General features: G+C 43.5%; 1 protein-coding gene, 2 non-coding genes and 2 pseudogenes across 6 annotated transcripts; 3 read left to right on the top strand and 2 right to left on the bottom strand.

Moving 5' to 3' along the window:
- The first annotated feature begins 193529 nt into the window (after positions 1-193529).
- Trnar-ucg (transfer RNA arginine (anticodon UCG)) lies at positions 193530-193602 on the top strand. The gene has a single exon. It is a non-coding gene; the product is annotated as a tRNA-Arg (tRNA).
- Positions 193603-284994: 91392 nt separating this feature from the next.
- Positions 284995-285112, bottom strand: LOC126459617 (5S ribosomal RNA; annotated as a pseudogene).
- A 130923-nt stretch (positions 285113-416035) lies between these two features.
- On the top strand, positions 416036-890628 carry LOC126456881 (phosphoinositide 3-kinase adapter protein 1). 4 transcript variants are annotated; one of them, XM_050092703.1, is made up of 20 exons: positions 759974-760118; positions 844427-844562; positions 846401-846636; positions 847652-847821; positions 848062-848206; positions 848294-848445; positions 850286-850412; positions 851587-851777; positions 851960-852029; positions 853299-853514; positions 857664-857816; positions 868218-868379; positions 870398-870567; positions 871849-871966; positions 872045-872167; positions 882437-882534; positions 882672-882791; positions 887098-887224; positions 888581-888838; positions 888968-890625. In XM_050092703.1, the coding sequence occupies exons 1-20, from the start codon at positions 760082-760084 to the stop codon at positions 888973-888975; spliced, it is 2817 nt and encodes a 938-aa protein (XP_049948660.1). In that variant the 5' UTR covers positions 759974-760081; the 3' UTR covers positions 888976-890625. The 4 variants fall into 4 exon arrangements, with proteins under 4 accessions (XP_049948662.1, XP_049948661.1, XP_049948660.1 ...); XM_050092705.1 differs by lacking the exon at positions 759974-760118 and adding an exon at positions 416036-416147 and having other exon boundaries at positions 888581-890628; XM_050092704.1 differs by lacking the exon at positions 759974-760118 and adding an exon at positions 743337-743551 and having other exon boundaries at positions 888581-890627.
- On the bottom strand, positions 588138-588209 carry Trnat-cgu (transfer RNA threonine (anticodon CGU)). The gene has a single exon. It is a non-coding gene; the product is annotated as a tRNA-Thr (tRNA).
- On the top strand, positions 627569-627686 carry LOC126459126 (5S ribosomal RNA; annotated as a pseudogene).
- Positions 890629-1153433: the final 262805 nt, after the last annotated feature.

The raw sequence follows: 1153433 nt of genomic DNA, 5'->3' as shown, positions 1-1153433 counted from the left end.
GATAGCTGGAGTCAGCCCAAACAAATACTGCGCATCGTGTCTTTCATGCGAAGTTCGACCTATACTTGAGTATTGCTCATCAGTGTGGGTTCCGTACCAGGTCGGGTTGATAGAGGAGATAGAGAAGATCCAAAGAAGAGCGGCACGTTTCGTCACAGGGTTATTTGGTAACCGTGATAGCGTTACGGAGATGTTTAATAAACTCAACTGGCAGACTCTGCAAGAGAGGCGCTCTGCATCGCGGTGTAGTTTGCTCGCCAGGTTTCGAGAGGGTGCGTTTCTGGATGAGGTATCGAATATATTGCTTCCTCCTACTAATACCTCCCAAGCAGATTACGAATGTAAAATTAGAGAGATTCGAGCGCGCACGGAGGCTTTCCGGCAGTCGTTCTTCCCGCGAACCATATGCGAATGCAACAGGAAAGGGAGGTAATGACAGTGGCACGTAAAGTGCCCTCCGCCACACACCGTTGGGTGGCTTGCGGAGAATAAATGTAGATGTAGATGTAGAAGTCCAGTGTGGATCGAAAAAGTCAGTTTCTTTCCCGTTACAAATAAAATGATTTTTAAAGCGGTCCCAAATTAGCCTAGTGCGATATTCGTTTTATCGATAGGTGTAAACAGGAACAGTAAAACACAAACAGTAACGAATACTCTAGCACTGACTGAACAGCGCGGGCCAGAGCAGTGATGTCGTGCTGAAGTACTGGTTATTCTTTGTGTTTCACTGTTCCTTTCAATACATATCGACGAAACAAATACCGTTAGTATATCTGATACCAGAACAGCATCCCAGCTTTGTAGGTAATGGGGAAATACTGCCTGTGCCTCAGACGTCAGCGATCTATTGGTCTCAAATTCGACAGTACTGGTGATTTAAGAACGCGAATATCAAGCTTGGCTGAGGTGCGAATTGAAGTTTGTATTAGGGAGGGCATGGAACTAGAGTAGTCCATGCAGCTACGTTAGCCAGAATTCCATGTTGGTGTACGGGATAAGACGTCTGCCTCGTAAGCAGGAGACTCAGATTCAAGTCCCAGCCTTGAACAAATTTTACACTACTAACCATTAAAACTGCTGCACCATGAAGAAATTCAGATGATAAAAGGGTATTCACTGGACAAATATACTAGCACTGACATGTGATTACATTTTCACGCCATTTGGGTGCATAGATCCTGAGAAATCAGTATCCAGAACAACCACCTCTGGTCATAATAACGGCCTTGATACGCCTGGGCATTGAGTCAAACAGAGCTTGCATATCGTGTACAGGTACAGCTGCCCATGCACCTTCAACACGATACCACAGTCCATCAAGAGTAGTGACTGGCGTATTGTGACGAGCCAGTTGCTCGGCTACCATTGACCAGACGTTTTCAATTGATGAGAGATCTGGAGAATGTGCTGCCCAGGGCAGCAGTCGAACATTTTCTGTATCGAGAAAGGCCCGTGCAGTACCTGCAACATGTGGTCGTGCATTATCCTGCTAAAATGTAGAGTTTCGCAGGGATCGAATGAAGGGTAGAGCCACAGGTCGTAAAACATCTGAATTGTAAAGTCCACTGTTCAAAGTGCCGTCAATGCGCACAAGAGGTGACCCAAACGTGTAACCAATGGCACCATATACCATCACGCCGGTTGATACGCCAGTATGGCGAACACGAATACATGCTTCGAATGTGCGTTCACCGAGATGTCGCCAAACACGGATGCGACCATAATGATGCTGAAAATAGAACACGGATTCATTTGAAAAAATTACGTTTTACTATTCGTGTACTCAGGTTCGTTGTTGAGTATACCATCGCAGGCGATCCTGTCTGTGATGCAGCGTCAAGGGTAACCGCAGCCATGGTCTCCGAGCTGATAGTCCATGCTGCTGAAAACGTCGTCGAAATGTTAGTGCAGATGGTTGTTGTCTTGTGTACATACCCATCTGTTGACACAGGGATCGAGACGTGGCTGCACGATCCGTTACAGTCATGCGGATAAGACGCCTGTCAGTTCGACTGCTAGTGATACGTGGCCGTTGGGGTCGAGCACGGCATTCCGTATTACCCTCCTGAACCCACCGATTCCATATTCTGCAAACAGTCATTGGATCTCGACCAAGCGCGAGCAGCAATGTCGCGATACGATAAAACGCAATCGCGATAGGCTACAATCCGACCTTTATCAAAGTCGGAAACGTGACGGTACGCATTTCTCCTCCTTACACGAGGCATCACAACAACGTTTCACCAGGCCGCGCCGGTCAACTGCTGTTTGTGTATGAGAAATCGGTTGGAAATTTTCGTCATGTCAGCACGTTGTAGGTGTCGCCACCGGCGCCAACCTTGTGTGAATGCTCTGAAAAGCTAATCATTTGCATATCACAGCATCTTGTTCCTGTCGGGTAAATTTCGCGTCTGCAGCACATCATATTCGTGGTGTAGCAATTTTAATGGCCAGTAGTGTAATTCACTATCTCAGCTTCTATCCTTTTCGAAGATAAAGTTGAGGCTCTAAGAAAATGTAATTCCATCAGATCCATAGAAATTGCAAATCAGAAAATACGCCTGACGACTCTTAGGAGAGACACCCTGTATGTATCAGCTTCGTCGTTATAGCGCAGTCGCCATGTAGATAAGCCGTTGGCACGGTCGTGTGCGCTGCCCACAGACGACAGCAGTGCCGACGCTGTAGCTGCGCCCTCGGGTGCTAAGCCACTAGACGTGACGTCAGAGGAGTTCGCGTTGTGTGATCGAGAGCGCAGCTGCCGCCTGCGACAAGTGTCAGCGCTTCGCCAGATGCGGCGCTATGGCAGCCTCTCCTGCTACATTCTGGGCACGCCAGGTACAGCACGACTCCTCTCGTACTCCCGCTACAAAATGAGTCATTCAGTGCGCTCGAAGCCCTCTGGGAAAGCAACAGTCCCTCGCCCGTGCTCGTCTCGAAGTTAGCGCAGTCGAATCTCTGGATAGCCATAGTGCGCAGTTCGCCGCAAACACCACAGCAGATGCAGGGAGAGGTGAGCAGGGTTGCACTCGCCGTGGGGTTCAGCTGAGCAACTCCCCAGCATCTCAAAAATGGTTCAAATGGCGCTGAGCGCTATGGGACTCAATTGCTGTGGTCATAAGTCCCCTAGAACTTAGAACTACTCAAACCTAACTAACCTAAGGACAGCACACACATCCATGCCAGAGGCAGGATTCGAACCTGCGACCGTAGCGGTCGTGCGGTTCCAGACTGTAGCGCCTTTAACCGCTCGGTCACTCCGGCCGGCCCCCAGCATCTCAGGTGCGGCTCGAAGTCTAACATCTCTCCGCTGAGTGAAGACTCTGCACTGCATCCAATAAATCGAAAATCGGCGTACTTACTCATACTTCCTCATAACAGCAACGAACAACGACATAATGCCGGAATAACACACTTCAGTATACATTCATTAAAGTAAATGTTACAAGCATTGCACCTGGTAATTCTCTAGCTAACTCTTGAGTATTTCACTCTATATTAAAAGTAGTTCAGTCAAATAGTGCAACCCGGTGGAAAAAATAACCTTACATCAGTCTCATATGTACATAAATCAATGACTGGTGTTTTACAGAGATAATTGAAATCTTCAGTAGTTACTGATGTCCTCTGGAAGCTCCATGTCCTTAGACCTGTTATTAAGCCACTGTCACAGCGCGTACTGCTACGGCAAGGCTTGAGAGGTCCCATGCCCTTTTTTTTTTTTCATGTCGCCTCTCATTTTCATCGATTTTATAAATGTTTTATATCATTTCACTTTGGGAACGGGCCAAATAAGGTTATTCTGATGAGACAATTTGTACTGAGAGCTCAAATTACTTTTCACTTGATTGCTATGCATGTTGGGAATTGTATGTGGTCTTACTTTCAGTTTTCTCCGTTACCTCCCTGGGTAGCCTGCTGCGAGGCGAGCACCCGAGGACGTGACACGTGGCCATGCGGTTCTAGGCGCTTCAGTCCAGAACCAAGTGGCTCCTACGGTCGCAAGTTCGAATCCTGCCTCGGGCATTGATGTGTGTGACGCCCTTAGGTTTAAGTAGTTCTGAATCTGGGGGACTGATGACCTCAAATGCTAAGTCCCATAGTGCGTAAAGCCATTTGAACCATTCTGAACGCGACACACTGCGTTTTCGTGCAGGCCTGCACTTCCGCGAATACGGAGAGGATCGTACATCAATGGGCTTGAGTACCTGGCAAGGCGACTGACCCCGGTCGAGTTTCGCCTGCTGTATGGAGGGCGAGACAACCTGCGAGCCGTCTGAGTGACGCCGCAGTTTGTGTGTTTACCGTTCCGGAGCGTCTGGAACGAAGACTGCTGGCGCCAACTGACTGTATTGTCTTCATGATTCTGAGAATACTTGTGGACCGTGCCCTGTTGGGCGCGACTGTCTGGTGCCGGATGGCCGGTGGTGTTGGCATGGTGTTTTCCTAGCTGGTCAAACGGCAAGTTCAGTGCCGCCAGCTAAATAGCAGAGGCATGAATGATCAACTTGATCTGAGGCCAGTTGATGTCATAAAGCCCTGCACGAAATTGGAGGGAACGATCGCTATTTGCGCAGATGATGTTCCGAGATAGTGTGGGGGAATTTTGCAATCAGCACTGAATGCAGATTAGCGGCTTTTCGAGGGTAGTGGGGAGTTGTGTAACGTTGGCTTCGCTCTTGCATTGAGCGGGCGCATGGCATTCGGGATCTGATCTTCGTCAGAACTGGACTTCTTCGGAATCGTTGAGGAGCATGACTTCGGTCATACTCCTGTTTCATTCAGCTACTTAAGACCCAGATTCTTACTTTGCACTTTCGCACCTGTGCCGACGGGGCGAGTTTAGGCGGTTTTGCTGTGTCTCTTCTTACAGATACATCCTCGTGCATCCAGGAGTAGCCCTGCTTCGGTCACGCGAGCAGAACTTAGAATTCTCGGACAGCATTCGAGGCCACAGGTTGAAACAGAGTTGCTGCCTAGCAGGAGTCGGCGCCTACACCATCAGAACGCTGCCTATTCACTGGTAAAGTATTCTGCGGCTCCTGCATTGTAGTACCTATCATTTTTATACTGAAGTCCTCAGCAGCATGCGCGCTCGATTTGCTACAAGTCCACCTTGTTTGTTTCTCCATGTGTTCCCATTTGAGCTCTCACTACTAATGGCGATACTGAATGTAGTCACGGAAGTAATATTTGATGCATTAGGACCTCCAGTCATTTTTGTCAATCTATTGCATCACAGAAAGTATGAGCCACTTGTTCTCGAGCCAACTCTTATTCTCATCAGTATATCGTATCCTTTAGCCTACTGTTTGTATCGACAATGAAGTACCTTTATGTTCTGACTTGTAATAAATCTCACTCTAATATTTAATCCGCGTATAATTTCGTAGATGAATGCAGAATCCATTTCCTGTCGTTTATTATGATAAAATTCCCTTTTTTACTGAGTAGATTATGATTTTTATTAAATTATTGTGAGTATGCACTCTTTATTTTACCAACTAGCAGAGTCCACCATCAATTCATTTCGTTGTGCACGTAATCAATTAGGTCCTGGACAAGGAGGGGGTCGACTTCACGTCTAGTTCTCATGCAAAATTCGCCATACGGTCGCAGCTTCGAATCCTGCCTCGGGCATGGATGTGTGTGATGTCCTTAGGTTAGTTAGGTTTAAGTGATTCTAAGTTCTAGGGGACTGATGACCTCAGATGGTAAGTCCCATAGTGCTCAGAGCCATTTTTTGTGGCTATAATTTCGCACCTTACAAGCACTCATCCACATACATTGCCGTGATCTGCAACCACATTATGTGTTATTTGATAGGTAGTACATCGTGTATATGAATATTTAAAGGAGACTGACATTGTCACTTACTCCTTGTAAATAACTGTTAACGCTTATTGCATGAAAGGTGACGGAGTGACTTTATTATCATACTAGTAGAGGTTGGAACGCCAGTGGAAATGAAACGGCAGACGGAACTCAAGCCCTGGGTGGAAGGCCAACACAGGTGTGTTGGTCCTGCTTAAATATCAAGACGGACGTCGTAGCACCTAAGTGCTGGAGCACAGTAAAGTCGCGTTTGGCCAGTTTTGTGGCCGAACCGGAAGGATTATACTTCGGAAACTACTTAAATCTTGGACTCAGGTGAGATGAACGAAGAAGCGGTACCTCGGAAACCACGCAGGCTTGGATATTTCCAAGGATTTTTACTCAGAAGCATACCATTGTACGAGTATAGGTTTTTCCTTGCAAACTTTCCGCGCTGGACGACAAAAGACTAAAATATGATTGGTCGGCGTTCGGAAGAATCTGTAAAGAGGAAAAATATTTCGTGGTTTTGGGAATATGATTCGTTTCCGGAATTACGATGGTGGGGAGCTGAGCCTTGCTGGAAGGCCGGCGGTGGAGAGACGAGGCCTTGCGTTGTGAGGGCCCGTGTGTGACGGTCGCTCGATATCAGCTTTTGTTGGTACAGATGGACTTGCTGTCTTTGCTCTCAGGAGACTTTATAGTTAGAGCAATTAGGCACTGTACTGTTGCGAACCTATACGATTCTCGACTTCACCTCTGGGTTGGAAGTCGTCGTTGAGTTTGCAGTGGCCGGCCGGAGTGGCCGTGCGGTTCTAGGTGCTACAGTCTGGAACCGAGCGACCGCTACAGTCCCATGTTCGAATCCTGCCTCGGGCATGGATGTGTGTAATGTCCTTAGGTTAGTTAGGTTTAATTAGTTCTAAGTTATAGGCGACTGATGACCTCAGAAGTTAAGTCGCATAGTGCTCAGAGCCATTTGAATCATAGCCAGTGTGCAGTGTTCAGTAATTGAGAGCACTTTCTCCGCCTACACTTACGTTGAGACGTTATCTAAACTCCGTCCTTGTGGCTGGTGTAGTGGAACGAAATTAAGCGTCACCCATCCACCAATGTCAGCCCAGTTTGCAGGTGACTATAAGTTTAATTTAGTTTTGTTTATGTGTTTTCTTATTATTTGTAATAGATGTGAATTATTTAAAAGTTTTGTATTTTTTTTATGTGTTTCATGTACGGAGAGGGCGGCGCAACGAACGGGGACAGCATCTTCGTTGCCGCGACCAGAGAGGAAATTGCTGGCCGCTATACGTCGCGGGTCGACAGCCAAGGAGCAACAGAAGATCTTGGAACCGAGTTGTTGCGTCGTGCTTCTAAAAATTAAAAATGAATTTTTATACTCTTTTTGTACAACAATGACGTCATATAGAGCTTAATCTTATTGAAATGTCAGTCACTAACTCTCAACGCTCAAGTTCACATCTGTATGTGTAGGAAGCTAATAAAATAGTGTATGCTACTAAAGTTGAAACACGTGTCTTGAAGATTTATTTATGAAGAATTATGTGAACGGATTAATAATATATTTGACAAGATTCGTGATTCTTACGGCGTTCACCGAAACTTTGAATCTAAAAAGTTTATTTAATGTGTGATTCTGATATCGATTAGATCAAGATAACGTGTGTCAATATAATTTCTGAGGAGAAACAAACGAAATTTAAATTCGAAAAAGTTACAAAAACCAATTGGCCCAAGTGATGTAATTCTTTGCACACGACTCAACGGATGTTTTACAGTTTCGTTCAAGAACCATTCTATGACAATTTAAAAGAATATGAATCATTTTTGAAGTGGGTTGTAACTGACGTAGGTGACGAAGTCTGCACATGGTCATACATATATCAAACGAAAAACTAATACGTCGTTACACTACACTGGGAGACACATTGAGGAGAAGACAGCAGCAGAGTATATTGGTCAGAGGACCGCCTTCTGCCGTCCTAGTGTTTGAAAGAGTTCATTTGTCGCTGGAGTTCTTCCATCGTAGCCCACGAGTACCAGAATTATCACTTCAACGCACCGGACGCAGTACATACGGTGATATCGCAGATTTCTTCGGCTTATTAGGGCTATAAAGCTAAACAGCTGTCGATGACGTTAATCTATTTCCACTGAGGTTCCACACCACCGTAGTCATCTTTGAAAGTAGTGTCTTGTAGTGTTTGGTACGTAGATGATGCCAGTCATTTAGCGTTATTGATGTTAGACCGCGCACTCATAATAAGGGGCAGAGTTGGGATATTGATTAGTAATTTTACTTAGTAAATGTAAACTTTGTAATATAAAGTTTTTTTAATCTACAGTAAATATATATGCAGGAACAACGTTTATTATTTAGTAGGATTAGTTGTCTTTATCATTCATTTATGTTTAGATTGTAATTTATAGAATTAAGAGATCCTAAGATCTGCTTCAGGGGGTAGTCAGACAGGGCCAAATCTTCATTTTGGCGTCTATTATTTTCCGTTGCGCACATTCATTTTACACTCGCCTGGAGTAGCATTTTGGAGAAGTACAAACTCTTCTCCACCCCGGTACCTCGCAGGCTTATCTCCTACCTGCAGCTCAGCAATATTTTTACGAATTTATTTACAATTTTATTATTTAGTCAGAGTGCAACTCAGCTAGCTCTCTATTATAATGAAGCAATGAGTACTACAAGCAGGGAATCTCAGATTCTCTCCATACTTATAGATTTCCAGAGGCTATTGATACCGTTCCTCACAAGGGAACCTCCCCATCGCACCCCCCCCCCCCCCCCCGCCCCCTTAGATTTAGATATAAGTTGGCGCAGTGGATAGGCCTTGAAAAACTGAACACAGATCAATCGAGAAAACAGGAAGAAGCTGTGTGGAACTACGAAAAAAATAAGCAAAATATACAAACTGAATAGTCCATGCGCAAGATAGGCATCAAGGATAGTATAAGCTCAGGAGCGCCGTGGTCCCGTGATTAGCGTGAGCAGCTGCAGAACGAGAGGTCCTTGATTGAATTCTTCCCTCAAGTGAAAAGTTTAATTTTTTATTTTCAGAGTTCAGGCACTCACACATAATCAGCTTCGCTCTCCAAAATTCCAGGACATCTTCATATTTGCTTGGACATATGAAGGATTTGACGGTCCACACACGGAAAAATTTGAAAACGTTAAAAACATATGTTTTGACAGAGCACAGGGAAAACTGTGCGACTGTGAAACTGTTGCATTCATTTGTTGCAGTTTATGTGACAAACTGTTATGTTTTCATCACTTTTTTGGCAGTGATTATCACATCCACAAGAAAACCTAAATCGGGCAAGGTAGAAGAATCTTTTTACCCATTCGCCAAGTGTACAAGTTAGGTGGGTCGACAACATATTCCAGTCATGTGACGCACATGCCGTCACCAGTGTCGTATAGAATATATCAGACGTGTTTTCCTGTGGAGGAATCGGTTGACCTATGACCTTGCGATCAAATGTTTTCGGTTCCCATTGGAGAGGCACGTCCTTTCGTCTAGTAATCGCACGGTTCTGCGGTGCGCTCGCAAAACACAGACACTAAACTTAAAACAGAGAAACAGAGACGTCAATGAACGAACGGACAGATCATAACTTTGCGAAAATAAAGAAAGTAGACGTTTCACTCGAGGGAAGTCTTGAACCAAGGACCTCTCGTTCCGCAGCTGCTCACGATAACCTCGGGACCCCGGCGCTCCTGAGCTTATACTATCCTTGATGTTGCCTATGTTGCGCATGGACTGTTCAGTTAGTATATTTTGCTTATTTTTTTCTTGGTTCCACACAACTTCTTCCTGTTTTCTCGATTGATCTGTATTCAGTTTTTCAAGGCCTATCCACTGCGCCAACTTATAACTAAATCTGAGGGAGGTGCGATGGGGAGGTTCCCTTGTCAGAAGCGGCTTCTAGTCAAGGTGGATGCTTCTGAAGTATCGCCTCAGCTGTGGGACTACACTGTTGAGCCACGAGGCTATGACCACCGATCTGCTCTCAATATAAGCCCGTCCAGGCTGTAGCAGCTACACCTGGCGAGGAATGACTGCTAGCCAGACGCACACACAGTGCCTTTAGTATCAGCGGGCATGTTGTCAGTGTGTAGAGTGGGGACGGCGCGAGCTATCTCAGTTTGACCGAGGGCACATTGTGATGGCCTGGAGGCTCGGCACGAGCATTTCGGCAACTGCACACCTTGGCAGATGTTCGAAGACTGCTGTGGAGAGTGTCCCCAACACGTCGCGAAACCAAGGTGAAACCACGTCCAACGTCATGGGGTTGGGTGGCCACCCCTCATTACAGATATCGGACGTCGTAGGCTGAGCGAACTGCTAACACAGTATAGGCGGCGAACTGAGGCTGAACTAACATCAGAGTTTAATGCTGGGCGAGTACAAGTGTGTCTGAACACACAGTGCACCGAACACTCCTAACGACAGACCTCCACATGGTCTGATGAATCCCGATACCTCGATCATGCTGAATGTAGGAGAACAGCTCCTTGACACCCGTGCTGTCACAGAGAGGTAAGCTGGTGGCGCCCGTATTACGCTGTGGGGAACATTCACGTGGGCATTCATGAGTCCAGTAGAGATGGTGTAAAGCACCATGATGGCCAAGGAGAATCGTATAATGGTTGGAGACCACTCACACCCCTTCATGACAGTCATGATTCCCGACGGCGGTGCACTTTTCAACAAGATAACGCTCCATGTCACAAGGCCATAAGTGTAATGGAGTGATTCGAGGAACACAGTGGCGAGTGCCAGTTGAGTGGTAATAATGTTGTGGTGTCACCGCCAGACACCACACTTGCTAGGTAGTAGTCTTTAAATCGGCTGCGGTCCGTTAGTATACGTTGGACCCGCGTGTCGCCACTGTCAGTGATTGCAGACCGAGCGCCACTACACGGCAGGTCTAGAGAGACTTACTGGCACTCGCCCCAGTTGTACAGCCGACGTTAATAGCAATGGTTCACTGACAAATACGCTCTCAATTGCCGAGACGATAGTTAGCTTAGCCTTCAGCTACGTCATTTGCTACGACCTAGCAAGGCGCCATTACCAGTGTATATTGATATGGAAAACATGTATCGACAAGAGCGATGTTCTCCAATTGTGGATTAAAGTTAAGTATTCCACGAACTACGTTCTTTTCTTTATAGGATAATTACTTTACCTTGTTCCAGACCTCACGCCAATCTGCGTGAGCTTAACGCGTGCCTTTCGGCTACCTCCGAGTGGCTTGGCTGTCTTGTCACGCCCCTACAAATGTTCTGGCTGATCAGCGTATATTCGTGATTTCCTGCCAGAAGGGTCACAATTCGCAGCAGCTAACGGAAGGTCATCGAGAAAAACACACTTCCTCAAGGAAGTGTTATGCGTCATCTGCTAATCCTAATCTGTATAAAAACGATTTGAGAGACAATCTGAGCAGCCATCTTAGATTGTTTGTAGATGATGCTGTCCCTTACATCCAGTAACGTCATCGGAAAATGACAACGAATTAGAAAATAATTGAGACACGATATCTGTGTGGTACGAAGAGTGGGAATTCATCCTAAACAATGAAAAGTATTAGGTCATCCACATCAGTACTAAAAGGATTCCGCTAAATTTCAGTTACATGATTAACCACGCAAATTTGAAGGTTGTCATTTCAACTAAATACGATCACATTTGTGATGCTGTGAGGAAGGCGAACAAAACACTGAATTTTATTGGCAGAACACTTATAAGATGCGACAAATGTACTAAAGAGACTGCCTGAACTACGCTTGTCCGTTCTCTAGTAGAGTACTGCCGTGCAGTATGGGATCCTTACCAAACAGGATTGATGGAGCAGATGCGATTGACAGAGAACATCGTAAAAGTTCAAAGGAGGGTAGCTCGTTTTGTATCATTGCCAAATAGGGGAGGAAGTGTTATGGATGTGATACGCCGGTGCGGTAGCGTATCAAACACCTTCTGGGAACCCAAAATATGGAAGCCGCCTCTTGCCCTTCATCCCGCAGTATATATTTCGAGAAAAGGAGAGTCCTCCTCCTAGCCACGGTATGTTAAGATGCCTGTATTACGGTAAGTGGGAATAATAACTCATTTTTATTCAAACATTGTGTCATGTCCTTTTATTCTGTGTCACTAAAACCCTTGGTATGCTACTTCTATATTTTATAGTGGCACTGCAGGTGACTATTATTGTATGAACAGAATAGTACCCTAGGGCGTTATTTGCTTAGCCGCCAAGGCAGCCATCTCACGAAGATAACTTCGAATTCTGCTTGTTCAGTTCATGAAGTCCGATTGGTCAGATCGAATAAAATTGACGCATTTAAGATATTAAAAACTTTTACGGTCACGAAAATAAAAAGCCAAGCCAATTATCTTCAAAAGATGAAATCTCGAATCTCATAGGAATTCAGTCTGTAGACTTTTCGTCATCTCAACTCACCCTTTGTAACTAGATAGTTAAACTGATCAGCCTGCACTCCATGACGACATTGGGGACGAGGAGGAGCAGATGGAGGAGGAGGAGGGGGAGGAGGAGGGGGAGGGGGAGGAGGGGGAAGCGATTAGTGTTTAACGTCTCGTCGATAACGATGTCGTTAGAAACGAAGTACACGCGCAGATTGGGCAGGATGGGGGAGGTAATCGGCCGTGCTGGTTTAAAGGAACCTTCCCGACATTTTCCTGACGACATTGAGAAGAAGCACTGATCACGGGTTGCCGAGGGAGGGGACACTACTGTTCATGAACGAAAGTCGCAGAATCATCCGAGTTCATCTCGAGTCGACGCTCATAGAGCTGCTCTTACGGTCACACGTGGCAGATCTAGCTTTCACACCCTGAATTGCAATTTTCATCCTGTATCCTTACGACTGTAGTATACCCTCACAACAAGTAAAATTTCGTAACTTCCAGTACATCTTTATGTAGCGGTTGTATTGACCATCAGCGTATTTCCACTTCTGTTTATTTCCTTTATATCTGAGTCGACGATAGTTGTAACATATTTGACACACAGCACCAGCAAAGAAGAAGGAGTGAAATGACGAAAAATTACGGTTTAACGTCCCGTCAGTAATGAGTTCCTTGAACACGAAGCACATACTCGGATAGGGCAAGGTGAAACGGAAACAGGTCGCATCTTTTTCAAGAGAACCATCCAAGAATTCATCTTAACTGGAGACATAACAGGAAACCCCAGTCAAGATGATGGTTGGCGTATATGAACTCCACTCTTCCAGTGTCTCGATGCAGCTTAGGAGACCTCTGTATGACGTTCCCTCTTATGATATGTCCAAAGACTCATTTTGTTCCTCGCGTGTCGACGTTTTTATTTGCCTAGACTATTGCTACTTGATTGTGATCTAAAAAGCCGAAATTCGGTTTGCAGTAACAAAATATCATTAATATAAAATACATGTTGTACCGGTACGTTATTTACTTCATCCGTTATTATGAAAAGTACTTAAAAGAGTCTTGTTTTCTATGTAAAAGAACACATATATTTTATTAGGGTTTGTTGTTTCTTCACAGAACTTTGTACTGTGACAGTACGTAACATCGAAATTTGTAGAAATATAAAAAATATCAGCCGTAAAAAACTTCGCAGCTGCGTAATAGCGTCACCGAATACGGGAAATATATTCTGGAATACATATCGGAATATTTAATTGTGTTTTAATTTGCGTGGTTAAAATTTAGCTCGTCCATACGGGTCACAGCTTTTGCGGTCACCCTTTTTTGTTTCCGTTTCATCAGAAATTTCCGGCGTAGCGTCGGTCTACAGACGATTTGGCAGAATGCTTTATACAATTCACTGTTGAAATAGAGGTGTTTGAGAAAATCGTATCAAATTTCCTAGCGGGTATTTAAAAACTAATCGAAATCAACAACAAGGTTTATCGTCTCTCTGTCACGAATTAACATGTAAAGTGATCATTTTCAAAAGTAAGAGACACATGTAAAAAATAGAATTAAATCATAGCAAATACATCAATCAGTTGCTGTTTCATGGAAAACAAGTGACAGATCCTGAGATAAGACATCGCGGCAAACAAAATATACACAAAATGCTCGATAGCGCCAAATATTGGGGTAAGGTATCGCGGAATAAAAAACAACTAAAATCCCTTCGATAGTGGAAACGCAATTGAAAAAAATGACATACCTGTGAGATTCTACAGAGAAAGCCAGGTAAAATAAATGCATAAATAAATAAATAAATAAATTATGCGAACGAACTTGTCTCCCTTGTAACACCAGTGTGTTGTAGATCGCTGGAACAACGATTCGGGAGCACAGGTCATTTCCGTGTTCAAGAAGGACACAGTTATGGTCCAGTATTGCTGAAGTAAATCTATTGCAGAATTGTGCAACATCATCGGTGCTCACTGATTATGACGTTCCTGCAGAACGAGAATCTCCTCTATAAAAACCAACAAGGATCTCCGTATACAGAGATAATATAAAACACAGCTTCCTCTGTTCGAGCGTGAAATCCAAAGTGTCGTAGACATAGGTGGCCAGGTTGGTACCGTGTTCCTTGACTTCTGGAAAGCATTTGATAAAATTATGCACTGTTGCTTAGTAAATAAAAACAAATACAAGCTTACCCAGTATCGGATAGCAACTGAGACTGGACTTTGTGTGAGATAGAGGTCAATACGTTAAACAAGATGAAGTGGACAGAAGTAGCGGTATTCCTGCAGTATCCCAAGGCATTGTCATAAGGCCATCACTCTATAGATAAGAGGATAACGTCGGAAGTTCTTGAAAACGATGCAGCTGGCTATACGAAAGTTGCATCACCAGAAAACTATAGCGAAATGCAGAATAACTTGAGGTTCTATGATTGGTACGTGGACTGACAGTTGTCTCTGAACGCAAGCAAATGTAACAAATTGCGCGTAAATCCACGAAGAGGTCGATAGGTAAAAAAATCATGGGAAACAGCAACTAACGTAAAACACCTAGGAGCAAGTGTCCGGACCGACCTATTGAATGACCACGTAAAACAAATTGCAGGAGTAGTAGATACCAATCTGGGATTAATTGGGTGAATCTTATGAACTCTTATTAGACCTATTCCTGAGTACTGTTCATCAGTGTGGGACACTTACTAACAGAAGAGTTACGGGAGATGCAAACAAGAGCTCCACGTTCCGTTCAGTCATGAGATCGTTTAGTATGCGTCAAGGCGTTATATCGTCTCTCTCTCTCTCTCTTTCTCTCTCTCTCTCTCTCCCTCCCTCCCTCCCGTTTTTTTTTCTTTTTTTATGGAACATAACAGTTTGTTAAGTTTGGAGTCGTGGGTGGAAATAGTTAAAAGTCGTGACGTCGCATATATTTCGCACACTGGAAGTAGCGGCATCAGTGTCTCTATGTAGGCAAACAATTCTGAGTAAATGTATTAGTTTGGGTTGTAACAATTTATTCATGTTGTCAACGCACACGGCTCACTCAAAAATACGCGTTGTATGTTTAAAACTGTAGTAGTTAACAACTGACAATTAAATATTGTTGTAGAGCCAGACACGGTACAATCACCTACGTAACTTCCCTGTTGTTCTCAATGTTACGCAAATTCCTTGGTAAGCATTGACCTTTTATGCTGTTAATTATGTTTTGATTAATATTTATGGCAATGAAAACACGCCTTTTTAGCAGTCAGCGATTGACTCATAAAAAAGCTTGAGTCTTGTATTATTATTTGTCACCTTTGGGTTAGTCGGATATATTCAATGAAAACCTTTCTGCAAAAAATATTTTCTTTTCCTGATAGCAAAAACATGTAAAGTATTTTGTCCTGTTATCTTGTGGGTGAATCACGAAAATCATGTGACTAATTATATTTCACTTATCGCACCATTACAACAAACGAATAGCACATGGCCAATTATAAAACTTGAATTCTAGAGATGACTGATTATTTCCACTTACATTCACATGGAAGGAGGGGTACGAAATGAGATTACAACGACAAATAGCTTACTTTTTATTCATTTATTCTGAAAAAAATTCACGAAACTTAACAAAATCGTGCGTTCTTAAGCAGCCTCGTAGAAAAGCGTCTAGTAGGTTTGAGAGCTGATACCAGAGTTATAATTTTACTCATCCAAGACTTAATTCCATGATATTATATACTCATAGTCTTTGTTATTCTTAGCATTTGCTACAAAGAAATATATTCAATAATAAATGAAATGAAGGGATCGTGTGACATTGTTGGCCGAAAGGCCCCAGCCGAGGAAGTTCGGTCGCTGGGCTGCAAGTCCTATTTGGGCGACTCGCACGCCGATCATTATGAAATGATGATTAGGACAACACCAGTCCGCGAGCAGAGAAAATCTCAAACCCAGCTTGGAATCGAATCCGGGCCCGCGGCATGGCAGGAAAACACTTAAGCATTCAGCTAAGTAGGCAGACGTTTATTATTAATATTTTTATATTCAAAACACGTAAATGTGAAGAGTTTTCTTGTTAAGAAACGACTTTCCATCATTGATACACAATTTATATACTGTAATGTTGTTGCATTAACTTGTTCTGAAAGCAGTGCTGATATTCAAGACAATAAAAGCGGGTTAAAGGCTGATCTGGGGAAGCTAACCTTGCATTATTGAGCAACTGTTTCACCAGGTATCCAGTCTAGCTTCCCAACCAGACTAACATTAATTATAAACTTTTAGTAGTCATCTTACGATAACCAGTGATATATATATATATATATATATATATATATATATATATATAAGACAATTTAAATAAAAAGAAATAAATCAGTTTATATTTCGACATTTATTTTAACATTGATCATTGTTCCGTTAAAATTTCAGCATATTAAACTTGATTCATAACTAAACTGGTGCCTTAATTAGGATTGTGAAAATGTGAGTTTGTAATCTTACGGAACACAACAAATATGGAGCCAAGATTGGGAGACTGGATACAACACTGCATTCATTCAATAACATACGAAGAACACTGAATAATATGGAAGAGGAAATTAACCAACCGAATCAATTTTCACCCAAGGAAGTTACGTTCGTAGCACAATCCTGTCTGTCATGAAATTACCACACACTGGTATACTAAATCCATACTAACTCTCTGTGAAATCTTCCAGAAAAGAATAGCTGAGGCCTACTTTGATGATTAGACTTCATGCTTCACGTGGTCCACTTGGTTTACACAAAGAGTGTAACTCCACAATAATTTTGATAGTTAAAATAAATTACATCGAAACACAAATTACAAAAGAAAAACCTCAAACTGGTTACTACCGTCTTACTATTAACCTGATGGGTCAAAAAATTGTATAAGCACGTGGTATTGGCCTCACAAAGTATACCCCACGTGGGTTGAACATAAAGAAAAGTTGCTATATTGAAAAATATTGTCAAGACGAGACATTATAATCTCACGCACATTCGCATTTAAGATTGATGATCTTAGAGTTACGGATCATCTATACGTGGTTCCACTTAACTCACAAATAGTGATAAAGCAACTACTGGAAGATATTCTGAACTTCACACTCGAATTACACTGTGTTGCAATTTAAGATAACATTAGATATTTTAGATCGAAACCTGAAATAAAGGTGATTAAATTTTCAGTTAGGCTGAACTTAAGAAATCCATTGTCCTATAGACTTAGCAGAGACGCGCTTAGCTGGAGATCTTACCACTTCAGACGCTCGCCGTGGACTGATTGACCTGGGCCCCTACCGAGGGTGCTTAACAGATTCAAACGGAAGTGACCAGAGAGGCAGCTTCCTATACCAACACGACAAGGGATGGACAGGACCATACTAAGAATAGAAACCTCCCTGCTTTTAGAAAGCGTAGCCACCAGTTCCGACGTTGGTCCTACCGTTCTCTAGCAGACAGGCTTGTCTGCTACCATCAAGCATGCATCTAGAAATACATTTGCTCATTCATCCTTTCACACAGAAGGGAAGGGGGATGACAGTATCTTATCATATACAGTATATAAAAGAAAGCAGATGTAGGTTCCGCATGAGACTGTGTGACATGAATTACATATAAACTGTGTTTTAAAGCGTAGTAGTTTGACAGATCGTTCTTGACTATGTGTAAAAGTAACACGTTCCACTGCTCAGTCTCCTACCAGATAGTCAGAAACACCACAGTAAATTTAGAAGTGGAATGTATGCCGTAAATGACAACAGTTTTAAGAAATTAACATGAAAGGAATCCAACATAGACCTTTCAATACATAAAAACGCATAGTTTTCTTTGTTATTGACACAGTTCACTTGTAGTTATCGTAACATTTTACTACGGGTTTAAGAAGGCTTCCCAGGAGATGGTATAGCGTTACGACGACGCTCAATAAATTGCAGTGGTAGACGCTACAAGAGAGATGTGCACCAATCGGTTACTGTTGATATTCCGAGACCACATGTACAATTGAGTAAAACATTACTTCCTCCCACATGTCTCATAAAACGACCACGACGGAAACAAAAAAAATGATACACGAAAGTTTTTCGACAGACTTTCTTTCCTCGCACCGGTCGCTAATGCAGCAGAAAAGAGTACTAGAGGAACCCCCAACCAACCGAGGGATGACTCGAGGAGTACGGACGTAGAAGAAAACTAATCTTTTACAAGTATCTTGTTGTTGTGGTGTACAGTCCATAGCCTGGTTTGATGCAGCTCTCCATGCTACTCTATCCTGTGCAAGCTTCTTTATCTCCGAGTAACTACTGCAATCCACATCCTTCTGAATCTGCTTAGTGTATTCATCCCTCGATCTACCTCTACGATTCCCTCCAGTACTAAATTGGTGATGCCTTGGTGCTCAGAACGCGTGCTACCAACCGGTCGGTTGTTTTAGTCAGGTTGTGCCACAATTTCCTCTTCTGCCCAATTCTATTCAGTACCTCTTCATTAGTTACGTGATCTACTCATCTAATCTTCAGCATTCTTCTGTTGCACCACATTTCGAAAGCTTCTATTCTCTTCTTGTCCAAACTATTTATCGTCCATGTTTCACTTCCATACATGGCTACACTCCACACAAATACTTCCTGACACTTAAATCAATACTTGATGTTAACAGATTTCTCTTCTTAAGAAACGCTTTCGTTGCCACAGCCAGTCTACATTTTATATTCAACTTCTATCATCATCAGTTACTTTGCTCCCCAAATAGCAAAACTCATCTACTATCCTGGCCTGAAATCTTCACACCATTTTTAGTCAGATGCATAATGGTGTTTCCAATCATCACTCAATATGGGGTTTTAGATAGTGTCATCCAATCGAATACTTGATATTTACTAAAAGAAATAGCCCATTTCTCTAAGCAGTCAAATGCTACAGCATAGAAAGACATTGTCTCTTTCTCAAATTTTCTTTCTTGACAAAAGACCGCTCTTTCGTGTAATTATCCGAAAAGTAAGACTTTCTCTTTTCATCCTTAGGCATTTTCGTTGTTGTTGTTGTGGTCTTCAGTCCAGAGACTGGTTTAATGCAGCTCTCCACGCGACTTTATCCTGTGCAAGCCTCTTCATCTCCCAGTACCTACTGAAACCTACATCCTTCTGAATCTGTTTAGTGTATTCATGTCTTGGTCTCCCTTTACGATTTTTACCTTCCACGCTGCCCTCCAATACCAAATTGGTGATCATCTGATGCCTCAGAAAATGTCACACCGTGCGATCCCTTCTTCTAGTCAAGCCGTGCCACAAATTTCTCTTCTTTCCAATTCTATTCAGTACCTCCTCATTAGTTATGCGATCTACCTATCTAATCTTCAGCATTCTTCTGTAGCACCACATTTCGAAAGCTTCTATTCTCTTCTTGTCCAAACTATTTATCGTACATGTTTCACTTCCATTCATGGCTGCACTCCATACAAATACTTCCAGAAAAGACTTCCTGACACTTAAATCTATACTCGATGTTAACAAATTTCTCTTCTTCAGAAACGCTTTTGTTGCCGTAGCCAGTCTACATTTTATATCCAACTTCGACCATCATCAGTTACTTTGCTCCCCAAATAGCAAAACTCACCTACTACTTTAAGTGTCTCATTTCCTAATCTAATTCCCTCAGCGTCACCTGACTTCCTTCGGCTACATTCCATTATCCTCCTTTCAAGACACTGTCCATTCCGTTCAACTGCTCTTCCAGCTCCTTTGCTTTGAGAGAATTACAATGTCATCGGCACACCTCCAAGTTTTTATTTCTTCTCCATGGATTTTAATTCCTACTTCGAATTTTTTTTGTTTCCTTTACTGCTTGCTCAATATACAGATTGAATAACATCGGGGATAGGCTACAACTCTGTCTCACTCCCTTCTTAATCACTGCTTCTCTTTCTTACCTCTCTACCATTATAACTGTCATCTGGTTTCTGTGCAAATTGTAAACAGCCTTTCGTTCCCTGTATTTTAACCCTTCCACTTTCAGAATTTTAAAGAGAGTATTCCAGTCAAAATTGTCAAAAGCTTTCTCCAAGCCTACAAATGCTATAAACGTAGGTTTGTCTTTGCTTAATCTGTCTTCTAAGATAAGTCGTAGCGTCAGTATTGCCTCGCGTGTTCCAGCAATTCTACGGAATCCAAACTGATCTTCCCCAAATTCGGCTTCTACCAGTTTTTCCATTCATCTATAAAGAGGTCGTGTTAGTATTTTGCAGTCATGTCTCATTAAACTGATAGTTCGGTAATTTTCACTCTTGTCGCCACCCGTTTTCTTTGGGATTGGAATTATTATATTCTTCTTGAAGTCTAAGGGCATCTCGCCTGTCACTTACATCTTGCCCACCAGATGGTAGAGTTTTGTCATGGCTGGTTCTCCCAAGGCTATCAGTAGCTCTAATTAGAGATGGGGGATGCACTCTTGAACTAATTCATAGAGTTGAATCTTTCAAAGGAGTGAACAATCAGTGATTCAGAAAAAAAGAACGGTAGCTCCAAACGTTTCCCACAGCAGAGAGAGAGAGAGAGAGAGAGAGAGAGAGAGAGAGAGAGACGGAGCATATCAGCGGCGGCTCTGCTGGTCACAGCACAGTGCACGCCACACAACACAGCCAGCGCCGGCCTCTGCCTTGCTTCTACCTTGGCTGCCTCCATTGTGCAGTGCCCCATTGGATTTAGTGTTTCACATATGTTGTGCCGTCTCTGTGCGTCGTCTGCCGCGCGCAGTGTCTGGCGCAGCTTGACTTCGCATCGCACTCTGTCGGCGATCGTTTCAGTCGCACGTCCTGCCCTCTGGGCAGTTGATGCGAGCAACAGGACAGAGAGCCACCTAGCGGATAACATAGGAACTACTTGCAACAACCTGCTCGCAAGAGAACAGATTTGTCTCGGAGCGGGTGAGTTCACCGCTCCCCCCACCCTCGGAACCCGCCCGCTCAACGCTCACCCCACCGTCTCGACTCTAGCCAGAGCGTTGAGCAAAGCGACTCAGGTGTCACTCTGGTCTCTGCGGTCTCGGCTCACGCGGTAATACAGCTCGCGGCTCGACCTGCTCGACTCAGCGGCTCTGCATCGGAGTTCGTCTCTAGTGGATATTGTTCTTCGTAGTAATACCGCTACGTATATTACATTATTATGTTATGTATACATCATTTGTTTTTATTTTATTTTTATTTGTTCAAACTGATTAGATTAGGTTCCTGACGACTCCTCTTACTATAGGATTTTTATTATGGACACTCGAATTTACGCTTTAATTACGAGCGAACCGATAAACGTATCGCAAAATGTGATACACCAATATTTTCCTTGTTTTATTCTGCGTAAGGCTATATGCAGCACTTTCGTTTTACAGTCAAATTTATAGTTTTTTTCTTATTCTGGTACGGATTTTGCGATTTTAGGCGTCTTTGGAAGGAAACGTTCACTTTAAAAATATATGGCTTGCGATGTATTTGTATGAGGTTAATGAAATTTTAATACATTGTAGCCAAATATATTGTTAATGTAAATCTCAAGTTACAACATTTTCCGATCACCCAAAAAACCACGATAGTGCAAAATAAATCAATAATCAAAAACTTTGTCATATCGTGGAAATTTCAATAAGCAATACAAAATTCTTACTCATTATCTGTGTTACTTCAAAATAGGATCAAATAAGATCAAAATACAGGTATAGTACTGGAATAAACCAAGTTTAAAGGGCAATGTGCCTTCCATTTATTTTCTATTGTAAATGAGTGGTGAGTCATGAAAAAGAGCTAATTCATTTCAGGGAATGAACAGTTCTGATCCGATCTCTGAAAAGAACAGTTTTGCCCATCTCTAGCTCTAATGGAATGTTGTGTATTCCTGGAGCCTTTTTTTTTAACTTAGATCTTTCAGTGCTCTGTCAAATTCTTCACGCAGTGTGAAATCTCCCATCATCTTAATTTACGTCGTCTTCCATTTTCATGATATTGCGATCAAGTACATCGTCCTTGTATAGATCCACTATATACTTTTTCCATCTTTCTGCTTTCCCATCTTTGGTTAGAGCTGATTTTCCATCTGAGCTTATGATGTTCATACAGATGGTTGTCTTTTCTCCAAAGGTCTCTTTAATTTGTGGGCAGTATCTATCTTACCCTTGGTGATAAATGCCTCCATGACGTTTGTATTCCTTTTCGCCTGCCTCATTTACTGCATTTTTATATTTTCTCCTTTCATCAATTAAATTCAGTATCTCTACTGTTACCCACGGATTTCTACTAGCCCTCGTCTTTTTACCTACTTGACCATCTGTGGCCTTCACTTTTTCATCTCTCAAAGCTACCCAATCCTCTTCTACTGTATTTCTTTCCCCTGTATTTGTCAGTCGTTCCCTAATGCTTTCTCCGAAGCTCTCTACAGCCTCTGTTTCTTTCAGTTTATCCAGGTCCCATCTCCTTAAATTCCTACCTTTTTGCAGTTTCTTCAGTTTTAATCTACAGTTCACAACCTATAAATTGTGGAAATGTCTTACAATGCCCTACAATTTAAAACCTGGTTCCTAAATATCTGTCTCACCATTATATAATCTATCTGAAATCTTCCAGTGACTCAAGCCCTCTTTCACGTATATAACCTTTTTTCATGATTCTTAAGCCAAGTGTTAACTATGATTAAGTTATGCTCCGCACTAAATTCTACCAGGCGGTTTGTTCCTCCACTCCTTACCCCCAGTCCATGTTCACCTAGTACTTTTCCTTCTATTCCTTTCCCTACTAGCGAATTCCAGTGCCCCATGACTAATAAATTGTTGTCTCCCTTAACTATCTGAATAATTTCTTTTATCGCATCATACATTTTTTCAATCTCTTCATCGTCTGCAGAGCTAGCAGGCATATAAACTTGTACTACTGTGGTAGATGTGGGTTTCGTGTCTATCTTTGCTACAATAACGTGTTCTCTATGCTGTTCGTAGTAGCTTACCTGCACTCCTATTTTTTATTCATTATTAAACCAACTCCTGCATAACCCGTATTTGATTTTGTATTTATAACCCTGTATTCACATGACCAGATGTCTTGTTCCTCCTGTCACCGAACTGCACTAAGTCCCATTATATCTAACTTTAACCTACCCATTTCTCTTTTTAAATTTTCTAACCTACCTGCCCTATTAATGGTACTGACATCCCACGATACGATCCACAGAACGCCAGTTTTGTTTCAGCTGATAACGACATCCTCCTGAGTAGTCCCCACCCGGAGATCCGACTGGGGGACTATTTTACCTATGGAATATTTTACCCAAGAGGACGCCATCATCATTTAACTACACAATAAAGCCTCATGCCCTCGGGAAAAGTTACGGCTCTAGTTTCCCCTTGCTTACAGCCGTTCGCAGTACCAGCACAGCAAGGCCGTTTTGGTTAGTGTTACAAGGCCAGATCAGTCAATCATCCAGACTGTTGCCCCTGCAACCACTGAAAAGGCTGCTGTCCCTCTTCAGGAACCACACGTGTGTCTGTCCTCTCAACAGAAACCCCTCCGTTGTGGATGCACCTACCGCACGGCTATGTGTATCGCTGACGCACGTAAACGTCAAGGTCCATGGTTCATGTAGATATTCAAATTATATTCTACTAGCTGAATCTAGCATGTAAAATATCCATTACAAGAATTAGGATCAGAACACTAGGTCACCAATTTTTTCGACCTAGTGCTGGTCTGGATAAGGTGACAGAGGATTTAGGTTAATTCTGTAAAGACTTCACCAAGGAAGACACTGTAGTTAGTGTGGATGGGTCAGGCAACAGTATTGACTGAGATCCTGGGTACAATATAGAGTTTGACCTGGCAAAGTTTACATCAGCATCGAGACGTACCAACGCGGAGTTTGTATCTGTTATGAGACACTATGACCCATCTCATTTTAACTTTTTTGTCAAGAGAGTTAATTTTTTAGTTTGAATGGCTGCTTGGGTCGGGTGCAGGGTCACGTATTGGTCTGGTTCCTGTTGATTCTCTTAGTAGATGGGATTATACTACACATGGGCTACATCTCAGCAGGACAGAGATGGGTAAACTGGTTGGGCTAATAGCAGCCAATTTAAGGGGGGAGGTTCTCCCATGAGTGGTAAAATACCAGTGGTTACAGGTGTTGGAGCTGCACCCTTTTTAAGATGGTTACGACAGAAAGAAATCTATTTCCAGTAGAGGTCAAGACCGAAACGAACCTTCAGTTTGAGAAAGAAACTAAACAACATAAGGCTGGCAAAATGGATCAACAAACACAGCTGTTGGTTAAAAATTTTCACCGATCAGCTGAAATTTTATTTTGACCAGTTTTACCTCAGTCGATGTGAAATGCCAACCATATTTAGTGCATCGAAATATTCAAAGTCTGAGAAGTTAAATTAATGAAATAGTCATTCAACCCAGTTACCACAGACTGCCTCTCTGAACATCATGTGACCCCTGGTACAGATGTGTTAAGTCTTGCAGGATTTAGGTTAGCTTCTCACTTTTGTAGGACAGGAATGGAGGATGGAGGAATTGCCGCTTTCATCATGAACTACCATAAACTGAATAACATAGACATTTATAAGTTTTGCCTAGAGCAGCATATGGAAGCATGTTCAACAGAAACAGAATTTAATAATAAATCATTCGTAATAATAAATATATAACGAGTACCAACAGGTAATTTTAATCTGTTCATAAATGGCTTTGAAACTTTATTGGCCCACTTACCAACAAACAAAAGAATGTATGGTTGCTGTTGATTTTAATGTATATTTTCTCAAAAACTCTTCCAGTAAGAACCTCATTGCAGGAAGTAGTATTGTCGTTCACTTTAGTGCATATTGATAACTTTCTAACCAGAATAGCAAAGGGCTCAAAGGCGGCCACCCATTAATAATATCTTCATAAAAATGTTTAACGAATAAAATTCCACGATATGTAGTTCCTTTTACTAAATTTTAATAGTGAGCAGGGTATTAAATTTAATGCTATGTTCTAGAAGGTAGTCAGTAACCCAAAAATCGATTATTTTCAGAAGCTCCTCAAAGACATGCATTAGTGATGTATACAATGCTCATAGTATAAATGAGAAATACAAGACTTTTATTAATAATATCCTTACCTTATTTGAAAAATGTTGTCCCCATAACTAACCCATATTTGATCAGTCTATATAAAAGCTATGGATTTCTCAAGGAATAAAGGTACCCTGTAATACAAAAAGGAAACTTTGTCTGGGAGTCAGAAACAGTTCTGATGTAAATGGTATAGATAATTAAAAAACATACTGCAAAATATTGAAGATAGTGATGTGGACAGCAAAGCAAATGCATTATAGAAAAGGATAGTCACATCAGATAACAAAATAAAGACAATATGAGATTTAGTGAAGGAATAGACTAATAGAAGCAGAGATGAAGAGGAGCACGTAGCATGTGTGCAATATTGAACTTTCCAATAAGCACTTTCATAGCTGTTACTGAAAAGATAGGGTTGTCAGGTTCAGTAGATGCTGCCATGGAATATCACAGGCCAATCACTACAAACAACCACAATAATATGAGTAAACCTTCGCAACACCAGGAGATGTAATGTCCGCTATAAAATTCTTAAAATCACACAATTACAGTGGCTATGATAATGTATCAAAAAAGTTGATTAGTGTGCCTCTGAGCTAAGTAACACGTTAAGTTATTTGTGTAAACAATGTTTTGTCAATGGAACATTTTCTGTTGAAATATGTTGAAGATAATCCTTTGTGTAAGAAAGGAGATATTGAAATACCATTAAACTTCTGTCCAGTTTCACTGTTGCCTGCATTCACAAAAATCTTAGAAAAGATAAAATATATAGTCGTATTCTTAACCATTTGATAGCAAATAAAGTGTTCCGATATTGAAACGGCTATCTACACATACAGTGAGAATGTACTTAATTCATTAGAAAAATTTTCCCATTCCATTGTGACAGGCTATTACAGTAAGGATTTAAAAGTGTTTCACAACAAAACCCGTCTCTGTTGCGAACTTATTTAATGTCAAGGGGGCATCATCACATCGTCTACAAAACAAAAAAACCAATCAATTAGACACAAATGGAGGGAAAAGGCATGGTCTTGTTTTGCACGGATTAAGTATATGTAGCTGGATAAGTGACCCCATCAGTCATAAAACTACATATAATGTAAAATAGACACCAAGGCAACCGGATATATAATCCATCGCTAATGAAGCATCTAAACCAGGAAGTGAACCTAGTGAAAGGAAAGAAACAGCCAGAATACCACCGAGTAAGTAAATGTATGTAGCAGAAAAATATTCGACGGTTATCATCTGTTCTTTGAGCACACCACCTGGCCTTGCCATGGCAGAACAAAACACCCCGCTTCCAAAATCACGGTACGAGCCGCGCATGACACAACGTCTGCATTGGCGCGCATACAAACATTACTATGACAGAGATACTGACGCCGTATATAATGCGGAAAGAAGTATCCAGGTGGCTTAAGGCACGTTTTAGAAAAACAGAAGTGCGTAAAACTAGTAGTTATGCATGCATAATACATATAAGCAAAGAACGCAGACACATAAAATCAAAAAATAAAATAAAAGTACCGCCATAAGAAGCACACATAACAGGTAAAATGATTACATGAAAAACAATGCAACAAAATGTGTCATTAGATTGCAGATTATAGTCTAGAAAGGCAGATTCCAAACGAAAAAAGAATAATACAAGAAAAGCAAGAGAGAATGAATTCAATACTTTTACTTTACTTTACATGTGGCAAGGGCTTACCGACCATACGCCTGCTCTATGAGCCTCTTCCACTAGTGCCTGTCCAATGCGCTGTTTTTCCAGTTGCTGCTGCTGTTCATCCTCTTTGTGTCCTCCCGAATGTTATCCCGCCATCTGATTCTAGGTCTCCCTCTTCTTCTCGTTCCTTCTATTGTTCTGCTGAATACCATTCTAGGTAGTCTATTCTCTGTCATTCTTGCTATATGGCCTGCCCAATTCAACCTTCTCCTCTTGAACACTTCGACGATGTTACGGTGTTTGTACAGCCCTCTTAATTCTTCATTTCTTCTTATTCTCCATTCCATGTTATTTTCGTCGTATACAGGTCCAAAAATTTTCCTTAGTACTTTTGTTTCGAATATTAACAGTTTTTCTCCATCTTTCTTTCTAAATATTAATGTTTGACATCCATATAACATCACAGGTATAATGGTCGATTGATATAAGCGGATTTTGAAGTTACTCCTAAGTGATCTTTTTCTTAGAATTTTTATGAAACTAAAAAGTGTCTTGTTTGCTATTTCTATATTTCAATACGGTAATGAAAATTACGCGGGAACTTATTACAGATTAAGAATATTACATTTAAATTAATCAGTTGAATATAAATAAAATGAAAGTCTTATGACTAGATTTAGGAAACAAAAATTTCGCTGGATCTCAGGGGACTCAACCCAGCCAACTTCGATATGACAGGTTCATACGCTAACCATTACGGTACGACACTATACGCCGTCTATTTGTTACATTTATGGCTCTGGTACTCCAACGTGAATTTCAGTAGTTCGGCTTCACTTAATATCGCGAGAAACGTAACAAACGCAAGCCGATCTCTGTGATTATAATAACCTTGTAAGTTAACGCTGAATCGCGTCTAGTATGGAGGGAAGTATGAAGGGATACAGCAGTGTTTGATCAGTGCTGTGCATGAAATGCGTGTATATAATTAGCATTGTTTTGTGCGTGTGTTTTGACGTGGTTTTCTTGTGTGGTGAAATACGAGATAAAAATGCCACATTCATGAGTCGGGATCCAAACACAGCAAGAAAGAAAACCGGACAATGTGAGCTGAGCAATTCCTGTGACAGTTTGGCAACGGTGAACCACCCCGGGCATGACGTTGAGCGATTTTATTGGAAGAAAGCAGCTGAACGCGTGAAGTGTCAACTATCAAGTAATTTTAAACGGTCCATGGTGTCTCCAGAGACTGTGACAGAGAGTGAAGGTGGGAAGGTGAATACAGTGACTAACATGCATGAGACAGCTAAGGAGACACGCCTGCTAACCATTCATTTTAAGGCCACTGTGAACGAAATTAGCCACACTTTTTTCTCTCAAAGCGATCCCAACGATTTCGTTCCTGAATTAAAGATGTAGGAGCAACAGACTGAACTTTTAACTTCTCGATTAAAGGGATAGAATAATCTTTGCGATACAAAAGTCGGTATGTATCGCAACCGCCTTCCCATTGTTTTGAATATTTCTCCAAGGAAGGCGACATTTTTTTTAATGATACCAACTCCGTTATGGAAACGCTAGGCCATGATTTCAATATAACTAAGCGCTGCTTCTTCAGTCTTCATCTTCTTCCATTTTTTGAATCACCTTACACTTATCAACTCTTGTTTTTGATCGACATATTCTGTGATTGCGTTGTGATTTTTCTTTAGTCTTGCTTCCACTAACAACGTCAGAACTGCCTCTCTGGTGCCTGTACCTTTCGATAAAACTGATCGTCATCTAACAGCTCCTCAGTTTTCTTTTTTTAATTCTTCTGTATATTACTTTTATCAGCAACTAGGATGCATGAGCTTTTAAGATGATTATTTGATGGTTTTTGCACCTATGTGTACTTTCTAAATTCGAAATTTTGTGGATTATATTTTTTTGAAAGGCTGACGATAGGCACCAGTCTCATAGACCTGAGCAGTCGTTTGGTTGCCACTTCCCCCAATGATCTTAGAAATTCCGATGGAATGTTGTCTGTCTCTTCTGTCTTATTTGATCTCAGGTCTTCCGGAGCGCCTTTAAATTCTGACTCTAATACTGGAGCCCTATGTCTTCCATGTCGACTCCCGATTCTTCTTCTATCGCACATATGTTCACCATTTTTCATATATTCCAGCAAAGTTAGGCTGAAAGCAGTACTGCTCCGTAACGGGAACAAATTACCTTATGTTCCGATTGGTCATACAGTTAAGTTGAAGGAGACATAACAGAACATTATGCTTCTACTCACACTTGTCCAGTATCAAAACCACAGAAGGCATATTTGTGAAGATTTCGCGGTAATTGCAATTCATCTCGGTATGCAGGACGGGTACACACAGCCTGCTACTTTGTATGCGAGCGGAACGATAAGGACATGAAGAAACACCTACTATGGAGAAAAAATGGCCAGCTCGGAATGTAATACTAACTGGACAGTTTATTGACCCCTAAACTACGTATCTCCTTGCGCTGCTACATTGGATCTTGAATTGCCCCCTCTGTTTATTGATTGGATAGCCACTGAATTGCTATTTATTTATTTATTTAATGGGATAATAATAATTATTAAAAGGTGGCAATTTTATTTAAGCATCGTTTTTTTACTCTTTCGATTGTTGCGAGTCAGCGATAGTGCAATGCTGCTCGCTTTGGAGAACACACATTTTATAAGAATTATTTGGTCCAAGAAACACTTTTGCGATCACGGCTGCGATTTAGACGGTATTCGCGTAATTGTACTGATTAAAAGTTATCGTTTCCGAAAGACGAAGGTTCGATTAAATCTGTGTGCACTTTTGCGCGTATAATGAAAATATTCATAACACGTCGCGTAACAAAAAGAAACATGCGAATCACAACCGTGGTCAAACGAAGAAAATATATGATAACATAAATCCTCTTCAATAAAATTCTTCAGGGTATCAGACCGCATCGTCATAATTTAAAGTGCGCCAACGTTTCGGCCAGCGTTGCAGCTAGCCTTCATCAGGGCCTTACCTTTCACCCCTCCTCCTCCTCCTTTCACAGCCAATCAAGTAACGACACGGTTTTCTCGTGCAGCTATTTAAGGAACCAAGTGTGTTCATTTAGCAGTTAACGTAAGGCCCTGATGAAGGCTAGCTGCAACGCTGGCCGAAACGTTGGCGCACTTTAAATTATGACGATGCGGTCTGATACCCTAAAGAATTTTATTGAAGAAGACAACGGCCACGGAAGCCTACGCTTACAGATAACATAAATGTTCTTCGCTGTTATTCAGGACAGGCTCAGATTAGACCTAGCAATTTTTAGTTATAGGAAATGACAAGACGTTACACTTGGGAGATATTTGCTTTGAATAACTTGTATTTACCTTCTCTCTCTCTCCTTTTTACAGCCTTTCTACCTTCACATCGATTAAGGAACTTTTCCTTCTCTACCGACTAGCACGAGAACTAAATTCAGACTCAACAAAATGTCTTACATCGAATTATTACATGCTTAACCCTTAACAATCATATATAGTTTCGTAGTACAAACAATGCTAATTTATTCCGTGCACTAGAAAGTCTTTGATACACTGAGCACAAAAATGAAAATAATAAAATTATAATTACATTTTTAATGTCATGAATACTTCTTAAAATCATGAAAATAAGGTTTGACATCGTCGTAATATTAATTTTCATCGTTATAGCACTACATTGCCCCCTTTGGATGTACAGTCACACTTGTTTGACTGGACATCCAAGCAGGCTTATTTTCCTTGTCTGTTCTGTTTAAAGTTCACTGTGTTCTTTCACTTGGAACCACGTGTTTTGTTTACTTTTAAGTCTCAGGGATTTTGAGTTACGCTCCCCCATTCGGGCAAAGGCCAATGGGAAAAACCCCGGAAAAAAACCACGGCGGAGTGAGCACTTCTTCCACACCCTCTTTTTTAATTTTCAACATTTGAATATTCACTTCGTGCGACATTTAATAATGGTAAAATTTCATGATAGTGCTGGTGACGACGGCTGGCGACTTGGTGTACTGCAACATCGATGTCTCGCCCCATCAGGTAAGTCTGCGATGGACTGCGATGACGTGGCAGGGTGCGCGCAAGGGATGACGGATGATGTCGCTGCAGTATGCTGCCCTCACCGACACGTGTGCTCAGCATCCCAGCATACAGTCACATGAAATTCAAACAGCAGTATCAGTTCCTTAAATTAAAATCTAAATTACATCATATTTCACGCACTCTTTCACTCAACAAGAAGAAAGTGTTTTTTTTTTTTTTTTTTTTTGTTTTTTTTTGGTTTTTTTTTTTGTGAGGTGTTCGACTGTTTGTGAGTTTCTTATCATGATGCAAGTCCATTCGTCCTTCCGACGTAACTGACTATCTGCAATTAAAGGTTCATGTAATTACGTTCCAACATTGATACAGTTCTGCAACGGGTTTAATGATATAGTCAGTAGCAGTTCCCAACACTGTTACGACTCACCACTGTTGCTGACTGATCGATAAAAATACTTGCTCTTGAGTTTTAGTTTGCCCGGACTGTTACGTCCACGCATGTGGTCCCAATAACACTCTGAATACTTGGCATTACTAAACACTCGTAGCACAAAATTTGAAAACGAAATCATGGTAACACAACGCACTCATTGAGCGTCCACTTCTGTGTTAAATTCCACTCTTTCGCCAGTGAAATAAAGTTCGTACGCGCAGAGGATAATGTTCACAGGAAGTCTATGTTCACAGGTCATCTGTGACATGTTCACTCCACCACGTAGTCACTTGCTCACAGTTAACAAGTCTGACAAGGTAAAGTCCTTGTGATACCCATAAAAATGTCTTTACACAGTCTAGTTATATAATGATGAATAACTGAATGATTGTACATATCAAATGAAGTACATAATTGTAGTCATTTACAATATAAAAGCAAATCCTAAGTCATATATTTTCTCGAAAAGGTGCTCCTGGACTTACAAAGAATTGTGCAGTGATAGACACAAGTCTGTATATGTTTGTCTGTGTAATGATCTTTTCAGTCATGGACAACATCTTGTTCGACCTGGTTTATAGCTCATGCAAATCCGAGCACTAAATTACGGTGGAAAATTTGCTAAACCTATACGTAACTCGCGTAAACTTTACATGTTGTAAGTGTATCCTGTACACAGTCTGAAAGAAAAAAAGGAACATAACCTGCTCACCCTAGTGAGTTCAAAATAGTTAACAATCAACAAAATGAAACGTTCATTTTCTAAAGTCACTATATCCTACTGTTGTGTGAAATATGCGGTTCTGTTCACTGTTCGTAGTTTCACAGGCATAAGTTCCTGAAAATTTACTAAATCTCAACAAGTTTGTATTATGTTTGATTAAGTGTCTTAGGGTGGAATCATCTTGAAGCAATTCTTCTTCTCCTTGCTGCAGCTCGGCGTCCTCTTCTCCGTCGAACTGGAGCTGAAATTTTCTTACAACTAATTGGTATTCTGAGAGTCTTGTTACTGCTTCCCTTTTCGCGCTGGGTATTGAGTACGTTTGATGACAGTAAATTTCATGGGGAAACATTTGCATGTCGTACACGTAACCTTTAATTAGTCCATGTTTTTCAAAAATACTTTACGATAATTAGAAAGTGTATCTAATAATTGCTTTTGTTGCAGACTGTCAAGACCAGAGGATTGTTCTACTTTTTCTACTATTTCCGAGAGGTGGATATTCTCCTCGTCCTTCACATCTTCCATGACCGGGAAGGTACGGCAATTGAAACTATCTTGAAGCCGCCATAAATGTGCGCGAATCGGTTCTATCTTTAAAATTTGACAATATTTGCCATGCAATTCTTTGGTCTTTACAAAGTCTAACCTGACTCTCGTGTCACCGAAACACATGCTGCATTCACCCTTTGCGAGATCGATTATAGTTTCCGTCTCTCGCAAAATATCTATTCCGAGGAGACAGTTCACGGCTAAATTCTTTACAATAAGGAAGGTGCACTCTTTGGCTCCCATTCCAAAACTAATACAAATCCGTGTCTGTTCCCGAACTAGTTGGGCTTTCTGACTAATGACTGCTGTAACTCGACAATTAGTGGCTGGAAAAACCGGAATATTTCTAATCTTCTTTAAGTGAAGAAAGAACGATTCATTCAGCACAGAAACAGATGCTCCAGTATCTAAAATCACCGTAGTTTGAATACCATAAATATCACAAACTATAGCTGCTTGTACAACTTCCCGTTCAAACAAATTACACTTATTCCGAAAATCTTGACATAATTCCTTCTCGTATATCCACTCCGTCATTATATCTTAACATCTGCATATTTGAACTACGTTGTTGAGCAACATCAACAGAATTATTCCGGCACATTGCATTTTTCGCGTCGTTCGACCCGATCGCTGCTGATTCTATGCGACACACATTCTCATTGTTACTACAGCTGGTTGTCTGCACGCTTGGTTGCTCGTTATTACTAACATCATTCATGCAAGTGCCCCCTAGACACACTGCGACTGACACACAGGAGCGGAATGTCGTCGCATCTAGTTAGACTGACTGGTACTGGTTGATGGTTGCGGTTCACTTACCTCAATGATCTTGATATTTTGATTCGGTGGTTGCCATGGCTGCGCATTCATATGCTGCTGCATGTTATTTGACATATTTGTATTGTACGGGGGCTGTACTTGATTGTTGTTGTGATATTGCGGTGGCCCAGGTTGCTGCCATTGCTGTTGTGCATAATTCTGTGTTGACCAGTTATGTGGTGGTTGCATGTTTTGCTGATTATTCGAAAAATTACTGTTATTGTAATTGGCGTTAGCTCTAAAATCTCGTTTCCGTTTCTTTGAAAAGTTTCCGTTATTGTTTTGTCCGCTATTGTTCTGTGGATGATAATTGTGATTCGGTGCATTACTGTACTGTCCATTTGTGTTCGTATTGTGGTTCTGCCCTCCTGAATAATTCGGACTATTCCAATGATTTTGATTCCCATAGTAGGTGTTTCTATTACTATTGTTCTTGTGGTTTCGCCCATTGCCATTCCCATTACCATTACCGTTATTCGACGAATTATTCCCAAAATGGTGTCTGTCCTCTTCGATAACCAAATCTAAAGAGTCCAGTACAGATAGAAAATGTTCCACGTTGTCTTCAGGAATGTGAAACAAGTTCTCCTTTAGATCACGCGGTAACTTCTTCTTTAATATCTTTAAAACATCACACTCAGGAATTGGTGTGGATAAATATTTCACTTTGTCCAGATCCTTTTCGAAATATTTCCGCAAAGTACCGCCTTTTCTATTAAATGGCTCAGGACTATAAACTTCTTTTCTTAATCGTTCTTGTATCCCACGCGACCAATACTAGTTTAGAAAAGCTTGTTCAAATTCATCGAAGGAGCTGCATTGTTCAGCTTTCTGTGTCGCGAACAACGCTGGCTCACCTTGAATACGGGTAATGGTAAAGACAATTTTCTCCCTTTCGTTCCAACTTTTTGGCGTTATTCCGCGGATCCCTTTGATAAACACAATTGGATGGGGTCCGCTCTTATCATTGGTAAACTTCTGAAACTGTGACTTCTTCACTAAAGTGTCCTGAGTCGCCAATGATTGTGTATGGTCCTGATAAACGGATGTTACTCCACGTGTTGGATTGAAATTATTGCCCGTCTGCCCCCTACTTTCAGTTAAAGGCGTTTCATAATGATCAGGGTGTGTTTCTGTGATACTAACACACTCCGGTGAACTGTTATGAGATGTTTGCATACGTGTTTCATGAAGCACTTTCTGCATGTTTTGTAATTCAGTCTGGAGTTCATGAATCTTTGTATTGTTTTCATGTATCAGTTGTGTTCCTGCTCGTTGTAACATCACAGGTAGTTCCTTCTGTATAACAGTACTAATTTGTTTATCTTTGTCTTTTAGCCATGTGTTGAATGTGGTCACAACGCGTTCTTCTTGTTCTTTGCATTTTTGTTCTATTATGTTTTGATTATCAACCGTAAGGTTATCTATACGTGTACTTATGTTGCGTATTTCTGCTTCCAAAGAAGTGTGTGTTTGTTGTAAATTGTCCACATCCTGGGTTACTTGCTTTACATTCTGTGGTAAGTAATGGTATATTTGTTGCATACTTGAAATGTTGCTCTGTAGAGCAGACAACTGGGCATCTATTTGCTGTCGCAGCTGGCGATCCTGTTCTTTTAACCGGTTTTCAAGCTTTTGATCTATCTCTTTTGAGAACTGTGAAAAGCTTAACTGCGTACGCTCGTCTAATTGACTGATGCGTTCAACCAAGGTCCTAATCCGTTAATCTACTCTGCTAATACGTTTATCTAAATTATTATTCATCTCAGTTGCAAGCTGTATCTGTGATTGTTCCTGTATTTTAAACATTTGTTCCATTTTCATCATTAAGAGAGAAAATGGATCCATTACTGTTTGTGTTGGCTCTACCGGTGGTAAATCGACTGTAACTGGTGTTTCTTGTGGTTCTGCTTCAGTATGCACTTAAACTACCGTCTGTATTCTGCCTGAGTGTTCTACAGCAGATGGATCACTGACTTTAATATTAGTGTCCTGTTCTATATCCTCTGTCTGGTCTGAAAAAATATTATCAATTTCTACATCACTAGTTATTCCTTCCTCCTCTGAATGTTCTACAGTTACTTCCTGCTGTGTATCTTTTCTTACACGTCGCACTGTGTTCGCCATGTTTGCTAATGTTTGGGTGCAAGTCTAATCGGGAATAGGTCACACGCAACACATCAGTTATTCCATCACACAAAACATAAAATAATTACTACACTTCACCAGATTGGAATCAGTACTATAAATGTTCACTTTCGTTCGATTAAAATTCAGTTCCAGTCTCGTTCAGTTAACCTCTACTGAAAACACTTGATGCTGTATTTTACTGATCCTTCTCGCAATTATTTAAATACAATTGACCCTTATAGCTTCCTAAGAGGATACACTCACAAAATGTAAATTTGTTTTTGTTTCGTTGTTTTTTTTTTATTTTTAAAAAATTGTGAGATACACAGCATCAGTGCTTCGTTCTGCTGCCTCTGGGATGGAAAGGTACAGCAAAAATATCGTGCTAAGGGTCGTCGTAGATTTCCGCTCGTTACAGCATGAAACAAATAGGAAAGACACACGTTAGCACACACATATATATAAGCTAGTCCTGTCACGGTCGCCACTGAATTGCTCCCTCTGTTTATTGATTGGATAGCCACTGAATTGCTATTTATTTATTTAATGGGATATTATTAAAAGGGTGGCAATTTTATTTAAGCACCGTTTTTTACTCTTTCGATTGTTGCGAGTCAGCGATAGTGCAATCCTGCTCGCTTTGGAGAATACACATTTTATAAGAATTATTTGGTCCAGGAAACACTTCTGCGGTCACGGCTGCGATTTAGACGGTATTCGCGTAATTGACGCAGGTTCGATTAAAGCTGTGTGCACTTTTCCGCGCATAATGAAAATATTCATAAGACGTCGCGTAACAAAAAGAAACATGCGAATCACAACTGTGGTCAAACGAAGAAAATATATGATAACATAAATGTTCTTCACTGTTATTCAGGAGAGGCTCAGATTAGACCTTGCAATTTTTAGTTATAGGAAATAACAAGACGTTACACTTGGGAGATATTTGCTTTGAAACTTGTATTTACCTTCTCTCTCTCTCCTTTTTACAGCCTTTCTACCTTCATATCGATTAAGGAACTTTTCCTTCTCTACCGACCAGTACGAGAACTAAATTCAGACTCAACAAAATGTCTTACATCGAATTATTACATGCTTAACCCTTAACAATCATATATAGTTTCGTAGTACAAACAATGCTAATTTATTCCGTGCACTAGAAAGTCTTTGATACACTGAGCACAAAAATGAAAATAATAAAATTATATTTACATTTTTAATATCATGAATACTTCTTTAAATCATGAAAATAAGGTTTGACATCGTCGTAATATTAATTTTCATTGTTGTAGCACTACAACCTATACCTACATATGAAGTCAGTCAAACGAAAACCGAAAGCCAGCCATAACGGGATCATGGAACGGATCCATTCAAAAGTAATCTCCACACGCATTAAGATGTTTATCCCACTGGGAGCCGAGACAATCAATTTATCTTTCGCAGAAAGCGATCGGCTGCTGACGGATCAACGATCACAACCACACTTTCACTTCACGTCCGACTGAAACCCACACATGTCTTTCTTCAGGTCGCCAAAGATTTGAAATTCACACAGTGAAAGATGGAAGGTATTGCCGTGTTTCCCAACCATATCACTGAATCGTAGCCTTGATCCAACTGGCAACGGTGTAATTCCATCCGACAGCATTCCAACAGGCCGAGAGCAAACTGCAAAGCCAACTGTGGAAACATTCCGCATCTCCCCCGCCACGGCAATCCAAAGCTGTTCACGCAAGTTCGACTGTAAGGGCCCTCTGCTCGTCGAGTTTCACGAGCCTGGAACCACAATCAGTATGCAGTACTATGAAGACACTGCACAGAACGCGACCAGCCATAATGTCAAAACGCCCTGGAATGCTGTCGGACGCAATCATCGTGTTCCGCGAACCGCCCACACCCCTACCCCCACCCCCGCTTAGCCGGCCGAAGTGGCCGTGCGGTTAAAGGCGCTGCAGTCTGGAACCGCAAGACCGCTACGGTCGCAGGTTCGAATCCTGCCTCGGGCATGGATGTTTGTGCTGTCCTTAGGTTGGTTAGGTTTAACTAGTTCTAAGTTCTAGGGGACTAATGACCTCAGCAGTTGAGTCCCATAGTGCTCAGACCCATTTGAACCACCCCCGCTTCCCCATGCCCCACTGTCAATTGGATGAAGGCTACGCTTCAGTGATATGGTTAGGAACCACTGCAACGTCCTCCGTACAGTCCAGATCTTTAACCGTGTGCTTTTCGCACGTTTGGCGACTCGAAGAAAGATATTCGTGGACGTCGGTTTCAGTCTAACGAGGAAGTGGAAGACTGGTAGCAGTTCCGCATCCGTCAGCGGCCGACCGCGTTCTACGAAATAGGAACTCATCGTCTCGTCTCCAGGTGGGATAATTGTCTTAACGCGTGTGGTGACAGCTTTTGAATGGAACCATTCCATGTTCCCGTCGGCGCCGGTTCGCGGTTTTCGTTTGACTACCCCTAGATATACGAGGTGCGTAATGAGACTGATGTGAAAAAAATGTTGCTCACCGTTTTAGTCAAGTTTAGTGTTGTCCCCTTCTAAGTAGTTCCCTTCTGATTGCACACACTTTTTCAAAAATGTTCAAATGTGTGTGAAATCTTATGGGACTTAACTGCTAAGGTCATCAGTCCCTAAGCTTACACACTACTTAACCTAAATTATCCTGAGGACAAACTCACACACCCACGCCCGAGGGAGGACTGCAGCGCCCTAGACCGCTCGGCTAATCCCGCGCGGCCACACTTTTTCCACCTTTAGCAATCAGCGACGACGGTAACCACGTCGCAAAAGCATTGCTGAGGCACGTTAACACACAGTCAAGCTGTGAGTACAGGGCGTGAGTCGTGCTTCGGTAGCTCAGATGGTAGAGCACTTGCCCGCGAAAGGCAAAGGTCCCGAGTTCGAGTCTCGGTCGGGGACACAGTTTTAATCTGCCAGGAAGTTTCAGTCAAGGTAATATTTCTGAAACTCATCTTCTGTAATGTCCTCCAAGACCCTCATCACAGCTTTTTGGACACCTTGTGTTGTTCGAAAATGATGTCCCTTGACCGCCGTTTTGAATCTTGGAAATAGAAAAGTCGTACGGAGCGATATTTCGTGAATAAGGTGGCTATGATAGCACTGAAATTTGTTTTGAGGTTAAAAATTGCAGTACTGACAGAGCAGTATGGGATGGCGCATTATTGTGATGCAGAATCCAATTATCAGCAATGTTGGCACAGACACGAAGAACTCCTTTACAAAGTCTTTCTAAAATTTCTTTGTAGTAATATTGGTTAACTGTTGGTCCAGGAGGCACCGACTCTTTATGAACAATTCCCTTCGAATCAATGAATCACAATAGCATGCATTTCACTTTTGACTTTGACATGCGAGCTTTCTTTGGTCTGGGTGATGCCTTTGAGCTCCATTGCGAACTTTGGCATTTTGTCTCTGGATCGTACTGAAAAAAACCAACTTCCATCACCAGTGACAACACGGCTTAACAATTCTGGATTGATTTCCTTTTGCTCTGACAGATCGGCTGTCACATTTTTCCGTATTTCTCGCTGTTGTGGTGTGAGATTTTGGTTCAAGAATGGTTCAAATGGCTCTGAGCACTATGTGACTTAACTTCTGAGGTCATCAGTCGCCTAGAACTTAGAACTAATTAAACCTTACTAACCTAAAGACATCACACACATCCATGCCCGAGGCAGGATTCGAACCTGCGACCGTAGCGGTCAGGCGGTTCCAGACTGAAGCGCCTAGAACCGCACGGCCACACCGGCCGGCCTGAGATTTTGGGGGACCAGTTTTGCACAAATCTTTCTTACCAAGATCTTCAGTTCAACCATTTCTCGATTGATGTTCAGTTCCTCTGTAATCATTTTCACGGATAACCTTCGATCAGATCGTACGAGTTCACGCACCTTGGCCAAGTTGACATCAGTCCGTGAGGTTGATGGTCGTCCACTGCGGTCTTCATCTTTAACAATCGTTCTGCCTTCGCTAAACATTTTATGCTAACGAAAAACTTGAGCTCTCGACATGGCCTCCTCTCCAAAAGCATTCTGAAGCTTACCGTAAGTTGTCGTCGCGTTTTCTCCCAATTTAACGCAAAAAGAAATGGCATACCGTTGCGCAATATTATGCGGTTTCATTTCTGTGACGAAAGAGATAAATATATGTTAACTTACTACAGCACTACTCACGACGGAGCAGTTGGATCGGTGTGCCGCTTGGACTAGAAGCAGCTTATAGACCAACGGCAAAGATATTGTGCCTACGCAAGCCTGCAGGGCTGCCACATTTTGCAAAGAAAATCAGTCTCATTACTTTATTGTCACACCTCGTACTCCACAAGCCACAGCACGGTTCGCTGCGGATGGTATCTTCTACCAATACTAGTCATTTCCTTTCCTGTTCCACTCACAAATATAGTGAGAGAGAAACGACTGTCAGGATGTCACCGCACGAGGCCTTATTTCTCTCATCTTATCTTCACGGCCCTTACGCGAAATGTAATTTGGCGGCAGTATAATGGTTCTGTAGTCAGCTTCAAATGTCGTTTCTCTAAACTTTTTCAATAATGTTCATTGAAAAGAACGCTGCCTTCGCTCCAGGGATGCCCATTTCAATTTCCGAAGCATCTCTGTAATACTTACGTATTGTTCGAATCCAACAGTACCAAATATAACAGCATGTCTCTGAATTGTTTCGATGTTTTCTTTTAATTCGACGCGGTGCAGATCCCAAACACTCGAGAAACACCCAAGGATGATTCGTACTAATGTCCATGAAATGCCTGGGCTAGCAGGACAGAATGGATTAGGTTGTGTAAAGGGCCCAAAATAAGTTGCTGTCAGTTGCACTCAAGATACAAACTTTATTTATCAACACACAATATTACAACAAGAATACAAAACACTCAAAACTTTAATCGACCTCCCTTGATTAACTTTAGCTCGTTTGAAGGCCACTCTCAAAATCCAAGACACAAGGCCTAAGCAAGGAATTCAAATACAAGGTTCTTCTGGAGGTTTCACAAAAAATATTTTCTAATTGTTCAATCTTAACAGGCTGAAGGTCTTAGCAGTTTAATTTTAATGGAACTTGGCTGGAGGCCACACATTAAGCAATAAGAAGAATTACAATCAAAAGGCAGAAGGTCTTATCTTAAAACATTTCATGCAAAATTCGGGTGAAGGTCCTATACAAAATCATAACAATTTTATGCCTTAAGGGCAAGACAAGAACATTAATTTAAGAGATATTACAACTCGGCTGAAGGCCGCACATCAGTAAATAATTTAATGGCTAAAGCCCTAGAAAGAAGAGTTTCAATTTTAAGAGGCAGAAGGCCATATCACAGATCACGTAAGAAACAGATTGCCCGATCACTTGGTCTAGCAGGCAACCTTTGCCAGGGAACGGCCACCAGGCGGCAACAGCGTCACACCCTTACTTGTGGCACCAACCACTAGATGGCACTCCGTTCTGTGAAATATGTGGCAACATCGCCCGAACGCGTGCAGCTTTCCACTATTTGGCGTCTGTGAAGTACAGCTGTTTCTGACATACCGGTGGTAGTGGATTGAGTCGTCATGCCGAGGGCCTGCGAGTATATCAACTGTGGAAGGAGTAGACAGACAAATCCTGAACTGAAAATGTTCAGATTTCCCGTCAAAGATAAAGAAAGGTTACGGGAGTGGATTTTAAATTCAGGTAAATCAGTAAGTTAGTTACGAGTAAGAATTAATAAAGAGCCCTAAGCATTCGATCCTATCTAAATTTTGTCGATCTTATATTCTGATATAACGTGGCAGCCCTTCCTGTACAAGAATCATATCATACAATTTTTAAATGAAATCTTTGCTGCGATTTGGACTCTTTTAAAACTGTTTATTCACTTCACTATCGTAATTTTGGCTGTAGAGGCATTTTTGTGTGCAATGTGAAAACTGAAAACAATATAAGATATGGATAACAAAATGCAAAGCATAGTGTGGTAACAATTGGTAAACGATTTAAGAAGCATTACCTTACAAGACCTTTCCCTTGGTACTTGAAAATGGCTCTAGAGCTGAAATCGCAACAGTGAAATAAATGAATAATAGCCGTCATCTAACTGCTAGGTCATCGGTCCTTCTAAATCCTGGTATATACTAGAGCGAACGAAGTGAACGAGTGTAAGAACCCCGTTTACACTGCTGCAAACGAATATTCATAGATAATTCGCCAATGTTCACTGCCATTCGTTTATACTTGTGAACAAGCGTCTATACTGGAATGAAGGAAGGAGAATAGAAGAGAACGAGCATAACATGCAAACTATAGACGCTACCTATTTTAATTTTTTTTTATCTGTGCGCTAATAATCCTCACACAGCTCTCACTCGAAAACAACACTACTTATAGTAAGAGGTCTGCGCGAGTGCGGATATCCCCAGTAATAACTGTGTTGCAGATAAAAGCGTACGCCTGTTGCGAATATTTGAGGGTTATCTTTAAACTGTACAAAGTAAATTTTTAGCATAATTATGGTTTGCTGTCTGTGGCTCTTCAGAGTTGACAGCGCCAAAATATACTCGAAAAACACGCTTTCACTTGTATATTACCGCGTTTGCAGCCCCCTTTCAACAACAAACCAAAATTCATCGTTTTGTGCCACTCTTATATCATTTACGATAAGTTACATGCAAAGTAGAAGAATTTAAATTTGAAATGACTGTCACTGAAATATGTCCAGCCTTAATACGCATCATAACCGAGTGCGGATTTTGAAAACTTTCTAGTGTTAACCTGCACGTGGAGATCTTTTTTACCACCGTAATCCGTATCAGAAGAGCTGTATAGCAAAGAGGAAATAGACGGCATGGGAGGCGAGTGTAAAACCTATGCGACTCCAATACAGTCTGCATTTAAACAGTAACTCGCGAGAAATGTTTGTGTGTTACTTTTCGTTTATTTCATTTCGCATATGATTGTGAGAAATAAACTTGGTTTGTAGAATTACTGGAGCTAATCTACATTCTTATAGTGAAAACTCGGGAAAAACCACAGCCGATCATGAGCTACAGTGAGCAGTGTGACGAATGCATTTCGCGCGCAGCGCTCTAGCCGAAAGAAAGTCAGCGTCATTCCCGTCACCGAAGATACAGCGTTGCCAATTCCGCGACATGGACAGGTCAGTTAGCATTGTAGCGTCGCCTGCGACATCTGTTGACCGACGGGAAAACTATTTTTACGGTTGCCTGTTCCGCCGTAAGGACGATCAATCTGTTTCTTGCGTGATCTGGGGCCATATCTTAAAACATTTCATACAAAATTCGGCTGAAGGCCTGTATAAAGAATAACAATCTCATGCCTTAAGGGCAAGACAAGAACATTAATTTAAGAGATACTGATACTCAGCTGAAGGCCACACATCAACCAAATAATTAAAACCCAGACAGGGAAATTGCTATGTAACACACAAGGAACAGCACTCAGAAGTTTCCAAGGCAGCCTGTCTAACAACTTCTTAGTCTGAAGGCAACCCAACCGACAGACAGCCGACCGACCAGTCAACAAAATCAGTTCTGTTCCACGCAACCAGCAAAACGACCACAAGATTTCAATACAATGACACACAGGATACTGGCACCCACAACGACCAACAACACGTGAGCTGTCGAACTATACACCACACTGGACACCAACAGCACTGCGAGGAAAATACACTGTCGACATTAACGTCAATGACCAGGGCAGGTAACCGGAACGTCAACGGCCACAAGGCAGAAGATACGGCTAGTCAACTGGGAATAAATTAAGTTAAACTCGACAGGAAGACGGCTGTTATCTCAGCCAACTTGTTGCTCGCGAGAATGTCCCAAAAGGGACAAAATGGCTCTGAGCACTATGGGACTCAACTGCTGAGGTCATTAGTCCCCTAGAACTTAGAACTAATTAAACCTAACTAACCTAAGGACATCACAAACATCCATGCCCGAGGCAGGATTCGAACCTGCGACCGTAGCGGTCTTGCGGTTCCAGACTGTAGCGCCTTTAACCGCATGGCCACTTCGGCCGGCCCCAAAAGGGACAACCTGGATCAGACGAAGAAATGTAAACAGTTGAGGCTCGATAGTAGGTTAAGTGAGGACTCAGCTTTCATGTCGAAGATTGGTGGGCGCCTAACTTCGTAGCACTCGCAAGCAGCACCTCACACTCCAACCGCGCATACACCGCCAGCGGCCCCGGACAAATTACGCGCGTCAGAGATTTCCTCGCTGCTTCACGCCAAGCGACCGACTGCCCAGTCCTGGAAACGGTGAGACGACCAACCAAACGACCAATGTCGTCCCTCTCCAGTCTCCCTCCGTCGGACAGTTCATGTGTGTCGCCAGCGGTCGGCGACCACTGGCTGTCGGCGCCCCGCCGGCGCTCCGTCCCCGACTTCACGGCTGCTGCGTCCCGACTGCCCTGCTGGTCCGTCTCCAACTGACTGCGAGACACACGACGACTCGGAAATACTATCGGTCGCTCCAGAGATGGTTCAACAGTGCACTTATCGATACGCGCTGCTGCTGCCACTCACGGACAAGTAAGGCAGGAAGTTAGTGGCGCCAGTAAATGGAATAAGAAAACGAGGCGGCAGCACCGTGGTGGAAGATGACGAACAGTAAGGAGCATGAATGCGAGCCGTGCACAGCTTAGTTCCATATGCCATTGTCTTTGCAGGTGAACTGCACTTGCCTAAAAATTCTGCAAATAAACCGAAGTCATCCATTCACCTTCTCTCCCACAGTCCTCACACGCTCGTCCCATTTCATATCGCTTTGCAACATTATGCTTAGATATTTAATCGATTGAGTTTGTCAAGCGGCACTATATTAACGCTGTATTCGAATATTATGAGTTTCTTTTTCCTACTCATCTGCTTTATCCTACATTTCTCTACATTTACAGCAATCTGCCATTCATCATACCAATTACAAATTTTGTCTAAGTCATCTTGTATCCTGCTTCAGTCACTCAACTACGGCACCTTCAGGGACACCGCAACATTATCAGCAAACAGACGCAGATTACTGCTTGTCTTGTCCTCCAGATCATTTATGTATATACGAAGTAATACTGGTCCCATCACACTTAACTGGTGCCCTCCTGGAGACACCCTTGTCTCTGATAAACATTCGCCATGGAGGGGTTCTATTACTTAGGAAATCATCGAGCCAGTCACATACATGGGAAACTATTCCGTATGTTCGTACTTTCGTAACAGTCTTCCGTGTGGCACCGTGTCAGACGCATTTTGTAAATCTAGGAATCCTCAAAAAGTTTGTGATAGCTATACATAAATCTCCACATGGACTCAGGGAAGTTCACAAAGTTCGGTGAAGCAAAAAAGAAAGGAAAGAAGGAAAAATTGTAAAACTGCTAGTTAGGAAATTGATGTCTGATGATCATTTCCTTGATTTATTGAATGATATTGCGAGAGGGACGTGACTGTCTTTCACTAGTGCGTGCAACAATTTTTTAGGCAGACTTAGGCCACAGAGCTATAGGTATATTGCACAAATGCTACTGATGATGTGACACCGTACAGGATGCAACACGTCACTTAAACTACATTTCGTGATTGAGACGATCTGTACCTCTTCCCGGATGACCTAGGTGGGGTTAGTGACGAGCCTAGAGAACAGTTCCACCAGGATGAACTCACATTTAAAAACGTTATCAAGGCAAATGGAATACCGCAGTTTCGTCACACTGCTACTGGACCTCATGAAGCGACGTTCCTCAGGTAATTATCGCAATAAATATCCTTAAGTATGGTTCTTTCCTGTTGTTTACTCTTATGTTAACATCTGTTTGAGCCCTTTGCGTACATATCAGAAGGACGTAATATCAATGTTAGAGATTTCCACCGTTAGAATTAGATTCAGTTTGTTGTAAAAACGTATAATAGAAGTTTTCGTGAAGCTACTTCATTCACTTTTTGAAGTAAGAAGTAAAAAAAAATTTTCTTGTCAAACTGTAAAAATCTTTTGAATTAACTTACCTGAGTAAACAATTGAAACGTCCCCTTTGAACAATTACAAATGACTGTGCTTAACCTAACACACAATATTTTTAGCGCAACGCAATCTGACTTTCAAAAAATCCCTACGAAAGAATGGGCCCTGACTAACAGTAAACTATACCTTTCACAAATCACTTACCTCACAAAAATCTTCGCTACTCAAGCTACTGCAATACAGCGAGCGCCACTACTGCCAGCTAAATAAAAGATTCAAACTACTGAAGGCACTAACTACTGATAGGGATAGTTAGCAAATGAAAGATATTAATAGAGAACAAACAATGTATTTACCTTGATATCATCATATATAAAAATAGCAGTTCATGACAAATTTCAAAAGTCCGCCATCTCTCCCCACATCCATCACTGCTGGCGGCTCACCTCCAACTGCGCAACGCTACGCGCTGTTCACATCCAGCTGCCTAACACTACAATGGCGAGTATTACAACAATGCAAAGCAGCCACAGACTGCACACAGCACAGCCAGTGATTTTCATACAGAGGTGGCGTTACCAATAAAAAAACCTAAACAGCCTACTTACACAATATATGAAGATAAAATGACAGCACTCTATTTGAGCTAAGTAATAATGAAACTGTAACAAATTTCATTAGGATATTATTATTCAATAAAGGTACAGAAACTAGAAAGATACAGTTCAGAGGCCACGATCTATATTTGGTTCCATTACCAAAAAAATTTGGAGCTTAAGTTTTAATAGTTATCGGGATTGGAATTTTATATAGTATGATCAGAGTATAGATTCACGTAGAGAAAAATTGGGATCGCTGTATGTCTTGCACTAACAACGGCGTAAATAATTTTGTAGTCACGAAGGGTGCTGGATAGGCCCTGCTGCCGACGCTGGAAGCAAGGTTAGAGTGAGTGTTTCCTTCGCCGTCCGCACCGCGAGTATATAAACACCTGCGTATCTGCACTTGAAAGGTCATGCGGTCGTCGTCAGTCGTAACGAATGTGCCACGTCCCGCTGCACAATGTGCCGTCATGCTGTCCTCATCTGTGTCCGCTAGCCTCGGATGGCGTTAGTGACGGCTGACATGATCGGTTTTTTATTTCGATCGAATGAGACGTCACGTATATCTTGTGAAAATGTGTAAAAGTGTACGTAATTGGATTAATGATCTATTGGCTAGACCGTTTTCCATTTCAGATGTTCCGTTTCGTCTGTCGCCCACTATATTGTAGATTAAATATTATTTTCCACTTTTAAGGATAGCAATTAACTTTATGCAATTACGAAAAATGAGTAGAAATCGCCTCTGAACTGTGTAGGTCACTGACTTCGATAGGACAAACTTTAATGATTTTCAGAACTAATACTTCGGCGTGTGAAATTTTGTCATTGTATAGTGGTCAGTTAAAGGGTAGTAGGCTTTTATTTATCATGGTGGTTCGTGACCCCCTGCGTTATTCGTGTCGAGAACTTTTTGTTTCAGTTTTGGCGAGTTGAACTGTGAACCCGTGGACTGAAGAATAGGAACAGTACGTTCTCTATCGATTTATGGATGTTCGCACAAACAGTTTTCAGGACCTTGTAAAAGGCTTTGGTATCAAAAAATCGCACATCATTTTTACCTGCTGCCACACGATTAGGGCCGGCCGGTGTGGCCGTGCGGTTCTAAGCGCGTCAGTTTGGAACCGCGTGACCGCTACGGTCGCAGGTTCGAATCCTGCCTCGGGCATGGATGTGTGTGATGTCCTTAGGTTAGTTAGGTTTAAGTTGTTCTAAGTTCTAGGGGACTGATGACCTCAGTAGTTAAGTCCCATAGTGCTCAGAGCCATTTGACCCATTTTGAACACGATTAGGTACGCATTTTAGACCCTATTTTTACTGACATTTTATCTTGTTTTGATCCACACTGCCATCTCTCACAATAACGACTACTTTTTAACATCCTATATCTGCTACAACAATAAATGATATCGTAATGAGAGAGTTTTTCTATACAATAATGATATGAAATGAATTGATTTTATATAGTGAATGATTCTACCCCATGCAGATTTTCGCTTAACCGTAATATTAAAAAGATACAGAGAAAAAGAAATGGTTTTTCGTGCTCCTTTGAAGAAGAGCATCTCAGCAAACTTGTCGAAGTGCATTATCTATGACTGAACAGTCATCTGCACGAGATGTTCAACGAAACAAAAGAAATCTGCTTTAGTCGTAGGACGTTAAAGGAACGAGTAACAAAGAACTATTATTTTAAATTAGAAATTATTGCTCCGAGGACGGTTGTAACAAGTGAAGCAAATCTTCGGAAAGCAGACGTAACATCGCTTTGTGTAACTGATATATGTGTCCGTCAGAATACAGAGAGAAGTATGGATCTTTGTATAGCAGTCTAACACTCGTAATGCAATAACTTCGCGTTTTTCTTCATTTTGACGAGTAAAAATCACAGCGGTGTAATGTACAGGAAGGGATGGAAATGGGAGTGCGAAATTTTCAATTTCCAGCTACCGTTCCAAGCCCCCACCCGTGACTGTGCTCTCTCCATTGTTCTCCATTTTCTGTTTTTTGTCGCCACGCGGTGACATTTCAGTCGCGACCGCCATATTGAACGGGTAATCAGCTTAGCCAGCTGCAGCTTCATTTTAAATGTCAGCGCCGATGGTAATTCAGCGAAGCGCCTAATTGGCCGTTACATTTATTCTGTCGACGAAACACATTTCATGTCATCAGGAGAAAGGTGTTACCAGTTACTGTCATCACGCAACCAGTGAGAGGCGAAATTAACTAGGGGAGTTAGAGCATATTTTCCACATTTTTTAACTTACTTTAGTATAATAATAGTCAAATACATTCTCTTAATCGAAGACTGGAAGAGAAATAAACGTCAAGCTACAGGAGGACCAGGTTGGTTTCAGTAAAAGTGGAGCAATTTTACCCCTGTTGGTAATAACGAATGGCAAATTGAGAAGGAAGCGGAAATACACTACTGGCCACTAAAATTGCTACACTAAGAAGAAATGCAGATGATAAACGGGTTTTCATTGGACAAATATATTATACTAGAACTGACATATGATTACAGTTTTACGCAATTTGGGTGCATAGATTCTGAGAAATCAGTACCCAGAACAACCACCTCTGGCGCAAATAACGGCCTTGTTACGCCTGGGCATTGAGTCAAACAGAGCTTGTATGGCGTGTACAGGTACAGCTGCACATGCAGCTTCAACACGATACCACAGTTCGTCAAGAGTAGTGACTGGCGTAATGTGACGAGCCAGTAGATCGGCCACCATTGACCAGACGTTTTCAATTGGTGAGAGATCTGGAGAATGTGCTGGCCAGGGCAGCAGTCGAACATTTTCTTGATCCAGAAACGCCCGCACAGGACCTGCAACATGCGGTCGTGCTTTATCCTGCTGAAATGTAGGGTTTCGCAGGGATCGAATGAAGGGTAGAGCCACGGGTCGTAACACATCTGAAACGTAACGTACACTGTTCAAAGTGCCGTCAATGCGAACAAGAGGTGACCGAGACGTGTAACCAATGGCACCCTACACCATCACGCCGGGTGATACGCCCGTATGGCGATGAGGAATACACGCTTCCAATGTGCGTTCACGGCGATGTCGCCAAACACGGATGCGGCCATCATGATGCTGTAAACAGAACCTGGGTTCATCCGAGAAAATGACGTTTTGCCATTCGTGCACCCAGGTTCGTCGTTGAGTACACCATCACGGGCACTCCTGTTCAAAAATGGCTCTGAGCACTATGGGACTCAACTTCTGAGGTCATCAATCCCCTATAACTTAGAACTACTTAAACCTAACTAACCTAAGGATATCACACACATCCATGCCCGAGGCAGGATTCGAACCTGCGACCATAGCGGTCTCGCGGCTCCAGACTGTAGCGCCTAGAACCGCACGGCCACTCCGGCCGGCACTCCTGTCTGTGATGCAGCGTTAAGGGTAACCGCAGCCATTATCTCCGAGCTGATAGTCCATCCTGCTGCAAACGTCGTCGAACTGTTCGTGCAGATGGTTGTTGTCTTGCAAACGTCCCCCTCTGTTGACTCAGGGATCGAGACGTGACTGCACTGTCCGTTACAGTCATGCGGATAACATGCCTGTCATCTCGACTGCTAGTGATACGAGGCCGTTGGGTTCCAGCACGGCGTTCCGTATTACCATCCTGAACCCACCGATTCCATACTCTGCTAACAGTTATTGGATCTCGACCAACGCGAGTAGCAATGTCGCGATACGATGTACCGCAATCGCGATAGGCTACAACCCGACCTTTATCAAAGTCGGAAACGTGATGGTTCGCATTTCTCCTCCTTACACGAGGCATCACAACAACGTTTCACCAGACAACGCCGCTCAACTGCTGTTTGTGTATGAGAAATCGGTTTGAAACTTTCCTCATGTCTGCACGTTGTAGGTGTTGCCACCGGCGCCAACCTTGTGTGAATGCTCTGGAAAGCTAATCATTTGCATATCACAGCATGTTCTTCCTGTCGGTTAAATTTCGCGTCTGTAGCACGTCATCTTCGTGGTGTAGCAATTTTAATGGCCAGTAGTGTACATATTGTTGAAGAGTACAGAAGCAGAACGAAACCAGGAACAAACACTTTTAAGAAAGATTCATGTAACTGCCGTAATTGATTCCGGGCTATCAAGCCCACCTTATTGTGGCTACACGTATTTTACTACAGTGTTATAATTGTCAGCAACTTGCCACCTACTCCTGCACTGCGTCAGAATATTTGCATGGTTGGCCACACTGTCTATGCCGTGTCGATGACTTTAATAATGCAGAGTAACATGATAATGAGCTACAATTAGCAACTGCATCAGCTTAGTATATTTTTCTGCTGGTCTAACAACGTTAGCTACGCAATTTGCCTACAAAGAATGATGTACCTTTCTGCGACGTAACCCGGAGTAAGAATAGTGATCCCATCAATACCGGCCGGAAACAAATGTTACGCCTTTGATAATCTGTTTGAGTCCTGACGGGAATAGCTACTATCAGTGAGTACAGTTTCCGAGCAAACACTGGGAGGGGATGTGCATACGATGGACGTATGGAGTGGGCTACCTAGCTAAAGACTGCTTCTGACAGTGACACATGAAGCTGTATTTCTTCGAAAAGGCAAACAATATAGAAACTGGTAAGTAGCTGACTGGAACCGTGTAGTGTGCTCCGGCGAGTAGTGACTTTCCGTCTTTGCAAATTATGCAAGGAGGCGACCGCATTCAACGTCCAGTCAGGTTTATTAACAGATAGTTGGGAGGTGGTTCTACATTTTGCGAGTTACTGTCAACATGGCTGAGCCGTGGTGTCACGTTTTACTTCGTTTGGGTCTCGTCTGGCGCCACTGGCTCGAGTTTTCTACGGACTTACTATTTGTTCAGTAAGCATATTTGGTGGAAGTTGGCCTAGGAGGATGTGCTGGTTGTGTGGTGTGTCTCGAGGTGGGAAGACAGTTGGACTGAGGCAGCGGAGTTGCACGGTTAGAACCGAGTTGTTTGTAACATCGGATTACTATGTGACAGCTAAGTTGGGCCGTTTGAGCCAAGTTGGTCTGCAAAAGCAGTATCCGTCCGACACAGGAAATTGGCTGTTGGACGAGGAGCGTGTGGGGCGTCGGTCCGTTGGGGGGGGGGGGGGGGGCGGGGGGGGGGGGGGGAGGGGGCCTGCCTTCGTCGCTCCGCTAACTAGTGCGGGCCCCCGCCTGTGGAAAGGGGCAACTTTGTGGCCGCCCGATCGTTGGTTAGTGACACTGGCATTCATCGGATTGCATGGAGCGCCGCTTCACGTTCCTCGAAGCCTGGTTTGTCTCCTTCACCCCGGAGCGACCCTGGACCGATCTGCCGGATACGCAAGCCGTCTGTTTGTCTCAAGGCGCCTCTTGCATCCATGCAGCGGCGACACCTTACACAAGATGAGTATTAAGTGTGGTTTTGTTTGACTACAGTAGTCATAAAAGAGTAACCTTGTAGTTATATTTCTCCAAACTGTGGCCTCAAGATTTAAATTGTAAATTTCCCCTGAACTTTTACATAGCTGGCTCTTTTCTTATCGTTATTATTAAAAGCATGTTACATTTCTCCAAACCGTGCCCTTAAGATTTAAATTGCAAATTTCGCTTGAACTTTTGTGTAGCGGGCCCTTTTACTGCTGTTCTTAAACGCATGTTATATTTCCTTTAAGATGTGGCTTTATGGTTTGAATTGAAGTATTTATTTCTTTGATTTTAAGATAAGTATTAACTCATCAATAAATTGTTATTTGCATGAAATAATAACTACACTACTGGCCATTAAAATTGCTACACCACGAAGATGACGTGTTACAGACGCGAAATTTAACCAACAGGAAGAACACGCTGTGATATGCAAATGATTAGCTTTTCAGAGCATTCACACAAGGTGAAACGTTGTTGTGATGCCTCGTGTAAGGAGGAGAAATGCGTACCATCACGTTTCCGACTTTGATAAAGGTCGTATTGTAGCCTATCGCGAATGCAGTTTATCGTATCGCGACATTGCTGCTCGCGTTGTCGAGATCCAATGACTGTTAACAGAATATGGAATCGGTGGGTTCAGGAGAATAATACGGAACGCCGTGCTGGATCCCAACGGCCTCGTATCACTTTTTTGTTGTTGTCATCAGTCTACTGACTGGTTTGATGCGGCCCCCCACGAATTCCTTTCCTGTGCTAACCTCTTCATCACAGTAGCACTTGCAACCTACGTCCTCAATTATTTGCTTGACGTATTCCAATCTCTGTCTTCCTCTACAGTTTTTGCCCTCTACAGCTCCCTCTAGTACCATGGAAGTCATTCCCTCATGTCTTAGCAGATGTCCTATCATCCTGTCCCTTCTCCTTATCAGTGTTTTCCACATATTCCTTTCCTCTCCGATTCTGCGTAGAACCTCCTCATTCCTTACCTTACCAGTCCACCTAATTTTCAACATTCGTCTATAGCACCACATCTCAAATGTTTCGATTCTCTTCTGTTCTGGTTTTCCTACAGTCCATGTTTCACTACCATACAATGCTGTACTCAGACGTACATCCTCAGAAATTTCTTCCTCAATTTAACGCCGGTATTTGATATTAGTAGACTTCTCTTGGCCAGAAATGCCTTTTTTGCCATAGCGAGTCTGCTTTTGATGTCCTCCTTGCACCGTCCGTCATTGGTTATTTTACTCTCTAGGTAACAAAATTCCTTAACTTCATTGACTTCGTGACCATCAATCCTGATGTTAAGTTTCTCGCTGTTTCATTTCTACTACTTCTCATTACCTTCGTCTTTCTCCGATTTACTCTCAAACCATACTGTGTACTCATTAGACTGTTCATTCCGTTCAGCAGATCATTTAATTCTTCTTCACTTTCACTCAGGATAGCAATGTCATCAGCGAATCGTATCATTGATATCCTTTCACCTTGTATTTTAATTCCACTCCTGAACCTTTCCTTTATTTCCATCATTGCTTCCTCGATGTACGGATGGAAGAGTAGGGGCGAAAGGCTACAGCCTTGTCTTACACCCTTCTTAATACGAGCACCTCGTTCTTGATCGTCCACTCTTATTATTCCCTCTTGGTTGTTGTACATATTGTATATGGCCCGTCTCTACCTATAGCTTACCCCTACTTTTTTCAGAATCTCGAACAGCTTGCACCATTTTATATTGTCGAACGCTTTTTCCAGGTCGACAAATCCTATGAAAGTGTCTTGATTTTTCTTTAGCCTTGCTTCCATTATCAGCCGTAACGTCAGAATTGCCTCTCTCGTCCCTTTACTTTTCCTAAAGCCAAACTGATCGTCACCTAGCGCATTCTCAATTTTCTTTTCCATTCTTCTGTATATTATTCTTGTAAGCAGCTTCGATGCATGAGCTGTTAAGCTGATTGTGCGATAATTCTCGCACTTGTCAACTGTGGCCGTCTTCGAAATTGTGTGGATGATGCTTTTCCGAAAGTCAGATGGTATATCGCCAGACTCATATATTCTACACACCAACGTGAATAGTCGTTTTGTTGCCACTTCCCCCAATGATTTTAGAAATTCTGATGGAATGTTATCTATCCCTTCTGCCTTATTTGACCGTAAGTCCTCCAAAGCTCTTAAATTCCGATTCTAATACTGGATCCCCTATCTCTTCTAAATCGACTCCTGTTTCTTCTTCTATCACATCAGACAAATCTTCACCCTCATAGAGGCTTTCAATGTATTCTTTCCATCTATCTGCTCTCTCCTCTGCATTTAACAGTGGAATTCCCGTTGCACTCTTAATGTTACCACCGTTGCTGTTAATGTCAGCAAAGGTTGTTTTGACTTTCCTGTATGCTGAGTCTGTCCTTCCGACAATCATATCTTTTTCGATGTCTTCACATTTTTCCTGCAGCCATTTCGTCTTAGCTTCCCTGCACTTCCTATTTATTTCATTCCTTAGCGACTTATATTTCTGTATTCCTGATTTTCCCGGAACGTGTTTGTACTTCCTCCTTTCATCAATCAACTGAAGTATTTCTTCTGTTACCCATGGTTTCTTCGCAGCTACCTTCTTTGTACCTATGTTTTCCTTCCGAACTTCTGTGATGGCCCGTTTTAGAGATGTCCATTCCTCTTCAACTGTACTGCCTACTGCGCTATTCCTTATTGCTGTATCTATTGCGTTAGAGAACTTCAAACGTATCTCGTCATTCCTTAGTACTTCCGTATCCCACTTCTTTGCGTATTGATTCTTCCTAACTAATATCTTGAACTTCAGCCTACTCTTCATCACTACTATATTGTGATCTGAGTCTATATCTGCTCCTGGGTACGCCTTACAGTCCAGTATCTGATTTCGGAATCTCTGTCTGACCATGATGTAATCTAATTGAAATCATCCCGTATCTACCTCCTCCTCTTGTGATTCTTGAACAGGGTATTCGCTATTACTAGCTGAAACTTGTTACAGAACTCAATTAGTCTTTCTCCTCTTTCATTCCTTGTCCCAAGCCCATATTCCCCTGTAACCTTTTCTTCCACTTCTTCCCCTACAACTGCATTCCAGTCGCCCATGACTATTAGATTTTCGTCCCCCTTTACATACTGCATTACCCTTTCAATATCCTCATACACTTTCTCTATCTGTTCATCTTCAGCTTGCGATGTCGGCATGTATATCTGAACTATCGTTGTCGGTGTTGGTCTGCTGTCGATTCTGATTAGAACAACCCGGTCACTGAACTGTTCACAGTAACACACCCTCTGCCCTACATTCCTATTCATAACGAATCCTGCACCTGTTATACCATTTTCTGCTGCTGTTGATATTACCCGATACTCATCTTACCAGAAATCCTTGTCTTCCTTCCACTTCACTTCACTGACCCCTACTATATCTAGATTGAGCCTTTGCATTTCCCTTTTCAGATTTTCTAGTTTCCCTACCACGTTCAAGCTTCTGACATTCCACGCCCCGACTCATAGAACGTTATCCTTTCGTTGATTATTCAATCTTTTTCTCATGGTAACCTCCCCCTTGGCAGTCCCCTCCCGGAGATCCGAATGGGGGACTATTCCGGAATCTTTTGCCAGTGGAGAGATCATCATGACACTTCTTCAAATACAGGCCACATGTCCTGTGGATACACGTTACGTGTCTTTAATGCAGTGGTTTCCATTGCCTTCTGCATCCTCATGTCGTTGATAGTTGCTGATTCTTCCGCCTTTAGGGGCAATTTCCCACCCCTAGGACAAGAGACTGCCCTGAACCTCTATTCGCTCCTCCGCCCTCTTTGACAAGGCCGTTGGCCTGGTCCTTCCCGTTTTGCTTAATTCCCGATTGTCCGATTCAGTGACCATTAACATGAGCCAGTAATTTTATTTCAACACTTTCAGTGATCCATCTTCTACATCTTCGTGATCATTATGGTGTAGACACTCCCATCATCCAAGATGACAACAGCCGTTTTCACATAGCTGCATGTGCATATTCCTTGTTTGACGAACACTCAGGTACTCTGTTGCACCTCGACTCACCCACTAAACTTCTAATCCTAATCCCATAGAAAAGATCTGGTACTCTTCAGAACACAGGGGGAAACTCAATAATCAACATCCCTAAAGTTTGGTGGCTCTACAGGATCTGATTATCAATTAATGGCCCCAACTAGATACGGCATACTTGAAAAAGCTTGTGGACTCTCTTCTTCATTGAACTGAGGACTTTATTAGGGTTACATGCTGTTAGCATGTTGTCTCCCGAGGTGTGACCATGTTTTTCTTTTTTTTTTGCGTTGCACTTATCAAACATGGTGTGTCTTCAAATTTTCGAAGAGTCTAGCCACGATTTTCGCTGGACGTAATGTAAATGCCTGACAGAACTTCGGTAAATCGCTTAGCCATTTGTATCATGTAGCGTAGCCAGAAGCAAGAAACCAAGTGCAGAGCCAACGTTGGAAGGTGTAGTACTTACAGTTAGTGACTACAATAACAGAAAATTATATTGTACAATGGTGGTGAGCCAAGAGCAGAAATTACACAACCATGAGAGAACATTGACAGAAAATATAAATTGATTTGATTTTTCGTGAAACATATGACTCTCAACTGTATTTCTGATAAGGGTAGGAGTTGAAGTAATGAATTAAAATTTGTGCCACAGCCAGGACTTGCACCTGGGTCTCGTGCTTACTAGGCAGATGTGTAATGGCTAGCACATCTACCTAATAAACAGCAGACCTGGGTTCCAGTCCCAGCTGCATACAAGTTTTAATTCATTGCTTTATCTTCTATCTTTATCGAAGATGAATATAAGACCATGTAGAGTCTGATAACACGCTATGACGTTCTACAATTTCGTGTAATTTTCCAAGTCCATGAGCTGAATCTCCACCTAGTACGGCTGATGCAGAAGAGAGCAAGGCCACGCTGGCGGCATGTCGCCAGGAATAACTTCCGTTGTGCAAGTGAGAGCTGTAGAGGGTAAAAACTGTGGAGGATGACAGAAATTGGAATATATCCAGCAAATAATTGAGATCGTAGGTTGCAAGTGCTACTCTGAGAAGAATCCCGTTGGCGCAAGAGAGGAATTGGTGGAGAGCTGCATCAAGGCAGCCACAAGACTGATGAATCACAAACCTGTCTACATCCAGTGTTGCCCCTGCGAAAGTGGGACGACGCTTCGAAACGTTTCCTAATCGTGTACCTGGGGCAGAACATGGGTACCAGTCGCTCTGTTCATCTAGTCATATGTAGGAAACCGCTTAAAACCGCACGAGCGTGGCCAGCACACCTATTTCTGGTCATTAATCCTCCTGGCGGAATCGATGGGGCCCGTGCGCCTCCCCCTTGTACCGCAGGTGACATGTTAATGCGCGCGCCTACCCCGGAGGATCTCTAATACCTTATACACTCCTGGAAATTGAAATAATAACACCGTGAATTCATTGTCCCAGGAAGGGGAAACTTTATTGACACATTCCTGGGGTCAGATACATCACATGATCACACTGACAGAACCACAGGCACATAGACACAGGCAACAGAGCATGCACAATGTCGGCACTAGTACAGTGTATATCCACCTTTCGCAGCAATGCAGGCTGCTATTCTCCCATGGAGACGATCGTAGAGATGCTGGATGTAGTCCTGTGGAACGGCTTGCCATGCCATTTCCACCTGGCGCCTCAGTTGGACCAGCGTTCGTGCTGGACGTGCAGACCGCGTGAGACGATGCTTCATCCAGTCCCAAACATGCTCAATGGGGGACAGATCCGGAGATCTTGCTGGCCAGGGTAGTTGACTTACACCTTCTAGAGCACGTTGGGTGGCACGGGACACATGCGGACGTGCATTGTCCTGTTGGAACAGCAAGTTCCCTTGCCGGTCTAGGAATGGTAGAACGATGGGTTCGATGACGGTTTGGATGTACCGTGCACTATTCAGTGTCCCCTCGACGATCACCAGTGGTGTACGGCCAGTGTAGGAGATCGCTCCCCACACCATGATGCCGGGTGTTGGCCCTGTGTGCCTCGGTCGTATGCAGTCCTGATTGTGGCGCTCACCTGCACGGCGCCAAACACGCATACGACCATCATTGGCACCAAGGCAGAAGCGACTCTCATCGCTGAAGACGACACGTCTCCATTCGTCCCTCCATTCACGCCTGTCGCGACACCACTGGAGGCGGGCTGCACGATGTTGGGGCGTGAGCGGAAGACGGCCTAACGGTGTGCGGGACCGTAGCCCAGCTTCATGGAGACGGTTGCGAAAGGTCCTCGCCGATACCCCAGGAGCAACAGTGTCCCTAATTTGCTGGGAAGTGGCGGTGCGGTCCCCTACGGCACAGCGTAGGATCCTACGGTCTTGGCGTGCATCCGTGCGTCGCTGCGGTCCGGTCCCAGGTCGACGGGCACGTGCACCTTCCGCCGACCACTGGCGACAACATCGATGTACTGTGGAGACCTCACGCCCCACGTGTTGAGCAATTCGGCGGTACGTCCACCCGGCCTCCCGCATGCCCACTATACGCCCTCGCTCAAAGTCCGTCAACTGCACATACGGTTCATGTCCACGCTGTTGCGGCATGCTACCAGTGTTACAGACTGCGATGGAGCTCCGTATGCCACGGCAAACTGGCTGACACTGACGGCGGCGGTGCACAAATGCTGCGCAGCTAGCGCCATTCGACGGCCAACACCGCGGTTCCTGGTGTGTCCGCTGTGCCGTGCGTGTGATCATTGCTTGTACAGCCCTCTCGCAGTGTCCGGAGCAAGTATGGTGGGTCTGACACACCGGTGTCAATGTGTTCTTTTTTCCATTTCCAGGAGTGTATGGTACGGCTTACAGTATACAGGGTGAAAAGTATTTAAACCGACAAACTCTGGGAGGTTGTAGGGAACATCAAAACAAATATTTTTCCCTAATGTCATTTTTTCCTATGACGAGTATTTAAACCGGTAGAGGAAGATTTCTCTGGCGGCAAATTAATTAAACCAACAAACACTTTTCCATTTTTTTATGACCAAGAGAAAACACATTAACACAGCTCAGTTTCAATGACAGTAGATTTTCAAAACTGCCTCCATTGACACGTAAACAAAGGTTACACCGTCGGGTCATGTTCTGTCTGACACGGGCAAACCCCAGGAGTATCCTGAATTGTTCCTGCTGCTGCTACTATCCGAGCAACCAGATCCTCTTCTGATGCAACAGGAGGTGCGTAAACAAGGTTACGCATCTCTCCCCACTCAAAAAAGTCCAGAGGGGACATATCTGGGGATCGAGCAGGCCATGGTACAGGACCATCTCTGCCAATCCACGTTTCTGGTAACCGTCGTTCCAGGAATCGACGCACACGACGACCGAAATGTGCTGGCGCCCCGTCATATTGGAACCACATCCGTTGTCTTGTAGGGAGCGGGACGTCTTCCAGCAAATTCTGGCAATGCTCTGGCGAGAAAATTGTAATAGTGACTGCCATTTAATGGCCTAGGTAGCAGATACGGCCCAATTAAACAGTCCCCAACAACACCGTGTTACACATTAACGAAGAACCGCACTTGATGAGCGCTAGTAACTGTGGCATGTGGGTTATCCTCACTCCAAACATGCGAATTGTTCATGTTGAAGACTCCATCACTCCCGGACGTTGCTTCATCGGTAAACAACACACAGGATGGAAATGTAGGATGCATTTCACACTGTTCGAGGTACCACTGCGAAAACTGTGCTCTGGGTGGATAATCAACTGGTTCCAGGTTGAGGACACACTGCAACTGAAATGGACGTAACAACTGCTCTCGAAGGACTGTTCTTACATTGGTCTGATTCGTCCCCATGGCATGTGCAATTGCACGAGTGCTGATTGAAGGATCTCACTCCACATGCTGCAAGACAGCTTCCTCAAATTGCAGCGTTCTTACCGTGCGACGGCGTCGCTGTCCAGGTAATCTGCTAAATGACCCGGTCTCACGCAGACGTTGGTACACGGCAGCAAAGGTCGTATGATGCGGGATACGGCGATTAGGGTATCGTTGTTGATAAACCCGCTGTGCAGCTCGTCCGTTATGGTGAGTTAGGTAGTATGCACCATCCATATCAGAGTACTCACTCCAGGTGTATCGCTCCATTAGTAAACAGAGACAATGCACTACTACACTGGTGGACAGCAGTTGACTACAAGTGAAGAGCGTAATGCGGCCTCCATCGGTTTAAATAATCCTTATAGGAGAAAAAGACATTAGGGGAAAATATTTGTTTTGATGTCCCCTACAACCTCCCAGAGTTTGTCGGTTTAAATACTTTTTACCCTGTGTACAGCAGTTGGTTATACTGAGATATTCGTCAACGGAGAAGGAGGTGTTGAACATTCACAGTATTGTGTAGGCTTCTCTCAAATTGAAGTTTATTAATGATAAACTTTTTTATTGCTGCAGTCAGTTCGTTCCTGAATAATGGACTTCTTTCTGGGCTAAAGAAAGTGGTTTTAAATACGTTTGTAGACCATTCTTGTTTCTAATACTGATTCCACGAACAGAGCCACAGGACACCTTTCTGTATATATAAGTCCTGCAATCTAAACTACAGTTTCACGGGCGAGCACTCATCCACTTGGCCTTAGGCTGGCTGTTCATCGCGACGTTAGGGGGAAGCTGCTCCGATCGATGGCAGCTACCCCTCTCCTCCGCGCCTTCCTTGAGACACCAGAGCCCTACGGCCACAGACAGAGAGCGCTGCGGCCGATGAAGATCAAAGGGTCGCCTCGGCGCGCCCTTCAGCAGATTGCGCGCATTGCCAAAGAGCAGACAATGGAACGGCACGCGGAGGGCACCTTCTGCTAACGAGGGTACTTAGCGTAATTTAAGGCAGCGCAGTAATTACTCAGCTCACTGCAACGAGAGGCTCCAATAGACCAATCATGTGTGCTCCTACTCAGTCCGACTAGCATTGTTGCAGGAGAAGGTAAATCTGAATCACGCTGCCCAAGTAACACTTGTCCAAAACAGAACTGTACTTAGTTATCATTTCCTTTTATCGATCTGAGATAAAACTTTATCACCTTTTCAGAAGCTGTGAACTTGTGTTCCAGGAATCCAAGTTGTAAGGCGCAGGATTTTACGTATTACATGATATGACCAGAACAGCACCTGTATTTTAATTGCGGTAGGGTATCAGATACAAGTTACACTACTGGCCATTAAAATTGCTACACCAAGAAGAAATGCAGATGATAAACGGGTATTCATTGGACAAATATATTATACTAGAACTGACATGTGATACATTTTCACGCAATTTGGGTGCATAGATACTGAGAAATTGTAAGTAGGCTGTTTAGGTTTTTATATTGGTAACGCCACGTAACGCTCTATATGAAAATCACTGGCTGTTCTGTATGCAGTCTGTGGCTTGGTGGCATTGTTGCAATAGTCGCTATTGTAGTGTTGGGCAGTTGGCTGTTAACAGCGCGTAGCGTGGCGCAGTTGGTGAGCCGCCAGCAGTGGTGGATGTGGGGAGAGAGATGGCGGAGTTTTCAGAGCAGATGATCTGGATGTGTGTCCATCAGAGACTGTAAATTTGTAAGACTGGATGTCATGAACTGATATATATATATATATATATATATATTTGAACACTATTAAGGTAAATACACTCCTGGAAATTGAAATAAGAACACCGTGAATTCATTGTCCCAGGAAGGGGAAACTTTATTGACACATTCCTGGGGTCAGATACATCACATGATCACACTGACAGAACCACAGGCACATAGACAAAGGCAACAGAGCATGCACAATGTCGGCACTAGTACAGTGTATATCCACCTTTCGCAGCAATGCAGGCTGCTATTCTCCCATGGAGACGATCGTAGAGATGCTGGATGTAGTCCTGTGGAACGGCTTGCCATGCCATTTCCACCTGGCGCCTCAGTTGGACCAGCGTTCGTGCTGGACGTGCAGACCGCGTGAGACGACGCTTCATCCAGTCCCAAACATGCTCAATGGGGGACAGATCCGGAGATCTTGCTGGCCAGGGTAGTTGACTTACACCTTCTAGAGCACGTTGGGTGGCACGGGATACATGCGGACGTGCATTGTCCTGTTGGAACAGCAAGTTCCCTTGCCGGTCTAGGAATGGTAGAACGATGGGTTCGATGACGGTTTGGATGCACCGTGCACTATTCAGTGTCCCCTCGACGATCACCAGTGGTGTACGGCCAGTGTAGGAGATCGCTCCCCACACCATGATGCCGGGTGTTGGCCCTGTGTGCCTCGGTCGTATGCAGTCCTGATTGTGGCGCTCACCTGCACGGCGCCAAACACGCATACGACCATCATTGGCACCAAGGCAGAAGCGACTCTCATCGCTGAAGACGACACGTCTCCATTCGTCCCTCCATTCACGCCTGTCGCGACACCACTGGAGGCGGGCTGCACGATGTTGGGGCGTGAGCGGAAGACGGCCTAACGGTGTGCGGGACCGTAGCCCAGCTTCATGGAGACGGTTGCGAATGGTCCTCGCCGATACCCCAGGAGCAACAGTGTCCCTAATTTGCTGGGAAGTGGCGGTGCGGTCCCCTACGTCACTGCGTAGGATCCTACGGTCTTGGCGTGCATCCGTGCGTCGCTGCGGTCCGGTCCCAGGTCGACGGGCACGTGCACCTTCCGCCGACCACTGGCGACAACATCGATGTACTGTGGAGACCTCACGCCCCACGTGTTGAGCTATTCGGCGGTACGTCCACCCGGTCTCCCGCATGCCCACTATACGCCCTCGCTCAAAGTCCGTCAACTGCACATACGGTTCACGTCCACGCTGTCGCGGCAAGCTACCAGTGTTAAAGACTGCGATGGAGCTCCGTATGCCACGGCAAACTGGCTGACACTGACGGCGGTGGTGCACAAATGCTGCGCAGCTAGCGCCATTCGACGGCCAACACCGCGGTTCCTGGTGTGTCCGCTGTGCCGTGCGTGTGATCATTGCTTGTACAGCCCTCTCGCAGTGTCCGGAGCAAGTATGGTGGGTCTGACACACCGGTGTCAATGTGTTCTTTTTTCCATTTCCAGGAGTGTACATTGTTTGTTCTTTATCAAAATCTTTCATTTGCTAACTATGCCTATCAGTAGTTAGTCTCTTCAGTAGTTAGAATCTTTTATTTAGCTAGCAGTAGTGGCGCTCGCTGTATTGCAGTAGTTCGAGTAACGAAGATTTTTCTGAGGTAAGTGATTCATGAAAGGTATAGGTTATTGTTAGTCAGGGCCATTCTTTCGTAGCGATTTTTGAAAGTCAGATTGTGTTGCGCTAAAAATGTTGTGTGTCTGTTTAGTGTTGATCAGAATAAGTAAAGAGCGAAATGTCTGAGTACGTTCAGTTCTGCTCAGCTGTTTGAAAATCAAATAACGTAAGGGGTTTATCAGCACAGTAATTCATTAATTTTTCTAAGGGGAAGTTTCAAAATCAGTACCCAGAACAACCACCTCTGGCCGTAATAGCGGCCTTGTTACGCCTGGGCATTGAGTCAAACAGAGTTTGGATGGCGTGTAAAGGTACAGCTGCACATGCAGCTTCAACACGATACCACAGTTCATCAAGAATAGTGACTGGCGTATTGTGACTAGCCAGTTGCTCGGCCACCATTGACCAGACGTTTTCAATTGGTCAGAGATCTGGAGAATGAGCTGGTCAGGGCAGCAGTCGAACATTTTCTGTATCCAGAAAGGCCCGTACAGGACCTGTAACATGCGGTCGTGCATTATCCTGCTGAAATGTAGGGTTTCGCAGGGGTCGAATAAAAGGTAGAGCCACGGTTCGTAACAGGAAGGAGGAGGAGATTAGTGTTTAACGTCCCATCGACAACGAGGTCATTAGAGACGGAGCGCAAGCTCGGGCGAGGGAAGGATGGGGAAGGAAATCGGCCGTGCCCTTTCAAAGGAACCATCCCGGCATTTGCCTGAAGCGATTTTAGGGAAATCACGTAAAACCTAAATCAGGATGGCCGGAGACGCGATTGAACCGTCGTCCTCCCGAATGCGAGTCCAGTGTGCTAACCACTGCGCCACCTCGCTCGGTGGGTCGTAACACATCTGAAACGTAACGTCCACTGTTCAAAGTGCCGTCAGTGCGAACAAGAGGTGACCCAGACGTGTAACCAATGGCACTCCATACCTTTACGCCGGGTGATACGCCAGTATGGCGATGACGAATACACGCTTGCAATGTGCGTTCACCGCGATGTCGCCAAACACGGATGCGACCATCATGATGCTGTAAACCGAACCTGGATTCATCCGACAAAATTACGTTTTGCCATTCGTGCACCCAGGTTTGTCGTTGAGTACACCATCAGAGGCGCTCCTGTCTGTGATGCAGCGTCAAGGGTAACTGCAGCCATGGTCTCCGAGCTGATAGTCCATGCAGCTGCAAACGTCGTCGAACTGTTCGTGCAGATGGTCGTTGTCTTGCAAACGTCCCCATCTGTTGACTCAGGGATCGAGACGTGGCTGCACGATCCGTTACAGCCATGCGGATAAGACGCCTGTCATCTCGTCTGCTAGTGATACGAGGCCGTTGGGATGCTGCACGGCGTTCCCTATTACCCTCCTAAACCCACCGATTCCATATTCTGCTAACAGTCATTGGATCTGGACCAACGCGAGCAGCAATGTCGGGATACTATAAACCGCATTCGCGATAGGCTACAGTCCGACCTTTATCAAAGTCGGAAACGTGATGATACGCATTTCCTCTCCTTACACGAGGCATGACAACGTTTCACCAGGCAACGCCGGTCCACTGCTGTTTGAGTATGAGAAATAGGTTGGAAACTTTCCTTATGTCAGCACGTTGTAGGTGTCGCCACTGCCGCCAACCTTGTGTGACTGCTCTGAAAAGCTAATCATTTGCATATCACAGCATCTTCTTCCTGTCGGTTAAATTTCGCGTCTGTAGCACGTCATCTTCTTGGTGTAGCAATTGTAATAGCCAGTAGTGTATTTAGAACATGGAAATATTCGGGAAATGTGGATGACGTTACTATAAGTCAGTATTCCATGCTCAAGGTATAATTGGCAGTCAGAATAAGGCACAAAAAAATCAGAGGAAACGAGGACACACACTGTGAACTAGCAGGTTAATCCGCGTTGCCTGGCAGGGACGGAACAGGGTTTCTGCACGGGCATCCTCAGTGTGGTGTCGTTTGGCGTGGAAGGGGGGGGGGGGGGGGGAAGAGTGAGGGAGGGAGTCAGTGGCACACAAGGGGACGCAGGCCTGCCGGCTGAAAGCCATCTCTTAGCAGTGCACTATTAGACAGGTTCACAGTGTGAATGCTTGCACAAGGTGGAGTGGGAAACGAAGCCAGCTGCAGCGAAACACTTTTAGACCAGCCGCAGTCCAACGGCCACAGCTTAAATCTGAAAACGCTAACAGCCATTGGCTCTTCTGAAAAACTAGGCAGGAGTGGGAGTTTTGCTAGCAATTTCCACTCAACTGTTACGTGGATTAGCAGGGATTGGCCGTAGCTTGGATGACTCGAAGTAGGAACCGGGCATTCGCTTAGAGACGAGCCCTGTGACTGGACAGGAAAAAAAAAAAAAAAAAAAGATATGAAATGGATCTAAACAGAGCCCGCCTCCACGTGGCGGGACACGGGCAACGGTGTGGGTGGGGACGGGAGCCGGTGTGGTGTTACTGCGGACCCCGGACCCAGTCACAGCGGCTAAGTGGCAACATACGACCCACCATAAGAAATTAGACGGTGGGTCATAAAATATAAGCAGCTAGTTAAAAAAGAAGTGTTCTTTTGCAAAAGCGGAGCAGTTAGTTTTGTCTAAAGGGCGGTTTGGGGCGGGGGTGGGGGTGGGGACGGGGGGGGGGGGGCTGTTATGAGCCTCTGATTACCGAATAGGCGTATCAGCGCTTCTCTGTGAGCTGTATATTCGTCACTCATCAAGCAGAGCGGGCAAAATAGGAAGCTCTAAGAGCTGTTGGACATTTTAAGTCATCTTTATTCTTCCGTGCTTGTAGTGAGACTTGTCTGGCCAGTGGCAAGCAGCTGCTCTCACTCGCACACGGTACGACACCAGACCAGTTTACCGAGAGGAATGTTACGGACATCATTAGGCCAAGTGTCCGCCCGCGGTAGCTGAGTGGTCAGCGCGACAGAACGTCGATCCTAAGGGCCCGGGTTCGGTTCCCGGCTGATGCGGAGATTTTCTCCGCTCAGTGACTGGGTGTTGCGTTGTCCTAATCATCATCATTTCATCCCCATCGACGCGCAAGTCGCCGAAGTGGCGTCAAATCGAAAGATTTGCACCCGGCGAACAGCCTACCCGACGGAAGGCCCTAGAGGCCCTAGTCACACGACATTATTATTAGTCCAAGTGAGTGGGCAGGTTTCAGAGCAGCAACAAGCGTCCACCGACGGTGAGGGAGAGGCAATCGGCCAGTCAGGAGCAGTCGCTTTCATTTACGTTTTTAATATTGTGATACCGCAGCTCGACAGAATACAGGGCCTTAATTCAATAAATGCTCTGAGTTCCATGGCATTGTGCCGTGTAGAAAAGCTGTCAGACTAATTTGGGAGCTGTTTACTTTTCCTGGTGTAACTCTAAGACATCTTTTTTGTCAGTATTTAGTCAGATCGCGTTGCGCAACTTATTTAAGAGGATGACCAGTTCAATACGGATTAACACCAGGCCAAACTCAGAGAGGCAGTTAAGGATAGGCGATATTTTTGTTAATCGAAACTTTTAATTGAATAAAAACAATAATTTTGATAATAAATTTTGTGCATGTTTGTATATACAGGGTGGTCTATTTATAGCGACCGGGCCAAATATCTCATGAAATAAGCATCAAACGAAAAAACTACAAAGAACGAAACTCGTCTAGGGCTATGGTTGGCCCGATAGATGGAGCTGCCATAGGTGAAACGGATCTCAACTGCGTTTTTTTTTTTGTTTTTTTTAAATAGGAACTCCCATTTTTAGTACAAATTCGTGTAGTACGTAAAGAAATATGAATATTTTTTGTTGGAGCACTTTTTTTGCTTTGTGATAGATGGCGCTGTAATAGTCACAAACGTATAAGTATGTGGTATCACGTAACATTCCGCCAGTGCGGACGGTATATGCTTCGTGATACATTACCGGTGTTAAAATTGACCGTTTACCAATTGCGGAAAAGGTCGATATCGTGATGATGTATGGCTATTGTGATCAAAATGCCCAACGGGCGTATGCTATGCATGCTGCTCGGTATCATGGACGACATCATCCAAGTCTCCGGACCGTTCGCCGGATAGTTACGTTTTTTAAGGAAACAGGAAGCGTTCAGCCAAATGTGGAACGTCAGCCACGACCTGCAACAAATGATGATGCCCAAGTAGGTGTTTTAGCTGCTGTCTCGGCTAATCCGCACATCAGTAGCAGACAAATTGCGCGAGCTTCGGGAATCTCAAAAATGTCGGTGTTGCAAAAGCTGCATCAACATCGATTGCACCTGTACCATATTTCTATGCACCAGGAATTGCATGGTGACGGCTTTGAACGTCGTTAACAGTTCTCCCACTGGGCGCAAGAGAAATTACGGGACGATGACAGATTTTTTGCACGCATTCTATTTAGCGACGAAGCGTCATTCACCAACAGCGGTAACGTAAACCGGCATAATATGCACTATTGGGTAACGAAAAATCCACTATGGCTGCGACAAGTGGAACATCAGCGACCTTGGCGGGTTAATGTATGGTGCGGCATTGTAGGGGGGAAGGATAATTGGCCCCCATTTTATCAATGGCAATCTAAATGGTGCAATGTATGCTGATTTCCTACGTAATGTTCTACCGATGTTACTACAAGACGTTTCACTGCATGACAGAATGGCGATTTACTTCCGGCATGATGGATGTCCAGCACATAGCTCGCGTGCAATTGAAGCGTTATTGGATAGCGTATTTCATGACACGTGGATTGGTCGTCGAAGCAATGGCCCGGACGTTCACCGGATCTGACGTGCCCGGATTTCTTTCTGTGGGGATATTTGAAGGATATTTGCTATCGTGATCCATCAACAACGCCTGACAACATGCGTCAGCGCATTGTCAATGCATGTGCGAACATTACGGAAGGCGAACTTCTCGCTTTTGAGAGGAATGTCGTTACACGTATTGCCAAATGCATTGAGGTTGAAGGACATCATTCTGAGCATTTATTGCATTGATGTTGTATTTACAGGTAATCACGCTGTAACAGCATGCGTTCTCAGAAATGATAAGTCACAAAGGCACATGTATCACATTGGAACAACCGAAATAAAATGTTCAAACGTACCTACGTTCTGTATTTTAATTTAAAAAACCTACCTGTTACCAACTGTTTGTCTAAAATTGTAAGCGATATTTTTGTGGCTATTACAGCGCCATCTATCACAATGCGAAAAAAGAGGTCCAACAAAAACATTCATATTTCTTTACGTACTACACGAATATGTAATAAAAAATGGATGTTCCTATTTAAAAAAACGCAGTTGATATCCGTTTGACCTATGGCAGCACCATCATAGAACCATCTGGTTTCCCCCTTCAAGCTTGACAAGTTTCGTTCTTTGTAGTTTTTTCGTTTGACGCTTATTTCGTGAGATATTTGGCCCGGTCACGATCAGTGGACCACCCTGTATATATTCCTTTCTCTCTCTATGATTTCTCATCACCCCATCGATGAGCCAAAACATTATGACCCCATGCTCAGTGGCGTGTTGGCGCACCTTTTAAATGCAGCACAGTTGTGATTCTGCGTGATCCAACTTAAGTAAGTCCACGGTAGGTTTCCGGAGCTATGTTGCAACAGATGGCTACACACAATTTACGCAGTTCCCCGTAAATTACTACCGGTGATTTGAGAGCGCGCTGATGCTGTCCTATACCGTCGAAAGTGCGTTCCATCGAGCCCAGATCACGCAAAGTTGGTGGCCAAGAAATTAGCTTGAGTTCACTATCATTCTTCTCAATCCCCTGGACCACGAGGCTGGCCTTGTAACATGAGCAATTATCCTGCTGAAAAACTCCATCGCCATCGGGGAAGACTTCAAGCATGAAGGGCTCATCCATAGTAATGTTCATGTAGCCCACAGCCGTTATGGTGCCGTCGGTTACTACCGCAGATACGTGGAAGCACAGTTAGACATCCCCGTCGCATAGTACTACCTGCTAGGCCTGTCTTTGGCGAAGTATATTTTTCGAACATCCACTCAGATTCCATGTACTGGGCCATAACAATCGCTGAATATGGAAACACGTAAACGCATTACCATGCCTAACACAATTCATGAAAGCTGTTGGCCATCAGTTGGATGACGAGTTATCCCAACGCAACCATCTATTCGCTCCAAAACAATCGAGATTCGTCCGAGCAGATGACAAGTTTCATTTGGTCCATGGTCCAGTCTTGAAGATCCGTGCCCACGGCAATCAGTGTCGGATGTCGTAGTGTCGAAACGGGAAGACACAGGCGTCGCCAGCAGCGGAGAAAGAAGGATCCTTTATTGTATGATTATATGATAGCGGGACAAACACTGGTAGCAGTTACTTCTGTAAAATATCTGGGAGTATGGGTGCGGAACGATTTGAAGTGGAATGATCATATAAAATTAATTGTTGGTAAGTCGGGTGCCAGGCTGAGATTCATTGGGGAGTCCTTAGAAAATGTAGTCCATCAACAAAGGAGGTGGCTTACAAAACACTCGTTCGACCTATACTTGAGAATTGCTGATCAGTGTGCGATCAGTAACAGGTCGGGTTGACAGAGGAGAGAGAGAAGATCCAAAGAAGGGCGCCGCGTTTCGTCACAGGGTTATTTGGTAAGCGTGATAGCGTTACGGAGACGTTTAGCAAACTCAGGTGGCAGACTCTGCAAGAGAGGCGCTCTGCACCGCGGTGTAGCTTGCTGTCCAGGTTCCGAGAGGGTGCGTTTCTGGATGAGGTATCGGATATGTTGCTTCCCCCTACTTATACCTCCCGAGGAGATCACGAATGTAAAATTAGAGAGATTCGAGCTCGCACGGAGGCTTTCCGGCAGTTGTTCTTCCCGTGAACCACACGACAGTGGCACGTTAAGTGCCCTCCGCCATACACCGTTGGGTGGCTTGCGGAGTATAAATGTAGATTGTAGATGTAGTCCCATGTTCGACAATGTGAGCTGAATGGTGTTCTCCGAAACACTTCTACCTGCACCAGCATTGTACTCTGTCCTCTCACCTACTGCAGATCGCTGCTTATCTTTCTTCACAGAGTGGGAAAGCCTCCATGTTCTGTGACGAGCGTGTATGTCCGACGCCTTGTCGCCTACTCTTGGTTTCACAATCCTTCACCCACTTCGTTTCGCTGTTCCTCATTTCCATGCACTGGGCCGTAACAATCGCTTAATATGGAAACACATAAACGCATCATTATGCCTAATACGATGCAGGAAAGCTGCTAGCCATCAAATTATTCTAGTCGTCTTGGAACGGATAAATGAAAATTCTGGTTTTCGAGGGCATCTTATATCATTCTTCCTACAAAATAGTGGCAAGTTCAGGCATGGAGGTGCGTAGCGACCATGCACAGCCTCTCCAAAGTAGACCGCAATGGCTCAAAAACATCGAGATCTGGAGACTGTGGTGGCCACGGGAGATGTGGCAGTTCATCATCGTGCTCACATAGTCAGTTCTGGGCGAGGCGCGTTGTCATCTTGGAACAAATACTTTTCTACGGGACGGACCTTATTAGCCAAATACTCACATAACCCTTGACATTAATGAGACTGATATGTCTGCGTAAGCAGAAGAAACTAACTATCAAAGTCCGAAAACAACTTATTGGACTGTTCAATTTAACCAAAACAAATTCTCCAAGTGTAACACAAAACAGTGACCCATCTTCGAATCACAACTATGTACAAGAATAATATAGAAAACATCTGAAATAATTTCCTACTAGTCTCCGCCAGAGACTTCTCTGCTATACCAAGTCTAATCCACAGATGAGTGAGAAGATCCAAGAGGGGCTGCCGGAGCGGCAGCTATCCACGTCTGCTGGCGATCGATGAACTGCCGGTGTGCGCCCGAGCGCTGGCCTTTATAGCGCTTCAGCGGATGAGTACCTTGGAACTATTTTCCATCACGTGGTTTGGCATGTGAAAATAGTTCTGGGATCTGCAGCGACCTCTTCTTTATGTTTATGTGGGCCGGTAGTGGCCCCTGGTGGCCGCTGGTGTCTTTGCTGTGTTGTTGTTGTTGTTGTTGTGGCCGTTCATCAATATTGCCTGTCGGTTGTGTAGTGCTTCGGCGTGCCTGCGAAGCGGGCAACCCGCGGCTGCAGGCTGTCAGTTTGGTTGCCGATACCGTAGGCGCCGTGATGTCTGGTGGAGAAGGCCGCAGCAGAGGCCTTGCAGTGTTAACCATGGGGCTCTTGTAGTACCACGATATGGTTGCCCGAATCATCACCGAACTTCCGGCAGCAAGCAGTCTGCATCTTAGGCTTGGGAGGGCGTATGCCATACACAAACTTGGCCATAACTTGGCAACAGTGTGGCAGAAGACCCATCCGACCAAATCACTTTCACTGTTGCGTCAGTTCAGGTTTTATGGCTTCGCAATTCCGTTCTAGCCCTTCGTGTTTTGATGCTGACAGGGTTCGTGAGTACGACATTCAGTTCTGTAGTAACGTCTGCAGCTGTCATTGTCTTTCGTTTCGTCACAGTCCTTACAATGGCCGTCTGTCACAATAATTCAGAACGATCTTTCGTCTGCATTGTGACTTTCCCTGTACGCAGTATAAATCTTAGATACGTGTTTCCACTTGGAGCACCAAACACTTATAATGTCTTGGTCACAGAAGCGTCTGTAGTACGAGTAGGAGCACCACCAGTTTTCCCACGTTGTAAGTCACTTAGCTCCGACATAATGCACTTCGATAGAATGATTCGTCATTCGCCTCCGCTCTGATTACATACTTTCCTTGCCGCATCAGGAACCTGCTGTGCCAGCAGTCAGCAATTAGTATTTGCGTTGGGCAGCGGTCAATAATGGTCAAGCCTATCAGTGTACGCTTTAGTCAGCGTTATAATCGAAAAACCATGGTTTAAAAAAGGAAGAGGTATGTATGTTGTTGAGAAATGTGAAATATGATACCATGTCATACGCAGTGCGACGGCTCCGTCATTTAAATGTGGCGCGTTCGCAGTTTCGCCGCTCCCCCTCCCCCCACCACTTTCACCCCCCGCGCCACACGCTCAGGCAGTGTGGCGTGGTGAAGTGGGAAGTGTGAGAAAGCTTGTGACTAATGACACTAGACGCCACTTAGGGTAAGCATTTTTGAAAACAAATAACATTATGTCCCATCTACATCCGTACTATTTATGCTGCCAAACAATGTATGGTGGAGTGTACATGCAGACCTGCACGCCACCATTTTCATCTCACCCTACTGCATTTGCGGAAAAAAAAGACAATCGATAAATCACCGTGTAACTCCAAATTTCACCAATTTTAACCATACGATTGTTACGAGATGTGTACACTTGAGGATGTTATATCCTTCTTCAATTCTTTTGGGCCAAGGAGTCTCAGAATTTCGCCATGGACAACACCATTCTTGTAATGTGCCCCACTGCATTTTTTAAACATCTCCGTGAGACCCATACGGAGACTAAACAATCGTGAAGCACAGCATGCCGGTTTTCTTTGAATATCTTTATCTGTTTTCAGTTAGTTCAACTTCTTAGGTGCCTATTCTTTGTGCATGTGGTGCCCCAGTGGGTGTAAAAACTTTAAGGAAGTCGTGTTTCAGAACGTGTAAGAGCAGCTGATGAAATAAATGTTTATTCCTACCAGTTTCGGTCAGCTGGGTATCCTCAGGTATCAGCTAACGAATAAAAATAATTTATCATATGAAGAGAGGTAATTCTGTCTCACCTAAGTCTTTCAGAATGTCTTGGAATAGCAATGTCGGAAATGAAGGGGGGATGAAAACCAAAGAAAGTAGGTATTGAGATTTATAGATGGTATTATGCTAATGGTTATCACGATTGACGAACCTTAGTGTTTAGTTTTCCGATCTTCCTTCTAAATATGTATAGTGACCATATCTTCGCAACCTTCCATGTCACCTCACATATTCATTAACTGTGTGGTTGAAGAATACTTCAATTCACCCTGATCTCAGTCCCATTTTTGTGTACCAGTTTGATGATAAAAAAACAACAATAAGGGAAGGAACTTGTTTGGAACAGTATTGGTGTAAGGTTGATGCATTAAGTTGTTCTGAAAGCGGTGCTGATATTCAAGATAATAAGAGTGGGTTAAAAGCTGTGAGCTATCTGGGGAAGTTATCCTTGCATTACTGAGCAACTGTTTCACCAGTATCCAGTCTAGTTTACCAAATTGCCAACCAGGCTAACATTAATTATAATCTTTTAATAGTCATCTTACGCATATATATATATATATATATATACATATATATATATATATATATATATATATATATATAAAGAGAATTTAAATAAAAAAATAAATCAGTTTATATTTGGACATTTATTTTAACACTGATCACTGTTCCGTTAAAATTTCAACATATTAAACTTGATTCATAACTAAACTGGTGCCTTATTTAGGATTGTGAAAATGTGAGTTCATAATCTTATGGAACACATCAAATGTGGAGCCAAGATTGGGAGACTGCATACAACAAAAAATGGTTCAAATGGCTCTGAGCACTATGGGACTTAACAGCTGTGGTCATCAGTCCCCTAGAACTTAGAACTACTTAAACCTAACTAACCTAAGGACACCACACACATCCATGCCCGAGGCAGGATTCGAACCTGCGACCGTAGCAGTCGCACGGTTCCGGACCGCACGCCTAGATGCATACAACACTGCATTCATAAAATAACACATGAAGAACGTTGAAACATATGCAAGAGGAAATTAACCACAGCCAACCAATTCAATTTTGACCCTAAGAAGTTACGGTCGTAGTGCAACCCTGTCTGTCATGAAATTACCACACACTGGTATACTAAAATCATACTAATTGTCTGCAAAATCTTCTCGAAAAGAATAGCTGAGGGCTACTTTGATGATTACACTACATGCTTCACGTGGTCAACTTGGTTTACACAAAGAGTGCATCTTCGCAATAATTTTGTTATTTAAAATAAATTACAACGAAACGCAATTTACAAAAGAAAAACCTCGAACTGGTTACTATCGTCACACTATTAACCTGATGGGTCAAACAATTATATAAGCACGTGGTACTGGTCTCACAAAGTACACCCCACGTGGGTTGAACATAAAGAAAAATAGCTATATTGAAAAATATTGTCAAGACAAGCCGTTATAATCTCACGCACATTCACATTTAAGATTGATGATCTTAGAGTTACGGATCATCAACACGTGGTTCCACTTTGGTCACAAAGTAGTGACAAACCAAACTACTGGAAGATATTCTGAACTTCACACGAGAATTACACTGCGTTGCAATTTAAAGTAACATAAGATATTTTAGATCTAAACCTGAAACAAAGGTGATTAAATTTTCAGTTAGGCTGAAATTAAGAAATCCATTGTCCTATGGACCTAGCAGAGACGAGCTTAGCTGGAGATCTTACCACTTCAGACGCTCGCCGCAGACAGACTGGCGTGGGCCCCTACCGAGAGTGCCTCACAGATACAAATGGAAGTGACCAGAGAGGCAGCTTCCTATACCAGCATGACAAGGGATGGACAGAACCATACCAAGAATAGAAACCTCTTTGCTTTTAGAAAGCGTAGCTACTTCCAACGTTGGTCCTACTGTTCTCTAGCAGACTGGCTTGTCTGCTACCATCAAGCATGCAACTAGAAATTCATTTGCTCATTCATCCTTTCACACAGAAGGGAAGGGGGATGACAGTATCTTATCATATGCACTATATAAAAGAAAGCACATGTTGGTTCCATATGAAACTGTGTGACATGAATTACATATAAACTGTGTTTTAAAGTGTAGTAGTGTGACAGATCGTTCTTGTTTATGTGTAAAAGTAACACGTTCCACTGCTCAGTCTCCTCCCAGATAGAGTCAGAAACACCACAGTAAATTTAGAAGTGGAATTTATGCCGTAAATGACAACAGATTTAAGAAATTAACATGAAAGGATTCCAACAGCGACCTTTCATTGGACACTTCAGCAAATCACGTGAAGCCATACGGTGCAATCAGTGACTAGAACAGTGTGGACACGGGCACAGAAAGTGCTGGAGAGGACGCCAATGTAGTGTCACCACAGAGAGCTGGACGTAAGAGAGAACAACGATGAATAATATAGAATATCGAGAAAAAATATCGAGAAAAAAAGTCAAGGGCACCAGATAGTTTGGACTACTGAACAAGTGTTCAACAAAGGGAAAAATATTCTACAATCAATGGTAATATTATACGGTAACTGCTGGCGCCGTAAAAATAGGTGGATATAATAAATTATAACTCAAAAGGATTGACTGTAGGTGTCTTATTTCATTTAAACATTTACTTACTAATCAAGGCAAGAAAAGGTCGACATATTTTAGCAGAGTTCACCACTATATTGGAGGTAACACTGAGCATGTTAACGCAAGTGTAGCAGGACACCTCTTCAGAGTACAAGATACACCAGAACACAATTTCGGAGATCAACATTAAAGTCTGCATGTCACCGATTCTGTCACTGATATTTCGGTGCAGTCAAACTGAATCATCGAATAGGTTTTATTTAATATATTGCGTAAATTAACATTAAAAAGTAACGATTAAAAGTTTAAGAAGCAGAAAAATTCAGCACTTCATAAACTCAAACCGACTGAGATGGCGCAGCAGTTAACACAGTGGACTCCCACTAATGGGATGGCGTTTCAAATACCCGCCTGCACATCCAGATTTAGGTAGTCCTGGTTTCCCTGAATTACTTAAGGCAGATGCTGGGGATGACTCCTCTCAAAAGGCAGACTTCTCCCAATCTCTTTCTTGTGTCCAACTTCTAGTGACCTCACCACATACGCTAACACGTGTATGCAGTTTGTTTGAATGGTCGTACAATCCTGATGTTCTGGTTGCGCTTAGTACGTGGGAATGCATGTGATGGAGCTGCAAACCACCACACTCTGTGTTGATACGCTACTTTTTCTCCTACCAGTTTTCTGAACAAGTTATAGGTAGTCTGCAACCCCTTGTATTTTACCAGAAGTTCAAACAGCGTTTTACAGTCAATACTGTCAAAGCTTTTTCTAAATCTACTAAAGCCATAAATGTAGGTTTGTCATTTTTTAATATTACCTCGCACGTTCTTACATTTCTGTGGAACCCCAGCTGATCTTCCCCAAGATAGACCGCTAAAATTTTTTGCACTCTTCTATAGACAATTAGTGTTTACATTCGGCTCCATAAGTGATATAACTCCGTATGGTATTGTGATACTCCTTCGCCGACACACCCAGCGGACCAGGAGAAAGCCCGCTGGACTGCAGGAGGTGAGCGCCAGAGAAGTAGACGTTGAACGCATTTTACAAGCACATAGGGGATAGTCTTTTCTCGCTTAAGAATGGAAACGTTGCGAAGAGCCTGGCGGGCAATGGGAAATGCGCCGAAAACTGATGGACCACTGCAGCCATTTGCACTCGAGAAACCATGTGAGTTATTGTGGCCCGTCAGGAGTCGTTTTACCTGCACGCCGGCCGAAGTGGCCGTGCGGTTAAAGGCGCTGCAGTCTGGAACCGCAAGACCGCTACGGTCGCAGGTTCGAATCCTGCCTCGGTTATGGATGTTTGTGATGTCCTTAGGTTAGTTAGGTTTAACTAGTTCTAAGTTCTAGGGGACTAATGACCTCAGCAGTTGAGTCCCATAGTGCTCAGAGCCATTTTTTTTTTTTTTACCTGCACATTTGCAGCACTCTACAATCACAGGGAGGAGTGTAGACAAAGTGCGAAGAATTCGGACAAGGAGGTGTGTGGAAGAAGCCAACCTTCTTCACAGGATGTTTTCTGGACAGTAATGGCGTTCGTTACAAATCATTGATGCCGGCAGAGTGAGGCGAAGCCAAAAACATGAGTCTGTCCAGGTCTGACGCAGATATAGCGCTTACAAAGGAGTGCCGTGTAGCCGCTCTCACAACAGTTTCGCGAGGCAGGAAAACATCGTAAAAATGTGAAATCTTGAGAAAAGTGCCATTTCACGATGCACACACCAGCCCACGCAAGACCGGAAATTTCCACATTGCCTGGAGAGGCGATCTATCGTTGGACTGCATTGAAAATTTTGTCCGCCAATGACGAAGCCGAAAGGAATAAAATTTCGAAGAGGAGTTGAGCTGAGAGATTGATGAGGAGCGGAAAAAGGGCAGTCCGCGATACGGCACGGAAGCGAGAGGACATGAGGTCTCTTCTATCCACCGCCAACATCCGCCTTCCGACACGGTGATATCACAGCTTCGGCCACGCAACCGACAACGGGCAGACGGAGATAGTACCTGGGCTCGCCGCAAAGCCGCGATTGCTGATGAGGGCAGCCGACTCGTGCAGCACGCACCGTACGACGCAGCGCCTACCGCCGACAGCGGTACACGACGAATGACCACGAATAATCCAGAATGAGATTTTCACTCTGCAGCGGAGTTTGCACTGATATGAAACATCCTGGCAGATTAAAACTGTGTGCCGGACCGAGCCAAGAACTCGGTATCTCTGCCTACCGCGGGCAAGTGCTCTGCGACTCACACTCCGTCCTCACAGCTTTACTTCTGCCTGTATCTCGTCTCCTACCTTCCAAACTTTACAGAAGCTCTCCTGCGAACCTTGGAGAACTAGCACTCCTGAAAGAAAGGATATTGCGGAGGCATGGCTTAGCCACAGCCTAGGGAATGTTTCCAGAATGAGATTTTCACTCTGCAGCGGAGTGTGCCCTGATATGAAACTTCCTGGCAGATTAAAACTGTGTGCCGGACCGAGACTCGAACTCGGGACCTTTGCCTTTCGCGGGCAAGTGCTCTACCATCTGAGCTACCCAAGCACGAATCGTCTCACCACGAATAATGGTGAGGCGATTCGTTTCCACTCCTTCCCCTTAATGTCTGGGTCGTCTTCACACCCAGTCATATCAGCCCTGAGATTTGTAATTTCGTTTTATTTTGTGTAAACTATACTGAAATAAATATGTTTCTTTTATGTTTTAATCATCTAAACAACCAGGTGCGTTGATACATAAACCTCTTACACTCATAATCTTTTGTGTTGGATTTCATTTAATTATTTATACCAATCAATTGTTGGCTCCCAGTGTGGGGCGATCTCAACGGTAATTTTCATGTTATATGATATTACGAAAACATTTCCCGAGTTCACTACAGTATACCAATGCGAGGAAAGAGGGCAGACACAGCAACAAATCCTCAAGCGCTTATAGCACACATTGGGTGCCACTTACGTGCAACGCTGTTGCTAAGGTTGACGGTACGTCTACCAGGTATTCAGAAAGCTGCAGGCTGGGCCTCCACTTGCGCTGTTCCGCTTCTGACACCAACTGTAATGGGCCATGGATGAAGACGACATACACTACTAAGAGTTGGCGAGCTGATACCAGTGTAGCGTCTTCGCAGGCAGGCTTTGCTGGGTTAGCAGAATGGTGGTGGCCTGCTAAAGGCTCGCGATATTCACGTGATTCCATGGACAGCTCAATGACGTCACACAGACCCCACGGTGAGTACCTGGCGCTGCCTAGCGAAGGCCGTCTGGCCAGTACACAGGTCTGCTGTTGCATAGTTCTTCGCTACTCGTACACCATAGGGGCTATCTATTTATAGCGTGCTTGCGTTGAGTTGTTTAGCTGTCTGGTGGCGAAAGCATGCACGCATGATTGGTGCAATGGTGCGTCGATGCCTAGTTCCAGAAAACTGGACAAACATCGATTCAAGGGGTAGTTAGCTGGAGATGGTTAGCAGCTCGGCTGTATCATCAACTGTGTGCTTTTGGGGATGGTGACATTGCTATCCTCAGTGAAAGTGAAGAAGAAACACATGATGTGCTGAATAGAATGAACAATCTAATGAGTACTGAGTGTGGATTGAGAGCAAGTTGGAGAAAGACGAAAGTAATGAGAAATAGCAGAAATCAGAACTGCGAGAACCTTAACATCAGGATTGATGGTCACGAAGTAGATGAAGTTGGGGAATTCTCTACCTAGGCAGCAAAATAACCAATGACGGATGGAGGAAGGAGGACTTCAAAAGTAGACTAGCACTGGCAAAAAGGGTATTCCTGGTCAAGAGAAGTCTACTAGTATCAAACATAGGCCTTGATTTGAGGAAGAAATTTCTGAGAATGTACATTTGGAACACAGCATCGTATGGTAGTGAGACATGGACTGTGGGAAAACCGGAAGGGAAACGAAGCATTTGAGATGTCGTGCCACAGAGACATCTTGAAAATTAGGTGGACTGATACGGTAAGGAATGAGGAGTTTCCGCGCAGAACCGGAGAGGAAAGGAATATGTGGAAAACATTGACAATGAGAAGGGACAGGAGGATAGGACATCTGTTAAGACGTCCGGGAATGACTTCCATGCTACCAGAGGGAGCTATAGAGGGCAAAAACTGTAGAGGAAGACAGAGATTGGAAGACATACAGCAAATAATTTAGGATGTAGGTTTCCAGTGCTACTCTGAGATGAAGAGGTTGGCACAGGAGTGTAAATCATGGCAGGCTGCATCAAACTGATAACTCAAAAAAAAAAAAAAAAAATTAGAAAGTAGACCACATCGACATTTCTCTGCATCGCATTATTCCGTCCGCGCTGCGACAATAGTTATGTGTTGACAGCTATTAATATCTGTCCTAAAACATTTCTTAAAGTGCATTGTAAGTGTAATTTATTATCTATTGTTGTTACAGGTTGAAATTAAAAAAGAAAAACTAATATTATTGGTTTCAAAACATATATGAATTATTCCACAGTTTCGTACAGGATTACACAGGGTAATTTTTTGAGATATGGAGAAAATCAAATGACATACGGGTAGATCTGGAATGTATGGGGAAGTTGTGTACCGTTATTTACGGAGTCACCACTACTTTTCTGTATTCCACAGGCAACAAGCTGGAAAAAAACACAACTCTAACTAATACACTCATAAAATGATCGAGTTATCAAAATATAAAGGGGCTGTTTAGTCGAAACAAAGTATATCGGTTGCAAAATTTCAGTACTAAAGAAAGTGAATTTGGGAAATACCCTCTTTCGTTCGGGCTTAGCTAGCAGTGCTACTTGCTGAATATAGCACACTTTTTATTGCATGCATTTGTCTGCCTTGTTAACACGAACAAGGAGGGCTCTTCTAAGGGTGCTTATTCTATGAGGGGCTGTCAAATGAAAACGCCCACCGCACTGCGACCATGGAATAGTTCCTTTCAAAAATAATCATTCCATTGGGAGACGAGACGAGCAGATGGTGTTTCGTATAATGTGGTCTGCCGCTGACACGTTCACAATCACACCCGCACTTCCTCGTTCGGCTGAAATCAGTGTCCACACATGTCTTCCTTCAGGTAGCCAAAGATGTGAAAATCACGCAACGAAAGATCGACGCTGTAGGAAGGATGTTGCAGTGTTTCCCAACAAAATTACCTGAAGTGTAGCCTTCGTCCTGTAGTGGCAACTTCTGACACTGCATGTAACAGCAACACCAAAAGTAGCGGGAAGAGGTAGAAGGCACCGTATTAAGACTCGTCTGAGCTTTCCAAGTGATTTATTGTTTCCAACTACAGTGCCAAATTCCCCTGCATTTGCGTCACTGGGTCCCGCAATGCTAAGGACACCACTTCGCTGTCTGCGAAATGGCTTGGTGTGAAATGGCTGCCTCAGCGACCCGTGCCTGCACTGCTGTGTATTGGACTTGTACGGCCACGATGTCAGGATGCACCAGTAACCAACTCAGTGGACTTCGCCCGACAACCCCGGGATGACAAGGCCGCCCAGCAGTGTTAGTGACGTCACACTAAGCGGCCCATAGCCGACGCAGCAGTCCACGGACACCTCCGTACAGACGCGCCTGATGCTAACGATCTTCTGTCCGTCATACAGAAAGGAGCCAACTATAATTCGAACCAAAGACCAAATTATATATATTCTTGTAAACAGCATAAAGGTTCATAACGAAATACCGACTACATATACGGGCAGGAATAAGTTTAATCGATTGAGGAACTTTGCCACTATTTTATAATTGTCAGAACACTATTTAGCTTTAAAACTCGCATACAGGTGGTGACAAATGCCAACTGACAGCAGGACTTAACATTTTCAAACTATTACACTGAAAGTAAATTATCTTAAACACTGTCATACATAGCAAAACCCTCACAGCTTTCGTTTACAATAAGGTAACAAGAGTTCGCTTTATCTCATAAAACCCATGACTATTGTGAATTTACTCATATGTTGATGGTGACAGCTCTTTTCAAGAATTTTCACAAGTGTATCCCCAGTAATAAAAAAAAATGGCTCTGAGCACTATGGGACTCAACTGCTGAGGTCATTAGTCCCCTAGAACTTAGAACTAGTTAAACCTAACTAACCTAAGGACATCACAAACATCCATGCCCGAGGCAGGATTCGAACCTGCGACCGTAGCGGTCTTGCGGTTCCAGACTGCAGCGCCTTTAACCGCACGGCCACTTCGGCCGGCCCCAGTAATAAAGAATGGAAACAAAAGATAGATATCAAATATTCTCCTTTTAACATAGACATCACTGAACACAAGATTCTGTCTTGCACTGTGATACTAAGGGACTGCTCTTTCCTTTAAGAAAAACCTGACAATTTGAAGTTCACTCTGCTATTGAAGATACACTTCTTGAAACAATATTAAAAATGTTATGAAAGGTAAGGAAATGAAAAACAACCAAGTGCATTACATGTAAGAATGTGAGCAAAAGGCTGAAGCTCTCTTTACTTACCATTTTCAATCTCTCTACAGCTTATTTCCTTTTCCACGTAGAAATCACCAACTGCAAGTCTCATTATTGCTGTCTGTTACTAACAAAGTGCTCTTCTATTTAGAAAACCTGACAATTTGATGTTAATTCTGGTACTGAAGATAAACACTTTTCTGAGGAGTTCTAGAACCTATTCCTGCCCGTATATGTAATCGGTATTTCGTTATGAACCTTTATGCTGTTTACAAGAATATATATAATTTGGTCTTTGGTTGGAATTATAGTTCGCTCCTTTCTGTATGACGGACAGAAGATGGTTAGCATCAGGCGCGTCTGTACGGAGGTGTCCGTGGACTGCTGCGTCGGCTATGGGCCACTTAGTGTGACGTCACTAACACTGCTGGGCGGCCTTGTCATCCCGGGGGTGTCGCTTCGCCTCTGCTGCCTCAGCGCCACCCGCTGCAAGGAGATCCGTGGCGCAGTCCCTCGCCGGTGTGGCTAAGAACGCAGCGACAACAAGTGCCTGCGATGCAGCAGATGAATCTGCGGCCCTGGCTCTGGGTGTCTCCGGTGCATGTTGGGACCCAAGACGACTTCCCGCGATAGTGAGTCGTGGAGTGGCCCTCCACTGGCTGGCTATGGACCCCGCATCAGCCTCAGAGGATCGAACCAGCGACCTGCCATGGCTGTAATGCTGGCGCTCCATCTGCTGCTGCGGGTAGCCAATGGTGTGACATGCCCCGCCATCCAGGAGAGCTGTCACACTACAATGCCTCGTTAGTGAACTGGCGCCTATTTATATACGGCTGTGCGCCTCTGTTTTGCTAAATGCGCTGCTCCGCGTCACGTACTTATAACACTTTGAAACGTCCCCTTTGAAAAATTATACATGACTGTGTTTAAACTGACACACAATATTTTTAGCGCAACGCAATCTGACTTTCAAAAATCCCTACAAAAGAATGGCCCTGACTAACACTAACCTATACCTTTCACAAATCACTTACTCCACAAAAATCTTCGTTACTCAAGCTACAGCAATACAGCGAGCGCCACTACTGACAGCTAAATAAAAGATTCAAACTACAGAAGGCACTAACTACTGATATGCATAGTTAGCAAATGAAAGATTTTGATAGAGAACAAACAATTTATTTACCTTACTAGTGTTCAAAAGTCATAATATATATAGCAGTTCATGACAACCAGTCTTACAAATTTCAAAACTCCGCCATCTCTCTCCCCACATCCACCACTGCTGGCGGTTCACCTCCAACTGCGCAAAGCTACGCGCTGTTAACATCCAGCTGCCCAACACTACAATGGCAGACAACAATGCAAACTACCCACAGACTGCGCACAGCACAGCCAGTGATTTTTCATACAGAGCGCTACGTGGCGTTACCAATAAGAAAACCTAAAAGCCTACTTACATAGCCCCCATGCTCCCCACAAAAAATTTTACAAATTGTTTTGGGAAGTGGACAAGTGGTGGTTTATAGACTTACTACATTCTCCGCAAGACTCTTCGATGGTGATTGTGCACCTGCACAGTCGCAACAGATGGCTGTTGGCCGTCTCTACAAGGACTACAGTGGGTCTGCACCTTTGATGTCCCACCAATACCATTATTTCCACAAGGGCTGCAGTGGGTCTGCACCTCTGGTGGCCCACCAATACCGTAATCTGTACCAGGACTACAGTGGGTCTGCTCTGTGATGACCTACCTACCAATATTCTTCAAAACGTCGAATGACTCTGCTGTGGGTTTGCTCTGTTGTGGCCCATTACCTGTCAGCATGTCAAGAGTCAGCACTGTCTTTCCATTGGAAGGACAACACTACTTCTTCAAGACTGCATGGAAATCCACTACTTCCGTGTGCATTTTCTTTTACTGCTCAAACTTTGAGAAAAACACTGCAATTTTACTGTGATGAATAATCAGGACTGTCTTTATGGACTGTGAGAAAATTTTAGCTTTTGACCAACGTTGTATCAATACGTGTGTGCATTTCATTTCTTTTTTATTGTAATTATGAAAAATTTTATCAAATCATTATTGGCCACTGCCCAAAACAATTTGTAAAATTTTTTGTGGGGAGCATGGGGGCTATGTAAGTAGGCTGTCTAAGTTTTCTTATTGGCAACGCCACGTAGCGCTCTGTATGAAAATCACTGGCTGTGCTGTGCGCAGTCTGTGCGTAGTTTGCATTGTTTTCTGCCATTGTAGTGTTGGGCAGCTGGATGTTAACAGCGCATAGCGTTGCGCAGTTGGAGGTGAGCCGCCAGCAGTGGTGGATGTGGGGAGAGAAATGGCGGAGTTTGGAAATTTGTTAGACTGGGTGTTATGAACTGCTATATACATTATGACTTTTGAACACTATTGAGGTAAATACATTGTTTGTTCTCTATCAAAATCTTTCATTTGCTAACTATGCATACCAGTAGTTAGTGCCTTCGGTAGTTTGAATCTTTTATTTAGCTGGCAGTAGTGGCGCTCGCTGTATTGCTGTAGCTTGAGTAACGAAGATTTTTGTGAGGTAAGTGATTTGTGAAAGGTATAGGTTAATGTTAATCAGGGCCATTCTTTTGTAGGGATTTTTGAAAGTCAGATTGCGTTGCGCTAAAAATATTGTGTGTCAGTTTAAACACAGTCATGTATAATTGTTCAAAGGGGACGTTTCAACTTAGGTTGGCCAGTGGGCCCCTTCTGCCTGTGACTTGCGCCATGCGAACCGCTGCGTTTACTCTTTTCAGTGGTTCGACGGCCCTGTGGCCTCCATTCTACTTCGCAACCACTGGTCAGCGTAACTTATTGTCAACAGGCCCACACCTGGCTGTAACTTGTGTGGAGTGTGTAACTTGTGTGGTAGCGTGGAGTGGTGGAGTAGGGGGAGGGGGAGGGGGCAGAGGAGGGGGCCGGTTATGGTGCAACAGGATGATGCGTCCAATGGCATTCCTATGACCCACGGGCAAACGGGAAAAGCGAACAATGGAAACAACCCACATCTCCACCGCCAAATGAATCCAAAGCTGAATGAGATTTTCACTCTGCAGATTAAAACTGTGTGCCGGACCGAGACTCGAACTCGGGACCTTTGCCTTTCGCGGGCAAGTGCTCTACCAGCTGAGCACACTCCGCTGCAGAGTGAAAATATCATTCTGGAAATATCCCCCCGGCTGTGGCTAAGCCATGTCTCTGCAATATCCTTTCTTTCAGGAGTACTAGTTCTGCAAGTTTCGCAGGAGAGCTTCTGTAAAGTTTGGAAGGTAGGAGACGAGGTACTGGCATAAGTAAAGCTGTGAGGACGGGGTGTGAGTCGTGCTTGGGTAGCTCAGTTGGGAGAGCACTTGCCCGCGAAAGGCAAAGGTCCCGAGTTCGAGTCTCGGTCCGGCACACAGTTTTAATCTGCCAGGAAGTTTTGAATCCGAAGCTGTTCGCACAAGTTGCGGTAAGGACACGATGACTTCCTTCTTCGATTGCAGGGGCCCTCCACCAGTCGAGTTCCTCCAGCGTGGAGCTACAATCAATACACATCGCTATGAGGATACTTTGCAGAAACTGCCTCGCGCCATAAAGTCTAAACGCCCAGGAATGCTGATGGACAGCATCGACCTGTTGCACGAAAACGCGTCTCCAAACTGCCAGACGAAGGCTACACTTCAGTGATTTGACTTGGAAACAATGCAACACCCTCCGTTCAGCCCAGATCTTTCACCGTCTGATTTTCAGATTTTCACGTGACCTGAAGGACATGCGTGCACGTCGCCTTCAGTTTGTTGAGGAAGTGCAAGAGTGGGTGCGATCGTAGTTCCGGCAGCGGTCGAGAGCGTTCTGCGGAACAGGAATTGATCGGCTCTTCTCCCAGTGGGATAAATGTCTTAATGCGGGTGTGGTGATTACTTTTTGAATGGAACCATCCCATGGTCCCTCTGTGGCGGGTGTTCGATTTTCATTTGACTGCCCCTTATATCATGGGAACACTGTCTGGCCACCGGCGGTTTCCGGAGGTCGTTTTGATAAATCTAAAACATCGTGCTTCATATCAGCAGTTCGTATTATAGTGGTTAGGCTTGCTGTCTCTAGATCATGGAGCCCCGGGTTCGATTCCCTGATGAGTCGGAGATCTTTTTCCGCTCAGGGACTTGTTTTTGTTTTCATTTCATCATCATCGACGCGCAAGTTGCCGAAGTTGCGTCAACTTGCAGTAGGTGACCAAACTACCCCAGACATGTTGTACATCTACATTTATACTCCGCAAGCCACCCACCCGTGTGTGGAGGAGGGCACTTTACGTGCCACTGTCATTACCTCGCTTTCCTGTTCCAGTCGCGTATGGTTCGCGGGAAGAACGACTGCCGGAAAGTCTCCGTGCGCGCTCGAATCTCTCTAAATTTACATTCGTGATCTCCTCGGGAGGTATAAGTAAGGGGAAGCAATATATTCGATACCTCATCCAGAAAAGCACACTCTCGAAACCTGGCGAGCAAGCTACACCGCGATGCAGAGCGCCTCTCTTGCAGAGTCTGCCACTTGAGTTTGCTAAACATCTCCGTAACGCTATCACGGTTACCAAATAACCCTGTGACGAAACGCGCCGAGCCAGCCGGTGTGGCCGAGCGGTTTTAGGCGCTACAGTCTGGAACCACGCGACCGAAAATTTCTAATATTACTTGATAATACAGCTCTTCGGTTGCACAGGTAAAAAATTTTCAACTTTACCTAGGTTTCAACTGCTATAAGGCAGCCTTCATCAGAAGTAAAAAACATTTACATTACCTATAACAGAGTTTTGGAATCTTATTATATAGGACAGACTGGACGAGCTTTTTCGATTAGATATAAAGAGCATCTATTAGGGAAAAAAGGCACGAACGTACATATTTCGTCATTCGCTGACCACCTTCTTATCACAGGACACAAACCTAAAGATGTTCATGATATTAGTATCTTACATACGGAAAAGAAAGGCTCCAGACTTTATATTCTTGAATAGTTGGAAATTTTTAAACATTTTTCCCGTAGCGACCATTTAATCCTCAATGAGCAATTACAATTACGTGATAAAAATTTCTTTGATGGTCCAAAGCCCTTGCTTAAAATCACTTAACGCGGAATATTGCTATTATGCTTCCGTACTGTAGCCTTAAATATTGTTCTCTCTCTCCCTGTTTTACAGTATAATATTTTGTTCAACTTTCGATCTGTTACATACTATCTGACATAATGTAATCAGCACATTACAGGCACTCCTGTTCCAATGCTTCTGACAGCTGTTGTCACTGTAAATTAGAAGCATTCAATACTAGATGGCGCGATACAAGGTGCCTACTTGCTAACATCGACGGCGCGCTCCTGTCAGTCTGATGCTGCTTACAGTGCCGGCCGCACACGCGACCCTCAGCGTCGCGTCTTAATCAAGTTGTGCATTCCTAGGAAAATTTTATAATGTACAAATACATTTTTATCTTTAACGTGAGCACTGTTGCTCTAAACCATTTCATAACTATTTACTCTATGTAAGTATGCTTTCTTTGTCTACTGTACTGTAGCAGTTAGCTATGATGTAATTTTATTACATATGTTTAATTTAATAATTTTTATATTATTCCAGAACTCTGTTATAGGTAATGTAAAATTTTTTTACTTCTGATGAAGGCTGCCTTAGAGCAGTTGAAACCTAGGTAAAGTTGAAAATTTTTTACCTGTGCAACCGAAGAGCTGTATTTTCAAGTAATATTATACATTTTACAGAAGTAACTGCTGCCAGTGTTTGTTCCGCTATCATATAATCGTACAATAAAGGATCTTTTTTTCGATGTAGGCACCATTTTTCATTCTGTTTAAGTACTGAGTGAACTGTAGACCAAACAAGGACATGTAACACGAATTGTGGACTGCAAAATATCTGTGTTTCCCGCAGTCGACGTTTCTGTGCGCATCAAAAGGTCATCCCATGTACTCTCTATTCAATTCATTCTCCCCGACTTGCCAGGAATATTGAGAGAGTCTCAATTTGCCAGACTGCGTCCGTCAGTGCAGGGCTCATACAGCCGCTGTAGCCGGAGAACGGCCAGTGTCTACGCAGAGCAGGCGACCTGTGCGCAAACTTTGCCCTGCGTTGTCGACAGCCGATGCATTACGGCTGTAGGCTTCACCGGCTATTTCCCGTTCCCCTGTGCGTCAAGACAGGGGGATGTGCGGACGGTGCTCCGTCATCTGTCGTGACACAGCCACTGGACACTGGAGTGAGGTCGGAATCCCCCATCCGCCGTTCACGTGACCTTCCACTAATCTGCATACGAACGTAGCGTCGATCGATTCGGAGTGTGGCGCGTGGGTATTCCCGTAGCGGACTACATTCTGGGGATGCGAGCGAACGTCCTTCATAATCGGCACCCTTGGAGAAATATACAGTTATTCATTACACTTTTTTTCCAAACACGTATCGATAATGCTATAAGAAATGTAGCAACGTTGAAACATGTTATAATTAATATTTTTTGCAGCTGACTGTTGGCGTTCGATAAACCTTTGCAATGGTACCGAAATTGTTAAGAGTTTCGTGGCCTTTTGTTGACAAACTGCCTATTGGCTTCTGTCTCGTGTTCTTCGGCCGACGTTTGTTTCATGATTTCCAGATCTTTAGGCGAATAATTTACAGTTTTCGTGGGTCTTAGGATAATAAGGTTCAGTAGACCGGATGTTCTTTGAAATTGTTTATCGCCGATCTATGTCGGTTTTTCATTTAAAAATGGTTCAAATGGCTCTCAGGACTATGCGACTTAACTTCTGAGTTCATCAGTCCCCTAGAACTTAGAACTACATAAACCGAACTAACCTAAGGACGTCACACACATCCATGCCCGAGGCAGGATTCGAACCTGCGACCGTAGCAGTCGCGAGGTTAAGCAGGTGCTCGTAATGTTTTAGCTCATCAATGTATGTCCTACCAACCTATCATTTCTTTTCGTAAAGTTATCTCATAGAGCTCTTTCCTCCCCTTTCCATTACTTAACTGAGCTGCAGCAATCATCTCTTCTTGTCTGAACCACATATCGTCCATTATAAGAAGTCCATATAAGCCTAAACTCCAAATACTCACCGAGCGAGGTGGCGCAGTGGTTAGCACACTGGACTCGCATTCGGAAGGACGACGGTTCAATCTCGCGTCCGGCCATCCTGATTTAGGTTTTCCGTGATTTCCCTATATCACTTCAGGCGAATGCCGGGATGGTTCCTTTGAAAGGGCACGGCCGTTTTCCTTCCCCATCCTTCCCTAACCCGAGCTTGTGCTCCGTCTCTAATGACCTCGTTGTCGATGGGACGTTAAACACTAATCTCCTCCTCCTCCTCCTCCAAATACTCCCAGGAATGACTTCCTAAAAATTAAATATATTTCTGTTTTACAGAAAAGATTTTCTTCCTGTCGGGCTTGCTGGTGTAGAGGTAAAGTGCGTACCTGCAGAGCGTATGGTCAGAGTATCGAATTCTCGTCAGAGGGCTGGATTTTTTGTGTCCCTTTACATTAGCTTTCACTTCTCAATGAGTAAAGATTTGTGTAAAACAGAAATGCATTTAATTTTTAGAAAGTAATTCCTGGAAGTATTTGGAGTGCAGGTTTATATGGACTTGGGACAGGGACGAAATGAGATTCAGAGGAGAAAAATTGTTGAAAAATGGTGTCACAGATGAGTGCTGTAGATCAGATAACTAATGAAAAGTTACTCAATCAAACCGAATAGGAGAAAAAAGAACTCTATGAGACAGCTTCACAAAAAGAAGTGATAGGTTGGTGAGACATATGTATGAGTGAAACCCTGGTGCGATGTAAGACGGAGCCTGATGTCCCTAATCAGATCAGGTGAAATAAATATCCTGAGCCATCAGAGAGTAGACAGTTTTGTAGTGGAGGGAAATGTGGAAGGTAAAAATTGTAGAGGGCGTCCGGCTAAAAACAGCATGCAGGCTCAAACGCCTGCATGTTTCGGTGGTTGCGGATGGACTAGCGTGAAGAGCTGTATGAGACAAGTCTTCGGACTGAAGAGCAAAACCAACGGCCTCCGAATTGAGCGCCAATCTACAAGTGACCTCGGCTGTTTGTAGAGGCGGTGAACACTTGCAGAAAGGTTTCTAGGTAAGACGACTCAGCCAGCAGTCTGTGAACGTTAGCGACTGCACGTAATGGCAGCTGGACCCCAGAGACAGGGAACTAGGCGGGTGGTTGGTGCTCCACTCCGTCCACTCACGGAGCCGGGGTTTAACTGCCGGCGGCCACACGCACGCGTCTAACTTGGTATGACTTGTTCCTCTGGGCACCGCCAGGCCTTTCATCGGGTAATTCCATTACGTCCGCCTCGCAGAGCACTCAAGTTCTTGCCCCACTGACATAGTGAGTGGACCCGTGCATCAGGTCTATTAATCACCCTTACATGATTAGTGATCCCCCAATGGAGAAAGAGCCGTGGAACTTCTCCTCTAGCTACAGGGTGAATCAGTTCAATGCTTCTGATTCTGGCGCAGTTTAGTTCAACGATATAGGCTGCGAGGTCTGCACGATTGTGTCTTCCGATTCGCCTTTGTCCTCTGCGTGTTAGCAGGTGAGAGAAGGCGAACAGTACAACAGCATGACAAAACAAATAATAATGAAAAAGTCATTAAAAATTGAATTTAAATTATCTAAATTCGTGGGGTATCGCGGGACCACGCGAGCCAAAATTATTTCGCACGAAGGAAATCAATAAATTTGAAAAGAGGTTACCTAAGTTTGGCTCTTCAGCCACCGAACATCTGTTAAAAGATATCACGGTTCAGCTGAGGTTGTCTGCTCTTCAAAATAAAAAAACAAAAAAAGAACAAAAATTCATTGGTCACTATTGCCCAATTTCGACCACATGAACATTACCAACTGTGCTAGTGAACATATAATTTTATTAATGAGCATACCAACGTTGTTATACCTCCCACGACACTTAATAATGATCATGTAGTCGAAATTGGCCATTATCGATGAATGAAACGTTTAGTTTAAGTAATAGACTTCTCTGAAGAACAATTTTAAAACAAAAAAATTAAAAATAGAAAAACAGTCAAATGTTTTCTGAAATGATTTGTCTGTAAGTAAGCAATACAATAGACTAGAGAAAAATTTTACACTCCTTATTTGCTGTACAAGATTTCGAGCTGCATTCAAAGGCACATGTTTCTCTAATCTATTTTATTTCCTACATTTACTTTTTAATTTTTCCTACATTTACTTTTTAATTTATTTTATTCTGAAGTCTTCTTCAGAAAGCATGAAATATGGTGCATTTAAATATCGATGGATATTCTGCTGCTGTTAAGAGTGTACTCTGCAATTTGATATTCATTTTATTTTTTCAACGTGGAAGAATGACTTCTACTGTAAGTGGGCTGCTTCTGTGTTGGCAGCGCTGTGTAGCGCTTTGCATTGGATCTCTGACTGCGCTTTCTTTGTAGGAGACTCTGTGGCTGGTTGGACTCGTTGTTGGAAGTTAATCGCCAGTAGTGTTGGGCAGTTGGAAGTTAGTCCTAGCAGTGATGGAAGTACTGTTGGGCAGTTGGAGGTGAAGAGCCAGCAGTGATGGATGTTGGAGGTGAGAAGTTAGCATTGATGGAGGGTAGAGGTCTGAAGTGTTAGCGTAGGCTAACGATCTGTACATGTTCGACTTGGAGATTGAATATTATTTGTAGAAGATGTCAATGACGATTTATATTCTTGTTTGAACTGCAAGTCACATTATTAAGGCAACAAAATCTTTCCTATTAGTAGTTAGTGGCTTTAGTAGTTAGAATCTTTTATGTGGCTTGCAAAAAAATGGTTCTGAGCACTATGGGACTCAACAGCTGAGGTCACAAGTCCCCTAGGGAGAACTACTTAAACCTAACTAACGTAAGGACATCACACACATCCATGCCCGAGGCAGGATTCGAACCTGCGACCGTAGCAGTCGCGCGGTTCCGGACTGAAGCGCCAAGAACCGCTTTAGCTTGCAGTATTGACGCTCGCTGTATTGCAGTAGTTCGCGTAATGAAGATTTTTGTGAGGTAAGTGCTTAATGAAATGTATAGGTTATTGTTAAGATTTCTTTTCTTTGGAATTAATTATTTGAAGTCAGGTTGTAATTTTTTTGAACAGTCAGATTGCGTTGCGCTAGAATATTGTGCGTCAGTGTTGACATGATAAGAAAAAGTAAAGAGAATGTAGGCTCAGTACGTTCAGCTTTGCTCAGCTGTTTCAGAATCAAATGACGTAGAAGTTTCATCTTCTTAGTCATTCTGCAGTTTAAGTACAGACACAATCATTTGAATAAACAAGTTTCATCTGTCGACCCTGCCAGGATAGCTCACTGGAATCTTCTGACTTTTCTGGTGGTTTGATTAATTAGTGCATGACTAAAAATTATTGCTACTTCTAGCGCGTAATTGTATAGGGAATTTCCTTTGTAATAGTAGTTTTCATTGTTGCACAATATTGTAATGGGCATAGCAGTTGTGGCATGCATGTGGAGTTGCACCAAGTATCTCGCAGTCGCGTTTACAATTAATTAGACATTATTTTCAATGCTTTTTTTAGTGTGTTTTCTTATTTGTGCTCTTCAAATTGTGTTTTTCTGTGTTATCGTGTAAAATTCAGTGATAATCATGGCGTGTGAAAAGCGCAACACTAGGCTCCAAAGTAAATTGAGAAGTGACATTCAAGACGAGAGTAGCAGTTAGCACCACCTAGTAATGAAGTGACAAATGTTCAAAATAACTTGGTAACTGTGCATAGGGAAATGGACCAGGCAGTAAATAACGGTGTAGATACTGAAACAGTTAGTGAAGAGGGAAGTATTGTCGATCGATCGGTCGGCAATAGCTCGCTTCAGGAATACGAAATGACAGAAGAAAATTTTGAAAATACCGTAGATTCAGGTTTTGTGGCCTTACACTTTTCTCAATGAAGTCAAGATTCACATTCTGCTTTTCAAAATGCGAATGTTGCCGTTGCAAATGCACTGCCGAAAAGCACAAAGGAACATGTTTCAGACACTAATATATTGTTATTACAATTAATGCAATAAATGGGAGAAAAGCTTCAAAAGTTAGACATAATGGAACAAAATCAGTAACGAACACAGCAATAGCTACAAAAGTTAGGCACAACACTTGAACAGACACGTGAAGATTTAACTGCTGAGTACTTAAAATCGAATCTAAATGTCAAAAAGTTTGTAAAGACGTAAAAACGCTAATTTGTCAGTATTTTCAGCCTATTTTTTCGCGACATGAAAACACATTACAGATTAATGAAGCCGCCATAAAAGAACTGCAGATTATTGTTCACGAAAATCACGACACCTTGCAGGCTAAAATTGATTCAGTTGCGTCTACCGATACGGTCACGCAGTTTGTACAAAATCAGGAAAACCTAAGGACTCAGTAGATACGATTTCGACACAAATGGACACTCTGAAACTTGGTTCAGAAAAACACATGGAGGAAATCAGTACATTATCGGTAAAAGTAGTCGAACTTTCGGACCAACTAACTAATTTATCTACGAAGGTAGATGATGATCTGAATGATACAAGACCGGTAGTCTTTACTGCCACAGAAGAGTAGGAACAATTTAGGAAATTCAAACAAAATCAGGATCAAATCAGCACACAGTACAAAAGAGAAATGCGGGAAGTACAAGATCAGTTGGCACAGGTAATACATATATTGCTTCCCCCTACTTATACATCCCGAGGAGATCACGAATGTAAAATTAGAGAGATTAGAGCGCGCACGGAGGCAGTCGTTTTTCCCGCGAACCATACGCGACTGGAACAGGAAAGGGAGGTAATGACAGTGGCACGTAAAGTGCCCTCCGCCGCACACCGTTGGGTGGCTTGCGGAGTATAAATGTAGATGTAGATGTAGATGTAATTACATATTTCAGAGGGCACTCGCGCTCCGACATGGGAAGAGGGATTTAGAAATACGAAAAAGCCACAAAGTAATAATACAGGGCATTTCGGAAATTTTGAGAGGAATTGGTAAGGTGCGCCGAAACTTGAGATGAAACCACCGACACGACGTAACAATGACCGATTTGCAACTCACCGACACAATGATTTTGACTATAAGCTATTCATCACAACGCGTAAATTTAAAACATTCAAAAATTCCGGTAATGATATACATCCACAAACTTCGATTCATCAATTTTCTCGTTGTTTTCCTCCAAATTGGTCATTAGAGCACAGATTGGAATTCATATGTGGCTATCTAGAAAATGAACCAGCAGTAAGAATGCGATCGGTCATTCGCGACTGTCACAGTGAAGGAGATTTCTATCATGTCTTCCTTTCTGCATATTGGTCACAGGCTACTCAAGATAGAGTAAAACACAGTATTACAATGATGAAACATTTTGAACAGTCTGAATTCTCCAACCCAGTAAAATATTGTGATGATATGTTGCACAAAAATCATTAATTGTCAAACCCGTACAGGCCCTCAGAACTCATCCGCATTTGCTTAATTAATTGCCTGAACATTTGAGACATGTTATTTTGGCAAGACGTTGCAAAGAAGACATTGAAGCTTTTCAGGGACTTTTACAAGAAATGGAAATCGACACAGACTGTCGCGGGATGCGAAAACAGGAAAACGACAATTACAGGTCACATTCGTCACAAATCCGTGATGGCAGAAATAATAACCGGACATGACAAGACTACTTTTACAACGCAAATCGTTATGACAATAGAGACCACCCGTATGACAACCATCGGCAGAGTAATAATAGTTACAGAGAAAGATCGCATTTCCATAGTAATGACTATGACAGAGACAACCGTAGAAATATGGGAACCAGAACAGCTATTATCAACGGAGACAAAATGACTTCAGACGCAACAACCCACCTCGTAATTACGATTCATGGAGAAATTCTCCACCAGGTGATCGACAAAAAAGAAATTACAGAAATTACCGACATGACGACATACCCTATAATCATGACGACAGACCTGAATTTAATCAGAACTGGCGGGATTCAAACAGGGCAGGGCCCTCTCGACAAGTCGAAATTGTAGAAGTTAGATCTCCAAATGCCAATAACGACACGCGACAACAAAGAGATAGTAGACAATGACTCGCATCGCAGGCAGCCAAGTGCGCCGGCTGGCCTTGAGAAATGCAACAGAGAAGTTAACCTCGAGAAAAATTTCAGTATTCTTTACATTCAAAGAGTAGCTTTTGAAAACTTCATCATTATATCTTTAAAGGACATTGCTTACGAACAAGACAAAGACCCCATTTGGGAAGATATCAATAGTAAAAGTCATGAAAAGACACACACGCAGATTCATCATTATTATCTGACTAGAAACAACATACTCCTCAAACGTTGCACTGTTGATGATAAGTTATGGGTACTTTGTATTCCTGACGATTTTATTAATAAGCTCATCTGGTACATTCATTTCAGCTACGCACACTTTGGTCAACGAAAATGTTATCAACTTGTTATTTTAACAATATGGAAAAGAGAATTTGGAGAGTCTTGTCTATTTATAGACTTTGTCAAAATGCTAAACCATCTACCATCTCACATCGTGCTCCATTGTTTCCTATCATTCTTACTAGATTAAAAGAATTTGCTGCTGTTGATCTTATGGTACCCCTTGTCAAAACATCGGATGAATTTTCGTACGTTCTAGTTGCTGTTGAACTTACTTCAAAATTTGTTTCTTTCACACCATTACGCAAAGCCATTGGATGGTCTGTATCCTACACCTTTGTTAAAAATTTCTTATGTGAAGTTGCTAAGGTTATTTAAGATAACGTATCACAATTCAGATCTGGTGTTTGGTCACGCGTGCTTCGGAATCGTAAATTCAAACTATTTTTATTTCATTGTACTCACCACATTGTAAGTCTTCTGAACGGATTATGAAAGAAATCAGTAAGCTTTGCAGACTTTATTGTCACAGGAAGCATCAGTATTGGGACAGATACTTAAATTTATTTCAAAACGTGCTGAATGAAATGCCTCATGACTCTACTGCTTTACCACCTATTCTTGTATTGAAAAATCGGGAACCACCGAACAGAATAAGAAAGCTTGTACCTTTTCTGAATACACGTAAACTTCGACATGAAGACATAATTGATTTGGCTACTAAAAATATAAACTCTGCTGCAGATAAAAGGATAAAATTACACGATAAGACTCGGGGGCTCAGTACGTTCAATTTTACTCAACTGTTTCAGAATCAAATAACGTAGAAGTTTCATCTTCTCAGTCATTCTGCAATTTAAGTACAGACACTATCATTTAAATAAACAAGTTTCACTACTATCTGTACATCAACGTAAGTTGTAATGCGCAAAATAGCTAGGCTTCGAAGAAATGAAATTTTGGTTACTTCATTTACTTACATTAGCTGTTCGTGATATATATCAGTATTCTCTCTAACCCTTAAGTAATTTTTTCTTAGATATCTTGATTACTTTCGTGCAATTGACTCTTTCATTGCAATGCTAGATCTTATACTGATCAATTTCATATATCATTTGTCCATTTCCCACTCTTCGTTTGGCTATGAAAATTCGGCCAAAAGTTCACTTTGTAATTTCTAGAAAATATTTTATTCCCACCACTCTAACATTCAACTAAAAATGAAAACCATACACATAAAAAATGCCAATTTTTACAACACTCAATACACTAAATAGTGATGACAAGGATCCTCTACGATCAAAGCGGTTGTGTTTTGACTTATTTTATTAATCTTCAAAAGATAGACACGTGTTCTATCTCCACCTCATTCACTTGAAATGATTCACAAATCAAAGTCCGTTTATTTCAGAGAATCCACCGTTTATTCATGTTGATTCAGTACAAATCTCTAATCTGATTATAAATATAGTTAGATCGGCTATATTTCGTGTACATCTGTATCCATATTAGCAGTTGGTACTAACACGACTTGCTTAAGTCTAAAAGGACCCTTGCTCAGCTCCTTTTATGTAATTGTTATCTGGAACATTTAATTCAAATTCAGTTAGTTTAGCAGATTATTCTTCTGCTGTTTTTTGTTTATATAATCCACAACTGGGAGAAGGATTGCTTAGGGAACCATCATTTAGAGATTTTATTTTTTCTGTGTTTCTCATCACGAACCGGTCTTAGCTTCTCTCTCTAATCCCCACTATGAGTAACCTCTACAATGTGTGGATGAGTGATTAATTAGATGTAAGGTTGCACCTGCAGAATCCTGGTAGGTTTGTCTTTTTTAGTAAGGCCGGATAACTTCCAGTTGAATTTTGTTTTCAAACCTGAATGTGACTGTAGGTGGCCAGGGACAATGTGCGTTCCGTTATGTTTTTTTAAAGCACAGCTTGTGATTGGTCATGTAAGGGAAAGCTGTGGAAATTTCCGCTGGTTTCACTGTTCAAACTTTGTCCCGTAAACTTTAGTGGGAACAAGGTAACGACCTTTTTAGCGGTTGACTAACTCCTACTTGATTTCGTAAGTGGTTAGCGGCACATGAGCGTTTTGCTTGTTAGCCACCAAAATCCCCCACTCTGTAAAAATTCCCAAGTCACACAGAGGCTAAGATAGATTACTAAAAAGTTGGAAGACAGCACCTTGGCTGTGTCTTCGTGGTCAGCAGGACGAGCGATTTCGACCTCATCCAGTATAGTTCCTTTCTTGTTAGGAGTGGTTAATTAATTCGTAGTTCACTTTACGTGATCACTGCGTTATTTAAATAACCACCAAGAGAATAAATATCTTTGCTTTCTCTTGAAGTCATGATTTTTCTAAGATCTGTTGCTCTCCTCTTTGTGAAGTATTTGACCTCATCGACCAATCCTCACCCTACCTGCGTGGAAGGTGTATCTGGATCGATATTTACATTTTCGAGTCGCAATTTTTAGCTGTTCAGTACTTCCATCACTGCTAGGACTAACTTCCAACTGCCCAACACTACTGGCGATTAACTTCCAACAACGAGTCCAACCAGCCACAGTGTCTCTTACAAAGAAAGCGCAGCCAGAGATCCAATGTAAAGCGCTACACAGCGCTGCCAACACAGAGGCAGCCCACTTACAGTAGAAGTCATTCTTCCACGTTGAAAAAATAAAATGAATATCAAATTGCAGAGTACATTCTTAACAGCAGCAGAATATCCATCGATATTTAAATGCACCGTATTTCATGCTTTCTGAAGAAGACTTCAGAATAAAATAAATGAAAAAGTAAATGAAGGAAAAATTAAAAAGTAAATGTAGGAAATAAAATATATTAGAGAAACATGTGCTTAAAGTGACGGAACACCTAATATGGTCCCCTATTGTTGTCCTCTACGTAAATTCTTGATCAATATGATTACTTGCAAGTAGAGGTGATAATAGTACTTTGGGATTTGTCAGAACTATCGGCATGGTGAACTTAGTCTCTGGTCGCCCTTTGATCCAATTGTAATGATGGTGCTTTTTGGAGTACGATTCTTGTATACCTACCTCCTGTTGATTCTTGTTAGTCAGTCTAAATGCTTGGATGTTGCACCTGTTGGAGCTTAGTGCATCCGAAAGCGCATCCACGAATTATCTCCTCTGAGTAACGATCCCTTGCTGGTGATGATATTTATTGGAAACCAAACGACTTTGCGGAATCCATAGCAGTAAGTTTGCTCTGTTTACGGTACATGATGAACTAGTCAAGAAAGGAGAGCTTACAAGCTAATAAATGTTCATTTCAAGGAACGTCATTCGATTTTCGTTTACCCTCCATTTCCACTCCGTCGTCTTCCTACATCCCCTGCGAGCTGACTGACCATAGCTCTTCCTGCTCGAGAAATTAATACTGAAGGTTTGATATAATACATTCTCTGGACCACCTTGTTGAAGTAATAAGTTTCCATTGCACACTTGATATAATTTAATGAGCCATATATTTTTAAGCATAAGAAGAGAAATTTGTTAACATCGAGTACAGATTTTAGTGTCAGCAGTCTTTTTTGAAAGTTTTGTACGGAGTGTGCCCATGTATCGAAGTGAAACATGGACGATAAATAGTTTAGATAAGAAGACAATAGAAACTTTTGAAATATGGAGCCAGAGAAGAATGCTGAAGATTAGATTGGGAGATCACCTAACAATAAGGAGGTACTGAATTGATCCGAGGAGAAAAGAAATTTGTGGCACAACCCGACTGGAAGAAGGAATCGGTTGGTAGGACACATTATGAGGCATCAATGAATCACCAAATTAGTGATGGGGGGAAGTGTGGTTGGGGGAGGGGGGGGAGAATCGTAGAGGGAAATCAAGAGATGAATACAATAGACAGATTCAGAAGAATGTAGATTGCAGTAGCTCTACGGAGATGTGAGGCTTGAACAGGATAGAGTAGCATGGAGAGCTGCGTCAAACCAGTCTTCGGATGGAAGACCACATCAACAACATTCTTTTAATAATTTCACACGATTTCGCACAAGTGGAATCAGGCTACAGCAAAGCTTTGCCTTTTCTTAAAAGTTCAAAAAAGAAGAGTTGAATCCTTTTAAATTGTCATCTGTCCCGTATGTCTACTTCTGCTCACCATATAAGGTTCTCCAATTCACATCTTTTATTGACCTTATATATAAATAGTAGCACATTGTTATACCTGCTTAGATAATTCCCATCTTAACTTTCAAGTGTTCATATCACACTCAGTCGACGTCAAGTTGTAACTCCAAAACAGCTATTGGCTCCTCATGCTTGTTCTGTAGGCTATGTCAGCGAGAAAGAAGCCACTAGTCGGCAGGAAAGGTCACCAGGTAGCACATGCTAAGACAAAGAGTGCAAGTATCGAAGACACCGTTCTCTTACACCTCTCTTATAGAATTCTTAACCAAGTACGGCAGTCAGCCTCTCGTTGATTGTAAGTGACTATTTGTAACGTGGTTGTTATTCACTGAAAATGTCTAATAACATATTTTGGAGGATGATATGCACAATATCTCGATCTAGTAGTTGTTCATTTACAATTCTGTGTAGTTGCATATCTGGGTTAACATCGCCATCGGCTGTTTTCGTTTCACTGTTAGTTTTTCTGATTTTCCTATCTAGTTGGCCGAGGTTTCGAAGGCTTGAAAGCCTGCAAGAGGAACTTACCGCATTTTTCCATTCATAGCAAGACGCTTGCTCCCCCCATTAATATGTTTGTTTGAATGGTGTGGAACACATTTGTTTTACTCTTAATTTAAATAAGTCGTTTTCCGTTGCGTGACAGTACCCTTTTTTTTAAATCATTTGGTGTGGTTACTCACTCTGCTGGTGACCAGGGTTTGGCACTGTGCATTGTAGGGGTGTGCGCTTCATCTACAACCGACAGACCACGCATTTCTCTTTCGATAACTTGTAATTATATTTTTATTTGTATTTATAAATCTGTAGCTGCTAGCTGATTCGCTACGGCTGGGGCGTCTAGCACTCAAATTTGGCGTCCAATTATTTGCTTAACCATCGAACAGCGTCGACTGCTTTTGTGCACATTTGCCCTCTCGTACTTTACGCAGTCAGTTGCCTAGCTGGCAGTACATTCTTGAAATATTTACTGGTGTCTACTGCAGGCGATTTCGTTCACCGCCCACAGCTGACCAAACTTTTGGGCTCAAGCAGCCGACCGGAACCAGGTGGCATACTTCGGTTCTCTTTCAGAATACTAGGAAAATGTAATCGTTCTACAATCAGTCACAAAACACCGGTGCAGCCCATCCTAGAATACCGCTCAAGTGTCTCGAGCTCGTACCTGCAATCCGTCTTCCAACGGCTCTGAGCACTATGGGACTTAACTTCTGAGGTCATCAGTCCCCTAGAACTTAGAACTACTTAAACCTAACTAACCTAAGGATCTCACACACATGCATGCCTGAGGCAGGATTCGAACATGCGACCGTAGCGCTCGCGCAGTTCGAGACTGAAGCGCCTAGAGACGGTCGGCCTCACCGGCCGGCAATCTATCTAATATTCCTAATTCAAAGAGAGTCCCAGTAGGAAATAATACACTACTGGCCATTAAAATTGCTACACCAAGAAGAAATGCAGATGATAAACGGGTATTCATTGGACAAATATATTATACTAGAACTGACATGTGATTAAATTTTCACGCAATTTAGGTGCACAGATCCTGAGAAATCAGATCCCAGAACAACCACCTCTGGCCGTAGTAACGGCCTTGATACGCCTGGGCATTGAGTCAAACAGAGCTTGGATGGCGTGTACAGGTACAGCTGCCCATGCAGCTTCCACACGATACCACAGTTCATCCAGAGTAGCGACTGGCGTATTGTGACGAGCCAGTTGCTCGGCCACCATTGACCAGACGTTTTCAATTGGTGAGAGATCTGGAGAATGCGCTGGCCAGGGCAGCACTCAAACATTTTCTGTATCCAAAAAGGCCAGTACAGGACCTACAGCATGCGGTCGTGCATTATCCTGCTAAAATGTAGGGTTTCGCAGGGCGCCAATCTGAAATGTAACGTCCACTGTTCAAAGTGCGAACAAGAGGTGACCGAGACGTGTAACCAATGGCACCCCATACCATCACGCCAGGTGATACGTCAGTACGGCCATGACGAATACACGCTTCCAATGTGCGTTCACTGCGATGTCGCCAAACATGGACGCGACCATAATGGTGCTGTAAACAGAACCTGGATTCATCCGCAAAAAATGACGTTTTGCCATTCGTGCACCCAGGTTCGTCGCCGAGTACAGCATCGCAGGCGCTCCTGTCTGTGATGCAGCGTCAAGGCTAACCGCAGGTCTCCGAGCTGATAGTCCATGCTGCTGCAAACGTCGTCGAACTGTTCGTGTAGATGGTCGTTGTCTTGCAAACGTCCCCATCTGTTGCCTGAGGGATCGAGACGTGGCTGCACGATCCGTTACAGCCTTGCGCATAAGATGCCTGTCATCTCGACTGTTAGTGATACGAGGCCGTTGGGTTCCATATTCTGCTAACAGTCATTGGATCTCGACCAACGCGAGAAGCAATGTCACGATACGATAAACCGCAATTGCGATAGGCTACAATCCGACCTTTACCAAAGTCGGAAACGTGATAGTACGCATTTTTCCTCCTTATACAACAACGTTTCTCCAGGCAATGCCGGTCAACTGCTGTTTGTGTATGAGAAATCGGTTGGAAACTTTCATCATGTCAGCACGTTGTAGGTGTCGCCACCGGCGCCAACCTTGTGTGAGTGCTCTGAAAAGCTAATCATTTGCATACCACAGCATCTCCTTCCTGTGGGTTAAATTTCGCGTCTGTAGCTCGTCATCTTCGTGGTGTAGCCATTTTAATGGCCAGTAGTGTAGTTTCTTTATTGTCATCCGGAAATAGTACTGTTCGTCGCAAATAATAATTTCAAATTAACTCTGCCTCTTCTTCGGTTCCAACCAGAATACCATTCTGTAGATTTGGCTCCAGGTAACTCGCTACAGCCAGAACTCAACTCGACGAGCTGTTTTCCAACGCAGAAGCTTAATTCTCGGTGTTACAGTGTCTCCACCGATGGCACGTCGCCGAGAGTTTAACTGAGAGACTGCAGGCAGTCGGCGCATGAATTTACGAGCTCTCGTCGGCGGGAACTGTCCCCAATGGTCCCTGGATTTCCTTAAATGGCTTCTGTCCAGGAAGAGACGTGCTACCCCTAGTAACTCGTGACCGGATGTAGGCGTGGTCCTACGATGCGGCCAACGGCCTCTAGCTGTTGCCTGGCAAGGTACCTGGCGGTCCCTAGCTGTCGGAGCGCCTCTTGCCTGTCTTGGGGTATACTTGAAAATCCAGTGCGGCTGCGAAGGACCGCGTGAGAGTTGCTTTCCGTGACTTGAGAGTAATAACCGTCACGAGTGTTGCTTCTGGTGCACCTGGGCTACATTTATTTGTATTTTTATTTATTTATTTATGAGTCTTCAGTCACCAGCATTCTGACCGCCACGAATTCCTCTCCTGTGCCAACCTCTTGATCTCTGATAGTACTAGCATCCTACATCCTCAGTTATTTCCTGGATTTATTCCAATATCTGTCTTCCTCTACAACTTTTGCCCTCTGCAGCTCCCTCTAGTAGCATGGGAGTCAGTCCTTGACGTCTTAACGTATGTCCTATTATCCTGCCTCTTCTCCTCGTCAGCGTTCCTTTCCCCTCCGATTGTGCGTAGAACTTCCTCATTCCGTACCTTATCAATCCACCTAATTTTCAACATTTGTCTTATCACCACATCTCAAATGCTTCGATTCTCATCTGTTCCTCCTTTCCCGTAGCCCATGTTACACTACCATACAATGCTGTGTGCCAGTTTTCAGAAATTTATTCCCCAAATGAAGGCTTAGTTTGATGCTAGTAGACTTCTCTTAGCCAGGAATGCCCTTTTTGCCATTGCTAATCTGCTTTTGACATTCTCCTTGTTCCGTCCGTCATTGGTTATTTTGCTACATAGGTTGCAGAATTTCTTAACTCCATCTCCTTCGTGATCATCAATCCTGATGTTAAGTTTCGCGCTGTTCTCATTTCTGCTACTTCTCATTACTTTCGACTTTCTTCGATTTACTCTCAGTCCATATTCTGTACTCATTAGAATGTTCATTCCATTCAGCAGATTATGTAATTCTTCTTCAGTTTCACTCAGGACAGCAATGCCTTTCACCTTGAATTTTGATTCCACGCCTGTACCTTTCTTTTACTTCCATCTTTGCTTCTTCGTTGCACAGATTGAACAGTAGGGGCGAAAGACTACATCCCTGTCTTACACTCTTTTTAATCCGAGCGCTTCGTCCTTGGTCGTCCACTCTTAGTATTCCATCTTGTCTCTTGTGGGTGTTATATATTACCCATTTCTCCCTATAGCTTACCCCTATTTTTCCCAGCATTTCAAATATCTTGCACCATTTTACATTGTCGAACGCTTTTTCCAGTTCGACAAATCCTATGAACGAGTCTTGATTCTCTTTGGTCTTGCTTCCATTCTCACACCCGCAACGTCACAATTGCCTCTTTGGTGCCTTTAACTTTTCTGAAGCCAAACGGATCGTCATCTAACACATCCTAAAATTTCTTTTACATTCTTCTGCTTATTATTCTTCTCAGCAGTTTGGATCCATGAGCTGTTATGTTGATTGTGCGATAATTCTCGCACTTGTCGACTGTTGCAGTCTTCGCAATTGTGTGGATGATATTTTTCCGAAAGTCAGATGGTATGACGTCAGACTCATACATTCTACACACCAGCATGAACAGTCGTTTTGTTGCCATTTCCTCCAATGATAACCGAGCGAGGTGGCGCAGTGGTTAGCACACTGGACTCGCATTCGGGAGGACGACGGTTCAATCGCGTCTCCGGCCATCCTGATTTAGGTTTTCCGTGATTTCCCTAAATCGTTTCAGGCAAATGCCGGGATAGTTCCTTTGAAAGGGCACGGCCGATTTCCTTCCCAATCCTTCCCTAACCCGAGCTTGCGATCCGTCTCTAATGACCTCGTTGTCGACGGGACGTTAAACACTAACCACCACCACCATCCTCCAATGCTTTTAGAAATGCTGACGGAATGTTGTCTATCCCTTCTGCCTTATTTGATTTTAAGTCCTCCAAAACTCTCTTAAATTCTGATTCTAATAATGGATCCCCTATCTCTTCCAAATCAACTCCTGTCCCTTTTATTATCACAGCAGACAAATCTCACCCCTCACAGAGGCCTTCAGTGTATCCTTTCCAACTATCCGCTCTCTCCTCTGCATTTAGTAGTGGAATTCCCATTGCACTCTTAATGTTACCACCTTTGCTTTTAATTTCGCCGAAGGTCGTTTTGACTTTCCTGTATGCTGAGTCAGTCCTTCCGACAATCATTTCGTTTTCGATTTCTTCACATTTCTCATGTAGCCATTTCGCCTTAGCTTCCCTGAACTTCCTATTTATTTCATCCCTAAGCGACTTGTATTTATGTATTCTTCAATTTTTCAATTACAGACCTCATGTCCTGTGAATACACGTTATGTGTCTCTAATGCAATGGTTATCATTGCCTTCTGCATCCTCATGCCGTTTATTATTGTCGATTCTTCCGCCTTTAGGGGCAGTTTCAAACCCCAAGGACAAGAGAGTACTCTAAACCTCTGTCCGCTCCTCCGCCCTCTCTGATAAGGCCATTGGCAGAATGAGGGTGACTCCTTACGCCGCAAGTCTTCGGCCGCCAGTGCACCATAGCTGTACCAAACAGGATGCAGAAGAGAGGCAGCACGAATGGTAACAAGTTTGCATGATCCAGGGGGGGGGGGGGGCGGGGGGGGGGGGGGAGGGCAGTTGGCTGTCACAAAGATAATGTAAGAGCTGAACTGACGGAGAATTCAATATAGAGCCAAACTATCCCGTAAAACGAAACTTCCTGGCAGATTAAAACTGTGTGCCCGACCGAGACTCGAACACGGGACCTTTGCCGATCGTGGGCAAGTGCTCTACCATCTGAGCTACCGAAGCACGACTCACGCCCGGTACTCACAGCTTTACTTCTGCCAGTATCTCGTCTCCTACCTTCCAAACTTTACAGAAGCTCTCCTGCGAACCTTGCAGAACTAGCACTCCTGAAAGAAAGGAGACGAGATACTGGCAGAAGTAAAGCTGTGAGTGTCTCCGCTATATCCTTTCTTTCAGGAGCGATAGTTCTGCAAGGCTTGCAGGAGAGCTTCTGTAAAGTTTGGAAGGTAGGAGGCGAGATACTGGCAGAAGTAAAGCTGTGAGTACCGGGCGTGAGTCGTGCTTCGGTGGCTCAGATGGTAAGTCGGCTCTCAGCCGTGGCAGCGTGCGGACGGCCCCGCGCGCCGGCCAGTGCTCCGCTGCAGGCGTTGTTTACATCCGCGTCGTAGCTTTCAGGCTTGCGTCCGTCCACCGTGAACAACATGTCGAGCGCTTACCGCCGTGCGACCCTTAAAGTTTCCTTCCCAGCTGAACATGCGCGACCTCGTGCACATGAAGTTGAATCGTTCATACGTGAAGAAGTTCGTTTAGATCCTAACCACGTTATCGGAATCCATTTTTCGATCACGAGTAGTCTCGTTCATATTAAAATGACAAACACCGAGGTGTGTGAAGATGTTATTCGCCGCCATGCCAATGGACTTAAGTTCAAATACTCTGATGGTCACGTCGGAGCCGTAACACTTGAACTCGCAGAGTACGGTCAACGCACGATTAGGGTGTTTGAACTACCTTTTGAAGTGCCGAAGGACGAAGTTGTCTCTGCGTTACAACCATACGGTAACGTCATCGGTTACGTAGAGGAAAAATGGCAAACCTTCACGACCTACCATGTCCTTAATGGTGTGCGTCAGATCAAAATTGAACTGAAAAAACATATTCCATCATACCTGACCATTGGCGGGGTGCGAGCCATTGTCATGTACGACGGCCAACCCCGAACATGTGCGGGTTGTGGACAAGAAGGCCACGTCAGATCCGCCTGCATGCGACGCCGCCTGATCCAGACGCCGGTCGGCGAGGAAGCGTCCCCAGCGGTGATGACTCAGATCCCTGTCACATACGCCAAGGTTGCCCAGGAAGGTAGCACGTCTACACAGAGTCTTCCTGCTCCGTTGACGTCGTCTGATCAGGTAGATGCAACCGCTACTGAGATTCCTTCTGAGGTGCCACAGACGCCAGATCCTAACCTGCCGAATCATCGCAGCACTGTGACTGAAAATGCTACTGAGATGGACGTTGATCCGGGAGTGGTACCTACTTCTGCTTTCCTTCAGACTGGTCCGGAGTCAGACGAAAGCCACCCGCAATCGGACTCTGAACGACTTGTTCGAAAACAAGGGTCGACACGAAAGAGGAAGAAACGTAGCCGTACACCCCCTGATGAATCCATTCTACGGATGGATACCGGGGATGCAGACCCGAAGATGGACGACAAACCGATCTTTGATGACCGAAAGGCTGATGCGAAAGACCCGCCACAGGCGACCACTGGCAACGAACACCCCTCCTTACTGACGCCGTCGCCCCCACAGGTCGACGTTGAAGAGAGCCTATCCGATGAGACGAACACTACGTCTCCTCTCCACGTGGATGACGTGCACAGCCGATACCCTACCGCAGCATCAGTCTCCTGGGCGGACGACGTGGAGATCGAAGGGACTGGGGCGGATGCTGCTGATGATGGGGCACCCCCATCGGTTGCGCCCGCGCCCGCAAACTCTCCACAATAGCAGCCTCTTCAGCGGACCGGCAAGATCGACGACCTCTCGCTCCTGAAGAAGAAGTCCCGCCTGTGCCTGTGGGACTCCAACACCAGCATTATCGTGTCGCAACGATTAACCTCGCGACCATTCGTGCGCCCCACAAACTAGCGCTGCTCCGCGATATGATTTATGATGCGGACATAGATATTGCGCTTTTTCAGGAAGTGCATGTCGCCGATTTTTCACCACCACATGGCTTCACGGTGCATCTTTCTCCCGCTTCGGACACCGGTAGTGGTGTTGCCATCATCTTACGCGAAGGTCTTCCTGCCGAAGATGTCCTATACCTCCCCAGCGGCAGAGGTATGGCCCTTACTCTCTTTGGTGTGCGCATCATCAATATTTATGCGCCGTCGGGCTCCAGCTACCGTCGTGAACGCAATGCCTTCTTCGCGAATGAAGTCACACCCCTTTTTATGGGACCACACGATGACTGGATCATGGGTGGAGACTTCAACTGCACCCAGCGCCCTCAGGATCAATTGCCGCGTCACTCACCATGCGCAGCTCTGGAAACAGTCGTCACGCGGCTACAATTTGTCGATACGTGGAGACATGTTCACGGTGATCTTTTGGGCTTTACGTACCACACTGCGCACTCCTCTAGCCGACTGGATGGCATCTACATCTCGCGATCCCTAATTCAACACACTCGACAGGCTGAAATCTGGCCTGTTGCTTTCTCAGACCATGAGGCTTACTTCTGTGATGTTGTTCTCACAAGACAGGCAGTATGGCACGGACGTGGTTTATGGAAACTGAACACGGCACTTCTTAATTCACCTGACTGTCGACTTCTAATAGAAGACACTTGGATCACATGTAATAGACGCCGACCCACGTATCCGTCTACCATATCCTGGTGGATCCAGTGTGCAAAACCTGCTCTTCGAAAAACTTTAATCCGGTATGGCAAAGATGTTGTCGCCTGGAGGAAGAGCACTATGGACTTTTACTACAGGATCCTACGAGAATGCTCCACGATGCCAGCCTCCCCTGAGCGCCATACAAGGATGAACCAAGCTAAGGCCCAAATCTTCAATCTCATGCGACGGCATTTGGAAGGGGCGATAGTACGGTCTCGTACTGCTGATTGCATGCCTCATGAACATCCGTCGATGTACCATATCATCCAAGAACGACAAAATCGACGCCGAAAATTGATTCACGTCCTAACGGATCAAGAAGGGCGTCGCTACGTAACCCAATCTGCCATAGGGAATGTGCTTCACGCCCACTACCGGCAGCTCTACGCCGCAGTTCCACATTCCCCAGAGTTGATCGAGGAAGTCTCACAGCTCAACTTCGGTGGTATCCCAGGAGATGCGGCGATTGACTTGATGTCGGAGGTGACTGATGAGGAAGTCCGCGATGCGATCCGGGCAGGAACCATCAATCGCTCCCCGGGCCCCGACGGTCTTCCCCTCGAATTTTATCACACCTTCCGTGATTTGTTAGAGTCCACCTTCACCTCCATCTGTCGGGAACTGATGTCTCCGGAAGTACCTGTGCCGGACGCTTTCATGGAAGGAATTATTATTCCTGTACATAAACCGCACGGTGGCAACAATATCAGTGATTATCGGCCCCTCACCCTCCTTAACAGTGATATGAAAATCTTCACTCGCCTTTTGGCAGCACGACTTAAAAACGTTGCCCGCTATGTTGTGTCGCCAGACCAAGCATCTTTGGGAGGCGACAACAATATTCGCACGGCTTTATGCCGCTACAGGGATATGATCGCCGTTACCCAGGCACAACGCCTCTCTGGGGCACTTGCGTCTTTGGACTTCAGTCAAGCTTTTGATAGGGTTGACCATTCGTTCCTTACGGCCGTTCTCCACCATATGGGTTTCCCGGTCGCCGTTATCACGGTAGTGATGCGCCTTCTGCGGGGTGCCTCATCCAGGATTCTGTACAATGGCAGACTCACTCCACCGATAATAATAGGTCGATCCGTACGTCAAGGTTGCCCTCTATCAGCAATTTTGTACGCCTTTTCCTTGGAATCCTTGCTATGTGGACTAAGACAACGTTTGGTAGGGTTGTCCATAGATCGCTACCGATTCTGTTGCACGGCCTATGCTGACGATGTCGTCATCTGTTTACGTAATGCCGACGAAGTTCGTGCTGTTTTGACGTGGGTAGCGACTTATGGTGAGGCGTCGGGTAGCTCTTTAAACGTACGTAAGTCACAAGTTATGTTCATTGGCACGGGACTTCCCGTGGAGTGCGTTACACCTCTCACCACCGTTGATACCATTCGTTGTTTGGGAATAGATTTTTCATCTGATCTCCGGCGTTCAGCCACCATCAACTGCCGACGCCTCCTTTTAATGATCAGAGCAGGTCTTATGGACCATCGCCTTCGATCCCTAGATATTCTCCAACGAGCTCGATATGTCAATACATATATCGCATCCCGAGTTCCCCATGTAGCGCAAGTTCTACCTTTCCCGCTTACTGTGGCACGACGCATGTTGGCAGCGATGGCATCTTTCGTCAGCTCTGGGATGTTGTTCAAAGTTAACTATGCGACCCTTACTCTTCCCCGTGAACGAGGTGGGATAGGTCTGTTTCACGTGCCGGATAGAGCTCGCGCCCTATTTGTCAGCTCCCAGATGGCGGTATGGACACGTTGCCCAACGAGCCTCACTGGTCTCCTCCTGTCGGCATACTCGCCGGTCTCACTGTCAGCCCCAGTGATGATCTCGGATGTTCCGGCCCAGTTCCATTATATACGGTACTTCTTTCTGGAACTCAGTTATCTACGCCTCACCTTACCAAGACAGCTTTTGCTCAAGACAAAGGCAGTATACAATGTCCTCCAATTAGGTCGTCCACCTAACCCGATTGAACAAAAGTTCCCCCAGGTTGACTGGCGTCATGTATGGCGCGCGGTGTTCGCCTGTTACCTTGACACGAATGTTCAATCTGTCTGGTACATAACTGTCAATGGTAAGCAAATCAACCAATTTCGCCTTCATCGTATCCACCTCGCCCAATCACCTCTATGCTCCACGTGTGGAGTGCCAGACAATGATGAACATCGGTTTGTTTGCGGACCGGCGGCGGAGGTTTGGCACTTGGTTCGACGTATTGTGGCTTTTCTAACGCGGGACATTCCGGATCGGATTCCTCCCCTTTCATTATTATTTCCGGAACGTGACTATTTTCCTCGGACAAAGACCAATGCTGTGAATTGGATTCGCGGACATGCCATTCACTACTTATTTGGACAAACTGTAGACTCTGCACTCGATTTTTGGACATACCTCAATGACCGTCATTATGTCGTTGTCCGTCACCCAAAATACAGACAATTTTTCTCGAACTTCCTTGGGAGTGCTTTCCACGAGCCGCCTCGCAGCTGGAATGTGTTAAGCCAAGAGAGAAGAAGGTTTCCTGTTTGAACCAATGAACATTTCTGAACAATTGAACGGAACACATCAATTTCGAGAAGACGTGACTCAACATATTACCAGCGGGGCGCAGAAGGCCTCTGATCAATTACACAAAAAAAAATAAAAATAAAAATAAAAACAAAAAAAAAATATAAAACAAAAAAAAAAATTAAAATAAAATTCAGAAAAAGGAAGATTATGTTTTGTTTTTCAGGATACCCCTAACCTTGATTTCATATATTTCCCCTGGTATATAGGCAGCTCTCTGGGGTAGGTTTAGTCAGGAGCAAACGCCTGAAGTGGCCTAGATTTTTTTTTTTTTTTTTTTTTGTTATAGGATGGAAAGTGGCGGTGGCACTTGTTTTTTTAGTTCCATTAAAAAAAAAAAGAAAAAAAGGGGTAAATTAAAAAAAAATAATAAAAAAAGGGGGTATGATTCCTGATTTGGGTGGAAAAAAAAAAATAAAATAAAATAAAAAAAGAAAAATGAATAAAAAAAAAAAAAAAAAAAAAGATGGTAGAGCACTTGCCCGCGAAAGACAAAGGTCCCGAGTTCAAGTCTCGGTCGGGCACACAGTTTTAATCTGCCAGGAAGTTTTATATCAGCGCACACTCCGCTGCAGAGTGAAAATCGCATTCTGGAAACATCCCCCAGGCTGTGGCTAAGCCATGTCTCCGCTATATCCTTTCTTTCAGGAGTGCTAGTTCTGCAAGATTCGCAGGAGAGCTTCTGTAAAGTTTGGAAGGTAGGAGACGAGATGCTGGCAGAAGTAAAGCTGTGAGTACCGGGCGTGAGTCGTGCTTCGGTAGCTCAGGTGGTAGAGCATGTGCCCGCGAAAGGCAAAGGTCCCGAGTTCGAGTCTCGGTCGGGCACAAAGTTTTAATCTGCCAGGAAGTTTCATATTAGCGCACACTCCGCTGCAGAGTGAAAATCATATTCTGGAAATATCTCGTAAAAGTTTCTAGAACAATCTTTATGGAATATACTGCAACCCACATGTATCGCTCCCATAGGGAACGCAAAGGCTTACAGCGTGCACAAAGGCGTTGAAGCAATTATTCTTCCCGCGTTCCATAAAGGGTACAATGGAAATACCCTCAGCTGTGTATTCAAAGTGGTTTGGAAAGTATAAATGTAGAAGTAGATGTTACTCTCAACGTGCAAAAGCGTTGGCTGGGGTCATGATTTACTGCGCGTGCCAAGAAAGTATGTGTCAGATTAGATAAGCGTGGTGTACAGTGGCACACCTCACACTACACAAAAAAGGAAGGAAAAATGCAACGTTTGTTTGTGCGACAAGAAGATAAATCGTTCAAAAATTAGATTTTTGTGCACATTCACATTTACGTTTTGTACAGACTTTTACAATAAATTTAACGTACATTAAAACTGAAAGCTAATATTATGTTATACAGTGTAAAAATATATCATCTACACAACATTTTATCAACTGGCACGTTTCCGTAACAGTATGCCTATAATATTTGGAATAGCACTTGGGCGGACATATCCTGGTCAACTGTTCTGCATGCTGACGCAAATAATATGCGGAAAAAAGGGACGATAGCATTGTGACATGGTTATTTAAAATTTACATTTCCAAGCAGCTACGTCTTCATGTTGATGCCATTTCGGAGCGTTCTGCTCAAATGGTTCGAATGACTATGGGACTTAACATCGGAGTTCTGCACGTGATAAAATAATAAGTACATTTATTTAGCAACTTTACACTGACATACACGTCATCCACAGTATTTGATTTGACCCACGGAGCCAGAACTTCTTAAGCAGTTTCAGAGAATTCCTGTGAGTGTCACTACGGGCATCCATTTCATATTAGCACCACAGGATGGAACTGAATGTGTGTTCAGCTCAATTTTTGTTGATCGATGATTCGCATCTCCCGTCGTCCATGGAAAGCAAACAGTACGAGTCCGTGTCATTCTTAATCTTATCGTTCTACTATATAACTAAGCTGTTTATAAAGTTCCGACGGCTAATCACAGTTCAACTACTTCACTTATTGCGCTTATCTAACCAACACCTACTAAGCACACCCATCATTCATTTTTTTCTGTAAACTGACGCTATGACTAAAACAGTAGGCTTTATAATTAAGAAAAACTATTGTAAAGCAAAACACTCATATTTCAACGAAAACTTTATTATGGCTATACTTCAGCAGTTATTAAGTGGAATGTGTTGTGTCTATCTACCCACATTTTAAGACGCCGCAAGAGAATAACGAACAGTAGCCTTTTCACAGAGAATTTCGTTACAAAAATTTCTTTCCCCTGAGCAACAAAATGTTCAATGTGTGTTGGAAAGCCGGCCTTGGTGGCCGATGCGGTTCTAGACGCTACAGTCGGGAACCGCGCGACCGCTACGGTCGCAGGTTCGGATCCTGCCTCGGGCATGGATGTGTGTGATGTCGTTAGGTTAGTTAGGTTTAAGTAGTTCTAACAAGGGAACCTCCCCATCGCACCCCCCTCAGTTTTAGTTCTAAGTTGGCACAGTGGATAGACCTTGAAAAACTGTACGCAGATCAATCGAGAAAACAGGAAGAAGTTGTGTAGAACTATGAAAAAACTAAGCAAAATATACAAACTGAGTAGTCCATGTGCAAGATAGGCAACAGAACAGCCTATTCTGAGCCGTGGAGCGCCGTGGTCCGTGGTTAGCGTGAGCAAATGCGTTACGAGAGGTCCTTGGTTCAAGTCTTCCTTCGAGTGAAATTTTTTTATTTTCATACAATTATCAAAGTTCAGACACTCACACATAATCAACTTCGCACTCCAAAATTCCAGGACATGTTCAGATTTGCTTGGACATATGCAGGATTTTACGGTCTACGCGCGGAAAAATTTGAAAACGTTAAAAACATATGTTTTGACAGAGCACAGGGAAAATTGTGCGACAGTGAAACTGTTGCATTCATTTGTTCCAGTTTATGTGACAAACTCTTAAGTTTTCATCACTTTTTTGGGAGTGACTATCACATCCACAAGAAAACCTAAATCGGGCAAGGTAGAAGAATCTTTTACCCATTCGCCAAGTGTACAAGTTAGGTGGGTCGACAACATAATCCTGTCATGTGACGCACATGCCGTCACCAGTGTCGTATAGAATATATCAGACGTGTTTTCCTGTGGAGGAATCGTTGACCTATGACCTTGCGATCAAATGTTTTCGGTTCCCATTGGAGAGGCACGTCCTTTCGTCTACTAATCGCACGGTTTTGCGGGCGGTCGCAAAACACAGGCACTAAGCTCATTACAGTGAACAGAGACGTCAATGAACGAACGGACAAATCATAACTTTGCGAAAATAAAGAAAGAAACATATTTCACTCGAGAGGAGATTTGAACCAAAGACCTCTCGTACCGCAGTTGCTCACGCTATCCACGGGACCGCGGAGCTTCTGAGCTCGCCCTCTTCCTGATAATGCTTATCTTGTGCATGGACTACTCAGTTTGTATATTTTGCTTATTTTTTTCATAGTTCTACACAACTTCTTCCTGTTTTCTCGATTGATCTGTGTTCAGTGTTTCAAGGCCTATCCACTGTGCCAACATATAACTAAATCTGAGGGGGGTGCGATGGGGAGGTTCCCTTGTAAGTTCTAGGGGACTGATGACCTCAGATGTTAAGTCCCATAGTGCTCAGAGCCATTTGAACCATTTTGTGTGTGAAATCTTATGGGACTTAACTGCTAAGGTCATCAGTCCCTAAGCTAACACACTACTGAACCTAAATTATCCTAAGGACAAACACACACACCCATGCCCGAGGGAGGACTCGAACCTCCGCCGGGACCAGCCGCACAGTCCATGACTGCAGCGCCTGAGACAGTTTCCCCTCAGCAGTTCTTCCACAATATCATTTTTAGTTTAGGGGAACTTCATCGAGGCTCCGAGACAACAGAGAAATTTTATTTCTCAGCCGAGATCAACTCTGAGAAAAATATCAAAAACCATTAAACAAAAATTTCATGACCGGGGTAGGAAATCAGAACTATTAATTCATTGATGCCACTCCATTTTATGGCAAAGGGAACCAGTTAAATAACAGTATTCAGCACTTCTTATTTTTGTCGGTACACTAGGCGTTATTATTTTTAACACACACACTCTCTCTCTCACACACACATACACACACACACACACACACACACACACACACACACACACACACACACACACAGAGAGAGAGAGAGAGAGAGAGATGTGGTGTCACCGCCAGACACCGCACTTGCTAGGTGGTGGCCTTTAAATCGGCCGCGGTCCGTTAGTATACGTCGGACCCGCGTGTCGCCACTATCAGTGATTGCAGACCGAGCGCCGCCACACGGCAGGTCTAGAGAGACTCCCTAGGACTCGCCCCAGTTAGACAGCCGACTTTGCTAGCGATGGTTCACTGTCTACATACGCTCTCATGTGCCGAGACGACCGTTTAGCATAGCCTTCAGCTACGTCATTTGCTAAGACCTAGCAAGGCGCCATATTCAGTTACTATAATCTGAACAGATAATATTGTGAATTATGTATCGTCAAGAGCGACGTTCATCATAAATGGATTAAAGTTAAGTATCAACTAGCAACGTCAGCTTTCTGAATTCTAATTTCTTGTCATGTTCCAGACCTCACGTCAGTATAGTCCTTCCCTCCTCACGCCAGCCTGCGTGAGCTAAACGCGTGCATTTTGGTCTCCAATAGTAACACGGTTCAAAATGGCTCTGAGCACTAGGGGACTTAACTACTGTGGTCATCAGTCCCCTAGAACTTAGAACTATTTAAACCTAACTAACCTAAGGACATCACACACATCCATGCCCGAGGCAGGATTCGAACCTGCGACCGTAGCAGTTGCGCGGTTCCGGACTGCGCGCCTAGAACCGTTAGACCACCGCGGCCGGCAGTAACACGGTGTTGGCTCTCCTGCCAACACAACAAGAGACAGAGAGAGACAGAAAGAGAGAGAGAGAGAGAGAGAGAGAGAGAGAGAGAGAGAGAGAGAGAGAGGGAAGCCTAACTTACAAGCCTTCCATCGTATCATTTACAGATAAACCGATCGGTTAGTTGTAAGACGAGAGAGAAAAAGTAAGTATTAATTGAGATCTACATAATGGAAAACAAATTAAGAATGCCATACGGATATAAACTACACTCCTGGAAATGGAAAAAAGAACACATTGACACCGGTGTGTCAGACCCACCATACTTGCTCCGGACACTGCGAGAGGGCTGTACAAGCAATGATCACACGCACGGCACAGCGGACACACCAGGAACCGCGGTGTTGGCCGTCGAATGGCGCTAGCTGCGCAGCATTTGTGCACCGCCGCCGTCAGTGTCAGCCAGTTTGCCGTGGCATACGGAGCTCCATCGCAGTCTTTAACACTGGTAGCATGCCGCGACAGCGTGGACGTGAACCGTATGTGCAGTTGACGGACTTTGAGCGAGGGCGTATAGTGGGCATGCGGGAGGCCGGGTGGACGTACCGCCGAATTGCTCAACACGTGGGGCGTGAGGTCTCCACAGTACATCGATGTTGTCGCCAGTGGTCGGCGGAAGGTGCACGTGCCCGTCGACCTGGGACCGGACTGCAGCGACGCACGGATGCACGCCAAGACCGTAGGATCCTACGCAGTGCCGTAGGGGACCGCACCGCCACTTCCCAGCAAATTAGGGACACTGTTGCTCCTGGGGTATCGGCGAGGACCATTCGCAACCGTCTCCATGAAGCTGGGCTACGGTCCCGCACACCGTTAGGCCGTCTTCCGCTCACGCCCCAACATCGTGCAGCCCGCCTCCAGTGGTGTCGCGACAGGCGTGAATGGAGGGACGAATGGAGACGTGTCGTCTTCAGCGATGAGAGTCGCTTCTGCCTTGGTGCCAATGATGGTCGTATGCGTGTTTGGCGCCGTGCAGGTGAGCGCCACAATCAGGACTGCATACGACCTAGGCACACAGGGCCAACACCCGGCATCAAGGTGTGGGGAGCGGTCTCCTACACTGGCCGTACACCACTGGTGATCGTCGAGGGGACACTGAATAGTGCACGGTACATCCAAACCGTCATCGAACCCATTGTTCTACCATTCCTAGACCGGCAAGGGAACTTGCTGTTCCAACAGGACAATGCACGTCCGCATGTATCCCGTGCCACCCAACGTGCTCTAGAAGGTGTAAGTCAACTACCCTGGCCAGCAAGATCTCCGGATCTGTCCCCAGGAATGTGTCAATAAAGTTTCCCCTTCCTGGGACAATGAATTCACGGTGTTCTTATTTCAATTTCCAGGAGTGTATATTTGATGTACTGTAGTGAGTCATGTTAGGATACATCAGAGTTAAGTCAATAAACATTTGGTGCTGGTATTTGGTACAAAAACAACTAAAAAAACCTGCACAAACATATTTCCGAAACTATTCGTTTGTACTAGATAACTCCATATAAAGTAGTCACTGGAATTAACAGCTTTGACACTTAAGCACGCAGAGCAGGGTAGTTAGAACCGACGTGAGAGACCAAAATAGCAAGCGAAGACGAATCGTGTTCCATCTGTTGCATTAATGCAGCCCACACACGCAGGCACGTTATAATTTCCTGTAATGGAATTCGTGATTCGGATGCCTATCGGTGCGCGCACGTTTGTCAATCGAACAGATGAAACGCGTTGCAGCGACGTCATTTCGCGATAAACCAGGTGCGTCACAGCGGCATTCCATGCAGCGGTATCGCCACGTCAGTTCCCATGCATACCTGCATGGCTTTCGAAATGTAACTCCCGCAATGTTCAACCACAAATTAACACAGCACAGATGCAAATTCCTTCCACCCAGCAGCTATTGGGAGTCGTATTAAGATGTATTCAAACCATAAAATGTGTACTCTTCAAATGAAGTACGTGATATTGACTTTCGTAGATTTGTAACCACCGTTTCACATTATTCCTGTTCGTATTTGTGCCAACATGACAAGTTACAGTCTCGAACGACAGATATTGAGGCAATCCTCAGAGGTAAAGTCTTGGGCAGTACCTCAATGCGAGTTCACCACGTGATGAGGACGAAAACAAACATTTTTGCTTTACTGTATTTGTGCTGTTGGCATACTCAGGACAAAACTATTAAATACTGTATCGTATAAATGTTTACTAAAACCATCGTTGAGATTGAATATTATCCACACTTTTGTGAAACAAAATTTTAAAAAACGTTCTTTATTTTTGGTCAAGGCACAGTTAGATATTGGCATGGCTGAGTTAAGATTAAGACTTATCAATTTATTCGTACTGAAAATTTCTTAATAATATTACTGCTGGCTCTGACCATAGGATCCAGAGTTGACAATATGAGTTGTCCAAATTTATATATGTTGTAAGTTGCCCGGTTGTTTGAAGATTTTATAAACTGTTCTTCGGATCTTGACCTTTTTCGATCTGTCAGCTTGATTCGTAGTCCGACTGTTTGTAGATGGCATTATAGTAAAACTTACTCTCGAGGTACTCGTATCTCTGTAACAGTTACCATTGCAGTGTGTCTATGTGACACGTGTCGTACCAAAGTGCTACTGCCACTCTTCAATATGACTGACTCACTGAACGTATGAAAAAATGGTTTGAAATTAAAAACTTTATGATTAACGTTGGTCTATTATGTCTTGTGTACATGAGAAGGTGTCTGCATCGATTTAAAAGTACACTTGTACGAGGGTTGGAACTTTAATAGAACTATTTATTTACAGCTCGTACAAAATAGATAAGTGTTTCAAAGTTTTACTGACCTTCAAAGTAGCCACCAGCACTGCCAGCGATGTGGAAGTCGTAGGATACTGTTAGCAGTGCCAGTTGTGTTGACAGTTCGAGCGGCGCGGTCTATTACCCGACGAATTTGTAGCAGTTCTGAAGCGAATGCCGCGAAGTGTTTCCTTCAGTTTAGAAATCGAGTTGAACTCAAGAGGGCTTAAGTCAGGGGAGTGCAGTAGGTGGTATAGCACTTAGCAGCCCCATTAGTCAAACAAATCAGTAACAGCTGGCACTGTACGTGCTTGAGCATTGTCCTGCAAAATGATGCTCAGGTCCTGCAGAAAGTGTCATCACTTCTGTCTCTATTCTGTTCATTTTCGGAACACAGCCTACGATCAGCTTAGAGACAGAAGTGATGACACTTTCTGCAGGACTTGACCATCATTTTGCAGGACAATGCTCAAGCACGTACTGTACCAGCTGTTACTGATTTGTTTCACTGATGGGGCTGCTAGGTGCTATACACGCACTGCACTCCCCTGACTTAAGGCCTCGTGAGCTCAACTTGATTTCTAAACTGAAGGAAACACTTCGCGGCATTCGCTTCAGAACTGCTACAAATTCGTCGTGCAATAGACCGCGCCGCTCGAACTTTCAACACTACTGGCATTGCTAAGAGTATCCTACGACTTCCACATCACTGGCAACTGGTTATACACATTCCTGGTGACTACTTCGGAGGTCTGTAAAACTTTGAAACCCGTATCTATTTTGTACGAGCTATAAATAAATAGTTGCCACTATTAAAGTTCAATCCCTCGTAGTACATGCATAAGCGCTCTATTTACATTCTTACTTTGCCGTTCCTCTTTCTGATTCCGTTCGACAACCTTAAAGGAAAGTTACTGTTCGGCATTTCCCAATAATAAACATAGAATAAATACTTCGCGCTTCTTTTCGCACCAGAATTTCTGCGCCCCGACTTATTCAGGCCATGGTTCGAAACCTGAGACTGCCTACGCGAGTTTTGCCGCAGGCGCCGAAATGTCGCTCTATATCTTAGCCGAGGGGCATCCCCACGTCACCTGTGATCTTGGGTAAGCGGTATCGATATCTGTACCCTCACAGTATTGCCAGCCTTACAATTCAGCACAGCGTACAACCATTAAAATATTTGAAAAAAACTTTGTCGTAGGTGAATCTTCTCGTAATTTTATAAATTCATATGTTGTGAAAAACCTACTATATCGATTATTGTGTTTTGCATTGCCTGAACTCATTTCGCAGCCACGAAAAATTATAGGAAATACTGGCTAGTCAAATTGTTGTCAAATTCAAAGTGGAAGAGACCGTACTACATCACGTTGAAGAGAACCCGTCTACGAGTACACGAGCAATTCCTTTGGCTGTTAGTGAGTGGAAGAGTAAAAGAAGTGATTTACTGGGTCACTTCTAATTAATTACTTGTAAAAGTGATCGGGTTACCAACATATTTGGAAATAATTGTGGCACGGAAACGGTACGTTTTCAGTCACGGTTTCCAGTTCAAAATATTAAGTACTCATTCCCCTCTACAAGTTCTAGAAGTTTGTAACAAGAATTTCCGAACACCTTATATAGTAGCAATCCCGGTGTAACGCCTACGTCTGAGTTTTAGCGAAAAAGTAGTAAGAAGCAGTAAGTTAGCCACAAGAATGATTGCATTAGCCGCCCTGGGCTGGAAGCCGCCTCTGTGGCGACATACAGAACATTATGAACAGCCAGGCAAATGGGTTGCGTAGCGAGAGCAGCCGACGACAGCAGAAAACAGCATAGTGGAGCAACAGCCGCCGCAGTGGGCGAGGCGATGTCTCTGCTATGAATGACGTGACTAGCCGCGAGTTTTAGGAAAACAGGAGTTCTAGACGGAAGTAATCTATAAAGAGAGCTGTACTTTGAGGCAGGGGAGATACGTCATTGAATCGTCATCCAGCCGTCTTCTTCGTATCGCCACAAATTTCTGCAGAACCACCAAGCACTGAGGCCATGCAGAACCACAGGACAGTGGAGCATTGCCAGCAGCAGCCATGGGTGCGAGTCCAGGCTGCACCTGCCACTTCAGTGCCCCAGTGCCGCCAGCCCGCTGCTGTCGCCTGCCACCACCAGCACAATGTTCCGAGGGCACTCGGTGCCACGGCGCCAGCCTCCGTCCATCTCCTGCCCAGGGGCAGGGGGTCGAGTCCAGAGCAGAGGAGTCTGCACACCTTGCCACAGAAAATGTGCGTCGGCCAGAGGGGGTTTTCCTGAGGGGTCGCCGTCCCACAGTTGGAGACGGGCCAGCAGCGCAGTTGGACCAGCAGGGTGGTCGCGATGCATCACCAGTGCAGTCGGGCATGGAGCCCCAGTGAGGTCAGCACAGCCAGTACCAGTGGGGACGACCGTTGGTTAGTCGATCAGTCGGTCGTCTCGTCGACGACTTATATTTGGCTCGGTTCCTTCCTGTGCAGAGATGTCGGTTGTGTTCCCTCTGCATGGTTGGGTCGGAACCAGTGTCTCCAAGACGTCGTCCATCCGAAGGAAGTGAGTGAGTGGGAGACGCAGTGCAGTCCCGACGGAGCAGTGGTCGCGGACCGACTAGCAGTCAAGTTGCTCGGTTGGCGTGGAGCAGCAAGCCCCTGTCGCGCGGAGTCGGGCTGGAGCCGCTGGCGGCGTGCACGTGCTGTTGGAACGGAGATGCTGCTTGCGAGTGCTACGAAGTTCGTCGCCCACCGATCTTGGACATGAAAGTCGAGTCCTCACTTAACTTACTATCGAGCCTCAACTCTTTACTTTTTTTCCTTTTGATGGTTGTGTCGAGCAGAACTGATTTGGTTGATTGGTCGGTCGGCTGTCTGTCAGTTGGGTTGCCTTCCGATTAAGAGATTGTTGGACAGGCTGCCTGTCTCACCTAAACGGGCGTTAGTGTTACAATTCCAGGCCAAATCTTGGAACTTCTGAGCGCCGTTCGGTGTTACATACTATCTTCCCTGTTTGAATTTTAGTTATTTGGTTGAAGTTTGGCATTCAGCCGAGTTTTATATATCCTGAATTAATGTTCTTGTCTTGCTCTTAAGGTATGAGATTGTTGTTCTTATAGGGGTCTTCAGCCGAATTTTAAGGCCTTAAGCCGTTAAATTATTGTGTTGATGTGTGGCCTTCAGCCCAGTTTTAATATCTCTTGAATAAATGTTCTTCGCTTGCCCTTAAGGCATATGGTTGTGATGTTTTTGTATGGGGCCTTCAGCCGATTTTGGTTCAATTATTTTAAGATAAGGCCTTCTGCCGTTGGATTGAAACACTTCTTATTGCTTTATACGCTGCCTCCAGTCGAGTTCCATTAAAATTAAAGTGCTAAGGCCTTCAGCCTGTTTAGATCGAAGATTTAGAAAGTATTTTTGGGTGACACCTCCAGAAGAACCTTCTATGTCAATTTCTTACTTAGGCCTTGCAGCTTGGATTTTGAGTGTAGCCTTCAGCCAATCTAAAGCTAATCAAAGGAGGTCGATTAAAGTTTTGAGTGTTTTGGATCCTTTTTGTAATACTGTGTGTCGATAAATAAAGTTTGTATGTTGAGTGCAACTGACAGGAACTCATTTTGGCCAATTTCCACACCCTACCCTCTCTGGCCTGTCAGTCCAGTCATTTCACTGTTAGCAGAGCGTGGTTACGATCCACGGACCTCTGGATTACGCGCCCAGCACGCTTCCACATCATGGTCCTGGCCCAGTGGGCTGCTGGCTGTCCACGAGCCTTCCATCAGCTTCGCCGGATAGACCACCAGCCTGTGCCAATGAGAAGAGGATTATTTCCTTCAATGAGCCACAACGCAATCTGCCCTGAATCTGGTAAAGACGTTGTTTGTTGGCATCCACCATTCTGCATCCTTCAGAGTACTTCCAGGCCTGCCAACGTCGCCCCAGCCTACAGTGGATGGTGTCACACCCGTAGTGCACTTTCGGAGCCGCAGTCCGCTGTATAGTCGTTTTTGCGCTTGTGTGACGTCAATAATGTAGTCGAGTTACAGGGGTCGTCATCATGTGGAAGTTATTTTTGTAGAACGAGAAGAACTTGTATATATCGCTATTTAAAGCGAATGCTGGGGATCAATGGGTAGTGCCAGTTCGTTGTATGCAGTGTAATTAGTTTAGGGATTCTGCCCCTTGTGCCGAATCAGTAGCGGTAACTAGTTTCCCTTAACGTTTGGGACATCACCCGGGTGGTGTAGAGACTCGACGTGACTCAAGATTAGACAGACGAAGTAGTGAATTTTGGTGTGTTCTCGCCAATGGACGCAAGTCGAGCTGGCGCACTGAGGCAGTTTCCAACTGGCGCCACAGGCGGCTCCTTGTACTTCGCCGCCAATCACAGGCGCAGCACAATCATCAATTTCCGCGCCGCTGCCAGTGAGATGAGCATCTGCATCTTGGTGAGTGGTGGCTACAAGCAGCAGTGTACAGTTCATGTTCGGCGTTGGCATGCAACAGCTCTAGTACGGATTTCGAGGGTTGCTGTTCATAGCTAAAGTTCGTAGTGGAGATCAGCCTCTGAGACTTAGTTTACAACTCGAGCAACCTATAGCCTTCGCGTAGACACAAGCGTTTACTACAGTGATTGACAGTGTGGCGCCCAGGACGGACATACTCTGTTGACATTGTATTCAGTAATTTATGCCCAGACAGGAGACTGCCTCGCTGTATCCGTCCTCAACCACATCAGTCGATTTGCTGTACAACTTTAGTAAAGTATTGCGGTGCAATAAAAAGAATATCTGCGTGTCGCTAATTTGTTTGCACTGTCACAATTCCTCCATCCACCACAACACCTAATCCTAAAACGACGCGTGTGCGCCATTCTGCCCAGCGACCAGATTCTGCGAGAAGTCTAGCAGCGAGCACTACATGCTTTCGAAGAACTTGGCACCAGAAATGTCGATGATGGTGCGCACTTCGGAAATGATTAGCGAATCAATATCCCTAAATTTACAGCGTCAAGAGGTTGCCGAGGATACCGAATTTCAGTCATTACCTGTTACCACTGTTGACAATGCAGTGGTGACAGCCTTCACTTAACAATTGAGAGCATCGGCGTTTATGTAGAGGCGTCAGTGCTAACAGACAAGCAATATTTCGTGAAATAACTGTAGAAATCGCTGGCCGCGGTGGTCTCGCGGTTCTAGGCGCTCAGTCCGGAACCACGCGACTGCTACGGTCGCAGGTTCGAATACTGCCTCGGGCATGGATGTCTGTGATGTCCTTAGGTTAGTTAGGTTTAATTAGTTCTAAATTCTAGGGGACTGATGACCTCAGATGTTGAGTCCCATAGTGCTCAGAGCCATTTGAACCAACTGTAGAAATCAATATGGTACGTACGACGAACGTATCCTATAGGACAATGTAGGAGAAATTTGACGTTAACTCGCTACGAAAGCAAACGACCGACGCGATCGCCTTTGCTAACAGCTCGACATCGTCTGTAGCGCCTCTCCTGGGCTCGTGACCATATCGATTGGACCCTAGACGACTGGAAAATCGTGACCACGTGAGATGAATCCCAATTTCAGTTGGTAAGAGCTGTGGTAGGGTTCAAATGTGGCGCAGACCCTACGAAGCCAAGGATCCAAGATGTCGACGAGGCACTGAACAAGCTGTTGGTGGCTCCATAATGCTGTGGGCTTTGTTTACGTGGAGTGGAACCGATAATTGACAGGAAATGGTTATGTTCGGCTAGTTGGAGATCATTTTCTGCCATTCATGGACTTCATGCACCCAAACAACGACGCTATGTCACCGGGTCAGAATTGTTCACAATTGATTTGAAGAACATTCTGGACAGTTCGAGTGATTGATTTGGCCACCCAGATCGCCGGACATGGATCCCATCGAAAATTTGTAGCACATAATCGAGAAGTCAGTCTGTACGCAAAATCCGGCAACAGCAACACTTTCACAATTATGGTTGGCTGTAGAGGCAGTATGCCTCAGTATTTCTGCAGGGGACTTCCAACGACTTGTTGACTCCGTGCCAAGTCGAGATGGTGCACTACGCCGGGCTACAGCAGGCCCAGCACGATATTAGGAGTTTCTCCATGACTTTTGTCACATCAGTGTATTTGTACAGCCTGACCGACAATCACCCTCGTAGTTGGGGAGTACTCAAGCTTCTACATTCTGACACGTGCACGATCATTTCCGGAACAATTTGGCCCCAACATGTCCAGGCTGGCTAACTGACTCTGTGCAAGGGTAACTGCACGGTCGACTATTTATTTTTTAATTTTTTTGTCTTTTTCTGAGTTTAAATTGTAGTTCATGTGTTTGTCTGGCCGTGATGTCGTGGGCCTAACCCTACACGGCTCTACACACTCCACTCCCTCGAAGGAACGGCCAGATAAGGTGAAACATGTTGTCTCGCACAAATATATCACAAAAACAATGTAAAAAAATAAAAAAATTGAATATAACTGTGAGTTACCTTCACCCTTGCGAACCCTGTCCAGCCTTTCTCGTCACGACTCAAAATAAGGGAGACGAAACAATTCCATGAACAATGAATACGCGGACCCGCCGATGTTCGAATAGCGTTCGCGCCAGACATTCTTTTCAGTCAAAGCATGAAATTGTATAGAGTTTACACCTCCTTATTGAGGTATCCTGTGTATTTCTTTCTGTTACTCCTACCTTTATTTAAACATTAAGGTGTAACATGACCTTTTTACAGATGTAAACGACCACTTTGTTTCGTCCATGACGCAAATAAAAATGGTTCAAGTGGCTCTGAGCATTATGGAACTTAACATCTGAGGTCATCAGTCCCCTAGAACTTAGAACTACTTAAACCTAACTAGTCTAAGGACATCACACACATCCATGCCCGAGGCAGGACTTGAACCTGCGACCGTAGCGGTCGCGCGGTTCCAGACTGAAGCGCCTAGAACCGCTCGTCCACACTGGCCTGCCATGACGCAAATAAAGCCAATAGAAAATAATAGTAGACCCACTAGCATCGTCTGTATCCAAAGACGTACAAAAACACAAAAGGTAGGCTACACTGATTGGACATTATACTAAGCACAATAATTCCACTCGGTAAGTTTGGCGTACTTATCTTCACAGAGCCAGTACTTGCGCGTACGAGTAACGTCCACTTTAGAGATTTTCAAACCGACAAGTTGCATTTGGAAACACTTCGCTGTTTGCTGGATCAAACTTCGCTGGACCCTACGTAACGCACCTGCATCCACCATTGCCAAAGCGGCATGCACGCGGGACTTTAGGTCGTTACCTCTATAGGTGGAATACTATAAACTCTCCCTTGCGTGGACGCCAGAGCATTTCACTCTACGACCAAGCTATTTCCAAGAAAACGCAGCAGTTACGTAGTTACGCACATTCATGCCTAAGTGTGGCAGTGCATCGTCATGCTGAAACCATGGCTGCTGCCGAACACCAAGTGGAACGTCTTCTAACGCGGCAGGCAAAATATTGCAAAGAAACGAGCAATCCAGGGGCGCATTCAACATGTCTGACAATAGGTAAGGACGCAAAGGCAATCTTCCCACGATTCCAGACCACAGATTTCTACTAAAGTGTGGCTGAAAGCCACATTCACGGCTGACATACGGGTTGATTTCCGACAAATGATGGCCGTAGTGGAGGTTGAAAATACCTTTACTGGTGAAGCTAGATTCGTCATTCCACATCAAGTTATTTATAAAATGTTCGTTATCTTCCATTTGATGCGTAAGTCATTCACAGAACCAGAGAGGACATTATCATCGTTGATAAAGAACGTCCGTCCTCAGAGACCAAAAACAGGAAAAGTTAACGTAATATTGGTAAACTGCAGGAGTACCCAGGGCAAGGTTCCTGAATTAGTATCTCTTATTGAAGGAAATAGTGCGCATATAGTATTAGGAACGGAAAGTTGGTTAAAACCGGAAGTGAACAGTAACGAAATCCTAGACACAGAATGGAATATATACCGCAAGGATAGGATAAACGCCAATGGTGGAGGAGTATTTATAGCAGTAAAGAATTCAATAATATCCAGTGAAGTTATTAGCGAATGCGAATGTGAAATAATCTGGGTTAAGTTAAGTATCAAAGGTGGGTCAGATATGATAGTCGGATGCTTCTATAGACCACCTGCATCAGCAACCGTAGTAGTTGCGCGCCTCAGAGAGAACCTGCAGAACGTCGTGAAGAAGTTTCGTGATCATACTATTGTAATGGGGGAGACTTCAATCTACCAGGTATAGAATGGGATAGTCACACAATCAGAACTGGAGCCAGGGACAGAGACTCTTGTGACATTATCCTGACTGCCTTGTCCGAGAATTACTTCGAGCAGATAGTTAGAGAACCAACTCGTGAAGCTAACGTTTTAGACCTCATAGCAACAAATAGACCGGAACTTTTCGACTCCGTGAATGTAGAAGAGGGTATCAGTGATCATAAGTCAGTGGTTGCATCAATGACTACAAGAGTAATAAGAAATGCCAAGAAAGGAAGGAAAATATATTTGCTTAACAAGAGTGATAGGGCACAAATCGCAGAATATCTGAGTGACCACCATCAAACGTTCATTTCTGAGGAAGAGGATGTGGAACAAAAATGGAAAAAATTCAGAAACATCGTCCAGTACGCCTTAGATAAGTTCGTACCGACTAAGGTCCAAAGCGAGGGGAAAGATCCACCGTGGTATAACAATCATGTACGAAAGGTACTACGGAAACAAAGAAAGCTTCATCATAGGTTTAAGAGTAGTCGAATCATAGCTGATAAGGAAAAGCTGAACGAAGCGAAAAAGAGCGTAAAGAGAGCAATGAGAGAAGCATTCAACGAATTCGAACATAAAACATTGGCAAACAATCTAAACAAGAACCCTAAAAAGTTTTGGTCATATGTAAAATCGGTAAGCGGATCTAAATCCCCTATTCAGTCACTCGTTGACCACGATGGCACCGAAACAGAGGACGACCGAAGAAAGGCAGAAATACTGAATTCAGTGTTCCGAAACTGTTTCACTGCGGAAAATCGTAACACGGTCCCTGACTTCAGCCGTCGCACGGACGCCAAAATGGAAAATATTGAAATAAACGATATCGGAATTGAAAAACAACTGCTATCACTTAGTAGCGGAAAAGCATCCGGACCAGACGAGATACCCTTAAGATTCTACAGTGATTATGCTTAAGAACTTGCCCCCTTTCTATCAGCAATTTATCGTAGATCGCTGGAAGAACGTAAAGTACCTAGCGACTGGAAGAAAGCGCAGGTCGTTCCCATTTTCAAGAAGGGTCATAAATCAGATGCGAATAATTATAGGCCTATTTCGCTTACGTCAATCTGTTGTAGAATAATGGAACATGTTTTGTGTTCTCGTATTATGACGTTCTTAGATAATACAAATCTCCTTCATCATAACCAACATGTATTCCGCAAACAGAGATCATGTGAAACTCAGCTCGCCCTATTTGCCCAAGAAATTCACAGTGCCGTAGACACTGGCGAGCAGATTGATGCCGTATTCCTGGACTTCAGGAAGGCATTTGATACGGTTCCGCACTTACGTTTAGTGAAAAAAATACGAGCTTACGGAATATCGGACCAGGTTTGTGATTGGATTCAGGATTTCCTAGAAGAAAGAACACAACATGTCATTCTTAACGGTTCAAAATCTGCAGATGTAGAGGTAATTTCGGGAGTACCGCAGGGAAGCGTGATAGGACCTTTATTGTTTACAATATACATAAATGACTTACTTGACAACATCGGTAGCTCCGTGAGGCTATTTGCAGATGACACGGTTGTCTACAAGAAAGTAGCAACATCAGAAGACTCGTACGTACTCCAGGAGGACCTGCAGAGGATTAATGCATGGTGCGACAGCTGGCAGCTTTCCCTAAACGTAGATAAATGTAATATAATGCGCATACATAGGGGCAGAAATCCATTCCAGTACGATTATGCCATAGGTGGTAAATCATTGGAAGCGGTAACGACCGTAAAATACTTAGGAGTTACTATCCGGAGCGATCTGAAGTGGAATGATCACATAAAACAAATAGTGGGAAAAGCAGGCGCCAGGTTGAGATTCATAGGAAGAATTCTAAGAAAATGTGACTCATCGACGAAAGAAGTAGCTTACAAAACGCTTGTTCGTCCGATTCTTGAGTATTGCTCATCAGTATGGGACCCTTACCAGGTTGGATTAATAGAAGAGATAGACATGATCCAGCGAAAAGCAGCGCGATTCGTCATGGGGACATTTAGTCAGCGCGAGAGCGTTACGGAGATGCTGAACAAGCTCCAGTGGCGGACACTTCAAGAAAGGCGTTACGCAATACGGAGAGGTTTATTATCGAAATTACGAGAGAGCACATTCCGGGAAGAGATGGGCAACATGTTACTACCGCCCACATATATCTCGCGTAATGATCACAACGAAAAGATCCGAGAAATTAGAGCAAATACGGAGACTTACAAGCAGTCGTTCTTCCCACGCACAATTCGTGAATGGAACAGGGAAGGGGGGATCAGATAGTGGTACAATAAGTACCCTCCGCCACACACCGTAAGGTGGCTCGCGGAGTATAGATGTAGATGTAGATGTACTCGTCGTATGCAGTCTTCTGGCCACTGATGTTGATTTAACCTGTGATGATACGGATGCAGTTCTTTATAATGCAAGACTTCAACAACCAAACACACCTGTGAAACATAACTAGCTCTTTATTCACATGAAGTGCTGAGTGCTATTGACAAGGGATTTCAGATCGATTCCGTATTTCTGGATTTCCGGAAGGCTTTTGACACTGCACCACACAAGCGGCTTGTAGTGAAATTGCGTGCGTATGGAATATCGTCTCAATTATGTGACTGGATTTGTGATTTCTTGTCAGAGAGATCACAGTTCGTAGTAATTGACGGAAAGTCATCGAGTAAAACAGAAGTGATTTCTGGCATTCCCCAAGGTAGTTTTATAGGCCCTTTGCTGTTCCTTATCTATTTAAACGATTTTGGAGACAATCTGAGCAGCCGTCTTCGGCTGCTGGTAGATGACACTGTCGTTTATCGACTAATAAAGGCATCAGAAGATCAAAACAAACTGCAAAACGATTTAGAATAGATATCTAAATGGTGCGAAAAGTGGCAGTTAACCCTAAATAACGAGAAGTGTGCGGTCATCCACATGAGTGCTAAAAGGAATTCGTTAAACTTCGGTTACACGATAAATCAGTCTAATCTAAAAACCGTAAATTCAACTAAATACCTAGGTATTACAATTACTTAAATTGGAAGGAACACATAGAAAATGTTGTGGGGAAGGCTAACCAAAGACTGCGTTTTATTGGCAGGACACTTACAAAATGTAACAGGCCTACTAAGGAGACTGCCTACATTACGCTTGTCCGTCCTCTTTTAGAATACTGCCGCGCGGTGTGGGATCCTTACCAGATAGGAATGACGGAGTACATCGAAAAAGTTCAAAGAAAGGCAGCATGTTTTGTATCATCGTGAAATATTGGAGAGAGTGTCACAGAAATGATACAGGATTCGGGCTGGAAACCATTAAAAGCAAGGAGTTCATCGTTGCGACGGAACCTTCCCACGAAATTCCAATCACCAATTTTCTCCTCCGAATGCGAAAATATTTTGTTGACACCGACCTACATAGGGAGGAACGATCACCACGATAAAATAAGGGAAATCAGAGCTCGTACGGATAGATATAGGTGTTCATTCTTTCCGCGCGCTATACGAGATTGGAATAATAGAGAATTCTGAAGGTGGTTAGATGAGCCCTCTGCCAGGCACTTGAGTGTGATTTGCAGAGTAGCCATGTAGATGTAGATGTAGAACCAGTCTTTGAGATACCTAGAACTGCCTTGCAATATCACGGGTATTTCGCCGTGGTGATTTGTGAACGGTTTCAATACTCGCGTACTTTGTTTGTGGAGTATGTCTATTCCTTGGATGACCTCTCTCCATTACTTGTGGACGAAGACTACCGCTCTCCCGAAGACGTTGCTTCAGACGACGAAAAACATTCTTGTCGGGATGGCGCCTTTGAGGGGTACCGTGCAGCACAAACACGAGCAACAAGTAAGCTGCAGCGGCAGCTTGGTTTTCGGATGCACCTAGCACCAAAAGCATATCGACGTATTCATCGTTTTTGTAGTCCAACAGAAATCCACCCTACATGACCTTGGGAGGACCAGTTATGGGTGTGTGCTGCGTGGTCACTGCAATGGCAGCTACTCAGTGAGGTAGGACGGCTGGACCGGTAGTGCAGAGTGATACACGTTCCTCTGTACATTCCGATGCGCTGCACGATGCGACAGTGTTTCCAATTCCCATACATATGTTTTCGAAATGCACCCGATCTGATTTTGCTAGATAGTGGTTTGTCTTGAATCAGGATAAGGCAATGCATGTCGACCTCCAAGTGTGGCATTTTTGCTTCACCCTGTATATTAAATGTAGTATACAAGGTGATTGCATGATGTTACAACTTTCAGGGATTATAGAGGATACATATGTATCAGATAAGAGACCCTGGTCCGGAAATGACAGATTCGAAAGTTCTAAGCGAAAGTTGTTCAGATACCTCTGACACTCCAAGACCTGTACCCGTACTGTTGTTTCTCCGATTGGAGAGGCGGCAACTTTCAGACTCGTATAGTGGTGCCTCAATGTACTGGTTCTTGTGGCAGGGGTGAGTGGCAGGGGGGGGGGGGGGATTGTACTGAATAATACTGTAGTGAAATATATTCTACAGAAAAAGATAGAATTCCAGTTACAAACGAGGACAATACAGTGAAATCTCCTCTGATTCTTTAACTAAAACAATTTTTGTTTGAAATAACGGCGCACACTCTTGTTACGGATGCGTGGCGTGACGCGCTTTGAAATGTTACACGTAAAATGTTCAGGCGATCTATCGAAAAGCTATACATCTCATGCTATCTTTGATAAAGTTAGGATGAGAAAATAATATTATTCGCGAGCGTCGCGTGGCGAAATATTGACTCTTCGTAAGGAAACGTAAATTATTTTATTGTTCCTTACCTCAAAATATTGTCTTTGAAATTGTAATGGATCGCCGTGAACCGAAATTTTTGAATCACTGAACTGATGGTCCACGAATTACGATAAATACTGCAGCAAATGCTTTAAGGTTACTAATGTATTCATAGATGGCCTGTCAAAGAGAAATTATTTATACGCTCTCAGGCGTTAACGCCTGAGAGAAGCTGTGAAAATATTACGAGGGTAATCTCAAAAGTAAGGTCTCCAATTTTTTTTATAAGTACATAGACTTGTTTATCTCTACAATGGTTTACATCAGTTTACAGCTTGAACATTTAGCTACTTTTCGACATAATCACCATTTCTGTCGATTCATTTTTGTAGACGCTGTGGCAGTTTTTGTATGCCCATGTCATACCAGCTCGCTGCCTTGCTGTTCAGAAAGTTACCGCCGGTAACGGTGGCCAACAGTGACTTTTATTGGCGCGATCTTTCCGCGCTGCTGCAGTCACTGAAAACCAGAAGATTTATTACTGTACTTTCCGCATGGGAAAGGGCTGTCTACTTAAACAGAACAATAATAACTCTTTCTATAATATATTTTAAAAGTTATTAAATTATTACAGACTTACAACGTTCAACTGCCGACCGTTGCGCGCATTCCGGAAGAAGAGAAACCTCGTAGTGAATTCTTTGTCCCTGTACAATGATTAACAAATAAAATCTTTTAACTCCAATTACAACAGAACAAACAGTCTCTTTATTATAATACTCGTAAAATTTCTATACCCATCTTATCGACATTATTCTTAAATTAGTTTTAGTTCCTTTCTTTTATCCACGCCTCCACAAAGCATTTCAGGAAATAAAAATGTTCACTTCATTTAAAATCATCACCATGTATCGGTTCAGCAGAATGGGCCAAAACAAAAAACAAAATAAAAGTCTAGTGAGCATTGGGCTCCAAACCGCTTACCTTAAGAGCCATGAGCACTTGTTCACCTTTGCTAATATGAAACGCGTCTCTCATACTCATAGCCCTTAAGGTACGCTGCTCTCTGAAGTTGCGGCTGCTGTTTTCTTTGCTACTGTGTCCGCCAGATGCCACGTTCGCCGCAGTCCACTACCTCGTAGCCCCATCAATGCAACGAATTGGAACTCCAAACGCTAATTACATGTGGAACAGATGACAAGTATTACAACCCTTCATAACTATAAATATAGATTATAAAGTTTCCCTGTGATTGTCTGTTAGTGAAAACAGTATCAAAATCTCTGCGGTAGTTCTCGAGATTACATACACATACAGAAGGGAAATGTAACAGGGAGGGATGGTGAGGAGGGGTGCATTTTAGTAATATATTTATAAATAGCACAACTTCACTCGCTTTCTCTGCCTGCATAAAACGTCTTGACCGTATCCTGTTGTCATCAGTGGTACAAAGTTTCTGCCAAAGAGGTTATTGGAAGGTCCATATAGCACAGTCCAAATTAAACACCAATGTGAGCAGTCCAAAATACGTATAATCTAGCCACGTTCTAGATTGATGCAGGAAAAAATACCTTTGGTTGTGGCACAGCAGAGAGAAAATCGTTTTTGCTGGACACCGGACTGGGCCCAACTGGTTCATCAACATTTATGCCTGTCCATCGGCTAGTCCTCGTGTTAGCTATAGGCGATCGGTCGAAATACCACCAGTGTAGATGACAGTTGTTGCTAGCTCTGTTGACGCGCATTGCTCAATTCCTTGCAGGCGGGCTGATTATTTCCCCACCGGGACACTAAAGAAACAGTGTTTGTGGACTAATACAATGAGTAAATCTTTTATTTTTAGGAATTTCTTTGTTCATTTATGGACATACGTTTTTTCACGCCTTGTAAGTGCCCTACAAACGAGACTGGTTAGCGATTTGCTATCCTTCCTGGTACCACTGCAATCTGTTCTTTCCCTATTTGGGGTATAAACCTTCGATACGGTGCCTCTTGAAACACCAAACACTTCGACTGCAGTTTGTCCACGTTCTAAATCCGTTAGAGCCAACGTAATGCCCTCACAACTACACAGAACAGTGTTCCGACCACTACTGACCCTTACGATGTACCGAGGACATCGCGCAGGTGCCTTTCGCCGACAAATACAACAAAACAAACTGAAGGCTCGTCTAAAATATGCTTTTACGCTAAAGCATGTATATTATTGTCTAACAGCTGTAGTGCATTTCTTGTTGTACACTACTGGTCGTTAAAATTGCTACACCAAGAAGAAATGCAAATGATAAACGGGTATTCATTGGACAAATGTATTATACTAGAACTGACATGTGATTACATTTTCACGCAATTTGGGTGCATAGATCCTGAGAAATCAGTACCCAGGACAACGACCTCTGGCCGTAATAACGGCCTTGATACGCCTGGGCATTGAGTCAAACAGAGCTTGGATGGCGTGTACAGGTACAGCTGCCCATGCAGCTTCCACACGATACCACAGTTCATCAAGAATAGCGACTGGCGTATTGTGACGAGCCAGTTGCTCGGCCACCATTGACCAGACGTTTTCAATTGGTGAGAGATCTGGAGAATGTGCTTGCCAGGGCAGCACTCAAACATTTTCTGTATCCAAAAAGGCCCGTACAGGACCTACAACATGCGGTCGTGCATTATCCTGCTGAAATGCAGGGTTTTGCAGGGATCGAATGAAGGGTAAAGCCACGGATCGTAACACATCTGAAATGTAACGTCCAGTGTTCAAATTGCCGTCAATGCGAACAAGAGGTGACCGAGACGTGTAACCAATGGCACCCCATACCATCACGCAGGGTGATACGCCAGTATGGCGATGACGAATACACGCTTCCAATGTGCGTTCACCACGATGTCGCCAAACACTGATGCGACCATCATGATGCTGTAAACAGAACCTGGATTCATTCGAAATAATAACGTTTTGCTATTCGTGCACCCAGATTCGTTGTTGAGTACACCATCGCAGGCGCTTCTGTGATGCAGCGTCAAAGGGTAACCGCAGCCATGGTCTCCGAGCTGATAGTCCATGCTACTGCAAACGTCGTCGAACTGTTCGTACAGATGGTTGTTGGCTTGCAAACGTCCCCATCGAGACGTCGCTGCACGTTCCGTTACAGCCATGCAGATAAGATGCCTGTCATCTCGACTGCTAGTGATACGAGGCCGCTGGGATCCAGCACGGCCTTCCGTATTACCTTCCTGAACCCACCGATTCCATATTCTGCTAACAGTCATTGGATCTCGACCAACGCGAGCAGCAATGTCGTGATACTAAAAACCGCAATCGCGATAGGCTACACTCCGACCTTTATCAAAGTCGGAAACGTGATGGTACGCATTTCTCCTCCTTACACGAGGCATCACAACAACGTTTCACCAGGCAACACCGGTCATCTGCTGTTTGTGTATGAGAAATCGTTTGGAAACTTTCTTCATGTCAGCACGTTGTAGGTGTCGGCACCAGCGCCAACCTTGTGTGAATGCTCTGATACGCTAATCATTTGCATATCACAGCATCTTCTTCCTGTCGGTTAAATTTCGTGTCTGTAGCACGTCATCTTCGTGGTGCAGCAATTTTAATGGCCAGTAGTGTATTTCCACATTTTTACCCATCCCTTGTATATTCTTTGTTTCATTCTGGCTGCAAAACCAAAGCGCAAAATAACTGCCTAACTGTTGAACATTTAGTGTCTAGAATAAAACCGTCTTTTTTACCATTTATAGCTAGGTAATTGTCGTCAATTCTCCTGTTGTACAACAGCTTTATTTTCCTGTAATGCAACTAAATATTATTAGTAAAACAATCTGCAATATTCAATGCATCTAATGCCTATTTTTAATACTGAATCCCATTGTCTTCATACTAAAATTGTGGTTTCCTATATCCTCTATGCCCGAAGTGACGGTTTCTGGCGTATGCCAATAATGTTCCCTGTTGTACCAACAACATGGTCGCGAACTGTCTAACATTCTGCGTGGTGTCTGTTCTATATCGTGTCTCCCTACCACTTTCGCGCAACGACGCTCTGAGCGTGTTTTTTGGGGAATTGACTAGTTTGAACTAGGGACCTGTTGCTGGTAAGGAGACGCCAGACCACACATGACATGTAGAGTTCAGAAGAGTTCAGTGAGACAAGCTATGATATAACCAAATACTTAATGATTTCAGCGTCAGCTCCACTGCACTCCCTGTAAACGAATCTTAATACTAACTAAATTTAGTGGAAGGGGTTCAAGGCTTTCCTATTTTTAGTTAGCTGGTAACATAACGTCGAAAAATCAGTTAAGTTTACCATTGGAAATTTTATTCTACTGACAAAACATTGTTTATAAATTGCACTATTGATAAAAGGAAATGTTTTAATACAGGATGGTTAAAACCAACTGCGTTCAACAAAAATGCGAACGAATATTCCCTGAATGGGTTTCCAAGTTCTACAATTGATCGAAGGATGATCTATGCCATATCATTACTATAATCTAGGTTTAAATTAAGTTTCCCAAAAGATAAAACTATCAAAATGGTCTACAGTGACCCTCAACTATCTTTAATTACTTATCTAACTTGTCGTAAATTACAGTGGCTGATGTGGTTTCTCAATAACTATATAACAGAAAAATCATCGCGTTTCAGATTTTTACTTCAATTGGCAAATGTGAACACCATGAGCTTTAATTGACGATCGACACTAGTATTATGCAAAAAAGGGGTGTAACAGATGAGACTTCTGTAGTGCTGAGTGAAGCTTTATGCGCTGTTATGCGGCATCACGTGCGTTCATTACCTTGCCGGTGTTCGTCAGGAGGCGGCGGACAGCACAGCTTCACTCACCTCGCCGTCTCGGAAGCAACTCTCTCCTAACTTCTCCTTACTACAATTTACCGAAGTTGGTTTAAAAAAACTATCTGGCTGTGTTTTCATCTGACCAATCAGGGTCTCAATGCTAACCTTGAGCTCCGCCTACAAAAATTCTGTCCATCCAATTAGAAACGTTATACTTTTCGTGGTGGGGCAATGTTTTTAAAGTTTGCAACGTAACAGAGACGCGAAAAAGTCTCACGCTAAAACTTGCAGCTGGTGTGGTCCTTTTAGTGTTATCGTAAGATCTATACTTTTCTTTTGGAGGGCTCTAGCTTTTAACATGGGCTAGGGGGTGGTCCTAGCAGTTAGCTGGCGACGTGGGTGTCTGTCCCTTATCGTAGGGCCTTCCAGCTTAACACGGTTCTGCTCTCGGCTTCTGTTCTCGTTTCTGACCTCGGAACTGCGTCTGTCTCACGGTGGGAAGGTATGACATGCATTTAGGCATTCTTGTGTTAGTCTGTGGTATTCAATTTGCCCACTCGTTACTCGTATTACTTTGGTTAATTTAATGTCACGATTTATTCCGAACTATGTGACATACTACTGGATTTGCTTATCATGTCAGGGTTTTCATGGAAGGTGTTGGATTTGCCTGACACCTTACAACTGTGGCTGACTGCATCCGTTCTATCATGCCAAAGTCGCAGCAAACATTTTGACGTGAAGTTCGTGAAAAGATGATTATGTTAAATAAGAAACTAATAATTGTTTTGGTTTTTGAGTTATGCATTATTATTAATCATTTAGATTCTCGACAGCAACTGTTAATGTACAAAGTTAGAACCGATCGCGATGGACACTGAACCATGGCGGCTTGTTTCGCCTTCCCCTATTGATGGCTTCTAGCTGGTGTCTCGCTAGGGGCCGCGTATTACTCTCCTGTGCGGTTATCGCCGTCCTGGCTAGGCTTTAAAAGGGGTTGCTGAAGCGGTGTCTGGGGACTTTCGAACAGCGCAGTGCAGGCAGTTCACGTGTTGTCCAAATTACCTTTACTTCACGTCTGTGGTCACAATTTTTTGTCATCGGACTACCGGTTTCGGTCTATAATGGCCATCTTCAGATATTCTTTTATGAAAACATGTCCTAATATACTGGAGTCATAGTGCCATTGTCAAATCATAAACACAAAATCAGCCCAAGCATCGTCAAATATACACATATTTTTTGTATATATTTGACGATGCTGGTGCTGATTTTGTGTTTAACATTTGACGATGCCACTATGGCTCCAGTATATTAGGACAAGTTTTTATAAAACAGATCCGAAGATGGTCATTATAGCCTGAAACCGGTAGCCTGATGACAAAAAAACTGTGACTATACACCTGAAGTAAGTGAGAGTTATTTCATATTCGCGTCACTGTTCGATTCACGACCACGTCGCAGCTTGTGTTACGCATAATCTTTGCGCAGTCTCGAGCTGGGATCCAGCAGCGTTGCTTGCAGCAACGGACACGCGGTGCGGATCGGCATGACGTCTTTTCCGGATCATCGTTTCGTCGTTTACTTTTCTTCGCCAAGACTGGGTAGAAGGCAAAAGATTTGGTCATGCGTATCTGATGGCTCAGCTCTGTGCACAGATCACCCGCTCCGCAAGCTGTTTATGCAGATATTCGTGTTGTTATTCACAGAGTCGACATGTGGCGACAGGAAGGGCATCCGCCCACTCCTTCAAGTGAACCTTGCCAAATCCGATTCTAACCATGCCGCCCTGGCAAAACTGCGGGACAAAGGCACAAGCAAAAGAACAGAAGAAGAATTCACTGAGTCGTTGTGCACACTATTCTTATTTGACTCTGTGTGATTCTAGGACCAATTTGTAGCCCTGTCTGCTCTGTGTATTGTTTTGAAGTGACTTGTGTTAATCCGCTGGCCAGGTTTCTCTCTAAAAATTTGCCGTAGTTATTGTTGTTATGGTATGTTGTTCAAATGTGTGTGAATTTCTAAGGGACCAAACTGCTTGAGTCATCGGTCCCTGGACTTACACACTAAACTAACCTATACTAAGAACGACACACACACCCATGCCCGAGGGAGGACTCGAACCTCCGGCGAAAGGGGCCGCGCAGTCCGTGATATGGCGCCTCTAATCGCGCCGACACTCCGCGCGGCTGTGGTATGTAATTTGCCCAATTTTCACGCATAATTATATCAGGAGCCTAAGAATTACCTAGTTTTTTTCATTATCTTGTGTTTGTTTCTAAACTGTTTTATGCGAGAGAACAAACTCTGAATTTTAATGCCAGAATGAGATTTTCACTCTGCAGCGGAGTGTGCGCTGATATGAAACTTCCTGGCAGATTAAAACTGTGTGCCCGACCGAGACTCGAACTCGGGACCTTTGCCTTTCGCGGGCAAGTGCTCTACCTTCTGAGCTACCGAAGCACGAGTCTCGGTCGGGCACACAGTTTTAACCTGCCAGGAAGTTTCATATCAGCGCACACTCCGCTGCAGAGTGAAAATCTCATTCTGGAAACGCCGGCCGAAGTGGCCGCGCGGTTAAAGGCGCTGCAGTCTGGAACCGCAAGACCGCTACGGTCGCAGGTTCGAATCCTGCCTCGGGCATGAATGTTTGTGATGTCCTTAGGTTAGTTAGGTTTAACTAGTTCAAGATTCTAGGGGACTAATGACCTCAGCAGTTGAGTCCCATAGTGCTCAGAGCCATTTGAACCAGCCATTCATTCTGGAAACATCCCCCAGGCTGTGGCTAAGCCATGTCTCTGCTATATACTTTCCTTCAGGAGTGCTAGTTCTGCAAGGTTCGCAGGAGAGCTTCTGTAAAGTTTGGAAGGTAGGAGACGAGATACTGGCAGAAGCAAAGCTGTGAGTACCGGGCGTGAGTCGTGCTTCGGTAGCTCAGATCGTAGAGCACTTGCCCGCGAAAGGCAAGGGTCCCGAGTTCGAGTCTCGGTCGGGCACACAGCTTTAATCTGCCAGGAAGTTTCTGAATTTTAATATTTGTTTTCACTATGTTTTAGAGGCTAGTGTTCTCTTTGTTATTACTGTTATCTAGCCCTTTAAGTTTTGTGTTTTATGACCTGCGCGTAATGCTAAGACCTTTAGCGAGTTGATCAGACTTGTATAATGTAGGCTTTCACGGCCGGTATTGTCGGCAGTTCGCCGCTTTACCTCGGATGATATCTCCAGCAGTCGGTGACGAAATGTCAGGGAAGAGTTTTATGCACCGACCACGGCCTATCAGCCCAGAAGTCTTAAGTGACGACCTCAGTGAGTTGTTATTTGTATTCCTTTCTGGAAGAATTTGAGTAGTTCTCTTTTACACATTACATTTTTAGCGAAGCATATATCATAGGGCGTATGATCGTATTGGAAAGGTTCTATAAGTGCAATCGCCCTTAAAGAGTAACTTTCACTTTTAGTGTAATTCATTGAAACATTTTTGTTCGGTGTTTGTTAATAGCACCTATCAAGTCCCCGGGAGAGCGTACAGTTTGGGCGGCTTTCAACCGCTTGGGCCTGGCTTGCTTGCGGAAATGCGGTTGGCTCTCGAGTATTTCCCAGCGCGCCTAGCTATCGGATTGCAATCGCGTCCTGACTGTATGGGCTGGATTGCTTTATGTTACTTGACTGGCACTGTAAATGAAATTCTGCTATCGGCCAAGAGGCCTTTGATTAACTGATTTCGTACAGGGAATTTTCCCTTTAATGTTAGTTTCCTGTTTTAGTATATATAGTAAAAAAAATGTTCAAATGTGTGTGAAATCTTATGGGACTTAACTGCTAAGGTCATCAGTCGCTGAGCTTACACACTACTTAACCTAAATTATCCTAAGACAAACACACACACCCATGCCCGAGGGAGGACTCGAACCTCAGCCGGGAACAGCTGCACATATATTGTAACCGTGTTCTAAATTTTATTGCAAATTGATTGGTCTAAACCTTTTGAGTTAGACGTAAAGGCGAATTGCTACGTCTTGTTAACTAGTTAATATTTCAAACAATCCTGTTGGAAGAACATCCGCAACTGAGCATTATAGCAGAGGCTGAAAATACCGCTTCAGTTGTAAATTTCTTTATTTTCACACGACCGGTTTCGGACTGTTAAAAGCCCATCATCAGGTGTGGTGTTGGAAGTAGCAAAAGATGGGAGATAATTTTCACACGCCGCAACACAGATAGAACACAATTTTTTTCCCTAAAAAGTTTTAAAATTTTTTAAAAAACGTTTAGAAACCGCCGGTCGGACTAGGTGCTGTGAAACCTATGTCAATGAGCAAGTGGCACCAAACTGTACTACGGACGACTGCTTGGGTAGGGAATATATATAAATGATATATAAGTCCCACTAAATTTAAAACTTGTTTGCCACTCATGTAAAAGGAAAGTTTTGCGCTTTACGGTTTACATAATAATTTTATATCGCACCTTCCACTCAGTTTTGCCACAGTCTGGACCGACCTTTTCAATACGCTCCTTTACTACGCATAATGCACTTTCAACTTATATCGTGTGTTTTTATGTATTTTTTGTTTTTTCTTCATTTTAAATGTAAACCACTAAATTCAAATTGTGAACGACCGGGCTAGTGGCCCTGCGTTCTTCTCTCCGTCAATAGATGGCAGCACTTTTGCCAATTTGCCTCCTCGTTCGCATCCGCTACTCCCTGCTCTACGCCGCGCCTGGTACACGCGGCCCTCGGGAATTTGTATATATTCCCTACCCAGGCAGTGGTCCGTAGGTTCCACAGCACCTAGCCCAACCGGCGGTTTCTAAAAGTTTTTTAAAAAATTTTAAAACTTTTTAGGGAAATTTTTTTTTTTCTGTTTTATCTGTGTTGCGGCGTGTCAAAATTATCCCCGTCTTTTGCTGTTTCCAGTACGACACCTGAGTACGGGCCTATAACAGTCCGAAACCGGTCGTGTGAAAATGAAGAAATTTACAATGAAGCGGTATTTTCACCCTCTGGTAGTTAATACTTAATTTTTGGGTGTCTGCCTAATGTATTGGATTTGAGCTCGCTTGAAGAAATTTATCTAGAAGTCAGTTTTATTACTTTTATTGACTGGTTTATATAATTTTGTTTTAAATTTAAATTTTTTTAAAGGCCACTATTGTTAAAGTCTTATTTTCATGCGTCTTGGTTGAGGCCATTATTATTGTAATACCATTTTGAGCGTCTTTAAGCCTGTAAATTGAATATATCAAGTTAGCTTGGAAGTTTCCTAGTTGTTTTTCTCAAAGGGAAACAGTTGTTACTTTTAAAAAAAGGATAAATGATGTTAGTTAAAGAGGACTATTCCCCTCATACCGTTTCTTGGATCCTGGTGACACCCGATTTCAGACACTTCTGCGAACACTGACAAGAACACAGAACTTTGCCTGTTATTCACTCGTGAAACTCGTGCGCTTCTTGCACCCTTGAACGTGATTTTTACGTTCGTTAAATTCTGTCAGTTCCGTGCACACACTTCCGGCTGTGGACACAAGCTATTCTCTCTTTCGCCCGTGTGTGACCGTCACCAGCTTCCCATACCTCCTGATTACGACCATCGGAATTGCCAAGCGGGCGTGCCTTTAAAAAGGTATCTCCATATGTGTTCCACACTCCGATCACGTGAATGCCATGAAGGGGTTCACAGTAGCAACACGTTTCTCCGGTGATAGTCTGACAAATAGAATAGTTTATTGACAGCTTTTTTATAGCCAAAGAATTAAATCAAGAGGGATGCTAAGCCAGGGGACAAATCCAGGTATTAATTTACGTATCAATTATTAATAACACATTTGTTAATAAAAATGTGAGGTGACACCTGCGACATTGTCACTTTACAGTGTTTAAAGAGCACTACAATACAGAATGGGACGTAGACTCTACACTCTGCCACGAGCCCCTATCAGCTCAATATCGACGTTGATAATCCACTCTTTAAATATTTCTTGAATGCATAGTGGGTTTTGCAATTGCATAATGCATTTAGTGAGCTTTACAAGACAATGAGTAGTCATTTTTCCCCAAAAGAGTGCAAAACCTGCTATTTTTATGACAAGGGTTAGGGAAAGGCATAGGTCGGCTAATAAACATACCAAACTTCTTGAAAATCATTAGTGCTACCTTAATAGAATATTCTCACTAGCACAACATGCATCATCTATAGGTCATGTACTAAGCACTCCGTCGTCAGGCCACGAGCGGCCTACGGGGACCATCCGACCGCCGTGTCATCCTCAGTGGAGGATGCGGATAGGAGGGGCGTGGGGTCAGCACACCGGTCTCCTGGTCGTTATGATGGTATTCTTGACCGAAGCCGCTACTATTCGGTCGAGTAGCTCCTCAATTGGCATCACGAGGCTGAGTGCATCCCGAAAAATGGCAACAGCGCAAGGCGGCCTGGATGGTCACCCATCCAAGTGCCCACCACTTCCGACAGCGCTTAACTTCGGTGATTTCACGGGAACCGGTGTGTCCACTGCAGCAAGGCCGTTGCCTATAGGTAAGGTACTAGCAGTTCACAAATACTAGTTGGGAACTTAATCAATAGTGCAACATCAAAATATCATAAGTCAAACGTAATTACTTCAGAAAGAGGTTGTTCAGCATTCACTTCGTAGAAACTCATGAATACAGCAAAATATTCTTTTATTCACTAGAAAAATTAGGAAAAACCTAAATGTATCATGTTCGCCAAAAACACTCACCAGTGTGATAAAGTCGAGTGTACATGTAGTAAATCCTCGCTTACGCGAAATCCGTTTCATCCTCTTCCATTATATCAAAATAGCTCCAACTCTCATTTTCTCCATAATCGTCCACACAGCCTTCTTTCAGGGCAACATCAGTAGCAAGGTATGTTTTATAGAACTGAAACTTTCGGTCTGTATCGCGCTTTTCATAAAAGTGGATACATAAAAGTCGCTTGATATCCTTTAGTTCTGCTGCTTTCACTGGAAAACCTTTTTTCAGTGTCTCCAATGCAACTGTTGTGCCTGAAGCTTCTTTCCCTTTTTGAACGTGATTTTATGTTCAATTATGACAATTGTGGGGTCCTATCCACTCGTTTCGTATAGGTTGCCTAAAGGATGCTGCGCTCTCGGAATGCTACACAACAATTCGAGCAAATCACATTAATAATTTTATTACAAAAAAGAAGACTGACAGTACATAATTTGGAATTTACAAACGGTGTCGGAAGCGATGGGCGACAAGCACATAACTCAGAGTCCTTTGTAATATACGATGTACCTGTAGCCAATTGGTATGGATCACACGTCTCACCTAGTACTCTCCTAGTACTGTCAGGCCGAGGCTGGCAGGAGCGGTGGTTATATTTTCTTCCGCTAGATGTCGCTGGTGGTGACGTCCTTGTCAGCGTACTATCGGCTGACGTCGTCTCACCGCCTTCTCTGATCTTGCGATCTTCGTCTTCGTACCGGCGCTTGTCGATACGCCGGAGCAACAATATTGTAAAATGGATACCCTTAAACTAAAGTCACATTTTTCTTGTTATACCTGACTGCACCGTTCTTCTTTTCACTTATGGAACTTGAAATGCCATTGCTTTGTCTCTTTGACGATACCATCAGAGTAGGATTTCCATTTTTTGATTGCACAGCTTTCTCCCAAGTGAATTACCGTAGCAAGCCTTTCTATCAGTTTTGTGTATTCTTCTGAGTTCTCAATCAGTCCCTTTCCATTTTAGTGAAAATATTCTGCTGGTGAAATAAATCAGTGTCCGACAATGTGGAATCACAACAGTTTTAATCCTTTGAGGAGCTTCGAAAAGCAACCAGTGAGACAACATTGCCAACATTCCTTTATTCTTATTCTGACCACCACAACCGTCAGAAAATAATTCTACTGTTGAAAGACCCGCTAAAGCAGAGTTGCACCGTCTGTGAAGTAGTGCTGGAGCAATTTGCTTGCACTCTTGGGGTTCTAATTTTTTCTTCTTGTAAAATTACTGAAAGTTCTGCTTCCATCAAGTCGCTTTCTGATCTAACTCGCAACATCTCTCAAGCAAATATCAGATAAACAGCATTATAAACAGAACAGCAGAATGCCTGCATTTCCAAGAGTGTGTACTGGCTGCCTCTACGGAAAACGAATGAGAACCTGAGAAGCTGTTTCCCTCACTGAGTAAACAAGAAGATCATCCTCGCTCGCTGCCTACTTCCCTTGCTCACTGCGGCGTAAGCATTACTCTTTACTCCCAGAGGGTTCACTTCAGCAAACAGAAAAATTTAGCCGATTTTGTATCTGCAAAAAAAGACGGTGGCCATAACGTCTGCGGTGAATATAACGGCTTCTACACCTCCACAGAAATATTGCTTGGTTTCTCAAGCGCTTGGCTGATGCACATAGCGTACATTGCAACTCAGTGCACTTTTCTTTTCTCGTTTCAGAATATTTGTATCGCATTTTCAAACTCAGATTACAGCCAAATCTGTTGGTCATAAAGCAAAGAGGACTGGGGTTTGAACACCCCGAAATCGAATTTTCTGTCATATAACGGGTTTTGCAAATTGACTGTTCATAACAGCATTAAAACCGTAGAGCTCCAACAAGCTTCTACCCTATTATGTTTTTATACCACTTTTGTTTCAAACAACTGTGGAGGCATTCAGCGCCCAGTTTTGCATTTCTACTTCCATTAATATAAAATAGATGAAATTTTTGTGAAAATGCTGTCTGGCACGACGTAAAAGCGAACGACCACATGAATCAAGCTATAGGAAAAGCAGATGGCAGGCTGACATTCACCGGAAGAAGTCTAAGGAAATGTAGCTCTGTCGTGAAACAAGTCGTTTACAAAACACTTGTTAAACCGCGCTTTGAGTATTGCTCGACCTCTGGACCCTTACCAGGTAGGTTTGACAGATCGTTTGGACAAGAACCAAAGAAAGGCAGTGCTTTTCGCGACAGGTTCGTTTAGTAAGCGAGAGGGCGTTATGGGACGCTCAACAGAATCCACTGGCAGACACTAAAAGTGAGGCGTTGTGCGTTACAGAAAGCTTTACTGCTAAATATCCGCTAGCAGACTTTCATCGATGACTGAGGCAACTGATTACTTCTTCATACGTAGTTATCGTGAAACGACCGAAAATCAGAGAAATTAGGATGCATACAGGAGCTTACCAAGAGTCGTTCTTTCAACACAATATTTGTGAATGGAGCAGTAAAGGAGGAAAAATAATGCTGGTGATGCACGTATCCTTCGCCAGTGGAATATACAAGGGTCACTCCAAAAGAAATGCACACTATTTTTGTAAAAATACAGTTTTCATTCTGCATGTGTGAAAGTTTTACAGTGTGTAGCTACATCTTTCCCGCTTGTTTTAAAACTTAGTTCCACCTGTTCCCGTGAGTGGCGCCATCATAGCATGTCTTCAAGATGGCTGCTACACTTGACGTCCGTCAGAAGCCACGTGCTGTCATAGAATTCCTGTGCTGTGAAAACGAGACAGTGGGAAACATCAAAAAGAGGTTGAAAAAGGTGTATGGAGATGCTGCTGTCGATCGCAGTACAGTTAGTCGGTGGGCAAGCAGGTTACGTGATGAAAGCGGGCACGGCAATATTGAGGATTGTCCTAGCAGCGGCAGGCCTCGTACTGCACACACTCCAGACAATGTGCAGAGAGTCAAGGAATTGAGTGGCATCATGCAAATTCATCCAAGAAAAATAAATTCAAAACCACACCTTCTGCTGGAAAAGTTATGGCTACGGTGTTTTTCGATTCCGAAGAGCTCTTGCTTGTGGACGTCATGCCAAGTGGAACCACCATAAATTCTGATGGATATGTGACGACACTAAAGAAACTTCAAGCTCGACTGAGTCGTGTTCGACCACATCGACAAAAGCAGGATGTTTTGCTGTTACACGACAATGCACGGCCACATGTCAGTCAAAACACCATGGAAGCAATCACAAAAGTCGGATGGACAACAATGAAATACCCGCCTTACAGTCCTGACCTGGCTCCATGTGACTATCATCTCTTTGGTAAACTGAAAGACTCTCTTCGTGGAACAAGGTTTGAAGATGACGACTCCCTTGTGCACGCTGCCGAACAGTGGCTCCAACAGGTTGGTCCAGAATTTTACCGTGCGGGTATACAGGCGCTGGTTCCAAGATGGCGTAAGGCAGTTGAGAGGGATGCAAATTATGTGGAGAAATGAAAATACTGTTTCTAAAGGATGTATCTACACACTGTTCAAACATTTAGAATAAAAGATGAATTTTTAAAAGAATAGTGTGCATTTCTTTTGGAGTGACTCTTGTAGATGGAGACGTGGATATGCGAAAGGTGAACACAACAGTGTGCAGTTTGTAAGAACCTTTACACCACACGACTGTAAATATGTATATGCAAACAGTAAGTGGTAATAACGGATTGCAACATTACATATGCTGAAACTTAGCTCAGATAATCGTGTTAAACTCATTATACAGCGCGCTGGACAGTAATTAATTAACAGTTCCCTACGAATTGTGCGCGAATTGAATACTGCTCACTCATAACCCGCTTTGTGCAACAAGTGCAACCATAGTTGAAACCCTTCTCTATACCAAATGCATACGTACATTGCATGTAATAGTACTGCAGTAGGAACTTTGATTCATACGAATCTTTCTTTACAGGCTTCCGTCCATGGCAGGTCATGTATTAACAACAGACCTGACGATGAACCAAATTCGGCTCTCTCGCTTTGCGTGTACGCCGTGGAGTTACTCATTTGAAGACATACATGCGCCTTTTATTGAAACATGATTTAAAACGAACGCACGATTCGGTTACGATTGTGGACGGGGCCGTAATCAGTTACTATTGGTTGACTTTTTCAGTACACAAATTTATTTTTTAAAACAGTAATTCTAGACTCAATAACAAATAAAAAATACCACGCGTTATTATCGAAGAAATAAATAACTGTGCAAATAATAGTGTTTTCATCGGGATAAAATTTAGCAAGTCACCATAAAATACAGATACAGATGATGTTTTTTTTTAAAAAAAAAAACAAAACAAAACAAGCTACTGTGATCATGGCTGGAGGCCTTACGCGCCAAGAATGGCAATACATTAAGAGTTTTTAAAAACTCGCTGCAAATCAAACTTACAGGTATTGAAATATTAAAAGGTCCGTACGTCACCACAAACACTGCAGAAGATATCAGACGACAGGAATGGCAGTAAATAAGGTTTTAAGGCTTACTCCTAAAACACCAATACAAATTAGAATTTTAAGGCAAATGACCACAATCACGGCTGAAGGCCTTACACGCCAGGAACGGCAACAATATTGAAAAAAAATTTCAAAACTTCTGTAAAATAGCAAATACAATAGCAAAAGTTACTTTAAAAAACAAGCAACTAATCCAGCTAGGAATCGACCTCTGAGAAGGTCCGGCAACAAACACTTTCGGGTGTGATGAGATAGGCAGCCAAGAGTTGCATTCACTTCACAAGATGGTAATTCAGACTAGTGGGAGTCTAACGAATGACTAATGATAACTTGATGAAGCTACCTGACGTCCGACAAACCGAATGCAACAATGGAACACCGTGTTTAGAGCGCCCGGAACGAAAAAGGAATCACTACCACCAGGGTAGAAAAATCACCAACCGGGCTACAATCAAGAAGGCTGTCTAAACTACACGCCTGGACAGCAGCAGCAAGATGAGGAAGAGCACACTGCCGTTACATACACTAACCCCCGGGGCAGGTAACTGGGGTGTTAGCGGCCACCAGGCAAGAAAAATACCGCTGGTTGAACTTAACAAATTGTAACAAGCTGAAAGCAGTAAATAATAATAATAAGTCGAGGAAAGCTAATCAGATCCGCCTTCCCCAAGCACTCCACTCGCTGCTCTTCGCCTCGGCGACACTACGAGCAGCAACACGAACCCAAGTCACTGGAGAATCGCGAGATATCACAATGGTGGAGGTTTCTCTACTTGAATTCAAGTGCACTCATCTTAAAGCTTACAGGATCCGGTTTACGACAAGGTCGTGCACCCTCGTGACCACAGCCCTTCCATCTGGCAGTCGATGCGCGCCGCCAGCGGTCCCGGCGTGTTCTGGCACTGCGCGGACCTGGCACCTCCTCAGTCCCCAGTCGAACTCGCACACTCACACAACTCAGAAAACAACGACGTCGCCCCAAAGACAGGGCAACAGTTACTATATATCGATAACCGCCGCTGCTGCCACTAGCGGACAGGAAATACTTGTGAAACCGAGTGGCGCCAGCCAACACGAGACTAAGAGAAACAACCACAACCATACCAAATAAACGATACGATCTGGCCTTGAACGGGGAACAGAAACCTACCAACAGCATCAACGCGAGCCGCAACATGGCTCATTTATGTTTACCTCCTACATTGTAAGAACCCCGAAATTGCAAACAATTATTCATTTGGTTCATAAGCTTTAAACATATAGTACTGTAACTTCTGTAAACTCTTAATTTTATTTTACTATCCCAACTTAGCTATGTTATTTTAGCTGCAGTTATAACAACAGTGTTCCTCAAACATTTACCTGTGTTACAGATCTAACAGAACTGTGCCTTCATTTTCACTTTTATTAATTTTACAATCTTAATCAACTGAATTACTCCTGTCTGGAATTAAAAAACCACTAATCATCAATATTACTACTACACATTTGAAAGAATTGTGCAGTTCTTATTTATATTTTAAAAACTGTCATCCATTCGGGAATATACCCTGTGTAGGTACATGGTGAAAGACCCCCATGATATCGTAAAGTTAAAATTTATTAAAAACAAAAAAATGAAACAGCGACCGACCATAAGTGTCGGCAAAGACATTAATTATGAATGCGCGGTAAGACGCAGACAAATGAAAAAAAAATATTCATTTTTCTTTGTACATGATTTTGTTTTCTCTCTCTCGTATGTGGAATGATGGTTAAGAGGTATTGCTTAAAGTATGGAGTATTACGAGTGTTATGTACTGTATGTGTGTATGAATAAGAGAAGACATCAACAGTATTAAGTATTTTTATTGAAGTGATTGGAGCCAAGTAAGGAGGATTTTCTTCATATTTGACACGCGCTGGTGTCCTTGAAGTCGGCTGCCTGCATCTACAATTGAAATGTAAGAGAGAAAGTCCGAATAGCCTAAATTTGTGCAAGCAGAACATTTCTGCTTGTATTATCCTTCAAATTCTTTTCCATGTGTATGTATTTTTTTATTATTATAACACAACTGGCGACCTGAGTGCCACGACTTCCGAGCATTGGTTGTAAGTAGGGTTTGTTATCTATTGATAGAGTAAGAAATTTCTGTAACATCGTTATTAGTCATAAAAATTATTTGTTTGTATTTTCTGTTTGCATGAATCACAACGGGGAGCATGTAAAGCAAAAGCCAAAAATTGAGGAGAAAATTTTGGAAAGGAGTTAGAACTGGACGTAAAATTTTCGATTGTAAGCTGTTTTGTTCGGCGCAGAAAAGGTAGGACGGCTACGCAAGTTGCTTGCATGGTTACGCTTGGTAGCGCCTCTTTTGATGTAAATATAAACCTTTTCCTCATTATTCCCTTTCTTGAATTTTATGGTGGAAAATTTACAGGAATTTTTTAGTGTGATACGATTTGTCAGTAAAACATAAAGAATTGGGACACAATAATATGCGCATAATAATAGATGTAAAACAGGCTTTGACATCGCGTAAATTACAATTATCAAGTGCATTAATTAGCATATGAAATTTTAACGTTTTTGTGAATTTTTTATTTTTGAATATTCATACAGCATGGCGGAAAAATATATGTTCATAGTTGACAGCAATAGAGAACACGCAATCAGCCAAGATGGCGTAGAATTGCGCGATCGAACAACTGAAGTTCAGGCGCCATCCTTGCCTACTGCAGAAGTTTTAAGTAGGTCAGAGATGAGTGTCGCATGTGTAACAGATTATAGCGACGCTCCACAGCAGAATAACCTTGACGACACAATGTTTATATTTGACGAGAGAAAGTCACGCATCTTCGAGAGTGATATACCGCTCATGAATGAAACATCGGAGAGCGATACAAATATGAATCTTGACAACACGTTGCAAACACCACTTGTCCACAACACAAACATTAACTTGGAAAGTACAGCTGACAGCAACCACTGTAGTACAACTGAAGCACTGCTATGGCAGGTATTGTCTAACATAAATACGAAATCTGTTAAAAAGAACACCAATCTCAGTGATATGAAACACAATGTGAACACAAATCTCAGTAATATGAAATACAATGTGAACACCAATTTCAGTAATATGAAACAAGATATGAATACCAAAATTGATAATTTGACACACAATCTGAACACCGTCACACAAGATCGAAATATAATGTAAAAGAACAAAAACGGGTATTCAAGTATTGGCAAGACGCAGTCTCACAGAAATTCAGTGACTTAAACAAAAATTTTCGCACTGAAATAGACGAAAAATTAAATGATATGAAAAAACAAGTGAAGCATGAAGTACTTTCTGAAGTTAACAGTAACATTACGGAGTTAAAACAGAAGGTAGATTCTTTTAACGACCATCATGATTTAGTACAGCAACAGATAAAGAAAATCACAAACGCAAACACAAATATTAAAGCCACACAAAACCAGTTGTGTTCTACAGTAAAAAATGTAACCACTGTCGTTAACATACTAAATAACGACTGTGAAGGTGTACTTCTAGCTGTAGAAGAGCTTACTTTAAGGGTAGCAACATTAGAAGTTGACTCAGCATGTGCTAGGAAGGAGAGAGAGAAGATCAATAAAAATCTAAGTGATATCATTAGTCAAGCTGAAGCAGGTACGTTGATAAGGATAATACCATTGCAGAGAAGTTAGTAAAAGATTGCAAGTTATACACAGATGCAGCAGTAGAGGCTATTCAGGGAAAAGAAAATTAAATAGTGAAGAAGGAAAACGTTAACCTACAAGCCGAGGAAAATAGTATCCGCAATCTTTTAGAAGAAAATATTACCGAATCTCGAAATATGCACGTAAATAATACACAGGCTACAGTGAAAAAACCACAAGCTGTTGGTATTTATCCACAAATTGTCACGAGTCCCATAGCAGGTACCAATGACAGTTGTAGACTGCGAAATGTAAACATACCCACAACTCCAATAATTGAGCAATTACTAACCGCAGTTACAGTTTATGTAGATGACATGCTAACAGCTACACCCACTTGGTTAGAGCATATCAGGCTGACTTAATAGGTATTTCAACAATTTGCAGATTACGGAGTAACAGCCAATTAAAAAAGCCTAGTTTTGGTAAGGAGCAAGTCAAATTTTTAGGACATGTTGTGTCAGAACAAGGTATATTACCTGATCCGAAAAAAACTTGATGCTATACGCAATTATCCAGCTCCAAGGAATAAACAACAACTAAAAGCTTCTTTAGGACTAGCATCCTTTTTTCGTAAATTCGTACCACAGCAACTGCTGAACAGTGATGCATTACTCAACTTGTTACGAAAAAATACGTCTTGGTTATGGGATGATAAGTGTCAGGAGGACTTTAATAACATTAAGCAGGCTTTAGTCAATGCAAACAATCTTACCCACAGTGACATGTCCAAGGATTTTTGTCTGTGCACAGCTGCCACATCTCAGGGGCTGGGGGCATGCTTGTTCCAGATGCGAGAAGAAGAAGATAACGAAGTGCACAAGGTCCTCAGTTTTGCTAGTCGCACATTATTAGAAGCATAAAGATCTTACTCTGTGTCAGAATTGGAAAAATTAGCTGTAACGTGCGCATTTAAAAAGTTTGAATATTTTTTGTGGGGGAAGAATACCAAAATTTACTGTGACCATCAGTCACTGTCATTTCTAGTTCGCGTCATGTTGTACACTAATTTAGATGGTGGGTACAGGCAATCCAAAATACGTCCCTCCTCCTTCACATAACAACCTGTAGGTTCCAATACTAGTATTGTAATATACTGTTGTAATAACTGTACTGACACAGTGTAATCCAGATTTGGTTTTCCAGTTTTATTATGAAACTAAATAAAACACAAAGTGGAAAAAAACGTGCCTAGTATATATATAGTCTGTTATTGCTTATAATGTACCACATGACATATTTGTTAATAACTTACTGTTGTTTTATTTTACGTACTGACTGGCATACCTCATTAAAACACCCACCATAATATATCGCAATTCGGACTTTGTGCTGTAATTCCTAATATTAAATTGGCAAGACATGTAATGTATGAATCTGGATCCACTACTTTCAATAAGATAGCACATGTAAGAATAACGAACATAATATGCCAGTAGCTTACTTCATGTTGTCGACCATGCACAGGTAGGATTCTAAACATATTTGATCATACCATAACAGCTGTGCCAATGCTATGACAGCTTTCTGTTTGTCTCGACTGAAGGGCATCATCATATAAACTACTGTATTGTTTTCGTGCCACATTCGCTCAGAAACACAATATTTACCTGTCCACATGAAACGAAGTTTTAGAATATGAAATAAAGCGTGAAGCGTAAAATACGTAAGTAACTTGGCTTAAAATACATAAGTAGCTTGAGTTATAAATTGTATGTCGAGAGCTTGCAGAGAATTGATGCATAATCTAGCTACATCCAGGAAAAAATATCTAGGAAACATGAGCTCTAAAGTGCATACCTTAGGATCTATGAGGTTCTGTTCACCTTCGCTACTGTGAAGTACATCTCTTCTATTGAAGCTCTTACGGTATGAATTTTAGAGTCCATGTTTACAACACAATTTTTTCTGATTTGGATCCATACTACCACACCTCAAAATGTGGAAAGCAATGAGCTTGAAGTAGAAGACATTTGTTTTACAGTATAGGAGATGAACAAGTGCTCTTAGCTCTAAAGATAGAATTTTTTCCTTCAAATTATCGTATCTGTCATATCCCTATCCATCCTGTATAAGGGGACAATGGCCACACAGATCATTTTACATGAAAGTAGTTTTAGTTAGTCGATGAGAAGGCTCATGCCGAGCAGTTGAGAGCTTGTCTCGAACTTTTGGATATGGTACCGAGAATTTCTATCTGTCACCTGAGCAGATACGTATCCCACAGTAGCACAGCTACGTGAATTCGAGGGCAGGGGCATTAAAAATAGGCAACTCGCATTATAAACTAATGCCAGCTGTAGGGACTGGCATAAGGTCGTCAAGATTCTGCAATTTTAATGACCAACATACTCCACACCCTTGGATCTCTCAGCACTCTTATCCCCATTTATCATAAGTATGCTTAGAACAGCAGGAAATTCAAGCAGTAGTTGTAGAGCTAATACAGTTCTAGTGCAGTCTGCTTTGTTGAAAGATTGCCCCCCTCAGGCTATGACATCTTGCACAGTTTCCCCCTCCTTCTCCCTTCACCCACTGTCATAGGCCAATTGTCCCAAGAGTAAAATGGCAAGAAATTGAAAAACTGGTGACAAAAGCTAGGAAATTAAAAAAAATTGCCGAATTGTGCAAGAAGATGTTCCTCACATATATGACATCAAATGTCAGAGCTCATTTGAAGACATGCACAGGAAAATGGGGTAACCCTCAAATGTAAAAGCTTAGAGATAAGTGTTGGCATCTGTTGGTTGGTACAGGAACTATCAAAATCGACGTTGGTCTCACCCCTAAGTGATATTTAGGGGTGGGACCAATGACAGTTTTGATAGTTCCTGTACCCAACAACAGATGGCAACACTTATCTCTAAGTTTTTACATTTGAGGGTTAGCCCATTTTTCCACATATATATCGTCATTTGTCCTAAGTTTAAACTGGTGGGAAATCCGAGATCGTGCATTGTCCTATAGGTCAGATATCCAAGATGGTGGAAGTAGATCACTTGTGCTAAAGTATAAATTCCAAGATGGCTGATCTGCAAATATGAGCACATGGTGCATGATAGTCAAGTGGTAGGTGTGTACATACAAACACAGCCTTATGAAGTCAAATCCGAGGTGGCTGACTTGGAGATAACAGCACAGTCTTTATTATCGCAGGGACGCTTCTAATAAATTTAAAATGGTGGGAAATTTTTTTTAAAAAAATCAAATGTCCCTAGTATAAAATGATAAAAAATGGAAAATCCACTTACCTCAAGTATAAAAAGATGTGAATCCCACTGGTGTGAGAACCAAATAGCATTTATTCTATGTCTAAAATTGTATAGCTCACTGGCGCAATGTGTATGCTTGTCAGACACTTGCCACTTTTGTATACAGTAGGACTGCAGTGAGAGAGTTTTGGACTTGCGTCTTTATTTAAACATTGTGCTGTGCTATGACCGAGGCTTGTGAGCACTGAGCCATACAGTTTATACTCCACAGCTAGTACAGCCTCACATACTTGTCTCTATGCAAGGCCGGTCACCACCCACATAGGCTAACCATATTAATAATTAGTATGTGCTTTCCATTCTGGATCTGCACCAGGACCGCCACCACCACTACCAGAGGGTTTGCTGGGAGGAGCGCCAAACTGCCAACAAGCCTTGGCACCCAACTGCCATAGAGAACACAATGCACATTGCACCACTACAGACAAAATGCTTGAACCTGCACTACGCAGGTGTGGACCTGCCGGCATTACATAAAGCAGTTGAAATGCAGGTAGACGCTGCTGACCCACTGTTCGACACAGTCTGTGTACCGCACTGCACCTGATTACAAGATTCCACACTTAAACTTACTCTAATGTTGGAACTGGGCAACTACTATATAATACAGTTTGCACTCACCAACACTCCACAAAAGAATCCACCAACCTCTGCAAATAAGACTGTCCCATTCCGATATTACTGATATTTTCAGTCAGCAGGATGTGGTAACATAGAAATGCAATAAATCTACACCGCTGTAATGTTTGTGGGAACTATTACAGGTCTCATAGTCGATTATAATGCGACGTTATTAACATACCATGTAGGAAATCTATTTCCAACTCATGAAGTACTTTCACCTAACAATGCTTTTTATTCTATGTGCATGCCATGCTGTTATTACTCATCGATTCTGCGTGACATAAGCTCTTGATATTCTAAAGCCATTATAGACCTAGCAATTCCAAGTAATAGATACCAGGAATACTCTAAATACTATCCTGTATTTGCATTTGACATGCATGCATTCGATCCAATATGTGGGGCGTCTACCTGTATAATATAGGTGGAAACGGGGCTCTATTAATGTTCTAAATTGCAATGATTGTTTTGCATGGTGAAGAGTGATGCGTAGTGTTCAAGTAAATATCATGCAGATATTCATAGGTATTGTAACGGTGGAAATGAATTCCCCCATAAGCCTTGAGGATATCAGTAAATTTGAGAGATACAATACCATACTCCCTGGATCCTACCTACTACTGCACCGCACCAGGGTTTTCATGGTATTCTAAGGCGAAAAAACACATCTCATTATTGAACTCTTGGCCGATGTTGACATGTAGTTTATCTACAAACGAGGGAATTCGCTGGATGCTTTGCCAATGTGTCCACAGGCATGCATGGCAAATAAAACGTGAATGCTTGAACAGTCCAGTGCATTTGTTGATTTAAGTTACAACATCTACTTAGTCGTAAACTCCTTATATGACCATGCTGTGCAACAATCTCTACCTGTTGGAGGGTTTTGATGGCTGTCTGATAAGGAAATATATTACCTGGAATTGCTAGGTCTATAATGGCTTTAGAATATCAAGAGCTTGTGTCACGCAGAATCGATGAGTAATAACAGCATGGAATGCACATAGAATAAAAAGCATTCTTGGGTGAAAGTACTTCACATGCTGGAAATAGATTTCCTATATTGGTATGTCCATAACGTCACATTCAGATGTTCCGGCAGATTATGACATGGGATATATTTTAGAGGTAGATTTAAAATATCGTCTTAGCTTGCATGTCACATATGGCTATTAAAAGCTACGTCTAGCATGCTGAATTCCGTGAAACGGTACCCAACCAAATGGCTGACAATGCTGGAGATAGGAACGAGGTACATACTCTGTTATTATAAAGTTCAGCAGTGTCTCACTTTGGGATTGAAGCTGGATAGAGTCAGCTGTACTATTACCATCATGCAACATCCTTGCTTGAAGGAATACAAAAGTGGTTCAGATGGCTCTACGCACTATGGGACTTACCATCTGACGTCATCAGTCCCCTAGACTTAGAACTACTTAAACCTAACTAACCTAAGGACATCACACACATCCATGCCCGAGGCAGGATTCGAACCTGCGACAGTAGCAGCAGCGGGGTTCCGGACTGAAGCTCCTAGGACCACTCGTCCACAGCGGCCTGCGAAGGAATACATTGATTTAAATGTCGAAAAGAGGGCTGGCATGTCGTGTACATTTGAGAAAGGTTTTTATAAACTTACGAATAATGCAACTTTCAACACAAGTATAGAAAATGTTAGAGAGGATGGCGAAATTCATTTAATTATACGTAGAGAGGCACGTCATGGCACAAGAGATTAACCAAGCCATTTTTTGAATGGACCACAATGTTCAATGAAGAATTCGTCGCTCTGGAGATGACTAAGGTTCTGATAGAGTTCATGAGACTAGTTTATGTGGTTATGTGTTAATTAGACCTATTTAAACTTCACATATGGCAGTTCCATTATCAGCTTGCAAAAATTCATTTTGTGAAGACAAAGTTACTTTTTACGAACGGGGACAGCTTCACCTACCTGGGTAAAGGGTTGTGATGGCATAAAACTGGCTTGCAATAATGTTACCAGATTGATGAAAGATGAGGAAAATGGGTCGTCGATTGTGGAGATTGTTGGTCTGCACTCAAAAATTAGTGCATACGATATAGACACAGGTGCTACTCATGTACAGGCTAAGGGTATGTGGTGTTCGGCCTCAATGGCTCTCACGGTTGGGGACTACTTGAAATATCTGTCTGCTGAGACATGATGACAAGTGGGTAATTGGGTGTGCGCATGTGCGTTGCCCCTTATATTTTCCTGCTGCTGGCCTTACTAAATCAAGGTCGTTCTTACCTTATTTATGTTGTGTCTCACAAGGAAACTGTAAATATACCGTCTCATGTATTCTAAGCTGCTGGACTTGTTTTGGTATTGTAAACATTGGTTAAAGTGTTGAAAAGTTATGAAACTATGTCAACATCAACTGTTTGACACGGTTGGAGTACAGAGATACATAAGCACGTGTCTGTCTGTGTGTGTGTGTGTGTGTGTGTGTGTGTGTGTGTGTGTATGCTGTGCATTCTGTGTGTGCGAATTATCTTGTTTTAACACTATGCATTCCACTTAGCGTAGTAATAAGGGGCGATTAAAAAGTATCTATCTGAAGGCCGTAGAGTCCAGAAACCGTATGCCAGTCAGGCAAAATCACCGTGAGAAATGAGGCGATCATCCCATCAGACGCACCAAGTTGAAGACAACCGCTGTGTCCTGCTATGTGAAGATGTCTGTAACTGTCTGCTGCACATCCTTTGTCCAACAGGAAACATCGACCTTTCAGGGCCTCTTTTTAACAGACCAAAGGCGTGATAATGGCAAGCGAGAGATCGGGACTATAGGATGGGTGCTCGAGTGTATCCCACTTGAGTTGGTCTGTAATTGATAAGGCTGGCCACCCAGATCGACTGGGGACTTGTATCGAATCGCAACCAGCACTGAACTTGGCACACCATTCCACAACCACGGTTTTCAAGAGACATGCTGCCCCAGACACATTCTTCCTTCTCTGACTAATATCTTCCAGTGTTTGTCCTCTGGCGAGCAAGAAAATAAGTCTGTTGGTACTGTTTGGACGCATTTAGTACTAACATGGCCACAGCTCACGTTCCCGCATTTATCTCATACACTTGGGAAGATGCGAATGTCACTCTAATCCCTTCTACATATGTCGGTCATTACACACCCGCATCATTGTCCGCGCTACGTTGCATACACGCTGCTGCAACGCCCTCAAACTGAAACTTCTTGATCGGTCCTTATATTTATAAATGATAGAGCGCAGCAATCAGTCGTCCTTATTTCCAGGTTTTATTACACAAATCCAGATTTCGACTAGTGCCTAGCCATTATCAATGCACTATTTTTTTATCTCAATGCACGTTAGTTGCCTGTTGTCCGGGCGTCAGAGTACGAGGGCAGTTCAATAAGTAATGCAACACTTTTTTTTCTGAAACAGGGGTTGTTTTATTCAGCATTGAAATACACCAGGTTATTCCCCAATCTTTTAGCTACACAACACTATTTTTCAACGTAATCTCCATTCAATGCTACGGCCTTACGCCACCTTGAAATGAGGGCCTGTATGCCTGCACAGTACCATTCCACTGGTCGATGTCGGAGCCAACGTCGTACTGCATCAATAACTTCTTCATCATCCGCGTAGTGCCTCCCACGGATTGCGTCCTTCATTGGGCCAAACATATGGAAATCCGACGGTGCGAGATCGGGGCTGTAGGGTGCATGAGGAAGAACAGTCCACTGAAGTTTTGTGAGCTCCTCTCGGGTGCGAAGACTTGTGTGAGGTCTTGCGTTGTCATGAAGAAGGAGAAGTTCGTTCAGATTTTTGTGCCTACGAACACGCTGAAGTCGTTTCTTCAATTTCTGAAGAGTAGCACAACACACTTCAGAGTTGATCGTTTGACCATGGGGAAGGACATCGAACAGAATAACCCCTTCAGCGTCCCATAAGACTGTAACCATGACTTTACCGGCTGAGGGTATGGCTTTAAACTTTTTCTTGGTAGGGGAGTGGGTGTGGCGCCACTCCATTGATTGCCGTTTTGTTTCAGGTTCGAAGTGATGAACCCATGTTTCATCGCCTGTAACAATCTTTGACAAGAAATTGTCACCCTCAGCCACATGACGAGCAAGCAATTCTGCACAGATGGTTCTCCTTTGTTCTTTATGGTGTTCGGTTAGACAACGAGGGACCTAGCGGGAACAAACCTTTGAATATCCCAACTGGTGAACAATTGTGACAGCACTACCAACAGAGATGTCAAGTTGAGCACTGAGTTGTTTGATGGTGATCCGTCGATCATCTCGAACGAGTGTGTTCGCACGCTCCGCCATTGCAGGAGTCACAGCTGTGCACGGCCGGCCCGCACGCGGGAGATCAGACAGTCTTGCTTGACCTTGCGGCGATGATGACACACGCTTTGCCCAACGACTCACCGTGCTTTTGTCCACTGCCAGATCACCGTAGACATTCTGCAAGCGCCTATGAATATCTGAGATGCCCTGGTTTTCCGCCAAAAGAAACTCGATCACTGCCCGTTGTTTGCAACGCACATCCGTTACAGACGCCATTTTAACAGCTCCGTACAGCGCTGCCACCTGTCGGAAGTCAATGAAACTATACGAGACGAAGCGGGAATGTTTGAAAATATTCCACAAGAAATTTCCGGTTTTTTCAACCAAAATTGGCCGAGAAAAAAATGTGTTGCATTACTTATTGAACTGCCCTTGTAGTATGCAAAGAACTGTGACTGTCGACCGAACAAGAGGGAACTAACATGCATCGAGATTAAAAAATAGTGCATTGATAATGGCTAGGCACTAGCCGAAATCTGGATTTGCGTAATAAAACCTGCAAAAAAAAGGACGACTGATTGCTGCGCTCTATGATTTATAAATTACATAAAAGTCGCTGAGTGCAGCCACTTTCCTAATGGAAGGTAACCTGATGCCCCTTATATTTTCCTGCTGCTGGCCTTACTAAATCAAAGTCGTTCTTACCTCTCACAAGGAAACTGTAAATATACCGTCTCATCTACATCTACATCCATACTCCGCAAGCCACCTGACGGTGTGTGGCGGAGGGTACCTAAGCTGCTGGACTTGTTTTCGTATTGTAAACATTGGTTAAAGTGTTGAAAAGTTATGAAACTATGTCAACATCAACTGTTTGACACGGTTAGAGTACAGAGATACATAAGCACGTCAATCTCAACTACAGTTGTAAGACGTGTATATTTCTATTGTCTATTGTCAAACCACAATTTATGAAAGATGTTTATATTTTATTAATAGGATTAAGTAGGAACAATTAATATTTGATGTTGGAAATAATTGTGGTAGCAGGGAATGTCTGCACCAAAGTATTGTTGGCAAGAGAGACCGCACATTGATATAATTTTAAAAAGGGCAGGAGAGACAGCGTATGGATACATTTTAAGAAAAGAGCGGGAAAGACCGCGCATTGATGCATTTTGTAATGGTAGAAGGGATTGTCTGCATCAGAAAGCATTGTTGGCAGGAGAGATCGCACTTTAGCGTTCGTAGGAATCAGTAGTATGCGAGAAGTGAAGCGAGTCGGTAGCGAGTAGTAAGCGAGAAGTGAGGCGAGCGAGTCGGTAGCAGGTCTGAAGCGAGAGGTTGAGAGGAGCGGTGTGCCTGCCAGCCACCAGCTATGATTTATAAGAGATTATAAACGGATGTACAGAGACATCAGCTAACTATTATCATAACAGGAACTAATATTATTGAATTATTTCTTTGAGAAACTCAAGACTACTGAAGGTATATTTGCGCAATGCTAGTTGTAAGATTATTCTAAAAAGTAAGTCCCATTTGAACATTTGTAAAATCATTTCATTCAGAATATAATTAATTTTTGCCAGCAATATTGCATTTCTGATTATAATCCATCCCAAAAACCATCGACGTAAAACTTTGGAAAATTTTATTGTTGTCAAGAAAAACTTTAACTATGAATTACGTAACTTCAGTCAAATTAATTAAAGAATAATGTCAGCTTTGCTATTAAAGGATGACGTCAGCTTTGGTAATAAATGCAGCCACTTATTATGAAAGCACACCAGCAGCTATTAGAGTATAGTAAACCAGAGTAAGTATATTCACGTCGCAGTTCGATGCAGCAGTCAGATGGCGATCCAGTAACAGTTAAAAAAGATAAGGAACAGTTTTGAGTTTTTGCAGGTAACGACCGAGGGCCACGACGACGACACATTCTATGTCTCAGAAACTAACTTTTAATAAGCAGCATTTAAATTTGTATCCGAAGATTGAGAAAGAGAATTAATTTCAAAGGAAAGATTTCATTTGTTATTACTAAGCAAGAGGTAGAAATCCAAAGGGAAGGTTTCGTAGGTTGTTGTAAAAGGGAAGGTTGCGTAACAAAAGAGATATAGAGGAGACGGGAAGGTTTCACAGTTCAGTTGTGCTCTATGCTGTAAGAAACATATATGTGTTTGACATTGTGATTGAAGTATTGGCAGAACATGTAAGTGCGTTAATGTCAGCTGTTTGGCAATGTAAACTGCTTCATATTATGGTCAGATTGTTGGAGTCATGTAAGTATATCGATGTCAACTGTAAAGTCCAGGGAGCAGGCAAATATAGGGAAATACCACAAACGCAGTGCAACACTTTTTCTGTTAAGGGCATTTGCATCACTAATTAGTGGTTTTGAAATTCCTGCTCGCTCACAATTTACCTGATTCTCGAGCTGCCTTCGTGTTGTTTTGACGCTGTATGGTTCGCAAGTGCAACACTCAGTTCTGCAAGTACACTTGCAGCTGTCGTTCTATTTTTCGTCAGAATCCTCCTGAACAACCGTCCGTCATGGCCACTCGTCACACACTTCCGTCCGCGTTGTGACTATAAACCGCCCTAGGCACGAGTAGCAGTATCTAAATGGTCCCTTTCTCGGACACGTATTAATTAATATCTCTGTTGTTTAACAATTTACAGTCTTTTTAATTTTTTTATAAATACACACATCAAAAAAGGTTTTGCGTCACCAAAGTTCCCAGAACACCTGAGGATAGACGTTGACTGTGGATATTGTATCACCGACACTGACTATTCAGAGATGTCACTAAATCCGCCCATTCATGGACTGTGCGACTGTTCCCGGCGGAGGTTCGCGTCCTCCCTCGGGCATGGGTGTGTGTGTTTGTCCTTAGGATAATTTAGGTTAAGTAGTGTGTAAGCTTTGGGTCTGATGACCTAAGCAGTTAAGTCCCATAAGATTTCACACACATTTGAACATTTGAACAAACCCGCCCAAAGATGTAAAGAACCATGCATGAGCAGCACCTATTAGGCGGAGGGTGTCCGACAGCCGATCTGTCCCAGTCATTCCAGCAGGAAGGAGATACACGGTTCGTGTAGTCTGTAGTTCAACCATGCCTAGACGGTCAATACCGCGTTTCGACCGCGTCCGCATTGTTACTTTGTGGCAGGAAGGGCTCTCAACAAGGGAAGTTCCAATGTGTGTGAAATCTTATGGGACTTAACTTCTAAGGTCATCAGTTCCTAAGCTCACACACTACTTAATCTAAATTATCCTATGGACAAACACACACACCCATGCCCGAGGGAGGACTCGAACCTCCGCCGGGACCAGCCGCACAGTCCTTGACTGCAGCGCCAACAAGGGAAGTGTCCAGGCGTCTCGGTGTGAACCAAACCGATGTTGTTCGGACTTGGAGGAGATACAGAGACAGACAGGAACTGACGATGACATGCCTCGATCAGGCCGCTCAAGGGCTACTACTGCAGTGGATAACCGATACCTACGAATTATGGCTCGGAGGAACCCTGGCAGCAACGCCACCATGTTGAATAATGCTTTCCGTACAGCTACAGGACGTCGTGTTACGGCTCAAACTGTGCGCAATAGGCTGCATGACGCACAACTTCACTCCCGACGTCCATGGCGAGGTCCATCTTCCCAACCACGACACCATGCAGTGTGGTGTCACCGCCAGACACTTGCTAGGTGGTAGCCTTTAAATCGGCCGCGGTCCGTTAGTATACGTCGGACCCGCGTGTCGCCACTATCAGTGATTGTAGACCGAGCGCCGCCACGCGGCAGGTCTAGAGAGACTCCCAAGCACTTGCCCCAGTTGTACAGCCGACTTTGCTAGCGATGGTTCACTGTCTACATACGCTCTCATTTGCAGAGACGACAGAGTAGCATAGCCTTCAGCTACGTCATTTTCTACGACCTAGCAAGGGGCCATATTCAGTTACTAGAATTTTTTTCTGAACAGATAATATTGTGAATCATGTACCGTCAAGAGCGACGTTCATCATTAATGGATTAAAGTTAAGTATCAAACTAATTACGTCCGCTTTCTGAATTCTAATTGCTTGTCATGTTCCAGACCTCACGTCAGCATAGTTCTTCCCTCCTCACGCCAGCCTGCGCGAGCTAAAACGTTTGCCTTTCTGCCTCCACTAGTAACACGGTATTGGCTCTTCTGCCAACACAACATGGAGCACGGCACAGATGGGCCCAACAACATGCTGAATGAACCGCTCAGGACTGACATCACGTTCTCTTTACCGATGAATGTCGCAAATGCGACGTCGGAGACGTGTTTAGAGGCAACCCGATTGCGCTGGACGACTTGGACGCACTGTCCAGCGAGTGCAGCAAAGCGGAGGTTCCCTGCTGTTTCGGGGTGGCATCATGTGGGGCCGACGTACGGCGCTGGTGGTTGTGGAAGGCGCCGTAACGGCTGTACGGTACTTGAATGCCATCCTCCTACCGATAGTGCAACCATATCGGCACCATATTGGCGAGGCATTCGTCTTCATGAATGACAATTCGCGCCCCCATCGTTAATGTCTTGTGAATGACTTCCTTTAAGATAACGACATCGTTCGACTAGAGTGACCAGCATGTTCTCCAGATATGAACCCTATCGAACTAGCCTGGGATAGACTGAAATGGGCTGTTTATGAACGACGTGATCCATCAACCACTCTGAGGGATCTACGCCGAATCGCCGTTGAGGAATGGGACAATCTGGACCAACAATGCCTTGATGAACTTGTGGATAGTATGCCACGATGAATGCGGGCATGCATCAATACAAGAGGACGTGCTACTGGGTATTAGAGGTACCGGTGTGTACAACAGTCCGGACCACCACCTCCGAATGTCTCGCTGTATGATCGTACAACATGCAATGTGTGGTTTTCATGAGCAATAAAAAGGTCGGAAATTATGTTTATGTTGATCTCTATTCCGCCGGCCGGAGTGGCCGTGCGATTATGGGCGCTACAGTCTGGAACCGCGAGACCGCTACGGTTGCAGGTTCGAACCCTGCCTCGGGCATGGATGTTGGTGATGTCCTTAGGTTAGTTAGGTTTAACTAGTTCTAAGTTCTAGGGGACTAATGACCTCAGCAGTTGAGTCCCATAGTGCTCAGAGCCATTTTTTTGAACCTGCCTCGGGCATTGATGTTTGTGATGTCCTTAGGTTAGGTAGGTTTACGTAGTTCTAAGTTCTAGGGGACTGATGACCTCAGAAGTTGAGTCCCATACGGCTCAGAGCCATTTGAAGGATTTGATCTCCATTCCAATTTTCTGTACAGGTTCCGGAATTCTTGGAACCGAGGTGATGCAAAACTTTTTTATGTGTGTAGGATTAAGAATGCTTTAGTTACTGAAAAGAGTTTTAGCTCGACTGCATTTAAACTTTGTCAGCTAGATTTTTTAGAACAGGACCGACAGCAGAACATGCCGTGTGATCTGGCTCTTTAAGCTTCCATAGAACTTCGGATAGCTGTATTATTGCATTATTGTAATCTAGTGCTGTAGTGAGAACTTTCTATTACAAATATAAATGACAATTTATGATGAATAAGGACGGTTTCGATTCAAATTTGAATTGTTTGTAAATAACTTGAAAACTAATTAGAGGTAGTTCGTGTCACATAGTTACTGTTTTTATAACGAACTGGGGCTACATACGAATTTTCATATTTCTGAATCTAATATTTAGCGCCTTCAATTTTTCGTAAAAACACCGATTTTGACCAAAATATTGCTCTGATAAAAATGCGACTTGTAAATATTAATTTTAATATATGTTTGCGCATTCTGACCATTTTTAGCTTTCTAGTTTTATTATGTAGCGCGTCTTATTTTTTCTTACTTTCATATATTTTGCATAACATATTCATCTGATCATTCCTGAGACCTTACAACGTTAAAATTAATATACTGAAGCATACACTGACGAAGTTGGCAAAAGTTATCTTAATTTTTAATTTCACACTTAAACTATGGTCCATTCCTTGTACGTATGTTGAGCACAGGCGCGTTATGATGCGTGACGCTAGCTGTGAACTGGGGTAAGCCGCAGGACACTCGCTCGCCTCTGTACCTCTTACAGAGACACAGCGCTTATTTCGCCTCACTGTGCACGAGGTACTCTGAGAAGACAACATTCCCACAGAATTAATGAGGTCCTCTGATGAGCGAACCATGACAAAGGTGTTGTACCTAGTGCGCAAAATACAGGAGAAAGGCGACATAAGCAGCAAAATAATTCCAGTTTCAAAGAAGACCAGTGATAGTAGGTGTGAATACTATCGAACCCTGAGTTTCATAAGTCATCGTTTTAAAAATACTGATACCAATTATTCACAGAAAAATGAAAACACATCGGGAAAGATCAGTTTAGGTTCCGTAGAAATGTACGAACGAGCGACGCAGCAGTGACGAAGCGACGTGTTTCAGGCAATACATTAAACAAAAGCAAATTTATGTTTACTGCATTTGTAGGTTTAGAGAAAGGTTTTGACGATATTGACTAGAATAAACACTTTGAAATTTTGAAGGTAACAAGGTTAAAACAGTGGGAGCGATAGGTTATTTAGAATTCGCATGGAAACCAGACTGCAGTTCTAAGAATCGGTAGGTGTGAAAGGCAGGTAGTTAAAAAAATGGGGACATTGGTCGAACAACTCGTCTTAAGCTACGCATTTCTGTAGTCAGTACTAAGCGGCGCTCGAGGAGATGCAAAGAGCGATGACACTTCACAGTTGAACACCTGGACAGTGGACGATTGCAAACGAGTAATGTGGAGTGATAAACCACGCTACACCATGTGGCAGTCCGATGGAATGGTTTGGTTTTGCTGTATGCCTAAAGAACGTTACCTGTAATCATGTGTATTGCCAACAGTGACGTGCGGAGAAGACTGAATGGAGATGTGGCAGGGATGTGATCACCTTATTGTAGTTAAGAAAACGCCTAACAGCATTGTGTACCGTGTACAATAATAGAATGTTCTGGAGACGATGATTCAATTTTTACTTTTTTTTTTTTACGAGGACTGACCAACGAAGAATAAGACTGACTTTTTCCTGAAGTGTCCGTGATAGCTTCTGTTTGCACCATTAATATTTGAAAAGAGAGGGTTTTAATGTATAATGTTCAAGGGGGCAGCACTCTCGTACCGGAAGGTTGGTAGTAATGCTCTATTGTGTAGATGCTCTTTGCATTTCGCATGCCAAAGGAGCAGTACGGCGCAATGAAACTCTGTGCTCGTTTAAACAGTACAGCACCTGAAACCTAGGAAACGCTGCAGCCAGCGTACGGACAGATATGCTACCTTAGGTAGTTCAGGGACTTCAAAGAAGGCCGACTTGTTTGCGTTAAGCAAGGTGGGCTGGGTGCTGCGACTGAAGTCCACATCAACATGCTGCTGTGATTGAGGATCGGCGGATAGCATTATGCAACCTCAGTGATGTCTTGAGAATTTCATATGGCAGTGTCTTTACGAATATGTGTGATGGTCTCCATACGACCCGTGTTTGCGTCCGCTGGGTTGCACGTCTGCTGACTCATGTACAAAAGATTGTGCGAATGGAGAAAAGCCGTGGAGTGCTGCGTCTCTTTGGGTCATGTGATTCTGGAATCAATTATCACGGATGATGAATCATGGCTGCATCATTATGATCCTGAAGGGAAACAAGGCGGCATACCGTGGAAATCGCCAGGTTCTAAATCACTAAATAAGGCGAAAGTTGTTTCGTCTGCAGGCAAACTGAAGGTGATCATATTTTTTGACTGTCATGGAATGATCTAACGGCATGAAGTTCCCCCTCACACTTAATGTTACAGCAGAATACTACACATCAATACTGATTAAATTAAGGAAGCACACTGCAAGGAAAGGACCAGAACTTTCTCCGACTGAGTGGCGACTTCATGATAATGTGTGGTCTCACGTCGCAGTTTCTCGTTCATTTCAACATTACCTGTGCACCGCATCTACCTTATACGCCCGATCTTGCACCCTGTGATTTGTTTTTATTCTCATGACTAAGGACAAAGTTTCGGGGCATTCGAATTGATTAATCTGAGGCAGTGCTCCAGAAACGTGAGGTGCTTTTCAAAGGCCCGACACAGAATGGCCTGCACTATGTTTCGAGGACTGGCAGAGACGCTATTAAATGTGCATTCTGGTAAGAGGGGAGTACTTTGAAAAATATCGTGTAAAAATTGAAACGAAGTAATAAAGATCTTCTAATAAAATATCAGTCTCAATCTCTCTTCAGGCTTTCCCGGCGATCTAATGACATCTTGGGTTGTCGGGTGTTCTGCCGGATATCAGCGTCAAGTACGACGCTGATATCCGGCAGAACACCCGACAACCCAAGATGTCAGTCTCAATCTCTGTTGATCAGCCCTCATATCAGCATGACAATGCAACCTGTCCAAAAGAAGCAGCCATGAGGTATTGGTCTGTGAACTACAAATTCCTGAAACATATGGGCCTGCCAAATGTCCCGCCTAAACCGAATGGAACACCTCTGAGAGAAGGTAGAACATTGATTTTTCTTCAGATCCCAGGGTCCAACTTCACTGCCTTCTCTGGTTTCGACTCTTGAGCTACAATGGGCTGCCATTCCTCCACAGGCATTCACACACATCACTGAAAGCTTTCCCAGTAGAGGTCAAGGTGAAAGATGAACACATCCAGTAGTAATGTTCACTAATAGCTGTCCAGACACTTCTGGTAAGGTAGTGTATTTCACTGATGGCGACGACCGGTGCTCGTTTTTCTCCACAGCTCATAAAGTATCTCCAGTTCCATCTTTCTAGCGTGTTTATTTTGCGCATTCACTTGAGATGGAACTTACCTCCTTCCTTTTGTAATGAAATAATAAGCAACCAGTTTCATGAATGAAATGTAATTTGTTTACGATTTCGGGTATTTAGTGCCCTTCTTGAGAAGGCTGTATAGGAAAATACACCACAAGTAAGTAGAAGTCAGATAAGAATATTAAAATTAGGGACAAAGAGTTTAAAAATTTTAAAAATTTAAAGATAAAGACTGGTATCTACTTATACCTATCGGATTATTTGCGAGTGTCAACAGTAAAGTGCATACAGCAAAATGCCACGGTCCTAAAAAATACGCAGGAGCAATAAGTAATACAATACTGAATACATTAATACAATAAGAGGTCTTAGATGCTTGCATGTAGTTCATAGTGTCTGTACAAAATTAGTAAAAAGAAGCGAAACAACAAGTGCAAAAATGTTCAAATGCGTGTGAATTCCTAAGCGACCAAAATGCTGACGTCCCTAGATTTACACACTACTGAAACTAACTTGTGTTAAATACGCACCGATGCCCGAGGGAGGACTCGAACCTCTGGAGGGAGGGGCTGCGCTGCCCGTGACCTGGCGCCTCTAACCGCGCGACCACTCCGCGCGGCCAACAAGTGCAGACATCATGCTAGAACAGGAACTAATCAGCTAATGACATGTGATGTGTTGGTAGATGTGCCAACACCTTGTAGATAGAGGAGGCCGAAATGCACGCTATCTAACGCAGACGGGCGTGAATTCTGGAACAGGATAAGTAGTGAATTCTAATAAGAAAAGTGTGCAGCTCCTCGAATACTTAACTTTTATCTATCCTTGTTGGTTTACAACGTTCTTGATGAGACATTTCATACGATAACTATCAAACTATGTAAGGCTAATGGCGCCTTGCTAGGTCGTAGCCATGGACTTAGCTGAAGGCTATTCTAACTGTCTCTCGGCAAATGAGAGAAAGGCTTCGTCAGTGTAGTCGCTAGCAAAGTCGTCGTACAACTGGGGCGAGTGCTCGTCCGTATCTCGAGACCTGCCATGTGGTGGCGCTCGGTCTGCGATCACACAGTGGCGACACGCGGGTCCGACATGTACTAAAGGACCGCGGCCGATTTAAGCTACCACCTAGCAAGTGTGGTGTCTGGCGGTGACACCACAACATGTATATCTTGGTCTCAGTGTGGGCAGTGTGGGGGTGAAAGTACGATAAAATACGGGGTTGACTGCAGTAAATGTGACAAATATATCCGTCAAACAGGCCGCTCTTTTAAATTAAGGTTTAGAGAACACTCACGGCCACGGAAAACTGCTTTGGGACAGAGTTCATCCGAAACTGGTCATTCTATAAGGAGCATTGAAAATCGTACGCGTGTTCTTCACAGAGTAGAAAAAGGCCGTGCTCTTGATTTGTTAAAGGATCTTGAGATTTATAAAGCAAAAAATGAAGATCCAACAAGACTGCTTAACTGGCAGAGCGACTTTGTGCTCAATGCCTACTTTGCTGTATTGGACAATGTTTTACGATAATCACTGCACGCCTCTGTTATATATAGTTTGTTGATAGTTCACCTAGTATTGAGTTCCTCACATATTTACTTCGTTTTCGTACGTTTTACGCTTGACCCTGGTTTTTTCTTGTTCCTTCTCTGTTCATTTCATAGACTGCATTAACCAGATGACGTTAGAGAATTTTATCTTCTTTTCTTGCATGGAGTGCCGCAGGGTACGAGGGGCCCTCTGGCGGTCACGTTCCTCCAATCGCTTCCCGCCTGTGCTGAATTCTGCCATTAGCGCTAATAGACGGCGCTGATTATGTGCAGCACTATGTTTTCTTTCTTTGTGGCTTCTTTAGCGACTTGTTTTATGGTTGTTTAATACTATCCGGTGTACTATCTTTTTTTTTTTTACTTTATTGTTATTTTAAAACCTGTACAACTCAGGTAGGCTGGCAGCGGCACACTACGCCGTTCTTCAGCCATAGCGTTTTACAAGAGTATAAAACATGGTGAATGACAATGAACAAAGTGACGGGCAAAAGAGAGAGGTCACAGAGACATAAAAAACACGGAGTCGTTCACATGTGACGATAACAACACTGAAAACACGTTGGCACGGCGCACAAAACACTGATGAGTCCGACGGCACAAGTGAACGTAGGAGTGGGACGGCGGACACCAAAAACACTATACGACGTCACACACACGAGACACAAAAGGCGACGATCTCCGGCGCGCGAATGTTCACTATACGTGTGCGAGTCCGGGGACCTGCCAAGAGAGGAGGAGGAGGAAGGGGAGTGGGAGAGCGAGAGGGGAGAGCAGAGATGCCACGGGCAGGGGAGATAGGGGGGAGGGAGGAAGGGGGAGAGGAAGCCCGGGGGAAGAGGGGGAAGGGAGGGGACAGGGAGATGGAAAATGAAGGGAAGAGAAGAGAAGGGAGGGAGGGTGCCGAAAGGAAAGGACACGGGAAGTGGGGGGCGGGGCAGGGTCAAAGTTGATAGGAGGGGTAGATGGAGGGGACGAGGACATCATCAGGGAGAGGGAGCTGGCGGAAGCCACTTTGGGAGAGGGTATGGAGGGTGAAGAGATGGAGACCGGGTGGGACGTGGGAATACAGGCGCGGCAGCGGGCGGGGGTGGGAGAGGATCGGGGAAATGAGCGGGTGAGGAGGATCAAGTTTACGTGAGGTGTACAGGATACGTATCCTCCGGTGTACTATCAAAGGTGTTTATTATTTATGTCATTATCTAGAATATTGGCACTAGAGCACATGTCAACTACGGTATCTTAACTCTTCCTCTGTTTAACAATCTTACTTCTGTCGTGTTCTTTTTCATTGCTTTTTATTATTGGCATGCCTTTTATACGTTATAAGCTCATTACAGGCTTCAACTATTGTATCGCCGTTTATTTTTGCTGTTCAATTACTTATTGAAAACAAGTGTATGCCGACATTAGCGACATCTGGTGAACCTACAACACAAACATCTTGTGGCTACTGTACGGCAGCTTGTTTTGAAAGGTAGTGCTACTGACAACATGACTCGTGCATATGATGTTATTTACATATATTTTACGATGCTGATGCTGATTCTGCATTTAGCATTTGACGATGCCACTGTGGCTGCAGTACATTAGGAATTTCTTTTTACAAAATAGGTATGTCTCCTCATACTTACAGCGCACAAATGCATATATTTGTCAGCATTACTTTTCATTATGCTGTGCGTATTGTTTTGAAACTGTAGACAATCTGCGAGTGTATTTATGTTTTTCCCATTTTTTGCTGCACGTCTCATGATGGTCATTATAGACCGAAACCGGTAATCTGTTCACAAAAATTTTGTGACCAAAGACGTAAATTAAAGCAAACTTAAAGTGTCCATAGTTGTCATTAGGCATGGATGTAAGCAGCGTAGTAAACACGCTACTGACCATTAAAATTGCTACATCACGAAGATGACGTGCTATAGACGCGAAATTTAACCGATAGGAAGAAGATGCTGTGATATGCAAATGATTAGCTTTTCAGAGAATTCACACAAGGTTGAAGCCGGTGGAGACACCTACAACGTGCTGACGTGAAGAAAATTTCCAACCGATTTCTCATACACAAAGAGCAGTTGACCGGCGTTGCCTGGTAAAACGTTGTTGTGATGCCTTGTGTAAGGAGGAGAAACGCGTACCATCACGTTTCCGACTTTGATAAGGGTCGGTATGTAGCCTATAGCGATTGTGGTTTATCGGATCGCGACATTAGTGCTCGCGTTGGTCGACATCCAATGACTGTTAGCAGAATATGGAATCGGTGGGTTCAGGATGGGTTCAGGAGGGTAATAAGGAACGCCGTGCTGGATCCCAAAGGCCTAGTATCACTAGCAGTAGAGATGACAGGCATTTTATCCGCATGGCTGTAACGGATCGTGCAGCCACGTCTCGATCCCTGAGTCAACAGATCGGGACGTTTGCAAGACAACAACCATCTGCACGAAAAGTTCGATGACGTTTGCAGCAGCATGGACTATGTGCTCGGAGCCCATGGCTGCAGTTACCCTTGACGCTAATCACAGACAGGAGCGCCTGCGATGATGTACTCAACGACGAACCTGGGTGCACGAATGGCAAAACGTCATTTTTTCGGGTGAATCCAAGTTCTGTTTACAGCATCATGATGGTCACATCCATGTTTGGCGACCTCGCGGTGAACGCACATTGGAAGCGTGTATTCGTCATCGGCATACTGGCGTATTCGTCATCGGCATACTGGCGTATCACCCGGCGTGATGGTATGGGATGTCATTGGTTACACGTCTCGATCACCTCTTTTTCGCATCGACGGCACTTGAACAGTGGACGTTAAATTTCAGATGTGTTACGACCCATGGCTCTACCTTTCATTAGATCCCTGCGAAAACCTACATTTCAGCAGGATAATGCACGATAGCATGTTGCAGGTCCTGTACGGGCCTTTCTGGATACAGAAAAAGTGCGACTGCTACCCTGGCCAGCACTTTCTCCAGATCTCTCACTAACTGAAAACGTCTGGTCAATGGTGGCCGAGAAACTGGCTCGTCACAAAACACCAGTCACTACTCTTGATGAACTGTGGTATCGTGTTGAAGCAGCATGGGCAGCTGTACCTGTACACGCCATCCAAGCTCTGTTTGACTCAATGCCCAGGCGTATCAAGGCCGTTATTACGGCCATTGGTGGTTGTTCTGGATACTGATTTCTCAGGATCCATGCACCCAAATTGCGTGAAAATGTAATCACATGTCAGTTCTAGTATAATATATTTGTCCAATGAATACCCGTTTATCATCTGCATTTCTTTTTGGTGTAGCAATTTTAATGGCCAATAGTGTATAATCGGTTCAGTAAGGCTCTCTTCTCCTATCTGTCGCAAATACGTTTCATTTATTAACGTCGAGGGTGAAGTGCCAGTTCCATCTCCGTTCCTTCGAACTCAGTAGATATTTCAGCGTTTCGCTGCAGCCATCTCTGTCGCTACCTCAAGTTTTTTGTCCGCTGTAGCCGATACGACAGGCTTCAGAGGACTGCCGCTGTTCGCGTCCAGATGTGACGTATGCCGGTTGACATCCGCCGGACGCCAGGAGCAGGAAGCAGCACCGGAGGGCGCCGGCATGTCATTACGTTAGCGGCGGACCGGTCGGCCGCCTCGCGCCTGACGTCAAGGACGCCGCATTGCCTGATCTGCGGCACAGAATCCGCCGCATGTTTTATTCAGCCGCCCCTCATGTGTTTCCGAGTAAGCATGATTAAACTTGCAGCCAGCCGCGCGCGATGTAACTCAGGCGGTGCCCGACCTCTCCGACCTGACCCACAAACGCATCTCCCAGTCCCCGCACCGTTGCGCAACACTTTCTCACTCGCCGCGCTGTCTTGTCCAATGAATACCCGTTTATCATCTGCATTTCTTCTTGGTGTAGCAATTTTAATTGCCGGTAGTGTAATACACTCCTGGAAATGGAAAAAAGAACACATTGACACCGGTGTGTCAGACCCACCATACTTGCTCCGGACACTGCGAGAGGGCTGTACAAGCAATGATCACACGCACGGCACAGCGGACACACCAGGAACCGCGGTGTTGGCCGTCGAATGGCGCTAGCTGCGCAGCATTTGTGCACCGCCGTGGTCAGTGTCAGCCAGTTTGCCGTGGCATACGGAGCTCCATCGCAGTCTTTAACACTGGTAGCATGCCGCGACAGCGTGGACGTGAACCGTATGTGCAGTTGACGGACTTTGAGCGAGGGCGTATAGTGGGCATGCGGGAGGCCGGGTGGACGTACCGCCGAATTGCTCAACACGTGGGGCGTGAGGTCTCCACAGTACATCGATGTTGTCGCCAGTGGTCGGCGGAAGGTGGACGTGCCCGTCGACCTGGGACCGGACCGCAGCGACGCACGGATGCACGCCAAGACCGTAGGATCCTACGCAGTGCCGTAGGGGACCGCACCGCCACTTCCCAGCAAATTAGGGACACTGTTGCTCCTGGGGTATCGGCGAGGACCATTCGCAACCGTCTCCATGAAGCTGGGCTACGGTCCCGCACATCGTTAGGCCGTCTTCCGCTCACGCCCCAACATCGTGCAGCCCGCCTCCAGTGGTGTCGCGACAGGCGTGAATGGAGGGACGAATGGAGACGTGTCGTCTTCAGCGATGAGAGTCGCTTCTGCCTTGGTGCCAATGATGGTCGTATGCGTGTTTGGCGCCGTGCAGGTGAGCGCCACAATCAGGACTGCATACGACCGAGGCACACAGGGCCAACACCCGGCATCATGGTGTGGGGAGCGATCTCCTACACTGGCCGTACACCACTGGTGATCGTCGAGGGGACACTGAATAGTGCACGGTACATCCAAACCGTCATCGAACCCATCGTTCTACCATTCCTAGACCGGCAAGGGAACTTGCTGTTCCAACAGGACAATGCACGTCCGCATGTATCCCGTGCCACCCAACGTGCTCTAGAAGGTGTAAGTCAACTACCCTGGCCAGCAAGATCTTCGGATCTGTCCCCCATTGAGCATGTTTGGTACTGGATGAAGCGTCGTCTCACGCGGTCTGCACGTCCAGCACGAACGCTGGTCCAACTGAGGCGCCAGGCGGAAATGGCATGGCAAGCCGTTCCACAGGACTACATCCAGCATCTCTACGATCGTCTCCATGGGAGAATAGCAGCCTGCATTGCTGCGAAAGGTGGATATACACTGTACTAGTGCCGACATTGTGCATGCTCTGTTGCCTGTGTCTATGTGCCTGTGGTTCTGTCAGTGTGATCATGTGATGTATCTGACCCCAGAAATGTGTCAATAAAGTTTCCCCTTCCTGGGACAATGAATTCACGGTGTTCTTATTTCAATTTCCAGGAGTGTATAAAAACCTAATGATACGTTAGGTAAGTTAATGTCGACGACAACTGCTTTTCTGTGATCCTCGTTTGGAAACACATCATCACTTCTCGGTTAGGCTACCCATTAGGACACCAGTTTCGCAGATCAATAACAACATACTACGTCACAACATATTATTTCACGGCGCAAGTAGGTGGCTAAGCAAACAGCAACCCGTCACACACGGCAGCCATCGCACCGGTGGCGGCGGCATCACCAGCAGCGGCGGCGGCAGCAGCAGTGGGTAACAAAAGGCGGGCGGAGCGGGGCTGCGGCCGCAATCAATACTGGGCGGCGGCGGTGGTGGCGGCAGCGGCGTAGGCAGAGGCGGAGGAGGCTGAGGGCTGCGGAGCGCCAGCCCGGGAACCACCCGCCGGCCACACCGCTTCATCAGCCGGGTCGCCCGCTACCAGACCGCTGCAGCACTGAGACCGGGGAGGCCTCCCCACACCCACCCACCACGCACCACTGCAACACACAACACTTTCTGAGTCCGACCGCAGCTGCAGCGGCACCACACTGGAGATCACTTCTGCTTCAGCGTCCTCTGACTCACTCCTACCCATATTGTCACTCTTCCTTCTGCAAGTAGTGTACCCATAGTAATCGGACCTATAACCCATGACAGTGTGAAGGAATGATTTTAAAGCAAATCTAATTACACTACGTGTAAAATAATTTTCGATATTACATACACTACTCGCCATTAAAATTGCTACATCAACAAGAAATGCAGATGATAAACGGGTATTCATTGGACAAATATATTATACTAGAACTGACATGTGATTACATTTTCACGCAATTCGGGTGCATAGATCCTGAGAAATCAGTATTCAATGGCCGTAATAACGGCCTTGATGCGCCTGGGCATTGAGCCAAACAGAGCTTGGGTGGCGTGTACAGGTACAGCTGCCCATGCAGCTTCAACATGATACCACAGTTCAATACTGGCGTATTGTGACGAGCCAGTTGCTCGGCCACCATTGAACAGACGTATTCAATTGGTGAGAGATCTGGAGAATGTGCTGGCCAGGGCAGCAGTTGAACATTTTCTGTATCCAGAGAGGCCCGTACAGGACCTGCAACATGCGGTCGTGCATTATCCTGCTGAAATGTAGGGTTTCGCGGGGATCGAGTGAAGCGTAGAGCCACGGGTCGTAACACATCTGGAATGTAACGTCCACTGTTCAAAGCGCCGTCAGTGCGAACAAGAGGTGACCGAGACGTGTAACCAATGGCACCCCATACCATCACGCCGGGTGATACGCCACTATGGCGATGACGAATACACGCTTCGAACGTGTGTCCATCATGATCTGTAAACAGCACCTGGATTCATCCAAAAAAATTACGTTTTGCCATTCGTGCACCCAGGTTCGTCGTTGAGTACACCACCGACCGGGTTGTGTCAGCGGTTCTAGGCGCTACAGTCTGGAACCGTGCGACCGCTACGGCCGCAGGTTCGAATCATACCTCGGGCATGGGTGTGTGTGATGTCCTTAGGTTAGTTAGCTTTAAGTAGTTCTAAGTTCTAGGTCCACAGATTTACTGCAAAAATGTCCAAAACTATGAACTATTGAAAAGCTGGAATCGGTAACGAGAACTGACCTCCTATATAGTCCAATTCTAATTATCGATTCCAGCCAGTCGATGATTCATTAATTATATCGTTTTTTCAACACGTGTGTGTATTAAAATGTAGGCTAATATGATTTCTGCATTTGTAATTGCCCTCTGAACTACTGCAAAAAAGTTACTAATATTGGAATTGGTAACTAGAATTGACCTATATAGAAGGTCAGTTCTAGTTACCTAGTGCAATTTTTTGTTATACACCGCAGTAGTTTCAGAGCGCAAAATGTAGACTGGCAATGACAAGGAAAGCGTTTCTGAAGAAGAGAAATTTGTTAACATCGAGTATAGATTTAAGTGTCAGGAAGTCGTTTCTGAAAGTATTTGTATGGAGTGTAGCCATGTATGGAAGTGAAACGTGGACAATAAATAGTCTGGACAAGAAGAGAATAGAAGCTTTCGAAATGTGGTGCTGCAGAAGAATGTTGAAGATTAGGTGGGTAGATCACATAACTAATGAGGAGGTATTGAACAGGATTGGGGAGAAGAGAATTTTGTGGCACAACTTGACTAGAAGAAGGGATCGGTTGGTAGGACATGTCCTGAGGCATCAAGGGATCACAAATTTAGCATTGGAGGGCAGCGTGGAGGGTAAAAATCGTAGAGGGAGACCAAGAGATGAATACACTAAGCAGATTCAGAAGGATGTAGGTTGCAGTAGGTACTAGGAGATGAAGGAGCTTGCACAGGATAGAGTAGCATGGAGAGCTGCATCAAACCAGTCTCTGGACTGAAGACCACAACAACAACAACATTGTAAGTGTTATTGACAGCCAGTTGTTGCCTAAACGCTTTAATACTCCTCCTGCGTTGTTCAAGTCAAATCCCTGGTACATTACTTGCGAAAGTGCTGTACTGTCTTATATCTTATTAGCAAAATGGCTCTGAGCACTATGCGACTTAACTTCTGAGGTCATCAGTCGCCTAGAACTTAGAACTAAATAAACGTAACTAACCTAAGGACATCACACACATCCATGCCCGAGGCAGGATTCGATCCTGCGACCGGATCTTATTAGCAAAACAGGAGTTCAGTATCGATTAAAGTGAAACCCCTATAGTTAACTTTCTTTATGAACCGTAATAGTACTGTGTGCAACTTTGCCTAATTATGCTGGCGACCATTTCTTTTCACGCAATTACAGTTTACTAGATTTATAACAGAATCTTGATTCGATTCCCGTTCAGCTTGATACTGCTTTCTTTCGATAGAAATCCTCAGGGAAACAAAATTAGTCCGATACCTTACCACCACATACCATCACGGCCACAAAATAAAAATCCTTTCCCACGAATAACATCATCGGCATATTACTATTTTAACAGTAGTCGCGAGTGTTATACTTAGTCATGACCTATTCCCAAATCATCACTTTAATATCTGCGGTGCGAAATACAGGGATTGGTCAAAAACATGGAAAAACCGAAAAGTCAATGCGTTACCATGCCTAATATGGTGTAGAAAACACACTGGAATTGAGACAACTTCCAGTCGGCTCGGAATGCATAAGTATAGGTCATGTTACCTAAATTGGATCCTTCCTGCAAAACAGTGGCAAGTTCAGAAACGATGAAGTAAGTGGATAGGGATATGCACCCTTCTCTATAAAGCAGACCACAACTCAATAATACTGACATTTCGTGACTGTGGTGCCCAGGGGACATGCTGTGTGAACAGGGGCGTCGTCCTCTTGGAACACAGTATCACCACTGGGGAATGAACACTGTACCACTGAATGGACCTGACTAGCCAAGCCGGCCGCTGTGGCCGAGCGGTTCTAGGCGCTTCAGTCTGGAACAGCGCGACCGCTACGGTCGCAGGTTCGAATCCTGCCTCGGGCATGGATGTGTGTGATGTCCTTAGGTTAGTTAGGTTTAAGTAGTTCTAGGGAACTGATGACCTCAGTTGTTAAGTCCCATAGTGCTCAGAGCCATTTGAACCACTTGACCAGCCAAAAACGGTCACATAATCGTTGGCAGTAATGCGACATTGGAGAGAAACCACGAAGCCCTGCAAACCCACAGAATGGCTGCCCAAATCGTCAACGAAACCTTGTGATGTTTCTCTCTTTGGTCGTAAACTCGGCCAGAAGTAGGACGCAGTTCAAGCAACAAGTCATCCGAACAAATGACTTCGTTCCTTGTTTTATGTCTTAGGCTCCGTGTTTTCTTGTTATGGGCTTTTGCGTCACTGATGAGTGGTTTTGGAATTGCAGCTCGCTCTCTAATTCCCAGCTTAGGGAACTTCCTTTAAGTTATTTAAGTGCTGGTGTGATTGGTGAGTACGACATCAGTTCCGCACTGACTTTTGGAGCGGTCTTTCTGCAGCGTCTTCCGAAGAAGAAGGTGCCAAAGCAATGTTGGTACATAGCAACGCAATAACAAGAAAAAATAGTCGCCACAAGCCGCATCGACTAATTAACGACGCTGGAGTAGCCACGTCTACAAACGTTTTACTGTACCACCACAACCCCTGTTCTATCTACTGCCGAGCACAGGACCGCTCACCCAATTCTCAATTTGCCTAAGACGGCAGCATCGTTTTCTAGTAGGCCAGTTGTGTGATCGGTGTGTTAGACAGAACGCTACGTGAAAGTTATTGTTAAATGTACTCTGAATCAGAGACTTGTACTTTGTATCAAGTGATACGTTAATGCCGGCCGGCGAGTCCGAGCGGTTCTAGGCGCTGGGCATGGATGTGTGTGATGTCCTTAGGTTAGTTAGGTTTAAGTAGTTCTAAGTTCTAGGGGACTGATGACCTCAGTTGTTAAGTCCCATAGTGCTCACAGCCATTTGAACCATTTTTTATACGTCAACGTTCAGCGACATTCTTGTGGAAACGGACTGTACAATGTTAAGTAATTTTTCTTATTTGTTTTGTAACAAAGTGAACTAAGATTTTATGTATTATAGTATTTCCGCAGTCCCTTCGTGGAGCTGTCTTTTTTATTTGTAGTTCACTGTTGTCATTTGAGCTTTATCTTTAGGAGATAATGGAAAGAGCTGTGGACGGTAGGAAATTGAGTGCCAAGTGGAGAAATCGGAATGTTTCCGACATATTCTTCTGTATAAGTTCAGGAGAGGGGTGACCGCAGCGGAGGCAGTCAGAAGCGTTTGTGTTGTGTAAGAGAATAATGCCACTGGACAGAGAACGGCAAGAAAATGGTTTTCTTGTTTTAAGGAGTATCGTTCTGACGCTAGTGACTCTCCACGTTCTGGAACACCTTCGGGGTTTGATGAACATCATTTAAACGCATTGCTCCACAATAATCCACATCAGTGTACTCGAAAGCCGACAAATGCGATGAACACTGATGATTCTGTCATCTTGAGAGATTTTCATGCAGTGGGGAAGGTTTATAAGTGAGGTGAATGGGTACCGCAGGCTCCAAGCCAAAATCACAATAATCCGTGGGTGCATCTCTGCTTTCTCGTTATTAATTGCCTCGTGAACAACACTAACCATTCCATGTCCTATACCGTTCCTGGTGACTAGAAATGATGTCTCTATGCTAACATAAGGAAAAGAAAGGAATGACTGAGCCCAGACAAAGTAGCAGTTACCCGTACATCCGCGCACGCATCTACAAAAGATAATATTATGCCTCTGGTGAAAGAGCGAAGGTGTTGTGTACTACGATTTGCTTCCCCGACGTGTAACCAGCACCGCTGACATTTATTGTCAACAACTGAGACGTCTTGCAGACGCAGTCCAGGAACAACGACCAGGAAGACTGCGTGAAACTACGGTACTCCGCGATAACGGCCGCCCACATTCTGCTAGACCGAGAAAAAACGCTACGCAGGAGCTGCGTTGGCAGATCATTCCGAACCCTCCTTATTCAACTGATTCTGCGCCCTCAAATTTTCACCTTTTTCGCTCCCCATCGTACAACATTCAAGGAATTTCCTTTGAGAATGACAATGCCCTCCGAACATATCTCGACGAATTCTTCGCGTCAAAACCACGTGATTTCTACAGTCGCCCCAGCAATGTAAATAGTGAAGAACAACATATTACTGATGACTAAAGTCTCTGTATCAGGCGTCGCAGCTAGGGCGCGATTGCCAATTTGTCTATTAAAGCTTACTTGTATGAATGTACGCGGGCTCCAGTGTAAGCAGTCAGAATCTTATACGATGCGCAACGGGCGAGCTGTGACCTGTAGACGTGCGTCATGACCATATGGCGTGACTGCAGCGTGTGAAAGTAGCGGAGAGGCGCTTACAGAGTAGTTACCTTTTCTGGAACTATAAAAATTAATAACTGACCTAGAAATAGCCTGAGAATCTTCTGTTGTGTAAAGGAACAATCTGTCAAAATCTGAAGTCAATAACGGTCGTAATTTGGAAGTTACAAAAAAAGTCAGTAAAAAACGTAATTATCCGACACTTCAAAAACTAAATCAATATATATATGTTAATAGTTCACCAACTGTGACTATTTGAAAAGATATGATAACACCTTGAGTGTTTAGATTCGAATTTGGAAAGTTCTCGTTTTAGAAAACCTTTCGTAATTTTGCTGTAGTAATAACTTTAAGAATTTCAAGTAAATATTTATGTTTTGTGTTAGGGTGGGTGTGAAAGAGAGTACTGGTGTGAGTGTATGTGGGACATTCGCCAATATTAAATTTTCAGTTTGTAATTCTCTATAAGAACTTGCAAGTGTTCCAGCTTTGTATCGTGGGAACGAATGCACCCTAGTAGTGGATGACGGATGTCCTAGCATGTTAGATTTTGTAAGAGACAGCCAGAACGTTCGCCACTATATAGTTAAATTCCAGACGTAAAGTACAGCTTAAAGTTTATTTCGTTTTATTTGTTTAACAAGAGAGTTTTGAGTTACTTATTTTAATGACGTGAATGAGCTGAGAGCAGTGGTTGATTCTTGCTAGATTTTGGGGCGAGCCGCGCCCTGAAAGTCAGTTCTGATTGGCCGTAATTCTGTACAGCCAATAGGAAGTGAGACGGTTTACCACCTAACGCATGAGATAGAGGGGCTTGTAGAGGCAGAGAGAGAAGAAGGAAGTGGTGGATTAGCTTTCGAAGGAGCCGGTCATGCTGAAAGTGTCCGAATGCATTATGTGCAAAATGAAGTTGTAACCTCCCAACAGAAAAAAATATAATTATATAATTCACATTCAGTGTAACTACCGAACAGTTTACTTCCGTAACCTTGGAATAATAAAATGTGATAATCTCTCGATAAAATTGTGGCTCACTTATAACCTTTCAATAATTGACTGTGAATTTAAACTGGTAAATTTTGGACGTCAGCAGCACTGCGTCATGGCCCTGAAATATCATTCTGAATAAACTGAAAATCCTTACCTCAATAAGGTCGCCAGATAGCGCATATATATCTGCTCCTTCAAGAAATTTTTCTGGCACAGCTCAGTGCAAAGCTGGCCGACAGATTTGTCATGTATAAAAAGAAACAACTGACTTTTCTTTACAATAATCGGGATGAACATGGATTGGAAAAATTAGTAAAATCTTTAAATTGAGATGAATGATGGTCAAAAGTTAATTTTTATAAGAAAGATTATCATTAAGAGATTTTTTTTTAAATATTTACATGGGACTTGATATAACAATAGTATATATGCGCCGGCCGTGGTGGCCGTGCGATTCTAGGCACTTCAGTCCTGAACCGCGCGACTGCTACAGTCTCAGGTTCGAATCCTGCCTCGGGCATGGATGTGTGTGATGTCCTTAGGTTAGTTAGATTTAAGTAGTTCTAAGTTCTAGGGGACTGATGATCTCAGATGTTAAGTCCCATAGTGCTCAGAGCCAGTATATACGCGCGCGGCTGCTTTTACCTTATACTACACCGCTCAGGCACCGCCATCGCTCCCCACGATCGGCCCAGCCAACTCGATACACCAGACTGCTAGCTACTTCCTACTCCTACTGCTGACAACACTGCTCTCTGGTCTGAGATTCTCTTATAGCTTACATATCGCAGGCAGCGTGTGAGCAATCCATCGAAATTACATCTGCTCGAGTGCGCTACCAATAAATTCCTTAGTCATGGACCTCTTACAAAGTGATATTGTGTCTTCCGCGTTTCGGTACAGTGATAAAGGTATCTGATGTTTACCATTAACTATTTGTGAAATTTTAAGAGTCTAGAGTTGTTTGGTTCTGGAGAAAATCGCGTGGGTAAACTCTGAACTAAGAGCGTGGCGGTACTAGGTAAATCTTGTTTACTGAGTGCTTACGGCGAGCAAATCTTCATTTAAAGACAACCACTGAATGGCGAGTGGAAAAGTAAATAGTAGTTTATTGACTGTGTTACTCTCGTAAATGATTTCGGAATTGGATAGGAAAAGTTCTGGCTGTTTGGGTGTGATGAGGACTATGAACAAAAACTTTAATGATTTAAACACATGTGGGCTGATGATCTTGCTTAATAGCAATAAAAAAATCCTAGTGCAAGTTTAAAAGGACCTTTGAACTTAGAAATTTGAACAGCAACCCATTTCTGATTTATTCTTTAGAGTTCACAAGACTGTTTTCAACTTTTTGTACTTACAGCGGCTTCCGACGTGTAGTTATGAAATCTCAGTTTCTTCAACACTGCTTTTCTGAGATCTTCTAAGTAGCTGCAGTCAGGAGTTACGTGTGCAGATCTGCAGCAGTATCGAGGTAGGTGGACAATTTATGTTGCAGAACCGCCGTCGATGTGCGAAAGAGCGCGCTACGTCGCATGTTGTCTGTTTCTCTTCTGTTTATTAAACTTATGCACAACATGATACTTACAAAATAATATCAAAGTAAAAACGCACCAGATGAAAAACTAGTCGCACTCTTGAAACATCACGGCTGTAGGCTTGCCAAAGGCAACAACTCCGCGACGATGAGAACCTGCACCTTTCTTCAGCTGTGCTGTTTGTGTCTTGTGAGATACTGTATACCTCACATGCATCAATTTATTGAAAAACGTACAGAGCTCGGAGAAAAATACGGAAACACCGTGAGAAACGCACGCTTGAACATAAATGCAGATGCTAGCCAATCGTGGATGTTGCCCTGTTGTGTTTCACCACGAACGGCACCTGTGAAATGTCCTCAATACGTTGCAACTGTCAGTCGTGGTGAGAACAGAGTCCTGTGTGGTTGTGAGTGCATTATGGGGGAACTAGGGAATTCTAGAGTGAGAAAATTGTTGGAGGTCATATGGTGGGTGCTTCCGTAACCACGGGAGCCAAAGTGTTTGGTGTTTCAAGAGGCATCGCATGCAGGGAAAACGGAAACACATCTTCCACTAAGTCACAACGCGGATGATAATGTGTGTTGAGTGATCGTGACAGAATGTCACTGAAGAGGATTGTGACGAAGACTAAGAGGACGACACCTGCTAAAGTCTCTGCAGAACTGAATGCGGCACTCGCGTACCACTGGACTCGCATTCGGGAGGACGGCGGTTCAATCCCGTGTCCGGCCATCCCGATTTAGGTTTTCCGTGATTTCCCTAAATCGCTCCAGGCAAATGCCGGGATTGTTCCTTTCAAAGGGCACGGCCGACTTCCTTCCCCGTCCTTCCCTAATCCGATGAGACCGATGACCTCGCTGTCTGGTCTCCTTACCCCAAAACCAACCAACCAACCACTCGCGTACCTTTTCAGCATCGGAACAGTAGGAACGACTCTCCGTAAGCTGGGAACTGCAGGGCGAGCTGCGACTTCAAAACCACTCCTCGGCGACACAAGTGCCCCTAGCAGGCAAACGTGGTACCGAAACCACAAAACCTGGACTAAGGTGCGATGGAAGAAAGTTATTTGGTCGGTTAAGAGCGGTACAAGATTCCCCTGCAAACCATACAGGACCCGTATTTATCTATTCCTTCACGACTGGAGCTGTTCCGAATGCCAATGATAGTGTGTAGTGTTTTCGATGTGTCCCGTATTTTTGTCCGACTCTTTGTAATGATGCGAATGTGAATGGGTTACAGGCAAGCTAGTGGACACTAACGGATAAAGAATTAAACTGTCAATGACCAACGGTTACGACCAGTGAACCACACTTCTAATTATACTCCAATAAAATTTAAAGATTTTAGAATTTACTTGTCTTTACACTGTGGCTGATTAAAATTACCGTTCCTCTTCTCCGATTCAGTACATTAACTTTACGTAACAACAAGGTAATGGGAAACACAGTGTGACAAAGACAAACCTCTACAATTCCGAGGTTCTATAAGCTGAGTTACTGTGACTTTTTTCGGAGTAGGTTACTTGTTTGAAAAAAAAAAACTAGAAGAAACTCTGTCAACTATCTCGATCTAGTATTTAACACTGTTTCAGTACTCTGATCTTAGTGGTACTTTAAATTAAGCGTGTACGTTGTTACTTTAACCATGTGGCTTATATTCTCAAGAGTAAATAATCAGATATGCATTTCACTTAGAGCAAACGTCATGTTTTATAACATTAAATGTCTATAGTATTGCTAGGGTTTTCGCAAAACGCTAGAAAAATTCGATGTCGCTGGCCGTAAAACTTCTGAGATAAATGGGGAACATTACGAAGTTACTATAGGGTGGGGCAAATAACAGTGGCTCAGACCTTGCGGCAGCATTAAGGGAAGATGAAAAGAGCTACAGATACTTCCAACAGCATGGAGCAACTGCCCATGCACCCGTCCGAGCCTTGGAGCACATTTTCACCTCGCCTGACTGGTTAGCAGAGGGTAGTCTGGTCGCGGTGCTAGCTGACCACCAAGGTTACCTGATCTGTCATGGTGCGATTAGTTTGTGTGATGAGCCCTCAAATCTGAGGTGTATCGCAAAACTCTCATAGCCTCCAAGAACTGCAGCAGACCATTTCGGATGAGACTGCGGCAATTCCAGCAGTCCAGATCGATGCGCCTTCAGCAACTTGCTGACCAGGGCCCAAAAGTTCAAGAGATGAATGCTGGTCACTTTCAACATCTGCTATAGTAAGGTTAGTATTGTATTTCCTTCCATCCGCTGTGTTTCTTTGTATGCTGGAACTCTGTTGTCCAAGCCCCTTTCATTTGCCCCATCCTGTAGTAGCCTTCAATAACCAAAGGTGAAAAGCCTAAATTTTTGTTTTATATTCAAAAGCAGCCAAATTCAAATGGAATTTACTTACTATTTTCTCTCTTTTTAATAAAATTTAGAAAACTGTACGAGTGATTCCTTCCTTTTCTTCCCGGATTAACATCTCTCGTAAACAAACTCTCAACTATCGACCCCGTCAGCGATATGGCATTAATTTCCTCAGTAATCATTTGCTCGTGACCTAACTCAATACTTGTTTGTCTTTTGTCTGTTTCATTTGTACGCTTTTCTTATCCTTGCAATTAAACCCGCTAGAGTTGTACCAGTGATTAACGTAAATCTCTGATTATATTGTACATATCATTTGGCTTTAATTTCTTAATGAAGATATAATAGGGGAACTGTCATGACGCCACAAACATGAAGCTGACGTCCGCCGTGTTAGTTGACCCAAACACTAGCTTCTAGTGAAAGTACTTTGATAAAAAATATGCTAGTTTGCATTATTTAACGGTCTAACACTCTTTCTGATTGTAGTCTATGGTGTAAAGGAATCACATTCCATTCGTAAGTCGTACTGTAACATTAGATTTCCTATCGACACAACCCGTAGAGCGCTCTGGTTGAACACTGTGAGAAGGAAATATTGCAAACCGTCCAGCCATAGCTACATATGTTTTCGGGAAGAGGACATAGACGGAACGTCAGTCTCGTCATTCCGTATGAAGGAAAATGGATTACGAAAGCAGCTATTTCAGATCACATACTTCGATTCTTGGTTATTCGATACGTGTAATAAAATGAAACATTAACGAGGCCAAAAGCGTCCTATTATTGGATAAAATATACCTTTAACAGCAGAAAAAGGTCTAAAAATGTATCACTGACAATGTGTTATTCACGAAAGCACTCCAATATTTACTATGTAAGACATCTCTTGCGTGGACATGACAGAAATTAAGAACAAGAAGAAATTACCAAAGTTTTGGAGCAACTAATACGGAGGCAACGGCTTCAAAACAATGCACTGAGTAAGTCTGCTGCTCCATCATCCCTTATTATACCTCCATTAATTTCTTTCTTTGTATTACTGTCGTGGCCATGCGGTTCTAGGCGCTTTAGTCCGGAACCGCGCGACTGCTACGGTCGCAGGTTCGACTCCTACCTCGGGCATGGATGTGTGTGATGTCCTTAGGTTAGTTAGATTTAAGTAGTTCTAAGTTCTAGGGGACTGATGACCTCAGATGTTAAGTCCTGTTGTGCTCAGAGCCATTTGAACCATTTATATTACTGTCTTTCAGCGCTATTTCTAATTGATTTCAACTGCTGTCGCTGAAAGCGAGCTAATTGGTGAATACTAAAGCATTCGGCAGATATTAGTTTTTTCTTTTTTATTGCTTTCTCACTTTTTTCTTCTATTTCAGTTCGATATGGTGTTATTGAAATATTTCTTTATTTTTTGGAACTGAATAACAATTCGGACCCCTAGTTACTCTTTTCAAGCGTCTACAGAGAACGTGGTTTTTTTTTAAAAAAAAAAGAAAGTAGTGACATGCAGACAGTGCCTCCTGTTTACGAGATCCTGTGTTTCCCCAAACCTATCACTCAGCTGGCCTAGTTATCAAGAAAAAAATATAAAAAAAATTCTAGTTTGCCACTGTCACTTTGCCCCTAAATGAGACAGAATTAATCAATGCTGAGCCTCTTCAGACGTTGGTGTCTACTCTTCTTTACTCTCCCCAATTATTACGTTTACATGGACAGTCACCATAGATATTTTGTATGTGGGTACTAACACTATTCGTCACACGAGTAAATGGTTCCTACAGGAACAATATTGTTCCAGTACGACTTACCGAGTCCCTGCCTATCAAATTAAGCACAATGAGTCGTCTTTCGAAATCAGGGTACCACATACTACAATCACCAATAAATTGGAGCAGTTTGTCCCACTAGAGTTTTCGCTAAGGGACACCAGCTTTTAAAACTGGAACAGAATCAGGAACCAGGCCGTCTCCAAATAACTACCAATCAAACTTTCTACGCCACCACAGAAAGCTAGTAATTAAACTGCTTTTTGTCTAAACCCCTTTTGGATAAGAATCGAATAAATACGATGTAGCAGCTATCCAAAGTTGTACAAGATCTAATGTGGATTCGTTCTCTTTACAATGAGTTTCATAGCATATTACCCTGCGGAACAACGGTAAAATTTCACCAAACTCCCTATTTATGGCGACTAAACCACAAATACAACAGTTCAACGTCCAGTATGAAATTCCCGAAACACTATACTTACAACCTGACTCCGAACAGAACAACATGTACTGAAATAACTCTCTGTAGCTATGTGGTCAGCGCGGCGGATTGCTAAGCGAAGGGTCCCGGGTTCAATTCCTCTCCAGGTCAGAGACTTCCTCCGCTCGGGAACTGGGTGTTGTGTTGTCCTTACTTCCGCCTGCGCAGTCGCTACTCCCACTTACACATTTGTCCTAGCGTTGCACTAACTTCCCAATACCCTCGTCATAGAAGGCAGCTGCCTGTGCTTTCCGCCACCTCTCTACGCTGGTCTGCAGCTCGTTGTTTGTGCCAAAATGCTGTCCTCATAGCCAGCGGTTGATGTGAGCGGAGATGAAAATTATAGGGAGCGAAGTCCGACCTGTATGGTGCGTGATCACACTTCCCATTGAAAATGCTGCAGGAGCGTCTTCATTGCATCTGTAGTGTGCAGGCGAGAAATGTTATGAAGAAGGAAATGAATAACAGTTACGTTATGTAGGCTCCATGAAATCGGGTGAACTCTCACATCTGTCACTCATACTTGATGGGAGACGCTGTTTTCTAGGCATTTCTGAGTGCTCAGTGTGCGATCAAATCTGAAAAGAGCGACATGACGCGATCGACGAACATACTAGAGAGACAACTGAGCAAAGCTTCATTGAATTTTCACTGTGATTTCCATATCGCAACCGATCGGACATTAATAAACGAAAAGCCTTCGCAGTTTCGTGCTCATCACTTAACAGAGTTTAACACTTAAATGTCTAGTTAGTTCTTGAAAGGCATCATGTTTGCGCCAGTCACTGTCAAACTATTGCAATTTCGGTCTTAGGCCATTATCAAGTGCAGATGTTTCGGCTTTAAGCCATATCTACTTTATACAAGCTGACAAGTGTGTCAGCTTGCAATAGTGGAAATAAAACGTTTGACAGTGACTGGCGTAAACATGATGTCTTTCAAGAAATTTCACATGACTGTGAATCCCAGTTACAAAAAGTTAATTAACTGTTAGTTAGCTAGAGAGTTGATAAAATCCTCTCGAACTTCCAGCCGCGTCAGGTGGTTTAAAATGTATTGGATTTTAAACCACTTGACGCTGGTGAAAGCTTGAGAGAATTTTATCAATACATATCGCCGCGAAACCATGCATCCGTATAGTTTGTTGTTTACCATTTATAAAATATTATTAGTTAGAAAGGAAACTGTTTTTTGAAAAAATTACTAAATTATGCATACAGTAATATTAACTTGTACACTACTCATTTGTATGACATCACTGGTCACCGGACTCATTCACACTCACAGTTTCTTTCTGATTGACATCAGGATCTTGGCGATACTTCTGTCATTCTGTCGAATTCTTCGCTTCATCCTTATGACCCATCTGAATAAGCAGGGTCAGCACTTCATCGTAAGGAATGAGATTTTGAACTCAAGAAAATGGAAAGAGGTAAGAATTATCGATCACAAATGCTGGACACAGGGTTTTCAATAAAGTTGATTGGACTGTGACTATTTTCAGAAGAATGACAGTTCTTTTCTTTAAAAACGTATATTTTACCATTTTCTATGTAAATAATCATTGTCTTTGTAGTATGAATTATATAAGAGGTACCCTTTAACTGATGTTTTAAATATTTGGATTTCAGTTGTCTCTTTCATCCGTTGGGTAATTTATTGTCCAGCTTTATTCCCTTGTGACAAGTTCTGTTTTCTGATTTTTGTTTGCTTACTGTTGGCAAATGTAAGTTGCTTATACGCAAGCTATTAAAATAGAGGTGGCAGTAACGACCAAGAAATCTGAAACGGATACCTTAAGAGCTGTGAGAACTTGTTCATCCTCACGTCTGTGAAACATCTCTTCCGTTTACTATTACGAATTACCTAGAAAACGCCTAAAAAACCAGGACTCATTCCTCTGTTAACGTCAATAAATAAAGCATGCAATAAACATCTGTTAGTTGTTACTACAAGTTATATCAACAGTTCTGGGTAATTACAGTGCATACTTTCGTTCTAATGGACGCAGTTTGCGTTTTTATTAGTTTGTGAACTGCTTTTGCATTGCAGTTTTTATCTTTCACTTACCAGCATAATTGAAACTGGACTCGATAACTGCCCACGCCGTGTTGTGCCGACTCCACTGTAGCTTGAATGGATTTTTAAGTTCTTTTTATATGCCCGACTTCTAATTTCACCACACAAGTCTCCAGGGTTGAGCAGTTATTGCCCAATGACGACACGCAATACAGTTTGTTAAAGCGGAGTTCGTCGTTATTAATTATGTTTTTCGATTTAATTTTATTACTCGTACAGAGACTCAACGTTCCTTTGTTTAATAGCGCGTCGTCAAAATAAGTATGAAATGCTAATGTCTTTGCAATACATAATGTCGAATATTGAGTTAAATTTCGTACCTATTTTGCCATTTTAGAGAAGAGAAACCTTAAGCGCTTCTGCTTCTATAGTCTCAGTATCAAATGTTCACTAATTTCAACTTACTTCTTATCTCAGTTCAGTATTTAACATAAATTATATATCAATGTCATTTCAGAGATATTACGTCGGTTACACACTAACGGAATAACACGTAATTGTCATTTAACATCACTTTTATTAATAATCCTTTTTCTTATGACGTAGATGCTAAAGAATGATCGCTATCTAGAAGGAAAGAGGGATTGATCCTAATCATGAGATAATAGCTTTTAATGAGCCCACAATCGTTAATTAAATAAAAAGTCACGATCAAGGATGAGATGCGAACAACTTTCGTTACGTCCGTTTTCACGTATCTGTCAAAACTAATCCTGTCGCCCACAATTCAGATTAACACCGACGTGAACCACTTTTGTCGGAACATCGAATCGTAACTATTATGTGAAAGGTTATTCTAGTGCCCGAATTAATTCCTTTCAGATACGCGCACGACCGAACAGCAGAACGGAACACAAACGACTTGTTTTAATAACCGAACAGCGCAATGACGTTACATTACGACAATGTCCGACCAATGAACATCTGTTTGACTTTATCTTTTCTACTCTGCTTAATTAAATTATTCCTAATTACAATTTATTCAGCTTTTTAACGAAAACATCTAACAAAAAATAAAACAAATTTATCCCATCGTAAAACATCCGTTATAGCTCGCATTCGGGAGGACGACGCTTCAAACCCGCGCCCGGCCATCCTGTTCTAGGTTTTCCGTAATTTCCCTAAATCGCTTCAGGCGAAAGCCGGGATGGTCCCTTTGAAAGGGCACGGCCGATTTCCTTCCCCATCCCTCCCGAATCCGAGCTTGTGCTCCGTCTCTAATGACCTCGTTGTCGACGGGACCTTAATCACCAATCCCCTCCTCCTCCTCCTCCCCCTCCGTAATGGAAGCCTTTTATCCCCTCACAGGAAATGGCTCGCAAGTTCAAGTCGAATGCAATAGTAGGCAGATTACATTAGAAGCTCTGCTGTTTCACGCTAATATAATAATGTGTTCTCATTCATTTACTCATTTGTTTACTGCAGTCACCGCTGGAGTACCGGGTGTTCTTCGTGTTTTAAAGTCCCTGTTAATACATGTCGATAAAATGAATATTGCACTAGACTAAATTAAGACTCTCGAATGAGAACGTAAAGTTCCGCTTTAAAAACCGTTTTATTGGTAACGAGAGACAAACCGATACTTTCCATAGACTCTGGGCATCGTATGAAAGACGTGATGTGCAGTATTTGTTAGGACTGACTCCAACTACATATTGCAAATACGAACTTGTAAATACCTGCCGAAACGTCAGAGAAGAAGCGTCAGACGATTTTCAGGAGGGACAGTCGGTATATACCTTGGCGTTGCAATCACTCGTCTCTATTTTGTACTATCGTCTTCATCCCTTGATAATTTTCACACTTTCTTTTCCTCCAGTAGATCTACTACTTTTTTTGCTGATCTGCACATGGTTTTTTATCCCTAAAATTATTACTCGAATAGTTTATTAAAAATTTTATGTATGTTAAAAAATGTCCAAATTGTTTGGTTTTTCATTGGATAGTTTTACACTCCCCGATCTCTTCCAGAACATCTTCATTGGCTTTTTTTCTTATTGCCCAGCTTCCTTGTTAGCTTTCTCCAGAACCACATTTCCATCGCTTCTAAATGCTTTCTGTCAATCTTCAACAAAATTCAGTTTTCACAACCGTATGGAAGCACACACACCACACTAACATCTTCAATGATTGTTCTTTTCTGCACTAAACGACTTGTTGATTACTAGTTTCTTCTTTCACTGGAAGCACGCTTAGCCATTAGAATTCTTTTTCTGATATCCGTGCTGCGTCTGGTTGTCTTCTTAAAACTGAAGTACCTAGCAATACTTACCAAATTTTTCTGTTTCGTTTCTTTCACTTTTGATATCAGGTGACCTTAATTTTGATTTGCTAACAGTCGTAACCTTGTTATTTTTGACTGGTAGTTTTAATTCCAATTTTCCATAACTGGGAAGACTTTATAAAATATATTGCGCATCCTTTTTTTTTCTAGAACCTATTCACGTAACATCAGTTGCAAATCTTGTGCAGTGAATGAGAATTTTGTTCATTTTAATTTTTGATGTGTGTCCTTCGTAGATCCTCACACTTCCGTTGAAAAAGTTAAAGGAAATGATGCACTGATGAACATCGTTGTCTTTCTGATTTGCATTCCTCTCTCTTAATCTCTGTTCTCAGACGTGGTTTTTGTGTACGTTTCAAATCGTTCCCAGCCTGAATATGTCTCATTCGGAATTTTAAAGAGTTTTTTTTTCAGTCAAAGCTGTCAAATGCGTTCTATATCAATAAATTCTAAGGAAATCTCGCAATTTCATTGCAGTATTCCGTCTAGCAATCTTTTGTGTGCTATGATGGATTCTTTGGTCCCTATTTCTAGTCTCAAACCAAATTAAACTGATTCTCTTCAAGCTCTAATTCTACTCCTCATTTTATTCTGTTATTTAGGTGTCAATTTATCATTATCTCTTGTAATTATGTATGAAATTAAATCGTTCCAGCCTCTCCTTCTGGAACAACATTTATAGTACTATCCTTCAGACTACTACGAGTAAACAAATGGAGATGAACAATATTTATGGAAGCCCTGTACATGATTCTTCTACGATGTCTTACATCTTCACAAAGGCAAATAAATTTTGATCTTGTAATACATCTGACTGTAACAGATAAAAACGTTCAGCCGTATTTTGACATTTCCTCTTTCATCGCAAAGGGAAGTCTCTGGACTCATATTCAGGAGACGTAGTGTTCATATCGCTGTCCAGTTACGCAGGTTATATTTCTTTAAACCTTTTAAGGTGAGTGACAGGGTCTTTCCTTTGAGAACAGTATTTCCGATTTGATTATAAATTATTATCCATATTGTCCTCCAGCGTCATCTACAAACACCTCTCGTTATCTGCGGGAGGGCTGTATTTCTACCTTTTCCACTTTATTCGGCCTGTTCTCGCTGAGAGCTGTTCGCTAAGCTACGCCTTGAATTCTGATTAGCTGCAACCACGCACGGCTTTCACGTCGACCGTGTGGCCTAATGGATAAGGCGTCGGACTTCGGATCCGAAGATTGCAGGTTCGAATCCTGTCACGGTCAAAATTTTTTAACTGTGCCTCAGAGTTGACGCTAGGCACATCAGTATGGAAAAGTGAGACAAACTTTTTCAGATGCGACATAATAGAGAAAAGCAGGAGAGGCAGCAGTCTGGTGGTAAAATTAGTTTTCTCTGAGTTCTTTGCCCGTTATTACGCACGTAACTATGGCATGAGTGTCGATACAAGCAATTTTTTGTCAACTGTCGTGAAGACGATTCACAGGTATCAAACACAATTTTGTGCTCCAATTTGTATTCAGATTTATGATGTTTTAATGAAAACCAACGCTACCATAAATGTGGCGATACTGTTCGTCGCAGTGTATATGAAATAGAGCAACACCTGGTTGCTTACACTGGACGCTACACAAAATATACGAACAAAAATATTTGTTTTAAAATTTCAATGAGCATGACGGCACTATACCTCTTCTCGCGTTGTGTTTGCAACTGGTGCAACGTATTTCCCATTAAAACGACATAATTGTGTAATTGCAACAGAGCACACAGAGAGTCCTGGGCCGCAAAGGTAGGATACTGAAAATGGTAATATATACGAAATTCTCACGTTTGCACTGCGGAAATCTCATCAACTAAAATTCAAAGGGCTAGTTGTTACTAAATTTTCTTTCGATTTCTCCACTTGCTGTGAAATCTATGAAGATGTCTTCTTTGGAAGTTGAGAGACCTTTGGGAATATTTTCATGAGGATCCCCAACCCACTAGTGCCATACCACCAAGTATACTCAGCAAGAAAAAAAAACTTTCTAAAATTCTTTTCCAGATTTAAATTATTTTGAATACTTAATTTTGAATGGTTATAAAAACACTTTTTCATTCTTATCTTCAGTCTTGTAAGTTTTAACACTTTCATCAACATTTACGAACTTCTCTAGGTTTTTTTTTCTTTACAGTCCCTGGGCAAATTATTAGAGGCACTGGACATTATTTGTAATAATTACATGCTGAGTACTATATTTAATGCGATTAATCGGAAAATTTTACGACAGTTATTCAGGGCACTTATTACATTGTTGAATTTTGCATCTATTGTTGCTACGTGTTATTGGATTGTTGACTTGTTGTAGGTATTAATGTGTAGAGACAGCGTACAGGAAAGAACCTGTTCAGCGGCGTTCTCCTATGTAACTGGTGTAATACTTTGTTCGCTTTGATTATCAATCGTAATATCGATATCAAAACTGATTTTTTAACAACCAGATCGTACTAATTGTGACCTTTAAAAATGGGTAAAAGAGAGGACATTTCACCACATACAAAGGCTGAGGTCAAAGCCCTCGTTTATGCGAAAAAGTATTCCAATCGGGAAATTTCACGTAAGTTGGAAATGTCAGATCCTATCGTGAAGCATATAGAGAAGAAAATTGATTCGGGTGAAGAACTGAGCCCCAGAAGGAAGAATAAATGTGGAAGAAAACCAATTTTCACCCCAAAGTCAGAAATACACTCCTGGAAATTGAAATAAGAACACCGTGAATTCATTGTCCCAGGAAGGGGAAACTTTATTGACACATTCCTGGTGTCAGATACATCACATGATCACACTGACAGAACCACAGGCACATAGACACAGGCAACAGAGCATGCACAATGTCGGCACTAGTACAGTGTATATCCACCTTTCGCAGCAATGCAGGCTGCTATTCTCCCTTGGAGACGATCGTAGAGATGCTGGATGTAGTCCTGTGGAACGGCTTGCCATGCCATTTCCACCTGGCGCCTCAGTTGGACCAGCGTTCGTGCTGGACGTGCAGACCGCGTGAGACGACGCTTCATCCAGTCCCAAACATGCTCAATGGGGGACAGATCCGGAGATCTTGCTGGCCAGGGTAGTTGACTTACACCTTCTAGAGCACGTTGGGTGGCACGGGATACATGCGGACGTGCATTGTCCTGTTGGAACAGCAAGTTTCCCTTGCCGGTCTAGGAATGGTAGAACGATGGGTTCGATGACGGTTTGGATGTACCGTGCACTATTCAGTGTCCCCTCGACGATCACCAGTGGTGTACGGCCAGTGTAGGAGATCGCTCCCCACACCATGATGCCGGGTGTTGGCCCTGTGTGCCTCGGTCGTATGCAGTCCTGATTGTGGCGCTCACCTGCACGGCGCCAAACACGCATACGACCATCATTGGCACCAAGGCAGAAGCGACTCTCATCGCTGAAGACGACACGTCTCCATTCGTCCCTCCATTCACGCCTGTCGCGACACCACTGGAGGCGGGCTGCACGATGTTGGGGCGTGAGCGGAAGACGGCCTAACGGTGTGCGGGACCGTAGCCCAGCTTCATGGAGACGGTTGCGAATGGTCCTCGCCGATACCCCAGGAGCAACAGTGTCCCTAATTTGCTGGGAAGTGGCGGTGCGGTCCCCTACGGCACTGCGTAGGATCCTACGGTCTTGGCGTGCATCCGTGCGTCGCTGCGGTCCGGTCCCAGATCGACGGGCACGTGCACCTTCCGCCGACCACTGGCGACAACATCGATGTACTGTGGAGACCTCACGCCCCACGTGTTGAGCAATTCGGCGGTACGTCCACCCGGCCTCCCGCATGCCCACTATACGCCCTCGCTCAAAGTCCGTCAACTGCACATGCGGTTCACGTCCACGCTGTCGCGGCATGCTACCAGTGTTAAAGACTGCGATGGAGCTCCGTATGCCACGGCAAACTGGCTGACACTGACGGCGGCGGTGCACAAATGCTGCGCAGCTAGCGCCATTCGACGGCCAACACCGCGGTTCCTGGTGTGTCCGCTGTGCCGTGCGTGTGATCATTGCTTGTACAGCCCTCTCGCAGTGTCCGGAGCAAGTATGGTGGGTCTGACACACCGGTGTCAATGTGTTCTTTTTTCCATTTCCAGGAGTGTATTTCTCAAAAGATTTGCAACAACGAAACAGATAAAATCTCAACTGGAAGAGACTAATGTGAACACATCTGAACGCACTGTTATCAGAAAGTTGAAGGATATTGATTTCAAGGCCTGTCGACCCGTTACAAAACTGAAGTTAATAGTCACAATGAAAGTAAAGTGTCTGAAGTGGGCTAAACAGTGGTGTGATAAGGATGTAGACTTCTGGAGATCGGTAATTTAAAAATTATTATTTACGATATGATATATGTATATTTATTCATAGTATGTTAGTTATGTTTCTTGATTTTTATAGGTATGCTTCAGTGATGAATAGCACGTTCGAAATTTTAACTAACAAATCTCAGTACGTGCACCGTCGAACAGGAGAAAAGTTTTCACACTGTAAAACACGCAACTAAGGTGATGATTTGATGCTCCACTACAGTCTAATGCTCGCTTACTTCCACTTAAAAATTAACCCATGATTGTGAATAAAACTACCGCCGTGAAGATTTAATACCGTGAACTGCAGTTAAGACGCAATTTACAGTATACACTTTCAGGAAAGATTTCATAGTGAAACCTTCCCGTCTCCTGTAGATATCTTTTGTTACGCAACCTTCCCTTCTACAATAACCTTCCCTTAGGATTTCTATCTCTTGCTTAATAATAACAAATGAAATCTTCCCTTTGAAATTAATTATCTTCCTCAATCTTCGCATACAAATTTAAATGCTGCTTATTAAAAGTGATTTTCTGATTATTTCGACGAAACATAGAATGTGTCGTCGTCGTGGCCCTCAGTCGTTACCTGCAATAACCCAAAACTGTTCCTCACCTTTTTTTACTGTTACTGGATCGCCATCTGACTGCTACATCGAACTGCGACGTGAATATACTTACTCTCTTTTTCTATACTCTATTAGCTGCTGGTGGGCTGTCATAATAAGTGGTTGTATTTATTACCAAAGCTGACGTTATTCTTTAATAGCAAATCTGACGTTATTCTTTATTTAATTTGACGGAAGTTACGTAATTCATAGTTAAACTTTTTCTTGACAACAATAAAATTTTGCAAAGTTTTACGTTTATGGTTTTTGGGATGGATTATAATCAGTAATACAATATTGCTGGCAAAAATTAATTATATTCTGAATGAAATGATTTTACAAACGTTCAAATGGGACTTACTTTTTACAATAATCTTACCACTAACATTGCGCAAACATACCTTCAGTAGTCTTGAGTTTCTCAAAAGAATAATTCAATAATATTAGTTCCTCTTATGATAATAGTTAGCTGATGTCTCTGTACATCCGTTTATAATCTCTTGTAAATCATAGCTGGTGGCTGGCAGGCACACCGCTCCTCTCAACCTCTCGCTTCAGACCTGCTACCGACTCGCTTCACTTCTCGCTTACTACTGACTTCCTACGAACGCTTAAGTGCGGTCTCTCCCGCCAACAATGCTTTCTGGTGCAGACAATCCCAGCTATCATTACAAAATGTATCAATGCGCGGTCTTTCCCGCTCTTTTCTTAAAATGTATCCATGCGCGGTCTCTCCCGGCCTTTTTAAAATTATATCAATGTGCGGTCTCTCCTGCCAACAATATTTTGGTGCAGACGTTCCCTACTACCACAACTATTTCCAACATGACAAATATTAATAATTCCTACTTAATCCTATTTATAAATTATAAACATCATTATAAACTTCTTTCATAAATTGTAGTTTGACAATAGACAATAGAAATATATACGTCTTACAATAGCAATAGAAGAATCAACTGGCTGGAATTGAACGAGTAACAGCATCATTGCGCGTTTACTGCGCGATCGTTCAAACGATCTCAGAACGTTCGAAGATAATCGGAACTCTGGCGAAGTTACGACAGTGTTCAGTATGGTGGATGTATAGAATTTCTTTTATTTCTACCGGTAATGATTGTTGGGGAAGGAAAGTTAGCTGTCAGCACCCAATACTGATCGTTACATGTCGGTCCTAATCGGAACACTTCGTGTCGAACATGCTGTTTGTTCCATTGCTACCAACATGTCAGCCATCTAACCGATGTGGCGCTACAGTCACTGTCAACTCCTCGCTGAAAGAGGTTACTTTCGGCTTGCGTTTACTGACACATTAACATCTCGTTCGAGTTAGTAGTTACGAATGTGCATCGCAATATTCTGAAGTAGGGCAGCATACAAATACAGTTGTACAAATTAATGATAATTCCCAGCACCAGTACAAATAAAAAAAAACTTGACACTCGACGGTTCGTGTTCTTCGTTATCAATTTCGCAGGAACTGATGCAGCCTCGAAGGATCAATATCCGCCCTTCGTACACAGTGCAGGGAACCAACATGTACATGAGATTTGCAGTTCTACAAAAAATGAAACAACACAGGGATGTTAGGATCGCGTTGATATTTGTGCCACCCGCAAATTTTATCTGCTAATGCGTTGTGTAAGTGCTTACAGATACGCAGAAGAGCCAGAGAAACTGTTACATCTGCATAATATTGTGTAGGGCCCCCGTGACCAAGCAGAGGCGCCGCAACACGAAGTAGTATGGACTCGTCTAATGTCTGAAGTAGTGCTGGAAGGAACTAACACTATGAATCCTGCAGAGCTGTCCATAAATCCGTAAGAGTACGAGGGGGCGCAGATCTCATCTGAACGCAACGTTGCAAGGCATCCCAAATGGCTCAAATGGCTCTGAGACCTATGCGACTTAACTTCTGAGGTGATCAGTCGCCTACAACTTAGAACTACTTAAACCTAACTAACCTAAGGACATCACACACATCCATGCCCGAGGCAGGATTCGAACCTGCGACCGTAGCGGTCGCTCGGCTCCAAACTGTAGCGCCTAGAACCGCACGGCCACACCAGCCGGCGGCATCCCAGATATGCTCAATAATGTTCATGTCTGGGGAGTGTTTAATCTCAGAAGAGTGTTCCTGGAGCCACTCTGTAGCAATTCTCGACTTGTGGGGTGTCGCATTATCCTGCTGGAATTTCCCAATCCGTCGGAATGCACAAGGGATTTGAATGGACACAGGTGATCACACAGGATGCTTACGTACGCGTCACCTGTCAGAGTCGTATCTACAAGTGCAGGGGTCCCATACCATTCCAACTACACACGCAGTAATCCATCTAACAACTGCGCCAGACACTTGTCTTACATAGGCGTTGCCGACCGCAGCCTGTTTACATATCTCTATATTTGAATACGCATGCCTATACCAGTTTCTTTGGCGCCTCAGTGTAAGTGCCACATTTGAAGATGACTGTCTCTATAATGTGCATTCACGAACCCATGATACTTGAGTCTGTAATTCTTGCCACTGCAAGTGAACAGTACGCAGCATGTGTTCCCGTGGGTTGTCAGCATTGAAAGGCCCGCCCGGCTAGCCGATCCGTCTAACGCACTGCTTCCCGAGCGGGGAGGCGTGCCGGTCCCCAGCACGAATCTGCCCGGCGTATTAGTGTCGAGGTAAGGTGTGCCGGCCTGCCTGAGGATGGTTTTTAAGGCGGTTTTCCATCTGCCTCGGTGAGTGCGGGCTGGTTCCCCTTATCCCGCTTCAGTTACACTATATCGGCGATTGTTGCGCAAACACTGTCTCCACGTACGCGTACGCCATAATTACCCTGCTACGCAAACATTGGGGTTACACTCGTCTGGAAAGAGACGTTCCCGGGTGTTCCACTGGGGACCGAATCGTAAAATAGCCCTGGGGCGGCGGTGGGGTGAGTGGACTGCCGTAGCCTGTTGTGGGGTTGTGTGCCACTGTGGGATACGGCGAGGACGAAGCCTCTCCGTCGTTTCTAGGTCCCCAGTTCCATACATACATACATACAGCACTGAAAGACAAAAAAGAAGATATTCACCCACTGACGTCCTCGAACCCAACAGTAACAAATCGCAGGCAGCTAAACTGGCCACCTACTACAACCCTAATACATGCACTACAGTAACTTTAATCACAAAGTGCACCATCCTTCTCACTCGAACAAGTTATTTGTTGAAGTTATAATACACATCTAAAATTTTCGATAAAGATTTTTTCTATTTGTGATTTCCAATGAAGGTGCTATTTCACTCCATAGCTTTCGAGCTATATCCTTTACGATATTCTTCATCCTCAGGGTGACACCAGCCCCTTCTTTCTCGAACTAAAGTTTCTCACAGCCCGTATTTCGTGTGTGAGAACATCGACTGATTCAACCTCACAAAACTGGTTTGTATTTTTCATCTATTATCTTCCAAAATTTGTATGATCGGGCGATGAAATCGGCTGCTTTCTTACCACGTACGTACTGGCGTACTTATCTCAAAAGAACGGCCGTCTTCGGACAATGACGTCCATCACTAGAAACCACCGATTCTGCTGCCATTGTGACCGCCGCTTTATAGCCTCTCTTTTCGTTCTCAATTTTCTGTCCAACCAAACCACATTAGTTGCCATTAGTGTTGTCAGTTAAATTGATGGCATTAAATAACTTTCAGTTTGTAAATAAAAATTACTACAATGAAAGAAAATTGTCTCTGCTTCGATGATGGGTTTACGACCCTTCTTCGCAGCGGTCAATAAAAAAATGTGAAATGGAATAAGTTCCTTCTCATTTATACCTAAACTAGCTGAGTACGTGGCATTGCCCAGGTAGTATGTACTTATTCCAATCTTCTATTAGCCCATCTCCTCTTTTCCCCTCTCTCCTATCTCTCCATCTCCTCCTTCACCCCCTCGCTGTCCGTCTTCCCTGCTCCACCTCTCTGTCCCCCTCCTCCACTCTGCACTCCTGTCCTTCCCCTCCTCCCACCTTTCTCTGTCCATCTGGTACTTCCTCATTTAATTCTCTCTCCTCCTCCACCTCTATTTGTCCATGTCCTCCACGCCTCTGTCTCTCTCTCCAGCTCCTCTTCCCCCATCTCCCTTCAGCTCTCTATCTCCTCCTCTTCCCTTATTCTGTAGATTTCCTCCTCCCTCTCTGTTCATTCCCGCCCCCTTAAAGTCAATTAAGACAGAATATCATAATATGAAGTAGCGAAGAGTTACCTTGGCAAATACATCTTTGCCGATAAGCTAAAACCAAGAAGTTTTGTTAACAACAGCATTATACATCACTGAGAGTTTTTGTTATGAAAAGAGGAGGAAGAAACCTCAGATTTAATTAATGGACAAATATCCAAGTGATAATTGCAATTAATATCTTGAAATCTAAGTCCAAGGTGATGTTAGTCAGAGATAATTTTATGTGGAAGAGAGTTGTAAGCGCAACGAACAAATTCAATGCGCCTACAATACTCTTTCACAGAAGAAGTCGCTTGCTGGTTCCCGTCCTGTAAAGACGTGCGAGAACAATTCTTGTCTTAGTTATTAAGAGTACCGAACGCGACGAGAATGTTTTGCGTTCAGAAGTGTTTCTTGCGTGACGTGATTCACGAACTTCGGAAACTGATTTTCTAAGTGGAGACAGGAATTGATAGACGCGTTTAACCGTCCATAACGGGTTAACTGAACTTTATTGACGAAACTAGTGGATATTAGACTTGACTTTCAAATAGTTGGAACTAAAAGAAGAGTGGATAGTATATCAAAGGACTACACTCAATTAGTCTCGAGTAGGACACAATTACACGACTTCACGAAGACAATACAATTACGATGAAGAGTCAAGTTGTGGTAATTGTCAAGAAACTTAATTTTAATAAAACTGACTTTACCAACCAACTGCGTGTGCGTGTGGTGCGAAAGTTATAAAGTATTTAGTGGCCAAGGAACAATAAACTGTTCGTTCCAAGTGAAATATCAAGCGTGGACTACATTATTAAGTGATTTAATCAGTCATAGTTAACCAACGACTGTTCAGCAGGGACAATTTAATCTGAATATCAAAATGCCTACTTCATTAATTGAAAAGAGAACTTTTGAACATTTTTTTAACATTACGGCGTAGATTCACTCAGACGTGATCAAAGAGTATCTGTGGATCACGCTTTATACAGGTTCAACAACTCCATAGCAACGCGCCAACAACGTACGAGAAGACTGATAATTACTATGTTTTCTCGCAATTGGTGGTGTGTACGATGCGGATGAGATAAGATTTAACAACTACTGCATATCCGGGCAATGAATCATTCAATCTTAAATCAGAAGAAGCATCCATCGTACGAGTTCGCATTTCAGTCTCCCGTTCACCAACGGGTACCTACGTCATCGCGGGTCTAGTTTAGCAGGGGATACAACCCGTCAGCTTTGACCAATGACGTCAGAATTGGCCAGAGAGCATATATTACAATGATGAAAGAGCTGAGAAGAATGTTCAGAAACAAAGGAACGCAATAGACAACAACTGTACTTCACATATATAAGGGCCAGAAGCATTTTCACGTTAACGATATCGCGTGTTTGTATCTTAGTATTTCTCCGCAAAATACAATGGAAAGAAATGAATGAAATATATTATTAGCAAAGAATACAACACGTTACATGTATGTCAGTTGTATCTCGAAACTCTTTAGAACTGTATTGCTTAAAGAGCAGTACGGGATAAAAGTTCAGTGTACGTCGATTTCTTAGTTTCAACTAGCATTGCTGTCCTGTTGTTAACTTGAACTATGTATCCCCTGCTTCACTAAACCGTAAATGAAACACCGGATACAATTAAAAGCTCATTCGAAGTGTGTTACTTAAGTACAATACGGGATAAGAGTTTGTCGTAAGTCGATTTCTTCGTTTTCACTAGCATTACTGTCCTGTTCTTCACTTGAACGATGTATCCTCCGCTTCAGTAAACCGTAAGTGGAACACGGGATACAAATTGTAGATTTGTTGTTTATTTCGTTTGTGCTATTACTAACAGCCCTCTCTTACGTACATATCAGTACTACTGATGACAGGAGGACCTACGTGTGTAATATATGTATACCAGACTTCCGTTGAGCTCTATATATGTACACTGGTAACGAAAAGGTGGAAATAGACATAAGTTACATTTGCAACCTGTACCACAACTGAACTACACGCAGACAAGAAGACGACACATGTAGAATTTGTATCCCGTACTTCACTATGGGGGTACAGTTTTCTTGTTGCCTTGGACGCTAATGGTATCCCATTCGTTACTTGAGCTATATAGCTATACGCAACATTTGTATCTTGATCGTCAATTGACATATATAGTGTCGGTGTACAGGCGAAGTGAAGGACAGGATACAAATTTCAGTTGTGTCAGGGGTATCGCCTGTGATATAGCAAGTACACATTCGAAAATGTCGTACTGATACTAGTACTGGGAAACGAAAGAAGATAGACAGCTGAGAAATTTCTATTACGTACTTCACAACACGAAAATACACATAACGGTAGAATAAAACAGAGAAATATGTCAAAATAGTGAAATACAGTGAAAGAAGCAAATGGAAAAGTGAACTTACCACACGGAAATATCGAGGAATAACCGAATCTCGCCTAGACAGACAGTAACGAAAATTACATGCCCAGAAACAGACAAATCCATTCCTATTAACGAAAATAAGACAGTGTAAATAGTTCTACAATAACAAATTAATACTCCAAATTACCTCAATATCACTGCGAATAATTTTGATGTACAGTGATAGCGCTTATCCGGAACACAGAACTGTTTTATTATCCACGCCTCGAAGTGAAGACATTACTATATATGACTAATGTATGACGTCATTGGTCAAAGCCGACGGGTTGTATCCCCTGCTTCACTAGACCCGTCATCGCGCATCGTGTCTCAACTCCCCTGCGAGAGCTGTGGCAGTAGCAGCTCTACGGCGTCGACAGTATCAGCACGCGGCTGGAGTGCGGGTACGCCGCAGCTCCCCATGCCAATATCTTCCTTCCCCTGTCTCTGTCATCTCCTCTTCTTTCCTTTCTCTGTCCAGTTCTTCTTCCCTCTCTCTCCCTCTGTCTATTTCCTCCTACCTGCTATCTGTGTCCATCTCCTCATTGCCTTCACTGCCTATCCCGCTCCTCCTAATCTTTCTGACTCCACGTTATCACACTCACGCAATATGAGATTGGTGATTCTCGTCCCCACAGTACGTCTTCGTAGATCGTAAATGATATGTGTACGAAATTGAAATACACTCCTGGAAATGGAAAAAAGAACACATTGACACCGGTGTGTCAGACCCACCATACTTGCTCCGGACACTGCGAGAGGGCTGTACAAGCAATGATCACACGCACGGCACAGCGGACACACCAGGAACCGCGGTGTTGGCCGTCGAATGGCGCTAGCTGCGCAGCATTTGTGCACCGCCGCCGTCAGTGTCAGCCAGTTTGCCGTGGCATACGGAGCTCCATCGCAGTCTTTAACACTGGTAGCATGCCGCGACAGCGTGGACGTGAACCGTATGTGCAGTTGACGGACTTTGAGCGAGGGCGTGTAGTGGGCATGCGGGAGGCCGGGTGGACGTACCGCCGAATTGCTCAACACGTGGGGCGTGAGGTCTCCACAGTACATCGCTGTTGTCGCCAGTGGTCGGCGGAAGGTGCACGTGCCCGTCGACCTGGGACCGGACCGCAGCGACGCACGGATGCACGCCAAGACCGTAGGATCCTACGCAGTGCCGTAGGGGACCGCACCGCCACTTCCCAGCAAATTAGGGACACTGTTGCTCCTGGGGTATCGGCGAGAACCATTCGCAACCGTCTCCATGAAGCTGGGCTACGGTCCCGCACACCGTTAGGCTGTCTTCCGCTCACGCCCCAACATCGTGCAGCCCGCCTCCAGTGGTGTCGCGACAGGCGTGAATGGAGGGACGAATGGAGACGTGTCGTCTTCAGCGATGAGAGTCGCTTCTGCCTTGGTGCCAATGATGGTCGCATGCGTGTTTGGCGCCGTGCAGGTGAGCGCCACAATCAGGACTGCATACGACCGAGGCACACAGGGCCAACACCCGGCATCATGGTGTGGGGAGCGATCTCCTACACTGGCCGTACACCACTGGTGATCGTCGAGGGGACACTGAATAGTGCACGGTACATCCAAACCGTCATCGAACCCATCGTTCTACCATTCCTAGACCGGCAAGGGAACTTGCTGTTCCAACAGGACAATGCACGTCCGCATGTATCCCGTGCCACCCAACGTGCTCTAGAAGGTGTAAGTCAACTACCCTGGCCAGCAAGATCTCCGGATCTGTGCCCCATTGAGCATGTTTGGGACTGGATGAAGCGTCGTCTCACGCGGTCTGCACGTCCAGCACGAACGCTGGTCCAACTGAGGCGCCAGGTGGAAATGGCATGGCAAGCCGTTCCACAGGACTACATCCAGCATCTCTACGATCGTCTCCATGGGAGAATAGCAGCCTGCATTGCTGCGAAAGGTGGATATACACTGTACTAGTGGCGACATTGTGCATGCTCTGTTGCCTGTGTCTATGTGCCTGTGGTTCTGTCAGTGTGATCATGTGATGTATCTGACCCCAGGAATGTGTCAATAAAGTTTCCCCTTCCTGGGACAATGAATTCACGGTGTTCTTATTTCAATTTCCAGGAGTGTATTTCCAGAGGTTTAGGAAGAGGCTTTTACCCCTGGTTTTGCCCGTTTCACATATGCTAAACACATTTCCCATATATTTAACATATTTCACACGTATTTGTACACTTATTTCACCTGAATCTCTAGCGAATTTCGCCCTGCAATTTCATGTTCACCCAGCTCAATGATGTCATATCTCCTGAACTACATGTTGTACAACGATACAATTTTGCATTCTTGTGGTATATGTGGCTACTGTAAGCGAAATGTGTTGTGGAGAGAATTAGCAGCAAATAAGTAATAAATTAAAACGTCAAGCTTCACGTTGCAGTTATACTGCGTGAACAGTGAAAATGTAGTAAGCTAGAAATTTTTTCCTATCATCAGCGAGAAAAAATTTCATAGTGCTTCGAAATTGTGAGTAAAGTTTGTTGCAGCTTTCTAAGTGCTCTCATTCACAGATACTGGATAACTAAACTGTGAGTATTTATGCGTCGTGGGCTACACTGCTATTTCACCCCCACCGCCACCGCTTCGATAGGTAGGTAGTTCTTACCCCCACGGCGGATCTTCCCGGACAGTATGTAATATGTGTACCAGGTTTGGTCGACATCAGTCAAGTGGTTTAGGACGAGATGTGGAACGTACTTACGTACATACATTTCTATAATATGTATGGATAACCTTCAGTGGCGTGATCTTCTTCCTCATTATAGGAAGCAGTTAGTATGAGAGCTTGTTCTTTAAAGAATATTTCCTTTTTTGCTAAAGAAATATATAATATAATATAATATAATGTCTTGAAGTTTGTCCTTTGAGTTTATCCTGTTTGAATCTCATTGAGTTAGTGAGGTAACGCTAGCATCACAGAACGCTTGAAATTTTCGTTATTTCCAGTCTTGTGTTTTGAGGTGCTCCGTAGTGAGGAAGTTCCAGTAGTCAACGAGGCTGATATCGGCTCGTTTATTGATCACGCAATGTCCATTATCCCACTGGTCTACCGCCCCATGCTCTGGAGAATAGCACTCAGCGAGATGAACGAGCCAGCAACAGTTTTCTCTGAGAGCGAAACTCTCATTCTTACAAGCAACTGTGCTGCAAAACTCGTGCCTCCCCGTGAGCGTTGTTGAGTTCTAGAGGTGAGCAGAAGCGCGACCACAAAGCTAGGTCCCAGCACTTGAAAGTAAGACGAGAGGCTGTCTCCGCAAGACGCCCAGACTCCCCAAGGCAGAACAAACTTTGTAAGAGTTGCGCACAAAACTTTTTCACGTAGCGACTTGCTTTCCGTGATTAGTTTACCTGCACAGCTTGAGAGAACTTGGAAACGGTACAGCTTGCTGTCTTGCGCTGTATTCTCACCTGAGTGAGAATCTTGTCATAAGAGGTTTACTTTGTTCCGAGTCCTCAAGTTGCCTCCATGTTATGTTAAAACGTCGTGAAGTACGTGACTCCGTTCTAGCTTCGCTGACTATAAGAAAAGCTGAGAGAATTTTAACAAGTACAATGATCCATTCGCAGTCTTTGTCCCTGCTGCTAAACCAATTATTCTTAGTCAAATCTCTTAATGTAAATTTTAATTCGCTATTTTCAGTTGCTACAGTATTAGCATTAGTGTTTTCGCACACGATCTTCACTACTGGCAGTTACAATACTTGAAAATGCAGTGACTTCTCCAAGCATCCAACAGAAAATCATAGCATACGACAGTGGCTTTTCAGTACGTGCTATACCTATCGTAAGACTCGTACTTCTAGAAATAATATGAATTAAAGACGAAGTTGGGTGAAGACATACCAATTTCTTAAGCTACTTTCTTTATCACACGTACTTTCACATATTTCATTATTAATGTTTACTTTATCTACCGTCAACAGGTTCAGTGAAATAGATAACTAGTTATATATTTCATAGACATTTGAACGCCTTTTTTTAAAAAAAAAAAGAGTTTCATAAAAAAAATTTCTAGTCCTACTCATACCATTACACTTAAAAAACTAGGCTTTATTTTAATGGCTACCGATGTCTAATCGGAAATTCGTTCGTAGAATCGATTTCAGATTAGATTTAAAGCTTGTTTTGCTCTTTGTCAGACATTTTATGGTATTGGGCAAACGATCAAGAATTTTTCTTGCTGCATTTTGACCTCCTTTCTGAGCTACTGACAGCTTCAATAATTGGTAGTGTTATTTTTTTCCTCTATTGTTTTAGGTACAGATATTTCTACTCTTTTTCAACTGTGATCGATTATAGACGAAATTCATTAGGGAATATACGTATTGTGATGTTGCAGTTGAAATCCCCAACACTTTGAAGACGTGGGGGAACACAACATATTATTCTTAAGGGTATTTTTGTTCTGTCCCTGCAACTACGAAAATGGGTGTTTTTCTACCAGACCCTTTTCACTTTATTGAGATAAAGCATCATCAGTGACCTGTAATTAAATTATTTACATTTTGATTTGCTTTTTAGATCGAAAAACAGTTCGTTAAGAATAGGTTGATACGCACTTACAGTGATTTTTAGCCTGATTTCTCGCTTACATCGGAAAATGCCGTATGTTAGCACATCGTTGTTTTTCTGTATTAGACACTGATAATTTTGGTCTAATTTTTAGACGTTCTGCAGCACTATACGTTTCTCACAACACACTGTTTGGTTTTGTACTTCATGTATGTGTTGTTGTTTGTGTTTTGCAGTGTTGCCAACATAACCTTTCCACTACATTCTCTTTGACATACAACATTCTTTTTTTTAAAATTAGATTATTGTATGTGTGTCATTCTGTTTAATTATGTTTCTGTGTATTCATGTAGTGTGTAAGAGTAAAGAAGGAATAGCGAAGGAGAGATGATATTTCAGGGAGGGGAAAGCCATGATGAATGGACATAACTATATTACAGTCTGATGGAGTGTGAGTTAGAGTAGAAGGTGAGACGTGAGAAGTAAAATGAAACTGTGAGTGGAGGAGGGGGGGGGGGGTTGGGAGTGGGTGAAGGCTCGATAAATTCTTTTCTTTTTCGTGTAATTTCATCAATTATTTATATAGCGTCGTTTACAATATTTACCTGGTCATTGAGCAACTGTTTATTTCGTGTTAATGCTTTTTTTTATACGGAAATTTTCTTCGAAAGGGAGGAGGGGACTGTCTTTACTGATTTTTATGATATTCATATCGTTTTCATTATTGCTTGGTCTATGGTGTTCTTCTTTTAGATGATCCACAAATGTTGAATGACTTTTTCCATATTAGAATGCTCTAATGTGTTCTTTATATCTTGTGTCAAATGTCCTGAGAGTCATTCCAATAACTATGTTGTCACAATCTCTGCGACTAAGCTGATCTTTGTTGGTATCTGTCTGGTTTTGATTTTAATTTTGGGATGTTCTTTTGTATGGAATTGTTTGTTTAGTAAGTAATATTTATACCTTTTTTCGAATATGTTTCCTGTTTTATGAGTGAATTTGTTATTGTTGGTCATTGTATGCCACTTTTTTGTTGCAGGTTATATGAGTTAGTATGGTTTGGTTAGTTTATTATTTTTTGTTTAGAATTATTTCTCTGTGTCCTTTTTTTAATGCTATTTGTTTTATAATGGCTAACTGTTTCTGGTAATTTGATGTGTTTAGGGGGATCCTGTTCACCCTGTTTCACATGTATCTGATTGCTGCTTGTTTGTTGTTCTGTGGGTGGTTTGAAGTTTCATTTAAGATAGTGTCACTTGTGGGTTTCTGTATATTTCAAATGTGTGTTTACTATTGTCTTTTCTTATAGTTACGTCTAAAAAGATGAATGTGTTTTCTTGTTCTTCTTCTATTGTGACCTTTATTTCCTTGTGTACAGTACTCATGTCTTTGTGTAGTTGCTGTATTCTGTTTTTAGGTCGATCTACCATGCATACTATGCCATCGACCTATCTGTACCAGTAGATGACGTTGTAGCTTTTCTTTGTTATTATGTCTTCAAATATTAACTTTTCTATGTGATTCATAAAGATGTTTGGTAATGTACCTGAGATATGTGAACCTTCTTCTTGTATGTAGTATTCTTGATTGAATTGAAAATAATTTTGTTGTGTTGTTAACTGTAATAATTTTATGGTTTCATCTGTGTGTTCATGATGTAGTTGGTTGTGTGTTTTCAGGTTTCCTTCAATTATTTGTATGGTGTCATTAACAGGGATGCAACTGTACATACTTTCTACATCAAAGGAGAGCAATATCACTGTGTCACGGATTTTAGTGTGTTTTATATGTTCCACCATTTGAGAGGTAGGCCCTTTTGTTATTCGTGTAACTTCATCAATTATTCTATGGAGAGTCTGGTTTCCAGTATTTATCTCATCATTGAGCAACTGTTTATTTTGTGTTACTGCTTTTTTATGTGGAAATCTTCTTGGAAAGGGAGGAGGGGACTGTCTTTACTAATTTTTATGACATTCACATCGTCTATGGTGTTCTTCTATTAGATGATCCACAAATGTTGAACAATTTGTACCATATTTGAATGCTATGATGTGTTCCTTACATCTGTGTCAAATGTCCTGCCACTCATTCCAATGTATATCTTCTCACAATTTCTGAACTGAGCTGATAGATACCACACTGTTGGTATCTGTCTGGTTTTGATTTCAGTTTTGGAATGTGCTTTTGCATGGCATACAATAACCTACCACAATAAATTCACTCATAAAATAGAAAACATATTCGAAAAAAAGGTATAAACATTGCTTACAAAACAAACAATTCCATACAAAATCACATCCCAAAACTAAAACCAAAGCCAGACAGATACCAATGATGTGGTATCTCTCAGCTCAGTTGCAGAGATTGTGACAATATAGACATTGGAATGACGGGCAGGTCATTTGACACAAGATATAAAGAACACATTAGAGCATTGCAGTATGGTACAAACCATTCAACATTTGCAGAATATCTAATAGAAGCACACCATTGTTGTTGTTGTGGTCTTCAGTCCTGAGACTGGTTTCATGCAGCTCTCCATGCTACTCTATCACCCATCTCTTGGTCTCCCTCTACGAGTTTTACCCTCCACGCTGCCCTCCAATACTAAATTGGTGATCCCTTGATGCCTCAGAACATGTCCTACCAACCGATCCCTTCTTCTGGTCAAGTTGTGCCACAAACTTCTCTTCTCCCCAATCCTATTCAATACTTCCTCATTAGTTATGTGATCCACCCATCCAATCTTCAGCATTCTTCTGTAGCACCACATTTCGAAAGCTTCTATTCTCTTCTTGTCCGAACTATTTATCGTCCATGTTTCACTTCCATACATGGCTACACTCCATACAAATACTTTCAGAAACGACTTCCTGACACTCTATACACATCTATACTCGATGTTAACAAATTTCTCTTCTTCAGAAACGCTTTCCTTGCCATTGCCAGTCTACATTTTATATCCTCTCTACTTCGACCATCATCAGTTATTTTGCTCCCCAAATAGCAAAACTCCTTTACTACTTTAAGTGTCTCATTTCCTAATCAAAATCCCTCAGCATCACCCGATTTAATTAGACTACATTCCATTATCCTTGTTTTGCTTTTGTTGATGTTCATCTTATATCCTCCTTTCAAGACACTGTCCATTCCATTCAACTGCTCTTCCAAGTCCTTTGCTGTCTCTGACAGAATTACAATGTCATCAGCGAACCTCAAAGTTTTTATTTCTTCTCCATTTACTTTAATACCTTCTCCGAATTTTTCTTTTGTTTCCTTTACTGCTTGCTCAATATACAGATTGAACAACATCGGGGAGACACTACAACCCTGTCTTACTCCCTTCCCAACCACAGCTTCCCTTTCATGTCCCTCGACTCTTATAACTGCCACCTGGTTTCTGTACAAATTGTAAATAGCCTTTCGCTCCCTGTATTTTACCCCTGCCACCTTTAGAATTTGAAAGAGAGTATTCCAGTCAACATTGTCAAAAGCTTTCTCTAAGTCTACAAATGCTAGAAACGTAGGTTTGCCGTTCCTTAATCTTTCTTCTAAGATAAGTCGTAAGGTCAGTATTGCCTCACGTGTTCCAGTGTTTCTACGGAATCCAAACTGATCTTCCCCGAAGTTGACTTCTACTAGTTTTTCCATTCGTCTGTAAAGAATTTGTGTTAGTATTTTGCAGCTGTGACTTATTAAACTGATAGTTCGGTAATTTTCACATCTGTCAACACCTGCTTTCTTTGGGATTGGAATTATTATATTCTTCTTGAAATCTGAGGGTATTTCGCCTGTTTCATACATCTTACTCACCAGATGGTAGAGTTTTGTCAGGACTGGCTCTCCCAAGGCCCTCAGTAGTTCCAATGGAATGTTGTCTACTCCGGGGACCTTGTTTCGACTCAGGTCTTTCAGTGCTCTGTCAAACTATTCACGCAGTATCATATCTCCCATTTCATCTTCATCTACATCCTCTTCCATTTCCATAATATTGTCCTCAAGTACATCGCCCTTGTATAGACCCTCTATATACTCCTTCCACCTTTCTGCTTTCCCTTCTTTGCTTAGAACTGGGTTTCCATCTGAGCTCTTGATATTCATACAAGTCGTTCTCTTATCTCCAAAGGTCTCTTTAATTTTCCTGTAGGCAGTATCTATCTTACTCCTAGTGAGATAGGCCACTACATCCTTACATTTGTCCTCTAGCCATCCCTGCTTACCCATTTTGCACTTCCTGTCGATCTCATTTTTGAGACGTTTGTATTCCTTTTTGCCTGCTTCATTTACTGGATTTTTATATTTTCTCCTTTCATCAATTAAATTCAATATTTCTTCTGTTACCCAAGGATTTCTACTAGCCCTCGTCTTTTTACCTACTTGATCCTCTGCTGCCTTCGCTACTTCATCCCTCAAAGCTACCCATTCTTCTTCTACTGTATTTCTTTCCCCCATTCCTGTCAATTGTTCACTGATGCTCTCCCTGAAACTCTGTACAACCTCTGGTTCTTTCAGTTTATCCAGGTCCCATCTCCTTAAATTCCTACCTTTTTGCAGTTTCTTCAGTTTTAATCTACAGTTCATAACCAACAGATTGTGGTCAGAGTCCACATCTGCCCCTGGAAATGTCTTACAATTTAAAACCTGGTTCCTAAATCTCTGTCTTACCATTATATAATCTATCTGATACCTTTTAGTATCACCAGGGTTCTTCCATGTATACAACCTTCTTTCATGATTCTTAAACCAAGTGTTAGCTATGATTATGTTGTGCTTTGTGCAAAATTCTACCAGGCGGCTTCCTCTTTCATTTCTTAGCCCCAATCCATATTCACCTACTATGTTTCCTTCTCTCCCTTTTCCTACACTCGAATTCCAGTCACCCATGACTATTAAATTTTCGTCTCCCTTCACAATCTTAATAATTTCTTTTATTTCATCATACATTTCTTCAATTTCTTCGTCATCTGCAGAGCTAGTTGGCATATAAACTTGTACAACTGTAGTAGGTGTAGGCTTCGTATCTATCTTGGCCACAATAATGCGTTCACTATGATGTTTGTAGTAGCTTACCCGCATTCCTATTTTCCTGTTCATTATTAAACCTACTCCTGCTTTACCCCTATTTGATTTTGTGTTTATAGCCCTGTAGTCACCTGTCCAGAAGTCTTGTTCCTCCTGCCACCGAACTTCACTAATTCCCACTATATCTAGCTTTAACCTATCCATTTCCCGTTATAAATTTTCTAACCTACCTGCCCGATTAAGGGATCTGACATTCCACGCTCCGATCCGTAGAACGCCAGTTTTCTTTCTCCTGATAGCGACATCCTCTTGAGTAGTCCCCGCCCGGAGATCCGAATGGGGGACTATTTTACCTCCGGAATATTTTACCCAAGAGGACGCCATCATCATTTAACCATGCGGTGAAGCTGCTTGCCCTCGGGAAAAATTACGGCTGTAGTTTCCCCTTGCTTTCAGCCGTTCGCAGCACAGCAAGACCGTTTTGGTTAGTGTTAGCAGGCCAGATAAGTCAATCATCCAGACTGTTGCCCCTGCAACTACTGAAAAGGCTGCTGCTCCTCTTCAGGAACCACACGTTTGTCTGGCCTCTCAACAGATGGCCCTCCGTTGTGGTTGCACCTACGGTACGGCCATCTGTATCGCTGAGGCACGCAAGCCTCCCCACCAACGGCAAGGTCCATGGTTCATGGGGGGGAAGCACACCATAGACCACGCAATATTACAAACGATATGACTGTCATAAAAATCAGTAAAGACAGTATCAAGAAAATTTCCACATACAAAAAATATTAACTCAGGATAAACAGTTGCTCAATGACCAGATAAATATTGGAAATTAGACTCTTTATAGAATAATTGATAAAGTTACATGAAAAACAAAAGATCCTTCTCCATCCTTCAGCCACTCCCACAAACCCCTCCCCTCATTTCACTTCTTACGCCTCACATTCTCCTCTAACTCACACTTCATCACACTGCTGTATACTTACGTCCACTCACCATGGTTTCCCCTTCCCCGAAAAAAAAAATTTCTCCATCCCTATTCCTTCTTTATTCTTACACAGTACATAAATAAACAGAAACATAATTGAATAGAATTACACATATACAGTAATCTTATTAAAAAAAGAATGTTGTATCTCAAAGACAAAGTAGTGGAAAGGTCATGTAGGCAACATGTAAACGGAAACAACACCACATACTTGAAGTACAAAAACAACCAGAATACAGCGGTGTGCATAGAAGAGTATTGTGAGAAATGCATAGTGCTGCATAACGTCTAAAAATTAGACCAAAATTATCAGTGTCTAAAACAGTAAAACAACTATATGCTAGAAGACGGCATTTTCCGATGTAAGCGAAAAATCAGCCGAAAAATCACTGAAGTGGAAATCAAACTATTCTTAACGAACTGTTTTTGAATCTAATAAGCAAATCAAAATGTAAATAACTTAATTACAGACCACTTTACCTCAATAAAGTGAAACGCGTCTGTTGCAAAAATCACGCATTTTTGTAGTTACAACGACAGAATAAAAATACCCTCAAGAATTATAAAGCAACTACTGACACTATGGCCACACAAATGAAGAATACAACACATTATTCTTACCGCTCACTTTTGAGCAATCAGCTCTTTGTTACTCCAGAAGATTGTTCCATCAGACGTTGCTGAGTGGAAATACGCAGGATGAGTCAGGATGTTTATTCGTTTCTTTCCAACACTAGCAATTGTACCAAGAGCAAACGTAACTGAACCTATTGTTTGAGGAGCATGGTTATACGCTGCTTCCAGTTCACGTTTTCTTCATTATGTACACCATAAAATTTGGGGCGTTCTGTCCTAGTTACTGACTGTTAATGATGGGCTCTATTTCATTACGCAGTCGACAACATTTAGAAGATCAATCGTCCCATAAGAAAAACTTACCACAAGTCTCATAATGGATTTTAATATTGCGATTTGCTACACATAAACTCAGTGCATGATGGTATATTACTTTTTATGCAGTAGTTGCAGATGCATGATTGGTGCTCCTCAATGTTTATTGTATGAAAATCATACATTTCAACAACTCTGCAAGTCTTAGTTATTGAAGCAATCAATTAAACAGAGGCACGTACGTGGTGGAATTTTGCGCAAAAGCACAGTTTAATCATTTCTGGTGTAAGAATAGTTACAGGTTGTCGCATATGTGTAATAGACCTGGAGATACCAGAAGGCTGCAGATTCAGTACATAATGATATGACAGTTTTCAATACCATAGTTTAAACTGCGAAACATATCCGGGGACAGATGTGGATTCTGACCATGGCTTGTTGGATATTAACCGTGGATTGATAAAATTGCAAGAAGAAGGGAAGATGAGGTGAGACCGGGATAAGAACCAGAGGTTGTCGAGAACCTCTGGCAGCGACTGAAGCAAGAGTGTGGAATAGGGAAGAAGACCAGTGGGTAGCTTTGAGGGAACTGTCCGATAGAAAATCTTGCATTACAAAAGAGATATTTTACTGACAAGAAGAGGAACTATAAAAATACAGCATGTGAAGCAGGTATAAGGAAATAAACATGTCGAAGGAAAATGAGACTGGTAGAAAATGTAAAATGCAAAAGCAAGAATGGCTAGAGGAAAAATCCAAGGCTGTAGAGCAAGTCTGAGTGTGGGTAAGATATATGCTACTTAAAAGAAAATTTAAAGAAGAACCTTTAGAGAAAAGAGATGCAGTTCTAGGAATATCAGGAATGGCTGGAGGAAAAATCCAAGGCTGTACAGCAAGTTTGACTACGGGTAAGATATATGCTACTTAAAAGAGAAAGGGAAATAATGGAAGGTGGGAGGAACATGGGGAGGGGGTGGGGGAGAAATCGCAGAACACGAGGCAGTACAGATCCTACAACATATCTTACAAGATAAGAAGCATGAAGGCAACCAAAGTTTATAGCTTTTGTAGATTTAGAGGAAATTTTTCATAATGTTAACTTGAATAAACTTCTTGAAATTGTGAAGGTAGTCGAGATAAAGTACAACGAGTGAAAAGGTATCTATAAGTTGTACAGAAACCATACTATAGTTATAAATACGAGTCGAAGGATATGAAAGCAAACAGAAATTGAGAAGGGAGTGAGATAGAGGTGCAGCCTGTCTCCGTTATTCTCTATGTACGTAGAACAAACTTTAAAAGAAACAAAGAAAAATTTGAATAATGTGATTGAACGAAAGATGACAAAGGAAATGGGAGACTATTTGATCGATACGAACAGCGTCTTGAAATAACTTAGAAGATGGTTATGGATTAACATATGAGAAGAGTAATTCTATATAGTCACATTAAATGAGAGAATTAGAGAAAGAAATAAGACACTAAATGTCTAGGTGAGTTTTGGTATTTAGATAGCAAAATAACAAAAAATGTAATGAGTAAACAGGATTTAAAATGCAAATTGGTAATAGCGAGAAAAGAATTTGTTTAAATTAGCGTAATACGGAAACGATACGTGGACAATGAACAGACAGTGTAAACAAGAAGAGAAAAAAAACTTTTGGGACATGCTAAGTTAGGCGAACGCTGAAGATTATTGAGGTAGATCCGATAACTAATGAAGAGGTATTGAATCGAATCGCGAAGAAAAGGAATGTAGACCACAACTTGGTTAAAAGAAGGTATCGATACATGGGTACAGTCAAAAGCATCAATGAACAGTCAATTTGGTAGCTGAAGGGGGGAGAGGAGAGAATAAAAAGTATAGATACATTAAGGTGTGACTAAAATAGGCAAGGTCAAATGGATCTGTAGGTTACAGTAGTTAAGCAGAGCTGAAGAAGCTTGCAAGGGATAGACTGGTGTGGCGAGCTGCTTCAAACAAGTCTTCGGACTGAAGACCACAGCAGCAGTAATCCAAGAGGAATCATGCAACGTGTAACCTCCTCAAACATTCATCTCACGAGACGACCATGGCGATAACGTCGGAAACGCCAAAGATACTGATGTCTTCTGTAAAAGTAAGGGAAGAATTACAAGACCTGTTCGATGGGATAAACAGTGTAGTGAATACACAATACTGAATGAAGAAAAGTAATAAGGAACAGAGGACATGACATTAGCGAGAAAATTGCAATCATAATTTTGGCTACGTGGTAGACGATGGAATTTTCTATCTTGGGAAATAAAAACAGAGGACGAGATGATGTAAGAAGCTTAGGCAAATGAAGCATTCCTCACCAAAAGGTCTGTTAATATCAAACACCGATCTTTATTTGAATAAAAAATTGCTGGGAATTTACGTTTGATTGAGAATGTATGTGAGCTGGAAGTGAATGATGGGCTATGAAAAAACCGTAAAAGAAGAGAATCGAAGCGTTCGAGATATGCCATTAGGGAAGGATGCTAAGTAAATTGAGACGATTAGAAATACGGAGGCTCTCCGCAGTAAGAGTGAACAAAGGAATGCATGGATAACGCTACCCTGAAGAAGCGTGAGAATGACAAATTGTGTGAAGGCATCACAGAGTTACATTCGCAGCACTAGAGGCGGCTGTAGAGTGCTGAAACTGTAGCGGAAGACTGAGATTCGAATTTACTGGGGAAATAATTGTGGACGGTGTTTTCAGGTGCTACCCTGGAATGAAGAGGATGGCATAGAAGAGGAAATCATGGCGGGTCTCGAGAAATCTGTTAGAAGACTGACGACCCGAAAAAAAAAAAAATGGAGGCTGAGTTGATCAACCCGCGTATTGCGCGACAGTTCGGGGATGATAGTCGTATAGTCGTGCCCGAAGTAACGTTTTAACTTCCCTGCCCGTTAAACTGAAGTAAAATAATATCTTGTTGTTTGAATGGAAACATTTGAGCGGCAGAAGTCGGTTCCCCAATACTTTAACACTAATATTTCCCACACTCCCAGGTATAAATTTAATTACTAGTTGAATTCTCACGTGTATAAAACAAAACGATCAGCCAGTTGCAGTTCATAACCATACAATGTCGGCCTTTCGATGTCGAAGTTTGCACCTGGAATAAAATTTGTAAAATTTATGTGGCCCTGAAGAATTCTGCCGATCGTCGGCTCTGAAAATTCTTAAAGTAATCAGAGGCGCAATCGTAGGTCGTGGGGAAGCCTTCTTGGGTAATATGATGTACTCACTCTGCAGCATGGGAATCAGGGTCCAAGTTGTGTATTAATTTCGATAAAATTCCAGAAATTAATCTCTCAAAATAGGGCATAAACGACCGTGGTGCAGGCGTTACTCATTTCCCAGGAAACAAAGTTCCCTATGCAGGTACGATACATCAAATATTGTTCCGAGCCACAGACAACAAAGAAGTTAAAATAACCAAAGAATTGAAGTATGTTTTCTCTTCATGAAATTATATTTTTCCATAAATGATCTTCATTGCTACCTTTCAGAATACATCATCTTCTTGTATCTTGTACGAAATTTTACAATAATTATTCGAATTACATTCAGTATTCAAAATAGCAGCTTACAACAGAGCTGCTAATTATAGTTCCGCTGCGATCCTACTCTCTGCAGTTCCACATTCTATCCATAGAGCTTTTATATCTCGAGTCAGAGATAATCTCTTTCTCTACCACACTCATAATTAGTCTTTGAGCCATATAAATCACTTAGGTTTGTAGACCACATAAGTTTGTAGATTGCTGGCACACCTGTAACGCTGCAGGTAGTGTAGATCAATAGGATAAACAAAGTTGCACTCCTGCAATAATAGTTATAGAGGAAGCCAAAATCAACTAGCACTTAGATACAAGTACAAATTGAATAACAGTAGACTAGAGATCCCTGTAGTGGTGAAGCAATAATAGTATCGTACCTGTAGTGTTAGAAATTAAACTGCAGAAATGTAAAATAATATGAAATTAGGACTCACTAATGTACTTAGGTAGCGGGTTGATATGTATAATTATTGTTGTGCACATAGTTCCACGTAGTCAGCGCGTACACAACTTTCCCACTAGAGCGCGCCCCGCTAAGCACAACAGTGCAGGCGCAGCGCTCGTCCGTCTCCGCACTACGAGATGGCGCTGTCTTAGAGACGGATCAAATTCTGTTTCCGCCGATCCGCGTATTAATATGTCACGCAGCCAATGAGATTGCTGCTAACGTAGAACCTTTTCTTCTCGCGGATCACACTTGCGCAGTGAAACCTGAACACGCGAGGTATTATAACAAGTGTACAGACCTCCAATTAGTCAGTCTGCATTACTCTGCATTAGTCTGCGTTTGTCTGTACCAGTCTATAGTCAAGTTTCAGTCTGCACCTAATAAGATTAACACATTCCTGTACATAGCCATGAAGAAAAAGGAATAGACACTTTGTCAAGTATCAGAGATATGTGAGAATAAGATTAACGTACCAAGACCAAAGGAACTTCAGATTGTCAATTGTAAATAGCATCCAGAATCAAGTTAAGTAAGGTTTATGATTGTTATTATTTTAATAAATGTGTGTGAAAATTAATCAAGTACTGTTTAAAGTTGGTCACTGTCAACCTGCTACTCTAAGCGTGCAAGTGGCATTTCTATCGTCTGACCTAACGGCAGGAGATAAACACGCCACGATAAGACCACGAGACATATTGCTGACACTCGCCTACTTCGTTAGAGCGACAAGTCAAATAATCTGATGGTGTGTGTACCGAAGGTCTTACAGTACCCACACCACAATTATACTAATTTGAATAAAGAAATTTAAAGAAAATAAATCACTTGTTTGGTTAGCAGAAACATTTGCTCTACAAGAGAAAAAGTAATAGAAAAAAGCATGCTACTACAACGTCTGTGGAAGCTGGCTTGCGGAGTGTAAGCGTAGGTGGAGAAATCACCAAATATGCACAACGTACAGAAACATTTCCAAGAACATTGTTAGTACAGAAAGCGTAGACGGAGGAAAACCAGAAATGTGTGCCTGTCGCTACAAGCGTCACTGAATCTTTCCGGGAGGGAATGAAATCCGCTCCACGAAATCTGCGTTACCCCGCATCCACGTTAATTACTGCGTGAGAGTGGCTTACGGGTCAGCGCCGTTTCCGCAAACACGATGCAGACACGGGATTAATGGACTTCCCGGATACTACCTCCAAATGCTAGCTGCAAGCAACCACAGCGGAGCGAGGTGACAACGGCCCGCGAGGCAGCGGTGCGTGCGTGGGTAGCGAAATCTACGTTCTGGATGCGGACGCCTCTACGGCTGCCACCCATAACTGAGTGGCCAAAAGTTTGTAGACAGAATTTATGTACAGAGGTTTTTCAGGAGGAATGGTAAATAATTTAGGAGACTAATCGAATAAAACATTCCACATTACATGTGTCTGATTGCTTGAACGCCTTGAAGGGTCCCCCGATTCCTGTCGGAGAAGGATGTGCTGCAGGCAGTCACATACTTCTTCACGCATTATGACACGGCGTTTTACCAAAAGGCTGTCTTCAACGTGGTGTGTCGGTGGAATGATTACCTCAATGTTCACGGCGCTTTTGCCTGTTTGGTATACCAATTCTGTACTGCGAAGCTTACGAACGGAAACTTTTTTCATCGCCACTTATGCTTCTGGAGCTTCAAAGTGCCGCCCACTTGAGTTTAAGCAACTTCGGAGTTACAACATTTGAAATATGGGGACGTGCGGCATCATAAAGCAGCAGCACTCGTTGGCGTACCATTCCAGAACAGTGGTTTTCGGCAGACATGCTCCGCCATACAAATTCTTCATTTCTCCGATGGTTATATATCGGTGTTTGTACGCAGGCGGACCAGAAAAGAATAATAGCACGTCGGTCTTGGACGTCGCCATAGTTCACGTTTACCGCAAGAACATCTGAAAGGCACGAATGCCACACTAATTCCTTGCCACATGTCGGTGCTTCTATACCCGCATAGGAGCAGCGCTACGTTGCATATACGCTTCAGCGACGCCCTCAAACGGGAAACCTTTTGATCATGCCTTATACTTACGAGAAACCCAGTGCTTCCATGACACGAGCCCCCTTCACAGCCGAACACTTGCTCGATTCTTAGTTTCGTTTGCGGCGCTATGTCTTGCGCTTTGCTGTAGTGGCGCTAATACATATACATGACCATCTGGTAATGTGAGAAACAAAGCGGGGAGACGCACATGACTGATTTAATCACTGGAAATACGACTACTAAGAAGTTTATAAAATGTGTATATGTTTAGAAACAGTAAGTACAAACAATTTGAGTGAAGATACGTGACAGTTACGATAGCTACGCTATCGCTCTTAACAAATGCATAGTATACAATTCTTCATTCCACGTATGAGTCTTCAAATTTGACCATTTAATGTGCGTTTTGTTTTTAATGAAACGTTGTTGGTAGCCGAAACTGTGAGGCAAATACGTCATCAAGACTAATGGAAAATGTATTTTTCAAAAATATACTGTACTTTATTAAATGTCTTAATTGTTATTTTGATGAACAGAGCAATACTTTTGATTGCAGCCGGCCGAAGTGGCTGTGCGGTTAAAGGCGCTGCAGTCTGGAACCGCAAGACCGCTACGGTCGCAGGTTCGAATCCTGCCTCGGGCATGGATGTTTGTGATGTCCTTAGGTTAGTTAGGCTTAACTAGTTCTAAGTTCTAGGGGACTAATGACCTCAGCAGTTGAGTCCCATAGTGCTCAGAGCCATTTGAACCATTTTTTGATTGCAGTTCTACCACCATAACAAATTTGATGTTCATAACAGGTTATAATAAAATACTCATGTAGTGACCGGAAAATTTACGTTCTTTTTTTGCGTCCTGACTTTTTGGTCCTTGTCCTACCGATGTTTTAAACCACCAGTCCATAAGTCTCGACCTTCTGCAAATTGTGTCTGTGAACAATATTGACAATCTTCTTCCCGAGACTGCACCGTCGATGCATGTCGTGTAGGCATTCTCGTATGGGCGATGATGCATGAAACGAAATGGGACTCCCAATATGTACGCAGTCGTCTCTCAATTGCATACCATATGCCCAGAGAATATGACACCCTTAAAAATCGTGACACCGCCTGTGACCTATGTGACCAATGCTGCGGGCGGTACCTCGCCGAGGACCTCTGACGTCAGTCGGTCCGCTGTTAGACTCCATGACAGTCTACGGCCGCCCTGTCACCAACACATTGACTATCGCCGGGCGTAGTGGCCGAGCGGTTCTAGGCGCTACAGTCTGGAACCGCGCCACTGCTACGGTCGCAGGTTCGAATCCTGCCTCGGGCATGGATGTGTGTGATGTCCTTAGGTTAGTTAGGTTTAAGTAGTTCTTAGTTCTAGGGGACTGATGACCACAGCAGTCCCATAGTGCTCAGAGCCATTTGAACCATTTTTGACTATCATCACGTGGGCTTGCAAATACTGTTACCTGTAAACCGATTTCTCAGCGTCGTTTCTGTTTGGTCATGCAACCACTTCAACATCAACACTGGAAAAACAAGTTTTCACCCGCATGTATCCGTTATACCATATTTGAGTTTATTAGCATGTTTTTCTGTACAGTTCTGGTAGGAATGGATTCGTAAAATTCCACATCCAAACACGACGGCGATCTGTTTTATTTTAGAGTGTCAATCACCCCGAATGATTCTATAGAAGCGACGTGACTCCCGTTGGTCAGACACTTTGCGGCGGTTTAGCGTTTGGAAACGCTGTCTCTTCGATAACGAGGATCCACGGTACACACTGATGACTTCTGAAATCCGATTTCTCATGTAATTTTCGAAATGGTATCACCCATGCGTCTTGAACCAATTATCGTCCCATGGTCAAAGTTGGTTACCCCGCGGAGTACAGTCATGTTCACTAAACACGAGTCTGTAACAGAATGCTCAGATGTGGTGTTTACACGCCATACGCCACGATGTTCAGGCGTCATATAAGGCCTAATGGGTCAGCCTTCTGAAGTGTTACAGCAGGTAACACGTACTGTCGACGAGGCTACCGTGAATGCACTAACAGAGGAAATCTCACTCAAAGAAGTCGAAGACGCCGTGGACAAAGGTGCGGCCAATGAATCTCCTGGACCTGATGGATTGCCCATCGAATTCTACCGGACTTTCCGTGACATCATGATGCCTCGCTGGGTTATTATGTTCCGCGAACTTATGTCTCCAGACTGTGTTGCGCCGCCAGCGTTTGTAGAAGGTCTTCTCATACCGGTACACAAGCCAGATGGAGGGCTATCGATTAACGACTATCGGCCGCTTACAATGCTGAACGCCGATTACAAGATTTTCACCAGGATTATGGCGAGCCGTATTAAGACGACTTTGACGATGATCCTCGCTCCAGAACAGACGTCGCAAGGGGGAGAAGCCAACATACACATGGCCACCGGTGACTGCAGGGACTTAATAGCGATCGCTTCTGCGTGCCGTCTGAGAGCGGCGATCGTCTCCGTCGATTTCAACCGCGCCTTTGATAGAGTGCACCACAACTTCCTCCTACCCGTGATGGACTGTATGGGATTCCCCCCGGGCCTCATCGACACCCTACGGCGTCTTTGGACCGCAGCCAGCTCACACGTCCAGGTCAATGGAAGGACGGTAAGACCAGTACCCATTAAGAGGTCTCTACGACAGGGTTGTCCCCTTTCTACCTACCTTTATGCAATCGCACTCGAGCCACTCCTAGGGGGCCTTAACCACCGCCTATCTGGCATCACGCTGCGGGACGTCACCTTTCGCTATAGGACATACGCTGACGACCTGCTACTGCTGGTTCGTTCCAATGACGAAGTTCAAAGCGTACTAACCTGGATTGAGCGCTACGGACAGGCCGCAGGCAGTCTTCTGAACATCAACAAGTCGGCGGCGTTGGATATTGGGCGTGGTCTCGGACCGGAAGCCCTCGCTCCCCTCCCACCAGTTTCTGATCTGCGATATTTAGGAATCACGTTCAAGAAAGATGTACGTAAAACAGCTGCAGCAAACTACCGACGGTTATTACAGATCATACGCGCAATGGTGCGACAGAACCTGCTCCGGGACTTGAATCAGCTACAACGTGTTGAATACCTGAACCTCTACGTGGCATCAAAACTCAACCACGTGGCACAGGTCCTCCCACTACCGCTGCAGATAGGTCGCCGGCTTCAGGCGGCCTTCAGTTACTACGTTTCCGCAGGTCATATCTTTAAAGTACGATACGACACTCTTACCCTCCCAGTGCACAAAGGAGGGCTGGGATTGGTCAACGTCAGGGCGAGAGCAGCTGCCCTTTACATGAGCAACATGAGGAAACGATGGAAAAGTCAATATACCTCTCTCACGGGTCGTTTACTACAGGTTCTGATGCCGGCCTCTAACGTCCCGCCGGTGTCGGTGGCGCACGTCGCACCACATCTCTCCCATGTGTCGACCTTCATTCTTGATTACAGATATGTCAGCTCGAACCTCTCCGCCACACGTCCACCAAAGGCGAAAGATTTTTATACCAATCTTCTGCGGGCTGTTCCCCATAACGTGGTGGAAAACAAGTACCCTACGGTTCACTGGCCAAGAGTGTGGAAAACGATACACCACAACTTTCTGTCATCCACGGTGCGTTCGAAGTGGTATCAGATCGCCAACAAAAAATATGCCACACGACAGCGACTTCACACTATTGGACTGGCAGACTCCCCTTACTGCCCAGATTGTCACCTTTTGGATACCGATGAACACCGTTTTACTTGCGCATCGTCGTCCGGAGTTTGGCGACTAACACAGAAGATATTGGCCTGTTACCTACGGGTCACACCTGATGTTATTGACCCTCAGACCCTACTCTGTCCCGATGAAACTTACTTTCCGGCTGCAAAATATCATGCGCTTACATGGTTCAAAGGACTTACCGTCGCCTACATCTTTAGCGACGGAGAGAAAGAGCAGCTTGATTACTGGTGGTTCCTACAAAATGCTCACAATGCCCTCAAACGCACACCGAAACACCGTACGCTCTTCGCAAATTATTTACGCAGCGTTTTCGTTAACCCCCCACTCAGCTGGGGAGTGCCAGGCTGTGGTTAATGTGCTGTGCCGCATCACACTAACGGCTCAACGTTCTGCCTTGTCAGCCATGACCAAAGGAAGAGACAAGCTGCTGCAAGGATACTGTTTTCCTTGAGGCACTAGCGAAGCAGAATGCCTCCGTTGCAGATGCCCTTCAAAGGCGCTATTGGAGATATCAGATAAGGATGGCGAGGCTCCAAATGGAACCAGTTACATTATTGAAGAACCTTTTAGTTGGAATTATATCAGTGATTTATATTTTTATTTTTTTGATTACTCTTTTATGCCATCTTTGTTGTTGTAACACTTACTTGTAACACTTAGTTACTAGAATTCTCATTTGTACACGTTCCCTAAATGTAATCATGTAAAAAAAAAGTGCCAAACGATAGCCCTAACCTTGATTTCCCATATTTGCCCTGGTATACAGGCAGCTCTCTGGGGTGGGTTTACCCAGGAGCCAACGCCTGAAGTGGATCAGATTTTTTGTTATAGGATGAAAAGTGGCGGTGGCACTTAGGTGTTTTTTTTAGTTCCATTTTCCTAAGGGGCTTTTTAAGGGAAAATAATAGTATCTATAAAAAAAAGGGTTAAAAAAAAAGTAAGCAGGAGATCCCGGGTTCAAATCCCAGTGCGGTAAACATTTTTCACTTGTCGCTGCAGATTCCGCGCAATGTCCCGCTGAACATGACAGTAGTGATCCCCTTCAGTTTACGCCTATGTTCAGAACTGCAGTTCTGGCTGACAGAACGGTCACCACAGTGCTTTAGTGCTTTGTTGGTGTTAATGTTGTTTCCACGCCTGGTAGGATGTACAGGGTGTCCCAAAAAGAAGGCCCCGATTTTAAGTAGAATTATTTATTAGGAAGAAGGGCTTAACACTAATCAATTGCATACTAAATTACTCAGAAAAGACGGAAGTTTATAAAAATCCATCATAAATGTGTCATATGTCCTGTACGGACGACATCTAGCCGACTGCCGAATTCATCCCAAACTGAGCGTAAGTTGCCTTCTGTCACCGAAGTTACAGCAGCAGATATTCTGGTTTTTAGTTCATCAATGTCACGAGGTAAGGGAGGATCGTAAACACATTGTTTAACATATCCCCACAGGAAGAAATCACGTGGCGTTAAGTCAGAGGACCTAGGAGGCCAAGAGTGTAAAGCCTGGTCTCGCGGTCCTGTACGCCTTATCCAACGTTGAGGACGAGACTGGCTGCACGCTCCAGGTCTGCGCTCGTAGCGACATCTAGCGGATTTTCTCTGAAACTCTAGACCATGCCGATTACATCCACCGCTGTTTCAGTTACCTACTGACATTTGTCTCAATATTATTACAAGTCATTCTTTTTGGGACACCCGGTATAAGGCAGGTGAACGCCATCAGATGTTGAGTGATCACTGTGGATGAGACGGAAATACTGTGAACTCGAATGGGACATATTCATCAGCATCTAACAGAATTTGAAATGGTCTCATGGTGCGTCTCCATCTGGCCGGCTGGTTGAATAGTGGAATATCCAGATGTGATGGTGGCCCGATGTCGAATTGGATGTCAATGTGGGGGCAAGGCGTGCTCGTCGTCAAGATTCCAATCGATCACGTCCGACCAACGCAAGAGAAGACTGCCGTATTCTGCGTCCAGAACATCGTCACTCCTTCAAATGGCTCTGAGCACTATGGGACTTAACATCTCAGCTCATCAGTCTCCTAGAACTTAGAACTACTTGTTGTTGTTGTGGTCTTCAGTCTTGAGACTGGTTTGATGCAGGTCTCCATGCTACTCTATCCTGTGCAAGTTTCTTCACCTCCCAGTACCTACTGCAACCTACATCCTTCTGAATCTGCTTAGTGTATTCATCTCTTGGTCTCCCTCTACAATTTTTATCCTCCACGCTGACCTCCAATACTAAATTGGTGATCCCTTGATGCCTCAGAACATGTCCTACCAACCGATCCCTTCTTCTATTCAAGTTGTGCCACAACCTTCTCTTCTCCCCAATCCTATTCAATACTTCCTCATTAGTTATGTGATCTACCCATCTCATCTTCAGCATTCTTCTGTAGCACCACATTTCGAAAGCTTCTATTCTCTTCTTCTCCAAACTATTTATCGTCCATGTTTCACTTCCATTCATGGCTACACTCCATACAAATACCTTCAGAAACGACTTCCTGACACTTAAATCTACACTCGATGTTAACAAATTTCTCTTCTTCAGAAATGCTTTCCTTGCCACTGCCAGTCTAAATTTTATATCCTCTCTACTTCGACCATTATCAGTTATTTTGCTCCCCAAATAGCAAAACTCATTTACTACTTTAAGCGTCTCATTTCCTAATCTAATTCCCTCAGCATCACCTGACTTAATTCGACTACATTCCAATATCCTCGTTTTGATTTTGTTGATGTTCATCTTATATCCTCCTTTCAAGACACTGTCCATTCCGTTCAACTGCTCTTCCAAGTCCTTTGCTGTCTCTGACAGAATTACAATGTCATCGGCGAACCTCAAAGTTTTTATTTCCCCTCCACGGATTTTAATACCTACTCCGAATTTTTCTTTTGTTTCCTTTACTGCTTGCTCAATATACAGATTGAATAACATCGGTGAGACTACAACCCTGTCTCACTCCCTTCCCAACCACTGTTTCCCTTTCATGTCCCTCGACTCTTATAACTGCCATCTGGTTTCTGTTGTAAATAGCTTTTCGCTCCCTTTATTTTATCCCTGCCACCTTCAGAATTTGAAACAGTATTCCAGTCAATATTGTTAAAAGCTTTTTCTATGTCTACAAGTGCTAGAAACGGAGGTTTGCCTTTCCTTAATGTAGCTTCTAAGATAAGTCGGTGGGTCAGTATTGCCTGAAGTTTTCCAATATTTCTACGGAATCCAAACTGATCTTCCCCGAGGTTGGCTTCTACTAGTTTTTCCATTCGTCTGTAAAGAATTCGCGTTAGTATTTTGCAGCCGTGACTTATTAAACTGATAGTTCGGTAATTTTCACATCTGTCAACACCTGCTTTCTTTGAGATTGGAATTATTATATTCTTCTTGAAGTCTCAGGGTATTTCGCTTGTCTCATACATCTTGCTCACCAGATGGTAGAGGTTTGTCAGGACTGCTCTCCCAACGCTGTCAGTAGTTCTAATGGTATGTTGTCTACTCCCGGGGCCTTGTTTCGACTCAGGTCTTTCAGTGCTCTATCAAACTCTTCACGCAGTATCATATCGCCCATTTCATCTTCATCTACATCCTCTTCCATTTCCATAATATTGTCCTCAAGTACATCGCCCTTGCATAGACCTTCTATATACTCCTTCCACCTTTCTGCTTTCCATTCTTTGCTTAGAACTGGGTTTCCATCTGAGGTCTTGATATTCATACAAGTGGTTCTCTTTTCTCCAAAGGTCTCTTTAATTTTCCTTTAGGCGGTATCTATCTTACCCCTAGTGAGATAAGCCTCTACATCCTTACATTTGTCCTCTAGCCATCTCTGCTTAGCTGTTTTGCACTTCCTGTCGATCTCATTTTTGAGACGTTTGTACTCCTTTTTGGCTGCTTCATTTACTGGTCCGCGGCTCGTGGTCGTGCTGTAGCGTTCTCGCTTCCCACGCCCGGGTTCCCCGGTTCGATTCCCGGCGGGGTCAGGGATTCTCTCTGCCTCGTGTTGACTGGGTGTTGTGTGATGTCCTTAGGTTAGTTAGGTTTAAATAGTTCTAGGGGACTGATGACCATAGATGTTACGTCCCATAGTGCTCAGAGCCATTTGAACCATTTTCATTTATTGCATTTTTATATTTTCTCCTTTCATCAATTAAATTCAATATTTCTTCTGTTACCCAAGGATTTCTACTAGCCCTCGTCTTTTTACCTACTTGATCCTCTGCAGTCTTCACTACTTCATCCCTCAAAGCTACCCATTCTTCTTCTACTGTATTTCTTTCTCCCATTCCTGTCAATTGTTCCCTTATGCTCTCACTGTAACTCTGTACAACCTTTGGTTTAGTCAGTTTATCCAGATCCCATCTTCTTAAATTGCCACCTTTCCTCAGTTTTAATCGACAGTTCATAACCAATAGATTGTGGTCAGAGTCCACATCTACCCTTGGAAATGTCTTACAATTTAAAACCTGGTTCCTAAATCTCTGTCTTACCATTATATAATCTATCTGAAACCAATCAGTATCTCCAGGCTTCTTCCATGTATACATCCTTCTTTTAGGATTCTTGAACCAAGTGTTAGCTATGATTAAGTTGTTCTCTGTGCAAAATTCTACCAGGCGGCTTCCTCTTTCATTTCGCACACCCAATCCATAGTCACCTACTACGTTTCCTTCTCTCCCTTTTCCTACTACCGAATTCCAGTCACCTATGACTATTAAATTTTCGTCTCCCTTCACTATCTGAATAATTTCTTTTATGTCATCATACATTTCTTCAATTTCTTCGACATCTGCAGAGCTAGTTGGCATATAAACTTGTACTACTGTGGTAGGCGTGGGCTTCGTATCTATCTTGGCCACAATAATGCGTTCACTATGCTGTTTGTAGTAGCTTACCCGCATTCCTATTTTCCTATTCATTATTAAACCTACTCGTGCGTTACCCCTATTTGATTTTGTGTATATAACCCTGCAGTCGCCTGACCAGAAGTCTTGTTCCTCCTGCCACCGAACTTCACTAATTCCCACTATATCTAACTTTAACCTATCCATTTCCCTTTTTAAATTTTCTAACCTACCTGCCCGATTAAGGGATCTGACATTCCACGCTCCGATCCGTGGAACGCCAGTTTTCTTTCTCCTGATAACGACATCCTCTTGAGTAGTCCCCGCCCGGAGATCCGAATGGGGGGACTATTTTACCTCCGGAATATTTTACCCAAGAGGACGCCATCATCATTTAATCATACAGTAAAGCTGCATGCCCTCGGGAAAAATTACGGCCGTAGTTTCCCCTTGCTTTCAGCCGTTCGCAGTACCAGCACAGCAAGGCCGTTTTGGTTAGTGTTACCAGGCCAGATCAGTCAATCATCCAGACTGTTGCCCCTGCAACTACTGAAAAGGCTGCTGCTCCTCTTCAGGAACCACACGTTTGTCTGGCCTCTCAACAGATACCTCTCCGTTGTGGTTGCAGCTACGGTACGGCCATCTGTATCGCTGAGGCATTCAAGCCTCCCCACCAACGGCAAGGTCCATGGTTCATGGGGGGTAGAACTACTTAAGCCTAACTAACCGAAGGACATCATACACATCCATGCCCGAGGCAGGATTCCAACCTGCGACCGTAGCGGTCTCACCGTTCCAGACTGTAGCGCCTAGAACCGCTCGGCCTCTCCTACCGGCGTCACTTCTTCACATCTGCGCCTTCCACGCGAGAGCAAGTAAAGGATTCCCTGAAACATCTTGCATCATTAGTGGAAGGCTAGTAGCTGCTGGACTAGGGATCTGCCGTCCCATGCGCAGGCTGCCGTTAACACAACAACAGAAATGACAGCATCTGTCGTCGCGCCGTGGCAAGGCAGCATGGACTGGTGATGGATGGCCTCTCGCTGTGTTGACCAAAGAACCGCGGTGATGACCATCGTCGGCGAGTATGGCGACGCTCTGGGGAGAGATCCCATCGTTTCAACATTTTGGAAAGGTACAGCGGTGTTACTCTTGGCGTCATGGTGTGGGGAGACATCAGTTATTTCTTGAGTTCACCAATGCTAGTGACAGCACAGCGGTACGTCACTGACATCCTACGTCCTTGTGTGTTATCTCTCATGCGATAGTATTTTGGTGCCATTTTTCTAGAGGACAATGCTCGTCCACACACGGCACGTGACACAGTGAGCCGTCTACGTGATGATCAGGTTCTCTCGTGGCCAGCAAGATGCCCAAATATGTCACCGACAGAACGAGTTCGAGCGTCAAGTCTATCCCACTGTCAGTATCTACGGCCGCGTCACAACCGAACCTTTGCATGCGTCGAGACCAGCGAAGGTGCAGCATCATACTGTTAGATGAGTTATTGCTGCGAAGTTCTTTATAAATTTGACCCGATTTTTCAGTCAAGGGAATAACATCACAGTTCCTCTCAACCTGTGAAATTTCATTTCGTTTCCTCCTCCTCCTGCGCCTAGCTCACTTTTTTTTTTTTTGGTATGGCAGTGTAGATTTAACGAAGGGCCTTGCCGCAGTGGTAATATCGGTTCCCCGTCGGATCACTTAGGTTAAGCGCTGTCTGACTGGGCTACCACTATAATGGGTGACCAGGCGGTCTGCCTAGCGCTGTTGCTAAACGGGGTGCATTCAGTTCTTGTGAGGCAAACTGAGGAGCTACTTGATTGAGAAATAGCGGCTGCGGTCTCGTAAAGTGACATAGGGTCGCGAGAGGTAGCCGCAAGGTCTTGGGCGTCTCGTCACGGTCCGCGCGGCTCCCCTCGTCGGAGGTTCGAGCCCTCCCTCGGGCACGGGTGTGTGTGTGTCGTCCTTAGCGTAAGTTAGTTTAAGTTAGATTAAGTAGTGTGTAAGCTTAGGGACCGATGACCTCAGTAGTATGATCCCATAAGACCTCACCACGAATTTCCTAATTTTTGACATAGGGCCGGGACAGCGGTGTGCTGACCACATGCCCGTCCATATCCACATCCAGTGACGCCTGTGGCGTGAGGATGACACGGCAGTCGGTCGGTACCTTATGGCCTTCATGGTCTGTTCTGGCGGATTTAAGTTATTAGATTAGATTTAGGTTCCAATAATTACGCAGAGATGACGAGACCTGGAGAGGATAGACTGGATCAAACCAGTCTTTGGAAGCAAGACTATAGCAACATCATTCCTTCATAACTGATATTAGCCACCACTGTGCCTAGACTCTACAACTGCACCTAGATACGTATCCCGCAATCCACCTTATGGTGCGTGGCGGAGGGTGCCAAGTACCACTGATAGTCATTTCCTTTCCTGTTCCATTTTAAGATGGAGCGAAGGAAAAACGACAGAGTATATGTTATTTTGTCTAAAAATGACATGGTGAGACCGTGGCTATGTACAATTAATGTAGGTGAATTCTTTCAAAGAAGAAAACAGCAACCAGCCACTATTAATACTGCTATTTATTTAGGTAAATAGCGCCGTTACCGGTTTCGAACTGGCAAGTTCATCATCAGACGGCTCCTCACATGATTTTCAAAAACACTTTACATTATTGTCCGTTTCCGATTTTTATTATTCCACTGTGGCGAAGTACTTTTGGTGTGTTGTTGCCCTACAGTAGAAAACAGTGTTAGAAGCGCCCTATGTGAAAATAACCAACCTCCAAATGATGAAATACAGCGTAAATAAATATGTGAGTTTAAGTGGTTATGGTACTTACGTCAAAAATTCCACGCGATTTTGTTCCGAAGTTGCAGGATTGTATTTTCCGAATATTCCTGTAACTTCGGAACAAAATCGCGCGGAATTTTTGACGTAAGTACCATAACCACTTAACATCACATATTTATTTACGCTGTATTTCATCGTTTGGAGGTTAGTTATTTTCACAAAGGGCGCTTCTGTTTTCTACCGTTGGGCAACAACACACCAAAAATACTTCGCCACAGTGGAATAATAAAAATCGAAAACGGACGATAATGTAAAGTGTATCTTGAAAATCATGTGAACAGCCGTCTGATGATGAACTTGCCAGTTCGAAACCGGTAACGGCGCTATTTACCTAAATAAATAGCAGTATTAATAGTGGCTGGTTGCTGTTTTCTTCTTTGTAAGAATTAACCTACATTGACAGCGTATATGCTTCCGCACAAGCCATAAGTTCTATTATCTTAACAGCGCATTTGAAGCTGGCTGCAGAACGATTCTACTGCCACCATCATACATTTCGCTTAAGAACCAGCTTTCTCAATAGTGTTCCTCGAAAAGAATGTCGCTTTCCCAACAGCGACTCGCATTTGAGTTCCAGCAGCATCTCCGTAATACATGTTGTCCGAACCTGCCGCTAGCGAATCCAGTAGCCCGCCTCTGAACTGCTTCGATGCCTTGTCTCGTGGGATATGGGACCTGATTTGTATGGCACGTCCATTCTGAAGTGGATCTCATTGGACAGCAGTCCGCTGGAAGTTGTGCGAGGTGTGAGGAGAAAGACGAGCGCCTAGGAGTGTGGGAACCAGGCAGGGGGCGGCCGGAAGCGAGGAGGGAGAGGACGTCTGCTACCTGATTCCAGGCCCACGCTCCTAGTGGGAAACGCACCAAACGGCTGGGCACAGGAGAGGCTCCTCGCGAAAACTTAAGACGCGACAGCAGACGGCGGATGCAGACTAAACAGTCATCACGGCTCTCATAGTTAGCCGCAGTAACTCACCTTCCTAAATACAGACTTACGTACGCGAAGTTTCTCAAGTTTCCAATATGTAAAGCTTACGATAATATTTTGACATGAAACTTCGCGTAGAAAAGAAATGTGTATTCTACAAAACTGTCATCTAGAAACAACTCAATGGACAATTTCTTACAGATTTCCGTAAAAACGAATGTGGTGTAACATCATTATTGTAGCAAATAAGCCCTCGGTCACAAATATTAAGTCAAAATTGACCTGGTTTCGATGCTACTATGAGCGTCGTCTTCAGAATTAGACTAACTGACTAGAACATTAGGTATGTAGTACATTAATAAAATTAAAGTTTGTACTGACTCGAAAAGATGCAGTACTTACAAGTCACATATCAAAAAAGATCTCGGCCGGAAAGGCGACGTCATGAACACTTGTGCGATGGCGAGCCGCTAAGGGCTGCTCGTACTGTGAACAAGGGTTGCAACAAGACTGAGGTGTCCACTTAAGAAAGTGTGGGCAAGTAAACGTGGTGTTGCTACGAGCGCCATCTAGTAGCCGCAGAAACAACTAGGCTACTGTACATTCAAAATTAGACACATGAAATTGTGATGCAGCTGATTCAGGCATAACGTAAGCATTAATAATAACAGAATGAAGTTACATATTTATCAGCTTTAAATAGAGATACATTTTGTAACGTAAACTGATTGTTTACATAATTAAAACATAAAAGAAACGTATTTATTTCAGTATTGTTTACACAAAATAAAACGAAATTACACTAATGGCCATTAAAATTGCTACACCACGAGTATGACGTGCTACAGATGCGAAATTTAACCGACAGGAAGAAGATGCTGTGATACGCAAATGATTACCTTTTCAGACCATTCACACAAGGTTGGCGCCGATGGCGACACCTACAACGTGATGACATGAGGGAAGTTTCCAACCGATTTCTCATACACAAACAGCGGTTGACCGGCGTTGCCTGGTGAAACGTTGTTGTGATGACTCGTGTAAGGAGGAGAAATGCGCATCATCACGTTTCCGACTTTCATAAAGGTCGTATTGTAGCCCATCGCGATTGCGGTTTATCGAATCGCGACATTGCTGCTCGCGTTGGTCGAGATCCAGTGACTGTTAGCAGAACACGGAATCGGTGGGTTCACGAGGGTAATACGGAACGCCGTGCTGGATCCCAACGGCCTCGTATCATTAGCAGCCGAGATGGAAGGCATCTTATCTGCATGGCTGTAACAGATCGTGCAGCCACGTCTCGATCCCTGAGTCAACAGATGGGGACGTTTGTAAGACAACATCCATCTGCACGAACAGTTCGACGACGTTTGCAGCAGCATGGACTATCAGCTCGAAGACCTTGGCTGCGGTTAACCTTGACGCTGCATCACAGACGGGAGCGCCTGCGATGGTGTACTCTGCGATGGTGTACTCAACGACGAACCTGGGTGCACGAATGGCAAAACGTCATTTTTTCAGATAAATCTAGGTTCTGTTTACAGCATCATGATGATCGCACCCGTGTTTGGAGACATCGCGGAGAACGCGCATTTGAACCGTGTATTCGTCATCGCCATACTGGCGTATCACCCGGCGTGATAGTATGGGGTGCCATTGGTTACACGTCTCGGTCACCTCTTGTTCGAACTGACGGCACTTTGAACAGTGGACGTTATATTTCAGATGTGTTACGACCCGTGGCTCTACCCTTCATTCGATCACTGCGAAACCCTGCATTTCAGCAGGATAATGCACGACCGCATGTTGCAGGTCCTGTACGGGCCTTTCTGGATACAGAAAATGTTCGACTGCTGCCCTGGCCAGCACATTCTCCAGATCTCTCACCAACTGAAAACGTCAGGTCAATGGTGGCCGAGCAACTGTCTCGTCACAATACGCCAGTCACTACTCGTGATGAACTGTGGTATCATGTTGAAGCTGCATGGGCAGTTGTACCTGTACACACCATCCAAGCTCTGTTTGACTCAATGCCCAGGCGTATCAAGGCCGTTATTACGGCCAGAGGTGGTTGTTCTGGGTACTGATTTCTCAGGATCTATGCACCCAAATTGCATGAAAATGTAATCACATGTCAGGTCTAGTATAATATATTTGTCCAATGAATACCAGTTTATCATCTGCATTTCTTCTTGGTGTAGCAATTTTAATGGCCAGTAGTGTAGTAGTACAGATTTATTATGTCCAAGATCACTTACAAGATTGTAAATTTAAGGCTAGGTAAGAAACACCTTTTTGGAGTGCAGTCTCGAAAGTTAAATTACCGGGTGTCCCAGAATTCTTTCCCCAATTACAAACATCCATAAGGCACAAAATATGACTCATAGACAAACATATTTTTCTTGAACTGTGTGTGACATATTCAAGTTTTTGTGTAGATACATGCTCACCGTTACTTTCTTCGTTATTGGACCGGGTGATGTTGGAGAGACTGCACAATCTGGACTTTGTACGCACGGAAAAGAAGTTGTTTATGTAGGATGCGGTGCACTAACGTCTTCGGAATCTGCAACTCACGTGAGGCTCTGCAGACTAACTTCTCGGAAGTTCTTGTGTCTCTCACTGTCTGAATCGCCTGCGCTCTAGGTTCAGGCCATGCCTGTTCTAAGGAGATCACAGACACTTCTTGTTTTCTTAAACTTCTTGATGCTCTTAACATCTGGCGGCTGTCTATGGTACGCCATCCAGAATTTTCTTTATACTTTTTTTGGTGACTGCCTCGTGACACCACAGGACGCATTAGGGTTTCTCCTGGTTTGAATACTTGTTGTTTTCATATGATGTCCGATTCCGCTGTTGTTACGTCACTGGGCTCTGTAACAAAGAAAGGAACAGTGAGTATGTTCCACAAGAAAACCTGAATGTCTCGCACGCAATTCAAGATAAAAAGTATTTTTCTATTTGTCATACTTTATGTCTTATGAATGTTTGTAATCAGGGAAGGACTTCTGGGACATCCAGTACTTTTCAATTTCACTTTCGATGTTTTGGGATCCAGTAATCACCCATTTGCCGCCCTCGAATGGTACGTAGTTGTCCTCCGTGCACCAAAATGTCCGATTATGGGCATTTACGACGACATTTCACCTAAAGACTTCGCCTTCACTGCGTGTTTGTTTTGTGTGATCACTGTTTCTTGTCTCCACAACTGTCACTGTTTATTTTTCGGTCGACTTTCGTGCGGTGGCGTCTGTATGCATGTTGATACAAGTTTGCAACACTGTATGTGAGGGCAGGTTGTACTGACTGGCACGACCCAAAATCGATCTACAACGACAAGGGATCGTACTGTACCAACGTCTCTATGCCCTTATTGCAGAGTATCCTGTTGCCCAAAGTACTTAGGCCACCAGTCAACCACCACACCTTTAATCAAGTACAGTTTCTTATTCTTAAATAGATGTTAAGACTGCAGAACGCTCTCTAATGGCAGAAGATTCCTGTTGGAGAGGAGTCTCTGATGACGACAAGAATCTAGCCCGCGCCGCAATGAACCAATCGGACACGAAATTAGCCTTAGTACAATTAATATTGCAGCCACCTCAACCGCTGACCATGCAAACAGCCTGCCTGCCAAATAATGGGAACAACACCCTGCCGCGACACGACGCCGAAATCGTACCAAGCCACGACAGAACTGCGAATAATCACTTAACAATATTCACACGCTAACGATTACTGAAGTTAAGCAGTAGTGAATAAATGGGCCTATTTAATGAACCACTTTCGTTGTTTACGATACTAATCTCCACAGAGCAACAAATTACTTTAATTTCAGTACCTGATTATCTTGCGTGATGATAAATGCGACATCCAACTAGCAATTGTTATCTTTCGCAACGAGCTTTTCGCAACGCAGGACGTACTCTCTGACATAAACTCGGAACTATTTTATTACTTGTACTATAATACCAATCTGTCTACCGTCTTGAAATGATTATCCTGTTTATGGACGCTTCCATCACTACTGTTAGGAATTAAAACATTTTTAACTCTCCCTTAAATATTTTTCCAACTCGACGCAGCGATAATATGTAAGTGATGAGACATCGCATGCGTCACAGAATAACGAATCTTTGTTAGTAGCAAAATCTTTGGCCTTTCCGTAAATAATTCAGTTACTTCAATTAAAATTATTCATCACCTAGAAAACTTTTTTCCTTAATCGAAATCTTTTCTTTAATATTGAGAAGATCTACTTTCAGTAGCTTATTTATGATTTCATTTGTTCAAGAACCTTTTACCAAACACATTTAAAAACACCACATTATACGTGATATCGACTCCACTGTATCAATATCTCTAAATTACACTCTTTTATACTTCCGAAAATGAAGTAGATAAATTCACACTAGATACCAACTGAATAGACTGGGAAGTTTCCTTTAACCCCAATAAAATTGGATTTATTTTCCTTGTAGGTATCTCAATACACGTTGGTTATCACCAGTGAACAAGTGCCAGCAAATATATTATGTCCCCACAATACGGAAACAAGTAATAAAAAAAATCAAACAAAAATCCTAAATGTCACCGCAACTTTTCAACTAACCTTAAGTTACAATTTAAAAGCAAATCTTGACCTCTTCAGGCGTTGACCACATGTGACCCGCTAAGTTCCCTAACATTTAAATCGGCCTCTCGACACCTTGACGAATCAAGTTTCGGTTTAGCTTCTTGTAGCTCGTTAAATAGTTCCTTCAATTTACTATCGCTTGTCTACTCAGTGATACGTGCACACCATCACCGTATAGTGAAACAGTTCGTCGTCTATGAGCCAATTCGCTGTCTGCTGCAAGCTAGTGGTCTTGAAAATACAACTACCAACACGTGTTCGAGGCTTCCCTTCTCGATACACACACGCACAATACCCAAACTACCTCCATAAAAACGACAAGCAACCCAGTTACCTCTGGGCGCGTCGCGACCACTCAACATACAATGCAGACGGGACATCGGTCGTACCGATTCCACAAAATTCAGCACCTAACAAAGCCATCTCTCAATTACATCAGGCTCACGCGGTACTCACCCCAGCAAATTTTAAGAACGAAACTGTTCCCACAACTATAATCGATAAAATTCCGTGCACTCTCCCAAGACTTAGGTGTCAACTGAGTAGCCTCACTACACCACGCAGTGAAAAGAGCACAGGTAGTCCCAGTCTTCAAGAAGGGTCGTCGAGCAGATGCGCAAAACTATAGACCTATATCTCTGACGTCGATCTCTTGTTGAATTTTACAACATGTTTTTTGCTCGCGTATCATGTCATTTCTGGAAACCCAGAATCTACTATGTAGGAATCAACATGGATTCCGGAAACAGCGATCGTGTGAGACCCAACTCGCTTTATTTGTTCATGAGACCCAGAAAATATTAGATACAGGCTCCCAGGTAGATGCTATTTTTCTTGACTTCCGGAAGGCGTTCGATACAGTTCCGCACTGTCGCCTGATAAACAAAGTAAGAGCCTACGGAATATCAGACCAGCTGTGTGGCAGGATTGAAGAGTTTTTAGCAAACAGAACACAGCATGTTGTTCTCTATGGAGAGACGTCTACAGACGTTAAAGTAACCTCTGGCGTGCCACAGGGAAGTGTTATGGGACCATTGCTTTTCACAATATATATAAATGAACTAGTACGTAGTGTCGGAAGTTCCATGCGGCTTTTCGCGGATGATGCTGCAGTATACAGAGAAGTTGCAGCATTAGAAAATTGTAGCGAAATGCAGGAAGATCTGCAGCGGATAAGCACTTGGTGCGGGGAGTGGCAACTGACCCTTAACATATACAAATGTAATGTATTGCGAATACATAGAAAGAAGGACCCTTTATTGTATGATTATATGATAGCGGAACAAACACTGGTAGCAGTTACTTCTGTAAAATATCTGGGAGTATGCGTGCGGAACGATTTGAAGTGGAATGATCATATAAAATTAATTGTTGGTAAGGCGGGTACCAGGTTGAGATTCATTGGGAGAGTCCTTAGAAAATGTAGTCCATCAACAAAGGAGGTGGCTTACAAAACACTCGTTCGACCTATACTTGAGTATTGCTCATCAGTGTGGGATCCGTACCAGATCGGTTTGACGGAGGAGATAGAGAAGATCCAAAGAAGAGCGGCGCGTTTCGTCACAGGGTTATTTGGTAACCATGATAGCGTTACGGAGATGTTTAATAAACTCAAGTGGCAGACTCTGCAAGAGAGGCGCTCTGCATCGCGGTGTAGCTTGCTCGCCAGGTTTCGAGAGGGTGCTTTCTGGATGAGGTATCGAATATATTGCTTCCCCCTACTTATACCTCCCGAGGAGATCACGAATGTAAAATTAGAGAGATTAGAGCGCGCACGGAGGCTTTCAGACAGTCGTTCTTCCCGCGAACCATACGCGACTGGAACAGGAAAGGGAGGTAATGGCAGTGGCACGTAAAGTGCCCTCCGCCACACACCGTTGGGTGGCTTGCGGAGTGTAAATGTAGATGTAGATGTAGAAGATCAGTCCTGATATACTCCACTACCACCACTTGGTCGGTGAGAGGTCTATCCGGGAACTAACTAACCCTTTTCGTTGTACAATAGGAACCATTTAAAGCGAACAAACACGCAACGCCACGTCAACTTTTAACAGTTAATGTAATAATCATCGATGCTGTCGATCCTTCGCAACAGCGGCCGGCTGCTGCGTGTCGCTCAGGCAGCATCTCTCGACGCAGCGAGGGCGATATGGTATATCGCTGCAGTCTCGCATGCTCGCATGTGATAGACGCTCTCGTATCATCTAGAACACAATTTGATTTTGGTTTTACCACATCATACACGTATATTATCGTGACCACCAGGTATTACCACTGATTTATCACGCAGAACGCTCAGCACCAATAAGGGCGAACGTGCCCCGTGCGTTTTGACACAGCTCAAGGTTCCTTACACGAAACAAGAAGAACATGCCTAGTAAAGATGGACTCTAAAATACATATCTTAAGAGCTATGGACACTTGTTCATCTTCGCTGCTGTGAAACGAAACACGTCTATTGAAGAAGTGCTTACAGCTCTGAAGGCACGCATTTTAATAGCCCATGTATACTAGACATCTTTTTCTTGTTATCCTGTAAGGAAACTGCTCTCAAAATTTGTAAAAGGGATTAAGTTACACCCTGTATAGGAGCTGTGTTAGTATGTATGGTCGGGGATGCCCTCGCCAAATGGCATTTTTTTCTGAAAGTGTCAGTGGTGGGAAATTGAGGAATTTATTAATACGTTAGGTGGTTACGTTCTACATCTCGGTTTGTTATCGAGGTTAGCATAGTCAGCTGTTACTTATATTAGTTTGATCGTTTATTACTTTCTTATTTATTGTAAGGACTCTTTGTACCTAAAAATTTTGTGGTGGTGTTAGGAGTGTCTGTTGCGATTGTTCATTCTAATAATTTCTGTATCCTGTTCCGAATTAAGTGATTAATTCCTAACCTTTATTAAGTGTTCAGCAAACGTAGAATGGCTATTTTCATACTTCCTGCTCCTTACGTGTTCGTTGTATCCAGTTTTTAAGTGGCATGAAGATAAACAGCCTTTTATTAAGTTGCATAGACAAACCACATCTCCAAGAAGGTATTAATTATAATAAAATTTAAAATTACGTTTATGAACTTTTCCTTTCAGTAAGAGCTTTCTTGTTGCGTTTGTCCGGCACTGGATGCAGCGTTACCGACGAGAGCACTCCGGACGACTAATCTACAGATAAAAGTAAAAATAGTAGCGTTCATTTGGCATAAAGGAGCGAACGGCCTTCAATGCTAAGATTTGTGGCAAACTTTACATGTCACGTGGAACAGCATTTTCTCCGGGAATACTAACTGTGAATGTAATCATGCAACATGTTTTATTTGGAAAATAAGAACGGCCTGTTTCGCTGACTGAGCGTGTGAGTGGCGGGCGGACATCAAATCCAGAGACCTGGGTATTGACCCTCATCGCTCCTGGGACTTCTTTGTCTCGTACCTATCACTTTTTTTTTCTTCCCTGGCAATGACTGGTTAGCTGGAAAACGCCAGATTACTGCGTGGTACGGATTGTAGGCTTGTTATAATGTTGGATGGAAGGGATATTAGTCTGTGTGCGTCAGAATTTGGTCGCCGACGTGTGCTTGCACTGAGGTTGATGCCCATCAGTTCCAGCCGATTTTGTAAGATGGAGTACAAATGGTACGTTCTTTGTGTCCATGGTGGTGTTTACAGTTAACTAACGTAAACAAAAAAAGTGTACATAATGCATTTTATTCCTGTTATCTCCTTAAGCTGGCTTCCCTACCACAAATTGTTCAGTGGAGCATCCTCTATGTCCTGTTAAATTTTTGCACCCTATTACGGTAACGCTGTGTAAAAATGGTTCAAATGGCTCTGAGCACTATGGGACTCAACTGCTGTGGTTATAAGTCCCCTAGAACTTAGAACTACTTAAACCTAACTAACCTAAGGACACCACACACAACCATGCCCGAGGCAGGATTCGAACCTGCGACCGTAGCGGTCGTGCGGTTCCAGACAGTAGCGCCTTTAACCGCTCGGCCACTCCGGCCGGCAACGCTGTGTATATGGAAGTTCAATTCCTTAAGGAGTCTGGAGTTTAATGGTTATAAGTATCTGATGTACTCTACTCCAGGGAGAGCAACTTTAACAGGTGATAACTACCTAGCAATTTTTCCGCGGTACGTAAACAGTACCGTTTGTAAGCTCCTACAAAACACTGCAGGGAAGGAAGTCTGTATTACTTCAATTTTATAAAGTAATTAGAGAGTATAGAAGACTTGTTCGTCGTAAATAGTAAACAAACCTTTTAACAACATAATCACATCTAACATCCAAAGAAGTATGTTAATACCATGTAATACATGGTAGTGCCGGCCGGTGTGACCGAGCGGTTCTAGGCGCTTCAGTCTGGAACCGCGCGACCGCTACGGTCGCAGGTTCGAATCCTGCCTCGGGCATGGATGTGTGTGATGTCCTTAGGTAAGTTAGGTTTGAGTAGTTCTAAGTTCTAGGGGACTGATGACCTCAGATGTTACGTCCCATAGTGCTCAGAGCCATTTGAGCCAATACATGGTATTACGAGGGCAGTTCAATAAGTAATGCAACACATTTTTTTTCTGAAACAGGGGTTGTTTATTCAGCATTGAAATACACCAGGTTATTCCCCAATCTTTTAACTACACAACACTATTTTTCAACGTAATCTCCATTCAATGCTACGGCCTTACGCCACCTTGAAATGAGGGCCTGTATGCCTGCACGGTACCATTCCACTGGTCGATGTCGGAGCCAACGTCGTACTGCATCAATAACTTCTTCATCACCCGCGTAGTGCCTCCCACGGATTGCGTCCTTCATTGGGCCAAACATATGGAAATCCGACGGTGCGAGATCGGGGCTGTAGGGTGCATGAGGAAGAACAGTCCACTGAAGCTTTGTGAGCTCCTCTCGGGTGCGAAGACTTGTGTGAGGTCTTGCGTTGTCATGAAGAAGAAGTTCGTTCAGATTTTTGTGCCTACGAACACGCTGAAGTCGTTTCTTCAATTTCTGAAGAGTAGCACAATACACTTCAGAGTTTATCGTTTGACCAGGAGGAAGGACATCGAACAGAATAACCCCTTCAGCGTCCCAGAAGACTGTAACCATGACTTTACCGGCTGAGGGTATGGCTTTAAACTTTTTCTTGGTAGGGGAGTGGGTGTGGCGCCACTCCATTGATTGCCGTTTTGTTTCAGGTTCGAAGTGATGAACCCATGTTTCATCGCCTGTAACAATCTTTGACAAGAAATTGTCACCCTCAGCCACATGACGAGCGAGCAATTCCGCACAGATGGTTCTCCTTTGCTCTTTATGGTGTTCGGTTAGACAACGAGGGACCCAGCGGGAACAAACCTTTGAATATCCCAACTGGTGAACAATTGTGACAGCACTACCAACAGAGATGTCAAGTTGAGCACTGAGTTGTTTGATGGTGATCCGTCGATCATCTCGAACGAGTGTGTTCGCACGCTCCGCCATTGCAGGAGTCACAGCTGTGCACGGCCGGCCCACACGCGGGAGATCAGACGGTCTTGCTTGACCTTGCGGCGATGATGACACACGCTTTGCCCAACGACTCATCGTGCTTTTGTCCACTGCCAGATCACCGTAGACATTCTGCAAGCGCCTATGAATATCTGAGATGCCCTGGTTTTCCACCAAAAGAAACTCGATCACTGCCCGTTGTTTGCAACGCACATCCGTTACAGACGCCATTTTAACAGCTCCGTACAGCGCTGCCACCTGTCGGAAGTCAATGAAACTATACGAGACGAAGCGGGAATGTTTGAAAATATTCCACAAGAAATTTCCGGTTTTTTGAACCAAAATTGGCTGAGAAAAAAAATGTGTTGCATTACTTCGTGAACTGCCCTCGTACATCTCTTCCTGGTACAGACTTGTTTTATAGAGCTGCTGCGGCGAATAAAGTAATTCTCAGGCAAGACACCTGAAACGAGTGAGCGTTAAAATGTTGTGGGAAGGCAGTGTTTTAACCAGGGTTTTTCAGGTGTCACTTACAGCCTTATAAACTGTATGTATAGAGTCGTAAGTGTAATATCTTAACTGGACAATTATATAGCTTCAAACCAAACTAGGCAGGTGAACTGGACCATAAACATTTTTTCGTACATCAGCAATACTTCCGAATTCAGTATGTACCACGTTACTACAATACTCATAAAGCATGCAGATTGGGTCCCCGAAAATTTCTTAAACATATCTTTAAATTGAGCCTGATTATTGTTTTAGTTATAATTGGCAAGTGGCCTAATGTGTTACGAAATAGTCTACTAAGATAAGTAGTTAGACAAAGCCCTGATTTATTGATGCTAAGCTTCTTATATATATATTCTTGATCCAATAATTAATGTTGTAACCAAAAGTGACTATGAAAATAAGAAAAGGAAACAATCAAAGTAGCAAACAATCACAAGAAACCGCGCAACTACAAAATGGCAAGCATGTCGTCTATAATCAATCATCGAACTGTACGAAAATGACTCCATAAATCCTGTCAAAACTACAATGTGTAGAAGTGGTCATATCGTAGTCAGATTCCTTGTGACAGGATGATTGAATAATCACAATATTTCAGTTTGAAAATGGTTAATTATTGTAAACACTTCACCAAAGCAATGCAGTATGGAGGTGGTCCGAAAACAAACAGCTCATGGCATTAACATCATGCGTTGTGCACATTATTTCGTGGAGACATGAGTTTTACGAATGCGGAAATGAGCAACAGAAAATCTGTATCGATGATTTATATTGTCTTCAGGTTAATCAAACATTGAGTATTTTCCACTTGTGTGTGATAATACACACGAACCGTAAGTCATAATTCTAGCAATTACACTACTGTCCATTAAAATTGCTACACCACGAAGATGACGTGCTACAGACGCGAAATTTAACCGACAGGAAGAAGATGCTGTGATATGTAAATGATTAGCTTTTCAGAGCATTCACACAGGATTGGCGCCGGTGGCGACACCTACAACGTGCTGACATGAGGAAAGTTTCCAACCGATTTCTCATACACAAACACTAGTTGACCGGCGTTGCATGGTGAAACGTTGTTGTGATGCGTCGTGTAAGGAGGAGAAATGCGTACCACCACGTTTCCGACTTTGATAAAGGTCGGACTGTAGCCTAACGCGATTGCGGTTTATCGAATCGCGAAATTGCTGCTCGCGTTGGTCGAGATACAATGACTGGTAGCAGAATATGGAATCGGTTAGTTCAGGATGGTAATACGGAACGCCGTGCTGGATTCCAACGGCCTCGTATCACGAGCAGTCGTGATGACAGGCATCTTATGCGCATGGCTGTAACGGATCGTGCAGCCACGTCTCGGTCCCTGAATCAACAAATGGGGACGTTTGCAAGGCAACAACCATCTGCACGAACAGTTCGACGACGTTTGCAGCAGCATGGACTATCAGCTCGGAGACCATGGCTGCAGTTACCCTTGATGCTGGACCACAGACGGGAGCGCCTGCGATGGTGTACTCAACGACGAACCTGGATGCACGAATCGCAAAACGTCATTTTTTCGGATAAATCCAGGTTCTGTTTACAGCATCATGATGGTTACATCCGTGTTTGGCGACATCGCGGTGGACGCACATTGGAGGCGTGTATTCGTCATCGCCAAACTGGCGTTATCACCCGCCGTAATGGTATGGGGTGCCATTGGTTATACGTCTCGGTCACCTCTTGTTCGCATTGACGGTACTTTGAACAGTGGACGTTACATTTCAGATATGTTACGACCCGTGGCTCTAACTTTCATTCGATCCCTGAGAAACCCTACATTTCCGCAGAATAACGCACGACCGCATGTTGCAGGTCCTGTACGAGCCTTTCTGGATACAGAAAATGTTCGACTGCTGCTCTGGCGTGCACATTCTCCAGATCTCTCACCAATTGAAAACGTCTGGTCACTGGTGGCCGAGCAACTGGCTCGTCGCAATACGCCAGTCACTACTCTTGATGAACTGTGGTATCGTGTTGAAGCTGCATGGGCAGCTGTGCCTGTACACCTCTTCCAAGCTGTGTTTGACTCAATGCCCAGGCGTATCAAGGCCGTTATTACGGTCAGAGGTGGTTGTTCTGAGTACTGATTTCTCAGGATCTATGCACATAAATTGCGTGAAAATGTAATCACATGTTAGTTCTAGTATAATATATTTGTCCAATGAATACCCGTTTATCATCTGCATTTCTTCTTGGTGTAGTAATTTTAAGGGCCAGTTGTGTAAAAGAATATAAGTTTCCTTTACATGACTTCCAGTAATGCATTGCATAACCTAACGAGCAGAAGAGAATGGCAAAACTGAATGCATAACACTTCGGACTGAATAATGATGATCCGATTCTACACGGTCCAAGTCACATTAACGATACCACAGCCTACGTCGGACGTCAACGTACAGTAACCACTCACAGACGGCAGGTATGTTCATTAGCAGTGGTAGTATGTAAAGCGTGTAGGGGGGAAGTGGAAAACAACGCAGTCGTCGTAATGCGGAGAACAACCGATTTAGCTGATGTCCAAAAGGACATGATCATTGGCTTTCGGTTCAAGGGTTGCAGCATTTCTGAAACGGCTAAATTTGTAAACGGCCTGCGTGTCGCCGTGGTTGAAGTATACCGCGCATAGCAAAATGGCGCTATTAAAACCGACAATGTGACAACTAAGGTGCACCATGGGCCATAGTCGACAGGGCTTAACGACGGCTGCGCGGATGAGTACGGGCGAAGAGACGTGCAACTCTTGAGCAGCTGAACACCCAAATGAACCAAGGGCTACCAGCAGTGTCTCTTCAACGACCTTCCAGCGAAAGTTGCTGCGTATGGGCCAGCTCAGCAGGTGCCTAGTTCACATGACCGCTGTTCATCGGAGGCTGGAACTTGCACGCCAATGCCACAACTGGACGCCCACTTGGTGGAGACGGATGGCCTTTTCAGATGAAGCACGGCTCACGCTCCAAGGGACAGATGGCCGTTTCCTGTATGGCCCTCCAAGAATCTTCGAAAGTTTCCAGGCCGCATGAGGGAGCGATATAGACCGGGGAACGTTCTCGTGGCATTCCCTGGATGATCTCGTCATTCTCAAAGGCATCTGTCCTTCGGGCCCATGCCCATCACTTGGCACGATGGCATCTACCAGCAGGGCATTGCAACGTGTAACACAGTTCGCAAGGTACGTGCGTGGTTCTCAGAGCACGAAGATGAGTTTAATGTATTCCCCCGGCCACCAAACACCCGCCGCGTGGGATTAGCCGAGCGGTCTTGGGCACTGCAATCATGGACTGTGCGGCTGGTCCTGGGGGAGGTTCGAGTCCTCCCTCGGACATGGGTGTGTGTGTGTTTGTCCTTAGGATAATTTAGGTTAAGTAGTGTGTACGCTTAGGGACTGATGACCTAAGCAGTTAAGTCCCATAAGACTTCACACACATTTGAACATTTGAACACCCCAAAATCCCGTAATTTAAACGGAATCGGGAATCTGTTCGCGCCATGGTTCATCAACCGGGGAAACCTAGCGGAGCATGCCACGGCACTGGAGTCGCTATGGCTCCGCACCCCAGTCGTCACTTTCCAGAACCTCGTTTACTCTTGCTGCACGTCTCGCAGAGGTCCACGCTGCCGAAGGTTTTTGATAGGTGGTCACATTAATGTGACTAGACAGCGTACAATCAGTTTCTAACTCACAAAAAACCTGCGATCCCTGAGCCACTATTATATCTCATGTCTGACTACCAGAATACGTTTTCAATTCATCCCAAATCAAGCACGCAAATGATTGCAAAATAACTATAAGAATGTGAATATCACACGATAGAAATGACTATAAAGTTTGCCTGTTAAAAAGCACGGCAAATAACTGAAACAATCTCCCCAGATTTCCAACTGTAGTAACCACCTCCGAAGTACAAGATCTCACGCCTAAACGATACCGCAACACAGAGTGCATTCAAAGTCGCTGGCCGGTGTGGCCGAGCGGTTCTAGGCGCTTCAGTCTGGAACCGCGCGACCGCTACGGTCGCAGGTTCGAAACCTGCCTCGGGCATGGATGTTTGTGGTGTCCTCAGGTTAGTTAGATTTAAGTAGTTCTAAGTTCTAGGGGACTGATGACCTCAGAAGATAAGTCCCATAGTGCTCAGAGCCATTTGAACCATTTGAACCATTCAAAGTCACTCGCTAATATGGACCAGTGTCTCCCACTGTTCTCACTGCCTGCAAGCGACCAGAACTCGCTAGAGGTCACTGCATTACCACTGACGTATCCCATACAGATATGAAATCAGCGTCTGCACAGCTTACTGCTACTGATTACAGGACGTCTATGCAAAAAGCTTACAATGATTAGTTTTGCGAGTTAAAAAACTTTGGTAGAATTGATGGTGCCGTTTCAACACGCAACTCTCAAATTCTTATGGCCACATTCAGCTGTTTGAATATTATGGTTATGTTTTTGCAACTGGTCCCCTAAAAAAATCATACCACAGATCAGGTCTGTGAGTATCTTGGGACAGTATAAAAGTGAGGCCCTTTCTGTTATAAGCTGATGACAGGACACTTGGGGCATAACATGATGACATTCTTTTTGTTAGTATCTTTATCTGCTCATTCCATTTCCATTTACGGTCAATATAAGGGGTGTTCAGTAAGTGACGGAGCACTTTTTTTTTCTCTCTCTGTTACTTTCAATTGAAAAGATCTGATATTTACTGCGGGATATTGTGGAATATTCCCGCTTCAGTCCTACAGTTTGTAATGTGTCAGGCAAATCCAACACCTTCCATGAAAACCCTGACATGATAAGCAAATCCAGTAGTATGTCACATAGCTCCGAATAAATCGTGACATTAAATTAACCAAAGTAATACGAGTAACGAGTAGGCAAATGGAATACCACAGACTAACACAAGAATACCTAAATCCATGTCATACCTTCCCACCGTGAGACAGACGCAGTTCCGAGGGGAGAAACGAGAACAGAAGCCGAGAGCAGAACCGTGTTAATCTAGAAGGCCCTACGATAAGGGACGGACACCCATGTCGCCAGCTGACCGCTAGGACCACCCCCCAGCCCATGTTAAAAGCTAGAGCCCACCAGAAGAACAGTATAGATCTTACGATAACACTAAAAGGGCCACCCCAGCCCCAAGTTTTAGCGTGAGACTTTTTCGCGTCTCTGTTACGTTGCAAACTTTAAAAACATTGCCCCTTCACGAAAAGTATAACGTTTCTCATTGGATAGACAGAATTTTTGCAGGCGGAGCTTAAGGTTAACATTGAGACCCTGATTGGTCAGATGAAAACACAGCCAGATAGTTTTTTTTAAACCAACTTCGGTAAATTGTAGTAAGAAGAAGTTAGGGGCGAGTTGCCTCCGAGACGGCGAGGTGAGCGGAGCTGTGCTGCTCGCCGCCCCCTGACGAACACCGGCAAGGTAATGAACGCACGGGATGCCGCATAACAGCGCATAAAGCTTCACTCAGAACTGCGGAAGTCCCATCTGTTACACCCCCTTTTTGCGTAATACTAGTGTCGATCGTCAATTAAAGCTCATGGTGTTCACATTTACCACTTGAAGTAAAAATCTGAAACGCGATGATTTTTCTGTTATATAGTTATTGAGAAGCCACATCAGCCACTGTAATTTACGACAAGTTAGATAAGTAAAGATAATTGAGGTTCACTGTAGACCATTTTGATAGTTTTCTCTTTTGTGAAACTTAATTTAAACCTAGATTATAGATGTGATATGGCATAGGTCATCCTTCGATCCATTGTAGAACTTGGAAACCCATTCAGGGAATATTCGTTCACATTTTTGTTGAACGCAGTTGGTTCTTACCATCCTGTATTAAAACATTTCCTTTTATCAATAGTGCAATTTGTAAACAATGTTTTGTGAGTAGAATAAAATTTCCAATGGTAAACTTAACTGCGTTTTCGACGTTATTTTACCAGCTAACTAAAAATAGGAAAGCCTTGAACCCCTTCCACTAAATTTAGTTCGTATTAAGATTCTTTTACAGGGAGTCCAGTGGAGCTGACGCTGAAATCATTAAGTATTTGGTTATATCATCGCTAGTCTCACAGAACTCTTCTGAACTCTACGTGTCATGTGTGGTCTGGCGTCTCCTTACCAGCAACAGGTCCCAGGTTCAAACTAGTCAATTCCCTAAAAAACACCTCAGAGTGTCGTTGCGCGAAAGTGGTAGGGAGACACGATATAGAACAAACAGACACCACGCAGAATGTTAGAAGTTTCATGAAGTTCCGATGGGTGGCGGAGCTATATGTAGCCTTCATAATGGTGCCTGTGAAGGGGGTGTGTTCCGAGCAGAGAACTGTCATCGAGTTTCTTTTGGCGGAAAACCAGAGCGTGGCAGATATTCCTAGGCGCTTGCACGATGTCTACGAAGACTTGGCAGTGAACGAAAGCACGGTGAGCTGCTGGGCAAGACGTCTGTCACAATTGCAACAAGGTCGAGTAAAACTGTCCGATCTCCCACGTGCCGACTGGCCGCACGCAGCTGAGGTGCCCGGTATGTTGGAACATGGGGACACTCTCATTCGAGGTGATCGACGTATCACGGTCAAACACCTCGCTGCACAATTTGCCGTCTCTGCTTGTGATGCTGACAGTCTCGTACACCAGCTGGGGGGTCCTCCAAGATGTGAGCCTTCTGTGGTCTTTGCCGTATACCAGAAGGCCATTAAGAGCAACGAAGGATGCAGTCGTGGGGAAGCAGTATGTGGCTGATGGGGATGTTGTTGATGCAGCAAGACGTTGGCTCCGACGCCGACGCCGACCAGTAGAGTAGTAGTAGTACCATACGGGCGCGCACACAGGCCCGTCCAGTAAGTAGGCCTAGCACTGTCGCATTGAACAGAGATTAGTTAAAAAATTGGGTTTTGTAACCTAAATACTGGGAAATACACTACTGGCCATTAAAATTGCTACAACACGACGATGACGTGCTGCAGACGCGAAATTTAACCGACAGGAAGAAGATGCTGTGATATACTAATGATTAGCTTTTCAGAGCATTCACACAAGGTTGGCGCCGGTGGCGACACCTACAACGTGCTGACATGAGGAAAGTTTCCAACCGATTTCTCATACACAAACAGCAGTTGACCAGCGTTGTCTGGTGAAACGTTGCTGTGATGCCTCGTGTAAGGAGGAGAAATGCGTACCATCACGTTTCCGACTTTGATAAAGGTCGGATTGTAGCCTATCGCGATTTCGGTTTATCGTATCGCGACATTGCCGCTCGCGTTGGTCTAGATCCAATGTTAGGAGAATATGGAATCGGTGGGTCAAGAGGGTAATACGGAACGCCGTGCTGGATCCCAACGGCCTGGTATCACTAGCAGTCGAGATGACAGGCATGGCTGTAATGGATCGTGCAGCCACGTTTCGATCCCTTAGTCAACAGATGGGGACGTTTGCAAGACAACAACGATCTGCACGAACAATTCGACGACGTTTGCAGCAGCATGGACTATCAGCTCGGAGACCATGGCTGCAGTTACCCTTAACGCTGCATCACAGACAAGAGCACATGCGATGGTGTACTCTACGACGAACCTGGGTGCACGAATGGCAAAACGTCATTTTTTCGGATGAATGCAGGTTCTGTTTGCAGCATCATGATGGGCGCATCCGTGTTTGGCGACATCGCGGTGAACGCACTTTGGAAGTGTGTATTCGTCATCGCCATACTGCCATATCACCCGGCATGATGGTATGGGGTGCCTCTTGTTTGCATTGAGGCACTCTGAACAGTGGACGTTACATTTCAGATGTGTTACGACCCGTGGCTCTACCCTTCATTCGATCCCTGCGAAACCCTACATTTCAGTAGGATAACGCATGACCGCATGTTGCACGTACTGTACGGGCCTTTCTGGATACAGAAAATGTTCGACTGGTGCCCTGGACAGCACATTCTCCAGATCTCTCACCAATTGAAAACGTCTAGTCAATGGTGACCGAGCAACTGGCTCGTCACAATACGCCAGTCATTACTCTTGATGAATTGTGGTATCGTACTGAAGCTGTATGGGCAGCTATACCTGTACACGCCATTTGACTCAATGCCCAGGCGTATCAAGGCCGTTAATACGGCCAGATGTGGTTGTTCTGGGTACTGATTTCTCAGGACCTATGCACCCAAGCTGCGTGAAAATGTAATCGCATGTCAGTTCTAGTATAATATATTTGTCCAATGAATACCCGTTTATCATCTGCATTTCTTCTTGGTGTAGCAATTGTAATGGCCAGTAGTGTAATATTTTGTACTGGAACGCCCCTCGTATTATCCCATTTTTCTGCACAGTCTACGATTGATTCATCAATATGTGCACGTGTGCCAGCTGGGTGTTAGAAGGATGTAGCCTCCATTGTTTGTTAGCTGTGCAGTCTACTGCACATGAGTCAGCTGACAACGTGTCGGGAATCGCACACAGCTGGGACGCGGCACGTGGCCGCAGGACCTGGGAAGGCAAGAGCGATGGCAGGAAGCGCTGCCGAGAGACAACTTGGGCCCGCGACAGCTGCGCCGCCTGGCGACAGAAAGGGAGCGCGGAAGCAAGACAACAACGATCTGCACGAACAATTCGACGACGTTTGCAGCAGCATGGACTATCAGCTCGGAGACCATGGCTGCAGTTACCCTTAACGCTGCATCACAGACAAGAGCACATGCGATGGTGTACTCTACGACGAACCTGGGTGCACGAATGGCAAAACGTCATTTTTTCGGATGAATGCAGGTTCTGTTTGCAGCATCATGATGGGCGCATCCGTGTTTGGCGACATCGCGGTGAACGCACTTTGGAAGTGTGTATTCGTCATCGCCATACTGCCATATCACCCGGCATGATGGTATGGGGTGCCTCTTGTTTGCATTGAGGCACTCTGAACAGTGGACGTTACATTTCAGATGTGTTACGACCCGTGGCTCTACCCTTCATTCGATCCCTGCGAAACCCTACATTTCAGTAGGATAACGCATGACCGCATGTTGCACGTACTGTACGGGCCTTTCTGGATACAGAAAATGTTCGACTGGTGCCCTGGACAGCACATTCTCCAGATCTCTCACCAATTGAAAACGTCTAGTCAATGGTGACCGAGCAACTGGCTCGTCACAATACGCCAGTCATTACTCTTGATGAATTGTGGTATCGTACTGAAGCTGTATGGGCAGCTATACCTGTACACGCCATTTGACTCAATGCCCAGGCGTATCAAGGCCGTTAATACGGCCAGATGTGGTTGTTCTGGGTACTGATTTCTCAGGACCTATGCACCCAAGCTGCGTGAAAATGTAATCGCATGTCAGTTCTAGTATAATATATTTGTCCAATGAATACCCGTTTATCATCTGCATTTCTTCTTGGTGTAGCAATTGTAATGGCCAGTAGTGTAATATTTTGTACTGGAACGCCCCTCGTATTATCCCATTTTTCTGCACAGTCTACGATTGATTCATCAATATGTGCACGTGTGCCAGCTGGGTGTTAGAAGGATGTAGCCTCCATTGTTTGTTAGCTGTGCAGTCTACTGCACATGAGTCAGCTGACAACGTGTCGGGAATCGCACACAGCTGGGACGCGGCACGTGGCCGCAGGACCTGGGAAGGCAAGAGCGATGGCAGGAAGCGCTGCCGAGAGACAACTTGGGCCCGCGACAGCTGCGCCGCCTGGCGACAGAAAGGGAGCGCGGAAGCAGCCTCGGCTGCGCTGACAGCTGGCTTCTGCACTTTTCTTGCCCAACGCGATTCACTGGGTACATGCTGTTGACCAGTGCCCATATTGCAATCAATGGAGACTGGAGAGAAATAAATCATTCCACACGGTTTAATGCTAGGACATTTATTGTATTGTCAGTGAGGCAAGAAGTTCCACGAATGAGACCGAATATATCAGGGGCGTTCGATGAGTGATGTAACCCTTTTTCTCTCTACCAATTTCGGTTAAAAATACAGAATTTCTTGTGTAACAGAGTGGAATATTCCCACTTTAGCCCCTACAGTTTCATGAAACAGGATGTCATGAACTGATATATATACACTCCTGGAAATGGAAAAAAGAACACATTGACACCGGTGTGTCAGACCCACCATACTTGCTCCGGACACTGCGAGAGAGCTGTACAAGCAATGATCACACGCACGGCACAGCGGACACACCAGGAACCGCGGTGTTGGCCGTCGAATGGCGCTAGCTGCGCAGCATTTGTGCACCGCCGCCGTCAGTGTCAGCCAGTTTGCCGTGGCATACGGAGCTCCATCGCAGTCTTTAACACTGGTAGCATGCCGCGACAGCGTGGACGTGAACCGTATGTGCAGTTGACGGACTTTGAGCGAGGGCGTATAGTGGGCATGCGGGAGGCCGGGTGGACGTACCACCGAATTGCTCAACACGTGGGGCGTGAGGTCTCCACAGTACATCGATGTTGTCGCCAGTGGTCGGCGGAAGGTGCACGTGCCCGTCGACCTGGGACCGGACCGCAGCGACGCACGGATGCACGCCAAGACCGTAGGATCCTACGATGTGCCGTAGGGGACCGCACCGCCACTTCCCAGCAAATTAGAGACACTGTTGCTCCTGGGGTATCGGCGAGGACCATTCGCAACCGTCTCCATGAAGCTGGGTTACGGTCCCGCACACCGTTAGGCCGTCTTCCGCTCACGCCCCAACATCGTGCAGCCCGCCTCCAGTGGTGTCGCGACAGGCGTGAATGGAGGGACGAATGGAGACCTGTCGTCTTCAGCGATGAGAGTCGCTACTGCCTTGGTGCCAATGATGGTCGTATGCGTGTTTGGCGCCGTGCAGGTGAGCGCCACAATCAGGACTGCATACGACCGAGGCACACAGGGCCAACACCCGGCATCATGGTGTGGGGAGCGATCTCCTACACTGGCCGTACACCACTGGTGATCGTCGAGGGGACACTGAATAGTGCACGGTACATCCAAACCGTCATCGAACCCATCGTTCTACCATTCCTAGACCGGCAAGGGAGCTTGCTGTTCCAACAGGACAATGCACGTCCGCATGTATCCCGTGCCACCCAACGTGCTCTAGAAGGTGTAAGTCAACTACCCTGGCCAGCAAGATCTCCGGATCTGTCCCCCATTGAGCATGTTTGGGACTGGATGAAGCGTCGTCTCACGCGGTCTGCACGTCCAGCACGAACGCTGGTCCAACTGAGGCGCCAGGTGGAAATGGCATGGCAAGCCGTTCCACACGACTACATCCAGCATCTCTACGATCGTCTCCCTGGGAGAATAGCAGCCTGCATTGCTGCGAAAGGTGGATATACACTGTGCTAGTGCCGACATTGTGCATGCTCTGTTGCCTGTGTCTATGTGCCTGTGGTTCTGTCAGTGTGATCATGTGATGTATCTGACCCCAGGAATGTGTCAATAAAGTTTCCCCTTCCTGGGACAATGAATTCACGGTGTTCTTATTTCAATTTCCAGGAGTGTATTATTACTTTTGAACACAATTAAGGTAAATACATTGTTTGTTCTCTATCAAAATCTTTCAATTGCTAAATATGTCTATCAGTAGTTAGTGCCTTCAGCAGTTAGAATCTTTTGTCTAGTTGGCAGTATTGTCACTCGCTGTATTGCAGTAGTTCGAGTAACGAAGATTTTTGTGAGGTAAGTGATTCATGAAAGGTATAGGTTATTGTTAGTCGGGGCCATTCCTTTGTAGAGATTATTAAAAGTCAGATTGCATTGCGCTAAAAATATTGTGTGTCATTTTAGTGTTGATCAGAATAGGTAAAGAGCGAAATGTCTGAGTACGTTCAGTTCTGCTCAGCTGTTTGAAAATCAAATAACGTAAGGGGTTTGCCAGCACAGTAATTCATAAACTTTTCTAAGGGGACGTTTCAAAGGCATCCCAGATATCCTCAATAATGTTCATGTCAGGAGATTTTGATGGCCAGTGGAAGTGTTTAAACATAGAGGAGTGTTCCTGGAGCCACTATGTAGCAATTCTGGACGTTTGTGGTGTCTCATTGTCTTGCTGGAATTGCCCAAGTCCGTCGGAATACACAATGGACGCCGGCCGGTGTGGCCGTGCGGTTCTAGGCGCTTCAGTCTGGAACCGCGCGACTGCTGCCGTCGCAGGTTCGAATCCTGCCTCGGGCATGGATGTGTGTGATGTCCTTAGGTTAGTTAGGTTTAAATAGTTCTAAGTTCTATGGGACTGATGACCTCAGATGTTAAGTCCCATAGTGCTCAGAGCCATTTGAACCATTTGAAGACAATGGACGTGAGTGGATGCAGTTGATCAGACAGGATGCTTACGTACGTGTCACCTGTCAGAGCCGTATCTAGACATATCAGCGGTCCCAAATCATTCCAACTGCACACGCCACGAACCATTATAGAGCCTGCACCAACATGAACAGTCCCGTGTTAACAGGCAGGGTCCATGGCTTCATCAGGTTGTCTCCATAAGCGTACACGTCCGTCTGCTCGATACAACTTGAAATGAGACTCGTCCGACCAGGCAACATGTTTCCAGTCATCAACAGTCCAATGTCGGTCTTGACGGGCCAAGGCGACGCTTGAAGCTTTGTGTCGTGCAGTCATCAAGGTTACACGAGTAGGCCTTCGGCTCCGGAAGCCCATATCAATGATGTTTCTTTGAATGGTTCGCACGCTGACACTTGTTGATGGCCCAGCACTGATATCTGCAGCAGTTTGCGAAAGCGTTGCATTTTCTGTGACGTTGAACGATTCTCTTCAGTCGTCGTTGGTCCCGTTCTTACAGGATCTTCTTCCGGCCGCAGCGATGTCGAAGATTTGATATTTTACCGGTTTCCTGATAATCACGGTCTCTCTTGACATGGTCGTACGGGAAAATCGCTACTTCATCGCTACCTCGGATATGCCGTGTACGCCGACTATATATAACACCACGTTCAAACTCACATCTTGATATCCTGCCATTGTAGCAGCAGTAATCGATCTAGCAACTGCACCAGACACTTGTTATATATACGCTGCCGACCACAGTGCTGTTCAAATGGTTCAAATGGCTCTGAGCCCTATGGGACTCAACTGCTGAGGTCATTAGTCCCCTAGAACTTAGAACTAGTTAAACCTAACTAACCTAAGGACATCACAAACATCCATGCCCGAGGCAGGATTCGAACCTGCGACCGTAGCGGTCTTGCGGTTCCAGACTGCAGCGCCTTTAACCGCACGGCCACTTCGGCCGGCGCCACAGTGCTGTATTCTGCCGGTTTACATATCTCTGTATTTCAATACGCATGCCTCTACCAGTTTCTTTGGCGCTTCAGTGTATATCTCTTCTAGCGTCAAGTGGCTGTTGCTACTGCACATTTAATTCGATCAGTACCGTGAAACACTCGATTCCTATCAGTGAATTCCGCCTACAAAGTTATAGTAATGGAAAGAATACACTTCCGGAAGAAATTAGAAAACCTGAAAAGTCGAGGTCGGTTTTGATCCGATAACGGCATTTGCCACCTGGGGATACTAGCTGAACTGGTAAAGGTCTCAACGTCGTCCGCCAACAGATAACATAGTGGCATAGCTACCAGACCGCCATCTGCGTCCACCCTTTAATAGGGAACGCTTACAGTCAGAATGCCCAGTGTGGTTCAGACATGGAAGCAAACAGGAGAACACGCCACGTAGACGCTCTCGTGCTTCTTACAGTCAACTGAGAGAGTTTGAAGGTGGTCAAATTGTGGTCTTCCTTGTAGCGGGGTGGTCCTTTCGTGGACTGCCACAAAGTTCGACGTGCTGTGTCAGCTGTACAAAGATGTATCAGTGTTCACGTAAACATTCTCACATCTGTAGACGAGATTCTGATATAGTCCACGCAGCACAGACACCCACCAGGACCGTCGTTTTTGTAAGGGCAACAGTGGCAGATCGTACAGCTACCACTGCACAGATAACACAGCTTGTGAGCCCAAACTTGTCAACACAAACTGTTGCAAACCGGTTATAGCAGTAGCACTACGGGCATGCATACCTCTAGCCCGTCTTTCATAGCATCGACTAGCATGTCTCGACTGATGCCGTCAGAGGATCACGTTTAAGTAGGCATGGCGCGCCGTGGTTTTCAGCGATGAAATCACATTTTGCCTGCACGCTTGTTATGGTCGATAACGCGTAAGACGTAGACCGGGCAACCATTGTCTCGTAGAGTGAATTTGTCCAAGACAAACTGGCCCCACCCCAGGAGGCCATATAGTCTGGGATGCGATAAGCTACAGATGTCGTTCACCTTTGGTGCTCTTGCAGGGGATACTAACCAGTGCTCGGTACGTCCAGTGCAGAATATTGCTAAATCCATTCTTTTGCCATTCTTGCAACAGGAAGTTGATGTGTTGTTCCAACAGGATAATGCTCACTCACAAATTGACCTTGAAATTAAATGTGCTCTTCTAGATGTGAAGCAGCTTCCCTGTCCAGCGCGATCTCCGGACTTGTTCCCAATCGAGCACGTATGGGATATGGGGATATGATGGGACTAGAAGTGACTCGTGGAACTCGTCAACCAATAACTCTTACAGAACTACATGCACAGGTTGAGCAGGCGTGGGAGAGTATTCGCCCTCTGTAAGATCGACTGGATGCCAGTCAGCGCCCATGGAGACTATACCACGTCCTAACATGGGTGTCTCAGCAAGGGTCGACACCTGGTACGTCACAACCGTTTGTGCTATTGACATGTAAATGTAATCATCCCATATACTCCATACGCACTGTTGCAACCATAAACCTCGAGTGAGTTGGAAACCTCCAAAATGGTGTACTAATTTTTTCCGAGGTCTTATAAAGGAGCTCAGACACATTTCAAATGGTTCAAATGGCTCTAAGCACTATGGGACTTAACATCTGAGGTCATCAGTTCCCTAGAATTAGAACTACTTAAACCTAACTAACCTAAGGACATCACACATATCCATACCCGAGGCAGGATTCGAATCTGCGACCGTAGCAGCAGCGCGATTCCGGACTGACGCGCCTAGAACCGCTCGGCCACACCGGCCGGCGTCCATTGTGTATTCCGACGGACTTGGGCAATTCCAGCAAGACAATGAGACACCACAAACGTCCAGAATTGCTACATAGTGGCTCCAGTGGAATCTACTTCCCCAACTCCCACTTCGTGCTGGTCATAGCCTTAACTTACGTAGAGTACGTGCAGCTGAAAGTTGTCATGAAGCTGTTACTTTTTTTGGGTGATTCAACTACTTTACAGTCTGTTCAGTTGTAGGTCACCTACGCTTGGAAATACTCAAACAGTATGTTAGAATTCCTTTATATTCCATGTCTTATACCCAATGGAGCGCTCAGATTGATGCAGTGAGACCAGCTGTGGCTTACCTGGCAATGCTGTTTAAACTCTCAGAAAATTAAATTTACCAGCTGAAAACAGTTTGATATGGGCTGTTCCAGATTTTGTGCCGTCGTGCAAGTGTTCAGTCATGGTTTCAATTTGTGTACAGTTGTTGGTATCATTTGACTATAGAAGCAAACAACTACAAGGTCAAAATACTACCATTGGTGTTGAAGTAAGAAACAATGAGAGTTTATTAAACGACTTAAAATAGCTTCACAAAAATTGAGCCACGTTCTCTCTAAGTCCAAAGCTGTTGCCAGTGCAACTGATATCGATCCTGAATTTCTGAAGGTCTCCACTAAGTAGAGCAAATCATTTCATGACGAAACCAGAAATGAAGTGAGAGATGCGAACTGAGAACATTTATTCAATATCAATGTTTTGCGTCATTACTGACAATCTAGAGTCTAACTTGAAAACATGACGTGAAGCAGAGAAGATTTTAGATGAAACATTTTGGTCTTTCTCGCAATACTGAAAGACGACTGATGATTTTAAAATAATTCATACTTAAATTTTTGAAGACATTATTCTGGAACTATAGAAGCCTCTTCATAGCATGTACCATCTCAAAATTTTAAGCTATTTCCGAACGTATTTGTACGTCTTTTGTACTCTTCTAGCAACTGTAACTGATGCAGGAAGATCATTCAGCATTCTGGCTCCTGTTGAAAACTCTCACATCAACTATACATCAACAACGTCTCACAGGTTTGGAGACCTTGGCAATTTAATCTAATTTCGCAAGGCATCTAGAATTTGATAATGGTAACTCGAACACTTACTGAATGAAACGTTCGCAAAGCGCCATTGAAGATGGTATAGGCAAATAAGTTCCATTATACGACCCTTTCCATGACTCATTGTGGTTTACATAGAGCACGTTGATGTTTGTTTACTGGAATGTGTGGGCAGGCCAGTGTACCAGTGGGAACAGAACACTCAATATCGTAGCGTTACTGACAACATTCTTCAATGTACAAATCAGTATAATACATAGTCCTTTATTTGAAAGTGAAGTGAAAGGAAATTAAACAATGCAAAAAATAAAATTAAATGTAGTGAACATACACTTTGCTATAATTCATTATTGAGTAGCAACTAAAGTCGATATTATAAGTTCATAAGTCGTATTGAAATAAGCCGTATTTCGCTATGTCATCAATAGAATTATAACGCATAAAGCAAAGTTTGTATCTACGCAAAGAATTCATACCTTTTTCCCGCTTTGGATTTTAAGCTGTTTTCATGAATGTGAAGTACGAATAGTCGTGATTTTTACCTTTCTGCCTGGAGCCACTGAACGATCAGGTCATATAATTAGTGTTCTGCTGAGAATTGTTTTGTATAATAAGTAATTATAACTTAATTATGTGTTATATGGAAATATTGTATCTAACCCATTATCCTCTAAATGACGAAATCTTTTTATTTATGCTTCACCCTGTTAAACATTTGGAATTGATCGGTTTGCCGATGCAATTACCGCACGCTGTAAGCGCGCTATCGTTTCCAAATTGCAACATACATCATTCTAGCCTGCAGTTGGTAATTTTAATGAAGTCTGATTATCATTTTTACTATCATGCAAGTCATTTCAGTGCATTGAAAAGTAATATAAAACAGTATTGTTTCACCAAACTCCCCTATTTTCCATATATCACTTCTGAGCCTGATGCTTTAAGTTCATTCAGAGAACAGGTATTTAATTAATTGAAAGTGATACATCCAACAGGAGAATTTTCATTCTTTTCAATTCATTAACCCTAAAATCTCTGAGTTAATTCCTGTTGTCCTGGATGTGATGCTACCTACCTTCGTGAACATTTTATTCTCTTACTTCGAAACATTTAAAAAATCTACATCGGTCGGAAGGAGGTAGCGTTACATTGGTGACTCAGTGACGGGATGTGGTTGTTGCGCATTTGTGTATAACATTTTTTAGCCGTTCCACTGTCACAGATTTCTGCGTTTCATGTACCTTAAAAACAACGAACAAAAATAGGAAGAACCATAGAAGTGTGAGAAGGAAGTAATGTACCGAGAATTAAAATCTATTTGCAAATACTTGCAAATTAAAAAGAAATTGTCGACAGCAGTCTGCTCTATGACGTTACACTAAAGGTAATGGCAATGCTTATTCTCGTTGGCCTATGCTTATAGCAGATTCAGCTGCACAATCATTCACTGCCAAAACATAATTCAGTATTTGATTACTTAAAATTTTTTGTAATAAATGACGAAGTTGGTTGGCATAAGATGGGTAATTTTACGTCACAAGCCAATGGAGTGGCGCAGCGTTTCTTCATTGTTTCAGAATGTTAATGTCGGCTTTCTGGAAAGTTCATATTCAGCCACACTGTTGTCGTAAAATGGGTTTCAAATTTAAAATACGTAACCTTATGCACATAAATGTTATGTTATAGTAAAAACAGGAAAGTCACTCAAATAGGAAACTGAAATGCATGATGAGAAAGAATCGAATCCCGGTGATAGCGAATTCGATGATGTGTCGTTGAGAGAAACGAAACCTCACCTCTTGAATTTGATTTGCACACTACGAGTGAAGTAATCAGTCCAACAGTTCGCGCAATAAAAGATACAGTTACCGCAGTATCTCGTGGTTTAGAAGCCCTGATGAAGACAAATTCTGAACAAATTTTGTCTGCACTAACAAACTTAACATTACAACAAAATGACGTATCATCCTAAACTAATGAACTTAGCATTACAACAAAATGACATTTCGTCCAAGTTGAAAAGTTAAGAAGACTTACACAAGGCGATTAGTCATTCCGAAGGAAGGCGCTAGACATCCCGCATTTTATTTCAATTGTAAATACAATCACGATTCCTATATGGTAAAGATTGAAAGTTAATTTAGTATTAATAGTGAGTAACATTAACAATATAAGCGGGCTTAGAATAATTAAATTTGTTTTGGCACTTCACGGCTTCTAAGTAAACGTTCTGTATGAATTAAGGGTATCTTTGTTCTTTCTATGTGTTTTGCCGACTTTTCACTAATGGCTGTGACTTAAGACTCACACGCATAAGTTTATTTTGTTCTATGAATGGACGATGTTGTCCTTTCCTACATAAATGTAGAGGCACTGAGAATGCCAAGATTTTACGAAATCAGGCCATAGTCATAAAAGGAAACTATGTCATTGATTGTAAACTTAATTCTATAATGGAGTAAGGATGCAATTCTTGCACAAAAATGTACACAATTGTTCTATAAACATTTTACCTGTATTTTACTTCATAAAAGCATTGTTACCAAAGGAAATGATACTAATGCTTGCATCTGCGAATAATGAATGGAGGAAAGTTATGATCCAGTGAACTCAAGTTGTAAAAATAGTTTTGCACTAGTGAATGCGTGGTGAGAGGACAGCGTTAGAATGCGTAGAAATGGACAACCAAAACTAAAATGCCCACATAAGCACTGTGAAGAATTTTGCAATTACCTAAAAGTAACTCAGCGATCTGCTATTCACGTGTAGTGTAGTGGAAAAAATGGTTTTTTCGTAGTGTGAGGTGAGATGATGACTCCCCCCCCTCTCCCCCCGTCTCTCCACCCTCCCCCCCGCCTCTTCCCCCTCTCCCCCCTGTCCCCCCTCTCCCCCCTCTTCCCCCCATCACCCCCCTCTTCACCCCTCTCCCCCACCCCCCTCTCCCACCCCCTCTGCCCCCTGCCCCCTCTCTGCCCCCCCTCTCCCCCCCTCTGCCCCCCTCTGCCCCCCCTCTGCCCCCCTTCTGCCTCCCCTCTGCCCCCCCTCTGCCACCCCTCTGCCTCCCCTCTGCCTCCCCTCTATCCCCCCTCTGACCCCCCCACCCCCCCCCCCCAAGGACTCACATTATCGACGTGTAACGCACACAGGGACTCAGCTGTTCAGTTAACAATTCTGCCTGCCTCGTACATCAATTGACTTTCGACATGAAATACTATATACGCCGACATTAGTGATTTTAACTGTGTATTCAAAGTAATGAAAAGCTGCCCACAGAGACACTTACACAGCGGATGTTGTGAACATTATTTACACCATTGGTCTCAACCATATCAACTGATTCACCACGAACATTAATGATTTTAATCGCCGTGCACTGGACACTGAGTTATGTCTCGTAGATGTAATAGAAACAAGATCCACCAGAGCTAATCACGGATCCTTGTGGTGTATCTGATTCATTGTTATTTTAATCGTGTAACAGATACATGTTAATAAGATTACTCTTTCAGCACAACTGATATAAATCATGCATTACGTAATAGTAATTATGTTGTAGCACAGTTACATGTAATCTGATTACGATAGCTGTCTGTTGACTTCTTGAGGTACAACCGAAGCTGTGCTGATGTATCTTTCCCTGCTGTCCGGCCAGCAACCTCTGTCTGGATCCTGGCTACAAACAAAGGTCCCCAAAACAACTGACAACGTCGCCTACACCTCGTCCTGCGGTCCATCGCAACTTTTTATCGCCTGCAACATCATCCAACCATCACCACCACCCAGAATTTCCTGATTGCTGCCATTTATTGTTACGAAAAGTGAAACTATAGTATTTATCTTACTCCTCCTATCCTAGGTATTATATGTCACTCGTACCGCGCTATCTATGAGAAACAAGGGAAAAAAATGATGTGAACATTAACCGAAAATTTATATTAGGTTGCTGCATAAGTTCGTAGCGTTTCTTTTTTTTTTCATGTTGGTATCCCGATGGCTATACGTTTATTTATCGACTGTCATTTTTTTATTTATTGTTAATTGTCACCTTTTGAGTTTACATATTGTCTTTTTGAGATAGTGAGTGGAGTTGTGGACCCTAGAAACTAGAGTGCCAGGTAGAGAAGTCCATCACATTCTTCTGTTTGAATTCAATACAGCGGCGACAGCAGTGGAAGCAGACAGAAACATCTGTATAGGGTCTGGGAGTAATGCCATTGGACAGAGCATCTCCGTTCTAAGGAGGATTGATTTGACATTAGTGACTCCAACATTCAGAAAGACCTTCGGGGTTTGATGAAGATCATTTAAACGCATTAATCCACAATAGTCCACGTCAGTGTACTCGAGAACTGGCGCTTGTGATAAACTATGATCGTCCAACCATCGTGCGATATTTGCATACAAAGAGAATGATTAAAAAACCGAATGTATGGGTACCGAATGCTCTAAGCCAAAATCACAAAAGTCAACGGGTGGTTATCTATGCTTGATCGTCATCAATTGGCCCGTCAACAACTCCGAGCATTGCTGTCCTGCACCTTTCCTGTTGACGAGGTATAGTGTCTTTATGCTAACATAAGGAAAAGAAATGAATGACTGAGCCTAAACAAAGCAGCAGTTCCCCGTACATCCGCGCGGGCAACAACAAAAGATAATATTATGCCTCTGGTGGAACAGCGACGGCGTGGTTTACTACGAATTGCTTCCCCGAGCTGTGACCATCACTGCTGACATCTATTGTCAACAAATGAGATGTCTTGCAGACGCAATCAAAGAACAGCGACCAGGAAGACTGCGTGAAATGAATCTTCTCCGCGATACCGTCCGCCCACATTCTGCTAGACTGCCATAAAGCACTACAGTATAGTTGGGAAGTCATTCCCTGCCGACCTTATTCACTTGATCCTGTGCCCTCTGATTTTCACCGTTTCCGCTCTCTATCGAACAACCTTCAAGGAACTTCCCTTCCAGATGAAAATGCGCTCTGAACATGGTTCGATGATTCCTTCACCTCAAAATCACGTGACTTCTACACTCGCAAAATCGAAAAGTTACCGCAGCGTTGGGAGACTGTTGTAAACAGTGGAGGAGAATATATTTTCGATAACTGAAGTCTCTGTTATGTGGATCTGTTGTGTTTATTAAACGCTACGAACTTACGCACCAACCTAATGCATCTATGTTAATGTCATGAACTGAAATTTTTTCAGGCAAATTTGAGCTGTATAAGCAGACATTTAAGCACTTCCTGAATGAAAATGTTACTAGATAACGAAATCTAAAGAGTTGTTTATCAAGAACCATATTTAACAGATTTAGCATATGTAATATATTCTGTACCGTTTCCGTTGCATAATTCTTCAAAGCATCTTGAACTCTGCAAAGTGTTAACGTCTGAAGACAAATCTGTGGTAGTCGAATCACTTGTATAAACGTCATGAGAAAAAGATTATTTCATCTTATTTGTCTGTACTGTGTACAGGAAACCATTATCTATCTATGATATTACAACTTTTTAACAAAGCGCCTTCATGTTCTGTTAATCATAACTATGTAATTACAACAATTATGTGTCAAACGATGAGTTGCTCAGTGAAACATTGTTGAATGGCGTTTTCACATTCTGTAATAGACATTGCTTCCGCCACTGAAGGAGAGAGTGAAACAAACCTTTGCATTTCGCTCTGTCACCGATAAAATCATTATGTTGTATGCAGTGTTTGTGTCTATGTAAAGAATTAATATATTTTCCAGTTTTCGCCTGTATGCTGTTTTTAAGTATGTGAGGTACGAGTAGTCGCCTTCTCTACATGTCTGACTGGAGCCATTGGACGGACAGGTAATGTAAGTAGCGTGTTGTTCGGAATTCTTTGGAAGTATTAAGTAATTAAAACTCATTAACGTTTTATTTGGAAATATTGGATACAGCCGTGTGATATTCTAAATGATGAAGTCTTTTTATGTATATTTCAGCACGTTAAATTTGTTCGAAGTACTCGATTCGGTGAAGCAAGGATTGCGCAATATAAGCGAGCTATCCGTTGAAAATCGCAACATATATCATTCCAGACTACAGTTTACAATTTTAACGAAGTCCGATTATCATTACTATTATTGTGCAAATAATTTCTTTGCACTGAAATTCAAAACAAAACTTGGTTTTGTGTCACCAGGTTCCCCCACTTCCCAGCCACGGCTTTTGAGCCTGATGCTGTAATTTCATAAAGAGAATAGATACTTAAGTAATTTAAAGTAATACGCGCAACAGCTGGCTTTTCATTCTTTTCAGTTAATGAGTTCTACAATAGCCATGTTTATATGAACACTATGACAACAACAACAAAAAAAAAAAAAATGGAGGAAGACGCGCTACGAAGGAAATATGCGATTAGTACGGAAATCGGTAGGTGTACTGTACATGTGCGTACAGACAACAGATTACAATATCAGAAGAAATCGATGATTCATTTAAGAGAAAGAGCTGCTCAAATTGAGCGAGTGAATAACGCATTGGTCCGCCTGTGGCCCTTATGCAAGCAGTTATATGGCTTGGAATTGATTGACAGAGCTGTTGGGTGTTCTCCTGAGGGATATGGCGCCAGATTCTAACTGGCGTCTTACAAGGGAACCTCCCCATCGCACTCCCCTCAGATTTAGTTATAAGTTGGCACAGGGATAGGCCTTGAAAAACTGAACACAGATCAATCGAGAAAACAGGAAGAAGTGTGGAACTATGAAAAAAATAAGCAAAATATACTAACTGAGTAGTCCATGCGCAAGGTAGGCAACATCAAGGAGAGTGAAAGCTTACGAGCGCCGTGGTCCCGTGATTAGCGTGAGCAGCTGCGGAACGAGAGGTCCTTCGTTCAAGTCTTCTCTCAAGTGAAAAGTTTAATTTTTTATTTTCAGACAATTATTAAAGTCCAGGCACACACACACACAATCAACTTCGCTCTCCAAAACTCCAGGACATGTTCAGATTTGCTTGGACATATGCAGGATTTGACGGTCCACACGGAAACATTTGAAAAAGTAAAAAACATGTTTTGACAGAGCACAGGGAAAGCCGTGCGACTGTGAAACTGTTGCATTCATTTGTTGCAGTTTATGTGATAAACTCTTATGTTTTCATCACTTTTTTTGGGAGTGATTATCACATCCACAAGAAAACCTAAATCGGGCAAGGTAGAAGAATCTTTTTACCCATTCGCCAGGTGTGCAAGTTAGGTGGGTCGACAACATATTCCTGTCATGTGACGCACATGCCGTCACCAGTGTCGTATAGGACATATCAGACGTGTTTTCCTGTGGAGGAATCGATTCACCTATGACCTTGCGATCAAATGTTTTCGGTTCGTATTGGAGAGGCACGTCCTTTCGTCTACTAATCGCACGGTTTTGCTGTGCGGTCGCAAAACACAGACACTAAACTTATTACAGTGAACAGAGACGTCAATGAATGAACGGACAGATCGTAACTTTGCGAAAATAAAGAAAGTAAAGTTTTCTCTCGTGGGAAGACTTGAACCAAGGACCTCTTGTTCCACAGCTACTCACTCTAACCACGGGACCACAGCATACCTCAGTTTATATTGTCCTTGATGTTGCCTAACTTGCGCGTGGACTACTCAGTTTGTATATTTTGCTTATTTTTTCATAGTTCCACATAACATCTTCCTGTTTTCTCGATTGATCTGTGTTCATTTCAAGGCCTATCCACTGTGTCAATTTAAATCTGAGGGGGGTGCGATGGGGAGGTTCCCTTGTTAGATCATCAAAATCCCAAACTGGTAGGAGAGCCGTGTCCATAATGCTCCAAACTTTTTCAATTGGAGAAACATCCAGCGACGTTGCTCCCCAAGGTAGGGGCGCGAACACAAGCAGTATAAATTCTCGCCGTTTGCTGGTGGGCATTTCCTTGATAAAATGAACGACCAGTAAGGCTTGTCATGGAGAACAACAGCACGAGGCGTATGGTCCGAGCACGGGGCTCACAACCCGAACCACACGCCACTGTTAAGCACTAATGAAGGACTGGGTCCCTTACTTCGATTGCACATAATTCATTAAGTCAATCAAACACATTTATTTCAAATAACATAAATGAAGTTACATCTGAATCTGTCTGACATTAAACAGGAATAAAAATATCAATTTTCAATATCAGCTGATTTAGTGCGTGAAGCGCGAGTTAAGCCAATAACGAGATAAACTAAACAATTCTACGTAATTCAAAAGAGAAAAACAAAATTGAATCAATACACCCCAATGACAAATATCCAACAAACCTTACAATACTACTCAAAACAATACACTCAAGTGGGGAGCAGTCATTCACCCGACAGAACACTTCAAAATGAGTTCAATAACACAGCTGCGTGCCTCAGAAAACTGGAAGACATTAAATACACTTCATTTGACGAATAACAAATACTCATTAACATTACGCCACTCCTGTTTGAACTGCAGTGTCCCAAAGAAACAGGCGCTTATTCTGAAAGAACAATTTTTTTATACGTTTAAATTACAGCATTAAGGAATTCCAAAAGATGTCCAATCGAACCCCCCCCCCCTTTCAGTTGAGGCACAAATCTTTCCCCTTTCTAGGCGGAGGCTGAGCCAGAGACACAGAATGCCACAAAAACACAGTTTTGCTGTGAAATCTTACAGGACACCCGGAAGCAGTTACAAACAAGGGGTCGGCACCCACAAGTAACACAGGCTAAGAGTCAGGCTGGGAGCACATTCTACGAGAACTTGTTCACACTATGCTCAACACAAACTGTAGACATTCCGGCCGAATATCCGCTTGTGGTGGCTGCCGGAAGGACGAAGCAACCAACAGGCCCACGCCGTGCTTCTCACACAGGCACCTCAATTTGTACAAACACCTAGGCCAACACTAACTCCGGACTCCCCTCTCACTGCAAGGCTTGGCACAGTTTATATGAAATGCCTTCCAGGCAACCAGTAACCGCCGCAGGAGTTTCACGATTAGCAAACAGCCCCAGCGCAACAGACATCACACATGTGCTTACGCCCGAGCCACAACTCCGCCAGTCTCACTGGCCGCCCCAAACCGACTGCCTCTCGCCGTCCCGCGCGCCCAAGCCGAAAACGCAAAGATGCTCATGCCCGGGGACGCGCCAAAGATAACAAGCCGATCGCTGATGATCGACCAGCGATCTGGCTCAGCGTAGAATATCGTCGACATACCGCTGTGGTGTAAGGGTGCACAGATGACAACCAAAGAGGTCCTGCTATGAAAAGAAATAGCATTCCAGAACGTCCGAGGCGTCTCCAAATAAGTCCTTTCTGGTCATCGAGACTCAGTTCGAAGCGGGAGTCATCACTGAAGACAATTCTATTCCAGTAAATGAGAGACTAGGCCGAATGTGTCCGACACCACGGCAAGCGGGCTTGTTGGTGTACAGAGATCAATGGTAGTATAATGAATTCTACTCTGCTTTTGTAAATGATGAAAGTCTATGTGAATGCAGCTTGCCGCTAACTTGGTGTAATGTTTTGTCTGTACAGAAGTGTATCTGTCGCCTTTATCGCTCTTTCCCTCTCACACATAAATCGGTACAATAAAGTCAGGGCTTCGTGTTTTCTAGTTAGGCTGAACCGTGAAAAGACAGAGAAACAATTATGCTAATGGAGGATTCTCTCACTCTCTCTCTCTCTCTCTCTCTCTCTCTCTCTCTCTCTCTCTCTGTCCTTTATCTGTGTACAGTTTAAATATATTATTTACGTGAAATCAGCCCAGTAGAATCTCTGGTGGAGCCCTTCGTCTTAATATTCAGCGGCTGGCTTGCTAGAAAAGATCTTTACATTTGATATTATTATTAAGCGCTGCATTCAGTTGGGAAAATCGATCGTTTGAACAATTCGTTCAGTTTACGACAGATCTAAAATTTCAGATGTGGACGAAGCCTTTTTGGACGATTTCAAAAAACTCAGAGATTGCAGGCTCTCTTCGTCACAGCTGAAACTTCCCAATTAATTACAGGGCCCAGACAATCATCAATGGTTCAGACAGAGAACTCATTCGTCATTCACTCTAGAATAAAATGGTCACAAACCTTATTTCTGAGGAAAATTGTATATTGAATCCATTTCGGTACATGTTCCGTTTTCTGTTGGTTCCAAGTCTCATGTAATTTTCTTTTACAGGTTTTTCTTTCTCTTTATCTATCACGCTAGCGGCACAAACTTTCCTAGCTCGCTTTAGCGCGAAGAAGAGTAAATAAATCTCCTTTAGCAATCCGACAATCTTCCAACCGATACTTCCGAAGCTGTTACTCTCTCTCTCTATAATAACCATGGAGCATACATTTCTGTACCTCTGTTGTTCCAAAGAATAAACGTACTAGAAAAATACCTTGGCTTCGACGAGCTGTCGGCGCATATATTACTAGAAAATCTGATTAGATACTTTTCAAACGTAAATACATGTGGATGATTTGGTTGACCATTATTAATTATTGCGTGGTAGAGGGTAATTTTCCGTGGGGAGATTACAGTAGTCGGCGCAAGGGGCACCATAAGCTCAGCCCCCTTTCTGTGAGCCACCTATTGCTGGTCCTTGTGGTCACTGAAGCACCAGTTGCACGTCGGATCGATGATGATGACGAATCCGGGGCTCTAAGCGCCTCCGTAGAGATTACTCGGTCCTCCTGTTCTGTCGTCTCTCTAGGTCGACCGCTTCCTTCTGGACGCTGCGTTCGGCCATGGTTCACCCATCAGCGCTTCTGTTCATATGTCGAGCGATTCGCCCATTACCCCTAACGACTTCTTTGAGCCCAGCTGCACGTCCTCTCTCAAATGTTGATGTCTGTATATATTGTTCACGCGCCTGTCTGCGAAGCTTATTTACCGTCCAGCTGAGTACACGCAAAGAAAATCACAAAGAATCAGTGCGCTGGTATCGATACGTCGTCTGTTTACCATCCTTGCCACTTGCATGGTGAGATTTCGCTGTAGCGTCACACATTCATCGATCGGCGGCCAAGTTTACAGTTTTACATTTTCCGTCGAGACATGTATGAATATCAGTTGGCAACAAATTTGCATAGCTCCTTCGTGGAGCGTCTTTTTATGTCTTGCGGTGTATTTTTATTACTCTTAAGCTGCCTTTAATGTGATGCTACCGTCCTTCTTGTTTTACTTTCTTGCTTTAAAACATTTCACAAATCCACACCGGTCGGAAGGAAGTAACATTACAGTATCAGTCTTCCCTCTTGCCATCTAGGTCTAGGTCGAGCTATCATCCCTAGCTGTGGTGGTCTTGGTTTCCAGATAACTGTCTTCATCATTGCTTCCGAAACCAGTATTTATTGCTATTCTTTCAGTCTTCTACTTCATGAAAACATCATGGCGCTCGTATTCTTTGGCTGATTCAAATGGCTCGGAGCACTATGGGCCTTAACATCTGAGGTCATCAGTCCCCTAGAACTTAGAACTACTTCAACCTAACTCACCTAAGGACATCACACACATCCATGCCCGAGACAGGATTCGAACCTGTGGCCGTAGCGGTCGCGCGGTTCCAGACTGAAGCGCCTAGAACCTCTCGGCCATCGTATTCTTTCTCGATATGTTTAACTTCAGCACACTCAATCATGATTCATCCAACTGGTGTGTCAGTTCTGTCAAAAACGCAGTTGGAAATTGGAGACGTGGTTTACGACTACTTTTCGTTTCACTACATTCCAAATAATTTTGTTTGTATTAAAATATTATACAAGATGTATCGTAATGATTATTTCTAGTTTCATGATATAATGTAGCAATGTCCAGAAAGGCCTCGTTTGGACTTACACTAGGATGAAGGAAACTATATACTGTAATAAAAATACTGGAAGGACTTCATTGCAAAATGAATGTAGAATTTAGAGCACGACCTTGCAATGGCACATAACGCAAGTGTGCTGCAAACTGACGATTCTGTCCAACGCCACTGCGAATGTGTCACACGATGAGAAAGTCGTCACACCCACTCTTACATTCCACACCTTCGTTTGACGTCTGTTTAACGGAGGTCAAAACCGCAATGTCCTCCGTTGGAATCGCGGTGCTTTCTTGTGGGTGGACGAGGAGAACTTTCAGACACACCGCCGTTCAGAATCGACACGAAAAGGCCTCAAGGAGCGGCATAAAGGGCGTCAATGAAACCACCCCTTCCCTTATGGGCTGACTCCCACCCATTATGCGGTAGCAAACGACAGTTCGCTGTGAGATGAGCGACAGAAAGATGTTACTGACAACCGTTGACACTGCCGACACCCTCGCACGTTTCAGCCCTTCTGTAAAGGCATTATGGGGCTACACTTCCATCCAACGTGATCGCAGCCGTTTGGAGCACAGTGAGACCGCATTTGATACTCTCCTGTACAAGTTGAAACCATTCGAAAAATCTGAACGTGATCCGAAGCATCAATGGTACTAATGCTGTTTCAATCCTCCTGCTTTCTATCCTCCTTTGGCGCGATGTCACTGGCGTGCAACAGTAAAATGTGCCTGAATAAAACCGCAAAGGCTCCCTTAAGAGCCCCAGTTAGGCAACATCCTCGGTGCCACCCACGCAGCATTGTTGAGCACTTTGGTAATGAACCTTAGAAAATTCAACACCAAACCAGCTTGGCGGCTGCTCTAGCGCCTGAGGATTACGTGACTCCGACTCGCTTTTGGTTGCGGCTTGCCCATTTTCAGACCCCAAAGCAGCCGCCAGGCTGAACCGGTAGCGAAGTTACTGACAGGTATATTTGTAAAGTGCTCAACAAAGTTGTGTGTGTGGCACTGAGGGCTTTGATGAACTCGTGGTTCTTAGAGACACTCCTTGCCGTTTTATCCACGTAAATACACTGAAGAACGACAAAAACAAACCTGAATAATATCATGTGGGGCCCCAGCGAAGACCCAGAAGTGCCGCAACACAACGTGACATGGACTCGACTAATGTCTGAAGTAGTGCTGGAGGGAATTGAAACCATGAATCCTGCAGGGCTCTCCATAAATCCGTAAGAGTACGAGGGGGGGGGGGGGGGGGTTAGGGGGGCGGAGATGTCTTCTGAACAGCACGTTGCAAGGCATCCCAGATATGCTCAGTAATGTCCCGGAAGTTTGGTGGCCAGCGGAAGTGTTTAAACTCAGAAGAGTGTTCCTGGACCCACTCTCTAGCAATTATGGACGTGTTGGGTGTCGCATTATCCTGTTGGACTTGCCCAAGTCCGTCGGAATGCACAATGGACATGAATGGATGCAATCTCTGTTGGTCCATCAGGGGACATCGGCTGATTAACTAATTGTCAGTGTCAAAAAAATTCACCAACAGCCGTGTAACTTAAGATATTATTTTATTTTATTGTGAAGTCTACCAGTGAAGGCTATCCAAATACACAAACATGTCGTATAGCGCCATAAACCTCTGGATATCGAGAATTCAATCGTTACACTATTAATTGATTCGAAGACGTGATAGCAACTCACATAACGATTGAATTCACAATATCCACAGATTTATGGCGCTACACGACATGTTCGTTTAATTGGATAGATGGGTATGGGGTCTGAAGATGGCATAGTACAATGCTGAAACTGGTAGCCTTCACAACAAAATAAAATAATATTTTAAGTTACACGGCTGTTGGTGAATTTTTTGACATTGACAACGAATGGATGCAGGTGATCAGACAGGACGCATACGTACGTGTCACCTGTCAGAGTCGTATCTAGACGTATCATGGGTCATATATAACTCCAGCTTTATACGCCCCAAATCATTATGGAGTCTCCACCAGTTTCAACAGTCCCCTGCTGACACGCAGGGTCCATGGATTCATGAGGTTGTCTCCATCCGCTCGATACAATTTGGAACAAGACTCGTTCGATCAGGCAACATGTTTTGACGCGCCCAGACGATGCGTAAAGCTTTGTGTCGTGCAGTCATCAAGGGTACACGAGTGGACCTTCGCCGAAAGCCCATATCGATGATGTTTCGTTGAATGGTTCGCTCGCTGACACTTGTTGATGACCCAGCATTGAAATCTGCTACAATTTGCGGAAGGGTGCTCTTCTGTTACGTAGAACGAGTCTCTCCAGTCGTCGTTTGTCCCGTTCTTGCAGAATCTTTTTCCGTCCGCAGCGATGTCAGAGATTTGATGTTTTATCGGATTCCTGATATTGATGGTACCCTCGTCAAATGGTCGTACGGGAAAATCCCCACTTCATCACTACCTCGGAGATGCTGTGTCCCACCGCTTGTGCGCCGACTATAACACCAATTTCCAACTCACTTAAATCTTGATAACCTGCCATTGTAGTAGCGGTAACCAATCTAACATCTGCGCCCGACACTTCTTGTCTTATATAGGCGTTGCCGACCGCAGCGCCGTATTCTGACTGTTTACGTATCTCCGTATTTGAATACGCATGCCTATACCAGTTTCTTTTGGCGCTTCAGTGTATTAAATGCTGCATCCGAAGAGATTATGCCACAGGAGGGCGGAAAACAGGAGGGCTCTAAAAAGCATAACTAGTCTTTCATTTTTCGGTTTTGAATGGCCCCAGTCGGTCCAATGTGCACACGAGAGCATAAATTGCTGTCGCGCTGCTCTCTAAAGAGGCGTGATCACGTGCAGTAGGGATGCTGCCCCATAATGTCCTTAGAGAAGAACTGAGACGTTCAAGGGTATCAGCAGTGAGAGATTGTCAAGAACGTTTTCCTGTTGAACATCGAACAGTGAACTGTCGTTTTCGACCGTGAAATGTTTGGGAATCAAAGTCACGAGGGAAGAGATGGTTTCATTGGCGCTCCTTATGCCACCTCCTGAGCCCTTTTCGCGTCGATTCATAGCAGCGGTGTGTCTGAAATGTCTTCCTTGGCTGCCCATTTCAACGCAGACGTCAAACGAAGTTGTGCAATGTGAGTGAGAGTGGGTGTGACGACCTTCTGAAAGTGCGACACGTTCGCAGTGGAGCTGTCAGAACTGTGGTAAAATTTGGTGCCAGCAGGACATCATCAACCTACTTTACAGCTGACATGACGTTTTGAACTGAGGCTTTTTTTATTTGTCACCTTGCTGTTTCAAGCGTCCCGACACCGAGGATGACGTCAAAGGGCGCCACGTGTCAGCGCTATTACAGAGGACGGCCGTAAGCACCTTTGAGTCACATTTAAAACTTGCGTAGCAATGGGAGGCAATCACAGGATTTCGTAAAAGTTATCCTTTAATTGTGTTGCACAGTGTACAGTGCAATGACATGTCACAGTCTCCACAGTTTCCTGGAATGTTTACAAACTCTGTAACACAGAATAAGACCTGTATCCAACATGCAGCCGAACTTAGTGCAACTGACAGTGTCTCGGCAGTACAAGTGTGCATACTTTCTCTGATTGAACCTACTGTACAACAAACAGTTGTTAGTTCACTCAAATTTCGCCGGCTGTATCTCGTGAAACATATAGTACTACAGTATCGCCTGCATTTGTGAACGCTTGCCCTGTTTAATAACTGTCCGCAGCTCGTGGTCTAGTAGCTAGCGTTGCTGCCTCTGGATCACGGGGTGCCGGGTTCGATTCCTGACCGGGTTGGGGATTTTCTCTGCCCGAGGACTGGGTGTTTGTATTGTCCTCACCACTTCATCATTATCCTCATTATTCGTGACTGTGGCTATATTGGACTGTGAGACAATTGATACTTTGTACGAGAGCTGATGACCGCACAGTTGTGCGCCCTACAATCCAAACATCATCATGCACTGTTTAATAGGAAATTATATTTATTCTACATTTCATACCAGTGAGTAATTTTTGTTTATTTTCAATAATCCCCGAATTATGTGTTTAAACTGTGTCAGACCTAAGATAACAATAAAATTGGATTGCTATGTTTGGGGATGGAACCAAGACAAGTATCCCACACCGGGCCTAGATCTAGCTCCTAGCGACACTGTCTTCTGTGACGGCTCCTTGAAACCCCATAAAAATCAAACTACGCCTGTACCAGACGTGTAAATGTGAAGTGTAAAGGAAGAAGAAAACCGAGTGTATTTCTATCGATAAAAACCGTAGTTAATACGACAGATAACTGTAAAACCTACAACTCATTGATATAGTTGTTGTGTTAAAAAGGTTAATACAATATGTATTTTAGTATCAAAGAGTAACCATGGACATTTTCTCTCATTAAGGTTAAAAAAAGGCTTGGTTCAAAAATGGCATACTACTTTTGTCTCTGCTGTTGAAGAATTAAGTCGCTTAGCTGTACTGACACTCTGAGTATTTGATATACCTATTTCAAAAAGAGGTAAAAAGTAAAATTTCTCCTGGTTTTATTCAAAACCTCTCTATCCCTGTAGAAAAATTTAAGTAAAAAATAATTATTGGAAGTGAGTTGTGCAGAAGATTGCCCATCTGGTTTTCTTTTGTCGTAATGACGCACAAGTGGCCATTATGTGGAATTTAATTAAAAGATTAAATATAAGGCTTTATCCTCAAGTTAATACATTCGTTGAATACTGGGATTAATTTTCAAGTATTATTATTTGCAAAGTCATTTTATAAGAATTTTTACGGAATTGGGTGGATAGATCTAACTGCAGTAGGCAGCAAGGCTTAGCTCACGACATCTTTGAGTACGCTTGACGTAAAATGAAACCAGTCTGATATCAGTGAAACTGTTTACCTTGAATACAAATCTTTACGCCACATAGGTGGTTATATCGTCTCTCTGTTTGCAACAATTAAATTAACAGGCAATAACAAAAATAGTTTCATGCTTTATCTTTGGGCTAGCCGCGAGTTTGGATAACGCAGTTAAACCATTAAAAGCAAAACTGTACCCATATTTACTAATATTTTTCCCTGCGTAGCAACCTTGATTATCGCCGGCGTATATGTAAGGCCCATTTACGAGCGTGCAGAATATACGCGTCGCCAACAGTGTATTAAATATCCTTGACCTCTTCCCCAACAATCTCGACCACATTTTACATTAAAATAAAACACTCTAATACCAAGAACTCCCCCACCTGTGTCATTCGACGCCGTCGCGCATTGTTGTCCATAAAAATGAAGTCAATGCTCAAAGTACCCCTAATGGGATGCCCATGGGCAAGGAGTGTACCGCGTTCAGATTTACAGGTCAATACATTATGTCTCCCACAACTTAACAATGGCACAACCAAAACGATCATGTTGGACAATATTCCTCCCTGCATTACGTGTTGCCACATCTCGCCATATGGGAGAACGTCCATCATTCTCGAACATGATCGTTTTGGGGAGACTCAAGAGTAACGTTGTGGGAGAGACATAATGTTGCATGGCCGTATTGACCTCTAAATCTCTGAACGCGGTACACGGGTCATCGTTTTTGCGACACTGTGCTCCTTGCCCGTGGGCATCCCATGGGGGGTGCTTCCAGCCCTGACTTCATTTTTGTGGACGACAATGCGCGACCGCAACAAACTGCGCAGGTGGAGCAGCTCTTGGAACGAGAAGATATTCGGCGAATGGGCTGGCCTACCCGTTCCCCCGACTTAAACCCCATAGGGCACGTGTGGGATGCGCTGGGGGCACATACTGCAGCACGTCCACAAGCAACAATGACCATCCAACAGTTGTCAACCGTGCTAATAAAAAATTGGTTCGCCCTGCTCCAGTAGCTCCTTGTCAACCTGGTCACCATGTGAGCACGTTGTAGAACGTGTGTTGCTTGCTGTCCATGGTGATCACACGCCCTATTAAGGACGCCTTTTGTAACGCCCAGTGGATGATTGTAAATCGCGCTGACTTCAGTGTAATTGTTGCCTTACAATAAAAGTATCATTGACGTTTGTCTAATTGCGTATTTCTTTCAGTGATCTTCACTACTATAGTATAGTAGTTCTTTCTATGTATGGTTTATGTTTCATCGAGTTACGTTGTTTGCCAGTGACGCATCACCCGAAAGTCATTTTTGACCTTAAGTACTGCACATCAGCGAGTATGACAAATTGGTCTTTTTGTGGTGCTCTCTGAACGTAGTCTCTGTATTTAAGGGGTGTTACAAGATGATCAAAATCAAATGGAACAACAGCTCGTAAACGCGCTATGCGGGAACTCCAGATTTCAGTTAAACTTCCTTCTTGGAACTTGGTTCGAAGTCTTTTAGATTTTTATCAGTTTTGTTTAAGTAGCTTCTCGCCTTCCTCGGTCGCGGCAAGCATTCCAATTTACACTATTGGCCATTAAAATTGCTACACCAAGAAGAAATGCAGATGATAAACGGTTATTCATTGGACAAATATATTATACTAGAATAGACATGTGATTACATTTTCACGCAATTTGGGTGCATAGATCCTGAGAAATCAGTACCCAGAACAACCACCTCTGGCCGTAATAACGGCCTTGGTACGCCTGGGCATTGAGTCAAACAGAGCTTGGATGGCGTGTACAGGTACAGCTGCCCATGCAGCTTCAACACGATACCACAGTTCATCAAGGGTAGTGACTGGCGTATTTTGACGAGTCAGTGGCTCGGCCACCATTGAATGTTCAAATGTGTGTGAAATCAGTCCATAAGCTTACACACTACTTAACCTAAATTATCCTAAGGACAAACACACACACCCATGCCCGAGGGAGGATTCGAACCTCCGCCAGGACCAGCCGCACAGATCACGACTGCAGCGCCTTAAACCGCTCGGCTAATCGCGCGCGGCGGCCACCATTGACCAGACGTTTACAATTGGTGAGAGATCTGGAAAATGTGCTGGCCAGGGCAGCAGTCGAACATTTTCTGTATCCAGAAAGGCCCGTACAGGACCTGCAACATCCGATCGTGCATCATCCTGCTGAAACGTAGGGTTTCGTAGGGATCGAATAAAGGGTAGTACCACGGGTCGTAACACATTTGAAATGTAACGTTCACTCTTCAAAGTGCGATGACGAATACACGCTTCCAATGTGCGTTAACTGCGATGTCGCCAAACACGGATGCGACCATCATGATGCTGTAAACAAAACCTGGATTCATCCGGAAAAATGACGTTTTGCCATTCGTGCACTTATGTTCGTCGTTGAGTACACCATCGCAGGCGCTCCTGTCTGTGATGCTGCGTCGTCAAGGGTAACCGCAGCCATGGTCTCCGAGCTGATAGTCCATGCTGCTGCAAACGTCGTCGAAGTATTCGTGCAGATGGTTGTTGTCTTGCAAACGTCCCCATCTGTTGACTCAGGGATCGAGACGTGGCTGCACGATCCGTTACATCCATGAGGATAAGATGCCTGTCATCTCGACTGCTAGTGATACGAGGCCGTTGGGATCCAGCACGGCGTTCCGTATTACCCTCCTGCACCCACCGATTCCATATTCTACTAACAGTCATTGGACCTCGACCAACGCGAGCAGCAATGTCGCGATAACCGCAATCGCGATAGGCTACAATTCGACCTTTATCGAAGTCGGAAAGGTGATGGTACGCATTTCTCCTCCTTATACGAGGCATCACAACAACGTTTCACCAGGCAACGCCGGTCAACTGCTGTTTGTGTATGAGAAATCGGTTGGAAACTTTCCTCATGTCAGCACGTTGTACGTATCGCCACCGGCGCGAACCTTGTGTGAATGGTCTGAAAAGCTAATCATTTGCATATCACAGCATCTTCTTCCTGTCGGTTAAATTTCGCGTCTGTAGCACGGCATCTTCGTGGTGTAGCAATTTTAATGGCCAGTAGTGTACTTTTCGTAAATAAAGTTTAGATTTTTAGAGAGCCATGCATTTCTCACTGTTGCTTTTTCTTTTGCGATTTCTCATGTAGGTACGGGGGTTGGACAAAAATATGGAAACACCGCGAGGAATGTGTAGTTGAATATAAATGTAGTTACTAGCCAAGCCTGTAGAATGCGCTGTTGTATTGGTCCATGAATGGAGCCCGTGCAATATCCTGAATACGTTTCAAGTGAGAACTGAGTTCAGAACATCGCTCTCTGTAGTAGTGACCGCTTTATATCGTAGCTAATTGAATACGAACGTGGAAAATTGTTGGTGCTAGTATGACAAATGAGCCGTGGCGCCATTTAGTTAATAGACTGCTACGTCTGGCGCCACTGGCTCGGGTGTAATATCGCCTATCCATCCTGCGGCGCCATTCTCAACACCTATGAGGAAGAGTTGGTATCTGTGGATTGTCCTTAGAAGGTCTTTGCTTGGCGATATATACATACAGGGTTCGCAGGCCCGAGAGAGGCACCAAGTTTGGGGAATGGCGGTAACGTCGCCACGAGGTGGTCACGAGGTCCGAGCGGCTGAAGCCGCGAGCTGCGCAAGGAGGGCCTGCGCAGGGCGAAGATACCGGAGTACTTCACCGGGGTCAGCATCGAGTACAAGTAGCAGGCGGCTGGCTGGCAGCATTCGTGTCAGACGACCGCTCATGGCCTGGCTGCCTTCTTCTACCTGGCTTTCATCGGCACCACTCAGTAACCGCTGAGTGGAACTGCTTGATTCTGTAATCCTCGTGGTGATATGTGTCATTGTCTACCTGCCCTCTTCATTATTTTCTGGTTTGTACCCGACCCTCACAGTTTTACTCGGTCGGCTCTTCGGTCGTAGGCCGTAGTTTTGTACTAATACACTAGTTGTCGCTTGAAAATTTGTCCAGCTATTGTATTGCCTTTCCTTTCTGGTTTGTACCCGATGATTAATGTCCTAATGAATCAGCTCTTGGTCGTAAAAATAGCCGGAACAATTTTGCTAAGGCTCAGGTTGCCGTTAAACAAAAGAGGGACCTTGTGGTTCGATTTAGATGTTAACCGATTCAATTCTTTGATTGTACTTGCATTTCTCAGTCATTAGTTATAATGTGAATAACCTGCTGTACTAAGCTGTGCGTTACTGTGTTTGAATGACCTAGTCATTATTGGTGTATTTTAGGTGGATCTTGTGGTTCCGCAGAGTGAGTTCTCTTGTAATAAGTGTACACAAGTAATGTTTAAGACGTTCCTTCAGAGCGATCTGAAAAGCTGACAATCAGTTCAACTCTGAAAATATTAACAGGTGGTTGTACCAGGGCGTTAGTCAAAATAAGATTGTCAAAAGAGACGGGTTGTGATCGAGTCGAATCCTGCCTCGGGCATGGATGTGTGTGATGTCCTTAGGTTAGTTAGGTTTAAGTAGTTCTAAGTTCTAGGGGACTGGTGACCTCAGCAGTTAAGTCCCATAGTGCTCAGAGCCATTTTTTGGGATCCGGTCGTACTTCGGTTGGTGATTGAAATTAAGAAGTAAGCCTTACCTTTGTCATATTGTTTCCTAAGCTACTTAACCTTTAAGCACAGGTGCGCATCTTAACCCTGATGCTTTCGACATACGGCTTTCAATTTAAAAGTCACGTCATCTGTTTTGAGTAACTGAATCACTCTTGTCATCAATGGTGCTTATATACGAGGGTTGGAACTTAAATAGTGGCAACTATTTATTCACAATCGATAAAAAAGAGTTACATGTTTGCCCCTGTTACTGTCCTTCAAAGTAGTCACCAGCGTTGTGTAGAACCCGTTGCCAGCGATGTGGACGGCGTAGTATACCGTTAGCAGAGCTTGTTCGTTGATGGTGCGAATGGAGCGGTCTACTGCCTGTCGAATCTCTTGAACAGTTCTGAAGCGAATGCCACGAAGTGGTTCCTTCATCGTCGGAATCAAATCAAAATCACAAGGACTTAAGTCCGGGGAGTATGGTGGATGGTACGGTACTTCCCAGTCCCATCGACCGAACAGAGCAGCCACAGCTTGCGCTGTGTGCGCCGGCGCATTGTCGTGCAAAATGATTGGACGGTTGCGCAGAAAGTGTCGCCGCTTCTTTCGCAAAGCTGGTCGCAGGCGATGCTCCAAAAACGAACAGTAATACTGTGCATTGACGGACTGCCGTGGAGGAACGTAATGCGTTAGGATAACACCATCACAGTCGTACACGAGGATCACCATAACTTTCACCATACTGGGGCTCTGTGACACTTTCGACTTTCGCGGCGACCCATAATGACGCCATTAATTGGCTTGGCGTTCCAGTCTTGGCTCGTACGATGTGGCCCATATCTCATCCAGTGTTACGATACGGCGTAAGAAAGCCTCTCCCTCCCGCTCATAGCGCTCCAAGTACATCTGAGCAGCGTCGAACCGCATCCATTCCTGCATTTCCGTCAATTCATGCTGAACCCATCGTGATGCAATTTTTTGCATGCCCAGGAATTCCTTCAGGATGCGAAGCACAGTCGTATTCGCTAATGCGGTTTCGTGGACAAGCTCACCAATCGTATGTCGTCGATCACTACGACGACCTGCCCGCTGCATATCTGGCACAGTTTGCCAACCTTCGTTGAAGGCTTTTACCCAACGTGCCACTGTTCTGTACGGCGATGCCGTATCCACGCACGCCTCTTGAAGACCCTGATGACACTGTCGTGCTGTACGACCTCTGGCACACTCACTCTTGGTCCAACTCCGTTGTTCCTGTTTCGAAAACATAGTGACACCGTTAAGTTAGACCGCTCGCTCACGAGTGACTGTGTTTCCCTCAATTAAGCGCACGCCGGCGACGTGGGACGAGCGAGTCCATTTGCTCGGAGGTAAGGTAGGTACGTCAACAACGTGTGCTATCAGCGACAATAGTAGATTCCATTGCATAGTGTCTCCACAGCAGTGTTGCCACTATTTAAGTTCCAACCTACGTAGTTTTCACGTGTCGCAGAAGGACATTTAATAAGACAGACTGTGTCCAGCGCGGTAGTAAACACCGCTATTTCACCCGATATCTGGCGGGCTGCAGGTTCGGCCACCTTGCAATCATTGTCATATTGTTTGCTGCTTTGCTTTCTTTTGCAAAAGCTTATTCATCTTAAGGTTTAAGGTCAAAAGAAGTTCGCAAATTTATTCATTTTGTAAAAATATGGCTATATATATTGTTAAATAAACAGGTTGTGTGAAAAGAATGTTATATTGGTGTGTCCTCCATTCCACGTTTTTCTTAATTCCAGTAAGTAAGACGTATCAACATGTGCTTCCATAACCAAGGTAACCGAATGTTTGGTGTTTCAAGAGACACCATATCGGGGAATTATACTCAGGTAACAAAAGTCATGGGATATCTTCTAATATCGTGTCTGACCTCCTTTTGCTCGGCACAGTGCAGCAACTCGACGTGACATGGACTCAACAAACCGTTGGAAGCCACTGTAGAAATCTGAGCGATGGTGCCTCTATAGCTATCCATAATTGCGAAAGTACTGCCAGTGCAGGATTTTGTGCACGAACTGACCTCTCCATTATGTCCCATAAATGTTCGATATGATTCATGTCGGGCGATCTGGATGGCCAAATGATTCTCTGGAACTGTCTAGAATTTTCTCCAGTCTAGTTGCCGGCCATTGTGGCCGAGCGGTTCTAGGCACTTCAGTCTGGAACCGCGCGACCGCTACGGTCGCAGGTTCGAATCCTGCCTCGGGCATGGATGTGTGTGATGCCCTTAGGTTAGTTAGGTTTAAGTAGTTCTAAGTTCTAGGGGACTGGTGACCTCAGAAGTTAAGTCCCATAGTGCTCAGAGCCATTTGAACCATTTTTTGAACCAGTCTAGTCTCGAACAACAGTGACAATGAATGCAAATGGTCCCCAAGTAGCCAAACATAACCATGTCCAGTCAATTGTCCGTTCAGTTGGACCAGAGGACCCAATCCGTTCCATGGAAACACCGTCCACAGCATTATGGGGCCACCACCAGATTGCACAGAGCCTTGTTGACAGTTTGGGTCCGTGGCTTCGTGAGGTCTGCGCCACACTCTAACCCTAGAAACAGCTCGTACCAATTGAAATCGGAACTCATCTGTCAAGGCCACGACTGTCAGGGGTCTAGGGCCCAACTGACGTTTTCAAGAGTCCAGAAGAGGCGCTGGAGGCGATGTCTTGCTGTTAGCAAAGCTACTCGCGTCGGTCATCTGCTGCCATACCCCATTAACGCCAAATTTCACCGCACTGTCCTTACGGATACTTTCGTCGTACGCCTCGCATTGATTTTTGTGTTTATTTCACGCAGTATTGCCTGTCTGTTAGCTCTGACAACGTAAACGCTACTGCTCTCGATAGTTAAGTGAAGGCCGTCGGCTACTGCTCTGCCAGTGGTGAGAGGTAAAAAGCACTCTGTCTTCAGGCCACGAGTGGCCTACTGGGACCATCCGACCGCCGTGTCATCCTCAGCGGAGGATGCGGATAGGAGGGGCGCGGGGTCAGCGTACCGCTCTCCCGGTTTTTATGATGGTATTCTTGACCGAAGCCGCTACTACTCGGTCGAGTAGCTCCTCAATTGACATCACGAGGCTGAGTGCACCCCGAAAAATGGCAACAGCGCATGGCGGCCTGGATGGTCACCCATCCAAGTGCCGAACACGTCCGACAGCGCTTAACTTCGGTGATCTCACGGGAACCGGTGTATCCACTGCGGCAAGGCCGTTGCCCCCCCCCCCCCCCCCCCCCCGTAGTGAGAAGTAACGCCTGAAAGTTGTTATTCTCGGCACAGTCTTGGCACTGTGGATCTCGGAATATTGAATTCCCTAACGATTTTCGAATTGGAAGGTCCCAAGTGTCTAGCTCCAACTCAGCGTTCAGTGTCTGTTAATTTCCGTGGTGCGGTCCTGCGGTCCTAGTCACGTCGGAAACGTTTTCACCTGATTGTGAGTACAAATGACAGTTCTGCCAATGCACTACCCTTTTATACGTCGTGTACCTAATACGATCGCCATCTGTAAAATTTGCATATTGCTATCCCATGACGTTTGACACTTCAGTGTATACTGTATTTAGGGAAAGCGGCATAACACTATCGGCTAAGCAGCAACACGGACGAAATAGTGTGTTGAGTTATTGCGAGAGACGGTCATTGAAGACGATTGTGATGAAAAATAGTGCGACAGCTGCAGCAGTCACTGGAGAAATTCCGTAAATTTTTCGTATGTTTTCTGCCATTGTAAATGGTTCAAATAGCTCTGAGCACTATGGGACTTAACTGCTGAGATCATCAGTCCCCTAGAACTTAGAACTATTTAAACCTAACTAACCTAAGGGCATCACACACATCCATGCCCGAGCCAGGATTCGAACCTGCGACCGTAGCGGTCGCGCGTTTCCAGACTGTAGCGCCTAGAAACACTCGGCCACACCGGCCGGCTGCCATAGTAAATATTTTATACTTACTGTACTGGGACAAAGATGCATAAGCGCGCTGCACAAGTACTGGGCAAGATCCTCACATTCTTTTCAACGTAATCTGTAATGCGCTTGATCACCAATCAGTTGTGCAGCGCTAGGGCATTGTTATTAGAGGCATAGTAGCTAGCCACTGAGTTTTATAGAATTTTATCTGATATTTGTGAATCTGGGAGAAAAATATCTGTAATACTTTATTATGGAGATTATATTTTGTTTGTAAAGATATTTTCTTGGCTGTATGGATGGAGAAGATTTTTGGAGCAATATTTCAAGGTAAAGATGGCGCAAGAATGAAATGTTGGTTTGTCAGAACTATTAATTGAAGGAAATCTTTCTCCCTTAGATAACTATTAACGTTTATGATCAGTGTTAACGTGATCCTTGTTTTCATTATGTCATAAATAACGGGATTTGTTTAAATGTGTGTAATATTTGCAATGAGTGAATTTCTTAATTGTCAGACGGTTATATTGTACAGCCTTCTTTGACAATAACCAGAGTTTAATTTATCAAGCACTCTTATCTTTAAAGTAAAACACTCTTCCTTCATTCTTGGTAAAGTTTTGTCGCGTGTGCTTGGTGCTTTACGCCACACGCAACCACATATTGTTTCTACCAGCAAAGAAAAATTTAGTAATGAATACCTTATCTTTTTAGCTGCTGGATTTGCTGATTTCAGTTCGTTTTCGAGAACGTTAGTACACCAAACACAATATAGCCTGCTGAGCAAGAGGTAAGTTATTTTTCTTTCAGGGCAGATCTCACTTTGCATACTTGTGAGGAAACAGTGCGTAGTCAGAATTTTCGAGTGTTGTGCTACGTAAGCAGATTAATTTACAGCGAACAGTGTAGGTAATCTTAAACAATTATTTTCTTCCGAGCTGAGCAGTATTTTGTGGATATTTGAAGTCACTCATTGCACTTCATGTTACGTAACTTTCATAACGTACTTCAAAACTGAGTTTCAGTTAAATAGTTTTCACTGAGTATACAGTCAGTTTCTCTTGGGATTTAATTAGTTTCATTTTGATTATTTCAAATTCAGCATTTCAGCAAGATTAAATTTTTATTTCATGGCACTGTTAACAAGCGCAATACAGGGCCAACCAAAGGTCGGTATTGCTCCTCATCTTAAGAACCTGTTTACACGAGGAGAAAGTTTTTGAAAAAATATTCGGTATTTCATATACAGATAAATTACATAGAAAGCTTACAACCAGAAGTCCCACTCGCGAATTCTGTCTGCAATCTTTCCATACACATAACGCTTTCGTTACATTTATATGCGACACGTGTTCGAAAAGACGAAAACCGAATTTTGGAAACCGTTTTTCTTTGTCGTGTTTACATACTAAGGTCTGAAGCGGATTTGCTAGACCAATTAAATATGGCGCCTGGGAAACAGCTGTTACAGTTTCTGATTTAGTCAGTACAATCGCTATTTCTCTCCAGTTAGACGAGGTGTAAACAACTTCAGCCTAATATTTCTACTTATCCTTCACTGTACAGAAAGCCACTCCATCTACATTAGCTGAAAATTTTTAAAAACGAGACGAAACCTGACAGCCCAGGGACGTTTCAAAATCCGTTGCGTTTACATGGGAACGAAAATCGATTGCGGAATTGGAAAACCAGCAAATAGAGGCAGATTTCTAGAACCGATTTTGAAGTGTTTATATGACCACCCAGAAGCGGCATTCGGAAATCGGTTTACTAAATCCGGTTTTGGGAGCCCCATGTAAACTGGGTGATTACGCTATACTTGCCAGGTGTACTACACAGTGAATAGGAGCGGGTGCAGGCGCACCGAATGAGGAATCGATTGGGGAAGAACGGAAATTCAACTGTTTCTACCTACGCTGTTGTCCAGACTGGTGTCTGTGCGGATCGCCACCGCTGGTTTCTACATTTACATCCATAATCGGCAATCACAGTGTAGTGCATCTTACCGGGTACTTGCCTTTGCAGTAAGTGGTACAGATTTTCCGGATTCCATTCGCGAATGGAGAATTGGGAGAACTGTCTCTGTGTGCGCCGTGATTAGCCCACTATGGACTTCCCTGTCCCTGTAACAGCGATACACAAGACGCTGTAGAACATTCCTACACTCTTCGCTTAGTACGGGTTCTCGAAATTTTGTAATTAGGCTTTCGCTGGATAGTTTATCTCTATATTTCCGTGACACTTTCCTATGAGTCAAACAAAGCCGTTGGCATAAATGCCATCCTTCTTTCTAGACGCTCAATACTTGCGCAGTATTCTGGAGTGGATCGGAGGTTTGTAGACTGACTGTATTTCCTCAGTATGTTACCAAACAACCTAAGCCTGCCACCTGGTTTAATTACAGTTGAGTCTATATGACGATTTCGTTTCATATCTTTCATATCTCCACATATGGATTGAAAGATTCCTTTCGTATCGTATCATCGGAGTTTTTTTTTTTTTTTTTTTTTTTTTTTTTTTTTTTTTTTTTTTTTTTTTTTTTTTTTTTTTTTTTTTTTTTTTTTTTTTTTTGCAGCGCGAAGTTATACATTTCTGAACATATAAAGCAACTCGGTAGTCTTTGCACCACTTTGATATGTTGTAGAGATCTAAAATTTCCAATGCGCCCTTTAGCTTCGTTTCAGCACATGATAAGTTCCAAATATAATTCTGTAGCCGTCTGCGTTATGCTAATTTGTGCTGAGTCAGTAGCATCCTTCGATTTAAACACAGTATTTTCATTCATATAGGGTGGACAAAAATACGGAAACACCAAAAAGACGTTACCGTGCTTAATAAGGCTTACGCAACCCGTTGGCATTCCAAACAGCTTCCAATCGTGCCGAAATGGATAAATACAGGTCCTGTACGCTTTTCAAGGGAATCTTAAACCATTCCTCCTGCAAAACAGTCGCAAGTTACGGTAACGATGATGGAGGGGATAGGAGATCGCGTACATTTCTTTCCAAACCGTAGGATTGTACATTAGAGTATCGTGTAAAACTGTGAGGTAAATCGTTCAAGAACTTTTCCAGATGATAACAAACAATAACACATATAAGGTGTTCGTAAATTCCCGTTACAAATTTCTAGGTCTTATAAAGTGAAGTGACTACATACACTGCTGGCCGTTAAAATTGCTACACCACGAAGATGACGTGCTACAGACGCGAAATTTAACCGACAGGAAGAAGATGCTGTGATATGCAAATGATTAGCTTTTCAGACCATTCACACAAGGTTCGCGCCGGTGGCGACACCTACAACGTCCTGACATGAGGAAAGTTTCCAACCAATTTCTCATACACAAATACCAGTTGACCGGTGTTGCCTGGTGAAAGGTTGTTGTGATGCCTCGTGTAAGGAGGAGAAATACGTACCATCACGTTCCCGACTTTGATAAAGGTCAGATTGTAGCCTGTCGCGATTGCTGTTTATCGTATCGCGACATTGCTGCTCGCGTTGGTCGACATCCAATGACTGTTAGCAGAATATGGAATCGGTGGGTGCAAGAGGGTAATACGGAACGCCGTGCTACATCCCAATGGCCTCGTATCACTAGCAGTCGAGATGACAGGCATCTTATCCGCACGGCAGTAACGGATCGTGCAGCAACGTCTCGATCCCTGAGTCAACAGATGGGGACATTTGCAAGACAACAACCGTCTGCACGAACAGTTCGACGACGGTTGCTGGAACATGGACTGTCAGCTAGCAGACCATGTCTGCGGTTACCCTTGACGCTGCATCACAGACAGGAGCGCGTGCGATGGTGTACTCAACGACGAACCTGGGTGCACGAATGGCAAAACGTCATTTCTTCGGATGAATCCAGGTTCTGTTTACAGCATCATGATGGTCGCATTCGTGTTTGGCGACATCGCGCTGAAGGCACATTGGAAGCGTGTATTCGTCATCGCCATAATGGCGTATCACACGGCGTGATGGTCTGGGGTGCGACTGGTTACATGTTTCGGTAACCTCTAGTTTGCATTGAACAGTGGACGTTACATTTCAGATGTGTTACGGCCCGTGGCTCTGCCCTTCTTTCGATCCCTGCGAAACCCTACATTTCAGAAAGATAACGCACGACCGCATGTTGCAAGTCCTGTACGGGCCTTTCTGGATACAAAAAATGTTAAACTGCTGTCCTGGCCACCACATTCTCCATATCTCTCACCAATTGAAAACGTCTGGTCAATGGTGGCCGAGCAACTGGCTCGTCATAATACGCCAGTCACTACTCTTGATGAACTGTGGTATCGTGCTGAAGCTGCATGGGCAGCTGTACCTGTACATGCCATCCAAGTACTGTTTGACTCAATGCCCAGGCTTATCAAGGCCGTCATTACAGGCAGAGGTGGTTGTTCTGGGTTCTGATTTCTCAGGATCTATGCACCCAAATTGAGCGAAAATGTAATCACATGTCAGTTCTAGTATAATATATTTGTACAAAGAATACCCGTTTATCATCTGCATTTCGGCTTGGTGTAGCAATTTTAATGGTCAGTAGTGTATTTTGAAGATGAAATTGGAGACACGATACTGCGTGAAGAGTTTGACAGAGCACTGAAAGACCTGAGTCGAAACAAGGCCCCGGTAGTAGACAACATTCCATTGGAACTATTAACAGCCTTGGGAGAGCCAGTCCTGACAAAACTCTACCATCTGGTGAGCAAGATGTATGAGACAGGCGAAATACCCTCAGACTTCAAGAAGAATATAATAATTCCAATCCCAAAGAATGCAGGTGTTGACAGTTGTGAAAATTACCGAACTATCAGTTTAATAAGTCACAGCTGCAAAATACTAACGCGAATTCTTTACAGACGAGTGGAAAAACAGGTAGAAGCCGACCTCGGCGAAGATGAGTTTGGATTCCGTAGAAATGCTGGAACACGTGATGTAATACTGACCCTACGACTTATCTTAGAAAATAGATTAAGGAAAGACAAACCTACATTTCTAGCATTTGTAGACTTAGAGAAAGCTTTTGACAATGTTGAATGAAATACTCTCTTTCAAATTTTGAAGGTGGCAGGGGTAAAAGACAGGGAGCGAAAGCCTATTTACAATTTGTACAGACACCAGATGGCAGTTATAAGAGTCGAGGGGCATGAAAGGGAAGCAGTGGTTGGGAAGGGAGTGAGACAGGGTTGTAGCCTGTCCCCGATGTTATTCAATCTGTATATTGAGCAAGCAGTAAAGGAAACAAAAGAAAAATTCGGAGTAGGTATTAAAGTAAATGGAGAAGAAATAAAAACGTTGAGGTTCGCTGAAGACATTGTAATTCTGTCAGGGACAGCAAAGGACTTGGAAGAGCAGTTGAACGGAATTGACAGTGTCTTGAAAGGAGGATATAAGATGAACATCAACAAAAGCAAAATGAGGATAATGGAATGTAGTCGAATTAAGTCGGGTGATGGTGAGGGAATTAGATTAGGAAATGAGGCACTTAAAGTAGTAAAGGAGTTTTGTTATTTGTGGAGCGAAATAACTGATGATGGTCGAAGTAGAGAGGATATAAAATGTAGACGGGCAATGGCAAGGAAAGCGTTTCTGAAGAAGGGAAATTTGTTAACATCGAGTATAGATTTAAGTGTCAGAAAGTCGTTTCTGAAAGTATTTGTATGGAGTGTAGCCATGTATGGAAGTGAAACGTGGACGATAAATAGTTTAGACAAGAAGAGAATAGAAGCTTTCGAAATGTGGTGCTACAGAAGAATGCTAAAGATTAGATGGGTAGATCACATAACTAATGAGGAGGCATTGAATAGAATTGGGGAGAAGAGGAGTTTGTGGCACAACTTGACAAGAAGAAGGGACCGGTTGGTAGGATATGTTCTGAAGCATCAAGGGATCACAAATTTAGCATTGGAGGGCAGCGTGGAGGGTAAAAATCGTAGAGGGAGACCAAGAGATGAATACACTAAGCAGATTCAGAAGAATGTTGGTTGCAGTAAGTACTGGGAGATGAAGAAACTTGCACAGGATAGGGTAGCATGGAGAGCTGCATCAAACCAGTCTCAGGACTGAAGACAACAACAACAACAGTGTATTTTGAATTGCAGTCCACGTCCGGTAACGACATCCAGCGACGCTACAGAAAGTCAAAGTTATACGCTCCAGCACCTGTAAGTGTACACATATACAAGATGAATGTGAGATGATGTTACATATTTCCGAGAAAGAGAGAGAGGGTTAAATGTATTAATTTCACGTAAGGGTCCCTCCTTCGGAAACGAACGAGTCGAAAGTTACAAGCGAAAGTGACTGACAGTGGAATAATTGTACCAGTACAATTGTTGCTCAGAATGTAGGGTATGCATCTTTCAGAGGCGGTAGGTAGTAAAAAAGTGAGGGAACATTCACAGACAGCCGGCCGCGGTGGCCAAGCGGTTCTAGTCGCTTCAGTCCGGAACCTAGCGACTGCTACGGTCGCAGGTTCGAATCCTGCCTCGGGCATGGATCTGTGTAATCTCCTTAGGTTAGTTAGGTTTAAGTAGTTCTAAGTTCTAGGGTACTGATGACCTAAGACGTTAAGTCCCATAGTGCTCAGAGTCATTTGATTTTTGAATTCACAGACATGTGTAGTAATTCATGGCCAACGAATAGATATGACAAGATATGCCGATGATATAGCTGTCCTGCCTGAAAGTGAAGAAGATCTTGTAGTCCTACTGAATGGGGGAAGAATATAATATGAGAATTAATAAAGCAAAAACAAAAGTAATGGCATGCGACAAAAAGATCAAGTGGAAGTCCAAGTTCATGTAGGCAATGAACTGCTTGAACAAGTTGATAAATTTACTTATCTGAGCAGTAATATTACCATGGATGGAAGCAGCAAGGCAGAAGTGAGAAGTAGAATTGCTCAAGTAAAGGCTGTTTTCAACAAGAAGAGAAACATCTTAACATCTAAGAGCATCAGCCTTGAAGTCAGGAAAATATTTTTGAAATCATATGTGTGGAGTGTGGCATGCTATGGGTGTGAAAGATGGACCCTCGGGACAGAGGAAGACCAGAAGTTACATTCTTGTGAAATGTGGTGCTATAGACGCATGCTCAAAATAAAATGTATCGACAAGGTCACAAACGAAGAGCAGGTGAGAAGAGAAGCTTCTGGAGTTTCACTGTTAAAAGAAGAGTGCAATTTACAGGCCATCTATTAAAGTATAAAGGAGTCCTGAACACAGTCATAGAGGGATATGTCGAGGGAAAAAGACCAAGAGAAAGACCACGACTGAGGTACATGGATCAAATCGTGAAAGATGTGGGATGTAACACCTATAAAGAAATGAAGAGAAAAGCTGAAAGACGCACAGAATGGAGACAAGCTGCCACTGTAGCTGTTGCAAACCAATCCTTGGATTGACCACTACAGAAGAAGGTAGTACGGACCAAAACAAGAAAAACTGTCAAGCCAGCATGGGCTCTAAAATGCATGCCTTAAGAGCTATGAGCACTTGTTCATCTTCGCTAGTGTGAAACACACTCCTTCACTGAACGAGTGCTCATAGTTCTTAAGGCATGCATTTTAGAGGCCCTGTTTACGAGAGTTTCTTCTTGTTTCAGTCCATGCTACCACTTCTGAAAGTTGCCTACCATACAGTGGTAGGGGAGAGTGCCCGATTATCGGATGTTTTTCAAAATGGTTCAAATGGCTCTGAGCACTATGGGACTTAACATCTATGGTCATCAGTCCCCTAGAACTTAGAACTACTTAAACCTAACTAACCTAAGGACATCACACACATCCATGCCCGAGGCAGGATTCGAACCTGCGACCGTAGCAGTCGCGCGGCTCCGGACTGAGCGCCTAGAATCGCTAGACCACCGCGGCCGGCATGATGTTTTTCTTTATGTTTATATTTCACGTGCTTTATTTCACGCTATGTTAAAATATAATACACTTTCACATGCCACAAGCATCCCAATAAAATATATCTTACCAAGGTTTTCATAGGTGATATTATTTTGGTCACAAATTGTATATTTATGAGCATTTCATTGTTTTTAAATTCGGGTTCCTATTATCGGGTAGTAGTCAGGATTAAGTACAATGCGATGTAAGAAGAAACATACTTTATCTTTTAAGTAGTTTTAATAGATAACATACAAAAGCCTTACTTACACAACATAAAGACGTTATTTATTTGTTTACCGTGCATTACTTGCTTAATGCTGCTGGTCCCGGCGGAAGTTCGAGTCCTCCCTCGGGCATGGGTGTGTGTGTTTGACCTTAGGATAATTTAGGTTAAGTAGTGTGTAAGCTTAGGGACTGATGACCTTAGCAGTTAAGTCCCATAAGATTCCACACACATTTGAACATTTTTGAACTTGCTTAATTTATTACATTGATCACATACAAATTGTAGGGGTTCACCACCCTGCTGGAGCAAATGTAATTTCGATGTATTGGTCACGCGCTGCCTGCGACAGAAAATATCTTTGCTGCAATAGAGTCGCAGGTCAGAGCAGTCCCGGCAGTAGTTGCAGTCGCTCGATGCCTCCGTGCAGTTGTAGTCTCTCGCTGGTGCAGCGCAGTTCATACCCATGTATTGTAAGGTAAATTTTATTATTTTTATTGGCATGCGCCTAGTTAAGTCACTTGCCTGAGATGTTAATATGAATTTATTTCAATCTTTTTGTTATTCGTCAGCACCAGTTGACCCAGATTTGTAATATTCAATTTTTCATATAATGGATTGCAGATCTTTATCAATAATGTAAACGATTTTCAGAATATAAGTTTTACCAGTCTATAAAAAAAGGAAGGAATAATTTTACCTTACGTCATTACCAATCCAGATCCAGTCATTTATTTAAATTTAAATATTTCAGAAATTTTCACAGGTCATAGTGAAAGGTCGCTGTTGGATTCCTTTCATTTTAATTTCTTAAATCTGTTGTCATTTACGGCATACATTCCACTTCTAAATTTACTGTGGTGTTTCTGACTCTATCTGGAAGGAGACTGAGCAGTGGAACGTGTTACTTTTACACATAAACAAGTACGATCTGTCACGCTACTACACTTTAAAACTCAGTTTATATGTAATTAATGTCACACAGTCTCATATGGAACCTACAAGCACTTTCTCTTATATAGTGTATATGATAAGATACTGTCATCCGCCTTCCCTTCTGCGTGAAAGGATGAATGAGAAAAAATATTTCTAGTTGCATACTTGATGGTAGCAGATAAGCCTGTCTGCTAGAGAACAGTAGGACAAATGTCGGAACAGGTAGCTACACTTTCTAAACGCAAAGAGGTTTCTATTCTTGGTATGGTCCTGTCCGTCCCTTGTCGTGTTGGTATAGGAAGCTGCCTCTCTGGTCACTTCCGTTTGTATCTGGGAGGTACCCTCGGTAGGGGCCCAAGCCAGTCTGTCTGCGGTGAGCGTCTGAAGTGGTAAGATCTCCGGCTAAGCACGTCTCCGCTAAGTCTGTAGGACAATGGATTTCTTAAGTTCAGCCTAACTGGAAATTTAATCACCTTTTTTCAGGTTTAGATCTAAAATATCTTATGTTTTCTTAAATTGCAACGCAGTGTAATTCGTGTGTGACGTTCAGAATATCTTCCAGTAGTTGCTTAGTTACTATTTTGTGAGTAAAGTGGAACCACGTGTTGATGATCCATAACTCTAACTAAGATCATCAATCTTAAATGCGAATGTGCGTGAGATTATAACGTCTCGTCTTGACAATATTTTTCAATACAGCAACTCCTCTTTATGTTCAACCCACGTGGAGTGTACTTTGTGAGACCAGTACCATGTGCTTATGTAAGTGTTTGACACATCAGGTTTATAGTATGACGATAGTAACCAGTTCGAGATTTTTCTTTTCGATGTAATTTATTTTAATTCTCAAAATTATTGTGGAGTTACACTCTTTGTGTAAACCAAGTTGACCACGTGGAGCATGTGGTGTAATTATCAAAGTAGCCCTCAGCTATTCTTTTTGAGAAGATTTCACAGACAATTAGTATGAATTTAATATACCAGTGTGTGGTAATTTCATGACGGACAGGATTGCACTATGACTGTAAATTCTTTGGGTGAAAATTGAATTGGTTGGTTGTGGTTAATTTCCTCTTGCATATGTTTCAACGTTCTTCGTGTGTTATTTTATGAATGCAGTGCTGTATGCAGTCTCCCAATCTTGGCTCCATATTTGATGTGTTCCGTAAGATTACAAACTCACATTTTCACAATCCTAAGTGAGGCACCAGTTTAGTTATGAATCAAGTTTAGTATGCTGAAATTTTAACGGTACAATGATCAATGTTAAAATAAATGTCTAAATATAAACTGATTCATTTTTTTTATTGAAATTCTATTTTTATATATATATCACCGGTTGTCATAAGATGACTATTAAAAGATTATAATTAATATTAGTCTGGTTGGCAATTTGGTAAACTAGACTGGATACCTGGTGAAACAGTTGCTCGGTAATGCAAGGATAACTTCCCCAGATAGCTCACAGCTTTTAACCCACTTTTATTATCTTGAATATCAGCACCGCTTTCAGAACAACTCAATGCATCAACATTACAATAGTCGTGTTTTTTTAGATAATCAGGCGACCAGATGTGTAGCTGTGGCAATAAGCAAAGTCAGTTTTTCCAGTAATTCAGATCTCAGACAAATGCTGTCAACTACTAGTAGATAGTCCAGCATTGCACTAAGCTGTGCCATTTACGAGCAGAGATACAGACAGCTTTATCCGGCGACACCATTATGAGATAAGAATTTTTCAGATTGATTTCACAGGGCCGCGGCGTAGCGCTGCTTACGCCAAAATTTATCAGTTTTCATGAGTTAAGATATAAAAAAAAAATTGTTATTTTTTATTTTATACGGGAAGGTTACAAAATGTTCTCCATCCCTTTTTGGCAACGCCAGAACACAATTCACGCGCCCAACGAAGACCTTCTGTGCAGCAGATCCACCGTTCACCACTTGTGTCTAATTTGTAAGCGTGATTGCAATATAGGCACTCCACATCCGCACTGTCTTCCTCATCAGCGGAGAGGAGAAGAACACAATCATCCTCAGATGAGGAGGAAGATGAGTAACGCTTCCTTCTGCTTCCTTTTTTCTGTCTTGTTGCAGGCTTTCTTGATGCTGCAGCTGTTGACCTTTACGAAGATGAACGTTCTGACAGGGCTCTGGCTGATTTTGTGTTTGATGGACCTGGTGCAGGCCTACGCTTATCTGCTGGGCCTTGTAATTGCAACTTTTCTTCAAGCGATTTCTTGAAAGGCGAGCTAGTGATTCTAGCGGCTCTACCAGTGGGACGTGCTGTTGCTTTTGTTTGGCTGACTGTTGGAGGTGGGCGCACATGGAAAGGTGAAACATTTTTTTTTCTTTTGGCTGGGCTCCAGAAGTTCAGGGTCATTGTAAGGATTATTTTCGTGCCCATCGCCCAATTGGATAAAGTCCATTTCTGAAAAAACATTCCTGTTAAAGGAGACTATGCCACATTTTTTGAAACCACTCACCGCGGTTTCAAGATCTGCGCGCTTAGCATACCTTCCCCATCAGTTCCCCGACTTGATATGCTGTGAGTGCCCTAAAGCGATGGTTGGCCATCCAGGACTCTATTTCTTGGCTGTACTATGTTTTGATTGGTCCCATGAAGGCTGCAGCTAATGGCTGGAGTTTGTGCGTTGTGTGTGTTGGTAGGCAGACGTTTATTACACCATGTTCCCGAGCTAGTTCAATCATGTGTATGTTCCTCATGTGGGAGAAATGCCCGTCCAGTATCAAGATAACTGGGCCATTGGTAGATGGTTTTGTAAACTGTCTGAAGTGCTTGCACCATTCTGTAAAAATATGGATTTGAATCCATCCCGAGGGGTTACAACTTGCAACTGTTCTTGGAGGACAACCGTTCAACAATTCCACTTTCATATTTTTATGGGGAAAGATAATCAGCGGCGGAACAAACAAGCCAGCTGCACTCCTGCAAGTTGCCAACGTCATCAGGGATCCTCTTTCTTCTGATGACGAACTTCCTACCTGCTTTTTGCCCATTAACTAATGATTTTTGTACGTCGATTTTGAACAACGGTTATTCCCGTTTCATCTAAGTTAAACATTTTGGCAGGATTGAAACCGATCTTTTCTAGCTCATGTTCCAGAAGGTCGAAAATGGAATCAATATTTGTTTTTGCAAAATCTTTAGTTCTTAAACTAAGACAGGGATGACGCTTTATAAAATATCTGAGCCATTTTTTCCCGCTGCTCCTTTTGAAAGTTCGAACGGATGTTTGATGTCATTTCTCACTGCTAACTGCAAAGCAAGCTGCCTTACGTCACATGACCATAACCCAAAATATCTAGTAACGATATTGCTTTACAATAACCTACGAATTCTTCTTCCAAGTCATTTCCTAACACACAAGATTTTCCTGTTTTTTTTTAACCAAACTTTCAACATTTTCAGTTTTGTTCTTTACATAGCCCTCTATGGTTGATTTGGGAACATGGTAGACTTTTGCTGATTTCAAATACCCACATTACTTCTCTCTAATGGCATTTACTGCTTCTAACATTGCTTGCGGGTCCCATTGTTTCCTTTTCTTGATTGGTTTCGACAATGACATGTGCAAAGGAAATAAAACGTAAGCAAAAAACAAGCTACGCAAACTATCGGATATCCGATAGTTAGAACCCTCCCGCTATCCGATAAAAAGAACCCACGCTTGAAAGGAAAAAACAGCATATAAAAAAACAGTATTTAACAAACACATTATTTCGAACTATTGCGCAGAAGTTGAAACTATAAGCATTTCCAACTATATATAACATTAAACCGTGTACACTCACATTTAGTCGATTTCTGCGCTTATAGTGAACTCTGCAGGATATTTCTAAACTTCGAATTCACTCAGGCAACCACTTTACCAGAAAGCACGTTTCGTACTGCGGCAAAACTCAAAATGACGTCTCAGCGGACCAACACTTAACAGTTCCTGCCACGTCCGACAGCGTGCAGTCGTTACTTGATTAGAAACCGTAATATATGATAAGTGGGAACTATCCGATAGTCGGGCACTCTCCCCTACTGGTACATGTCTTCCATTGACAGAGGTATCAGAATGGTTTTCGCTTATAACGTGCAACTTGTTCGTTTACAGCACTGGGGCTCTTACCGCAAATTGATACATTTATCCTTCTCCATGATTCCTGAAACTTTACAGTATCGTCAAGGAATCACCTTGTGTGCAGGTACATTTACAGAGGCTGGCGGCTATAACTTTGACGTTCTATCGCGTCTAAAGCGTCGTTGGATGAAGTTTCGGGACATGGATTCCCATTCAAACTATTATGTACTCATTCTCCTCTAAAATTTGTAATGGTAATTTCCGAACACCCTGTTTGTATTTGCATATTACATATGTTTAAAAAATCTGTAGGGAATTACCGTAAAAATGTAACAGGACATAGAGAATGCTACACTCAACAATTTGAGGTAGGGAACTTGGGGTCGGAGAAGCCAGCTGAAGGAGATATGGAAGTAAACTTGTCTATAGCTTTGTCTAGCATTACTCTTTTTCCAGCTTATTTGCAACTAAAATGCGTACAAGTTAGCACAGTACTGTGCTATGTATTTACATGTACATTCTTTATCTCCTGCAAGGTAACAAGGAGGACGGCCTGATTACTAGGAAGTCATGATGTAGGTTTTGTTTACTTCACTTGTCCATAAGGGATCGAATGAAGGGTAGAGCCATTGGTCGTAACACATCTGAAATGTAACGTCCACTGTTCAAAGTGCCGTCAATGCGAACAAGAGGTGACCGAGACGTGTAACCAATTGCACCCCATACCATCACGCCGGGTGATACACCAGTATGCGATGACCAATACACGCTTCCAATGTGCGTTCACCGCGATGTCGCCAAACACGGATGCGACCCTCATGATGCTGCAAACAGAACCTGGATTCATCCGAAGAAATGACGTTTTGCCATTCGTGCACCCAGGTTCTTCGTTGAGTACACCATCGCAGGCGCTCCTGTCTGTCATTCAGCGTCAAGGGTAACCGCAGCCATGGTCTCCGAGCTGATAGTCCATGCTGCTGCAAACGTCGGCACACTTGCCGTGCAGATGGTTGTTGTCTTGCAAACGTCCCCATCTGTTGACTCAGGGATCGAGACGTGGCTGCACGATCCGTTACAGCCATGCGGGTAAGATGCCTGTCATCTCGACTGCTAGCACGGCGTTCCGTATTACCCTCCTGAACCCACCGATTCCATATTCTGCTAACAGTCATTGGATGTCGACCAATGCGAGCAGCAATGACGCGATACGATAAACCGCAATCGCGATAGGCTACAATCCGACCTTTATCAAAGTCGGAAACTTGATGGTACGCGTTTCTCCTCCTTACACGAGGCATCACAACAACGTTTCACCAGACAACGCCCGTCATCTGCTGTTTGTGTATGAGAAATCGGTTGGAAACTTTCCTCATGCCAGCACGTAGTAGGTGTCGCCACCGGCGCCAACCTTGTGTGAATGCTCTGGAAAGCTAATCAGTTGGATATCACAGCATCTTCTTCCTGTCGGTTAAATTTCGCGTCTGTAGCACGTCATCTTCGTGGTGTAGCAATTTTAATGGCCAGTAGTGTATATAAAGGCAAGACGTTATTCAACATTGTTACCAAAAAATCTCGAAAAGTTCATGACCGATTTACTTCAAATTTTTAACGATACTCTAATGTATATTCGGAGTCATAGGTTGCACAGAGCGTTTTCGTAAGAGCGTGCAAAAATTCATCAGCGTATAGAGGATGCTCCACTGAACAAGCCAGCTTAAGGAGATAATACTAAAAAGATCACATTACCGTGTACTTTTTATTTATGTTAGTTACAGTTAACTGCAAATACCATCAACGACACAGTGAACGTACAATTTGCACTGTTGAAAGGTGGCTACACTGAGCCACAGCGCCAGAGATTGCGCCAAAGAGTATTATTCAGCCGCCTCCACTGGCAGTGCTTGGGGAGAACTCGTAGTAGTCAGTGCTTATTGAGATGTGCTAGTGAAATGTGCTTGTTGAGAACTCGTGGTAGTAAGTGCTTGCTGAGACGTCGTAGTGAAGAGTGCTTGCTGAGATGTGATACTGAAAAGTTCTTGTTGAGATGTGATAGTAACGAGTCGGTGTGGAAATATTGTAATGATTAGAGTGCTTTTCGTCAATATATGAAGGTAAAAGAAAAAAAAAATTTCCTTTTCTTTTTATTATCTCAATGTCTTAAATAATGTGTCATTACAGGTTCAGTCAACAAAGCATCTGGCTTGTGTTCTTGTATTAGAGTGTAATTCTGCTTTCCTTACGCAATTATAGTATTTCTATTTTTTAATTACTTCAGTATAAATGGTATTTAAAATTTCTTGTCTTGTTGAAGAAGAACCGTGCCAGATGTGTACGTTGAGTCACACTCCCACACACAGAACAATTACACTTGTGCTTTGGTTTCGTAGGTTTTATAGTTGCTGGGGACTTAATTAATTAATTGTGTTAACAGGAAATTTTCATTTCATTCTTTGTTGTTGTTCCATGCAGTCAGATTGAGGACAAAAACTAGTCAGGGCCAACCGATTACGAAACAGCGTAATCGGACATACGGCTAAACTAAAAACTTAAAAATTATTTTAATTGTATTTTAATTAAGCCCCCATGCACTGTGTCTTGCAAAATGTGAAACTGACGGCCATCGACCTCAATGCAAGCATGACATCAGCGGACGGGATACTGTCGCACCCTGACAAATATCCCTGGTGTGTTTCGAATCACATCGCAGGGAGCTACAGTTCTGGCAACTAATTCCATCTCTCTGTCATCAGGGGTGTCATACAGGAGTGCTCCTAGAAAATAATCAAGGGGATTGAGGTCAGGTGACCTCGCAGGCTACAGAATAGGACCTCCCCTTCCAGTCCAGCTACCAGGAAATACAGCAATGAGATGGTTGCGGACATTCACGTTGGAGTGCAATGGTGCAGCGTCATGTTGTATCCATATCCTCTCACGAACAGCGAAGGGTACGTTCTCCAACAACTAAGGTCCTGTGCGGGGCCTTTCTGGATACAGAAAATGTTCGACTGCTGCCCTGGTCAGCACTTTCTTCATATCTCTCACCAACTGAAAACGTCTGGTCAATGGTGGCCGAGCAACTGGCTCCTCACAGTACGCCAGTCTCTACTCTTGATGAACTGTGGTAACGTGTTGAAGCTTCATGGTCAGCTGTACCTGTACACGCCGTCCAAGCTCTGTTTGACTCAATGCCCAGGCGTATCAAGGCCAGAGGTGGTTGTTCTGGGTACTGATTTCTCAGGATCTATGCTCCCAAATTGCGTGAAAACGTAATCACATGTCAGTTCTAGTATAATATATTTGTCCAATGAATACCCGTTTATCATCTGCATTTCTTCTTGGTGTAGCAATTTAGGTCCAAGATCACTTACAAGATTGTAATATTTTAAGCGATCCTGGACCTAATGTATTATTATGCGCAAAATGTAAAAGGTTCCATAGTTACGTCTAACAGTATGCCAAATCCGGCCGTTGTGGCCGAGCTGTTCTAGGCACTTCTGTCTGGAACCGTGCGACCGCTGCGGTCGCAGGTTCGAATCCTGTCTCGGGCATGGATGTGTGTGATGTCCTTAGGTTAGTTAGGTTTAAGTAGTTCTAAGTTCTAGGGGACTGATGACCTCAGATGTTAAGTCCCATAGTGCTGAGAGCCATTTGAACCATTTTTTGAACCAGTACGCCAAATTTAAAAAATTGCGTGGAGGACCTTGAATTTATTTAGATTGGGTTTCGCGACGAAGAAATTAGCGTAAACTAGGCTTACTGCCCAAAATGTTGGCACTGGCTTGTCGAATAACATATGAGAGGCAGCAGTTGTCTTCGAGGTTTCCCTCCTACGCTCTCCACGTTCACAGATTCTTCCCCGCTGCTGCGGGACTAAGCAGGCGCAGCTGCCGCACGGAAGTAAAAGCGAAAACAGAGCGGAGCGGCGGAGTAGGGTGCAAGGCTACGACTAGCTCCAGGAATAGTCGCGCCAGCTGCCTACAGACCCGACCGACCGACCGAGCGGCGTACCGGCTTGCCGCGACGCTTCTGCCGCGGCCGACGGCCTGGCGCGCGCCCGTCCCGACCGGCCGCGCTGGTTGCCCAACTCCCAGGCGCTTCCTCCCCCCTTCCCGCCCCCAACTCCCTCCCCCGAGTGTCGGAGACCCGGCAGAAGCGGCAGCGGCGGGTACAGCACGCCTAGCCGCTCGCTAGACACGCCAGTAGCTGGCCATCTGCTCGCCAGTGAGGCCACGCAGTCCCCACCGCGCATGCGCACCGCTTCCCGCTGCCAGCGTGCCAGACACTTGATGGCCCACATGTGCACGCCCAGCGCCGTTCTGCAGTCTCCTTCTTCCGCACAGTAGCCGAAGAACCGCGACACGAACCGCCGCGATAGCCACGAACGACTGTCATACGCTCGAGTGGATACCATCGAAAGGAAAAGAAAAACAACACACACACTTGTCACTTCGGCGTACCCTGGCGTACCACCAGTTGCGTTGCCGCGGTTGTTGACTTCATCGATAAGAACTACCTCCGAGATTAGTCAGTGAACCTACGGCCGGGGACTGTCGGGGTGTCCAAGTAGGGGAGTGTTAGCAGGCCATTAAGATGCCCTGGCCGCGCTAGCTGCCAACGTCGGTGGATCCCTCCCACCCCTCTCCCCGCTCCTCAGTCCACCTGTCCAAACCCTTGGCGTGTGTGACCAGCATCGTCGTCGGCGCCTTCCCGGCCACCGGATGCGGCTAGCCTGCGCCCGCGACACCAGCAGCGACAGATCTGTCCTCGCTACTTGCTGAACATCCGAGATCGTCTGATCCGGAGCGGCTGCAGCTGCAATGGAGGCCCTCGGTAAGTCTGCTTTGGAATCTATCTCTGCGTGCTCGTATACTCAAACTATGTACTAGTGCCACCTTGCCGCCCCTTCCCAACTTCTGTCACCTCTTCCCGCCTCCTCCCGCCGGTGCTAAGCAACTAACCCCTTCTCCACTCTTATACCTCCACCTGTAGCGGAGACGAGCCACTGAGGTCGCAGCTACTGTCGGATCCTCCCCACCTCCGCCGGAGGGGCCACGCTTTTTTTGTAAATGACTTTTTTGTCTCGGCGGGCTCCTGCGTGCGTTAAACGCTTGTTGTGTATGCGCTGTGAGCTCCCGTCTCCCTGGGGCCCGCTTCCTGTCGGGTGCATTTGACGGTCCGCGCGCGCGCAACACACACACACACACCTCTTCTTTCTCTCCCTGTCTTCTTTTTCTCTTTCTCCGCCTGCTTCTCCTCCTTTCGTCCTCCCCCAATCTTCCAGCATCTCCAGAACCGCTCTCACTGTGCGTACGCATGTGCCCGCGCGTCTTTCTCTGTGTCCCGCCGCCGCAGCCGCGCCAGAGAAACAATCGCTGTCCGACAATGGCAATGTGCCGCCGTGACCATTGTGCCTGCTGACCCCGCCGAGGACTCCCCGAGGCCGCGGACGAACGCCGTTCCATTGACCGGCACGCTACCACGTCGCCTTTCGCGGGACCCACTCCTGGATTCCGTGCTGGCAGGTACAACTTGTCTTCCGCACTTTACATGCGCTTTCCGCGGCCAGCTGTCGCGTTAGCGCCAATGCGCGTGCGCATCTCGTCCAGTGAATGCGTTGTGACACTTGAGTACGAGAATGGAGATGTGCGCATGCCGGCCGACAACAGGTGCTGCCTCACATATTCATGAACGCCGAGCACTTCGCGAGCCAACTCGCTGTTAATCGCGGCCGTGTGTAATTTGAAATCAGACTTTCTTTTGTTATCAATAGACATGTCGTCATGGTCTGTCCGTGATTGTGAACTATAGACTAGCGATATCTTTGCTGTTAATTCGTCATCTTCGGTCGCAGTATTTGTATTTCCTCTTTAAGTGCAAAGCGTTTCGGACATACGATTCCATTTTCAACGACTACGATGACGTTATTGGGCGTTACATCTGCTTCGGCTTGTCACTTAAGGGGGAAAGGACGTCAAACGGGCCGACTTGGTGCAGGAGAGGCATCACAGGACATTTTAATTTCCACTGTCTATACTTTTACAAATAAATTCATAAAACTGTCAGCATCACCACGAAGGATTCAGGATTCACACTCATTGCAGTGAAACTTCGAAAACATGACTTTTTTTTTTTACATGTGAAATTTCATCATTTTTTCACTTACTAATGTCTACATTTGTTGCTATAGGTACACTTTTCTTCATAAGTTAGAGAGATTCTTCGATGAATTTTGCACAGCATACATACCATACTTACAGGTGTATGAAACTCTAGAATTTATTAAAAAACGAATGAGCTATATTTTAGAGTTCATGTTTAGAAAAAACACAAATTTTATAGTTAATTACCTCAATTTTTACCACAGTTTTTAATAGATTTGGAAAATTCTAGAGTTTCATACACCTTTAAGTATGGTTTGTATGCTGTGCAAAATTCATCGAAGAATCTCTCTTACTCTATGAAAAGTACCTAAAGCAACAAATGCTGCCATTAGTAAGAGAAAAAAAATGACGAAATTTCAGATGTAAAAAAAAAATTACTTCGTTATGTTTTCGAACTTCCACTGCTATGAGTGTGAATTCTGAATCCTTCCTGGTCATGCTGACAAAGTTTTATGAATTTATTTGTAAAAGTGTAGACAGTGGAAATTAAAATGTCCTGTGGTGCCTCTCCTGCTCCAAGTCGGCCCGTTTGGCGTCTTACCCTCCTTAACGCTAAATGACGGCTCAGTTGTTTTACGAGAAAATCATCTCAGACGAGATTAACGAACAACTCAAGTATGTCTTTAGTTACCACAGAACTAGATAATATAGACTGTGCCTGACGTAATTTTACTGTAACCAACATTGAAGTCACGTGACTCGGGGGCAGGAAGCCGAGAATGTCATATGGCAATTATAGTGCACATATGTCATTTTTGTTTCAGATCAAATGTTGTGCTTTTTACTAGAAGCAAATTGAAAGACCTTCAAACATGCTCAAATAAATCTTATTTTGCATCCTGCAGATTAGGTAAACTGACGAAAACCTCAGTCGTGAAAGTGAACTACTTTAAAATACTTACAGAGATATTTGCATGAGTTGAATGTTAGACTGTATGCCGATCCTTAGATGTAAAACTCGATGAAACACTAACGTTTTAAAATGACAATGTTAATATCTAACTCACTACAGTAATTCTCTACAATACTTTATTATGTCTACCGTTTTGCTATCTGTACTGGATAAAATAAAGCCGTAAAATATAAACGCTTATTATGGGAAAAAACTGACATTATGGAAACATAAAGATTTCATTTCTTATAAAAGCGTAATAGAACGTTTCGTATGTATTGTTGAGGAATCGTCAGAAAACTAATGCTGCCTACCAAACCGACAGTTCGTCTTTTGCTCCTGTGCTTCGGTGAATTATGTGACAGTGCAACAAAAACAGGCGTTCACCGAATAGCTGTAATTCTGTCGTCTGTGAAAAGAATTGTCAATACTTTTCAAATGGCCACATGTAATAACGATAACCATCGCATTAATATTATGAATTTCGAAAAGATAAGTTAACTTTACTAGTACATGACGTATAATAGCTATACGGTATGTCATTTTATATTTGAAATCATGCTTGATTTCAGGTATAAATAAAAAAAAACTGTCAGCTCCACTTCGCATATCACGTAATGACAGATTCGGGTTGCTGCAAAGAGTTTACCGGCTGCCCGACTCACGTGACAGATATTGGTTCAAACGTCGACACGGAAGAGATTGGTGGGTGCACGACATATGTTATCTATGGTCTATGTTAGTTACCTTCAAAGAGTAGGAATATATGTGGAGTGATTACTCAGAGGCGCAGCACGGAATTTCTATCGCCATCAGGCCAACAGACATCCGATTCCAACAGCCACGTGAGTCTGGATCGGCATAACGTTTGACTGTAAGCGCTGTGCACATTTTGAATGTAATTACATCGTTAGAACAGACAGAGCCCGCTGAAAAGTATCATGTATTTCGTAGGCGTGTTTCATAGGTATCTTAATAATTTGCTTTCGATATTTGGACTGCTTCGGGCTTAAAGCTGCGAAGAGATAAATGCAAGGGCATTTCGCTTGTTTCCGACAAGTGTCACAGCTTACATGTCGTAAATTGCTTTGCCATAGAAAATATAAAAAAGCCATCGCAATGTTTTTAGGTTTTGAATTGCTCTTTATCTTATTTTCGAGTCTCTCTTTTAATAAATTATGCAGTTTTAAAAAACTCTTTCTGCACAAGGTAGGTACTAATACTACCGTTTCCTAATGTGGCTAGTTTAAACAAAAATGGTTTGAAGATCTACATAATTCGAAGGTAGTGACTGGGACTATTGTATCGTATCTGCAGGGTAAAATTGATAGGTAGCACTCTCCCACACTGGCGAGTTGATATGTAGCATTCTCCCAAAAGAGCGAATTTATCTACCACGTATCTCGTAAATATACGGCTACGCAATCGCATAAGTTAGACCTACTATATTAACTCGTTAGTACACTACCAGTATGCCATTATTTTCAACACATAAAGCGCCCCCTTCTGGGGTAATAACTCGACTCTGCTTTTGCTGGTAGTTACCTATGAAAAGTAACTTTTCCTCGTTTGACACATATCGATTTGCACACGTACTGTAGCTTGCAACAATTATCGCCATTTCTATTACTATTAGGTAGGTAAAAACAGAGCAAATAATAGCAACATTAAAGCTTGTCTTAGCGCAAAATTCACATACAGAGCACGGTACATTACTCACGTGATAATTTCCGTGTGATGGTGACATCATTGCATAGATATTCCTGGTGTATGATTACCTTCATCTAGCCACAGCATATTCGTCTTACGCATTGGTGGAATACTTCCACATTTGAACCTACACTTCAAATAATTTAACATGTTCATGACTGTAGTAAATGATTCAAATGAAACATTTCATTTAGTGATTCAGGGATGCATTAAGGGATCCATATGCGAGCGACAGACAGCAGGAATTCGTCGCCAGGTTGTGCGATTTGTCCGTACATCGCATGTATGTGCTCAGATCGCAACAATCGATCGCTGATCGCACGTAAATCGCGAGCAATTTGTTAGATTCACATGGGATCCTTTTGTCTAGCCGTTGAAGCGTGGTTGTGTAGCTTTGTTTCGTTTCGCTGTGTGTACCAGAAGTATTTTAGGTTTACACTTCATGGCTATTCCGGGAGCACGATCCACTCTTGAAAGTGAACTGCAATGTTGCCCCAATTAAATTAGGAAAGAATACAAATGCCAAAACATTGATATATATATATATTGTGGTTTAGGGATAGAAATTCATGGGAAGGTCATACTAATACAATATCCTGGGTTCCCGCTGGTGATTTTGAATTATTTATGAATCAATAAGATGCGTTATTGTTTTTAACTTCTAACGATGTGGGCATTTTAGTTTAAATGTTTAGGCCATAGCTGCTCTAGAGCTATAATTAAGTCATTCTCGTAGAATTTACAACAAGAGTTATGGTAAACAGCAGTGTTGCTTTTGATAACATACTTGTGATCAATGGAAACTGTAACTGTGTATCATTTGCTACAATTACCATAAACGCGGTCCCCATCAAGTTTAATAAACTTCAGTTTCAGTTTTTTTTCTAGTATAAGTCGACAATCGGAGATTGCTGCTAAGCACAGTAAATCTTTGAAACTTTCTGGCAGATTAAAACTGTGTGCCCGACCGAGACTCGAACTCGGGACCTTTGCCTTTCGCGGGCAAGTGCTCTACCAACTGAGCTACCGAAGCACGACACACGCCCGGTACTCACAGCTTTACTTCTGCCAGTACCTCGTCTCCTACCTTCCAAACTCATTCTGGAAGCAGTAAATCTTTATCATGGAAGGAGCAAATTTTGAGGAATAAGTTGAGTCACACACTAATGGTAATAATCGTGCCAAACTCGTGCAGTGTATGCAAAAATGTAAAAAGTAAATTTTAACTATTACTGCCTAGAGTTTTTTATTTCGTCATTTTTGTAAAGGATAATATTGTGACAGTATCTACTTAAACACACTATTGAATCACAATCAGAATTGTTTCACTTGAAACATGTAGTCAAGTCATAAAAATTTTAAGATTTTTCCAACGCAGAAGATGAATAGTTCCTGGCCAAATGAAGGTAACCTCTCATAATACTTCGTTTTTTTCTTAATGTCGTCTGTGACACTATTCTCGTAAAACTAAGAACTGCATTGTTCATTCACTTCGAGGTGATAAAAGAAGCATGTGTTAACGCCCAGAAACGTCAATATAGCGCTTGAAAATGTTGTAGCTCCGAAATGCTTTGGCACCGAATGTGATAATTAAATATTACGACTGAAGACGATGTATTACTAGAAAAAAAATGCATCGTTAAATTATTTTGTGGTCAGGACTGTATTGTGTTTCACGGGAACGATTGGTTACTTGGTCTGTAGATGAGATAGATAGCTCAAGATATTATTACGCTCGATCATCAAAACTTAGTACTGACTGCTTTTCACCAGATTATACTTTCTTGATGCATCTGTAATCTGGTTTGCAAAGCGGGTCTTCTAGGGGTGAAGTATACTGCAATTGCCTTCTGTTTATCTATATTTTGTTTGGCCAAATCGTGTTTCTGCTTGTGTAATCTGTGGCTGAATGATGTCTTCCTATGTTTGCAGTGGCGCCTCTTATGATACATCTCTCGCAAATCACGCTTAGATCATAATATCCTTCAAGTGAATATCGTTCACGCACACAATACCGTGAGGTATGGCAGTTGAATATTGCTACTCTTGTGTCTACGTTGAAGCCAACACGCCTCATTCACATTCTCAGCCCTTCGAAGTAACCAACTTTCAGATTCATATAGCAATTGGGGATAGTGGTGTTTAATTTAATCTTCACGGTGAGGTTTTGTCTCACATTTTATCATAAAGTTTCTTCAGGTCTAGAAATACTGATGCAATGTATTTAGTGTGATTAACGTTCATGTGTAGTGTAAGTGCTCGCTAGCTCTGAGAAGTTGGGATTTTCCTAATAGTCTTCTTTGAAATTCAAGCTCTCTCAGTCGAAATGTCTTGATTGGTGAATACTGATACAGGCGAATTTTGCAGTAAACATTGATTAACCTTTATTGTAGAGTGTTAAATCGTGATTTTTTTTATTATAACGACAAAGTCTTGCGCAGAGTTCGGGTACACAAGAATATTTGTGGAAGAAAGTGAGATTTCATTTCGTGGATCAGGTTGTTCTAAAAGACCAACATTTTTGCTGACATGTGATTCGAGTTCAAGTCACTGAATTACAGGCAGGAGCTAAGGAGTGATTTCGATACCGAGCAGATGCGATTGGTCTCCAAGAGGTTTTATTGGTGTATAAGTGTTACGAATTTCTTGAAAGAGTTGTCATTATTCTGATGCACGGAAGTATTAATTACATTGGTCTTTTCCGTCAATGGTAGGAAATTCTTTTAACGAAAACACGTATTTTCATGTAATGCAAGAGCTGAAAGTTGGAATTTTGCTGGCCATCAGTTCCAGAAATTAATAAATGAAAATAACTGTGATATATTTATTTGCAACACTACAACACTTTCCATAATAATTATTTTTTCAACATATTCCGCACCTTGTCTCAATATTGCTTCAGTAGCCCTATATGTACTTGATTTGACGTAAGTCGTAAATTATAAGAAATGCAGACGCCACGGACATATTGGGCGTTATTTTTGACAGCAAAATAGCAAACAGTTTAAACGTATTTTCGATGAATCGTCTGAAAATGAAAACGTTGTCGATCGGACTGATACGTTGTCTTCTAGTTCTGAGTGAACGATGGTGATGCTTGTAAAGCAGTGTCAGCAAACTTTGTTTGCTCAAGTACCAAAACTGATATTGTGAAGCGACACCTTTTATTGAATGGTAACCTACATGTATTAGTATGCCTTGAGCCCCAAATAGACTAGCTTCAATAAGGGCGCGATAAGTCGGCCACCATTCGCGGTGTAATGACCGTTAAAAGTCGGTACCATTCGGAACACCTCGTGGCGACTGTGGTCTGTTTCAGATTGCTGCCAACCTCAGCGAGCTAACAGTTGTGACAATGTAGTTGTATGGTGAAGTGTGGTTAGCCTTACTACGTGTGCGAATGACTTTGATTAATAAAAGTATTTGTACTTATGTTTAAACGCGCTTCATAATATGAGACATGATGTAAATGCTCGTTTTCTTCTACTCACTGCATTATGTTACTACAGTCTTAAAACGTCCTCGCTACAGATGATTGCCGCATTTGAAGATGGCCGTCATTGTAATGAGAATTCACGGGCCGTGTTACTTCCATATCAAAATTTATATTTATTTATTACTTACGTAGCCTGAGAAGATTAGGGGCTTAGCGCCATTTATTACGTCTGACCTGGAACGACACACACAAAAATACTACGAAAATATTCACAAGAATAATAACAACAATAATATACTATGGCAGCTGATCGGTACGAGTCGCTCATTCCTGGAAGACAAACAATAAAACACTTCCGCTCATAAACACACTAACCACATAGCGCCCTTGTTACTTACCGCACTGACTCCAAAGTAAGCGGTCATCTTTGCTTAGCTCACGGTCGAGTTCGCCAGCGTTAATTACAAACATCTACACGATAAAACATTACTGTTCCTACAAATATTTTTGTTTGTTACTGAATAAGAAAATTACACTCTTAAAAGCTCGTAGCGTTATTTGACTTTTTTGGATTTGTTTTTTTATAGATAAATTTTATTATAAAATACGACTAGAACCGCAGGCCGCACCAATACGTGATTCTAGGCGCATAAGGCCCGCGGGTCTCAGTTTGACGATCAGTGTTCTAAGGCGTTAGAAATGAACTGTTTCAAAGTATACCATACGAGAGATATTACTCTTGTGTGATTGGTTACACGCTAAACCATCATATTTTAATGCGATAGCTTCAAGGATTGACAGCATCAGCTTCACGTTTTTCCCATTATCTAGTTAGCACATCTATGCGAACGGCGTTATTCAGACATTTTGGTGGCGTTCAGTTTCTCGTTGTCTGCACTAAAATGATTAATGAAAACTGTGTTCAGATGTTACGACGATCACACCGCCAGGCCTGAAACCACCGCATCAGCCACGTGGAATGCATATTTAGCGCAGATCGATCCTTCTTCCCTTTAGTATTGCGCACGTGCGTGTGTCGCTATATTAGAACAACTCCATTTCAAAAGACACGCAGACACACACGCCTCTAAACCTGATGCAACAGCCAGTGAGGTACGTTTACATGGGCCATAAAAATCCATATTGAGGTCAATGTTATCCGGCAACATTGCAGCCACACGAATTGCAACCACATATACTACAACATTACCGGCCACTATTGTCCGGCAGTGTTTGCGGCAATATACACTCCTGACCATTAAAATTGCTACACCAAGAAGAAATGCAGATGATAAACGGGTATTCATTGGACAAATATATTATGCTAGAACTGAAATGTGATTACATTTTCGCGCAATTTAGGTGCATAGGTCCTGAGAAATCAGTACCCTGAACAACCACCTCTGGCCGAAATAACGGCCTTGATTCGCCTAGGCATTGAGTCAAACAGAACTTGGGTTGCGTGTACGGGTACAGCTGCCCATGCAGCTTCAACACGATACCACAGATCATCAAGAGTAGTGACTGGCGTATTGTGACAAGCCAGTTGCTCGCCCACCATTGACCAGACGTTTTCAATTGGTGAGAGATCTGGAGAATGTGCTGGTTAGGGCAGCAGTCGAACATTTTCTGTATCCAGAAAGACCCGTACAGGACCTGCAACATGCCGGCGTGCATTATCCTGCTGAAATGTAGGGTTTCGCAGGGATCGAAAGAAGGGTACAGCCACGGGTCGTAACGCATCTGAAATGTAACGTCCACTGTTCAAAGTGCCTTCAATGCGAACAAGAGGTGACCGAGACGTGTAACCGATGGCACCCCATGTAATCACGCCGGGTGATACGCCAGTATGGCAATGACGAATACACGCTTCCTATGTGCGTTCACCGCGATGTCGCCAAACACGGATGCGACCATCATGAACGTTCTGCCATTTGTGCACCCAGGTTCGTCGTTGAGTACACCATCGCAGGTGCTCCTGTCTGTGATGCAGCCTCGACGGTTACAGCCATGCGGATAAGATGCTTGTCATCTCGACTGCTAGTGATACGAGGCCGTTGGGATCCAGCTCGGCGTTCCGTATTACCCTCATTAACCCACCGATTCCATATTCTGGTAACGGTCATTGGATCTCGACCAACGCGAGCAGCAATGTCGCGATACGATAAACTGCAGTCGCAATAGGCTACAATCCGACCTTTATCAAAGTCGGAAACGTGATGGTACGCATTCCTCCTCCTTACAAGAGGCATCACAACAACGTTTCACCAGGCAACGCCGGTCAACTGCTGTTTGTGTATGAGAAATCGGTTGGAAACTTTCCTCATGTCAGCACGTTGTAGGTGTCGCCACCGGCGCCAACCTTGTGTGAATGCTCTGAAAAGTTAATGATTTGCATATCACAGCATCTTCTTCCTGTTTGTTGAATTTAGCGTCTGTAGCACGTGATCTTCGTGGTGTAGTAATTTTAATGGCGAGTAGTGTATTTACCGGCCAGAAGTGTTTGCAGGAGGCCACTCTATTGCCACAAAAATGAACGAACGCGAACTAATGATAGTCAGAAAAGCTGCCTTACTTTTGCATCAAACAAGGAATCAAGCTAGTAAGATTTAACAGAAATACAGATCTCAGCCGCAATTGAGCAATGAATTGGTCACAAGTGAAAATTGTCTGCCAACTTGGGATTCGATCCCCAATTTCCCGCTTTACGCGCCGCGCGGGGTGTGCTCGCGGTCTTAGGAGTACATCCACGGTTTGCACGGCACCGCACGGTCGGAGGTTCGAGTCCACTCTCGAGCATGGGTGTGTGTGTTGTCCTTAGCGTAAGTTAGTTTAAGTTAGATTAAGTAGTGTGTAAGCCTAGAGACCTATGACCTCAGGAGTTTGGTCCGATAGGAACTTACCATCACCCACCTGCCTTACGCGAGCGATCGGCGTAACAACCTCGGCCATCCGGACACGTTTCCCCGTTAACCCAAATTCTCAACTTGTCGCAGATTATACATCCAGCGTCCACCGTCCATTATCCTTGTTGCTCGCAGCTTTACCTGATGTCCGCAAGAGTTCGGTCATTGTGTGCATCAACATTGAAGTTATTACCGTAAAGGCGCATGTATATAAGAGTTCGGTCATTGTGTGCATCAACATTGAAGTTATTACCGTAAAGGCGCATGTATATAATTATGAATGTGGTGTTTGTTGTATCGGACATACTCGGTGTAAGTGAGAAAAAGTACCACTACAGCTGCATCTTGAGAATGTATTCTATTACACGATTAGTTTCGGCGACGTATTAACACCATCCTCAGGCCCCACCACTGTAAAAAGAGTACTTGATTTCCTTCCTTACTGTGGGACCCTTGTTACTAGCACACGTGGGCTAGCTTTCATCAGGAGTCTGTACTCGACGGCGTGTTGTTCCCAGTGCGATTGGAAACAACACGGTGTTGGGTATAGACTCCTGATGAAAGCCGGGCGGGGTGGCGGAGCGGTTCTAGGCGCTACAGTCTGGAACCGCGCGACCGCAGGTTCGAATCCTGCCTCGGGCATGGATGTGTGTGATGTCCATAGGTTAGTTAGGTTTAAGTAGCTTTAGGGGACTGATGGCCTCAGAAGTTAAGTCCCATAGTGCACAGAGCCATTTGAACCATTTTGAACTCCTGATGAAAGCAAGCTCACGTGTGCTAATAACAAGGACCTCACAGTATATACGCTAAAGAAATCAAACACTCTTTTGGCAGTGGTGGGGCCCAAGGATGGCGTAACGAGCCGCCGAAGCTAGGCTTGTGATAGTGTGGTGTCACCGCCAGACACCACACTTGCTAGGTGGTAGCCTTTAAATCGGCCGCGGTCCGTTAGTATACGTCGGACCCGCGTGTCGCCACACGGCAGGTCTAGAAAGACTTCCTAGCACTCGCCCCACTTGTACAGCCGACTTTGCTAGCGATGGTTCACTGACAAATTACGGTCTCATTTGCCGAGACGATAGTTAGCATAGCCTTCAGCTACGTCATTTGCTACGACCTAGCAAAGCGCCATTACCAGTTACTATTTATGCTGTAAAACATGTACCGTCAAGAGCGATGTTCACCATTTGCGGATTAAAGTTAAGTATTCCAACAGCTACGTCCTTTTTTTGCTAAAGTCTAACTTCCTTGTCCTCTTCCAGACCTCACGTCAGCCTGCGTGAGCTAAAACGCGTGCCTTTCGGCTTCCTCTCATAGTGGGTTGGCTCTCTTGCCAATTCTCAACAGATAGAATAACAACATTCTCAAGGTACAGCTGTTTTCTCATATGTATTATCAGCTGAAGTCCCTACTACATGCAATAAGGGGTCCATCTATAAATGTTCCGTATAAACTTAATTACATGCATAGATAGCTCATCCACTGGCAGAATAGAGAATATCGACGATTTTTCCGTGTTATCGATATTGATTTTGGCAAGATATCAACACATGTGATATAACAGGCCGTATCTTTTGATTGCATTGACTTGGAAGCTTAAATATTTACACCACCAAGGGACCGTATACCTTAGTAAGTGACAAATTTCATCTCTATACGTCCACCTTATCCTAGGAAAATTGGTACTGAACAGTCGGACAGACAGACAGATAGGACGACAAAGAGGTTATTGCCGATTTGGGTAGGGAGCGCTAAGAATGTAGGAGCGAGAGGGAAGCATTTACAGACAAGGGCGGGGATAGATACTGCCGTGCAATACGAAATGTTCTCCAGTCTTGTCAGACAACACCGGCATACACTCTTGAAAATGTTGGCAACTGCCTGGAACAGCCTGTGACATCAGCAATATTTCCCTGCTATATAGCAAAATTGTGATGTATTGCAGCAATGCTAATGGCAACGCTATTGCGACCAAATATTGCCGTACAACATGGCCCATATAAACGCACCTTTTAGAAACTCCAAGCGGTGCATTGTCTCGTCAAGTGCTGCCTCAATCCGTATCTAAGTGTTCTGCCAGTAACACGCAGTCTTTGGTTTGCCTTGCCCACAACATTTTCGATGTGTTCTTTCCAAATTAAGTTGTTCGTAGTTGTAATTAATAGCTATTTACTTCAATTCACGGCCTTTAGATTTGACTGATTTATCGTGTAACCGAAGTTTAACGGGTTCCTTTTTGCACTCATGTGGATGACCTCACACTTTTCGTTATTTAGGGTCAAATGCCAATTTTCGCACCATACAGATATCTTTTCTGAGTCGTTTTGCAATTTTTGATCTTCTGATGACTTTACTAGACGATAAACGGCAGCATCATCTCCAAACAACCTAAGACGGTTTCAGAGATTGTCTCGTATATCGTTTATATAAAGGTGATTACAATTAAACTTTCAAACTGCTGTAGTAATAACTCCACTGGTAAGAATGGAGTCAAATTGCAACGGAATATTATCGGAGAAGGGGGAGAACGTATGGCAGAAGAAAAATAAATAGTTACAAAATGTAGCAATAGATGGCGCTGTAAGCATCATGATTTAATAGTGGTCGATTACAAATGACAAATGAATCAAACAACAATGCCTAAGGTGTACGTTTGACGTCATACTAACTGTACTACTCAGTGTACATGGGTGTACAGGTGTATATTGTTAGTTGCGTAAGCCTATCCGCCACGACAAGCTTATATCACATCGGATGGGAAATTCCGGTTTTTACTTGTCCTGAGGCCAAAAACCGCATAAAAAGCATCAGTCAAAATCAAATCAGATTGTTAATTTCCGTGTGACTGGCGCAAAATATGTTCAGTATGCTGTCCACCGTTTTCTGCAACAAGTTCAAATCGAGAAACAGCATGTTCCACAACAGATCGAAGTGTTTCCGGGGTTACGTTCAGAATGCGTGCCTTCAGTGCAGCTAAGTTTGCAATCGGAACACTGAACACATCTTTCAGATAGCCTCACAGCCAGAAGTCACACGGATTAAGATCAGGTGGTCGGGACGGCTAGGCTTTGGGGAAATGGCGGTCGATAATTATAGCATTTCCGAAATGGCGCTTCAGCAGCTGCTTAACTGGATTTGCAATGTGTGGAGGTACGCTATCTTGCACAGAAATGATCCTATCCACACATCAGCGCTGTTGGAGAGCTGGAATGATGTGGTTGCGCAAAAGACACTCATAGCGCTTACCAGTGACGGTACAGGTAACAGGGCCGGAAGCACCTGTCTCTTCGAAAAACTATGGCCCTAAGATAAATGATGCCGTAAACCCGCACTACACAGTGACCTTTTCAGGATGAAGTGGCCCTGATTGATTTGCGTGTGGAGTTTCCGTTGCTCATATTCGACAATTCTGTCTATTGACATCTCCTGTCAGATGGATGTGAGCTTCGTCTGCTCATAAAATCTTCCACGGCCAATCATTGTCCCCTTCCATGGGAGCAAAAAATTCTAAAGCAAAGGTCTCTCTTGCTGGCAGGTGAACAGAAAGGAACTCGTGCACATGGATAATTTTGAATGGATAGCTAAGGAGGATGTTTCGTAGGATTTTACGCACTGTGCTCAAGGGTACGTCCAACGTTCGGGCAATTCTCTGTGCACTACACGTTCGCTCACCACCACTCGTCTCTTCCTGCATAGCTGTGGCCACTGCTTCCACTGACGACGAATCATTGCGTTTACTCCCTCTATCAGGTTGCACACCAAAACACCCGTCTTTTCGAATTTCCGAATCATTTTCTCCAGACCCACGGCAGTCATCGGACCAACGCCTTTTTCTCAAACCCTACAGTTTCCGGAAATTCTGTAGAGCGACGTGTGCACAGTCATCATTTTTGTAATACAGCTTTACAAGCAGAACGCCATCCTGCATTGAGACAGTCATGGCGAACGTCGTAGACGCGAAATGTGGAAAAGCCATGTACCCGGCGTCTTTATACCAACTTCAGTGGGTCGTGCGCATGACAGGTGTTTTCATTAACGTATTCTGAGCCATCTATTGGTCAATTTTTACTGTTTTTTCTTCTGCCATACGTTTTCCCAATTCTCCGATAATATTCCGTTGCAATATGACGTCATTCTGACCAATGGCGTTATTTCTACAGCGTTTTGAAAGTTAAACTTTAATTATAATCGCCCTGTAGATAAGGAACAGCAGAGGGCCTTTAACAATGCCTTGGGGAACGCCAATAAATCACTTGTGCTTTACTTGATGACTTTGTCTATTACCTCGGACAGGAAATTACGAATCCTGTTACATAACTAAGACGATATTCCATACGCAAGCAATTTCACTACAAACTGCTTGTGTTGTACAGTGTCCAAGGCTTTCTGGAAATATAGAAATACGGAATCAATTTGAAATCCCTTCTCAGTAGCACTCAGTACTTCGTGTGAATGGAGAACTGGTTGCGTTTCGCAAGAACGACGTTTTCTAAATCCGTGTTGGCTGTGTGTCAATAGATCGTTCTCTTCGAGGTAATTCATAATATTCGAGCACCATATATGTTCCAAAATTCTGTTGCATATCGACGTTAATGGTATGGGCTTGTAATATAGTGGATTACTCCTACTACCTTTCTCTACTTTACAGTCTTTGGGTACGGATCTTTCGTTGAGCGAGCGGTTGCGTTTGATTGTTAAGTACAGAACTATTGTATCAGCATGCCGTGAAGGGAACCTAAATGGTACACAGTCTGGGCCGGAAGACTTGCTTTCATTAAGTGATTTAAGTTGCTTCACTACTCGGAAGATAACTGCTTCTGAGTTACTCATATTGGCAGCTGTTCTTGATTCGAACTGGAATATTTACTGAGTCTTCTTTGGTGAAGGAATTTCTGATGGCTGTGTTTAGTAACTCTGCTTTAGCAGCACTGCCGTCGGTAGTATTTCCATTGCTATGGCGCAGAGAAAAAATTGAAGGTATCTTGACGCTAGCATACTTTACATATGACCACAATCTCTTTGGATTTTCTGCCAGGTTTCGAGACAAAGTTTCGTTGTGGAAACTATTATAAGCATTTCGCATTGAAGTCTGCGCTACATTTCGAGCTTCTATAAAAGATCGCCAATCTTCGAGATTCTGCGTTCGTTTGAAATTGGCATGCTTCTTTCGTTGATTCTGCCAGCAAAGATAGAAGTTTAGCGACGCCAATTATTCCCATGGCGACGGCGTTGTCGTATCCCCTCCAGCGCAACTGCGACAGCGACTGGGTGTTAAACAAGCATTGGTATGAAGACAGGCATGTAGAAATGCATGTCAGATGTAGCAGATGCTCCTAGATCGTAGTGACCGAAAATACTGCTTGAGTGACGCTATTAGTTGTCATGGAAACGGCGTGGAAATACCGATGTACGCGTTACAACAGCAGACTAGCTGTTACAGAGTATTGGCATGTAAGTATGGCAGCCGTAACCACGTATGTGAGATCCCTCAGATGACAGTGACCAAGTAACCAACATGATAACGGCTGAAATAGGCGTATTTGTGGAAAAGTAAGTTACATCAAAGGAACACTACGACACGATGTATTATGGCCCCATCAAGGTAGCTAAAACATAAACAAAAAGTGTAAGCAATCAAAATTTAAAAGATACTGCGAACATAGTTTGTTTACAGTCATGAATATTCCATGAAATAGGCGTCCATAATGTCAGATGTTCGAAAATATGTTACATCACTACAGTACAATAGATCATGGACCAATTTAGGTAGTCACAAATGCGAAACAAACGCATAAGCAGCCAAAATTTAAAAAATACTGTGAATATAATTATTTAAAATCATGAAATATCCATACAACAGCGACAAACATGAAATCAAAATTGCTATTTGGAATAATAAAAAGAAAAAGAAAAACGAACACAAAACAAATACCGTTCTTTAATTAGTCTACAACAAGTTCAGCAGATTAAATCAAAGGAGGCATGCTACAGTAATTGTCAGGAAACAAACTGGCCTATTAATTCCGGTAAATTGTGCATATCGTTAAGTCCACGTTTGCGTCTCTAAACCACTATCTTTGCTGGCATACGAGTTTTCGGCAAATCCCCACAGATGGCTGTCGGTGTTCTCACAACCGATTATTATTGTTTACTCATCTACATATATATTTACCATATATTGATGGAATGCTGTTTCTGCTATTTTGTGTAATGTATTGTACCTTTTGTGTAACTATCCTGTGTATACCTTATTGCGAGAACTGTTTTACGTCCTGTATGCCTGACTGGCTATCGCTGACGTAATTCGATATGCGGTGGGAGAAGCATCGCGTATTTAAGCAACAACTGCGTTGGTCTTCGTGGTAGTTCCACGTTTGTGAAGCCGCAACCCTTGCACCGGTCATCGCCACCGCCTCCCATCGTGGGGATGTTTCCTTGTTTTAGTTACTCTTATATCTCATGCATTTTGTCTCTTATTACTTTATCAGACTGCCCTCTGAGTCCATTCAGTGTTTATATCTCAGTATAAATGGTCTAAGCGAAACCGGCATATTTTGTTGCAGTCAAGACTGTTTTTAATCCATTTTTAAAATATTTTAGCCAGATAGCTATTTTTCTCCACGAGAAATGTTACTGCAAGTTTTCAGTTCCATTTGTTATTTTCTGAGCAATACCGACACTAATGATAATAAAAATGCATTACAGCAAAAACCAAGGGAGTACTCGGACATATCAGAAGATTTTTCACAATACACTATTGTTACCAAAATGTTCACTATGAAGTGAAATTATGAAGATTAAAAAGGCTAAGTGTGATCATCGCGAATTGATTACAAGACAGGAAATGTATGTTAGGGACGAGTAATCATTGTTAAGTGACAGAGGAAAAATATTGCTTTGCTATACGTACAGTTTGAGTACATCATCTTCGTTCTTGATGTAGAAGCAGCGATTAATTTTAAATTTCTTATCATAATTTCGCTGCATGTATATTCTTTGTGCCGGCCGGGGTGGCCGTGTGGTTCTAGGCTCTACAGTCTGGAGCAGCGTGACCGCTACGGTCGCAGGTTCGAATCCTGCCTCGGGCATGGATGTGTGTGATGTCCTTAGGTTAGTTAGGTTTAAGTAGTTCTAAGTTCTAGGGGACTGATGACCCTAGAAGTTAAGTCCCATAGTGCTCAGAGCCATTTGAACCATATATTCTTTGTGTCTTTCGAGTAGAGACAGAACATCGTCTTTGCGACCTTCTAGCTCATCTGTTTGCTAACTTACATTCGTCTTGCAACTGTCATAGTACTGTGTTCGAGCACGTTTCCGATTAGGACGTTCTTGTGTGTACTATACTCTTTGAATCGCATTGTTGTCAGCCACGTTAGCTGCCGGTCAGCACAGCAGACTGCTGACGAAAGCGGCCTGGTTTCGATTCCCGGCCTGATCGGAGAGTTTCTCTGCTAGGGGACTCGGTGTTGTGTTGTCCTTAACTTCGTATCGTCAAAACTGACTCGAAACTCGCTTAAAACACACTGTCATAGTGTCATTTGACTAGTGAGATGGCTATGTGCACGAACCGGAAGCCAATAAATGAAAAAAATATATTGTAAGTACGTCGCTCGTAGTCTGAGCTCCCATCCGTAGTATTGGTTGGGTAAATGACTTTATATTTGTTTTTGTTTCATATGAAATCATGGCTTCATTCCTCGCTTTGTATTCTGTGGACTGACATCTGTTTTTACTGCTTACGAATCGATGTGAAGTGTCCGGTTTAAATGCATTGTAAATTTGTTACTAGTATTCTACATTATTTTTGTTCCCATCCGTTTTTCGTACTCTCCCAGTTAGTGGAGGCCACCGAAATTTTCACTGACGTTTGCTAAAATGTACGTATTCTGTGGAATACCTATTAATAACGTGTGAAGACGTCTGGGTAAATATAGTCACATTTTTTAATATTTGGAAGGAAGAATGCTCTAGTCACAAAGACTACAAACCATACTCATCTACAAGTACTTCCAAACTCTGCTACCCACTGTGAAATACATGGTACTCAGCGGCAAGAAACAAAGCAGAAGTACATACTCATCTAGTGCAGATGCAATTAAGTTAAATACAGATACTATTAAAACATGCTAACATGGAGTTCTCCATTAAATGCAAGAAGTACGAAAATGGATGTAGACAGACTTAAAGTACCGTGAAATGGGGTTACTTTGTGACAGTTTTTGGGGTTTCGCTCGCATTGGCCGGACAGTGTAAATTATGAAGCTCAATAAGTAATACCAAGAAGTTGCTGAAAGCTTCCACTATGTGGCGATATGTTATACAAATAAATATGTTCAACAGAAAACCATTATACAACTGTTACAAGTTGTCACAAAGTTACCGCACTGGGTGGGGCTACTATGTGACAAGCTTTGTTTTTGCATCGAAATGCATGGAAAATAAACATTGACACAAAGTTACCCCATCAAACGTTTATTTAAAGCAATATACAAAACATTGGTTTATTGTTTGACAACATAAAGAATTTACAAAGGTACGTACTTAATCTAAAAATAAATCTTTTAACATCAAAAATACCTCGGTTTCCCTCTGGAGGTGAAGGTGCTATTTTATACAGAACTTCCTCCGTTGAATAATAAATGCAATCATCTCGTTCTGGCCAGTTCCAGTAAATTTTTGACCTCTCCATGACGCTTACCATCTAGCCTCCTGGCTTGACATCAGTCACTCTTCCGGGGAACACGTCCCCTTCGAAGTTCACTACCACAAAGTCATCAAGTTTGAATGTGTATTCAGGGGTTTTCTTAGTGGCCCTTTTCAAGTGGTGGACGTTTGTTGTGTTCGATGTAAATCATTAATAGTCGAAGGTGTGTCTCTGTCTCATGGTTCATTTGATGAACTTTCACAGAGAGCTTCCGAGTCACTCGGTTCTTCATGGGTCTACTTGATGCTTTCGCTCTCATCTGAGGACTCGACCTTATCAGTGACAGAAAGGTCAAATATTTACACTTTAAAACACAGTGGGGTTACTTTGTGACTCCGCGAAACAGTCACTACGAAACCCCTTAACATGTTGATTTTGTGGTTGTATAATTATACTGCTTACATAAACATTACAATTAACGTCAAGTCAGGCCATAACGTAGCCAACATATTAAAAATCAGGCGTACGTACCTGTTTTCTGCAGTTCTTTCACATGAACGGCTCCAGCACACAAAGTTTACAACAATTCAAACAATGGCTCCAAAGCAGGTGTCAATAGGAACGTACTTCCGACGAACAAAGATGCAAGATGGTGTAGCACTACAGGCAAGCCGCTGGCGCTAATCTTTGGTTTCTAGGCATCTTGGACGCAGCGGGAGATTCGAAATAAGCGAAAATGAACGTATGTCACAAAGTAGCCCCAACAGTCACAAATTAACCCCATTTTACGGTATATTAAGAAGCAATGTACTTGCAATCCATTTTAATCGAGTAGTTCACACACAGATTCGTGAACACCGAGCGAGGTGGCGCAGTGGTTAGCACACTGGACTCGCATATGGGAAGACGACAGTACAAACCCGCATCCAGCTATCGTGATTTAGGTTTTTCGTGATTTCCCTAAATCGCTTCAGGCAAATGACGGGATGCTTCCTTAGAAATGGCACGGTTGATTTCCCTAATCCGATGGGATGGATGACCTCCCTGTTTTTTGTCCCCTCCACCAAATCATCCAACCAAGCAATCACTTCGTGAACAACAACAAATAAAATCAAATGTTCAGATGTGTGTGAAATCTTATGGGCCCTAACTGCTAAGATCATCAGTCCCTACGCTTACACACTACTTAACCTAAATTATCCTAAGGACAAACACACACACCCATGCCCGAGGGAGGACTCGAACCTCCGCCGGGACTAGCTGCACAGTCCAATAACAAATACACAGAACACTATGCATCTAAATCAACTTTAGTTTTATATGAAGCAAAAACAAATATAGAATAATTTACCTCACCCGGTATTAAGGATGCGACCAGAATGCATCAGAATACGAGCACAATATTTACAATGCAATTCAAAGAGTGCAATGCACGCGAGAAAAAGTGATCAGAAGTACAACGTGACGAAACCAACTTCTGTTACCTGCGAAACGAAAACAAACCTGAAAGACCAAAAACCAGCCAATAAGAAAGCGAGATGATGGATTGATAAACTTTGAGCGCTCAAAGTGACTTGGCAGCGAACCAAGTTCGTGTTACGGGAAGTAGCGGATATAACCCCTCTTCAGCCAAAGCTTCTACGTATTTAACAAAAAATAATTAAATAAACTCAGCTGAAATACGTTCTGTTAATAATAATAAAAATAATATCAGACTGGTTTAGTATCTTGTAGGGTGCTGGTCATATGTAGAAACGGCAGTTAATAAACAAATAAATGACTGCTATTTGAAGACGGCTATTGGTACTGTCTCCATGACAGGTCTTTTCGCCGCAATTTATTCTCGTAATTACAGTAGGTTTAATTATTTCCTGGTTTCATGTGAGTGTCACGATATTCTTTTCAAGCTATTTAGAAGCTAGCAACGTTTTTGTTCATTATTCTTACAACCAAATGGAAATAAAATATATTCTTGTGCTGAGCCACGTAATATTTTGGAAGGACCACATTTGCGTGTGACTTTTTGCTTTACATAGAAATCGCTGTGATTTTTTATATATCCATACATAGTACACTATGTGATCAAAAGTATCCTGACACCCCCAAAAATACGTTTTTCATATTAGGTGCATTGTGTTGCCATCTTGTGCCAGGTACTCCATATCAGCGACCTCAGTAGTCATTAGACATCGTGAGAGAGCAGAATGGGGAGCTCCACGAATCTTACGGACTTCGAAAGTAGTCAGGTGATTGGGTGTCACTTGTTTCATACGTCTGTACGCGAGATTTCGCCACTCCTAAACATCCCTAGGTCCACTGTTTCCGATGTGATAGTGAAGTGGAAACGTGAAGAGACACGTGCAGCACAAAGGCGTGCAGGCTGACCTGGTCTGTTGACTGCAGAGACCGCAGCAGTTGAAGAGGGTCGAACTGTGTAATAGGCAGACGTCTATCCAGACCATCACACGCGAATTCCAAACTGCATCAAGATCCACTGCAGTTACTATGACAGTTAGGTGGGAGATGAGAAAACTTGAATTTCATGGTCGACAGGCTGCTCATAAACCACACATCACACCGCTAAATGCCAAACGACGCCTCGCTTGGTGTAAGGAGCGTAAACTTTGGACGATTGAACAGTGAAAAAACCTTGTATGGAGTGACAAATCACTGTACACAATGTGACGATCCGATGGCAGGGTGTGAGTATGGCGAATGACCGTGAACGTCAACTGCCAGCGTGTGTAGTGCCAACAGTAAAATTCGGAGGCGGTGGTGTTATAGTGTGGTCGTGTTTTTCATGGGGTGGGCTTGTATCCCTTGTTTTGCGTGGCACTATCACAGCACATCCCTAAATTGTTTTAAGCACCTTCTTGCTTCCCACTGTTAAAAAGCAATTCGGGGATGGCGATTGCTTCTTTCAACACGATCGAGCACCTGTTCATAACGCACGGCCTGTGGCGGTTACACGACAATAACATCCCTGTAATGGACTGGCCTGCACAGAGTCCTCACCTGAATCCTATAGAACATCTTTGGGATGATTTGGAACGCCGACTTCGTGCCAGGGCTCACCGACCGACATCTATACCTCAGTGCAGCACTCCGTGAAGAATTGACTGCCATTTCCTCTCCTGTGCCAACCTCTCCATGTCAGAGTAGCACTTGCAACCTATGTCCTCAATTATTTGCTGGTTGTATGCCGATCTCTGTCTTCCTCTACAGTTTTTACCGTCTATACTTCCATCTAGTACCTTGGAAGGTACTTCCAGATTCCTTAGTACATGTCCTACTATCTTGTCCCTCCTCCTTGTCAGTTTTTTCCATATACACTCCTGGAAATGGAAAAAAGAACACATTGACACCGGTGTGTCAGACCCACCATACTTGCTCCGGACACTGCGAGAGGGCTGTACAAGCAATGATCACACGCACGGCACAGCGGACACACCAGGAACCGCGGTGTTGGCCGTCGAATGGCGCTAGCTGCGCAGCATTTGTGCACCGCCGCCGTCAGTGTCAGCCAGTTTGCCGTGGCATACGGAGCTCCATCGCAGTCTTTAACACTGGTAGCATGCCGCGACAGCGTGGACGTGAACCGTATGTGCAGTTGACGGACTTTGAGCGAGGGCGTATAGTGGGCATGCGGGAGGCCGGGTGGACGTACCGCCGAATTGCTCAACACGTGGGGCGTGAGGTCTCCACAGTACATCGATGTTGTCGCCAGTGGTCGGCGGAAGGTGCACGTGCCCGTCGACCTGGGACCGGACCGCAGCGACGCACGGATGCACGCCAAGACCGTAGGATCCTACGCAGTGCCGTAGGGGACCGCACCGCCACTTCCCAGCAAATTAGGGACACTGTTGCTCCTGGGGTATCGGCGAGGACCATTCGCAACCGTCTCCATGAAGCTGGGCTACGGTCCCGCACACCGTTAGGCCGTCTTCCGCTCACGCCCCAACATCGTGCAGCCCGCCTCCAGTGGTGTCGCGACAGGCGTGAATGGAGGGACGAATGGAGACGTGTCGTCTTCAGCGATGAGAGTCGCTTCTGCCTTGGTGCCAATGATGGTCGTATGCGTGTTTGGCGCCGTGCAGGTGAGCGCCACAATCAGGACTGCATACGACCGAGGCACACAGGGCCAACACCCGGCATCATGGTGTGGGGAGCGATCTCCTACACTGGCCGTACACCACTGGTGATCGTCGAGGGGACACTGAATAGTGCACGGTACATCCAAACCGTCATCGAACCCATCGTTCTACCATTCCTAGACCGGCAAGGGAACTTGCTGTTCCAACAGGACAATGCACGTCCGCATGTATCCCGTGCCACCCAACGTGCTCTAGAAGGTGTAAGTCAACTACCCTGGCCAGCAAGATCTCCGGATCTGTCCCCCATTGAATATGTTTGGGACTAGATGAAGCGTCGTCTCACGCGGTCTGCACGTCCAGCACGAACGCTGGTCCAACTGAGGCGCCAGGTGGAAATGGCATGGCAAGCCGTTCCACAGGACTACATCCAGCATCTCTACGATCGTCTCCATGGGAAAATAGCAGCCTGCATTGCTGCGAAAGGTGGATATACACTGTACTAGTGCCGACATTGTGCATGCTCTGTTGCCTGTGTCTATGTGCCTGTGGTTCTGTCAGTGTGATCATGTGATGTATCTGACCCCAGGAATGTGTCAATAAAGTTTCCCCTTCCTGGGACAATGAATTCACGGTGTTCTTATTTCAATTTCCAGGAGTGTATTATTTTCCTCGCCTCTTCTCCGGAGAACCTTCTTATTCCTCATCTTCTCATTCCTTACCTTGTCAGTCCATATAATTTTCAACGTTCTTCTGTAGCACCACATCTCAAATGCTTCGATTCCCTTCTTTTCCGGTTTTCTCACAGTCCACTTTTCACTACATACAATGCTGTGCTCCAAACGTACATTCTCGCAAATTTCTTCCTCAGATTAAGGCCTACGTTTGATACTAGTAGACTTCTCAGGAGTTCCTTTTTTGCCAGTGCCAGTCTGCCAGTCTGCGCCCGTCACGTGGTATTTTTCTACCACGGTAGAATAACTCCTTAACTTCCTCTACTTCGTCGTCATCTGTCCTGATATTAAGTTTCTCGTTGTTCCCATTTCTGCTACAATATTTTCGTTTTTCTTCGATTTACTCTCAACCCACATTCTGTGCTCATTAGACTGTTTTAGACTGTTCATTCCATTCAGCAGATCCTGTAACACTTCTTCACTTTCACTGAGGATAGCAATGTCATCAGCGAATCTGAACTTTGACATCTTTTCACCTAGAATTTTAGTTCCCCTCTTGAACTCTTTTCTTACTTCCGTCATTGCTTCTTCGATATACAGATTGAATAGTGGGAGCGAAAGACTATATCTCTGTCTTACACTGTTTTTAATCCTATCACCTCGTTCTTGGTCTTTCACTCTGATTGCTCCTTCTTGATTCTTGTACGTTTTGTGTATTACCCGTATTTTCCTACAGCTTAACCCAATCCTTCTCAGAATTTCGAACATCTTGCACCTTTGACATTGTCGAACGGTTTTTCCGGGTGGACAAATCCTATAGATGTGTCCTGATTTATCTTTACTCTTGCTTCCAAAATCAACCGCAACGTCAGAACTGCCCCTCTGGTCCCTTTACCTTTCGTAAAGCCAAACTGATCTTCAACTAATAGGTCCTCAGTTTTCTTTGCCATTTTTATGAGTATTATTCCTGTCAGCAAATTGGTTGCGTGATATGTTAAGTTGACTGGTGAAATGTTATCTGTCCCCCATGCCTTATTCGATCTTAAGTCTTCGAAAGCTCTTTTAAATTCTAATACAGGATCCACTATCGACTCACTTTTTATTTTATCAGGTAATCAGTCAAGTATTCCCCATCATATAGATCTTCAATGTACTCTTTCCACCTATCCGCTCTATCCTCTGTATTTAACGGTGGAATCCCTTTCTTTTAATATCAAAATACTGGACGGGCGCCGAGATTGTGTGACACACTACAAAGCATGACACTATATCAAACGCTGGTCTAACACTCACGTGACATTCGCCTCTTGCAACGTGAGTACAAGTTATAAGCGATAGCCTACGAACTAGCCGCAACTAGCTGTAGCTCTGCTTAAGGGGCTCCGGAAAGGCTCAAAATCATGAAAAGTTCAATTTTTACTTTTTTGCGTTTTCTGAATTTGCAGACTGTTACCTTTTAATAGATATATAATTTATTCAATTCCGAAGACTACAACCATTTTTAAATTTTTTTTGAATGTGTTCTACATGGGCGTGACCCACTGTGGCGCTGTTAAACTGCTGTCAAATGGTGTTATTATTAACGTCCGTGTTCATCAGGTACATTTTAGTGATGTGAGATAAAGTATGTGTTGTGACTAACCTGTGATGGTTCAATATATATCGCTGGTGTGATTGTCGATTGTTTCATGTTTATTTACTCTGTCGTTATCTCGAAAATATTCGTAATTAATTCTGTTTCTTGAGTCTCTGTTTTGTTGAAGTATAATAATGAGTAAAAGTAAAGTTATTAGAAATCCTCTGCAGGCTTTTAAGAAAAGGAGAAATGTTGGAAAGCTAAAGGTATGAGTTATTACTGTAAACAATAAAGACGATAACCAAGTGAGTGAACCTAACCTCTCAAGTACACCTACCCATAGCAGTCAAAGTGGGAAAGAAAATACTTCACAGAAGAAGCTTGGTTCAATGAGTGAAAACTATGAATGTTTTATGGGCGAATCGGATGTGAATGAAATATTTGATATGTCGGTTCTCAAAGGAATTTTTTCAAACTGTGTAAGATGTATTTATTGTAGTGAAGTTGGTCTGGAACTCTCCATAATAAAGCACGTAGGACTTGCTAGTGAAATACAACTGAAATGTGATAAGTCTTCATACATGACCACCTTTTGGAACAGTGTTGCAGTAACTGCAACTGAAGAAAATGGTAGCAAAATCTACGAACACAACAACGAGCGATGCTTGCTTTAGACAAGGAACGCCTTCGGGCTGCAGACAGGGCTGTAAAGAGTCTAGAAATACAAGCAAGAGTAAACAGGAGGAGGAACAAGAGGAAGCTGGAGGAGGAGTTTGCAGAGGATGAAGATAATCCATCCTATGGACCTGGAATGCACTAAAAAGTTAATCCAATCTTTGTCGCTCGATTCCCAAAACTTTTATTTTCTCATACTAATTACATGTTTTCTAAGGATCTTCCAAACATATTTGTTTCAAACTTTCAGTATATGTTACACAGTACCTTCTGCATAATTTGACAAAGCCTTTTTCCAAAAAACTATATATTTTTGAAAATATAAATAAAAAATGTTGTGAATTTTCATTACAATTGAAAAAAAAGCATCTTTAATAACTGAACTAAAATTTTGTAAAATCCCTGTGTTAAGTTGTAGCCCATATTCCAATAAATAATCTGTAAAAAGTTCAACTTCCTACCTCAAATACTTTGTGAGGAAAGATGTAATTTATAAGCGTTATTTTAACATTACAAGTATAGGGCGTTCCGGAGCCCCTTAAAATTGGACAGATTCGTGTAACACGGGTGCAAATAATTATGTCAAAACGAACGTACACTCCCCGAGCGGAGAAAATGTTCCATCGCGGCGAGAATTGAACCTGGGACACCGCGATCTAGATGCAGCGACACGACCACCACCACCACGAGTTGCGGACTTGTTTGTATGGTGCTGGGATGTAATTCAGCCTGTGCCCATGTTTCACGAAACTGTCAGATTTCAAGCAGAGCAATAACTAGTTTGTAGTTTCTCGCTTATTGCTTGCACTCACATCGCACGAGGCAAATGTCACGTGACTGATAGACTAGCGCTTTATACAGTATGGGAGGTCTGTGGTGTATGGCAAAATCTCGGGCTCGTTCAGTATCGTTTACTAGCTCTAGTCATAGTTGCATTAATGCCGAGCTGAGTGCTAAAGTCGCTTCGTAATTCCACAATAATATTTTCACAACAGAGTTAAGGTAATAATTTCACTTGCCCATCCTCAGCTTTCCCTTCGTCTCTAATGTCTCTTTCTCACTTCCTCTAGTAATTTACTGATAGTAACGCCATTTTTTTTCAGAATTCACTCTCTCTGGACCAAAAATGAAATAACGCTTTGCTGGGTGTTATGAGGATTCTCTTTAGACATGTACGAGGTTACGCATTTTTTAAATGATATCGCTGGTCAACTTCACTGTACAAGTTTTGTAGCACTCCTTTTTGGTCTCTATAAGACAAAATTTTAAAAATCATCTCCCTCATTCTCTCGAATCTGAAGTGTACACTCTTTCCCGTTCTGCAATCATGTCTCCACACTTCGTTTACGCATTTTGGTTGCTGATAATTCTCTCTTTAACATACAATAGCATCACCTTTTAGGTGGTATGTAAAATAATGTAGGCAACAACAAACTTCAACTCACCGCTGTATTGCGAGCGCGTTTTCTGACTTTCACCAACTCGCTACGACTGCTACCAGAATAAGAACGGACGAACATTATTTTTTCCTTTCCTTCTGCCGTCGCCGGCAAATCAGAAGGTGTCGGTAGCAGTGACATATTTGTTCAAGTGCGCACCTAATCGCTATCAAAAGAACTATGAACGAGAAAGCAATATAGTAAACGCTTCATTACAACAACTAAAATAAAGTTTTAGGTCGTTGCAGCGGGTACAGCGTGATATTACATCTTCCTCCGAAATCTTTCGTCATGTAATGGATTCATATTGGTAAAGAATCGGAAAGTATCCTATATTGTTTTTAGTGACGTTTCGTTGTTTGCCTGGCAGCAGCATGGCGGCCACTAAGCACGATGATCTTTGGACGACAAATTCAGAGAACTGCAACCATATTCGTAAAGGAAAAGAGAAAAGTTTTCAAAAATGGTTCTGAGCACTATGCGACTTAACTTCTGAGGTCATCAGTCGCCTAGAACTTAGAACTACTTAAACCTAACTAACCGAAGGACAGCACACACATTCATGCCCGAGACAGGATTCGAACCTGCGACCGTAGCGGTCGCTCAGCTCCAGACTGTAGCGCCTAGAACCGCACGGCCACTCCGGCCGGCGAAAACTTTTCATATTTGACAACACGGTCACATACGGTTACGAAGCTGTTATTTCTGTTAACAGTTCATTGCCCATGCCCCATCAGAGCAAAGAAAACTGTTTCAATTACGAATCACCAAAACATGGGTGGAGGGATGTTATAGCGCCCTGCAACAATCATAGTGCGTTGGCTACTGCTACAGTTCCCAAAAGACCTTATCTTTACAGGCCCTACGTATTCCTAACTTGTTGATTGTAGATATATTCAAACTATTATTTGCGTAAGTAGTGGCACTCAGTGTACAATGCATGTGCAAACGATGAAAATTACTAAATTCATCGTATACACTTTGTGTACAGCGCCTTCAGCCCCGGTGATAAAATAAGTAGAAAACGTATTCATCATTTGTTTTATTGTTGCTGCACAGTTACATTCTAAATTGCATCATTTTTTTATTTTTTGTTCTTTCTAAAATATTTGAAGTACATATATGCGTATTCAAGTCTTAACCAGTAGAAGGAAAAAGATTGTAACACTTAAGAGCTTTTTTCATGGAAATTAAAAAGGCAGTCGTTTTCAAGTACGCACAGATATATAGTCCATCTCATGTACACGATTCTTGTGTGTGAAACACACCCTTCGTAGCTATATGTAAAGGCATTCTTCGCCATTCTGTTGAGTCATATCTGTAAAACGCTGTAAGTGGCACTGCAAGCTGAGTGTGGTGCAATGTAGTAGCAAAAACTAAAACTACACATCCTACACGAATGTGTGATACAAGTCATGATTTGGTAAAAAGCGTTTATTAATTCTGTGATGAGAATTCTGTAAGTCCACATACGTGTGCCCACGAACTGAAGACGTTAATTGTTCTCGTCTTGTACAGATGGCACGAAGATGGTCAGTTTGTGACCGAAATCGATAGCCACATTAAAAATAAGTATAGATGTGTAGTGCATGATGCAGTTCTCAACCTTTCGTGGAAATTGTTCCATAATGCCGACACACAATTAAAAAAAAACCGATAATTTGCAAGTCAGATAAAAAGTCCGTCTTCTGACTTTTAACGACATAATGACATATTTCTCCACCTCGCACCGTATTGCTGTGAAATTCTGCAGAACGCGAAATAACGTAACTTCGTGTTCCAGACCGACAGGAGCCTCAAGGTTCCTTGTCCAAGTTCCATTTTCCTCGTAGTCTTTTGGACGTTTCACCGCCTCTGCAGAACAGAAATTTTGTTCTTACGAAAGAGCGACAGGTGCTAAAGCAGCTTACCGAATAAATACTTCGCAAGTTTCTTGCTGCTTCTTTGCAGACACGGCAACACTCTCTTCGGTGCCCCCGCCCGGTTCTTACTAAATTTTAAGCTTGTCAAGATGATAGGCAAAGTTTCTTAGGAACAGATGTTGCTCTCAGGTGCTCAAACAGGTGTTTCGGAAGCCGATTTCGGAGAAAACATTTCATTAAATCTTTTGTGACTCACCCATTAAACTGTAGAACGTAAGAATGTTGAATGTCCACATTTACTCTTCGTGGTTTTTTTTCCATCCCCTACCTTTAAAATGTTAAGAGAGTACATCTGTTGTCCTATGAAAAAGCGGTTGAGAATACTGAAATTAATAACTTTGTGTCATTTAGTACAGGTTTAAACTACAGCTTCACATATCGTATGGTGAGTTAAAATGTTATTTATTTTATTTGTTTGCACTTAAGCGTGCGACAATGATAAAGTATATTTTGCCATTGTTGTCCTGGCTTGCATAGATAACACAGGCATTTTAAAATAATTAAGATATTAAACTTTGTAATCAAAATCATAAGACGTTAACGTGTAGCCATCAGACCAGAAGTCGTTTTTCAAAACCAAACATGGCTTCCTGTTTCTAATGAGCTGCTCAGAAATCCTTGTACAACTTTAAGACCATTCGTTTGTGTTGTAACTAGTTTAGAGCTGGATACGTCTTTCTTCCGAGCAACTACACATGATTAAACAGTCCACCGAGAATAGTTGCATATGCCGCGCTACGTTTCAAATATTCAGCATCCCGGTATAAGATGGTTTATAGGAGTAAATTGATCTTGGTGAGCTCCATAGAACTGAATTCATTTCTTGGTCTCCCTCTATGATTTTCACCCCCTCACACTTCCCTACAATCCCTTGATGTCTCAGAATGTGTCCTTCCAACCGATCCCTTGTTCGAGTGAGGTTGTCACTGATTTATTTCTTCCCAATTCTGTTCAGTACCTCATCTTCAGTTATCTACTCAACTAATCTTCAGCATTCTTCTGTAACACCACGTTTCAAAAGCATCTTTCTCTTCTTGTCTAAACTGTTTATCATTCATGTTTCACGTCTGCACTACTCTCCTCACAAATACTTCCAGAACATACTTTCTAACAAATCAATATTCGATGTTAACAAATTCCTCTTCTGCACAAACGCTTTTCTTGCCAATCTCAGTCTATATTTTATATCCTCTCTGCTTCCGCCATCATCAGTTACTTTTCTGCCCAAATAACAAAACTCATCTACTATCTTAAGTGCCTCCTTTCCTAATGTAATTCTCTCAAGGTCACCTGGTTTAATTGGACTACATTCCATTACTTTTTTTATTTTGTTTACAAGACATTGTCCATTCCGTTGAACTGCTCTTCCTAGTCCTTTGTCGTCTCTTACAAAATTACAGTGTCATCAGCAAACCTCAAAGTTTTTATTACTTCTCCCTGAACCTTAATTCCTACTCCAAATTTTTCTTTTGTTTTCTTTACTGCTTGCTCAACGGGCGGATTGAAGAACATCGCTGACTGGCTACAACCCTGTCTCACTCCCTATTCAACCACTGGTTCCTTTTCATGCCCTCGACTGTAACAACTGCTGTCTAGTTTCTGTACAAATTGTAAATAGCCCTTCGCTCCCTGCCGGCCAGGGTGGCCGAGCGGTTCTAGGCGCTACAGTCTGAAACCGCGCAACCGCTACGGTCGCAGATTCGGATCCTGCCTCGGGCGTGGATGTGTGTGATGTCGTTAGGTTAGTTAGGTTTAAGTAGTTCTAAGTTCTACGGGACTGATGACCTCAGCAGTTAAGTCCCATGGTGCTCAGAGCCATTTGAACCATTTGAACCTTCGCTCCCTGTTTTTTAACGCTGCTGCCTTTAGAATTTCGAAAAGAGTGTTCCAGTCAATATTGTCAAAAGCTTTCTCCAAGCCTGCAGATTTTATAAACGTAGATTTGGTTTTCCTTAAGCTATTTTCTAAAATTTCTCGTATTGCCTCACCTGCTCCTACATTTCTCCAGAATCCATTGTTAAATAATTTAATGTCATTTGTCGCAGTGGTCTGCAAACGAAGGCTTGATGTTCCGCCCGAAGGGCGCTTCTCATTATGCCGTCGTCATTTAGACTTCGCTCGCGGCTCCGACTCTAATTAAAGGCCTGGCCAAGATTCGACAGTTCTATTCTGGGTATCGACGCTCCTGGCCGACGGGCTATATTTTCGCGCGTCCGTATTTCGAGCGAGACTTGCACGAACAATCAGTCGTTTACGTCGACCAATATAGGTTCTGCAGGGGAACAGAAGCGTAGCAGGGGCAGAAAACGGCACGTCAGCACGTGCGTCAGTCGCGTCCCAGAATGCAAACAACTCGCCGGCGAACGTAGCACGTGCACTACTATGCTCCCGAAATCCGTTTCTCCTTGGCTTGGTTCACGCCTTGGCCATGCCAAGCGGTGAATCGAGGTAATCTTCCCGTAGATGTTGCTAATAAGTACACATCCAGGAGACTTCGCTATAATACTGACTAACATCGTCACTAGCATTGATAACAGCCTTAGCTTGACGAGATACAGTCCACAAGTTTCTCCAGTTGGTTGGTTGGTTGGTTGGTTGACTCGGCGGGAGGGTACCAAACAGCGAGGTCATCGGTCCCTTAAGGCGGGTAGGACGTCAAACGGGCCGACTTGGTGCAGGAGAGGCATCACAGGACCTTTTAATTTCCACTGTCTATACTTTTACAAATAAATTCATAAAACTTTAACAGCATGACAAGGAAGGATTCAGGATTCATACTCATAGCAGTGGAAGCTCAAAAACGTAACAATACACATTTTTTTTACATGTGAAATTTCATCATTTTTTCACTTACTATTGGCTTCATTTGTTGCTATAGATACACTTTTCTTCCTAAGTAAGAGAGATTCTTCGATGACTTTTGCGCAACATACAAACCATAGTTACAGGTGTATGAAACTCTAGAAGTTATTTAATTTATGCAAAAATGAATGAACTATTACACTTTAAACTTCATGTTTAGAAAAAATTGAAGTTTTATAGTTAATTATCTCAATTTTTACCACAGTTTTTTAATAGATTTGGAAAATTCTACAGTTTCATACACCTGTAACTACTGTTTGTATGCTATAAAAAATTCATCGAAGAATCTCTCTTACTTAGGAAGAAAAGTGTACCTATAGCATCAAATGCAGCCAGTAATAAGTGAAAAAATGATGAAATTTCACATGTAAAAAAAAGGTATTTCGCTACGTTTTTGAACTTTCACTGCGATGAGTGTGAGTCCTCAATCCTTCCTGGTCATGGTGACAACGATTTTATGAATTTATTTGTAAAAGTATAGACAGTAGAAATTAAAATGTCCTGTGGCGTCTCTCCTGCTCCAAGTCGGCCCGTTTGACGTCCTACCCCCTTAAGATAAGAGAAGAATGGGGAAAGAAGTCGGCCGTGCCCTTTCAAAGGAACTCCTTGTGAAGCCAATCGTTGTCATCTTGGAAGGCAAGCAACCAAGAATGTTGAAAAAAAAACATCCTGGTTCATCAGAAGTTCCATTCCTGGTTCACTGTCATCTGAATGAGTGAGTCCAAGTAATCGTACGACAAGTACCCCCAACGAATCACAGTCCAGATGGCACTACACCCTCCACAAACTGCGGGATTTAACATCTTACTATGCTGTCGGTGCATTGTACGCCTTCCACCATTAGAAAGGGACACAGTGGTGACTTGTCGCACCACACTGCACTTCTCCAATCAGCTACTGTCCAGCTACAGTTTTGTCTGGCCCTTTAAACACGAACAGCTATAAGTGATGGTGTCACCAATGGCCTTCTCAAGGCCATTCCGTTGGCGGCGGTCGCTCCCGCAACTGGTCAGGACGAACCTGCAATCGCTGACAACAGCAATTGTTAATGGGTCTGAAACCAGTTCTCGGGGACTGATGGCCTTTGTAGTCTGGGCCCTTCAACCCCCACAAACACACCAACCAATTCTCGTTGACTAAGGGTGACACTTGTCCCCTGTCCGTGTCGGTTAGGATCTTAGACTGAAGCGCCAAAGAAACTGGTATAGGCATGAGTATTCAACTACAGAGATATGTAAACAAAATACGGCGCTGCAGTCGGCAACGCCTATATAAGACAGAAAGTGTCTGGCGTAGTTGTTAGATCGGTTACTGCTGTTACAATGGCTGGTTATCAAGATTTAAGTGAATTTGAACGTGGTGTTACAGTCGGCGCACGAGCGATGGGACACAGGATCTCCGAGGTAATGATGAAGTGGGGATTTTCCCGTACGGCCACTTCACGAGTGTACCGTGACTATCAGGAATACGGCTAAACACCAAATCTCCAACATCGCTGCGGCCAGAAAAAGATCCTGCAAGAACGGGATCAACGACGACTGAAGAGAATCGTTCAACGTAATGGAAGTGCAACACTTCCGCATATTGCTACGGATTTCAGTGCTGGGCCGTCGACAAGTGCCAGCGTGCGAACTATTCAAAGAAACATCATCGATATGGGTTTTCGGAGCTGAAGGCCCACTCGTGTACCCTTGATAACTGCACGACGCGAAGTTTTACGCCTCGCCCGGGCCAGTCAACACTGACATTGGACTGTTGATGACTGGAAACATTTTGTCTGCTCGGACGAGTCTCGTTTCAAATTGTATCAACGGATGGACATGTACAGATGTGGAGACAACCTCATTAATCCTTAGACCCTGCATGTCAGCATGAGACTGTTCAAGCTGGTGCAGGCTCTGTAGTGGTGTGTGACATGTGCAGTTCGAGTGATATCGGACCACTGATACGTCTAGATACGACTCTGACAGGTGAGACGTACGTAAGCATCCTGTCTGATCATCTGCATCCATTCATGTCCATTGTACATTCAGACGGATTTGGGCAATTCCAGCACGACAATGCTACACCCCACAAGTCCATAATTACTACAGAATGGTGGCTGATGAAATCGCTGTTGTTATGGCAGAAAACGCTGCGCGCCATTTCCGATCGTCAGGCAGTGTGCGTGCTGTGTCACTGTACGGAAGGTGCTTCGAACCATTCTCAAATGGTATCCGTACAACATCCATATCGTACAGCAGCTTGCTCCACAGGACGCACAACGACTTGTTGATTTTTCTCCCTACTTTCTCGCAAGGATTGAAATTGACGAGGGCTGGCCCTGGACCATCCTATGAACAGACGGAGCTGATTTTTCTCTGATGGGTGAAGTGAACACACAGAATTTCCGAATGTGGGGATCTTCACCCCCAGTCGCTGTGCGTGAAATTCCTCTGCATGGTGAACGTGTAACCGTATGATGTGGCTTCACGGCTATGTCCGTCTCTGGCCCATTCTTTTTTTTTAACAAATAGGCACTCAAGGACCAAAGACTTGCAGTGTGACTGGCCAGCGGTGCTACGATATGCTTCGCCAACATATCATACCGGCCCCACAGGAGAGAGACGAATAGAACTCAACAGTTTTCATGCAAGATGGGGCCCAATGGCACATCGTTCGTGAGGTTCACCTGCTTCTCCAATACACATTTGGAAACGATCGAATTATCAGCCGATGGTTTCCAAATGCTTGGCCGGCACGACCACCTGATCTCACTCCCTGTGATTCCTGGTTTGGGGCTACCTGAAGGACAGGGTTTACCAGGGGAACATTCACACATGTGTTGATCTGAAGCGCAGCGTATCAAGAGAGATAGCCAGGCATAACTACGAACGTATTTCGTTCTGCTGTGCAGAATATAATCCTGCGCTTTCAAACTCTTCTGGACATTGGTGAGCGCAACATTGAGCCCCGTTTGTAGCAGTAATGGTATCGGTTTGTAACGGTTTGACGTACTGTACCAGCACATTAAAAGTGTTTAAGTTGAACTGATTCTGCGATATTTCTCTTCCCCATGCCCTTGATATTAATGCTACCAAGTTTGGTACCCGCTCGGTAATTAGTTGTCGTGTTATACCGTGTTAAATAGTGAAAGTGTAATTATAACTACCCGGTACAAGCTTACTGAATGTCGGACCAGATCTATGAACAGATTCAGAACTTTCTAGAACTGAATGTTATTCTTAAAGGGTCGAAATCGAGAGATGTCAAAACTTTTGGTGAATTCCAAGGGACTGTTACACTGTTTACAATACACATAAATGGTAGAATGGAAAACGTCAGAAACTCCGTCAAGCCGCTTGCGGACGATGCTTTTGTCAAGAAGAAGATTGCATCACCAGAAGACAAGCGAAATGCAAGGAATCCTGCAAAAAGTCGTCAAATGGCGCAGTGAGAGGTAGTTGACGGTTAATGTAAATAAATGTATCGGGATGCTCATAAAATTTTTCTCATTATGAGAGTATTGAAGAGCGATCTGCGTTAGTTGTTAAAACTCATTCAAAAGCCAAGATTGTACAAAATATTTTTTATTCAAGACAACCGGTTTCGACTGTCAACTGACATCTTCAGGACTAATCTGGTTGTCTTCAATAAAAAATATTTCGTCCGATCTTGGATTTTGAACGGTTTTTAACAAGATCCGTTGCTGTACAGTTATAATGTTTGTTACAAGTCACTGGAAACAGTGATATTCCTAAAATACCGAGGATTAACCGTCCAGAAGAACTAAAGCAGAACGACGACATAGGAACAGGAAATATCAGGCTGGGGTTCACGGGGGGAACTCTAAGGAAAAGGAATTCGCCCACGAATTCTTCAGACAAGTTTTGAGTACTGCTCGACAAATGGCTCTGAGCACTATGGGACTCAACTGCTGTGGTCATCAGTCCCCCAGAACTTAGAACTACTTAAACCTAACTAACCTAAGGACATCACACACACCCATGCCCGAAGCAGGATTCGAACCTGCGACCGTAGCAGCAGCGCGGCTCCGGACTGGAGCGCCTAGAAACGCACAGCCACCGCGGCCGGCACTGCTCGACAGTCTGAGAATCTTTGCAGGTAAACAGAAGAGATCAAAGACAAGAAGCGCTTTTCGTAGCGAAAGAAGTGGCTCACAAAACACGCGTCCGCCCGTTTGTGGAGTGTCACTCGTCGGTGTGGTCTCCTCACCAGGTTGGATTAATAGAGGAGAATGGCGGCGGAGAAGGTACAGCGAACAGCGCCGTCTTTCGTCACGGGTTCGCTTAGTAGGCGCGAGAGGTCATCATACTCCAGTGGCAGGCGCTGAAAGAGTGGCGTTCTGCATCATGATGAGCTTTACTGTAAGCAATTCCGAGCTCGTACGTTCTGAGAAGAGTCGAACAACATATTACTTCCTCCCACATACTTCTCTCTGAGTGGGCGCGACGAGGAAAATCTGAGAAATTAGAGCTCATTCCGTGGTTTGCCGACAGCCGTCCTTCACATGCAGAATTCGCGAACAAGGAAGTGGGGGGAATGTGCTGCTATCAGAATTATCCTCCACCACACAACGCAAGGCGGCTTGCGGAGTACAGACAGATAAGTACAAGGATCCTCGCTCCATTCTCACTGTTGTTCACTCCAATGAAGCGTTCAGTGCCGTATGGATCTCTTGGAAGACGATCTCCAACCAAGGTTTGTTTCACTGAAAGGATTGGAATTGTAATGCGGCGATGGTTAGGGTATGATTTGCTTTGCTCGGTTATAATTGTTGGTCAGACTTCCAATTCTATGTGAACACGTTTCCTCTTGAGTACTGGGTGTTATGTCGGGTTTCATTTATAATAAAATATGTAGTTTTCCATGTCTACTATTCAGGCCATGGTTTTTCATATTTTATCGTACACATATGAAAGCTCACGCTGCTATACTTAGCGGCAAACGACCATGAAGCGTGGGAAAGGTATTGTGAGTAGAAGCAGTGTCGTGGTGGAGCGTGTAGAGAGAGCGCTGATTCTCCTGCTTGGTTTGCGACCAAGCGCATAACTTTATTACTTTTACACTCATGTTCAGAAAGAACAGAACACCTTGAACGGCTAGGGGTAGTACGTTCATATTCACAGGACATGTGCATTAGTACGTTCTGCAGAAATGATTAGCATTTGAACCATATCGGCCCGCGGGTTCAAGTCAACATCGATATCGCGGCGTAACACCACTTGTAGGCAATATGTGCCTGCGGCTCTCTTGGTCGGTATAAACCGAAGGTAATGGATCAGTGTCACTTGAGCAGATGTGCAAGATGCCTCGCAGACGTATGAGCGAACCGTACCGTCAAATCAGAGAGGGTAAAAGTGGGCGCATTATTGGCATGAGAGATGTGTTGCATTCATCTGGGAAACTGTTGTTCGTGTGGGGTGTGGGACGAAGTGTTCCGGCAGTGCAACGAGTGTGTGCAGAATGGATCAGGGAAGACCGTAGCACTCAACGACGTGGATCAGGTCGCACCACCCAGACTCCCCCCCGAGAAATTGGACACCTCATCCGAATGGCAGTGCAGAACAGATCTGAGTCCTCCTCGGCTATGGCGTAACAGTGGAACTATGTAACACATTGTACAAGAGGTGACAGTCTGTCGCCGTTTATTACTGCATGGGTTACATGCGCATGGTCCACTTCCCCACCTACCTTTGACGAAAGCGTAGAAAACATGCTAGACGGCAATAGCGCGTGGAACGACGTCATTGGGGACAGGAATTGCATCAGATAGTGTTTTCGGGCGAATCCTGGTTCTGTTTGTTTGAAAATGATGGCTGCATTTTGGGTCGCCGCGAACAGGGGTGTGGCATCAGAGTGACTGTATTCGCAAAAGACATACAGCGCCAACTCAAGGCCTTGTGGTATGGGGTGCTATTGGGTACAGTTGGTGCGTGTCCAGGACACTGTGATACGTGTGACCTACGTGAATGACATCCTGCGACCCGTAGCCGTACCCTTCTTGCACAGTATCCCAGACCCAATTTTTCAGCAAGACAATGCAAGACCACATGTTGCTGCACGAACACGTGCCTTCTTGGTGTCACAGGATGTCAGCCTTTTTCCCTGACCCGCCAGATCACCAGACTTGTCGCCAGTCGAAACTGTGTGGGAATTGGTGAAACGACCGAATGCCAACCACCACAGATGAGCTTTGGAAACAGGTGAATGCAGCATGGATGGCTATACCACAGGATACCGTTCGCACCTTATACGCATAGATGCCATCGCGCATGGAAGATGTTATCACGGTCCATGGCGGGCATTGTGCCTACTAGGCAACAGGACATACTCCGAAACTGAAATGCTAAACATTTCTGCAGAACATACTAATGTATAAGTCCTGTGAATATGAACGTCCTATTTATAGTCGTCCAAGCCGTTCCGAATTTTTTTTCTTAAACATGAGTGCAACTACTGTTTAAACATCTGTGCAGAGTCTTACTTAAGATTTCAAAACACTAAATTCACGCTCAAAGCTTAACTAAAGATTACGTTGGGTTACTGAACCGACCAATCGCAACTTCGCTCTGAGCAGGCAGGCGCGAAACAGTCAGCCTGTCTCATCATCATGGAGTCTAAAAGTAATTTTCACGCCTACACCGTGTACTTATTGCACATTATTATTATGCTGTTCACATTAATTGATAGTTTAAACCAGTCTCGGGAAACGTTTGTAAAGCGTTTTCGACTAGTATTTCGATAGGCGAAACGTGTGTGGCTCGACTGGATCTAAAATTCCAGAAAAAGTTAATTAATTCTTCAATTACCTCGGAAAAAATTTGTGCACGACACGGTACTGTCATCAAAACCGTGTGGAGATACTTTATAACTTTGATGGTGCTCGATAAATTATCATTAGAATCCGCGATCTTTGATAAAAACATTGCTTTTAAATTAGCTCTCGCGTGATTCATTATTGTAACTTTTTCCTAGTTTTGAGATTGAGAACAATAAAAAAAAGTCAGGTGACATCCCTTTATTTTAAGACTTTCACTGCAGTTGGGTTGAGATTTCATCACTTGCTATACTATTATTCACTGCCCATTTTCTATCTTAAAATCAGCGGCTGGGCGAGAAGTAAGCCAATGGGACATCCGAGACAACTTTAGAAGACACGAGGAACGCAGACCTCTCCTTCCTTCCATCTAGGGAAGGGTACTTTCTAGATCTTTTCATTACGAAGTGGTCAACGGAGCTCTCGACATGAAATAATTCGCAAAGGACATCTTGCGTTGTTATCATGTCCGACACAGCAATATATCACGGCAGGAACATTCCACATCTCATCTCAACTATTCTTAGACAGTGGAAACGTTATAGTTCCTTGCTAAAAGAGGTCTGACTATTAGAAAACACAGGCTTTAATTTGAGGAAGAAATTCGTATGTACCTCTGGAAGGCGTACAAATATCGAAGTGAATCACGAGCTGTGGGGAGACGGAAAGAGACGGGCACGTGTTGTTATAGAAGGATGCTGAAAATTAAGCGAACAGTTAGGATAATAATTGAAGTTCTCAGCTGAATCGGGGAGCAAATGAATAGGTACAAAATGACGACAAGCGGTGGCACGATTATAAGACACGTGTCAGGACATCTGGGAGTAATTTGCGTGGCACTAGAGGGAGCCGTGAGGGCAAAAATTCAGGAGAAGACACATACTACAATAAGTCAAACAGATAGTATTGAGGACGTTAGGCTTAACCGCTACACTGGGCCACCAAGTGTCAGCGTTCGAACCGTTCGACGAAACATCATCGATATGGGCTTTCGTAGCCGAAGGCCCACTTGTTTACCCTTGACGACTACACAAAAATTGTTCAAATGGCTCTGAGCACAATGGGACTTAATATCTGAGGTCATCAGTCCCAAAGACTTAGAACTACTTAAACCTAGCTAACCTAAGGACAGCACACACATCCATGCCCGAGGCAGGATTCGAACCTGCGACCGTAGCAGCAGCGCGGTTCCGGTTGAAGCGCCTAGAACCACTCGGCCACAACTGCCGGCCATGACTTCACGACACAAAGATTTACGCCTCGCCTGCGCCCGTCAACATCGACACTGGACTGTTGACGACAGGAAACATGTTGTCTGGTCGGACGAGTCTCGTTTCAAATCGTATCGGGTGGATGGACGTGTACGGGTATCCAGACAACCTGATGAATCCACGGTCCCTGCAAATCAGCAGGGGACTGTTCAAGCTGCTGAAGGCTCTGTAATGGTGTGAGCCGTATGCAGTTGGAGTGATGTGGGACCCCTGATACGTCTAGATACGACTCTGACTGGTGACACGTACATAAACACGCTGTCTGATCACCTGCAACCATTCATGTCCACTGTGCATACGAACGGATTTGGGCAATTCCAACAGGACAATGCGACATTCCACACGTCCAGAATTGCTACAGAGTGGCTCCAGGAGCATTCTTCCGAGTTTAAACACTTCCGCTGGCCACGAAACTCCCAAGACATGAATATTATTAAGCATATCTGGGATGTCTTGTAACGTGGTCTTCAGAAGAGATCTCAACCCCTCGTACTGTTACGTATTCATGGACAGCCTTGCTTGGATTCATGGGGTCAGCTACCTCCAGCACTACTTCAGACATTAGTCGAGACCATGCCACGTCGTGTTGAAGCACTTCTGCGTGCTCGCAGAGGCCCTACACGATACCAGTTTCTTTGGCTCTTCAATGTAAATTGTCGTCGAATGCTTTTTCTAGGTCGGCAATTCCTATGAAGATGTCTTGATGTTTCTTACTTCCATTATCAAGCGTAACACGAGAGGCAACTCTCTGCTGCTTTTACCTTCGCTAAAGCCACACTAATGGGTATCTAACAGATCTTCTGTTTTCTTTTGATACGGAGACGTAAAAGAGGGAGTGTAGTGCACTCGCACAACATCCAGAAGGACGATTTTCTATATTGTAGCGTTCTGCTTTTAGAGCAAATTAAATTTTCTGTAGCGCTTCGCATGGTTTTCGACTTTCCAGTCTTGTGGCGATGCGTACAATGTGGTAACGAGTGCTTCACTTTCTGTGTCCGGTGCCGCCTCGCGCGCGCTAGTGTGTGTGTGTGTGTGTGTACGTGTTTGCAGAGCGGGTACGGTCGGTGGATGTGTATTTCGACGCCACTCGCCGCCCTGCCCGGGTCGCTACAGCGGAGTGGCGTCGTGCGCACTGCGTTGGCGCGTCGTCAAATTTTCAGGTGGCCGCTAGCCGACCAGGCAAGCTGCCCTGCGGTCGCGTTAATTAAACGCGCCGCCATCAGCGCGGCAGCCGCGAATTACGGCTCCATTTGGCGGGCCGCGGCCCGCCGTGCCGCGCAGCGCAGAGATTCCGGCCGGCGCATCCGCCCCTGTTCCCGGTCTCACTTTGTGTCGCCTAACTCGCTCTTGATTAACGCCGCGCTGGCACAAGCGCGCGGCTGCGACGGAAGTCTCCTGCCCTCTCTGCAAACATGGCTTCACAGGGGAGGGCTGGTAAAATTATATTACGCACAGAAATAACTGCTCGAATGCCTTACCTGTTTATGAGAAGCAACTTTTCAAAACTCATAGTGTCACGTTTTCAATTTTTACACGAAACGCTCAGGTAGGACTGGTGATAAAAATGTATTTATCACAAGGTAAAATTTTTGTTCTACTTTCAACGTATGACGACTTCCGTAGTAGGCTAAATTCGGTTTGTTGTGTTCTATTTGACACTGTGCGTTTTGACGTAAGACGTCTTGGACATAATTCTTTTTCATTAATTTTCAGTAACGTAGAACTGGTGAAACCTTCCCGTCTCCTCCATATCTCTTTTGTTCCCTTCTACAATGACCCATGAAACCTTCCCTTAGGATTTCTATCTCTTGCTTAATAATAACAAATGAAATCTTCCCTTTGAAATTTATTCTCTTTCTCAGTCTTCGCATACAAATTTAATTGCTGCTTATTAAAAGTGATTTTCTGATTATTTCGACGAAACATAGAATGTGTCGTCGTCGTGGCCCTCAGTCGTTACCTGCAATAACCCAAAACTGTTAGTTACCTTTTTTACCGTTACTGGATCGCCATCTGACTGCTACATCGAACTGCGACATGAATATACTTACTCTGTTTTACTATACTCTATTAGCTGTTGGTGGGCTGTCATAATAAGTGGCGGTATTTATTACCAAAGCTGACGTTATTCTTTAATAGCAAAGCTGACGTTATTCTTTAATTAATTTGACTGAAGTTACGTAATTCATAGTTACATTTTTTCTTGACAACAATAAAGTTTTTGAAAAGTTTTACGTTGATGGTTTTCGGGATGGATTATAATCAGTAATGCAACATTGCTGGTAAAAATTAATTATATTCTGAAAAAATTTCTTCAAATATTTACTGCTGGTAATAAAATGATTTTACAAACGTTCAAATGAGACTTACTTTTTACAATAATCTTACAACTAGCATTGCGCAAACATACCTTCAGTAGTCTTGAGTTCCGCAAAGAAAATAATTCAATAATATTAGTTCCTCTTATGATAATAGTTAGCTGATGTCTCTGTACATCCGTTTATAATCTCTTGTAAATCATAGCTGATGGCTGGCAGGTACACTGCTCCTCTCAACCTCTCGCTTCAGACCTGCTACCAACTCGCTTCACATCTCGCTTACTACTGACTTCATACGAACGCTAAAGTGCGGTCTCTCCTGCCAACAATGCTTTCTGGTGCAGACAATCCCTACTACCATTACAAAATGTGTCAATGCGCGGTTTTTCCCGCTCTTTTATTAAAATGTATCCATACGTGGTCGCTCCCCCCCTTTTTAAAATTATATCAATGTGCGGTCTCTCTTGCCAACAATGCTTTGGTGCAGACATTCCCTGCTATCACAATTATTTCCAACATCAAAAATATTAATAATTCCTACTTAATCCTATTAATAAAATATAAACATCCTTCATAAATTGGGGTTTGACAATAGACAATAGAAATATACACGTCTTACAATGGTAAACACATTTTATTTTTTTTAAATTTCACTTTTAGTATTCAATGAACGTCTTCAACACCAGGGAGCAACCACATCAGTCCTCCGAGGAGCATCCCTTGCACTAATATACTCTGCAGCGTAGTGAAAGTAGACGTCCAACTGAACTCAATTATGAGAGTAATTAGTGATTCAGTCCGGTCTACACCTACTTCCTGGCTACCAGTGCTTTCAAATATCTGTCCACCAGACCTCCGTCGAAAGGCTGCTCTTTACAACCTTTGTCAGCAAGTTTCTGAAAACAACTCGATCCCTCTTAATGACGATTTGCTATCACTGCCCAGGAAACGCCTCAAATCTAGAAGACCAGCATATGAAATGGGAGTCCAAATGCTATCCACAGGATTCGACCAGGACGCAGAGTGGACGCGTGAGCGGCAAGCTACAAGATCCCGAGACCACGAACTTGTAGACAATCCAACAGTTCCAGTCCCAGGCTTCCACCAAACAATGGAGTTGTAGGTGCAGTTAAACAGATATCGGACCGAAGAGGGTAGGTGCAGATACAACATGCACAGTGTGTGTGTCTGTGGTGACACCCAAAGAATGAGCCACATTGTGAATGACTGTCCAATCAGACGCTTCCATGGTGGCACTGAGAAGCTCCATCAAGCATCCCACGAGGCACTCCGCTGGATCGAGTCCATCAACATCCGAGTGTAGTCTGAGACGTTTTAAGACTTGTGTACTGTATATAATTTCACATGTTCATTTTTATATATATTTATTTGTTTTGCTAAATGTGTATTGCTGTAATTGATGCATACGATAATAATAATAACACCAAAGGCAGAAACAAAAACATAAATATGCTACATTTTTCAACCACAGTGTTCACACTATTTTGCAAACCACAGGCGCCTCTTCTGAACGATCACAGACAATACCTTGGGCATTAAATTCATGACCTGGATGGATGATAATCTCGGTGAAAAACTTCATTGTCTTACCTGGGACACTTATAATCTAGGTGAAACACATCATTTCCCTCCAATTTTTTTTCCAAATCTGATGCTTAGTAGTTTTTCTACAGAGTATCTCTTTCCCCATTTACTATTTTTCAGAGATGGCACTTTTGATATGTTTGCTTCTTTGCTGAAGCTGTATGCGCGTTTGCCTAGCGGCAAAAACCACTTTGAAGGATCATCAAAAGAGTAGTTGGAGTGAGTTTTGGTTTTTCACATCAGTTAGCCTTTCACCTGTTATTTATTTCTTCCAGTGAATCATTTTCGAATTACTGATACCATTTACAGTCTTCAAGTTTTTACATCGTTCCTTTTAATTAAATATTTCTCAGTGTTTCGCCAAAATCCTTGTTTCATCGACTTCGCCACACACTTCCTAGTATGTATTTGGATTCAGTGTTTTTGAAATTTTACGAAGTTTCCTTTCTACGCTACCAAAAACTCTCAGTAGGTAAAAATAGAGTCGGAATGGAAAGCAGAGAAGAAAATCAACGCATCCACTGTAGATTCTCTTCTAAAAAACAAAAGTGAAAATCAATTAAAAGAATCCGTGAAATCAATTAAATAATACGCGTCCACTGTCTGTTACATTCTCCATCTTAACAGAACAATGTTTTTATGTCTGATTTGTATATAACGAACAGTCAGAATGCAAAAATACACAGTAGTGCTGTAATACTGAAAACGAATGCCCATAGGTCATTATTGGTGAGTTAACAGTTATCAGTTCATTCCACCAGCCAACATTGCTTAATAACACAAGATAAAATAAACTGATGGACGATAAGCAGTTAGATTCATTCGTACTAGACGGCAAATTGCTACTTTCGCTCCAGTCGACATAATAATAACAAAGGTCACGTAGAACTGCAATCCTTTTATGCCAACGGCAATAAAAAAGGGGTCTGGGATCAAAATTCAGGTTGACAGGGTATCAACGATAAAATGCCCTGATGTCGTTCCTCCTCTCAGTGAGAGTAATGGCGAGCTACAGGAGCTATTGACTGGAGTGAGCAGTATAATGAGCAAAGAGTGTGGATTGAGAATAAACCAAAGAATATCGAAAGAAATGAGGTATGGCAGAGACTTTAGTAGCGATGAACCTAATATGAGAGTTGTGGTGCGCGTAGTAGACAATGTAAATTGTACATTATATATAACACACGACACACAAATAAAGGAGACGATAACCAGCAGACTGCAACAAGAAAAGAGCGCATTCCTCGCTAAAATAAACCTTTTAGTATCAAACATAGGCCTTAATATGAGGAAGAAATTTCAGAGAATGTATGTCTGGAGCACAACGTTGTATGGTAGTGGATCATGGAGTGTGTGAACACCTGAAAGCAAGAGAATCGGAGAGTTTGGGAAAAGGTGTTAAATTGGATGTTGAAAATAAAGTGGACAGATAACAAATGAGGTCCTGCACAGAATGAGTGAGGAAAAAGAGTCAAGAAGGAGAGGCACAATGATTTGTTAAGACAATTGGCAACAATGGTACTAGAGGGAGTTGTGGAAGACAACAACGGCAGGGGAAGACAGAAATAGGACTGCATGCAACAAATAATTGCGGTTAAAATAATCGAAAAGCCACGATCGCTTCAATATCGTTTACTAGATGACCGGTTTCAGCACTCTGAAGGTGCCATCATCGGATCTGAAACACACCATGTGTTCACTGCAAAATAATTGGGGACTTTGGATATGTTACTCTGAGATACAGTTGGCGCAGAAGAAGTCACGGTAGGTCACGTCTAACAAGACACAAAATGATGATCCCGCAATGCTTATAACTGAAAATAACAGGTACTGGGGAGTAATCGATCACCAAATCGAATTGAAAGAAGACTTCACAATTGCTCTAGCGCTATATTAATACACTACTGGCCATTAAAATTGCTACACCACGAAGATGACGTGATACAGACGCGAATTTTAACCGACAGGAAGAAGATCCTGTGATATGCAAATGATTAGCTTTCAGAGCATTCACACATGGTTGGCGGCGGTGGCGACACCTACAACGTTTCCAGCCGATTTCTCATACACAAACAGCAGCTGGCCGGCGTTGCCTGGTGAAACGTTGTTGTGATGCCTCGTGTAAGGAGGAGAAATGCGTACCATCACGTTACCGACTTTGATAAAGGTCAGATTGTAGCCTATCCCGATTGCGGTTTATCGTATCGCCTCTTTGCTGCTCGCGTTGGTCGGGGTCCAATGACTATCGGTGGGTTCAGGAGGCTAATACGGAACGCCGTGCTGGATGCTGACGGCCTCGTATCACTAGCAGTCGAGATGACAGGCATATTATTCGCATGGCTGTAACGGATCGTGCAGCCACGTCTCGACCGCTGAGTCAACAGATGGGTACGTTTGGAAGACAACAATCATCTGCACGAACAGTTCGACGACGTTTGCAGCAGCATGGACTAGCAGCTCGGAGACGACGGCTGCGGTCACCCTTGACGCTGCATCACAGACAGGAGCGCCTACGATGGTGCACGAATGGCAATACGTCATTTTTCGGATGAATACAGGTTCTTTTACAGCATCATGATGGTCGCATCCGTGTTTGGCGACATCGTGGTGAACGCACATTGGAAGCGTGTTTTCGTCATCGCCATACTGGTGTATCACCCGGCGTGATAGTATGGTGTGCCATTGGTTACACGTCTCGGTCACCTCTTGTTCGCACTGACGGCACTTTGAACAGTGGACGTTACATTTCAGATGTGTTACGACATTGCTCGTCACAATACGCCAGTCTCTACTCTTGATGAACTGTGGTATCGTGTTGAAACTGCATGGGCAGCTGTACCTGTACACGCCATCCAAGCTCTGTTTGACTCAATGCCCAGGCGAATCAAGGCCGTTATTACGGCCAGAGGTGGTTGTTCTGGGTACTGATTTCTCAGGATTTATGCGCCCAAATTGCGTGAAAATGTAATTACATGTCTGTTCTAGTATAATATATATGTCCAATGAATACCCGTTTATCATCTGCATTTCTTCTTGGTGTAGCAATTTTAATGGCCCGCAGTGTATCACTTCGTTCGGCACTGTGTTCCGAGTTTTCAGGTGGTTATCAGTTCGTCATTCGTCCTCTAACAAGTGTAGCTGCCTGTTTATTGGCAAAGTGTCACTCCACATCTCGCAGCCAGTTTTGGGTTGTGTTTAATAGTCGTCTATTGGCTGCATTGGCGGAACAAGTTAGAATGAAGACAATAACACTATCCTTCTGTCCGCGGAATACTTCAGCCACGCAGCGCAAGGTGATCAGAGGGCCGTCCCTCTTCTTCTCCAAATATATCGCGCCACGGAAGACTGACATGGCTAGCTGTCTATCAGAGCAGCGCTTGTTTGTATCTGTCCTCCGCTCCGTGCGGAAGTGCGGAAGTTGCTACAGATCTCAGTCTGAGAGCGAGCCCGTATTCCGAAGCTGAGTTTATTTTCCTTCAAAGCCGAGGCGCGGCGATTACGGAAGATTAAGCAAAACAACAGCGTCTTTTATAGTCTCGGAGTGGCAGACGAACGCTGTTTGTTGTTCCTCTGGCTTTGAAATAACCAGTGGCTTATGCCAGCCAGTTGAAATAGTAACAGAGAGCAGAGGAATTTCTTCCTTTTCGCTTGTGAAACAGACGTAATAGCGGTACTGTACGCCGTCTTTCGAAAACCTGCAGTCATCGTGTTATGCGAACTGAGGAACCAAATTCGTTCCAAATGTATGGTTTTTGTGGTGGTATGTTAATGGAGATGCGAAACTCGAAATTAACATCAGAAGAAATGAAAATCCCTGTAAACAGATGTCTCCATTAACAGAAGAAAATACAAGGTATGACACAAAAGAAACAGCGCCACGGTGGGGTATACTGGAACACATGTCGAGTAAGACGTGGATTCCATTCTATAACACAAACGCAGAGAGAGAGAGAGAGAGAGAGAGAGAGAGAGAGAGATACACACGTGCAAACTAGGTATTCACATTTGTGTCTGGGGCTCACTGTCCGAAAATGAAAATGCTCCAGTGCAGACCAAGATTTTATGGAGATATCCGTTGCTTGTAACGCAGCTGTAGAAGTGGTAATCCCCTCCAAAATATAGTGCCTAATAAAAAATGTGAAGCACCCAGAAGGGGAAGAGGAAACGAAATTAACTTAACAGGTAGACCTGCTACACTATGTGACCAAAAGTATCCGGATACCCCAAAAACATTGTTTGTTGTTGTTGTGGTCTTCAGTCCTGAGACTGGTTTGATGCAGCTCTCCATGCTACTCTATCCTGTGCAAGCTTCTTCATCTCCCAGTACTTACTGCAACCTACATCCTTCTGAATCTGCTCAGTGTACTCATCTCTTGGTCTCCCTCTACAATTTTTACCCTCCACGCTGCCCTCTAATGCTAAATTTGTGATCCCTTGATGTTTCAGAACATGCCCTACCAACCGGTCCCTTCTTCTTGTCAAGTTGTGCCACAAACTCCTATTCTCACCTATTCTATTCAATACCTCATTATTAGTTACGTGCTCTACGCATCTAATCTTCAGCATTCTTCTGTAGGACCACATTTCGAAAGCTTCTATTCTCTTCTTGTCCAAACTATTTATCGTCCATGTTTCACTTCCATACATGGCTACACTCCACACAAATACTTTCAGTAACGACTTCCTGTCACTTAAATCTATACTCGATGTTAACAAATTCCTCTTCTTCAGAAACGCTTTCCTTTCCATTGCCAGTCTACATTTTATATCCACTCTACTTCGACCATCATCAGTTATTTTGCTCCCCAAATAGCAAAACTCCTTTACTACTTTAAGTGTCTCATTTCCTAATCTAATTCCCTCAGAATCACCAAACGTAACTCGACTACATTCCATTATCCTCGTTTTGCTTTTGTTGATGTTCATCTTATATCCTCCTTTCAAGACACTGTCCATTCCTTTCAACTGCTCTTCCAGGTCCTTTGCTGTCTCTGACAGAATTACACTGTCATCGGCGAACCTCAAAGTTTTTATTTCTTCTCCCTGGATTTTAATACCTGCTCCGAATTTTTCTTTTGTTTCCTTTACTGCTTGCTCAATATACAGGTTGAATAACATCGGGGATAGGCTACAACCCTGTCTCACTCCCTTCCCAACCACTGCTTCCCTTTCATGCCCCTCGACTCTTATAACTGCCATCTGGTTTCTGTACAAATTGTAAATAGTCGTCGTATTTTAAGTGAAAGTTTGCACGTCCAAGGAAGTAATCCTTATAGGTAAAGCTATTTTATTGTTTAAAGACGTAAACTTTGTACTACATCTAATTCGTTTTCCCATGTTTTGCTGCAGATCTGAAGATGGTCATTGCTGACCAACGGACCAAAGTTTTCTGGTCGTTGACGGAAATAAAAGGAATTTCATCCGCTCCCGTAAGTGGCCTCCCCTTTCCCCGACGGCTTCGCGACTGAATCGCGTGCGTCACAAGCGCTATGAGACGGCAGCTAGCGCCTTTTTCAGTCGTGCGGAGGGACAGGAAGGACTGAGCTGCGAGAATGCGCGGCGCACGTACGCTGTGCCGGCCGATGCAGCGAGTCGGGTGCACGCATACGCACGCACACGCATGTACATGCTCTATAATAAGCCGTGCCACGAGCCGCCACGTCCCCAGTTCATAGCCGCGTGCGCCACGAGTCTGCGGCCGTGACTCAGCCGTTACGGCGAACGTTCGCTTCTGCGGAACTGCTGTACAAGTCACAGCTACGGGCGCCGACTGCCCTAGCAGGCCCCTCCCCTTGCTAGCCTCTCTCGCGTCCGTTGTGACGCACGCTGGCGCCTGCTTCAAGCCTCCAGTCGTACGCACCCCCACTGTGCTCTAACGCCTTCAGCGTTAAAACAAACACCGAACAGGCCTTGAAGACCGAGTGGCACCGACTGGCCGTCGTGTCTTCCTCAGCAATTAGGAGCTACAGTATCCGAATTCGGAGGGGTAGTTGGTCAGCACATCGCTCTCCAGGCCGTTGTCAGTTTTCGTGACCTGTGCCGCTACTTCTCCAATCAAGTAGCTCCTCAATTGGCCTCATAACGAGGGCGCTCCACTTGCCAACAGTACCCGGCAGTTGAGATGGGCAAACTCGTTCATCCTTGGGAACTAGTTCACTGCAGATCGTTCTTTTTTGGGAACCGTTCATTTTTACTCGTTCACCGTTCATTTGTGCTTGGTATATGGTTCTTATGAAAAACTGAAAACTAGTAGTGTAGGTGACTGAAGGATGGAGTGCACCAAGAGGGGGAACTTGCCTCCCCCCAGGAGTATAGAGTTTTTATTCATTACAGAATTCTTACACACTTTTAGAAGTAATTTCTGTCATTCTGCAGAACCTCTCGTTTAGCCAACTGTAGCGTTGTGTAGCTGATTGCAGGGAAATAATACAGGGTGGCGCACGGAAAACCGGCGCCGAGTACAGACTGCTCGCCAATTACGGACGATGTGTTGCCCGTTACGAGCAGATACAACAAACAGACAAACATGTAATAATTAGGCAGTGAAGAAATAACAAGCTAATGCAACCAACAATGGCGAAACAATCGATGACGATGTGTAGAGAGCTGGAGAATAAAACATGAAAATCTCACCCGACGTGCATGGGCTATAGCACATGTAGTCTTGTAAACCTGTTGGTGGCTGTTTCCCAACTTAATAGACCACAAGTGTCTTGTATAAAATTCTTCGTTTCGACTTCCACTACATAGCTATGCTACGTTGTAAACAATAATCGTTTACACCCTATATATACTTCACGTTGTCTCTGAGTTAGTAGGAGAAGTAGACTTTATGGAAGCATAAAATAAAATGTGGTTGTTTCATTATTAAAGTTAATGCAGCAATAATAATAATAATTCAGTTCGTAGTAGTAAAGTTTTTGGTTTGAAAGCTCCTTCTGAACAAATGTTTTTGAGATAATAAGTAAATACGATTTTATGGCAATCTATGTCTTTTAAAATGGAGGGGCACCGCTTTTGCTACTGAACCAAAATGACCCACAACCAACTTTTTCTTTTTTTTTTTTTTTAAAGAAACCCAACTAGCAGGTAACGCAAATTGGAAACATCCAAACTTAAAAATAATTAGAGCCTTCCTAAATGTAATGTTTTGTAGATGAAAGATACACGAAAATCGTTTTATATGAATTTTCTTACACTAACAATGAAGCAAATTATTGAAAGTTAGTTGCTAAATCAAGTCGATGAAACCGAAAAATATACGAATAACAAAAAAACCTGCTTTGTTATAACTATGTCTTCTGCTGTTCATCGATATAATGAAGTGAGCTGATATGCCCTTGTGTTACCTGAAAAGACGTACCTATTTCATACAACGTGATTTTATGTAATTTACGTAATTATAAAATACGTTTTGATTACCGGTCGTGGACGCTGAATAGCCAGACCCAAGTGGAAGAACAGTTTGGAACACATGTAAAATGAGCGAGCGCAGTGAACGAAACGAACAACTGGATACTGAACCAACTAGGAGCAGTCGGCAGTGGAACTGAGACAGGTGGTCATGCGAAGAACGACCGAAGGGAGACCGAGACTGAGACGAGCACGCGACCGAGGCTGGAACGAGAACTGCCGAAGTGACCGCCGCGACCGAAGTGAACTAGTGAACTATGAACCGATCGTTCCTCGTTCCCGGGAACTACAAGTAGACCGCCGCGACCGAAGTGAACTATGAACCGATCGTTCATCGCTCCCGGGAACTATTAGTAGACCGCCGCGACCGAAGTGAACTATGAACCGATCGTTCCTTGGAATTCGTCCCTCAGTCCTTTCGTTCACCTTGGTGAACTGCTCCTTTGCACCCGTTCGTTCGCGAACTACCCATCTCTACCCGGCAGATCCGGACGGTGACTCATTTAAATGATACTCAGTCCTACAGTCCGGAACCACGCGACTGCGACGGTAGCAGTTTCGAATCCTGCCTCAGGCATGGATGTGTGTGATGTCCTTACGTTAGTTTGGTTTAATTAGTCCTAAGTTCTAGGGGACTGATGACCTCAAAAGTTAAGTCCCATAGTACTCAGAGCCATTTGAACCATTTGATACCCAAGCCCGACAGCGCTTAACTTCGGTGATATGGCAGGAACCGCTGTTACCACTGTGGCGAGGTTGTTGGCACTAGTGCTATTAGGAAAGTACAAAAACGAGTAAGCTTTTCACAGATGTGTTGGGCAGCGTCTCTAGTATGCCTGTCCATCGCGTCAAGTGGTTCTTTTCAGTTCTGAGCCTAGAGCAATAGTGTCTCGTCTCCCGCCAAGTACGGGTGCGCGTGCACGCCCGGTTAGCCGATCGGTCTAACGCACGGCTTTCCGGAGTGGGAAGTGTTTATAGTGGCGCTGGCAGAAACATTCTAGCACTTTCAACGGTTGATAGCACGTACGAACCTGCAGTGAGGATAAAACGGATTAGGGCAGACATAGCAGGAACATTGCCATTTTGGTTACAGTGAAGCGTTGGACTGCAACGTACCGTGCTGTTGTCACTGAAGTGCATTTCAAAATTTGTGACAGTGTGGTAGCCACGTAGCCGAAATTTCGATAACAATTCAACATTGGAAAACATGGAAAAGTGCCAGAACGGCACTCAGCTCCGAAATTGATGGATCAATTCCGTGGTACCGCAAGTGCCATGAATGATATGCCGAGGACAGTGGAGGCGGCAGAAAATGCTGAGTCCTAGGTTCAAAAATGGCTCTAAGCACTATGCGACTTAACTTCTGAGGTCATCAGTCGCCTAGAACTTAGAACTACTTAAACCTAACTAACCTAAAGACATCACACACATCCATGCCCGAGGCAGGATTCGAACCTGCGACCGTAGCGGTCGCTCTGTTCCAGACTGTAGCGCCTAGAACCGCACGGCCACTCCGGCCGGCACTGAGTCCTAGGCTTTCAGTAAACAAACATACTGCAGTTTCGCCCTTATCACACATAAGTGTGCGCCGCATTCACCCATACGAAATGCAGATAACATGCAAGTTATTCGAGCACCATTGTGCCTACTGGAAACAATTCAGTACATACCTAGTCGCTCTATTGGATGAGAATAGCGACATTCTTCCCAAATTTATTATTATTTAAATTGAAGGTAGAGGGGGCATAAAGGAAAGGGATGATGTTACTGATGCCAGCTGCATCTGGACTTCATGAGGAATCAGCGGCGACAAATGTAAATTGTTACCCTACTGGGATTCGAACCCAGAATTTCCTGCTTATTACGCAGTTCCTTTAACCACTGCGCCATCCAGACACAGTGTTGATAGCAGTAGCGTGGACTACCTCGACACGCCTCTCTATCGAGCCACTTTCCTTCTACCGCCACCTATCCCCAGATCCCATCTGTATCATCCATGATACTTAGCGATTCCAGTAGGTGTCAAACGTAATCGTGCATCCTCACTGAAACTGATGGATTCATTACTCATCGAGGCGAATGAATTAAATGAGTGCCACTACGCATTCATGTAACAGATTCCTTATGTCTGGTGAGGCACACCTTGAACTGATAGGCCATGTTAACAAGGAAAACATGCGATACAGGAGCAAGTAATCCGTACTGGAAAGTTCACTGTTTGGTGCAGTGTTTCGGCTTGGACCCTACTTTGTTGAGAATCATCACGGAGAAGCAATCACAGTCAGTTTAGAACATTACAGAGGTCTGCTGAAGATTTTTCTGATTCTTCAGTTACCAGGACAAGGTGCTGATTTGACACCAGTTTATTTCCAGCAAAATGGGGCTACTGTACATAACGCTAGAGACACGACAACGTTACGTAGTACGTTGTTCCCGACCTGAGCCATCCCACGTTTTCGGGGACGTCATGTGACCAGAAAGAGCCCCCAACCTCATAGAGATTTCTTTCTGTGGGGGTACCTCAAGAGCCGACTGTTTACTCATCATCATCATCATTTAAGACTCATTATGCCTTTCAGCGTTCAGTCTGGAGCATAGCCCCCCTTATACAGTTCCTCCATGATCCCCTATTAAGTGCTAACATTGGTGCCTCTTTCGAAATTCTGAGGCGACGCACTAGTGAAAATATCCAGACTATTCCAATTGAAATAATGGACAGTTTCGTTCGTCGGCTCTGTCAGTTCATGAGAACATATGGAATTTTTTTTAAATGGTATTTTTACTAATCAGTTACCACTCTTGTCCTTTACATGCCGTATGTAGAATTACTATAAGACCTATAATAAAATGGTAGATTGTTTCTGTCGGATTCTGTGTTTAGTTTCAACAAGACGAGGATGTTCCGCCTATTATTCAAAAGTGTTGCTTTTGGACTATTTAAGGCCTTTGTCGCTTAGCGATGGTTTGGAATTCTCATCTCTAGAGTATCGACGACGGCCTGCATTCCTCAGGCAAGTGTCCATCACAAGTGAAAAATGTGCAGCGTGTAATGAACATTCTTCGGCTTTCTGCTCTGTGGCACTAAACGCTTGATTGATGCGGCTCCCTTTCGTAGCCACATATGTCGCCCGCTTTGAGTTACGGTGGCATTAAGCGTTTCCGCCCACATGAATCTTTCACCACGATTAATGGCCCCGGCAAAACACACATGCTGCTCCTCAACTAGAGTACCAAATTTATTTCCAGGTTGTGACACTTCGATCTCGACCACTTCCTAAAAAGAAGGACCCCATTTCATTAGACTTTAGTGCGAAACAGTGTAAAAAGGAAGAAGAGATTTTAGACTTTTATTTCTTGTCAACATCTGCATCATTGAAAAGAGTAGGTGAAATATGGCACCCTCGTCGTATAACATCTTTCACGAAATTGTTGAATGTCATTGTCCTTCCTGTATTTCCAACAGTCTTTGAGCTTTCGTGCAGCATTCCTATGGCCTGTATTAATTTGTCAGGATATCCATAACTTCCGCATTATTGACCACAACTGTTCCTATCAATATCGCCATAAACTTTGATGACGTTTGTAAATGTGATGCGTGTTACTAAAGTAAACTCACTTATTTTTCCTAGTAATTTTTTTCTGTTGATATTCCATTTCTAAATATGTTTTATTCTTCTCCACTTAGACGTTCCAAAATTGGTTTGAGCGGTTCTTCCATGTAATTTATGGCGACTTTTATCTTCTATCTATAAATTTTATAAAGTCTGTATGTGAAGGCTAATCTCAGGAACTACTCTAGAGATTTTGATACAGTTTCTGCCGCGTGGTTTGAGTCGCAATGTCACGGATTGCGCGGCCCCTCCCGCCGGAGGTTCGAGTCCTCCCTCGGGCATGGGTGTGTGTGTGTTCTTAGCACAAGTTAGTTTAAGTAGTGTGTAAGTCTAGGGACCGATGACCTCAGCAGTTTGGTCTCATACGAATTCACACAAATTTGAACATTTTGATACAGTTTTCACTAACAGACCGAGGAACGTTATATGTGACGTACTAGTAAATAAATATTACTGTGGAACATTAATACTGTGTATTTAAGTTATTAACATCTCTATATTCCTCCAAGGACCAACGGAATATACCATAGATATTCTCTTTGATATTTACTGCCTTTCCCACCACCTTTTCTTGAAAATTGATATAACTTCATTCCAATTTTCCATGGATCTAACCTTTTCCTAATTTGCCATCATTGATTTATTATACAGTGTACACTACTGCACAGTGCAGCATTTGTCTTCATACTCTAGTTTCATGTATTTACTGCATCGGTTCGAGTCGATTTACTCCTTTTAATTTCTTCTTTTAATGATTCTTAAAGTTTCGTATTGTAATGTGATGGACTTGCAAGAATTCTTCCTTCTCTTTAGTTTTATCTTCCTAACCTTTCGCGTAGTGTCCTTACCGACCCAGGTGGCGCAGTGGTTAGCACACTGGACTCGCATTCGGGAGGACGACGGTTCAAACCCACGTCCGGCCATTCTGATTTAGGTTTTCCATGGTTTCCCTAAATCGCTTTTGGCAAAAGCCGGGATAGTTCGTTTGAGAGGGCACGGCCGACTTCCTTCCACAGTCTTATGGGACCGATGACCTCGCTGTTTGATCCATCTCCCCAAATGAACCAGTCAATCATAAGTGCTTCTGGTGCGAAACAAGAATGAATGTTGGTAAGCCACCATGTAGGGATGAATCTCTATAATGTTCCCTTTACGGACTTTTACCAAGATATACACTATGTGATCAAAAGTATCCGGACACCCCCAAAACATACGTTTTTCATATTAGCTGCATTATGCTGCCACCTGCTGCCAGATACTCCATAACAGCGACCTCAGTAGTTATAAGACATTGTGTGGGAGCAGAATGCGGCGCTCCGCCGTACTCGAACGTGGTAACGTGATTTGGAGTCACTTGTGTCATACGTGTGTACGCGAGATTTCCACACCCCTAAACATCCGTAGGTCCTCTGTTCCCGATGTGATAGTGAAGTGGAAACGTGAAGGGACACGTACAGCAGAAAAGCGCACAGGCCGACCTCGTCTGTTGACAGCCCTCATCTCGTGGTCGTGCGGTAGCGTTCTCGCTTCCCACGCCCGGGTTCCCGGGTTCGATTCCCGGCAGGGTCAGGGATTTTCTCTGCCTCGTGATGGCTGGGTGTTGTGTGCTGTCCTTAGGTTAGTTAGGTTTAAGTAGTTCTAAGTTCTAGAGGACTTATGACCACAGCAGTTGAGTCCCATAGTGCTCAGAGCCATTTGAACCATTCGTCTGTTGACTGACGGAGACCGCCGACAGTTGAAGAGAGTCGTAATGTGTAATAGGCGAACCATCACATAGCAATTCCAAACTGCGTCAGAATCCACTGCAAGTACTTTGACAGTTAGGCGGGAGGTGAGAAAACTTGGATTTCGTGGTGTAGCAGCTGCTCAAAAGCAACACGACGCCTCGCTTGGCGTAAGGAGCATAAACATTGGACGATTCAGCCGTGGAAAAACGTTGTGTGCAGGGACGAATCACGGTGCACAATGTGGCGATCCGATGGCAGGATGTGGGTATGGCGAATGCCCAGTGAACGTCATCTACCAGCGTGTGTAGTGCCAACAGTTAAATTCGGAGGCGGTAGTGTTAAGATGTGGTCGTGTTTTTCATGGAGGGGCTTGCACCCCTTGTTGTTGTGAGTGGCACTATCACAGCAGAGGTCTACATTGATGTTTTAAGCACCTTCTTGCTTCCCACTGTTGAAGAGCAATTCGGGGATGGCGATTGCATCGTTCTACACGATCAAACACCTGTTCATAATGCACGGCTTGTGGCGGAGAGATTACACGACAATAACATCCCTGTAATGGACTGGCCTGCACAGAGTCCTTACGTGAATCCTATAGAACACCATTGGGATGTTTTGGAATGCCGACTTCGTGCCAGGCCTCACCGGCCGACAACGATATCTCTCCTCAGTGCAGCACCCGTGAAGAATGGGCTGCCATTCCCCAAGAAATCTTCCAGCACCTGATTGAACGTATGTCTGCGAGAGTGGAAGCTGTCATCAAGGCTAAAGGTTGACCAACAGCATATTGAATTTCAGCATTACCGTTGGAGGGCGCCACGAACTCGTAAGTCATTTTCAGCCAGGTCACCGGATTCTTTTGATCACACAGTGTATACATAGAAGGAAGCATGTTTCGTATAACAATGCGTTTGCTTTGTAAAAACTTCCAGTTCGGTGTTTTCTCTCAATTTTATGTCTATTTAACTAGTAATACAACAGCGAGATTTAAAGGCTCCATCTCCTACAAGTATCTCGCAAACGTTGTGAGATACACACTACCAGTTCAAAAGTGCAGAGACATCCCTGTTGTAACACCTAGGTTCAGTTTACAGTGATAAAAGCTATAGAAAGAATAATTTAAAATTAAGAATAGAATTTTTAGAGGGGAAAATAGTGTAGAATCAGAGTTCGGTAACTGCAGATCAAAATTATAGTATATCAGCAAGTAGTTTAACGTCTAAGTACAGCAAAGCCACGGAAGCTCCGTCATGGAGAAGGCAGTGACGTTAAACTCTTGTGATGAAAAACCTATAAAAAGGCCTGATCGTCATTATTGCCGCCTTTTTTCCTTGATTGTTTCGTTAAAGGGCGGGGAACCCGTGTCAGTCAGCGAGACAATAATTAGATTGGACTTTATCGTGTTAAGATTCACGATAAATTGTTAGAATATTACGGAGATTAAAAGTGATGTAGTGTACGATCTCTGACTGTTGCTAGCAAGGGAGTATTAAGGGGATTTTAGGACTTTAGTGCTCGATTGCAACTTTACGGACATATAGACGACAGAAACTCAAATTATCTGCTGATACGAGTGAATTCAGAGGTACCGGTATTCAGATATTAACGTGCGGACTTTTGGAAGTGTCGTTTGAAGTTAGTTGCGAATCTGGACATAGAGCGCGTGCATATCGGCATTTGCGGACTATTTAGATTCCTCCAGGCTAGGAACCTTTTAAATAGACCGTCATCCATAGAGGGAAAGTGAAATTTCATTTACCTGGTACTAATCAGTGAAGGTTTTACGGAACCAAAGCTATTCAGCAGTAAGTCAGCACCATCTAGCGGAAAGCGTAGGCATTAACTAACACTCTAACTGAAGTGAACGTTTAGGTGTTTTACAGACTGCTTAATATGAACTTTTGTGACTCTTTGACGTCCCCACTCCCTCCGAAAGGTGGCGCAGGCTGTCTTAATCGTAAAAGGGGAGAGTTTTATCCGGGCAAATTACTAAATAAAGGCGATATTTACAAGTCTCGCAGTAATAGCAACTCATCGGAGAGTCGTCACTGTCACGTCGGGAAGTAAAGCCGGAAAACCTACCGACGATATGTATATATATATATATATATGTATATATATATATATATATATATATATATACCGACTTATTGTCCCGCACTATATTCATAGCGCCCCTGCCCATTATACTAAATACACAGAAGAAAATGATCTATATATATATATATATATATATATATATATATATATATATATATATATATATATAGGGTGAGTCACCTAACATTACCGCTGGATATACTTCGTAAACCACATCAAATTCTGACGAATCGATTCCACAGACCGAACGTGAGGAGAGGGGCTAGTGTAATTGGTTAATACAAACCATAAAAAAATGCACGGAAGTATGTTTTTTAACATAAACCTACGTTTTTTTTAAATGGAACCCCGTTAGTTTTGTTAGCACATCTGAACATATAAACAAATGCGTAATCAGTGCCGTTTGTTGCATTGTAAAATGTTAATTACATCTGGAGATATTGTAACCTAAAGTTGACGCTTGAGTACCACTCCTCCGCTGTTCGATCGTGTGTATCGGAGAGCACCGAATTACGTAGGGATCCAAAGGGAACGGTGTGCTGGAACAGCACATTACGTTCACATGCTAACACCTTTTTATTGGTCTTTTTCACTGACGCACATGTACATTACCATGAGGGGTGAGGTACACGTACACACGTGGTTTCCGTTTTCAATTACGGAGTGGAATAGAGTGTGTCCCGACATGTCAGGCCAATAGATGTTCAATGTGGTGGCCATCATTTGCTGCACACAATTGCAATCTCTGGCGTAATGGATGTCGTACACGCCGCAGTACAACTGGTGTAATGTCGCCGCAGGCTGCCACAATACGTTGTTTCATATCATCTGGGGTTGTAGGCACATCACGGTACACATTCTCCTTTAACGTACCCCACAGAAAGAAGTCCAGAGGTGTAAGATCAGGAGAACGGGCTGGCCAATTTATGCGTCCTCCGCGTCCTATGAAACGCCCGTCGAACATCCTGTCAAGGGTCAGCCTAGTGTTAATTGCGGAATGTGCAGGTGCACCATCATGCTGATACCACATACGTCGACGCGTTTGCAGTGGGACATTTTCGAGCAACGTTGGCAGATCATTCTGTAGAAACGCGATGTATGTTGTAGCTGTTTGGGCCCCTGCAATGAAGTGAGGACCAATGAGGTGGTCGCCAATAATTCCGCACCATACATTTACAGTCCACGGTCGCTGTCGCTCTACCTGTCTGAGCCAGCGAGGATTGTCCACGGACCAGTAATGCATGTTCCGTAGATTCACTGCCCCGCGGTTTGTGAAACCCGCTTCATCGGTAAACAGGTAGAACTGCAACGCATTCTCTGTTAATGCCCATTGACAGAATTGCACTCGAAGATTAAAGTCATCACCATGTAATTGCTGATGTAGCGACACATGAAACGGGTGAAAGCGGTGGCGATGCAGTATGCGCATGACACTACTTTGACTCAGTCCAACGGCTCTCGCAATGTCCCGTGTACTCATGTGTGGGTTCATGGCAACAGCAGCTAACACACGAATTACACCCGCTTCCCCTGTGACGGGCCTGTTACGGACCCGTTTGCGTGCTACGACCATACCTGTTGCATACAGTTGGCGGTAGATGTTTTGCAATGTGCGGCACGTTGGATGCTCTCTGTCCGGGTACCGTTCTGCATAGACCCTGCAGGCTTCAGCCGCATTTCGTCGACACTCGCCATAGATGAGTATCATCTCCGCCTTTTCAGAGTTCGAATACACCATGGTCCCAGTTCCTACAACACTACACTATCACAGACGTCTGGTAACACGGTGTACTACAGTTGGTCTGCGTACGGAGACGAATGCAGCATAACAATAGCAGCAAGCGCTACATGCGGACACTGCTACAGCTAGACCAAACAACAACAGTGCACTACAGCCACACTCGTAAACACGGTCGTCATTGTAAACACGTCCCTGCAGATGCTGCTCGCCGACCGTGGCCCGTGTTTGTTACAACAACCAACTGAACGTCGGAGGTTTCAAGCGTAAACTTTAGGTTACAATATCTCCGGATGTAATTAACATTTTGCAATGCAACAAACGGCACTGATTACGTATTTGTTTATATGTTCAGATGTGCTAACAAAACTAACGGGGTTTCATTTAAAAAAACGTAGGTTTGTGTTAAAAAACATACTTCCGTGCATTTTTCTATGGTTTGTATTAAACAATTACACTAGCCCCTCTCCTCACGTTCGGTCTGTGGATTGCGGCTCACCGGCAATTTGACCAACTTCTTCTGTTCGGATGCACAAACCGTGCCCGAACTCTTACGGCAATCGGCAAAAAGCCGCGAGTATGAATATAGCCGGCCGGAGTGGCCGAGCGGTTCTAGGCGCTACAGTCTGGAGCCGCGCGACTGCTACGGTCGCAGGTTCGAATCCTGCCTCGGACTTGGATGTGTGTGATGTCCTTAGGTTAGTTAGGTTTAAGTAGTTCTAAGTTCTAGGGGACTGATGACCTCAGAAGTTAAATCCCATAGTGCTCAGAGCCATTTGAACCATTTTGAACTATGAATATAGTGCGGGACAATTAGTCGGGAATGTGGGTCTCACGGGAGGCGTGCCAGAGATAAGTCCCTGCTGTCGCACTACCCTCTGTGTCCTTGGTAGCTCAGATGGATAGACCGTCCGCTACGCAAGCAGGAGCTCCCGAGTTCGAGTCCCGGCCGGGGCACACATTTTCAACTGTTCCCGTTGATGTATATCAACGCTTGTAGGCAGCTAGGGGTATTTATTTCATTGTAATTTCACTCTTCCCTTTTACAATATATGTGTGGTGTCTGTTCTGTTCAGACCCTATTGTGCATCTGCACTGGGGATATCAGTGCTTATGTACAATACGGTTGGTTGTTTTGGGGAAGGAGACCAGACAGCGTGGTCATCGGTCTCATCGGATTAGGGAAGGATGGGGAAGGAAGTCGGCGGTGCCCTTTCAGAAGAACCATCCCGGCATTTGCCTGGAGTGATTTAGGGAAATCACGGAAAACCTAAATCAGGATGGCCGGACGCGGGATTGAACCGTCATCCTCCCGAATGGAGGCCAGTGTCTAACCACTGCGCCACCTCGCTCGGTGCACAATAGGGTTCGAATCTCTGGCAGGGATACAAGAAATGCAGCGAGCAAATGTGGTGGGCAGGGACGAGTGTGCGACAGGTTGAGAATGTGGATCGGATGAAAAGCGTGGTCGGATAGCTGAAGCAGTTAAGGCAACCACTCGTGTAAAGCGTAAAATTTTCAACTTTTGCCACTGGCTTATGTCAATGACCTCTTGCCGCTGACGTTGGTACCTACATCGAAATACTTTTATGTTGCAAATTGGTGGGTTTGCCCGACGCAGACTCGTAGCGGTTTCTGTGAGTATTTTCAAAAAGAGGGGTATGGATGCCACTCCAGTGCTATCATTGATGTCCTTCGTTGGTAATCTCTGAGGATGACAGCATTGTTCTGTCCCTTTTGAAGGAAAGATCGTTGCTCTGAGGTCAGTGGTTGAGCACCTTGCATGAAATGTCAGGGATCGCCTTGTCGATCTTGTTACATCACCTTTGAAAATTTGCTCGTGTCCTCGGTGCAGCGGCCGAGTTCGCTGTAATGCTCCGATGAGTACTGCTGTCTACCTCGTCCCGGATGTCTTGATGCACGCTGCCACTGACTCCACAGACATATCCAAAAAATTGCTCATCAGTTCTTGCCAAGTTTGTCCTCGTTGCGTGAAAAATGGTTCAAATACCTCTGAGCAATATGTGACTTAACTTCTGAAGTCATCAGTCCCCTAGAACTTAGAACTACTTAAACCTAACTAACCTAAGGACGTCACACACATCCATGCCCGAGGCAGGATTGGAACCTGCGACGTAGCGGTCTAACGGTTCCAGGCTGTAGTGCCTAGAACCGCTCGGCAAACCCGGCCGGCGTGTGTCCTTCTTTCCTTCGTGAGTGAACTCACGCAACGAGCCGGACGAAGTGACCGAGCGGTTCTAGGCGTTACAGTGTGGAACCGCGCGACCGCTACGGTCGCAGGTTTGAATCCTGTCTCGGGCATGGATGTGTGCGATGTCCTTAGGTTAGTTAGGTTTAAGTAGTTCTAAGTTCTAGGGGACTGATGACCTCAGAAGTTAAGTCCCATAGTGCTCAGAGCCATTTTAACCATTTGAAAGAAGGACACATGCATAAAGGATTTGGACATTTCATTAAGAAGCCGAATAAACTGAAACTTGGCCCAAACGAATCTTTGACTGTGCCGGCTACTCGTACTGGCGAAACGTCAGACAGATCGTTAAACAAACGTGGCTCGAAGATCTCAAGGCAAAAGCCAACAGCCGATACGTCAACAAGTTTTGTGCAGGGTGAACAAAGCACAGCCCTTGCAGCCGTTACGCGGGCAGAGATAGCGGCGTGTGTGGTCCGGTGGCCGGCTGGTGTGTTTACCCCTGGAAGCGCGGCGCCAGACGGTCGGGCCTCGCAGCCTGACGCCAGAAACCCGCTGCTCGCACTGACACGCCTCACGTACGCTGCCGGCCTGCTAGTGTGTACTGGACTCTCGTCTGCACCGTGAGGTCGCCTGGCGCCGGGCAGTCCGGTGCAGTCGGGCGGCACGCCCCGCCGGCTCGCATGCTAAAACACTTCGCGCCTCCGTCTCGGAATGCCGGGCGCCGGCCTTCACCACGTGTGGGGAACTTCCCAGGAGGGCGGTCTTCTGGCTCCCGGCCTCGGGCCTCTGCTCTGGGCATCTGAGGCACTGGGTCACGCCGGCCGGGATGGCCGAGCGGTTCTAGTCGCTACAGTGTGTAACCGTGCGACCGTTACGGTCGCAGGTTCGAATCCAGCCTCGGGCATGGATGTGTGTGATGTCCTTAGGTTAGTTAGGTTTAAGTAGTTCTAAGTCCTAGGGGACTGATGACCTCAGAGGTTAAGTCCCATAGTGCGCAGAGCCATTTGAACCATCACTGGGTCACCACCAGTTCCCTCACATCCTGGCACCCCGCCTCTGTAGCAGTAATCACTAAAGCCCAGTACACACTCGTATACCACCGCAGCATATTGGTTTACCTAATATGTTGTAAAGTTGATGCACTAAGTTGTTCTGAAAGAGGTGCTGATATTCAAGATAATAAAAGCAGGTTAAAAGCTATGAGCTATCTGGGGAAGTTATCCTTGCATTACTGATCAACTGTTTCACCAGGTATCCAGCCTAGTTTACCAAATTGCCAACCAGACTAACATTAATTATAATCTTTTAATAGTCATCTTACGACAACTGGTGATATATATATATATATATATATATATATATATATATATATATATATATATATCGTCGCTAGGCAATGAAAACCTCGTAACTCCATCTGACAATGAAATCCACGTAACTGCATTACCAAATGTAGAAAATTATGCCACATAGGCTGTTGAAACCTTCCATCTTCGAGTTGAACGGTGTTGCCATCTAGCGGCAATAATGAAAACCTCACATCTCCAGCGATATGTAGTTTGTGCTGTAAACCTCGTATCTCCGATAATCGCCACTGTTAGTGTGCAGGGCGAACACATACTCCGAGATTTAAACGTTTTTTGACGTGATAGTAACGTTTTTGACTGACAGACCCAACACTGCTTTATTGCTACAGGTACGTGTTAGTATTTCTAGGTATTTATGTATTGTATTTTAATATACAGAATTAATAATGACCTCGTTAAATACAATGTTGACTTACGAGTTCTTCATCGCGCGTAAAGCAGGATGTGCTCGGTACATAGGAGGTTCTAATTTTAGAACTGAACAGAATCCTATACATTCTACAGTAACTACTTTGTTTTCAGCTATGGGTAAAAAGAGTAAATTCACTCTTCACCTTGTGAAACAAGCCGACGGATCATATCGTATAAAATCACCGGAAGAAGATTCTAGTCAGGTTCCTCCTTGTCCTACACCAAAAGAAAGGGTAGACCTACAAAATGAAGGTAAACCGTAGTTTATATTGTTGTAACTGGAAGTAAGATCCTTGTTTGGAAGTTGGGGTGATTAAATTATTTAAATGTTATTGATGACGTTATGGTTTACACTACAGATAATGCGGAAAAAGAAGCCAATACAGAGGCGAATTCCACTTCTGAGTTTGAAAGTCTTTTCGAACACAGCAGCGAGGATGATATCTCCAGTGGCAGTAGTGATGCGTACGATCCAGATAAAAACGAAAATGACCATAGCAGTAACAAGAGCAAGGAAGACGACGATGACGAAGTTGATGTGGGAGTGAAGAGTACTAAGCAGCGCCGTAAAAGGAAAAGCAATCAATCACTTCAAAGTTTGGAGAAAGAAAAACGTATGAGGGGACAGGATTATTTAGGAATGCAAAAAGATGAGTTTGGCAAAAAGAGACCAACAATGAGCAGGAGCAGGAGGGAAATGAAACCACTATGTACTTGTAAACATTCTTCCTTAAATCGGAACAGGAATTGCAAGGTTATTACAGAAGAGCAGAGACAGCGAATATTTAATCATTTCTGGCAGGATATGTCTTGGGGTGAAAGAAAAATTTTTGTTAGAAGCCATGTCTACTACGTTCCAGTTAAAAGACGCAGAAATAATTCAGAATCTAATAAATCTCACCGTTCTAACACACTATATTACAATTTTGTAGTAGAAGGACAGAGAAAAACTGTCTGCAAGACTATGTTTCTGAATACTTTGTGCTTAGGCGAATGGAGTGTCAGAACATGGGCATCTAGTGCATCAGGAAGAACGCTTGCGGAAGGGCCTCAAATGCAGGAGAGACCAACGAAAGTTTCAGGTGGACGATAATCAGCATCAGAATTTTTTGCAGAGTTGCCGAAACTGGAATCGCATTACTGCCGTCGTTCTTCCACAAAACTCTACTTGGAACCTAACTGGCAGAGTAAATCAGAACTACATAGGGAATATATACAATTTTGCAAGAAAAGAGGACAAATCCCAGCTGCTTACAAACAGTTCTGCGAGGTATTCGATGAAAATAATCTTAACTTATTTTCGCCTAATGAGGACCAGTGCGATCTTTGTTGTTCTCACCAGACAGGCAATCTCTCAGACAATGAATACTCTTTGCATATGGCCCGAAAAACTGAGGCAAGGGAAGCGAAAAACAATGATAAATTAGGATCAGCTAGAGTGTTTACAATGGACCTTCAAGCACTTCTCCTTTCTCCCAGACTAAAAGCATCTGCACTGTACTATAAAAGTAAACTGAAGGTCCACAACTTTACCATCTATGATTTAAAAAGTAACGATGGTTATTGTTACCTTTGGCACGAGAGTGAAGGTGGACTAACAGCTTCGGAATTTGCCAGTATACTCGTGCATTTTATAGAAACGTACGTCCAAAATGATTCAGAAGCTATTTTCTATAGCGACGGATGCACGTACCAGAATCGAAACTCAGTCATGAGTAATGCACTGGCTTATCTCGCCAATCAGAAAGGCATTACAATAGTGCAAAAATTTCTGGAGAAAGGTCACACTCAAATGGAGTGTGATTGTATGCACTCCACCATAGAAAGGAAGTTAAAAAACAGACACATTTATACTCCTGCTGGCTATGTAGAAGTTTGTGCTACCGCAAGACAAAGTCCTAGACCTTATGTTGTCAATTATTTGGACCACACGCTTTTCAAGTCCTATGATAAACTCTCGTTGTATTCATCTATTCGGCCAGGATCCAAAATTGGGGATCCAACAGTGACTGATATCCGCTGTCTCAAGTATGATCCCTCCGGAAAAATGGAATATAAATTGAAATTCAGCGATACATGGGAACCACTTCCAAGAAGGATGTCAAACATATCCAGCTCACTTACAGTGCCCCCTCTCTACAGTTCACCACTAAAGATCAGCGCAGAAAAGTTTACGCATTTGCAACAACTAAAGCTGGTCCTTCCTAAGGACGCGCATTCATTTTATGACACACTGCCTCACATTTGTAATGAGAGAACATGTCCGTGCATAAAAAAATGCAGCCGAAATTAAACTTGTTTACAGCCACCTACGACTGTCAGTGTAGCAGCAATAGTAACAATAATAAATGTTAATAAACTGCACAAATGTTTACAGTAAGAAAAGGTTAATTAAAGCTAACAGCATTGTTTCTATGTTTTTTAAACACTGCAATTTATTAACATCCAGATTCCAATATTTTGATCAACGTGAAATTATTCATTTCACTTTATATCTGTAACAATGTATCGTTACAGACGTTTCATAATACACAATTAATGTAAAATTTAAGTAAGTTTTTTTTTAAAACAAGGTCATTTCAATTCTTAACCGTGCACTCGTTACATGCCTCTTATCTCCATCACTACCAAAAAAATAACTGTGAAAACCTCGTAACTCCAAAAACCAGCAGACAATTTGAAGTGCATAATAAAGTCTTATGTACCAATGACCGGATCCATATGGTGTAGCAGAAACCACTACATTTAACTAATCAGGTCCTCATGTGATTTCTATAATTAGTTTTTTGTTTCTCCTGTAAAATTTGACCAATTTGAGTTACGAGGTTTTCATTGCCTAGCGACGATATATATATATATATATATATATATATATATGTGTGTGTGTGTGTGTGTGTGTGTGTGTGTGTGTGTGTGTGTGTGTGTGTGTGTGTGTGTGCGGTGTGCGTACTGTAAGACCTTCGGTACACACACCATCAGAAGTAGGTGAGTGTCAGCAATATGTCTCGTGGTCTTATTGTGGCGTGTTTATCTTCTGCCGTTAGGTCAGACGATAAAAATGCCACTTGCACGGTTAGAGTAGCAGATTGACAGTGACCAACTTTAAAAAGAACTTGATTAATTTTCACACACATTTATTAAAATAATAAAAATCATAGACATTATGTAACTTGATTCTGCATGCTGTTTACAGTTGACAATCTGAAGTTCCTTTGGTCTTGGTACATTAATCTTATTCTCACATTTCTCTGATACTTGACAAAGTGTCTATACATTTATCTTCATGGCTATGTACAGGAATATGATAATCTTAGGCGCAGACTGAAACTTGACTATAGACTGGTACAAATGCAGACTAATGCAGACTGACTAATCGGAGGTCTGTACACTCATTATAATACCTCACGCGTTCAGGTATCACTGCGCGAGTGCGATCCGCGAAGAGAAAAGGTTCTACGTTAGCAGCAATCTCATTGGCTGCGTTACATATTAATACGCGGATCGGCAGAAGCAGAATTTGGTCCATCTCTAAGTCAGCGCCATCTCGTAGTGCGGAGACGGACGAGCGCTGTGCCTGCGCTGATGTGCTTAGCAGGGCATGCTCTAGTGGGAAAGTTGTGTACGCGCTGACTATGCAGAACTATGTACACAACAATATAAAAAGAGAATTTAAATAAAAAGAAATAAATCAGTTTATATTTGGACATTTATTTTAACATTGATCATTGTTCCATTAAAATTTCAGCATATTAAACTTAATTCGTAACTAAACTGGTGCCTTATTTAGGGTTATGAAAGTGTGAGTTTGTAATCTTACGGAACACATCAAATATGGAGCCAAGATTGGGAGACTGCGTACAACACTGCATTCATAAAATGACACACGAAGCACGTTGAAACATATGCAAGAGGAAATTAACCACAACCAACCGATTCAATTTTCACCCAAAGAAGTTACAGTTGTAGCGCAACCCTGTCTGTCATGAAATTACCACACAGTGGTGTATTACATTCATACTAATTGTCTGTGAAATCTTCTCGAGAAAAATAGCTGAGGGCTACTTTGGTGATTACACCACATGGTTCAAATGGCTCTGAGCACTATGGGACTTAACTTCTGCTCGCATTCGGGAGGACGACGGTTCAATCCCGCATCCGACCATCCTGATTTAGGTTTTCCGTGATTTCCCTAAATCGCTCCAGACAAATGCCGGGATGGTTCCTCTGAAAGGGCACGGCCGACTTCCTTCCCCATCCTTCCCTAATCCGATGAGACCGCTGACCACGCTGTCTGGTCTCCTTCCACAAAACCAACCAACCAACTTAACTTCTGAGATCATCAGTTCCCTATAACTTAGAACTACTTAAACCTAACTAACCTAAGGACATCACACACATCCATGTCCGAGGCGGGATTCGAACCTGCGGCCATACAAGTCACGCAGTTCCAGACTGTAGCGCCTAGAACCGCTCGACCACCCTGGGCGGGACACCACATGCTTCATGTGGTCAACTTGGTTTACACAAAGAGTGTAACTCCACAATAATTTTGATAATTAAAATAAATTACATCGAAATGCAATTTACAAAAGAGAACCTGGAGCTTGTTACTATCGTCATACTATTAACCTGATGGGTCAAACAATAATATAAACATGTAGTACTGGTCTTACAAAGTACACCCCACGTGCGTTGAACATAAAGAAAAGTTGCTATATTGAAAAATATTGTCAAGATGACACATTCTAATCTCACACACATTCGCATTTAAGATTGATGATCTTAGTTAGAGTTACGGATCATCAACACGTGGTTCCCCTTTGCTCACAAAGTACTGAAAAAGCAACTACTGGAAGATACTCTGAACTTCACACTCAAATTACACTGCGTTGCAATTTAAGATAACATAAAATATTTTAGATCTAAACCAGAAACAAAGGTGATTAAATTTTTAGTTAGGCTGAACTTAAGAAATCAATTGTCCTACGGACTTAGCAGAGACGCGCTTAGCCAGAGATCTTACCACTTCAGACGCTCGCCGCGGACAGACTGGCGTGGGCCCCTACCGAGGGTGCCTCACAGATACAAACGGAAGGGACCAGAGAGGCAGCTTCCTATACCAACATGACAAGGACCATACCAAGAATAGAAACCTCTTTGCTTTTAGAAAGCGTAGGTACCTGTTTCGACATTGGTCCTACTGTTCCTAGCAGACAGGCTTCTTTGCTACCATCAAGCATGCAACTAGAAATACATTTGCTCATTCATCCTTTCACACAGAAGGGAAGGGGGATGACAGTATCCTATCATATACACTACATAAAAGAAAGTGTACATAGGTTCCATATGAGACTGTGTGACATGAATTACATATAAACTGTGTTTTAAAGTGTAGAAGTGTGGCAGATAGTTCTTGTTTATGTGTAAAAGTAACACATTCCACTGCTCAGTCCTCCTCCCAGATAGAGTCAGAAACACCACAGCAAATTTAGAAGTGGAATTTATGCCGTAAATGACAACAGATTTAAGAAATTAACATGAAAGGAATCCAACAGAGGCCTTTCAATGTTCCAAAACGCCACACATAAAAATGGGATTTCCTGGTGCTCTCTTCATGATTACGAGGAAGGGCCAAGTGTTTCAGATAGCCCTTGGGATAGGGACTACACTCCTGGAAATGGAAAAAAGAACACATTGACACCGGTGTGTCAGACCCACCATACTTGCTCCGGACACTGCGAGAGGGCTGTACAAGCAATGATCACACGCACGGCACAGCGGACACACCAGGAACCGCGGTGTTGGCCGTCGAATGGCGCTAGCTGCGCAGCATTTGTGCACCGCCGCCGTCAGTGTCAGCCAGTTTGCCGTGGCATACGGAGCTCCATCGCAGTCTTTAACACTGGTAGCATGCCGCGACAGCGTGGACGTGAACCGTATGTGCAGTTGACGGACTTTGAGCGAGGGCGTATAGTGGGCATGCGGGAGGCCGGGTGGACGTACCGCCGAATTGCTCAACACGTGGGGCGTGAGGTCTCCACAGTACATCGATGTTGTCGCCAGTGGTCGGCGGAAGGTGCACGTGCCCGTCGACCTGGGGCCGGACCGCAGCGACGCACGGATGCACGCCAAGACCGTAGGATCCTATGCAGTGCCGTAGGGGACCGCACCGCCACTTCCCAGCAAATTAGGGACACTGTTGCTCCTGGGGTATCGGCGAGGACCATTCGCAACCGTCTCCATGAAGCTGGGCTACGGTCCCGCACACCGTTAGGCCGTCTTCCGCTCACGCCCCAACATCGTGCAGCCCGCCTCCAGTGGTGTCGCGACAGGCGTGAATGGAGGGACGAATGGAGACGTGTCGTCTTCAGCGATGAGAGTCGCTTCTGCCTTGGTGCCAATGATGGTCGTATGCGTGTTTGGCGCCGTGCAAGTGAGCGCCACAATCAGGACTGCATACGACCGAGGCACACAGGGCCAACACCCGGCATCATGGTGTGGGGAGCGATCTCCTACACTGGCCGTACACCACTGGTGATCGTCGAGGGGACACTGAATAGTGCACGGTACATCCAAACCGTCATCGAACCCATCGCGCTACCATTCCTAGACCGGCAAGGGAACTTGCTGTTCCAACAGGACAATGCACGTCTGCATGTATCCCGTGCCACCCAACGTGCTCTAGAAGGTGTAAGTCAACTACCCTGGCCAGCAAGATCTCCGGATCTGTCCCCCATTGAGCATGTTTGGGACTGGATGAAGCGTCGTCTCACGCGGTCTGCACGTCCAGCACGAACGCTGGTCCAACTGAGGCGCCAGGTGGAAATGGCATGGCAAGCCGTTCCACAGGACTACATCCAGCATCTCTACGATCGTCTCCATGGGAGAATAGCAGCCTGCATTGCTGCGAAAGGTGGATATACACTGTACTAGTGCCGACATTGTGCATGCTCTGTTGCCTGTGTCTCTGTGCCTGTGGTTCTGTCATTGTGATCATGTGATGTATCTGATCCCAGGAATGTGTCAATAAAGTTTCCCCTTCCTGGGACAATGAATTCACGGTGTTCTTATTTCAATTTCCAGGAGTGTATTTATATATCCAAGAGAGGGTCGTCTTAGTGTCACTATCCTACAGTATAGTGTCAAAATACGAGCGTCAGTACCCAAGTCATGCCTGGTATTTTTATTCATGGACACTATGGGAGATACATAAATCACAACCGCACAACTGTTGTCATTTTTCCACATAATTATCACCATTCGTCATGCAGTTTTGCCAGCTATGAAGCAGAGCCTGCATGCCACGCTTGTAAAAATCGGAACCAGCTTTTCTACAGCTTTGACAACAGTATCCGAGTCTTCTAAATGTTCGCCACCTAGTCCATCTTTCAGATGCGCAAAGAGGTGAAAGTCTGAAAGCGCTAAATCTGGACTATGCGGTGGATGTGGTTAGACAGTCCAGCCGAATTTTGCAGTGAGTTGCGTGGTCGCAAATTATCATGTTGGAGGTGAAAGCTGGTCTTCCTTTCTGACGTTACCCTGGAAATTCGGGCTTTCGGCGTAGTCAGAGTTGTCTTTAGCGTTCTGAACTGACAGTTTCTCCAGGCTCCAGCACATCCAAAAGAGTCACACGCAGATGACTGTGCACATCACTTTGCCTGCAGACGGCTGTGTCTTGAATTTCTTCTTTGACAGAGAATTAGCATGTCGCCATTCCAAGGACTGTCTTTTGGATTCCGGCTCGTAATGGTGAGACCATGTCTCATCTCCGGTGACGACGCTCCACAAAAAATGGTCACTTTCAGCTTCATATGGTCCAGCAGGTCCCGACAAACTTCCATTCGATGAGTTTTTTGTTCTTCTGTAAGCTTCTGCGGGAAGGACAATGTGATAACCACAGTCAGCACGGATGAGTTGATCAAGACGCTTTTCGCTGCGAGGAATGACAGATGTGCAGGGTCGACCAGGCCGTAGCTTGTCATGCACACCCTTTTCACCACTTTGAAAACGTCGTACCCATCGCCTCACATTGCTCACGTCTATTGTATCGTCTCCATACACCTTTAGCAAGCGTCGACGGATTTCAATGGGCGCAATTTCTTCAGCAGTGAGGGATTCAATCCCGCATAGCTGATTTATACGCGCATCCGTATCAGACTCCATTTTGGAACACTCTTATGCTGGCACAAAGTACCGCAGAACAACGGAACCGCCTGCAAATGAAAGAGGAATGTTCAAGCATTAGCACTACACCAATGACATCTTGCGCGGACATCCTAAGTCACCACAAACAACTAGGAGGCATTACTTTCGGAACCTCCCTCGCATGAATATTACACACTTCCTCCCGCTTAGGCACTTGATGTGGTGTTCGGTGATGAGACTTGTGAATACACCATTCGTTCATCGACGTTTCCTCGGAAAACCAGGCAAAGAATTCTTTTACTACATTTCCGTCGTCACTAGCGGACCAAAGAACAGTCTAAGATTTCAAGACCGAGCGAGGTGGCGCAGTGGTTAGCAAACAGGACTCGCATTCGAGAGGACGACAGTTCAATCCCGCGTCCGGCCATCCTGATTTAGGTTTTCCGTGATTTCCCTAAATCGCACCAGGCAAATGCCGGGGTGGTTCCTTTGAAAGGGCACGGCCGACTTCCTTCCCCGTCCTTCCCTAATCCGATGAGACCGATGACCTCGCAGTTTGATCTCTTCCCCCAAAGAGCCCAGCCCAGATTTGAAGGATGGCTGAATTTTTTACAATATACCCCTAAGATCTCGATCTCGAACAACCTTGACAATTTTTTTCTTGTCTTTATCCCTTTTCGAGACACAGAGGTTCAAAGTTTCCCTACTTGTACCTGTAAAATACGCACCTAAACCCGGTGTGAGACGGAACCGTAGTTTATAAAGTGACGTACCACGGAGAAATACGCTGCAAATTGTCTCCGTTATCATCTGGGAGTCCATGTAAGGACACGCACAATTCTTTGCTCGTAAAATCCTGAGGCGTAATTTTAGTTTTGCGTTATTTCAATTTCACATAAGTAATTATCTAAACTTTACTGAACAATTCACTTTTTTTCACGCGAGTTAATGTTCTGCTGCAGCAGGAAAAAGAACGGAACCAGCGGAAATATGATACCATCAGAGCACAAAAAATACGAATATGCTCCTGTTTATTTAAGAGACTCTGACTGAAAATTGGGGTATCAGGTGCCTCATTCCAGCTTCCTCAGCACCTTTAAAAATTTTCCTAAAATTTTGGTATGTTAACATATTTGCGCTTTTTTAAACATACAACTCATCTCACACTCCCACAATCTCCCCTATCTATAACTGAATCACACCCACTAGTCATCACTGTAAGTCACTCACACCACTGCACTCCCAGCTGCACTTTCTCACTCACTCGTTCAGCCCAACTTACTGTTCCCCTCTCTTTGGATCTCTGTCATTATTAGTATCACACTTTCACTCTGAATTTGTATCTTAGAGGCAATGAAAACGTTTAACTGTTATTTTGTTATTTCAGTATAGGGTTTATTTAGTAGTAGAGCTTCTCTTCTCAGCCTTCAGATTCGTGCGTAGGCTCCTAGGCCATTGGTTCCCCACCGTTCTTAGACCGTTACCCCTGAGAGCGATCAGAGATTAGCTAGAACCCCCGCCGTCCACTCCTCCCGCTGCCATCTATTGCCCCCCTCCCACCCACCCTTGCGTTAACACCAACTTTGGCACCTAATTTAACTGTAGAATTCAAAACTTTTATTGGAACTCTTTTTATTTTCAAAATGATGAAACATGAATGAGATATAGTTTGTGTGTGTGTGTGTGTGTGTGTGTGTGTGTGTGTGTGTGTGTATGTGTGTGTTAGAAAGAATGACTAAGGAATTCGCAGTGCATCGCAAACGCTGCCCAAAAATCCTTCTCAGAAAAGGAAGCTAACTATCCACAGTGACGGCACATACTTGTTACAAAACATGCTTCCCCTTCATTACTCCTCTACATTGCGTTACTTGCTTGACCTGGGCACTGCAATCTCATTCAAAATGAAAAAAATTCAGGTGTGTGCACTATAATTACTGTTCGTAAAACACTTCATTGCTGCACTCCTTACAACTAAACTCGCAGAAATTGGACGACTCCAGGTTGTTAATGCTTTGTGCCTAACCACTCTATTAATAATAATAATAATAATAATAATAACCATATTGTTATTATTATTATTATTATTATTACACTATTGGCCATTAAAACTGCTACACCACGAAGATGACGTGCTACAGACGCGAAATTTAATCGACAGGAAGAAGGTGCTATGATATGCAAATGATTAGCTTTTCAGAGCATTCACACAAGGTTGGCGCCGGTGGCGACGCCTACAACGTGCTGACATGAGGAAAGTTTCCAACCGATTTCTCATACACAAACCGCAGTTGACCGGCGTTGCCTGGTGAAACGTTGTTGTGATTCCTCGTGTAAGGAGGAGAAATGCGTACCATCACGTTTCCGACTTTGATAAAGGTCGGATTGTAGCCTATCGCGATTTCGGTTTATCGTATCGCGACATTGCTGCTCGCGTTGGTCTAGATCCAATGTTAGGAGAATATGGAATCGGTGGGTCAGGAGGGTAATACGGAACGCCGTGCTGGATCCCAACGGCCTGGTATCACTAGCAGTCGAGATGACAGGCATGGCTGTAATGGATCGTGCAGCCACGTTTCGATCCCTGAGTCAACAGATGGGGACGTTTGCAAGACAACAACCATCTGCACGGACAGTTCGACGACGTTTGCAGCAGCATGGACTACAGCTCGGAGACCATGGCTGCGGTTACCCTTGACGCTGCATCTCAGGGGTAACGGTCTAAGAACGGTGGCGAACCAATAGCCTAGGAGCCTACGCACGAATCTGAAGGCTGAGAAGAGAAGCTCTACTACTAAATAAACCCTATACTGAAATAACAAAATAACAGTTAAACGTTTTCATTGCCTCTAAGATACAAATTCAGAGTGAAAGTGTGATACTAATAATGACAGAGATCCAAAGAGAGGGGAACAGTAAGTTGGGCTGAACGAGTGATTGAGACCTGCGATGGTGTACTCAACGACGAACCTGGGTGCACGAATGGAAAAACGTCATTTTTTCGAATGAATCCAGGTTCTGTTTACAGCATAATGATGGTCACAGCCGTGTTTGGCGACATCGCGGTGAACGCACATTGGAAGCGTCTATTCGTCATCGCCATACTGGCGTATAACCTGGCGTGATGGTATTGGGTGCCATTGGTTACACGTCTCTTGTTCGCATTGACGGCACTTTGAACAGTGGACGTTACATTTCAGATGTGTTACGACCCGTGGCTCTACCCTTCATTCGGTCCCTTCGAAACCCTACATTTCAGCAGGATAATGCACGACCGCATGTTGCAGGTTACAGAAAATGTTCGACTGCTGCCCTGGCCAGCACATTGTCCAGATCTCTCACCAATTGAAAACGTCTGGTCAATGGTGGCCAAGCAACTGTCTCGTCACAATACGCCAGTCACTACTCTTGATGAACTGTGGTACCGTGTTGAAGCTACATGGGCAGCTGTACCTGCACACGCCATCCAAGCTCTGACTCAATGCCCAGGCGTATCAAGACCGTTATTACAGCCAGAGGTGGTTGTTCTGGGTACTGATTTCTCAGGATCTATGCACCCAAATTGCGTGGAAATGTAATCACATGTGAGTTCTAGTATAATATATTTGTCCCATGATTACCTATTTGTCGTCTGCATTTCTCCTTGGTGTAGCAATTTTAATGGCCAGTAGTGTAGCTGTCATGCGTTTGGATTTTCTGACAATTCTCTGCCGCACTCTGCAGGGGGAATGAAGATGCTCCTGTAGCGTTTTCGATGGGAAATGTTTGAATTAGCTCCTTCCGAGTTTCATTAATGCTCACATGAACAGCTGGTTATTAAGAAAACATTTCATCACAGACAACGAGATGTGCACCAGCGCAGAGAAGTGGCGGGAAACGCAGCTGGCCCGCTTGTATGGTAGTTACTGCCGTGTCTCAATGCCAAATAATTCATTTATCTGTTTCGGGGAGAGTAATGAAGCAATTCCTGAACTGCTGCAGGAAAATACATTTTCTTGAGATATATAGCATTTGTTACGAATGTATGTTACTTTTATCATCAGCGATGTATGGGACAAATCACAGCACATGTGTAGTGGGTGGAGTATATGAGGAACCTGTAACCTCCACCACACTAATGCTACTAATTGAGAAAAGGTGATTATGGATAAGTTATATAATCAATATTATAGTCTTACATAATTGCGATCTTTTGAGAACAATTTGGTTTTGTGACTGAAATAGAAAAGAATCGTTTAGTTTTACCCCTCTGGGGGTAATTTACCCGCAGGGTGGGAATGACTGCTCTAGCGAAAACTTCATAACGTGCTGGCGTCAAGGACCCATCCGATTGTCTACAGTAGCGCAACGGCTGCAGCCTGATTAAAACCACTTCTTAGTATATACGCTTCACACATAGGAACGTGGTTACTAATGCGCCTCAAGAAAGCATCAGTTTACACAGTGTTCGAGCGCTTATCAGCAATCCGCGATACAGTGCTTTTAACAGCTCATTTTAACTGTCGCCCGCCGCAGAGGGCAAAAACTCTTTCTGCTCGTGTTGGCACGCGGCTCGCTGTTGTCGCAGTCTTGCCAGCAGTGCAGCTGACAGCGCAAGTGGCAAACTCTTTTGCTCGTAGTGCGACGTGACAAATGCCAAATAACAAGGAGCTCCAACCACCAGCGTGTGTGTCGGTGGCAGTGAGCATTGTGGCTCGCCCTCGCCTTCAGGGGAGACGGAACAGCTGGTCGCTGCTGTCGCTTTTTACTGGACGCCAGGCGCCTGGTGCGCGATAGCCGGCCCAAGACGAGTTCCATTGCCCGCGCCTGTCAGCTGGGGCAGCTTCTGGCCAGCTACTGTGCTGCAGACGCAACGGGGACCGCATCCGCGGCGACTGTTGTTATCTCGCTCCTGCACAGAACGTGTTATCCCATGACCTTAGCTGACACACAATTTATTAAAGGCCGTCGGATATTACTTGGTCGAGGTAAGGAGCTGATATACATGTAAACAAGGGAATGCTAAGAGCTGCGACCATCGAATGCTAAGAGCTGCGACCATCGTATGCTTCTGTTCTCTACTACTAAATATAGGGAGAGTGATTCAGCTAGACTCTTCGGCTCACAAGGGGTGGCCACGGTGTTACGACCTCAGATTTACTTCAAACTTTGCACATCTTTAGTAGGCCATTAGTACAAGTAATAAGGTGCACTGTCGGCTGCTGTGGCCGACCGGTTCTAGGCGCTTCAGTCCGGGACCGCGCTGCTGCTACGGTCGCAGTTTCGAATCCTGACTCGGGCATGGATGTGTGTGATGTCCTTAGGTTAGTTAGGTTAAAGTAGTTCTAAGTTACAGGGGACTGATGACATCAGATGTTAAGTCCCATAGTGCTCAGAGCCATTTGAACCAGTAAGGTGCACTGCTCTGGCAATTGCGAGAAAATAGCAAGAGCAATTTTACGCGTCTGTTATGTGGCTTATGTATCTGTGCATGGTGGTCAAGTGACTCTATACATTAGTATGCACTTCAAGCTTTGGCGACGATTCCCGACCAGCCTCATTAGCCTACTATTGGAGGCTCTGGCAACATGTTTCCTTGACCCTCCGGTGGCACTTACCGAGATGCCAGTGCCCTTTTCCTGCTTTGGAAGGTTTTATCTGGAGTATAGCTACATACGGGACGTTCTCCCCGTCTCTCGCTTAGGCCGGTATTACACTATCAAATTTCTATGTCAAAGTTGATATGTCAAATATTTTTGTCAAAGAAATTTGATGATGTAATTGGGCACTTTGTCAAATCTCGTCTGTAGTCAAATATATTTGATCAAATCTAGGGCCTCACTGTAGATTTGATCATAAAAGTCGCTTGTCTTCTGTTCACTGCAGTGTGACATGTTACCATGTGGAGCGCTAGCATCGCTGCAGCGTTCTGTCATCTGTAGTGTGTTAATAAACATGGGCGGTAAATACGATTGGTGTGTACCGACAACTACAAAATTAATAGAGATCTATGAATCTGATGCGCTTTCCAACGTGAGGCACCCTGAATACAAAAATAGTGTAAGAGGTCCATGACTAAGGAATTTTTTGCTAGCGCACTCGAGCAGATGTAATTCCGATGGATTGCTCACGCGCTGCCTGCGATATGTAAGCTATAAGAGAATCTGGACGAGACAGCAGTGTTGGCTGCAGTAGGAACTGTGTGTCAGTAGGAGTAAGTAGTAGCTAGGAGTCTGGTGTATGGAGTTGGCTGTGCCGGTCGTGGGGTGCGATGGCGGTGCCTGAGCGATGTAGTATAAGGTAAAAGCAGCCTCGCGCATATGTACTATTGTTATATCAAATCCCACGTAAACGTTTTAAAAAAAATCTCTTAATAATAATCTTTCTTATAAAAATTACCTTTTATACACGACAAATCTATCGGCCAGCATTGCACTGGGCTGTGCCAGAAAAATTTCTTATGGGAGCAGATATATACGCGTTATCCGGCGACCATATTGAGGTAAGAATTTTCAATTTATTCAGAATGATCTTTCAGGGCCGTGACGCGGCACTGCTGACGTCCAAATTTATTGAAAGGTTATATATGAGCCACAATTTTGTTGAGAGGTTAGTCACATTTTACTATTCCAAGGTTAAGGAAGTAAACTGTTGGTAGGTTACGCTAAATGTGAATGTAATACACATATTTTTACTGTTGGGAAGTTACAATAGATTAACACTCTCCTGTAGCAAGGAATCGGAGAGTTACAGTGAGCATGTCTTCTGCAGATGTAGCAGTTCTTAAGTGAGTATTGTGCTTTGCGATATGAGGATACACTTCACTGAGCAAATACTGAAATGTACGCTCATCCATTCTTAAGTAATTGATGTACGACTCGACGTCCTCCGCTACAAGCTCACGTAACAAGTTTTGTTGAAAGCTTTTATCGTCTCGTCGTAAAATCCACGGCTTCACCCAGGCACCTTTCCTTTTTTTTCCCCCGCTTCTCTTCCACATGTGCACACAGTGCAATTGTGGTACATGCAACTGCTGCGGTTAATAACAAGTTGTTGTTGTCAGCCATCTTGAAGTTTGACGAAAAATATGATGACAGTGTAATACCGCTTTTTAGCGTCACGTCAAAGGTGTTTGTCAAATAAATTTGATGAATATTTCATCATATCTTTGATCAAATCTTTGACAAAGAAATTTGATAGCGTAATACCAGTCTCACCAACGACCAGTGACATCTACTGCACACTAATTCGCCGCCGGTCGCCTGTTATTGTCGAACTGACATATCCTAACTTGCGTTGGAACGCGGTAGCGCTCGATTCAGAAAAATGGTTCAAATGGTTCAAATGGCTCTGAGCACTATGGGACTTAACATCGGAGTTCATCAGTTCCCTAGAACATAGAACTACTTAAACCTAACTAACCTAAGGACGTCACTCACATCCATGTCCGAGGCAGGATTCGAACCTGCGACCGTAGCAGTCGCGCGGTTCCGGACTGAAGCGCCAAGAACCGCTCGGCCACAGCGGCCGGGCTCGATTCAGGTATACGTTCGTCCCGGTACATGACGGTGAACAGAAAACAAATTTCTCGAGAGAGACTCTATAGGATCTATCTTGCAGATTCGCCTTTGTGTGTGAACTGCAACGTCCAGGATACAGACGAACACCGGCTCCATTGTGGGCCGGCGGAAGATACATGGTATTTTGTGCGTCAAATGTTGGCTCTCTTTTTACGAATATCGCCCTCTTACGTCTATTTCCGCACTTTCCTCTACCCGGACGCTGTTTATTACCCGAGGACGAAACACAACTCTGTCACATGGATCAGAGGTCACACGATTCATTATTTATTTGGAGGTGGTGTCGTAGAACTCATGGATTCTTTGAATTATTTAAACGATCGTCATTGTGCTATTGTGAAGAACCCTAAGTACAGTGAATACTTTTCGAACTTCTTGCGGAGCATCTTGCATGATCCGCCCCGTAGCTGGATTATTCATCGCAGAAGATAAATTTGATACATGCACACAAGATGAACAGATAACGCTACCTACACGACATTACAAGAAGACATGCTATGAAAATGCGGCGGTGGCGTCCATGGAGTATCGACGACGCATGTGCGTGTTACAGAAGTGTACCTTTTTGTTTATTTTTCTTTCTTTCTTTCAGAGACACGTCATGGAAGAGGCGGATTTGTTTTTGTCAGTAAATAAATGAATATTCTCATATGGCCATTTACCCCAGCCATATGTTTCTGTTAGGCCACGGAGACATCGTGGCCAGGCCTCGTACAATGACCCCTGCCCACTTTGCCCCAGAGACCATTCCTTCTATTCCTTAAAAAAATCACTGGAAATAATAAAAAAATTAAAAAAGTGGTTAATGTTCGACCTTTGCAAAACTAACATGTATGAGGCGACTGTTCGACTCCCGCTCAAACTTAATTGTTAATCTACAATTTTTTCACATAAACTATCAGAAGAAAGAGAAATTTCCTCAAAACGTCAACGAGATGTATTTCCCTTAGAAACTCTGAACAGTCCCTGTAAATGCGGGAAAACTGCACTCATTCGATGTAACAGATGCCTTTTCAATTTGTTTTCAATGCCTGTATGGCAAATACCATCCTGCAGGGTGTGATGGAGAGCACATCCGACGAGTAATTGTACATGGCACATCGTGATTTGCTTTAATACTTAATAACGTCATTCGCATCATTATTTATCGAGGTTTGATTTGGGTCTTCCAAGGCTGTTCCTCGTTCTTGAAAATACAAGTGAAAATAGTAAATAGTCAAATAACATATGAAATTCACTACAGTCATGAAACCGCACGTGATTTTTTTTTCATTTTATTACCTCCCAAATGCCATACAAATTAAATAATGCGACAAGTGAAGTGTTGGCAGAAGAGCCAACACTGTGTTGCTAGAGGAGGCCGAAATGCACGCGTTTAATTACACGCAGACTGGCGTGAGGTCTGGAACAGTTAAGGGAATTAATAGTAGCAAATAAAGTACGTAGTTGATGTAATACCTAACTTTAATCCACAATTGTAGAACATCTCTCATGACGGTACATGTTATAACCACAATATAAAATAATATCAAATGCTATGGCGCCTTGCTAGGTCGTAGCAAATGACGTAGCTGAAGGCTATGCTAACTATCGTCTCGGCAAATGAGAGCGTAGTTGTCAGTGATCCATCTCTGGCTAAGTCGGCTGTACAACTGGGCCGAGTGCTAGTAAGTCTCTCTAGACCTGCCGTGTGGCGGCGCTCGGTCTGCAATCACTGACAGTGGCGACACGCGGGTCCGGCGTATACTAATGGACCGCGGCCTAGCAAGTGTGGTGTCTGGCGGTGACACCACAACAAGTGACAAAATAATATAGATCAAAAAGTAAGTGTCGGCGGGATCTGAAATGTTGCCTAGTCCCCGATCCTCTTGCTATGCGCGAACGCTAACACATGACCACACTAATTTCCTCCAATCCCCACCTCCGTACAGATACATAAGCGACATAATAGACGCGTAGATTTTCTCTTGTGATTTTCTCAGAGTTGTCAGAGTAGTGCACTTTACTACGTGCACATTCTTAACGAACAGTTGCAATTACGCAACAAAAACTTTTTTCAAGGTATAGAGCCGCTAATTAAAAATGGTCTGAATGGCGATACCCTCCTCGCTGTAGTCTCTTAAGCATTGTTTTCCCTTGCATTTTCATGTTTTCCTTGTCCATTACTTGAACTGTATTCACTTTTGTAAAAAAAAAAAGATCGTTATGTTATGTTGTAACTTTCATACACTAGTTGGTTGGTTGGTTTGTGGGTTTGAAGGGACCAGACTACTAGGGCCATCGGTCCCATGCACTATTTCCTGTGTGTTACCTGTAATTTTTAAAATTGTCTATGCAGTGCCTCATTTGCTCTCGTTTGTAATTCGATCACTTCTTGCTAGATAGCGCGAATCTGTTTTTGTGTCCAACTCGTGGCTGCCCTGGCCTGTTAGCCGTCTAGTGTGACGGTAGCGGCTGTGTGTTGATGCAGTTCTTGGCCCTAAGCGATCTCGCGGCTGCCGTTGTATTTCCATGTAATATTTTATCCAATTGACAAACATGTTAGATTTTTACATTTTAGTTTTTGTCCTTGTGACAATTTCTATTTGACGAGAACACGTTTGCTCAGACGTTTTTCACCCATGGTGTGATTACGTGTAAGTACATTGTTTTTACAATTTATGGAACTAATCCTATTAAGTATATTATATTTCAAGCCATGTCATAATATTTTCTAGGTAGTCCTATGGAATTTTTATTCTGATGAAGACTGCCTTAGTGCTGTCGAAACCATGGTCTATTCGACTACTTTGTGCAACCAAGGTGGCTATACATACATCCTGACATGCATATTGTTGTTTTAATGGCTTAGTTAATGTGTGCAAATTTTGAAGTAAATCCTTGATCTCAACGTCGTGGCCTCCCCTGTCAGATATTTCCTGGACCGTTTAAGTTATCGTAATTCTATCTTCAGTGAAATTAAATGTGAAAAAGTCCTCACTAAAAGACGTATAGTCTCATTTCATAGCGCATTAATTACTGAGGTATCTGTTCCACCGTTGCGTTCTCGACTGTTCAAATGTGTGTGAAATCTTATGGGACTTAACTGCTTAGGTCATCAGCCCCTAAGCGTACACACTACTTAACCTAAATTATTCTAAGGACAAACACACACGCCCATGCCCGAGGGAGGACTCGAACCTCCGCCGGGACCAGCCGCACACTCCATGACTGCAGCGCCTCAGACCGCTCAGCTAATCCCGCGCGGTGTTCTCGCCTGTAACTGTCATAATTGCTCCTGCTAATATCGTAGTTGTACAAGAGAAAAAGTCAACGGCACTTCACTCTTCACTATCCGTTTAGTAGTTACGTAGAAATTACAATATTTAGAACTTAAAATTTATCATATTAACAGAATGTTCCGTCGGTTCTTGATAACTGTCTCTTCTTTTAATTTGTTGTGTATCACTCTCCATGTTTCATACCTCCTAATGAAGCCTTGTCTAGTACAAATTTTATTTAATTTTATTAGTTTTGTTTATTAATAGAATCTGTTATGTAGGCATGCTATTCCTATTTTGTGCTAAAGGTTTTCCTGTCTACTCCATTGTTATTCATGTACAGTTCAGTTTTTACTTTTTCATTGCAAAGATGTTACTTACTGTATGTTTCTACATCAGTCTAGATGTGCTACTTCTCTTCCAATGTTGTCTGCTAGCATTTAACCTCTTTCGTGATAATGCTCAGTAAATGTCTGAAGATGCCCTTGTAAGCCGAAAACCGGTTTACAATAAAACTAATATTGTAGAACAAAAGCAAACTGGTGCTTTTCATTTATCTTAAAATTTATATTTCGAACATGAAACAGACTGCTATCTTACGCGCTGCAACCTGATGCAGCAACGGCAGTGTACTGACTAAAGGATAATTATGGAAAAAAGGTCACATTAAATGTTAAATAACTTCACGTCAAGAGTTTAATGTCTGAATGCATATTTACATTAAAAATTACGTCACCAAAAAAAGGAAATCACAAAAGAATTTGGTCGAAACAGCTTCTTCAAAATTCCATTAATGTCATCAGATTTTTAGAAATGCCCACCGCCAACTTCACTGCACGTTTCGGACAGATAGGAGAGAATTTTTCTACGTCATTTCATACGCTGCCACAATACCATTATTTAAATCATCTCTGAGGCTGTTTTTTTGAGTCGTCAGTCCTCTAACTGGTGTGATGGACTCGCCACGAATTCATCTGCTTCGAGCTTGTAAGTGGGCTGTTTAGGTTTTTATATTGGTAACGCCACGTAGCGCTCTGTATGAAAATCACTGGCTGTGCTGAGTGCAGTCTGTGGCTGGTTGGCTTTGTTGAAATATTCTCTGTTGTAGTGGGCAGTTGGATGTGAACAGCGCATAGCGTTGCGCAGTTGGAGATGAGCCGCCAGCAGTTTGGATGTGGGAGAGAGATTGCGGAGTTTTGAGGGCGGATGATCTGGACGTGTGTCCAATCAGGGCAGTAAAATTGTAAGACTGGATGTCACGAACTGATACATATGTTATGACTTTTGAACACTATTAAGGTAAATACATTGTTTGTTCTTTATCAAAATCTTCCATTTGCTAACAATGCTTATCAGTGGTTAGTGCCTTCAGTAGTTAGTATCTTTTATTTAGCTGGCAGTAGTGGCGCTCGCTGTATTGCAGTAGTTCGAGTAACGAAGATTTTTTTGAGTTAAGTGATTCATGAAAGCTATAGGTTATTGTTAGTCAGGGCCACTCTTTTGTAGGGATTATTGAAAGTCAGATTGCGTTGTGCTAAAAATATTGTGTGTCAGTTTAGTGATGATCAGAATAAGTAAAGAGAGAAATGTCTGAGTACGTCCAGTTTTGTTCAGGTGTTTGAAAATCAAATAACGCAACAGATAGGGACGTTTGCGAGACAACAACCATCTGCACGAACAGTTCGACGACGTTTGCAGCAGCATGGACTATCAGCTCGGAGACCATGGCTGCGGTTACCCTTGACACCGCATCACAGACAGGAGCGCCTGGGATGGTGTACTCAACGACGAACCTGGGTGCACGAATGGCAAAACGTCATTTTTTCGGATGAATCCAGGTTCTGTTTACAGCATCATGATGGTCGCATCCGTGTTTGGCGACATCGCGGTGGACGCACATTGGAAGCGTGTATTCGTCGTCGCCATCTGGCGTATCATCCGGCGTGGTGGTATGGGGTGCCACGTCTCGGTCATCTCTTGTTCGCATTGACGGCACTTTGAACAGAAGACGTTACATTTCAGATGTGTTACGACCCGTGGCTCTACCCTTCATTCGACCCCTGCGAAACCCTACTTTTCAGCAGGATAATGTACGACCGCATGTTGCAGATCCTGTACGGGCCTTTCTGGGTACAGAAAGTATTCGACTGCTTCCCTGGCCAGCACATTCTCCAGATCTCTCACCAATTGAAAACGTCTGGTCAATAGTGGCCGAGCAAGTGGCTTGTCACAATATGCCAGTCACTAGTCTTGATGAACTGTTGTATCATGTTGAAGCTGCATGGGCAGCTGTACCTGTACACGCCATCCAAGCTCTGTTTGACTCAATGCCCAGGCGTATCAAGGCCGTTATTAGGGCCAGAGGTGGTCAGGAACTATGCGCCCAAATTGCGTGAAAAAGTAATCATATGTCAATTCTAGTATTATATATGTGTCCAATGAATACCCGTTTATCATCTGTATTTCTTCTTGGTGTAGCAATTTTAATGGCCAGTAGTGTAGAAAAAGCGAACTACAAATAAAATATGACAATCCATAAATAATCTCATAACAACAGTAATACCTACATAAAAAGCAAAAACGCTACGAAGTTAGGCACCGACCTAATAGAAAGGTATAGTAAATGGGGGCAAGAGGGGGAGGAGTAGTTCATCAGGTAAAATATCGCTTCTCCACCGCAAGCCGCGCAGTGTCTTACGGAGTAAAGACTCATGTGTAGACAAGCTGCAAAGCGTTAGATGCAGCAGCGAGAGTGGCGATCTGCGCCGAGGGCATTAGTCGCTATTTCTGCGTCACAGCTGTGACCGGCGCCGGTATTGGCCGCGCGCCAGATCAGCGCTGAACGCGGAGCACCGAGCAGCTGTAATTAAAAGCAAACACGCGGCCCAGGCTGGAGCAGCAGAGGGCCGGCAAACGCAGGGCTCCGCTGTGTGCTTGCCGCGCCAGCGGTGCGCGTGTGACTGCGGAAAAATAACGACGGTACAAAATTATGTGCACAGTAGAAAATGCTGGGCCTGTGTGTTTGTCGTGTCCTGACATAGGTGGGAGAGACAAAAATGGGTTGCTGGTCAGTCTGTGCTCCGGGCGGTACAGAGCAGAAGGCAGAAGGACAATTCACAGTGAAGGCAACTGACTATTTTCTTCCATCTGAGCCAACACTGGTACAGGCACTTATTAGAAATGTAGGAGGTGAGATTCGGTAAGGAACTCGTTGTGGAGACTCTTGGACAAACAGGGTTTTGAAATCAATTATTCAAAAACAGTCTTAATCGGATTAATTATTATGCCGTTATGTAGACAGGAGTGACACCACCAGCAGTCGACCAATGGTGTAGACGCCCAGAAGATGACCTCTAGGACGAGTTGAATCCGGTTGGCAGTTTAATAATAATAAATGCGACTAAGACTGTTTTTGAATAATTGATTAATCGTCTAATCGCTGCTTCATCCCCACAACCATAGTGTCCAAAAATCTAGGGTTTTGAAATACTTGTTTATTCCAGACACGACTAACTAATACACCGGAAGCTAGTTCTACGCTTAGAAAAAGCATGAATAACACTGTTACGACAGAAGCCAGTGCAGAAGTCCCAGGAGTGGATGCTAACTACAGTAGCAAACACTTGCAGCATCTTAAGGCAGCAACTTAGTTGCAAAACAAAACATAATGAATGTGACACTGTTCACTGAGGCACTCCAAGTGACAGAGCTGGACCGAGGCTGGAGTCGACGGACGCGGATTGGCGCTTAGATCGTCTGACTCAGATCTCTGCCAAAATGCGGAATCTAGGGGTTTTAAAGAGTCGCGTGGGGGCACTGTTTCTCCTACTTAAAGGCACCCAGCCAATACCGCAGGTCTCTTGCAGGTGCCTGCCAATCACGGTTTAGTTAGGTCCCCTCTTCTGCTCCTAAGGCGGGGATGTGTATCAACGTTGTTCAGCTGAAAACTAAACCTAACTGCTTTGCAAATAAGGCTTGCATCATTATTGTTATACATTTAGCCACGTCCCTCGGCCTACCCGGAGTAGGGACTGCTAGGTCAACAGTTTTGTGTGTTTTCGCTCTCTTTCTAACGCTCGTGGGTCTACTGACGTTGCTGTTCTCAGGGCTGTTATCAAGCTGGCTTTATACATTAGTACGTGCCTGTTCGTTACAAAGTTCTACATCGTCTAGACGACATATGAAGTTACATGTTAATTTCTTGAAGAGTAACTAACGCCCTGGGACCGCCTCTGAGGGCGTCTACATTTTCGCAAGGCTCTCCCCTTACTGTTTACTTCATGTAACAAAATCTCTCCTAGTTTCGTCTGCCCTCAGCATCGTCTCCGCTTCCACGCCTTGGAACGCCCGTCCTCCTTTCTCACAGCTTCAAGATAACACTACAGTAGGTAGGAATAATCAATATATTACATGTTGACGACACCAGTATAACGACTGCCCACCACGAAACTCCGTACCGCTTGCTGACATTGTAACCACGTTACGCGGAAGGAAAGTACACTATCTGATCAAAAGTATCCGGATTTTTTTTTGTCGTCAGTCTACTGACTGGTTTGATGCGGCCCGCCACGAATTCCTTTCCTGTGCTAACCTCTTCATCTCAGAGTAGCACTTGCAACCTACGTCCTCAATTATTTGCTTGACGAATTCCAATCTCTGTCTTCCTCTACAGTTTTTGCCCTCTACAGCTCCCTCTAGTACCATGGAAGTCATTCCCTCATGTCTTAGCAAATGGCCTATCATCCTGTCCCTTCTCCTTATCAGTGTTTTCCACATATTTCTTTCCTCTCCGATTCTGCATAGAACCTCCTCATTCCTTACCTTATCAGTCCACCTAATTTTCAACATTCGTCTATAGCATCACATCTCAAATGCTTCGACTCTCTTCTGTTCCGGTGCTCCCACAGTCCATGTTTCACTACCATACAATGCTGTACTCCAGACGTACATCCTCAGAAATTTCTTCCTCAAATTAAGGCCGGTATTTGATATTGCTAGCCTTCTCTTGGCCAGAAATGCCTTTTTTGCCATAGCGAGTCCGCTCCGTCCGTCATTGGTTACTTTACTGCCTTGGTAACAGAATTCCTTAACTTCATTGACTTCGTCACCATCAATCCTGATGTTAAGTTTCTCGCTGTTCTCATTTCTACTACTTCTCATTACCTTCGTCTTTCTCCGATTTACTCTCAAACCATACTGTGTACTCATTAGACTGTTCATTCCGTTCAGCAGATCATTTAATTATTCTTCACTTTCACTCAGGATAGCAATATCATCAGCGAATCGTATCATTGATATCCTTTCACCTTGTATTTTAATCTCACTCCTGAACCTTTCTTATATTTCCATCATTGCTTCCTCGATGTACAGATTGAAGAGTAGAGGCGAAAGGCTACAGTCTTGTCTTACACCCTTCTTAATACGAGCACTTCGTTCTTGATCGTCCACTCTTATTATTCCCTCTTGGTTGTTGTACATATTCTATATGACCCGTCTCTCCCTATAGCTTACCCCTACTTTTTTCAGAATCTCGAACAGCTTGCACCATTTTATATTGTCGAACGCTTTTTCCAGGTCGACAAATCCTATGAAAGTGTCTTGATTTTTCTTTAGCCTTGCTTCCGTTATTAGCCGTAACGTCAGAATTGCCTCTCTCGTCCCTTTACTTTTCCTGAAGCGAAACTGATCGTCACCTAGCTCATTCTCAATTTTCTTTTCCATTCTTCTGTATATTAATCTTGTAAGCAGCTTCGATGCATGAGCTGTTAAGCTGATTGTCCGACAATTCTCGCACTTGTCAGCTCTTGCCGTCTTCGGAATTGTGTGGATGATGCTTTCCCGAAAGTCAGATGGTATGTCGCCAGACTCATATATTCTACACACCAACGTGAATAGTCGTTTTGTTGCCATTTCCCCCAATGATTTTAGAAATTCTGATGGAATGTTATCTATCCCTTCTGCCTTATTTGACCTTCAGTCCTCCAAAGCTCTTTTAAATTACGATTCTAATACTGGATCCCCTATCTCTTCTAAATCGACTACTGTTTCTTCTTCTATCACATCAGACAAATCTTCACCCTCATGGAGGCTTTCAATGTATTCTTTCCACCTATCTGCTCTCTCCTTTGCATTTAACAGTGGAATTCCCGTTGCACTCTTAATGTTACCACCGTTGCTGTTAATGTCACCAAAGGTTGTTTTGACTTTCCTGTATGCTGAGTCTGTCCTTCCGACAATCATATCTTTTTCGATGTCTTCACATTTTTCCCGCAGCCATTTCGTCTTAGCTTCCCTGCACTTCCTATTTATTTCATTCCTCAGCGACTTATATTTCTGTATTCCTGACTTTCCCGGAACATGTTTGTACTTCCTCCTTTCATCAATCAACTGAAGTATTTCTTCTGTTACCCATGGTTTCTTCGCAGCTACCTTCTTTGTACTTATGTTTTCCTTCCCAACTTCTGTGATGGCCCTTTTTAGAGATGTCCATTCCTCTTCCACTGTACTGCCTACTGCGCTATTCCTTATTGCTGTATCTATAGCGTTAGAGAACTTCAAACGTATCTCGTCATTCCTTAGTACTTCCGTATCCCACTTCTTTGCGTATTGATTCTTCCTGACTAATGTCTTGAACTTCAGCCTACTCTTCATCACTACTATATTGTGATCTGAGTGTATATCTGCTCCTGGGTACGCCTTACAACCCAGTATCTGATTTCGGAATCTCTGTCTGACCATGATGTAATCTAATTGAAATCTTCCCGTATCTCCCAGCCTTTTCCAAGTATACCTCCTCCTCTTGTGATTCTTGAACAGGGTATTCGCTATTACTAGCTGAAACTTGTTACAGAACTCAATTAGTCTTTCTCCTCTTTCATTCCTCGTCCCAAGCCCATATTCTCCTGTAACCTTTTCTTCTACTCCTTCCCCTTACAACTGCATTCCAGTCGCCCATGGCTATTAGCTTTTCGTCCCCCTTTACATACTGCATTACCCTTTCAATATCCTCATACACTTTCTCTACCTGTACATCTTCAGCTTGCGACGTCGGCATGTATACCTGAACTATCGTTGTAGGTATTGGTCTCCTGTCGATTCTGATTAGAACAACCCGGTCACTGAACTGTTCACAGTAGCACACCCTCTGCCCTACCTTCCTATTCATAACGAATCCTACACCTGTTATACCATTTTCTGCTGCTGTTGATATTACCCGATACTCATCTGACCAGAAATCCTTGTCTTCCTTCCACTTCACTTCACTGACCCCTACTATACGAGGGCAGTTCAATAAGTAATGCAACACATTTTTTTCTGAAACAGGGGTTGTTTTATTCAGCATTGAAATACACCAGGTATTCCCCAATCTTTTAGCTACACAACACTATTTTTCAACGTAATCTCCATTCAATGCTACGGCCTTACGCCACCTTGAAATGAGGGCCTGTATGCCTGCACGGTACCATTCCACTGGTCGATGTCGGAGCCAACGTCGTACTGCATCAATAACTTCTTCATCATCCGCATAGTGCCTCCCACGGATTACGTCCTTCATTGGGCCAAACATATGGAAATCCGACGGTGCGAGATCGGGGCTGTAGGGTGCATGTGGAAGAACAGTTCACTGAAGTTTTGTGAGCTCCTCTCGGGTGCGAAGACTTGTGTGAGGTCTTGCGTTGTCATGAAGAAGGAGAAGTTCGTTCAGATTTTTGTGCCTGCGAACACGCTGAAGTCGTTTCTTCAATTTCTGAGGAGTAGCACAATACACTTCAGAGTTGATCGTTTGACCATGGGGAAGGACATCGAACAGAATAACCCCTTCAGCGTCCCAGAAGACTGTAACCATGACTTTACCGGCTGAGGGTATGGCTTTAAACTTTTTCTTGGTAGGGGAGTGGGTGTGGCGCCACTCCATTGATTTCCGTTTTGTTTCAGGTTCGAAGTGATGAATCCATGTTTCATCGCCTGTAACAATCTTTGACAAGAAATTGTCACCCTCAGCCACATGACGAGCAAGCAATTCCGCACAGATGGTTCTCCTTTGCTCTTTATGGTGTTCGGTTAGACAACGAGGGACCCAGCGGGAACAAACCTTTGAATATCCCAACTGGTGAACAATTGTGACAGCACTACCAACAGAGATGTCAAGTTGAGCACTGAGTTGTTTGATGGTGATCCGTCGATCATCTCAAACAAGTGTGTTCGCACGCTCCGCCGTTGCAGGAGTCACAGCTGTGCACGGCCGGCCCGCACGCGGGAGATCAGACAGTCTTGCTTGACCTTGCGGCGATGATGACACACGCTTTGCCCAACGACTCACCGTGCTTTTTTCCACTGCCAGATCACCGTAGACATTCTGCAAGCGCCTATGAATATCTGAGACGCCCTGGTTTTCCGCCAAAAGAAACTCGATCACTGCCCGTTGTTTGCAACGCACATCCGTTACAGACGCCATTTTAACAGCTCCGTACAGCGCTGCCACCTGTCGGAAGTCAATGAAACTATACGAGACGAAGCGGGAATGTTTGAAAATATTCCACAAGAAATTTCCGGTTTTTTCAACCAAAATTGGCCGAGAAAAAAAATGTGTTGCATTACTTATTGAACTTCCCTCGTATCTAGATTGAGCCTTTGCATTTCCCTTTTCAGATTTTCTAGTTTCCCTACCACGTTCAAGCTTCTGACGTTCCACGCCCAGACTCGTAGAACGTTATCCTTTCGTTGATTATTCAATCTTTTTCTCAATGTAACCTCCCCCTTGGCAGTCCCCTCCCGGAGATCCGAATTGGGGCTATTCCGGAATCTTTTGCCAATGGAGAGACCATCATGACACTTCTTCAATTACAGGCCACATGTCCTGTAGATACACGTTGCGTGTCTTTAATGCAGTGGTTTCCATTGCCTTCTGCATCCACATGTCGTTGCTCATTGCTGATTCTTCCGCCTTTAGGGGCAATTTCCCACCCCTAGGACAAGAGAGAGCCCTGAACCTCTATCCGCTCCTCCGTCCTCTTTGACAAGGCCGTTGGCAGAATGAGGCTGACTTTTTATGCCGGAAGTCTTGGCCGCCAATGCTGATTATTTATCAAAATTTAGGCAGTGGCGGGGATCGAATCCAGGACCGAAGACGTCATGAATCAAAGACGCTACCCCGGATACCCCTACGTAATGTGGAACTGACCACTAGATGTCACGAGAGGCGGACCAACTAGCCAAAATGAGGCGGGGAATACTGCATTTTGGAAAGAGGAGCAACAACAACAGAATGGGTCGCTCAAAGAGCTCGATGACTTCGAAAGTAGACTTGTCACTGGATGTCAAATGGTTCAATGGTAAGGGTAGTAGCAATTGTCATGGAGAATGTTCCACACGGTCGCCTGGCTTACCCTGTACTGGCGAGCCAACTGCCTGGTACTGACACGGCGGCCGCCAAAGTTTTAATCACATTTTACTCCAAGTCCGGTGTCCGAACATTTTGGGTACGTCCTTCATGATTTCCTGCTTCCTGAAACGACCCTGTTTCAGATAAACGGCGAAACACTGTTGCAAACATTGAATACTGTGGTTGTTATCGACGGGGATAGGTCTCCTGATACAACATTGCTGCCCGCCCCCCGTTGCGATTTGCCTTTCCGTAAGTAAACACCATGTCGGCAAACTCTCGATTCCAATACAGAACTATTGTTGTTCAAATGGCTCTGAGCACTATGGGACATAACATCTGAGGTCATCAGTCCCCTAGAGCTTAGAACTACTTAAATCAAACTAACCTAAGGACATCGCACACGTCCATGCCCGAGGGTAGGATTCGAACCCGTGACCGTAGCGGTCGCGCGGTTCCGGGACTGAAGCAGCTAGAACCGCTCGGTCGCAACGGCCGGCACACTGGATGTCACGTCAATGACATTTCGTTTAGTTTAGTTTCAGTTATGTCATGTTCCGTAGATCATTGTCCCGATTATTTTATCGATATGATGTGGAACAAGTCAGATCACAAGATATATATATATATATATATATATATATATATATATATATATATATATATATATATGTGTGTGTGTGTGTGTGTGTGTGTGTGTGTGTGTGTGTGGTGTCACCGCCAGACACCACACTTGCTAGGTGGTAGCCTTTAAATCGGCCGCGGTCCGTTAGTATACGTCGGACCCGCGTGTCGCCACTATCAGTAATTGCAGACCGAGCGCCGCCCACACGGCAGGTCTAGAGAGACTCCCTAGGACTCGCCCCAGTTGTACAGCCGACTTTGCTAGCGATGGTTCACTGACAAAATACGCTCTCATTTGCCGAGACGATAGTTAGCATAGCCTTCAGCTACGTCATTTGCTACGACCTAGCAAGGCGCCATTACCAGTTACTATTGATGCTGTAAAACATGTACCGTCAAGAGCGATGTTCACCAATTATGGATTAAAGTTAAGTATTCCAGCAGCTACGTACGTTTTTTGTTAGTCTCATTTCCTTGACCTGTTCCAGACCTCACGCCATCCTGCGTGAGCTAAAACGCGTGCCTTTCGGCTTCCTCTCATAGTGGGTTGGCTGTCTTGCCAATCCACAACAATATATATATATATATATATATATATATATATATATATATATATATATATATATATATATATATATATATATGAATAGTGCTAATATTAATATTACAGAAATTTTTAGTTCTACACATGCAAATACATTTAGAGGTACATTTTTTTTGTTTTACCATTTCTGAAACAGAAATTCGTCCATGGAGTAGAAGGAGTTGTCCAAAAGAAATGATTTTAAGCTAGATTTAAAACTTGATCTGCTACCTGCCAGACAATTTATGTTGCTGGGCAAATGATCAAAGATTTTTGTTGCTGAATAATGCACTCCTTTTAGAGCAACTGACAGCTTCAGTAACGGATAGGAAAGGTCATTTTCCCCTCTAGTGTTGTACGTATGAACATCACTGTTCCTCGCGGATTGAGATGGATTATTTGCAACGAATTTCTGGGTGTTGTGTGATGTCCTTAGGTTAGTTAGGTTTAAGTAATTCTAAGTTCTAGGGGACTGATGACCATAGCTGTTAAAGTCCCATAGTACTCAGAGCCGTTTGAACCATTTTGCAACGAATTTCATTTGCGAATATATGCACTCTGATGGCGCAGTTAAAGTACCTAAGTCCTTGAAAAGGTGCCTGCATGACGTCCTTGGGTGAACACCACCAATTATTCTCACTGCTCTCTTTTGTGCAATCAGTACTTTGTCTAAGTAGTGAGTTACCCCAGAAAACTATTCCATAAGACATTATTGAGTGTAAATATGCAAAGTACCTTAGGAGGCTGATCTGTTTATGACCAAGACTAGCGATAATACGAAGAGCCAAAGATGATGAACTTAGCCGGCCGCAGTGGCCGTGCGGTTCTAGGCGCTGCAGTCCGGAACCGTGCGACTGCTACGGTCGCAGGTTCGAATCCTGCCTCGGGCATGGATGTGTGTGATGTCCTTAGGTTAGTTAGGTTTAAGTAGTTCTAAGTTCTAGGGGACTAATGACCTCAGAAGTTGAGTCCCATAGTGCTCAGAGCCATTTTTGATGATGAACTTAGTTGTTTCCATTAGGGAAATTTCAAATCTTCTAAAGCTTACCAAGTGGACCGCTGTGATAATGAAGTGGAAACACGAAGGAATACTCACAACTAAGCAAACACCAGGGAGACGTCTTGTGCAACGAACTGAAAGAAACAAAGCCACTGCCAGTGTCAGAGGTGCTTTATAGTGTTACTGTGTTACTCTGCAGGCTCCCCCCGAATCGGGAGGTGTACGTGATCATCCTCCTTTAAGGAGACCTGCAAGCCTGTATGAAGCGCTGCAAAGTCGGTTAAGCTAATGCAACTATATGGGTCCAGCGACTTTTTTAAATCTCAGTCGTCTATGATGTATACACACACAGACTGAAGTACTAAGGCCGCGAATCGAACCCGGGTCTGCTATTCACTATGCTAACCGCTACCCTATCCTGGCACAATGGCTTTGGACAACTGCATGGAGTCACTAGCACACCATCCAACTTTCGATTCACTCGTCAGCTCAGGGAATGGGGAATACTAATGGCGTGTGACGAGGGCCTCCCGTCGGGGTAGACCGCTCGCCTGGTGCAAGTCTTTCGATTTGACGCCACTTCGACGACCTGTGCGTCGATGGGGATGAAATGATGATGATTAGGACAACGCAACACCCAGTCCCTGAGCGGAGAAAATCTCCGACCCAGCCGGGAATCGAACCCGGGCCCTTAGGACTGACAGTCCGTCGCGCTGACCACTCAGCTACCGGGGGCGGACATGGGAAATACTAAGGAGCTGAGGCGTAAATGGGAACCTGGACTGAGGAGGGAGGCGTGTTAGGGTAGTCCATACAGTTGTGCAAAGACACTGTGCCAGGGTGGCGTAGTGGTTGGCGCATCTGCGTAGCGACAGCAAACCCGGGTTTGAATTTTGGCCTTGGTACAAGGCTTCAGTCTGCGTATATAAATCAAAGTGATGTAAGTACACTCAAACGTAGCACGTTATTCATATTGGCTGCCTCGCATCTAGGTACAACGCGTACACTTTCGACAGTTGGTCTGACTGAGCAGGAGTAGCAGCAGCAGTGACGAAGTTGTTTGTGTGCCGCAGACAACCCGTCGTACTTCTCGCTGGGCCAGGCGGAGGCCGAGCTGCCACTGCCGCCGCCCACGCCGCCCGCCGCGGCAACCGCCAGCCCCTTCTCGTTCCTGCAGCGCTACCGCCGCGCCGTCGCCGCCGCCTCCGCCGCCCCCGCGATGGGCGGCTCGCACTCGGCGCCCGCAGCCGCCGCCGCGGCCGGCCTGGGCCCCCTGCTCGCCGCCCCCGCCCCCGCCCCCGCTCCCGCCGAGGCGTCCGGCGCCTGCCACGCGCTGCTCGCCCCCGCGCAGCTGGCCTCACCGCCGCCCCCGGCCGCCGCCCCCGTCACGGTGCCAGCTACGACGGCCCCGGCGCCGCCGTGCACGCCGACCACGTCTCCCGCCGCGACCCCGTGCAAGAGCGCGGCAGTGCGGCCGAAAGACCTCAACGTATCGGCCAGGTACCAGCGGCCGACGCCGGCCAGGGGCGGCGGCTCGCTGCCGACGCCGCCCACGTCGCCCATCTCGCCTGCGTCGCCGCCCCCGCCGCCCTTTGGAAGCGGCGCCACTTCGACACCGTTCAGCTCCGCAGGCAGCAGCAGCCGCAGGAGCTTCCGGTCGCTGCTCAGGTCGCGCTCGGCCACGCAGGTAAACACTGTGCACCTCGCTGACATAACTTCTATTTAGTAAAAAAACTGACACATACTCATACAAACACTCATGCTCATGAATTAAGGATAATTGCAGAATGTGGTGCCACACCATGTGGCACTACACAAAATTGGCGCTAATAGCATAGGCACATAGGGAACACACACAACAGAGACCTGTAAGTTGGTGGTAAGTTGAGAAAACCGTCCGGAAACACATGTTCTACAAAACGCCACTGTTTCCTGCGCATGTACACTAACATCAGTATGGGATACGATCACCATACACACGTACACAGGCCACAGAACGGGTTGACATACTCTGGATCAGGTCGTCGAGCAGCTGCTGACGTATAGCCTGCCATTCTTGCACCAGTACCTGTCGGAGTTCCTGAAGTGTCGTAGGGGTTTCAAGACGTGCAGCGATACATCGACCGAGAGCATCCCAGACGTGCCCGATGGCCTTTAGGTCTGAAGAACAGGTAGATCACTCCATTCGCCTGATATCTTCGGTTTCAAGGTACTCCTCCACGATGGCAGCTCGGTGGGGCCGTGCATTATCATCCATCAGGAGGAAGGTACGACCCACTGCACCCTTGAAAAGGCGGACATACTGGTGCAAAATGACATGCAGATACACCTGACCTGTTACAGTTCCTCTGTCAAAGACATGCCGGATTGTACGTGCACCAATCATAATCCCACGTCACACCATCAAACCACGACCTCCGAAGAGGTCACTTTCAAGGACATTAAGGGATTGGTATGTGATTTCTGGTTCATGCCAGATGAAAACCCAGCGGGAATCACTTTTCAGACTATACCTGGACACGTCCGTGACCATAACCTGGGACCACTGTTCTAATGACCATGTATTGTGTTCTTGACACCAGGCTTTACGGGCTCTCCTGTGACCAGGGGTCAGTGGAATGCACCTTGCAGGTCTCCGGGCGAATAAACCGTGTCTGTTCAGTCGTCTGTAGACTATGTGTCTGGAGACAACTGTTCCAGGGTTGAGGTAAGGTCCGGAGCAAGATTACCTGCAGTACTCCGTGGCCGTCTGCGGGCGCTGATGGTGAGATATCGGTCTTCTTGTTGTGTTGTACACTGTGGACGTCCCGTACTTTACCGCTTGGACACGTTTCCTGTCTGCTGGAATCGTTGCCATAATCTTTAGATCACACTTTGTGGCACACGGAGGGCCCGTGCTACGACCTGCTGTGTTTGATCAGCCTCCTGTCGCCCTAGTATTCTCCCCCTCATAACGTCATCAATATGTGTTCTTTGAGCCATTTTCAACACAGTCACCATTAGCACGTCTGAAAATGTCTGCACACTTACTCGCTGAGGTGATTTAAACCCGCAAACGCGCACCAGAGCGTTGTTTCACCGTGTATCATCATTATCCTTAATTTATGAGCATGAGTGTATTGTAACACCACCTAAACTACTGATGAAAAAGATGCTGTAATGTTATAAAATTTAAGCTCCCAAGATGACAACATCCCAAGATGATAACATGGCCTTACCGTAACCGGTTACCTACATCTAGAAATGCTTAATCAGTGATCTTCGCAGTTGAATGTTTCTTCAGAGTCCGCATTACTGCAGATCACCCACACGCTGATACAATATCAAGAACACAGAAAAAAATTAATTATGTATTAACACATTGTAGACGGAATCCAAGTAGGTTTCGGGCAGCGGCCGTTTGTCAGGCGGACAGCGCCCGAGTTTTCCGGTTCTTGGACCGTGCAGACTTAGTGGACGACATTTTGCAGAAAATACAGGGTGTCTCCTAAGAGTCGTCAGACGCATTTTCTCCATTGTTTCGGGAGCTATTTGCAATTTTGTTTTTTCGGTGTCTAATTAGGGTTAACCCAAACAGGTAGTGCTCATCACGTCTTTCATGCGATGTCCAGTGTAGACGGAAGGGGCCTGTTTCCCGTTGCAAGCCAAAACTTCTGGGACGAGAGACTTTCACGAGGACCTCGAAGAAAAGAAGGAAGTTACGACAGAAGAGGAGTACACTACGAACTATGTTCGCAGATAGGTTCTCGGACACCATGAGGAAAAGGAGCGTCTCCTTCGGGCTTAACAATAGAATGGCCCAGGTAGAACGGTTTATTGTGAACAAGAAGAGCAGAGTTCGCTGGATCCAAGGCGTACGAAGGCACTTCTAAGGAATTGGGGTAGAGGAAACACATTCTCGACAAGGTGATTTGAAAAAAAAATATAAAAAATTCAGGCCGTCATAGGTTGACATGACAGAATTAGACCCTGCCACTCTGTAGCAATTCTAGACGTGTGGGGTGTCGCATTATCCTGCTGGAGTGCCAAAGTCCGCCGGAATGCACAATGGACACAAATGGATGCACATGATCAGACAGGATGTTTACGTACGTGTCACCTGTCAGAGTCGTGACTTATACGTATCAAGGGTCACATATCACTCCAACTGCACATGCCCCACACCATTACAGAGACTCCACCAGCTTGAACAATTCCCTTGTAACTTCCAGTGTCCATGGATTCATGAGGTTGTTTCCATACCCATACATCTCCATCCTCCGTAAAATCTGAAACGAGACTCGTCCGACCAGGCAACATGTTTCCAGTCATCAACAGTCTAATGTCGGTGTTGACCGGCCCAGACGAGGCGTAAAGCTTTGTATCGTGTAGTCATCAAGGGTACAAGAGTGCGCCTTCGGCTCCGAAAGCCCACATCAATGATGTTTCGCTGAATGGTTCGCACGCTGACACTTGTTGGTGGGCCAGCACTGAAATCTGCAAGGGTTGCACTTCTGTCACGTTGAACGATTCTCTTCGGTCGTCGTTGGTCCCGTTCTTGCAGGATCTTTTTCCGGCCGCAGCAATGTCGAAGATTTGATGTTTTACTAGATTTCTTATATTCACAGTACACTCGTTAAATGGTCGTACGGGAAAATACCTACTTCATAGCTACCTCGGAGCTGTGCCCATCGCTCGTGTTCCGACTGTAACACGATGTTAAAACTCACTTAAAGTTGATAAGCAGCCATTGTAGCAGCTGTAACCGATCTAGCAACTGTGCTAGACGCTTGTTGTCTTGTATAGGCCTGTCCGCTACGCCGTATTCTGCCTGTTTACTTATCTGTGTATTTGAATAGACATGCCTATACCAGTTTCTTTGGCGCTTCAGAGTATATACATCTTATTCATTCTTACTGTTCTTTACATTCAGTTTTTGTTTATCTAATCGATACAATCACAAGGCAACAGAGAGCTGCGGAATACGTCCATCACCTACCACGCTTCAACTAAGAATGCATCAGACTGCGGAGAGGCAAAGACTGTCCCACGAAAGGGCCAGAGATTGTTTGACAGTATCGTAATTTGCTCACTCTCTGACGCGCACATCGATAAGTACGAGGCGTGTTTTTTTAATTAGTATCGTTTTGAAATTAAAAAAAAAGACTTGCTAAGAAATCTCAATAATTTTATTTTTACATGAAAGCCTGTACCTTAATCTACGCACTGAGGCCATTAAAGTCTGATTCTTCCTTGTTTACGTTGTGTACCGAGTGTTTAAGATGCCTCCGATAATCGTGAGTCCCGCCGACTGTGAAGTACGGGCTGTTATAAGATTTTTTATGCTAATGGCCTAAAAGCGATCGATATTCATCGTGAGATCTGTGCAGTTTGCGGAGGAAACATTATGAGTGATGTAATGGTAAGAAAGTGGTTGAGAGCATTTAAAGATGGCCGCACAAATGTGCACGACGAACAACGGAGTGGGCGTCCTTCGGTCGTTAATGAAAGTTTGGTGCGGGAAGTGGACAATAAGGTGAGAGAAAACAGACGCTTTACGATTTCCTCCTTGCGGGATGACTTTCCCAATGTTTCTCGTAGTGTTTTGTATGGCATTGTGACCGGGCACTTGAATTACCGAAAAATGTGCGCATGTTGGGTACCGTTATTGTTGACGGATGTGCACAAAACCAAACGTTTAGAAAGTGCATTGACTTTCCTTGAGCGGTACCACAACGACGGCGATGATTTCTTAAGCCAAATTGTTACGGGCGATGAAACATGGGTGGCCTACGTCACACCAGAATCAAAGCAACAGTCCACTGAAGTTGAGCAAGGGCATCGTTTTGCTGCAAGACAATGCCCGTCCGCATGTTGCGAATCAGACCAAAGATCTCACCACATCTTTTCGATGGGAAACTCCAGATCATCCTCCGTACAGCCCCGATCTTGCGCCCAGTGACTACCATCTGTTCCTGCACTTGAAGAAACACCTGGGCGGTCAGCGTCTTCAAGACGATGACGAAGTCAAAACAGTGGTGATGCAGCGGTTAACAAGTCAGGCGGCAGATTTCTATGAGGAGGGTATTCAAAAACTGGTACAACGTTATGACAAGTGCCTCAATATTGACGGAAATTATGTAGAAAAGTAGATTAAGGTGCAGGATTTCGTGTAAAAATAAAATTATTGAGATATCTTAGCACGTTTTTTTTTTAATTTCAGAATGGTACTTACTTAAAAAACACGCCTCGTACAAAAACGAAAATGACATGATCACCTTACAAGGTCTGAGGACACAAATGACTGAGGAAGCGATGGAGCAATCAGAGCGTTTATTTTACGTCTCGTTGGTATGTTCAACGCGACAGTTTTGTCTCTACTCACATGTGGTGCCCACGCAGTCTCTGGGCTGCTCCAGACCTGCCTCGTACAGACGCGTAGCAGAATTGCAGCCTGCTGGTTACAGTCTGCCTGCCCTGGCGTACAGAGAGAGGTCAGCGGTCCGTTGTGGTCGCGGTTGCAGGCGGTGATGCAGGGCGAGCCGCGGCCGTCGGACGTGGCTCCCGGCGGCGAGCTGCTGTCGGAGGACATGGTGGAGCTGACGGTGGAGGGCGGCGGCGCGCGCTACTACAACCTCACCGTGCCGCCGGCCGGCCGCCGCAGGCACTCCATCGGCGCCTTCCTCGCCAGGGACCGCGACGCCAGGGCGCGCGCCGCCGCGCTCAAGGTAACGCACCACCACTCACTTCTTTACTTATCCTACTATTTCTCAAGCATAAAGCTTTCGAAATGTGGTGCTACAGAAGAATGCTGAAGATTAGATGGGTAGATCACATAACTAATGAGGAGGTATTGAATAGGATTGGGGAGGAGTTTGTGGCACAACTTGACTAGAAGAAGGGGGTTGGTAGGACATGTTCTGAGGCATCGAGAGATCACCAGTTTAGTATTGGAGGGCAGCGTGGAGGGTAAAAATCGCAGAGGGAGTCCAAGAGATGAATACACCAAGCAGATTCAGAAGGATGTAGGCTGCAGTAGATACTGGGAGATGAAGAAGCTTGCACAGGATAGAGCAGCATGGAGAGCTGCATCAAACCAGTCTCTCGACTGAAGACCACAACAACAACAAAGCTTCATTTACAGGTGCCATCAAATAATTGTGGAAACATAAATACAAGGGTCACTCCAAAAGAAATGCACACTATTTTTTTAAATCCATATTTTATTCTACATGGTGATTAAAATTCTTCTGGGTATTATGCCGCGTCATTGCTAAAAACTAACAACAATAATAAACTAAAACCGACGTTTCGGCCGAATTGCAACGGCCTTCCTCAGGGAACGACTGGCTTTGCATGGGGATAGGTGCTTCTATTTATTACAGACTATCATAAGAAAGGTAGCTAAAACCAAAGGGAGCAGAACACGAGAAGGCAAAGAAGAGAAGCTTCCACTGGTACACGTACCATATGTAAAACGCGGCAGTGAACGGCTAGGAAACGTCCTCCGCCGACGAGGCTTCAAACCGATTTTTCGAAGCAGTCACAGGATCAACGAAATGATAGGTTCCACCAAGGATGCAGTCAACAATCTTAACACTGCAGGTGTTTACGAACTACGGTGTGAGTGCGGATCTGCCTACATAGGAGAAACGGGGAGACCTGTCAGCTTACGAGTAGCAGAACACGAACGCTATGTACGATTACAACAACATAATAAATCGGCGATAGCGGAACACAACCGTGACTGTGGACAACCTATCAGGTTCCAGGAAGCCCGAGTACTGGCGAAAGAATCGTGGATGCGAGAACGCAAAATACGGGAGGCGATCGAAATTATTAAGCAGCCTAACAACATCAACAGAGAAGATGGCTACAAACTCCCGGCGTCCTGGCTGCCGGCCATCCCAGTCCAACGGGCCGCGAGCGGTCGCGGTGCAGAAGCTAGACGGGACACGGACGTATCTGCACAAACAGCCGTAGAGCAAGTGTCAGTCCACTTCCGCGCACACCAGGAGGAAAACTTGGCGACCAGAAGCCGAACGCTGATTGGCGGACAGCTACCAATCGTTGACGACATGGACATCCACGAATAGCCTCTTTCCTTCCATCTTCCCTTACGTCGTGACTAGCCAATCATATTAGAGGGCCAATTAAAAGTTTTACAACAGTGACGTCAGACATCGATAGTCTGTAATAAATAGGAGCACCTATCCTCATGCAAAACCAGTCGTGCACTGAGGAAGGCCGTTGCAATTCGGTCGAAACGTCGGTTTTAGTTTATTATTGTTGTTAGTTTTTAGCAATGACGCGGCATAATACCCAGAAGAATTTTAATCACTATGACACCGCCCGCGGATGCTTACGATCTTTTATTCTACATGTTTGAAAGCTTTACAGTGCTTAAATACATCCTTTAAGAGCTAAATTTTCATTTTTCCACACTATTTCCATCCCTCTCAACTGCCTTACACCACCTAGAAACCAGCGCCTGTATACCCGCACGGTAAAATTCTGGACCAACCTGTTGGAGCCACTGTTTGGCAGCGTGCACAAGGGAGCCATCATCTTCAAACCTTGTTTCCCAAGGAGATGATTTCACATGGAGCCAGGTCAGGACTGTAAGGCGGATGCTTCAGTGCTGTCCATCCGAGTTTTGTGATCGCTTCCATGGTTTTTTGACTGACATGTGCCCGCTTTCATCACGTAACTTGCTTTCCCACCAACTAACTGTACTGCGATCGACAACAGCATCTCCATACACCTTTTACAACCTCTTTTGAATGTTTCCCACTGTCTCGTTTTCACAGCACAGGAATCCCATGACAGCACGTTGCTTCTGACGAACGTCAAGTGTTGCAGCCATCTTGAAGACATGCTGTGACGGCGCCACTCACGGGAACAGGTTGAACTAAGTTTGAAAACAAGCGGGAAGGATGTATCTACACACTGTAAAACTTTCACACATGCAGAATGAAAACTGTATTTTTACAAAAATACTGTGCATTTCTTTTCGAGTGACCCTCGCATGCACACTGAAGGCCTCTGTGAAGTAAAAGATGTGTCTGGTGTGACAGAAGAAGAAACTGGAGTCGATTTAGAAGAGACAGGGGATCCAGTATTAGAAACAGAATTTAAGAGAGCTCTGAAGGACTTAAAATCAAGTAAGGCAGAAGGGTTAGATAACATCCCATCACAATTTCTATAACAATTGGGGAAAGTGGCAACAAAACGGCTATTCACTTTGGTGTGTAGAATGTGTGAGTCCGGCGACATATCGTCTGACTTTCGGAAAAATCTCACGCACACAAATTCGAAGACTTCAAGAGCTGATATGGCATCTCAGGTAGATAAGATCATCAAAATAGAAATGCACCGTCTTTCTCGTGCTGGCCAGATGGTATTGTAGTACTTCCATCTTTAATGTTTTGCAGGAAAGCAAAAAATTTCAGGCTCAGTTATTCTCTGGCAATGCCAGTGGCGGCATGGCGCCCTCCACTACGTCAGCACCAACTCTGCTTTCAATAAAAAAAAACAAAAAAAAACTGAAGTATGCCACAGCCTCAATGTCACGAAAATGCTCCGTCTCCCTGGAGAGACTAGCCTCTCGTAATGAGGCTCACTGACTGCCTTATGCCGACAATGGAACCCTGAGACCACACCAGGAGTGTACCTTCCCAGTCTCAAAAAACACAGAGCCTTTCTTCCAGGTCAACACGTTCGGTGCACTCGATAAAATAAACAGCAAACAGTGGCATAAAATGATACAATATCGATCTATTCAATTGTTTGCTTATTGGTACTTGCACGTTAGTTGTTGAAAGTGTGGGAAATGAGCCATGTGGCCATTTTGGATCAATACGAGGATCTTTCTTTTTCAACCTTTGATCGCAAAGCGTATACTGCAGACAAGAGGCAAATGGATGGTGTGCACGGTAGGTGACTGAACATATGCTCCATATGATCTGTCACTGCGGAGTTCATGACGCACGTTTGTGCCGAGCTGCAGTCGAATAAACACGATAAGCTCAGTTGTTGCCGGCCCCGGTAGCTGAGTGGTCAGCGCGACAGAATGTCAATCCAAAGGGCCCGGGTTCGATTCCCGACTGGGTCGGAGATTTTCTCTGCTCAGGGACTGGGTGTTGTGCTGCCCTAATCATCATCATTTCATCCTCATCGACGCACAAGTCACCGAAGTAGCGTCAAATCGAAAGACTTGCATCCGGCAAACCGGAGGCCCCAGTCACACGACGTACCAGCTCAATTGTTTCTCCCGCCATGTTGCGAATTGTGAAGCGATACTAGTTTCCTGCAAGTAGACGGTACCGAAGACAAAAATAATTACAACTGTTTGTTATGACACTTTACGACGTTGAGGACTGTTCAAAAGAAAACAGTAAGTATGCTGACTTCGAGAACTGTTCCGATCCATGACGACGGCCGTCCTCAAATTGCAGGTGCAGCCAAACGGCTCCCTGAGCGACTTCAGTGCCACATTTCCGATCACTCGCCGTACAGCCCCGACCCACTACCGAGTGACTTCCATCTTGTCCCCGATTTGAAGAAGTCGTTAAGAGGGCAGTGCTTCCAAGGTAACGAGGACCTTCAGGACGACGTCAAGACTTCTCAGTTTCAACATTTTGTTGGCGCAGGAGCAGCAACCTTTTTAATATTTCATGAAGAGCTTATTAACAGTCTGTACTGCTGGAATGCCTAAGTTTGACGACTAGTTTCGGACCACCTGGTTCATTCTCAATCCTGGCCTACTGCGCCTGCACTGAAGGCGCCTGATCTTAATAACAAACACAAAAAATGGCTATACAAACTTTATAAAATGTTCGGAGATGACTGTCGGAATCAACATGTGCCATTTTGATGTTTGTTTTTAAGATGAGGCACTTTCAGTACAGCCGCATTATGCCAAACTTGAGACTGAACCAGCTGCTTCGAAACTCATCGCCAAACAAATGTACTGCAACTGCGATAGACGATTAACTAACCCTTCATGAAACACTACGCCAAGACTCGTTTCAATTCATTGTCGGCGACGTTTTATGAAGAGGGTATTGGAAAGATCCTCCACAGGTACGACAACTGCCTCGGTCGTGTCGAATAGTAATCATAAGTGTACGTAACTTCTAGTGATACAACAGATGGGGGAGCAATAGGTGGCAGAGGAGGGGTAGGGGGGGGGGGCTTACTAGCTAATGTCTGATTGCAGTCAGGGGCAACAGTCTAAGAAAAGGTGTAAGGTTTTCTGGACAGAATAAAAACTGCGTAAGCTGTAAATATTTTTGGTTTAATGTTGCAATCTTATCTCAGAAATACACGCATTTACACAGTTTACAGTGTGACAATGTTACGACAGTTTTCAAACGAACGCATCTCGTCCTTAGTACGTGAAATAATTCTAAACACGACAATGGTAAATTTTAACTAGAAGTTTCTTTACAAAATTATTCTTACAACTACGTCATGATGTTCGCCAGTACTACGATAAATCATCCCATTCCGGTTCAAATTTCGGTACTGTTTAGGATGACAATCAAGTCTACAGAGAATGGTTAGTTTTGTGACAAATTGAGCAAAAGATTACCCAAGGTCGCTCGAGTTTACAGTGGACGCAAGCTGGTGAACCAACACGTTTACACTTCTGCTTGCGGTATTTACCTTAGCTGCGATGATTGTCGTCTGCATGGCTGCTCTCGTCCTCTGAAATTACTATAAAAACTAATTACGCCTTTGCTGATTTTTCCAGCAGAAAATCTCCCTATGTTTCTCGTTATGCGAGAAAACATGTACTCATCCCTAGTCTTGGAATATGGCGATATGCACGCGCATGGCTGGAGCCACGTACATATTAAAATGCTCTCTCAGTCCTCGCAAGAACAGTTAACTAATTGGCTGGTTCGTTATGCCACAGTTGGAGCTCAACGACGCTACAGCTAATATCCAGCTGAATGTCAGCCACAGTGAATGCAGTGTTCACACAAATTTCTCCACTGTGTCATACAGAGAGTTATGCGCCCCATTCTGCGCTTGACGCCAGTTCAGAAAAGAGTCACTGAAAATTGCACTCTTCTTCTCTTTCTCGTAGCCGAACTGTCCCCCCACCTGCATTCTTTCAATCGCCACATCACAGCCAATGGAAGCGTTCCTCTTATTTTTGTGGAAACTCTCTCTGCCAATCGCAAGGGCCCTACTATTAAACTGCGTCGAAATCTCGGCACTTTACTCCTTCCTAGTTTGTTTCAGCCAATCGAACTTTTGTGCTCGCTCCAGGTGCCTGAAAGTTACATGCGTACATCACACGTGTACCACTCGGTGTTCACGTGATCAACTGTGTCAGTTCTGTTCACATCCATTTGGTATTCCGAAACGCAGTTTTCTAAAGCTTCTTTCTGTCCTACTTCTGGTGGCCCGTTACTTGCTCTCCAGTATGCGCCACCTGTCCGGCCGCTGACTCCCGCCGCGGGACGCTCCCCAAGAGCTTTTTATGGTGCCTCCCGTGGTTCGTCCTCTGCTTCTGCCCATGCCTGCTTCCACACAAAACGTTCCCTTTCGCTGTTTGTTTCACCTTTTGCTAACTGACATACATTATATAGGAGCAGTGTGTTAATATCGTCGATTGGGTATCATCCCTTTTGCATTACATACTTATCAGCAAATCTGCTCATTACTGCCAAAGTAAGTTAGGTGCCATATTCACCTTCCCGTTACAATGTATAAATCTCTTATGTAAGGTGCAAAATTGACCTTAATTTATTCTGCCATCTTAAAATGGGTAAAACGACCGTTTGTCACGATCACGCAACACACACTTGCATCCGCATCATGACTTAGCAGATATTGTTTTTCCACTTACGAGTTGCCGTCTGACCAGTGATGGGCTTATTATTGCTACGAAGATATGGTATGCAGTATATTTTAGCCGTGCTGCATTCAACTGCACTTGCTGGCGTAACTTGCTTAATAAGTTGTACTGTTTTCATTTGAAGACTACAATGGTCTTTGTCATTGTGGTTCGTACGTTGATGGCAGGTTACGCTTTCGGGGCTGAAGATGACGATTTTTGGCGTCGAAACTGGTAGCATGTTTCGAATAAACGATGTTGGATTACAATAAAGCTGTTGGTTCCAATTATCGCTATTCAGGTGCTTCATGTCCAGCTGCTCTCCCACTGTCCTCGATGGATTACCAGTAATGGAACTAATTCTCTGGTCTGGCTGCAGCTAGTCTCAGAGCAATGGTGCGGGATAACACGGATTGTTGCTTGTTTTCAGAGGGCAGGCGCAGTTGTAGATGAGTTACGATTGTAGTACGGCAAAGGCTACGAGCAGACACAAATAATCTTATATTAATGAATCCGTTCGATATACAAATCGCTTCCCTACGATTCAGATGTATACAGGGTGGTCCATTGATGGTGACCGGGCCAAATTTTTCACGAAATAAGAATCAAACGAAAAAACAACGAAGAACGAAACTCGTCTAGCTTGAAGGGGGAAACCAGATGGCGCTATGGTTGGCCCGCAAGATGGCGCTGCCATAGTTCAAACGGATTTCAACAGCATTTTTTTAAAAACAAGAACCCCCATTTTATTACGTATTGCTGTAGACGTAAAGAAATATGAATGTTTTAGTTGGACCACTTTTTTCGCTTTGTGATAGATGGCGCTGTAATAGTCACAAACGTATAAGTACGTGGTATCATGTAACATTCCGCCAGTGCGGACGGTATTTGCTTCGTGATACATTACCTATGTTTAAATGGGCCGTTTACCAATTGCGGAAAAGATCCATATCGTGTTGATGTATGGCTATTGTGATCAAAATGCCCAACGGGGGAGTGGTATGTATGCTGCTCTGTATCCTGGACGACATCATCCAAGTGTCCGGACCGCTCGCCGGATATATTTGAAGACAGTAACTTGTTTTCGAAAGAACAGTTACTGCTGATGACCGTGCAGCTTTTCCCTGGAATAAATGATGACTAACTGACAACCTCAGCTGCCGACAGGTGTTGTTGTTATACCTCGATGTGGACAGCTGAAAATGCGTGCCCCTACCGGGACTCGAACCCGGGATCTCCTGCTTACATGGCAGACGCTCTATACATCTGAGCCACCGAGGACACAGATGAATAGCGCGACTGCAGGGACTTATCCCTTGCACGCTTCCCGTGAGACTCACATTCACAACTGTCCACAATTCTACATATGTATTGTACCTTATAGACATTTGCCCACCCACTCATTACTCGCGCACGCTTTGGCGATTCCCATAAGAGTTTGGGCAACCTGTGCGCATTCGCACAGACGAAGGTCAATGGCTGGGTAGCCTTTAACTATATGTTTGAAGACAGTAACTTGTTTTCGAAAGAACAGTTACTGCTGGTGACCGTGCAGCTTTTCCCTGGAATAAATGATGACTAACTGACAACCTCAGCTGCCGACAGGTGTTGTTGTTATACCTCGATGTGGACAGCTGAAAATGCGTGCCCCTACCGGGACTCGAACCCGGGATCTCCTGCTTACATGGCAGACGCTCTATACATCTGAGCCACCGAGGACACAGATGAATAGCGCGACTGCAGGGACTTATCCCTTGCACGCTTCCCGTGAGACTCACCGGATAGTTACGCTTTTTAAGGAAACAGGAAGTGTTCAGCCACATGTGACTCGCCGGATAGTTACGCTTTTTAAGTAAACAGGAAGTGTTCAGCCACATGTGAAACGTCAACCACGACCTGCAACAAATGATGATGCCCAAGTAGGTGTTTTAGCTGCTGTCGCGGCTAATCCGCACATCAGTAGCAGACAAATTGCGCGAGAATCGGGAATCTCAAAAACGTCGATGTTGAGAATGCTACATCAACATCGATTGCACCCGTACCATATTACTATGCACCTGGATTTGCATGTCGACGACTTTGAACGTCGTGTACAGTTCTGCCACTGGGCACAAGAGAAATTACGGGACGATGACAGATTTTTTACACGCCTTCTATTTAGCGACCAAGTGTCGTTCACCAACCGGCATAATATGCACTATTGGGCAACGGAAAATGCACGATGGCTGCGACAAGTGGAACATCAGCGACCTTGGCGGGTTAATGTATGGTGAGGCATTATGGCAGCAGGCCGGAGTGGCAGTGCGGTTCTAGGCGCTACAGTCTGGAACCGAGCGACTGCTACGGCCGCAGGTTCGTATCCTGCCTCGGGCGTGGATGTGTGTGATGTCCTTAGGTTAGTTAGGTTTAATTAGTTGTAAGTTCTAGGCGACTGATGCCCTCAGAACTTAAGTCGCACAGTGCTCAGAGCCATTTTTTGCATTATGGCAGGAAGGATAATTGGCCCCCATTTTATCGATGGCAATCTAAATGGTGCAATTATGCTGATTTCCTACGTAATGTTCTGCCGATGTTACTACAAGATGTTTCACTGAATGACAGAATGGCGATGTACTTCCAACCCGATGGATGTCCGGCACATAGCTCGCGTGCGGTTGAAGCAGTATTGAATAGCATATTTCATGACAGGTGGATTGGTCGTAGAAGCACCATACCATGGCCCGCACGTTCACCGGGTCTGACGTTCCCGGATTTCTTTCTGTGGGGAAAGTTGAAGGATATTTGCTGTCGTGATCCACCGACAACGCCTGAGAACATGCGTCAACGCATTGTCAATGCATGTGCGAACATTACGGAAGGCGAACTACTCGCTGTTGAGAGGAATGTCGTTACACGCATTGCCAAATTCATTGAGGTTGACGGACATCATTTTGAGCATTTACTGCATTAATATGGTATTTACAGGTAATCACGCTGTAACAGCATGCGTTCTGAGAAATGATAAGTTCACAAAGGTAAATGTATCACTTTGGAATAACCGAAATAAAATGTTCAAACGTACCTACGTTCTGTATTTTAATTAAAAAAACCTACCTGTTACCAACTGTTGTCTAAAATAGTGAGCCATATGTTTGTGACTATTACAGCGCCATCTGTCGCAAAGTGAAAAAAGTGGTCCAACTAAAACATTCATATTTCTTTACGTACTATACGAATATGTTAAAAATGTGGGTTGCTATTTAAAAAAATGCTGTGGATATCAGTTTGACCTATGGCAGCGCCATCTAGCGGACCAACCATAGCGCCATCTGGTTTCCCCCTTCAAGCTAGACAAGTTTCGTTCTTTGTAGTTTTTTCGTTTGACGCTTATTTCGTGAGATTTTAGGCCCGGCCAGGATCAATGGATCACACTGTATAATAAACTGCATGCAATAGAAACGGTTGAAGAAGATCCCTGACAAATGAGTCGTAGGTGTGGTTCTCGTTGAAGTTAATACTGATACTAGGGATCAAATACTGAAGCTAATGATTGGTACTCTGATCATCGTTTATTACTTTATATAGACACATGACATTTATTATGGACTAGTGGTGATTGGAAGAAACGTCCCTCGTAAAAAAATGGAATAAAATAGTATAGCAGGTTTCGTGTCAAACAATCCTACAAGAAAGCACTGATGTGAGTAAGGATTTCAACTGAAAAGCATCGACTAAAAAGGTATCGAGATGAAAGCACTCGATACCGAAAGTCTCGATACTTTTTGCGTGTTCCCGGGCACACCAGCTTGTATGTGAGAGGTGAGTGAAACCGGCATGTAGTGTATTTTCGCGGGGTAATGGCGAGACACAGGAAGGGCGAGCTGGCAAGTGTCCCAGTGCAACAAAGGTGCAGCGCAGGCCTTCAGCGCCTCGTCGCCCCGTGTAGCAGCCAGGTGACGACGTGGCCGAGGCCGGCGGAAGCGCCCGCTCCCTGCTGCTGGCTGCTCGGCTGCACGTCCAGACCCGCTGAGGCAGCGGCGACGGCTGTTGCAGGTGTCGGCGGCTGCGTCGGCCGTGTCCGCGGACGAGGAGGCCGCCTCCGCCGCCGCCGCCGCCGGCGCCGCCGCCTCCGCCTCCAGCGGGGGCCGCACGCACCGCGCCGGCTCCAGCTCCAGCCAGGGCTCGGGACAACACTGCCGCTCGTCGCACGCCCGCCGCAGATGCCCCAAGTGCTCCGCCGGTGAGTACCCCGCCTACCGTTCCACTAGCAGCGCTGTGCCTCAGCCCGCAACCGCCACTGTCTTACACCTTTCCGTGCTCATTCAGTTCTAATAACTAACGAATGTAAGGCCCGATCAGGCGTGAAATGGAGACCGCAGTGAAAATCCGATGAAGCTTTGAACAGATATGTTGGGCAGTATCTCTTGTATACCCGTCGATCGCATCAAGTCGCTCCTTTCAGTTCTGAGCGCACAGTGAACAAGTAAATATGCCTAGGACAACAGTGTCTCCCGCTAAGTATGAGGGCCTGATGTTATGGAGCCCACATCATATACACTACTGGCCATTAAAATTGCTACACTACGAAGATGACGTGCTACAGCCGCGAAATTTAACCGACAGGAAGAAGATGCTGTGATACGCAAATGATTAGCTTTTCAGAGCATTCACACTAGGTTGGCGCCCTTGGCGACACCTACAACGTGCTGACATGAGGAAAGTTTCCAACCCATTTCTCATACACAAACAGCAGTCGACCGGCGTTGCCTGGTGAAACGTTGTTGTGATGCCTCCTGTAAGGAGGAGAAATGCGTACCATCACGTTTCCGACTTCGAAAAATGTCGGATTGTAGCCTATCGCGATTGCGGTTTATCGTATCGCGAAATTGCTGCTCGCGTTGGTCGAGATCCAATGACTGTTAGAATATGGAATCGGTGGGTTCAGGAGGGTAATACGGAACGGCGTGCTAGATCCCACCGGCCTCGTATCACTAGCAGTCGAGATGACAGGCATCTTATCCGCATGGCTGTAACGGATCATGCAGCCACGTCTCGATCCCTGGGTCAACAGATGGGGACGTTTGCAAGACAACAACCATCTGCACGAACAGTTCGACGACGTTTGCAGTAGCATGGACTATCAGCTCGGAGACCATGACTGCGGTTACCCTTCACGCTGCATCACAGACAGGAGCGCCTGCGATGGTGTACTCAACGACGAACCTGGGTGCACGAATGGCCAAACGTCATTTTTTCGGATGAATCCAGGTTCCGTTTACAGCATCATGATGGTCGCATCCGTGTTTGGCGACATCGCGGTGAACGCGCATTGGAAGCGTGTATTCGTCATCGCATTATTGGCGTATCACACGGCTGCCATTGGTTACACGTCCCGGTCCCCTCTTCTTCACATCGACGGCACTTTGAACAGTGGACGTTACATTTCAGATGTGATACGACCCGTTGCTCTAACATCCATTCGAGCCCTGCGCAACCCTACATTTCATCAGGATAATGCACGACAGCATGTTGCAGGTCCTGTACGGACCTTTCTGGATACAGAAAATGTTCGACTGCTGTCTTGGCCAGCATATTCTCCAGATCTTTCACCAATTGAAAACGTCTGGTCAATGGTGGCCGAGCAATTGGCTGGTCACAATACGCCACTCTTGATGAACTATGGTATCGTGTTGAATCTGCATGGGCAGCTGTACCCGTACACGCCATCCAATCTCTGTTTGACTCAATGCCCAGGCGTATCAAGGCCGTTATTACGGCCAGAATTGGTTGTTCTGGGTACTGATTTCTCAGGATCTATGTACCCAAATTGCGTGAAAATGTAATCACATGTGAGTTCTAGTATAATATATTTGTCCAATGATTACCTATTTATCGTCTGCATTTCTTCTTGGTGTAGCAATTTTAATGGCCAGTAGTGTAGCTGTCATGCGTTTGGATTTTCTGACAATTCTCTGCCGCACTGTGCAGGGGGAATGAAGATGCTCCTGTAGCATTTTCGATGGGAAATGTTTGAATTAGCTCCCTCCGAGTTTCATTAATGCTCACATGAACAGCTGGCTATTTAGAAAACATTTCGACACAGACAACGAGATGTGCACCAGCACAGAGAAGTGGCGGGAAACGCAGTTGGCTCGCTTGTATGACGAGGGTAATGGAAAAATGGTTCAACGCTACGACAAATGTCTAAGTCGGAGCCGTGACTATGTAAAGAAGTAGCTGGAAGGTGTAGCTAACTGTCGCAAATAAAACATTTTTAATTTTCGTAGTAGTTTCCATTTCTCTATCGGTAGGAGCTTATTTTCCGAATAGTCCTCGTAATTTGCCATTGCGAATGTATACCAGGGTCGCATTTTAAGTTTTCACCATTAAGATGTCACGCTGCTATTGTTTCAGAATTTATCATTGTTAATTCTATGGCAGCTCAGACGCTGGCCGAATACATCGTTTACAGCGAACTTCTAAAGAAACTGCTATGCTTACGTCAAGTTTCAGGTTAAGGTTGAAATCCATTTATGCTTAAACCTGAGTGTATGACTGTTATGACTCCGATACTGATTTCCTGAAAATATTCCCCTCCTTGTAAAAATATTTTGACCTCTGACTGAACAACAATGCGATCTCATTTCAAATGGTGAAATATTAGGTAACAAGCACACTTTCAAAGCTAACAATATTGCAAGAAGCTCAAGAAATCCAGCACAAAAATCGGGCCTTCATCCATCCCCTATCCTAGGAATAAATTCCCTAGAATGGTTCTTGATAGTTAATTCACTTCCTAAATTAACAAAAATTCCAGAAAAACATAACAAAAACGTTCATTAGCCTCATTTCGGAACCTTAAGCTCATAGGATCGAGACCTCGCTCTCCCAGTCTTTTAACGTAGCTGTTCTTGCTCCTCGTCGTCGTTACTCGAGGCATGGTATTCCCGTAAAATAGTTGGATGCGATCTGCAGCGTGAGTGTGGGTGTCCTGTTCCTGCGTTAAACGAGAACTATTTTCTCGAGAAAAAGAGAAATCGGACTCTGTGGATGCGTTCTTTTTGCTAAACAAACAAACTGCCTCCGAAACTTTATTGATTTTTCCAGAGCTTCAGCAGAATTATGTCACTCGATTGGTTACTGATCTGGTAACACTAATATCAATATCAGAGACTCTATACCAGTTACAAGTAGTCTCTTTTTGGCTATATGAAGAATTTTGATGACGTGGCTCTTTAAAGCCCCATTGAGTGATGCACGGCAATCACTCGCTAATAATCTGTGTATTGCATATCAAGATTTCATCCTCTGTGTCGCTATAATGAGTACGCCGAAGAGTGCTTGAAATCTATGTCTGCAATAAACAGATTACTAATGACTGATTGCTATACATTTTCTCAACTTCAAATAAACACAATCACTGACTATACTCGTTCCATATGGAATCGAGTCTGATTGTTTAAGGTGCGATTGTCATCAGTACAGCTCTCAATACGAGAAATTTCTAGTTGTTCCTAACAGAGACACAAGGAAATATTTAAGGTAATCTTGGGATTAATAACCGCTTCATCTTCGTTTATTCCTTTATTATTGGATCACTACTTCCTTGCCGTCAGTATGACAGAGCGCCGGCCGCTGTGGCCGAGCAGCTCTAGGCGCTTCAGTCCGGAACCGCGCTGTTGCTACGGTCGCAGGTTCGAATCCTGCCTCGGGCATGGATGTGCGTGATGTCTTTAGGTTGGTTAGGCTGAAGTAGTTCTAAGTCTAGGGGATTGATGACCTCAGATGTTAAGTCACAAAGTGCTTAGGGCCATTTGAACCATATGACAGAGCATGCGGCCGCGTCCCCTGGTCGCAATTCAGTACAGATCGGAGAAGTGAACCCAATCATTATATTGGAATCCGGATGTTTTATTCTATAACATACCGCCTTTTAGCGGTGTTTTATTCTGACGGACAACGAATGTTGGGTAAAAAGCTTCCGAGCTTCTCCGCTGTAATGTTTTAGTCATATGTTCACCTGAATACGTGGTTTTTAGTGCTACGAAACCAGTAGTCATCCAATAATAAATGGCTAAGTACAGCTGAAGCGGTTATTAATACCCAAGATGACTAGTCATAGCTGTGGTTGCCCTACCTACAAGGTCGTTGTTGAGATATAAGAACGCAGGCTTCCTCGGCCGGTGTCATAGTGATTAAAATTCTTCTGGGTATTATGTCGCGTCATTGCTAAAAACTAACAACAATAATAAACTAAAACCGACGTTTCGGCCGAATTGCAGCGGCCTTCCTCAGGGCACGACTGGTTTTGCATGGGGATAGGTGCTTCTATATATTACAGACTATTGATGTCTGACGTCACTGTTGTGAAACTTTTAATTGGCCCTCTAATATGATTGGCTAGTTATGACGTAAGGGAAGATGGAAGGAAAGAGGCTATTCGTGGATGTCCATGTCGTCAACGATTGGTAGCTGTCCGCCAATCAGCGTTCGGCTTCTGGTCGCCAAGTTTTCCTCCTGGTGTGCGCGGAAGTGGACTGACACTTGCTCTACGGCTGTTTGTGCAGATACGTCCGTGTCCCGTCTAGCTTCTGCACCGCGACCGCTCGCGGCCCGTTGGACTGGGGTGGCCGGCAGCCAGGACGCCGGGAGTTTGTAGCCATCTTCTCTGTTGATGTTGTTAGGCTGCTTAATAATTTCGATCGCCTCCCGTATTTTGCGTTCTCGCATCCACGATTCTTTCGCCAGTACTCGGGCTTCCTGGAACCTGATAGGTTGTCCACAGTCACGGTTGTGTTCCGCTATCGCCGATTTATTATGTTGTTGTAATCGTACATAGCGTTCGTGTTCTGCTACTCGTAAGCTGACATGTCTCCCCGATTCTCCTATGTAGGCAGATCCGCACTCACACCGTAGTTCGTAAACACCTGCAGTGTTAAGATTGTTGACTGCATCCTTGGTGGAACCTATCATTCCGGGGACCCTGTGTCTGCTTCGAAAAATCGGTTTGAAACCTCGTCGGCGGAGTACGTTGCCTATCCGTTCACTGACGCCTTTTACATATGGTACGTGTACCAGTGGAAGCTCCTCTTCTTTGCCTTCTCGTGTTCTGCTCCCTTTGGTTTTAGCTACCTTTCTTCTGATAGTCTGTAATAAATAGAAGCACCTATCCCCATGCAAAGCCAGCTGTTCCCTGAGGAAGGCCGTTGCAATTCGGCCGAAACGTCGGTTTTAGTTTATTATTGTTGTTAGTTTTTAGCAATGACGCGGCATAATACCCAGAAGAATTTTAATCACTATGTAGTTGAGATAGTTTGAAACAGTAGTGACGTTGTAGCTTTCCTAAATTTAGTTGAGGTGGAGGTCGAGCAGATACTACGAGACACATACAGCATTATAGTTCACTTTATTAAGACTCTTCAAGTTAGAATAATTAAATTTAGAAGCAGCCCTTGTCTACATAGGTGACATACATTTATTACTGTCGCTGTCGCTTAACAGTTAGCACTTTGTTCTTGTAAGAGTGTTCAGTTGAATATACCGTTGACACACTGTTCTGACTTGTAATACAACTCGCGCTGCTGGATCTAATTAGAGCCGTCGCTGCAAGAGACTAGGCGGTTAACGTTGTCCGGCACAGAGACGGGATGTACTGGGTCGCGGGACGCAGCGGCGTCGGCACACGGCACACCACGGGACGATCTGGTTAACGTGATTTTGCGCCCTCAGCGCTCTACGGCGGCAGTTGTCGCCTTTATTTGGCTCGCAACCCAAACAGTTTCTTCACGAAAATAGACGCACTTAAAATTCCTACGTTAGCTGGATTAAAACGGACATTTCCTCCATTGTCCGCATGCTAGTCACATTGTTCTGTTTGTGGTATGCATATATACAAAGTTCAATATCCGTGAACATGTAACAAGAGAAAAAGGGAAGGTACAGGCCCAGTCAGTAACGACATCAGCTTATAAAAGTTCACAAAATCAAACAAACTGACTCCTGACAGTGGACATATTTATATTTACCCAAAATAAAGCAGTCCACCCTGCTAGCTGAATGGTGCCGGCACGGTAGCTCAGCGTGTTTGGTCAGAGGGTTAGCAGCCCTCTGTAATAAATAAAAAACTGAGTTAATCGATCAACAACGAACGTAAAGGGATGTCTTACGACGTCCGCCCCGAGCAGATGCAACGAACGAAAGCGAACAAAATAAGATTTTGTTAAGAGGTCCATGATTAAGGAATTTGTTGCTAGCGCACTCGAGCAGATGTAATTTCGATGGATTGCTCACGCGCTGCCTGCGATATGTAAGCTGTAAGAGAATCTCAGAATGCAGTGTTGTATGCAGTAGGAACTGTGTGGCAGTAGGAGTAAGTAGTTGCTAGGAGTCGTGTGTGTCGAGTTGGCTGGGCCAGCCGTGGGGAGCGATGGCGGAGCCTGAGCGATGTAGTGTAGGGTAAAAGCAGCCTCGCGCATATGTAGTATTGTTATATCAAGTCCCATGTAAATGTCTTTTTAAAAAAATCTCTTAATAATAATCTTTCTTATAAAAATTAAGTTTTGACAATCATTCATCTCAATTTAAATAATTTACTAATTTTCCAATCCATGGTCATCCCGATTATTGTAAAGAAAAAGTCAGTTGTTTGCTTTTATACATGACAGATCTATCGGCCAGCATTGCACTGAGCTGTGCCAGAAAAATGTCTTATAAGGGCAGATATATGTATACGTTATCCGGCGACCTTATTGAGGTAAGAATTTTCAATTTATTCAGAATGATCTTTCAGGGCCATGACGCAGCACTGCTGACGTCCAAAATTTACCAGTTCAAATTAACAGTCAATTATTGAAAGGTTATAAGTGAGCCACAATTTTATTGAGAAATTAGCCACGTTATTATTGGTAGGTTACGGACTAATAAACTGTTGCTAGGATACACGCAATGTGAATGATCTAAATAATTATATTTTTTACTGTTGGGAGGTATTTTTTACTCTGGGGAGGTTACACTAAATGTAAATGCAATATACATATTTTTATTATGGGGAGGTTACAATTTTTAAAAAAATGGTCAGCGCGGCAGTCTGTCACGCTGAGGGGCCCAGGTTCGATTCCCGGCTGGGCCGGAGATTTTCTTCACTCAGGGACTGGGTGTTGTGTTGTCCTCATTATCATTTCGTCACCATCAGTGGAAGGCAACGGGAAACCTCCACTGGAATCACTTCCCTAGACGCTCATGTGGTGGACCTCTCCGACGAGGCTTCCCCCGTGACAAGACCTGCCTTAAGGAAGGACACAACGTTTTTTAACATAAAGCATTACAGAACTTATTTCGACTAATTTCTTAAGAAAGTCGCTCAACGTTTTAAAAAACGCGAACGTTAAAAAAAATAAAAAAAGAGTTGTATACCGCAGGAGTCTACCGACTTAATCTGTGTTATGCCCCTATCCACTATGCTACATTGTAGCTTCGTGAGGAGAGATTTTGTATTTAATGCCATTGTGTTGTATGGGCTTTAATCCCCGAAAAGTTATTAATTATAACAAATCCTAACAAGAACGACACGTTTTTCATCAAGCCTTAAAACGACTTGTCTCATAGCATAGCGTCGTAATAACTAAATACGAAAATTATTTAACCATCAATATGCGTTTTCCATCATTTTGATGCAAGAAATCGTACCAATAACAATTCGTTCTCGCCACATCCGATGTGCTGGTGCTTGGAAACAGCATACATTCATGGGTGTAAGATATAATGTAAAACCCACCGAATACGGGCTTCTATCGAACACGACAAATACAATATGGCGTCTTGCTTTCTGAGGGCTACAAGCTTTCTGATTGTGACGCAGGCAGCGGTCGTGCTTCCTATTGGTTCTACTTTTCATGACACGTCGCCGAAATTATGCAAAACTATATTGTGTTTAAATTGACGAAATGGTTCCTCAATGTAAAATAGCAGGAAGTGACGTCACAAAACTCGTAGAACGCCATGTCAGCGTCAGCTAACTTGTCCCTTATGCCGATTGCCTTAGAAGACGCTGTCGTAAGCGATGAATGCAGAGTGGCGGATCAGCGCCGAGCTTTGACGTAAGTAATCACCCAGCAGCGGTGGCGTATGGAACTTATTGAGGGTGTTTCTACTCCGACGTATCCCATTCATTGCTGCGTCAAGCAGCAACAGTCCTTACTTGTAGTTCGTCGTGACGTACTAACTTTGACATAGGATCCTGCTCTTCGGAGGATACTCCAGAAATAACAGTCAAATGTTTATGTTAATATTTTGATGTGGTTCACCAGTACAGTGAGAGAACTGCTAATTTCCTAAATGCGATACATCAAAGACCACAGTTATGGGGAGTAGAAAGTTATTTACACGAGGACTGCAATTACAAATTTAAAAAAAGGATTTGTAGCCATTGCGCACGGAAACACAAGTGATGGAGCTGACAAAACGTTCAGAACACTTACAATCCATGTGGAATTCATCTGTGGCCGACTGGTGCCGGTCACCTTCCAATACGGCTGTAGCAACGAGAATGTTCTCTTTTCTAGTCTGTGTCACAATTACTTTCATCTTTCCAAAATTCTGATCGTGAAAGGATAGCATGTGTGAAATTCGTATTTTTCTTGTTTATCAATTTCTTCATTCCTGTAGACACATTGTCCTAAAATTTGATGCCTGTTAAGGGGAAGTTCTGGTCGAGACCGATGAAAACACTGATATTTTTCTATAATTTTCAAAAATGGTTCAAATGGCTCTGAGCACTATGGGACTCAACTGCTGAGGTCATTAGTCCCCTAGAACTTAGAACTAGTTAAACCTAACCAACCCAAGGACATCACAAACATCCATGCCCGAGGCAGGATTCGAACCTGCGACCGTAGCGGTCTTGCGGTTCCAGACTGCAGCGCCTTTAACCGCACGGCCACTTCGGCCGGCTTCTATAATTTTCATCGCTAAAGTATACAGATTATGTTCGCAAAACGATTTTTTGGTTGTGAAAGTTATGTAGAAGTTGCAGCGTACTGAATTTGAAACGTCCCCTTTGAACAATTTATACAAGACTGTGCTCAAACTGACATACAATATTTTTAGCGCAGCGCAATCTGACTTTCAAAAATCCCTGCAAAAGAATGGCCCTGAGTAACATTAAACTATACCTTTCAGAAATCACTTACCTCACAAAAATCTTCATTACTCGAACTACTGCAGTACAGCGAGCGCCACTACTGCCAGCTAAATAAAAGATTCAAACTACGGAAGGCACTAACTACTGATAGGGATAGTTAGCAAATGAAAGATATTAATAGAGAACAAACAATGTATTTACCTTGATAGTCATAATATATATAGCAGTTCGTGACAAATTACAAAACTCCGCCATCTCTCCCCACATCCATCACTGCTGGCGGCTCACCTCCAACTGCGCAACGCTACGCGCTGTTCACATCCAGCTGCCCAACACTACAATGGCAGACAACAATGCAAACTAGCCACAGACTGCACACAGCACAGCCAGTGATTTTCATATTGAGCGCTACGTGGCGTTACCAATAAGAAAACATAAACAGCCTACTTACAAATTGAACACTCGTACCGACCGAAACACAGACAGCTGTAGGTGCTCGGTGAATTAGATCAGGAGAAGATTCGACCGGTAAACGAATTTCTGTCCAGTGAAGATTTACTTAAAAGATGCACCGGTGCGAATACATGAAATGACAACGAGAGCTTCAACGCTTTATTTGGAAACTGATGCCGAAACGTCTTCATCGCGCGACAAAAACTGTTAGATAGTAGGATATATAGCTGCAGAGCTATTCAGCGAAGGTTATCCCTATATTTTGAGAACCATGAGTGTGCCAGGAATCGTCATACGGGGGGGGGGGGGGGGGGGAACAGCAAAAAGCTCGGGACAGGAAACCCGTGACCGCTGCGGGGTAAAGAATGTCTGTTTGTTAAAAGAGCCTGGACTGAAAAAACACAGCACCAAATGCAGAACCACAGCACGTTTGAAGAAGAGTAAGAATGACTTTATATGGTCCTGGGATCTCGAATTAACCCCAAGTGTTTAAACAAGTTTTTTTTGTTTTTTTTCTTTTGTTACTCCAAACTTTAAAAGCGACTGCCTCGAAACATTTTTCAGCGCATGAAGCGCTCTAGAGCTTCGACAAACTAACCGATTCATGTGATATTTTAAATGAAAGATAACTCAATTTAGCGGAACTTAGGGAGCGCTTTTTTTAATTACAATTTTAAATATTTTTTAAACATCTGAACGTGGAAAAACATGCCAAGAATTTTTTTTTCAGACACTTGCCACTCTTTTCCGAGGTACTTTAAAAACCCCATCGTGACGGTCCCTTCAGATTCATTCTTGTTTAAGTATTTTAGATTTTTGTGGGTTTCAGAAGCCAGGAGTCTGTACAACGCTTCGCACAAACCAGGACGCGCCGGGAGGCGCTTATTTTGCCACGGACTGCAGCCGCCATTTTTAATTTGCTAGTAAATAAAAAAATTCATACACGAAAGTGTGCGTAATAATGTGAAAAAACTCTAGTTTAATAAAAAAAATTATTGTATGAAAAAAAATTCTGAACGTCGCCCATTTTTCGTGCCCCTCGACTAGAATCTCCCCTTAACGCATCGTTACGGACATAACAGCGTGCCGTGTGTGTGTGTGTGTGTGTGTGTGTGTGTGTGTGTGTGTGTGTGTGTGTGTGTGAGCAGTCCTCACCTACCGACAATGCGCGCGGCTTCGCTTTTAGTTAAGTGCCTGACCTGTGCACAAGATATCTGGCGGAGACTGAATCTGCTGCTTGCAGTGGTAGGCGCGCCACTGTCCCGATATCTGTGAGTCGGACATTGGCGCGCAAACAGGAAGCAGTCAATATTGTGCCGGAATGATAACTGCCCAAAATATTTACTTTGCCTGGTGCCAGGTTGTGTGGAATGCCGTAACGTGTTGCCACGGGACACAGCGGCGACTGCTAACAGCAGACGCCTTCTCTAGTTGTCATCTAGTAAAAAAAAATGGCTCTGAGCACTATGGGACTCAACATCTTAGGTCATAAGTCCCCTAGAACTTAGAACTACTTAAACCTAAGGACATCACACACACCCATGCCCGAGGCAGGATTCGAACCTGCGACCGTAGCAGCCCCGCGGTTCCGGACTGCAGCGCCAGAACCGCACGGCCACCGCAGCCGGCTGTCATGTAGTAAATCGGGACAATAGTATTTCATACTATGTCGCCAGGATGACAAGTTATACGTCTGTCTTTGAACTCAGCAGAAAAGAATCTGTGGCCGGAAATAATTTGCGAGAGATAGAGTAACATACTGAACGGCCTGTCTGTGGTATATTCTTTTACTAACTTGATTACGTCGCGCCTGTTTAGCGACGCAAATAGCCAGTAATAAGGGTGACTGCTTGATGATACTACAAACTGATTATGGAGAAGGGCAAATGTGTCAGTTTGAGGCAAGGGACCCCGATGAGGAAAAGACAGAGTTGAAAGTTGTAAGTGAAAATCATTCAGATGCCTCTGACACAAGTGTTGTTGCTAACATTGCACCGTAGGACACTTTCAGAGGTGGTAGTAAGGACCAAAGCAAGGAAAAAAGTCTAATAAACACCGGCTATAAAATGCATACCTGAGGCGCTACTATCGCTCGTTCGTCTTCGCTATTCTGAAACACATCTCTATTGAGCAAGTGCTTACAGCATCTAAGATGCGCATTTCAGAGGTGATGTTTTCCGGACTTGTTCTTGTTTTGGTCCATACTGCCACCTCCGTAAGTTGGTTATCGTACAATCGTAAGAAAAACAAGACGGGTACATGTATTTCACTGTCAGAGCTATCAGAAGTAATGAAACGCATGTTGCCTCGCAACCTAAAATCTTAAACTTACACATATTGACACAGACAAATGGTAACTTTTTTCCCAAGTTTTATTTAGTGATGTATTTTGGTCAACGATTCGACTTGTTGTATTACTAAGAGTGTATTACAAATTTCTAATTATATTATTACCATTACGTAATAATGTGGTCGTTTAAACCCAATAGGCCGGCCGCGGTGGTCTAGCGGTTCTAGGCGCTCAGTCCGGAACCGCGGGACTGCTACGGTCGCAGGTTCGAATCCTGCCTCGGGCATGGATGTGTGTGATGTCCTTAGGTTAGTTAGGTTTAAGTAGTTCTAAGTTCTAGGGGACTGATGACCACAGCTGTTAAGTCCCATAGTGCTCAGAGCCATTTTTTAAACCCAATAAGCGACGGATAGCCGGTGTCTGGCACCACTATGTTCTAATATAAACCAAACTAAAATATTAGTGTGTTTAACAAATTAAAACTCCTGAACAGGTAATAGAATTGGCTAAATACCTCTTCGATATATCCCTGCTGTGGTGGTGAACATAATATCCCCGCGCCGGGAGAAGCTGCAGCAGTTTGTAAGCGTGTCAGATAGTGCCAACACTTCAGTCTGAACTACCAACATTGGCGTACTTACGAACATAGATACATACAGACCGAGAAGCGCCTTTCTCTCTGCCGTGTTAAGGTGTGAGACAAACATGGAGAGGAAAAAGCAGAGCTTCTGTCATTATGCTGTATGCGCAGTGGAGCCGAGAATTCGTTTTTTCTCGTGTATAACAAAACTTGAGTACTGATTTAAACAATCGAACCACTTGTATGACTATTATAGATGTAACAGTACAGTTAATGAAATTTCAAATTCGCAATATTAATGCAATGAATTATCGTTTCAAATTTGGCCATTGGTAACACCAGTTAGAAAACATTGTATTCACTGTTTTTTGCTTTTTAGAAACGACAGCTTAGTCCTGTTTTTGTTGCTTTGTCAGTCATTTGGTTCAACACTTCCAAAGGCGTGCAAGACGAAATATCAGATAATTTATGGATTTGTAGTCTTAGCTTGACGATGTCCACTATGGACAAACAGTAGTTACCGTTATTCTGAAGAAGGTTGGGTTATCCCGACTGAAACCTAGGTAAATTCTAGGTAAACGGTGCAACTGAGAGGTTCTTGATTACTAAAATTATAATTAAAGCTGTTTCAGTTGCTCTTTCATTTGACATATCATTTATAACTGCAACTTTAATGTAATAAATATTATAAAGCGTTAAAACCCCGATATTCATTTATAAACACCCTGTATACTGTACCAAAACTACAGAACCGTAGTCTTTATTACCTGTGATCTCAGAGAACAACTATGAGCGCTAATGACCATAGCAGTTTTGCGCCCTAAAACCAAAAACAAAACCAAAAACAACTATGAGACGGCACCGATACTCGTGCTGCGCATATGCGTAGAGGGCACTTTCCTCTTGCCGTACCCCTCTCCCCTCTTACAGCGCCTTGTCGTGGCACGATCGCAATACAGGGGCCGAGGTGTTCCGAGGTGTTCGCAAGGCACCCGCCCGTCGTTGGTTGGCTGGCTGGGGCAGACGCTCAGTCATACACAATGCCGGCGGCACAGCGCGTCCTTTTGTGTGCTAATCCCAGCAAGAGGGATTGGGGGGGGGGGGGCGGGGGCGTGGGAGGGTTGCCGCCGAATTTGGACGGAGCCGCCGGCGCTTAGCCGCGCTTGCCGCGTGCCCCCCGCCGATTCCGCGAGCAAAACCGGCGCCTCTTCATTTCAGACACACGCCGCGCTCCGCGTGCCGGAATGCGCGGACAATGGCTGCCTCGCGGAGGCGACTTATCTGCGCGAAATTGTGAGCAGCGTGCTGCTGTAAGCAACTCGCCGCTAAGCTGCGCCTCAGGATGATATCTCACTTTGCTACCGAAACGTGACCCCGCCGGAAAGTCTCTGATGTGCACGACACAAGCACCAGTTGTGCAACGTTAGTGGCCAGTCGTCGTCGTTTCTAGAGCTGTGTAGTTTTCGTTGCATTTATTGACTGAAGAAAAAAACGAGTCCCTGTAATAAGCGGTACCTCAGCCCGCTGTATTCATCCGGCTGGAGAGTGAGAGGTATGTACACTACTGGCCATTAAAATTGCTACACGATGAAGAAATGCAGATGACAAACGGGTATTCATTGGACAAATATATTATACTAGAACTGACATGTGATTACATTTTCACGCAATTTGGGTGCATAGATCCTGAGAAATCAGTACCCAGAACAACCACCTCTAGCCGTAATAACGGCCTTGATACGCCTGGCCATTGAGTCAAACAGAACTTGGATGGCGTGTACAGGTACAGCTGCCTATGCAGCTTCAACACGATACCACAGTTCATCAAGAGTAGTGACTGGCGTATTGTGACGAGCCAGTTGCTCGGCCACCATTGACCAGACTTTTCAGTTGATGAGAAATCTGGAGAATGTGCTGGCCAGGGCAGCAGTCGAGCATTTTCTGTATCCAGAAAAGCCCGTACATGACCTGCAACATGCGGTGGTGCATTATCCTGCTGAAATGTAGGGTTTCGCAGGGATCGAATGAAGGGTAGAGCCACGGGTCGTAACACATCTGAATTGTAAGGTCCACTGTTCAAAGTGCCGTCAATGCGAACAAGAGGTGGCCGAGACGCATAACCAATGGCACCCCATACTACCACGCCGGGTCATGCGCCAGTACGGCGATGACGAATACACGCTTCCAATGTGCGTTCACCGCGATGTCGCCAAACACGGATGCGACCATCATGATGCCGGAAACAGAACCTGGATTCATCCGAAAAAAATCACGTTTTGCCATTCGTGCACCCGGGTTCGTCGTTGAGTACACCATCGCAGGCGCTCCTGTCTGTGATGCAGCGTGAAGGGTAACCGCAGCCATGGTCTCCGAGCTGATAGTCCGTGCTGCTGCAAACGTCGTCGAACTGTTCGTGCAGATGGTTGTTGTCTTACAAACGTCCCCATCTGTTGACTCAGGGACCGAGACGTGGCTGCACGATCCGTTACAGCCATACGGATAAGATGCCTGTCATCTCGACTGCTAGTGATACGAGGCCGTTGGGATCCAGCACGGCGCTCCGTATTGCCCTCCTGAGCCCACCGATTCCATATTCTGCTAACAGTCATTGGATCTCGAACAACGCGAGCAGCAATGTCGCGATACGATAAACCGCAATCGCGATAAGCAACAATCCGAGCTTTATCAAAGTCGGAAACGTTATGGTACGCACTCCTTACACGAGGCATCACAACAACGTTTCACCAGGCAATGCCGGTCAACTGCTGTTTGTAAATGAGAAATCGGTTGGAATCTTTCCTCGTGTCAGCACGTTGTAGGTGTCACCACCGGCGCCAACCATGTGTGAATGCTCTGAAAGGCTAATCATTTGCATATTACAGCATCTTCTTCCTGGCGGTTAAATTTCGTATCTGTAGCACGTCATCTTCGTGGTGTAGCAATTTTAATGGCCAGTAGTGTAATTGTAAACCCATGATAGAAACATAGAGTGAGGAACAGCGGCCGGTCGAACTGTTCTAGAAGTATATACCATTAGCCGTTATTTTTGAAAACCTTATTTAGGTTAATAGTTTCAGTGCTTCAGTAGGGTCTTCTTCAGGTCCATTTATGGTTACAAAAGCAGTTAAAACAATGAAGTATAAATTAAGTGTAATTATGCAGCAAAACTTTTATATCCAATCGATACAAGTAAGTAATTATGGACTAAAAATAATAAGCACGACAGTGCTTTATAGACAGAAGGTATGAGTACCTCAGGACTGTTAAGTCAATTATTGAACACAACGATGTCATTACAATGAGACGTAGTAAACCTACAAAGCCCAAGACATGTAACACATTTAGTAAAAAGTTAAAAATAAAATCATAGGTTTGCTACATCCTGTTACATGACACTAGTGTGTCCATAGTTGTCTTAACAGCCCTGAGGACCTTATATATTTTGTCTATGAACTGCTGTAGTGCATATTATTTTTAGTTCATAATTATTTACTTGTATCTATTTCATGTAACACTTTTATTCTGTTATTGAACTTGCTTTACTTTTAACTGTTTTAAGTATTTTTTGTAACCATATAAGAGCCTGAAGAAGACCCTAATGAGGCGTTGAAACTAGTGGACCAAATGAAGTCTTCAAAAATAGTGACCGATGGTGTATATTTCTACAACGAAAAGTATGTATGGCGAAACGCTGTCTTCGGAACCTGTGCCTCCGTAGGCAGCAGCCGACCTCCGCTTGGCGCACAGGCCCATTTTTCGGACTCTGTGGTGAGTCTCGTATCGGTATTGACTGAGAATAAAGTACACTGTCGGATCGAAAGAGTACGGACGCCGGTATGGAATGCGGAATTGGTCACTAGACGACACAGATTAAAAGGAGGCGGGGAATGTTGTGCTGTTTTAAAAGAGAAGCAGTAACAACAATCGTTCGGTCAGGAATGCACAGTGTCTTAGAATGTCGGCTAGTCACTGCGTGTCACCTCATTAACAAATCCGTCAGGTACGTTTCAATTCTTCTAAAGCTGCTCGCGTCTACTGTTGGTGATGTGATTCTGAAGTCGGAACGCAAAGCAACAACCGTAGTTGAACTAAGACGTCTCAGAGCAAGCAACTGGGACACAGGAAAACACGGAGAAATCCTTTGTCTTCAAAATGTTACCTATTCTATTTGATGTTTTCCCTATAAAAGGTAATCTGGACCTTTTCTTTTCCAGTTTGCCTGTGTTTTTCATTGGGGGCAGCAGTGACCTGGGTTGCTTCTTCACCTTCTTGCCTAGAATGATATTCGGGTTAATTTCATTATTTATGGCTAGTTTTTATTGTATTAAGTTGCTTCTTCTTGTGACATAGGGATAGAAAGAAAGCTATTATCAGCAAGCAGATGGTCAGGTGGGCTCACCTTTATCCGCCTTACTAGCAGAAATGTTCATGGACAAGTGGGAGATTGATTTTCATAAGGGGGAACCACTTGTGTGTTGGTACAGATACGTAGATATTCTTTGTATGTGGAAAGGTTCCAATAGGCAATTCCACAAATTTGTGGAAAATATGAACCAGTGGCACACTAACATAAAGGTCAGCACCCAGTGGAGGGCGGGGGCGGAGGGGGGGCGGGGGGGGGGGGGAGGGAAGTCCAGCTTAGATTTCCTGGACATTAACTTAAAGGTAGAAAACAGTAACCATAAATTTGAAATTTATCGAAAAAATACTTCACTACACATTCATTCCGGCTTCCCCCCAACATCCTACAGCCTATAAACAAGCAGCATTCCACCACGTGATCCACCGCCTCCTTGCCTTCCCTATGTCCCAAGAGGAGACCAGGAACTTAATGCAATAGAAACAATAGCCACAAATAATGAATTTAACCCCAACATCATTGATAAAATTCTAGGTATAAAGATGAAGAAGCAAGCCAGGGCCCTACTGTCCCCAAAGTAAACACAAAAGAACTGGAAAAGAAATGGTACAGACTACCTTTTGTAGGGAAGACATAAAATAGTGTAAGTAACATTTTGATTGCAAAGAGTTTCCCTATGTTTTTCTGTGTCCCCCAGTTGCTTGTTCAATGCAAATCAATCAGCCATCACAAAAAGTGGGGTTTAATCACATAATGTGTCAGTCTTGCTACACTGGACAGACGGTGAGGTCAATAATTACAATGTTTCACCTAGAACCCACAGCTGATTCAATTAAAACTGCATACTTTTTACATGATTGTCTAAAAGCAAGATGAATATCGAAAATTTTTCTTTCTGTTAGTGTTACTATCCTATTTGACATTCACTAGATGGGTCCAACAGGGAATGTAGTTCAAGCTTAATAGACACGACTCAGTAACAGCAGTTTCTTACTTTAATTGTTATGTTAAATATCGTCCATACTTAGTATCACTCGTACAATAAAATTGGTTATAACTTTGCATGCTTACAACATTCGCCGCCGCGCGGGGTAGCCGCACGGTCTAGGTGCCTTGCCACGGTTCGCGCGGCTCCCCCGCCGGAGGTTCGAGTCCTCCCTCGGGATGGGTTTGTGTGTTGTAATTAGCGAAACTTAGTTTAAGTTAGACTAAGTGGAGTGTAAGCCTATGGATCGATGACCTTAGCAGTTTCGTCCCATAGGAACTTACCACAAATTTAAAAAATATATATATCATTCGATATCTTGAACGGTTCAGGTTATAAAAAGGCTGTTACGTATTACGCGACTCAGCACCGCGTAAACAAGTACAGGGGAAGGACAATACGAGGGAAGTTACGCAAATTTACTATTTTTGTGCTTGGGGCACCAAACCTCCGAAGTTAGAGCAGAAGTTGGAACTAGGGCATTCGGAGAAATACAGCACGAACGAGAACTCCATTGTAATGGTAAAAAAAAATAAAGCTCTAGCTATAAAAAGGGACGGTTTTTACGAGCGACATCAGATTCCTTTAATTCTGGTAGGCAGCGTGCTCTTAAACACAGCTTCCGTTTCTCAGAAACATTCTTTAGTCTCTCCAAGTGCTTGGCGACGATGTAGCACATCTAGTCGCTGGGTGTAAATTCCCAGAAAGGACGCTAAAGATTTTTACGGCGAGAGCGAGCAGGGAATAAGATCCTGCGAGCACCGGCGCCTCTTAGCCAGTCCTCAACGTCATCCGACGGCGGCGGGACGGAGTTTTACGGAAATTGAAGTCTCTCCGACCGTCGCTGCAGCTTTTACTGCACGAGCGGGCGGTTCGTTAAGAACACCGAGCACTGGCGGGAAACAAGGGGGGTGCTGCCGTGAAAGGGGGCACAGCTCGCTAAGGGGAAAAGACGTCATAATCCGAACGAAAGGTCACGTAGCGACGGGTCGACTGAGGAGCAAATGATGTCGCGCTAGAGTCAACACACTCGGTCCGGCCACCTTAATTATGTAAGAAGTCAACGTTCAATAACCACTCACAGACGGCAGGTAGCAGCACTGTGAGTTGTTGTCGTAATGCGGAAACGGAGCGATTGGACTGACGTGATCATTGGCTCTGGAACGAAGAGTGGAAGCATTTCCGAAATAGCTCAATTTGTAAACCGTTCGCATGCAGCCGTGCATGACAAAATGGCGCTATCCAAAACCAGCGATGAGGCAACAGTGGTGCACCACAGGCCGTAGATGACACGGGTAAACGACGGCTCCAACGATTGTAAGCGCGAATACACGTGCAACTGTTGGGCGACTAACTGCCAAGATGAACCAGGGCGCTACCAACAGTGTCTTCTCACCGACCGTTCAGCAAACATTGTTGTGTGAATGCCTTCTCAGCGGGTACTTGGTTCATGCACCCATGCTGACATGGACGAGGGCTGCAGATAACACGTCAGTCTCACAAATGGGCAAACACTGAGTGGCGACAGGTGACCTTTTCAGATGAATGACGTTTTATGCTCCATCGGACATATGGTTCAAATGGCTCTGAGCACTATGGGACTCAACTTCTGAGGTCATCAGTCCCCTAGAAATTAGAACTACTTAAACCTAACTAACCTAAGGACATCACACACATCCATGCCCGAGGCAGGATTCGAACCTGCGACCGTTGCGGTCGCGCGGTTCCAGACTGTAGCGCCTAGAACCGCTCGGCCACTCCTTCGGTTAGTTAGGTTTAAGTAGTTCTAAGATCTAGAGGGGCTGATGACTTCAGATGTTAAGTCCCATAGTGGTTAGAGCCATTTGAACCATAAGTTATGGACGGCTAGAGAGGCACTATGACCCAGTATTCCTGCAGGGACTTCCAATGACAATCCACGCCATGTCGAGCTGCTGCACTATGCTGGGCGGAACATTGGTTGGTTTGGTGACTCGAAGGAGGGAACCAAACAGCAAGGTCTTCGGTCCCATCGGATTATGGAAGGAAACCGGCAGTGCCCTTTCAAAGGAACCATCCCGGTATTTGACTGAAGCGAATTAGGGTAATCACGGAAAACCTAAATCAGGATGGCCGGTCGCGGGTTTGAACCGTCGTCCTCCCGAATGCGAGTTCAGTGTGCTAACCACAGCGCCACCTCGCTCGGTACCTGGGCGAAAGGAGGTCCGCCACTATATTAGGATGTTTCGCATCACATGTCACCTCAGTTTAAAATTTAAAGATTGACAAATGTAAACTTATTACCTCCTTACGCATTTCAACCGAAAATAACGAGACGTCAGTTCTGAATGCCCGGCCTTCTTATTTGACAGTTTTGTGACGATGCCGTATTGAAGGCTCTGGTTTGTGTAGCGTATGGTATGGTACAATCTCGTTAAACAGCCTCTAGTTGTTTTCTGGCGTAGCCAGGGAGAGAGAGAGTGAGGATTCGTCCGGCCGCTCCTTAATTAACACGTAGACTATACTGGGTCGCCTGGAAAATGGCCGAAAAGAAGCAGATCGCCTTCTAGTGGAGTAATAGTGAAAACGTTATTTCCCAAATATGATGAATGGTGTGGGCACATAATGGTATGACTTCTAGTGGAGTAATACATGTGATGTATGCACATTTATCACTTTAATCAAGGAGTTAGGGGAAGTTCGTAAAAAATTACGAAAGTAGATTTATTACAATTTGATGTTTTGAAAAAATCGAAATAGGTGCTGTTTACGTTTAACTAATCATAGGTTACTAATTTTTTTATAGATTGTAAGGATTTCCTTCCATAGTACGCAGTAAACCTGTCTACGAACGATTTCGTCACCACGGTTTACAGAAGGCGTGTTTACACTGAGTTCGAAACATGTTCTGCAGCACTGTTCGCGGCTACTGCTGGACTACCAATGTTCGCAACATGTCTGCAACACAAAAGCAGTGTTCCACGGCTGTGTCGGTACAGATCAAAGGAACGTTGTTGCTGGCCTGCTACCAGTAAATGCCACTCGGCAGCGCTAGTGTTTGTTTTTGCTCTGCCTATAGAGTTGCATGTTGTCTTTACGTATATTCCTTTACGAAACGGAGGGGCAAGACGGAAAATTTACGTACTTGTCACTCACATGAGGCATAGGAATGCCTTTGGAATGTTCGGAGTAATAGTTATGAAAACATTAAAGAGAAATGTGACTCCCTACAAAAAACGAGGCGTCGCCACGCAACAGCAGCTGTGACGTGGATAAAAAGAATTGTCTCATTTCCCAGTATCACAGCTACTACTACTACTACTACTACTACTACTACAGGATACGTTATCTGACTTAGGGAAAATTTCACGTCAGCGAGTTACGTGAGCTGCCGCCATTCAAAAGGGCGGTGGAGAAAGACGCTTTCTGTGAGGTAGATATGAATGTATGTAGGAGGCAACAGTTGGCAGTAAACGTGTATGTGGCTGGGAATCATAAACTGCAGATGGCGCTGTCACATTCATTGGAAGTGTGAGTTATTTTAAGGCTGAAGAAGTTTTCTTTATTGAAATTATAATTTGGACTAACTTTAATATGAAAATAAAAATTAATGTATGATCAGTACATTTATATTCTTTATTTAGGGGCGGAAAATGTCTGCAAAATAGCGTTTAAAGTTCTAAAACAGGTTTTTAATTTTTAAAATTTTCCGGTGGATGAAGGACCGGACATCCTCGATATTTGCCATTAGACTGAAGACAGCCTCTTCTCTAGGTTGGCAGCTAGGTTATTGGGTGTGTCTAACGGGCTCTGGCGAGCTGACAGCTCAACTCTGAGCAGAGGTTACCGCTCGACTGTCACCATAAACCGTTGGGGACTACTGGGAGCTGGACTGAAACTACAAGACGTTTACTGCTGACATCGTACCACACACACCAGAGACTTCTATGGTGTGTTGCCTGAGCCAACTGGGACACTGGGTTGCTTCCGTTTGTGGCGGTCTCAGCGGCGCCAGCGTCTCCATAGACAGCCTGCTGACAGATAATATGAAGCAGAGATTCTCGAGAACTGCACCCATCAATCTTATGTCTGACTACTTTAATAACGGTCCACAAACTGTAGTCCACGTGTGGATCAATGCGCAGAATATGAACGACTGTATGAATATTTTCAGCAAGACGGAGCAACAGCACAGAGCGCCTTGACAACTTCGTCACGCGTGCTTGAGGTGTTTGTTGAAGAGAGGGCAATCAGCAGAGGCAATGAAATTTGCTGGTCACCACGGTTGCCTGATATCTCTCCTTGACATTTTATCTAAGTAGCAATGTACCCTGGAAATGCATATTGTGGGAAATTTGTTGGTAATAGTGATTCCCTGAAGTGAAGAACCACTAATGTAGTAATATATTGAAGACATCCTTGAGGTTGAGTAAAGAGCGATGTTAATGAGAAAGTAGAGCTCTTGATCACGCTATACCCTGCAGCAATCTGATGGATAACACATCTGCATCTGCATCTACATCTACATTTATACTCCGCAAGCCACCCAACGGTGTGCGGCGGAGGGCTCTTTACGTGCCACTGTCATTACCTCCCTTTCCTGTTCCAGTCGCGTATGGTTCGCGGGAAGAACGACTGTCTGAAAGCCTCCGTGCGCGCTCTAATCTCTCTAATTTTACATTTGTGATCTCCTCGGGAGGTATAAGTAGGGGGAAGCAATATATTCGATACCTCATCCAGAAACGCACACTCTCGAAACCTGGCGAGCAAGCTACACCGCGATGCAGAGCGCCTCTCTTGCAGAGTCTGCCACTTGAGTTTATTAAACATCTCCGTAACGCTATCACGGTTACCAAATAACCCTGTGACGAAACGCGCCGCTCTTCTTTGGATCTTCTCTATCTCCTCCGTCAAACCGATCTGGTACGGATCCCACACTGATGAGCAATACTCAAGTATAGGTCGAACGAGTGTTTTGTAAGCCACCTCCTTTGTTGATGGACTACATTTTCTAAGCACTCTCCCAATGAATCTCAACCTGGTATCCGCCTTACCAACAATTAATTTTATATGATCATTCCACTTCAAATCGTTCCGCACGCATACTCCCATATATTTTACAGAAGTAACTGCTACCAGTGTTTGTTCCGCTATCATATAATCATACAATAAAGGATCCTTCTTTCTATGTATTCGCAATACATTACATTTGTCTATGTTAAGGGTCAGTTGCCACTCCCTGCACCAAGTGCCTATCCGCTGCAGATCTTCCTGCATTTCGCTACAATTTTCTAATGCTGCAACTTCTCTGTATACTACAGCATCATCCGCGAAAAGCCGCATGGAACTTCCGACGCTATCTACTAGGTCATTTATATATATTGTGAAAAGCAATGGTCCCATAACACTCCCCTGTGGCACGCCAGAGGTTACTTTAACGTCTGTAGACGTCTCTCCATTGATAACAACATGCTGTGTTCTGTTTGCTAAAAACTCTTCAATCCAGCCACACAGCTGGTCTGATATTCCGTAGGCTCTTACTTTATCAGGCGACAGTGCGTAACTGTATCGAACGCCTTCCGGAAGTCAAGAAAAATAGCATCTACCTGGGAGCCTGTATCTAATATTTTCTGGGTCTCATGAACTGCCCGCCAATGGAGATGTACGGAAAAGGAGGGGTGGTGGGGGGGGGAGGAGGAGGAGGAGGAGGAGGAAGAAGTGGTGTAAAGGTATTAGGACATTCATAGTGGTTAGGCTGTGGTCTCCTCGTTGTACATAGAAAAGCTCTAAACGCATAATGATATGAACACATTTTGCAGCATTGTACACTGCGTATGGACTGGCCTGCACTGAGTCCCGAGCTGAACCCAAAAGAACACTTTTGCGATGAGTTAGAACGCAACTTCCATGCAGATACTTGTGTCCAACATCACTACCTTCTGTAGTTTCTGCTCCTTGGGGAGAATGGACTCCCATTTCTCCGTAGACACCCAGACACCTCACTGAGTGTCCCCAGCAAAGTTAAAGCCGTTGTAAATGCAAAGTGTTGACACATCACGTATCAATGTCCACTATTAGGTGTCCGGGTGTTTTTGATCAGACAGAGTGTGTCAGTTGCGACCACCTTATGGGTCTTGACGTGCGCGTATCTAGGATTGAATTCTGGCGCGGTGGGGTGGGGTGGGGGGGGTAAGGCTTGAGGGGGTATGGTTTTTTATTTTCTCTTCCCCCTCCCCCAAACAGAACATGCTGTCACCATCACTTTTATCATACGTAGGATTTTAATAATAATAATAATAGTAATAATAATTTGTTTATACCAGTAATTAGTAATCTCTTTATCGTAATTTCCCAGAAATACCGGTTCAGACAATTGGGAAAGGATTCGTCTGACAATTTTAGAATCACACAAATCACGCCATTCATTTAACAAATATAACAGCAACAGGCTCTCCGAACCATGACATCGTCGTGGTTTTGACCGACGCCAAACTGGGTGATGGAGCGGGGCCCTCCTGTTAGCTTCGGTGGCCTAAATACTCGCTGTCAAGAGAGCGTTGGCGGCGTGTTGCTCAGCGGTGTGTCTCTGGCCTCTCTCGTGAAAGGCGCGCTTGATCCAGCGCCTGCTAATCGATCTTCGCGCTTCATCTTTGCCGACCTGTGCGCTGGCGACAGCAGATGATGAGGTACGATACACCCCTCATGTCTACTGTAAACTGTTTTTCCATTTAAGACTCTTTTTATATTTTTAAAATTTGGTAAGGTTTCTCCACAAACTTTGGGAGATTCATTGTGACACAAATATAACCGTTACTACACTGCTGGCCATTAAAATTGCTACACCAAGAAGAAATGTAGATGATAAACGGGTATTCATTGGACAAGTGTATTATACTAGAACTGACATGTGATTACATTTTCACGCAATTTCGGTGCGTAGATCCTGAGAAATCAGTACCCAGAACAACCACCTCTGGCCGTTATAACGGCCTTGATACCCTTAGGCATTGAGTCAGACAGAGCTTGGATGGCGTGTACAGGTACAGCTGCCCATGCAGTTTAAACACAGGACCACAGTTCATCAAGAGTGGTGACTGGCGTATTGTGACGAGCCAGACGTTTTCAATTCGTGAGAGACCTGGAGAATGTGCTGGCCAGGGCAGCAGTCGAACATTTTCTGAATCCAGAAAGGCCCGTACAGGACCTGCTGCAACACGCGGTCGTGCATTATCCTGCTGAAATATAGGGTTTCGCAGGGATCGAATGAAGGGTAGAACCACGGTCGTAACACATCTGAAATGTAACATGCACTGTTCAAATTGCCGTCAGTGCGAACAAGAGGTGACCGAGACGTGTAACCAATGGCACCCCGTACCATCACGGTGGGTGATACGCCAGTACGGCGATGACGAATACACGCCACCAATGTGCGTTCACCGCGGTGTCGCAAAACACGGATGCGACCATCACGATGCTGTGAACAGAACCTGGATTCATCCAAAAAATGTGGCTTTGCCATTCGTGCACCAGGTTCGTCGTTAAGTACACAATCGCAGGCACTCCTGTCTGTGATGCAGCGTCAAGTGTAACCGCAGCCATGGTCTCCGAGCTGATAGTCCATTCTGCTGCGAATGTCGTCGAACTGTTCGTGCAGATGGTTTTTGTCTTGCAAACGTCCCCATCTGTTGACTCAGTGATCGAGGCGTGGCTGCACGATCCGTTACAGCCATGCGGATAAGATGCCTGTCATCTCGACTGCTAGTGATATGAGTCGTTGGGATCCAGCACGGCGTTCCGTATTACCCTCCTGAACCCCCCTTTCCATATTCTTCTAACAGTCATTGCATCTCGACCAACGCGATACGATAAAGCGCAATCGCGATACGTTACAATCCGACCTTTATCAAAGTCGGAAACGTGACGGTACGCATTTCTCCTCCTTGCACGAGGCATCACAACAACCCCAGGCAACGCCGGTGAACTGCTGTTTGTGAATGACAAATCGGTTGGAAACTGTCCTCATGTCAGCACGTTGTAGGTGTCGCCACGGGCGCGAACCGTGTGTGATTGGTCTGAAAAGCTAATCATTTGCATATCACAGCATCTTCTTCCTAGCGGCTAAATTTCGCGTCTGTAGCACGTCATCTTCGTGGTGTAGCAATTTTAATGGCCAGTAGTGTATTTATGTTACCGTGTATACACTTCGTTTAGCCTTTCAAAAATGTAAAATTGTAAGCCAATTTTCATAGAATAAAAGATGAAGTTTCGAGCGCAAAAATGGCAACGGTGTCCTATACTGCGTCTTTTCAGAGTATAAAAAACCGCGTTTATTTTTAAGGATTCATTCGTCGTGGCATTTCCCTAATTTTTGCCCAATCCGAGTAGCGAGTTGGCGCAGCCCAGTTGTATCGGCGCCCGGGTCTCTGGAAGGAGGCCTGTAGCCGGTGTTGGGCGGCTGACAGCACAGCACGGGACAGGAGAGGAGGCAGGCAGGAAGCGTCCATCTAGCGGCCCCTGCACCCCGTGGCCGGCGGCACCTGTTGCGCGGAGAGGATGTCGCGATTAGCGGAGGCAGCCGCGCGCCACGCCGGCCGCGGCCACCGGCCCTGCACGGCTTCTCACGCAGTGGTAGGGCCGCCCTGAGAGCGGCGGAAGGAACGGGAGGAAGGGCGTGCCCGCCGTGTGAGAGACCGGCGCCGTGATTGAGGCGCGGTGCCGGGAGATGACACACAACAGCCACATCCTCATTGCCGCTAACTGCCACCTCCTTGCCGCCCGGGCTAACCCCTCCCTCCGACGCCGAGCCGGCTGATGTTGCCCGCGGTCCTCGCCGGAGTTACATCTCTGCACGACCGTCCCCCGCTCACTGTATTCCTAGGATTGCCACTAGCCCGGTTTTTTATTGTATTGTCCGGCCTCACAGGACGTAGACTGCACGACTTCCTCCCTGACATAAGGGACCGGTTGAGAATGAGACATATCGATCCCAGCCGCGGTATGGTACATTTCTTAACCGGACACGGACCTCATCCCACGCACTTAAACCGCGCGAGTCTGAGGCAGACAGCTACATGCACATGCGGGGAAGAAGGTTCCCCAGAACACACTGTCTTTTTCTGCGGGCAATACGCGAACAATAGAAAAACACTACACTTAGATGACACAGACATAGATATACAGGGTGTTACAAAAAGGTACGGCCAAACTTTCAGGAAACATTCCTCACACACAAATAAAGAAAACATGTTATGTGGACATGTGTCCGGAAACGCTTAATTTCCATGTTAGAGCTCATTTTAGTTTCGTCAGTATGTACTGTACTTCCTCGATTCACCGCCAGTTGGCCCAACTGAAGGAAGGTAATGTTGCAATTGTGCAATCACGTCATCAACACAATCTTCGTGGTGTAGCAATTTTAATGGCTATATACACTCCTGGAAATTTAAATAAGAACACCGTGAATTCATTGTCCCAGGAAGGGGAAACTTTATTGACACATTCCTGGGGTCAGATACATCACATGATCACACTGACAGAACCACAGGCACATAGACACAGGCAACAGAGCATGCACAATGTCGGCACTAGTACAGTGTATATCCACCTTTCGCAGCAATGCAGGCTGCTATTCTCCCATGGAGACGATCGTAGAGATGCTGAATGTAGTCCTGTGGAACGGCTTGCCATGCCATTTCCACCTGGCGCCTCAGTTGGACCAGCGTTCGTGCTGGACGTGCAGACCGCGTGAGACGACGCTTCATCCACTCCCAAACATGCTCAATGGGGGACAGATCCGGAGATCTTGCTGGCCAGGGTAGTTGACTTACACCTTCTAGAGCACGTTGGGTGGCACGGGATACATGCGGACGTGCATTGTCCTGTTGGAACAGCAAGTTCCCTTGCCGGTCTAGGAATGGAAGAACGATGGGTTCGATGACGGTTTGGATGTACCGTGCACTATTCAGTGTCCCCTCGACGATCACCAGTGGTGTACGGCCAGTGTAGGAGATCGCTCCCCACACCATGATGCCGGGTGTTGGCCCTGTGTGCCTCGGTCGTATGCAGTCCTGATTGTGGCGCTCACCTGCACGGCGCCAAACACGCATACGACCATCATTGGCACCAAGGCAGAAGCGACTCTCATCGCTGAAGACGACACGTCTCCATTCGTCCCTCCATTCACGCCTGTCGCCACACCACTGGAGGCGGGCTGCACGATGTTGGGGCGTGAGCGGAAGACGGCCTAACGGTGTGCGGGACCGTAGCCCAGCTTCATGGAGACGGTTGCGAATGGTCCTCGCCGATACCCCAGGAGCAACAGTGTCCCTAATTTGCTGGGAAGTGGCGGTGCGGTCCCCTACGGCACTGCGTAGGATCCTACGGTCTTGGCCTGCATCCGTGCGTCGCTGCGGTCCGGTCCCAGGTCGACGGGCACGTGCACCTTCCGCCGACCACTGGCGACAACATCGATGTACTGTGGAGACCTCACGCCCCACGCGTTGAGCAATTCGGCGGTACGTCCACCCGGCCTCCCGCATGCCCACTATACACCCTCGCTCAAAGTCCGTCAACTGCACATACGGTTCACGTCCACGCTGTCGCGGCATGCTACCAGTGTTAAAGATTGCGATGGAGCTCCGTATGCCACGGCAAACTGGCTGACACTGACGGCGGCGGTGCACAAATGCTGCGCAGCTAGCGCCATTCGACGGCCAACACCGCGGTTCCTGGTGTGTCCGCTGTGCCGTGCGTGTGATCATTGCTTGTACAGCCCTCTCGCAGTGTCCGGAGCAAGTATGGTGGGTCTGACACACCGGTGTCAATGTGTTCTTTTTTCCATTTCCAGGAGTGTATATAGGGTGTTACAAAAAGGTACTGCCAAACTTTCAGGAAACATTTCTCACACACACATAAAGAAAAGATGTTATGTGGACATGTGTCCGGAAACGCTTAATTTCCATGTTAGAGCTCATTTTAGTTTCGTCAGTATGTACTGTACTTCCTCGATTCACCGCCAGTTGGCCCAACTGAAGGAAGGTAATGTAGACTTCGGTGCTTGTGTTGACATGCGAATCGTTGCTCTACAGTACTAGCATCAAGCACATCAGTACGTAGCATCAACAGGTTAGTGTTCATCACGAACGTGGTTTGGCAGTCAGTGCAATGTTTACAAATGCGGATTTGGCAGATCCCCATTTGATTTATGGACTAGCACGGGGCAATAGCCGTGGCGCGGTACGTTTGTATCGAGACAGATTTCCAGAACGAGGGTGTCCCGACAGGAAGACGTTCGAAGCAATTGATCGGCGTCTTAGGGAGCACGGAACATTCCAGCCTATGACCACGTCACTGTGTGGAGAGTGCTACGGGAGAACCAGTTATTTCCGTACCATGTACAGCGTGTGCACGCACTATCAGCAGCTGATTGGCCTCCACGGGTACACTTCTGCAAATGGTTCGTCCAACAATGTGTCAATCCTCATTTCAGTGCAAATGTTCTCTTTACGGATGAGGCTTCATTCCAACGTGATCAAATTGTAAATTTTCACAATCAACATCTGTGGGCTGACGAGAATCCGCACGCAGTTGTGCAATCATGTCATCAACACAGATTTTCTGTGAACGTTTGGGCGGGCATTGTTGGTGATGTCTTGATTGGGCCCCATGTTCTTCCACCTACGCTCACTAGAGCACGTGATCATGATTTCATACGGGATACTCTACCTGTGCTGCTAGAACACGTGCCTTTACAAGTACGACACAACATGACATCACAGACATGCGTATGTGCAGCGTAACAGAAATCTCCAGAGGATGGACAGCAATATCCACAGTGACAACGAAAATAGTGACAATGAGGAGGAACAGGAGGAGGAAGCTGAGATGTGACAGTAAATAAGCAAATTGCTGGCAATCGAGCCAAGAAAACACCAAATGCTGTACATGGATGGGCACCTAAAATAGTTAATACATAGGATTAGTAATAAATAGATAAGCAACATTATTTCTCTACTAATAACCATTTGTATGTGTGTGTGTGTGTGTGTGTGTGTGTGTGTGTGTGTGTGTGACTGGCGGTCAAGGGCTCGAAGAAACCATTCCGAGGTATTCATCGTCAGTCACACTCGGTGATGGTACTAATAAATCTCTCATCTATCCTATCTTCTTTTTATATTCTTCTTAAAAAATTTATTTATATTTCAACCTTAAATTATTGTTATTTTGAAAAGTATCATTCTTTGTAAATTCTGTAGATAAAACAAAAGGAAAGAAAAATGTAAAAAGATGAAAAACGAAAATTGTAAGATGTACGACCTGTTTTAAACATCAGGTAACAGGTCTATAATTTGGCAATAAATAAATAAATAACAGATACACTACCGGCCTGCGTACTTTAGCCTTTTTAGCGATGAAATAGACAACGCACAACTAAGGCCGGTTCCAAGGTGATGTTGCAAGTGCAAGGAATAACTACGAGGAGGAGTAAGGAGACCAGCGGAAAAATTTTCCTGTCGGAGCAGACCAAAAGACGAATGCGCTCTTCTTTATTAAAAGACTGTGACTGAAAACTGGGGTACCAGTTGGCTTATTCTACCTTCCTCAGCACCTTTAAAAATTGTTTCCAACAATTTTGGTATGCGATCGTTTTCGCCCGTCTTTAACAGGCAAGTCACCTTGTAATGGTACTTGAATTACGTAACCATTACGGCACCTCACCTGAACCTCTCGATACCAGTAATATTCTACTGTGTTTCTGTTAACTACTTAACGTATTTCTGAGACAACATTCAGATTTGATTTCATTTGTGACACATCGATATGTTTATATTGCAATGATATTATTCTTATGTGTATTCTTTCTTTTGTCACTATGATCTTTCACGTACTTGTAACTCTTGATTTTTGGGCGCGTAAGCGATTATTAGTTGTTAGAGAGTCGTACCTTGAAAAAAATCAAGTCTTGGACGTGATGTTGGAAAGACGTATATTGTAGTCAGCTTATAAAATGTGAACTTTAACAGTGACTATGAGGAAGATGTTCTCAAGTACGTTTTGTATTGTGAAGTGATATTTTGTGTGTTACGTGATATTGCAACAAAAGCAATAAAAAGGAAGTGTAACTTAAATTCGGAGGGCTGATATATATTATTATTATTATTTTTTTTTTTTTTTTTTTTTTTTTTTTTTTTTTTTTTTTTTTTTTTTTACATCACTATTCTGCTAACTTTGAAAGGTTTAATCTTCAAGAATGGTTTGTGAAACACATCTATAAAACTTTTTTAATATAATCCATTATGGAGTCGAGGTAGCAGTTGTCGTTGTACTGGTTATCACTGTTAGCATTCAACCGCGATTCTTATACACATATTTTAACAACGCTTTTCAAGAGACAGTGCTCCCATCATCAGGTTGTAAAGTCTATGTCATGAAACTAAACGGACTAAAAAGACAAAATACCATCACAAACAGTTGGGAAGTCCATATAGTAAAACACAATTAAAAGTATATTGGACTGTGGGTCCTCGTCTTACATTGAAGTTGTTGACACAAGTCGATGGCCGTCCCATAGCTACCAAGTATGTTGTCGCACTGTGCCGGCTCGGGAGCTGTTGTGGACTGACGTGCCTAGGTGTTGTGGCGTGGTTACAGCCGTGTGCTTGACGGTAACGCTATGCTATTGGGCGCCTTATTTCCTTATTGCATTGGTCTGCCTTCGTTAGCCTCTAGCAACTCCGTCAGTGACATGCTACCAACTTAAAGTCGCATACCTACCCTAAAATAATTCTAAAAGCCCGCTAAAAAATCTCGTTTCTTTAAAATTATCTTGTGCATTTAGAATATTGCTTTGTTTCTTTTCATGGATAGCTATCTCTAATTCCTCTAGTAAATCAAGTTTCCTCCCTTTCTTTTCTACATGCAATATTTCCACGTTATCCCCTTAATAGCATAGAAGATGCTATTGAGCCATGATTTTACAACGAGACCAGCGTGGGAAACACGGAAAGATGAGTGCCTAGTTTATTCATTATTACATGAAATGACTTTATTATCTGTGCTGTAATGACACCTGCCACATAAAAACTTTGTTGTTGCCCGAAAGTGCAGTATTTAGCAGCGTGAGCAACACCACAATCATTAAATTTTGACCTTTGTTGTGGTAGGGTTGTTAGAACCTCTCACTGCGACAAATTCCCCTAACTGTAACTCACTCGCACCCACTAGTCCATCGTCGTAAATCCATCATTCTCATCCACTCCCTCTTGCCCAGTCTCACCTATTCAGCCCAACTCATCGTCATGATCCCTTTGTCTCCCACTTTCACTGTTGTAGTATCATTGCCACAGATACTACTATAACGCCGCGCCAACACAAGGTTGGCAGCCCATCGTCTGCCAAGCACAGCGCACTCTAGCGGGCTGTGCAGCTCGACGGAACCGGAGTGTGCCTCGTTCACTTCTTAGCTAGATTTCAAGCTAGGCAGGCGCACTTTCATAATCGGCCCTCAGTCAGTTCTGTAATGTTTGCATTGGTCCTCTGAGGAGGGCCCATCAGGCTTAGTCCCTGAGAACATGTTGTATTAGTTCATGGTATTCCATGTTACGAGATTGTCAGTTCATAGCCGCAGCTGCAATCCTACAAACTACTGAAGGTAAGTAATTTTATTGTGCTGTGTGTTTCTTGAATAATGATCCTTCTCTCTGACAGTGTGCCGTACCGCATATTATTGCAACCTGGACTCCTTCAGCTCCTATCAATTCGGCCTCCTACTTATTTGCATTTAGTAACGAGCTGAAAACACCCACGCGTTTTGTGCCTCTAAACAGTGAGGCACAATAACTGTCTCACTCATTCTGAGCGACTACTACTTCTCACTGTCGCTGTCTCTACTCGTCACTGTCATACATACTCTCTCTTTATCAATGCCTCTACCCACTTCCACTTTCTCCTTTATTCCTCTCCCACTGGCAGTGCCTCTTTCAGTCTTCTAATACTGTTCTGACACTGTCGACTATGTTGCGCTGCCAGTGTGTGCCTCTCTCTCACACTGCCTCTGTCTCCTCCGCTATTTCTATGCCACAACCACTCTCTGCTCTCTTCCAGTATATATTACTTTTCCTTCTCTTTCCCGCTGCCTCTGGCTCCTCCTCTCTCAGCATAAACAAGCGCGAATATGTTAGCACTAGAAAATTTTGGTAACATTTATAAAGGTGCTTGGAGAGAGCTGTATCCAACTTTTCGGTCACTCTTTCAATCAAGAGGAGAATATTCGCCTTTTTTTTTTTTTTTTTGGTACTTCGATAGGAACAGTTTTCTGCTAGTTTCCTTCGTTTTTCTGCTACAGCGCCGGCCGGGGTGGCCGAGCGGTTCTAGGAGCTACAGTCTGGAACCGCGCGACCGCTACGATCGCAGGTTGGAATCCTGCCTCGGGCATGGATGTGTGTGATGTCCTTATGTTAGTTAGGTTTAAGTACTAAGTTCTAGGGGACTGATGACCACAGATGTTAAGTCCCATAGTGCTCAGAGCCAGCCTGCTACAGCTGCGCCTCTTTCTCATATGAAAACAATTTCATGGGTCAGTAAAATTTTCATAGTTTACTTTTGTTGTACTGAAATAACACAGAACTAAAAAGTTTTGTTTCTCAGTCCGGATTTTACGTGATAAAAATTTTGCATGCGCTCCAGTACAACAACAGCATGGGGTTCCCAGAACTCTTCTGATGATAACGGAGACCCTTCACGGCACATTCCCCTGTGCTACGTTTTATAAACAGCCCCAAGGTAACAAGTCTTGTGGAATAATTCCTGAGTCAAAAATCAAGCCTAAAACGTTTTCATATCTATTACAATCACTATCTTAGAGTCAGCAACGTCCTCCTTCGTTCAAGTGTGGATTCCAGCAGATCCTGAGCCACATAGCTTTGGCCTGTCGTTTCCTCCCTCGTCTTGAAGGAGAAGTGAAGCTGATGCGGCAGCAAAGGTACGGCTGCTAAGTAGCCTTGTGAAACCAGTAACCGAGAGGATTAATTTAGGTCTCAGTTGTGGGTCTATTACTACACATGTTATATGTCGCGTAAAGACATGCGCGCGTAAAGACATGCGAAAATATTAGTGCGCGTACAGAGGCTTCAATATGTTCAGTAATTTTTTCTTTGCTCGGTACTAGAATGGCAAAGAACAGATTTTCGCTTACAGTGGTGGGTAGTAGAGGTGCCACAGACCAAGAAGCAGACGTAATACTGGTCAAGGAAAAAGTCGGAGAATGACAGCAACACTTAATTATGTGCCTATAGCCTACAGCAAAGCATTTGACTATGTAATTCATTCAAAAATGTGGGATGTGCTAGGTTTTATGGGAATACCAGAGCACAATATACAGCTAACCAGAAATTTGCACCAAAAACCTGACAGCTACAATAAAAGTATAATAAGGATAGACATAAACTTCCGGGATGGAAAAGGGGTCATACAGGGATATATACTATCATCATTTCTTTTCTATTTGTATGGCAAATAAGTAACGAGAACTGCAGAGTTAACAGATACGGAAGACATGAAAAGGATGCCGAAAAAAATTGGAAAAAGTGAGGAAGTTGGTCTAATGCTGAATTTCAAAAGAATAATAAATCCGAAAATAGGAATGCAGACTGATGTGATAAAGGAAGGACAAATCGTTCAGGGAGTTGATAAATATAATTTTTTAGGATACGTGAATGGAAAAGCAAGTTCTGCACTGAAGAAATACGGAGGGTTCTACTTTGTAAAGCTGCTAAAATTAAATTAAGCAAGATGCTGAAAGAAATCAAACTGTAAAGAGTAATAAAAATAAAAATTTTGATCTTTCCTATATTTCTGTACGGATGTGATTCGTGGACAATTAAAGAAGTGAATAGGAAGAAAATCGATTGTTTGAAATATGGGTTTGGAGAAAGGTTCTTAGCATTTTATAGACTAAAAAGTAATAGGTAAAATAGTCCGGGAGAAAATAAAACCAAACAATCTGTGGGGGCAAAATATCGCGGTTGAAATTTTAGATTCTTTGGGCATATCATGATATCAGAAGCTGTAGTGCTCAGAAGGAAGGAAGATTGGATTTAATACCCCGTCGATCGAGGTCACTGGAGCACAATCTCGGCTTGTGTCAAGGAGAGGGAAAGAAATCGGCCGTGCCCTTTCGCAGGAAGCACCCCGACATTCGCCTGGAGCGATTTACAGAAATCATGGAAAATGTAAATGTCGGTGGCCGGACCCGAGTTTGAACCGGCGTTCTTCTGGATACGAGTCTAATATGCTAGCTGCTGCGACACCTCGCTCGCTGTAGTACTCGGAAGAATGGAAGGACCGTAGAGGAAATCAGAGGTGGGTAGAAGATACCAAAGAAGGCACCAGTATGACCTCGTAAGAACTCAATACCAAAACAACGTTCAAGAGTGCGTGGATGGGCATCGATCATCATGACACGTATTAGATAACGGCTTATGGAGTATGCGGGTAGATGTAGGTGCATGTACCACTGGTATCGACATTATTTGGACAGGCGGTGTAGTTCAAAGGCCCGTTTGTCACAGAGGACACCTGCGGCCTAGCTGAGAGCAGTGCACTCCCGCTGGCCCAGAACAGCCGGCAAGTTTGCCATTAATTCGGGCTCGAGTGGCCGCCCTGTTTGCCGCCTTTGAGGAGTTGGCTCTGTGCTGTCCTCCTGCATCTCGCTGTGCACCTCCCCCCCCCCCCCTCTCGTGACCCCGTGACCTCCCAGGCTTCCGCCGTTTGCGCGTGGCCACCTTCTTGCTCCGCCTGCTGTAAACTTCGATAACGAGCCGAGAAGTTGGCGTCCCTTGTACCCGGCCGGCGGGCCGGGCGTGTATCGGAGCTCTCTGAAGTTTGCGCCGCTCATTAAATTAAATTACTTCGTTAGAGGGGGTCACCGCCGGACGAATACCCACGCGTTTGAGGGCATCCGAACGTATTTCCCATACGTCATCCCTGACCTCTGTGCTCGCCGTCTTTTGCAGGAATGAACAATTCCCGATCTCTCTCAAATTCTTCAGGTTTCACAGCGTTTCCCTGCCTTCTTCTTCTTCTTCTTCTTCCGCCTAGCCTTATCCTGCGTAAACACGGGGTCGGCATGTCGTTTCAGATGTGATATTGTCGGCATTCAGACTTCAAGAACAATGTAATAATTCCAATCCCAAAGAAAGCAGGTGTTGACAGATGTGAAAATTACCGAACTATCAGTTTAATAAGTCACAGCTGCAAAATACCAACGCGAATTCTTTACAGACGAATGGAAGAACTGATAGAAGCCGACCTCGTGGAAGATCAGTTTGGATTCCGTAGAAATGTTGGAACACGTGAGGCAATACTGACCGTACGACTTATCTTAGAAGAAAGATTAAGGAAAGGCAAACCTACTTTTCTAGCATTTGTAGACTTAGAGAAAGCTTTTGACAATGTTGATTGGAATACTCTCTTTCAAATTCTGAAGGTGGCAGGGGTAAAATACAGAGAGCGAAAGGCTATTTACAATTTGTACAGAAAGCAGATGGCAGTTATAAGAGTCGAGAGGTATGAAAGAGAAGCACTGGTTGGGAAGAGAGTGAAACAGGATTGTAGCCTATCCCCGATGTTATTCAATCTGTATATTAGGCAAGCAATAAAGGAAACAAAAGAAAAGTTCGGAGTAGGTATTAAAATCCATGGAGAAGAAATGAAAACTTTGAGGTTCGCTGATGACATTGTAATTCTGTCAGAGACAGCAGAGGACTTGGAAGAGCAGTTGAACGGAATGGACAATGTCTTGAAAGGAGGGTATAAAATGAACATCAACAAAAGCAAAACGAGGATAATGGAATGTAGTCGAATTATGTCGGGTGATGCTGAGGGAATTAGATTAGGAAATGAGACACCTAAAGTAAGTAAAGAAGTTTTGCTCCCCAGAGCAAAATAACTGATGATGGTCGAAGTAGAGAGGATATAAAATGTAGACTGGCAATGGCAAGGAAAGCGTTTCTGAAAAAGAGAAATTTGTTAACATCGAGTACAGACTTAAGTGTCGGGAAGTTGTTTCTGAAATTATTTGTATGGACGATAAACAGTTTGGACAAGAAGAGAGTAGAAGCTTTCGAATTGTGGTGCTAGAGAAGAATGCTGAAGATTAGATGTGCAGATCACATAACTAATGTGGAGGTATTGAATAGAATTGGGGAGAAGAGGAGTTTGTGGCACAACTTGACTAGAAGAAGGGATCGGTTGGTAGGACATGTTCTGAGGCATTAGGGGATCACCAATTTAGTATTGGAGGGCAGCGTGGAGGGTAAAAATCGTAGAGGGAGACCAAGAGATGAATACGCTGAGCAGATTCAGAAGGATTTAGGCTGCAGTAGGTAGTGGGAGATGAAGAGGCTTGCACAGGAATAGTAGCATGGAGAGCTGCATCAAACCAGTCTCAGGACTGAAGACCACAACAACAACAACATTGTCGGCATGTTGTTTCGGATGTGACATACTCGGTACTTTATTTCAAATGTACCATTCTTCCTAGTAGTGGGTGACCGGACGCCCGTCTTGACGCCACCACTCTCACCCATCCCCCCCCCCCCCTCCCAACCACCACGACCCTGGGAAGTGCGTTGAAGAGCAATCTGTGGACCGCCTGCAGAACTGGAAGCGAGAGCCTATCGCGACCCTAGCGTACATCTGCTTAGAATGCAACGGGATTCTCACTGCGTATTTATTGGATACATTTGACTTCAAAATAATGAACTACAGAACATGCCGCGACTTAAGAAGGCGGCTGACCTGCACGCGCAATCGACCGACCGTGTCCAGAAGCTGTTTCACAGTGTGGACACTGGAGCGTGTGTCTCTCTGTTTCATTGCCTATGGGACTTAACTGCTAAGGTCATCAGTCCCTAAGCTTACACACTACTTAACCTAAATTATCCTACGGACAAACACACACACCCATGCCGAGGGAGGACTCGAACCCCCGCCGGGACCAGCCGCACAGTCCGTGACTGCAGCGCCTGAGACCGCTCGGCTAATCCCGCGCGGCGCCTGGATTGCAACACACCACTCTGACCACTCTGGGAAAAAATAGTTCTCCAATGTCTCACCTGCGGTAGTTCACACAAAATGGCTGAGACGAACCCTGACTGTTTACGTTGGTCACTCTGAAGAGACGACAAACCGGTATTCCTGCGAAAAACAACGCCTCCCTACGCGGGAGGGTGTCTGGGAACAGAGTTTGAACGTAACGTTTTGAAGTCTACCTTTTCAACAGATCCACCATCTTGGGACTATGTTACTAATTTGGCGTTGTGATCGTATCTACGATCATGAAGTAATCAGAAAAACGATAATGCAGTTTCTTAATCAATAGCACGCTAGCTGTGACTGCCTCAAGCCACGCGAAACTGCAAGTAATGACTATTCACATTTCAGAATGCAATATCTTATGACAATCGTCGATCCATGATTCTTACGCCAATTGTGATTGATAAAACAGTAAACGAAATCTCAAATTCCAACTTATCGATTGAACAACAACATAACTTTCATTTTATTACATCACACTTGGCGCCCGAACAGGAACAAATTGTCAGGTATCGCCAAACAATTACCTAATGGACCAGGGAGTTCTTAAGGGCGCAAAAACAACTTTAACATCACACAAAAAGGGAATTCAGTATTAAGGCTGGTGCAAGAAGACGATAAAACAGTAAACGAAATCTCAGATTCAAACTTTTCCATCGAATAACAACATCACTTTTATTTTATTACATCACAGCGTCTACAAAACTGAAAATCGTCACCTGTTGGTTCTTTATCTTAAGTATTTGTTGGCCCAGGGAAAATTACTTTCAAGTTTGATATTTGTCTCTCAAATGTATCAGCTCATTACTTATGCATAGCCGGCCGCTTGTGGCTGAGCGGTTCTAGGCGCTTCAGTCTGGAACCGCGCGACCGCTACGGTCGCAGGTTCGAATCCTGCCTCGGGCATGGATGTGTGTGATGTCCTTAGGTTAGTTAGGTTTAAGTAGTTCTAAGTTCTAGGGGACTGATGACCTGAGATGTTAAGTCCCATAGTGCTCAGAGCCATTTGAACCATTTTTGAACTTATGCTGCATACAGTCCATCCATGTTTACAGTAATTTGACTAGTCATCTATCTTTCATTCGAACCTGTACGTGGATTTTAAATTACTTGAATTCTTCAGATTCCTTTCGTTGTAGGGTTTGACGAAATGTTCGTTAACACCTCTCAAAGTTGGTGCATCGGCATGTGCTGGAAAGGCCTCCTACTTACAGTACCTCTCTCTCTGTTACAGAACGGAGCAAAGAGTTTGTGTTAACTGTCTGGTTGGATTCATAGATTGAAGCAGCTTTTGACTGATTTACACCAAAATCCGAGCAACCCTTCTACAATAACAGTTTCACATGTACACATTATTTTAATTTTTCAAAATCTGTTTCGGTGCTGCAGCCCAGACACAAGCGCACCTGTATACAAATAATTAATTTAGTCTTCCCATAAAGGTACGAATTTCAGTTAATGGCGTTAAAATATTACTGTACCACCATAAATTTATGTCTTACGTAACAGGATAATGCATAAAATATTGTTTAGATAGCTGCGTAATCTCCTAAGCAAATGACTCCTCCCTATGAGTAAATGCAGTCATTTGCTTAGCAGATTACGTAGCTACCTAACGCGTATGGTGCGTTTAAAGAATATCACACTCTCAAGAACGAACAATGGTTAAAAACCATTCAATCTAAGGAATATTTCTAATCAATACATGGTGTACAGAATAGACCATACCCTATTTCATGAGCGCCAATCTGATTCAGTCCTAAACAACTGGGCAGGTGCGATTAGGTCTCGCACACTGAAGGTTCCGTACAAACCTAATTACTTATAGAGACAGCTCATGCAATCCGGGAATCAAGAATCTCCACCATTTTTGCCTTTTAACGACATTGATGCCGGCGAGACATTGGTCCCAGAGATTCCAAGACTATGTATTAATTTCAATAATGTAATCGTGCCATAAAGTCAGACAGGAATAATTCGACCATTGTTATAATAATGAGCAGTTCTCCATTCGCGCTGACTGGCTACGGTAAAAGCCAAATAACTGGATATCTGATGGTGGATAAATTCCGAAACGCGTCAGACGACAATAAAGTCATTCCTTGTCTGATGGTTGATTTTTACCACTGCGACCCAGTCAGCCCGAACGCAGAACGACTGATGGTTTTAGTTTCAAGTTTGACGTCGGATAACAAATGACAAAAGAAATATTTTTTCGTGTTATGTAATTACTAATTTACAGTTTTTGGATTTTTTTCCCTTTAGTTGTACCGTGGAACCTTCTTTCTTGTCAAAGTTCATGATTCTAGTCTAACGGGAATTAACCTGTAAGTGAGTGAGTTTGCGAATATTAAAATATGTGAAATAAATGGCCGTATCTTTTGATTGCATACACTTAAAAGCGTCAGTGTTTTACACCGCCAAGGGACCTTACACCTCAGTATGTGACATAAATTTCAAGATGATGCGTCTACCCGCTCCTGTGGAAAAAGTGTTTGTAACAGTAGGACTGACGGAGAGAGAGAGAGAGAGAGAGAGAGACGAAGAGCAAAGCGATCCTATAAAAGTTTTGTTTTTACCGACTGAGTTACGGGACCCTAAAAATCGTAGAACGCATCTTATGCTCACGCTTAACATACCTAGTTATTAAAATTAAGAACAACTTAAATTGGTAAGAACACATAGGAAATGTTCTGGGGAAGGCTAACCAAAGGCTGCGTTTTATTGGCAGGACACTTAGAAAATGTAACAGACCTACTAAGGAGACTGCCTACACTACGCTTGTCCGTCCTCTTTTAGAATACTGCTGCGCGGTGTGTGATCCTTACCAGATAGGACTGACGGAGTACATCGAAAAAATTCGAAGAAATGCAGCACGTTTTGTATTATCGCGAAATATAGGAGAGAGTGTCACAGAAATGATACAGGATTTGGGCTGGAAATCATTAAAAGAAAGACGTTTTTCGTTGCGACGGAATCTTCTCACGAAATACCAATCACCAACTTTCTCCTCCGAATGCGAAAATATTTTGTTGACACCGACCTACATAGGGCGGAATGATCAACACGATAAAATAAGGAAAATCAGAGCTCGTACGGAAAGATATAGGTGTTCATTCTTTCCGCGTGCTGTACGAGATTGGAATAATAGAGAATTGTGAAGGTGGTTGGATAACACTCTACCAGGCAATTAAATGTGATTTGCAGAGTATCCATGTAGATGTAGATGTAGAAGTATAAGACCGAATGGTATGGAACGCATCTTGGTTAGATTTCAGTGAAATTAAATGTCCTCTGAAGAATATATGTTAATTATACAATTTATTTATTTTGTATAGTTTATCATCATTACTGCACTTTCTTCAAACGCATCGTAACTGTTTCGTTCCTTTAGCCAAGCACAGCTATTTGCCTAGCGGATTACGTAGCTTTCTGTTATCTAAAGTGCATTTTATGCGATTAGTGTCATATTATGTATGAGAGACGCTGATGAGACAAAACAATATGATCAGTTACTTAAAACCGTGTTGGTCCATCTTTGGAACACTACACAGTGGCAATTCTGTGAGTTGAATGGATTCAACAAATCACTCTGCAGTAGAGTGTGGGCTGATATGAAACTTCCTGGCAGTTTAAAGCTGTGTGCCGGACCGAGACTCGAAGTCGGTATCTTTGCCTTTTGCGGGTAAGTGCTCTACCAACTGAGCTACCCAAGCGCGACTAACGACCTGTCCTCACAGCTCCAATTCTGACAGTACCTCGTCTCCCACATTCCAAACTTCACAGAAGCTCTTCTGGGAGCCTAGCAGAACTAGATAGGAGACGAGGTACTGGTAGAATTGAAGCTGTGAGGACGGGTCGCGAGTCGTGCTTGGGTAGCTCAGCTGGTAGAGCACTTGCCCGCGAAAGGCAAAGGTCCCGAGTTCGAGTCTCGGTGCGGCACACAGTTTTAAACCGCCAGGAAGTTTCATATCCAGCGCGCACTCCGCTGCAGAGTGAAAATCTCATTCCGGTAGTCCGTGTGGCACTAGACGTCCAAGTGCAGGTCTCTTCAACTATGTGCCAGTGGTTTGTGGACCGTAGCTAACGCCCGGTAAGAGCACCAGACGAGTTACATCGGGTTCAGATCAGGCGAATTTGATGGCCAAGGCATCAACGTTAGTTTATTGTCTTGCTCATCGATCCACTATAGCACGATGCTGGCCTTGTAACACCAGACAGATATCCTGCTCGAAGGTGCCGTCACTGTCGGGAAAAACATATGGCATGAAGGGCTGCAGGTGGCCTTTACCCTGTAAGACGTGTACGTAGTCTCTGTAGTATTCCTCCGGATGTAAAGGAACAAGAGATGCCAACGAGACAGGGACATGGACGCGTTTCCAAATCTCGGATCCTCAGGAAACCAGGTGCGCGGCAGAACAAATGCAACGTGTTCTCCCCCGCTAAGCAGGCGAACGACAGTTCATCTGTATTGAATGGGCGGATGTTGATCAGACATATGTCGTCTGAAGAGCACGTCACAGTAAACTTGGAGTAGATGTGCGAGTTCGTATTCACCGCTGCCTGAGGCGTATCCGCGAAAAACAAACTGCCTGAACGAAGCATTTGTTCGCTACAAGGACTCGCGAAATCGTGAGCAGAATTCATAATCTGTTGCGTCTGTTCAGGAGTGGTATTTTTACTCATCAATCTGTAGAATTCTTTGTGTGTTTACATGAGTCTACAGCCTTGGAGCATTTTAGAAAAGACGACGTTTTGGACATGGACTGTGATTAAATGTATTTATTTCCGTACGCGATATCGTCATTTGTGCCATTCTCAAGTAACAGCTCACTACAAAATGCTTGATTCTTCTTAAGAAGACATCGTCATATCAACCATATTTACATATTTCATGTGATGTGTGTAACAAATTGTGTTCCTCGCCATCAGATTGTTTCGTTATCCACTTTTATCTCCCCTTTGCCAGTCTCCTCAACTCCATGTACAGGTTACGCTACTTACTCAACAAATTACCCGGTATTTCTCATATCTGCCGTCTTCCGACGTTATTCTTCTCTTATTTTACCTAAATTTCCAAATTAATTAGTGTTTGGCGCATTACGAACGTCACACACTACCATCCAAAGTGTCATCACATGCCCGCGAAAGGCAAAGGTCCCGAGTTCGAGTATCGGTTCGGTGCACAGCTTTAAACTGCCAGGAAGTTTCATATCAGCGCACACTCCTCTGCAGAGTGACTTGTTGAATCCATTCAACACAGAATTGCCACGGTATCGTGTTCCAAAGGTATAAGGGGAATGGGAGGCAAAGACAAAGGAAAAGCTGTCAGGAAGGGGACAGGGGTAAAAATGGTTCAATTGGCTCTGAACCCTATGGGACGTAACATCTGAGGTCATCAGTCGCCTAAAATCTAAGGACATCACACACATCCTTGCCCGAGGCCGGATTCGAACCTGCGACCGTAGTGGTCTCGCGGTTCCAGACTGAAGCGCCTAGAACCGCTCGGCCACACCGGCCGGCACGACAGGGGTAAAAATCGCACATCGTACACTTCAGAGCCGATCGAAGGCAGAGAATGGAAAGTAAGGATGTATCAAAAGAAGAGGAAAAAGGACACTGGACAGAGCAATGCAGTTGAGGAATTCAAACGAACGGGAAAAGAAAGAGGAATAAGAGAGAGAAGGCTAAATAAAAATAAAGAAAATCCATTGCATTTGTTTCTTCCCACCCATCTCCTCCCCCCTCATGTCCCTTCCAACCTCAACATTTCCCATTTTGTAATTCTTTAAAGCTTTTTTTTTCTTTTTTTTTTTTGGGGATGGAGGACGTTCATAATGCATCCTGGACTAATGAATTTAGAAATGTAAGTAAAAGTTCTTAATTTCCTCATAACTACTTTATTAGCTACTCTTTTTTTTACTTTTCTTTGTTTCTCTATTTCACTTTCCTTGCTCTCTCTCTCTCTCTCTCTTTCTTTTCACCTTCAGTGCAGATCTTTACGCTGTATTCTGTGTACATTCCTTCTTCCTTCGTACTGTAGTCCATGTTTACGTCTTACATTGTGCCTCTCAGTTCCTTATCTGGCGCACTGTTTTCTGATGGACTACGTTTTATCACTTAAGACACATTTTTCTTCATCTTCGTCATTTCCTCCTCACAAAAGGTGGGTTCCTTTCGATCTAATCGTCTTGCTCCCCCCAATCACCTCCCATCCTGCCCCTCCACCAACTTACATTTTCTTCAACCAAGCCCTCCTTATTCCTTCAACGAAGCTTAGCGTATTATTTTCCATTTCCGACAGCATTCCCATTTGAATTTTCCGTTTGTTATAATGATTCACTTCTCAACACCAGAAGTTTCTTATTTCCGCGATCCTTCACTTCAGTTGCGACCAAAATGCAAATTCGGAAAAAGAAAATCAGCCCAATATTCGATTGCTTTTGAGGGCTCCATGTCCTCCAGGTTCCGACCGTTATTGTTCGTATAAGTTCTTATGATCAACTAAAGACTGGACTTTCAGATGCCAATTCTAATGCAGGTGGCCTGTTGACACTTTCTAGCTTAGTGGAGCGGTCATAAGAAACGCCGCGTCGTCATTCGCCACGCGTACGTAGCAGAAATAGGACTGATCGCCGAAACTTCCGCGAAGACAGGAGAAATACGGAGCCCAGAAATACGGCTGTTGATTCAGATATTTCTGACGTGCCGGCATTTCCTGTGGTCGGTTTCACTGCGGTGAATTTCGCGGCTGCATCTTTCTCGGAACACCTGCGATATTTTCAGCCACGTGCGACCGTGCAGAGCGTAGAAGGGAGGAAGAACGTTCTTAGGTACAATCTGCTCGTAAGCGTCATGTACTCCTCGTTCCGAATCGTGCTCACAGGCGTTAAACGAACAAGCGAACGCACTGCTGAAAAAATTTGATTATTGTTCACGTTTTTATTTCATCTGGCAAAATAAGGACCTATTTCACACCTAACCAGATATTCGTAGAAAATAACGCCGCGTTTTGCATAGTACATTATGATGTTGCAACACTTGTGACTGTTCGGTTTCCTAAAATATTTCTTAAATTAATTTCGTGAAAAATGTTCTCAAGTTTTTGACGAATGCTTTTCAAATGCTATATTACTTTCAACCTCAATTTCTTGGATATTATACTAAAGCACTGTACTAAGTACTGACGTAAACAAATTGTCACTGTGATATTAAAACATTTCACGTATGTTATTAATTATTGAAATTTTAGTCACGATACCACGATAACTCAATAGTTCGCGTGTCTGGCTATTATGCAGAGGACCCGGCTTTGGTTCCCGGTATTGTTAGGGATTTTTCCTTGGATAGAAGGATTGGAAGAGGAAGCACTCAGCCTCATGGTGCCAACTGAGGAGCTACTTGATAGAAAAGCAGCAGCTCCAGGGCACAGAAAGCCGACAACGATCGGGAGAACAGGGTACCCAACCCGTGCCCGTCTGTGCTGCATCCAAACCGCCAAACGACGCCGAGGACAGAGGGTGACACGGAGATCGGTCGTTAGCGATTAGCCTGTCTGGGCCAGGACGCGGATTTTGCTTATTATCATTGTCTTTAAATATAAAAGTCAGTCTGCATATGATTGTACTCGCAGAACTCGGAAAATAGTGGGTCGATTGATTAGAAATTTTGGCATATCATTGCATTCAAATACGAGCCATTAAAATTGCTACACCAAGAAGAAATGCAGATGATAAACGGGTATTCATTGGACAAATATATTATACTAGAACTGACATGTGGTTACATTTTCACGCAATTTGGGTGCATAGATCTTGAGAAATCAGTACCCAGAACAACCAACTCTGGCCGTAATAACGGCCTTGATACGTTTGGGCATTGAGTCAAACAGAGCTTGGATGGAGTGTACAGGTACAACCGCCCATGCAGCTCAACACGATACCACAGTTCATCAAGAGTACTGACTGGCGTATTGTGACGAGACAGTTGCTCGGCCACCATTGACCAGACGTTTTCAGTTGGTGAGAGACCTGGAGAATGTGCTGGCCAGGGCAGCAGTCGAACATTTTCTGTATCCCGCTGATAGTCCAAGCTGCTTCAAAAGTCGTCGTCGTGCAGATGGTTGTTGTCTTGCAAACGTCCCCATCTGTTGACTCAGGGATCGAGATGTGGCTGTACGATCCGTTACAGCCATGCGGATAAGATGCCTGTCATCTCGGCTGCTAGTGATAAGAGGCCGTTGGGATCCAGCAAGGCGTTCCGTATTACCCTCCTAAATCCATATTACCCTCCTGAACCCACCGATTCCATATTCTGCTAGCAGTCATTGGATCTCGACCAACGCGAGCAGCAATGTTGCGATACGATAAACCGCAATCGCGATAGACTACAATCTGACCTTTATCAAACTCGGAAACGTAATGGTACGCATTTCTCCTCCTTACACGAGGCATAACAACAACCTTTCACCAGACAACGCGGTCAACTGATGTTTGTGTATGAAAAATCGGTCGGAAACTTTCCTCATGTCAGCACGTTGTAGGAGTCGCCACCGGCGTCAACCTCGTCTGAATGCTCTGAAAAGCTAATCATTTGCATATCACAGCGTCTTCTTCCTGTCGGTTAAATTTCGTGTCATCTTCGTGGTGTAGCAATTTTAATGGCCAGTAGTGTATACAGGGTGAGTTACGTAAGACGTAACATCCTTTCTATTTCACGAACGATTACATACAACGAAAAGCAGTTTCGGGCGAATGTTAGAGCTCGGAGGAACACGTGTCGTTAGTTAGTTAGTTAGTTGGTTTCGTGTTCCATTGATCAATCGCACGGTACGGTATCCGTTATGATGTGGAACTTGCCAAGTGCACAAGAAATGCAAATAAGTTTTTGTGTGATTAATGTTCTTAACGCTGATATCAGTGGAAATATCGAAGTAAGTTCTTTTCTAAATGGAACCATATACTTTCTATAAGTGCATTCTATAGAGCTTGAGAAGACAATTACAGTTGAAGTGTCGGCAGAAGTGCCAACACCGTGTTGTTTGAGGAAGCCGAAATGCACGCTATAAGCTCACGCAGGCTGGCGCGAGGTCTGAAACAGGATACGTAATGAATGCTATAAAGAAAAGTACGTAGCTGCTGGAATACTTAGCTTTAATCCACAATTGGTGAACATTGGTCTTGTTACTGTACATGCTTCATTAGATACATAGCAAAGGATAAATGGCGCCTTGCTAGGTCGTAGCATTGACTTAGCTGAAGGCTATTCTAACTATCTTCTCTGCAAATAAGCGAGGCTTCGTCAGTGTTGCATCGCTAGCTAAGTCGTCCGTACAACTGGGGCGAGTGCTAGTACGTATCTCGAGACCTGCCGTGTGGTGGCGCTCGGTCTGCGATCACTGACAGTGGCGACACGCGGGTCCGACATGTACTAATGGACCGCGGCCGATTTAAAAGCTACCACCTAGCAAGTGTGGTGTCTGGCGGTGACACCACAACAGTGATATTACGTTTCTTAATGTTGCCGTCGAGCCTTGTGTAACAAAAAACTTCGAAAATGTACGGTATCTGGACACGGCATTTGCGGTGCAAACACTGCCAAGCAGCCGTCACGGACCAGGATGGATAGTTATATACCGTAAGGTAGTCCTGCGCTACGAGGATAAAATTTTGTTTCCACTTGAACCAGCTTACAACCCAGATGTAGGTTCACATACGATTGTTGTATACGGAAGTACGACATAGGCTAGAATCTAGCGTATCACAAACGGCTTAGGAAAGCTATTTCACATATGTATATCCTCCCAGATTTACGTGAGCTGAAACATGGAAATCAATTATTGATTCTTCAAAATAAAAGACGTCTTACACGCTGCAAAAAGCAACTGCTGTATTACACATGCCAAACTTTAATATAAATCTGGAATCGTCATATTCTTCCACATAATATGTGTCATGTCCCAGATTCCTCTCATTCCTCGTTCTAACAAACAAGACTGTCATTACTAATCTGTAACTATTTCTCCCATTGTCAAAACTTGTTCTCCGGTTAACTTCACTAACCCTGCCAGAATCGCCGGATCAGTTATTCCGCGTTTATTCTCCGGTTAGGCGTCATTACGTATTCGCACAAGACATTTTCCGCGCTGTTCCGAGAATAGAACTTAAGCGACTGCTAACCAGCGACTGTACAACTGGCCCTTGTTGGATACATCGAGAAGGTAATACGTGATCTCTCTTACCCGTTATTCCTGTTAGTCGTTTATTTCCACTCTGGTAGTCTGAATCTATGGTTCGAATGGCTCTGAGCACTATGGGACTTAACTTCAGTGGTCATCAGTCCCCTAGAACTTAGAACTACTTAAACGTAACTAACCTAAGGACATCACATACATCCAAGCCCGAGGCAGGATTCGAACCTGCGACCGTAGCGATCGTGCGGTTCCAGACTGCAGCGCCTAGAACCGCTCGACCACACCCTGAATCTGTGGATTTCGCTAGTAATTATAACAACGCTGATCATTGGTACACCCGATCAACCACATACACGAACAGCAATCGGCATTCATTCACTCGTTCAGGTTTATTCGGCTCAGCTTGTATAGCCTCGTCCCCCTTTGTCTGTGGGAAATACCGGGTGATCAAAAAGTCTGTATAAATTTGAAAACTGAATAAATCACGGAAGAATGTAGATAGAGAGGTACAAATTGACACATATGCTTGGAATGTCATGGGGTTTTATTAGAACCAAAAAAATACAAACGTTCAAAAAATGTCCCACAGATGGCGCTTCATCTGATCAGAATAGCAATAATTAGCATAACAAAGTAAGACAAAGCAAAATTGATGTTCTTTACAGGAAATGCTCAAATGGCTACCATCATTCCTCAACAATAGCTGTAGTCGAGGAATAATGTTGTGAACAGCACTGTAAAGCATGTCCGGAGTTATGGTGAGGCATTGGCGTCGGATGTTGTCTTTCAGCATCCCTAGAGATGTCAGTCGATCACGAAACACTTACGACTTCAGGTAACCCCAAAGGCAATAATCGCACGGACTGAGGTCTGTGGACCTGGGAGGCCAAGCATGACGAAAGTGGAGCTGAGCACACGATCATCATCAAACGAAGCGCGCAAGAGATATTTCACGCGTCTAGCAATATGGGGTGGTTCTAATAAAACCCCATGTCATTCGAAGCATGTGTGCTAATTTTTACATCTCCATCTACATTATTCCGTGGTTTATTAAGTTTTCAAATTTATACTGACTTTTTAATGACCCGGTATGTTATTTATAGATGTGACGGGGATTGTCCTGGCGGAGACATCACGTACGCTAATCACGCATTCAAATATCAGCCTATGATTCGTTCGGAAACCAACTCAGAATGTGAAACTTTCTGGCAGATTAAAACTGTGTGCCGGACCGAGACTCGAACTCGGGAGCTTTGCCTTTCGCGGGCAAGTGCTCTACCAACTGAGCTACCCAAGCACGACTCACGCCCCGTCCTCACAGCTTTACTTCTACCAGTACGTCGTCTCCTACCTTCCAAACTTCACAGAAGCTCTCCTGCGAACCTTGCAGGACTAGCACTCCTGAAAGAAAGGATATTGCGGAGACATGGCTTAGCCAAAGCCTGGGGGATGTTTCCGGAATGAGTTTTCACTCTGCAGCGGAGTGTGCGCTGATATGAAACTTCCTGGCAGTAAAGCTGTGAGGACGGGGCGTGAGTCGTGCTTGGGTAGCTCAGTTGGTAGAGCACTTGCCCGCGAAAGGCAAAGGTCCCGAGTTCGAGTCTCAGTCCGGCACACAGTTCTAATCTGCAAGGAAGTTTCATATCAGCGCACACTCCACTGCAGAGTGAAAATCTCATTCTGGAAACTTAGAATGTGTTCAGAAATGATCAAAAACCAGCTGGGATGCGTTCCAAAATCATATGAGTAATCGATAGGCCGACGTGCGCTGGATGCTAGGCGCTTTGTGAAACAAGGTTTTTTCTTCAAAGATTTGGCGCCCCCTGAAATTGCCGACCGGCAGATACTCCATTCCCCCCCCCCCCTCTCCCTTTCCCCAGATGCAGACCTGCGTGACACCCCAGTAGAATAATAATACCACCGCTACCGTTCCCTTCGGACGAGGGAGCTTGACAAGCGGAAAGAGTGTCGAAGACTTCCGGTCCTTTCACGCGGGCGGCACTCTTTTTGTGAGGGAGGTGGCGACAAGAGGAGAGACGCGAATCCTCGGTGGACCGCGAGAGGACATGAAATGTGAGCGGCGGCGGCGGCGTCGTCGTCTGCGTAGCTGTGCGTGTGCGGCGGGCGCTGTGAGCAGGCAGGACAATGGGGCGCGCCAGGGTGGACGTCCGACAGGTGTTTGGCCGTCGGCGCACGTCGCGGCCGCGCTTCCGGCGGACCCTGGCTGGTCCAGAGGCTGCTGTCCGGGCCAGCGCGCGCGACTGTCCCCGCTCTGATACATGGGCCCCGCGGCCACGTGCGCCGCCTTAATTCCGCCCGTCACCTGCCCCAAACTGCGGCCCACTCCACGGTTTCGCCAAATATTTGCTTCCCCTGCGCGTACTCGTGGAGCGTGAGTTTGTCGCCAGCGGGGCAGAATTGCCACGCTGTCCGCGTGATGCACGGCCCGCTGAGAGACCACGTGCGTCCATACATTGAGTCCAAACGACGCACCAGCTGAGTATACATTGCCACCTCGTCGCCCGTTTCCTCAGTGATTTATTTCGAGGACGCGCAGGAATACTGGATTGGGGGGGGGGGGGGGAGGGGGCGGACACTTTAGCCACCATTCTCACAGTTATACAGTTTGTTCACGGACTGTATGGTCCGTTGGGAACTGATTACTCTTTCCTAAAGATAACACTCATTTAGCCTGAATCAGATAACACGAATAGCGTCCTTGGTTTCAGGTTCAGATGATTCAAATGGCTCTGAGCACTATAGGACTTAACATCTGAGGTCATCAGTCCGCTAGAACTTAGAACTACTTAAACCTAACTAACCTAAGGACATCACACACATCCACGCCCGAGGCAGAATTCGAACCTGCGACCGTAGCAGTCGCGCGGCTCCAGACTGAAGCGCGCCGGCCGAAGTGGCCGTGCGGTTAAAGGCGCTGCAGTTTGGAACCGCAAGACCGCTACGGTCGCAGGTTCGAATCCTGCCTCGGTCATGGATGTTTGTGATGTCCTTAGGTTAGTTAGGTTTAACTAGTTCTAAGTTCTAGGGGACTCATGACCTCAGCAGTTGAGTCCCATAGTGCTCAGAGCCATTTGAACCATTTTTGAACCAGACTGAAGCGCCTAGAACTGCTCGGCCACACAGGCCGGCTTTGGTTTCAGGAAAGAAAAGGGTATTGTATGTATGTATTGTATGTTAATCGGGGATCTAGAAACGACGGAGAGGCTCCGTCCCCGCCGCAGCCGCAGTGGTCCACAACCCCACTACGACTACCGCAGTCCACTTCACCCCTCCGCCGCCCCGCACCGAACCCAGGGTTATTGTGCGGTTCGGCCCCCGATGGACCCCCCAGCGAACGACTCACACCAGACGAGTGTAACCCCCACGTTTACGTGGTAGAGTAATGGTGGTGTACGCGTACGCGGAGAACTTGTTTGCGTAGCAATCGCCGATACGGTGTAACTGAGGCGGAATAAGGGGAACCAGCCCGCATTCGCCGAGGCAGATGGAAAACCGCCTAAAAACCATCCACAGACTGGCCGGTTCACTGCACCTCGACACAAATCCGCAGGGCGTATTCGTGCCGGGGACCAGGCGCTCCTTCCCGCCCGGAAAGCCGTGCGTTAGACCGCACGGCCAACCGGGCGGGCATTAAAAGGGTACTAGGGAATCAGTTCGCTTACTGATGATAAGCAGATAAAAGAAAAGTCAGGATCTCTTCCTAGGAGATACAGGCTTCCACAGTGAAACATAGAAGACGTGACGTTCACACAGTCATAGACAATCTAGACTTCAGTTTTAGTTGTCGATGTTTTCATTCCTCCCACTGCTTTGATAAATCAATCAGATCTGAAAGCCGTAAATGCAGCTAAATGCCTAGGAATTACAGTTACGAACAACTTAAATAAGAAAGAGCACATAGAGAATGCTGTGGGGAAGGCAAACCAAAGACAGCGTTTTACTGGCAGAACACTTAGAAAATGTAATAGCTCTACTAAAGAGACTACCTACCCTACACTACCCATCGCCGTCCCCCTTTGGAGTACTGCTGCGCGGTATGGGATCCTTACCAGATAGGATCAAGGAAGTACAGGGTCCGGCATAAAAAACTCCCCGATTACAAAGTAACGTGCAGCGGACAGTAGAAGGAGCAGAGTGGTGGGGGGCGCGTCGTTAAGTAGCTGCCTACGTGCCGTTTTCATTGTACGCCATGGCGTGGTCTGGTGAACATCGTGCCTTCGTAGTGGAAAATTTTATTCAAAATGGCGAATCGCCTATTAATACTCAACGTGCTTTTCGCGTTCGCTTTGCGCTCGGACGACGGGACCCTGTTCCCGATAAGAAAACAATTTATTCTTGGGTTGCTAACTTTCGTGAGACAGGTTCCGCATTAAAAAGGAAACCACCTGGACGACCACGGACTGCAACAGGCCCCGGAAATGTTGATGCAGTTAGAGCTTCAGTTCAACAATCTCCTCGACGATCCGCTAAAAAGCAGGCGGCAGCATTACGGATATCTGATCGAAGTGTGAGAAGAATCTTGCATCGAGATCTTAAAATGCATCCTTACAAACTTGTATCTACGCAGGAACTGAGTGAACGAGACTGTGGTGTCCGTGTAAGTTTGTGCCAAGACCTTCTTCGGAACATTCGTCCCAACGATATTGTGATTTTTTCTGATGAAGCACACTTTCACCTTGCCGGAACAGTGAACAGCCAAAATTGCAGGTACTGGTGTGAACACAATCCCCAAGAACTTCATCAACGACCACTTCATAGCCCTAAAGTAACAGTATGGTGTGCTGTTTACAATTCCGGAGTGATCGGTCCTTACTTTTTCGAAGAAAATGACAGGAATTTAACCGTCAACAGTGAACGCTATTGTGCCATGCTCCGCGACTTTCTCCAACCGCAACTAAGGGAGCTTTTTGGTGAAATAGAGAACGTGTGGTTCCAGCAAGATGGTGCTACAGCCCACACAGCGCGGCAGTCACTGGCATTGGTGAAGGAAATGTTTCCTGGACATGTGATCTCGTTGCGTGGAGACATTGGCTGGCCCCCACGATCGCCGGACTTAACGCCCTGTGATTTCTTTCTTTGGGGCTATTTAAAAGCAAAAGTTTATGAACAACGTCCACAATCTTTACGAGCCCTGAAAGAAGCAATTACACAAGAGGTTGAAGCTAATCCACCTGAAATGACTCAAAGAGTAATGAATAACTTCAGGGAAAGACTCAATCAGTGTGTCGACAGTGCAGGAAGCCATTTAAGGGATGTTTTATTTAAAAAGTAAGACCATAAGAGTATTTTCTAAAATGGCATAATATGTACTTTTATTTAGTATAAATAAAATTGTTCTACCTTATTTGGTTTTGTTTTTATTAGCTTTCCTTAAAGGGGAGGTTTTTCTGCCGGACCTTGTACATAGCGAAAGTTCGAAGAAGGGCAGCACGTTTCGTATTATCTCGAACAAGGGGAGAGACTGTCACTAACAGGACACAATTTGGGGTGGACACCATCAAAAGAAAGGCCTTTTTCGTTGTGGCGGAATCTTCTCACGAAATTTCAATCACCAGTTTCCTTCTCCGAATGCGAAAATGTTTTCTTGACACCGACCTACCTAGGGAGAAATGATCATCATAATAAAAAAGGGAAATCAGAGCTCGGACTGAAAGATATAGGTGTTCGTTTTCACAGCGAGCTGCTCAAGGTAGGAATAATAGGGAGTTATTGTGAAGGTGGTTCGATAAACCCTCTGCCAGGCACTTAAGTGTGACTTGCAGAGTATCCATGGAGATACAGAGCAGATCTAGACCCAACTGTCCACTGTACACTAACCTGAGCAGATCTATTCATCTGTGTATAACTACTAAAACATAAATCAATTTGAATCTGTTTGTATTCGTGCCATGGTCTTCCTTATAATGTTTCACCCGAACCTGACACATACATATACACGGGCTCTCTCTCTCTCTCTCCCCCTGCCGGCCGGGGTGGCCAAGAGGTTCTAGGCGCTACAGACTGCAACCACACGACCGCTATGGTCGCAGGTTCGAATCCTGCCTCGGGCATGGATGTGTGTGATGTCCTTAGGTTAGTTAGGTTTAAGTAGTTCTAAGTTCTAGGGGACTGATGACCTCAGCAGTTACGTCCCATAGTGCTCAGAGCCATTTGAACCATTTCTTTCTCTTCTCTCTCTCTCTCTCTCTCTCTCTCTCTCTCTCTCTCTCCCCCCCCCCCTCTGTCTCTTCCCTCTTCCCTACATTACAAGACGGTCCGTTTGTTGATACCCATGATTGCTTCTGCTTCTTTCGATAAAGTTGTGCCATAAATTTTTCCCCAGTTCGATTCAGTACCTCCTCATTAGTTATTCGATGCACCCATCTAATCTTCAGCATTCTTCTGTATCACCACATGAGCTGCTTACCATCCAGGTTTCATTTCCATACAAGGATACACTCCAGATAAATATCTGCAACAAAGATTTCCTAACATATAAATTTATTGATTTTTTTAACTTTTTATACCTGGGATTCTCAGCCATGTAGAACTTTATAAAAGACATATTTACGCCAGTGACTGTAACACTTTCTTTATTTCACTATTGCAATTTCGGCCTTAGGCCATTATCAAGTGCAACTTTTTCGCTCGTTTTGCTGCCGTGGAGGTAGCTTTAATTTTCACGTTGATGTATTTTGGAAAAACTTCATTATTCTTGCACTGCTTGTTGTCTTTAGTAGTTCTGTCTTCGTAGTAGTAGTAGTTTATATTAAATGTTAAATTCTTCTTCTTCAGGAATGCTTTTCTTGCTATTGCCAAACTGCATTTCACTCGTATATCCTCTCTACTTCGGCCATCCTCTCTACTTTGTTGCTCAGATAGCAAAACTCATCTACTAATTGTAGTGTCTGATTTTCTAACCTGACTCCTTTACCATCACCTGATGTAACTCGACTACATTCCTTTACCCTTGTCAGTCTTTTGCTGATTATCTTATAAACTTTTTTAAAAAGATAGTATCAGCTTCGTTTAACTGCTCTTCCCGTTCCTTTACAGTCTCCGACAAAATTAAAAGTCACAGGGAAACCTCAAAGTTTTTTGCATGTATGGAATTTAATTCCCATAGCAATTTTCTCCTTGGTTTCCTTCACGGCCTCCTCAATAATGCACTCTTCGAATAACATCTGACACTGTCTTACTCCCTTCTCAGCCACTGCTTCCCTTTCATGTTCTTCGACTCATAATTGTAATCTCGTTTCTGTACAAGTTGTACATAACCTTTCGTGCCCTATATTTTGTCTCTCCTGCCTTTAGAATTTGAAAATTGTAGTCCAGTAAATATTGTCAGAACCTTTCTCTAAATCTATAAATAGTTTAAAAGTAGGTTTAAGTTTCGTTACGCTATCTCCTACGCTACGTCATGTGATCAGTACTGCCTTGCGTGTTCCTTCGTTTCTCTGGAATCCAGCTCGGCTTCTACCATTATTCCATCCATCTGAAAATAATTTGTGCCAGTATTTCGCAACCATGATTTATTAAACTGATAATTCTGTAATATTCAAACGTGTCAGCATCTCCCTTTTGTAGAACTGGAATCATAACATTCTTCTTGAAGTGAGGGTATTTCGCCTGTCGCATCTACATACCTATGAACATCTAAACATTTATATAACCAAAATGGGAGCAATAAAAGTGTAAGGTTCAAAAAGACAAGATTTTGATACGGAGCGTGAAAGGCTGAGTTGCACAGCAACGTAACTCTTATTAGCAGGTCGTTTGCTAACTGTCTGAATGCACAATTTTTATACCCAAAAGAGAGTACGTAGGTGAATCATGCTACCCAGTAATTTTCTATTGTTAACACTGTTTAATCATGGTAAGTGTTAAATTTTAACATATCCACAAACCGTAATAAATACATGGAAATATTGAAATTTGGTACGGTAATCTCAGCGTTATTAATCCCACTTGCAGATTTGGAACATAGTAAAGATCGGAAATATGCATAGAAGGACACTGTCTGCTGCTACTCGTTTAGAAATTTACAGTGTCATCATTAGGAGTATTTCTTTGTTACGTCTGTATGCGGCTTAGTGTGAGACTAGCGATGCAGATGCCACTGTCGAAATGCGTAATGGACAACACGCGTACGTATGACTGGCTGCAATATTTACTTTTACGACCTGGCAGAACGGTGCGCTATGAAGTAAGTCATATGTAAAGTAGCCGTAATTATACGCCCCCCCCTAAAACATGAGTATAATTAATGATTAAAAGCACTATTCAAAAAAGTAGCATGGTCTTGCTTTCGGTTTCACATCCACCATGTAACGCTTCACATAGTTGTAAATTTTTACGCTAGAATGGTTTGTTTGTCAAGCTCTATATTCTACTTTTTGCGAAACGACAGCAGATAAAGTTCAAATATACTTCATTTTATGCGCACTGATACACACAGAAAGACAGAAAATGTCTACAATCCGTCAAATAACATCGGTAAAATGTGTAAATGAAAAGATGCATAATATTAACTGTCGTATACTGAAGTCCGAAGTAGTTTTTCGACAAAATTCGACCTACGAAGATGATATTCTCAATTTGTGTGTGTGTGTGTGTGTGTGTGTGTGTGTGTGTGTGTGTGTGCGCCCGCAGGTGTGTTTCTGTCAGCTGTCCAGTCACCGCAAGCCGCATAGGAAGAGGAAAATGAGAGAAGTCTGGACTGCTCAATTAACTGCAGGAAATTACGCCGTAAAATGACCTCTAGTTCGGATGTAGAGTGGTGTCCTGCGAGGTTGGCAGAACTGTTGGGCTCTGCTGCTAGTGGTACGTGGTGCGGCTTGGACGCTAAAGCGCTGGTTCGGTATCAGCCCACTCCTCTCTTGCCTCTGACAATGTTTTTACTTGGTAGCAGTCTGATAATTATTACCACTTCCTTGTCTAATAGCGACCCTGTTTCATTGCGGAGAATGCGCGTCTGAAGCGAAGTGTGATCCAAATGCAGATTGGATTTCTGCCTAGAATTAACGGAGTAAAAGCTGCTAATTCCTGGGAATAAGCTAATACTGTTATCAAGAAATGACAGTAAGGAATATATATATTGTGAGGCCAATGTCGGAATACACAGATTCACCAACAGCGGTCGACAAGAGGTTTATTGCCCAAACCGCTCGTTTCTGAGCCAAAAATATTCTTTGAAAATGGGAAGAGTTACCCCAAAATATAACACCATACGTCATAAGCGAATGAAAGTAAGCAAAGTACATTACTTTTCGTGTCGAACTATCACTTAGTTCAGGCACATTTCGATTAGTAAAAATGGCAGCATTAAATCTTTGAAAAAGATCCTGAACGTGGTCTTTCCACGACAGTTTACTATATATCTGAACACAAAGATACTTGAACTGTTCAGTTTCACTAATCATATGCCCATTCTGTGAAATTAAAACGCCCGGTTTTGTTGAATTGTGTGTTAGAAAATGTAAAAACTGAGGCTTAATGTGATTTATCGTTAATTTATTTTCTACAAGCCATGAACTTACGTCATGAACCGCGCTATTTGAAACAGTTCCAGTGTTGCACACGACATCCTTTACTACCAAGCTAGAGTCATCGGCGAACAGAAATATTTTAGAATCACCTGTAATATCAGAGGGCATTTCATTTATATATATATAAGCATCTACGGCAATGTGCCAAAGTTTTTGAATTCATGACTATAAAAAGGATACTATCCATCTCGGAGTAATTACCATCATCAGATGTGCTTAATCCACTAAGAAGCTTTGAACCGATGTATAAATACATACAGTTAGACGCTTTGAACATCATGAAGTCGTTTAACGATTCATTTAACATTAATCAAATGGTTCCAATGGCTCTGAGCGCTATGGAACTTAACATCTGAGGTCATCAGTCCACTAGAACTTAGACCTACTTAAACCTAACTAACCTAAGGACATCACACACATCCACCCCGGGGCAGGATTCGAACCTGCGACCGTAGCAGTCGCGCTCTTCCGGACTGAAGCGCCTAGAACCGCTCGGCCACGGTGGCCGGCAATATTAATCATGTCGTCACGTGTAATCACACGACACATTTGAATATGGCAGCTACTTGTCGAAATCGGTATTGTGAATATATATAATTTTAAACGATCGTAACATACTGAACGACGATACAAATACTCTAGTGTGTCTGACAATACGACGATCGCAACATAACTTCGAGAGACGTGCAACTTCACTGATTGTTGTTGTTGTGGTCTTCAGTCCTGAGACTGGTTTGATGCAGCCCTCCATGCTACTCTATCCTGTGCAAGCCTTTTCATCTCCCAGTACCTACTGCAACCCACATCCTTCTGAATCTGCTTAGTGTATTCATCTCTTGGTCTCCCTCTACGATTTTTACCCTCCACGCTGCCCTCCAATACTAAATCGGTGATCCCTTGATGCCTCATAACATGTCCTACCAACCGATCCCTTCTTCTGGTCAAGTTGTGCCACAAACTTCTCTTCTCCCCAATCCTATTCAATACTTCCTCATTAGTTATGTGATCTACCCATCTGATCTTCAGCATTCTTCTGTAGCACCACATTTCGAAAGCTTCTATTCTCTTCTTGTCCAAACTATTTATCGTCCATGTTTCACTTCCATACATGGCTACACTCCATACGAATACTTTCAGAAATGACTTCCTGACACTTAAATCAATACTGGATGTTAACAAATTTCTCTTCTTCAGAAACGCTTTCCTTGCCATTGCCAGCCTACATTTTATATCCTCTCTACTTCGACCATCATCAGTTATTTTGCTCCCCAAATAGCAAAACTCCTTTACTACTTTAAGTGTCTCATTTCCTAATCTAATTCCCTCAGCATCACCCGACTTAATTAGACTACATTCCATTATCCTTGTTTTGCTTTTGTTGATGTTCATCTTGTACCCTCCTTTCAAGACACTGTCCATTCCATTCAACTGCTCTTCCAAGTCCTTTGCTGTCTCTGACAGAATTACAATGTCATCGGCGAACCTCAAAGTTTTTATTTCTTCTCCATGAATTTTAATACCTACTCCGAATTTTTCTTTTGTTTGCTTTACTGCTTGCTCAATATTCAGATTGAACAACTTCACTGATAGGACGAACATAAAAGCCTTTCGAACCTCCTTCCTCTCTTTTCTGAGTGACAGAACCTAGTGGCGACCCTTTTGCGTAATATTTCAGCATCACCGTCTGCTTTTTAGCTGCGCCAAATGAACTCAGATTGACAAGTGGTGTGGCAGTATGCAGAGGAAGTTAAGGAGCTCAGAGAGCAAATGTTAATAGACAACACATGGAAACCGGCAATCCCAAACTACTCATTGGAGATTTTTTTGTTTCTTCCAGTACTTGTTACAGAATCTGAACGGTCGCTATTGAAATAGTAACCTGCATTCTTAAATGGTTGGATTCTGTCCTTTTTATAGTCATGAATTCAAAAACTGTCACATTGCTGTAGATGCCACAGAACGAGCTTATGGTTATGAGAGCTCTCTCGCTGCACGTGGAAGCAGTTATTCACATCAACGCTCAATAACACTCATTTATTTTAGCTCATAATTGAGCAGAAGATGGACAGCTGTTATTTTGCTGGAGTTCTTATCGACTCGTCGCGAAGTATCGGATACCCATTAGCACGAACTTTTGAATAACCCAGGAATTCAATAGCGGCCACCTCACTTCTTCTGCTATTGGACAGAAAGAGGTCCTGTTCATTCGTTTCGCCCGACGCTGAAACATTCAGACATTTAGCTGTGGGCTTATAGGGAACCCTGTTGCCGACCTGTCGCTCTTTATAATCTTAGAACTGGGGCAATATTGAAATGCTACAGTCCGTCTCGTTTGCAGCAATAACTGTTTTTCTGTGCAGCATAACAGCAGTTAAAGTAATCCACTGCAAGTATCGATGTATTCAGTTCGTTTACAGACTTTATGATCGACTCGCTTTATGAAAACCATCCAAATCCGAATGGCTGACTACGCGCTCTTATTGCACCATGAAAGGCCACTAACACTGTATCAGAAAGAAGCTGCCTCGGCGATTTCCTCCAGATCAGTGGTTCCCAACAGGTGGTCCGCGGACCCCCAGGGGTCCGCGAGCTATGCCAGAGGGGTCCGTAAGATGCTATTAGAGTAAAAAATATATTAAATATATTTCGTATGATAACAGATTTTTTGTGTTGGCCGCTTCCTGCATGACCAGAGCTTTAGCGAACGCTAACTTCTACGTCTAGCGTCTTCCTAGAGTGTAAAGAGATCGGCAGTAAGCATCAGCAACTTCTTATTCATACGGAAGTAAGAAGGCTTTCTCGAGGTAGGATCTTTTCAAGATTTTTTTGAACTTAGAGACGAGGTTCGTGTCTTCCTTCTTGACACAAAGTACGCAGATTTTCTCACTAACTTCTCTTGGCTTTGCTCAGTTGCGCACTTAGCTGATATGTTTGAACACTTGAATGTGTTAAACTTGAGTTTACAAGGAAAAAATGTAGACATTTTCAAAGTTGAAGATAAGATTAGTGCTATGGTCAAGAAGTGTCAGATCAGGGCGTCAAGGATAGAACACGAGTCACTAACTAACTTTTCTACATTAAAACAATTCTTGGAGTCATCTGAGGAGAGTTTGCATGACCAGATCAAAATCAGTGTAGCCGAGCATCTACGCAGCCTAGCCACCACTTTTAGAGGGTATTTCCCTGAACCTAACCCTGATGACAGCTGTGAAGAAATAGACAAACTCCAAGGCCTCACTGAAGAAAAGCAAGATCAACTTGTGGATTTGTCCAGCTGTGGTACGATGATAAACATTTTCATCGGTGATAAAATTACAGACTTCTGGGCAACAGCACGCAAGGACTACAAGAAACGTCGAGATAAGGCAGTGAAAAAGATCCTTCCATTTGCAACCACATATCGGTGTGAGCAAGCATTTTCTTCCATGTGTTTCATGAAAAACAAATATAGGAATCGGCTCGACATGTGGTCGGGTTTCAGAGTGAAAATTTCAAGTTTGCAACCTAATAGTCCAGAAATAATGGACTCAAAGGTCAGATTGAACTCATCTCATTAAGAACTGAAAATTAAAACTAACTGTATACTGATGGAGTACTCTGTTTTAACTGTATTTTTTCAAATAAATAATACTTTGTATGAAATTAGTGTTTTCTTATTTTTCACACATGTCTACTCACTGCAATCTCAAGTGTAGTACACTTGAAAGACCAATACACTCAGTTTTAAGTTTTTCCTGTCATTTTCAGTCCATACTCAATTTTTATTTTTTTAAAGGAGTTCGTTGTACGAAACACCCAGATTTGAAGACAAAGATTTTCAGCAATAATCAAAAATTTAACAATAACAATGATGGCTAAACTGAAAAAGTTTTAAGCTCAATATTTTTTCAATAATGAATATGTCAATGTTTTTTCTAAGTAGCAAAAACAGAAAACGGATAAAAGACTCTTAATTTAGCTTTTTTACGTACTTGATACTGTGATATGACAAGGTACCAATCACGCTCGATGAGGGGGTCCTCGAGAAAATTTTGTTGGGAACCCCTGCTAGCCGGCCGGGGTGACCGAACGGTTCTAGGCGCTACAGCCTGGAACCGCGCGACCGCTACGGTCGCAGGTTCGAATCCTGCCTCGGACATGGATGTGTGTGATGTCCTTAGGTTAGTTAGGTTTAAGTAGTTCTAAGTTCTGATGACCTCAGAAGTTAAGTCCCATAGTGCTTAGTGCCATTTGAACCATTTTTGAACCCCTGCTCCAGATGAAATATCCTCGGCTTTGGGGACTGGATGTTAGTGTTGTCGTCGTCATTTCATCATCATCATTCGTGACAGTGGCTAGATTTGACTGCGTAAAAATTGGATTGTGTAAAAATTGGGACTTTGTACGGGCACTGATGACCACGCAGTTGAGTGCCCCTCAAACCAAATGTCATCATCCTCGGCTTATCCGTTGGGTAGCTGTTGATGTTCAGGCGACTGTAATGAGTAGGGAAATCAGATGACAGATCAAGTCTGGAAATGTAAATCACCCACGAAAGCTTCAGGTCGCCCGTTCGATTTATTTTAGAGATTTGTCATTTTTTTAAGGACTTCGTCCACTCGGGCAGCCTCTTATACATGATATGTTACAATTTAAAAGGTATTCCAATCTCAACCATCATACACACACACACACATATAACTAAGATTTACATAAAATATTTACAATGTTTTATACAGAACAATTAAATCTTGATGCATTCAGCGTCGCGTTTTTTCACAGGTTCGTTTGTAGTAGCTGTCTACTCGTTTCTTTCAGCGCACGGGAAGAGTCCAAGGGGTTTCGCACACTGCCTAAACTCGCTGCCCTCACCTTGCTGCTACAAAATTGCACTGAACCGAAGCCAAGTCTATATCGGTGCGTGGAAGCGCATTCGATGTTACACGAGTACTGCAGACAGAAGTCGAAGCGTTATCTCACAAGATGTCTACAGCTGCGCACTTCACAGCTCCTGCGGCAAACATACTGTAACGTTGCAGTAAGACGACATGCCCGAGATTCTGAGCCTAAATTACAGATATTATTTAGTGCTTGTTCATTTGCTCTATCGCTAGTAAGAAGGCCTCTGGCAATGTGACCGTTGTCATATCCTTGCATCACTGACAGTCCGGAATTTTCTCCTCTGCATAGCAAAGATTAGTTGTATTTTGTGAAGAACAAATTTAGTTGAGCGTCTTCTATAGCGCAGATTTCGAATGCACCAGGCGGATGCTACTGGGGATCTTTCCGATGGCAGCAGTCTTGCATTGCCGTTCTCATAATGGCAGTAACATGTGATACAATTTCAACAATTTGTTTTTGTACAACTTCGTGCATAATTTTGAAAGCGTGAATTAATGCAATAACTGTCTCAACAAAGTGGTAATTATTTCGTCCATGGTGAGGTAGAATTATAATAGGGATAACTACCGACAGTCGCGTTTCACACACAGCATTAACGCATGGAACTGTGAAATACCTAGCGAGGTGGCGCAGTGGTTAACACACTGGACTCGCATTCGGGAGGACGACGGTTCAAACCTGCGTCCGCCCATCCTGATTAAGGTTTCCCGTGATTTCCCTAAATAGCTTCAGGTTCCTTTGAGAGGATACGGCCGACTTCCGTCTCCATCCTTCCGTAATCCTATGGGACTCATGTCCTTGCCGTTTGGTCCCGTCCCCATACTCAACCAACCAACCTGTTGTGAAAAAGGTAACTGATAGTGCATGTGACACAAGAGCATTGTGGAGTATGCGAGGCATAGGCATATTTTTATTAACACCTCTAAAAAATAAAGGTAGATAATTAATCTTTTTTTGGTTGCATCTACTAATGTACTATACAGTTATAATAATTTATTATGTCAGGACTGTCTAATTACTACAAATATCCACGTTACCGGATTCAGTCTATTATGGTCGTCATGTAACTAATGAGAAGGTATTAAGTAGTGTTGGGGAGTTGTGGCGCAACCCGACTAGAAGAAGGGATTGGTTCGTAGGATAAATTCTGAGACGTCAAGGGGTCACCAGTTTAGCGTTGGAGGCAAGTGGGGAGGGGAAACTGGATAAAAATCGTAGAGGGAGAGTAAGAGATGGGTACAGTAAGCAGATTCAGGAGGATGTAGGTTGCTGTTGTGTACATAGTTCCCCGTAGTCAGCGCGTACACAACTTTCCCACTAGAGCGCGCCCCGCTAAGCACAACAGCGCAGGCGCAGCGCTCGTCCGTCTCCGCACTACGAGATGGCGCTGACTTAGAGACGGACCAAATTCTGCTTCTGCCGATCCGCGTATTAATATGTAACGCAGCCAATGAGATTGCTGCTAACGTAGAAGCTTTTCTCCTCGCAGATCACACTCGCGCAGTGATACCTGTACGCGCGAGGTATTATAACGAGAGTACAGACCTCCGATTAGTGAGTCTGCATTAGTCTGTACGAGTCTGCATTTGTCTGCACCAGTCTGCATTAGTCTGCATTTGTCTGTACCAGTCTATAGTCAAGTTTCAGCCTGCGCCTAATAAGATTATCATATTCCTGTACATAGCCATGAAGAGAAATGTATAGACACTTTGTCAAGTATCAGAGATATGTGAGAATAAGATTAACGTACCAAGACCAAAGGAACTTCATATTGTCAATTGTAAATAGCATCCAGAATCAAGTTGCTTAATGTCTATGCATTTTATTATTTTAATAAATGTGTGTGAAAATTAATCAAATTCTGCTTAAAGTTGGTCACCGTCAATCTGCTACTCTAAGCGTGCAAGTGGCATTTCTATCGTCTGACCTAACGGCAGAAGATAAACACGCCACGATAAGACCACGAGACATATAGCTGAAACTCGCCTACTTCGTTAGATCGACAAGTCAAATAATCTGATGGTGTGTGTACCGAAGGTCTCACAGTACGCACACCACAGATGCCATTAGTTATTCGGAAATGAAGGGGCTTGCGAGGGATAAAGTAACATGGAGAGATGCATGAAACCACAACAACAGCTTTATCATCTCGTTTACGATGTGAAGGGCTTGATGTAAATTTTTTTCGCATAATTTATACCATTTTTATAATATTAACTGGGCATATAACTGAAGTTATACGTGATGACGAAACTGTCAGTTGTCACCTCCGAAGATGACATGCCGGCCGGTGTGGCCGAGCGGTTCTAGTCGCTTCAGTCCAGAACCTCGCGACCGCTACGGTCGCAGGTTCGAATCCTGCCTCGGGCATGGATGTGTGTGATGTCCTTAGGTTAGTTAGGTTTAAGTAGTTCTGAGTTCTAGGGGACTGATGACCTCAGATGTTAAGTCCCATAGTGCTCAGAGCTATTTGAACCATTTGAACCGAACCGTGTTCATCCATCCAGGGACAGCAATGGAATCCTGAGGAAGAGCAGAGGGATCGAAACGTCGAGCACTAAAGAAGTATGAAGAGGAAAGTGATGTCGCCTAAGGCCTCGCAAGATTTCACCATCAGTGACAACGGCCACTTTATTTTTTCGAGACGAGAGTTGAAAGTTCGACTGCTTGTCGTAGATATGAATGCATCATCGGGGAGGCCTAAGCGACATCCTCCGCAGCCCAATAACTAGGTGGCAGAGATCGTTGACGGCCGCCTGTTGCAGTCGGGTGTCGCGGAAATGCTGGACGCGGAAGGTGCAGGTCGGTGGGCGTGTGCGCGGTGTCCAGATATAGCGCGACGCAGAGGAGGGTGGATAACCGGAGGCAGAGTCAAGCACCTCTGGAAGAGGCTTCCTTCCTGCGGAAGCCACGCGCGCCCGCGGCTCAGCCACACGCCACGCCGTACAAGGCGCTCCGCCTCTTCCGGCCGGTCCCTATCTGTCGATGCGTGCCCGGGGTACACGCACGCGCTGCGTACGACTGCGTGTAATAGACGCACTCCTGTCCCGCCCCACTAGCCTACCGTGGGAGCGTCGCTGGACGCAAGGCGAATCCTGCAGACTCTGCAAGCCACAGTACCCAACCTACCACTTTTATTCCCTTTTTCCTGTTCCATTGAGCAATGCTGCATGCGAAAAATGCATGTAAGTCCACGGTTTATCACTGATGTTTTTCACCTGTCTTCTGACTGGTTTGATGCGACCCGCCATGAGTTTCTCTCCTGTGCCAATCTCTTCGTCTCATAGTAAACAGTACTGGCCATTAAAATAGCTACACCACGAAGATGACGTGCCACAGACGCGAAATTTAACCGACAGGAAGACGATGCTGTGAATTGCAAATGATTAGCTTTTCAGGACATTCACACAAGGTTGGCGTCGGTGGTGACACCTACAACGTGCTGACTTGAGGAAAGTTTCCAACCGATTTCTCATACACAAACAGTAGTTGACCGGCGTTGCTGGTGAAACGTTGTTGTGGTGCTTCGTGTAAGGAGGAGAAATGCGTGCCATCACGTTTCCGACTTTGATAAAGGTCGGATTGTAGCCTATCGCGATTGCGGTTTATCGTATCGCGACATTGTTGCTCGCGTTGTTCGAGATCCAATGACTGTTCGCAGAATATGGAATCGGTTGGTTCAGGAGGGTAATACGGAACGCCATGCTGGATGCCAACGGCCTCGTATCACTAGCAGTCGTGATGACAGGCATCTTATCCGCATGGCTGTAACGGATCGTGCAACCACGTCTCGATCCCTCAGGCAACAGATGCGGACGTTTGCAAGACAACAACCATCTGCACGAACAGTTCAACGACGTTTGAAGCAGCATGGACTATCACCTCGGAGACCATGGCTGCGGTTACCCTTGACGGTGCATCACAGACAGGAGCGCCTGCGAAGGTGCGCTCAACGACGAACCTGGGTGCACGAATGGCAAAACGTCATTTTTTTCGGATGAATCCAGGTTTTGTTTATAGCATCATGATGGTCGCATCCGTGTTTGGCGACACCGCGGTGAACGTGCATTGGAAGAGTGCACTCGTCAGTGCCATATTGGCGTATTACCCGGCGTGATGTTATGGGGTGCCATTGGTTACACGTCTCGGTCACCTCTTGTTCGCATTGACGGCATTTTCACAGTGGACGTTACATTTAAGATTTACGACCCGTGGCTTTACCCTTCATTCGATCCCTGCGAAACCCTACATTTCAGCAGGAAAATGCACGACCGCATGTTGCAGGTCCTGTACGGGCCTTTCTGGATACAGAAAATGTTGGACTGCTGCCCTGGCCAGCACATTCTCCAGATCTGTTATCAGTTGAAAACGTCTGGTCAATGGTGGTCGAGCAACTGGCTCGTCACAATACGCGAGTCAGTACTCCTGATGAGCTGTGGTATCGTGTTGAAGCTGCATGAGCAGCTGTACCTGTACACGCCATCCAAGCTATGTTTGACTCAATGCCCAGGCGTATCAAGGCCCTTATTACGGCCAGAGGTGGTTGTTCTGGGTACTGATTTCTCAGGATGTATGCACCCAAAATGCGTAATCACATGTCAGTTCTAGTATAATATATTTGTCCAATGAATGCCCGTTTATCATCAGCATTTCTTCTTGGTGTAGCAATTTTAATGGCCAGTAGTGCATACTGAGCGCTCGTTCGAGTGCTCGTTAGCTTTGACTGGTCCTGCAATTATTCCTCACTTGCACTGAGCACAGGACTGTTATCAGCAAATATGACTACTGATATCCTTTCACTCTGAATTTAAATCACACTCTTGAACCTTTCTTATTTCCGTCATTGGTTCTTGAATGTATTGATTGAACAGCTGGGGCGAAGACTGGATCCTTTGTCATACACCCTTCTTAATCCGAGCTCTCCTTTCTTGACCCTCCATTGTTATTGTTCCCTCCCGTTTGTCGTACAGGCGACGACGTGTGTCGCAAGCAGCTGGGGGCGCCCAGCTAACGTGGAAGACGGGAGAGGATGGGAGAGGAGGGTTGGAGCCATGCCTGAGGTCTGCAGCGCACGTGGCGTACGCACGGCCCTGCTCCCGTGAGCTAGCGCAGGTGCCTGCGGCTAAACGCCGACTATTTTTGACGCGGCGTCATATCGAAGATGGGGGTGAGGTGCAGCCGTGTTTACATCACAAACGATGACCGCGCCGAGGGCATCTTGACAGGCTAGGGGCGCAGAAGGTTTTACGGGGGAATCCTCGGATATTTTCGTCAGAAACAGAGCTCTGGTGTGTGTATGCATGTGTGTATATGTCAACAGAGAGCTGGTCCCCACTCCTATACAACAACGTGTTATCTTGTATAGCTGCAGGAAACCCTGCTGCCAGTGAGCTTAGCGTTACTGATTTACAAATACTGCCATAAACTGTAACGAATATATCGTGCAGCGTATTAATAGACGAACAGACGCTTTACTTTTCGATCACGGCCATTCACCGGAGATAATCGGCTAGTGATAGTCGCTAGCGTAACCGTCAATTTCCGGGAGACGGAGCTCTTGCCCAGCCGGGAGATACTGGGCTGCTCTTCCCTTCACTAGGTTTAAATTGTGGTGATCTGGTCAGACCGGGCTGTTGTTCCCAAACATGCATTCATACGTACATAAACTATGTGATCAAAAGTATCCGCACACGTGGCTGAAAATGATTTACAAGTTCGTGGCGCCCCCCATCGGTAATGCAGGAATTCAATATGTGTTGGCCCACCCTTAGCCTTGATGACAGCTTCCACTCTCGCAGACATAAGTTCAATCAGGCGCTGGAAGGTTCCTTGGGGAATGGCAGCCCATACTTCACGAAGTGCTCCACTGAGAGGTATCGATGTTGGTCGGTGAGGCCTGGCACGAAGTCGGAGTTCCAAAACATTCCAAAGGTGTTCTGTAGGATCCAGGTCAGGACTCTGTGCAGGCCAGTCAATTACAGGTATGTTATTGTCGTGTAACCACTCCGCCACAGGCCGTGCATTACGAACAGATGCTCGATCGTGTTGAAAGATGCAATCGCCATCCCCGAATTGCTCTTCAACAGTGGGAAGCAAGAAGGTGATAAAACATAAAATGTAGGCCTGTGCTGTGATAGTGCCACACAAAACAACTAGGGGTGCAAGTCCTCTCCATGAAAAACATGACCACACGATAACACCACCGCCTCTGGATTTTACTGTTGGCACTACACATGCTGGTAGATGACATTCACCGGGCATTCGCCATACCTACACCCTGCCATCGGATCGCCACATTGTGTACCGTGATTCGTCACTCCACACAACGTTTTTCCGCTCTTCAACCGTCCAATATTTACGCTCCTTCACTAAGCGCGCATTGGTGTGTGCGTTGTCCTTAGCGTAAGTTAGTTTAAGTTAGGTTAAGTAGTGTGTAAGCTTAGGGACTGATGACCTCAGCAGTTTGGTCCCATATAACTTACCACGAATTTCCATTTTCCAAACAAAACTTTTGTGCGAGCCAACTTAGAGTACTACTCAAGCGTGGGGGACCCATACCAACTGGGACTAACTGGGAATATTGAACGTATGTATGAAGTAGGAGCAAAAATGACCCACATGCTTCGTTATCCTATGGAATGGCGGTACAGAAATCTTGAAACACCTGCCTGATGATGGACTTGAAGAATCCCGCGACAGGCTGCTTACAAACTTTCAAGATCAAGTATTATGTAGGAGCCCCTTATGTACCCTCCCTTAGGAGGCGGAGAGATAAATACACAGTGGACAGCTCAATTAAGCAGTCACTGTTCCCGCATTGCATACACAGACAGTGGAAAGTACGCTTTGCCATGCACTTCACAGGGGTCTGCAGGGTATGAAAATTGATGTAGATTATTGAAGCGTTATCAGTTAGGATTAATGGATGAATTATATACGTTATGACTGTTCTTTCAGACGTGTCCACGAGAACATGCATCACGTAATTAAGGTGGTGATGGGCAATTATCCCCTTAGTGTAGATGCACACAAAGTTCGAACTCTGAAGTGAATCGGCGAGGTGCTGCGAGTAATGAGGCTAATCAGCAGTGGAACTACATCAGTAGTGCGTTGTGTAAGTTGAGAATTTCGGTCTGACGGGAGGTGTGCTGGGGTAGTACGTGCAGCTGTGGTGATCGTTGTGTCCAGTAGACCTGGGTTCGAATCCTAGTCTGACGCAAATTTTCAACTTGCTCCATTGATATAAATCAATCCCCATTGGCCGCTAATATCTTTAATTTCTTCGCGCATTAATACACGAGACAAAAAAAAAATGCTCAAATGGGACTTAACATCTGAGGTCATCAGTCCCCTGGGCTTAGAACTACTTCAACCTAACTAACCTAAGGACATCACACACAGCCATGCCCGAGGCAGGGTTCGAACCTGCGACCGTAGCAGCAGCGCGGTTCCGGACTGAAGCGCCTAGACGAGACAGAGAAGATCCAAAGAACAGCAGCTCGTTTCTTGACAAGTCCGTGTAAATATTTTTATTTGCTTCTTATACGTGGTATACATCATCAAGGTTTACTTCAGACGATTATTTTAAACAAAATACCTCCAAACACTTTAAACTTACATTCGATGCGTCACCTTGTACCAGTCTCTCTACTACTGAAAACTGTATCGAAAACCCACTGTGTTTCCTGAGATTAGCTCCGGCGGACTTTAATTTATAATATGTTTACATATAAATATATTTATAGATTCCGGTAACAATAATTTCGCGTGGCTCAGCTGCCGAGCGTTAAGTCTTTAACTTGAACGCCACTTCGGCGACTTGAGTTTCCCTAACGCGACCCAATTAAGCAATTGGGGAAAGGGGACCTACACTTTAACGTGGAATCCGAACGACATGTCGTTCCTGCGACTTCTCACATCGTTGAGATTGTATAGTTTTAAATCCAAGACAGATTGAAAATTTCCGTTGTCCGACAGGGGTTAGACCCCACGACCTCTCGGGATCTAGGCAGACGCTATACAGCTAAATTATCAGGGACGGCATTAGATTGTGCCCTAGCTTTGCTGCTCTCTGGAGTAGCAACGGCTGTTTAATCCTTTTCCCACTAGATGTCACCTCCGCCGTTGCTGACCAGTTCGTAGTTTCCATCGCTGACACTAGACGTCATTCGAAACGCCAATTAAATAACACACTGAAGAGCCAAAGAAACTGGTATACCTGCCTGATATTGTGTAGGGTCCCCGCAGAACTTCCGCAACACTGCGTGGCATGGACTCGACTAATGTCTGAAGTAGTGCTGGAGGGATCTGACACCATGAATCCTGCAGGGCTGTTCATAAATCCGTAAGAGTGCTAGGGGGTGGAGATCTCTTCTGAACAGCACATTCAAGGCATCCCAGATATGCTCAATAATGTTCTTGTCTGCGTAGTTTAGTGGCCAGCGGAAGTGTTTAACCTCAGAAGAGTGTTCCTGGAGCCACTCTGTAACAAATCTGGACATGTGAGGTGTCGCATTGTCCTGCCGGAATTGCCCAAGTTCGTCGGAATGCACAATGGACATGAATGGATGCAGGGGATCAGACAAGATGTTTACTTGCATGTTGCCTGTCACAGTCGTATCTAGACAAATCAGGGGTCCCATATCACTCCACTTGCCCACTGCCCACACCTTTACAGAGCCTCCACGAGCTTGAACAGTCGCCTGTTGACATGCAGGGTCCATAGATTCATGAAGTTGTCTCCATACCCGTATACATCCATCCGCTCGATACAATCTGAAACGAGACTCGTCCGACCAGGCAACATGTTTCCAGCCACAAACAGTCCACTGTCGGTGTTGACGGGCCCAGGCGAGGCGTAAAGCTTTGTGTCGTGCGGTCATAAAGTGTACACAAGTCTTCGGCTCCGAAAGTCCATATGGATGATGTTTCGTTAAATTGTTCGCATTTCTGTCACATTGAACGATTCTCTTCAGTCAACGTTGGTCCCGTTCTTGCAGAATCTTTTTCTGGCCGCGTCGATGTCGGAGATTCGATGTTTTACTGGATTCTTGGTTTCACGGCACACTCGTGAAATGATCGTACGGGAAAATCCCTACTTCATAGCTACCCCGGAGATGCTGTGTCCCATCGCCCGTGCGTCGACTGTAACACTACGTTCAAACACACTTAAATCTTGACAACCTGCCATTGTAGCAACAGTAACCCACTGTGCCAGACACTTGTTGTGTTATACAGGCATTGCCGACCGAGCACCGAGTTCTGCCTGTTTACATACCTCTGTATTTGAACATGCATGCCTGTAGCAGTTTCTTTGGCGTTTCAGTGTATATACACGTTATCATTTGATGGTAATAAATTACAAACACAAACCTTTCTCGTAAATCAGTCTATTAGTGAGAACCGTATCAAAGACTCTACAGTAGTTTCTGGTGTCAGACAGGCAGAAACTACTTTAAATTATATGAGTATAGACTTAAGTTAGATAGAAGAAGATGATGTTGATGAAGATGTACATGCACATAGCTACTCTGCAAATCACACTTAAGTACCCGGCAGAGGGTTCATCGAACCACCTTCACAATAATTCTCTTTGATTCCACTCCCTATGTATATCGGCGTCAACAAAATATCTTTGCATTCTGAGGAGAAAGTTCGTGGTTGAAATTTCCTTAGAAGATCCCGTATCAACGAGAATCATCAACGAGAATCTTCTTTGTTTTTATGATGTCCACCACAAATGTCGTGTCATTTACGTGACACTTTCTCCCCTATCGAGGGGTTGTAACAATGGAAAATTGTACTGAAATGCAGGAGGATCTGCAACGAATTGACGCATGATGCAGGGAATGGCAATTTAATTTCAATGTAGGCAAGTGTAATGTGCTGCGAATACATAGAAAGAAAGACCCTTTCTCATTTAGCTACAATATAGCAGGTCAGCAATTGGAAGCAGTTAATTCCATAAATTATCTGGGAGTAGGCATTAGGAGTGATTTAAAATGGAATGATCATATAAAGTTGATCGTCGGTAAAGCAGATGCCAGACTGAGATTCATTGGAAGAATCCTACGGAAATGCAATCCGAAAACAAAGGAAGTAGGTTACAAAAAAATGGCTCAGAGGACTATGGGACTTAACTACTGAGGTCATCAGTCCCCTAGAACTAAGAACTACTTAAACCTAACTAACCTAAGGACATCACTCACATCCATGCCCGAGGCAGGATTCTAACCTGCGACCGTAGCAGTCTCGCGGTTCCAGACTGTAGCGCCTAGAACCGCACGGCCACTCCGGCCAGCAAAGTAGGTTACAGTACACTTGTTCGCCCACTGCTTGAATATTGCTCACCAGTGGTGTGGGATCCGTACCAGATAGGGTTGATAGAAGAGATAGAGAAGATCCAACGGAGAGCGGCACACTTCGTTACAGGATCATTTAGTAATCGCGAAGGCGTTACGGAGATGATAGATAAACTCCAGTGGAAGACTGCAGGAGAGACGCTGAGTAGCTCGGTATCGGATTTTGTTGAAGTTTCAAGAACATACCTTCACTGAGGAGCCAAGCAGTATATTGCTCCCTCCTACGTATATCTCGTGAAGAGACCATGAGGAGAGAGAGATTAGAGCCCACACAGAGGCATGCCGACAATCTTTCTTTCCACGAACAATACTAGACTAGAATAGAAGGGAGAACCTATAGAGGTACTCAAGGTACCCTGCGCCACACACCATCAGGTGGCTTGTGGAGTTTGGATGTAGATGTAGATGTAGATATTTCTCGATGGATAGATAATGTTTGCTATGCTTTTCTTAAAAAAAATAGCGTTTCTTGGTGGTGGTAGATTATATTTTGTATCTCTGTTGTTTCTGCGTCGTGTGTTATTTTGCACATCGTTTCCACTCAGCGCCATCTGACGTGTTTAGACTGCACTTGCCAAAGGCGTGCGCTCGGCGTCAGCGTCTTTACTTTCTATAAACGTCCAGCTAAGCCGTCAGGAAGCTCACAGCTGGTGCGTGTGTTTAACATCCCAGACGACAGCTGTAATGAGTCATTTGCGCTGTCACCGGCCACGTAAGACGCCAATTGGCGAGGTGCGGACAGGAAGCTACCGGCGTTTATGCGTCGGATATCCTGTGTGCGGCTGCCAGCGAATCCCACGCGGTGGCAGGTGTTTCGAACAGAGACCGGAACGAAGCTGGGGTCTTTCGCCGCGCACACAGCTGCAGCGGCGATTCGTATGCCACGAGGGGGATGCGACTAGCTGGCGGTGGTCTGTGACCTGTGTCCGGCTCATCGATGGACAACAACAATGGTTGCTTGCAGCCTCCTCTATTGCTTAGAAGGTGTCTGCTGCATCTACAGGGTGAACCCCAATCCATCCACAAACCTTCGGAGGCCGTCTTTTTACTGCAGGAGTTTCATATTATTATTACAAGAGAAATTCCCCTCAGATTTAATGGTAAGATGCCCATCAAAAACTGAATCAGATAAAGCATGAAAACAGGAAGGGGTACTGAACAGCGAAAAAAGAAACAAAACAGAAATAGAGAGTGATCGAAGCTCAAGATATGCAACCTCGAGCGAGTTGCATGAACCACATGTCGTGGTTACGTGGTGACGGTGTCTGACTTCAACGTGGAAGATTCGTGCTTAAATCTTCCTTGTCCCCAGTTTTATTTTTATTTTTCTCTCACAAAATTACGAACTGCGCGTTCAGCTATTGCCGTGTCTGTTGTCCTTCTGTAGTCTTGATAACTATTGTACTATACCGAGCGGTCTGAGGCGCTGCAGTCATGGACTGTGCGGCTGGTCCCGGCGGAGGTTCGAGTCCTCCCTCGGGCATGGGTGTGTGTGTGTGTTTGTACTTAGGAGAATTTAGGTTAAGTAGTGTGTAAGCTTAGGGACTGATGACCTTAGCAGTTAAGTCCCATAAGATTTCACACACATTTGAACATTTTTTTGAAGTCGGCGGTGGCTCCATAAAGGTGCGGACTGTGTTGACGTGGAATGGACTGGGTCCTCTGGTCAACTCAACCGATCATTGACTGGAAATGGTAACGTTTGGCTACTTGGGAGCTGGTGCAGATATTCATGGAATTCATGCTCGCAAACGACGATGCGCTACGCCACCCGGCCACGATTGTTCGCGATTGGTTTGAAAAACATTCTGGACAACTGGAGGAATGATTTGGCGATTCCTATCGCCCACCATGAATACCATCGGACATTTATGGTAAGTAATCGAGAGGTCTGTTGGTGTACAAAATCCTGCACTGGCAACACTAAGAATTACGGACGGCTCAGTATTTCCGCAGTTCGTCACCACAGTGCATGACGCCGTGCTTAAGGCGAGCATGGGACGGCTCATGACGCTACTAAAAGTCGGAACATCTCGCAGAAATGGTGACGTCCGGCAACCTACTATGTGACCTCTTTCCTCTCGGCGCCTAGGAGCGGACCTGCCCTATCTCGTATTTCCGATCGTTGTGTTTGTTCTGTTTCCTACACAAATGTAACAATAATATCTAAGTGCGTGCCGGCCGAAGTGGCCGTGCGGTTAAAGGCGCTGCAGTCTGGAACCGCAAGACCGCTACGGTCGCAGGTTCGAATCCTGCCTCGGGCATGGATGTTTGTGATGTCCTTAGGTTAGTTAGGTTTAACTAGTTCTAAGTTCTAGGGGACTAATGACCTCAGCAGTTGAGTCCCATAGTGCTCAGAGCCATTTGAACCATTTTTTTCTAAGTGCGTACAAAACTATGTGTGCCCAAGAATGTTTTATTAGCAAACGAAAAACGTTTATTGCAACCGTGTGTGTAAGTTCTTGATTAAAACAGGAAAGACGATCCGACTACTGACCTCCTTCCGAGCGTTAGAAAGGAACGTGTGCAGAGAACGCGTGATATCCAAACCCGTTTAACCATCCTGACACGTCTCTTCGCCCGCAATGAGGCACTGCAGTGTTTCGTCACGTCTGCCTCGGAAAAACAGTGTATTCTTGAATAGGGGCATTACGGCGAGAGGCAGGCAAGCAGTCGCATGTAAAGAGTTCTCGTTAAAGAATCACGTACTTGGGATTCCTGCGGGTTGTGTCCAAGCGTAGGGGCTACTACCGAAAAACAACTGGAGTGCGGTATCCACATAATGTCCAGTTTCAGTTTTCTGGTTTAATGTAGCAAATATTCAGACGCAGTTAGTCCACCTTCTTAACCCTACACTACTACACCTATCCGCACTATCACTTCATCATCGCCGGCCGGAGTGGCCGAGCGGTTCTAGGCGCTACAGTCTGGAACCGCGCTATCGCTACGGTCGCAGGTTCGAATCCTGCTTCGGGCATGGATGTGTGTGATGTCCCTAGGTTAGTTAGGTTTAAGTAGTTCTAAGTTCTAGGGGACTGATGACCACAGAAGTAAAGTCCCATAGTGCTCAGAGCCATTTGAACCATTTTGAACTTCATCATCGACTATCACATCCTCTTCAACACGCTCATCATCATTGCACCATCATTCTCTATAGGGAATTCCAATGTCTCTATGTACTCCGATGCCTCTAATCCCTCCTCTTTCAGGACCACTTTCGCAGTATCCTTCGTCCTTAACTCTTTTTCTCCTGAGTTTCACCAAATCACTGGTAAAATAAAATAAATCTGTTACTTCTTCGACCTGCGTATTTATAATTACTACACCTATTCTTCTTCATTTTTCTTCGTGATGCCAAGTTCAAGAATGCGTTTGAAGTTGTTAGCTTGGTCTGACAGCTTCTCTTATTTCTTCCCATAATCTCTTCATGAATTCGCTGTGTTGTTTCTTGCGTGTCTCTGTTATTCAAGCAGTCAGTTATTAGACCTAATGGTTCAAATGGCTCTGAGCACTATGGGACTTAACATCTGAGGCCAACAGTCTCCAAGACTTAGAACTACTTAAACCTAACTAACCTAAGGACATCACACACATCCATACCCGAGGCAGGATTCGAACCTGCGACCGTAGCATTCGCGCGGTTCCGGACTGAAGCGCCTAGAACCGCTCGGCCACCACGGCCGGCATTAGACCTAATCTCGTTGCTGTGGAACACTAGCATATTTTTGTATCGTAATAAAAACTTCATGAAAACGGAAATGTGGAAAGAAATACTTACACTGCGGTACATGTCTACATCTAAATCTACATCTATGGTCTGCAAACCACAGTGAGGTTGTGAGTTAACGAGCATTTCGCTCTCATTTAACTATATGGCCGAAAGAGTCAGCCTTCAGGAATTGTGAAACGACCGTTGTCGTCCAGGACCAGGTGTCACAAAGAGCACAGATTCGCCACAACATGGGGAAATTCACAGGCGTCTATTGTGCTGTAGAGTGCGAGTGAGACAGACGAGAACCTATGTCATAGGGAATCCCAGCAGAAGCCATTTGTGGCCAAGAAGCCGTAGCAGTATTAAATATGGCGGACCTAAGATCGACCATAAAGGGAAACATTTATAAAAACTATAATTCTGTAGTAATACAGGAAATTAAGCCACAGTAATTTTAATCTGCCATCCTCCATAAATTTTCATGGTGATCCCAATAAAACTCGAATATTGATCATATCTATAATACTTTAGGATTTACCGTTAAAGTAAAATTAACAAGTTTTGTAACAAAGACCTGAATGCTAAAATATGAACGCTGTGATCGATCTTAACGATCGACATTTCATATAGAAGCGCATCATTTAAATGACAAATGTTGTAAATATCAACTCTGTAACTTTGTTTAAAAGGTACAGTAAATTTAAATTATCAGTATTTTCAGTTAAGCATCAGATCATCATTTCATCCACACAAAACACATTCAACGATGACAGCATGACACCTTATTGAATCATTAGGTAATGGAATATTTGTTGTAAAGTTTAGTGCATAAGACTTACTTTAGTTCTTTATTTATGTATCAGAAAACACATCGGTGCAAGGCTACTGGCCATGACATTCAAAGCTAAGAAGTAATTGTATTGATTTTATGTAAAAGAAGTTAACGTTTGTTATGTAATGGATACTATTGCTACTTTATTTAGAACGTGAAAGTGGTCAAGCTTTGATTATTTAAATGTGTTAAAATGTAAAATAACGTAGAATAAAGCCAGTTGAGCGCGGATATTCGGCGCGCGGGAAACTTGGCTGCGGACGGGCAAAGGGAGAGTGCTGGTGCAGACGCGAAAGCGGACAGTTCGGCTGGAGACACCAAAGGGTACACTTCGGATTGAGACGCGAAAGCGGACAGTCGGTCTTTAGGCAACTAGGAAGTGAAACGACTTACAAAATTTCGCTTTATGTGGTATCGCGGGACTTGGTCTCTGAGCGGTGAGCAGCCGCACGCCTGGTGTGAACTCTTTAACTTTTCGTGTAAATATGGAGGTGAAGTATTGGACTTGTCTTTCGCAATGAGATTGTGATAGATCGAACTGTGTCAAATGGATATACACTTGAGTGTAATCGTAATTCTACATAGATCACTTTCGCTATTAGTTTTCTTTCTGAACAAACATTATTCTAACCAGATCACTACTGTGTGGCCTACATAATTTATGGGGCGCTAATTTAGTTACGATATTATTATTACTGTTAGTATGTGATAAATTAACTTTGTTTCATACAATTTCGCAAACTTGCCATCAGCCAGACCAGTTAACCAAAGGGTCACAAGTGTCTAATTTAGGGCGTGTAAGGCGACACGTGTGGTTCAACCCCTAGAAGAGTTTGAGCCAACACATGCCGATGAAGGGGAACCGCATGTGAGCCCGAACATCTTTGGCATGTTATCTCGCAAAGTGCATGACAGAGGATACGTCCCATTGTACCAGTTACTAGGGTTTCTTCCTGTTCCATTCACACATGGAGCTGGGAAGAATGATTGTTTGAATGTCTCTGTCCGTGCTGTAATTATTCTGATCATGTCCTCACAATCCGTTTGTGAGCGATTCGTAACGGTTGCAGTATATCCCCAGAGTAATCATTTAAAGCCGTTTCTTGAAACTTTGTTAACAAACTTTCTCCAATAATTTACGTCAGTCTTCAAGAGTTTCACTTCCTTCAGTATCTCTGTGACACTCTCCTATGGATTAAACAAATCTGTGCCGCCCTTCTCTGTATACGTTCAATATCCCTCGTTAGCTCTATCTGGTACGGGTCTCACACACTTGAGCAACGATCTAGGATGGGTCGCAAGAATGATTTGTGAGCAATCTCTTTGGTAGACTGGTTGCACTTCCCCAGTGTTCTACCAGTGAACCGAAGTCTGCCATCTGCTTTACCCATGACTGAATCTATGTGATCATTCCATTTCATATTCCTACAAAGCGCTACACCCAGGTAATTGAATGAGTTGGCTGATTCTTACAGTGACTCAGTAATATTATAGTCATAGGATACTACGTTTTTTTTCGTTTTGTGAAGTGCACAATGTTACATTTCTGAACATTTAGAGCAAGATTCCAATCTCTGTACCATGTTGAAATCTTATCAAGATCTGACCGAATATTTACGCAGCTTCTCTCAGATAGTAATTCATTACAGATAACTGCATCATCTGCAAAAAGCATTATTTTACTATTAGTATTGTATGCGAGGTCATTAATATACAACATCAACAACAAGGGTTCCAACACACTTCCCTGGGGCACACCTGAAGTTACTTCAACATCTCACGATAACTCTCCTCCCAAGATAACATTTTGTGTCTTCCCTACTAAAAAGTCCTCAACTGAGTCACAAATTTCACTTGATACCCCATATGGTCGTACTTCTGATAATAAGCTTACGTGCTGTACTAAGTCAAATACTTTTCGGAAATCAGGAAACACTGCATCTACCTGCTTGCCTTGATCCAAAGCTTACAGAATATGTGAGGAAAGTGCCAGTTGGGTTGCACATGATCGATGTTCCCGAAAATCATGCTGACTGGAATTGAGGAGGTCATACTGTTCAAGATACCTCATTATGTTTGAGCTCAGAATATGTTCTACAATTCTACAACAAATCGATGTCAGGGATATTGTACGATAGTTTTGTGGTTCACTTCTACTACCCTTCTTGTAGACTAGTGACCTGCGCGTTTTTGCTAGGACTGGACACAATATTTCGTACGAGGAATCTACGTTAGATTGTAATGAGAAGAGGGGCTAACGCAGCCCCAAATTCAGTATAGAATCTGACAGGAATTCCATCGCGGCCTGGATCTTTGTTCAGTATTAACGATTTCAGTTGTTTCTAAACACCACTCTAACTACTGTTTCATTCATCTTTCCAGTGGTACGAGGATTAAATTGGGACAGTTCTCCTTGGGTTTCCTTAGTAAAGGAGCATTTGGAAACGGAGTTAAGCATCTCAGCTTTTTCTTTGCCTCAATTTTATTTCTTGTCTCATTCCCTAGGGACTGGACACTAACTTTGGTGCCACTAACAGGGAAAGCAGAAAGGTGGAAGGAGTATATAGAGGGTCTATACAAGGGCGATGTACTTGAGGACAATATTATAGAAATGGAAGAGGATGTAGAGGAAGCTGAAATGGGAGATATGATACTGCGTGAAGAGTTTGACAGAGCACTGAAAGACCTGAGTCGAAACAAGACCCCCAGAGTAAACAACATTCCATTAGAACTACTGACATCGTTGGGAGAGCCAGTCCTGACAAAACTCTACCATCTGGTGAGCAAGATGTATGAAACAGGCGAAATGCCCTCAGACTTCAAGAAGAATATAATAATTCCAATCCCAAAGAAAGCAGGTGTTGACAGATGTGAAAATTATCGAACTATCAGTTTAATAAGTCACAGCTGCAAAATACTAACGCGAGTTCTTTGCAGACGAATGGAAAAACTAGTAGAAGCCGACCTTGGGGAAGATCGGCTTGGATTCCGTAGAAATGTTGGAACACGTGAGGCAATACTGACCCTACGACCTATCTTAGAAGCTAGATTAAGGAAGGGCAAACCTATGTTCCTAGCATTTGTAGACTTAGAGAAAGCTTTTGACAATGTTGACTGGAATACTCTCTTTCAAATTATGAAGGTGGCAGGCGTAAAATACAGGGAGCGAAAGGCTATTTACAATTTGTACAGAAACCAGATGGCAGTTATAAGAGTCGAGGGACATGAAAGGGAAGCAGTGGCTGGGAAGGGAGTGAGACAGGGTTGTAGTCTCTCCCCGATGTTATTCAATCTGTATATTGAGCAAGCAGTGAAGGAAACAAGAGAAAAATTCGGAGTAGGTATTAAAATCCATGGAGGGGAAATAAAAACTTTGAGGTTCGCCGATGACATTGTAATTCTGTCAGAGACAGCAAAGGACTTGGAAGAGCAGTTGAACGGAATGGATAGTGTCTTGAAAGGAGGATATAAGATGAACATCAACAAAAGCAAAACGAGGATAATGGAATGTAGTCGAATTAAGGCGGGTGATGCTGAGAGAATTAGATTAGGAAATGAGACACTTAAAGTACTAAAGGAGTTTTGCTATTTGGGGAGCAAAATAACTGATGATGGTCGAAGTAGAGAAGATATAAAATGTAGACTGGCAATGGCAAGGAAAGCGTTTCTGAAGAAGAGAAATTTGTTAACATCGAGTATAGATTTAAGTGTCAGGAAGTCATTTCTGAAAGTATTTGTATGGAGTGTAGCCATGTATGGAAGTGAAACATGGACTATAAATAGTTTGGACAAGAAGAGAATAGAAGCTTTCGAAATGTGGTGCTACAGAAGAATGCTGAAGATGAGATGGGTAGATCACATAACTAATGAGGAAGTATTGAATAGGATTGGGGAGAAGAGAAGTTTGTGGCACAACTTGACCAGAAGAAGGGATCGGTTGGTAGGACATGTTCTTAGGCATCAAGGGATCACCAATTTAGTATTGGAGGGCAGCGTGGAGATAAAAATCGTAGAGGGAGACCAAGAGATGAATATACTAAGCAGATTCAGAAGGATGTAGGTTGCAGTAGGTACTGGGAGATGAAGAAGCTTGCACAGGATAGAGTAGCATGGAGAGCTCCATCAAACAGGTCTCAGGACTGAAGACCACAACAACAACAGCCTTTACATACGACCAGAATCTCTTTGGATTTTTTGAAATGTCATTTGACAATATTCTACTACGGTTGTCATTGGAGACATCACGCATTGTTCTCTTCACAGCCAAACGCGTTTCATTCAGCATGTCTCTGCCTGTAGCCTTAAGCTTTGTTTTACACCTATTATGCAGTAATCTCTGTTTCTTTAGAAGTTTTTTCCAGTTACTGTATGCCACGAGCGTTCCCTCCCATTATGAACTGTTCTACTGGGTACATATCTATCCATGTACATGGTCAACTATTCTTTTAAATTTGAGTCAGAGTTCCTATACATGGTCTTGACCTATGCTGAAAGTTTAAAGTTCCTCACTGAGAAAAGATATCACTGATTTTTTTATCTAGTTTACTGAACATATAAATCTTTCTGCGCGTTTTGTTGTCCTTTATACTTCGGTAATCATTGTTGCCACAATCGCGTTGTGGTCACTGATACCAGTTTCCATGTGGGCATGCTCAAAGAGGTTAGGTCTATTTGTTGCCATTAGATCCAATATATTTCCATCATGAGTGGGGACCCCAACTATCAGTTCCAGGTAGCTTTCAGAGAAGGCATTCAGTAAAGTTTCACAGGATGTCTTATCACGACCTCCACAAACAAAATTGTAATTTTCCCAATTATTTGTCGGATGATTGTAGTCTCCACCGACGATTACAGTGTAACTGGGGAACTTGCGTACAAGTTAACTGAGGTTTTCTGTGAAGTTTTCGGTTACATCAGGAGATCCAACTATCATTTTATGCACTTACCTGATACTGAGTATAGCCCAAACAATCTTACATGCAGCTTCAACTCCTATCTCGGTGGATTTGTCTACTGCGACAAATACACCACCTCCATTTCCGATTTGCATATCCTTTCGATATGCACTTAAATTTTCCCCAGAAATCTCACTGCTACCAATTTCAGGTTTCAACCAGATTTCTGTACCAAATTGTGTCCCAACAATGCTGCTAGTGAAAACACAACCACTTCAAACAAATTTTCACTTGTTACTGAATAGGTCCCTCTCTCTTCCAGGATTCGTATGGCTGGAAAGAATATGAATGTGTTGATTTTTGTAAGGAACAGTCAACTGAAAACGCGGAGATGAAAAAAGTAGATAAACTCTTTGTCACTTCAAAAGTAATTGCTGTAACTATAAATACATTTACGCTGCTAAGAGACAAGACGGTCAATGCCTTCATTGAAAAACGTTTGCGGTCGCCAACGGAAGCACGATAGTATTTAGGCAGGCACCTCTTCACCCGAAGCAAATCGAGGGCTCCAAAAATGTGGAAATCTCACGGGGACAGTTTGAAGGCTATGTAAGCGCTTCCCTACGAAACTTCTGCAGCTGGCCGGAGTGGCCGGGCGGTTCTAGATGCTACAGTCTGAAACCGCTCAACCACTACGGTCGCAGGTTCGAAGCCTGCCTCGGGCATGGATGTGTGTGATGTCCTTAGGTTAGTTAGGTTTAAGTAGTTCTAAGATCTAGGGGACTGATGACCTCAGAAGTTATTTAAAAAAAAATAAAAGGACTTCTACATCTTAGTCGAAACAACCTTGGTAACATGTGGGCGGGCATTATTCTGCAACATCATGATGCCGTCCGTCACCATTCATGAGCGTCTGTACTTGATGGTGCGCTTCTATTTTTGGAAAGTGTCCACGTACCGCTGGAGCGTTAATTGTGGTGACGTGTTCCAGAAAGTCAATGAGCTACAGCGGCCGTCCATTTTCTTCGGACTATGAGGTGCACGTCCGGATACAATCATGGTTCCGCAGGTAACCACAAACACTTTTCCATGAACGCAGTCACAGTCTTGTCTCACAGTGGGATAAATGTGTTAATAGTTATGGCGATTACTTTTGAAATAATAAGCAGTTTGCTTGCTTTTTTCCTTCTGTCTCGTTTTTATTTGACTATCCCTTGTAATTATGAGTCTTCCGCTGTATTACGATGTGAAAGTTAATTTACACTTTTGATTGGTTGATATGTTTCCAGCAAAAAAAAATTAAAAGTAGAACATGCGTAACCTACATTAGAAATAAAAATGACGCCAAGGGACCCAAGACAGAACCTTGTGCTACAACACTGTTTCAAATTAAGAACGTCTATCTCTATGTGTCCGACACGGATTAACAAGACAGTAGTTAGCAAAAAGCTGCGTGTGCAAAGATACAACAAATATTCGCCCTTTAAACTGCCAGTGAGTAAAATGGTGCAGCGATAAGATAATGGACTTGTTTCGGGAATACGACGGTTCAAATCTCCATCCGCTCATTCAGACTTACGTTTCCCGGGGTTTCCGTAAATCATTTTAAACCTTCTTGCAGAGTATTCTGACTTCCGACAAACAATGACTTTGTTGGCGTTAGATGGTAACATAAGATAGCCACTGTGAATGATGAATTGCGTATGTGTGAATTTTTGCGTGCTGAAGAAGGCGCAGCACCCATAAACAGATATACAGGAATATTATCGTATGATAGCTGCGCGGGGTAGCCGAGCGATCTAAAGGGTCTTGTCACGGTCCGCGCAGCTGCCCCCCGTCGGAGGTTCGAGTCCTCCCTCGGGTATGGATGTGTGTGTTGTCCTTTGCGTAAGTTAGTTCGAGTTAGATTAAGTAGTGTGTATGCTTAGGGACCGATAACCGCAGCAGTTTGGTCCCCTCATCACAAACTTCCGAATTTCCATGTGATGTTACCATCTAATCCTGGGATATTTATCGATGGAGAGAGAACGTAGAGAGGAGGGTGCACCGAAAGAGACGCAGAATAACACATCTGCATCTGCGTGATTACTCTGCTATTCACAATAAAGTGCCTGGCAGAGGGTTCAATGAACCACCTTCAAGCTGTCTGTCTACCGTTCCACTCTCGAACGGCACGCGGGAAAAACGAGCACTTAAATTTTTCTGTGCGAGCCCTGATTTCTTTTATTTTATCGTGATGATCATTTCTCCCTATGTAGTTGGGTGCCAACAGAATGTTGGTGCAATCGGAGGAGAAAACTGACGATTGAAATTTCATGGTAAGATCCCGCCGTAACGAAAAACGCCTTTGTTCTAATGGTTGCCATTCCAGTTCACGTATCATGTCTCAGGCACTATCTCCCCTATTTCGCGATAATACAAAACGAGCTGCCCTTCTTTGAACTTTTTCGATGCCATCCGTCAGTCCCACCAGATGCGGATCCAACACCGCACAGCAATACTCCAGAATAGCGCGGACAAGCATGGTGTAAGCAGTCTCTATAATGGACCTGTTGCACCTTCTAAGTGTTCTTCCAATTTACTTCACATTAAAAATTATGTAACCTCCCATAACATTTGAAAATCGGAATAAACTCTTGAATCGCGTTGTGTTATTCGTGAAAAGAAAAAAAGAAAAGAAAGAAAAAGAAAAAAAAAAAAACATAACTGGTACAATAATTTTATTGTTGGAACCATTACCGACACACATTAATGCTTCCTAAGAACATCGTTCATAATGGGCGAAAAGAATAATATCTATTTGCACGACGCGTTTCGAGAAATAATTCCCATTTTCAAGTGCGTTTTTATGATGTGTGTTAAGCCATTTCTTTTGATGTTGTCAGTGTGTGTGAGTCTGCTTCACTTTGTTGACTTTTACTGTAATACATAAGAAACGCGATTTTTAGTTGGGTGTCAATATTTTCTGTGAGGTTAGTGGCTAAAGTTTGAGAACAATTTGTACTTACAATTTTCTAATGGTCCATTTGTGTAGAGAGTCACACACACTTAACATCACACACAACTTGTACATTTTACACATCGAACATATCTGATATAAACAAAACAGTTGCAAAGATCTTCTTATAGGTAGTTCACAGAGATAACATTATAGGTCTTCCACAGATTATGATATGCTTTTGTACAGAGGTTAATTTATCTTTACAATTTTGGCTCATGAATTACTTATACTGATTTTACATTTTTGCTTATTTCTATGTTTTACTATTTTTATTTAAGTATATTATCAAAACATCTGAAGAAATTCACTGATTCATTTTCAAGTTTTTCATTTAATATTTTATCTTCATATTTTCTATAATGTGAATATATCTCCAGTTCTTCAAGCAAATCCATTTTATGTCCTTTATCTAGTCGGTGGAGTACTTTGACATTTTGCTCTATTTTTCCAAATGGGTGTCCTGTATTATGTATGTGTGTTGCTATTGCTGATGTAGCGTGTTTATAATGGATCAAATCAGAATAATATCTGTCTCACACTTATATCTCAGAGGCTAAACATTCTATTTCCTCTTTTATTAATTGTATGTACTTCCAAAAATCGTTACCCAATCTGAGCTTAGTGCCCCGTCAGTAATGGCCTCGTCGCCTTCGGTTAGTTAAATCTTAAAATTTCTTCTTGTTCTTCTTCTAACTGCCTTTCCGATGAGGTCTGGATGTCGTAGGTGTGCCGAGCGGTGAATAACACCCCACCCTTTGCTTATTCCTACCTACCTGCCTGTCTGCGTACCATACAAATATTGACTCACCGCTGGATATGATCTCCCACTCGCCGCCTTCTGTCCGCAAGTTCACACACACACACACACACACACACACACACACACACACAAACAAGCGCGGGCGCGGCTAGCTGCCTCGGCGGCCGCTCGCAAAGAATAATTCGTACGCTCGAGACCATTCAGCCTGAAAGGAGATAAGTTTATACAGACGGCGCCGCAGCAAACCTATTGTTGCTCCGCGGCCGAACAAACAGTTGGGTCTCGCTGTGTCCACACTGGATGTTTCTGCGCCGGTGGCTACGTTGAGCGCTCCGCGACCCAGAAGGGATTTCTGCACGGCACGGGTGGGTGCGTTCGCTTAAGACCCGTTGCCACGTGTGAGCCCTGTACTAATACAGCCGTTTACAGAAAAGCCACGCAGTGCATTTCCAACAGAGATCATTACTCGCGCACTGTCAGGTTTAGAGTTGCCAACCAGTGCGTGCGCAATACAGCTAAATAATCTTCTCTGTAGGCGCTATAAAAGGAAATGTTCTTGCTCGCTGACAGTCATTGTCGCCCAGCGCAAACCGCTAAGGATAGAAACTAGAAGTTTGGCCAGGATGTTGACTTTATGCTGTAGGTATCGTTTAAGAAGGGAATTTTCGAAATTTCACGCCTAAGGGTATGAAAGGTTTTTTGATAATATCTCGTAGTTACAGCAGTTTTGAAGCTAAAACTACCAAAATTGGTATTTGGTTTGCTGGTCACAAAAAAAAGTGTTTCAGCATTTCTGAAAAATTTCTCGCCTCAGAACTTCGCAAGTGCCCGCGAAAGGCAAAGGTCCCTAGTTCGAGCCTCGGTCCGGCACACAGTTTTAATCTGCCAGGAAGTTTCATATCAGCGCACACTCCGCTGCAGAGTGAAAATCTCATTCTGGAAACATCCCCCAGGCTGTGGCTAAGTCATGTCTCCGCAATATCCTTTCTTTCAGGAGTGCTAGTTCTGCTAGGTTCGCAGGAGAACTTCTGTAAAGTTTGGAAGGTAGGAGACGAGGTACTGGCAGAAGTAAAGCTGTGAGGACGGGGCGTGAGTCGTGCTTGGGTAGCTTAGTCGGTAGAGCACTTGCCCGCGAAAGGCAAAGGTCCTGAGTTCGAGTCTCGGTCCGGCACACAGTTTTAATCTGCCAGGGAGTTTCATATCAGCGCACACTCCGCTGCAGAGTGAAAATCTCATTCTGGAAGTTTTGAAAATATTTCATTATGAAGCATTTTTAATGGTAAATCAAGGAAATTTTGTATTTGGGCTCTCGGTTGAAAATAAAATTTTCTGAAAATTCAGTTGTAAGGAGATAAAAGAGGTGTTGAAAGTTTTTCATTACAAATGCATTTTAGGAACTAAATCTCTGAATTTTTTTTCGGCTTTTCGGCTAGAAATTAAAAAAAATACGTGTCTCACTGTTGAGGAGGAGATCAGTGTTTAATGTCCCGTCGACAGCGAGGTCATTAGAGACAGAGCACAAATTCGGACTAGGTAGGGATGGAGAAGAAAATTGACCGTGCTCTTTCAAAGGAGCCAGCCCGGCATTTGCCTGAAGCGGTTCGGGAAAATCATGGAAAAGCTAAATCATGATGGGCTGACGAGGGTTTGAACCGTCGTCCTCCCGAATATGCGAGTGCGGTGTGCTAACCCTTGCGCCACCTCGCTCGGTTGTTTATTTCGAAATTCAACCCCTGAAGGGGTGAAAGAGGGGATGATAATTTTTATAAAATATTTCGTTGTATTAAAACGTTTTGAAAACGGAATCTATGAAAATTGGTTTTTGTCTTCTAGAGAAATATCTGTTAGGGGATGAAAGTTTCAATTGAAAAATCACCGTAAGAACTGAAAAGGCAGGATTAACGAAGACCTCCGACTCCAAATACTAAAAGCGCCTTTTGGTGAGAAGTACATTCGGGAAAGCCCAAGCTTCCATGGTCTTGATTAGCGTTAAAGATTCAAAAAAATGGCTCTGAGTACTATGGGACTTAACTTCTGAGGTCATCAGTCCCCTAGAACTTAGAACTACTTAAACCTAACTAACCTACGGACATCACACACATCCATGCCCTAGGCAGGATTCGAAGCTGCGACCGTAGCGGTCGCGCGGTTCCACACTGAAGCGCCTAGAACCGCGCGGCCACATCGGCCAGCTCGGAACAATGGGTGCAGCCAAAGTAAACAAACCGAGTGCTGTCCAAGGCGTGAAAGACTGCGACAGTGAGGCTGGGGGCCGAGGTTTCCGGAAGCTAGGCGGAGCCAGCAGGCAGCTGCAGAAACAGCGCCAGCTGCGGCTGGCCATTTCCGGGTGCTGGACGCCACCCCTACCCCTCCTCCTTCCCCAGCCCACACTCCTGGGCTGAGACAGAGCGCCCTCGTTTTCCGCAGTCTGAGGGCGTGGCGGCCAATTTGCCAGAGAGCCTCCTCCGCTCCCCCCGCTGGTCGGCTGGACCATTGTGTCCGGCCGCGGCCGTGCGCCCGCACCGCTGGCCTGGATCAGCGCTGCAGACTCCAGCCGCCAGATGGCCAGCGCGTCGGACACTTGACACCGCACCACGCTGAGTCTCCCCAACCCAAGGACAGCGGCCTGCTTTTATACAGCCCGAACCGTAAGGAGGCTTCATTGTTACTCGTGCAGGAACAAAAGGCTTGCAAGTCGGACTTCTTGTAACCTATCTGTCTCGCGTTTACTTGCGCTTACCACGGCCGCATCCAGGGAGTGGTGAGATAGGCCACAAGCAAGATAGCAGGCACCAAGAGTTTTTAAAAACTGATAAAAAAGGAAGATTACATTAACAGAGAAAATTATGCGATTTTAGGTTCCGGTCACACATCTGATATCGATTTGTTGTAGAACCATGGTGTAATGTTACTTTAATTTGTTCTGAAAGCGGTGCTGATATTCAAGACAATAAAAGCGGGTTAAAAGCTGTGAGCTATCTGGGGAAGTTAACCTTGCATTACTGAGCAACTGTTTCACCAGGTATCCAGTCTAGCTTACCAAATTCCCAACCAGACTAACATTAATTATAATCTTTTAGTAGTCATCTTACGATAACCGGCGATATATATATGAAAAGACAATTTATATGAAAAGAAATAAATCAGTTTATATTTGGACATTTATTTTAGCATTGATCATTGTTCCGTTAAAATTTCAGCATATTAAACTTGATTCATAACTAAACTGGTGCTTTATTTAGGATTGTGAAAATGTGAGTTTGTAATCTTACAGAACACATCAAATATGGAGCCAAGATTGGGAGACTGCATACACCACTACATTCATAAAATAACACACGAAGAACGTTGAAACATATGCAAGAGGAAATTAACCACAACCAACCGATTCAATTTTCACCTAAAGAAGTTACGTTCGTAGCACAATCCTGTCTGTCATGAAATTACCACACACTGGTATACTAAATTCATACTAACTCTCTGTGAAATCTTCCCGTAAAGAATAGCTGAGGGCTACTTTGAGGATTACACCACATCCTTCACGTGGACAACTTGGTTTACACAAAGAGCGTAACTCCACAATAACTTTGATAAATAAAGTAAAGTACATCGAAACACAAATTACGAAAGAAAAACCTCAAACTGGTTACTATCGTCTTACTATTAACGTGATGGGTCAAACAATTGTATAAGCACGTGGTAGTGGTCTCACAAAGTACACCCCACGTGGGTTGAACATAAAGAAAAGTTGCTATATTGAAAAATATTGTGAAGACGAGTCGTTATAATCTCACGTACATTCGCATTTAAGATTGATGATCTTAGAGTTACGGATCATCAACACGGGTTCCACTTTGGTCACAAAGTAGTGACAAACCAAACTACTGGAAGATATTCTGAACTTCACACTCGAATTACACTGCGTTGCAATTAAGATAACATTAGATATTTTAGAGCTAAACCTGAAATAAAGGTGATTAAATTTTCAGTTGGGCTGAATTTAAGAAATCCATTGTCCTACGGACTTAGCAGACACGCGCTTAGCCGGAGATCTTACTACTTCAGACTCTCGCCGCGGACAGACTGACCTGGGCCCCTACCGAGCGTGCTTAACAGATACAAACGGAAGTGACCAGAGAGGCAGTTTCCTATACGAACATGACAAGGGACGGACAGGACCATACTAAGAATAGAAACCTCTCTGCTTTTAGAAAGCGTAGCTACCTGTTCCGACGTTGGTCCTACTGCTCTCTAGCAGACAGGCTTGTCTGCTACCATCAAGCATGCAACTAGAAATACATTTGCTCATTCATCCTCTCACACAGAAGGGAAGGGGGATGACAGTATCTTATCATATACAGTATATAAAAGAAAGCGGATGTAGGTTCCGTATGAGACTGTGTGACATGAATTACATACAAACTGTGTTTGAAAGTGTAGTAGTGTGACAGATCGTTCTTGTTTATGTGTAAAAGTAACACGTTCCACTGCTCAGTCTCCTCCCAGATAGTCAGAAAGACCACAGTAAATTTAGAAGTGGAATGTATGCCGTAAATGACAACAGATTTAAGAAATTAACATGAAGGGAATCCAACAGAGACCTTTCAATGGAACATACTTTGTGCTCAGACATAATGGCATTTCTAGATTCTGAGAAGCTCATCTGCAGAAACCAGCACGGTTTTAGGAAACAGCAGTCATGCAAGACACAGCTGGCCCTCTTTGTGCATGATATACAATAGGCTCTAGATACCGGCTCCCAGGTTGATGCCATATTTCTCGACTTTCGAAGGGCGTTCGACTCAGTTCCGCACTGTCGCTTGCTACAAAAAGTGCGCGCTTATGGTCTATCCGATGACATGTGCGGTTGGATAGAAAGCTTTCTGACAGACAGGGAGCAGTATGACGTCCTGAACGGGGTGACTTCAACAGAAACAAGTGTAACGTCAGGTGTGCCCCAGGGCAGCGTAATAGGTCCTCTGCTTTTTACGATTTACATAAACGATCTGGTTGATGGTATTGACAGCGGCCTTAGACTGTTTGCCGATGATGCTGTAGTCTACAGGAAAGTAGTATCACACGAAAGTTGTGAACAAATCAATGAGGATTTGCAGAAAATAAATGCATGGTGTAATGACTGGCAGTTATCTCTCAATATTAGTAAGTGTAACCTACTGGGTATAACAAGGCGAAAATCCCCATTAATGTACGAGTACAAAATAAATGCCCAGTCTTTGGAAGCGGTAACGTCCGTCAAGTATCTGGGTGTGACTAATCGAAATGATCTTAAATGGAATGATCAGATTACACAAGTAACGGGTAAGGCGAACTCTAGATTGCGGTTTATTGGTAGAATCCTGAAGCGATGCAGTCCTTCAACAAAGGAAATAGCTTACAATACGTCAGTTCGTCCAGTCTTGGAGTGTTGTTCGTCTGATGGGACCCTTACCAGTTGGGTCTGATTCAAGAGATTGAGAAGGTCCAAAGAAGAGCGGCATGATTCGTGACTGATACATTCAGCCATCGCAAGAGCGTTACACATCTCATAGAAAGTTGCAGATAGACGGCGCGGTAAACAGAAGGGGCTGCTCACTGAATTCCGAAATCCGATCTTTACCGAGGATGTAGAGCATATATTATTTGGTAAACATTTTTGGAATACAGTGATCAATAGATTATTATATTTTGACAGTTCAACTGTTGACATCGTAGCAGCTGAGGAGAGCTCCGCCTACCATCCTAAGGGAGCCATGGGTCTGATGATGGTTATGTAAAAATAACCGAAACCGGTTACCTATGTCATTGAAACATAAATGGTGTGATCAAGACTGAACTTTAGTCAACATAGCATATATTATTACCACCAACTTTCAAATCGCGCAGTAGGGGAAATAAGAGCTCGTACTGAGGCTTTCAGACAGTCCTTTTCCAACGCGCGATCCACTAGTGGACCAGAGGAGGGGGCGGGGGGGGGGGGATATGACTGGCGCGAATTGTGCCCTCCGCGACACACCGCTTGGTGGCTAGTGGAGTATATATGTAGATGTAGATGTCTGAACCGTGTCAGGACCGTGTCAGGCAGGACCGACCGTCGGACGAGTGACTACCATGCTCCGACCCTTTACTCTAGGAACCACACATAACTAACGCTCTTTCGCGTTCCTGTTGTCCCTTGTACTGACTCGGAAATGGTGGTCTGTGTTCCTGTTTGTGAAAGTTGTAAACATGTTCGATAATTTTCGTAATAGTGAATTAGTACTTATAGCACTTGCTTTAGAGGAAGAAGAAAAAGAATCAAGACAAATAGGAAAGAAAAAGATATATGGACCTACAGTGCCTGGAAAACAAGACCAGTATGGGGCCGGCCGCTGTGGCCGAAAGCTTATAGGCGCTTCAGTCCGGAACCGCGCTGCTGCTACGGCCGCAGGTTCGAATCCTGCCTGGGGTATGGTTGTGTGTCATGTCCTTAGGTTAGTTAGGTTTAAGTAGTTCTACGTCTAGGGGACTGATGACCTCAGATGTTATGTCCCATAGTGCTTGGAGCCATTTGAACCATTTTTTGAATCAGGATGGGGGGGGGGGGGTTCGAACGTTATTTGCTCATCTCATGAATGACGAGACAAAGGTTTATGAATGTTTTAAGACGACGCAGCACGTCTTTGTCAACTTTCATACAAACTAGAACCGAAATTGAGAAAATTGAGACTTCCTGGCGCTTATAAATTTCACCCAAAGAACGCCCGGCTGTTCTCGGTATTCCAGTACTTTTCATTTGTCTGGTTGTAAAGCACATGAAACTAAATGTAAATGTCGAGTGACAAGGGTTTCCCGTCGGGTAGACCGTTCGCCGGGTTCAAGTCTTTCGATTTGACGCCACTTCGACCACTTCGTCGATGAGATGAAATGATGATGATTAGGACAACACAAAACCGAGACCCTGAGCGGAGAAAATCTCCGACCCAGCCGGGAATCGAACCCGCGCCGTTAGGATTGACATTCTGTCGCACTGACCACTTAGCTACCTGGAGCGGACACATGAAACTTACGAACTTCTTTTATTAGTCTTTCCAGATCCATTCTTTCTGAGCAAGACTATCTTGCACAGTTGCACAGCAGCCGCTGTGGCCGAGCCGTTCCAGGCGCTTCAGTCCGGAACCGCGCCACTGCTACGGTCATAGGTTCGAATCCTGCCTGGGGCATGGATGTGTAGGATGTCCTTAGGTTAGTTAGGTTTAAATAGTTCTATGTTATAGGGGAGTGATGACCTCAGATGTTAAGTCCCATAGTGCTCAGAGTCATTTGAGCCAGTTGCACAGCCTACGAAACAATTCTACAGTCGCGTTGTTCGTCATGTGAAAAATTAAACAGAATAGATTCCACCCGGCACGCTCTCGGCTCACTGCCCCTCGAGCGCGGCCCGGTCATATCTGGAGGGCTACATTTATTTTAATGGTATTTTCGTCCTTCGGGTGGCGACATGTTACAGGACGTTCCTCTGCACGGACACGTCTTGGACACGTGTGACCGAACCCTTTTCCTATCCCACTCCGTCCTGTTTTCTGCCTACGAGAAGAAGCCTTACTCCCGTCCCTCGACTGGAAACACACTCTGTTGCCCCAGAATTATTTCTACACTGCCATTTCTAAAACTGTCATCTCGTCCAAGTAGCATTATAAGGAAACGACTGCCACGAGACACACATCTAACATTATCATGGTCGATGTGCGGACAGTGCGCTTCTTTCACACAACTGCCGCCTACACAGGTCGCCCTCGTTCAACAATGGCACCTTGCTACATCACTGTATGTGGTGTGCGTACTGTAAGACCTTCAGTACACACACCTCCAGATTATTTGACTTGTCGCTCTAACGAAGTAGGCGAGTGTCAGCAATATGTCTCGTGGTCTTATCGTGGCGTGTTGATCTTCTGCCGTTAGGTCAGACGATAGAAATGCCACTTGCACGCTTAGAGTAGCAGATTGACGGTGACCAACTTTAAACAGAACTTGATTAATTTTCACACATATTTATTAAAATAATAACAAGCATAAAAATTACTTAACTTGGTTCTGGATTCTATTTACAATTGACAATCTGAAGTTCCGTTTGGTATCGGTTCGTTAATCTTATTCTCACATATATCTCTGATACTTGACAAAAGTGTCTATACATTTATCTTCAAGGCTATGTACAGGAATATGGTACTCTTATTAGGCGCAGACTGAAACTTGACTATAGACTGGTACAGACAAATGTAGAACTCGTACAGACTGATGCAGACTAATGCAGACTGACTAGTCGGAGGTCTGTACACTCGTTATAATACCTCGCGCGTTCATGTATCACTGCGCGAGTGTGATCCGAGAGGAGAAAAGGTTCTACGTTAGCAGCAATCTCATTGGCTGCGTTACATATTAATACGCGGATCGGCGGAAGCAGAATTTGGTCCGTCTTTATGGCAGCGCCATCTCGTAGTTCGGAGACGGACGAGCGCTGCGCCTGCGCTGTTGTGCTTAGCGGGGCGCGCTCTAGTGGGAAACTTGTGTACGCGCTGACTACGGGGAACTATGTACACAACGCTGTAGGATCTCAGAGGTCGGCGAGAGGGTGCTGAAGCTGATATCTTCTGCGACCGAATACTATCGATTTTTGCCGAATTCTGATGTCTCACGGTTGGAAAGAGATATGGCGATGGAGGAAGCAAACCAGAAAGTCTGACGGGATCTGTAATTTGTTGGCCTTCTGCTGTTCCCAGTTTCGGTTGGTACGACCTGATGTGCAAACGAAAAAGAATTCAACAATAATACTCCTCTGGCTGATAGTATTTGTTAGTCGTTGTGCAAGTAAAAATACTATATTCATACAAGCTTAGACTTCTTGTAAACAAACCTTTGCTCATAATGACCTCGGTACGGCACTGTATGAGATCAGAACGGCTGCTGGGAACCTGTGGAGCATCTTCAACGCTAGTAAAACATTATTAAAGTTCAATCATTTCGTAAGGTTGCATTTGACGTCCGTGTAGCCAACTCATCGTCTGTACGCCCTGGTCATGGTGTTGATGGCATGGGATCCGCGGTAGGTTGGCGGTTGGCAGGCAGGGCGGCGCTCAATGCGGTGATCCTGACACCCCGACAAGAAAAGTCTGTCCGTCGGTTGGCCAAAGCGCCTACACACGTCATAATTGTCAGTCGGTCGGTCGGTTGGTGCCTGTGTAGGGGCCACGTACTGCAAGTCCTGCAGCTACTGCTTGTCATCAGCCAACCTCCAGGCGCCTCCATAGCTGGCGCTGGTCGGTGTCGAATTCCCAGAGCCAGCGATTCAGGAAGCTAAATAACACCCTGTATGTCCCAGTGCAGCAAGCAAGGTCTCGTCCGCAGCTAAGCACGGCTCCAGGAGCTGTCTTCAGGTTGTTGCTACTTGCTTCTCGTATGCCACACAGCCGACCCCTGCGCCACAACAGAGCCTGCTGTGGCTCTGCCTCCGCCAACTCGTCGACGTACACGCCCTCTCCGGCGCGATTGGGAGGCCAGATCTGCGCTGGTGCGACGAGTTGGGCGGCCGGGAACTCAACCGCGCCGCGAAGTTGCTATGTCGTGCCACAATGTACCCACGTTTAAAGAGTGTTCTCATGAACTATAGCAAGTCGAAATTTTATCCACGTCGTCAGTCAAACTGTCATGTTGCCTCACTTGTCGTTCAGTGAGAACGGGTCCAAATGCTTCACGGGCACAGCAGTTCATGTCTCCACGTGACCAAACAGGTTGAACTTTTCTGTGTTTTCCCTACATCGCGGCTGCTTTCCTTGCCCAGACCTTCCCTAATCCCAATAAGTCTTCTGTCACTAATGACCGCATGATGCTGAGGTGTTACACTCTAATCTGAATTCTCCCTGCCAGTACTCGCGTCCAACTGCCTCTGTACATGTTACTCTCATATCGAAGGAATCGTCCCATGGTGTCCAGTGGAAAACTGCTGCTAATTGAGGGCCAATCAGTGGATTCGAGAGAATAATTATTAACATACAAGTATATTATTAAACACATTTCTAAATAGAAATCCATAATGGAACAATGGCAATATTATGAAAAAGATAGGGTGCCGCACACCATATAATAGAGGTGTTGACATAGAGACCGACACAAGAAAAAGACCGCCAAACAAGTGAACTTTGGCCAAAAGGCCTTGTCCTAAAGCAGACAAGACACACACACACACACACACACACACACACACACACACACAAACGCGCGCGCGCGCGCGTGTGTGTGTGTGTGTGTGTGTGTGTGTGTGTGTGTGTTTTGTCTGCTTTAGGACAAGGCCTTTTGGCCAAAGCTCACTTGTTTGGCGGTCTTTTTGTTGTGTCTGTTTCTATGTCAACACCTCCACTATATGGTCAGGCACTCAGTCTTTTTCATAATATTGCCATTGTTCCATCCTGGACTTTCTACTGTTTGGTTTAACACATGTCTGTGTTATAATTTTATCAAAATGATACATATACATTCATGCAAGCAGAATTCACACACACACACACACACACACACACACACACACACACACACACACACACACACACACGACCCCTGTCCGTGGCCACTTAGCCCAGCCTGTGAGCAACTGCGGATGATGGGAGAAGCAATCTGGCTAGTGGAGACTGCGGCAGAGATGTGGAGGGGTTAGCAAGGTAGGGATGCCAGACAGTAAAGTGCTGCTTGTGGCAGTATACAGGCACAAGGTGGGGAGAGGTTATGGTAGCTTGATACAATGTTAAACGAAGGTAGGCGCGGCAGGGGGATTATAAGAATTAAGGATATATTGCAGGGAGCGTTTCCACCTGTGCAATTTGCAAAAGTTAGTGTTGGTAGGAAGGATCCAGATGGGGCAGTCGTTGTGTTGGGCAGTGTGCTCAGCAACTGAATTGTCCAGCTGTCTCTTGGCCATTTAGGTAGACAGACTACTTGTCGATTGTCATGCCCATGTAGAACGCAGCACAGTGGGTGTAGCTCAGCTTGTGGCTCACATGCCTGCTTTCAGAGGTAACGTGCCTTTGATGGGATAGTTAATGCTTGTGACTGGACTGGATTAGATGGTGTTGGGAGAACGCATGTAACAGGTCTTGCGTCTAGGCCTATTACAGACATGTGAACCGTGAGACAAGGGATTGAGAGTAGGGATCGATATTATAGATTTGATGGGCAGTGGAAAGCATACTGGGTAGGATATTCCTCACTTCAGGTGGTAGTCAAAACAATGTGATTCAGTTGTTCCTGCCCTAGGTGGGACTGAATCATGAGGAGAATGCTTCTTTGTGGCTGTACAGTGGACTGTGGGAAGTGGTGGATGACTGGAGAGATAGAGCATGGGAGATTCGTTTCTTATAAGGTTGAGAGGATAATTTCGGCGTATGAAGGCCTCAGTGAGACACTTGGTATATTTGGAGAGGGACTTCTTGTCACTGCAGATGTAATGGTGACAGCTGGCTGGGCTGTAGGGAATGGATGGCAGATGTCGAGGTGGAGGTGTTTCTGGTGGCTTGTGGGTTTGATATGGACAGAGGTACTGATGTGCCATCTTTAAGTGCAGGTCAGTGTTGAGGAAGGTGGTTTGTTGGGTTGACAAGGACCAGGTGAGGCAAATGGGGCAGAAGGTGTTGAGGTTCTGGAAGAATGTCGATAGGGTGTCCTGAGCTTCAGTCCAGATCACGAAGATGTGAACAATGAATCTGAATCAGGTTAGAGGTTTTGTATTCTGGGTGGTTAGGAAGGATTCCACTGGACAGTGCATGAATAGCTTAGCATAGGACGGTGCGATTTGCGTACTCACTGCCATAACACGGATTTGTTTGTAGGTGATGCCTTCAGAGGTGAGGTAATTGTGGGTTGGTCATGGTTAGGAAGGAAGTTGTTGGTCTGTAATCCACTGGACGTTGGGAAAGTTGTTTAATAACTGCAAGGCCTTGGACATCAGGGTTGTTAGTGTAAAAGGAGGTGGCCATCATAGTGTTCCACATACACCGCCTGGAATGCATTCTGATACTACCACAATGGTCCTGCAGGGCAGCCAAAGTATCAAGCGATACCAACCCTTTTTACCTCTACCTACATCACTATGGGGACTGGGTGAATCAGACAGACAAGAAAGCGAGTTAATACAACATTGTCATCCAGTTCTGAGCTATGTTTAACATCTCAACTCTCTAGCCCATTCGGAAGTTACTTTAATATTAGTTGCAAAATTTGTGCCGAACAGAGAGCCAGACAGAAAAGCTACCTAACAAAAACGTATTAAAAACTGTCCTCAGCCTCCATCTGGTGTTCACCTGTTGGGCAGTGCGTTTCCCGGGAACGCACCATAGAAACTGGTCGCCCTGTAACACGGGACTAAGAACCTAAGTTGCCCCCGGCGGCATTCGGGCGTGTGTAGTGCTGTGGCTGGGACGGCGTGGTCGGTGTTTGCGGGCAATTAGGCGGCGATTAAGAACCGGCGAGCAGCGTGCGCGTGCCCGGAGCACGGGCAATCAGAGGCAGGCGGCCCGCATGCTCTGCGTCCCTCCCACGGCCGAAGGGGGCACTCGTGCTTGTTGCCCTCTGAAGTGTTTTCCGCGCTGTAAAAGAAGAAAAAAAACCTCCACGCCTTATTTTGTCGTACCGAAATTTGTACTTCATTAATCTCCTTCTTCTTCTTTATCGTCGCCTTGTCCCACGTCACGTCGGCGTTGCTCTTCTGGATCCTTCTCCTCCATAGTACTCTATCCTTTGCCTCTTCCTTCTTCCATCTTTTCTCCCTTAGGTCCCCGGATATCTTATCCTTCCACCTTATCTTCGGTCTTCCTCTCCTTCTCGCTCCTTCAATCTTTATATCTTTGTTTCCGATATGCTCTTCCCCTTTTCTCTGTAAGTGTCCGTACCACCTTAGTCTGCTCTCTTGTATCTTTTCCCCATTGTTGTGTACATGGTTCCGCGTAGTCAGCGCGTACACAACTTTCCCACTAGAGCGCGCCCCGCTAAGCACAACAGCGCAGGCGCAGCGCTCGTCCGTCTCCGCACTACGAGATGGCGCTGCCATAAAGACGGACCAAATTCTGCTTCCACCGATCCGCGTATTAATATGTAACGCAGCCAATGAGATTGCTGCTAACGTAGAACCTTTTCTCCTCGCGGATCGAACTCGCGCAGTGACACCTGAACGCTCGAGTGTACAGACCTCCGATTAGTCAGTCTGCATTAGTCTGCATTTGTCTGTACCAGTCTATAGTCAAGTTTCAGTCTGCGCCTAATAAGATTATCATATTCCTGTACATAGCCACGAAAAGAAATGTATAGACACTTTGTCAAGTATCAGAGATATGTGAGAATAAGATTAACGTACCAAGACCAAAGGAACTTCAGATTCTCAATTGTAAACAGCATCCAGAATCAAGTTTCGTAATATCTATGATTGTTATTATTTTAATAAATGTGTGTGAAAATTAATCAAGCTCTGTTTACAGTTGGTCACCGTCAATCTGCTGCTCTAAGCATGTAAGTGGCATTTCTATCGTCTGACCTAACGGCAGATGATAAACACGCCACGATAAGACCACGAGACATATCGCTGACATTCGCCTGCTTCGTTAGAGCGACAAGTCAAATAATCTGATGGTGTGGGTACCGAAGGTCTTACAGTACGCACACCACACCCATGGATCCCACTTTCACAGCTCCTCTAACAAATTCATTTCTAATCCTGTCCGCCGGCCTGTGTGGCCGTGCGGTTCTAGGCGCTTCAGTCTGGAACCGCTTGACCGCTACGGTCGCAGGTTCGAATCCTGCCTCGGGCATGGATGTGTGTGATGTCCTTAGGTTTGTTAGGTTTAAGTAGTTCTAAGTTCTAGGGGACTGATGACCACAGATGTTAAGTCCCATAGTGGTCAGAGCCATTTGAACCATTTTTTTCTAATCCCGTCCTTCCTTGTTACCCCACACATCCACCTCAGCATCCTCCTTTCCGCCACTTCCACGCTCCTCTCCTGGGCTACTGTGATTGGTCATGTCTCTGCCCCGTATATCATAGCAGGCCTTACCACCGACTTGTACACTTTCCCTTTCAACTCAATGCTCACCTTCTTGTCACACAACACTCGACTCATTTTTCTTCAGTTGTTCCAACCGCAATATATTCGGTGTTGTATCTCGCTTTCCAGTCCTCCGTCCCTCTGTATGTACGACCCCAGGTATTTAAATTTGCAGACCGATTTCAGCTCATCATGCTGGTTTTGCACTTCATTAATATGTTCGTTAATCTAGAAGTATGTAATTACTCGTTTCGTAGGTTCAAACGCCTTTTTTCTAGCTCTAATGAAATATTTAAATTACAGGTACATTTCACCTTTTATACACAGACGGGAAAATAAATTGCAACGCCAAGAACGAGTTGTGAGACATAAACGAAAGTTGGTAGGCATGGTTCTGCATCTGAAAGATGGTATTTATTGAGATTTCGCACTAGTCACTACTACCGCCACTATGAGGATACGCTGACGCTGAAAAGACGAGCCTATCCTTGGCTCGAGATGGTGCAGTTTGGTCAAAATTTGCCATTCCTGCGGTTCCTGTGGGAGAGAGAAAAATATCTGTCGTATCGGCCGCCGCACAGCAGCCGTCAACTCGGCGCGGCGTGCTACAACACGCACGGCACACAGCGAGTACCGCTGGCGCCGCACACGATGTCAACAACTGGCGCAAGCGAACGCGTCGTCGCGGGGTTAGCGGCAGCGTACACACCACTATCGATACAGATTACCCTGGCGGCGCTGCCCTTGCCACCAGAGTGAGCAACCGTATAAGGGCGCCATCTACCAACACTCTGATTGGCCGGACCTGCGGATTTAAGCGAGCTCCCTGAGCCCGTTTAACCAGTCCAATCTTCGCCGATGACTGTGTTACTACCCGGCTGCCGGATTTACGACGACCGAACCGTACTGTGGCCTCCCGGGCTGGAAAGTTGCGACGCGTCGGTATCGACTGGTTGGCAGTGGTTTGGACTTGTATTCTCTACTAGTGACTCTGATTTCTCCTTGGCGCTACAGCCAGCGAGGTATTGTGTAGTCGAACTTAAGTTTTGTTTTGAGTGACAGAAGGTCAAATAAATTTGGTTATCACGGAATATTTGTTGTGTTATAGTGCGGACATAACGATATCTTATCACTCTTGTTGATTTGTCTTTGCTGGTGTAACCTGAAAATGAGAAAGACACACTCTGATGGGAGAGTAGTAAAAACTGAATCCCTCAGCATGTCAGGCCAACGCGTGGTTGGCCTGTGATGAGGCTGTTGGCCCAGTCCACGGATGAGCCGGCTACGGGAGTGTCCCGCTTTCCTAGAGATGGCGCGAAACCTGTCTCTGAGAGGCAGGATCCCGGTGTCCTCGTGGAGTTGGCGCGTCGAGAAGCGCCTCGGAAGATGCATAGCAGTCTTCAGGACGCGGTTCTGTATCTGCTGCAGAGTCACAATATGAGCATCTGCAGCTTTCCCCCAGACCACGGCCCCATACTCTAACAATGTTAGGTATAGCGTGATGCCGTGTTGCGGTGGCAATGACGACTGCGGGTTTAGCAGCGGATACAGGGCGCGAAGACGTCCTATTGCTCTCCCTTTCACATCACGGATGTGTTGCTTCCAGTTGAGCCTCCGGTCTAGGATGACCCGTAGGTATTTCGCCGTCCCACTCCATGGGATAGGTTCTCCCAGGATTTCGACTGGCGTCAGCCCTGGCGGCAGAAGTCTTCTGGTGAGGACAAATGCCTGGCTCTTCGTGGCGTTGAATTTCAGCCGTCATTTTGTTGCCCATGAGCCGAAGGCGCCGCACCCGCGATGGAGGCGGTTTCTTAGCACTTGGGCGTTCATGCTGCGAGTGAACAGGGCTGTATCATCCGCGTACTGCGCCAGTTCGACTCCTGCCACTTTCGGGGGGGGAGGGGGGGCGGCAGTGTACAGGGAGTACAACGGGGGGCCGAGGACCGACCCCTGCGGCACCCTGCACGTATTTGCCGGTCTGTGGACGTACCGTCGTCAGCCCTCACGTGGAAGGTTCGTTCAGACAGGTACGACTGCAGCAGCGTCATGTGGGACGTCGGTATCCCTCGTTCATAAAGTGTGAACTCCGTCGTGCCACACCGAGTCAACGCTCGGGAGACGTTGAGGAACACTGCCCCAAGGCATTCCCTATTGAGAGACCAATAGACCAAGGCCTGATACTGTATGATCAAATGAATGAAGAGGCTTTCGCAGGACAGAATAGCGTGGAGAGCTGCTTCAGACCAGTATTCATACCGAAGACCAACAAGAACAAATTTACAAACACCAGTGTTTTGTATAACAAAGCTGCTCCTTATTGCTGCCATTCGTTAGCAAACTCGCAAGACGAAATTATGTAACGCATTATAAATGACACTGATTACATATTCAGTATTATTGCGTATCCGACTATTACAGGTGCAAACCAAAGGGGCGAGCAGAGGGCTATAAAACAAAATAAACACAAGACCAGCACGATACGACATTTTGCGTCCGACAAGAGAACATTCCCAGGTGTAAATATACGATCTTGATGAGACTGCGCGGTGTACGGAGAGGGTCAAAATAATACAATGCGTGTTTTTTCGTTGTTACCTAATTTCACTTTTAAGGAGTAAAACACGCTTCGAAAGATGGTTTGTCGTATTAGGTTTAGAGGGAATGTCTTCGACACTATGAATTATAAAAAATGTGTTTTACATAAAAGTTGAAATTTAATTAACGCTTTTGAAAACTGTGTAATCGATTTTTGTAATAATCTGAAATTTTGAAAACTACCTCCCCCGCCCACACATTAATTTTCAAAAATGAAAACTTTTGTTGCGATACAAATTAAAGAGGCTTCAACCTTACATCCATCCACGTCCAATAAAGCTGGTTTCCGAAATAACATTTTTGGAAAATAAGTTGTACTCTGCTGTAGCAATATTTTCAACATGTCTAACTAAAATATGTAAATATTCATTACTATTCCAGTAATTTGTTTTACTTATTTTTGTGTTTTAAATTATTTCTCGTTTTAAATTCATGGTTTGTCTATTTTTTCAATTTACCACTTCACTTACGTGTGTTTTGTAATTGAAAATAATAAATAACTCATCATTATGATACAAAATCATTACAGTAATAATAATCTGTAAAGAAATGCTTTAGGCGTAACGCTTTTTTTATACCATGCACGTAGAATGAACGAACAACGCAGTATAGAACAAAATTGCACCGGCTTCTCAAATTATGGTGGGCAATCTTCTAAATATTCTGATTAGTAGCTTGGTTACTTCAGTACATTGGAAGACCTTGGTGAAGAGAATTGTTTTTGTACTGGTAATTGCAGCTTCATTATATTGTTTCTCAAGTGGAGATTGGCATTATAATTTTCAGCATAACTAGATCCGAAAATCTTCTCACAAAATTCTTCCAGCACCGAAAGCCATATACATCCAGTGCCCGTCCTCTAGTACATATCTGCAATTTGGACACTCTGGGACAGTTATAAAGTGTTCATGGACTCAGTCGTAATATTATGTCATATCGGGGAAACCATTTGTTTCTAGAGCTACGTTTGTTAGAATTATTTGCTTATTTAATTGCCCTCTACGAGGCCCTTTTGTTTGTCCGTACGAGAGTCACTTGAAAAGTTCTGCGCACTGTAAGACAGAATTGAAGAAATAATTTATTTTACAAAATACTTTTACACACCTTCAATAGAAATTCCATTGTTGCTTATGTTAGCTTCCCAAACTTTTGGCTACTCCCTGATTTCGGACATGTCACCTTCATTTGGGACACCTCGCTGGAAGTTTCATCAGTTATGTTAAAACATTTTCCATGGAGTTTTTCCTTCAATTTGCGAGACGATTCAAAGTCTGGTAAGCTCACATCACGACTGTATGGTGGGTGGGGAAGTATTTCCCACCAGTATTTTCTGAGCGTTTATCTGACTTGTAGGGCAATATGCGGTCTTACATTGTCGTGCAAAATGAGGACACCAGCTGCAATCATGTCAGGCCTTCTTTGACGAATTTTCGGACGCGAAACGTTTCCCAGAAATAGCTCGTAGTTTGTTCCTGTTACAGTCGCCGCCTGGGGCTCTCTGTAGCTACGACTCCATTCATGTCATACGCGAAGATCATCGTCAGTTCCACCTTTGATTTTTGGAGACGGAATTTTTTCGGGATAACCTGGTATCCAGGTTTCATCAAGTGCAATCATCCCTCCTTTTCGAAAATTGTTCTCCTTCTGCTCGATAACGTCGAATGAATTCTGCTATTCTTTTGCGACCTGCTTTCAGCTCTTCACTGAAATCACGCGAAACCCATCTGGCAGCAACTCTTCTCGTCTTTAACATTTCAGTTATGATCCTGTAAACAGGCATCCTGGCCCCATCTCAAATTTCCTCAGATGTTTTTTGTCGATCCTTTCTCAAAATTTCGTTTACAATAACCTGAGAGGTGTGGTTTGTTGCAATTGATGGCCTTCCACTTCTTGTGTTGTCCTTAGTTCTTACTCGACATTCACGGAAATGGAGCAGAGTACCATCATACTGTGTTCGACCCACTACACTATTGCCACACACCTCTATCGAGCCATTGTAAATTTCCGTTGGGTCATTTCCGCGTAGGGATTAGATTTCAATGTAGGAACGCTGACCATAAAGTGTAATCGGACCTGACTCGGTTTCAGCTCCCATTTTAAAACTGAATTATTCACGACACAACCACGCGGACCAGCAAACACATATACGATCGTCACGCTTAAAGACTCGCTCAAAAATGAAATGACTTTCAACTAGATCACGCCACGGTAACGGTCACGCATGGGCAATTTGCAGGACTTTTGATATGATCCTTGTGTATAGTAAGTCAAAAACCCTATCTATCCATTACTATTATCTACACCTCGCTGGGTGTACGTTGCGGTGTTAACTCTCTAGAGATGTTTAACTAAATGTAAGAGAACACATGGTTTCCCACACATTCACATGTGAAATCCATAAACAATTAGATTGTACTGAAGGTTTTCTTTGGTCTTGGCAAATGAAGTGAGTAATGTTTGTTTTGCACAGTATTAGCGATTGTCCCTAGACGCATCCGGCTTCCTTCTACCAAGAAGTCGACCAGTGCTGTGTTTTGTGGTCGGCCTTCCGGTTACGTAACGCCGTTGTGTACGGCCGTGGGAAGGCGACTGCACTTCGCCCTGTTCAATTCAACCCGTCAGTCTCCTCGTTGGCCGTACCGCCCAGAGGCCGAGGTGCTCGAATGCTGCTGTAGGCATCAATAACTACCCCTTGGAGGCCTACGATACCGGGCGCTTCACTGTCTGTAGAACTGTACACGAGGAGGTAACAAGCAAGAGGTAAGAGCCTTCCGCTGGTCCGCGCAAATAGGAGCAAAGCACCGGTAATTGTTGGTACTGGGTACTTCCATGTCTACCCCGGCACTTCTTTACTCGATGCTTTTCAATTGATTCTTTTATTCATGTCCATACTTACAGCAGATATCGTATGAAACGATCCAAGTGATAGTTTATGCGGTCCGGTCATATTGCTAACAACGCCTGTATTCAACGTTAACGTGCAGTAACCACTCAGACGCCAGGTGGCAACACTAGCATCTCATCTTTAAGAAAGAAAGTTTTCATCGCTCAAAAACGTGCTGTAAGAATAGTACGCGATGCTCACCCACGATCATCTTGCAGACATCTGTTTAAGGGGTTGGTCATTCTGACAACTGCTTCACTGTATATTTGTTCCCTCATGATCTTTGTTGTAAGTAATTCACTGCACTTCAAAAGGGACAATGAAGTACGTAATTATAATACCAGAAGGAAAAAGACTTTCATTACTCCAAATTAAGATTGCCTTTAGCACAAAAAGCGGTGCACAATCCCGTAGCTAAAACGTACCCAGTGACATGAAATGTCTGACAGACAGCAAAGTAACATTTGAAAACAAACTGAAAAAGTATATTCTTGGCAATTCCTTTCATTATATAGAATAATTTCTATTATTGTAATATGTAACAGATGGTGGTGACACTTATTAACTCACATCTGGACATTTATTAACAGTTATAAATTAAAACTTAAAAAAGCCATATGTCGCCATATGTACAAATTAATTTGCAATGTAAACGTAAAATGAGTCGTTTCACATCATTACGATTAATTGTGTAAATGATACATGGAAATGAAACAAATTAACTAAGTTAATTCTCACAGTTTCGCAGTGCTTCCCACACTGTATGGTCCTTTCTGTTCTTCCATTTTCCTTTATTTATTTATTTATTCATTGTAACGGCCTGTGTAGTGCACATATTCTGTTGTTACAATTGTCAATTGTGTCTTATACTCTGTCCCTGTATCACTTTGCATATGTAATACCTCTTCGCCGGCCGGTGTGGCCGTGCGGTTAAAGGCGCTTCTGGAACCGCGTGACGGTCGCAGGTTCGAATCCTGTCTCGGGCATGGATGTGTGTGATGTCCTTAGGTTCGTTAGGTTTAATTAGTTCTAAGTTCTAGGCGACTGATGACCTCAGATGTTAAGTCGCATAGTGCTCAGAGCCATTTGAACCATTTTGTAATACCTCTTCAAACTGTTGTTTACTACTCTTATCAACTACGAGGGTCGGTCAAAAAGTAATGCCTCCCATTTTTTTTCTACTTAAAGAAATTAAGTTAAGTGAAAAATTTGAATTTGGCGCCATTCCTCAAACCTTCTTCTGCAATCCACTGCAGTAGTAACTTTCTGTGTCAACAGGTGGCAGCACAGCAGAAGTTTGTAAGATGGCCGACATCGATGTTCGTTTGAGACAGCGTTGTGTGATTGAATTCTTGAATGCAGAAGGTGAAACGCCCATACGCATTCATGAAAGACTGAAGAAGGTATATGGTGTTGTGACAGTGGATGTCAGCACTGTTAGACGATGGGTTCGTCGTTGTAAGGAAGCTGAAGGGCAAACACCGTTGACTGACGAAAAGCGGAGCGGCAGGCCGGTGAGTGCAGTGACTCCACACAACATTCAGCAAGTTGATGACATCATTCGTGGTGACCGTCGGGTGACTGCAGATGAAGTGTGTCGCATTATTTCTCTTAGTAAAGGCAGTGTGATCACGATTATTAAACAATTGGGGTACTCAAAAGTTTGTGCACGGTGGGTTCCAAGAATGTTAACCGATCAGAATAAAGAGGCAAGGAAAACAATAGCCTCCCAACACTTGCAGCGCTTCCGTTTGGAGGGAGATGAGTTTCTGAAAAAAATTGTGACCTGGGACGAAACATGGGTGCATTTTTTTGAACCCGAATCAAAGAGGCAGTCAATGGAGTGGCGTCACACAAGCTCGCCGAGGAAGAAAAAATTCAAAACTGTGCGATCGGCAGGGAAAGTTATGGCAACAGTTTTCTGGGATACAGAGGGTGTGATTCTGGTTGATTTTTTGGAGCAGGGATGCACAATAAATTCTGTTCAATACGTCACAACCCTCAACAAACTTAAAGCACGTCTTCAGCGAGTTCGCCCAACAAAATCAATGGCAGATGTTCTTCTTTTGCATGACAATGCAAGACCACACACCAGTCGTCACACCTCTGACGAGATTGTCAAAATTGGATGGGAAGTTTTGCCTCATCCCCCATACAGCCCTGACCTGGCACCATCAGACTTCCATCTGTTCGGGCCACTAAAAGAAGCTCATCGTGGGATTCATTTTGAAGATGAGGAGGCCGTCAAAATATCCGTGCGTCAATGGCTTAGGAAGCAGAGCTGTGATTTTTACCGTGCTGGGATACATGCCCTTGTTCAAAGATGGACCAAAACTGTAGAGATGGGCGGAGATTACATTGAAAAATGACAAAATGATCCTCAATGTTGTGGTTTTCAACCTATGTAATTGCATTTAAATTTCCTGACAATTAAACGTAGAAAAAAAAATAGGAGGCATTACTTTTTGACTGACCCTCGTATTAATTGTAATTCGTTACTTTCATTTAAAGATCAGAGGGTCAGTGAGACTCTTAAGTTTTGATTACGGTAGTGAACAGAACGCCTTGTAAATAAAGACTTGTACTATGCGATCTAGACGGTTTTATTCACAAACGATTCACAGTGATTGCGGACACATACAGGTAATTTATTTCTTTGCTAGCTGAGACATCAGGCATTGCCAGATATTTATTTATTCCAGCCTTCTCTTAGTCAATTTCCTCCTCCCTCTTCCATCCGTCCATCTCGTCTTGCTCCCACTCTCTGTCTATCCCCCTTCCCCCTCTTTCTGTCCACCTTCTGCCCCCTCTCTCTACCCATCCCCTGTCTCTTTATCCACTACTTCTCCCTCCTTTCTCTGTCCATCCCCCCCTGTTCCTATACATAACGTCCACCCCTCCCTCTCTGTCCATATCCTCCTGCCCTTCTCTGTCCATTTCCTCTTGCCCCTCTCTGTGCCAACCTGCTGCCCCCCCCCCTAGTAAATCTGTTCCTTCCCCTTCTCTACATCTCCTCTTCCTCCCTTCTTTGTTAGTTTCATCCTTCCATGTCCACGCCCTGCTCCTCCTCCTCTTCCCCTCTCTCCAACTCCTCCTCCTTTTGCATTACCCCCCCCCCTCCCTTTCCGTGTCCATCTCCACCCTCTCTCTGTCCATCTCCGCCTCTACCCCTTTCTCTGACCATTTCGCTCTCCCCTGTCCATCTCCTCCTTGTATCTGTGTCTATCTCCCCCTTACCCTCGCTGTCTGTCCATCTTGTCGTCCTCCCTTCTCTCTCCACATCATCACAGCCACCCCAGTCGGAGGATGGTGATACTTACCCCTACACTACGTCTTTCAAATGGTTCAAATGGCTCTGAGCACTATGGGACGTAAATGCTGTGGTCATCAGTCCCCTAGAACTTAGAACTACTTAAACCTAACTAACCTAAGGACATCACACACATCCATGCCCGAGGCAGGATTCGAACCTGCGAGCATAGCGGTCGCGCGGTTCCAGACTGTAGCGCCTAGAACCGCTCGGCCATCCCGGCCGGCATATGTCTTTTCAGATTGTAAATAATATGTGTACCAAATTTGATTGAAATAGTTCCAGGGGTTTAGGATGGGCTTTTTACCCTGACTTTGAAATATATTTAACATATTCCTAATTGCCTATGGAAGCACACAGCTTAATGTTTATGACATCGTATCTCCTGAGCTAAGTGTCGTAAAATGATATAATTTTTCTGGTACATTCAATGGTATAAGTGAATATGCGTGAAAAATGATACACGAATAGAGTTGGTAGTAAAGATTCATGGGGTAGTTTTACGGCATGAAGAGCGAAAATGGAGTAAGAGACAAACTTTTTTCCTTTCAACATTTTGTGGGGATCGTCAGCGAGCACAAATTTCATAAAGGTTTGAAATTACATGTCAGTTCTGTTGCAAGTCTCTCATTCTTAAATACTGGGTTTCCTCGCGTTGTGGACTACACTGCTTTATCACCCACAGCCCGTTCCATTTCGTTGGGTTGTTGGTTGATTCGGTGGAGGGGACCAAACAGTGAGGTAATCGGTCCCACCAGATTAGGTAAGGATGGGGAAGGAAGTCGGACGTGCCCTTTCAAAGGAACCATCCCGGCATCTGCATGAAGCGATTTAGAGAAATCACGGAAAACCTAAAACAGGATGGCCGGGCGCAGCTTTGAACCGTCGTCCTCCCGAACGCGAGTCCAGAGTGCTAACCACTGCTCCACCTCGCTCGGTCCCGTTTCGTACGTGGCTGGTTCTTACCCACACAGCGATTCTTTGCAGATAGTAAGTGATATGTGTACCAAGCTAGGTTGAAATCGGCCCAGTGGTTTAGGAGGAGATGTGGCACATAGAAACATACATACATACATTTTTATAGTTTCTAATATTCTGCGTGGTGTCTGTTTGTTCTAAGTCGTGTCTCCCTACCACTTTCGCGCAACGACGCTCTGAGCATGTTTTTTAGGGAATTGACTAGTTTGAACCTGGGACCTGTTGCTGGTAAGGAGATGCCAGACCACACATGACATGAAGAGTTCAGAAGAGTGCAGTGAGACTAGCGATGATATAACCAAATACTTAATGATTTCAGCGTCAGCTCCACTGCACTCCCTGTAAAAGAATCTTAAATTAACTAAATTTAGTGGAAGGGGTTCAAGGCTTTCCTATTTTTAGTTAGCTGGTAAAATAACGTCGAAAAAGCAGTTAAGTTTACCATTGGAAATTTTATTCTACTCACAAAACATTGTTTATAAATTGCACTATTGATAAAAGGAAATGTTTTAATACAGGATGGTTAAAACCAACTGTGTTCAACAAAAATGTGAACGAATATTCCCTGAATGGGTTTCCAAGTTCTACATTGGATCGAAGGATGACCTATGCCATATCACATCTATGATCTAGATTTAAGTTAAGTTTCATAAAAGAGAAAACTATCAAAATGGTCTACAGTGACCCTCAATTATCTTTAATTACTTATCTAACTTGTCATAAATTACAGTGGCTGATGTGGCTTCTCAATAATTATATAACAGAAAAATCATCGCGTTTCAAATTTTTACTTGAAGTAGCAAATGTGAACACCATGAGATTTAATTGTCGATCGATACTAGTATTACATGAAAAGGGGATGTAACAGATGAGACTTCTGCAGTTCTGAGTGAAGCTTTATGCGCTGTTATGCGGCATCACGTGCGTTCATTACCTTGTCTGTCGTTGGTTAGGCAGCGTCAGGGGGCGGCGGGCGGCGCAGCTCCATACAGCTCGCTGCCTCGGAAGCAACTCACCCCTAACTTCTCCTTACTACAATTTACCGAAGTTGGTTAAAAAAAAAAACTATCTGGCTGTGTTTTCATCCAACCAGGGTCTCAATGTTAACCTTAAGCTCCGCCTACAAAAATTCTGTCTATCCACTGAGAAACGTTATAGTTTTCGTGGTGGGGCAATGTTTTTAACGTTTGCAACGTAACAGAGACGCGAAAAAGTCTCACGCTAAAACTTGCAGCTGGTGTGGCCCTTTTAGTGTTATCGTAAGATCTATACTGTTCTTCTGGAGGGCTCTATCTTTTAACATGGGCTGGGGGGTGGTCCTGGCGGTTGGCTGGCGACGTGGGTGTCCGTCCCTTATCGTAGGGCCTTCTAGTTTAACACGGTTCTGCTCTCGGCTTCTGTTCTCGTTTCTCCCGTCGGAACTGCGCCTGTCTCTCGGTGGGAAGGTATGACATGCATTGAGGCATTCTGTGGTATTACATTTGCTCACTCGTTAATCGTATTACTTTGGTTAATTTAATGTCACGATTTATTCGGAGCTATGTGACATACTGCTGGATTTGCTTATCATGTCATGCTTATCATGGAAGGTGTTGGATTTGCCTGACACCTTACAAGTTGTATGGATTAATATATCTGAGACTCAAATGCTCGCTGCATTGACTGTTCTACAGGAGCACGCAGAGTGACTCGTATCGATGACATGAGCACATGGCATGCCGCGCACTAACCGTAAATAACGCTCCCCGCCAGGTAACGTGTGTCGATCTGTAGCAATAGTGTGTGACGGAAATTCCTGTGCTGCCAACTACGCCTGCCTTGCACGTAATGCAGTCCGCAAGGGGTTTACGCAGAGACACATTAGCCGGCAGAATTGCCGCCCACAGCGCTGTGACCGGAGAGCAAACCTGCCGCGTCGCCTGTGACGCAGGGCTCCGCCCGCCATTATCCCCGTGTTCGCTCCAGGCAAACACCGAGAAGGCGTCGGCGGCAGCGGGCGGCGCCGTCGTAAATGGGTGAAGCGAGCAGACGGGGCCAGCCGGCGTTTGCCGGCCCGGAGCACAGATCCGCGGGTAGGGGGGGATGCGAGTGGCGCGCGTCATAGTCGATCGAGGTGTGACGTGAGTCGATAAAGCGGCGGATCGACGTGCGGCCCGCTGCCACAGCCGCCCCTGGCTCCAGCTCGCGCATTGTACCATTAACACAGAGTGACGCCCTTTACAAAGCGTGCGTTCTGCTAGTGCGTACGGGTGTAGAAAAGAGGCGTGGTGGTTAGAGACACGACAGACAGTATCCAGCGACTGGAAAAAAGCGCAGGTGACGCCTGTATACAAGAAGGGTAGAAGGACAGATCCTCAAAATTACAGACCAATATCCTTAACATCGGTTTGTTGCAGGATTCTCGAACATATTCTCAGTTCGAATAGAGTGAATTTCCTTGAGACAGAGAAGTTGCTGTCCATGCATCAGCACGGCTTTATAAAGCATCGCTCCTGCGAAACGAAACTCGCCCTTTTTTCACACGATATCTTGCGAACCATGGACGAAGGGTATCAGACGGATGCCATATTCGTTGACTTCCGGAAAGCGTTTGACTCGGTGCCCCACTGCAGTTTCCTAACTAAGGTACGAGCATATGGGATTGGTTCCCAAGTATGTGAGTGGCTCGAAGACTTCTTAAGTAATAGAACCCAGTACGTTGTCCTCGATGGTGAGTGTTCATCGGAGGTGAGGGTATGATCTGGAGTGCCCCAGGGAAGTGTGGTAGGTCCGCTGTTGTTTTCTATCTACATAAATGATCTTTTGGATTGGGTGGATAGCAATGTGCGGTTGTTTGCTGATGATGCTGTGGTGTACGGGAAGATGTCGTCGTTAAGTGACTGTAGGAGGATACAAGATGACTTGGACAGGATTTGTTATTGGTGTAAAGAATGGCAGCTAACTCTAAATATAGATAAATGTAAATTAATGCAGATGAATAGGAAAAAGAATCCTGTAATGTTTGAATACTCCATTAGTAGTGTAGCGCTTGACACAGTCACGTCGATTAAATATTTGGGCGTAACATTGCAGAGCGATATGAAGTGGGACAAGCATGTTATGGCAGTTGTGTGGAAGGCGGATAGTCGTCTTCGGTTCATTGGTAGAATTTTGGGAAGACGTGGTTCATCTGTGAAGGAGACCGCTCATAAAACACTAATACGACCTATTCTTGAGTATTGCTCGAGCGTTTGGGATCCCTATCAGGTCGGATTGAGGGAGGACATAGAAGAAATTCAGAGGCGGGCTGCTAGATTTGTTACTGGTAGGTTTCATCATTACGCGGTTTCATCATTATGCTTCAGGAACTCGGGTGGGAGTCCCTAGAGGAAAGGAGGCCTACATTTCGTGAATCGCTAATGAGGAAATTTAGAGAACCAGCATTTGAGGCTGACTGCAGTACAATTTTACTGCCACCAACTTACATTTCGCGGAAAGACCACAAAGATAACATAAGAGAGATTACGGCTCGTACAGAGGCACATAGGCGGTCATTTTTCCCTCGTTCTGTTTGGGAGTGGAACAGGGAGAGAAGATGCTAGTTGTGGTACGAGGTACCCTCCGCCACGCACCGTATGGTGGATTGCGGAGTATCTATGTAGATGTAGATCCACCCCTTTTTTTCGAGTCAATGAGATATGCAATACTATGGATTCCACGCAGAAACCGACTGAATGAGCGACAGCAACATCTTCTGCACCTAAGTCTACATCAGTACTCCTAAAACCACTGTGAATTGCATGGCAGAGAGTACTTCCACTATATCAGTTATTAAGGCTTCTTTCTGTTCCATGGGAAGAATGATTCCTTCAGCGCCTCCATGTAATTAGTCTTCGTGATCCCTACGGGTGCAATACCTAAAGGCTTGTTGCATATTGCCGGAATCGCTGGAAATGAACTCATGGGACTAAATAGCCTTTCAAAGGATAGTTTGCTTCTATCTTCAAGCGACTGTTCGTTTTGTTTTCGTCATCTCTGTCACGCACCCACTATGGGTCAGACAAACCTGTGGACCAACCAGGCTGCCCTTCTTTATACACATCCTATTCTTCAGAGGTCTCACACACTTAACCAAAATTCTAGGATGGGTGGATGAGTATTTTGTAACCAGGCTCCTTTGTAGTCAGTCTACATTTCCCTATTATTCTACCAGTGACCCGAAGTCTGCCATCTGATCGATCCATTTCGTATCACTACAAACTTTTGCACCCCAGGTATTTAACTTGATCGATTCTAATTGTGATTTCTCTCGGAAAAACAGATGACTGATATAATATATACATGTAAAACATTTACAGTATACTTATGCTTCCTAATACATGAAAAGTAGTTTTCTCGCGTTCGCCATCAAGGGAAGACATAGGCTCTAGATTTCGATCGATGCATCCTTATAAGAAATGTGTCTAAAGATAGAGCTGTTTGGCCCTGAAATTTAACATCAGTGACTGCAGTTGCTGGGAAGAGGAAAAAGTCAATACAGTAATACAAATATTTGTTTTTCTTGTTGAAAGACAATTATCAGCATATCGCACCCTGGAAACAACAGCGACAACTCAAAAATGCAACACTTGAGAAAAATAGGTTTAAAAAATTCCATAAAACTTACGTCGTGGTAGTATAAGCTTCCTGTAAATTTCAAAAAAGTATTTTTGCAGTAAATTCCACTGCAATCGGTACAAGAGTACTATGGACATGTAGCTCTGTTCTCGTCGAAAGTGAGGAATTACCAGGTAGTTGTTAAGTAGTTCTTTGAGTTATGTCACTTTTCTTGGTTTCCTAAAAACATTTTTGTTTTTCTTGTGACCCCTTTGTGATAGTTTTGCCACTTTTCCACCCCAAATAATACTTTTTTCTACTTATTGTAATAAAACACGACATTCGACACTCTATCAGCTAAAATTAGTACTTAAGTTAGAATAGAAAATGAGAAACAAGTTGATATTCTTTCATTAGAAAAATACTAAATGCTACATTATAATTTATAAAAATTAGTTAATCTTACTAGGAAATATCAATTAGGTACAATTTAAGGAAAACAATTTACGAAACGTAGATTCATAAATCGTAGTATATAACTTAGGAATACTTTTCACTGAGGAGAGATTCAGTACGAACATTTTCTTTATAGAAGAAATATCTGTTTTTTCTTGTACGCTGCAACACGCGAAATATCGTAATATTTACAACAGCTGTAATCGTCAATATATGCGTGCATGCATGTGTGAAGGACAGTGTCTTCTAAGAAACACTGTATGAACACAGACATTATATGAATCAACTGTATTATATATTTACATCCAACTTACCTTCTACACGAAGAGTGTCACAACTAAGGATGTGCCGCTCTTCTCGAATGACCCACGGACATCTGCCAGTAGCAAAGCTGAAGCGGCACTCTTCTTGCCGTGGCGAATCATGACGTAGCGTGCAACAAAACTGACACAAGTGCCCTGAAGTGGACAGATTGCGAGATAGACATGTGACGTTTTTTCGTACACGATGGGACACTTCACACGCACTTTTCAGTGACATATACTTAAAACTGCCTTTTCTTGACTTGTGTCGCTTTTCTTGTTGGCTAAAGATCTGCACTACAGTAACATTCCCAATCTACAGTTTCTACATGGTATGAACACCCAGAGATTACATTACATACAGAAAGTCGCCGAGAAAGGAAATGTGACTTGTAGCTCAAGGTAAAAAAAAAATCTTTTAAAATAATGAACGGAGTGTTTCCAATCAGCTACAATGAATTGCATAGGGACTCTTAAGCGACAGTAAACCTACGCCGGTCTAAGGTGAGAGAGCTATTCGGTGCCTTACCATAGATATCGTGGTTAATGGTCATGTTCATAGACTCCTTCACACCGACGTTACGAGGAACGCCTGCCGCTGTAGCAGCGTTACGTAATGCCCGGTGGAGCTTTTCCGTTATCTTCTTTAAACACACGGCTGGTTGTCTGGACCTCTTCGTAACTTTAGTGCGATGTGAAGCCCTCTCGTAGGTTTACAGTTGATCTGGCTGGCGATCCGTCTGACCAGCAAAATGTAAGCAACCCATACAGCGTTAATATCAACACGGCAAAGAGATGCTTTAAATTTTGGCGCTGATCCCGAGATAGGCTGCATGCTCGAAACAGGACAGACAAAGTAAAAATTATCGTTTAGTAGTGACACCATTACCTAATCAAGAAACAGGAGTAGTTGTACCAGTCCACTACGGATAATAATCTAAATCCACCCCTTTCCTCCTTCATGCACGAACCGTATAAAGAAGGCATAGGCACTGAGTGGCTGAAATGCGAAACAGGTACTTCATATTACCGCGACTGACCCACTTGCTATGGATCAGAACATAAGTGCTTTCCTTTCTTCGGATGATATGACTCGCCAGCAGTTAACGTCCTGTTTTTTTAAGTTTTATAACAATGTAGCTGCAAGATGGAACTTGTTAAGTTTCCGAAGATAGCTGAGGAACATTGGAGCTGCAGTTCAGTGGTGAGTGCAATAGCTCCAAGCGCTTCACGCTTGCGTAACAATACAGACACCGACATGTTTTCCCCTTTTGGTTGCTCCATCACCGACAGAATAATCAAATCTGAAAAAACCAAACTTTCCTGTCCTGGCTTTACAGGTGATTCTCATTAACGTTTAACAACGGCGAAGCGACGTAGATAACGCTGGGACGAGCAATTCAAAATATGACACTTGGCATCACAAATGCCGGGAAATACCCCAAAAATGGATAAGAAATGCTGAACATGTGACATCAGCCGATGACGTACCTCGCCACACATGCAGTGGTTTGGTGTGTGCGTGAAGGGATGATTGAAGGTTGCAATACTTGCGTTCGAGCAAACAATGCCAGGAAACGTTGATATTCATAAATAAATGAATCACTTTGGCATAACCGAATATGTACCATCTTATACGAACTATACCTATTGTACGGTGAAGTTAAGACTGTGCGCCGTACTCGTGCGGTAGACCATGCTCTCGTACTGTTAATAGCCAGCTTATAATCAGTGTGAACAAGGTCATTTTACGATGTTTCTTAAATGTTGTTATTGTTGTTGTTGTTGTTGTGGTCTTCAGTCCTGAGATTGTTTGATGCAGCTCTCCATGCTACTCTATCCTGTGCAAGCTTCTTCATCTCCCAGTACTTTACTGCAACCTACATCCTTCTGAATCTGCTTAGTGTATTCATTTCTTGGTCTCCCTCTACGATTTTTGCACTCCACGCTGCCGTCCAATGCTAAATCTGTGATCCCTTGATGCCTCAGAACATGTACTACCAACCGGTCCCTTCTTCTTGTCAAGCTGTACCACAAACTCCTCTTCTCCCCAATTCTATTCAATACCTCCTCATTAGTTATGTGATCTACCCACCTAATCTTCAGCATTCTTCTGTAGCACCACATTTCGAAAGCTTCTATTCTCTTCTTGTCCAAACTATTTATCATCCATGTTTGACTTCCATACTTAGGTACATTCCATACAAATAATTTCAGAAACGACTTCCTAACACTTAAATCCATACTCGATGTTAACAAATTCCTCTTCTTCAGAAACGCTTTCCTTGCCATTCCCAGTCTACATTTTATATCTTCTCTACTTCGACCGTCATCAGTTATTTTGCTCCCCAAATAGCAAAACTCTGTTACTACCTTAAGCGTCTCATTTCCTAATCTAATTCCCTCAGCATCACCCGACTTAATTCGACTACATTCCATTATCCTCGTTTTGCTTTTGTTGATGTTCATCTTATATCCTCCTTTCAAGACACTGTCCATTCCGTTCAACTGCTCTTCCAAGTCCTTTGCAGTCTCTGACAGAATTACAATGTCATCGGCCAACCTCAAAGTTTTTATTTCTTCTCCATGGATTTTAATACCTACTCTGAATTTTTCTTTTGTTTCTTTTGCTGCTTGCTCAATATACAGATTGAATAACATCGGGGAGAGGATACAACCCTGTCTCACTCCCTTGCAAACCACTGCTGCCCTTTCATGCCCCTCGACTCTTATAACTGCCATCTGGTTTCTGTACAAATTGTAAATAGCCTTTCGCTCCCTGTATTTTACCCCTGCAACCTTTAGAGTTTGCAAGAGAGTATTCCAGTCAACATTGTCAAAAGCTTTCTGTCATTCTGCTGCAAAAAAAAGAAAAAATTCTTTCAACTTCATTACATAAAGTATAGTAGTACTGCACTTTCAGAAGAATTCCTACGCGGCGGCGCACCAACTTAACACACTGGCTTAATTATCGCAAAACTCGGGTCGTAAAGCATGGCCAGATGTACTGTACGCCCCTTATACCACAATCTACGAACTCGCAGACTAAACTGAAACATTTGTGGAGGTTTAGTACCAGTAGGGGATTCCTGCATCTTGTGTAAACGACGATCACGCTAACAAGCGAAGGATGTACTGGCCACCCTCTTAAAAGAGCACATCGATCACTTCGGGGCGCTCTGTATAGGGCAGAACAGCCACCAGACGGTCATGTGACCCTACACCGCTGACGTTAAGCCATAGCAATGAAATGGGTGTGTAAGCACCAGTCAGTTTTATGGAAACAGCACATTAAAATGGATCGACGTAGAGACATGACACAGTGGCAGAATATGGCCAATTTGTTGGTGTGGCACTCGCAGACAAGCCAAACGGGATATGTGGACTGTAGTAGAAAGATGGTAACCGACAGGAATCGGAGAAAAGGATCACGGCTTGTCGTCGACAATCGGCTTCAAACCCGGCAGTGTTTGCTGCCGTCACTGAATACAGGTCCATCTCAACCAGTTTACGAGCGACCTGCATATAATGGACGTTAAGAGTCGTGTACCTCACGAAAGGACATGGCCAACAACGACACTTAAGCACAGGTTCTCTCAATCAAATGAGCAAAAAATAGGCAAGTAAGGATTTTTTTGAGACTATGAAAAGGCATACAAAGGACCCGTTAGGGGACTATGATTGATCATAGTTGGAACTTTGGCCGGCCGAAGTGGCCGTGCGGCTAAAGGCGCTGCAGTCTGGAACCGCAAGACCGCTACGGTCGCAGGTTCGAATCCTGCCTCGGGCATGGATGTTTGTGATGTCCTTAGGTTAGTTAGGTTTAATTAGCTCTAAGTTCTAGGGGACTAATGACCTCAGAAGTTGAGTCCCATAGTGCTCAGAGCCATTTAAACCATTTTGAACTTGGAACTTTGTTTTAGATTTTCAGTACAAAAAGATGACGCCTATAGCTATGGTTTGATCGTCAGCCTGCGAGTTTGAAGTACGCCCCTCAGGAGTTACTTGGAATCAGAAGACGATAACATCAGTCGATACTACATTCAATTTACGGGAGCTTATACCTAAGCACAGTGAAATAATCTTAAATTTAACTACATTGTACTAATTAGAACTTTGAGTCTGATTTTTGGGCCGGCCGGAGTGGCCGAGCGGTACTAGGCACTACAGTTTGGAACCCCGCGACCGCTACGGTCGCAGGTTCGAATCCTGCCTCGGGCATGGATGTGTGTGATGTCCTCAGGTTATTTAGGTTTAAGTAGTTCTAATTTCTATGGGACTAATGACCTCAGCAATTAAGTCCCATAGTGCTCAGAGCCATTTGAAACATTTTTTTTTTATTTTTGGTTTTTTTTTTCATCCTTATGTCATTACAAAAAAAATTGTTAATGCTAATTTCATATATTACAGGTATAAGCTCCCAAGAAAAGTGTTTACTTTTAGGGGGTCAAAGATAGAACTTAATAGGTTGGATAGTTTTTATTTTATGCTGCACATAGTTTGAAAAATCGTTTCTCGAGAAAAACGTGTTTAAAGTTTAGGGAAAGCCTTTATATGTATTATTAGTTCAATTTGCAGAAAAACCACATGTTTTTATGTATTTTTGCTGTCACTGAACACAAATCTGAAGTTAGATATTCAAAATGGCTAATCCAATATGGCGGACCAAATATTATGTTTTGACTATTTTTGGCCAAACCTTGACCATAAAAAGGTATTGTCTTTACGTTTAGTCTGCAGTTCCAGGACCGCATATCAGCCCTGCCTCTAACTGGAACTGTTCCTGGAGAGTAATTCCCTCGTTCTTCTTGGCGAGAAAAGCCGAACTGGCTGAGCTGGATATACTGCGTTCGGCAGCCTGCGCACGTTGTTCGTCAGCGTTTTCGGCGAATACGTTTGTACGCATACTGTAGCGTAATTCATTTAGTGAACGTACGACTGGGCACGATAAGTTTTCTACCTGAGCCGAGCGTCTCCGACAGCGAGCGTCCCACAGTAGCCGTGACACTGCTCCGAACAATAGGCTGTGGAAACTTTTGTAAGGCACAGATTAAAAAACTGTTTCTGTCCAACATTCTAGACACAACATACTCTTCAAGAAATGCAATAGAAAATCGAATTTTCGACCATTTTGAATAAGAACCTGGCCTTAATGCGTCGCGTCTTCAGTGGAGAAACACTGGAAGTGAATTCTCAGAGCGTGTAGTCGCGATTAGCTCTTTTTTTTTTTCCAAAGCGTTGAGTGCATCGATCACCAGTGAGGCGTTTAACCAGCAGTGTGTGGAATGTGTAGTGTACGCTGGAGACAGATGGGTCTTGTTTACGGATAGATTGTTTTTTCTTTTTTGGTATCGTGACTTGTACCTACTCATTCAGCATATTGTTGGTTTCAACATTCTCAGTTACGAAATCTTGCCCTTTCATCTACATATATTACATTATCATGATCAGTATGCTGTGGACACTTTCGTTTTCCAAGATGACAACAAATGTTTCACAAGCTGCGACACCGTCGCGAATAAACAGTGACCCGTATATGTAATAAGTTTCCTTTAATTTACGTCTGTAGTCACAAACGTTTTGTTAACATATTACCGGTTTCGGTCATTAATGACCATCATCAGATCTCTTTCATAAAAACAAGTCCTGATGTACTGTAGCCATAGTGACATCGTCAAATCTTAAATGCGGAATCAGCACCAGCATCGTCAAATACGTATAAATCACATCACATGCACGAGTCATGTTGTCAGTAGTACTACTGACTGAACAAAATAAGTTTCCTTTTAATTTACGTCTATGGTCACAAACTTTTTGTTAACAGAGTACCAGTTTCGGTCTTTAATGACCATCATGAGATCTGTTTCATAAACAAATGTGTTGACAGGACTGCACGTAGCTATTCCCGGTCTTACGAACACGCAGACACTCGATCGCACATCGATTGACTCACTAAATAGCCCGATCTTGATGGTACTGAAGATGTATGGGATCGTTTGGAGCGGCTGGTGTAACGTATCATCCTCGCAATTTGGAAGCTCTGTGGAACCTAAATACCGGCGGATAGCTGCAGTTGAATACGGCATAAGTGTAAGCAACTGGGTAACCTTTTCGTCGCTCAGTTGAGACCATTGCCAAGTCTTAGACGTGGGAGATACGGGGTACTGGCTTTCGCCTGCTGGGGAGAGAGTAATATGGGGGCTGGAAAAATATGGAAACATCGCCACAAATGAGAGCTTGAACATAAATGCCAAGCTTGTAGGTTGCGCTGTTGTGTTTAACCACCAACCGCAACTCTGCAATGCCCTCAATACGTTTCAAAGGGTCAATCGTGGTGAAAAGAGTTCTCTGTGTACTTGCAAGTGTACTACTTACAAGGGAACCTCCCCATCGCACCCCCCTCAGATTTAGTTATAAGTTGGCACAGGGGATAGATCTTGAAAAACTGAACACAGATCAATCGAGAAAACAGGAAGAAGTTGTGTGGAACTACCAAAAAAATAGCAAAATATACAAACTGAGTAGTCCATGTATAAGATATGCAACACCAAGGCTAATGTGAGCTTAGGGGCGCCGTGGTCCCGTGGTTAGCGTGAGCAGCTGCGGATTGAGAGGTCTTTGGTTCAAATCTTCCCTCGAGTGAAAATTTTACTTTTTTTATTTTCGCAAAATTATGATCTGTCCGTTCGTTCATTGACGTCTCTGTTCACTGTAATAAGTTTAGTGTCTGTGTTTTGCGACCGCACCGCAAAACCGTGCGATTACTAGACGAAAGGACGTGCCTCTCCAATGGTAACCGAATACATTTGATGGCAAGGTCATAGGTCAACCGATTCCTCCACAGGGGAACACGTCTGATGTATTCTTGTCGACACTGGTGACGGCATGTGCGTCACATGACATGAATATGTTGTCGACCCACCTAACTTGTACACTTGGCGAATGGGTAAAAGATTCTTCTACCTTGCCCGATTTAGGTTTTCTTGTGGATGTGATAACCACTCCCAAAAAAAGTGATCGCATCGGACGGACAGATAGTAATTGTCTGAAAATAAAAAATTAAACTTTTCACTTGAGAGAAGACTTGAACCAAGGACCTCTCGTTCAGCAGCTGCTCACGCTAACCACGGGACCACGGCGCTCCTGTGCTCACATTAGCCTTGATGTTGCCTGTCCTGTGCATGGATTACTCAGTTTGTATATTTTGCTTTTTTTTTTCATAGTTTCACACAACTTCTTCCTGTTTTCTCGATTGATCTGTGTATAGTTTTTCAAGGCCTGTCCACTGTGCCAACTTACAACTAAATCTGAGGGGGGTGAGATGGGGATGTTCCCTTGTTAGCAGCTAAGTCAATTCGAACGTTCGGAAAGTTTTGGTGCTTGTATGGTGAGTCCTCATGTAACCAAGAGAGCCGAAATGTTTGGTATTTCAAGAGGCACCAGATCGAAGATCTATACCGCTTACATGGAAAGCGGAAAAATAGCCGCTAAGCCACAACGAGGTGAAAGTGCGTGTTACGTGATCGAAACAGCGGGCCATGGAAGAAGATTATGATGAAATACGAGAGGACGGCAGCTGCAAAAGTCACTGCAGAACTGGATGTCTCACTCTATAACCCTGTCAGCACCGAAACAACATGAAAACAGTTCCATAAGCAGGGAATTGCAGGGCTAGCTGGAATTTCGAAACAACTCTTCAGTAATGCAAATGCCTGCAACAGGAAAACGTACTGACGAGGCCATGAAACCTACACTACGGAGCAAGGGAACAATGTCATTTGGTCGGATGAGAATTGTTTGACAATGTTTCCAGCTTCTGGTGAAGTTTACTTACCAAGTGTGAAACATGGCGGCAGTTCTTCGGTAATGATTTGAGCGTCCATGGCCTCGTGGTTATTACGTAAGATTGCATTATCACCAAGGAATATGTGACCATTTTGCCTGCTCATGCTCGTCCAGTGGTAAAAATCTTTGTTTCCCAACAGTGATGCTGTGTCTCAAGACAACAGGGTCTGTGTTAACAAAACTCGAATCATCCAGCGCGAGGATGAATTGTCGCATCTTTCCTGCCCACCACAGCCACCAGATTGCAGTATTACTGAACCTTCGTGGACAACTTTGGAGAGAAGTGTGAGTGACGGCTGTCCACCTCCATCACGTTACCTGAAACCACCATTATTTTTCAGAAAGTTTGGTATAATATTCCCTTCTTATAAAAGCATACACGACGTGTAGTTAACCACATGGAGTCGATTTGAAGCTGTTTCCAGTGCTAACGTTTACCTACCCGATATTACGTGTGGTAGCTGCAAAATGCTAACGCGAATTCTTTACAGACGAATGGAAAAACTGATAGAAGCCGAGCTCGGGGAAGATCAGTTTGGATTCCGTAGAAATGTTGGAACACGTGAGGCAATACTGACCCTACGACTTATCTTAGAAGAAAGATTAAGGAAAAGCAAACCTACGTTTCTAGCACTTGTAGACTTAGAGAAAGCTTTTGACAATGTTGATTGGAATACTCTCTTTCAAATTCTGAAGGCGGCAGGGTTAAAATACAGGGAGCGAAAGGCTATTTACAATTTGTACAGAAACCAGATGGCAGTTATTAGAGACGAGGGGTGTGAAAGGGAAGCAGTGGTTGGGAAGGGAGTGAGACAGGGTTGTAGCCTATCCCCGATGTTATTCAATCTGTTTATTGAGCAAGCAATAAAGGAAACAAAAAGAAAAGTTCGGAGTAGGTATTGAAATCCATGGAGAAGAAATAAAAACTTTGAGGTTCGCCAATGACATTGTAATTCTGTCAGAGACAGCAAAGGACTTGGAAGAACTGTTGAACGGAATGGTCAGTGTCTTGAAAGGAGGATATAAGATGAACATCAACAAAAGCAAAATGTGGATAATCGAATGTAGTCGAATTAAGTCGGGTGATGCTGAGGGAATTAGATTAGGAAATGAGACACTTAAAGTAGTAAAGGAGTTTTGCTATTTGGGGAGCGAAATAACTGATGATGGTCGAAGTAGAGAAGACATAAAATGTAGACTGGCAATGGCAAGGAAAGCGTTTATGAAGAAGAAAAATTTGTTAACATTGAGTATAGATTTAAACGTCGGGAAGTCGTTTCTGAAAGTATTTGTATGTAGTGTAGCCGTGTATGGAAGTGAAACGTCGACGATAAATAGTTTAGACAAGAAGAGAATAGAAGCTTTCGAAATGTGGTGCTACAGAAGAATGCTGAAGATTAGATGGCTGGTTCAAATGGCTCTGAGCACTATGGGACTCAACTGCTGAGGTCATTAGTCCCCTAGAACTTAGAACTAGTTAAACCTAACTAACCTAAGGACATCACAAACAACCATGCCCGAGGCAGGATTCGAACGGGCGACCGTAGCGGTCTTGCGGTTCCAGACTGCAGCGCCTTTAACCGCACGGCCACTTCGGCCGGCAAGATTAGATGGGTAGATCACATAACTAATGAGGAGGTATTGAATAGAATTGGGGAGAAGAGGAGCTTGTGGCACAACTTGACTAGAAGAAGGGATCGGTTGGTAGGACATGTTCTGAGACATCGAGGGATCACCAATTTAGTATTGGAGGGCAGCGCGGAGGGTAGAAATCGTAGAGGGAGACCAAGAGATGAATACACTAAGCAGATTCAGAAGGATGTAGGCTGCAGTAGGTACTGGGAGACGAAGAAGCTTGCACAGGATAGAGTAGCATGGAGAGCTGCATCCAACCAGTCTCTGGACTGAAGACCACAACAACAACAACAACAACAACAACAATGTGTTCTCAGTGTTTCCATATTTTTATAAGCCACTAAATTCTGTCCTTTGAGCGTAAGTCCGCTCTGGCAGGGCTCAAAAACGATTTGTAAACAATGTAATTAAATTGGACGGTAACAGTCTTACGACGGAATCTGAAACGGGAACCATACCATTAAAATATGTCTAAACTTAGAACTGGAGAGTACGGCTTCGAGCTGCTACTTAATTATTTGCTGCGTGACTCACTTTCATAACAGCTCTCGATGCCAGTGGCAGGATTCCATGTACAGAAGGCGCCGAGTGGGATTGGAAGTGCGGCGAGGGCTGGCAGAGTGAGTGAGACAGCAGGTGCGGTAACAGTTGAATGCGGCGGGCGAAGACTGGGGCGGCAGAGGCCTCACTCATCTCATGAATGGAAGCGCCGCGCAGGCCCCCATTCAGCCAGACGGCGGCTCTGATGTCGCGGCGGAGCCTGGCAGTGGGAAGGGACGAGGCGTTCTGCCCGGCTGCTGGCGGGTATAAATACACGGCCGCCAACCTTGCCGCAAGGACACGGCCTGCGACGGCTGCCTACGCGCGGCTCGCTCGAGCAGGCTGATGACCCCTTTAGAGTCAAATGTCATATCACTGGATCTGTTGCCAGTCGTATCTAGTCGTTACTTAGTAACGAGAATCCTACGAGACACAAAGTAATTGGTTCGTTTTTGACTATAGCTACGCAGGCTGATTCAGGTGCCCCTACAGCTGTCGTTTCATTCAACCCGCAGTTCTTTCAAAACGACGCGCGAGATTTTCATATTCTCCCGCTCACTAGGCGCGAACTATTAGTCCAAAAGAAAAAAAAAGAATACGAACTCTTTGCAGAAAATTTAATGTAGTTAGTTTTCTGCTCGGATACGTTTTCGCGAGAGGCCGTAATTTTCGAGTCATTCAAGAAAAACGTATAAAAGTTAACTTCGAACTCACTTCCACTTCCACATTCAGTCCGCTGCCGTTCGGGATTTCTAGTATGTTCTTCATGGCACTCCCTCCTACCACTGTACAAAATATTTGCGACTGCACGAATTATTTCCCACATTCTACCTTTTTCGATCTTTATTGATTGACATCACTACACCAGCAGCACTTACAAATTGTGAAACTGACGTTTGTATAAATTTTACCTAGCAATTTTGTGAATTCTAACAGGATAAAATAAAAAAAATTCATCGTTGTATTCGTCAGGCCTTCTCTCCACGAAACTACTGTGCTTGTAATGGTTAAGTCTGGATCGAATTATCAACGTAATTCACTTTAGCGTAACGTTTACAAAAGTCGTTTTTCGTTCATTACCCTCTTGGGCACGTTTAAGTTAAAAATTGATTGGCGACACCTTGAGTGCTGTGTGCACAACGACCATATGATAAATAAAATTAGCCGGCCGGTGTGGCTGAGCGGTTCTAGGCGCTTCAGTCTGGAACCGCGCGACCGCTACGGTCGCAGGTTCGAATCCTGCCTCGGGTATGTATGTGTGTGTTGTCCTTAGGTTAGTTAGGTTTGAGTAGTTCTAAGTTCTAGGGGACTGATGACCTCAGATGTTAAGTCCCATAGTGCTCAGAGCCATTTGAACCATTTTTTTTATAAATAAAATTAGAAGGAAGGTCAGCATTTGCCGTAATTTTAATGAATTATTAACAACAAAGTCGATTTTCGATCACATCATGATCATTTTCAGTGCTTTAGCGCACAAATTAAAGCTCGTAGACACTGGTGTCTAGTTATTAGCAGTAACAGAAGCTATGAAACGATCGTTTCATAGCTTCTGTTACTGCTAATAACTAGACACCAGTGCCTATGAGCTTTAATTTGCTGTTAATAAATCATCAAAATTACGGCCAATGCTGACCTTCCTTCTAATTTTAAATTAATAATGTTCACGAAGTAGCTGGCTATGCTGGTAGCGTTATAGCCCAATCAATAGAGACCAAAAAAGATCGAATATCGGTAATACTTAGTGAAGGCAAGAAGTGCCCTTAAACATCACACTACAAATCCTGATAGATGATGGATGAGTTTTGGGCGTAGGTGCGTTTGAGGGTCGCTTTCGTACGTGTTTCTTGAAAAACGCTAAAACCGTTATCTCCAGCGAAAACTTAGGCCGGTGCAAAATTTAACTACATTATTTTTCGTAAAAAAAAAGTCATGTTCATTTTTTTTCGGTAGAAGTAATAGTTTGCGGGTAGCGAGCGAGAGAATATGAAAATCTCGCGCTTGGCTTATGGAGGACATCTGTGACATTGCGGGTTGCATAAAACGACAGCGGTAGGGGCAGTCAAATCACCAAGTATAATACACACACGGATCGAAAGTATCCGGACATCCCTATGTAATGCGGAATTGAGCACTCGATGTCCTGAGAGGCGGGCTCGTTGATATGCAAGGAGTCGGGGACTATTGGAAGTAGAGAAGCAGTGGGTCTGTCAGGCGAGCTGTAAGGCTTTGAACGTTGGCTAGCCACTAGATGTCTCCTTAGTAACAAATCTATCACGAACATTTCAGCCCTTCTAGAGCTGCCCTACTTGAATGTTGGCTGCAGGTAATCCAAGACCAGCCAGTTGGTTGTAAACCGTCGCATGAAATTGACGGAAGGAATCACTTGCTAGTTTCAAACTACTACCAGAAGCCCAGCTACCACAATGACTGTGAGTAAGGAGTTAAAAAGAATTAGATGCAATTGTCGAACAGTTGGTTATAAGCCGCTAAACACAAAGTGATGTTTGAGCTGGTGTATAGATCGACACCATGGGACAGGTAGATTACTGAAAACGAGTGATTTGGAGTGCATTGAATGCCTGGAAAACGTTCCCTGTCATCGTGTGTGATGCCACCAGTGAAGTACGGAGGAGGTGGAGTTACAGTATTGAGGTGTTTGTCGTGGTTAGGGTAAGGGCCCCTTTTGCAACTAAGAAAACGCTATATGCTGAAGAATATAAATGCATATTACGGAACTGCGTACTGCTTGTTGTAGAGGAACACTTTGACGACGCTGACTTTGTATCAGGATGACAGTGCAGCCTGTCAACATCTACATCTACTTGATTGCCATTCACAATAAAGTGCCTGGCAGAGGGTTCAATGAACCACCTTCAAGCTGTCTGTCCACCGTTCCACTCTCGAACGGCGCGCGGGAAAAACGAGCACTTAAATTTTTCTGTGCGAGCCCTGATTTCTCTTATTTTATCGTGATTATCATTTCTCCTTATGTAGGTGGGTGCCAACAGAATGTTTTCGCAATCTGAGGAGAAAACTGGTGATTGAAATATCATGAGAAGATCCCGTTGCAACGGAAAACGCATTTGCTTTAATGATTGCCACTCCAATTCACCGCCGCGCTTAATTAGTCGAGCGGTCTGGGGCGCTGCAGTCATGGACTGGGCGGCTGGTCCCGGCGGAGGTTCGAGTCCTCCATCGGGCGTGGGTGTGTGTGTTTGTACTTAGGATAATTTAGGTTCAGTAGTGTGTAAGCTTAGGGACTGATGACCTTAGCATTTAAGTCCCATAAGATTTAACACACATTTGAAAATTTTTTCCAATTCACCTATCATGTCTGTGACACCATCTCCCCTATTTCGCGATAATACAAAACGAGCTGCCCTTCTTTGTACTTTTTCGATGTCATCCGCCAGTCGCACCTGATGCGGATCCCATACCGCACAGCAATACTCCAGAAAAGTCAGACAAGCGTGATATAAGCAGTCTCTTTAATAGACCTGTTGCATCTTCTAAGTGTTCTGCCAATGAAACGCAGTCTTTGGTTTGCTCTACCCACAATATTATATATGTGATCGTTCCAGTTTAGGTTATTTGTAATTGTAATTCCTAAATATTTAGCTGAATTTATAGCCTTCAGATTTGTGTGACTTAACGCGTAAACGAAATTTAGCTCATTTCTTTCAGTACTCATGTGAATGACTTCACACTTTTCTTTATTCAGGGTCAATTGCCACTTTTCGCACCATACATATATCTTATCTAAATCATTTTGAAAGTCCTTTTGATCATCAGATGACTTTACAAAACGATAAATGACAGCATCATCTGCAAACAATCTAAGACGGCTACTCAGATTGTCTCCTACGTCGTTAATATAGATCAGGAACAATAGAGGGCTTATAACACTTCCTTGGGGTATCCAGATGAGAAGCATAAAATATTAGAAGACTTCGATTTTGGAATAAATTCGTTTAGTGAGGTGGATATTAACAGTCCCTCGTCTCAAAATATGTCATTTATAGAGGTTTAGATCTGAGGATGCAACTATTGGGGCACCCTTGATTGTGACGTGTGTTTTCTTTTGGTCTGAATTTATATTATACTCCTAAAATGACGAACTACCTGTAACCTCACCTGTCAGTAAAATAATCTTATATTCGCGGCTGTTGCATTTTTATTTTTCGGCAGTGTAGTTTAGCCGTGTCGGTCGGAGCGCCGCTGCAGTTAAGGCAAGCTTTGGCACAGGGAAGCGGACGCCAGCTCTAGCTGCGTAGCCCTGTAACCCTTCCCTGCCCTTCCGCCGCAGATGCTGAGATTCCTGGGTCACGTGACTCGCAAACAGCGGCGCCCTTGTGGCCAGAACCCCGGTACAGGACTGGAACTCACCGCATGTCTTCTCCCGCCGCTGCGTGCGTTACCAGCTCGCAGCCCGAAATCTGATTGTGGCGTGCTGCAGTAAAGAGGGACGCAGCTACATACGATGTTTTGAACTCTGTAGCCACAGCCATAGGAAGGATTTCTCGAGTTCAAGGTGTGCCGTATATGACGCCCGAATTTCGCGGCTAGATGTGACGTCTGACACCCGAATATTCCGAGTGGATGCGCCGTTGCAGACACCTTTATGAGCAGTCTATTTCAGCCGGCCGCGGTGGCCGTGCGGTTCTAGGCGCTCCAGTCCAGAGCCGCGCTGTTGCTACGGTCGCAGGTTCGAATCCTGCCTCGGGCATGGTTGTATGTGATGTCCTTAGGTTAGCTAGGTTTAAGTAGTTCTAAGTTCTAGGGGGCTGATGACCACAGCAGTTGAGACCCATAGTGCTCAGAGCTATTTGAACCAGCCAGTCTATTTCAGAGAGGTCTGTAGACAGCACGCTAGCAAGTAGCAGGATAACCAATTTGGAATGTGGGATGGTCATCGATAGAAGACGCATGGCTCATAAAACTTGGGTTTTCGAGGTGGACTGTGTATCGAGTGGTTGTCCACTACCGCAGAGACAATGTCTCCACGTGCTTAAACCGCGACACAGGACGACCACAAATGAGTGACGAACGGATGTCACATCATCTCCGTAGAACAATACAGGGCATTCGACGGTCCACAATTCTACATCAATGTCTACATCTATACTCTTAAAGTCACTTTATAGTGTATGGTGGAGGGTACTTCGTGTACAAAATCTGTGGAAAACATTCTAGATCGCGATGGATATTTTGTTAAAAATTAAAATGACCGTTTTTGGCCTAAACTTAGGCCCTCTTCGAACAGCACCATCAGCTGAAATTGACGATGCGTACGACAGTTTATCAGTTGACCTCAGTCGCTGAAACTGTGGAGAATTTGAGCGACTGAGGTCAACGGACTGTTCTAAACGTTAAGTTCAGCTGCTGGTGCTGTCTGAAGATGGCCTAAGTCTAGGCCGAAACCGGTCATTTTAATAAAATACTCATCGCGATGTAGACTGTTTTTTGACTGGTTTTATGTACACTAGGGTGGCCATTAAAATTGCTACACCACTAATGCGATTGCAACAATACCAGAGGAAATGTTACAAAGAATTTGGCAAGAAATTGTATATAGACTTGATATTCTTCTTGCTACAAATAGTTCACATGTAGAGGTGTATTGATGATAAATAAATAAATTCTTTGAGATGCTCTACAATGTGGTGTATTTTTCATTGTCGTATCTACTGTGGTTTTTTTCTCGTGGGTCTTTGAAGTCGTGGAGGTTTGAGTGCGACACCCTGCATATAGGAAAGCTGACAGGGCTACTGCCACATATCGTCATATATTATTTAAAATATCTGCTGACCCTTCCCGCTTGACTAACATAAAACTTAGAGCAATTCCCACAGTTAATTTTATTCGTGATGATTAAAAAATCTACATCTACAAAATTTTAGATGTTTAGGTAAAATAAAGAGAAAAACATTTTAATTTGACAAAAATGTCATGGCACTTGGGTGGACAAAAATATGGAATCCCCACAAGCACAACACATTACCATGCCTCTGGTGTAGGAAGACCGTTGTTATTAAAAACAGCTACGAGTCGTCTCGCAGTGCATAAATAACAGGTCCTGTAAGGTTTTCAAGGGAATCTTATACGATTTTTCCTAGAAAACAGTAGCAAGATCAAGTAACCATGATGGAGTGGGATGCTCACGACGTACACTTCTCTCCAAAGTAGAGCACAAAGGTTCAATAATATTAACGTCTGGTGATTGTAGTGGTGAGGGAAGAGGCGACAACTCATTGCCGTGCTCACATAACCCAGTCCTGGACGATGCAAGCTGTGTCTTCTTGAAGCACAGCGTCGCCATTGGAGTGCAGAAATTGTTCCTTTGGCTGGACCTGAGAAGCCAAACTGGTCAGATAATCATTGGCAGTAATGTGGCCTTGCAGAGCAACCATGAGGCCCATGGAATACCAAGATATGACTGATCAATTCATCATCGATCCCCCATCATATCTAGGAAATTTAACTTGGTCAGCAGTGGGAAACTGTGTGAAGCAAGACTCACCCGGCCAAATGAGATTCTTCCATCGCTCCATAGCCCATGTTTTATTGCTTTGGTACCACGTTTACTGTTACGGACATTTGAATAACTGCAGAGTGGTTTTTGAATTGGAGCTCAACCTGCAATTCTCTGCTTATCGAGCTCATTTCGTGATTTTTGGCGCTGATAGGATTCACCAGTGCGACATTCAGTTCTGCAGTGACTTTTCAGCTGCCGTCCAGAATCTTCTGCACTGAGTGTCTGTCAGGTTACTCAGCACCCACTTTCGTCCGCGTTATGACTTCGCGCATAAAGGTTTTCCGCTTTCCGTGCCTGGACTGTAAATTTTCGGTGTGGTGCCTCTTGAAACACCAAGCAATTCAGCTACCTTTGCCCGCATCTCGTGGTCGTGCGGTAGCGTTCTCGCTTCCCACGCCCGGGTTCCCGGGTTCGATTCCCGGCGGGGTCAGGGATTTTCTCTGCCTCGTGATGGCTGGGTGTTGTGTGCTGTCCTTAGGTTAGTTAGGTTTAAGTAGTTCTAAGTTCTAGGGGACTGATGACCTTAGATGTTAAGTCCCATAGTGCTCAGAGCCATTTGAACCATTTCAGCTACCTTGGTTACGGAAGAATTCACCATACGAGCACCAACAAATTTGCTCTCGTGCGAATCTGCATCTAAATCTACATGGATAGTCTGCAGCTGGCCGGAGTGGCCGAGCGGTTCTACGCGCTACAGTGTGGAACCGCGCGACCGCTACGGTCGCAGGCTCGAATCCTGCCTCGGGCATAGATGTGTGTGATGTCCTTAGGTTTGTTAGGTTTAAATAGTTCTAAGTTCTAGGAGACTGATGACCTCAGAAGTTAAGTCCCATAGTGCTCAGAGCCATTTGCACCATTTTGATACTCTGCAAATCACATTTAAGTGCCTGGCAGAGGGTTAATCGAACCACCTTCACAATTCTCTATTATTTCAATCACGTATAGCGCGCGGGAAGAATGAACACCTATATCTGTCCGTACGAGCTCTGATTTCCCTTATTTTATCTTGGTGATCGCTCCTCCCTATGTAAGTCGGTGTCAACAAAACATTTTCGCATTCAGTGGAGAAAGTTGGTGATTGGAATTTCGTGAGAAGATTCCGTTGCAACGAAAAACGCCTTTCTTTTAATGATGTCCAGCCCAAATCCCATATCATTTCTGTGACACTCTCTCCCATATTTCGCGATAATACAGAACGTGCTGCCATTCTTTGAACTTTTTCGATGCACTCAGTCAGTCCTGTCTGGTAAGGATCCCACACCGTGCAACAGTATTCTAAAAATGGACGGACAAGCGTAGCGTAGGCACTCTCGTTAGTGGGTCTGTTACATTTGCTAAGTGTCCTGCCAATAAAACGCAGTCTTTGGTTAGCCTCCCCCACAACATTTTCTGTGTGTTCCTTCCAATTTAAATTGTTTGTAATTGTAATCCCTAGGTATTTAGTTGAATTTACGGCTTTTAGATTAGACTGATTTAGCCGGTCGGGGTGGCCGAGCGGTTCTAGGCGCTACAGTCTGGAACCGAGCGACCGCTACGGTCGCCGGTTGGAATCCTGCCTCAGGCATGGATGTGTGTGATGTCCTTAGGTTAGTTAGGTTTAAGTAGTTCTAAGTTCTAGGGGACTGATGACCTCATAAGTTAAGTCCCATAGTGTTCAGACCTATTAGACTGATTTATCGTGTAATTCGAAGTTTAAGGTGTTCCTTTTACCACTCATGAGGATGACCTCACACTTAGCTCCGACATAATGGACTCACATCTACATCTACATTGATACTCCGCAAGCCACCCATCGGTGTGTGGCGGAGTTACAGAGAACACTGTTTCACGACGACTGACGCTTGGAACGTGCTGACGACATTGTACAGGTGCTGTTCGTGGTTAAATAAAGCAGCACGGCCTGCAGGCTCGGGTAGCATATGCATTTCAGGTTACCTTCCATTCGGAAAGTGGCAGCACTCAGCGACTGTTATGTGACTTATAAATTATAGAATGCAGGAATCAGTCGTCCTTTTTCAGATTTCATTAAATCTAAAAAAAGGACGACTGATTGCTGCAGTCTATAATTTATATGCATTTATGTTCACGCATGCAGTCACGCTGTGTACTCACACTTTTGTCGAACCCCTGTATGTGCTATAAACTACTGTTGTTCCAGTAACTTGTTCTCACGGCTGTATACTTATAGCAGCGAGCTATTTTATCAGCAACAGAAACAAAAATTCGGGCATGCAAGAAGTTTCTTATTCTTCTGGTCGCCTTTATCCCTGGTTAAAATTATTCCTTCTTCTTCGCGATTGGGGAATCTTTTATTGGTCTTCTTTTTCAATAACGCATCGACAATGTCCGCAGGAAAGCTGTGAATAATCGATATTCAAATTGAAAATTGATTCACGCCCGTTACTAGAATGGAGTCTGAAGCATACAAGGCCGCACCACCTCGTTTGATTTCTACTTATTGGAGGAAGTGCAGAGCAGGCGAGGTGTGCCGCCAGAGGTTCACCAGAGGTCGCCTCCGCTTCCCGCTTCCCACTTCCTGTCTCCCCCCCCCCCCCCCCGTTCCCTCCCCTACTTCCCTTCTGCCACTGCCGGAGCGACGCGTGATCCGTGAAAAAGACATCGCGACGGCCCGCCTCAGGATTAGCTCGTCTCCCGCCCCAGAAGAGCTGAGCGCCGCCGCCGACGCCGCCGGAAGCTACAAATGTGTCCCCAGCACCAACAACATCCAATTTGTCGCGCGCAGTCCCGGACCCGGCCTCACCGCGATGGGTCTTGCGGCTGTCTCCGAGATACCGCTGCTGCCGAGGTCGTTGAGTTCTCGAAGGAATTTATAGACTGACGAAGACAGCGCCGATTACTGTGCACTCTATACAAGATGGAGCTCTTCTCTGTCTCGTGTGTGTGTGTGTGTGTGTGTGTGTGTGTGGGTGTGTGTGTGTGTGTGTGTGTGTGTGTGTGTGTGTGTGTGAGACCTCTCGGGTACCTTTCATATACCAGGTCGTCAACCTCGTCACGTTTGTTGCTTGCCCTCGTGCTACTGTCAAGTGAAGAACGAGAAACGCTCATCAAATGGAAAGAAAGTTGCTATAGCTGCTGTAAGGGGTATTGGGAATTTACTACACGATAACTGTCCATCTTAGTTACTCTACATATTTATTGACTCGATCACTTTAGAAATAAAATTTCAACTGTAATGCAAATCAGCCGATGTCTCAGAACAGTAGTAAGGTCAATAAGAAGCCCGCATAAAGAATCAAAAAATGTTTAAATGTGTGTGAAATCTTATGGCACTTAACTGCTAAGGTCAGCAGTCCCTAAGCGTACACACTACCTAACCTAAATTACCCTAAGGACAAACACACAGACCCATGCCCGAGGGAGAACTCGAACCTCCGCCGGGATCAGCCGCACAATCCATGACTGTGGCGCCTCTAGACCGCTCGGCTAATCCCGCGCGGCACAAAAAGAATCAAAAGTTGTATAAAATGCAGGTGAAACAAGAGCAGAAAAAATTTTCGTAAATAAAGCAGTACGACAAGGGTGCCCACCTCAACTCTTTTTAATACTCATATTAATGACATTAGCCTAAACTGAAGGCAAGACATACAAAAAGGTATTAAAATACCAAAGACACCATATTATACATTGTACTGTATTATATTAAACCGGGGACCTAGAAACGACAGGGAGGCTTTGTCCCGCCGTAGCCCTCAGAGGTTCACAAGTCCACAACAGGCCACAGCAGTTCACCCACCCCACCGCCACCCCACACCGAACCCATGGTTGTGGTGCGGTTCGGCCCCCAGTGGACTCCCCCGGGAACGTCTCATACCAGACGTGTCTAGCCCCAAATGTTTGCGTGGTAGAGTAATAATGGTGTACGCGTGCGTGGAAACGGTATTTGCGCAGCAATCGACGACATAGTGTAGCTGAGGCGGAGTAAGGGGAACCAGCCCGCATTCGCCAAGGCAGATGGAAAACCGCCTAAAAACCATCCGCAGACTGGCCGGCACACCGGCTCGGGAAGCAGACCGTTAGACCGCGCGGCCAGCCGGGCGGGCACATATTAAATATAATGTTGCAGTCTTCTGTGGAAAACTTTATTTGCAAAGATTGCGATTACTGTTTCCACCAGTTAAATGGACATTTTTGGATCACATAACATAAAGCAGTGTCTACATTCGTTATTAAACCGAGACACTTTCGCACAATCACGTTTACTATTCGAAAGTAAAAAAAAACTGTAGTTGTAACTGCAATTTTTGAGTTTGCAATTGTAAACGTGATTGTGACAGTGTCTCGCTTTAATAACCGATGTAGACACTGCTTTCTGTTATGTGATCTGAAGGCCGCCATCTCACTGTCGGAAATTAGTAATAGTTGTATCCTTTCTTATGATGACGACAAATACAAAGTTTTCCGAGAGAAGACTGCAGCACTTTATTTAAAGACTGCCTCCGTAACACTGACAATGTCAGGTAAATACAATAACATTAAATGTTTTACTTCATGCAGATGATTCTTCGATATTGGAAGAAAAAGAAGGCGACTTACTGTAATATCACATTTTATTAAGGAGATAACGGTTTCAGATAATGTGCTGTGTGTAGGAACCAAAGACTTGCATCAGAAAATCGGACATTATCACTGCAATATCCCTGATATTTATTATCTCTGTCGTTGAATGTAATGTTAAGGACTCCAATTTTGTTTTTGCTCTGTTAAAGACGAAGGGAACTTAAAATTGTGAATGTTACGTATTACAACTCGATACTAAGATTAAAGTTGTACTCAAGGATGAAATACGAGTGCTCATCTCCGTTAAATAATTAGGTGAGATTTGAACGTGAATGTTATTCTTGCCGGCCGGGGAGGCCGAGCGGTTCTGGGCGCTACAGTCTGGAACCGCGCGACCGCTACGGTCGCAGGTTCGAATCCTGCCTCGGGCATGGATGTGTGTGATGTCCTTAGGTTAGTTAGGTTTAAGTAGTTCTAAATTCTAGGAGACTGATGACCTCAGAAGTTAAGTCCGATAGTGCTCAGAGCCATTTGAACCATTTTGTTATTCTTTCGAGACATTCTAATTACTATGGAAAGTTCCAGCTACACTACGTCAACGTGGAGTTGGAGAGACGCTGGGGGGATTGGCGAACGAACCTGCAAATAAACACGGTGACTTTCAACAGATTAAAAAAAAGAATTCTACTAAAACTCTTTATAAACATGTTACCACGTGGCGAAACACGCAAGGCCAGTTTAGTTTCAATGGTCGACTCAATAGACCATTTGAAAACCAAGAATACGTGCCAATCTTGAATAAAAACATAAAACACAATAAAAAATATTACAACGTACACTGAATCACGTGATCTGGCATTATAAACAATAAGATAATGACATTTCTAAAGCCAAGCATACAGGCGTGATTTTCTGGGGCAAAGATCCGGCCCGACCCAAAATAAGTGTGAATAATTTGATTTTAGTACACGTGTCGCCCTTCACTCATTTGGGATGTCAGACTAGCCTAGACAGTAATGCAGATCTAGATGAAAAATTGGCTATACTTGGACATACATATAGCATCATTCACAATGAGTTTAAAAGTAAGACCAGGTCAGAAACGAGAGTAAAATTTTAGAAAACTATTGCTCTTCCAGCACATCTAAATCGAATTGAATGCTGGGTGCCTTAAAAAAAGAACATCAAGTAAAATAAAAAATGCAGAAATGAAATTTACAGAAAGAACAAAAGGCTACTCAAGAACAGACCACATAAAAAACGATATAGTGCGACGACAACCAAAAGTAGTCAACCAAAAGCAGAATAGCAAAATACTGCAACAGCTGGTAGGAGCACGTACAAAAAATGGACAGTATACCGCTTCCAGAACTAGCCTTTGCTTACAAACCGGCAGGAGGGAGAGATGTTGGAAGACCAAAGAAGCGATCGACAGACAGTTTGTAAACAAAGACAGTTTGTGAACACGGAACAGGCTCAGTAAAGTGTAGAAGAACGACTTCCACACTCACAGATCTTCAGATCAAAAATGTCACTTCAGAATACACCCGTACATTCCAGAGCTTAGTATTTCGTGACATACCTACAAATAAACGCAGATCCAAGGCAATGGTGGGCTGGAAAGATGTCTTGGGGGGGGGGGGGGAGGGTCATAATTCTCTGATTCCCTCACCGCCAAAAATTACAAGAATTGTTTATATTTTTACTTTTATCAGTTTACAAACTTAAGAGATTACTTTCAGAAAATAAAGTAGCATGAAAACTGTCTCGAAGATAGCGAGGAGCTTTAGAAATTACAAGCTACGTTTAACAAAGGATCGGTTCGTGGCGTGACCGGCAACATTCAAATCGGTAAGGGTGCCTACGCACAGCCTAGCCTGACCTAGCAACTGTCGACAGCAAATCCGACACGTTTCGTAAATCCAAAGGTGGAACCGGTAAACTGTAGCAAGGCAGAAGAGTAAAGGTTCCGCACTAAGAAAGAAGGGTAAAACCCCGTTTTGCTTAAGTAGGCGGAAGTTATAGAAAGAAACATAATTTCCATTATTTACATGGTAGTATAGCTATAGTTTGCAGACTAGTGTTCACGGTATTAATGCTTAGTGAAAACTAAGTGGTGTAAGTCAAAAATCCGCCTCAGTTGCGAAATGTTACTGGTCTTTACCCAGGCTTCAGCTAGAGTAATCTAGCCTTCTTCAGAAGCATAAAATAAACTAATACATGCCAGAATAAGGCACGGTCAAACATAAAGAGCTAAAGTACCAAGGTACCATGTCAAGCTACGTTACTTAGCTGAGGAACAGCCCGGCCCCAGTTCGTGGGAAGCCGTCGGTTAGCTGGGGTTGATCCTCAGCTAAGTAACGTTTCGTTGAATGGTTCGCACGCTGACACTTGTTAATGGCCCAGCATTGAAATCTGCAGCAATTTTCAGAAGGGTTGCTCTCCTGTCACGTTTAGCGACTCTCTTCAGTCGTCGTTGGTCCCATTTTTGCAGGATCGTTTTCCGGCCTCAACACTGTGGGAGATTTGATGTTTTCTCGGATTCCCGATATTCACGCTACACGCGTGGAATGGTCGTACGGGATAATCCCCACTTCATCGCTACCTTGGAGATACCGCGTCCCATCGCGACTATAACACCACGCTCAAACTCAGATGTTGACAACGTGCCATTGTAGCAGCAGTAATCGATCTAACAACTACGCCATACACTTGTTGTCTTATACAGGGAGTTACAAAAAGGTACGGCCAAACCTTCAGGAAACATTCCTCACACACAAAGAAAGAAAATATGTTATGTGGACATGTGTCCGGAAACGCTTACTTTCCATGTTAGAGCTCATTTTATTACTTCTCTCCAAATCACATTAATCATGGAATGGAAACATACAGCAACAGAACGAACCAGCGTGACTTCAAACACTTTGTTACAGGGAATGTTCAAAATGTCCTCCATTAGCGAGGATACCTGCATCCACCCTCCGTCGCATGGAATCCCTGATGCGCTGATGCAGCCCTGGAGAATGGCGTATTGTATCACAGCCGTCCACAATACGAGCACGAAGAGCCTCTACATTTGGTACCGGGGTTGCGTAGACAAGAGCTTTCAAATGCCCCCATAAATGAAAGTCAAGAGGGTTGAGGTCAAGAGAGCGTGGATGCCATGGAATTGGTCCGCCTCTACCAATCCATCGGTCACCGAATCTGTTGTTGAGAAGCGTACGAGCACTTCGACTGAAATGTGAAATGAACCACATGTTGTGTCGTACTTGTAAAGGCACATGTCCTAGCAGCACAGGTAGAGTATCCCGTATGAAATCATGATAACGTGCTCCATTGAGCGTAGTTGGAAGAACATGGGGCCCAATCAAGACATCACCAACAGTGCCTGCCTAAACGTTCACAGAAAATCTGTGTTGATGACGTGATTGCACAATTGCGTGCGGATTCTCATCAGCCCACATATTGATTGTGAAAATTTACAATTTGATCACGTTGGAATGAAGCCCCATCCGTAAAGAGAACATTTGCACTGAAATGAGGATTGACACATTGTTGGATGAACCATTCGCAGAAGTGTACCCGTGGAGGCCAATCAGCAGCTGATAGTGCCTGCACACGCAGTACATGGTACGGAAACAACTGGTTCTCCCGTAGCACTCTCCATACAGTGACGTGGTCAACGTTACCTTGTACAGCAGCAACTTCACTGACGCTGACATTAGGGTTATCGTCAACTGCACGAAGAATTGCCTCGTCGTTCTAGGTCTTCCCCAGTCGCGAGTCATAGGCTGGAATGTTCCGTGCTCCCTAAGACGCCAATCAATTGCTTCGAACGTCTTCCTGTCGGGACACCTTCGTTCTGGAAATCTGTCTCGATACAAACGTACCGCGCCACGGCTATTGCCCCGTGCTAATCCATACATCAAATGGGCATCTGCCAACTCCGCATTTGTAAACATTGCACTGACTGCCAAACCACGTTCGTGGTGAACACTAACCTGTTGATGCTACGTACTGATGTGCTTGATGCTAGTACTGTAGAGCAATGAGTCGCATGTCAACACAAGCACCGAAGTCAACATTACCTTCCTTCAGTTGGGCCAACTGGCGGTGAATCGAGGAAGTACAGTACATACTGACGAAACTAAAATGAGCTCTAACATGGAAATTAAGCGTTTCCGGACACATGTCCACATAACATCTTTTCTTTATTTGTGTGTGAGGAATGTTTCATGAAAGTTTGGCCTTTTTGTAACACCCTGTATAGGCGTTGCCGACCGCAGCGCTGTATTTTGCCTCTTTACACATCTCTGCATTTGGATACGCATGCGTACACCAGTTTCTCTGGCGCTTCAGCGTAGATATAGCAAGGGAAGCGGGCAATAAAGAGTTGGATCCCTGGACAGGGGAAGCTGTTAAAGTGGCGGGGGGCGCAATGTGTATGTAGAGCGGACAGGCGGCCCTTGTTAAGCCATTAACACAGTTTCACGCCCGCCCCTTTGTGTTCGCAAATAGACGTGGAGAACGAGCCGTGGGCGAAACGTCGCCGATCAAAAGCGTCGCTTACACGCCCTGGTCTAAGCGGAAGCGCAACGCAGCACTCTCGCCCCCACGCTCGCGTCGCTCAATGGGAGCGGACAAAGCCGCCATTAGGCGAGCTTTCCGCGGCCAAACGGCGCATCCTGGCCGCGCGCCAGCCGCGGTCTGGGGTTCCACCCCCGCGACCGCGCGCCGCCTATTTACAGTACGGAAGTCTGTTTATAGCTGCCTGCACGCTGCTCTGGCCGAGCCAAGGGTGTGCAGAACTGACGTAACGCCGCTAACCTGAGTATCAGTGTTCCTCTGACAATCTCGAGGAAGCATTACAGCTTCTGGACATACAGAAAACATTTATATCTAACGACGTATTATACACTACTGGCCATTAAAATTGCTACACCACGAAGATGACGTGCTACAGACGCGAAATTTAACCGACAGGAAGAGGAAGCTGTGGAATGCATATGATTAGCTTTTCAGAGCATTCTCACAAGTTTGGCGCCGGTGGCGATACCTACAACGTGCTGACATGAGGAACGTTTCCACCCCATTCCTCATACACAAACAGCAGTTGACCGGCGTTGCCTGGTGAAACGTTGTTGTGATGCCTCGTGTAAGGAGGAGAAATGCGTACCATCACGTTTCCGACTTTGATAAAGGTCGGATTGTAGCCTATCGCGATTGTGGTTTATCGTATCGCGACACTGCTGCTCGCATTGGGCGAGATCCAATGATATGGAATCGGTGGTTTCAGGAGGGTAATACGGAACCCCGTGCTGGATCCCAACGGCCTCGTATCACTATCAGTCGAGATGACAGGTATCTTATCCGCATGGTTGTAACGGATCGTGTAGCCACGTCTCGATCCCTGAGTCAGCAGATGGGGACGTTTGCAAGACAACAACCAACTGCACGAACAGTTCGACTACCTTTGCAGCAGCATGGACTATCAACCCGGAGACGCAGATATCTCCTATCCAGAGTTCAGAAGACGTACTTTGTCCTTGTCGACAAAGATGGAACTGTAATGACAAACTGGGCTGGGATCCTGGAGGACGGCAGTTCGAATCCCTGTCAAATCGTCAAGATTTGAGTTTTCCATGATCACCGTAAATCGCTAAAGGTGAGTACTGGGATGGAGCCTTTGAAAGGCACGGCTGATGGCCATCCTTCCCCAATCCGTGTATCTGAATCCTCAGTTTTACTTCTTTACTTTCTGATTGAGTGAGATGCAGTCTTTCTGCCATCTGTCTCAAAATATGGCTTGTCGAAATTTCCTCAGTAGCGTTTCGTGCGAAAAGACCGTCATCTCAGCTCCAAGTAGAAGCATTTTCGCAACTCTCTCGCAGTTACTAATCTACCAGCACGACTCTACATTTCCCCACTGTATCTGCTGAAGCTATATCAAATTAGAGAACTAATCAGAAACGAGTCGATCACATATTTTGATCGTGATTTACAGGTTTGCTAGACTTTGTCCTAACTATCCGGATAAATTACGTAATGGATATGATCAAATACATAGGGAGACAGCCACGCGGACACGTGACGCGTTAACAAATGTATGTAAGCGGAGCAGACACGGAAGGGGGACCACTGTAGCGATGGGCTACAAATGAGGAAACCCGTTGAGATAAGCGACTTTTCACTAGGGCAGACTATTATTACGAAGAGCCTGTAAATAAGTATCTTGAAAACGGCCAAGTTGTTCACTTGCTACTGTCGTGAGCATCAACTGAAAAAGGTAGAATGACAGTGAAACTACCACTACGCGCGAAACGGTTGGACATCCACCATTCTTTACAGAACGTGTGTTTCGGAGGCTTATCTCCTCGGTAAAATAGGATCTCTGCCGAAAGAACAAAACGCTGGTGCACGCACAAGTGTATCGGAGCACAGCGTTCATCGAACCTTTGTTGAATATGGAGCTCCGCAGCAGACCACGCTTACGTGTTCACATGTTGACCCTACGACATCGTCAGTGGGCACGGGACCGTCGGCATTCGACCGTCGGTCAATGGAAACGTAAGGGCTCTTCGGATGAATCACATTTTTGCTACCCTAGGTCGCCGGTTATCTCCACAAACGCCGACATCGAGGTGAACGGTGGCTCGAAAGTGCAGTGCGCCACTGACACAGTCTGGTGGGAGAAGTATCGTGCTATGGGAGACATTTTCCTGCGCTCGGATGGGACCTGTGGTAGTAACCGAAGACACGCTGAACCTGCATCCCATCATGCTTCATGTCTTCCTCGGCGGCGATGTCATCTTTCAGCAATATAACTGTCCCATCTAGGGGCCAGAATCGTACTGCAGTTGGTCGAGGAGCATTACAAAGAACTCACGTTGATGTCTCGGCGACCAAATTCGCCTGATGTAAATACTATGGAACTCACCTTAGTCGCTATCGGGCGCCATCACCGCGTACGCAAATCAGCGGCCCGTTATGTGCGCGCCGGCCGAAGTGGTCGTGCGGTTAAAGGCGCTGCAGTCTGGAACCGCAAGACCGCTACGGTCGCAGGTTCGAATCCTGCCTCGGGCATGGATGTTTGTGATGTCCTTAGGTTAGTTAGGTTTAACTAGTTCTAAGTTCTAGGGGACTAATGACCTCAGCAGTTGAGTCCCATAGTGCTCAGAGCCATTTGAACCAACCCGTTATGTGCGCTTATTTCATGACTTGTGCATAAGCATCTAACAAGCCTACCAACAAACTGTCCGATCCCTGATAGGGATAATCAGTGATGTACTTCGTTCCAAAGACGGATAAACAAGGTATTACACAGCTGGTGGTAATGTTTTAGCTCATCAGTGTATGGCTCGTGAAAAGCACCTGTACCCACGGCACACATCGACATTGAAGGCGAAGTGACGCTTTGGTGGAGCGCACTTGAAACGATGCACAGTAAGCGCAGTGAAGTTGAGAACTGTGGATGAAGTCAGTTCCAAAGTGTGAAGTATCAAATAACAATTATTAATCCGACAATAGGATGCCCTTGTTTAGCTGGTGTAACAATCATACAATCATACCTGTCAAGGCCCTCGTTATTTTGAGATCAAAGCCTCGCAGGGTTGGATCACCTGCGGTTGGGGATGCGGCAAGATCAGTTTCTTTCCGGCCTAACCGGAAGGCAGCTGCGTGCTGTGAAGACACGTGCGTAGCAGGACGTGGCTCCCACGTGTAATCAACTGCCTGCCACGTGCTGCGGCACGTGTTCTCGGTGGTCCCTGCAGTGGAACCGTACCGCCACCCACGCGCGCCCCCTCACAACTTCGTCAGGCTGCCTGCAACCAATCACCTCTCCTTACGACGGGGACTTTCGTCCGAAACGTAACAATACCGACCTCCAGTGGGTCTATCGAAGAAGACTTATATGATCCAGAATACCACTTTTGATTCTGCCTGAAATTTAGCACAGCTCAACAAAAAATAGTTCTTATTATTTTTATCTGTTTATTTATTTGACCTTCAGGTCCTCTCTTACATGGAACCAGGATTTGATACTTAAAGGATTTTTTTTACATCATAGAAACCTAAGAAGCAATAAATAATTTTAATATGACAAATAGTAATAAAATAACGTTAACAGAATCTATAATGTTTTTAATGTACGGAGAGACAATATGATTAAATACTGCTCACTGACAACTGGTGAGCCGGCCGGTGTGGCCGAGCGGTTCTAGGCGCTTCAGTCTGGAACCGCGCGACCGCTGCGGTCGCAGGTTCGAATCCTGCCTCGGGCATGGATGTGTGTGATGTCCTTAGGTTAGTTAGGTTCAAGTAGTTCTAAGTTCTAGGGGACTGATGACCTCAGATGTTAAGTCCCATAGTGTTCAGAGCCATTTGAACCATTTGAACAACTGGTGAAGAGACTGATAACCTTGCAGTTTAGACCTGTTAATCGACAAACTAACCAACCAACTAACTAATGGACTTAATGCTACCAGTACTTCTACTATTGCTAACTCATTAACCGAATCCTGAGACACGTAAAATAATTAAACTTCCACGTTTTCAGCATGTTTGCTACAGTGTAGACATAATGTGAAAACTTTTTATTTCTAAGAGCTTAATAACAACCTCCTTGAACTGAAACCGAGCCTCCATATCACGTACGGTTATTTTTTATGCAAAGTTGAAATCGAAATATCAGATCCAACGAGCACACATTCTTCCAAATTCTTTTCTGGTAGATGAGGAGACTTTTCATAAAGATACTCGAAACATTGTCCATATTTGGTTAAGACTTCCACAAACTTTTTGATTAGGCCGGACTTGAGGAGTAAACGTGATCTTTTTTCGGAAGTACGAGGTTCTTGCAGCAAATGCCGAAGGCAATGAAAATGTCCAACATTAAAATCACTAAAAATGCATTTCTTAAATATTGTAAGGAATGGCACGTTTTACGAAATTTTTGTTATCATATCAGAATCCACGACTTAGAGAACCAGAAGAATAAGCCACTTTCAAAAAAAAAAGTTCGTTTATCGTTGGCCAGCGCAACGATCATTGTGTGTCCAATCGCCACGACAGGTACATTATTTGCCCACTGAACTGATTGGGGAGCACTATTCTAGAAAAATACTAAGCTTCCAGAAGTCGTAAGATAACAATATATAAATAAGCGTCCCTTGGACTATATTTGGTTCCATTATTTCATAATGATAGCGAAAAACTGTGAGGTACTATAGTCGCTCCTTGGATTCATCAACTACCATGGTGCTCGTCTGAGGCATTTGTTGTGTTTATAGGTGACACTGGTTTTACATTTATAACTCAGGACAGACTGCGTACCATCACTGCGTAGCTCAGCCCTCACTCTCGTGAAACTGTGGTCGTTCCGTTCGTCCAAGAGATCTGGAACGCATGCAGACAACGGCATCCAGCATGATGTCGAGTACCTTCATTTCCGGGAAGCATCTGATACAATTCAGCAGTGTCTTTTAGCGAACAAAATGCGAATTTACCGCGTGTCGTCGCGGATTGTGACGGCATTTGGGACTTCCAAGTTTATATAACACTCAAAGTCTTTCGGAATAGGAAAGATGTAAAAGTAATCTCGGGAGTAATCGAAGGGTGCCTTACAGGACCGCTCCCGTTTACAACATGCATATAAGCTTACCGGACAGAAGAATTAGTCACTCCAGTGCGCACGCACAGATGAATCATTAAGCTTTTACAGAACACGCAGCGATAGTCACTTGTTCAACCGCGCGTATACTGACTCTACAAGAGCTACACAATAATCAGTGAGCGGACATTGTACATAAACATGGCTAAAAGCAAGGACGTGGCAGAGTGGCAAAAAGTGGGAATCGTGTTTGGCCCTGACCATGGCCATACGGTGTGTGAAGGTCCTGGGTTTGTAGGTGTTTCGCGGCGAACTGTTTGACGAGTCTGCAGGCAGTGGTGTTTAAGACTTGGCCACGGAACACGACATCGGAATCCTGCCTCGAACATGGATGTGTGTGATGTCCTTAGGTTAGTTAGGTTTAAGTAGTTCTAAGTTCTAGGTCACTGGTGACCTCAGATGTTAAGTCCTATAGTTCTTAGAGCCATTTGGACCATTTTTGAGAGGGACCAGAGACTCGTTTCACACCTTGTGAATCTAAATCGTTTCAAAACTCCACACCAATTTCTGCAAGCAGTGAATGAAGATCCATCCCCATCTGTTATCGAAAAAATATTGCGACGGGAAAGGCATGCAATGAACGTTTCGAGTCTGTCACCTCGCAAGAGGCCATTGCTTACATAGACGCATAAAGACAACAGCAAAGTTCATTAGGCAGGAAGAATATGTGATTGGTTTTCTGAACACTCCTCTACCCTATTACATCTCCACAGGCCTGCAGCCCCATCTGACTCGAACCCCACAGAAAATCTGTGGGACAAGATGGAACAACGGGTAAACCGCCCACATCAGCATCCCCGCATTTGGTGGAAATACGAGATCAGATCCTCAGCGACTGAGTTTAGCTGGATGCGACGTACCTTGAAAACCTTTTTACTCGCTTCTCAACGGAATCCAGGCGGTAATTAAGACCATGGGCGCGATTACATGGTATTAAAGGACGGTTGTAATGATTTCTCTAGGGCGGACTAAGTTTTTTTGTCCGATGAGCTTACATGATTTAGTGGATATCGGAAGCTCCGTAAGGCAGTTCCCGGATGATGTTGTGGCCTTTCTGTAGCAAAATACAGGGAGGCCCGGGGAGGGTGGACGACCTACGCGGGAGCTGCCAGTTGATCCTGAAAATCAGCAAATGTAACTTACCGTACGTAAATAGGCAGACTCTTTCATTACTTTAGATTACTCGGTTTGAGATAAATAACTGGAAATAGCAATAACCATGAAACATCTAGGAGTAAACTAAATGCGAAAAAGACACAAGTAATCTTCATAGCTCACCATAAGTTAGTAAGTTCAGATATCCACGAACGGCTGCCTACTATTCCGCTCGACGGTATTCCAATACAATATCTGAAAACAGTTCAGAACTTGGGTGTAACTTTGGATGAGCATCTCAACTGGGCAGAGAATACAGTTTCAGTGTGCCGGAAGACGTCCGCTTGTCTTTATGCTCCCAAAACGTTTCAGAACGTATTTCCACAGGACGTGAAACGCCAGCTCTTGCAAGCATTCAAATGGTTCAAATGGCTCTGAGCACTATGGGACTCAACATCTTAGGTCATCAATCGCCTAGAACTTAGAACTAATTAATCCTAACTAACCTAAGGACATCGCACACATCCATGCCCGAGGCAGGATTCGAACCTGCGACCGTAGCGGTCACGCGGTTCCAGACTGTAGCGCCTAGAACCGCACGGCAACTCCGGCCGGCATCCTAACTGTGCCCACCCACAAAACAAAAACATTTGCAAACTCCTCCTCTGTTTCTACCGTCCGCTCCTGGAACAAACTGCCCCTTACGTTGAGCAAAATTCAATCCTCTGCTGCTTTTACGAAGAAGTCGAAGCGTTTCCTACTATCATCCTCAAAACGTTTACCACACAATTAATGTACAAGGCCAATCCTCCCCCCTGTCAAATAGTAAAGATAGTGTCTCCTATCTTGCTCCTCTTCATCTATTTCCATTAGCCACGCAATCTTCTTTTCCCTTATATTTCCTTAGCTGTGTTTCATCATGTCCCTATTCTTCTCCTCGCTTCACCATCAGTTCCCGCACACTCATTGTTGCTAAAAGTTTTATTTAAAATCTGTCTCTATCGAAATGTCTAATTATAGCAGTACTTATCATCTACGTATGTAAACTGTATGTTTGCGTATTTCTCCAAGTGTACGTTTGTAATCGTTTATTTCACTTTTTTTACTAGATGTAGCTTAACACGTCCGCTAAAGAAAATACGAAAGCAAAATATGTAGAATACCTGGTTAGATGTAAGAGAGGGCCTGATGACCCTAATCTTGCTAGGTTAAATAAATAAATAAATAATCGTCCGGAGCGACTTGAACGACCGTATACCGGGTCTCGTTCCTAAGAGTCATCAGCCGCAGTTTCTGTGGTGTTTTGGCAGATTTCTGCAACTTCATTTTTGCAATGTGCAGCTGGTGGCAGCTCATCACAGCTTTCTTGAGACGTCCAGCAACGACGGAAAGCGTCGGCTTGTTTCCCGTTACAAACTAAATTATATTTAAACCGGAATTTTGGGTACCCATTCGATACACCGTCCCAAAATTAGTCTAGTGCGATATTTGCTTTATCGATCTGTATTAACAGGGATAGTAAATGCGAAGAATAACTGTACTCCAGTAGCGATTAAGCAGCGCTGCTGCATGGCGGAGCAAACAGGGCTGGACAGGATGGTGCGGCCGCTGCTGGAATACTGGTTATTCTTCGCGTTTTACTGTCCCTCCTAATGTTTATCGATAAACTACGAGGGTCACTCCAAAAGAAATGCACACTATTTTTTTAAATCCATCTTTTATTCTACATGTTTGTAAGTTTTACAGTGTGTAGATACATCCTTTAGGAACAATATTTTCATTTCTCCACATAATTTCCATCCCTCTCAACTGCCTTACGCCATCTTGGAACCAGCGCCTGTACACCCACACGGTAAAATTCTGGACCACCCTGTTGGAGCCACTGTTTGGCAGCGCACAAGGGAGTCAACATCTTCAAACCTTGTTCCACGAAGAGAGTCTTTCAGTTTCCCAAAGAGATGATAGTCACATGGAGCCAGGTCAGGACTGTAAGACGGATGTTTCAGTGTTGTCCATCCGAGTTTTGTGATCGCTTCCATGGTTTTTTGACTGACATGTGGCCGTGCATTATCGTGCAACAGCAAAACATCCTGCTTTTGCCAATGTGGTCGAACACGACTCAGTCGAGCTTGAACTTTCTTCAGTGTCGTCACATATCCATCAGAATTTATGGTGGTTCCACTTGGCATGATATCCACAAGCAAGAGTTCTTCGGAATCGAAAAACACCGTAGCCATAACTTTTCCAGCAGAAGGTGTGGTTTTGAAAATGGTGAAAAATGATGGAGTGATGTTTCATCACCTGTCACAATTCTTCCAAGAAATTCGTCTCCACCGTTCTCGTACTGTTCCAATAGTTCGCTGCATACCGTTCTTCTTGTTACTTTGTGAGCCACTGTCAACATCCTGGGAACCCGCCTGGCACAAACGTTTTTTAACGCCAGCACTTTCAGTATTCTGCAAACATTTCCTTCCCCTATCCCAACGTAGCTTGACAATTCGTTCACTGTGATGCGTCTGTCAGCAGTCACCAATTCGTTAACTCTCTGCACATTGTCTGGAGTGTGTGCAGTACGAGGCCTGCCGTATCGAGGACAATCCTCAATATTGCCGTGCCCGCTTTCATCACGTAACCTGCTTACCCACCGACTAACTGTACTGCGATCGACAGCAGCATCTCCATACACCTTTTTCAACCTCTTGTGGATGTTTCCCACTGTCTCGTTTTCACAGCGTAGGAATTTTATGACAGCACGTTGCTTCTGACGAACGTCAAGTGTAGCAGCCATCTTGAAGGCATGCTATGACGGCGCAACTCATGGGAACGGGTTGAACTAAGTTTTAAAACAAGCGGGAAGGATGTATCTACACACTGTAAAACTTTCACACCTGCAGGATGAAAACTGTATTTTTACGAAAATAGTGTGCGTTTCTTTTGGAGTGACCCTCGTAATATCACACTATACTAATTTGGGCCAATCTATCGGATGGTCAGATAAAATTTCTCTTTAAAAATATTATTGACGGGAAGCAATCTGACGATTTGCGTCGACACTAGGCATTGCGTGAAAAACGTGACGAGCGGTATTTGTGTGACCTGACTCCAGCTACAAACTGCAAAAACGAAACTGCAAATATCTGCTGAAACACCACAGAAACAGCACCTGACGGCTGTTAGAAGGGTCTCCCTGTATAAGTTGCAGGGAGAGCAGATGTAAGCCATTTCAGTGGAAGAATACTAAGTAAATGTGATACGCCCGCGAAAGATGATGATGATGTTTGGTTTGTGGGGCGCTCAAATGCGCGGTTATCAGCGCCCATACTAATTCCCAACCTTTGCTCAGCCCAAACTCGCTACTTTCATGAATGATGATGAAATGACGAGGACAACACAAACACCCAGTCATCTCGAGGCAGGTGAAAATCCCTGACCCCGCTGGGAATTGAACCCGGGACCCCGTGCTCGGGAAGCGAGAACGCGACCGCGAGACCCCCACGAAAGTGGTACCTTACAAAATCCTCTCATTAGTTTTTGTTCAATGTCATGAGTACTTCCATAACACACCAATAGTGTTGGTACAGCAAAAGTATTTGACACATTTAAGATAAATGTTCTGGAAGTTTTACTTCTCATGAAAGATCTGCTTTTGTACTACAAAAACGTGCTAGTAAGTAATTTAAGTAATACTTCATCCTGCTGCCGCTTGTTTCGACATAGCTTCATCATCTGGCAGAATTCTCAGAGTTAAACAGCACGTGTATCACGTACAGTAAACGTCAAATGTGTATATTTAACACTGTGAAAGCAAGTGAGCCTCGAATATGGCACGACGCTGTAATAGGAACTTAAATGGTATAAAAATGCATCCCATACCATTTGTCGAAGCTATGGCGCACACTTTAAAGCTATTCTGCAAATATAACTCAACGTATTCGCTTTGTATTGTTTGTTTTTATCATAACGCAATGTCACAGCCGAAGTATCCCAAGTGCTGAAATAACTTTTATTATTATTATTATTGGCGATTTTCACCGAACGGGGTGTTTACCTACTGAAGTCCGTGGTTTTAATTATTTCCAGCGAAATTTTCAAATTTCACATTTTATTCACTTCATTAACAGCTACTTGAAAATCACTGTCTTCGCTGGAAGTCGGTGTGAGTTTGTTAGGATACACCGGTGTTTTCAATACTTTACGGGAGAGCTTCATTTCTGATTGTAAAGCGTTGTGCAGGAAAGGTTATCAACCCAGCGACAGCTTTATTGTCACAGCACGTTGATGATAACGCTCGCAGCGAACACTGCCATGGACCGGAAGTGCACCTCGGTAACTGTTTACGTCGCGTCGCGGCTTGCAGTTTGTTGACACAGTCGTACGCCATAGCCCCGTTGCCGCCTTTCTCACTCGTTGATCCCGTGCCGTTCACTTTATCCATCGCACGTGTAACATTGTGTGCAATTAAGTTTGTTAATCTGTGAGTTTCTTCGTAAAATTAAGTGAAGATTCCGATGCATCTCTTTATTTGAATCTGAAAAAGTCTCTTATTTGAGTAGTATCGCAATCTCCTTAGCTGATCTTTATTTCTAACAGAAACATTAAGCCTGGCAACTCTAATTAAGCGAAAGTAGGGAGTGAAAGTTGATGTCTCGGCCGTGGTCATGACTCAAAAGCTGTCACCAGGCAGGTTCCCAGGTCAGCAGCACCTGACATAGCACGGCACAGAATATCTGCATCGAAATTCCGCAATTGCCATAGCTTAACCACAATGAGTTGTGTAGATGCCCGTGTTTTTCCTTTACTTGCGTCCGAAACTGATGATCCGAGGCGCTGTGGTGAGACTGGAAGATCACATTTTTTCTGGTATTTGTTGCCATTGTGACTATCAGAAACACTAAGGAGGAACGAAGCACACAATTTTTAATAATAATGTGTTTTTACCCATGCTGTCCTATGCAACCGGACAAAACGAAAAAAGTGGTCCAACTAAAACATTCATATTTCTTTACTTACTACACAAATATAAAATAAAAATGGGGGTCCCTATTTTAAAAAACGCAGTTGATATCCGTGTGACCTATGGCAGCGCCATCTAGCGGGCCAACCATAGCGCCATCTAGTTTCCCCCTTCACCTTGGCGATTTTGCGTCTTTCCGAATGATGCAACGCGGCGAACGCATCGAGGGTTAAACGCCTCTTTGGACGGTCCAATGAGTTTTTTAACACTGTGCACGTGGGCGGTGTTGATCGGGCAGGAGATAGTTTTTCGACGTTTTTGGGGTGTTATTCGTTCCTTGATCCGGGCTCTTTCTCACAAGCTTAGGGGTTTGAGACGGCTTGACATTGTCAGTTACGCGCGAAGCTTGACAAGGCGAGTCAACGATTAACCCAAGTCGTCAGACTAGCTACACAAATAAAAATGGCCAGAATTAACAATACGTAATCCTGCCTCGGGCATGGATGTGTGTGATGTCCTCAGGTTAGTTAGGTGTAAGTAGTTCTAAGTTTCGTTCTTTGTAGTTTTTTCGTTTGACGCTTATTTCGTGAGATATTTGACCCGGTCACGATCAATGGACCACCTTGTAGTTTTAAGGCCCCCCTTTACATTTTTTCATGTATCTATTTGATGAATATAGCTTCTGTGTATTATTTATTCTTCTTCATAGCGCAAACAGCCCGATCGAGGTGGTATCGCAGATTCCAGGAGTTGGGTGGCCAAGGGAGTATGGTAAACTCGTTCTGGTGCTAATCGAACCACGCACGAACATTACGTCCGAGTATAATAACTTTACTGGAGACTAGGAATCTACTCTGTAGGACGGTTCTAGGCGCTCAGTCCGGAGCCGCGCGACTGCTACGGTCGCAGGTTCGAATCCTGCCTCGGGCATGGAGGTGTGTGATGTCCTTAGGTTAGTTAGGTTTAAGTAGTTCTAAGTTTCGTTCTTTGTAGTTTTTTCGTTTGACGCTTATTTCGTGAGATATTTGACCCGGTCACGATCAATGGACCACCCTGTAGTTTTGAGGCCCCCCTTTACTTTTTTCATGTATCTATTTGATGAATATTGCTTCTGCGTATTATTTATTTTTCTTATATGAAAATTTCAACATGTCTTAAGTTTATGTGTCTTGTGTATATTTGTCGTACTTTGGTGACATGATGATCCTATTCAGTGTACGAGGGAACATCAGAAAGTGAGTTATACATCATTATGCCCGGCTAAGTAACTTCCTTTGGCGTGACTGTATCAACGTCACTAAGTCTCTGCAAACGACGGTCGGAACTCTCTGCCAATGGTTCATTTCTCGACGGTATAAATCCGCTCCTTGGACGTGGATCCACTCGACAATCGCTGTGTCAGTTTTTTCGTGGAAAATCTCGCCCCCTCCCCCCTCTCGATTTTGTTTCAGCTTGTCGAAAAGATGAAAGCCGTAAAGTTGCAAGGCCTGGACTTCCCCGTCAGCACCACCCTCATCTGTGCGTTCTTGGTCAAACTGTTGGCACCATTTCAGTACGGATGGATGCGACACTGCCTTTGGTCCACATACCGCCAGAATTTCCCGCTGAATCTTTACGCAATTTGGACGTTCGCCCCACACGAATTGTTCTTGCCCGCATACTCTGGAGTACGTTTCCACTTGCCGTAACAAAACTGTTCTGCAGGAAACCCGGAACATGTACTCTCTCGATGAGCAATAACCTTCGCTTGGGCCGACATGACTATCTTACTTGCTCTTGTCCATACGTAATTTACACTGTCAAGTCACATTAATGTGATCGCCTGTCAAAAGCCTGAATAACAGCCTTTTGCAAAGTAGACGGCAGCGAGACCTGCAGGAGGAGTCGTTGAGACTCTTGTAGGTACCGACAGCGATGTGGAACCGTGCCAACATCAGTACCGCAGCGACATGCACCAGGTCTCTTGGTTGAGGATCCATAGCGCGAACAGACCGATCGAGGTGGTCTCGCAGATTCCAGGAGTTGGGTGGCCAAGGGAGTATGGTAAACTCGTTCTGGTGCTATTCGAACCACGCACGAACATTATGTCCGAGTATAATAACTTTTCTGGAGACTAGAAATCTACTCTGTAGGACGGTTCTAGGCGCTCAGTCCGGAGCCGCGCGACTGCTACGGTCGCAGGTTCGAATCCTGCCTCGGGCATGGATGTGTGTGATGTCCTTAGGTTAGTTAGGTTTAAGTAGTTCTAAGTTCTAGGGGACTGATGACCGTAGATGTTAAGTCCCATAGTGCTCAAGCCATTTGAACCATTTTTTTTACTCTGTAGGAATCAGCAAGGGTTTCGAAAAAGGCGATCGTGTGAAACCCTGCTCGCGCTATTCGTCCACGAGACTCAGAGGGCCAGACACGGGTTCCCTGGTACATGCCGTGTTTCTTGACTTCCCCAAGGCGTTCGATACAGTTCCCCACAGTCGTTTAATGAACAAAGTAAGAGCATAGGGACTATCAGACCAATTGTGTGATTGGATTGAAGAGTTCCTAGATAACAGAACGCAGCATGTCATTCTCAATGGAGAGAAGTCTTCCGAAGTAAGAGTGATTTCAGGTGTGCCGCAGGGGAGTGTCATAGGACCGTTGCTATTCACAATATACATAAATGACCTTGTGGATAACATCGGAAGTTCACTAGGGCTTTTTGCGGATGATGCTGTAGTATACCGAGAGGTTGTAACAATGGAAAATTGTACTGAATTGCAGGAGGATCTGCAACGAATTGACGCATGGTGCAGGGAATGGCAATTAAATCTCAATGTACACAAGTGTAATGTGCTGCGAATGCACAGAAAGAAAGATCCTTTATAATTTAGCTACAATATAGCAGGTCAGCAACTGGAAGCAGTTAATTCCATAAATTATCTGGGAGTACGCATTAAGAGTGATTTAAAATGGAATGACCGTATAAAATCAATCGTCGGTAAAGCTGATGCCAGACTGAGATTCATTGGAAGAATGCAATCCGAAAACAAAGTAAGAAGGTTACAGTACACTTGTTCGCCCACTGCTTGAATTGCTCACCGGTGTGGGATCCGTACCAGATAGGGTTGATAGAAGAGATAGAGAAGATCCAACGGAGACCAGAGCGCTTCGTTACAGGATCATTTAGTAATCGCGAAAGCGTTACGGAGTGATAGATAAACTCCAGTGGAAGACTGTGCAGGAGAGGCGCTCAGTAGCTCGGTACGGGCTTTTGTTGAAGTTTCGAGAACATACCTTCACTCAGGAGTCAAGCAGTATATTGCTCCCTACTACGTATATCACGCGAAGAGACCATGAGGATAAAATCAGAGAGATTAGAGCCCACACAGAGGCATACCGACAATCTTTCTTTCCACGAACAATACCAGACTGGAATAGAAGGGAGAACCGATAGAGGCACTCAAAGTACCCTCCGCCACACACCGTCAGGTGGCTTGCGGAGTATGGATGTAGATGTAGATGTAGATGCGAGCTGTGAGACACAAGGCATTGTCCTGCTGGAGAATACCATCGTGCCGAGCAAAACTAACCCATGGAGGGGTGTATGTGGTCCCCAAGGATTGATGCTTGCTTAAGATAACCCATTGTGCGTACCAGAATGAAAAGATAACCCAGGGAATCCCACGAGAATATTCCCCAGACCATAACGGTCCCTGCTCCATCCTGAACCCCTTGCTTCACGTCGTACACGCCAACGGTCATTGTCCGATAAACCATAAATCGTGATTTATCTGAAAAGACCAATTGTCGCCGCTCAGTGGACGTTCAGTTGCAGTATCGGCGTGAGAATTCCAGCCTTCCTCGCTGATAAACAGCAGTCAGCAAGGGTGCATCAAGCAGGCGTCAGCTGCGGATTGCGATACGCAGCAAGGTTTGCCGAGCGGTCGTTGAAGAGACACTGTTGTAAAGCTCTTGGTTGATCTGGGCGGTCAGTGGTCAACAGCTGCAAGTCTAGTCGCCCGTACACGTCTCCATAGCCGTCGTTCACCCCTATCATCTGTACCCTGTGTTGCACCAGAGTTGCCTCGGCGCCGGTTATGGATAGCACGATTTAGCCATGCACAGACACTTACGCGGTTAGGGAATGCTCCTACCTTGGCCCGAAAGCCAATGATCATACCCTTTTGGGCGTCAGGTAAATCGCTCCGTTTCCTCACTACGACAATGACTGCACTGAAACTTCCCGGCAGATTAAAACTGTGTGCCGGACCGAGACTCGAACTGGGGACCTTTGCCTTTCGCGGGCAAGTGCTCTACCAACTGAGCTACCCAAGCACGACTCACGCCCCATCCTCACAGCTTCAATTCCGTCAGTAACTCGTCTCCTACCTTCCAAACTTCACAGAAGCTCTCCTGCGAACCTTGCAGAACTAGCTCTCCCGGAAGAAGGGATTTGCGGAGACATGGCTTAGCCACAGCAAAGGTCCCGAGTTCGAGTCTCGGTCCGGCACACAGTTTTAATCTGCCAGGAAGTTTCATATCAGCGCACACTCCGCTGTAGGTGAAAATTTCATTCTAATGACTGCACTGTTTTCTGCGTCCCCCGGCACGCTTTATATACCCTCCTCCCGCCTGTCAGAGTTTATGACTCGTTGAACATATGCAGTGGTCACATTACTGTGACTGGAGCGTGTGTATTCTTCGTGTGTTGTTTACGTATTGTTAATTGTGGCCATTTTTATTTGTGTAGCTAGTCTGACGACTTGTGTTAATCGTTGACTCGCCTTGTCTAGCTTCGCGCGCAACTGACAATGTCAAGTCGTCTCAAACCCCTAAGCTTGTGTGAAAGAGCCCGGACCAAGGAACGAATAACACCCCAAAAACGTCGAAAAACTACCTCTTCCCGGATCTACACCGTCCACGTGCAGCGCGTTGAAAACGTCATTAGACCGTCCAATGAGGCGTTTACCCCTCGATGCGCTCGCCACCTTGCATGATTCGGAGAGAGACAAAATCGCTACTCGTCGGACCACTGTGCATGTTTCCAGTCGGGTACTGCCAACTTCGTGTCGTTTGACTCAAAAGCTTTATTTGCTGCTGTTACCTATGGCCTTTTGCGAGTTACGCGACTTCACATGTCCACTACATGCAGTTGTCTACGCAATGTTCGCTCTGAAAGTGGTTGGGATGGATCTGGTAATCACTGACAGCAACAGTTTCCGTCCCTTTGGAAACAGATCGCCACTGGCAGACAGTGAAGTTCTTCTGTTGACCGTGTCGCTTAGGATCTTTTCATAAATAAATCTAATACATTGGGCATACATAGGAAAAGAAACCCACTACTGCAAAACTACACTATTGCTGACAAGTTTCTGGAAACAGTATCTACCATAAAGTATCTAGGAGTAACTGTCCACAGCGACGTTAAGTGGAATGAACAGATAAAATAAAATAGGAAATGCAGATATCAGACAGAGATTCATAGAGAGAATCTTAAGGAAACGTAATTCACTCTCGAAGGAAGCGGCCCTTACGGTACTTGTTCGAACGATGCTTCAGTGTCGTTCATCAGTATGGGATCCTTGCCACCTAGGACTGGTAAAAGGGATAGAGACGATCCAACCAAGAATGGCACGTTTCGCCACCGGTTCTTTTGGTCGCCACGAGAACGTTACAGAGACGATCAACAAATTCCAGCCGGCCGAAGTGGCCGTGCGGTTAAACGCGCTGCAGTCTGGAACCGCAAGACCGCTACGTCGCAGGTTCGAATCCTGCCTCGGGCATTGATGTTTGTGATGTCCTTAGGTTACTTAGGTTTAACTAGTTCTAAGTTCTAGGGGACTAATGACCTCAGCAGTTGAGTCCCATAGTGCTCAGAGCCATTTGAACCATTTGAACCAACAAATTCCAGGGGCAGACGCTACAAAAGAGGCGTTATGCATCACGGAGAGGTTTACTACCAAAATTTCGTGGGAATACGTTCCGAGTAGATCAGGCAACATGTTTCGTGTCACACATATCTCGCGATATGACCGCGACGAGAAAATTCATTTGAGCTAATACAGAAGCGTAGCGACAATCTTCCTTTCCACGCGCCATTCGCGAGCGCAACATGAAACGGGGGGAAGAGTTAGCTGTAGCAGAAATAGCCTCAGGCATACACCGTTAGGTGGCTTACGGAATATGACGCAGATGTAGATGAGTTCTGTCCAGCAATCGGTCAGATGCTTAAACAGAAACAAACGTAGATAGCAAAACCGGGCAAGGGGAGCTTAGTACGTGTAGTTAATAACCGGCAGGATGCAGCAGCCTACGCTGTCAGTTATCTGACCTTTCCCAGCAGTTGCGGTGTAAAACGCTAGTGCACAAGCGAAGCCCGAGTCGCCTTTAATGAAGCCCGACCTGAAACTGCGAAGCTCTTTGCTCCTAACCCGGCCGGGCTATTCAGTAAATATTGATGCTCGCCTGTCTATATTTAGGCGTCTCATTTCGCCAGCGGCTGCAAATACTGTTTGCTCTGTGTGTGTGTGTGTGTGTGTGTGTGTGTGTGGAGTGTCGACCGACCCCGTGTCAGGTCGGATGCGGGGAGATGAGTGGCCAGCAAGTGAAAATGGCCCCTGCAGTTACCAGCCAACCAAGCGCTGCTCGCTCGCTCGCTCGGACGGCGGTTTTGCGTTTCTGCGTCGTGTTTCCCCATGGCCCACGGCCACGTAATCAGCAAGCTGACTCGAAGCGTAATCCGATTATCTGTTTGTTGCCGGTCCGGCCTCTGCGAAATTGACCGGCGCGCTGCGTCCGCCGTATCTGCGCGGTGAGTATGTCGCAGATTTCGTTACGAATGAGGCAGTACTGGTTACAACATGCATTAGTGTATGGCTGATTTCCGGGGATCATTATTTACCAGTGGGACCTCCCTACTTTTTAAGCTTCTGCTCTTCCCACTTTTGTATCCATATTAACGAGTTGTCTGGTTCACTGATGAAATGAGTTTTTACATTCAAAATGTTTAGGATGTAGGTCCTTTCCTAGTCCATATTCATAGTGAACCTCTTTCGCAGCGAATAGTCTGGTGTAGGGGCTCGGAAACGAACGAAAAGCATCGACAATTCCACCATGAATGGTATTCTAACTATCGCACAGTTAAAACTATCGAAAACGTTGAGGTATCAACAGTAGCGGATACTGTATAAGAGCGCAAGGCCACGTTAACACTCGAAGTTTTGACAGCTTGTTGATTTATAGGTTATCTTTCTTTGAGTGACGTTAAACATAATGTACTCGTAGATGCAGTAAGCTGAAATACAGTACACGACACTAAATCTACCGCGCTACGCAACATTGCTACTCCTGTACTCTGCACATCAGGGTCGCGAGCACACCTTCCGTTGTGCGTGTTTTAAGGAGCTTTTGTGCATGCGCAACTCGCGTGACGCAATTGCTTTACGAACCAAATATACTACGGATTTGATCAACTACGTGCTAGCGGCTAGCAGCTAGCCCTTGCCACTCTACTAGAAGTTCACGTCATTGCCGCCAGATAGTAGCACACTGCAGTAGATGTTTATCTCTGTTCGTTTGGTATAAATTCCACTAGAAGGTAGCACATTCCCCCGATGTCAATTCACTCACTATATAATAAAGTTAGATCGGACAACAATATATGTTATAACTATACTTATAGAAAACCAACTTTGTGGGATTTTGAATGAGATGTAGTATATTAAGTTCTGGATTTTATCATACAGTAATCCATTTGCAGTATTCAGAATCATAAAGCACATCATCGTCGATTGTGAGACTGTCATTTATTCATGCTTCTGACATCTGTTGGTCTCATGGTGGGTCAGGTTTATCTGTGATGGCCCATATTGTATATATGAACATTCATGAATAGCTGCCTCACTGAGTTCTCTCATATTCACTTAAATGTGGGATCGACAACTGTGTGCTTTCGTCTCTTATGGTTCTCAGCGCCTCATTAGTATTCTAGTCAAGAGACAATGTTGGTAGACATTACAACTTGAATTTAATTGTATCCACAAACATCAGTTTGTGTTTGGAGTTCGTTGTTTACTGTGCAGGAATCGTCTTTCGTGTGCAGTGTCAGCATGAACTCTGTTGAATCTGTTTTAAGTGCTACCAGAAAAGAAAATTACCTGGAAACGTTAGTCGCAAAGGAACTAGGAGCTCTCATACCAGTTACGTTGACTGAGAAAGTGACGAAATCAAATAAGCGTAATACAGGCGAACGTTCGACAAAGAAGTTCAAAAGTGGCTCTGAGCACTATGGGACTTAACATCTGTGGTCATCAGTCCCCTAGAACTTAGAACTACTTAAACCTAACTAAGCTAAGGACATCACACACATCCATGCCCGAGGCAGGATTCGAACCTGCGACCGTAGCAGTCGCGCTGTTCCGGACTAAGCTCCTAGAACCGCTCGGCCACCACGGCCGGCGACATAGAAGTGCACGAGGGTAATCCCAAAAGTAAAGTCTCCTATTTTTTTTTAGAAGTACATAGACCTGTTTATTTCTACAATGGTTTACATCAGTTTACAGCGTGAACACTTAGCTATTTTTCGACATAACCACCATTTCTGTCGATGCATTTTTGTAGAAGCTGTGGTAATTTCTGTATGCCCATGTTATATCAGTTCGCCGCCATGCTGTTCAGAAAGTTACGAACCTCTTCTTTCACCTCGTCGTCGGACCTGAATCACTGGGACCACAATTAACGCTGACAGGTACTGTGAGACTCTGACAAAACTCAGACGGGAAATTCAGAACCGGAGAAGAGGAATGTTGAGCAAGGGCATACACGTTCTCCACGACAACGCTCGCCCACACATCGTTCGACAAACCGTTGCTGTCCTGCAACAGTTTCCGTGAAACATAATCACCCACCCCCACCCTATAGTCCTGACTTGGCGCCCAGTGACTATCACCTGTTCCCTAGGTTAAAAGAACATTTGGCCGGAAAGCGATTCAGCTCCGACGACGAGGAGAAAGAAGAGGTTCATAACTTTCTGAACAGCATGGCGGCGAGCTGGTAAGACATGGCCATACAAAAACTGCCACAGCATCTGCAAAAATGCGTCGACGGAAATCGTGATTATGTCGAAAAATAGCTAAATGTTCAAGCTGTAAACTGATGTAAACCATTGTAGAAATAAACAGATTTATCTACTTATAAAAAATAGTAGACCTTACTTTTGGAATTACCCTCATATAATAAGCGTCAGTTGTCGTGTGGATGCAACGTAAAAATCTCTCATTTTCAGCCCGGACGTTACCTCAGTAACTACTACATGTGATAAGGATCTTATACATTTGTCCGAAAAAATAAACGATAACTCCCACTTAACACAGAGAAGCGAAACGAATAGTAGCGAAAGCTTAAACGTTATTTCGTTCTTGCCCTAAACTATACTTAATTATACACAAAACATCAAAATTCCTCGAAAACAATTCTTCCTTTTTCAGACAGGTTATGTATATTATTATTACTGTTATTGACAATGACTGTAGTTATATAAATATCTTGATAAGCAGCACTGTTATACAGCACATACTAATAATTTCACACTCTCGTATTTATATGAATCAAAAAATTTGTGAACGTCCAGACTGTAAACTCACGAACTGCCACTGGGTATCGACACTTATCTTTAATACGTAGATTACAGTAGATAGTCTGTAGGCTCCAATCTCTCCATCTCAGTTTTTTTCTAAATCTGTCTAGACTGTCTGCCAAAAAACGTGAAGCAGTCAGAAGACATGGTCGGTTGTCAATGCAACTTCGTATATGTACCCACGAGTACCTTTTTTATTTAAGGGTACATCAGCCACCAGAGTGCGTTAGTGTTTAGTGTTATTACCAGGCCTGGTAAGGCGCGCAGGATATTCCGAAACTATTCGTCCAAACTAAGACATGAGGTAGAGAACAATATAACAAATATATTTCAATAAAGAACATATGGTGTCTGAAGTCAACTTGTAATGTTGAGGAACGTTTCGACACTGGAGCTGACGTAAGCAGTTGTGTCGGTTCCGCTGACTGTACGAGGTGCATTCAAGTTCTAAGGCCTCTGTTTTGTTTTCTACGGACTGGAAAGAGATAGAAACATGCGCATTGTTTTAAAATGAGGCCGCGTTCATTGTCAATACGTCCCAGAGATGGCAGCACTGTACGGCAGATGGAATTTTACCGCCAGCGGCGAGAATGAGAACTGTTTTAAATACTTAAAATGGCGACGTTTTCCTTACTTGAACAGCGTGCAATCATACGTTTTCTGAATTTGCGTGGTGTGAAACCAATTGAAATTCATCGACAGTTGAAAGAGACATGTGGTGATGGAGTTATGGATGTGTCAAAAGTGCGTTCGTGGGTGCGACAGTTTGATGAAGGCAGAACATCATGTGACAACAAACCGAAACAACCTCGGGCTCGCACAAGCCGGTCTGACGACATGATTGAGAAAGTGGAGAGAATTGTTTTGGGGGATCGCCGAATGACTGTTGAACAGATCGCCTCCAGAGTTGGCATTTCTGTGGGTTCTGTGCACACAATCCTGCATGACGACCTGAAAATGCGAAAACTGTCATCCAGGTGGGTGCCACGAATGCTGACGGACGATCACAGGGCTGCCCATGTGGTATGTTGCCAAGCAATGTTGACGCGCAACGACAGCATGAATGGGACTTCCTTTTCGTCGGTTGTGACAATGGATGAGACGTGGATGCCATTTTTCAATCCAGAAACAAAGCGCCAGTCAGCTCAATGGAAGCACACAGATTCACCGCCACCAAAAAAATTTCGGGTAACCGCCAGTGCTGAAAAAATGATGGTGTCCATGTTCTGGGACAGTGAGGGCGTAATCCTTACCCATTGCGTTCCAAAGGGCACTACGGTAACAGGTGCATCCTACGAAAATGTTTTGAAGAACAAATTCCTTCCTGCACTGCAACAAAAACGTCCGGGAAGGGCTGTGCGTGTGCTGTTTCACCAAGACAACACACCTGCATATCGAGCTAACGTTACGCAACAGTTTCTTCGTGAGAACAACTTTGAAGTGATTCCTCATGCTACCTACTCACCTTACCTGGCTCCTAGTGACTTTTGGCTTTTTCCAACAATGAAAGACACTCTCCGTGGCTGCACATTCACCAGCCGTGCTGCTATTGCCTCAGCGATTTTCCAGTGGTCAAAGCAGACTCCTAAAGAAGCCTTTGCCGCTGCCATGGAATCATGGCGTCAGCGTTGTGAAAAATGTGAACGTCTGCAGGGCGACTACGTCGAGAAGTAACGCCAGTTTCATCGATTTCGGATGAGTAGTTAATTAGAAAAAAAAAATCGGAGGCCTTAGAACTTGAATGCACCTCGTAAATGTGTACTGATATTGAAATATCCGCAGTTCGCGTATTTGGGCGCATGTGAATCTACAAGGTACGTCATCTGTCCAGGTTCCCCCCGTCTGCCCTCGGCTGTAGTGTGTCATATTTGTGCCAACCTTTTACTGCAGTGTTCAAGTGAGTGTTCAGTGTTCTCTTGCGAACAGAAACCAGAATATCGCCGTGTTTTTTAATTGTCTGTCTATTATTTTACCTGTCTGCTTCCTGTGTATTTTATTACCATCACCAACCCTTTGTTTTATGTTTTGAGTCCCACAATTTTCCGCCATTTTACCATTTAAATCACCGATTCTATCATCTGCTTTTATTATTTATTATCTTCAACTTTTTAAACAAATTCTGTACGCTGAAGAGCGGCGTACTAAGTTGCTGCCAACCCGCCCCCTTCGGAAGGGAATTGAAACTCATTAAAGGAAAAAAAAGACGAGGTACTCGACCTCGTGCTCATAAACAATTGGTAATGGCGCGTTTGTTGCCGTTAGAAGTAGTTTATCTCGTAGCGAAATTGAAATACGAGGTGCATTCAAGTTCTAAGGCCTCCGATTTTTTTTCTAATTAACTACTCACCCGAAATCGATGAAACTGGCGTTACTTCTCGACGTAATCGCCCTGCAGACGTACACATTTTTCATAACGCTGACGCCATGATTCCATGGCAGCGGCGAAGGCTTCTTTAGGAGTCTGTTTTGACCACTGGAAAATCGCTGAGGCAATAGCAGCACGGCTGGTGAATGTGCGGCCGCGGAGTCTTTCATTGTTGGAAAAAGCCAAAAGTCACTAGGAGTCAGGTCAGGTGAGTAGGGAGCATGAGGAATCACTTCAAAGTTGTTCTCACGAAGAAACTGTTGCGTAACGTTAGCTCGATATGCAGGTGTGTTGTCTTGGTGAAACAGCACACGCACAGCCCTTCCCGGACGTTTTTGTTGCAGTGCAGGAAGGAATTTGTTCTTCAAAACATTTTCGTAGTATGCACCTGTTACCGTAGTGCCCTTTGGAACGCAATGGGTAAGGATTACGTCCTCGCTGTCCCAGAACATGGACACCATCATTATTTTCAGCACTGGCGGTTACGCGAAATTTTTTTGGTGGCGGTGAATCTGTGTGCTTCCATTGAGCTGACTGGCGCTTTGTATCTGGATTGAAAAATGGCATCCACGTCTCATCCATTGTCACAACCGACGAAAAGAAAGTCCCATTCATGCAGTCGTTGCGCGTCAACATTGCATGGCAACATGCCACACGGGCAGCCATGTGGTCGTCCGTCAGCATTCGTGGCACCCACCTAGATGACACTTTCCGCATTTTCAGGTCGTCATGCCGGATTGTGTGCATAGAACCCACAGAAATGCCAACTCTGGAGGCGATCTGTTCGACAGTCATTCGGCGATCCCCCAAAACAGTTCTCTCCACTTTCTCGATCATGTCGTCAGACCGGCTTGTGCGAGCTTGAGGTTGTTTTGGTTTGTTGTCACGTGATATTCTGTCTTCATTAAACTGTCGCACCCACGAACGCACTTTCGACACATCCATAACTCCATCACCACATGTCTCCTTGTCCGCAGCTCGTGGTCGTGCGGTAGCGTTCTCACTTCCCATGCCCGGGTTCGATTCCAGGCAGGGTCAGGGATTTTCTCTGCCTTGTGATGACTGGGTGTTGTGTGCTGTCCTTAGGTTAGTTAGGTTTAAGTAGTTCTAAGTTCTAGGGGACTGATGACCATAGATGTTAAGTCCCATAGTGCTCAGAACCATTTTTGAGCCTACATGTCTCCTTCAACTGTCGATGAATTGCAATTGGTTTCACACCACGCAAATTCAGAAAACGAATGATTGCACACTCTTCAAGTAAGGAAAACGTCACCATTTTAAGTATTTAAAACAGTTCTCATTCTCGCCGCTGGCGGTAAAATTCCATCTGCCATACGGTGCTGCCATCTCTGGGACGTATTGACAATGAAGGCGGCCCAATGCACATGTTTCTATCTCTTTCCAGTCCAGAGGAAAAAAATCGGAGGCCTTAGAACTTGAATGCACCTTGTAGTTCTTTTGAGTTAGTATGGGTAGAGGTCATTTTTAGCAAATGGAATAGAATAATAAATGGGTCCTTTTACCGACCTCACAACTCAGATGATAATTACTGAAAGACGAAACACACTTGTAGCCCCCCCCCCCCTTCCGAACAGACGCATGAACTCGCCCAGCGCTTTGGACGAAAACTGGTTACTGTGCGTCGGCCACCGCTGAGGCTCTGAGCACTATGGGACTCAACTTCTGAGGTCATCAGCCCCCTAGAACTTAGAACTACTTAAACCTAACCAACCTAAGGACATCACACACATCTATGCCCGAGGCAGGATTCGAACCTGCGACCGTAGCGGTCTCGCAGTTCCAGACTGTAGCGCCTAGAACCGCCGGCCGGCCGCATTCTGCCCGAACTGCTCCTGCAGTCATGGCATGCGCAGCCATCGAGTATGACTTCAAGTCAGGCTGGTAGTGCTCGAGGGAATTCTGACAGCACAACGGTCTGTCACTGAAACCCTGCCACTCATGTGTTACCTCTCATGTGATAGTATCATGCTGTCATTTCTCAATAGGGAAATGCTCATCCACACATATCAGGTGTGTCTATGAACTACCGTGGCCATCAAGGTCCTCGTATCTCATAGTGCATGACTGGGGCCAACTGAGACGTCAGCTCCGTCCCAGTGCAAACATCTAGGTTAACAGGATCTTTTACAACAGTTGACCGAAGCAGTTACCACAGTTGTGGGCCAGCTTTCCATAGAGGATAGAATGGCTTTGTGACACGCTTCCCAACGAGTCAGTACGTGCGTCCTGGCCAGAGGGAGTGCTGCGTCTTACTGCCAACGCCTGTGTAAATTTGACTCGATTTCGTAATCACTGAAGTAACAGCAGTTACCCTGTCAACACGTTAAGTCTGCTTTCCTCCTCCCCTTCTGGGCGCTTCACGTTTTTGTTCGGCACTGCGTTATGAAGAGAGGCTATTATCACAAGTCTGAATCCGAGCAATGTTTTTATTTTCATTACAGATTACAATTTATTAAAAAAATTGCAGCTTTAAATATGAAATCACAGAACAGATTATCAGATAAACAGCTGAGTGGAAGGCAGCGCCGTGGAATATGATGTTTGCGGATGATGTGGTTCTTTGTGAGCAGATCATCGACAGACTTGAGGAAAAGCTGGAGGATTGGAGGAAGGCACTTGTAGGAAGAGGGATGAAAATTAGCGCCGGTCGGAGTCGCCGTGCGGTTCTAGGCGCTACAGTTTGGAGCCGAGCGACCGCTACGGTCGCAGGTTCGAATCCTGCCTCGGGCATGGATGTATGTGATGTCCTTAGGTTGGTTAGGTTTAAGTAGTTCTGAGTTCTAGGCGACTGATGACCTCAGAAGTTAAGTCGCTTAGTGCTCAGAGCCATTTGAACCATTTGAAAATTAGCAGGACAAAGAATATTTAGCACTGAAGGATGGGCAGATGAGGTCTTGCAAGATCCAGGATGATGAGCTGAAATTGGTCTGCAAATTTAAATACCTGGGGTCGTACATACAAAGGGACGGAGGACTCGAAAGCGAGATACAACACCGAATAAATTGCGGTTGGAACAACTGGAGGAAAATGAGTGGAGTGTTGTGTGACAAGGTGAGCATTGGGTTGGAAGGGAAAGTTCACAAGTCGGTGGTAAGGCCTGCTATGATATACGGGGCAGAGACATGACCAATCACAGTAGCCCAGGAAAGGAAGTTGGAAGTGGCGGAAAGGAGGATGCTGAGGTGGATGTGTGGGGTAACAAGGAAGGACAGGATTAGAAATGAATTTGTTACAGGAGCTGTGAAAGTGGGACCCACCGGGAAAAAGATATGAGAGAGCAGACTAAGGTGGTACGGACACTTACAGAGAAAAGGAGAAGAGTATAATTGGAAACAGAGTTGAAGATACAAAGATTGAAGGAGCGAGAAAGAGAGGAAGACCGAAGGTGAGGTGGAAGGATAAGATATCCGGGGACCTAAGGGAGAAAGGATGGAAGAAGGAAGAGGCAATGGACAGAGTAATATGGAGGAGATGGATCCAGAAGAGCAACGCCGACCCTACGTGACGTGGGACAAGGCGATGATAAAGAAGAAGAAGGAGAAGCTGAATGGAAGGCAAAAAGAATTAATCAAATCTTACATAAACTTTCCACCCTTTTTCCGTGCAGTAACTCAGAAACAATATTTTATCCATTTGTTTCGCTGACAATCTGTTACATGACTTTCGGTAACGTGCTGCCTGTCTTTGAAAATAAACGTGTCATCCTGTACTTACTTATATGTAACGAAGGGTACGGGATATGAATGACCCAAGTCCAGTTTTAAAAATGTTACAGAACAGCTTTTTTTGCTATTGAAATCTTTTATTGATCTTTTAGTTCTGCAACAGTTACACGCATTTTGCAAACCAACAAACATTAATTAATATTCTACACGTTCAAAAATGATTCAAATAGCTCTGAGCACTATGGGACTTAACATCTGAGGTCATCAGTCCCCTAGACTTGGAACTACTTAAACCTAACTAACCTAAGGACATCACACACATCCATGCCCATGGCAGGGTTCGAACCTGCGACCGTAGCAGCAGCGCGGTTCCAGACTGAAGCGCCTAGAACCGCTCGGCCACAGTGGCCGGCATTCTACAAGTATATTTACTCAATCTTTCGTTGCCATGAAAATATTAAAGTTCGCATTAAATAGGTGTGTATGTTACATATGATGCATTATTTGTTGGGGAGGCCTCTTTGAAGAAACTGAACATTTTACTTTTACGTAGTTATACAGAGAGCTATACTTTAGTTGTATGACTGTTTCTACTGGGAAAGGAGGCAATATGTTGCTTAATGGCATCGTTTCATCACTTAATTTTCATGGCCTGTTCCCATGTTTCCATCTCATCCCTCTAGTTCCAATACTAGACACTAAAAATTGGATCTTACTTTTTGATATATCGTGCATCCCTGAAATGCATTACGATAAACTAAAACTTCTTTCGTTCCACCCCCTATTTGCCCTCGAACGCTGTAATTGTAGATTGCATTGTTTAGTATTACTTCACAGTCACCTCCCTTAGGCGATCTACACTGTATTGGAAATTGAGAAATGAGACTACATAAACAAGCATTCCGTAAATCTACAGATACCATGTAACCTCCCCACAAAATAAAAATATTAATTTAGTGTAACCTCAAAACAGAAAAATTCCTAAACTTCTCAACAGTAAAAAATTATAATTATGTCGTTCACATTCAGTGTAACGTCCCAACATAAAATAAATTCAGTAACCTGGTAATAATACAATGTAACTAACCTCTCAATTAAATTGTCGCTCACTTATAACTTTTCAATAATTGACTGTGAATTTAACCTGGTAAATTTTGGACGTCAGCAGTGCTGCGTCATGGCCCTGAAAGATCATTCTGAATAAAAAAGAAAAATTCTTGCCTCAATGAAGTCGCCGGATAACGCATATATATCTGCTCTTACAATAAATTTTTCTGGCACAGCCCTGTGCAATGCTGGCCGATAGATTTGTCATTTATGAAAGGAAACAACTGATTTTTCTTTTGCAATAATCGGGATGATCATGGATTGGAGAAATTAGTAAATGCTTTAAATTGAAATGAATGGTTGTTAAAAGTTACTTTTTATGAGAAAGATTATTATGAGGAGATTTTTTAAAACATTTACATGGGACTTGAGATAACAATACTACATATGCGCGAGGCTGCTTTTTTTTTTCCTTATACAATAATGCTCAGGCTCCGGCATCGCTGCACAACGACCGGCCCAGCCAACACGATACACCAAACCAGACTAGACTGCTCGCTAGCAACTACTTACTGCTACAGCTACACAGTTCCTACTGCAGTCAACACTGCTCTCTGGTCTGAGATTCTCTTATACCTTACATATCGCAGGCAGCGCGGGAGCAATACATCGAAATTACATCTGCTCGGACCTCTTACAACCATTACTCTGAATTGTTTTAAAATAATTTGTCGTGTAACTTCAGGTACGTCGTCAAAACATTATAACCTACAATGGGAATTTTATCCCATCTCATGAGACATTAATTTAATCTTTTTATTTACATCATATAAGCAGCCATGCCTTTTTTTCTTTCCTTCATTAGCTGGTGACGTCCTTGTATATTTTCTCTACAAGCATCACTTAATGGCTCATCATTTCCATGTCAGTATTGCAGAAACTTTAGTGTGCTACATAAAGACATGCACACAAAATATCAAAGTGCCAACAATGCAAATAATTACAACAATGTCTGACAACTATTTGTTTGGGCTTCAATTTTATCATTATTTGCTTTGAAGCCCAGCATACAATTGACAAAGCCTTTTTTCCCTGTGTCCGTATGAACTGAGCCCTTTCTTTCCCTGTACAGCTGACTGAGTTAGGCTTTTCCTACTTACTATTGTAGTAAATATTGGATCTCTTCCGTTCTTTAATATACTGGTGAAATTGATAAAATGGACTAAGCTCTTTCTTTCTCTAAGCCCTAACTCTCTAGTCTCCCTTCCACTATCTTATTACGTAAATAATTTCACATTGCTGTTTTAGTAATTTTCTTAAACGCATTTTCATGTCTGAAGCATTTCGCAAACTCTTCAAGTGTTTGAAACAGATTTTGCACCAAAATTGGTAATAACGAAATGCCCCCCGAGATTCATTTTGGTAGGCGCCATTCTGTTGGCATATTTTATTCCTGCAATTAAACAATTTTAAACAACAAAAACAAACATACAAGTCCAATCGTGCAGCTCTGTTTCAAAGACCAACAGACATAAGCATCGACCTAAAAATTCTTAAATGCAACAATTATGGTAATACATAATAGGAAGAATTTACCACATACAAAAAAAACGGTAGGAGAAGGAAAACAAATAATCGACGAATACACAGCACTCTGCAATGAAACCCTGTTCTCAACTAAAAAAAAAAAAAAAAAAAAAAAATAAACCTATCAGAGGATCAAGGCACGTACACACACACACACACACACACACACACACACACGGTAAGCCCGCTGCCATTACGTTAAACAAGATGGCGGAACAAATTAATATCTGTTAAATAGTGAAACAGTGCGTGTTAAAAAGTACACTTTTCTTACCCTTTAGAGTGTAGAGGGGTGAGGAAGCAGAATCAACAAAAGGTAAGTATATTCAGTTTTCATAAACAGGCCCCTTTCCCACTCACCAATTTACAAAGCACACTCAAACATTTTCAAAAATTATTAATTTAACTTAAAAAACGATTGGTAAAAGAATCATTGTTGACAGCAAAACATAACATTAGCAAAACAGGAGGAACCAATAGTTTCATTTCAGGCCTAACATCGATAAATATACCTTAAGTAATACTGAAAAATCGTGAGTAATTGCAGGTGATCAACTGGAGCGAAATATCGGCTGTACTGCAAATGGCAGACGGTCGCATAAACTTCAGTATGTGATAGTGAGGTACATACTTTTCTGATAGTATTTTTACAGTTGTAAATAGCACAATCTCAAAATTGTGTGTTATTATCGTGCAAAATTTCTTTACATGTTACTCGACAGAAAACAAATGAATCCACTGACCACGGTGTTAACTGCGCCAAAACATGTTCGGCTGGAAAATAAGAATAACTCGCGTTAGCTCAAGGCAGAAACGTATTTCCATATATATGTTTTAGGAAGCAAACACGGAAAAAAAGAAGGATCAGCTAAAACATCAAAATATTTTCCGTAATCTGGGCGACGTTATTCGCAAAAATGCACGATGTTTGCATATTCCATAGTGACTTTATTTGCTTTATTAAAAACAGTAGTCGAAGTCAATCTGGAGCATTTTTTTTTCCATCTTTCACAGGCTCTCATACGAAATCCAAGTTCCGTTAGTCTTGTTAACGTATCGATCTTTTTGTACAAGTCGTTTGTGTCTGAATGCGTGTGCAATATCAATAGCGAGGCCAGACACCTATTTTGTGCCATTCTTCATATCTTCTTCTTACCTTTGTTCCGCATTCCTTGTTTGGCTGAAACTAATCGTACCCCTTTTGATTTTGCTGAACGTGAGTCCTGCCCCATCCCGTTGTCGGAGCTGACAATCCAGTGATAGAGCGCGTACATGCAAACAGAAAGGTCGCAGGATCGAATGCCGGTCGTACCATGTAAATGTTCATTTTGTCTTTAACTAGCATCCACCTCTGAATTATGTGTAGTTTCTCCAGGACCTACACATGGTTCGGATTCCACGTCAAATTGTAGGTCCCTAGGTCCCATTATCTCGGATTGTTTACTGGCACTGGTAGACTTGCACCAGCCCGTTGAGTAATGTAGATAATTGATGAGGTTGGCAACTTAACCAGACGACACCTTCTGTAACAGCACTGAGCGCGGTGCTGATTCCAGATATACTTCACACGGCGGAATGAGGAAAGTTATTGATTTAACGGTTCTGTACTGTGTAAAGCCAATACAGCATTGTGTTGTTTTGGTTTGCAAGACCTCGTTAAAAAATGTTTATACGAATTCATTTCTTGCTTCATAATGAGTGAAACAGATACGAAAGTAAATTTATTGTACTGTCGTTCTGTTTAATTCAATCATCTTTTAATTAGACTACAATTTTCCAACATGCAGATTCGGAGCTTTGCTTGCAGTGACTATACAGTATTTTGCATTATTTTATCAGCTTAAGTGCGATACTATCAACTGAAATACATTCAAATAACGAAAACTTACCAATTTAAAATGTATTCTCAGTATTAAAAAAATTAATGCCTCCTGTGAGGTTTGAACTCACGACCCCTGGTTTACGAGACCAGTGCTCTGCCACTGAGCTAAAGAGGCAGATGATACAGTAAGAGTATATAAATAGTTATAATGTACATCGACATGCGTAATACTTTTTAATTCACGAATGAAAATGTATTAGTGGCAGTAATTCATTATACTACAATTCACTTAATTATTGCTCCAGAAAAGTGAACGTTTCTAGGGATCGTGTATGTGGTGCGGCTTTTTCTCGTCAGATTTTAGACACTTGCGGGTCAATGAACGAGGGTGTAATGCTTCCTGTCATAAGTTATCTGTCACGTGCACAAAATGTCTGCCGCCTGCCTTTCATCAGCGTGTCTGCCGCTTGTGACGTCAGCCCGTTAGTGTACGACACGCCGTTCATGTGTCGAAAGACGGACATAAAGAGGAAAGTCAGAGCTACTGTCCAGACGCACACACACTTAACTTTTTCCTTCGCTACGAGTGTGGAGAGCCACTTCAGGCTAACTCAAGTCGCAGACTATTCCACCGTGAACACCCGTAAGAGAGACAAGTTCCGTTCACTTGCAATTATCCTATGGACGTCGTTGGCTGTGTATCTTTTCTTTAGATTATTCAAAAGAGCCTGGCTGTTTCCTTTGGCAGAACCCCACTATTGTTTATGTTACTCCTATTTACGTTGTACGATAACTTCACTCGTTCCTAATTTAGAGCTACAGTATCCCGTAGTAATCTGCCTTTATGCTTATGGAATAGTTAGATTTCTTTTTACTTACAATTAATTATCTTTATGTAAAGAAGGATCGAGAGGAATGTGACAAAAAACAGGAAGCTAAAAGGGCAGGAGGGGATTTAAAAAAAAGTTCGCAAATCCTACTCCGCCACATAGAAATGTCTCAATCCAGTAAAGTTTGAAGAAAATCAGAAAATTTAAGGACTAGCAGCAAATGTGCCCAGTGCCAATGGGTTTGCTGCGCATAAAATAACTTTTGCTGCTGGGTGCCATGATTACCGATTTATTTATTTCTTACACGATGGGAGAAAGAATATCGTGACTAGCAACAGAAAAAGTGTCTTATAACAAATTAAAGGTAACAATCAATGCAGCATCATGTAATAGAAAACATCACGCATAAATGCTGTAATATACGAAAAATATACTGGAAATTGAAAATCATTTCCCGAAAAGCATCGTGTAAGAAATAAATGAAAAGAATGTGATGACTGCATACAGAAAACGTTGTTAACTTACCCACTGTTTTTTGTAGTCGCAGGCTTTCGCCAATCACTTCTAAGAGGTAAAATAGAAAAAAGTATCCAGGATCATTTGTCGTTATATTACTAAACTACTTCACCGGTTCGCCGCTATTCTCTTTGCAACCGAAAGCGGGAAACGGCTCTTAAATTGATAATTTTTTTTATGTTACCATCCAGTGAACAACTTCTATGAAACAGAAATTATTCACATTTGTTTAAACGTTCCTGCCTGGCAACAACTTATGTACAAGTCTGAAACAAACTGTAGTCTCTTAGCTAAGTATTTGAATTTATATACTGTAAAATGGTAGCTTTACTACGCTCCATAATTAGTCCTGTTGGCACAACAATTTTGAGTTTTATTGTTTACAAACTAGTGCCTCTTTTCCTCCACATGAACGAAACAGTATCAGTACTTGGTCTTGTATATTTGGAAAACGAACGTTTCTTTATTAAAGTGGAAGCAGCGTATGCTATTGTTGCTGTTATCCTCTAGTTCATAAGTAGGTTCTGTAATAATAGACATATCAAATTCCAAGTGAGGCTAATAGGTGATTTATTTAAACACACACAGAATTTAGTCATACCATTTTAACTATCACTGCCAGTATGTCAGATTTCTTAGTCACCCAATGTTGTACTCACTTATGATCCCTAACCAGAACACAAATTCCTTCTGAAACTTTTTCTTCTATAGCGAAACAGATTAGGATATTTTTCTGTTCTCGTTTAACTGAAGGAAATAAAATTGATTAGTGATTTTTTTTTTGCCTTATTATATGTTGCCCCTGACATAACACGTGTACCCATTCACCTTGTGTTTTAGCCAAGTGTGATAAAAGAGAAACATGGCATAATTACATACAAAATTACTATATTATCTGCACAAGAGGCATCTTAACATTCAGATTTCTAATCGATGTTGAAAATTTCTCTTTTACAGAAATGCTTTTCTTGCTATTGCAAGTCTACATTTTGTATCTTCTCTACTTAAGTGGTGTTTCCACTTTCACTGTCTCATTTCCTAATCTAATTCCTTCAGCATCGCTTGATTTGATTCGACTACATTCCATTACCCTTGTTGTTCTTCATTTACGTTCGTGTCATAACCTCTTTTCAAGATTTCATCCATTCCGTCCAACTGTTTTACCAAGTCATTTGCTTCATCGGACAGAATTACAGTGCATCAGCAAAGCACAGAGTTTCATTTCTTTTCCCTGAACTGTAATTGCCTCTACATTTCATCGTGGTCTCCTATACTGAGTGAATAACATTGAGGTGGGGTTACGCCCCTCTCTTACTCTCTTTCGCCCCCTTCGACTTTTATAGCTACAGTCTGGTTACGGTACGAATTATAAATAACTGTGGCTAGCTGTCCTTTAGCGTTCCTGTTTTTAAAATTTCAAAGACTATTCCAGTCAACATTACCAAAAGCTTGCTCTAATACTACAAATGCTACCATCGCACGTTTTTCTTTCTTCAGTCTGCGTACGTCGTAGTGTCAGTATTGCACCTCGTGTTCATTTCTCCGGAACCCAAACTGATCTTTCCCGAGGTCGGATTGTACTACCGTTACTCTATTCTTCTGTAAATAATCCGTATCTATATTTAAGCATCTATGAATTATTAAACTAATGCCTTGGTAACATTCACATTGGTATTACTACAGTCTCCTCGAAGTAACTAACGACTTTCTTTTTCGTTCCTTGAGGTAGATTAATGCCGGAATGAGTACTCAACCCAAGACAGAATTTTGCAAACTGGAACTGCACACGGAATGAACTTCCAACATCGCTTGAGTGAAGCTACGTTCAACCGGAGGGCACCAGAAACGCTTAGCCCTGTATAACTTCAGCCGAGTGCGGGAGGTCGCCACCGGAATTCTCTGACAAGCGGAAATGACTTAATTCGGGCGCGGCCGGTGAGCGGATAGCCGGGGCTCAGATGTTTACATTCTCCGGGGCGGCGGTTCGCCTTTGTTCGCCAATTAAGCGCCCGAGGCCGAGGACATAGCGGGCGCTGTGTCCCACGGCGAAACCGGATAGCGGCCGGACGGGGCAAGTAGCAGAGGGAAAGTTCTCCGTCCGTACCGTACTTGGCCAGAGGCTGGTTCGTGGGGAACTAACTATGCAGTAGCTCCAGACACTTGCGATGCGCGTTACGCATCTGTGGAGAGAACTGGCCGAGCAACGTCTCTCTTAGCCACGTGGTATCGGATGAAAAGCATCGATAGTTTGACTTACTGATACTTTGAACAATCAGTGCCGTTGACTTATCGTTACTTTTATATACCGAAGCGTCGTCTTTTCGATACATCTACTTGCCTGTACTCCCTCTTATCGACACTCGTTCTTATCGATACACCGACTTACAGATACTCCAATTATCGGCACACCGACTTAGCGGTACTCAAATTTATCGATATTCTGACTTTTCAATACTTCGACTTACAGATGCTTCTACTTGTCGTCGCTTCTACTTGTCGACACTTTTCTGCTTGTCGACGCTTTTCTGCTTGTCGACGCTTTTCTGCTTGTCGACGCATCTACTTCACGAAGTTTTTACTAGTCTATGATTTGATAAACGATCCGACAGGGTGAAGCAGTTGAGAGAGGCCACCCGTAGACACGACGGGTTCAATGACTGGAAATAACCATTTTTTTCCCCGACAACAGGTTTTATTCAGAATCCCAATACACCATATTATCCCCCACTCGTCATTACTCCGCAGTCTTTTGGCTACAAAACACTATTTTTCACCATAATATGCGTTCAATGCGACGGCCTTACGCCACCTTACTGGGAGGGCCTGTATGAGCGCATGATACCACTTTACTGATAGACGTCGGAGCCAACGTCATGCTGCATAAATAACCTCCCCATCACCCATGTACTGCTTCCCATCGAGTGCATCCTTCATTAGGCCAAACAGGTCGAAATTGGAAGGTCCGAGATCCGGGCTACAGGGTGAATGAGAAAGATCGGCCCAACGAAGTTTGGAGATTTCCTCTCTGGTGCGAAGACTCGTGTGAGGCCTTGCGTTGCCACGGAGAAGAAGAAATTCGTTTGCATTTTTGTGGCGACAAACAAGCTGAAGTCGTTTCTTCAGTTTCCCGAGTATAGCACAGTACACTTCAGAGTTGATTGTTACACCATTAGGGACAACATCAAACATAATAGGCCCCTTCAGAGTCCTAGAAGACGGTTGCCATGACCTTGCTCGCTGGGGGTGCAGCTTCGAACATTTGTTCGCAGCCTCGTAACCTGCAACAAGATCCTTCGTTGCCCTTTACGCTCTTCTGGTAGGTGGCGAGGAACACAGCGAGTACACACCTCTGAGTAACCAAGTGATGGTCAAGTGTGTCAGAACTACACTACCAAGAGAGACATCCAGTTGAGCAGCTATGTGTTTGATTCTGATCCATCGATCGCCCCGAATGAGTGTGTTCCTACGTTCTAAGACTACGGGTCACAGCTGTGTGCTACTGGCCGGCACGCAGGAGATGGGACAAGTTTACGCGGTCTTGTTGCGGTCATGACAGGTGTCTCGCCCAACGACTCACCGTGGATTTGTTGACTGCTAGGTCCACGTAGACTTTGGTTCAAATGGCTCTGAGCACTATCGGACTTAACATCTGTGGTCATCAGTCCCCTAGAACTTAGAACTACTTAAACCTAACTAACCTAAGGACATCACACACATCCATGCCCGAGGCAGGATTCGAACCTGCGACCGTAGCGGTCACGCGGTTCCAGACTGAAGCGCCTAGAACCGCACGGTCACAGCGGCCGGCCCCCGTAGACTTTCTACAAGTGCCTATATTCTGTTTTTAGCCAAAAGAAACTCAATGATCACACTCTGCTTGGAACGCATTGCGTTACAGACGTTTTTTCATTTCGACATTTGACGAACAGCAGTGTTAATAGCAAATGCATTCATATATAACGATGTGGTATTCCAAAGCCCATCTGTGAGAAATAAGGTAGAAATATCTACGCATTACTGTAGGCGTGACCGATATAACTCCACTTTAGTGCCAGTTGTCGTGTTAGGTTGTTCTAAATGGATATTCTATGTATATTGTTCTATATGTATACATTTTTTAATTATAGTTATCTGAAAGTGGTTCAAATGCCTCTAAGCACTATGGGACTTAACATCTGATGTCATCACTCCCCTAGACTTAGAACTACTTAAACCTAACTAACCTAAGGACATCATACACATCCATGCCCGAGGCAGGATTCGAACCTGCGACCGTAGCAGCAGCGCGGTTCCGGACTGTAGCGTCTAAAACCGCTTGACCACAGCGGCCGGCTTTCTTATCTTTGAATCTTGTGTTGTATTTGTGTTTTCTTTTCACATTTACCGTATTTTATCCAAGATTTAATTTTTCATATTTGAAATTATTTCTACACTATTTTATGGAATACTGCTGCAAATCTATACAGCAATAAAGAAGCGCATTATTGTTCGAGTCAAAGAAATGCTGAATATACTTTGATTTTGTGCATCAATGAACGATTTTTTCTAGGAAATGACGTTTTCGACAAATCTTGACGCACCGTCTTGACGTACATTAAAAGCGGTACAAATTTTATGTTAAGCTTTTATTGTATCAGTTATCGTTTCAATGGTATTCGTTCAGAAATATTAAACTCAATTTTTTGAAGGGGGCATTTCACCCCGTTAAAGGGCGTATGGGAAAGTACAAAAAAAATATGTCTCTTTACTTTGCTCTGCACTACAGTATATTGAAAGCCTATCAAGAATCGAAGTGTATCCCCTGGGTAGCTTTATTTGTGAGTCTCTATAATAGATCGCATCTCCAACACCCCACTTTAGTCTTCAGAGTTGAGAATGTGTAGCAATGCTGTGCAGCACAGTGATCTGGCTCTTTCAATAAACGTTTCCTACTATTCATCATTTTGTTTTGCAGCTCCTTGTATTGGCCGTGTTTGCAGTTAAAATTGTAGGATTTGAGGTCCGCCAGTTCTGCAAAACACCGTTTTTTTCTCAGTACCCAAACATGTTTCGGCACCACTGTGCCATCATCAGTGGGTTTTCGTTTTTATTTATTCTTTTCATTTGGTGTGCATGAATTTTCTGGATCACTTGCGTGTTAATTACTACAGGTAGCTTGTCATGTTTCCACACAAGTGATCCAGAAAATTCATGCACACCAAATGAAAAGAATAAATAAAAACGAAAATCCACTGATGATGGCACAGTGGTGCCGAAACATGTTTGCGTACTGAGAAAAAACTGTTTTTTGCATAACTGGAGGATCTCGCATCCAACAAGTTTCCTACTATGTTTATAATGTAGATACGTAACCTTAGGAGCAACACCTCCGGTACGAAGTGCGTACGTACCCCGGTCGCTGCCGCGACCTTCGACTTCGAGCCACTCTGTGACGTCTCCGCCGAAGAGACAACGGGAAGTTCCATCACCGACGCAGTGTTGACAGCGCTGGCCCTTGACGCTATACATCAAGCAAATGGGCTAAGTAGGGGAGCAAGAAAGATCTATTTGTGATTTACGAATAATAGTCGTACGTCGCCAATCGTTCTTTCACTGCGATACTCAGCCCGCTTAGTCGTTTTTGCCGTTCGATAATCGATGCGGAATCGATCTTTTTTCTGACGCGTCGCCTTAACACGCGCACGCAGCGTGTGCTCGTGCCATGCGAGCCGAAGTGCTGACTCAGCAACAGCCGGCCGTTGTGTACATCTGTGTGTGTGTGTGTTTGTGTGTGTGTGTGTGTGTGTGTGTGTGTGTGTGTGTGTGGAGGAACGCGAGTTCGCTCGCGCAGCTGGCCCCTGCTTTGCCCGCTAAATATAGCAGACGTTACGAGCGGCGGCCTGCTAGAAAATATTCGCACATTCCGCAGTGTGCAGTCCCGACGCGGAGAATAGCACCTTCTGCTGTTGTCTCGTATGGCAAGAAGGTGATCCTTCTGTCCCCCACTCCCTTTCTCTCCCCCCCCCCCCTCTCTCTCTCTCTATCTATACACTACTCGTAACATACTGTCGCAGCCGGTGGTCCCCTTGACGGGTTCGTCCTGGCTTGTACGTTCGCTCTCAGCGCCACCTACCGTAACATTTTGACACGCTGCTTCACCACAGTTATACAGTCTACTTCTAGGAAGAGGTTGATAACATAGTCACCACCCAGAGCGGAGAAGATAAACTACGGAAGTCAATGTTTATTTTAGACTAATTCTACAACTAACAATAGGCCGTGTCTAAATGGTCCCGATGTATGTTAATTAAAGCCTAGTTTGCGCGACGACATTGGGTTGCGCCACTCGTTGCGTGGAATGAGTTACACGCAAATAGTTTCATACACTACTGGTCATTAAAATAGCTACACCACGAAGATGACGTGCTACAGACGCGAAATTTAACCGACAGGAAGAAGATGCTGTGATATGAAAATGATTAGCTTTTCAGAGCATTCACACAAATTGGCGCCGGTGGCGACACTTACAACGTGCTGACATGAGGAAAGTTTCCAACCGATTTCTCAGACACAAACAGCAGCTGACCGGCGTTGCCTGGTGAAACGTTGTTGTGATGCAACGTGTAAGGATGAGAAATGCGTACCATCACGTTTCCGACTTTGATAAAGGTCGGATTGTAGCCTATCGCGATTGCGGTTTATCGTATCGCGATATTGCTGCTCAGGTTGGTCGAGATCCAATGACTGTTAGCAGAATATGCAATCGGTGGGTTCAGGAGGGTAATACGGAACGCCGTGCTGGATCCCAACGGCCTCGTATCACTAGCAGTCGAGATGAGAGGCATCTTATATGCTTGGCTGTAACGGATCGTGCAGCCACGTCTCGATCCTTGAGTCAACAACCATCTGCACGAACAGTTTGACGACGTTTGCAGCAGCATGGACTATCAGCTCGGAGACCATGGCTGCGGTTATCCTTGACGCTGCATCACAGACAGGAGCGCCTGCGATGGTGTACTCAACGACGAACCAGGGTGCATGAATGGCAAAACGTCATTTTTTCTGAATCCAGGCTCTGTTTACACCATCATGATGGTCGCATCCGTGTTTGACGACATCGCGGTGAACGCACATTGGAAGCGTGTATTCGTCATCGCCATACTGGCGTAACACCCGGCGTGATGGTATGGGGTGCCGTTGGTTACAATTCTCGGTCACCTCTTGTTCGCATTGATGGCACTTCGAACAGTGGACGTTGCATTTCAGATGTGTTACGACCCGTGGCTCTACCCTTCATTCGATACCTGCTACATTTCAGCAGGATAATGCACGACCGCATGTTGCAGGTCCTGTACGGGCCTTTCTGGATACACTGCTGCCCTGGCCAGCACATTCTCCAGATCTCGCACCAATTGAAAACGTCTGGTCAATGGTGGCCGAGCAACTGGCTCATCACAGCACGCCAGTCACTACTCTTGATGAACTGTGGTATTGCGTTGAAGCTATATGGGTAGCTGTACCTGTACACGCCATCCAAGCTCTGTTTGACTCAATGCCCAGGCGTATGAAGGTCGTTATTACGGCCAGAGGTGGTTGTTCTGGGTACTGATTTCTCAGGATCTATACACTCAAATTGCGTGAAAATGTAATCACATGTCACTTCTAGTATAATATATTTGTCGAATGAATACCCGCTTATCATCTGCATTTCTTCTTGGTGTAGCAATTTTAATGGCCAGTAGTTTATTTGACTGTAGACACGACGAAACCAATGTATACTTCAGTTTAGTCGTTTTGTGGGTCCCTGAGTCGTGTCTGAAATGAGAGTTTTGGCAGCTGTACGTTGCACGGGGTGTGATGGAGTCAAAATTTGTTGCGTGGAATCGGCGCATAAGAATAAAATAAGAAACTTGTTTCGATTCGTGACTGGATGGAGAAAATACGTCAGCTCGGTTGCTCAGCATTCTTGCTGAAATAATTTATAACGGAAGATCCCAGAAGTTCTTTTCATTATCTTAGAATGTCGCCAGAGCTGTTCACGTTTCTTCTAAATAGAGTTAATTATGCGGTAAGGAATAAAGGTACTGTAATGCATGAAGCACTGTCGCCAGAACTGAAATTATACATCATATTGCGTGCATTACAATCGAGAACACTCGGAATGCTATAAGATACGGTTTCAGTTGATGATGACGCTATTTCATCAGCACCAATAATTATTAACATTAACAGTAATAATTTTTAACATTAGCATCGATAATTATTCGAAGCAGGCCGCATTAAGAAGAGAATGGTTTGCAAGCTGTTCTCTTGAAGACAGATCTGTACAGTGGCAATATTTCAAAATTCTAACATATGTGAATGGGGAGAACTGCAGCGAAGTCTTAAATAGATGGATATTGAATAAAGAATGCACCTTCTTGAATTTGTATAGCCTTCCCTCCTGTCAACAATATTCCTTAACAAAGAGTTGGCGAACTCGAACGATGGGATTTTAGTCTTGTAGACGAGAGCATTGCCAGAGCTAGAATTATACTTGCTTATATTTTTCTTAATTGCGTTGTATATGTGCTCGCAACTCAATAAATTTAGCCCTGCAGCTGATATTGTCAAACCATCTATGTTATGATCGCACATTTCGGTCTCAGCGGCAGCAATATGTTGCTTATTTTTGTAATCAGCATGACTGAAATCCCACAAACACCTATGCAAAGCATAGATATCCAAAAATCGAACATTATTTTCCGTCCCTCACTTCATATTTCAGTTTGTCTACACTCTATGAGCACACATAACCTCAAAACTCATGCAACTAGTGTCGTCAAAGTTGGAATACGCCGAAAGTGTTTAGTTTCACCAACGAGTTGCGCAAAGGCGCGGTGTGCATGCGAAGTGGCCGGTAGCGCAGTTGCGTGCAACCTAGTGTCGTCGTGTAAGCTAGGGTTAAAATTGTAACGTCTTACCATGATCTTCTGCTGCGTCATCCCTTCCACGTAATCTCCTACGGAGCGAATACACCGACCCCGACGTCCCTAGTGTTGTGATCAGGCGAAACTACTTTCGTCTGGTCACAACTGTGCGTTCTTTGATCGCTCTGGGAGAAGGCTCCTCAAACTAGAATACATGAAATATTAATTCACTTTATTACAATAACGAGTAAAAGATTTTACTTGCCTTTGACACACTCCTTTGCCATAGGAATATTGGAAAATTTACAACTGTCATGGAATAGCAGAGCGTCACTTCATGCACTAAGAAACAAACTGTTCTCTTGAGGTACGAAATGCAATATTTACAAAGTACATTTCATCAGAAACTTTAACAGTCACTGCCCTACTCGATGATGTTGATTGCTGTAGCTGAGGTCTCGAACTGGGCAGAGCTCCATACTAAACAGACGTCACCAAGAGGCGGTACTATGCTAAGAGAGGCGTAGTATACAGGAGCGCCTCCCATATGTCGTTGCGGTATGCGGTTTTTAGCAGATACTTCCTGAATAATGTCGAAAGAGGTAGAGCATTATCCTGGTGGAGTACCCAGTCGTTCGTAATTCACTTCTGTGGACGTTTTCTTCTCAGGTCCTTTCCTCGAACACCTTAAAACATCGCGACAGAACTCTCTATTGACCGTCTGACCAGAAGGCGGAACTCTTTATGAACAAAGCTGTCAAAACATTAAAAAACCATCAACCATCACTTATATTATTCTTCACTTGTCGACCCCTTTTTTGACCGAGGCGAAGAAGGAATGCTGCTTAATTTCAGGATAATAGCCATGAACACAACTTTCGTCACCAGTGACATCCTTTGAAAGTAAGCCTGGGTTGTCTTGAAGGAGTTGCTTAAGTTCCCTGCAGACCCGACACGATGTTGCTTCTGATCGTCTCGAAGCAGTCGTGGCAAAAAAACTTTGTCGCAGTCCTCTCACGTTCAGTTATTTCGACACAATACGGTCACATCTAACAACTCATTCCCAAGGTGTTGCAGAAGTGTTGATGGTCTCTTTACGATCTTGCAGAATCACATTTTGCAACGTGATGCATTTATCTAGAACGGTCATCACTAGTCGTTATTCGCCCGCTTTCGAAACTTGTACCAGTCGTTTATCTGCGTCTGACGTAAAGCGTTGTCTTCAAAAGTCTGCTTCCCCCATTAGATGCGATTCGGAGTGGTTTTCCTAAGTCGAATGTTACGTGATATTGATGTAATGATACCGATTCGAATCGCTACTTGCCACTACGTCAACTACGTTTTCAAAGAATCCAGCGAAATGTTCGGTAGGTTTCAGTACGACTGCCTTATTATTATTACTATCATTATTATAAAACAGTTAGAAAATACCTGTGTTCTTCGTTGACGGGCTAAAATATTTTAGCAAACTTATCTGTTTTTGTAATGTTCTCCTCATTCACTGTAAGTGTGAGGAAGAATTTCAGAGTCTGTTAGTGAAAGTAAATTATCTAGGAAAGGAATGTATGGACGAAAAAAGATGGCCCATTGTGACAGGTGCGACGGAAGGCCAGGATTCTCAAGATTTTTATGAACGCACGCAGCAGGTTTCAAGCGGAAGAAGTTTTACATGCAAGACCCGGGAACTTTCACAAATATAGCCGACAGCAATTCTCTTTCTGGCCGGCCGGAGTGGCCGAGCGGTTCTAGGCGCTTCAGTCTGGAACAGCGAGACCGTTGCGGTCACACGTTCGAATCCTGCCTCGGGCATGGATGTGTGTATTGTCATTAGGTTAGTTAGGATTAAGTAGTTCTAAGTATGGGCAATAGGAGGAAATAAGGAAATAAAAATTGTGCTGAATGGAGAAACACTAGAACAGGTGCAAAATTTTAAGTATCTTGGAAGCAGGATAGACACCGACTGGAAGTGCACCACAGAAATTAAAACAAGGATAGCAGTGGCAAAAGAGGCGTTTTATAAGAAAAGGAGAATCTTCTGCAGCGGTCTGGACAGAGAACTCAGAAAGAGACTCATAAAATGTCTTGTATGGAGTGTTCATCTATATGGCGCTGAAACATGGACTATGAGGAAAAAAGACAGAGAAAGGCTGGAGGCTTTTGAGATCTGGACATGGCGGAAGATGGAAAGAATAAGTTGGATGGACAGAGTAAAAAATGAAGACGTACTGAGAAGAGTGGGAGAGAAAAGGCAGTTACTAGATGTAATAAAGAGAAGAAAAAGAAATTGGATTGGGCATATATTAAGAAAGAATGACGGACTGATAAAAACAGTTTTAGAAGGTTATGTAGAAGGGAAAAGGAAGCGAGGAAGGAAGAGATTCCAGATACTGGATGACATGATGGACGGTAAAACATGCAGCAGCCTTAAGAAGGAAGCAATGGATCGCAGAAAATGGAGAGGCAAAGGACCTGCTAATATAGCAGATAACTGATGATGATGAGTTCTAAGTTCTAGGAGACTGATGACCTCAGATGTTAAGTCCCATAGTGCTCGGAGCCAATTCTCTTTCTGGCCGAGAGTGTTGCTCGACAAATGCCGATCCATAACGGGAAAAAGATAATCTGGTACTCAGCTGTGATGTTCCAACAGATGACATCGGTTTCCCAGAGCACCGAAGAATCGAGAATTTCTCGGTTCTCGGATTTTCCGCTGTTACTCCAATCTCCCATCTAGCACTGCAGTGTCATGTTTGCCGCGTTGGATTAATTCGTACCAAAGAACGCCTGGCTAAAGGCGACCAGCGCGCGTCTACAATGGTCGTCTTCTTCCAGCTATATATGTCTCCGTTAGGCTGATGGAGAATCATATCAAGCACAGCGACCGGATTAGTATTCCGAGGTGAGGCGGTTATCCGAGAGTTACTGCTAAATAAATGGCGGTGACGTCACGCGGAGTCGTAAACTTGTCCGGAGCTGCGAGGAGCATCTGGGAACAAGGTACACTAGTAGTTACCGTGCAGGCCACGAGTTGGCGCTGACGCATCAGCAGCGCTTTATGTCCGCTCGCGGGGCAGGCGCGCTCATGAAGTTCCCTCACATCGGGAAAATTTTAACCAATGGGGCGACTAGCTGCAACGCTGGAGAGAAGAAGTTTCTCATGGAGCTCATTCCTCTGCACCATCTGGGGCAGTGGAGTATCATCACTGAACGTAAAGGAGGAGAAAATTGGTAATGAGGACACATACATACTACACATACAAGCTGCCGTAAGGTCCATGACAGAGGGAACTTTATAGCACTTATACTGGTCTCCGTTTCACTAGCAAATGGAACAAAGTTGAAACGACTAGTTATGTTGTTGTTGTGGTCTTCAGTCCTGAGACTGGTTTGATGCAGCTCTCCATGCTGCCCTATCCTGTGCAAGCTTCTTCATCTCCCAGTACCTACTGCAGCCTACATCCTTCTGAATCTGCTTAGTGTATTCATCTCTTGGTCTCCCTCTACGATTTTTACCCTCCACACTGCCCTCCAGGACTAAATTAGTGATCCATTGATGCCTCAGAACATGTCCTACCAACCAATCCCTTCTTGTTGTCAAGTTGTGCCACAAACTTCTCTTCTCCCCAACCCTGTTCAATACAACCCCATTAGTTATGTGAGCTACCCATCTAATCTTCAGCATTCTTCTGTAGCACCACATTTCGAAAGCTTCTATTCTCTTCTTGTCTAAACTATTTATCGTCCATGTTTCACTTCCATACATTGCTACACTCCGTACAAATACTTTCAGAAACGACTTCCTGACACCTAAATCTATGCTCGATGTTAAGAAATTTCTCTTCTTCAGAAACGCTTTCCTTTTATATCCTCTCTACTTCGAGCATCATCAGTTATTTTGCTCCCCAAATAGCAAAACTCCTTTACTACTTTAAGTGTCTCATTTCCTAATCAAATTCCCTCAACATCACCCGACTTAATTAGACTACATTCCATTATCCTTGTTTTGCTTTTGTTGATGTTCATCTTGTACCCTCCTTTCAAGACACTGTCCATTCCGTTCAACTGCTCTTCCAAGTCCTTTGTTGTCTCTGACAGAATTACAATGTCATCGGCGAACCTTAAAAGTTTTTATTTCTTCTCCATGGATTTTAATACCTACTCCGAACTTTTCTTTTGTTTCCTATACTGCTTGCTCAATACACAGATTGAATAGCATCGGGGAGAGGCTACAAGCTTGTCTCACTCCCTTCCCAACCACTGCTTCCCTTTCATGCCCCTCGACTCTTATATCTGCCGTCTGGTATCTGTACAAATTGTAAATAGCATTTCGCTCCCTGTATTTTACCCCTGCCACCTTTAGAATTTGAAAGAGAGTATTCCAGTCAACAGTGTCAAAAACTTTCTCTACGTCTACAAATAGAAACCGTCTTACGGTGACAGTAGAAGAGGGCTCAAAACTGATCCCTGTGCGACTCCCTTCCTGACCTTTTTTTTTTTTTTTTTTTTGTCCACTTACCACACAGAACAGTGAGACGGCCTTTGGCTACTCGCGGTGGGCATGTGCAGAGGGTACTTTCCTGCTACCGGCCCCTCAGCGCATTGGCGGCAGACAGTTCCTGGTGCGGCTCTGTTAGGACGAAAAACTTACTAGAAAGGAGAGCGGAGGGAGGAGCGAGAGGGCGGCGCGGCAGATGTCACGAGGCAGATTCACCGCCAAGCTTAGAGTGAAACTTTACTGCATGGCTGCTCCTGTAAAAAAAAAAAAAAACGCGACGGTATAAAAATAGATGGTCCGGTCGGCGCAACAGTAAAAGTCGCGCCGTCACACCTGCGGCCGGCGACGCGACGTCATAGCGGGCGAGTGCTCGCGAGAGCTCGTAAAAAGAGCGGCGAGGCAGATGGCTGGCTGGTTAGAAGTGTGCAGAAAAATAAGCGCAAGCGGGGCGAGGCGGCCGTCACTGTGAGTCAGAAGCAGACGCCGCTGCAGACGCGGCTACGGCCAGCCGAGTATTTCCGTCTGCCGCAGCCAAGGCGGCCGTTCGTGACCGAGGCCCAGCCGGCGTGCGGGACCAGCTGTCGCTATCCTCGCACCAGCCACGTTAATGTGTGGCTCCCGATACTGTCACCGTAAGACGGTTTCCCAGGACCACTTCTGGTCGGGCATGGCCGGCCGCGGTGGCCGAGCGGTCCTAGGCGCTTCAGTCTGGAACCGCGCGACTGCTACGGTCGCAGGTTCGAATCCTACCTCGAGCATGGATGTGTGTGATGTCCTTGGGTTAGTTAAGTTTAAGTAGTTCTAAGTGCTAGGGTACTGATGACCTCAGATGTTAAGTCCCATAGTGCTCAGAGCCATTTGAACCATTTGAAGACTGTACTATTGGCGAGCATTTGCCAGAAATAGTAGCAACCGTAAAATAACTGGGAGTGTGCGCCTGAAGCTATTTAAAGCAGAACGACCATATCAGCGTAGTTCTACGAAAAGAAGACGACAGATTGAGAGTCATTGGAAAAGTCCGTAAGAACATAATTCATTTACGAAAGACTAACTTACAGTTCATTAGAGCTATTCTCAAGTTTTCTCATCAGCCTGGGATCATCGCCAGGCAAGGTGCATGGGGGCTTAATTATGGAATGAAAATATAATAATTTTAGTAACTGTGTATCCAGTTACGAAGTCTCGTAACCGGTTGGCCCTGAGTAGTGTTAGTACGCAATCTGACTGCATAAAAAACAACAAAGAATGAAGGGAAATTTCCGTTAACACAATCCCCAGTAACTATAAAAGCTACGAAACAACAAAGCACAAGTGTAACTGTTCTGTGTGTGGTAGTGTGACTCATCGTACACGTATTTGGCACGGTTCTTCCTCAATACGACGAGATATTTTAAACACCATTTACAATGAACTAATTGAAAAACCAGAAATACTATAATTACACATAGCAACCAGAATTACAAGTCTAATACATGAACACGAGCCAGATGCTTTGTTGACTGAACCTGTGACCACGAGGCATTGTTATTTAGGAAATTTGAGATAAAAAATTCTTTGTTACCTTCATATATATTGACGAAAAATACACTGTGATCATTGCGACATCTTCCATATATACATTACACCAACCGAACAGCATCTACTCTCTCGCCCAACAGAACAATAACTGCACACGACATGCTCTCAACTAGTACTGCTCTCGACATCCTCTCAACAAGCACTTCCCATGGCAACCTCTGCACTACAACTGCTCTCGACATTCTCTGAACAACTACTGCCCCAGTGGAGGCGGCGGAATAATACTCTTTGGCGCAATCTCTGGCTCTGTGACTCAGTGTAGCCACCTTTCAAAGGCATAACAAGATCGAAAGAGGACCGGCGTTAATCTTCAAGGAGAAGCTCTTCGAACTCAAGCTGTTCGTCATGGACAGGTTTGCAGTTTAAATTCCGAGAGTTTACGTTCCAAGAAAAGTCAAATCCTCTCTCACAAATTCTCGTCACTTGACTTGTCGAACTATTCTATTCGTCGTTGTCGTAGAAGAGGTGCCTCTCCAGCGTAGCAGCTATCTTTAGTTCAATAGTCCATGACTGTAATTTATCCCAGAATGGTTTACTAAAACAGCTAGATGTGCAATACAAGACGCTGTGTGCATCAGAAATATGTTCACTGTCCCATACTGGACGTGGCTAGTTTAATATTCATAGCGACGGAGGTGACAGAGATACATAGTCGCTCGTGACTCGCATGGTGGGGGTAGCTCCCTGTTTTATGGATGATAAAACTGCCGTTCTCTCTTGGAGGACTTCCTCATTTTTACTGTGTATAGCGTAGACACGTAAGGTAGATGTAGGTATTCCATCTAATTTAAGTTCCGAGAGGATTTATGGCTTATCAGGAGCAGGTGTCGCCCGTTAATCATATTTTATGTCATTTGCTTACTGTCGTTTTATTGAAACCTAGTTGTATGCTTCTTGTTTGGTGCACATCACCTTCGACTTAGCAGGCGGCGACTACTCTTCATATGGCGCGCATCCTCTCATAACTCATCGTACTGGAGTACTCCAGCGCCAGCGGTTTATTGTAGTTCGCTGGAACAACGAGGGGAGCGAATGGAAAGAAGCGCAGGTCATTTCCGTTCTCAAGAAGGGTCAACGGACGGATCCACATCATTTTAAGCCTATATCGTTAATGTCAGTACATTGTAGACTTATGGAACTTTTCCCCCACAGGATCCGTAGCTCATGTTGATACGGAGTTCCTAGACTTCAGGCAGGTATTTGACACCGACCCGCACTGCCGTTTAATGAAAAAAATATGAGCATACCGAGCATCGGACAATATTTTGCGATTCAGTTGCAGATAGAACTCAACATCGCGCTCTTGCAGAACAAAATCGAGGGATGTAAAGATAATTTACGGAGAATACCGAAGAAGGGTGATAGAGACCGTTCCTGTTTGCAATGCATATAAATGATATACTTGAAAGCGTCGAAGCTCTTTATGACTGTTGGCAGATGATGCGGTTGTCTATAAGAAAGTAGCTACGTCATAAGACTGTATCGACTTGCAGAAAGACCTATAGAGGACTGATGATCGGTGCAGACTCTGGCGGTTGGCTGAACAGAAATAAATGTAACTTATTGCGCATATTGTACAACTACAGTACTGATGACAAATAGCTAAAATATCTAGCAATAACAATCGAGAGCGACCGTAAGTGGAATGACCACATAAAACAAATTGTGGGAAAAGCAGATACCGGACTGAGATTCATAGGAAGAATCTTACGGAAATTGAACTCATCCAGAAGGAAATGGTTCAAAAGGCGCTTGTTCGACCGATTCTTGAGTACTGTTCATCAGTCTGGGACCCATAGTAGGTAGAAGTAATAGAAGAGACACAGAAGGCCCAACGAAGAGCGGCGCATTTCGTCACGCGAGTGGGACACGGAAGCAGGTAGCAGTTAGTCATGTCAGAAGTACCCACCGCCGCACATTGTCAGGTGGCTTGCGGAGTATTGATGTAGATGTAGACTCCTTGGATTCATCACCATCTTTAGAAGACCTTGGATGTGTTTTACTCTCTTTCAGTAGGTTCCTACGTCATATTGTCAAGTTTCCGATATTATTAAAGTGGTGGTCATAATACTGTTGTACTGTTCACAGTTGCCTTTCTTTTTCTAGTCGATTCACACCAACGGCCAGTGGGGGACTGCACTACCACCGCTTGTTATTTAGATAAGAAAAATCTCGTATGGCGTTTTGGGTTGATATAGAGTTCTGTTGAGTCACCTAATTGGCTAAAGTTTTATGGCTCATCGCATACTGCCATCAACCCCACATGAGGCGTGAGTGTTGGTTGTCTTACAAGCCTGCTGAATGTAGGTGACTGTCATGAGCTCGTGTTTTGTGAATTACAAATGTGTTCAGAAGCCACTTCTAGCCGAAATATTTGTATTTTTTTATTAATGTTCCACCTTTTGCGGTGTTTATCGCCATAATTGGCAAATAATGAGATTTTTCATCTCGGATAATGCGGCATTCATAAAAATCTAAGCCAGATGGCAATAAATTTCGCCTGGTAACTGTTAATGAAAACATGTTTATTTAGCTTTTCAGTCGAATAATAGCCAGTACGACTATAGGTTGCGCAAAATATTATCTCGGAAATAAATTATAACAGTTCTTCATTAGCCCGCAGTGCTCTCAAGAGCTGTGAGCTCAAAAAAAAAAAAATCCTTGAATCATTTGGAAATACTTGGCGCACCATATGTATTTCTTTATTTTACCCCATTGTATTCCGTGTAAAATGAATTTGTCACATTGTTTCTTTAAATTGAACAATGTTGTGTTAGCTTGAATGCATCAGCTGTGATACGTAATGAGATGTTAAAAAGTAATGTGGTTTGTTTTCATTGCACAACCCGTATTCTCGTGTTACCTGGGGTAGCTTCCGGCGCGAAGAGAATTAATTCTGTCTCCCTCCTCCTTCCACACTCCACTAGAGCGTGTAATTGCATTACATGACAATTTTCTGCGCCGCGAGACAATTTAGCCCGCTGGGAGAGGGGAAAAAATGGCGCAAGACGACGACGTGGCGCGAATTGAGCAGCAGTGTTAAGAAGCACAACGAAGAAGGTCCACTTCTCCCCGCGTCTGCTTAAGTGAGGAGGTCGACAAATGAAGGCGCGGGCGGCAGTGGAGGGGGGAGACACTGGGACTGGTAAAATGGGGCGCGTTGTGCAACTGTCCGCCTACGGAGACGAGCGCAGCTCGCGGGCGTGTTCCTTTTAAAGGGAAGCTGCCGCTTCGCCCAGCAGCGTGGAGCAGCCGGTGACCCAGCTTCTGGGTCAGGTTCAAAGAGCATCGTGGCTGTGAACGGCGCTTAGCGCTTCCTCAATGCCGCCTGCCGAGAATTCCTCCCACTGTGTGACGTCACAGGTCACGAGTGCGAAGTCTTCCTTGTCAGCTATTCTCACTGCTAGCCGCCCGCGCCATTTCAAGGGGCAGTCTTTGAACGTTTGCACTGCGAACGCGAGCACAATTAGGAAACAGAGAGGACTGATTTTTAGGTTTACTGCGAATTCCTACGTCACTTCACGTAACTGGCAGTTACTTATCACGACCGAGGCCGACCACCTGTCCTGATTAAACCCATGTGCAAATTTATATGTGTGTACACAGACAGGGTGAACCAAATTCGCGATTCCTTGCCTCTGTTGTTGTTGTGGTCTTCAGTCTGAAGATTGGTTTGATACAACTCTCCATGCTAATCCCTCATGTGCTAGCCTCTACATTTCCGAGTAACCAATGCTGCCTACACCCTTCTGAATGTGTTTACTCATTTCTTGGTCTCCCTCTACGATTTTTACCTCGCACAATTTCCTCCAGTACTAAACTGGTGATCCCTTGATGTCTCAGAATGGGTCCTGTCAACCGGTTCCTTCTTCTAGTCAGGTTCCGCCACAAATTTCTTGTCTCTCCAATTCTATTCACTATCTCCTCTTCAGTTACGTGATGTACCCATCTAATTTTCAGCATTACTCTGTGGCATCACGTTTCAAAACCTATTCTCTCCTTGTCTAAATGGTTTATCATCCATTTTCCTATTCCATACATGGCTACACTCCAAACAAATACCTTCAGAAAAGACTTGCTAACACTTAAGTTGATGTTAACACTTAACTTGATGTTAACAAATTCCTCTTCCTCAGAAATGCTTTTCTTGCAATTGCTAGTCTAAATTTTATTTCCTCTCTGCTTCGGCCGTCATCATTATTTTGCTGCCCGAATAGCAAAACTCATCTCCTACTTTCAGAGTCTCGTTTTCTAATCCAGTTCCCTCAGCATCACATGATTAAATAAGACTGCATTCCATTATCCTTGTTTTGCTTTTTTTGATGTTCACCTTATGTTCAAATGTGTGTGAATTCTTAAGGGACCAAACTGCTGAGATCATCGGTCCCTAAGCCTACACACTACTTAACCTAACTTTAACTTACGCTATGGACAACACACACACCCATGACCGAGGGAGGACTCGAACCTCCGACGGGGGGAGCCGCTCGGACCGTGACAAGACGCCTTAAGACCACGCGGGATGTTCACCTCATACCCTCCTTTAAAGACATTGTGCATTCCGTTCAACTGTTCTTCCAAGTAATGCTGTCTCTGAGGTTTGCCGATGACATTGAATTCGGTCAAAGTTTTTATTTCTTCTCCCTGATTCCCTACTCCTAATTTTTCTTTTCTTACCTTCACTGCTTGCTGAATTTACAGATTGAACAACATCGCGGAGAGGCTACAAATCTGCCTCACTCCACTCTCAACCACTGCTTCCCTTTCGTGCCCCTTGACTCTTGTAACTGCCGCCTGGATTCTATACAAGTTGTAAACAACCTTTAGCTCCCTCTATTTTACGCCTGCTACCCTCAGAATTTCAAAGAGAATATTGTAGACAACACGGCCAAGATTCACGACTACTACGCTGTCGTCACATTTTCGAATCGAGCCTGTTATTTTTTTTCTTTTTTCATTTTCATCGTACAACACATCATTAAATAATAACTTATACGTCATGCAAAAATATTAAAAAATAGTCATTTTCGCTGTAGTAATTTCATAAATATATCAAGCATTACAAGAAACTTCAAATGTGTATTCCATCTGTGGTTCGTATTTAACGTGCGAAATATTTGGTTAACTTTAGCTTGACTCCTAAGGAGGGCACATTGATCATACACTTTCCGATCAAATCTTTGTAAGTGAAAGAAAAGCAGCAGCTAACCCACAAAAATTATGTCGCCAAATGTACTCAAGTTTGTCAAATCTTTGATGTTTATTTTTACAGTCAGCTTAAAATTTTCAGCCAGAATGAATTCCGACTGCTCCCAACTTGCTAGAGACTGACAGAGAAATGGTTTTGAGGGAAGATTCTATAAAAACACATTCTTTAATTCCACACCAGTTCAGTGCATCATCTGCTTACACGGGAGTGATCAAATACTGGTTGTTTGCATCAGACTTGATCGAAGAAAGTACAACCTCTTTGAATTTCAGTAAACAGTGTTTTCCGGTATCGTTTCTGAACATCAAGGTGGTAGCAAGGCGGTTGCTTTCATTAAATGTTCGTGGTCTTCTACGAAATTGCGTTTCGGTTGCTTCCGCAGCAAACACCACCCGGAATTGTGCTCTTAGTCAGCAAGTACTGCAAGCGGTGGCGGGAAAGGTGATTCTGTACTCTGTTCTGTAAGCCGCGCGGGATTAGCTGAGCGGACTAGGGCGCTGCAGTCATGGACTGTGAGGCTGGTCCCGGCGGAGGTTCGAGTCCTCCCTCGGGCATGGGTGTGTGTGTGTGTGTGTGTGTGTGTGTGCATAGGATAATTAGGTTAAGTAGTGTGTAAGCTTAGGGACTGATAACATTAGCAGTTAAGGTACATAAGGTATCACACACATTTGAACTGTTCTGTAACAAAAGGAATACACATTTTAAGAAGTTTGCTGTATTGACTGATTTACTAACACAATTACTACGACGAAAATGCCTATTTTTGAATAATTTTGCATGACATATACTATTTAATGATATTCTGTACGACGAAACTGAAAAAAAGTTGTAAGCTTTCTATAAGATATTGTCAGCCTAAGTGGAAACTGAATACGTTGGTTTCGAAAATTTTCTCCTCATGTAACATGTATTTTAAACATCGTATTTAACTGCTGTTCGCTTCCCGCGCACGGAGTCCCAGGTTCGATTGCCGGCGGGGTCAGGGATTTTTCCTGCCTCGAGATGACTGGGTGTTGTTGTATCGTCTTCACCATCGTCATTCATCCCCATTACAGTGGGAGGAAGGCAGTGTCAAACCACTTCCGCTAGGACCTTGCCTAGTGAGGCGGTGCGGGTTTCCAGCATCCTCCTATACGCTCCTTGGAGTATGGGACCTCCTCATCATCATCATCATCATCATCATTCAACTACTGAGCAAAACCGACTGTTGGTTCGCTCTGTGTAGCGAATGTGAACAGTGTCGTGAAAAGTGGCTCTTAGCACTATGAGATTTAACATCTGAGGTCATCAGTCCCCTAGAACTTAGAACCGCTTGAACCTAACTAACCTAAGGACAGCACACACATCCATGCCCGAGGCAGGATTCGAACCTGCGACCGTAGCGGTCGCGCGGTTCCAGACTGAAGCGCCTCAAACCGCTCGGCCACTACGGCCGGCGAACAGTGTCGCGAAACAAAACTTTAAAATCAAACAAATACAATTTCTGAAAATAAGAAAATTAATCTAACTAACTGCTAATAGAATCTAATTGTGTGGTCAGTGGATACTATATAACTAAAATTCAGTACCGAAATACATTACAAAAGTTGCGTGATATGAAGTGGAATGTTAGACTTGAAATACCTTCAAAAATAAATTACTTCTCCACTCAAAAGAAAATAACAGTTTGAAATTACTAACACTGTTCACTGAAAATTATTGTACAAGATAGCACGACGCCTGACAATACTGATTGCACGCTGTTTGCATAAGAATGCAAGATAAAATCTGCCTTGAAATACCTGACTTACTTCTTGCTCAGCATGCTGCTGTTTTGTATCTGGAGTGCTCACGTTCTCGAAAGCCAATAAAAGTCAGCAGATGCAGCAGCTAAAGATAAATAATCTACTCCAAATATATTTGTCAGGAACAGTCTGTTGTTTCGTGTGGCGTAAGGTGAAGTGCAAACACGATAAAAATTCAAAACTTCACTCTGAATCAATGAGGTAGGTTTTAGTTTGTAGAAAATCGTTTTTGTGAACTCAAACTCTGACTGCTGACAAAAAGACTGCACAACATAAGAAGACAGTAACAATTACAGAATTCTCTCGCTAAAAAGAAACTACAAACATACCTTTAAAATTCCTCCGAAACCTGCTCTATCAATAACATGAATAAGAAAGCATTATATGAGAGTCTTCGCCGGCCGCTGTGGCCGAGCGGTTCTAGGCGCTTCAGTCTGGAACCGCGTTGCTGCTACGGTCGGAAATTCGAATCCTGCCTCGGGGCTGTATGTGTGTGATGTCCTTAGGTTTAAGTAGTTCTAAGTCTAGGGGACTGATGACCTCAGATGTTAAGTCCCATAGTGCTCAGAGCCATTTGAACCATTGTTGCCTCAGAAATACAGCCGATGACGAATGGTTTTACAAAGGTTTCATCTCAGATGAACATAGTGTACAGGCAGAGCCACTAATAACTACGGTTTTGTATCACTAAAGAGCCACTAAAAGTTTGTTCTTGAGTTCTGTCTTATTTACGAGGTAGCACCTTTTCTGCTTGCTTCCACCAACGCCGCATCGCGCTGCCCTGCGCAGCTGCCAAAAATCCTTCTATCCAACAGCTAATTTGCACCCGCTAGCCGATCTCTGAGATCCTACAATACGGTAGCGACGTTGGAAAAAGAACTCCATTACTGAACATGAACGAGCTGTAGACGGAAGATATCTGAGCCAAGCACGCTGGTGCTACATAAACCACGATAGCGATACACGTCTGTTGGTACAGTAGTCGTTTTTGTATGTTATTACTTCAATAAAATGAGAATGTACACTACTAGCCATTAAAATTGCTACACCAAGAAGAAATGCACATGATAAACGGGTATTCATTCGACAAATCTATTATACTAGAACTGACATGTTATTACATTTTCACGCAATTTGGGTGCGTAGACCCTGAGAAATCAGTACCGAGGGCAACCACCTCTGGCCGTAACAACGCCTTGATACGCGTAGTTAAACAGAGCTTGGGTGGCGTGTACAGGTACAGCTGCCCATGCAGCTTCAACACGATACCACAGATCATCAAGAGAAGTGACTGGCGTATTGTGAAGAGCCAGTTGCTCGGCCACCATTGACCAGACGTTTTCAATTGGGGAGAGATCTGGAGAATGTGCTGGCCAGGGCAGGAGGCGAACATTTTCTGTATCCAGAAAGGCCCGTACAGGACCTGCAGCATGCGGTCGTGCATTATCCTGCTGAAATGCAGGCTTTCGCAGGGATCGAATTAAGGGTAGAGCCACGGGTCGTAACACATCTGAAATGTAACGTCCACTGTTTAAAGTGCCGTCAATGCGAACAAGAGGTGACCGAGACGTGTAACCAATGGCACCCCATACCATCACGCCGGGTAATACGCCAGTATGGCGATGACGAATACAGGCTTCCAATGTGCGTTCACCGCGATGTCGCCAGACACGAATGCGACCATCATGTAAACAGAACCTGGATTCATCCGAAAAAAAGACGTTTTGCCATTCGTGCACCCAGGTTCGTCGTTGAGTACACCATCGCAGGCGCTCCTGTCTGTGATGCAGCGTCAAGGGTAACCGCAGCCATGGTCGACGAGCTGATAGTCTATGCTGTTGCAAACGTGTCGAACTGTTCGTGCAGATGGTTGTTGTCTTGCAAACGTCCCCATCTGTTGACTCAGGAATCGAGACGTGGCTGCAGGATCCGTTACAGCCATGCGGCTAAGATTCCTGTCATCTCGACTGCTAGTGATACAAGGCCGTTGGGATCCAGCACGGCGTTCCGTATTACCCTCCTGAGCCCACCGATTCCATATTCTGCTAACAGTCATTGGATCTCGACCAACCTGAGCAGCAATGTCGCGATACGATAAACCGCAATCGCGATAGGCTACAATCCGTCCTTTATGAAAGTCGGAAACGTAATGGTACGCATTTCTGCTCCTTACACGAGGTATCACAACAACGTTTCACCAGGCAACGCCGGTCAACTGCTGTTTGTGTATGAGAAATCGGTTGGAAACGTTCCTCATGTAGCACGTTGTAGGTGTCGCCACCGGCGCCAACCTTTTGTGAATGCTGTGGAAAGCTAATCATTTGCTTATCACAGCATCTTCTTCCTGTCGGCTAAATTTCGCGTCTGTAGCACGTCACCTTCGTGGTGTAGCAGTTTTAATGGCCAGTAGTGTAGAAAGGCAGTGTGCCAACAGCGTGAGTGTATAGCCGCAGGCAGAGGAAACGACTTCTCGTAAGCAGGAGAGACGAACACTAGAGGCAGGAGAACTCATGTACCTGCCCCAGTTAATTCTTAAACAGTCTTTCCTTCTTGCTTTTTTTCCAGCCCTGTACCCTTGGCAGGGGGCCCGTCTCGCTTCCCTCTCGGTACGGACCTGTTATTGACCTCCCCTCTATCTGTGTGCAAAGACCTCCTTTCCACAGGCTCTGGGGAGGAATATCACGCACATAGAAAAACAGCTCACGACAAAGTGGACGTCATAGTCAAAGTTCGTGCGTACACAGCTTCTAACATTCTGTCGTGACTTAAATCACAGCTCATTAGATGATTCCGTTGTATCACTTCACAAATGAAGATAATTCGCCGAAACGCGTTGTGGTTGGAAAATGATTACGGTTTTCTGGTCACTTCCGTTCGCTGTACGTACGTCGTAACGCTCTTGCGAGATAAGTAATAGAATTACTTTGAGCGACGTTCCATTCGGGAAAACCTCTCCTAGTATGTGTCCCTACAAAACGTCTACTGTGACGTGATATTTTCATCATCACATAACTATTCCACAGACTACAACACATAGCGCTAATCTGGGTCACATTATTTATCACAGTCGCCTCCAACCGTAGTGGAGCAACATCTGTGTCCCATCAGCAGAATCAGTACGCCCCGTACTTCTTCATTAAATGACCCTCACCGACTTCATCCCAGAAACGAGAATACGTTGACGAGTGCTTATCGTGTAAGCGCACGGTGACTTGTCATCTACACGAATCACAAAACTGTCATTAACAAGTTATATTCTGCTCTTTGCTCGTGAACAGCAGTGCATTCTATCTCTGTATGTCAACTTCGTGCGATATCCTTTATTTGCTTTTTGTGGCGGAGGCCTGCGGCTTGCAACAGCATTTAAACGAGCTTGAAACACACCGAAAGTTCGTCAGTTTTCAGGTAGCTCGTGCAAAACTTCTGATTTCCATAAATTTCACGTGCTTACGTTATAACTTGCTATTTGAAAACACCAGCACACCGAGGGTCTCTCGAAAACGCGCCGTAATTGGTACCATTCGTTATAATACAATTACAGGAAACGTTATACTAGTGGTCAAAAATGATGATTATGGGTTTGAAGAGAATAAACGTCTAAGGTCGTCATTGGTGATATAGAATTTTAGTATGTGAATAAAATGTTCTCGGGTTTGCAACCGCATCAATTGCTTAAAACTACACGAGCTTTCGGCCAAGCACTCCTTAGCCATTGTCAATTAGTATGACTGCCAGTCGGCTGTTGGTGCGCCCTTGTATACGCTAGCTGCCGGCTGTGACGTCACTGGTGCCCGTGACATAGCCATATATGGGCATGTTTTGAGTCGGCGTTCGATGCGCCCTCTTCAACCGCGCGATCGCTGGATCCCACGCAGCGCTGAGCTGCAAGCCACCGTCTCACCCGAGAACATTTTATTCAATGTTATCGCCGCGAGACTCTGCATTCATACAATTTTAGTATTTGTGTGTTTCCGTATTATAACTTGCATGGTATGAAAGTAAGCAAGTACAAGGCGACGTTACTCCGCAGATTTATAAAACAGGCGTCTTTCTAGGTACGATTTGTTGTAATTAAACGTCAGTTAATAATTATTCGGTGATTAAAGACTTCAGGAGATCGTAACATAAAACACGTAACGCGAAAACGCTATGAAAGGTCATCGTTAAAGGTGTGAAGCTACGACGTCGACTGTAGATAGTTCGTTTTCCGCTGTATCGAAACATCTTTTTGCTGGCGTTTATGTTTTCGAAAAGGTTCTGGGACTTTCTCCTCAATTTAAGAGAAGTACCTTCTGTAACATCCGATGTTATGTAAATATAAGAGCACTCTGTTTCAGGAGTGAGTTCGTTAGGTTTTGTAAACATGCTAGCGAACGTGGACCACCGAATAGCAAGATGGCTTTCTACATTCCTGTCTGTGTCAGTCGCAATACAATATTTATTCATTCACCAAAAAAAAAATGTTCTGCATTTTGAGATATATAACTCTTCTAAATATTTTTAATATTGTGTGCACTCTCTCACTCTCTCAATCTTTCTCTCTCTTTCTCTCTCTCTCTCTCTCTCTCTCTCACACACACACACACACACACACACACACACACACACGCCGGACGGGATGGCAGAGCGGTTCTAGGCGCTACTCTCTGGAACCGCGCGACCGCTACGGTCGCAGGTTCGAATCCTGCCTCGGGCATGGATGTGTGTGATATCCTTAGGTTAGTTAGGTTTAAGCAGTTCTAAGTTCTAGGGGACTGATGACCTCAGAAGTTAGGTCCCATAGTGCTCAGAGCCATTTGAACACACATGTACATGAAGTACAGAAAATTGCAGCAAATAAATGTTTTTTGGCTTTGTCTACATGAGAGCATGCACTAATGCACTACTTGCAGTACGATATTTCACACTTTCTTGTTCCAAGTGATCTAGTCAGAATGGGAACTTGCTTTAAATGTTCAGAAATGTAAAATTGTGATCTTCAAAAAACGAAAAAACGTAGTATCCTATGATTGTAATATCAATGAGTCGCAGTTCGAATCGGCCAACTCATGGAAATACGTGGGTGTAATACTATGCAGGTATGAGAAAAGGGAATGATCCCATAGGCCCAATCGTTGGTAAAGCAGATGGTAGAATACTGGTGAAGTGCAGTCAGTCAACAAAGGAGATTGCTTACAAATCACTCGCGTAAGCCATTCTAGAATACTGCTCAAGGGTGTGGAATCCGTACCAAATAGGACTAACAGGGGATTTTGAACGTATACAGAGAACGGCAGCACGAATGGTTACAGGTCTGTCTAGTGGGATGCTGAAGAAACTGAAATGGCAGACTCTTTAAGACAAGCGTAACCTATCCCGACAGAGCCTACTTACAAAATTTCAAAAACCGGCTTTAAATGACGACACTAGAAATATACTACTATCCCGTACGTATCACTCACATAGTGATCGTTAAGAGAAGATGAGATTTATTAGAGCACGCACAGAGGCATTTAAACAATCACGTTTTCCGCGCTCCTTACGTGAATGGAAGGGGGGGAAACCCTAATAGGTGATACGAGGGGAAGTACCCTCTGCCATGCACTTCACAATGGTTTGCGTTTTCAGAGAATAGATGTAGATGCAGAACAACATTAGGGTTTTACTAAAAAGTGAGCATGATGAAATCATTTTGTCTTATGTGGAAGACTATTGTAATTTTGTTTTATACCGTTTGTTATGGAACTGTTTGAGCTGATGTCCCTACTGACAGTATATGGAACTAATCTTTTTTGCCTCATAACATGATCATGGTTACTGAAGTTTTTATTTATGCATGCTACTGAAAGAACAACATGATTAAAATATGAACAAGGGAGGAAACGAGTGTTTTAATAGAGCTAACATAGGAATTTTACGCCAGTCCATTTTCGCACACAAACTGTGACCTGCGCGCCAGATACAACCGACAAATACCGCTGGCGAGCGGTGTAGTCTCGAAACATGATGAGGAACACGTTGCATGTGATGTTCCAGCTCGTAACCACGACGTAAACCGCGTCTGGCTTGCTTAACGATGAGAAACACATCCTGTGTGAGATGACTTTACCTGCTGCAAATCTTTAGGGGGTTAGTGACAAAGAAGCTAGTCAGTCACATTATGAAGTGACAAGCAACATTGCAGAATTGCAGAGAGTAGTACCATATAGCAGACTCGCTTTCAAATACCCGGAAGTACTCAATAGGCAGACGTAATCGTTAACTCCCGTATGCCACGAAAAACATTCGTAATTGACAAGTAGCAAATGGAAGTGGCAACTCAGTCGGAGCCAGCTCCTATTGATGCATTGCTGGCGAGAGCGATGCAGCCCACTTGAAATCAAATGTCAACGAATTTAAATAGAACTAGGGTCGAAGTTATGCATACTATCATCACTCCAGTATCGTATGAGGCAGAACCAGGACTGATTCAAAGAACTGCAGACGCATTAGCCTACTACTGACTCCAAAAATCATTTAAGCTGGTTCCACTCACAAGACAGGACGAACATCTGGCTCAAGGAAGAATAATACCACAGGAAAATTTGGATTCCGTGAAGAGCATTCAACATCACAACAATTGATCACAGCCTTTGAAGAGGCCACCCTGGATTTGAAATACAAAGTACTGCTGCTAGAAGTAGCAAGAATATTCGATAGCGACTGGAACAGTGGGGTGATCAAACCCTATATGAATGGGCTACCAGACTCACGCGTGAAACTTTTCGCTATGAAATGAAAATGAAAACAAGTTTATTTTGACGGGACAGCTGTTGATATTCATCATCGTCAGTGACAAAATCGGCTACAGTTGTAAAAACTTTTATTTCCTAAAAGCAAAGCACAGTCCGGTTTCGGGACCAGTGTCCTATCTTCAGGTGAATCTCGAAAGCTATAAATATTGGCACCTATCCCCAGAATGTTATCATTAAAAGGGTAAAAAGACTTAAACTAAAATTCTTAAAAAGTACCGTGCATGTGCATAAAATGGGAATTCGTAAATGTCGAATTATGTTAAAACAGTGTCTGTCTCGTGCATGGCATAAAACAGGGAGACCCTCTCAATTCCTGGGCCTGCTGGAAATCCTCTCGCATAAGACGACCTACATAAAGAGACATAGATACCAAAATTAGAAAAGCGGAATCATCATAAATATAAACAAATTATATACGACCCAACATCCCATAATCCCCATTCCGAAACTTACAAAGGTGCGGGCTTAAGGGCATGCGAAACATGGATCTGCATAAAGTTGAACAGGGTATCTTTCAGCTACTGAAACGAATAAAAAAGCGTGTACGAGTGTACAATCTGTGCACTTGCAGGCAGGTGTGAATATACAGTGTGACCCCTGAGTAAAGGTTACGACTTACCAGTGCTGCGTACACACTTTATACAGTATGAATGGGGTGACAGACTCATTGGTGAAACTTTTGGCTATAAAATCAAGAAGCACAGGAACTCAGTTACCCAATGAATTCCAAGCACACACCAATACTGAAATGCTGACAGAAGGGGCCATACAGCCGGTGGATGAACGAAGGGGTCGTATAAACCAGAGACTCCGGACACCACTTATTTAATACTGGCTCCTGTTATGACTGCACTCGAGATTGGATTCCTCCCAATTTACGTTGGTCAAGAGGCCTGAAGATGCTGTAACCTAACACTCAGGCTGGTTGCGTAAATAAATTAAATGCAAAAGAGATGGCTTCAGGTGTTTTAATTTGCATTTAAACGTACTCCATCCAATGATCAGCGAGAACTTCACTTTTGAGTGAGAATTCCAGTTTATCAATTGAATGTGGTCTCAGGATATATCGATCTTATAGAAGACCTTTTCTGGATTACGCATATCCAGTATGGGACTTGGCTGCAGCGACGCACTTTGGTAGACTCCAGAAGTAACAGAATGTAGCGCTATGGAGAGTATTCCACGTCCCAAGGGACTTTCCAGGTCACTATCTTCAAGAGGCCGCAGAAGAAAAATCAGTATAATATTCAGAAGTGGGACTATTTACTCATATTGTGGAGAAGAAATAAAAACTTTGAAGTTCGCCGATAACATTGTAATTCTGTCAGAGACAGCAAAGGACTTGGAGGAGCAGTTGAACGGAATGGACAGTGTCTTGAAAGGAGGGTATAAGATGAACATCAACAAAATCAAAACGAGGATAATAGAATGTAGTCGAATTAAGTCGGGTGATGCTGAGGGAATTAGATTAGGAAATGAGACACTTAAAGTAGTAAAGGAGTTTTGCTATTTGGGGAGCAAAATAACTGATGATGGTCGAAGTAGGGAGGATATAAACTGTAGACTGGCAATGGCAAGGAAAGCGTTTCTGAAGAAGAGAAATTTGTTAACATCGAGTATTGATTTAAGTGTCAAGGAAGTCGTTTCTGAAAGTATTTGTATGGAGTGTAGCCATGTATGGAAGTGAAACACTGGACGATAAATAGTTTGGACAAGAAGAGAATAGAAGCTTTCGAAATGTGGTGCTACAGAAGAATGCTGAAGATTAGATGGGTAGATCATATAACTAATGAGGAGGTATTGAATAGAATTGGGGAGAAAAGGAGTTTGTGGCACAACTTGACTAGATGAAGGGATCGGTTGGTAGGACACGTTTTGAGGCATCGAGGGATCACCAATTTGGTACTGGAGGGCAGCGCGGAGGGTAGAAATCGTAGAGGGAGACCAAGAGATGAATACACTAAGCAGATTCAGAAGGATGTAGGCTGCAGTAGGTACTGGGAGATGAAGAAGCTTGCACAGGACAGAGTAGCATGGAGAGCTGCATCAAACCAGCCTCAGGACTTCAAGACCACAACAACAACAACTGCGTCCTGGGCGCCGCGACGAAGAAACAGATCACTACTTGTGACCACCACTAACAAAGCGATGGAGGCACACAATTATGTCCTAAATAAAAGTAGCTCGGTTGATGACACACTTTCAGTCAAGAAGCACACAAACTCTGTTACCCAGAGGATGGGAGTCAATACAGTCCGTAAAGTCACAGGGACGAGGAAGGGGAGATTAGTGTTTAACGTACAGTCGACAGCGAGGTTATTAGAAAAGGAGTACAAGCTCGGATTAGGTAAGTATGTCGGCCATGACCAACCAAGGGAACCTCCCGGCATTTTCCTGAAGCGATTTAGGAAAATCACGGAAAATCTAAAGCTGGATGGCCGAACGCGGGTTTGAACCGTCATCCTCCCGATTGAGAGTCCAGTATGCTAACCGCCACAGAGACGATCACCTCCTGTCAGGATTGAGCCTGCCTATCTGCCTTGACAGTGCCTGAATGCTGATGCGTGAACACTCATGAGCCGCCGCCATCACTGCACAGGCACTGTGCAGGGCGTCGGTGGGAAACCGCACTGCACCAACACCGACTCGAAGGAAGGTTCAAATGGTTCAAGTGGCTCTGAGCACTATGGGACTCAACTGCTGTGGTCATAAGTCCCCTAGAACTTAGAACTACTTAAACCTAACTAACCTAAGAACAGCACACAACACCCAGCCATCACGAGGCACAGAAAATCCCTGACCCCGCCGGGAATCGAACCCGGGAACCCGGGCGTGGGAAGCGAGAACGCTACCGCACGACCACGATATGCGGGCACTCGAAGGAAGGCCTCGGCGCTTGTTGGTGACGTCACGTCAGCTAGGCACGGCGAACGCCAGGTCTGTTGCAGGCAGAAACGCCTGGGCGTGCTTATCACTATAAATCTCTTATTTATGGACAAAATGTTTGGTATTTCTTTGGCTTCTTCAGTTTTATTTAGATGAAAGATTTTCTTACTATCGTAAAGCTACAAATGAAGATCATAGTTCTGTATTACTGAATCCTGTCGAAACAAACGTAGATCATTATGAGAAGATGCTTTGCCCCATTGCAAGCTTCGGAAATTTTACATTCAAGTAACTATATTTACTTGATCCATTTTGTTATCGAAACTTACCCCAACCCCCTTACAATTAACTCGTTTCTTTTATTTATTTATTGATTTTCATTTGACGTCGTCACTGGACATGTGAACTAATTTACATGTGTAAATGCCTTACTGTTGTCAGTCATTAGATTACAGTCGTTTTCAACGAAAGGAATTCTAAACAGGAAACAAAATAGCTTCATACATCGAAAATACTACTGAGCTTAAACTTTTTTAAACACGCACATTAGAAAAGATAAATATTCCACTCTTGCAACTGAAAGGAGAAACTTTATAAGATAAAAAAATTTTATTTGATAAAACAAGTATCTCTTTTTTGCGTCTTCTTCTGTCCCCCACCTCCTCTCCCAACGTGTACAATCGCAAGATATTTCATTAACATTCAGTGCTCCTCACCCCATAGTCAACCAAGATACCTAAAGAAGAGCACCATTATGTTCACAGTTTCTTGTAAAAGCAACCCAGTACAAACGTAACTTCCTCAGATTTACAAATAAGGTAAAGAAGCACGAATTCTTTTCCTGCTGGACCATGAAGTTGTTTTTGTATGTCAATCCTTAAAACAGGTGGAAATTCAAGTTCAGGAGTACACTACTTGTTAAGAAGTGTAATGAATTGCACAATTAATTGATTGCAGAAACCTCTCAGAACAATGTGTGTAGGTCAACTAGCGCCAATAGTTTCACATTTTCCTGTATCAGAGAGGGAGACACCACCATTATGAGTATGCCTGCAACAGACCTGGCGTGGGCCGTGCCTAGCTGACGTGACGTCACGAACAAGCGCCGAGGCCCTCCTTTGAGTCGGTGTTGACTGCACGCGGATATCCAACTCGATATCCCGTCTCTTGCGTGCGCAGTTGAAGCGGAACCAGGAAGACCGCCGGAAAGACGCGCGGCGGGGTGTCGTGGTTGGACAGGGCGGCGAAGCGCCCGGATTGGCAACGCCGGAAGCGAGGCGTCTCGTGTGCTGGCGTGGTGCACATGTGTAGGCAGCGGCTTCCGCTGGGGAAGTCGTAAAGACTGGCCGGGGTCGGCCGCCCCACCCCTTGGCGGCGCTATAGCTGTCGTGTCTCACCTCAGACACACCCGATAACGGTAGCTGCTTAGCGACACGTTACGTGTAAGCACAGTGCCCGTCGAGTTCATTACACCTGGGACGGGGTGATCGTTCAGTAAAGCTGTCCTCACACGGGACGTCCTCGTGAATCTGAGCCAGATGTGACACGTTGTAAAGCGGAATCACATCGTTTCAGAGACTTCCCAACCATGAAGTACAGTACAAATCATTTTGGATCTTGACATTGTGTCTCGAAAAGTAGAGCAGTGCGATGTACGAACTGTTTATGCCTCACAGGCTCAGCCAAGAAGACGCCATAATGCGATTCAGCTTTCTACATCTGCATCTATTCTCTGTAAGCCACCTTATAGCGTGTGACAGACTACTTTGAAATTACAATGAAATGAACACCCTTAGCTGCTTACAGGCGTTGACATACGTCAACGGGGACAGATGAAAATGTTTGCCCCGACCGAGACTCGAACCCGAGATCTCCTGCTTACATGGCAGACGCTCTATCCATCATTTTTTTTTTTTTTTTTTTTTTTTTTTTTTTTTTTTTTTTTTTTTTTTTTTTTTTTTTTTTAGTCTCATTTTGTTCGCTTTCGATCGTTGCATCTGCTCGGGGCGGACGTCGTAAGACATCCGTTTATGTTCGTTTTTTTTTGATCGATTAACTCAGTTTTTTTTTTATTACAGAGGGCACGTAACCCTCTGACCGAACACGCTGAGCTACCGTGCCGGCATCCATCTGAGCCACCGAGGACACAGAGGATGCGCGGCTGCAGGGATTTATCTCTGGCACGCCTCCCGCGAAACCCACATTCTCAACGTATTGTCCCGCACTACTTTCGTAGTGCCCCCGCCCATTATACTCATTACTCGCGGCGCGTTGCCGATTCCCGTAAGAGTTCGGGCACTGTTTGTGCATTCGCACAGAAGAAGAAGATGGTCAAGTGGCTGGTGAGCCTTATATATATATATATATATATATATGGTATCTGTTCTTTCGGACATGTCCGAAAGAACAGATACCATCTTAGTATATATACAGACTACTTTGTTTACCGTTTTCACTTCCCTCCCTCCCTCCTCCCCGTTTCATGCCCCAGCGGCGTTGACATCACTCTGTTTTGGAATTATGGAACATGTTTCATCCCCAAGAGAACGAAAATCTCCTCTATAAAAATCAACACAGGTCCCGCAAATCCTCCATGAGGTCCATGGCGCCTTAGACGACAGCACTCAAGTTTATGCCGTGTTCCGCACTGCTAGTTATGAAAAATACACGAGCTTACAGAGTATCGGACCAGCGACTGGATTCAAGTCTTCCTTGCCCAAAGAACTAAACATTGCTCTCTTAGGAACAAATTCGACAAATCTACAGATTGGTTTATAGAGTACCCCAAGGAAGTGTGATAGGACTGTTACTGTTTACAATATATATAAATGATCTAGTAAAACCGTCGGAAGCTCTTTAAAACTGTTCGGAGATGATGCAGTTCTCTACAAGAAAGCATGATTTGGAATGTGTTACATCAGCGAGATCGGTATTCGCGGGTGGAAATATCATTTTTCATCTGTTTGTTTCTAGTTACTCAGTGGTCTAGAGCACGCTCCACGCTAAAGTTTCGGGTCCGTAGAGAAATAATTTCCAGTCTGTATCTTCGGGCCGGCCGGAGTGGCCGAGTCGTTCTAGGCGCTACAGTCTGGAACTGTGCGACCGCTACTGTCGCAGGTTCGAATCCTGCCTCGGGCATGGATGTGTGTGATGTCCTTAGGTTAGTTAGGTTTAACTAGTTCTAAGTTCTAGGGGACTGATGACCTCAGAAGTTAAGTCCCATAGTGCTCACAGCCATTTGAACCATTTTGAACCTATATCTTCAGAATTATGTTGCGTGAGCCATCGGGAGGCAGCATGGATTCACAGAATGACGAACAAAGTATTGATGAATGATTAGAAGTTGTCCCTCAACATTAATAAATGTAACATACTACGCATACACAGGAAAAAGAGATTCACTACTGTACAACTACACAAATTGCTGCGAACACTGTCTACCGTAAAATATCTCGGTATAACTATCCAGAGTGACCCTAAGTGAAATGACCACATAAAGCAAATAGTAGGAAAAGCAGATGTTCCTACGAATGTGAGTCTGCCACTCTTAAGGATATGTAACTCATCCACAAAGGAAATGGCATACGAGGCGATTGTTCGACTGATTGTTGAGGATTGTGCACTAATCTGGGACCCTTACCTTGTAGGACAGATAGATGGGATGGAAAGCTCGAACGAACATCGGCCCGTATTGTCGCGGGATCGTTTAGTTGATGTTACAGAGATGCTCAACTAACTCCCGTGGCAGACTCTACAAGAGAGGTGGTTTGCATCACGGAGAGGCTTTCTACTGAAATTTCGAGAGAGCACTTTCCGGGAAGAATCGGAAAACGTATTATTTCCTCCTGCAGACATGTCTCGAAATGGCGACGCCAACAGAATTCGCTAAATTAGAGCAATACAGAGGCTTACCGACAGTCACTTTTTCCATGCGCCATTCCCGAATGGAAGAGGGAAGTGGGACCAGTTAGCGGTGCGAGAAGTACCCTCTGCTACACATTGTCACGTGGCTTGCGGATTATCTGTGTAGATTATGTAGATGTAGAATGGTACATGGGGAAAAACGACTGTTGGTAAGTGGTAAATAACGCTCGATTGTCCCTAATTTCATGTGCTTTTCGCGAAGTATGCGTAGGAGAAAGCAATACACGTATTGGTTGACTTTCTTGGAAAGAACGCTTTCAGCATGTTGTCAGTAAACCACACTGTGATGCGCAACCCGTTCTTACACGGAACTCTGACAAAGTGCTGTGTTCTTCTTTGCATCTTCTCTATTGTCGTTGTTTATCCTGGCCGGCCGGAGTGTACTACTGTGGAACGTTACGATCAATAAATTGGGAAAAAAGAGAGTGGCCGTGGGGTTCTAGGCGCTACAGTCTGGAACCGAGCGACCACTACGGTCGCAGTTTCGAATCCTGCCTCGGGCATGGATGTGTGTGATGTCCTTAGATTAGTTAGGTTTAAGTAGTTCTAAGTTCTAGGCGACTCATGACCTCAGAAGTTAAGTCGCATAGTGCTCAGAGCCATTTTTTGTAAATCCTGTCTGTCCTGTCTGACAAGGTATACGACAACATCGGTCGAACGAGGTGAGCATACACATGACTAGTAAATTACTACTAAAGATATACCACACGTGACCATGCCTAACTGAAAATGAAAGTTCCGCAAACTCGAACGATGATTATAATTATGAAAAGCCGTCAAAAAACATCTTGAGAAAGCGCGGAAGAGAATGTAAAGAAGAGTATGGTGATCAAGAGGCACGGTAGCTCAGCGTGTTCGGTCGTGGACCTGGTTTGTCTCTGAAATAAAAAAACTGTGTGAAAGGATCAACAACGAACTTGAACGGATGATGTGACGTCCGCAACGACCAAACACAACAATCAACAACGAACAAAGCGAAAAAAAATCGTTCTAAGGCGCTGCAGTCATGGACTGTGCGGTTGGTCCCGGCGGAGGCTCGAGTCCTCCCTCGGGCATGGGTGTGTGTGTTTGTCCTTCGGATAATTTAGGTTAAGTAGTGTGTAAGCTTAGGGACTGATGACCTTAGCATTTAAGTCCCATAAGATTTCATATACATTTGAACATTTTTTTTTTATTTTTTCAGCCACTCCACTCCCGAATAGGACGCGGGAAAGATTAACATTTAAATATTTCTATATGATCTTTGATTTCTCTTATTTTATTATGATAGTCATTTCACGCTATGTAAGTGATTGTTGACAAAATATTTTGCCCTTATTAGGAAAAAGATAGTGACTGAAATTTCTTGGAAAGACCTCGTCGCAACGAAAACGTTTATCACATTCGTGCCACTACCCTAACACGGCCGGCCGCTGTGGCCGAGCGGTTCTAAGCGCTTCAGTCCGGAACCGCGCTGCTGCTACGGTCGCAGATTCGAATCCTGCCTCGGGCATGGATGTGTGTGATGTCCTTAGGTTAGTTAGGTTCAAGTAGTTCTAAGTTCTAGGGGACTGATGACCTCAGATGTTAAGTCCCATAGTGCTTAGAGCCCCTGACACGACAATACAAAACGAACTGTCCTTTGAAATTTTTCGATCCCCTCCGCCAACCCTATTTGGAAAGCATGCTGCATTGTAGTGTTCCACGAGACAACGGGCGAGCACAGTGTAGGCATCTTGTTTAGTACAAATGTTGCATGTTCTAAATGTTTGCCTGCCAATGAAACGTCTTCACTGCAAATTTTTTATGCGATAGTTCCAATTTAACTTGTTCGTAACTGTTGTGTGCATTTAGTTCCATCGACAGTCTTTAAATGTGTGTGACTTATCGTGCAATCGAAATTTGACAGGTTCATTTCAGTACTCACGTGGATGACGTCACTTGTAAGGTATTTTGTCTCAATCATTTTACAACTTGTTTTGGTCTTCTGATAACTTTACTAGACGGTAAACGACAGCATCATCTGAAAATAAGCTAAGAGGGTTGCTCAGATTGTCTCCTGAATGCTGTGTACAGATTAAGAACGGCACAGAGCCTGTAACACATGCTTGGGGAACGCCAGATATCATTTTTGTCCCAGTCGACCACAATCCATCAGTTACTATGACCTGTGACCTTATTGCAGCTAGTTTTGGAACTTTCATTTCCATTGTGAGTGTTGAGCTACACCCGTGTACTAAGGTGAATGTAGAGCAACCCTCAACAATCGTGGCCATCGGCAGCCGCTGGCCGCTTCACTGCGCTGTTTAACGCACGTGTGAGAAAATGAAAGGGCCCAAACGCATCAGTCTGCGGTACCATCTTATGAACGCCCCAGTGCTTCGACAACGTGCGTTGATTCCCGTACCACGGAGCACGTCACATACCACAACACTGTTCCATATTTATTGCGTTATTTATCGCACGAAAGTTGCGTCAGAAATGCCCATGTAGCATTAGACTTAGGTACAGATATTCTTGCTGCCCGAAGAGTCTTTTGCTTCAGGAATATCCGTCTTCATAGGGTATCTTTGCTTCACCATGTATTTCGTCTGTTGAAGTGTGTCGAAGTAATACAAAAGTGATAAAAGTTAGTGCGATGAATGTTTATTGTCGGACGTACGAGCAATAGTGTCAATGGCCTTGCCGCAGCGGACACACCGGTTCCCGTCAGATAACCGGAGTTAAGCGCTGTCGGGCGTGGCCAGCACTTGGATGGGTGACCATCCGGGCTGCTAAGCGCTGTTGCCATTTTTCGGGGTGCACTCAGCCTCGTGATGCCAATTGAGGAGCTACTCGACAGAATAGTAACGGCCCCGGTCAAAGAAAACCCTCATAACGACTGGGAGAGCGGTGTGCTGACCACACGCCACTCCTATCCGCATCCTCAACTGAGGATGACACGGTGGTCGGATGGTTCCGAAGGGCCACTTGTGACCTGAAGACTGCTTTTTTCACAGGCAACACAAAGAATTTTCAACGTACAGTACAATGTTTTGTCGTTCCTTTAACACAGGGGTGTAAATATCTACTAGTACCATGAACAGCAAACCCCTCGCTGAGACAACGAAAGGGGCGCAAAAAATCACAGTAGTTGTTCCACAAATATTCGTTATGTTAGAGACGCATAATTACAACCAGTGCTTGATCTGTAAAAAATGAAGTTCCGGTACTGTGGCCAACTGGCGAATGGTCTGAAATTTAGACTTATTAGAACGTTATGTTAACGCTTTTCTGAGCATTTTAAAAGTGCGAAAATAAGATTTGTACTGGTAAAAAATAAAACTTCCATGTGCACAACAATCTTCTGTTTCGTGTTTTATTAGTCAAGTTAAATATTATTTCTCAATTTGTGATCCATTACAAAAAAAGAAAGTACAGTAACGTAAACAGTGGCAAATTTCGACTACAGAATGGTTGAAAAGAGAAAAAAACTTTATTTTAACTTACAGTTTCCCAAACTGTCCACAGCTTTGAAAGATTTTCGCTGTACGTTCCTGCTCCCCTTCTTTCCTTGCTTTGGTGTCTGGAGTCCCACCACGAAGCAGTCAAGATTCCACATATTCTGAGATATCAAAACGGTTCAGTGATGAGCCATTCAGCATCAGAAAAACTAGTAAGAAACGGTTTTTGTTAACAGAGAGGCTCTACCGTCAGGAATGATCAGATTCATTTGGGAAAGCCCTATTTCGCATTTACCACATGACGCTGGAATTGTCTTGTTGGTAATCGTCAACGGAAGCAGATTTGTCGTACACTTTCATTTTTTTTTTTTTTTTAAATTTCCACAAAAGTTCTGACAACTCTCAAAAATATACTCACAACATCTTTAATCGTATGTCGTTTGTTGAACTGAAAGCAAACTGCAAGTGAACCAACATCTTATTCCACAAAAGCATTACCTGTGATGTCTTTGGATGAAGTGCTTGCGCCAACTATACGGACTGAAGTGGCCAAAGCTGCATCATCACCACTCTGCATTCTCTTTTCAATCGCTTGTGAAAGGTTGCCTTAAGAGTCAGCCAGATTAATGGACAGTTCTTTACGTCGTCTACATAAAGTAGAATCTAGGCTCGCACCAGCTAGATATAGTTGTACACGGCTCGAACCGCAACAAAACTTCTGTCTTACCACACGTCTTAAAATCTGCGGATCTACTTTTTTTTGTTTTCAGTAGAAGTAGCGGTATGGGGTGTAACGTCCCCTTAGAAAAATTAATGAATTACAGTGCTGGTAAACTTCTTACATTATTTGCTTTTCAAACAGCTGAGCAAAATTGAATGTACTCAGACATTACTCTCTTTACTTATTCTGATCAACACTTAACTGACACACAATATTTTTAGCGCAACGCAATCTGACTTTCAAAAATCCCTACAAAAGAATGGCCCTGACTAACAATAACCTATACCTTTCATGAATCACTTACCTCACAAAAATCTTCGTTACTCGAACTACTGCAATACAGCGAGCGCCACTACTGCCAGCTAAACAAAAGATTCTAACTACTGAAGGGACTAACTACTGATAGGCATAGTTAGCGAATGAAAGATTTTGATAACAAACAGTGTATTTACCTTAATAGTGTTCAAAGGTCATTATATATATATATATAATCAGTTAATGACATCCAGTCTTACAAATATACTGTCTCTGATGGACACACGTCCAGATCATCCGCTCTCAAAACTCCGCCATCTCTCTCTCCACATCCACCACTGCTGGCGGCTCACCTCCAACTGCGCAACGCTACGCGCTGTTAACAGCCAACTGCCCAACACTACAATAGCAAATTCCAACAATTCCATCGACTACAGAATGGTGAAAAAGAGGAAAAAACTTATTTTAACTTACAGTTTCCCAAACTGTCCACAGCACACAGCACAGCCACTGATTTTCATACTGAGCGCGGTGGCGTTACCAATCAATATAAGAACCTAAACAGCCTACTTACAGGGGTACCGGCTGGGACTATTGATATACTTTTAAAATGTTGGTATATTGGATTCCCGATACTTTTAAAAATATCATTATCGAGACAGCGATATATCAACGGAAACAATGTCGACGTACCACGCAAAAAAATATATCGGCTGCACATTGTAAATATACCGCCAGTTTTAGAGATGTATATTTAAGTATTGATATATTATTAGATATTCTGTATATCAACAAGCTAGCAGCCTGCTTATCCCCCTAAGAGCAAGAACTGAAACGAAACCGATGCACGTTCACTCTTGGCGATAGCCACCTCGCTAACAATGGTAACTGCAGGTAAGTCCGATGGTCCGTCGTTCGGTTTCGTCACATATCGGATTTTACCCGAACACTTGGGTTTCATCTCTGCAAATGCCAACGACCTAGTAGCTGTAGCCTGAAAATTGCTTAGTGAAGTTAAACAATGCGGTTTCTGTTGGCAGCGCCGACTACTGATTACGTCAGCATTTCCCCTCACACGTCTCCGCCCACAGCAAAGAGCAATCTTGTCATTTAGATTTTTGTTCATCAGTTTCAACAAATGTTTTCAAAGAACGCCGATGTGAAGAAATAGCACACTGTTTACGTTATAAACTGTTTAACGGAACTAGTGTGCTGTTTCTTCAGATTGTATATCTTGTTATTCCATTCACCCCCCCCCCCACCCAACCACCCCCACACCACCCCCCTACGGTGCAATCGCACTTCTTCTTTGTGCCGTCTAGACGGGTAGCATTCATCTCATGCTAGGTGAGGAGAACCCTACGTCATAGTGATGTAACGCTACGTCATCGTCAGGTAAATAAACCTAAATCGACTTCATGAGTAAGTATGTCGATCTTTGCAGTTGTACCACAGAGGTTGCACGGTAACGTGAAAGCTAAACGTAAATACATGTGTAGAAACGAAGTTACAGCAGTAGTGTGGTATGCTCATCCCTGTTGAATTACTTATTAAGCGTAATCGCAACAATTTTGGATGTTATTGTTTGTTTCTTGATGTAATGAATGTCTGAACGAAGGAACTATAACAAAAACGAAAGTCAAAACAGAGTCTAGTCATTTAAAAAAAAATCCAATTAATTGTGCATAGCCAGCCGAAGTGGACGAGCGGTTCTACGCGCTACAGTCTGGAACTGCGCGACCGCTACGGTCGCAGGTTTCGAATCCTGCCTCGGGCATGGGTGTGTGTAATGTCCTTAGGTTAGTTAGGTTTAAGTAGTTCTAAGTTCTAGGGGACTGATGACCAAAGAAGTTAAGTCCCATAGTGCTCAGAGCCATTTGAACCATTTTTTTGAATTGTGCATAAATCATGTGGATAGAAACGTGAAATAGAGGGAAATCAAAGTGTTTCGTATTTTTATAAAAGCCAGTGAATTGTACATAATTCTTCTGGGCAGAAACGTGAAACTGAGAAATTAACGTGGTTCCAAAGATAATTCCGAATTTTGCTGGAATTTTAATTTTGCCTTCATGTTGTAGATGAACACAGAAACTTTTGCTCTTCAGAAATAAATTATTGCTGATGATTACAATGTACTGACCTGTTATAAAACATGTCATTATTTTTCTTTATACGTTGTATATTGTGAAAAAACAATGACATGCAAGTCACATTTACCATCATTTTAAGCAAGTGAAAGCAGTGAGTGCTGTCGCCATTTTCAGCTACTTTTTGTGTGACTCTTAGGCAATGTGGAAATAGCTACAGTAATCATTCCAAACACCCCTAAAATTTATACCATGTCTATTGAGAGAATAAACAAACACAGTATTCCACCATCGCATTTGAAACATCACGTAGTGCTGCTAAAAGCTGTGGGCTGTTCAGGTTATTTTGTTACTGTGTTCAACATCATTTGGCAACTACTAGGAAACTTACACTTTTTTATAGTTGATACTGATTAAATATTGAAATGTGAGTAACAATTGTAGACGCAATATCATTGTTTTTTTCACAGTATACAGCGTATAAAGAAAAATAATGACATGTGTTATAAACAGGTTACACTCTACATTATAATCATCAGTAATAGTTTATTTGTGAAGAGAAAAATTTCCTGAGTTGATCTGCAACATGATGGCAAAATAAAAATTCCAGCAACATTCGGAATTATCTTGGGAACCACATTAATTTCTCGGTTTAACGTTTCTGGCCAGAAGAATTTTGTAAATCCATTACTAAACACTTTAATTTTACGTTTCTATCCACATGATTTATGCACAATCAATCGGATTTTTTTTTACTTTCGTTGTGGTTATGGTTCCTTCTTTCAGGTATTCGTCATGTTCATGAAACACACAATAACATCCTACATTCTTGGGAATAGAGCTTAATAATTAATAATGCACGTTTCTGTCGGCACCATCATGCACAATTTTGAAATACCCAATAACATCGCAAATTCCTTGGATTACAGCTTGATAATTAATTATTTCATGCTTCTGTCCACATGATTTATGGACGATTCATCGGATTAAAAAAAACTGCACGCGTTTCATTTTTTACTTTCGTTATGGTTCCTTTGTTCAGAGATTCATTACGTTCAAGAAACACACACTAACATCCAAAATTGTTAGGATTCCAGCTTAATAACTAATTCAACTGGGCTGAACATACCACACAATTACTGTACTTCGTTTCTACACGTGTATTTACATTTAGCTTTGACGTTACCGTGCAACCTCTGTGGTACATCACCAAAGATCGATATGCGTACTCCATGAAGCCGATTTAGGTTTATTTACGTCACGATGAAGTAGCGTTACGTCACTATGACGTAGGGTTCTCCTCACCTAGTGTGAGATGAATGCCCCTTCTAGACTTACTTGTTTCACACACTGAAAGAGAGAGATTGTACGTGATGGCAGCTCCAAAAGTAGTAAGTCTCCTTCACACAGTGAAAGTAATATTATGTTCTAGAAAAATTTCAGAGGAACACTTCGAATACACTCCTGGAAATTGAAATAAGAACACCGTGAATTCATTGTCCCAGGAAGGGGAAACTTTATTGACACATTCCTGGGGTCAGATACATCACATGATCACACTGACAGAACCACAGGCACATAGACACAGGCAACAGAGCATGCACAATGTCGGCACTAGTACAGTGTATATCCACCTTTCGCAGCAATGCAGGCTGCTATTCTCCCATGGAGACGATCGTAGGGATGCTGGATGTAGTCCTGTGGAACGGCTTGCCATGCCATTTCCACCTGGCGCCTCAGTTGGACCAGCGTTCGTGCTGGACGTGCAGACCGCGTGAGACGACGCTTCATCCAGTCCCAAACATGCTCAATGGGGGACAGATCCGGAGATCTTGCTGGCCAGGGTAGTTGACTTACACCTTCTAGAGCACGTTGGGTGGCACGGGATACATGCGGACGTGCATTGTCCTGTTGGAACAGCAAGTTCCCTTGCCGGTCTAGGAATGGTAGAACGATGGGTTCGATGACGATTTGGATGTACCGTGCACTATTCAGTGTCCCCTCGACGATCACCAGTGGTGTACGGCCAGTGTAGGAGATCGCTCCTCACACCATGATGCCGGGTGTTGGCCCTGTGTGCCTCGGTCGTATGCAGTCCTGATTGTGGCGCTCACCTGCACGGCGCCAAACGCGCATACGACCATCATTGGCACCAAGGCAGAAGCGACTCTCATCGCTGAAGACGACACGTCTCCATTCGTCCCTCCATTCACGCCTGTCGCGACACCACTGGAGGCGGGCTGCACGATGTTGGGGCGTGAGCGGAAGACGGCCTAACGGTGTGCGGGAGCGTAGCCCAGCTTCATGGAGACGGTTGCAAATGGTCCTCGCCGATACCCCAGGAGCAACAGTGTCCCTAATTTGCTGGGAAATGGCGGTGCGGTCCCCTACGGCACTGCGTAGGATCCTACGGTCTTGGCGTGCATCCGTGCGTCGCTGCGGTCCGGTCCCAGGTCGACGGGCACGTGCACCTTCCGCCGACCACTGGCGACAACATCGATGTACTGTGGAGACCTCACGCCCCACGTGTTGAGCAATTCGGCAGTACGTCCACCCGGCCTCCCGCATGCCCACTATACGCCCTCGCTCAAAGTCCGTCAACTGCACATACGGTTCACGTCCACGCTGTCGCGGCATGCTACCAGTGTTAAAGACTGCGATGGAGCTCCGTATGCCACGGCAAACTGGCTGACACTGACGGCGGCGGTGCACAAATGCTGCGCAGCTAGCGCCATCCGACGGCCAACACCTCGGTTCCTGGTGTGTCCGCTGTGCCGTGCGTGTGATCATTGCTTGTACAGCCCTCTCGCAGTGTCCGGAGCAAGTATGGTGGGTCTGACACACCGGTGTCAATGTGTTCTTTTTTCCATTTCCAGGAGTGTATTTATCGAAAATTGGGAAGAAATATATTTTATAATAAAATAATCGGCACTTGATATTGTCATTTCGATTAAGATATATCGATATCAACTTGAAGTTTGTATGCCTTATATACACTGATGTTTGTTGAAAAAATCGATACATAGATATTCTTACAACAGCTCTAGTACCGGCGCGTACAGTCACAAACGAAGCACTGATTACAACAAAGTATTTTTACAGACACATGTCGTTCACGGTCAACTCTCGTTGCCGCAACTGCATTGTTGCTCAAGTGCGTAATTTCAGAATTAAAGTGCAGAAGTTATTATTCCGAACGATGAGGGATGGGCCGTCACCAGATCTGTGGCAGCTGTCACGTGCATCCCAGTTTTGACAGTTCCAGCAGTGGTGGACGTGGCTCGGACACACACATCGGCATTATGGCGCCTGCCTATTGTTTACGTTGCGATGCAGCGGCGATAGGAAGCGACGTCACAAAGGCGCGAGGCGTCTGCGGCGGCGGGCGAGGCGGAGCGTCACATCCGCATTCCGACGCCGGCGGCGGCGCCGGCGCCCCGTCTGGCCGCTGCTGGCACGCGCCCAGCCATCGCGGCCCAGACTACGGTGTACTGTAGAGCAGACACCAACACCAGCACCAGCACTTGCAGCCGAGCCACCTCGCGCCGCCTGTGCCGATTGCATCGTCTGGGCGCCGCGCCGTCGCTCGCTTTCACTTTCGCACGGGGCGTCACACTCCGGCGGTCTGGAGACAGGTGGCGCGTGACCGAAGCGGACGGCCGCGTGTCCACGTTTCGCCCTCAAGGTAGTAAACAGGGGCCCCCAGACAGGCGACCGCGGATTGTAGCGCAGATACACAGTTCTAACAACAGCTAAACACGACGATGACGGTGGTGATGACAATGATGATATACACATTTCCTGAGCAAAAGTATCCGGACGCACGACCCGATCGGTCTAACGCACGGCTTTCCGGAGCGGGAAGAAGCGCCTGGCTCCGGCGGACTTGTGTTGAGGTCCGGTGAGTCGGCCAGTCTGTGGATGGCTTTTAGGCGGTTTTTTTCCATCTGCCTCGGCGAAAGCGGACTGGTTCCCCTTATTCCGCCTCAGCTACACTATGTTGCCGATTACTGCGCAAACAAATTCTCCACGTACGCGTACACCACCATTACTCTACCACGCAAACATAGGGACTACACTCGTCTGGTGTAAGACGTTCCCTGGGAGGGGGGGTGGGGGGGGGGTCCACCGGTGGCCGAACCGCACAATAACCCTGGGTTCGGTGTGGGGCGACGGACGGGTGAACTGGACTACGTTAGTCGTCCTGGGGTTGTGGACCACTGCGGCTGCGGCGGGGACGGAATCTCTCCGTCGTTTCTAGGTCCCCGGTTAACATACAACATACATACAACATCCGGACGCATTGGTGTAATGTGGAATTCACCACTAGATGTAGCGAGAGGGCCCCGGAGTGGCCGAGCGGTTCTAGGCGCTACAGTCTGGAACCGCGCGACCACTACGGTCGCAGGTTCGAATCCTGCCTCGGGCATAGGTGTGTGTGTCGTCCTTAGGTTAGTTAGGTTTAAGTAGCTCTAAGTTCTAGGGGACTGATGACCTCAGAAGTTGTCCCATAGTGCTCAGAGCCATTTTTTGTAGCGAGAGGTGGACTCGCCAGGGAGTATTGTTTTGTCAGCAAAGAATGAGAATCTGCAGAACCGGTCGGTAAGGAGAAATCAGTGAACTCGGACGTGGACCAGTCGTCACCTGACTGACAAACCTGTTACGCACATTTCAACCCTTCTAAAGCTACTATTTTAGCGAGGTCACTTTCTACAGCAGTCAGATAGGGAGCTGCGGTTTTAACCACCAGCTGAAAAAAAAGAACTCTACCGGTTTCAGTCTTGCAATCCATCATCATAGAAAAGGTAAAAACATCAGTTCGAAAAGGAAATGATCTTTCTCTTAGACCCGGGCTCAGTGGTCGAGCGGTTCTAGGCGCTTCAGTCTGGAACCGGGCGACCGCTACGGTCGCTGGTTCGAATCCTGCCTCGGGCATGGATGTGTGTGATATCCTTAGGTCAGTTAGGTTTAAGTAATTCTAAGTTCTAGGGGACTGATGACCTCAGATGTTAAGTCACATAGTGCTCAGAGCCATTCGAACCATTTTCTCTTAGATTGTTCGAAAGTCCACAACATTACGGTAAGTATACGTTCCCATCTATCATCAAGATGGTTTTCTCTGTTTGTATTATTGTAAGAATAATCTGACGCTGAAACTTCCTGACAGATTAAAACTGTGCGCCGGACCGAGAATCGAACTCGGGACCTAATCTTGCTCTTTGGCGTGGTATGCGATAGGGTTGCTGATTATATGTATATAGTTTCCAATAAGTATCGATTCATATAGGCGGTATTTTACCCGCCTATATATCGATATCAAAACGGAAATAACGAGTGTCGATATTTTTATTTTGTTATACGTTTTTTTCATAATTTTTAGAAAATATTTGATGTTCTTTTGCAACTGTAGGAGGACATAATTTTGCTATCGCTGTCTGAAGGAACTTACTACTTCGAGTTTTCATCACCCCCAATCTTTCTCTTTGACCGTGTGAAACAGTTATATGTGGCACAAATGAAGAACTCCGGCTGCACGGGAATGTGGCGGTTTGAATGGTATAACAAGATTCCGATGTGAAGAAACTGCACACCAGTTGCTTTAAAACACAATTTTTAATGCACGTAGTGTGCTATTTCTTCACATCGATATTCTTCAAACACAGTTGCTGAAAATGATAAACAGAAACCTAAATGACAAGATTGGTCGATCTCGTGCGCGGGTACGTGCGAGAGGAAATGCTGACGTAATCGTCAACCACAACGTTTTACTCCGCCACTCAGTTTTGTCACAACTATTGCTAGGTTGCTGGCGTTTGCGGAAATGAAAACAGAAAAAAAAACAGGAACTTCATCATGAAGTGTTCCGGACAAATCGGATATGTCACGAAACAGAACGCTGGATCCATCGGACACCTTTTGTTGTGCCACTTACCTGCAGTTGCCGTTATTAGCAAAGTGGTTATCGCCAAGCTTCAACGTGTGTTCGCCAAGCTTCAACGTGTGTCTTTTTCCTTTCAGTTCTTGCTCTAAGTGGCAGGCAGGCTGCTAGGTTGTAGACTTGCAGAATATCCAATAATAAATCAATACTTAAATATACGGACCTAAAACCAGCAGTATATTTACAATGTGCAGCCGATATTTTTATAGGCAGGTACTTCATTTTTTTTCCCGCCGATATATCGATATATCAATAGTCTTCTCCGATGTATCGATAGTCGGTAATGATATTTTTTAAGCACTGTTATATCGAAATCCCGATTTTTAAAAATATCAGAAATCCTAGTATGCGTCATATAGTAATGTGCACTTATTGTAACATTGTGTACTTGCGAGTCGCCTAAGAAAAAGATGAATTGCTGTTCCATCCGATGTTTTTTGTCTTTTCTTCTTGTGATGATGGTCTGAGAGACCAAAACCGGTAGAGAATAAACGTTTATTATTACAGCTGATGACTCAAAATTTAGTTCCTTCACTTTCTAAAGCTAAAGATGTACCTGTAAAACGGAAAAGCGAAGGAACAATCACAGCTTACCCGAGGCCAGGCAGGCTTAATTACTGCTCAGCGTGGTCGTAAATAAACAGTATGTAATCAGCGTAAGGAATCACTTGTGAATTCCAAAGTACTACCAACAGTCCAGCTAGCACAATGACTGAGCGTAGGGAATTAAAAAGAATGGGATACAATGGTCGGTTCAAATGGTTCAAATGGCTCTGAGTACTATGGGACTTAACTTCTGAGGTCATCAGTCCCCTAGAACTTAGAACTACTTCAACCTAACTATCCTAAGGACATCACACACATCCATACCCGAGGCAGGATTCGACCTTGCGACCGTAGTGGTCGCGCGGTTCCAGACTGTAGCGCCTAGAACCGCTCGGCCACCCCGGCCGGCTATAATGGTCGGGCAGCTGCTCATATGCCACACTTGTGAGCAGTCGCTGTTAAGCGACGCTTGAGATGGTCTAAGACCGACGCCACTGGAGAATGTATAACCGGAAACGAGTGATTTTAACTGATGAATCACGCTACACCACGTAGTAATCCGATCTAAGAGTTTGGTTTTACCGAATGCCCGGAGAACGTTATCTGGCGTTATGTGTAGTGGCAACAGTGAAGTACGGCGGAAGTGGTGTTAAAGTTTGGGAATGTCTTTCGTGGTTACGGTCTAGACCCTTACTGCGCTCAAGAAAATGCTAAATACGTCAGGATTTGAACAAATTTTACTACGTACTCTGTACAGTATAGGAACAGTCAAGAGACGATGAGTCCTTGTTTCAACGCGACAATGAACCTTGTCATAAAGCAGCATTTGTGATGCAATGGTTGGTGCACAGTAACATTCCTTAGCCTGCTCAGACTACCACCTGAAACCCATGGAATACGTTTTGGATGAGTTGGAACGACGACTTCCCTCCAGATCAAAGCGCTCAACACCGTTGTCGCCTCTGGTTTCGGCTCTTGGGAAAGAATGGGCTGCCATTACTACACAGACAATCACAACAACTCATTGTCTCCGGCAGCATCAAGCTGTCATAAGGCGAAGGGCGAAAACACTCCATATTAGTGTCCACTAATAGTTGTCCAGATACTTTTGATCCGAGAGCGTGTGTCCTAAGTGCACATTCCCTCTAAGCACGCAACAGCGCGGTAAAGTGAATGGGAAAAGTTCCAAATGGCTGGACGTAGTACAGTGCTTACATCAGTAACAACAGCAAGCAAATTATCATCGCGTGAGGTTCTTCATGTGCGTCCGCTGCTTCGTATATGTTGTACTCACGGAAGAAACTTGGCGTCAAACATAAACCAGGTGGCAGGAAGTGAACACCTTACCACTGAAAGTAGTTGCTGTTAAGAAGTTCCTTGCTTGCACCCAGCAACTACACAGCCTCGACACAGCGCCAAATAGGGTTTAGGCAAGATCTAGCGAAAGTTTCCTTTAAAAATTATTTCATTTGATTTTGAACTCGTATTTGCTTGGTTGGTTGGTTGTAACTTTGCTGCTGTTTAGCTTTGATTGACTTTGCCCGTTTCCAACAGTGAGAGAAACTGTCCATTTCCAACAGTGAGAGAAACTAAATACTTCTGCCTGTGAGAATACAACGTGAAGTTGGCCTTGCTTCTTTCCAAAAACGTGCAAACTGATTAGATCCTGGATTTTACTATTAGTCTCTTTAATTAAACAAAGTGCCCCCTGTGCATTAAATGATCTGCTTAATAATGCTGTTCATGAAATGATTCAAGTGCGTTGATAATTTTCGTAGCATACTGATCCTGAAATGAAAATATCTTACCTAGTAATGTAACTTCTTAGAAACGCGGTGCTTGCTGCTCTCTGTACCAACTGCAAATTTCTAACTACAGTTGCTGAGAGGTTAGTGCAATGTTCCAGACAACAAGTAAACTATTCTATGCACATCATTGCGTGAGGCACTCTTGAAATGAAAATAACTTGGACTGAGGATATTTCTTTAACAAACTGTTTTGAAATTATCCGCTATATTATTATTTGTGTAAAATTTATGTTACAACACTTATTAAAATTGACAAAGGGCATTCTTGATGTCAAACACTTATTCTCACAAATGTCAGACAAATAATTGATAAACATGAAAAATATCTTACTGTGAAAATTATTCAATCTTTAATGGTTCAAATGGCTCTGATCACTACGGGACTTAACATCTGAGGCCATCAGTCCCCTAGAACTTAGAACTACTTAAACCTAACTAACCTAAGGACAGCACACAACACCCAGCCATCACGAGGCAGAGAAAATCCCTGACCCCGCCGGGAATCGAACCCGGGCGTGAGAAGCGAGAACGCTACCGCACGACCACGAGATGCGGGCGCGCGGTTCCGGACTGAAGCGCGTAGTTCCGCTTGGCCACCGCGGCTGGCCAATCTTTAACGAAAAATCTACAGTTCTGTGATACGGGTGTCTCATTCAACAATGGTACCAAACTACGTACGACTGCAACGCAACTAAATAAAAAATATTACCTTCCTTCCTCTTCATATGCTTATCTAATCTCATTACGTCTAATTTCATTCTAAATCACTAATTGAATCTTTCTCCTGTGTTTCACATTATTCAAACACAAATCATTTTACCTAAATACACACGCACGTAACTTCATGTCTACTTTGCCAGAAGTCCTCTGCTCAGCGTCTGTATCACTACTCTTCTAACGAAAGAACTCCTGCGCTCCGACACAGCTACTCTGACCAAAGACTGCGCGCGAATAATAAGCAATTCAGAATTGCCACTTAGTGTCTGAGACGTCCGAAGTTTGTACAAATTCCAGAAATTCAAAGAACAAACTACCGATAGACCTGTTTCACTGCGGCAAAAATATACGGCACCACAGATTAGCAACAGGAATATTGTACTACTTCACTTCTGTATGAAGATGAAGCGTAACAATAGTTTAGTACAGTACTGAATCCAGTAATGAATGTCAGCATGTCCAGTTTGGCTCGTCTGAGGGACGACTGTCGATGATTCCTGAAGCGGTCTTTAGGTGCTGCTGGTACTGTAACTGATCTGCGATGATAGTGACGGAGAGGAGCCGAGTGCGCGGTTATAATGGATGAGGATGGGCGTGCTCTTGGGAACTGCTTGAGTCACGTACGACGGAAGCATAAAACAGGCCTTGTCGAGTGACACCAACTCTGCAGGCTGGCTTTAGTTGCGCTTGGCGCACTTCTATGCAGGCAGTCTTTCGTATCTTCCTGGGGACATAGCAGTATCACGAGAGACTAAACAACACGAAAAGAAGAAAACGGTCATTATGGGTGAAAACATGGATGAGCAGACTGGAAGACAGAGCAAGTTTGACTTTCCTTTTAAAATCTCTTCTTAGAGGATCATTACTCGCTTCGAAACTGACAGAGGATGATGGACAATAATTGTCGACTCGTACTGGATCCTGTGCAGCAGAAATTAACGAGGGAGAATGTTATTATGAGAAAAGCACTTACTTCTTCCTAAAAGTCTTCCGCTACTTCCCATCCCACTCATGAGTCGAAGTCTGTCTAAAAGCTATAATTTTGGCAGGTAAACATCCTCAATGCCAGCACCGCTTCTTTTCGCAGTCTCAATGACACGATTCTGTCTGTTGTGCTGTGAACGCGGATCTTTTATGTTTTTTTTTCCCCACTGCTGTTAACTGCGACCTGCACTGTTTTAACATTCAGCGTATTTTATTTAACGCTGCATCATGTTTTTACCCGTCTGACAATCCTTAATTCTCATGTCAGAAAGTCTCGGCTTAAGTTCATATTGTTAACACATTCATGTTCTTTGCGCTCAGTTGCCATGTTCTAGCTTCTTTGATCTTGAAATCACTCTGTCAGAGCGCCGTGGGAACTGTGAAGTGCACGGCTGCAGGCCTTTTCACTGCCTGCAAGCACACTTGTAACTGAACGCTACGGCTTCTACCGGCAGCGTTCGTCTATCATTGTATGCGCCTTCACGCACGAATATAGACTTCCGTTTGAATTCGTGAAACATGCAGGAGCAGAGTGACGTTAGCGAGTTAAGTCAGTCTGTACAACTCGACGGATCCCTGCGGTACCTTCGAAACGGCCCTTAGAAAAATTAATGAATGACTGTGCTGATAAGCCTCCTACATTATTTGCTTTTCAAACAGCTGAGCAAAACTGAACGAACTCAGACATTACTCTCTTTACTTATTCTGATCAACACTAAACTGACACACAATATTTTTAGCGCAACGCAATCTGACTTTCAAAAATCCCTACAAAAGAATGGCCCTGACTAATAATAACCTATACCTTTCATGAATCACTTACCTCACAAAAATCTCCGTTACTCGAACTACTGCAATACAGCGAGCGCCAATACTGCCAGCTAAATAAAAGATTCTCACTACTGAAGTCACTAACTACTGACAGGCATAATTAGCGAGTGAAAGATTTTGATAAAGAACAAACAGTGTATTTATCTTAATAGTGTTCAAAAGTCATAAAATATATATATATATCAGTTCATGACATCCAGTCTAACAAATTTACTGTCTCTGATGGACACACGTCCAGATCATCCGCTCTCAAAACTCCGTCATCTCTCCCCCCACATCCACCACTGCTGGCGGCTCGCCTCCAACTGCGCAACGCTATCCGCTGTTCACATTCAGCTGCCCAACACTACAATAGCAACAACAATGCAAACCAGCCACAGACTGCACACAGCACAGCCAGTGATTTTCATACAGAGCGCTACGTGGCGTTACCAACAAAAAAACCTAAACAGCCTACATACACCTTGAAAGGAAGGCGCAAATAGGCAATTAGGCGCAATATGTCAGGGTGTTTAGCGACTTTACCAAGATATTTCAGACGAGTGTGCTTATAAGAAAAGTTTCAAAATGAACGACATCACTAAATCACTATTAAAAATCACAATAGGTCTCTCTCTCTCTCTCTCATACACACAAACACACACACAGACATACACACACACACACACACAAAGAAAGGACATAATGAAATATGTAAAACACTACAGCAGAATAATAAAGACTGAGCCAACGAGACTGCAACACACCAAAAGATGGTTCAAATGGCTCTGAGCACTATGGGACTTAACATCTGAGGTCATCAGTCCCCTAGACTTAGAACTACTTAAACCTAATCAACCTAAGGACATCATACACATTCATGCCCGAGACAGGATTCGAACCTGCGACCGTAGCAGTCCCGCGGTTCCGGACTGAGCGCCTTTTTTTATTTTTTTTTATTTTTTTTTATTTAATTATTTTGTTATTTTTATTTGCTACGATCTGTACCGAAATCTTGGTAATCACCTTCATTCGTCGGACCAGAGGGTCAGTTCCTTAGAGCAAATATGAAATTAGCTTTACATTGACGGGCAGCTTTTTGCGCTGACTCAGCCACCGACGTGCGACCAGTTTGCACAAAACGCTAGGGCTCGTCCGGGATTTGAACCCGGGACCTCCTGCACCCTAAGCAGGAATCATACCTTTTTTTATTTTTATTTTATTTTATTTTTTTTTTTTTTTTTTTTGCAACTCCAGTAATTAAAATGGAAAATAAAAGGTCGTGTTCTGCAGCTTTCACCGAGATTGGAACTGCCACCTCATATAGACCATCGCAACACGTAAGCGAACCACTTTTTTTTTTTAGAGGCGACGGTGGGGGCGCGGGGGGCAAAGTGGGCAGGGGTCGAAACCCGAGGCCTGGCCACAGTGTCCCCCTCACCACCACCGAGCCTGTGGTGCTTAGGGAAATAGGAGACACAGGAATAGCGCCTAGAACCGCTAGACCACCGCGGCCGGCCACACCAAAAGCTCCAACCTTAGAGTTTAGGTTGGATTGTTGACAATTTACCAAATTCTTAAAGCAGAATCATTTCTCGTTATCCGCTAAAATAGCGAGCAGATGGACGCTTAAACGTACTGCTGTCCTTTCGTCGGAATAGAAAATGTAGTCTCTTAAAATAAATATGTCGCACTGAAATGTGTACGCTAGTGATTTCACAGACGGGCTGGGTGGTCCTATACGCAGACGAGTAAGTGGGACTTCATTGCGAGCCGGCCGTTGTGGCCGAGCGGCTCTAGGCGCTTCAGTCTGGAACGGCGCTGCTGCGACGGTCGCAGGTTCGAATCCTGCCTCGGGCATGGATGTGTGTGATGTCCTTAAGTTGATTAGGTTAAAGTAGTTCTAAGTTCTAGGGGACCGATGACCTCAGATGTTACGTCCCATAGTGCTTAGAGCCATTTGAACCATTTTTTAAACTTCATTGCGCCTATGTGACCAGAAGGAGGAACTCCACGTGACGGCCGGCTGCAGTGGCCGAGCGGTTCTAGGCCCTTCAGTCTGGAACTGCGCGACCGCTACGGCGCAGGTCCGAATCCTGCCATGGCATGGACGTGTGTGATGTCCTTAGGTTGATTAGGTTTAAGTAGTTCTAAGTTCTAGGCGACTTATGACCTCAGATGTTAAGTCCCATAATCGTCAGAGCCATTTGAACCATTTTTTCCACGTGACATAGCTCACATTTGTCCCTCAATTCCATCCACTTTCCCTCTCACTGATGCATGACTCGGCTTAGCAGCAAGTACACAGCCTCAAGGGGAGTGGCACAATGTTACGCTCTCTCACCAAAAGCCTCTTTAGCCGCTTTGTCATCTTGCTCGTTTCCTTCAATTTCCTCCGTCTCGTATACCTAGTAGAATATCAGCACGATTACACTCCGTTGCAGCAAGAGAAAAGAAACTTCTATATGTTGCATAAATTTTTCTGCTGAGTGCATCTGTTAAATGGTCTGTAGAGCATTAATAGAATCGGAGCAAATGAGAAACATGTTCCCTCATTTTCTTCTCATCTACTCCACTGCCTTCAGAATCGCGTACAGCTCAATATGGTAAACCGCGAACGCATGTGATGGGCAGATCCCGAAGACATGATGATAAAAAGCTCTAAGCAGCAAAGGCATTCTTCCTGATTTAAACCACCTGTATATACAGTCTTAAAATTGCGATAAGCACACTCTGTGAAGGCAGGGTAAAAATACGGGGAGCTAAAGAGGGTGCACAATATGTACAGAAACCAGACTCCAGTTTCAAGTGCCGAAGACCATGTAAGGGGAGAGGTAGTTGAGAAGGCAGTGACACAGGGTTGCATCCCGTCCCCAAAGACACTAAATCTGTAGACTCGGCAAGCAGGAAGGAAAGCCAAGTTGTAATACGGAAAGGGATTTAAAGTTCTTAGAGAGAATAAATAAAATCTTTAAAGTTTGCCGACAACATTGTCATTCTGGCAGAGACATCAAAGGACTCCAAAGATGAGTTCATCGGATCGCCTTGAAAGTAGATTTACGATGAACGTCAACAAAAGCAAAACAAAGCTAATGGAATGCAATCGAATTAAATCAGGAGATCCTAAGGAAATTAGATTAGGAAATGGGACACAAATATCAGTCGATTAGTTTCGCTACTGACGCAGCAAAATAACAGACTACATCCGAAGTAGAGACCACAAAAATGCAGATTAACAACTGCAAGAAAATCCTTTCTGAAAACGTGAAATTTGTAAAAATCGAATACAAATTTAAGACTTTTCTGAAGCTATTTGTCTCGAGTGTAATCTTGCAAGGAAGTGGAACATGGACGACAAGCAGTTTAGACAAAAAGAGAATAGAAGCTTTTGAAAAGTGGTGCAACAAAAAAATGCTGAACATCAGCCGGGGAGACTGAGTAACTTCTGATGAGGTACCCCACCGAGATGCGGAAATTCACGCCACAACTTGACTAAAAGAGGGGCTCGGTTGATCGGGCACATCTGAAGACATCAAGAAAGAGTCGATTTGGCGATGGAGTGAAATGCGGGGTTAAAAACTGTAGGGGAACATCAAGCTTAAATCTATGCTCAAGTGCGTCTTTTCATATCCTTACGTGGTTTACGCAGCCTGCGTAATCTTGCTTCCTAGATATGTGAGCACTTAAACATCGTCTGTTGTGTTTCCTCAATTTCTTTAATGTCTACCAAGTAACGGTTCTCCTCTTTGCTAGTCTACATAACTTAAGTCGTTTTAGTATACTCTACTCGAATTCTATACTAAATAACCTTTTCAGTTTCGTAAGGAGGTTAAAGTCTCCTGAGAATTTTAGCCTAAATGTGTGTTTTCCTTGCAGCTTTAATTATGTTATAATAAATTCTTACACTCATTTTCTAACGACACAAGTCTAACAACTGGGTTCATAAGAAACATTCTATTCACCGATCTTAACTAGACCTTATATGTATTTGTTTCAAGTTTTGTTAGTTGTTCCTGGCTATTGTCGATATTGTGGCTTCCAAAGATAACTATTTTAGCTCTGCAAGTTACAACATAATGTATCCAAGGTGCATGGTAGTTTTGTTTGTACCTAGAGCAAATTTCGTACCAAAGATAATTAAAAGAGTTATTAAATTTCAGCTGGCGCTGGCATCGCTCCACATCAAATGAAGTATCTTCTATTACGCGTGCGCTAATGGACGCATCGTCTCTTGCTCTGTGTACAAAGCATACGATTATCATAATGGCGCTTCAGCTAACAGATTCTGTATGCGATGACGCCGAGATTACGTGCATCACCCTGTTTGTGCATTGGCGAGATGAAATGGGGGTATCAGCGAACTAACGCGGGACAATGAATAATAGGACATACAGGGCAAACGCAAGCGCGTTCGCGCTATACACACACACACACACACACACACACACACACACACACACACACACACACACACATAGCATTTCGCTGTTCTCTGCATCCGTCCCAACATCATACTGAGAAAAAAAAGTTTATGCCCAGAAGAGAAGAACAAAACGAAATGAAACTTCCCGGGCTGATCTGGTATATGATGTTAATTCAATTATTACAAAATCGAGCCAAATTTACAAAGACTTTGGCAGTATGATTGCACTCATCTGTATACCTTTTCACCTCGTCTGCCCTGCACAGATGTGCTACTTCGGTTGGGAAAGGTGTCCTAAAGTTGCCGTGTCCTCTCCTGAGGCAAACTGGCCCACAACTGTTGTAACTGGTCCTTGATATCCTGAATATTGACACTGGGACAAAGAAAGCGTCCAGCTGGTGCCAGACGTGTTCTGTCGGCGGCAGATCTGGGGACGTTGCTGGCCACGGGGGTACCCGTCATGCAGACAGTTTGCAGAGACGCGTACCGTGTGTGGACGCGCGTTACCCAGTTGAAAAATGGCACCACAGTACTGTTGCATGCGTGGTGACCCATGACGGCACGGGATGTCCTTGATGTGCCGTTCTCCCACCGGTGTTCCCCCTACCACTGCGAGCCGTGACCTTGTAACACAAATACGGTGAAAAATAGCGAAGTGAAAAAAGCAGTGGGAAATGCACTGCAGATTATGAAGCCTTTTTATCACCTAAACGGCGGTCTTCAAGGTATGTGGTTAATGCCTACTAGATACTGCTGAAAATTGGTACGCAGACTTGCGCATCTACATCTGCATCTACATCTACATCCATACTCCGCAAGCCACCTGACGGTGTGTGGCGGAGGGCACCCTGAGTACCTCTATCGGTTCTCCCTTCTATTCCAGTCTCGTATTGTTCGTGGAAAGAAGGATCGTCTGTATGCTTCTGTGTGGGCTCTAATCTCTCTGATTTTATCCTCATGGTCTCTTCGCGAGATATACGTAGGAGGGAGCAATATACTGCTGGACTCTTCGGTGAAGGTATGTTCTCGAAACTTTAACAAAAGCCCGTACCGAGCTGCTGAGCGTCTCTCCTGTAGAGTCTTCCACTGGAGTTTATCTATCATCTCCGTAACGCTTTCGCGATTACTAAATGATCCTGTAACTAAGCGCGCTGCTCTCCGTTGGATCTTCTCTATCTCTTCTATCAACCCCATCTGGTACGGATCCCATACCGCTGAGCAGTATTCAAGCAATGGGCGAACGAGTCTACTGTAACCTACTTCCTTTGTTTTCGGATTGCATTTCCTTAGGATTCTTCCAATGAATCTCAGTCTGGCATCTGCTTTACCGACGATCAACTTTATATGATCATTCCATTTTAAATCACTCCTAATGCGTACTCCCAGATAATTTATGGAATTAACTGCTTCCAGTTGCTGACCTGCTATTTTGTAGCTAAATGATAAGGGATCTATCTTTCTATGTATTCGCAGCACATTACACTTGTCTACATTGAGATTCAATTGCCATTCCCTGCACCATGCGTCAATTCGTTGCAGATCCTCCTGCATTTCAGTACAATTTTCCATTGTTACAACCTCTCGATACACCACAGCATCATCTGCAAAAAGCCTCAGTGAACTTCCGATGTCATCCACCAGGTCATTTATGTATATTGTGAACAGCAACGGTCCCATGACACTCCCCTGTGGCACACCTGAAATCACACTTACTTCGGAAGACTTCTCTCCATTGAGAATGACATGCTGCGTTCTGTTATCTAGGAACTCCTCAATCCAATCACACAATTGGTCTGATAGTCAATATGCTCTAACTTTGTTCATTACACCAACCGGGATTGAATTTTATCGTTTTGGTTGCACGAAGATAACACGGCCACTATGATGGTTGGTTGGTTGTTTGGGGAAGGAGACCAGACAGCGTGGTCATCGGTCTCATCGGATTAGGGAAGGATGGGGAAGGAAGTCGGCCGTGCCCTTTCATAGGAACCATCCCGGCATTTGCCTGGAGTGATTTAGGGAAATCACGGAAAACCTAAATCAGGATGGCCGGACGCGGGATTGAACCGTCGTCCTCCTGAATGCGAGTCGTGTCTAACCACTGCGCCACCTCGCTCGGTCCACGGCCGCTATGAAATTAAAGTCCCTGAATACTGTATCTTCACTGATTATCAGGGGGTGTCTTAGCTCAGCTGGCGTCTTCTAGAGACGTCTCGTGGATGTCGTTTGTAGATATTGATGTCCCCTCTGGATTCTTCTTCTCAGCAAGTCGCGAGTTCATTGCTGCTAAATTGAACGGTGCAAGGACGAATGATGGCGCAAAATAGTATTACACATTATGACTCGGGCGAAATAAAGGAACAGACAGTGACGTTGGATGCGACAACTGCCTCTCCAGATTTAGTCAAACTTTGCCGTGAACAAAGCCGGCCGCTGTGGCCGAGCGGTTCTAGGCGTTTCAGTCTGGAACCGCGCGACCGCTACGGTCGCAGGTTTGAATCCTGCCTCGGGCATGCATGTGTGTGGTGTCCTGAGGTTAGGTAGGTTTAAGTAGTTGTAAGTTCTAGGGGACTGATGACCGCAGATGTTAAGACCCATAGGGCTTAGAGCCATTTGAACCATTTGAACTTTACAAAAGGTGGGTCATGGTTCTTAATGCAGTGTGAGATCACGACGAGTAGCAATGTATGCACTGCAACGTGCTCCGATACTGACTGCAAGTGTATTATGGAGCGCTTGTAGTAGGGCGTTCCGTTGCTCCACCAGTGCACTTGACAAATGTTGTATCGTCACTGGTGCACACCGACGTGCTGCTCGGCGGAACGGACGCACCAGTCCAATCACCAAGTATCCTCTTCCCTACAGTTGCTACACCTGCTCTGTTGGATGCAGTCGAGCACTGCCATCCATAAAAGTTAAATCAGAACCGAACGCACCTTAAAAAGACGCGTATAGGGAAGGAGTACAGTGTCAAAAATGACTCTGACTGGTGAGTGTACCGTGTTCAAATATTTGGAGGTAATGACCCCCACGAAACATTATGCCTTCCTACACCATAACACTGAACTGCCAAAATCATCATGGTCGACAGTGTTCCTGTGTGCATTACGCGTTGCCATTTCTCGCCATATGGGGGTACGTTCAGAGCCGCAAATCAGACTGAAATTGGTCTCTTCCGAGCACGCGACTCCAGTCTCCGTTGGTTCTGTCCCTACGGTTTTGACACCATTGCACTCAGTGCTGTTTGACTTGGGACCCCTTCTTGCCTTTACAATGCAGTAGTCATTTGCAATCTGTAGTTGACAATGGCACAGCCACTGCATACTGTAGTTGACAATGGCGCAGCCACTGCATCGGGGGTCCCTTTGCTCGACAACCAGGACGTTGTGTCCCGTGACTTTGAGCTTCCTGTGTACGACTGGAAGGCCTCTGGTAACCTGCTGCCGCACTTCCAATCACTTTCACCGATTAGATAGTATGTTACGGTGCTTAATCTACGCTCGTGCTCAGAAATTAAGGGTAACTGCAGAAAGTAGTGCCACACAACGTGGCACTACACAAAACTGGCGCTAATAGCATAGGCACATAGGGAACACACACGACACAGATCTGTAAGTCCACAGTATTGGTGATGAAGTCGAGAAAACCGTCCCGAAACACATGTGCTACAAAACGCCACTGTTTCCTTCGTATACACCCGACATCATTATGGGATATGATCACCATGCACACGTACACCGGCCGCACAACGCGTTGGCATACTCCGGATCAGCGTTGGCATACTACGGATCAGGTGGTCGAGCAGCTGCTGGGGTATAGCCTCCCATTCTTACACCAGTGCCTGTCGGAGCTCCTGAAGTGTCCTAGGGGATTTGAAGACGTGCAGCGATACGTCGACCGAGAGCATGCCAGACGTGCTCGATGGGGTTTAGGTCTCGAGAACAGGCAGGCCACTCCATTCGCCTTATATCTTCTGTTTCAAGGTACTCCTCCACGATGGCAGCTCGGTGGGGCCGTGTGTTATCATGCATCAAGAGGAAGGTGAGACCCACAACACCCCTGAAAAGGCGGACTGGTGCAAAATGAAGTCCCGATACACCTAACCTGTTACAGTTCCTCTGTCAAAGACACGCAGGGGTTTACGTGCACCAACCATAATCCCACCCCACACTATGAAACCGCGAGTTCCATACAGGTCCCTTTCAAGGACATTAAGGGGTTGGTATCAGGTTCCTGGTTCACGCCAGATGAAACCCCGGCGAGAATCACTGTCCAGACTATACCTGGACTCTTCCGTGAATACGAGACCTCTGTTCCAATGACCATGTACTGTGTTCTTGACACCAGGCTTTACGGGTTCTCCTGTGACCAGAGGTCAGTGGAATGCACCTTGCAGGTCTCCGGGGGCGTACACCATGTCTGTTCAGTCGTCTGTAGACTGTGTGTCTGGAGACAACTGTTCCAGTGGCTGCGGTAAGGTCCCGAGCAAGGCTACCTGCAGTAATCCGTCGCCGTCTGCGGGCACTGATGGTGAGATATCGGTCTTCTTGTGGTGTTGTACACTGTGGACGTCCGGTACTGTAGCACCTGGACACGTTTCCTGTCTGCTGGAATCGTTACCAGAATCTTGAGATAACGTTTTGTGGCACACGGAAGGCGCGTGCTAAGACCTGCTGTGTTTGACCAGCCTCCAGTCGCCCAAATTTTATATCCCTCATATCGTCATCAACATGTGTTCTTTGAGCCATTTTCAACACACAGTCACCATTAGCACGTCTGAAAACGCCTGCACACTTACTCGCTGCACCGTACTCTGACATGCACCAACACACCTCCGTGTATGTTGACTGCTGCCAGCCAACGCCATACCCCGAGGTGATTTAAACCCACAAACCGCCCACCAGAGCGTTGTTTCACCATGTATCAGCATTATCCTTAATTTATGAGCATGAGTGTATCTCGTTCTTAAGTTTTGGAGAGTAGTAGCGTATCCCGACTTTTTATTTTATGTGTGATTTCTCGTAACCTCACTTTCACCGTTCAGCACTGGACTATGCAAAGTGACGTCTAGTGTGAACATGCCGCCATTTGAGTGTGACGTTCCCATCCACTCATTTTAATTCCTATACTCTGCAACTCGACCTTTGCCGGTCGGTAATTTGGATCCGACGACTAGCTCTAGTTTCACATAGATTACACGACGCTGCGAACTCAAAGTTACTGTACATTCTGTTTAATCTTTTGTTTCTGCCAACTCTTACCCTTCTGCGTAAACGTGCACCGATTCAAATAATGTAGCTGGTGATCGAGCACTAAACGTTAACAAGAAAAAAAAAAGAGAAGGGAAGATTTGAAACGCGATGATTACAGGATAAAGGGACGGCCACAGCAATAAACAGAAAATGTGCGCGAAAACACAGAACGAAGTCGGCTGAAGACAGCTTTGTAATCCGTGTCGTTTTTGCTCTGGGCTATATTTGCAAAGGAGGGGAAGCGGTTTATCACGATGCTGTGTGACGCCGCTTCATTAGTTAATGAGGTCCACGGCAACCTCCACGTCGGCTTCGCCTTCCTCCGTAGCTCTCTCTCTCTCTCTCTCTCTCTCTCTCTCTCTCTCCCCCTCCCTCCCTCCCTCCCTCCCTCCCTCTCCCTGCGAGGATGAAAAATGCGTCAATAGCGGCAGAGCTCCGCGGAACAGAAATAATTTTGCGCGGTGCTCGCTCCACTGTAAACTCACGGACTGTATAATCAGACAAAAACAGCGCGCTATTTTCCCAAAGTTTGCGTACATCAGCTGCGTCTTTCGTTTACTCGCGCTGCTGGTTGATGGCTTTTGTTGCAGAGCTACCGCCGCACGTTTCCTGACAGTTACAGGCTATTGTTTCCCAGACTGACCTATTGAGACAACTGTTTGAACTGTTACTGTTTGGAAACGCCTTGACGTTTTGTATCTTTTGGTAAGACATCTCCGACAGGCAAGCTTACTCGATTAGACTGTTTCCTTTTAGCGAGTTTGTCTAATACCACAGACAATATGTTTGTCATTGAGGTATAGGTTATCTGTGCAAACGCCGTAGGAGGCTGTGAAAAAAACGGACAAGTCGTTCATTTTGCGAAACAGAGTGAAAAGAATGTCGCACTGTGCAATGTGGTATTCTTGCCACCACACTGTAACCCTTGCCTCTGAGAAAATATTGAGTTTATTATGACAAACAACTGAAGGATCTGTTAGATGACGACAGGCGTGGCTTTTGGTTCAACTATGGTTGAAATGGCTCTGAGCACTATGGGACTTAACTTCTGAGGTCATCAGTGCCCTAGGACTGGCTTTTGGAAAGGTAAATGCACCAGAGAGGCAGTTCCGACGTTGCGGTTGATAATGAAAGCAAAACTGAAAAAAAACAAGATTTGTTCATAAGATTTATCGACCTGGAGAAAACGTTAGACAATGTAAAATGGTGCATGATGTCTGGGATTCTGGGGAAAACAGGGAGAGGCGAGTAATATACAACATGTACAAGAGCCACAGGGAATAATAAGGGTGCTCGGTTTAAAAAGGGGCCGGCCGGAGTGGCCGAGCGGTTCCAGACGCTGCAGTCTGGAACCGCGCGACCGCTACGGTCGCAGGTTCGAATCCTGCCTAGGGCATGGATGTGTGTGTTGTCCTTAGGTTAGTTAGGTTTAAGTAGTTCTAAGTTCTAGGGGACTGATGACCTCAGAATTTAAGTCCCATAGTGCTCAGAGCCATTTGAACCATTTTTAAAAAGGGTGTATGACAGGGATGCAGTCTTTCACCCTACTGTACAATCTGTACAACGAAGAAGCAATGACAGAAATAAAAGAAAGTTTTGAGAGAGGGATTAAAATTCTAGGTGAAAGGATATCGATGATAAGATTCGCTGATGACATTGCTATCCTCAGTGAAACTGAAGAAGAGTTAAAAGACTACTTGAATCGAATGAACAGTCTAACGAATACCGAATGTGGATTAAGTCGAAGGAGGATGAAAGTAGCGAGAAGCAGCAGAAATAAGAACAGCGGGAAACTTAACCTCAGAACTGGGGACAAAGGAGTATACGAAGGAAATTTGATGTCTAGGCGGTAGAATAACCCTTGATGCATGGAACACGGAGGACATAAAAAGTAGATTAGCACAGGCAAAAAGGGCATTCGTGGCCAAGAGAAGTCTACTAGTATCAAACATAGGCCTCAATCTGAGGAATAAATTTCTGAGAATGTATGTTTGGAGCACAGCATTGTATGGAGAAACATGGATTGTGGGAAAACCGGAACAGAAAAGAATGGGAGCATTTGAGATGTGGTGCTGCAGAAGAAAGTTGAAAATTAGGTGGACTGATAAAGTAAGAAATATGTTCTTCGCAGAATTGGCGCGGAAAGGAATATATTGGAAACGCTGACAAGAACAAGGAACAGAATGATACGACGTCTGAAAACATCTGGGAATAACTTCTATCGTACTAGAGGGAGCTGTGCAGGGTGGGAACTGTAGATGAAGACAGAGATTAGAATACATCCAGCAAATAATTAAGAACGAAGGTTGCAAGTGTCACTCTGAGATTAGTAGGTTGGCACAGGCTATAGAGGGTGATTGCGTGATGACACCAAGTATCATGGATGATGCAGAAGGGTAAACGCATCAATCTGAGGTAAGGGACTCTGGTCGAGAAGCGACCAAGTCGAAAGTTACACGTGAAAATCGTTCTGATACCTCTGACAGTGGAACCCGTGTACTGGTACTGTTGTTACTAAACCTGTACGGTAGCAACTTTCAGACGTGGCAATATGGACCAAAATAGGAAAATAAAGTCCAGTAAACATGGGCTCTCAAGGGCATATCTTCAGAGCTATGACCACTGCGCTTTTGTGAAACACATCTCATCTACCGAAGAAGTAGCCACAGCTCTTAAAGTATGCATTTTAGAGCTCATGTTTACTGTACATTTTTTTCCTTGTGTTGGTCCGTTCTCTGTCGTCCAAAAATATGGAAACCAAAGAGCTTGCAGTAGAAGATCCGTGTTCCATAGTAACGAAGGTGAACAATTTCTCACAACTCTTAAGGTATGCACTTCAGAGCCAATATTTGTTAGACATTTTTTCTTGTTTTGCTCAATGCCACAACCTTTGAAAGCTGTCTACGCTTCAGTCTTAGCGACAACAGTACTGGTACACGTGTTCCACTGTCAGAGATATCAGAACACTGTTCGGTTATAACTTTCGACTCCGTCGTTTCTGTACCAAGGTCCCTTACCTCAAATTGATACGTATACCCTTCTCCAGCACCCATGAAAGTTTGTAACATCATCTAGGAATCACCAAGTGTACAATTTTTTAGACAGACGCAAACAGCGAGATGGTCAATAAAGACAACACTACGTAGCCTCATATCGCATTTGTTATATTCTCATGTGAGTGCTGGCGAAGTAGAACACGAGAATGACTCACGTTACTCACAGCTGTATGTCGGATACGCTTATGGAAAGGACACTCAAGTGGGAGACACTCGAGCAGAAGTGATTTCAGGCGTTCCCCAAGGTAGTGTTATAGGCCCTTTGCTGTTCCTTATCTATATAAACGATTTGGGAGACATCTGAGCAGCCGTCTTCGGTTGTTTGCAGATGACGCTGTCGTTTATCGACTAGTAAAGTCATCAGAAGATCAAAACAAACTGCAAAACGATTTAGAAAAAATATCTGCATGGTGCGAAAAGTGGCAGTTGACCCTAAATAACGAAAAGTGTGAGGTCATCCACGTGAGTGTTAAAAGGAACTCGTTAAACTTCGGTTACACGATAAATAAAATAAGCGCCGTCAGATGTTAGTGTGGCAGTCGCCTCTTTCCGTTGTTCGTGCGGTAAATGCGGAAACGTGGCGACCTTATTACTAATGTGTACTTATTCTTTTCTTGGCTGCCGAAGGATACACACCGGTAGACATCCGTCGGGGAATAAAGGCTGTCTATGGGACAACATGTCTGTCACAAACCACTATCGTGGAATGGAGCGCCATTCCCGTGCTTGTAGCGATTCGACTCAAGACGCAAATGTCGTAACGCAGAAGTTGTGCAAACTCAAGTGGGAGACACTCGAGCAGAAGTGATTTCAGGCGTTCCCCAAGGTAGTGTTATAGGCCCTTTGCTGTTCCTTATCTATTTAAACGATTTGGGAGACAATCTGAGCAGCCGTGTCCGGTTGTTTGCAGATGAAGCTGTCGTTTATCGACTAATAAAGTCATCAGAAGATCAAAACAAACTGCAAAAAGATTTAGAAAAAATATCTGCATGATGCGAAAAGTGGCAGTTGACCCTAAATAACGAATAGTGTGAGGTCATCCACATGAGTGTTAAAAGGAACTCGTTAAACTTCGGTTACACGATAAATCAGTCTAATCCAAAAGTCGTAAATTCAACTAAATACTTAGGTATTACAGTTAAGAACAACTTAAATTGGCAAGAACACATAGAAAAAGTTGTGGGGAAGGCTAACCAAAGACTGCGTTTTATTGGCAGGACACTTAGAAAATGTAACAGACCTACTAAGGAGACTGCCTACACTACGCTTGTCCGTCCTCTTTTAGAATACTGCTGCGCGGTGTGGGATCCTTACCAGATAGGACTCAAAATGGTTCAAATGGCTCTGAGCACTATGGGACTTAACTTCTGAGGTCATCAGTCCCCTAGAACTTAGAACTACTTAAACCTAACTAACCTAAGGACATCACACACATCCATGCCCGAGGCAGGATTCGAACCTGCGACCGTAGCAGTCGCGCGATTCCAGACTGTAGCGCCTAGAACCGTTCGGCGACTTCGGCCGGCTCCAGATACGACTGACGGAGTACATCGAAAACGTTCAAAGAAAGGCAGCACGTTTCGCATTATGCGAAATATGGGAGGGAGTGTCACAGAAATTATGCAGGATTTGGGCTGGAAATCATTAAAAGAAAGGCATTTTTCGTTGCGACGGAATCTTCTCAGGAAATTCCAATCACCAACTTTCTCCAGCGAATGCGAAAATATTTTGTTGACACCGACTTACATAGGGCGGAACGATCACCACGATAAAATAAGGGAAATTAGAGCTCGTAAGAAAGATATAAGTGTTTATTCTTTCCGCGCGCTATATGAGATTGGAATAATAGAGAACTGTAAAGGTGGTTCGATGAACCCTCTGCCAGGCACTTAAATGTGATTTGCAGAGTATCCATGTAGATGTAGATGTAGACACCTGTCCTATAATGCTGACCTCTCCCCGTGTGATTACCACCTCTGCGGTCCCTTAAGGGGGATAGGACGTCAAACGGGCCGACTTGGAGCAGGAGAGGCATCTCAGGACATTTTAATTTCCAGTGTCTATACTTTTACAAATAAATTCCTAAAACATTGTCAGCATCACCAAGAAGGATTCAGGATTCACACTCATTGCAGTGGAAGTTCGAAAACATAACAAAATAAATTTTTTTTAAGTGCGAAATTTCATCATTTTTTTCATTTACTAATGGCTGCATTTGTTGCTATAGGTACACTTTTCTTCACAAGTTAGAGAGATTCTTCGATGAATTTTGCACAGCGTACATACCATACTCACAGGTGTATGAAACTCTAGAATTTATTTAATTTATGAAAAAACGAATGAACTGTTATATTTTAAACTTCATGTTTAGAAAATACACATATTTTATAGTTAATTACCTCAATTTTTACCACAGCTTTTAATAGATTTGGAAAATTCTAGAGTTTCATACACCTTTAAGTATGGTTTGTATGCTGTGCAAAATTCATCGAAGAATCTCTCTTACTTATGAAGAAATGTGTACCTATAGCAACAAATGCTGCCATTACTAAGCGAAAAAAATGATGAAATTTCACACGTAAAAAAAATACTTCGTTATGTTTTAGAACTTCCACTGCTATGACTGTAAATTCTGAATCCTTTCTGGTCATGCTGACAAAGTTTTATGAATTTATTTGTAAAAGTATAGACAGTGGAAATTGAAATGTCTTGTGGTGCCTCTCCTGCTCCAAGTCGGTCCGTTTGACGTCATAACCCCCTTAAGAAGGCCTTAAAGGGTCGACGATACCTGGTTGGACGAGGATGTGCAGCAGGCATTTACGGACTTCTTCACGCAAAAGGACACGGTGCTTTACCAAACGGGTATCTTTAATCTGATTCTTCGGTGGTACGCCGGCCGAAGTGGCCGTGCGGTTAAAGGCGCTGCAGTCTGGAACCGCAAGACCGCTACGGTCGCAGGTTCGAATCCTGCCTCGGGCATGGATGTGTGTGCTGTCCTTAGGTTAGTTAGGTTTAAGTAGTTCTAAGTTCTAGGGGACTGATGACCTCAGCAGTTGAGTCCCATAGTGCTCAGAGCCATCTTCGGTGGCACGATTGTCTCGATGCTTATTGGCTTACGGATTCTACGCCTTATAGTCTTCGAACAGAAACTTTTTGATTGTCCCTTACATACTGTAATACGGTGGCAGTGTTACCTCTGAAGACGAGAGATGACGATATCAGATAGTGCCTGCGTATCTTATCTCCAGTTCGATAAGACACTTTGGAATTCACACCGGTATGCAGTACGACGGTAGTGAACTCCTCATCACCATCAGTAAGCTTCAGATTGTCGGCAAAATTGTGGCGTTGGAATGACCTGCTTCCACAGATATTCGAACCGGCTCAGTCTGTGTTAGTGATCAAGGACAAGAGGCCGGGTGTCACTGAAGAAGTACGGGATGGAGTGGGTATATTAATGTACGATTTTCGAGCAGGAGGAACCGCCGCACGGAGGGAAATGTGAGCGTAGCCGAGAGCTATCTGGAGCGCAAAACGCGCGGGCATCGGCGCAAAGTAAAAGCCGGCCCCGTGCAGCGCGCCGCGCCGGCGCGTCTCCGCCGGAGCAGATAAAGCCTTTTGTGGCCGTGCAGTCGCAGAATCGCTTTGAACAGCCAAGAGCGGCGGCGCAGGCGGCCGCTGCACGAAATGTCAGTTCTGTGCGTCGCGAACGCACGCGGGCTCCTGCTTGTCCCAGGGGGGAGACTAAGGGACGGTGGGGACTACGCGAATGAAAAACTTGTACGGTAGTGTCTGCCTGGAACGCTGTAGAAGTCAACAAATAGCACCTTATATGTTAACATTGCAAGACAACAAGGAAATAAGCACTCGCAGGAAATCAGTGAGAATTCGGCCACATGTAGGCTGTAGACACAAATTGACAAATCTTTGGAACGTATAACATTGTGTTTAACTGTGTGCTTTCGGGTGTTCAGACGAGTTTATGGCTTCATTTTTCAGCTTCGACGGCACATCCAGTAGTCTTCTTCATGTGCTGCAAACTGTGCTGTTATGCATATTCGCAACTAGTTGGAGCACTTAAAACCATAACACTAACGAAAACATTGTTATTCTTGTTTTCTTCAGTTCGACGATTGGTTTGATGCAACCTTCTAACCTAATCCAGCCTGTGCAAGCCTCTTCATTTATGAATAACTACACTACTGGCCATTAAAATTGCTACACGAGCAACTGGCTCGTCACAATACGCCAGTCACTACTCTTGATGATGAATACAGATCATAAACGGGTATCCAGTGGACAAATATATTATACTAGAATTGACGTGTCATTACATTTTCACGCAATTTGGGCACATAGATGCTGAGAAATCAGTACTCAGAACAACCACCTCTGGCCGTAGTAATGGCCTTGATACGTCTGGGCATTGAGTCAAACAGAGATTGGATGGCGTGTACAGATACAGCTGCCCATGCAGCTTCAACACGATACCACAGTTCATCAAGAGTAGTGACTGGCGTATTGTGACGAGCTAGTTGCTCGGCCACCATTGACCAGACGTTTTCAATTGGTGAGAGATCTGGAGAATGTGCTGGCCAGGGCAGCAGTCGAACATTTTCTGTATCCAGAGAGGCCCGTACAGGACCTTCAACATGCGGTCGTGCATTATCTTGCTGAAATGTAGGGTTTCGCAGGGATCGAATGGAGGGTAGAGCCACGGGTCGTAACACATCTCAAATGTAACGTCCACTGTTCAAAGTGCCGTCATTGCGAACAAGAGGTTCAAATGGTTCAAATGGCTCGGAGGTCATCATTCGCCTAGAACTTAGAACTACTTAAACCTAACTAACCTAAGGACATCACACACATCCATGCCCGAAGCAGGATTCGAACCTGCGACCGTAGCGGTCGCTCGGCTCCAGACTGTAGCGCCTAGAACCGCACGGCCACTCCGGCCGGCGAACAAGAGGTGACCGTGACGTGTAACCAATGGCACCCCATACCATCACGCCGGGTGATACGCCAGTATGGTGATGACGAATACACGCTTCCAATGTATGTTCACCTCGATGTCGCCAAACACGGATGCGACCATCATGATGCTGAAAACAGAACGTGGATTCATCCGAAAAAATGACGTTTTACCCAGGTTCGTCGTTGAGTACACCATCGCAGGCGCTCCTGTCTGTGATGCAGTATCAAGGGTAACCGCAGCCATGGTTTCCGAGCTGATAGTCCATACTGCTGCAAACGTCGTCGAACTGTTTGTGCAGATGGTTGTTGTCTTGCAAACGTCCCCATCTGTTGACTCAGGGATCGAGACGTGGCTGCACGATCCGTTACAGCCATGCGGATAAGATGCCTGTCATCTCGACTGTTAGTGATACGAGGCCGTTGGGATCCAGCACGGCGTTCCGTATTACCCTCCTGAACTCACCGATTCCATATTCTCCTAACAGTCATTGGATCTCGACCGACGCGAGCAGCAATATCGCGATACTATAAATCGCAATCGCAATAGCCTACAATCCGACCTTTATCAAAGTTGGAAACGTGATGGTATGCATTTCTCCTCCTTGCACGAGGCATCACAACAACGTTTCACCAGGCAACGCCGGTCAACTGCTGTTTGTGTATGAGAAATCGGCTGGAAACTTTCCTCATGTCAGCACTTTGTAGGTGTCGCCACCGGCACCAACCTTGTGTGAATGCTCTGAAAAGCTAATCATATGCATATCACAGCATCTTCTTCCCGTCGGTTAAATATCGCGTCTGTAGCACGTCATCTTCGTGGTGTAGCAATTTTAATGGCCAGTAGAGTATTACCGAATGAGGTGGCACAGTGGTTAGCACACTGGACTGGCATTCGGGGGGACGACGGTTCAATCCCGTGTCCGCCCATCCAGGTTTAGGCCTTCCGTGATTTCTCTAAATCGCATAAGGCAAATACCTGGAAGTTTTTTATGAAATGGCGCGGCCGACTTCCTATCCCATCCTTCGAGCTTGTGTTCCGTCTCTAATGACCTTGCTTCCTTCCTTCCGAATAACTACTGCTACCTACGTCCTTCTGAATCTGCTTATTCTATTCATCTCTTGGTCTCCTTATACGTTTTTTTACCCACCACATTTTCTGGTGATCCATTGTTGTCTTAGAATGTGTCCTGTCAACCGGTCAGGTTGCGTCACAAATTCCTTTTCTCCCCAAAACTGCTCAGTACGTCCCCATTAGTTACGTGATCCACCCATCTAATCTTCAACATTCTTGTGTAGCACCACATTTCAAAAGCTTCTATTATCTTTTTGCCCATACTGTTTATCGTTCACATTTCACTTCCATTCATGGCTACACTCCGTCAAGTCAGTGTCCATTCTGTTCAACAGCTGTTCCAAGCTCTTTGCTCTCTCTGACAGAATTACAGTGTTATCGGCAAACCTCAAAACTTTCTTTTCTTCTCCCTGAACTTTGTCTTTCCAAATTTCTTTTTAATATCCTTTACAGCTTCTTCAATGCACATAATTTAGTTGTGTATAATATCAGGCCATGTTGTAACCGTGTACTCACTCCTTTTTCAACTACTGCTTCCTTTTCAGGTCCCTCAACTTTTATAACTGCAGCCTGGTTTCTATGCAAGTTTTAGATAAGCCTTCGTTCCCTGTATTTTACCCATTCTACCTTGAGAATTTCATCATGGGCTTACAGTCAACAGTGTCAAGGTAGTAAGCGACAAATTGTGTTTGTTTGGCTAAGGGGTGAGTGACCAATCGGTGAAATCTGATATTTCACCTGAGCGTGCAGGTCGAGTTATATTTGTAGTCTTTAAATTGTGCCAGTGTACGCGTATGCCCCAGTCGACAAATCCTTCAAAATGGTTCAAATGGCTCTGAGCACTATGGGACTTAACTTCTTAGGTCATCAGGCCCCTAACTAACCTAAGGACATCACACACATCCAGGCCCGAGGCAGGATTCGAACCTGCGACCGTAGCGGTCGCGCGGTTCCAGACTGTAGCGCCTAAAACCGCTCGGCCACCCTGGCCGGCGACAAATCCTTAACTTGCGCTAGTGTACGAGTATGCCCCAGTCCAAAAATCCAGAAATGTTACGAAGAAACCTTGTCTCCTTTGCTTACTGGTGTGTCCAAACTTTGAAACTGCTCTGATTGAAAATAATACTTCATGGCAGGACAGAGCATGACGCCAACCGTGTGAAAGGTAACGCGCTCTAGACATTGACGTTGAAATTTGTAGCGCTGCAAACGTGCTTGACGTCACTGAAATCCAAATCGATGCGACACACCGGGAAACACGATTTGTTGCCAATCAGCGCTCTGTTATTCCTGTTGACGACACCACTAACTTTAGGCGTGTATTTGTGTTGTCCATTCTGCATACTGGCGTTCACGTTCATCACCACCAGCCAAGTCATACACTGCTGGACAAATGCCTTCTCCAGACTTCTCCAGGCCTTTGCATCCACGTCGCACCTGCGTGTTTTCTAAATCCCACCGCCCATTGGGTCGTCGCCTCGGTCATTTTATTTATCTCTTTGAGTCCAGCAAAGAACGTCTTGGCTCCATCTAGCAGCCTTTTTCGCCAGGCTTCGAATTCTCCCCATTTACATTGCATTTTCATTACAATCAGAATAAATTCATGTTCTGCTCCTGTACAGTTCGGTGATCCACTTGTTTGTTTTTCTGTCTCTAGTAACAATCAACACTCGTATTTTTACCGCCCATTGAAAAACTTCTTTTTAGAATTATTTACGCATTAAACGTTTGTCTCATTACCATTGCTCAAGGCTGTTTTTAAACACTAATCACGTACTATTAATTTCATGTACAGCGGTAGTTTATTTTGGAAAGTCTGTTTCGTTTACGAAAACCTCTACAAGCCAGATTTACTATCATATTTTTTTCTACTGCTGTTAATTCAGTCGCTGTCTTCAAGTCCCTTATTACAAAAACTCGTCACATGGTTTTATGATTCATCGTTAATTTATAAAACTTTCTATTTGGTGTCTTCATTGAGCATGTTTCTCTCGTATCTTAATAACTTTCTGCTTTCTTTCAAACTAGCCCGATTCAGATTTTCCATTATTTGTTGAAGCTAATCTGCACTAAAGATAACAACACATTATCTCCAAAACTAAGGTAGGTTAGGTATTAGAACTGTTGATAGTTACAAATGATAGAGAAATTCAGATTTCAGCTAGTGCCTAGCCATTATCAATGCACTATTTTCTAGTGTCAGTTCCCCGTTGTTCGGGCATCAGTCACAGTTCTTTGAATACTCGTCACGTGCTCAGTGAGTATTCAAAGAACTGTCACTGACGCCCGAACAACAGGGAACTGATATGCATTGACACCAGAATATTGTGCACTGATAATGACTAGGTACTAGCCGAAATCTGGATTTTCTAAATAAAACCTGAAAAAAAATGACGACTGTTTGCTGTGCTTTATCATTTATAAATCACATCAAAGTCGCTGAGTGCACCCATGTTCGTAGTGGAAGGTAACTTGATGAGCTGTTGATATTTTTTTATAAAGTATCGGGAGACAGATATATCGATATTTAAAAAAATAACATTGTCTCATTGCCTCCTTCCCATACATCTAAGAATAGTATCGATACATCGACGGAGAAAATATTGACGTATGGTTCTAACCGGGAAAGGAAGGCTGCTAGCTTGTTGTTATACAGGATATATAATAATAAATCAATACTTAAATATACAGCTCTTTCTCTCCCTCTCTCCCTATACATATATATATATATATATATATACAGGGTGGTCCATTGATCGTGAGCGCCGGCCGCGGTGGTCTCGCGGTTCTAGGCGCGCAGTCCGGAACCGTGCGACTGCTACGGTCGCAGGTTCGAATCCTGCCTCGGGCATGGATGTGTGTGATGTCCTTAGGTTAGTTAGGTTTACGTAGTTCTAAGTTCTAGGGGACTGATGACCACAGCAGTTGAGTCCCATAGTGCTCAGAGCCATTTGAACCATTTGATCGTGAGCGGGCCAAATACCTCACGAAATAAGCGTCAAACGAAAAAACTACAAAGACGAAACTTGTCTAGCTTGAAGGGGGAAACCAGATGGCGCTATGGGTGGCCCACTAGATGGCGCTGCCATAGGTCAAACTGCGTTTTTTAAAAATAGGAACCCCCATTTTTTATTACATATTCGTGAAGTACATAAAGAAATTTGAATGTTTCAGTTGGACCATTTTTTTCGCTTTGTGATAGATGGCGTTGTAATAGTCACAAACATATGGCTCACAATTTTAAATGAACATTTGGTAACAGATAGCTATTTTTAACTTAAAATACAGAACGTAGGTACGTTTGAACATTTTATTTCGGTTGTTCCAAGTCGTTGTCGGTGGATCATGATAGCAAATATCCTTCAACTTTCCCCACAGAAAGAAATCTGGGGACGTCAGATCCGGTGAACGTGCGGGCCATGGTATGGTGCTTCGACGACCAATCCACCTGTCATGAAATATGCTATTCAATACCGGACATCCATCATGTTGGATGTTATATCCTAGCCAGTAATGCCACCCGAGCCCGCTGCCAAAAGGTTGGCAGCATCAAAGTCCGGACGCCGTCCGCATAAGCAGCGCCAGCGAGACAGGAATTCGCCGCAAGTCTGCGCGCGCCACCGCTGGCTTCTGGTTTCTTAAGCGCTAGAGTCGCGAGCGCTAGGACAGTTCTGTATTCGCCGCTCAGTTGTATACTCGCCACCGAATTGTGTACTTGCTAGTCAGTTGTGTGTTCATCGCAGCAGAGTTGTTGTTTGTCGTCAGCCGACGCTGACCTAGCCGCTCCGACTCGAACTAGACAGATCTCTGTAGACACGGCGTTCACTACTGTGTTCTGTATCTTCGTTAATAAAGATAAGTACCGACTTTTATTTAATCAGAGTGTTTGGGTTTTCATCTTTCTGTTCACTGTTCCAGCGGACCGGTCGGCCCGCTATTAAAAGTGTGGCGGTGACTTCGTAAGCCGTTCTACAGCGAATTGCTAGTCGCTACGAACACCGCCACAAAATTGGAAGTACGTCGCCATTCTGTCATGCAGTGAAACATCTTGTAGGAACATCGGTAGAACATTACGTAGGTAATCAGTAAACATTCCACCATCTAGATTGCCATCAATAAAATGGGGGCCACTTATGCTTCCTCCCATTATGCCGCACCATACATTAACCCGCCAAGCTCGCTGATGTTCCACTTGTCGCAGCCATCGTGGATTTTCCGTTGCCCAATAGTGAATATTATGCCGGTTTATGTTACCGCTGTTGGTGAATGAAGCTCCGTCGCTAAATAGAACGCGTGCAAGAAATCTGTCATCGTCCCGTGATTTCTCTTGTGCCCATTGATTTATTATTAGATATCACGTATAAGAACAAGCTAGCAGCCTTCCTTTCCCGGTTAGAGCCAGAACTGAAAGTAAAACGATTCACTTTCACACCTTGTGATAACCACATTGCTGACAATGGTAACTGTATGTTAGTGGCACAATAAATGATGTCCGATGGACATGTCGTTCGGTTTCGTCGCATATTGGATTTGTTCCGAACACTTTGTGTCGACCTTTTTTTTTCATTTCCGCCAATGCCAGCAACCCAGCAGTCATACGGTCAAAACTGCGTGGTGAAACTGAACTCTGATTTTTCTAACGGTGGCGCCGAGCGCCGATTACGTCATCATTTCCTCTCATCAGCATTTCCTCTCACACGCCTCTGCCCACCCTAAAGACCAATCTTGTTATTTGGGTTTTTGTTCATCTTCAGCAACTGTTTTTGCAGAATGTCGACATGAAGAAACAGCACACTAGCTGCGTTACAAATTGTCTCTGGTCATGTTCACCGAAAAACCGCGGTTCTGTAGTACGAGAGATGATCATCGCCGGCGTGTATGGCAGCGACCTGGGGAGGAATTCCGCCCTCCCAATGTTTCGGAGATGCACAGCGGTATGGGCAACCACAGGGTACGACTTGAGGTCACAGCTGGTACTGGATGAGGGAACTCCGAATGCGCAACAGAACGTGGTGTGTTTCCTCTCATATGACGGCATCATGGTACCAATTTTCAAATAGACAACGCTCGTCCACACAAGGCACGTGTCTCTGTGAAATGTGTCCGTGATTTTGTGGAACTATCGTGGTCTGCAAGACCCTCCAGATCTGTCCCTGACAGAACGCGTGTGGGGACGTGAACTCTGTCCTACATATACAGGAAATCAAGGACCAGTTACAACAGATGGTGGTCTTCCTCGGGAGAGGGTACAATTGCTTCGTGATCCTTCTCAACCGAATCAGTGCATAATATCCAGCCTAGGGGGGACGGGGGTGCAACGCCATATTGGCCTCATACTGCCACATTCGCAGTAAATTTGACTCGATTTTTTAATCAGATAAACAACATTACATACCATCTCAACCCGTAAAGTCTCATTTCCTTCCCATCTCCCTTTGTGAGTGCTTTTATGTTTTTGCCAGGCAGTATATTTCTACGGTCGCAGGTTCGAATCCTACCTCGGGCATGGATGTGTGCAATGTCCTTAAATTAGTTAGGTTAAAGTAGTTCTAAGCCTAGGGGACTGATGACCTCAGATGTTAAGTCCCATAGTGCTTAGAACCATTTGAGCGGTGTATTTAATGTTGACCAAGTGAAATTGTATGGATAAAAGTAGATATAGTAGTTTCTTCATTTGTGTGGCCATAGTGTACGTACTTGCTTTATAAAGTAGTGGAAAGGCTATGTTGGCAACACTACAAAACCCAAACCACAACACATTCTTAGAAGTATAAAAAGAAACAAAATACAGTGGTGTGCATGAAAGTGTGTAATGAAAAACATAAGAAAACCTAAAAATTAGGCCAAAATTATCAGTGTCTAACGCAGAAACACAACAATGTGTTAGCAAACGGCATTTCCCGATGCAAGCGAGAAGTCAACCGAAAATTACCGCAAGTACAAATCAGCTTGCTCTTAACGAAGTTTTTCGATTTAAAAGCAAATCGAAACGTAAATAACTTAATTACAGACCACTGATGATGCTTTACCTCAATAAAGCGAAACACGTCTGGTGAAAAAAATCACCCATTTTTGTAGTTGCAACGACAGAACAAAAATACCTTCAAGAAATAATAGTACTAGGCTATCCCGGAAGTGCTTCATTTAATTTCTTTATTTCAGAGAAGCGCATCTGATCTCTATTAGACGCAGAGAGAGATACGTAATTACTGCATATTTGCTGTATTTAAAAAAACTGAACAACTTAAGATGAACCTTATAATCCTGTGCAACAGACTAATCTGTGAACTGCTGTACCCAGTCGCTCTTTTAGTAGCAGGGACTCTCGTACGCTGTCAGTTAAAACGTAGGCTAATAGTATGGACAGGAACAGGAATGAGTCCTTAATCGTTCAGGTTAGTCGTGCCAGTCGAAATCTCCACAGTGTTGGAGTGATCGGTTCACACTATTCTTCACAACTCGCCCGACCTATTTGGGTGTAATAAGTCTCATATGCATCAGTTGCCACGGTCAAAATATGTAAACATCGTGAACTATGTTCCTATCTGTCTCTCTGGTTCACCGATATCCATACAGAAATCGTACCCTCCCTTCATTAAAATACTAGCTAACAGGGACCGATGACCGTAGCAGTCTGGTCCCTTTAATCCCCCAAACCAACCATGCTAGCTAACAAACCCAGCATTGCATGGGTATGCATTTTGCCAATTTTCTATTCGAAACGAAACCTCATATGTACTCCTGCTGTAGATTCGGCGTAAGATGATCCCGGACACTTTCTGTACGCTGGGCGCAGCTGCTTTGCGTGTCTGCAACTCGATTTTGTAAATGTCTGTATGGCAACGCCCCTTCATAGACGGCTACTGTTTCCGCCTACAGCCGCTTGCGCTTCGCAGTTGAAAGCTGTCAAATCGCTGCCAGGAGTCAGAGATTTCCTTGACTTGACTGTAGGAGTATCTTAGTAGTAAAATTTTTCCCATAAATTTCTAATTATGTTATAGACCACTTAAAATGTCTAAATTCTGATGAAGGCACTCTTAGAAGTGTTGAAACCTAGTTAATAAGACTAAAAAATTGTGACTGAGGGCTCATTTGTTTCAATTTTAATTTATAAACGGTCACTGAACCAAACAGCCATGTTCAAAACTTTAGTAGGAAAGCATAAACGTATTAAAAGTTCGTACATCATACGGCGTTTTTTCACGCTTCTCAATGGTTATGACGTATATTTGTTTAGTTACGTACCGTACAATGGTTTATTTTTGTAGATACATTCAGTAGCCTGTGTGGATACTGTCTGCGCAATTCGTTGCTAGTAGACTTAGTGGCAAAGAAGTAATAAATTTAAACGTCTTGCATGATGCCGCAGCTTTTCACGCATCTCATTGTTCATGACAGTAATATCTTCTCCACTAAGGTAGGTGGTTCTTAACCCCACAGCGACTGTTGTCTGACAATAAGGGGTATGTATACCAAGTTCGGTTGTAATCGGTCCATTGTTTTGAAAGATGTGGAACATACACACATACTCGTACATGCACGCAAACATTCATCCATTTTTATAATATGCATGGATTACAAAGGTACGTAACCTCCATTCACCGAACTCGGAACCACTGATTTAGACACAATTCGCGTGAAAGAAATGAAACTCGGAAGACCGAAATTTGATTTGACTATCCATATAGATTTAGGCATAAAACGCAAACACGATAACGAAAATCGGTTCGCGCAATTAGATTTTCGTCTCTCGCAAGCTGTGTCGTGTCAACGTGGTCTCTCCCACTTTCCCGAGCTGCTCCCAGTTGTTGCATTTCGCTGAGGGGTCACTCCCCCGCTGAGAGGAGGGTTTCACAGCCCCGTGCTTGGTTGCCTTCTCGTGTTCAAGGCCGCCGCCACCACCACCACCAATCCATTTTTATTGAGGACACTCTCCAGCTGGGCGTGGCCGCTCCAGCCCTCCCCCCTCTGTCTCCTCCTGCCCCCCCGCCCCCCGTCGGGTCATTGTAGTTACTTCGAGAGCGCAGCTGCTTCAGTCCCACCACGCCATCTTTAGACCCCAGCAGTTTCTCCATTTACTTTATGCCCTCAGTGTCTCATTTACGGTCCTCCTCTATTTCTCTCGTTTTTCTACCGATTCGTAGGTTGTCGCTTTCATGTTACAATAAATAAATTTTGAATAAACACCGTATATATACACACGACAGCCTACGAACCATGGATAGAGACAGACAGGCAGATACCTTATTCCTAGAATTTCGGAAAGCGCTCAACACTGTACCACAGTGTAGGCTGTAACGATAGGTCCGACCGGACAGAATAGCTTCTCAAACAGGTGACCTCAAAGTAGACTTTTTAGCGATACTTAGGTCAGGACTGCGAGTCTTCGTCAGAGACAAAGGTAATCTTGAGCACACCAGTAAGTACTTAGTGGTAAGACAAAGAAGCGGTAACTAACGGGGCAGTCACGTAAAATCTACATCTACATCCATACTCCGCAAGCCACCTGACGGTGTGTGGCGGAGGGTACTTTGATTACCTCTACCGGTTCTCCTTTATATTCAAGACTGGTATTATTTGTGGAAAGAAAGACTGTCGGTATGCCTCTGTGTGGGCTTTAATCTCTCTGATTTTATCCTCATGGTCTCTACGCGAGATACACGTAGGAGGGAATAATATACTGGTGGACTCCTCGGTAAAGGTATGTTTTCGAAAGTTCAACAAAAGCCCGTACCGAGCTACTGAGCGCCTCTCCTGCAGAGTCTTCCACTGGAGTTTATCTATCATCTCAGTAACGCTTTCGCAATTACTAAATGATCCTGTAACGAAGCGCGCTGCTCTCCGTTGGATCTTCTCTATCTCTACTATCAACCCGATCTGGTACGGATCCCACACCGGTGAGCAGTATTCAAGCAGTGGGCGAACAAGTGTACTGTAACCTACTTCCTTTGTTTTCGGATTGCATTTCCTTAGGATTCTTCCAAAGAATCTCAGTCTGACATCTGCTTTACCGACGATCAACTTTATATGGTCATTCCATTTTAAATCACTCCTAATGCCTACTCCCAGATAATTTATAGAATTAACTGCTTCCAGTTGCTGACCTGCTATATTGTAGCTAAATGATAAAGGATCTATCTTTATATGTATTCGCAGCACATTACACTTGTCTACATTGAGATTCAATTGCCGTTCCCTGCACCACGCGTCAATTTGTTGCAGATCCTCGTGTATTTCAGTACAATTTCCATTGTTAAAACCTCTAGATATAGTATAGCATCATCCGCAAAAAGACTCAGTGAACTTCCGATGTTATCCACAAGGTCATTTATGTATATATATTGTGAATAGCAATGGTCCTACGACACTCCCCTGCGGCACACCTGAAATCATTCTTACTTCGGAAGACTTCTCTCCATTGAGAATGACGTGCTGCTTTCTGTTATCTAGGAATTCAATCCAATCACACAATTGGTCTGATAGTCCATGCTCTTACTTTGTTCATTAAACGACTGTGAGGAACTGTATCAAACGCCTTGCGGAAGTCAAGAAACACGGCATCTAACTGGGAACCCATGTGTATGGCCCTCTGAGTCTCGTGAAAGAATAGCGCGATCTGGGTTTCACACGATCGTCAATCAGTCAATCGTCAAATCGTCAAATCAGTATTACGGAAGACAAATGGAGGACTTAAGTATTTGGAGGGTTTCTGGGAGAGAGCAGTTCATCTCTAAAGGCGCCAGTGCGACCAATTCTAGAGTATTGTTCCAGCGTTTGGAACCCTTTCCAAGTAGGCATGGTATCATGCATAGGACGAATTGAAAGACTCACTGAAGCGAACACAAGCGAACATGCGACTTCTCTCTCTGGTGTAAATGCAGGGCGCGCGTGAGCGAGCGGCTTTCGGTCGTGTTCGATCCGCATCCGCTTGTGATCGCTCTTGTTCCCGGTGGTTGTCTTTCAGCGACCAGTCAAAGGAAGTTCACGTCATCTCGCTGCGGCGCTAGCTGTACGGAAAGGATTAGTTTGCGGATTTGTTGTCGCTGACGTGAGCTGCTCCAGCGATGGAGTGATCCGGGGAGAATGCAGCGTGATTCTGGGATCCAGGAGATGCACAGTACAGATGCTGATGGGAAAAAACGATTGGTAGGAAACTGCTGAAGCACTCAAATTTCCTACTGGAGGATGTGAGTAAGCCGATAAAATCATTTTATGCTTGCATCAGGTGGGAAAGGAGTGAATAAGGGCAAGAGTTGTAACTCTTTGATTAAAAACGTAAAGAACAAATTTCCTTGATAGTAAGCAAATGCGAATATTTAGCTAGTATGTTTACAAGTGTATAGCTGTGTTACATAAGCTGATGCGGATTCTGGTTCACTTCTGCATGATATTTTGTTTGGCAATATAGTCCCAGTCATTTTGTTACCATAGAGGATCTTGATGACGTCATAATGAATACCTAAACGGGTTGCCTCTGGAATAAATCAGGCATAAAAATACGGATGTTTATTTATTGCTGTTTGTGTACAGGGAGAACATAAATAAACCCGACAAATTGCAGGAATGGATTCCTGACTGTAAATGGAGGAAATAAGCTCCTTTGAACATGTGTCTGGAAATGTGTCGTTCCCACGGTAGATGACGCAGACGAATGACAGTTCCTTTGATCACGGAACCTCTAATCTCGTTCCGTATGTTCCCTGCATGTTGTAGGTTGTGTGACTGACGCAGCGTACTGAAGCAGCAGAATGGTCCGCCACTCATGTCTGTGCACGGCAACGCAGATGGAAACGGCCGAGAGGCATCACGACTGTACTAGAACAAGCCTGTCCGGCTAGTCGCGCGGTCTAATACACGGCTTTCCAGACTGGGAAGGAGCGCCTGGTCCCGGGCGGACACGTGTCGAGGTCCGGTGAGCCGGCCGATCTGTGGATGGTTTTTAGGCGGTTTTCCATCTTCCTCGGCGAATGTGGACTGGTTCCCCTTATTCCGCCTCAGCTACACTATGTCGGCGATTGCTGTGCAAACTAGTTCTCCACGTACGCGTACACCACCATTACTCTACCACGCAAACATAGCGGCGGCTAAACTCGTCTGGTGTGAGACGTTCCCTGGGGGAGGGGAATAACCCTGAACGAGTGGTTCGGTGTGGGGCGGCGGAGGGGTGAAGTGGACTGCGGTAGTCGTCGTGGGGTTGTGGACCACCGCGGCTGCGGCGGAGACGGAGCCTCTCCGTCGTTTCTAGGCCCTCGGTTAATATACAATACTAGAACAATCACCCTCATAGACACCAACCACATCACAGAACATTTCGAGCCTTGTTTGGGCGTTTCCGTGATCATATGTCCTTTCATACAGACGAAAGTGCAAGGAAGCGGCGGACTGTATGTGCACCAGATTTGGAGGTCCGGGTTCTACACGATTTAAGACGAACCCTCCAGGCAAGCGGCCCACCAACATGGTGTGATGATGATGATGAAGTCCCATACTCCGAGGAGCACAGGGGACGATGCGGGAGACCCACACCGCCGTACTAGGCAAGGTCCTAGTGGAGGTGCCTTCCTCCGACCGTAATGGGGATGAATGATGATGATGAAGACGACACAACAACACCCACTCATCTCGAGGCAGGGAGAATCCGTGACCCGGCGGGGAATCGACCCCGGGACCCCGTGCACGGGAAGCGAGAACGCTACCGCAAGACCACGAGCTGCGGACTACGTGGTGTAAGCCAAAGTTCGATTATGTGGGTCCTGCATGGCATCCACTGCTGTCCCTGTCACCTGCAATCCCATGGAGGCCACTTTGAACATTTGTTGTGACGTGGATGCGATGCAGCTCTGTAATGTGTTCCAGCACGATTTTTCTCCATTTCATAGAAACTTCTTTCCTCCATTTTGCAGTCAGGAATCCGTCGTCCCTGAAGTTTGTCGGTTTTTATTAATGTTCACCCTAGTTTTACAGTATGTTACTTTTCTCTTGCTCACCCAAAGCTACTTTTCTCTGAAGCATTAAATGAAAAATCGTTTCAACCAATGTTTTTAACATCATTGGGTAGTTCTTGTTGAGGGTATATGTTTTATGTATCACACATGGTAGAGGTAATTTTTTCTTAATGAAACCATGTACATTTTATTCAAGAATATACTTATCCCCTCCAAGAGCTATTCAAAAAAGTATCACACACAGCCATATTTGTGAATAAAATGTAGATATGCAAACGATAAAGAGTACACAGGTTGTGAAGAAACCGAACTGTTTACTCCCATGATTGTACACACTACGTACCTCAACACTAGTAGAGGTGTGTGTTTTGTTTAGAATTTGGGACTCATATAAAGACATGTACTCCCCCCCCCCCCCCCCCCCCCCGCCGGCCGGTGTGGCCGTCCGGTTCTAGGCGCTTCAGTCTGGAACCGCGTGACCGCTACGGTCTCAGGTTCGAATCCTGCCTCGGGCATGGATGTGTGTGATGTCCTTAGGTTAGTTAGGTTTAGGTAGTTCTAAGTTCTAGGGGCCTGATGACAACAGATGTTAAGTCCCATAGTGCTCAGAGGCGCTCCCCTCCGCTCCCCCTCCCGCGCCCTTCATTTGTTTTTACAAGACAGTGCATAACAGTATAGTCGTGCTTCGGAGTAACTTAGTAGCTGCATGGCGGTACTGCACAATGTGACAATAAACTAAAAAGGCTGCTGATCTAAACATAACGTACGTCGACGGGAAATAATTTAGTAAATTGCATTTTTATGTTCATTATGATTATTATGTTATTATGTCTATCTAGTGCTGTACTGTACACACCCGTACTGTAATTTGCTGTAGGCGAGCGAAATGATCTTCAAGCACAACTGTTGTACAGCAGACGATTCGCCGACAAGCCATCGCATTCTCGCTGGACGTCTACGTAAAACGGGAAATTTAAATGCAAGACCTCGAAATCGTCGTAGGACACGAACAGACGAAGCTGCTGAGGTCGCCGTGCTCGTTGCCGTAGACGTGAATCCCCAAGTCAGCACACAACGAATTCAATGTGTGCTTTATATCTCGAAAACAAGTGCACATCGCGTTCTGCAGCGTCATAAACTCCATCTTTACCATGTTCATTTGCACCAAGAACTTCATGGAAATGACCTCAGTAATAGGATTCCTATTTGTCAATGGGCACAGAAGCAACTTTGACCCTAATTTCTTCTCAGATGTTCTTTTTAGCGACGAGGCGTCATTCTCCAACAAAGGGAACTGTCGGTGTGAGAAATATGCACGACTGGTCCAGCAACAAGCCACGGTGGCTCAGACAGGTAGAGCATCGACTTCCATGAAACGTTAATGTTTGGTGGGGAATTATTGGAGATACCATTATCGGACTTTTCTTTGTAAATAGCAACCAAAATGGCAGACAATATGCCAGGTTTTTAAGATGCTCTCTTTCGGTTGTCTTGGACGCTGTACATCTGAATCAGAGGATGGTCATGTGGTATCGACATAATACATGCCCTACACATAACGCGTTACGAGCACGACGAATTCTGTGCCGCAAATACCGTGGTAGGGGGATCGGACGTGATGGACCAGTTAGTCGGCCTGCGTCATCTCCGGACCTTGCACCGCTGGACTGTTTTCTGTGAGGAGCAGCCGAGGATGTTATCTACCAAAATGTTGCGACAGCACCAGAGCGTATGCGGCAACACATTATTGATGTTTCCAGAATGAGATTTTCACTCTGCAGCCGAGTGTGCGCTGATATGAAACTTCCTGGCAGATTAAATCTGTGTGCCCGACCGAGACTCGAACTCGGGACCTTTGCCTTTCGCGGGCAAGTGCTCTACCATCTGAGCGACCGAAGCACGACTCACGCCCGGTACTCACAGCTTTACTTCTGCCAATATCTCGTCTCCTACCCTCCAAAGTTTCACATTATTGATGCTTGTACAGCCATCACAAAGGGAGTATTTGCACGATGTAGGGCGTCCTTCATTCGACCCTATGTATGAATGCCAATGGTCACCATTTTGAGCATGTGATGTAAACGCTCGTTTTTCATGCAATGGTAGTAACACAGTAAAAGTTACTACAAAGGGCCGTGTTACTTCTGCATTGTCGCAAGTACTGTAATACGGGAGTACTGCGCAATAACAAGACCCACTTACTGTACAGTGCAGTACTGCTGCCTTCAATGTTCATTGGTAATTTATAAAATGTTCAAACACACTTTGAAGAGGTTAAATGATTTAGTTAATGAAATGCATTTAAGTGACATTTAAATTAGAGATGTTACGTATTATTTATCATTTCCATAGCTACTAGTTTCGTGTATAAAATAGTACAGTGTGGTACATTTTTGAATAGCTCTTGGAGAGGGTTTGTGTATTCTTGAACAAAATGTACATGATACCAGATGGTTGAGATGGCTCTGAGCACTATGGGACTTAACTTCTGAGGTCATCAGTCCCCTAGAACTTAGAACTACTTAAACCTAACTAACATAAGAGCACCACACTCATCCATGCCCGAGGCAGGATACGAATCTGCGACCGTAGCGGTTGCGCGATTCCAGACGGAAGCGCCTAGAACCGCTCAGCCACTCCAGCCGGCGTACATGATACCATTTAAAAAATTTAACCTCTACCTCGTATCTCCTACATTTGTAGGGACACATAAAAGGTACACCCTCAGCTAGAACTATGCAATGATGGTAAAAAACGTTGGTTGAAACAATTTTTCATTTGAAGTATCAGAAAAGAATGTACTTCGCGTGAGCACAATAAATGGGACACCCCGTCCCGCTTAGCAACGACGGATGAAGTGAAATCCAAACACCAAGGCTACATCCTAAGCTACATACAAGAAAACTACTGCAACACAAAATCACACTTCACAAAAGTCAGACTAATAAATAGCATCTTCGCACCATTTCTTGTTCAGTGTCACACCAAACTACACAACACTATGGAGGCGTACTTCAATACTAACAGTATTCGAAAAATGATTTCATCCTGGTATGGAGTTCACGTGAAACTTCAGGCCGCCCCGTGATTGGCTGACTTTATAGGTCAAAGGTTGTTGAAAGGTAAGATCGTAACGCTCCGATACAATCACGCTGAGTAGAGCAGCGGCATTCTGACTGTGGATAGCTTTGCTTTACGTCGTACGAAGTACTGGCGGTAAGCGCCGTTAGGGTGATGGCGCCGGTCCTTTATGCATCTCGTCTGGCGTGTCGCATGTCGGGCACATGTGTATCGATCAGCCGCGCACGGCCGCCGGCGGCTAGGCGGGCCCCGGCTTAACTAGAACAGAACAGCCCAGACTCTGCGCTGTATTCCGCTCAGATAGGCCCGCTGCGGGGCGTCCACCGGTTGCCTCTGACCGAGCACCACGTCCCCCGCTGCGTCCGCTACCGGGCGGAAACACAGCGACGCAAATACGTCCCTCCGCCACAGCGATAGTCTGAGAGCTTTGTGGCTCAAAACAAACCTCTGCTACGTGTTTACGCTTTCGAGATTGACTGTGTGCTTATTTTGGCGTTTCCCGGCTGCGAGTTCTGGCCATCGACGGACCATTCGGAGCCGACAGGCCACCGTGTCATCCTCTGCCCATAGCTGGCCACACACGAGTGAATTTTATCGACGGGTCACGGATATTTCCGACGGCTCCTGAAAAACACGCGGGCCCCGATTTATGACGAACGCTCCTTGTCAGAAAATGCGATTTTCGTTGCGATTTGTGACGGTTTAAAATCGCAGTTCACTAATTAAAAACTTCTATGCCTCCGCACTCTAGTGTCTGAACGTCTGTATTTCATATACACTTAAGAGACAAAGAATACCGCAGCACGACGTGGCATGGACTCGACTACTGTCTGAAGTAGTACTGGAGGGAATTGACACCGGGGCTGACCATAAATCCATAAGAGTACGTGGGATGAGAAGTTCCGACATATGCAAGACACCTTTTTTCTTTTGTGTCACCCATACATGTTTCAGCACTTTTGTGCTATCGTCAGTGGATTCTGTTTTTTATTTTTAACGTACATGATGTTACTGTCCATTTATTTTGGTAGCTGTTCTGCTACACAATATACAACTTGTCATAGTTTTGAAGTTGTGGTGCGTTCTCCTGTGTTGTTGGCGAAGCAAATAGGCTTACTTCTTTGCCTGTGTTCGCGTGGCAATGCACTTTTACCGGTTACTCAAAACATAGTTAAAAATAAAAATAAAACGTAGAACCCACTGACGATAGCACAAAGGTGCTGAAACATGTATGGGTGAAACAAAAGAAAAAAGGTGTCTTGCATAAGGCGGAATTTCTCATCCCATTTTCTTAGCAAGCACGGAGACAACAACAAGAGCTGCACCACAAGATGACCATAAGAGTACGATTCTTCTGAACAGCGCGCTGCAAGGCATCCCAGATATCCACAATAATGTTCATCTCTGGGGAGTTCGGTGGCCAGCGGAAGTGTTTAAGAGTGTTCCTGGAGCCACTCTGCAGCAATTCTGGACGTGTGGGAGTGTCGCATTATCCTGCTGGAATTGCCGAAGTCCGTCTGGATCCGCAATGGACGTGAATGGATGCAGACGATCAGACAGGATGCTTACGAATGTGTCACCTGTCAGAGTCGTATCTAGAAGTATCAGGGGTCCAACATCACTCCGACTGCACACGCCCCATACCATTATAGAACCTCCACCAGCTTCAACAGTCCCCTGCTGACATGCGCGGTCCATGGATTCATGAGGCCATCTCGATACCCGTACACATCCATCCACTCGAAACAATTTGAAACAAGACTCGTCCGACCAGGCAACACGTTTCAAGTCATCAACAGTCCAGTGTTGTCGTTGACGGGCCCAGCTGAGGCGTAAAGCTTTGTGTCGTGCAGTGCTCAAGGGTACACGAGTGGGAATTCCGCTCCGAATTCCCATATCGATGATGTTTCGTTGAATGGCTCGCCCGTTGACACTTGTTGATGGCCCAGCATTGAAATCTGCAGCAATTTGCGGAAGGGTTGTACCTCTGTCACGTCGAATGATTCTCTCGTCGTTGGCCCCATTCTTGCAGGATCTTTTTCCAGCCGCAGCGATGGGGAAAATCCCCACTTCATCGCTACCTCGGAGATGCTGTGTCCCATCGCTCGTGCACCGACTATAACACCACGTTCAAACTCACTTAAATCTTAATAACCCGCCATTGTAGCAGCAGGAACCGATCTAACAACTGCGCCAGACACTTGTTGTCTTATATAGACGTTGCCGACCGCAGCGCCGTATTATGCCTGTTTACATATCTCTGTATTTGAATACACATGGCTATACCAGTTTCTTTTACGCTTCATCGTGTATTAGAAGCATCATGAAGCTTTACCTGTCTGACTTGTAATATGAATTTGTGTCTTTGGGATGGCTGATTTTGGGGATCTGAAAGTGTAATTTGAAGGGTTGACTTCCGGTTATCTGACGGTAATTTCTTGACGTTCTAGGCAGTGCTAGCAAGCTGGAAGGATTGACTGATGGATGAATAATGACTTGGAAACCTGACGACCTCACTTGTTGGGATGGGAAACATACTTCTCAGGCATCGTCCGTAGTTCGCCTTTCTTCGGTAACTGGACGAGTCACTTCATCTTGCGCAGGACGGCTGCTGCTTCGTCGACCCAGGCTTCTAGAAAGAGGCACTGAGATCATGAGTTGAATTACTACACTTAAGCAGCCCTTTCGTCTCTCGCAGCTCCTTTTCTGTATTGGTGACTTGTTGACGTGTCGTCTGAGTGGTCACCTCCGTAGCCGCCAACTCAGTTTGACCAAAGTTAAAACGCGATTTTTCACCGTAGATGTCACACTATGATTGGTAGCAACTAGCAACAAACAGGTACTGTAAATTTTGTTTCTGGCCAGATGAACTGTGTCATCGCATCGGAAATGGTATGTTCTCCCCTACAAAGTGTACTAACTGAATATTTCAAGAGTAAGTCATCGAAGTCATTAAGCGATTTGAAAGGGATAATAAATATTTGTGAAACACTCTTGAGTGATAAGAATGATAATGAAAATTCCATTCTCCCCTTGTCAAAGTCGCCCCATACCCCTACATTTCATGGCAAGTAGTTACTGATTATGGGTATGTGTTATAAGGTTGATGATATGCAAGTGAAAAGTGGGAGTACAGAGCTTTCAGCTAAAAATGGACATCGGAATAGTCTAAGTACAGTAGTACTTGAAGTTAAACTCGTAATTTTACCTGCATAGTGCATTAATGAAAAAAATACCCATCTTGTGTATACACTACTGTTGGACATTTAGTAAAAGTTACATAACAGACCTCCCCTCCCCTTTCCCTGCATTTTTCGTTTTTTTGTGTGCGATATATGAGTATAATATGCATGAAAACACTCGTCGGAGCATTGCCCATTGTCTATGATGCGTCTCCAAATTTACCCTGCAGTTTTAATTTTTGTGATGAAAAGTTCGTTAAGCGTGTTTAAATATGGCGCGAAAGTAGGCTACTGGATAGATCAGTCTCTTTCTTACCGTAACCTGTATTTGACATTGAGATTATTTGGCTTCATCCACTCTCAACCGAATTATCACCTTGCATCATTATCTTACGCAACCAAGATTTCACGGAGGGAGGGAGGGGGACGAGTAATCTAGTATCATAAGATTTCAGCTACCAGGTAAAGCACCAACCGTAAAATTTTTCTCAGAGTAAATTAGCTTCTTGGTTTATTTCATCGACAGTAGTTACGGTGTACATCCGCAGCGTGAGACACGAGGTTCTCAGACAGCAATACGAAGTCTGGCCAACAGTTGAATGTTAAATGCTACTTTTAGTTGCAACTTGCGACTTCTAGATGTGAATGAAATCGCAGCCAGGTATTGTAAGGCTGTTATTGCGAAAACCAGGAGTTCTCAGTCACTGTGATTTGCGACATATGTGCCATTTCCTGTCTATCCCTAGTGGAGACCCGACCTTCAGGCCGTTACCTGCAGATCACGGAACAGGCGATTCCGCCTCCACAGCTGGGAGCACACGGGCAGATTTCACCTACGAGTCACGTACAAAAGGTCCGTGAGCTTTCCCGCGGTTTTCACCTGCCAGGAAGTTCCAGTTGCTTAAAATATGGTGAAGAAGTGGACCAATGACCACGCCGAAAAACTGTTCGGCGAAAGAACTTGTTTGTGGAAGCCGACCAATGAACGTTGCACGATTAATGTAAAAATATAGGGCGTACAAATAGATGGTTGAAATAGTTCTAGGCAGTACTTCAGCAGTGGAATAAACTGTAATAAAAATTAAGCTACAAAATTTGAAATCAATTTTCTGAAAAAAGCTCAGAAGCTTCAGGGCCTCTGAAAGAAGCGGAAAAGGGGCGGGGAAGAGTGTTGGTGGTGATCTACATAAACCAGCACTATGACAGTGCCAATAAAATGTTGCTTGTTCTACGTTCATTACTTCATAACGCATAACTGTGTTATGTCCATTATTTTACGGATATTATCAGTTACTGTACTTCATAAAGGATCAAGAATACACTCTTTCTAGCATATCGAACCTCCAAGATTCTTAGGGGAGTGTCAACCACAAATATATATCTCTTTTTTTTTAATCATCTGTCTTCTGACTGATTTGATGCGGCCCACCACGAATTCCTCCCTGTGCCAACCTTTTCATCTCAGAGTAGCACTTGCAACCTAATCCCTCAATTATTTGCTGGATATATTACAATCTCTGTCTTCCTCTACAGTTTTTGTCATCTACAGCTCCCTCTAGTACTACGGAAGTCATTCCTGATGGCTTAACAAATGTCCTGCCAACCTCTCCCTTCTCTTTGTCAGTGTTTTTCACGTATTCCTTTCCTGTCTGATTTAGCTCAGAACCTCCTCATTCCTTACCTTGTCGGCCCACCTAATTTTCAACATTCGTCTGTAGCACCACATCTCAAATGCTTCGATTCTCTTCTGTTCCGGATTTCCCACAGTCGATGTTTCGCTACCATACAATGCTGTGCTCCAAACCTACATTCTCAGAAACTTCTTCCTCGAATTACGGCCTATGTTTGATACTGTAGACTTCTCTTGTCCAGGAACACCCTTTCTGCCAGTACTAGTCTCCTTTTGATGTCCTCACTCCTGAGTCCGTCATTGGTTATTTTGCTGCCTACGTAGTAGAATTCCTTAACTTCATCTACTTCGTGACCATCAATCCTGATGTTAAGTTTGTCGCTGTTCTCATTTCTGCTACTTCTCATTACTTTCGTCCTTCTTCGATTTACTGTCAGCCCATTTTCTGTTCTCATTAGACTGTTCATTCCATTGAACAGATCCTGTATTCTTCTTCACTTTCACTCAAGATAGCAATGTCATCAATGAATCGTACCATTGATATCCTTTCTTTTTGAATTCCATTCCTGAACCTTTCTTTTATTTCCATCGTTGCTTCTTCGATGTACAGACTGAATAGTAGGGGCGAAAGACAACATCGCTGCCTTACACCCTTTTTAATCCGAGCTCTTCATTCTTGATCGTCCACTCTTATTATTCCCTCCTGGCTCTTGCACATATTGTATGTTACCCGTCTATCCTTATAGTTTACCCCTATTTATCTCAGAATTTGGAACGTCTTGCACCATTTTACATCGTCGATCGCTTTTTCCAGGTCAACAAATCCTATGAACTTCTCCTGATTTTTTTTAAAGGCTTGCTTCCGTTATCAATCGCAACATCGGAATTGCCTCTCTGGCGTATTTATTTTTCCTAAAGCCAAACTTATCATCATCTGATACATCCTCAAATTTTCCTTTCCATTCTCCTGTATATTATTATTGTCAGCAACTGGGATGCCTGAGCTATTAAGATGATTGTGCACTTGTCAGCTCTTGCAGTCTTCGGAAATGTCTGGATGATATTTTTCCGAAAGTCGGATGGTATGTCGCCAAACACATACAATCTATACACCAAAGTGACTAGTCCGTTTCGTTGCCACTTCCCCCAATGATTTTAGAAATTCTATTGAAATATATCAACAGCTACAAACGCATAACTGTAGGTAATAGCCCACTGCTCTGTTGTAAAACTTTCAAAATAAAACACACGTGCCATTGGATCCAGCTGACATTTAGCATCGCAATGTGCTGGACATAAGTCAAGTGACACTTCTAAATGGTGTCGGACCTCCTTTTGCCCGGCGTATTGCAGCAACTTGACATGGAATGAATTCAACAAGTCGTTGGAAGTCCCCTGCAGAAATATTGACCCAAGCTGCCTGTATAGCCGTCCATAATTGCAAAACTGTTGCCGATGTAGGATGCTGTGCACAAACTGACGTCTCGATTAGGTTCCGTAAGTGTTCGATTGGATTCACATTGGGCGATCTGGGTGACCAAATCATTCACTCGAAACGAACATAACTGTTTCCAGTCAATTATCGGTCCAGTTGGACCACAGAGCCCAGCTCATTCCATACAAACACAGCCCAAACCATTGTGGAGCCACAACCAGCTTGCACAGCATCTTGTTGACGACTTGGGTCCATGGCTTCATGAGAGCTGCGCAACACTGGGACCCTACCATTGACTCATACCAACTGAAATCGCGACTCATATGACTAGGCCACGGTTTTCCAGTCGTCAGGGATGTAAATTTTTGATTGCTGTTGTTTTTGTGGTCTTCAGTCCAAAGTCTTCATGACGCTCTCCACAATCTATGTCTCCGAGTAACTACTGCAACCTACGTCAGTCTGAATCTGCTTACTGTATTCATCTCTTGGTCTACCTCTACGAATTTTACTCTCCACGTATCCCTCCAATACTAAACTGGTGATACCTCTATGCTTGAGAACGTCTCGTGCCAACCGATCCGTTGTTTTAGTCAGGTTGGAGAACAAATTTCTATTCTCTCCAATTCTGTTCAGTACCTCCTCGTTAGTTACGTAATCTACCCATCTAACCTTCAGCATTCTTCTGTAACACCACATTTCGAAAACTTCTATTCTCTTCTTGTCTAAACTATTTATTGTCCATGTTTCACCTCAATACATAGCTACACTCCATACAAATACATTCAGAAAGGACTTTCTGATATTTAAATCTACACTCAATACTAAGAAATTTCTCTTTTTCAGAAACGGTTTCCTTGCCATTGCCAGTCTACATTTTATATACCCTCTACTTCGACCATCATCAGTTATTTTGCTCCCAAAATATCAAAACCCATCTACTACTTTAAGTGTCTCATTTCGTAATCTAATTCCGTCGGCATCACTTGATTTAATTAGACTGCATTCCGTTATCCTCGTTTTGCTTTTGTCGATGTTCATCTTACATCCTCCTGTCAAAATACTGTCCACTCCGTTCAACTGCTCTTCCAACTCCTTTGCTATCTCTGACAGAATTACAACGTCATCAGCAAACTTCAAAGTTTTTATTTCTTCTCTATGGATTTTAATCCCTGCTCCAAATTTTTCTTTTGTTTCCTTTACTGCTTGCTTAATATACAGATTGAATAACATCGGAGATAGGCTACAACCCTGCCTCACTTCCTTCTCAACCACTGCTCCCCTTTCGTGCCCTCGACTCTTATAATAGCCATCTTGTTTGTTTACAAATTGTAAATAGCCTTTCGCTCCGTGTATTTTATCCCTGCCACCTTTAGAATTTGATAGAGAGTATTCCAGTTAACATTGTTAAAAGCTTTTTTCAAAGTCTACAAATGCTATAAACGTAGGTTTGCCTTTCCTCAACCTATCTCCTATGAGAAGTCGGTGTGCCATTATTGTCTCGTGTTTCCTACATTTCTCCGGAATCCAAACTGACTTATGTAAGTTTTTCCATACTTCTGGAAACGATTCCTGTTGTTATTTTGCAGTCGTGACTTATTAAACTAATAGTTCGATAGTTTTCACACCTATCAGCATCTGATTTCTTTGGAATTGGGATATTATATTCTTCTTGAAGTCTGAGGGTATTTCGCCTGTCTCATAAATCTTGCTCATCAGACGGAAGAGTTTTGTCATTGCTGGCTCTTCCAAGGTTATTAGCAGCACGAACGGAATGTTTACTCCCTGGGCCTTGTTTGACGTACGTTTTCCAGTGCTTTGTCTAATTCTTCACGCAGTATCATATCTCCCTCTACTCCTATTCCATTGCCTGGCGATCTCATTTTTTAGACGTTTGTATTCCTTTTCACCTGCTTCATTTGTAGCATTTTTGTATTTACTCCTTTCATCAATTAAATTCAATATCTCTTGTGTTACTCAGCGATTTCTACTAGCCCGCGAAAGGCAAAGGTCCCGAGTTCGAATGTCGGTCCGACACACAGTTTTAATCTGCCAGGAAGTTGCATATCAGCGTATTCTCCGCCGCAGAGTGAAAATCATTCTGGTTCTTTCTGTTTATCCAAGTCCCATCTCCGTATATTCCTGCCTTTTTGTAGTTTCTTCGGTTTTAATCTGCAGTTCAGAACCAATAAATTGCGGCCAGAGTCCATATCTGCTCCTGGAAATGTCTTAAAATTTAAAATCTGGTTCCTAAATTTCTGTTTAACCATTATAAAATCAATTTGAAGCCTTCCAGTGTGTCCAGGTGTCTTCCACGTATACAGCCCTCTTTCATTATTCTTAAACCAAGTGTTAGCTGTGATTAAGTTATGCTCTGTGCAAAATTTTACCAGGTGGCTTCGTCTTTCATTCCTTTCTCCCAGTCCTTATTCACCTACTACTTTTCCTGTCATCGAATTCCCGTCCCCCCATGACTATTAAATTTTCTGCTCCCTTAACTATTTTATCTCATCATACATTTCCTCAGTCTCCTCATCATGCCTAATTGGCATATAGACTTGTACTATTGTGGTGGGTGTGGGCTTCGTGTCTATCTTGGCTACAATAATGCGTTCACCATGTTGTTCATAGTAGCTTACCCACGTTCATATCTTTTCACTCATTATTAAACCTACTCCTCCACTGTCCTTATTTGATTTTGTATTTATAAACCTGTATTCGCCTAATCAGAAGTCCTTCTCTCCTGCTACCGAACTTCACTAATTCCCACTATTTCTAAATTCTGATTACAAAATGTAAAATTATGCCCTTCACAAAACGGAGAATATGATTACAATGTCAGTGAGACACGATTGGAAACATTAAAGTCATATAAATACCTAGGTGTAATAATTTCTGTCAATATTAAATGCAATGATCACATACGCAGAGTCGAAGTTAAAGCAGGAGACGACGATTTCATTGGTAAGATACTCGGAAAATTCACTCTACAAAAGAGACTTGCTTGCAAAACAGTGGTGCATTCCATCTTATAATATTGCTCAAGTGGATGGGACCCATACCAAGTATGAATACGATGTCCGGTAATACTGAAAGTACACACCACGAATAGTCACAGGTTTGGTTGACTCGCGGAAGAGCGTCACCGAAACGTTGACAAACATGACTTGGTAGACTCCTGAATACAGACGACAAAACTCTCACGAAAGCCTGCTTACGAAGTTTCAGGAACCAGTCTTAAACTGAAGAAACTAGGAATACATTATAGTCCCGACGTATCACTCCCATAAGATAAAAAATAGTGCGCACAAAGGCATTTCAGCAAGCATTGTTACCGCGTTACACACTATATTGGAACAGGAAGACAACCTACTGCGTGATACAATGAGCAGAATCGTGTCTCATGTACTTTACAGTTGTTTGCAGAGTGTGAATGTAGGTTTCTTTCTTTTTCGTATCTGTATGTGCATTCTGAATAGTAGTGTAATGTTCTTACATAAGCCATTAATGTGGTCTCCAAACATAACTACGCAGATTGATTTCGTTATATGGCATTCGTCTTCCTGTGTATCAGTCTTCTTTTGTATTCTGGGTTCTGTGGTCTTTCCGTAGTAGTAGTAGTTACTGTTCAGCTGAGAAGTGATGTGTTGACGCGTGGGAACCTCCTAGAATCTACGAGTATTTACATCATAATTGTGTGAGGGAAGCTGTGGCATGAAACTGAGGTCGCTCACTTCAGCTGAGCGCCGACTGCTATTTGGAAACTTCCGTGAGTGTTTCCGCAGAAGTGCTCAAGATACATCTCGCTCTTGTGCCCGAGCTGCTGCGCTTTCGCCCGCGCTATCTAGCGGCTCCTCTCGGAACTACAAGCGCCTTGCGCGCTCCCTTGTAGCGGCGCGTTGAAGTATTTCCTTCCTCTGCGCGCGAAACACAGCGTGTATATCGTTGTGTGTCGCGTCTAATAAAGCTGAAATAGTTTGTGAAGGACCTCATGAACTACGTAATTTAAAAACTGCTGAGATTGTATTAAATTCTCAATTACAGAAAGAAGTAATTATCCTGGCGTGTCTGTGCGAACAGAATTAGTACTTAATGAGAGTTTGTGTCTACTTGCTTAACATCAGATAGTGATACGGCTATTACTTGCTCAGAAAAAAAAGGACATTTTATTGTAAGAAATTCTTAGACATATTTTATTTGTTGCTGACAATGCTGATCAATTTCACTCTTCGAATACAGAACAGTGGTAATTAACCAGATTGACTGCATCACATTAATGCAACGTAAATCAGCCTAATAAACATTTTTCTGACTCCCGATATTTTTCATTTTATTGATGGAATAATGTGGTATAGTGTGTAAGCTGTGGTTTATTGAGATTTCGTAAGTTTCTACAGCCTTTTAAATTATCGTTGTTCGTAGAAGAACGCGCTAGTCCTCATTGTTCTTTACAGTCTTTCATGTGCTATGGTCATCGTGCCAAGAAAGATGATAACTTAATGTGAGGGAACATTCACTTCGTTTGTTAGCCTGCTATTCACATATAAAAATTTATAACTCACTTTGTTTATATGAGATGGATATCTTCTTGTGGTGTGTTCGGTTACCTGCATTGCTGTGGTTCCTTGGATTTTTAAAAGGAATTAAGTAAATCGACCAAATTTTGTGACTGATAGCGGTCTCTGAGAAACTTTCTCATATTTCTGGAATAGCCACCGTTGACTGACAGTATATCTTTAAACACAAAGTTACGCTCTCGTGTGTTAGTACTTTCGTCTTCCGATCCTTTCAATTCCATCTTTGTAAAAAGTAAACACCACTACATGAGATTACTCTCCAGCTGTCGACACCGTGCTGCTGCCGCCCTAGATATACAAAGCTTGACTGCTTTGCGCTCAACTACTATCTTAAGCCATATATACGAAAGTAATGTTTCATATAGAAACTTTCACTAACAATTCGGAAGCATTTCGCAACAAACACGACTGAACCAAAGAAAGCCAGTAGCTGTAACTTAAAACACACACTGACAAGCAAAGGAGTTAACAGAGAAACTAAGACAATAAGCAGCATTCACTAGAATTCAGCAATCGGGTTCCTGCTCATTACAGAAACAAGTAACTCTTTTCTTGAGAAGTTTGTGGGATACGTTGCTGTTGCGTTTTAATGAAACAGTGTTACATTTCCAAACAACTTGGAACATAGCGGTCTGTGGTTCTCCTTCCTTGAAAGTAATTCAAAGAGCGAGGGAGTGAGAGAGAGATAGTGTGTGTGTGTGTGTGTGTGTGTGTGTGTGTGTGTGAGGGGGGGGGGGGTGAAATCAACCTGAATGGGCTCTATAGAACCCACAGCACTACTTCGAAACATTAAGACTTCATTAGCCCCGACGAAACACTTCACTCTATTAAATGAGTTCCGTGGAGCCTGTTATCCAGGACAGTAACAGAGCGTGCATAACGATTATTGTGTGTACTTTTCGTTGCTACAAACGATTCTTCCCAACAGAAAGCCAAAGGGCAGTGCATATAAGGCCAAACGTCACGATAAACGGGCTCAAAACGATCATCTCATACGTCCGTGGACTCAATCCTGAGCAATAGTTTCACTGAAAGGAATTTCTTTGCGTCACAGTGAAACCAGTAACAGTTCCTTGGTATCACGGGTAGCTGCCTGGCACTGGGACGGAATTGATGTGCGAGGTAATCCCACACATGTTCTTTTTGGGAAAATTATGGGGATCTTGCTGATCAAGGGAATACCTCAACATAAAGCAACCAATCCATAGAGACGTGCCACGTGTGGTCAAGCACTGCCTTACTGAAAAATGACAACGCGATACTGTCACAGAGTCAGTATACTGGGTGTTACAAAAAGGTACGGCCAAACTTTCAGGAAACATTCCTCACACACAAAGAAAGAAAATATGTTATGTGGACATGTGTCTGGAAACGCTTACTTTCCATGTTCGAGCTTATTTTATTACTTCTCTTTAAATCACATTAATCATGGAATGGAAACACACAGCAACAGAACGTACCAGCGTGACTTCAAACACTTTGTTACAGGAAATGTTCAAAAAGTCCTCCCTTAGCGAGGATACATGCATCCGCCCTCTGTCGCATGGAATCCCTGATGCGCTGATGCAGCCCTGCAGAATGGCGTATTGTATCACAGCCGTCCACAATACGAGCACGAAGAGTCTCCTCATTTGGTACCGGGGTTGCGTAGACAAGAGCTTTCAAATGCCCCCATAAATGAAAGTCAAGAGGGTTGAGGTCAGGAGAGCGTGGAGGCCATGGAATTGGTCCGCCTCTACCAATCCATCGGTCACCGAATCTGTTGTTGAGAAGCGTACGAACACGTCGACTGAAATTTGTAGGAGATCCATCGTGCATGAACCACATGTTGTGTCGTACTTGTAAAGGCACATGTTCTAGCAGCACAGGTCGAGTATCCCGTATGAAATAATGATAACGTGCTCCATTGAGCGTAAGTGGAAGAAACTAAAATGAGCTCTAACATGGTTAGGTCAGGTTAGTGTTGTTTAACGTCCCGTCGACAACGAGGTCATTAGAGACGGAGCGCAAGCTCGGGTTAGGGAAGGATGGGGAAGGGTATCGGCCGTGCCCTTTCAAAGGAACCATCCCGGCATTTGCCTGAAACGATTTAGGGAAATCACGTTAAACCTAAATCAGGATGGCTGGAGACGGGATTGAACCGTCGTCCTCCCGAATGCGAGTCCAGTGTGCTAACCACTCTGTAACATGGAAATTAAGCGTTTCCGGACACATGTCCCCATAACATCTTTTCTTTATTTGTGTGTGAGGAATGTTTCCTGAAAGTTTGGCCGTACCTTTTTGTAACACCCTGTATAAGGACACATGATGTCTGTCACTTACCGCTGTACCGTCCGAGCTCCCTCGTCACTACCAGATATGATATGAAGTCATACCCTATGGCTTTTGTGACTACTCTCCTTATCTTGATATTACTTGAGTAGTTAGTAGTGGTTAGTCGTCGTCAATGTTGTATTCTTTCTGATCTCATGGCGTGGTAATTGTTTACTTTTTTTGCGAGAAGACACCACAAATTAATGTCTTTAAACTTTGTCGTAAGACAGGGTTCGTAGCAGAACTGAATATTTCATAGTATCTTTCTCCCTTTCGGGTTGATGGGTTAAGCAATGAATAAAGACAATAATCTTTAAGCAAGTCCTGTACAATTTAATTTTACACTCTTGCAAGTAAAATCGCTTGGTTAACACACTGGACTCGCATTCGGGAGGACGACGGTTCAATCCCGCGTCCGGCCATCCTGATTTAGGTTTTCCGTGACTTCCCTAAATCGCTCCAGGCAAATGCCGGGATGGTTCCTTTGAAAGGGCACAGCCGACTTCCTTCCCCATCCTTCCCTAATCCGATGAGATCGATGACCTCGCTGTTTGGTCTCTTCCCCCAAAACCAACCAACCAATCAATGTTCATTAATGCTGGCAGTCAAAGATCCTATGCCTATGTCAGTTTTTCGTTCGATTTTTTTAAAAAGAAATTGACGGTGACTGCGCTGGGCTGCGTAATACAGCGATCGAAAATGATTAAAGTTCTCACAGTATGAGCTTTGAATTAATTTATGTCCACTGTAACTCCCAGGCTCACTTCCCTGAATTTACTTAAAAAGTTAATTATCATGTCTTTTTAATAATAAAATTTTTCCCTTTCACAAAGATAATTACTTTCAGATAAAATTGAAGTTACTTCTGAAATTAAAGCTTTGAATATTTTCACAATAAACGCTCACGCGAGCCAACACAATACAGACTACGTGAGACAAGGTGCGCTGAAAAAAATGGTTCAAATGGCTCTGAGCGCTATGGAACTTAACATCTGAGGTCATCAGTCCCCTAGAACTTAGAACTACTTAAACCTAACTAACCTAAGAACATCACATACATCCGTACCCGAGGCAGTATTCGAACCTGCGATCGTAGCGGTCGCGCAGTTCCAGACTGAAGCGCCTAGAACAGCTCGGCCACTGCGGCCGGCAAGGTGCGCTGAGGTTGACAAAATGAGATCGAGGCACTATTGATTCGATTATTTATAAACTTATAAAAAACAAAAGTTGACGTAACTACAACTACGAGGTTAGCTCAGAAAGTAATGCACCACATTTTTTTTTCTCAGCCGGAAACAATGCTACGAATGCGAAACGTTAAGTATGTATTATTTGAAGTCTCGTGAGTGAGTGCGCCAAGTTTCCGTCACGTCCAACAGATAGCGTAGCTGCAGGACAGTTCCAAAATGGCGTCTGTAGGTGATGTACGGTACAGGCAACGTGTTGTCATTAAATTTCTCACTGCAGGGGAAGAAACTGTGGGGAATATTCACAAACGCTTGTGCAAAGTCTATGGAGCATCTGGTGTCGACAGAGGTACAGTTAGTCGCTGGGCACGGAGGGTGAGGTCATCAGAAGGCGGTTCGGTGGAGCTCCACGATTTGCAGCGGTCGGGGAGACCATCCACCTAGCCTCATCGGACGTCCACTTGTTTGGGCCATTAAAGGATGCCACTCATGGAAAACATTTTGAGGGTGATGAGGAGCTTATTCACACGGTGAAGCACTGCCTCTGCCACCAGGACAAGGACCGACAGGGCATACACACCCTTGTTTCGCACTGGAGGGAGACCATAGAACAAAACCCTGAAAACATGAGAAACAAAAAAATGTAAATTAAAGGTAGATAAAGTCCACATACGCAAAGCACACACATGCAATTAAAAATTGTGTGACATATTTTACACATGATGTGCTCGTGTGAACATACCAATGCAGGTTTAAGAGCAGGTACTATTTAGCAATAAGTACAGCACGACCAAGAATTCTTGCTAACAAGGGAACCTCCCCATCGCACCCCCTCAGATTTAGTTATAACTTGGCACAGTGGATAGGCCTTGATAAACTGAACACAGATCAATTGAGAAAACAGGAAGAAGTTGTTTGGAACTGTGAAAAAATAAGCAAAATATACAAACTGAGTAGTTCATGGGCCACATAGGCAACATCAAGGAGTACGTGAACTCAGGAGCGCCGTGGTCCCGTGGTAGAGTGAGCAGCTGCAGAAGGAGAGGTCCTTGGTTCAAGTCTTCCCACGAGTGAAAATTTTACTTTCTTTATTTTTGCATAGTTATTATCTGTCCGTTCGTTCATTGACGTCTCTGTTCACTGTAATAAGTTTAGTGTCTGTGTTTTGCGACCGCATCGCAAAACCGTGCGATTAGTAGACGAAAGGACGTGCCTCTCCAATCGGAACCGAAAACATTTGATCGCAAGGTCATAGGTCAACCGATTCCTCCACAGGAAAACACATCTCATATATTCTATACGACACTGGTGACGGCATGTGCGTCATATAACAGGAATATGTTGTCGACCCGCCTAACTTGTACACTTGGCGAATGGGTAAAAAGATTCTTCTACCTTGCCCGATTTAGGTTTTCTTGTGGATGTGATAATCACTCCCAAAAAAGTGATGAAAACGTAAGAGTTTGTGACATGAACTGAAAATAAAAAATTGAAGTTTTCACTCGATGGAAGATTTGAACCAAGGACCTTTCGTTCCGCACCTGCTCACGTTACCACAAGACCACGGCGCTCCTGCGCTCCCAGTGTCCTTAATGTTGCCTATGTTGCCATGAACTACTCAGTTTGTATATTTTGCTTATTTTTTCACAGTTCCACACAACTTCTTCCTGTTTTCTCAATTGATCTGTGTTCAGTTTTTCAAGGCCTATCCACTGTGCCAACTTATAACTAAATCTGAGGGGGGTGCGATGGGGAGGTTCCCTTGTAAGAAGAAACCTCTAACTAATTAATTGACGCTTTTATTTTTGTTTGTGAAAGCTTTTTCTAAGATTCTCAACATGTTGGGTACTTTAATTTGGTAAATCTCCCTATTTTGTAATAAGTTCTCATAAACGAAGTATGCAAACAGCGAAAGATGATGCAAGTACAATGAGAGAACGAGATAAGAAAATCTCAGACGGAACGAGTCACCTATTTTAAGACGAGCAAGGGCTAGTGCGCGCACTTGCTTGTCTACAAACGCGCGTGTGTAGCGGTTTCCTGTCCCCGCTCGCACGACAGTGAATTCACCTTCATGTTGATTCACAGTTCAGCCACGAGCCACGATATTTCCGTACAGCGCCTGGAATTTCGCTACACTGCGCGGGTGGAGGACGTGCTAAATAACGTTCCAAAGTTTCTAGCACACCTGCGTATCGTATATCCTGCAAGTACATCAATCAAAGTACACACGTACACTTAACACACTTCTGTATACATTGACTTCCTAGTGGCCGTGACAGACTGTTACTGCAATTGTAAGCAAGTACGGAATCTTGCAATCTACTATTTTTGCATGCAGTTGTTCACTGTCGCGGCTGTGAATTTTGGCAATATTTTTCGCGGTTGGTCTTCATGTTCATCTTTCAGCGTGGTGACACGATCCTCTGGTGTGGAGAAGAAACTCAAACTTTTTGTGTGTTTCATTCAATGTGGAGAACCTACCGTTCGTTTTACCATTTCTTCTCCTCCCTCTTCCTATTTTTTCGACGTCTTCTCGGCTCTTTTTTTCCCATTCCTTACTCTTCCACTCGTCTTGCCGTTGACATAATTTTCGCAAAGGCAGCAAGAGGCTTGGAAGAGCAGTTACTTTTATTTCTTTATTTTGACTTTGAGTGCCAAAGAAACGTAACTGCAAAAAAAGCAGAATAAGTCAAAATTAAGAAGTTGTCATACAAACACACCCTTAAAGTAAAATAAAAGCGCAATTAGACAAACATCAGACAGCCAGCGACTGTGATAACGATGACTTTGGAGCAGAATGACGAACAGCACTACTCAAGAACAGTACGATAAACGTGCATATGCTCTTACGGTAAAAGACAATTCATGAAAGGGCAAACACCTTACATCATACAATAAGTACAATAATATGGAAGAAGAGTTGAAGAGAACACTATACAATGTCTTCAGAAGAGGTTAAAAGATGATCGTGAACAAAAGTAAAACAAAGATGATGGAATGTAGTTGAATTAAATTAGGCGGTGCTGAGCGCCTAAAAATAATATAAAAGTTAAGTTACTTGGACAGCAAAAAGGCTGATTACGTCTATAGAAAGAAAAGCATTTCTGAAAAAGAGGAATTTGTTAACGCTGAACATAAATTAAAATGTTAGGAAGTCTTTTTCTTGGGGTATTGGGGTGGAGTGTAGCCTTGTACGGAAGTGAAACGTGAAAGATAAGCAGTTTAGACAAGAAAAGAGTAGAAGTTTTTGAAACGTGATGCGGCAGAAGACGTGGAAGAGTAGGTAGTTAGATAGAATAACTAATGAGGAGATAGTGAATCCAACTGGGAAAAAAGAAATTTGTAACACAACTTGACCAAAAGAAGGGGTCAGTAAATAGGACACATCCTCAGGCACAAAAGAATCGCCAATTTGATAAAGGAGGGAAGTATGTGAGGTGAGATTTGTAGACGGAGATCAAATCATGAATACAAAAAAATGGTTCAAATGGCTATGAGCACTATGCGACTTAACTTCTAAGGTCATCAGTCGCCTAGAGCTTAGAACTACTTAAACCTAACTAACCTAAGGACATCACACACATCCAGGTCCGAGGCAGGATTCGAACCTGCGACTGTAGCGGTCGCTCGGCTCCAGACTGTAGCGCCTAGAACCGCACGGCCACTCCGGCCAGCCATGAATACAATAAGCAAGTTCAAATGGACGCAGGTTGCAGCAGTTACTCGGAACAGACTAGCGTGCAGAGGTGCACCAAAGCAGACTTAACGACTGACTACCACATAAGTAAGAGCAACAGCCGAAACTGCGAGCAGGGCACACGCCCGGCTGCCGTACCCAAATTACGTCATAGGACACGGCAGTATAAACAGAAGGAATTCAGAGACGCGCTGTAAGCACCGTAACAGGCCAGTAAATTCCGTAAGAAAATGTCACAGGGGTGGTCTGGGCATATTGCGGGACAACTCGACTGCCGTCATCGTTTACCTCCCGTAGAAATCCTGATACTGAGATAAGAGAGATTAGGGTACGCAGCAAGGCATACGAACCTATGTTTAGGTTTGTTTATAAATAACTCATCTGCTACCAGTCACGATTTTCTTTATTTTATTTTATTTTTAGTTTCGAGAAATGATTCCCACTTTCAAGTGTGTTTTTGTGTTTGTTATGCCATTTCCATGTATGTTGTCGATGTGTGAGAGTCTGCTTCATTTCGTTGACTTTACTGCAATATATAAGAAAACACGCGATTTTTAGTTGGTTGTCGATCTTTTTGTGAAGTTAGTGGCGAAATTTAGAAGAATTTGTACATACAGTTTTCTTATGGTCCATTTATAATGGGTCAAATCAGAACACATGTTCCCCCCCCCCCCCCCGCCCCTCTCTCTCACACACACAATACGCGAATGAAAAAGGGCAAAAATCACCAATATTGATAAGTACTCGCCATCAGACAGTGACGTGCGGAGTACATACATGCAAAGGCTGATGCCGAGTACATGCGTAGAATCTATCAGACTTTAGAAAAAATAGCAGGCACATAATTCCGAAGACGGCAAGGGCAGGTAAGTGCGAGAAGTCCGACAACCAGCTTAATGTCTCATGCATCCAACTCGGGGTGGCCGAGCGGTTCTAGGCGCTACAGTCTGGAATCGCGCGACCGTTACGGTCGCAGGTTCGAATCCTGCCTCGGGCATGCACGTGTGTGATGTCCTTAGGTTAGATAGGTTTAAGTAGTTTTAAGTTCTAGGGGACTGATGACCTTAGAAGTTGAGTCCCATAGTGCTCAGGGCCATTTGAACCATCCAACTTGCTGACTCAAAATGAAACTCTAGGAGCTGTTACATGACGATCCGTTTGGTATTCAAAAAGGTACGGGCACCAGAAGGGCAGTTTTAATGTAGCGGTTCATAAGAGAGGCAAGACGTAAGATAACTCAAGACACATTCATAGGCTATGTCGATGTGGGAAAAGTGTTGGACAATGTAAAATAGTGCCAAATGTTCGAAATTCTGGTAAACGTGGGAGTAAGCTCTAAGGTAAGGCAGCTAAGATAGAATATGCACAAGAACCAAGAATAAACAGTAAGAATAGAAGAACAAGAACGAAGTTCTAGCATTGAAAATGGTGTGAGACAAAAATGTAGTGTTTCGTTCCTGCTATCCATCGAGGGGCCGACGACGAAAAAGAAAGAAAGGTTTAAGAGTGGGATGAAAATTAAGGGTGAAAGGATGTCACTGAACACATTTGCTGATGACGTTTTACAAGTCGACCACCGAAGATGGAGAAGAACTTAAGGATGTGTAGAATATAATAAATTAGCTAATGAGTATGAAATATAGATTGAGAGTAAACCGAAGAAAAGCGAAAGTAATGAATAGTAGAAACGAGACTAAATGTAAAGTTAACATCAAAATTGATGATCACGAAGTAGACGATGTTAAAGAATTTTGCTATCTTGGAAGCAAGATAACACATTACAACGAAGCAAAGAGGTCATAAAAATTAGACTAGCAGTGGCAAAGAGGGCATTTCTGGCCAAAAGAAGTATACCATTATAAACACACAGCCTTAATATGAGAAAAAATTATGAGAATGTACGTACGGAGGTGGACTGTGGGATGGCAGGAATCGAAGTGTCTGAGATGGAGTGCTGTGGGAGGATGTGAAAAATTTTGTGAACTGATAAGTTAAAGAATGACGAGGTTCTCAAAAGTTCGGCAAGGAAAGGAACATGTGGAAAACACTGACAAGAACACTGGGCAGCATAATAGTGCAACAACTCCCACTCGTACTAAACCTCCTGACATGTCTGTTTAGCCGGCGAGTCCGTAGATGGTGATATAAGGGGCATACAGTATAACTGGCCGCGCTTTCCCACCGGAGTTTTGCGATAATTAAGCCAGTCCGTCCTTGAACTTAGTGAGTTGCCGCGTAGGAATTCTTCCTACCTGTTATGTGGAGATGCTCTCGAAGTTTTATATCCCCTCGCAGAAACGTAGCAGCGCCGTCGGATTCTGAAAGTGCAGTACTACTGTCTATGTTTTATGTAATGAAGCGGGAAGTAGTTATTTTGTGCAAATAATATTTACACGGGATGCCATTCTGGTACGTTCGTTTAAGAAACACCGTAAAATGAACTTGTTCACACTGACTATTAACGGTAAGAGAGCATGGTCTACCGCATGACTAGATCGAAAGGCATCCTATCGACGACTGCCGGCTATTGCGCAACGAGCGAGGTGGCGCAGTGGCTAGCAAACTGGACTTAATTTTTCCGTGATTTCCCTAAGTCGCTTATGGCAAATGCCGGGACGGTTCCTTTGAAAGGGCGCGGCCAACTTCCTTCCCCATCCTTTCCTAATCCGATGGGACCGATGACCTCGCTGTTTGGTCCTCTTACCCAGATCAACCAACCAACCAAACAACTATGGCGCAGTCTGTAACTTGAGCGTACAATCGGTATGGTTCGTACAAGATCGTACATCTTCGGCTATGCCAAAGGTAATAATTTACTTATTAATATCAGCGTTACCTGGCATTATAAAACTACTGAAAGATAGTATTTAATGTCTGAGTGGCAAACGGCAGCTTTTGTTAGCAAATATTTATTAATAATAAGTACTTGATTCGCCTCAGAATAAATGTACTTTCCCTATTATCTCTTTGCTGACGTCACGAACAATTTCTGCATCGGCACTTCATCCCACTGGCTCCGAAAGCGCCAGATGTCCAACCACCTCTGCTAGCCAGCACTGGAACCTATCGCTCCCTGCTTACTCCACACGTACTGCAGCGCTGATACATTCACTTCCATGTACGTGAAACAGCAAAACTGGAAATAAAGTAAAAAAATCTTCGTACATCCATATGTAAATTGGATGATGGTGGGACATCAGCTGGTACAATTTTAATTAAAAATGAAACTCCTACAACTTTACTTAAGATTTCATATTTATTTGGCTACTAGTTTCGACGTTGCGTCAACGCCATCTTCAGGCCCCATATAACACACCATACATAAAACATGGTCTGTGAGCTGTTGTACAAAATAAATGTATTATAAACATATTATATAGAGGATGACTTCATTAAAAGTAGTTACATTTCGTTAGTATTTAGTTATTAGAGGAACTACAAGTATTTTACATATGTGACGAACTGTTTTGATTGACAACACCCTGTTTACTTCAATTTGGTGCACTGTTATGTACTTGATCGTTCTTTTACTAATGCAGGCCTATTAGAATTAGATTATTTTAGATCTGGCTTACGGCCTTAAACGAGGCACCGACATTGAAATAGTACATTTTGATGAAATGTTAGCTTACATTTCTCTTGTTGGAATGAGTAGATTAATGAATTGACTCATATGTATTTATTTCACACCATTGACTACCTTTTAATATATTAACTGAGTTTCATACCATTCTTCCAGTTCCTCCTCACTTCTGTTTCGTAACGTTATAAATGATGTTGTTTCAGTAACCTATTTCACTTTGTTACTTTATAGTGATGACGATGCAGTGTTATGCAAACGTAACTCCTTTCCACCTTTCCCACCTTCCACTATTTATAAACATTGTAATCATACATGTCTGATTGGCAAGGCATATTTTCCTTCCTGTTAGTTCAAATGGTTCTAAGCACTATGGGACTTAACATCTGAGATCATCAGTCCCCTAGATTTAGAACTACTTAAACTTAACTAACCCAAGGATATCCCACACATCCATGACCGAGGCATTCGAACCTGCGACATAGCAGTAGCGCAGTTCCGGACTGGAGCGCCTAGAACCGCACGGACATCCTGTTAGTTAAACTCTGCACCCAAAGAAGGGTTTAGGGTATTATTATCCCCTTTCAACACAATTTTAGTACTGTTTCATGCATATATTATTGTCTCTAAGAGTAACGGTTTGTCACCTAGACTTATATATACCCCCATTTTTATTCAAATGTCTGGTACTGATCTACAACGGAAATATCCGTATTTATATAACCTCATTTTTACTTGTTTGTACTACATAAATTACTAATGTCAAGGTAGTTAGTGAAAATGAACGAAATGTAACTACTTTTAATGAATTCATCCTTTATATAATATGTTTATAATACATTTATTTTGAACAATAGCTGACAGACTACTGATGTCTCACATTGTTTGCTTTACGTATGGTGTGCTATATAGAGCCTGAAGATGGCGTTGACGCAACGTCGAAACTAGTAGCCAAATAAATATGAAATCTTAAGTACAGCTGGAGGAGTTTCATTTTTAATATAAAGTAAAATAGGCTATTATCTGCAAATAAGGAGTACCTTACAATAGAACATGTGTTAAGACACCAGAGAATAACTTTCCTAGTAGTACAGGCAGCTGTAGAAGTTAAAAACTGCAGGGGAAGAGAGAGATTGGAATAAATCCAGCCGGCCGGTGCGGTCGAGCGGTCCTAGGCGCTTCAGTCTGGAACCGCGCGAGCGCTACGGTCGCAGGTTCGAATCCTGCCTCGGGCATGGATGTGTATTATGTCCTTAGGTTAGTTAGGTTTAAGTAGTTCTAAGTTCTAGGGGACTGATGACCTCAGCAGTTAGGTCCCATAGTACTCAGAGCCATTTGAACCAAGCCATTTGAATAAATCCAATGAATAATTGACGACACTTGGTGCGAGAGCTGCACCTAGATGGACAGATCGGTAGTAGAGAGGAATTCGTAGTGGACCGCATGAAACCAGTCACAAGACTGATGACTCAAAAAAAATAAAAGAATGTTGTCGTGTGTACTGACACGAGATGACTGAGTTGTGAAGAAGGGCTTTTCTATTGATGTAGGTAAGGCAACAAATGGCAAGTACCTGACCATCCATTTGACAACTGTCCAACAGTCGATGAAGAAGGGTTTCGTCGTACAAGATCCGTACCGGAGTAAAGGGCGCCCCAAGATTTGGAAAGGTGATTCGACGCAACGGGACTGTGCGAGGAGAAAGAGGAAGAAGAATATTTTTGAAAGCTTGAATGAAGCAGGCCCAACATAATATATATATATATATAATTCAGCTTGTCGCAGTCAGTTGTGGCGCCCTGCTGCTTCTGCCAGCACGCAACACTGACGGGCAGAGGTAGCTCGCCGCCTGGAACAGGCCGTGAGCTCAGAGCACCCACGCCCCCGCGGCAGCGGGTAACGAGTGCAGAACTGTAATATCCGCGCCGCGCCGGCGGCCACTCGCTGGGATGGAGGTCAGCCTTGATGGGCTGTCTAGCGCTCGCCCATTAGCGGCTTTCGTCGCTCTTACCGAGCGCGCGCCATTCTTCTCTCTCCTTTTTTTTCCTTTGCGAACTTCAACCACTTTCTCACGCTTCTTTGTTCAGTGAGATCTCAAGACCATCCCGGGCTAATAGCACAAACACAGGGCAGCATGCTCGCTCATTCATACGCGCGTAGACGCACAATGACTTTCTCGCTAAATCAATAACTAAATAACTCTGCACAAAATTTTACTTGTAGGATATCAGCCACTGACAGGCACCATTAATAGAATGACATGAGCTTCAGTTGTAATAATACACTACTGGCCATTAAAATTGCTACACCAAGAAGAAATGCAGATTATAAACAGGTATTCATTGGACAAATGTATTGTACTAGAACTGACATATGATTATGTTTTCAAGCAATTTGGGCGCATAGATCCTGAGAAATCAGTACCCAGAACAACCACCTCTGGCCGTAATAACGGCCTTGATACGCCTGGGCATTGAGTCAAACAGAGCTCGGATGGCGAACACAGATACAGATGACCATGCAGCTTCAACACGATACCACAGTTCATCAAGAGTAGTGACTGGCGTATTGTGACGAGCCAGTTGCTCGGACGTGTTCAACTGGTGAGAGATCTGGAGAATGTGCTGGCCAGGACAGCAGTCCAACATTTTCTTGATCCAGAAAGGCCCGTACAGGACCTGCAACATGCGCTCGTGCATTATCCTGCTGAAATGTAGGGTTTCGCAGGGATCGAATGAAGGGTAGAGCCAATGGTCGTAACACATCTGAAATGTAACGTCCACTGTTCAAAGTGCCGTCAATGCGAACAAGAGGTGACCGTGACGTGTAACCAATGGCACCCCATACCATCACGCCGGGTGATACGCCAGTATGGCGATGACGAATACATACTTCCAATATGCGTTCACCGCGATGTCGCCAAACACGGATGCGACCATCATGATGCTGTAAACAGAACCTGGATTCATCCGAAAAAATGACGTTTTGCCATTCGTGCAGCCAGGTTCGTCGTTGAGTACACCACCGCAGGGGCTCCTATCTGTGATGCACCGTCAAGGGTAACCGCATCCATGGTCTCCGAGCTGATAGTCCATGCTGCTGCAAACGTCGTCGAACTGTTCGTGCAGATGGTTGTTGTCTTGCAAACGTCCCCATCTGTTGACTCGGGGATCGAGACGTGGCTGCACGACCCGTTACAGCCCTGCGGATAAGATGCCTGTCATCTCGACTGATAGTGATACGAGGCCATTGGGATCCAGCACGGCGCTCCGTATTACCCTCCTGAACCCACCGATTCCCTATTCTGCTAACAGTCATTGGATCTCGACCAACGCGAGCAGTATTGTCGCTATACGATAAACCGGAATCGCGATATGCTACAATCCGACGTTTATCAAAGTCGGAAACGTGATGGCACGCATTTCTCCTCCTTACACGAGGCATCACAACAAACATTTCACCAGGCATTTCACCAGGCAACGCAGGTCAACTGCTGTTTGTGATGAGAAATCGGTTGGAAACTTTCCTCACGTCAGCACGTTGTAGATGTCGCCACCGGCGCCAACCTTGTGTGAATGCTCTGAAAAGCTAATCATTTGTACATCACAGCATCTTCTTCCTGTCGCTTAAATTTCGCGTCTGTAGCACGTCATCTTCGTGGTGTAGCAATTTTAATGGCCAGTAGTGTAGGTTTTTGGACTGTGATCCAAGTACGGTCATTGTGGTGGAATCTGTCTTTGCATAAATTTTTAAATGACTTCACAGCCCAAACTATACACTAATGGAAACAAAATAGCATAACGTTTTAGGCCATCTCTAACGAAGTGGTTATACGAGAGTAGTCCAATCGGTTATACGACGGTAGAGGAAGCAGTCATACGAGGGTAGTCGAAGCGGTTATACGAGGGTAGTCGAAGCGGTTGTACGATGGTAGTCGAAGCGGTTTAAGAGGGTAGTCGAAGCGGTTATACGAGGGTAGTCGAAGTGGTTTTACGATGGTAGTCGAAGTTGTAATTATTACCTCGAAAAAACAATTTTTTTTCTGTTTGGTAGTGCTTGTCTGATATCCTGGTACACATTAAGATCCCCGTGCCACAGTGTCGTGTCACAAGGCTAGATGAGCCAGAAAGAGATGATGGAACACAATGATAATGTGAAGATGGGCTTCACAAACTTTGTTTTAGCCTCTCTATACGCTGCTGTGGTGGGATCATTTCAGTGTGTATCAGCACTTCAGACATATACCTCCAAACAAATATAAAATTCCAGAATGAGATTTTCACTCTGCAGCCGAGTGTGCGCTGATATGAAACTTCCTGGCAGATTAAAACTGTGTGCCGGACCGAGACTCGAACTCGGGACCTTTGCCTTTCGCGGGTAAGTGCTCTAACATCTGAGCTCCCAAGCACGAATCTCGCACCGTCCTCACACCTTCCCCCAGGCTGTGGCTAAGCCATGTCTCCGCAATATCCTTCCTTTCAGGAGTGCTAGTTCTGCAAGGTTCGCAGGAGAGCTTCTGTAAAGTTTGGCCGGCCGCCAGTGGCCGAGCGGTTCTAGGCGCTTCAGTCTGGAACCGCGCGACCGCTACGGTCGCAGGTTCGAATCCTGCCTCGGGAATGGATGTGTGTGACGTCCTTAGGTTAGTTAGGTTTAAGTAGCTCTAAGTTGTAGGGGACTAATGACCTGAGATGTTAAGTCCCATAGTGCTCAGAGCCATTTGAACCATTTTGTAAAGTTTGGGAGGTAGGAAACAATGTACTGGCAGAAGTAAAGCTGTGAGGATGGGGCGTGAGTCGTGCTTGGGTAGCTCAGGTGGCAGAGCACTTGCCCGCGAAAGGCAAAGGTCCCGATTTCGAGTCCCGGTCCGGCACACAGTTTTAATCTGCCAGGAAGTTTCAAATATAAAATTAATTCCGTAAATTTATTTTTTCGAGGTGGTAGGCTAATTCAAGCTTTATGAATAGCCTCCGTATGTCATCATTCTGACCTAGATGCGGTAGGCGGCCTTGGCAGGATTCGCATCGCGTGTTGTGAACATCGCTCGGAAAGAGCTGACGGGTGGGTGGTCCAGAAACGGCGCCACATACTGACGGCTCGCTTGCGACCCCCGTGGCTCGGCGGCCGGCTGACGAAGATTAAGTGAGCGACCAACGAGGCCGTGTGGCGTGCCGTCGCCCGGCGTAGGAGGCTCCAGCGCTTCCATTGCGCCGGCCGGTCCCGCTGCGATGGGCGCAGAGCGTGCTGGCTGGCTCTCAAACACAGCAGGCGCGGTCGGCCATCTGACACTGCGTAAGACGTCGTGGTCTCCTGACCTTCACTGCTTATTACATGTTCCGCCCTCACAATCGTATTCCGCACATCAAGACGCTTCACTCGAACCCAAACTCGATAAGATAAAGTCAATGTTGTATGAATTCATGTAAACGATATGCAATTAACAAGTAAGCGCACCGTGGTTGAAATACTCGAGGCTGGCGTACACACATACATTTCAGACATGACGGTCACAGAAGCTTTTAGTTCGGGAGAGAAACTGCACTACGGGACGCCGGTCCTTTCAGAGGACGACCCAGCCTATGTCGGCCGGTGACCGCCCGTGTAGTGGACACCGTGGGCCCGAGTGAAAGGGGGGAACGACCCCGTGTTCGGCTTAAAAGAAAATTCCGCTACATTGTGTGGGAGCGGCCAGCCTACACATTCTTTACACAAAGCACGCAGTTTCAGAGATTTTCACAGGGAGACAGCAAACGCCAAACGCCAATGCTACAGATTTCCGGATTGGTCGCCTTAAACGGAACGTCATCTCCCGTTTTAGAAGAGCAATGCTGATTGGCAAACGATATTTCCGACGCCTTGAGCTGAAGGAGTAATGGAAGAGACTGAAAGATATACCCCTTCACGTCTGGCGTGGAGAGGAGCCGTTCCGTTATCGCTCTTGGAACAAGAACACATAACGAGAGCGTGCGCGCTCGTATGTGTACTCAAAGAGCGAGGAACAAGTCTCTCCTCAGTACTTCAGTGGGAGGGCACCTCTGTCGAGAGTGAATCGAAGTGCTACTCTATATCGAGTCCTTGCAATTCAGTGTTGTTCACTGTGTTGGCCGACACACTTATTGTGCGGTGTGAACGGACAGAGTTGTAGTTAAACGCCTGCGAGCGAATTTTGAGTGGCATTGCGGTGGACTGGTTATCTGACCGGTGTACCACGCCAATAGTTAGACTAGGGGCGTATAGGAATCCTTGACTTCATCAAGGCATAGGGAGAGTTTGATTGGCGAAGGTCAATCCAGATAGAACGAGAGTTATCTTATGTGTCAGCAGCGAGCGGCGCAGATAGCAGTCATCGCAGCTTACGGTATTGTGCGCTACAGCTATTACGAGTCCCATATTTCCTCCACAACAGTATACGCAGTAAAAGCCATATGGCACCCACTTCAGGTACTCCAGAAATTACGTTCACATCTATCGGCTTCATCACGTTAAGGATAACGTACCGATTCTGTTATAAAGTTCTGAAGCCAGTGACAAATCTGATGAAATACTTGTTGACCTCGTATTTTATTCATTAAACGACAGTGCGCAACTGTGTCGAATGTCTTCAGGAGATCAAGGAACACCTTATGTACCTGGACTTCTGTGGTTAAGGCGCTCTGGATTTCGTGGACGAAAAGAGCGCGCTTTTTCACAAGATTTCTGTGTCTATGGTGTTCATGACAGAGAAGATTTTCTTTCTCCAGGAACGTCATTATGCGTGAGCACAGGACATGATCCATGATTTTACAAGAGATAGATGTCAGCGATAGAGGCCTATAATTATTTCGTAACATTTCACTGTAATATGTTCTGTTTCCAAATATATACAATATATTACAGCCGGTCCCTTGAAGCCAGACGGTAAAAAAGTGTTAATTAATGCATTTATTTATTTATTGCTTATTAAAACCGACCAGATTAAGGCCTTATGGCCCTTTCTTACTAATGACCAGGAACAACACATACCAAAGACATTACAAAATTTCCCAATAATAATAACAAAGAGCATTTAGAATGACATAGATAAGCTTAGCACATCTGAAGACATGTTTAGCATTATCAGAAGCGGAAGGAATAAGGAAACAGGAGAAGACTGAAATGACAGTGACAGTGGCTGTTAGAAAAGTACGGAATATAAATAGAGAAATCTGTTAACAAGGGGTAGGGGAAAATTCTGGGAGAAGGTGACTGACGAGAATGCGTTGCACAGAATGTAGGAGTGATGGGTGTTGTGATGGAAGGTGGATCATTAGCGCTCTTTTGAAATTTCCAAAGAGTTTAATTTCTCTGATACTTTGAAGAAGATTGATCCCAGGCTGGTTTCCTGATACAGAAAGTGATAGGGAAAACATGGCAGTGCTCCGTTCGAAGCTTTTGATTCAGACCAACACGATGGCTTCTAAATAAAGTACGTTCCTGTGGAATATCTAACCAGGTTTGCGACTGAATCGAAATGTTTCTGGCAGGCAGGACGCACCATCTACATCTACATAGATACTCCGCAAATCCCACTCGGGTGCCTGGCAGGGGGTTCATCGAACCCCCTTCACAATAATTCTCTGTTATTTCAGTCTCGAACAGCGGGCGGAAAAAACCGACACGTGTATCTTTCCGTCCGAGCTCTGATTTCCCTTGTTTTATTAGATGATGGTTTCTCCCTATGTAGGTCGGCGTCAACAAAATATTTTCGCATTTAGAGGAGAAAGTTGGTGATCGAAAGTTCGTGGGAAGATCCTGCCGCAACGAAAAACGCCTTTGATTTTTTACGACATCCACCCCAAATCCTGTGTCATGTCCGTGACACCATTAACCTTATCTGGTAAGGATACAGACCACGCAGCAGTAATTAAAAAAGAGGACGGACAAGCGTAGTGTAGGCAGTCTCTTTACTAAATCTGTTACATTTTCTAAGTGTTCTGCTAATAAAACGCAGTCTTTGGTTTGCCTCCTCCACAACATTTTTCTGTGTGTTCTTTCCAATTTAAGTTGTTCGTAATTGTAATTGCTAGGTATTTAGTTGAAATTGCGGCCTGTAGATTTGACTGATTTATCGTGTAACCGACATTTAACGGATTCCTTTTAGCACTCATTTGGATGACCTGATACTTTTCATTATTAAGGGTCAATTGCCAACTTTTGCATCGTGCAGATACCTTTTCTAAATCATTTTGCAATTCGTTTTGATCTTCTAATGACTTTACTACACGATAAACTACAGCAGCATCTGCAAACAACCTTAGGCAGCTGCTCAAATGTTCCAATGTATGTGAATTCCTATTGGACCAAACTGCTGAGATTATCGGTCCCTAAAATAACTTACACTAAAGGCAACACACATATCCATGCCCGAGGGAGGACTCGAACCTGCGGCGGGGGTGGACGCCCGATTCGTGACATGGCCCCTCTAACCACGTGGCCACTCCGCGCTGCGCGGCTGCTCAGATTGTCTCCTAAATCGTTCGTATAGATAAGGAATAGCAGAGGGCCTGCACCACTACGTTGGGGAACGTTAGAAATCACTTTTGGTTTACTCGATGACTCTCCGTCAATCGCTACGGACTGTATCCTTTCTGACAGGAAGTCACGAATCCAGTCACATAACTAAGACAGTATTCCATAAGCACGCAATTCCACTACAAGCCTCTTGTGCGGTACAGTGTCAAAAGCCTTCTGGAAATGTAGAAATATGGGATCAATTTGAAGTCCCTAGTCAATAGCATTCAACACTTCGTGTGAGTAAAGAGCGAGTTGTATTTCACAAGAACGACGTTGTCTAAGTCCGTGTTGACTGTGTGTCAATAGACCATTCTCTTAAAGGTAATTCTTAATGTTCGAACACAGTACATGTTCCACAATACTGCTGCATATCGACGTTAATGATATGGGCCTGTAATTTAGTGGATTACTCCTACTACCTTTTGTTAACATTGTTGTGACCTACGCTACTTTACAGTCTCTGGGTACGGATCTTTCGTCTGGACCGGAAGACAGCACGCCATCATGTGTGAGAACTTACCTGCAGACACTGACCTCAGCGACAAAAGTAAAACAGTGGGAGAGAAAAACAGATCGGGATTTGGGTAGCAAGTCTGTGCACAGTCTTCTTCCGGATGACGTCACTTCCTTTTTTTTTCTCGCCTCTTCCCGAGGGGTAACATCCGGCGAGGTCCATGGTAGGCGGAAGGAACGGAGCTGAGAAAGATAAGCAACGAGCGGACCGGAAATTCCGTGGATAACTAGAAGAAACCGGGATAATTGGCCTCTGCGTTTTAAATGAGGCTGTAAATTGCAGAAGGACTCCCTGGCACAACATTTACCCGACCGAAAAGTAGACTGCAATCTTTCGAGGGTCCGTTGAATTTCAAATAACACGTATCACGTTCGGGACAGTTACATCGAATTCTGTCATTAGCCAAATCTTATTATCGAAGATTTATTATCTACCGGAGAAATCGCGTTCTCATCTGTTCAAAACTGATACCCGCTAACATTGGACACACAGCTATAAATACGAGAGTAAAATGTGGGTAGTAGTGCTGTTGTTCCAGCCCGCCGGAAATGATCCTAAACATGTGGGAAGCCATCATCATGGAGAATTACAATGCCTCTCGGCACGCTGTTTCAGCAAGACCTATTGCTTTATTTGGTGGACACTGTAAAGACGCTTGCAGTTATATTAACGGTACAAAAGGAGATTGCCCGCATCTCGTGGTCGTGCGGTAGCGTTCTCGCTTCCCACGCCCGGGTTCCCGGGTTCGATTCCCGGCGGGCTCAGGGATTTTCTCTGCCTCGTGATGGCTGGGTGTTGTGTGCTGTCCTTAGGTTAGTTAGGTTTAAGTAGTTCTAAGTTCTAGGGGACTGATGACCATAGATGTTAAGTCCCATAGTGCTCAGAGCCATTTGAACCATACAAAAGGAGATAGGTCTGACGGTGATAAACAATTCTGAATAGGTAACTGTTAAGTAAATAATATCGTAATAGCAACGATTGTTGAGACTTTACTACGAATATTCTGTAACTATACTAAAACGGTACTAGACTTGGGAAGTAATTATAGATGGTTTCTTCCTACATACGTGTCACAGATGTAACTGAAGCTAACGAAGAATCATTTACAACGTGCGCATTTCTCTTTAAAAAAGCAGAAAACCAATTCTGATCGAACGTAACCTGGTATTGCATTGGGTTGGTGGATACGTGTGTACCGTTTTTGCATAGGTTTAATAAACGCTACAATACACATAACAGAGACTTTAGTCATCAACAATATATTCACCTTCACTATTTGCAGCAGTCTGGGGTAACTTATCGATTTCGCGACTTTCAAAATAACGTGATTTTGAGGTGCACAACTCGTCCAGCCATATTCGGAGCGCATTTTCATCTGGGAACGAAGTTCCTTGAAGGTTGTTCAATAAAGAGCGGGAAAGGTGAAAATATGAGAGCGCAAGATCGGGAGAATAAGGTGGCTGCTTATTAACACAACTGCAGTCGGGTGTTTATCGTAAATAAATTAATAGCAGCATTTAAGACAAGTGGTATGCGTATTTCCCAGTATCACTCAAAGCGTTACGGAAACTATTCAGTTGTAAGTCTTCTGTAACTCAGTAGTAAGATCACTTTGTTGTCTGTCTGTCCGAGTGTGAAGAACAATTTCTCTCAGGAACGGGTACACGTATTACGTTTATATTTGTGTCACTTACTATGGTCTATGCTTCCTTGACCATGCAAAAAATTTAAGTGTCTGCGTCAGTAGAATGAAAAGATACAGTCTTTTATATCACATACTTTGAAACTCGCAAACGCACGCAGCAAAACCTACAGGGCACTTCCCGCTGACCTATAGTCATGAAATTTAGCAGCAAGGGGAGGTTTCATAGCAAAAGTACAGGGAAACATCAGAAATACACTACTGGCCATTAAAATTGCTACACCAAGAAAAAAATGCAGATGATAAACGGGTATTCATGGGACAAATATATTATACTAGAACTGACATGTGATACATTTTCACACAATTTGGGTGCATAGATCCTGAGAAATCAGTACCTAGAACAACCACCTCTGGTCGTAATAACGGCCTTGATACGCCTGGGCATTGAGTCAAACAGAGCTTGGATAGCGTGTACAGGTACAGCTTCCCATGCAGCTTCAACACGATACCACAGTTCATCAAGAGTAGTGACTGGCGTATTGTGACGATCCAGTTGCTCGGCCACCATTGACCAGACGTTTTCAATTGGTGAGAGATCTGGAGAATGTGCTGGCCAGGGCAGCAGTCGAACGTTTTCTGTATCCAGAAACGCCCGTACAGGATCTGCAACATGCGGTCGTGCATTATCCTGCTGAAATGTAGGGTTTCGAAGGGATCGAATGAAGGGTAGAGCCACGGGTCGTAACACATCTGAAATGTAACGTCCACTGTTCAGCGTGCCGTCGTCTCGACTGCTAGTGATACGAGGCCGTTGGGATCCAGCACGGCGTTCCGTATTATCCTCCTGAACCCACCGATTCCATTTTCTGCTAACAGTCATCGGTTCTCGACCAACGCGAGCAGCAATGTCGCGATCCGATAAATCGCAATCGCGATAGGCTACAATCCGTCCTTTATCAAAGTCGGAAACGTGATGGTGCGTATTTCTCCTCCTTACACGAGGCATCACAACAACCTTTCACCAGGCAACACCGGTCAACTGCTGTTTGTGTATGGGAAATCGGTTGGAAACGTTCCTCATGTTAGTACGTTGTAGGTGTCACCACCGGCGCCAACCTTGTGTGATTGCTCCGAAAAGATATTAATTTGCATATCACACATCTTCTTCCTGTTGGTTAAATATGACGTCTGTAGCTCGTCATCTTCGTGGCCCAGGCGTATCAAGGCCGTTATTACGGCCAGAGGTGGTTGTTCTGGGTACTGATTTCTCAGGATCTATGCACCCAAATTGCGTGAAAATGTAATCACATGTCTGTTATAGTATAATATATTTGTCCAATGAATACCTGTTTATCATCTGCATTTCTTCTTGGTGTAGCAATTTTAATGGCCAGTAGTGTAATAAACTTTATAGGGAACCATCGGTGCACGAGTCCTTCCCTCACTTATCGGGATTTTTTAAAATCCGTATTTCTTCTTTTTTTTTGTTTTATCGTACGCCATTTTAACCACACTCATCTCATTATACTTTAGTACGAGCGTTAAAGCGAGCGTCCAACAATCCCGTCATCGTCATAGTTCACCTTGTGCTTTCTGAGCGACTGGCTCGCGCAGGTTGACATTGCGTAAACAGGCGCCGTAATTCCCACGCGGCAAACCGCCCCGAAGGGCGGGGACGCGACAATCTAATCAGGACGGCAGGTCAACAGCCACGGCCTGGCGGGCACTTGTTGTTGACAGCGCTGGGACTGGACGGAGGCGCGCGTCTGTGTGGGGCCGCTCTGTTGGGACGGCGTCATCAGCGCCCGCGGTAAACGCTGCGCGTGGGAGGCGGCCGTCCGCTGCGCCGACCTGAGGAGGCGCACGGAATGACGAAACGCTCCGCTGACGCGCAACTGCCTTCTCGTCAGGCCTTGAGCCTTCTCACTAAGGAGCCCCGCACCGCCAGCGATTCACTGTAACAGACGTCACGCTCCTCTCTATTGCACTACCTCTTTTCCTGTCAGTGTGTCTGTATCTGACGAGACTATAATGTGTTCCGCTAGTCTCTACTGTACTTCATTTCACTTCCTTACTAATGTTATAGCACTCCGTCTTCATGCTACGAGTGGCCTACCGGGACCATCCGACCGCCGTGTCATCCTCAGTGGAGGATGCGGATAGGAGGGGCGTGGGGTCAGCACACCACTCTCCCGGTCGTTATGATGGTATACTTGGCCGAAGCCGCTACTATTCGGTCGAGTAGCTCCTCAGTTGGCATCACGAGTCTGAGTGCACCCCGAAAAATGGCAACAGCGCATGGCGGCCTGGATGGTCACCCATCCAAGTGCCGACCACGCCCGACAGCTCTTAACTTCCGTGATCTCACGGGAACCGGTGTATCCACTGCGGCAGGCCGTTGCCCCTTACTAATGTTATCCCGCTACATATCTTTACTTCCGTGGCAAAACTGCGTTAACAACACACATATAAACATTCTAATACACAACATTCACAGCCACAGAATTTTCATAATTTTGAACAGTTTCTGGTAATCGAATTAATATACTAAATGTCGTAAATTAATTTACTGCTAGCTAGAAATATTTTTTCTCCGCAGCTTGGCCAACTGCCGCTCGGGATTAGCCGAGCGGTCTGGGGCGCTGCAGTCATAGTCTGTGCGGCTGGTCCCGCCGGAGGTTCGAGTCCTCCCTCGGGCATGGGTGTGTGTGTTTGTCCTTAGGATAATTTAGGTTAAGTAGAGTGTAAGCTTAGGGACTGATGACCTTAGCAGTTAAGTCCCATAAGATTTCACACACATTTGAACATTTTTGAACTTGGCCAATTAAGGACCTCGAGCCAATTTCCTTCTTTGTTGTCATTTATTTTTTCGGATTCTTTCATCTATTCACTGAATTCTGATCACTTCGGACCAGGTTTTGTTTCACTCTCCTACCTTCGAATCTTTTCATATTCAATACGTTTTCCCTAACCATTTCTCTGTCATTTGTTTCTTCAGCTTATACATTAATTTTTTTTTTCCAAATTCTAGTTTCCTATTTGGATTCAACTTGTTGACCCACATAAATTTGAAGATCTTTTGGTTAACCTGCTGTTTTGCGTTCCATACAAATGTAAAAAAAAAAACCTGTTTTCTCTTCCTCACAACTTTCTTTACGTTTTCTGTAAATTTTACGTTTTCGGTAAATTTCATTGTTACTTCGTAACTTCCAACCTTCCATAGATTTCGTTGTCTTAACATTCTCCTACAGATTCGCCTTTCTAGCATTTGTAATTTATCAAAATTACACTTTAATGCGTGACATGCCTTATTTTTGCATTTTTAGACAGGCTTTTTCTCTTTCTATATGCCATTTTCATTAAGTGTATCCTTCCATTTATAGCAGCTTATTCCGAAGCATTTTCTTGAAGACATTAGATTTTTAACCTTCTCCATTTTTGTCAACATCTGTTTTTTCAGAAAGTATATCAAAGTCATCTACAAATGCGGAACAGTTTATTCCTATATATTAGTTTCTTCTTCTCAACCTTGTCGGTGAAATCTTATATTCGTTCAGTTTTTCAACCCAGATTCTCGCTGTTTTTTTAGAGAAAAATGAAAAATAACTGGGGCTAGGCTATCATCTAGTCATAAGACATGATTTGTGATGTCATATTTCTCGCATAGCTTCACTTAAATAGATACTGTCAAGAACAAGAATACCAATATTTTTGCCCACTTTGAACTATTACTTTTTTAAACACACGTAGCACTGAAGCACTAAGTAAATGTAAAAACTGTTCAAATACTTTCACTAGGACAACGCTTCCTAAACGATTTGGCTTAATAAATGAGAGAGAGAGGTCTTTAATCTATATATTGGATCAAAATATTATGTTACAGCCGGCCGAAGTGGCCGTGCGGTTAAAGGCGCTGCAGTCTGGAACCGCAAGACCGCTACGGTCGCAGGTTCGAATCCTGCCTCGGGCATGGATGTTTGTGATGTCCTTAGGTTAGTTAGGTTTAACTAGTTCTAAGTTCTAGGGGACTAATGACCTCAGTAGTTGAGTCCCATAGTGCTCAGAGCCATTTGAACCATTTTTTATTATGTTACACTTTGAACGTACATGTGACTCAATTTATTTCTATGTATATGAAGATGGTATCTGTTCTTTCGGACAAGTCCGAAAGAACAGATACTATCTTCATATATATATATACACCTCGGTGGCTCAGATGGATGCCGGCACGGTAGCTCAGCCTGTGCGGTCAGAGAGCTGGGCTAGCCTCTGCAATAATAAAAAAAAAACTGAGTGGAAGTATCAACAAATGAACTTGAACGGATGTCATGTGACGTCCACAACGACCAAACACAACGATCAACAACGAAAATATATATATATATATATATATATATATATATATATATATATATATATATATATATTTTCGATCCCTGCGAAACCTTACATTTCAGCAGGATAATGCACGACCGCATGTTGCAGGTCCTGTACGAGCCTATCTGGATACAGAAAATGTTCGACTGCTGCCCTGGCAAGCACATTCTCCAGATCTCTCACCAACTGACAACGTCTGTTCAATGGTGGCCGAGCAACTGGATCGTCACAATACGCCAGTATATATATATATATATATATATATATATATATATATATATATATATATATATATATATATATATATGGATAGAGCGTCTGCCATGTAAGCAGGAGATCCCGGGTTCGAGTCCCTGTCGGGGCACATATTTTCAACTGTCCCCGTTGAATTATATCAATGCCTGTATGCTGCTAGGGGTGTTCAATTCATTGTAATTTCAATTTCTTTCTGTTTCGCTTCCACTGTTTTGTTCTGTGGTCGAAGATGTATGCAAGTAAGAGACGAATGATGACGACTAGCGATTCTGCGGTCTGTGAAGCTGTATCCAGTTTGGCAACTCCTTTTCGTTGGATATTACGTAACGCGTCAATAAAATGATTGATGAAGCTAAGAGACTGATGGGCCGCTGTGCTTAGGAGTTTCTGAAAATCTAATATTTGTGGTACAGATTATGGTGGTATGTTAAACTACTTTGTGTCTGCCCTAGTGGTGGCGTTGTGCTCGAATGCGGACATTCAAAACATGAAATAGCGCTAACTATAAAACGCTTTGCTCTCAGGCGAGAGCCCTTGCATCTACATACGCAAAATGTCAATAATAACAGTGTACAATACGATCCTTCATTTCAGCCTCTTCAGTGTAATCCATATATATTGTAAAGCAGCCTCACTGCCTGCTTTCTTCTGCCTACGTCCGTACCGGTTGCCTTTCAATCTAGCAGCTCTACGCCGATCATCACTGCTTATGTGCTGAAACTATTTGTACACTACTGGCCATTAAAATTGCTACACCATGAAGAAATGCAGATGATACACGGGTATTAATTGGACAAAAGTATTATACTAGAACTGACATGTGATTACATGTTCACGCAATTTGGGTGCATAGATCCTGAAAAATCAGTACCCAGAACAACCACCTCTGGCCGTAATAACGGCCTTGATACTCCTGGGCATTGAGTCAAACAGAGCTTGGATGGCGTGTACAGGTACAGCTCCCCATGCAGCTTCAACACGATACCACAGTTCATTAAGAGTAGTGACTGGCGTATTGTGACGAGCCAGTTGCTCGGCCACCATTGACCAGACGTTTTCAATTGGTGAGAGATCTGGAGAATGTGCTGGCCAGGGCAGCACTCGAACATTTTCTGTGTCCACAAAGGCTCGTACAGGACTTGCAAGATGCGGTCGTGCATTATCCTGCTAAAATGTAAGGTTTCGCAGGGATCGAATGAAGGGTAGAGCCAAGGGTCGTAAATCTGAAATGTAACGTCCACTGTTCAAAGTGCCGTCAATGCGAACAAGAGGTGACCGAGATGTGTAACCAATGGCACCCCATACCATCACGCCGGGTGATACGCCAGTATGGCAATGACGAATACACGCTAACAATGTGCGTTCACCGCGATGTCGCCAAACACGGATGCGACCATCATGATGCTGTAAACAGAACCTGGATTCATCCGAAATAATGACGTTTTGCCATTCGTGCACCCAGGTTTGTCGTTGAGTACACCATCGCAAGCGCTCCTGTCTGTAATGCAGCGTCAAGGGTAACCGCAGCCGTGGTCTCCGAGCTGGTAGTCCATGCTGCTGCAAACGTCGTCGAACTGTTAGTGTAGATGATTGTTGTGTTGCATACATCCCCATCTGTTGATTCAGGGATCGAGACGTGGCTGCACGATCCGTTACAGCCATGCGGATAAGACGCCTGTCATCTCGACTGCTAGTGATACGAGGCCGTTGGGATTCAGCACGGTGTTCCGTAATACCCTCCTGAACCCACCGATTCCATATTCTGCTAACAGTCATTGGATCTCGACCAACCTGAGCAGCAATGTCGCGATACGATAAACCGGAATCGCGATAGGCTACAATCCTACCTTTATCAAAGTCGGAAACGTGATGTTACGCATTTCTCCTCCTTACACGAGGCATCACAACAACGTTTCACCAGGCAATGCCGGTCAACTGGTGTTTGAGTATGAGATATCGGTTGGAAACTTTCCTCATGTCAGCACGTTGTAGGTGTCGCCACCGGCGCCAACCTTGTGTGAATGCTCTGAAAAGCTAATCATTTTCATATCACAGCATCTTCTTCCTGACGGTTAAATTTCTCGTCTGTAGCACGTCATCATCGTGATGTAGGAATTTTAATGGCCAGTAGTGTACTACCATGAGCACACACAGCTGTTACTCTCTCACATACGTCGAGTCATGAATTCAAGTATCATAACCGGATACTGTACGACTCTCAGTGTTAAAAATGAAGCGAAGTGAACACACGACGTAACCGAACTGGTAAGGAGGGAGATTAGAGAAACGGACAGCAACCAGTATCGGCGGGCGTGAACGTTCGTAGAATTATGATCGTGTAAGTCGTAAATATGGAGGCGAAACGCGGACACGGTTATCTCTCGTGTCAGTAGAATTCTTGTTAAGAAACCGTGACTGTGGCTAAGAAATGATACAGAATATCAGAAGGTGTGATTTATACTAAATCACAATCAGTTTATTGACGATGTGATACTGTATTTATGATGAATCTGTCGTGTTCCAGATTGAATGAGAAGATGAACAGCCCACAATAAATATAGGTATGGTGACTGTGTTTCTGAATTATTTCTGCTTACGTAAAAATATGCCCAACATTTCGGCAATCTCACGCTTCAGACTCAATGTTTATAAAGTCACCTTGCGAACTGAAGTATGGGCTTAGGTGGAAAAATCAGTGAAAATAAGAGTTTCAGGAAGAGCTGGAGGTGTTATGCTCCGCTACGGTCGCAGGTTCGAATCCTGCCTCGGGCATGGATGTGTGTGACGTCCTTAGGTTAGCTAGGTTTAAGTAGTTCTAAGTTCTAGGGGACTGATGACCACAGCAGTGAAGTCCCATAGTGCTCAGAGCCATTTGAACCATTTGTTATGCTCCGAACCAATAGATGAAGTCGCGGTAGGAAGCCCTAAAGAAAATAACAAACAAGCTTAACGCGACTGCCTGAGAAAAGCGGTTTAACTTGGTCCGAAAACCGGTCTGGCACAAATTTTCTACTGTCGCTACTTATACAATACAATACCTGTAAGGTGATTATAATTTCGCACCTTACAAGCACTAATCTACATACTTTGCCGTGATTTACAATCGGAATTAGGTATCATTTGATATGCTGTACATGGCATATTTAAAGAAGACTGACATTGACGCGTATACCTTGTAAATAGCTGTTAACACTTATTGCATGAAAGGTGATGGATTGTCTTTATTATCAAAACGGCGTAATGAATGCTTGTCTATACCAACAGAGGTTGGAACGCCAGTGGAAATGAAACGGCAGGCGTAACTCATGCCCTGGGAGTAAAAGCCCACACAGGTGTGTTGGTCCTGCTTAACGCAGGAAGTAGCCCAAGACGGACGGTCGGGGCACCTGAGCGCTGAAGCACAATAGGTTGGTGGCTGGCCGGTGTTGTAGCGAGGCCGGAAGGATAACCGGATAATACTTCGGAAACTCTGAAAATCTTGGACGCAGCAGAGAGAAACAAGGAAGCGTTACCACGGAAATCACGCAGGCTGGGTTATTTCCGAGGATTTTTACTCTGAGAAGCGTACCAATGTACGAATCCTAATTAACGGGGATTATTTCCTTACAAACTTTCCGCGCTGGACGACAAAAGACTAAAATACGGTTGGTCTGCGTTCGGAAGAATCTGTAGACAGGAAGAATATTCCGTGGTTTCGAGAACACGATTTGCCTTCTGCAGTTACGAGGGAGGGGAGCCGAGCTTTGCTGAGAAGCCAGTGGTTGGGAGAAAGGTCTTCCGTTTTGAGCTCCCATTTTTGATGGTCGCTCAGTATCAGCTTTTGTTGGTACAGACGGACTTGCCATCTTTGCTCTCAGCAGATTTTATAGTCAGAACGGTTGGGCACTGTACTGTTGCTAACTTATACGAATCTGGACTTCGCTTCTAGGCAGGGAGTCGTCGTTGAGCACGCAGCGTTCAGTGACTGAGAGCACTTCTTCTTTCTGTACTCACGTTGAGACGTTATCTGAACTCTGTCCTTGTGTTTCGTGTTTCTTGTCTGTAGAACACAAAGAGGAGAAAGTATTAGATTATACTCGTCAGAGGACCACCTTCTGCCGTCCTAGTGTTTGAATGAGTTTTTTATTTTGTGGCTGGAGTTCTTTCATCGTCGCAGACGTGTACGATAACCATCACTCCGACGCAACGGACGCAGTACATACGGCGAGATTGCTAATTGATTCGGCTTGTTAGTGCTACAAACGTAAACAGCTGTGAGCACGTAACTTTTATTTCCAGTAAGGTTACACACCACTGTAGACCATCTTTGAAAGTATTGTCTTCTAGTGTTTGGTACGTAGATGATGTCAGTCATTTCGGAGTATTTATACATACATCAAAAAAAGTTTTGCCACACGTCGGTTCCGAGAGTTTCGGACCTGTACAGAAAATTGGAATAGAGATCAACATAAACATCATTTCCATCTTTTTTATTGTCCATGAAAACTACACATTGCTTGTTGTACCACCATACAGCGAGACTTTCGGAGGTGGTGGTCCAGATTGCCGTACACACCGATACCTCTAATACCCAGTGGCACGTCCTTTTGCATTGATGCATGCCTGTATTCATTGTGGCATGCAGTCCACAAGTTCATCAAGGCATTGTTGGTCCAGACTGTCCCACTCCTCAACGGCGATTCGGCGTAGGACGAATGCCTCGCCAATATGCTGCCGATATGGTTGCACTATCGGTCGGAGGATGGCATTCACATATCGTACAGCGATTACGGCGCCTTCCATGACCACCAGCGGGTTACGTCAGACCCACATAATGCCACTCCAAAACAGCAGGGAACCTCCAGCTTGCTACACTCGCTGGACAGTGTGTCTAACGCGTTAAGCCTTATCGGGTTGCCTCCAAACACGTCTCCAACTATTGCCTTGTTGAAGACATCGTGACAGAGGTGAAGAGAACGTGATGCCAATCCTGAGCGGTCCATTCGGCATGTTGTTGGGCCCATCTGTCCCGCGCTGCATGGTGTCGTGGTTGCAAAGATGTACCTCAACATAACGTCGGGAGTGAAGTTGTGCATCATGCAGCGTATTGCGCACAGTTTGAGCCGTAACACGACGTCCTGTGGCTGCACGAAAAGCATTATTCAACATGGTGGCGTTGCTGTCAGAGTTCCTCCGACCCATAATCCGTAGGTATCGGTTATCCACTGCAGTAGTAGCCCGTGGGCGGCCTGAGTGAGGCATGTCAACCAATATTCCTGTCTCTGTATCTCCTCCATGTCCGAACAACATCACTTTGGTTCACTCCGAGACGCCTCGACACTTCCTTTGTTGAGAGCCCTTCCTGACACAAAGTAACAAAGCGGACGTGATCGAAACGCGGTATTGACCGTCTAGGCATTATTGGATTACAGACAACATAAGCCGTGCACCTCCTTCGTGCTGGAATGACAGGAACTGATCGGCTGTCGGATCCACTCCGTCTAATAGGCGCTGCTCATGCGTGATTGTTTACATCTTTGTGCGGGTTTAGTGACATCTCTGAACAGTCAAAGGAAGTGTCTGTGATACAATATCCCTTAGAAACCCAGAAATTACGCCACTTGATTTTTTTTCTGTAGGGGTTTATCAAGAATCAAGTATACCAGAAACCAGTTCGTGATGTAAGAGATAAGCGCCATCACATTCGTGCAGCTCTCGCAATGCAATATCAATGCTGTAAAACTCTTGGAAAGAATCGGAATGCCCCTATCGGTGCGCATATCGGGATGTATTAGGCGTTTAAACAAGTTTTGAGTTATCCTATTTGTAGAAATATACCATCAATAAATATCTCTACTAGTTCTCAAGTTACTACGTTTTACATTATTACGTGTGTACAATATTGTGTACAATAATGGTCTTATAACACACTCTCGGAGTTCGCCCGGAGTTACTTTTACGTCTGAAGATTTCTCTCCAATGAAGAATGAAACCTCAGGTTGTCTAGGCTCGACGTGCGACCTGTGCTCACAGTTTCACCTAGGAAAGTGGTCCGCGCATAATTGAAACTTTGGGGGCGTGTCGTGATTGTTGTCTGGACAAGTTTCAAACACGTACCGTATGTAAAGGCCACCAAGAGCAGAGAGGAGAGGAAGTGAACGGCAGCTTGGAGCAGGCGCTTGGAAGAGACCACAGCAGCGTAGACGCGGGAGTTTCTCCGTGTCTCCGCGTGACTGGATGCACAGCTGGTGCGGCACAGTGGAAAGAAAGCTGCAGCGCCGTCATGCAGCTGCGCCTCTTAACGCCGGCCCCATTAGATTCCTTGACTCGATACCCGCGCTCTCGCCTCTGGCAGTCCGAGCCACCGAACAATGATCGCAACTGACCAGGCTCACAAGACGGCACCTACCCGCCAACACCAAGTTTGTTCATATTTATTGTCCAACACAAACAAGGTTTGACCGGAAATGAAAGTGACAGAAGTATGAGTTCCAGGTGCTCAAGCGGTAAGACATAAAAACCGAGTAGGACTCACATTCTGCGGTTTCGTACAAATTTAGTTATGTATATAGATATTGTTGTTTTGTATAGGTCAATGGTCGGTTGCAACTTCGGTGACTAGTTTGTCCCTCACCTACCGCAGTTACCCAACTGAGGAAAGATGACCTACAGGTTAACATGGGAGGTGAAGGCTAGGTTAAAACAAAGACTGAAATACTCGTTATCCGTCCCAGATTCGATCCCAGATCTTCTCGGTTTATAGGCATGCGCTTTGCCGCTAAAATACCAGGCCCGTCGTGTAAGTAGATAGTTCGTCGATGGGTTTTAATGAGTGACGTTGCATCTAAATATGTGACATATATGGCTGTATCTTTTAATTGCACTGATTTAGAAGCTTACATTTTTTTACACCCCCAAGGAATCCCAGACCTTAGTATTTGAAGTCAATTTCAACTTGATATTTCCAACCGTTCCGTTCTTAAAAAACGGCCACAAAAACAGACAATAAAAGGCAAAAAATACTTATTTATCTGATAGAACTATAAGCTAACAATTTTCGATTGCTTTTCCTCTTCTCTTACTGTAGAACCCTGCTTACTGCCAAATTTCATTATTCTAGATCAACGTCTAGTACGCTACAGGTTTTGATGAGAGCTTGCGAGTATCGAAATATGTTATGTAAATGGCAGTATATTTTGACTAAATTTACTTAGAAGCTTAAATTTTTTACACCGCCAATGGATCGTAGACGTCAGAACGTGACATAAACTTCAATTTGATATCTCTACCCGGTCTCAGAAAAAGGGGTCTTAACAGTGAGACAGAGAGACGGACAACAAAGTGATCTTACAAGGGTTCCGTTTTTCACGACTGGGGTAAGGAATCCTCAAAAATAGCATTTTTGGCGCGGGTCGGGTGAGATACGAACCATTTACTATATTAATCGCAGTTTCTAGGCAGTAGTTGGCCCAGAGGAGGGCGTACAGAACGATAATCCAAGGGTCGCGCCGTCGGGTCTCTATACGGGAACATTTTTATTTTATATTTTTAAGTTACTTTCACTATAAATAAAAAGAAAATCAACAAAGTAACTCACCTGTATACAGCGCAGGGTACTATAACCCTTTCTGGAAAATTATAACCAACTGTCTACGTACGCCTAAGAAACAGTACTAGCTCTTTTCGACCGAGGATTAAAAACAACGGTGAATGAATGCGTGGCAAAATATAGGAATTTCATTACGTCGTCAAATTTTGGGAAACTTACAGCAGCCTTACAACAAAAAAAGTCCGTTAGTTATTACTACCTCGCATATTCCCATATTTGTCCCGAAACCAAACTGACGTCCTTCGATTTCTGCTTCTATGACTCTTTCTGCTCGTCTGAAAATAATTCGTGTTTGTAGTTATTTTTAAATCACGACTTATTAAACTGAATCACTTTCGGGGTTTACTTTATGGAAGTAATAATTGACAAGAGAGTAATACTTGGTTGTAGCCTATCCCCGACGTTATTCAATCAGTATATTGAGCAAGCAAGAAAGCGAATAAACGAGATACAGTAGTTAACTTAGAAAGGGAATAAAAGTTCAGGGGGAAGAAATAAAATCTTTGGAGTTTGCTGATGACACTGTAATTCCATCGTAGGAAGCAATGGATTTGGGAAGAGCAGTGTTTGGAAAAAGAGGTTATAAGACGAACACCAACAAAAGTAAAATTTGGGTAATGGAATCCAGCCGAATTAAACCAGGCGGAGCGGAGGAAATAGAAGCTGAAGCAGGGGAAACGAGACAATAAAAGGAGTAGGTGAGACTTGCTGTTTGGGCATGAAAACAACTGGTGACGACCAAACTAGAACGGATATAAAATACAGACTGACAATAGCAAGAAAAGCATTTGAGCAAAAGAGGAATTTGTTAACATGTAATATAAATTTAAGTGTTGGAAAGTGTTCTCTGAAGGTATTTGTGTGGAAAGTAGCTCTGTAAGGTGGTGACACGTGGGACCGAGCGAGGTGGCGCAGTGGTTAGACACTGGACTCGCATTCGGGAGGACGGCGGTTTAATCCCGCGTCCGGCCATCCTGATTTAGGTTTTCCGTGATTTCCCTAAATCACTCCAGGCAAATGCCGGGATGGTTCCTTTGAAAGGGCACGGCCGACTTCCTTCCCCTTCCTTGCCTAATCCAATGAGACCGATGACCTCGCTGTCTCGTCTCCTTCCCCAAACAACCCAACCCAACCCAAGTGACACGTGGGGGATGAACGGTTTAGACAAGAAGAGAATAGAAGGTTTTGCCATGTGGTGCTACAGAAGAATGGTGAAGGATGGCCGAGCGGTTCTAGGCGCTTGAGTCCGGAACCGCGCTGCTGCTACGGTCACAGGTTCGAATCCTGCCTCGGGCATGGATGTGTATGATGTGCTTAGGTTAGTTGGGTTTAAGTAGTTCTAAGTCTGGGGGACTGATGACCTCAGATGTTACGTCCCATAGTGCATAGAGCCATATGAACCATTTGAAATGGGTAGATAGGGTAACTAATGAGGAAGTACTGATTCGAAATGGAGAAAAAAGAAATTTACTGTACAACCTGATTAAAAGAAGGGATCGGTTGATACAATAGTTGCCGAGGCATCAAGAAACCGTCAGGTGAGGGATAAAGAAGTGTGTGTGTGTGTGTGTGTGTGTGTGTGTGTGTGTGTAGCGGAGACCAAGCACTGAATACAGTAAGCAGGTTGAAATGGATGTACGTTGCAGTAGTTGTGGTAGTTACGCAAAGATGAAGAATGTTTTCGAGGATAAACAAACACGTAAAGCTGCATGAAACCAGTCTTCGAACTGAAGAACACAACAATGCACCTTTATTTACATTCGCAGTTGAAGAGCGAAGTTTACGTGACTTCCGCTGCCTTCCAGCTTTGCCAGAGTTCTGTGTCTGCGCTGCCGGATGGGGCTGACTATTTAAATTTATTGACGCGAGCGATATCTCGCTGTACGCAGTCGGGAGGTTCTCGGAAAGCAACGGTAAGCGCGCGGGTTCGTTTGTCGGCAGCGCGGTGCGGGTAGTGATTACGTCAGAGGTGCCGCAGCCTTACCAGCGGGCTTGTTGACCACAGGACAGATAGTAGGGGCCTGTTGCGGTCGCAGCTGCAGTGGAGGAAGCGAGCGCCGGCTGCCTTGCGGGACGCGATGTGCTTGGCGCCAAGACGCAACAGTGCCAAGTCTGGACCGACTGCTGATGAACTGGCCGGAAGGGCTCGTTACACGCGAGGCTAGTGAACTGCGCTGCACGGCAATGAGTGCTCGTGTCAACACCCTGGGCCCGGGGCCGTGCGTGCGCGCGCACGAGCAACCGGGGGGCCAACAGCGTCACGGCTCGAAGGTGTCACACCACTGCGCCCGTACTCCATAAGGTGCCAAGGTCAAGTTCAGGATGTAACATCTGCATGTCCATACACCTACCGCAAGCTAACGTGCAGTACGTGGCGGAGGGTGCTTTGCACCAATATTTATACACTACTGGCCATTAAAATTGCTACACCAAGAAGAAATGCAGATGATAAACGAGTATTCATTGGACAAATATATTATACTAGAACTGACATGTGATTACATTTTCACGCAATTTGCGTGCATAGATGCTGAGAAATCAGTACCCAGAACAACCACCTCTGGCCGTAATAACGGCCTTGATACGCCTGGCCATTGAGTCAAACAGAGCTTGGATGGCGTGTTCAGGTACAGCTGCCCATGCAGCTTCAACACGATACCACAGTTCATCAAGAGTAGTGACTGGCATATTGTGACGAGCCAGTTGCTCGGCCACCATTGACCAGACGTTTTCAGTTGGTGAGAGATCTGGAGAATGTGCTGGCCAGGGCAGCACTCGAACATTTTCTGTGTCCACAAAGGCTCGTACAGGACCTGCAAGATGCGGTCGTGCATTATCCTGCTAAAATGTAAGGTTTCGCAGGGATCGAATGAAGGGTAGAGCCACGGGTCGTAAATCAGAAATGTAACGTCCACTGTTCAAAGTGCCGTCAATACGAACAAGAGGTGACCGAGACGTGTAACCAATGGCACGCACCCCTTACACCCCATACCATCACGCCGGGTGATACGCCAGTATGGCTATGACGAATACACGCTTCCAATGTGCGTTCACCGCGATGTCGCCAAACACGGATGCGACCATCATGATGCTGTAAACCGAGCCTGGAATCACCCGAAAAAATGACGTTTTGCCATTCGTGCACCCAGGTTCGTCGTTGAGTACACCATCGCAGGCGTTCCTGTCTGTGATGCAGCGTCAAGGGTAACCGCAGCCATGGTCTCCGAGCTGATAGTCCATGCTGCTACAAACGTCGTCGAACTGTTCGTGCAGATAGTTGTCTTGCAAACGTTCCCAGTTGTTGACTCAGGGATCGTGACGTGGCTGCACGATACGTTACAACCATGCGGATAAGATGCCTGTCATCTCGACTGCTAGTGATAGAAGACCGTTGGGATCCAGCACGGCGTTCCGTATTATCCTCCTGAACCCACCGATTCCATATTCTGCTAACAGTCATTGGACCTCGACAACGCGAGCAGCAATGTCGCGATACGATAAACTGCAATCGCGACAGGCTACAATTCGACCTTTGTCAAAGTCGGAAACGTGATGGTACGCATTTCTCCTCCTCACACGAGGCATCACAACAACGTTTCACCACGCAACGCCGGTCAACTGCTGTTTGTGTGCCGGCCGGGGTAGCCGAACGGTTCTAGGCGCTACAGTCTGGAACCGCACGACCGCTACGGTCGCAGGTTCGAATCCTGCCTCGGGCATGGATGTATGTGATGTCCTTAGGTTAGTTAGTTTTAAGTAGTTCTAAGTTCTAGGGAACTGACGACCTCAGAAGTTAAGTCCCATAGTGCTCAGAGCCAGTTCAGCCATTTGAACCGATTGCACTGGGCGGTGGAGGTGCGAATGGAATAACAAGAGTCCCGATGTGAAGAAATAGTACACCAGTTGCGTAAAAAAAACTTTTTAACGCAGAAAGTGTGCTGTTTTTTCACATCGGTAATCTTAGAAGATAGCTGCTGACAACAATGAACAAAAATCAGAATGACAAGATTGGTCTTCACGGTGGGTGGAGACGTGTGAGGGAAAACGCTGACGTAATCGGCACACGGCGCTACCACCACAAACTGTAGTGATTAGTTTCACCACGCAGTTTTGACACTAAAACTGCTACGTCGCTGGCGTTGGCAGTAATCAAAAAACGGGGAAGTCGATATGAAGTGTCCCGGGCAAATCCGTAATGTGACGAAACCGAACGACGTACCCATCGGACTCCTTTTATTGTGCCACTTCCCTGCTATTATCATCGTTAGCAAAGCGGTTATCGCCAAGCGTGAACGTGCTTCGTTTTCCTTTCAGTTCCTGTTCTGAAGGGGGATAGGAAGGCTGCTAGCTTTTTGATGTACAGAATATCTGATAATAAATCAATGCTTATATATAGAGCTCTAAAACCGACAAAATATATACAGTGTGCAGCCGATATTTTTATAGGCAGCTACTTCGATGTTTTTTTCGTTGTTTTATACGTATATATGTCCGCAGCTCGTGGTCTTGCGGTAGCGTTCGCGCTTCCCGCGCACGGGGTCCCGGGTTTGATTCCCGGCGGGGTCAAGGGTTTTTCCTGCCTCGAGATGACTGGATGTTGTGTGTCTTCATCATCATTCATCCCCTGAGGAAGGCAATGACAAAGCACCTCCACGAGCACCTTGCCTGGTACAGCGGTGCGAGTCTCCCGCATCGTCCCCTACGCTCTTCGGAGTATGGGACGTCATCATCATCATCTTCATACCTATATATATCGATACTTTTTTCGAGATATCGAGACCATAGAATAATTATTTTAAACATCGACATATCGGATTCCCGCTATTTTTTAAAATATCAACAGTACTAACAAGGGAACCTCCCCATCGCACCCCCCCTCAGATTTAGTTATAAGTTGGCACAGGGATAGGCCATGGAAAACTGAACACAGATCAATCGAGAAAACAGGAAGAAGTATGGAACTATGAAAAAAAAAAAAGCAAAATATACAAACTGAGTAGTCCGTGTGCAAGATAAGCCACATCAAGATATGTGTACACTGAGGAGCACCGTGGTCACGTGGTTACCGTGAGCAGCTTCGGAACGGAAGGTCCCTGGTTCAATCCTCCCTCGAATGGTAAACGTGCCAGAGAATGGTGGCAAAAATAAATAGGACGGACGAGCTAGCTATAACAACTACAGTCATCACTGCGCCCGACATCAAACCATTTCCCAGGCCGAAAAGGCTGGCAACCCTGTGGATCCTCGGAATGACAGGCCACGCCATCGTGACGAAGCGGCAGACGGACCACGTCGGCTTCCTGATGGACCTCTGGGAGGAACATAAGGAAGCCCAGCAGCACAGGCGGTACGACGAGAACTTCCAGAACTTCCTCCGGATACCCCTGCAGGCAGCCATCGACGACGTCTTCCCCGGCGGCACGTGAACACCAGCGAGCCTCCCCACAGCACCACAGCGACCTCCAAAGTGCAGTGCAGTGATAAAAGTGAAATAGTACAAATCCAAAAAGAAAGTGAAAGTAGAAGTGCGCCAAAGTGTTTTAAGAAATGCAACAAAAAAGAAAAAGAAAGTGTTTTATCTGTGTGAACACCCTAGGGTGTAGTGTTTCAGTGCTACAACCTCCCAATCACCACCGGAATAACAGGTACAGATGAAAGTGTTCTTTTCCTTCCAAAGTGCCACAAAGTCATAGATGTACTAATAAACCTTTTCACTCATCTCTACTTTCACCTTTCGTCCTTCAACTGTCAGATCTGTCTTTCCATGTAAATAATGTGTGGTGCATGCTTAAACGCCGAACTGAAACTGGACCACCTTTGTTTTCTACCCTCCTTTCATGCCTTAAATGCAATATGCAATTAAATAGATATAACGTAATGTAATCAGTATATAAATAACTATGCTCATTTTTTTAATATGCACATTGCAAGTGAATAACTCTGTGACATCAGATAAATGCAGTCGTGTCATTATTTGCCACAACAAAATTGGACATAACCATATAGCAAAGAAAATGGACTATGCTCAGTAACGAATATAGGAAAAACTTATCGAAATGCTTAAAAAACGAAAAGAATGAAAGGAAAATTAGCAAATGGACAGCATGTCCTACAAAATAAATAAGAGTAACAAAACATGTAATTCACAACCATAGAGATGATTTATTTGTTGTTTCTTTTTTCTCAAATAAATATTTGGTAAAAAAAAAGTGAAAAGTTTTAATTTTTTATTTTCAGACAATTATTAAAGTTCAGGCACTCACACATAATCAACTTCCCTCTCCAAAACTCCAGGACATGTTCAGATTTGCTTGGACACATGCAGGATTTGACGGTCTACACACGGAAAAACTTGAAAACGTTAAAAACCTATGTTTTGACAGAGCACAGGGAAAACTGTGCGACTGTGAAATTGTTGCATTCATTTGTTGCAGTTTATGTGACAAACTCTTATGTTTTCATCACTTTTTTGGGAGTGATTATCACATCCACAAGAAAACCTTAATCGGGCAAGGTAGAAGAATCTTTTTACCCATTCGCCAATTGTGCAAGTTAGGTGGGTCGACAACATATTCCTGTAATGTGACGCACATGCCGTCACCAGTGTCGTATAGAATATTTCAGACGTGTTTTCCTGTGGAGGAATCGGTTGACCTATGAATTTGCGATCAAATGTTTTCGGTTCCTATTGGAGAGGCACGTCCTTTCGTCTACTAATCGCACGGTTTTGCGGTGCGGTCGCAAAACACAGACACTAAACTTATTACAGTGAACATAGACGTCAATGAATGAATGGTCAGATCGTAACTTTGCGAAAATAAAGTAAGTAAAATTTTTATTCGAGGGAGGACTCGAACCAAGGACCTCTCGCTTCGCAGTTACTCACTCTAACCACAGGACCACGGCGCTCTTCAGCTTTCAAACTACTTGATGTTGCATATTTTGCACTTGGACTACTCAGTTTGTATATTTTGCTTATTTTTTCATAGTTCCACACAACTTCCTCCTGTTTTCTCGATTGATCTGTGTTCAGTTTTTCAAGGCCTATCCACTATGTCAATTTATAACTAAATCTGAGGGGGGTGCGATGGGGAGGTTCCCTTGTAAGTAGCACACGAGCAGAACATGATAATACTAATAATAATAATGGGAAGAGAATAGGATCAGAAAATGTGGCTCGAGCATATCTGCACTATTTATGCTGTAGTCATTTTTTGTTAATATTTGTTAGCATGACATGTTTCAGCAGCATGCTACCGACATCTGGTGCATTAAGGTTACATGTACATAAATCTGAAATTTATCCGTGTTGTATGGAATTTATTGAGGCCAGCGACTCTATGATAAATTTCTGAAGTAATTTCTACTGCTTCAGTCAATTTATACCAATATGTATTAGCACGACACGTTTCGGCAGCATGCTGTTATCATCAGGTGCGTAAGGAACATTAATCAGAAGTGTGATGAGGATTATTTGCCGCGTGTTACAGAGAGTTTGTATTCTGAAATTTAACTCTGTACTGAAAGGTTCTTCATTCTGTGGTACATCGTAAGGATGTTGTACGTTTTAAACCATTTCATTAATATCTTCACTTACATTTTTTTATTTTTTTTTATTTTTATTTATTTATTTATTTATTTTTTTGAAATTTGTCTCGTGCACAGACCACAGTTACAAACACGCCGTCATCACTTAACACTATCATATTCAGTTGTTTACCGAAGTGGAGGACAAAGGAGAGGAAGCTTACTCACAGCCAGAAAATGATAGCCTTATGGGCTAAGAAGAAACAGAAGACGCGTGTAACGTATCAAACGAGCAGCCCGTCCTAAGCACACACAGACGGAAATAATAGTAATAATAACCATCTGCACGGAAAGTAACGTAGCATTTGAAGCATTATTTTAATAACAACCATCCGTAATTGCGCGTTTACATGTTTCTTTTAGTTCACAGATATCCGTGATAGTTAGCGAATATTACATTGCAGGACTGCTGCCGATAGAAGCCGAAGCATTCACTTCAAGCAGTAAAGGCGTCTGCAGCTGCGCACTTCACAGCCCATCGTTAGGAGTGACCGATCGGTGCACTGTGTGTTCAGACACACTTGTACTCTGTCTGCCCAGCATTAAAGTGTGATGTTAGTTCCGCCACAGTTCGCCGCCTGTCCTGTTTTACGTCCGACCCTCGGTTAAACTCAGATACATAGCGCACCTTCCTCATTCTACACAAGCACAACACGCTTACTGATACTACAAGCACCGTGCGTGTGTCTGACTAGCTGTCATTCCTCACCAGGTGACGCTGCTATCGCCTGGACGGGTTTATATCGATAGTAGGTCGGCAGTCATAATGTGCTGACTGATCAGCGTATAATCACAGTCTAACATAACAGTCGCGACACTTTGCCTCGATTTTGTTGCGTACAGCGCCAGCAGCGCCCCAAGCGGCTGGTAGGTTGAACTGTGAAAGCGAATAGTGATTGATTATTTTGATTTATACAATGGTTTTTACCATCGGGAGCGTTTGTAGCGCAATGAATTGCAGCAACAACAGGAAGAAGACACCACAGCTGTCTCTTTTTACGTTTCCTAAGGATCCTGAGAGGTATATACCATTATGTTACTAAACTGTATCGTCAGGATTCACTTGCAAACTATATGTGTATAAATGATGAATGTATCGTTTTAGGGGCAGAAAATGGCTTGTTAATAGCAGACGAGAAGACCTTATGAAGAAAGACCCAGTTTACCTGTATAATAATATTAGGTTTTGTCCGCTACATTTCGAAGAAAACCAGTTCATGAACGCAGACAATAACAAACTCATGTGGAATGCAGTACCCACACTGTTTGACATCCCAAATAAGCCACTTCTACTGACGATGAAGAGGAAACTGCCACAAAGATTCGACAGTCAATCTAAAGCTGTAAAACAGTCATATGACACAGAAGCAGCCAGTTCAGCTCTCCATGTATCAGTGCCAGATTCGTGCGAATCGTCACCACAGACGTGCTTTGACGATAAAGTGGTTAGATTAAGTGCAGCTGTTCATGTCTTACAAAAGCGAGTGAAGTGTCAGAATGTGCAGATCGAGCGAAACTATTACGCGACAAGCAAAGTGCCTACAGACAGATTGTTTGAAAATTATTCAAATGTTTGGTTTTTCGTGAAATGTAATGTAATCAGCTCATTATAATGTTTTCAGCATATTTCTGCCACTATTTGGCAGTTGCTTTACCCACTTTGAATAATATAAAGATTAAGGTCGTACTTGTGGCAACAGGCAACAATGACACACACAGTAGGCCTACAGAACGATAAACGAGCTGTCAATCGCTTTTGCATGTAGAGGTACATGTCTGTGCTTCTTACATGCGAATCTGTGTGTTTATATTCTTTTGATATCAACGTGGTAAGCTGCAATTCTGTCCAATGTCACAAGTGTTTCTTCACGAATGTGTTGTAGCTTGCCACTCTATTCATGGTTTTTGTCCATACTTGCGCTTACTTTAGAATCATTAATAGAAACATATATGCCTTCCGATACTAAACAAACTCTTGGAGGCAAGAAAATAACTCGAATAATTCGGAAATTACGTAGGAAATGGATGTAAACAAACATTATGCTTACAACGCGTCTGACGTTCACCTTACCTGCCGCTTGGAGCGCTACTCTCGCTCCATCTGTCAAACGGCAACAACTTTTACAGCAGTGAGTGTTGCGACTGTTATGTTGGACTGTGGTATAATGCAGTCATCAGGGTTGAAACACAAGGTAGATATGGAGAACGATTAGGACGGAAACTTTTCTTGGGCTTGTTTAATTCTAGATGTAAGTTCAAGAATTTAGAGGCAATGTAGTAAGCCGAAACTAGAATCTGAATCCCGCTGGTATGGGATGCGAGTGTTGGAAGACTCCAGTGGAAGAATATGCAGGAGAGACGCTCAGTAGCTGGGTACGAGCTTTTTTTGAAGTTTCGAGAACATACCTTCACCGAGGAGTCAAGCAGTATATTGCTCCCTCCTACGTGTATCTCGCGAAGAGACCATGAGGAAAAAATCAGAGAGATTAGAGCCCACACAGACGCATACCGACAATCTTTCTTTCCACGAACAATACGAGCCTGGAATAGAAGGGAGAACCGATAGAGGCACTCAAAGTACCCTGCGCCACACACCGTCAGGTGGCTAGCGGAGTATGGATGTAGATGTAGATGTAGATGTTGTAGATGTGTGTGCTAGGTTCACAGTACGGGGGGTATATAAGGCTGTGTAGACGTTTCCTGGCGGTGGGAGCGGCAGAAGAAAGTGCGTGAGTGAAAGCGGAAGTGAACGCGTAACGTACACAGTCGAAAGCGGCAACGAGCAGTTATAAGTTACAAGCTGCGCGCGACAAAGTAACAAATAGAAGAACGATAATTGTAGCTCGGGGTCCGCGTAAAACAATATGGGCGCCTGGTATGCCTGGATCAAAACACTTTTTTTCCATTTCCGCAAACTACTTTCCTTGTTGTAAAACATGAAAATGAACATCGTTACCTATATTACGAAAACGGTATTAAATGTTTTACTGTTTGGTTCCAGACACACTTGCGAATAATCTTACTGTACCTTTGACTGTATAGTCATTGTACATTATGTTTTTGTGACTTTTCGTCATAGAGAATGTTATCTGCAAAGGCACGAAGGGTTGTCGTTACAAAATATGAACTTACAGATGTCTGTATTTTGAAAATGAAATTTGCGGCTGTACTGTGAAACACTTTCTGTGGTCACTGGGTTATAATGTATTCTGTCGTGTACGCACGTTGGTTGGTAGACTGCAATTGCTCCGAAAATCACAGAAAAAGCATAAGTTTCATTTTCGCAGTAACTAAAATATTACTTCCTTACATACATGCCGAGTTGCCTTTGCTTCCAAAACGAAAGATACACATGTGCCAAAGTTACACCGGTATGAAAACATAAACTGTGACATACATTTTCGTACAAAAAACGGTACAAGTTGATGAGTTATTTCAAAATACGATTTTCGTTTGACACATACTTCAATTAAGATACGAGCCTGTAAATTACCGAAAGTCGTGTAGAAATAATGAGCCCCACTGCCAAAGTCGAAAGACGCTTAGCAGCCGGCCGCGGTGGCCGTGCGGTTCTAGGCGCTGCAGTCCGGAACCGCGGGACTGCTGCGGTCGCAGGTTCGAATCCTGCATCGGGCATGGATGTGTGTGATGTCCTTAGGTTAGTTAGGTTCTACGTTCTAGGGGACTGATGACCTAAGATGTTAAGTCCCATAGAGCTCAGAGCCATTTGAAAGACGCTTAAGTTCGCAAAAAAGGCGTACCATTAGGAATCAGGCATCGACAAGTTCGATGCTAGTCACTCAGCATCAGTTCTTTTGTCTGTTGTGAGAAGGGAATGAGCTGAGGTTGGGAAAAATATACGAATGAGGATTATTTTTTATTAGTTTCATGCTGTCTGGTACTCATTGCGAGGGACAAAGCTACAAAGAATGTTCGTAAAGTCGGTGCGCAATATTACGGAAAGGATTTTCCCGTTTGAAGATGTGCTATAAGTGAGGCTCGAATTTTGTGTTTGGATGTGGCTTATGGCTCGTGTCTGAGGAGTCTCTTACAGACACGTGCGTAGTGAACATGGCAGCGCGTCGTGAGTTAACCGTGTTTCTATGTGGGATGATGACCGATGCAAAACGCGCAGTCCTATCTTACTGGACATCACACAAGAATTTGAGAATCCGAGGTCAACAGTGCCTAGGTTGCAGACACATCAAAATAAGTTTTGCATCACTTCGGTTCCGAGAGTTCCGGAACCTGTACAGAAAATTGGAATAGAGATCAACATAAACATCATTTCCGCCCTTTTTATTGCTCATGAAAACCACACATTGCACGTTGTACCACCATAAAGCGACACCTTCAGAGATGTTGGTCCAGACTGCTGTGCTCACCGGTATGTCAAGTACCCAGGAGCACGTCCTCTTGCATTATGCATGCCTGTATTCGTCGTGGCATACTATCCACAAGTTCATCAAGGCACTGTTGGTCCAGATTGTCCCACTCCTCAACGGCGATTCCGCGTAGATCTCTCAGTGGTTGGTGGGTCACGTCGTCCATAAACAGCGCTTTTCAATCTATCCCAGGCATGTTCGACACGGTTTATGTCTAGAGAACATGTTGACCACTCTAGTCGAGCGATGTCGTTATCCTGAAGGAAGTCATTCACAAGATGTGCACAACAGGGATGCGAATTTTCGTCCATGAAGACGAATGCCTCGCTAATATGCTGCCGATGGGGTTTGCACTATCGGTCGGAGGATGGCATTCAGGTATCTTTCAGCCGTTACGGCGCCTTCCATGACCACCAGCGGCGTACATCGGCCCCACACAATGCCACCCCAAAACAGCAGGGAACCTCCACCTTGCTGGAGAGTGTGTCTAAGGCGTTCAGCCTGGCCGAGTTGCCTCCAAACACGTCTCCAACGATTGTCTGATTAAAGGCATGTGCGACACTCATAGGTGAAGAGAATGCGATGCCAATCCTGAGCGGTCCATTTGGCATGTTGTTGGGCCCATCTGTACTGCGCTGCATGATGTCGTGGTTGTAAAGATGGACCTCGCCATGGACGTCGGGAGTGAAGTTCCACATCATCCAGCCTATTGCGTACAGTTTGAGTCGTAACACAACGTCCTGTGGCTGCACGAAAAGCATTATTCAACAGGGTGGCGTTGCTGTCCGGGTTCCTCCCAACCATAATACGTAGGTATCGGTCATCCACTGCATTAGTAGCCCTTGGGCGGCCTGAGTGAGGCATGTCATCGACAGTTCCTGTCTCTCTGTATCTCCTCCACGTCCTAACAATAACGCTTTGGTTCACTCCGTGACGCCTGGGCCCTTCCCTTGTTGAGAGTCCTTCCTGGCACAAAGTAATAATGCGGACGCGATCGAGCCGCGATATTGACCGTCTAGGCATGGTTGAACTACAGACAACACGACCCGTGTACCTCTTTCCTGGTGGAATGACTGGAACTGATCGGCTGTCAAACCCGCTCCATCTAAAAGGCGCTGCTCATGCGTGGTTGTTTACGTCTCTGGGCGGGTTTAGTGACATCTCTGAACAGTCAAACGAACTGTGTCTGTGATACTACAGGATGTTACAAAAAGGTACGGCCAAACTTTCAGGAAACATTCCTCACACACAAATAAAGAAAAGATGTTATGTGGACATGTGTCCGGAAACGCTTAATTTCCATGTTAAAGCTCATTTTAGTTTCGTCAGTATATACTGTACTTCCTCGAGTCACCGCCAAGATTTCATACCGGATACTCTACCTGTGCTGCTAGAACATGTGCCTTTACAAGTACGACACAACATGTGGTTCATGCACGATGGAGCTCCTGCACATTTCAGTCGAAGTGTTCGTACGCTTCTCAACAACAGATTCGGTGACCGATGGATTGGTAGACGCGGACCAATTCCATGGCCTCCACGCTCTTCTGACCTCAACCCTCTTGACCTTCATTTATGGGGGCATTTGAAAGCTCTTGTCTACGCAACCCCGGTACCAAATGTAGAGACTCTTCGTGCTCGTATTGTGGGCGGCTGTGATACAATAGGCCATTCTCCAGGGCTGCATCAGCGCATCAGGGATTCCATGCGACGGAGGGTGGATGCATGTATCCTCGCTAACGGAGGACATTTTGAACATTTCCTGTAACAAAGTGTTTGAAGTCACGCTGGTACGTTCTGTTGCTGTGTGTTTCCATTCCATGATTAATGTGATGTGAAGAGAAGTAATAAAATGAGCTCTGACATGGAAAGTAAGCGTTTCCGGACACATGTCCACATAACATATTTTCTTTCTTTGTGTGTGAGGAATGTTTCCTGAAAGTTTGGCCGTACCTTTTTGTAAAACCCTGTATACTGACTCTGTGACAGTATCGCGTTGTCATTTTTCCGTAAGGCAGTGCTTGACCACACGTGGCACGTCTCTATGGATTGGTTGCTTTATGTTGAGGTATTCCCTTGATCAGCAAGATCCCCATAATTTTCCCAAAAAGAACATGTGTGGGATTACCTCGCACATCAATTCCGTCCCAGTGCCAGGCAGCTACCCGTGATACCAAGGAACTGTTACTGGTTTCACTGTGACGCAAAGAAATTCCTTTCAGTGAAACTATTGCCCAGGATTGAGTCCACGGACGTATGAGATGATCGTTTTGAGCGCGTTTATCGTGACGTTTGGCCTTATATGCACTGCCCTTTGGCTTTCTGTTGGGAAGAATCGTTTGTAGCCATTGTGGAGGTAGTGTCTCACATACAGCTTACGGCATTACTCGCTTTCTAAGCTCATAGGAGTATGGCCACCCAGTAAGGCAGTAGGTTCAAACTGACCTTCGCGCTGATAGCTGCTTTGTTTTCACAGTGAGCACACATCGAGGTTCACGCCCTCTACGATTCGCTCACGCAACACGCGTCGCAACGGGCGCCAAGCCAGGCAACGTAACGTCGCTTCTGGCCGTGGCAACACGCGGGCACCAAGGACGAATTTTCGCTGGGACGCAGTTTGCTCCGTCTTTCGTGCCACCTCACCGTTGATAAGACTTCACGGTCGCATTAATCGAGGAACGCGATAGTCCGAGGGGAGCGGAGAACACGAGAAGAACGCGAGGTATGTTGGAATAACACTCTCATCCCGGACGGCAAAAAAGCAGGAGGGAAGCGGAGCCGGCAGAACCGCAGCAGCGGCGGCTACGGCGGTGTTTCTCAGAGGAGAGCCGTGTTTACATGTTGCAGGGGGGCTACTGCCTGGAAAACTGGCCTGCTGTGTGTGTTTTTTACAAGCCATCAGTCTTTCCGTTGGTTCACTCCATCTCTCCCTACATTGCGCTAATCCTTTTCATTTTTACTAACCAGCACACCCAACATCGTCCGTAACCTGCTTCGCATAGGCTATTTCCATTTTTATTCCTACTGCTGCTACGGTCGCAGGTTCGAATCCTGCCTCGGGCATGGATGTGTGTGATGTCCTTAGGTTAGTTAGGTTTAAGTAGTTCTAAGTTCTAGGGGACTGATGACCACAGCTGTTAAGTCCCATAGTGCTCAGAGCCATTTGAACCATTTTATTCCTACTGTATTCCGTTTATAGTTCCATGTAGCAGCAAATTAGATATTAACGCATACTGTAGTTTGCTTCTACGTCCACACCAGCGTACATACTCTGCACACCGCCATATGGTGCGTGGCGGAGGGTATATTGTACCACTGTTCGCCATTCCCTTTCCTGTTCCACTCGCAAATGAAACGAGGGAAAAATCACTACCTGTATACCTCCACACGAGTCCTAATTTATCTTGTCTCGTCTTCGCTTTGTAAGTAGGCTGTTTAGGTTCTTATATTGGTAACGCCACCGCCACGTAGCGCTCTGTATGAAAATCACTGACTGTGCTGTGTGCAGTCTCTGGCTGGTTGGCATTGTTGTAATACTCGCCATTGTAGTGTTGGGCAGCTGAATGTTAACAGCGCGTAGCGTGGCGCAGTTGGAGGTGAGCCGCCAGCAGTGGTGGATGTGGGGAGAGAGATGGCGGAGTTTTCAGAGCTGATGATCTGGACGTGTGTCCATCAGAGACAGTAAATTTGTAAGACTGGATGTCATGAACTGATACATATGTTATGACTTTTAAACACTATTAAGTTAAATACATTGTTTATTCTCTATCAAAATCTTTCATTTGCTAACTATGCCTATCAGTAGTTAGTGCCTTCAGCAGTTTGAATCTTGTATTTAGCTGGCAGTAGTGGCGCTCGCTGTATTGCAGTAGTTCGAGTAACGGAGATTTTTGTGAGGTAAGTGATTCATGAAAGGTATAGATTAATGTTAGTGAGGGCCATTTTTTTGTAGAGATTATTGAAAGTCAGATTGCGTTGCGCTAAAAATATTGTGTGTCAGTTTAGTGTTGATCAGAATAGGCAAAGAGCGAAATGTCTGAGTACGTTCAGTTTTGCTCAGCTGTTTGAAAATCAAATAATGTAAGAGGTTTATCAGCCCAGTAATTCATTAATTTTTCTAAGGGGACGTTTCAGCTTTCCTTACGCGAAATGTACTTTGGCGGCAGTAAATCCCTTTGCAGGCAGCCGCATTCTCTGAATTTTCTCAGTAGTGTTTCGCGAAAAGTACGTTGCCATCTCTCGACGGATTTGAGTTCATGAACCACCATCGTAATACTCGTGTACTGATGGAACCTATCGGTAAAAAATGTAGCAGCAATCCTGTGAATTGCGTCGATGTCTTTCTTGGAACCGACTCTGAGGGGATCCCAAACACTCAAGCAGTTCTCAAGAATGGGTCGCACTACTGCTCTGTAAGTGGTCTACTTTACAGATGAGGTACGCTTTCCTACAATCCTCCCAATAAACAGAAGACGACCATTAGCGTTCACTACTACCGCCTTTACGTGCACCTTCTATTCACATGGGTTTGCAACGTTGCGTCTAGATATTTAATCGATGTGACTGTGTCAAGCAGAAGACCATCAACACACTATTCGAACATTAGAGAATTGATTTCTTGTTAAAAATGTGTGTGAGTTCCCAAGGGACCAAACTGCTGAGTTTTTCGGTCCCTAGACATAAAGCACTCCGTCTTCAGGCCACAAGTAGCCCATAGGGACCATCCGACCGCCGTGTCATCCTCAGTGGAGGATGCGGATAGGAGGGGCGTGTCGTCAGCACACCGCTCTCCCGGTCGTTATGATGGTTTTCTTTGACCGGAGCCGCTACTATTCGGTCGAGTAGCTCATCTAGTGGCATCACTAGGCTGAGTGCACCCCGAAAAATGGCAACAGCGCATGGCGGCCCGGATGGTCACCCATCCAAGTGCCGGCAATGCCCGACAGTGCTTAACTTCGGTGATCTGACGGGAACCGGTGCAGCACTGTTGCAAGGCCGTTGCCCCCCTAGACTTACACACTACTTAAACTAACTTATGCTAAGAACAACACACACACCCATGCCCGAGGGATGACTCGAACCTCCGACGGGAAGGGCCGCGCAATCCATGTCATGGCGCCTTAAACCGCACGGCCACTCCGCGCGGCAATTTTTTTATTTTCTACTCATCTGCATTAACCCTTAAATCACGAGGTGGGGTCTCTGGGACCCCTATGTTTAAACCGAGATTTAAGGCAAAAATCATTTGAAATTTTTAATGTGTGCTATATAAATTTATTTTTACAATTATTTAAGTGTTGTTTAAATGCTTCTAGTTTATTTTATTGCACTAGACAAAGCCTGCAGCATTTTACTGTTTATCACAAAAAAGAACATAATTTAGTGTGGTTCTTTTAAATATTACACATAAATAGACTGTTAAAGTACTGAATTTTACATTCTTAAAAATTTTGCAATCTCTGTAGCAAATAAATTTCCAAATAAAACTAAATTCCACGGTTAAAATTCCGCCCGATAGGTACAAAAAGGAAGTCTGCCAAATTGACATTCATTGCTGGGAACTACATTTTTATCACCACTCAGAACACATTCGATTTTAACAGACATTTTAAGTATTTCATTAAAGAAACGGACAGATCCCCATCACAACTTTACTAAAGTTCTTCCTCTCAATGATATTCTTGTTCGATAGCAGAACTGTGATCACTGGCTAATGCAAAATCGTCTTTTTTGTTTATTTCTTGATCTATATCACTGAAACCTTCTTCCACAGACCGACTAACAATTTCATCAAACTCGGGAAAGTTAAAAATGACACATTTGTGCCAACACATTTTGAGCTATACGGTACTGCACTGAAGAAAACAGGTACGAGGCGCGGCCTAGGGGACTCCAAAACCTATCAATAACACATGTCAACATAAACACAGAAGGCGATAACACAACCGACAACAAAATATCGTAGGTATGAATGCATGGCTTCGCGGCGATATGAATTAATAAAATTTTCTAGGGCTTCCAGCCGCGTCAGGTGGTTAAAATCCCACGAGCTGTCGACTGAGCTCTCTTCAGTCATTGTCAAGTGGTAAGAATGACTGCTGTGTCGCCGTGGCCGCGTCGTTATATAGCAGCACTGCTGGCTGTGACGTCACTGGTGCTCTCTTCCTCGCCATATATGATAATGTTTTCATCCCGCGTCCGTCGCGCCCGTTTTAACCTCGCTATGGCCGGGTCCTAGGCTATGCTGAGCTGCAAACCGCCGTCCTCGTTGATGGTGTATGGTTCAAATGGTTCTTAGCACTATGGGACTTACCATCTATGGTCATCAGTCCCCTTGAACTACTTAAACCTAACTAACCTAAGGACATCACACACATCCATGCCCGAGCCAGGATTCGAACCTGCGACCGTAGCATTTTTGGTGTATCAGAGGTTTTTATTTCAATAGCTTCTTTTATGACGCTATCCCAAAATCCCTTCATCATCATAATGGCAGATGTTTCGTCGAATAGAATTCGGTGTCCATTTTCAAAGGCGTGTTCTGCCACGGCTGATTTTTCTGGATAACGTAGGCGTAAGCACCTCTAGTGTTCCGTCCGGCGTTGCTCCACAGTGCTTACTGTTTGGCCGACGTAGTAACAGCCACACTGACATGGTATCTTGTACACTCCAGGCGTTCTAAGCCCTAGATCGTCCTTCACAGGCCTCATGAGCTGTCGAATTTTTGCTGGGGGCCTGAACACCGATAAAATGTTATATCTCTCCAGGAGCCGGCTAATCTTTCCCGACACTGTACCACAGACAGGCAAAAACACAAGTTTCTTGCTTTCTTCTTCGGTGGTGTTCTCTTCTCTGTTGGTGTGTTTCTTGCGTGTCACACCAGTTATAGCCTGTGACACCTGTCCGGGGCTGTACCCGTTTTCCCGGACGGTGGCTCAGTTCTAGTGGCAGACTTTCTGCGTCTGAGACCAAAAGTCTTACGGGAAAACGGGTACACACTCTGGATGTCGCAGTCTAAAGAGCGCTTCATCTGTCCCGTACTCTTAATTAATTCTGTAGTTTTTGGAACACTAATTCTATAAATTAAGTTGTTCAGAAATAAAAATAGTTCTTATTGCCCATATAGTGTATTTACCTTCAGAAATTCCCCCTTCAGTGCTTTATCCATCGCTTCACACGTTTCTGGAATTATTTGTGGTTAATGTGCCTTGTCGTATCCGAGTGCTACAACTGCACATACAGCATTTATCAAGTGAGAATTCTACTTTTAATATGAGAAGCCTCGTAACTAAACAAATACTGAAATTCACTCTCATCCGTTCGTAAGCAATTTGTATAAAACTTGACGTCCTCCACTTGCAGCTCTCGTAACAAATTTTCCTGAATGTTTTTGGTATCTCGAAGTAACACCCAAGGCTTCATCCAAGTATGTTTCCTTTTTTTCCGCCGCTTTTATTCCAAATGCACACACAATGAAATCGTGGTACAAGCAGCTGCAGCGCATTACAACAAGTAGTTGTGAGCCATCTTGAAATTTGATGAAAATATGACGAAAGTCTAGCACCCGTTTTAAGAGCCACGCCAAAGATCTACATTTATACTCCGCAAGCCACCCAACGGTGTGTGGCGGAGGGCACTTTACGTGCCACTGTCATTACCTCCCTTTCCTGTTGCAGTCGCGTATGGCTCGCGGGAAGAACGACTGCCGGAAAGCCTCCGTGCGCGCTCGAATCTCTCTAATTTTACATTCGTGATCTCCTCGGGATGTATAAATAGGGGGAAGCAATATATTCGATACCTCATCCAGAAACGCACCGTCTCGAAACCTGGACAGCAAGCTACACCGCGATCCAGAGCGCCTCTCTTGCAGAGTCTGCCACTTGAGTTTGCTAAACATCTCCGTAACGCTATCACGCTTACCAAATAACCCTGTGACGAAACGCACCGCTCTTCTTTGGATCTTCTCTATCTCCTCTGTCAACCCGACCTGGTACGCATCCCACACTGATGAGCAATACTCAAGTATAGGTCGAACGAGTGTTTTGTAAGCCACCTCCTTTGTTGATGGACTACATTTTCTAAGGACTCTCCCAATGAATCTCAACCTGGCACCCGCCTTACCAACAATTAATTTTATATGATAATTCCACTTCAAATCGTTCCGCACGCATACTCCCAGATATTTTACAGAAGTAACTGGATCCAGTGTTTGTTCCCTCTATCATATAATCATACAATAAAAGATCCTTCTTTCTATTTATTCGCAATACATTACATTTGTCTCTGTTAAGGGTCAGTTGCCACTCCCTGCACCAAGTGCCTATCCGCTGCAGATCTTCCTGCATTTCGCTGCAATTTTCTAATGCTGCAACTTTGTATACTACAGCATCATCCACGAAAAGCGGCATGGAACTTCCGACACTATCTACTAGGTCATTTATATATATTGTGAAAAGCAATGGTCCCATAACACTCCACTGTGGCACGTCAGAGGTTACTTTAACGTCTGTAGACGTCTCTCCATTGAGAACAACATCTGAGGTGTGGGGTTGATCTGTTATTTCGCGCAACGGATTAATCTGAGATGTACACTTTACCCTGTGGCTCCTGCAAGATGCAATTTCCACCCCCACACTACTACAGAAGTCAGGCAGACGCTCCTAACGTTCTAAAGAGAACTGCCTGAAAAACTTTCAGCAATAAATATCTTCTGGAGTCGTCCGCTGTAAGGAAATGACACAAAAATTCACAAAATTTCTTACGTTACTAGTGGGATACTTGGGTACTGGAGTAGTGCTAAGTAGTGTAAGAAAAACATGAAACTAACGAAAGTTATTATTTATTTTGCAAAAATTCTGAGAAATCACAATGGCACTTATAGTTATGAATTGAACAAGTTATATCTTGGTTCTTTTCGGAATGTGAAGTTACCTCTCAAGGATAGGATTCGCTAATGAAGTTTCTATACAAAGTGTAAGATGGTTGTTGACTTGGCAGAATGGCTGAGGGGCACGCCTACTCAACTTGAATAATTATCCTTTAGAATGTTGCTAGGTACGGTCGAGGCTGTCGTGTGTGAAATGCAGTGAAGTGTACTGTTGTGGAGGAAACATGGGGCTCGCAATAGCTGTAGCGCACAATACCGTAAGCTGCTATGACTGCTGTCTGCGCTGCCCACTGCTGACAAAATAAGATAACTCTCGATCTATCTGGATTGACCTTCGCCAATCAAACTCTCCCTATGCCTTGATGAAGTCAAGGATTCCTATTCGCCCCTAGTCTAACTATTGGCGTGGTACACCGGTCAGATAACCAGTCCACCGCTATGCCACTCAAAATTCGCTCGCAGGCGTTTAACTACAACTCTGTCCGTTCACACCGCACAATAAGTGTTTCGGCCAACACAGTGAACAACGCTTAATCGCAAGGACTCGATATAGAGTAGCACTTCGATTCACTCTCGACAGAGGTGCCCTCCCAGTGAAGTACTGAGGAGAGACTTGTTCGTCGCTCCAAGAGCGACAACGGAACGGCGCCTCTTCACGCCAGACATGAAGGGGTATATCTTTCGGTCTCTTCCATTATTCCTTCAGCTCAAGGAGTCAGAAATATCGTCTGCCAATCAGCATTGCTCTTCTAAAACGGGAGAATGACATTTCGTTTAAGGCGACCAATCTGGAAACCTGTAGCACTGGCGTTTGGCGTTTGCTGTCTCCCTGTGAAAATCTCTGAAATTGCTATGTGTAAAGAATGTGTAGGCTGGCTGCTCCCACACAATGTTGCGGAATTTGCTTTTAAGCCGAACACAGGGTCATTCCCCGTTTTCACTCGGGTCCACACTGTCCACTCCACGGGTGGTCACAGGCCGACATAGGCTGGGTCGTCCTCTGAAGGGACCGGCGTCCCAGTGTGTGGTCTACCTCTCTCGAACTAAAAGCTCCTGTGACAGTCGTGTCTGGAATGTATGTGTGTACGCCAGCCTCGAGTATTTCAACCACGGTGCGCTTACTTGTTATCTGTATATCGTTTACATGAATTCATACAACATTGACTTTATCTTATCGAGTTTGGGTATGAATGAAGCGTCTTGATGTGCGGAATATGATTGTGAGGGTGGAATGTGTAAGCAATGAAGGTCAGGAGACCACGACGTCTTACAAACATGCTGTGTTCCGTTTGCTGAAAACTCTTCAATCCAGCCACACAGCTGGTCTGATACTCCGTAGGCTCTTACTTTGTTTATCAGGCGACAGTGTGGAACTGTATCGAACACCTTCTGGAAGTCAAGGAAAATAGCATCTATCTGGGAGCCTGTATCTAATATTTTCTGGGTCTCATGAAGAAAGATCTTTGTCGAAGAAATCTGACGAATATTTGATCGTATTTCTCCGTCAAAGAAATGTGATGGTGTAATATCACGTAGGAAAGGAATGAAGCGAGCAGAAGAACGGGTGGTATTATTTGCGCAGCCTGAGAGGCCAGCTGGCAGAGAATTCCGCAGCGCCGGCGCGCGCTGCGGTGTAGGCAGGAAGCCGCATTGCGTCAACAGCAGCGGCAGCTGACAAAGAAGGAACGAGTCGGCGCGGCCGGATGAGCAGCGGGAAGGCGTCAGCGGCCGGCCGCCGCGTCTTCTGATGTGTGAGGGTTGCGGCTGCTGGGGAGGAGGGCGGCGTTATCAGGGGTCGCCGCTTCCGGCCGCGTCTCCTCCACTGCCGGGCCGGGCCGCCCAGTAGCTCCGCAGCCGCCGTCCAGGCATCACCCCTTCTGTCGCCGATGCTATCGTAGCGAGAACCCCGGCGTCTGAACCGAGCGCGCTTAGCAGCGGCTTCGCCTCTGCCAGTATCCACCTGTTGCTATCGCGGCAGTCGGCGGAGGAAGTCGTGCTGTGGCGGCCATGTGTCTGCCTTGTTTACGTCATCGAGGCACTGGCCGGCGCGAGTGTTGTTTCGCCTTGCGTCGCGACCTGCTCGGTTCGCGTGTGCCGCGCACTGAGTCACCACCGCTCTGACATTGCACGCTGGTCTACTCCGTAAGAAGGCGCTTCGTGGCTCCCCGACCCGAGGTGAGTCACGCACGTGAATCAACAGAGCTGTGTGCTTCACTTCGCTCACGGTCAGTTGTAGTCTTGCGCATAATAGTTCGTGACTGGGAACTTTCAGTTTAGTTCGCGGTTCCGTCGCGAACTAGGTCGCTCTTTTAGTTCGTTAGCTCCCATCTCGATTTCCAGAAAGACCGTTCGCTCGCTTTGCTACCGCTACTGCACACGCTCTTTTTTCGTTATGCTAGTCTTTTAAATAATGACCAGTGTTGACAGTGCCTGTATTATTACAGTAATTAGACTTCGAAAGGGCAAATAAATCAGTTATTTACACAAATGGGTAAAATGGGGTAGTCAACTACTTTACATACAGTGCAGTCGTAGTACTTTAATTTTAAAATGCATTTATTTATTAGTTCATTGTAGGAATATTACTTACAGAATATACTAAATGCGTTTTTATGTGAATAAAAATACACTTTCATAAATAATCGACTTTTTTAAAGTTTTGGAAATAACCAACAAAAAATATTTCTGCTTTAGGTACAGGTTAAGTACTATATGGCACAAACAATAATACCTTTATCATTAACAGAAGAAACACTTATAATTTGTTACCAAACAATTAGACATAGAAAAAAGTAACTATGACCCCTGAGTTAGATCGTATTCTAAAGCATACTTTTTGTGCTTTGCATTATCATTCTTTAAATAATGTCTTCTAATTTTCAAGTGAAATATTATAAAAATTTACATATTATTATGTAAAAACATTAATTTGGAAACTGTTCGTTGTAACAGTGTTCTTCGTTTATTAAGGATTTGTCCCGTCGCCGAAAAAACGCGTTCGCAGGGCACTGATCTCGCTACTATGCAAAATCTCTTTAACACATATGCATATACATGAGGATATAACTGGCGACGCTCGTGCCACCATTTAAGCGAATCTTTTTTTCTATCTAAATACTCTTCATTGAGGTATTTATCGAGTTCGCGAATACCAACAGCAAGTTGGTTATCTGGTCTAATGATTTTTCTTATTTCTTGGTCATACTCGTCCCATATAGAGTCTTTTTCATTTTCATTCCTACTGCTACTAGAACAAGACGCCGAAGGGTCGCTAGCTGCAGGATCAGCCACTAAAATATCTCGATTCTCCCTCTGAAGTAACTGCACTCTGCCAACTTTATTTTTGAGGCGTTGTATTGCAGCTTCATAAACTTTTTGATTTCTAAATCCTCTATGTGTCAATCGGGGGTCCAGAATAGTACACTCAGCGAATAGAATGTTATTCTCTAAATCTTTAAAACGGTCTTCCATGCCTTTCTTGAGCACTGATTGCACAGCGATAATTTTTTATTGTTAGAAGCATGCTTCTGCAGAAAACTGTTGAGCAGGATACAAAACACAATAACCTTTGACAAAGTCACATTTCTTTCGGCACTTATTTCTACCGTGATTTTTTTAAAGCCTACTGCGGGCTCTCGCTCCGTCTCGTTATTGTCCGTTCGTCTTCCGAAAAGAGCGAACGAACTAAGTAGCGAGGTTATCCGTGAACTAGTTCGCGTAGTTCGCCTGTGGGAGTGTTCTTCCGAACTAGTTCGTTCGCGAACTACACAAGAATAGTCAGTTGCAGTTTACATATCACGTACTCCGCAAACCACTGTCAAGTGCAGACAGACAGACAGACAAACAGACTGAATGAGAACGTATTGACACGTCGAAGTTTCGAGTCTGTTCATGAACCATGCACTATGTTTACATGGAGCTCCCAAAACCGGATTTCGTAAACCGATTCCAGTTCATCCTTTAAGTATTTCAGTAGTGATTCTGAAAATGCGGAACTATATGTGGCATTTCAACAGTCGATATTCGCTCCAATGCAAATGTGTAACTTTTTTTGAAACTTGTTGTCGGGGACCTATTTTAAGACGAGCGAGGACTAGTAAGCGCACTTGCTTGTCTCCAAACGCGTGTGATTAGCGGTTTCCTATCCCCGACAGTGAATTCACCTTTATGTTGATTCACAGTTTAGCCATGTGGCACGATATTTCCGTACAGCACCTGAAATTTCGCTACACTTTGCGGGTGGAGGACATGCTAAACAACGTTCCGAAGTTTCTAGCACACCTGCTTATAGTATATTCTGCAGGTGCATCATCTAAAGTACACACACTTAACACACTTCTGTATAGCAGCGCGGAGTGGCCGCTTGGTTCGAGGCGCCATGTCACGGAATGCGCGGCCCCTCCCACCGGAGGTTATAGTCCTCCCTCGGGCATGGGTGTATGTTTTGCTCTTAGCATAAGTTAGTTTACGTTAGTTTAAGTAGTGTGTAAGTCTAGGGACCGATGACCTCAGTAGTTTGGTCCCTTAGGAATTCATGCTTCCTTGAACATTTGTATTGTCATGCTATGTTTTTTTTTCGTTTTTTTTCTTTTAGAAAAAAAAAATGTTTCAGCTAATATGGACTAAGTGACTTTCTGTGCAGTAACGGAGAAGTAGAGACATTAGGTTGAGCATAAGTTCTCTACCTGTAATATTTAATTTGACAGAAACAGCCACCCAATGTGCTCACTGAACCAGTAGTGGAACGCCACAAAAAAACACACACACACCAGAATCGCAAAAGCGATAATTGGCCGGTCTAGCAAAATAGGTTCAGGCCTTAACATGTAAACATGACAGCGATAAACGGTTTTCGGAATTCGGTTTTCACCTTCCGGAAGTCGTGTCGCGTGTAAACGTAGCAACGTTTACGTACCTAACTCGGTAAATGGAGGATGGCCAGTATCCATATATTGCAAAATCTTTTAACTGCGTGACTACTATCGATGCTAAAGATGTGTTGCATGTAAAATATCGATATCTTCAGTCTATCGGATTTTTGAAATTTGGAAAACTAGATTTTTTTTAAAAAAATGTAGTTAGGTGCTAAACGGAAAACTCTTATCATTAAAATTTTTTGTTTCAGAGATCTGTCGTTGTTGATTTTCAAAGACGTACATCATGAAGTTTGATTGATTGAAAAACATGTCGAATTTTTCGTTGCTTTTGAGTTACAGAAATTTTGCTGACTTGGTAACGACAACGAACAAGCACTACTAAGGTATCAGACAGAAAATAGGCATTGTTTGATAGAACACAACCTGAGGAATAAAGGATCGTTAATTTGATAATGCTGATAATAGAGAATTGTGTGGGAGTAAAATTTCTAGAGACCAAGGCTTGAATCCGGTACATAAAGTTTCAAATGGGTGTAAGTTGTAATGGTTGTGCCGAGACGAAGAGACATGAGCGCAATTGACAAGCGTGGAGAATCGCATCAAACCAGTCTCCAGATACCATACATTAGGGTTTCTTCCTGTTTCAATAGCGCATGGAGCGCGTGAAGAATGCTTAAATGCGCTATAATTTGTCTAATCTAATGTCAGTACGCAAGCGATATGTATGTAGCTGAAATACTTACCTTGTTTCTTCCCTTTGTAAGTAGGCTTATGTGGAGTAATTGGCGTCTATCTTTATGCAACGCTCCCCCGTGAGTCAAACGAACTTGTCGCCATTCGCACTGCCGTTCTTTGTATACATTCAGTGACGACTCACTTGGTATGGGCAGAGCCGGTTTAAGGCCCAAGCGACGCGTAACACAAACAATATCGAAAACCGACACGGTTGAAAGTCCACGAAGGGAAAGGAGGGGCGTCAAACGTTAAGTCGCTTCTGCGGAAAAATATTTTCGAACTGGCCCTGGGTGTGGGTGCCGCACACTTGTTGAGTATTGTGAGATGAGCCACACGAGTATTTTGTTGCCAATATCCTTTGTAGACAAAGTCAATTTTCCAAGTATGCCACCAATAAACACATGTCCGCCCACCTTAGCAATGATGGTGTGTGAGAATTCCATTTCATATTACCAAAAACTGTTGCCTCCAGGTATTTGTATGAGCTGATTTATTCCAGTAATGACTCACTAATATATTAGTCACAGCATAATATTTTCTACGTTCGTCAAGAACAATTTTAGTTTAAACGAGAGGGAGTGTGGGTCCTGAAAAGGAAATGCTGAACGTAATTATTAGCTGTCGACTAAAAAATTCAGCCAGATAAGCCCATACAAAGTAATTAAATCAACGTGTTTTACGATTACACAGTACTGAAACACAGACGTTTTTTATTGTTTATGTTGCGTGTCCATAGGTAATAGTCTAAACAACGTGCGCATAAATGCGGCCCAGGCAAAGAGAATGTTTTGTTCCTACACAGAGCAAACCGTCACGTCGCCGCCTCAAAAATTTGGAAATTTGTGGTAAGGACTATGGGACCAAACTGATGAGGTCATCGGTCCCAAGGCTTACTCCCTAATTAATCTAACTTAACCTTACGCTAAGGACAACACACACGCATGCCCGAGGGAGGTCTCGAACCTCCAACGGATGGAGCGCGCGATCCGCGACAAGGCGCCTGAGACCTCACGGCTACACCGCGAGGATTGGCGCCCCAGGCCCAAGCGATCGCCACCTAGTTGAACAGGGGGGGAGGGGAGCGTGGGCGGACGGGCGCGAAGAACTCACTTCTACCAGGACTGTATAGAAACGTATGCACCGCATAGGCTGACTACCGACTCTGTCTTCTGTATGACTTTTGGCCACCCAGTGTAAATCTGGATGGTCGGATGGGGATTCGAACCGTCGTCCTCCCGAATGTGGGTCCAGAGTCTTGACCACTGCGCCAGTTCACCTGGTCCAAGGATAATTTGGGCAGACATGTGAAGGAGAAACAGGCACATGCGTCCAAGACGAAGACAGCAGCTTCGAACTTACCGCATTGAGAAAACACAGCTCCTGTTTTGTACTGTCAGTTATCACACCTCCCCTTTGCTGCTAGTATACTAACAAACTTCCAACTTCATAGGAGTGTATTTGATGAAGACTTCAGTTGGAAAAACCATATCGTAGACCTCCTGAAACGTTTACATTTGGCTATTTATCCCATAATAATAATACTGTCAAATTTGCAGGTTTGAAAATTAGGAAGTTAACTCTTTTGCTTAGTTCCGTTCACTGATTTCTTATGGGGTAAATCCTCATTTAGTCAAAAAGTATTCGTTGCACAAACATGTAATAAAGTAATTAGAATTGTGTGTGGAGTTCACACATTACGTCTTGGCGGGCTCTCTTTAAGCAGCTGGGAATATTAACCACTGCCTCACAGCACATTTATCCACTTTTGAAATTTATTGTCAAGAATCTGTCAGTGTTTGAGAGAGAGCAATTCACTAGTACAACACAAGAAGGAAAAATGATATGCATTACCCATAACTAATCATAAAGGGGTGTAATACGCAGCTATCAAATTTTTTGACACACTACCAATGTAAATAAAGTGTGTGGCAGATAGCATAAGTGTTTTCGGATGTTGATTAGGTATGTTTCTCCTTAAAAACAACTTCAATACCATTACGAAATTATTGAATGGAAATAGTCATTTATACAGAAAAAACCATGGAAGTGGCCAACGTGTAGCAATCTAAATACATTTTTAGCCTCTTTTGTGTCTTTTCAGATGACATGTTCCACATCAGAACGTTTATCGTGAATATGGTCTATGGAACAGGAACCTAAGTAACTAACAATGTACTTCGATTAACAGAGAGGTTTTGTGCCAGCGCTGATACAGTCGCTATAATGAAACTTCCTAAGGAAACAGCGACTATCGTATAACAGGTGTAAAAAGATACAAAGGGTTATAGACGGGGAGACGCTTAATGAAACGCCTCTGGGTATCAAAGAGAGAATACGCGAAGCCTTCAAGAACTACCGCAGCAGAATGTTACTTCATTTAAGACGCTTCACGAAATCCAACGAAACTCTGGTAATTTATGGCGTCAGAGTGAGCGCCCGGAAATTCATGGACGACGTCCAAATGTTGTGCAGGAAATGGAAACAACCACTCTGCTTGAAACCTCCCCTTAGAAAAATTTATGAATTACTGTGCTGGTAAACCCCTTACATTAATTGATTTTCAAACAGCTGAGAAAAACTGAACGTACTCAGACATTTCTCTCTTTACTTATTCTGATCATCACTAAACTGACACACAATGTTTTTAGCGCAACGCAATCTGACTTTCAATAATCTCTACAAAAGAATGGCCCTCACTAACAATAACCTATACCTTTCATGAATCACTTACCTCACAAAAATCTTCGTTACTCGAATTACTGCAATACAGCGAGCGCCAATACTGCCAGCTAAATAAAGGATTCTAACTGATGGACACACGTCCAGATCGTCCGCTCTCAAAACTCTGCCATCTCTCTTACCACATCCACCACTGCTGGCGGCTCACCTCCAACTGCGCAACGCTACAATAGCGAATATTCCAACAATGCCAACCAGCCACAGACTGCACACAGCACAGCCAGTGATTTTCATACAGAGCGCTACGTGACGTTACCAACATAAAAACCTAAACAGCCTACTTACATAAAAACCTAAACACCCTACTCACATAAAAACCTGAACAGCCTACTTACATGCTGAATACGCGGAAGCACATCATTAATCAGTGACGCTAACAAAAACTGAGAGATCGTATTACTCCCGCAGATGGCCAGCCGTCAATATTCGCACCGAAAGTGACGCGTGCAGAGGTGCTCTGATTCCTGAACTGCTGCTGAGGATTCCCCGAAAAATGCGACTTCCTTCTCTCTTACCTAACGCTCGACCACATACGAGACATCACTGTTGGTTTCCATTCATCTGCCAATGGGGCCTCCCGGGCAACAATGCCATACGATCATTTCCATTTCCAACAGACTGCACTGCCGTCTCGTTTCCTACGGTGACGCGTATTAAATTACTTCTTTTCCTTAAACCTTTGTCACTTTCCGTCTTGTTGGTGTAGCGTCGGTTCTTCGGAATGCCGAGTTCACGGCTTCTTTCGCCTGTGGCCTTAAATATCGGTTTGAAAAACGTCGTTCCAGGGAGTGATCAATAATACAACATCGTTTATAGTGAACGCCTCAAATCTTCACGGCATATGAATGATAGGACATCCGAAACCTGAGAAATTTACGATAAGGAATGTACGAGGGCTGCTGAAAAGATAATGCCTCCGCATTTTTTATGTTAAGACCCTTAAAGGTTTTTAAAGTAATAACAAACGCTATTAACTTTCTACATCTTTATTCTTCATGTATTCTTTACAGACGAATGGATAAACTGGTACAAGCCGACCTCGGGGAGCATCAGTTTGGATTCCGTAGAAATATTGGAACACGTGAGGCAATACTTACCTTACGACTTATCTTAGAAGCTAGATTAAGGATAGGCAACCCTACGTTTCTAGCATTTGTAGACTTAGAGAAAGCTTTTGACAATGTTGAATGAAATACTCTCTTTCAAATTCTGAAGGTGGCAGGGGTAAAAGACAGGGAGCGAAAGGCTATTTACAACTTGTACAGAAACCAGATGGCAGTTATAAGAGCCGAGGGGCATGAAAGGGAAGCAGTGGGTGGGAAGGGAGTGAGACAGGGTTGTAGCCTCTGCCCGATGTTATTCAATCTGTATATTGAGCAAGCAGTAAAGGAAACAAAAGAAAAATTCGGAGTAGGTATTAAAACCCATGGAGAAGAAATAAAAACTTTGAGGTTCGCCGATGACATTGTAATTCTGTCAGAGACAGCAAAGGACTTGGAAAAGCTGTTGAACGGAATGGACAGTGTCTTGAAAGGAGGATATAAGATGAACATCAACAAAAGCAAAACGAGGATAATGGAATGTAGTCGAATTAAATCGGGTGATGCTGAGGGGATTAGATTAGGAAATGAGACACTTAAAGTAGCAAAAGAGTTTTTCAATTTGGGGAGCAAAATAACTGATGATGGTCGAAGTAGAGAAGATATAAAATGTAGACTGGCAATGGCAAGGAAAGCGTTTCTGAAGAAGAGAAATTTGTTAACATCGAGTATAGATTTAAGTGTCAGGAAGTCGTTTCTGAAAGTATTTGTATGGAGTGCAGCCATGTATGGAAGTGAAACATGGACGATAAATAGTTTGGACAAGAAGAGAATAGAAACTTTCGGAATGTGGTGCTACAGAAGAATGCTGAAGATTAGATGGGTAGATCACGTAACTAATGAGGAGGTATTGAATAGGATTGGGGAGAAGAGAAGTTTGTGGCACAACTTGACTAGAAGAAGGGATCGGTTAGTAGGATATGTCCTGAGGCATCAAGGGATCACAAATTTAGCATTGGAGGGCAGCGTGGAGGGTAAAAATCGTAGAGGGAGACCAAGAGATGAATGCACTAAGCAGATTTAGAAGGCTGTAGGTTGGAGTAAGTACTGGGAGATGAGGAAGCTTGCACAGGATAGAGTAGCATAGAGAGCTGCATCAAACCAGTCTCAGGACTGAAGACCACAACAACAACAACATTCTTCATGTGTACTTTTTTATTTCTCAACATAGTGACGCTGGCGATCAACATATTTCTCCCAATGAGAGACCAGATTTTTGATACCGTCACTGTAGAATGTTTCATTTTGCTGACGGAACCACCTCACCACCGCTTGCACCGCTCCATCAAAGAACATCAAAACGAAGTCCTCGAAGGTGTTCTTTAACTTTTTAACAGATGAAAATCGGATGGGACTGTACGGAGGATGACCGACGACTGTGAACTCAGGCGTCGTGTGTGGTCTGGCATTGTTACGTTGAAAGAGAAGGTTCAACATATGAGGACGAACTCTTCCGTTTCGAAACTCGGTTACAGCACGCTTTTTCTCACACGCTGACATATTTACGTCACACACCGCCATGTTACACGCTACAATTCAGAGTCCTCTAGCGGCAGAGGGCTGCAGACATGTACACTACTGGCCATTAAAATTGCTACACCACGAAGATAATGTGCTACAGACGCGAAATTTAACCGACAGGAAGAAGATGCTGTGATATGCAAATGATTAGCTTTGCAGAGCATTCACACAAGGTTGGCGCCGGTGGCGACACCTACAACGTGCTGACATAAGGAAAGTTTCCAACCGATTCCTCATACGCAAACAGCAGTTGACCGGCGTTGCCTGGTGAAACGTTGTTCTGATGCCTCGTGTAAGGAGGAGAAATGCGTACCATAACGTTTCCGACTTTGATAAAGGTCGGATTGTAGCCTATCGCGATTGCGGTTTATCATATCGCGACAATGCTGCTCGCGTTGGTCGAGATCCAATGAATGTTAGCAAAATATGGAATCGATGGGTTCAGGAGGGTAATACGAAACGCCGTGCTGGATCCAAACGGCCTCGCATCACTAGCAGTCGAGATGACAGGCATCTTATCCGCATGGCTGCAACAGATCGTGCAGCCACGTCTCGATCCGTGAGTCAACAGATGGCGACATTAGCGAGACAACAACCATCTGCACGAACAGTTCGACGACGTTTGCAGCAGCATGGACTATCTGCTCGGAGACAATGGCTGCGGTTACCCTTGACGCTGCATCACAGACAGGAGCGCCTGCGATGCTGTACTCAACGACGAACCTGGGTGCACGAATGGCAAAACGTCATTTTTTGCGGATGAATGCAGGTTCTGTTTACAGCATAATGATGGTCGTATCCGTGTTTGGCGACATCGCTGTGAACGCACGTTGGAAACGTGTATTCGCCATCGCCATACTGGCGTATCACCCGACGTCATGGTATGGGGCGCCATTGGTTACACGTCTCGGTCACCTCTTGTTCGTATTGACGGCACTTTGAACAGTGGATCTTACATTTCAGATGTGTTACGACCCGTGGCTCTACCCTTCATTCGATCCCTGCGAAACCCTACATTTCAGCAGGATAATGCACGACCGCATGTTGCAGGTCCTGCACGGGCCTTTCTGGATACAGAAAATGTTCGACTGCTGCCCTGGCCAGCACATTCTCCAGATCTCTCACCAATTGAATGCGGCTGGTCAATGGTGGTCGAGCAACTGGCTCGTCACAATACGCCAGTAACTACTCTTGATGAACTGTGGTATCGTGTTGAAGCTGCATGGGCAGCTGTACCTGTACACGCCATCCAAGCTCTGTTTCACTCAATGCCGAGGCATATGAAGGCCGTTATTACGGCAAGAGGTGGTTGTTCTGGGTACTGATTTCTCAGGATCTATGCACCGAAATTGCGTGAAAATGTGATCACTTGTCAGTTCTAGTATAATATATTTGTCCAATGAATACCCGTTTATCATCTGCATTTTAATGGCCAGGAGCGTAGACTGAGAAAATAAACACCAAAAGTGGTCGACGAGTGCTGCTATTTGGGACCAGTATAACTGGTGATGACTGAAGAAAACTGCACATAAAATGCGGACTGGAGAAATAGCAATAAAAGTTTTTTCTATATAATTTTATTTAGATCTAACAGAAATATAAGCAGTAGAAAGTCTTGCCTGAAAGTACTGTTCTGCAGCGTAGCCTCATTTACAAGTGAAACGTGGTAAGCAAAACAGTTGAGATAAAAGGAGAATAGATGCTTTTTATATGAAATATGTTGTTTCGTAAGAACGCTGAAGGTTAGTTGTTTACTTAGAATTAGTAATGAAGAGATACTGCATCGAATTATGAGAAAATACCTTCTGACGCAACTTGACTAAAAGACGGGACACATTTGCAGGACACATCCTGAGGTATTCAGGAACAGTTAATTTATTATTCTGGAGCAGAGCGAGCCAGGTAAATATCGTACAGGTGGATCAAAGGTTGACTACAGTAATCATGTTGATGTTGATGTGGATGTGGACTGCGGTATCCGTGCAGGACCGAAAGACTTGCATGGGATTGAACACTGCATCAGATAGCATTCGGACTGAAGACAACAACAACAGCAGCAACAACAACTACTCACACCTTATAGTACAAATAAAGGTCATAGTAAATGCTAATGTGGACCGTGTTAACACTGCCACTAATATATTATCGACTGCAGTAGATTATCCTTCCCTGTCCGAATCAGATTCTACAGTCGGCTAATCATGCGTGTTGCTTCAGAAGCATCTTACGATTCGACAATGAAGGATTTAATTGACAACAAATAACAACGGGCCACAAAATGAATTGTTTGTTGTTGGTATTGTTCCTTCTCCAAAAACCAGTTGGAGATACACTTCAATTTAGAAAAGTACCGCATGCCACAACACATAGCGAATTACTTCTCACCGAAAGCCGGCCGGTCGCAGGTTCGAATCTTGCCTCGGGCATGGATGTGTGTGATGTCCTTAGGTCAAGTCAAGGTCTGAGTCTAGGATACTGATGGACTCAGATGTTGAGTCCCATAGTGCTCAGAGCCATTTGAACCATTTCACACCGAAACTTACGGTACACTTCAACAACGTCACGAATAATTAAACTGAACATTGTATCGAAATGTGTGTCGTTCCATCACGATTATATCGAAACACGCACACCTAAACTCGTCTGCATGCCAAGAACGCTGCTGAACAACTAGTACTGATTAAAAATACTGCCTCATCAAAAGAATCCGGACATGTATTAGTTCAAAATGGTTCAAATGGCTCTGAGCACTATGGGACTTAACATCTATAGTCATCAGTCCCCTAGAACTTAGAACTACTTAAACCTAACTAACCTAAGGACATCACACAACACCCAGTCATCACGAGGCAGAGAAAATCCCTGACCCCGCCGGGAATCGAACCCGGGGGCCCGGGCGGGGGACGCATGTATTAGTAACAATTACTACGGCGTGCCTCCACCCTATACTACATGATGGTTGAGCTCCGCTGAATACACTTTCAGTGAGGTGCGCCAATGTCTGTCGAGGAATGACAGTCCATTCTTCGCCAGGACCTGATGCCAGAGAAGGTAAGTCGACATTTTGACTCATCCCAAAGGTGTTGCCCTGGGTTCAGGTCGGGACTCGGGTCACGGCAGTTCCATTCCAGGAGTATTATTGTGCACAAACTATTAAGCCCAATAAGAGGACCGCTGTTGGCTCTGCACATGATGCCAAGTAATGTTCTCATAGCATTCCACAAGCCCAAATCCTTCATTTGGGTTGCGACAGGATACAGCGTAATTCCTCACCCTAAATCATTCGTTTTCAATCGTCCACTGTCCACTGGTGTGGCTGTTTACACCACCTGAAGCGTCGTTTACCACTGAGTACAGAAATGCGTGGCTTATGCGGAGCTTGCTCGACCATCCAGTTTTAACTCCCTACTAACTGGACTTCGTACCTCACAGGTTCCGCAGATTTCATGCAATTTTTTTACCTTCATCCTTCGCAACGTTCGATGGTCCCTGTTCGTGATTACTGGTCTGGTTTTAGCTGTGGTTCTTCCGTCACGTTCCACTTCACAAGCACACCACCGAATGGCAACTTTGGGAGCTTCACAACGGTTCGGACGTCCCTGACGGATGTGTTACTTAGTTGACGTCCAGTGAGTAGTTGACGTTCGAAGTCGCTGAGCCCTCTTGACCTATCCACTCTGCTAGTACTGCTTCTCTACTGGCAGTGTTCCCTGCCGCCATTTATAATGGTTGGTCCGCCTGTCGCGACGTCAAGTGCTAAGTCCCGCATTACATAGGAGTATCCGGATACTTAAGATCGCAGAGTGTAAAGTGTTTTCGCTTCATCTCTACCTACATCTACATAGATACTCCACAAGCCACCGTACTGTGCATGGCCGAGGGTACCTTGTATCACTACTAGCCATTTCCTTTCCTGTTCCACTCGGAAATAGAGCGACGGGAAAACGACTGCCTATATGACTCCGTATGAGCCTTAATTTCTCATATCTTATCTTCTTGGTCCTTACGCCGAATGTGTATGTTGGTGGTAGTAGAATCGTTCTGCAGTCAGCTTCAAATGCCGATTCTCTAAATTTTCTCAATATTGTTTCTCGAGAAGAACATCGCCTGCACTCCAGGGATTCCCATTTGAGTTCGAAGCATCTCCGTAACAAATCTAGCAGCCCGCCTCTCAACTGTTTCGATATCTTCCTTGAATCCGACCTGGTACGGATCCCAGACATTCGAGCAATACGCAAGAATAGGTCGCACCAGAGTCCTACATGCGGACTCCTTTACAGGTGAACCACTCTTTCCTAAAATTCTCCCAATAAACCAAAGTCGACCAGTCGCCTTCCCTGTCACAGTTCTCACATGCTTGTCCCATTTCATATCGGCTTGTAACGTTACGCCCAGAGATTTAAATGACTTCACTGTATCAAGCGCCGGCCGAAGTGGCCGAGCGGTTAAAGGCGCTACAGTCTGGAACCGCACGACCGCTACGGTCGCAGGTTCGAATCCTGCCTCGGGCATGGATGTGTGTGATGTCCTTAGGTTAGTTAGGTTTAAGTAGTTCTAAGTTCTAGGGGACTTATGACCACAGCAGTTGAGTCCCATAGTTCTCAGAGCCATTTGAACCATTTGAACCCGTATCAAGCTGGACACTATGAATACTGCATCCGAACATTGTAGGTTTGGTCTTCCTACTCACCCGCATTAACTCACATTTTTAAACATTTAGGGCTAGCTGCCATTCACCACACCAACTGGAAATTTTGTCTAAGTCGTCTTCTATCTTCCCACAGTCACTCAACTTCGACCCCTTACTGTACACCACAGCATCATCAGCAAACAACTGCAGATTGCTGCCCAACCCTGTCGCCCATCTCATTTATGTATACGGAGAACAACATTGGCCCTATCACACTTTCCTGGGGCACTCCTGACGATACCCTTGTCTCTGATGAACACTCGCTTTCGAGGACAACATAACCGGTTCTATTATTTAAGAAGCCTTCGGGCCACTCACATATCAGTGTACTTATCCCATATGCTCGTACCTTCGTTAACGGCCTGCAGTGGGGCACTGTGTCAAATGTTTTCCGGAAATCTACAAATATGGCATCCGCCTGTTGCTCTTCATCCATAGTTCGCTGTATATCATGTGGGGAAACGACAAGCAGAGTTTCGCACTAGCGAATGGTGATTCGTGGACATAAGCTTCTCTGCCTCAGGAATGTTTATTATATTCAAACAGAATACGTTCACGCATTCTGGAGCAAACAGAAGTTAGGGATATTCGTGTCTAATTTTGCGAGTCCGTTCTTTTACCCTTCTTGTATATTGGAGTCACCTGCGCTTTTTTCCAGTCACTTGGCACCTTGTGCTGGGCGAAGGATTCCCGAAAAAATACAAGCTCTGCGGACATTGGATCCTGCTGCATTAAATGCATGTCTTCAAGTTTCTGAAACGAATAGAGCTCCATCGTCGACATTAACTGTAAAGCTCGTAAACCTCCCCATGGACAAGGCACAGACGATTGTGGACTGTTGTCAAGGCAGCGCCATCAACGTTGATGCGAAAATGTTCAAATGTGTGTGAAATCTTATGGGACTTATTGCTAAGGTCATCAGTCGCTAAACTTACACACTACTTAACCTAAATCATCCTAAGGACAAACAAACACACCGATGCCCGAGGGAGGACTCGAACCTCCGCCGGGATCAGCCGCACAGTCCATGACTGCAGCGCCCCAGACCGCTCGGCTAATCCCGCGCGGGCAACGTTGATGCGGCAGGTAATTGTCCACTATGACACATAAGCAGTTTACATACAGATCCCTCACTTGTATTACTCATTGAAGACCTCGTCCCACTAGAAAATTTGATTTCTGACCATTGTTGTCTGGTCCCAAAGTAGTTTTAGTACCCCTATAGTCTGTTCAGTTTTGAGTCTAAATATTTGCTACGCTCTATACTTTAATGACTGTAGAAAGAATGTTACGAAAGGTGGGAAACTACTCCTAGGTGGAAGGTGCGACAAGCAACACACTACTGTTTACCTGAGGGTCGAACGTCATTCATCTCTGGTCCATACATACCTTAAGCTAGTTTGTGGAGTAGATTTAATGCAAAAGATACGAAGCACATGGCTGCGATGTTGTCCACTGTTTTCTAACCCAGTTGCAGTTGGACAATACAACGTGTTATTAAGAAGGATTTTTAAGTACCAAAAGACAGTGTTACTGTATACATAGTATGCCGAACGGATTCTTCAGCATCTATCTATATAATATGACGTACTAACTTTTGAATTTTATCATTATATAGAACACACCTCTGATACTTTCGACTATACTTCCGGTGTAGCCAGCGAGTTGCAGGATAGGGCATGTGCCATCACACTCCTCCCTCCCTCCTTACCTAGAAACAAGTTTTTTGCGTAGATTCAGCATCAATTTGAAGAAAGGCAGATCATTAATGGGTACTTTCTAGCAGCAAGTGCAGCCAGAAACTTCTGTCGTGGAATCTAAAAACTTTTTCGCCATTCATTGCGAAACTACTCTGAGTTTCCCCTCCCCCTCCCCTCCTAGTATCCTGGGTACGGTTTTGGAATGTAGTCGAATTAAGTCGGGCGATGCTGAGGGAATTAGATTAGGAAATGAGACACTTAAAGTAGTAAAGAAGTTTTGCTATTTGGGGAGCAAAGTAACTGATCATGGTCAAAGTAGAGAGGATATAAAATGTAGACTGGTAATGGCAAGGAAAGCGTTTCTGAAGAAGAGAAATTGGTTAACATCGAGTATGGATTTAAGTGTCAGGAAGGCGTTTCTGAAAGTATTTGTATGGAGTGTAGCCATGTATGGAAGTGAAACATGGGCGATAAATAGTTTAGACAAGAAGAGAATAGAAGCTTTCGAAATGTGGTGCTACAGAAGAATGCTGAAGATTAGATGGGTAGATCACATAACTATTGATGAGATATTAAATAGAATTGGGGAGAAGAGGAGCTTGTGGCACAACTTGACTAGAAGAAGGGATCGGTTGGTAGGACACGTTCTGAGACATCGAGGGATCACCAATTGAGTATTGGAGGGCAGCATAGAGGGTAAAAATTGTAGAGGGAGACCAAGAGATGAATACACTAAGCAGACTCAGAAGGATGTAGGCCGCACTGGGTACTGGGAGATGAAGAAACTTGCACAGGATAGAGTAGCATGGAGAGCTGCATCAAACCAGTCTCAGGACTGAAGACCACAACAACAACAACAACAACAACAACAACAATAACGGTTTTGCCTTGCAGTGTTCATTGTAACTTTGGCGACGAAATCGCAAACGAGTCTGGGTTGGAATTGCTCAGGTAAGCTTCCTGTAGTGCCTCATTACGTGTTTCGAGCGTGGACGATGCACTTCCTCAGGTTCCAGAATTGTTACGGTGCAAAAAGTTGGCGAGAAGGAGCGCGCAGTGGGGCACTAGTGGCCGCTACAATAGCAGGAAGCTGGCCGACCCGAAGGCGCGCGCGGACTTCCTGTCTCGCGCGCCAGCCAGTGCCAAAGATATTATGACAGAGAGCGCTGCCCGCCACGCCACGCGACGCGGCGCCGCGCCGTTTGCTCTGACCAGTGTAGTCTGCTTGGGGAGTGCGCCGCGGTCGGACGTACGTTGTAGCGAGCGCTTCGGAGAGAGCGCCAGTGCGCCGTCGGTACTGCGCAGGCGCGCACCGGCTCTGCAAGTTGGTGCGCAGGCGCGCGATGCGGTCGCCGCAGCAACACGCCGCTGCCGAGCAAGGTGAGTCGCGGGCCTCTTCGGAAGTTCCACGGCCTTAGCAGGCGCGCAGAGGTCTCGGCCAGAGTGAAAGTGGCCGTCAGATGGACCGGTACGAGACGAGAAAAAAGCGGAGAAAGCTGCTCTCGGGGGGAGCGTTGCGTCGCGTCGTGTTGGCCGTGCAAACGAGAGAACGCCGACGCGCACAGGTTTCCTTCTTTAGAACCTGCTTGGCGTATGTCGTTAACTTATGTGCAAGCAGTAATTTGTTTTCCCCATATATGTCTGTGTTCAGCCAGTTATGATTGACCAACGTCATTAGGGAAACTGTTACGAGTTTGATTTTCCGCTTTATTGGTACATTTTCCCCCATGAATAAGGGACTTGTAAAATACCTTTGAGTCCGACTTAGCACACGTCTACACGTTTACCTAGAAAGTGTTGCGTGGTGAAACTCAGTAGTAGCTCTGTATTATATCATATATAACGTTCCGGCCGCGCGGGATTAGCCGAGCGGTCAAAGGCGCAGCAGTCATAGACTGTGCGGCTGGTCCCGGCGGAGGTTCGAGTCCTCCCTCGGGCACGGGTGTGTGTGTTCGTCCCTAGGATAATTTAGGTTAATTAGTGTGTAAGCTTAGGGACTGATGACCTTAGCAGTTAAGTCCCATAAGATTTCACACACATTTGAACATTTTTTATAACGTTCCGTTTTCATCGAGTCGTTAGGAACTGAATATAGCCAAGCACTATTCAGTTCAGAATGAGATTTTTCACTCTGCAGCGGAGTGTGCGCTGATATGAAACTTCCTGGCAGATTAAAACTGTGTGCCGGGCCGAGACTCGAACTCGGGACCTTTGCCTTTCGCAGGCAAGTGCTCTGCCAACTGAGCTACCCAAGCACGACTCACGCCCCGTCCCCACAGCTTTAGTTCTGCCAGTACCTCGCCTCCTACCTTCCAAACTTTACAGAAGCTCTCCTGCGAACCTTGTAGCTCAGTTGGCATAACACTTGCCCGCGAAAGGCAAAGGTCCCGAGTTCGAGTCTCGGCCCGGCACACAGTTTTAATCTGCCAGGAAGTTCCACTATTCAGTTCAGTTTATCTGGATCAAATTTCGATAGCTGTATGCTACAATGACACTTGAAGACCTCTTTTTCTTTCAGTAGCACATTTTAAATTTTGCAACGGGAGAAGCATTTGTGTATGACAAAATTGTAGCACCATTTGGCTTATCCATTGCATTTGACAATGGCCATCTGATTAATTGCGCGTGCACACGAAGAAACTCCGAGTTATATGTGTATTTAACAGGGCACATGCCTTTTTGAGACATAAAGAGAGAGGCAAATGATCTTTTGTACATATCGATCCTTCTGGAAGACCTACATAGTTCAGTTTCATTCAGAAAATTACCCGACGCTTCTGTTGTTGTATTTAACGAAATCTGGACTTACAGCTTATTGGGAGTGTCAAAGATGAGCCTAGACACCCTGAAAACTGTGGATATGTCAATACTAAGCCCCGTTTTAGTTTATGTTTACATAGTACCCTTTTGTCATGCCCACCCTGTCAAGTGTAGACTGAAGTTTCAGAGATACTGTTATTTCGGGCTGATTTTACAAACTTTACTAAGATCCACCAGGTTAGCCGAGAGCGCTAACGTGCTGCTGCCTGGACTCGGGTAGGCGCGCCGGCCCCGGATCGAATCCGCCTGGCGGATTAACGACGACGGCCGGTGTGCTGGCCAGCCTGATTGTAGTTTTTAGGCGGTTTTCCACATCCTCCTGGGTGAACACCGTGCTGGTCCCCACATCCCGCCTCAGTTACACGGCTCGCAGACATTTGAACACTTTCGTACCATTCCATGGATTACACTGCTCGCAGACAGTTGGGGTACACTAATTCCGTCCCGGGGGGTACAGGGTGGCAGCAGGAAGGGTATCCGGCCACCCCTTCCACTAACATTACCAAATCCGATTAACCATACTGACCCTGCCTAACTGCAGCAAAAGGCACAAGTGAAAGAAAGAAAGAAAGAAAGATGGTTGGTTTGGGGAAGGAGACCAGACAGCGTGGTCATCGGTCTCATCGGATTAGGGAAGGATTGGGAAGGAAGTCGGCCGTGCCCTTTCAGAGGAACCATCCCGGCAGTTGCCTGGAGTGATTTAGGGAAATCATGGAAAACCTAAATCAGGATGGCCGGACGCGGGATTGAACCGTCGTCCTCCCGAATGCGAGTCCAATGTTTAACCGCTGCGCCACCCTGCTCGGTTAGAAAGAAAGAATTACAAACTTTACTAAGGTTGTAGGTTCAAATGGCTCTGAGCACTATGGGACTTAACTGCTGAGGTCATCAGTCCCCTAGAACTTAGAACTAATTAAACCTAACTAACCTAAGGACAAAACATACATCCATGCCCGAGGCAGGATTCGAACCTGCGACCGTAGCGGTCCCGCGGCTCGAGACTGAAGCGCGTAGAACCGCTCGGCCATAGCGGCCGGCAAGGTTGTACGGTAGACCACTTTCAGAGATGGTATAAGAACCAAAACAAGGAAAAAGTCTTGCAAACGTGGGTTCTAAAATGCATACTTGAAGAGGTACAGGCACTTTTTCAGTAGAAGCGACATTTCACAGTAGCGAAGATGAAAAAGTGCTCATAGTTCTTAAAGGTATGAATAGTAGATCCTATGTTTACTGCACTTTTTTCCTTGTTATGGTCCATACCACCGTATCTGGGAGCTACCTACCCCACAATCTCAGCAACAACAGCGCCAGTACACTTATTCCATTGTGAGAGGTATCGGAACGATTTTCGCTTACAATTTTAGACTCGGTCGTTTCTGGACCAGGGTCCCTTAAAGTGATACATTTACCTTTCTTCCCCATCCCCGAAAGTCTGCAGCATAATCACGGAATTACCCTGTGTATACATTTTTTAGGAAAACTAACTAAAAAAGCATTAAAACAGGTTAAGTATCTTATTTTTGTATCGATACAGAAAAACAGGAATAATCCGTTTTTTAATTTATGGGTGTCTTGAGGTACATATGCGAATTTTAGTACACAGAGCTGCCACTACAGTCATCAACAATGGCTGTAACCTGGCAAGGCATGGAGTTGAACTGAGAATGGATAACATTTATACGAGTACGTTACATCATGCTGCGTCAACTCTATGCCACAGCTTAGTGGGTAGAGTTAGGTGCAGGTCTCTCGAGAACGGGTGACCCGGGCAACAGTCGAACACCGCCTTAGGGAGGTAGGTGGGGACAACACAGGCAACATGCGGTCATTCGTTATCTTGTCGAAGTCACGGGGACCTCGAAGACAGGGGACAGCCACAGCCACAAGTTGGCTACGGTCCACATTACCGTCAATAGGACCATGCCCAGTAAAGTCTAGTAGTGTTCAAACCAAAATTCGGTTTGGGGATGGATTTATCTATTTTACAAGCATTCTTGTTCTTAAATCACAGTCCAAAGATCAGAAGTTCTTCTCCTTTGCTGCAAAGCAAGATGTACCCACCGGATCTCTTGTGGAGCAGTTTCCTTCTGATCTTCCCCATCTCGTACCTTCGACAGTGCTAGGTCATCCGCCTTAGGAACAGTTTCCCCATTTCGAGGACAAGGAAGTATCCTCTCTTGAGCCCTTCTAGGGGGCAGTTGCCTCGGTAAAGGAGCGTCCCCTTATCTCCGGCCACTCTTGCTTCTTGCATCCGTTAACCGCTTCCTCCACCACCGAGAAGTGGATGTCAGGATTTCCCTTGCATTGGCTTAGGAAGCTCGACGGCGTTTCGTAGAATCTCCGGTAAATTTGGAGAGGGTGTACAGACATTAGGGCCGCGCGGGATTAGCCGAGCGGTCAAAGGGGCTGCAGTCATGAACTGTGCGGCTGGTCCCGGCGGAGGTTCGAGTCCTCCCTCGGGCATGGATGTGTGTGTAAATGATCCTAAGGGATCATTTAGGTTAAGTAGTGTGTAAGCTTAGGGACTGATGACCTTAGCAGTTAAGTCACATAAGATTTCACTCACAGACATAAGAGGAACAGGTTTAATTAGCTGATATGAATTTTTAGAGTGTTGCCGCTCCTTGGAAGCTCATTGAGCTAACAATTGGTGATCTCAGCACTATTCCCATTATCCAAGTGCTTCCGTGCAGTGTACGTCACGACATAACATCCAACTAAGTAGCAGCTCTTGCGTGAACATCCACTTAACACACTGCGTAGCTGTCTTCTGTGTTTCTTAAGCAGGCTAGCTAGCTTAAAAAGCTGATACAGCCCATTCTTTGTTCTTTTATCTGAAACTGTTATCTGCACTGATGCAAGTGAGGCGTGTGTTTGCTGTGAAACAGCTCTGTATTTACTGAACGTCATTACGAGAACACTCTGAACTCTGAAGTGAAGTTGCCGCCGTCATACTGGTTTCCTTGTGTAGCAGAAGGCTGGAAATGGTATGATCTATGCCACTAGGGATTACTCCTCAGCAGAAAAGTAACGGATTGTTCTGCTCGCTCAACAAATCACAACTGTCAAAGTGGTGGTGGAGGAAGAGGAGGAGGAGGAGGAGGAGGAAGAGGAAGAGGAAGAAGAAGCTGTTGCCGCGATGAAAATGACTCGTAGCCAGGCGGAAGGATGGCGCCAGCCAAATGGACGGTAGATCGGTAGATGGACTGAAAAGCTCTTTGCTGGATTCCAAGGGAGAAGAAAAGACAGAGGCTATGCCATAACGCAAGGCACCCAGCTTTCATCACATTACCAAAGATCCAGGAAGATATGGATGAGCACAGGTTAACTTCTTAATGTGTAGAAACAGAAAGCACTGGATGTCAAATAGGTGGTCATGTGAGTAGCTGTAATGCCGCCTCTCCACACCCTCTCCCTCTTTCTACACTAACTCAGATTCCTCATTGTGACGTCACTGTCGCTGCATCTCGATCGATGCGAGAACAATTACGGCGTCTGTAAGGAGCGACAATGCGCAGCTAAGCATCTCTGGGCTCAGCAATTAGTTTTATGTCGGCTTGATTTAGAGTGCGCTCCAGCGCAGCAGTGGTTGGTCGGTCGTGAACTGTCGATCAGAGGAAGTAGTCGAAAGGTACCCAAGTAGTGTACTAAATACTACAGTCGCATTTTGGACCAAGTATAAATAACAATAATAATAATAACAATAACAACAATAATGGACAGAAATTCGTGATGTTGAAATTTTATTCGAATCGCGTAACATAGCTTTTGTACTGTAAGTTAACATTCGGGCAGAACAAAGCAGCGAAATCTCAGTCTGTTGTGCTTAGTGAAGTCAACACAGCTCATACTCGTATAGTACTAATTAATCCATAATCGATAAAGAGAGGGTAAGTTATCAACGAAGTAAGGAAGCAAGCATGGGAGCTCAGAATTTCACAACTGGCGACGGTGCCGAGACAGTGAGTTCCTCTAACTACTTACTACTGGGCTGACCCGCGCTCACACATGCAACCGTAATCGTCATTGTTGAGCCGAAAGGTGGTTAACCACGCATTGTTGCATCTCACACAGGTTATATTTGCTCTCTCGCCGATAGAGACGCAACATCACTCAGTGTCAGAACGTATTTACGAATGTCAACGACAGGAACTGTTGTTTATATAAACAGATAACAATTGCTGAAATAATATAAAAAATAAATATTTGACGTAACATGATCACAGGAAAATGTTCGCTTAAGTAAATTGATAATCGGGCATGTATTTTTGTCACAAATTATCAATCTCACATACACACTGATGAAAGATTAGTTTTCATTTTAGAAAGAATAACTTTTCCATATTAACCGTTATTATATTAAATGTATTTGTTCACCAAGATCTTGCCGGCCGAAGTGGCCGTGCGGTTAAAGGCGCTGCAGTCTGGAACCGCGAGACCGCTACGGTCGCAGGTTCGAATCCTGCCTCGGGCATGGATGTTTGTGATGTCCTTAGGTTAGTTAGGTTTAACTAGTTCTAAGATCTAGGGGACTAATGACCTCAGCAGTTGAGTCCCATAGTGCTCAGAGCCATTTGAACCATTTTTTTCACCAAGATCTCGATTTCCGCCACTTACGTCATTTTCACATGGTAGCTCTCCATGATATGCATCAATACACGTTTCTTTTAGGAGGCTACTATCCTTATATCAACCCTGTTTATGTATCTCATATTTATGATAACACAAGAGTCTGCGTCGTTTTTGTAGAAGACCTTAGCACTTCATTTAATAATTGCCATCGAAGCCATGTCATATGCACAAATAATTTCCACCTTGTCTCCATCTGTCTCACCTGCGGAAATTCCCTATGCAGTGATATCGTTTCGACAGCAGTTATTTCATAAGTGTTACATTCTTCTATATATGTGAGGAAGACTTCTGCCTTATTGTACACATGTCAAATTTAATCATAGTTGACACGAGGGCAGTGTTTTTTTCAAAGGCACGATGCATTGACGCATTTCATAGAGAGACATCACTTGAAAATGGTGCAGTAGGCCGTGTCGCCTTTTCTAAAATGTTGCATCACTTAGAACGCGAGAAAACATTAAGTAGTTCCCAGCTGTTAACTAGGGGATCATATGCGTGGCCTTCCGCTATACTTACATTGTCACATAAGCAGTCGTAGCGGGGAACACTTGTCACTACCATTGTTTGCCCACCCCATTACCCCTTGTGTATCCTTTGATGTCCCTAATTTTATCCCTGAGCTGTTTGTTGGATTTACTTGTAGGAAAGAGCAATGTATTCTGGGAATTGACTGTGGCTGTAGGTTCTCCGAATTTTGCGAGCTGTCCTTCGTATGTGTGTATGTGTGTGTGTGTGTGTGTGTGTGTGTGTGAGTGAATTCCTAAGGGACCAAACTGCTGAGGTCATCGGTCCGTAGACTTACACACTACTTAAACTAACTTATACTAACAACAACACACACATACATGCCCGAGGGAGGACTCGAACCTCTAGCGGGAGGAGCCGCGCAACCCGTGACAAGGCGCCTCAAACCGCGCGGCCACTCCGCGCGGCAGTCCTTCGTGTAACGCTGTACGCTGTCCTTGAAACGATTCTCTGGGAGTTATTTAGCCACTTTGTAATGGCCTTGTGGTTTCTACCGGGTATTTCTCTTCTGAAACTGTTGAATTTCTCCGGTCAGTGATAAATGATAAAGATGCCAAAGAGACGACCTTATTCAAGAGGTGAAAGGCATGAAACGTATTCGCATTTGCGAATATGAAACACCTCCAGCTGTATAATTGAATGATGACCGCGAAAATTTTTGCTGGGCCGGGACTCGAAGCCGGATTTCCCGCTTTGCGCAAGCAATTGCCTTAACTGCTTCGGCTATCCGTGCACAACTCACGGCCAACCGCAGACTCCCATATTTTGTCCTTCATGTATCGTACCTGCACTCGTACATCCCATTAACACTATTCCCGTACAGGGGAGACATCGTGTTTCTACGAGGGTCACTCCGAAAGAAATGCACACTATTTTTGTAAAACTACAGTTTTCATTCTGCATGTGTAAAAGTTTTACAGTGTGTAGATACATCCTTCCCGCTTGTTTTCAAACTTAGTTCAACCTATTCCTGTTAGTGGCGCCGTCACAGCATGTCTTCAGGATGTCTGCTACACTTGACGTTCGTCAGAAGCAACGTGCTGTCATAGAATTCCTGTGCTGTGAAAACGAGACAGTGGGAAACATCCACAACAGGTTGAAAAAGGTGTATGGAGATGCTGTCGATCGCAGTACAGTTAGTCGGTGGGCAAGCAGGTTACGTGATGAAAGCGGGCACGGCAATATTGAGGATTGTCCTCGCAGCGGCAGGCCTCGTACTGCACACACTCCAGACAATGTGCAGAGAGTTAACGAATTGGTGACTGCTGACAGACGCGTCACAGTGAACGAATTGTCACGCTACGTTGGGATAGGGGAAGGAAGTGTTTGCAGAATACTGGAAGTGTTGGGGTTAAAAAAAGGTTTGTGCCAGGTGGGTTCCCAGGATGTTGACAGTGGCTCACAAAGAAACAAGAAAAACGGTATGCAGCGAACTTTTGGAACAGTACGAGAATGGTGGAGATGAATTTCTTGGAAGAATTGTGACAGGTGATGAAACATAGCTCCATCATTTTTCACCAGAGACGAAGAGGCAATCAATGGAGTGGCATCATGCAAATTCACCCAAGGAAAAAAAAATTAAACCACACCTTCTGCTGGAAAAGTTGCAGATACGGTGTTTTTCGATTCCGGAGGACTCTTGCTTGTGGACATCATAGCAAGTGCAGCCACCATAAATTCTGATGCATATGTGACGACACAAGAAATTTAAAGCTCGACCGAGTCGTGTTCGACCACATCGGCAAAAGCAGGATGTTTTGCTGTTGCACGACAATGCACGGCTACATGTCAGTCAAAAAACCGTGAAAGCGATCACAAAACTCGGATGGACAACATTGAAACACCCGCTTTGCAGTCCTGACCTGGCTCCATGTGACTATCATCTCTTTGGTAAACTGAAAGACTCTCTTCGTGGAACAAGGTTTGAAGATGATGACTCCCCTGTGCACGCTGCCAAACAGTGACTCCAACAGGTTGGTCCAGAATTTTACCGTGCGGGTATACAGGCGCAGGTTCCAAGATGGCGTAAGGCAGTCGAGAGGGATGGAAATTATGTGGAGAAATGAAAATATTGTTCCTAAAGGATGTATCTACACACTGTAAAACATTCAAACATTTAGAATAAAAGATGGATTTAAAAAAAAAATAGTGTGCTTTTCTTTTGGAGTGACCCTCGTAAGTGGCAGGCCCGGTATCGGGCGATAAATACGATAGTGCAGGGCCTGTGTTACTCAGAAGTACAACGTAATGTCCCTTCGGACTTGCGACATGTGCGCCTGTCCGTAGGAACATTACATCATACTGCTTCACAACACAGCCACTGCAATTTCGTGTTCGTCGTCTCATTCTTATTGGAGAGTCGTTGTGCGTATGGCTGTGCTATTTGTACGAGAGAATTAACATAAACTTCCACATAATCCGGGATGGCGAGCCAATGTCAGGTATTTTTCTCATCTCACTGAAAAGAAAAAACATAAATTCGTCAACATTGAGGTCATTAGAGACAGAGCATCCGTTGAATTACTGAAGGGAGGAACTAAGAATTAGTCGTGCAGTACAATTCGTGCACTGTAAGAAGACTGTCACGTCCTGAGGCATCAAGGAACTGTCTGCTAACAGAAAGAAGTGTGTGGGAGGGATAAAAATTGTGGAAGAAGCCAAGGTTTGAATACATTTTTTTCCTTGGCCTCCACCCCCTACCCTCAAGAGGTCGGCATGTTAAGGTGGTTATGGTAGCCACATGCTCTTCCTGTCGCCAGCACTTCCACCCCATGTGCTTCGTCACAGATCTACACTGGTGTCCAAAATTAAAGTAACAAAAGGAAATTCTGCAAGGTTGCGTTAATTTTCCCACAAAACAGTACAAACAGATGACATGACAGTAGAAACATAGAAACAATGTAAGGAATACAGGACGTAAACAACTGCAACATGCCTAACGATAGACAAAAATGTTCTTCCTTCTTTCCACCTTAACGGATTTGCGCACACATTCTGACAACTGGTTAATGTGCTCAGTATGGGCTTAGACCACTTCTGACTGCACAGGAAATGCTGTCATGCGGCCCGCCACGAATTCCTTTCCTGTGCTAACCTCTTCATCTCAGAGTAGCACTTGCAACCTACGTCCTCAATTATTTTCTTGACGTATTCCAATCTCTGTCTTCCTCTACAGTTTTTGCCCTCTACAGCTCCCTCTAGTACCATGGAAGTCATTCCCTCATGTCTTAGCAGATGTCCTATCATCCTGTCCCTTCTCCTTATCAGTGTTTTCCACATATTCCTTTCCTCTCCGGTTCTGCGTAGAACCTCCTCATTCCTTACCTTATCAGTCCACCTAATTTTCAACATTCGTCTATAGCACCACATCTCAAATGCTTCGATTCCTTTCTGTTCCGGTTTTCCCACAGTCCATGTTTCACTACCATACAATGCTGTACTCCAGACGTACATCCTCAGAAATTTCTTCCTCAAATTAAGGCCGGTATTTGATATTAGTAGACTTCTCTTTGCCAGAAATGCCTTTTTTGTCATAGCGAGTCTGCTTTTGATGTCCTCCTTGCTCCGTCCGTCATTGGTTATTTTACTGCCTAGGTAGCAGAATTCCTTAACTTCATTGACTTCGTGACTATCAATCCTGATGTTAAGTTTCTCGCTGTTCTCATTTCTACTGCTTCTCATTACCTTCGTCTTTCTCCGATTTACTGTCAAACCATACTGTGTACTCATTAGACTGTTCATTCCATTCAGCAGATCATTTAATTCTTCTTCACTTTGACTCAGGATAGCAATGTCATCAGCGAATCGTATCATTGATATCCTTTCACCTTGTATTTTAATTCCACTCCTGAACCTTTCTTTTATTTCCATCATTGCTTCCTCGATGTACAGATTGAAGAGTAGGGGCGAAAGGCTACAGCCTTGTCTTACACCCTTCTTAATACGAGCACTTCGTTCTTGATCGTCCACTCTTATTATTCCCTCTTGGTTGTTGTACATATTGTATATGACCCGTCTCTTCCTATAGCTTACCCCTACTTTTTTCAGAATCTCGAACAGCTTGCACCATTTTATATTGTCGAACGCTTTTTCCAAGTCGACAAATCCTATGAAGATTTTTCTTTAGCCTTGCTTCCATTGTTAGCCGTAACGTCAGAATTGCCTCTCTCGTCCTTTTACTTTTCCGAAAGCCAAACTGATCGTCACCTAGCGCATTCTCAATTTTCTTTTCCATTCTTCTGTGTATTATTCTTGTAAGCAGCTTCGATGCATGAGCTGTTAAGCTGATTGTGCGATAATTCTCGCACTTGTCAGCTCTTGCCGTCTTCGGAATTGTGTGGATGATGCTTTTCCGAAAGTCTCATATATTCTACACACCAACGTGAATAGTCGTTTTGTTGCCACTTCCCCCAATGATTTTAGAAATTCTGATGGAATGTTATCTATCCCTTCTGCCTTATTTGACCGTAAGTCCTCTAAAGCCCTGTTAAATTCCGATTCTAATACTGGATCCCCTATCTCTTCTAAATCGACTCCTGTTTCTTCTTCTATCACATTAGACAAATCTTCACCCTCATAGAGGCTTTCAATGTATTCTTTCCACCTATCTGCTCTCTCCTCTGCATTTAACAGTGGAATTCCCGTTGCACTCTTAATGTTACCACCGTTGCTTTTAATGTCACCAAAGGTTGTTTTGACTTTCCTGTATGCTGAGTCTGTCCTTCCGACAATCATATCTTTTTCGATGTCTTCACATTTTTCCTGCAGCCATTTCGTCTTAGCTTCCCTGCACTTCCTATTTATTTCATTCCTCAGAGACTTGTATTTCTGTATTCTTGATTTTCCCGGAACATGTTTGTACTTCCTCCTTCTTCTATAAATTTGTATAAATTTCTATAAATTTCTTTAAATTTGTTATCTACCTACAGTATTAAGTTCGTGTTACCATCACAAGAGGCTGAGATATCTGTGTTTTCATAGGAAATGCAATCCTAAAACAAAGGAAGTAGGTTACAGTACACTTGTTCGCCCACTGCTTGAATATTGATCACCAGTGTGGGATCCGCACCAGATAGGGTTGATAGAAGAGACAGAGAAGATCCAACGGAGATCAGCGCGCTTCGTTACAGGATCATTTAGTAATCGCGAAAGCGTTACGGAGATGATAAACTCCAATGGAAGACTGCAGGAGAGACGCTCAGTAGCTCGGTACGGGCTTTTGTTGAAGTTTCGAGAGCATACCTCCACCGACGAGTCAAGCAGTATATTGCTCCCTCCTACGTATATCTCGCGAAGAGACCACGAGGATAAAATCAGAGAGATTAGAGCCCACACATAGGCATACCGACAGTCTTTCTTTCCACGAACAATACGAGACTGGAATAGAAGGGAAAAACCGACAGAGGTACTCAAAGTACCCTCCGCCACACACCGTCAGGTGGCTTGCGGAGTATGGATGTAGATGTACTGCATGTACTGGACATAACTCGTTATTGAAACAATTATATACAGTACCACCATCAATTGTGTTAACCATCCTTGTGCTCGATTTTTGCTAAGAGGGGGTTAGTATTGTGTCGCCCACCCACTAGAGACTGCTCATTCAATTAGAATATAATTTCCACAAATTTGTTTAAATTTAAAGAAATTTCTGTTTGTCCTTTTAGCCAAATAACGGTCCTCTCTTTCTGATGTCACACGTGGTCGGCCCTGCCCTGGTCTTCGGGATACAGTTTCGGTCTCTATAAAGCGTCGCCACATCCGAGAATCAACAGAACGATTCACATTAAGCCATCGGGGCGCATCAGTTTGCGTTTGCCCTGCTTCCATCCTTCCTGTGACCCTCCACCGCAGAGAGTCTGGTAGGCGTCTTCTTTGTGCCATACCGCACCGTCTGTGACTGCATACACAGCGACTGTGGATGTGAGACTACCAGATAAACACTACGCCGTTTGGTAGGGACCTAATGTTATTGTCCGTGACCGGAATGCCATCTTTTGTGAAGAGCGTGATCGTACTGACATCTGTTGACAGTATGTATGATCATATCGTGAATTAGACACAGGATGGAGAAATAGCGGTTTGTTGCTTTGTTTTTGGACACCAGTGTATATCTGCTCTTGGTTTATAGTTGAATTAACATGTTGGTTTATTACATGATGCTGATTAATACTTACAGTTGGTCATAGATCACCTGAGCACCGTCCTTTTATGAATGAACCTGGTTGTTAATAAAGTGACAATACGGTTATGTACAGACCATGAATTGCTACAAATTTACAAAAACTTTAAACAAGGTATGGGCAACCTTTGGTGACTCCAGGCCGGAATCACATACTTTCTTAAGCTCGCGCGCCGCTTCATCAGGACGCGACACCGACACTACTACCGCTCAAGGGCAAGGTATAGCGTCCGTGACTTTAACGTGTAGGAGTAACGCACCGACATGAATGGTACCGCCTACCTGACACGCTACGCCAACATATTATGGCACAAAACAAATGTTTCTGAGAGTACAATCGTTTTATGTTCGCGCGGAATTTCTCCCGCCTGCCTGATTGAAACCAATCGCGGGCCGGATACGGACGCCGGTTGCCCAACCGTGTTGTAAACCATCGCTCCCTCGAAATAGTGTCAATTTATCTTTCTTCTCTGCATCATGCTAATCAACGCCCCTTTCTCTTTAATTTATTTAGTATTTGTTCATTACATTTTCTTTGAGTCTAGGATGCTTTTGAGGTTTTTTCCGTTACCCCCATCACTGTTGCCTTTAATTTTTGCATTTATTGTTTCCCCAGAGTCTGTCCTTCGCAATCCTAGCTTAAGATGCTTCGAATAAGTGTCTTGGTCAATTACTTTCGTGATGGTATATTAATGTTGTTGTTTGTTAGTAAGTTACTCTTATTTCTGAAGGCTTGTTTAGTCATTACAGTTCTTTTAATATTCACATATTTCGGCTGTCGCCAGTTACTGTACTTCCCAAGTAGCAAAATTAATTTATTTTTTGCATTAGTATTGTACTTCATATCTCACCGTTTGTCCTTCCTTGTCTATTCAACTTATCTGTCACCATTATTTTAGTCAGGTTTGTGTCTATTTTCAGTTTGTGGTTGTGCAGAACATATGACAAAATTTTTGAAATAGAATTCACTCTCTTTTTCAGAATCTTCTAAGACTACGATATCTACGGTAGATGAAATTCAGTGTATTTGTTTGCCATTGATTTTAAGGCCTTGGGTACTACGCTTTATTGCTCATGTTCCATCTTCTATAAATAAATTAAAGAAATATGGAGACAGACTACGGCCTTGTTGTACACATCTTCTTATTTAGTCTCTTTTTTTAGGACCATTCATATTTATTTGTGTACTCTGGTTTTTGTGTACAATGAGAATAAATCTTTTGTCTCTCCAATCTATTCCAGTTTTATTCAGTTTCCAAACAGTATCTCGCAATCCAGTCATGACAAACGCCTTCTATATGTCAATGAACGAGGGATGCATTTTCCTGTTCGTCTCGATTCTTGTATGGAAGATCATTCGCAACGTTATCATAGGATCCCTATAGCCAGAGTGGACAGAAAATGGGTCGCAAGGGGGGGGGGGTGAGGGGGAGTGGTAAAGACCACTGTTACACGACGTACTTTCGAGCACGCAGCGTGCAGTGGCCTGCAGGTACAGATGCAGGTGTAGATCGTGGAATTTAGATTTGTGTGTCTGTCGAGTTTCCAACGTTTCTCCACCGCGTGCTTTACGTGAAGATGGTCTGGTAACCAAGCATTACAGTTTGCAAGGCATTTGCTTCGTAGCAGCGAACCCACTGTTTTCCTCGTTACAGATCGTGTTGGTAGAGCCTCCTATGCAGTATCGAGGTATAAGGTACCCCTGAGCACCACGCGGTTACAGGCGCAATGCTCGGAACGCGCGGCCACTCCCGCCGGAGGTTCGAGTCCTCCGTCGGGCATCGGTCTGTGTGTTGTTCTTAGCATAAGTTACACAATGGCCATTAAAATTGTTACACTACGAAGATGATGTGCTACAGACGTGAAATTTAACCGACAGCAAGAAGATGCAGTCATATGCAAATGGTTAGCTTTTCAGAGCATTCACACAAGGTTGGCGCCGGTGGCGACACCTATAACGTGCTGACACGAGGAAAGTTTCCAACCGATTTCTCATACACAAACAGCACTTGACCGAAGTTGCCTGGTGAAACATTGTTGTGATGCCTCGTGTAAGGAGGAGGAATGCGTACCATCACGTATCCGACTTTGATAAAGGTCGGATTGTAGCCTATCGCCATTGCGGTTTATCGTATCGCGACTTTGCTGCTCGCGTTGGTCGAGATCCAATGACTATTAGCAGAATATGGAATCGGTGGGTTCAGGAGGCTAATACGGAACGCCGTGCTGGATCCCAACGGCCTCGTATCACTAGCAGTCGAGATGACAGGCATCTTATCCGCATGGCTGTAACGGATCGTGCAGCCACTTCTCGATCCCTGAGTCAACAGATGGGGACGTTAGCAAGACAACAACCATCTGCACGAACAGTTCCACGACGTCTGCAGCAGCATGGACTATCAGCTCGGAGACCATGGCTGCGGTTACCCTTGACGCTGCATCACAGACAGGAGCGCCTGCGATGGTGTACTCAACGACGAACCTGGCTGCACGAATGGCAAAACGTCATTTTTTCGGATGATTCCAGGCTCGGTTTACAGCATCATGATGGTCGCATCCGTGTTTGGCGACATCGCGGTGAACGCACATTGGAAGCGTGTATTCGTCATAGCCATACTGGCGTATCACCCGGCGTGATGGTATGGGGTGTAAGGGGTGCGTGCCATTGGTTACACGTCTCGGTCACCTCTTGTTCGCATTGACGGCACTTTGAACAGTGGACGTTACATTTCAGATTTACGACCCGTGGCTCTACCCTTCATTCGATCCCTGCGAAACCTTACATTTTAGCAGGATAATGCACGACCGCATCTTGCAAGTCCTGTACGAGCCTTTGTGGACACAGAAAATGTTCGAGTGCTGCCCTGGCCAGCACATTCTCCAGATCTCTCACCAATTGAAAACGTCTGGTCAATGGTGGCTGAGCAACTGGCTCGTCACAATATGCCAGTCACTACTCTTGATGAACTGTGGTATCGTGTTGAAGCTGCATGGGGAGCTGTACCTGTACACGCCATCCAAGCTCTGTTTCACTCAATGCCCAGGAGTATCAAGGCCGTTATTACGGCCAGAGGTGGTTGTTCTGGGTACTGTTTTCTCAGGATTTATGCACCCAAATTGCGTGAAAGTGTAATCACATGTCAGTTCTGGTATAATATATTTCTCCAATGAATACCCGTTTATCGTCTGCATTTCTTCTTGGTGTAGCAATTTTAATGGCCAGTAGTGTAGATAAGTCAGTTTAAGTAGTGTGTAAGTCTAGGGACCGATGACCTCAGCAGTTTGATCCCTTAGGAATTCACACACATTTGAACACACCCCTGAGAGAGTTCAGCCCGCCTTACTTTTCACTTTTCCGAAATGAGGATACAGCTTTCGGCGTACATCAGCGCCAAAGGACGTCTGGATTGACGGAAGCACCACGATGGCTTCCGGATGCAGCCGACGGGAAGCTGTTTTGCAGATAGTCGCTGCAACTTTGTTATCTGAGGAAATGCGTGCGAGTAGTGGACGACTTTCTGCCGCTGGCGGGCTGTTGGGAAGTCAGCTGGAGCCGATGCTGAAACGGGAACTGCCGACACTTGCCTACTTACGATGAAACGGCTGACGTTCTGCTCTAGGACTTCGACACTTGTGTGGCGCGAGCGAACAAGGTTCTGTCCTCTTACCTATCCTGGACTGGTTCCCATGTGATCATACAGTCATGCTCATAAATTAAGGATAATGATGGTACATGGTGAAACAACGCTCTGGTGGACGTTTGCGGGTTTAAATCACCTCAGTGTATGACCATGCGGTGCATTTGACCTGCGGTCGTCGCACGGTGGCGCTGGCAGCAGTCCACATACGCAGAGGTGTGTTGGTGCTTGTCAGAGTACGGTGCAGCGAGAAAGTGTACAGACGTTTTCAGACATGCTAATGATGCCTGTGTGTTGCAAATGGCTCAAAGAGCACATATTGATGACGTTTTGAGGGGAAGAATACTAGGTCGACTGGAGGCTGGTCAAACACAGCAGGTCGTAGCACATGTCCTCCGTGTGCCACAAAGTGTGATTTCAAGATTATGGCAACGATTCCAGCAGACAGGAAACGTGCCCAGGTGCTAAAGTACGGGACGTCCACAGTGTACAGCACCACAAGAAGACCGATTTCTCACAATCAGTGCCCGCAGACGGCCACGGAGTACTGCAGGTAGCCTTGCTCGGGACCTTACCGTAGCCATTGGAACGGTTGTCTCCAGACAAACAGTCTACAGACGACTGAACAGATATGCTTTATTCGCCCAGAGACCTGCATAGTGCATTTCACTCACCCATGGTCGCAGGGAGAGCCCGTAAAGCCTGGTGTCAAGAACACAGTACATGTTCATTGGAACAGTGGTCCCAGGTTATGTTCACGGACGAGTCCAGGTATAGTCTAAACAGTGATTCTCGCCGGGATTTCATCTGGCGTGAACCAGGAAGCAGATACCAACCCTTTAATGTCCTTGAAAGGGACCTGTACGGTGATCGTGGTTGAATGGTGTGGGGTGGGATTATGATTGGTGGACGTACACCCTTGCATGTCTTTGACAGGGAAACTGTTGACAGGCCAGGTGTATCGGGACGTCATTTTGGACCAGTATGTCCGCCTTTTCAGGGGTGCAGTGGGTCGTACCTTCCTCCTGATGGATGATAACGCACGGCCCCACCAAGCTGCCATCGTGGAGGAGTACCTTGAAACAGAAGATATCAGGCGAATGGAGTGGCCTGCCTTTTCTCCAGACCTAAACCCCCACCGAGCACGTCTGGGATGCTCGGATGCTCTCGGTCAACGTATCGCTGCACGTCTTCAAACCCCCTAGGACACTTCAGGAGCTCCGACAGACAGTGGTGCAAGAATGGGAGGCTATACCTCAGCAGCTGCACGACCACCTGATCCAGAGTATGTCAACCCCTTGTGCGGCCTGTGTTCGTGTGCATCGTGATCATATTCCATATTGATGTCGGGGCACATGCGCAGGAAACAGTGGCGTTCTGTAGCACATTGGGGACGGTTTTCTCAACTTATCACCAATACCGTGGACTTACAGATCTGTGTCGCGTGTATTCCCTATGTGCCTATGTTAATAGCGCCAGTTTTGTGTATTGACACGTTATGTGGGACCACATTCTGCAATTATCCTTAATTTATGAGCATGAGTGTAGATTCACAGGAACTCGTGTTTCCGCTGCGGCGCTGTTTCTTTAAAATGCACATACTTCACATTCAGAAAACGTAAATTATGAAGGTTATTTACACCTCGTCAAATGTTAAACATCACGATGTACACTGCCAGACAACAAAATGGTTCAAATGGTTCTGAGCACTATGAGACTTAACATCTGTGGTCATCAGTCCCCTAGAACTTAGAACTACTTAAACCTAACTAACCTAAGGACATCACACACATCCATGCCCGAGGCAGGATTCGAACCTTCGACCGTAACAGTCGCGCGGTTCCGGACTGCGCGCCTAGAACCGCTAGACCACCGCGGCCGGCCAGACAACACACGGGAAGCCCCCAGAAGACATGGTCGCATGCTAAAGTACATACACACCATCGGTGGGTGTGTAAATGGTAAGAATTACAATTCTCTGTGACAGATAGAACGGCCAACAGTTGTTGGTGTTTATAACGGAAGTGAACAAGGTGAGCGATCACTGTGTAAGACGCGAAGATGCCGCATTCTCCCGTGAAGGAGCGTTATCAGCACCTGATACAGTTCAGGACTAGTCTTGTTTTGGATATCCATCTGGCTAGCTAGTTGAATCGTGCGGTATTCGGAGTTGGTAGGCATTCCGATGTGACAGTGCTCCGGTGTTGGACTGCACATAAACGTAAGGCTGAGCGACTTGTCCTCAAGTTTCCGATTTCTTCTTCAACGCCACAAGGGAGGATCGGTGATTTGCACATCAAGCACATCGTAACCGCTTCACATCCACGCCTGACATGCGAACACAAGTAATGGAGTGTCTGCAACTTCCGTGTCATGCCGCACCATTGGTCGGAAACTAGCAGCGCTTCGCGCTGCATTGGTCGGATACAGCGGCAGGTGGACTAGGGACCGTCCCATGCGTAGGTTGCCGTTAATACCACAACACAAACGGCTGTGTTAGACGTGGTGCCGCGGTCGGGAAACACCGACTGCTGATGAATAGAGTCGCATTGTGTTCGGCAATCAATCGTGGCTCTGCACTCCTCTGGATGATCAGAGTTGGCGATTATGGCGCCGATCTGGTGAGAGGTACTATTCTTTCCATGTTTTGGAGAGGCACACCGATAATTTACCTGGCGACGTGCTCTACGGAGCCACCGAGTATGACTGCAGGTCACTACCACTTCGCTGGTAGTGACTGAGGTAACACATACGGCGCAACACCATGTTACGAATACCCTGCCCATTCATATCTTACCACACAGGGCACGTCTATGAAATGCCTGCGTCATATTGAGGTACTTTCGTTGCCAGTAATGTTCTCAGCCCTGTCGCTGACACACATGTGGGACCATCTTCGACGTCAACTCCACCGCAGGATATGAAGGATAAACTGCGACGGTTGTGGGTCAGCTTCGCTCAGGAGAGGATACAAATGGCTGTGTGACACCTTTCCCAACCGAATCAGTACATGCATCCAGGCCCGAGGATGTGGAACGTCATACTGATAAATGGGTTCATACTGCCAAGTTCTCGTAAATCTGACTCGGTTTTGTTATCACTGAAGTAACGTCACCTACCCTCTCAACCCGTTAGTCCCATTTCATTTCCTGGTCCCGTTCTGGGTGCGTCAGTTTTTTTTTCAGGCAGTGTGCATTAGAGGCTGTCATGACTCTCGCCAAAATGACGCCTTGTATGAGGTCCATTTTAGTGGAAACTGACTTACCCGACGAGAATGTTGCATGTTGGCTGCTCCAGGAAACTGACAAAAATGTAGCTGAATGATTCTGCTGGCTGCTTCTCAAAGACTCGCTCCCAGAAAAGAAACGGCCGACGGTTCTAGCCGCTTCAGTCTGGAACCGCGCTGCTGCTACGGTCGCAGGTTCGAATCCTGCCTCGGACACGGATGTGTGTGATGTTCTTAGGTTAGTTAGGTTTAAGTAGTTCTAAGTCTATGGGACTGATGACCTCAGATGTTGAGTCCCATAGTACTTACAGCCATTTGAACCAGAAAAGAAACAGAAACCAGTTTCCAGCCTAAATTGTTCCAAAAGAATTAAGTGACACTTTTACACGAGAGGTCTCAAGAAACTATTAGGTCACTATGTTTGGTCCTAAACGTCAGCCGCCTCCCAGCTGAGGTATCGATGACGTCACTACCACTGCGTCCTCCTCCTTACAGAGGAACCTGTCTATCGTCACATCCATCTTGGTGAAACTTTGTAATTGTAAATTAAAAGGAGTTACATGGAAATTGAAATTACCTAGAAACACTTCCACAGCTAACGAGGAACAATATCTAATTTTCATCTCTCTCTCATCTCGTGAATGCACATAAAATCCCCATGAAAATTTGGAACTTATTTTTAAAAAATTATTCGCTAAATAATGTGGTGTCACCGCCAGACACCACACTTGCTAGTTGGTAGCTTTAAATCGGCCGCGGTCCATTAGTACATGTCGGACCCGCGTGTCGCCACCGTCAGGGATCGCAGACCGAGCGCCACCACAAGGCAGGTCTCGAGAGACTGACTAGCACTCACCCCAGTTGTACGGACGACTTTGCTAGCGACTACACTGACGAAGCATTGCTCATTAGCCGAGCCAATAGATAGAATAGCTTTCAGCTAAGTCAATGGCTACGACCTAGCAAGGCGCCATTAGTAACATTGCATGTATCTAAAGAGTCTCACTTGTATCGCCACAATCTCCAGATGTACCAAAAGGATGGATTAAAGTTAAGTATTCCAGAAGCTACATACTTTTCTTTATAGCATTCATTACGTATCCTGTTTCAGACCTCACGCCATCCTGCTTTAACTTAGCGCGTGCCTTTCGGCTACTTCCTCTCATTGTGTCTAGGCTGTCTTGTCTAGACACAACAAATAAAATATCACATTTCAATTAAATATCTCTCTATTTTGACCATATGGTAATACTATGACCTTCATACCTTTCGAAGCTACAAGCTTATCCCTATATGTACATTTGTGCTCCACAGGACACATTACTATGCCTGACACTGCGTACTTCTGCTATTACTGTTACTGCCCCCCTTCCTAGATCCGTTCGGGAATGCTGAATGGGGAGGGCGAACGTTGGTACAATGGAAGGCTCCTTCAGCAGCTTTTTTTTTAATTTCTCTATTGAAATCAGTATAATTATACATATCATCCCACTGCCTAAGTACATTAGTGGGTACTAATTTCATATTATTTTACATTTCTGCAGCTTAATTTCTAACACTACAGGTATAATCCTCCAGCAATTTAGACGACACCGAAACTCTCCTTTTTTCTACGAAATGTCGAACTGCGTGAACATACGACTTAGCGTCGGAGCGATTTAGAGAAATGGCGGTTTGAACTGTAGCCTACGTAAGCTGCATCCATTATTTCTAAACGAGCACAGCGGTATACGAGGTGCGGCTAGAAAAAAACCGGACTGATGCTGGAAAAAACATTTATTTACAATTATTTACAATTTCATGTTATCTCCTTCAATGTACTCTCCTTCTCGGTCTCTACACCGCTCCATACGAATTTTCCACTGTTCATAGCAATGCTGCAGATCATTTTCGGTAAGTCCATACATTACTTCCGTCGCTTTTTCTTTTACTGCTTCAACAGTCTCAAATCTAGTTCCTTACAAAGCTGACTTCACTTTAGGGAAAAGAAAAAAGTCACAGGGGGCCAAATCAGGTGAGTAGGGTGGATGATCTAAGATGGGAATGTAGTGTTTTGCCAAAAACGTCTTCACTGACAACGCACTGTGAGCTGGGGCATTGTCTTGGTGAAGGATCCATGACTTTTTTCTCCACAAATCGTTCCGTATTCTCCGTACTCGCTCACGTAGGGTAGCCGGGACGCTAATGTAGTAATGCTGATTCACTGTTTGTCCCTCTGGTACCCAATCAATGTGCACAATCCCTTTGATGTCAAAAAAAAAACAATCATCATTGCCTTGAATTTCGAATTTGAAATTCGTGCTTTTTTTTGTCGTGGAGAACCAGGAGTTTTCCAATGCATCGATTGGCGTTTAGTTTCGGGATCGTAAGTAAAAAACCACGATTCATCGCAAGTAATAACATTTTGTAAGAAGGTGGGATCACTTTCAATGTTTTCCAGGATGTCAGAACAAATCATTCTTCGGCGTTCCTTCTGTTCAATTGTGAGACACTTTGGAACCATTTTTGAACACACTTTGTTCATGTTGAAACTTTCATAAAGAATCTGCCTAACACTTTTCTTGTCAACTCCTGTTAACTCAGATACTGCTCTGATTGTTAAACGGCGATCTTGTCGAACAAGTTTACCGATTTTTTCAATGTTTGCATCAGTTTTTGCTGACAATGGTCTGCCAGTGCGAGTGTCATCACTGGTGTCTTCGCGGCCATCTTTAAATCGTTTAAACCACTCAAACACTTGTGTTCACGATAATCAGTCATCGCCGTACACTTGTTGTAACATTACAAACGTTTCACTTGCAGATTTTCCTAGTTTGAAACAAAATTTGATGTTAACACGCTGTTCTTTCTGTACACTCAACATTTTCCGACGCACAGACAAAACGTCAACTACTTAAAACAGACGCCACGGGCAGACTGAGTGCAGGAGGCAGATGAAACTCGAGCAGTAGGCGGAGCGAGAGTCACGTGACAGGCCACGCGACTTTCAGCCTTATTGCATTCGTTTTATTGTTTCACCAGTACTAGTCCGGTTTTTTTCTAGCCACACCTCGTATTCTGTCACCGACTCGAGGTCGTATTCTGTGCCAGCGAAATTTCCGACGACTTGCTGATTCTGGGCGCGGTACAGAAGATGCCACAACGATCTGCACAAGTAAAAAGCTCGCAGCAGGAGTCCGTCCTTGCTAGAACGTTCTCACGCGTGAATCAGGCTGTTTTGAAGTTCCGTGCTCCGCGGCGGTGATTCAGCGAGTGACGTGCCGGAGGAGTTGCAGCCCACGTGGCGAACGTGCGCCTTTGTTTTGCGGAAATTCCCGCGAGTGCTGTACTTCCCTTCCATACGGGTAAAACACTCTGTCGCCTCGGCTACAGCGTCTACCGTGCGTGCGCCACTCTCCGTCATTCTGTTATTTCGTCTGGTTCCATCCCATATTCAGCCACGACCTACAGATTCCATCAGTAATGATCAAAAGCATCCAGACATCTATTAAAAAAGTAGCACTCCGGCCGAACGGGCCATGAAGGCTCAACGGTATCGACCGGCCGCCGTGTCATCCTCAGACCACAGGCGTCACAGGATGCGGATATGGTGGAGCTTGCGGTCAGCACACCGCTCTCCCGGCCGTATGTCAGTTTACGAGACCGAAGCCGCTACTTCTAAATCAAATAGCTCCTCAGTTTGCGTCACAAGGGCTGAGTGCACCCGGCGTGCCAGCCCATCCAAGTGCTAGCCCAGCCCGACAGCGCTTAACTTCGGTGATCTGACGGGCACCGGTGTTATGATTGCGGCAAGGCCATTGGCCGGACACCGATTAGCGGACATTAATATGGCATGTGTCCACCCTTCGCCTTTATGGCGGCTTCCTGCTGAGGCATTGATAATTTTTACTTATGGAGCGTCTGACACCAACTGAATAAAACACAATTTTAGTGTCATACGCGTTTCGCCTTTATTTTCTGCAAGTCATCATCAGTGGCCTGGAATATGTACATATGTTAGCTATTTAATTTACATTTTTGTCACTGTGCATATTGCGCTCCTGTAAAAAAAATAAAAAATTATATCACATGGACACAACACAAAAAATAAAAAAAAAATCACACCAAAAGAAAACACACACACACACACACACACACACACACACACACACACACAAACGCACACACAAATGCATACAGGAACAGATCACAGATACTTCAATAATTATACTCGAAAGTTGGCAATAACATTCGATCTTCGGCAAAAACATTTGACAGTCTGCAATAGAAACCAAAACATTGCATTGAAACAAGCGTTCAGTTCATAGTGCTGTGGAATCTGGGAAAAAAACCGCAATTTGGCATTCATAAGAAGAACAACACCAAAAATGCAACGGTAGCGTAATATGTAAGATATTGACCACCCAAACTGTAAGTACAGTTCAAAACATTACTACTTAAAAGGAAATACCAACCACCAGAACTGTTTATAACCTATATGCACAGTGACAAAAATGTGAATTAAATAGCTAACATATGTACATATTCCAGGCCACTGATGATGCCTTGCAGAAAATAAAGGCGAAACGCGTGTGGCACTAACATTGTGTTTTATTCAGTTGCTGTCAGACGGTACATAAGTAAAAATTATCAATATACCGTAATATTACACGCAACTGAGGAAGAAAGGACTAAAAAAGTTGATGTCTGCTAGGGCAGTTTCAATAAGGTGTCTGAATGTCCGTGGAGGAATGGCAGCCCAGTCCTCCTCAACAACCAAAACCAGCGAAAGTAAATAGTGATCAGCGCTGGGATCTGAAGTGAAGTCGACGTTCTAAGTCATCCCAAAGCTATCCATTGGTTTCAGGTGGGCACTCTGCGCATGCCAGTCACTTTCATGAATGTTGTTATCCACAAAGCATTTCCTCACAGATGCTGCCTATGACAGGGTAGATTGTCGTGCTGATACAATCACCGTTTCCGAACTGTTCCTCTACTGTACGCAGTACACAATGCTTGTAAAATGTGGTAATATTCTTCCGCAGTTCGCGTTTTCTTAAACGCAATAAGGCGACACACACACAACGAAAAACACCCCATTACCCGAACACCACCTCCTCCGTACTTCACTGTTGACACACGCATGATGACACGTAACGTTCTCGGATCGTTCGGAAAACCCAAACCCTTTCAGCGTATTGCCACAGGCTATCAGGATGGTTCTTCACTCAAAATCACTCATAATCCACGGTCTAGTGGCGTAGACCTTTGCACCAGCTCAACCGTAACTAGCAATTGTCTGCAGAAATGTATTAAATTCCTACGCAAAGTCATTGTGTTAGATGGACTCTTGGTAGCACTTTGGAACTCTCGATGTGGTCTTTTTAAAAACCACCTCCGTATTCCTCCAAAGTCTCCGCCCGTCAGGAGATGAGATCTATATTTATGTAACAGCGCTAATAATTCGACGTTGAGCGCCCATAAGCTCCAAACAATACATGAGATCTGCTTTGTCTTGTATCAGCTGTGGATCTTGCTTCCGTTTCCACATCAGTCTGGTCACCAACAGTGAGTTTGGCCAGTCTTCGAAAGGTTGAAATGACCCTGATTGATTTGTTATTGAGGTACCATCCAACGACCATGAAACTTCCTGGCTGATTAAAACTGTGTGTCGGACCGAGACTCGAACTCGGGACCTTTGCCTTTTGCGGGAAAGTGCTCTACCAACTGAGCTACCCAAGCACGACTCACGCCCCGTCCTCACAGCTTCACTTCTGCCAGTATCTCGTCTCCTACCTTCCAAACTTTACAGAAGCTCTCCTGCTTTCAGGAGTGCTAGTTCTGCAATGTTCGTAGGAGAGCTTCTGTAAAGTTTGGAAGGTAGGAGACGAGATACTGGTAGAAGTGAAGCTGTGACGACGGGGCGTGAGTTGTGCTTGGGTAGCAGTGTTGGTAGAGCACTTGCCCGCGAAAGGCAAAGGTCCCGAGTTCGAGTCTCGGTCCGGCACACAGTTTTAATCTGCCAGGAAGTCTCATATCAGCGCACACTCCGCTGCAGAGTGAAAATCTCATTCTGGATCCAACGACCAGTCCGCGGAGGAAGTCACTGACCTCTCCTATTCGATCCATTCGTACTGAGAACACAATAGTCCCCGCCTCCTTTTAAACTGGCGAGTCCGCCTCTCCTGATATCTAGCGGTCAATTCCGTATTACAAGGGGGCGTCCGGGTATTTCTTAGTAGGCAGTATGTACTTATTTCGACCGAGAAGAACGCGCACCCCAAAATGGAAGAATCTGTCGCCAGTACTAAAAATCGAAGTCGCCTTGAAGTGCATTGCCAGAGCAAAATCTTGTTACGGGATTGGCTTTGGTAGATTCGGGAAACATCCGCGCAGAACCCACTTAAATTGTCACAGATGTTTAAGTCAACAAACTATAATGCAGTAGCTTCTCTCGCAGCAGCTTTGCTTCGTTGGCAGGTATAAATAGTTGCGAAAGCCTCTCATACTCTCAATTGTCAATAGTTTAAATTGGGTGTGATACAATGACAGTATTTCGAATAGCTAAAACTGAACGAAAGTGTTTCAAGTTTTGAATGTGTTGGACCCAGCTTATCAAGGTCTTTTCTTAGTTGAACTCGATCTTTAGATGCAATTGATGTTTTAAATTTTTGGAATCTGCAGACTCCCGAAGCACAAGGCGTAGTACATCGACCAGCCCACGGCCAAGATGTGGAGAGTGCGATCACTGTGACCTTTGGTAATAGACAACTGCAGTACAGATAAAATGAAAATGATGAAGTATGTCCACATTTGCACTCTGATGACTATTAACAACATAGTAACTACAATCAGGGACATGTCGTGTTCACAGGTGTAGTTTTAAGAAGTACCTCATTTATGACTTTTGTGGTTCTGCTGGTCATTATTGTCTGCTACATTGTATTGTTTTTCGTTAACTTGTGATGGGTTAAACATCGATCGTACACAAATGCAAAGATTAACTCTTGCACAATAATGCAGTAATATAACAGTTGTTAGGTCGGATAACTACGGAAGAATTGCTGAATCGAACTGAGGAGAAAAGAAATTTAGTGCAAACCTTGATTATAAGATAGGGCAGGTTGATATGACATATTCTGAGACACTAAGGTCTCATAAATTTGTTAGTGGAGGGAAGTGTTGCGGATTAAAACTTGTAGAAAGAGGCCACAGTTTGAGTAGAGTAAGCAGGTTCAAGCGGTTGTAGGTTGCAACAGTTAAACAGAGTTAAAGAGGTCTGCACAGGATAGACTGCACTGGTGCGGTTCTAGGCGCTACAGTCTGGAACCGAGCGACCGCTACCGTCGCAGGTTCGAATCCTGCCTCGGGCATGGATGTGTGTGATGTCCTTACGGTTAGTTAGGTTTAATTAGTTCTAAGTTCTAGGCGACTAATGACCTCAGAAGTTAAGTCGCATAGTGCTCAGAGCCATTTAGACTGCACTGCATCAAACCAGTCTTCCGAGAGAAGATCAGGACAACAATAACGGTTCTCATTTTACTGTATCGTTCTGGTGCATTCTTTAGAAGCTGGTATCTGCGTGCAGTCTTGTTACCGTAACTAAGTGCATGTAAAAATGAAATAAAAATGTGAATTCACTTGCAGAATAGAGACGGGCTAATCAGCTTGTTGGTGTATCAGTTGTCGCAGCTTAGTTACAGTTATTTTTCGATACCATTACTGAAGTTAGCCAATCAGGTGGTTACGCGCGTAAATTCAAGTACTTGCACGCGCTAAAATGCGGTAATGTACAGACATCTGTGGGTCCGTCTGTTACCAATTGCTAAAATGCTCATTACCAGTGAAAATGTGCCATTTTTCAAAGTGATAAATTCAAGCATGGCGAGAAAAAGCTACGTTTGTTCGGTTTGAGGAAATCAAAACAAGAACAAGTTTGACGACACTCTCTCCGGCGGGCAGCTGGAATTTATGCGCGCGACGCCGTGACTGTCTAACTTCAACGTTAGAAAGCTCGGGAACGGCGCAACGTATCGAATTTTCGCTCAACATTAGCACATCCTCCTCCACTCCAACACCCTTACAAGCTCTGTTTCTGGCCACATTGTATACATCGAGAGTAGTTACAGCCCTGCAACACTCCTTACTGTACCCCGGAATCTACCTGCACATCTGACGATTTCTTCCCGTTAAGAACGCCATGCTGAGTTCTGCTTGATAGCAAGTATTCGGTCCTTTCGGAGGCTTGTCTAGCATTCCACAATTTCGTATTTTGTTCACTACGTGACTCTTAGAATCTGTGTCGAACGCTTTTCAAAAGTCTTGCATCAGGGCAGTCAATCTGAGCGTCATTGCCTGGCTACTACCTCGTAGAGTTCATGAACGAACAGAGCGATCTGAGTCTTAGAGGACGGTTTATTTGGCCATCCACGTCGATACCGCTGCAAAAACGTTATTCCCTAAGCGCCAGAAGTCGTGGGAAGGCGCTGCATGTGATGCTGAAACCGCATTTGTTAATGTTACAGTCCCGGTAAAAACGGGTTCCTGACGCCCCCCATTCAATCGTCAGCATCTACAGGGTGTTACAAAAAGGTACGGCCAAACTTTCAGGAAACATTCCTCACACACAAAGAAAGAAAATATGTTATGTGGACATGTGTCCGGAAACGCTTACTTTCCATGTTAGAGTTCATTTTATTACTTCTCTTCAAATCACATTAATCATGGAATGGAAACACACAGCAACAGAACGTACCAGCGTGACTTCAAACACTTTGTTACAGGAAATGTTCAAAATGTCCTCCGTTAGCGAGGATACATGCATCCACCCTCCGTCGCACGGAATCCTTGATGCGCTGATGCAGCCCTGGAGAATGTCGTATTGTATCACAGCCGTCCACAATACGAGCACGAAGAGTCTCTACATTTGGTACCGGGGTTGCGTAGACAAGAGCTTTCAAATGTCCCCATAAATGAAAGTCAAGAGGGTTGAGGTCAGGAGAGCGTGGAGGCCATGGAATTGGTCCGCCTCTACCAATCCATCGGTCACCGAATCTGTTGTTGAGAAGCGTACGAACACTTCGACTGAAATGTGCAGAAGCTCCATCGTGCATGAACCACATGTTGTGTCGTACTTGTAAAGGCTCATGTTCTAGCAGCACAGGTAGAGTATCCCGTATGAAATAATGATAACGTGCTCCATTGAGCGAAGGTGGAAGAACATGGGGCCCAATCAAGACATCACCAACAATGCCTGCCCAAACGTTCACAGAAAATCTGTGTTAATAACGTGATTGCACAACTGCGTGCGGATTCTCGTCAGCCCACACATGTTGATTGTGAAAATTTACAATTTGATCACGTCGGAATGAAGCCTCATCCGTAAAGAGAACATTTGCACTGAAATGAGGATTGACACATTGTTGGATGAACCATTCGCAGAAGTGTACCCGTGGAGGCCAATCAGCTGCTGATAGTGCCTGCAAACGGTGTACATGGTACGGAAATAACTGGTTCTCCCGTAGCGCTCTCCATACAGTGACGTGGTCAACGTTACCTTGTACAGCAGCAACTTCACTGACGCTGACATTAGGGTTATCGTCAACTGCACGAAGAATTGCCTCGTCCATTGCAGGTGTCCGCGTCGTTCTAGGTCTTCCCCAGTCGCGAGTCATAGGCTGGAATGTTCCGTGCTCCCAAGGACGCCGATCAATTGCTTCGAACGTCTTCCTGTCGGGACACCTTCGTTCTGGAAATCTGTCTCGATACAAACGTACCGCGCCACGTCTATTGCCCCGTGCTAATCCATGCATCTGCCAACTCCGCATTTGTAAACATTGCGCTGACTGCAAAACCACGTTCGTGATGAACACTAACCTGTTGATGGTACGTACTGATGTGCTTGATGCTAGTACTGTAGAGCAATGAGTCGTATGTCAACACAAGCACCGAAGTCAATATTACCTTCCTTCAATTGGGCCAACTGGTGGTGAATCGAGGAAGTACAGTACATACTGACGAAACTAAAATGAGCTCTAACATGGAAATTAAGCGTTTCCGGGCACATGTCCACACAACATCTTTTCTTTATTTGTGTGTGAGGAATGTTTCCTGAAAGTTTGGCCGTACCTTTTTGTATCACCCTGTATATCAGTCACAGTAGGTCGGCGATAGCCTCGTACGGCTGTGCACAGGCGGCGTGACATCCGTTCGCCAAACACTTGTGGGTGCCTTGTGCGGCGGTTTGCGCATATAGAAACATAGTCTGCGCGATGTTGGAGATCCGCACTACACTCTGTTCACCTGAGAACCCTAATCCTTGTGTAATTTTCGACTTGCCATGACCCACGTCTCTTCAATAGATTATCGTCCCACGTTTAAAATCGGTTAGTTCGCGACATTCTACCGTGTTCACGATACCCCTCTCTGCAACAGATTGCTCACATACCGTGTCTACATTCGGGGAATACGTCGCAGCATTCAGGTGTCATACATGACACGTCTTCTAATGGGACAACCCTCACGTGACGTCATCAGTGTAAAACGTCTTCCATAATTCTGCAACACATTCTTGTCACCGATTTAGGGGTACAGTCGTGTGTACCTGTTCGCCGACCCACATTTACATCAGTACTGCGCAAGCCACCTGACGGTATGTGGCACGGTGGGGGGGGGGGGGGGGTGGTTCTGGTATCACTACCTGATCCCCCTTCCTTGTTTTATTTATTTTACACGTTGTGATGATACAGTGTTTGGAGCGGTGTACCATCGATTTGTTCCCGCCATGTGACACAAGGAATGTAAGTAGCTGTAGGTTTATTCTAATGTTTAGATATGGTAAAATGAATTTTATATTTTGTTGTTACATCTGTAGTACTGGAAGAAATGTTTGTTTATTTCTCCTTCATGATACGAGCGGGGCAGTGCCGGAAGGAAAAGTCTTCCCGTCGTCACATAGTCACATCAGAAACGTGACAACAAAGAAGACATTCCGATGCAATACGCCCAACCTTGCCGTAATATTGAAAGAAAAGAAGAAGAATGTTACAACTGAAGAAGAATTTGTATTGAAGTGATGCTGTAAAGATCGAGAGAATTCATGTTCAACTTTAGTCACGAATGGGTGCAAACTCGCTCATCCACGTGGTTAATGTTTGACACGTGGCTATTTATAACTGTATGATTTCACTATAACAAAGTCGATAAAAAGTGAAGTTATTAATTTTTAAGTGTTCAGTCGAAAAGTTTATATAAAGATAATTGTTACGAATTTAGTCTGAGTGGAATATATTGTGAGTCAAGTGAAGTTGATTTTCTAAAGTTGAAGTGAGCTTCATGAAACGGGAGATCAAATTATACGGGATAATGCTATCTTCGGAATACTGAATGCACGGACGTGATATGTTACGGACTATACCTCACAGCGATTGGGATGCTGAGATTTTCTTTAGCAGGCATACAAAAGATAAATCTAAATTCATAACATTCCAGAAACGAAGGTTTATCAAATTACGGGCAAAATAAGTTTTCAAGTCACAGTCATAAATCAACAGACAAACCTCATCTTTGTACTTGTAGCTGCGGCGGATCATTGTACTAAAGTCGCTGGATATTATTACATTAAATGCAATTTTAAAGTGGAAAGTCATACTAATTATGGAAAAGATTTAGTTGTTACTAGTCCAAAAGCCAATTATTCTTTAAAAGTGAAACTTCCTGAGTCTGTGATTTTTTTAACGTAAAAATCATAAACCGTTGCAACATTAAACGTTATTAGGACCAAAGATCAACTGCTGTGGAAACTTGAGAGAAAGTGAATATCAAAAAATGGTTCAAATGCCTCTGAGCACTATGGGACTTAACATCGGAGGTCATCAGCCCCTAGAACTTTGAAGTACTTAAACCTAACTAACCTAAGGACATCACACACATCCATGCCCGTGGCAGGATTCGAACCTGCGACCGTAGCGGTCGCGCGGTTCCAGATTGCAGCGCCTAGAACCGCTCGGCCACTACAAAATAATAAACAAGACCGCGATAAGGAAATTTTTATACTCATGAATACTACTAAAGCTACTACTAGCAATGCGCGTACGCCCTCGACGATCAACCGTTAAAACTGAACCTGCATATTGATGATATCTTCGGAACTATACTGTGTATGGCAGCTACAGTATGTGCTTTGCTTTATTGCAGTAGCATATCGTAACTGGCAGGTAGCACCAAGCAAGAAAAGATGCCGTGCCACTGCAACTTCTAGTTCCGTAGGACCCACCAAGATTTTTTAATTCTTGTGGTAGCTTATGGAGAATGGACGCAGCCGTATTCTGCACACCGTTCTGCACAAGGGTCAAGGAAGTGTGATTCAAATGCAGATTGGATTTCTGCGCAGTATTAACTGAGTGAAAGCTGCTAATTCTGGTAAATAAACTGATATTGTTAATAAGAAACGACGGTAAAGAATATATGTGTTGAGAGGCCAGTGTCAGAATTCGCAGACTAATGAACAGGAGTCGACAAGAGGTTCGCGAAATTGCGCTACTTATTGCCCAAACCGCCCGTTTCTGAGCCAAAAATGCCCTTTGTGAATGGGAATGATTAATGCAATTTACATCCTTCTGAATCTGCTTATTGCATTCATCACTTCGTCTCCTACAGTTTTACTTCCCCCCCCCCCCCCCCCACACACACACACTTCCCCCTAACACCACATTGGTGATCCCTTAATGTCTCAGAATGTGTCCTGTCAACCGATCCCTTCTTGTAGTCAGGTTACGCCACAAATTTCTTTTCTCGCAAATTCTATCCAGTACTTCCTCGTCAGTTCAGTGATCTACCCATCTATTCTTCAGCATTCTTCTGAAGCACTAAATTTCAAAAGCTCCTAACACGAATTAATCTTTCATGACTTCACATTTTAAATTACCCCTGCTCGGATTTTTTTGATGTTATAAATTATTGTAAAGGTTGAAAGCTCGTGGCAGATTAAAACTGTGTGCCGGACCGAGACTCGAACTCGGGACTTTTGCCAGAATGTGGCGGAATTAAAGCTGTGAGGACGGGTCGTGAGTCGTGCTTGGGTAGCTCAGTTGGTAGAGCACATGCCCGCGAGAAGCAAAGGTCCCGAGTTCGAGTCTCGGTCCGGCACACAGTTTTAATCTGCCAGGAAGTTTCATATCAGTGCACACTCCGCTGCAGAGTGGAAGTATCATTCTATTGGAAAGGTTGTTGACATGTTATTCCACGACATATTTCTGAGGGTTCTGCCTTGAGCAACAAATGCTCGGAACATACCTTATTTTTCTTCTGCTATTTCAGTAGTCAGCCTAATGACAGAATTGCGTCTTTGGTACCTTTCCCCTTCGTCAAACCGGACTGTTGTTCGTCCAGTAGGGCCTACGTCCTTCAATACTTGTTTCTAGCCCCTGCGTGTTTCCAAGCGTGACTAGGCAGACTATTGGTGCGATAATTTTCACATTGAATCATGTGATTGTAGTTACTTTACTTTACATGTGGCAAGGACCTTATCGACCATACGCCTGCTCTATGAGCCTCTTCCACTTCTGCCAGTCCAATGCGCTGTTTGTCCAGTTGCTGTTGCTGTTCATCCTAGTTGTGTCCTCCCGAATGTTATCCCGCCATCTGATTCTGGGTCTCCCTCTTCCTCTCGTTCCATCTATTGTTCTGCTGAATGTCATTCTAGGTAGTCTATTCTCTGTTATTCTTGCTATATGGCCTGCCCAATTCAACCTTCTCCTCTTGAGCACTTCGACAATGTTATTGTGTTTGTACAGCCCTCTTAATTCATTTCTTCTTATTCTCCATTCCATGTTATTTTCGTCGTATACAGGTCCAAAAATTTTCCTTAGTACTTTTGTTTCCAGTATTAACGGTTTTTCTTCATCTTTCTTTCTAAATATTAATGTTTCACGTCCATATAACATCACGGGTATAATGGTCGATTGATATAAGCGGATTTTGAAGTTACTGCTAAGTGATCTTTTCCTTAGAATTTTGATGAAACTAAAAAGTGTCTTGTTTGCTGTTGATAAACGGGCATCTATTTCTATATCTGTTCTGTTGTTATTACTAAAAATACTTCCTAGTTACTTGAAGTGGTCAGCAGTCTTGAAATTGAATCCATCTACAGTCAGAGGTGCACCTTTTCTGGTTTTCTTACTTAAGGGCAGGTATTCTGTCTTTTCTTCATTAACATGTAATGCTGTTTTCTCAGCAATTTTGTAGTAATTTTGCATCATTCTGATTAATTCTCTTTTGGAACTACTTATTAGTGCTACATCATCTGCATAGGCAAGTCTTGTAACGTTCACATCCTGTAGCTGGATCCCTTGTGGATTGGTTTTAGAAAATTCTCTATCGATCTTCTCTAGGACAAGGTTAAATAAAATAGGTGAAATGGCATCCCCATGTCTCAGCCCAGTGTATACCTTAAAATCATCAGTTTCTCTTACCGGTGTCTTTATGCGACATAAAGTTTCGCCTATACACATTTTGACTAATCTGATTAATTGTGATGGTATTTTAAATTCCTTGTAGTACTTTCCCAGAAAACTGATGGCAAGTCACCTGCTTCACAGTTTTTGAAAAAAAAAGAAAGCTGGTTCGTACGCAACCTATGTAAATTTTAGGATGTAGAGGCTTATCTCACGAGGGGTAAGATAGATACTGCCTACAGGAAAATTAAAGAGACCTTTGGAAAAAAGAGAACCACTTGCATGAATATCAAGAGCTCAGATGGAAACCCAGTTCTAATCAAAGAAGGGAAAGCAGAAAAGTGGACGGAGTATATAGAGGGTCTATACAGGGGCGATGTTCTTGAGGACAATATTATGGAAATGGAAGAGGAGGTAGATGATGTTGAAATGGGAGGTATGATACTGCGTGAAGAGTTTGCCAGAGCACTGAAAGACCTGAGTCGAAACAAGGCCCCGGGAGTAGACAACACTCCATTAGAACTACTGACAGCCTTGGGAGAGCCAGTCCTGACAAAACTCTACCATCCGGTGAGCAAGATGTATGACACAGGCGAAATTCCCTCAGACTTCAAGAAGAATATAATAATTCCAATCCCAAAGAAAGCAGGTGTTGACAGACGTGAAAATTACCGAACTATGAGTTCAATAAGTCACAGCTGCAAAATACTAACACAAATTCTTTACAGACGAATGGAAAAACTGGTAGAAGCCGACCTCAAGGAAGATCAGTTTGGATTCCGTAGAAATGTTGGAACGTGTAAGGCAATAAGAAAGAATAAAGAAAGGCAAATCTACGTTTCTAGCATTTGTAGACTTAGAGAAAGCTTTTGAAGGTGGCAGGGGTAAAATACAGGGAGCGAAAGGCTATTTACAATTTGTACAGAAATCAGATGGCGGTTATAAGAGTCGAGGGGCATGAAAGGGAAGAAGTGGTTGGGAAGGGAGTGAGACAGGGTTGTAGCCTCTGCCCGATGTTATTCAATCTGTATATTGAGCAAGCAGTAAAGGAAACAAAAGAAAAATTCGGAGTAGGTATTAAAACCCATGGAGAAGAAATAAAAACTTTGAGGTTCGCCGATGACATTGTAATTCTGTCAGAGACAGCAAAGGACCTGGAAGAGCAGTTGAACGGAATGGACAGTGTCTTGGAAGGAGGATATAAGATGAACATCAACAAAAGGAAAACGAGGATAATGGAATGTAGTCGAATGAAGTCAGGTGATGCTGAGGGAATTAGATTAGGAAATTAGATGCTTAAAGTAGTAAAGGAGTTTTGCTATTTGGGGAGTAAAATAACTGACGATGGTCGAAGTAGAGAGGATATAAAATGTAGACTGGCAATGACAAGGAAAGCGCTTCTGAAGAAGAGAAATTTGTTAACATCGAGTATAGATTGAAGTGTCAGGAAGTCGTCTCTGAAAGTATTTGTATGGAGTGTAGCCATGTATGGAAGTGAAACATGGACGATAAATAGTTTAGACAAGAAGGGAATAGAAGCTTTCGAAATGTGGTGCTACAGAAGAATGCTGAAGATTAGATGGGTAGATCACATAACTAATGATGAGATATTGAATAGAATTGGGGAGAAGAGGAGTTTATGGCACAACTTGACTAGAAGAAGGGATCGGTTGGTAGGACATGTTCTGAGGCATCAAGGGACCACCAATTTAGTACTGGAGGGCAGCGTGGAGGGTAAAAAACGTAGAGGGAGACCAAGAGATGAATACACTAAGCAGATTCAGAAGGATGTAGGCTGCAGCAGGTACTGGGAGATGAAGAAGCTTGCACAGGATAGGGTAGCATGGAGAGCTGTATCAAACCAGTCTCAGGACTGAAGACCGCAACAACAACAACAACAACAACAACTCAACCTATAGGTATAGCTAGGTCAGAAGTTGCCGCCGTCGACCTGCAGCACCACCCCCGGTTCCAGAAGTAATGTGGCAGACACCCACTTCCGCAACAGACGAGGCTCTGGACGTTTCGAAAGACGCGCAGCGGACGCGGCCGTGCGTCAGGACGGTCCACTTCCCCCGGCCGCCGGTAGCGGAACTTCCGGCGCTGGCGTCGCTACGTGCCCTGCCTTGCCGAGTCGTCGCGCCGCCTCCTACAACAGGCCAGCACACCCGCGCAGTTCCGCTCCCGTTGTCGCCGCCTGCCGCCTGGCCCTGGGCGCGCTCGCTATTAAGTAACGGGACGCCGCCCCCCCACCAGCAGCGTATACGATGCCACCCGTGCTGACCGCTTCTGAACCTCATACCACCTGTCATATACATGGTTAGCCAGTGAGACGGGAAGATCTTAAAAAACTAAAAACCCGCCTCGATTGCGAAAAAGCACCTAGTGTTAACCTAGGTTTCGGCGTAGATAACTACACCTTCTTCAGAGCAACAATAAAGCCCACAAGTGCCTAAGAAGACCTTTGTCAATGATTAAAAGAACACCATAGCTATACATTTATAAACGAAAAAGAAAAGGAAAACACAAACAGTACATATGTACAAAGTCATGACCCATGGCGGGTCGTGGCCCATCGAACGTAAGCCGGTGTGAGGTGGAGCGTACACCATTAAGTTAAGTAGTGGTTTTGACTTTGTACATATGTTCTGTTTGTGTTTTCCTTTTCTTTTTCGTTTATAAATGTATAGCTATGGTGTTCTTTTAATCATTGACAAAGGTCTTCTTAGGCACTTGTGGGCTTTATTGTTGTTCTGAAGAAGGTGCAGTTATCTACGCTGAAACCCAGGTTAACACTAGGTGCTTTTTTCGCAATCGACGCAGGTTTTTAGTTTTTTAATATATTAACCAACGATTGCTGACGCGCTGCAATGTTGAAGGTTCTTAGAGACGGGAAGATTTAAATAACTAACTAATTCTTTAAGAAAATTTATTTTTTTAATTTATGGTTATAAATATAAAGTACAAAGGTAACCATTTACCAATAAGTGAAAACATTATTTTTTGAATATAACATCTGCCAAATGTCCTCCATTGGAATCTATGCACTTCTGCAGCCGGGCCTGGAAGTTTCCCGTGACATTTTGCAGCATATTGACTGGTATTCCTTCAGTTTCGTCCCGAATTCGTTGTTTTAGGGCTGGGATAGGTCTGGGTGGACCGTTCTGAAAAAACTCTTCTTTTTATGTAACCCCATAGAAAAAAGTCGCAGGTTGTCAAATCTGGAGAGCGAGGGGGCCAAGGGATATCCCCGTTTGGGGAAATGACACCGCCTGGAAACCAAGCATTCACAGCATTCATGGCGACTGTTGCAGTGTGGCTCGTTGCCCCATCTTGTTGGAAGCTTGTGTGTTCATCCACTGGGAAACGGGCGAGTTCTGGCGTAAGAAAGTTCTGCATCATTGCAATGTAACGCACAGAGTTAACAGTCACAGCACTTCCATTGATGTCCTCGAAGAAAAATGGGCCTATGATTCCTCCTGCCGACATTGCGCACCAAACTGTCTCTTTTTGAGCATGAAGAGGCGTTTCATGAAGTGCGCCATGGTTTTCCTCCGACCAGTATCTGAAGTTTTGTTTATTAACAAAACCAGAGAGGTGAAAATGCGCCTCATCGCTCATCCACAAGTGGTTTACTTGGTCGTCATTTTCTTCAAGTCTTCCGGCCTTTTCCTCACAGAATTGTAATCGTTTCTGATAGTGACTTGGTTTGAGAGATTGTACAATCTGTATTTTGTACGGGTAAAAATGTAAATCTTGACGAAGAATCCTTCTCACCGGAGTATTACTTATTCCAGGAGCATGTTATTTGGCAGATCGGCGTGGACTTCTGAGCATTGCCTGTTGAACAGCAGCTATGTTTTGAGGGGTTAGAACGGTTTTTGCACTTCCACCTCGTTTTTTAGACGTTGATCCAGTTTGTTCAAGGTTGTTTATCCACTAACGAATTGGGTTATCCGAAGGAACAGGCCTGTTCCGCGGTATGTTGAAACGGCGTCGAAAAGCACGTCGCGTTTTCAACAAACTCTCACCATTCGTATAATACGCTTTAACCGCGTAGCCGCGATCTTCACCGGTCCAACGATCCATCGCAACTAAATGGCGGGACATGCAGGTAGAACGGAGCCGGCCACCGTTACCCCCACCACTCACATTCCAGCTGTCAAGGCCATCGCCAATCTGTCCGTTTCACTTGCTAACCCTGTATATTTATATACAGGGTCATTTTTTTCCGCCGTGTACACACTCTAGGGATTGATCGATGGGAGGATATAGAACAAAAAAGGTATAATCAACTTACATCCTGAAATATATGGTTTACTTGCTAGAAAACATTTATTTATGCATACTTTTTACAGAGACTGTGGTCCAATGCGAGCATACCACGCAGCCACAGTTGAAGTATGTGTTGAAAATGGTTTCCATGTGCCCCAACGCATGCGTGTACACCCCGTAGCATGTTCTGTCTCACACGTTCACATCAGCCAGGATGCATCCAAACAATGTCAGAAGCAACGTGAATACATTGCTCCAGTGTCTCTACATATGGAATGCGCTCTGCTTACACGACACTTTGAGATGGCCCCATAACCAGTAATCGGTTGAGACCCAGTGAACGAGCAGCCCATGCAACTGGACCCCCTCGTCCGTCCCATCGACCAGGGAAGACACGATTGAGATGCGTCTGGACGTTAAAGGCCAAGTGGCTGGAGCACCATCGTGTAGCAGCCACATAACCCTTCGAATCATCAATGGCACTTCTTCCAGCAGGGGAGGCAAACTCACCCAAAGAAACACTGATAGTTTCGGTCTGTTAGGCGATGTGGAAGGAAGACTGGTCCCAAAATACAGTCGCCAATTATCCCGGGCCACACATTTAGGCTGCACCGATGCTGGTGATTTGCTGTCACCATACCATAACGGTTCTGCATCCTATCCCACAGATCACTGTTATGAAAGTTGGAGATACCACTGCAAATAAAGGTGGCCTCATCTGTGAATGGGTTGGTTGACACAAATCGTGAAATCGTGGTTGCCTGATGAAGAAACCAGTCACAGAACTGCTGCCGATCTGGAAAGACGGTCGCTAGTAAGCCCTGCCCACTCTGTAAGTATAAATGGTGGTAGCAGTTGTCATGGAGAATGTTCCACGCGGTCGCCTCACTTATCCTGTTCTGGTGGGCCAACTGCCTGGTACTGACACGGCGGTCGCCTTCCACAATGTTAATCACATTCTCTTCCAAGCCTGGTAGCCGAAGATTTCGGGTACGCCCTTTATGATTTCCTGCTTCCTGAAACGACCCTGTCTCAGACAAACAGTGAAACAGCGTTGCAAACACTGAATAGTGTGGTTGTTGTCGGCGGGGATAGTTCTCTTGATACAACCTCCCTGCCCTCCGTGTGTTGCCATTTGCCATTTGCCTTTCCCTAAGTAAACACCATGCCGGCAAACTATCGATTCGAATACAGAACCATTGTGTACAACGCTGTATCACATTCACTACAAGGTCAATCAGCAAGAGAAGTAAATCGGACACAACATTACCCATTACTATGGCTTTAGGGCATGACGTGTGAGGAATAGTATCTCCCTCTAGGAGGAAACCATGCATACTGTAACTGTGGCTGCAAAGTACAGCGAGTATTAGACCGCAGTCTCTGTAACAGTGCTTGATTGAACAAATGGTCTGTAGCGTGAAAACCATGCATGTCTCGACATAAGTTCATTAGACGTTTTTTGTTCCGTATCCCCTCATCGGTCGATCCCTAGAGTTTGTACACTGTGGAAAAAGTCACCCTCTATATGGTAAAGGGGAAATGCTGCACCTGGCGGTTAGCATGCGATTCCTCATTCCAATTCACGACAGAAGTGTATCTAGCAAACCTATCCCGCCAATAAGTTTACTAGAAATGCAATTTAAAAAACGACGCTGTGGCACTGCTGTAACTGCGTGCAGTGTGGCAATGAACAGGTAGCATGAACTCTGCGCTGTGCCAGACTTCTCCCTTTACCTCAGCGAAATGAGGCAATGCCGTGAAGAACCGATACGCAAACTCGCCGATATTCGAGTCGCGATGCCGCCAAACACTTTCTTTCCTCCAGTACAAGCATAAAATTGTACCCAATTTACTTCTCCACAATGCCGTATCCAGTACATTTCTTTCTGTTAGTGTTACCCCTGTATAAACATTAAGAAATAACATGAACTTCTTACAGATGTAAATGACCATTTAGTTTCGCCTATGGCGCAAATAAAGCCAGTAGAAGATAATTGTGGATACAGTAACATCGTCTGTGTCCAATGAGGTACAAAGAACACAGTAGGTAGGCTGCTCTAGATTGCACATTGTGTTACACATGGTAATTCCTTTCTGTGTGTGTGATGTCTGGGCTTATCTTCACAGAGCTGGTACGCACACGTACGAGCACATTCACTGCAGAGATTATGTTCAGTGCGACCACCTTGCATTTGCAAACACTTCACCACTTGTTGGATCATACTTGCAGGACCCTATACAACACACGTGCATCCACAGTTGCCGAAGCGACATGTACGCTAGCCATTAGGTCGTGTACATCCATGGGTGGAGTGATATAAATTTGTTCCTTTATTGTTCCCACAAATAAAAAGCTAGTGGATTGAGGTCAGGGGAACGGGGACGCCATAACATTGGACCTTCTCGACCAATTCATTTCCCTGGAAATGCTTCATTTAAATAATTACGCACATTCTTACTAAGTCTGGTGGTGCACCATCATGCTGAAACCATAGCTGTCGCCGAATACCAAGTGGAAAGGTTTCTAATGTTTCGGACAGTACTGCAAAGAAATATACGATATTGGGGGAGGGGGGGGGGGGCGCATTCAGCTTGTCCGGTGATAGGTATGGGGCCAAAAGCACTTCTTCCAAAATTTCAACCCACAGGTTTATGCCAAAGAGTCACGGGTGACGTATGGGATGTTTTCCAACCAATAATGGCATTGTGGAGGTTGAAAATGCCGTCACGAAAGAAGCTAGATTTGTCAGTCCATATCACGTTATCTATAAAATGTTCCTTATCTTTCACTTGGTGCAAAAACCATTCACAAAACTGTACTCGTTGACTGCAGTCTTCCGGCCGCTGGCTTTGAGATGTGTAATGAAGAATCGCATGTCGGCTTCCAAATACATTATATATATATATATGGTGAGGCGAAATTCGCGCACTCGGGCTTCGCAGCGCGACTCCTCACATGCCAGTGGTAAAAAAATGTCTGACGCAAAATTTCGCCCGCAAGTGCATCCGGCAGAAATGGCCGTTAAAGAGTAACTGGCAACACTGTAACTACATGTATGATAACTACCGCACACATTAGTTATCTTTTTATTTGCTAATTTCATTCTGACATTTCAAACTGTAATATACGCTGTTTCCTAGGTCACATGTATCCTAAATTTACAACATTTTGTAACTCTGAACGTAACAAATACTTGGTTAGACAAATAAGAAATAGACAGTTGAAGCAAATGACCTCTCATAGGACAGAATAACTACAAAAATAATATCAATTTCGAGATGCTAAACATGCGCCTGTTCCATGTGAAATGTCCCCTTTGAAAAATTACAAATGACTGTGCTTAAACTGACACACAATATTTTGTTAGCGCAACGCAATCTGACTTTCAATAATCCCTACAAAAGAATGGCCCTGACTAACATTAACCTATACGTTTCACAAATCACTTACCTCACAAAAATCTTGGTTACTCGAACTACTGCAATACAGCGAGCACCACTACTGCCAGCTAAATAAAAGATTCAAACTACGGAAGGCACTAACTACTGATAGGGATAGTTAGCAAATGAAAGATATTAATAGAGAACAAACAATGTATTTACCTTAATAGTCATAATATATATGGCGGTTCATGACAAATTACAAAACTCCGCCATCTCTCTCCCCACATCCACCACTGCTGGCGACTCACCTCCAACTGCGCAACGCTACGCGCTGTTAACAGCCCAGCTGCCCAACACTACAATGGCGAGTATTACAACAATGCAAAGCAGCCACAGACTGCACACAGCACAGCCAGTGATTCTCACACAGAGCGCTACGTGGCGTTACCAATAAGAAAACCTAAACAGCCTACTTACACATGTAATGCGCACTACCCCTCTGACAGATATTGTTCTGCACGATTCGTACCGACATCGCTAATTGTGAAATGTTCTGTTTCGAATTACACTGTGTCCCTAACGGTAATAGATGGGATGTTTCCACAGTCCCATCGATAGACTAATAATAATAATAATAATAATAATAACAACAGAATGCCGTTACCAGACTCAGAATTGAAAGGCATGGCACCATGGTGATAACACATACAAATAGTAACCGAGTTTGGACATTATTCGCAAAGCACATTGGTAGTCCTATTGGTAACGTAAGGCCATAACGAAATGTATGGCCCCGAACGAGGCAAGAATAATAGTTGTTACTAATCTCTGGGACCATTGGATGGTTCAAATGGCTCTGAACACTATGGGACTTAACAGCCGAGGTCATCAGTCCCCTAGAACTTAGAACTATATAAACATAACTAACCTAAGGACATCACACACATCCATAGTGTACAGAGCCATCTTGAGCCATCCAGTATTACTTCACCATATATATATATATATATATATATATATATATATATATATATATATATACTCCTGGAAATTAAAATAAGAACACCGTGAATTAATTGTCCCAGGAAGGGGAAACTTTATTGACACATTCCTGGGGTCAGATACATCACATGATCACACTGACAGAACCACAGGCACATAGACACAGGCAACAGAGCATGCACAATGTCGGCACTAGTACAGTGTATATCCACCTTTCGCAGCAATGCAGGCTGCTATTCTCCCATGGAGACGATCGTAGAGATGCTGGATGTAGTCCTGTGGAACGGCTTGCCATGCCATTTCCACCTGGCGCCTCAGTTGGACCAGCGTTCGTGCTGGACGTGCAGACCGCGTGAGACGACGCTTCATCCAGTCCCAAACATGCTCAATGGGGGACAGATCCGGAGATCTTGCTGGCCAGGGTAGTTGACTTACACCTTCTAGAGCACGTTGGGTGGCACGGGATACATGCGGACGTGCATTGTCCTGTTGGAACAGCAAGTTCCCTTGCCGGTCTAGGAATGGTAGAACGATGGGTTCGATGACGGTTTGGATGTACCGTGCAGTATTCAGTGTCCCGTCGACGATCACCAGTGGTGTACGGCCAGTGTAGGAGATCGCTCCCCACACTATGATGCCGGGTGTTGGCCCTGTGTGCCTCGGTCGTATGCAGTCCTGATTGTGGCGCTCACCTGCACGGCGCCAAACACGCATACGACCATCATTGGCACCAAGGCAGAAGCGACTCTCATCGCTGAAGACGACACGTCTCCATTCGTCCCTCCATTCACGCCTGTCGCGACACCACTGGAGGCGGGCTGCATGATGTTGGGGCGTGAGCGGAAGACGGCCTAACGGTGTGCGGGACCGTAGCCCAGCTTCATGGAGACGGTTGCGAATGGTCCTCGCCGATACCCCAAGAGCAACAGTGTCCCTAATTTGCAGGGAAGTGGCGGTGCGGTCCCCTACGGCACTGCGTAGGGTCCTACGGTCTTGGCGTGCATCCGTGCGTCGCTGCGGTCCGGTCCCAGGTCGACGGGCACGTGCACCTTCCGCCGACCACTGGCGACAACATCGATGTACTGTGGAGACCTCACGCCCCACGTGTTGAGCAATTCGGCGGTACGTCCACCCGGCCTCCCGCATGCCCACTATACGCCCTCGCTCAAAGTCCGTCAACTGCACATACGGTTCACGTCCACGCTGTCGCGGCATGCTACCAGTGTTAAAGACTGCGATGGAGCTCCGTATGCCACGGCAAACTGGCTGACACTGACGGCGGCGGTGCACAAATGCTGCGCAGCTAGCGCCATTCGACGGCCAACACCGCGGTTCCTGGTGTGTCCGCTGTGCCGTGCGTGTGATCATTGCTTGTACAGCCCTCTCGCAGTGTCCGGAGCAAGTATGGTGGGTCTGACACACCGGTGTCAATGTGTTCTTTTTTCCATTTCCAGGAGTGTATATATATATATATATATATATATATATATAGTGAAGTAATACTGGACCAGTCTGCAGTCTGCTGGTTACAGTATTATATATACATATAGCGAAGCGAAATTCGCGCACTCGGGCTTCGCAACGCAACTCCTCAAAGCCAGCGATAAAAATATCGTCCGGCGAGTACATCCGGCAGAAAATGGACGTTAAAGCGTGGCAATCTGGCAACACTGTAATACTGGACCAGTCTGCAGTCTGCTGGTTACAGTGTGCTGCATCAATCACACAGCCTTCAACATGAAAACAACACGCGGTACGTGGTCAGCGGAACTATCATTCGTCAGCACCATCTACCGTAGCACCGATGCTTTTCCAGACACATGTTCATAGGACCTTTCTCCTCCATTTCCAGTCACGAATCTGTCCCTGCAGTTCGTCGGTTTTATTAATGTTCACCCTGTGTATGCGCTGGTCGATGCTATCGAGCATTGTCATCCGTAAGAATGAAGTCAGGACCGAAAAAGATGCAAATGGGCAAGGAGTACCAATAACGTTGGCTGACGATTTGAAAGTTAGTGTGCCGATCCAACATTATACCTTCCCACACCATAAGCCTTGGACCACCAAAACGATCTTGTTCGATAAGGCTCCTGAGCGCATTACGTGTTCCCATGTTTCCCCGTATGAGGTATGTCAGACTATAGGATTGAAATAGCCGAATTATTACTGAAGAATAGGCCTATACAAAAACCAAATTATAAAGGACGAGGACGATTATCGTGCATAATTTACTAGAGAGACTGCACGTGAAACATTTGGCCTGTTTTCCTCAGCATATTGACCCAACAACATCAAAATAAAGGCTAGCAAGGCACTGTAAAGTCTGAACGAAAAAAAGTAGCCAAACCAGTTGGATCTTATACGTATATTTACATTCAGTAAGTTGTGCGCGATTGGTACAACGCCGGACTAGTCTGCGAACCGTAAAATGGCTCGAATGCCAGGCGAACGTGTTTACAATTTGGACCCTGGCCATTGGAACTTAAATCGTAGGTTAAGGGGTTAACTGCATCAAGCTGGCGCGCCATATCATCCCGACGCGACAGTTCCATATAAGAAACAGGAACTGCCGCATAAGACAGCAATCGTTTCACATTTAAATCAGATAAATTCTAAGTATTGATCGGATTATGAAGAGTGAAACTCCGTTAAAGTCGGCTCTTTTAGTAGGATGCTAGGTTCCATGTAAAACAGCGAAACGAAACCGGTACCACTGTAATTACTACAGCTATGAAAACAGATGTACGTCATGTAGCGAGGAATTTTTCAGAATTCCTTTGGGTGACAACAGAATTTCCGTATCTTAAAAGGAAATAGCTGAGGTGGATATCTTAGCTCAATCACGCTGAATATCGTCAACATAGACACAATTCAGGGAATTTATCACAGAGTCGATAAATCGCTACTTCAGGAGTCTGATCCGTTCCAGGGCTATAATGGAACACACACACACACACACACACACACACACACACACACACACACACACACACACCTGTTCAATGCACAATTATCGTAATTTCGTGAACGCTTCAAGATAACAAATGTCCGGAAGTGGAATTACAATAATTCCCGGTTAAAAGATGTCAGTGACCCACAGAGAGTACACTCCAAACACTGCACTTCTACTTGGCAACAATGTATTTCGAGTTCCGCCAGGCAATTTTCATTTTCGCAGTTTTTCTGTTACTTCAGGTAACCGCTTGTATGGTTTCTTGGAGATATAACACCTGTTTGCTACACCATTAATTCTGTTGAGCTTGTGTTCCGCATTTCTCGTCATCGCAGTCCACATCGTGTGAAAGTAAATAAATAAATTAATTAAACCGCCGTGCTATTTGATGCAAGGTTCGTACTCGTTGAATACAGTGCCCTTGAAAACTGCCGAGTCACGATCCCCGAGTCAACGTTCGCCCTATTATCGGTAAACCTGATGGCAGCGTCTGCATATCTAACTAGTTCGTCCTCTTGTATTGTCAGTTCGTAAAATACTTGGGTGTCTGCTTTGCAAGCAGAGGTTCTAGAAAGGTTACTGCATTAGCTTATTTATTTCACATTATTATGCGTAGTGGTAACTACTGCAAGTTTGATTTTTTCGTTAAGCGATCCTTAGACTGTCAATACTGAGCAATATTACTGATCGTCTATGGATAATATATTGTACAACATATTGACGGATCTTCTGAAATTACATTTTTATACCACACACTGATTGGAATGTATAATCTTTGGATAATATTGTATATCTATGTCAGTTCAGTCGCAACTGTTTATTTTGTGCTATTTGTTGTGTTGTGTTAATAGAACTATAAAAATGACTTCGAAATCAGCGGAACGCTCGTTCATTTTGTAGTTATTGGAAGTCTAATAGATGTTTGCCATCCTTAAGGCGTGTAAAATGTAACGATCGTAGTAACCGTCACAACAAAACTGAGCAATAAGATCACTTGTTGTCAAAATAAGGGAAATACTGTAGCAGATAAGTTTCACATAGCAAACAGGTTAAATACCTTGCAGGCTAATTATAAGGAGGACAGCGAAAAGCAGGGCTGAAACTGACGTGCTGGCCGGCCTTGATGGCCGAGCTGTTCTAGGCGCTTCGGTCCGGAACCGCGCGACTGCTACGGTCGCAGGTTCGAATCCTGCCTCGGGCATGGATGTGTGTGATGTCCTTAGGATAGTTAGGTTTAATTAGTTCTAAGTCTAGGGGACTGATGACCTCAGATGTTAAGTCCCATAGTGCTTACAGCCATTTGAACTCCTTCATCCATCTAAGGTTGAAGTTTGCGCAATACCACATCTCTGTCTGGAGCCACCAATCAATACAGTATTATTCCTCAGTATTACTGACAGTCTAGAGTCAGTATTAAACGGCATTCTTAACGAGTCGTCACTTTGGCTAATCTGTAAACAATGCGCTAACAAGGAGATACAAGACCCTGGACCTTCCAAATTCTACGAACTTATTGTGAATGCGTTTAGGTTATTGATTCTGACTGGAAAGTTGACAAATCACACCGATATTCAAGAAAGGTAGTAGTAATAATGCACTAAATTACATGACCATATCATTAACGTCGATATGCAGCAGCACTTTGGAACATATATTGTATTCGAACATTATGCATTACCTCGAAGAGAACGGTCTGTTGACACAGAGTCAACTCGGATTTAGAAAACGTCGTTTTTGTGAAGCACAACTAGCCCTTTACTCGCACGAAGTGTTGACTGCAATTGACAAAGGATTTGAAATTGATTCTGTTGCTGTATTTCCGGAAGGCTTTTGGTACTGTACCACACAAGTAGCTTGTAGTGAAACTGCTTGCTTATGGAATGTGACTGGATTCGTGGTTTCCTGTGAGAGAGGTCACAGTTCGTAGTAATTGACGGAAAGTCATCGAGTAAAACAGAAGTGATTCCTGGCGTTCCCCAAGGTAGTGTTACAGGCCATTTGCGGTTTCTTATCTATATAAACGACTTAGGAGACAATCTGAGCAGCCGTCTTAGGTTGTTTGCAGATGATGCTGTCGTTTATCGTGTAGTAAAATCATCAGAAGATCAAATTGCAAAACGATTTAGAAAAGATATCTTTATGGTGCAAAAATTGGCAATTGACCCTAAATAACGAAAAGTTTGAGGTCATCCACATGAGTGCTAAAAGGAATGCATTAAACTTCGATTACACGATAAATCAGTCAAATCTAAAGGCCGTAAATTGAACTAAATACCTAGGAATTACAATTACGAACAACTTAAACTGGAAGGACCACAAAGAAAATGTTTTGGGGAAGGCTAACCAAAGACAGCGTTTTATTGGCAGGACACTTAACAAAATGTAACCGATCTACTAAAGAGACTGCCTACAATATGCTTGTCCGTCCTCTTCTAGAACACTGCTGCGAGGTGTGGAATCCTTACCAGATAGGACTGACGGAGTATATCGAGAAAGTTCAAAGAAGGGCAGCATGTTTTGTATTATCGCGAAATATGGGAGAGAGTGTCACTGACATGATACAGGATTTCGGCTGGACATCATTAAAAGAAAGGCGTTTTTCTCACGAAATTTCAATCACCAACTTTCTCTTCTGAGTTGGAAAATATTTTGTTGATGCCGACCTACATAAGGAGAAACGATCATCATAATAAAGTAACGGAAATCAGAGCTCGTCGGGAAAGATATAGGTGTTTGTTTTTCCGTACGCTGTACGAGACTGGAATAATAGAGAATTATTGTGAAAGTTGTTCGATGAATCCTCTGTCAGGCACTTAAATGTGATTTGCAGAGTGTCGATGTAGATGTAGATCGAAAAAACTGAGCTCAAAGGCCATGATGCAAGATCAATTTCGGATGTCGTGGGATGGCTAGAACACCCGAAAGTAAGGAAATAGACATAAAGCGTGCTACTCAATAGTATCCCAGTTTTTGTGATTTTGACTCGTTGCAGATATTCTTGAGAAGTAAAGCTCATGCTAATTGGGGAACTGGCCAAGTGATGAACGGATTCATATTTCGTGCGTGTGCTTTCGAATCACACTTTTCACAATATTTCTTACTCATTGGCAATAAGTGTCGTCGAAGCTCGTAGGTTCGTACGCTGATCACTATCCTTATTGTTCACAGCAAAATTTAATTTATCAAGCTAACAGTGAATAAATCTCGCAACAGTTTTAATCCTGTACGGAAGTTTATGGGACCCGTAAGAAATAGGACTACTAACACGGGATACTGAATGTGTACAAAGGCAAGCAAGTTTGGTGACAGTTTTTTGGGCCACGGGAGAGGTCATCGAGATGCTGGGAAAATTGAACTGAAAGACGGTTGAAGATGGACGCAAACTGTCCCGTGAAAGCTTGCTTGCCAAGTTTCAAGAACAAGTGTTAAAGGAGGAAGCTAGGAATATGTTAGAACTCCCTGAGTGTTACTCCTGTAGGGACAGCAAAGACAAGATAAGGCTGATTACGGCACATACAGAGGCGTTTAAGCAATCAATCGGTCTTCCCGAGCTCTGTTGGTGAATGAAACGGGAAGAAGCCATAATAATTTATGTAATGGAGAGTACTCTCTGCCGTGCACTTATCGGTGGTCTCCAGAGTGAATATTTACAGGGATGCAACAAAATTACAGAACCACGAAAAGCACATTACCATACTACCAAATACGGTGTAGGAAACGTGTTGGCGTTCAAAAGATTTTCGAGTGTTCTCCGAATGGATACATACAGGTCCTGTATGGTTTTCAAGGGAATCTTACATTCTTCTTCCTGCAAAATAGTGGCAAGTTCGGGCAACGATGATGGAGCTGAATAGCAATCAGACACCCTTCTTTCCAAAGCAGACCAGAAAGAGTCAATCATGTTGAGATCTGGTGACTGGTAACCAGGGGAGACGCGCCAGGTCAAATGGTTCAAATGACTCTGAGCACTATGGGACTTAACATCTGAGGTCATCAGTCCCCTAGGACCTAGAACTACTTAAACCTAACTAATCTAAGGACATCACACACATCAATGACTGAGGCAGGATTCGAACCTGCGACCGTAGCCGTCGCGCGGTTCCAGACTGAAGCGCCTAGAACCGCTCGGCCACACCGGCCGGCGCGACAGTTCATCCTTGTGCTCACAAAACTAGTCTCGTGTGATGCGAGTTGTTTGTACAAAGGCCTTGTCTTCTTGGAAAACAGCATCACCATTAGGGAACAAATATTGTACCGTGGGATGGACCTAATCAGCCGAAAATGTCACACAATCGCTTACAGAGTAACCATTCAGGCCATGGAGTACCACGATACGGCTGCCCAAATCATCACCCAAACATCGCCATGTTTCACTTTTGGGATGTAAAGTCGGCCAGAAGTTGGGAACAGTGAGCAGCAAGACCCATCCGACCAAATGACCTCCTCCCACAGTGCAGATTGTATAACTTCGGTACCACGTTTTACCTGCAGTAGCCGTTTGAATCACTGATGAGTGGTTTCAGAAATAGCTCGCCCTGAAATTGCCTGCCTGTGGAAATCCTTTCGTGCTATTTTGGTGTCCGGTCTCGGCGGAGGTTCGAGTCCTCCCTCGGGCATGAGTGTGTGTGTTTGTCCTTAGGATAATTTAGGTTAAGTAGTGTGTAAGCTTATGGACTGTTGACGGTAGCAGTTAAATCCCATAAGATTTCACACACATTTGAACTTTTTCTGTTTTGGTGCCGACAGGTTTCGCGAGTGCGACATACATTTCTGCAGTGACGTTTGCAGTTGACAAAAATGGTTCAAATGGCTCTGAGCACTATGAGACTTAACTTTTGAGGTCATCAGTCCCCTAGAACTTAGAACTACTTCAACCTAACTAACCTAAGGACATCACACACATCCATGCCCGAGGTAGGATTCGAACCTGCGACCGTAGAGGTCGCGCGGTTCCAGACTGTAGCGCCTAGAACCGCTCGGCCACTCCAGCCGGCTTGCAGTTGTCGTCCGCGTATATTTCGTGACAGACCTCTTCAATGACCGTCTGTGACGAACATTCAGAACACACTTTCATCAGCGTTGTGACTTAGCGGATAATGATCTCCTGCTTTCCGCGTATGCGGTACACATCTTAGATAAAGTGCCTCTTGAAACACCAGACACTTCGGGTCCCTTGCTTACGGAAGCATCCACCGTCAATTTGCCCGATTTCGAATTCACTTAGCTCCGACATAATACACAACTACACGGAAAACTGTTATGACCACGACCAACACTGAACAACTTATTGAGCACACTACATAGGCTCCGTTCATAGTCAAATACAATAGCGTAACGTACAGGCTTACGTGTATATTTAAGCATACATTTCTCGCGGTTTTTTATAATTTTGACCAACTCCTGCAGCTTGTACAATGCCGTGCGCTTACTGGTATTCTGCAGCGTGTTTGTGTAGATTGAAGCCAGCTTGCTGTATAGTACAGTGTAAGAGGGATCCGTGAAGGGAAAGACGTGTAACGCGAATTAAGATGAAGCCTAATAAAGCACATGGTGCTGCTCAAACTTCCCTTCGGATCGGCGGCTACATTACTTTCCTTCCAACCAATACTATTTTAAAATGAAGCTACTGTCCTTTAGTATACAAGGCGGTACACAGTACCCTTTTCCTCCAGTAATACCTCTCACACCATAGTTCAAGAAATTTGTATTTGGCGCATATAGATGCTAGTTTTGACAGGGGACATCTAAACAACTTCTAGAAACACCATTATTACAATGAATCAAAATAGTCGCTGCGCCCACTGTTGTCCAAACAAAACGACTCAGATTTTTCTTTACAGCAAAGTCTTGCCTCAGTAATGCGGATGTTCACATCTATCTCGCGGTTCATGGAACTGAGTTTGATCATGCGATCCTCAGTTGTGCGATAAGTGCCGTCCGGTTGCGTGACACATTGTGTGCATGTGTTAATGCAGTGACGTTGCCGAGCTGACGTCCGAAGGAATTGTCGCTCCAACAGGCGCCTGGTACTTCCCCTATGTGCCTTCCTATTTAGACGCGGGCAAACGTTTACTCAGAGAGACAACTGAAGATCTCTCTTTTAAATTCTGGTTGTGTGTGAATGTCAATTGGACATTCTGCTTTTATTTGTCTGACAATACACTAAGAGATTAAAAAAAAAGCGCCACGAAGGATTTTTGAAAATTGTTCCAAATTGATATTGATACAGCTATTGGCGGAAAATGCAAAACTGTAAACTTTGAAGGTCCATGGATGAATGCGTGACACTCCAGCGCAATTTCCCCACGTAGCTAGCAAGGATAGTAAATAGGGACATGCCGATACTAGGACATCAGGTCTATTCCGTGTTCTCAGTTGGATAGTAACCATGGCTCACAGACAGGCGCGGGAGCAGTATAAGCGTGTGTCAGCATTTGAGATGACATTTAGTTGGACTCAAAGAAGCCGTTGGAGTAATGCGCGAATCGTTCGACATTTGAATACGAGCGCTATCACTATTCGATGTTGGCTGGGGGTGTCTAATGTATACTAATACACTCCTGGAAATTGAAATAAGAACACCGTGAATTCATTGTCCCAGGAAGGGGAAACTTTATTGACACATTCCTGGGGTCAGATACATCACATGATCACACTGACAGAACCACAGGCACATAGACACAGGCAACAGAGCATGCACAATGTCGGCACTAGTACAGTGTATATCCACCTTTCGCAGCAATGCAGGCTGCTATTCACCCATGGAGACGATCGTAGAGATGCTGGATGTAGTCCTGTGGAACGGCTTGCCATGCCATTTCCACCTGGCGCCTCAGTTGGACCAGCGTTCGTGCTGGACGTGCAGACCGTGTGAGACGACGCTTCATCCAGTCCCAAACATACTCAATGGGGGACAGATCCGGAGATCTTGCTGGCCAGGGTAGTTGACTTACACCTTCTAGAGCACGTTGGGTGGCACGGGATACATGCGGACGTGCATTGTCCTGTTGGAACAGCAAGTTCCCTTGCCGGTCTAGGAATGGTAGAACGATGGGTTCGATGACGGTTTGGATGTACCGTGCACTATTCAGTGTCCCCTCGACGATCACCAGTGGTGTACGGCCAGAGTAGGAGATCGCTCCCCACACCATGATGCCAGGTGTTGGCCCTGTGTGCCTCGGTCGTATGCAGTCCTGATTGTGGCGCTCACCTGCACGGCGCCAAACACGCATACGACCATCATTGGCACCAAGGCAGAAGCGACTCTCATCGCTGAAGACGACACGTCTCCATTCGTCCCTCCATTCACGCCTGTCGCGACACCACTGGAGGCGGGCTGCACGATGTTGGGGCGTGAGCGGAAGACGGCCTAACGGTGTGCGGGACCGTAGCCCAGCTTCATGGAGACGGTTGCGAATGGTCCTCGCCGATACCCCAGGAGCAACAGTGTCCCTAATTTGCTGGGAAGTGGCGGTGCGGTCCCCTACGGCACTGCGTAGGATCCTACGGTCTTGGCGTGCATCCGTGAGTCGCTGCGGTCCGGTCCCAGGTCGACGGGCACGTGCACCTTCCGCCGACCACTGGCGACAACATCGATGTACTGTGGAGACCTCACGCCCCACGTGTTGAGCAATTCGGCGGTACGTCCACCCGGCCTCCCGCATGCCCACTATACGCCCTCGCTCAAAGTCCGTCAACTGCTCATACGGTTCACGTCCACGCTGTCGCGGCATGCTACCAGTGTTAAAGACTGCGATGGAGCTCCGTATGCCACGGCAAACAGGCTGATACTGACGGCGGCGGTGCACAAATGCTGCGCAGCTAGCGCCATTCGACGGCCAACACCGCGGTTCCTGGTGTGTCCGCTGTGCCGTGCGTGTGATCATTGCTTGTACAGCCCTCTCGCAGTGTCCGGAGCAAGTATGGTGGGTCTGACACACCGGTGTCAATGTGTTCTTTTTTCCATTTCCAGGAGTGTAATAAATCTGTAAAACTGTCGCGTTTGTCTGTTTGAAACTCTTCTCGAAAACGGCTAGACAAATTTCCACAGGGTTTTTGCAGGTAACTTGAGCGTAGCTTGTGGCACCGTATATACTTCATTTCAGCAAAATCGGATCAAGGAAAAAAGTATATCATAACTGAAAGTAACTCTGTTGCGTTTTCACGACTGACCCACTGAACCAATTTAGGTGATATTTGGTATACAGACAGCTTGAACCCCAAGGAGGAACCTAGGGCACTGTAGAAAGTGTATAGCACAACATGTTCTGGTCTGAAGAATATTACGCGAATTACGAAAACATATTTAAATTAGACAGTAATGCACAAATGCTGGATAGGCCACTCAATGAAATGTCATCAGTTGCTAAGAGACGAATTTATTATAAGACATTTCGGCTTACCCGTCTTCTGATGTTCAAATACATCACGTTGTTAAAATGAACTGAAAGTACAGTACATGTTGAGTACATAACTGTCAGATGCAGACTGTCAGAGGCAAACTTACAGTCATGTACTCAACATGTACTGTACTTTCAGTTCATCTGGACAGTATGACGTATTTGAATATCTGATGATGGGTAAACCTTAAACATGCTATAATGAATTCAACCGGTCACCAGCTGATGACATTTCACTGAGTGAGCTATCCATCATTTATGCAGTACTGTTTAATTTATACATTATGGTCGCATTCTTCCTACGCGACTTTCTGTCGCACCTTTAACGAAAAATATTTGCTCTTTGAAAAAGCTATTTACTCTTTGACTTTTGGACTTTTATCATTTTTGTGAAAATGCTTTTATTGGTTGGTACGTGCTATGGGATACGATTCAAAGTAATGAATAAAATGGATATAAAATCCTGTGATTAATCCATAGGTTCACACTACATTTTGCGTAATGTACATGCAGTGTAGGATAACGTATAGCTAATGCAATAACACGATGCACGATGCATTCCTGCCCATGCCCCTCTGTATGTACTGCTTGGCAGCGACGCTACGTATGCTGACTCATCGTCCTCTAGGACAGCTTGGTAACTGCGACACACACCATGAGCTATGCTTACCTGAATGGCCAGACACGTGAGGGCAGCGGAAGTTAATGTATGTGAACGGTGGTTTACTTACTCACCATTACTCGTCGTAACATAACTACTGATATGTGAGTGCAGCTGCGGGTAACAGCAAGTGATCAATAACTGGTTTCTACAGAAACTTGTGTTCTCTGTTGCTGAATTGAGGCGATTAACAAGGTCAGATGCGATATTACACTGTGTCCCCTGCAAGTAACTAATTTTTTTACCAGTATCATCTGCATCATATTTTTATGGTAGACAACTCGGTAATTTCCAAGAAGGCTTATCGAAGCCGCGTTCTGCAGCCGATTAATATCGAACGTGCGATTCTAAATCGATCACGCGACTGTGGTGTCGAGCGTTATGATAAATTATTTGTGAGATGCTATGAAAACCCAAACGATTTATGACGGCAGTGAGTGGGATGTCTGGTATTGTAGACGTTACTTCGACCGATTGCCTCACGTGGAAGAATCTAATTCCATGCTTATGCAATGTAGAAAATTGTTTGAATTTTTGTCGGAAATGTGACACACTACCCATATTTTTGCGTGACATTGGCCGAGTCTACCCAGGTTACGGCAAAAAGGGAATCCCCGCAGCATACACATCAAATGGACTTTTTCATGACGACAACGTCGACGACGAGTGAGGTAAGTCGTTTGCTTTGTAATTACAACTTTTTTAGTAACGCTCTTCTTTTGTCGTTGCTGTAGTGACCGCTATAAACATGCTCATAACGCCCGCCACCACAGTCGCGTGATCGATTTAGAATCGCGTGTTCGATATTTATCTACCGTTTGGAGCCTGCGGCGTCGATAGCCAAACATTCTTGGAAAACCGACTACTCCTAAAGCCCGTCTCACACGGAGGTGGTTCGCCGCAAGTTTGCGAGATGGCGTGCATGCCTGCCGGCTTGCAGGGAAGGGAGCCGGCTATCTTCCATGCCGAAACTCTCCCACGGTGCAAGATCGGCAGCTAGTTCTGTTATGATCGGCTGCATGTTGTATCGAACGAAGATGGCTGCTTCAGGTACAGATGTTCAGAGAAAACTGGCGTTATTAGCTGTTTTGGTGCTAAACGATGTAGAAATGCATGCTAATGAGAGAAGAAGAAAGAAAGAATGGACGAAAAACTGGATTAAGAGGAGAAACGCTGGAAAAGGTGTGCTCTCCATGCTTCATAAAGAGTTGAGGTTAATTCGCATAACACCTACTTTTGTTTGAAAAGTATCACCATTTCATTACTGTTTGATTTTATAAATATACCGATAATGACTGTTATATACGACTTTATTTTATAGGATAGAAGATCGTACATCCTTTGCAAATTTTATACGAATGGATGTATTGGTATTTGCAAGTCTTTCGAGTGCCTCTGCACGCAAGTGTTTATTATAATAGTTTGCCCTTTTCACGACGTACAGACACTGTTCTTCCCTATAAGTACATATCAATGCTTCAATCGCTTCCTTGGACCACTGCGGTGCTATTATTTAATAATTATAAGAACTCCCTACCGCACCTCACAACAGCAGAAAAGCGACTATCAACAAAGGCTTCCCGCCCAAGCTTTCCGCGTCTGACGTCACAAACGAAACGCCTCATGATTGGCCAACTCAGGTAGCACGCAGGGAACCTTGGAAGAAAAATAGCACCGGACCTATCCTGGAAATCTTACAAGGTTCCCAGCAAGGTAGCCCGCTAGCAGGCGACGGAGCCCGCAGGGTAGCCGCCGCGCGAGCCAGCAAGGAAACTTACAGCGAACCTTGCTCCGTGTGAGACGGGCTTTAGGCCCGTTGCACACACACTTTACGCGGATGGTCCGCGTTCCGCGCGCGGTTGGCGGACCCGCGTCATGGTTCACACAGTCGGGCGGATGCGCGCGGTTCTGTGCAGTCGAGTGAACGCGGTCTTCCCGGCACTGTGCTGAATCTCATCTGTGGTGTAACACATCGTTCTGTTTGATCGGATGTATAGAGATGAGCTCGCTGCAAGTAAAAGTCATTTCAGGTTTTCAATTACCGACTTACCCGAGCCCGAAGGTTTATTGAATGTACTTTCGGAATATTAAGCCACAAGTGGAGGGTTTTTCACCGGCCCCTGAATGCCAATCTTGATCTAGCAGTATCTATTGTCAAAACGTGGTGCATTTTGCATACTTTTGTTCGAGTAAGAGACGGATACAACTTTGAAGATACCCTGTATGTTACCGGCTTCGAAGATGTGGCAGAAAATACACCTGGCAGTAAATCGGCTAATACTGTACGAGATAAATTTGCGGAATATTTTTTCGGTAGAGGAGCTGGGCCCTGGCAGGAATCAAAAATTCACTGAACACAAGCCACTTATCTCAATGACAGACATTTGCGGTTGTGTACAGTTTTTCTACATAATCAATGTTTGTATTGTGCATAAACTGAACTTGTGAATGTCTATAATTCTATAATTGTATATCATTGTATTTTGTATAGAACTACAATAAAAACACAAGGAAAATATGCGTCTACTTACCACACTTTTTCTGATCTGCCTCGTTCAGACCTTCAAGGCCGAGTATTATATTTGCACAGACGTCTAGCCACGCCTTCAATCGCATTCCACGGTTCTTGTAGTCCCCATGCGATGGATCCCATATGTGAGGCCTTCCTCCAACTTCGGCAATTAACATGTCTGTATCGATTTCACAAGACATTCTGGAAACTTCTTAAATCACACCGACATTTACCACACTAGTCGAATGCTACGGCTGAAATGAGGAACTCTGCTTCTACTGCTCGCGCGGTATCCACAGGACTGTGCACGTACCACCTTGTTTCTGTGTATTCAACTGACGCGGACGGTCCGCGGCGCGCAAGGGCTGCGCGGACGGCTCCGCCGCTTGCCGACCGTCCGGCTAACTGTGTGGTGCCCCATTCGAATACGTGACTACCAACCGCTCGCGGAGCGCGGACCATCCGCCTAAGTTACGTTGTGCAAGACGCGACAGTTGGCTGCGACTGCGACGCTGCCCCCTCCTCTTTTCCCACCCTGGCAGACGGCGACACGGCCGCAACACGACTGGAGTCGTCGCCGTTTCCCAAGCTCCGGTCGGCGGCGGCGGATTCAAATACATAAGAAAAATAAGAATTCCGATTTTCTTGCTGTAAAAAATACTGTATGTTAATGCAACAAAGTTACATCGGCTCCCAGAGTTAGTTTTTCGATACAGATTCTCCTTTTACTTTAAAAAATTGAAAAGTATCTCTTCCGGTTTTGCGTGTTTTTTTCGCTGTATATTACTTCTCAATCAATTGTGAGGAAAGTAAAAGGCACAAAAAATTGATGTTTGCGTATCTTACAGTTTCACATCACAGCTTGATAATGAGGTGTCTATTTTTCCGATATTCGTCACAGTTATCCCGATACTTAATTTACAAGTAACCTACTGCATAAAATTTGAATTGTGTACAGTGAAAAATGTGGTCGCTGGCTACTTTACGTATGGTTCACGTTAGGTCATACATCGTTGCCGATGAAAAGAAGCTAACATATCGAAATAATTATTTAAGTTGAGATCAGATTGATATCGATCTCCGTTTCCGAGATTTGGGCTCATATATCTCCGGGAGCGTCGCGACTAGCCGCCAGTTCTGTCGACGCGCAACGAGAATCGTGTGGTCATCACACGATAGAGAATGCATTTGTTTTGTTTCGCTGACACATTTGGACCTAATGAAACCACTTTATGTCATATTCCTCCGGTATGAGTTACTAATATTTCTCCATATGCTCTTGACAATTTCATTTAAAATGCCACGAAACGTAGGTTTCTTAAAGCCAAATGATCAAGCAGAACCCATTTTCTTGGTTTTGCTGAGGCATCTGAACCTGTTCCAAGCTTTCTTTCTCGTTTATTTCTCTGATACGAGTCCTGAATATTCCTCCATCTGTTTTTGCACATTTCACCTAAAATTCCAATGAAAGATAAGTTTACTAACAATAAGCGCACGCTTGCTTCATTGCATTGTTTCAAGTTCTTGACAACAAGATAGGTTTACACCTTAAACATCTCTAGAATTTTGATTCTGAACGTCTACAGTATACACTGGCAGAAATGTGGAAGAAATAATGTCCATGCTTGTTCACAAAATTTCCCCAAATTATACTTGTCAGTTTCTCCCATGCAGAAACTTTTGGAACAAGCTAAGGCAACTTTCATAGCCGACTGAATCTTTATTCCCATCGAAATGAACTTCCATATTCTTGTATTCTGACAGCATACATCGTTATGGATGACATCAACATTTAATCTTGCCAAGCTGCACTCAAAAGATGACTCCAGGATTTACAAAAGACGAATTTCAATTGTGAACTGTGTCAGACCAGAAGGGCCTTGTAAAACAGTAGTGCACTTTTGGCACAAGTTTTTCGAGCACCATCTTATACCAATGAACTGAAGTGAATGTGACAAATTACTTATTGCAGCATACTGTTTGCGATATCTGTTGAGAAACGCGTTCCTCAAAAACGAACATCTATTGATTACAGAAAGCTGTACAACAATCTGGTGGTGGTTTTTCACAACTAGAAGGTATCATCAAGACACCAATCTACCGTTTACTTTCAAAGTGAAGGTATTGTAAAATGTAACTTTCTCGTTGTACTTTAGATTGTTCATTTTATAATGTATTTGCCGTTTTCAATTTTTATCGTCACAAAAAAGAGTAATGCGAAAATTGACCTTCAAGTTCATTTTCATCATTCTAATTCTACATCTACATGGATTATACTAATTTTCATAACAGGCCTGAAAAATTTGCATTAATGGGAAAATATTATATATTTCACTCACCTGCCAGTTTCAACTGTGCACCAATTTCTTCCCAAATTCTGTCTCTGAATATAGTGTCTCTATATTTAGGGTTCTTCAAATCGTAAAGGCAAGGCTGTTGCGAGACCAGCTCACAGAGCATCACATCCTGTGAGTGGCTCATTTCAGTTTTCCTTGACTGGCTCGACATCTTTCTGGCAGCCGTACGTCTTTGTGTCGTGCGACATCCGTCGCAACACTGCTCACTGGTGCAGTGCTGCGACAGCTGCCGCAACAGTCGCGCGTCGCATCCCAAACTCGAACTGCGCATGCGCCAGCGGACAACTTCTGACGTCACGCAGCGACCCGTCGCAGTCGCTAGTGTGCGTCGCGCCTTGGACAACGTACCTTAAGTGTGCAACGGGCCTTATTGTTGCCCAAGAGCAGACTATCTACTTATTTTCGGTCTTTACAAGTTACTCTGTTTACTTTGTAGCGTCTTGCAAATCTTAGGACATACATTAATAACGAACTGCGAGTCTCGATGGGAAAGTTGCAGCAGCGCTTTGAGACAAAATTGTTTTTCTAGATATACTACGCTGTGATATCTCTCTAGTTTTAATTTCCAGCAGCGCTTTTCTCTCGTCCAAGGAAAGTATTTGCATGATGCGCATCCACTTCGACTTTCAGCAGAGCTGTTCTAACGGAGCCGCTTATAAATATGCAAATGCAGCCGTGTGCGAATAATTTCTGTCTCCTGGGTGTATGAGACCAGGCCGAGGCTGAATTTAAACCTGCCTTACAAGGCAGGGGCTAAAATTTTGTCATCTAAATGCAGTACTGGAAATGATTTAGCATATAGTTTGTAGACTAGGAAGCACATGTATTTTGTGTTTCAAGCTGTTTTCTTGATTTTTGTGTACAGAATGCTTTTACTATGGTGATCAGGGCTTTTCTATCGTTACTTATGTGGTTTTAAGTGTCTCGAGAAGTTTGACGTCCATTATTACATTCTTCTGTATGTGTTTACCAATCTCTACTATCCTTTCCCTCTGGAAAATACAGAGTATTAGTTGTTGGAAGTTGTTATACCAGATCGTAGCGTATAGGATGGCTGTTTGCAACTGACAAAGTTTCATGGACAAAACAGGCAAATTAGTGTGTGTTTATCTCTCTTACCTCTCTGTCTGACTGGCTGGCTGTCTTCCTGGGTGTGTAAGTGTGTGGGTATGAGACAAAAGAATAAGAAACTTTTTAATTACTATTTACTGCTGTTTTTTGTTTTAAGAGTCTAAAGAAGTTCACTATTCTTTGAATAAGTTCTTGTCTAATACACCCACTGCTCTTATCCATAGAGTAAATATCTCTGGAGTGAGCATTCACATGCGCAGAACAGATTTTGTGTTGTCAACATAACTTTGCCGACCTGATCACCTGATCTCGGGACTTCGTCTGTTTGTCCGTATAGCGCCCTGTATATTTAGAATGTCACTACATCCCCAGTACAGATGGATTCTTTTCGAACGTGTCGTGAATTATTTATATATGTTGCGCAGACATTTTAACAGTATCCATTTGATACCGGGAATAAACCAGCTACGCAACTTTTAAGGGCAAGTGATATTACATCTGCTTCTTTGCGTTAGGTGTCACAGTTCAGATACACTCGATTTTTGGTAGTTTTCGGTATCATACGGTACTTTATAGTATTACAGAGCGTGACGTACATTTTTGCAGTGATAGTCTTGCAAAACGACTTGACAGTACGCTAGTACACTTTTGCAAGTGTCCGAAAAACACCGAATTTGCCACACTTTAGCGATTATATCCCTGCCAATTCGTCCTTTTTTCTGCTATTTCTGCGTATTTATTTTCTCGTTTTTGTGACCTAAAGCACAATTTTTCTTACTGATGACACTTTGAAGTATTTCTATTTAACGCATTTTACGTACTTGCTCCCAGTTTATTAAATAAATAGTAGAGTGCGTGATCTATACACACAATCGACAAGTCACTGATAAATGCTTGGAGGATAGTATTTGCTGAAACAACTAACCATTCCCTTTCCTGTTCCACTAGCAAATTTACGAGAGGAAGCGATTGTTTGTAAGCTTTTGTACGAGCCGTAATATCTATTATATAGTCATAAAATCGTAGAAAAATAGATCTACAGAATCAAGCCTTAATTATAATGCGTCTCGAAATTTTTAAACATATACAGTCTCTTAATAATATGATAACTATAATTAGAGCTACATGGTATATATCCATGAAAAGTTACTATCACTCGTTTCACATATTTTTCTTTGCATCCGTAGCAGCAACAGTAATTCACCATCGCTATTACACTATCAACAAACGGTGAAACACAACAAAAACGCTTGATACTATAAACTTCAAACGCTGCAGAAAGCGCACACGCACAGCGAAGTCCCGAAAACACGTGACAATCCTGGTTTAATGTTGACAACATGCGCAGAACGCAATGCTCACTCCAGAGATATTTTACTCTATGCTCTTATCTACCAGCCGCGCGGTCTCAGGCGTCTTGTCACGGTCCGCGCGGTTGCCCCGTCGGAGGTTCGAGTCCTCCCTCGGGCATGGTTGTGTCTGTCGTCCTTAGCATAAGTTAGTTTAAGTTACATTAAATAGTGTGCAAGCTTAGGGACCGATGACCTCAGGAGTTTGGTCCCATAAGACCATTAAGTTTAATGAACTCACGAGCTCATTGAAAAGCGTATCAAACGAGCTGAACATAATGTAAGTTACACTTTATGGTAGATTAAAATAAAATCCCGAGAAGAGACCTTCTTGAGGAGAATACCTGTATTACTCAACAAAAACAAGAATTAGTCAACAAGGTGACTACATCGCTGCAATTATTCTATGCGATTTCCATGGCTAAGTTGCGGCGAATTGCCTATGATATGGCCGAAAAACTAGGCCTTAAGAACAATTTCAATTAACATATTGAAATGGCTGGAGAAGACTGAATTTCTGATTTTGAAAAGAGAAATCCTGAAATAAGTTGAAGAAAACTATGAAACAATTATTAACAGAGTTTTAGGTTGCAGTAGAACTGAAGTACGTTCATTTTTTCCAGTGTGAACATCATTTTCGAAAAACATGCTGTGTACATATTTTGATAAATGTTAAGATGGTGACAGAGGCAGCGTGGCCCCTGTGGAAGCGACGCAGCTGTGTTACTTACAACGAGACTTTATTCTGTCTGTATGTCGTGCCGTTGGTGTTGTCTTGTAAGGGTGTCGATATTACCTAGATACCGATAGGTTGCAGACTTGTTAATATACGAGGGAAGATCAGAAAGTAACGCACAATAATTTTATAACTAAAAGGTTTAATACGTAAGAAAGCAAAAAAGTCACAAATCAAGTTAACATCTTTTACCTACTTTTCTACATCGTCACCAACGTTCTCAACACAATTTCTCCCATCGTGGTACCAATTTCAATATGCCCTGTTCGGAGAAGTCCGTTTGGTTGGAGTATAGCCTTCTGAGGGCAGCTGATTTCACTTCCGCATCTGTCGCAAAGCGTTTGGCGGTCAGGAATTTCTTCATGAGTCTAAACTGACGAAAGTCATTTAGTCCAAGATCCGGAATGTATGGTGGATGCTGGACCATTTCCCCCTCAGGTTTGGCTATTTTCTCACGAACAGGAGCAGGGGGAGGGGGGGGGGAGCATTGTCATGAAGGTGTTTGACACAGTCAGCATTAATGTTGTGGCGTTTGTCACGAAGGACACGACACAACTTTACCAGTGTTTTAATGCATGCTGCAAAATTCACAGTGGTCCCGTGTTCGGCAAAGTCTACCAGCAACACACCACGCATATCCCAGAACACTTTCGTAACAGACTGAGTCACTTTGAATCTTTTCGTGCTGGGCAGAAAGCATTTTCCACCCAACAGAGGCTTGACTGGTTTCGGGCGTGTAGTGGCACGCCCACGGCTGATCACCGTTGACGATTCCTTTCAGAAAGTCGTGCCCTACTGCGGCGTAACACGTTAAGTGATCCAAGCTTGTCATCATTCGCTGGCTCTTGTCGTTGTCTATCGGGTTCTTAGGCAGCCAGCGAGCACTGACAATATCGTGCACAGTGCCGAAGGAAATGTTGAACTGCTGCGCTAAGCTTCGCAGTTACGCGCGCCAGTCTTTCAAAATTGCTGCTCAGTGGCTCCGATAGTATGTTGTGTTGCAGCTGTAGCTGGCCGCCCGGAGCGTGGCGAATCGCTGAAGTTCACACGGTCCTCTTGGAAGAATGCCCTCGACTTAGACACATTGCTACGGTCCATACAGTCCTCCCCCATACCCGCCACGAATGCCCGTGTGAATTTCACTCGGTTTGTGCCCTTTGGCGCACATATACCAAACTATACTGCACTGCTCTTCAGAAGTTGACGACAGCAAGATGCGCGCCATGTTTCGTTCGTAGTTCAGGCTTCTCTAGCTAGAGCTCCACATGAAGAAATGTGTCCCCTGTAGCGCAAATCTCAAATGTATCGTCATGAAATTTCGACATTCTTGTTGCAATACTAAAGGAGAAAAAATTGTTCTGCGTTATTTTCCGATCCACCCTCGTATTTATCGTCCGTAGGCCTTCAACATTTTTCAATTTTTCTACACTACTGGCCATTAAAATTGCTGCAGCACGAAGATGACGTGCTACAGACGCGAAATTTAACCGACAGGAAGAAGATGCGGTGATATGCAAAGGATTAGCTTTTCAGAGCATTCACACTAGGTTGGCGCCGGTGGCGACACCTACCACGTGCTGACATGAGGAAAGTTTCCAACCGATTTCTCATACACAAACAGCAGTTGACGGGCGTTGCCTGGTGAAACATTGTTGTGGTGCCTCGGGTAAGGAGGAGAAATGCGTACCATAACGTTTCCGACTTTGATAAAGGTCGGATTGTAGCCTATCGCGATTGCGGTTTACCGTATCGCCACATTGCTGCTCGTGTTGGTCGAGATCCAATGACTGTCAGCAGAATATGGAATCGGTGGGTTCAGGAGGGTAATACGGAACACCGTGCTGGATCACAACGGCCTCGTATCACTAGCAGTCGAGATGACAGGCATGTTATCCGCATGGCTGTAACGGATCGTGCAGCCACGTCTCGATCCGTGAGTCAACAGATGGGGACGTTTGCATGACAACGACTATCTGCGCGAACAGTTCGACGACGTTTGTAGCAGCATGGACTATCAGCTCGGAGACCATGGCTGCGGTTACCCTTGACGCTGCATCATAGACAGGAGCGCCTGCGATGGTGTACTCAACGACGAACCTGGGTGCACGAATGGCGAAACGTCATTTTTTCGGATGAATCTAGGTTGTGATAACAGCATCAGGATGGTCGCATCCGTGTTTGGGGACATCGCGGTGGACGGACATTGGAAGCGTATATTCGTCATCACCATACTGGCGTATCACCCGGCGTGATGGTATGGGGTGCCATTGGTTACACGTCTCGGTCACCTCTTCTTCGCATTGACGGCAATTTGAACACTGGACGTTACATTTTAGATGTGTTACGACTTGTGGCTCTACCCTTCATTCGATCCCTTCTAAACCCTACATTTCAGCAGGATAATGCACGACCGCATGTTGCAGGTCCTGTACGGGCCTTTCTGGATACAGAAAATATTCAACTGCTGCCCTGTACAGCATATTCTCCAGATCTCTCACCAATTGAAAATGTCTGATCAGTGGTGGCCGAGCAACTGGCTCGTCACAATACGCCAGTCACTACTCTTGATGGACGGTGGTATCGCGTTGAAGCTGCATGGGCAGCTGTACCTGTACACGCCATCCAGGCTCTGTTTGACTCAATGCCCAGGCGTATCAAGGCCGTTATTACGGCAAGAGGTGGTTGTTCTGGGTACTGATTTCTCAGGACCTATGCACCCAAATTGCTTGAAAATGTAAACACATGTCAGTTCTAGTATAATATATTTGTCCAATGAATACCCGTTTACCATCTGCATTTCTTCTTGGTGTAGCAATTTTAATGGCCAGTAGTGTATGTTGTGTTGCAGCCGCCCGGAGCGTGGCGAATCGCTGAAGTTCACACGGTCCTCTTGGAAGAATGCCCGCCACTTAGAGACATCGCTACGGTCCGTACAGTCGTCCCCACACCCGCCACGCATTTCCGTGTGAATTTCACTCGGATTATGGCCTTTGGCGCACATATACCGAACTACACTGCACTGCTCTTCAGAAGTTGACGACAGCAAGATGCGCGCCACGTTTGGTTCGTGGTTCAGGCTTCTCTCACTAGAGCTCCACATGAAAAAAATGTATCGCCTGTAGCGCAAATCTCAAACTATATCGTCATGAAATTTCGACATTCTTGTTGCAATACCAGAAGAGAAAAAAAATAATTATTCTGAGTTATTTTTCGATCCTCCCTCGTATTTATGTGGCTCCGTAGGTCTTCAGCATTTTTCAGTTTTCTAGTTCAGCTATACGTCTGGTATTTCTGGGTCATATAGGTTGCCATGACACATAAGGTGCCATGAATTTTTCCGTGAAAGTGACAGACTAGAAAACATAACGGAACATTTATTAAGGTTTCGATATTCCGTCAGTCTCTCGTAACACGTCAAGAAATGGCCGCGAAAGCCCCAGCAACTGATTGCTTTTTTTACTAGCCCCGTTCATGCCACGGTCTCACCAATATGCTTAAGAGTGCCTAGTCCCTTCGAGTTTTATACGTATTCAGCCATTGTACAGCACTTTGACACAGGATGTGGGCAACGATTATGCACAGGTGTTTGTAGCAGCTGTAGCAGTTGAAATGTTGTTATTCACGCAGCAGACAGGTATTGAAGCCGTGATGAACTGTTCATCGTCAGAATGTTTTGTATCGACATACGGCGTCTGTGGAAGGACGACGAGGAACGGACATGAAGCGGAGTACAGCGGGGCCCCGATTAAAAATAATGATCGACCGGCGGGCGGCGGAGGCGGCATTTCCGAGAAGCCTGGAATCGGCAGTCAAAGGTCAGCCCGAGATAGCCGCAGCCCCGGTTCGGCGCTTTGTCGGGCGCGCCGCAGCCGCTGGGTAGCTCCTGCAGGGGCCGCGCGGCCTCTGGTGGAACGGCGCACTTGATCCCATTGTTTTCGCGATACGGCGCGCCGGCCCCAAGGCCTAGGCAACAGCGTGCGAAGGTCGGCAGCTTGCTGGGAACGGGCTGGCCCGTTCTGAGCGCGTCAGTGTCTGGCTGGAGTCAGAACCGAGGTGGCTTCAGCTGGAGCTTACTTTTAGGAACTCTGTCATTTCATACTGCAACCATTGACAGTCCACACGAGGACGAACAATTAGCCCTGAATGATGTACAGAAAGAAGCACCGTCAGCAACCACTGCTGAAGCTGAAAATGCACTTCAGTAACGAACAAACAGAAAAGCCCTTTGGGAGGATATGATAACAAATGAAAAAAAAAGTTGGACCTAATCTGCTGGTAGCTGTGAGGATAATAATCAACAAGTGCATCACATTAGGAAGAATACCTATCAGAAAATTGGAAAAAAGGTTGACAAGAAAAACCTGGAGAACTACTGTCCGGTTGGTTAGTAATCACGTGCCGACCGGTGTGGTCGAGCGGTTCTACGCGCTTCAGTCCGGAACCGCGCTGCTGCTACGGTCGCAGGTTCGAATCCTGCCTCTGGCATGCATGTGTGTGATGTCCTTACGTTAGTTAGGTTTCAGTAGTTCTAAGTTCTAGGGGACTGACGACCTCAGCTGTTAAGTCCCATAGTGCTCAGAGCCAGTAATCACGTCTTTTAAAATTCTTGATTAAAACTGTAGCAAACGGCCTGACAGGAGTTCTGGATTTCTACCAACCTGTTGAGCAAGCGGTGTTTCCGAAAGGTTTTTCGGCTATCGGTCTCAGACTATCCGCCTTCTCGTTGAGAAAACAGCTGAGTGTAGCATCAGGCTTCGTGTGGCCTTGATCGATTATCGAGAAGCTTCGAGACCTCGGAGATTTGGGAATCATGGAGGCCCCTGAAAATACAAGGATATAAAAGCTCATGATGTACATCTACGAGCAGGCAAGAATGACAGTCACAGAATGGATGAAGACTTTATGGCCAGTAAGATCCCAATCGACATAGCAGTTCGCCAAGATGACACCATCTCTCAGACACTGTTCACACTTGCATTGGAAGATGTATTCAAATCACTAGATTTTTTTTTTTTTTGGCCGTGCGTTTCTAGGCGCTTCAGTCTGCAACCGCGCGACCGCTACGGTCGCAGGTTCGGATCCTGCCTCTGGCATGGATGTGTGTGATGTCCTTAGGTTAGTTAGGTTTAAGTAGTTCTAAGTTCTAGGGGACTGATTACCTCAGATGTTAAGTCCCATATACTCAGAGCCATTTTAACCATTTTTTCAAACGTCCCACGTAATAGATAATCTCGCCGACATTCTGGAAAAGCCTTTCTTTATTCAAGGAAAGATAGGTTGCATGTAAGGAGAATGTGGAGGGTGAGGAAAAATCGGATAGCCCCGAGAAACAGCATGTGTGACTGCCCTATGCAGTTGGGGCGTTGTTGTAGAGCAAAAAGACGTGCTTGGAGTGCTTCACGCATCACTTCGCCTTGACAACCTCTCGTAGGTTGGTCAGGAGATTTTGGCAGTGTCCTCGTGTGACGGTTTGCCTATTACGAGCGCTCCCTATTCCCACCACACAATGGGACTCCAGATTCTGGTGGAGTCTTCGCCTTTTTCGGCGGTGGTGAATCCACGCGTTTCCACGGCTCGCATTGCTCCTTTGTCTCGTAGTCATAGCGATACACACAGCTCTCGTCCATAGTGATTCGCTGGCTAAAGAAGCAATCCGGATTGGCATAACACAGCTACAACGCTTCTGCTGAAACTTCGGTTCGGTGGAGCCTTTGAATGGGTCTTTAGCAGTCGCAGAACCCAGCGGGCGGCGACGTTTGTCAAGTTCGAAATGTCGTGCGAGATGTTGAAAACTGATCCACGACTGAGCTTTACTTTTTATCGACTGTCTAACGCGGGCCGCATGGCCCCCTGTTGTGGTTCCTGGTCCTTCACCAAGAGATGGTCTGCCACTTACAAGGGAACCTCCGCATCGCACCCCCCTCAGATCTAGTTATAAGTTGGCGCAGTGGATAGGCCTTGAAAAACTGAACACAGATCAATCGAGAAAACAGGAAGAAGTTGTGTGGAACTATGAAAAAAATAAGCAAAATATACAAATTGAGTAGTCCATATGCAAGATAGGAAATATCAAGGAGAACGTGAGCTCAGGAGCGCCGTGGTCCCGTGGTTAGCGCGAGCAGCTGCGGAGCGAGAGGTCCTTGGTTCAGGTCTCCTCTTGAGTGAAAAGTTTACTTCCTTTATTTTGGCAATGTCCGTTCGTTCATTGAGATCTCTGTTCACTGTAATAAATTTAGTGCCTGTGTTTTGCGACCGCGCGGCAAAACCGTGCGATTAGTAGACGAAAGGACGTGCTTCTCCAATGGGAACCAAAAATATTTGATCGCAAGGTCATAGGTCAACCGATTCTTCTACAGGAAAACACATCTGATATATTCTATACGACACTGGTGACGGCATGTGCGTCACACGACAGAAATAAGTTGTCGACCCACCTAACTTGTACAATTGTCGAGTGGGTAAAAAGATTCTTCTACCTTGTCTGATTTAGGTTTTCTTGTGGATGTGATAATCACTCCCAAAAAAGTGATGAAAACATTAACGGACGGACAGATAATAATTGTCTGAAAATGAAAAAATTAAAATTTTGATACGAGGGAAGAATCGAACCAAGGACCTCTCGCTCCGCAACTGCTCACGCTAACCACGGGATCACGACGCTCCTGAACTCACGCTTTCCTTGATGTTACCTATCTTGCGTATGGACTACTTAGTTTGTATATTTTGCTTATTTTTTTCATAGTTCCACACAACTTCTTCCTGTTTTCTCGATTGATCTGTGTTCAGTTTTTCAAGGCCTATCCACTGTGCCAACTTATAACTAAATCTGAGGGGGGTGCGATGGGGAGGTTCCCTTGTTAGTACTTCGTTCGGCTTGTGTGACCACACACGAAGCGTCTGCGCCACCAACTCGTTGTGACATATGACCCTTCCTTCTTCCCATAGACTTCCAGCAACCCAAAAGGATACCACACAGCGATCGGATTTGTGTAATTGTTTATATTTATGGCACGGTGTCGTCGATAATCGCTAATGGTACATTAGCTGTCGACCACGGCCAAGATGTAGCATTATTGAATCAGGATGAGCAAATCGCCACGCCTCCCAAAGCTGCGAGCCGCCGCAATAATGTGGCACTGTTCATATACGGGCGCATGGGCCGAAAGTGGCAGTTCTGTTTTGACCACCGTCTCGAGTAGACAGTGGACACTGTCGTTGTATGGTCACACTCCCGGGCGAGTAACGGTCTCTAATGTATGGACTGTAGAGTGGTTCAACGGACAAGTGTTTGCCGTATATGCAGGACAACATTCAGAATCCGTATCAACAGACTTGTACTTACACGCAGCTCAGTGACTTCGGCTGTTTCTTGTTGGTAGGACAGCTAGACATTTATTTGCATAAGTAATTCCACGCACGTTCACACAGCAGAGGAGAGCTGAAAAAAAGTATATAATTTTCGCATAAAAAAGTGTTGTGTTTTTTGACTGTACATTCGATAGACTGTTTTCTTTGGCCATCTGCGTGTTGGAAAGCAGAACAGATACGGCACCACAAGTTGAGAACCCAAATCTCAGTATCGCAGAGCACTTTGATACAATTCTCGAAAATCCTCGAGCAAGTCGACTTTGAAGTTTTCCAAGTGTCTTTAATACCGAAAGCAAGGGCGAGTTATCGACAGAGAGATCGGCTCTGTGATAGTGCTCACTTGCCAAGATGACGGCCTCTCTTCAGTTCCAGGCTGACACGAATTTGTTAAGAAAGGTGCGTGTTCCACCGAGCATTTCCATGAAGCACAAAATACATAAAGACCGGCAGCGTTCGTGATTGGGGATCGCTGGTTGTTCATCAAATTTCTTAATTAACAAATATCTAGGTGTCATTTTTATGAAAACTGCATATCTTCCTATTTCTAATTACACAGCAGACACAACAATCCAGTTTTCATTTCAAATATAAATGGTTGTATACTGACCTTTTATAAAACATTATTAATATAGATAGTTTAACATAAAAAATATTACAAACTAATTTTTCATATTTATGTATTTTACTCTTCACGGAAATGGTCGCAGAACATGCACCTTTGTTTAAAAATTCACCACAGTAGGAACACGAACACAGGGCGATCTCGTGGTAGGCAAGGATTCTACCGCAGAGCCTGTCGAAAAATCGCCCTTAACTGTACGGTATTAAAGACACTCGGTTAACTTCAAAATAGATTCTCTCGAGAAGTTTTGAGAGGTGCATCGGACTGCTTTGTGTGACTGGTGTTTGAGTTCTGAACTTCACGTACCATAAATATACGTATATAAAATACACTCCTGGAAATGGAAAAAAGAACACATTGACACCGGTGTGTCAGACCCACCATACTTGCTCCGGACACTGCGAGAGGGCTGTACAAGCAATGATCACACGCACGGCACAGCGGACACACCAGGAACCGCGGTGTTGGCCGTCGAATGGCGCTAGCTGCGCAGCATTTGTGCACCGCCGCCGTCAGTGTCAGCCAGTTTGCCGTGGCATACGGAGCTCCATCGCAGTCTTTAACACTGGTAGCATGCCGCGACAGCGTGGACGTGAACCGTATGTGCAGTTGACGGACTTTGAGCGAGGGGGTATAGTGGGCATGCGGGAGGCCGGGTGGACGTACCGCCGAATTGCTCAACACGTGGGGCGTGAGGTCTCCACAGTACATCGATGTTGTCGCCAGTGGTCGGCGGAAGGTGCACGTGCCCGTCGACCTGGGACCGGACCGCAGCGACGCACGGATGCACGCCAAGACCGTTGGATCCTACGCAGTGCCGTAGGGGACCGCACCGCCACTTCCCAGCAAATTAGGGACACTGTTGCTACTGGGGTATCGGCGAGGACCATTCGCAACCGTCTCCATGAAGCTGGGCTACGGTCCCGCACACCGTTAGGCCGTCTTCCGCTCACGCCCCAACATCGTGCAGCCCGCCTCCAGTGGTGTCGCGACAGGCGTGAATGGAGGGACGAATGGAGACGTGTCGTCTTCAGCGATGAGAGTCGCTTCTGCCTTGGTGCCAATGATGGTCGTATGCGTGTTTGGCGCCGTGCAGGTGAGCGCCACAATCAGGACTGCATACGACCGAGGCACACAGGGCCAACACCCGGCATCATGGTGTGGGGAGCGATCTCCTACACTGGCCGTACACCACTGGTGATCGTCGAGGGGACACTGAATAGTGCACGGTACATCCAAACCGTCATCGAACCCATCGTTCTACCATTCCTAGACCGGCAAGGGAACTTGCTGTTCCAACAGGACAATGCACGTCCGCATGTATCCCGTGCCACCCAACGTGCTCTAGAAGGTGTAAGTCAACTACCCTGGCCAGCAAGATCTCCGGATCTGTCCCCCATTGAGCATGTTTGGGACTGGATGAAGCGTCGTCTCACGCGGTCTGCACGTCCAGCACGAACGCTGGTCCAACTGGGGCGCCAGGTGGAAATGGCATGGCAAGCCGTTCCACAGGACTACATCCAGCATCTCTACGATCGTCTCCATGGGAGAATAGCAGCCTGCATTGCTGCGAAAGGTGGATATAAACTGTACTAGTGCCGACATTGTGCATGCTCTGTTGCCTGTGTCTATGTGCCTGTGGTTCTGTCAGTGTGATCATGTGATGTATCTGACCCCAGGAATGTGTCAATAAAGTTTCCCCTTCCTGGGACAATTAATTCACGGTGTTCTTATTTCAATTTCCAGGAGTGTAATTACAAAAATCCGATTGTCGTGTGGTCTCCTTGTCAGCATGGATTGTTGCAGCTTTGTTCCCCGGCAAATGCAGAAACCGAATTACTAAACGATATCCTACTTTTTCGTACTGGCTGCTTAAGAATATTAAAATTAATAATAAATATTGAGTTTTTTATTGAAATAAACTTACCTTATACTTTATAATAGCTCATAGAAAGAGTTGAAAGTAACCGCCAATCTGAATGGAGACACTGCAACGTAATCCATTGAGAGAACTAAACTTGCTTGCACAGTTTGTAGTCGAGCGTAGTTGCTGCTTCACCAGTACTTGCCACCTCCAGCACCCGGAGCGTCATGAATTGGTCATAGCCTGCCTCGAGGATTAATGGTTCCCGCAACGTCGGACACACCGCTTGAATCATACGTGAAACACCACAAGTTTTGACATTAGCCCAGAAACGCGTCACAATTGGTCAAGGCAGTAACAACACAGTGCTCGCTCGTCCTTTACCAGTACCACGTGAACAAAGAACGATCATTATCATATGATTACGGAACTATTTTCACGTTTACGTCCAATAGTTAGGGACAGGAAAACATCATTAAAAAAATGGTTCAAATGGCTCTGAGCACTATGGGACCCAACTTCTGAGGTCATCAGTCCCCTAGAACTTAGAACTACTTAAACCTAACCTAACGACATCACAAACATCCATGCCCGAGGCAGGATTCGAACCTGCGACCGTAGCGGTCGCGCGGCTCCAGACTGTAGCGCCTAGAACCGCTCGGCCACTCCGGCCGGCCAAACATCATTTTATTTTGTGACGCAATTTCCTGTTATTTTATGCCGAAATCTGTGTAATGTTTTTGGAGATTCGTTGTTATTTATACAAACTGTTAATGCTTTTGCCACTTTCGTTGTTATTTATATGCCAAATTCTGTATAACTTTCGTTTGCCACATTTCGTATCATTTTCTGCTGAAGTTGGTGTTTTTGCCAAATACAGTGTAATTATTTTGCCAAATTCGTTTTATTTACTGATTCGGCGTCTTTTTTTGCCATGTTCTGTGCCTATGTTTTGTGAAATTTGGTGGCTTTTGTGGCATCTTCCGTGTTATTTTTGTTAATTTCGGTGCTAGTTTTATCGTCACATCAAGTTTGTTATGTGGCTAACGAAATGTCACTTTAAGATTATACATGAATTTTCGGAAAAATAGGAAGTCAAAATGCAGTTTGACCATTCAGTATTTATCAATTAAGTAAATTGTCCACCTCAGCTTTATAAAATTTTTATGCGGCAAAATTACATATTTCGCGATATCTCTTAACAACCGCGCATTAGCATTATTTCCCAAAAAAATCATCTTATTTTGCGTTAGTTGCCGCGCGAAATGTTCCTGCCCCTAGCACTGGTTAAGTAACAGTTTGGTACGGCATGTGTTGTAGACTGCTTCTGCAATCAGGTTAGCCGGTTAAAACCCCGCACTAGTGTAAGGGTGATTGGATGAAGATAATTTTCGCCATTTTAGCCGCGGGAAGTCAGAAGTTAGCGTAGGATCTTTCGCTAAATATCAAATTGTGCCGCGCGACTGCTACGGTCGCAGGTTCGAATCCTGCCTCGGGCATGGATGTGTGTGATGTCCTTAGGTTAGTTAGGTTTAAGTAGTTCTAAGTTCTAGGGGACTGATGACAACAGATGTTAAGTCTCATAGCGCTCAGAGCCATTTGAACCATCAAATTGTGTATAGCTGCAGCTTGTTGTACACAGTCGGCAGATGAAGGTTAAGTTATCTCTGTATCAAGCAGAGCCCCTATTTTGACCGGAACCGAGGTTGGAATCTTCCTTCATGTCGGTCAGGGGGCCTGAAGATGGTGTAGTAAATCGCCAAATTGGTAGCCAGATGAAAATGTATGGAAATTAGACCACTCAAAGCTGTTTGATTTAGCACCCTATACCAAATTTTTTCTGAACGCGTCTTCTATCAACAATAAATAAAGTAGAAGAAAAAGCACACTAAAGTTTGTAGGAGAAAACAACCTTGTTGTGGATGTTCAGGTCAGATGATAGCTGTAATAAAAATATAAAATCATACTATTCAGGCGCACAATAGACAATTTTTGGTTTTACTTTTTTAATACCTTCTTGTGATGAATTTCAACCTCTTTAATGCATAAATTGATTAAGTGAACTTCCCGTACCCACACACACACACACACACACACACACACGCAGAGAGAGAGAGAGAGAGAGAGAAACTAGAACGCAAAGAGAGGCTGGGAGACTATCGAGCGAGATGTTGCTATTACGTCACCGGCCAAACAGCTGCCAGTTTCGCCGCTGCTGACAAACCGCGCTCCCACCCCCACTGTAGCTGACAACGCTGGCTGAGTCACTCCACAGGAATTGCGCAGAAGAGATGCTCCGAAGGGTGCGGTCCGCGGGTGCGGGAATCCCCGTGAATTATACTGTTCCTTCTGTATATATGAGACAGATCTCTCTGCTGGTCCGTCAGTGCACCATTGAGATCGCTCCCTTGTTGTCCATAGAGTACCGTAGTCTCAGTTTATCGTCGACTCGCATATGTCATGCTTCGTCTTCCGTGAACTCCCATAGAACATAACACAAACGGGTGCCGTTGTGGGGCACAAACGATTATTTCCGTGTCACGCCTCGGTTTTCTGAGCGATTGTGAACTGTCAGCAGCAGCGCAACGCTACTCTTTCGCTTTGTTATGTTGTCTCTGGACCGGAAAGTGCTGATGGAACTAGCACGCTGTGCCAAGTGCCGCACGACGTCGATGTTTCGTATCGGGGACACCTCGCCGCTCCATTTCAGAAACGTGCCAGCGGGGCTGAGACCGCGTGCTGAATAATGTCGTACGTATAGGGAAGTGCGACGTGAGCCGTATATTATTACGTAGGCGAAGACAAGGCAGTGTCATACTGTCACAGGCTCCCGAAAACTGGCAGGGCAGCAGGCGCAACGCAGACTAGGAGGAAGTACGAAGTAGCGTGAACAGTGGGAGTGCGCTATCCAGACAATGAGGCCGCGCCTGATGAAGTGGTTGTGTCTGAACAGCTGTGGGAGCGGCTCTGCAGCTCAAACATACCGGGGCACCGTCACACGAAGCCATCACCCGCACAACGGCAGCGAGATCAATCCGCCTCCACCACCGTCGGCCGATTTCAGCATTAGTGAAGGGGCTAGAAACGCGTGGTTCATGTGTGAGTACCAGTTACACGTTAACTGCTGAGCAGCTATACAGGGCGATTCAAAAAGAATACCACAACTTTAAAAATATGTATTTAATGAAAGAAACATAATATAACCTCCTGTTATACATCATTACAAAGAGTATTTAAAAAGGTTTTTTTTTCACTCAAAAACAAGTTCAGAGATGTTCAATATGGCCCCCTCCAGACACACGAGCAATATCAACCCGATACTCCAACTCGTTCCACACTCTCTGTAGCATATCAGGCGTCACAGTTTGGATAGCTGCTGTTATTTCTCGTTTCAAATCATCAATGGTGGTTGGGAGAGGTGGCCGAAGCACCATATCCTTAACATACCCCCATAAGAAAAAATTGCAGGGGGTAAGATCAGGGCTTCTTGGAGGCCAGTGATGAAGTGCTCTGTCACGGGCTGCCTGGCGGCCGATCCATCGCCTCGGGTAGTTGACGTTCAGGTAGTTACGGACAGATAAGTGCCAATGTGGTGGCGCTCCATCCTGCTGAAATACGAATTATTGTGCTTCTTGTTCGAGCTGAGGGAACAGCCAATTCTCTAACATCTCCAGATACTGTAGTCCAGTTACAGTAGCACCTTCGAAGAAAAAGGGACCAAAAACTTTATTGGCTGAAATGGCGACCAAATGTACAACTAAATGAAACTTTATAGCTCCCTTCATTCGCCGAGAGATAGTGCTTAGCTCTGCCTTTTGTCGTTGCAGAGTTTTAAATTCCTAAAGTTGTGGTATTCTTTTTGAATCACGCTGTATTTCGTAACACACAGCTGGTTATTTTAATGCATTGTCTAAAGCAAGTACATTGCATAAAACAGTTAAGACGCATTTAGCACGGAAAAAAATCGTTACTATTTCATCAAAGTACGGCAAGGAGCAAAAAAACGATAAGGCACAAACAACACAAAAAAGTAGTTGCCGGCGTAATGTTTGTCAACATTTTCGTACAACAAACCGTAACAAAAACGTTGCATTTTTGAGAGAGCTCTTCAATGCGCCCCTGCATCGAAACCAGATGTTTTCGTAGCACAGAGATTTAAATAGGAGATGCATAAAGTGCGATTGCTTAGCTACTCAAAGTTATAATGCAATAAGGCGTCTATTCGGTTTTTGCTTCAGTCAGTCAATCAGAGCACAGGACATGTCACGTAAACTCGTTTCTAGCGGTTAAACAGAATGCTGACTGTTTATTTCAGTGTTACTAGGTTTTTGAATGAAACGTTTGATGACAGACTGATCTGTAGCCTACCCTGAGATGTAGGCTAGTTCAAAAGGTGATAATTTCGTTACATGTTGGGCGAATACATTTTTAGAAAGAAATTGATGGTGACAGACATCTTTAGCGTAAAGCTATCTTGGCGGAAGTAGACATTAAAAAATTTGTGGCAGCAGTACAGTTATAAGGTTCATAACTGAAAACTACAATGAACCGCAGGTATGGTATAAAAAAGTTTATTGAAATCAAACCATTACCGGTTTTCTGATTTCTTGTAGATCCATGGTCACATGGCTGTTAACAGATGTTCTCGCTTTCCTGCTCTGGCCACGAGGTTTATGGGTTTTGTGCACTAAGATAAATGAGAGGTTTTTCGTACGAAGTTTGGTAAACTTAAGAGAGATGTTTTATTCCCTTTCTTTTTGACCTTCACTGAAACAAACATGAAATGTCAACTTTGACGAAATTGCTTTATATAACCCAAGCTACATATTTTGTGGATGACTTGTGTTCTGCTCAAGTGTAATGATTTTTAAGACGTAAGTAAGAGAACAAATCATTCATCTCATACATTAATGTAACTGTGTGCCCTGCTATTTTTCTGATACTTGTACTTTTGTTTGCTTTAATTTATTGCAGTAGTAACACTTGATAATGGCCCTTAGGCCGAAATATAGATTGTGGAATAAACGCTGTTCTGTAGTCAAATGGCGAGAAATGATTTTAATGTTCATGAAACATGGCGAAAACTGTCGTGGTGTTTATTCCCGTGTGATGAATTCGTCGTGTATTTGTGTAATATATTTTAAAGTTTCCACATTTTGACACATAAACTTGTGAGTGCTGTTAAATTCTTGAGAAACTGCTAGAACATACACCTTTCTACGTTTTATGGCAGCACACATGCTCAACAATTACAAAATGTGCATTAGCTTCACATAAACGACGAAGACATTACTGTCAAAGACGTTAGAGTTTGAAGAGATGTCGTGTACAGTGAGTGTGTGGGCCCCAAGATGCATGTTAGTATGAAAGGTGGATTAGTGAAGACAATGAATGTAATTTTGAAATAAGGCGTCGTAGTATGTGTCAGTACAGAGTAAATGGGGCCGTAATGTATGGAGACGCAGTGACGTGACATGCCCTATGCTGTGCTTGAGTCGTAATAGGAGGTCGTGCAAACAACTTACGAGATCAGATTTTTGTCAACTAAAGACACGTAGTTAATAGTTCTCGTATTTAATCTTCTGTGTTCGGAAAGTGCGTTGTCTCGATTACAAGCGTTTTAAAGATCTCTCAGAAACGCTTCGGTTTTGGTAAGATTTGTGGCACGAATTGCCGGACTACGTGGCAGCTAAGACCGTTACCGAAATTCAAGTAAATCTATAGTAGCACAGATAATTAAGCATTATTAGTGACCGCCGAAATAGGGTGATATCGGAAAACTAACAGTTTGCTCACCGGTAGTCACAACTGATTTGATTAGCGAAACAAATGAACTACCGGACCTCCCAATATCCGAGCACCTGAAATTTTCAGGCTTTAATAGCTGAGTGCCATTACTAATCAACATTTTTGGAAGTAAAACAATCAGCAACAACCCGGAAGTTAGAAAACTTAGGGAGAGATTCTAAGTGCTGTTAGTGGCTAGCTGTTACCTTCCGGCATTTGCTGCTATACGTGCTGAAGTGGCGATTACTCTGAACACTCCAGAGTCGATAACGTACACAAGAAATACAAATAATTTAATGCATCGGGCACGCTTAGATTTCTTGGCAAGTTCAGAACTGGCCGAGGTGCTAATCACGCTATCAACCGCTATATTTCGGATATTTTCCTTTGCTGGTCGGAATTTACTGCGCATATTGGATTTGTTGCCATCTGCTGGTGCTCTTTTTTTACTGTCTTCACTTTTGCGTCAAAGCACAGGAATGTCGTGCGCCATTTGACAACAGCCGAGCGCGATCGAACGAAGTGCTCGTGTATTTCAGAATGCTCCGTTGAGAGTACCTCTGAAACTGTCACACTAAACGTACTCCCGAGTCACAGAGAACCAGAATTATGTTGGAATTGAGTGCCAAACGTCAACCCACGACTAGGTCAAGTTCAATTTTTTTGAATAATGTGCTCTGGGCCTAATATACTGTTCACGCAAATTAAGTTGACTCTCGACGCTGTGACTGATGGAAGCGACCATGTTTAGTGATTGCACATTAATAAATTTTCAGTGTAATAAACGGGAAAACATCCTGAAAATTAAATGTTTTCACAAACTTTTAACGTGGGAATGCGAGGCAGTAACAGTGAATTTCGTTGTTATGTCACGCAAACCAAGTTGTCGACGAAACATTGTTGTTGTTGTTGTTGTGGTCTTCAGTCCTGAGACTGGTTTGATGCAGCTCTCCATGCTACTCTATCCTGTGCAAGCTTCTTCATCTCCCAGTACCTACTGCAACCTACATCCTTCTGAATCTGCTTAGTGTATTCATCTCTTGGTCTCCCTCTACGATTTTTACCCTCCACGCTGCCCTCCAATACTAAATTGCTGATCCCTTGATGCCTCAGAACATGTCCTACCAACCGATCCCTTCTTCTGGTCAAGTTGTGCCACAAACTTCTCTTCTCCCCAATCCTATTCAATACTTCCTCATTAGTTATGTGATCTACCCATCTAATCTTCAGCATTCTTCTGTAGCACCACATTTCAAAAGCTTCTATTCTCTTCTTGTCCAAACTATTTATCGTCCATGTTTCACTTCCATACATGGCTACACTCCATACGAATACTTTCAGAAATGACTTCCTGACACTTAAATCTATACTCGATGTTAACAAATTTCTCTTCTTCAGAAACGCTTTCCTTGCCATTGCCAGCCTACATTTTATATCCTCTCTACTTCGACCATCATCAGTTATTTTGCTCCCCAAATAGCAAAACTCCTTTACTACTTTAAGTGCCTCATTTCCTAATCTAATTCCCTCAGCATCACCCGACTTAATTAGACTACATTCCATTATCCTTGTTTTGCTTTTGTTGATGTTCATCTTATATCCTCCTTTCAAGACACTGTCCATTCCATTCAACTGCTCTTCCAAGTCCTTTGCTGTCTCTGACAGAATTACAATGTCATCGGCGAACCTCAAAGTTTTTATGTCTTCTCCATGAATTTTAATACCTACTCCGAATTTTTCTTTTGTTTCCTTTACTGCTTGCTCAATATACAGATTGAACAACATCGGGGAGAGGCTACAACCCTTCAGAACAATTTTCAGTAATGTATAAGAGATTGAGTGTTGCTTTATTCCTTTAGAATATCTGTCGCGAAATAATTTCATTACATGAGAAGTGCAGTAAAAAGCATTTAGTCTATGGGATCCTTCTACTCTGTTTCTTAATCTCCGTCATGTATTTTGCAGTTTCAGGAATAGCCAGGGAAATGTTTGTCAGGCACGGGTTAGACGTTAGTAACTCAACTTGGATTTAAATAGTCCGTTTTCCAATCTCAAAGCTAGCCTCTGTTGAATCGTGTTTTGTCCAAGAGATACGTAATGTCGGTTTTCCAAATAGAATACCATTGTCCAACATGGCATTTTATTGTGGGGCACCGAGGCCACGGTTCTAGGCGCTTCAGCTCGGAACCGCGCTTCTGCTACGGTTGCAGGTTCGAATCCTGCCTCGGGCGTGGATGTGTGTGATGTCCTTAGGTTAGTCAGGTTTAAGTAGTTCTAAGTCTTGGAGATTATTGACCTCAGATGTTAAGTCCCATAGTGCTTAGAGCCATTTGAACCATTTTTGAACTGAGGCCACGTGTGGACGCTACGACCCATACGATTTAATTGCAAGCATTCAGCCAGTCTACATTTGCACCTATGCTCTACACGCAATTCCCCATTTTTCGATTACACTCGCGAATTGTGCGTATGGAAAACAACTGCAGGCAGGCAGAGGGGGGTGGGGTGGGGCGGAGGGGGAGGGGGAATTATATTAGTCGCAGCAACAGAAGGCAGCGAAAAAGAGAAATGGGTCCGAGATCGGTTGTAAAATAGAGCCACCGGTCACGTATTAATTTACTGACTCTATCACTGACTCGGAAGATTATTTTCCGATGAGTTCTGCATCGTACGACACGTTATGAGTGTGGATAGAGAAGTAAAATACGTTAAAGAGAGAAGAAATCGCATTCAACGAGAGATTAGGAGTAACTTAGAGATTTCTGGCGACAGACAGATCATTCTAATGCTCGAAGTTCAGTTCTGTAATATCAACAAGCACAATTAGTAACATTGTATGGAAACCTATGAAGCAATTATATCTGCCTGGCAAGGACCTGTTTAGGAAATTAACGTGAAACTTTTTTTGCGCTTTGTGATAATTTTGTGAAACTGACACGTGTTTCCCAGACCTCTTACTAGTCACAGCAGATACACGACGTAGTTTTCGAAATGGGAGCGTTTTTCAAACCTGTTATGTAACACAAAACACTGTATTTTATTCTTAAATTAATGAAGTAAGCAATGTCATAGAGAATCCCTCGTTAACCATCCTAAAGTGTCATGTACAATGATTATCCTTGCATAGGCTATTAAAATTCTTGTGTGCTAAAGGGCTCCTTAAAAAGTGAATCTAGGGTATGATATACAGAATGGCGAATTGAAAAAATGAAATAAATAAATAAACAGTGCACACTAACGCCGCGTGGCTGGTTCCTGTAGCTCTGTCAACATCTGCTTTTTACGATTTACATAAACGATCTGGTTGATGGTATTGACAGCGGCCTTAGACTGTTTGCCGATGGTGCTGTAGTCTTCAGGAAAGTAGTATCACACGGAAGTTGTGAACAAATCAATGAGGATTTGCAGAAAATAAATGCATGGTGTAATGACTGGCAGTTATCTCTCAATATTAGTAAGTGTAACCTACTGCGTATAACAAGGCGAAAATCTCCATTAATGTATGAGTACAAAATAAGTGACCAGTCTTTGGAAGCGGTAACATCAGTCAAGTATCTGGGTGTGACTATTCGAAATGATCTCAAATGGAATGATCAGATTACACAAGTAACGGGTAAGGCGAACTCTAGATTGCGGTTTATTGGTAGAATCCTGAAGCGATGCAGTCCTTCAACAAAGGAAATAGCTTACAATACGTTAGTTCGTCCAGTCTTAGAGTATTGTTCGTCTGTATGGGACCGTTACCAGTTGGGTCTGATTCAAGAAATTGAGAAGGTCCAAAGAAGAGCGGCAAGATTCGTGACTGGTACATTTAGCCATCGCGAGAGCGTTACAAATCTCATAGAAAGTTTGAAGTGGGACACACTTGCAGATAGACGAAGCGCTAAACAGAAAGGGGCTGGTCACTAAATTCCGAAATCTAATCTTCACCGAGGATGTAGAGCATATATTATTACCACCAACTTTCAAACCGCGTAATGATCATCATTCAAAGATAACGGAAATATGAGCTCGTACTGAGGGGTTCAGACAGTCGTTTTTCCCTCGTGCGATCAGCGAGTGGAACAGAGGGGGGGGGGGGGGGGGGGGGGGGGAATATGACTTTGGCGCGAATTGTGCCCTCCGCCACACACCGCTTGGTGGCAAGCGGAGTATATATGTAGATGTAGATGAATGGAGAATATTGTCAACAGTCAAAATTTGACCTCACACGTTTGGTATGTATTGACAATATTGAGAATATTTCGAGGTCCATCAATACTGCTCATCAATATTTCTGGAACGACAGTACCCCAATACGCGCCCTCAGACAGTCACTACATTGACAGTTCGGCAGTATTATTGAACGTTTGAGGGCCCCTCGAGTTTTGCGGAGCGCTGGTGTGCCGGCTTCGTCGGCCAGGTGACGCGGACGGTCCGAGTCTGCGCTTCGCGGTTCCGTGGGTTTGTTGTGCTCCGCGACGGCGCACATGTGTCGAAGCTGTAAAAAGGCGAACGAATGTAGCAGCGCGGATCCTGTTCCTTCATCGGCGCCGTGTTTTACGGGGGAGGAAGCCCGCCGACGGAGTGCGTGACGTGCGTAAACTTCCCGGGCCAGAATACCGCGGGCAGACGGATGGACGCCTGTACAAAGTGCACTGACCTCAGGGTCTACCCCGCTCTCGAGGAACACTCCCTCGTTTCGGCTCTCCCGCCTCCACACGCAGGAGGAAGAGGAGGAATTACGGTTTAGCAACCCGTCGATGTTGTCACAGCACCTCGGAGACAAGTTCTAGAAACTGCTAGTCGAGATTGGATGAAGAAGGGGAAACCACTCCAGCTTTCGCAAGAGATGCCGTAGGGAAACAATACGCAACATTGCAGGCTACTGGCATTCGGAAACGTTTGCGGAAACACGTTTCCGGACCAGAAGTGTGACCACGAAGTGGACGAAATCGAGTAGGTGGAAGTGAACTGGGCTCTCACGCATTCGCATTCCACTAAGAAAACAATTAGGAAGAAAAACAGAAAAAGAGCTTCGAGCGTGCATCCTCTTTTAAATTAGCGAACTGTTTCCGAAACTTTAACTCGTGAATGACGCTGGATACATACATTTTCGAGAGTGTTCAAGCACGATATTGAAGAGATCCTTTAAAAGCAATTTGTCCGAAAATTGGTAAGACTAATGCAGATATACCATTTACATCCAGATAGGCGATTACCTTTCAGTTTTTGGCTGCTGGTGTGATTCATACAGAAGTCTGATGTACCTCTGTAAAGTACACTTCTCATTGATGTTCCTGCTTGTACCAGAAGTTTGCAACACATTCGTGGAAGAGTTTAAGGAATGCATGAAAGTAGTTTGAAATAACAATCAATATTAATATTCTGTTGTGCTTCACCAGTACAGTGATAGAACTGCAAAGTCCAGGAATGTGATAGGACTAACTTTACACTCAGAATTATGGGACCTGAAAAGCAATGTATGTGAAGATTGTAATAAAAACACATTTGGAAATTTGCCATTAATACAGAAACACAAGTGATGAATACACAAAGTATTGTGGACATAAGCAGAATGCATTGGTGACATAAATTGGTGATTTGTCTTCATTGAGCTTTCCAAGTTTTACATACCGTATTACAGAACTATTACCTTTCATATTAAGATTCTTCTGTCAGTTTTTGGTAGAACAACATTAAAATAAATGAAAAGCACTACATTGCTTATGTTCTACCTTTACCATGGCCCATACTCAAACACTAACAGTCTCTACTTTGGTTGCACAATTGGCGATAAAAGCATCAAACTGTAATTGTAGTTGCACAGGAGTGTTTAGTGCCCTCAGTCTTGCAGACGTGTATATACCAGTACATTTGGCTGATTGTCTCGCAATTGTTGTGTGTTACAGGCAGTGGCCGGATGGCTGACATGGAGGATATTGTGATTATATCCAGCAAGCAGAGCCACGCTGCCGAGCTGTGGGTGCGCTATCTCAAGTACTGCTTTGAGGAAGTGGGCAAGATACACAAGAAGCCACCCTACAAGTAAGGCAGCACTTCTGTTAATCTTTTGCTTAATATGTCAAAAAGACCACATCCTTGCAGCCCATTTTCTAACCATTTCATCTGCCTTTGAGCTGTGATTACGTGATCTTGATTTTCTCACAATTTTTTCTCTTACATTTGTTTTATTCCAGTCTCTGGCTGACTTTTAAAACTATTTGTTCTTGTAATAGTTTATATGCAGGCAGGAGGTTCTCTTGTACTAATTTGATTTCGAAGATCATCTCTGTTACCTGTAGGGGAAACCTATCGTTAAGCTTTTAGTGACATTGATATTATTGTTTTGTTTTATTTCTGCTTCAATGAACTTCATTGTTAACATACACGATTTACTTCCTTTAGTTGGGACAATGGTAAAGGCAAAAAGTGTCAACTGCATTCAAGCCACATGAAGACATATCTGTAGTGGTCTTGTACATTTGTATCTAGATAAGTTCCACAACTCTCTGACAATGTTTAGTCATTATTTTGAAGAGAAACGCTATCCATTAAAGATGTTCCTTGCTTTGGATGTCTGATGACAGCAGGGATGCAAGAAAATATCGCAACAGAAACAATTGTGTGTACAAAATAACTTTAGTGTGTCACATTCACTGATAGAGCCGCAACAGAAAGTGAGGTGGGTGGACTGCTGTTGCTTCTGGCTTTAAAAAGTGATAGAAGATTGCTAAGCAAACAAGAGTTAGTGGCTATTAGTGAGATGTGATTTACTATTATGAAACCATTGTGCCTTAAGCAAAATGGTCAACTGTATCTAAGAGCAATGAGTACATCTGGAGAGCATTATGCTTGCTTTTTTGTGTTGTTGATGATATTTTCAAAAATCTGACAACTCGGATAATTCAATCAGAAACTAATTATCACATTGATCCTATACAGTGATGCTCATTCCTTCAAATGACAAGCCATGTGATATTTTTCCCACATATTCACAGATGTGTATGACTGAGGAAGATGAGATGTGCTGTAAATAGTGTTGTAAACATACGAAACTACAATCGTCCGGCTACAACTATGGTTTTTTTTTTAATTACTCAGTGAGGTGGTCCATTAAACTACAACACACAAAATATTAGTTTACTTTATTACATAAATGAATAAAAGATTTGATTGACTTTGCCACAGGAGTGCTTGATAAGCTACATATGTTATTGACTGTTAACATGTGCATTAATAAACTGTCTTACAGTAAAATGTTCCACATTTAAATGAACAAGTCCATCAGAAGCTAACTACTGTATTGATCCAGTACTATGATGTTGACTCCTTTAGATGAGGCCATGAACTGGGGCAGAAATCTTGCTAGCTTGACACTATATTGACCTCAATATGAGGGCACTGACGAGCTGACAGGAGAGGCATGGTCCTCAGGAGAACCTCCTATATTTCGCTGCAAACTGCAGCGAGCCCTCATTGGTGTCTGTGGTATTGATTCATTTTGGCAAGTTTGATGTGGCAACACAATACCACAGATAGAACTATTCTGAATCTCAAAAACCTATGCAGAAAAGGACATATGAGGAGTCCTCCAGTAGTGAGGTATACTAGTTATCCAGTCATCCCTTATATCATTTGTTTTGGGTAAAATCCGTACTGAACTCAAGATCAGAGTATGTAGTATATACTATTATTTTTGATGGCTTTATAAGGAAACCAGACTCAGAGACAACGGACAAAGTGAAATTTAGGTTTTCCCATGTGGAATGTTTCTTTCTATTATATTCATATCATTAGGTTTTAATGATTCAGAATGACCTACTTATCCTCTAAAGACCTGAGCCAAATTTAGAAAACACTAAAGTTCCCCCGTATTATTCCAGAGTCCTATGTGTGGGGATTGAAGAGATAGCTGGTGCTTCCCGGCCTCCTCCAGCACTTGAGGAGAAGATGGTGCGAGTGAAACTGCAGGTGGTGGTGATGTGCTCAAAGCTGCTTGACCATGTGTACAACCATCCAGGCCCAAGCACAGCACTTGGCCGCCTGCTGCAGCCAGAGCGGGTTGTCGCACTGTTGCTGGGTGTGGAGGAGTCGTCCGTTACTGAGCAGCATCGTGCAGGTAAGCTGGAGCATTCTGCTGGAATCAGTATATGGGAAGTTCTTAGCCATAAATTCCAGCTAGCTATTCACTTTGACGATAGTATATAAGACAGGTTAATATGTATGCATCAAACTTTGAAGTCAGAGCAGCCACATCCTGGGTATGTCATTTTGAGAAGATAAGAGCACTTCAGCTTTAAGTCCTTTGTTTATAGGTACAGCAAGTTTTGCACCATTTTAGCTGTAATAAATAAAGTTATATTCAGTTCGAAAAAAGGGAAAGATGTCAGAATTAAAATCACACAGAACGCTCCCATGATATCATGAGTAACAGTACCTGGTGAGCTGTTACTCATGGTATGACAGAAGGAGTGAATGTGATTTTAATTTTGACATCTGCTACTTAGTGAAAATTTGCTGCATATGAATACTGGGTTACATCCGACTCTCTTTTTTCGATCTGAACATGACCCGATTTTATTGCACCAGATGATTCAGCTAAAATGCTGAGAAACTGGTCATGCCTATAAATAAAGGGAAATGGTTGATCTTTTCAGAAAAGTTAATATGTGTTTGTTAATAGTGCTTCATCAGTCACGTTGATAGTACAAATGAATATTACTGTCACTTGGGAAATTAGAATTTAAAATTAAATGCAGTTGCTCTAATGAGATAACCTACATCATTGTCAAAATGGATGTTATTACACAATTATATGATTTAGGTGGCAAGTTAACAATTATTATTTAATAATTTGCTTTAAATTTTTTTCAGAAAAATTGATCAGTACCAGTACAACCTTCAGTTAATGCCACTAAATTGTCCCCATTGCATTTACACATCTTAAAACCCTGATGCTTAGTAAAGAGTTCAGAAACTTGAATTTTGTTTCTTCTATATGTTTCTTAGCGTTTATTGACTGTCATGTGAGAATTAGGCCCAATGTCTGTTCAGAATTGTTTTTTTCTTTGGTGTTTGCTTATCCATGGAAAGATGTCAGCTGACAGGTGATTATACTGATTTTTCCGCTTTAGCACTAATTTCATACCTGCAGTGGAGGAAAATGACAGTGAAGGACCAGGATGAAGTATTTGTCAGAAATTTGCTGGATACAGCGATGGGAATTCTGTCCAGAGCGTCACGACAGCAACGAAAACATGGTGAAAAAGCGCAGTTTTCTTTGCATCCAAAGAAAGTAAAAGAGGTACATATCCTTATTAGAGTAATTGTTAAAATATCTTAGAAAAAGCTATTAGTAAGATGGCATAGTTATTTTAAACCAGTTCTCCAGTCAAATGATGAAATTAGTATAGAAATAGACTGTTGTGGTATTAACATATAGTTCTATGTATGATATAGAAAGAAGAAGTTGTCACTCCTGAAAGCATGCAATTGTTTAAGATGCCCTGTGTTTAAATTCTAAATCCACATTGTTCTTTATTAGCGGCAGAGTAAGGTCCTTGTGCTTCTCAATGAACCACTGGGGGAAGACGATAAAGTGAATGTCAGTGTTGACAAGAATGGTGAACGATTACAAATTGCCACTGTGTCTAGGAAAAATCCATATGCAGTCTACTTCCAGCTACCAGGTATTTGCCTCTTTATTATTCACTGTGGCATTTTCCTCTAACCACACAATTAAAGAAAAGTAATAACTCGTAAAACTCTGTTTACAGAAAGCTGCCTTGAGGTATCCATGTTGGTAACCATATATGTTGAAAAGAATGGCCAGTCCTTGGGTGGGCACTTGCTGAAATGTGAAAGTAAGATGAGACAACTTGATCAGATTCTGCGATCTTCTGATAATCCTTTGGAGTTCATGTGCCAGGTAAGTATTAGATTGAATTCAGATTAATAAGCTGAGGAATAGTGTAAGTGATTGAATTTCAGTGTTCTGTATTGTATATTTTCACTGCAGAGGGTCAGTGTCTAGACATCTCTTTAATACATATGTGTATTTAGAGGGGCAGGGGCTCAAAAAGTCACACTGGACTTTAAGAACAACCAAGTAAGACAACCAGCTAATGTTGACATGTTAAGAGATCCAGTAATTGGGGAACGTTATGAAGAGTGAATGATGATAACTGCGAGCTGTGACCTCACCCTGATGAAAATACCAGTTTCTCACGTTCCTCAGATTTTGATGTCAGGAAATTCTACAGGCTGTAACTCTGTCAATAATTATTTGGTTAACACTATTTATAACAAGGCACTCCATTGCCTTGGTGCAAAATTTTTTTTCTTACATTTCGATTGGAAGTATGAATGTACTCCAACACTGATTTTTTCCTGAAGGATGCTTGGGAGTTGGCTCATAACACTTTCAGAGGTTCTAACAGTTAGAAATCATCCAGCTGGTTGTAATTTTGTTTATCTAGTTACCCTTTGGTTTAAAATTAGCAGCATGTAATTGTTTGGCCAAGAGTGAGAGCATGTGAAGTACCTGCAAAACATGTTTCTTGTTAAAAAAAAATCATGGAGTTCATGTTTCTGGAAAATGTTAGGTTAGTGAAACTTTGGTGATTGCCTGACCAAATTATCACAGAACAGTGAGTGCTGCAGATATCCAACAAGACATGTGCAACCTTAGCAGTTTATGCAGGGATATTTCTTAACACAACATTGTTACCAACATAAGGTTTGCTTGGGAACTTATGTTTTATCATGACAACATTACTGAATAATTTTCTTACCATATTAGATATAATTGATATACCTACATCATAACAATTTCCTGTTTCACCATTGTCAGGAACTAACAGTCAAAACTAATACTGTATTGTTATTTTATATGTAAAATTCAGCTGCATTATGTAATAATGACACCCAAGGAATAAACTTACACCACAATATTTATGTATTCTATGATGGAAGAATGCTAGTAGAGCCACTGATACCATTGGAAAGCAAACAACCTGGTCTATTGCTCCATAGTATCTTGAGTCCCCATCTCTGCCGGCCGCTGTGGCCGAGCGGTTCTAGGCCCTTCAGTCCGGAACCGCGCTGCTGCTGTGGTCGCAGGTTCGAATCCTGCCTCGGGCATTGATGTGTGTGATGTCCTTAGGTTATTTAGGTTTAAGTAGTTCTAAGTCTAGGGAACTGATGACCTCAGATTTAAGTCCCATAGTGCTTAGAGCCATTTGAACCATTTGTACCCATCTTCCTGCACCTCTCTTAGTGGGGCATAGTGTTGGGCTAGTGTTGAGAGACTACAAAGAAATATGTTGAGTTACATATTGTCCTTCTTAACCAAGTGTAGTGTCACAGAGGTTAAGGCAGGAGGATGGCAGTCGAAATTTCAATCTGACCACCTCGCTTTAAGTTTTCCACATACTCCCTAAATTGCTTAAGCTGAAGGGCTGGGGTAGTTCCTTTGAAAATGCGTGGCAGATTTCCTCCCTCTATCCAAGCTTGTGTACCTTCTCTAATGACTTCATCACTAAGGAAAATAAGTAGATATACATGCATATTAAGCTATTATTTGTTGAAAAGGAAATCAGAACTCTATAGACAGTGTTAACTGCAAGTATTTTTCTTTTAATCATGTACAAAGTTGAGGGAACTCTTATGTTTCTGGTTCCAATTGCCTCATAAATAACCCGAAGAAAATGAAACTACACAGCTTATTTCAACAGTATTTGTTACTGTAATCTAATTTGTTTTTACAGACACTGGGCTTCAGTCCTGGTGACCGTGAACATCTGGACAACTTTTTGGTAGCAGCATTTCAGCGCAATGTACCTGCCCATTTTAATCTACTGCATGGGGCAAATGTCTACCTCAGATCACATTCTAGTAAGTTTAAAGAAATCACACATTCTTTTTCTTGTTCAAAATTGAAATAAAATTAGAATTAGTGGTGCATCATCCCCTGAATAGGCCTTCTGTTATATTACATTTTGTTTTCTCTCTTTAGAATCATAAGCGAATTGTGCAGCATGTATCGTTTATCTGTTACCCCCATCCTCTCCACCCTTGTTGGATCCCATGTGCCAGTATCAAAGTGGATGGAAAGTTGTAAAACTGGCATACATCCTCCTAATGTGTGTTATTTCTTCTTTCACTCCTCTGTCTACTTGCAACCTGTCTTCATCTTTTGTCTTCTAGTTTCTAATATATGTTTGTTGATGGCATTCCTTAAGTTTTCGTGATCTTTTATGTCATTTGTTGTCATGCCTAGCTGTCTGTGGTCATTTTCAACTTCCTTTACCCTTTTCTTCCCCCAGTGTTGATGGATGAAATGTTAGAAAAGTCTTTTTGCAATCCTGTTCTCATTATAGCAGCAATAATTAAAATTATGGCCTGAAATCATTTTGTGTAGGCACTACGTGGTGGTTGTTCTTGTGAGAGGCTTTATTTCGCTAGTATGCAAAAATAACTGTATTTGATATGGTTAAAGTGGGATTGGCACTTTATACATCTGTAGACCTGTATATTGCTGTGACATTTGAACATGTAGCTTTACGTAATATTTACATTCTATTATTGAGGCGATACTCTTCAGGGTTTGATGAACTCACATAAGAGGAAACACATCCTTTCATAAAAATAAAAATTGTGAGGAATTTTATATACATTTCTTGGAGGTACTCAAATAGTGTCTCTTTTTGTTTGATAAATGGTACGTTGCTGTAGTTAGTTTACAAGGTAATTTCTTCATGCACTCAGTTTTTCTAATGTCTGGAGACTCCCCATCATTCAATTACCTTGCCTTCTATTTCTAATAGGTGGCTATGATCACGTCTCTTGTTGTTTGACCAACAACACAATGCACCAGTGAAGGAAGACCATATTTTTTAAGCTGTAAAAATATTCTGTTTCTGATTGTTTTGCTTTGAAACAATTGTTGGATATTTTAAGTTTTCTTAATTGAGTAGCAGAAACTGAACACTCTCTGTGCTGATACAATAGTCTATAAGAACAAGAGTAAAATGACAATAGTAAATACAATTTGCATGTTTCCCCTTAGGTCCTGAAGAATATCCAACTCTCCTACATTTTGCTGCAAGATATGGTTTGGAGAAATTAGCATGCCAACTGCTCGACTGCCCAGGTGGTGAGCAGGCATGTATAATTCGCAATGTGTGTGATCTTACCCCTGCGGAGATGGCAGACAGAGGTGGCCACTCCAAGTTGGCCCAGACTCTGAGAGGATACATGGTAGCATCTGCAACATAATCTTAAATGCATGGTATTTTTAATTCTTCTATTCCACCTCTACATCTGTTTTCAGTTGTCTGGAATGTGTTGAAAATGATGAATCTAGTTATAGAATAATTCTTAGCCCTTTGTTTACATTTGGCAATAATGTGAATTTTTGTTTCTTTTCCACAACTGGAAAGCAAATGACAGAATTCACCAGCATGTACAGCTACCTCAAGATCATGAGTGAAGAGAAGGCAAAATCAGGAGGTAAGCTACTATAATATATTAGTTCTTGTTAACATTATGTAATTATTTGTGTCAATAGGAGAATTCAATTGAGAAAACTGTAAAATTAGTAGGAGACAGAATTTCCTGCCAGTACTTACTTTCAGGAGGTGCAGTTTCAAACGCTGTCACTAGAACCACTTTTGCTCTCTCTGGTATCCTCTTATTTTATGGTTCCTCTCAGCTTAGGGTCTGAGTGAACTGATTTCCCTTTTCTAACTTTTTCACCAATGTATCCCACCTTTCTCCGTAAATAAGAGCATATAAGTTTTGAAAGCTAGGATTGTCATTTTCTAATAAATTATGAGACAGAGTTGCTGACCATCATTTACCCCTAGGAGGTGATGTAGTACTGCAGATAGACTAATACAAAAGTAAGAGTGTTGACACTGCCTTACCTTTGGAAACTAGTAACAACCTGATTAGTAGGGATGGACTGATGAACTTTTTTTTTTTGGATGGTGTTCATGTCTGGTTTGTTAATTTGAAGTCATGTTAGCTCACAAATTCTGCTGCATTATGTGAAATAATTGAGTTGCTAAATCAGATCTTGAAGAATCTTTACATTGATAAATATGGGAAGCTGTGCATGATCTTCATTTATATTTTGTGGTGCACCATTATTAAGCCATCAAAATGATCCAGGCCTTGGGAGATGGAACTTTGATGGGAAAGACAGACTGACATCTGCCATTGCCATTTGCAGATTCTTCTGTTATTCATTAGCTAGACAAAATACCAACCCTAACTCCTTGCTTCAGAACTTAGCAGGTGGGAAATTCATTTTCTAGCTACTTTTCATTTATTTATTTTTTCATCTCTGAATTGGTTGCCCTTATGTTGCATTTTTCTCTCCCTTACACTTCTTAGAGCCTGCTGTACTTTGTTGTCAAGACCTCAGATTAGTGTATGATACTAAAGTTACTGTGCAGCTTGCCCATTTCTGTTCATGTAGATGCAGCTGAAGTTCTGGTTTCTGTCTTTGTCTCATAAAGTAATTGCGGCAGTCAAAATTTCATATGTAGCAGACACATGAATAGAAGTTGACAGAAATACTACCTTTTATAATCAAAGGGCCTTTCATCTGGTAAAGGAGAGACGGCAGAATATCTAATTACAAAATTGAATGTTTCCATTAGGGTTTGACCACATGTGTACTTGCTTTTGCTTGGAAAGCATATTTTTAAAAAAATCTTTACTTTTGGGAAGCCAATTGTCTTTGGTTGATTAATTATAATGATTTACTTTCAGAAAAGGAGGAAACAGACTATCTGCGACCAAGACCCCTCAGTGAAACATACCAGGTACCTCCATCAGCGCGCACTCTCATGGAGCAAAATTACCAAATTCCACCAACTGCACGGCCCTACAACCAACAAAATGACAGCAAAAATTCCCACTCACCTGCCAGTAAAAGTGAAGAGCCTGAATATGAAATAGCAGGATACATGGAAATGCATCCTTCAGGTAATATAGGTTTGTTTTCTTCAAAAACTAACACTTCTTGTAAAAAAAAGAGAAGCATGCCCAAACATCACAATATTACTTTGTTAATATTTGCAGTCATTCTTCTGTAGTTTCTAGTGGTGCGGATTAATATGTTTTAATGTACAAACACAATTTCTGAAGTAACACCAAATTTTATTCTGCTTCTACACGAAGAGATTCACAATAACACTGAATGGGGTATAGAATAGTAGAGTCTCATAACTCTAGTACACATCAATATACAGTCTCTTAGGTGATTACACACTTAAGTAAGTAAACACAAGTGAGGCTGAGGGCCAAGTGCACGGGCTTATATTTAGCTTTGTACGCACAGCACAACACTCCCTATGCCCTCTGTATAGATTGTGAGGCGACCTCTCCGGGCTGGCCATGGAAGCACTTGCACCATGCACGGTTTGATTACATGTGCTCATATTGTAGAGTTACAATAATATATGTAGTGCTTTCGTGAAACACAAAATATCTGCACCTAGGTGTCATGTCTCAAATCAAAATGTTAATCACTAGCAAGTAATAATGATTTGCTTTGTAGGTCACTGAAGATGCCCGAAACAATTAGGTAAAACAAGTTTGGTTACAAACAAAAATAAAAGTTATTACAAACAATGAGTGATTGTTAATCATATCTGCAATACAAAGAACATAAAATGTTAGTATCTTTGGAGGAAGAAGCAAGCAACATTATCATAGAAAAAAATATTGTTTTTTAGTGTGTGGCATTTGCATTGGGTACGACATAACTAATTACTTTATTTATTATTTGGGGAGACCCATATTGAACCCAATAAATCACATAAATTTGTTTAATCACATAAAAATCCAGATATTTTATGTTCCTAAAACTCAAGCTGCCATCAGTGACAGTCAAAGTAAAAGGAAAGAAATTAAATATTTGAAGCAAAGGACAAAGTAGTTTATAAAAAGGAATTGGTGGTTTGGAAATTATGGATAAGGAATTGTGAACTATACTGGCAGGGACTCAAGTGGCTTTTACAATTTGCCTTTAAAGTTATTGTAAAAAAAACAGTAGATATACCATACTTTCAGTGTTTATCACTATAAGATAATGACGCCTGGTGACAGAAGGTCATTGTGTGATAACTATAATGGAATTCCATAATAGTGTCTTAAACACCCTTAAAACATTTCTGTTTTTTAATTGTAGTTGGCAGTAACACAAATATAGCATGCAATGCAGTTTGTTCACAACATTGGTTTTGAAATGCTGAATAACAGCAAAGTTAAACTCAAGATATTTTACCCTGTTTTCATTTGTGCTTCTCACTCAAGGTTGAAAATAGGAATTGGTACAAATGTATTGTACTAGTAGTATACAAAGATATACAAAAGAATTCTGATGTTAAACAATGTTTACAATTTTGTTAAAATCACTGTAGTGTTTACTGTTAAATATGCAATTTGATTAAAATCATAGCCATTGTGATTATTAACGATTCTGTGAATATTTCATGTTGAGAAACTGAATGACAGGACACTACTCTTCATTTATAGAAACTGAAAATTACTGCAACATACAGCACATTCATTCATTCATTAATCTGTACAGCCATCCATTCATTTATTGTTTCCCTCAATCCTACCACAAAGTGAGGTATGTAGAATAAATCAGGTTAAACGTTAATAAAAGAAACAGCTGTTAGAAGCTAAATCTGTACACTATATTAGCAACAAGCTATTACTACTGCTCTTCAGGGGTACCAAACAAAGTTAGTGGATTGGTTAAGGAGTTATTGAAGTGGAAGGAAGTTAAGGCATGACCCAGGGATGTGTGCTGGGGCCCTAGTTATTGATGGTGTGTATTATGACCTGGTAGGCAGTAGTAATAATGACCCCGTTATCTTCACTGAAGTACTGCTACTCTCTGAAAAAAGCTGCAAAAATATTCAATGAGAGCTTGATAAAATTTCAAAGTGGAGCAGAGATTGGCACTTTGCTTTAAATGCACAGAAATGTGAAACTGTGCACTTACCAAAACAAAAAATATTAGTATCCTATGACTACACTATTAGCGCGTCATACTTAAAATCAATCAACTTATACAGACACATGGGTGTAATGATTTGTTGGTATTTGGAGTGGAATAATCACAGGGCCATGGTTAAGGCAGGTGTCAGACTTGGGTCATCTGCAGGGTGCTGGGAAAATGCAGTTAGTGTACAAAGGAGACTGCTTAAAAATCACTTGTATGTCCCATTTTAGAATATTGTTCATGTGTGGGACCCATATCCGATAGGAATAACAAGGGATATTGAACACATACGAAGAAGGGCAGCACACATTGGTCACAGGTTCTTTTTACCAATGTGAGAGTCACAGAAATGTTGATGGATCTGAATCTGCAGATTCTTGAACATAAATGCAGATTATCCGGAGAAAGCCGACTTAAATGAAGAATCTAGAGATATTATTCAGCCCCCCTGCATGTTGCTGCTATATGGGATGTGAATACTAAATTAGACCAACTGCATCACACACAGAGGCACATAACTTGTCATTCTTCCCACACTCCATATGTGATTGGAATGGGAAGAAACCCTAATATGTGCTAAGTACTCTGCCATGCTTTGCACAGTGGTTTGCTATGTATATATGTATGTATGTATGTATGTAGTTGTAGATATAAGTTTACTTTAGCACAATAAAATTAGCTTGAAAGCCACTACTTTTTAAAAACCTACTGCTTCATCAGTTACATCAACTATTATGTAGTCTACACCAAACTTAATGTTTTGATCATCACATTCCTGTTCATCAAACAAAGGTGACATAAATTTGCAGGAGTAAAGGCCTGTTAACAATCAACAGTGCTACTTACCTTACACCTAACATGAGTTTTCAGTCACTGAATCTAGACAATGAGATAATTTACAGGAGTGGCTATTAAGACATGCTTTAAATTTTCTTTTGAGTTTTTACTATGTCAATTTCTTAGTTTATGTGCGATGGAAACTTATTAAAGTCTTTGCAACAAAATACAGAAATTGTTGAGTGTCCTAGACCAGGAGGCAAATTCTTCAGGAAAAGTATTCTTGTGTCTTGTACTGTGGATGTGTGAATCACATTTATAAGGAAAGTTGCATTTATTATTAGCAGAAAACACCATTCAGGAGTAAAATCATGAGGAAATGACTGTAAGAATGCTTAGATCATTGGAGAAGTCACTACAAAACTAATGTTCACAATATTCTTTTTGCTTGTTTTTCCTCAATGGATACTTTATTTACATTGGCAATATTACCAGAAGATAATTCTGTAAGAGAGAAAAAAATAATTACATGAGAAATATAAATTCCTTGCTTAATTCTGCAGCATATATTGAAGACCAGAATTGACTTTTTCCCATCTACTAGAGTAGATTTTAAAAGCATGTATATTTGAAATAACACATTGAAAACAACAGATCAGAGTCATTAGATATACTGATGTTTTACATCACAGTATGTTATCCTAAATAGAGATTCTATTGGGTGAACACTGATACTGGTTGTGCCCAGAATAGCCAGATAATATCAAACATCTGTGTTAGGTATCAGTGCTTTAACTTTCACCTTTACATATAAAAAAAGTCTGCAGATTATGATCTTACTAAAGGAAAATTAGGTTCTGTAAACAGTGTCAGTAAAATTATTAGGAAGATGCACCACAACTTTCATGTAAGTGAAAGAGGAAATGAAATAAAGTGTAAGATATTGATAAACTATTGTGAGTGAAGGAGAATTCTTAAAAAACAGCTTTGAAATTACAGACCAGGAGGCATGTAAGAAATGAAAGCATGAGAGTGATTTATGTGGAAAAGATGTTAAAAATAGGATTTTGCATAAAATTCTTTACAAAATTTCATAAACCAGATTCCATGAAGTAATAAAAAGATCATTAGATGGTGCTTGTCAAATTATGTAGTTAATCTTCTGAGAGGCTCTGTGTGGAAGTCCTTTATACTTCACATGGTATGATACAGCATATCTCTTTTTACCATGAGCTTCTTATTTGACCTTAAATGTGCCATTGATGTTTTGAGTTGAAGCCTTCTCACATGTACTTGTGTGCAATAATGTAGTATTGCATGACCTACTTTACTGTTTACAGGTTCACCAAACAGTATTCATCTAAAAAATAGTCAAGAACTTACTGTTTCACCCACTACGACTCACAACCAATCTCCTTCACCTATGAGTAGTGAAAATACAAGTGTACATCATTTGGATCAGATGAATGGTTCAGAGGATAAGTCAAGGACAGGTAATACAAACAAATATATGCTCTGTGTTAGATATTGGAATGCAAATTGTTATATACTCTTGGAGTTGCTCATGAAATCAAAGAATGTATATAAATGTTAATTGACTGGGAGATACATTCTGAATTGTGTATGATCTTTGGAGTTACAGTTTTTATGTTGTTGAGCTTAAAGTTGAAGAAGGCTTTTGCTGTATTGCAAATAATAACACAAAATTTCCTTCATGGTAGCAGAGGGTGGTTGCTTGTGTTCTGCAGTTACTGATGCAATAAGTGATTAAAAGATCAGTGAAAAGTCTTTTGAATTTGTGCAAACAACATAACTTCATTTATTGCATATATTGACTGTCACTCTTTATTTTTCCCTGTATTTAAAACAGAGAGATGTAAAGTTCCAGTCAAAACCAATTCCATGTTGAGGAACTCACCAGACATGATAGTTATGCAAGTTGAAAGTTCTCAGTACAAGTTAACTTAGAACATGACAAACTTCGAGACTGTGTGTGTGGTATCAATGCTAATCCAAAGAAAGAAGTTATGGCAACTTTGAAGTTGATTTTGTTATAGGATCTAATCAGTTAGATGCACATATGACATGCACCTACTGTTAAGCAGATCTGGAAGAAATTGGAACAAGCTTTTGATGACAATGGTTTAAACAGATGACAGGCATTACTGAAGGGCCTCATTACCACTGGTTTCGAATAATGCAAAAGTGTTGAAGATTACATGAACAAAATTGTGTCATCTGCTCATAAATTAAGAAATATTAAATTTTATGCCAGTGATAAGTGGCAACAGTCACATTGGCCAGTAATCCTGAAACATACAATCTAATTATGATGGGATTAAAATCTCAGGAATATGGTTCCGTGTACAAAAAAAAAAAAAAAAAAAAAAAAAAAAAAAAAAAAAAAAAAAAAAAAAAAAAGCTTTTGTAATAAGTAAAAGACATGGAGAGACCTGCTCTTTTCATGGGAAAATGGCCTGTTCTAGGAAAACAGGTGCACAAGCAAAACACATGAAAAGGTAATAAGGAGTCATGGTACTTCAGTTGTAACAAATACAGCCACATTTCCAGACAATCAAACAGAAGTAGAAGACAAATTAATCTCCAGAAGATAAAATATTTATCAAAGGCTTTATGGCTTGTTCAAATTCAATGAATTCAGACATGTGATATGAGTCTCAAATGTCTCTAGCACATGGCAAAGCAATGCAACTGGATATATGATGTATGTAAACCCATCAGTACCTGTGATACTGTTGCCAGCAAGACATTGCTTCCTGTAGAAAGTCTAGGAAATGTCAGTCTGATATCGAATGGTGATGGAAACAGAATAATTCAGGTAAGAGATGTGTTGTATGCACACTATAAAAAGGCTGTTAAAAAATTAAGGATAATGCACATAATGTCAGAAATTAGTAATTTGGAGAACAAACTTGGATATCTCTATTGAATTGAATGGAAGGTCTATGAATGGTGAATCACAGGTAGCAAATATATTTAATAATCATTTCTGAATTATAGTAGAAATTGTAGGGACAAACAGTTCAACAGAAAAATCAGAGCAGTATTTTGAAAAAGTAGCTCTCGTAAAATTCTATCTTATGAATATATCACCAACTTCTCCTTTTGAAACTAAGAAAATCATTTATACTCTCAAGAATAAAATTTTTCTGGTTTTGATGGTATTTCCAATAGAGGACTAAAGTTTTATTCCCATACAATAAGCTTGGTCTTACCTGAAGTATGTAATGCATAGTACCACGTGGTATTTTCTGCAACACATCTAAGGCATTTCACTGTGTGAATCACAATATTCCCCTAGATAAACTGAACTTTTATGGGAATGATGCTGAAGCCACCCAATGGATGTCATATTTAACCAAAAAAGGCAAAAATATACAAAAGGGACCTTATTCCGACTGGGGAGAAATCATGTATAAGGTTCCTCAGGCTCAGTCTTAGGTCCGCTATCTTCTTAACATATGTAAACAATCTTCTGTCTAATACAAAACAAGCAGAATTAGTTCTTTTTGGAGATGACACTAGTATTGCAACCAATCCAAGCATATGAACAGAAACAGGAGAAATGGTAAACAAGGTTCTTAAAAGTGTCGGTGACTGGTTTCCTGCAAATGGTCTAACTCTCAATTTTAAAAAGAGATAACATATTCAGTTCTGCACATCTAGGGGAAGGGGGAGGGATACTACACCAATGATAGGTATAACACATAGTGAGGAAATAAAAAATAGGGTGGAAAAAAAATGTTGTGTGCCCATATTGATGAGAATTTATACTGGAAAAATTACATTTTGAAATTCTAAAAAAAACTTAGTTCAGCCACAGTTGTACTTAGAATCATATCAAATTTTGGGGGAAGACAAATAAGAAAGTTGACATGTTTTGGTTATTTTCATTCAGTTATGTTATTTGGAATAACGTTGTGGGGTAACTGATCTTTAAGAAAGAAAATCTTTGTTGTTAAAAAATGTTCTGTAAGAATAATATGTGATGCTTACTGGTAGGCATCTGTTTAAGGAGCTGGCCATTCTGACTACTGTTCCACAGTATATTTATTCCCACATGAAGTTCGGTGTAAATAATCAAATACAGTTCAAAAAGAACAGTGATGTACATAACTGCAGTACCAGAAGATAAACTGACATTCACTATGCCACATTACAGTTATCTTTAGCACAAAAAGGGGTGCACAATGCTGGTCTGTTACCTGGGGATATAAAATATTACAGGCATCAAAGTAAAATCTAAAAACAAACTGAAAAAGTTTCCTCTTGACAACTCCTTTTGTAATGAGTAAAAAGCCGTGGGTAGGATTACTAACTCACATCAGGGAGGGGCAGGGGGAGGGGGATTGGGACACCGCTTACAAGTTTTCAACATGTACCCATGTTCACAAATTAATTTTGGATCTGATAATAAAATGACTCATTCTACAACATTGTGATTTATCATGCGAATTGATCTATGGAACATGAAACTAACTAACTAATCAAAACTTGATGTTTGTCTTCTGTAGTTACTGTGATGGTTAAAAATGGACACCAACTAAATTTTAGGCATAATGGTTGTGACATACACAAGAGGGAGGGTATGTTTGTGTTCAGCAGCATTTATAAGTAACCTGTATGGATTAAATACACACACAGAAATGACTTTAATATAACATCTCCTCATAATTTAAGTGGCATTATACTGTTTCATTGCACATGATGTATTTGAATTCTAAAGGTGTAAATAACCTATCAGAGTGTACTAAGGCTATAAGCTTGTCTTCTGCAAGTAGCAAAGAACCTAGCCCATTCATCACATGTCTCCAAGTGAAGCAAACCAGACTGCCACTCAATCATATTCGTTCAAGAGCTTTACAACCAATGCAGTTGATTCACATTGACAGATGTGGTCACATGGAGTCTTCATCACAGGGAGAATGAAATATTTCTTTGTTTTCATAGATTATTATCGTAGAATCAGAATTTTATTGTCCCATTACGTACAAGTTAAATCATTGATTGTATGTACAGGAGACTCGTCAGCTTATAACTATGATAAATTATACATGAAATACAATATTTTGTATAATCACAATAAAATCTGAATATTATTTATTATTATTGTTTTTATCCAGCTCAGATGGTCAGATCATTAAAAAATTCATCAACAGAGTAATAACATTTCTGCACCAGGGTGCTATACAATTCTCTTTTTACTGCCTCAGTTTGGACCTTTCTAAAATTTGTGTCTTTCAGTTTATTGTATACTTTCATTCCCATATATTGTGGAGTCTGTGCAAAAAGATTAAGCCTTTCTGTAGGCAGCATGAAGCTTTCTTTGTTTTTAGTTTCAGAACTATGCTGGAAAAAGAGTTTAGGGTTATTACTTGCGAAAAGAATTATTTCATACAGATACAATGAGGGAATGCTTATTATCTTAAGATATCTTAATAATGGCTGACAAGATTCTCTTGGCTTTGCACTGCATATGTTTCTGATAATTTTTTTCTGCAAAGTTAATATTTTTGTCATGTTGCTAGCATTCCCCCAGAAGACAATACCGTGTCTCACTACTGACTCAAAGTAACCATGGTATACTACTTATTTGTGTCTATACTAGTGACATTGGCTAAGATGGACACCAACGCAAATGCCAGGCTGTTTAGTTTATTTTTTTAGATATTCTATGTGTGAGGACCATGATTGGTTTCTGTCCAATTGCATTCCTATGAATGTAACATGCTCTGCTTCATTTAGCTCCTGGCTTCTGTGCATAATGTGAATATCATTTATTCTGTTTTGTCTTAAATTGCATCGGTTGTGTTTTTGAAATATTTAGCTTTAGGCCATTTAGATGGAACCAAACATCTAGGTTCTCTAGCATTTCTATGGCATTTTCAGGAATTTCTTCTGTGTTTTTATTTTGTACCAGTACTGACGTGTCATCAGAAAATAAAACTGAATGATAATTTGTATTTATGGGTATGTCATTTACATAAAAAAGAAAGAGAATTGGGCCCAGAATTGAGCCTTGTGATACTCCCTGTGAGATGGTTCTCCATTCCAAGTAGTATTTCCCTTTGCTTCATGTTATGACAACCCTTTGCTTTCTCTCCATTAGATACGACTTACACCACTGTAAGGAACTACCCATAATTCCATATTTTTTCATTTTATATAATAGTAAGGAGCGATTCACGCAGTCAAATGCTTTGGATAAGTCACAGAAGATTCCCGCAGCTTTTTGTGACTTGTCCAAAGTGGAACTAACTTAGTCACAAATTCATTGATTGCATGAATTGTACTTTTGCCTTTACAGAATACAAATTGATTTTTTGAGATTACATTGTATTTGTGGGAGAAATTTTGAATTTGAATTGCAACAATCATTTCAAGTATCTTAGAAAACACAGGAAGAAGGGAAATTGGATGGTAATTTACCATATCATCTTTGGAGCCTTTCTTAAATACTGGTTTGACTTCTGCATACTTTAGAAATTCTGGAAAGTACCCTTCAAGTGATTGATTAATTATTTTGTGTAGCTGCTGTAATGACTTTGGCAGGTATTTCATCAGATCCCACAGAATTTTTATTTTTTAGGCGTAGTATAGTTTTTTCTACATCTTTTATTGTTACTTTGTAAAATTTAATTAGGCCCTCTTTCTTGCTCTGACTTGAGCCAAACAAATGTACCTTATCTTGATAAGAGTCTACATCGACATCATATTTTGCTACATTTATGAAGAATTTATTAAAATTTTCTGATATCTGAGCAGGATGTACAATTATTTTATCTTGTACCTTTATTTTAGAGATTTCCTGGTTGCTAGGTTTGATTCCAAGTTCAGATTTGACTACTGTCCATACTGTTTTGGATTTATTTGTGTGTTTTTTAATGAATTTAGTATTTGCCATTTCCTTTGCTGATTTTGCAACCTTCTTAAATAGTTTTTTATATGCTTTGACATAGTTTAACTTATTTAAAACTGTGATTGAATCTTTCGTGAGCCGTGTTTGTTTAGGCAAATGACTCTGATATTTCTTCCTTGTGAAAGAATGATTTGCAGCTCGTCAATTTTTGTGGTTTTATCATGAGGATTGTTGCATTTAGGCCTTTTATGTTCCAGTGCATTAGGAATGAAGACTTACATTTATGTATAGTTTCCAACTCATCTTCCCTTGAACAGCCCCCTTCACTTTTACTATTGAAGTTTTCTTTCTAGAACGATGTTTTACATGATTGATGTAACATTTCTCTGGAGCCACTTACCATAAAAAAGTTGTGGTTCTTTCCTATTACAAGTGGTGTGGGTTGGTGCATAGTGAGTTGGCATTTCACATGTGATTTTCTATGTGTATGTAAACTTTCTCAGAGATAAGTTCAGTTTATTTTGAGCTTTCAAGGGTTACAAAGCCTAGTGTAAAATAAATGAAGAGGGGAAAAAAATATTTGCTCGAATAATTGTAAGGAGCACCGCAACAACGAATTCAAAAACTTCATGAACGAAACTTGCATTAAGGATCAGACACCTGCTCTGTACCAAGTGTATGTTAGTTGATGCTTGTTTACACAAACAATTCTGGGCAGATGCAACACTGACAAATGCCTATATTATTATTAGAACCACCTGCCAAAGTGATTGGTGGAAAGGGACAAGACCTGACATTTCCTGCAGTGATTCACAAAACCAACACTGGCTTGGTGTTAAACAAATTTTAAGGTATCTTCAGTGAACCAAGAATCTGCAGCTACGTTTTACTGAAGAAGGCTTTGCAGAAATAACTGTATATTGTGATGCACACACTGGCCAATAATCCTGTAGATAGGAGACCATGTACTTGATACATTTCTATTTTCCAGACAGGTAGTATCAAATGGAATTCTTGCAGACAGGAAACTGTTGTGCTCCCTGTTTTGGAGGCAGAATATATGAGTGTGGTGTCAGCATTTCAGTAAGATCAGTGGATTCAACTGCTACAGACTGAGCTCAGTCATTGAGGAAATAATCCACTAGTCATACACTACAACAATAAAAATGTAATAAAGCAGTGATCCACAGACTGCTATCATCTGAGAGTGAAATATAACTATCCATCTGCATTTAATCAGAGAAAATGTTAAAAGTTCAGTAATAAAGTTTGTGTTTGTGAAAGCTATGAAATGGAGGTTGACAGTTTGACTAAACGAACAGTATATGAAAAAAAAATGTGTGTCATTTAATGGGTGTATTCTGATCAGCATGTTATGAAATTAGAAGGCAAATCATTTTTTTACTCTGGTAGTTGCTCATGAAATCATAGAGTATACATATATATTCACTGTCTATGAGATTACTTTCTGGAATTAATTAAACTTACTTTTTTTTCATTATGTTTAACAAATACAGAGTGCTTTTTTAAAATTGTAAATAACTGCATAAAATTTCCTTCATTCTGTCTTAAGAAGGCATTCAATTTCTTTGTAACTGTATACTAAAGAATTCTCTCAGTTATAATTTGTTTCTGAAAATTATTAATATAAAATAGTTTCTCGAGGATATCCTGGTAATGTCAGCTGAAGCCATTGGAATTGAATGTGAATACAAAAGTAACCACCATGTGTAAGCAGAAAGATTAAAAAAAGTGAGAAACCTCACAGACAGTGTCTAATTGCATTCACTTATGTAGGGGGAGTCAGTGTGATAATGAGTCACTCTTTTCTTTCTCTCTCTGATTATTTTATTTTGTTTCTTTCCTTCCACCAACAGTTTTGCTTCTCTCTGGAAATTTAGCTTTTGTTTGCATTAAAAGTATGTTAGCGGAAAAGGAGAGGAGCAGAGAAGGGAAAAAGATGGGTGGGTGTTTTAATAGAGAGCAGTGCAAAATGAGAGTAAGGGGATGTGAAATGGGAAGAGGTGATAGAACAGAGGGGCAGAAACTGTTGATCGGAGGCTGTGAGAACAGTAGATTACTGTAGGCTGAGACCAGGATGATTACAGGAGGGGAGAATGTGTTGTAAGGATATCTCCCATCTGCACAGTTCAGAGAGCTGGTGGAGTAGGGGAGAATCCAGATGGCTTGGGCAGTAAAGCGGCCATTGAAATCAAGCATTTTATGCTCAGCTGTATGTTATGCCACAGGATGGTCCACTTTGCTCTTGGATACATTTTGATGGTGGCCATTTGTCCTGGTGGACAGTTGCCTGGTAGTCATACCAATATAAAAAGCTGTGCAATGATTGCAGCAGAGCTGGTATATGACATGGCTGCTTTCACAGGTGGCCCAGCGTGTGATGGTGTAGGATAAGCCTGTGTCAGGACTGGAACAGGAAGTGCTGGGTGGGTAGACTGGACAGTGTTGCACATGGATCTTTCACAGGGATATGATCCCTGTGTTAAACGTTGGTGTTGGCATAAGGATCGACTAGGATGATGTGGGCAACAGAACACTACTTTAGGAAGTGTGGGAAGGATCAGTAGTAGGATATCTCTCATTTCAGGGCATGGTGATACATGACCAAGGCCCTGGTGAAGGCTGTGGTTCAGCTGTTCCAATCTGAGGTGTTAATGGGTAATGAAGAGAGCACTCCTTTGTAGTTGGTTCTTGAGTGTGGTGGGAAGGTGGGGGCATGTGCATATATGGCAAGGGAGAACTTGTTTGCTGACTAGAAGGCTTGGGGGATAGTGCTTGTTGGTGAAGGCATTTGTGAGACCTTTAGCATACTGGGCAAGAGAGTTCTTGTCACTACAGATACACCGTCTCCAAGTGGCCAAGTAGTATGGGAGGGATTTTTTGGTGTGGATAGGATGGTAGCTGTTGAAATGCATATAATGTTGGTGGTACAGCTGCCATGTCAGATCAAGCTTTTCAAACCCTGACAGGCTAGTTGCCATTATTACAGTGTTGAAGATATGCCACATGTGAGTTCCTGGGATGCCAGTAGTCCTGTCTGGCTACAAGAATATTTAAAATGGGGCTGAAGGAACTTGGGAGTGGCTGTAGGCCATTGGGCATGTACATCTACTTCTACACTCACACCTTGCTTCAGAAATTTGGCTAAAGAAACAGTAGCATGGAACTTAGAAGCCCATTTGCATCTACTACATTTTGTTAAGGACAATAAAATTTAGAACTTTACAGTCAAAAGACAGGTTATAGGAGTTGGAAGAGGAGTTGAATAACATCAAGTGATACATAGTGGAATTGTTGGAAGTACTGCAAAAAAGTGAAGACCAAATAGAATTAAAATCAGGTCATATGGTTATTACGGACTCAGAGAGCAGGAAGGAATTTCAGGTGTAAGCTTTTTTGTAAATAAGAAATTTAAAAACAGTGCTACAGACATTGAAGGAATCTCAAAATTGTATTAGACAGACCCTAAGATATTTAATGGAAATCATTCAGTTTTATGCAACAGCAAGCTCCATGTTTTGGCAGTCAGGAGAAGTGCATAGGTCACAGCCTGGTGGTCCCTGAGTTCATGGTGAAGACTCCAGGGCTGCATGATGGCTGACACATGACAGGAGCTAGGCATGGCTCTGCCACGCCAAACATGATGTACTTGGCTGGGCCGGTGTTTAAATGCTGATTCTCAGCACTGAATTTGTGGAAGGGCTACCTTCGTGTGTTGCTGTGAATTATGTGGAAGAGGACAATGGTTTGGATGTATGGTAATCAATAGCAAGTTGATGATGTGGAAGTCAGTACAGCAGAAGTGGCTTCTCAGGGGCAGGTTACGGGGCATTGACACCCAGAACTGTGTGATGGTAGTCCTGTTGCTGCTGCTGAGGGTTACTGACAAGCAGGGGCGACGGCAAGCTGTGGCTCATATCCTTTGTCTGTGTCGTGGCTGGCACTCTGTGTTACAATATTTTAATAAAAACCAAGTTGTGAAAGACTTCTGCATCACAACACATTGTTGTTTTTAACAGACTGTGCTATGTCCATTCAGAAACACAACATTTATTCAGCTTGTTTTAGCACACTGGCAAATATGTACACCAATGCTACTGCTTACATTATATCTTATCAGGTTAAAGGTAAATTCATAATTGAAAGAGCAGTCAGAGGAGGTGATTCTGTATCATAGAAAATATTCTCTGCATTGTTAGAGGAAATCATCTGACCTTAGGTTGGGAAAAATAACAGATTAGATTAATGGAACATACATAACTAACATCCGTGAACCAAAATTCTGTGCTAAGTAAACAGACCATTCCATTTACTAGTTAATATAAACCTTAACGTAATTCCAAAAGAATTTGCTTCTTTTGTTGGCCCTCTGTTTTAAAATTTAAATAGCAGCAGTGACAAACTACAACATTTCCTTACATGACTTTTAATATGAGCCTGACTTCTTTGATTTTCCATTTTGATATTTCTACTAAATTGTTGAAGGTGCTGTAAAATAATCCCAAATTGACAATGAGGTTATTAGAAATGACCTTCTGGGTCAGAGCATAATGAGTAAATTAGACATAGGATATGGAACAAGAAGTCTCTGGCCAAAGTGAAAGGTGCAACAGCTTTAGCAAATACTGGACAGAGAGAGATAGATAGAGAGAGAGAGAGAGAGAGAGAGAGGAAATGAAGGAATGGTGGCTTCCAATACATGCTTAAAGTTTCTGTGAGGTTCTTACTTGTGTAATGTAGAATCAAAGAGTAGGTTTGAAAAAATAACATTATTGTGAGATGAATATGATTGACAAAAAGGAAAAGATAATTTAAAACTTGTTAAGGATAGTAGAAAGCTAAAACAAACTTAGTTTTCGCAAACAAATATTAATAGAGGGTTTGAAACTATTTCATGAACTGCATAAACTGTTACAATCAAATTCTTTCAACTGATACTAGTGGTGAAATTAGTTTTTTCATCTCATTGTCATTTAATTTTATTTATTTTCAGATTCACCAAATCATAGTGCACTGTATCCTTTAATCAACAATCTGAGTACAACCAGTTCTCCAGCAAGGCATTACAACAGGTCTCCTTCACCCATCAACTGTGAAACTACAAGTTCTCACCACTTGGATCAAATGAATGGGTCAGAAGATAAATTAAGTATAGGTAATTACAAAATTGTTTAAAGTTTCAAATTTTTAATTGTGAAGTTTGCTAAAAAATTGAACACATACTGCAGTTATTCATATAAGAAATGAAGAAGTTATTCCATCATGGCAATGAAAAAAGACAAAGAAGATGAGAAGTTACTGGTTAATGTAATGTCCATAGTAAACTAATGAGAGAGAAAGGAATGACAAGGTACTAGAAGTGAAACAGAAAGGGTACATATAACATCCTCCTCCCCCCTTTCCTAAAAAAAATTGTAAGATATGTCCAGTTAGCTAGGAATGGAAGTCAATAATGAAGGCTAGCACATAAGGTTTTAAGTCTGGCCGGCTTCAGTAGAAGCAGTCAGTACCAGTTTGGAATCTTGTTATCTTATACTAAATTCTTCTATTGTCACATTACTTGATGCTATACATCCTTGTGGATTTCCAAAATTGTGCCGACATACTGCTAACCACATTTCACTAATAGGTGACTCTGTTTGTAGCAGGTAGTAACATCAAGGACACACAATGTTCAAATGTGAACAGCTGAGAACTGCTCAAAATATATAAATGTTAAGCAATGAAATTATTTCATTAATCACATAGGAATGAATTGGGTAATTGTTTGAAAATGAACAAATACATATGGAGTTAGTCTCCATTAACTCAAATGTGTAGTCATCTGAGACAGCAAAATGAAGAAACAATAAAAGACTGTACACCCTTATTGGGAACTGAGTGTTACTGCCGTAGTTTGAAAAACTTTCTAGATTTTTCTTAGCAGTACACTTACTGTTATTTCTTGTAGAGTACATGTCACTTTCAGTCATCAAGCTTGTGGGCATCTCTGTAGATGAACTGACTAGAATAGATGTACAAATATAAGCCTGTAACAAGTGACTGAGAACTTCCTGGCCAACAAACTTTGTTGGAATGTGTATTTGGAAAATCTGTCCGCTAATTTTATGACAAAGAAAAATTCCAAAATAGAATTGAAAACAAAAATGGGGAAAGCCAATCACACAGTGATCCAGATGGCTAACAAACTGTATCCAAAGGCCAACTGAACAATTTTGATGCTGAAACTACAACTCATGCCATATAGATTCTTCCAGCCACTAGTTTTTCTGAATTGTACATGTGAGAACTCTCCCTGAAATATATCCTTCATTTCTACAGGCCACCTGTTTTTAGTGTATGTCCTGCAATTGCCGTTCCTCACATCCCCCTTTCTGTTCTTCTCACCCCATTTCACTCTCCTCCCTTCTCCTCCTCCCCCTCCTCCTCCTCCTCCCCCCCCCCCCCCCCCCACTTCTTGCAACATCCCATCTCTATCATATCTCCTGTATCTTTCTCCTACTCTCTGTCCTTCCCGTGATAGTATCACCCTCTTTTTCTGGTGCCTGTGTGCAGCTAATTGTTCCAACCCCCAAGTGTCATATTTCTTCCTCTCCCCACCTCTCTATTTTGTCACAGTCTACCTCATCTGGTACAGTATCTGCCTACTAGAAATAGCCATGTGAGCAGTGTGTGTGTGTGTGTGTGTGTGTGTGTGTGTGTGTGTGTGTGTGTGTGTGAGAGAGAGAGAGAAAGAAAGAGAGAGAGAGAGAGAGAGAGAGAGAGAGAGAGAGAGAGAGTTCTGTAGGTTACAGATAATATGAGGTCTTTAATCATCTTTTTGTCAGTTAATTAGTTGCTACATATTTGAACCTTGTTTTGTGTAAAGTCTCCATTAGTTAAACTAAATGAGGACAGTAATTGCTTAATAATGGAAGCATGAGTATCTTGAGTGTACCAGTTATTAAAACAGTTCCTTCTGTGTCATATCTGAAGCACCACAGCAGTTCTTACTTTTTATGTATTTGTCTTCTAAATTCTCTTCAATTTGAGGTAGTGGATTATCACTATAATTATCACCCTTCAGTTATGGCACATCAAGATGATGAACAGAAACAAGAACTACAAATTTTAGGCCCTATGTCTAGTACTGAATCTTACAGTGGTGCTTTAATAATCTTTATTTTTGTATAGGATCAAGCATAAAAAAGTCACAGGACCATCTAAATTATGGAACACAAGATGAACTCATTGAAATAATAAATGATTTTAAAAACAATGTAGTTACAATTTCTGAAGTTGAAAAATTTGTTGAAGCATGGAAAAACAGAAATGATGTGCAACAGTCTTTTAAAGAGAAGCAGGTGAGTGCATGAAGAAGCAGTTCAAATGAAATATTTCTTAGAGGTTAGATATCAAGCCTTTTGGCTGTAATCAATAGACAATACTTTTATGTAAAATTTACACTTGTATTATTACTTTTGAGAATATATTAATGTAATTCAGCACAAAAAAAGTGTTCCATAAGTGTAAGATGTGGAAATATTACTGTGGAATCCTTAGTAATATAGGATCAGTTCATTGTCTGATTTACAGTAACATAAGAGGTGGAATTTATTCACTGATTTCCTTATTCAAGCCAAAAAAATCACAGCAATAATAAGAAACTAGCTGAATGACTGTGACGATAAAATAAGACAAATTTGAATTCATGTATAGAGTTTCCAACAGTTATTCTTCATGCATCTTTTTTGAATGGAACAGGAAAAAGAGGGCTAGGATAATGCTAACTAAAGTGTCTTTTGATAAACACTGAATTGTGACATTTGGAATATAGCCATAGAGCTAGAACAACCTCAGAGAGTAATGTTAGATTTTTCATTTGTACTAAATAGAATGATTTTATTCAGTTGGTAGTGATAGAAATTGAGAAGAAGCACATTTGGACCAATGAACTGGATTGAAGAGGGGAATCGAAATGTTGAGGGTGGAATACAGGAGGGGCTACAAGAATTGTTGGGAAGAGGCTTAACAGAATAAAAGGTGAATTAGGGGATACTGCGTATTACATGTAAGAGAAAGTGGTGTGGCAGAGACAAATAAAAGATCAAGATAAGGAGGAGTAAAGAGTGCAAAAAGAGAGAAAGAAACATGTATGAGCGAAATGACAGGGAGAATATGCTTGCTATTTTTTATTTTCATTGGCAGTTATTCATTCAGGATAGGCAGAGGTATTCCAACAAAACAAAAAAAACTTACTAGAGAGAAAAATTCTATTACAATCATAGTCTGCACGTTCAATGCCCAAAATAGAAATGAGGAAGTTAAGAATTATCATCTAAAGTTGTGAACATAAACTTGTATTTTTTACTACCACACACCACGCTACCTCATTAAGATAAAACTGTAAATAAATAAAATAATTAATTGATTTCCATAATATCAGTTGTTGTGGAAACTCACAAAGTTTGTTAGAAAATTGTTCTCTCTTCAGTATACTTGATATCCCAACGTTCATGGGATATTCGATTAAAAAAAAAAATTAATTTGCTTCCATATTCTTTAATCATTCTTAATTGTAATGTATTTTCACATGCTGACAGGATCAATGAAACAATTTCAACATATTTCCTTTTGTAAAACAGGCACAACTAAATCTAATGAGAGAAGAATACGAACGCATTCAGCGTCAAATGAAAGAACACATGAGGAGACCTACTCCATTCGATCGCATTAGAAATTTCTTCAGAGGCAAAGCAAAAGGTTAGTACAAGTCTTACTGGCTTAAGGTACAAGTGAACAGGATAGTGTAGGTACTCATAGGTTCCTGTTTTGTTGCAGAAGCGAAGGACACCGCAAGTGAAACTTCATCGCAACCAAGTGAGAGCTCCAGGGGGATGAATGGAGATGTACTGTCTGTATGTCAGAGGCCTGCTAGCAGCCTGAGCCTTCACAGTGTTTCAAGTGAGTCAAGTGTAAATCCATCAAGGTGAAAATGAAACAGTGAAACCATCACTAAAATTAAATTTGAGGGTCGTTCAGTAAATAACACCCCACAATTTTTTCCTCAGAACACATTAGGAATTAGAAATTTGGTGACAATATCAATCAGCATTTCTCTTGTGTGTACTATTTTTGTACAAAGTCTCCATCACATTCCATGGCCTTACACCAGCATTGTGTAAGAGCACATAGTTCGTGTTGATAAAAGTTCTTGTCCTGTGCTCATAGCAATATTTGTACTCTATGACTTACACTTTCATCATCCTCTCAATGTGTCCACACAGAGAACCCTTTAAGTGGCCCAGACAGACAAACGTTGAGGAGTAGCCCAGTGGTTAGCTCACTGGACTCGCATTCAGGAGGATAGTTCTGCCATCCTGTGTTAGGTTTTCTGTGATTTCCCTAAATTGCCTAAGGCAAATACCAGGATGATTCCTTCAAAAGGCATGGTTGCTTTCCTTCTGCATCCTTCCCTGATCTGAGCTTCTGCTCTATCTCTAGTGACCTCATTTCTGTTGGGATGTTAAACACCAATGTTCCACTCCTCCTCCAAACAGACAAAAGCAAGAGGGTGCCAGGTTGGGACTATAGGGTGGCTGAGGCAGTGATGTCCAACTCAAGTTGGCATTTTGTTCCCTGGTTCTGAGACTTGGTATGGCTGTGCATTGTCATGTGGGAGTAAGATTTGTTTTTGTTCAACATTCTTGCAGACTGAAAAAGTCAGTCTTCACATATGCCTCTGGATTAACAGTTGACCATTTTGACAACTCATCCACAAGAATGACACCATTGTTACCAGAAAAGAATGTCATCCTGACTTTGCTAGCATTGGGACTGCCTTGAAAATTTTGTGAATGTGAGTGGTGCCAGTCTAGTGACCATCTTTTTGTTTCCAGCTCAAAGTTTCGTCGCCTGTAATGGTCCATGACAGATAGGTCTCTCCATTGGTCTCAAACTGCTCTGGCACTTTGGGTAAAATAGCTTTTCTTTGAATTTTGTGGTGTGTTGTGAGCATTCATTGAAGCCATCTTGGGCACATAATTGGATATCCAAGAGTCTCAGTCATTGCACATGCACTTCCAATGCTCACTAATAGCTTTAGAACCAGTTGTTGAGTTGTGATGCACTGGTCTTCGAGAATAATGGTATTCACACAATTCACCATGTCAGGACATTACATATTGAATATGGCCAGTCATGGGGGTAAGTTTCTGCACTTCCAGCACTCTAACTCTATTTACTCATCATCCAACAGTACTCCTATAAACTGATAAAACACACACACACACACACACACACACACACACACACACACACACACACACACACCCACACACACATATGCATTTATGGGTGTTATCTATGGTTTCTTTCTCTGCAACTGCAAATTCAGTGACAGCATGTTGCTGGTATTGAGTGCCTTATGTAGACACCATTTTGCCGGTTCACTGCATCTCTACCATCTGTCAGAACAGTTCATAACTTTACACACATGCAGAAGAAATTCAAATTTGAAGCCCCTAAAAAGATATTTCCTTACTCTCCTCTTACACTTTTATCTAATACTTCATACTAAGCATTAATGTAACTTTACTGATTTTAAAGAATGCTAAACTTGTCTATACACTGGAAAAGTTAGTGATCTGTCAAACTGAATTTACATCCCCAAATCCAAACAGTCAGATAAATAATAGAAAGAATTGCACATAAGGTACTTTCATACCTTTAAAAAAAAAAAAATATCTGGGGGATTTTCAGTTTCCTGTCTGATAACCATTCGTAACTTTTTCACCAAAATATGAAACTCCATTCTGTACCTTAGAAAAGGATGCATAGTTTGCATGGAAATTATTTTTATTTCTAGTATCAAGGTTATGAATTTCACAGTTCATTTTAAATTCATTCTTATTATTAACGACAAATACCAGCAGGGAGGCTCTTCCACAAAATGTTCATGACCATGTCACCTGTATGACTCCCTCTTTGCAATAAACATTTCAAGGAAAAGAGAGAGGTACATGTTAATAGATACACACTGTACAAAAGATGAATGGGGTTCAAAGATTGCATTATAATTTTCCACATTCCTACATTGTCTGCAACATTCTGTGTCTTCCATATCTGTTGCCTACCTGTTTATTTTCACTTTGTAAATCTCTCCTTTTCCTTGTTACCCCAGAAAAGAAACTTCCTTCTTGCATACAGCCACCTTCATCATCTGTCACATCAGTACTGATGTTCCTTCTTTATAACATCTTCACTAGTTTTCAATATAAGGATCCATATACTGACAGAGCATTCACAATGTTCTGTAGTCGTCATTTAACAAAGAAAATTGTGAGCCTGTTTACATACAACTACACAGATGTTGTAGATCAGACTCCCTGCAACTTAACCACTATTTCAGGATATGCACCATTAGGTTAAGCCTCATCCCTCTTTATACAAGTTCCATTCCATGAAGGAAATATTTTCATCCACATATATGAGCTGCTCGGGGGAACAAAATGGTAAGGGCCAAAATCACAGTTTCGGGATACAGCGAATCTAAAGTTTCAATTGATCTGCAAATCTGAATAATTTTTTTTGAACAGTGCTTTTATTCTGTAGTAATTCTAACATCTATCTTCTACTATACAGACATAAATGAAACTCAGAACTGACCAAAACAAATGAAATATACAAAAATTATTACATTACCATACACCATTAACAACACCTAGCGATAGAACATTGCATATTAAATTTTACAGTAAGTCTTCAACACTTTACTGAAACTGCAAAATGATTCATCACTCTCATTACTAAAGTCTTTTTCATCCAAAACTGTTGGCTTTAGTGACAGGATAAATCCATGGTGGACAGGAGGTATGTAATTTAGGAGCGACAGGACGTCAGCAACTTTCTTCTTTTCAATAAGCCTTTGCCCATTGTATTTAAGTCGAAGCACAGGAACTGGTCCTTGTCTTCCACATTTCCTGAAGCTTATTTCATACCAAATGTCATGACAAAATGTCTCGCTGATGAATAAAGATGATGGATATTCGGAGGTCACCTTCCACCTACATACTTTCCTTAGATTGACATCTCGACTATCAACTGTCTTCTTTCTGAAGACAAACGCTTCTTTAGAGTATTGTATTTGATATAAATCCTCTCTTTTCATATTATATACAACCAATGGATTCTTCTTAGCCGACTTCTTGATGATCTCGCACCACTGATCTGGGCTGTACACATCTTGTGCTTGTAGGCGAATGTAATTTTCAGTTGTCGCGAAATCTTTATTGGATGGCAAAATTGTGTGCCCGCTCACAGGGAAGTGGTGTTCAATCACACGAAATCTACCAGTTGAAATTAGATATTTCCAAAACAGTACCATGTTCGAGTTCTTATTTTGGCCACAACAGCACCTTTTCCGAGACGACTTCTTTGTTCCTGAAAGGTTTCTGCAGGAGCAATACACTGTTTGTTGTTTTGGGCAATATGATCTGATTCACTATTAACCTGTATAACAATGAAAACTACTATTACTGTTACCATTATTATTATTACATGTAACAATATAAATGAAAAATGCGGTTTCACACACCACTTAGCCAAAAAGATGTAGCCATTCTAAAATAACCTCAAAATTAACGTACTTCAGGAACATAATGGTATGTACATGCACTTAGCATTATGTTCGTGAAACGTACTAAAGACAGTATATTTACAAAATAACATACCTCTGAGTCATCTGAATCGTTAGGAATGTATTCTGGATCCCTCTCGAAGATATTAGTATCATTGGAAGTATATTTCTTATCTTCTGCCATGTTCACTGTTGCCATAATCTCAGAGATGTTTTTACTTGTCGCCATTCTCTCTGTCACTTACCATTATGTTTCCGCAACATACGGACAGTGGCGCTTACCATTAAGCTCGGTCCTGATGTCTGTTGAGTGAATTTGGAACTACTAGTAAGTTTACTGCATTGTGCATCCCACAGGTTGTGTCATTAGCCATCTACTGCAAAATACACGGCGATGGCGCTTACCATTGTGTTCCCCCGAGCAGCTCATATTATTGCTTGCTTATAAAACAAAATTATTGCGTAGAGAAACAAACGAATTATCAATTGCTGTTACAGCTTGAATTACAAAATTAGTGACTCTTTTTATCATCAGTGTAGAGTTATAGTTTCCCAGTTAATGTTCTATTTCCTTCTGTTAATGTATAACGTGTCACAATGTTCTGTAGTCGTCATTTAACAAAGAAAATTGTGAGCCTGTTTACATACAACTACACAGATGTTGTAGATCAGACTCCCTGCAACTTAACCACTATTTCAGGATATGCACCATTAGGTTAAGCCTCATCCCTCTTTATACAAGTTCCATTCCATGAAGGAAATATTTTCATCCACATATATGAGCTGCTCGGGGGAACAAAATGGTAAGGGCCAAAATCACAGTTTCGGGATACAGCGCATCTAAAGTTTCAATTGATCTGCAAATCTGAATAATTTTTTTTGAACAGTGCTTTTATTCTGTAGTAATTCTAACATCTATCTTCTACTATACAGACATAAATGAAACTCAGAACTGACCAAAACAAATGGAATATACAAAAATTATTACATTACCATACACCATTAACAACACCTAGCGATAGAACATTGCATATTAAATTTTACAGTAAGTCTTCAACACTTTACTGAAACTGCAAAATGATTCATCACTCTCATTACTAAAGTATTTTTCATCCAAAACTGTTGGCTTTAGTGACAGGATAAATCCATGGTGGACAGGAGGTATGTAATTTAGGAGCGACAGGACGTCAGCAACTTTCTTCTTTTCAATAAGCCTTTGCCCATTGTATTTAAGTCGAAGCATAGGAACTGGTCCTTGTCTTCCACATTTCCTGAAGCTTATTTCATACCAAATGTCATGACAAAATGTCTCGCTGATGAATAAAGATGATGGATATTCGGAGGTCACCTTCCACCTACATACTTTCCTTAGATTGACATCTCGACTATCAACTGTCTTCTTTCTGAAGACAAACGCTTCTTTAGAGTATTGTATTTGATATAAATCCTCTCTTTTCATATTATATACAACCAATGGATTCTTCTTAGCCGACTTCTTGATGATCTCGCACCACTGATCTGGGCTGTACACATCTTGTGCTTGTAGGCGAATGTAATTTTCAGTTGTCGCGAAATCTTTATTGGATGGCAAAATTGTGTGCCCGCTCACAGGGAAGTGGTGTTCAATCACACGAAATCTACCAGTTGAAATTAGATATTTCCAAAACAGTACCATGTTCGAGTTCTTATTTTGGCCACAACAGCACCTTTTCCGAGACGACTTCTTTGTTCCTGAAAGGTTTCTGCAGGAGCAATACACTGTTTGTTGTTTTGGGCAATATGATCTGATTCACTATTAACCTGTATAACAATGAAAACTACTATTACTGTTACCATTATTATTATTACATGTAACAATATAAATGAAAAATGCGGTTTCACACACCACTTAGCCAAAAAGATGTAGCCATTCTAAAATAACCTCAAAATTAACGTACTTCAGGAACATAATGGTATGTACATGCACTTAGCATTATGTTCGTGAAACGTACTAAAGACAGTATATTTACAAAATAACATACCTCTGAGTCATCTGAATCGTTAGGAATGTATTCTGGATCCCTCTCGAAGATATTAGTATCATTGGAAGTATATTTCTTATCTTCTGCCATGTTCACTGTTGCCATAATCTCAGAGATGTTTTTACTTGTCGCCATTCTCTCTGTCACTTACCATTATGTTTCCGCAACATACGGACAGTGGCGCTTACCATTAAGCTCGGTCCTGATGTCTGTTGAGTGAATTTGGGACTACTAGTAAGTTTACTGCATTGTGCATCCCACAGGTTGTGTCATTAGCCATCTACCGCAAAATACACGGCGATGGCGCTTACCATTGTGTTCCCCCGAGCAGCTCATATTATTGCTTGCTTATAAAACAAAATTATTGCGTAGAGAAACAAACGAATTATCAATTGCTGTTACAGCTTGAATTACAAAATTAGTGACTCTTTTTATCATCAGTGTAGAGTTATAGTTTCCCAGTTAATGTTCTATTTCCTTCTGTTAATGTATAACGTGTCACAGAGAACATCATTCATGTCCTTGCTCTGGCAGTGAGGTCATCCTGGATCATGTACATCCAACAGTTTCTGAGTCTTCCTAAAGGACATTTTCCTTCCACCTCTCTTTACACATTTATTCTTGCTGTTCTTGTAGATTCCTAACTTCATTACATGCATGTACCACCATAGTCTGGATGTGCTGATTCAGTCTAAAAGGGATATCTTGATTCCACCTTTCTTCAGCACTCCCTCATCCCTTAAATTATCCATCTTGGTCTTCTGGATGGTGGAGATAAGGAATTTAATTTCCAATGCCTGGGGTCTTGATAACTCTATCTTTGTGAGGGTTCATGCTTTGAAATAATAGGTCAGTACTGCTATGAAGTAGCTGGTGACCATCACTGATCTTCCTTTCTCTGGAATCATGTCATCCTATAAAAGGTTTCCCTTTTGCACTCTGTTGTTAATCTGTCAAATCAAATTATCCCTGGACATTATAGTTTGAGGTACAGAAAACTGTTCATACACTCTAGCTGGGGGTCTTCTAGTTTCACAGTTGCAGGATGTTCATCTCTGGTGACTGCCATCAACACTGTCTTTGCCTCACTGATGTGGAGGTTGTATTCCTGGAACTGTGATTTCTGCACATTGAGTCTCGTTTCAACTCACTCTTCTGTTTCACCCCCGATCATGTCATCATCACATAAGACAACTGCATTAAGTTCACCAAAACTTTTCTTTGTGTTCTTTATTATACTTGTAACAGTGATGGACAGTAGTGAGGACAGTGAACTGCTGCGGTGAACTCCACGCTTGATCTGAAACCATGAAGATTATTCCTGTCTAACTTGTGCATGACTAGCCCAGTCCTTGTACATGTGGTTTTTCATTACCAGTCCTTCACATACATTCCTTCTTCTCAAGCACTCCTTGATATTCTCTCTTGCAACATTGTCAGATGCCTTCTTTACATCAAGGGATAGTTGCATTCCTTGTTTTCTCCCTTTATTTTTCAGTCACCATGCAGATATTGCAAATTAAATCCATTGTTTATCTCTTACTTCTGAAGCAATACTGCTCCTCTTCCAATGACAGTTTATAATAATTCTCAGTCTTTGCTCTATGACTTTTTTAGAATTTTCAACCCACTTGACAGCAGGGCCATTCCTCAATAATTAGTGAGACTTTATGTACTTAAACAGAGTATTTTTCTTAAACAGAGTATTCTAACACCCTTGCTACAGTCTGGTGGCATCATGTTGTCTTTCCATACTACACCGAGTGTTCTGTGCAGCTACTGTACGCCCACATTCACGACATCTGCAACTGGATATTTTCATTCAGGCATTGATTTTAAGGCTCTCTCTGTTTCTGCCCAAGTGATGGGAAACTCCTTGCAGTAGGTTTGAATATCTGATTCTGTGTTGTACTCTTCAATTGATACATCCAGTAGTTGGTTGAAATTGTCCTTTTGGGCTCCTCTGATGTCACTTTCTTTTCCAAACAGATTTCCATGTGGATTTTCAAGTGTCTTTATGGCATTCGCTGGTTTCTTTTTACCTTTGATGAGACTATACAGTTTCTTATCATCTCAGCTATTCTCTTCCAGTTTCTGAGTGAACATCGGCCACATTTTGGTCTTTTCTTTTGCAACATTTCATCTTTTAACTTACAGTTCTTATTTTTGTATATATGCTCCAGATCACTGATCTTTGCTAAGTTGTTAGTAAGTTCCAGTTTCATTTTTTTCAAACTCTTTCTTTTTATGAAAGATTCTTTTCTCTTATTGCTGTTCTCACTCTTTCATTCCATCAAGACATTTCCTTTTCCCTTGTTTTCACACTTGTCTTTGCATTAACTTACATTGTTTTCTTTGTCAAGGTGTCACGTAGTCTACTCTATTCATCCTCTTCAGTTTTCACTGTACTGGTATAAGAGTTATTTATCCAGTTCTGACAATTAGCTGTTTTATCTATTTTGCTGTAGTTCAAATAATACGAATTTTAACACTTTCCTATTCTCTGATTTTGGTATGTGGATGTTTTTCAAGTCTACTACTTATAGGTGGTCACTGTCAAGGCTCTCACTGGTTATTACCCTAACGTCTGTAACAAATCTATTTCTGTCGTCACCTATGATCACATAAGCTATTACAATACTATGATGTCAGTCCTAGCTGTATCTTGTCTCTGTCTTTACTTGAACCTCCTATATTTTATGACCAACTTGATCCTCTAAAATCCAGGAGATGTTCACACTTCACATTTCTTCTACCATATCAATAGCATACTGATATATTCTTAGGTCCTTTTCTATATGTACCACCTGTGTATCCAGATCTTGTATAATTATGGTTCTGTCTTCACTAATGACATTTTTCAGAGTGCCTAGAAACTGAATTTTTATCATCCTGGCAATATCCAGTTTGCGGTACAGACATCTGTGCCAGAATTAGTTTTTCTTTGTGGAATGCACAGTTGCCCTCATTATTATCTCATTTATAAATTGAATGTCTGTGACTGCTTACAGGTTGTCATTGCCATGACAGTACAGCATATACTGTTTCCTTAATTTCTTTGTCACCGTTCCCTTTCCATGTGTTTTGCAGTACCCATACCATTCTTTTCCTTCTTTTCATTAGATCACCAGTTCTTCACACATTCCTGTGAGGCTGAGGAAATGATGATCCGAATCTGTATTAGTTGTCTCCTGTGGGGTTTGTTTATGGCTGCATGGTCCTGCCCACCATCAAGTTGTAAGTCACTGTCCATAGCAGTAGTCTGCTTATGTTGACATTTTAATCAGGTTGAATGCATTCTGAGGCTCTTGTATGTGTTGAAAGCAACTATAACTGAAGTCTTTTACTGGCTTGCTAACATCATCAAGAATTTCACTTCGGAGTTTTCTCCCTTGTCTTTTAGGCATCACCTGCCATATATAAAAGGCAACATATTTTTGATAAATTTAAGAGGACTTTACTCTGCTCAGAACTTATCAGCCTACTAAGGGAGAACTCTTTCACTTGCAGCCACCGGTTCTCCCTTAGTGGGTCAGATTTGGTACTGGCTTTCCAACACTCCGGCAGAGAATTGCAGGTAGTACTGTCAACTGTTGCATACGGTAGCAGGAAGGCTCCCGACCTGCATATTTTGTAAAACTGAATTTGAACCTTCAAAGTATGGTGGCATATGAAATGATGCCATTAGAGATGATTCTCTTAAGCTCATCATGTTATTAACTTCCCACCTATTAGGTGACAAGTTTCCTTCATTCCATATAATAAAATTGGTACCTTAGCACCACTTCATGCTGACTTGAAAAAATACCTAGAGGTATTTGCAAGCAATTAACATGCTTGTGAAGTGAACATATCTCTTTTATTTTCAAAATTGTGTGAAAAAGGAGACTATTCCCATGACAGACGAGGGAAGTAGAGAGAATGTTTGGCATACAGTGTTATTGTATTGACATGTAAAGCCCACAGCCAAATCCCTCAATCGGTCTTAGTGACAGTTGTACAGCTCAGATGGTGAGTAGTCATTTGGCCAGGTTTGCATCAGTAAAGCACATTTTTAATCGAAGTTCACAAAATTATGTCAGAGCATACTCAGAGGTGCAGTGCAATATATGCATATTTACTTAAAAATGTGTACTGTACTTGGGAATTCCACTGCTTCTCATTGCATATGACATTACATTGAAGTATTTTCTTTGTATCATTTGCTCTTATATATGTACAGAGGAAGTTTTCAAAATACGACATTACAAATTTCAAAGAACATCTCTATTAAATCGGTATTTTAGTTATTTAAGGATGATAAATAACACACGTCAGACAACCACAATATAATTTTAAATAAATTTTATTCAACCATAGTATGAGAAAAAAAAACATCACTCTGTCAAAGGTGCATTGGCAAATGATATACTTTATTTAAATAACATTAGAAAGACTTTAGAATTAATTAATTTCACTGCCTCAGTTTTGCCAAGAGAAGCCATTCTGATAATCATGAAACAAGAAGAGGAATTTGTTTATGTACTATTAGTCATATATCCTGTGATCGTACAATATTGTTGTTATTAATTGAAGGTTCGTCAACATCCTCTGGCCGTATGAGCACAGTGAGTGGCTGCAGCGGAACAAGCATGGGTGACAGTGGAACACATTCAGATACTGAGGACAGAAAGGTACTAAAACGTACATACTGAAGCTACAACATTTATTACTGCAATTGGCTTACTCAGTTCACTGTAATAATAGTAGATGTTAGTGAGATACTATTAGATGTAATATATTCTAGGTGCTAAAAATGTCTATTTTGCAGCACATCTGTGACTTCAGCAAAATGAATGGAAGAACGACTGTTCAGAATTATGAAGTTCCTCCAGCACCTCGACCACTTCAAGCAAAATGGCAGTCTCCCCATTTGGCGACGTGCATAGAGGTAGGTAATGAAAAAGGACTTAACATTTATTTGAGACTGGCTGTCAGGAGACATGTCAGTGATAAATGTTGTGATTATATTACTGTGATAAGCAATTTGATGGGTGTTACTTGACACAAAAATCATGTTTGTTAGTCCCTAGGTTTAATTTGAAGTGAAGGAACCTGAAGGAAATTCTCTTTCTATAAATAAATCTCTTGCAGACTCATATTCCAAGACTTTGAGAATTAGCTTTTATATTCCAACATGTGCATCAGGTTCTTTTTTTTAAAAAAATGAAAGGATTCGTCTGGTGCATGATGATCATCATGGTAGTATATATGGTGGTGGTCAGACAGCAGTGCACACCTCTAGTGTGCAGTCCTAAGGGTTCAGCAAGGAGATGGGCTAGTAGCATAAGCAAATATCTTATTACTCTCTTCACTGTTGAGGAATTTAAAATCTGTGCAGTGTTAGGTAGCAGCCTTCATCCTACTTTCTAGCCGTACAGTCAACATTTCAGCAATGGGTTTGCTTTTTCTAGCAGGCAGGAATTAACTGAACAGAATAGTGTGAAGTACAGGCCTACATGAACCTGACTGAGCTTGCCTGGGACCAGTTGAAACATACAGTGCATCATCACAGGAACCCTGTTTATATCTGAATAATGTAAGGAGAGGTTATTCTAGAGAGTAGGATGAGCTTGGGCAGAAATGCCTCAGTCACCTTCTGGACAACATGCCAGGGAGGCCTCAAGCAAGTTGAAGCACATGAGGTTGATCAGTGAAGTATCAAAAGTTACCCAGCACCAGAATGCCTTTACTGTAGTATGATTTCTTTTATTTTTTTTTATTTTTTAAAACTCTACAGTAAAGTTAATTTCTTAATCTCACAAATTTTCTTCTTTCATTCCCTACTCTCTGTGAATATAAACCCATACATGTTTTGCAGATATGTAGATCCTGCAAAAAAATTTTTTTTGAGGAGTTTTTTGTTTTCTGATGGTGATATACAAGGTGTGACAATAAAGTAATGAGACTGATTTTCTTTGCAAGATGTGGCAACCCTGTAGGCTTGCGTAGGCACAATATCTTTGACCTTGGTCTATAAGCTGTTTCTAGTCCAAGCGGCACATCGATGGAACCGCTCAGTCGTGAGTTGTGCTGTAATAAGTTAACATGTGTTTTTGTGCCTCTTGTCACGGAAATGGAACTGCATAATATTGCGCAATGGTATGCCATTTATTTTTGCACTAAATTGGGTGAAAACGTGATGACAACTTACGGTAAGCTTCAGAAAGCTTTTGGAGAGGAGGTTATGTCAAGAGCTCAAGTTTTTCGTTGGCATAAAATGTTAGGGAAGGCAGAACGAATGTTGAAGATGAAGACCACAGTGGACGACCATCAACCTCACAGATGGGTGTCAACTTGGCCAGGATGCATGAACTCGTACGATCTGATCGAAGATTATCTGTGAAAATTATTGCAGAACTGAACATCAATCGAGAAACGGTTCGTCTAATAATAACTGAAGATCTTGGTATGAGAAAGATTTGTCCAAAAATGGTCCCCAAAAATCTCTCACCACAACAGCGAGAAACACAGAAAAATGTGACAGTCGATCTGTTAGAGCAAACGGAAATCAATCCAGAATTGTTGAGCTGTGTTATCACTGGTGATGAAAGTTGGTTTTCTCAGTACGATCCAGAGACAAAACACCAAAGTTCGCATTGGTGCTCAAAGGGAATGCCCAGACCAAAAAAAGCTCACATGTCAAAGTCAAAAGTGAAATGTTTCTTTGATTCCAAGAGCGGGTGCCTCCTGGACAAACAGTTAACCAATATTACTACAAAGAAATTTTAGAAAGACTTCATAAAAGAGTTCTTCAAGTCAGTGCCAACATTGCTGATAATTGGATTCTGCATCATGATAATGTGCCATCCCATACTGCTCTGTCAGTACAGCAATTTTTAACCTCAAAACAAATTTCAGTACTACCACAGCCACCTTATTCACCAGATATCGCTCCGTGCGACTCTTTTCTATTTGCAAGAGTCAAAACGGTGGTCAAGTGAAACCATTTTCAAACAGCACTAGATGTCCAAAAAGTTGTGATGAGGATCTTGGAGGATATTACCGGAGATGAGTTCCAGAAATGTTACCATAAATGGCAGAAGTGCTGGAAAAAGTATGTGCCATCAGAAGGGAACTACTTTGAAGGAGACATCACTAAACTTGACTAAAATGGGAAGCAACATTTTTTTTCACATCAGTCTCATTACTTTATTGTCGCACTTCATAATGGCCTTAGTGCAGAAAAAATCCAACCATAAAAGATAGAATGTAAAGGGGAAAGTTTTGAAAGTAGGTCAGAAAATCACAGTTAGCAAGCATACTGAAAATAAAATTGTACAAATTAATGATAAATTTGTAGAACCAGTTGAAGAACTTTTGTATTTTTGGCAGTTGAAGACATCAATTATATTGATAGCAAAAGATATACACAAAGATAATATGTCTTGAAATGTTTTGGATGAAATGTATAGGGTTTTCAAACCTGTGTCCCAAAAGAAAGTTTGTAGTCAGTGTTAACACCAGTTTTGACACATGGAAATGAGATACAGACCTGTATATAAAAACATTTTTAAATTTTGGGTTACTTCATGGGCACTGGACGTACGTATGTTATCGAGAGAAACAGTGAAATGGACAGGTGGATCAGACTGTAGACTGGGATGGGAAAAGTAATTATGACTCTTATGGAAGTGAAATAATGAAAAGCCTAGGAAGAAAAAACAACAACATGGAAAGGATAGATTGTTACTCAGTACAGAGGGGAAGCACTGAGTCACAGACAAGCACAGTGAAAACAATATTAGAAATATTTAAGCTTTCAGACAAAGGCCTTCCTCAAAAGTAAAACTCTCTCTCTCATTCATACAACAGTTCATACACACGTGGCTTAGCGGCCGTATGTGTGTGTGTGTGTGTGTGTGTGTGTGTGTGTGTGTGTGTGTGTGTGGTGAAATGATGTTATATGTACCAAGAAAGATCCTTAAAGATCCTTAATATCAGAGACAGAATAGCTGGCAAGTATTTATTTCATAAGGCACTATTCGAGTACTGCTAATAACTGCTTTTTGTACAGTTAATTGCTTCTTCAGGGAGCAAAGTAGGATAGGTTTTGGAGTTTTAAGGCTGAGGGGCAGGTCACTGACACCACAGAATGAAAGGGACCTACCTACTGTTAGATAATTTCGAGACAAAGATTGTATTTGGATTACGTAAGGTAAGAAAACGAAGGTGGGATGTAACAGCTTGTCAATGATGAGATTGTGAGGGTTAGAATAGATGCTCGCATTTGGAAAAGAAATTAGACTGTGTCCTTCTCAGAGGGACCCTTCAAACATTTGCCGTAAGCAGTTTAGCAAAACCACAGAAGACCAGACCTGGACTTGACCTGGTGTTGTTCTGAAAGCAAGTACAGTGTCTTATCACTAGTGGCCAAGTGGTTCTAGCTGCTACAGTCGGGAACCGTGCGACCGCTGTGGTCACAGGTTCGAATTCTGCCTCGGGCATGGATGTGTGTGATGTCCTTAGGTTAGTTAGGTTTAAGTAGTTCTAAGTTCTAGGGTACTGATGACCTCAGATGCCAAGTCCCATAATGCTCATAGCCATTTGAAATATTTCTTTTCAGTTAAGTTCATGTGGGGGCAAGAAAACCAAATAGAGAAGTCTTTCAGAAAGTCATACACCATGAGAAAGGATATGTTTGTGGGTCATCTGTGAAGGAAATTGGGAATTTTTTATTGGCTGTGAAAATAGAAGTAGATGGGAAATTCAGAGGATCATTTAAATAGTAGTATATGTAAAACAAATTAATATGGATGCCTGATGGAGTAAGTACATTAAGATGAGAAGATTAACAAAAGATAGGATGATGGCATCAAACCTATTAAAAGACAGATGACTTTAAAATAAGGACATGTTAATTCCCCTGGTTAACAATAAAACAGAATGTCATTAATATCATTCATGCATTTTGTAGTAGCTGCTACTCTATACTATTGTACTTTCTGATTCATTTCACATAGCTAAATGGCCTCCTTGAAGATTGTATCTGTTGGACAAAATGTGTGGATTAGTGAGTGTTTTCTTGTGTAGGTATTAAGCAGATCTTAAACCCAAAAGAGAAAATTTTAGCTGTGTAGGGGTGCTGGCAAAAAGATGAACAGTGTTGTTAAGATATTCAATACAGTAATATTTATGACCTTTAAGGTAACTTTCGTATCCACAAATTTTGGTTGACATCAGTGCACTGTTTATAGGACCGACCACCACAGCCAGTGCCTCGCCCAGATTTGAATGGAGAGAGCATACCAGTAGATTCTGAAGAACGCGCCAGCTATGGTAGTTACATAGCACCAGATAAACTAGCTCCACCGGGCAGCACTGGTAATCATAATTTTAATTTCCATGATTTGCTTTATTCAGTGACATTAAATCAGATAATGCATTTGATGCAAGTAGTTTCTTTCTGCATGCCCATTTGATTCCAGATTAATGGACTGCAAACTGTATTTTAAAATGCTTCATGCTAGATGTTACAGAATGGTATTGCAGTTCTGTTTCACATTACTTATAAGTGAGAGACTGAATTATAATTCCAGCATTTCAGTCAATTAAAAAAAAGAAAGGAGTTTTTTTTATACAATGTCATTGTAATTATTGGACTTTTTGTTAATGGTTCACACATTTTACAATTGATGATATGTGGGCTTCTGTCACTGGTGTTCAGAGAAGTTGTGAGTAAAAATGTACCTGATAATACAGTACACAACAATTCTATTAGCATGGTCGTGTTTGGAGCATTTAAAATAACAATTACTGCATACCAGTCACCAGTATCATATGTTGTTGTAGATCACTACATCAGTTAATCACTAAATGACTGTCAGACAGATTATGTGCAAGAACTGCAGTGCAATGAAACAGTGGAATCGGTACAACAACTTTTTACAGTTACATTGGTACTGGTAGTGATCAACAGGAAAGGAATCTGCACATTGTTTGACTGTATTTATGTTGAATCTCCTCTCAAAATGCTTCATTCTTAATGTAGTTTATTAATAATGACAGGTGAGTATGCTTGTAACCATCCTCAAATTAGGTATCTTCTGCAAATCCTCTACAATACATGAGGTTATAACAATATATGAAATAGTTTTTGCTATCCATGAAAGAATACTTGAAAAATTTGTGTGCTATGGTGTGTTGAAATTTCTGCTATGATACTGAGCCAGGATAGTTCCAAAAGCTTTAGCTGTATAACAAAGGAATTGATACCGAAGTGATTATACAGTTAAATCACATACTCTGTCCTATTTCAAGCTTGCCTTCTTTGTTCTTATTTACTTTTATTTTCACTGTAGCCTACTGTATAAGAACATAGTGGATGTTTCTTAGACATTCACAGTGATCTCCGTCAAATAAAATACTGTAGTGCCAACATCCCATTTTACGTAATTTTGAAGTGCAGTTGTAAGCTGAACACATCATATTGGTGGCTTGTGTTGCATACATGCTTGGATGATTAGAATGAGCATGGCGTTGTTCAGTAAAGAGGCTTAAATAGTTTATTGTTTGCCATTGAAGTTTGACACCTTTGATCTTTTTCAGAGTAGTGATGCATTTATTGGAATGCCACAAAAGTATAATTAGCATGTGTTATTGTTCATTGACCAAGCATACTGTACAGCAGTGAACGGTAAGAGTATTGTCTAATAATAAGTTTGCTTTACTTGGTTACAGGTCGAACTCTTATGCTGAAGTCTCCAGTTAGCAGAAGGAAGGGATACATTCAGACTGAAGATACCCAAACAGAAGCAGAATACTTGAAAATTGAGGCATCTGAAAATAATGAGAAAGACACTGTAACCCCACTAACACCAAATTCCCCAGCACCTGACTACATGAATGTGCATGTTGGCATTGAATCTAACTTTCCTGACTACATGAATGTTGAAATTTCAAACAACGTTAACCCTGCACCCCCTATTCCACCCCGAGGTAAGATTACTGATTTCTTGACATAAAATTTTCAGAAGCTTCTGGTATTTTTTCTGTAAAAAGGAAGGATCCTATTTTGTACTGACAGTACTATAACCACATGACAAATAAAGTCTATTTGCTTTACAGTTCCTTAAAAAAATGAAGATATGGACATCAAAGATCAGTAAAGCATTTGAGGAACAAAAAGAGATTGTTTAATAAGGTGACATAATGTGCCATGTTGTGCAGCTGAATCTACATAAAGAAAAGACGTGGAAATTTTACTATAACATACAATTGTCTAGTCTGAACTACACTTCTGCTTCCAGATATATGAGTGTTGTGCAGTGTCTGTTGTACATTAATTTGCATGTATTTCAGACTGAACATACTGTTTGTGTCACTATGTTGAAGTGAATGCTGTAAATGCTTGTGTTGGTGAATAATTTAAATTTACATTTGGAAGGCATAGAATTTTTGCTGTATTTTTGTGACTGAAAATAATGATTCCATTTACGCTGAGTAAATCTTGTAATATTTATTTCAAGTGCATTCAAATTCAGAGAGTTCATTTGTGAGAAGAGGGGCCTAAAACACTGTGTGGTACAGAAATTCTGTTTCTTTTCATAAATGTTATATGTAGAACATTCATTCCTCTTGAGTCCACATATTATGTACATGTTGTTGCATATTGTATAAATGTTTTATAGAAACATATTTTTGTACATTAGGCAGGTATTTATGTAAACTGATTATGTAATTAATTACAGTTATGTAATTAAACTTAAGTATGACTTTCCCCAATTATGCAAATAATAGTCAATAGTTTAGTGGTATTTTTATGCACAATTTTCACATTATTTGTGAAAATTTCTATTGTATATATTAAATGTAATTTATAAATGCATGAAGCATTACTTTTATGTAACTTTCCCAAGCTCAGAGCTGGTGTGTATAATGATGCTAGGGTCAGAGGCTGTTACTCTGGTGGGAACAAGAACTACTACAGTGAAATAATTATTTTGCAGCTGTGCAAAATTTGACAATAATGTTTAGCAGAAATGTACATCATCATTACTTCAAATCCATTTTTCATGTGGCTCATTTTTATGGACTGTTGTGGATAGCAGCTTTGTACTTTATAATGTGTCATCATTTACAGTGAATGTGGAATTGTTTAATAGGAAATTTAGGTTTAATTGTGTGAAAATAAATCTGAATCCACTCATCTCAAAATAACTGTATAATTTAAGTTATTTTTATACTGAGTTATACAAATATTTGCCTGTTTATCAGTGAATTGAGTTATTTTCCATACAAATATATTGTCAGATCCCACCATCTGCTTGTATAAAAGCCTGAGTAAAAATGAACTCTACCAGCATAATTTGAGATTGTATTTCTGTGAGATATTTGTAGTAATGTCAGTGTGCTGTTCGTGTATGTATGTAATGTGAATTTGATATTTGATATTTGTGCCTAATTGAAATAATAAAATACAAAAAGAAAAAACTTTTTTGATGAAAATCACTGTACATTATGATAATGTTTGGAAGTACAGAGAGTTCATAGATAGTTTCTGAATGCATATTGCTGTGTGCTGTCAGAGTGACAAGAGAGGACAAGTGTTGTTGTGTTATAGAAAGAAGAGTGATGGGAAAATTTCAGAAACACATTGAATTTTCATTGTTTTTGTGGGCAGCTCATATTTATTTGTTATTAGTGTTCAAACTGCCATAAAATATTCTTTCAAAATTTTATCTACACTTCTCACACTGTTTGTATTCTCCCTCTACCCTCTTGCACATCAGTATAATCTCAGAATAACTTTTTAATTCTCTTAAGCTGCAGCTCCATTTTTTTCTCCAATCTGTTCCTTCATCTGCCCACGCTTTATATTTTTATAAATGAATAATCTTTTTTCTGCAAAATGACTTCTGTCCCTTTATTGATCATTGTATATTCGTATTCCCTTCTCTTGAAGATAAGCTATAATAATGTTTTCCAATCTAATACTGCAGACATTAAGTGGTTCAGAAGATTTCAAAAGATAGAAAATCTGAGTCAGTTATAGATCCTAAACATCTTGTAACGTCTGTAGAAAGTTGAATCTAATCTGATTAAACAAAATCTAACAGTTCATAAAGGATTAAAATTTAATTTAAACTTAAGCTGTGTCTTAATGTTTATTCAATCAGTCAATAGAATAATTAATTACTTGAGAAAATCAGATTAGAAAACTTTACAAGCAGCACTGTGGTGTCTTGCCTGCCAGGTCCCACAAGGAGACTCAGCTCAGGAGGTGGCTGACCTGCCTTGTCTCAAACCCATGTCTGCACCTGGTGATGCCCAGTCATCTTGTTGTCTGGTGTGGCCCTAGCATGATGGAGGTGCTGCTGGATTCTGAATACCTCTGCCTCAAAATCTTCTACTGTTTATATGGCTCCAGTGTGCATTTGTTAACTAAAACTCCACGTTCAGTCACATAGCTTGTAACAAGTATTTTGCCCTCGTGTGGTGACAGCGTCCTGCCCATTCCAACTATTACTGCTTAGATTAGATTAGATTAGTTTTTCGTTCAACAGATCTGTGCTGAGGACATCCTCGTGGATGCGGAACATGTCTTTTTTTTAATCTGAAATAACAATACTAATAGTATGAATATATACATCATTTGTTTCTATTAAAAAATTTGTCAATGGAGTAGAAGGAGTTGGCCACTAGTAAGTCTTTCAGGCTCCTTTTAAACTGATCTTTATTTGTAACTAAATTCTTTATGTTTGCTGGCAAATTATTGAAGATATGAGTGTTCCTGAGTAGTGGACCCTTTTTGAACTAAAGTAAGTGCTTTCAAGTCCATGTGCAGATCATTTTTGTCCCTGGTATTGTATGTATGAACTGAGCTGTTTGTTGGAAAAAGAGATATATTATTTAGGACAAATTTCATTAAGGAGTAAATATACTGAGAGGCAGTAGTTAGGATACCCAGTTCTTTGAAGACGTTTCTACAGGACGTCTGTGAATTTACTGCACAAGTAATACCTATTGCGCACAATTGGACTCTGAAAACTTTTGTTTGACCTGAAGAGTTACCCCAGAATATTATACCATATGACATTATGGAATGAAAGTAGGCAAAGTATGCAAGCTTTTTCATTTTTATGTCGCCTATGTCTGCTAACACTCGAATTGCAAATACAGATTTGTTAAGGTGTTTCTGCAATTCTGTGGTGTTCTCCTCCCAACTAAATTTATTGTCAAGTTGTAATCCCAGGAATTTAAGACTGTCAAAATCTTCTATCAGCTCTTCTTCATACTTTATGCATATGCTGGGTGGAAACCTCTTACAGGTTCTAAAATGCATATAGTGAGTCTTTTCGAAGTTTAATGTCAGTGAGTTGGCTTTAAACTATTTATTAATATCCATGGAAATATCATTAGCAGATCTTTGTAGAACTACACTCGACATACTATTTATTGCATTACTTGTGTCATCTGCAAACAAAATGAACTCTGCTTCTAGCAGTGTAACTGATGAGAGATAATTAATGTACACAAGAAAAAGCAATGGCCCTAAGATGGATCCTTGTGGGACACCACATGTAATTTCTTCCCATTCTGATGATGACTGATGACTTAATTCACTAGTCCCTTGCACAGACACCCTTTGTTTCCTGTTAGCGAGGTATGACTTGAACCATTTTGCAGCACTGCCCATGACACCACAGAATTCTAATTTATTTAAAAGAATGTTGTGGTTCGCACAAATCACAGGAAATACCTGCTGCTTGTAATTTGTTATTTAATGAATTAAGTACATTTTCACTGTAGGTGTAAATAGCCTTCTCGATATCAGAACTCTTCAGAAATCAAAACTGTGTTCTTGATAATATGTCATTTGTGGTCAGATGGTTGAGAAGCTGCCTGTACATTACTTTTTCTAAAATTTTTGAGAATGCTGGCAAAACTGAAATCGGTCTGTAGTTTGATGGTATCTCTTTATCCCCTTTCTTGAATAGAGGCTTAACATCTGCATATTTTAGCCAGTTAGGAAATGTCCCAGTTATAATTGACTGGTTACATAAGTAACTTAGAATTGTACTAAACTCACAAGAACATGCCTTAATTAACTTTGCTGATATTTCACCATAACCGTTAGAATGATTTGTTTTTAAAGATTTTTATTATGGAAGTTATTTCTTTTGGTGAAGTGAGTGACATATTCATGTGCCTGAAGCTATTTGTAAAGGCTAGTTTCAGATATTTAAGGGCATTATTTACTGATCCTGACAATCCCATTCTATCAGTAATGGATATAAAGTACTTGTTAAATAGATTTTCCACACTATGCCCATTGGTTGCTAATGTGTCATCTACCTTTAACGCTATTTGATCCTTTCTGGTTCTACCAGTCTCCTCTTTCACTATATCCCATATTGTTTTTATTTTGTTCCCTGACATTACTATCTTCTTCTCATAGTGCATTTGTTTAGATGTCTGAATTACTTTTTTTAATGTTTTACAGTATTCCTTGTATTTAGCTAAATCATCAGCATTGGCGCTATTCTTGGTCGACAGATACATTTTCCTTTTTGTCTTACAGGAAATCTTTATTCCTTGTGTAATCCATGGTTTTATTATAGACTTATGTTTAATTTGAGTAACTTTTAGAGGAAATCAGTTTTCAAACATGGTACTGACATTGTTCATGAATGTGCTATCTTTTTCATTCATGTCATGAGCACTATAAACATCTTTCCAGTTCATATCTTTGAGCAGTTTTCTAAAACACTCAATTTTTGGTTGATTGACTACTCTCCTGTACTCAGATTTAGCAGTCTTGATAATCTGCTTAGAATTTACATCTAAAACAAGGAGCTGCATGTCATTACAGGTTTTATGATATGATTTTGTTCCTTTGATTTGTCTATAAAAATGTTATCAATGACTGTCCTTGAGGATTTAGTGATCCTAGTTGGAAAGCTTAGAGTGTGAGTTAGATTGAAAGACAACATTAATAACTGCAGTAAATGTTTACTGGAAGATTGCATTAGAAAATCTGTATTAAGGTCACCAGCAATCAAAATTTCTTTGTTTCTTCCTGTTAAATAATCCAAAAGAGCTTATAGATGATTTATGAATAGATTATAATTTTCTGCAGGTGCTCGGTAAATAGTTACTATTATATAGGATCTGTTATGGAACTCTACTTCTGTTGCATGTGCTTCTAGATGCTGCTCTAAACAGAATTTATTAATGCCAATTTTCTTGAATTTATGGCAGTTTTTAATAAATGTGGCAACTCCTCCTCCATCCATATCTACTCTGCAGAAGTAGGAAGCTAGCTTAAATCCTGAAATGTCTAACATATCCATACCAGTGGTCACTTGATGTTCAGAGAGGTAGATTATGTCAATTTGGTTAGTTGAATTCATTTCATCAATGCAAATGAGTAGTTCATCAACTTTATTTCTGAGTCCCGGAATGTTCTGGTGTAATAAAGATAACTGATACTGCATACTAATGTGATTATAACTGCTTTGGTGAAGATGAACTGGCAGTTTATGATTACTTTCTGTTAAACATTGTTTAAATGGAGGCTGTCTGCTAAAATCTGACTCCTGTTCATCTGTTTTCTCAAACTGAGTGTGTCTGCCAATTTCTCTTAAAATTCGTTTTCTTTCCCCCTTCCCTATCCTAAAAAAGGCATCCCTCTGATACCTGTGACCACTGGTATTTTACCACTTGTGACAGTGTCCCCCCTTAAGGTTTCTGCAACCAACCCAGACAGTTTTCCCTCCGCTTTCCTATTGAGGTGAAGGCCATGCCTAGTGTAATCACACCTATCGATAGCATCCACAGGAATCAAACCAATATGGGACCCTGTATCAGTCCTAAGCAGCCACTCCAACTCCAAGTTCACCCTCCCGATGGAAGAGTTCAAATGAGGCTGATCATGGCGTCTCAACACAGACACAAATCCCACACTAGTATGATTCGTTGCTGATGCTATCTTCAGCAGGTCACTCTCTATGGAATATTCAGAGTCTCTGTCAATGCTATTTCCCGGACCATCCACTATAACCACAGAATCCTCCATTGTGAAATCCTTGCATAAAGAACCTACATCCTCTGGTACCTGACCCAGATCTACACTAGGCTTGAAAAAGTTTGTGACTTGGTACTCTGGACCTAGATTTTCCTGCAGTAGTTTGCCAAAACCTCTACCATGAGAACTACCTAAAAACAGATCTTTCTTTCTCTTCACAAATTTCCCTACCTTTTTCAAGTCCTTGAAAGCTTGTTGTGCCCTTTCTACAGCTTCAGCTACACGAGGCTCATCCGATTCTGATTGAGGCAACGGGTCAAATCTATTTTCAAGATTTATGACAAAGCTGTCTGATGCTCTCCTTTGCCTGTTCCCCCTATTGCCTGTTACCACTTCCCACCTCTGTTCACCCTTCTCCCTCTTTAACCTGTCCAGATCCTCCCTTGCCTTATCTAAGTCAGCTTGAAGAGCTGCAATTTTCCCTTCCTGTTCCAGTATTTTCGTATCTCTACTGCAGATCCTACAATACCTCTGGTGAGCCTAATTTATGTGTCCATTTCCCATGCCACTACATTCGCCCCAATGAAAGAAACTACAGCACCCATCACCCCACACCCTGGAACTAACTATCCTACGGCATGTCACATGCTTCTCGCTGATGGTAAAAACAGAAACTGTATAAACTGATTTAAGTACTGACTAAAACGTAAAGGACCCTAGAAACTATTCAGGCAGATGCTGTGCAGCACAGTTTTCTGCTGAGCATGGCTGGCCCTTCTCATAATCCATTCATGTACATGTCATTCTGACTAACATGTTGTGACACTATGCCTACTACCCAGCAGTAATGTGACACAGTGCTAAACTGTGGCAGCTTAAAATTGCTCCAAGTTCTACTAAAACTAGATAGTGACACTACACACTGAAAATGTGCAATTGTTTGAAACAGTTTTCTTTCATTTGTTGGGAAGCACATAGAACTGGCACCAAAATCTATCTTGAACCTCTAAAACTGTGTCAGTTGTAACTAATCATGTTTCTTGCATAGTTCAATCAGCCACCACCTGCACTTACACCCACTGCCACATTATTTCATTTGTCTTCATGCATTATTGTAGGGGTAGGCAACCATGAAGCAATCATGATCTATTATTCAATGCCAACCTATCAAAGTGGTCTACTGCTTTTAAAAATATGATAATTTTAGTTTTCAGATACTGTAAAACAACTGTTCAAGAATAAGTTTTATATGTTCACTAGTTGTTCAAAACATAAGAGTTTTATTTCATAATACTTAAAAATATATTCTTATACTCATAAAACAAGAATTATCTTACATTTAATATGTAACTTGGGTAGATGTTCTGTTAACAGTGTTCTTGATATTTGGTGTGTAAATTGTTACACTGAGTCAAAAATTGGAGTCCAGCTAACTCGGCAGCCCAAGCACAAGGGAAATATCTTAGGTCTTGTAGCTATAAATGGGCTGGACCTTATTGACAATATCAGTATAGAAATGGTGATTAACGATCATTATGTCATTATAGCAACTATGATTACAAAAGTTCCTAAATCAGTCAAGAAGGCCAGGAGAGTGTTTCAGTTAGATAGAGTAGATAAGCAGTTATTAGTACCTCACTTAGACAGTGAATTGGCAATCACTTAGCTCCAGTAAGATGGATGGAATTGTGGGCAAAGTTTAAGCAGAGTGTAAATCATGATCTGGAGAGTTATGTGCATAGTAAGTGAATAAAGGATGGAAAAGACTCACCATGGTTTAATAATGAAATTTGGAGGATGATGAGGAAGCAGAGGCTGTTGCACTCTCAGTTCAAATTGAATGCACAAATGACAGCAAGCGAAGGTTGGCGTCTGTGGAAAGATTTATGTGCGAAGCATACAACGACTACTACTGTCACCCCTTAGCAAACGATCTGGCAGAGGACTTGAGGAAATTCTGCTTTTATGTAAAATTGCTAAGTGGGCCTAAGGCTTCCATCCATTCCACTGTTGACCAGTCTGGTGTGGCAGTTGGAGATAGCAAAACAAAAGATGAAGTTTTAAATTTCACATTCAAGTAATCGTTCAGACAGGAAAATCGTATAAACATACCATCATATGACCATCAGACAGACTCTCATGTGGACAACATAGTAATGAGTACCCCTGGGGTAGAGAAACAACTGAAAGATTTGAGAGTAAATAAATCTTCAGGGCTGGATGGAATTCCAATTCAGTTTTACAAAGAGTACTGTATGGCATTGGTCCCCTTACCTAAGCTGTATGTATCACGAATCTATTGCCCAGCACAAAGTCCCAGGTGACTGGAAAAAGCTTGTAGTGATTCGAGAAATTCTGTGTAAATTCTAGAACCACTCAGCCTTCTACCGTCTTGAACTCACGATATTCTGGATATGAGTTTGGGATGGTAGAATCCTACCTACTGCGCATCACATGTTTGTGTGTGTAGGTTTAAAATCAGTCGCGGGAAGAAAGCAGACGTACTGGTCGGACGGCACCGGGAAGTACCTATCGGGTAATCCATAGATGTTTTAGTGAGTGTGTAAGGAAGAACCATGGAGTTTATATGCAGCTCTGTGCTTATTATGTCCCTGACTATTGTTCTTAAAACAAGAACAGTTGAAAAAGTACTCTTGTCGACTCTTGATGCAACCTTGTTAGAGGCAAGACTCATTTTATGATTCATGTTAAGAAAGGTCATGGTATCCTAGCCTACTTTCTTTTCACTGTAATTCAATTTGATTCTAACATCTGACTGTACAAGAGACTTACAGGAAGTTTCATATTCATGTGGAAAGTGAGATTTTTACTGTGTATGGAGGTCAAATACATCATTAGTTGATGAAAAGTAAAGTTTGTATGTCTACTTATTTCAAAAGTAGAAAGAGTCTAAAAATTCCTTTACCTAGCATTATTCAATGGAGAAGTCAAGAGGGTTTCCAACAGTCAGGTATTCAGTAAAAAAGAGTGGCTGCAAATTCCAAGTAAGTCACCTTGTAAAGATGTGGAAGGTGGTTTGGGAGAATAAGCCAATATAACCCAGATCCATACTCACACTTTTAAGTTGTTAAAACATTAGAAGCTGCAGGTGACGCCAGTATATAACAAGGGTAAAATAACGAATCCATAAAATTATAGACCAATATCCCTAAATACTGTGTGCCACAACATCCTTGAACATATTCTCAGTTCAAATATAATAAATTTTCTTGAGAGTGAAAAGCTTATGGCCACAAATCAGCATGGTTTTATAGAAAATCATTCATGCGAAATTCTGCTTGTCCATTTCTCACATGATATCCTGCAAACTATGGATGAAGGCCAACAGGCACCTTCCATATTTCTAGAGTTCCAGGAAGCATTTGACATGGTGCTCCATTGCAGATAGTTAACGATAGTATGAGCATATGGGAATAAGTTCACAGATATGTGAGTGGCTTGAAGACTTCTTAAATAATAGAACCCAGTATGTTGTCTTTGTTGGGGAGTGTTCATCAGAGACAAAGGTATTGTCAGGAATGCCCCGGGCAAGTGTGACAGTATCACTATTTTCTCAATATAAATAAATGATTTGGGTAGGCAGGATGGGCAGCAATCTGTGTTTGTTTGCTGATGATGCTGTAGTGTATTGTAAGGTGTTGAAGTTGACAGACTGTAGGAAGATACAAGATGACTTAGACAAAGTTTCCAGTTGGTGTGACAAATGGCAGCTAGCCCTAAATGTGGGAAAATGTAAGTTAATGCAGATGAGTATGAAGATCAAACTTGTAATGTTCAGATACAGTATTACTAATACGCTGCTTGATGCACTCAAGCCATTTAAATATCTTGGCATAACATTGCAAAGTGATATGAGATGGAACAAGCAAGTGAGAACTGTGGGTGGGCAACTTTGGTTTATTGGGACAATTTTGGGAAAGAGTGGTTCACCTGTAAAGGAGACTGCATATAGGAAGATGATGTGACCTGTCCTTCAGTACTGCTTGAGTGTCTGGGATCTGTACCAGGTCAGACTGAAGGAACATATCAAAGCAGTTCAGAGGTGGGATGCTAGATTTGTTATCAGAAGGTTCGAACAACACGTAAGTTCTACAGGAACTCAGATGGGAATCTCTGGAGGGAAGACAATGTTCTTTTTGAGAAACATCACTGGGAAAATTTAGAGAACTGGCATTTGAAGCTGACTGCTGAATGATTCTACTGCTGCCAACATACATTGCACGTAAGGATCACAAAGATAAGATCAACAAATTAGGGCTTATACAGAGGCATACACATAGTTGTCTTTCCCTCATTCTGTTTGTGAGTGGGACAGGAAAGGAAATGACTAGTAGTGGTATGGGCTACCCTCTGGCGTGCACTGTTGGAGTATCTATGTAGATGTACATGTAGAAGAAGATATATTCAGTAGTTCAAGGTTAGCACAAGGGAAAGATAGAAACGTGATTACTACTGAAGTCTTTCTGAAATCTGAAAACTGTTCATTGAAATCATTCCTCAAACTGGAGGTCATTGTTGCTTGACATTCACTAGCATAAGTTCTCAGTTTCTTCTATACGAGCTTCAGAATTGGAAAATATTGTCACTCACCTCTTTTTAAGGTTGCACCCCCATTAACAATTTATCAGTAAAAGAATTTACTTCACATATATTAGCAATATCTTTGTCTTTACCTTGAAATTTCACATTAAGCTCAGTAAGTTTTTCTGTTAAGTCAATTAAGAAAACAAAATTCATATGACAGAGAGGATGTTCCATATATGATAGCTCACTATTCTCTTTTACTTCTTGCAAAAACTGTTTGATAACTGGTAAAGATTCTGGAAATGTTGAAGTACTTTTCCCTTACTGAGGTAACATACTTTAATATGGAAAAATAAATTTCCATATTGCAGTTCCCATTCACGTGCCAAATATTTAAAAGTCTTCTTTGAAGAGAGTGAGACCTAATTTTATTCACATTCTTCACAACAGTTTTCATAGTTTCTCTTAAATTTAGAAATCTTTCACACAGAAACTACTGGTGTAAAGTAAAACTACAGAAAACTTTCATCTCTTCAGCACTGAGCAAGAAAACCATTTTTAGAACCTCTCAAGGCTGGCGCTATATTCGTAGTAATGGTTACAATCCTGTGGATACATATTTTTTTTCATAGGATAAGTACCTTCATAGCAAAAAAAAGGGAAATCTGTGAGTTTCATACCATTATGGTGCACTACCAACTGTGCAATAGTATGTGGAACAAATATAGGCAGAACTTTGTAAATAGTTTGTGTGTGGTCAGGACTGAGTGTGCACAGATGCTGACATACTTTTTGAGATCATCATCACAATTCACCACAAATAAGTGAGTATTATCTGAAATTTTGTGTTTGGTCATTGGGGAGATTTTGTTACTACAATCTTCAAACATGATCTTGTGTGAAGAAAATAATACATAATGCAGCTCCACACACAATGAGTTGTCTATTAAAAACATAAAACTTACCATTTTCATTCTGATTGGGAACATGAATTCTTCATAACAGAAAGAAGTGGTACATGCATTTGTTTATTGTGCCAAGCTGCTATTACATTTGTGAAAAAGGCAAATGCTAAGAGATATCTCAAAACTGTGCATCCAAGTGTGAGTACGTAGTTTCCTTTGTACTCTGAAATGATAAAGGAACAAAAAACTTAAAAATCAAATAAATTCTCAGCAAAATCTGTTCACAAAACCAGTAGACAAAACTGTTGCTGCCATTCTTGCTACTTATTGTGTTTTGAATTTATTGACAAAAAGGAGGAAACCCTTTGAAGATGGTGAATTCATAAAAAAAGCATTTCGAGAAGTTGCCAATGAGTTGTTTCACAATTTCAAAAACAAATCTGGAATAGTGGCTGTCATCAAAGCCCTGCAACTCTTCAATGCAATTATATGAGCTCAATGATACAACAGACACTGTTAAGTTGGCAGTTTTTGTAAGGACGATTTTTAATAACTGAAAATGATGTCTTCGAAAGGGCTTTAAGGTGGAGATGGAGACACGTTTTTTGCTGTGAAGCAGTTCATCCTGTCTGAGAAAACACCTGTCCACAAACTTGTAAGCATTACCCCATATGTAGCTCAAGTCTTAATAGGTTATAAAAATGGTTTTTTGCTCAGTGCTGAAGAGGGAGCACAGCAGTCTCTGTGTGGAATGTTTTTAATGAATGAAACTATGAAAACTGTTGTGAAAGAAGTAAATATAATTAGGTCTCACTTTCTTCAAAGAAGACCCCTCAAAGATTGGCACATGAGCTGGAACTGAAATATGGAAATTTACTTGGCTCAGTAAGGGAAAAGTACTTCACTGTTTACAGAATCTTTTACAGGTAAGCAAACTGTTTTTGCAAGAACTAGAAGAGAATGGTCATTTACCTTGTACTGAAGCTCCTCTGTGTCTTACTAATTTTACTTTCTTAACTGATATAACAAAAAAACTTACTGAGCTCAATTTTAAATTTCAAGGTAATGACAAATAGAATGCTGATATGATATCTGAAGGAAATTATTTTACTGGTAAATTGTTTTTATGGGAGTGCTGCCTTAAAAGAGGTGAGTTAATACACATTCTAATTCTGAAGACTCAAACAGAAGAAGTTGGGATAAGTTATGTTCGTGAATGTCATGCAACACAGGAAGTAAACATCAGGTTTTGACGAGTGAGTTTGTGACAAAATATGTCACCTGAATGGCCAAGTCTTTTGACTGCATTGACTTAGGTGCTTAAAATTTTTACAGTGTCAAGGAACTGTAAGCCATAATATTGGACATAAATTTCAAATTTATACCTGTGTCCGTCCTGAGAGAAAGGGCACTTAATAGATCGACTGACAGGCGAACAACAATGGTTTAATTCATACCTAACTGGAAGAGTGCAGAAAGTTGAAATAAGTAGTTCTTGTAACATGCAAAGATCAGCACATTCCTCAAACTGGGGAACTATCAAGAATGGGGTTCCACAAGGGTCAGTCTTGGGTCCTTTGTTGTTCTTATTATATATTAATGACTTGCCATTCTATATTCATGAAGAGGCAAAGTTAGTTCTCTTTGCTGATGATACAAGTATAGTAATCACACCTGAGAAACAAGAATTAACTGATGAAATTGTCAATACTGTCTTTCGGAAAATTACTAAGTGGTTCCTTGTAAACGGACTCTCACTGAATTTTGATAAGACACAGTACATACAGTTCCGTACAGTGAATGGTATGACGCCATTAATAAATATAGACCTTAATCAGAAGCATATAGCTAAGGTAGAATATTCCAAATTTTTAGGTATGTCCATTGATGAGAGATTAAATTGGAAGAAACACATTGATGATCTGCTGAAACGTTTGAGTTCAGCTACTTATGCAATAAGGGTCATTGCAAATTTTGGTGATAAACATCTTAGTAAATTAGCTTACTACGCCTATTTTCACTCATTGCTTTCATATGGCGTCATATTTTGTGGTAATTCATCACTGAGGAATAAAGTATTTATTGCACAAAAGCGTGTAATCAGAATAATTCACTGTTACCAGCATTCTCAAAAATTTTCGAAAAAGTAATGTACTGTCGTCTTTATAACCATCTTATCTCAAATAACATACTGTCAAAGTCACAGTTTGGATTTCTAAAAGGTTCTGATATTGAGAAGGCTATCTTCACTTACAGTGAAAATGTGCTTAATTCATTAGACAAAAAATTGCAGGCAACTGGTTTATTTTGTGATCTATCAAAGGCATTTGACTGTGTAAATCACAATATCCTTTTAAGTAAACTAGAATATTATAGTGTAACAGGAAATGCTGCAAAATGGTTCAAATCTTATATCTCTGGCAGGAAACAAAGGGTGTTATTAGGAAAGAGCTTGATACATGTCTATCAGGCATCATCCAACTGGGAACTAATTACATGTGGGGTCCCACAAGGTTCCATTTTGGGGCCCTTACTTTTTCTTGTGTATATCAATGACCTTTCATCAGTAACATTACCAGATGCCAAGTTTGTTTTGTTTGCCGATGATACAAACATTGCAATAAATAGCAAATCAAGTGTAGTCTTAGAAAGATCACCCAATAAAATATTTGTGGACATTAATCACTGGTTCCTAGCCAATTCTTTGTCACTAAACTTTGAAAAAACACACTACATGCAGTTCAGAACTTGTAAAATGAAAAAGCTGGTATACTATGCTTACTTTCATTCCATAATGTCATATGGGATTATTTTTTGGGGTAATTCATCAAGCCAAGCTAAAGTTTTCTGGGCACAAAAACGTGCAGTAAGAATTATATGTGGTGTGAACTCAAGAACATCCTGCAGAAGCCTGTTTAGGGAACTAGGGATACTAACTACAGCTTCCCAGTATATTTATTCCTTAATGAAATTTGTCATTAAAAATATATCACTTTTTCAAACCAACAGCTCAATTCATGGAATCAATACTAGAAATAAGAATAATCTTCACAAGAATTTAAAGTCACTTAGTCTTGTACAAAAAGGTGTGCATTATTCAGGAACACACATTTTCAATAACTTGCCAGCAGCCATAAAAAGCTTAACAACCAATGAAATTCAGTTTAAGAGAAGCCTAAAGGATTTATTGGTGGCCAACTCCTTCTACTCCATTGATGAATTTCTTAGTAAAACCAACTGATTTGTATATAAGTACAACATAACTTCTGCACAATTTCAGTGCAGTAATGTGTTCACTGAAAATTTGTGTGTGTGTGTGTGTGTGTGTGTGTAAGTATAATCTAACTTCTGCACCATTTCAGTGCAGTAATGTGTTCATTGTAAATAAGTATTACAGTAGTTGTATTACATGTTTATTACCTTATAAATAAATAAAAAAACGTTTTTTATTTTAAATTCAGTGCATTAGTATTTGTAAAATGACTCTTAGTGTTCATTAAAAATGACGATCATTCCACTTGGGACCTGTGGAATGGTACATTACTTTATTTGTTTTAGTTGTAAATATTTGTCATGTATTGTTGTTTTTCTGACATGTTCCACATCCAGGAGGACCTCCTCACTACGGATCAATTGGAATGAAAGTAAATCTAATCTAATCTAATCTAATCTAATAGCTGGAGTCCACCCAAGATCATCCTGCAGACATTTATTTAAGGATCTAGGGATATTCACAGTAGCTTCTCAGTATATATACTCTCTTATGAAATTTGTTATTAACAACCAAACCCAATTCAAAAGTAATAGCAGTGTGCATAACTACAATACTAGGAGAAAGGACGATCTTCACTATTCAAGATTAAATCTAACTTTGGCACAGAAAGGGGTGAATTATACTGGCACTAAAGTCTTTGGTCACTTACCAAATAGTATCAAAAGTCTGACAGATAAGCAACAAGTATTTAAGAAGAAGTTAAAAGAATTTCTGAATGACAACTCCTTCTACTCCATAGAGGAATTTTTAGATATAAATTAAGAAGAAGAAAAAAAAAAAAAAAATAAAAATAAAAAATAAAGAAAAAAACACAAAAAAATAAAGTTGTTATATTAACTTAAGTATGTTGTTAAATTAACCTAATTATGTCATGTATTGGAAAATTCGACTCGTTCCACATCATTACGAAATATCGTATTCATGATCCATGGAACTAGTATTAATCTAATCTAATCTAATCTAATCTAATCTGTGGTCCTATAGGACAGGGGTAGGCAACCACAGAGCCATCTACTATTCCATACCATCATATCAAAGTCATCTACTGCTTTAAAAAGTGCCTTAATTACTTATTTTTAAATTTTGGATACTGTAAAACAATTGTTGTTGGGTGGGGCAGGTGAGAGGAGAGGTCAACCAAGGTTTCTTCTTTTGACTACACTGTCAATATTCAAAAAGCAAAATCTACTTGAGTGGTCTTATGACAGAATGAACTAAGCGACATTAAAAAATAAATTGAGTTCTTCACCATTTTAAAATGATAGAGTTTCATTTTGTCTTATGACAAAATGAACTATCTGACAACTTGCCTCGTTTCGTTACTGTAGCAAGGGATTTCTTTGGCAGCAGGTTGGTACTATTCATTCTCTTATTCCAAAGTGAAACATGCGGCATCACAAGATGGCTACTGCGGTATATTGCTCAGGCGCACGTTCCCACTCAGTGGCAGAAAACAATGATAATTGTAAAGACGAGTCTTTTAGTTCTAGTTCTTCTGATGTATATGAAACTAGTGATGGTGCCTCTCAATCATCAAATGGTAAGTGGATTTTAATAACTAGTGATACTTTAGTTTATAGAATAAACTCATTAATTGGAGGTTATGTTGTTTACTTCACATTCCAGAATGAACCATGACGACAAGTAGTAAATCTAAGGTCACTGCACAATCAATAGTGAGTGTAAGTCGAAGTTTCGGCCAGTGCTGCCATAAATAATGGGGGGAGAGAAAAATTGACTCCGTGGAAAGAAATACCTCTTTATTTAGGGCGGGAAATACAATTTAATGTGGAGATGGTTCACTCTGGCAGAATAGTTCCTGAAAGAATCGTATTTCGCATATTCTTTCAGCTACCAAAGTAATGAAATGGAATATCGTAACTTGGTCTCATGATTGGCATTCTTAATAAATCAGTTTTGAAAAAGAAATTGTAGATCTAAGTAATTTGCTTTTCAGACGAACATGAAATTTCTGGCAATAAAAGAAAAAAAGGAAACAGAGTACAATGGAAGAAAATCTCAAGGAAGAAGAAGCGAAATAGTGGGGAATCTTATGTTAACAGTAAGAGGGAGACTGTCCCAGGAAAGACATTTGTTGATTGTAATTGTTCATGTGGACAAAAATGCTGGCAAAAAATAAATTGGAAGGAGAAAAGAAAGTTTTGTGACACATTTTATGGAAGTGGGTCTTGGGAGATGTGCAGACATCAATAATATATGGTTCAGTAAAAATATTCCCATCAAAAGGAAGCATTCTAAAACTGAGAAGAAGAAGTTTTCTAGGAATTATTATATTCTTAGTGTGGATGGAAATGATGTGAAGGCGTGCAAAGAAACTTAACTAAAGACTACAGATTTCTGGCAGCAGGGTGCATCGAGCCATAGCCCAAGCAAAGACAAGCTCTTTATGAGACCAGCATGGAAAACACGTACCTCATAATAAAAGTGCTGACTCAGTTATTATTCACATCCATAATCATATCAATACCGGGTGATCAAAAAGTCAGTATAAATTTGAAAACTGAATAAATCACGAAATAATGTAGATAGAAAGGTACAAATTGGCACACATGCTTAGAATGACATGGACTTTTATTATAACCAAAAAATACAAAAGTTCTAAAAAGGTCCGACAGAAGGTGATTCATCTGATCAAAATAGCAATAATTAGCATAACAAAGTAAGACAAAGCAAAGATGATGTTGTTTGCAGGAAATGATCAATATGTCCACCATCATTCCTCAACAATAGCAGTAGTCAAGGAATAATGTTGTGAAGAGCACTGTAAAGCATGTCCAGAGTTATGGTGAGGCACTGGCGTCGGATGTTGTCTTTCAGCATCCCTAGAGATGTCGGTCGATCACAATACACTTGTGACTTCAGGTAACCCCAAAGCCAATAATCGCACGGACTGAGGTCTGGGGGCCTGCGAGGCCAAGCATGGCGAAAGTGGCGGCTGAGCACACGATCATCACCAAACGACACGTGCAAGAGATCTTTCACGCATCTAGCAATATGGGATGGAGCGCCATCCTGCATAAACGTTCCAGCAGGTGTTTATCAGCCAAGCTGGGGATGATGCGATTCTGTAACATATCAGCGTACCTTTCCTCAAAGAAAAAGGGCCTGATAACGGTAGATGTTTACCACCCATACCGTGACTTTTCTCGTCGTTCAATGGAGTTTCCACGACAGTTCTAGGATTTTCGGTAGCCCAATTTCTGCAGTTGTGGGCATGAAATGACCTTCGTCGGTCCACAACACGTTACTCAACCAATCGTCATCTTCTGCCATCTTTTGAAACGCTCACACTGCATATGCCCTCCGCTTCACTAAATCGCCAGGTAACAGTTCATGATGCCGATGGATTTTGTACAGATAGCATCGGAGGGTACATGTAAGTGCCAATCAAACAGTAGTGTATGGAATGCCGGTGCGACGTGCGACTGCACGAGCGCTGACTTCCCCGTGCATAGACGAACCCGCTACAGTCTCCATTTCTTCCTGAACTGTCTCAGCAGCATTAAACCTTGTGCTCGAAATCATTCTCGCCACAGCTGCCTTTGTCAACGGACCTTTACCCATTCGAATTCCCTTCCTATGGCGATAGGGACGTAACGCTGAACTAGTACATTCCCCATTCTGATAATACAGCTTAACTAAAAGCGCCGTTTCAGGTAACGTCAAACATGCTGCGACTACTGGCGCATCTGATTCTCTCTGTCTTTTTTTTTTTTTTTACTTTATTGTTATTTTAAAACCTGTACAACAGGCAGGCTGTCAGCAGCACACTACGCTGCTCTTCAGCCATAGAAGACACAAGCAGCAAAAACAGGGAGAAGACACATAAGTCACAGAGCGGTGGGCAATAAAACAGGAGACACATAGAGACAATCACGGAGCCGTTCACACTCGTCGATAATCCACAATGCTAGCTGATGAGACGACGCACAACCACTGAAGATGATGATGGCACTGGTGAACGATGGAGGGGACGGGGAACACTAAACACTAAACACTAAACACACAAAACACTGATGGCGGCGACCTCCGGCGCGCGAATGTCCACGTAACGTGTGCGAGTCCGGGGACCTGCCAAGAGGGGTAGAAGGGGGAGGTGGGGGAGAGGGGAGAAAAAGGATGCCAATGGCTGAGGAGTCGGGGGCAGGAGGAGAGGAACAGGGGAGGGGAGGCCCGGGGGAGGAGGGGGGGAGAAAAGGAGGAGGGAAGGAAAAGGGAGAGGAGGGAGGGAGGGTGCCCGGAGGAATAAGTACAGGAGGAGGGCGGGAGGATCAAAGTTGGTAGGAGGGGTAGATGGAAGGGAGGAGGGCATCATCAGGGAGGGGGAGCTGGCGGAAGCCACCTTGGGAGAGGGTAAGGAGGGTGGAGAGATGGAGACCGGGTGGGACGTGCGAATACAGGCGCGGCAGCGGGCGGGGGTGGGAGAGGATCGGGGAGACGAGCGGGTGAGGAGGATCGAGTTTGCGGGAGGTGTACAGGATCCGTATCCTCTCAAGGAAAAGGAGGAGGTGGGGGAAGGGGATGAGATCGTAGAGGATCCGCGTGGGGGAGGGGAGACGGATGCGATAGGCGAGGCGGAGAGCATGGCGTTCAAGGATTTGGAGGGATTTATAAAAGGTAGGGGGAGCGGAGATCCATGCTGGATGGGCATAACAAAGGATGGGGCGGATGAGGGATTTATAGGTGTGGAGGATGGTGGAGGGGTCCAGACCCCACATACGGCCAGAAAGGAGCTTGAGGAGACGGAGGCGGGAACGTGCCTTGGCTTGGATTGTCTGGAGATGGGGAGTCCAGGAGAGGCGACGGTCGAGGGTGACGCCAAGGTACTTAAGGGTGGGAGTGAGGGCGATGGGACGGCCATAAACGGTGAGATAGAAATCAAGGAGGCGGAAGGAAGGGGTGGTTTTGCCTACAATGATCGCCTGGGTTTTGGAAGGATTGACCTTGAGCAACCACTGGTTGCACCAAGCGGTGAACCGGTCAAGATGGGATTGGAGAAGGCGTTCTCTCTCTCTCGTTACAGCTCCTTTTATACACGATTGTCATGCACAGTTGCTGATGTTTTGCTGTCCAGCGCCATCTGTCGGACATTTTGTTTTTTTTGTTCTAATAAAACTCCATGTCATTTCAAGCACGTGTGTCAATTTTTACCTCTCTATCTACGTTATTCCGTGGTTTATTAAGTTTTGAAATTTATACTGACTTTTTGATCACCCGGTATATAAAAAGAAGTTTTGTGTTAAATTATCAATGTACATCATATATGAGCATAATGTTTTGTTTATCTCTGTTTTTTATTAGATGGCTGCCTAATGATGTGTTCCTGTTTGGCTAGTGCGGAAAATAAGTAACATGTGAGTTGAAAAGATAATATTTCGGTTTAAGAAATATAAAAATGTTTACATTACCAACGGTGTTTTTTGGGTGGCAACAGTTTTTACGAAATTTTCAAGTTCTGATTACCGAAAACAGGGTGTGAAAGTTCTGCAGTTTTCAGTGTTTACATATCGAGTGTAGAGTGTGGACGAAATACGTGAATTAAAATGAAGATGCAAGCTGATGCGCCACAGACAATAATATCTGGACAGGAAAACAGTTTCCGTGCTACAGTTCAAGTGCAATGCATTCGCCATATCACATGAAAAAATACGGTCAGGCTCGAGCCCATTACAATAGGATCCATGTTTGCGACTATTCAGGGAAATGAAGTGGAAAGTGATAATATAAAGCGAATGCAGGAATAGATATCAAGTCTGAAAGAAGATTTTCGTAATATGAACTGTCACATCGGCAAACATAGCTAGCGTTCCGTAAAAATAAAGACTAACAGGACGAAAATGCAGGTTAACACCAGAGTGGAAAATGAAAAGTCCCATCACAAGAACGGCAACTACAGACAGCTAAAACATCTATGTGGAAGAAACGACGAAATTCTATCGTCGAGCACCACACTAAACAAGGACACGGGCAGGAACTCGAGCAAAGTGCATTCGCCTAAACAAGATGAAGAAAACTTATGCACAAAACAGAAAGTTCTGCTACTAAGTGACAGTCAAGTTAGAGAGTGCACAAAGATTCTGAATAATATTCTCTAAAACAATTACACCATAACCTCATTTATAAAGCCAGTGCACATTGGTCCAAAGTTACAGAAAACATTAGTGAAAAGACCAAAGATTACACTAAAACTGGCAGTGTAATAGTGATTGCTGGAACAAATGACTGATACAATGGAGAAATACCTTACCTATTTCGAAAAGCTGTAAATGAAATAATAGACATCACAGTTCAGAAGAAATTAATATTGTGTACAATCCCATACAGACACGACATTCCCAGCAAAAACAATTAACTTTATAAATTAAACAGTCAAATAATGAGAGCTGCAGTTGAGCATGATCATGTTACAGTAATTGATGTTAACACCTTTCTGAGCAGAAATGATTATACAAGGCATGGGCTGCATCTGGTGTAGACAGAAAAAATTGCTTTGTATAAAAGATTGAAAACAGAGTTGATAAGTGAGGCAAATAGGAATACAACAGCAACTAAAATACACTCCTGGAAATGGAAAAAAGAACACATTGACACCGGTGTGTCAGACCCACCATACTTGCTCCGGACACTGCGAGAGGGCTGTACAAGCAATGATCACATGCACGGCACAGCGGACACACCAGGAACCGCGGTGTTGGCCGTCGAATGGCGCTAGCTGCGCAGCATTTGTGCACCGCCGCCGTCAGTGTCAGCCAGTTTGCCGTGGCATACGGAGCTCCATCGCAGTCTTTAACACTGGTAGCATGCCGCGACAGCGTGGACGTGAACCGTATGTGCAGTTGACGGACTTTGAGCGAGGGTGTATAGTGGGCATGCGGGAGGCCGGGTGGACGTACCGCCGAATTGCTCAACACGTGGGGCGTGAGGTGTCCACAGTACATCGATGTTGTCGCCAGTGGTCGGCGGAAGGTGTACGTGCCCGTCGACCTGGGACCGGACCGCAGCGACGCACGGATGCACGCCAAGACCGTAGGATCCTACGCAGTGCCGTAGGGGACCGCACCGCCACTTCCCAGCAAATTAGGGACACTGTTGCTCCTGGGGTATCGGCGAGGACCATTCGCAACCGTCTCCATGAAGCTGGGGTACGGTTCCGCACACCATTAGGCCGTCTTCCGCTCACGCCCCAACATCGTGCAGCCCGCCTCCAGTGGTGTCGCGACAGGCGTGAATGGAGGGACGAATGGAGACGTGTCGTCTTCAGCGATGAGAGTCGCTTCTGCCTTGGTGCCAATGATGGTCGTATGCGTGTTTGGCGCCGTGCAGGTGAGCGCCACAATCAGGACTGCATACGACCGAGGAACACAGGGCCAACACCCTGCATCATGGTGTGGGGAGCGATCTCCTACACTGGCCGTACACCACTGGTGATCGTCGAGGGGACACTGAATAGTGCACGGTACATCCAAACCATCATCGAACCCATCGTTCTACCATTCCTAGACCGGCAAGGGAACTTGCTGTTCCAACAGGACAATGCACGTCCGCATGTATCCCGTGCCACCCAACGTGCTCTAGAAGGTGTAAGTCAACTACCCTGGCCAGCAAGATCTCCGGATCTGTCCCCCATTGAGCATGTTTGGGACTGGATGAAGCGTCGTCTCACGCGGTCTGCACGTCCAGCACGAACGCTGGTCCAACTGAGGCGCCAGGTGGAAATGGCATGGCAAGCCGTTCCACAGGACTACATCCAGCATCTCTACGATCATCTCCATGGGAGAATAGCAGCCTGCATTGCTGCGAAAGGTGGATATACACTGTACTAGTGCCGACATTGTGCATGCTCTGTTGCCTGTGTCTATGTGCCTGTGGTTCTGTCAGTGTGATCATGTGATGTATCTGACCCCAGGAATGTGTCAATAAAGTTTCCCCTTCCTGGGACAATGAATTCACGGTGTTCTTATTTCAATTTCCAGGAGTGTATATATCGCAACCAAAACATTTACCCAAAATATATCTGACAATAGTGAGTTGTAGTGTGAGATCACCACAGAAGAAGTGATGAAACCAAATCAAAATCCAATATATGCTGCAGAAGAAGAAATAATGTCACTGGAAATTGATCCAAAAGACAAAACCAGTGATGAAGAGCAACAACAAATAGTTAGACCTAACAAGACTGGGCTGAATTGCAACATATCCACAGTAGAAACGAAAACAGTAATTGAAAACCAAAAAGTGGAGAATTATGAGAGCTCCATAGTAGAAATAATAGAACCAATTCAAAATCATATCCAGCACCAGAAAAAGCAATTTCATTGCAAATTAATCTGAAAGGCAAAAATATTGATGAAGAGCAACAAAAAGATAGGTAGGCCTAATGAGACTGAGTCGAATTGTAACTTATCCACAATAGAAACAAGAATACTAAATAAAAACTCAGAACCCACTGCAGAAGAAGAGCATATCTTACGGGAACTAAGTCCCAAATGCAAAAGCAATAAAGATGAAGAACAGCAGCAAACTGCTGCACAAAGGAAAAAAGGAAAGCCTAGTGAATCAGTGCCCACAAGCACTTTAGCAAGAAGAAAGATGATGTCTCAACATTTGGGAGATGATTTTTTATGGTGCAGCTAAGGCAAGGAAAAAACTGGAAGTTAAATATTAATGGCAAGAAACATGAACATGCTAATCAAATGGAGACTGAGAATTTTATTAGTAAGCAAAAAGAAATTAAGCTCAGAATTCTGCATAAAAATCTGCAATACATGAGTAATAAAAAACTAGAAGAAGAACTACTGGCAAATAAAATATGCCCAGACATATTGAGTACAAGTGAACATGGCTTAAAAGAAAATGAAATTTGCAGTCTTACCATAAAAATTATGTTCTTGTAAACTATTTCTGCAGATCAGAATATAGAGGTGGAGGAGTAGCAATAGTTGTTCAAACAGCAGAGAACTATGATAGTAGTATGAACGATACATAAAAAACCTTACCAAAATGCAAAGAAAAATATTTTGACATTACAGGTATGGTCTACAATGAGTTAAGAGTATTCTGTGTGTACCAATCACCAAGTGGCAAAAGAAATCCTTTTGTAAAAAAACGTCCATTTTACTAGAGAAAAACAAAATTAAGGATCATGTAATATGTGGTGATTTTGACAATGATATGGGAAGAGAGACACTGAGAAAGGAAACATTTGCAGAGCTGCTACTACAACACAACATGAATGCAACTGTTATGGAACCAACAAGAGTGACTTTGGAAACTGAGTCAATTACTGACAATTTTTTCACTAATATAGATAGCAATGCATGTACAACAAAGGTTCTACAAACAGGAATTTCTGTACATTTTGGACAGCTTTGTGAAGTATATGGAAACCTGAACTCACAAAAGGAACACAAGAGTGTAGAAAGAGATGTTACGCTTATCAGCCAACAAAATATAAACGTCTTCAAAGCGATGTTAAGAAAAGAACAGTAGACAGACACACTTCTAGCCCAGGGAACAGATGGAAAATATAATGCTTTCCAAGACACCATAACGCATTACTTCAATTTAGCATTCCCAAAAACCAGGAGGAAAGGAAAAAATCCCGAAAATAAGCAGTGGATCACAAAAGAAATAATAGAACAGAGAGCTACCTTAAGAGAAATGAAACAGAGAGAAAATATTGAAACCTACAGGCAGCACCGGAAGAAATACAGGCAGTTGATAAGACAAGAAAAAGCAAAATCAATTAATATACTATTTCAAAATCAACAAATAAAATGAGAGCACCTTGGAATATAATTAACTCTGAGAGGGGCAAGAAAAAATATTCACAGAAAACAAATGAAATAGAAATGACAGTAAATAACAAAATCATCACATACAAAACAAAAATTGCCAACATCCTGAATAATAACTACACAGATGCAATAGAAAAATTAAAGCATAGATATAATAGCCAAGGAACTCACCAAACTATTGTAATGGATAAGCCAAGCCAATCAATGTTCCTGAAACCAGTGTCTGAAAAGGAACTGACAAATATTATGAAAAAGCTAAAAGCAAAAAAGTCTGCTGGACATGATGAAGGGTCAAACTATCTAATCAAGCAGGTGGCAGCAGAAATAATTAAGCCACTACTGGTTATTGCCAACTGCTCTTTCCAAGAAGGAGTATTTTCAGATAAACTCAAATTAGTTAAAGTAGTACCTGTATACAAAAAGGGAAAGAACAACGACCTTAACTACTACAAGCCAGTATCTTTAGTATCAGGCATCTCCAAAATATTAGAAATTCTCATGCTAAACAGACTAACGGCTTATTTGGAAAAACATAGTGTAATAACTCCAGCACAGCACAGATATCAGAAAGGGAAATCAATAGAAACAGCAATTGAATCATTAACAGAATAAATCATACAGGCCTTGGACAACAAGATGGTAGTGGATGGAGTTTTTCTTGAGCTATCTAAGGCGTTTGACACAGTTGATCATACAGTTCTAGTAAAGAAACTAGAGAATACTGGTATTCGTGGACACGCAGCAAACTGGATAACATCATATCTAAGTAACAGGAGGCAATATGTAACCATTAATAACATATACAGATCAGAAGTTAGAAGCTTTAAGTATGGTGTACCTCAAGGATCTGTAATGGAACCTGTTCTCTTCAATTTATTTGTGAATTATATACAAACATGTGAAAATGAAATCAAAATACTTTATGCAGATGATATGACTGTGCTAAATGTTTCCAACAATTTGGAGGCATTTGAGCAAAATACATTCATATTAGTCAGTAGTGCAGCGCAATGGCTCTCTGAAAATGAGTTAATTATTAATTTGAAAAAAAAACCTATGTACATGGTCTTCAAAAATAAACAAAAAGAAGAACATATGGATGTTTTCTTAGATGAAAAAGGAGTGGAAGAAGTATCTTCAGTTAAGTTTTTGGACATTACGATAGACAGTGAGCTAAATTGGAAACAATAGATAAATACTGTTTCCAGTAAACTAAGCTCAATGATATTTATAATGAAACAACTCGCTCATTATACTCACAGAGACCTCTTGTGCACTGTCTATCATGGACTTTTTGAACCATACATGAGATATGTAATCACAGAATGGGGAAACTCAACGAAACTCAACTATGACAGAAATGAAGAGAATATTCATATTGCAAAAGCAAGCCATTCGAATAATACTGAAAAAGAACCAAAAAGAATTGTGTAAAAGTTGTTCCAAAGAACTAAACATTCTATCATTTCCATCATTGTATATATTCAAGACCATCGTGAGTGCATTACGTGATCACATGAAACTGGAGACTAATGAGATTGTCCATACACTCAACACAAGGAACAGAAAACAACTGTGGTGCATTCCACTTGTGAAAGTGACTATCTGTTTAGTTCTCTCTGGGTTCATACTGCCTATTCTGACCCATATCCCATCATGATCAGATAACTCTAACTTAATCACATCATGCTTTAGTTGATCCTGATTTACATTACTAATTACATTGTCAAGGCATGCATCTAGTCTAGTAGGTTTTTAATTTATACAGTAGCAGTTTAGTGCCTTTACACTGTTAACCATGTCATTTACATTTTTCTGCTTTCCCTTATATTTATATTGAAGTCACCTGCAATAAAAATTTCGTAATTTTTTTGTTTAGTGAATAATTTGATTAGTGAATTTAGTTTATCTATAAGAACTTCCTCATCAGAGGCTGTTGTATGGTACACAGAAGCAATGATAATCTTTTGAGTATGCAATACTATGGCTGCTACTTCAAATACACCTTCAATGCAATGTTTGTGTAAGTCTATCACCGAATGCTGCAGATTTAATTTTTCTTTGATGTAAATTGCAACTCTATCATGTGCAATATTTATTCGACAATATTTTGTGGCTAATATGTAGCCATAAGGTACACACAAATCTATTTCTGAGTCATGCAACCAACACTCATTAATACACAGTATTTTACAGTTATTTTTGTCTGCCAAGTACTGTAACTCAGTAACCTTATGTCTTAGGGATTGTACATTAACATAAAATAACATTAAATCGTTTTTGTTACTGGGAGGAATACTTGTTGCTTTTTCTGTTGCATTATCTTTACTGTCCCTTGCAAACAGTTGTGACCAAATCCAACTTGTGTTAGATTTGGTCACTACTGGGAGTTCCCTGTACCATATCTTTGAACTGAAGCCTATAAATTGTTTTATTAGCTGAGCCTAATTTTTCTCTTGCAATCCCAAGTATTTTTTTTGCTTAGAAGTGATTTTCCTAAGCCATTTAGATGCTGCCCATGGCTTGTATGACAAGTTCTGTTCAGTGACAAGGTTTGCTAAGGGGCACAATTGTGGTGTGGCAGCAGTCTGAAATATCATTCATGTCAATCACTGTTACATTTTTGAAATGTTTACATACTGAAACACAGAGGTTATTTGCTTTTTTAATTTCGTTGTTCACACATGATTGTTCTATTAGATCATAATGGTGAGGTATTTTAGCCACTATTACATTGGTATGTGATAATAACATGGTATCACTGGTATTATGTGACGTAAGCAAAGCTTTCGATTGCATTCCTGTTGACATACTACTGGGGAAACTAGAGTTTTATGGGGTGAGAGGGAGCACTTTATCTGTGATAAATTCTTATTTAAGTAACCGAAAACAATTCGTTTCAGTCAGAAATTTAAATTCTTCCATCATGGAAATCAGCACAGGTGTACCACAAGGGTCTATCCTTGGACACTTCTTCTTCATTGTCGCTATTAATGATTTACCTAAAAATATAGCTCACCCTGTTGTGTGTTATGCTGACGATACAACACTACTTACCACACATCAGAACATTTCAGATCTGAATAACCTAACAAAAGAAACACTAGATAAGGCCCTGAACTGGTTTGCAGCCCATAAGCTCCTATGCAACCCTGACAAAACACAACAACTTTTAATGGGAACATCAAATGAAGTAGGCAATAAGTCAGTAAAACTCTTAGGTATTCACATTGACTCAAAACTATATTGGGAGGAACATGTCAATCATGTAGGTGAAAAAATATCTCGGGTGGCATATCTTCTCTTGAAACTAAGGGAGGTAGTGAGCTTGGAGTACCTCAGGGTGACATACTTTGGGCTATTTCAGTCACATATTTCATATGGTCTTATTATATGGGGGCACTCCCCTTACATCAAAAACGCATTGAAATTACAAAAAAAAGTCATACGTATAATATGTAAAAGAGGTCATAGGGAGCTCTTTTCTCCAGACTCAGAATACTTACAATTATAAATTTGTACATCTATGTGTCTGTACTCTATATTAAAAATAATATTTCAGAATTTATTGCCAGAAAGGAAATACACGAACACAACACCAGGGCGAATGGTAATTTAGACATACCGCGCCACAGATTAGCGAGAACAGGAAATTCCCACAAAGTTAACCCACTCAAAATGTTCAATAAACTGCCAATTCATGTTCAGTCTATGGATACAAATTCTTTTAAAATTAAGTGGTACAGCTGGCTGTCACATCATCCATTCTATGACATTAAAGAATTCTTTGAGATGCCTGAGGAGAATATAAGCATTTAAAAGTTGTCTGTAGTTAAACATATTATTTTGTGCTGTGGTTAATCGTGTGTAATTACAAAGTTTATACTGTAAACAATAAAATACCTTATTATATTAGATTATAAGATAGCTTGTTGCGTTAGCTTTTAAAAGCTATCCTTTGTAATTTGGTACACTGCCATGCTTCAAATGTATTTATAATGTATTGACAGAAGTTTATTTTGTTATTCTGTATGTACTAGTACATCTTGTATGACGAAGCCAATATCATTGTAAAATGATCTATGGTGAATAAAATTCTTGAAATTCTTGAAATGTGTTAGTTTACCCAGTGACTCTTTCAGTGCTTTTGTTGCTGCAACTGTTTCATTGTGATACACATCATTAGCACCTCCTATAATTACTGCATAGTCGTTTGATGATAGATTCTTGCATTCTTCTTCAACACTGTCAACAACTTGGCTTAATCTTGCATTAGGTTCTACTAGTCCCTGAATTTTGAACCTTCCTGCTGCATCGTCTGTTTTCAGTTTTATAGCTAACCCTCTTCCGAAATCGTCTGAGAAAACTTTTAGGTTATTACAGTGTTTATTTTTTCGTAGTACCTTTGGGGTATGTCTTCTTTGGACTGTCACTTGATGATCACTGTCATTGTTTACATGGGTTAGAGCTGAGTATGTATTCTCATGTTCAGCGACTGTAAAAGACTACGATAACTATTCACTTTTGTATTGTTTGTTACCGTACGAGGCGATCGAGGCATAATCCATCCTGTGCTGCTTTTCTGAAAATGTGCTTACCCTGTGGATTGGGACAGTGTTTCGTTATTTAGCGTGTCCATTGTTGTTGTAATTCTCTATGGTAAACTTCCTGTTGGCTTATAGCATTAGATCTTGTCCTACATTCCTCACATTTCCAGTTTGTCAACAATTTCATGTCTTCTATAAGGGATGGATCAACTTTTCCACATCTAAAGTGAAGTAGTAGACAGCATTCGTTGCACTTCACAACACTTTTAACATTTTTCTTGCATCTTTTACATCGAGACGAAATTTCATCACTTGAAACTTGGGTGCTAGGATCTAGTCTTTTATCAGTGCGAGTTCATCTTACACATAACCATATTTTTCATTTTGAAGTCTCATTTGCACATTGAAAATGAAACATTGTTTTACATTTCACACTGTTATTACTTTGTAAGCTCGCTTTTCACAGTAGCAATAACCGGAGTCGAGAAATACGTTCATATCACTGATATAGGACGTGGTTGCTATGCAGGAAATGTTTTTATAGCGTTTTTCTATGTCCTTAGTCTTTTTTCCGGTTGTTTTTCCGGCTGTATGACACACCAAACACATATGAAAACGGTAACCACTAAATTGTTTGCACTTTTCACACATTTTGTTGCAATTTCTTTGTTTACTAACAGGAATATCACACTCGCGATTTACTTCGGCCGCCATCTTTCTAAAGAGCACAACTTTGGAATGCTACACTGGTGCAGATTTTGGAGGCTGCTCAATACCAGGCAGATCAATATCAGGAGCAATTATCAACTACGCAGGAGGGGCGATACCATGACTAAGTTAGCGACAAATCATGGTAGCAACAGCTGCAACTGTAGCTGAACTAGTTGCTACAAATGAAGCTGTCAAGGAGATTATTTGGTTAACTCGTCTATTCGGAGAAACAACAAGACTATCTGACATTCCAGTTCTCCGAATTGATAATTCAGCAGTAGTGAAGTTGGCAGAGAATCCAGAATTTCATCGCCGAACCAAACATATACCCATCAAACATTTCTTTATTCGTGAAAAACATTATGAAGGAAGAATTAGAGTTAATCAAATCTCATCTGAAGAGCAGGTAGCGGACATCATGACCAAAGCTCTACTGAAGACATGTATGAAGATATTGTGTAATCAGATGGGACTGTTGTAAAACTCAGTTTTGTTTTGTTTTGTGGGTTTGCTTGTTTGTTGATTTCTATTTAACAAGGGAAAGTGTTAACAGTAAATTTTTTCATTAATGTATTTAAAAAGAAGTTTTCTGTTAAATTATTAATCAACATCATATATGAGCATAATGTTTTGTTTATTTCTGATCTTTCTTTTGAGTCACAACACTTGCACTTTTACTCTCAGGTGTTTTTAGAAGCTCCTTGGTGAAGTGACTTCTTGTGTAAACAGTGCCTTCAGATTCAGAAATAAAAGTAAGTACTTCAAAACCAAACTCACCACTTTTTGTCAGCACCTGATCGTTATTGAGAATAAATAAGTTTTTTTCTCAAGAATATACGAGGGCGGTTCAGAAAGTAACCTCCGATTGGTCACAGTGCGGGTTGTGGGGGAAGTAGCGACGCCATCTGTGCGTTCACACACTCAACAGGTCAGTCGGCATCAAGCCGTGGTCGAGTGAACGTCGTACCTGCGCTAGTTTAGTTTTTGTGGCAGTTTGAAATGTGTGCTGCAATAGAAAACCCCGCCAAATGTGAAGTGCGTGCTGTCATAAGGTTTTTTACAGCCAAAGGATATTCTGCAGCAGCTATTCATCGTGAGCTTTGTGCCGTGTACGGACCAAGAGTTATGAGTGAAGGAGTTGTCCGTGAATGGGTACGTTTATTTAAAAGTGGACGAGAAAACGTTCATGATGAAGAGAGGAGTGGTAGACCATCATTGGTGACTGACGAACTCGTTCAGACAGTTGATGCAAAAGTTCGTGAAAATCGACGTTTCTCAATGTCGGAGTTGTCTACTGGTTTTCCACAGATTTCTAAGACTCTCTTGTACGAGATAGTGACAGCAAGATTGGGTTATCGTAAGTTCTGTGCACGATGGGTGCCCAAAATTCTTACCGACCACCACAAAACTCAAAGAATGGCCTCTGCATTAGACTTTCTGTCACGTTATGAGGACAAAGGAGAACCATTGTTAAACAGAATCATGACCGGTGACGAAAACTGGATTAAGTACGTGAACCCTGAGACAAAAGAACAATCAAAGATGTGGGCACATTCAAATTCGCCTACCAAACCAAGAAAAGCCTCGCAAGATTTTTCTGCCAGAAAACTGATGGCAACGGTGTTTTGGGATGCCAAAGGGGTGTTGTTGGTTGAATTCATGGATCGTGGTACGACCATTAATCAAGACGTGTACTGTGAAACAATAAAAAAGTTACGACGGGCTATACAGAACAAACGCCGTGGTATGCTGACTTCCGGTATCGTTTTTTTGCACGATAACGCCCATCCTCACTCTGCTCGCAGAACAACGGCCCTTCTTGAGTCCTTCAAGTGGGACGTTATCAACCATCCACCTTACAGCCCAGACCTGGCGCCAAGCGATTATCACCTCTTCATGCATTTGAAGAAATGGCTCGGGTCACAGCGGTTTGATGACGACGAAGAGCTCAAAGATGTGGTCACAGGCTGGCTCCAGGCACAAGCGGGTGATTTTTATGCAGAAGGAATTTCAAAGCTTGTGAAGAGATACGATAAGTGCCTCAATCGCTATGGAGACTATGTAGAAAAATAGTGCAAAGATGTAGTTGTAAGATGTATATATTAAAATATTTTTATTTAACTTGGTGTATTTTTTTTAAATCAACCGGAGGTTACTTTCTAAACGGCCTTCGTACAATAATTCACAAGAAAGTAAAACTCGCTTAACTCATGTATAGCAAGCACTCTCACAAAAAGAAACTTGCTAATAACGTACGTTAACCACAGTCAGCAAGCAAGGAAACTAAGTAACGGGACATATTGTGCGCAATCCTCTAATCATTCGTGAAACTCTCGGTAGGTGGTGATAACTCTTACTTTAGTGCACTCTGGAAATACATTTGCAAACTTATTCCAGCGGTGGATAGTATAGCCAATGGCAGAAACAAAAAACCTGTCTAAAACACTATCAAAGCAATACTACTAAAAGTCAATTAAAGACGCGTTAAAGCATAATAGAGATGTACAGAGACAGTTCATTCCCTTTTGATGTAAACAGTGGTACATGAAAATTGTATGCCGGTTGGTAGGACACTCATAGGCTGAAACACCAGAGCCTTCGGGCCGCCCATAAGAGATGTACTCTGAAGAAACCGCGCCCGCAAAAACCTCTGCTACATACAGTTAAGCTGGATTTCAAGGCGCAACCTTAAGACTAGCAACTACCTGTTCGAAAAACATCAAGTAACATCAGCTATCAACAGCTCCAGGAGCTTTGATCGGAATTATTTAAATCCGTGTGGGAAATACGCGAAATGCCTTCTGATAGTTTGTATTCTGTAATACGTTATTGAGAAATTTATTTTGATATATATATTTTGGGGCGGCTCCACCTCAGAGTCTTCAATTGCGAGCCGCGCCTGCTACGAGCCCTGTCTGCTAAGGTGGAACAGGAACCCTTGATTATATCGCTTCTATCATCAGCAAAACCTACAGTTTTTGAACTACCCTTAATAACCAGTGGAAGATCACTTATATAGTGGACAGCACAATGACATGGGCCGAAAACATAGACAGTACAACAGGAAAGTTTAGCAATCAGTGAATATACTATGTGCAATGACTCGAGAACGGTGGGGGACATATGAAAAGTATTACTCTCCCTGTTCTATGGACTCATTCATTTGGCACTAGACTATGGTAGCAGTTTGTGTGGCACGGCCCTAAGAATGTCCTGAACAACGTTGACATGGTGCAGTACCATGCTATTAGAAATTGTTTGGGTGCTGTGAATTCCACGCTGACAAACGTGCTACCAACAGAGGCCAAAGAAATGCACTCATATCCAGAAAAAAGAACAGTTTGACCGGCTAGAGATAGGACTGCCATATGCACAGGACATGTACATTACTATGTTCTGCAGAAATGATTAACATTTCAGTCACCTCGGTTCAGATGTTGTCTAGTAGGCACATGGTATGCCATGGCCTCTGATAACTTCATTCAACTGTGATGGCATTGACGCGTATAAGGCGCGAATGGCGTCCTGAGATACAGCTATCCACGCTGCATTCACCTGGTTCCAAAATTCATCTGTGATGGTTACTGTTGGGTCACTGCCGCACCTGTCGTTTCACCATATCCCACACATTTTCCGTTGGCGACAGTCTGGTGATATGGCGGGCCAGGGCAAAAGGCTGACATCCTTTGATATCAAAAAGGCACGTGTGGTCGTGCATTGTCTTGCTAAAAGTGGCGTCTGTGGTGCTATGCAGCAAGGGTATGGCTTTCCGTCGCAGGATGTCGTTCACGTACGTCGCACTGGTCACATTGCCCTGGACACGCACCAACTGTGATTTGTGGCTGTACCCAATAGCACACCACACCATAAGGACTTGCCACGCCGAGTGGCAGCGTGGTTTGAGGCGCCATGTCACGGACTGCGCGGCTCCACCCACCGGAAGTTCGAGTGTTGTGTTATTCTTAGCATAAATTAGTTTAAATAGTATGTAAGTCTAGGGATCGATGACCTCAGTAGTTGGTTCCCTTAGAAATTCACACACATTTGAACATTTGAACTCAAGGCCTTGAGTTGTCTTGTGCGAATGCAGTCCCTGTGATGCCGCTCCCCCTGTCTGGGGCGAACAAAAATACGGCCATCATTTTCAATCAAACAGAACCTGGATTCGTCTGAAAACAACTGTAAGATGCCATTTCTGTCCAAAGTGACGTCGTTGCACACACGATTGCCATCTAGTATGTTTCTACACATTCGTCAAAGATAGGCAGAATTGTGGACGACGCGTACGTAACCCATTCCGTAATAAACGGCGACGGGCTGTCGCCCCTGGTAGTGTAAGATGTGTTAAAGTGCATCACTGTGGCGCCAGAGCAGAGGAGGAAGCGTATCTGTCCTGCGGTGCCATTTGGATAAGGTCTCGATCTTCTCGGGGGGTTCGTGCATCTTCATATTTTCGCGGCATAAAGACTGTTCCATAAAATTTCGGCGTGCATCCGCACAAATTCTATTTCTTCTTCTAATATTTCGGCTGAATACCGTCCAGCCATCTTCAGAGTAAGCAGAGATGACTAACGTTCCAGCACTTGCTCCGTCCTTTTAAATTCGAGGACCGAACCACTGCGGATGCGGCCAAAGATACACAGGGCGCCAGAGACGTTGATACGCCTATGCATGGAAATTAAATCTATGGCAGCGCAGTCGATCCACACGGTGATATCGATGTGTCCCGGAGAGCTGCACCGTCGCGACGTCTTTGGTATTTAATTACAGAAATTGACAGAGTCCATGATTTGTCCAAGCTGTCTTGTGTCTGGGTGGTGCGACCTGACCCATCTCGTTGTGTTCTACGGCGTTCCGTAAACCATTCTGCACACGTCCCTTGGACTACCGAAACACTTCGTCCCACGCGAGCAGCAGTTTCCCGAATGGGTGCATCACATTCTCTCATGCCAATAATGCACCCTCTTTCAAACTCACTGATTTGACGGTGCGATTTGCGCTTACGTCTACGAGGCATCCTGTACGTATCCTCAAGTCACTCTGATCAATTACCTTAGGTTCATAGCGACAACGAGAGCCTCAGGCACATTTCACTGGTAGATGGTGTTGCGCCGTGGTATCGATGTCGACCTTGAACCCGCCTGCCGAAATGGTCCAAATGCTAATCATTTCTGCAAAACATACCGATGTACATGTCCTGTGAGTATGAACGTCCTATCGCCAGTCGTTCAAGATGTTCTGTCTTTTTCTAAACATTAGTATATTTGTCTAAGGCACACTGAACGATGCTTTTGAATTTTTTCCAATTGTGCCACACATCTTCTTCCTCAACAATGAATATATGGTGTTAACAACAACTTGTATCCTATGATTATTGTTAAACAAAAATATTTTCCAACCTTTCTTAACATTTTTTAAACCTACTCATAGTCATAGATCCTATCATAACCTTGTGATCACTGATACCCTCCTCGATGTTAGCAGATTCGAAGTGTTCGGGTCTGTTTGCTGCTTAGAGGTTTAAGACGTTAACCTTACGAGTTGGTTCTCTAACTACCTCCTCAAGGTAATTTTCGGATAAGATTGCATGACTCTGTGATATTCGCTATTTTTGGCTTCATTAAAACAGCAAATAGTTAATACTTTCAGTCTCAGAAGGCAAATACTTGTTTATAAAGAATGATTAATGTATAACAAGGCTTCGCACAGTGACGGTAGAATTTCCTAAATAGTGTAATTCGTCATGTTTGGGCGGCAATATAAACAGAAGAATACGGATCGATATGCGATCCTTCACTATTTTGTTTGCTGGAGAACAAATGAATCCCTGAGAGCTAAAGACTTGTACTGTTTTTCTTAAGTATCACGGACGCAGATTTGTGGCGGCCTACTTTCTTATTAAATGAATAAAAACGTGTTCCGTCTAAGTTTGAGTGAAGTGTAAAAAGAAGAACTGTTATAACTTATCGTGACGACGCACGGGTGACTCAAGAGGAAAATAACTATATAAAAGAGCGCTAAATGGACATGAAACATACATAAAAATATACCGTCATTGTAGTACTAAAGGATAAGGTACGATATATGTTTTAGTTATAATAAATATTTGTTCTGGAAATATTGAATCATTTAGCAGTGCTCATTCCTATCATCTCCTCAGTATTATTTTCATTTTAATTATGCATTTTGCTAAGATTACAGACACCAAGATCAGCAGTCCAATGTGCATGTTACATTGACAAAAAGAAAACTGTTTTATCGTCTTCTTGCATCAGCTTTAATATTGAATTTCTCTTTTGTGTGATGTTTCAGTTGTTTTTGCGCCCTTAAGAACTTTCTGGTTCCTTAGGAAATTGTTTTGTCATAACAATAACTTCAAGACCGGGTATGATCGTATCTACGATCATGAAGTAATTAGAAAGACGATAATGCAATTTCTTAATCAATGATTCTTACGCCAATTGTGATTGATAAAACAGTAAGTGAACTCTCAAATTCCAACTTTTCCATTGAATAACATCACTTTTATTTTGTTACATCACAGCTCTCTCATTCAATACCTGGCGAGTTGAAGTAACCCGCTACTACAATAGCATGACCAGGAAACTTGTTCACGAAATTTTGCAAGATGTCTATGAAGCACTCTACCACTATATCTGACTCAAACGGTCTAGAAACGCAGCTGATCACCATTTTGATCGACCTCTAATGCTAAACTTCACCCAGATTAATTCACATTCGGAATCTACTGTATAATAACCTCGTTCTTCTTTGCTGCCATAAATACGCCACTACCACTGTCGCTCATTACTGAACACATTGTCAAAAGTTTCAGTTTCACCATGTCAACAGCAGCGCTTTCTTGGATCTCCAGAATGCGGACAACAAAATCTGGCAACGACGACTGATCCACAGAATGATGAACCAGACATCCATACCAGACACACATAACAAAACCATTGACAATTTCCTCCGAAACAGGAGTTTCCTGGTCACTCAGCGCGGACAATGCTCCAGCCTGAAACATGTGGAAGCCAGGACGACCCAAGGCTCAGTACTTTCCCTGTTTCTCTTTAATACACCCTATGTGAATAATATGCCACTAGACCCATATTGCCACCTCACACAATATGCAGATGGTACGGCGATTATCACATCAGGCTGAAACAAATTAAATTAATAAAACGGTACATCATCATCATCATCATCATCATCAGGATCTCCTTCTGGAGAGCCGGGTAGGAACTTGGTGAATGATGTGCCTCCATTTGTTTCTGTCCTGGTATAGCTTTCCCCTTTCCACTACATCGCGTGTTACTCTTCTCCCGTTGAGATCTTCCTTAACCTGGCCTGTCCATCTCTTTCTAGGCCGTCCAATTGGCCTTCTTCCTGGTACCTCCATCTCCAAATATTGGCGTGGAGTTCGAGTCGGATGCATTCGCTTCACATGATCGAACCACTTCAATCTCAAAGCACTCATCCCCTCCTCTGTAATCAATGTCACCTGCAGGTCTCTCCTTACATAATCATTCCTGACTCTGTCTCTCCTAGTTTTTTATAGAGTTGACCTAAGGAACTTCATTTCACATGCTTGTATTTGACTCTCTTCTCTCTTATTTATGACACAGGCCTCTAGACTATACATCATGACTGGCAGAAGATAACTTTTATACATGATCTGTTTGGCTCTTAGAGAGACTTTCTTGTCCCAGATTACATTTCATACTTGGTGGAAGAAGCTAGATCCTTTTGTTATTCTTTTTAAGACTTCTTGTTTGGAACTTCCATTGCATGATATGATGCTACCCAGATAATTGAAGCTTTTCACACATTCAACCTTCTCCCCCTTCTGTATGATTTTACAAGGTGCGGGTCTCCTGCTCATCTTTATTGCCACTGTCGTCTTCCTAGTCATAATTAACTTGAATTTTTAAATTTTGTGTTCCGGTAATCTAGTCTTCTATAAACCTCCATCTCCGTCTCTCCTCTAATGGCAATGCCATCAGCAAAATCAAAAGCACTGAGATCTTCATTTTCTTCTTCCTTGATCTCTTTCATGATTGTGCCCGTAAGTGTAATGAAGAAAAAAGGGGAGAGCGAACTGCGTTACTGAACACCTCTCTTTGTCTTAAACCATTTTAATCTTCCACCTCTTACTTGTACACTGCTCTCACAACCATCGTACAGCATCTGGACTTCTTAAATTAATGAATCACGAACATTATGTTTTCTCAAGCATTCCCATATTTTATCCCTTGGTACAATGTCATATGCTTTTTCCAAATCCACTAATACCACTATCAACTCCTTTATTTTTTCCCAATACTTCTCCATTAACTGACAGAGGAAGAAAATGAGATCTATTGTTCCCCTATTGCTTCTGAACACATGCTGTTCAAATGGCTCTGAGCACTATGCGACTTAACTTCTGAGGTCATCAGTCCCCTAGAACTTAGAACTAATTAAACCTAACTAACCTAAGGACATCACACACATCCATGCCCGAGCCAGGATTCGAACCTGCGACTGGAGCGGTCGCTCGGCTCCAGACTAGAACTGCATGGCCACTCCGGCCGACACCCATGCTGTTGTTCCTCTAATCGGTGTTCTAGAATTTTCCGCAATCTTTTTTTCTATGACCTTTTCCATTATCTTAAGGCAGTGTTATAACAGTATGATTCCTCGGTGGTTGGTGCATTTCTTTCTACTACCCTTCTTGAACAATGATTTTATAATTCCTTTTTACCATTCATCCAGCACTTTGTTTTCTTTCCATATCACCCACAGCACCCGGTGTAACCATTGTATTCCATGGATTCCTGCGGCTTTAATCGTATCCGCTGTCAGATCATCTACTCCAGCCACCTTCCCACTTTTCATCTCTTTCAGGGAATTCTCAAGTTCCAACCAAGCGATTGGATCCTGTTCCTCCTCTAATTTAATGACATCAGTGTCATTTTCTTGTTCATCTTCCCCATTCACTAAGATTTCAAAATGATTCTCCATCTCTTCTCTGATACCTTCAATGTTCCTGATAATATCCCCATCCTCTATTTCAATCGCTTTTATGTCTTCGCTATCAGATCTTTTACTTTTCAATTACTCGTATAGCAGTTGTTGGTTCCCTTTGCTATCCTGCTCTAGTTTCTGGATGAGTATTTCCCAGCTCTTCTCCTTTTATTCTTTCACAATTCTCTTTGCTTGGAGTTTCTTTTGTCGGTATTTATTCTCCAGTGTTGTCACCTTGCGTTCATCTTTTGGCACCAGCCCCTGGTTCTGATTTCTTTTTTCAAACTCCATATTTTTCTTTGCCATATTACGTTTTCTAATTGCGTCTTTTACTTTATCGTTCCACCAACTAGTTTATTCGTCTTTCAATTTATCCTTTGTTTCGCCACATATCTGCACAGCACTGTTAACTATTGATGTTTTAAATAGGTTCCACTCTTACTCTACCCTACCCCTTTCACTTTTTGGCAATTTTTGTGGTACTAGATTTTGGAAATTTTTCTTATTTTCTTCTTCTTTCAACTTCCCCTCCTTAATTTTTGGCATTCTTTGTTAAACATTCAAACTTTTCATCTTATAATTTAGATCAGCTATTAGTAACCTGTGGTCACTATTCAAGTGCTCACTTGGTATGACTTTAGTGTCCCTAACTTTTCCTCCAGTTAATTTGTCTGTTAATATATAGTCTATAACTGTCTTAGATTTGCCATCTCAGCCATAACTAGTAATCTTATGGCTATCTTCTTGTTTCTTGAAGAATATATTCTCCACTAAAAGATGATTCCTTATGCACAGATTTAGAATTTCTTCACACTCAGCATTTCCTCTTCCGTACCCAAAAGGGCCCATCACCTCCTCATATCCATTTCTATCTGTGCCGATCTGAGCATTCAGATCCTCAATTATCATAATGTTATCTTCTCTTATCTTATCTTCCAGTTCTTCAAGGAATTTCGTTTTTTCTTCCTCACTGCACCCTTGCTGAGGTGCGTGCACTTGGAGTATGTAAAACTATTTTTTCTATAGTTCACTCTTGCTCTAATTATCACGGTCCACTGGTGCAGAAATAACAAAATTGCTTTAAACGTAGATAAAACTTAAGCCAATTACTTCACAAAGAGAAAGCCAATCCTCCGGAATCACGTCGTTATCAATGGAACACGGATCCCACGGTCGACAGAACAAGATATCTCAGAATTATCATTGATCACAGATTAAATTTAACCATCATGTTGAATGTGTCCAGAAAAAAGGCCTTCAACTAATACGAACTGTCTACCTATTTTTCAGCAGCTCAGATATGCAAATGGACACTTAAATTTCGCCTCTATAAGGATGTACCACTTTCAGCACTAACGTATTGTTGCACGGCATGGGCAACACTTAGTAAAACCAGTGTGACTAGCCTACAACGTATACAGAACAATGTCCTCTGCTCGAGCCTACACGATCCTCCTCTTGAGAATCACCACGCTCCATGAGAAAACTAACACGCCATTACTGAAAACGACTATCAAAAACCTAGCCCGTCGGCTCTATACGAAAGTGGACACTGTACAGCCGCAGTCCTACAAACAGTTGGCACAACACAGCCAAGAAACTGGTTTCGCTATCCGGTCCCCCTCCCACAATGTTAGGAGACTCAGACAATGACCGTGGCTAAGGAAAACAAAGGAAAAATATCTACTATTAAACCTGAGCAAATACCTCCACTGGATAGAGACACCTGCACCCAGAGCCACTGGGTGAACAACAATAAACGAAACAGTAACAGAAGACATCACCTCCCATAGGGCTGGACTAAAACAGATGAAGTGAGGTAAGTCCCGCAGAACATACTTTCCATGCAAAACGATCATTAAAAAAAAGGAATCAAATTACCACAAATCTTACCAATTCTGTCAGACCAGCTTCACTGGTGGAACCATACTTAACTATATTAAAAAAAAAAAACGACTAACTTATGATAAATATTCCAATCAGAACTTCGGATTTCTTTGCTAAGCACTTTCGGTTTCAACAAATTCCTGTTCCTAATGGTATCTGGTTTTATTACCTGCGATAAGCGATATTAAGTCTGGGACCTTCCATAGATGATCCTGCAGTTTACTACGAGGGCAATCCCAAAAGTAAGGTCTCCTATTTTTTGTAAGTACATAGAACTGTTTATTTCTACAATGGTTTACATTAGTTTACAGCTTGAACATTTAGCTATTTTTTGACAGAATCGCCATTTCTGGCCAGCATTTTTGTAGACGCTGTGGCAGTTTTTGTATGACCATGTCATACCAGCTTGCCGCCATGCTGTTCAGAAAGTTATGAACCTCTTCTCTCACCTCGTCGTCGGAGCTGAATCGATTTCCGGGCAAATGTTCTTTTAACCTAGGGAACAGGTGATGGACATTGGGTGCCAAGTCAGGACTCTAGAGTGGGTGGGGGATTATATTCCATTGAAACTGTTGCAGGAGAGCAAGTTTGCCGAGTGATGTGTGGGCGAGCGTTGTCATGGAGAATGTGCACGCCCTTGCTCAACATTCCTCTTCGCCGGTTCTGAAATGCACGTTTGAGTTTTTTCAGAGTCTCACAGTACCTGTCAGCGTTAATTGCGGTCCCAGCGAATCAGCTCCGACGACGAGGTGAAAGAAGATGTTCATAACTTTCTGAACGGCATGGCGGCGAACTGGTATGACATGGGCATACAAAAACTGCCACAGTGTCTACAAAAATGCATCGACAGAAATGGTGATTATGTCGAAAAATAGCTAAATGTTCAAGCTGTAAACTGATGCAAACCATTTAGAATTAACAGGTCTATGCACTTATAAAAAAATAGGAGACCTTACTTTTGGGATTACCTCGTAATATCATATTAATCTTTTTTATTTCCGATCTGCGAGGACGAGCATTCTCTAAGAATAATGCGACTGATGTATCTTCGGTTTCGGGAGGAAATTAATCTCTAAAATCAAGGGGAGGTTCCACTAATCTATGTGCACGCCACATGCACACTGCTACCCTAGCGGCTGTGTCTTGCGTGGCCTATTAAAGGGACCGCAACAATTCTCCACTCAATAGTGGAGGTCGAGAAATTTACATCCGATAGAATCGTCTGAACTTCTAGTTTAGACCTCCACTCAGCTCCAGACCAGAGGACGGCTGTAGACTCTGGGTTCTTTGCTACAGAGAGTGAGCTTAACCTGCACCCCATGTTGCCGTCGAGTTGAATAAGTAAGGAAGTACAAGCCAATCACTGGGAAACGAGGACGACAGTTCGAGGTAGTCCGTCTCGACCCGTTCGTAGTTCTTTCACTCTTGCTCTCTTCCAGATGCGGTGGGAATGTACATGCTCTTGAAGTACAATGTCTCCAAACCGGACCTTCAGTGGTTTGCCAGCGTTCTTAACTTGCTATGGAAGGTTCAAGGAGCAATGATTAGTCTTCGCTCAACCGCTTCCAAAAGTCGTCTGATATCTTCTGCAGCAGCGTAAATTATTGTTTTGGTGGCTGAGGACCTGTTGATAGGGTGGTAAGCTGACACCGACGAGAAAATGTGCTGGGGTAAGCGCATCGTCCTCAGTTCGTGTGATGGGTCCAAGGCGTATAGTGTGTAAGCCTTCCTCGTCCATGCTGCAGCGGCCTAGTACCTTCTGAAGGCTTCTTTTAATTGAGCCAGCCATCTTCTCTCACTATCCTCCCCACCAAACTGCTCGTGGCACTACGAGCTTTCGTGCAATACCATGCTGTGCGACGAACTGCCGTATCTTGTCAGCAGAGACAGCAGTCCCTATTAGCTGCATGCAAAGTTTGGGCGTTATCACTATACCTAGCACGTGGAACACCACGTCGGTCTGAAAACTTCCGGAAGGCTATTAAGAAGCGGTTCGCTATCGAGTCGGTTATCAGTTTCAAATGTACCGCTCTAGTTACAGCACAGGTGATTAACACGTTATAACACTTACTTACAGTGCTTTGTGACATAGGGGCGCAGCGAAATCAATTCCAGAAACTTCAAAGTTCTTGTAATGTTTCGCTTAATAAGTTAGCAGTGGCCATTCCATCTGTTGGCCATGGATGTTATGTCCAGTTTTACAGGGAAGGCAACTACGTAGGACCATTCTGATCACATGACAAGTGTGTAGTAGCCAGAAGGATTCTCTTAGTTGTAAAAGAATCAGTCATATTCCAAGATGATATGGATTGACACGTGTGTACGTGATTAAAAGTTAGGTGAAGTGATGGTTTCCTTATAGAATACTGGGATGATGTTTTTCAATAAACGCTCAGCGTCTTGCAGGCGACCTTCAAATCGTAATAAATCACCATAAAAATATGGGTCCAAGTAGTTCATCATGGATAAGTTAGGAAGTGGAAGGCGTTTGCTTAGAGTGACAACACCCGAGGAGAAAGATTCTTGCTGCGGAGTTTTAAGCCAATAAATACGAGTTTCTGTTATCTCTTCTGCAGTGCATTCTTCACTAGTTAGTTTTCTGAAGGAGCTTTCTTTCGAAGTGGAGGACGTAAGCGGTGGTTCACATCTACATCTACATCTACGTGATTACTCTGCTATTCACAATAAAGTGCCTGGCAGAGGTTTCAGTGAGCCACCTTCAAGCTGTCTCTCTACCGTTCCACTCTCTAACGGCATGCGGGAAAAACGAGCACTTAAATTTTTCTGTGCAAGCCCTGATATCTCTTATTTTATCGTGATGACCATTTCTCCATATGTAGGTGGGTGCCAACAGAATGTTTTCGCAATCGGAGGAGAAAACGGATGATTGAAATTTCATGAGAAGATCCCGTCGCAACAAAAAACGCCTTTGTTTTAATGATTGCCACTCCAATTCACGTATCATGTCTGTGGCACTATCTTCCCTATTTCGCGATAATACAAAACGAGCTGCCCTTCTTTGTACTTTTTCGATGTCATCCGTCAGTCCCACCTGACGCGGATCCCACACCGCACAGCAATATTCCAGAATACAGCGGACAAGCGTGGTGTAAGCAGTCTCTTTAGTAGACCTGTTGCACCTTCTAAGTGTTCTGCCAATGAATCGGAGTTTTTGGTTTGCTCTACCCACAACATTATCTATGTTATCGTTCCAATTTAGGTTATTTGTAATTGTAATCCCTAAGTATCTAGTTGAATTTACAGCCTTAAGATTTGTGTGACTTATCGCGTAATCGAAATTTAGCTGATTTCTTTTAGTACTCATGTGAATAACTTTCCACTTTTCCTTATTCAGGGTCAATTGCCTCTTTTTGCACCATACATATATCTTATCTAAATCATTTTGCAAGTCGTTTTGATCATCCGATGACTTTACAAGACGATAAATGACAGCATCATCTGCAAACAATCTAAGACGGCTACTCAGATTGTCTCCTACGTCGTTAATATAGATCAGGAACAATAGAGGGCCTATAATACTTCCTTGGGAAGCGCCGGATATTATTTCTGTTTTACTCGATGACTTTCCGTCTATTACTACGAACTGTGACCTTTCTGACAGGAAATCACGAATTCAGTTGCACAACTGCGGCGATACTCCGTAGGCACGCAGTTTGGTTAGAAGACGCTTGTGAGGAACGGTGTCGAAAGCCTTCTGGAAATCTAAAAATATGGAATCAATTTGACATCCCCTGTCGATAGCACTTATTACTTCATGAGTATAAAGAGCTAGTTGTGTTTCACAAGAACGACAGTTTCTGAAACCGTGCTGACTATGTGTCAATAAATCGTTTTCTTCGAGGTACTTCATAATGTTCGAATACAGTATATGTTCCAAAACCCTACTGCAAATCGACGTTAGTGATATAGGCCTGTAATTCAGCGGATTACTCCTACTTCCCTTTTTGGGTATTGGTGTGAGAAAATCGGAAAGCTAATTTTACCTACTGTGACTTTTTATGTCATAATATAAATACAGATTCGCTTAAAACTTTTATAAGATCAGACAGGTGGGCAAGATATTTTTTGCTCTTTTCATTCGCTTTAAGTGATCCATAAACGAGTTAGTAGCACACATTTCCGCAAAACTACCAGATATATATTTATTTAATTTACAGTAGAGTTACTGATGTAGCTGTCTCGTATAAGATGCAGTGGAAAATCAAATTCCTAGAAAAATTCGAAGAAATTAACAGAAAATTACAAAGTAAAGTAAAGTCGTATATATGGTTCTCGGGCGAGATGTCGGATGTCATAGTGAAAGCTCCACAATATTTCATCAGCGCAACTGGCCGACATCTTCAGGTGCGACGAACACACTGCTAAGGCAGGTTTTTTTTGTTTTTCCTTTATTGTACTTTTTATACCTATACATATACATAGGTAGGCTGGCAGCAGCATCGTATGCTGCTCTTCATCTTCAACCTTCGAGTTTACAATGAGAAAAAAATTAAGAAGATACATAATAGATAGATTGATGGGCAAAAACCAGGAGACACAGAAATACAAAACACGGAGCCGTTCACACTCGACGAAAATTACACTGAAACACGTTGGCACGGTGCACAAATACTGATGAGTCGACGGCACAGGTGAACGTTGGAGTGTGACGGTGAACACTAACACAAACACGACGGCACACACACGAGAAACTGATGGCGATGATCTCCGGCGCGCTAATATCCACGTAGCGTGTACGAGTCTGGGGACCTGCCAAGAGGGGTAGAAGGGGGAGGGGGTGGGAGAGGGGTGAGCAAAGATGCCAATGGCAGAGGAGACGGGAGTAGGAGTGGCATGTACGAGTCCAGGGACCTGCCAAGAGGGGAAGAAGGGGGAGAGGGTGGGAGAGGAGTGAGCAAAGATGCCAATGGCAGAGGAGAAGGGAGTAGGAGTGGAGGAATGGGGGTAGGGGGAGCCTGGGGGAGGAGTGGGGAGAGAGGGAGGAGGGAGAGATGGGAGAGAGGGTGCCCATAGGAACAAGACACAGGAGGAGGGAAGGAGGATCAAAGTTGGTAGGAGGGGTAGATGGAGGGGAGGAGGGCATCATCAGGGAGGGGAAACTGGCGGAAGCCACCTTGGGAGAGGGCTAAGGCAGGACCAGAGCCCCCTATTTATGGCAGTCTTAGGCAGGAAGTGCGCATGTGTGGAGGCGCTAAATTCGATGGCCAATAGCGACGATATCACGCATGCGCACTTCCTGCTTAAGACTGGCATAAGTAGGGGGCTCTGGTCCTGCCTTAGCAGTGTGTTCGTCGCACCTGAAGTTGTCAGCGAGTTGCGCTGATGAAATATTGTGGAGTTTTCACTATGACATCCGACGTCTCGCCCGAGAACCATACATGTCCGTCGGGAAAGCCTCAAGCAATAAAGTCAAGTCGTCGAGGGGATCGAGGAAAATGTGAACGATAATGTCAGGGTTCACATTAAAATGTCAGTTGATGGACAGTTGTGGCAATCCATTCAGTCCCTCTTCTGCCATAGTCGAGCGCAGGTACGTTTACAGTCGACGCAGGTAGCTGAAACTACGGTCACAACTGCAGGATTATATAGGATGGACAGCAAATACGTGAAGCAGTGTTCGAATGTCTGCAAAGAAAGTCTGGGCACAGGCCTAATGCTTCGACTGAGTTCTTCGGCTTATCATTCTGGTTAACATTTTCCCATTTCTTCTTCCACCTCTCGAACTCACTTTTTGCAACACTTTCTGAACTTGGAAGATCACTACCATAGGCGTGAATAGTGAACTGTATACCTGAAAACTGACTTCAGTATTGAATTTCGGGGAAAGGTGTTGCAACTTACGACGCTCATTCTGATGTCTGCAGAAAGTTCTGACAATTCACTGTGTAACATCTCTGTGTGGAAGAGATGGAGCAACTGCATATTGACATCAAGCTATTCACAAAGCTCTGCAACCTGTACAAATAGCTGGTGGATTTCATTAATAGCCGGCCGCTATGACCGAGCGGTTCTAGGCACTTCAGTCCGGAACCACGCGGCTGCTACGGTCGCAGGTTCGAATCCTGCCTCTGGCATGGCTGTGTGTAATGTCCTTAGATTAGTTAGGTTCAAGTAGTTCTAAGACTAGGGGACTGATGACCTCGGATGTTAAGTCCCGTAGTGCTTAGAGCCATTTGAATTCATTAATAGCATTTAGCCTTTTTCCCGTCTGTATACTGACGACATCCTCATCCTAGGGCGAGAGAAATTATATATTTTTATTTATGTGAATAATTTTTCGGGTTAAGATGGCAATATAGCCATTTATACACATTCCAGCTGATAACAGCTAGGAACCGCTATTCTTGGGCACATCCAAGCCTCCTTCACAGAAGATTGTTTACTTGCAATAGTACAATACTTAGTAACTAATATTTGGAAGCAGACACTAGTGAATGAAGATAACTAGACAAAAAATCTCCCCCACCACCGGAGCCCAACCACGCTCTGTTAAAGGTTGTAATGGGAAATTACAGCCTCTTAAGTGGCCACAAGACTTTACAGGAAGGACCAGGCTTAAGGGATTACAAATGAATCATTCACTGGCTTAATACATACACATAATTTATGAACCAATCTTCGTTACAAATTACATAAACTTTGTCATAAAATTTAATATAAGGTAAGAAATACACTGTAACAAACAGAGCAATTACCCTAAGTAAGAAGTTACTTTGGAAAAAAAAGTTGTAAGCATTTATAATACAAATGATTACAATTTTAACAGGAGCAATAACTTAAAACTGATGGATTACCTACATGCAAATGCCTCTGGGTAACATGCACATACAGTACCCAGTAATGCACAGTACAAATTTGAAAACGTACTTTCACATAACACTGGACATGAGCCATCCTTTAACAAAGGCTCTAAAATAGATATTTTCCGTGCGATTGAAATAAATAATATTACATTGCAGTTTTAAATCAAGGCCGGCCGGTCGTGGCCGAGCGGTTCTAGGCACTTCAGTCTGGAACCGCGCAACCGCTACGGTCGCAGGTTCGAATCCTGCCTCGGATATGGATGTGTGTGATGTCCTTAGGTTAGTTAGGTTTAAATAGTTCTAACTTCTAGGGGACTGATGAACTCAGATGTTAAGTCTCATAGTGCTCAGAGCCATTTGAACCATTTTTTAAATCAAAAAGGAAGTAAGTTAAATTCCACTATCTTGAAGAAAATACCTAGACACACTTTTAAAGAAATATTAATTTACTAAAAATGAACTTAGCTGTGATAAAATGGCAGTATGACCCACTTAAACAGATTAATCGTTAGAGACCTCAGGAAGCTGACACTCATGGACAATCTAGAGAACCGATAAGTCCAATTCATGATAACTTGTCCACAATATAAGTGAGCGGTACTGTGGCTGGCGCCCTGCTTTGGCCAAAGGAGAATGTCGCGGATGTGTGACGGCAAGAGGGCAGACACCGCGGCCGAGCTTCAGCACCAGGACAGCACGTTAGAGGGACCAGCTTGGCCGACAGCCTCAGTCTGAGTGGGCCGCTTCCATACAACCCCATCACCGGTGATCTCCTTAGAGAAATCTCAATGACTCGTTGCTGCAGTACACAACAGTCACGTTAAGACATGGACTAGTATAAAGACAGTACCAAGTGACCACCTCCAAACATACAGGGTGAAAAGTATTTAAACCGACAAACTCTGGGATGTTGTAGGGGAAATCAAAACAAATATTTTTCCCTAATGGCATTTTTTCCTATAAATTAAACCAACAAACACTTGTCCATGTTTTTATGACCAAGAGACAGCACCTTAACACAACCTAATTTCAATTACAGTAGATTTTCAAAAATGCCTCCATTGACACGTAAACAAAGGTTACACCGTCGGATCATGTTCGTCTGACACGGGCAAAAACCCCAGGAGTATCCTGAATTGTTCCTGCTGCTGCTGCTGCTACTATCCGGGCAACCAGATCCTCTTCTGATGCAGCAGGGGCTGCGTAAACAAGGTTGCGCACCTCTCCAAACACAAAAAAGTCCAGAGGGGACATATCTGGGGATCGAGCAGGCCATGGTACAGGACCACCTCTACCAATTCACGTTTCTTGGTAACCGTCGGTCCAGGAATCGACGCACACGACGACTGAAATGTGCCGGCGTCCCGTCATGTTGGAACCACATGCGTTGTCTTGTAGGGAGCGGGATGTCTTCCAGCAATTTTGGCAACTCTCTGGCGAGAAAATTGTAATAGTGGCTGACATTTAATGGCCTAGGTAGCAGATACGGCCCAATTAAACAGTCGCCAACAATACCGACCCACACATTAACGAAGAACCGCACTTGATGAGCGCTAGTAACTGTGGCATGTGGGTTATCCTCACTCCAAACATGCGAATGTGCATGTTGAAGACTCCATCACGCCCGAACGTTGCTTCATCGGTAAACAACACAGAGGATGGAAGTGTAGGATGCATTTCACACTGTTCCAGGTACCACTGCGAAAACTGTGCTCTGGGTGGATAATCAATTGGTTCCAGATTGTGGACACGCTGTAAGTGAAATGGACATAACAACTGCTCTCGAAGGACTGTTCTTACATTCGTCTGATTCGTCCCCATGTTACGTGAAATTGGACGAGTGCTGATTGAAGGATCGCGCTCCACATGCTGCAAGACAGCTTCCTCAAATTGCAGCGCTCTTACCGTGCGACGGCGTCCCTGTCCAGGTAATCTGCGAAATGACTCGGTCTCACGCAGACATTGGTACACAGCAGCAAAGGTCGTTTGATGCAGGATACGGCGATTAGGATGTAGTTGTTGATAAACGTGCTGTACAGCTCGTCCGTTGTGGTGCGCTTCGTATTACGCACCAACCATATCAGTGTACTCACTCCAGCTGTATCGCTTCATTAGTAAACAGAGACAATGCACTACTACACTGGTGGACAGCAGTTGCCTACAACTGAAGAGTGTAATACGCCCTCTAACAACTGAAGATCGTAATACGGCCTCTAACAACTTAAGAGCGTAATACGGCCTCCACCGGTTTAAATAATCCTCATAGGAAAAAATGACATTAAGGAAAAATATTTGTTTTGATGTCCCCTACAACCTCCCAGAGTTTGTCAGTTTAAATACTTTTCACCCCGTACAGGGTGTTTCGTAATAGCGTGCTAACATTCAACAGGACACAGAGGATGGTCCACTGAATTAATTTGAGGTAGGGAACCTGGGATCGGAGAAGCCAGCTTAAGGACACAATAGGAATAAAATCACATTACTGCGTATTTTTTATGTACCTTTAACTGCAAATACCATCAGTGACACAATGAACGTACTATTTGTACTGTGTCTTACAAAATGTGCTGAAACTGACGGCCATGAAACTCAATGTAAGCATGACATTGGTGAACAAGATTCTGATGCACCTTGACAAATATCCATGGTGTGTTTCGAGTTACATCGCAGGCTGCTACAATTCTGGCAGCTTAATTCTATCTCGCTGTTGACTGGGGTCTCATACAAAAGTGACTTTAGATATCCGCACAGGAACTAATCAAGGGAATTCAGGTCAGGCCGTAGATAGGACCTCCTCTTCCCATCCAGCGACCAAGAAATGGTTGCGGACATCCTCACTGAAGTGAGGCGGTGCACCGTGATGTTGTACCCACATCCTCTCACGAACAGCCGAAGGTACTCTCTCCAACAACTCAGGCAGAACTCTTTCAACGAACCTCAAGTATAGGCGGCCATTGAGACGGCCAGATACACTTACTGGTAATTAGGCTCGTCCTTATTTCTTTGCAGGAAATAAATAATGTACATGTAAATAAACAGCACACAACGTGTAAACCTGTATGCTTATTAGCTATAAATAGGCTGGAAAACAGTAATGATAGACAAGTTTACTGCCATATCTCCTTAAGCTGGCTTCTCCGACCCTACGTTCCCTACCTCGAACTGTTGAGTGGAGCATTCTCTACGTCCTGTTACATTTCTGGGTGCACTAACGGAAACACCCTGTATATCCTAACGGCAGTCATTCCAAGAGAGCGAGAATGGTCTCATTTAAAAGAAAAAAAAAATATGTCTAACGGCCTCAGCAGGGCCAAAAAAAAACCCCAAAAAATTACAATTAAAATAGTGATTTACTATCTCACATTGTATTCGGTGGAGGCTAAGAAACGCTTCTACAATCGGCTCAGCACCTCGTAGTCTACGTAAAAACCTTGAGATACCAGTACACGTGTATGCTTCGACGCGAACGTTGCCGAAGTGGCGTCAAATCAAAAGACTTGCACCAGGCGAACGGTCTACCTGACGGGAGGCCATAGTCACACGACATTTATTTTACGTGTATGCTGGAGCAGACTGGTTACTAGGTGATCCACTGCATTACAATAAGCAAGTGTGAATCATCCACTGCAGCTAAAATGCAACCAAGACTAATTTTACATTATGGCTGATATTTAAGAGATATAGTATACTGCTATTAATCACCCATTAAACAAGCACTGACGGATAATGCTACGATAGTCGAGTTACATCATTTGTTGGCAACATGGAGAGCCAAATCAAATCCAGATATGAAATTTCATCCTAATGAAAGAATTTGGCACAGGCTAAAATTTACGATATTAATTAGAGCCTTAGATATTCACGAGAATTATGATTTGAAGTTTCTTTTGAAACGTCCCCTTTGGAAAATTATATATGACTGTGCTGGTAAACTTCTACGTTATTCAATTTTCAAACACCTGAGCAAAACTCAACGTACTCAGACAGTTTTCACTTCACTTATTCTGATCATCACTAAACTGGCACACTTTTTTTTTTAGTGTTCAAAAGTCATAATATATATATCAGTTCATGACAGCCAGTCTTACAAATTTCCTTTTTCTGACGGACACACGTCCAGATCGTCCGCTCTCAAAATTCTGCCATCTTTCTCCCCACATCCACCACTGCTGGCCGCTCACCTCCAACTGAGCAACGCTACGCGCTGTTCACATCCAACTGCCCAACACTACAATAGCAAGTATTCCAACAATCCAAAGCAGCCACAGACTGCACACAGCACAGTCAGTGATTTTCATACAGAGCGCAACTTGGCGTTACCAACATAAAAACCTAAACAGCCTACTTACACTTTAAACACCAAACTGAGTTACCAAAATGCTTGAGGGAAAAAGATGGCACGTGTAAGAACACAATAACAAACAGGGCCGCTTAGCACAGTGGCCTCCTCCTTCCAAGAACACTTTACGTCAATTACAGGCCAGTAAAATAAGCCACTAAAATAATTAAAATTCATACTCGTGGCATATTAGAGCGTATGTTCCAGTACAAAACTTGAAAATCTCACAGAAAGAAAATTTAACAGATCTTAATGTCAATTCGCTGTCTTAACCACAGGAAAACCACTGCAGTCTGCCACCATGGAGACGAAAATAGTCATGAATATTGAACACAGCAGAGAAGGCCACCTCCGTCGTGGTAAGCTCGCCTCTGACAGCAGAGTACCTACATCGTAACCAACTCCACGCTCCTCGAAGATGTCAAACGATTAGTAAGAGATTCCTTCAGTCAACGATGTTTAGAGCCTTTGTCCCCTACTGCACCGACAGACTGGACGACGCCAGAAAACTAGTTTTTGGTTCCACTCCCACGCATATACTGCCATGACCAAAGACAACCAAAACTCCGGTTCGCCACACTCGTGTCAAAGCCCCACCGTCAAAGATGACCGCCGACTAGCAAAGTCGATATAATGATGATGATGATAGGTTTTGTTAGGCGCTCACCTGCGCGGTCATCAGCGCCCATACAAAGTCTCAATTTTTCACACAGTACAGTTTCTTCACTCAGTCCAGTTTAGCCACTGTCACCAATGATGTGATGAAATAACGAGAACGACACAAACACCCAGTTCCCCGGGCAGAGAAAATCTCCAACGCGGCCAGGAATCGAACCCGGGATCCCGTGATCCAGAGGCAGCCACAAGACCACGAGCTGCGAGCCTGATAAGTCACCACACTTCATTTCTGTTTATGATGACCACAGAAATTTTCTTCCAAATCAAGAAAAGCATATAAAGCAACTTAGTGTGCAACACAAAAGAAGAACAGTGTAGTTAGGAGCTTCCGTTGCAAAAAAGAACATGTAATAGTGAAAATGTAGCGGATCTGTTGAAGGAGCTTTTGGAACGTCAAGCTATTGGTAAAGTTTTACAATATTTTCAGCAAATAAGGTAGTTTTCTCTGGCCATACACATTTATTTTGCTAGAGCGCGCCCGCCGGAAGTGGCCGAGCGGTTCTAAGCGCTACAGTCTGGAACCGCGCGGCCGCTAGGGTCGCAGGTTCGAATCCTGCCTTGGGCATGGATGTTTGTGATGTCCTTAGGTTAGTTAGGTTTAAGTAGTTCTAAGTTCTAGGGAACTGATGACCTCAGAAGTTAAGTCCCATAGTGCTCAGAGCCATTTGAACCATTTTTTGCTAGAGCGTAGGGCCTAAAGCTAGTTACGAAAGTGGAATGCCTCAGGGTGCGGAACAGGAAGGATGCCAGGTGAGGGTGAATGCCCAATTAGATATCATTCATTTCTTCAACAACAATAATTGCATTTATTATCAATTATTTGAATCCAGAATGAGATTTTCACTCTAGAGCGGAGTGTGCGCTGATATGAAACTTCCTGGCAGATTAAAACTGCAGCGCACACTCCGCTGCAGAGTGAAAATCTCATTCTGGAAACATCCCCCAGGCTGTGGCTAAGCCATGTCTCCACAATATCCTTTCTTTCAGGATTGCTAGTTCTGCAGGGTTCGCAGAAGAGCTTCTGTAAAGTTTAGAAGGTAGGAGACGAGATACTGGCAGAAGTAAAGCTGTGAGACCCGGCCGTGAGTCGTGCTTCGGGAGCTCAGATGGTAGAGCACTTGCCCGCGAAAGGCAAAGGTCCCGAGTTCGAGTCTCGGTCCAGCACACAGTTTTAATCTGCCAGGAAGTTTTTAATTATTGCAATTTTATCAGTCTGATACGATCACTTATCCACACATATCTGCAAGCTTGCTTTAAGGTAATGAAGCAACCTTTAAACAATAAAAAAAAAAAAACTTTTGATACAAGACAATGTAGTTACACATGTAGATCTTCTGGAACAAGAGGAGGATAGGACTAGCAGACGAATTTAAGAAAAGTTGTAATTTAACAGTAGTTAAAGAGCTCAATGGATTTACCTAGCGGAGAGTAAGACGCCCTTAAAAATATCGTTAACAGTAAATGATTAGTCTCCAGAACAGGTACAGAACAATTATTCGAACCCAGTTTGTTTAAGGTCAAAAGAGCAATTGCTGACAATTACAAGATGTCGAACGAATAATTAAGTTTATGCTGACAACGAAATAAATGAGAAGGAAGCACATTCTATGACAATAAGTTGCCAGGTTAACCTGGGTGACCACAGAAAAAAAATTACAATGTAAGTAAAATAAGAATCTCTTAAAAACGTAGTCATAAAACATTCTACTTATACAAATGAAATGACACAATTTCAGAGCCTTTACTGGTCTCTCCCTTGCAGCCCAACCTCGCTCTGATCGCAGTTACAGAATTTCTCAGAAAAAAAGGGGCACTCCCTGACACCGAATTAAATGAAATAAGGATCGCACCAAAAAACAATTTAACGACCACCAATTTCGGCTGGAATAAGGCAAGAAATTCAACTTAGGTATCTCGGTGGAGAACTGATCAAGACGTAGGAAGAGAGGCTGGAATTCCTCTACACTGGCGACTACAGCACGCGCCGGTGCCAGCTCGGAGACCATGGCTGCGGTTACCCTTGACGCTGCATCACAGACAGGAGCGCCCGCGATGGTGTACTCAACGACGAACCTGGGTGCACGAATGGCAAAACGTCATTTTTTCGAATGACTCCAGGTTCTGTTTACAGCATCATGATGGTCGCATCCGTGTTTGGCGACTTCGCGGTGAACGCACATTGGAAGCGTGTGTTGGTCATCGCCATACTGGCGTATCACTCGGCCTGATGGTATGGGGTGCTATTGGTTACACGTCTCGGTCACCTCTTGTTCGCATTGACGGCACTTTGAACAGTGGACGTTACATTTCAGATGTGTTGCGACCCGTGGCTCTACCCTTCATTCGATCCCTGCTAAACCCTACATTTCAGCAGGATAATGCACGACCGCATATTGCAGGTCCTGTACGGGCCTTTCTGGATACAGAAAATGTTCGAATGCTGCTCTGGCCAGCACATTCTCCAGATCTCTCACCAATTGAAAACGTCTGGTCAATGGTAGCCGAGCAACTGGCTCGACACAATACGCCAGTCACTACTCTTGATGAACTGTGCTATTGTCTTGAAGCTGCATGTACACGCCATCCAAGCTCTGTTTGACTCAATGCCCAGACGTATCAAGGCCGTTCTTACGGCCAGAGGTGGTTGTTCTGGGTACTGATTTTTCAGGATCTATGCACCCAAATTGCTTTAAAATGTAATCACATGTCAGTTCTATTATTATATATTTGTCCAATGAATACCCGTTTATCATCTGCACTTCTTCTTGGTGTAGCAATTTTAATGGCCAGCAGCGTAATAAACAATGCAATAAATTGCCAAAATGAACTTATTAAATTTACGTAAAGATGTGCCAGAAGGTATAAAAAGGAATAAGAAAACTGGAAGGACAGCAGGCGTGGGCAGAAAATCCACACAGTCAAGCATACCTTAAATAACACGAGTACAGTAACCATATTGACATGTGAGCAAATGTGCATAGAAGGTGCGCACCAGGACATGTAAAACGTACACTAAAGCGCCCATTAAACTGGTATAGGCATGCGTATTCGAACATAGAGATACGTAAATGGGCAGAATACGGCTCTGCGGTGGGCAACGCGTATATGAGACAACAAGTGTCTGGCGCAGTTGTAATATCAGTTACTGCTGCTCCAATGGCACGTTATCAAGATTTAAATGAGACTGACGTGGTGTTACAGTCGCTGCAAGAGCGATGGGACACAGCATCTACGAGGTAGCGCTGATGTGAGACTTTTCTCGTATGACCATTTCACGAGTATACCTGAATATCAGGAATCCGGTAAAACATCAAATCTCTGACATCGCTGCGCCCGGAAAAAGATCCTGCTAGAACGGGACCAACAACGACTGAAGGGAATCATTCAACGTGACAGAAGTGCAACCCTTTCGCAAACTGCTCCAGATTTCAGTGCTGGGCCATCAAAAAGTGTCGACGTGCGAACCATTCAACGGAACATCATCAATATGGGTTTTAGGAGCCGAAGGCCCACTGTGCATCCATGATGACAGCACGACACAAAGCTTTACGCCTCGCCTGGGTCTGTCAACACCGACATTGGACTATTGATGACTGGAAACATGTTGCCTGGTCGGACGACTCCCGTTTCAAATTGTATCACTCGGATGGGCGTGTACGGGTAATAAGACACCACCATGGACCCTGGATGTCAGCAGGGTACTGTTCAAGTTGGTGAAGGTTCTGTAATTGTGTGCCGGCCGCGGTGGTCTAGCGGTTCTAGGGGCTCAGTCCGGAACCGCGCGACTGCTACGGTCGCAGGTTCGAATCCTGCCTCGGGCATGGATGTGTGTGATGTCCTTAGGTTAGTTAGATTTAATTAGTTCTAAGTTCTAGGGGACTGATGACCACAGATGTTAAGTCCCATCGTGCTCAGAGCCATTTGAACCATTTTGTAATGGTGTGGGGCGTGTGGAGTGTCAGTTATATGGGACCCCTTACACGACTCTGGCAGGTGACAAGTACGTAAGCATCCTGTCCTACCACCTTCTTCCATTCATATCCATTATGCATTCCGACAGACATGGGCAATTCCAGCACGACAATGCAACACTCCACACGTTCAGGACTGCTACAAGATATGAACATTATTCAGCATATCTGGGATGTCATGCAACGTGCTTTTTGGAAGAGATATCCACCCCTTCGTACTCTTAGGGATATATAGGCAGTCCTGCAGGATTCATGGTGTCAGTTCCTTCCAGCACTACTTCAGATATTAGTCGAATGCATGCCACGTCGTGTTGCGGCACTTCTGCGTGGTCGCGGGGGCTCTAAACGTACCCAGAAGAACAGTTTATTTAAACCAATTCGTAAGATGAGCAGGCCCTTCCACACCACACCCTGAAAGCAACTCTGGGTTCAAAAACCTTTTACGTATAGCAAGTACACATTAATGAGACACCAACAAAATTACACAGCAAGCCGTTAACAAGGCAGTAAACCAACTCAGAGCAATGGAGGCCGGAGCAACACCCTATTACGTAGCGACAGGTAGGCGCACAGAACCGACAGCCACGAGGTTTAGCCAACCAAGTCATGCATCGGCGATACAAGCAAGCCAGCAAGAACAGTTCACATAAGCAACGCGCGAATAGCCCCCGAAAGACGCGCAGCCGATTAACCCCCACAGCTGTCCCCAGACAGGAATCAGAGAGCACGCCAAGACACAGAAGACAACACGTGCTGATACTAAAATGTAGACTTTCACGGCTGGGAATGTCATGTCCATTGTAATTATCCGGGCTGTTATGCCGTGGTCGGTTAATGAATTCTGTGTCAATTCCCAACGTTTCGTCCCCGTCTGCGCAGGACATCTTCAAGGGGGTCTGTAGCTCGATGGAAGGTCCAACACACCCACTGGCTTGCTACTGACTGCCGCTAAATTCCGTGTCCGTGCGCTACCGCACCGAGGCGTGACGTCACGTTTTTTGAAAACGTCAATGCAATTGGCTGCTGTCCGCTGCCGTCGATCACCGTTGTCATCACCCAGTGGTGGACGGATGGTACACATCTGCAACACCGGCATCCATATACCGTTTAATTTCACGCCCTCCTCCTTTCGATTGAAATTATTAGGGTGTTTGGCGATTTCGATTGCCTCCCTGTAGAGCCTTTCGTAATATCCGCTTGAGGCCGCTAGTACTTGCGTTTCCTCGAAACGAATATGGTGGTTACCTGGCTGGAAAGCATGCTCCGCAACAGCTGATCGTTCCGTTTCTCCTCTTCTACAATTGCCCTTGTGCTCTTCCAAACATTTTGAAACAGTTCTTTTAGCGGTACCCACATAAACATCTCCACAGCTGAATGGGATCCTGTACACTCCAGCTTTTTCCAATGGTTTGCGAGCGTCCTTGGCAGGCTTAAGGTATTCCTGTATCTTCCTAGTGGGCGTGTAATTTACGGTAATATTCCGCTTCGTCAAGATCCTCCCTATTCGTTCCGTTACATTTTTAACAAACGGCAGGAAAACCTTAGATTTTACAGTAGCCTGTACGTCATTATGGTTTCTGCGTGGCTGTCTCAACGCATGTTTTATTTCAGCGGACGAATATCTGTTCTTCATTAGTGCATTGTGGAGATGTTCCAACTCAGCGTCGACCAACTCAGGTTCACAAATATTTCTAGCTCTGTCCGCTAACGTCTTGATAACACCCCGCTTCTGTTGTGGATGGTGGTTCGAATTCCGGTGCAAATAACGGTCCGTGTGGGTGGGTTTGCGGTATACTGAGTGGCCCAAACCACCATTTTCGTTTCTCAAAACAAGCACATCGAGGAAATGTAATTTGCCGTCTACCTCCTCCTCCTCCATTGTAAACTGAATTCTCGAGTTTATACTGTTCAGATGTTCGAAGAACCGGCTTAGTTCCTCCCTGCCATGTCTCCACAGCACAAACGTGTCATCCACGTATCGTTATCATACATTTAGTTTTTTGCTGGCAGTACCTAAGACCGGTTCTTCGTATTTCTCCATAAAGAAGTTTGCAATTATGGGGCTTAGATGGCTTCCCATAGCCACGCCATCCATTTGTTCATAAAACTGTTCATTCCACTTGAAGTGTGTGGTCGTCAAACAACACTTAAACAGGGTACCACTAAAATTACTGTTTCAAAACGTTTGGAAGAGCACAAGGGCAATTGTAAAAGAATAGAAACGGAACGATCAGCTGTTGCGGAGCATGCTTTCCAGCCAGGTAATCACCATATTCGTTTCGAAGAGACGCAAGTACTAGCGGCCACAAGAGGATATAACGAAAGGCTCTACAGGGAAGCAATCGAAATCGCCAAACACCCTAATAATTTCAATCGAAAGGAGGAGGGCGTGAAATTAAACGGTATATGGATGCCGGTGTTGCAGATGTGTACCATCCGTCCACTACTGGGTGATGGCAACGGCGATCGACGGCAGCGGACAGCGGCCAATTGCACTGACGTTTTCAAAACACGTGACGTCACGCCTCGGTGCGGTAGCGCACGGACACGGAATTTAGCGGCAGTCAGTAGCAAGCCAGTGGGTGTGTTGGACCTTCCATCGAGCTACAGACCCCTTTGAAGATGTCCTCCGCAGACGGGGACGAAACGTTGGGAATTGACACAGAATTCATCAACCGACGACGGCATAACAGCCCGGATAATTATAATGGACGTAACACGTGCTGAACCCGCTTCCGGCCCGGAAGGCTGCCAAGCTCCCACTCACCCACCTCCCTCCCTTCCGCTACGTCTGCTCGCCGAGATCCAGAGCGCCACCTCGCGGAGCGCCAACATGAAAGTTGGCGCCAGCAGGTCGTAAAGCAGGGCTTCACAACATACGTGCTCGCGGAGCAAGCTGTGAGCAGTAAGGCGCGAGCACGGAGCAGCTCGAGCACGCTACCCCCACTACCGGACCAGAGCGGAGAGTGGGGAGAGTCACGTGGGGTACACAACAGCTGCCGCCATTCGATGTAAATCCGCGGCCACCTGCAGGGATATCACTCACGAATTATACAGCGACAAATGAAACAAATAATTGAGAATGTACACGTGCCACATAATTTTATTAGCTTAGTGTATGCCTCTACCATCTGTAGACACTGAAACGAAAGAATTCCACGACAGTCCTATATTTTCAACACTTTCTTCAACGCTACTTAAAATATCACATCCGGTTGTAGTGTTCTTCATGGCTACTACATCGAGGAGCTCCTCCCTAACCTGAAGATCTCTATTAACACCTCTAATAAATATGGCAAGCTGCGCTGTTCCAGTGATATCAACACTTTCGTCCAGAGCTAGAGAATACGCCATAAAATCTTTACAGATATTTGCATGCTGGCTCTGGACGTCGTCTGCCATGTCCTTATGCGACGCATAATGGTCATGTTAGATAATGGCACAATCCGAAACTGTTCAACTTGAGATGGACACAAATGTTCCGCTGCAACTACCAAACATTCTTTTATTAAATCGCCATCAGTTAAGGGGCGCAGGGATTTTGCTAAAAGCAAAGCAGTTTTGTAACCCACTCTGAGAGCTGCCTCAGTTGATTTTTCTTCGTCGTCCAGATCTTCTTCGGATAGCCTCCTTTTAAGTTTAATAACTTCCTGTGCACGATCTGGTCAATCACATTTTCCACGTCCGTAGTCTTTCGCGTGGTACGACATATAATGTCGCTGCAAATTAAATTTCGTAAAAGAATTCAGCGTTTTGTGACATACTAAACATTTTGCAACACCATCTTTTTCTGTGAACAGATACAATTCCTCCCAATGGGGGTTGAACTGCGAAAGCATGGTTGGGGTTACACAACGGCGACTTCACATGATTCTAACCAGCGAAGTGACTGTTAAGAGCTGATCGTAGTACTTTAAACGTTACAAAGTCGGCGCGAATTCAATAGGCGCGCTGCGGCCCTATTCAAACGTGCGCGCGCATTTCCCCTCCCTCCCTTCCCACCCTACTCCACGACCTTGCAGCTGCTCGCGAGCACGTGCCTGAACAGACGCGAGTACTCGCGCTCAAAACCGGCCTGTTAAGCCCTGTCGTAAAGGGAATCGAGGTGAGCCGGCACGGCTTAGAAAGTTTGTGAAATATTCTAACCCAAGAAGACTTCTCTGCACTTGTTGAGAAATTTCATGTTTATGAACACTGACCATCGTTTTACAGCAGCTTTATTTGGAGAAGAAACCCATTATGTGAAATTTATGAAACCGTCAAACAGTTCAAGGGTGAACTGCCGGATGTCAGTGTCCAGGGTTCGCACCCTCTCTACCAATGAAAGTATCAACAAAGAACTTTAACATGTATGAGCAGTTTTTCGGAAGAATGACTACAAGGAATGGCGAAGTCGGAGAGCCCTACGGCTTTCACCCTTCGTACAACCGGCGGAACAATAAGAGGATTCTTAAGAGGACCCGGTCACTGCATTTCTTTATTTTTGTTGCTCGTTACCCGGGAAGATAGGACCAATTCCCCAGAAACATTAAGACGGTCTTCCGTCCACCAGCAAAAGACGGGTACTGCTTGGTAGTCGCAGAACACTGCCTGACGGGATTACATGTGATGGGCTATGACGACAACCAAGGTTCTGAAACAGACGTCTAGCTCTGCGACTGCGTCATTAAGGAATTTATTGAGATTTGACTAAGGGAACAGCCGACGTATCATGATAGCGGGTATATCCTGAGTAAGGCATGGGACCCTCCTGTTGCAATGGTCAAGAAGAGAAATGAGATACCAGACATGTAACTGAAGTCGGGGGCGGGTGGAGGAACAGCAGAGATGCCGCCAGCACGCGCACCTGGGTGCGAACCTAGGACGGAGGACTGTGTCGTCGGGATGAGTGGGGGAGGGACGCTGGGCGCGGATGGCCTATGGAGCGGCCGATCAGAGGGAGAGGGGGGGAGGGTGGGGATGGAGAGGGACAAAAGCGCGGCGTCGGCCTCCATCAACCAGTTCGTCAGCGCACCTGATGATAGCAACGTGGTCGTTTGCCGAGATATTAAGCCCTTTGGACACTGACATTCGGTAATTCACCCGTGAACTATTTCGTTTTGAAATACGCTAGGAGAAACTGGAGAATCATATTTATAAAACTGCTCGTCGAACATAATAAATATTCTCTGTAAATCTAAATCTTCTGAGAAGAGAGGTGAAGTTGTAAGACAATTACGTACGGTATAAAGTTTATTTTATTGAAAAGTCGGTGAAAACATTGTAATTAATGAATTTTTTATTGTCCTTTAAAGTTTTCATATTATTATTACCTTTTAATTACTTGTTTATTTACTTGTAACACATTAAAAAAATAGTCCCATAAATAGTGCACCGGTTCAGAGGGTGTGACAATATGGTTAAAATTCCAACAAAAATACAGAAACTTCCTGGCAGATTAAAACTGTGTGCCGGACCGAGACTCGAACTCGGGGCCTTTGCCTTTAGCGGGCAAGTGCTCTATCTGCCAGGAAGTTTCATATCAGCAGACACTCCGCTGCAGAGTGAAAAATCTCATTCTGAAAAATAGAGTTTCTGCGCGAGTGACTGTTTCTGTTAGCTAATCACAACGCGTTTCAACGTTTACTCGATAATCTTCGGATGGTATCTTTCCATATTGCATTGATTTCCGTTGATTTGCGTTCAGTTTGTGAACAGCAAGAAGTTATCGTGCGTGGAGGAGCACTTTTTTGAGACGTCTTGCAATTTTATCTACCTCGAAAAATTTTTCCGTATATCGACTAAAAATTTCCTTGTTGCCTCCAGTGCACATGGAAATCGTTTCTATTACCGTTTTTAAGAAGAAATGAAGCTAACCTGTGCTATTTGAAATTAGTTAAAGGCAGTTTGAAGAGGGCGTCACAAAGATGAAAAAATGGCTCTGAGCACTATGGAACTTAACATCTGATGTCATCAGCCCCCTAGAACTTAGAACTACTTAAACCTAACTAACCTAAGGACATCGCACACATCCATGCCAGAGGCAGGATTCGAACCTGCGAACGTAGCGGTCGTGCGGTTCCAGACTGAAGCGCCTAGAACCGCTCGGCCGCTCCGGTCGGCTCGTCACAAAGAAAACGACTCCTTGATTCCAGAGAAAATGACGGACGGGAATTCAGTTTTGCTCAGAAACATGAAATTTTAGCCCGTTGGTTGGCGCTTATCGCGTTATCGTTGTGTCGTCACGCGCAGCTTTTGCTAGCAGCTGGGAACACGGAAGAAGCTACCATTACTGATCGGGCTTTTACGCCCGCTTGCGCAAGCCGCCGGTCGTAGCTAACTGGGACCGGTCCCTGTTGACAAACAATTCGACCTGCACAGTGGAGACCGCCCTTCCGCTGCGGTGCCCTCACTGTGAAGAAAGGGGCCCTCCGTTGTCTCGCTGCACACGGATAGGCCGCTGCTCCTCTCGTGTTATACGAGGTGCATTCAAGTTCTAAGGCCTCCGATTTTTTTTCTAATTAACTACTCACCCGAAATCGATGAAACTGGCGTTACTTCTCGAAGTAATCGCCCTGCAGACGTACACATTTTTCACAACGCTGACGCCATGATTCCATGGCAGCGGCGAAGGCTTCTTTAGGAGTCTGTTCTGACCACTGGAAAATTGCTGAGGCAATAGCAGCACGGCTGGTGAATGTGCGGCCACGGAGAGTATCTTTCATTGTTGGAAAAATGCCAAAAGTCACTAGGAGCCAGGTCAGGTGAGTAGGGAGCATGAGGAATCACTTCAAAGTTGTTATCACGAAGAAACTGTTGCGTAACGTTAGCTCGATGTGCGGGTGCGTTGTCTTGGTGAAACAGCACACGCACAGCCCTCCCCGGACGTTTTTGTTGCAGTGCAGGAAGGAATTTGTTCTTCAAAACATTTTCGTAGGATGCACGTGTTATCGTAGTGCCCTTTGGAACGCAATGGGCAAGGATTACGCCCTCGCTGTCCCAGAACATGGACACCATCATTTTTTCAGCACTGGCGGTTACCCGAAGTTTTTTTGGTGGCGGTGAATCTGTGTGCTTCCATTGAGCTGACTGGCGCTTTGTTTCTGGATTGAAAAATGGCATCCGCATCTCATCCATTGTCACAACCGACGAAAAGAAAGACCCATTCATGTTATCGTTGCGCGTCAACATTGCTCGGCAACATGCCACACGGGCAGCCATGTGGTCGTCCGTCAGCATTCTTGGCACCCACCTGGATGACACTTTTCGCATTTTCAGGTCGTCATGCAGGATTGTGTGCACAGAACCCACAGAAATGCCAACTCTGGAGGCGATCTGTTCAACAGTCATTCGGCGATCCCCCAAAACAATTCTCTCCACTTTCTCGATCATGTCGTCAGACCGGCTCGTGCGAGCCCGAGGTTGTTTCGGTTTGTTGTCACATGATGTTCTGCCTTCATTAAACTGTCGCACCCACGAACGCACTTTCGACACATCCATAACTCCATCACCACATGTCTCCTTCAACTGTCGATGAATTTCAATTGGTTTCACACCAAGCAAATTCAGAAAACGAATGATTGCACGCTGTTCAAGTAAGGAAAACGTCGCCATTTTAAGTATTTAAAACAGTTCTCATTCTCGCCGCTGGCGGTAAAATTCCATCTGCCGTACGGTGCTGCCATCTCTGGGACATACTGACAATGAACGTGGCCTCATTTTAAAACAATGCTCATGTTTCTATCTCTTTCCAGTCCGGAGAAAAAAAATCGGTGGCATTAGAACTTGAATGCACCTCGTATTGTATACAATGCTGAGTGAATGTACTGAAATCGTCATTCCAGCACAACCTCGAATATGCAATATCAGCACCAAATTTCTTCAGTTATTTCCAGTATCTGCATTCCCCAGCAGGTTTTGCCTTCTGCTGCTCCCTGTAGTCTTGTCTTATATTGTACACAGTGCTAAATGCACCTGTCGAAGTAGTCATGGTCTTGGTTATATACTAAATCACTCGAATCTGAGACCCTAGCTCGCTGAGCTCAGAAGTGTATAATGCTAGTGACAGTGCAGCTACCCCCACTTGCAAGGTATGGTCTTCAGACGTGCGAAGCCCGTGCAGCTCCTCAGGTATAGGCAAGGCTGGCCGTTATGACACATCACGGCTTACGGGCTACAGACACGTGAAGGTATCTTCAGTGACGAATAAATCCAGTTCCAGTATAACCTCCAATGTACAGTCGTGGACAAAACGAGCGAGACCTCTCGCCTTTTCGTTATGCTGACCCGCACAGCTTTAAATTCTGCTACACAGCGTAACAGGCAAGGCGACGAAGTGCTGCCAACATACTATGCACAGGCGTGAAATTGAAAAACTGTCCTAACTTTTCAGTCATGTGTAAGACTATATTAACGCTCATTAGTGTGTTAAAAACAACACATAATTATAAGATACAAACGAATGAAAAACGCTAATTAGTATGAACTGTACCAATAAAAATGAATTTCGGCTTATCGACATAGCATAACTGTTTTAGAAAGGCTAAGAACCCCAGATCGTTACGAATTAGCAAATTATTAGGCGCATTCGGCCGCGAAACAGTCTGTGACAACTTTCAGACCAGTCATACTGGATTACCGTTGCTGACCTACCACGAAAGTGTGCAAATTTAGGAATGCGTGAAGATTCATAACGAAAAGCAGTTAAAAATCATTCATTGCCACACGTAAGTCAGTTCAATTATTGACAGAAGCGGAAAAAGTAGGCAGTAACAAGTATGAAATTCTACAAGATTTTCATATTTACATTCACAGGGCGGCGGTACAGAATAAAGGTAGCAGTAAAACATATTGTGGGCGCGAGAATTTCTTAACATTGCTTTACTGATAGACTCTCTGCCTCCATCGAGATTAGAACCGAAAACAAACAAGACCTCCCCTGCAGTAGCAAACACCTTTCACTACGCTAGCAGACAATCCAGGCAAACAGCCCTCTATTATTACCCCAGACATGAATAAACTGACAATTTCGCAATGAAAATGGCAAAATGATCTGCAGTTTCTGTTGCATAGAGCTTTCTGGACTCAAAAACAAGAATTTTCTACCTTTATGTCACCGCTTATTTGACAATCGTTCGGGATGTTTATCGAAATAACAAAATACTGTTATTAGCGAGTAAATTTAGTAGAATAATTCTGCACCACCCAGGAAATAAACGGCTACATAGCTACCAAACGTATTCTACAATGTTTCGAATTCTCCATTAGACTCGCCACAGCCAGAAAACTTTCATTAGTCGAAGTGTTTCTTAAGCTAGCTACCAATGGGAATGTTCGCACTTCCAAAACGCGGTGGCATTAATACTGGGATCTGAATTACCACGTGTATATGCAAATGGATTTTATTTGCATTCCTGTAAACGTGATTTGGATCGAAAGCGCAGCTACGAGTAATATGCTGATGTATCGACTGCAACTAGAACATATAGAATAAAGAGTAGGGGGAATTATTTATGCAGCCCTCATCTTCAGTAACTGTCGTAGCTATTTTCGCTGTTAGGATTTCGTCACCTAAATCGGTAAAAATGTAACCCTACTAGTCTTACTTTCTTGACCGTCTATCTGTCTGCCCAACCCTTAAAACCTGTTTACCTCGAGTACTGGTAGACATAATACGCGGAAATATATCGCACTTCCTGCGGTGTACGGTCCCATGATGGTGCAAGAAAGTGAGCTTCCATGTCAACGCAATCTAAAGATACGGCCGTTTATCTAAAGAAAATGTACGCGAAACGTCAAAAAATGGCTCTAAGAACTGTGCTACCAAACTGCTTAGGTCATCAGTCCCCTAGACCTAGAACTACTTATATCTCTCTAACCTAGGACGTTATACACATCCATGCCTGACGTAGGATTCCAACCTGCGACTGAAGCAGCCGCGCGGTTCGTGACTGAAGCGCCTAGAAACGCTCGGCCACCGCACGCGGTGAAACCATTTTCACCTCATGTTTAATGATAATATATACTGTCTAGTGAGGATGAGCTGTATTCGCCAGCAACTCAGATCGTTTGATCACGGAACTTTTTCGAAGCGACATTCCAATTTTGTTCGAAGTCGTCTGCAATATCCACTTATAAACACCCTAGGAACGTCGTATGGGATATCCACTTCTGAAGATGCATGACACTTCATTTCAGTATCAGTTTAACGCACCTAGGCGTTTGTCTATGGCTGAAAATAATGGACAAAAAACAACTTCGATGTTCAAATCAAATGTAACTCACATGTCGCAATTAAAACATAATTTCGTTATTACATCTACATGACTACATCTACACGATTTCTTTGTAATCCAGACCTACGTGCCTGGCAGAGGGTTCTTCGAACCACCTTCGGACTATTTCTCTACCGTCCCACTCTTTAACAGCGTGCGGGAAAAAGGACCACTTAAATATTTTCTTACGAGCCCTGAATTACATTATTACTATGGTTATTTCTTCCTGTGTAAGTTCCCGAGGATATAATGCTTCGGCATTCAGAACAGATTTTGGTGATTGAAATTTCGTGAAAAGATCTCGCGGCAAGGAAAAACGCTTTTGTTTTCTTGAATGTCACCCCAACTCTCTTATCAAATCTTGGACTCTCTCCCCTGTTTCGTGTCATTACAAATCGTGCTACCGTTCCTTGGACGTTTTTGGTGTGCACCGTCAGTCACGTCTGTCAAGGATCCCATACCGCGCAGGAATACTATAGCAGTGGATGGACAAACGTAGTGTAGGCAGTGTTTTCAGTAAACCTGTTGCGTATTCTTAATGGTCGGCTAATAAAACGCAGTCTTTCGTTTGCCTTCCCCACAAAAGTATGTTTGCGATCGTTCCAGTTTAAGTTTAACTGGGTGCTGAGATGAATTGACAGTATTTCGACTTGTGTTTTTTCATGTAACCGGAAGTTAATTATTGTTACTGGATCAAGCTTTCGAGTTAAATGTATTCCTCATTCAACAGAGTACACTCCTGTACAACACACGTAACTGTTTCAAAGTATTAGATTGTTACTGATGTTACCAAGTTGCAATGGTCATCTAAACTTGCCGTTTTGAAACAAAGAAAAATATTATAGCGAAATATTGCAACTAAGAAGCGGACTGTCCAAAAACATTTCCGATTCAAGTCGTTGCAGTGGGTCTACTACACAGTAACGTAAATTAGGAACAAAGTCTATTAGTAGATCGTTATCAGGAAAACCAGCCCTCATAATGCAAACTGCCACTACAAGAACGAAAGTTTCCAAACATGTCAGTGAGTAGTCAAGGAATGAGGACGCATTCTGTCTACTGAATCGCAACGCACGCCACTTACAAGGGGACCCGCCAAGTGTCATACCCCGAGCTTGCTGAAACTTCGTTCAGTGAAAGAGGGGACAAAATAAGCGAACACGTGTCTCGGCTTTTCTGCATACACTCGACCGCTTCTGAGAAAACGACGGTCAAAGTTTTCAATGCGCTGTTGCTATAGTGTGGATACCTTTTAACGTATAAGGGCTCAATTGAAGCTGTGGCTCAGCGGCTATCGTTGCAACTTCAGAACTTTGCGTTGCGAATTCGAAATCAGGGTGTTCCTTTTTTTTCCCCCTCACTCTCCGAATTATCTACGAATATTTATTCTAATTTATGCTGAAACAATGTGGTCGTTATTCGTCAATTAAGTTACTATGCAATGAAAGAAGTTAAAAAAATAAAAGAATGAGAAAATGATGTGAAATATTTGTGAATGTCCTCGTAACCTTGCGAGTTGGAAGGAGGTTCAAAAACATTTCACATTATTTTCTCATTCGTTTATTATTTTTTTAATTCATTAATTAGACAGAAAGTTAATTGACGAATAAAGACAACATTATTTCAACATAAATAGGAAAAACATTCGTAGATATTTCTGATAGAGAGGGAGGAAAAAACAATAATAGAAAAACCAATATGGTCTCGAACTCGGGAATCAAAGTTAAGAAGGACGGTAGCCATTGAGCCACCGCTTCAATTTGCATTCTCGGGCGCAAAAGGTATCTACACTATAGCAACAGCGCGTTGATAACTTTGACTGTCGTTTTCTCGGAAACGTTAGAGTGTCTGTAGTTAAGCCGAAACACATGTCCGCTTATTTTGTCCTCTTCTTCACTGTGAAGTTTCCGGACAATCAGCGTATGGCACCTGGTGAATTACCCTCGTTAGTCGAGTCGCTTCTTACACCATGCGAGAATTATGTATGCATCAGAGTAAACTGCGCCACTTGGAAACACGGCGAGTGAGGACAAACACGTTTTCCTTCTTATAAGCCAACCTTCTACAGATAAAATTCACGCAGTGTTCTTCAGGTTGCCTCAGATATTTCAGAAATTTTTCTTGCGTTAGGCCTGCCGTATATGCAAAACGTAAACGTTTCATTTCATGTAATATTTATCAGGATAAGACATGACAAGAACGGACCGGTTTCGGACAGATTCTAAGCTGCTCCAGTGTGTAATGACATGGCTACGGGCTTGCGATCTCTCGTTTTTGCCATCGATTTCCTTGTTACACATACTTGGCCATTGCGTTGTGGCTGCAGTCATGGAGGAGGCAGTATGTTTCCTACTAGCGCTGTTTTCAAAAATGGTTCAAATGGCTCTGAGCACTATGGGACTTAACATCTATGGTCATCAGTCCCCTAGAACTTAGAACTACTTAAACCTAACTAACCTAAGGACATCACACAACACCCAGCCATCACGAGGCAGAGAAAATCTCTGACCCCGCCGGGAATCGAACCCGGGAACCCGGGCGTGGGAAGCGAGAACGCTACCGCACGACCACGAGATGCGTGCGCGCTGTTTTCGCAGCAGATATTAACCGCGACGAATCGTTCAGTCAACGCTAAATGGCCCATCTGGCTGAGGCAGACACGGGCGCTATAATAGCACTCCATGCAAAGGGATTTTCAATTGGCTATATAGCAAGAACTATGGGTCGTCACAAGTCGACAGTAGCCAGGTGGATTAGACGAAAGGAAGAGGGTGGTAACCTGAATGGAAGGCCACATGGCCGTCGCCGCAAAACAACAACGGCTCAGGATCGGCAGATACGCCGTTTCAGTGAGAACCACCCATTTGTCAACGCACGACAAATTCAGCAGACTCTGGGTCTACATGTTAGCAGTAAGACCGTCACTCTTCGTATAGGGGAAGGCGGACTGAGAGCAAGAAGCGCTGCTGTGAAAGAGACATTGACTGTTTCCCATAGAGAAGCCCGCCTTGCTTCTGCTGCTAAAAATGTCGACAAACCTCTTCAGTTTTGGAGGCGAGTGTTTTCACGGACGAAAAAGTTTTCTCTACGGCATAAACTGGAAATGTACTTGTTTACCGGCCAAAAGGTGCTAGGTATGATCCAAAATATATTTACAGTTGCCGAAGGAGTGGCAAGGAGTCGTTAACGGTATGGGCATGGATACCGGCCGAAGGGTGTGGGCTCCTGTGGGAAGTGGAAGGAAGACTCGATGCGCGCAATTACATATGAGTTCTGGAGAACGTGACGTTGCCTTCTGAGACAGCAAGATTTGGCGATGATCAGATTATGTTTCAACAAGATCGCTCGCCTTTTCATATGGCACGTGTAGTTAAGAGGTAGTTCGACGACCATAGTAATATTACTGTAATGGAATGACCACCTAAAGGAGCTGACATGAATCCCATTGAGAATATTTGGGTAGAAATGGTCAGAGTAATACGGGAAAAGGGAAAGTCACCGTCGACTCACCGACAGCTTTCTGATGTGATTCATGACGCTTGGAATGAGTTAATTGAATCTCCTAGTTATGTGGCAGACTTCGAGCCGTTGTGGAAGCCGAAGGAGGCTATACGCGATACTAAGCAGCATCAGCAGAGGTGGTTTTTTTTTTAGCCCTTAACCAATCAGCTGCAACAGATGTTTCAAGTTTTTTTTACAGATATATATTTTATATAATTTTAAGGAAACGCAGTAAGTGGAATCTGGACAAACAAATTAATTCACAAAAAGATATGTAATATTTAATCTGCTAAGGGAAGAAATACGTTATATATTCATGCAGTCTCTAAAAAATACATGACACACGTACATATGCAAGAAGGGTAAAAAGCAATTCAGCACAAATGAAAAATATTGAGGAGAAACTCGCCGATGAAAGCGTAATTGGACAGCGAAGGTTGGGCTAGAAGGGGGGGGTAAGGGGGCCCGAAAAAGAAGAGAAAAACCAAATACCCTATAGCCTTCGAGTCGTTGTTGCTGCAGAGGGCGGTTGGTATAAACGATTCGGAGCAACAGTAGAAGAATAGATTCATTTTCTGATTTTTGAGACTTTACTTAGTGACAGCTAAACAGCGCTGATTCATGAAACCCCGTATTTGTCCACATGTGGCTAAACATTAGACGTGTAAAAAATTTTGAGAGTGCCGAAGTTCTCTGGAACAGTAACGTGTTTTAGACAAGAAGATGATTTCATTTCATTTAAACCATTCACAGTATGCTTTGAGATTCTAATCTATGATTTCATTTTATTATCATGTATCTTTTCTTCAGTGAAAGTGAACGGTAGTAGCTTTCAAGACTCGAAGAATAACTGCAAGTTTTTAATTTGTGGAATAGTTAATATAGTTAATATTTTCAACAAATGTCTAGTTATAGGACAGATTAAGAAGCAAGTCAAAAATGGCATTGTGGAAAGATCAGGTTGGTCTCTAAAGGGTGACGACGGTCAAATAACAAATACAAAATTATGGGTAACAACTATTGTTGATGGTGAGGAGCCATAATCGATACGCCACTATTCTGTAATTGTATTTCTGAAATTTATCGTCGATCCTAGGACTGAAATCAATACTCTGTTTTACGTAAAGAATATAACCTTTAAAATTTACGTAGCAGCGCAGAATATTAATACACAGTATATAGATCAGGAACTTAATCCCACTGCCTTTAATTTTATTCTCATTGATCACACTGAGACAGTAAATAACAAGAGGAATAACAAAACTCTCAGAATCAATTTAGAGAATTCAAGTGTATTCAAATGTTTGCTATAATAGCGAATAATTGCTTTCACTGACTCCTTCATGCCTACGTATTTTGGCCGGCCGGAGTGGCCGAGCGGTTAAAGGCGCTACAGTCTGGAACCACACGACCGCTACGGTCGCAGGTTCGAATCCTGCCTCGGGCATGGATGTGTGTGATGTCCTTAGGTTAGTTAGGTTTAAGTAGTTCTAAGTTCTAGGGGCTTATGACCACAGCAGTTGAGTCCCATAGTGCTCAGAGCCATTTGAACCTACGTATTCTCAGTCAGACAATGTTTGAAACTAGGACTAGCAAAGGTAAAACATTTTTCCACAAATTGTCAAATTGGAAGACGGAGAGCAAGTTGCATAAATTACGATAGCAACAATCGTTTTTCAAGTAGACTGCTCACTGTAGGCATCTAACGCTTTTACTGTGTGTTACATTTGCAGTATGTAAACTGGCAAAGCCAACAACATAAAATACCACTAAACTATGAAACAACTGTAGCAAAACAGAGCATCCTTGTTGTCTATGTGATGGATACGACTGGCGAAGCTCGCGCTTCGAAGACACCACAGCATCGTCTGCCACCACTTAGCGGGAAACGAAATACCTCAAATATAAGCCAATGTGTTGTATTCGCATATCTGTGAATATGACTTGGCGCTAAAGTGTAGTTATGGACAGCACGTATGCTCAGATTGCGAATCTAACATCATAAATAAAGACAAGGGAAAATGAATTAGGCGTCCTTCCTCTTCCGAAAAATCAAATATATTTTAGTTATTCTGTCTTAAATGAACTGTGCAGAAAATCATTCACCAGAAGTGAATAACTTTTTAGCAACACCAGATGATGTTAACAGCTTGCTGGCGCGGGTTAGCCGTGCGTTCAACGACGTCATATCGCGGACAGCGCGACTGTTGCGCCGTCGGTTAGAATCTTTCTCCGGGCTTGAATGTGTGTTAGGTTAGGTAGGTATAAGTAGTTCTAGGTCTAGGGGACTGATGACCAAAGCAGTTTGGTCGCATAATTCTTAGAGCCATTATTTGACCTTTCGCATACATTTTCATTACATAAACGGCCGTATCTTTAGATTGCGTTGACATAGAAGCTCACTTTTTTACGCCACCAAGGCACCGTACACCGCAGGAGGTGCGATATATTTCCGCTTATTATGTCTATCCGTACTCGAGGTAAACGGGTTTTAAGGGTTGGGTAAACAGAAGGACGGTCAAGAAAGTAAGACTAGTAGGGTTACATTTTTACCGATTTAGGTGACGAAATCCTAACAACGAAAACAGCTACGACAGTTACTGCATAAATAATTCCCCCTACTCTTTATTCTATATGTTCTAGTTGCAGTCGATACATCAGCATATTACTCGTAGCTGCGCTTTCGATCCAAATCACGTTTACAGGAATGCAAATAAAATCCATTTGCATATACACGTGGTAATTCAGATCCCAGTATTAATGCCACCGCGTTTTGGAAGTGCGAACATTCCCATTGGTAGCTAGCTTAAGAAACACTTCGACTAATGAAAGTTTTCTGGCTGTGGCGAGTCTAATGGAGAATTCGAAACATTGTAGAATACGTTTGGTAGCTATGTAGCCGTTTATTTCCTGGGTGGTGCAGAATTATTCTACTAAATTTACTCGCTAATAACAGTATTTTGTTATTTCGATAAACATCCCGAACGATTGTCAAATAAGCGGTGACATAAAGGTAGAAAATTCTTGTTCTTGAGTCCAAAAAGCTTTATGCAACAGAAACTGCAGATCATTTTGCCATTTTCATTGCGAAATTGCCAGCTTATTCATGTCTGGGGTAATAATAGAGGGCTGTTTGCCTGGATTGTCTGCTAGCGTAGTGAAAGGTGTTTGCTACTGCAAGGGAGGTCTTGTTTGTTTTCGGTTCTAATCTCGATGGAGGCAGATAGACTATCAGTAAAGCAATGTTAAGAAATTCTCGCGCCCACAATACGTTTTACTGCTACCTTTATTCTGTACCGCTGCCCTGTGAATGTTGTTGTTGTTGTGGTCTTCAGTCCTGAGACTGGTTTGATGCAGCCCTCCATACTACTCTACCTGTGCAAGCTTCTTCATCTCCCAGTACCTACTGCAACCTACATCCTTCTGAATCTGCTTAGTGTATACATCTCTTGGTCTCCCCCTATGAATTTTACACTCCACGCTGCCCTCCAATACTAAATTGGTGATCCCTTGATGCCTCAAAACATGTCCTACCAACCGGTCCCTTCTTTTTGTCAAGTTGTGCCACAAACTCCTCTTCTCCCCAATTCTATTCAATACCTCCTCATTAGTTATGTGATTACCCATCTAATCTTCAGCATTCTTCTGTAGCACCACATTTCAAAAGCTTCTATTCTCTTCTTGTCCAAACTACACTCCTGGAAATTGAAATAAGAACACCGTGAATTCATTGTCCCAGGAAGGGGAAACTTTATTGACACATTCCTGGGGTCAGATACATCACATGATCACACTGACAGAACCACAGGCACATAGACACAGGCAACAGAGCATGCACAATGTCGGCACTAGTACAGTGTATATCCACCTTTCGCAGCAATGCAGGCTGCTATTCTCCCATGGAGACGATCGTAGAGATGCTGGATGTAGTCCTGTGGAACGGCTTGCCATGCCATTTCCACCTGGCGCCTCAGTTGGACCAGCGTTCGTGCTGGACGTGCAGACCGCGTGAGACGACGCTTCATCCAGTCCCAAACATGCTCAATGGGGGACAGATCCGGAGATCTTGCTGGCCAGGGTAGTTGACTTACACCTTCTAGAGCACGTTGGGTGGCACGGGATACATGCGGACGTGCATTGTCCTGTTGGAACAGCAAGTTCCCTTGCCGGTCTAGGAATGGTAGAACGATGGGTTCGATGACGGTTTGGATGTACCGCGCACTATTCAGTGTCCCCTCGACGATCACCAGTGGTGTACGGCCAGTGTAGGAGATCGCTCCCCACACCATGATGCCGGGTGTTGGCCCTGTGTGCCTCGGTCGTATGCAGTCCTGATTGTGGCGCTCACCTGCACGGCGCCAAACACGCATACGACCATCATTGGCACCAAGGCAGAAGCGACTCTCATCGCTGAAGACGACACGTCTCCATTCGTCCCTCCATTCACGCCTGTCGCGACACCACTGGAGGCGGGCTGCACGATGTTGGGGCGTGAGCGGAAGACGGCCTAACAGTGTGCGGGACCGTAGCCCAGCTTCATGGAGACGTTTGCGAATGGTCCTCGCCGATACCCCAGGAGCAACAGTGTCCTTAATTTGCTGGGAAGTGGCGGTGCGGTCCCCTACGGCACTGCGTAGGATCCTACGGTCTTGGCGTGCATCCGTGCGTCGCTGCGGTCCGGTCCCAGGTCGACGGGCACGTGCACCTTCCGCCGACCACTGGCGACAACATCGATGTACTGTGGAGACCTCACGCCCCACGTGTTGAGCAATTCGGCGGTACGTCCACCCGGCCTCCCGCATGCCCACTATACGCCCTCGCTCAAAGTCCGTCAACTGCACATACGGTTAACGTCCACGCTGTCGCTGCATGCTACCAGTGTTAAAGACTGCGATGGAGCTCCGTATGCCACGGCAAACTGGCTGACACTGACGGCGGCGGTGCACAAATGCTGCGCAGCTAGCGCCATTCGACGGCCAACACCGCGGTTCCTGGTGTGTCCGCTGTGCCGTGCGTGTGATCATTGCTTGTACAGCCCTCTCGCAGTGTCCGGAGCAAGTATGGTGGGTCTGACACACCGGTGTCAATGTGTTCTTTTTTCCATTTCCAGGAGTGTATTTACCGTCCATGTTTCACTTTCATACATGGCTACACTCCATACAAATACTTTCAGAAATAACTTCCTGACACTTAAATCTATACTCGATGTTAACAAAGTTCTCTTCTTCAGAAACGCTTTCCTTGCCATTGCCAGTCTACATTTTATATCCTCTCTACTTCGACCATCATCAGTTATTTTGCTCCCCAAATAGCAAAACTCCTTTACTACTTTAAGTGTCTCATTTCCTAATCTAATACCCTCAGCATCACCCGACTTAATTCGACTACATTGCATTATCCTCGTTTTGCATTTGTTGATGTTCATCTTATATCCTCCCTTCAAGACACCATCCATTCCGTTCAACTGCTCTTCCAAGTCCTTTGCTGTCTCTGACAGAATTACAATGTCATCGGCGAACCTGAAAGTTATTATTTCTTCTCCATGGATTTTAATACCTACTCCAAATTTTTCTTTTTTTTCCTTTACTGCTTGCTCAATGTAGAGATTGAATAACATCGGGGAGAGGCTACAACCCTGTCTTACTCCCTTCCCAACCACTGCTTCCCTTTCATGTCCCTCAACTCTTATAACTGCCATCTGGTTTCTGTACAAATTGTAAATACCCTTTCGCTCCCTGTATTTTACCCCTGCCACTTTTAGAATTTGAAAGAGAGTATTCCAGTCAACATTGTCAAAAGCTTTCTCTAAGTCTACGTGTTCCAGTATTTCTACGGAATCCAAACTGATCTTCCCCGAGGTCGGCTTCTACTAGTTTTTGCATTCGTCTGTAAAGAATTCGTGTTAGTACTTTGCAGCTGTGGCTTATTAAACTGATTGTTCGGTAATTTTCACATCTGTCAACACCTGCTTTCTTTGGGATTGGAATTATTATATTCCTCTTGAAGTCTGAGGGTATTTCGCCTGTTTCATACGTCTTCCTCACCAGATGGTCAGGACTGGCTCTCCCAAGGCCGTCAGTAGTTCCAATGGAATGTTGTCTACTCCGGGGGCCTTGTTTCGACGAAAGTAATTATGAAAATCTTGTAGAATGTCATACTTGTTACTGCCTAATTTTTCCGTTTCTGTCAATAATTGAACTGACTTACGAGAGGCAATGAATGATTTTTAAGTGATTTTCGTTATGGATCTTCATGCATTGCTAAATTTGCACATCTTTGTGGTAGGTCAGCAACGGTAATCCAGTATGACTGGTGTGAACGTTGACACAGACCGTTTCGCAGCCGAATGCGCATAATAATTTGCTAATTCGTAACGATCTGGGGTTCTTTGCCTTACTAAAACAGTTATGTTATCTCGATAAGCTGAAATTCATGTTTATTAGTACAGTTCATACTAATTAGCGTTTCTTCTTTGATTTATATCTTATATTTACGTATTGTGTTTAACACACTAATGAGCATTAATATAGTCTTAAACATGACTGAAAACAGTCTGACAGAGTTCCGATAGTTTTTCAATTTGTTGGCAGCTCTTCGTCGCCTTGCCTGTTACGCTGTGTAGCAGACTTTACAGCTGTGCGGATCAGCATAACGAAAAAGCGAGGGGTCTCGCTCGTTTTGTCCACGACTGTACAGTACCCTACATGTCGGACCTGACATTATTTGTCTTCCAGCTGTTTCGAAGTGGGTCATCTCGACTACTGGTCCTGTTGCAATCTGTTGCGGTCGGAACAGTACCAACATAAAAAATCCTCAATTATTTGTTGGATGTATTTCAGTTTCTGCCTTACCCTGCGGGTCTTTCTCTCTACTGCTTCCTGTCAGTCTTACCTTGTACTGTACACAGTGCTGAATGAATGAATTGAAGTCATTATGGTCTTGATTAAACAGGGTGATTCAGCTGTCCCTATCTACAGGTTTTATACAACGTGCAACGGATTCGAAAACCACAAGCGAGGTTTTCATATTCTCTTGCTCGCTACATGTAAACTATTAGTCCTAGCGAAAAAATCGAAGAAGACCCTATTGCAGGATATTTAATGCAGTTGAATTTTGTACTGGGATACGTATTCGCTGGACGTAAGTTTTCGAGTTATTCAAGGAAAACATATTTGACGGTCATTTTTGTACACTTTTCTTGAATAATTCGGAAACAACGGTCTCTAGCGAAAACGTACCCCAGTACGAAATTTAACTACATTAAATTTTGCTACAAAAAGGTCCTATTCATTTTGTCTGTAGGACTAGTAGTTTGTGCACAGCGAACGGGAGAATATGAAAATCTTGCGTGTGGTATTTGAAGGAGTTGCCGGTTGCTTGAACTAATCTGTAGAGGCAACTGAATCAGCATGCGGGCTAGACTCAGTCCATCGAACCTGAGGTGCTAGCTGGCTGAGTAATGGAGGTTACTGCTTGATGTCGTAACACATATTCCACCATCCTGCTCCTTGTTCTAGTCAGTATTTTCCATACCATCCTTTCCTCGATGGTTCAGCGGAAGGGCACTTCATTCCTTATCTTATCAGCCACCTAATTTTTACTATCCTTCTGTAGAACCAGCTAGCGGCTTTGCCACAGTGGTAGCACCAGTTCCCGTTGGATCTCCGAAGTTAGACGCTGTTGGGCTTGGCTAGCACTTAGATGGGTCACCGTCCGGTAGAGCCGAGTGCTTTCGGTTCAAATGGCTCTGAGCACTATGGGACTTAACATATGAGGTCATCAGTCCCCTAGACTTAGAACTACTTAAACCTAACTAACCTAAGGACATCACACACAACCATGCCCGAGGCAGGATTCGAATCTGCGACCGTAGCAGCAGCACGGTTCCGGACTAAAGCGCTTAGAACTACCCGGCCACAGCGGCCGGCCGAGTGCTCATCGCAAGTGGGGTGCACTCAGCCCTTGTGAGACCAACTGAGGAGCTACTTGATTCAGAAGTAGCGGCACGGTCAAGAAAACAAGGCCTGTTCAGTCGGTGGTTGTTCTATATTAGCACGATTCAAATGTTTTGATTGTCTTCGTTTCTGGTTTTCGTGACAGAATTGCATACAATGCCGCGCTCCAGATGTACTTTCTCAAAGTCCCTTAGGCAAGGAAAGGCATCTTCGTCTATGATAGTCTGCTTTTTACGTCCTCCTGCCTGCGTCCGTCACGTGTGATTTTGCATCGTGGCTTCTCTTTTATGTTAAATTCGTCGCTAATTTCTTTTCTGCTACCCCTCGCAACTTTTGCTCTTTTTCTAGATTACTCTCAGTCCATAGCATGTACTCATGAATCTATTCATTCCGCTCAACAGGTCCTGTAACTGTTATCACCCTGACCCATGTGTCTGACCACTGCCATTCTTGCCCGACAATGTTTCGCCTATCGATCTTTTTGAATGTCGGACCAGTTGTGACTGGTGCGTTCTCTTTCGACCAAAAGCGGGTACCTCTAACTCAGCTGCTGAATGCTTTGCAACGACTCGTAGTGTTTCGAATCGCAGTGATAGGCAGCATCACTAAATGTTGAGTTTGGACCCGTACATTGTCTTATTGCTCTGCACAACAAAACAATGTACATTATATGTAGAAAATGTAAGGACGATTAGATTTTATAGTCCCGTCGCTTTTACACACGATCACATAAAAAATTAGTTTGCCGTGTGTTACTAGTGGCTGCCATACACGCAAAGCTCCGCTCCGTCATTAAAGAAGGACCACAAAGTGGGTTTGTGAAAGGATGGGGAAGGAAATCGGTCGTATCAAAAATGGTTCAAATGGCTCTGAGCACTATGGGACTTAACATCTATGGTCATCAGTCCCCTAGAATTTAGAACTACTTAAACCTAACTAACCTAAGGACAGCACACAACACCCAGTCATCACTAGGCAGAGAAAATCCCTAACCCCGCCGAGAATCGAACCCGGGAACCCGTGCGCGGGAAGCGAGAACGCTACCGCACAACCACGAGCTGCGGACGTCGGTCGTATCCTTTTCAAATGAACCATCTGGCCTGGAGCGATTTAAGCAACTCACGTAAAACCTAGATCTAGCTAAGCTGGATGGGGATTTGAACAGTCGTACTCCAGAACGCGAATCATGTGTAGAGGAAGTGTCGCTCTTTTCTCATCACTCACTTATGCTGCTGCAGTTATCACAAACATAATTTCTTCGTGTCGCTCAATGGCTAGGTACAAGTTTCTCACCTGGACGCCACTTCAGCGACTTGCGGGTCCCTAATGTGCCCCAGTTATACAACGGGGAAAGAGAAACTACAGTTCAATGTGGAATTAGAAACACGTGTGGTTACTGGCGACTCCTCACCTCGTTGTGAAGTGGGGGTTATATAAAGGGGAGACCGAAAATTTCCGGTGTCCAACTAGGATTCGATCCCGCGACATACCGGTTTCCAGGCACACACATTGCTAGACCGCTTTTAATTATTATTTCCAACGAAACGACCTGCACTGGTCTTAAAAAATGATCTACACGAAAATTGCAAGCAAAACATTTTTACAAAGAGTTCTTAGCAAGGACCTGGAAACTAAAGAGCTACTGAAAAATATTATCATACAGCAATATTTGAAGTGTTCTCACACAGATTTCATCTAACAACATATTACATAAATTTATGGTATAATGGAGATAGTGACGAAAGTTGTATAAAAACTGATAATACCTTTATATATCAAACAGACATAAAGAATTGAAAGCAATCTTAAATGTTTCAACATCGGATTATACAGCCAACAGGTTGAAAATAACTGTTTGGTACATTGACCTACGTTTCGGCACCGCTACGGATGTACGGATGTCTTCATCAGAGTGAAATTTTTAGAAGCCCTATAACAATTTACATAATATTTATATGGATTGGAAACAGCTTGTAATACTTCCATGATGAAAGCCAGATATCGCTTCTGTTTCACTAAACGGCTTCACAACATTTACTACGAACAGTGAATCTTCTGAGAGGAAATCGCGTATTTTGGAAAGCCCTATGAAAATTAAACTAAATCTATAACAGACAGATGTGTAGCATAAATAAAGTACAAAACTTAATGTATTTCTGTCGATAAACACCGTAGCCACTGCGACAGATAATTATGAAACGTACAACACGTTAATATGATTCTTTATGTTAAAATTGTTAATAGAACATGTATTTCAGTATCAAGGAATAACTACGCAATGTAAAGACATTGTTTGTAACCATGGAAGTCCTATATCATTAGTGTTAAAAGACTTGGTTTAAAGATCTATTCCTACTTTTGTTTCTCCTATTGAAGAATTAAGTCGCTTAGTTGTTTTGACGCAGTAAATATTCCTTGTACGTATTTTCTGTTTCAGTGTATGGTAAAAAGTAAATTTTTCCTGTTCTTATTCCTTCCCTTGGAAATATGCAAGTGAAAATACAGAGAGTGAGTTTCGTACAGGATTGCCCATCTGGCTTACTCTTGTCATGACACACGGGCGGCCGTTACGTGGAATTTATTAAAATATTAAATATTGGACTTCGTCATCGAGTGAACATAATAAATACTTTGAATAATGATAATAATTTTCAAGCACTAATATTTGAAAACTCCATTTTATCAGAATTTTTACGGAATTGCATGGATAAATTTAACTGCATTAGGCCACAAGGCTTAGGTTTGCTTCTCGATCTCTTTGAATTTGCAATTAGATTTAGTTCTGTCAAGTAAATGCTTAACCTAACTGCAGCTAGTGTGATATAAATGCAATTATTTATTGTGAGCACAAATCCTTACGCTACGTAGGTACTTCTACCGTCTCTTTCTTCGCAACAATTAATTTATAGGGCGATAACAGTAATACACTGCTCAGCCAAAAAAAAAAAAAAACTGTTAACCTGCCTGATATAGTGTAGGGCCTCTGCGAGCACGAGGAAGTGCCGCAACACGACGTGGCAAGGACCCGACTGATGTCTGAAGTAGTGCTGGAGGGAAATGACACCATGAATGCTGCAGGGCTGTCCATAAATCCGTAAGAGTACTAGGGGGCGGAGACCTCTTCTGATCCGCACGTTGCAAGGCATCCCAGATATGCTCAATAATGTTCATGTCTGGGGAGTCTGGTGGGCAGCGGAAGTGTTTAAACTCAGAAGAGAGTTGCTGGAGCCATTCTGTAACAATTCTGGACGAATGGGGTGTCGCATTGTCCTGCTGGAATTTCCCAAGTCTGTCGGAATGCACAATGGACATGAATGGATGCAGGTGATCGGACAGGATGCTTACGTACGTGACACGTGTCAGAGTCGTATTTAGACGTATCAGGGGTACCGTATCACTCCAACTGCACACATCCCACACCATTACAGAACCTCCACCAGCTTGAACAGTCCCCTATTGACAAACAGCGTCCATGGATTCATGAGGTTGTTTCCATACCCGTACACGTCCATCCGATAGATACAATGTGAAACGAGACTCGTCCGACTATGCAGCATGTTTCCAGTCATCAACAGTCCAATGTCGGTGTTGACGGGTCCAGGCGAGGCGTAAAGCTTTACGTCTTGCAGTCATCAAAGGTACATGAGTGGGTCTACGGCTCCGAAAGTCCATATCGATGATGTTTCGTTGAATGGTTCGCACGCTGACACTTGTTGATGGCACAGCATTGAAATCTGCAGCAATCAGCGGAAGAGTTGCACTTTTCGCCGCTTTGAACGATTATCTTCAGTCGTCGTTGGTCCCGTTCTTGCAGGACCTTTTTCCGGACGCACCGATGTCGGAGCTTTGATGTTTTACCGGATTCCTGATATTCACGGTACACTCGTGAAATGGTGGCACGGGAAAATCCCCACTTCATCGCTACCTCGGAGACGCTATGTCTCATCGCTCGTGCGCCGACTATAACACCACGTTCAAACTCTCTTAAATCTTGATAACCTGCCATAGTAGCAGTAGTAACCGATCTAACAACTGCGCCAGGCACTTGTTTTCTTATATAGGCGTTGCGACCACAGAGCCGTATTCTGCCTGTTTACATACAGTATCTCATCTCTGTATATGAATACGCATGCCTATACCAGTTTATTTGGCGCTTAAGTGTAGTTTCGTGCTACTTCTGTTTATCTTTGAGCTAGGAGCAGGTTTGGATAACGCAATTAAACCATTTCAAGCAAAACTATAGCAATTTTTACTAATATTTTTGCCTGCGTAGCAACTTTGATTACCGTCGGCGTATATGTAAACCGCACTTACGAGTGTGCAGAATATACGCGACGACCACATCTTACATTAAAAATCAAAACACTTTGATACCAAAGATGAGAGAGAGACGATGCAGTTTTCTTAGATGTATTTCGTAATATTCGAAAACTGTATACGTTCCAACGTCCTACTGGAAATCGATGTCAGTGATAATTTGCTGCGGTTGATGATTTAGTTCAATCCAAGCGGACTGACGATTTGGAGAGGCACCACCCCTGTGCTAAACGCAGACGTGTTCTTAGGGAGTGATTACGAGTATAAGGAAATATCGTTGATTTTAATCCCATCTGGCGATTGCCTTGTCGTTGCATTCGTTTTTAATATTTAACGTATCATACTTGGGATGAGGATGTTGCAGTCAGCGAGTAGCTGGGAAAAATATTTTGTCTAGTTTGGATACTGTGTTACTGGGCGCCACTGTGATAAAATATCACGCCGTAATTTAACTGAGGTTCCACCAGCGGCCGGTACAGGGAGAGATTCGTGGCAGGTATTACACTACTGGCCATTAAAATTGCTACACCAAGAAGAAATGCAGATAATAAACGGGTATTCATTGGACAAATATATTATTCTAGAACTGACATGTGATTACATTTCCACGCAATTTGGGTGCATAGATACTGAGAAATCAGTACCCAGAACAACCACCTCTGGCCGTAATAACGGCCTTGATACCCCTGGGCATTGAGTCAAACAGAGCTTGGATGGCTTGTACAGGTACAGCTGCCCATGAAGCTTCAACACGATACCACAGTTCATCAAGAGTAGTGACTGCCGTATTGTGGCGAGCCAGTTGCTCGGCCACCATTGACCAGACGTTTTCAATTGTTGAGAGATCTGGAGCATGTGCTGGCCCCAGAAAGGCCCATACAGGACATGCAACATGCGGTCGTGCATTATCCTGCTGAAATGTAGGGTTTCGCAGGGATCGAATGAAGGGTAGAGCCACGGGTCGTAACACATCCGAACTGTAACGTCCACTTTTCAAAGTGCCGTCAGTGCGAACAAGAGGTGATCGAGACGCGTAACCAATGGCACCCTATACCATCACGCCGGGTGATACGCCAGTATGGCGATGACGAATACACGCTTCCAATGTGCGTTCACCGCGATGTCGCCAAACACGGATGCGACCATCATGATGCTGTAAACAGAACCTGGATTCATCCGAAAAAAATGCCATTCGTGCACCCAGGTTCGTCATTGAGAACACCATCGCAGGCGCTCTTGTCTGTGATGCAGCGTCGAGGGTAACTGCAGCCATGGTCTCCGAACTGATAGTCCATGCTGCTGGAAACGTCGTAGAACTGTACGTGCAGATGGTTGTTGTCTTCCAAATGTTCCCATCTGTTGACTCAGGAATCGAGACGTGGCTGCACGATCCGTTACAGCCATGCGGATAAGATGCCTGTCATCTCGACTGCTAGTGATACGAGGCCTTTGAGATCCGGCACGGCGTTCCGTATTACCCTCCTGAACTCAACCGATTCCATATTCTGCTAACAGTCATTGGATCTCGACCAACTCGAGCAGCAATGTCGCGATACGATAAACCGCAATCGCGATAGGCTACAATCCGACCTTTATCAAAGTCGGAAACGTGATGGTACGCATTTCTCCTCCTTACACGAGGTATCACAACAACGTTTCACCAGCCTACGCCGGTCAACTGCTGTTTGCGTATGAGAAATCGGTTGGAAACTCTCCTCATGTCAGCACGTTGTAGGTGTCGCCACAGGCGCCTAGCTTGTGTGAATGCTCTGAAAAGCTAATCATGTGCATATCACAGCATCTTCTTACTGACGGTTACATTTCGCGTCTGTAGCACGTCATCTTCGTGGTGTAGCAATTTTAATGGCCAGTAGTGTACTATCGTACCACCTGATACGAGACAAAACAGAGAGAAACTTACCACTTCATCTAGCTTTGAAAGATGCAGGAATATCACATCAGCCTTGAGTCCGACATATCGAGACTGCTTCCGAGAGGCGTTCAGTAAGTAACGCAACACTTTTTTTCTCGGCCAGTTTCGGTTGAAAAGATGCAGAATTTGTTGTGGGATTTCGTGCGATATTCTGGGTTCATCCCGTATAGTCTCGTGAAGTTTCGATAGGTGACGGCGCTATACGTAACGTACGGCATCTGTAACAGAGGTGCGTTCCGGGCAGAGGAGATTTTTTGGCGGAAATTAAGAGAAACGCAGGTATTTATAGGCACTTATAGAATGTCTACGGAGAACTGGCAGTGAATAAAGGCACGGCGGGTCGTCGGGAGAGCGTCTGTCATCATCGCAATAAGGTCGCCAAATCTGTCCGCTCTGCCGGCCGGAGTGTCCGCGCGGTTCTAGGCGCTTCAGTCTGGAACCGCGCGACCGCTACGGTCGCAGTTTCGAATCCTGCCTCGGGCATGGATATGTGTGATGTCCTTAGGTTAGATAGGTTTAAGTAGTTCTAAGTTCTAGGGGACTGATGACCTCAGACGTTAAGTCCCATAGTGCTCAGAGCCATTTGAACCATTTGAACCTGTCCGCTCTCATGCGTGGCGGCCAGCTGCACACGGTTGTGACTCGTGCAGTGTTGGAACGTGCAGACACTCTCATTCGACGGATGACAACCAATCACCTCTCTGCAAAATGGTCATCTCTGTTGGTAGTGATGATACAATCGCCCACCAGTTGGGGTACTAAAAGACGTGTGCAGAACGAGACTGAATACTGTAAGCCCCAAATCCTCGAAAAATAAGCGAAAAATATACCTATTCAACAAAGCAGATAAAAATTCGCTTGACGCCTTCCTGAGAGACAATCTCCACTCATTCCAAATTAATAATATAAGTGTAGACCAGATGTGGCTTAAATTCAAAGAAATAGTATTGGCAGCAATTGAAAGGTTTATACCAAATAATCTAACAAACGACGGAGCTGATCCTCCTTGGTACACAAAACGGGTTAGAACACTGTTACAGAAACAACGAAACAAACACATCAAATTTAAACAGACGCAAAATCCCCAAGATTGGCGATCCTTTGCAGAAGCTCGAAACTTAGCGCGGAGTTCAATGCGAAACGCGTATAACAGTTTCCACAACGAAATTTTGTCTCGAAACCTGGCAGAAAATCCAAAGAGATTCTGTTCGTATGTGAAGTATGTTAGCGGTAAGAAACAATCAATGCCTTCTCTGCGCGACAACAATGTAGATACTATCGAAGACAGTGCTGCCAAAGCAGATTTACTAAACACAGCCTTCCGAAATGCCTTCACAAAAGAAGACGAAGTAAATGTTCTAGAATTCGAATCGAGAACAGCTGCCAACATGAGTAACATAGGAGTAAATATCATCGGAGTAGTGAAGCAACTCAAATCACTTAATAAAAGCGTCTTCTTGTCCAGACTGTATACCAATTAGGTTCCTATCGGATTATGCTGATGCATTAGCTCCATACTTAACAATCATAAACGCCGGCCGGAGTGGCCGAGCGGTTCTAGGCGCTACAGTCTGGAACCGCGCGACCGCTACGGTCGCAGGTTCGAATCCTGCCTCGGGCATGGATGTGTGTGATGTCCTTAGGATAGTTAGGTTTAAGTAGTTCTAAGTTCCAGGGGACTGATGACCTCAGACGTTAAGTCCCATAGTACTCAGAGCCATTTCAACCATTTGAACAATCATATACAACCGTTCGCTCGACGAAAGATCCGTACCCAAAGACTGGAATGTTGCACGGGTCACACTAATATTCAAAAAAGGTAGTAGGAGTAATCCACTAAATTACAGGCTCATATCGTTAACGTCGATATGCAGCACGATTTTAGAACATATATTGTGTTCTAACATTATGAATAACCTCGAAGGAAAAGGTCTATTGACACACAGTCAACATGGGTTTAGAAAACATCGTTCCTGTGAAACACAACTAGCTCTTTATTCACATGAAGTGCTGAGTGCCATTGGCAAGGAATTTGAGATCGATTCCGTATTCCTGGATTTCCGGAAGGCGTTTGACACTCTACCACACAAGCGGCTCGTAGCAAAATTGCGTGCTTATGGAATATCGTCTCCGTTATGTGACTGGATTTGCGATTACCTGTCAGAGAGGTCACAGTTCGTAGTAATTAGCGGAAAGTCATCGAGTAAAACAGAATTAATTTCAGGCGTTCCCCAAGGTAGTGTTATAGGCTCTTTGCTGTTCCTTATCTATATAAACGATTTGGGAGATAATCTGAGCAGCCGTCTTCGGTTGTTTGCAGATGACGCTGTCGTTTATCGACTAAAAAGTCGTCAGAAGATCAAAACAAACTGCAAAATGATTTAGAAAAAATATCTGAATGGTGTGGAAAGTGGCAGTTGACCCTAAATAACGAAAAGTGTGAGGTCATCCACATGAGTGCTAAAAGGAACTCGTTAAACTTCGGTTACACGATAAATCAGTCTAATATAAAAGCCGTAAATTCAACTAAATACGTAGGTATTACAATTACGAACAACTTAAATTGGAAAGAACACATAGAAAATGTTGTGGGGAAGGCTAACCAAAGGCTGCGTTTTATTGGCAGGATACTCACAAAATGTAACATATCTACTAAAGAGACTGCCTACAATACGCTTGTCCGTCCTCTTTTAGAATACTGCTGCGCGTTGTGGAATCCTTACCAGGTAGGACTGACGGAGTACATCGAAAAAGTTCAAAGAAGGGCAGCACGTTTTGTATTATCGCGAAATGTGAGAGAGAGTGTCACAGAAATGATACAGTATTTGGGCTGGAAATCATTAAAAGAAAGGCGTTTTTCGTTGCGACGGAATCTTCTCACGAAATTCCAATCACCAAATATCTCCTCCGAATGAGAAAATATTTTGTTGACACCGACCTACATAGGGCGGACCGATCACCACGATAAAATAAGGGAAATCTGAGATCGCATGGAAAGGTATAAGTGTTCATTCTTTCCGCGCGCTATACGAGGTTGGAATAACAGAGAATTGTGAAGGTGGTTCGATGAACCCTCTACCAGACACTTAAATGTGATTTGCAGAGTATCCATGTACATTCAGATGTTGATGTAGATGCAGGAGCATGCAGGGATCCTCGCCGACTAACAGAAGACCATAAAGAGCAACGAAGGATAATCTATGCTGAGTTGCTTGCGCGTTGCGAGCTTGATGGTGAAAAGTTTTTGTCGAACATCGACCCAGGCGATGAAACATGTGTTCATGACTTCGAACTGGAAACTAAACATCAATCCACGCAGTGGCACCACATTACCTCTCCTCTAGAGAAAAAGCTTGAAGCCGCACCCTCTGCAGATAAAGTCCGGCCTTCTGTGACTCTGGTGGGGCTATTCTTCTTGATGTCCACCCTCATGGCGCAACGACCAACTCGCAAGTGTTTGTAGAAATGAATTCAACGTGTTCGTCGCCACAAAAACGCAAACGAACTTCTCAGTGACAGTGCTGCAGGGATCTGACACCATGAATGCTGCAGGGCTGGCCATAAATCCGTAAGAGTACTAGGGGGCGGAGACCTCTTCTGATCTGCACGTTGCAAGGCATCCTAGATATGCTCAATAATGTTCATGTCTGGGGAGTTTGGTGGGCAGCGGAAGTGTTTAAACTCAGAAGAGAGTTGCTGGAGCCATTCTGTAGCAATTCTGGACGTATGGGGCGTCGCATTGTCCTGCTGGAATTGCCCAAGTCTGTCGGAATGCACAATGGACATGAATGGATGCAGGTGATCGGACAGGATGCTTACGTACGTGACACCTGTCAGAGTCGTATTAAGACGTATCAGGGGTACCGTATCACTCCAACTGCACACATCCCACACCATTACAGAACCTCCACCAGCTTGAACAGTCCCCTATTGACAAACAGCGTCCATGGATTCATGAGGTTGTTTCCATACCCGTACACGTCCATCCGATAGATACAATGTGAAACGAGACTCGTCCGACTAGGCAGCATGTTTCCAGTCATCAACAGTCCAATGTCACACAAGTTTGCGCAACCCGGAGGAGCTCACAAAACTTAATTGGATTATCCTTCCTCATCCACCTTACAGCCCGGATCTCGTACCATCCATCTTCTATGGGTTTGACCCCATGAAGGATGCATTTCGTGGGAAGCAGTACGTGGATGATGGGGAGGTTATTGATGCAGCGAGACGCTGACTCCGATGGCGACCAGTGGGTTGGTTCCATACAGACATAGAGGCCCTGCCAGTAGGTGGTGTAACGCCATCACATTGAATGGAGAGTGTATTGAAAAACATGATTTTGCAGCCAAAAGAGTTAGGAATAGTATGGTGTGTTGGAATCCTGAATAAAACCAACCTCTTTCTTTCTTTCTTTCGCTTACGCCATACTCCCGCAGCGATCGCAGAGTCGGCGTGGTTACAACGGATTTGGCAAGGTTAGTGTTAGGGGTGGTCGGATGCCCTTCCTGCTGCCATCCCGTACCCCCAGGGATGGAATCTGTGTACCCCAGCTGCCTGCATCTAGTATAAATCGTGAAATAAGTCAAAAAATGTGTGAAATCTTATGGGACGTGACTGCTAAAGTCATCAGTCCCTAAGCTTACACACTACTTAACCTAATTATCCTAAGGACAAACACACACACCCATGTCCGAGGGAGGACTCGAACCTACGCCGTGACCAGCCGCACAGTCCATGACTGCAGCGCCTTAGACAGCTCAGCTAATCCCGCGCGGCAAATCGTGAAATAGTGCGGACGTGTTTCAAATATCTGCGACGTGTGTAACTGAGGCGGAACGTGGGGACCAGCCCGGTATTCACCTAGCAGGATGTGGAAAACCGCCTAAAAACAACATCCAGGCTGGCCGGCACCCCGGCCCTCGTCTTTAATCCGCCGTGTTGATTCTATCCGGGTCCGGCGCGCCTACCCGAGTCCAGGAAGCAGCGCGTTAGCGCTCTCGGCTACCCTGATGGGTCGAATAAAACCAACCTCCTTTCAGAAAAAAAGTGTTGCATTAGTTACTGAACGCCCCTCGTTATGTCGTACGGTCTCCAGTTTCATGCACATGGGAAAGTGATAGTCACGTTTCAGAGTAAACGCCAGGGCTCCGGTATCCTCAGCAATGTTATCAACAAGGAAAACGGAGAGAAAAGTTCCTGTCTATCAGTAGTGCTCCTAGCGGTGAAGTTACAGCTGTATTTCATTGCGTAACAGGATATGGAGGTCTAACAACATGCACTTTCCACCGAGGATCCATTGTTATGGCTTTATCTGCTGCACAATCTTTCTAAGTACACCTGTGCTGTCCTGGCCGTTTATCAGGAAGGACATGGAAATCAGCAAACACGTGCTGCTTCACTGAATAATTTTCTCCATGTCGTTAACTGTCAGGAAGGCCGAGAAATACCGTCGCAAACAGTTTTCATGTATTAGCTTCTATTCGTAATGACAATTTGTGGGAGTAATACACACAAAAATTTTGTTTTCAGCATCCTTGCAAAAGTAGAATAAAATAAAGCTGTTGTAACACCTCAGCTGATACTTTCCTTGTAGAAAACAGGTTTAGTTAGTTCCAAATGAATATGTGTAGTTGCACATTTTACAGATATCAAAAACAAAAGATGATCGATCATGGAATCGCTGTTATTGGCTCGCCACAGGCACTGATTGCCGAGCTGGTGTCTAGCTTCAAGGTAACGTCTACTCTCCATTGGACCATAATGCTGCAGAGCCGTATCATGCTGGAAACACCTCCACTCATTACACAAGCAAACGATAAAAAAAAAAAAAATGCTTTGGAAGTTGCCGGTTATTGCGGTTTTTAGTGCACTGCATTAAAATACGACAACAGAAAGCCGTTAAAATTCAATAAATATGTGAAAAATATACATTTTTAGCAATTTTAAGTATATATTTCATATATTATTTCAGTCACTAGTGTGAAGTTCTAATATCGATGACAGTAGTTGCATTGTTTGTTACTTATTGTAAATAGTAAGGCAGTCTCTTTGTTGCTATCAACTGCTATCAATTAGATAAAACCTGTACTTTGCGCATTTACCACATACAGAACAACAAATGGATGCAGGAATAGGATACGAAATGAATGTAAGTAAAAACCACGATCTTGTAAATAGAAATTCTTAGATTTAAATGAGCTGCCAAGAATCACCGCAAATCTCATATGTATATTAAATAATTTTCTTTGTATTATAGGCCACTGGAAACGCCTAGCATAAATAGGCGTAACATGTTTAGTACATACACACAAATTCCGAAATGCATTTGGAAATTACAAATACTTGCATGCATGTCGGAAGGAACATTGCACCGAACTATACGGATACTGCCCTACTTTACAAATTTAGTTGCAAAAGACCGAAATTTTCTTATCTGTATGAGAAAGCATCACTGAAACTGTCTTTGGATCTTCTTCTTTATTTACAGCTGTCCATTTCACAACAATGTGCATATGCACGTGTTTAGAATAATGGTTAGTTGTGGTTAACAGTTTCTGTTACATTTGTGGTGAGTTTGTGTTTAAGAAACATCGGAGGAATATTAGTGACTTTGTGAATAAAATGTATTTCGAACACCTTTGAAATAAACTCAGTGATCAGCTTAAGTAGTGGGACTGCATAAGCTGTGCTAGGTATGTTTTGAAGATGTCATAAAATGGCCAAAAAAAGTAATCCTTCAGCTTCGCTCTCCCACAGATATGGAGGGAGTTAAGAAGGAGTTTGTAGTGTTGATGTTACTGAGCACAACTCAAAAAATAAAAAAAAGAAATAAATTAGGCTGATTTTCATTCTGTCGTTCTGCCCGTGGGTCATGGTCCCGATCTTATTGTTTCGAAACCACCAGAGGCTTTTGCTGATGTTGTTCTACAATTTTAGGGATGGGTGGGTTTCGGTGCTGTCTTTCGTGGGGTTATTTTTGGGAAAAGTCATGTCATTGAGATGAGACCTGTTGTCAATGATGTCGCACTTAAAACTAGGTCAAGGTTTGGAGTTGAGGCTGATGCCGTTGATTCTCATAATGATGGCAAAGTGGCTGGTACAGCTGATGCTGCTGGAAACGTGGTTCGTGGAGACCTTACCAAATAAAATTCTACAGCTGCTGGCGGCGGAAGAGGAGATGGAGCATGCGGTAGAGACAACAGCTACAAAAGGAAAGGGTGATAAGATTGGCAGTGGTGAAAATGTAGAACAAAAACCAGAAGTAGCTATCCAAGGTGCCTGGTAGGTGGAGGGCTCACGCCTTAATAGACGTAGGCACTTTGTCAATGAGTGAGGAAACTCTACCATATCGTGAATAGTAACTCATGATGGAGACGTGGAGATCAGGAATAGGCAATGACGGAACTTATGGATGTAGGTGCGGAGTGACGGTGTATATAGATGAGTGTTCATATTGTAGTGATGTGGCGAGATGATACTTTGGGTGATTATGGAGACAACTGTTGCTGAGAGTTGGGTCCATAAAACTGGACTTGAGTGTTTGCATCTTGTGGACGGTGAAAGTGGAGGCATGATGTATGACACAAGCAGCCACTTTGAAGGCAGATAATTTTAAAACTAGGGCAGTCACAGCTAAAATAGTTATACATGACTGACTGAGAATTCATAAAGTACAAAAGGCGTTTAACCACAGATGGTAAAATATAAAACTGAATGAAAAGTGCAATAGTCCTCTGTAGCTTTACTCATTTAAGTCGATTACAGACCCACACAACCGGTTTCGCAACTTCTAAGTTGCATCTTGTTGTGTATATTTGTACAGAAAATTCTTTAAATTAATGCTTTGATAACGTGGAATGAAATAATCTGAAATACCTTAAAGTATTGAGTGAATAGATTTAGACAAGGAAGAAAACATTACGCACAGGTGTAGATTACACACGACCCATAGAGAATGGGTCTTTACGTATTTAATAAATAATATTTGTAATTTGACACCAAAAGAAGGACTTACAAATGGTGTGTCAAATGGTTTACGGGATTATTACAAAATGGCGCAGAGTAACAGCTGGTGTGGCTAGGCAGAATTCTCAGCCCACCTCAGTTGACAAAAATGATCATCAATGATGAACGCCTAGCCCTTAACTACTATAGACCGTCTCTCAGACCGCTACTAATTTTTGTGTCGACGTATTTCTCACACCCCTGCAAAGCCAAATGGACTCTTCTGTGTACCTTCCTATTGGTTGTCAAGCTACACGTACCTGCATTGTTGCATTGTTGTTGCTCTTTGTTTCGTAATTATTAGCCTTGAGAGGTCTCACAGACGCACCATAGTGTTTTGTAGTGGGACGAAATTAAACGTCACCCATCCACCAAGTCAGCCCAGTTTGCAGGTGACTATAAGTTTAATTTAGTTTTGCTTATGTGTTTCTTATTATTTGTAATAAATGTGAATTATCTAAAAGTTTTGTATTTTTTTTATGTGTTTCATGTACGGAGAGATCGGCGCAACGAACGGGGACAGCATCTTCGTTGCCGCGACCAGAGAGGAAATTGCTGGCCGCTATACGTCGCGGGTCGACAGCCAAGGAGCAACAGAAGATCCTGGAACCGAGTTGTTGCGTCGTGTTTCTAAAAAATTAAAAATGAATTTTTATACTCTTTTTGTACAACAATGACGTCATAATGAGCTTAATCTTATTGAAATGTTAGTCACTGTCTGTCAACGCTCAAGTTCACATCTGTATGTGTAGGAAGCTAATAAAATAGTGTATGCTATTAAAGTTGAAACACGTGTCTTGAAGATTTATTTATGAAGAGTTATGTGAACGGGTTAATAATATATTTGACAAGATTATTGATTCAGACAGCGTTGGCCGAAACTTTGAATCTAAAAGGTTTATTTAATGTGTGATTCTGATATCGATTAGATCAAGATAACGTGTGTCGATATAATTTTCTGAGGAGAAACAAACGAACTTTAAATTCGAAAAAGTTACGAAAACCAATTGGCCCAAGTGATGTAATTCTCTGCACACGACTCAACTGATGTTTTACAGTTTCGTTCAAGAACCATTCTATGACAATTTAAAAAGAATATAAATAATTTTTTGAAGTGAGTGTAACTGACGTGGGTGACGAAGTCTGCACATGGTCATACATATATCAAACGAAAACCAAAATACGTCGTTACAACGCACCGTGGCGACCTTAGAAACAGGACTTGTGTGCAACTAAGGCACACAGGTACGAAACAAAACATCAAGAGTCCTTCGGAAGTCAACGCGAGTTTTCGTGGAGCCTGCACCAGCCAGCGGCGACTTCGTGGGTGTGGGCATCTGACGGAGCCGCAGCCAAGCAGTACGGTCACGCAGTTGTTCCACGAGAAGGCGCATCTGTTGGGCAGCAGCTGAACGCTGCAAACCCCGACAACCTTTTTTCTCCCTAAACTAATAGGCCCAGTACGTCAGCTGCGGGGCGTTCCTCCGGCTGGTATTAGAGGTGTTGCTGAGGGCTTCGCCTGTCTACGGCGGTGCCGGGCGTGGTTGCAGCCAGCGACGTTTCCGGTGTTCGACTCAGCGTCCTGCCGGTTGCGGAAACGGGGTCGCAGCATCTCAGCGACTGCATCGACGGCTGTTACATCTGCAGCCCAGAGCAGCACACTGATCATCGAGAACTACAAATTACAATATTAAGTGTCCGGTGAGTTTGTTTCAAGTTGGAAGTGGAGTGTTGTATATAGGGAGTGTGCTTTTACGGGATTGTTGATTACAAGTCTGCGTGTGTAGATAGTTAATATCTTACAATAATGTCGGGAAGTGAAATGTCAGACGAAGAGCAGTCCATGTCCGATAGGAGCATGAGATCCCTTTTTAGGGCGATCGCTAAATTAAAACAATCTAACGGGGATTTCCTAGCTGAATTAAAACAGTCTAACGAAGAATCTACTGCTAGATTAAAACAGTCTAACGAAGAATCTATGGCTAAATTGAAACAATCTAACGAAGAATCTACTGCTAGATTAAAAGAGGAATTAAAACAGTCTAACGAAGAATCTATGGCTAAATTAAAACAGTCTAACGACGAATCGACGGCTAGATTAAAAGAGGAACTTAAAGGGGAGCTAACAAAATCGACAGACAGGTTACAGGAACATCTTAATGAAACCAGTCGAGAATTAAGTGATAAAATAGAGGCTTCTAAAGTTGAAATGCAGGAAAAACTAGTAGGACTTAGTAATAAGATTGCTGATAATTGTAAAAGGTTAGAAGAACATATCCAGGAATCGCGCGAGGAAAAAGCTCGCATGCGAAACGATATCACTGACTTAACCGAGAGACTAGATAGTGTCAATATCTTACTTGTAAATGAAATACAGAAAAATAACGATATGTTACGAGATGAATTTTCTATGCAAACAGAAACTGTTCGCAGAGAATTATTGAAATCTATTAAAGAGGTCTCTACCAAACCTGTAGAGATTTCTTCAATAGATAATGTAGAATTAGAGACATTAACTCATCAAGTAGAAAAGGACCATACCGAAATCGAAAACATGAAATTTTTAATTACTGAGATATGCAGTAATCTTGAGACTGCCAAAGATAATAATATTGACGAAGGTACAGAGCGTTCACATCGTGAACACAGTGAAGAATCGATATTAGCTAATCGCGTATCCAATACAGAAATGCGGATACAGGAAATTACTAAACGGTTATCGGAATTAGATAATAACGAGAACATTTCAGGTAGCAGAGGTAATAACATAATCAGAGACAACAGTCGCATCGAATTTGCTAGCACGGACGACAACAATATGAATAAGGCAATCACGGCAAGCCAATCCGATGCAACTCCGTCTCTGCAAGCTAAACAAAATCCGACTATTTCTCTCGCAGAATGTCTGGATGACATAACAACAAATTCAAATGTAGCAAGTCGATTTCCTGTATTCAAACCAGGAGGCGAACTGCACCCTATAATCTTTATAAAAGCTTTTGAAACATCATTATCTCCTAAATGGAGTAATGAAAAACGCATTCAATTTGTAATAGGACATTTAGAAGCAGAAGCTGCGGAGTGGGCAGTACTGCATAGAACTGAATTCAGGGATTGGGATGATTTTGTTAAGCAGTTTAAACAAAATTATTGGTCAAGAGGAAAACAACAACACTTAACTTTAGAGTTGTTAGACCCTCCTCCATATTCTAAACGGTGGGGAGGTTATAGGAATTATTTTGAATGGCATTTAAACCGTGCTAAATTAATTGAAGAACCAATTATTGAAAGTCATTTAATACGAGTCCTAATTAGTAGGTTACCGTATTACGTAAAGGAAAGAATGATAGAAAGAGAATGGTCACAGCCGTGCGAATTGTTAGGATATTTAGAGCAGTTAGATATACTTAATAGAGAAAGGGAAGACGAGAAGTTTAGATTTGGTAGAAATGACAATCCTCGAAATAATAATAATGATTCAGAACCACGAAAAGCTAATAACAACAATCATAGTCGGTTCTGTTATATAAAACGTCAATCTAAAGATAAAGAGAGCCAGCAAAATCGTGGTAATAACTCTAAAGTGCGGAAATTACACAATAACGATCATGAGATAAATCATCCTCAAGTAATTAAGGAAGGTCAAGTGGTAGGTGACGTCATCATAGAACGTTCGGAAAACTAGTAAAGTCCTTTAGTACGGGTCAACTAAAGGGAACTATTGGTCAAGATTATCCAAGACCCAATTGCAATTTATCATTAAGCTGCCAAAAGGACGGTGACTGGCAACAAGATTTACTTCAGGAAGACAATCAGATAAGGGAGAATGTAACATATAAACCCGTTATTAAAGGTTATATTAAAGATACCGAAGTAAATATTATAGTTGATTCGGGTAGCGAAGTAAGTATTTTATCCAAAGAATTATTTCAGCTTAAAAGAAAATATTGGAATTTCCCGACTTTACCTGTAACTGGGGTGAAAATTGTAGGAGTTACTGGTAAAAGAAGTCAAAATATTACTGAAGAAGTTTATGTAACTTTTGAAATTGCTAAACAATTAATTGCTCACTCTGTACTCGTCGTAGCCAATTTAAATGTGGCCATAATTTTAGGTATAGATTGGCTGTGTAAATATAAAGCTATATTAGATTTTAAAGATTCTTCCTTAATCATCCATAAGGAGGCATGTACTTTTAAAGTGAGGTTCTCTAATAGTCAAGTACCTGAAAATTGCTACGAATCCTTACAGATTAAGTACGCACCGACCGTGAATCTATTAACAGATTTTAGTGATCTTGGGTATGCAGTATACCAATGTCAGGCTAGTAATAGTATCGAAACCGAAGTGAAAGAAAAATGTTTATCTACGAATTGTCTATCCGAGCAAGAAAAGGAAGAGTTGGAATCTTTGATGTTAGAATTTAGAGCCGTCTTCTCAGATGAACCGGGGAGAATTAAAGATTACGTTTGTAAACTTAAGATTAAAGATAAAAAACCATTCTTTAAGAAACCTTATCCCATTCCAGTACAATTCAAAGAACCGGCTAGTAGAGAAATAAGTAAGATGCTAGAACAAAACATTATCGAACGATCATGTAGCGCTTTTAACAGTCCGTTGTGGGTAGTTAAGAAAGCTACTGGTGGGGTACGACTGGTTCTGGATGCCCGTGAATTAAATAAAATTATAGAGATGGAAAGAGACAGACCTATTCCTATGGAGGACGTACTTCTTAAGATCGCTGGTTCTCGTTATATGAGTACAATGGATCTAACCTCTGGCTACCATCAAGTAACATTACACCCGGATTCACGGCAATATACGGCTTTTCTTTTTGAAGGCAGATCATATCAGTTCCAAGTTTTACCTTTTGGACTTAATATATCAGTGTCAACTTTCATTAGGGCATTAGATTCTGCTTTGGGTCAGCAATTGTTACAAAAGATTATTTTATATGTAGATGATATTTTGGTAGCTACTAAAACGTGGGAAGAGCACGTAACGATATTACGGGAATTGTTTAACCGTTTAATTGACAGAGGAATTACTTTAAAATTATCTAAGTCTTACTTCGGAAAGGAGGAAGTGAGATTTTTGGGGCATATAGTGGACAGTAAAGGTATTAGGCCAGACCCAGCACGTATTGAAGCTATTGCTCGATGCCCGAGTCCTAGAAATCGGAAACAATTGAAATCATTCTTAGGAATGGTAGGATTTCTGAGAAGATTTCTTCCAGGGCAGGATATTGTTAATCCTACATTACTAGATTTATTGAAAGAGAAGTCAGCATGGCTCTGGGGACAAAAGGAAGAGGAAGTTTTTAATAAGATAAAAGGAGCGTTAACCAAAGCCAAAATGTTATACCACCCAGATTTCGATCAGGACTTTGGTATATGTACGGATGCCTCTGATTATGGTGTGTCTTGTGTAATATTCCAAGGTGATCTGACCAATGAAGAGGGATTATATCGGCCTATTGGATTCGCTAGTCGAACTTTAAATAAACATGAAAGAAATTATTTTGTATCCGAGAAGGAAGCTCTCGCAGTGGTATGGGGTTTTCAACGATTTAGAGGATTATTAATGGGAAGAAAAACAATTGTATATACTGATCATCAGGCTTTAATCTTTTTGAACAATTGCCGGTTACTTCACCGTAGGCTATTACGTTGGGTATTATACTTGCAAGAATTTCAGTACGAAATTAGGTATATAAAAGGATCTCAGAATGTAATTTCAGATGCTCTGTCAAGGCTTCCCGTAGGAATGGAGAATATTAATATTGCAGAAGAACCAGGAACAAATTATCATGTTTATTTCCTTTTAACTAAGGAGAACGAACGTAAGGTTAAACGGATAGTAACTGCTGTTAGATGCAATCAAAGAAATGACGATCAATATAGGGACCTTATACAAAACCTTAATAATGGGGACGAAACAGTTAACACCCGGGGTGTGTGGTTATATTTTAACGACTTGTTGTATTGGAAAGCACAGAGGGAACACCAGAGATGGAAAATCTGCATTCCGAAAACTGTTGTGGACGAGTTAATTACTTATATTCATGAAGGTTACGGGCATTTTGGAATTCATAAATGTATTAAACATCTAATGAAGTATTATTATTTCAAAAATATGTCACGTATTGTGAGAAGTATTATTAGGGCTTGTGAAACCTGTCAAAAGGTTAAAGTTAATAACAAATCCAGGCGTTATAAATTATATGCTGTAATTCCTCGAGGTTTGTGGGATCTACTATCATTAGATTTTTTCGGCCCTCTGCCTCGGAGTTCAGGAGGATTAACATATGTGTTTGTTGTAATGGAATGTTGGTCCAAATATGTGAAACTATATACTTTGAAACGAGCGAATACAACAAGCGTTATACGCTGCCTCACCCGAAATTACTTTGTTAACTGGGGCATTCCTAAACGACTTATGTCTGACAACGGTAGTGCCTTTATTAGTCAAAGATTTCAAGATATGATAAGACAATATGGAATCAAACATATCTTAATTTCGAAATATCACCCTCAAAGTAATTTAGTAGAAAGAGTCATGAAAGAATTAGGACGATTATGTAGAACTTATTGTGCACATAAACATACTCGGTGGGCCAAACTAATGCCTGAATTCGAAAAGATATTAAATGAATTGCCTCACCTAACGACGGGATTATCACCTATAGAAATTTTAGGCAAACGAATTATAGGTGAGCCTTTACTAGCTGCTTTACCTTGGCCACCAGTAAATGAGATACAACAAGATATTCCAGACGAAAAAGTTTGCGAACAGATTGTAAAAAATGCCGAACGGAGAGTTAAAAGTTATAATCAACAGGCTGTAGAACCCTCATTTCAGGTAGGAGATCTTGTGTTAGTACGATCTCATCCTAAAAGCTCTAAGATCGATAAGGAATGTAGAAAATTCTTCTTTATCTTTGAAGGTCCATATGTTGTACATAAGATTGTACATCCCAAAGCATTACTTCTTATGGAACCTTCATCAGGTGTAATTAAAGGATTATATAGTGTTGATCAAATGAAACTCTTCATTCCTAAATAAGTTAATATTTAGTATATGTTACATACGGAAGAGCGTTCATAGTTTATTCATGTGAAGTTTTTCGTGATAGTTACGTATTATTTTAAAGAATAGAACAGAAAGCTTAAACAAGTGTTCTGCAATAATCTACTGGTACTTCAAAAAGAGAAAGATAACCAAAAAGGGGGATTTATATGGAGGAAACTTTGCTCTTAGGTCAAAAGGAATTTTGCATATTTTAAATTTACTCGGATAGTAGGAACCAAAGGGGATGGTTAATAGTTTTAGGGACCATGGGCGTCCAGAGCTATATGGCTCACGAGAACATAGCAGAGTGCCTTTAATAGAGGTTTGTAATAGTGTTAATATAGAACACACCAAACGGGGCTCTCTCGCTTGTTTCTCCTAAATAAATGGCCATTACCCAACAAGGTGTCCGAAGGTAAAGGAAGCCGTGCCGAGATTCTAAAGAAAGTTTTGCTTGATTTCTTCTTGACCTCAGGCATAAATAAGGCATTAGGGAAGAGAATGACGTAAAGTAAATAGTACTATTAGTTATTGTGAGAAACTTATTAGTAATATACATTCTTGAAAAGAATAACTCTAGTAAATAAATGAAACTGGAACTAATCTATCACAATTTGAACGCTCTGTCCTAATGTACAACGTTAAAGAACGTACTAAATTAGTATTTATTAGCAACTATTAACTGAAGAGGAGCAATCTCCCTATATTCGGTTACGAATTACCATAAGAGCACAATTAAGAGTAAATGACAAATAGTCACAACGATATCGTATTAAAAGGATTAAATCTCTCTAATAGCAAGGACTCTAGGTTACGTAAAATGTGAGGAAAATGTATTAACAGTTAAATATTGTATATTGAACAGTTTTAATTTCGGTTAAAACCTGACAAACTGAGCTTGTGGGTGGGGTATGTAGTGGGACGAAATTAAACGTCACCCATCCACCAAGTCAGCCCAGTTTGCAGGTGACTATAAGTTTAATTTAGTTTTGCTTATGTGTTTCTTATTATTTGTAATAAATGTGAATTATCTAAAAGTTTTGTATTTTTTTTATGTGTTTCATGTACGGAGAGATCGGCGCAACGAACGGGGACAGCATCTTCGTTGCCGCGACCAGAGAGGAAATTGCTGGCCGCTATACGTCGCGGGTCGACAGCCAAGGAGCAACAGAAGATCCTGGAACCGAGTTGTTGCGTCGTGTTTCTAAAAAATTAAAAATGAATTTTTATACTCTTTTTGTACAACAATGACGTCATAATGAGCTTAATCTTATTGAAATGTTAGTCACTGTCTGTCAACGCTCAAGTTCACATCTGTATGTGTAGGAAGCTAATAAAATAGTGTATGCTATTAAAGTTGAAACACGTGTCTTGAAGATTTATTTATGAAGAGTTATGTGAACGGGTTAATAATATATTTGACAAGATTATTGATTCAGACAGCGTTGGCCGAAACTTTGAATCTAAAAGGTTTATTTAATGTGTGATTCTGATATCGATTAGATCAAGATAACGTGTGTCGATATAATTTTCTGAGGAGAAACAAACGAACTTTAAATTCGAAAAAGTTACGAAAACCAATTGGCCCAAGTGATGTAATTCTCTGCACACGACTCAACTGATGTTTTACAGTTTCGTTCAAGAACCATTCTATGACAATTTAAAAAGAATATAAATAATTTTTTGAAGTGAGTGTAACTGACGTGGGTGACGAAGTCTGCACATGGTCATACATATATCAAACGAAAACTAATACGTCGTTACAACGCAGTTTGCGTGCCGCGTTTTTGTTGCATGCTACTGTTTCTCCATGGCGGGGAAAGCTGGGCCTTTTATGCAACGTGTGTTATGTGAGGCAGATGTGGATGTTCAAGATCTCCCCATTGAATCATCGGATGAAGACTTTGATGACAGCGATAATGACCCTGATTTTGAGATATTTAGTGATCGCGACACTAATTCAGAGCAGGAAACTGAAAGTGATGAAGATGTGACAGCTGATGACGATGGAGCTTACTTCTTCAGTAAGAATAGATGTTTTCGATGGAGAAAAAAATCAGCCACCAGCTAACGTAAGAACAAGGCAACACAATATCGTCTTGCAGGTTCCTGGACTGCGACAGATGGCGAAAAGTCTTGGAGAAAACCCTGCTGTTTTGGAGGCATGGAAACTGTTCTTTACACCAGACATTCTAGACGAAATCGTTCGATGGACAAATCTGAAAATATCTAACAAGGGGAGGCCGCCAATTGTGAAATTCAGATTCAATTCATACTGCGCATGATAAAAGCGCATGGCCAGAGGTGTAATGTGGCAAAGCACCAAGATGCACTTCTCAGCCGTTGTCGAGAAAATCGACAGTTAAAAGAAACCGTTGCGGTGAAATACTCTCAACGATTAATAATTATCGACAGCGTCGTGGCGCAGCAGTAAGCGCTCGGGTTCGTAATCCGAAGGTCGCCGAATCGAATCTCGCGTCATGCAAATTTTTTTTAGTATTTGTTTTTTGTTATTCAAATGTGTCTACACACACCCACACACCCACACACACACACACACACACACACACACACACACACACACACACATATATATATATATATATATATATATATATATATATATATATATAATTCCCAGCAATCAGTTGCAACAATTACGCATATAATAAGTTGTTGAAGGTCGTTTGTCGTGGAAAAACTGGCGACTTCGAACATCATTATGTTTTCCGCAAAAAAAGTTGTATTTCACAAATTTTATTAATTGTCTTCATAATGTTAACCACGTATAGTTAACGGAAGACGTAGAAACGATATTCCGAAACGAATACGTATAGCGTAAGTCAAACGTTCGAATTAGAATAGAAACCCCACGAACACAAATTTGCTGTGGCAGGTATGAAATATAAGCTCCGTTACTCGCTCGTTACACTTGAAGGACAGATGTTGAATGGGCCGAAACGAGCCGCCGCATAAAAGCGTAGTTGCCTGCTAACTTAGAAAGAAGGTAGATGCGGTCCCTAGCGCAACTTATAACATCGTCGAAAATCAGTGCGGACGTGAGAGCTTTGGTACACCCTGTGAAACAAACGGAAAAATGGAGGCGGTACAATTGGAGAGCGATCCGCCTTCACCAAAATGCATAAGCAATTCATTAATAGTTTGAATTACAAAAAACTAATAATAAAAAAAAATGTTGCATGGCGCGAGATTCGATCCGGCGACCGACCTTCCGATTACAAACCCGAGCGCTTACCGCTGCGCCACGACGCTGTATAAAACTATTAACCGTAGAGAGCATTTCACCGCAACGGTTTCTTTTAACTGTCGATTTTCTCGACAACGGCTGAGAAGTGCATCTTGGTGCTTTGCCACATTACACCTCTGGCCATGAGCTTTTATTATGCGCAGTATGAATCGAATCTGAATTTCACAATTGGCGGCCTCCCCTTGTAAACTTAGAGCACAGTCTGCTAACGATCGCTTATCCTATCTACAAGATGTTGATGTCATTGAATTGAAGGCTCTAATTGGTCTATTAGTGTATTCAGCCATTTTCAAGTCGGGGAACGAGTCTGTTTGCAGCTTGTTTGCAACAGATGGAACAGGCAAAGATGTTTTCAGATGCACTGTTAGCAAAGAAAGATTTCTGTTTTTATTGCGTGCATTACGATTTAACGATCCAGATGATCGGCTGGAAAGAAAGAAAATAGACAAATCAGCAGCAGTTTCACAAATCTTTTTGCGTTTCATCGAAAACAGTCATCTTTGCTACTCTGTAGATGCAACAGTGTGTGTCGATGAAATGCTTGTTCCTTTTCGTGGAAGGTGTGGGTTTAGTGTTTGACTGACGCTCGTACAAATTACTTGTACAATGCATACATTTATTCTGGAAAAGGCAGCGACGGTCACACCCTCCCCAGCCATGAGAAAGGTCACAGTGTTCCCACACAGGCTGTTCTTCGATTGGTGAAACCAGTTGAACACACAAGGAGAAATGTTACAGGTAACAACTGGTACTCATCAGTAGAACAACTCAATGAACTTTCAAAAAAAGGTCTCACGTTGTTACGCTGGAAAAGAACAAACAGGAGATTCCACAGAACTTCTTATCTAATAAGAAACGTGGTGTGAAGACATCTGTTTACGGTTTTACAGAAGACATGACTCTGGTTTCCTTCGTGCCCAAGAAGTCCAAAGCTGCAATACTGATCTCTTCTATGCACTATTCAGTAAACAATGATCCTGAATCAGGAAAACCTGAGATCATCCTGTTGTATAACACAACAAAAGGTGGTGTGGACTGTCTCGACCAAAGGTCAAGTCGCCGGACAAGAAGATGGCCTATGGCCATTTTCTTCACATTAGTGGATGTTGCTTGCGGTCTAAATTGTTATGTGGTACATCAAGCTCATCCAAAGGCAGAGGTAATGTCGAGATTGAGCTTCATGAAGATTCTAGCAAGAGACCTAGTTGAACCTCATATGAAGCGTAGAATTTCTATTGGATGCTTGCCACGAGAGTTGAGTGACACCATCAGAAGAATACTTCACTTACAAGATGAGCCTCAGACACCGAAAGAAGAATTCGAAAATCGAAAAACATGTGCCTTTTGCCCTCCTCATCTCAAGAGGAAAACAAGATACGCATGTCAACTGTGTGGTGTTGCGATTTGTTTGGAGTGTTCGAGGAGGGTCTGCGTGAAGTGTTTTCAGGTGGAAATTTGACTAAAGTACGATTCAGTGGCACACGAGAACACGTATTTAATTTTTACTTGTAATTTTAGAAGTAAAATGTGGCAAAGTTTCTCCATTCATAGACTTACAGACTGAAATATTCGCTCTACATTGCAAAGATGAGTCGTAAACTGAAAGTTGACTTCGCACACAATTTATCGTAAGTCAAGTTGGATTTTTCTATCTGGTTATATCGCCAGTTAGTTATATAATCCCTCTGATGAAAACCTGTGTCTTAGTAGAGAGCTAACTACACTCCTGGAAATGGAAAAAAGAACACATTGACACCGGTGTGTCAGACCCACCATACTTGCTCCGGACACTGCGAGAGGGCTGTACAAGCAATGATCACACGCACGGCACAGCGGACACACCAGGAACTGCGGTGTTGGCCGTCGAATGGCGCTAGCTGCGCAGCATTTGTGCACCGCCGCCGTCAGTGTCAGCCAGTTTGCCGTGGCATACGGAGCTCCATCGCAGTCTTTAACACTGGTAGCATGCCGCGACAGCGTGGACGTTAACCGTATGTGCAGTTGACGGACTTTGAGCGAGGGCGTATAGTGGGCATGCGGGAGGCCGGGTGGACGTACCGCCGAATTGCTCAACACGTGGGGCGTGAGGTCTCCACAGTACATCGATGTTGTCGCCAGTGGTCGGCGAAAGGTGCACGTGCCCGTCGACCTGGGACCGGACCGCAGCGACACACGGATGCACGCCAAGACCGTAGGATCCTACGCAGTGCCGTAGGGGACCGCACAGCCACTTCCCAGCAAATTAGGGACACTGTTGCTCCTGGGGTATCGGCGAGGACCATTCGCAACCGTCTCCATGAAGCTGGGCTACGGTCCCGCACACCGTTAGGCCGTCTTCCGCTCACGCCCCAACATCGTGCAGCCCGCCTCCAGTGGTGTCGCGACAGGCGTGAATGGAAGGACGAATGGAGACGTGTCGTCTTCAGCATGAGAGTCGCTTCTGACTTGGTGCCAATGATGGTCGTATGCGTGTTTGGCGCCGTGCAGGTGAGCGCCACAATCAGGACTGCATACGACCGAGGCACACAGGGCCAACACCCGGCATCATGGTGTGGGGAGCGATCTCCTACACTGGCCGTACACCACTGGTGATCGTCGAGGGGACACTGAATAGTGCACGGTACATCCAAACCGTCATCGAACCCATCGTTCTACCATTCCTAGACCGGTAAGGGAACTTGCTGTTCCAACAGGACAATGCACGTCCGCGTGTATCCCGTGCCACCCAACGTGCTCTAGAAGGTGTAAGTCAACTACCCTGGCCAGCAAGATCTCCGGATCTGTCCCCCATTGAGCATGTTTGGGACTGGATGAAGCGTCGTCTCACGCGGTCTGCACGTCCAGCACGAACGCTGGTCCAACTGAGGCGCCAGGTGGAAATGGCATGGCAAGCCGTTCCACAGGACTACATCCAGCATCTCTACGATCGTCTCCATGGGAGAATAGCAGCCTGCATTGCTGCGAAAGGTGGATATACACTGTACTAGTGCCGACATTGTGCATGCTCTGTTGCCTGTGTCTATGTGCCTGTGGTTCTGTCAGTGTGATCATGTGATGTATCTGACCCCAGGAATGTGTCAATAAAGTTTCCCCTTCCTGGGACAATGAATTCACGGTGTTCTTATTTCAATTTCCAGGAGTGTATTTGCTGTTATTTTCGTAATTCATAAAATAGAAATATACTCCAAATTTCGCTTTGTTTTAATTGTCGAAGTGTTTAAAATACTGCATTGTTTAAAAAACTCAAATTTCTATAAAAGACCACCTCTAAGAAGTGTAATGAACGACAGGAAGTCAAGAAACTATACATATATTCAGTAAAATTCTGGTTTGATACATAAAATATAAAAATGCCTTCTGTGAGACCCCTCCATAGCAATTGTGTTCCTATGAATGACCATAGTAGTTAAGGGCTGGTCTAGAAAACGAAGCAGTAGTATTAGGAATTAAACCGATTCTTGATTAAAAAACATTGTAGCAGTAACTAAAACTAAAAAATCGAAATAATATAAGAATGTACAACTGCGTCTCGCAACTGCCGATTTACAACAGCATAAATGCTTTGTTTTTATCAAACATTGTAATGCAAAGTAAACAAGTTAATGCCGTGCGTTACATTTGTTGCAACAGCCAAACATGTACCAACTAAATTGTTTATTCAACGGCAACAAAGGGACGGGGAGCGACAGGCGGCGAGAGTATTTTCACGGAGAATAGCTGGTGCCAATATTCCGAGAAGCTGATTGGAAACGTTGGGCAGTCTGATGTAAGGTGGAACAACTGACCTGTGTTAAAATTGCGAACTGTCATCACTTTATGATTTAAATAATTTCCTGTGGGCCTATGTCAAACAACAGACGATGGGCCTCGTAAATTTATCCAGGAAAGTATTGGTCCTAGAGTGACTGAAAAGTAAAATACAATAAAATACCCGTGGTCTAGCGGTACTGTCATCGGTCCCGGGTTCGAAACCCACCACCGCTTAGATTTTGATTAATAAGCAGCATTAGCGGGCGAAGGCTTCTGGCATAAGAAGTCGCCCTAATTCTGCCAAAGGCCTTGTCAAAGAGGGCGGAGGAGCGGACAGAGGTTCAGGGCACACTCTTGTCCTATGGGTGTAAAACTGCCCTAAAGGCGGACGAATCAACAATGATCTCCGGCATAAGGAAGCAGAAGGCAATGGAAACCACTGCATTAATGACACATAATGTGTATCCACAGGACACACGGCCTGTAGTTGAAAGAAGTGTCATGATGGTCTCTCCATTGGCAAAAGATTCCGGAATAATCCCCCGTTCGGATCCCCGGGAGGGGACTGCCAAAAGGGAGGTGGCCATGAGAAGAAGATTGAATAATCAACGGAAGGAGAATGTTCTACTAGTCGGAGCGTAGAATGTTAGAAGCTTGAACGTAGTAGGGAAGCTAGAACATCTGAAAAGGGAAATGCAACGGACCAATCCAGATATAGTAGGCTTTAGTGAAGCGAAATGGAAAGCAGACAACGATTTCTGGTCAGATGAATATAGGGTATTACCATCACCAGCAGAAAATTATATAAGGAGAATAGGATTCGTTATGAACAGGAAGGTAGCGCAGAGAGCGTGTTACTGTGAACAGTTCAGTGACAGGAATGTTCTCGTCAGTATCGAGAGCGAACAAACACCGACAACGATAGTTCAGGCATAAAAAGAAAGGGTAATACAGTACAAAATGGAGATGGAAATCTAATAGTAGTGGGCACTGGAATGCAGTTGCACGGGAAGGAATAGAAGAAAAGGTTACAGGAGAACATAGTTTTGGGACAAGGAACGAGAGAGGAGAAAGACTAATCGACTTCTGTAATAAATTTCAGCTAGTAATAACGAATACTCTATTCAAGAATCACGAGAGGAGGAGGTATACTTGGAAAAGGCCGGGTGGTACGGGAAGATTTCAGTTACATTACATCATGGTCAGACAGAGATTCCGAAATCAGATACTGGATTGTAAGGCGTACCAAGGAGCAGATATAGACTCAGATCACAATGTAGTAGTGATGAAGAATAGGTTGAAGTTTAAGAGATTAATCAGGAAGAATCAATACGCAAAGAAGTGGGATACGCTTGACGTTCTCTAAGGCCATAGACACAGCAGTAAGGCATAGCTCAGTAGGCAGTACAGTTGAAGAGGAATGGACGTCTCTAAAAGGGCAATCACAGAAGTTGTAAAGAAAAACATAGGTACACACAAGGTAACTGCGAAGAAACCACGGGTAACAGAAGAAATACTTCAGCAGATCGATGAAAGAAGGAAGTACAAAAATGTTCAGGGAAATTCAGGAATACAGAAATACACGTCTCTGAGCATGAAATGAATAGAAAGTGCAGGGGCGCTAAGACGAAATGGCGGCATGGAAAATGTAAAGAAATCGAAAAAGAAATGGTTGTCGGAAGGACTTGCCATATAGAAAAGTCAAAACAACCTACGGTGACATTGAAAACAATGGTGGTAACGTTGAGAGTGCAAGGGGAATTCCACTGTCAAATGCAGCGGAGAGAGCGAATTGGTGGAAAGAGCACATTGAAGGCCTCTACGAGGGGGAAGATTTGTCTGATGTGATAGAGGAAGAAACAGCAGTCGATTCATAAGAGATAAGGAATCCACTACAAGAATCATAATTTAAGAGCTCTTTGGAGGACTTAAGATCAAATAAGGCAGGCGGGATAGATAACATTCCATCAGAATTTCTAAAATCGTTGGCGGAAGTGGCAACAAAACGACTATTGACGTTGGTGTGTAGATGTATGAGTCCGGCGACATACCATCCGACTTTCGGAAAAATATCATTCACACAGTTCCTAAGACTACAAGAGCTGACAAGTGCGAGAATTATCGTACAATCAGCTCAATAGCTCATGCATCCAAGTTACTGAGAAGAATAACATACAGAAGAATGGAAAAGAAAATTAAGGATGTGTTAGATGATGATCAGTTTGGCTTTAGGAACAGTGAAGGCACCAGAGAGGCACTTATGATGTTGCGGTTAATAATGGAAGTAAGACTAAAGAAAAATCAAGACACATTCTTAGAATCTGTCGACCTGGAAAAAGTATTCGGCAATGTAGGATGGGGCAAGATGTTCGAAATTCTGGGAAAAATAGGGGTAAGCTATAGGGAGAGACGGGTAATATACAGTATGTACAAGAGCCAAGAGGGGATAACAAGAGTGGACGACCAAGAACGAAGTGCTCGGATTAAGAAAGGTGTAAGACAGGAATGTAGTCTTTCACCCCTTCTGTTCAATCTGTACATCGAAGAAGCAATTACGTATAGAAACAAAAGAAATGTTCAGGAGTAAAATTAAAATTCAAGGTGAAAGGATATCAGTGATACGATTCACTGATGGCATTGCTATCCTGAGTGAAAGTTGTGCCATTCCTGCCACAAACTTTTTTCATAAGTGAAGGAATAAAGACTGCAAATAAGTTAAGGAGACTGTCAAAGACAGTAATGACAAACAAATATTGAAATATAAGTGTGGTGGAAACATTACGTCATTAAAAGAAACAACGTGTTTATATGTAATTGAAATAAAATCACTGACAGCGTAAATTATTATTATTGTTTGTTTGATGAAGAAGGACACTTTCGTTTGTATCGTTTCATGGAGGTAGGTCTTAATCGCCGCCATTGGTGACGGAATCTGTAAAAACGCTGCCTGTCTGCTCTCGTCTGGGAATGTAAGTGTAATTCTGTGGAATACAGATTCTAAGATTTATGTGTTAGCATTCATTTATTCAAAAAGTCATTTTTTGCTTCCCCATCCCATCATATCAATTGATTATCGGATTCGCCGTTTGCTTGCAGCATTGCTTAGTCAATGGCGGTTAGACGCCTTTGAACTAACAGTAAATATAAATTCATATTACACGGCTGTAATAACCTTGAGAGCTGAATATAAATATTATTTATATCTGCAAGATTAAAGTGTACGTAAATAAAACTATGTTTTTGTTCAGAGAGAGAAAACTGGAGCATTGCACAAAGTTACTGGTGAAGACTAACTTTCTTGGCGGCCTACAGTCGCATTTCCATACATTACATAAAAGTTATGAATATCAAATGCAAATTAGTGAGCGTGAATCTTTATATCAGCCACTGCAAAAGATATGTTCGAAATACCCGGGACACAAAAATTAATATCATACGCATCTGTGCTTGTTTGTGATTTGGGAAAGGTTAATTAAACGGCAACTACAGCCACACAATTCATCTCTTCGTTTCGTAAGAAGCCAGTTCGCGCTCACGGTCGATTATTGAAAGTGCAGCGACTACCAAATTAGCAGCAATAACAATTTCTACCACGATCGCCATAATTTGAAGCGAGCGCAAATTTCAGTTCTGCTATTGCGCTACACGCACAAAAAAGTGGTTCAAATGGCTCTGAGCACTATGGACCTTAACATCTGAGGTCATGAGTCCCCTAGAACTTAGAACTACTTAAACCTAACTAACCTAAGGACATCACACACATCCATGCCCGAGGCAGGATTCGAACCTGCGAGCGTAGCGGTTCCGCGGTTCCAGACTGTAGCGCCTAGAACCGCTCGGACACCACGGCCGGCTTACACGCACACAAAATCAAACAAAAGGTAGGCAGGGGCTAGTATAAAGTGAAGAGGAATTGCGTGAGCTGCCGAATGGGATGAATATTCTAATGGGTACAGAATATGGACTGAGAGTAAATCGAAGGAAAACAAAAGCAATGAGAAGTAGCAGAAACGAGAATAGCGAAAAACTTAAGATCAGGATTAATGGTCACGAATTAGATGGAGTTAAGGAATTCTGGTATCCAGGCAGCAAAACAACCGATGACGGACTGAGCAAAAAGGGCGCCAAAAGCAGACTAGCACTGGCGAAAAGAGCATTCCTGGCCAAGAGAAGTCTACAAGTATCAAACATAGGCCTTAACTTGAGGAAGAAGTTTCTGAGAACGTACGTTTGGAGCACATCGTAGTATGGTAGTGAAACATGGACTGTGGGAAAACCAGAACAGAAGAGAATCGAAGCATTTGACATGTCGTACTACAGACGAATGTTGAAAATTAGGTGAACTGGTAATATAAGGCATGAGGACCTTCTGCGCTGAATCGGAGAGAAAAGGAATATGTGGAGCCGGTCGGGGTGGCTGAGCGGTCCTAGCGTTACAGTCTGGAACCGCGCGACCGCTACGGTCGCAGGCTCAAATCCTGCCTCGGGCATGGATGTGTGTGATGTCCTTAGGTTAGTTAGGTTTAAGTAGTTGTAAGTTCTAGGGACCTGATGACCTCAGAAGTTAGGTCCCATAGTGCTCAGAGCCATTTGAACCATTTTTTTTTGAATATATGGAAAATATTGACAAAGAGAAGGGACGGGATGATAGGACATCTGTTAAGCCATCAGGCAATGACTTCCATGGTACTAGAGGGAGCTGTTGAGGGCAAAAACTTTAGAGGAAGACAGAGTGGAATACATTCAGGAAATAATTGAGGGCGTAGGTTGCAAGTGCTGAGATGAAGAAGATGCCACAGAAGAGGAATTCGTGGCGGGGTCGCATCAAACCAGTCAGAAGACATGTGGCTATATACCGCGTGATCAAAAACTCAGTATAAATTTGAAAACTTAATAAACCACGGAATAATGTACATACAGAGGTAAAAATTGACACACATGCTTGGATTGACATGAGATTTTATTAGAACCACCCCATATTGCTAGACGCGTGAAAGATCTCTTGCGCGCGTCGTTTGGTGATGATCGTGTGCTCAGCCGCCACTTTCGTCATGCTTGGCCTCCCAGGTCCCCAGACCTCAGTCCGTGCGATTATTGGCTTTGGGGTTACCTGCAGTCGCAAGCGTATCGTGATCGACCGACATCTCTAGGGATGCTGAAAGACAACATCCGACGCCAATGCCTCACCATAACTCCGGACATGCTGTACAGTACTGTTCACAACATTATTCCTCGACTACAGCTATTGTTGAGGAATGATGGTGGACATATTGAGCATTTCCTGCAAAGAACATCATCTTTGTTTTGTCTTACTTTGTTATGCCAATTATTGCTATTCTGATCAGATGAAGCGCCATCTGTCGGACATTTTTTGAACTTATGTTTTTTTTTTTGATGCTAATAAAACCCCAAGCCATTCCAAGCATGTGTGTCAATTTGTACCTCTCTATCTACATTATTACGTGATTTATTCAGTTTTCAAATTTATACTGACTTTTTGATCACCCGGTACACAAAAAAAAGAGAGAGAGAGAGAGAGAGAGAGAGAGAGAGAGAGAGAGAGAGAGAATGGGGCAGTCTCCATGTAACGTAGAACAATTGCCAAAAACGGGACTAACCTATATTAAAATCACAAATTGTCATAACTTAGAGAATGATCTAATTTCCTGTAGGCCTGTATCAAGCAACAGGTGATGCTCTTCGTTGACCCATTGACCATTAGTATACGCTTTTTCCTGTCGATCACTGGTGGCCCCCAAATCATGTTAAAAATAATTGTTCGTCGTATTTCAGTACACTAATTTTATTGATTGTTATAACTAACTTTATTTTACTCTTCAGTCACTCAAGGACCCAATACTTTCCTGGATAACATTAACGAAAGGCATCGTCTGTGCTTGATATGGGCCACCAGGAAATAATTTTAATCAGTAAAGTGATGGCAATTCGTTATTTTGAAACAGGTCACGCCAGTTCTTGGGAGTTGTTGCGCCTTAGACAGGGACTGCAAAACGTTTCCTGTCCGCTTCTCGGAATACTGGCGTCAGGACGATACTCTAGCCGCCTGCCCCACACCACCCCTTTGTTGCAGGTGCATACACAATTGTCAGGTCGTGTTTGGCTGTTGTGTCAAATGCACCTCGCGACCTGTGGAGGATTGATTTGTTTAGTTTGTTTAGAAATGTTTGATAAAACAAAGCATTTTGTAGTAAACAACAATTTTCGGGAGTATATGACTTCATGAAGTATTCTATGATAAATCAACAGTTGCGAGCTATTCTTACATTTTTTCAGGAATTTCTGGCTTCGAAACTCGTTTCCCCACAACTGCAAAGCAGGTGCCTGTGTAATAAGTGCAATATTCCGATTTTTTCGTTCGGTCACCTATTTTATCTACGGAAATGATCAGAAGTTTACGATCGTGACGTAAACACAGCGCTTCTGGAGTCAGCAGCTGCGGCGAAACAGCGTGTTCTCTGCATCTTAGAAGTGGCATATCGCGTTCCATTTAGGTTCTCCCTTGAACGACCTTTCATGTTGACTACATTTGTCCTGATTTACATTTTTTTCGAGTTTGTTACCTGAGTTTGTTAGCGAGCATGTCCTAGACAAAACAAAAGTTTGAGCTTAAAAGACCTAAATATCTTCAGGATATTACATTTCTTTCATGTTTTTCTCTCTTTATATCACTTTCCTAAGTATCGCCCTTTCAGTGTGTAAAGATCTTGAAATTAAAAGTGAAATACGACTCACAGTTTAAAATTATTTGTTTACTGTTTTCAGAAACATTACAGTAGCCCCACTGTGACTGTAGATATCAGCACGACTATCGTTAAGTGACTGCATGCACCAGAAAATGGAATACATGAAGTGCTTTCACACTTGCGGAAAATGAACGACCATCAGCTGTATAATGGAAAGAAGACTGTGAAAAATTATTCTAGACCAGAACTCGAACCCAGATGCCGGCCGCGGTGGCCGAGCGGTTCTAAGTGCTTCAGTCCGGAACCGCGTGACTACTACGGTCGCAGGTTCGAATCCTGCCTCGGGCATGGATGTGTGTGATGTCCTTAGGTTAGTTAGGTTTAAATAGTTCTAAGTTCTAGGGGACTGATGACCTCAGATGTTAAGTCGCATAGTGCTCAGAGCCATTTGAACCATTTTTGAACCCAGATGTCCTGCTTATCACGAGTGGTCGCCTAACCATCAAGCTATCCATGCACGTTTCACGCGTGACCCAGACTTCCATATGTCATCACCCACTTGTCTAAAACCTGCTGTCGCACATCCATTGTGTGTATTCCCTTACAAGGAAAACACTTTAATTGAAAGTCGTTTGCCGGATATCAGCGAATAAGTACGATATTGCAGCGCCTGTGTTCTTCAGAAGTACGATGTAATGCACTCACACATGTCCAGTGGGACATTTCACGTTACTTCTGAAGAGCACTGACACTGCTATGTCGTAGAAAATGGAGTGCTGTTTGGGCTGTCGAAAGACATAGAAATTTATCTATATTAATTGCCAGTTTCCGATTTTTCATGTTGTAGAAAAAAAGGTTTAAATGGCTCTGAGCACTATGGGACTTAACATCTGAGGTCATCAATCCCCTAGAACTTAGAACTACTTAAACATAACTAACCTAAGGACAGCACACACATCCATGCCCGAGGCAGGATTCGAACCTGCGACCGTAGCAGTCACGCGGTTCCAGACTGTAGCGTCTAGAACCGCTCGGCCACACCGGCTGGCCCATGTTTTACACATCTGTTAACGCGCGAGAAATTTTTACTATGATAATCTGTGCCCTCTGTTCGATATATGTGCTTATCGCTGACACTGTTTTTTTTTTTGAAGTTCTGTGGAACCATAGCAGTGTACCATTGCAGAAGCCACTGGGAGCCGGCAAACACACACTACCGTGTACAGCAAGAGAGCTGTTTTCTCATTGCGAGACAGACCATGTCCGGCAGCGGTAAGGCAGGCGTCTCACAGAACGAGGCAAGCAATTTCCCCACTGGTGGACCGTGCAAATGCTGCCAGGAACTTGACTGAAAGTGGCAACTTGCAACAACAAACGAACCTCTACCTAGTATAAATAGCTGTAACTTTTTAGCAGAGATATTCTCTGCCCGAAAGACCAAGTACGATGAAGAGTCTATACCGGACACAAGGCACAACAAGTAGCCACCACGAGTCCAGCCAAGCTGCCACTATAGCACTATCTACTAGCGCCAGGTCCATCTTCTAGGAAATGGTGCCACGTGACTGGTGGCCCAGCAGCAGCTCGACTCCTGCGCAATATGCAGTGGGTCGCGACCGGTGTGGTACACTCTCCCTTCTATTCTGGTGCTTGCACCGTGGCTCAAAAATGGTTCAAATGGATCTGAACACTATTGAACTTAACATCTGAGGTCATCAATTCTCTAGAACATGGAACTACTTAAACCTGAATAAGGACTCAGCCACACCCATGCCCGAGGCAGGATTCCAACCTGCGACCGTAGCAGTCGCACGGTTTCGGACTGAAGAGCCTAGAACCGCTCGACCACAGCGGCCGGCTGAACCGTGGCGCCTCAAAACAGCTCTGAGCACTATGGGACTTAACTGCTGACGTCATCAGTCCGTGGCTCCTCGCGCCACCACTTGTGGAGGGGTAAAGTCCCACCAGGACGCATGTACGGTCTGCAACTGTATAGGTCGTATCCTGTGCTGCTGACGGCATGCGCAAATTGTGACGCGCATTACTGGACGCTTTTTGCTAGCATGTGCAATCTTCAGCATTCCATGTCGCTTATGTCAGGGCCTGCCGACGCGGCGCCGCTTTTGTGTACCTCACTGCGTGCTACACCATGGCATCTGAATGTGGCTTCATGGGTTGTAATAAAGTTATTGACTTGTTAGCACTGTTTCAAAGAGCTGCCACCATCTACATCGTCGCCATGTTCCTCCGCTACCGTCCGGCCCTGTGCACAAGTGACCCTCCACCTCCAGGTCGACTTCATTTGGTATCAACTGTGGAAGCAACACGGTGCACCAACTTCAGTTGGTCACAGAAGAGGGACCGACAACGTCAACAACCACCATCCATGGATGAAGAAGGTGACTCGACTAATTCAGGGTTGGAATTCCGTCAATGAGTGGTGGGGTGAGTGCAGACTTCTTTGTGACTGTGAGTATCAGTAGTCTTCAGTGTATATAATATATTGGTAAGCTCTGTATGTGGCTGGTAGCTGCAGACTGTGTTCTGTGGGTGCACAAGTAAGACTAGCAATATGCAATATGTGTTACCATAAGCAAGGGGCGTGGCTCATTGTCTAGTGGCATACAAAGTGTTAACTATGTGTAGTGATCCAGGAGCGTAAGCTGAATGTTGTGAAGAAGTATTCGTTGTTCTCAGGGTGTAAGCAATAGGTATGAACAGCCCCTCAGACAGAGTAGCAAAGGTAGGTCCTTCCGTAAGAGGTGTTTCGTTGTGTTTAGTGAACAACGTTTTCAGAGTCTGAAAATCGTAGGAAATGTACCTGCAGGCAGGCAACCACTCGACACATCTCTGTTGTTGTTGTTGTTGAGATCTTCAGTCCTGAGACTGGTTTGATGCAGCTCTCCATGCTACTCTATCCTGTGCAAGCTTCTTCATCTCCCAGTACCTACTGCAACCTACATCCTTCTGAATCTGCTTAGTGTATTCATCTCTTGGTCTCCCTCTACGATTTTTACCCTCCACGCTGCCCTCCAATGCTAAATTTGTGATCCCTTGATGTCTAAGAACATGTCCTACCAACCGATCCCTTCTTCTAGTCAAGTTGTGCCACAAACTTCTCTTCTCCCCAATCCTATTCAATACCTCCTCATTAGTTACGTGATCTACCCACCTTATCTTCAGCATTCTTCTGTAGCACCACATTTCGAAAGCTTCTATTCTCTTCTTGTCCAAACTAGTTATCGTCCATGTTTCACTTCCATACATGGCTACACTCCATACAAATACTTTCAGAAACGACTTCCTGACACTTAAATCTATACTCGACGTTAACAAATTTCTCTTCTTCAGAAACGATTTCCTTGCCATTGCCAGCCTACATTTTATATCCTCTCTACTTCGACCATCATCAGTTATTTTACTCCCTAAATAGCAAAACTCCTTTACTACTTTAAGTGTCTCATTTCCTAATGTAATTCCCTCAGCATCACCCGATTTAATTTGACTACATTCCATTATCCTCGTTTTGCCTTTGTTGATGTTCATCTTATATCCTCCTTTCAAGACACTGTCCATTCCGTCCAACTGCTCTTCCAAGTCCTTTGCTGTCTCTGACAGAATTACAATGTCATCGGCGAACCTCAAAGTTTTTACTTCTTCTCCGTGAATTTTAATACCTACTCCGAATTTTTCTCTAGTGCTAGTAATTTAGGAGTTGTTTGTGTGTCTGGAGAGTGGTCCCAAGCATGTCAGAACGTGTGTTTTGTATCAGTGTGCTAAATGTACTGCATTCCTAAATAAAATTACCAAAATAAATAGAGTGCACTCCTTCCTTACTCTCCCAGCAGCCCGGAGCAGGCTGAGTCATTTTCGCGCAATTTTCCTCCAACAGACCACCATCTTGGATTACGTCACAGGAGAGATGACAGCACCCTCTGGTGGCCATATTGTGTACTAGGTCAGTTGGAGTTCAGATCTTGTGGTGGAGACACTGCCTGCAAGATAAAAACTCATGTTCAGCACAGTCAGAGTCGTTTTCCCGCCATTTACCCCCACCATCTAGGGTTATGTCACGAGACGGACGATAGCGCTCTGTGATGTGGTACAGAGTACTAGATGCAGACCTTGTGCATGGCCGCCGTCTTGGACGACAGCGCCCTATGGTGGTGGAGCTGAGTACTGTGTCACTTGGGGTGCAGACCTCCTGGCGAACACACTGGATGGTGGTACTGCCTCTAATTCTTTAAATAAAGACTGGTGCATGATTTCGACAGCTGGCGATTAACAAGCATATTTGCAGAGTATTTTAGATGGATTATTATTTTGACAATTTACGAGTTGTTTGGCTCTCTGGACGTAAATGTATTGGATTATTTACGAGTGGTTTGCATGTCTGTATGCTGTGCAATGCGTTATTTTTGATTGTTTACAATTAGCATGTGTGTGTGTGTGTGTGTAGAGCATTATGCATGGGTTATTTAGGAGTAGTTTTCAGGTCTGTATGCTGTGGGGCATGCCAGAGAGTGTGTTCTGTATCACTGTGGTAAATATACTCCATCCCTAAATAAATTGCTCCAAAATAAATAAAGTAGACTCCTTCCTCTCTCCATCAGCCTAGTGCAGGCTGAGTCCTTTTCCCACCAACCCCTAGGAAGAGGTGGTGGCCGGGTGACATAGGTTAGTGGATGTGAGCTTTGTTTCCTGCAATTTTCTTAGGTTGGTATTGAAATTCCGAGTGGCCTTTCTTTACTGCCAAAATTCAAACTTGGCGCCAGTTCCTAGGAGGAGGTGGCTATCGAGTGCCTGAGGTTAGTACATGTGTCCGTTCTTTCGGGCCATTTTCTTAGCTTAGCAGGGATAAGCGAGTGGATGTTTGTTTACCGCCAAAACGGAAACTTGGCGCCAGTTTATAGGAGGAAGTGGTGGCCAGGTGACTTAGGTTAGCAGAGGTAGCCCAAGTGACCTATCTTCCCTCGATTTTCTTTGCTTAGTAGAGATAACAATGGTGTGGTGCATTATCATGTTGGAATTTCAACTTCCCGCCATTTTTCTGGGGGAGGGGAGGGGGTTAGGATAGTGGAGGTAGCCCAATTAACCTTCTTCCCGCCAAAATTCAAACTTCCTGCCAAAATCCGCCGTATTGAATGAGGCCATAGCTGTCATCTTGGATGACATGCACTGTTGCCAAGTCTACACGCTGCCAACGTGGATGACGTCATCGCCGCCATCTTGGATACATCTGGCAACAATGCAGAATGTGCTCATATCAGCCTTGTTCCAGTACTATCGTAGCTAGTCGCTATTGCGGGTTTAACCGTGACAATGCATATCTTCTGTCCATGGTGATGAGGATTTCCTCGAGGTTGGAAGGACAAGTTACGTCGAGTTGGTTACAAGTTACACAGGCCAAATTAATTGGAGTCTTCGAGTTGCATTGGTGGGTGGTGTTTATAGTAACTAAAGATTCCAGTGTACTAAAAACCATTTGGAATTGTTCCAGTTACTTGTCACTGAATTTGGTGTCATCACTCGATATGTTGACGGCAGTTAAGGAAGTGTAACAACGCCCACCAAACAGACACTACTATTGGCTAAACACGTAGCTAGAAGTGTAACTAAGTAGTGTGTAAGTCTGTGTTTGGCGTTCCAAGCTGCGCTGAAATGTTTTTCCCATTCTAACTCTTATGTCATTATTTTAGTCCGGCCTTTAAATGTGCGCTGAGATTATTCTTGCTATTCTAACTTTTATACCATTATTGAAAGATATTGATAACTAGTTGTGCAGTTAGGATTGTGTATCTAATGCCTCAGAATATTGTCTGCCGCTGATGTTTTATGTTGCAGATAACTGACAGTGGTTTACGTGAGCAAACTGGAATCAGACTACCGCGGTGGCAGAGTGATATTTACGCCCCTCCCCCCCCCCCCCCCCCACGTCTTGGGTTATGTTGTAACTGTCTTGTAAGTCCATCCTTTCGGTGGAGAGTTGTGGTTTCTGAAGCTCAGTCACAGAGCAAAGTTGAGTACCTTCTTATTTCATTTCCTGTCCCGTGGATTTCTTTTGTTGGTTAAAATATTTTGGTGTGCTTGCGTCCATCACTAATTCTCATGTAGAGTGGAAGCGGCCTCTGTTAAGTTTTCTTGGGAAGATCCCATTATAGTCAGGTACTGAAATCATACGAACCTGGTATATGCAAGTAGTATTGTTCTAATTAGTCTGAAGTTGGCCGAGTAAACTTTGAAAATTTTGGGGCTTGTTGAGCTCAGAACTTTGATGTGAGTTAGTCACGTTAGGCAATATTTTATAAATCAGGGTTTTATGAACATTGTATTAGTTAATGAAAAGTTGGCCGAGTAAACCTTAAAATTTTGGTGCTTGTTGAACTCAGAACTTTTAACTGGGATAGTTGTGTCATATTTTACGAGCATGCTTTTATGAATATTGTGTTTGAATTATGAAAAGTTGGCCAAGGAAGCATTAAAACATTATTGTCTATTGAATACTGGGTTGGTTATGTCAGCCACATTTATATTAATAACGGTTTTATGAATAGTGTTTCATTTAATGAAAAGTTGCCCGAGTAAACACTAAAAACATTGGTGTTTGTGGAACTCGGAACCTTTATTTGAGCTAGTTAAGCCAGTCATATATTACAAAGGATACTTTTATGAATATTGTTTTTAAATTTTGAGAAGTTGGCTAAAGAAGCCTTAAAACATTACAATCTGTTGAATTCCGATCTTGGATGTGATGAAAAGATAGATAAAAGTATTTCCATGTGAGTGATGAAGTAGGTGTGATTTATTTGTCAGTCATATTGAATTAATTATGTGTCCATGGACATGGTTTAAATTAATGTAAGTGGTTGAAAGAAAACGACATGTGGAAGATATTTTAAAGATTTTTTTGTGTTATGTAAAAAGAAGTGTGTGGCAACAAAAACTGGTTTCGATTGTGATTTCGGTGTGTCCTTAGAGACCACATCCCAATCATTACGTTAATGATGAATGGGTTTATGCAGTTCAGTTACGAATCAAATGGAGCACTCAGAGAAAACGAATTCTGGCCCACACCAATCAAAACTGCACTTACCACCATATTGCTCATAATGACTCTGTGCAGTCATGAACACCTTGTACCAATATGGCTCGCCAAGCAACGCGAATTGCAGGAAGGACTTTGCCTCTCATGCACTGGTAAATGGAAGAGGCATTCAAACTCAGGTCGTAATAACCAACGCCACTTCTTAATGCTCAGTACATCTCAGAGCCGCCATATTCGCTCCTTACGAACCACACTCCAGCAGAGACAAAAACAGAATAGAACGAAATGAAACATTTATTTTTGCTTCAACCACACAGGCCATGCAGTTCACACTGGCCACATTGATTTTTCATTGTTACAATCACCAGTCAACCTAAAGAATATCGTCAAGATAAACCACTGCAGCTGAGCCACAAGTGACTACTCCACAGAAGTCGACCCAAGGGGTAATGGGCCAGTTCTGGGACTGGGCAGCGATAGAAGGTTGTGGTGAAGATACAGGCTGATACCAGCTCATTAAAACAGTACCAACAAGTCGCTCACTTTATCAAAACCCACGAAAGTACACTCAGATTCCGTGGTGTTGCGGCTACGGCTCTCTCAGGATGTGTAGACTGAGTGGCGGCGTTGATAGGCGTAAAGTCCCCCCTGCATCAGCGGCAGCATGATGTACTATGGTGTCAGCACTTCTGTAGAAGGGAGGGCAGCTGTACTATCCCAGTCACGACCCACAGCCGCGTGGGCAGGAATCCAAATGCTGCTAGGCGATCCTGGAGTGTCGCACCAGTGAAGTGGCACCAACTCCCAGAAGGCGGACATGGCGCTAGTAGATGGCGTTGTGGTGGCAGCTGGCTGAGCTCATGGTGGCTGCTTGCTCTCACTTGGTGCAACAGTGTCCAGCCAGGCGCCTTTTATATAATCTATCTGTAAATACTCTGCTTGGCAAAATTAATGGATCGTTTATTCGAAAGCCCAAAATTGTCGCCCATTGCAAAGTATAAGTTTGAAATTTGACTCAAATGTGTCTACAACCCTCCTCTGTAGTGGTGCAAAATCGTGCAGCCCTATGACGTCACCCGCTGGCTCGACGACGTTTCAAACAGAAGAGTGTCGACAAGTGCGGAAAAGACACACTTCCACTCAGAAACGACACAAAAGGCCTCGAGGTGGCATAAATGTAACCACCTCTTTCCTTTGGGGGTTCATTGCCGCACCTTCTCCGGTCAAAAACGACAGTTCTCACTGCAATGTGCAACGAAACGACGTCCTTGACAACCTTTGACGCTGCTGACACCCCCGGACATTACAACCTCTCTCTAAGGACTTTGTGAGCATGACCGCACCCCATTGGAGTGCAGGCGACCGCAGGTTTTGCTCTCATGTGCACTTGGGACCGTTTAAAATCATTTGACAGAATTTAAATGTGATCCAAAGCAGCAAAGAGAGCTTATGCTTTTTCTTATTTCATGCCCTCCTGTGAGATGTGATCATAGAGAGATGTGACATTAACACAGGCATGATTAATGGCGAAGGGTCTCTCTAAGACTTGCTCCCCCCCCCCTCCCCCCTGTTTCGCAACACTCTTAGTGGCACATATCCACATTTATTGGAAATTTTGAAACTGTGCCTTCACAGAGAATCCTGCTGCCTGCAGGCAGCCTACTAACACCAGAGGTCTGTCGAGTGGTTGCCTGCCTGCAGGTACATTTCTTTGCTCAGTAGAGATAACTGTGGTGTGGTGCATTCTCATGTTGGAATTTGAATTTCCCGACATTTTTCTGGGGGATGAGAGGGGGTTAGGTTAGTGGAGGTAGCCCAATTGACCTTCTTCCCACCAAAATTCAAACTTCCCACCAAAATCCGCCATCTTGAACGATGTCATGGCCGCCATCTTAGATGACGTCATCGCCGCCATCTTGGATACATGGAACAATGGAGAGTGTGCTTGTACCAGCCTTGTTCCAATACTCATGCTCCTTCACCATGCCGAATTGGCTTCTTTCTGTGCTGCATACAAACACAGTCCCATGTCACACTGTAGATACACACACACCAGCCACCAGCAGAGCATGTGGGCTCCAGTTAAAATCCCCCACCGCCAATGATGTGAAGAAGACAAGTAAGCATCGAAATCGACTCAACGATGAAAAGAAACTGGCGCCAGCAACGCACCAGCTCAATGATTCTTTGCATTTTCGTTGCTTTTATGAATGTTTTGTAAGTGTAGTATTTGTTTTGACGTGAAAGAAACAGCATGTGGTTCTTTTGACGTTTACTATATTTGTTCATGGAAAATAACTGCATCTTTGTTTTCCAATAATCATTAAGTGACATAAGGTCTTCCTGCATTTTATTGACCATCGACTGACTTGTTGCCGCACGGGATTAGCCGAACAGTCTAAGGCGCTGCAGTCATGGACTCTGCAGCTGGTCCTGGCGGAGGTTGGAGTCCTCCCTCGGGCATGGGTGTGTGTGTTTGTCCTTAAGATAATTTAGGTTAAGTAGTGTGTAAGCTTAGGGACTGATGACCTTAGCAGTTAAGCCCCATAAGATTTCACACACATTCGAATATTTTTTTGACTGACTTGTTAGTACTGCTTTAATGAGCTGCCACCGGCCTGCATTCTCACCACGACTCTCCAACGCCGCCCAGAGCTGTGCATGTGTTCGTGGTCTTGTAAATTATTGAGTAAGGGAGCCTACTGTGATCATTGCCTTGAGCACCGTTATTTAATCAACACAACTGCTTATCAATTCATAGTAATTAAAGAACAAATCCAAACACTTAAAAAATTAAATTGTAAGAAAAAGTAATCAACATTATTTAATGAGCAAAGAGGGATAAAAAATAGTCACAAATAAATATTTTAGCCTAAACATGTCAAGTGGTGCATTCATTCAGCCAGTGTAAGATTGCTTGCAGTATTTTTGACGAGATTCTTGCAGATTCTAGAAGGTAACATATTTTAAAGTTTTTTTGTAGAAAACGGTTTTGAACTACAGTTATGAGCCAAGTATATTCAATACACATCTTTTGTATATAAGGTATCTTACATTACACTTTTCAAAGACCAAAAAGTAATTCTTTTATTAACAAACTTGATCATTGAAGTGAATTAAGCAGTCATTATCCTCAGTTTAACTGTTGGGCGAAGTAAGTATTGCCTGTTTTAAGTCGGTCAGGAAATGAAGACAGATTGCGTTATAATAGTATTTTTGTATGCCAACATTCATAGAGACAAAAGGGTCATTTTATACAGGACAGTTCTGTATAGGCTGTAGCCTCCCAACAGAAAAATAATTACAATATTCACATTTAGTATAACCTCCCAACAGAAAAATTTCGTTTGAGTTCCCAATAGAAAAATTTCTTTCCAATAATAAAATTTCAAGTTTTAATGTGACCTTCCATTAAAGACTGACTGCATATCGATTAATAAGTTTTGATTTCAGCAGCGCTGCGTCATGGCCCTGTGAAATCATCCTGAATAAATTGAAAAATTCTTACCTCACAGTGATGTCGCCGGATAACGCTATCTATATATCCGCTCCTATAATAAATTTCTGGCACAGCCCAGTGCAGTGCTGGCCACTAGATTTTCATTTGTAGGAAAACAACTGATTTTCTTTTGCTTAATCAATATGAGTATGCACAGGAAAAATTTGTAAAATCTTGAAACTCATATAAATGACTGGCGAAAGTTTTCTTCAGAACAAAAGTTATTATAGAAACATTTCTGCAAGGAATTACATGGGACTTTAACATTACAATTGTGGTTAAATCAGTTGTGGCAAAAATATGCGCACGTCAACAAAGAACAATATATATATATATATATCTTTTACCTTATACCACATCGCTCAGGCACCGCCATCATTCTGCACGACGGGCACAACACAAGTCAACCGCTGCACCGCCCTGTACGAACTCCATAACTCAAGTGCTCTGTGCGAGCTACAAAACACGACTGCTCTCTGTGGGCTACTAAACTCGGCGTACTGCCAACAATGCTCTGTCCTACGATTTTGTTATAGCATAGATAGTCCATACCGCAGACAGCGCGTGAGCAATCCATCGAAACTGCATCTGCTCAAGTGCACTAGCGAATAGTAATGCACCCCTAATGAACCCCTTACAAGGCATTTCAGTGTACATCAGATTATTTTAAAACTCAGGTATCTAATAAGAAGTACCAGAGATAGAAAGACATCTTTGGTACAGCTCTCTTATGTGAATACTTCCTCCTCTGCAGGCAATGAGGGAACTATTACCACTTGTCGACTTGACTGCGAGTGGCATGTCAGTGGTAAGCCTAGGGTCACTGAAAGTGTCGGGGCAGATATAAAAAAAACTGAGGGTTTTCCGTTCGTCTCCCTAAGAAATAGGTTCGATGGTGTTGTCAAGTCTATTATGAATGCTGGCTGTGGCAATTGTAAACCACGACGAGGGCAAGAAGTAACAGGCGCAAGACATCATGGGCCTAGGAAATGACAAGTGCAGAATGTGATGGGTGCAGGCCAAAATTGATGTAACCACGAGAGAAAGAGGCCATGATGGTGCAGACTATATGGGTACCGTCATTTTAGGCACTGGACAGTGTTGGATCAGGCTACGGTAGATGCAGGCATGACGGACACAAGGTATAAAGACGCACACATATTGACAATTAACGTGGTAACTGTGTCATATCAAGAACAGTAATCTACGAAAGAGATGTTCCAACATTTGGATGCGTTTATCACTGAGTGGAACACGACTTATCTATGAATATAATGGCTCCGTTTTTTAAAGATAACTGTTGTAAAACGATTAAGTTTCTATGAGTCCTACATCTACATCTACATCCATACTCCGCAAGCCACCTGACGGTGTGTGGCGGAGGGTACCCTGAGAACCTCTATCGGTTCTCCCTTCTATTCCAGTCTCGTATTGTTCGTGGAAAGAAGGATTGTCGGTATGCTTCTGTGTGGGCTCTAATATCTCTGATTTTATCCTCATAGTCTCTTCGTGAGATATACGTAGGAGGGAGCAATATACTGCTTGACTCCTCGGTGAAGGTATGTTCTCGAAACTTTAACAAAAGCCCGTACCGAGCTACTGAGTGTCTCTCCTGCAGAGTCTTCCACTGGAGTTTATCTGTCATCTCCGTAGCGCTTTCGCGATTACTAAATGATCCTGTAACGAAGCGCGCTGCTCTCCGTTGGATCTTCTCTATCTCTTCTATCAACCCTGTCTGGTACGGATCCCACACTGCTGAGCAGTATTCAAGCAGTGGGCGAACAAGCGTACTGTAACCTACTTCCTTTGTTTTCTGATTGCATTTCCTTAGGATTCTTCCAATGAATCTCAGTCTGGCATCTGCTTTACCAACGATCAACTTTATATGATCATTCCATTTTAAATCGCTCCTAATGCGTGCTCCCAGATAATTTATGGAATTAACTGCTTCCAGTTGCTGACCTGCTATTTTGTAGCTAAATGATAAGGGATCTATCTTTCTATGTATTCGCAGCACATTACATTTGTCTACAATGAGATTCATTGCCATTCCCTGCACCATGCGTCAATTCGCTGCAGATCCTCCTGCATTTCAGCACAATTTTCCATTGTTACAACCTCTCGATACACCACAGCATCATCTGCAAAAAGCCTCAGTGAACTTCCGATGTCATCCCCCAGGTCATTTATGTATACTGTGAATAGCAACGGTCCTATGACACTCCCCTGCGGTACACCTGAAATCAATCTTACTTCGGAAGACTTCTCTCCATTGAGAATGACATGTTGTGTTCTGTTATCTAGGAACTCTTCAATCCAGTCACACAATTGGTCTGATAGTCCATATGCTTTTACTTTGTTCATTAAACGACTGTGAGGAACTGTATCGAACGCCTTGCGGAAGTCAAGAAACACGGCATCTACCTGTGAACCTGTGTCTATGGCCCTCTGAGTCTCGTGGACGAATAGCGCGAGCTAGGTTTCACACGACCGTCTTTTTCGAAACCCATGCTGATACCTACAGAGTAGATTTCTAGTCTCCAGAAAAGTCATTATACTCGAACATAATACGTGTCCCAAAATTCTACAACTGATCGACGTTAGAGATATAGGTCTATAGTTCTGCACATCTGTTCGACGTCCCTTCTTGAAAACGGGGATGACCTGTGCCCTTTTCCAATCCTTTGGAACGCTACGCTCTCCTAGAGACCTACGGTACACCGCTGCAAGAAGGGGGGCAAGTTCCTTTGCGCAGTCGGTGTAAAATCGAACTGGTATCCCATCAGGTCCAGCGGCCTTTCTTCTTTTGAGCGATTTTAATTGTTTCTCTATCCCTCTGTAGTCTATTTCGATATCTACCATTTTGTCATCTGTATGACAATGTAGAGAAGGAACTACAGTGCAGTCCTCCTCTGTGAAACAGCTTTGGAAAAAGACATTTAGTATTTCGGCCTTTAGTCTGTCATCCTCTGTTTCAGTACCATTTTGGTCACAGAGAGTCTGGACATTTTGTTTTGATCCACCTACTGTTTTGACGTAAGACCAAAATTTATTAGGATTTTCTGCCAAGTCAGTACATAGAACTTTACTTTCGAATTCATCGAACGCCTCTCACATAGCCCTCCTCACACTACATTTCGCTTCGCGTAATTTTTTTTTTGTCTGCAAGGCTTTGGCTATGTTTATGTTTGCTGTGAAGTTCCTTTTGCTTGCTTGGCACATACTCATCTGACGCATATTGTACGATGGTTTTGAATCAAGCTGATACACGAAAAACAATTACCAACATACACAAGGATGTAAGGTGGAGCGCAAGATAGAAATGGGGAAGGTTGCGAAAGGAAATCGATAGAGTCCTTTAAATGGAACCGCCCGGCATTCACCTTAAGTGACTTAGGAAAAATTTCTGAAATTCTAAATGTTGGTGACTACTTGGGGATTTCAACCTTCGTCCCCCCACCTACGAGTTCCGTATCTTACTTTTCCGTCACCTCTCCCGCCTATCCCGTGTAAGAGAATTTTCCACAGTGTTTATGAGAAAGTTGTCGCTCTTATCAATACACTGCTGTCGCGTGTTTAACTATCGCTTACCGATCATAAAAGAACATGATAGGCTGGTTGTCCATCATGTTTTAACCGCCGACGTGCAACAAAGTGTATCGGTGGTGGGGAAGCTAGCTGTATATATAGCGCTTCAGCCGCTGTGTCCCAGGCAATGAGCTGCAGGATGGCGCCCGTGAGGAAGACCTTCGCCGTTGTTGTGTTGATCTGCTCAGGTACTTAAACACGTATTTTCTCGCAATAATTGGAGCGTCTTGTAACACTTTCTAAACATTTTCCGGACTGTTAATTGAAATAAAGAAAGCAGCTTAAAGCTAGTTCGAGACCGCGGTACACAGTCAAGTGCAATAGACTTGGGAAGGGAGATGTTGCAAAGGTATTCCAGGGCACCATACTAACATTGAAGCGAACTGAGGTTCCATTGTAGTCCAACACACCGTTGAATTTTAGCATAGACAAATCTGTTCTTTCGAAACATAAATACTCTGCAGTCATCCCTTCGTCTCACAAACTGATGACGGTTAATCTCTACGCGGGCCACAATGAGATACTATTTGTCACACGCCAGATGACAAACTCTCTCTCCTGTGGGGTTCCTATAGCTGTCGTCACTTCCCACATGTCTCTCGCCATCAGTGTGTATCTCCCCGCGAGTCCTCTTCCATTTCTCATGATTTCTTTTACTCCATCTAAGCAGGCAACCTTCGATCTTCTTCTTCTTCCTTGAGGATAGTATACCAAGATCTTCTTTGGCACTCTGTCATCTGTCATACGCAATCCATGTCCATACCAGGCTAGTTGCCTTCCGTTTATTCTATCTGTGATGTTTTATTCGGTCTAGTAATTTTAGATTTGATACAGTACAGGACTGATTGCACTGCTGCAAATGTTTTTAAGACATTATTTTATGACATTTTATGTGAGTACCACAATTCCACAGCAGTCTTTACGGATGGGTCGAAACAGGGGGAATCTGTTGTTGGTTGCTCTGATGTTTTCCCTCATAGTCTTCAAAGATCCGAGTCCCTCGAGACTTCAGGACGCCCTCCTCCAATTACAACGCCTGGGCAAGGAGGTGTCTTTCTGCTGGGTGCCAGGGCATCTGCGTATTGCAGGGAATGAAAGGGCGGATGTAGCAGCCAAGGAGGCGTGACGTGATTCTCAGTTATTTCACTGTGCCTTCCCCCTGCATGCTATCACCTATCTGTTGAGGTACAGAGTCATGTGTTGATGGGAAGATGAGTGCGCCTCGTATAGCCCACTATGCGGACGCGTCGTACCTCCTTTGAGCAACGGAGACGGGATGAGGTCCTACTCACTCGTCTTCTCATAGGGCACAATCCTCCGACGCATGGCTCTTGCTCCGGCGAGAGGACCCTCCAGTATGAGGTGCTTGCGCTTGCAGATCACTGTGCGCCACATTTTACTAGACTGTATTTTATTTTCGGACGAGAGAACACCAGCAGATTTGCTGGCAGATCTGCCCTCTATTTTAAGTGACTTTCAAACGAACGTTGTGCGACTTATAAGGTATTGTGATGTGCCTAAAATTTTAGGAAGACGTTTTCATTGTGTTAACACGGTGACTGGCTCACCTACGTTTTTTGTAATTGGTCAGCCAGTTTCATTTCCATGTGTCTTTCTTTTAGCTCTTCTACTATTTTACTCATGTTTTAATCCGAGGTGTAGGACCTTCCACCCTTTCTTAGTTGTCTGAAGGCAAATGACACAGTAATTGTGTGGCTCAACGAAAGTGAGGCGGGAGTCAATGAGTGCCATTTTATAGATTTTCTCCTCACTGTGTACAACAGGTTTGGCGATTTTATCCACATTCGTTTGTTTTAACGAACGTAAGGCACTGACAACCTCGCCGTTAAGCGCCCATAAGCTTCAAACGCGCACGCACACACACACACACACACACACACACACTCACACACATACACACACACACAAACTCACTCTCTCTCTCTCTCTCTCTCTCTCTCTCTCTCTCTCTCTCTCTCTCTCACACACACACACACGCACATACAGTGTTATTTCCCTAACCGTTGTATTTCTTACGTGGTCTCGCTGAGATAGTCTATACGATCTTCTGAAATTGTACATTTCTACAAACCTCAATTTGGTCTTATTTTTTCCCAGCATAGCATCCACAGGTCGTTATAAGTTCTGCAATACTACTATGTACCATTTTACTAAGTAGTAAAGGAGTTTTGCTATTTGGCGAGCGAAATAACTGATGATGGTCGAAGTAGGGAGGCTATAAAATGTAGACTGGCAATGGCAAGGAAAGCGTTTCTGAAGAAGAGAAATTTGTTAACATCGAGAATAGATTTAAGTGTCAGGAAGTCGTTTATGACAGTATTTGCATGGAGTGTAGCCAAGTATGGAAGTGAAACATGGTCGATACATGGTTTGGACAAGAAGAGAATAGAAATGTGGTGCTACAGAAGAATGCTGAAGATTAGATGGGTAGATCACATAACTAATGAGGAGGTATTGAATAGGATTGGGGAGGAGTTTGTGGCACAACTTGACCAGAAGAAGGGATCGGTTGGTAGGGCATGTTCTGAGGCAAAAAGGGATCACCAATTTAGTATTGGAGGGCAGCGTGGAGGGTAAAAATCGTAGAGGGAGACCAAGAGATGAATACACTAAGCAGATTCAGAAGGATGTAGGTTGCAGTAGATACTGGGAGATGAAGAAGCTTGCACAGGATAGAGTAGCATGGAGAGCTGCATCAAACCAGTCTCTGGACTGAAGACCACAACAACAGCATCTTACTTACTTACCAGGTATGTTAGAAGATCCTTACCTGAGGGTTTAGGTTCTGAATTGGTGGTTTTTCATGGGCTGCTCGTTCTTGTATTTCCCAATTACTTGCTCCGTCTTCCTATAGGACGCTACCCAAATATTTATATTTTTTATCTGCCTCGATGTGCTGCCCCTCTGCTATTACTTTCCCTACATTTTCTTGGTTTCATAAATCTTCATTCTTTTGAAACTTCACTTTCAGTCCCCACTTATCACACTCTTCTAATACTTTTCTTAGCATAGAGCAGATATCATCCTCTTCACTGACCACCATTACGTGATCATCTGCGATGGACACCCAACAGTGCAGTTCAAAAATACGTTGCCATCCAGTTTTACCGGCGCGGTAGACGTGAACACCAACGCAGTATTCAGTCGTTTAACATTCACACTACTCTCATTTTATAGTCACTCATCGTTCAAATTACGGCAATTGTTGAGGGTCTGTTCGCGGTGAAAGAGACACATTCAGCCGCTGAAGTCATGACTGACATGGCGACATTCCGCTGTCGGCACTTCGACTTCGACTATCGATACCGTCACTTATATGTGGGCAATTACGCTAAGTAACGGCTTGTGGTTTCCTTACAAACTTTACACTAAATTTTCCGCATAATACACTGCTGATACGTCTATATTGTCAAAATAACACCCTGCAATAAAAATCACTTGTATTCACTGTAACATTATAAATTCAGTTTTACAGTAACCGTTAATATTCACAATTTGTTGCTCTCCCATTAAATTTATTTCTGTGACCTGTTTTGTGGAAATCTTATTGTCAGACCATGACGATAATACGAGAACATCCAGAACAATTGACACTTGTTTTTATACGTCTTACGGAGTTACAGCAGGAACCATATTATTTTAAGATCAATTTTAAATAAGTTTGTGGGGACCTTGATTCTGCATTTCAGTAACGAGCTGGATAATTTCACTAGTACCGAGAGAATACACTCGACATTTTTGTGTATTCCTTATTTATTTTTCCTGTAAATTATCACAGAAAACGGTTTGTAGTACAGGTGGATGGTGACAAATAATTTTATAAATTTTAGGATGGTGTTGGTAGGAAATTTAAAGCTTTTATCTGGCAGAAAAATTCGAAATAAATTTAAAAAATTCAAGTTGGGAACAAAGTCTTGCTTCTCCCATTCCCCCTCCCTTTTGTCCTCTTGAGCCAATCGCATTGTGGTTTTCAAATGGTGCAAAAAAGTAACAAGTTGATGTAAAATGGAAAAGAAACTTATCTCTGATTTAGGTAAGCACGTGTGCACAGTCACACCCTCTCCCTCATCCCTCTCTCTCTCTCTCTCTCTCTCTCTCTCTCTCTCTCACACACACACACACACACACACTGTGTAGTGTATCACCTCCCTCTCCTTTCCTTCAGTCAGAGCCTAGTATTCTGACCACATTTAAAATGAAACAGCCAATTGCAATATAAGCCCATCTGGGCTTTGTTCAGAAGTATCCAAAAGCTCTGAATTCTGTATCAAAAAATACGTCACACAGTTCAAAAAGTATCTGAATTGCATAAAAAGACAAAAAAATTGTCAACTATATTTTTATTACTAACTCAAATAATCGTTTACTGTTTGGCTCTCCAGTTGCAACAGTAAATTTCATTGAAAGCTATATATGATTTGCCGTGGGATCTTAGAGTGAGTATATAACTTAACCTCCATAAAGGGTTACAAAACAACATTGGCTTATCCAACGTAATAGATGAATTACTGATACATAATTTTCAAACATGACTTATACTGTAAGCTGTATTCTACTAAACTACAAGAATGCAAAATAGAAACAAGTGCTGCTGTCATGATCCTGTTGCTTGTCCTCATCAATAGATGGCTGTATCGGTAAAATGATCAAAGTTCGATAGGTGCACCATAGCGTAAGATACAACAGGATCTCACATTAATTACTTACTGTATCTATGATGTTTGTGAAATGTGAAAATATTCTTTCCAGTTTTGCAAAAATGCATCAGAAACGCAAAAGTGCAGTGTTTATGCCAAACTGGTGCCAAAAACATGACTGAATACTTAAAATAAGTACTACAATGCTATGTTCATGCCTAAACACATGTGGCCCACTAAACAGTCATATAAACTTCTTATAAAATGAGTATGAAACATACGCTCGGTAAACAGAAACTAACATCTTATCATGCAGTATAATATAAGAACAAGTACAGAAATACACTCCATAAATAATTGAGATCAATATTTGCTTCTGCAATATAATTAACGAATCTGTAATACGTACTTATCGAAAATGTATTTTACTTTAAATAATGATCCTTAGAACTTCTAAAAGCTGAAATAGAATCAAACACTGGTGTAAGATGATATTATTTGTCATCACCAATAGGTGGAGACATTCATAGTATGATCAGAATACCACGCTTGGTTTACGACAAACAGGGCCACATATTAAATCTTTTTCATGTATGTGACACTTGTTACAAATAACATGATAAACTAGAAGCTGGCATTACAGTTTAGATCTAGCAGATTGATGCCATTAAATTAACACGACCTGGCTTATAACAGCAGAAAATGTATGACAGGTAAAATACTACGCTAAGCAGGGACGCACACAAACAAATAGGCAGTCTGATTTACTAGAAAAATGTAATTAATTACATGTACTGTAGTGTACGTCACAATACATCTAAAATTAAATATTCCCACATTTTAAAATTTCTCAAGCACCAGTTTAGGAAGGACAATGATAGTGCATCTTTATACCCTAGAACAATATAATCCATGCCATTGCTAGATCCCATCCATTGATAAACGAACTTCAACCTTAGACTGGTTTCAAGAGTTGCATTTGATAGGTCTGACCCCGTAACACATCTCTCCCGAGGATACACTGTCAATTAATAAAGTTGTGCAATGGATATTTGACGAGACGGTATGGTACAATGGACCCTAATCAGCGTATCCTGAGTGTGGTCTCTAACTCTTCTCTAGCTTTTGACTATGACAGAGGATTCAATAGCTATGAAATCAGTTTTATCAATTAAAATATCTAGAATTTATTGCACTAGCAACGTTATGATTTGCAAGGAATAACAGTTTTCGTTGACAATTGCATATCAATTACTAAATACTCATGATTACTTGTTGGCGACAAATAAGCGTATTAAGGAAGATGTTCTGCAACCTATCGTTCAAAGACACGTGAATTTGTGTGGAGGTAAGAAATGGTTGCATAGCGTTGAATTGACAGTGAATGGAATTGACGTTACTGTTGGGACAGAAGGACCGTTAAGAAGCTACCACTTTGCATTGAACGAACAGATCATTGTGCCTATATATCCTTCGTATGGCGCTCGCACATTGTCTTCTTACTAGGAGCTGCGTCGTCTGCCCTTGATTCTTATTGTTAGATCGCACGCTGGCCCTTCGTCACTGCCGTCAGATATGTATTGTGGTGATGCCTGATCTTTCGGAGCAACTGTAAATTTCGTCTAATCAGTATTTCCATCTGAATAATACTCCTGCTATTCATCTCTGCATACACGGACCACACAATTCCTAGCTCTCAGTAATGAATCTCTAAACGTGGTCCCAGCTGTCATACGCGTCATTGGACCATGCCATTTCCGGCTTTTGCACACCTCATTCAACTTCTGTCCAGTTTTTACCACTAAAATCTGCCAATAGCATAAATTTCGTAAGATATCTCTTCCTGCTTCCTTCCGCTCTGTATTAACGCCTAGATCAATCCACTTATTTAGCGTCTTTTTCCGATCAGAAACTGTGACGTAAGACCTATGCCACTGCCCAGCAACCAATTACGAGATGTTTTCTTCCCACTAACATGATTTCACCACCGTGAGAATAGAGAAGGAAAAAAATACGTTCTGTTCTTTTAATACTGTCTGCGAGAGTCACTCGCACCATTATCCCAGCTCACAGTATTGGTGTTTGGTTAGCGTTCTAAGGTGTTACCCCCCGTTATTTCTCTTATGTTTGGCCACATACCGCAACCAAAGACGATGACAGAGTTGAAACGTCTCCAAAAAAATGGTGCACAAAGTAAATTTCTATATCTCGAAAGCAATCTCTTTGATAAAATTATTTATCATTTATTGAGTGCCGAAACACACACACACACACACACACACACACACACACACACACACTACTGCATGGTTATCGTAATATGCAGGTTCATTACAGACCACGAGAAAGTTCCAGGATAACTAAATTTGTATTATTTCTCAAAATATATAGGTTAGTTGCACCATACTTTCCAAGCTTCATGGAAATTCATATTAAATATTTGTAGTTGTAAACTGTCTGTGTAATTTATTAAGACGCACACAGCTCGTTTATTAGCATTATTTAAATAAGTTATAGGTTGGCAACTCGACAACAAGTTCGATATCTGTACCACACATTAAATTCATCAGAGGCACTGCCGCAAATGTAACTTACAGCTTAAAGTACACTGGGAAGTACAAACGTTAGTCTCAAGTATAAAACTTGTCTGCAAAACTGAAAGGGCGATATTCTTACCACACTTTTCAAGCACAACGGACGTTCAAATTAACTATTTCCACACCTAAATTGTTTGTATAACAGAGTAAAGTATTGTTTACTGAAAACTTTTCATTCGTCTAGAATAGTGCCTTAGATATAACTTACACCGTAAAGTACACTGAGAATTAGCAATTTAAACACTGAAAACATCGCAAAAAAGCGGTTCACTGTATGTACTGGATTGTATTTAGCATAGCAATGTGATCAGAATGTCTGCCACTAGCACAGTACGAAACGTTGTCATCTTCTGACGTTACACAGTGAAAAACTGTATTTCCTGTGTATAGATGCAGAAATATTATACATAATTTTTTGATGTATGATGCACACATGTGTGATGAAAATTAATGATGAGGCAGTACGGTAGATGAGGCAGGTATAGACACATCCGACAATCATTACTGTGCGTATTATTAGGTGGAGAGAATTAGAGTGAGTGGACAATATGGTCAGTGATGGTCAGTGGACAATGATTATCAGTGATTAATGATGATGATCAATGGTCAATTATTATTGCCGGTTTTTTCAGTGGAGAATGATGGTGTGTAGTCAATGATGGTGCTAGATCATTGTCTTTTGCAGTCCATTTAGCTTGTTCAGTTCTCCTGTATTTTCTGATCAAAAACGAACGCTGTTAGGCCAATGATGGCTTGAATACCATTACCCCAAACGAATGGTTTCATTGAATAACTATCGGGTACAAACTAGAATTTACATTCGTGTCGTGTAATCAGTAGTATGTTTGCAGAAGCTGAGAAACAACCAATTAATTGTGAATTGTTCTGTGGCTTCAAACAATCTTAAGCAAAAACTAGCAAGAAAGCTCACACTATGTCTCTTAAATACAGAAGACAGCTGCCAAGTCGGCTTCAAAAGACCCAAACTTAATTGAGAACGTTGTGAACAAATAGTAGGTATGCCTGGTACAACATTCTTTGATCACAATCATTGATCACTGATCACCATTGATCACTGATCATCATTGATAACTTATCATCATTAAACTGATAATCATTAATCACTGATCATCATTGAGCAATGATCATCATCAGTGACCACAGATCATCTTCATTGATCAGTGATAATAATTTGCCACTAATCATCATTCTCCAGTGACCAGTCTGGGGGTCATCATTGACCCCTGTTTATCATCACTGATCACTGAACATCACCCATTCATTAACTATCACTGATCGCCATTGACCAGTAATCGTCATTCTCAACTGACCACCATTAACCACTGATCATCATTGACCACTGACTATCATTCTCTCCCCTTAAAGGCTGCAGTGTAGTTCTCCTCTGACCATCACTGTCCATTGACCTTCATTCTTCACCCAGTAGTGTACACAGTTATGATGGTTAGATATTTCCATATCTGTCTGTCTACTGTACTGCCGCATTATAAATTTTCGTCACACAAGTGCACACATGACATCTAAGAAATACATACAATATTTTCTACATTCTCATCAATACCTCTCTGATTTACACTTCCCACTAAACTCCCTCTCTCTGCAGTGGTTACTTTAATGATGCAACAGCATTGTAATATATGTTACAGAGGAAGCACAATTTTCCAGAGTGTATCAGTAGAAGATGACAATATTTTGTACTGTGCTGGTGGTAGGCATTCTCATCATATTGCTACGCTAAATGAATTCCGAGATATACAGTGAACAGCTTTTAGTGGTGTTGGCATTTTTCACTTCTCTAATTCTCAGAGTTTACTTTAGGCGGTAAGTTATATCTGCAGTAGTGTTCTAAATGTATGTAATGTTTTCAGTAGGCAATCTGTGTATACTTTAACAAGTGATACAAACAATTTAGAGGTGAAAAAAATTAATTTCAAGTTCCATTGTACTTGGAAAGTATAGTAGGAGTATCGCCGTTTCAGTTTTAGAGATGGATCTTAGACTTGATGTGGTATCATGTATCAGTACCACCCAATGGGCGTCACAGCGACGGAGTAAAAATTTCTGTCTGACGCCGATAATAGCCATGTGGATTCTGGTGGACACAATCGTGCGTGCCCCCTTAGCCACACCTCCAGCAGCTCTGTACTTCGAGTGACCTCTGCCACTGCAGTATAGGACGCCTCACTAGGGCTTGGAGTCGTTTCGCGGTGGGACACCACATGGACGCCACCTATTCGCGGCTGCTACATCATCGTTGTTTCTATTCAGTGAGCTGGACTATTTCTTGTTGCATCATTTATTATGATTTTTCATATTTTTGGAAAAATGAAAGTTACTGTATCTTCTGTTTGTTGTATTACTTGTTTACTAATCATTTCTGCTCCTATCCAGATTTCCTGTAACAACAAAAATGGTTCATATGGCGCTGAACACTATGACATTTAACATCTGAGGTCATGTCCCCTAGACTTTGAACTACTTAAACCTAACTAACACAAGGACATCACACACATCCATGCTCGAGGCAGGATTCGAACCTGAGACCATAGCGGTCTCGTGGTTCAAGACTGAAGCGCCTAGAACCGCTCGGCCACACCGACCGGCCCTATAACAACAGTTGCTGCACAACTCTGTAGCCCAACTCTCCTTGGGTGATTTCCCTAAATCGCTTCAGGCAAATGCCGGGATGGTTCCTTTGAAAGAGCACGGCCGATTTCCTTCCCAATCCTTCCCTAACCCGAGCTTGCGCTCCGTCTCTAATGACCTCGTTGTCGACGGGACGTTAAACACTAACCACCACCACCACCACCACCCAACTCTCCTTATAATTGTGTATAAAATCGCACAAAACGCGTGAGAGCCGTGATGGTAATTCTTGGTGTACTTAAAGCTGGAGGCTATACCTGCAGGAGGTCTCTAGATGAACCTTGTGAATAGTACAGATATCGAACTTTTCGGTGAGTTGCTAATCTGTAACTTATTTAAGTAGTACCAATAAGCGAGCTGTTTTTGTCTTAGTAAGCTACACAGACAATTTAGATGCAGAAGCAGAAGTGTTTAAGTTCCATGGAGCTAGAAAAGTGTAGTAGAACTGTGCAAATAGTATCGTTAAGAAATGCTACTCACCTTAACAGTTTTAAAAGTAGTGTCAGTATGCAAGCTGTGTGCATTTTAATCAGTAACATAGACAGTTTGGACGAGCAGACACTTAGTTTGCAAGTGCTTTGTGCTTGCAATAGTACACATATCGACAAGTAATACAATTGTAGTTGAATTTTTGTAGTGGTCTGAACTAATCTGCATGTTATGATAATGCAGATTTGTGTGTGAGTGTGTGTGTGTGTGTGTGTGTGTGTGTGTGTGTGTACTCGCTAATGAGAAATCATTTTTTCAACGAATTTACTTTATATATATACCGGCTGTTTCTTGTTGCACGATCTTCTTTGGAGACATCTGAACCATTTTATCGTATGTGTTCAAGTATGTGTGTAAAAATAAGATAAGTTCTCGTTCTCTATTACGAAAAACACTTTCTTCCTTCCATCACAATATCGTGTTTGGTCAGTTTGTTTGTTGTGTGTGTATGTGTGTTTTTTTCACACTGCCTGTTTTTATTAGATGTTCGTATTATTTAATAGTTGATTATGAGAAATACAGTCTATAAGCGTTTAGAGAGCCGTGATATAATAGACCTGATTGTAAAGATTGCAACATTCGTCAAAAGTTGTTATTGCACATAACCTGTAGTAGTCTTGAGTCATTCGCAGTGAAGGCAATAACTGTCTACCAATGTCACGATCACATTTTTCTAGTATATTTAAACTGAGGGTGTCTTGTGACTTACAACAAGAGTAGACCTAATTAATTACATTCTTCCAGTAAAACAGACTGCGTATTTGTTTAAGTGCTACTCTGTTTAGCGTAATACAAAAACACGTATTTTCTGCGGTTATAAACCTACTGAGACTCCACTCCTTTTCACATTCGCCAGACATCAGCAAAAACACCTGGCGAGTGCGTTAGCGTCACTTGCATAAATTACTGGGTTTAGGAGTGGACCCTTATTCTATGAAGAGCACATCGTTGTTTAGCTGTACAAAATTTGTTTAATATCTGTATTGTTGTCAAAGAAGCAGACGGGTTTACATAGATTGCGACATGACACTTTCATGACAGTTGTCAAGATAATGTGTTACGCCCTGATTAGCAGAAATAATACTGTACATAACAATATAAAATTTAAATAAAGTGTTCTTTACGAGATTTTTCTTACTTCTAGAGAGTGAAGCACTGTCTGAATTGATCAATATTATGACAAATCATCCAGTTCTGGTTCTAAGTTCAGTACTATTTAGGACGACGATCAAGTCTACAGAAGACGGTTAGTTTTTGTGACAAGATGAGCAAAAGATTACTCAAGGTTGCTCGAGTTCGCATTGGACGCAAGCTGGTGAACCAACAAGCTTACTCCTCTGCCAGCGACATTTACCTTTTAGCTGCAACGTACTGTCGGCTGCATGGCTGCTCTCGCCCTCTGAAAATCCTATAAAAAGCAAATCAAAATCTTTACTGATTTTATCAGCTGAAACTGTCCTATGTTTCTCGCCAGGCGAGAAACCATGCACTCATCCCTAGCCTGCAAACTATGGTGATATACACGTACATAGATGGAGCAGCGTGTAAGCTTCAATGCCCTCTCAAATCTCGCAAGTACAATTAACTACGTGGCTGTTTCGTTTCTCCGCTCTCGGAGCTCAACGACTCTTCAGCTAATTTCTAGCTAAATGTCAGCCAAAGTGGACGCAGTGTTCACACAAAATTCCTCTTTTGGCGTCATACAGAGCGTGATGAGCCCTTTTCTACATTTGACACTGGTTCAGAGGAGAGTCCATGAAGTTTTCGGTATTGTGTCCTTCGTAGCAAACCGTCCCCCATCTGTGTCCCTTCGTGCTTCACGCTACAACTTTTTCGTACCAATGGGAGTGTTCCTTTCATCTTGTGGAAAGTACACTTGCCAATCGCAAAGGGCCTCTTTTACTCCTTCTGAGTTTATTTTAGCCGATCGAACATTTTGTGTCGTCTTCTGACGCATAAAAGTTACATGCGTGCATCACGAGAGTACCACGGGCCTTTCATCTGATCAGTTGCGTCTTTGGCCTGTTTGTATTCATCTGGAAATTTCCCAACGCAGTTTACAAATAATTTCTCCGTCGCAGGCAGTGCTGGACCGCTACCTGCCGCCCTCGATGTATCGCCTGGCGCGTTTGTTATCTCTCTTGCTGTGGGTTACAAAACCTCTGTTAGAAGCCTTTTGTTGTGGGCCGTGACAGCGCAACTACCATCTGCCCCAAACTAAAATGTTTCTTCCAGTAGCTTTTTTCACTTTTTGTTCATTGACATGCAGGATTTGTGTTCGGTGTGTTAATACAGTCGAATCGAGTGTCATCCCTTTGCTTTACATGCTGTACATTTTGATAGGAAAATCTGCTCACTATTGCCGAAGTATGTCAGGTGACATATCCATCAACTTGTTATGATGTATAAACTCTCATGTAAGGTGCGAAATTAACATTCATTTAAGCTGTCACCTTACAGCCTGGTCAGGTTATTTTTACTGTATCGATCTGTTAGACATAAACTGTAATGCCAACTATTAGTTCATCATGTTTTTCGTAACCATTTAAGCACACATCTAGCACTGGATTGCTTACTTTAGATTTAAAAATCATGTTTTAGACCCTAATTTGACGGTTAAAAGTGCATATGAAAAATAACAATGTGATACTTGACGTAAACATTGCATTTTTAGACTTAGAAAGAAAACTGTGACTATTCACAAGCATAATACACGTGGAAAATATTTAATTTGATGCTGTTCTGTCTTTTCATCCAAGTTTGGTGCTCAGATGAAACTATGGATATTGTCACCTATTGGTGACTATTAGGAACCGTAACTTAAACAAGTTGTTGATCTTATGTTGAGTTTTTGAAGTTTTGAGGAATACTGCATAAAGTAAAACTCATTTCCAACAATGCTTATTAGTAATTAGTTAATCACATTACAGAGGCAACCGTTGATTTTTAGTTATTTATGAAGTGTATGTTTTGCGCTTGTCATATTATATTGCATAAGCAGATTGTGGTTTCTACCCGTTTATGGAGAGTATGTTCTATACTCACCGTTGTATTCCGTGAGAAGTTTACCTGCCTTTTGAGAATACCAGATGTTTTTAGGGGTGAGAGCAGCAAAGCAGTACTTTTGAGTTCGCTATCATGTTTTTGTCTCCAGTGTCATGTCAGCTTTGCACTTCCTTGCATTGGTGGTGCATTTTTGCAGATTTCCAAAGAATATTTTCACAATTGACGAGTATAATACATACGGTAAACAATTAATGTGAATTTCTGTCGTATCTGACATTAGGGTGCATCTATCGAACTCTGATATTTTACCAGTGGAGCCATCTGTTGATGAAGAAAAGCAACAGCAGCATAAATGGAGCAGTTATTATTATTTTGATTTCTTGCAGTTTAAAGTAGCATTTAAAGAAAAACTCATTCTTGACAACTATATATTACTAATCAATTTATTACACTGGATAAGCAAGTGTAGGTTTTTGACTATTTCTGGAGAGTATGGTAAATACTTTCTCTAACATTCCATAAGAAACCATATATAGGTTTATGTGAAATTTAGCGATGTAACTGGTGGGCCAGTCCATTAAAGATTTTTTAAAGGAATTAATGAAACACAGTTGACAATTTTTTTCTCATTTTACCCAATTCAGATACTTCTTGGTGAAGTATGTGACTTATTTTTTGATAAATAATTCGGGTCTTTCGGATACCTTTGAGAACAGTCCAGGTGTGACTACATTGTAATTGGCTCTTTCATTTAAATGGTGGATAAAGTACTGGGGTTTAATGGGAAGAGTGGAGAGGAGGAGAAGGTTGTACCTTATGGAGCATGTACATGCACATGCTCACCTTTGTGTGTGTGTGTGCTCTTACCTAACTCAGAGACAAATATCTTTCCCATTTTAAATGAACTTGTCTTTCCTATGCTTCATTTTAATACTACTCTGCAATTGTATCGAGAGGAGAGGGAGGCAGAGGTAGGGTACAAAGTGCAACTGTGCTAGTCCCACTGTCTTCGATTTTTAAAATTTATTTTGAATTCTCTGCCATGTTACAGTTTTAAAATACCCACCAACTCCATCTTTAATTTTGAACTTCCCTGATAATTTTTAAATTTCCCGTAAAGCCACCTTTGAATTTCGCACACGACTGCAGCGAACAGTGGTGGAACTTATGTGCCAGAATCCCCATAGATACACAAATGAGCAAACATTCTGGTACGATAGGGACTACAATTTTTAACAGATTATTAACAGTTATGTACCATGGTAGTAAGGAGGATACTGATAATTGCACATTCAAAGCAGAACCACCCACGATGTGACCAAGTTCAAACGACTTCCTGCAGATTCAGATGAAAAACAACTGACAAACTGTTCCCCAGCAAATGATTCACCTCTGGCATGAATGTACGTTCGTTTCGCTGACACAAAGCTCTACCCAAACTGTTTCTCACATCTCACTATCAGCACTGCAATAATTCCTTAAAACATCTTCACCTTTAAGCGTTACCACATACTCCAATATATTCCCTCAGAATTAGTCCCATTTCAATTGTTTTTCAGGTCCTTTTCCATTACCCAGTTCCTCGTAATGTTCATCGAGATTTCACTCGATCAACTCCGACCCTACTATGAGTTGCCTTCCTATACTGCACCTCATCTTTCCTTCACGCAGTCGTATGGCATTCAACTGTTTTAAGATCCGATCGTCAGATAGACTATCTGCGGAGAGGCTCACCAGCTCCTACACATACATCCTCAGCAGCACAGCAACGCCAACACCATTACCGCCGAAGTAGTTGGTTAACATATCAAGCAGAAAAGTTTCAATTAGCGAAATATGTAGTTTCCCTTATGTAACTTCAAGTCGAAGCACAATCAGCATGATGCATCTCATCGTCAGTAGCTCCCTTATTTATCATCACAAAGAGCGTGTAGAACCTCCCATTCCAAATGCCATGCATACTACTACTACAAGGGACTGATTTGTGGAGTAAATCTACGTAATGACTACACATATTTTCAAGTTATGTTCACTAAAATCATATATCAAATAAATAAAATGTCAGCTGAAGGAATCGCAAAATCATTTCAAAAATTCATCACAGCTGCTGATCCTGTTGCAATGAAGATTATAAAGCTACAATAACAAGCTTAAACCTGCTATTCCCATAAATAACAAACAAAACAACTTGTGGCTAGGGCCTCCCGTCGGGTAGACCGTTCGTCTGGTGCAGGTCCTTCTGGTTGACGCCACTTCGGCGACCTGCGCGTCGATGGGGATGAAATGATGATGAGTAGGACAACACAACACTCAGTCCGTGAGCGGAGAAAATCTCCGACCCAGCCGGGAATCGAACCCGGGCCCTTAGTATTGACAGTCTGCCACGCTGACCACTCAGCTACCGGGAGCGTACATTCCCATATACGTGAAAGACCTATGACCTGTACCAACCCATCTGCTCCTGTAAATGAAAGGGGAGCACACTTTCCAGCGCTTCTGCAGGAACCATCATCCAATCTGCCTATCAATATATCATTCCATCCAAACAACTTCTTACACGCCACTACTTTCCCCGAAGGTATTCGTTAATGCCATCCTCCAAAATATTCATCGTTCACCGTTTTGAGCACCCCTCACATTCTTTCAAATTGATGTTGGCCTACCAGCCATATTCCATGCAGATCCCAGTGTCACAGTTCCAGAACCACTCCCACTTCCTTCTCTTATGGTTAGACACTATCGTAGAATACTGTCTTTGTTGTACCCTATGAAAGGGCAGCAATATCCTTCACTTTCCTGCAATCTCACAATGCTCTCCGTAACAAACTCGCGTTCAGTTCACATTCCTGAACCAACTCCATAATCCCATCCGACTTTCATCTCCCTCTTTACAATCCTACTTCTTCAGTGTAAACTTGAGCTGATAATCAAGCTTCATTAACATAATTATCTTCAACATCAATATCGTCATCATCATATTCTGTATCAACTACAAAGTTTCAAAAACTCATCATCACATAACGCAACACAAGCATTACCTTTTACCGCATCCAGTCAGTGGAGGGCATGTGCCTTCTTCCAAGACACAGACAATTTTTATTCTCCTGGTCACAAGAGAAAGAAGTAACCAAAGGAAGAAAGAGAGTCCTTTTTTAATGTCTCAAAAAACGTCACAGTGTGGATAGATCATTAATAACTTAGAACCAAATGAATTTAATGTCAGGAGAGGTATATAACAGCAATGAAGCATTAGTAAACGTGTCTTTACATGTTCAGCACACGCTAGAACTAATACTTTAGAATATTTTATAGGGTGTTGGATATATAGTTACGCTACGTGGAATTACAACAAAGTTTTCTTATCTGTTTCAGGTGTCTGGTGGGGATCCGAGGCTCGTAAGTATCAACGTTAGTTTCATTATTAAAGCGTAATCACAGAACAGTGTGCAAGCTACTCATTAATAAAATACCTCCACAGCTACATTAAATTCAAGTTTACAGACACGTTGCCTCCATATTTACCACACTACATTCCAAGAGACTATTGTCTTAAGATTTGTTTTGCTTTGGAACTGGTCATCAGCGATGATGTTGTAGAAAGAGAGAATCTTATTTGTCTGTACATTGTGAGATGTATTCCAGCAGAACAATAACTCAGACGTATCGTGTTATCTGAAACAAGAAAAATTCGTGCTTGATACAAGAGAAAACTGGAGAACTAAAATAGAGGCCACAGTGGCACGTGACTGAAGACAACACATTTCACTTCTTACATAACTGCATCCAGGATAGGGAGGCAGTCCAGTTTGACTTGGAGGTGATGACCCAGCGAGCCAGCGAGGTATTAGGAAGGACTGCGGTTTCCACTTCCGGACAGCCAGCTGTAAGGTCGGAATATTCTTTCGAGAGGACATGGCCGATTTCCCTCCTCAATTACATATCCTGCATCTCCTGCTCCATCTCCAACGACCATGTCGTCGACGGGACGTTACCCCCTTAGCTTCTCACCTTAAAGTTGTAAGTTGATGGAGATCAACAACAAATGCCTGAACTTCAGCGAAACTCCGCCAGTGTTAAAACTTTCCTGAGGAACCAGTCCCTAAATCTGGTGTAATACATTCTCTCCTGGCCTTTTTTCCATGCAAGAATGTAATTTAGAAACTAATGTTCTCATTGTATTGACTTTCCTGTTCCAATCGCAAACACAGAGAGGCGAAAACGACTATCTATGACTCCGTAAGAGCCCTAATTTATCTTATCTTATCTGCATGGTTCTCACGTCAAATAGACACTGAAGAGCCAATGAAACTGGTACAGCTGGCTAATATCGTGTAGGGCCCCCGCGAGCATGCAGAAGTGCGGCAGCACGACGTGGCATGAAGTCGATTAATGTCTGAAACAGTGCTAAGGGAACTGACACCATCCTCCAGGGCTGTCCATAGATTCGCAAGAGTACGAGGGGGGTGGAGCTCTCCTCTGAACAGCACGTTGCAAGGCATCCCAGATATGCTCAATAATGTTCACGTCTGGGGTGTTTGGTGGTCATCGGAAGTGTTTAAGCTCAGAAGAGTGTTCCTGAAGCCACTCCGTAGCAATCCACTGTGCAGCAGTTCTAGACGGGTGGGGTCCAGAATTGCTACAGAGTGGATTGCTGCTGAGTATCACCAGCAGAGTGTCGCCTGTCAGAGTCATATCTAGACTTATGAGGGTTCCCATACCACTCCAACTGCACACCCCGACACCATTACTGAGTCTCCATCAGCTTGAACAGCCCCCTGGTGACATGCAGCGTCCATGGATTCATGAGGTTGTCTCAATATCCGTACACGTCCATACACACGATGCAATTTGAAATAAAATTCATCCGACCAGGCAACAAGTTTCCAGTCAACAGCCTACGTCGGCCCTGACGGGTGCAAGCGAGGCGTAAAGCTTTATGTCGTGAAGTCATCATGTTTACACGAGAGGACCTGCGGCTCCGAAATGCCTTATCGATGATGTTTCGTTGAATGGTTCGCACGCTGACACTTGTTGATAGCCTAGAATTAAAATTTGCAGCAATTTGAAGAAGGGTTTCACTTCTGTCACGTTGAACGATTATCTTCAGTAGTAGTTGGTCCCGTTCTTGCAGGATCTTTTGCCGGCTGCAGCGATGTGGGAGATTTGTTGTTTTACAGGATTCTCGATATTCACTGTACACTCGTGAAATGGTAGTACGGGAAAATCCTCACTTCATCGCTACCTCGGAGATGCTTTGTCCCATCGCTCGTGCGTCGACTCTAACGCCAAACTCACTTAAATCTTGATAACCTGCCATTGTTGCAGCAGTGACCGATCTAACAACTGCGCCAGACGCTTGTTGTCTCATATAGGTGTTGCCGACCGCAGCACCGTATTCTGCCTGTTTACATGTCTCTGTATTTGAGTACGCATGACTATACCAGTTTCTTTGGCGCTTCAGTGTAGAATAATTCTGCAGTCAGCTTCAATGCCGGTTCTCTAAATTTTCAAAATAGAGTTCTTCGAAAAGGTCGTTGACTTCCCGGAGCATCTCCGTAATACTTGTACCGAATCTATCAGCATCTATCAGCACTCCTCTGAACTGGCTCGATGTCTTCTTTCAGTGCGAACTGCCGTCGATCGCAAACACTCGAGCAGCATTCAAGAATGGGTTGCACTAGTGTCCGATATGTGGTCTCCTTAACAGAAGAACCAAGCTTTCCTAAAATTCTCCGAATAAACCAAAGTCGACCGTTCGCCATTCCTACTACAACCCGTACAAGCTCGTTTTATTTCATATGGCATTGCAATATTACACCTAGACATTTAATGGACATAACTGTGTCAAGCAGCACACTACGAATGCTGTATTCGAACATTATTAATTCTTGTTTCCTACATATCTGCATTAACTTATACTTACATTTAGAACTAGCTGCATTCCATCACTCCAGGTAGAAATTCCGTCCAAGACGTCTTGTATCCTCCCACAAATCACTCAACGGTGACATCTTCCCGTACACTACAGCATCATCAGCAAACAACCGCAGGCAGAAACTCACCGTATATCATTCCTTTACATAAAAAATAATGGCGGTCCTAGGGCACACCTGACGATAACCTCTTGCCATTGAGGGCAACGTACTCCGTTCTTTTACTTAAGAAGTGGCACAAAATTAACGGAGGGAAGAACTCAGTTTCAAAGTGCTACAAGCTGTCCATCTGGCACAGTGAGTGTGTAGGGAGTTAAAAAAATGGGATGCGGTGGTCGAGAAACTCCTCATAAGCCATATATTTCTGTCGTCAGTGTTAAGTGAGGCGATAGCTTTGGCCAATGTCTGGATTAAATAGCCTGCAGTCGTCTGTAGTGCCAATCGTGACGCACAGAGGAGGTGGTTTTATTGTATGGGAGTGCATCTCGTGGTTGGGTTGTGGTCCACTTATTGCCTTAAGAAAACACTAAATGCTGAAGATGTGAACACATTTTACATCCTCCTGTATTGCACACAGTAGAAAAATAGTTCGGAGATGGTGGTTGTAACAGCATGACAATGCAACCTGCTATAAACGATCGTCTGTGAGACCATGATTTGGGGACAATGACATTCCCGAAATTGTCTGGCCTGCCCAGAGTCTCGACCTGAAGCCAAAGAACACCTTTGGTATGATTTACATCGTTGACTTCCTCCAGACGCCAACGTCCAAAGTTTCCATCGTTTCAGCTCTTGAGGAAGAATTGGCTACGAATCCTCCGCAGACATTTAGACACCTCATTGAAAGTGTCCCCAGCAACAATCAAGATGTCATAAAGCCGAAGATTGGAAACATCAATATTAATGTCCTCTAATAGATGTCCTGACGCTTGATCACACCGTATAGAAGCAACGGGGAGCGTTGAAAATGGCATCTGACATCGAGATGTGTATAAAACAGATCAATGTCACAGAGGCATTCACTGATGAAGAAGAGGTGACATAAAATTTATAGAATTTTCCTGAATATTTACTGTTATAGCAATGTTGACGTGAGTAATATGAGGCGGTAGGTACTGCATTGCAGTAGTGTTGCGAAGGATGTATACGACACAAGCTTAAAACTTGTGTGTGAAGCTCAACATCATGGAAAAATCATTGCCATTTCTGCAGATAGCTTGAAGTTGGACCCTACCTATTTTTGAGCAGTGTGTAACGCAGAAAGGCTGTCATTGATAGCACAAATAGAGTGTTCATGATGGGAAATATTTGCAGCTACTCTCAAGAGCCAAACAAACAGGTGCACCTGCGTAATATCGTGTAGGGCCCCCGCGAGCACGCAGATGTGCCGCAACACGACTAATGTCTGAAGTAGTGCTGGAGGGAATTGAAACCATGAATCCGTAAGAGTACGAGGGGGGGTGTGATCTCTGAAGAGCACGTTGCAAGGCACTCCAGATATGGTCAATAATGATCATATCTGGGGAGTTTGGTAGCCAGCGGAAGTGTTTAAACGCAGAAGACTATTCCATGAGCCACTCTGTGGCAATTCTGGGGAGTCGCACTGTCCTACTGGAACTGCCGAAGACCGTCGGAAGGCACAATGGACGTGAATGGATGCAGGTAATCAGAGAGGATGCTTACGTACGTGTCACCTGTCAGAGTCTTACCTATATGTATCAAGGGTCCCACAACATTCAGCGCTCGCACGGAGCACGTTTTACCATGCGTTATTCGAGAGTGTAACGGTAGAGTCGTAGCTTAAAAATGGTTCGATGACCCTCTGCGAGGAACTTAACTGTGAACAGCAGAGTAATCTTATAGATGATAGAGTACGGAAGGAGATGGTGAGACAAGATAAGCGCATACCAGACAGCATAGAAAAGAAATTGTTAAGGTGGTATGAGCACGTCAAAAGAATGGGAGTTGGAAGGATACAGAGACAGGCAAGTGAGATAACAGTAGAGGCAAGAGGCCTAGAGGAAGACGGAGATAGAGATGGATCGTTGGAGGGGATGTATGTGTGAAGAAGGGAGGAGAAAATTAGTACAGAGTATAGAGGAAAGAATGAAGACAGACAAGGAAAGAGGAGAAGTTTGTGCTCTAAACAGAACCAGCCAGGGGATTGAAACTGGCTCAAAAAATGATTCAAATGGCTCTGAGCACTATAGGACTTAACATCTGAGGTCATCAGTCCCCTAGAACTTAGAACTACTTAAACCTAACTAACCTAAGGGCATCACACACATCCATGCCCGAGGCAGGATTCGAACCTGCAACCTTAGCGGTCGCGCGGTTCCAGACTGTAGCGCCTAGAACCGCTCAGCCACCACAGGCAGCTCACATTTGATGATAATCACTTTTGTGGCAGTGGTAACTGCATGTATGTGTCACAATAAAAGGTGTCCGATGGGTTTCGACACATATCGGATTTGTCCGGAACACTTTATGTAGACTTCCTTGTTTTTTCGTTTCTGCCACGCCAGCGGCCTAGCAGCTGCAGTGTCAAAACTGCGTGGTGAAGTTAAACGTTGCAGTTTCTGTTGGTAGCGCCGAGCGCCGATTACGTCAGAATTTCCCCTCACACGTCTCCACCCTCCGCAAAGACCGATTTTTGTTCATCATTTTCGGCAACTGTTTGTGAAGAGTGCCGATGTGAAGAAATACCACACTAATTACTTCAAAATTGTTTTTTAACGCAAGTAGTGTGCTATTTCTTCATTTCACCACCTCCACTGGAATCGCACTTCTTCTTTTGTGCCACTTATACTTCTTTCACACAATCAAAGACAATGACTGGATCCGAAGAAAGCTCAGAAAGTGGCGAGTCCCTCTAGACTCCTTCACATAGAAAAGTAAAATTATATTCTACTACCATTTAGAAAAACACAATTTCAAATATTTACTGAAAATAGCGAAAAAAATTAATATAAATTAAAAATATCGCCACTTGATACTGCCATTTTGACATCGATATATCGAGGAAAGAAATATCGTTATAAACAGCCCTAGTTTCTACATACCAAATAAAATACACTCAAGCGCCAAAGAAACTGGTATGGGCATGCGTATTCAAATAAAGAGATATACAAATAGGCGGAATACGGCGCTGCGGTCAGCTTCACCTATAGCGTTCAACATTTGTCTGGAGCAGTTGTTGGATTGGTTACTGCTGCTACACTGGCAGGTTATCAAGATTTAAGTGAGTTTTAACGTGTTGTTATAGTCGGCGCACGAGCGATGGGACACAGCAACTCCCAGGTAGCGATGAAGTGGCGATTTTCCCGTACGACCATTTCACGAGTGTTTCGTGAATATCAGGAATCCCGTAAAACATCAAATCTCCGACAACGCTGAGGCCGGAAAAAGATCCTGCAAGAACGGGACCAACGACGACTGAAGAGAATCGTCCAGAGTGACAGAAATGCAACCCTTCCGCAAATTGCTACAGATTTCAATGGTGGCCCATCAACAAGTGTCAGTGTGCGAACCATTCAACGAAACATCATCGACATGGTCTTTCGTAGTCTAAGAATCATCCTTTATGATTGAACGACACAAAGCTTTACTCCTCGCCTGGGCGCATCAACACAGACATTGGACTGGTGATGACTGGAAACATGTTGCCTGGTCGGACGAGTCTCGTTTCAAATTGTATCGAGCGGACAACCTCATGAATCTATGGACCCTACATGACAGAAGATGATTGTTTAAGCCGCTGGAGGCTCTGTAATGGTGTGGGGCCGGTGCAGTTGGAGTGATATGGGACCCCTGATATGTCTAGATACGACTCTGACAGGTGGCACGTACGCAAGCATCCTATCTTATTACCTGCATCCATTCATGTCCATTGTGCATTGCGACGGCCGTGGGCAATTCCAGCAGAACAATGCGACATCCCACACTTCCAGACTGGCTACGGAGTGACTCCAGGAACACTCTTCTGAGTTTAAACACTTCCTCTGGCCACCATACTCCCCAGACACGAACATTATTGAATATATCTGGGATGCCTTGTAACGTGCTGTTCAAAGGAGACCTTCATCCCCTCGTACTCTTACCGATTTACGGACAGCCCTTCAGGATTCATGGTGTCATTTCGCTCCAGCACTACTCCAGACATTAATGGTGTCCATGCCACGTCGTATTGCGTCACTTCTGCGTGCTCGCGGGGGCACTATAATATATTATGCAGTTGTACCTGTGTCTTTGGCTCTTCCGAGTAATACATAGGTAACTTTACAGGCTTGAACTGTCATGAATACGTTAACTGACTTAAATGTTAACAGCACCATTCACGTAATGCAATGTCGTATACTCGCACAGAAGTATTCACAGCATCATTTATGTTGTGTCTAGACAAGACAGCCTAGACACAATGAGAGGAAGCCGAAAGGCACGCGCTAAGCTAAAGCAGGATGGCGTGAGGTCTGAAACGGGATACGTAATGAATGCTATAAAGAAAAGTACGTAGCTTCTGGACTACTTAACTTTAATCCATCCTTTTTGGTACATCTGGAGATTGTGGCGATACAAGTGAGACTCTTTAGATACATGAAATGTTACTAATGGCGCCTTGCTAGGTCGTAGCCATGGACTTAGCTGAAGGCTATTCGAACTATCTGCTCTGCAAATGAGCGAGGCTTCGTCAGTCTAGTCGCTAGCTACGTCGTTCGTACAACTGGGCGAGTGCTAGTCCGTATCTCGAGACCTGCCTTGTGGTGGCGTTCGGTCTGCGATCACACAGTGGCGACACGCGGGTCCGACATGTACTAATGGACCGCGGCCGATTTAAAACTACCACCTAGCAAGTGTGGTGTCTGGCGGTGACACCACAATTTAGGCGAATTATAAAATCATTATCGTCAGGTGATAAAACCATGAATTTTGTACTGAAAATAAATGTTTGCCGTAACATAGTGACGTGAATCACTATGAAAACCACTTATCGTAAAAAGGTAATCACATTTTTAAAGACTTACCCTGTTATCGCATCGCAATATAAATTACATCATCAATCTACAAAAACCCCGCTGGGTAGTTTACTCGTTCATTACTGTGAACAGGTTTGTACCGCATACAGGCGACTCCATTTTTATTGGCAGAGGCAAGAATGGTCACAGAGAACTATATCGATAGTGACCAGTATCTTTCAATTAAGGAGCTTTGTGTCGTCTTTTACATAAAGCACACGTGACGGTCATGACAGGTGTTCTATGTTAAGCACCAAATAGCAGTTTGTGCGTGTTACAGTCAGAAGAGCGGTGACAGAAAACAAAATATTGTGTATAGTTCATGGCTTTATCATCTCATGATAATCATTTTATATTTCGCCTAACATGATGCTGTGAATAATTAAATGTGAATATGTGACATTTCATTACGTGAGTGTCGTTGTTAACATTTGGGCCAATTACCAGATTCGTCACTGTTTAAGCCTGCAATGTTAATTGTGTGTTGATTTATGTGGTATGCAGGAACCTAATATTGGGCACACGACTGAGATTGTTTATGCAAATAAAGTATTTTACTAGCAGATCAAGGCAGTAATATGACATTTTTCTACTATAATAATCACGTGCGCCAAGATGCAGAGCCTCGAGCTATCATGGACTCAATTCATCACGTTAGTTTTGTTATCGTTGTGTGAGGAGGAATTCTGAATGACAAACACATAAGGCCACTTTACCCGAAAAATTAACAGATTTTATTAATGTAGAATGCTACCCACGCAGAAGAACAACAGATGTGGCTTATGCACGAGGGCATGAAACCATTGTCTGCGCCTCATACGCGTCCCGCCACCACGAATTCCTCTCCTGTAACAACCTATTCATCTCAGAACCTACGTCATCAATTATATGCTCGATGTATTCAAGTTTTCCTCTACAGCTTTTGTCCTCTGCAGCCCCCTCTAGCACCATGGAAGTCATTCCCTGATGTCTTAAGAGATGTCCTACCATAGTGTCCCTTCTTCATGTCAGTGTTTTCCATATATTCCTTTCCTCGCCGATTTTGCAAAAGAACCTCGTCGTCAGTCCACCTAATTTTCAAAATTCTTCTAGAGCACCACGTCTCAAATGATTCGATTCTCTTCTTTTCCAGTTTTCCCATTTTTCACTGTGCTTCAAACGAACATTCGCAGAAATTTCTTCCTCCAATTAAGGCCTGTGTTTATTAGTAGTAGATTTTTCTTGCCCAGGAATGCCCTTTTTGCCAGTGCTCGACTACTTTTGTGTCCTCCTAGCTCCGTTCGTCCTGGGTTTTTTTGCTGCCTAGGTAGCACAATTACTTAACTCATCTACTTTGTGACCATCAAACCTGATATTCAACTTCTCGCTGTTCTCATTTCTACTTCTTGTCATTACTTCTATCTTTCTTTGATTTGCTATCAGTCGATATTCTGTACTCGTTAGAGAGTTCATTCCATTCAGTAGATCATTCAATTCTTCTTTACTTTCACTCAGGATAGCACAGTCATCGGCGAATCGTATCATTGGTATCGTTCCACATTGAATTTAATTCCACTCCTGAATCTTTCTTTTATTTCCATCATTGCTTGTTCGATGTACAGTTTGAACAGTACGGGCCAAAAACTACATCGCTGTCTTACACCCTTTTTAATCCCTGTACTTCGTTTTTGGTCGTCCACTCTTGTTATTCCCTCTTGGCTCTTGTACGTATTGTATATTACCCGTCTTTCCTTATAGCTTACCCCTATTTTTTTCTCATAATTTCGAACATCTTGCCCCATTCTCCATTGTCGAACGCTTTTTACAAGTCGACAAATCCTGTGAACGTCTCTTGATTTTCCTTTAGTCTTGCTTCCATTATCAAATGCAACGTTAGAACTGTCTCTCTGCTGCCTTTACCTTTGCTAAAGCCAAACTGGTCATCATTTAATACATCCTCATTTTTATTTTCCATTCTTCTGTATATTAGTCTTGTCAGCGGCTTGGATACATGAGCTGTTAAGCTGATTGTACAATAATTCTCGCACTTGTCGGCTCTTGCAGTCTTCGAACTGTTTGAATGTTTGTTTTCCGAAATTCATATCACCAGTCTCATACTTTCTACACATCAGTGTGAATAGTCGTTTTGTTGCCACTTCCCGCAGTGATTTTAGAAATTCTGATGAAATGTTATCTATTACTTCTGTCTTATTTTATCCTAAGTCCTCCAAAGAGCTCTTAAATTCTGTTTCTAATACTGAGTCCCCTATCTCTTCCCCGTCGACTGTTTCTACTTCTAACACGTCATCAGGCAAGATCAGGCAAGTCTTCCCCCCCCCCCCCCTCCCCCCTCCACTCTAATAGGGGCCTTCGATGTACTCTTTCCACATATCTCGCTTTCTCCTCTGCATTTATCAGTGGAGTTCCCGTAGCACTTTAATATTACCATCCTTGCTTTCAATTTTTATTTCATTCCTAAGTGACTTGTATTTCTGTGTTCCTGAATTTCCATGAACATTTTTGTTCTTCCTTCATTCGTCTATCAGCTGAAGTGTTTCTTATGTTACTATTGTTTTTTTCGCAGCTACCTTCCTGGTACCTATGTTTTTCTTTATATCTTATGTGACTGCCCCTTTTAAAGATGTTCACTGCTCTTCAACTGAACTGCCCACTGAAAAATTCCTTATCGTAGCATCTAAGATACCTTCAAGCGTATCTCGTCATTCCTTAGTTCTTACGTGTCCCACTTTTTTGTGTGTTGAGTAATCTCTTAAATTTCAGCCTACTCTTCATCACTACGAAGTTGCGACCTGAATCTGTATCGGATCCTGGGTGCAATCCCTGTCTGATTTCGGAATCTCTGCCTGACCATGATATCATCTAGCTGAATCTTTCCATCTCTCGCGGCCTTTTCCAAGTATACCTCTACCTCTTGTGATTCTTGAACAGACTGGTCGCTCTTAGTAGCTGAAGTTTATAGCATAACTCAATTAGCCTTTCTCCTGTCTCATTACTAGTACAAAGTCTATACTCTCGCATAACTTTTTCTTCTACTCTTTCCCCTACAATTCCTGTCCCCCATGACCATTAGATGTTCATCTCCCTACTACAAGTTCATTATCCTCATATACGTTAATAATCGTCTTCTGCTTGCGACGCCGGCATGTACACCTGAACTACTGTTGCTGGTGTTGATTTGCTGTCGATTCTGGTGAGAACAGCTCCCTCACGGAACTGTTCACAACAACACACTCTTTTCCCTACCTTCATTTTCATAACGAATCCTACTCCCGTTATACCATTTTCTGCTGTTGTTAGTATAACCCTATACTCATCTGACCAGAAATCCTTGTCTTCATTCGGTTCTATTTCAGAGACCCCACCCCCCGTACTGTATCGAGACTGAGACTTAACATTTCCCTTTTCAGATTTTATAGCTTCCCTACCGCATGCAAACTTCTAACATTCCACGCCCGGGCTCTCAGAACGTTGGTTATTGAGTCTAATTCTCATGATCACCTCCTCTAGCCGGCCGGTGTGGCCGTGCGGTTAAAGGCGCTTCAGTCTGGAACCGCGTGACCGCTACGGTCGCAGGTTCGAATCCTGCCTCGGGCATGGATGTGTGTGATGTCCTTAGGTTAGTTATGTTTAATTAGTTCTAAGTTCTAGGCGACTGATGACCTCAGAAGTTAAGTCGCATAGTGCTCAGAGCCATTTGAACCATTTTGATCACCTCCTCCTTGGCAGTCATATCTCGGAGATCAGAATGGAGACCAGTCTGGAATCTTTTCCCAATGGAGGGACTAGGAGGACACTTTTTTCAATTAGAGGCCACATTTTCTGAGGATACACATTATGTGTCTTTAATGCAGTGGTTTCCATTGCTTTCCGCATCCTCATGCCATTGATTATTACTGATTCTTCCGCCATTAGGCGCACTTTCCCACCCATAGGACAGGAGAGTGCCCTGAACCTCTGTCTGCTCCTCCACTCTCTTTGACAAGGCCGTTGGCAGAATGAGGCTGACTTCTTACGGCGGAAGCCTTCGGCCACCAATGCGGGTTATTAAACAAAATTGAAGCGGCGGCGGGATTAAAACTCGGAACCGATTTGATTACTAATGGAAGACGCTACCCCTTCTTTCTTTGATCTCATTTTGTTCGTTATTGTTCGTTGCATTTGTTCGGGGCGGACGTCTCATGACATTCGCTTTCAAGTTCATCGTTGATCCATTTACTCAGCTTTTTTGTTTCTGATGGCAGCTATCCCTCTGACGGAACACGCGGAGCTAACGTGGCGGCCCCCCTATACCCTATATGTGACCAAATCCGAGGGCAGGCAGCTGTGTTTACACGTTCGTGGCACTTGAAGAAAGAAGGCGGAAAGATATATAAGACAGTGGGGACGACATAAAGCAAATCTTGTAGTGTCAACATACTGGACTACTGTTGGACATAATGGTTCATATCTCAACAAGTCTTTGCTTTGTGAGTGCTAGGACTTCATTTTCCAGTTTACCTCGTACTATATGCTGTCAAGATCAGAGACATTGTTTTAAACACCCTATATACGACCAATAACTGAGGATGTTTGGTGTAAAACCGACTCTGGTATGAATTTTTGGACACAAAAGAGGAAATCGTGGCGGAGCTCATCAATCTAGTCAGACAAGAATACGTGTGGAGCACAGGATGTTGCGCCTAATTCACAATATCTGCAAAACATCAGTAAGAATATGCGAATAACAGTGGCCTTCGCTTCACATATAATTTTACATTTTGAGATTGTAAATGTAGATTAAACTTCTTAGTACATCACACCTTTATTTCCTTCTCTGAAACAGGCATGCATGAAAATATCAGTCTCGTATTAACGATGTGCTAACGAGTGTTCATCCATTCCATTTTTCTGCGCAATATTTCGAAAATCGATCCAGACGTCATCCTCTGGGTCGGTAGTCGAAATATTTTGCAGTAAAATGGCACCAACGACTCGGCTGAACACCGTAAGTCCAGCGTTAAACAGTCATGTCGATGTAACCTGAGAGATCAATCTCATATCCACACAGCATGCGAGACAGCTTGCCTCTGCACTGACGTCCCCTCTCGCAAGTTGTAACACAATGTGATATATCTAGTTAGCTCAGTCGTTCAGACATAGGAATCATATAGCTGGGAGAGCGGTGGTTGGAATCTCGCGATGTACATCTTCCACAGTGACTTTGAATAGCTAAGGCAAATAACGGAATGTTTCCTTTAAAAATGCTGAGAGCCGCAGAGCATGAAGCCCAACTTGATGCCATGTTCCTTTACTTTGGGAAGGCATTTCGTACATTTTAGTACTACCGCTTGTTGGAAAAAAATATCGGATCAACTTTGCGACTACATTCGGGACTTTTTAACAGATGTGTAAAGTCAAAAAACAGACAAACACATGTGATCGTTTGGGCTACGTAAATGACGATCTGAGTTTTTGTATGGCTGGAATCTATAGAGTACCATCTCACTGCGGCAGATCCTACAATGGTCAAACCACACGTACACTGTGTGGAACATGATCAGCACACTCGCCTTTCGCTATCCAGGAAGTCAGCCATAGCGGAGCATTGTATCTCCAGAGGAAATTCTGCACCTCGCTGAAGACAAAATACTTCTGAGATTCAGTTATTAAGGACTCTGTGGAACGTGTTAGGCAGAAAATTTTATTAATCATGTTTGCGGCTGTGAAACTGATAAGGTAGCGAATTCCTTAATACATTAGAACGACGAAGTTTTATACCTACTGAAACTTTTAGCGACAGATATTTTTACCATTGAATTTTCACTACACATTCCCCAATCCGACACCGGGCGTGCATCCGATATTACTATAATGCACGGGGCTTCGCGCCTTAGCTGAAATAATGTTCGAGAGGGCGTTAAACTCGACAGAGGATGCACATACTTGGCCAGGCATTCCCCAGCAAGCTGTATAATAAATGCAGGAACACGTTAATCCTCAGTATACTGTTTAATAAAAACTGTCTAGCACAATATGATGTAATCCCAGAGTATACAGTGATAGTGTAAGTACACTACTGGCCATTAAAATTGCTATACCACGAAGATGCGCTACAGATGCGAAATTTAACCGACAGGAAGAAGATGCTGTGATATGCAAATGATTAGCTTTTCAGAGCATTCACACAAGGTTGGCGCCGGTGGCGACACCTACAACGTGCTGACATGTGGAAAGTCTCCAACCGATTTCTCATACACAAACAGCAGTTGACCGACGTTGTCTAGTGAAACGATGTTGTGATGCCTCCTGTAAGGAGGAGAAATGCGTAATATCACGTTTCCGACTTTGATTAAGGTCGGATTGTACCCTATCGCGATTGCGGTTTATCGTTTCGCGACATTGATGCTCGCGCTGGCCGAGATCCAATGACTGTTAGCAGAATATGGAATCGGTGGGTTCAGCAGGGTAATACGGAACGCCGTGCTGGATCCCAACGGCCTCGTATCACTAGCAGTCGAGATGACAGGCATCTTATCCGCATGGCTGTAACGGATCGTGCAGCCACGTCTCGATCCCTGAGTCAACAGATGGGGGCGTTTGCACGAACAGTTCGACGACGTTTGCAGCGGCATGGACTGTCAGCTCGGAGACCATGGCTGCGGTTACTCTTGACGCTGCATCACAAACAGGAGTGCCTGCGATGGTGTACTCAACGACGAACCTGGGTGCACGAATGGCAAAACGTCATTTTTTCGGATGAAACCAGGTTCTGTTTACAGCATCATGATGGTCGCATCCGTGTTTGGCGACATCGCGGTGAACGCACATTGGAAGCGTGTAATCGTCATCGCCATACTGGCGAATCACCCGGCGTGATGGTATGGGATGCCATTGGTTACACGTCTCGGTCACCTCTTGTTCGCATTGACGGCACTTTGAACAGTGGACGCTACATTTCAGATGTTTTACGACCCGTGGTTCTACCCTTCATTCGATCCCTGCGAAACCCTACATTTCAGCAGGGTAATGCACGACCGCATGTGGCAGGTCCTGCACGGGCCTTTATGGATACAGAAAATGTTCGACTGCTGCCCTGGCCAGCAGATCTCTCACCAACTGAAAACGTCTGGTCAATGGTGGCCAAGTAACTGGCTCGTCGCAATACGCCAGTCACTACTCTTGATGAACTGTGGTATCGTGTTGAAGCTGTAGGCAGCTGTACTTGTACACGCCATCCAAGCTTTGGTTGACTCAATGCCCAGGCCTGTCAAGGCCGTTATTACGACCATAGGTGGTTGTTCTGGGTACTGATTTCTCAGGATCTATGCTCCCAAATTGCGTAAAAATGTAATCACTTGTAAGTTCTAGTCTAATATATTTGTCCAATGAATACCCGTTTATCATCTGCATTTCTTCTTGGTGTAGCAATTTTAATGGCCAGTAGTGTAATTCTGAACAAAAAATGTTATATGAACATAGGTCCGCAAATGCTTTGTTAGAGACATGTGGGTATTGAAAGGAACTTTAATTCTGCAAAACTGATGTGCACAACGTGAACCTATACGCAATACAACGTGATTTTCTTGAAAACAATGTTACAGAGAAGTACAGTTATGTTACACATTTTTACATAACGTTTATTTATTTTGCATTTAGTACATAATGCATTACAGCATGCATGTTACATGTATTCAGTTGAAAAGACGTACCACATCTTTTACAAACGGCTTTAACACTTATCGTACAGTTCACAGAGCAGGTTCGAATATCCCACCATGAACGTCAATACACTTTTGCGCTCTAGCGATAACATATTTTGTTGCTTGTTCAGTTGCCTGTGGTTGGTTCCTAATCTATTTAGCACCATCCATGATGCGACGAAGCAGTTCATCTCGTGTATTTACCTTCACTTTGTTCACCTCTGATTTCATCGTTCATCGAACCCTATAAACAGAAATCTAAAGGTCTAAGGTCAGGTGGTGTTGGAGGCCAGTTAATAGCACCGCCACGGACGATCCACCGATTAGGGTAGGTGCGGTTGAGATGGTTCCTCACATGTAAGGTGGAGGGGCACCGTCATGTTGAAAGTACATTCCAGTTCGCTTGGCTAAAGGAACGTCTTCCAATAGTTTCACAAATGAATTTTCGAAAACATGCAGGTACCTCTCTCCCGTCAATCGGTGATTGATAATAAATGGACCTATCAAAAGGTTACCGATCATGCCGCATCAAACATTTATGGCAAAACGAACATGGAAATTGCTATCCACTGAAGCGTGTGTATTTTCCCGTGACCATCGATGATTGTTGCGTGTGTTGTGTATTCCATGTCGTGAAAACTGGGCTTCGTCGGTGAATAGTATTTCTGGAAGCAAATGACTATTCCCAATTACCCAGTGACAGAATTGAAGTCGTTGTGTATTGTACCAACGTGGAGATTTTGGACACGTTGTATGTGAATGGATACAGGTCTGCCGCATGTAATGTTTCCCGTACACGTGTCTGTGGGACATTCATACGCAGGGAGATTCTTCGTATATTCGTACTGGGACTTCGGTCAACAGTTGCGCTACTTTCTTCCTTTTCTTGCAAAGTTTGTTGACGTGGACGCTCGGACGATAAACGTCTACTTGGAAGAGAGCCTGTTGCACGCAAAGTGATAAACACTTGGGTAAACAACCTACGATCAGGTAATCGTCGTGTCGGAAAGCGCCTGTGGTATTCTTCTCTTACAGCGGTAGCGCTACCGTCGCTGAAGTCATAAACATACACCATATCTGCGTATTCCTCATTACTGTAGACGTGTGGCATTGTTAGCAACGCACGTACGAACATAGTTAACACCATACACTACACAGCTAACCGATCCGTCGCCGGTATACTACACAGTACGGCCTACACTACACGACTGCACAAACAACGGGTGATTGTACTACGTACTTCACATGACCCTAATACGTGGTAGGTTGCATAGCGTAAACATGGCATGCACCCGTGCATTGTTTGCAAGAAAATCACGTTGTATTGCGAATCCGTTCACATTGTGCACATCAATTTTGTAGAATTGAAGTTCCTTTGAATAACTATACTTCCCTAACGAAGCGTTTGCGGACCTACGTTCATATAACATTTTTTGTTCAGAATTAGTTATGGTATCAGTGTTTAAAATATTGACCTTTCCTCCCCAAACATCCTGTATGAAAGTCTCTGTGAATAGCATGTCATCTGCAGTAAGAAAAGCTAAAAGAAAGGCGGAGGTTTTGTGGTTAAATAAGAAATAAGGGAACTGTATGCGAAAAACCCCTAGCTCACTACAGAACTTTACGGAACACGTCTACAACTGACCAAAAAATTCGCCATATTAGGTCAGATTGAGAAAATAACAAACAGAAGATAGCCACACATTCAAAAGTAGTACACGATAAACAGGAGGAACAAAGTAAAAACTCGACAGAATCATAAAGAACACACTACAAAGAGTCACCAGAATCATACGCAAATTAAAATGTGTGTATAGCATATCTGACAAGGAGTCCCCTTCAGGGTAGTTCACTCACCTGGTGCAAGTCTTTATTTGACATTATTTTAGCTACTTGCATGTCGATGATAATGAAATGATGATGAGAACAAACACACCCACTTCCGAGTGGGGAAAATTCCCAACCCAACCGGAAGTCGAACCCGGGACAGCTGGTGGCAAGATCATACACATAATTTCCATGACAGAATCATCCAACTAACTGACATACATCTCACCAAACAAGAAAGTACCTCCTTCATAAAAGACAAAAATACAACATTAACACTCATGTATAGCGTGGAACAACAGAAGATCTCGTAACAGAATCTGAAAATTTATAAAGAAATAAGAAAAACTCAGCCCACCAAACCGTGACACACACTTGACAAGGGAATTGGTAGCTGTGGAAACAACACAAATAGTCAACACACACACATATCCACCATAATCTCTTATAATAGAGCGGCTGAAGAAATCATATACTAGAACCTAAAAAAAGTGAGAACAACATAGTCTCTTAGTAACAAAGGCAACATAATGGTCATCATGAATGCGAAGGGGTACATAGATAAAACAGAAGATTTTCAGGAGGATAACAATATCATCAAATTGACCAATGATGCAACAGCAAGATAGCAGAGAAACATTCAGCAAACACTGTACAACATTCAAAACACATTCACAAAACGCCAGATAAAATGAATGACACAGAAAAATCAAAAGGACTCACACTAAATTGCTTATCAAAAGTGCACAAATAAATATTCCATTAAGACCAGCCATTAACTTGAGAAATGTTATATCTCATCATCCAGCTGAACACACAAACATTTTACTAAAGTAAATTCAAATTTTTGAACGATCAAAGGAACCCCGAAAAATCTTAGGAATTAATAGACAGAATCAAATACATTGACATTCCAGATGCAGCAAACGTTAGATCATTCGATGTTACATCAATGTACACTGGAATACCAATGGATGAAACAGTCAGCATCACCACACGAGGAACAAAACAAGGCAACGAGACACACACACTGATGAAACAGCAACCATTCTCAGGAGCATACCAGCAGAAAATTTCTTGGTGTTCAACAAAGAATTTTATTCCCAACACAGAGGAATGCTAATAGGATAACCAATAGTGGCCTCTTATCCAACATAATCATGAACACCATTAAGAACGAGATCTTCATACATGTAGTAAAATAAAAAAATACAATTTTATGTGCTGGTTATATTGAATCGCTGACAAAAAACCTGTCTGAGGAATCACATACACACATTAAACAGCTGCAAAATACACAATGGAATAAACAGTTACCAGCCGAAAATTCTCTTCACATTAGAAACAGCAACAGAGGATGTACTAAATTTACTGAATCTCGTCAAACAAAGAATAAACAACTCTCATGACTTCACAGGATTCAGGTAACTGGCAACCACAAGCTCCGCCATTCAAAGTCAATCAAGCCATGATTTACGAGCTTCAGTTTCATACTCCACAGACAAAAAAGAACACCCATAAGCAAACTGAGCTACACATGGCAGCTAAACACACTGAAACAAACCGCGGTCGAAAATGTTTAGGATACAGATATGAGAAACTAAACCAAAAAATACGTAAATGTGAAAGTAACGAACAGGCCTAATGTACACAAGGCATTGCACAACAACACACAAGAATACACCACACAGATTAAGACAAGCAAGAACCCACACCCAAAAAAGTGGCAATAACAAAAAAGTTCACAGAATGTGCAACATATTAAAGAAAGAGGGAAGCCAGACAAAACAACACAGGAAAAGTGGACAACACAGGAGGCACTCACAGATAAATTCAACAAATCAGACAAATATGAACTTACAAGCACACATAAGGCAAACATGCAGTAACTTTAACACAAGATGCTCAGAACGCCTCAGTTCTAAAAAGTGACAGCTCGAATAGCACATTCGCTGCTCACCTAATAGCCCACAACCACCAGCCATCAAAAATAGAAACTGATTTAAAAATACTAAAATTCAGCCGTAGCTAACAATATAAGGAAAATTCCTCATACAGAAGGCAACAGCAGAAGGTTCTCGTCAGCACCTCTGCTAGCGATCATGTATACACGTCAAAAAAAGTTTTGCACCACCCCGGTTCCCAGGACTCCTGAAGATAGACGTTGACTGTGTATATTGTCTGACAGACAGAATCCCTTTGACTGTTCAGAGATATCACTAAACCCGTCCAGAGAAGTAAACAACCCTGCATGAGCAGCGCCTATTAGACGGAGGGGTGTCTGACAGCCGATCAGTTCCAGTCATTCCACTAGGAAGGAGGAACACGGCTCGTGTTGCCTGTAGTTCAACCATGCCAGACGGACAATACCGCGGTTCGATCGCGTCTGCATTGTTATTTTGTGCCAGGAAGGGTTCTCAACAAGGGAAGTGTCAAGGCGTCTGGAAGTGAACCAAAGCAATGTTGTTCGGACAAGGAGATACAGAGAGACAGGAACTGTAGACGAAATGCCTCGCTCAGACTGCTCAAGGGCTCCTCCTGCAGTGGATGACCGCCACCTAAGGATTATGGCTCGGAGGAACGCTGACAGCAACACCTCCATGTTGAAAAATGCTCTTCGTGCAGCAACAGGACGTCGTGTTAACGACTCAAACTGTGCACAATAGGCTGCATGATGCGCAACTTCACTCCCGACATCCATGGCGAGGTCCATCTTTGCAAACACGACACCATGCAGCGTGGTACAGATGGGCCCAACAACACGCCGAATGGACCGCTCAGGATTGGTATCACGTTCTCTTCACCGATGAGTGTCGCATATGCCTTCAACCAGACAGTCATCGGAGACGTGTTTGGAGGCAACCCAGTCAGGCTGAACGCCTTAGACACACTGTCCAGCGAGTGCAGCAAGGTGCAGATGTGGAGTTTTGTGTTAACCCGCTAACCAAGTTTCACATTAATATGAATTAGCTGCAGATAAGCTATCAGTATCTGATGATGTACGGAAGGTCCTAAACAAACCAATAAAAGTTAAGGTAATAACAGACCAGAACTGTTGTTAGACTGAATTTTCGTGGAATAATTATTGCTCGAAACCTGCTCAGATTTTACACATTTGAATACAGAATACCCAGTGACTATGTGACAAAAGTGATGAAACATGTTTGGGTTTAGATGAAAGAATGGTTGTCTGCATAACAGGCGGACCTTATCCCCAATAACTCTCTGCTTCAGTTCACATTTTTCAGCCAGCTCTATAAATACACCCCATTTCCGCTTGCTTCCTTAAAATCTTATTACTCCAATGTCACCTTGAACTAGTAATCAAGCCTCACCAACATCACTACCTTCAAAATCGACAACATGGTCACTTTCTTCATCAACAACAAAGCTTCAGAGATTGATCATAATCTAGATCAAGGCCATCACATCAGAATCACATTGTAACGCAACAAGTTAGCGTTCGGCATGTCCCATCTGCCATGGGCCTCACAATCTACGGTAGTGGCCGTCAGTCCTCAAACTGCGGCCCGAGCAAATTGTTCGTGCGGCACACGGTTCTCAGCTGTATTTTATAAGGTGCAACTGAAAACTTCGGGAAATGATTTCAGAAAATAAAGGATACAACTGTTACAAGCAAAATACCTTTGCTGGCGTTCAAAGTAGTCACCGTCAGCTACATCACACTTCTAAAAATGGCTGCTAAGGCGTCCGAAACTGTTAGTGAACGCTTCTCGTGCAACTGATCGAAACACAGTGGTTACGGGCAACGACTGCGAATCGTAAGCCTTTCAGAGCCAATTTCAACCGGGGAAGCGAAAAGAAGTCTGTCAAATGGTTCAAATGGCTCTGAGCACTATGGGACTTAATATCTGTGGTCATCAGTCCCCTAGAACTTAGAACTACTTAAACATAACTAACCTAAGGACATCACACACAGCCATGCCCGAGGCAGGATTCGAACCTGCGACCGTAGCAGTCGCGCGGTTCCGGACTGAGCGCATAGAGAAGTCTGTCGGCGCCAAATGTAGAGTACAAGGGTTAAACAACAGAAAAACTGTGTTAAGCGAGAAGGCTGAGCACGCCTACGCTGCGGATGTCCAGCAATGTGCGACTACGCTGTTCGAGCGATTACACAAGAAGTGTTTACCGATAATTTTTAATAGTTTTACAGTCGGCGCGAAACGTGTGTTCGAGCTAACGGTTATTTCTCTGAAATTCAGTCGGCTATGTTTAACTCTCGTTCTCGTAGTTTTCTGAAATGATTCACCGTACTTATCAGACGGAACTTACATACGGGGCAATCAAAAAGTTTCCCTTTGAGGGCGCTGCTACAGCGTATACGCAACCCAGGGCGGCTCCGATACGGGTACATAAGCATCGATATGTATTCATGGCGTTAGTGTGGGTTTCGAACAGAATCTTCTTGATAGTCCATTATAATATGGATCTACACTCATGTTAACAGAAAACAGAACACATTGAACGACTAGAGATAGGATATTCATATTCACAGGACATGTAGTATCATGCGCAAAAGTATCCGAACGACCTGAATTGTGATCCGTCTGATTTGCATGCAACCAACATAAATTAGCTGTCTTTGCGGTACAGTCGTTCGACGATACAAAATGGATACCACGAGAGACCACTAGACAATACTGTTCTTTAAGGCTATCAGTGCGATGTAACATCACACCATGATACTGCAAAAACTACAAGAGCACGTAATTAGAGATAAGTTAGTCCCTAAGGCTTGTACAGGTTACAATGATTTTCATTACATTCTGAAACAACTAACTATGGCACATAAACTATGTACCAATCCTTAAACAAAGTAAATGTTTGCATGAACAAGATATTCTGAGACAAAGTCTGGACTAATAACAGTCTATGACAGTTGGAAGTATTTTTCCTCTGTATAAGATTTTCGCTCACCTGGTAAATGTCCCAGTGACGAATGGTTTTTGCATAAACTGGTCATTAAAGGAACTAGTTAAAGAAAACGCGATAAATAGCGGCAAACGCTCTATAGAAACCGCATTATTAATGGAGTATAATCAGAAACGTGACTGTATTAATTATTCATGAAGAATTATTTGCCCACATGATTGAACTATAAATGACATGACGAAATTTTTTGTTCTGGATCTGGACAGAAACCCAGCATACGTAGCCACTACTAACTGAAATACACTTTCTCACCTGCCCGGGACTTGATCAAGGCAACGATCATCAATGCTATACGTAAAGAGACGTGAAATATAGTACATTAGCACGTTCTGCAAAAATGATAAGCTTCTGAACCAAGTCGGCCCTCGAGTTTAAGGTCAGCATCGATATCGAGGCGCAACACCACCTAACGGTAAAATGCGCCTGCGGCTCGCGTTGTCGCTTTATTTGAGCAGAGGTGAAGGATGCCTTCCAGGCGTATGCGTGAACCGTAACATCATATCAGTGTGTTTGCAAGAGGGCGCATTAGTGTAATGAGAGAAAGTGATGCATGTATCAGGAAAATTGCTACTCGTGTGGAAGGAAGTATTTCGGCGTTGCAACGAGTGTGTGCAGAATGGTCCACGGAAGACCACAGAACACGACGAGATGGGTCAGGTCGCGTCACCGAGATCATCCCGCGAGAAGATTGGCACCGCATCCGTATGGCATTACAAGACAGATCTGCGTCCTCCTCGGCTCTGGCACAACAGGGTACACATCGTACGCTATCAGGCGTGACAGTGAGTCACCGTTTATTACAGCATGGGCTACATGCTCGTCGTCCACTTCCCCGCCTACCTTTAACGATGTGTAGAAACATGCTAGACAGCAGTAAGTGTATGGGACGACATCACTGGGGACAGGAATTGCATTATCTATTGATACGTAATCAGCATGGTTTCAGAAAACATCGTTCTTGTGCAACGCAGCTAGCTCTTTATTCGCACGAAGTAACGGCTGCTATCGACGGGGGATCTCAAGTTGATTCCGTATTTCTAGATTTCCGGAAAGCTTTTGACACCGTTCCTCACAAGCGACTTCGAATCAAGCTGAGGGCCTATGGGGTATCGTCTCAGTTGTGCGACTGGATTTGTGATTTCCTCTCAGGAAGGCCGCAGTTCGTAGTAATAGACGGCAAATCATCGAGTAAAACTGAAGTGATATCAGGTGTTCCCCAGGGAAGCGTCCTGGGACCTCTGCTGTTCCTGATCTATATAAATGACCTGGGTGACAATCTGAGCGGTTCTTGTTGTGGACTGGCAAGACAGCCAATCCACTAGGAGGAAGCCGAAAGGCACGCGTTTAAGCTCACGCAGGCTAGCGTGAGGTCTGGAACAGGACAAGGAATTTATAGTAGCAAAGAACGTACGTAACTACTGGAATACTTAACTTTAATTCATAATTGGTGAACATCGCTCTTGATGGTACATGTTTTACAGCATCAATAGTAACTGGTAATGGTGCCTTGCTAGGTCGTAGCAAATGACGTAGCTGAAGGCTATGCTAACTATCGTCTCGGCAAATGAGAGCGTAATTTGTCAGTGAACCATCGCTAGCAAAGTCGGCTGTCTAACTGGGCTAGTGCTAGGAAGTCTCTCTAGACCTGTCGTGTGGCGGCGCTCGGTCTGCAATCACTGATAGTGGTGACACGCGGGTCCGACGTATACTAACGGACCGCGGCCGATTTAAAGGCTACCACCTAGCAAGTGTGGTGTCTGGCGGTGACACCACAGTTCTCTTAGGTTGTTCGCAGATGATGCTGCAATTTACCGTCTAGTAAGGTCATCCGAAGACCAGTATCAATTGCAAAGCGATTTAGAAAAGATTGCTGTATGGTGTGGCAGGTGGCAGTTGACGGTAAATAACGAAAAGTGTGAGGTGATCCACATGAGTTCCAAAAGAAATCCGTTGGAATTCGATTACTCGATAAATAGTACAATTCTCAAGGCTGTCAATTCAACTAAGTACATGGGTGTTAAAATTACGAAATACTTCAGTTGGAAAGACCACATAGATAATATTGTGGGGAAGGCGAGCCAAAGGTTGCGTTTCATTGGCAGGACACTTAGAAGGTGCAACAAGTCCACTAAAGAGACAGCTTACACTACACTCGTTCGTCCTCTGTTAGAATATTGCTGCGCGGTATGGTATCTTACCAGGTGGGATTGACGGAGGACATCGTGCAAAAAAGGGCAGCTCGTTTTGTATTATCGCGTAACAGGGGAGAGAGTGTGGCAGATATGATACGCGAGTTGGGATGGAAGTCATTAAAGCAAAGACGTTTTTCGTCGCGGCGAGATCTATTTACGAAATTTCAGTCACCAACTTTCTCTTCCGCATCCGAAAATATTTTGTTGAGCCCAACCTACATAGGTAGGAATGATCATCAAAATAAAATAAGAGAAATCAGAGCTCGAACAGAAAGGTTTAGGAGTTCGTTTTTCCCACGCGCTGTTCGGGAGTGGAATGGTAGAGAGATCGTATGACTGTGGTTCGATGAACCCTTTGCCAAGCACTTAAATGTGAATTGCAGAGTAATCATGTAGATGTAGATGTAGAAGGAGTTTTCGAACGAATTTAGGTTCTGTTTGTTTGAAAATGATGGCCGCATTTTGGTTCGCCGCAGGAAAGGGGAGCGACTTCACAGATACTGTATTCGCACAAGACATTCAGCGCCAACTCAAGGCCTATGGTGTGGGGTGCTATCGGGTGCAACGACAAATCACAGTTGGTGCTCGTCCGGGGCACTGCGGCCAGAATGACATACTGCGAGCTGGAGCCATACGCTTTCTGCACAACATCCTAGACGCCATTTTTCAGCAATACAATGCACGACCACCCATAGCTGCACGAACACGTGCCTTCTTGGTGTCAAAGGATGTCACCCTTTTGCCCTGGCCCGTCAGATCATCAGACTTGTCGCCAATCCAAAATGTGTGGGATATAGTGAAAGGTCAGATGCAGCGCTGTTCCCAACGCCAACCACCATAGATGATTTTTGGAACCAGGTGAATGCAGCGTGGATGGCTGTACCACAGGATGCCACTCGCTCCTTGTACGCACAGATGCCATCACGCGTGGAACAAGTTATCAGCATCCATGGCGAGCCCTGTGCCTTCTAAGTAATAGGACACATGCTGAACCGAGGTGACTGAAATGCTAATCATTTCTGCAGAACACAGTAATGTAGCCGTCTTGCGAATATGAACGTCCTACCTCTGGTCGTTCAAGGTGTTCTGTTTTTCCTGAACATGAGTGAAGCAACTAACTGCCAAATTCAAAAAGTGAGCTAACGTTGAGAGATTCTTAAGAGTGCGATTTTCCTGCTCACAAGGGAACCTCCCCATCGCATCCCCCTCAGATTTAGTTATAAATTGACACAGTGGATAGGCCTTGAAAAACTGAACACAGATCAATCGAGAAAACAGGAAGAAGTTGTGTGGAACTATGAAAAAATAAACAAAAGATATAAACTGAGTAGTCCATGTGGAAGATAGGCAACATAAAGGACAATGAAAGCTGATGAGCGCCGTGGTCTCGTGGTTAGAGTGAGCAACTGTGGAACGAAAGGTCCTTGGTTCGACTCCTCCCTCGACCGAAAATTTTATTTTCGCAGAGTTACGATCTGCCCGTTCATTCATTGACGTCTCTGTTCACCGTAATAAGTTTGGTGTCTGTGTTTTGCGACCGCACCGCAAAACCGTGCGATTAGTAGACGAAAGGACGTGCCTCTCCAATAGGAACCGAAAACATTTGATCGCAAGGTCATAGGTCAACCGATTCCTCCACAGGAAAACACGTCTGATATATTCTTTGCGACACCGGTGACGGCATGTGCGTCACATGACAGGAATATGTTGTCGACCCACCTAACTTGCACGCTTGGCGAATGGGTAAAAAGATTCTTCTACCTTGCCCGATTTAGGTTTTCTTGTGGATGTGATAATCACTCCAAAAAAAGTGATGAGAACATAAGAGTTTGTCACATAAACTGCATCAAATGAGTGCAACGGTTTCAGAGTCGCACAGTTTTCCCTGTGCTCTGTCAAAACATATGTTTTTTTTTACGTTTTCAAATGTTTCCGTGCGTAGACCGTCAAATGCTGTATATGTCCAAGCAAATCTGAACATGTCCTGGAATTTTGGAGAGCGAAGTTGATTATGTGTGAGTGCCTGAACTTTGATAATTATCTGAAAATAAAAAATTTAAATTTTCAGTCGATAGAAGATTTGAACCAAGGACCTGTCGTTTCATAGCCGCTCACGCTAACCACGGGACCACGGCGCTCGTAAGCCATCACTCTCCTTGATGTTGCTTACCTTGCGCATGGACTACTCAGTTTGTATATTTTGCCTATTTTTTTCATAGTTCCACACTTCTTCCTGTTTTCTCGATTGATCCGTGTTCAGTTTTTCAAGGCCTATCCCTGTGCCAACTTATAACTAAATCTGAGGGGGGTGCGATGGGGAGGTTACCTTGTCAGTAACAAACAAAAATACAGAGACAGTAATATTTTGACATGTGCTTAATTTTAACTGACGTTGATGAATACGGTCGTGAGCCAAGTAAAGTTGACCGCTTGCCACAAGGACAAGAGGGTTAGGTTGCCTGCCTACTGCATGGTTAGAAGATGCGGGAGGAGGAACATTTTATTATTTGTGTTCCAGTAGGGAAAACTCATGGGCATGTGCAATTTGTACCGATCAGCTGCTGTGGTATAAATTTTGACACGGAAGTAGCAGAGATTCGCGAATATGCAGTGTAGACAGTGTCATCTTAGAATGCGACATATATTTGTTGCAAGGAATATGAAATAAAATTAAGGCTGGCTTAAATGCCTGTGCTCGAGAAATTAAGGTGTCGTAATGCAACACTATGACTAGAAGAAAAATGACATTCAACACATTTAGCAAACATTTGTCATGGTGTCTCATACTGCACAGTGCAGTGGTTCCCAACAGGTGATCCGAGGACCGCCTGGGGTCCGCAAGCTATTTTTTATTTATTTATTGCCAAATTATAGACCTGTTACCTAATGTTTAAAATAGGTCGTACATCTTACAATTTTCGTTTTTCATCTTTTTACAGTTTTCTTTCCTTTTGTTTTATCTACAACATTTACAAAGAATGATTCAAAATAACAATAATTTGAGGTTGAAATATAAATAAAATTTTGTTGTTTTTAAGAAGAATATAAAAAGAAGATAGGATAGATTAGAGATATGTTAGTACCATCACCGAGTGTGATTGACGGTGAATACCTCGGAATGGTTTCATCGAGCCGTTGACCGCCAGTCACACACACACACACACACACACACACACACACACACACAAATGGTTATTAGTAGAGAAATAATGTTTCTTATCCTATTTGTTACTAATCCTATGTTGTTGTTGTTGTGGTCTTCAGTCCTGAGACTGGTTTGATGCAGCTCTCCATGCTACTCTATCCTGTGCAAGCTTCTTCATCTCCCAGTACCTAGTGCAACCTACATCCTTCTGAATCTGCTTTGTGTATTGATCTCTTGGTCTCCCTCTACGATTTTTACCCTCCACGCTGCCCTCCAATGCTAAATTTGTGATCCCTTGATGCCTCAAAACATGTCCTACCAACCGATCCCTTCTTCTAGTCAAGTTGTGCCACAAACTTCTCTTCTCCCCAATCCTATTCAATACCTCCTCATTAGTTACGTGATCTATCCACCTTATCTTCAGCATTCTTCTGTAGCACCACATTTCGAAAGCTTCTATTCTCTTCTTGTCCAAACTGGTTATCGTCCATGTTTCACTTCCATACATGGCTACACTCCATACAAATACTTTCAGAAACGACTTCCTGACACTTAAATCTATACTCGATGTTAACAAATTTCTCTTCTTCAGAAACGATTTCCTTGCCATTGCCAGTCTACATTTTATATCCTCTCTACTTCGACCATCATCAGTTATTTTACTCCCTAAATAGCAAAACGCCTTTACTACTTTAAGTGTCTCATTTCCTAATCTAATCCCCTCAGCATCACCCGATTTAATTTGACTACATTCCATTACCCTCGTTTTGCTTTTGTTGATGTTCATCTTATATCCTCCTTTCAAGACACTGTCCATTCCGTTCAACTGCTCTTCCAAGTCCTTTGCTGTCTCTGACAGAATTACAATGTCATCGGCGAACCTCAAAGTTTTTACTTCTTCTCCATGAATTTTAATACCTACTCCGAATTTTTCTTTTGTTTCTTTTACTGCTTGCTCAATACACAGATTGAATAACATCGGAGAGAGGCTACAACCCTGTCTCACTCCTTTCCCAACCACTGCTTCCCTTTCATGCCCCTCGACTCTTATAACTGCCATCTGGTTTCTGTACAAATTATAAATGGCCTTTCGCTCCCTGTATTTTACCCCTGCCACCTTCAGAATTTGAAAGAGAGTATTCCAGTTAACGTTGTCAAAAGCTTTCTCTAAGTCTACAAATGCTAGAAACGTAGGTTTGCCTTATCTTAATCTTTCTTCTAAGATAAGTCGTAAGGTTAGTATTGCCTCACGTGTTCCAACATTTCTACGGAATCCAAACTGATCTTCCCCGAGGTCCGCTTCTGCCAGTTTTTCCATTCGTCTGTAAAGAATTCGCGTTAGTACTTTGCAGCTGTGACTTATTAAACTGATAGTTCGGTAATTTTCACATCTGTCAACACCTGCTTTCTTTGGGATTGGAATTATTATATTCTTCTTGAAGTCTGTGGGTATTTCGCCTGTCTCATACATCTTGCTCACCAGATGGTAGAGTTTTGTCAGGACTGGCTCTCCCAAGGCCATCAGTAGTTCTAATGGAATGTTGTCTACTCCCGGGGCCTTGTTTCGACTCAGGTCTTTCAGCGCTCTGTCAAACTCTTCACGCAGTATGTTATCTCCCATTTCTTCTTCATCTACATCCTCTTCCATTTCCATAATATTGTCCTCAAGTACATCGCCCTTGTATAAACCCTCTATATACTCCTTCCACCTTTCTGCCTTCCCTTCTTTGCTTAGAACTGGTTTGCCATCTGAGATCTTGATATTCATACAAGTGGTTCTCTTCTCTCCAAAGGTCTCTTTAATTTTCCTGTAGGCAGTATCTATCTTACCCCTAGTGAGATAAGCCTCTACATCCTTACATTTGTCCTCTAGCCATCCCTGCTTAGCCATTTTGCAATTCCTGTCGATCTCATTTTTGAGACGTTTGTATTCCTTTTTGCCTGCTTCATTTACTGCATTTTTATATTTTCTCCTATTGTCAATTAAATCCTATATTTCTTCTGTTATCCAAGGATTTCTACTAGCCCTCGTCATTTTACCTATTTGATCCTCTGCAGCCTTCACTACTTCATCCCTCAAAGCTACCCATTCTTCTTCTACTGTATTTCTTTCCCCCATTCCTGCCAATTGTTCCCTTATGCTCTCCCTGAAACTCTCTACAACCTCTGGTTCTTTCAGTTTATCCAGGTCCCATCTCCTTAAATTCCCGCCTTTTTGCAGTTTCTTCAGTTTCAATCTGCAGTTCATAACCAATAGATTGTAGTCAGAATCCACATCTGCCCCTGGAAATGTCTTACAATTTAAAACCTGGTTCCTAAATCTCTGTCTTACCATTATGTAATCTATCTGATACCTTTTAGTATCTCCAGGATTCTTCCAGGTATACAACCTTCTTTCATGATTCTTGAACCAAGTGTTAGCTATGATTAAGTTATGCTCTGTGCAAAATTCTACAAGGCGACTTCCTCTTTCATTTGTTCCCCCCAATCCATATTCACCTACTATGTTTCCTTCTCTCCCTTTTCCTACTGACGAATTCCAGTCACCCATGACTATTAAATTTTCATCTCCCTTCACTACCTGAATAATTTCTTTTATCTCGTCATACATTTAATCAATTTCTTCATCATCTGCAGAGCTAGTTGGCATATAAACTTGTACTACTGTAGTAGGCATGGGCTTTGTGTCTATCTTGGCCACAATAATGCGTTCACTATGCTGTTTGTAGTAGCTAACCCGCACTCCTATTTTTTTATTCATTATTAAACCTACTCCTGCATTACCCCTATTTGATTTTGTATTTATAACCCTGTAATCACCTGACCAAAAGTCTTGTTCCTCCTGCCACCGAACTTCACTAATTCCCACTATATCTAACTTTAACCTATCCATTTCCCTTTTTAAATTTTCTAACCTACCTGCCTGATTAAGGGATCTGACATTCCACGCTCCGATCCATAGAACGCCAATTTTCTTTCTCCTGATAACGACGTCCTCTTCAGTAGTCCCCGCCCGGAGATCCGAATGGGGGACTATTTTACCTCCGGAATATTTTACCCAAGAGGACGCCATCATCATTTAATCATACAGTAAAGCTGCATGCCCTCGGGAAAAATTACGGCTGTAGTTTCCCCTTGCTTTCAGCCGTTCGCAGTACCAGCACAGCAAGGCCGTTTTGGTTAATGTTACAAGGCCAGATCAGTCAATTATCCAGATTGTTGCCCCTGCAACTACTGAAAAGGCTGCTGCCCCTCTTCAGGAACCACACGTTTGTCTGGCCTCTCAACAGATACCCCTCCATTGTGGTTGCACCTACGGTACGGCCATCTGTATCGCTGAGGCACGCAAGCCTCCCCACCAACGGCAAGGTCCATGGTTCATGGGGGGAAGTAATCCTATGTATTAACTACATTAGGTGCGCATCCTTGTACAGCATTTGGTGTTTTCTTGGCTAGATTGCCAGCAATTTGCTTATTTACTGTCACATCTCAGCTTCCTCCTTCTGTTCCTCCTCATTTTCACTATTTTCGCTGTCACTGTGGGTATCGCTGTCCATCCTCTGGAGATTTCTGTTACGCTGCACATAGGCATGTCTGTGATGTCGTGTCCGCATATACTCTTCATGCGTTGTTTTTGGAACACTGTTTGTCAGTGCGTTTAATTGTGCCCATTGTTCTTCGTCTCTTATTTCTGTGTATATATCTATGTCTGTATCTGTATAATCTAAGTGTAGTGTATGTCTATTGTTCGTGTATTGCCCGCAGAAAAAGCTATGCCAGAGGGGTCCGCAGGATGCTATTAGAATTAAAAAAAATATATTAAATATATTTCGTATGATAACAGACTTTTTTGTTCTGGCCGCTTACTGCATGAGCAGAGCTTTAGCGAACACTAACTACTGCGTCTAGCGTCTTCCTAGAGCTAACTGACACTAGCACACTCCAGCGCAAAACAGGAAATATATAGAGGCAAATAGTTCTGCTGCTTGTCGTTAGACTGCGCGCGATGCCTCTTTCCAGCTGACAACTGACAGTCCCTTTACACAGAAACTCGCATTTCAGACGACAATCGGCCATTGTTATTTTATTGCCAGTGTTTTCACAGACCGTGAAAGTTTCAAGTTTGGAACGTAATATTTCAAAAGTAATGGATTCAAAGGTGAGATTGAACTTATCTGATTAAAAACTGAAAATTAAAACTAACTGTATACTGATGGAATACTCTGTTGTAACTGTATTTTTCAAATACATAATACCTTGTATGAAATTAGTGTTTTCTTGTTTTTCACACATGTCTACTCAATGCAACCTCAAGTGTAGTACACCTGAAAGACCAATACATTCAGTTTGAATTTTTTTCTGTCATTTTCAGTTCATACTCAATTTTCAGTTCATACTCAATCCCCCCCATGAACCATGGACCTTGGCGTTGGTGGGGAGGCTTGCGTGCCTCAGCGATACAGACAGCCGTACCGTAGGTGCAACCAAAACGGAAGGTTATCTGTTGAGAGGCCAGGCAAACGTGTGGTTCCTGAAGAGGGGCAGCAGCCTTTTCAGTAGTTGCAGGGGCAACAGTCTGGATGATTGACTGATCGGGCCCTGTAACACTAACCAAAACGGCCTTGCTGTCTTGGTACTGCGAACGGCTGAAAGCAAGGGGAGACTACAGCCGTAATTTTTCCCGAGGGCATGCAGCTTTACTGTATGGTTAAATGATGGTGGCGTCCTCTTGGGTAAAATATTCCGGAGGTAAAATGGTCCCCCATTCGGATCTCCGGGCGGGGACTACTCAAGAGGACATCGTTATCAGGAGAAAGAAAACTGGCATTCTACGGATCGGAGCGTGGAATGTCAGATCCCTTAATCTGGCAGGTAGGGTAGAAAATTTAAAAGGGAAATGGACAGGTTAAAGTTAGATATAGTGGGAATTAGTGAAGTTCGGTGTAGTGGGAATTAGTGAAGTTCGGTGGCAGGAGGAACAAGACTTTTGGTCAGGTGAATACAGGGTTATAAATACAAAATCAAATAGGGGTAATGCAGGAGTGGGTTTAATAATGAAGAAAAAAATAGGAGTGCGGGTAAGCTACTACAAACAGCATAGTGAACGCATTATTGTGGCCAAGATAGACACGAAGCCCTCGCCTACTACAGTAGTACAAGTTTATATGCCAACTAGCTCAGGCGATGATGAAGAAGTTGATGAAATGTATGAGGAGATAAAAGAAATTATTCAGATAGTGAAGGGAGATGAAAATTTAATAGTCATGGGTGACTGGAATTCGACAGTAGGAAAAGAAAGAGAAGGAAACGTAGTAGGTGAATATGGATTGGGGGTAAGAAATGAAAGAGGAGGCCGCCTCGTAGAATTTTGCACAGAACACAACTTAATCATAGCTAACACTTGGTTCAAGAATCCTAAAAGAAGGATGTATACATGGAAGAAGCCTGGAGATACTAAAAGGTTTCAGACAGATTATACAATGGTAAGACAGAGGTTTAGGAACCAGATTTTAAATTGTAAGACATTTCCAGGGGCAGATGTGGACTCTGACCACAATCTATTGGTTATGAACTGTAGATTAAAACTGAAGAAACTGCAAAAAGGTGGGAATTTAAGGAGGTGGGACCTGGATAAACTGAAAGAACCAGAGATTGTACAGAGTTTCAGGGAGAGCATGACGGAACAATTGACAGGAATGGGGGAAATAAATACAGTAGAAGAAGAATAGGTAGCTTTGAGGAATGAAATAGTGAAAGCAGCAGAGGATCAAGTAGGTAAAAATACGGGGGCTAGTAGAAATCCTTGGGTAACAGAAGAGATACTGAATTTCATTGATGAAAGGAGAAAATACAAAAATGCAGCAAGTGAAGCAAGCAAAAAGGAATACAAACGTCTCAAAATTGAGATCAACAGGAAGTGCAAAATGGCTAAGCAGGGATGGCTAGAGGACAAATGTAAGGATGTAGAGGCTTATCTCACTAGGGGTAAGATAGATACTGCCTACAGGAAAATTAAAGAGACCTTTGGAGAAAAGAGAACCACTTGCATGAATATCAAGAGCTCAGATGGAAACCTATTTCTAAGTAAAGAAGGGAAAGCAGAAAGGTGGAAGGAGTATATAGAGGGTCTATACAGGGGCGATGTTCTTGAGGACAATATTATGGAAATGGAAGAGGAGGTAGATGAAGATGATATGTCAGATATGATGCTGCGTGAAGAGTTCGACAGAGCACTGAAAGACCTGAGTCGAAACAAGGCCCCGGGAGTCGACAACATTCCATTGGAACTACTGACAGCCTTGGGAGAGCCAGTCCTGACAAAACTCTACCATCTGGTGAGCAAGATGTATGAGACAGCCGAAATTCCCTCAGACTTCAAGAAGAATATAATAATTCCAATCCCAAAGAAAGCAGGTGTTGACAGATGTGAAAAATACCGAACTATCAGTTTAATAAGTCACAGCTGCAAAATACTAACGCGAATTCTTTACAGATGAATGGAAAAACCGGTAGAAGCCGACCTCGGGGAAGATCAGTTTGTATTCCGTAGAAATGTTGGAACACGTGAGGCAATACTGACCCTACGACTTATCTTAGAAGAAAGATTAAGGAAAGGCAAACCTACGTTTCTAGCATTTGTACTTAGAGAAATCTTTGGACAATGTTAACTGGAATACTCTCTTTCAAATTCTGAAGGTGACAGGGGTAAAATACAGGGAGCGAAAGGCTATTTACAATTTGTACAGAAAGCAGATGGCAGTTATTATGAGTCGAGGGACATGAAAGGGAAGCAATGGTTGGTAAGGGAGTGAGACAGGGTTGTAGCCTCTCCCAGATGCTATTCAATCTGTATATTGAGCAAGCAGTAAAGGAAACGAAAGGAAAGTTCGGAGTAGGAATTAAAATCCATGAAGAAGAAATAAAAACTTTGAGGTTCGCCGATGACATTGCAATTCTGTCAGAGACAGCAAAGGACTTGGAAGAGCAGCTGAACGGAATGGACACTGTCTTGAAAGGAGGGTGTAAGATGAACATCAACAAAGGCAAAACAAGGATAATGGTATGTAGTCGAATTAAGTCGGGTGATACTGCGGGAATTAGATTAGGAAATGAGACACTTAAAGTGGTAATGGAGTTTTGCTATTTGGGGAGCAAAATAACTGATGATGGTCGAAGTAGAGAGGATATAAAATGTAGACTGGCAGTGGCAAGGAAAGCGTTTCTGAAGAAGAAACATCGAGTATTGATTTAAGTGTCAGGAAGTCGTTTCTGAAAGTATTTGTATGGAGTGTAGTCATATATGGAAGTGAAACATGGACGTTAAATAGTTTAGACAAGAAGAGAATAGAAGCTTTCGAAATGTGGTGCCACAGAAGAATGCTGAAGATTAGATGGGTAGATCACATAACTAACGAGGAGGTATTGAATAGAATTGGGGAGAAGTGGAGGTTGTTGCGCAACTTGACTAGAAGTAGGGATCGGTTGGAAGGACATGTTCTGAGACATCGAAGGATCACCAATTTAGTATTGGAGGGCAGCGTGGAGGGTAAAATTCGCAGAGGAAGACCAAGAGATGAATATACTAAACAGATTCAGAAGGATGTAGGCTGCAGTAGGTACTGGGAGATGAATAGGCTTGCACAGGATAGAGTAGCATGGAGAGCTGCATCAAACCAGTCACAGGACTGAAGACCACAACAACAACAATTCAATTTTTACTTTTTAAGGAGTTTGTTATAGTAAACACCCGGATTTGAAGACAAAGATTTTGAGCAATAATCAAAAATTTAACAATAACAATGATTGCTAAATTGAAAAAGTCATACATGGTATTCAGTCACTGATACATATGCGGCTCCAAGTGCCCTTCCAAAATGTCAGTACTGGCTCTTGAGCAAAAAAGTTTGACAACCACTGATATAGAGTCTCCTGGACACCATAGTGAAGAATCGTCCAAAGGAAAAGAAACTGTGTCCTCTCTTTGAATACATCGTAAAACGTGAGAGTGTAGCTGTATCTCTGACAGGCAAAGCAACCTGCGTGAAAGGCAGGGAGAGGTCTCTAACAGTATCGAAGCAATAACAAACTTGAGGTTACTACCTTGCTCTATATGGTAGATCTAGTACTTTGGAATATTTTATAGCGTGTTAGACGTAATTGTTGTACGTGGAATTACAACAGAACTTCTTTTCTGTTTCAGAACGGTGTCCTGCTACCTGGGGATATGGAGTGGAGCGTAAGTATCAACACTGGTGCGTACTACTGATGGAAAGCTCTCGGTTTACCAGCTAGGTAGCAATTTTAAAATGCTGCCGAGAATTCTTCGGGGTTGTATGGTCGTGGTCCATGGAACTCTTCAATCCCTGACGTTTCGTCCAAGGCTACGTTGGACATCTTTGGAGTTGCTCCCGGTTGTGCTGAGTCGGCAACACTCAGCACAACCAGGAGCACCTCCGAAGATGTCCAACGTAGCTTTGAACGAAACGTAAGGGGTTGAGTTCCATGAACCATAGCCATACAACCCGGAAGAATTCTCGGCAGCCGAAAGATCCGGTCATGAAAGCCTTCATTGTATGAATTTTAAAATGCGCGAAGTTTTGAAGAGTGTCATACTCACGATCATCTGGCGAAGCGGCGAGAAACTGCGCCGCCTTCTCTCGCTGTGACCTTTGTCCGGCCGGAGGGCGGGGAGTGGGGTGCCGGTTGCGCCGGAGAATGCGCTGGTATCTCTGACTGGGCATTCCGGAGGCGAGAACGGAAACGACACAGGCTTGAGCGCTATCCCCACCACGTCGTCCCAGCTCTAACAAAGCGACCAATGAAAAGTCAGAATCTGAAGGCCAATCGGAAAACGCTATGTTTATATTCTTTTCCTTCCTAACGTTGTTTATGACGCATGGAACATTTATTACAAACACGTCACACTTGGTGGGATTTCTTATAACTAATAACAGTTAACGACGCACCGACCGAAAAAGTTATCAGGAGATATTAACATGAATGATAACGTTAAGATGGTGGTGGTGGTGGTGGGTAGTGTTTAACGTCCCGTCGACAACGAGGTCATTAGAGACGGAGCGCTAGCTCGGGTAAGGGAATGATTGCGAAGGAAATCGGCCGTGCCCTTTCAAAGAAACCATCCCGGCATTTGCCTGAAACGATTTAGAGAAATCACGAAAAACCTAAATCAGGATGCCCGGAGACGCGATTGAACCGTCGTCCTCCAGAATGCGAGTCCAGTGTGCTAACCACTGCGCCACCTCGCTCGGTGATAATGTTAATAGTTTGGCTCTCTGTTTAGTTCGGTCGTGTAGTTAGAGGCATCGTATTACTGTGTCAGAGGTCACAAGTTCGCGACGTGTCGTGCGTTAACATTTTTTTTTTAAATTGTCGATTTTGTGACGGATTCTGAGACCAGCAATGATATTTCTATTCTTATTTGTCACAAACAATTCACGGTTTTTTCTGTTTATGTCGCGATTTCCATTGGCAGGGACATGACTACAGTTTAAATCGCTGCGATTGAACATTTAGAGAAGAGATTGCCTAAAACAGGACCACCCTCCACCCAGTTTTTTTTATTTAAAGAATAGAAAATAGTAAAAATTATATTTTGAACCATGTAATATTTACTTTATATTGTTATGCACCATTTATATTTCAAAAATGGTTCAAATGGCTCTGAACACTATGGGACTTAACTTCTGAGGTCATCAGTCCCCTAGAATTAGAACTACTTAAACCTAACTAACCTAAGGACATCACACACATCCATGCCCGAGGCAGGATTCGAACCAGCGACCGTAGCGGTCGCGCTGTTCCAGACTGTAGCGCCTAGAACCGCTCTGTCACTCCGGCCGGCATTTATATTTCAGAAAAAGGAAATAAACGAAAATTTATTACGAAAAAGCTATTTTCAAAAACTTTACTCTTAGAAAATTCCAAAAAATAGCTGCCAGAATCGAATTATATGTATAAATAGTCAAAATAACACTGAGCAAAATTAGAAAAAGGTATTAAATAGGAGAAAAAGTAACCGAGTTTCAAAGAAGTCATATTCAGAAAATTATAGATTTTCTCTGTTTTGTCTTTTCAGAACCCAAGAGCCCTGCTATAGGATGTTCTTGTGGGATTTATTTCTGACAGTTTGGTATTGTGTCGTTTGGTAGTTTGATAACTACCCCAAATTTTCACAGCAATTTCGCCTTTGAAAGGGTGCTCAATGTTATTTCTCTCTGCCAGTTGTATAGTCATTCTTCACAAGTCATTACTACTAAGCGTGAAAGAAGCCTCCATACCAAGACGATACTACACCAGTTTCTCTTACGATTTTTACCCCAAAATGTAGGTCTATCTCTTTTTTTGCTGCTTCCTTAGGTGGTCTGTCCTTCTTGTTGGTCATCCTCGTAAGACTTGTTTTTGGAACGTTAAGCTGTCCACTGGCTTTCTTCCAACTCGCCTGGTTTTGAACTACGTCAGTAGCTCTAGTGATTTTTGACTCCACCTTCTTCGATCAACCTTCCCTGTTACTCTATGGGAATTAGTACGAGAATCCCGAGAGAATAAGAGTGTGTACTAATCGTAAAGGCTTAAAATAAAACAAATACATCCCGACCAGACCTTGAAGGCCTAACGGTACCGACCGACCATACCAAGTCCCTGGGCGTCACCGGATGCGGGTACGGAGGTGCCTGTGCTCAGCACACCGCTCTCCCGGCCGTTATCAGTTTTCGTGACCGATGCCGCTACTTCTCAATCGAGTAGCTCCTCAACTGGCTTCACAAGGGTTGAGTACACCCCGCTTGGCAACAGCACTCGGCAGACACGGACAGTGACTCGTGTAAGTGCTAGCCAAGCCGACAGTGTTTAACTTTGGTGATCTGGCGGAACCGGTGTTACCACTGCGGCAAGGCCGTTGGCTATGGGACGACTTCAAATGTGAAAAAGTAAAGGGTCCAGTTTAAACAGCTACACGAGGCCCAGTTTACGTGACTAAGGCTTACATTTTGTAACAGAATCACTTTCTAACCGAATATCTAAGTCAAACAGTTTCAAGACAGCCATTAAACGTAAACCTAACTATTCAGGAACGTACATATATGTTGAAACACTTGTCTGGTATTATTCAAGAGAAAGAAAGAAAACCGTAGAACAATGTAAGAACTTTTTCCATGAATAAAATTTGTAATGGTGAAATGATAAGTAAGAAGGGAAGTGACCGACTTGTACACCTCGCTAGAGAGTGGTGAAAGCCTAAACTACACTACTGGCCATTAAAATTGCCACACTACGATGATGACGTAATACAGACGCGAAATTTAACCGACAGGAAGAAGATGCTGTGATATGCAAATGATTAGCTTTTCAGAGCATTCACACAAGGTTGGCGCCGGTGGCGACACCTACAACGAGCTGACATGAGGAAAGTTTCCAACCGATTGATCATACACAAACAGCAGTTGACAGGCGTTGCCTGGTGAAACGTTGTTGTGATGCCTCGTGTAAGGAGGAGAAATGCGTACCATCACGTTTCCGACTTTGATAAAGGTCGGATTGAAGCCTATCGCGATTGCGGTTTATCGTATCGCGACATTGCTGCTCGCGTTGGTCGAGATCCAATGACTGTTAGCAAAATCGGTGGGTTCAGGAGGGTAATACGGAACGCCATGCTGAATCCTAACGGCCTCGTATCACTAGCAGTCGAGATGACAGGCATCTTATCCGCATGGCTGTAACGGATCGTGCAGCCAAGTCTCGATCCCTGAGTCAACAGATGGGGAAGTTTGCAAGACAAAAGAACAGTTCGACGACGTTTGCAGCAGCAAGGACTATCAGCTCGGAGACCATCGCTGCTGTTACCCTTGACGCTGCATCACAGACTGGAGCGCCTGCGATGGTGTACTCCACGACGAACCTGGGTGCACGAATGGCCAAACGTCATTTTTTCGGATGAATCCAGGTTCTGTTTACAGCATCATGATGGTCACATCCGTGTTTGGCGACAGCGCGGTGAACGCACATTGGAAGCGTGTATTCGTCATCGCCATACTGGCGTATTACCCGGGGTGATGGTATAGGGTGCCATTGCTTACTCGTCTCGGTCACCACTTGTTCGTATTGACGGCACTTTGAACAGTGGACGTTACGTTTCAGATGTGTTACGACCATTGGCTCTACCCTTCATTCGATCCCTGCGAAACCCTACATTTCAGCAGGATAATGCACGAGCGCATGTTGCAGGTCCTGTACGGGCCTTTCTGGATCAAGAAAATGTTGGACTGCTGTCCTGGCCAGCACATTCTCCAGATCTCTCACCAACTGAACGCGTCTGGTCAATGGTGGCCGAGCAACTGGCTCGTCACAATACGCCAGTCACTACTCTTGATGAACTGTGGTATCGTGTTGAAGCTGCATGGTCATCTGTACCTGTGTTCGCCATCCAAGCTCTGCTTGACTCAATGCCCAGGCGTATCAAGGCCGTTATTACGGCCAGAGGTCGTTGTTCTGGGTACTGATTTCTCAGGATCTATGCGCCCAAATTGCTTGAAAACGTAATCATATGTCAGTTCTAGTACAATATATTTGTCCAATGAATACCTGTTTATCACCTGCATTTCTTCTTGGTGTAGCAATTTCAATGGCCAATAGTGTATTATATACACTTGGTCCTACGGAAGTCCAGGAGAACGCCGAGCCAAGAGACCAGTTGACCTGCTTTAGGGGGAGAGGAGTACATTCTAGCGTACTTTTCTCTATTCTTCTCTCATTATAAATATTTGCTATTTATTTCCGAATATGTTGCGGTTTCCAAGGGTGTGGTTATGCAGGAGCCTAGGAGTACAGCTTAAAGGACATTAGATTCTTTGTTGTCATAAATATTTAGATGTTTTCTGCGAATATGTGCGATTTCGCCGGCCGGTGTGGCCTTGCGGTTCTAGCGCTTCAGTTTGGAACCGCGTGACCGCTACGGTCGCAGGTTCGAATCCTGCCTCGGGCATGGATGTGTGTGATGTCCTTAGGTTGGTTAGGTTTAATTAGTTCTAAGTTCTAGGCGACTGATGACCACAGCAGTTAAGTCGCATAGTGCTCAGAGCCATTTGAACCATTTGTGCGATTTCCTGGTCCGCTCACTGAAGCTATATTACTCGTTTGTTCGTCCACATCGTTATAAGTTAAGTTAGTGATGCTGAATTTGCTGCGATTTTGAAATAGGCAGGAACAAACCGAGAATATAGAGTTCATGTAACTCAGTTTAAAACATAAACCCGCACGCGGGTCAAACACTGTGCTTTTCGACTGGCCTTCCAGTACGAACTTTTCATTGCTTGCTTGGGTAGAGGTGCACCGACGTGATGCGGATAGTACTAAAGTCTGTGTCGTTTCTATCTCACTATGACAGATGCGTCTTACATGCTGCAAAGACCTAACTGTCTGTTGGGCGCATTCTCATCGATCGCCGCTAAAATGAGATTCCATGCAGCGCAAAATTGGTACGCTTCGGTCCTCCTGAAAAGATCCTCGTAAATCCTTATTTCTATTGATTCCTTTACCACAAAATGCCAGTAGTCAGTTGTTCAGCGTAGCACCTTGGTGTTATTAAAGCCAAAAGTGTGATATCAATTCTGCGCCCTAGTATCGTTGAATTCCCCGTGCGTCCCACTCTCTCATGCCTGACGTCCTACTCGCAGTGTTTCGGAATACAGCACTGTGTTCACCAGGTGTACTGGAGCCCACATTCACAAGATATGCTATGTATCCTATGTAGGTTCAATTTTAATGCCTCTTTTCCAGAGACAAGGCACTCTTTCGACCTTGGGGGGGGGGGGGGGGGGGGATGGGAAGACGGTTTTTATGATGGATGTTTCAAACAGCCTCGAAATTTGCACTGAGAGCGGTCCCAGGTAAGACTCCCTTGTCTTCTTCCCCTCATAGAAGTGATTTCTGTCGTTCCCCAAGGTAGTGTTATAGGACGTCTGCTGTTCCTTATCTATATGAACGATTTAGGAGACAATCTGAGCAGCCATCTCAGGCTTTTGCAGATGATGCTCTCGTTTATCGTCTAATAAAACAAATTGGAAAAAGATTTAGAAAAGATATCTAAATAGTGCGAAAATTGGCAGTTGGCCCTAAATAATGAAAAGTGTAAGGTCTTCCACATGACTGCTAAAACGAAACCATTAAGTTTCGGTTACACGATAAATCAGTCTAATGTAAAGGCCGTAAATTCAGCTAAATATCTAGGAATTACAGTTACGAACAATTTAAATTGGAAAGAACGCATAGAAAATGTTGCGTGAAGGCTAACCAAAGACTGTGTTTTATTGGCAGAACACTTAGAAAATGTAACAGATCTACCGCCCACGCTGCGCTTGTCCGTCCTCTTTCGGAGTACTGCTGCGCAATCTGGGGTCCTTACCAGATAGGATTAATAAAGTCGAGAAACGTTCAGAGAAGACCAGCAAGTTTTATATTGTCGCGAAATAGGGGAAAGAGCGTCACGGGAATGATACAGGGTTTGGGATGAACACAAAACAAAGGCGTTTCTCGCTGCGGCGGTATCTTCTCACGAAATTTCAATCACCAACTTCCTCCTCCGAATGCGAAAATATTTTATTGACGCCCACCTACTTAGGGGGAAATTAGAGCTTCCACGGAAAGATATAGGTGTTCGTTTTTTTCCGCGCGGTGTTCGAGAGTGGAATAATAGAGAATTATTCTAAAGGTGGTTCGATGAACCCTCTGCCAGACACTTAAATGTGATTTGCAGAATATCCGTGTTGATGTAGATGTATATGTTGTTCCCGGTTTGCAGTATCTTCTCCCTTCTTTGATGCCCTACTAAACTTTGGTTCGTTCTACTCATTTTTGCGGAACACTCCCTTCAGCTGCTGTAATTCTGAAAATTGATGTATGTTGATTGTTGTATATGGGAACTGTGTGTAACCAAATCTGGAAACTGACTTCTAAAGTCCGATTACAGGTTCTAATCTAAAATCGGCGTAGCTACCCTACTTTTGAACATGAACTTATTTACGAATATTTCGTTTTTGGGCCGTGATTTTAACTTATCTTAAATGCATCTGACTGTAAGTTAAAAGAATGAATTAAAAGTATACTCTGAATGACGAACTGTTACGCAATTTAACTGTGCCCTATTACAAAAAATTTACACGAAATTTCACTGATTAAAAACTGTTCCTAATATTCTATCAAAATGTTCACTTAGGCCCTACAACAAATTCTTACCTTCCAGCGGGTAGCTTGTCTCTGGTCTGGCTGCGCTGCGCTGCGCTGCAATAAACAACTGCGCAACAGTTTGCCTTCTTATTTTTATTGATTTTAAATTGCTGTTCAAGCAAATGATTTTTTGATCCTCTTTACAAAATTATTAATTACTGTCCACACAAAAGAGTAAGGCGTGACAGTGCATTTTTACCAAATAAATTTTTCTTTGAATTGGAGGGATATGCTTTGCGAAATATTTATAAATGAGAAAACGAAGTACTTTGAAGCTATATTCAGCCGTTTTAATGACACAAAAGTAAACTCAAACTAATATGAACACTCAGGATTGTCTTCCTTCACATTGTCATACACCACTATTTCCTCTTCCACAAAATATTTATGTGATAAAGTTTGTTTTCTTGAGTTCCTAATGCAATACTATTTAACTAAATATAATGGTGGAAAGCTAATTAGAATAATGAAGACGTGACTGATAGTATTCCCTGACTATCAACACACAGATATTATTCGACACAATGAAAACTTTGCATAGCAATAACTACTGGACCCGCGCTTGCAGCTAACAAACTCAAATTACCATTTCTGAAATGCTGTCTCTCTTTAGTGGCCATTTTCACTGAAGGTAAAATCTTGCAGGGTGTTAGGCCACGTCATCTTCTTCGTCAATATCTTCTTACCAAATCAACTTTTTGACTTCTCTGCTGGGATCTTCTTCATGATCGTCTGGTGTTCCCAGTTAGCTGGTGTTCAGCTAACGAGGATCACAGCAGAGGGATCGAAACGTCGATTGTGTATGACGATATTGAAGAGGAAAATAACATGGCCTAACACCATGCAACACTTTACCTTCAATTTTCAACATTACCAACCTTATCCTGAATTGTTTGCAATACATCAACGGATTGTCTGTGATCAATATCTTGTCTCAAAACCTAATCTTTAACTTTAACCACAGAGAGAAGCTGTTTACCTTCAGCTCTATTTCTGCACCATAGAAATTCAACACTATTTCGTGTGCACTCAAAAAAATCTGTTCCTAAAATTATATCCATGATAAGTAGAGGGAGGATGAAAAAATTCACTGCTAATGTATGCTCTTAATACATGAAATACAGCACTCTTCCCCATAATCGTTCCTTTCATATTCGTTCTCTGTAATGGGAGGACTGCTCATGCTATCTCTTGTTCATATCTACGAAATGCAGTGTCACTGATCACTGAATCAGCATTTGCAATAATGAGAATGCCCAACGGAATTACTTTATCGTTGGTAGTAATACTCACAAGGTGATCCACAAAAGTTTTGCTGGCTTCATTCTTCTCCAAAACAACGTCTCTTGTATCTTCACGAAGTTATCGCTAAAAAAAAAAGTCCGCTCCCTTCTCCCCTATTTGTCAAATCAAGTTCAGCTGGTGTTGTTTATCATTTCTACAGGAGAATGTCTGTACCATTTTTACTTCTAGGATCTGTGTACCTAACCTCAGTGGCACACATCTTCTCTGTTCGTGTCGGATCTGTCTGAACCTACGCACACTACACTCGCTATTATACCATCTTGATTTTGACAATTCCAGCCCCTGTTCCCAGTTCTGAATTCGGATCTATTGTGGGATAGTCCCAGAGATTACGACATGTTTCATGTGCCCAGCTGCGGCCATAATTTTCGCCGACTTGGTTCGTTACTGTGATTTCTTGGGTGGAGGTTAGCGATATCACGTTATAGTGGTAGCATCATTGGTTACTAATCAAAATGTCCTCGGTATCGGGTTCAACCAGGCTAGTACTTAAATTCTGAATAAAAATCATCAGCAGTGGCGGCTAAAGTCTTTCAGCATAAGAAATCATACTCATTCTGCCAACAGCCTTGCCAAAGAGGGCAGAAGAGCGGACAGAGGTTCAGAGGTCTTGCCCTTGCCTCTAAAAGGAGGAAGAATCAGCTCTGCTCAATTAAATAATGATGCAAAAGGCTATGGAAATCACTGCGTTAAAGGTATATGACGTGTATTCACAGGACATGTGGCCTGTAATTGAGGAAGTGTCATGATGACACCTCCCATGGCAAGAGAATCCGGAGTAGTCGCGAGAGTGAGTTACTGTGAACTGTTCTGTGATACGGCTGTTCTCAACAGAAACGACAGCAAACCAACACCGACAACAACAGTTCAGCGTTAAGTTCCGACATCACAGGAAGAAGACATAGAGAAAATATATAAGGATATTGAACAGGTAATTCAGTACGTAAAGGAGGAACATTTAATAGTCATGGAGTATTGGAATGCAGTTGTAGAGGAATAGTAGAAGAAAGGGTTAGGGCAGAAAATGAGCTTGGTACTAAAAATAAGAGAGAAGGAAGACTAATTGAGTTCTGCAATAAATTTCAGATGCTGCTAGCGAATACTCTGTTCAAGAATCAGAAGAGGAGAAGGTACGGGAAGATTTCAGTTTGATTACGTCATTGTCAGACAGAGGTACCGAAACCAGATGCTGGGTTGTCAGATCACATTTTGGTGATCATGAAGAGCAGGCTGATCAGGAAAAATCAATGGGCAAAGAAGCGGGATACGGAAGTACTAAGGAATGAAGAGAGACGCTTATAATTTTCTGAGGCTATAGATACTGTGATAATGAGTAGCTCAGTAGACTGTTCAGGAAGATATTTCTCCGAAAGTCTGATGGTATGTCGCCAGTGTCATCGAATCTACACAGCAACTTGAATAGTCCTTTGGTTTTCCCCAGTGATTTTAGAAATGCCGTTGGACTGTTATCTGTACTTTCTGCTGTCTTTGATCTAAGGTCTTCTAGATATCCCCTGTCTTCCTAACCGACTCAAGTTTCTTCCTCCAACACATCACAGACAGTTCATCTCCCTCACTGAGACCTTCAATGTACTTTTTCCACCTATCTGCTCTTAACTCGCTCTGCGTTTAACAATGCAAATTCCACCACACTCTTAATGCTACCACCCTTGCTTTTAATTTCACAGGAGGTTCTTTTGGCATTTCTGTATGTTGAGTCAGGTCTTCCGACGATCATTTCTTTTTCCATTTCTTCACATCTTTCATGCACCCGTTTCGCCTTGGCTGCCCTGCATTTGCTATTTATTTCATTCCTAAGGGATTTACATTGCTGTATTCCTGTCTTTCTCTGAACATTTTTGCACTTCCTCCTTTCGTCGATCAATTAAAGTATGTCTTCTAATACCTAAGATTTCTTCATAATTACCTTCCTTGTACCTATGTCTTACAGTATAACATCCGTGATCTCCACATAAAATCAGTTGAACTGTCTACCGTGACATTCACTATCGCAGTACCCACATCCTCAGAGAACTTCATCCTCAGAGAACTTCAAGCCCATATCATCTTTCCCCAGCACTGCAGTATCTCTCTTCCTTCCACGCAAATTCTTCCACACGATTCCTTTAAACTTCAGCCTACTCTTCATCATTAGTAAATTGTGTTCTGGTTCCTTGTCTGCTCCTGGGTATGCCTTATAATCCAATATCTGATTTCGGAATCTCTCTACCTGACCATAATGTAATCGATCTGCAAGCTTCCCATATCTCCCGCCCTTTTCCAAGTATGCCTCTTCCTCTTGCGATTCTTGAACAGATTATTCGATGTTATTAGCTGAAATATATTGCAGAACTCAGTTAGCCTTTCTCCTGTCTCATTCCTGCTACCAAGTCCATACGCTCAAGTAACTCTTTCTTCTACTTCTCCTCCTACAATCGCACTCCAATACCCCAAGACTATTAGATTACAATATCTACGTACTGAATTACCCGTCCAATATCCTCATATTCTTCATCGTCTGCTTGCGACGTCGGCATGTATACTGAACTACTGTTGTCGGTGTTGGTTTGCTGTCAGTTCTGATGACAACAACCCTATCACTGAACTGTTCACAGTAACACACTCTCTGCCCTACTTTCTTATTCATAGTGAATCCTAATGTTAAGCCTTATACCATTTTCTGATGCTGTTGATATTACCCTGTATTTGCCTGACGTGAGCTCCTCGTCTTCTTTCCATCTCATTTAACTGACCCCCACCACATCCCAATCGAGCCTTAGCATTTACCTTTTCGGATTTTCTAGCTTTCCCATTACGTTAAAACTTCTGACATTTCACGTTCTGACTCTTAGAATGTCATCCCTTCGTTGCTTACTCCATCTTTTTCTCATGGTCACTTAGACCTTCGCAGTCGCATCCCGGAGATCCGGAGTGGGGACTAACCCAGACTTTTTGGCCAATGGAGAGATCATGACACTTTTTCAGTTAGAGACCAGGTGTTATGCGGATACCATTTGATTTCCATTGCCTTCTGCATCCTCATACCGTTGATAACTCCTAAACACTTCGGCTGTCTGGGGCAATTTCTCACCCTGAGCGCAGGGGAGTGCTTTAAGCCTATGTCCGCACCTCCACCCTCTCTGACAATGCCGTTGACGGAACGAGTGTGACTTCTTTATCTACATCTACATAATACTCCGCAAGCCTCCTAATGGTGTGTGGCTGAGGGTACTTTCGGTACCACTATCTGATCCCTCCAACCCTGTTCAACTCGCGATTAGTCGGTTAGCATCTGTATTGGCTCTTATTTCTCGAATTTTCTCCTCGTGGTCAAGTGGAGGGAAGTAATATATAGTCCGACTGCTCATGAAAATTTCTGTCCCGAAATTTCGATAGTAAATCTCTCCGTGATGGACAACGCTTCTCTTGTAACGTCTGCCAGCAGAGTTTGTTTAGTATCTCCGTAACGCTCTCTCGCCAGCTAAACGATCCCAGTGACGAAACGCGCCGCTCTTCATTGGATCTTCTCTATCTTCTCTATCAGTCCTACTCGATAGGGATCCAAGATAGACGAACAATGCTCAAGAATCGGGCGAACAAACGCCTTATAAGCCACTCCTTTCGTGGACGAGTTTCATTTCCTTCAGATTCTTCTGACGAATCTGAGTCCGGTATCTGCTTTTCGCACTATCTGTGTTATGCGGTCATTCCACTTAAGGTCGCTCTAGGTAGTTACGCCTAGATATTTTGCGGCAGATGCTGTCTCCAACTGTTTGTCATCAATAGTGTATCTGTACAGCAGTGGATTTCTTTTCCTACGTATGCGCAAAATGTTACATTTATTTTCGTTCGCGTTTAACTGCCAGAGCCTGCACCATTCATCAATTCTCTGCACGTCGTCCTGCAAATTCTTACTATCTTCTGGCGTTGCTACTTCGGTATAGACAACTGCATCATCTGCGAATACCCTTAAAGAGTATCCGACGCTTTCTACTAGATCATTTATATCTATTGTAAACAGCAACGGTCCTACCACACTTCCCTGTCGTGCTCCGGATATTACTCTTACACCTGTGTATTTTGTTCCGTTAAGAGCGACGTGTTGAGTTCTATCTGCAAGAAAGTCTTTAATCCAATCGCAAGTCTGCTCCGGTACTCCGTAAGCTAGTATTTTTTCATGAAACGGCAATGCTAGGCGGTGTCGACGACATCAACTTGAGCGCCGTTGTCCACTGCGCTGTGATTCTCATGGAGGAACAGAGCGAGTTGAGATTCGAAGGATCTCTGTTTGCGAAATCCATGTCGATTTTTATAGAGGAGATGTACATTTCCCAAAAAGTCACAATTTTTTAACATAAAACATGTTCCATAATTCTAACAGATTGACGTCAACGGTATAGGTGTATAATTGTGTGGATCTGTCTTATGGCCTTTTTAAAACAGAAATGACCTGCGCTTTTTTCCAGTCGTTAGGTACCTTTCGTTGCTCAAGCCATCTACGATAAATTACTGCTAGATGGGGAGCAAGTTCTTTTACAGAATCTTATAGATATCTCATCTGGTCATGAAGCCATTGCACTACCAAGCGATTGTGGCTGCTTTTTAATTTCGCGATCTGTTATCTCAATATCTGCCATTTCGACGTTCGTACGACGATTGAAATGAGCGACAGTGTTATGATCTCCGCGGTGAAACAACTTCAGAAGGCCGAATTCAGCATTTCGACATTCTGTTATCTTACGTTTCGGTGCCCGTGTGGTCGCTAAGAGAACGAATAGACGATTTTGACTCGCTTAATGATTTTACATACGGCTAGAATCTCTTAACGGTTTTTACTGAGATCGGTTGACAACGTCTTACTTTCAAAATCACTGAATGCTTCTCTCATTGCTCTCCTTACGCTCATTTTCGCTTCTTTCAGCTTTTGTTGGTGAGCTAGAGTTTTACTTCTCTTGAATCTGAGATCGTTTACGTAGCGCTTTTCTAACACGGCTATTAAACCATGGTGGGTCTTTCCCATCCCTTAAAACCTTACCTGGATCAGACTTGTTTAGAGCATATTGAACGATGCCTTTGAACTTGTTCCATTTTTTCTCCGCATCTTCGTCCTCATCACCGAATGTTTGATGCTAACTGCTGAGATATTCTGAAATTTGTATCCTGTCACTTTTGCTGAGCAAGGCCCGAAATCTTCGGCTGCAATTGCTGATGATATATAGTTGAAATTTAAGAGGTGGGTGGGTTCGAACGCACGATCCGTGACGTTTTGAATGTTAGTCAAATATGCTACCCCGATACCAGCTAACGTATTCTGACTTATTTGTTCAGAAAGTCCCTCCTTACGTTTGTCTTGTCTCTTCTTCAGACATGTCAAGCTCGAGTGTACTCTCTTTTCTTCGTATCAACCTCCTCCCTCTTCAGAGTTTGCTCTCCCCCCCCCCCCCCCCCCCTCTCTCTCTCTCTCTCTCTCTCTCTCTCTACAGGGTGAGTCACCTAACATTACCGCTGGATATATTTCGTAAACCACATCAAATACTGACGAATCGATTCCACAGACAGAACGTGAGGAGAGGGGCTAGTGTAATTGGTTAATACAAACCATAAAAAAATGCACGGAAGTATGTTTTTTAACACAAACCTACGTTTTTTTTAAATGGAACTCCGTTAGTTTTGTTAGCACATCTGAACGTATAAACAAATACGTAATCAGTGGCGTTTGTTGCATTGTAAAATGTTAATTACATCCGGAGATATTGTAACCTAAAGTTGACACTTGAGTACCACTCCTCCGCTGTTCGATCGTGTGTATCGTAGAGCACCGAGTTACGTAGGGATCCAAAGGGAACGGTGATGCACCTTAGGTACAGAAGAGACTGGAACAGCACATTACGTCCACATGCTAACACCTTTTTATTGGTCTTTTTCACTGACGCACATGTACATTACCATGAGGGGTGAGGTACACGTTCGACGGGCGTTTATAGGACGTGGACGACGCATAAATTGGCCAGCCCGTTCTCCTGATCTTACACCTCTGGACTTGTTTCTGTGGGGTACGTTACAGGAGAATGTGTACCGTGATGTGCCTACAACCCCAGAGGATATGAAACAATGTATTGTGGCAGCCTGCGGCGACATTACACCAGATGTACTGCGGCTTGTACGACATTCATTACGCCAGAGATTGCAATTGTGTGCAGCAAATGATGGCCACAACATTGAACATCTATTGGCCTGACATGTCGGGACATACTCTAGTCCACTCCGTAATTGAAAACGGAAACCACGTGTGTACGTGTACCTCACCCCTCGTGGTAATGTACATGTGCGTCAGTGAAAAAGATCAATAAAAAGGTGTTAGCACGTGGACGTAATGTGCTGTTCCAGTCACTTCTGTACCTAAGGTCCATCACCGTTCCCTTTGGATCCCTACGTAATTCCGTGCTCTACGATACACACGATCGAACAGCGGAGGAGTGGTACTCAAGCGTCAACTTTAGGTTACAATATCTCCGGATGTAATTAACATTTAACAATGCAACAAACGGCACTGAATTCGTATTTGTTTATATGTTCATATGTGCTAGCAAAACTAACGGGGTTCCATTTAAAAAAACGTAGGTTTGTGTTAAAAAACATAATTTCGTGCATTTTTTGTGGTTTGTATTAACCAATTACACTAGCCATTCTCCTCACGTTCGGTCTGTGGAATCGATTCGTCAGTATTTGATGTGGTTTACGAAATATATCCAGCGGTAACGTTAGGTGACTCACCCTGTATATATAGGGTGGCTCAGGGGAACGGGAAATGTTGAACGTTACAGTTGGCAGCACTGTAGCGCCGGCAGATGTTCGAAACTTTGCACAATTGATGTGAACGCATTGCCATTTAGTAATCATGGAGAATTGGATTGGTGTGGAACGTGCAGTAGCTGTGAGAGCGTTTTACAAAAATGGTGATAGTGCGACTGCCGCACAGAGAACATTTCGACAGCATTACCAGCTTGGACGTCACGGACGTGTCCCATCTGCGCATGCGATTACAACGTGGGTGCGTAATTTTGAAGAAACAGGATCTGCCTTGAAAAAGAAACCTCCATGTGGCATTCCAACGGCACGTACCCCAGAGAACATTGCAGCTGCTAGAGCTGCAATCGAGAGAAGTCCTCGCTGCTCCGTTCGACAGCATGCATCTTCGCTAGGGATTAAGCGATGAAGCTTACAAAGAATACTGCACGAATTAGACTTCCGTCCCTATAAGTTGCAGATTGTGCAACACTTACATGAACCAGACCCAGCGTCACGTATGGAGTTTAGTAGCCAGATATTGGCTAAAATCAACGAGGACGCGAATTTCCTTGGTAACTTACGGATATCAGACGAAGCCCGTTTCCACCTGAACGGATCGTGAACAAACATAATTTTCGTTATTGGGCACAGGACAATCTTTGTGAGTTTCACCAGCGACCACTACATAGCGCCAAGGTCACAATATGGTGTGCTGTATCATGTCATGGTGTTATCGGCCCTTATTTTTTTGAACGTGAGGATGGTAGTGCAGTGACAGTAACATCCGCTCGATATGTTGAAATGCTTCAAACATTCTCTACACCGAGACTGTACGAGCTTAATCTGAACGTCGAAAACATGTGGTTTCAGCAGGACGGAGCCACGTCACACACTGATCGACAATCGAGGGCAGCAGTTCGTCAATTGTTTGGAAGACGCATTATTTCACGTAACGGTGACATTGCATGGCCTGCGAGATCCCCTGATCTTAGTGTGTGCGACTTCTTCCTGTGGGGACATCTTAAAGGCAAGGTGTACCGTACACGTCCTGCAACAATCCATGAACTGAAGGAGAACATTGAAAACGAAATCACTGCCATTCCCCAAGATTTGCTACACCGCGCGTTCCAGAGTTTTCATAACAGGCTGTTAGAGTGTGAACGCCGAATGGGAGCACATCTTTCCGATGTCATCTTTAAAAACTAAAGAGACACTTTTGGACATTTTGATTGTAAAGACATACTGAATAATGGCATACTGAATACATTCACTTTCGTTAATAAATTACTAGTTTTATGAATTTATTCATGGAAATGACGTTATTTCGAAATTTCCCGTTTCCTTGGGTCAGTCTTGTCACGAATTTTATTAAAATTGGAACCACTCTTCAACACTTGTATGAGCTGTCGGATCTGGCTTTGAAAGTGAGCGGTAAGTTCATCCTTCACATTCTCGATTCTTTCTGATCATCGTCTCACCGTCTCTCGACATTCCTTTGCACCATCTTCCTACTGTTGTCTCAATTCTCAGCTGTCTGCTAAATCTCCCCTGAGCTTCGTGTGACTATTTTGAGGCCTTTTATTGTTCCCATCCCGATTGCGTTACATCGCCTGCATGTCTTCGCTCCGGTGGTTAATACTTTCCTTCGGTTGCTCAACACTTTCCACTAGTGCTTTATTAGTTTGAACTCATTACCCGCGTTTGTGCCAAAATGACATTTCATCGCATGTTCTGCAGCATTACTGTGAGCACTCGATGGATGAGAGGCAGGGTTAGCCGGTACTGAGATTATTTGAGACAAGAAATTCCAACCCTGAGTGTTAATTACAAAGCATGACAGTTCGGATAACTGACATTCCAAGGAAGTACTGTCGAGTACTGATTCTCCCGGCGCACTTGTCACACCCACCTCTAGGGGAAAATATCTGACCCCCTTGTTCTCTCCTTACGTGTGTTGCTGTTCCGCGTACACCACCAGAATGAATCCTTTAGGGAGTATCTTCAGTAATATTCATATCCGTTACAGATAAACCATCAGATACAACACCTTCCTTTCCTCCACTTTCACGTCTGCTGCTCGTAGTTGCCTCGATTACGACTAATTGTGAGAATAACAAAGCAATAAACCTGAGCAATAGAATGTCAGTGTGAAGTCTAACACTGCAGACCACATAAAGGTGCTACTTGTAGACAAGCATTTTATATAAGCAGTGTGATGTACATTTTCGGAATGTTAGTTGTTCACTTGTGTTTAATACTTCATTGAAACTCTTCGTTTATTTCACGGCATTCTCACCCCTCACCTACCTTCTCTCTGTTTGTGCCCTCTTTCCAGACATGACGACGTTTCATACGGCACTGAAGGCGGTCATCTACACAGGGTGGTACATTGATCGTGACCGTGCCAAATGTCTCACGAAATAAGCGTCAAACGAAAAAACTACAAAGATCGAAACTTGTCTAGCTTGAAGGGGGAAACCAGATGGCGCTATGGTTGACCCGCTAGATGGTGCTGCCATAGCTCAAATGGATATCAACTGCGTTTTTTTTAAAAAAAAGAACCCCCACTTTTAATTACATATTCGTGTAGTACGTAAAGAAATATGAATGTTTTAGTTGGACCACTTTTTTCGCTTTGCGATAGATGGCACTGTAACAGTCACAAACACATGGCTCACAATTTTAGACCAACAGTTGGTAACAGGTAGGTTTTTTAAATTAAAATACAGAACGTAGGTACGTTTAAACATTTTATTTCGGTTGTTACAATGTGATACATGTACCTTTGTGAACTTATCATTTCTGAGAACGCATGCTGTTACAGCGTGATTACCTGTAAATACCACATTAATGCAATAAATGCTCAAAATGATGTCCGTCAACCTCAACGCATTTGGCAATACGTGTAACGACATTACTCTCAACAGCGAGTAGTTCGCCTTCCGTAATGTTCGCACATGATTTGACAATGCGCTGACGCATGTTGTCAGGCGTTGTCGGTGGATCACGATAGCAATTATCCTTCAACTTTCCCCACAGAAAGAAATCCGGGGACGTCAGATCCGGTGAACGTGCGGGCTATGGTATGGCGCTTTGACGACCAATCCACCTGTCATGAAATATGCTATTCAATACCGCTTCCACCGCACGCGAGCTATGTGCCGGACATCCATCATGCTGGAAGTAAATCGCCATTCTGCCATGCAGTGAAACATCTTGTTGTACCATCGGTAGAACATTACGTAGGAAATCAGCATAAATTGCACCATTTAGATTGCCATCGATAAAATGGGGGCCAATTATCCTTCCTCCCATAATGCCGCACCATACATTAAACGGCCAAGGTCGCTGATGTTCCACTTGTCGCAGCCATTGTGGATTTTCCGTTGCCCAATAGTGCATTTTATGCCGGTTTACGTGGTGAATGAAGCTTCGTCGCTAAATAGAACGCGTGCAAAAAAATCTGTCATCGTCCCGTAATTTCTCTTGTGCCCAGTGGCAGAACTGTACACGACGTTCAAAGTCGTCGCCATGCAATTCCTGGTGCATAGAAATATGGTACGGGTGCAATCGATGTTGATGTAGCATTCTCAACACCGACGTTTTTGAGATTCCCAATTCTCGCGCAGTTTGTCTGCTACTGATGTACGGATTAGCCGCGACAGCAGCTAAAACACCTACTTGGGCATTATCATTTATTGCAGGTCGTGGTTGACGTTTCATATGTGGCTGAACACTTCCTGTTTCCTTAAATAACGTAACTATCCGGCGAACGGTCCGGACACATTGCATGTTGTACCACCATACAGCGTGACCTTCAGAGGTGGTGCTCCAGATTGCTGCACGCAACGGTATCTCTAATACTCAGTAGCACGTCCTCTTGAATTGATGCATGCCTGTATTCGTCGTGGCATACTATCCACATGTTCATCAAGGCGCTGGTGCTCCAGATTGTCCCACTCCTCACCGGCGATTCGGCACAGAGCCCTCAGTGTGGTTGGTGGGTCACGTCGTCCATAAACAGTCCTTTTCAATCCATCCCACGTATGTTCGATAGGGTTTGGAGAACATGCTGGTCACTATAGTTGAACGATGACGTTATCCTGAAGGAAGTCATTCACAGGACGTGCACGATGGGGGCGCGAATTTTCGTCCATGAAGACGAATACCTCGCCAATATGCTGCCGATATGGTTGCACTATCGGTCGGAAGATGGAATTCACGTTTCGTACAGTCGTTACAGCGCCTTCCATGACCACCAGCGGCGTACGTCGACCCCACATAACGCCACCCCAAAACAGCAGGGAACCTCCACTTTGCTGCACTCCCTGGACAGTGTGTCTAAGGCGTTCAGCCTGACCGGGTTGCCTCCAAACACGTCTCCTACGGTTCTCCGGTTGAAGGCATATGAGACACTCATCGGTGAAGAGAACGTGATGGCAGCCCTGAGCGGTCCATTCGACAAGTTGTTGGGCCCATCTGTACCGCGCTGCATGGTGTCGTGTTTGCAAAGATGGACCTCGCCATGGAGATCGGGAGTGAAGTTTCGTATCACGCAGTCTATTGCGCACAGTCTGAGTAGTAACGCGACGTCCTGTGGCTGCACGAAAAGCATTATTCAACATGGTGGCGTTGCTGTCAGGGTTCCTCCGAGCCATAATCCCTATGTAGCGGTCATCCACTACAGTAATAGCACTTGGTGGCCTGGGCGAAGCATGTCATCTACAGTTCCTGTCTCTCTGCATCTCCTGATGTCCGAACAACATCGCTTTGGTTCACTCCGAGACACCTGGACACTTCCCTCGTTGAGAGCCCTTCGTGGCGCAAGGTAAGAACTACAAACAACACCAGTCGTGTACCTCCTTCCTGGTAGGATGACTGGAACTGACTGGCTGTCGAACACCCTCCGTCTAATAGGCGCTGCTCATGCATGATTATTTACATCTTTGGGCGTGTTTAGTGACATCTCTGAACAGTCAAAGGGACTTTGTAATACAATATCCACAGTCAACGTCTGTCTTCTATAGTTCTGGGAACCGGTGTAATGCAAAACTTTTTTAATTTATGTTTATAAAAATCTGTTGCCGCATGTATGAAAGATCGTCAGCTGAGAACGGTTTGACCGATTTGTTCCTGTTTTTATTGTATTCGTTAGTGATTTGTATGAGAGAAAAGTTTTGGAAAATTCAACAGAAAAATCGGAAATTAACGACTGCCGCATGTATGAAATATCAGTTACGAACGGTTCGTCAAATTTGGTTAAGTTTTGTCTTTATTGCGTTCGGAATTGTCGGACAAGGTTTGTATGAAAGACGATGTTTGGAATCAAAATCAAAGCCGAGAATCAAAATCAATTGTGAAAGATCACCACTTGAGACCTGGTTGACCGATATGGTTGATTTTCTCTTTCTGTTCGTAATTGCGGATGCTGATGGTGTTCTTGGTATGAAAAAAGAGAATAAAAACACAATTGCGTTAAGTCTGACAGTGTTGCTGTCACATGTATTCATAACACAAAAAATTTGTTTGATAGTTGTAACGTATGAAGGGGAAAATGTTGTTACGGAAAATCTCGAAATATTCTTGACCGATTTACTTCCAGTTTTGACATGATACTCTAATGAATATTGGTATGGAGATAGGCTATATACTTTTTTTATATATAAACTTATAGGTAATGCAGAAAGGGAACAGCTGTTACCATAAATTTCGAAAAGGTTTTGGCAGATTTACTTCTGATTTTTACACCGTGGAGGAAGGTGGACATTGACAGAAAGAGCGGGGGGGCATAAAGTTATGCACAGAAAGATGGGGGGGAGGACATGTACGGAGAGAGGGGATGAAAGACTGGTTGAGAGAGGGAGGGGGGGCAAGAAATTTCGGATAGCTGCAGTTCCCATACATGTTTAGCAATTACGTAGCATTGCCGGGTTCGCTAGTACGTTCATAAAAATACCATGTGATTACGAAAGAAAATTTTTTACATTACTAACAGTAATGACATCGCTAAGTCCCATTGACGATTTTATCATTTCATTTAATAGCATAATAGTTTTTCAACACACAGTTATATGAAAATCCCTTGTGTTTTGCAGCTAGCTACATCTACATCTACAAGGATACTCTACAAACCACACTTAAGTGTCTGGCAGAGGTTTCATCAAATCATCTCCACAATTCGAATAGCGCGCGGAGAAAACGAACACTTACATCTTTCCATGAGAGCTCTGATTCCCCTTATTTTACTATGATGGTCGTTCCTCCTTATGTAGGTCAGCGTCAATAAAATATTTTCACAATCGTAGAAGAAAATTGGTTACTGAAATCCCGTGGGAAGATCCCTCCGCAACGAGAAACGCCTTCGTTTTAATAATGTCCGCCCCAAATCTTGCATCATTTCCGTGACACTCTTTCCTACAGCTCTTGATAACACAAAACATGATGCCCTTCTTTGAACTTTCTCGACGTTCTTGATTAATCCTGTCTGGCAATGATCCCACACCGCGCGGCAGTACTCCAAAGCAGGATGGACAAGCATAGTGTAGCAGTCTCTTTAGTAGATCTGTTGCATCTTCCAAGTGTTCTGATAATAAAACGCACTACAAGTGAATCGTAAAAGTGAGGGTGCTATGTTGAAGCTCTTTCATTAACGTCCTTGGCCGGCCGTTGGTGCCGAGCGGTTCTAGGCGCTTCATTCTGGAACCGCGCGACCGCTACGGTCGCAGGTTCGAATGCTGCGTCGGGCATGGATGTGAGTGATGTCCGTAGGTTAGTTAGGTTTAAGTGGTTCTAAGTCCAGGGGACTGATGACCTCAGATGTTAAGTCCCATAGTGCTCAGAGCCATTTGAACCATTAACGTTCTTGTCCTTTATTTGTGGACTAATACGCACGTATGCACGTCTTGTCTTTGTCCACAGAGGAGCGCGAGTGGAGTTGTTGGTTTATGTGTGACGAAGGATATACCCAAAGCCCCATAGCGATCGGGACCAAGGGCGGATGGATTAATGATCCTTATATCAACAGGGCGGTGACAGCTGATATACCTCCTCTCACCGGGACTTTCTACGACGAACGCAACACACCGTTCCGCTTCAACATCACCAACAACAACCACACTGGTGAGTATTCAGATTCATTCGCAAGGCCAATGAACCAATTCCACCCTCCTGTCCAGCATTCCGTGGATGTTTGGTGTTGAGACAGCTGTCAGAAAGCAAAAAATTAAATTACGCTGTATGAACTATATTTTTGCCTGAGGATATCGCCGTACCAATGCATGGCCGCGCAATAGAAAACGGGCTGTACGGGTACTTACTGAAAATTTCAGTCTAACCCTTTCCAAATAATTATGTATTCAACTGAACATATTTAGTTTTGGAAAATCATTCTGTACTGAGCAAACGTACCTGTAATCTTCCTTTTTTTTCATCCATACATGTTGTTGTGTTGGTGTTCAGTCCTGAGACTGGTTTGATGCAGCTCTCCATGCCACTCTATCCTGTGCAAGCTTCTTCATCTCCCAGAACCTACTGCAACCAACATCCTTCTGAATCTATTTAGTGTATTCACCTCTTGGTCTCCCTCTACGATTTTTACCCTCCACGCTGCCCACCAATACTAAATTGGTGATTCCTTGAAGCCTCAGAACATGTTCTACCAACCGATCACTTCTTCTTGTCAAGTTGTGCCACAAACGCCTCTCTTCCCCAATTCTATTCAATACCTCATCACTAGTTATGTGATCTACACATCTAATCTTCAGCATTCTTCTGTAGCACCACATTTCGAAAGCTTCTATTCTCTTCTTGTCCAAACTATTTATCGTCCATGTTTCACTTCCATACATGGCTACACTCCATACAAATACTTTCAGAAACAATTTCCTGACACTTAAATCTATACTCGGTGTTAACAAATTTCTCTTCTTCAGAAACGCTTTCCTTGCCATTGCCAGTCTGCATTTTATATCTTCTCTACTTCGACTATCATCAGTTATTTTGCTCCCCAAACAGCAAAACTCCTTTACTACTTTAAGTGTCTCATTTCCTAATCTAATTCCCTCAGCATCACCTGACTTAATTCGACTACATTCCATTATCCTCGTTTTGATTTTGTTGATGTTCATCTTATATCCTCCTTTCAAGACACTGTCCATTCCGTTCAACTGCTCTTCCAAGTCCTTTGCTGTCTCTGACAGAATTACAATGTCATCGGCGAACCTCAAAGTTTTTATTTCTTCTCCATGGATTTTAATACCTACTCCGAATTTTTCTTTTGTTTCCTTCACTGCTTGCTCAATATACAGATTGAATAACATCGGGGAGAGGCTACAACCATGTCTCACTCCCTTCCCAACCACTGCTTCCCTTTCGTGCCCCTCGACTCTTATAACTGCCATCTGGTTTCTGTACAAGTTGTAAATAGCCTTTCGCTTCCTGTATTTTATCCCTGCCAACTTAAGATTTTGAAAGAGAGTATTCCAGTCAACATTGTCAAAAGCTTTCTCTAAGTCTACAAATGCTAGGAACGTAGGTTTGCCTTTCCTTAATCTATTTTCTAAGATAAGTTGTAAGGTCAGTATTGCCTCACTTGTTCCAGTTTTCTACGGAATCCAAACTGATCTTCCCCGATGTCGGCGTCTACCAGTTTTTCCATTCGTCTGTAACGAATCTGCGTTAATATTTTGCAGCTGTGACTTATTAAACTGATAGTTCGGTAATTTTCATATCTGCTTTCTTTGGGATTGGATTTCTCCTTGAAGTCTGAGGGTATTTCGCCTGTCTCATACATCTTGCTCGTCAGGTGGTAGAGTTTTGTCATGACTGGCTCTCCCAAGGCTGTCAGTAGTTCTAATGGAATGTTGTCTACTCCCGGAGTTTTTTTCGACTCAGATCTTTCAGTGCTCTGTCAAACTCTTCACGCAATTTCATATCTCCCATTTCATCTTTTGATCAAAATTAACGACCGTCAATGTGTTCATTTTATTTTCTGTTGAATAGCAGGTAACAGCCAAAACAATATGACCACTGCCCATCACGACGTTGGATGCCGCCTGGTGGCCCTGTGGGCACGTGACGCGGTAACAAAAGTATGTGAGCGGAGCAGACAAGGACCGGCGATCGCCGTAGCGAAGATATGGGCTGCAAATGGGGAAATACACTGAGATGGGCGACTTTGACTAAGGGCAGATTATAATTACGCGGGGCCTGTGAGCGAGTATCTCGAAAAAGGCAAAGCTGCACGAATGTTCATGTGCTGCTGTCGTGAGCATCTACGGAAAGAGGTAGAACAACAGTGAAACTACCACCAGGCGCTAAATGGTTGGACGTCCACGACTCTTCACAGAACGTGGGGCTCGGACGCTTATTTCTACATCTACATCTACATTTATACTCCGCAAGTCACCCAACGGTGTGTGGCGGAGGGCACTTTACGTGCCACTGTCATTACCTCCCTTTTCTGTTCCAGTCGCGTATGGTTCGCGGGAAGAACGACTGTCTGAAAGCCTCCGTGCGCGCTCGAATCTCTCTAATTTTACATTCGTGATCTCCTCGGGAGGTATAAGTAGGGGGAAGCAATATATTCGATACCGCATCCAGAAACGCACCCTCTGGAAACCTGGACAGCGAGCTACACTGCGATGCAGAGCGCCTCTCTTGCAGAGTCTGCCACTTGAGTTTGCTAAACATCTCCGTAACGCTATCACGGTTACCAAATAACCCTGTGACGAAACGCGCCGCTCTTCTTTGGATCTTCTCTATCTCCTCCGTCAACCCGATCTGGTACGGATCCCACACTGATGAGCAATACTCAAGTATAGGTCGAACGAGTGTTTCGTAAGCCACCTCCTTTGTTGATGGACTACATTTTCTAAGCACTCTCCCAATGAATCTCAACCTGGTACCCGCCTTACCAACCATTAATTTTATATGATCATTCCACTTCAAATCGTTCCGCACGCATACTCCCAGATATTTTACAGAAGTAACTGCTACCAGTGTTTGTTCCGCTATCATATAATCATACAATAAAGGATCCTTCTTTCTATGTATTCGCAATACATTACATTTGTTTACATTAAGGGACAGTTGCCACTACCTGCACCAAGTGCCTATCCGCTGCAGATCTTCCTGCATTTCGCTACAATTTTCTAATGCTGCAACTTCTCTGTATACTACAGCATCATCCGCGAAAAGCAGCATGGAACTTCCGACACTATCTACTAGGTCATTTATATATATTGTGAAAAGCAATGGTCCCATAACACTCCCCTGTGGCACGCCAGAGGTTACTTTAACGTCTGTAGACGTCTCTCCATTGATAACAACATGCTGTGTTCTGTTTGCTAAAACCTCTTCAATCCAGCCACACAGCTGGTCTGATATTCCGTAGGCTCTTACTTTGTTTATCAGGCGACAGTGCGGAACTGTATCGAACGCCTTCCGGAAGTAAAGAAAAATAGCATCTACCTGGGAGCCTGTATCTAATATTTTCTGGGTCTCATGAACAAATAAAGCGAGTTGGGTCTCACACGATCGCTGTTTCCGGAATCCATGTAGATTCCTACATAGTAGATTCTGGGTTTCCAAAAACGGCATGGTACTCGAGCAAAAAACATGTTCTAAAATTCTACAACAGATCGACGTCAGAGATATAGGTCTATAGTTTTGCGCATCTGCTCGACGACCCTTCTTGAAGACTGGGACTACCTGTGCTCTTTTCCAATCATTTGGAACCCTCCGTTCCTCTAGAGACTTGCGGTACACGGCTGTTAGAAGGGGGGCAAGTTCTTTCGCGTACTCTGTGTAGAATCGAATTGGTATCCCGTCAGGTCCAGTGGACTTTCCTCTGTTCAGTGATTCCAGTTGCTTTTCTATTCCTTGGACACTTATTTCGATGTCAGCCATTTTTTCGTTTGTGCGAGGATTTAGAGAAGGAACTGCCGTGCGGACTTCCTCTGTGAAACAGCTTTGGAAAAGCTCTGTTAAGTAGGATAGATGGTGATCTGTGGCATCTCTGCCGAAAGAGACCAATTTTGGTGCACGCACAAGTGATTCGGAGAACACTGTTCATCATACATTGTCGAACATGGAGCTCCGCAGCAGACCACCGCTACGTGTTCACATGTTGATGCAACGACGTCAATTACGATTACAGTGAGCACGGGACCATCGGGATTCGACCGTCGATCAATGGAAACGTGTCGGCTCTGCGGATGAATCACAATTTTGCAACGCTCGGTCGATGGTCGGCTCCACAAACGCAGTCATCGAGGTGAACGGCGGCTCGAAACGTTCAGCGCGCCATGGATGTAGGCTGGCGGGAGCAGTGTTGTGCTATGGGAGACATTCTCCTGCGTTTTCATGGGACGTGTGGTAGTTATCGAAGACACGCTAACAGCTGCAAACCACCTGCATCCCTTTATGCTTGATGTGGCCCCGACGGCGATGTCATCTTTTAGCGGTGTAATTACCCTTGTCTCGGTGCTAGAACCGTGCTACAGCGATTTGAGGAGCATTATAGTGAACTCACATCGCTGTCTCTGCGACCAAATTCGACTGACGTAAATCCTGTGGAACCCATCTGGATTGCTATCGAGATCAGCGGCCCTTTGTGTATGTGAATTGTATGGCCTGTGCGTAGACATCTAATGCAACATACGTCCCCAAACCTACCAACATATAACGGATTCCTCATACGCAGAATAAGTGATGTACAGGGCTATTACAAATGATTGAAGCGATTTCATAAATTCACTGTAGCTCCATTCATTGACATATGGTCACGACACACTACAGATACGTAGAAAAACTCATAAAGTTTTGTTTGGCTGAAGCCGCACTTCAGGTTTCTGCCGCCAGATCGCTCGAGAGCGCAGTGAGACAAAATGGCGACAGGAGCCGAGAAAGCGTATGTCGTGCTTGAAATGCACTCACATCAGTCAGTCATAACAGTGCAACGACACTTCAGGACGAAGTTCAACAAAGATCCACCAACTGCTAACTCCATTCGGCGATGGTATGCGCAGTTTAAAGCTTCTGGGTGCCCCTGTAAGGGGAAATCAACGGGTCGGCCTGCAGTGAGCGAAGAAACGGTTGAACGCGTGCTGGCAAGTTTCACGCGTAGCCCGCGGAAGTCGACGAATAAAGCAAGCAGGGAGCTAAACGTACCACAGCCGACGGTTTGGAAAATCTTACGGAAGAGGCTAAAGCAGAAACCTTACCGTTTACAATTGCTACAAGCCCTGACACCCGATGACAAAGTGAAACGCTTTGAATTTTCGGCGCAGTTGCAACAGCTCATGGAAGAGGATGCGTTCAGTGCGAAACTTGTTTTTAGTGATGAAGCAACATTTTTTCTTAATGGTGAAGTGAACAGACACAATGTGCGAATCTGGGCGGTAGAGAGTCCTCACGCATTCGCGCAGCAAATTCGCAATTCACCAAAAGTTAACGTGTTTTGTGCAATCTCACGGTTTAAAGTTTACGGCCCCTTTTTCTTCTGCGAAAAAAAACGTTACAGGACACGTGTATCTGGACATACTGGAAAATTGGCTCATGTCACAACTGGAGACCGACAGCGCCGACTTGATCTTTCAACAGGATGGTGCTCCACCGCACTTCCATCATGATGTTCGGCATTTCTTAAACAGGAGATTGGAAAACCGATGGATCGGTCGTGGTGGAGATCATGATCAGCAATTCATGTCATGGGCTTCACGCTCTCCCGACTTAACCCCATGCGATTTCTTTCTGTGGGGTTATGTGAAAGATTCAGTGTTTAAACCTACTCTACCAAGAAACGTGCCAGAACTGCGAGCTCGCATCAACGATGCTTTCGAACTCATTTATGGGGACATGCTGCGCCGAGTGTGGGAGGAACTTGATTATGGGCTTGATGTCTGCCGAATCACTAAAGGGGCACATATCGAACATTTGTGAATGCCTAAAAAAACTTTTTGAGTTTTTGTATGTGTGTGCAAAGCATTGTGAAAATATCTCAAATAATAAAGCTATTGTAGAGCTGTGAAATCGCTTCAATCATTTGTAATAACCCTGTATTTTGTTTAAAAGACTGACAGTCAAGCTATCGCAACTTGGTCGTCAGTGAAAGCAGTGTACTAACATGCTCATTATTACTGTTTATATGTTATATTCTCTGTATCTAAGTTTGGGTTAAATCAAAAGGGAACACACTATGTCTGCTGCCCGCTGTCTTTATTTTGTTAGTCATAATAACGGTGATCTACGAGAAGCCGTTTTTTGATTTAATATGCACTCTCCGTAACTACACCGTGACTGGCCTTTCCATTATAATGGTGTGTGAAATACTGGTCTCTTATTGGAGAAGAGGGTATAGGATAGCAGGGGGGAGGGGGTAGAGGAGAGGAGGGGAGCGGATGACTTCGTTGAGAGGACACTTGACATGTTACGTGATGATGACACCATAGATAAGGAGGAATATGGCACTCAACTGAAGTCACAAATTTCGACAAAGTGGACCAGAACATACATTGATATACTATGTCCTCTTTAGCTAATTCTGTAGCATTATACGCAAAAGGCTGGCATACAAAGTCCAGAGATATTATCGAAGATACGTAAGATTATGGCTATGCGTGCACTGCTCAATGGATGTGAAAAATAGACCCTTAAGAAGACACACGAGGAAGAGTAGAAGCATGCGAAACGAACTTTCTTATATATGTGGCTGGATATAGTTTAATAGAGAAAAGAGAAATGATGACATATGCGCTGAACTGAATATGCCAAACATAACTGACACAATAAAACGATATCAGAGAAGATTTAAAGAACAAATTAACCACATGTCAGTTGAAATCATCACTAAAAAAATGTAAACCATGAGGCAAATAAATTTTAGGAAGACCAATGAATAGATGGTTTGACAAAGTTTGAAGGAGATGGAGTGGACCAAAAGGCCCAGCCCCTTACGTAGATGATGATGACATTCATAACATTTTAACGAATTGTATACCCTAATTGCACATACTTACGTTCATGTAACTCGACTGTTGTCTTTAGTACGGTTGATAGTTTGATACACATTGCAGTCTGCAACTAATAAGGATATCTCTGTGAACATTACTTTTACTGAACGGAAGTGTTTGATCTAAAATAATTATATTGATATTTGGAGAATTTTTTAATATTTTGTATATCTTACAGCAATCATTTAAGTATAACATTTTTTTGGCAGAGCTATTATGTTAATTATTTTCAACGTTTGTTTGCTAGGTTATTGTAACAGTTTTCGAAAAGCTTGCTGTTCATTGGCTGTGAGGAAATGTTACTTGCAGTTTGTTATTTGTAAACTTATAAGTGTGTATGACGTTTACAAGGTGAATTACGTAAGAGTAACACCCCTTTTCTTTCGTGAACGGTTACACATATCGAAACGCTGTTTTCGGTATATGTTAGAGCGTCGAGGGGCGCGTGTTTTTTTTTGGTTAATGTTTTTAGCTCTAGTATCAACCGACATATTGAAGCAAGAACGTTTTTTTAAATGGAACCATATACCTATTATAACTGCATTCGATAGCTCTTGAGAAGACAATTACAGTGCTATACCGTTTGTTAATGTTGACTTTGAAAACAGTGATAAAAATTCGAGAAATGTCCTAAAATTTGAAAGTACGGAGGCCGGAATCGGCATTCGCGCTGCAAACAACGCCAAGCAGATCTCTCGTGCTACGCTACGGCAGAATGTCAACACATGTCCCTGTTTCCTTGTCTGCACTGCAGGCCACCCATTTTTACTTCACCATTCGTTGCTTGCAGAAGTTGGTTGTACAACCTTTATATGTGAAAGTAAAGGAAACGCCATAAAAACAGTACAGCGGTGTAGGGCTGTCTATCCGGATTGCCAATGTCCGACGCGCCAGGCAGTTACTCGAATTATTAAGACGCTGGTGCGGACAGGCTGCTTGAACGTCAAAAAGAGGACAAGAAAGAAGACTGCAGCTGAGAGAGAACACGAAGAAGCCGCACTATGGTAAGAGACATATTGCCAAGGAATGTGGAATCATCCATACGAGTGTCATTCGCATCCTGCATCGACAGAATTTCCGTCCCTGTCATCTGTCACTACATCAGGCACTCCACGATCATCATTTCGAACGTCGTACGGTATTTTGTCGGTTTGTTCTTCAGAAACTAAAAGAAGATCCTCTGTTTTTCCAATGTGTTCTCTACCGATGAAGCAACTTTCACTAACGATGCTAATGCAAATTTGCATAACATGCACTACTTACTTTACTTTACTTTACACGTGGTTAAGGCCTTATCGACCATACACCTGCTCTACGAGCCTCTTCCAATTATTTCTATCCAGGGAAATTGTTGTCCAATCAGAGTTGATGCCCATCCTAGCTGCATCTTCCCGGATATTCTCCATCCACCTAATTCGAGGTCTTCCTCTTCTTCTCTTTCCTTCTAATTTCTTAGTGGATGCTATTTTCGGTAGTCTGTTCTCCGGCATCCTTGCTACATGACCAGCCCAGTTCAGTCTTCTCTTCTTTAACATTTCCACAATGGTACTATGTTTGTACAGCTCCCGTAGTTCTTCATTTTTCCTTATCCTCCACTCCATGACATTTTCATCGAAGATTGGTCCAAATATTTTTCTTAGTATTTTTCTTTCAAATATCAACAGTTTTTCTTCATCTTTTTTTCTGAATGTAATAGCTTCACATCCATATAATGCTACTGGTACAATAGTTGACTGATAAAAACGGATTTTGAATTCAGTACTAAGTGATCTCATTCTTAAAATTTTGATACAGCTGTAAAAAGTTCTATTAGCTGCTGCTAGACGGGCGTCTATTTCTATTTCTGCTCTATTGTCTCTGCTAAAAAGACTCCCTAAGTACTTGAAGTGGTCAACTGCTACATGACCAGCCCAGTTCAGTCTTCTCTTCTTTAACATTTCCACAATGGTACTATGTTTGTACAGCTCCCGTAGTTCTTCATTTTTCCTTATCCTCCACTCCATGACATTTTCATCGAAGATTGGTCCAAATATTTTTCTTAGTATTTTTCTTTCAAATATCAACAGTTTTTCTTCATCTTTTTTTCTGAATGTAATAGCTTCACATCCATATAATGCTACTGGTACAATAGTTGACTGATAAAAACGGATTTTGAATTCAGTACTAAGTGATCTCATCCTTAAAATTTTGATACAGCTGTAAAAAGTTCTATTAGCTGCTGCTAGACGGGCGTCTATTTCTATTTCTGCTCTATTGTCTCTGCTAAAAAGACTCCCTAAGTACTTGAAGTGGTCAACTGCCTTGAAAGTCAGACCATTTACGGTCAGTGGTGTATTCTTTTGGAGTTTTTTACTTATGACTAGATATTCTGTCTTTTCTTCATTCACATGAAGTCCAGCTTTCTCAGCTATTTTGTAATAATTTTGCATCATCCTGATTAATTCCGCTTTTGAAGTGCTTGTTAAGGCTACATCATCTGCATAAGCAAGTCTAATAATGTTCTGTCCCTGCAGTTGGATCCCTTGTGGATTAGTTTTGGTGAATTCTCTATCAATCTTCTCTAAGATAATATTAAATAGAATAGGTGAGATGGCATCCCCTTGTCTCAGTCCAGTGTACACCTTAAAATATTCATGCACTACTGGGCAGCCGAAAATCCTTACTGGCTTCTTCAGGTGCAACATAAACGGCAGTGTAGCTTAAACGTGTGGTGCAGCGTCATAGGAACATACATTGTGGGTCCTTGTTTCCTCTCAGGCGTTCTAAATGGACATTCGTACGCACGCTTTCTGACGAATATTCTGCCGGTTCATCCAGAAGAGGTACCACTGGATATTCGACAGTGTATGTGACTGCAACACGAAGGTTTTCCAGCTCACTCGTTCCGTGTTACAACGCATATACTGAACGAGAACCTTCCTGGACGTTGGATAGGACGAAATTCTGTTGTCAAATGGCCAGCGAGGTCCGCCGATTCGACTGCTCTCGATTTGTTTCTTTGGGGGGCACTCAAAGATGCAGTCTATGACGAAGCCCCAATTACGCCAGACCATATGTGTCGTCGGATCGTCATGCATTCTAAACCATACCATCCAGTCTAATTACATCTGTACATCGTTCTTTAGTACGGCGATTGCAAAAGTGCCTTTCAGTTCATGGTCAACAGTTTGAACGCATGCTTAAATAAAGGACAAATTTATTGTTTTGCAAGACAAAACTTTTGTGATTTGAGTGGTTACCACTTCATTGTTAGTAAATTGTTTATTTTATTTAAGTGTGTGATAAATTGCACTGCAATGTCAAATAAGTCGACACCATGTATTGCACGTAGCTGATAACGCTGTCACTACGCGCTTACCTTCAGCATGAAACGACGTTTCATTAAGAGGAATATTTATTTTGCGATGTACAGGTGGTTACCAAAGTATTTATAATGAAACGCTTAGTTCAGCGAACGTATCTCATATGATATAATTTACAGCAGTGCAGGTAGACACAGTTGTCCGGCAGTATGTACTTTACGTCTAAGAGGTCTTTTTTTATAGCATGTTACATGAAATAAATATAAAAAGGGTCCCGTTGCCATGTTTTTTCAAGTATTACAATATTACTGAGAACGATATACGAGTATTTGGTGTATATTCGACCAGTCCCTCGTAAAATACAAGGAGCGACCAGAAGAAACCAGTTTGTCGGAAATTCCCCTTACTAAGGCAGTGATTCGTAGATGACTGGCAGTATCCGTAAGAAGTACCAAATTAAATACGCTTTTACGCCATTTGACGCGTATGTACTCTCCCGGAGTCTGTTAAATACAATCAGGATCTCAGCTAGTGAAGTGTTTCTGAGACTGCACAATAAATCTTATATTAGCTAAACTTCCCGCTCTATTAAAGAAAGATGCAACGAACATAAACCCCGCAAATGCGGTTACAGCGACAGGGAAAATCATCAGCCGCTGAGCAGTTGCCGGCCGAAGTGCCCGTGCGGTTCTAGGCGCTACAGTCTGGAGCCGAGCGACCGCTACGGTCGCAGGTTCGAATCCTGCCTCGGGCATGGATGTGTGTGATGTACAGGTTAGTTAGGTTACTTAGTTCTAAGTTCTAGGCGACTGATGACCTCAGAAGTTAAGTCGCATAGTGCTCAGAGCCATTTTTGCTGAGCAGTTGCAGCATTACCTACAGACAGACTCACGTGCTGACGAACTTTCCATGCGTAGTTTTTTGGTGCCGATTAAATCCAGACTGATCAGTGCTTTGTTATAGATTTTACAACAAAATACAGAACTAAAACTTGAACAGGGTGAATTACGCTTTAGACCAAAAATAAGAGCCTAGAGAATTCTTCACAGCACTCAAGAGCTTCTAGAGAGAAGGCTGCAATTAAATATGGTTACCTATATAGCCTTTATTGATCTAGGAAAGGTAGTTCGCAACATTAGTTGGTACTTTTCAGGCTTTTGGGTGAAAAAGATTAGCTGAACAATATTAAACATACACAAAAACTGAAGTGCAAGTACCATATTAATTGACAGCAAAGAGAAGCCAAAATTAGTAACAGTTTAGATAAGGATGCTCATTTTCACTTAATTTATCTAACATTTTCGTCAAGAAAGGTGAAAGGATATTTAAAGGAAAAGACGCTGGAGTTAAAATGAATGGAATTCCCATTCACTGCGTAAGATTTGAAAAAAAATATTGTCTTAATAAAAGCTGGTCAGAAACGGTTGCAGAATATACTTTCTAACAATTACGAATAAGTTTAAACTTTAAAGTAATAGTAAAGAAATAAGATTTATAACAACAAATTAAAAACGAGGACACCTTTTACTAATCAATTATAGAAAGAAATGAACCTTATAATTCTTTTATTCAGGCACCTAAATGCAATTGTAGCACGCAAATCACAAAAAAATTAGAACAACTAATCGTTTGAAACAAGTCGTTAGTATAGAAAATTACAGTACGGTCTCTTAGTCTTTGCCGCATGACGGAAAGGCGTTAGAAGCCATGGAAATGAGGCTATGGAGAAGGCTGCCTAGCACCAAATGGATAGATAGGAAACGCCACAGGGATGTTTAGAAAGAGATCAGAGAGCAGCAAACCACACAACAGCTATTCAAAAAAGGAAAACGTAACATTTTGGATATTTATTTTTGATGGGTATATAATGGGAAAGGTTACTCTTGGTATCTATGAGTTCTGTCACCCACAGGTGAATATATTTTGCGCATGTTACTACAAACTTGCAACGATTGCGAAATAAACACCTGCAAAATACTGATAGTGGTGACTGATGCAAGAGAAATACTGTTTATGGAATAGAAATGACATTTGGTAGAAATGAGTCATATGTTATGTTTTGTCTACGCTCTCTTTTGCTAGGAAAAAAATCTTTTGGAAGGATTGACAAACTGTCTGAGTTAATTACTGCTGTATAAAATATTGTAATGTTAACGAAGTATAGTAGGAGGTATTGAGTTAAGAGAAGCATCAGACCTCAAACTAATTCAAGAAGTTATCATTAGATGGAATTCAACGTTCTTTATGACTGAAACATTTTTGCAGCTGCCTCCAGTGATTAATAACAACGTTCATGCCACGCTAGCCCACCACACACGCTAAGAGTTGAAGATACTGTAGATGTGGGAGGTGTTTGTGTCATCCTACAACCTACAAAAGTGGCTACCCTGAAACTGACGTAGAAAAGTACGCTGCAAACAATAAAGTAACCCCAATAACTATGTTGTTGATTATAAAATATTTGGCATTCAACCAGTACAGACAGAGAATCTAATTTGTAATATCATAACAGAAATCAAAAAGATCTTGCTGTCATCGAAACGTGTTAACATATTAGACTACCAACTTTGCTCGATATGCAAAGTCGAGAAGGTACAATACACTTCCAAGATGATTTAGCATGTTTGAAGGTAATCAAAACTATTAAGGACTTGCAAAGAACAGTCGTTTCTGCATTTGCCAAACGTCAGTGAGGATGGGAAACACGCTGATACGTTACAAGAGAACAGAGAAAGTAAGTTTGATTTACGGGATGAACTTTATTAAAGAGCTCAAGAAAAAAATAATTTCCAAACTAGAAGGGAAACGGATCTAACATGGCACTTTAATTATTACCCGTAAGATCGCTATCTAAAACTTAAAGAAGATCCATTAGGAATATAGAATTCTATCATCGCTACTATCTAGAGTTGTAGAACTACTGCAGCCTAGGGCAGACTATCGTAAGTAATTGTAAACTATGGTAATTTACCTGGTAGCCATGGTCAGTTAAGATGGTAACTGCGTCACCTATACGTTAGGTGTGTTGCATACCTGTCGGGAGTTTACTCATGTCGATCGCTTTGTTTGCTTATGCGATCAGTGTCTTACTAGGTTCGCCTAGAAACTGAAAGCCATGAACCGCTTAAAAACTGAGTGAGGACGTATAATGGGCCGCGTAACTTACTGAACATTTTTGTTCTACATAGTTATCCTTCTGTCTGATACTTAAGTATGAACACTATTTATAGCCAAATTGAATCTGTCAGTATTTAAAGCAGGTTTTGTCTGAACTATTGTTGATTTTTTAACATGAAAAAAGGGATATATTGTAACAAAAAACAGAAAAGCGAGACATATATGTCATGCGGTACTAGGAATTGCAATATCTTCATAAAAAGGTATAATAAAAAATACAAAACAAAGAGTATCAAATGTCGCTTCAATACGTCGTTGAGCTTATATTAAACATTTTTCTGTTAGTCACAAACAACTTCCGTACTTCTCAACATTAACAGGAAATTCTTGTCCTTGATCATGATAAAAGAACGTTCCATTGAGTACAGAATAAGAACATTAATTACAAAGATTTTTTTATGTTTGTCCATGCAAACTGTACTTACATCAGAAGTATTCACAATTGAATTTGTTACATAAAAGCGCAGAAGTTACGTGATATTCTAATTTTTATTACTTATAAAATGCATTTAGATGTTGCAAGTATTCTGCAAGTATATAAAATAAACAGTGGACTAACACTGAACGGCGTGCAGTTCTAATAATGTGCAAAACACACAAACAAACAAACAAACAAAAAACAAAGTGAAGTCGGTGGCTTCCAGTTTTTCTCTCATACATTCATTTATATTTCTTCCCGTACCAATACTACCCGCAATATTACCATTTACTATGTCGTTTATGTACTGTACCAGAACTACCTAACTGTAGTTTTGGTAGCATGCAGCTCTAATACTACCTATCCAAAGCTACAAAAAAGTGCAGTCAAGTATTTGAGCTATGTAGCCACAGCGTCAGTTTCTGAGAGACTGTTGTCAAAATGAATTTATTCACTTTGTGAACAAAGTAGTAGACTAAAGGGGAAACTTCTCTCAAAAATGTCATTTTTTCAGTCCGCGTTTATCTAAAGTTGATTATTGTTGTATTTACTGATTAATAAAGGTTTCCGTATATTGATTTTTACTCTACCCTATAATTCGTCAGTTAACATCGTTGTTTTCTGATCGATTAATGTCGGTCTTCGATTTTTTAGATGTTGATGATGAAATCGAAATCTGCATCGATGATTTGTCAACATCGCAGGTCTCTGACTATCTAATCACGTTACCACATTTACCTCGCACTACAACGCCGGGAGGGACTTTCACCTTGGGGCAATAAAGCTTGATTGACACCGGACGTGAACGGAACTGTACGCAACGGAACGGGCCGACATCACGTCGCTTAGCCCAAATCTTGACGGCGAAAGTGAGGATTTTTTTTGTTATTACAAAACCTGTGATGCTAAATGTCGGAATACAATATCAGAATTAAGGAACTATCAATGATAGCAGAGTTTTTTTTACCGTGCAAAGCAAAACTCATAAAAGATACCTTGAGAGACGTTGTACAGGAACTTTTGCACAGTGCCATGTAGTGAAAAAACAGCGAAAGGGTTGTCTAAGTATTTCAACTTATCGTATTTATTTGTTCGTTAAAATGTGTGCAAACCAGTGGAAAAAAGCTCCTACGTAGCGCAAAAAAAGGCGAATATGCTCCTTTTTGTTAAAGGACTTTCGCTAAAAAGTGGAGTACTAGCAGCCTCATTCTATCTTCTTCATCACATATAAAAACTTTTGCTAAAATATTGGCATTCGAAAATATTCGCAGTTTTTAACACGCATTTCACCTCAAATTCTCAGACGATGCCCTAACCGTAACTCGCTCACACCCACTAGTCCTTTGCTGTAAGTCTCATGCCCATCCACTCCTAGTTGCCCATTCTCACGCAGCCATTTGGCCCAAATCGTTGTCATTATCTCTTTGTGTCTCTCCAAATGTCACTGTCTCCTGTCTCACAGTCAGTCACTTTCATTCTGTCTTACTACTACTGCCCCCTCTGTCACTTCTCCCTGTTGTTCTCTCTTACAACTACAATCTCATTGCTTCCTTCCTACTGTTGCTGTCTCTTCTCACTGTCACTATCTCTCTCTCTTCCTCGTTGTCCTTGTCATACACCCTGTACCTCTTATCACTGAATCTCATCCACTCCGACTTTCTCCATTTCTTTATTCCTCTCCCATTGGCAGGGTCTCCTTCATTTGTTTCCTAGAACTGTTTTCTCACTGTCTGCTATGTTCCACTGCCACAGTGTCCCTCTCTTTCTCTCACACCGCCGCTGTCTCCTTAGTTCTTTCTATACCACAACCACTGTAAACTATCTTCCAGTATTTACTGCTTCTCCGTCATTTGCCCGCTGCCACTGTCTCCGTCTCTTTCAGCATAAAAAAGCGCGAATATGTTTGGAAGCTAATATTTTTGCGAAATTTTTGAAGGTGCTGACGCAGGTAGAATGAGGCAGCCTGTACTCCACTTTTCAGTTAGAGTCTTTTAAAGAGCAGCATATTCGCGTTTTTTGTGCTCCAATAGGAGCATTTTTCCGCTGATTTCCTTCTTTCCCCTGTGGCAGCAAGGCTTGTCACTCATCTGAAAAAAAAAACCAAAAACATAATGACACTAAGACGATCCTTTGATGGGATATACAAATGGTCCCTAGCCAAAGAGCTATCCACATCACTCGACCATACCTTTTTATCACCAAAATTTTGATAGTTCACGTACTTGAAACTAACTTTGCACCTTAGATCGGATTTCACGTGCACAAAAATATTGCACGTGGAATTCCCAGAACCCTTACGATGACATCAGAAACGCTGTGCTTTATATTTCTCTTTCCTACGTCACTTCATAAACTACGTTTTCGTTTCAAACCATGTTATATGTGCGTATTTTATGTGGACAAGTAGGGTAACTTTAAACCTGTGTGAACGGCTTATGGTTTTCCTTCCAAACGCCTTTAACAGTGAGCTCGTTGTTTTGTCTCATAGCTTCGTGTAGATCGTCGAATATTTATGGAGTGAGGAAACTGCTGGTCAAATTTGCAAACATGTCGTAACATACTCGAAGTTCCAGGATGAGTGTTTGTTAACTATTTACACAATTTGCTTTGCGAGACACCTACAGATTTGTTTGAACCGACTCATAAATACACTCTGCTGGATGTCCGCTCTGTTTCTTGACTGGTATGTATTCCTCAATTCTTAATTTATCCTCAATCGAAATTAGGTTTGTTCATTTTACTGCCCCCCCCCCCCCCCCCCAACGTTAAGATAAATGAGCAGCAGTGAAACTGCCTACGCAAACAAATACCTCGCTAGTTACGTTAGATTGATAACAAGCTTCAAATGTTTTATTGATTCCCTGGTCCATCGGTTGAAGCAAGCGTTTTGTATTCGGTGGCAAAAATACAACTTTCACATGTAGCTCGAAATTAATTAGAGTAAGAGGTCGATGACCTGGCGCGTCGTCGATTAATAGCATCGCTTTAAATGGGATTTGTTTTAGCAGGCAATAACGTTTAGCTGCAGGTGCGAAGTGATGACCAAACCAGACCTCAAAAAGGGAAGTTGTCACCTACGCTTCAGCGTTCGATTCCCAAATCACGGGCAACACAGCTTCATATGTAATTTTTAAAGCTCTTCGATTTCCTGAGGAATGAACTAAGTAAGGTCTTAATTTACAATCACAAGCTGCATTCACATCAAGCATCACTGTCAATCTATATTTGGCAGCTTTAAAACCTGGAAACTTCTTCTCTTCACGTATGATGAAACCTTCTGTAGGCGTCTCCTTCCAGAACAGACCAGTTTCATCTACGATAAATTTGATTTGGCTGATGTAGGCCGCTTCTTCTATCATTGTCTTGAGTTTCTCTGGATACAGGGACTAAGTCTCTTTATCGCTTCTTGCTTCAGCGATGCTAAGCCAATTGCAACGACTTTTGAACAAAACCGTTACCAGCTTTAAACATTTTTTTTCTTTTGCGTCTCCTCGACTTGTTCTTTCAGACTCTTAAAAATTAGCTTAGCCTGACAACACAACGTGTTCTGATCGCAGTACAATTTTTCACTCTTGCTTGATTATCACACCATAATTTTAACTTTGCTTCCATGTGTGAGATAAAACAGTGACCTATACTAATTATACTTCAATTCAAAGACTCAATATTTTTCACAGCTTCGAGAATTTTTTGTTTACCATCTATGAGTGTCTGGGCGTTGATTCCGGTGGATCAAGCTGCTTTGCCAGTTAACAAATTTTCGATAGTATTAACTTTACGTTTTAATGATAGTGATTTTCTTTTCTTGTCTGATATAAAAGTTTTGGATATGCTTCATTTGGATGACATGATTAGAATATATCAATCAAGCCAGCTCCTTGGGTACAACGATTCCGCAAGAAACACATCCGAACATGTAAGCCGAATGCTGCGTGAGCAGAGTGGGGGAATAAAGGTGTGTGGTGCTCGAACAGGCGAATTGTGTAACTCCGGATTTGCGTCAGAGGAGCAGCGTATATCGGGGTATTATTGTATGTTCTTATTTAAGCACCGTGGAGGTTTTCTGTTTGTCAAGGTATTGTCAGTCCATAACAGTTTTTGGTTTCAAAGATTTTACCTCCTTTGTTGAAGAACACTGGTAGTAAAACCATCCAAGTCCTCCTCGATTCTTCGCACTGTGTCCCGAAAACAATAAGATATTACGATGACAGAAAATCACAAAATTGACTACTGTGACAAGCTTAATCGTGGCTAGGGCAGATTCCGACGTTACCAGACGACGATACTAACATCTTCGGCCCCTTCCCCTCTCCCCCTCCCCCTCCCCCTGTCACAACACCAGCTTCAACGTCAAAACGAAGAAACTCTCTTCCCTAGAATCGGTTACGTTGACATTTCTCCTTTGGCGAAAGGTACCGGAATAGTCCCCCATCCATATCTCCGGGGAGGACTGCCACGAGGGAGGGACCGTGATAAAAAGACTGAATAACAAACGAAAGGATATCGTTATACTACACGGAGCATGGAATGTCAGAAGCTTCAACTTCGTAGGGAAGCTAGAAAATCTGAAAAGGGCAATGCAAAGGCTTAATCTAGATATAATATTGGTCAGGGAAGTGAAATGGAAAGAAGACAAGGATCTCTGGTCAGATGAGTATAGGGTAATATGAACAGCAGCAGAAAATGGTATAACGGGAGTAGGATTCGTTATGAATAGGAAGGTAGGGCAGAGAGCATGTTACTGTGAACAGTTCATGATAGAGTTGTTCTTATCAGAACGACAGTAAACCAACACCGATAACAATAGTTCAGATATACATGCCGACGTCACAAGCTAAAGACGAAGAGACAGAGAAAGTATATGAAGATAATGAAAGGGTAAAACAGCAAGTAAAGAGAGATGAAAATCTAATAGTCGTTTGGGACTGGAATTCAGTTGTAGGGGAAGGAGCAGAAGAAATAGTTACAGGAGAATGTGGGCTTCTGACAAGGAGTGAGAGAGGGGAAAGACTAATTGAGTTCTCTAATAAATTTCAGCTAGGAATAGCAAACGCTCTGTTCAAGAACCACAAGAGGAAGAGGTATACTTGGAAAAGGCCAGATGGTGCGGAAAGATTTCAGTTAGATTACGTCATGGTCAGACAGAGATTCCGAAAACAGATACTGGATTGTAAGGTATACCCAGGAATAAATATAGGCTCAGATCACAATGCAGTAGTGATGAAGAGTAGGTCAAACTTTAAGAGATTAGCCATTAAGAATCAAGAAGCAAAGAAGTGGGATACAGAAGTACTAACGAATGACGAGGTACGCTTGAAGTACTGAACGGCTGTAGATATAGCAGTAAGGAATGGCAGTACATTTGAAGAGGAATGGAAGTCTCTAAAAATTGCAATCACAGGAGTTGGAAAGAAAAACATTCAAAACATCATCAAAAGTATCCGGACACCATTAAAAACATACGTTTTTCATATTAGGTGTCTTATGCTGCCACCTACCGCCAGGTACTCCATATCAGAGACTCAGTAGCCATTAGACATCATGAGAGAGCAGAATGGGACGCCCCGCGGAACTCAGGGACTTCGAACGTGGTCAGGTGATTGGGCGTCACTTGTTTCATACGTCTGTACGTGAGATTTCCACAGTCCTAAACATCCCTAGGTCCACTGTTTACGATGTGACGGTGAAGTGGCAACGTCCAAGGGACACGTACAGCACAAAAGCGTACAGGCCGACCTCGTCTGTTGACTTACAGAGACCGCCAACAGTTGAAGAGGGTCTAACATGTAATAGGCAGACATGTATCCAGACCATCACACAGGAATTCCAAACTGCGTCAGGATCCACTGCAAGTACTTAGGCGGTAGGTGAGGAAACTTGGATTTCATGCTCCAGCGGCAGCTCATAAGCCACACATCACACCGATAAATGCCAAAAGACACATGGATTGGTGTAAGGAACGTAAACATTGGAGGTTTTAACAGTGGAAAAACGTTGTATAGAGTGACGAATCACGGTACACAATGTGGCGATCTGATAGCAGGGTGTTGGTATGGTGAATGCCCGGTGAACGTCATCTGCCAGCCTGTGTAGTGCCAACAGTAAAATTCGGAGGCGGTGGTACTATGGTGTGGCCGTGTTTTTCGTGGAGGGGACTTGCACCCCTTGTTGTTTTGCGTGGCACTATCACAGCACAGGCCTACATTGATGTTTTAAGAACCTTCTTGCTTCCCACTGTTGAAGAGAAATTCGGTGACGGCGATTGCATCATTCAACACGATCGAGCACCTGTTCATAATGCACGGCCTGTGCCGGAGTGGTTACACGACAATAACAACCCTGTAATGGACTGTCCTGCACGGAGTCCTGACCTGAATCCTATAGAAGACCTTGGGGATGTTAAGGAACGCCGACTTCGTGCCAGGCCTCACCGACCTACATCGATACCTCTCCTCTTTGGCAAAGGACCAGAGCATCGCAGATATTCATAGACGCTTGCAGAATATCTGCGGAGAACTAACAGTGAACAAAAGTACAGTGAGTCATTGAACGAGATGTCTGCTATCATCGCAACAGGGTCGCGCAAACCTGTCCGATCTTCCACACGCTGGTCGGCCACACGCAGCTGTAAGTCTAACAGTCTTGGAACGTGCAGACACTCTCATTCGAGGTGATCGATGGATGATGGATGACAATCAAACAACAAGCAGTAAGTGCTGACACACTCGTTCACCAGTTGGGCTACGCAAAGGCGTGTGGTTGCTAGGTTCCAAACAGAATGCCATAAACAGCAATGAAGGGCTATCTGTTTGGTCCAGTGAATGATGCACTTGGCTGGAAGCAGTAAGTAGATGATGGGGAGGTTTTTGATTGGCTCTGACGTATAGAGTGGTACCGAGCAGCCATGCAGTAAGGTGGCGTAAGGCTATCGCGTTGAACGGAGATTATCTTGAAAAATAGGGTCTTATACGCATGACTGATAACCAATCTACACCCATCAACAAAAGCGTTGTAGAACGCCGCTCGCAGGATTTCAATAGGAAGTAAAGCTCTTGTAGGGGGGCATCTGTGGAACAGTAAAGTGAAAATCCATCATACCACGGACAGTCGCGACCAGTGATTCGGTCTACATCATTGCATTATGCACAGAAGGCTCGTCAAACAGGGTACCTGCTCAGTGTGTGCATCAGAGTCACATTGATGTGGTGCAAAAATGGAATCATTTCCAGTTGACAGGTAGTGTTGAGGACGTACACTGCACAGGTCGGCCAAGTTCGACGGTTTCACAGGATAATCGAAATCTTCGACTTTTGAGTCAAAGAAACCGAGGCCTGAATGCCCCAGAATTGAACTCAGCGTTCGAAGCGGCTGCAGGAAGTTTTATCTCATCTCACTGTTAGGAGACAATTCTGTGATGCGGTCCGCCTGCTTATCTGGTTGGTAACGCGTTCGCAAATGCGACCGGATTCGATTGCCGGTCGCGTTGGAGATTTTCTCTGCTCGGAGACTGGATGTTGTGTTGTCCTCATCATCATTTCATCCTCATCGCCGGCGCCCAAGTCGCCCAATGTGGCGTCGACTGAAATAAGACTTGCACTTGGCATCCGAACGTCCCCGGATGTGGCCTCCCCGCCAACGATGCCATACGCTCATTTCATTTCATTCTGTGATGCGAATCTCCATCCCGATGGCGATCGCCCCGTCATACTTCACTACCCCATGGACTCCATTACGGATTGGTGAGAAATCATGCAGAATGAACACCCCAGGATGCATGTCGGGCGATGTTAATAGATGATATTGTTTTCTACCCTGATAATAGCAGACAACGTGTTTGGAGACAACCAGGAAATATCGAAATCCTCCAGCGATGTGTCCCACATGTGCAACAACATTGTAGTGGTGTGATTTTCTGGATTGGCATTACGTGGGGCTATAGTATACCTCCATTGCTTGTTGAGGGCTATCTCATTGTCGCATTTTACAGGGACACGATTCTGGAGTTAATAGTGGGACCATAGCGCCAACAATTTAATGAAAATTTCATCTTGATGGATGATAAGTAGCATCCTCATCACGCTGATCACGTGAACACGTTCCTTCACCATGCTAGGATCCCAAGAATGGAGTGGCCTGTCTTTTCCTCGGAGATGAAGCCAATCCAACATGTGTGGGATCGATTGAAAATATGTTTTTTTGGAAGTCGACAACAACCACGTACTTTGAACGACTTACTGAGAGTCACCATTCAAGAGTGGGACAGTGTGGACGAGGGCTGGCTTTTGCATTGATTGACAGAGGTTTCGGATGTCGTCCTCAGGGATCTCGAGCCAAATTGTGTCCAATTGGCGCGTTACAGTGTCGAAATTCCGAGGTGGTTCAGGACCCTACCCATAACGCTCCAAATGTTCTCAATTGGGGAGAGATCCCGAGATCATGTAGGCCAAGGAAGAGTTTGGAAAAGACGAAGACAATTAGTGGAAACTCTCGCCGTGTGCAGACGGGCATTATCTTGTTGAAAAGTAAGCCCAGATGGCTTGCCATGAACGGAAACAAAACGGAGCGTAGAATACCGTCGACGTACCGATGTGCTGTAATGGTACCGCAGTTGACAACTAAAGAGGTCCCGCTATGAAATGTAATGGCACCCTAGACCATCATTCCTTCTTGTTGGGTCATATGACGGGTGACAGTGAGGGTAGTATCCCACCGCTGTCAGAGGCGTCTCCAGACATGTCTTCGCTGGTCATTGGAGCTTTCTCAAAGCGGGACTCATCACTGAAGACAATTATACTCAAGTCAATGAGAATTCAGGCCGAAGACGGATCTGGAGAGCCCTGGACAGCGGTGGAATACGGAAGTGACTGTCGCCAACCATACAGCCTGACAATCATGAGTGCCATTTCTTTTCATAGCAGTACCATTATAGTTGTCAACCGTGGCACCCTTACAGCATAGCAGTACGTCGACGATATTCTGGCACACCGTCCTTGGCTTACATTTCAGTAACAGAATGCCCGTCTGCACACAGCGAGATTTTCTAGTGTTTGTCTATGTGCTTGGAAAACCCTACCTTGGCCAGAAAAGTCGCCAAATCTTTCCCAATCGAGAACGTTTGGAGCATCATTGACTTGCTCAATTTGTGAAGTTCTTTCTCATGAGTTAATCAGCCAATTTTTTCTAAAATTGTAATTTTTTTTTTTTTTTGTCTTTACATGTACATCATACGACGGTTAGCCCAAAAGTTAGGTCTCTATTTATAAGCACAGAACTCTGTTTGTGTGGGAGTTGGTCACACTGTTATGAAGAGTGCTTCACGCGCTGAGTGTAAACATGCGCACTCCGCGCTGAGGCGCTCAATCTTGGCTTGGCAGCCGTTGAGAATGGAGCTCCCATTGGATGTTACCGCCAAATGCGAATTGCGCGCAGTCATTCGGTTTTTGAACGCAAAGGGCACTGAACCGATTGAAATCCATCGCCAATTGACGGAAGTGTATGGTGAGTCGTGCATGGATGTAAAAAATGTTCGTAAATGGTGCAGAGAGTTTGCAGCTGGTCGGACCGAAATTCACGACGAACAAAGAAGCGGGAGACCGTCAATTTCTGAGGAGACAGTGTTGAAGGTCGAGCAAAGCATGCTTGAAGATCGGCGGATCACTCTGGATGATCTCGGCTCGTTGGTTCATGAGGTTTGGCCGACGAGGTGAAAGAAGAGGTTCATAACTCTCTGAACAGCATGGCGGCGAGCTGGTATGACATGGGCATACAAAAACTGCCACAGCGTCTACAAAACTGCATTATGGTGATTATGTCGAAAAACAGCTAAATGTTCAAGCTGTAAACTGATGTAAACCATTGTAGAAATAAACAGGTCTATGTACTTCTAAAAAAAATAGGAGACTTTACTTTTAGGATTACCCTCGTATATACCTGTTTCCGTCCCGTTTGGATAATTTCTTCATAGTGCGTCTTTATTCTTTGTCTTAGAGTATATTTACTTACAGGTGTAATAGGTATAAGATTAATTATCACAGAGTGGTATGATGTGAGCTTGAAGTAATAGATAAAGATAATGAAATTTTCATTCTGCCACTGAGTGTGCGTTGATATGAAACTTTTCGGCGGATTGAAACTGATGTCCCAAAGCGGGACTGGAACGTAGAATCTTATCATTTGGCAGAGAAGTGCTCTACCGACTGAGCTACTCAACCATGGCTCACGACCAGCCCTCGCAGTTTTACTTCCGCCAAGATCCTACCTTCCACACTTCACAAAAGTTCTCCTGCGAATCTGGCAAGACTAGCACTCCAGAAAGAAAGGATATTGCAGAGATGAGGCTTAGACACAGACCGGGGGATGTTTTCCAGAACTAAACTTTCCCTCCACGGCGGAGTGTGCTCTAATACGAAACTTCCTGACAGATTAAAATATGTGGCGGACCGAGAGTCGAAGTCGGGACCTTTGCCTTGAAGTTCGGAAGGCAGGAGGTTATGCAGGAGAGACTCGTTGATAGTGATCCCCTGATGTAACGCGGTACCCTCATGATGTCTCGCCAATTGGTGGTGCTATTTCCCTGTGGAATCTTGTACTATGTCCTGCTTATGCTCCAAGTGAATGTCTGGTGAGGTGATTAGTTGTGGTTCTTTAAAGCTAAAGGAAAAAAATGGATTCTGTGAAGATCTGTAGTAAGGTAAGCTCATTTTAATTGTACCATTAAATGCGATTTACTTGGAGGAAGTATTGTTTGTAGTTAGTATATTGGTTAGCTGCACCTTTAATTTAAGTCATCTCTATGTTTCGACATTTTAAAATGTGTTAGACATCTTGTAGGCATCTTTTTCTAGCCTGAGAGTGTCTGGGACAAGAGAGTCCGCTTTTCTTCAAGGGGACCGCTTTGCTCCAAACATATTCAAACGCATGGTTCGTGTTTTTTCTTACAGATAGCTCTTAAATGCCTAGAAATCGACCTCGCAAGACTTCACAATAATGCTGAAGTAAAAAAAAAGTTTGTCAGGTCATTAAAGCAATGAGAGGTGGCAAAATATGCTCCAAGAAAGCAAGTAAAATATTTAGTATTCCCAGGATGACATTGCTGAGGCGAGTCAACAACCTAACTCAGGGTGCAGCCTATGACAATAAAGTACTTGGTTCAAAACGACTTGTTTTCACCACTGGACAGGAGAAGGAACTAAAAGAATATATTTTGAAAATGGGAAGAAAGTTCTTTACAATAGAAATGTCAGAAGTCTTTCTTTTCAGCTGGCTGAGTATAACAAAATCAAATATCCTTTCAACAAAGAATCACGTCTTGTTGGAGAAGACTGGGTCTACGGACGCAAGAGTCAGTCACCCAAAACGGACACTGAGATCGCATGAAGCGACATCTATTGCAGCGCCTATAACAGCCATTAACGTGGCATTTGTCCTTTTAACTCTGATGCTTCTGAAGAAGCGTATTTTGTTGCCTCTTTGGCTACTGACAGACCTCTTATTCCTGAAGATAGGCCTGTGTTTTCCAACTCAGAAACCCTGAAAATAGAAATCATTTCCATCTACATCCTCTAATAATGCACCACATATTCCAGCGCCAACGTCATTGCAACCTTGTTCGTCTTTTGTGGTTACTCCCGAAGGCATCAGCCCGCCACCCAGATCTGTTCAAGCTCGTTCGCAGAAGAGGAACAGGGGCTCGGCTGCCGTCCTAGCAAGCAGTCGATACAAGCAACAGCTGGCCTAAGAGAAGAATCCGAAAGCAGCAAAAGAAAAGGAAAACTGAAAGAAGACGATTATGCAGAACACGACAAATAGGGCGCGGAGGAACTTATTGCTTCAGATAAGCAAAAGGAGATCAACACAAAGAGGCGTTTTTTCCCTTCGGGGGAATACAAGCAGCGAGGATGAAAATGAAGGGGGTGACAGTGAAAACTCATGCAACCATTATTGCGTTTCCCTGATAACCTATTGTGTGAAAATGTTACATTTAATTTCAACAAGTTATTGTCTGCCCCTGGTAGCTGAGTGGTCAGAACGACGGAATGTCATACCCAACGGCCCGGGTTCGATTCCCGGCTGGGTCGGCGATTTTCCCCGCACAGGAACTGGGTGTTGTGTTGTCCTTATCTTCGTCATTTCTTCCCCATCGACACGCAAGTCGCCGAGGTGGCGTCAACTCGTAAGACTTCCACCCGGCGAAAGGTCTACCCGACGCGAGGCCCTCGCCACACAACATTTTCAATAAGTTATTTTCAAATTTGAATGTGACAATGCTTTAATTTCATTTAGTAAATTCTAATAGATATATATAGTCTATACTTGTATTAAAATTGATTACTACATTGAATTATGGTTTCCTTTAAGTGCATAAGCGATTATTTAATATTGTTTGTATTTTTTTCAGCAAGGGATAACATTACCCAGTTTTATGGGGCAAAGTGGTCAGTGTGCAGACATTCAAATTATTACAAAATTGTTAAGGCTTTCGTGGCCACTTGTTGACAAACTGCCCGTTGGCTTCTGTCTCGGGTTCTTCGGCCGACGTTCATCTAATGATTTTTCTGACATTTCGCCAGCACGAGTGGCTGGCATTGTCAAAGCTTCACCCTCCATTGCCGGTGGTGAACTGGAGCCGAGCTCGCGGCCGCTGACTATATGTACCTGGCGCGCCAACGTCCGAGGGCTTCTCCGCGGTCATTTCCGGTGCGGTTCTCCTCTTGCTACCTGCGACGGTCGTTCGCTGCAGTACGGGAAGCCAGGATCCGTTTACCTTAACGTTTTCCTCTTTCTTGTTCAAACTGTTCGCGTGTTTTTGTATTTCTACAGCTTCTCTGAACAAGCGCGTGTGATAGTGCTTCTCTACAGCCAGAACTTCCGTGTCGGCGAATTTTATTATGTGGTCGGTCTCATTCAGTGCGTGCTCTGCCACGGCCGATTTCTCCATCTGCCCCAACTTGCAATGTCGCTTATGCTCTTTGATCCTGGTGTTAATGGATCGTCCAGTCATTCCGACATAAACTTTTCCGCATGTGCATGGTATACGGTATATTCCCGACATTGCAAGTGGGTCTCTTTTCTCCTTCGCCGATCTAAGACACTCTTTGATCTTTCTTGTCGGTTTGAAAATCGTCTTTACGCCATGTTTGCGCAACATACGTTGGGGCAGGTGGAGAAATCGGCCGTGGCAGAGCACGCACTGAATGAGACCGACCACATAATAAAATTCTCGCTGTAGAGAAGCACTATCAAATGCGCTTGTTCAGAGAAGCTGTAGAAATACAAAGCCTTAAGGTAAACGGATCCTGGCTTACCGTACTGCAGCGAACGACCGTCGCAGGTAGCAAGAGGAGAACCGCACCGGAAATGACCGCGGAGAAGCCCTCCGACGTTGGCGCGCCAGGTACATATAGTCAGCGGCCGCGAGCTCGGCTCCAGTTCACCACCGGCAATGGAGGGTGAAGCTTTGACAATGCCAGCCACTCGTGCTGGCGAAACGTCAGAAAAATCATTAGATGAACGTCGGCCGAAGAACCCGAGACAGAAGCCAACGGGCAGTTTGTCATTAAAATTATTGTTTTTAACACGAACGTGTGTAACTTTATAAAACTGGTAAACAATGATTTGAACATATATGAACATCAACAAAAGCAAAACGAGGATAATGGAATGTAGTCGAATTAAGTCGGGTGATGTTGAGGCAATGAGATTAGGAAATGAGACAGTTAAAGTAGCAGATGAGTTTTGCTATTTGGGCAGCAAAGTAAGTGATGATAGCCGAAGTACAGAGGATATAAAATGTAGACTGGCGATGGCAAGGGAAGCGTTTCTGAAGAAGAGACATTTAACATCGAGTACAGATTTAAGTGTCAGGAAGTCTTTTCTGAAAGCATTTGTTTGGAGTGATAAATGAATGAAGGACGATTAAACAGTTTAGACGAGAAGAGAATAGAAGCTATTGAAATGTGGTGCTACAGAAGACTGCTGAAGATTAGATGGATAGATGGCACGACTAGAAGAAGGATCCGTTGGTAGGACTCGTTCTGAGGCATCAACGGATCACCAGTTTAGTATTGGTGAGTCAAAATCTTAGAGTGAGACTGAGAGATGAGTAGAGGCCAAGAGATGAATGCACTAAGCGGATTTAGAAGGACGTAGGTTGTGGTAGTCATTCGAGAAGAAACGGCTTGCACAGGGTAGAGTAGCAAGGAGAGTTGCATCAAACGAGTCTTTGGTTTGAATACCACAGCATCAAACAACAACAATAGTTCACTGATGAAGTTAGAGAGAATGTCTCTGAACGATGTGTCCATTGTCGTACTTTATTCCTTAAGGTGACCACATTGCGCCGGTCTCCCCTACTGGCGGGTGAAGCAATGAGGGCGGGTTGTAAGTCGTTATTGAGTAGCTCAGTTGGTAGAGCACTTGCCTGCAAAAGGCAAGGTCAGAGTCAAAAGTCTTTGATGTTGCTGAGCAACAGTCATACAATAATTTTTTAATGAACATACCACTATTTAACTGTATTGTTGTTTATTTAATTCCGACCCAGGTTTCGCCCATATATACCATTTTCAAGCCATTGAGTTTATGTCATTAACATATATTACAGAACATCAAGCTCACAATGGCCCATAAGAAAAATGTTGTTTCCCCACGAAATGCGAGATGTAAAGTCACCGCCCGCATCTCGTGGTCGTGCGGTAGCGTTCTCGCTTCCCACGCCCGGGTTCCCGGGTTCGATTCCCGGCGGGGTCAGGGATTTTCTCTGCCTCGTGATGGCTGGGTGTTGTGTGCTGTCCTTAGGTTAGTTAGGTTTAAGTAGTTCTAAGTTCTAGGGGACTGATGACCGTAGCAGTTAAGCCCCATAGTGCTCAGAGCCATTTTTTTTGTAAAGTCACCGTCTTGTAAAGAGATCACTAAATAATAGTGGGAGCACTCTGTCTTCAGGCCACGAGTCACCTACCGGGACCATCCGACCGGCGTGTCATCCTCAGTGGAGCATGCGGATAAGAGGGGCGTGGGGTCAGCACGCCGCTCTCTCGGTCGTAAGATGGTATTCTTGACCGAAGCCGCTACCATTCGGTCGAGTAGCTCCTCAATTGGGATCACGAGGCTGAGTGCACCCCGAAAAATGGCAACAGCGCATGCCGGCCTGGGTGGTCACCCATCTGTGTGCCGACCACGCCCGACAGTGCTTAACTTGAGTGATCTCACGGGAACAGGTGTAACCACTGCGGCAAGGCCGTTGCCAATAGTCAAAGCACGTCATATTTAGTAAAAGCTGGTTTACTTTGGTATAAAAAATATGAACATATGTCCTCGGGTCGTAATGATAGTGAAATCAAGGAGAAATATCAGTGTAAACCTTTTTTACTAAATGTGACCTGCTCCGATTATATTTACTGATCTTTTTGCAAGATGGTGGCTTTACGTCTGGCATTATCTGGGGGGCCAATATTTTTCTTAATTTATGCCAAATTTTGAGCTTGATATCCTGCAATATTAGTTAAAGACGTAAAGTCAATCACTTGAAAATGGCATAAAAGGCTGAAACCTCGGTCGTAATTAAATAACGAACAGTACAATCAGAGGCAAAAGTTTTAGCCTCGGTACAGCACACAGTTTTAATCTGCTAGGAAGTTTCAATAAATATACATTGCGTTATTTGTTAACTACTGTTTTACTGTGTCTGATGCCAGGCAGTAACCTCACAAGTGTCACAAGATATTAACATCCGTTTGAAAGATTATCTCTTCTATAGATGGTTATAAACTCCCCGACACTGACCTCGGTGTGTTCTGTCTTGTGTCCACAGTGAAGGTGCAACTTATTGGCGGCGAGAAGCTCTATCTGGAGGGTGGAAGACTGCAGGATCGCTACTACCTGGATCACCTCAGCTTCACCTGGGGTGCAACCAACGACGAGGGTAGCGAACATGCCTATGGCTATGGGAGGTGGGTAAAGTTTCCGCTCCCGCCGCCGGTACGGTAGCTCAGTGTGTTCGGTCGGAGGGTTAGCTACCCTCTGTAATAAAAAAGAAACTGAGTGAACGGATCAACAAAGAACTTAAACGGGTGCCATCGGACGTCCGCCCCGAACAAATTCAACCAATAATAGAGAACAAAATGAGATAAAAAACCCTACTGGTCAAGTACAGTAGGCAGCTGAGAGGAGTGGAGCGCGGAGAGGGCAACTGGCTCTTCTACTTGCTGCCCTGCTCCCAGCGGCTGCCAATCGTCTTTGATACTGGCCGTTCTAAAAACATTGTCTTGCCAGTAGAATTCATTTTCAACGCCTTCTGTGCTCTATTGTTCGCCGTTTGCGGTCTCCAGTTTCAGTTATTTGAGGTGTACACAAATAAATCAGGCAAGTTACAGTGAAACCTGCATACGGGCGATGCATCTGCGTGGTAAGCAAGAAACGGGCGAAAAAACTGTTGTGAATTGGCAGGAGCCAATTCACGGGGTTTGGAGGAAGCCGAAAGGCACGCGTTTAAGCTCACGCAGGCTGGCGTGAGGTCTGGAACAGTTATAGGAGTTGAGTCTAGTAAAAAAGGAGGTAACTAGTAGAATACTTAACTTTAATCCACAATTGGTGAACATCTCTCTTGACTGTACATGCTTCACAAGATAAATATCAAATGCTATGGCGCCTTGCTAGGTCGTAGCAAATGACGTAGCTGAAGGCTATGCTAACTATCGTCTCGGCAAATGAGAGCGTAGTTGTCAGTGCAGCATCGCTAGCAAAGTCGTCTGTACAACTGGAGCGAGTGCTAGGAAGTCTCTCTAGACCTGCCGTGTGGCGGCGCTCGTTCTGCAATCACTGACAGTGGCGACACGCGGGTCCGACGTATGCTAGCGGACCGCGGCCGATTTAAACGCTACCACCTAGAAAGTGTGGTGTCTGGCGGTGACACCACATTCCTCCCCCGCAAATCGGCGTACGGTTGTGTTATAAGGCTTCCGCCCGCCGTGGGGAGGACCCCATGTCGACGTATGCGACGAGGTGTGGAGCCTAACAACAGGCGAGGCTGTGCCACCCGCACCCTGCCATTCGGCCCGAGGGGATCTAGGAAACGCCTGAAAACCTAGTCCAGGGTGCACGCAAACATCCGGTGTATGCGCCCGTAAAGAGACAGGAGGGGCCGAAGGGTCGACCTCCATCGCGTCGGCGTACCCGACGGGCGAAGACGCCATCTGGTCCGGAGCGGGCAAGAGTTCCATGTCGGAGGACAGCTGGTCACGGGAAGCGATCGGCGGCGCGTGACCCAGGGAGGCGCTTGGCGGTTGCAGCGAAGGGTCCACTGCGGGCGTCGCCGGCGGGAGAACAGGCGGCGGCGGTGGCGCGTCGCCATGGGGCAAAATGGAAGACAGCGTCGGTAACACCTGGGGATGAGGCGAGCCAGTAGATGGGTCCCAAGGGCGCTGACCGGACGGTACCGTCGCTGAAAGCAGACGGGGAGCGGCAGAACCCGTGCGACGACAGAGGCGCAGCTGATCGAGATGCCGACGCACCTCACCAGAGGCCCCCAAAACCAGATACATAGCGCGGCCGAGGCAGCGAACAATGCGCCCTGCGAGCCAACGCCGTGAACCTCGATAGTTGCGATAGTATACAACGTCGCCTGGGGCAAAAGCAGGTGTCTGCCGCTGCACAGGACCCTGATGCGGCGGATGCAGCAAAGACATCAAGGTTCGATGAGGACGACCGTGGAGCAACTCAGCCGGTGAGCGACCACCTCGGGGCTGAGAGCGATACGAAGACAAAAAGAGCAATAACGCGTCCTCCCGAGAGTGCGACTCTTTCAACTTCAACATCTGTGACTTGAAAGTCCGTACCAATCGTTCAGCGGCACCGTTTAACTGCGGCGAAAACGGCGCGGACGTGAGATGTTGAATACCATTGGCCCTGCAGAATGACTGAAATTCTGCGGACATGAATTGTGGGCCATTGTCGGAAACAATAGTCTGTGGAAGACCTTCAATAGAAAAGATAGCGGATAACGCTTGGATGGTGGCAGATGACGTCGTGGCAGACATCCTGACAACAAAAGGAAAATTACTGAATGAATCTACGACAACCAACCATCGAGCATTCCAGAATGGACCAGCAAAATCGATGTGTAAGCATTGCCAAGGGGAAGTGGCTTTCGACCATGCAAAGAATTTCCGCGGTGGTGCAAGAAGAGCACATATTCGTAATCGCAGCATCGATTCCGAACCAAGTACAGTGCTGACGAGCAAGTTGTTTCGTTCGCACTATACCCCAATGTCTTTGGTGGAGAAGCCGTAAGACAGAGGACTGTAACGAACGTGGGACCACGACCCTGGACTGATCATTATCAGAACGCAACAGCAAAACACCACGTCGAACAAAAAGTCTCTCCTTGTGAGCAAAAAATCGGCGAACCAACGGATCCTCGATCCATGACTTGGACAAGGGCCCTTGCGTAGCAACAAAACGTAAAACGGGAGCAAGGACAGGGTCAGCAGCAGTGGCTGTAGCCACTCGACGAAAATCAATCGGAAACGATTCGACCACGTCATCGGTTTCCGCATCAATGAACATGCAAGCAAGTTCGGAGGAATCGAATGCTCTATCCTCAGCAACAGGCAAACGGGACAACGCATCGGCGTTTCCGTGCTTAGCAGTGGACCGATACAAGATATCGTAGCGGTACTGCGAGAGGAAAATAGACCAGCGAATGAATTTCTGCGCTGTACGTGGTGGTACAGGCTTGTGCGGATGAAAAAGCGATGTAAAAGGTTTGTGGTCTGTGATGATGGTAAAGTGACGACCATACAAGAAATCATGAAACTTAGTAACACCAAATACGAGAGCCAAAGCTTCTTTCTCTATCTGTGAATATTGTCTTTGCGCAGACGAGAGCAATTTGGACGCAAAGGCAATAGGGCGATCATGCGATCCATCTTTGTGCGCAAGCACAGCACCGATCCCGAAATCCGATGCATCTACCATCAACAAAAGGGGTTTCTGGGGATCGAATGGCGTAAGGCAAGTAGTGGAAAGCAACGCCGATTTCAACTGGCGAAAGGCGCGTTCGCATTCCGTCGTCCAGACGAACGGAACACCTTTACGGCGTAAGCAATGAAGCGGAGCTGAAATGGAAGAGGCGTGGCGCACATATATCTTATAGTAATTGATTTTTCCCAGCACACTCTGTAGCTGCTTCAAATTCTGCGGCGAAGGCAAGTCTTGAATGGCACGGAGGTGCTCGGGACTGGGATGTATGCCTTGGGCATTGATTACACGTCCCAGATAGGGTAAGTCACGAGCAAAAAACACACATTTGTCCTTCCGCAAGCGAAGACCATTTTGTCGCAAGACCTGAAATAATGTTCTGAGATTGGCTAAATGTTCTTCTTCCGTCTTTCCGGAGATCACAATATCGTCCAGATAGTTTGCTGCAGTAGGGACCGACGCACAAACAGTTTGCAGATATTGCTGAAACAAAGCAGGGGCGGATGCACACCCGAATGGCAGTCTTTTGAATCGATACAAACCAAGATGCGTGTTAACCACCAAGACGCGCTGGGATTCGTCGTCCACCGGTATTTGCAAGTAGGCATCTGCTAGGTCCAACTTCGAAAAATATTTACACGGGCACAGTTTGTCAAAAAGATCTTCCGGGCTGGGTAAAGGATAAGTTGCAATCACTAGTTGTGGATTCACTGTTGCCTTGAAGTCCACACAAAATCTCAATTGTCCGGAAGGTTTTGGCAAAATTACTAAGGGTGATGCCCAGAGAGAAGCCTGCACACGTTCAACCACACCTTGTGATTCCAAATCGTGTAATGTTCTTGCAACCTCATCACGCAATGCGTGGGGAACATTGCGCGCTCTGAAAAATTTCGGTTGCGCGTTTACTTTCAGTTCCAAATGTGCTTTATAGTTCTTAGCGCAACCAAGGCCCGGTGCAAAAAGTCTGCAAACTCGTCAAAAAGACGAGAAACACTGTCTGAAGGCACAGTCTGGTTCACTGAGAGGACCTGATTTACTATAGACAAGTTAAACAACTAAAATAAATCTAAACCAAACAAGTTCACTGCAGAAGAAGAACGAAGTACGTAAAATGACACAAGTTTTGTTTGTCCCTTGTATGTTGCAAGAAGGCTGCACTGTCCTAACACAGGGATAGCTTGTCCTGAATAACTATTTAACTTAACATTTGCGGCATGCAACGGAGGTGTGCTCAGTTGTTTGTACGTGTCGTTATTGATCAATGAAACTGCAGCTCCGGTATCGAGCTGGAACGGGATCACGTTGCCATTAATGTCCAAGTCTACAAAAAGTTTATTGTCCTGCTGACAACAAGAGCGACTGTCTCGTGCAACGTGAACTGACACTGGTACAGAATCACTTGCGACTTGATGGGATTTTCGTCGACGTCGACACACACTAGTTGTGGGACGAACACTGTCACTGTTAGAGAGAGTGGCACTGGGCGGAGTGGATTGAACTACATGAATTTCTATGGGTGAAGGTTCACGAGACTGAGTATTCTTGGTTCGATTCCGATTCCAGCGTGAAGCAAAGGGCCTGGAATGGTTGTGAGTGTCCGATCTAAGCTTTTTCTGGCAAACACTCTGAACATGTCCTTTTTTATTACAGAAAAAGCAAATAGCTTGGCGTGATGGGCAATTCTCACGCGAATGTCTAGTAGCACACCGCGGGTATGATTTTAGCACTTCATTTGCTTGCTTGCGCGGCACACGTAGCGGAGAGCTTGGCGGCAGCTGCGCGGATGGGCGCGAGGGCTGTTTACTGTTCCGTGCAGCGCGCCCGGCGGGCCGGTTAACGTGACACACGGCTGGCGAAGGTGCAAATGATTCCTGAGCAAAGTCAAGTGTGTCTTGCCTATCCAATATGTCCATCACTTGTTGAAGGGAGGGATTGACTAGTTTCTAAATCTGTTCCCTTATACGAACATCAGAAACGTTCTGTGCAATTGCATCACATACCATAGTATCTGAATAAGGGAGTCCACATTCACAATCAAAAGCACAATCCCTAGTAAGGCCTTGCAAAGTTGCAACCCACTCCCGATTAGTTTGACCGGCCGTACGTTTTGTACGAAAGAAGGTATACTTTCTTGCAACTACATTGACTGCTTCTTTGAAAAATGCATCTAATGCAGACAAAATTTCGTTGTAGGACTGAGTTGATACGTCGTGTCGGGGAAATAATTTCACTATCACTCAGCAGGTGGATACACCTACATAAGAAAGCAAAAAAGGCTGCTGCTCAATACCTTGAATTCTGTAGGCGGCGAGATGGAATCCAAATTGGCGTGACCACTACGTCCAGCTTTCCAGTGCCGCATCAAAAGGACGAAAAGGTGGTGCAACAGCGTGTTGTGGCTGCGGTAGCGGTGGAGCGGTGGCGGCCGCATCGTTTTGCATCGCACGTTGACCCTGGATGAGCTGTCCAAGGGCATCCAATAAGGCCTGCGTATGCTGATTCTGCAAGCGCTAAAATTCGGACAGTACATCTGGAGATTGTGGCGAAGCCATGACACAAGTAATTTAAGCAAGTATAAAGAAGAAGACCGTTTTCACACTCGTCGCCATTTGTTGTGAATTGGCAGGAGCCAATTCATGGGGTTTGGAGGAAGTGGAAAGGCACGCGTTTAAGCTCACACAGGCTGGCGTGAGGTCTGGAACAGTTATAGGAGTTGAGTCAAGCAAAAAAGGAGGTAACTGGTAGAATACTTAACTTTAATCCACAATTGGTGAACATCTCTCTTGACTGTACATGCTTCACACGATAAATATCAAATGCTATGGCGCCTTGCTAGGTCGTAGCAAATGATGTAGCTGAAGGCTATGCTAACTATCGTCTCGGCAAATGAGAGCGTAGTTGTCAGTGTAGCATCGCTAGCAAAGTCGTCTGTACAACTGGAGCGAGTGCTAGGAAGTCTCTCTAGACCTGCCGTGTGGCGGCGCTCGGTCTGCAATCACTGACAGTGGTGACACGCTGGTCCGACGTATACTAGCGGACCGCGGCCGATTTAAACGCTACCACCTAGCAAGTGTGGTGTCTGGCGGTGACACCACAAAAACACTATCACTGTTGAGGTTTTAACTTAACTAAACGAAGCGTATATCACGTTTAGCTAACTCATTTCAGTAGTAGCATGCACAATACTTGTATTAGAAGTCGTTCTTGTTTAAACAATATACACCACTGGCCATTAAAATCGCTACACCAAGAAGAAATGGGTACCCATTGGACAAATATATTATACTAGAACTGACATGTGATTACATTTTCACGCAGTTTGCGTGTATAGATCCTGAGGAATCAGTACCCAGAACAACCACCTCTGGCCGTAATAACGGCCTTGATACGCCTGGGCATTGAGTCAAACAGAGCTTGGATGGCGTGTACAGGTACAGCTGCCCATGCAGCTTCAACACGATACCACAGTTCATCAAGAGTAGTGATTGGCGTATTGTGACGAGCCAGTTGCTTGGCCACCATTGACCAGACGTTTTCAATTGGTGAGAGATCTGGAGAATGTACTGACCAGGGCAGCAGTCGAACATTTTCTGTATCCAGAAAGGCCCGTACAGGACCTGTAACATGCGATCGTGCATTATCCTGCTGAAATGTAGGGTTTTGCAGGGCTCGAATGAAGGGTAGACCCACGGGTCGTAACACATCTGAAATGTAATGTCCACTGTTCAAATTGAAGTCAATGCGAACAAGAGGTGACCAAGAGGTGTTACCAATGGCGGCACCCCATACCATCACGACGGGTGATACGCCAGTATGCCGATGACAAATACACGCTTCCAATGTGCGTTCACCGCGATGTCGCTAAACACGGACGCGACCATCATGATGCTGTAAAGAGAACCTGGATTCATACGAAAAAATGACGTTCTGCCATTCGTTAACCCAGGTTCGTCGTTGAGTACACCATCGCAGGCGCTCCTGTTTGTGATACAGCGTCAAGGGTAACCGCAGCCATGGTCTCCGAGCTGATAGTCCGTGCTGCTGCAAACGTCCTCGACCTGTTCGTGCAGATGGTTGTCTTGCAAACGTCCCCATCTGTTGACTCCGGGATCGAGACGTGGCTGCACGATCCGTTACAACCATGCGGATAAGATGCCTGTCAACTCGACTGCGGGTGATACGAGGCCGTTGGGATCCAGCACGGCGTTCCGTATTACCCTCTTGAACCCACCGATTCCCTCTGCTAACAGTCACTGGATCTCGACCAACGCGAGCAGCAATGTCGCGGTACGATAAACCGCAATCGCGATAGGCTACAATCTGCCCTTTATCAAAGTCGGAAACGTGATGGTACGCGTTTCTCCTCCTTACACGACGCATCACAACAACGTTTCACCAGGCAACGCCGGTCAACTGCTGTTTGTGCATGAGAAATTGATTGGAAACTTTCCTCATGTCAGCACGTTGTAGGTGTCGCCACCGGCGGCAACCTTGTGTGAATGCTCTGAAAATCTAATCATTCGCATATCACAGCATCTTCTTCCTGTCGGTTAAATTTTGCGTCTGTAGCAAGTCATCTTCGTGGTGTAGTAATTTTAATGGCCAGTAGTGTATTTACGCGTATGTCATTCCAACCCCTTCACGTCATCCACAGTTACAATGTTGACATAACTAAATAAAGAAAATGTTTTTATTTAGGCTTGTACTTTTCTGTCTTGAGTACATCACCGTAGTCGCGGTTGCTCCTCTGTGGCTACTGCATCCCCTCTTGGGCGTTCTTCTCTGTTGCTGGCAGTGCCACCGAAAGTAGTTCAAGTGCGCCGATGATACGTGAGCACGCCTAAAGACTGGAGAGCCATTTTTCTGCTTCAGACTTCGATTGATCTGTAGTTTCAAAAATACACCGCTTACTTCATGCTCTTTTTCAGTGTTTGGCAGACATGTTTGCACCGCTTGCTGAAGTTCCATGAGAAGTACTGAACTGTACGTATCGAATGTTGTGAAAATTCAGTTATAATACGATAGTCTCTAACAATTTCTCGACTATTTAATTAGCTGCTTCTTCAGTAAGAAAACTGATGTTATTTTTTATTCGTTTCCTTGTACCATCTGCGAAAAGGTTAAAAATTGCATCGTCTGAAATTGCAAGCGGAAGTTCATTTATATATTCCAGATGACTCACTTATGACACACAATGTCTGTCCAGCCGACTTTTTTCTTTTGAGTCCTTGTCTTCTGACTGGTTTGACGCGGCCGGCCATGAATTCCTATCTTGTGCCAACCTCTTCATCTCCAAGCCGCACTTGCACCCTTTGTCCTCAAATATACTTCGCTGTGTTCAAATTTCTGTCTTCCTCTACGGCTCCCTCCAGATCTATGGACATTATTCCCTGGTGCTTTAACATATGCCCTATCATCTTGTACCTTGTTATTGTCAATTTTTCCCCATACGTTCTTTCTTTCCCAGATTCTGCGGAGAACCTCTCCAACCCTTATCTTATCCGTGCACCTGACTTTCTACCTTCTTTTGTAGCACCACATCTCAAAATCTTCGATTTTCTTCTGTTCCGTTTTTCCCACTGTCCATGTTTCACAATCATAAAATGCTCTGCTCCAAACGTACATTCTCTAAAATTTCTTCCTCAAATAACGGCCTAGTAGACATGTCTAGGCTATCCGTCGTTGGTTATTTTACTGCCTTAGTAGTAGAATTCCTTGACTTAATCTACGTCGTGACAATCAATCCTGATGTTAAGTTTCTCACTGTGCTCAGTTCGACTACTTCTCAGTACTTTTGTTTTTCTTCGATTTACTCTCATTCCATATTCTGTACTACTTAGGTTGTTAATTCGATTTTTCTTCATTTTCACTCAGGATGGCAATATCATCAGCGAATCGCACCACTGATATCCTTTCATCTTGAATTTTAATTCCTCTCTTAAACCTTTCTTTTATTCCCATCATTGCTTCTTCGATGTACAGATTGAACGGTAGGGGAGAAGGACTACATCCCTGTCTTACCGCCTTTATAATCCGAGCACTTCGTTCTTGGTCGTCGACTCTTATTTTTATCTCTTGGCTCCTGTACATGTTTTGTAGAACCTGTCTCTATCTATAGCTTAGCCTTATTTTTCTCAGAATTTCGAACATATTGCAACATTTTACGTTGTCGAATGTTTTTTCCAGATCGACAAATACTATGAACAATTTACATAAAGCCATAAAATCACTAAGCCTCGCGGGATTAGCCGAGCGGTCTTGGGGGCTGCAGTCATGGACTGTGCGGCTGATCCCGGCGGAGGTTCGAGTCCTCCCTCGAGCACGGGTGTGTGTGTTTGTCCTTAGGATAATTTAGGTTGTGTGTAAGCTTAGGGACTGATGACCTTAGCAGTTAAGTGCCATAAGATTTCACACACATTTCAACATAAAATCACTTATCTTGGTCCAAAAAGGGGGCCAGTGTTCAGGAACACACATTTTCAATAAATTGCTAACAACCATTAAGTACTTAATTTCAGATGAAGCACGGTTTAAACAGAGTTTGAAAGACTTTTGGATAGGCAATTCCATCTACGCTATAGACGAATGTCTTAACATAAACTGTTAGCCCAGCGTAAGTAAAATTGTCTGTTAGATTTAAGTTTTGACAGCAGTTGCTCACATTGGGTATTTTGTGTATGATAAACTTATTAAAAGTGCATTCTGACAGTGTATCAATTCTGTAAATATTGACAGTAACAGTTTACTGTAATATATTCACCTATTTTGACAACCTTTTGACAAATGATCAGGGTAGTGAGTATTATATTCAAATGTTTTATGTTTTTTATATGTTATACGAGGGCTATTCGGAAAGTGAGGAACGATCGGTTGCGAAATGGAAACTGCTGTGAAAATCCGACGAGGCTTTTCACAGATGTTTTGGGCAGTGCCTTTAGTATGCCCATCGATCGCATCAAGACACTCTTTTCAGTTGTGAGCGCTCTGAGAGCGAGTTAAGATGCCTAGAACAACAATGACTTCCGCCAAGTAGGAGGACCCGCTGAGACGCTCCGCCTTAATGAGTGTAGCCCACCTAACACAACTGCCACGCACTTCCTTCTTCATGGAAATTCTCAGCTGCACTCTGCAGGGGCAGTGAAGACGCTCCTGCAGTCTTTTCGATGGGAAGTGTTCGATCACCCACAGCACAGCCCTACTTGGCTCGTCCTTAGTATCATCTCTGTTCACATGAAACGCTGGATACGAAGACAACGTTTAGGCGCAGGCTACGCGCTATAGACCAGCGTAGAGAATTATTGGAAAGCACAGGTGGCTGCCTTCTTTGTCGATGGTGTTGGAAATTTGATGTAAGGCTCCGACAAATGTCTAAGTCGGAGCGGCGACTATGTACAGAAGCACCTGGAAGGTTCACTGTGGTTTCCATTTTGCAACCGATCATTCCTTACTTTCCTAACAACCCTCGTACTTTCTGACATGTTCCATACCTACGAGAATCATCTCATTTTTGGGTCTATGGAACGAAAACGGAATCCATACTAATCTAACGACAGAATGACGGTATCCAAAACTGGCGTCGAGGCAGTTGTGGGGCACCATGGGCAATAGATGGCACATGTGAGAGACAGCTGCAGGAACAGACGTGCAACTGTTTAGCAACAGACGGCCCATATGAGCCAAGGGGCTACCAACAACGTCTCCTCATTTACTCTTTAGCGAATGTTGCTGCGTATGGGCCTTCACAGAAGGCGCCTATTTAATGGTTCAAAAAATGGTTCAAATGGCTCTGATACAAGATTACTTGGACCGGATTTGTGATTGGTGTAAAGATTGGCAGCTAACTCCAAACATAGATAAATGTAAATTAATGCAGATGAATAGGAAAAAGAATCCTGTAATGTTTAGATTAGATTAGATTAGAATAATACTAGTTCCATGGATCATGAATACAATATTTCGTAATGATGTGGAACGACTCAAATTTTCCAGTACATGACATAATTAAGTTAATTTAGCAACATACTTAAGTTAATATAATAACTCTTTATTTTTTGTGTTTTTTTATTTTTTTATTTTTTTAATATTTTTTGTTTTTTTCCTTTTTTTCTTAATTTATATCTAAAAATTCCTCTAAGGAGTAGAAGGAGTTGTCATTCAGAAATTCTTTTAATTTCTTCTTAAATACTTGTTGGTTATCTGTCAGACTTTTGATACTATTTGGTAAGTGACCAAAGACTTTAGTGCCAGTATAATTCACCCCTTTCTGTGCCAGAGTTAGATTTAATCTTGAATAGTGAAGATCATCCTGTCTCCTAGTATTGTAGTTATGCACACTGCTATTACTTTTGAATTGGGTTTGGTTGTTAATAAAAAATTTCATAAGAGAGTATATATACTGAGAAGCTACTGTGAGTATCCCTAGATCCTTAAATAAATGTCTGCAGGATGATCTTGGGTGGACTCCAGCTATTATTCTGATTACACGCTTTTGTGCAATAAATACTTTATTCCTCAGTGATGAATTACCCCAAAATATGATGCCATATGAAAGCAATGAGTGAAAATAGGCGTAGTAAGCTAATTTACTAAGATGTTTATCACCAGCATTTGCAATGACCCTTATTGCATAAGTAGCTGAACTCAAACGTTTCAGCAGATCATCAATGTGTTTCTTCCAATTTAATCTCTCATCAATGGACACACCTAAAAATTTGGAATATTCTACCTTAGCTGTATGCTTCTGATTAAGGTCTATATTTATTAATGGCGTCATACCATTCACTGTAGGGAACTGTATGTACTGTGTCTTATCAAAATTCAGTGAGAGTCCGTTTACAAGGAACCACTTAGTAATTTTCTGAAAGACAGTATTGACAATTTCATCAGTTAATTCTTGTTTGTCAGGTGTGATTACTATACTTGTATCATCAGCAAAGAGAACTAACTTTGCCTCTTCATGAATACAGAATGGCAAGTCATTAATATACATTAAGAACAACAAAGGACCCAAGACTGACCCTTGTGGAACCCCATTCTTGATAGTTCCCCAGTTTGAGGAATGTGCTGATCTTTGCATGTTATGAGAAGTACTTATTTCAACTTTCTGCACTCTTCCAGTTAGGTACGAATTAAATCATTTGTGCACTGTCCCACTCATGCCACAATACTTGAGCTTGTCTAGCAGAATTTCATGGTTGACACAATCAAAAGCCCTTGAGAGATCACAAAAAATCCCAATGGGTGGTGTTCGGTTATTCAGATCATTCAAAATTTGACTGGTGAAAGCATATATGGCATTTTCTGTTGAAAAACCTTTCTGGAAACCAAACTGACATTTTGTTAGTACTTCATTTTTACAGATATGTGAAGCTACTCTTGAATACATTACTTTCTCAAAAATTTTGGATAGAGCTGTTAGAAGGAAGATTGGACGGTAATTGCTGACATCAGATCTATCCCCCTTTTTATGCATAGGTATAACAATAGCATATTTCAGTCTATCAGGGAAAATGCCCTGTTCCAGAGAGATATTACACAGGTGGCTGAGAATCTTACTTATCTGTTGAGAACAAGCTTTTAGTATTTTGCTGGAAATGCCATCAATTCCATGTGAGTTTTTGCTTTTAAGCAAGTTTATTATTTTCCTAATTTCAGAGGGAGTAGTGGGTGAGATTTCAATTGTATCAAATTGCATGGGTATGGCCTCTTCCATTAACAGCCTAGCATCTTCTAATGAACACCTGGATCCTACTACATCCACAACATTTAGAAAATGATTATTAAAAATATTTTCATCTTCTGACTTTTTGTTCATAAAGTTTTCATTCAATTTGATGGTAATACTGTCTTCCTCTGCTCTTGGTTGACCTGTTTCTCCTTTTATAATATTCCAAATTGTTTTAATTTTATTATCAGAGTTGCTGATTTCAGACATGATACACATACTCCTGGATTGTTTAATAACTTTTTTTAATTTAACACAGTAGTTTTTATAATTTTGATAGTTTCTGGGTCACTACTCTTTCTTGCTGTCAGATACATTTCCCTTTTCCGGTTACAAGATATTTTTATACCCTTAGTAAGCCATGGTTTGTTACAAGGTTTCTTACGAGTATATTTAACTATTTTCTTGGGGAAGCAGTTTTCAAATGCATTTACAAAAATGTCATGAAATAAATTATATTTTAAATTGGCATCAGGTTCACAGTACACCTCATCCCAGTCTAACAGCTGTAGGCTTTCCCTGAAATTTGCAATTGTTAAATTGTTGACTGAACGTACTACTTTGGAGGACTGTTTAGTATTGCTGAATGGAGGTATGTCATATATTGTAACTAGCTGTGCACCATGATCAGAAAGACCATTCTCAACAGGCTGAGCATTTATCTGGTTAAACTTATCTTGGTCTATAAAGAAGTTATCTATCAGTGAGCTGCTATCCTTTACCACCCGAGTAGGAAAATCAGTAACGGGTGTCAAATTGAAAGAACCGAGTAATACTTCAAGGTCATTTTTCCTATTACCCTCTTTCAGAGAATTTACATTGAATTCCCCAGAAATAAAAATTTGCTTCCCCCTGTCTGACAGATAGCACAACAAGGAGTCCAAATTTTTCAGAAATAGATGAAAATATCCTGATGGGGACCTGTGTACAGTTACAATTATAAATTTGCCTTTATTTAATTTAAGCTCACAGGCACATGCTTCTATATGTTAAAACTTTTTTGTTTCTATACTTTTTGCACAATGATAACTTTTGACATATATGGCAACTCCTCCTTTCTCCATATTTTCTCTCATTACATGTGCAGAGAGCTTATATCCACTTACATTTACCTTATCCATATCAGTAACAATGTGATGCTCAGACAGGCATAGTATATCTATTTCATCCTCAGCTTCTAAATCTTCTAAACAAACCAGAAGCTCATCTATTTTATTCTTTAAACTCCCAATATTTTGATGAAATATACTTACATTATTTTTAATTATACTTTTATGAGAACCTTTCCTTATTCTAACATTTGCAGTACTCTCCTGTCTGAGTTTCTCATTGTGCTTAGGCCTAGTTCCTATACCAGTGGTCACATGGTGTTCAGAGAGGCAGGTTATGTCAACTGGGTTGGGTGACTAATTCATCAGTGCAATTACCTAGGACTGAGATACCACTTGGTGGAGATAAAATTTATGGTGATTGGTGAAAATTTATAATTGACAGCTCCATGCTCCATCAGTAGTGTAGTGCTTGACACAGTCACGTCGATGAAATATTTGGGCGTAACACTGCAGAGCAATATGAAGTGGGACAAGCATGTAATGGCAGTTGTGGGAAGGTTGATAATCGTCTTCGGTTTACTGGTAGAATTTTGGGAAGATGTGGTTCATCTGTAAAGGAGACCGCTTATAAAACACTGATACGACCTATTCTTGAGTACTGCTTGAGCGTTTGGGATCCCTATCAGGTCGGATTGAGGGAGGACATAGAAGCAATTCAGAGGCAGGCTGCTAGATTTGTTACTGGTAGGTTTGATCATCACGCGAGTGTTACGGAAATGCTTCAGGAACTCGGGTGGGAGTCTCTAGAGGAAAGGAGGCGTTCTTTTCGTGAATCGCTACTGAGGAAATTTAGAGAACCAGCATTTGAGGCTGACTGCAGTACAATTTTACCGGCGCCAACTGACATTTCGCGGAAAGACCACAAAGATAAGATAAGAGAGATTAGAGCTCGTATAGAGGCATTCAGGCAGTCATTTTTGCCTCGTTCTGTTTAGTGGAACAGGGAGAGAAGATGGTAGTTGTGGTATGAGGTACCCTCCGCCACGCACCGTATGGTGGATTGCGGAGTATGTATGTAGATGTAGATGTAGCACTATGGGACTTAACATCTGATGTCATCAGTCCCCTAGAACTTAGAACTACTTAAACCTAACTAACCTAAGGACACCAGACATATCCATACCCGAGGCAGGATTCGAACCTGCGACCGTAGCGGTCGCGCGGTTCCAAACTGGAGTTCCTAGAACCGCTCAGCCACACCAGCCGGCTCTTATTTAATGCACCCATGCTGACTGCTCTTCATCGGTGACGAAGGCTGAAATTTGCACGCTAATATCGGAACTGGTCGTTTACTGAGAGGGGACTGCTGTCCTTTTCAGATAAATCATGTCTTATGCTTCATCGGACAGACGGCTGTCTGAAAGCAAACACCGTGCAACAATCGTCATAAGGGTCGAAACCGGAGGAAGGAGCGTTGCAGTATGGGAAATGTTTTCGTAGTTTTCGCTGAGTGATCTAGTCGTTGTGGAAGGCACACTGGATAACACAAGAATGCGTCTATCCCTGGGGACCATGACCACCTCCACATGCAGTCTATTCTTCCTCGGTACGATTGCATCTACGAGCAGCGCAATGCAACGTGTCATACCGCTCGTAGTGAACATGCGTGGTTCGTAGAGCACCAGGATGAGTTTATCGTATTCCCCCGGTCACCAAATTCCTCGAATTTAAAGCGAAACTGGAATCTGTGGGACCACCTCGACGGTGCTGTGCGCGTTACGGATCCTCCAGCAAAAAAACTAGCGCAGTTGACCACGTCAGTGGAGTTGGACATGGCTGCACATCCCTTCCAGAACCTCAATGACTCTCTTCCTGTACGTGTCACAGCGATCTGGGCTGATGATGGTGATGTCGGTTTGTGAGGCGCTCAACATCGTGCTCATCAGTGCCCAATCTTTCCAGTTTCAATCTCGCCACTTCCCGAATGATGATGAGATGGTGTGGACAACACAAACGCCCTGTCCCCGGGCGGCGAAAATCCCCGACCCGGGTGGGACTCGAATCCGGGACCCCATGATCTAGAGGTATCACGCTAGGCACTAGACCACTAACTGCGGACGATCTGCATGAAAAAGGTTTTCAGGCTTTTGACAGGTGGTCATGTTGTGTAAGTGGACAATGCACTTATTAGTTGAATGAGATTTTCACTCTGCAGCGGAGTGTGCGCTGATACGAAACTTCCTGGCAGATTAAAACTGTGTGCCCGACCGAGACTCGAACTCGAGACCTTTGCCTTTCGCGGGCAAGTGCTCTACCAACTGAGCTACCGAAGCACGACTCACGCCCGGTACTCACAGCTTTACTTCTGCCAGTACCTCGTCTCCTACCTTCCAAACTTAGCAGAAGCTCTCCTGCGAACCTGCAGAACTAGCACTCCTGAAAGAAAGGATATAGCGGGGACATGGTTTAGCCACAGCCTGGGGGATGTTTCCAGAATGAGATTTTCACTCTGCAGCGGAGTGTGCGCTGATATGAAACTTCCTGGCAGATTAAAACTGTGTGCCCGACCGAGACTCGAACTCGGGACCTTTGCCTTTCTACTGTACTTATTAGTTGTTGCTCCTGACTTCTACTGGCTGTTTTAATAACGTCAAATAGCTGAACTGAATGTCAATATCAATGAAATTATCCGAGAGCCGTGTAGCTGAGATGTTATTTTATTTTATTTTGATGGCTACCAATTTCGGCATTCAACAATGCCATCTTCAGGCCCCATACACAATCTCTCCCAATAAACGACAATGTCATATAGTGCCATAAATCCCTGGATGTCGTTAATTTATATGCTTTCACTAGTGCTTCATTCGAACACTTGATAGTAACATGCTATCAAGTCTTCGAATAAAGCACTAGTGAAACAATTGAGATTTATGGCACTATATGACATCTTAGCTTATTTGGAGACATGCATATGGGGCCTGAAGATGGTATGTGGAATGCCGAAACTGGTAGCCTTCAAAATAAAATGAAATAACATCTCAGTTACGGCTGTTGGAGAATTACATTGATATTGACAGTTACTTAAACAGCCGATGTCCCCTGTCCACGATGGATCAACAGAGAATAGCTGACGTGGTCATTCTTCAGAGTGTATCGAATAAGATACACTCAGAAGATAAGATAAGTTAAGGGATCTTGCAACTCTAGTAGGCACTGAAATCCAGGAGCCACAGTACCGTTTCACGTCACTAGAGAAGCCAAAACAAAAGCGCTCGACCCACTGATAAATTCTAGACGGGCTTCTCTACCGGTGTGACACCGCACTGTGGCGGGCTGATTTTAACTGTACCAGGACTGTGGACGTGTGCCTGCAAGAATAAGAACTTAATTACAAAAGAAATTAATTTCTCTGTAATAATAAAAGCTTTATGACTACTAATAATACGAAAGATATTGCAGCTTGCGGATAAACATAACTGAAATACACTCCTGGAAATGGAAAAAAGAACACATTGACACCGGTGTGTCAGACCCACCATACTTGCTCCGGACACTGCGAGAGGGCTGTACAAGCAATGATCACACGCACGGCACAGCGGACACACCAGGAACCGCGGTGTTGGCCGTCGAATGGCGCTAGCTGCGTAGCATTTGTGCACCGCCGCCGTCAGTGTCAGCCAGTTTGCCGTGGCATACGGAGCTCCATCGCAGTCTTTAACACTGGTAGCATGCCGCGACAGCGTGGACGTGAACCGTATGTGCAGTTGACGGACTTTGAGCGAGGGCGTATAGTGGGCATGCGGGAGGCCGGGTGGACGTACCGCCGAATTGCTCAACACGTGGGGCGTGAGGTCTCCACAGTACATCGATGTTGTCGCCAGTGGTCGGCGGAAGGTGCACGTGCTCGTCAACCTGGGACCGGACCGCAGCGACGCACGGATGCACGCCAAGACCGTAGGATCCTACGCAGTGCCGTAGGGGACCGCACCGCCACTTCCCAGCAAATTAGGGACACTGTTGCTCCTGGGGTATCGGCGAGGACCATTCGCAACCGTCTCCATGAAGCTGGGCTACGGTCCCGCACACCGTTAGGCCGTCTTCCGCTCACGCCCCAACATCGTGCAGCCCGCCTCCAGTGGTGTCGCGACAGGCGTGAATGGAGGGACGAATGGAGACGTGTCGTCTTCAGCGATGAGAGTCGCTTCTGCCTTGGTGCCAATGATGGTCGTATGCGTGTTTGGCGCCGTGCAGGTGAGCGCCACAATCAGGACTGCATACGACCGAGGCACACAGGGCTAACACCCGGCATCATGGTGTGGGGAGCGATCTCCTACACTGGCCGTACACCACTGGTGATCGTCGAGGGGACACTGAATAGTGCACGGTACATCCAAACCGTCATCGAACCCATCGTTCTACCATTCCTAGACCGGCAAGGGAACTTGCTGTTCCAACAGGACAATGCACGTCCGCATGTATCCCGTGCCACCCAACGTACTCTAGAAGGTGTAAGTCAACTACCCTGGCCAGCAAGATCTCCGGATCTGTCCCCCATTGAGCATGTTTGGGACTGGATGAAGCGTCGTCTCACGCGGTCTGCACGTCCAGCACGAACGCTGGTCCAACTGAGGCGCCAGGTGGAAATGGCATGGCAAGCCGTTCCACAGGACTACATCCAGCATCTCTACGATCGTCTCCATGGGAGAATAACAGCCTGCATTGCTGCGAAAGGTGGATATACACTGTACTAGTGCCGACATTGTGCATGCTCTGTTGCCTGTGTCTATGTGCCTGTGGTTCTGTCAGTGTGATCATGTGATGTATCTGACCCCAGGAATGTGTCAATAAAGTTTCCCCTTCCTGGGACAATGAATTCACGGTGTTCTTATTTCAATTTCCAGGAGTGTATATGTATGGCATATTATACAGGTGGTCGTTAAAGGATACAACTGACTCTCTTGTGTACTAGTTCTCAACTCTTGAATTGTTTTCACGGCATTCTCGGTCGCAGTAATGTAATAATTTTTTGTACCACATTTTCGAAAAAGAGAAACATTTTTGGTGACAGAGACTATTGAAAGAAGCACAAATAATGAAACAGTTCTTAGAGTACTTGGTAAATAAAAGATCTCTGAAGCACTTTCTGGGACTAACACAGGATGCAATCGCTACAAATGCCACTGTACGCTGAAAAAAAATCACCCTATAAATCGAGTTAGACTATGAAATGACTGTATACTTTCTTAGTGAAACTAAACTTGAAGAAAAAAAACTTATTTGCTGACTTTTAAGACACCCATAAATACGACTGCATATGGCGCTAATGTAACTGGACTAAACCGTTTCATTAAGTCTAGTGCGTTTTCCAATTCTGGATATGATCTATTAGTAGTACCAAAATCTGTACACATTCCTTTCTTTGAACAAAAGTGTTGCATCATTCCGTAACACCATGCAGGAGCGCTGCCTTTGCGACTGTTCCTGCACTGATCAGAAGGCCACCCCTTATACTGTTTGTAAACATACACACAGTTACCATGAGCGGTGCCTACGAACAGGACGCCCCACTCAAATGGACTACAGCTTTTCAGTTGAGAGTAAAGCACTGGTAGTTACACGTTAGAGACGTCTGTGTAACAGTAAACATTCATAATGCCAGGAAGGTCACTCACGACCAATGACTGGGGCCGCATCATGCGCGCAGAGCACTTGTCAGACAGCGAAGTTGCTCAATGTACGTACCGGAGTGTTGAGCGGTCAAGGAACCAGTTGCACTTGATCGATAGTATTGGGGAGTTGCGTTGCACAGGAAGATCGAGATCTACGACTTTTGAGTCAAAGTAGCCGTGGCCTGAGTGTTCCGGAACTGAATTCGGCGTTCGAAGAGGCTGACGGACGTCCTGTATTGCCTCAAACTGTACGGAAACCATTTCATGACGCGAATCTCCATTCGCGACCATCACAGGCAGCGCCACCTTGTACATAACAACACCCTGGAACCCGTTACGGATGTGCAAGGAATCATACAGAATGCCCAACCCAGTATTGAAAAAACTCGGCTCTGCTTGTATGCTTATAACCGCTGCCAAAATGTTAGGAGACAACCAGGTAATATCGAACGCCTCCAACACTGTCTTCGACAAGTGCAGCAAGGTGGTTTTGTAGTGATGTTTCGGGGTGGCATTACACGGGGCCACCGTACATCTCCTGTGATGTTCGAGGGCAATAACACTGCTGTACGGTATGGGAACAAGATTCAACAACCAATAATGGACCCGTGCTGCCAACATTTTGACGACAATCTTCATATGATATCTCGCGTGCTCATTGTACTATTCTCCTGAATTTGTTCCTTCAGCATAACAGGATCGCCAGAATGGAGTGAACCTTGTATTCTCCTGACATGAACCCAGTCGCACATGTGTGGGGTCAATTAAAACGAGCTGTTTTTGGACGTCGATGATGAGCACGTACTTCGCACGATTTACACGGAATCGTCTTTGAAGAGTGGGATATTTTGTGCCAGGGTCAGCTTAATGATCTCGTCGGTTTTATGCCACGACGGATTTAAGACGGCGTCCGAGCAAGGTGATCTTCCACCGCGCACTGACGTTGCTCGGGAGTACTGTGAACAACACATTACAAGAACTGTGTAATCTCCTCCCTCTTTCCTAATTCCATCTATTGTCCACATTAGTCTTTTATGAAGATTTGAGAGGAGTTACAATAAACTTTCTAGTTTACTTGGCTTGTCATGTAGAGTTGGCTCCAGTTCTTCTTGTCTACGGGGTCTGATTCTTGAAACTGAAAATGTCATATTTTAGGTCCTCATGGTTGTATTGATCTAAGTAAATTTGAAGATTATTGTTACAGAATTTTTGTTTTTGCGTAAATTTATTTTATCGCATTTTAGTATATCGCACAGTCTTTTGATTTTTCACATTAACAAAGCCGAAATTACATTGTTCGCACAAAATACAAACATACGTCCGATCACATCAGTGGGATGTTTACCACAGTCACACTCTGTGGAAAAAACCATATCCCAAAGGGTTTACAATTTTTCTTAACAAATGTATTTCTACTAGTTCATGTTACATCATTACTTTCGAGTATTATTATTTCATAAATGAAACCAGTAATAAACATAGTAACCAGTACAGTATTGTGTAATAAAGAATAGGAATTTTAAATGTGCCAATGATTCGTACCTTCAAATGTTTCTAAAAAAGTTATTTACCCTGTACATTCAGAACTAGTACTTATCGATTATAACATCGAGACTAAAATATTTTATAAAGTAATTAATTTTAATAAATTTTAGCTTGAAATATAACATACTGTTTATAAAATTATATGAAGGTTTTCAGAAAAGCAACTGAGATAATATTGATCTGTCCAAACTTCGAAAAATAATTCTGCTATCGACAACTAGCGTTGAGGTAATGCTAGTGGAGGATGTCCCGTTACAAACGGACGATTTTGTTTTGTATGTATGATGATGTGAACGCTTTAGAAACGAATATATACAGATGCCTCAGCGCCAATTCTTGTTCTATGTTGCATGAATTTGAAAATAAAGGAATGACGCAAATTTTTTGTTGAAGTGTTTATTATATTAGGTTGGTGCATAGATTTGTAGCGTTTTTTCACAAGTTTAATCAACACAACAAGTACACGTAACAGAGACTTTAGTCATCAATAATATATTCTCCTTCACTATCTACAACTCTCTACCAACGCTGGGGTTGCTTGTAGACTCTGTGACTGGAAACCACGTGGTTTTGAGGCGAAGAACTCCTCGAGTCATGTTCGAAGTGCATTTTCATCCGGAAAGGAAGTTTCTTGAAGGTTGTTCGACAGAGAGCGGAAAAGCTGAAAATCTGATGGCGCAAGATTAGGTAAAGAAGGCGGGTGCGGTATGACTTCCCACGGGAGCAGAATGTTACCGTAGAGTACACGCAGTCTTCCTGGTCGTTATTATTGGAATGCGTATGCAAGACGTCTCAGTTGTGGACAGTAAACGTCAGCGGAGATCGTAACACCTTGGGGAAGTTATTCTAGCATACCACTCCGTCGCTGTTGGACCAGGTGCGTAACATTATCCGTTGTGGCTGCGCAGGCCCTTGTACGTGGAGTCGATGCTTTGTTTGGGCTCAACCATGGCTTTCTTTTCCTTGTGTTAGCGTAAAGACACCACTTATCCCTACCAGCAGCGACACAGGATAGAAATGGTCGGTGTTGTTCACGAGCCAATTGATGGCGAGGACGAAACAGAGATGCATTATCACCCACAGATTTTTGTGATTTTGGTTCAGAGCATGCAGTACCCATACAGCCGATTTTTGAACCTCTCCATTGCATGCAAATGTCACACGATTGTGGAATGATCACAGTTCAGCACACTTGACAGCTGTCGAGTACACAGATGTAGGTCATTGTGGATTAAAGCGTTTAAACGGTCTTCATCAAATCACGAAGGTCGGACAGTTACTAATGTCATAACAATCCTCCTGAAAATGGAAAATACAATTTTGTTGTCATGCTATGTCCAATATCATTATCCCGATACAGGGAGAAAATGTTTCTGGATGCTTCCGCTGCTGTCACCCCTCTAATGAACTCTGTCACAAGAGTATGTCGAAAATGTTCTGGTTTCTGCACTTGGCACTCCATTTTCTAGCGTCCAAAGTTCCACTCAGTACCTCGAAATAACAAAATAACAATATGTAAACTCAAATAGCAACAGCGAACTACAGATAAAAAATGACAGTCGAGCTACGAAGTTATACGGCAACCTAATAGTTGTACGAGAAGAGCGGTCTTAGACGCTGCAGTCATGGACTGTGCGGCTGGTCCCTGCGGAAGGTAGAGTCCTCCCTCGGGAATGGGTGTGTATGTTTGTCCTTAGGATAATTTAGGTTACGTAGTGTGTAAGCTTAGGGACTGATGACCTTAGCAGTTAAGTCCCATAAGATTTCACACACATTTGAACATTTTTGAATAGTTGTACGTTATGGTGTTCTGTAAGATATATTGTACTCTCTTTGCTTAGTCTTGTACTAATTCTGTTGCCAATGAGCTCCACATACAGGGCTATTACAAATGATTGAAGCGATTTCATAAATTCACTGTAGCTCCATTCATTGACATATGGTCACGACACACTACAGATACGTAGAAAAACTCATAAAGCTTTGTTCGGCTGAAGCCGCACTTCAGGTTTCTGCCGCCAGAGCGCTCGAGAGCGCAGTGAGACAAAATGGCGACAGGAGCCGAGAAAGCGTATGTCGTGCTTGAAATGCACTCACATCAGTCAGTCATAACAGTGCAACGACACTTCAGGACGAAGTTCAACAAAGATCCACCAACTGCTAACTCCATTCGGCGATGGTATGCGCAGTTTAAAGCTTCTGGGTGCCTCTGTAAGGGGAAATCAACGGGTCGGCCTGCAGTGAGCGAAGAAACGGTTGAACGCGTGCGGGCAAGTTTCACGCGTAGCCCGCGGAAGTCGACGAATAAAGCAAGCAGGGAGCTAAACGTACCACAGCCGACGGTTTGAAAATCTTACGGAAAAGGCTAAAGCAGAAGCCTTACCGTTTACAATTGCTACAAGCCCTGACACCCGATGACAAAGTCAAACGCTTTGAATTTTCGGCGCGGTTGCAACAGCTCATGGATGAGGATGCGTTCAGTGCGAAACTTGTTTTCGGTGATGAAGCAACATGTTTTTCTTAATGGTGAAGTGAACAGACACAATGTGCGTATATGGGCGGTAGAGAATTCTCACGCATTCGTGCAGCAAATTCGCAATTCACCAAAAGTTGACGTGTTTTGTGCAATCTCACGGTTTAAAGTTTACGGCCCCTTTTTCTTCTGCGGAAAAAACGTTACAGGACACGTGTATCTCGACATGCTGGAAAATTGGCTCATGCCACAACTGGAGACCGACTTGATCTTTCAACAGGATGGTGCTCCACCGCACTTCCATCATGATGTTCGGCATTTCTTTAACAGGAGATTGGAAAACCGATGGATCGGTCGTGGTGGAGATCATGATCAGCAATTCATGTCATGGCCTCCACGCTCTCCCGACTTAACCCCATGCGATTTCTTTCTGTGGGGTTATGTGAAAGATTCAGTGTTTAAACCTACTCTACCAAGAAACGTGCCAGAACTGCGAGCTCGCATCAACGATGCTTTGGAACTCATTCATGGGGACATGCTGCGCCGAGTGTGGGAGGAACTTGATTATCGGCTTGATGTCTGCCGAATCACTAAAGGGGCACATATCGAACATTTGTGAATGCCTAAAAAAACTTTTTGAGTTTTTGTATGTGTGTGCAAAGCATTGTGAAAATATCTCAAATAATATAGTTATTGTAGAGCTGTGAAATCGCTTCAATCATTTGTAATAACCCTGTATTATATGTAAACGCACATTTCAATTTTCAGACACGCAATGGAAGCTCAATGGGCGCTAATCAACGAGGAGTACTCAAACTACGAGGAAGCAGCGGGACGTTACTGGGGAGTCATGAAAATTGGCAGAGTAATGAAAGTGAGTATCACCAGCAATAGCTCAGATAACAAACCAACTGTAAGGAAAGTAAGGAAGACTTAAAAGTGAAAGGAATATATAGGAGAGCTGCAACGGAAAGATTATTGAGGACAAGTTGTGGAGGAGGTAGATGAATATGGGACGGTGATGTGATACTGTGAGATAAATTTAAAAGTGCGTTGAAGAACTTAAAGAAGTCGAAACAAGGCGTACTTAGGGGACAACATTCCATTAAAATTATCATTATCTTTGGAAGATCCAAACATGACAAAACTGTCCGACCTAGTATGCAGGATATATGAGAGGCGAAATACCCTTAGATTTCAAGAAGAATGTGATAATCCTAATACTAGAAAAGGCAGGTGCTTGCTGGCATCAATATTACCGAAAAATCAGTTAAATAAATCATATGAGGGTTGAATGAAAAGTAATGGCTCCAACTTCGTTAATTGGGTTTGGATGGGAATATTTTAATAAATCAAACTCAGAAATAATCCTTAGGATGTAATCTTTAATTACCAATATTCACTTTTCTACATAATCACCAGCCATTTGGATGCATTTCTGCCGACGATGAACAAGTTTCCTGAAGCCGTCACGGAAGAAGGCAACACTCTATTTCCGCAACCACAGTCGCACAGTTCTCTCAACGTCTTAGTCGGAAGCATAATGATGTCCCCGCAGGTCGTGTTTGTTTATCGGCAATTCAGAATCTGTGGCTTTAATATGTAAATCCTTGTGACTACGAAGGCTTTCACGGCGTAATAATTGATAATATTCTTCTCGGATATGCAGCCGGATCATAACGTCTTCATGACACAATATTTCCGCGGTCCATCATGAAGACGTTATGATCCGGCTGCATACCCGAGAAGAATATTATGTAAATCCTTGTCTGTAAGGTTGCTCTTTAATTATCTTGAATTCTTAAAATGGCCTTTCACCGTACTGTGTAAATGCTTATCTTAGGCTTGTCTTTCATTTTTCGAATAATTGTTTGGGCCTTCAGCTGTCAAGATATTTAAAGTTTTCTTCAGATGGTGTTCTGTAGTGCTGTGTAAATGCTTATCTTTAAAGGTTCCCTTTTATTATGTTGAAATATTATTGGGCTATCAGCCGAGGAATTAATTTGAATTTTCCTTAATATGCCTTTTAAAGAATTTCCTTTGGTGATCTGAAATATTATTTCGGCCTTTAGCCGAGAAGATATTTTAATTTTACTTAAGTAAGGACTTCAGCCGTTTCTCTAAATCATGGGTTTTAAAAGGAATTATTTAAACTTACGAGGGGTGTCCAGAAAGTAAGTTACGATTGATCACGAAATGAAAATCACAGTGAAAATCAGAAATGTTTCATTTGTAACAGTTAGCTACACCTTTCAGCTACTTCTCTACGTAGTCGCCGTTCTGACTCAGACATTGGTCGTAGCGTTGTACCAACTTTCCAATACCCTCATCATAGAAGGCAGCCGCCAGTGCTTTCCGCCAATTCTCTACGCTGGCCTAAAGCTCGTTGTCTTCATAGCCAGCGGTTTGTTTGAGCAGAGATGAAACTCAGTGGGAGACAATTACGGGCTGCATTGTGGGTAACCAAACATTTCCAATTGAAACGATGCAGGAACATCTTCATTGCCCCTGCAGAATGAGGCTGAGAATTGTCTTGAAGAAGAAACCGCGCGACAGTTATGTAATGTTGGTTGCACAGCTTCAGGGGAAAATTCTCACCAGGCCCTCGTACTTGGCGGGAGACACTATTTTCTATAACATCTTTACGCGCTCGCTAAGAGCTCAGGGATGAAATGAGCGACATAATTCTACCTAGAGTCATACTAGAGACACTGCCCAACACATCTTTGCAAAGCTTTAACGGATTTTCATAGTCGTTTCCATTTCGCAACCGATCGTAACTTACTTTCTGGACAGCCCTCGTATTTTTGAGAAGTCACTTGGGCCCTCAGCCGTGAGTTGACCCTTGTTGTCTTAAAGAGAAAACTGTGCATTTGTTTTCACGGAATAAAGTTGTGTGTTCTTGTATAACTGACAGTGACTGATCTTGGCCCTTTTCCACAACCTGATCCGCTCTGTCGTGCGTAACCAGATTTCAGCCTCCAACCGAAAATAACTATTTGCTGTCAGTGATCGGTTCGTTCCATGTAAACACTGCCCACAATATTATGGAGGCACCACCAGCTTGCACAGTGCCTTGTGAAAACTTGTGTCCACAGATTGGTGGCGTTTGCCCCACACCCGAACCTTGTCAACAGCTCTTAGAGCAACTGCAAGGGGGACTCATCTGACCAGGCCACGGTCTTCCAGTCGTCTGGGGTCCAACCGATATGGTCACGAGCGCAGGAGAGGACCTCCGGGCGACGTCGTGATGTTAGCAAAGACACTCACGTCGGTCGTCTGCTGCCATAGTCCATTAATGCCAGATTTCGCCGCACTGTCGTATGTTCGTCGCACGTCCCACATTAATTTCTGCGGTTATTTCACACGGGGTGTTGCTTGTTTGTTAGCGCCGACAACTCTATGCCAAAGCCGCTGCTCTCGGTCATTAAGTGAAGACCGCCGGCCACTGTGTTGTCCATGGTGAGAGGAATGCTTGATATCTGGTAGCCTCGGCACACTCTTGACACTGTGAATCTCGGAGTATTCAATTCCCTAATGATTTTCGGACTGAATTGTTCCATGTGTCTAGCTCGAACTACCATTCCGCATTCAAAGGCTGTTAATTTCCGTCATGCGACTATAATCACGTCGGAATCCTTTTAACGCGAATCGCTTGAGTTCAAATGACAGCTCTTTCAATGTACAGCAGTTTTATACCTCGTGTATGCGATACTATCGTCATCTATATACGTACATAGAGCTATCCCATCACTTTTATCAGCTCAATGTACATCTGTGTGACCTATCAGTGTATATCTGTGTGAGCTATGGAACTATGATGAATGTTCGCTGGGACCACCCCAATTTCAGGAGTGCCCATTGCACGACTAAGTTAGTTAATTTCACATGATTTCATGGGTGTGGCTATTTTTTTACTGTTTACATCACCAGTTATGGGTCTTACGATCATTGGAGGAATATGCTGAGCACCCAGCCATAGTCTCTGAATGTGCATATCCAAGCATATAGCAACTCTTCACGCCAGTTAGACATTTGTTGCATGCTATTTATGGCGTTGGAGATTTAATGGTCAGCACTGTGGAATTCCCCCTAAAGCCCACCCGCTGATCTGGTGGCCTTTATGCTGTTGTATATCGCTTTTGTGTCGTGTTTTTGCAGCTTGCCGAAGAGGATAATCCGTCTCTGGCGCCCATAGTAGCAGCACTGGCCAGTGTCCGCCAGCCTGGTCAGACGGCTTCCCCAGAGGAGCCGATAATCTACAACAACCTCTTCTCCGACGCCGTCGACGACTACTACGCCTACAACGGCAGCTTAACCACGCCACCCTGCAGCGAGCCAGTTGAGTGGCTTGTTTATTTCTTTCAAGAAGGCGTCTCCAAATCGCAGGTAACACTGTTTGTCCCTTACTACTTATACAGGTGTAAGTACAAATACTTGTGTTGCTGATTGGGGAAAGTGTACTGAACAACATTAAACCAGTGTATAGGTCATTTGCAGACTAAAAATTAAAGCTATTTCAAGGCATATGGTTTTAGGTTGGTTAGTACCTTCAAGTACATGTGGCAAGAGCAAGCCATTAATGCCTATTTTCCCCAGGGCAGCGGTTCAGATGTTGAAGTGTGGACGCATGGACGCAAAAAGGTTGGCCTATACTGTCAGGTGCAGTACGACCATGCAGACAACATCAGGTTGCAAAATTTGTGACGTGTTTGTGGGAAGATTGTTTGGCGCAGAAAGAAAAACAACCATCACACTGATGCGTGTACAATTAACCTACAACATGTAAAATATCTACCTCTATACTCATTACAATAAATTATACACATTACACTCTGTACTTGCGGACTACATTGGGTTGTGCGTAGTAAATACACTACTGGCCATTAAAATTGCTACATCAAGAAGAAATGCAGATGATAAACGGGTATTCATTGGACAAATAGATTATACTAGAACTGACATGTGATTAAATTTTCACGCAGTTTAGGTGCATAGATCCTGAGAAATCAGTAACCAGAACAACCACCTCTGGCCGTAATAACGGCCTTGATACGCCTGGGCATTGAATCAAACAGAGCTTGGATGGCGTGTACAGGTACAGCTCCCCGTGCAGCTTCAACACGATACCACAATTCATCAAGAGTAGTGACTGGCGTATTGTGTCGAGCCAGTTGCTCCGCCGCCATTGACTAGACGTTTTCAGCTGGTGAGATATCCGGAGATTGAGCTGGACAGGGCAGCAGTCGAACATTTTCTGTATCCAGAAAGGCCCGTACAAGACACGCAACATGCGATCGTGCATTATCCTGCTGAAATGTAGGGTTTCGCAGGGATCGAACGAAGGGTAGAACCACGGGTCGTAACACATCTGAAATGTAACGTCCACTGTTCAAAGTGCCGTCAACGCGAACAAGAGGTGACCGAGACCTGTAACCAATGGCACCTCATACCATCACGCCGGGTGATACGCCAGTATGGCGATGACGAATACACGCTTCCAATTTGCGTTCACCGCGATGTCGCCAAACACGGATGCGACAATCATGATGCTGTAAACAGAACCTGGATTCATCCGAAAAAATGACGTTTTGCCATTCGTGCACCCAGGTTCGTCGTTGAGTACACCATCGCAGGCGCTCCTGTCTTGATGCAGCGTCAAGGGTAAGGGCAGCGATGGTCTCCGAGCTGGTAGTCCATGCTGCTGCAAACGTCCTCGACCTGTTCGTGCAGGTGGTTGTTGTCTTGCAAACGTCCCCATCTGTTGACTCAGGGATCGAGACTTAGCTGCACGATCCGTTACAGCCATGCGGATAAGATACCTGTCATCTCGACTGCTAGTGATACGAGGCCGTTGGAATCCAGCACGGCGTTCCGTATTACCCTCCTGAACCCACCGATTCCATATTTTGCTAACAGTCATTGGATCTCGACCAACGCGAGCAGCAATGTCGCGATACGATAAACTGCAATCGCGATGGGCTACAATCCGACCTTTATCAAAGTGGGAAACGTGATGGTACGCATTTCTCCTCCATACACGAGGTATCACAACAACGTTTCATGAGGCAACGCCGGTCAACTGCTGTTTGTGTATGAGAAATCGGTTGGAAACTTTCCTGATGTCAACACGTTGTAGGTGTCGCCACCGGCGCCAACCTTGTGTGAATGCTCTGAAAAGCTAATCATTTGCTTATGACAGCATCTTCTTCCTGTCGGTTAAATTTCGCGTCTGTAGCACGTCAGCTTCGTGGTGTAGCAGTTTTAGTGGCCAGTAGTGCAGAACACAGTTTGTCTTTGTTAATGGAGAGAATTCTTATGACTTAAAAAATCATTTTAGGTATACATGCTGTATGTTTTACAGGACTACTACTGTTCACTGTATCTACCTGGTGAACATTAATGAAATCGACAAATTGAAGGGATGGATTCCTGACTGGAAATGGAGGAAAAAAGTTCCTATGAACATGTGTTTGGAAATGGACAGTGTGCATGCAATGACAGCAAGTCATGCTGGAACAAAGTGGAGAGCTGCATCGCATCCATGTCACAACAAAATTTTCAAAGCGACCTCCACGGGGTGCAATACACGCGTTCACGTGTCGCATCACGAATTGCCTTACAGTCTCGCACGTTCTGGCCTCTCTCCGAATAGCATCACAGGCGTCGTGAACATGTTTTTGAATGGTCTGCACATCAGGAACTGGTTCAGCGTACACAACGCTTTCCAGATGCCCCCTTAGGTAAAAAGCCCGGTGATCTAGCAGGCCATGCTAAGGGCCTCTCGCGTCTTATTCAACGTCCGGTGTAGGTGTTGTTGAGCTGTCGGCAAACTGTAACGCGCAAGTGGGTTGGTGATCCATCACGCAGATACCACACAGCCTGCAGTACTCCGAAAGGTATATTGTCAAGCAGAACAGGCAGAGTATTTCGCAGGAAGTCTTGGTACATTCAGTCGTCGAGGCATTGTGGAATAATAAACGCTCCAAGTATGTGGTCGCCAAGAATCCCTGCCCACACATTGATGTTGAACTGTTGCTGATGAGACGCCTCAACCATTCCCTGAGGATAGTCTTGCGGACTTTCCATAACTACGCACCCTCCGACTCAGAGTTGCAACATTAGAAGTTTTGGCTAGTTTCGTTGTCTAGGGGCTGGGATACGTAGTTGCCGCATTACAGACCAAATACTGCTGGTCTACAGTATACGATAAGAATACTCAGATGAATCGAATAGTCGAAGGTTATTATCACTCGGCAATTGCGAATTAATATAGAAATTTATAAATGAAAGATTACAATTAAATCAAATCTGCAGGCTCTATCAAAAATGGTTCAAATGGCTCTGAGCACTATGGGACTTAACATCTTAGGTCATCAGTCCCCTAGAACTTAGAACTACTTAAACCTAACTAACCTAAGGACATCACACACATCCATGCCCGAAGCAGGATTCGAACCTGCGACAGTAGCAGTCCCGCTGTTCCGGACTGCAGCGCCTAGAACCGCACGGCCACCACGGCCGGCGCAGGCTCTATCTTAACGACTTTAAATGATGAGTACAATAGTAGAAGTGCTTTTGAGAATGCGGTATGTTTCTGCAAAACTTGGTGTCGATGGTCCAGCAATTAAATAAAAGTTGAATAACAGGGAAACAATAGATTCCTACTGCACGTAATTAACGACAACATAGCTCGCGAGATGTTCACTTCTAAACGCACATTACGTCTTCACTGCAGAAGCCACGGCAATCTCACGAGTGCACAAGTCGGCACTCCGAAGTATTTCTATCTTTCGCGATCTCGCGCAAACTGCTCCACCGTCCAAGTCTTTCCCGCGACTGTGCGTCTGTCGCGCCGTCCCGTCCCGACATTCGCATGTCCTGTGCCGCACCGTCCAGAACTGCCGCACTCTCCTCAACTACGTCGTGTCCTCTCAGGAAACGATGCTCCCATCCAGTCTCCCCATTCACGAGCGCTGTGATTGGCTAGAGCGCTCGCGCCAACGCACCCACACACATATTTAAGCACATCCGAAATACTCGAGTTACATTTAAATAACTGAAATTAAATAAATATTCCTACGGCTGGGCCATAAACACGCTCTAACACACATTATTAAATACATAAACAATTAAATAACATACACTCCTGGAAATGGAAAAAAGAACACATTGACACCGGTGTGTCAGACCCACCATACTTGCTCCGGACACTGCGAGAGGGCTGTACAAGCAATGATCACACGCACGGTACAGCGGACACACCAGGAACCGCGGTGTTGGCCGTCGAATGGCGCTAGCTGCGCAGCATTTGTGCACCGCCGCCGTCAGTGTCAGCCAGTTTGCCGTGGCATACGGAGCTCCATCGCAGTCTTTAACACTGGTAGCATGCCGCGACAGCGTGGACGTGAACCGTATGTGCAGTTGACGGACTTTGAGCGAGGGCGTATAGTGGGCATGCGGGAGGCCGGGTGGACGTACCGCCGAATTGCTCAACACGTGGGGCATGAGGTCTCCACAGTACATCGATGTTGTCGCCAGTGGTCGGCGGAAGGTGCACGTGCCCGTCGACGTGGGACCGGACCGCAGCGACGCACCGATGCACGCCAAGACCGTAGGATCCTACGCAGTGCCGTAGAGGACCGCACCGCCACTTCCCAGCAAATTAGGGACACTGTTGCTCCTGGGGTATCGGCGAGGACCATTCGCAACCGTCTCCATGAAGCTGGGCTACGGTCCCGCACACCGTTAGGCCGTCTTCCGCTCACGCCCCAACATCGTGCAGCCTGCCTCCAGTGGTGTCGTGACAGGCGTGAATGGAGGGACGAATGGAGACGTGTCGTCTTCAGCGATGAGAGTCGCTTCTGCGTTGGTGCCAATGATGGTCGTATGCGTGTTTGGCGCCGTGCAGGTGAGCGCCACAATCAGGACTGCATACGACCGAGGCACACAGGGCCAACACCCGGCATCATGGTGTGGGGAGCGATCTCCTACACTGACCGTACACCACTGGTGATCGTCGAGGGGACACTGAATAGTGCACGGTACATCCAAACCGTCATCGAACCCATCGTTCTACCATTCCTAGACCGGCAAGGGAACTTGCTGTTCCAACAGGACAATGCACGTCCGCATGTATCCCGTGCCACCCAACGTGCTCTAGAAGGTGTAAGTCAACTACCCTGGCCAGCAAGATCTCCGGATCTGTCCCCCATTGAGCATGTTTGGGACTGGATGAAGCGTCGTCTCACGCGGTCTGCACGTCCAGCACGAACGCTGGTCCAACTGAGGCGCCAGGTGGAAATGGCATGGCAAGCCGTTCCACAGGACTA

The sequence above is a fragment of the Schistocerca serialis genome, chromosome 2 (assembly GCF_023864345.2).
Source record: "Schistocerca serialis cubense isolate TAMUIC-IGC-003099 chromosome 2, iqSchSeri2.2, whole genome shotgun sequence".
Lineage (NCBI taxonomy): Eukaryota > Metazoa > Arthropoda > Insecta > Orthoptera > Acrididae > Schistocerca > Schistocerca serialis.
The sequence above is the reverse complement of the archived record's forward strand: the minus strand, read 5'-3'. Positions and strand labels throughout refer to the sequence as shown.

Bases quoted from the DNA above. Each gene is read 5' to 3' on its own strand.
- LOC126456881 (XM_050092702.1), top strand. From the start codon at position 760,082: ATGCGGTCGCCGCAGCAACACGCCGCTGCCGAGCAAG. The intron at 857,817-868,217 runs GTAATACAAACA...ATTTATTTTCAG, and splicing joins AGAGGATAAGTCAAGGACAG to ATTCACCAAATCATAGTGCA. The intron at 870,568-871,848 runs GTGAGTGCATGA...TTTGTAAAACAG, and splicing joins AGTCTTTTAAAGAGAAGCAG to GCACAACTAAATCTAATGAG.